This window comes from Sorex fumeus, unplaced genomic scaffold, assembly GCF_029834395.1.
Source record: "Sorex fumeus unplaced genomic scaffold, SorFum_2.1 ptg000036l, whole genome shotgun sequence".
Classification (NCBI taxonomy): domain Eukaryota; kingdom Metazoa; phylum Chordata; class Mammalia; order Eulipotyphla; family Soricidae; genus Sorex; species Sorex fumeus.
The window spans coordinates 16682707-17836139 of NW_026606093.1; the positions used below are offsets into that span (position 1 = coordinate 16682707).

Sequence of the window (1153433 nt, forward strand, 5' to 3'; positions counted from 1 at the left end):
AATTTATATCTAGAACCTCTATGTAGCTGAATAAACTTGTGACTAACCCATTGTTTGCCTGTCAACTTTCCAATCCCCTAAGCATGTCTGACTGTGAATCAGATTTCATTCATTATGTTAGTTCTGTCAGAATTTCACTGTATGACTTGGAAATTTTCTGATCTCAGTTTTCTTGTTTAAAGGCTACTAGTGAGAGAGCACGGTAAGCACGGTCCTCCCGTTGTTCATCGATTTGCTTGAGCGGGCCCAGTAACGTCTCCATGATGAGACTTGTTGTTACTGTGTTTGGCATATTGAATACCTCACGGGTAGCTTGCCAGGCTCTACGTGCGGGCGAGATACTCTCAGTAGCTTCCAGGGCTCTCCAAGAGAGGCGGAGGAATCAAACTAGGGCTGGCCATGTTGGCCGCTTGTAAGGCAAACGCCCTACCGCTGTGCTATCGCTCCAGCTCAGTGAGAGAGACGTTTTTAAATTTCTAAAATTCCCATCACCTTTTCTAGTTTCTGCTTCTGTGATTCTGTCAGAAATATGCAAGGAATCGGTGAGCTCAGCTGATACAAATCAGAGAGGAAGAGTGACATGGTAGGGTAACAATTATGAGAGAAGGGAAAAAAATGACTTGAGTTACTGTTTATGAGATTGCATGTTCTCAGTTGCTAGCATTGTGTTAGCAAGATGACTATAGGTAAAAAGAACATTAAGAGAGTAGAACAATAAGGTTTTAGAAAACCCCCTCTTTAATTTTACTGTTTTTTGTAATTTCTTCAAATCAACAATTTTCTGTTAAAAATTCCCAGGAATAATTCCCAGAGAGTCCTCAATTGTTCTTTATTTTTTTGTTTGTCCATAAAAATAGCATTCAACATGTGTTTGAAGATCAGGTGCTCTTCATAAAGAGGAGAGAAGCTTCATAGTCAATCACAAAACTAAGGTCAGTACACATGTAGCAAATATGTAATACCAGAATCTTACTCCCAAATGTGTATACTTTAATGTTGAGTTTTTGACCATTTATCAAAGCAGTCATGGAGATGATAACCTTTGCCCCTAAGGTGGTTTTCATTTATACTTGCAGAAAAACAAATACCTCCCCCAAATGCAATTCTAATAAGAGTATTTCCACTCAGCAGCTACATCAGTACCCTTGGGTAGTTCATGCAAAGCACATATCCAGTAAAGACACTAGAATCACTGAATCAGAATCTCTGGGGATTATATCCTAAACCTTGTTTTCATTTGTCTATTTATTTTTGGTTGGGGGCCACACCAGCAGTGCTCAGGGTTTACTCCTGGCTCTGGACTTAGGGATAAGTCTGGGAAGTGCTCAGGGATCAAACTTGAGTCTGCCTCTTGCAAGACAAGTGTCTACCTGCTGCACTATAGCTCCATCCTCTGAACTTTGCATTTTTAACAAGATCTCAGTTTAATCAGACACAGTAGCAACAAAGTCTCCAATGGAGAAGTTACTGGGCCCACTCAAGCAAATCATTGGGCTGGAGCGATAGCACAGTGGGTAGGGCATCTGCCTTGCACGCAGCCAACATGGCCGACCCGAGTTCGATTCCTCCTCCCCTCTCGGAGAGCCCGGCAAGCTACCGAGAGTATTCGATATGCCTGACACATAACAACAAAGTCTCCAATGGAGACGTTACTGGGCCCGCTCGAGCAAATCAATGATCAACGGGAGGACCTTTACTTTACCCTTTTATAATTATAAGAAAAACACTTGGAATTTGGGATAAAAGGACTCCCTCAGCAAGCATCTTCAATAAAAAGGCTAGAATGAAAAAAAGACTGATAATAAGTATATAAAAGTTATCTTTTAATAATAATTGTGCGAAAATTATTATTACATTTCAAAACTGAGGCAGTGCATATAATCAATGGAATGTTTAACAGAAAAGAAACTATACAACAATTGGAAGGTTGAATGAGACTCTTAAAAGACTGCAAAGAATTAAGCAAGGACATGAAAAAACCTATTTTCTGTGGGTATGAAAAAGTACAGGAGGAGAAGGGAGGGGGAAATGAACTTTCCTCAAAAGTTCTTGACAAAATAAAATGGTAGCAATTTGGAATAAGGAGTAGGGAATGCACTAGGATGATTTCCTAGAGCATTAAAACCTAAAACCTATTTTATCATGTATGGTAGTCATTCATTTTGGGAAAAAAAGGTTAGATTATGCTATGATGACAACAGAACTCCCATATCTTAAAACAGCAATGACTTAGGGTTTTTTTTTTTTTGCTTTTATTCTTGTGTGTCAAATTACAGGATAAAATATCTTTCAACCAAGATTAATCTAGCCCACAAATCAGTAGTCAGATTTAAGAAAGAGATTTTTTTAAAAAATCTTGAATGAATAATAGCTGAAGGCAGTTGTTTTATCCAAAGCACCCCTGCAGGAAATCTTGAGTCTCATATAAAAACAAATGCTGATCAAAACGTACCTAAATCCTCATAGAACAATGGCAACAAATACCTTCACATCAATTAGCTCCCTAAATGACAACAGACTGAATTATCCTATAAAAAGGCACAGAGTGATTGGATTCACTGGGAAACAAAGTCCAACCTTCTGTTGCTTACATGAAACATACTTAAAATTGAGTTATAAACACAGACTCCATTGTAAGATGGAAAAACAATCATATAAGCAACTGGTAGATTTGAAAAAGCAAAGACAGTCATACTTTTCTCAGACTAAGTATCACTAAACTAAGGACAATAATGAGAGAGGATTAGGGATTACTGAACAAGGGATCAAGAGATCAAGAGAATTTAATTTTCATCTATCCATAAACACATATATACACATATGTGTGCATATATACATATGAAGGGCATATATGTGTGTATGCATATGCATGAAGAGGTAGGAGAGTTTTTAAAACAACTTTACAAAACCCAAAGAGATACATCAAATGGAAGCACCATAGTTATGAAAGTCTTTACCACTCCATTTTCATTATGTACAGATCAACAAGACAAAAAACATCAGTAAGGAAATAAGAAGTCTTAATGAGAAGTTGTAAAAAGCTTAAGTAATATACCCTCAATTCTCCAAAAGCTAAACAGATTCTTCTTCAGTGGGTGTGGAACATTCTCTATGATAGACCACATGCTGGTGCATGGACCCACAAAGCTGAAAACATATCTTCTTAGACTGCTATGCCATGAGACACACATAAATCACAAAAAGAAAAAGCTAGGAAAAGTTCCAACACTTGGAAACTGAGTAGTATACATTAATAACTATTGAATCACAGAAGAAATAAAAAAATCAATTATTCCTCCAAATGAACTAGAATGAAAATACAGACTATCAGAACCTATGGGACACAGCAAAATCAGTACTGCTAAGGGGAATGTTCGTAGAAATACAGACTTAAATTAAGAAACAGGGAAAATAACAAATTAATAAACTGATTAAAATGCTTGAGAAATTATTAAAATAACACAAAATATGTTCCAAAGGGAAAGAATGAAATAATTTAAAAAAAGAGAGAGAAAAATCAATGACGTAACATCAAGAAAAAAATACAAAAAATTAATGAAACCAGTAGATGACTTTTCAAAAGAATAAACAAGATTTTAAAACTCTTAGCTAGACTCATGAGGGAAAAAATAGAAAATCCAAAATGAATTGAATCAGAGATAAAGGGGCTAAATTAGAACCGATACTGCAGAAATGCAAAAGATCATAAGAAGTTAGTGTGAGCAACTTCATGCTACTAAGCTGGAGAAGCTAAAAGAAATAGAGTCTTAAAGTACAATATTATAAGCCTAAATCAGGAGAAAGTGGAAAATATCAACGGATTGAGGATTAGTAAGAAAGTTAAATACATTATTGAAAACCTCCCAAAGAACAAAGTTTTCAGATTCAGAAGAGTGCCTTAAGTGAGTTCTATCAAATCTTTATCTTTATTTCTTATTCTTTTCAAGTTCTTCCAAAATGTCAAAGATATGGGAAATTTTTGACAGCATCTGTGAAGTCAAAATACCAAAAGCAGGCAGAGGTAATATAAAATTAAAATATAAGACCAAAATCTCTGATTACTATTGATGCAAAGACTTCAACAAAATTTTAGTGAGCTAAATCAACATGCCAAAATTTAATATCTACTATGACTAAGTGTAGTTCATTTCAGGGATGCAAGGATACTTCAATATGTGCAAATCAATTAATGTAATCAACCATATCAACAAAATTAAGTGTAGTGGGCATATGATCATATCAACTGATGCAGAGAAAGTTCTTAACAAAATTCACAACAGTTCCAGATAAAATCAAAAACAAAGTAGGAATAGCATAAACGTTCTTAAAGATAGTTGTAGCCATTTACCAAAAAAAGCTCACAGTCATCATCATATTCAGTGGTAAAAAGCTGAAATCTTTTTCTCTGGAATTAAGTATAAAGCAAGGACATCCCTTCCCCAACCTCCCCCTCATGATTACTAAATATAGTCTTAGAAGACTTTTCATTTACATAAGAAAATGAAATCAACAGATACGAATTTAAAAAATTAAGTATCTCCACCATTTACATATGACATGATAATATACACAAAAGACCCTAAAAACAACATTAAAAAACTCTTGAGGGTACAAAATGATAGCAAAGGAGATAAGGTGCTTGTTTGCTTATGGCAGACCCTGATTTTGATCCTTGTGATTGTGTATGGTTCCCTGAACACCACTAGAGGTGGCTACTGAGAACAACCAGATGGATTTACAAAAATAAATAAATAAATAAATATTTTTTAAAACCTCTGTAAAAATGAAAAGATCAGCAAAGTACCAATCTTATACAGAAAGAGAGATATAACAATATAAAACATTTGCCTTTGACATGGCTAACCTGGATTTGATCCAGGCATCCTATACGTGGCCTGATCCCAGCAAGAGTGATCCCAGACAGGGAGTCCTGAACACTACTGGGTCGACCTCCCCCCCACAAAAAAGGAAAAACGATCAATACACAAAATGTGTTCCACTTGTATATGCAAATAAAAAACTAGAAGAATAGAAATTTTAAAAAAATATTGGGACATTGATTAATGGCAGACGGCTGACACTCTGGTGTGTGTCGGGTTGGAAAAATGTATATATAAAACTCTAAAGGGGTATTGTAAATCATGGGGACAGGAGGAGAGTATTATATTTAAATGAGGTCCAAAAGCATCAAATAACAAGGATAATAACCAACCTAATAAAGTAAGAGATAGACAATACATTGAAAAATTATACACCACAACTGAATGAAATAGAAGACATTAGAAAATGTAAAACTATTCCAGGTTCATGAATTGAAAAAATTAACACTTTCAAAATGGCCATCCTATACAAAATGTTATATAAATGCAATGCAATTCCTATCAAAATTTTAATTATACCCCTCAATTAATTAAAAGACTATTAAAATTTGTTGGGAAGCATGGAACAGTAGTATAATGGCAATGGTGCTTGTCTTGCAAACAATCAATTTAGGTCCAATCCCTGAAATCAGGTGTGACACACACCAAAAAAATAACAAAAATTAAAATTAAAAAAGTTTTTAAAGTGAAAATTGTATGGAATTATAGAACTCTATAAATACTCAAAGCAATATTGAGAAAAGGAAGATGGAAGGTATTCCATTCTTGAATCTAAAATTATATTATAAAGATAATCAAGTAGTGGGAACTAGAATATATATATACTCTCCAACAAATGGAATATAGTAGAGACTCTATAAATAAATCTCCACATGTATGGACAATTAATTTATACAAAGGTGCTGGTTGCATTAAGTGGGGAAGGAAAATATCGTCCACAAACGATGTTTAGAAAACTGGATAACTACACAGAAGAAAGAAAAAATTGGAAGATAGAAAGAAAGAAAAAGGGGAAGAAAAAGGAGAAGAAGAGAAGAAAGGAAGGAAGGAAGGAAGGAAGGAAGGAAGGAAGGAAGGAAGGAAGGAAGGATGGAAGATTGAATTAATATCTCATACTACACACACAAAAGTTAATTCAAAATGAAGTAAAGACCTTCATATTAGACCAAAATCCAGAAAGCATACTGAAGTAATATAGACATAATTCTCCAGGATGCATATTTCAAAGGTATTTTCAATGATTTGATTCCATTGCAAAGATAACAAAAATAAACATATGATACTCATCAAACTAAAAAATGTTGGTCCCCACACAACATTCTTCCTCAGAAAAGTGCGAGTTGTCAGAGTTTGCTTGCAACCCCCTTGTACACTATCTATAACATTGCCATGTGATCAAATTTATTGTGCAGTCCACAATAGTACCATGGCAGAGCCACAAAAGTACCAAACTTTATGTTCCACTTCCTAATACCAAACCACATGACCACACCCTCAGACTGAAGGTGCCCATATTTCCAAGGAAGTGCACGTTCCAAGAACACTCCTTTCAACCACCAGGGGCTGAATCATAAGGACCATCCTTACAGGGAGTGAAGTCTGAAACTTCACCTTGGAGAATAACAGACACAGTGAGGAAGATGTCTAATACTCACCAAGTCCAAGGAATGAAGATAATAGCCCAGAAGACCCTATCAGATCAACCAACTCTATAACATCTCAGATAGAGATGTTAGGAATACCATGATGTAGATTTTTAATGATTTAAAAATTGTTCTAAGCAATGTGGAAGAAAGAAGTGCAAGAAAGTCTGAGAGCACAAATGAGAAAACTATACTCAGAAATGACAGAACCAAAGAATATAGTGGATGAAATAATAATAATAATAATAATTTTAAAAAACAGTGGAAGGCATCAAGAGCAGAAGCAACAATAGCTGAGGAAAAAAATAGTGAGCTTCATTATAGGATGCAGGAAATCTCTAGAAACCAATAGAAGATGGAAGAAAAATAGAAAACAAATGAACACCACACCAGAGAAATAGGGTATGATTTAAAGAGGCACTTATTTAGAATCATTGATTACCAAGGAAGGAAGCTAGTGATTCAAGAAATCATAAAAAATATTTTCCCTGAGCTGAAAAATACATGTAACTAGTTCAAGAACCCTGAGGAATTCCAGACAAAGGGGTTCATAGATAATATTCAATACAAATCATAATCAAAATGACAAAAGAAAAAGAATATTGCAAGCATCAAGATCAAGAAGAAACTCACATACAAAGGATATCTCATAGATTCATAGCACATTTGGCAATAAGACTCTATGGACCAGAAGAACTTGGGGAGTATAGTAAAAAAAATTCTGAATTAAATGAATACTCACTAAGAATAAATTATCTAGCTAGATAATCATTCTGATTTGAAGGAATAATATAAAAATTTCATAGACAAGCAACAATTTAGGAACTTAAGTCTTTTGCTTCTCGCAAAAACTGTTGTTTTGCAAAAAGCACTCAAGGAGTATCTCTAAGTCAAAATAAATCCCACAATCATTATGACTCATCAGAATTACAACAATAAATCCTTTCATATCAGTAATCTCATTCAATATCAATGGAATAAACTCACCAATCAAGACAGAGTAGCAGAATAGATCAGAAAACTGAACCCCAAAATCTATGTTTCTCAGGAGACATACCTGAACAATGAGGGTAAAACAGACTCAAAGTCAAAGCCTTGGCAACATCTTACAGGCAAACAATGCCATTAGAAAGAATAGGATGGCCATTATTTTATCAGAAAATATAGACCAAATTTTAATAGATCATGAAGGAAAGGATAGCCATTTCTTAATGATCATGGGGTCAACACATCAATAAAAGCTCATACTTCTGAACATATATCCTCTCAATGATGGTCCATTTAAACTACATAAAACAGCTGCTAGTAAACAGGAAAAAAAGACACTGCCAGTAGCACAATATTTATAGGAGACTTTAAAACTCCTCTTCACCACTGCATAGATCATCTAGGTCAAGACTCAACAAGGAAACAATGACCTTGAAGGGAAACATAGAAGACATGGTCCTAGCATACCTAGGACTTTCATCCTGTAAAAAGGTGGATTATACATTTTTCTCAAGTGCACATGGGACATTATTCATAAAAGATCACATACTGGGACACAAAACATATGTACAAAAAATAAAGAAGATAGAAACTATATCTGCTATTCTCTATGACAGCAAGAATTTGAAAATGGAAATTAATCATAAACAGAAATGTGAGGGAATGAAACACTTGGAAATTAAACAACTCAGTATTAAGTAACCAGTGGGTCAAAGAGAAAATGACAATACTTTTTTTTAAATTTTATTGAATCGCCGTGAGATAATTACAAGCTTTCAAGTTTGGGTTACCATCACACAATGGTCAAACACCCACCCCTCCAACAGTGCACATTCCCCACCACCAATATCCTGGGTATACCCCCCGTTCTCACCCTCCACCTGCCTCCCTGGTAGACATGATTCCCCATAATCTCTCTCTACTTTTGGGCATTATGGAAAATGACAAGATTTTTGTAAGCAAAGGAGAATGAAGATACAAGCTATCAGATTGGAGGGTGGGCTGAAAATGTAACCCTCATCTGCTGGTGAGAATAACAACTGGTTCAACCTTCTTGTTAGGTAGGTGTGTGTGTGTGTGTGTGTGTGTGTGTGTGTGTGTGTGTGTGTGTGTGTTTGGGTCTCACCAAGTGATGCTCAGGAATGAGTCACAGTGTTGTTCAGGGAACCATATGGGATGCCAGGGATTAAATCCAGGTTGGCTGCATGCAAGGCAAGCACCCTGTCCTTTATACTATCGCTTTGTCCCTATTTCAGCCTTTTTAGAAAACAATATAGATATTTTCAAAAAACTGGAAATTTTTCTTTTATATGAGCCAGAAATTTCACTTCCTGGCATTTGCACTAAGGACCCAAAAACTTTGTTCAGAAAATACATTGACACTTCTGTGGTCATTGCAGCACTACTCACAATAGCCAAAATCTGAAAACAACCCATATCCAATAATAGATAACCAGATAAAGAAGCTGTGGGACATATACACAAAGGAATAGTGCTCTGCTGTGAAAAGGAAAATAAAATTTGCTGCTGCTATGTGGACAGGAGAGTTTTGTCTTTGTCTGAAGAATTCCAGACAAAGGGATTCATATAGATAAAATCCACTACAAATCATAATCAAAATGACAAAATGACTAAAGAGAAAGAATATTGCAAGCATCAAGATCAAGAAGGGATTCGCATACAAAGGATATCTCAGAAGTAAATCTGAGTGAAGTAAATCAGAAGGAGAAAAACAAACACAAAATGATGCCCTCAGTTGTGGGATAGACAGAAACACAATAAGGAAGCAAAAATAAACAAACACTAGAGAAATAAAAAAAAAAAGGTCTTTGGTAGGATGCACATAGTCTTTAGTAAGGTGGAATGGCATAGAATAGGATAAAGAGGGGACACGGGCACAATAGTGGAGGGCAACTGAACCTCTTATAGACAGTGTATTTTTACGCATGAAACCCTATCATGATCAGTATTGTAAATCACAATGCCAAGTTAAAAAATATATATGTGTGTGAATATATATATTGTATATATATATATATATATATATAGTGATGGGAAAAATCCCATCAGGCTAAATAGACATCTTACTGAATAGGACAAGATATTTTCATACAACATCAGATAAAGGTAGGGCTGGAGCGATAGCACAGTGGTAGGGCGGTTGCTTTACAAGCGGCCAACAGGCCGACCCGAGTTCAGTTCCTCCGCCCCTCTCAGAGAGTCCGGCAAGCTACGGAGAGTATCTTGCCCGCACAGCAGAGCCTGGCAAGCTACCCGTGACGTATTCGATATGCCAAACACAGTAACAACAAGACTCACGATGGAGACGTTACTGGGCCCGCTCAAGCAAATCGATGAACAACGGGAGAACTGAGACCATGACCGTGATCAGATAAAGGTAGCACTGTAGCACTGTCCTCCCATTGTTCATCGATTTGCTCAAGTGGGCACCAGTAATGTCTCCATTGTGAGCCTTATTGTTACTGTTTTTGGCATATTGAATACGCCACGGGGAGCTTGCCAGGCTCTGTCCTGTGGGCGGCCAGGAGTACTTCTGATTATCATCACATGTGCCCCCCCCAAAAAAAAATAAAAAGAAGAAAAGAAAACAGAACAAATAAAACGTCCTATAAAAATGAGAAGAGGTGATACACAGGCACTTCCATGAAGAGAATATAAGATAGGAATATAAAAATATATCCATTGTCACTTACAAGATAAAATAAGTCATAATAAAATGCCATAAAGAAACCTTGGTCATGGATTATAATGTTTACAATACAATGTTAAGTTGGGGAGTGAGGAGAAGTGGAAGTATCATAAGGGCACTGATTTGGGGCACTTTGGTTGTGATGAGATAAAGCAAAAACCACGAGATGGGGAAGAAGCAAAAGGCCCGCTGGCAGAATGAGAAGAGCGGTCCCATTCACGAGGAATGTCCATCCCTCTTCTGGCGCGGCTTAGGCCCGGCCAGAGAGAACACACTGCTGCTGAAGTACAGATGAGATGCCCAGCGATGGGTACAGAGCACAAGGATCTTGCCCATACACACATGGCCGGAGTCTGAGGAAAGCATACATAGGATAGAGAGAGACACAGGGACAGGGCCTGGTCGTTATTCATGAGAGATTAGTAGACTGTGAGGGAAGAGATGGGGACATTATTAACATAACATTTAATCTCCTGAGTTTTGTATGCAAAGTTTTCAAACAATTCTCAAGAACCCACCAGCACAAGAAAATCCACTTTTGCATTAACAACAACAAAAAATGTAGAGAAATATGTGCAGCAGGGTGAAAGTAAAATAAGAAAATATGATTGTGTAGGGTCATGTAAAATGTAGTGAATTAAGTTGGAACTCATGGGTGATACTTTGCTCCAGTAGAAGTTGGAAGAAGACTAAAAATGAGGGTTAAAACTCAATGTTTCTATTGCAAACTACAACACCCAAAAGGAAAGAGAAAATAAAAGGGAATGCCCTGCCACAGTGGCAGGGTGGGGAGGGGGGAGAAATGGGGTGGTGATGGTGAGAGGAATACTGGGATCATTGGTGGTGGAAAATAGGCACCGGTGAAGGGATGGGTACTCTATCATTGTATGACTGAAATGCAAGCACAAAAGTTTGTAAGTATGTAACTGCACCTCATGCTAATAAAAATAAATAAATAAATAAATAAATAAATAAAAATAAAAAATAATAATAATAATAAAAATGAGGGCCAGGGAGAATTACAAATTGAAAAATGAGGGAGAGCCATAAGAGCAATAGGACTCCATTTCACAGTGTAGTATAGGCACTTTGTGTGATTTTATGCCAATTTTCATGATTTATCTGAGAAAAAGCCCTCAACTGTAAAAAGGCTAAGTGGAGAATATAAGATAGCAAAACACCAATCCAGTCATTTTTATCTAGCCAGTGAGTAAGCACTGTTTGTGTGTGATGTGTGTGCTGGACAACCAGGCAGAGGGAACCCGTAAAGTACCACGGAGACAGCCCTGCCACAAAGGCAGGGTGGGGTGGGGGGGATGGGGGCTGGGAGAGATACTGGGATCCATGGTGGTGGGAAATGGGTACTGGTGGAGGGATGGTTATTTGATCATTGTATAATTGAAACCCAAGCACAAAAATTTGTATGTCTACAACTGTACCTCATGGTGTCTCACAAATAAAAATTTAAAAATAAAATAAAATAATAAAAAAAAATAAAGTGAAATTGAACTGGTGGCTCCTCCCTCTTCGAGAAGAAGCTCCTGAACTCTCCTTTCTCAGGAGATGGGACTCACTTTGCACTGGGGTTGAATACTATATCCTGAAGTTGTGTAAATCCAGCTCAGAAATTATCCTCTTTGGATTTGAAATGGGCCTCAGAAGAGCTAAAGTAAATCTGGGAGGATACTTTCCCTCCAAAATGTCTAAAAGGACTAACTCTCTCTTTTTCCTGGAGAGTGCTCAATCACACCTAGGTGTGATCATCAGCAGTAATGACCATGGTCATTTCCTTAGGAGGAGTAAACAAAACGTCAGAAGAGTCCCCCAGGTTCTGTCCACATCTTCATAGGCTTCTTTCCTGAGCTCTCCAGATCTTCTACGAGCCCCATGTCAAATATACCCCCAAACAACCACTGTGAAAATCTTTTCAATTTTGCTCTCAGAATCTGAAAAAAAGGGAGCCAAAAAAGGGTAAAAAGTAAGTTTTCTTCTAAGCATAGGAGACCAATTGTTCTATTTATTCACAGAACTCAAGCTCAATTGCAACTTCATATACATATCATATACATTGACAAATAAGGCTACAAAGTATGCACCATGAAAACATTCATCAAAAGTAGTCATACTGTTAGCCTAAAAGTGGATTTTCCTGTGCTGATGGGTTCTTGAAAGTTGTATAAAAGATTTGCATATAAAATTCAAAAGATAAGGTTGTATGAGTTTATCAGACAGATAGAGTATATGTGTCCAGGCCCCTCTCCAGATGTCCAGGCCTCTCCTTTACTCACAAACAGTGGTAAATTCTGCCCTGTCCCTGATGCTATCCCATCCTGTGAATGATCCCTGTCATGCCCAACACAGCCTCCTCATCTCCTGTGGATGATAGTCAAGTCCTGTCCCTGTGGGGTTCCTTATCCCATGTTGATTTTATTTTCCTCAGTCTCTGGTCAGGGCCACATGCATGTGGGCGAGATTCCAATTCTCTGTCCCTGTCTCCAGGCCCCCCACCTGTACTGCAGCAGTTCCTGTAGTCCTGCCCTATCTTTCCTAGTCTCCAGCCACAGCCAACTGTGCCTGGGTGAGAATCAGGTGCTAATACCTCGTCACTACCTGATCATCTGAGCCCTGTCCAAACCTGAGCATTCCTGGGCATCTGAGCCCTGCCTACATTCTGGGCCTAAGTGGCCTGTTTGTACAGAGCCACACAGCCCACCCTGATCCTAGAGGTTTGGGCATAGAGGAGAGAAGAGATGACAAAGAGAGAGAGACAAAGAGAGAGAGCAAGAGAGATGAGGCTAGGGGTTCTTTATATCTACTGCCATATTCCACCCCTTAGTCACCTCATGACCTATTCTGATTGTGTATCTGTTCCATAAGTAAAGTTAAAATGACCACACTGTATAAGATCTGAGGGTTAAAAGTAGGTAAGGGATATTCTTGATAACCTTTCAGCGTCAATATTGCCCAAAAGGAGAGAGAGGGGAGGGGGGGGGGGGAGAGAGAGAGAGAGAGAGAGAGAGAGAGAGAGAGAGAGAGAGAGAGAGAGAGAGAAGAAAAGCACCTGCCATAGAGGAGGCAGGCAGGGAGTGGGGGGCTGAGGAGTGATAGGAGGGAACCTGGGGACACTGGTGCTAGGAAATGTACTCTGGTGGAGGGATGAGTGTTGGAATACTACATGACTGAAATCCAACCATAAACAGCCTTGTAATGGTCTATCTCACAGTGATACAATAAAAATGTTTAAAAAAACGAGGTTAAAGTGACCGACTGAGTTCACCCAGTGCTTTGCCTTCTGCTGTATCAGTACTTTCAGTTTGAAACACACAAACAATTTTCCAATATCTTAAGATGTGAGGTGAAGTTACTTATGTGGGCTCATTATTCCTTCCTGATGAATCAAAGCAGCACTGTTCACAAAACTAGAATCTGGAAACAAACTGAGTTAACTGGTTAAACAAAAAAACTATGGTACTTCTGAACAATAGAATACTATATAGCGGTTAGAAAAAATGAAGTCAGGAAATCCACTTATTAATGAATGGACATGGAGAATATCATGCTGAATGAAATAAGTCAGAAGGAGATGGAGAGATATAGAATGACTGCACTCCTTTGTGGGATATAAAAATAAAATTACAAAGTGAGACTACTACCCAAGGACAGTAAAAACAAGGGCCAAGAGGATTGGTCCGTGATTGGAAGCCTGTCTCAAGGGCTGGGGAGAGGGCAGTGGGATAAAGAAGGGACCACTATGACAATGATGGTTGGAAGGTATCGCTGTAGATGGGAGATGTGTACTGGAAGTAGGTAAAGAACCAAACGTAATGGCCTTTCAGTAGCTGTATTGCAAGCCATACTGCCTTAAAGGAGACAGACAGACAGACAGACAGAGTTGGACAACATTGGCTTGTCCTTTTTCTCACACCACAGGGAGCTTAGGTTTATTAAATAACACCCATCACAGTGCTGTCAAAGCACACTCATTCCTTTGTGTTTATCTTTAACTTCTCCTCTGTGCTCTGCTTCCCTTGTCTGTTAATCACTTATCAGTGATCCTCAAATCAGACCCTGTGACTTGTAAAATCAGATTATTCTGAGGACTCTGGATTTTGTATTTGTAAGTGAAATATCAATTTGTAAGTGAAATATCAATTTGTAAGTGAAATATCAATTTTCTTTTTCCTTTATGTCCTTTGCATAGTTTATTTTAGCACAATGTCCTTTTTTTCTATAGATAGGAAGACAGTTAATGCTATGCAACTTGAAAGTTAATTGACTCTGAATAATATTTACTTCTGGGCATCTGTCATATCTACTCAACTTAGTCCTCCGTTTCCCTTAGTTCCTAACACCTCAAAAGGAGAGTCCTAATGAGGGATTGGATGGACCCAGGGAAAGCTGTAAGCTACCCAGGCATCAAAAAGGGACAAGCTGAAAGCTACCCAGACATTGAAAAGGGACAAGCTATAAGCTACAAAAAGGGACAGGCCAAACATCATAAAACACATAATAAACTAAAGCATGGTCATGGATAAACTCTGTCACGACACAAAAAGATATAACTGAATAAGGACTCTATTGTGGTTAAGAAACACTAACCTGGCCTGAGAAATGTGCTCTGGGATATAGCAAGATGTCTCCAGGAAAAGGCAACCTTTAAGTTTAATATATCTCTCACTGTGTTCATACGAAATGACTAGAAAGATTCACTGTCACTGTCACTGTCCTACCGTTGTTCATTGTTTTGCTCAAGTGGGCCCAGTGACATTGTGAGACTTGTTACTGTGTTTGGCATCTCGAATACATCACGAGTAGCTTGCCAGGCTCTGCTGTGTGGGCGAGATACTCTCGGTAGCTTGTCAGGCTCTCTCAGAGGAATCATAGCTTGCCAGGCTTTGCCGTGCAGGCAAGATACTCTCGGTAGCTTGCCAGGCTCTCCGGGGGGGTTGGGGGGGGGGAGGAATCAAACTCAGGTAAGCTGTGTCATGTCGGCCACATACAAGGCAAACGCCTACCAGCTGTAGGCTGAACAGACTAGAACAATTATTAAGAAATTAATTTAAGATGATTAGTTAAATGGATTTGAACTAAGGAAAGGAGAAACCAGCCTGGTGGCCCCCATTCCTTCCTTAGTGTGCCTGTCACCATGGGCCATCTTTCTCTAAGCACACACACTCATATGCACACACACTTAAAGTAAGCCACAATCTCCTATAATACATATTTAATAACTTTATGGTAGTAGTATTTAAAGTTTTTTATGGCAAAGCCTGGCAAGCTTCCCTTCACATATTCGATATGCCAAAAAGAGTAACAACAAGTCTCACAATTTGTTGTGAGATGTTACTGATGCCCGCTCAAGCAAATCGATGACAACGGAAGACAGTGACAGTGACAGTGACAGCTATTAGCTTATTTCCTGATTTTAAAAAGTCCTAGTCCATCTTTACAATAGCAGCACCATTTTAGAGATGAATTATCTGAAGAATGAAAAGTTTAATTATAAATTCTCCAGTTAGTAAGAACCTGACTCCCAAGCCTTCCTATTTTTATCTCTTAAACTTTATGGAGAGAATTCTCCCAAGGGAGTTTTAAGTTTACAAGTGATGATAACCTGCAGGTAACAACAAAAGCCTTCACAATCAGGAAAACATTCTGATTTTTCCTTTTTTAATGGGAACAACAAAGTTTAAGTGAAGCCTTGTGAGATTGCTATTGGTTTGTGTGTTTCTTCTTTTCTTTAAATTTCTTTTCTTCTTTTTTAAAAATTGAATCACTGTGAGATACACTTACACAGATTTCATTATTGGTTTTCAATCAGACAATGTTCCAACACCCATCCTTTCAACAGTGTACAATTTCTACCACAATATCCCCTGTATCCGTCCTGCCACCCCCGCCCCCCACAACCCCACCGCAGCCTGCCTCTATGGCAGGCACTTTTCTTCTCTCTCTCTCTCCTGTGAGTTCAAGATATGGGTGTGTTCATTGCATGAGTGATGGGCTGTGAATTAATCTCCCTCTCTGAACCACATAAAAATCATAAATTAGCTTCTTATGTGGGCCATTCTCTAGGGCAGCCTGATTACCAAAACACATTAGGCCAATACTTCATTAACCCCTACTTCAATTAACAGTACACCAAAAACACAATAGTAATGCTTTGTATGAAAGTCCAATCCACTCAGGTCAAAATAAAAAAGCAATGCAAAAACACATCAGTGAGTGAAGAAGCTACCCCAGAAGACTCAACCAGTAATAGTCAGCTAGACAACCTCTCCAATAAAGAATTTAAAAGGGAGCTATTAAGGATGTATAGGGAGCTAAAAGAAACAATGAGACACACTGCCAATAAAATAGTAAAGGACCTGAGAGCATAAATGAGGAAAATGCAAACAAAATTGCAAACAGAAATAATTACTTAATCACTTAATCACTTAATCCCTGTTATTCATCAATTTACTCGAGTGGGTGCCAGTAACGTCTCCATTCATCCCAGTTACGTGTTAGCGTAGCCCAATGGTATCTGTTCGTTCTAGGAACATGCAGAGCCTCAAACCGATCATTCAGGGTCTTGACGAAGAAGTCTGACCATCTTGTAGGTGGGCGTCCACGTGATCTTTTGATGTCCCGTGGAATCCAATCAGTAATGGCTCTAGTCCAGCGGTTGTCTGTAAACCTCATTACGTGTCCAGCCCATCTGATTTTTAATGTCTTGGCAAATGAGACAGCGTCCCTGATTCTTGAGCGTTGACAAAGATCAGAACTCAGGATTCTATCTCTTATTTGAGTGAATCGTGATATTCCAAGCATAGCTCTTTCGATTCCTCTTTGAGAGACCCAAATAGCATTCTCATCCTGTTTTCATAGGGTCCAGGTCTCTGAGGCATATGTTAATGCATAACATTCGTAATGCCCGCCTGTCCTTCACCAACTACAAAACCAAGATGACTGCCCTCCGACATCATGATGGATCACATCTTCCAGAAGAGCAATGGAGAAGATTATTCATGACTTCTACTCAGATCTCTTTAATAACCACGTCCACTTGCCCACATACCACATACCACATGATGGATATGTCGTTCCCAATGTTCTCCCTTCCGAAATCCAACATGCCATCTCATCGGTAAAGAAACAAAGAGCACCTGGCCCAGACAAGATCAGACCTGAACACCTGAAGAACTTACCATCAGTACTCATCAATACATTGGCTCAGCTCTTCACACACTACCTGTCTGAATGCAAGGTTCTATCCCAATGGAAAACCAGCAGGACTGTACTACTATACAAGAAGGGAGACATCCATGACATTGGCAACTATCGCCCAATCTGCCTATTGACTGTCGTCTACAAACTGTTCACTCGAGTCATCCTGAATAGGATTAGCAGAACACTAGATGAAGGACAATTATGTGAACAAACTGGATTCCGAAAAGGATTCAGTACCATTGACCATATCCACACGATTACTAAGCTCATTGAGGTTTCTCGGGAGTTCAAGATGCCGCTCTGTCTAACGTTCATTGATTTAAAGAAGGCCTTTGATTCTGTTGAGACGGAAGCGGTCATGGAAGCCCTAGCCAATCAGGGCATACAAACTCAATACATCAGGATCCTCCGTGAGCTCTATTGCGGATTCACTACCAAGATCTTACCATTCTACAAAGAAGTAATCATCCATATCAAACAGAAATAATACATCTGAATAACCTGGTAAGAGAATTTAAAAACTCAGTGGAAGACCTCAGCAACAGAGTAACAACTGCTGAGGACAGAATCAGTGAGCTCCAAGATGAGGTGCAGAGAATCTCCAGACAACAGCAGAAAATGGAAAAGAGCTTCAAAATGAACAAAAGATGTCAAGAGAAAATCAGGATGAAGTCAAGAGGAATAACATAAGTATCAAGGAGTTCCAGAGGGACAGGAAGAAAGCCCTGACAAAGAGAAACTGTCAAAGACATCATTGATCAGATGTTCCTAGAGCTGAAGAGCACATGTGAGCAGATTTAGGAGACCTGAAGGGTACCAGCTAGAAGAAGTCCAAATAAAAATACTCCAAGACACATCCTGGCCAGAATAACAAAAACCTTACACACAGGTGAAATACTAAAAGCAACAAAATCAAAGAAAGAAATTGCCTATAGAGGAGCATCCTTAAGATTTACAGCAAACTTATCTGATGAAACTCTCAGGGCCCAAAGACAGTGGTGGGATATAGTGAAAAAACTCAATGAAGTAAACCCCTCACCAAAAATACTTTACCCAGCTAGACTCTCATTCATAGTGGAAAGAACAACATTTTCATACAGTTTCACAGACAAACAACTGCTCAGGAACTTCATAGACTCAAAACTATGGTTAAAAGAACAACTTAAAAGCTACTTTAAGCCCCTCAAATACACCAAACTTCAGCAGAAAGATGGAGCAAAACCCCATAACAATAATCTCTCTCAATGTCAAAGGGCTAAACACACCAATCAAATGACATAGAGTTACAGGATGGATCAGAAAACTGAATCCAACATTATTCTGCTTGAAAGAAACACATCTGAACAGTCTTTGCAAACACAGACTCAAAGTAAAAGGCTGGAAAACAATTCTACAGGCAAACAACTTCCTTAGAAAAGCTTAGGTTGGCCATTCTGGTATCAGACCACACTGCTTTCAGACTGAAGAAGGTCACAGGAGACAGTGAAAGTCATTTCTTTACTGATCAAGGGATCTATGCATCAGGAAGAACTTACTCTCCAAAGCGTATATGCACCAAATGAGAGACCAGCAAAATACTTAAAACAACTTCTCATAGACGTGAAGACGACATTGATAGCAACACAATACTAGTGGGAGATTTCAACATCGCTTTATCACCTCTCAACAGATCAAGCAGATTCAAGCTTGGCAAGGACATACTTTATCTGAGAGAATAAATGGAATAAAAGGGCTTAGTAGATTTATATAGGACACTTCATCCTCAAAAAGCTGAATACACATTTTTCTCAAGTGTGTGGTGGGACATTATCCAAAAATTCTACATTCTGGACCACTAAACATACCTCCATAAAATTAAGAAGATAGAGATTGTATCAACGATCTTCTCAGATCATGGTGTGCTGAAAATAGAAGTGAGTCACATACACAAACAGAAAGTCAAATCAAACACCTAGAAATTAAACAGCTCACTACCGAACAATGAGTGGTTTAGAGAGGAAATCAAAAGATTCCTGGAAACAAATGACAATAAAGACATGAGTTACCAGAATTTACAGGACATGGCAAAAGCTGTATTAAGAGGAATGTTTATAGCTCTACAAGCATTTCTCAGGATGGAAGAATGAGCCCACATAAAGAATCTAACCTCACAGCTTAAGATTTTGGAGCATGACCAACAAAAGAAGCCCAACACAGGCAGGAGGAAGGAAATAATAAAACTAAGAGCAGAAATTAGCAAGATGGAAGCCCAAAGAACAATCCAAAGGATCAATGAAATCAAGAGCTGGTTCTTTGAGAAAATAAACAAGATTGATAAACTTCTAGCAAGACTCACAAAGAAAGGGGGAGAGAAAACCTTAATAAACAGAATCAGAAATAAAAAGGGGGACATCACAACAAAATCTACAGAAATTCAAAGGATCCTCAGAGATTACTTTGAAAATCTTTATGCCACGAAACAAGATAGTTGCCAATGTGGTGGATGTCTCCCTTCTTGTACAGTCATACAGTCCTGCTGGATTTTTATCGGGATGGAAACTTGCATTCAGACAAGTAGCGTGTGAAGAGCCGAGCCAGTGTATTGATGAGTACTGATGGCAGGTTCTTCAGGTGTTCGGATCTGACCTTTTCTGGGCCCGGTGCTGTTCACTTTTTTACCGACGAAATGGCATGTCAGATTTTGGAAGGGAGAACATTGAGAATGACATCCATCCTGCGGAATTTGGTATGTGGGCAGGTGGACATGGCTATCGAAGAGATCCGAGTAGAAGTGATGGATAACCTTCTCCATTGCCCTTGTGGAAGATGTGATAGATCCATCAGGACATCGGAGGGCAGTCATCTGGTCTTTTATTTGGTGAAGGACAGGCAGGCACTGCAAATGCTTTTCCCAGCTTCTGCCGCTTCTGCCAGCACTTCTGCTCTTCTCTCTTTGAGGTCTTCCTTTATCACTTCTCTGCAATGCTTTGTGAGCTCGGACATTTTCTTGAGGTTGCCTGAGGCTTGTGCCAACCCACGTTGGCGAAGGAGCTCAAGAATTTTTGGAGACAGGCATCTTTTGTGGCTATTTCTTTATTGGTGTTCCTCATACAATCATGGAGGTGCTGAACTAGTCAATCATATTCTTCATCAATGCTGTCAATGACAGCATCTTCCCATGTTGCTGCAATAGTGTCAAAGAGCTCCCAGTTGGTGGTTGTTCTAGGAGTCCTCTTCTTAAATTTTTCAGTCCTTTCTCCTCACTCCATGATGTAGAATTTTGCAAAAAGGAGACAGTGTTCCGATCAAGTTTGGAATTTGGGGACAACAGCGACATCGGTCAGGCAAGACCATCAATTGTATATGATGCAGTCAATTTCATTGTGGAACTGTACACCAGGAAACTCCCATGTCCAAAGTTTAGATTCGGCCTTCTGGAACTGTGAGTTACCATGGATGGTCTTGGTTGACATGATGAACTCAGATAGTCTCTCATCCTGTTCATTCCATTCTAGGACATGGATTCTGATGTGGAGTTCTTCGACTGATCTTCTCAGTCTATCTTGGCATTAAAATCAAGGACTATTTAGCTGTTAGAAAAGATGAAGTCATGAAAATTACATTCAAGTGGTACTACAAGGAAAGTATCATGCTAAGTGAAATAAGTCAGAAAGAGAGGGATAGACATAGAAAGATTGCATTCATCTGGGGAACATAAAATAACAAAATGGGAGACTAACACCCAAGAATGGCTGATATAAGTACCAGGAGGTTGATTCCATGGCTTGGAGGCCAGCCGCACATGTTAGGGGAAAAGGCAGCTCAGATAGAGAAGGGAGCACCAAATAAAGGGTTTTGGGAGGATCCTACAGGATGGGAGATGCATGCTAAAAGTAGACTATAGACCAAACATGATTGCCACTCATTGTTTCTTTTGAAAACCACATCTCTCAAAAGGAGAGAACAAAATGGAATTCCCTGCCACAGAGGCAGGGTGAGATGGGATGGGGGGGAAGGATACCGGGATCAGTGGTGTTGGAGAATGGGCACTGGTGGAGGGATGGGTACTAGATCATTGTATAACTGAAACCCAAGCACAAAAATTTGTAAGTCTACAACTGTACCTCATGTTGTTTCACTAAATAAAAAATTTTTTTAAAAAAAATCACCTACAATGATCTTGTAGAAGGTGTGGTCTTCTTTATAGAATTTCTCCGGCTCCATGATGAGCTTCTGAATTTCTCCTTTATCATAATTGGATGTTGATGCGTAGACAACAACTAGAAATGCCTAAAGGTGGTGCTGCGGGACCATATGGAATTTTGGGGACTGAACCTAGGTTGTCTGCATGCAATAACAAGTGTCCTACCATCTGTACTATTTTTCTGTCCCCAAAAGTTCAATGTTTAATTTAACAAATGGAAATAATTTCATCTGAACTATTATGTAAATTCACTATCTTCCTTCATTATTGCAAGTCTTGAAGATGGTATCACATGATACTTGCCCCCTAGTATCCCTTTCACATTGGATAGACTGGACCTCTGTCAGAAATGACAACATGTAGCTTTGAAGGCTTGATTATTATAAAAAATATTGTGCCTTTCATCTTGCTCTCCCCTAGGTCAGTTATTCAAGAAGAAACTATAGTGTATGAGGATATTCAAATATCAATGGGAGCTCATATTCAAAGAAATTGATATTACATGCCAACAGTCAACACTGACTCATCAACTATGTGATGTGCCATCTCAGAAGTTTCTTCTTTAGCCTTAATCAAGTCTCTGATGATAGTTTCCAATGTGCCTGATGACATTTTCTCTGAAACAAGAACATTTTGTCTGAGCCAGAATCTAGTGAAACTGTTCTTAAATTCTTGATCCACTATATTAGATAATAAATTTCTAAATATATTAGGTTTCTAAATCTTAAATTCCATACACACACATACAGACAAACACACACACACACACACACATATATATGTATATATATATATATATATATACTTAAATCATGTACCTTTTTGTGTATATATGATATACATCACTGTCACTGTCACTGTCCTCCCATTGTTCATTGATTCTCAAGCGGGTCCAGTAACATCCGCATTGGAGACTTTGTTGTTACTGTGTTTGGCATATCGAATACATCACAGGTATCTTACCAGGCTCTGCTGTGTGGGCGAGATACTCTCGGTAGCTTGCCGGGTTCTCCGAGAGGGGTGGAGTAATCGAACTCGGGTCGGCCATGTTGAATGCGTGCAAGGCAAACGCCCTACTGTTTTGCTAATGCTCTGCTATTCTCATACTCTAAATGCTATACAGCAATTCATTTCAGTTAATGGAAAGTAAAGCTAACAATTCAATAGATTTATAAAGTTCCACGTATAAACTTTTAATGTTTAAATTTAATGAATGCTATAATTTTTAAATTTATATATATATTGGAGGCATTTTTGTTACCAAATTTGCTATTTGGATCTGCTAACTTTTGTAGTAATTTGTTATATAGCAACAGATAACAAATACACATTTGATTTTATTTTTATCAATATTATACAATATAAAGATTTCAATTTTTTTTCAATAAACCCTTTATGTATTTCTTCCCAAATGGAGATTGAGGTGCATTAGAAGGGAAAAAAGAAGAAAATCTGGGATTGCCAGTGTTCTAAAGCTTTCATTCTCAGACGGACTTCTTCAAGTACTTTTCACAGGTTCCTATTACTTTAACGTTTATGAGAGTAAAGGGATGTAGAGCCAAACACACCATGGTGGAATGGTAAAAGACATTATTTGAAAAGTCCTTAACTCTGTCATTGAAACATTCACCCGGTTTTCCTCATTGGCCCTGGGCTGAGGGTCACTCCTTCTGTGATCTTCTAACTTTGGCACCCAGAGCATCTCACAGAAATATGCTGCTTTTTTTTCTCCTTTTTGGGTCACACCCAGAGATGCACAGGAGTTACTCCTGGCTCTGCACTAGAAATTACTGCTGGTGGTGCTCGGGGGACCATATGGGATGCTGGGAATCGAACCGGGGCGAGTCAAACACCCTCCCCGCTTTGCTATTGTTCCAGCCCTGGAATATACTGTTCTAAAAAGCAATGGTGCCCCAGAATGCGGTCCACCCAACCATCATCTTAAGTGGCCACAGACAAGCTCTGTGAGGACAAGGACGGTTGTTCAGTTAGACCCCAGCCCGCTGGATCTAAGCCCCACGGCAGTGAGGCTTCCGAGCTGCTTCCCTTCATCTTTCCGCGCTTGGGCATATCAAGTTGTGTGTAGATTCTGACCCCGGTTTTGTTGTTACCTGCTCACTCTGTGCTTTTCTGAGGGGGCTGGGGAGAGCCCCAGCTGCAGGGCCCAGAGTCCTGCGGTGTTGCCCTTTATGACTCTGCTTTTCTGGACACTTGGTTCAGGAATGCCTGAAGAGAAATCCTCCTTCTTTTTCAGTCTTGTGGGCATGACACTGATGTTTCAGTCCCTTTAAGCCCCCACTTCCTCCATCATTTATTATTATTGGGGTCATTATTTAAATGACTAGAGTCACGTTCGATTCCTCCGTCCCTCTCAGAGAGCCAAGCAAACTACCGAGAGTATCACCCCCCTTCCCCGCAGGGCAGAGCCTGGCAAGCTCTCCGTGGTGTATTCAATATGCAAAACACTGTAACAACAAGCCTCACAATGGAGATGTTACCGGTGCCCACTCAAGCAAATCGATGAACAACAACGGGGGACAGTGCTACCATGCTACATAAAGGAAATGAATGATCTTGTGTTTTCTCAGTATGTAAAATATAATTAGATGGTTAAAATATGTCGAGGTCTTAAGTATTGGAGCAAAAGTTTTGTCTTTGTGCAAAATAAAAATTTTAAAAACTGTCTCATACATCAGAAGCTTCCAATATTTCTATTTTTCCCCGAGCTTTCTTTTTAATGTCAGTTATTAAATCCATCCCCAAAGTTGCTTCGGAGCAATAGAAACAAGGAGCAAGAGAACTATTCTTCAGTAGGAAAAAACTATTCTTCATTAGGAAGCTTGACACTGGAGTGGGGGTGGGGGAGTAAGTTACGGAAGGCAGCACTAGGAAAGTAATGGAGGGGGAAAAGTATCTGCTCTACAGGCAGGCTGGGAATTGGGGTGGGGTCTGGAGGTAAATGGGCCTTGGTGAAAGGAAACGAACACTGGTGAAGGGAGTGGCATTGGAACATTGTATGCCTGAAACATTATTAATGTGTAACCTTGTTTAATCCATGGTGATTACATTTTTTTGAAAAGTTGTTTTGGAGTTTATGCTATGTCCCTTTGCTCATAGTTGGTGTCTATTTAATCCATCGAAAATACTCTATTTCTTTTGGGGCACTTGCTTGTTTGTTCTGGGGCCATACTCAAATGTGCACAGGGCTTACTCCTGGACATGTGCTCAGGAATCACTCTTGCAGGGCTCACGGGACCATATGGGGTGCCGGGCATGGAAACCTGGTTGACCGCATGCTCGGCAAGTGCCCTCCCTGCTGTACTGTCACTCTCACACCTAAAATACTCTTTATAAATTATGGGGGAAAAAACCTCATTTCTTATGTGAACATTTTTAATCATAGCACCTTCTATATCCCAGCAATTATTAAATCATTCATTTAACCTTCCAGCTATTAGCTTTTCCTGAGGGACTCATGTAAATTAATCGATAATTTCTAATCTTGTTAATATTGCTTTAAAGTCTGTTATAAATAAAAGTTTCTTTTCTTGTGTTTTTTTTTTTCTTGGAGGGGGAAGGGGCATGCCTGGCAGTGCTCAGGGTTCACTCCTGACTCTGCACTCAGTCCGCATTCCTGGCTGTGCTTGGGCGACCATATGAGTTGCTGGGGATAAAACAGGTTGGCCACATGCAAGGAAAGCTCCCTACCTCTTGTACTATCTCTCTAGGTCTAAAACCAATGTAGTTTTGCTCCAAAACCCTATAGTCTGTAGTTGGTAACTCAATTCAGACCTGAAGGCCTTATGCTGTCCAGGGCATCCTCACTGTCATCCATGCGTCCTCGTCTTACATGAGGTTGTCCTCATTGACACCCACACAGCCTCACCTTATATACATACAAAGGGAAGACTTTCTCATATCATGGTCTTGGAACTCAACAGGGACACATTTAGTTTCTTTAATGAGGAGGGGTGTTTCATACCCTCATAGCCTCATGCCCTATTTGTGTGTGTGTGTGTGTGTGTATGTGTGTGTGTATGTGTGAGAGAGAGAGAGAGAGAGAGAGAAAGAAAGAAAGAAAGAAAGAAAGAAAGAAAGAAAGAAAGAGAGAGAGCAGGTATTGACCCAGAGATTCACACATAACACTATCCCTTGTTAAAATCAAGATTCCCCTCCTAGGACCGGCTCTAAACAACATATATTAACAATTTTCTTGCTGCATTTAAGAATTCATTGCAGCCTCAGGTTAGGCACACCTGTAAGGTAGAGCAGAAGCAGAAACTTATAAAATCTTGCATTTTTATACTGTCTGTCACTGTCAAACACTGTTGTTCATCGATTTGCTCGAGCGGGCCCAGCAATGTCTCCATTTTGAGACTTGTTGTTACTGTGTTTGGCATATTGAATATGTCACTGGGGCTTTGCCGTGTGGGCAAGATACTCTCAGTAGCTTGCCAGGCTCTCTGAGAGGGGCGGAGGAATCGAACCCAGCTTGGCCGGGCTGGCTGCAGGCAAGGCAAATGCCCTACCGCTGTGTGGGTAGAGCATTTGCCTTGCATTTTTATAATTGATATAAAAATCCAGAATCTGAGCTATACAATATAATAGTTATTAGCTAATGTGAAGAACTTAAGTTAACAAATAAAAGATTAAATCCATTTTCTTAGTTATTGTAGCACATTTCAAATGCTCAGAAGTCACATCAGCTGTGTTGTAAAGTATCTGAGGCATCATGGAGAAGAAATTAAAAATTCACTGGAAAAGCATTAAAAGAATAAATAATTAATAAAATCACTATCACCCCATTGTTCATCTATTTGCTCTAGATGAACATTATTTTATCGCAGTCAGGCATATATGCAGACATGATACTCTAGTAGCCTGCTGGGTTCTCTGAGAATGAGAACTAGAGAATGAGAGGTTCTGGGAGCTTGGTTTTAGAGTCTCTGGATCCTGGCCATTGATGGGGTTACACGGCTATTGGTGGGTGTAACTGTCTAGCTACTGGATCTGGTTGGAGGATAAATAAAATTTTATTTATTTTTAATAAATTATTTTTATTTAATAAATATGTTATTTAAATAAATAAACTTATTTTAATATATAATTTAATATATTATATATTTATATATTTATATTTATATATTTTATAATATTTATAACTTACTAGAATGACCACCAACTGGGAACTCTTTGGTACTATTGCGGCAACATGGGAAGATGCCATTGTTGACAACATTGACGAGGAATACGATCGACTGGTTCAGCACCTCCATGAATGTGCGAGGAACGCCAAGAGAGAGATAGCCACAAAAAGTCGCCTATCTTCGAAAACTGTTGAGCTAATTCGCCAGCGTGGTTTGGCGCATGCCTCAGGCAACCGCAAGCTAACGTCCGGGCTCGCAAAGCAGTGCAGAGATGCGATCAAGGAAGACCTCAAAGAGAGAAGAGCAGAAGTACTGATAGATGCGGCAGAAGCCGGGAAAAGTATTCGTAACGCCCGCCTGTCCTTCGCCAACTATAAGACCAAGATGACTGCCCTCCGACGTCCTGATGGATCCATCACATCCTCCAGAACGGCAATGGAGAAGATTATCCATGACTTCTACTCAAATCTCTTCGATAGCCATGTCCACTTGCCGACATACCATATTCCACAGGATGGGTATGTCGTTCCTAACGTTCTCCCTTCCGAAATCCGACACGCCATTTCGTTGGTAAAGAAGCAAACAGCACCCGGCCCAGACAAGGTCAGACCTGAACACCTGAAGAACCTGCCGTCAGTACTCATCAATACACTGGCTCGGCTCTTCACTCGCTACCTGTCTGAATGCAAGGTTCCGTCCCAATGGAAAACCAGCAGGACCGTACTACTGTTCAAGAAGGGAGACATCCATGACATTGGCAACTATCGCCCGATCTGCCTATTGTCTGTCATCTACAAGCTGTTCACTCGAGTCATCCTGAATAGGATTGGCAGAACACTAGATGAAGGACAACCATGCGAGCAAGCAGGGTTCCGCAAAGGATTCAGCACCATCGACCATATCCACACGATAACCAAGCTCATTGAGGTTTCTCGGGAGTTCAAGATGCCGCTCTGCTTAACGTTCATTGATTTAAAGAAGGCCTTTGATTCTGTTGAGACGGAAGCGGTCATTGAAGCCCTAGCCAATCAGGGCATTCAAGCCCAATACATCAGGATCCTCCGTGAGCTGTATTGCGGATTCACTACCAGGATCTCACCATTCTACAAAGAAGTGATCGTTGATGTCAAGAGAGGGGTGCGGCAGGGTGATACCATTTCACCGAAACTCTTCAGTGCCACCCTCGAGAACATCATGCGACGACTGGAATGGGAAGGAATGGGAGTGAAGATAGATGGTCGGCAACTACACCACCTCCGCTTTGCTGATGACATTGTTTTAATAACACCAAACATCAGCCAAGCGGCACAAATGCTGGCCGACTTTGACCGTGAGTGTGGAAAGGTAGGACTACAGCTGAATCTTACGAAGACAATGTTTATGAGAAACAGCCTTGTTCCTGATGCCCCATTCGCTCTCAATGGAACGACCATCTCCGAATGCAACAGCTATGTGTACCTAGGTCGAGAGGTCAACATGAGAAATGACCTGGCACCCGAGCTGCGCAGGAGGAAGAGAGCGGCTTGGAACGCCTTCAAGAACGTCGAAGAAATAGCTAAGAGGACGAAGAACCTCCGGCTCCGGGCACATCTCTTTGATTCCACTGTTCTTCCTGCATTAACATATGCCTCAGAGACCTGGGCCCTACGCAAACAAGATGAGAACGCCATTCAGGTCTCCCAAAGAAGAATAGAAAGAGCTATGCTTGGAATAACACGTTTCACTCAAATGAGAGAACAAATCCGGAGTTCTGACATCCGTCGACGATCAAGGATCAGGGACGCTGTCTCATATGCCAAGGTGTCGAAAATCAGATGGGCTGGTCACGTAATGAGATTTAAAGACGACCGTTGGACTAGAGCTGTTACTGATTGGATTCCACGGGATGTCAAGAGACCGCGTGGCCGCCCACCTACCAGATGGTCAGACTTCTTTGTCAAGATCATGAACGATCGGTTTGAGGCCCTCCATGTTCCCGGAGCGAAGAGATGCCATTGGGCTACAGTAGCACGCGACAGGGACAAATGGAGACGTTACTGGCGCCCGCTCGAGCAAATCGAGGACTAACGGGAAGTTAAGTGATTAAGTGATTAAGTGACTATAAATATTATTTATTTAAAAGTAAAGGCCCTCCCGTTGTTCGTCGATTTGCTCGAGCAGGCCCAGTAACGTCTCCATTGGAGACTTTATTGTTACTGTGTTTGGCATAACGAATACGTCACGGGTGGCTTGCCAGGCTCTGCCGTGCGGGAGAGATACTCTCGGTAGCTTGCCGGGTTCTCCGAGAAGGGTGGAGGAATTGAACTCGGGTCGGCCATGTTGGCTGCGTGCAAGGCGAATGCCCTACCGCTGTGCTATTGCTCCAGCCCATTATTTATTTAATTTTATATATTATGCATATATTTAACATATAAATATACACATATATAAATATATATGTACTATATGTTGAGCTATTTTGAAATAGTTGAACTATTTTATATTTAAATGAAATAATTTAATAGTTAATTATTAAAATAGTTATTTAAATATATTCAAATTTAAAATGAAATAATTATTAAGTTGAACTATATACAAATATATATGAAATATATCTATTTATATCTATTTATATAAAATATAGGATATTATATTATGTGGGCTGGAGCAATAGCACAGTGGGTAGGGTGTTTGCCTTGCACGTAGCCAACGTGGCTGACCCCAGTTCGATTCCTCCGCCCCTCTTGGAGAGCCTGGCAAGCTACTCAGAGTATCTCGCCTGCATGGCAAAGCCTGGCAAGCTACCCGTGACATATTCGACATGCCAAACACAGTAACAAGTGTCACTATGGAGCCGTTACTGGGCCCACTGGAGCAAATCGATGAACAATGGGAGGACAGTGACAGTGATAATATTATATTATAAAATAAACCATAAATATAAATATATTTAAATGAATATTATATAAATATAATAAATATTTATTATGCTTTATTTTATTTTATAAAATTTTATTTTATTTTACTTATTTCTTTATAAAAAGAAATAAAAACAAATCTCCATACAACTGATTCGACCGTTTTCTTATGCTCAACTTACATATTTGGGGAATAAAATAGGTAGGAGAATCCTACTACTTAGCTGTCTGGAGACCTCTAAAGAATTTAACTTGACTTTAGTCAGCAGAATCCTTATAAGCATTCATATCCATGACCTCCCCTCCCGTAACTATCTATAAAGCCATTTCCACAGACAGTAAAGCCTTTGAGCTCCAGTCAAACAATTCAGGAAGCTGGCGTCCATAACGTCTCCTAGCAACAGCCCAGCGCATTCTCTCTACCGCCCCAGGACCCTTGCTGCCTCATTTAGGCGGGAAGAGGTGGAGCCAGACATCAGCATCCAATAGGAACATCCAATAGGAGGCAGCAGAATCCAAAAGAGGTATTCAATAGGAGGCATCAGAATGCACACGCATATCCAATAGGAGGCCTCAGGATCTAATATGCGGCCTCAGCACCCAATAGGAGGGAGGCGGAGGCGGGCGCAGCGACCGCGTCCCCGTCGCCTGGGAAACCGCCGCAGCCCGGGACGCGAGATGCCTGGCGGGGAGGAAGGCACGGCGCTGGCCGGGCCGGATGAGGAGGATGAAATGGCCCCGGACCCGCGGCTCGGCGCCCTGGCGGCCCGCGTGGGGCTGTGCCTGCGGCCGGCGGCGGGCGCCTGGGAGCGCTGCGCCGGGGCAGCCGAGGGACAGCGGCTGCTGCGCACCTTTCTGCGCGGGGGCGCAGGCCCCGGGCCGAGGCCAGTGCTGGCGGTGCGCCCCGGGCCCGGGGGGCTCGCGCTGCAGGCCGGGCTGGACGCGGGGCCCGGGGGCGGCGCGCCGCGGGCCAAGGGGCTCTTCTTTCTGCGCACTGGCGGGGAGCCGCCGGGTTCCCGCGGCCTCCGCGGCGCGGTGGTTTGCGGGGACTTGCCCGCGGCGCCCCTGGAGCACCTAGCGGCACTGTTCTCGGAGGTGAGGGTGGAGCTGCTGGCCGGAGGCCGGGAAGGGGCAGAGGCGGGGCAACACTGGGGGCCTCACATAGTGGGGCGTGGCCCCGGGAAATCGAGATGGGGCACCAGAGAGGGTGGGATAGGTAAGGTCGAGGCTGGAGCGAGTGTGCTAGTGGGGAGGGTTCTAGGCAAAAGGAAACTTAGTCCTAGGGATGACTTCTGAGCTGTCCGGAGCGGTGCAGTGCTGATGGAGAGACTGGAGCAGGGACTCCTGTGAGGAGTGAGAATGGAAAGGGCTAGGTAGGGTCAGGATTGCGCTGGTTTCAGGTGAAAGTCAGGGGAAGCTAGAATCCAAAGAGTGCCTAGATCCTGACCCATTTTTAGAGGTGTTGCTCTTTGTCCCTCCTATAACGTGGTCCTGGAGAAGAGTAGAAGCAGTGTACAAAGGAGCGTTTCTTTGAGCTTAGTGAGGTGAAAAGGTGAAAGGTATTTCCAGTGAAGTGTTTAAAAATAACACGTTTCGATTTCATCTAATTCGCCCAGCTAACCAAAGCTTAGCCAAGAGAAGGTGTTGGGACATCTGATTGGGAGAGTCCAACTGGGATCAGGAAGGGTCTACCTGGAACTTACGGAGCAAGACCTCCCATGAGTGGTTGAGTACGTTTTAAGTGACACTATAGAGGAAAACACAGTGCATAGCTCAGTAGGGGTACTCGGGAGAGATTCCTTCGAATTTAAATACTTCTGGATTGACATCAATTTATACTGCAAGACTGCTTTTGGAGGTCAAGTGCCTGGATCTTGCAGATTGTGAAGGAACATTGTATAAATCACTGTATAACAAAGCACAAATCATTATGCAATGATTTGTGTAATGGGTGCAATGGGGAAAGTAGAAATATTTGGTGCCTTCAAGTAACTTCCCACATCATAGCCTTCTCTGCCTTCTGTCTGCCTCATCAGCAACTCTCCTGCATAGCTTCTTTCCAGTGACAGCTTCCATAACAGCAAATTCCAGCAGTTGGATCTTGCAACAGTGTATAACCCGTGCCTTTTTGCTATATGGATCCCTAATCCCGTGTCTGATTGGTTATACGCAATATTAAGGTGGTGTGAAAACATATTGATCTGATTTGATACACAAAACAACTAATCAGCTCACTTGGATAAAAACCAATGATTACCTCTTGTATGCATCACCCAGATGGTATCTATAAAGAGGTGCCTGTTTCCTTTGCTTCCACTGCAACAGTAGGTAAAACTTTTCTAAATTTGGTCCCAGTGATGAAATGACATTCTGAAGTCTCCCAGGTACTTATTGGGTATTTTTAATTTGTTTATAGGAAAATTATGCACTGCACTGTAGCACTGTCCTTCCATTGTTCATCGATTTGCTCGAGCAGGAACCAGTAGCATCTCACAACAAATTGTGAGATTCGTTGTTACTGTTTTTGGCATATCAGATATGTCACATGTAGCTTGTCAGGCTCTGCTGTGCAGGCAGGATACGCTCGGTAGCTTGCCAGGCTCTCCGAAGGGGCGGAGGAATTGAACACAAGTTGGCTACGTGCAAGGCAAGCACCCTACCTGCTGTGCTATCGCTCCAGCCCAGAAAAACTATGAGGAAATTAAATTGCAGAGAAGGTTCTGGGCAATTGAGTTTCTCTCAGGGTGCTCTACAAAATGAAAATTTGTAGTAGATATGGAAATATTCCTGTATTTTAACAACTGTAATGGCTTTGTGGCTGTGAACTGTCTGAATCATCTCTTAAGAAGTTCAAATTAGGATCACATTCCTTAATGCTTGATGATAAAAGGAGGTTTAATTGGTTTCAGAGGAGATTATCCTGTGTTCTGAGAACAATGCTTATCCTTCCCTGCTGAACCAAACAGAGAAGGATCAGTATAAAAAAGGCCCAATTTATCTTTAAAAGTTCGGGGATCTGAGTGAACACAGTGCAGAGATGGCATTACATTCAGTGTATTTGGAGGATAGTTGTTCCATCCCAGAGTTGGGTAATTGCTTTCTCTATGTAAAATAAGAGCCCCCCACCTTTTTTGGTTTCCACTCTGCTCTTTTCATCTTTGTGAAACACATTATCATTTGTGAATTGTTAGTTTACTTCCTTACAGTCAATAGAAAGCAGAACAATTATGGTTATCCAGAAGCATGAGAAACTGGGTGACTGAGGTATGGGACAGGTAGAAAACTCCACTGTAAAAGTGCATGTTTACAAAAAGTTTGGGCATGCACAGTGTGCATTCGGTGGCCGAAGGAGGAAACGGGGGCCAGACTGGTTGGTGATCAACGGCCATTTATTCCAATCTCAAGTCTCACTGTCTGTCCCCCAAGCTAGTCTCCTCCTGTCTCAGATTGTTTCCCCCTCATGCTGTCTCACAGCCTTAGTTAGAGAGCATAATCACCAAGGGTTGGGGGTAGCAATACATAGGTAGCTAGCACAATCAACATATGACAAGCCCTTTCTTCCTGGAAATGCTTCTAAGACAAAGATCCCATCCTGCTAGAGATCTGCTCAAGGTCATAATTTCATCTAAGGCCATATTTCTCCTTTCATTAGTCCATAACCATTTAAATGGTTATCTTAAATTTACTTTTTTATTATCTAGTCATTATGTACACAGTAAGAGATATATAAGTTTATAGGGTGGCTCTCCTAGAGACGTCTTGCTATATATCTCAGAAAATAGATTAGTTTTTCCTAACCCATCAGGGTCCTTGTCCACTCTCTTCTCTTTGGGTCATGACAGAATTTGTCCATGACCATGCTCTTATAATTTTTATGGTGCTTGACCTGTACCCTTTTGATGCCAGGGTGACTTGCAGCTTGCCCTGGGTCCACCCAAGTCCCTTCATCAGCACCCTACTTTTGGGGTGCTATAACTAAGGGCAATTGAGGCTTAAGTCGAGTAAATATGACAGATGCATAGGAGTCAATATTATTCAGAGTCAGTTAACTCCCAAGTTATAAAAACGTAGCATTAGCTGCCTTTCTGTGTCTATACAGAAAAGGACATTGCTCTAAACTATGAAAAGGACATTAAGGATAGAGAAAATCATATTTCACTTACAAATACAAAATCTGCAATGCACTGTAGCACTGTCCTCCCATTGTTCATCAATTTGCTCAAGCGGGCCCAGTAACATCTCCATTTTGAGACTTCTTATTACTGTGTTTGGCATATCAAATAAGTCACGGGTAGCTTGCCAGGCTTTGTTATGCAGGCGAGATACTCTCGGTAGCTTGCCAGGCTCTCCGAGAGGGGCGGAGGAATCGAAATTCCTTAAAAGAATCTGACTTTACAAGTCACAGGGTCTGATTTGGGGATATAGTGATTAATAGATAGGGGAAGCAGAGCACAAAGGAGAAGATAGAGATAAACACAGAGAAATGGAAGTGTTTCAGGAGCACTGTGATAAGTGTAAATCAATAAACACCTAAACTGTCATTCTCAGTATTATTTCTGTTTCAACACATGGTTATTTCATTAGTCACACTGGTGACTCTTCCAAGAAATATAACCGGGTCTCTGTGCTCCTGGAACCTTTCTCTTCCAGTGGTCGTGATCCTCTAGCTTAGCCATTTCTTCCTATGGCATGACTACTAACCATCCTTTTTAGTTTTATTTTCAGCCATCTCAGTTGCCCCACTTAAACAAACCTGTACCTCTGCCATCAACTATCTGGCTCTCACAAGCCAATAATCCTGCTATCTTGCTACCAGCCATCAAGAACCTGGAGATCCACATCCCTTCCCCCCAAGGCTTACCCAGCCTGCATGCTGTGTTGCATCATTGACATTCTCTTGCATAAACTCCTGGTTTATTGGTCTTTTCTTTGCCTGTTGTACTTGTTTGACAAACTGCAATCCTGCTGAGATCCATGAAGGCAAATGGGGTGGGAGAAACAAACAAATTAAAACTGAATCCTCTAAATTCATAGGCCTAAACCACTAGTAGTCCTTTTATGTTTCCCAGCAGACTCTTTGGGAGTGAAAATTAAAATCCAAGTAGTATTTGTAAGCTGACACTTTTTCTCTCTTACTCTTCTTGCCTGCCTGGACTAGCTACTCTGGGATCCGCACTACTTTTCAGTCCCATCAATCATGTTCTCAGACCAGGGACTTGACACTGGCTATTCCTTCTCCTGCAGTACATTTCTCTCAAGGGTATGCACAGCACTGCCCTGTCCTTCCCAGGCAAAGTTTCAATGTTACCTTCTCAATAAGGCTCTCTCCATTCACTCAATTCACAACAATCTCAAGCCCTTCACCCTTCATTTCTCTCTTACTTGCTTCCTTTTCTTGTTTATTTGTTTGCATTCTTTACTCATTTTTGCAGCACTTGTTTGTTGATTGTCTTCTCTAGAATTTAAACTTTCCAGGGCCAGGAATATTATATTTTTATGACAACAGTTTTTAACTTTATATTATCGATATTTATTCCTAAGAAAAATATGTATTTCAATAGATAAAAACACATACACATTCATAGAAATATACATACACACGTAATCATATCACTGTCAAATCATCTTGTTCCCTCTTACTCTAGCTTCACTTTTTTTATTGACTTTTTAAAAATCCAGGCATGTGATTTAAAAAGTTGTCTATAAGAGAGTTTCAGGCATACAGTGTTCCAGTGACAGTCCCTGTTGGATCTTCTAGCATGTTAACAGTGCTAGCACGTAGCTAGTGTCAATAAATATTCACTGAATCAGTGAATTAGTATATTTAATTTCATAGAGAACTTATATTCATTATTTTCTATCACTAGAAAGCCCCCCAAATATAGTCCCCAATATTTCTTCTTAAAACATGTTCCGTTCATTTTCTGAACATTTTTTGAATGCTTCTTGTATGCCAAACTCCTGGAGGACTGTAGATACTTAAGATCAAATAAAATGAAGGTCTTTTGAGATCTTAAGAAAGTTCCTATTTATCCTCCCTTCTTTGGCTTCCTTGGACCCAAATAGTCCTTTCTTAATTTGATTGAATAGACTTCAATTTGGGCTGGAGCTCTAACACAGCGGTAGGGCGTATGCCTTGCATGCGGCTGACCTGGTTGACCCAGATTGATTCCTCCACCCCTCTCGGGGAGCCCAGCAAGCAACCGAGAGTATCTTGCCTACACAGTAAAGCATGGCAAGCTACCCGTGATGTATTCGATATGGCAAACACAGTAACAACAAGTCTCACAATGGAGTCGTTACTGGGCCCACTCAAGCAAATCGATGAACAATGGGAGGACAGTGCTACAGACTTCAATTTTTCATTCCTTGATTCATTGTCACCTCTGGTAAAGTCTTAGTTCAGTATTTTTTTTTCCCCCAAAATAAAAGTGGCAAGATAGCCCCATTAGATTTCTTGTGTTGTGTCTATATATTCTGTTTTATGGCCACACAGACTATTGATTATATACAGAACCCAGCAAATAAATGATTCCATACCACTTTTTTATTATTTGCATAGTAGTTTCGTATCACATTGTCTGAATATCATTTATCCTTTCTAGTATTTTCTTTATATCAGTTTGAGCTGTTAACAGGTAAAAATTCCTATTAAATTGCTACTTTTTAAATGGAAAATGCTAGAAAAGTCTATTTCAACTAAATATGTTTAAGAGCAGCTTGACTCTGTAGTTCACTGACCTTTCTCCAACTGCAAACTTTTTCTTATTCGTATTGACTGCTCTGTGGTACAAGATGATTTAAGAAAGAGAAACTTTTTCTTCAGTATATACAGTCTTTGATCTGACTTTCATTTGTTCAGATCTGTTTGCATATCTATATCTCTTGATCTTGGGATGAAAACGAAAAAAAGAGCAACTATGTTGGGGTGGCCAAAACAAACTAATGCTTACTCTATAAACTCAATATCTTTTACTTTAAGAAAATGTTCTCTCATACCTAGTAGACAGAAGGTCCTCCTTGCTTTCATTTATTCCTATTCACCCTGTTTTTGAGAGAAAGGGTTGCAATCTAGAGTCATGGAGATGGTTGAAACCATGACAGTCAACAGAGGAAATGGACAGCTGTTTATAGTCACACATGATGCCAGGTCAGAGGTGAGAACTCTGTGACATGCAGGGCCACACGAGAGTTATACTTGAGAGAAGAATGATCAATCAGGGACCATGGGAAGCAAATTTTAAATATCAAGTGTGAGAAGTATCTCTGGGTATCTGTGGGAAAATAGATTGACTTGTCTGAGTCATTCCTTTGGCTAGCTGGGAATGAAAACCTGCTATTTAGGAATAAGTTAGAGTATTAATATTATTACAGGTACAGATGCCTCAGAAAAGGTTTGCATATAGATTTCTTTCCTTGGTCGAAAGTAATTCATTTAATGCCTTAGGAATAGAATGCCTGCTTTTCTCGTCTGTGCATTTCTGTTACAGGTGGTTATTCCTGTCTTGGCCAATGAAAAGAACAATCTAAACTGGCCTCAGGTGGTGAGCCAGGACCTCCAGAGGCACGCTCGCAGCCTCCAGAGTGATCTTCTGGTTATTCTTGAGCAAGTTAAGGGGAAAACTTTGCTACCTCTTCCAGCAGGCTCAGAAAAAATGGAGTTTATGAATTCTGAAAGTGAAACTCTGTAAGTACCATGAGCCTGGCCATACGGGCCTCTGGGATATAGGAGATAATCAGTTTCTGTTTGATTTACTGCTTTTTGTTCCTGACTCTGCATATCTTCTGTTCTGAACCCAAGCCTGGTCTGTTTGCCAATATCCCGAGTTCAATATATGTTTTGTGTTGGTTACTGCCCTCACTCAGTACCTTAAAGACTTTCAAGTTTCTCACAGCAACATTGCCTTTTCCCAAATAAGAATTATTTTAGAACTTAAAGCAGTTATGCTGATTTCCATATTTTGCTTTTCAGGATAGTTTCATCATTGGTAAAAACCCAGACCCAGTCTTGGAGACAGTCACACCTCTTTCTAGCATTTAGGTAAAGGTAAATGCCCTCCCGTTGATCGTCGATTTGCTCAAGCGGGCCCAGTAACGTCTCCATTGGAGACTTTGTTTTTACTGTGTCTGGCATATAGAATACTCTCGGTAGCTTGCCGGGCTCTCCGAGAGGGGCAGAGGAATCAAACTCGGGTCGGCCATGTTGGCCGCTTGTAAGGCGAACACCCTACCGCTGTGCTATCGCTCCAGCCCCGCTATCACTCCAGCCCCTTTTACTCAGCAATAATCTCATAGAACTAACTCTCGTGACACTCTAGTACCAGACCCTCCTCTCTTGGTAGATAGAGACTTTTGAATATTCTGAGTACTTTATTCAAAGTAGAAACAATCTTGTTTTGTGGCTCTTGACATCACAGCCTTCTGTGAATTTTAAATCTCAGCCTTCCCTTTGTAGGTTACAGGTTCTGCTTGATATTCTTTCTATGAACCTATCCACTATCCAGCTTCTGCTTGATATTCTTTCTATGAACTCTCTCTGTTTCATTTTTTTTTATCTTTTCTTTTGAGACCACATCTGGCTATGTTCAAGACTTATTCCTGGTTCTGTGCTCAGGGGTAACTTCTGGTGGTGCTTAGGGAGCCTATCTAGAGTGTTAGAGATTGAATCCAGGTCTATGACATGCAAGACAAGACAAGCACATTACTATTTGGACTAGAACTCCAGCCCCACTACCATCATTTCTATCATAAGAGATTATCATTTTTATTTTTTTTCTTTCAAGTCAGGTTAGGTTCCTAAGTTATAAGCATTATTATATTAATATCAGAAGGTGTTTTTGTTTGTTTGTTTTTTGGTGGGCAGAAGAAGCACCTAATAAAAATTTTAAGGTGAAGGGGAAAATGTTTTTATGGAATAAATATTTAAATATGGAAAAATTTGTTATATTGCAAAAATTAAAATACCATGATATTTGTATTTTAAATCCAGTGTTAAAGGTAGTAAGAAAACAATCTTCTGATATTTTAGAATCAGATATTATGTTTCATTGATTCAACACAGCAACATTAGTGGATGGAGGACTATGTCAGAATCTGTTATTTTATCATTTCAGTGGTTATCTTAATGAAGTTTTATTGGCACTGATGCAAAGGTACCAGAAATTAGTGTAGAGCCTGGATCTATCTTTTATTCTAGGTTTTGTCATAGTTGGGTGACTTAGGGAGAAGTTGTCTTCAGTGTTCTCATTTTTAAAATGTATGGTACCTGCCAAATGCTTCAGGATCCCTATGAAATTAACATCAGTAAAACACTTAGAACAGTACTTAAATATAGTAATACTTAGTAAAAATAGTGGGTATTATGGGCTGGAGTGATAGCACAGCGGGTAGGGCGTTTCCCTTGCACGCAGCCAACATGGCCAACCCAAGTTCAATTCCTCTGCCCCTCTTGGAGAGCCTGGCAAGCTACCGAGAGTATCTTGCCCGCACGGCAAAGCCTGGCAAGCTACCCATGACATATTCAATATGCCAAACACAGTAACAAGTCTGACAATGTTATTGGGTCCACTCGAGCAAAACAACGGGAGGACAGTGATGACAAAATTAAAGGACCTTGAGATAGGGTATTTGCCTTAATACTCAAAATGCAAAGCCTGTTTATTTCCAAGATATATTAAATTTATTATCTTTATGGATAATCTGGGTGAAGGAGGTCATGATAAAAACTGACATGGTAAAAAGTGGTATGACTTCCATAAAAAAAAATAACATGCTAAAAAGTGGTATGATTTCAACAAAACAAGATGAGAAAATAGTGCAGCAGGTAGCACATTTGCATTACAGGTGGCCAACCCATTTTCAGTCCCTGAAAATGTAGCTATTGTAGTAGGTAGGCAACCTAAAATTAATACAAAATACTTCTTTTAAACTTTTTTTGGGGTCACACCTGGCAATGCACAGGGGTTACTCCTGGCTCTGCACTCAGGAATCACTCCTGATGGTGCTCGGGGGACCATATGGGATGCTGGGGATCAAACCCAGGTCGGCCACGTGCAGGGCAAATGCCCTACCCTCTGTGCTATCACTCCAGTCCCAAATACAATAAAACTTTTTAAAAAGGACAAGTTCTCTCCTAAAAAAAGTTGAGAATGACTGCTTTGCTAAGTTAGGAGCTTGACAAATGTGTTCTGGACAGTGAATTCAAAAGATTTAATCTAGTTTTTATAATATTTGTAGATCCATGAATATTGAGTGAGTATGTATGTACAATTTTGTTGGATAAACTTTATCTATAGCCATTGTTTTATATATAATAAATACACATGAATAAATATGATAAATTTTGTCTGGAAAAAGGCCCCTTAGTCTTCTTTGTCTACTCATTTGTCTTTTCAAGCACAATTTTTTGAGATACTGTTTCTGGGAATGCCTAGAGGTAAATTATTCCCATTCTTCTCAGCTTGGATTCCACAGACAATACAGTCATCTATTCCATTGAATCTGCAGTGATCCAATGGAGTCACCAAATTCAGGTTGTACTAAAGAGAGAGTCTTTCCAGCTACTCCTGAAAGGTGAGAATCCCACGCCAAAGGTGGAACTGGAGTTCTGGAAAAACAGGTAAGTGTGAGATCAAGCTCGGGGGAGAAGCTTCTGGTACACCCACACACAAGGTCCAGTGCTCCCTTCCAAATTTTCTCACCACTCCTGGGGAAGACAGCTGAGCATGCTTTAGGTCAACACAGTTTCTATGTACTGTGAACTGCACATTTTCTCACAGTTCAGTAGTCTTCTTTTGTTTCTTGGGCTGCAATTAGTATAGCACTGTAGCACTTTCCTCTCATTGTTCATTGATTTGCTCGAGTGGGCCCAGTAACAACTCCATTGTGAGACTTCTTGTTAATGTGTTTGGCATATCCAGTATGCATCATGGTTAGTTTGCCAGGCTTTGCCATGCAGGCGAGATACTCTTGGTAGCTTGCCGGGCTCTCTGAGAGGGGCAGAGGAATCGAACCTGAGTTGGCCAAGCCGGCCACGTGTAAAGCAAATGCACTACCACTGTGCTATCACTCCAGCCCATAATTAGTATATGCTCTGACATATCTTTAAAGAGTTTTATTTTCCAAAGAAATGTAGAATTGACTAGTATTTTAATTTTTATGTATTTATTTTGGTCTAATCACCACACCCAGTGGTATTCAGGGTCATTGCTGGATCCCTGCTCTCTGAGTACTCCTGGTGGAACTCGGGACCATCTAACCTCTGAGGGTTGAACCCACATTGTCCATGTGCAAGGCCAACTTCATACCCACTGCCCATCATTCCAGTCTCAAATTAATATTCCTTATACTTATTTGTTGCTTCTCCTTGGATAGTCAAGCTATTATGCACAGACTTATTTTAGGATCTGGAGAAAAGTGAATTTTATTTTTGAAAGAAACGTACTGCAAGAGTCTAAGTTCTCTGTCTCTCGTAAGGCTAGAAGAAATGTACTATACTCCAGGGTTCCAGAAAGATTTAGTGATTATTTCCGGTCCTGCTCATTCACCCTTTTTCTTTTTGTAATTGTTCTTTGGATGGTCACACACAGCTGTGGTCAGGGCTTACCACTGGCTCTGTGCTCAGAAATAATTCTTGGTGGGAGTTGGGAGGACATGTGTGGTGCTGGGGATCAAACCCTAGTTAGCTGTGTGTAAGGTCTTCCCCTGTATTATCTCTCTGTCATCATCATCCTCACTTTTCCTCCACATATTTTTACTCCAATTCGTCATTGCACTAATTACTCCTTTAATAAAAAGGGGGCAGATGTTTAAAGCTTATTTTTTTATTAAATCACCATGAGATAGACCATTACATAACTTTTCATGATTGGCTTTCAGTCATACAGTGTTCCAACACCCGTTCCTCTGCCAGTGTACATTTCCCAGCACCAGTGGCCCAGTTTCCCTCCCACCAACCCCCAACTCCATGCCTTCCGCAGCCTGCCTCTGTGGCAGGCACTTTTCTTGTCTGCCTGTCTGTCTCCTGTCTGTCTGTCTCCTTTGGTAATTGTGGCTTGCAATACAGATAGTGAAAGATTATCATGTATATCCCTTTACCTAATTTCAACACTCAGTTCTTGTCCAGAGTGATCATTTCCAGCATTCTTGTCATCCCAGTCTCTTCTCTATCTTATCTATCCTCTGTCTCTACAAATGGTCAATTCCAACCATTGACCAGTTCTCCTGGCACCTGTTTTTCTTGGCCTCTGATATTAGTCTCATACTATTTTTTTATATTACACAAGTGAATGGAGTCATGCTATATCTGTCCCTCTCCTTCTGATCATTTCACACAGCATGTCCATCCATTTATAGGCAAATTTTATGACTCAGTTTTTCTTAACAGCTGTGTAGTATTCCACTGTGTAGATGTGCCATAATTTCTTTATTCAGTCCAGTTGTCTTTTGTTGGGTATTCAGGTTATTACCAGATTCTGACTATTATGAATAGTGCTGCAATAAACATAGGAGTCCAGGTGGAGTTCCTACTATGTGCTTTTGGGCCCTCAAGGTATATTCCAAGAAGTGGTATTGTGAGTCAAATGGAAGCTCAATTTCTAGTTTTTTGAGGAATGTTCATATTGTATTCCAAAAGGACTGGACGAGTCGGCATATCCATCAACAATGAATGAGAGTCCCTTTCTCCCCACTTCTGCGTTAGCACTGGTTATTGTTGTGTGTGTGTGTGTGTGTGTGTGTGTGTGTGTGTGTGTGTGTGTGTATGACAAGATACCTCATTGTTGATTTGCATCTCCCTGATGACTAGCAGTGTAGAGCATTTTGTCATGTGCCTTTTGGCCATTTGAATTTCTTTGAGACAGTTTTTATTCTATTCATTTAGGATAGGGTTGGATGTGTTTTCCTTGCAAAGTTCTACCAGAGCCTTGTATATCTTTGATATTAATCCTTTATCAGATTGGTATTGGATGAATATGTTTTCCCATTCCATGGGCTGTCTTTGCATCTTGGTCACTGTTTCATATGAAGTACAGAAGTTTCTTAAGTTTCATGTAGTCACATTTATTTATCATTACTTCTACTTGCTTGGTCAGTTGGTGTTTCATCTTTGAAGATGCCTTAAGCTTCAGTGCTGTGGATGGTTTTGCCTATGTTTTCTTCCATGTACTTTATGTATTCTTGTCTGATAATGAGATCTTTAATCCATTTTGATTTGACCTTTGTTCATGGCATTAGATAGAGGTCTGAATTCATTTTTTTCACAAGTAAGTGTCCAGTTTTCCCAGAACCACTTGTTAAAGAGGCTTTCCTTGCTCCACTTCATATTTCTTGTTTCCTTATCAAAGATTAAATGATCATATATTGGAGGGTCTGTGCCATGTTATTCAACTTTATTCCATTTTTTTATGAAAGTTTGTCTTTATTCCAATACTATACTGTTTTAATTTGTTTGAAATTGGGGACTCTGATCACTCCCATCTCTTTTCCTCAAGGATTGCTTTAGCTATTTATGGGGGTTTATTGTTCCATATGAATTTCAAGAGTGTTTGACCTATTTATTTGAAAAATGTCATGGGTTTGTATCCTAGAGGGACCATATTGAATCTGTATAATTGTGATATTGCCATTTTTTACAAAACTAATTCTCCCAATCCATGAACGGGGGAGTGTGTCTCCATTACCTCATGTCCTCCTCTAATTCTTTGTCTATTTTAATTTGAGTCTTGTGAGATACATATTTACAAAGCTGTTTGTGATAAGATTTAAGTCATAAAATGATCAACAACCATCCTTCCACCAGTGTCCATTTTCCACCACCAATGACCCCAATTTTCTTCCCATCCCCGCCCCTACCTAACCTGCATCTATGACTCTATGGTAAGCACTTTCTTTCTCTCCCTTTCTTTCACTAGCCCCCCCACCACTCCCATTCTGGGCACTATTGTCTGCAACACAGATACTGAGAGGTTATCAAGTTTGTTCCTTTCAGCACTCTCTTCCTATCCAGAGTGCACATTTCCAACTATCTTTGTCATAATGGTCCCTTCTTTATTCAAGTGTCCTTCTTCCCCAGCACTTGCAGTTTTCCAACTGTAGACTAATCCTCCTTACTCTTGTTTCTACTGTGCTTGGATATTAGTCTCATATTATATTTTTAATATTCCACAAATGAGTGCAGTCATTCTATGTCTGTCCTTCTCCTTTCGACTCATTTCACTCAACATGATACTTTCCATGTCCATCCATTTATAAGAGAATTTCATAAATTTATTTTTCCTAAGAGCTGGAGCAATAGCTCAGTGGATAGTGTGTTTGCCTTGCATGCAGCTGACACAACCAACCTGAGTTTGATTCCTCTGCCCTTCTCGGAGAGCCCAGCAAACTACCGAAAATATCTTGCCTGCACAGAAAAGCCTGGCAAGCTACCTGTGATGTATTTTATATGCCAAACACAGTAACAAGTCTCACAATGTTACTGGGCCTGCTCGAGCAAATTGATGAACAACGGGAGGACAGTGAGAGTGAGAGTGATTTTTCCTAACTGCTGCATAGTATTTCATTGAGTAGATGTACAATAGTTTCTTGAACCAGTAATTAGTTCTCAGACACATGGGTTGTTTCCAGATTCTGGCTATTGTGACTAGTGCTGTGATAAACACAGAAGTGCAGATGGCATTTCTGTAGTGTGTGTTACTTGGCTGTTGGTGTATATTCCCAGAAGTAGTTATTGCACAGTTGTATGGAAACTCAATTTCTGGGTTTTTGAAGAATGCCCATATTGTTCTCCAGAAAGGATGGGCCAGTCTACATTCCCGCCAACATTAAGGAGAGTCCCTGTCTCTCCATATCCATGCTAGAATTGTATGCTCTTTTTCTTTTTGTTGTATGCCAGTCTCTGGTGTAAGATGATATCATTGTTTTCATTTGAATCTCCCTGATGATTAACTATGTATTGCATTATTTGATGTATATTTTGGTCATTTATATTTCTTTTTTGAGGATGTTTCTCTTAATTTCTTCTTCCCATTTTTTGATGGGGTTGGATGTTTCTTGTGAACTTTTACCAGTACCTTGTATGTCTTTGATATTATCATCTTATCTTTTGGGTATTGGGTAAATATTTTTTCCCAATCTGTGGGCTGTATTTTCATCTTGGTCACAGTTTCTTCTGAGGTGGAGTTTAATATAGTCCCATTTGTTTATCTTTGCTTTCACATTCTTGGTCTGTGGTGTTTCGTCTTTGAAGATGCCTTTAGCTTCAATGTGCAGATTTCTGCCCATATTTTTCTCCATGAACCTTATGGATTCAGGTCTGATATTGATATCTTTAATCCATTTTGATCTGACTTTTGTGCCTAGTGTTAGAAATAGGCCTAAATTCTAAGGAATATTTTTATTATAAACTCTTTATCACCCCTGATCTGTGTGGGACGGGCACAGAGGCCCAGCTCTGGGCAACAAAGCTGAATGGCTCCAATTCCAACAGGTACAGCCCTCCCCCAAGGGCCTGGGTCCCTCTCTGGGCACGCGCAGCTAGAACCAGCCCCTAGAAAGCCGGTTTTCAACCCCTGATCTGCGTGGGACGGGCACAGAGGCCCAGCTCTGGGCAGCAAAGCTGAACGGCTCCAATTCCAACAGGTACAGCCCGCCCCCAAGGGCCAGGGTCCCTCTCTGGGCATGCGCAGCTAGAACCAGCCCCTAGAAAGCCAGTTTTCAACCCCTGATCTGCGTGGGACGGGCACAGAGGCCCAGCTCTGGGCAACAAAGCTGAACGGCTCCAATTCCAAACAGGAGACGTTCCCAACTCCTCGCCAGTGCCAGGGACTCTTTCCAGAGCTGCGGCCGCTCATGCGGCCGCGAAATATTTTCCCACTACGTATACCATAGGAACCATAAGCTAACTTCTTAGATGGAAACTTCTCTATTTTAGCTCAGCCACTAGAAACACAGTAGCCAATAACTCATAAGCCTATCTTAACTCACACTGCATATCAAGCAGAATAGTAACAGTGAACGTGAAGGACTAAACCACACCTCTCACAATGGTAAAGCAAAGCAAAAGCCCACCAAACTTTCATATTGAAGAGTCTAGCCCAGATGACACCAACAGTACTGTAGTGTTAGACAACCTCTCTGACAAGGAATTCAGAAGGGAGCTACTTAGGATGCTTAGGGAATTAAAAGAAACAATGGAAAGCAAGGCCAATAGAAGACAAGAGGATCTGAAGGCAGAAATGAGGAAAATGCAATCAGAAATGTCAGACCTGAAAAATCTCGTAGGTGAATTGAAAAGCTCAGTGGAAGGCCTCAGCAGCAGAGTAAGAGCAGCTGAGAACAGAATTAGTGAGCTCGAAGATGAAGTTCAGAGACTATCCAGAAAAGAGCAGAAAATGGAAAAGAGACTCACAATTCGGGAACAGATGGCAAGAGAAGATCGTGATGAAGCCAAGAGGGGTAACATAAGAATTATTGGAGTCCCAGGGGGACAGGAAGAAAACCTCGATGAAGAAGAAACTGTCAAAGACATCATTGCTACAACATTTCCAGAGCTGAAGAAAACTTGTGACCACATTCAGGAGGCCCGAAGGGTACCAGCTAGAAGAAATCCGAATAAAAATACCCCAAGACACATTCTGATCAAAATGACCAAAACCTTAGACAGAGACAAAATTCTGAAAGCAGCAAGATCGAAGAAAGAAATCTCTTACAAAGGAGCATCCTTAAAATTCACAGCTGATTTTTCTGATGAAACCCTCATGGCCCGAAAATAGTGGTGGGACATAGTGAAAAAACTCAATGAAATAAATGCCTCTCCAAAAATACTTTTCCCAGCAAGACTCTCATTCATAATAGAAGGAACAACACACAGTTTCACAGACAAACAACAGCTCAGGAACTTCATAGACTCAAAACCATGGTTACAAGAACAACTAAATGGGCTACTTTAAGGCAAGAAAGGCCCCTCAAATACACCAAATTTTAACAGAACAATGGGACAAAATCCCATATAATTAATCTCTGTCAGTGTCAATGGGCTAAACGCACCAATTAAAAGACATAGAGTGGCAGGATGGATTAGAAAATTGAACCCAACATTCTGCTGCCTGCAAGAAACGCATCTCAATAGTCAAAGCAAACACAGACTCAGAGTCAAAGGCTGGAAAACAATCCTACAGGCAAACAGCTCCCATAAAAAAGCTGGGGTAGCCATCCTTATATCAGACCACATCGATTTCAGAGTGAGGAAGGTCATAAGAGACAGTGAAGGCCATTTCTTATTGATCAAAGGATCTGTACAACAGGAAGAACTTACAATAATAAATGTATATGCACCTAATGAGAGACCAGCAAAGTACTTAAAACAACTACTCATAGATTTGGAAAAAGACATCAATAGCAACACAATACTAGTGGGAGACTTCAACACTGCTTTGTCACCTCTTGATAGATCAACCAGACTCAAGCTTAGCAAGGACATACTTCATTTGAGGGAAACAATGGAAGAAAGGGACTTAGTAGATATATACAGGACACTTCATCCACAAAAAGCTGAATACACATTCTTCTCAAGCGTACATGGAACATTCTCCAAGATAGACGACATGCTGAGCCACAAAGCATGCCTCCATAAAATTAAGAAGGTAGAGATTGTATCAACAATCTTCACAGACCATAATGCACTGAAATTAGAAGTAAATCACACATAAAAACAGAAAACTAAATCAAACACCTGGAAATTAAACAGTACACTATTGAACAACGAGTGGATTAGACAGGAAATCAAAGAGGAAATCAAAAGATTCCTAGAAACGAATGAAAATGAGAACACGAGTTACCAAAACTTATGGGACACAGCAAAGGCTGTGTTAAGAGGAAAGTTTATAGCTCTACAAGCATTCCTCAGGAAGGAGCAGCGAGCACACATAAGTAACCTAACCTCACAGCTTAAGAGCTTGGAGAAGGACCAAAAAAAGGAGCACAACCCGAACAGGAGAAAGGAAATAATAAAACTCAGAGCAGAGATTAACGAGATGAAAACCCAAAAAACAATCCGAAAGATCAATGAAACCAAAAGCTGGTTCTTTGAGAAAATTAACAAGATCGATAAGCCTCTAGCAAAACTCACAAAGAAAGGGAGAGAGAAAACCCTAATAAACCGAATCAGAAATGAAAAGGGGGTCATTACAACAGAAACCACAGAAATTCAGAGGATCCTCAGGGAGTACTTTGAGAAGCTTTATGCCACGGAACATCAAAACCTCGAAGAAATGGATAAATTCCTAGAATCCTACAGACTCCCAAGGCTGAACCAAGAAGACCTGGAATACCTGAATAGACCTATCACCATCAAGGAAATTGAAATAGTAATAAAAAGTCTCCTCAAGCACAAAAGTCCTGGCCCGGATGGATTCACTAGTGAATTCTTCCAAATCTTTAAAGAGGACTTACTCCCAATCCTCTTTAAGCTTTTCCACGAAATTGAAATATCAAAAACACTTCCAAACAGTTTCTACGAAGCAAATATCACACTGATACCAAAAGCAGACAGAGATACCACAAAGAAAGAGAATTACAGGCCGATATCCCTGATGAACACAGATGCAAAGATCCTCAACTACTAGCAAATAGAATCCAACTACTCATCAAAAAGATCATACACCACGACCAAGTAGGATTCATCCCAGGGATGCAAGGATGGTTTAACATTCGGAAATCAATCAACATAATCCACCATATCAACAAAAGAAAAGATAAAAAGCATATGATCATATCAATAGATGCAGAGAAAGCATTTGACAAGATCCAGCACCCCTTTATGATGAAAACCCTAGCCAAAATGGGTATAGAGGGAACCTTCCTCAACATAATTAAAGCCATCTACCACAAGCCTACAGCAAGCATCATCCTCAATGGGGAAAAACTGAGAGCCTTCCCTCTAAGATCAGGGACGAGACAGGGATGCCCACTCTCTCCACTGCTGTTCAATATAGTACTGGAAGTACTTGCAATAGCGATTAGGCAGGAAAAATATATTAAGGGCATTCAGGTAGGAAAGGAAGAAATCAAGCTCTCACTATTCGCAGATGATATGATACTCTACTTTGAGAACCCAATGACTTCCATAAAAAACTCCTAGAAACAATAGACTCGTATAGTAAAGTTGCAGGTTATAAAATCAATACCCAAAAGTCCATGGCTTTCCTATACGCAAACAGTGAGAGAGAAGAAAGCAACTTGAAAAAGACAATCCCGTTCACAATTGTGCCCCAGAAAATCAAGTACCTAGGAATCAGCTTAACTAAGGAAGTAAAGGACCTGTACAAAGAAAACTACAAAACGCTACTTCAGGAAATAAAAGAGGACATGAGGAAATGGAAAGATATCCCCTGCTCATGGGTTGGGAGACTTAACATTGTCAAAATGGCAATACTACCGAAAGCATTGTATAAATTCAATGCAATCCCTATAAGGATACCCATGACATTCTTCAAAGAAATGGAGCAAACACTCCTGAAATTTATATGGAACAATAAGCCCCCACGAATAGCTAAAGCAATTCTTGGGAAAAAGAAAATGGGAGGAATCAACCTCCCGAACTTAAAACTGTACTATAAAGCAGTAATAATTAAAAAGCATGGTACTGGAACAAAGGCAGAACTGCAGACCAATGGAACAGGGTTGAATACACTGACATCTCCCCTAAATCATATGCTCATCTAATCTTTGATAAAGGTGCAAGTAATGTGAAGTGGAGTAAGGAAAGCCTCTTTAATAAGTTGTGTTGGCATCACTGGACGGCTACATGCAAAAAAATAGGCTCAGAACTCTGCCTAACACCATGTACAAAAGTAAGATCAAAATGGATTAAAGACCTCAACATCAGACCAGAAACCATAAGGTACATTGAAGATAAAGTTGGCAAAACCCTCCATGACATTGAAGCTAATGGTATCTTCAAAGATGCCATGCCACTGGCCGAGCAAGTGAAAACAGAGATAGATAAATGGGACTATCTTAAACTAAGAAGCTTCTGCACCTCCAAAGAAACAGTGACCAAAATACAAAGACAGTCTACAGAATGGGAAAGGATATTCACCGAATACACATCTGACAAGGGGTTGATATCCAGGATATACAAAATACTGGTTAAACTCCACAAGAAGAAAACATCCAACCCCATCCAAAAATGGGGCAATGAAATGAACAGAAACTTTCTCAAAGAAGAAATCCGAATGGCAAAAAAGCACATGAGAAAATGCTCTACATCATTAATCATCAGGGAGATGCAGATCAAAACTACAATGAGATATCATCTCACACCTCAGAGACTGGCCCACATTCAAAAGAACAAAAGCAACCGATGCTGGCGTGGATGTGGCGAGAAAGGGACACTCCTTCACTGTTGGTGGGAATGTCCACTGGTTCAGCCCTTCTGGAAAACAGTATGGACGATTCTCAAAAAATTAGAAATTGAGCTCCCATTTGACCCAGCAATACCACTCCTGGGAATATATCCCAGAGAGGCAAAAATGTATAGTCGAAGTGACATCTGCACTTGTTTGTTCATTGCAGCACTCTTTACAATAGCCAGAAACTGGAAGAAACCTGAATGCCCAAGAACAGATGACTGGTTAAAGAAACTTTGGTACATCTACACAATGGAGTACTATGTAGCTGTTAGAAAAGATGAAGTCATGAAATTTACATACAAGTGGTACAATATGGAAAGTATCATGCTAAGCGAAATGAGTCAGAAAGAGAGGGATAGACATAGAAAGATTGCATTCATCTGGGGGATATAAAGTAACAAAGTATGATATTAATACCCAAGAATAGCTGAGATCAGAACCAGGAGGATTATTCCATAACTTAGAGGCCAGCCGGATATCCTAGAGGAAAGGGCAGTTCAGATAGAGAAGGGAGCACCAAATAAAGGATGTTTGGAGGATCCTCCCAGGAGGGGAGATGCATGTCGAAAGTAGACTATGGACTGAACATGTTTGCCACTCAATGCCTCTTTTGCAGACCACAACACCCAAAAGGAGAGAGAGAACACAGGGGATTGCCCTTCCACAGAGACAGGGGGGATGGGGGGATGGGGGTGGGAGGGATATTATCCATGGTGGTGGAAAATGGGCATTGGTGGAGGGCTCGGTATCTGATCATTGTATAATTGAAACCAAAGCACAAAAAATTGTAAATTTACAGCTGTAAAAAAAAATAAAATAAAATAAAGGGAAAAAAATTATCAGCGAGAAGGGTATGTAACTCATTATTACTTGTTGGGTCACCTGGGTTAGCTTCTCTCACTAAACCTGAAGGATTTCTGTGTTGCTTTATCATTTTGATATTTGCAGTTTGAATTCTTCTCACAGTTGCTTTTGTGCTTTGGAAGGAATATAGATTGATGGAGCCGCTACTAGACTATTGTTGTTATCTGATTGATGCACCAGCCCTAGTGGGTTCTGAAGAAGAGGCTGGTTCTAATGGGATATGATGGGGGAAATTAACTGTTGGCCACGTGAGCAGCTACTTCTTGAAAGAGCACACCCCATGGGCTTCTAACCTGGGAGGTATGGAAGTCACAATCTTGTGATTGCATCAACAGTCAGGGATGGGTGGCTGCCTGGGGGTTGCACACACATGGAGTCCTGGGCCCACTCAGTCCATGTCACCCAGGCATCTAACCAGGGAAGTCTGAAAGTCACAGCCTTCTCTTTAATTCCTGAAGGAGCATTTTTGTAGTTTTCTTTATACAAGTTCTTTACTTCCTTAGTTAAGCTGACTCCAAGGTACTTGATTTTCTGTGGCACAGTTGTGAACAGAATTTTTTTTTTAAGTATCACTTTCTTCTCTTTCATTATTTGCATACAGGAAAACCATGGACTCTTGGGTATTGATTTTGTAAACTGCTACTCTACTATATAAATCTTTTGTTTCAAGGAGCATTTTTGGTAGAGACTTTAGTGTCCTCTAAGTATATTATCATGTCATCTGCAAATATTGAGGGCTTGAGTTCTTCATTTCCTCCCTAGATGTGCTTAATATCTTTTTCTTCCTTAATTGCTATGGCCATTACTTCCACTGCTGTTTTAAATAGAAGTGGCGAGAGTGAGCAACCTTGTCTTGTCCTTGATCTTAGACAGAAGGCTTTTAGTTTTTCCCCATTGAGAATAATGCTTGAGGTAGATGGCTTTGACTATTTTGAGGAAAGTTCCTTCAACTACCATTTTGTTGAGAGTTTTTATCATAAGTGGGTGCTCGATCTTGTCACATGCTTTCTCTGAAACTATTGATATAATCATATGGTTTTATTTTTTCTTTTATTAATATGATGTACTCTGTTGATTGACTTGAATGTTAAGCCATCCTTGCATCTACAGAATGAATCCTATTTGATTAGTATGTGATCTTTTTGATTAGTCGTTGGATTATATTAGTTGTATTTTGTTGAGGATCTTTTCATCTGTGTTCATCAGGGATATCGATCTGTAAATTTTTTTGTGGTTTCTCTGTCTGCTTTGGGTATCAAGATAATTTCTGCCTCAGAGAAACTGTTTGGGGGTGTTTCTGTTTCTTCAATTTCCTGGAAAAGCTTGAGAAGGACTGACAGTAGGTCCTCTTCAAATGTTTAGAAGAATTCACTAGGGAATCCATCTGGACCTGGGCTTTTGTTCTTGGGAAGACTTTGATTACAGGTTCAATTTCCTTGAGAGTGACAGTTCTATTTAGGCATTCCAAGTCTTCTTGGTTCAGCCTTGAGAGGTTATAGGAATCCAGGAATTTATCCATTCCTTTTAGGTTTTCTTGTTTGATGACATAGACTCAAAATAATCTCTGGTGATCTTTTGAATTTCTGTGGTTTCTGTTATGATCTTTTCCTTTTCTTCTTATTCAGTTTATTGGGTACTCTTTGATTCTTTGTAGTAGTTTATCGATCATGTTTATTTTTTTAAAGACATGGCTCTTGGCTTCATTGATCCTTTCAGTTGTTTTTTGGGATTCCTGCTTGTTGATTTCTGCTCTAAGTTTTATTATTTCTTTCTTCCTGCCTGGTTTGGGCTCTTTTTGTTGATCATTTTCTAAGATCTTAAGCTGTGAAGTCAAGTTATTTATGTGGGTCCTTCCTTCCTGATGTGTGCTTGCAGAGCTACAAACTTTTCTCTTAACACTATTTTTGCTGTGTCCTATGAGTTCTGGTAGCTCGTGTCCTCATTCTCATTTGTTTCAGGAATCTTTTTGATTTCTTCTTTTATTTCCTCTCTAACTCATTGGTTGTTCAACAGTGAGCTGTTTAATTTACAGGTGTTTGATTTGATTCTCCATTTCTGTGTGTGATTAACTTCTATTTGCAGTGCATCTTTGAAAATCTAGTTGATACAATTTCTATCTTCTTGATTTTATGAAAGTATGTTTTGTGACCCATCATGTAGTCAGTCCTGGAGAGTGTCCCATGTGCACTGGGGAAAAATGTGTATTTAGCTTTAGGGGGATGAAAACCCATATATATATGAGAAAGGGTATATATATATATTGATTACAGGTTCAATTTCCTTGAGAGAAATTTCTTTCTCCTCCATTTCTTTCTTCAAAGCCAGTATTTCTATGCTGACCTGTAGTCTCATTAATCTATCAAGAGGTGATAAGGTATGTTTAAGTCTCCTACTACGACAGTGTTGCCACTGAAGTCCTCCTTGAAGTCTATAGCATTTGTTTTATGTATTTTTCTGGCCCCTCATTGGATGCTTATATGTTTATGAGTGTAATTTCTTCCTGATATGCATATTCTTTGATTATTAAGCAATGGCTTTCACTGTCCCTTTTAACCTTTTTTCAGTCTCAAATCTATGTTTTCGGATACTAGTATGGCCACCCTGCCTTTTCTGAAGGAGTTTTTTGCTTGAAAATTTGTTTTTTATTCTTTGACTTTGAGTCTGTTGTTTTCTCTTTTTCTTTTTCTTTCTTTTTTTTTAATGTAGGAGTAAGGTAAAAGGTAAAGGTAAAGGCCCTCCCGTTGATCGTCGATTTGCTCGAGCGGGCCCAGTAGCGTCTCCATTGGAGACTTTGTTGTTACTGTGTCTGGCATATCGAATACTCTCGGTAGCTTGCCGGGCTCTCCGAGAGGGGCGGAGGAATCGAACTCGGGTCGGCCATGTTGGCCGCTTGTAAGGCGGGTAGGGCGTTCGCCTTACAAGCGGCCAACATGGCCGATCCGAGTTCGATTCCTCCGCCCCTCTCGGAGAGCCCGGCAAGCTACCGAGAGTATTCGATATGCCAGACACAGTAACAGTAACAAATGTAGGAGTATTACTAATTATTCAGTCACTGATTAGGCTGGTTGAATTGGGCATGAACTCCACTTTACCTTTTTTTTTAAATCAATTTATTTGTTGAATCACCGTGAGAGCAGTTACAAAGCTTTTGAATTTAAGTCTCAGTCATACAATGATGAAACACCCGTCCCTCCACCAGTGCCCATTTTCCACCACCAAAAACCTCAGTATACCCTCCCATCCCACACTCTCCCCCTACCTGTGGAGCAGATGATTTCCACATTACTCTCTCTCTACTTTGATTACTTCAATATTTTGACAGCAGACCCATAATTATTATTTGGGATTTTACCCCAACACTCAGATCTGCCAAAAAGACAACTGTAGACAATTTGTTTTCTATTTCTAGTTATTAATAACATGATGCCACATGGCCACAGTAGTGGCCATGTGATTTTGGGATTCTGAAATTTTAACAATTAAATCTGGAGAAATTTCTGCCAAAACCTGGTGGGTTCCAAGATTTGTTCCAGAATCTCTTGGATCATGGCCATTAAGCAGCTTGATCAGGAGCCAGAGAGGCCATTTGTGGGCAGCGACTCGGAGTCTCATTGGGGTGGGGAGGAAAGGTCCGGCTCCACCCCCATCACGTGAGGCCCCATGTGTTTAGTCACTGCGGGCCCAAACCTGACTGTCCAATGGCCTCTGGAGGATGGTGGCCACCAAGCCACCAGGGGGAATAGGCCAAGATACAAAACCTATTCCCACCTAGAGTGGCCCAGCATCAGTACCTACTGTGGAGACCAGATGCATTTCTGCCAAAAGCCACTGGGTTCCGAAATTTGTTTCTGAGTCTCTTGGATCATGGCCATTAAGCAGCTTGATCAAGAGCCAGCGAGGCGATTTATGGGTGGGACTCAGGGTCTCTTTAGAGATGGGAGGAAAGGGCCAGCTCCACTCCCATCACGTGAGGCCCAGTGTGTTTCGTCACTGCGGGCCCAACCTGATTGCCCAATGGCCTCTGGAGGATGATGGTCACCGATGTGCCAGGAGAGAGCAGGCAGAGGGACAGCACCCTTTCCTCCCCTGAGGTGGCCTGGCGCCAGTAACCTACTGTGGGGACCAGACACATTTCTGCCAAAAGCCACTGGGTTCCGAGATTTGTTTCTGAGTCTGTGGGATCATGGTCATTAAGCAGTTTGATCAGGAACCGGAGAGGCCTTGCCCCCTCAATTATATATCTGAGCCGGAGGTGATTTGTGGGTGTGTCTTCCACATACCTAACTTTTGGCCATTTACTTTCTTAGTAAACTTGGTATCAAGTTGTTGGAGTTTGGTCAAAGGCACAGCAGCAATTTTGGGATATCTAGAAGTCTGAAGGTACTATCAGGCTGCTGATGCACTCGCCTCACAGATACAGATTGACCTGCTGGCGCCATCATACCCCTGAGTCTGTGTTTTCTTTGACTGTTCAAACGTGTTTCTTGTAGGCATTAAAATGTTGGATTGGGTTTTTAATTCATTTTGCCACTCTCTGTCTCTTAATCGGTGCATTTAAATCATTGACATTGAGAGAGGGTTTTATTTGTTAAATCTGCTGTGAATCTAAAGGATGCCCGTTTTTATATAATTTTCTTCTTTGACCTTGCTGCTTGCAGTATTGTATCTCTATCAGTGGTATTTTTTGTTCTGATTATGATCTGTCTTAGAGATTCTTTTATTATGGTCCCTTTGGACTCCTTTGATCTGGATGCCTGCATTCTCCAACTCTGGGGACTTTGCAGCAATGATGTCTTTAACTGCTGCTACCTCTCTGGGGTTATCTCCCTGTCCCCCTGGGACTCCAATAATTCTTATGTTGTTTCTCTTGATTTTATACCATAGTTTTCTTGCCTGTTTTTGTGCTACTTTGAGGTCTTTTTTATCTTCTGTTGTTACCTGGTTGTTTTATGCATGCCATCTTCAAGTTCACTGATTTTGTCCTAAACTGTTACTCTACTCTTGAGGCTACCCATTGAGTTTTTCATTTCATCTACCACTTTTTTTTAATCAATGACACTTCTGTTTGTAGTTTTCTTATTTATCCTTTTATTTCCTCTTATGTTTTATTGACTGTCCATTCCACGGTTTCTCATATTCTCCTGTATTTTATTGGCTGTCCATTCCACTGTTTCTTTGAGCTCACTAAACATCTTCACCATTTCTTCTCTGAACTCTTTATCAAAGAGATTATGTGAATATTCCTTGTTGAGGCTTCAGGGCTCTTTTCTTCATCCACTCCTCATGATGGGGATGTGTGGTTTCCCTGTGATGCCACGGTAGTCTGCATCTGGATCCTTCCAGTACATCATCAGTGTCTCCCTCTCACTGCCAGGGAGGACTTTGGGATGGCTTGGTGGATGGTGGTCTCCTCTTTTTCCTTCAAGGATATTATCTTTCCATTTAGTGCTCCTGCATGACTTGTGTGGGGCCTCTAGTACTGATTCAGGGGACGTGCTCTTTGGTCTGGGATATGTTACTGGGATAGCCAAAGCTGCCCTTGTGAGAGTTTGGTATAGAACCACATCTCCTACCACTGATCTACCCAATGGAGAGGGGCCATGCACTGGAACAGATCCTGAAGTCACAAAGTCCCATGGTGAAGGAGATGTCCCTTCTTATCTAGATGCTTCTCTGGGCATCTGAAGCTGCAGAGGGGACTCTGTTTGCTGTTGCCTCGTGCTATGCTGCCCCTGTTCAGAATAAGGCATTTTAATGAAAAGAAGAAAGATGTTCGAGTCTGTCTTTACCTGTAGTGGGATGTTTATTTCATATGAGTACACCTACATTTTTTTTAATTTTTATTAATGAGACACCATGAGGTACAGTTGTAGACTTACAAATTTTTGTGTTTGGGTTTCAATTATACAATGAGGGCTTCAGTCCTGTTTGTGCCTCAGTGATACAGATCTTCGTCCTTCTACCTGTTTTCTGACAACTACAGGACTATTCTCAGGCAGCTTGCTCTGACACTTCTTTCACCCTGCCCCAAACATTGCTACAAAATCTAATGAGATCCAGCTGCCAAGATTTTGTCAGCAGATGGTCACAGCAGTGTCTACTGCTGTTATGTCCTGGAGCTACTTGTTTGAACCTGTGTTCCTGACTCAGACTTTTGCTCTTGCTTTTCTGGGAATAGATGCCTTTGCAGTTAGGGCTAGAGTCAAGCCTCAGTGGAAGCACTTTGAGGTATGGCTGTACTCTAAAATATACCTGAAAGTGGGTTGTCAGAGTATGATTCACTTTTCTTTACTTCCCCCCTTCCATGGCATTGCAGGTCTGAGAATCTGGAATACATTTATAACCAACTGAGAACATTAAAGGTCAGGAGCATGGTTGGTCTCCTGGACAAGGTTAAAAGCAGCTACTTCCCAGCTTTCCAAGCCATGTTCAGAGATGTTGTAGCAGGTGAGATCAGCAAGTATCTTTATAAAGAAATAAGTTACATTGTTTATTTAGTATTAAATTTATTTCTTTATGTGAATTCCATTTTGAATTTTTTTCTGGGGTATCAACCCTGGTACCCCAGAAATACTCAGGGCTCACTCCCGGTCCTGGGCTCAGGATCTCTCCTGGTGGTATTCAGATAACAAGTCAGCCATGTGCAAAACAAGCACCTTATGAGCTATAATATCTCTCTGGTACTGTTTTATTTTTTTTAATAATGCTCCAATCTGATGTAATCAGCACGATGGTAAGAGTATAATGGTTAGAATATAAAGAAGAAAGATGTTTGAGTCTGTCTTTACCTATAGTATGGTAAGTATAATGGTAAGAATATAATACCAAAAAGCAAGAGAACAGCTACTCTGCATTCTGTTTTTCATTTCCATTGCTTTATGGCTGGAAAAAATAGACTTTATGGCTGGAAACGCAGACTATAAAACCCTGCTCCCGGTAGAGAACAGCACAGAATCTCCTGCCTCCGCACTTGACTGTCCTTACCAGGGCCCCTTGGAGGAGGGTGGGTTGAATTTCCCTTCCTACCCCAAGCAGAGCTCCGGCAGCTGAGGACCTCCGGTTCCAGCCACAGTCATGCTTAAGACCACTCTTCACACATTCGGATGAGCCTCATGCATGAAGGAACCGACTGAGGAACCCAGGTGTGTGGGACCTGGAGCATAGATCTCCAAGCCTGCTCGGATTAGAACTGGGGCCTCCACCCAGATCCCCCACTTTCCAGTATGTAGGCATTACACCCACCAACTGCCCCCAGCGCCATGTAATCCCATCAATGGCCAAGACCCAGAGACTATAAAACTCTGCTCCCAGAAGCATCTTATTATCTAGGTCTTACTCTGGAGAAGCTGGCAGGCTACCAAAAGTATCCTGCCCACACGGCAGAGTCTGGCAAACTCCCTGTGGTATATTCAATATGCCAAAAACCAGTAACAATGAAGTGTCACATCCTGACCCTGAAAGAACCTCAAATGTGGCACTTTTAAAATCTCAGGGCTAGGACAAAGGAGACGTTACTGGGGCCTGCTTGAGGCAAACAATGACCAACAGGATGACAGTGGTACAGTGATATGGCTGAAAAAGCCTCTTTACCTCTCAGATTTAGTTTTTTATTTTTTTAACCATAGAGCTTGTACACACACACACACACACACACACACACACACACACACACGTATACATACTTCCTGCCTACTTTGTTGGGCTACTGTGAGATAGTATTAGTGAAAGTATTTTCTGAACTCTACTGTACAAATGCATGCTATTTTTGTTTCTCTAGAATTCAGGACCCTACCACTCTGATTCATTGAGAAGTCTGTTCATTTCTACCTCTCATTTTGCTTTTTAATATTCCTATTGTCAGATGGAAGTCAAATTTTCTGGTCATGTGAGCAGCAGATATGATCAATATTTACCACAGTTGCAAAGCCAGCAAAGTCTGTAATTTGAAATAGGTTCATTGTTTCAGGATTTTCTCTTTTCTCATAAGTACACTTGATTACTTTCATTTTTTGTACTAAAGCGTGAGCCAAGACTCACACACGAGTGAAGCCCCGTAGAACCAGGGAAGTGGAACTCTGTGGCCTTGGACTCCAGGCTCAATGGATCTAGGCACAGAGATCCTCTGCCTGCTCCCAGAAGCCCGGCAGACCTTAATTACATCCACTACCTCCACTACCCAACTGCTGCCATGCTTCAGGATGCTTTCCAGGCATTTGAGCCGAGATTCACACATAAGCAAAGCCCCATAGAACCAGGGAAGTAGAACTATGTGACCTTGGACTACAGGCTCAATGAATTCAGGAACAGAGATCCTCTGCCTGCTCCCAGAAGCCCGGTAGACCTTCATTACCTCCTCTATCTCCACTACCCAAATGCCGCCAGGCTCCAGGATGCTTTCTGGTCACTCGTGCTGAGACTCACACATGATTGAAGCCCCATAGATTCAGGGAAGTGGAACTCTGTGACCTTGGAAACCAGGCTCAACGGACCCAAAACAGAGATCCTCTGCCTGCTCCCAGCAGCCTGGTAGAACTTCATTATCTCCAGTACTTCCACTACCCAGCCGCCGACACGCACCAGGAAACTTTCCAAACACTCAGGCCGAGACTCACACACAAAGTGAAGCCCCATAGAATCAGAGAAGTGGAATTCGGTGACCTTGGACTTCAGACTAAACAAACCCAGGAATAGAGATCCTCTGCCTACTCCCAGTAGCCCAGCAGACCGCCATTACCTCCTCTACCTCCACTACTCCCAGGCTCCAGGCCGCTTTTTAGACTCTCAGGCTGAGACTCATGCACAGTAAAGCTCCATAGAATCAGGGAATCGGAACTCTGTGACCTTGGACTCTAGGCTCAATGGACCCAGGAACAAAGATCCTGCCAGCAGCCCAGTAGGCCTCCATTACCTCAACTACCTCCACTACCCAGCCACCGCCATGTTCCAGGGTGCTTTCTGGACACTCGGGCTGAGACTCATGCAAGAGTGAAGCCCCACAGAATCAGGGAAGTGGAACTCTGTGACCTTGGACTACAAGCTAAACAGACCCGGGAACAGAGATCCTCTGCCTGCTGCCAGAAGCTGGTAAGACCTCCATTACCTCATCTACCTCCCCTACCCAAACACTGTCAGGCTCTAGGATGCTTTCCAGACACTCGGGCTGAGACTCACACACGAGTGAAGCCCTATAGAATCAGGGAAGTGGAACTCTGTGACCTTGGACGCCAGGCTCAATGGACCCAGAAACAGAGATCCTCTGCCTGCTTCCAGCACCCCAGCAGACCTCCATGACCTCCACTACCTCCACTACCCAGCCACTGCCACGCTCCAGGATGCTTTCGGACCGCATGGCCATTTTGTGACCACACGACACAACATAAATCACTTAATATAATATTACCATATTAGATGGGGTTCAAGTATGGTTTAAACCATGGGAACACCTGCAAGGATGATTAGAAGCCACCCTAAAAGCCTCTATCCCTCTTGTAGAGTCTGCCAAGCTACCAAGATTGTCCTGCCCACACGGCAGAGCCTGGCAAGCTATTCATGGTGTATTTGATATGCCAAAACCAGTAAATAAAAAGGGTCTCATTTCCCTAACCCTGAAAGAGCCACCAATATGGCAGCATTAAGAAAAGTGAGGAAGGAGAGGCTGATAAAATCTCAAGGCCTAAATAGACTGCCAAAACAAAGAAGGACAAAAATGATTGTCTGTACTTTCAATACACGTACACTGGCATCAGATGAATCTAATGAGGACCTGATGGTACAAGTGCAAAAGATCAAGTACGACATCATTGGTCTGACTGAGATAAGAAGGCATAATCATATCACGCCATTTTTGACACTGGTGAAGAACTGTTCCTCGGAACATGTGACAAAAGAGACATCGGTGGTGTCGGTCCTGTCAGTACGAACTTGGCCATAAGCATTGATTCATTTGAATGCCTAACAACCTGAATTGGACAATTACACTTGAATAGATATGGCTCACTGCCAGAAGTTTCTGTCTTCGTTATCTATGCACCAATATCTAATTATAATGAAGGAGAAATTGAGAAGTTCTACATGGAGTTGGAGAAGTTCTGTAAAGAAGACCATATCTTCTAAAAGATCATTTTTGGTATTTTTAATGCCAAGATAGGACTGAGAAGATATCTGAAGAACGCCACCTTGGAACCCATGGCCTAGAATCGAATGAACAGGGTGACAGACTGTCTGAGTTCATCATGTCGACCAAGACCATCCATAGTAACTCACAATTCCAGAAGGCTGAATCTAAACATTGGATTTGAGAGTCTCCCGGTGGTCGGTTCCACACAAAATTGACCACATCATATTCAATCAATGGTCTTGCCTAACCGATGTTGCTGTTGTCCCAAAATTCCAAGCAGGATCGAACCACCATCTCCTTCGTGCAAAATTCTACTTCACAGAATGGGGAGTAAAGGCCGCAAAGTTTAAGAAGAGAACTCTCAGAATGACCACCAGCTGGGGGCTCTATGGCACTATTGAGGCAACCTGGGAGGATGCCGTCATTCAGAACATTGACAAGGAATATAATCAAATGGTTCAGAACCTCCATGATTGTGCAAGGAACGCCGAGAGAGAGATAGCCACACAAAGATGCCTGTCTTCGAAAAATCTTGAGCTCATTCGCCAACATGGCTTGGCGGAAGCCTCAGAAAATATCACGAGAACATGCGAGCTCACAAAGGAGTGCAGAGAAGTAATCAAGGAAGACCTCAAAGAGAGAAGAGCAGCAATGCTGGCAGATGTGGCAGAAGCCAGGAAAAGTGTTTGGAATGCCTGCCTGTCCTTTGCCAAGTACAAAACTAAGATAATTGCCATCCAATGTCCTGATGTATCTTATCATAACTTCCAGAAGGGCAATGGAGAAGATTATCCATGACTGCTACATATATGTCTTCAATAGCCATGTCCACCTGCCCACATACCAAATTCCACAGGATGGATATGTCTTTCCCAGTGTTCTCCCTTCTGAAATATGACACACCATTTCGTCAGTAAAGAAGCAAACATCACCTGGGCCAGACAAGGTCAGACTCGAACACCTGAAGAACCTGCTGTCAGTACTCATCAATACACTGGCTCAGTTCTTCACACGATACGTGTCTGAATGCAAGGTTCCATCCCAATGGAAAAACAGCAGGACTATACTACTGTACAAGAAGGGAGACATCCACCACATTGGCAACTATTGCCCAATCTGCCTATTGTCTATCATCTACATACTGTTCACTCAAGTCATCCTGAATAAGATTGACAGGACAGTAGATGAAGGACAACCATGTGAGAAACCTGGGTTCCAAAAATATTCAGCATGATCAACCATATCCACACGATAACCAAACTTATTGAGGTTTCTCGGGAGTTCACGATGCCACATGTTCTAATGTTCATTGATTTAAAGAAGGCCTTTGATTCTGTTGAGATGGAAGTGGTCATCGAGGCATGAGCGAAACAGGGCATTCAAACTCAATATATCAGGATCCTCTGTGAGCTGTATTGTGGATTCACTACCAGGATCTCACCATCTACAGGGAGTTTAATATTGATGTCAAGAGAGGGGTTCGGCAGGGTGATACCATTTCACCGAAAGTCTTTAGTGCAACCCTCGAGAATGTCATGCAATGACTGGAATGGGAAGGAATGGGAGTGAAGATAGACGGTCAACAACCACACCCCCTGCGCTTTGCTGATGATATCATTCTAATAACACCAAACATCAGCCAAGTGGCACAACTGTTGGCCGACTTCGACCATGAGTGTGGAAACTACAACATCAACTACAGCTGAATCTCATGAAGACAATGTTTATGAGAAATGGTCTCATTCCTTACATTCCATTCGCTCTCAACGGAACACACATCTCAGAATACAACAGTTATGTGTACCTAGGTCGAGAGCTCAACATGACGAATCACCTGGCACCTGAGTTGCACAGTTGGAAGAGAGTGGCTTGGAATGCCTTCAAGAGCAATGTAGAAATAGCTAAGAGGACAAAGAACCTCAGGCTCTGGCACATCTCTTTGATTCTACTGTTATTCCTGCATTAACTTATGCCTCGGAGACCTGGGTGCTTCAAAAAAAGGATGAGAATGATATTCAGGTCTCCCAGAGAGGAATTGAAAGAGCTGTGCTTGGAATATCATGCTTCACTCAAATGAGAGAAATAATCCAGAGTTCCAATCTCCATTGACAGTCAAGAATCAGGGACGCTGTCTTCTTTGCCAAGGCATTGAAAATCAGATGAGCTGGATACGTAATGAGATTTGGAGATGACCACTGGACTAGAGCCATTACAGACCGGATTCCACGGGACATCAAAAGATTGCATTGTTGCCCACCTATGAGATGGTCAGACTTCTTTGTCAAGACCCTGAATGATCGGTTTGAGGCTGTTCATGTTCCTAGAATGAGCAGATGCTATTGGGCTACAGTAGCACACAACAGGGACGAATGGAGACTTTACTGGTGCCCACTCGAGTAATGGGTTGTCAAGTGATCAAGAAGTAATCAAGTGACCAAAGCTCTTTAAAGCTTTTTAGTAGTGAAGCTTAAAATGAGGTTTTAATATTTTTCTTTATTTTTTTTATTTGGGAGGTTATGCCCACTTGTACTCAAGGCTTACTCCTGGCTTTGTGCTCAGTGATCACTCCTTAACAACTCAGGGGTGTCATGGACAGATTTTGATTTGACTATATGTAAGGAAAGCACCCTATTTGCTGCACTATGGCTCTGGGACCTAGAATGTGATTTTAAAGATATTTTAAATATTTTAAAGGTAATGGGCTGACAATGTGACCTAATGAGGAAATGCATACCTTACATTAATGACAACTGGGTTTCACCCCATCACTTAAAATATATGTATGTTTCTTTTCCCTATAAGAAATTTTAAAAATCCCAAATTAAAAAAAAATCAAAATATATCTGTTCTGCTAAAGAAAAGACTGTTTTTGTCTGGAGTATAGTGTTTCATCTTACCTCCACTACCTTCACTACCCAACCACTGCCACGCTCCAGGATACTTTCTGGACTCTCTGGCTGAGACTCACGCATGAGTGAAGCTCCACAGAACAAGGTAAATGGAACTCTGTGACCTTGGACTCTGGGCTCAATGGACCCAGGAACAGAGATCCTCTCTTGCTCCCATCAATCTCCAGCAACCAAGGGATTAAAACTAGAAGACCCACCCTACCCTGCCCTGTCTGCTTTCACCAACCTCCAGCGACCCAGGGATTACACGCAGAAGACCCACCCTACCAGTACCAGATAAATACCTCATCAGCAGATTTTCACTAGCTCTACTACCTCCATTACCCAGCTGTCGCCATGCTCCAAGCCACTTTCCAGACACCTCATAAGACACTTAATACCCATCTTCTAAGATTATCACACCATATTTGATAAGGTTCAAATTTGGTTTGAATCATGGGAACAACTGAAAGAGCAATTAGAGGCCGCCCTAAAAGCCTCAATCCCTCTTGGAGAGCCTTGCAAGCTACGGAAAATATCCCACCCGCATGGCAGAACCTGGCAAGCTATCTGTAGCATGTGTGATATGCCAAAACCAGTAAATACAATGGGTCTCATTCCCCTGACCCTGAAAGAGCCACCAATATGGCAGCACTAAGAAGGAGGAGGAAGGAAAGGCTGATAAAATCTCAAGGCCAAACTAGGCTGCCAAAATAAAGAAGGACAAAAATGACTGTCGGTACTTTCAATGCTCATACACTGGCATCAGATGCATCCATCGAAGACCTGATGATACAAGCGTAAAAGATCAAGTACAACATCATTGGTCTGAATGAAATTAGAAGGCATCAATCAAATAATGCCATTTATGACACTGGAGAAGAACTCTTCCTCGGAACATGTGACAAAAGAGGCACCGGTGGTGTTGGTTTCCTTGTCAACATTAACTTGGCCATAAGCATTTATTCATTCAAATGCCTAACAACCTGAATCATATGATTAAACTTAAATATATATTGCTCACTTCCGGCAGTTTCTATCTTTGTTGTCTATGCACCAAAATCCAGTCATAATGAAGGAGAAATTGAGAAGTTCTACATGGAGCTGGAGAAGTTCTATAAAGAAGACCACACCTACTAAAAGATCATTTTCGATGATTTTAATGCCTAGATAGGACTGAGAATTCAGTCGCCCGAAGAATTCCACATCAGGACCCATGGTCTGGAATGGAACGGACAGGGTGAGAGACTATCTGAGTTCATCATGTCAACCAAGACCATCCATGGTAACTCACACTTCCAGAAGTCCAAATGCAAACGTTGGACATGGGAGTCTCCCAGTGGATGGTTCCACAACAAAATTGACCACATAATATTCAATTGATGGTTTTGCCTAACCAATGTAACTGTTGTTCCAAAATTTCAAACGAGATCAGACCACCGTCTCCTTCATGCCTAATTCTACTTCACGGAGTGGGGAGAAGAGGCTGCAAAGTTTAAGAAGAAAACTCCCAGAAAGACCACCAACTGGGAGCTCTTTGGCACTATTGTGGCATCATGGGAAGATGCCGTCATTGAAAATATTGACAAGGAATACGATAGAATGGTTCAGTACCTCCATGATAGTGCGAGGAAGAGAGAGAAAGAGATAGACACAAAAAGAAGCCTGTCTTCGAAAACTCTTGAGCTCATTTGCCAACGTGGCTTGGCGCAAGCCTCAGGCAACCACAAGTGAACATCCAAATTTGCAAAGCAGTGCAGAGAGGGGGTAAAGGAAGACCTCAAAGAGAGAAGAGCAGCAGTGCTGGCAGATGCAGCAGAAGCTGGGAAAAGCATTCGCAATGCCCGCCTGTTCTTTGCCAACTACAAAACTAAGATGACTGCCCTCCAACATCCCAATGAATCTATCACATCTTCCAGAAGGGCAATGGAGAAGATTATCCATGACTTCTACATGGATCTCTTCGATAGCCACGTCCACCTGCCTGCATACCAAATTCCACAGGATGGATATGTCGTTCACAACGTTCTCTCTTCTGAAATCTGACATGCCATTTTGTCAGTAAAGAAGTAAACAGCACCTGGGCCAGACACAGTCAGACCTGAACACTTGAAGAACCTGCTGTCAGTACTCATCAATAAACTGGCTCGGCTCTTCACATGCTACCTGTCTAAATGCAAGGTTCCATCCCAATGGAAAACCAGCAGGACTGTACTACTGTACAAGAAGGGAGACATCCACCACATTGGCAACTATTGCCCGATCTGCCTGTTGCCTGTTGTCTACAAGTTGTTCCTCGAGTCATTTTGAATAGGATTGGAAGAACACTAGATGAAGGACAACAATGCGAGCAAGCCAGGTTCCAAAACTATTCAGCACAATCGACCATATCTACATGATAGCCAAGCTCATTGAGGTTTCTCCGGAGTTCAAGATGCCACTCTGTCTAACGTTCATTGATTTAAAGAAGGCCTTTGGTTCTGTTGAGATGGAAGTGGTCATCAAGGCCCGAGTGAAACAGGGCATTCAAACTCAGTATATCAGGATCCTCTGTGAGCTGTATTGCGGATTCACTACCAGGATCTCACCATCTACAGGGAGTTGAATATTGATGTCAAGAGAGGGGTTCGGCAGGGTGATACCATTTCACCGAAAGTCTTCAGTGCCACCCTCAAGAATGTCAGGTGATGACTGGAATGGGAAGGAATGAGAGTGAAGATAGACGGTTGACAACTACATCACCTGTGCTTTGCTGATGATATCATTCTAATAACACCAAACATCAGCCAAGTGGCACAAATGCTGGCCGACTTCAACTGTGAATGTGGAAAGGTCAGACTACAGCTGAATCTCATGACGACAATGTTCATGAGAACTGGTTTTGTTCCTGATATTCCATTTGCTCTCAATGGAATGAACATCTCAGAATGCAACAGTTATGTGTACCTTGGTCAAGAACTTAACATGATGAATGACCCGGCACCTGAGTTGCATAGGAGCAAGAGAGCATCTTGGATTGCCTTCAAGGGAGTTCAAGAAATAGCTAAGAGGACAAAGAACCTCTGGCTCTGAGCACATCTCTTTGATTCCACTGTTCTTCCTGCATTAACATACACTTCAGAGACCTGGGCCCTACGAAAACAGGAAGAGAATGCTGTTTGGGTCTCCCAAAGAGATATTGAAAGAGCTATGCTTGGAGTATCACGCTTCACTCAAATGAGAGAAAGAATCTGGAGTTCTGACCTCTGTTGACGATCAAGAATCAGGGACGCCATCTCATTTGCCAAGGCATCAAAAATCAGATGTGCTGGACATGTAATGAGATTTGGAGATTACTGCTGGACGAGAGCCATTACCAACTGGATTCCACGGGACATCAAAATATCTTATGGCCACCCACCTATGAGTTTGTCAGACTTCTTCATCAAGACCCCGAATGATTGGTTTGAGACTCTTCGTGTTCCTAGAACGAGCAGACACCATTGGACTACACTAGCACATGACAGAGATGAATGGAGACGTTTTGGTGCCTTCTTGAGCAAATTGATTAGTAATGGTATGTCAAGTGATCAAGTGATCTCCTTATCTCCTCTCACTGAAAAGTTCTAGGCAGTGGAGTTTCTGCCATGCATTCAATAACAGACAATAATTGGCTTAACCAGTTAGCATTTAAATTCTTCCTGGGACCTAAAATTTACCACAGAAGCTATTCTACCAACAGAGAAAGTTGATTTGAGAGGATGTCCTTTGTGATATTTTAGTTTATTGCTTAGCTAAGAGATTTTGTTTTCCAAAGGAATCAACTTTACCCCCAATTTATACTCAAAGTGGTTCAGGTGTCTCCCCAAATACTCGATATACACTAAAGGTCTGAGAAATTAGTGTGGAAGATATATTGATAGTTACAAGTAGAACATGTTAAACAATTATAGTTTTGGGGAATAGTAAATGTTTTCTACTTATGTAAAATAATGGTTTAAAGTTTTCATATTTAATTATTTATATTAAATTTAATAGAAAATTAATATAAAGGTATTATATAGATATATAATATCATAAAGGAAGTATGGATATGACTGGAATGTAAGGTCCCTTCATTTAAGAATCGCTGATCTAATCAACTTAGTGCAACTTTCTTATGTGAGTTATTTTCTAATTCCTACAGTTTGAGTCTATTTTCTACTTTCTACAGTTCCATTGGGAATATAGATTACATATGCTATCACAAGTTTATATGTATCACAAATTGTTGTATGTAGTGAGCCCCACAACCATTAGGTCATTCATTCAACATAATAATCACAGAGTAATCCTTCTTTTATTCAACTGAGAAAGGTCAATTCACAGGAATATGCCAGCAGAAATTTGCATAATCGGTTCATGCTATTTCTTTAGTCCCAGTGACTTTCCTCCTGCCAATAAAGAACTCAATGAGATTCTTTATTGGCAAATTTTTATGAGTCATTTCATTTTTAGAATGACTTCTTTGGTTCAGTGCTGAGTCTGAAGATTCTGATTCTGCTATGTTCAGTCTTCACAGGAACCATTTGAATTAATTGCTATTCTGACTAATTTTTAGATTTAGAAAGGTTAAATACGTCTAAGATTATCTGGTGTCTGAGTTGTTACTTGAAAACAGATTATTCTGACTCTAAAAGTTATCTTTTGTCATATATTTGAATCCACAAATATTTATCCAATATCTTCTATTTTGGGAGCACCAAATGGGGCTGGGAACGCCAGAAAGAATTTCAGATATATGAATGCTGCAAGAGAGAGTTCTCTTACCATTATCCTATTTGCCCAGGGTGCTGCAGAATTAAATATAGCAATATTCTACATTTGCATATCCAGAATATAATTGCATCATAAAATATTCTATCATAAAAGCGAAAGAGTTTTGAGGGAACTCTATTCTTCCATTTTGGAAATAAAGCCTTACTGTTGGTGTGAAGCTCCTTTTATTTTCAGTTATTAAGGATACTTAGTAAATTTTTAGGCAAGTGAAGGTGATGTCCAATTTCTTTCAGCTTTGACAGAGGCTCAGGACATCCACATCCATTTAATGCCACTGCAGCGGCACCTGGAAACCCTGGAGGGCGTGGAATTCCCAGAGGTGAAGTCTGGGCTATGGCCTCTGCTCCATGTTGTCTGTCTGATCTGGGCCACGTGCAAGTCCTACTGCTCCCCAGGCCGGCTGACTGTGCTGCTCCAGGAGATCTGCAACCTCCTCATCCAGCAGGTCTGCCACCACAAGATCCCCCTACCTGTCCCTGGGGGCTTTCATCTGGGGGCGGTTGACATCAAGCCACAGGAGAAAGTAAAGTATGCGTTTTTTTCCCCCCTGTGCAGGAAAATAATTATGATCCAAAGGTAACTCACACTTGCATTACTTTACTCTAACATACAAGAACACAAAAATGTTTTCAGTAATACTGGAATATTAGATAATCTAGTCTCTCTTCCTCTCTGAAAACATTGTGTCATATGAAAGTGGGACAGTTAAATTTTGGCCTCCTCAGACGATGCCACCAGGACCCAGTTAATTCTGTCCTCCCTGTGATGATGAATGCAGTTGCTCAATAACTTCTTTTTTCACAGATTTTTAGATTTAATATTCTTGAAGGCAAAAGTCTTCAAGACTCCTTCATAACTCAAAAAAATTGTTGCATTCAAACTGTTTTACAATACTAAGTCAATTGTCAAAGCAGAATATATGCCTTATATGTTGGGTCAGCTGGCTCAACAAAATCTCACAATATGTAAATAGATTTGTGTTAGTCAGCAGCAGAGACTAGAACTCAAAAATTCTGTCTCTAGGGCTGGAGTGATAGCACAGTGGATAGGTCATTTGCCTTGCATGCGGCTGACCCGTGTTTGATTTCCAGCATCCCATATGGTCCCCTGAGCACAGCCAGGAGTAATTCCTGAATGCAAAGCCAGGAGTAACTCCTGGGCATCGCCGGGTGTGACCCAAAAAGAAAAAAAATGCTGTCTCTAGAGTTAGTAATTCCTGTGTTAAATCTTGCTTCACTATTTCTCAGTTGTGTGTACCTGGAAACTCTTGATCTCCAATAAAGGGACTGACAAAATTTTAGCTGGGTAATTGTGAGGCTCCAGTGCAATTTTGTGGGTCAAGATTTACATTGTGATCTACACATGTCTATGAGTCACAAATAAAAGCAGACACTTGAATTGTTTCTTTACCTTATGAGATTTTTTCCACTGTGCTGTGGGGGTTGAATCTTTGGTCTCGTGCATGCAAGAGGTCATACCCCCCATTCTGTCAGGAAATTGTTATAGCAACAATAAGCAGGGAAACAACCTCAAGGAGTGAGTCCTGAACAGAATTAGAGAACTTAATGAGATTTGAATGCGCTTCCCTCTAAGGTGACTTCTACAGAGCTATAAAACAGTGAACAAATTTTCTTATAAAACAATGAACCAATTTAACAGTAACTAGTAATAATACTGAACACATTAAAGACTCCAAATTACTGTTGTGATATTTATGATGCTGATCAATATCAGATGAACCCTTCTTGTAAGACAGGGGTGTGATATAAATATTCATTTTTATTACTCTAGCAAATCGACGATCAACGGGAGGGCCTTACTCTTGTTTGTCAAAGACTCAGGAAAGCTGAGTCACCAAAGGCTGAAAATTTAGGACTGGAAGCCAGGTTGTCTCCTCTTCTAATAGGGCATAGAGTCAAAAGAAATTCAATGCGTAAGAAAATTCAGCAAAAGCAAAAAATTCACCCAAAACCATAAAGACTATTTGACTTTTATAAATCCAAATTTCAAGAAAAGATTGGCCACAGCTCTCACTTTCACCTCAGATTTTGTCATCAGGACCCAGTTATTTCTGTCCCTGTCTGTAGTGGTAAATATGGTTGTTCAATCGCTTCAGTTTCACATATCTCTAAATTTAAGACTCTTGAAGGCAGGGAAATGGTCATGGCTCAAAAAGATTATTGCATTCATATTATTGTACAATAGAGGTCCAGGGGCTGGAGCGATAGTACAGTTGGTAGGGCATTTACCTTGCATGTGGCTACCTGAGTTTGATCGCTGGCATCCCATATGGTCTCCCAAGCACTGCCAAAAGTAATTCCTGAGTGCAGAGCAAGGAGCAACCGCTGAGCGTCTCTGGGTGTGACCTCCCCAAGAAAAATACATATATATAGAATGCCAATGGTCAAAACAGAATATCTGCCTCCATATGTTGGGTCAGCTAGCTCAACAGAAATCTCACAATGTGTCATGATTTCTGTTTGGTCACTTGTTCAACCCTGAGACAGTCACTGAGTACTTAAGCCCAGGTCCAGTCCCTCTCTAGAACTGAGATTTGGAACACATTTTTACTGCATTGTCTTTAAGGTGATATTAACTGTGTATTAAATTCAGTGATCATGTTGGAAAAGTAGATAATGCCCTACGATCACAACCAGATTCAAAGATGATAATTGGTTTGCTTTCTAGGCATCTAATTATCTTGGCCCAGAAGACCTTCTGAGCAGTGAAGTAGAAGAGAGTCAGAAAAAACTACATGTGGTTATGGATACATTGAACTTCTTCAAGCATGTGTTTCAAGATAGAAGAGAGAATCTCCATAGTTATTTCAAAGAGAACCAGAAAGTCAGGGAGTGGGATTTCCAGTCGACTTTGGTCTTTATGCGATTGGATGGCTTCTTGGAACATCTACACATGGTTGAAGTGAGTGTATTTATTCACCTCGGGCTCTCAATTCCACATGGAAACAAGGAATTCAGGTATCCAGTTGCAAAAAGGAAATGATCAACCCAATATAGGTACCTGATTACTTGGATTATTCACATTAGAAGTTCCTGAAATTACTATCATAGAGTTACATAGAAAGAATGTCCAATGAGTATATAAAATAATTCATTTGGTTTTCAAATCACCAGTAATCTTTAAACTTTAAAATAAACTCTTTCTAAAAGTCTGTTGTAAAAATTCAAGGGATTTAATCTGGAAATATCTGGCTATTCTCCAAATACCATTGCATTGAGATTGTTTTCCAGTTTCCCATCTTGTAAGACTAGTGAATCCTGAGCAAAAGAAATAGAACTTTTGCTTAAACTTGAGTCTTTCCCCAAGTGTTTAGTATGAATTTTAATTTTAGGATTAGAGTTAGAATATACAAGGCTATTTCTTTTTAATGTTTTTATACTCATAATTTAATATAGTTAAGAGGTCTTGATACTTTGTATCTTTGTTTTTGCTAATTGAACTTTGGGGGACATGGGAGGCAGAATAATTTGATAATATACTTATCCTAAAACTTTCTTTGATAAATTAGTGTCAGGTTTGATATTAAAACAGTGACCACTTTGATCCAGAAAAAGTTAGAATAATATTTCTAGATCATTATAAAGAGATTTTGGATGAAGGGAGGGTTATATTGGGAAGAGGCTGTAAAGAGTGGGGGAAACTGTAGAATTATGAGAATAAGAAAGTATGAGATTCCCTCTGATCATTTTAATTAAAATGAACATTGAAATAGCACTACCAAGTACCAGGTATGGGGAATCCAGTCATGAATGAAATAGGGCTTTGCTTATAATCAATGTATGAATCTGGATTAGTAACCATGCAGCGGGAGAAGCCATACAGCAGTTTAAAAGAGGAGACTAGGTTAAGAAAAAATTAGGAGACATTGATATGCTTATTGTGAGCAAGAAAGAAGCCTTTCAAAACAAGCAGGGATCTAGGTAAGAAAAGAACACAGGACCAATTAGTTTTTAAAACTGGACTAAATATTTTCCAGGGAAGAAAATAAGCAAGGTATTTGCCATAAAAACAGAGAATATGTTTGAACAAAAAAGCCAGAGTCATGACGTGAGCAGTAGTACAGTTGTGTAGGGCACACGCTGTACACAACTGACTCATGCTCAAACCCCAGCACCCATATGTTCCCCTGAGCATGGCCAAGAGTGACCCTGAATGCAGCACCAGGAGCTCTGAGCACTCTGGGTGTGGCCAGAAGAGTGCAAGGGGATGAGAAAGCGAGAGAGAGAGAGAGAGAGAGAGAGAGAGAGAGAGAGAGAGAGAGAGAGAGAGAGAGAGAATCAGAGACAGAGACAGAGACAGAGACAGATAGAGCGCCAGAGGATATAATTTGTTAAAGATACACTTTATGGGATCACTGGTATTATAAATGATACCTTGCTTTATTCTAAGTGCCTCATTTTCCAATGTCATGTCCATCATATTTAAAATACACTCATTCCTCCCCCTTCCTTCCCACTTTTTATTCTGATGTTCACCCAGTCAAACCCCTCTTTGTTGTTTAGGTGTCAAACGAGATAATCCCACTCTATTCCCCTACCCCACTTCTGTCCCCCTACCCCCACCCCAAAGTCTGAGCTTCCATGAGGAGTAACTGTTGTTACCACCTTGATGGTCTCCAGCTCAGCAGACAGCCAGAAAGGGAGCAGAACTGTTAGGCCAAAGCAACAGCGTCTGTGGACACATGCTGGGATTATGGTTTTACATATAGACAGCAGTTCTGATATTAGGGCACCTAATTTTCTGTGCATATTCAGTAAATATAAGCGGTAAGGCTACTAGTCTCCTGGAAGTTATTATCCTCCATCTAAGACTGCTTTTTCCCCTGAACTAAAGACACAGATGTATAAAAACGTTTGTCCCAATTTACGACGCTGTGTTGAATGTCACCTTGCTCTTGCTTTTCTATTTCTTGCCATCTTGAAATTTCTCTGTTTTTCCCTTATGTCAAATTCTATATTTTTTTCTCAATTATATTTCTCTTTCCTTCCTTTTCTCTCTTCCCCTTCTCCTCACCCTCTTCCCTTTTCCCTCCCCTGTCCTATTAGTTCTCTTTTTATTTTCCACAGATTTATATGGTTTTCCTTTATTCTTGGCTGCTCCTTCTCTACATCATCTAGTATTTTCCACCTTTCACACCTTCCATCTCAGGCATCTGCTCAGTTATTGCTTCTCTTTTGTGCATCCCCGTGCAACCTCTCTCCATTCAGGGCTGTGGGACACAGAACAGTTAATTGTCTCTGTGTATTTTTCAAGTGGCCCTTTACTTAGAGTTCTGTGAATCTCTCTGATGCCTATTCAAAATGGTTTAATATGCATCTCTCAAGCAAGAACTGCCAGGAACCTAATTTTATTCATCTTGCTGCTATAATATAATATGGCAGCTGAAATTAATAAATAACAGAGGCCAAGTTAGTAAAATGATGTAAATACATTCAGCTGTCCACAAGCTCATATTTAGAGTTATGTTGTGAAGATCTAGTTTTAATATCCATACTACTCTCAGGTCTTTCCTCCCACCCCTCTTTTTATATTGGTTGCTTTTTCCTCTTCTATGTTCTTACTGTTTCACATAGGAAAGTTTGTGTGGATGGATACTGCTGAAGTAAAAGCAGAAGGCTGAAATGAAGTGGTACTTGCTGAGCAGCTTCACAGGCCTGCAGTATGCAGAATAAATTGCATTCTGGAGAGACCACCATCCTGCTCCCTTTATCATCACCATAATTATTAACACAACTATGATACAACCAAATCTCTTAGAGAGCTACCCCACTGGGAGGGAAAGGAAGAAGAGTAGAAAGAGAACAGACACATTTCAAAATGTCTTACTTTAACAAGCGAGGACAATTAAGTAAGATCCACAAATTAAAATGAAATTGCTAATAACCAGAAGGTTCAGGAGATTTAGCTGGAATTTAAAAAAACAAAACAAAACAAAACATATGGACCCAAGTATTGTCTTTTCACCTAAATTTCTTTCTTTCTTTCTTTCTTTCTTTCTTTCTTTCTTTCTTTCTTTTCTTTTCTTTTTTGATCACATTGGGAGGTCGACAGGTCTGATTTTCTCCCTCTAATTTACTTTTGTTTTTTAGTTTACTTTTTAAAAAAAGAGTTCTGAACTTAATTTTATGGTTTTATTCTGCTCTTACATACTTTATTTTCCCTTTGCACGGTCTATTTTTATTTTAATGTAGGAATACTGCTATTTATTCAGCCATTGATTAAGATGATTGAACTGGCCATGAACTCCACATTACTTTTTTTTAAAAATTTTTTAAATTGGATATTAGTGAGATAGATCATGACAAAACTGTTCATAATTGGGTTTCAGTAACACAATAATCCAGCATCCATCCCTTCACCAGTGTACATTTCCCACCACCAATGTTCCCTGTTTCCCTACCACCATCCCCCAGCCCCACAACCCCTACCCTCAGCCTCCCTCTATGGGAGGTACTTTCATTCTCTCTCTCTCTCTCTCTCTCTCTCTCTCTCTCTCTCTCTCTCTCTCTCTCTCTCCCCTTTTCCTTTTATACATTATGGTTTTCAATACAGGTATAAAAGGTCATGGTGTTTGTTCAGGGCATTTGGTATTTTTATCGGGATAGTAAGGTTGAAGTAGCTTTTCAATTGGGTGGCCGCTTTGGGGTATGGATGCTACTGTCAAGTCTTCTAGAAGTACAGGGAGATGGGGGGAGTAGCCCATCCTGCTCCCAAGAAAGCCTGGAGATTTCAATCACAAAACCTGCATACCAAAATTTTCAGCAGATTATATCTTGGTGAGGTTCGTCCTGATACAGTGGAGTCAGGCCAAGTATATGGTAGCAATTTTGAATTGTGGAAGTGAGTGGCTGCCGGGGGCTCTGCTTGAGTGAGCACAGGCCAACCCATACCCCTCCGATTTACCCCAGTCTCTTCAGCCAAGCACAGGTCCAAGCTTAACTGCAGCTTTTGATCTCTTTTGAGATTAATTTATGGGTCTCTGAAGCAAGGCCAGTAGTAGAGCTTTCAGGGTGATGCTGGAGTTGGTTCATAGGGGTGACTGCCAGTGCTTCCATAAATATTGGGAAATGGGGGAAGGTAGCCCACCTGAGCTCTGGGAAAGCCTGGAGATTTCAGTCACAAAACCCTCATACCTCTTCAGCAGATTATATCTTGGTGAGGTCCATTCTGAGGTAGAGGAGGACCACGGTTTTGGATTGTGGAAGTAAGTGGCTGTTGGGGGCTTTGCTTGGGTGGCCCACCAGGCCAACCTGCCCTCCTTTGATTTACCCAAGTCTGCTCAGGCACATGTGGATCTAAGATTAACTGTGGATTTCGATCTCTTTCAAGATTTATCTATGGGTCTCTAAGGTAGGGCCAATAAATGAGCTTGTATAGCTGAGCGAGAGGTGGTTTGTGGGTGTGGCTCCCATATACCTAACTTTCGGCAATTTACTTTCTTGGTAAGCTTGGTCCCAAGTTGTTGGGGTCTGGCCAAAGGCACAGTGGCAGTTTTGGGGTGTCAGGCAGCCTGAAGGCACCATCAGGCTGATGATGCACTTGCCCTGCACTGATGCACAGCAGGTTAACAGGTACAGGTTGACCTGCTGGCAGCACCATACCTTCTGCACAGTCTATTTTTTAATTTATTAAATAATTAATATTCCATGAATTAAAATATTCATATTCCATGAATCACTGTGCGGTACAATTACAGAGTTATAAACTTTTGTGGTTGCGTTCCAATCACACAATGATCAAGTACCCATCCCTCCACCAATGCCCATTCTCCACCACCAATGATCCCAGTATCCCTCCCCCCAACCCCCCCATACTCCTCCCACCCCACCCCGCCTCTGTTGCAGGGCAGTCCCTTTTGTTCTCTTGCACCTTTTGTGTGTTGTGGTTTGGAGTAGAGGTATTGAGTGACCGTTGTGTCCGGTCTATAGTCTACTTTCAGCACACATCTCCCATCCCGAGCGGGTCCTCCAAACAACCTTTACTCGGTTTTCCTTTCTTTATCTGAGCTGCCTTTTCCCCCAACATGTGAGGCCAGTTTCCAAGCCGTGGAGCAAACCTCCTGGTACTTATCTCTACTATTCTTGGTTGTTAATCTCCCATTGTTTTACTTTATATTCCACAGATGAGTGCAATCTTTCTATGTCCGTCCCTTTCTATCTGACTCATTTCATTTAACATGATACTTTCCATGTTGATCCGCTTATATGCAAAGTTCATGACTTCATTTTCTGACAGCTGCATAGTATTCCACTGTGTAGATTTACCAAAGTTTCTTTCTTTCTTTCTTTCTTTCTTTCTTTCTTTCTTTCTTTCTTTCTTTCTTTTTAAAATTTTATTAGTGAAACACCATGAGGCACAGTTGTAGACTTACAAATTTTTGTGCTTGGGTTTCAGTTATACAATAATCAAGTGCCCATCCCTCCACCAGTGTCCATTCTCCACCACCACTAATCCCAGTATCCCTCCCTCCCCCCATCTCCCCCATTCCACCCTGCCTCTGTGGCAGGGCATTTCCTTTTGTTCTCTCTCTCCTTTTGGGTACTATGGTTTGCAAAAGAGGCATTGAGTGGCAATCATGTTTGGTCTATAGTCTACTTTCAGCATGCATCTCCCATCCTGGGCAGATCTTCCCCAAACCCTTTATTTGGTGCTCCCTTCTCTATCTGAGCTGATTTACCTCTAGAGTATGTGGCTGGCCTCCAAGCCATGGAGTAAACCTCCTGGTATTTATCTCGACTATTCTTGGGTGTTAGTCTCCTATTTTGTTACTTTATGTTCCCCCAGATGAATGCAATCTTTCTATGTCTGCCCCTCTCTTTCTGACTTATTTCACTTAGCACGATACTTTCCATGTAGTACCACTTGTATGTAAATTTCATGACTTCATCCTTTCTAACAGCTACACAGTACTCCATTGTGTAGATGTATCAAAGTTTCTTTAACCAGTGATCTGTTCTCGGGCACTCGGGTTTTGCCAGATTCTAGCTATTGTAAACAGTGCTGCAATGAACATACAAGTTACACAGTCTATTTTAACCACATGATTTCTAAGATTTTTTTCCTTAATAAGTCATTTGGATAAAACTATAACTCACATTCTTTGAAATGGTCTTATTTGACTATGATTTACTAAGAAAATCCCCAAAGAATATAAAACTTTTACAATTTGTGTTATAAAATGAAAGAGACATTTGGTTGCCTTTTGACATTTTTCCCTCATCTTGCCTTTTTGCTTAGTGCTACACAACATATAGCACACATGCACATTCACTATTTACTTATACCAAATATCACATACCCTACATACATGCAAAAACATTCACCACACACATCATAATGTACATCATCATATGTGTATATATACTGCAGAGTGGTAGGGCGTTTGCCTTGTGTACAGCCAACCCAGCCAAGCCAGTTTCTATTCCTCCACCCCTCTCAGAGAGCCGGCAAGCTACCAAGAGTATCTCGCCCACACGGCAAAGCCTGGCAAGCTAACAGTAACATATTTAAAATGCCAAACACAGTAACAACAAGTCTCAAAATGGGGACGTTACTGGGCCTGCTTGACCAAATCGATGAACAATAGGAGGACAGTGGCATACATATACACACAACACAAAACACAAACTATATTACACCATCACACAAAAACACACATGCTGCATACTGCAAAAATGTATACCACATACATGTGACCATGGTGACTACAAGCCCACAATACCACTTAGTGCATACACTTAAACATATACACTAAACACACACTAATGTACATAAATATGCACTACAGAAACACATATACCATATGCATTACTTATCACATTGTAAACATCAGACATGTATACAACAAACATGCAATTTACCAAACCTCACAAGCATAAAACATACAATACACAAATCAAACATAACCATACAAATGCAGCACAGATACCATATACATGCATGATTATGCATAATACTACATACATCTCAACATATTCTACCATGAGTTTGCAAATTCTGCAGATTTTCTAATTCTGTTGCAGTCTTTTCCCTGCAGACAGTTCAGCAAGAAGCTTAGAAAGAAAGCTCATTCCTTTCATTCTAAAATTGTTGCAACACAGTGATTCACTTGGAGACAAAATTATTTCCTGCTGAGACTTTATATGAGGTGATTAGCAGGAAGATAGGTAATAAGCTGACATAATATACTCTGAATTTCGTTTTCTCTTTATATTTTCTCCAATCACACTTCTGCCTCCTTTCATTCTGTCTTAATTGGGCTATTTTTCCTTTCAGCCAGACCTGAGCATTTGGTCACATAGGAGACCATTAGTAACATTAGGTTGGTGCTATAATAAGGTAAAGAAAACTGTCTGTTTCTCAATGACCTTTTTGAGATTTTCATCTAAATATATCGCTTTGTGTTGTCCCTTAATGAATTCAGAAGACATTTCTTTTAAGAGAAGGCATTATATGACCCCTCCTTATAAGAGTATGCTTGCTGTTTAAGAAACTTATTATTATTACTGATTTTGTTTTTTCCCTCAAGGACTATAGGTCAAATTCTCCTGGCATTGCCATATTAAAGAATGTGAACACTTCATAACAGCAGTGTCCAATCAGCCCAGTCAACTGCCTAGAATACATGGTCTTTGTGATATCCATCTAGAAAAGGATATCTGTATGCAGCCATTACATTCTTCCTATGTTCCAAACTGATCTATTAACATTACATGATATTTTAAAATTTATTTTATTAAAGCACCATAATCTATAAAGCTATTCATAGTTGAATGTTAGACATACAATGTTCCAACACCAGTTCTACCACTGGTGTCAACTTCTCTCCACCATTGTTTCCAGGTTCCCTTCCCTGTAACTCATCGCCAATGTGCCATCTGGATAGGTCCGGTTATTAAAGTTTGGGTCTCATGAATCCACTGTTACTGACTCTGCGGTTTGGATCTGTAGCTCTATCATTCCTTAGCATCACCAGTAACCAAATTCCCTGGAACTGTTCCCCCTATTGCATCTCATCTGTCTCTTCTCCCCACATCCCTCCCACTCCATTTTTTTCCTTCCTCTCCCTATATGCTGGGGTCAAGGTTTCTCTAAATACTCCCTTTAAACCATTGCATTCTCTTATGCATTAGTTCTAAATACTACATATAAGTCATATCATTGTATACTTATCTGTTTTTCTTTGACTTACTTTAACCTGATATCTTCCAGTTTCATCTATGTTGTAGCAAATTGCATAATTTCATCATTTCCTCCAGCTGCATAGCATCCCATTGTGCATGATCCATTTATTTGTCATTGGACATCTAGGTTGACTTCAAATCCTAGGTATTATATTGAGTTCAGCAATGAATCATGGAATACATACATACTTTTGAATGAATGTTTTCTTTGCTGGGGTTAGGTACCCAAAAGTAGAATTGCTGGATCAATGGCAGCTAAATTCTGAGATTACTGAGAACTCTACATACTGTTTTCCAGAGGGGTTGAATCAGACAACAATCTCACCGTCAGTGGGTCAAAGTTCCTTTTTCATCACATCCCTACCAACACACACTTTTCCCAGTATTTTTGATACGTGTCATTCTTCCTGGCATAAAATGATATCTCATTGTCTTCTTGATTTGTATTTCTCTAATAATAAGTATCATGAGTCTTTTAGCTATCTGTTGGTCATCCTCAAAGAAGTATTTGTATCTTTCCTTTCCCCATTTTTGATGGAATTTTTAAAAATTTTTGTTGATCTTTGAGGGTACTTTATATATCCCTAATATCAATGCTTTATCTTATGTGTTGAGTTCAAATATTTTGTCCCACTCAATAATCTTTTAGTGTCAGCCCATGTTTCTTTTGCTATACAGAAACTTCAGTTTTACATAGTCCATTTGTTTGGTTTTGATTCTGTAGCCTTTGCCAATGGCACAATAGTCTTAAAAGATTCCTTTTAGGTCTAGGTCTTAGAGCATTCTTCCTTTGTTTTCTGTAACACGCTTTGTAGATTTGATACACTTTGAGTTGACCTTGGTGTAAGGTGTGCAATATGAATGCAACTTTAATTTCTTACACATGGCTACCCAATTCGCCCAGCGCTATTTTTTGAAGAGGCTGTCTTTATTCCATTTAATGCTTTCAGCTCCTTTGTCAAAAATTAGCTGACCAAGTATACGGCATTTTGTCCTTAGATCTACTGATCTATTCTGTCCTTATTCCAGTGCCATACTGTTTTGATTACAATGGCTTTAAAGTATAGATTTATGTTTTATAGTACAATGCCTCCAGTTTCTTAGTTTTAAATATAGTTTTGGATATTAGGGGTATTTTTATGATTTCACAAAACATTGTAATTGACGATTCTAAATCCTTGAAAAATGTTACCTGAATCTTTATTCAATGCAATAGTTTATGGAGGATGGTAATTTTTACAATATTGATTTTTCCAATCCAGAGTTGGGATTTTTTTTTTCATCTCCTAAAACTTCTTCAATTTTTTTCTTATTTTTTGAGATTTTAATGGTTAGTCTTTCAACACTTTCATTGATTCCTAGGTCCTTAATATTTTTGACACTTTAAATGGAATAGACTCATTGATCTCTTTGTCCTCTAATTCATTATTTGTTTATAGGAATGCAACCAATGTTTGTGTTTTAACTTTGTAGCCAGTCACTTTTTGTATTGGTTTATTGTTTCTAGGAGCTTTTCTTTTTGTGGACTCTTTATGGCCTTCAATATATGCCATAATGTCACCTACAAATAGCGATAATTTGACTTCCTCTTTTCCAATTTGGATCTCTTTCATTTTCTTTTCTTGCCTGATATCTATTGCTAGGAGTTTTAATACAAGGATGAAAAAGAGTGGGTCAGTGAACAACCTTGCCTTGTGCCTAATCTCAGTGGGAATCCTTTCAGTTTTTTACTATTAAGAATAATATTTGCTATGGGATTTTTTATAGATAACTGTTACCATCTTAAGTTATATATCCTCCAACCTTATATTAGTGAGGGTTTTTTATTATGAATGGGTGTTGGATATGGTCAAAAGCATTCTCTTCATCAATTGATGACATGATTTTTATATTTCTTTTTATTGGTGTGGTATATTATGTTAATTTATTTCACCCTTAGGATGAATGTCACTTGATCATGGTGCATAATTTTTTTTATATACTGTTGAATTCAGTTTGCAAGATTTTGCTGAAGATTTTCACATTGCTCTTCATCATGGAAATTGGTCTGAAATTTTCTCTTTTTTTAAGCGTCTTGTTAGTTTTGGGTATCAGTGTAATATTAGCTTTGTAGAAGGTTTGAAGAAGGATTTCCATTTTCAATATTTTGGAAGAGCTTAAGGATTAACAGCACCAAGTCTTCTCTGGGGGTTTGATAAAAAATCACCTGCCAGAGTGGTTTCTTGGGCCAGGGAGACACTTCATAGCCATGACAACGGACCCACACACCAGGCTGTTTCATTCAGGGTACCCTGGAGGGGGTTGGGTGAGGTCCCTCCTTGTCCCAAGAACCCAGTCTCAGTAGCGGAAAACCTCCAGAACTCACCCATTGCCATACTCATGGCCGTGCTCCACATGCTCAGTCCGAACTTCACCCACTACTGATTTTGCAGAAAACCCAGGTATGGGGACTTGTGACTGCAAACTCCAGGTTCAACGGAACTGAGAATGGGTGATATCTCCCCACCTCTCCTTGTTTCTGGCAACTTTGCAGTCACATCCACAAGCCACCTCTCTCTGGCGCCAGATTATCTCATCAACAGCCATAATCCGGAGACTCATGTAAATTTCTTGGAAGAGAACATAAAATGACTCGCCATAGCCATGCCGCCAGACCCCATGTCATGCTGTTTAATTCCGGACACCCCAGAGTGGGGCAGATGAGGTCCCTTTCTGGCCCAAGGAGCTAGTCTGGCAGTTGAAAACCTCCAGAACTCACCCACCATCACGCTCCCAGCTGCTTTCCACATGCATGAGCTGAGCTTCACCCACAAGTAAACCAATTCCTAGACCACACAGCAACCTCATACCTCACACCACTAATATGCCAAGAGTAGCATACCATATTTGATGGGGTTTAAAGTAGGAAGCAACCAATCTTAGAGGTAAATATATTTTTACATATATATGTGTGAGTGTGTGTGTGTATAAACACACAAGGTTCAACGTTTAACAGCATGTTAGTAATCTATTATAGAAAGGCTTAATGGCCCCTGGGTGAAATACAACGATCTTCACATGCTTTGCTCTAAGGAAACATTTTTTAATCATTTTCAGCAGTTTATTCATAACAAAACATACAAAAAGATTTATTTAAGTACAACTTTGGGGCAAGCGTTGGGGTTTGGGATGGAAATATCTGAAGTATGGTGGTGGGAAGGTGTAATGGTGGAGAAATTGGTGTTTGGATATTAAATGTAATCAAATATTGTGAACTACTTTATAAAACTAAAATTAAATTCATAAATCACCTATAAATTCATCTGGACTAGGTCTTTAATTTTGGGCAGATTCTTTTCTTTTTGGAGGGGCTGGGGAGTGGGTGGGGTCACACACCTGGCAGTGATAGGGGTTGCTACTGGTCCTGTACTCAGGGACCACTCCTAAAGAAGTGTCATACCCACTGCTCCAGCGAACTTCGGGAGTTTCTTAATTACTGTTTCAATTTCTTTTCTTGTGATTTCAGGTTTTCTAGTTCCTCCTCATTTAGTTTCACAATATTATTTGTTTTTAGGAATTTGTCCATTTCTTCTAGGTTCTCCAGATTAGCAGTATAGAGTTGTTCATAGTGAGCTCTCACAATGGCTTGGAATTTTGAGGGTTCTTTGTTATTTCTCCCCTTTTGTTTCAGATTGGCGGCTGGGTAGTGGAGATAGTGGAGGGATGCCTGCAGACCTCCACTACCTCCACTACCCAGTCACTGCCACACTCCAGGATGCTTTTCAGACACTCGAGCCAAGACTCACGCACGAGTGAAGCCCCATAGAACAAGAGAAGTGGAATTCTGTGACCTTGGACTCCAGTTTCAATGGACCAGGCACAGAGATCCTCTGCCTGCTCCAGCAGCATGGCAGTCCTCCACTACCTCCACTACCTCCACTACCCAGCTGTCACACTCTCCCGGACATATTCCAGACACGCGGCTGCAACACAACATAAAACACTTACTACAAGATTACTAGGCTGCCAAAACGAAGGACAAAAATTACTGTAATTTCAATGCACATATGCTGGCACTGGAAGCATCCATCAAGGACCTGATGGTGCAAGCGTGAAAGATCAAGTACAACATCATTGGTCTGACTGAGACAAGAAAGCATCAATCACATCACACCATTTTTGACACTGGGGAAGAAATCTTCCTTGGAGCATGCGACAAAAGAGGCCTCAGTGGTGTCAGTGTCCTTGGCAACATGAGCTTACATTGATTCATTTGAATGCCTAACAACCCAAATTGGATGATTACACTTGAATAGATGTGGCTCACTGCCAGCAGTTTCTATCTTTGTTGTCTACACACCAACATCCAATTATGGTTAAGGAGAAATTGAGAAGTTCTACATGGGCTGGAGCGATAGCACAGTGGGTAGGACGTTTGCTTTGTGCGCAACCAGCCTGGCCGAGCCGGGTTCGATTCCTCTGCCCCTCTTGGAGAGCGTGGCAAGCTACCGAGATTATCTCGCCCACGGCAAAGCCTGGCAAGCTACCCATGATGTATCCAATATGCCAAACACAGTAAAAAGAAGTCTCAAAATGGAGACGTTACTGGGCCCGCTCGAGCAAAATCGATGAACAACGGGAGGAAAGTGACAGTGAAAGTGACAGTGACATGGAGTCAGAGAAGTTCTATAAAGAAGACCACAGCTTCTACAAGATTATTGTCAGTGAGAGACTGTCTGAGTTCATCATGTCTACCAAGACCATCCATGGTAACTCACAATTCCAGAAGGCAGAATCTAAATATTGGACTTGGGAGTCTTACAGTGGACAACGAAATTGACCCCATCATATTCAATTGATGGTCTTGCCTGACCAATGTCACTATTGTCCCAAAATTTCAAACGGGATCAGACCATAGTCTCCTTCTTGCAAATTCTACTTCACAGAGCAGGGAGAAGGGCTGCAAAGTTTAAGAAGAGAACTCCCAGAACGACCACCAACTGGGAGCTCTTTGACACTATTGCAGAAACATGGGAAGATGCCATCATTCAGAACATTGACAAGGAATATGATCGAATGGTTCAGCATCTCCACGATAGTGCGAGGAACGGAGAGAAAGAGATAGCCACAAAAAGACGCCTGTCTTTGAAAACTCTCGAGCTCACCAGCGTGGCTTGGCACAAACCTCATGCAACTGCAAGTGAACGTTCGACCTCACTAAGCAGTGCAAAGAAGCGTCAAGGAAGACCTCAAAGAGAGAAGAGCAGCAGTGCTAGCAAATGAAGCAGAAGCTGGGAAAAACATTCGCAATGCCCACCTGTCCTTCACCAAATCAAGACCAAGATGACTGCCCTCCAATGTCCTGATGCATCTATCACATCTTCCAGAAGGGCAATGGAGAAGATTATTCATGACTTCTACTAAGACCTCTTCAATAGCCATGTTCACCTGCCCACATACCAAATTCTGCAGGATGGATATGTCATTCCCAATGTTCTCCCTTCCAGAATCTGACACACCATCTCGTCAGGAAAGAAACAAAGAGCACCTGGCCCAGACAAGGTCAGACCCGAACACCTGAAGAACCTACCATCAGTACTCATCAATACACTGGCTCAGCCCTTCACATGCTACCTGTCTGAATGCAAGGTTCCATCACAATGGAAAACCATCAGGACTGTACTGCTCTACAAGAAGGGAGACAGTCACCACATTGGCAATTACCGCCCGATCTGCCTGTTGTCTGTCGTCTACAAGCTGTTCACTTGAGTCATCCTGAATAGGATTGGAAGAACACTAGATGAAGGACAACCATGCGAGCAAGCTGGTTTCTGAAAAGGATTAAGCACAATCCACCCTTTCCACACTATAACCAAGCTCATTGAGGTTTCCCGGGAATTCAAGATGCCTCTATGTCTAATGTTCATTGATTTAAAGAAGGCCTTTGTTTCTCTTGAAATGGAAGCGGTCATTGAGGCCCAAGCCAAACAGGGTGTTCAAACTCAATACATCAGGATCCTCCTTGAGCTGTATTGCAGATTCACTACCAGGATCTCACCATCTATAGGGAGGTGATCATTGACTTCAAGAGAGGCGTGTCGGCAGGGTGATACCATTTCACTGAAGCTCTTCAGTGACACCCTCGAGAATGTCATGCGATGACTGGAATGGGAGGAATGGGAGTGAAGATAGGCAACAACACCACCTGTGCTTCGCTGATGACATCGTTCTAATAACACCAAACACCAGCCAAGCCGCACAAATGTTGGCCGAATTTGACCATGAGTGTGGAAAGGTCAGACTACATCTGAATCTCACAAAGACAATGTTTCTGAGAAACGGTCTCATTCTTTTTGTTACATTCAATCTCAACAGAACAAACATCTCAGAATGCAAGTTATATGTACCTAGGTCGAGAACTCTTCATGAAGAATGACCTGGCATCTGTGTTGCGAAGGAGGAAGAGAGCGGCTTAGAATGCCTTCAAGACCATTGAAGAAATAGCTAAGAGGATGAAGAACCTCCAGCTCTGGCTATATCTCTTTGGTTCCCCTGTTATTCCTGCATTAACATATGCCTCAGAGACTTGGGACCTACGAAAACAGGGTGAGAACACTATTCGGGTCTCCCAAAGAGGAATCGAAAGAGCTATGCTTGGAGCATAACGCTTCACTCAAATGAGAAAAAGAATCTGGAGTTCCAACCTCCATTGATGGTCAAGAATCAGGGACGCTGTCTCATTTGCCAAGGCATCGAAAATCAGATGGGCTGGACACATAATGAGATTTGGAGACAACTGCTGGACTAGAGCCATTACTGACTGGATTTCACAGGACATGAAAAGATCGCATGGCTGCCCACCTATGAGATGGTCAGACTTCTTTGTCAATACCCTGAACGATCAGTTTGAGGCTGTCCGTGTTCCCAGAACGAGTAGATGCCACTGGGCTACACTAGCATGTTACAGGGATGAATGGAGACGTTATTGGCGCCCACTCGAGCAAATGGATATCTAGTGATCAAGTGTTCTAGATCTGATTTAATTTAGCAATTTCAATTTCTTCCTCATGATTCTAACCAATGGTTTGTCCATTTTGCTTATTCTTTTGTTGAACCAGGTCCTGGATTTTTATATTGCTTCCTTGGTTTTTATATCATTGATTTCTACTCTGATTTTTATTATTTATATTTTTCTATTACTTTTTGAATTCATTTGTTGTTTGGAATTTAAGGTGTGCATTTACGTTGTTTATTTTACCTTTTTCTTCTTTCCTTAAGTAGGCATGTATTGCTATGTATTGCTATGGGTTCATTTGTTGTTTGGAATTTAAGGTGTGCATTTACGTTGTTTATTTTACCTTTTTCTTCTTTCCTTAAGTAGGCATGTATTGCTATGGGTTCGCCCCCTAAGGACATAGCAAAAACATAGCTTTTGCTATGTCCCTTAAATTTTGGTGATGTGTTTCTTCATTACCATTAGTCTTGAGGAATCTTTTTATTTCTACCTTGATTTCCTCTGATCCAGCTGTTATGTACAGCATGCTGTTCAGTCTCTAGGTGTTACAGTTTTTCCACATCGTCTTTTCATGTTTAGTATCAAGCTTCATGGCATTGTGATCTGATAATGTGCTCAGTCTTATTCTTGTTTGTGAACTGGTGTGTTAGACTTGTGTCTTAAAATGTGATGTATCCCAGAGAATGTTCTATGTGCTCTAGAGAAGAACCTGTATTTGGCTTTTTTGAGATTGAATGCTTTGTATACATTCTTTAATTCCACTCTTCTAGTTTCTCTTTTAGGATTCTTGTGTCTTTATTTATATTCTTCTAGTTGATCAGTGAAGACAGTGAAATGCTGAAATTTCCTACTACTGTTAGGTTTAAATTCATCTTTTTTCCCCTGTTTGTGAACAAAGACTTACAAAGTTCCCTGAGCTCCATTTGGAGCTATATATTGACAGATTTAGTACTTCTTGATCTATTTTTCTCTTGATCTAAAATAGTGTATAGCCCTGTCTTTAATTACTTTCTTTATAGTGAATACAATTTGGTCTGATATGAGTATGTCTGTTCCAGCTTTTATGTGGTTTCTCATTGGTTTGTATAATGGTTTTCATACGTTTATTCTGAACAGTTGTCTATCCTTTGATCTTAGGTGTGTTTCCTTTAAGCAGCAAATGGATCAATTTTGTTTCTTGATCCATCACTTCATTCTGTGATTTTTGATGACAGAGTTTGTTCCATTGACACTCAGGGATATTATTGACATAAAGGGCTGGTTGCTATTTGACTGTGGGGTTGTTGCTTCTACAGTTGACTATATGGTTTATGTAAGTGACTTTTAAGTAGTTCATTCAGAACCAGTTTGATTATTGTAAGTGTTGCCTGCTCTCTTTTGGTCAGGTAATGTTTTTACCCCTTTCTCTCATCTAAAAGAGAGTTTTACTGGCAGTGAATTCTAGAGTGAAAGCTTCTTTCATTCCTTTCATTCAGTGATTTGAACGTCATTCCATTCTTTTCTTGCCTGTACCATTTAATATTGGAGATTGGTTGTAATTCTTATACTATTTCCCTCATCTTTAAGGGTTTTTTTTCTCTTGCTGCTTTAAAAAAGTTTGTCTCTCTCTTTGGTTTTTGCCATTTTGATGCTTATAAGTCTTGATGTTGCCCTTTCCGAGTATATTTTGTTTGGTGCTCTTTTGGCTTCTTTCATCCGCAGAGCTGTCTCCCTCCAGAGAGTGGGGAAGTCTCATCTGTCATCACACCCACCACTCATTCTGTCCCTTTTCCTTTTCCCTCATCTTCTGGTATTCCTACAATTTGAAAGTTTTTCTTCTTCATTAAGTACCTTACATTTACTTTATTTTTTTTTACTTCCTTATGAATGCTGAATTGTATTTTTTTCTCAAGTTCATCTATAAAGTTCTCCCTCTGTGATAGTCTGCTATTGTGGCTGCTTATGTATCATTTAGCTCCTTCAATTCCATTTATTTGGAATTTCTTATCATCTAAAACAGCTTGATTTGGTTGAATTTCTAGTCTGTGATTGCTTAACTTGCTGCTTGTTTAATTTCTTTGCCAGTGCAGTGAGTGTTGATTTTTGGTCCAGGATGATGATAATGAATTACAACAGCTACTGTTTATCAAAATTGTGGAAAGGCACTTCCCATGCATGTAATAACTTTATAGCAAGCTGAAAAAGTATGATATTAGCATCACCACTTGCACTCTCTTAAATTTAGGGTTTGAAAAATGTCTTTTTTTTAAGTTTGGTTTTGTTTGTGGGCCACACTTGATGTTAATGGCTTACTCCTGGCTCTGACTCAGGGATCACTCCTCACAGGCCCCTGGGAACCATATGGGAGCAGGGGACTAAACCCAGGTAGACTATATGCAAGGCAAGTGCTCTACCTGCTAGACTATCCCTCTTGCTCTCAAAAAGGGCTTTTGGTCCTTGATCTTAAATTCTTTCCACATGTGATATGCTTACTCTGGAAGTTTACATTTCCAACATCTATGAGACAAAATAAATTTCAAGTGCTTCTGTAATGAGTAAAAATATTTTTAAACGATGATTTAAATTTTTTGTTGATATATACTTGTATCACTTGTCATCCCATTGCCCATTGATTTGCTCAAATGGGCACCAGCAGAGAGCCTGGCAAACTACCAAGGGTATCCCGTCCGCATGGCAGAGCTACCCGTGGCATATTTGATATGCCAAAAATAGTAACAATAATGGGCCTCATTTGTTTATACATATATATAGATGGTGTATATATTCACATATATCATCAGTATATATTTTGTGGACTTTTAAGTGAACAATTAAGGTAAAGGCCCTCCCATTGTTCGTCGATTTGCTCGAGCGGGCCCAGTAACGTCTCCATTGGAGACTTTGTTGTTACTGTGTTTGGCATATCGAATGCGTCACGGGGAGTTTGTCAGACTCTGCCGTGCGGGTGAGAGACTCTCGGTACCTTGCTGGGCTCTCTGAGAGGGATGGAGGAATTGAACTCGGATCAGCCATGTTCCTGCGAGCAAGGCAAATGCCCTACCGCTGTGCTATCACTCAACCCAAGTGAACAATTAAGAGAAAATTAATTTAGATATTTTAAAAGTGATAAGAACAGATACTACACTTGATCTTAGCCAAAAGGCCGAGTAGGGCTGGAGCGATAGCACAGCGGTAGGGCGTTTGCCTTGCACGCAGCCAACATAGCCGACCCGAGTTCAATTCCTCTGCCCCTCTCGGAGACCCCGGTAAGCTACCGAGAGTATCTCGCCCACACGGCAGAGCCTGGCAAGCCACCCATGATGTATTCGATATACCAAACACAGTAACAACAAAATCTCCAATGGAGACGTTACTGGGCCTGCTCGAGAAAATCGATGAACAATGGGAGGGCCTTTTTTAAAAGTGAAATATATTGATAGGCAAATATCATGACCTCATTTTTCCTAACAGGCTGGATAGCATTCCATTGTGTAGATGTACAATAGTATCTTTATCCAGTCATCTGTTCTCAAACCCTCAGATTTTTCCCAGATTCTGGCTACTGTGAATAGTGCTGTAATGGACACAGAAGTGCAGATGGTAGACTTGGAGAGTATCACATTGAGTGAAATGACTAAGAAGGATAGGAACAAAAAATATAATGGCTGCATTTATTTGTGTAATATAAAAAACTATGAAACTAATATCCAATACAAGGAAAAATGGGCCAGAAGGACTGGTCAACGGACGGAAATTACCACAAGGGTGTGGAAGCTGGAGGATAGTTAAGATAGAGGAGGGTCCCTTATGACAATAGCATTGTAGCACTGTTCTCCTGTTGTTCATCAATTTGCTTGAGCAGGCACCAGTCACATCTCTATTGTGAGACTTGTTACTGTTTTTGGCATATCGAACATGTTACGGGGAGCTTGCCAGGCTTTGCCATGTGGGTGGGATATTCTCGGTAGCTTGCTGGGCTCTCCAAGAGGGGTGGAGGAATCAAACCCGGATCGGCTGTGTGCAAGGCAAATGCTCTACCTGCTGTGCTATCGCTCCAGCCCTTATGACAATATAAGTTGGAAATGATCGCTATGAACAAGAACTGAGTGTTGAAAGTAAGTAACGGGATAACTGTAAGTAATTTAAGTAAGTAAAGGGATAACATTGTATAACTTAAACCCAAGCACAAAAATTTGTAAGTCTACAATTGTACCTCATGGTGTTTCACTAATAAAAATTTTAAAAAAAAGAAAGTAAGTTAAGGGATATACATAACCTTTCAACCTTTCAGCATCTGTATTGCAAACCGTAATACCTAAAATGAGAGAGAAGGGAAGAGAAAGTGATAGAGAGAGAGAGAGGATAAGTGCCCTTGGCAGGGGTGAGGGATGGCTTGAAGGGGTGGGATAGAAACTAGGGACACTGTTGCTGGGAAATTACACTGGTGGAGGGATGGGTATTGGAATATTTGTGTAACTGAAACCCAATCATGAACAACTTTGTGATGTTCTATATCATGGTAATGTAATAAAATAAAAAATAGAAAATAAATATAAATAAAAATAAAAGTGAAATATGTAGTTATTGTAGTTACATTAAAGTTCCTCCTATAATTGTGAGACAATTTCACATCTGATTGTGTACATCTACTAAAAATATCTAGAGATTTTAGCTCATTATTTCTAGAATTAGTTTTATTAGATACCCTATTAAAATTGATCTATATGAAGTTACCATTTCTTATAGGTCAAAACAATCAAATGTAAAATATTTCGTAAACCCAAAGTATAAGTTGAGGCCAAACCTGCTCTTTTGTCCCTCTCACTCATCTCCCACTTTTCCCCTCAAAATAAGCCCATTCAAGATTTTTCTCTCCAAAATTGGTTTTTATTGTTTTTTCACACTCAAAAGTTTATTTAAATACAATGATTTATTAAGTTGTTCATAATATAGTCATTTCAGGTATTCAGTATTTAAATACCAATCACACTATAAATATCTATACCTCAAATTACCCTCCCAACTCCCCAGCTTGTGCCCTTAGAATGCACAGAATGATTTTATATTGCTTTTGCAATTTATATCTCATAACGCTATTACAAATGTTATTGTCAGAGGACCTACTGAACTTTTGGTGCTATTTGAGTCTTCTATGCTTTTGTTTTCACTCATCGAGCTTAGTGAGCTTCTATGAAACTTTTCCATATACTTTTCTGCATTCCTACTAGGCTGTCAGTAATGTGGACTTTTTTTTCTTTTTTTTTTTTCTTAAATTTTTATTAGTGCAACACCATGAGATACAGTTGTAGACTTACAAATTTTTGTGCTTGGGTTTCAGTTATACAATGATCAAATACCCATCCCTCCACCAGTGCCCATTCTCCACCACCACCAGTCCCAGTATCCCTCCCTCCCCCCATCCCCCCATCCCACCCTACCTCTGTGGCAAGGCAGTCCCTTTTGTTATCTTTCTCATTTTGAGTGCAGTGGTTTGCAAAAGAGACATTGAGTGGCAATCTTGTTCAGTCTATAGTCTACTCTCATCATACATTTCTCATCCTGAGAGGAACCTCCCAACACCCTTTATTTGGTGCTCCCTTCTCTATCTGAGCTGCTTTTTCCCCTAGCGTGTGTGGCTGTCCTCAAAGCCATGCAGTAATCCTCCTGGTACTTATCTCGGCTATTCTTGGGTGTAGTCTCCTATTTTGTTACTTTATGTTCCCCAGATGAATGCAATCTTTCTATGTCTGTCCCTTTCTTTCTGACTCATTTAGCTTAGCATGATACTTTCCATGTAGTACCATTTTTATATGAATTTCATGACTTCATCTTTTCTAACAGCTGCATAGTACTCCATTGTGTAGATATACCAAAGTTTCTTTAACCAGTCATCTGTTCTCAGGCACTCAGGTTTTTTCCAGATTCTAGCTATTGTAAAGAGTTCTGCAATGAACAAACAAGTGCAGATGTCACTTCAACTATACTTTTTTGCCTCTCTGGGATATATTCCCAGGAGTGGTATTGCTGGGTCAAATGAGAGCTCAATTTCTAATTTTTTGAGGATCGTCCATACTGTTTTCCAAAAGGACTGAACCAGTTGGCATTCCCACCAGCAGTGAAAGAGAGTCCCTTTCTCGCCACATCTGTGCCAACACCAGTTGCTTTTGGTCTTTTGGATCTGGGCCAGTCTCTGTGGTGTGAAATGATATCTCAGTGTTGTTTTGATCTGCATCTCCCTGATGATGATGTAGAGCATTTTCTTATGTGCCTTTTAGTCATTCGGATTTCTTCTTTGAGAAAGTTTCTGTTAATTTCGTCGCACCATTTTTTGATGGGGTTGGTTGTTTTCTTGTGGAGTTCAACCAGTATTTTGTATATCCTTGATATCAACCTCTTGTCAGATGTGTATTCGGAGAATATCCTTTCCCATTCTGTAGACTGTCTTTGTATTTTGGTCACTGTTTCTTTGGAGGTGCAGAAGCTTCTTAGTTTAAGATATTCCCATTTGTCTATCTCTGTTTTCACTTGCTTGGCCAGTGGCGTGACATCTTTGAAGATACCATTAGCTTCAATGTCATGGAAGGTTTTGCCAACTTTATCTTCAATGTACCTTATGGATTCCGGTCTGATGTTGAGGTCTTTAATCCATTTTGATCTTACTTTTGTACTTGGTGTTATGGACAGATCTGAGCCCACTTTTTTGCATGTAGCTGTCCAGTTTTGCCTGCACAATTTGTTAAAGAGGCTTTCCTTGCTCCACTTCATATTTCTTGCCCTCTTATCGAAGATTAGATGATCATATGCTTGGGGGAAGATGTCAGTATATTCGACCCTGTTCCATTGGTCTGCTGCTCTGCCTTTGTTCCAGTACCATGCTGTTTTAATTATTACTGCTTTGTAGTAGAGCTTGTGGACTTTGAAGGTATTGTGTCACTGCATACTCTAGCAAATGTGTTTCTGGGATGATTCAGGCTTAGCAGGTTCTGTGAGATCTGTTTTATTGCCAAGACTGAGTTTGGGCTGTTTAATGTGAGTAGAACTGGGTGTGGATGGATGGAGCCCCTGGCCCTCAACAGGGCAGGATCTTGGCGTGCTTCATCCCAAGAAGGATCCAGTGGCATGGATCTGGAGACCAACCCTGCTAAGTTTGGTACACCTGTGGAGTTTCCCTATTCCATCAATCTTTGATCTAGACTGACCAAGGTCCTTCAAGTATTCAAAAACATAGTTTAGCCTTGTTTGATCATGCTCTTCAGCAGCATTTTTATTTTTCAAAATTGTTTTTAAAGTCATAGTTTCTAGATTGTCTATCATCCTTCAACCTTTTTCTGGAAGCTTTATTGGCTAAGTCAATAGTTAAAGACAATATGTTCATTCATTCAAAAAAATGTTTAAATATTTTCTTTTCTCTTTGTTTAGCTACTTGTTGGTTGCCATGATAAACAGAACTGAACAAAACATCAGCAACAAAAATGTTATATATTGCTTCTCAAGGCTGTAAAGATACCCCATGTGAACTCAGAAAAAAATTATCCTCTGACACTGCTGCTGGACTTGGTGTCCCAGCAACAGAGAAGGGCCAGGCAGTTTTCTGATGGTTTGATGAGTCAACCTGTCGTAGTGATTACTGGACAGTGGGAATTTTCTGGAGTGATACAGTGTATGCTGGGTTTGGGGTATTATGCCATAATTTTCCTTATTCTTGTTCTTGCTCCTCCCATATACTAAATTTTGTTGTACATCTGTCACTTAATTCTGATCACAGCTAGAAAAAAATCCATATTGACAGCAATACCAGCATTGTAAACTTTGCAGTTACTATGTGATGGACACATAAATCCCAAGCCTATATGAACTTAATTAATTCTCATCATTATTTTGTTAAAAAAGAAATCCAACACAGAGATGATGAATAATACCCCAATACGATATAGTCACTTGCTGTACTTTGCTGTTTACACTTGCCAAGGATGTTCCCACCACTTACACACCTTCAGATTTCTTTTCTTAATAAAAATTGCTGCTGATAATCTTGACTTACCCTTAGTACTACTTAAATATCTTTTCCCTTTTCATATTCTCTATGATGACCATCAGTCTAGGACCAGAAAACATGTTGTTTGAAATTAATTTTAAAATAGGAAGTAAAGCTACAAATTATGTAGAGACTAATTTGCAATAATTATTTATGAGAAAGCACAGAAAATTGTGAGGTATAAAGTTGATGTTTTTATTTTGTCTTGGGGTCACAACTAATGTTGTCTGGGAACTACTCTCATGCACCTTTTTCACAGCAGCTGATCCACGTGATGCTGGGCATCCAACCCAGGCCTCCTGATGCATAATATGCTCTCAGCCCTTTGAGCTGCCCTGTAGCCCCGATTTATTTGTGTAAAATTTTATTTTATCTGTATTTATTTTGCCTTGCTATTGAGATTATTAAAGTGATATTTATGACAACTTATAATAATGTTGCAAAACTAATTTTCCTTAGCAAATAATGTTGCAAATAATTTTCTATATTATTTTCCAGCTCTTCTCATACTAATGTGTTATCTGCTGCTATTATTGTTGTTGTTATTTTAATTCTTTTATTAATTGTGTCTCTAGAATCTTCTGAATACAAATTTGGATTTTCACACACTGGAAAAGCTTGAGTTTAGTGGCATCAGAGGAAATGCCTTAAGTCAGCAAGTCCAGCAAATGTACAATGAATTTCAAGAGATGTACAGAGTATTCTCAGAGTCCTCCTATAACTGCTTGGACCCACAGAATATGGTATGGAAGGGCTAATTGGCACATATTGTCTCGCAGATGCTCCCAGCTTTTAGAATAATGGCATTTATTTGGTTACCCTGAGTATTTTGTTTGGTTCGGTGCGTCCATAAATTTTATCAGTGGACATATGTTTCTAATTATTCTTTGTGTCAGAAGAAAGATCAGAGAGGGTCTTTTTCACTAACTCTCTGCTCCAGGTTGATACTTAGGGCTTTAGAGGTGGTGAGATGGGTATGATGATAACAAGGTCTATGGCTGCCTTCAAATGTTAAAGACTTTCAGATTTCAGCAATGGCTTCATTTTTCTGATCCAATCCTGGTTTCCAAGGGAGTACTCAGGATGAGAAAACTAGAGTTGTATTTTCCAGTACTGAGGACAAGAGCCCACATCCTATTTATAGAGCAAATAAGTTGAGGCCCATGTGTCTAAGCTGACAGAAGGGGGAAAAATGAAAAAAAAAAAACATCAAAATTGTTGAAAAGGAAATGTTTGAATGAGTGAAGGAAATTTGTGAATAGGATAGCACTGTAGTACTGTCCTCCCGTTGTTCATCGATTTGCTCGAGCGGGCACCAGTAACATCTCACAATGAATTGTGAGGCTTGTTGTTACTGTTTTTGGCATATCAGATACATCACGAGTAGCTTGCCAGGCTTTGCCGAGCAGGTGAGATACTCTCAGTAGCTTGCCGGGCTCTCTGAGAGGGGCGGAGGAATCAAAGCAAGGTGAGCCACGTGCAAGGCAAACACCCTAGCCACTGTGCTATTTCTCCAGCCCCTACAATAACAAAACAAAAATAATAGGAAATGGGGCAAAATATCTAAACAGAAATTTCTCAAGAAGAAATATATAGATGGCAAATAAGCATATGAAATGATATTCAACATGATTTATCATTGAATAACTGCAATTCAAACAATGCTGACAGAATACAACACACCTAGGAGAATGACTAAAATCCAAAACACTGAAAATAGCAAATGCTAGAACTGTAGAGCAACAGAAATTCTCATATTGTACTGGCGTGAATGCAAAAATGATACAGCCACTTCAGCAGTTTCTTACAAACTTAAAAGTAGTCTGGTTATACATTCTAGCAATTTTGCTTTTAGTATTTTGCCCAAATAAGAGTTGAAAACTATGTCCATACAAAACCCAAAACTCATATTTATAGTAACTTTATTCATAATTTCCAGGAACACTAAGTTAATGTATTCTGCAAAAAATGATTAAACAAACTGTGGTACATCCATACAATAAGATATTATTCAGTGGTAAAACAAACAAGTACAAAATGTTAAAAAAAATTAACTTTTGGGGCTGGAGCAAATGCACAGTGGGTAGGGCTTTGCCTTGCATATGGCTGACTCAGGTTTGATTCCCAACATCCCATATGGTCCCCTGAGCACTGCCAGGAGTAATTCCTGAGAAAAAAGCCAGGAGTAACCCCTGTGCATTGCCGGGTGTGACCCAAAAAGCATATAAATAAATAAACAAACTTTTAAGCAACAAAACTGACATGGAGGAACCTTAATAGGAACACTGTTGAATGAACGAGTCTGAGTCTAGAAAGACTACGTTTTGCATGATTCCAACCTTATGGCATTCTGGGGAAAAAAATAATATTCAATAAATAGACCAACTACTAAAATGATTAAGATGTTAAATTTAATGTTATCTGTATTCAACCACAACTGGGGACTTCTAGGAAAAACTCTGATATTATCTTAGTGGATATATAATATGCATTTCATAAAATCTATAAAACTGAAAAGCATATAGAGTGACTAATGTAAACTGACTTTAGTTAAGGACATATCAATACTGGCTGATAGAAATATATGTAGGATAGCAATACAAGTTGTTAATAATAAGGGGAAATTGATGTGCATAGCGTGAGAGACATGTATGCATATACTTATAAAATCTTTGTTTATCAATTTGGGGGTTTTTATGGATTTTTCTGCCACGCCCAGCAGTGTTCAGGGTTTACTGTTTGATATGGTGCTGCGGCGACCATCTTCAGTATAGGAGATGGAACCCAGTTGGCCACATACAAGGAAATGCCTTACCTGCTCTACTTTACCTCTCCAGTCCCAAGTCTATCTATTTTGTAAAACAATTCATTTTGATGATCTCAGTATTAAATTTTAGAAACATTTCATGCGATAAATAATTGGATAACAATGTTGCCATCTATATCATCATACTGAAAGTCCCCGTTACTTAAAATATGCACAATTTATAGAATTCTTAGTTTTAAGAAATATATTGGTAGTTAACAAGGACAAGAGACCTAGAGATTTAAAATAGTAGAGAGGGTCAGAGTAATAGTAGAGCAGGTAGGGTGCTTGCCTTGCACACAGCCGTGAGTAGGATAAGAAGATAGAAATTTGTACAGCTATCTAATTAAAATATTTAGGGAGATCTTAGATGACCAAACCCTGAGAGATACCACTTTCTTAAAAATTCATTAGTCAAGAATTTTGTAAATGAGCTGGGTTACATAACAAAACCATGTATTTGCTATTATCTGATAAAACAGAAATAAAGGAATTTTTATGTTCACAAATCATACTATACTACTAATGAAGTTGGGTTTTGTAAGAAAATATACTATTTTTCTTGCATTTTTGTTTTCATTCACATTGCATTATAACTCAATAATAACAAATAATCTGTATATTATTTTTGTTTCAACACTTTAGAACACACTTTGTGTTACTAAATAAATTTTGTAATTTAGACATTACCAATATATTGTTAACCTGAAATTTAAATTTAATTGGTAAGGTAAAGGTAAAGGCCCTCCCGTTGATTGTCGATTTGCTCGAGCGGGCCCAGTAACGTCTCCATTGGAGACTTTGTTGTTACTGTGTTTGGCATATCGAATACTCTCGGTAGCTTGCCGGGCTCTCTGAGAGGGGCGGAGGAATCAAACTCGGGTCGGGCATGTTGGCCGCTTGTAAGACGAACGCCCTACCACTGTTCTATCGCTCCAGCAGATAATTGGACACAATATAAAGTGTTTTATTGAAATTTGGCAATTTTAGAAACAACTTGCTTTAATACAGTGTTTTTCATCCTTTTTCCTACCATGGTTCCCCTGTGACCATGTTTGATTTTGTGACCTTTCTGCCTTAAAAACCCATACCCTAGTCTCATACTGTCCCTCCACCTTAAACAATTTTCATCTGTGGTCCCCTTGACATATCCAGGGGCTACAATGGGACATATGCTCTCAGTTGAAAAATACTGCAATTATAGTGTAAGTACAAGAAACAGTACACATTAACTTTATTAGCTTACTTGTTTCCTATTGGTTAAATTACCTTGGTTACACTGAAAAGTCTGGAGTGATAACACAGCGGGTAGGGTGTTTGCCTTGCACATGGTGGACCTGGGTTCGATTCCTCCATCCCTCTCGAAAAGCCCAGCAAACTACTGAGAGTATCCCGCCCACATAGCAGAGCCTGGCAAGCTCCCCATGGCGTATTCAATATACCAAAAACAGTAATAACAAGTCTCACAATGAAGATGTTACTGCTGCCCGCTCGAGCAAATTGATGAACAATGGGATGACAGTTCTACAGTGCTACACTGAAAAGAAAAACAGATTTTCATTTGATTGTAATTGGAAAGTTGGTGGTACAATAGACTTTCCTCATTACTAGGGCTGCTGCTATTGAGGTTCTTCTGGAGTAGCCTGTTATAGCACTTTGGGTGGCTAAGAAGGAACTTCAGGAAGTAATTGATGCACTATCCTCCTATGGTCAGAGCATAAAGGAAAAGTTGCTACAATAATGGGGTGAACATCTACATGGGAAAAAACCCTAAATGTTACTAAGGTGCACCATAGCACTGTCCTCCTGTTAAAAATTAGAATAACATAGTTATTTTATTCTAATTTATAAATTAGAATAACTCCTTATTGATTTAAATACTAAACAGTAACAATATCAAGTGAATAGCAAAGAGTACACTGGGATTGACTTTCCCAAAGTTGTGCTTTTCTTATGACTATGGTTATTTCCTTAGGAATTTGAAAATGATGTCTTCAAGTTTAACCAGAGGGTTGAAGATCTTGACCGAAGAATGGGGACAATATTTATTCAAGCCTTTGATGATGCCCCAGATTTGGAGCATGCCTTTAAGGTGTGTGCAAGCTGAGTGGAAGTCAACCCTAGGCTTGCTTCTTTTACTCATTCCTCGAAGGACAGTAGGGATAAGTCAAGTTATCTTTTTTTCCTCCTGCAGATATTATGTTTACATCTTATTCTAACAGAGAGATGTTATGGTGTCCTAGGAAAAGAAAGTATGCAGAATTGGGTTCATTGGGTTGATTGCCAAAGTTTTTCTGAGTTATGTGTTTTTTACATAACAATGTAAAAACACTAAAGAGTTTCTTCTGCACAGTATAATATCACTAACATGGTATTTAGAGTAATTGAATGAGGAAATGCAATGGTTTAAAAGGAGATCACCCTTGGCCCTAGAGAAGAGGGAGGAGAAGAAAAGAAATAGAGTGTAAGGGAGGGGAGAAGAGACAGATGAGAAGCAATGGGATCAGGGGTCAAGGGGACTCAGGTACATTGGTGCTGTTAGGAATGATAGGGCTAAATATTCAATCCCGAGTCAACAACACTGAAATTGCGAGACTCAAACTTTTATAACCAGATTTAAAAGGTGCCAGTCAAGATGGCAGGCTGGGGCTGGGGGTGAGGGAGGGGTAGGAGAGGGAATCTGGAAACACGGGTGGAGGGATGCTGACACTGGTGGTGGGATTGTTGACGGAACACTGTAGGTTAAAATCCCAACTATCAATAACTTTGAAATTCATGGCGCTTTAATAAAAGAAAATTTGGGGGGGGGGGAGAAAGAGTTTCTTCTGGAATTTTATCTTAAGTCCTTATCAATAGGGTATCCATTAAAAGTCAGTTTATCAGCTGAGGTCGCTGTTAAGAAACCATGACTGCACTGCCACCCCTACTAGACTGAGTAAAGCTAAAGTAGACCACCAATTGGGTCATTAAGTACGAATAAAGGGAATTAATTATGAATAAAACAGATATAACTCAGTAGTAGAATGTGTATAAACACATACATACACATATGAGATCCTAGATTCAATCTTAGGCAGCGCACACACACACATACACACACACACACACATTGTTGTTTTGCTAGGATCAGTTAGTATAAGAATGATTAAGGAGAAGATTTTGAATGTTGAATAGGTAAATGATTGCATAACTGAGAATCCTGAGTTTTGGCACATTAAGACTTAATCAAACGTAATAAACTTTCAATAAACTGTGAAGAAATTTATTGTTAAGAAGTCTTAGGATTAGTTAGACTAAGACTAATGAATGGAAATTATAAGGAGGCATAATTTTCCTCTATATTTTAGCTCAAGAAAATGTTATCTGTCAAAAGTTTTAAAGCTAGCCTGAATTTATTGAGAGTAAAGTTTCCGGTCATGAAAATGTAAAACATTAAAAAAAAATTCTGGGAAACTGAGTGAACTCATAGTATTTTAGAAAACTATGTAAGACAAATGTTCAGTCTTCTTTAGTTTGCTATAACATGGGTAGGCATATGAAGTAAAAAAAAGGAAAGAAATGTAATATTGGAAAGGTAAAACATGCGACTTTTCTTCTTTTCCAACCTATTCTTCAGCTGCTAGATATAGCAGGAAATCTCCTTGAAAGACCCCTCATAGCACAAGATGCATCTGATAAATATTTTATGCTCATTCAAACATTCAACAAAGATTTGGATGCTGTAAAAACAATCTACAGCCAGCGTGTCCAGGAAGAGGCTGAAACTGGTAGGTTTTTCACAAGGGCATGTGGGTGAGAAATGAACTTAGCAGAAAGAATACAAATAATTCCTGCTGTGCTTCTTAAATTTTCACCATGTATATATAACATTTCTAAAAAAAAAAAAAAACAAGTATAACCTTCCTGCTTAAAATTCCAGACTATCTTAGATGATTGTCTAACTGGGTAGAACAATATTTGACTTGATTCTTGATCAATGTTGCTAGACAAATATTCAACTTATTTCAGTCCCAAAACAGATTATTATATGCCCAAGAAAACTTTTCTTGAATTGGATTTTTTTAATTTAATTTTATTTATTTTTAAATTTTTAATTGATTTTTTTAATTGAATCACCATGAGATACACAGTTACAAAGCTTTCGTGATTGGGTTTCAGTAATACAGTGTTCCAACACCCATTCCTCCACCAGTGCACATTTCCCAGTATCAGTCCTGCCACCACCCACCCCTATCTGCCTCCATGGTAGGTGCTTTTCTTCTCTCTATCTATGTCTCTGTCTCTGTCTCTGTCTCTGTCTCTGTCTCTGTCTCTCTCTCTCTCTCTCTCTCTCTCTCTCTCTCTCTCTCTCCTGCTCCCTCCTCCCCTCATTGTGGTTTGCAGTACAGATACAGAGAGGCATCAAATTTTGTCCTTTACCCACTTTCAGCACACATCTCCCATCCAGAGCCATCCCTTCCAATGATCACTATCACTGAGAAAAGTTTCTTATCCTTCCCAATTCCATACTGCCTATACTTCTGGAGGGAGAGAAATATTTCCTCACAAAAGGTAATACTCTGTACAGATGTAACATATGAAATTTTATTGTGTCTTATCTGATCAAGAGTTAAATACTGGTTCAATTTAGTTTTACAAATAGACCTTGAGTCTTTGCTCTATGTAGGGCACTTGTGTAGATACTGAATGCATTTGAAGGCCAAAATAAAGGGTAGGATTTTTTAAAGGCATTTATGGCATGAAGTGTTAACAGTAAAACATAGCAGACTACAACTCCAAATTAGATTTAAAAACTAACAAAATAAGATGAGTTAGAGCTGGAGAGTAGAACTGGTTTACTCTGGTTCAAGATTATTTTCGAGCACATACCCCTATAAGTAATTATTTACTAGTGCTTGCTATGGTCCATCTTCCAAAATAATCAAGAGAATTATTATTTGGAGATTTATTTAAAGTTCATAAAATGGTAGCCTTGGATGCTTGGAAAAATTGATAACCAATCCTCCAAAGGTCTCCAAAGCTAGGACAACATAGGATATATCAGGTTAGAAATTGGCCCTGACTTTGCCTAATAAGGTGCAGTGAGGGACAATACCCCAGTTATGGGTTTTTTTTTATTTTTTTTAATTTTTTTTTATTTTTTCCCCTTTATTTTATTTTATTTATTTATTTTTTTTCCCTTTATTTTATTTTATTTTTTTTTAAAGTTGTAGATTTACAATTTTTTGTGCTTTGGTTTCAATTATACAATGATCAGATACCCATCCCTCCACCAGTGCCCATTTTCCACCACCATGGATAATATCCCTCCCATCCCCACCCCCCCATCCCCCCTGTCTCTGTGGCAGGGCAATCCCCTGTGTTCTCTCTCTCCTTTTGGGTGTTGTGGTCTGCAAAAGAGGCATTGAGTGGCAAACATGTTCAGTCCATAGTCTACTTTCGACATGCATCTCCCCTCCTGGGAGGATCCTCCAAACATCCTTTATTTGGTGCTCCCTTCTCTATCTGAACTGCCCTTTCCTCTAGGATACCCGGCTGGCTTCTAAGTTATGGAGTAATCCTCCTGGTGCTGATCTCAGCTATTCTTGGGTATTAATCTCATACTTTGTTACTTTATATCCCCCAGATGAATGCAATCTTTCTATGTCTATCCCTCTCTTTCTGACTCATTTCGCTTAGCATGATACTTTCCATATTGTACCACTTGTATGTAAATTTCATGACTTCATCTTTTCTAAGAGCTACATAGTACTCCATTGTGTAGATGTACCAAAGTTTCTTTAACCAGTCATCTGTTCTTGGGCATTCAGGTTTCTTCCAGTTTCTGGCTATTGTAAAGAGTGCTGCAATGAACAAACAAGTGCAGATGTCACTTCGACTATACATTTTTGCCTCTCTGGGATATATTCCCAGGAGTGGTATTGCTGGGTCAAATGGGAGCTCAATTTCTAATTTTTTGAGAATCGTCCATACTGTTTTCCAGAAGGGCTGAACCAGTGGACATTCCCACCAACAGTGAAGGAGTGTCCCTTTCTCGCCACATCCACGCCAGCATCGGTTGCTTTTGCTCTTTTGAATGTGGGCCAGTCTCTGAGGTGTGAGATGGTATCTCATTGTGGTTTTGATCTGCATCTCCCTGATGATTAATGATGTAGAGCATTTTCTCATGTGCTTTTTTGCCATTCGGATTTCTTCTTTGAGAAAGTTTCTGTTCATTTCATTGCCCCATTTTTGGATGGGGTTGGATGTTTTCTTCTTGTGGAGTTTAACCAGTATTTTGTATATCCTGGATATCAACCCCTTGTCAGATGTGTATTCGGTGAATATCCTTTCCCATTCTGTAGACTGTCTTTGTATTTTGGTCACTGTTTCTTTGGAGGTGCAGAAGCTTCTTAGTTTAAGATAGTCCCATTTATCTATCTCTGTTTTCACTTGCTCAGACAGTGGCGTGGCATCTTTGAAGATACCATTAGCTTCAATGTCATGGAGGGTTTTGCCAACTTTGTCTTCAATGTACCTTATGGTTTCTGGTCTGATGTTGAGGTCTTTAATCCATTTTGATCTTACTTTTGTACATGGTGTTAGGCAGAGTTCTGAGCCTATTTTTTTGCATGTAGCCGTCCAGTGATGCCAACACAATTTATTAAAGAGGCTTTCCTTACTCCACTTCACATTACTTGCACCTTTATCAAAGATTAGATGAGCATATGATTGAGGAGAGATGTCAGTGTATTCAACCCTGTTCCATTGGTCTGCAGTTCTGCCTTTGTTCCAGTACCATGCTGTTTTAATTATTACTGCTTTGTAGTACAGTTTGAAGTTCGGGAGGTTGATTCCTCCCATTTTCTTTTTCCCTAGAATTGCTTTAGCTATTCGTGGGGGCTTATTGTTCCATATAAATTTCAAGAGTGTTTGCTCCATTTCTTTGAAGAATGTCATGGGTATCCTTATAGGGATTGCATTGAATTTATACAATGCTTTCGGTAGTATTGCCATTTTGACAATGTTAAGTCTCCCGACCCATGAGCAGGGGATATCTTTCCATTTCCTCATGTCCTCTTTTATTTCCTGAAGTAGCGTTTTGTAGTTTTCTTTGTACAGGTCCTTTACTTCCTTAGTTAAGCTGATTCCTAGGTACTTGATTTTCTGGGGCACAATTGTGAATGGGATTGTTTTTTTCATGTTGCTTTCTTCTCTCTCACTGTTTGCGTATAGGAAAGCCATGGACTTTTGGGTATTGATTTTATAACCTGCAACTTTACTATATGAGTCTATTGTTTCTAGGAGTTTTTTGGTGGAAGTTATTGGGTTCTCTAAGTAGAGTATCATATCATCTGCGAATAGTGAGAGCTTGATTTCTTCCTTTCCTACCGGAATGCCCTTAATATCTTTTTCCTGCCTAATCGCTATTGCAAGTACTTCCAGTACTATATTGAACAGCAGTGGAGAGAGTGGGCATCCCTGTCTCGTCCCTGATCTAAGAGGGAAGGCTCTCAGTTTTTCCCCATTGAGGATGATGCTTGCTGTAGGCTTGTGGTAGATGGCTTTAATTATGTGAGGAAGGTCCCTTCTATACCCATTTTGGCTAGGGTTTTCATCATAAAGGGGTGCTGGATCTTATCAAATGCTTTCTCTGCATCTATTGATATGATCATATGCTTTTTATCTTTTCTTTTGTTGATATGGTGGATTATGTTGATTGATTTCCGAATGTTAAACCATCCTTGCATCCCTGGGATGAATCCTACTTGGTCATGGTGTATGATCTTTTTGATGAGTAGTTGGATTCTATTTGCTAGTAGTTTGTTGAGGATCTTTGCATCTGTGTTCATCAGGGATATCGGCCTGTAATTCTCTTTCTTTGTGGTATCTCTGTCTGCTTTTGGTATCAGTGTGATATTTGCTTCGTAGAAACTGTTCGGAAGTGTTTTTGATATTTCAATTTCGTGGAAAAGCTTAAAGAGCATCGGGAGTAAGTCCTCTTTAAAGATTTGGAAGAATTCACTAGTGAATCCATCCGGGCCAGGACTTTTGTGCTTGGGGAGACTTTTTATTACCATTTCAATTTCCTTGATGGTGATAGGTCTGTTCAGATATTCCAGGTCTTCTTGGTTCAGCCTTGGGAGTCTGTAGGAGTCTAGGAATTTATCCATTTCCTTGAGGTTTTGATGTTCCGTGGCATAAAGCTTCTCAAAGTACTCCCTGAGGATCCTCTGAATTTCTGTGGTTTCTGTTGTAATGACCCCCTTTTCATTTCTGATTCGGTTTATTAGGGTTTTCTCTCTCCCTTTCTTTGTGAGTTTTGCTAGAGGCTTATCGATCTTGTTAATTTTCTCGAAGAACCAGCTTTTGGTTTCATTGATCTTTCGGATTGTTTTTTGGGTTTCCATCTCGTTAATCTCTGCTCTGAGTTTTATTATTTCCTTTCTCCTGTTCGGGTTGTGCTCCTTTTTTTGGTCCTTCTCCAAGCTCTTAAGCTGTGAGGTTAGGTTACTTATGTGTGCTCGCTCCTCCTTCATGAGGAATGCTTGTAGAGCTATAAACTTTCCTCTTAACACAGCCTTTGCTGTGTCCCATAAGTTTTGGTAACTCGTGTTCTCATTTTCATTCGTTTCTAGGAATCTTTTGATTTCCTCTTTGATTTCCTGTCTAATCCACTCGTTGTTCAATAGTGCACTGTTTAATTTTCAGGTGTTTGATTTAGTTTTCTGTTTTTGTGTGTGATTTACTTCTAATTTCAGCGCATTATGGTCTGAGAAGATTGTTGATACAATCTCTACCTTCTTAATTTTATGGAGGCATGTTTTGTGGCTCAGCATGTGGTCTATCTTGGAGAATGTTCCATGTACGCTTGAGAAGAATGTGTATTCAGCTTTTTGTGGATGAAGTGTCCTGTATATATCTACTAAGTCCCTTTCTTCCATTGTTTCCCTCAAATGAAGTATGTCCTTGCTAAGCTTGAGTCTGGTTGATCTATCAAGAGGTGACAAAGCAGTGTTGAAGTCTCCCACTAGTATTGTGTTCCTATTGATGTCTTTTTCCAAATCTATGAGTAGTTGTTTTAAGTACTTTGCTGGTCTCTCATTAGGTGCATATACATTTATTATTATAAGTTCTTCCTGTTGTACAGATCCTCTGATCAATAAGAAATGGCCTTCACTGTCTCTTATGACCTTCCTCACTCTGAAATCGATGTGGTCTGATATAAGGATGGCTACCCCAGCTTTTTTATGGGAGCTGTTTGCCTGTAGGATTGTTTTCCAGCCTTTGACTCTGAGTCTGTGTTTGCTTTGACTATTGAGATGCGTTTCTTGCAGGCAGCAGAATGTTGGGTTCAATTTTCTAATCCATCCTGCCACTCTATGTCTTTTAATTGGTGCGTTTAGCCCATTGACATTGAGAGAGATTATTGTTATGGGATTTTGTCCCATTGTTCTGTTAAAATTTGGTGTATTTGAGGGGCCTTTCTTGCCTTAAAGTAGCCCATTTAGTTGTTCTTGTAACCATGGTTTTGAGTCTATGAAGTTCCTGAGCTGTTGTTTGTCTGTGAAACTGTGTGTTGTTCCTTCTATTATGAATGAGAGTCTTGCTGGGAAAAGTATTTTTGGGGAGGCATTTATTTCATTGAGTTTTTTTACTATGTCCCACCACTGTTTTCGGGCCCTGAGGTTTTCATCAGAAAAATCAGCTGTGAATTTTAAGGATGCTCCTTTGTAAGAGATTTCTTTCTTCGATCTTGCTGCTTTCAGAATTTTGTCTCTGTCTAAGGTTTTGGTCATTTTGATCAGAATGTGTCTTGGGGTATTTTTATTCGGATTTCTTCTAGCTGGTACCCTTCGGGCCTCCTGAATGTGGTCACAAGTTTTCTTCAGCTCTGGAAATGTTGTAGCAACGATTTCTTTGACAGATTCTTCTTCATCGAGGTTTTCTTCCTGTCCCTCTGGGACTCCAATAATTCTTATGTTACCCCTCTTGGCTTCATCACGATCTTCTCTTGCCATCTGTTCCCGAATTGAGAGTCTCTTTTCCATTTTCTGCTCTTTTCTGGAGAGTCTCTGAACTTCATCTTCGAGCTCACTGATTCTGTTCTCAGCCGCTGTTACTCTGCTGCTGAGGCCTTCCACTGAGCTTTTCAATTCGCCTACGAGATTTTTCAGGTCTGACATTTCTGATTGCATTTTCCTCATTTCTGCCTTCAGATCCTCTTGTCTTCTATTGGCATTGGTTTCCATTGTTTCTTTTAATTCCCTAAGCATCCTAAGTAGCTCCCTTCTGAATTCCTTGTCAGAGAGGTTGTCTAACACTACAGTACTGTTGGTGTCATCTGGGCTAGACTCTTCAATATGAAAGTTTGGTGGGCTTTTGCGTTGGCTCCGGAAAGAGTCCCTGGCACTGGGCGAGGAGTTGGGAACGTCTCCTGTTTGGAATTGGAGCCGTTCAGCTTTGTTGCCCAGAGCTGGGCCTCTGTGCCCGTCCCACGCAGATCAGGGGTTGAAAACCGGCTGTCTAGGGGCTGTTTCTAGCTGCGCGTGCCCAGAGAGGGACCCAGGCCCTTGGGGGCGGGCTGTATACCTGTTGGAATTGGAGCCGTTCAGCTTTGTTGCCCAGAGCTGGGCCTCTGTGCCCATCCCACGCAGATCAGGGGTTGAAAACCGGCTGTCTAGGGGCTGTTTCTAGCTGCGCGTGCCCAGAGAGGGACCCAGGCCCTTGGGGGCGGGCTGTATCAGTTATGGGGTTTTATGCCAGGCTGTGAGATTCTATACTAAGGAATCTGAACTTTATTATTTGAGCAATGAAAATTTTCCTAAGGTTTTTAAATAATAGAATACCAAGACCACCTAGTATGTTACTTGGAGAGGAGTATTGAGTCGTACTTGATGGTTCTTGGGGTCACTCCCAGTTCTGTGCTTGGGGAATAATTCCTAGTTCTCAGGGGTCCATGTGGTGCTGGGGTTGGCCTCCTGCAAAACAAACACTTTAGCCCCTGTACTCTCTCTCACTGGCCCCAGAACAACTATGTCTATAAACAGGTTTCACAGCAAAATTATTGTATTTTCACTTAAAATCACCCCCGGAAAAGTGTTGACCTCACTTTTATGTGAAACCGACCAACTGACTGCTTACAATCGGATGCAGGATTTGAAAAATGATGTCTTCAGAAGCTCTGTTAGTGTTTGCTGGTTATATGACAAATTATCACAATCTTGGTGGTTTAAAGTAATACCTATATTTTATCTGTTGTGCCTAAGATGATATGTCAGAGTATCAGTACAAGGCTGAAACCAAGATATTAGTCAAGTGGAATGTTTGACTAATGGAGGATATAGAAGGTCTGGCAAAACACCCACTTCATGGCTCATTTTTTGTAGCACACAGATGCTTGCAATTGCAGAATTGTGGTCTCCATCTCCTTTTTTCCTGTCAGCTAGAAAGGGGGAATGTTCTCGCAGACACTAGAAGCTATTTACATTCCTTTTTTCTTCTCCATCTCCAGTACAGCCAGGAATGACATCCAAATCCTTCTCATGTTTCCTATCTTTGTTTTTGTCACAGAAAACTACTCTTAAAAGCCTTGTCTAACCCCTGGAAGGTAATAGCTTAAAGATGAGAAATATGTAAATGATAGTCATTGGGTGTTATCTCAAAAATCTGCACACCATGGCCGCAAGTGGAAAATGATCCTGGGCTGAAAATTAGGGAGTGATAAGTCCATGGTAAACTAAACAAAGACACCATTGTACAGCTCTAGTTGCTAGCTGGAAATGATTGCTAATTATTACTCAATCTTATCATTTCACCAGGAATGCTAGAAGTAAATATTTTTTAAAAAATAAAACGTCGTAATTATTAATCTTGAAAAATGCATGAATGGAGGGAATATCTTCCTCCCTTTTTACCCAATGATAGCAAGATGACTGTTTAAGGCAATGTTCTTCAAATCTGACTAGACAATTTAAATCATCTTGAGAGATTTTTAAAAATATGATGACTTGCCTTCATGCTAGCTCAGCATGTCTAAGGTAAACCCAGGGTAGTAATATAGGTGATGCTAATGTATAGTCACCTTAAAAGTCACAGAACCAGTAAGCATCAGATCTGACCGTGGAACTCACATCCTTTGGTCCTTTGAATATTTCTCTCCTAGCACACATTTTTCTTACTCATTAGCTGAATGTGGTGATCTACTAGGAACTCCTGATTTTCAGGGCCACTTTAGCATGTGGAATAGATAAGGCAAAAAAATAAAATCATCACACTGCACAAGAACTAAGTGTTAACAGTGGGTTATCAGGATATTCCTGATAACCTTTCAGTTATTGCAAACCATAATGTGTAAAAGGGAGGGGAAGGAGAGAAGGAGAGAAGGAAAGAGAGAGGTAGAGAGAGGGAGAAAGAGAAACTGAGGACACTGGTGGTGCTGGGAAATGTGCACCGGTGGAAGGATGGGTGCTGGAACATGGTATGACTGAAGCCTAATCATGAACCGCTTTGTAAGGATATATCTCACAGAGATTCAATAAAAATTATTTTTTAAAAATGAAGGTAACAGGGGCTGGAGCAATAGCACAGCAGGTAGGGCATTTGCCTTGCACGTGGCTAACCCGGGTTTGATTCCCAGCATCCTATATGGTCCCCTGAGCACCACCAGGAGTAATTCCTGAGTGTAGGGCCAGGAGTAACCTCTGAGCATCGCTGGATGTGACCCAAAAAGAAAAAAAAAAGAAGGTAACAGTGGAGGTATTTCTGAGGTGAGTAGGGCAGGTACTTGGGGCTTTATTTCAGCCTGGCTGTCTCCTGCCCCCAGGATTCTCCCCAGTCCACAAGAACATGCCCACTGTAGCGGGTGGTCTGCGCTGGGCCCAGGAGCTGAGGCGGCGCATACAGGGTCCCTTCAGCAACCTCAGACACCTCACACATCCGTGAGTATCATTTTTCGGTAGCAGGTAAGATTATTTTAGGCATGTTCTTCTCTTCTGGATTTTGAGTATTGAAGAAAGACAAACTTATTTGCAGCATGAAAATTGTTTCTTTCTATAGTCAACAATTAACTAGTGTCTTTTACAATTTAGGCTACTAAATCATAGATGAAAAGGCTTAGACATATCAGAAATTTTTTTCTTCATACTTTTGGAGACAGCAGTCCAAATTGTCAACAGGTTTAGTATTTGCTAAGGGGAATATATTCTGATTTACAGATGACTGTCTTTTACTGAGAATTCATCTGGAAGTAAAGTAAATTATTTACTTGACTTAAGCCTCAGTTGCCCATAGTTCCTAGCACTCCAAGAACAAGGTCCCAACAAGGAACTGGATGAACCTAGGGCAAGCTGTGAGCTACCCTTGCATCGAAATGGGCTTGGCCAAGAACCATACTAATGCCTATTGAATATGGCAGAGTCTCCTGCCCCCACGCCTGGCTGTCCTCGCCGGGGCCCCTTAGATGGGGGCGGGTTAAGTTTCCCTCCCTGCCCCGAGCAGAGCTCCAGCAGCCAAAGACATCCAGAACCAGCCACAACCATGCTGAGACCATTCTCCACACTCAAGAAGATACCGGCAGAGGAACAAAGGCATGTGGATCCTGGGGCAGAGATCTCCAAGCCTGCTCAGATCGGGGCTGAGCATTCTCCACCCAGATCCTCCATCTTCTGTAGGCAGGGGTCACACCCACCAACTGACCCCCCAGCGCAGTGTAATCCCATCAATGCCCAAGACCCAGAGATTACAAAACCCTGCTCCGAGAAGTTTATTATCTTATTATCTCATTCTTTCTTTGGACAACCTGGCAGGCTACCGAATGTTACCTCCCCACACGGCAGAGTCTGGAAAACTCCCTGTGGCGTACCCAATATGCCAAGTACCAGTAACAATGATGGGTCTCATTCTCCTAGCCCTGAAAGAGCCTTGAATATGGCACTTTTTAAAAAATCTCAGGGTTAGGACGAAGGAGACGTTACTGGTGCCTGCTTGAGGCATCGACGAACAACAGGATGATTGCGATCATCTGGAAGAAGGAGAGAGAAAGTTTCTTGCATTCTCATGTAGAAGGATACCAGTATCATTTATGGGTGCTTGTCTTTATGTCACAATACCCTCCCAAAAGCTCTACCCCAGATTGGGGTTAGGGCTTTAACATATGAGTCTTTGGGGGTAGGAACATTCAATTTGTAGAAACCAAATACCTACTGGCCAAACAATAACAACACTGATTCATTTGAGTTGATAGTGATTCCTTACTGAAGTGAGGTTTAGCAAATGACAGAGCGACTCATGTGAGCCATGATATTTCTCGTGAATGAACATGAGTCAGGTTTTTCAAACTGTGGAACTCTTCCAGATATCTCTTCTTTATGCAATGTATATTCGCTAGGGCTGCAGTTAAAGTCCGCTGATTCCTAAAGAGCAGTATGAGAGCAATTGTTATGAGCAGAACAGAGGTGTAGTAAAGTAAATTCATAGGTCCAGCTTCGCAGATTCACAAATAAGCTTAGAAGAAATGCGAACCAAGACAAGCCACTAAAATTTACGGGTACACCAGTCATCCTGCTGAAAACTCTAGGTCACCTTCAGGAAGGGCTGGACCAAGTTCCTGCTCTGCCAAAGCTCAGGCAGCTGCAGCCACACCCCACAGCCGCTGCCATGCTAATGGTCCAATTTAGGTACTTTCAGTCTAATCTCTGCAGAAATGTCAAACTGAGGAAAATTTCAGGTACATTGATTGGGGGTTGAAAATCCGGAGTGATCTTGGAGTAGGGCAAGTTAACCTTCTCCCATCTCCATCCTGCTCAAAGTCCCAGCAGCCACTTTTGTCCCACAACCACCACTATGTAAACGCACTGGCCCAGTTCTACAGATCCTGGAGTTCCTGGAAGTGCACATGTGTGGCATGCAATATCCTAAACTCTACAAGACTGGCAGCACAATAGGGGCACACCAAATTAGACGGGAAAGTAGCATAGAAGCCCACTAAGCTCAATACACAAAAATAATAACACGGAAGGCTCAACTAGCAACAAATAGCTCAGTAACCCGCCCCCCCTCCCCCACACCCAGACAGTGACTTAGTGATCCCATTGTGAGATAAAATGATTTTAATATATTTTCTTTACTAAATACTTTTTGATAATTCCATTAGCCATTTAGTTGTAACAAGTAATATAAAATAAATTGGTTTGTGGCTGCTAAGGGGGCAGACTTGAATGTGGTTTAGGAAAGGTCACACTGATTAGTGGGATTGGTACTGGACAATGGAAGTCTGAAACAACTCCATTACAACTTTGTAAACCACAGTGTTTAGATACAGTATAAAAATAAATAAAAATTAAAATAGTATAGTCTAGGCGCTTGTTAATACGCGGATTCTCAGGCTTCTCCTCCACACAGACTGCATCTGAATCTCAGAGGGTCATTCTTTCATCGTGTTGAATTTGCCAGAGGCATCTCCACTGCTGAAAGTGAGTGAGAGAAGCTGTTAGTGGTACTGGGGACACTGAGGACACTGCCTGGGGAAAGGAAGTCTGATATCCTGTATTAATTCTTCTATTTTTTTGGGGAGGGGGCAATATAATATGGCTTGAAAAATATTATTAGTAAGATTTCATGCATGAAGTGTTTACAGCACCTCACCCTCCACACAGGTGTCCGTTACCTGGAATATTTTGGTGACTTAGTGGCTTGTTGGAGTTCATTTGTGAAGGTGGGATGGTTTTTTTTAAATTTTTTTTTTATTAGGAGACACCATGAGGTACAGTTGCAGACTTACAAACTTTCAGGTTTCAGTTATACAATGATCGAGTACCCATCCCTCCACTAGTGCCCATTCTCCACCACCAATGAACCAAGTAGCCCTCCCACCACCCTCATCCCATACCCCCCCACCCCAACCCACCCCACCTCTGTGGTAGGGCATTCCATTTTGCTCTCTCTTTTCTTTAGGATGTTGTGCTTTGGAATAGAGGTATTGAGTGGCCATTGTGTTTGGTCTATAGTGTACTTTCAGCACGCATCTCACATCCCAAGAGAGTCCTCCAAACACCCTTTACTTCGTGTTTCCTTCTCTATCTGAGCTGCGTTTCCGATCCCCTCCCAGTACCCCCAGTATCTGCTGTCAGCTTCCAAACCGTAGGGCAGACCTCCTGGTACTTATCTCAACTATCCTTGGGTGTTTGTCTCCCATTTTGTTACTTTATATTCCCCAGATGAGTACAGACTTTCTACATCTGTCCCTCTCTCTGACTCATTTCACTTAGCATGATACTTTCCATGTAGAACCACTTGTATGCAAATTTTATGACTTCATCTTTTTTAACAACTGCATAGTGTTCCATTATGTAGATGTATGAAAGTTTCTTTAACCAGTCATCTGTTCTCGGGTACTCGGTTTTTTTTCCAAATTTTGGCTATTGTGAACAGTGCAGCAATGAACATACAAGTGCAGATGTCATTTTGACTATACTTTTTTGTCCCTCTGGGATATATTCCTAGGAGTGGTATTGCTGGGTCAAATGGGAGCCCAGTTTCTAATTTTTTGGGGAATCATCCATACTGTTTTCTAAAAGGGCTGAAGAAATCAGCATTCCCATCAGTGAAGGAGAGTCCCTTTCTTGCCACATCCATGCCAACACTGGTTTCTTTTGTTCTTTTGGATGTGGGCCAGTCTCTGTGGTGTGAGATGATATCTCATTGTTGTTTTGATCTGCATTTTCCTGATGATTAGTGATGTAGAGTATTTTCTCATATGCCTTTTAGCCATTCGGATTTCTTCTTTGACAAAATTTCTGTTCATTTCATCACCCCATTTTTTGATGGGGTTGCATGTGTTCTTCTTGTGGAGTTCAACCAGTCCTTTGTATATCCTTGATATCCACCCCTTATTGGATGGCTATAGGTGAATATCCTTTCCCATTCTGTAGATTGTCTTTGTATTTTGGTCACTGTATTTTTTGCAGTGCAGAAGCTTCTTAGTTTAATATAGTCCCATTTGTTTATATGTTTCCACTTGGTTTGTCAGTGGCATGTCATCTTTGAAGATAGCCTCAATATTGTGGAGTGTTTTGCTGACCTTGTCTTCAATGTATCTTATTGATTCTAGTCTAATGTTAAGGTCTTTAATCCATTTTGATCTGGCTTTTGTGCACAGTGTTAGGTAGAGGTCTAAGCCCATTTTTTTGCATGTGGTTGTCCATTTATGCGAGCACCATTTGTTAAAGTGGGTTTCCTTGCTGCACTTAACATTTCCTACTCTCTTATCAAAGATTAGATATTTATACATTTGGGATTGTGTGTAGGGATATTCCACCCTGTTCCATTGGTCTGCGGCCCTGGCTTTGTTCCAGTACCATGCTGTTTTAATTGTGACCACTTTTGTAGCAGAGTTTGAGGTTGGGGAGGGTGATGTCTCCCATCGTTTTTTCCCCAATAATTTCTTTAGCTATTCGTGAGTGTTTGTTGTTCCAGATGAATTTTAGGAGTGCTTGATCCATTTCTTTGAAGAATTTCCTTCCTTACCCACTCATTGTCTTACATTGAGTTGTTTAATTTCCAGGTGTTTGATTTAGTTCTCCATGTCTGTGTGTGATTCACTTCTATCTTCAGTGCATTGTGGTCTGAAAAGATAGATGATACAATTTCTATCTTCCTAATTCTATTGAAGTATGTTTTGTGACCCAGCATGTGTTCTATTTTAGAAAATGTTCCGTGTGCACTGGAAAAGAATGTGTATTCTTTCATTTTGGTGTGCAAAGCCCTGTTAAACCTCTCTCTTCTATTTCTTCTTTCAAAGCCAGTGTTTCCTTGCTGAGTTTTATTCTTGTTGATCTATCCAGAGATGATAAGACGATGTTGAAGTCTCTGACTACTATTTCATTGCTAGCAATGTCCTCCTTAAAATCTGTTAGCTGTTATTTTTGAATATTTAGCTGGTCCCTCACTAGGTGCATATACATTGAAGCGTGTGATTTCTTCCTGTTGTACTTATCCCTTGAGAAATAGAAAATGACCTTTTCTACCCATTCTAATCTTTTTCAACCTGAAATCTATGTTGTCAGATACTAGTATGGCCACTCCAGCTTTTTTGAGGGAGCTGTTTGCTTGCTTGATTGTTTTCCATCCTTTAACTTTGAGTCTGTGTTTGCTCTGTCTGTTCAGATGAGTTTCTTGTAGACAGCAGAAAGTTTGTTTCAGTTTCTGGATCCATTTTGCCACTCTGTGTCTCTTGATTGGTACATTTAGATCACTATCATTGAGAAAGATTATTGTCATGTGGTTTTGTGCCATCTTTCTGTAAGGATTTGTTTTGAAGCTGGGATGATTTTTATGGTGAAAAAAGTTGGATATGGTAGCTGGTGGGCCTAGACCAGAGGGAGGGAATCTTTCCATCCCCATTCCAGAAATGTCAGAATTTTAGGCTTGGAGATCAATCTATTTGGAAAATTTTTGCCCCTTATTACCTTTTTTGAAAATGTGAATTCTATGTTATCTGATATAAGTATGGCCACTCTTGTCTTTTTAATAGAATTATGGTTTCCCAGCCTTTTACTTTGTTCCTGTATGTTCCCTGATTGTTCAATATATATCTCCTGTAAGCAGCAGAAAGTTGGATAAGTTTTCTGATTCTTTACTGGGTCAAAAACTTCTATTCTATCTCTTAATTGATGCATTTAAGTTATTGATTTTTTTTGCCATTACCTGTGTAAGTTATGCATGTGTTGTGGTTTGTCTTTTCCTAAAGAAGCCCCTTAAACTCTTTTTGCAGTGTTGTTTTCAGAGCTGTGAAGTTCCTAGCTTTTGCTTATTTGTGAAACTCTTTACTGATCCTTCAAATCTGAATAATTTTGTATCTTTGGCACATGGACTCTGGAAATTTCTTAGCTATTACTTCTTTGACTAATAGTTCTTCATGAACATCACCTTCCTCTTCCTCAGAAACTCCAATTATTTTTCGGCAGATTACCTCTGATGTCCTTATCTGAGAGGTTTTAGAGTTAGTTGGTAATGGGAGTGTCTTCTGGGATACTTCACTCAGTGGGTTTGGTAGGTTTTTAACTGCTTTCCCATTGCTTCTGTTATAATCTGGGCCTCAGTCTTATGATTTACATTCCTTTTCTCCCTGCCACAGAGATATCTCTGGGAATCATATGAGTGTTGCCTATCCTTCTTCCCTGCTTTCCAACCAAATTTGTTTGCTTGGAGAAAGACTTAATCTCAGTGAATGTTCCTTTTCTCTGAATATAACTTAGGGTTCATTTTTTTTTACTACTATGACCACCTTTGTGATTTTTTCCTGGGTTTATTTTCTGTGATAGGAGCTAGGGTCATGCTAGCTAGGGTGATATGTTTATGGCCAGTGATGATCGCTCCAGAGTCTGTGAGTTTACTGACAATCCAATGTGTGCTCACTGTGGGTGTTGGAGTTAGGAAGAATCACATGGCCACTAATGTGGCTGCATGATTCTTGGAGACCTGAAAGGTGTTCATGATGCTCTCGGGGTAGGGTCAATGTCAGAAAGGCTGATAGGGATCTCCGAGTATTCAACCTCAGCAAGGGACTCGCCTGGGCAATTCCCACAGCTTTGACAAACAAAACAAGCACTGGAATTAGAATCTGTGCATTGGAGTCACCAGATTTTTTGCTTTCCCATTGCTTCTGTTATATAATGTAGTTACAAACACCTTGGTCCAGGTAGCAAGATTGAACACTTTGAAACAAAAAAGAAGTGTTTAATATCAGTGATCAGGGAAACGCAAATTGAAATCAAATGATAAATCAAATTATACCCATTAAAATAGTTATCATCAAATGGCAAGAGATAACAAATACTAGCAAATATGATATGGAGGAAAAGCAACCCTGATGTACTGATGTTAGGATCGTGAATTGATGTAGCCACTGTCAAAAACAATATAGAATTCCACTCTAATTAAAAATAGAACTATAATATGTTCCAAAACTTCAACATTGATGCATATATTTGGAAAAATGATGGTATTAATGTCAAAAAGATATCTGTACTATGTGTTCATAGATTCATCAAACACAAGACTCGAGACATAGAAACAACTAAAGAGTTTTATTGATAGATGAATGGATGGAAAAATTTATATTACTATAAATTCCTTGGAACATGTGATAAAAGAGGCGTCGGTGGTGTCGGTATCCTTGTCAACACAAACTTAGTCACGAGCATTGATTCATTCGAATGCCTAACAACCCGAATCGGACGATTACACTTGAATAAATGTGGCTCACTACCGGCAGTTTCTATCTTTGTTGTCTATGCACCGACATCCAGTTATGGTGAAAGAGAAACTGAGAAATTCTACATGGAGCTGGAGAAGTTCTATAAAGAAGATCACACCTTCTACAAGATCATTGTCGGTGATTTTAATGCCAAGATAGGACCAAGAAGATCAGTCGATGAACTCCACATTGGAACCCATGGCCTGGAATGGAACGAACAGGGTGACAGACTGTCTGAGTTCATCATGTCAACCAAAACCTTCCATGGTAACTCACAATTCCAAAAGGCTGAATCTAAACGTTGGACATGGGAGTCTCCCGATGGACGGTTTCACAATGAAATAGACCATATCATATTCAATCGGCAGTTTTGCCTAACCGATGTTGCTGTTGTCCCAAAATTCCAAACAGGATCAGACCACCGTCTTCTTCGTGCAAAATTCTACCTCACAGAACGAGAAGAAAAGAATGCAAGGTTTAAGAAGAGGACTCCCAGAACAACCACCAACTGGGAGCTCTTTGGCTCTATTGCGGCAACATGGGAAGATGCTGTCATTAACAACATTGATGAGGAATACGATCGAATGATTCAGCACCTCCATGATTGTGCAAGGAATGCCAAGAGAGAGATAACCACAAAAAACTGTCTTTCTTCGAACACTCTTGAACTTATTCGCCAACGTGGCTTGGCACATGCCTCAGGCAACCACAAGCGAACATCCAAACTGGCAAAACAGTGCAGAGAAGCCATCAAGGATGACCTCAAAAACAGGAGAGCAGCAGTACTGGTAGATGCAGCAGAAGCTGGGAAAAACAGCCTGTCCTTCACCAACTACAAAACCAAGATGACTGCCCTCCGACATCATGATGGATCTATCACATCTTCTAGAAGGGCAATGGAGAAGATTATTCATGACTTCTACTCAGATCTCTTTAATAGCCACATCCACTTGCCCACATACCACATACCACATGATGGATATGTCGTTCCCAATGTTCTCCCTTCCGAAATCCAACATGCCATCTCATCGGTAAAGAAACAAAGAGCACCTGGCCCAGACAAGATCAGACCTGAACACCTGAAGAACTTACCATCAGTACTCAGCAATACATTGGCTCAACTCTTCACACGCTACCTGTCTGAATACAAGGTTCCATCCCAATGGAAAACCAGCAGGACTGTACTACTATACAAGAAAGTAGACATCCACGACATTGGCAACTATCGCCCAATCTGCCTATTGTCTGTGATCTACAAACTATTCACTCGAGTCATCCTGAATAGGATTAGCAGAACACTAGATGAAGGACAACCATGTGAACAAGCTGGATTCCAAAAAGGATTCAGTACCATCGACCATATCCACACAATAACCAAGCTCATTGAGGTATCTCGGGAGTTCAAGATGCCGCTCTGTCTAACGTTCATTGATTTAAAGGCCTTTGATTCTGTTGAGACGGAAGCGGTCATGGAAGCCCTAGCCAATCAGGGCGTACAAACTTAATACATCAGGATCCTTCGTGAGCTCTATTGCGGATTCACTACCAAGATCTCACCATTCTACAAAGAAGTAATCATCCATATCAAGAGAGGGGTTCGGCAGGGTGATACCATTTCACCAAAACTCTTCAGTGCCACCCTCGAGAACATCATGCGACGACTAGAATGGGAAAACATGGGAGTGAAGATAGATGGTCGGCAACTACACCACCTCCGCTTTGCTGATGACATCGTTCTAATAACACCAAACATCAGCCAAGCAGCACAAATGCTGAACGACTTTGACCGTGAATGTGGAAAGGTCGGACTACAGCTGAATCTTACGAAGACAATGTTTATGAGAAACAGCCTTGTTCCTGAAGCTCCATTCGCTCTCAACGGAACCACCATCTCCGAATGCAACAGTTATATATACCTAGGTCGAGAAATCAACATGATGAATGACCTGGCACCTGAGTTGCGCAGGAGGAAGAGAGCGGCTTGGAATGCCTTCAAGAGCATTGAAGAAATAACTAAAAGGACAAAGAACCTCCAGCTACGAGCACATCTCTTTGATTCCACTATTCTTCCTGCAATAACATATGCCTCAGAGACCTGGACCCTACGAAAACAAGATGAGAACGCTATTCGGGTCTCTCAAAGAGGAATTGAAAGAACTATGCTTGGAATATCACAATTCACTCAAATGAGAGATAGAATCCAGAGTTCTGATCTTCGTCAACGCTCAAGAATCAGGGACGCTGTCTCATTTGCCAAGACATCAAAAATCAGATGGGCTGGACACGTAATGAGGTTTACAGACAACCGCTGGACTAGAGCCATTACTGATTAGATTCCACGGGACATCAAAGATCACGTGGACGCCCACCTATAAGATGGTCAGAGTTCTTCGTCAAGATGCTAAATGATCGGTTTGAGGCTCTGCATGTTCCTAGAACAAACAGATACCATTGGGCTATGCTTGCACGCAACCGGGATGAATGGAGACGTTACTGGCACCCGCTCGAATAAATCGATGAATAACGGGGATTAAATGGTTAAGATTAAGTGAAGAATAAGTGATAAATACTTATAAATTTACATACATATCTGTACATAAAATGAAATTCTCCTTGAACATGTAAAAGAAGAAAATTCTATTCTTTGTAAATTATTGAATCATGAGATTATGCTAAGTGGAATAAGTTAAAGTGAAATAATATATTATCTTACTTATGTCACGGTCACAGTCACTGTCCTCCCATTGTTCATCGATTTGCTCGAGCAGACCCAGTAATGTCTCCATTGTGAGACTTGTTGTTACTGTGTTTGGTATACATCTCGGGTAGCTTGCCAGGCTTTGCCTTGTATAATTAAAAAAAAGAAAAAGAAAAACAACCAAATTAAAGAGAGAGCACAAATTCGTGCTTAGTTTGTTAAAACCACAAGTGGAGGATTGACGGGTGGGAGATTGAAGCGTGGGAGAATTTGATGAGGTGGTCAAAAGGTGGAATTTTAGATGAGATGGCTTTTTTTGACTAAGACTGTTCCCAAGGAGGAAACAGTGATTAGCTAACTCTCCTGGCTGGCTGCTGTGTGGGAGGTGGTGGGTAGGAGTGTCTGGTCCCACAAGGTACTCTGAATGTCTTCATGGTAGAGTGTTTAATCTCACAGTGAAGTGAGGTGTAATTGGAATGGAGTTTTGTAGCATCTATTTCTGTTATTTTTTTTAGATAATGCATTTCTCTATTCTCACCTTAATGTTTTCCATTCATTAAACTGAGACCCATCAGGGTTTCTAAGGCTTCTGGGTGTGATGCTGCTTACCTGATTTGAAGTTATTTCCACTTTTCCTTGATGCCCCACAGACACAGATGTGTCTGTTTCATTATCATGAAAGGAAACTGAGGGACTTAAGGAAAATTTGGCAAATTCAGTTCTTTATCTGCAAACATGTATGCTTATACTGAAAGCTCAGAGGACCTTATGAAATAACCCTGTGTTGGTTTAAAGAAAAAATGACTTTGCCTTCTTAGCCGAATGAAATGAAAACAGACCTTTTGACACCATATGAATGTTTCTGGAAATTACAGGTATTTTACCAATTTTCCCAGCAGCTAGACTCTCATTTTTTGTTAAAAAAGAGTGTCATAACAGGGTAAATGCTATGAGTGATGTGTTTTGCAAGACTGCTTTCCTGTCCTCTGTGACCATTAGCACTCCTTTGGAAACCCGTGTGTGTGTGTGTGTGTGTGTGTGTGTGTGTGTGTGTGTGTGTACATACATTTGAGGGTATAAGTGGTGATAGAGAACCGCATGCAAACATGTCAGTGAGGAAGAATTTCTCATTATATCAACCTATGTCATAGATGGGTATCAGTGAAAGGGAAAAAATGTTTTATCTATGACAACATTTATATTTATGTGCATTGTCTCTTTCTATACATGTATATACAAGTATACAAATATATTTCCATATAGATATATAAATATTGCATGTATAGACACCTGTCTATATCATGTTCTCTAAAAAAAACATTGGCAGTTTTTTTTCTTAAATCAAAAAACTATTTAGACTTTTTCATATATGTTTCCATTTTTAACATTTTGAAGAATTTGATTTTTCTGTACTTAATCAGTCCAGATTTAGTGAGCATGGATTACTGGAGTTCTGCCAGGAAAGGTTTGCCACCTTTCATCTGTGGAGCTGCCTTTATCCCAGGAGGTGCAGATGCCCTCGAACAGCCTGTGGAGGATGCCAAGGGGAAAAAATGAAGGCTACAGGAAGTCAGTTTAGTGGTCATGGTGTATGCCTAGCGTGAAGTTGGACTAGTTTCCCTGGTACTACATGGTCCCTTGAATGTCTCAATGCCGCTCTGGAGACTCTGGAGGGTTGCAAGGGTAATTAATCCCTGACACCACAGACCCCAAGCAGCATTTTACACCCAGGTTTTTACACCCTTGCATTGAAATGTAGGTCCAGGTGGGAAAGAAACCACTGTTGAGGCCAATCTGGACCTCCTGAGAACCCTTAGGGAGGCTCCAAAAGTAAGAAAAGAAAACTGGAGGCTCATTTTAGGACATTTGTGAACAGAAAAGAATTAAATCGTTTCTTTATAGCCTGCTACTTGTTATCCAAATCATTATTTTGACTTCTGATTCTGTCATTTTTTTCTTTTTCATCTGAGTAGATGCCTAGAATCTGCTGAAGGAAAGCAAATGATACAAAAATATGAAGACATGATCTCACTGCTGGAAAAGTAAGCAGTTTGTGGGATGTTAGTGGCCTGAAAATTTCATGGTCCCAGCAGTGCCTTTTGTAGTTCTGAATTTTTACAGATTCCCTAGTGACAGTGAAATGTCAATCTGTGCTTTATGTTATAACCATGATGCTTATAAACAGTGTTCTGGGGTACAAACATATAGCTCTGGGGGATGTGACTATTCTAGAAACAGTTACTTTTCCAGGGCAGCTTTATTGGGAGCATGACCTGCTTGACTGAGGTAGTAAAAGGGGGTTACTCTTTATATTACTCCAAGATCATTATCTCAGAGAATCTTAGTAGCAGCTCACTAAGCAGAAATCAACGATTTAGTATGTTCTAATACAGAATACACTTTAAAACTGTTTCCTGAGTCCTTTTATGGAGAAAACATAAGAATGAACATTTTATATGGGCATACACTCTTTCTGCTTTAAAACTCCAGTAGGTTTTGGGGTGGGTCTAGTGCCTATATGTCTGCACTGTCATCCAATCTGATATTGCTAGTTTGACTGGAGTTGGCCTTTCAGCACCACCTTCATCTTCTGAATGTCATCTGAAAAGCTTTTCCTGGTGCGGCTTCAACCTCCCTCTCCAGTATTGCCCCTCTGCCCCATATCACACCTACAGAACTCTACTCATTATTTCCATCCGTCTGTTGTCCCTCACTTCTATAGTTCAGCAATTTTTCTTCTGCCAAGAATGCTTTTTACCCCATCATCTACTCAGCAGAAACTTCGTCAGTATCACTTGAGCTCTACTTCCATGAAACTTTTCCTTGTATTTTGTCACCCTCCCTCATCAATTTCTGTCATTAAGTGCTTAGTGTCCTTTACATCTCTAAAATACACTTCCTACACTCTTCACTGGCAGCAGTTAAATGAGGTGTTTATTTATCCTTTTATCCTCAAACCTAGAGTATGGTAATGATCATGAACATTGTGGAGAGTAATATGGAAACAAATCGTAGTAAGTTTTTCCAACACTTATTGATACTAATCACAATTCATTTTATTTTTCCAAAAGATCCTCTTTAGCATCCCCTGCTTTAAGATAATGCACTATTAGAAATGAGTGGATTCTACTGAAACTGCCATGCCTGGCTGAGTCAATGATTTTGACTTAAGATATATTTATTTATTATACAACTGTATTTTCAGTTCATAATATATACATGAGCTGGAGCAATAGCACAGTGGATAGGGCATTTGCCTTGCATGCTGCCCACCTGGGTTCAATTCCTCTGCCCCTCTCAGAGAGCCCGCAAGCTACCGAGAGTATCTTGCCTGCTGGGCAGAACCTCAAAAGCTCCCTGTGGCATATTCGATAAGCCAAAAACAGTAACAACAAGTCTCACAATTTGTTGAAACGTTACTGATGCCCACTCGAGCAAACTCAATGAACAACTGGAGGACAGTGCAGTGCTACAATATATACATATGCAGATTTTTCTTTTACCATCCTGAGATAGTATATTTTCATGAAATATTTGATAAGCTGAAATGATATAGAGGAAAGTAATATTATCATTCAATTATATGGAAAAGGTTTTGAATATTCACAGCACCTAAAAATAACTTATCCAGTCATCTAAAATGTTGCACAAAATATAAATGACACCCATAACTAATAAAAGTGGGAGTGATGATAAATATGCGTCCTATAGAAAGTATTTTTTAATTGAATCACCGTGAGATATAGCTGAGAAACCGTTCATGTTTGAGTTTCAGTAGAAAGTATTTTCTAGGAAAGGAAATTGGTGGGATCATTGTCGCTGATCATACTACAGAATAAATACTTCTGCAAACTAAATTCTGTATGTAATATTTTTGCTTTAAAATTGAAAATCAGATTCTGACTTTTTGTTTTGTTTTGTTTTTGGGTCACACCTGGCAATGCACAGGGGCTGCTCATGGCTCATGCACTCAGGAATTACTCCTGGAAGTGCTCAGGGGACCAGATGGGATGCTGGGAATCCAACCCCCATCGGCCGTGTACAAGGCAAATGCCCTACCTGCTGTGCTATTGCTCCAGCCCCAGATTCTGACTTTTTTACTTAGTAAAAACAGGTACCAATAAGGCCTTTCATGAAAGTGAAGCTGTGTAAGGTGAACTTTTAATAGATACATATGTTATCATATCAATAAAGATTTTACGTGTTGTCATAAATTTGTCATATAAATACTTTCATCAAATATTGACAGGTAGCAGGTTTGGGGAGGTGGGAAGTATTTTTGAAGTGGTTATTAACTCTGATATCACAGATATGAGACAAGACTCTATGAAGATTGGTGTGATACAGTATCAGAGAAGTCACAATACAATCTTTCTCAGTCACTTCTGAAACGCGATCCAGAGACAAAGCAGATCACAGTCAACTTTAACCCACAGGTAAGTAGGGTGACAGAAACTTCTGGATTTTGAAGTTTTGTTTAATTCCATTTTATATGTAAAATACTTTTTAAGAATGTGCAAAAAATGCTTCAAAGAATTTACATCTTAGATTTCCTTTTGGGGAACAGGGAGAAGTGTAGTTTAACATTTTAAGTTATCCATTATGAGAAAATGTTGACATGACTGGTATATTGTTGTATGAATGTTCATTCAGCCAGAAGCCCTGAGATAAGGAACGGGAGAGAAATTATATTCATGGAGAATCACTGAACTCTCTCTGATCCTGTGACAAAAGGCAGAGTGTTCCTGAGATCTCTTTATTAATCATTATACCTCTGAGTGATAGCACAGCTGGTAGGGCATTTACCTTGTATGCAGCTGACCCGGGTTCGATTTCTCCCTCCCTCTCGGAGAGCCTGGCAAACTACGGAGAGTATCCCACCCACATGGCAGAGCCTGGCAAACTGCCCATGCCATATTCGATATGCCAAAAACAGTAACAACAAGTCTCACAATCGAGACGTTACTGGTGCATTACTGGTGCTTGCTCGAGCAAATTGATGAACAACTGGAGGACAGTGCTACAGTGCTACCTCTAAAGGGCTCAATACAGTGACGGCGACATCATCAAAAGATGTTACAGAAAGAACATTGAGGAAGGCATGTATTGTTTCCTTGCATCTGCAGGTCAGTGGATTCTGGACTCTAGAAAGAAACACAAAACTGAAACTGAAACCTTTCTTGGGCTACAAGCATTTGGGTTTTCATCCCAAAGACAAGCTGGACAAGAATCTGAAATTTGCGTCCCAAAGACTAGGCTGGACTAGAGCCAGGAATCTACAAGTCAAAGACCAGGCCTGGCTAGCACCTGAGATCTGGATGTCAAAGACCAGCCAGGCTTCTGTGAGAAAAGGAAAACTGCCTCTTTCAATATACTGAAATCTATGAAATTATTTACTGAAGGCAGTCTAAAGGAAAAAATGTTCAGCTTCATCCAAACCAGTCAGGACACAGGAGAAATTTTGCCAGTTTTCATGGGTCCTTATGTTCCTGCCCATTGTGTGGTGCAGTCTACATGGGTGAATTCTGAAGGCTCAGTCCAGCCCCAACAGTATATTTTCTTGGATTTTGTTTAGCAAAATATATTGCAGAATATCACAATTTATTTCCAAACAGGTCCACTGGACCTGTTTTGAATACTGAGCACATGTAAATGACAGTTAAGTAGATGTTGGAGATATAGTCAATCTGGTACCCTCAGGAAACCCACAAACTACTTAGAAGAATTGCAAATAACATGTATTGTTAGGGCATGACTCTGGATCTCTGACCACAAGCAAGGTCCACAAGGAATGCAATCAGCAAGCAGGTAGTTTATTGAGCTGGCTAGCCAGGGTCAAGCCATCAGGCAAGACACTGAACTTCTTCAAAGGGGATCTTATATAGGCCTTCACTGGCCGTTACAGCAAAGCCCGCGCATTTCATAGCCAATAGATTTGTAACAACATATACTTTCTTAACCAATCCATTTAAAAGTACATCACTCCTTAGCCTATAGATTCAAAGATCAGCATTGTGGCTAGTGGGCATCTGGTAACTGGGACATTTGCTTATCTTCTTTGTTCCCTTTGATTCTGAGCTCAGGGCTTCAGGGAAAAGTTCCTAACAGAGGTAACAGATAAGGAAGCACCAACAAATGGTTTCTGAATTTACATCTCAACAGGGAAGAGTCAACAAATAGTTTCAGAATTTACATCCCAGCAAGGAGGAGTCAACAAATGGCTTCAGAATTTACATCCCAATAAAGAAGGGCCTAAAGGTCTCACTCTAAAGCTCTACTAGGGAGGGGACAGGAAAGGGACAGGAAAGGGAGAGTAGAGTTTTAACTCTGGAATCTCCCTGGGGGTTCCAAGGGACCTTACAGTATATTTTCTTGGAGATAATTCTGGTTATCAAACATAGAGGGGTATGACAGTAGCACTTGGAAACGAATATCAGGGATGCCCTCAAACCACCTAGAAGACAGCAGTGAGTTTTTATTTGTTCTTTATGTGTTTGTTTTGTTTTAAAATACCAGAGTTGAGACTGAAAATATCATTCTGATGATGAGATGGGTAGAGGTCCTTTGTGGACTATTGGAGCCACAGAAAGATCACTACTGAAGGAAATGATAAAAAGCTTAGTCAATGTCAGAAATTGTATCACTTGGCCAAAAATGAAAACATTATCCACACTAAATTAAAAGCAATCACCAACTTCTGTCTTGATGGCATATTCTCCAGAAATTTAGGAATAACTGAAAACTAAGTTGAGAGCATTTGGAAAAATTGCTCCTTAAGTAAACCATCAATGCTGACTGAAATTAAAGTGGAGAGACTCATTTCTTTACTTTCAGCAAGATATGAGTCTGATTTTTTCTTTTTTTAACTCCTGTAAGTATTTGGAGTAGTTTTATAAGCATTCACTGTGAGCAACATTGAATACCAAATTCCCAAAGAAATGCATATCTATTCATTCCAACTAGGTAATTGTCTACATTTTATAAGTCTGTTATTTAAACCTCAGTTTTTAAAATAGTATCAAAGGAAAATGCATAGCTACTCCTCTATATGTTCTAAGGGCAAGGATTATGTTGATTCCAGAATATAAAATAATAAAATGTTTTGTAGGCATTTGCAAGTACAATAGAAGCAAATGGAGGGAAAAGAAAGAAGGAAATGAAAGGGGATTGGCACAAGCATTTGAATTGTAGTATAGTTGAAGAGAAATAAAGAGTACAAGTCAGCGAAGAGCCAGGGGTATCCCCTCAGTTCTAACTTTCAATAATGTGGCAATAGGTATACTATTTAGAAAGAACAATCAGTTCAAAGAGTATAGTATAGGGATTAGGGCATTTCCTTTGCATGTGGTCAGCCCAGGTTGAATCTCTGGCAGCACACCTGTTTCCCTAAGCTCAGCTATGAGTGGCCCCCTAACACCATAGGTGTGGCTCACCCAACAACAGCAACAACAAAAGGGATGACCAGTCACCATGGTGCTAAGTTCTCTGTGGCACACAGGTTTCTTGTTTTGTATGCTATCTTATTTTTTATAAATAAGAAAATTTGTTTTGTCTCCCAGGCAAATTTTTATGAAAAGTATCTTGTATCTTAGCTTATTCACCAAGGTATATCACTGTCACTGTCACTGTCATCCCATTGTTCATTGATTTGCTTGAGTGGGCGCCAATAATGTCACCATTCATCCCAGCTCTGAGATTTTAGCAACCTCTCCTTACTCATTCTTCCCAACACTGACATATTAGAGGCTCTTTAAGGGTCAGGGGAATGAGACCTGGTATTGTAACTGTTTTGGGCATATCGAATACACCACGGGTATTCGATGCCCCTAAACCACCTAGAAGACAGCAATGAGTTTTTTGTATATATGTATATATACATGTATATATATATATACATATATATATGCCATCAAGGTATATAATAAAATTAAATAAAAAAACTGTTGCTGTTAAAAAGAATGAATATACATTAATTATAGATTTGCCCATTTGGGGCCAGGATAAGAGTTGTATGCAAGGGGCCAGGTAGAATCTAAAAGGACAGAACATGTGCTTTGCATGTAGGAGGTCTAATTCAATGACTTTCAGCTCTGAGCACAGATCTAGGAGTAGCACCCAAGTACCAAGAAGTGACTCAAAAGAACTCTTTGATAAAATGTAAATGTAATACATACACACACACACACACACACACACACACACACTCACTCACACACACGCATGCATACTTTTAAAACATACCGTCTTGGGGGCATTTAATTGATTTTTTTTATTTTATCAAGTCTGTGTTTCTAAGACTAGATTATAGCATATGTCTATTTTTATTTCTTCCTTAGTTGTATATAAAATAGTGAATGTTAGCACTGATGACATTTTATATTGGATAAAATAATGGAAAGAATAATGCTACAATAAATGCCTGTAGCTATTTTTTCTTTGTTTTCTTTCTTTGGGATCTAGAATTCAGAATACTGGGCTCAAGTTCATTCATATTTTATATATTTTATAAATAGTACCAGCTTGTTCTTCTCCAAATGGAAATTCAGTAATTCTAACAGTAAAATATAGTAAAATACAGTATTTATTTCATCAAATAATTTCTAGTTTGTTAAACTAAGAATAACCTCAATATTATTTTAATTTTTATTTATTTAACTAGTTAAGAAGAGCTTTTTAAGATGTTCATTGGCTTTTTATATTTTTTCTAAAAATTGCTTGAACCTGACCTTTGCTTATTTTCTAATACAAGTTCCCACTATGCTTTTGAATTTATTAAAATATTTGGAAAGTATTTGTAAGTTATTTGGAAATATGTCACAAATATTTTCACCATTAGAATATACTATTATATTAACTGTAGCCATTTTAAGCACAAAATATTTCTATATGTTGGGAATAGACTTCTCTGCCTCAATATAAATACATATATGAATAGTTTCACATTTGCTTTCAAACTTCTATTTACATTATGATAGCACAGTGGTAGGGAGTTTGCCTTGCGTGTGCCAGTCCGGCCGAGCTGGGTTGGATTTCTCTGCCCCTCTCAGAGAGCCCAGCAAACTACCAAGAGTATCTCGACCACGCCGCAAAGCCTGGCAAGCTACCCGTGATGCCAAACACAATAACAACAAGTCTCACAATGGAGACATTACTGGGCCCACTCGAGCAAATGAATGAACCACGGGAGGATAGTGAACAGTGGACAGTGGACATGAACATTTTTGAGTGTCTTCAAATTGTAGTAATTACCACATAATTGGTAGTCATTTGCTTAAATAAAGTTGAATGGGAATAACGAGGAACTTCCCTAGAGCCACTGAAGGAGAGCTAAGACCCCAGAGATCTTAAGACCTGAGGGTGAGGACGCAAGGACAACCTTTGATAGATGTTTGGTCATTCATCTATATAGAGATGTACATGTATATATATATGCAGACACTAGTCTTCATAGATTTAAGCATAAAACAAAGAAAAACATAAAGAAGGAAATTACCAGAAATAAGGGAAATTACATATTAAACCAAAGGGAAAGAGCTGCTAAAGCAACAATGTTTACCAAATTTGTAAATTAGGACGAGGAGGAGAAAAAGCTGAGAAAGGAAATGATCACAAAAGGGAGAATTTTACTGGATGCTTTCAAGCATGTGGCAGATGGAACAGTAAGCTTGTGATGATGTAGCCTACTTGAGGGACATGGTTTGAAAGAGAATGAACCTGTGACTGCTACTCACACAAGTAAGAAGTCTCAAATTTAGGCCTCTTGGGTTTTCAATGAGGTCATTGGCAGGGTTGAGAGGAGATGCCCAACGTGCAACATTGTCAAATATAAAAAGGTAAAGGTAAAGGCCCTCCCGTTGATCATCGATTTGCTCGAGCGGGCCCAGTAACATCTCCATCGGAGACTTTGTTGTTACTGTTTCTGGCATATCGAATACGTCACGGGTAGCTTGCCAGGCTCTGCCGTGCGGGGGAGATACTCTCGGTAGCTTGCTGGGCTCTCCGAGAGAGGCGGAGGAATCAAACTCGGGTCGGCCATGTTGGCTGCATGCAAGGCAAACGCCCTACCGCTGTGCTATCGCTCCAGCCCAATATAGTCACTTGGAATATCTCTCAACATCTATAGTCCTGTGTTGACAATTGAATAAAGTTTTAATATCCTAGGAGGTCCGGAAATGGAAATCACTAAGGCCTCTCTAAATGGAACTTTGGATTTAGTAGCAACAGAATAAATAAATTAAAAATTATTGTCCGATGAAACATTAGAGGTTTCAATGACTTTTTTATTTTATCAAATAATTTCTAGCCTGTTAAACTAAAAATAACCTCAATATTATTTTAATTTTTATTTGTTTAGCTATTAATAATGTAGAGATTTTTTTCATATGTCCATTTCCTTAAATTGTTTGAACATGTCTAATCTTTTCCCCAGCTGATTTCTGTGCTGAAAGAAATGAGTTACCTTGAACCCAGGCAGATGAAGCATATCCCTGAGACTGCAGCAACCATGTTCTCCTCCAGGGAATTCTATCGACAGCTTGTGGCTAATTTGGAGTTGATGACAAATTGGTACAACAAGCTGATGAAAACTCTGCTAGAGGTAGAATTTCCATTAGTGGAGAAGGAGCTGGAAAATATCGACTTCTGCTTAAGAGCTGCAGAGGAGACTCTGAACTGGAAAACAGAAGGTAACAGGGCAGAATGTCTGGGGGAAGGTTAAACGTTGAAAATCTAAATGAAGAGGTCAACCCTCAAATTACTGCTCAGCAATGTAAATGAGATTTGAAGCAAAAGGAGATTTTCTCCTCACACATATATAAAAGAGAATGCAAGGAGGTTTCTATTTCTCATCTGACATCACCTTTTATATGACTGGTAGATTTAGAAATAATGCACATACTTTGTTTCTGTATGTTGGAAATAGATTTCTCTACTCAATAAAAATACACATATGGATAGTTTCACTTTTACTTTCAAAATTTTGTTTACATTCTTCACATGAAAGTATTTTAGTTTTTTTCAAAAGGTAGTAATTACCCCACTAGTTGGTTGTCTTATGCCTAAATAAGGTTGAATGGGCATAATGAAGAACTGGCTGAAATCCACTGAATAAAGTGCTAAACTGCTGTGCACTGTAGGAGGCTAACAGACCACATGAGCTTCAACACATATTGGGCACTACATTCTATATAAAATGTTTTTTGCTATGTTTTTAGAAGTTTTATTAACTAGACTGTAAACACCTTAAAAGAGAAAACTGGGAAAACAACTAACATAAGGGAAAACAACTTAAGAAATGGAGAGATATTAGAAGGGAGAGAAGCACTTGCCTCGCATATGATTCACCCCATTTCAATACTTGGTGTCACTGGCAGTCCCCCAAAGCACAACCAGGAGGGATCCCTGAGCAAAGAAAGAGCTAGGAGTAAGCCCTGAGCACAGTCAGGGTTTGCCACCCCACTGCCCACAATTACTATGTCTATAAGCCCAGCAAGCTACCGAGAGTTTCCTGCCCGCACTGCAGAGCCTGACAAGCTACTCCATAGCATATTCGATATGCCAAAAACAGTAACAATAATGGGCCTCATTACACTGACCCTGAAAGTGCCTCCAATATGGCAGCGTTGGGAAAGATACTTAAGGAGAGGCTGCTAAAATCTCAGGGCTGGGACGAATGGAGACTGGTGCCCACTCGAGTAAATTGATGAAAGACGGGATGACAGTGATACAGTGATCATGTTAAGAGTTAATAAATATGGAATACTAGTACTTATAAATCAAAGTATTAAGAAGATAAAAATGTAAGTAGAGAAAGAAGGAAAGAAAGAAAGAAAGAAAGAAAGAAAGGAAGGAAGGAAGGAAGGAAGGAAGGAAGAAAGAAAGAAAGAAAGAAAGAAAGAAAGAAAGAAAGAAAGAAAGAAAGAAAGAAAGAAAAGAAAGAACAACTTAAGCTGGGAACCTAGTCAACATAAGCTGTAGAATAAGCTTTGAATTGAGAATCAGTTTTATGCCAATAGTTAGCACAGCAGGTAGGGCGTTTGCCTAGCATGCAGCCAATCCAGTCCACCCAGGTTCGAATTCTCTGTCCCTCTTGGAGAGCTCGACAAGCTACCAAGAGTATCTCATCCTCATGGCAGAGCTTGGCAAGCACCCCATGATGTATTCGATATGCCAAACACAGTAACAACAAGTCTCAGAATGGAGAAGTTACTGGGCCGGCTCAAGCAAATCGATGAGCAACAGGAAGACAGTGCTACAATGCTACAGTTAGGGTAATGTATTTGATCTATACATATTCAGGAAAATTCATGAATACTAAATATATTAGCATGCATTAGTGAGAAGCATATTGACATAATGACATGTACAGAAAATACAGAGAAGCATCAGTTATGGACATGGTGTTTAATAGGGTCATGAGAAAGGTAACAGTAGATCAATGACAGCTCCAGTAGATAGTCTACTTCTCAGTATTGTTCCCACTGGGTAGGGATCCTATCAGTGTAAAGGCTAGTGGCTTCTCCAAGAGAAGTATTATATTCTCCAGACAACAAGCCTCAGGCCAATCTATTTTTGCTTTTTTAACCCCAGAGATACTAAGCTAATGGGGGAATTTAAAGGGGGACAAAATTGCAAAAAATTTTGATTGCTCATTTACCCTTCATAATCAGAGTAATGATAAAAGCCGACATTTTGATGTAACTAGGAAAGAAAATGTCCTGGTAATAAGTAAAATATGCATAAAAGTTATGCAAAAACCATGAGTAAAATACCCAAATTTCAAAACAAGTTTGAACTTTTAGATATGTATTGTAAACTCTGTTAATGATATATATTTTGAGAAACAGGTATTTGGCATTATGTGATCCAAATCACCAATAATATTCATGATCTTGAGCAAAGAATTCAGAAAACTAAAAACAACTTGGAAGAAATCCAAGACATTATGAAAACATGGGTATCTCCGATATTTAAAAGAAAAGAAAGAAAAGAATTCTCTCTATCTATGGACGATCAGAATGATCAAATGGAAAAATATTATGGTCTCATCAAAAAATCTGGCATTAAGATTCATGCTCTTGTTCAGGTAATAAAAAACTCAGACATTTATATACTATGAGTATCAGGAAATATTTAAAAATTAGAACAATCAATACTGTTATATTTTCTGGTCGGGGATAAAAGTTTATCTTGAAAGAATAAGAACTGAATCTATAGGTGTGTGTAAAATGTCACATTCTGGATCTGTGTGTCAAAATTAGTACTCAGTGATGACAGTTTTAATTTGTGTTCTGCACCAAACCCCAACAGGACAAAAAAATGCCAAGTAAATAATCCTAAATTATTCACTGTACTAATTACCTTATTTGTCCATATAACCTAATGTAGTCCTTTAGGTCATCCTTTTAATCTCCAGAGACCCAAAATGATGAACGATTGCTCTGGTATTTCTAATTGTATTTGAGAAAAAAGAGGGGAAAATGTAAAGCAGTAATAAATGGGCAAGACTCTTTCATGCTCTTCAATAGGGTAAACTTATATTCCATAATCAAAGACTGAACAATATAGAAGAGCTATAATTGGCCACCAACTTTGATCCTACTAAGACTATTTATGGTAGTTATATTCCATGCATAAAATTAGTACTGAATTGTACTTGCTATATTTAGTTTATCTATGTTTTGAAGCACAATAAAATGCTTAGTCTTTAAGCATTATTAATGACTTTAGCACTAAAGATATTAAATTAAGAAGATGATTGCCATGATTATGGTTGTGAAAGGTAGTATCTCAAATTGATTTATTTTCTATCACTTAAGGTCACATATTTAGCACTTCAGCAAACAGAGTCCAACATTCATTTTAAAAAATCGATTTTCATCCATCCACTTAGCTATCCAAACAGAAAGTCAGCTATTGATAAGCTGTGTCTGAATCATTGTACTAGATACTATTTTGAATATCAAAAAATTATGAGTACTTACCTCTAATTAAAAGAAAACCATCAGACAAGACAGAGCTTACTTAATATTTTAGAGGTTTAAAAACAAATTGTTTACCTATCTTTCATGTAATGACAGGCACAAAACATTACACTCTTGATACCCTGAGTGAGTGAATTTTAGATAATTCAATTGCTAATCATTGAAATAAACATGTAATTGGAGGAAAAATGTATCCATTTTGGTTGTCCAAAAGTCCATCAGAATATATAAAAAATACTCTCAAGTCAAAATATTTGTCAAAAAAGTCGTTCAAAAAAAACCTGGGCACTTCAACAATAACTCCTGTTGCTGCATAATTTCAGTAATAATAGTTCATATTTATTTCATGTTTACCTTGTGCTGAACACATCTAAGCACTTTACACATGTTAATTCATTTAATGTTCACAAAAGTATAGCAACTTTACCTCATTTTATTAATGAGCAAACCAGAGCTTATTAGGTTAATTGCCTAGGCACCTAGCTAATTCAAGAGAAAGCTGTTTAACTCTTGCCTTTACATTTATCTAGTACCCCACCTCCAAGATAGCTAGGCAATTACTTTAGCAGTGACTATTGCAGTTGAGAAATTGGACTTAAATAACTTTTAAAAATAATTTGAATAACTTGACATTAAAACTAAACACTAAGCAAAAGCTTTAGAATGGATATTTTTATTCTTGCATTGGCACATAGTGCTGTTCAATAAGTATGTTTGTTTTGAATGGAAAAGTTAAATATTCCCTTTTGACCACGTTTTCTTGATTTATTTGCATTTTTATTATTATTTATAAACTTTAGAGTCTTCACACCTGTGTTAATGGGCCCAGGGAACATTCCTAGATTAGCTGGTTTTGCCTAATGGTTAGATGCTGAGGACCACCAGGGATACCTCAAAAGTCTAAATATATTTTAATCTAATCATGGATATTAATTACAGTCTTACAAATTAGATTTTAAAAACCTGTATATTATTGGGTAGGTAAATACCTGTTTTACCATAATTATCATGCATAGTGTTTAATTTTTGAATACTATGACTTTATGATATATGATATAAATATATAATAAATATTATATAATATATAATATATAAATATATATTATATATTATAATATACTATACTATAATATATATAAATATGATAACTTTATATTTTAGATTTATAGTTTATTATTAATTTCTTAAAATTAAAATATACATTTAGCATAATGTGAAAATATTAAGTAAGCATAGATTTTAAGTGACTTTTTCCATATACTCACTTTTGTCGATTATGAGAACATTTTTAGTATTTTAGTTTCATCAGTACATGTTTTGCTTACTATGAGCCCAAGTTGGTGGTTAGATTTGTGTCAGTTTAGTGTAGTTTTACCTTGTTTACAAATTTCATATAAATAGAACTAAGCATAGGCCCTTTCGTGTCTTCATTTTATACTTGTAATGATTTTTGTATTTCGTATACTATTGCATAATTAAATTTTTTATTATAAGTGCTCCACTGTACAATTATATCAGAATTTGTTCATTCATTTCGGCATTGATAGCCCTTAAAGTTGTTTCTAGTTTTTGGCTAATATAAGTAAAACGGCTGACTTTCTATGAATATAGATTTTTATTTCTCTTAACAATTTCTGAGTTATAGTAACGTGTTTAACTTTGTTAGTAATTTTGTCAAGGAACCTCCGAAAGTGATTATATGGTTTATTTTGGAGTAGTATGCTTCTTAATTTGTGCTATTTTAGTCAGTATGGATGGTACCTGACTAAGTTCACATTTGTATTTCTTTGAAGACTAAAGTTGCTGAATATTATTTCATGTGGCAAATATGTAGATAATTATAATGTCTTTATTTATAATGTATATATTTAAGTATTTTTCCATTTGAATATTGGGTTATTTCTAGCAACATAAACTCCAGAACTTTTTCAGTATCCTTTATGTCTTCTGGATACCTATGTTTTGTCAGATATGTATATTGTGAATATTTTTTCAATTTTGTGGCTTATTTTCTTTTAAAAATTTTATTTATTGTCATAAATAGTTTTATACATAATATATGGCTTGGTTTTCTCTCCAAATTTTCTCTTATTAAAGCACTGTTATTTACAAAGTTTTCGTGGTTGGGTTTTTAGGCATACGATGTTTCATCAACAGTCCTGCCACCAGTGTCAACTTAACCCCTCCAGTGTTCCTATTCTACCTCCTGCCCAGCCTGCCATCTCCACAGGAGCCTTTTCAGTTTGGTTGTTAAAGTTTGGGTCTCATGATTTCAGTGTTGTTGACTCTGTGGTTTGGCTACTTAGCTCTATAATTCTTTAACACCACTGATGTATCTTGACCCTATGCCTGTTGCTTCACAACTGTCCCTTCTCCCCCATCCCTACCTTACTAACTCCTTTTTCTTCTTCTCCTTCCTGGTACATTGGTACCAAGGGTGATCTAGGCATCATCCCCACTTTAAACTATTGGCTTTGTTCATCTAGTTGCTTTAAATACCACATATAAGTGATATCATCCTTTGTTGCACATCTAAGTGATTCCAAATCTTAGTTATTATACTGAGTGCTGCAATTAATCATGGTGTTTTTATTTCCATTTAAATGAATATTTTTCTGTTCTGGGGATAGATATCCAAAAGTATAATTGCTGGGTCAGTTGGAAGCTCAATTTTTAATTTACTTTTATTTATTTTTAGATCCTTAAAAAGGTATTCATGATTAAGTTTCAGTCATACAGTGTTCCAACAACTATCTCTACACCAGAGTACATTTCCCAGCACCAGTGTCCCCAGTTTCCCTCCCATCACCCTCCCAACCCTCATCTCCCAGCCTACTTCTATGCCAGCCACTTTTCTTCTCTCTTCTCTCTCTTTCTTTATGTGTGTGTGTGTGTGTGTGTGTGTGTGTGTGTGTGTATCTCCCCCTCTCCCTCCCCCTCTGGGGCATTGTGGTTTTCCATACAGATACTGAAAGGTTATCAGAAATACCTCTTTATCTACTTTTAACTCTCAGTTCTTGTCCAGTGTGATCATTTATAATTATTATCATTATAATGGTGTATTTTATATCTTATCTACCCTCTGCCCTACACATACTTGTGGTTGATTCCAACCATTGACCAGATCTCCTATATTCTAATCTCTGTTTTCCCTGGCCATGGATATTATTCTTCATATATATATATATATATATATATATATATGTGTGTGTGTGTGTGTGTAAATATACCTATATATTAGTCTTCTACAATGGATATACCATACATGTGTGATGTATGTGTATACCACAAATGAATTCAGTCATTCTATATGTGTCCCTCTCCTTCTGACTCATTTCACTCAGCACAATATGCTTCAGGTTCATTCACTTATAGGCAAATTTCGTGACTTCATTTTTCCTAACAGCTATGTAATATTCCATTGTGTCAATATGCCATAGTTTCTTTATCCATTCGTCTATTTGTAGGCACTTAGTTTGTTTCCAGATTCTGGATATCATGAATAGTGCTGCAATAAACATAAAAGTACAGATGGAATTTCAGCTGTGTGCCATGGGGTATATTCCCAGAAGTGGTATTGATGAGTCTTATGGAAGCTCAGTTTCTAGCTTTTTGAGGAATACCCATATTGTTTTACAAAAATGCTAGACTAGTCAGCATTCCCACCAACAATGAGTGAGAGACCCTTTCTCCCCATATCCACTCCTGCACTGCAACACTGGTTGCTCTTGTTCTTTTTGATGTATGTCAATTTCTGTGGTGGAAGATGATATCTCATTGTTGCTTTAATTTGCATTTTCCTAATGATTAGCAATGTAGAACATTTTCTCATGTGTCTTTTGTCATTTGTGTTTCTTCTTTGAGTAAGTTTCTGTTTATTTCTTCTCCCAATTTTTGATGGAGTTGGCTGTTTTTCTTGTAAAATTCTACCGTGCCTTATACCTTTGATAGTAACATCTTATATGATGAGTACTGGATAAATAATTTTTTCCCAACTGGTGAGCTGTCTTTGCATCTTGGTCACTATTTCTTTTGAGGTGCAGAAGCTTCTTAGTTTCATGTAGTCTCATTTATCTTTGCTTCCACTTGCTTAGTCATTGGTGTTTCATCTTTGAAGATTCTTTTAGCTTTAATGTCATGGAGAGTTCTTCCCACATTTTCCTCCATGTACCTTATGGACTCAGATCTGATATTGAGTTTTTTAATGAGTTTTGATCTCATTTCTGTAACTGGCATTACAGAGAAGTCTGAGTTCATGGTTTTTTGTATGTAGATGTCTAGTTTTCCCATTACCACTTTTTGAAGTGGCTTTCCTTGCTCCATTTTATATTTCTTGCTCCTTTATCAAAGATAAAGTTATCATATTTTGAGGATATTAACTCCTAGCTATTAATCTGCAGGTTTGTCCATATTCCAATACTATTCTGTTTTATTTGTTACTAATTTGTTTTACAGTTTGAAGTTAGGGAAGGTGATGCCTCCCATCTTATTTTTCTCAAGGACTGCTTTAGCTATTCATGGGGAGTTGTATGAATTTCAGGAGTGTTTGATCTATTTCTTTGAAAAGTGTCCTGGATATCCTTATAGGGATTGCATTGAATCTATATAATTCTTTGGAAATTATTGCCATTTTGACAATGTTAATCTTTTCGATCCATGTGCAAGGGATATGTTTCTGTTTCCTCAAGTTCTCTTTTATTTCTTGAAGTAATTTTTTCTAGTTTTCTTTGTATAGTTTCTTCACCTCTTTAGTTAAACTGATTCCAACATACTTGATTTTCTGAGGCATGATTGTGAATGGGTCTGTTTTTCTAATCTCTCTCTTCTCTTTCATGATATGTTTATGGGAAAGCCATGACTTTTGGGTATTGATTTTGTAAACTGCCTCTTTTTTTTGTATCATAGATTGTTACTTTTTTTTATTAGTGAAACACCGTGAGGTACAGTTGTAGACTTACAAGTTGTTGTAAACTGCCTCTTTGCCTCTTTTCTAAACAAGTTTAATATTTCTAGGACATTTTTTGTACACTCATTAGGATTTTATAAGTATAGTATCATGTCATCTGAAAATAAAGTTTGACTTCTTCCTTTTCTATCTATATGTGGTTTTTCTTGCCTATATGCTATCACAAGTACACCTGGTTCTATATTGAATAGGAGTGGTGAGAGTGGGCACCCTTGTCTTGTGCCCGGTCTTAGGTAGAACACCTTTAGTTTTATCCCATTGAGACTAATTCTTGGCATGTGCTTGTGGTAGATGACTTTGAGTGAAGTTCCTTCAACTTCCATTTTGTTGAGAGTTTTTATCATGAACCAGTGTGGGATCTTGTCAGATGTTTTCTCTGCATCCATTAATATCATCATATAATTTTATCTTTTCTTTTATTTATATTGTCTATTACGTTGATTGACTTGTAAATGTTACACTGTGATCCTTTTCATGGATTCTATTTGCCATATTTTGTTGAGGATTTTTGCATCTGTATTCATCAGATCTATCGCTCTCTAATTTACTTTCTCAGTGGGGATGTCTGTCTGCTTTGGGTATCAGGGTGATATTTGCCAAATAGAAACTTTCTGGGAGTGTTTCTTATTGTTCAATATCTGGAAAAAACTTGAAAAGAATTGGCAGCATGTCCTCTTTAAAGGTTCAAAAGACTTTACTAGTGAATTCATCTGTGCCTGGGCTTTTGTTTGGGGGAAGAATTTTAATTACCATTTTAATTTCCTCTATGGTGATTGGTCTCTTCAAGTTTTTCAAATTTTCTTGGTTCAGCCATGGAAGGTTATCAGAATCCAAGAATTTATTCATTTCTTCAAGGTTCTCTTGTTTCATGGCATAAAGATTCTCAAAGTAATCTCTGGTGATCCTACGGATTTCTGTAGTTTCTGTTGTGATGTCCCCCTTTGCATTTCTGATTAGATTTATTAGGGTTCGTTCTCTCTGTTTCTTTGTGAGTCTTGCTAGTTAGTTTATCGATCTTGCTTATTTTCTCAAAGAACCAGGTCGGGTTTTATTTCCTTCCTTCTGCCTGGATTTGAGTCCTTTTGTTGGTAATTTTCCAAGATCTTAAGCCATAGGGTTAAGTTCTTTATGTGAGCACTTTGCTCCTTTCTGATAAATGCTTGCAGAGTTATAAATTTTCCTCTTAACACTGTTTTTGCTATATACCCCCACATATTCTTGTAGCTCTTGTCCTAGGTTTTCATGTTTCCAGGAATGTCTTGATTTCTTCCTTGATTTTTCTCTCTAAGCCACTGGTTGCTCATTTTAGCGAGCCATTTAATTTTCAGATGTTAGATTTCATGCTCTCTTTTTGTGTGTGATTCACTTCTATTTTCAATGCATCATGGTCTGAAAAGCTAGTTGATATATTTTCTATCCTCTTAATTTTATGCAGGTATGTTGTGTGGCCCAGTATGTGGTTCTATTTTAAAGAATGTTCAAGGTGCACTGGAGATAAATGTGTATCCAGCATTTGATAGGTTAAAAGTCCTATATATATCTACTAACCCCCCTTCCATTTCTTCCCTCAGATAAAGGATAAAGTATTGCTGAGTTTTAGTCTGGCTGATCTATTGAGATATCATATTTTATGATATCTTATTATCTCATTCCTACTTTGGACAAACTTGCAGGCTATCGAATATAGCCTGCCCACAGGGCAGAGTCTGGCAAACTCCCCGTGGCGCACCAAATATGCCAAATACCAGTAACAATGATGGGTCTCATTCTCCTAAAGTGCCTTGAATATAATCTCAGGGCTAGGATGAAAGAGACGTTACTGGGGCCTGCTCGAGGCAATCGACGAATAACAGGATGATGAATGAAAAATGATGAATGAAATGATCTATTGAGAGGTGACAAAGAGGTGTTGAAATATCCAACTAATAATATATGGCTATCCATGTCTTTCTTCAAGTCTATTACCAGTTGTTTTAAATACTATACTTGTCCTTATTAGGTGAGTATTCATTTAGTAATGTGACTTCTTCCAGATTTACAGATCTCTTGACCATTAAGAAATGACCTTCACAGCCTCTTCTAATCTTTAGCCTGAAGTCTATGTAGCCTGATACTACTATGGCCAACCCAGCTTATTTGAGGGGGTTGTTTGCTTGTAGAATTGTCTTCCAACTTTTGACTCTGATTCTGTTTGCTCTGACTGTCTAGATGTGTTTCTTTTAGCTAACAGAGTGTTTGGTTCAATGTTCTAATTCATCCTGCCACTCTGTCTTTTAATTGGTGCATTTATCCCATTGACATTGAGCTAGATTATTGTTATGAAGGGTTGTACAATCTTTCTGCAGGAGTTTGGTGTGTTTGAAGGGCTTGTCTTGTCTTAAAGGAGCCCATTCAGTTCTTCGTGTAACAATGATTTTTGACTAGAAAATTCCTGAGTTGCTGTTTATCTGTGAAGAAGTATATTTTTCCTTAAAATATGGATGCGAGTCTTGCTGGGCAAAGTACTCTTGGTGAGGAGTTCATTTCATTGAGATTTTTCACTATATCCCACCACTGTCTTTGGATGGGAGGGTTTCATCTAATAAGTCTGCTATAAGTCTTAAGGATACTCTTTTATAATTTCTTCCTTTGATTTTGTTCCTTTCATTATTCTATCTTTATTTATGGTCTTTCTGATTAGGATGTGTCTTGGAGTATTTCTATTTGGATTTCTTTTAGCTGGCAAACTTCGGGCCTCATGGATCTGTGTGCATTGCACTCTTCAATTCTGGGAACTTCACAGCAACACTGCCTTTGACGGTTGCTGCTTCTTCTTTTTTTCTTTTTCTTTTTGGGTCACACCCGGCAATGCAGAGGGGTCACACCTGGGTATGCACTCAAGAATCACTTCTGGCAGTGCTCGGGGGACCATATGGGATGCTGGGAATTGAACCTGGGTCAGCCTTGTGCAAGGCAAATGCCCTACCCACTGTGCTATTGCTCCAGCCCCTAATGGTTGCTTCTTTATCAGGGTTTTCTTCCTGACCCTTTGGTATTCCTATCATTTTTATGTTCTTCTTAAATTCATCAAAATGTTTTATTGTCTTCTGTTGGTTTATCTTGAGGCTCTTTTCCATCCTGCCATTGTCTGGATTTTCTGTGCACCACATCTTGGAGCCCACTGCTTCTGCCCTCTGCTTTTGTTACTCTGTTGCTGAGGCCTTCCAGTGAGTTTTTCACTCCATCTACCGGTTTTTTCAGATCTGTTATTTCTGGTTTTTTTATTTGTATTTTCCTCATTTTTTCTTCTATATTCTCTTGTATTTTATTGGCAGCCGGTTTGATTGCTTCTTTGATCTCCTTTTGCATCCTTAACAGTTCCATTCTAAATTTCTTGTTGGATACTTCATATAGCTCATTACTGCTGGTTGGGTCAACTGGGCAAGTTTCTTTGCTAACTAAGCCTGGTGAGTTTCTGCATTGCTTTACCACTGTAACCTTTGCATTTTGGATTCTTTCACTCAAGATCCTTTTTTGGGGGAGGATGGGGGGCAGCTGTTGATTTTGAGTCAGGGCTAATGGACTATTGGCCTGGTGCCACTACCTTGAAAAGCTCCTGTGTCTCCTTTCTCCGCATCTTCCTGCAGTTAATTCCTGCTTTCATGGCATTATGACCTGAGAAGTAAGTCTGTACGGTTTCTATGTTTGTAAACTTATGTAGGTTTCAGCTGTGCCTTGAGATGTCATCTATCCTAGACAATATTTCCTGTGAATTAGAAAGGAATGTGTATATTGGTCTAGCAATCCAGATATTCAGTCTGGTTTATCTGTCTAGTGGGGAAAGTTGCGTGTTGAGTCTACCACTATTATTGTGATTCTGTCAATGTATTTCTTTATGTTTGTGACAGAAGCTTTATAAATGTTGCTGAGTCTTCATTTGGTGCATAAATGTTGATGACAATATTTCTCTGTTTGGTGTTCTCTTGACGAATAAGTAGTGTTCATAATTTTCTCTAATTGCTTTCTTTATATTGAATGGAATTCAGTCTGATACAAGGATGAATGTCCCAGATGGGTTTTTTTTCTTTGTCTTCCATTGACTTTTATTGTTTTCTATATTTTGATGCTAGGTCTTATATTTATCTTCTGAGTTTAGGTGTGATGTTTGTAGGCCGTGAATGGATAGATTTTCTTCTCTGATCCATCTAGCTTGTCTCTACTTTTTATAGCTGAGTTTAGTTTACTGACATTCAGGGATATTATTCATGTTAATGGCTGTGTTTCTATGTGTGTGTATGTGTGTGATCCAGATGTTTTTGCAAGAGTGTTATTTTTTTTATGAGGCCTTTCAGTCATCCTTGCAGAATTGGTTTAGTTGTCACAAATGCTGCCAACTCTTCTTTGTCTGAAAGGTTATTATCCTGTCCTCAAACGTAAGTGATAGCTTTGCAGGGTAGTGAACAATAGGCCAGAAGTTTTTTCACTCAGTTCTTTGAATGTCATTCTATTTGTTCATTCCTGGCTTGTAAGATGTTATATGGAAGGTCTGTTGAGATTCTTGTACTATCTCCCTTGTATTTGAGTTTTCTCTTTTGATACTTTAAGTAGTCTGTCTTTGTCTTTTGATTTTATCATTTTGATTATTATATGTCCTGGAATTATTTTGTTTGAGTCTATTTTGTTTAATACTCTCTGGGCCTCTTGAAATGTGCAGGAGCTCCTCAAGATTCCAGGAAAATTTTGTTATTATTTCTTTCAATACTCTTTCTTCCTCTTTACCCTTTCCTTTCCTTCTAATAATCCTATGATTTGAAGATTGTTTCTCGTGTTATTCTCTATCATAAATCTAGCATCCTTTTTTAATCATTTCCTTTTCTTTCCTTTTCTTTTTTCACTTTGTTAACAATTGCTGATGGCTCATATTTTGTCTTCTATATACTGACGTGAGTTTCCAAAGAAAAGGTATGGTGAGCACTCAGGGGACTCGAGCAATTGGTGTCTGAGAGCTGGCTCCACAAGCCGAAGGGTGGTGGCAGATGAAGAACTGGGGGAATGGAGAAACTGGGGAACTGGGCTCCAGGCTGGTCGGTAGTCAGTTTATTTCTCTCTCCTTCCTGACGTAATCCATTCTTTCCCCTTATGGTGCAATTGTAGTAGTAGTTTTGGTCATAGTCCCCGTCATTACAGTTCCATCATCCTAGACTCCTTGTAGACCTCAAAGTCTTCTCACTTGTTATATTTCCTCCTTATTTCATCATAGTCTCATAGTCCTCTGCTTTCAGTCATCATGGTTATCTAGTTGTCCTTCTAGTCTTTGTATTTCATCATACTTCCTTGTATTCTTGTTCTCAAAGTCCCAATGTCTCCAAAGTCTCAATTCTCATCCTTTCCTCTTTCCCCTTACAGCATAGTTATATAGAAATCATGAAGAGTGGGAATACACAAAGGTGGTATTGAACATTATTATAACAACAAACAGATGTAAAGCCACTCCTTAAGGAGATTGAAATCTCCTCAAGGGCGAAATCTCATCTGAGTGTTCAATACTCCAGATTACTAGGAGATCCACTCAAGGGTGGGATTCCATCCAGGGTGTACTGCTTTCTCCTTTCCTCAACTAGTAATCCATTTAAACAATCATAGTAAATTTACTTCTTATAATATTTCTAGCAATGTCATTTTTTAAGGAACACAGTAGCAGTGTAACACTGTCCTCCTTTTGTTCATTGATTTGTTCAAACGGGCCCATTGTGAGACTTGTTGTTACTGTGTTTGGCATATCGGATACGTCACGAGTAGCTTGCAAGGCTTTGCCGTGCAGGCGAGATACTCTCGGTAGCTTGCCAGCCCCTCTGAGAGGGGCAGAAGAATCAAACCTGGGTCGGCCGGGCTGGCCGCATGCAAGGCATATGCCCTACCACTGTGCTATCACTCCAGCCCAGGAACACAGTAAGAGATCTATTAAATTTAAAGATTAGCTCTTCCTGGGGACAGAGGAATATATTTTCACTATATATTGCAGACCATAGTCCTTAGGCCAGAATAGTCTTTCCTAACCCCAGCAGGATCCTTATTCAGTTACTTCTTTTGGGGTCATGACAGAATTTGTCCATGACCATGCTCTTAACTTATTATACTTATGATGCTTAGCTTGTCTCCTTTCAATGCCAGGGTAGCTTACAGCTTTCCCTGGGTCCATCCAGTCCCTTCGTTGGGACCCTGATTTTAGAGTGCTAGGAACTCTAAAATCAGAACTCTCTTCCGGGAGCTCAGGGCAACTGAGGCAGTAAATATGGATGCCCAGGAATAAATATTATTTTGGAGTCAATTAACTCCCATGTTACAAAGCATAGTATGAACTGTCTTCCTGTGTTCATATAAAAAAAGACATTGCTAAATAAACCATGCAAATGACATAATAAAAGAGAAAAGAAATATAGGATTATTAGTACTTGATAGTATTGGGTGTGCCTCAGGGGCACTGTTGCAGGAGTTGCTCAATAAACCTTAAGCTTCTTGCAGGAGGAGCAAGGACAGTCCAATATTATCAAACACTGGCACAGTCTTCTGCATGTTAAATTTTGTTGCTGTGACTTGCTATTTTATTTTTAACTCCTTCAATTCTATTTGTGTGGAATCTTTGATATCCTGGATCAATTCATCTGCATCAATTTCATTGAATTTTTCTTCCAGTAATTGCTTTATTTCCATTACCATTGTGGGTTTGATTTCCTCATTGGTGAGGTTTGAGGGTTTATTTGAGTTCAGTGATTTGCCAGAACTTCTGCCCCTGTCTGCCAAAACAGATGAAATCCTTTGTTTCACCATTGTTCCTAAAGAACAAAGGGTGCTATGTTTTGAGTTTTAGAGTGCCAGATATGAGGTCTGATATAATTTGTTGTTTTTTAGCTAGCATAACTTCACAATTGATTAATACAACAATGTCTGCCCTAAGGATGTTGCTTCACTGGTCATTCAGTTCAGTATGTAATATATATTTTTTGTATAGAACAGTAAAAATAGACGTGTTTGAGGAAATATAAAAGGTCCAATGACCTTTGGAGTTGGTGGGGATGAAATAGTGGTATTATTGCGTCTGAGCAGTATTGGGTTCTAGGGAGTTTGGAAGGGGCTTCCTCAGTCTGGGGGTTCCAGGAAGAGGTTGCAAATGGTGTGGAAGCCATGGGGCACAACCGTGGATGGAGCTTTTGACATACCTGGATCATGAAAGAGGTCAACGTGTACTTTTTGAATCCTTGGGCGCATGCCCTGGTGCTAACGGGGTTTGGGAGGGATTCCCTCAGACCCAGGAAGAGATGGCAGATGGTGCATAAAACCTCTACTACTGTTTTTGAAAAGTGGGCCACCATTTGACTTTAATTTTTTCCATAATAAAATACCAATTTTATGCTAAAATACCAATATAAAATATATACTTAGAGATCCAGTAGTTTTATCTCTTTGGTGGGGAGGGGGCACACCCAGCAATGGTCAGTGCTTGCTCCTAATTCTGTGCTTCAGGAGCACATCAGAGGTGTTAGGATCCAAACTGAGTTTAGCTGCATGCAAGGCAAGTGCCATAATCCTTGAAATATCTGTCTAACCCAGTAATACTTTTGCTTAAAATGTAATAGCTTCATTAAAAATATTTAGCTAAGGACAGTTAATTTTAGTTAGTACACTCCATTTTTCTTTTCAACATCATTTTTTATATCTTAGAGTCTATAATCACACAAATTTTAGATTCACTTTGTTACTTTCAGAAAAGCTAACAATTTTAAGATTGAATTAAATCTCTAAAACAATTTTAGGAATGATCACTATATCACTGTATCACTGTCATCCTGTTGTTCATCGATTTCCTCAAATAGGCACCAGTAATGTCTCCTTCATCCTAGCCCTGAGATTTTAGAAAGTGCCACATTCGAGGCTCTTTCAGGGTCAGGGGAATGAGACCCATCATTGTTACTGGGTTTTGGCATATCGAATACACCATGGGGAGTATGCCAGACTCTGCTGTGTGGACAGGATGCTTTCAGTAGCCTGCTTGGTTCTCCAAGAGTAAGAACTAGATAATAAGATGTCACACAGTCACGAATGTGGTCCCGTACTACCAGGAGCCAATGAGGACAGCCAGGCGTAGGGGCAGGAGACTGCGCTGTTCTCTTCCAGGAGCTGGATTTTATAGTATCTGGATCTGGGCCGTTGATGAGATAACATGGTGCTAGGGGTGGTTGGTGGGTGTAACGCCTACCTACTGGGAGATGGGGGATCTGGGTGGAGAAGGCCTACACCCAATCCGAGCAGGCTTGGGGACCTCAGCCCCGGGTCCCACATACCTGGGTTCCTGTGCCAGTTCCTTCATGCATGAAGCTCGTCTGAATGTGTCGAGAGTGGTCTTAAGCATGGCTGTGGATGGTCCCAGATGTCTCCGGCTGCTGGGGCTCTGCTCAGGGCAGAGAGGAAAACTCAACCCGCCCCCCTCCAAGGGGCCCCGGTTAGGACAGCCAGGCGTGGGGGCAGGAGACTCTGCGCTGTTCTCTTCCAGGAGCTGAGATTTATAGTGTCTGGGTCTCCAAGAGTGGTGGAGGAATTGAACCCAGCTCAGCTGGGCTGGCTGTGCTCAAGGCAAACACCCTACCGCTGTGCTATTGTAGGTATCGGTAGGTGTTCTTTAGCAGACAGGAAGTTCTCCTAACTTGCTAAAAATTTTTTATCAAGATTTTTCTGAATTTTCTAAAGGAATTGTACATTTTCCTCCTTTATTATGCCAAGACAAATCTCCAGTGAATGTTTTTAAAAATATGAAGAAAGCTTTTGTTTGTTTTTTTGGCTACACCTATTTGTGCTACCACCACTAGTGGTATCAGTAATTGATCCTAGAGCCTCTCATATGGAAAGCAAGTACTCTACCCCTGATTCACATCCTTTGCTCTAGTAATACAGATGAAACCAGATAAAAATGCAAAAAGAAATAATAAATTGGTGTCATTCATAATCAGGGCTGGAGCAATAGCACAGCAGGTAGGGCATTTGCCTTGCACGTGGCTGACCTGGTTGGATTCCTCCGCCCCTCTTGGAGAGTCTGGCATGCTACCAAGAGTATCCTATCTGCACAGCAAAGCCTGGAGAGCTACCCGTGACATATTCAATATGCCAAAAACAGTAGCAACAAGTCTCACAATGGAGACGTTACTGGTGCCTGCTCAAGCAAATCGATGAGCAACAGGAGGACAGTGCTACATCGCTACATTCATAATCATATTTTGAAATATCTTTAAAAAATAGCAGTCAATATTTTAATATGTACACACACAAAATATTATGATCAAGTGTGTTATGACTGCTACTTTCTAATCTTGATCTTTGTTCTTCCTTAAATGTTTGTGTGTGCTGGGATGTATTGATTATGCATATGCAGTGCTCAGCTGTGACATGGGTGATTCAAGGTGAATCAACCTGCGATTCCTTCATACAAAGCATATGCCCCAGCATTTTGAACAGTATCCTTGACCCAGTTCTTTATATATTTGATAAAATTCATCAGGGCATAGTTCTGGGTATGGATATTTGTTTTGAGTCAAGCATACAATAATCATATATTTTGTAGATAACTATTTAGAGTTAATTATGTATACTGATTTATAAAGGTTACATAACAGTATGTAACAACAATTACATAAGCTGTTTTACAAGACTACAATTGCTTATAATTTAGGGGTAAAATGTTACCACCCCACACCTACCACCAATATGTCAATATTCCTTTCCCTTTATCTGTAAGACCCTTTGTATCTTCTTTTCCTTGGTGATGACAGTTCTGTTGTCAGAAGCTAGGGATTAGTTTCTACATATCACACATGAGTGGGATCGAAGATCATCTTGTATTCTTGTATCCATCTTTCTTATTCTGATGTACTTTGCTCAACCTTAGTTTATCCCTGTTATAGTAAAATCCAAAGTTTTGCCTTTCTTTTAGCTGAGCTATATTTATCCAATATAAATTTTGACATATAACCTTAACTCAGTTGTGTAACTTATTTCTATCAAGGACTTAATAATTTTTATATGTAAATGTCAAGCTCATTGTAAAAAATTATTCACAGTTATTTCTTACTATAATTATGTTTCTGTAGAACCTGAAATGATGTTTACTTTTTAATTCCTGATAGTGACTTCAATAATTCTTTTACTTAGTCAGTTTTTCTAGAAAATTTTTAAAGATCCAGTTTTTAAAATTATCCTGTATTTATAGAAGGCATACCTGGTAAAGCTCGGTGAGTGTGAGGGCATAGTGTACATCCAACATCACTGAGAGGTCATTAGAACCATACTGGATGGAATTAGGAAGTCATAGAAAACTGAGGATTGAACCTACCATCTAAGCCATATCACAGGCATTTGAAGAACAATTTTTTTTCATGTTTTCTTTTATTTCTTCCTTCCCTGCTTTTGTCATCCTTCTGGTTGTAATGCCCAGGAGTCACAGAATTGTGATTCTCACTTACTTTTGTTTGCAATGCACCAGAGGACATCCACAGTACTCATGCCACAGTTACCCATGTGCTGGGGATCTAGTGCATAGGCACATTACTACTTTGTTACCTACATGTTTTCTGGTTCATTTGTTTCTGTTATTAATTATTTCTCTGCAGTTGATTTAAAGTAAATTTGCTCATTTTTTGTTCTAGCTCACTTTGTTTTCTTGTTCATTGATTCCTCTCATTATTGCTTTTCTAGTTTATTTAAAGTTAATCTGCTCATTTTTTAGCCTCAGGGTAGAAACTTAAATATTAATTGTAAGTCTTTTTCCATGTCTATTTCAACATGTCGGTTTATATGAAATTCTATGAATACTTTTTAAAATTTATATTTATTATTTAAAAATTTTAGTCATAATGATATATGGTTTTACAATACTGTTAATAATAAGGTTTTGAACATGCGATATTTCAACACTAGCCACTCTACCACAGTGCCTATTCCCTCCACCATTATCTCATTCCCCTGTTCTCCTCACCCTGAACCTCATCTCACCATCTCCACTAGAGCAGAAAGGAACAATACTGTCCAAGGGCTTATACAGAGCCTGAATTAAATCATACTGTTACGAGCTCCATAGGATATCTCTAAGTAGATTAGTTCAAGATACATGCTGCACCATCAGTGGAACTGGAAGTTATCAATGTTAAATGAAGTAAGCCAGAACAAAGATAAATACAGGATGATATCATTTAAATGTGGATATTTAGAGCTTTTGGATGAGGAAATGCAAAGGTTTAAGAGAGGGAAGAGTAGCTCACCCTTGGTCCCATATTACAGGAAGGACAAGGGGAAAATAGAGTAAAGGAAAGGGGAAAGGAATGGAAGGAAGCAACAGTGGCGGGGTCAGAGAGATCCAGGCACATCAGCGGTATTAAGGAATGAAAGAACTGAACACCCAAGTCACAGAACCCAACGCTGAAATCATGAGACCCAAACTTTTATAACCAATCTTCAAAGATGACTTCCAGGGGTGGAAGGGAAAGACAGCTGGGAGGGTGGGAGTGTGAAGCCAGGAGAGGAGACCTAGGGACACTGGCAGGGGAGAGTGACGCTGGTGGAGGGGTCGGGGATGGAACATTATAGGTCCAAAACTCAAATATGAGTAACTTTGTAACTAACAGTGCTTTGAAAATATTTTTTCAGCAGTAATACTGAAACACAGAACAGGCATTGCATATATAGTACAACAAGGAAAGACAAATTGAAAAATTGAAACTTGCATATGTAGTACAACAACGAAAGACTAATTGAAAAATTAAAACTGAATACTAACACACATACTAAGAAAAAGAATGAAGAAAGAAAGAACAGAAAGAAAAAGAAACAAAAATGGCAAAAGAAAGAGAAAACAAGAAGCAAAATTCTAAAACTAAACTAAACCAAACCAGTAATAATTGCACTAAGTGAGGTCAAACATTCCCATCAAGGCTGAATTATTAGATTTTAGAAAGTAAGTGCCTTTTGTAATATTCCACAGATGTTTCTGTGCATATCCCTCTCCCTCTGGCTCATTTTATTCAGCATGATACTATCCTGGTTCATACACATAGCAGAAAATTTCATGACTTCCTCTTAGGGTAGTGGGAGTGGGCCTAGGACAGGGAAGGAACCACTAGGGCAATGGTTAGGGGGAAGTGGTCACTCTGCATGAGAACTGAGTGCTGAAAGGAGGTAAAGGGATATGCATGATGCACTTTCAATAACAGTATTATAAAGCACAGTTGCTAAAAGGAAAAAAAAAGGTAAAGCAAAAAATGCATGCCATAAAGCCAGGCTGAAGGGTGGGAGGGAAACAGAGGACATTGGTAGAGGGAAGGGGACACTGGTGAAGGGACTTGTACTTGATTATTTTATGCCTAAAACTCAACAATTAATAACTTTGTAACTTTGAAATTCACAGTGATTCAATAATTTTAAAATAAATATTAAAATAAATAACTATGTGGGGCTGGAGCGATAGAACAGGAGGTAGGGCTTTTGCCTAGCATGCAGCGGACCAGGATTTGATCCCTGGCATCCCATATGCTCCCCCTCCCCCCAATCACCTCCAGGAGCCAGGAATAACCCCTGAGCATCACCGGGTGTGACCTCCAGAAAAGCAATAAATAAACAAAATAAATAACCATGGGAGGTTGGGGAGAGTAAGTGGTATGTAGAATAACTGGATGAGGAAATGTAATGTAGTAAAGTACAAACTCAACAACACTGAAAACATGAGTTTTTAAAGTACAACCACTAAACTGTGAAACGTGCCTGTCAGGTTGGCAGGTGGGAGGTTGGGGCAGAGAGTGACGGGCACGGGAACACTGGTGGGGTGAAATTTACTCTGGTAGTGAGATTGGTATAGAAATATTGTGTACTTAAAATATCAACTTTGTAAATTACAGTTCTTTAAATAATTTTTTAAAAATACCAGTTAGTTTCTATTATGCATTCTCTAGAAGAAATTTGGATCCAAAGAAACAAATGGGTGGAATGAAAAAACGTTGGAAAAGATGGATAATGCAAAAATATAGTAATAAGTAATCTGTGTTAGGGGCTGGAGCAATAGCACAGTGGGTAGGACGTTTGCCTTGCACGCAGCTGACCCATGTTTGATTACCAGCATCCCATATGGTCCCCTGAGCACTGCCAGAAGTAATTCCTGAGTGCAGAGCCAGGAGTAACCCCTGTGCAGAGCCAGTGTGACTCAAAAACAACAACAACAAAAAAGTAATCTGTGCTAGCTCATGGAATACGAAAACTGTAGTAACAGTTCAGTTCAATGTTTTATATATATCCACATATTCACAATTTTCAGATTTTTTCTTGCTTATGCAGTATGAGTTATTATCTGTGATCACTTCTATTCATCCTCAAGAACTTTCCTTAGTAGTTCTAGAAGTTCAGGTTTGCTAGTGGTATATCCTTTTAATTTTTCAAAATATCCTTATTTCACCTCTATTTCTTTGAAGTAGAGTGACACTGAATATATAATTCTGTAAAAATTATCTTATTTTTTTCTTAGATATCATTTTGTTGTTTTGTACCCTACAATATTTCTGATGATTTGTCAGCCATAATTTGTATCTTTGTTCCTATTATATAGTGTTTTGTTTCTCTTAGGCTGCTTTTAATATGTTATTTTCTAGTTGTATTTTTTTCCTTTTGACTATAATGTTCCTAAAAGGTTTTCTTTGTATTCATTCTTATGAGTTGGAAAGCTATTATTATGAGTTTCTTGAGTCTGTGTTTTATACTAAATTTGGGAAGTGTTCATCAGGTTATGATATTTTATTTGAAAATTGCAGCATTTATTAACTGCAATAGAACTATATTTTTCACTCATAAAATAAATCTCATGGGTGAAAAAATAGTACATCTGGTAAGAGATATTTCATGAACACAGTTGACCTTGGTTTGGTCCCTGATACCCCAAAGATTGCCCCCATTCTTGCCAGGAGTGATCCTGAATCAGTGCCAGGAGAGCCCTGAGTACCAAAAACAAAGAAACAAAAAATTCAGAGAAGAGACATTCCAGACTTGATCCATACCAACTGGTTTAAGAGCTTTCTACATATTTGTGATTCTTTTCTCTCAGTTAAATATCAATTTTTCTAAGTTTTCATATATAACAATTTTATTATATTCTGTTAATATTGGTATCACTTTAGAATCTACGTTGTTTTCTATTGAGGGTTTGTATTTTTGCCTTGGAAATGAATTAACTTACTAGTAAGTTACCTTGATTCTGCAAAGACTCAACTTAAGGTTTTAGTTTGTTTAAAAAAATTTTATTGAATCACCACGAATACAGTTAATTATGATTGGGTTTCAGGCATGTAATGTTTCAACACCATTCCCTTCACCAGTGTCTGTTTCCCTCCACCAACTCCCCAGTTCATTCTTATCTCCCAGGCTGCAAGTCTATGGCAGGGGCTATTTTCTGTACCCTGCACCAGTGCCCCCAACCCCCACTACTGGCCCCTTTTGGATTGTGATTTACAATAAGGTAAAGGTAAAGGCCCTCCCATTGTTCGTCAATTTGCTCGAGCGGGCCCAGTAACATCTCCATTGGAGACTTTGTTGTTACTGTGTTTGGCATATTGAATACAACACGGGTGGCTTGCCAGACTCTGCCGTGTGGGCGAGATACTCTCGGTAGCTTGCCGGGCTTTCTGAGAGGGGCGGAGGAATCGAACTCGGGTCAGCCATGTTGGCGTGCAAGGCAAACACCCTACCGCTGTTTCTGTGATTTACAATACTATAATTAATAAGATATCATGCATATCACTTCATCTCTTAGTCTTGGTCCCATCACCACTTCCCACTATTATCATTTCAGGTCCCTTAGCTGAAATGTACTCTCTTCTGACCCTCAGTGGTAAGTCTCCTACTAAGACCAGTTTTCCTTCTCGTCATTGTTATTGCCTTTGGGTGTCAGTTATTCCCCTACTCTGTATCTTTGTGTCCTACATGAATGCAGTCATTCTGTCCCTCTTTCACTGACTCATTTCACTTAGCATGTTGCTCCCCAGATCCATCCCTGTAGCAGCAAAATGTATGATTCCTATTTTTCTTATGACCTACTAGTATTTCATTGTGTAGATGTGCCACAACTTCTTTATGCCATCATCTGCTCTTAGGCACTTAGGTTGTTTTAATTTTTTTGGTTATTGTGAATAATGCTGCAATAAATGTAGGAGTGCAGATGTTTCTGATGTATTATGTGATTATTATGTATGATGTTTATCTTTTACTATATGCCCTGGAGTGAATTGCTTGGCTATAAGGAGGCTCACTTCCTTTTTTTTGTGAAAAATATTCATATTGTCTTCCAGAAAGACTGGGCTAGTTGATATTTCCACCAGCAATGAATCAGGGCCCCTTTGCCCTTGCATCCATTTTAGCACTTGTTGTGTTCTTTTTGATAAGTGCCAGTCTCTCTGGTGTAAGGTGATATCTCATTGTTTTGATTTTCATTTACTTGATGATTATTGATATAGAACATCTTTTCATATGTCTTTTGGTATTTGTATTTCTCCTTTTAGGAAGTTTCATCTTCACATTTTTTGATGGGGTTGTATTCTCTTTCTTGGATATTAATTCTTTATGATGAATTGTAGGCAAATTATTTCTACCAATCTGTGGACTATCTTTTTATTCTGGTCAGTATTTCCTTTGAGGTACAGATGCTTCTTAATTTAATGTAGTCCCCTTTGTTTATCTTTGTTTCCACTTGCTTGGTCAGTGGCATTTCATTACTAAAGATGCCTCTAGCTTCAGTGTTATGGAGAATTCTGCCTATATGTTCCCTATGGATCCTATATGGACATTATGGATTTAGGTATGATATAGAAGTCTTTAATCTATTATGATTTGACTTTTGTGAAAGGTACTAGAAAGAGGTTTGAGTTTCTTTTCTTTGCATGTGACCAATCAATTTTCTCACACCACTTGTTGAAGAGGCTTTCCTTGCTCCACTTCATAATTTTTGTTCCTTTATTGAATATTAACACATACCTGAGGATATGCATATAGATTTTAAATTTTATTTTTAATTGTTATTAAAGAGACATGATTTACAAAGTTATTGATATTTGCATTTTAGACAGACAGTAATTCAACACCAGTTTCTCCATCAGTGTTCCCAGGCTTCCTTCCCATCCCAACTCCCAATCTACCCCTGCCTGTCAACTTGACAGGCAAATCATATAGTTTCAGTGGTTGACACTTAGAGCTTATGTTTTCATTTCTGCTGAATTTATGTTTTGGGTATATGGCTATGCCCCTCACTCATATCACTGATAAGTAAAATCGTCATGTGTTTGTCTTTCTTCTTCTGGCTTACTTCACTCAACATGATATCCTCCAGTTACAACCATTTTGCAGCAAACTGCATGATTTCATCATTCCTGCAGCTGCTTAGTATTCCATTATGTATATATACCACATCTTCATAATTCATTCATCTGATTCATTCTACTATTATACTATTTTAATTCCTACTGGTTTGTAGTTGAGTTTGAAGCTGGGGAAAGTGACGCTCCCCATCTTATTTTCCCAAGTATTGTTTTGGCTATTTCGGGAGGTTTATTGTTTTGTATGAATTTCAGAAATGTTTATTTCTTTGAAACATGTCAGGGATATCCTCATATGTATTATATTGTATCTCTATAGTACTTTGGGGGAGCATTGCCATTTTTACAGTGTTGATCATTCAAATATACAAGGGCAGGACATGGATTTCAGCTTCCCAGTGTCCACTTTTATTTTTTTAAGTATTGTTTTCTAGTTTTCTTCAGATAAGTCTTCCACCTCTTTAGGTAAGCTGATTCCAAGGTATTTGATTTTCTGAGGCATAATCGTAACTTGGATTGTTTTGTAAGCTCTCTTCTATTTTATTATTTGCATATAGAAAGCCATTGACTTTTGCATACTAATTTTGTAGTCTGATACTTTACAATGTAAATGCATTGCTTCTAGGAGTTTATTTTGGTAGAAAATTTAGGGTTTTCTAAATATACTATTGTGCCATTTGTAAATGGGGAAAGCTTGATTTCTCCATTTTCTTTTTTTTTATTTCTCCATTTTCTAAATGGATGTCATTGATATCTTTTTCTTGTTTAACTGCTATGACAAGTACTTCCAGTATTATATTGCATAGAAGTAGTAAAGAGCCGGAAAAGGATTGGCAATGGCTCTTCTTTATGTCTATTATATTGCATAGACAAGGGCAAACTTGTCTTGTACTTGATCTTAGAGGGAAGGCTTTTAGTTTTTACCCATTGTGTATAATTTTTTTTGTGGACCTGAGTTTGTTGTTGGCTTTTAATATGTTGAAGAAAGTTTATTCAATTTCCATTTTCTTGAGAAATATTTTTTTATCATGAGTAGATTCTGAATCTTGTCAAATGCTTTCTCTGCATCTGTTGATATGATCATGTGATTTTTTTCTTTGTGTGTTGTTATGGTATATTATATGAGTTGATATGCATATGCTAAATGATCTTTCTCAACCACGGGAAAAATCCTGTCTAATTATCTTTTTGATGAATTGTTGGATTAGATTTACTAAAATTTTGTTTAGGATCCTTGCATCTATCAGGGGGCTGGAGTGATAGCACAGCGGGTAGGGCATCTACCTTGCACGCAGCCAATATGGCCGACCCAAGTTCGATTCCTCCGCTCCTCTCGGAGAGCCCGGCAAGCTACCGAGAGTATTCGATATGCCAGACACAGTAACAACAAAGTCTCCAATGGAGACGTTACTGGGCCCGCTCGAGCAAATTGATAATCAACGGGAGGGCCTTTACTTATCAGGGTATAGGTCTGTAAAATTATTTTTTGTGCTGTATTTGTCTTCTTTTGATATTAAGATAATGTTTGCTTCATAGAAACTTTTTGCAAGTGTTGCTGTTTCTTTGATTTCCTTAAAGAGCCAGAAAAGGATTGGCAATAGCTTTTCTTTAAAGGTTTGAAAGAAGTTAGTGAATGCATCTGAGGCTAGACTTCTGTTTTGGGGGGATTTTGATTGCCATTTTGATTTCCTAGCTACTAATAGGTCTATTTGTGTGTTTCATTCTTTTTAGTTCAATAACTCCTATAAGTTTGGGAGGTTATAGGAGTCCAAGAATTTATTGATTTCTTCTCAGTCTGCTATTTCCTGGCATAAATATTTCCAAACTAATTTTTTTCTTTTTGGGTCACACCCGACGATGCACAGGGGTTACTCCCAGCTCTTCACTCAGGAATTACTCCTGGCGGTGCTTGGGAGACCATATGGGATGCTGGGAATTGAACCCCCATCAGTCGCGTGCAAGGCAAATGCCTTACCTGATGTGCTATCGCTTCAGCCCCCAAACTAATTTTTATATTGTTTGTGACATCCACACTTTCATTTATGTTTTAGTTAATTAGGGTTATATCTGTCTGTCTGTCTATCTTTTTGTTGTGGGTCTTGTTAGTGGATTACTTCTTTTTTTTTCAAGGAAGAACTAGAAGAGAGGCTATTATTAGAGATACAGAGGACTTTTCATTCCTCCAAAGTCAAATAAAAATTTTTCTCCAATGCACATAAGACATCCTCCAAGATGGATCACATATTGAGCCACTACACATGCCTCATAAGTCCAGAGGAAAGAAATTGTATGAAGTATCTTCTCAGACCACAATGAACTGAAAATAGAAATTAATCACAATCAGAAACAGCACAGTACTTAAACACCTTGAAATTAACTCATAGTAACAAGAAGTCTCACAATGGAGACGTTACTGGGCCCGCTCAAACAAATCCATGAACAACGGGAGGATAGTGCTACAGTGCTACAACTGAACAACAAGTGGGTTAGAGAGAAAATAAAAAGATTTCTGTAAGCAAATAAGAATGTCATCTGTGCTACCAGAACCTGGAGGACACAGTAAAAAGTGATGTTAAGAGGAAAGTTCACAGCTATAAAAGCATTCATCAAGAAGGAAGAAAAGGCCCACACAAATAACTAAACTGTACAGTAAAACTGGAAAATGACCAAATAAGGAGCCCAAAGCAGGCATAAGAAAGAAAATATGAAAACTTGGAGTAGAAGTTAATCATTTGTAATTTTAAAAAAAAATCCAAAGTATTAGCTATGAAACCAAGAGGGTTCGCTGAAAGCAAAACAAAACAAAACACAAACCATTGTGAAGAATGGCTTAAGAGGACTTATTTAGAATAGAGCAGCTTATAAAATAGAATCTCCATGGTCTCAACTAAAATTCTGTTATCTTCATAGAATTTTCATTATTTTTTGTAGGATATTATCATCCTTCAAACTGTTTGAGACCTACAGAATCCTCATTCAGTTTTGAGTCACCAATAATTATTCTCTGCCATACTTTGCTAAGTCTTGTTTTAAATATGCATTACTTAATATTCGTGGACTCAAAAAGTTGCAGTAGTATAGTCTGAACTTCTGTTTACTGCTCCACCATCCCAGGAGAGGCTCGCCTCTGGCTAATAGTCCACTGAGCCTATTCCAGATGGGAGGCAGAGTTCCAAACTGGAGTGAGAACCACCCCCTTTGGGGTATGACCCAGCAGCATCTATACATAGCCTGCATTATACCAAGGGCCCGAAGCACAGTTCCTGAAGCACAGGACTGCCTGATGGAAAGTGGGAAAGAGTCTGAAACAAACAAATGGCATACTATAGAATTATGGGATAAATTCAAGAAGAAAAATCTAAGATTCATTTGGAGTCCCTGCAAACAGGAAGGCAAATGTGAAGAAACAATATTTTTAAAAAACCTAGTTTAACAAAGCATTGATAAAACCTTCCAGGAGCTGAGGATTGCACTCTGAGATTGAAGAGACCCAAAGGATCCCAGTGAAAATAGACTTAATTTGTTAAACTCCAAGGTACATTGCACTTGAAATGACAAAATCAAAAGACAGTGACAGAATATTGAAAACAGCAAGATAAAAAGGAACTTATATACAAAGGAAAGCCCATACATGTACAGTAGATCTCTCAAATGAGATGCTACAAACCAGAAAAATATGGAAGATACAGTACAAAAACTCAATGAAGTAAACACCTCACCAAGAATGATAAGATTCATTCAGATTTGAAGAAACTATGTGGAGCTTCATGGATAGGCAACAGTTTAGGGAATTCATAGCCTTGAAACCAGTTTTGCAAGCTTTAAGAGTTTCTTTAAAGGGCAGGAGAAACTTCCAATCGTGGCATAGAATATGGTACTCACTAATGTTGTAGATGGTTGTCCTCTAATAGATTAAGAAAGGTTAGAAACATATAATAATTAACATCACAAATTGACTTTTATTGATTTCTTCTCTAACAATTCTGTTTGTGATTCTCTTAAGATTTTGGAAAAGTAATATGGAGTAAATTTGTTACATGTATGCCAAGAGGGAAAAAAAGCCTCAATTATGACAAGAAAAATATGATTACCACAGTAAGGTTCAAGTACAAAATAAATTTTTTTATTTTTTTATATATTTTTTAGTGAATCACAGTAAAATACACTTACAGACTTACAAATTTTTGTGATTCCATTTCAGTCATACAATGATTAAGTACTCATTCCTCCAGCAGTGCCCACTATCCACCACCAATGATCCCAGCATCCCTCCCACCACCCACGCCACCGCTCCCCCATCCACTCTGTGGAAGGCACATTCCCTTTTACTCTCTCACCTTTGGGTGTTATGGTTTGCAATACAGGTAGTAAGTGGCCATCATGTTTGGTCTATAGTTGACTTTCAGCATGCATCTCCTATACCGAGTGAGCTCTCCAATCATCATTCACTTAGTGGTCCCATCTATGTCCCAGCTTCTTTCTCTTTTTCACCCAGAGTGTGAGGCCAGCTTCTAAGCCTTGGAATGATCCTCTGACCCTTATCTCTATTATCCCTTGTTGTTAGTCTCCGATTCTGTTACTTTATATTCTACAAATGAATGCAGTCATTCTATGTTGTCCTTCTCTCTCCGACTCATTTTACCTAGCATGATACTCTCCATGTTGATCCACTTATATGCAAAAATCATGATTTCATCTTTTCTAACAGTTACATAGTACTCCACTGTGTAGATGTACCAAAGTTTCTTTAACCAGTCATCTGTTCTCAGGTGCTCAGGTGTTTTTCAGATTCTGGCTATTAAAAACAGTGCTGAAATAAACATACAAATGCAGATATCATTTCTACTGTATTTTTTTCATCTCTGGGATATATTCCCAGAAGTGGTATTGCAGGGTCAAATGGGAGTTCAATTTCTAGTTTTTTGAGAAACATCCATATTGGTTTTTTTTTTAATTTTTATTAGTGAAACAGCATGAGGTACAGTTGTAGACTTACAAATTTTTGTGCTTGGGTTTCAGTTATGCAATGATAGAGTACCCAGCCTTCCACCAGTGCCCATTCTCCACCACCAATGATCCCAGTATCGCTACCAACCCCCCCTCCCCATCCCACCTTGCCTCTGTGGCAGGGCATTCCCTTTTGTTCTCTCTCTCCTATTGAGTGTTGTGGTTTGCAATAGAGGTATCGAATGACAATCATATTCGGTCTATAGTCTATTTTCAGCATGCATCTCCCATCCTGGGAAGGTCCTCCCAACACCCTTTACTTGGTGTTCCCTTCTGTATCTGAGTTGCCTTTTCCCCCAGCATGTGTGGCTGGCATCCAAGCCATGGAGCGAACATCCTGGTACTTATCTCAACTATTCTTGGGTGTTAGTCTCCTATTTTGTTACTTTATATTCACCAGATGAATGCAATCTTTCTGTCTGTCCCTCTCTTTCTGACTCATTTCACTTAGCATGATACTTTCTAGGTAGAACCACTTGTTTGCAAATTTCATGACTTCATCTTTTCTAATAGCTGCATAGTTTACCATTGTGTATATGTACCAAAGTTTCTTTAAACAGTCATATGTTCTCAGGCACTTGGGTTTTTTCCATATTCTGGCTATTATAAACAGTGCTGCAATGAATAAACAAGTGCAGGCGTTGCTTCGACTATACTTTTTTGGATCTCTGCGATATATTTCCAGAAGTGTTTATTGCTGCGTAAAAAGGGAAGTCAGTTCCTAATTTTCTGAGAATCATCCATACTGTTTTTCAGAAGGACTGAACCACTCTGCATTCCCACCAGCAGTGTAGGAAGGTCCCTTTCTCCACACAACCATGCCAACACCAGTTGCTTTTGTTCTTTTGGATGTGGGCCAGTCTCTGTTGTGTGAGGTGGTATCAAATAGTTGTTCTGATCTGCATCACCCTGATGATTAGTTATGAAGAGCATTTTTCCTGTGCCTTTTTGACATTCGTATTTCTTCCTTGAGAAAGTTTCTGTTCATTTCATCACCCCATTTCCTGATGGGGTTGGATGTTTTTTTCTTGTAGAGTTCAACCAGTGCCTTATATATTCTTGATATCAACCCCTTGTCCGATGAGTAATATCCTTGTCATTCTATAGATTGTCTTTGTATTTTGGTCACTGTATCTTTTGTGGTGCAGAAGCTTCTTAGTTTAAGATAGTCCCATTTGTTTATCTCTGTTTCCACTTGGTTGCTTAGTGGAGTGCCTTCTTTGAAGATACTGTTAGCCTCAGTATCATGGAGGGTTTTGCCGACTTTGTCTTCAATGTACCATATGGATTCAGGCCTGATGTTCAGATCTCTAATTAATTTTTCATCTGGCTTTTGTGCATGGTGTGAGGTCGAGGTCTAAGCCTATTTTTATGCATGTGGTTGTCCAGTTATCCCAGCACCAATTGTTAAAGAGGCTTTCCTTGCTCCACTTCACATTTCTTGCTCCCTTTTCAAAGATTAGATGTTCATACATTTGGGGTTGTATGTAAGGATATTCCACCCTGTTCTATTGGCCTGAGGCTCTGTCTTTGTTCCAGTACCATGCTGTTTTAATTATTACCACTTTGTAGTAGAGTTTGAGGTAGGGGAGGGTAATGCCTCTCAACGTCTTTTTCTCAGAATTGCTTTAGCTATTAGTGGGCGTTTGTTGTTCCAGATGAATTTCAGGAGTGCTTGATCCATTTCCGTGAAGAATTTCATGGATATCCTTGTAGGGATCACATTCAGTCCATATAATGCTTTCAGGAGTATTGCCATTTTGACAATATTAATGCTTCCTATCCATGAGCAGGTCCTCTTTAAATGGTTGGAAGAATTCGCTAGTGAATCCATCTAGGCCTGGGCTTTTATTTTTGGGAAGACTTTTGATTACAGTTTCAATTTCCTTGATACATATGGGTCTGTTCAGGTATTTAAAGTCTTTTTGGTTCAGTCTTGGAAGATTATAGGAATCCAGGAATTTATCTATTTCTTCTAAATCCTCTTGTTTCGTGGCATACATACTCTCTAGGTAGTTTCTGATGATCTTTAGAATTTCATTGGTTTCTGTTGTGATGTCCACTTTTTCATTTCTGATTTGGTTTATTAAGGTTTTCTCTCTCTTTGTGAGTCTTGCTAGTGGTTTATCAATCTTGTTTATTTTCTCAAAGAACCAGCTCTTGGTTGCATTGACCTTTCAGGTTGTTTTTGGGGTTTCCATGTTGTTAATTTCTGCTCTAAGTTTTATTATTTATTTCATTTGACTGTATTTGGGTTCCTTTTGTGGATCTTTTTCTAAGATCTTTAGGTGTGAAGTCAGATTATCTTTGTAGGCCCTTTCTTCCTTCCAGAAGAATGTTTGCAAAGCTATACATTTTCCTCTTAACATGGCTTTAGCTGCATCCTATAGGTTCAGGTTGCTCATATTTTCATTCTCATTTGTTTCCAGGTATCTTTTGATTTTGTCCTTGACTTCCTTCCTGACCCATTCGTTGTTCAACGTTGAGTTGCCCACTCGTTGTTCAACGTTGAGTTGTTTAATTTCTGGGTTTTTTATTTGGTTCTCTGTGCCTGTGTATGATTAGCTTCTATCTTCAGCACATCATGGTCCAAAAAGATTGTTGATACTATTTATATCTTCCTGATACTATTGAGGTATGTTTTGTGACCTAGCACATGGTCTATTTTGGAAAATATTCCATGTACACTGGAAAAGGATGTGTATTCCTTCTTTGGGGGGTGTAAAGCCCTCTATAGGTTTATTAGCCCTCTCTCTTCTATTTCTTCCTTCAACACCAATGTTTCCTTTCTTAGTTTTGTTCTTGTTGATCTATCCAGAGGTGATAATGTGGTGTTGAAGTCTCTGACTACTACTGTATTGCTAGCAATGTCCTCCTTAAAATATGTTAGCAGGTTTTTTTAGTATTTAGCTGGTCCCTAATTAGGTGCATATACATTTAAGAGTGTAGGTGTTTTTCTTGTCTTATAGTAACCCCTTTGGTCCTTCTTTTAATTTTTTTTTTTTGCTTTTTGGGTCACACCTGGTGATGCACAGGGGTTACTCCTGGCTCTGCACTCAGAAGTTACTCCCTGGCGGTGCTCAGGGGACCATATGGGATGCTGGGAATCGAACTCAGGTTGGCTGCGAGCAAGGCAAACGCCCTACCCACTGTGCTATCTCTCCAGCCCCTTAATGTTGGTTTTGAGTCTATGAAGTTTCTGAGTTGTTGTTTATTCAAGAAATGGTGTATCGTTCCTTCAAGTTTGAGTGAGAGGTTAGCCAGATCGAGTATTTTGGCGAAGCATTCATTTCATTGTGTTTTTTTCTCTATATCCCACCATTGTCTTTGGGCTTGGAGGATTTCCTCTGAGAAGTCTGCTGTAAATCTAAGGGGTTCTCCTTGTATGTGATTTTCTTCTTTGACCTTGCTGCTTGCAGTATGTCTTTATCTATGGTATTCATCATTCTGATTATGATATGTCTGATTATGATATGTCTTGGTCTTTTTATTAGGGTCTCTTTTAGCCAGTACCCTGCTTGGATGCTTGGATCCTTGGATCTGGATGCCCACATTCTCCAGCTCTAGTTGCTACTTCATTGAGGTTGCTTCCTGGTCCTTCTTGTACAACAATAAATCTTATGTTGTTTCTTTTTTTTTATTAAAATATTTTTAATAGTGAGACATCATGAGGTACAATTGCAGACATTTTTGTGCTTGGGTTTCAATTATACAATGATCAAATACCCATCTCTCCACCGGTGCCCATTTCCCACCACCACGGATCCCAGTATCCCTTCCACCCTCCAACCCCCCATCCCACCCTGCCTCTGTGGCAGGGCATTCCCCTCTGTTCTCTCTCTCCTTTTGGGTGTTGTGGTTTGGTTCATTCCCTAGGTCTTTGATTCTCCCTAGAGCTATTTTGAGGTCTTTCCCCATTGTATGTTGTTTCCTGTATGCTTTCTGCTGCTTATCTTCAAGCTCACTGATAGTCTTCGGCTATTTTCATTCTACTGTTGAGGGCACCCACTGAGTTTTTTATTTCTTCTACTGAATCTTTTATTAGGGACATTTCTGTTTGTAGCTTTCTTCTTTCTGCTCTCCTTTATTGCTGTCTTTTATTGACTGTCCATTCCACTGTTTCTTTCTTGTCCTCCATTAATTTACTAGATGGCTGTTCCACCATTTATTTGATTTTATTAAACATCCTCAACATTTATCGGAGAGAATGTATGTGTTGGTGTTCCTTGTTGAGGCTTCTGGGCTCTTTTCTTCATCCACTCCTCGTGGTGGGGATTTGTGCTGTTTCTTCTTGTTGTGGTGATAGTATGGAGGTGGGTCCCTCCTGTTCACTATCTCTGTGTCCCCCTCTTGCTTTGAGAAAGGATTCTGGATGGACTCAGTCGATGGTGGTCACCTTTTTCCCCTTCTATAATACTAACTTCCTCTTTGGTGCTCCTCTGTGACTTATGTGTATCCTCTAGTGTAGCTTCAGAGGATGTGTTCTTTTATGTTAGAGTTGTTTAGTTTTTTGTGTTCAGGTTTATTTTGGTGAGATTGGAATAGGCTAGTGTCCTATTGGCCTAGTGTCCTATTGGCCTTGTGACAGCAAGGCTGTCCTTCCCAGAATTAGGTAATGGAGATTAAGATGTGAGTCCAAATCTCTGAGAAAGGGAAAAATAGCCCCGGAGGCCACGCCCTTCGCCATACCTGTGGGGGAGTCGACCACATCAGGACCTGAGCAGGATTAAGTTCCCACTTCTGATTCAGTTCTAAATCTTGCTGGGGATGCCCTCTGGCCTAGGTTCTTGGGGGGCACCTTGGCTGAGATGGGGGGTCTTGCAATTTCCTGGGTCTTTTTTCTGGGCACACTGCCCCCCAAAATAAAATTTAATGAAATTTGTTTTAGATGCTAGAGTTAAAAACTTAGTTATGTAAATGAGAATAGGCAATGTACTATTGCCTATTGAACTGAATGTTTAGAATTTCTTTATTTACATATAGCAATTAGTTATTACAATTGACTTTTGTTGATTTATCTTCAATAATTAGCTTTATTGGAGCAATTAGTATGAAATAAATTAGTTTCTGCCAAGGGGCAGAATGGGGATGCCTCCCTAAGGCAGCACCTTAGGGACTATGGTGGTGGGATTGATGTTGAAACATGGTATTCCTGAAAAAATTCTATTATGAGCAGCATTGTAAATCACTGTCTTTAGTAAACAATATGAAAAAAAAAGAATTAAAAAATACACAGCAGTGTATACAAAAATGTATGTCTTTCTTTCTACCAGGAACACAGATCCATTTCTAGATCTAAGGAAACTGATGCTAGATTGAAAGTCAGTAAGCTGGTAAAATAACCAAATAGAATATGGTCCTTGAAAGGGTCATATAACAGTATTGTTTATTATACAGTTGTCCCAATATCATACAAATTTTTCTGTATTCAGTTTTCTTGTTTGTTTTAGAAGAACAAGTATCAGAAGGAAAATTCCAATCTCACTCCTCTATCTTAGATAGGATCGGAGCATGAGGTGTTTCTTCTTAGTTCATGGAAAAATTCAATATGTTTGTTCTTTAGACAATAGTATGTTTTAAGTATGGACATAAAAGGTACATATGATCATATCTATGATATTGTGATGAAGAGGTAGAACAAAGCAGTCACAAAGTTTTAAAATATAAATGTTATATATTTCACATAAAATATTAGAAGTATAAAACAAACACCTGGAGGCAACTCAACTATCACTGTGTTATGACTTTACATCATCAAAAAAATTTTTTAAATTCACTTACGAAAGAAGTTGTAAGAATACATTTTTAATTTTATTGCTTAAAGTCAGGATCATACATTACATGATTGTAACTCAAACATGAAAGCTTGTAACTGTATCTCATGGTGATTCAATAAAACAAAAAGTCAGGATCATAAGAAATTTTAAATCCCAGGAGAGTTACAACATGCCAACATTTCCTAAATATGTGTGATTTAACTAGAAATATGCATTTTAAAAGTGTTTATTGATTTTTCTAAATTTATAAGACAAATGGAGTCTATTAAATAAGTTTAGTAATGAAAATGGTGGAAAAGAAATGGAATGTCTGCACTTGCTATATCAATGGGTCAGGGAGGCAGGCATATTTCTATATGTTTTCTAAGCCAAGTGACATGAGAAAGACTTTTATTTCATATCGAAGACTATCAAGTCATTTCTAAGAATTATCCAGGCAATGATTTATTTGCTCAAAATCTACATTTCTTACAAATCTAAATTGGAATGCCTTTTACCCTTAATATATTTTCCTCTACCTAACCTAACTTCTATTGATGTACCTTCTTTCACATTACATCATCAATCAGGATTATATCATTCAAACATTACATCAACCAAATTACATATTACTCATTAAATTAAATTACATCAATCAATTGCATTACCTCATTTCAATCAGCATAAAATGCACACTGCGTTCATTAACATTCCTCCCGTGAGGTTGCCTGACCCTATTCTCCTTCCTCAGTCATGGCAAGGTACCGTATTTCCTTTATGGATTAACTCTGGCTCCTTTCAATCAAGTATTGTACCTATTAGGTAATATTAATTTGGCATATATAAAATAACAAATTCCTTATAAGAATAATTTTGCTGTTTTTAATCATTTTAATGGCAATTTTACCAGTTTTCCATGTGATTATATATATATTTTTCACACATTTTTCATCTTATAGGAAAACCTAGGTCTGTTTTCAGCTGACTCAACCTCCAGTGCCTGGAAGACATATATTAATTACATCGATAATATGTTGCTGGATGGATTCTTTCAAGCCATTGAATGTTCTCTCAAGTATCTCCTGGAAAATACTGGTATTGACTGGATTTATAAATGTGTGTTATCACAGTGAAGATGATAGTGATAGCTTTTGCAACCTTATACTGAAGTGAGATTTTTCCTAAAATGTAGTGGATACTTTGGGATTCACACATAGTATAACAAAGGTATAATTATTTTAAGATAAGAACTTTTTTTTTGGTCACACCTGGCGATGCACAGTGGTTATTTCTGGTTATTTACACTCAGGAATTACTCCTGGCAGTGCTCGGAGGACCATATGGGATGCTGGGAATTGAACCCGGGTTGGCCTGTGCAAGGCAAACACCCTACCCGCTGTACTATCACTCCAGCCTCAGATAAGAATTTTTGAATCTTTATAGCATAAATGGTAAGCAAGGCGGTCAGGTGGTAAATCCCATAGTAAATATAAAAACATTTAAAAGCTAACTAATCCATTTGGAAAAGTGAGGTCCCTCGACCTGTGCTCAGAAGTCTGCAGCTACATCCAGTGCTACCAGTATATTTATCATGGACCAAACCAGGAGCAATTATTAGTTGCTTGGGTCTGATAGGGCATGAACCATCCCAGAGCTACCCTGGAAAAATGCTGTGTGTGGATATATGATGTTAAGAATAAAATGAGACCTCACACTTGACTTAAGCTTCAGTTGCTCTTAGTTCTTAGCACTCCAAAATTAGGGTCCCAATGAAGGGTCTTGGATGCACCCAGGGCAAGCTGTAAGCTATCCTGGCATCAAAACGGTACAGGCCAATTGCCATAACTTAAAATAAATTAAGAGCATGGTCGTGGTTGAATTCTGTCACAACCCAAAGAGAAGTGACTGGACAAGGTCCCTGCTAGGGTTAGGAAGGACTAATCTGGCCTGAAGGAGACCAGTTGTAGTTACTGGTTTTGGCATATCGAATACACAACGGATAGCTTGCCAGGCTCTTCCATGCGGGCGGAATACTCTCGATAGCTTGCCAGTCTATCCGAGAGGGATAGAGGCTTTTGGGGCGACCTCTAATCACCCTTGTAGGTGTTACCATATTTGAACCCTATCAAATACGGTACGACAATTCCGGAAGATGGGTATTTAGTGTCTTATGATGTGTCCGGAAAGCATCCTGGAGTGTGGCGACGGCTGGGTAGTGGAAGTAGTGTCGATTGTGGAATTCTGCCAGTGGGGTATTTATCTGGGTAGGGTGGGTCTCCTGTTCGCAATTCGATCCCTGGGTGGTTGATGGAAGCAGACAGGGTGGGGCTCCTGATTAGAATCCCTTTGTCACCTGTTGTTGGTGGGAGCAAGCAGAGAAGCTCTGTCCCTGGGTCTGCCGAGCCTGGAATCCAAGGTCTCAGAGAGTTCCGCTTATCTTGTTCTGTGGGACTTCAGTCGTGCGTGAGTCTCGGCCGGAGCTGCCACATGGGTCTGGAAAGCGTCCTGAAGTGTGGCGACGGCTGGGTAGTGGAAGTAGTGTCTGAATGCAACAGCTATGTGTACTTAGGTCGAGAGGTCAACATGACAAATGACCTGGCACCCGAACTGCGCAGGAGGAAGAGAGCAGCTTGGAATGCTTTCAAGAACGTCGAAGAAATAGCTAAGAGGACGAAGAACCTCCGGCTCCAGGCACATCTCTTTGATTCCACTGTTCTTCCTGCATTAACATATGCCTCAGAGACCTGGGCCCTACGTAAACAAGATGAGAACGCTATTCAGGTCTCCCAAAGAAGAATAGAAAGAGCTATGCTTGGAATATCACGTTTCACTCAAATGAGAGGAAGAATCCGGAGTTCTGACATCCGTCGACGATCAAGAATCAGGGACGCTGTCTCATTTGCCAAGGTGTCAAAAATCAGATGGGCTGGTCACGTAATGAGATTTAAAGACGACCGCTGGAGTAGAGCTGGATTACCGACTGGATTCCACGGGATGTCAAAAGACCGTGTGGCTGCCCACCTACCAGATGGTCAGACTTCTTCGTCAAGATCATGAACGATCAGTTTAAGGCCCTTCATGTTCCCGGAGCGAAGAGATGCCATTGGGCTACACTAGGACGCGACAGGGACAAATGGAGACATTACTTGCGCCCACTTGAGCAAATCGACGACTAACGGGAAGTTAAGTGATTAAGTGAATCTGGCCTGAGGACTATAGTCTGGTATCTATGGTGAGATGTTCCTAGGAGAGCTACCTTATAAGCTTAATATAACTATGACTATGTTCATACAAAAATGACTAGAAAGATTATTAAGAAGTAAATTTAAAGTGACTGTTTAATGAGCCCATATAAGCATTCATAACATTAATCATTTTGCATGGACACAGTAAGAGATGCATTAAACTTACAGAATTGCTCTCCTGGGGTCATCCTGATCTCAGCCTACAGTGCTCAGGCCAGATTAGTCTTTCCTATCCCTAGCAGGGTCCTAATCTCATCGTTACTTTTGGATCATGACAGCATTTGTCCATTTGTCCATGATCAAACCCTTAGCTTATAGTTAAGAATTGGCTAGGCCCATCTCAATGCCAGGGTAGCACATAGCTTACTGCTTGCCCTGGTTCCACCCAGTCACTCACTGGGACCCTGTTTTGGGGGACACTAGGAAGTGAGGGCAACTGAGGACCCAAGCAGTGCTTGTAGTAAAGCGTCCAATTGTCCTACACTGTCCAGGGGTGATAAGAGCCACCAATGATGAGAGTCATTTATTTTCTGTTCTGAAGAAATGAAGTGTCTGGATCAAAATTGAAGAGTTGTTCCTGTAACAGCATCAGTAGTGATTGCAGCAATGAGTCCCAAGGGAGTAGCTATTAGGAGTCCAATAAATTTCAGGTTCTTACACCTGGGACAGGGCCCAGGAGGTGCTCTCACAGTAGCACATTTAGTATGTTCCCTGCAGTCCTTATGAAAGTGGCCTGGTTTTCCACAATTAAAACATCTTTTCTGAGCTTGTCTCTAGGCCTCAAAAGCCTTCATCTGCACCTTAAGTTTAACAGAACCAACATTCCTGCTTGCTTTCAAATACCCCATTATATCTTCCTTCTCTTTGATAAGGCACAGAATGGCCTGGAAATCATCATTAGCATTTTCAAAGGCCAATTGTTTAGTCAACAGCCCTTGAGTTTTAAGGAAACCCTTAACCTGCATTTCAATAGCTTCTATCAACCTTCCTATGAAGTCTGCATAATGTTCTGAGGCCCTCTGGACAATCTTAGTAAAACTTCCCTTAAATTTTACATCTGCATCAATCTTCTCCCCTGCATGCAGGGCTGTGTCACTCAGGGACCTGGGCAAAAATAGCATGAGGCAAGGTGACTTGTCTTTTTGGGTCTTGCCATTTCCCTTCACCTATTAACATCTCATAGATCAATTTAATCCCTGAAAATTTTCGTCCAGCATGGCCTAGGTCCTGAAGCTTTGCCTTGGCCTCTTCGCTGAACCACATCCTCCACTGCATATACTGAGAATGGCTTAAGCACATTTTAGCAACCACGTGAAAATCTTGAGGTACCCAGTAAGCCATTTTACTCCAGTCTGTAAAATACTCCCTACAATAAGGAGATGTAGGCCCGTAGGAGGCACAGGCCTTTTTGAAACAACTGAGAGAATCCATTCTTAACCTGCGATAAGATGGAGGCTCCTTCTCAGCCTGGACTAGACGATTTGGAGTATGCCCTGAGCGGTCTGGAGGCCACTTTGCTGAGTCACTCTCAGACTCAGAATCTGAGGAAGTAGTAGCAACTCATAATCTGCATCACTTTCATCTGATGCGCTGGAAGTGGAGCTATATTCACCAACCTCAGAAATATTTTTACTATGAAAACCCTCTTGAGACTTAGATATGGGAGGAGCTGAAGCTGTACCATCCCTAATATCCTCCTCCTCAACTGTGCTTTTCTAAAATAGGAGAATAGAATTAACAATTTCACATGTAACCCAGAATTCCATGGGGATCTTAGTCCCTTTCTTAGATGCTTATAGACATTTTTCTTAACTTTTTTTCAAATCTTGGTTTCTAGAGTCCCTTCATCAAAGCATGTCTCCATTATTATTTTTATTATTATTTTGGGAAGCTATTCCTTGTTCAGAAGTGACCCCTGATTAGTGCTTATGGGGCTGCATGCATTGCCAGGGGTTGAACCAGAGTCAGCAGTATATAAGGCCAGCAACTCAACCCCTGTAATATCTCTCCAGCCCCTTAAGATGCTTTATCCACTCTATAAATGTAGTGGTTTCCATACTCTACGTAAACTTTCTTTCCTTTAAGTATGCATTTAATGTAATACTCCTGAGACGCAATGCAGGTTTACCAATTTTTTAAAATTTTTGAAATTAAGAACCAAGTCTTATATATCTTTGTAGAATTCAGGAATTTTTAGTTAGGGTGGATAATTAAGTTACAGTAACAAAACTCTCATCAACAGTGTTGCTTAGGGGACTGGAGAGACAGCACAGTGGATAGGGTACTTGTCTTGCAAGTGACCAACCAGGATTCCATTCCTGACACCCCATGTGGTCCTTGAGCATTGCCTGGAGTGATCCCTGAGCACCACCTGATGTGTCCTCTGGAAAAAAAATGTTGCTTGAAGCAACATTTATCAACTGGGGGATATTACAAGGAGGACACAGGTAAAAATAATGTAAATGAGGAAGGAGGCAAGACACAAAAGTTGGGGCTGACATGATAGGGGAACAGGACACAAAAAAGAACGAAAGTTTAGGGTGATTTGGCCAGAAAAAAGGTTGAGAAATACTGGCTTAAACAACAGATAATCTAATGGGAGATTGAATTCTAATTTTTTGAGAATCGTCCATACTGTTTTCCAAAAGGGTTGAACCAGCCTGCATTCCCACCAGCAGTGAAGGAGGGTCCCTTTCTCGCCACATCCGCGCCAGCACCTGTTGCTTTTGTTCTTGTGGATGTGTGCCAGTCTCTGTGGTGTGAAATGATATCTCATTGTTGTTTTGATCTGCATCTCTCTGATGATTAGTGATGTAGAGCATTTTCTCATGTGCCTTTTTGCCATTCGGATTTCTTCTTTGCGAAAGTTTCTGTTCATTTCCTCGCCCCATTTTTTTGATGGGGTTGGGTGATTTCTTCTTGTGTAGTTTAACCAGTACCTTGTATATCCTTGAAATCAACCCCTTGTCGGATGTGTATTTGGTGAATATTCTTTCCCATTCTGTAGGCTGTCTTTGTATTTTGGTCACTGTTTCTTTTGAGGTGCAGAAGCTTCTTAGTTTAAGATAGTCCCATTTGTCTATCTCTGTTTTCACTTGCTCAGCCAGTGGCGTGACATCTTTGAAGATACCACTAACTTCAATATCGTTGAGAGTTTTGCCAACTTTGTCTTCAATAAACATTATGGATTCCGGTCTGATGTTGAGGTCATAAATCCATTTCGATCTTACTTTTGTGCATGGTGTTAGGCAGAGATCTGAGCCCACTTTTTTGCATGTAGCCGTCCAGTTTTGCCAGCACAATTTATTAAAGAGGATTTCTCTGCTCCATTTCACTTTTCTTGCCCCCTTATCGAAGATTAGATGATTATATGTTTGGGAGGAGATGTCAGTATATTCAACTCTATTCCATTGGTCTGCAGCTCTGCTTTTGTTCCAGTACCATGCTGTTTTGATTATTACTGCTTTGTAGTAGAGCTTGAAGTTAGGTAGGTTGATTCCTCCCATTTTCTTTTTCCCAGCTATAGCACTCCTGGGAATATATCCCAGAGAGGCAAAAATGTATAGTCGAAGTGACATCTGCAATTGTTTGTTCATTGCAGCACTCTTTACAATAGCCAGAATCTGGAAAAAACCTGAGTGCCCGAGAACAGATGACTGGTTAAAGAAGCTTTGGTACATTTACACAATGGAGTACTATGTAGCTGTTAGAAAAGATGAAGTTATGAAATTTACATACAAGTGGTACTACATGGAAAGTATCATGTTAAGCGAAATGAGTCAGAAAGAGCGGGATAGACACAGAAAGATTGCATTCATCTGGGGAACATAAAGCAACAAAACGGGAGACTAACACCCAGGAAGGGCTCAGATTAGTACCAGGAATTTTGCTCCATGACTTGAAGGCCAGCCACATGTGCTAGGTGAGAAGGAAGCTCAGATAGAGAAGAGAGCACCAAATAAAGGGTGTTGTGAAGACCCTCCCAGGGTGGGAGAGACATGCTAAAAGTGGTCTATAGACCAAACATGACTGCCACTCAATGCCTCTCTGGCAAAACACAGTACCCAAAAGAAGAGAGATAGAACAGGGAGGAATGCCCTGCCACAGCGGCAGGGTGGGACGGGGGGGGGGGGGGGGGGGGGAATGGGGGTGGGAGGGATGCTAGGACCCGTGGTGGGGGAGGATGGGCACTGGTGGAGGGATGGGTACTTGATCATTGTATAACTGAAACCCAAGCACAAAAATTTATAAGTCTATAAGTGTACTTCATGGTGTTTCACTAATAAAAAAAATGATAAAAAAATAAAAAAAAAAAACAGATAATCTATCCTCCAAAGTACTAGTCCAAGGTAAGGACAACAGGCTAGTGTGCAGCTCTCTTCTCTTCCATGGTTCTACCATTTTAGGTTTCATCTTCACTTCCATGGTCATGTGTCTTCATTTGTGAGTTAATATTTTGGTGGAAGTAAGGGAGTAAGTGTGTCAGATATTCAAGTAATCCAATTGGTCATTTTAAGTTTCACTGACAGGGGGTGTAGCCAGTTAAGCAACAGAGATAGCTACGATTGGTATAAGTAGAGCATTAAAGGAGGCACCAGATAGATATATTCCTCTTTCTGATCCCATGTGTAGACATAGGGCAGAGAGAAACAACAGCTGTCACATACATGCAAAGACAGAGAACAAAGACACAGTTGGACAGCAAATATCAGAAAGGAAAGACAGACCACAAAAGGCCTCTGAGCATCAGGTAGCACAGACCAGCGTGCTATTTTTCATACACAAAGCATTGCAGACATTTCAGAAACCATATGAGATGGATCAGGGTGAAACTGGAACGGTGTGAAACTAGTATACAACTGTCTTGGCTTGCAGCAGAAGCTGAAGATGTATAATAAAGAACTAAAAAATCCCCCAAACATTTGGAGTTCTATGCATTAATCTTATATATAAATCCCAAGGACCCACAAAAGCTAGGGTGCATATGCTATAAAACTGCTACAACATCCAGGATCTAGAATATGGAATAGGAAAAGTGAGAACACAGCTACAATGCATTTGTTTCAAGAGCTTCAATACCCAAAATGGGACCCAAAATTTCCAGTATGAATATGAAATGTTACATGCCCAGTCATAACTATTTATTAGGGAAAGGAATTTACATGCCACTTATGGGTATCCCACACACAACAGTCTCATAAATATTTCTAAAATAAAGAAAAATAAGGGATTAAGGATAAGTTTATTTATCTTACACTTTTGTATCATCTTTATAACCACATTATCTTTTATTTAAATTTAATAAGACAAGTTAGTCTAGCCAGTAATGAAAAATGTTATCACTGAAGTACTACAAAATTAAAATAAAGTTTAATTATATAGAAATAGAACAAAACAAGGATAGTAGCTAAAGTGTTTTTTCATGAATAAGCCACCACTCTTGGGCCCCTAGGACTGGCATTGGAACTGTAGGTTTTGTGCCTAGGAAAAGTAGCTGCTTCCAAGAAATTGACCTTGCAAATTCAAGCAAAAGCAATAACTACCAGTGCCACCTCCAATCAGGAAGCATTTGGAAATGTGGAAAAAGCTGCCTAACTCCACAATTAGTTGAACTTAATCTCTGACCTTGAAGAGAGTAATGTTGTAGACCTTGAAGAGAGTAATGTTGACCTTGAAGAGAGTAAATGTTGTATGGACTCCTTTGTATATGAATTGGCCTGTTCAGAATTTCAGTGGTTTCCCAGTTTGAGTACTGCACAGTAGTTACCTTCACTTTTTCTAGAGTGCTAGCAAATTTCACATTTATATTTCCTATTTCAAGTAGCTTTTTTAAATAAAAGAAGTATTCTGGGTGCTTTAAAACGGCACTTTACCCTGTCCATTTTATTCCATTTTTGTTGTATTTTCCTTGGTTTTCAGAGTGTAAGACAGGACTCACACCTCTATTTGAAGCACAATTGAGTCTAGCAATACCAGAATTAGTTTTCTTTCCATCAATGGAGTCTGAAGTGAAAGGGGGCTTCCATGACATTGTTGAAAGTCTTCTTACCAACATTTTTAGAATTTCATCTTTGATTCCACGACTTTCCCCACAAACTGGCTGTCCTCACTATCAGGTACTTGCTGCATAGTCATTCTACTTTCCATTTAAATATGCATGTGCTGCTTGTTTAATCAGCTTGCTGTTCTTTTTCTCCTCCAGGTTGCCATGGAAGGTATGGCTGACTTGACCAGCATGCGGAGCACGCTCCTGGAGAGGGTGCAGAGCATGATGACCCGTTGCTGCAACTACAGGAACACCTTTGGCCAATATTCTTATCTCTACATGGAGGACCGGAAGGAGGTTCTGAGTCAGTTTCTGTTGTATGGTCATGTCCTCACACCCGAAGAGATCGAAGCCCACGCTGAAAATGGCATTCCAGAGAACCCACCTCTTCTCCAGCAATTTAAAGAACAAATTGATTCCTATGAAAAACTGTATGAAGATGTCTGCAGGCTAGAACCCATCAAGGTATTTGACAGCTGGATGAAGATTGATGCACGGCCCTTTAAAGCATCTCTGCTAAATATAATTAAGAAATGGAGCCTCATGTTCAAACAGCATCTTGTTGATTATGTCACTAACAGGTAATTTGATTCTTCTAGTTGCTTTCCAGCATCCCAAGCTTCGGAAACACCATAGTTTTTATTTTTTTTTAAGTTTCCACCCTTGGAATTATTGGTTAAATTAAAAAAAAAATTAAAACAATTGATGGAAGCTTTTAGGTACCAGTATCACTGTATCACTGTTATCCTTTTGTTCTTTGATTTACTCAAGTGGGTGCCAGTAATGTCTCTATTCATCCTAGCCCTGAGATTTTAGCAGCCTCTCCTTACTTGTCTTTCTCAATGTGTTGGAGGCTCTTTCAGGGTCGGGGGAATGAGACCCATTATTATTACTTTTTTGGGCATATCGAATACTCCATGGCTAGCTTGCCAGGCTCTGCCCTACGGGTGGGATACTCTCAGTAGCTGGCCGGGCTCTCCAAGATATCTATATCTATATCTATATCTATATCTATATCTATATCTATATCTATATCTATATCTATATATTATGGTGTGGTAATTATGGAAAGGGGCTGGAGTGATAACACAGCAGGTAGGACATTTGCCTTGTACAAGACCAACCCCGCTGACCCAGGTTCGATTTCTCTGCTCCTCTCTGAGAGCCCGGCAAGCTACCAAGAGTATCTTGCCCACATGGCAAAGCCTGGCAAGCTCCCCATGACGTATTCAGTATGCCAAACACAGTAACAAGTGTCACAATGGAGATGTTACTGGGCCCACTCAAGCAAATCAATGAACAATGGAGGACGATGACAGTGACAATTATGGAAATGGGTAAGGAGTCTCTTATATTTCACACGGCTGGGAAAGCAGCCACAAGGTCCAGGAATATGTTCACTCATATGTGAGGCTCGACCCAAGCGTGTGGAAAGTGGCCTGGAGTGTGATGGCGGTTAGGTAGTGTAGGTTGGCTGCCAGGGCTGGGTACCTTGGTGTGGGGAGGGCTCTCACCAGTCCCCTTTGGGGGCATCCTGAGTGAAAACAGCCTGGCGCCAAGTCCAGATTAGGCCCCAGTGATAACTTTATTCCTGCATTTATTTTGTTCAGTAGACATGACCTCTTTTTGTTTTCTATTTTATGCCCCGTAGGTGACAGCATGCAGTAGATGATAAATAATGTCCAATACAATAATAGCACACCCAAACTCCCTTCACTACTGTGTGAAAATTCATTAAGCCTGAGAAGCAGGGCGGGGGCGGGAGGAATGTCTAAGGGGCCTCTGAGATTTTATTTCTGTGCTACTCCTTGTCTTAGGTTGTCTTTTTGGGCTGTAGAAGTGACAAAACCCCCATACTCTGTGTCATTCCAGCTGATCAACAGATGTGTTTGAGATGTGTCAGTTTCCTTCTGACACACACTGTTTATCCAGGACTCTGGATAAATAATCAAGTTGGTCACCAAACACATAACCACCTCACCTCAGCTTGTCCTAATAGATCCACCAACCCCTCCTGAGAATTCTGCTATTCAGTGATCACATTTCAGTGTATTAGTTGATGTAATAGGGGAGGCAAAATAGCCTCCCCCATGAGTTTCACGCTGTTCTCTCTTCTCCTTCTGTGCTCTCCTTTCCTTCTCTCCTCTCATACCCCTTTCTTTTAGGTTTTTGGTCAAACACAGAGGTACTCAGAGGTTATTTCTGGCTCCCTAGGCCTTGAAGTGCTCAAGGGACCATACTTGATACATAGATGTTAGAGTCAATGATTGTAGCTGTAGTTATACCTAAGGAAAGTGCCTTACCTCTTATCTCCCTCCCTTTCTGGTGCGGTATCAATATTTCTCAATGCTGCACTTGCATTGCTCAGTGATCTTGAAAGAACAAACCAAATCAAAGATGTGTCTATCTACAAGTAAAGTCCAAAGAGACTTTACAAGAATGTTAAATAGCCTCATTAGAAACTCCCTGAGAAGCCTGGGGAGATGTTTAGTATAGACCTTCCTATTTAAGGGAAAGGAATCAGTTTTCCACATTCAGAGAGGTGAGCAGGGGAGGTGTGGTGGGAGACCTACTTATGCTAGAGACGCCCCTGAATGGGGGTACCTGAGCGAGTAGCAGGGATGGCTCCCTGCGCTTCCCCTCCAGTGCTTTATCTGCTGATCCAAGAACAATGCAGAGGATGCTTCAAAATACAAGCTTTATTATTATTTAGTTCTGCCAGGGCCAATAGAGACAGTAGATAAATATGTGTTGTAGTTACAGTGTTCAATTGGAGAAGATACATCATGGCACTTTAGTCCAACTGGGGAAATACCAACTGTCAGGAAAACATAAATACGAGTTTTTGTTGTGGTTTCTGCAGGAAGGACTGAGAAAGACAAGGTAGACATGGATTAATAGGGGCTGTCATTAGTTGTTTGGTACTTAACCTTGGCATATTTATGGCAGGAGAACTATGTTCAGAGTAGTAAAACTTAATAAAGGAGGTGGTGAGCAGGAGAGTTCTTGAGTAGCTGATTCGCATGTGCTTAGAATGCTCCAATCTGTCTAGTCCTGGAAGGGTCAGTTCAGCACCAGGTGTCAGAGTATCAGAAAGATGTAGTTTGTAATAAAAGAATATATCAGATCTAACCGTTGGGGTAACAGACCAACAAATGGTAAAGCAGTAAAAGTACCCGAGTTCTTGTCCTGAACTCATATTCCACAATGTCAGTAGGACTGCATTCTTCTATGGTACTTCAACTTTATCCGTTAATGATTCCATAAGTTGATAACTTTGTGAAACTTGAGGAGAATATAATAGCATTCATTTTCAAGGATTAAATGAATACAAAGAACAATTCAAAACTATTTATTATGGAGTGTCTGCTGTAGCCTGTCTATGAATTTTCACCATCCCTTAGTACTTTAGAACTAATTACACTTTACTGTGCATCTTATATACTTCATAAACTGTCAAAAATCTAACTCTTTTTACCATCTCTTTTAGCACATGCTGCTTACATAGACATTAGACTTTCACAGTCTTGGAAGCCAAAGATCAAGATGTTAGCCAAGTTGTTTACTGGTAGGAACTATTTTCCTGGCTTGAAAAGGATACCACCTTTTCATTGTTTCCTCAAATGACCTTTTCTATGTGTACCTGCATACGAGTGTGTATGTGTGTGTGCGTGCGTGCATGTGTGAGAGAGATCTTATAAGACCATTAATTCCATCATAAATGGCATGTCATCATAGCCTTAGTTAATTCCCAAGTGCCACTTTCAAAAATAACCCCAATAGATTTAGGGACTTCAATACATAAATTTTTGCAAAACATAAATATTCAGTCCATGGCATCATCTAAACTCTTATTCACTTTCAGCCCTTTTCTAAGTCAGGAGTAGAGCTGGGGATGGGAGCAGAGTGGGGACAGGAAAGCAAACATTGAGTATTAGGGATTGAACTCGCAGCCCTACACATGTTGGGCATGTACTATGCAACTCGCTCCACATCTTCAGTTCCCTGACTCAATTCTTAATGCCTTAATGTAGTCAACTGTTTTACCCCCACAAAGCCTCTATTCAATTTTCAGACCTTTTTTTTAATCATCAAATGCCCATTGCTCCCTCTGTTAATTTCTTTATGTTCTAACTGAAACCTCTCTCTTGAAGATATTTCTTTCCCTGAAGCCCTGCCAATTAAAGAATGATTTATATCTTATATACTACTATACATCCTTTCATTTTATAGTGCTATTTCTAGACCATTTCACCACTTCAAAGTGGTGAAGTATCTATTCTCTGAACCCACTTTGCCATTGTTTCACCTCATTTAATTGGCAACTCTGACATAGAAAATTCTTCAGATCCATCAATCAAGATACTCTCCATTGGTCAAGATACTTCCTGTGTTGGTCACTGTTGCTTCCCGTAACCAGTCTTCCTGAAATTCCAAAGCTTCACTGTAGAAACAACTATCCCAAAATAACAATATCTACTTGTCTTTGCTGAAGCCAAGTCACAATGGCTAAGCCACTCTTCCCTCTCATTGAAGATCTTATCTGGCTCAATGACTCTTTCACATGCTTCTGTTGTGAAGCATCATCAGTAACCCAACTATAGTCGCCATAATATCTGCATCATTTTTATTCACTTCTTTGTTCAATGTCCTTTACCTTTATAGCTTGATTGTGGTATCAGCAAAGATGTATTATTCCTTCCAAATCTCAGGGTTAAGTATTCTATTCTCTGAACCACCTCTGACGTTATTTCACCTCATTTAATTGGAAATTCTGGCATAGAAAATTCTTCAGATTCATCAGTGAAGACACTCTCCATTGGTCAAGATACTTCCTGTGTTGGTCCTGTTGCTGCCTATTACCAGTTCCACCACGTAGAACCCTGACTATGTTTAAACTTGCTTCTCTGAAGCCGTGCCTGAAAGCTCAACTTTGGCAAAAGAAAAGCATGTCATTCTTCTGACCAATCTCATATTCGATCTATCACCATAAAAATTTAATTTTAATTTAAGTCACCACAGATTTTCTAGATACTTTTCAACTCTCCCAAATTTCATTTTCATTTTCCCCAGACGCTCAGGTGTCTTGTTTATACTTGTAACTTTTCTTCTAATATCACAAAACACTTAAAACCAACCAGAAATAACTATTTACAATTTTACCAACAAGTCTATGAAACGACTTGCATTTGATTCCCTGTCAGCTACATGTCATGACTTTTCCCTCCCTCCCTCTCTCCCTCTCTCTCTCCCTTCCTTCCCTCCTTCCTTCCCTCCTTCCTTCCTTCCCTCCTTCCTTCCTTCCCTCCCTCCTTCCTTCCTTCCTTCCTTCCTTCCTTCCTTCCTTCCTCCCTCCCTCCCTTCCTCTCTCCCTTCCTCTTTCCCTTCCTCCCTCCCTCCCTCCCTCCCTTCCTCCCTCCCTCCTTCCCTCTCTCCCTCCCTCACTCCCTTCCTTCCTCGCTCTCTTCTTCCTTCCTTCCTTCCTTCTTTCCTTCTTTCCTCCCTCCCTCCCTCCCTCCCTTTCCTCCTTCCTCCCCTCCTTCCTCCCTTTCTTCTTCCTTCCTTTTCTCCTTCCTCCTTTCCTTCCTCCCTCTCTTCTTCCTTATTCCTTCCCTCTCTCCTTCCTTCCTCCCTCCCTCCCTTCCTTCCTTCCTTCCTTCCTTCCTTCCTTCTTCCTTCCTTCCTTCCTTCCTCCTTACCTCCCTCTTTCCTTCCTTCCTTCCTTCCTTCCTTCCTTCCTTCCTCCCTTCCTCCCTTCCTCCCTTCCGCTCTCCCTCCCTCTCTCCCTTCCTCTCTCACTTCCTCTCTCACTTCCTCTCTCCCTTCCTCCCTCCCTCCCTCCCTCCCTCCCTCCCTCTCTCCTTCCCTCCCTCCCTTCCTTCCTTTCCTCCTTCCTCCCTTCCTTCCTCCCTCTCTTCTTCCTTTCTTTCCTCCTTCCTCCCTTCCTCCCTCTCTTCTTCCTTCCTTCCTTTTTTCCTTCCTTCCTTTTTTCCTTCCTTCCTTCCTTCCTTCCCTCCTTCCTTCCTTCCTTCCTTCCTTCCTTCCTTCCTCCCTCCCTCCCTTCCTTCCTCCTTCCCTCCCTTCTTCCTTCCCTCTCTCCTTCCTTAATTCTTTCCTTCCTTCCTCCCTCACTCCTTCCCTCCCTCTCTCCTTCCTTTCTTCCTTCCTCCCTCACTCCTTCCCTTCCTCTCTCCTTTCCTTCCTTCCTTCCTTCTTACCTCCCTCTTTCCTTCCCTCTCTCCTTCCTACCTTCTTTCCTTCCTTCCTCCCTTCCTTCCTCCTTACCTCCCTCTTTCCTTCCTTCTCTCATTCTTTCCTTCCTTCCTTCCTTCTTTCCTTCCTTCCTTCCTTCCTTCCTTCCTTCCTTTCTTCCTCCCTCACTTCTTCCCTCCCTCTATCCTTCCTTCCTTCCTCCCTCCCTCCCTTCCTTCCTTCCTTCCTTCCTTCCTCCCTTCCTCCCTCCCTTCCTCTCTCCCTTCCTCCCTCCCTCCCTCCCTCCTTCCCTCTCTCCCTCCCTCACTCCCTTCCTTCCTCCCTCCCTTCCTTCCTTCCTTCATTCCTTCCTTCCTTCCTTCTTTCCTCCCTCCCTCTCTCCCTCCCTCCCTCCCTCCCTCCCTTCCTCCTTCCTCCCTTTCTCCCTTTCTTCTTCCTTCCTTTTCTCCTTCCTCCCTTCCTTCCTCCCTCTCTTCTTCCTTCTTTCTTCCCTCTCTCCTTCCTTCGTTCCTTCCTTCCTTCCTCCCTCACTCCTTCCCTTCCTCTCTCCTTCCTTCCTTCCTTCCTTCCTTCCTTCCTTCCTTCTTTCCTTCCTTCATTCCTCCCTTCCTTCCTCCTTACCTCCCTCCTTCCTTCCTTCCTTCCTTCCTCCCTTCCTCCCTTCCGCTCTCCCTCCCTCTCTCCCTTCCTCTCTCCATTCCTCTCTCCCTCACTCCCTCCCTCCCTCCCTCCCTCCCTCCCTTCCTTTCCTCCTTCCTCCCTTTCTCCTCCCTCTCTTCTTCCTTCCTTTCCTCCTTACTCCCTTCCTCCCTCTCTTCCTTCCTTTCCTCCTTCCTCCCTTCCTTCCTCCCTCTCTTCTTCCTTCCTTCCTTCCTTCCTCCCTCCCTCCCCCCTTCCTTCCTCCTTCCCTCCCTTCTTCCTTCCCTCTCTTCTTCCTTACTTCTTTCCTTCCTTCCTCCCTCACTCCTTCCCTCCCTCTCTCCTTCCTTTCTTCCTTCCTCCCTCACTCCTTCCTTCCTTCTTTCCTTCCTTCCTCCCTCACTCCTTCCCTTCCTCTCTCCTTCCTTCCTTCCTTCCTTCCTTCCTTCCTTCCTTCCTTCCTTCTTTCCTCCCTCTTTCCTTCCCTCTCTCCTTCCTTCCTTCTTTCCTTCCTTCCTCCCTTCCTTCCTCCTTACCTCCCTCTTTCCTTCCTTCTCTCCTTCCTTCCTTCCTTCCTTCCTTCCTCCCTCACTCCTTCCCTCCCTCTCTCCTTCCTTCCTTCCTTCCTTCCTTCCTTCCTTCCTTCCTTCCTCCCTCCCTCCCTCCATATCTCCCTCCCTCCCTCCCTCCCTCCCTCCCTCTCTCTTCTTTCTTTCTTTCTTTCTTTCTTTCTTTCTTTCTTCCCTTCTTTCTTTTTCCTTCTTTCTTTCCTTCTCCCTTCCTTCCTATCTTCCCTCCCTCCTGCCCTCCTGCCCTCCCTCTCTTTTTCCCTTCCTTCCTTCCTTCCTTCCTTCCTTCCTTCCTTTCTTTCTTTCTTTCTTTCTTTCTTACTTTCTCTTTCTTTTCCTTCCTTCCTTCCTTCCTTCCTTCCTTCCTTCCTTCTTTCCTTCCTTCCTTCCTTCCTTCCTTCCTTCCTTCCTTTCTTTCTTTCTTTCCTTCCTATCTTTCTTTCTTTCCCTTTCTCTTCCTTCCTTCCTTCTTCCTTCCTTCCTTCCTTCCTTCCTTCCTTCCTTCCTTCCTTCCTTCCCTCTTTCTTCTTTCTTTCTTTCTTTCTTTCTTTCTTTCTTTCTTTCTTTCTTTTCTTCCTCCCTTCCTTCCTATCTTCCCTCCCTCCTGCCATCCTTCCCTCCTCTTTCTTTCTTTCTTTCTTTCTTTCTTTCTTTCTTTCTTTCTTTCTTTCTTTCTTTCTTCTTTCCTTCTTTATTTCCTTCCTTCCTCTCTCTTTTCTTTTTTTATTTTGTTTGTGTCCCACACTTGCCATGTTCAATATCATATTTGTTAGCATAAATCAACTCATAGTCTGCTACATGGAAGACAACTGTACTCTGTCCAGTCCTACATTGTTAGTTTTCCTTCATAAACCTTAAATGGCACAAAAGTGTGTGATATCTGCTGTCTTCTTTTTTTTAAGTCCCACAAGTCTTTCCAACTAGATTACCACTTCTGTGTGTCCTTTATAAAAAAAATCTTTAAAACTTGTCTATACCTGTTATTTTTATTACTTCAACCCCCTTTCTCTAGAAAAAAATTATGATAGAACCTAAATAAAATTTAAAATTATTAAAATAATATATTCCTCTTATCATATAGCTAAAGTTATATTTATGGCTATGTTTAATTTGCTTTATTTGTAATTAATTTTTTAATTGAATCATCATGAAATAGTTTCAAAGTTGTTGATGATTGGGTTTCCGTCATACAATGTTCCAACACCCCTCCCTTCACCAGTGTATATTACACACCACCCTCATGCCATCCCCCCACCTCCCCACCTTTGCACCTTTGTCTTGATATCTGGCACTTTTCTCTCTCTCTCTCTCTCTCTCTCTCTCTCTCTCTCTCTCTCTCTCTCTTTTCAGCGTTATGTTTTGTAATACAGCTACTGAAAGGTGATTGCATATAGCTCTTTATCTCCTTTCAGCGTTCACTTCACTTCTTGTATAGACTGATCATTTCCAGCAACTATTGTCATAGTAGTCCGTTCTCTCTCTATTCTAACTTCCTTCTACACCTCCCCATACACACACACACACACACACACACACACACACACACCAAGCTTCTAACCATGGACCAATCCTTCTGGCCCTTGTTTCCTCCTTGGATATTAGGCTCATAGTATGTTTTTTAACATCCTACAAATGAGTCAGAAGGAGAGAGACAAACATAGATTCTCTCCTGACTCATTTAATTTAGCACAATACTTTCCCTGTCTATCCTTTTATAAGTAAGTTTCATGGGTTAATTTTTATTGTGGCTGCATAGTATTCCATTGTATAGATGCACCATAATTTCTTTATCCATATATCTGTTCTAGGGCACTCAGATTCTTTCCAGATTCTGGCTGTTGTGAATACTGCTGCAATGAACATAGAAGTGCAGATGTCATTTCTTCTGTGCATTTTTGGGTCCCCAGAGTATATTCCCAGAAGTGGTATTGTTGGGTCAAATGGGAACAGCTCAATTTCTAGTTTTTTTTGAAAATTGTTTTCCAAAAACACTGGATCAGGCAGCATTCTCGCTAAGAATGAATGAGAGTTCCCTTCTTTCTGCATCCAGGCCAGCACTGGTTGCTCTGTTCTTTTTGATGTATGCCAGTCTCTGTGATGTGAGATGATATCTCATTGTTTTAATTTGCATAACTCTCATGATGAGTGATGTAGAGCATTTTAAATGTAATTTTTGGTCATTTGAATTTCTTCTTTGAGGAAGTTTCTGTAAATTTTTTCTTCCCATTTTCAGATGGGGTTGGAATTTTTTCTTGTAAAGTTTAATCTGTGCTTTATGTATCTTTTTGTTTGCTTGTTTGTTTTTTGTTTTTTGCTTTTTGGGTCACACCCAGTGATGCACAGGGGTTACTCCTGGCTCATGCACTCAGGAATTACTACTGGCGGTGCTCAGGGGACCATATTGGATGCTGGGAATCAAACCCAGGTTGGCCGCATGCAAGGCAAACGCCTTCCCCACTGTGCTACGCTCCAGCCCCTCCTTATACATCTTTGATGTTAACCCCTTATCAGGTGGATATAGGGTTAAATATTTTTCCATTCTGTGGGCTTTCTTTGTATCTTAGTTTATCATTTCTTAGAGGTGCAAAAGCTTCTTAGTTTAATTTAGTCTCATTTGTTTGTCTTTGCTTCCACTTGTTTGATCAGTGATAGTGGTATTTTATCTTTTAAGATGCCTTTGGCTTCAATGTTATGGAGGATTCTACCTGCTACATTTTTCTCCATGCTCCTTATGAATTCAGGCCTGATCTTTATTCTATTTGGATCTGACTTTTGTGCATGATGTTACATAGAGGTCTGAATTTATGTTTTTTTTTTTCATGTAGCGCCCAGTTTTCTCAGCACCACTTACTGGAGAGCCTTTCCTTGCTCAACTTCATGTTTATTGCTCCTTTGGATTATCTATTTAAGGGAAGATGTAAGAATATTCAAGTTACATCGAAAATGTCAACCTGAAGAAAAGTCTTACCTCCAAGTTACATCTTTCACTCCTAGCCCACACTCCTTGATGCTCAGATAACCACACTTGCTGCTCTCTGACCAGGCATGAGAGCTGTTCAGCATCCACTCCAGAGTCTGGTTGAAGATGGCCCCAGCCTGCTGGCCCCCAAGAAAAATCTTCCTGCCTAGTCATAGTCTTTTGCTCCTAGCAGGCGCTGCTTTGCTGTTCCTACTGGCTATGTTTCAAAACTGTTATGCACCTGAACAAATTCTTCTCCATTCTTACATTATTTTACTCCCATCTAAAACATTTCATAACCCTTATTATTCTTCTTTTCATAACTTAGGCTATGTATGTTTTGAAGCTGTGTGATGATGAAAGTTACATAACATTTTTCTATCTCTTGTTTCTTTCATTCTCCTCAAAAATTAGGAAGTGAGCTCTCATATTACTCAGGAGTTCCTCCTGAGACTATAACCCAAGGGACCTTAAGTACAAATCAGAAAAGACATCTGAGCTCTTATATTTATTACAGAACTGAATACAATGATCTATATATGGACACAAACAAAATATCCATGATTAGATGACTGGATAAGGAAACTTTGGTGCATAAATACAATAGAATACTATGCATCCTTAAAAAAAGATAAAAGTCATGTGATTTTCTGAAAGCTGGATGGGTCTGGAAAGTATAATGTTGAGTCAAATCAGCTGTAAGGAAAGGAAAAGACTCAGAATGATCTCTCATATGTGTGATATAAAGAAACCTTATAAGGGAATACCCAGTGCCCAGTGGCAACAGAAATGAAGAGGAGGAGAACTGATCTTCTTCAGTAGGAAGCTTGTCACTGTGGCAGGACAGAAGGTGATAAGTTAGGAAAGGGAACTCTAAAACAATGGGAGAGGGGAAATGTTCCTGCCACAGAGGCAGGCTGAGAGGTGGGAGGAAAATGAGGACATTGGTGAAGAGATGTGGGCACCAGTGAAGGAACAGGTGTTGAAACAATGTAAATAATAAATATCTTTGTAACTTTGTAATTAATTCAATGACTCAATAGGAAAAAAAATCCCAAGGAAGTAAAATTCATCCAATTTCTAGGGATGGTACTTTAGTTAGCATCCTTTAGGCAAAGAAAGAAAAAGAGAAATAAAGAAATCTAATGGCTTTCTGTTATTGATTTTTAACAGAAAAAATTACTGTCACTTTATTGTAATAGGTTTATTATTTCTCAAAGTTTATTGATGAAATCTTCAGGGGGTTCTATATGTATCATGTCATCTGTGAATAGCAATCATTTGACTTATTTTTTCTCTAATTTGAATCCTTTTACTATCTCTTTCTTACTTAATTGCTGTGGCAAAGAGCTCCAATACTATAGTGAATAATGATGAGACTGTACATCTTTTTATTGTAACTAATCCTAGAGTAAAGTTTTCAATTTTTGGCCATTGAGAGTTGTGGGTTTGTGATACATTATATTTAGTATATAAAACACTTTCTATATTCAAGGTTTTTTTTAGTTTTTTATCTGGATATTGGATATTATCAAATGCTCTCTCTGAACTATGGATATGTTAATATAATTTAATATTTATTTGTATAAATCTTGTGTAACACAATAACTTGCATATGTTGAACCATTATTGCATCTTTGGCATAAATCCAACTTGATCATGGTATGAAACCCTTATAATGTGCTGTTTTATTCAGTTCAAAAAATTTTGCTGAGGATCATTACATCTATAGAGGTATTTGTCTATAAATTTAAAAATGGTATCTCTGGTACTGGAACAATAGTGGCACTTGCCTTGCATGAGGCTGGCTTAGGTTTAATCCCTGGCATCTCAAATGGTTTCCCAGAACCACCAGGAGAGATTCCTGGTTGCAGAGACAAGAACAAACCCTCAGCACTGCCAAGTACAACCCAGAAGCAAACAAACAAAAAAAAGTTATCTCTATCTGCTTTTGGTATCAAGGTAATACTGAGCTTACAGAAACTGTTCAGAAGAATTTCTGTTTCTTTGACTTTCTGGAAAAGACTGAAAATAGAAAGTAGATATTCTTAGAAGGTTTGGAAGAATTCACGAGTAAATCTATCAGTGCCTGGGATTTTGTTTTCATGACAAATTTTGACTAGAATTTAAAAATTCATAAATTAATAATCATTCAAGTCTATCAATTATAAGCAACAGAAGGTTGGGTCCAGTTTTCCATTCCATCTCAGCATTCTGCTTTTTTATTGATAAATTCAGACTATTGACATTGATTGAGATTATTGTAATGAAGAGTATTATTGCCATTTTCATAAACTTTGAGTGCTTGTGAAGTTTATCTTTGATTCTGCGACCATTTTAAGTTTTATTCTCTTATATATCTGCCCTTTTTGTGGTGTTCAGGTTCTTCTTAACTGCCTCTTATTTGTTTTTATCTGCTTTTGGGGTCACAGCTAGCGATGCTCAGGGGTTACTCCTGGCTCTGCACTCAGGAATTACTCCTGGCGGTGCTCAGGAGACCATATGGGATGATGGGATTCGAACCCAGGTTGGCAAATGCCCTCCCCGCTGTGCTATTGCTTCAGTCCTTTAACTGCCTCTTTTTAATGTGTCCTTTAAGTATGATTTGCTTGGGTACTAGCACAAGTATTCCTCAGAAGTTCTGAATCTGTATCTGCTCATAAATTCAAAGCAAGAGAGCCTTGTGTGCATTGTATAAGGTTCATGTTATTCCCTTCATTCCCCCGTTTTATGTTTTTAGTATCTACCACTTCCAAGTAGGGTTTCTTAGTATTTAATTTATCTATCTATCTATCTATCTATCTATTTATTTGGGGCCCACAACTGGTGATGCTAAGGACTTATTCCTGGCTCTGCACTCAGTACCTACTCACTGTATTATCTCTCTGTTGTCTCAACATTTTAAAGAAGAGTCTTTAGTGCTTCTTGCAAAGATGGGTTAATATCCCTGTTGCATTTTACTTATTAGTAAGTAATATGGGTGGTTTCTATGAACCCTATACAAATTTTCAATATAAATAAATGGCAGTTGTTTCTTTGTTTTATGTGTTCTCTGTTTTCCAATGTTCTCATAGGAACACTATATTTTTGGATTATGGTAGAATCCCATGATATTAAGTTGAGGAAATAAATATGACTTATGAGAAGCAGAAGAAAAATGGATCATCACAATCTATTTTTTTGGGGTTTTTTCCTTTGTTTTGCCTAGCTTGGCTGACCTTGAAGTTTGTATAAGAAATAGTGAGAGTGGCTTGCTCAAGAAAGTTGAAAAAGGAGATTTCAAAGGATTGGTTGAGATTATGGGACACCTTATGTCTTTGAAAGAACGGCAGACCAGCACTGATGAGATGTTTGACCCATTAAAGCAAACTATTGAATTGCTGAAGACATATGAGCAAGAGTTACCAGAAACAGTGTTTAGGCAGCTGGAGGTCAGTGATGTTCGTGTTTTGTTTATAAAAGATATAAACCAAATGTTTCAGGTTTTCAAAATGAAATATATACCCCAATAGAGTTTCATTAAAATTAAAAACACAAAACCAAGCTCAACTACAAAAATATGTAAAGTGAATTGAAGTAATTGAAAAACAATTTTGTGACAATCTAAATCCTTGTTTTGTAATTATATATGTAGCATACACAATATCTAGCTCATTCTTGAAACTCAAGAAATACAAGGCAATTTAATAATGTTTGAGATAAGTGGGAAAATGAAGTGAGGTTTTGGAGTATTTTGCTTTCAGAATTTTGCACAAACCAATTTAAGCAGGACCAAAAATGTTAAAATGGTCTATGTGGATCATAAAAGCAATAAGCAAGTACTTTTGGAAAATAGAAAAAAAGTACAAAGTTATTGGGTTAAATATTGTGGGTAAGAAGAGTAGCATTGAGTCAGAGTTGCCAGTCATTAACAGAGCAACAGCAAGTCAACAGATATTGCAGAGTATGTGGAAAGAATGCTACTCAAATTATGGTATTGATAAGAGATTTAAAAAACTATTCTGGGTATGTATATTTGACTTTTTTGTATGGAATGAGCACAATGTGATCTGACCACATTGTGGTCTCATTTATAGGAACTGCCTGAGAAATGGAACAACATAAAAAAGATGGCTGTCACGGTGAGGCAACAGGTGGCACCACTGCAAGCAAACGAAGTGACCCTCCTCCGGCAAAAGTGCATAGCCTTTGATGTTGAACAGCAGCAGTTCTTGGAGAAATTCCATGAAGAGGCTCCCTTCAGGTATGAACCGAAGTTGCCATCAATACCTCCTTTTTACCTTGAATATGCAGTGTTTTATTTTCTTATGATTTAATAATTTTTTAAATTTTCTTTCAGCATCATTCACGGCAAATTTATTCAGAGTAGAGTTTCAGACATACAACAGCCCAATACCATTTCGACCACTAGTGTCAACAACCCTGTTCCACGGTTCCCCCCAATCCCCAAACTGCCTTCTGAACAGGAGTATTTTTTTTAAGTTTATTTTTTTATTTTATTTATTTATTTTTAAACTTTTATTAGTGAGACACCATGAGGTACAGTTGTTAGACTTACAAATTTTTGTGCTTGAGTTTCAATTATACAATGATCAAATGCCCATCCCTCCACCAGTGCCCATTTCCCACCACCACGGATCCAAGTATCCCCCTCCCCATTCCCTCCCCCCCCCCCCCCCCCCCGCCCATCTCACCCTGCCTCTGTGGCAGGGCATTCCCTTTTGTTCTCTCTCTCCTTTTGGGTGTTGTGGATTGCAAAAGAGGCATTGAGTGGCAATCATGTTTGGTCTATAGTCTACTTTCAGCATGCTTTTCCCATCCTAGGAGGATCCTCCCAACACCCTTTATTTGGTGCTCCCTTCTCTATCTGAGCTCCCTTTTCCCCTAGCATGTATAACTGGCCTCCAAGCCATGGAGCAAAATTCTGAACAGGAGCATTTTTAAGATTAATTATTGTAGTTTGTATAACATGCTTACAGTATTGATGGCTTTGGTTTAGATATCTATATATACCACACTGGAGTGCCTGTGTTAAATCTATCTGTTACCCTTGTCCAACTATCCTTAACTTGCCCTTCATTGCTTCTTCCCTACTCATCTTTTCCCTTCTATAGTCTAGGATCAATAGCTTTCCCACCCACCATTGGTACCTTGCATTCCCTTGTAATGTTATTCTGTATACCACAGAAAAGAAAGAGATCGAAACGACCTTCTTCTGACTTACTTCACTTTCCATCGCATTGGATGTTTTTTTTCTTCCCCCAAAAGCTGAATACATATTCTTCACCAGTGCATGTGGGACATTCTCCAAGATTCACCATATTCTGGGCCACAAAATATACCTATAAAATTAAAAAAATTGATAACTATAATTTCAGACCTTGATAAACTGAAAATAAAAAAGAACCACATGCAGAAACAGAGAATCAAATAAACACCTAAAAATTAACAGCTGCTAATGAACAACCAGTGACTTAGAGAGAAAAATTAAAGGAGAAATCAAAAGATTCCTGGAAACAAATGAAAATGAGAACAGATCTACCAGAAGTTGTGGGTGAAACACGGCAAAAGCAATGTTAAGAAGAAAATGTATAGATCTGTGAGCATAGATCAGGAAGGGACAAAGCACCCACAAAAAAACTTAACTTCACAGTTAAAATCTTGGAAAATTACCAACAAAGGTAACACAAACCAGAGTGAAGGAAGGAAACAATAGAACTCAGAGCAGAGATAAACAAGCTGGAATCTCAAAAACTAGCCAAAAGATCAACAAAACTATAGCTGAATGTTTAAGAAAATACATAAAATTGATAAACTACTAGCAAAACTCACAAAGAAACAGAGAGAGAGTGAACCCTAATAAACCTAATCAGAAATGCGAAGAGGGGCATCACAACTGAAACTATAGAAAGCCATAGGATCATCAGAGATAAATTTGAGACTTTTATTTTAATTTTTTAATGAATCACTGTGAGATGGAGTTACAAAGCTTACATGTTTGATTTCAGTCATACAATGATTAAACACCCATCCCTCAATCAGTGTACATTCTCAACCACCAATGTCCCCAGCATATCCCCCTTTCCAGTACTCCCTCTGCCTCTATGGCAGACAATTTCCCACCCACCATTAGAACATGCAATACAGACACTGAGAGGTTATCATGTTTGGTCCTTTATCTACTTTCAGCACTCATCTCCCATCTGGAACGATCCCTCCAACCATCAAAGACTTAGTGATCCCTTCTCTATTCCAGCTGCCTTCTTCCCCAGATCATGAGGCAGGCTTCAAACCATGCAGCAATATTTCTGACCCTTGTCTCTATTGTCCTTGGGTGTTAGTCTCCCATTCTGTTATTTGATATTCCACAAATGAGTGCAGTCATTTTATGGCTGTCCCTCTCTTTCTGACTCACTTCACTTAGCATGATATTCTCCATGACCATCCACTTAATAAGCAAATTTCATTACTTCATCTTTCCTAACAGCTGCAGAGTTTTCCATTGTGTAGATGCACCAAAATTTCTTCAACCAGTCGTCTGTTCTTGGGCACTTGGGTTGTTTCCAGATTCTGGCTATTGTGAACAGTGCTGCAATGAACATACAGGTGCAGATGTCATTTCTATTGTGTGTTTTTTTGTAACTCCTGGATATATTACTAGAAGTGGTATTACAAAGTCATATGGAAGCTCAATTTCTAGTTTATGAAGGACTGCTCAGATTGCTTTCCAAAAAGCCTGGACCGGTTGGCTTTCCCACCAACAATGAAAAAAATTGTACTTTTCTCCCCATATTCGTGTCCAAACTGCTGGTTCTTTCTTTTTTTTAATGTGTGCCAGTTTCTGTGGTGTGAGTTGATATCTCACTGTTGTTATGATTTGCATCTTCCTGATGATTAGTGATCTAGAGCATTTTATCATATGCCTTTTGGACATTTGTCTTTTTTTTCTAAGGTATCTTCTGTTCATTTCTTCTCCCTATGTTTTGATGGGTTTGGAGGTTTTTTCCTTGTACAGTTCTATTAGTGTCTTGTATATCCTGGTTACCCTTATCAGATGGGTGGTGGGTAAATATTCTTTCCCATTCCATAGGTTCTCTCTGTATTTTGTTCACTGTTTCTTTTTCTTTTTTTCTTAAATTTTATTGAATCACCATGAGATAGTTACAAGCTTTCATGTTTGGGTTATGGTCACACAAAGATCAAACACCCATCTCTCCACCAGTGCACATTCCTCACCACCAATCTCCCCAGTATACCCCCTCTTCCCCACCCTCCCCCTGCCTCCATGGCAGACAATATTTCCCATACTCTCTCTCTACTTTGGGGCATTATGGTTTGCAATACAGACACTGAGCTGGAAGCCTGCCTCATGAGCTGGAGGAGAAGGCAGATGGAACAGGGAAGGGATCACTAAGAAAATGATGGCTGGAGGAATCAGTTGGGATGGGAGATGGGTCACTGTTTCTTTTTAGTGGTGAAGAAGCTTCTTAGTTTGATGTAGTCCCATTTGTTTGTATTTGTTTCACTTGTTTGACCAGTGGTTTCATCCTTAAAGGTGCTTTTTAGCTCCAATGTCATGGAGAGTTCTGCCTACATTTTCCTCTATGTTCCTTATGTATTCAGGTATGATATTGAGTTCTTTAATCCACTTTGGTCTGAATTTTGTGCATGGGGTTAGACAGAGTTCAGAGTTCATTATTTTTGCAGGTAGCTGTCCAGTTTTCCCAGCACCACTTGTTGAAGAGGCTTTCCTTGTTCCATTTCACATTTCTTGCTCCTTTGTCAAATATTTAAATGATTATATATTTGAGAGTCTGTGACAGAATATTCAACTCTGTTCTACTGATTTGCATGTCTGTTTCTATATCAATGCCATTCTGTTTTAATTACTACTGCTTCGTAGTATAGTTTGAATTTGGGAAAGATGATGTGATTACCGTTTCAATTTCCTCAATGGTGATAGGTCTGTTCAGGTACTCCAAGTCTTCTTGGTTCAGACTCGGAGGCTATCGGAATCCAGGAATTTATCCATTTTTTCAAGGATTTCTTGTTTATGGCATAAGGAAGAATCCTTATGATTCTTATACTTTCTTATACTTTCTTATTCTTATACTTCTTCCAAAGTAATCTCTGATGATCCTTTGAATTTCTGTAGGTTCTGTTGTGATGTCCCCATTTTTTTTATAATCACACATGCTGTGTTTTATTTAAATTAGTCATCTATAAAATGGAGATATTTGGTGTCAGGAAGCATACAGCAACTAGGATGAACACTCAGTATGAATAATCCAGGTTCTATTTCCAATGCTACATAGTTCCCCAAACATCACTGAGGCAGTCCCGGAGGCACCAGCACTACCAGGGTGGCCTGGGTATCCCCAGCACAGCAGGGTACAAGCAACATCAGTGATGTCCCCATTTTCATTTCTGATTTGGCTTATCAGGGCTTTCTCTTCCCTTTATTTATGAGTCTTGCTAGATGTTTATCGATCCTGTTTATTTTCTCAAAGAACAAGCTCTTGGTTGCATTGGTCTTTTGGATTGCTTTTTTGGAAAACCATCTCATTAATTTCTACTCTAACTTTTATTATTTTCTTTCTCACGCCAGGGTTGGGCTCCTTCTTTTGGTCATTCTCCAAGATCTTAAGCTGTGAGGTTAGGTTCTTTATGTGGGCTCACCCTTTCTTCCTGAGGAATGCTTGTTGAGCTATAAATTTCCCCCTTAACACAGCTTTTGCCACGACCCACAAGTTCTGGTAACTCGTGTCTTCATTCTCATTTGTTTCCAGAAATCTTTTGATTTCCTCTCCAAACCATTCATTGTTCAGTAGTGAACTGTTTAATTTATAGGTGTTTAATTTGATTTTCTGTTTTTGTTTGTGATTCACTTCTATTTTCAGCACATAATAGTTTGAAAAGATCGTTGATACAATCTCTATCTTCTGAATTTTATGGAGGCATGTTTTATGGCTCAGCATGTGGTCTATCTTGGAGAATGTCCCATGCACACTTGAGATTAGTGTGTATTCAACTTTTTGCGGATAATGTATCCTGTATAAATCTACTAAGCCCCTTTTTTCCAATTCTTCTCTCAGATAAAATATGTCCTTGGTAAGCTTGAGTCTAGTTGATCTATTAAGAGGTGTTAAAGCAGTGTTGAAATCTCCCACTAGTATTGTGCTGCTATTGATGTCTTTCTTCAAGTGTATGAGCAGGTTTTTTTTAAGTATTTTGCTGATCCCTCAGGTGCATACACATTTAGGAGTGTATGTTCATCCTTGTTCAATAAAGAAATGACCTTCATTGTCTCTTGTAACCTTCTTCTGTCTGAAATCAGTGTGGTCTGACACCAGAATGGTCACCTCAGCTTTTCTAAGGGAGTTGTTTGCTGTAGAATTGTTTTCCAGTCTTTGACTTTGAGTATGTTTGCTGACTGTTCAGACTCAAGAAACAAGCAAAAGACTTAGTGAATGAAGAAGTTTTTCTTGCAAGCAAGCAGAATGTTGGGTTCAATTTCTGATCCATCCTACCACTCTGTGTCTTTTAATTGGTGCCTATTGGCATAGAGAGATTTTTGTTATGGAGATTTGTCCCATTTTTCTGCCAAAGTTTGGTGTATTTGAGGGGCCTGTCTTGTCTTAAGGTAGCTCATTTAGTTTTTCTTAAAACCATGGTTTTGAGCCTATGAAGCTCCTCAGTTGTTGTTTGTCCATGAAACTGTGTGTTGTTCCTTTTGATATGAATGAGAGTCTAACTCGGTAAAGTATTTTTGGTGAGCATTTACTTCATTGAGTTTTTTCACTATATTCCATCACTGTTTTCAGATCTGAGTGTTTCATCGGATAAGTTGATTGTAAATCTTAAGAATGTACCTACCTTTATAGGCAATTTCTTTCTTCGATCTTGCTGCTTTCAGAATTTTATCTCTGTCTATGGATTTTGTCATTCTGATCAGATTGTGTCTTGGAATATTTTTATTTCGATTTCTTCAAGCTGGTACCCTTCAAACTTCCTGGATTTGGTCGTTTGTGCTCTTCAGCTCTGGAAATGTCTAGCAAAGATGTCTTTGACAGTTTCTTTTTCATCAGGGTTTTGCTTACTTTCCCTGTGAGACTCCAATGATTCTTATGTTATTCCTCTTGGATTCACCCTGATTTTCTCTTTACTTTTGTTGGTTCATTTTGAGGCTCTTTTCCATTTTCTGCTGTTGTCTGGAGATTCTTTGCACCTCATCTTGGAGCTCACTGATTCTGTCCTCAGCAGCTGTTACTCTGCTGCTGAGACCTTCCACTGAGTTTTTCTATTCTCCTACCAGGATTTTCTGATCTATCATTTCTGTTTGTAATTTTTGTTTGCATTTTCCTCATTTATGCTCTCAAATCCGCTTGTATTTTATTGGCAGTGCATTTTACTGTTTCTTTTAGCTCCCTATGCATCTCTAATTACTCCCTTCTAAATTCCTTATCAGAGAGGTTGTCTAGCTCACTAGTACTGGTTGAGTTATCTGAGCTAACTTCTTCACTCACTAAGCCTGGTGATTTTCTGCATTGCTTTACCATCATCTACATGGTGTTACAGACGTATCACCATAGAGGAAATTGAAATGGTAATCAAATGTTCCAAAAACAAAAGCCCAGGCTCAGATGGATTCACTACTGAATTCTTTCAAACCTTTAAACGGTACCTGTTACAAATCCTTTTATAGATTTTCCAGGAAATTGAATAATCAGAAACACTCCCAAACAGTTTCTATTAGGCAAATATCATCGTAATATCCAAAGCATACAGAAATACCCACCAAGAAAGAAAATTACAAACTGATATCCCTGATGAACACAGGACTAAAATCCTCAAAACATATGGCAAATAGAATCCAACAACTCATTAAAAGGATCAGACACAATAATTAAGTAGAATAAAGGAGGAAGAAATATGAAGTTTAGTATGGAAAGCCTCTTCAATTGATTCTAGGAAAACTGGGCAACTACATGCAAAAGAATAAACTCAGACCTATTTCTGAAAAATTCCAGACACAAAAGTCATATCAAAATGGTTTAAAGACCTCAATGTCAGACTGAATTCATAAGGTACTTGAGCAATATGTAGGCAGAACCCTCCATAACATTGAAGCTAAAGGCATCTTCAAGAATGAAACACCGCTGACCAAGCAGCAGACACAAAGATAAACAGGACTACATTAAACTAAGAAGGTTCTGCACTTGAAAATAAATAGTGATCAAGATACATATGCCAGACACAGTAACAACAAAGTCTCCAATGGAGACATTACTGGGCCCGCTCGAGCAAATCAATGATCAACGGGAGGGAAAAAAAAAAGATACAAAGACAACCAACAGATTGTGAAAATTTATTTACACAATATCTATCTGATAAGGCTTATAATCCAAGTAATATAAGTTACTTATTGAACTTTACAAAGAAAAAAAGACCACTAAAAATGGGGAGAAGAAATGAACAGAAACTTCCTCAAAGTAGAAATACAAATGGCCAAAAGACATATGAGAAAATGCTCTACATCAAAAATCATCATGGATATGCAAATTAAAACAATAATGAGATTCATCTCACACTACAGACACTGACACTTATCAAAAAGAACAAGAGCAAGCAGTGCTGGCATGGATGTGGGGAGAAAGGGACTCTCCTTCATTGTTGTTTTCTAGCCTTTTTGGAAAACAATATAAGAATTCCTAAAAAACCTAGAAATTTGAGCTTCCATAGGACACAGCAATACTTCTGTGGGAATATATAGCAGCAACCCAGAAACACACAGCAGAAATTCCATCTGCATTTCTATGTTCATCGAAACTCTATTCACAATAGCCAGAATCTGGAAACAACCTGAGTGTCTGAGAACAGATGATTGGTTAAAGAAACTATAGTAAATCTACACAATGGAATGCTATGCAGTTGTTAGAAAAAAATGAAGTTAAACTTCATTTATAAAACCATAATACACAAAAAGAAAAAAGAAAGAGCATGAAGGAAAGTGCCTCCCATAAAGGAAGCCTGGGGATGGGGGTTGGGGGTGGGGTGTTAGGAGAAGGTGGGAGGGAAACGGGGGACATTGTTAGTGGGAAATGTACACTGGTGGAGGGATGAGTGCTGGATCATTGTATGACTGAATCCCAATTATGAACAACTTTGTTATGATCTATCTCACGGATATTCAATTAAAACTTTTTAAAAAAATAATGTGGAGTTCATGCCCATTTTAATAAGCTTAATCAATGGCAGAATAAATAACAGTACTCTTACATTTAAAAAAAGTTCTCTTATAAATGGATGAATGTGGATAATAATATGCTGAGTGAAATGAGTCAGAAGGAGAAGGATTACCATAGAATGATTGTACTCATTTGTGGAATATAAAAAAGCATAATATGAGACTAATACCCAAGGACGTAGAAATATGGGCCAGGAAGATTGGTTCATGGTTGGAAGCTTGCCTCAAGTACTGGGCAAGACGACAGTTGGAATAGAGAGGGGACCGTTGTGACAAAGATAGTTGGAAATGTTCACTCTGTATAAGAACTGTGTGCTGGAAATAGGTAAAGGAACAAAGAAATATCTCAGTATCTGTATTGCAAAAGGAGAGAGAGAGAGAGAGAGAGAGAGAGAGAGAGAGAGAGATAGCAAGCGAAAGAGAAAATGCCTGTAATAGATACAGGCGGGGAGGGGAGGATGGCGGGAGGGAAACTGGGGATATTGTTGGTGGAAAATGTGCACTGGTAGAGGGATGGGTATTGGAAAATTGTATTTGCATCTGTTTTCACCAGGGATATCAACCTGTAATTCTGTGTGTGTGTGTGTGTGTGTGTGTGTGTGTGTGTGTGTGTGTGTGTGTGGTATTTCTGTCTTCTTTTGGTATCAGATGAGAAACTGGAAGGAATTTACTCATTTCTCAGTTCTCTTGTTTGGCCACATAAAGATTCTCAAAGTAATTTCTGATAATCCTTTAAATTTTTGTGGCTTCTATTGTTATGTTCCCCTTTCCTGTCTTACTTGGTTTAATGATGTTCTCTCTCTTTCATTGTGAATCTTGCTGGTGGTTTATTGATCGTGTTTATTTATTCTAAATATAAGCTCTTGGTTTCATTGATCTGTTGGATTGTTTTTTTTTTCAGCTGTAAATTTTTTTTTTTATTTTTGGGTCACAACCTGCATTGCACTGGGGTTTCTCCTGGATCATGCACTCAGGAATTACTCCTGGCGGTGCTCGGGGACCATATGGAATGCTGGGAACCTAACCTGGATTGGTCGCATGCAAGGCAAACGCCCTCCCCACTGTGCTACCACTCCAGCCCCTCAGCTCTAAGCTTTATTATTTCCTTCTTCCTGCCTTGTTTGGGATCCTTTTGTTGGTCATTTCCCAAGATCTTAACCTGTGAAGTCAAGTTAAATTTATGGGGGTCCTTCTTTACCTGAAGATTTTTGTGAAGATATATAATTTCTTATTAACACTGCTTTGCTGTGGCCCACAAATTCTAGTAGCTGGTGTCTCCATTCTCTCTTGTTTCCAGGAATCTTTTGATTTCCTCTATAAGCATTGGTTGCTCAGAAGTAAGCTGTTAAATTTGATTCTCTGGTTCTGTGTGTGATTTTCTACTTTCAGTGCATCATGGTCTGAAAAGAAAGTTGATACACTTTCTATTCTCTTAATTTTTATGGAGTTTTGTCCCAGTATGTAATCTATCTTGGAGAATGTCCAATATGCACTGGAAAAAATGTGTATCTGGCTTTTGGAAGGTTAAAATTCCTGTATATCTCTATTAGGCCCTTCTCTTCCATTTACTCATTCAAAGCTAGTATTCCTTTCTGAGTTTTAGTCTCATTGATCAATCAAAAGATAACAAAGCTGTATTGAAGTCTCCAACTAGTATTGTGTTGCTACCAATGTCTTTCATGAAGTCCATTAACACTTGTTTTAGGTATTTTGCTCGTCCCTCATTAGGTGCATTTAGGCTAGGAGTATAACTTCTTCCTGATGTGCACTTCCCTTGATTACTAAGAAATGTCCTTCACAGTCCCTTCTAATTGTTTTTCAGCCTGAAATCTATGGATAGCCACCCCAGGTTTTTTGAAGGAGTTGTTTGCTTGAAGAATTGTTTTTCATCTTTTGACTTTGAATCTTAGTAAGAGACAATAAGTAAAAATTGAAAATGGGATAGATAATGTGACTGGTCCCCTTCTGGATAAAAAGAACATAATGAAGTAAGACAAAGGATTATATGTTCTTTATAAAGTGGTTATAATTAATCTCAGGTGAAAAGCTATAGGCCTGAAGTAAGGTAGTTGTAGTGAGAATGAGAGAGGAGAGAGAACTTGAAACATATTTAGAAGGGAGAATCTTGATTGAACAAGACACATGAGGAGAGAGGACAGTAAATTCTTCATCTTCCGGTTTGGAAACGTAAGTGGGAGGTGACCCTGTCCTGATACTCACTGTGAAGCATAGCATAAAATGGGAAGAAGTAAGGATCCAAACACTTAGTTTTATAACTGTGGGTATCAAGTGGGGTGCGTCATCATTAATTGTATATCAAGACACCGTACTAAGGTTAGCATTTACTTATTGCTAACTTTCTAAAAATCATTCTAGCTCCATAGTTTTCTCCATCTCATTGCTCCTCCCTGGGTCAGCTCTGGTCTGAATCAATTATATTTCCAATATTGCTCACTTGAGAATCATATTTCTACTTTCTTTAATTACGGTTTAATAAGCCTGACTTTCAGAGTATTTGTCTTTTATATTAAAATGTGTTGCTTTAAACCACAACACCCAATAGAGAGAGAGAACAAAAGGGAATGCCCAGCCACAGAGGCAGGGTGAGATGGGGAGGGGTTGAGGGTGGGAGGGATACTGGGATCCGTGGTGGTGGGAAATGGGCACTGGTGGAGGGATGGGTATTTGATCATTGTATAATTGAAACCCAGGCACAAAAATTTGTAAGTCTACAACTGTACCTCATGATGTCTCACTAATAAAAATTTTAGAAAATGCATTGCTTTATTACTTCAATGTCAAAGACTAATTATTATTTTCTTGTTTTTATACTATGTTGTTCCCCTATGGTTTGGAGAAGTGCTTCAAATTTGTTAGGTATATTAATCAGATGTATGATTATCCTAACAATTTGTATTCAATTTTAAGAAGGGTTATCTACCATCATATTTATAATTTCCTTTCACTAGTTAGGCCAAATTAATTTTGATGTGTGTTCAGCTAGAGGAAATTACTATTCATAAATTCAAACTACAAAAAAGCTCTATGCCTTAACGTAAATGAAGTTTGATACGTTTGACAAATAAAACCTCATGAATATTTGAGGAAAAAATAATGATTTAATAATATTCATATGTGTTGGGGAAAGAATGGCTAGAAAAATCATTTGTGATCTTCTGTATAAATCTATTAGACATTATATAACATATCGTACCTAATGTACTATTCACTAATTAAACACAAATAATAAATTTATTTGTTTGTTTTGGGGCGCATCCAACAGTTCTCAGAACTTACTCCTGGCTTGGTGCTCATGGATCACTCTTGGAAGTGCTTGGGGGACAATATGCAGCACCAGAGATCAAACCAGGGTCAGCACATGAAAGATGAGTACTTAAACCCCTGGATTATCTCTTTGGTTCCTCCATTAATAAATTTGAATGAACTGGACTTTTTAGAACTTTTTAGGTTAATAGCTCTTATAGTAACCCCAAGAAGCTAATTTCACTTACTCTAGCCCCAATTATAAGGAGAAACTACATACTCCAACAGTTAGTCTTTGAAAATCAACATTGAGTAACCCTGTTGGATAATCTTTTCTGCTGGATAATTTTTCCATAAATTGGTTACCCTTTTTTTCTTTTACGTTTTGCCCCTACTCTCATCACTGTCACTGTCACTGTCCTCCCGTTGTTCATTGATTTGCTCGAGTGGGCCCAGTAATGACTCCATTGTGAGACTTGTTGTTACTGTGTTTGGCATATTGAATACGTAACAGGCAGCTTGCCAGGTTTTGCCGTGCGGGTGAGATACTCTCGGTAGCTTGCTGGGCTCTCCAAGAGGGGTGGAGGAATTGAACCCAGGTCAGTCATGTCGGCCACGCGCAAGGCAAATGCCCTACCGCTGTGCTATCGCTCCAGCCCTACTCTCATGTTGTGAAAAAAACAAACAAAACTTGCCTATATAGACAACTCTTTTCATCTCTGAGAACTCCAACCTGATGTTCATTTTTGAAGCACTGATTGAATTCAATTGAATTCAATGATAGTCTATTTTACTCTCTTAAGATGTAAATCCATAATCAGAATACATAAGCTAAAAACACTTAGATGAAACAAACTAAAATCAAACATAGCAACATTTAAGTTAATCTGATTTAATGCATAAGTATTACTGTATTGCATGATAATTAGGTTTAAATGGTAAGCAGTTCAGGCTTTAATTAAGATTACTTTCCATCTACCAAATCACATGTTTCTAATGACATCTGAGAGTATAGGCAAGGCAGCTCAAGAAAAGTAATACAACTTTTCCTCTCCTCCAGACTCCACAAACTAACCAGCATCCAAGCAGACACATTGGAAGCAATTGTCAATTCACTACTTAATTTTTTTTCAAATTTCTCTGATGATGAATCCTGTGATTGCCCTTATCTGATTCTCAAGAAATGTGTGGTACAAACCCTTAAATTATGGCACACTAAGCACATGGTTACAAGGAAACATAAAATTGGTGATGTAAAAGCCAACAGGGGCCTAGAGGAGAAAATAAAAGGCTCCTTGAACACTTAACTTTTGAGTACTAATGACCAAATTCCTTTATCTGCACATGCGATTTCCTCCGCACATATAGTCCTTATCTTAAAGGAGAGAATCAAATAACAACTGAAGTATGGAGTTGGAGCAACATAAAGAAGATAATAATAGGAAAGAGTAGGAGCATAGACAGTGAATGGATGGCATAAGCATCAAAAAGAAGAGGATGAAAAACCCAAACTTGAAAGTAGATAAAGTCTTATGGGTCAAGTACAGAATCACACACTGGCCTGGGGTATAGAAGGAGGTCAGAGAAATATTGGAGAGAACTAAAAGACTAGAAGACTTTGAGGTGTACAGTAAGGGAAAGCCCTAGTAATGGCATAAAATCTTGGTTCTGTGCTGTAGTTTCCAAGATCCCTCTTAGTGGTTCTTAAAGTTGAAGTAACTTTTGCCTGAAGGTGATGCAAGCCATAAGCATGTGGTTTACCAAAGAAAGGGACATCAGTTTTGCATATTGGTAGCACCTGGGGAGATTAAAACTCCCATTCCCCCAGTTCATGCTTCAATAATTCTTATTTAATTGAACCAGAGAACACATATACATGGAGATCATTCGAAATGTCATGGAAATACTAATAAATGGCCAATAATAATAGTTAGTGGTTTAGAGGGAGCAATGTTACATATAAGGGTGGCGCTTCTAAGAGTCAACTCTATCATTTAAAGACTAATAGTATGCTACTGGTAGCTCATGACAGAACTTTGGCTTACATTATTGTAATGTGACAGTGGTACTTTGTTTCAAGTGATCTATAAGATTAAAGTGAAACACTGTCTAGAGCAGACTTAAAAATAAATAAGATGTCCTATACATAATGAAATATCCGGCAGCCACCAGGAAAAAATAAAAGTCATGAAATTTGCTTGTAAATGGATGAACACGGAGAATATCATGCTGAGTGAAATATATCATAAGGAGAGGGACAGATATAGAATGATTGCAATCTATAAGAATGGAATATAAGAAAATATAGTATGAGATGAATAATCACAAGGAGAAAAAAAAAGTTCCACGGTTGGAAGCCTACCTCAAATGGTGGGGGAAGAGGGCAGTTAGGATAGAGAAAGGAATACTATGACAAAGATAGTTGGAAATGATCATTCTGAATAAGAACTGAAAGTCGGTAAAGGAACAAACATGATAGCCTTCAGTACCTATCTTGCAAACCATAATGCTCAAAAAGGAGGTGTGGAAGGAAGAATCAAGGGAGGGAGGGAGGGAGGGAGGGAGGGAGGGAGGGAGGGAGGGAGGGAGAGAGTAGAGAAGAAAAGCGCCTGCTATAGATTCAACCTCTGGATAGTGGTGGGAGAGAAACTGGGAAATGTATACTGGTGAAGGGATGGGTGTTGGAACATTGAATAACTGAAACTAAATCATGACAACTTTGTAACTGTGTATCTCATGGTCATTCAATAAAAAGTTAAAATACATAAAAAATAAGATGTTCTTTCACACAGACATATGTATTGGATAACATATGGTTGTCCTTGCTTCTCTTCAGGGAGCTTAGATATATTGAGTTATTTCTACAACAGTGCCCCTGAGACACACCCACTACCATCAAGCACTAATAATCTCATATTGCTTTTCTCTTTTCTTTATGTTCTTTGCATGGTTTATTTAGCCATGTCCTTTTTGCATAAACACAGGAAGACAGTTGATGCCATCCTTTTGTAACATGAGAGTTAATTGACTTCAAAATAATATTTATTCCTGGGCATCCATTATATTTACTTGACTTAAGCCTCAGTTGCCTTTACTTCTTAAAACCCCCAAAAAGAGCATCCCAACGAAGGGACTGGATAAACCGAGGGCAAGCTGTAAGCTACCCTGGCATTGAAAGGGGACAAGCTAAGTATGGTTAAAATAACAAGAGCATGGTCATAGAACAAATTCTGTCATGACCCAAAAAGAAGTAATTTAATAGGATAAGAATCCTGCTGGGGATAGGAAAGACTAACCTGTCCAGAGAACTATAATCTGGGATATGTATTGAGATGTCCCCAGGAAGAGCCAACCTTTAATCTTAATATATCTCTTACGGTGTTCATACAAAATGACTAGAAATATTATAAGAAGTAAATTTACTATGATTGTTTAAATAAATTGCTAGCTGAGGAAAAGAGAAAACAATACACCCTGGATGGAATCCCGCTCTTAAGCTGATCTCCCAGTTATCTGGAGTGCTGAACCCTCAGATGAGATTTTGTTCTTGAGTTAATCTCCTAGAGCTTCTCCCCAAAGAAGTGGCTTCACATGTTTGTTGTTATGACCATGTTCAACCCCACCTATGTGTACCCTGCCCTTCATTATTTCTGTATAACTATGCTGTAAGTGGAAAGAGGAGAGTAGAAAGATGCTGATTATGAGACTAGGAAGAGAAGGACTGGATTAGACGACGGGGAATACGAGGACTAGTAGAGGACATTGAGTCTACAAGGAGAATGAATGATGGAACTGCGATGACTGGGACTCCGACCAAAAGTACGACTATAATTGTGCTGTAACAGAGAAATTGGACTATGTTGGGGAGGAGAGGGAAGTAAACTGACTACCAACCAGCCTGGGGCCCAGTTCCTGTTTCTCCATTCCCACAGTTCTTCGTCTGTCACCCTGGGCCAGCCAGGGGAACGGTTCTCGGTCACTGAACACTTTCATCACTCACCCCAATGCCCTTCTTTTGGAACTCACACATATGCACATCATTATTCATATCTTCATTTAGTATATTAGCTAAGATATAGAGTCAACCTAGGTTTCCAATGAGAGATAAAAGGGTTATGGAAATGTAGCATATATTCACAATGAAATACCATGAAGCTGCAAGGAATGATGAAATCATGCAATTTACTGCAACCTGGTTGGAACCAGAAGATATTTAGTTGAGTGAAACAAGCCAGAAGATAGACAAACACAGGGTAATCTCACTTATCTATGGTGTATAGAATACTGGGTGAAGAAATATATTGTCGAAAAAGGGGAAGTGTGATTTCTACATCACCCTTAACCCCAGTATTTGGAGAGGAGAAGAATGGAGAAGGAAAGAAATCATGAAATAGGAAGAAGGCTTCAGTTATACTGCTGATACGAGTGAGTAGTTTAGCCACATATCCAAAACACAGACTCGAGAACCCTGAAACCATAAGGTCTAAGCTGGAACCATTGGGACTTTGTAAGGTTTCTGTCAAGTTGACAGATGGGGGTAGGGTGGGGTTTAGGGTTGACTAAGAATATGGGAACTCTGGTGGAGGGAAGTTGATACTAGTGGTGGGATTGTTGTTGAAATATTATATGTTTAAACTAAACTGTCAATTTTATTTTGCAAATAATAGTACTTCAATTAAATTTTGTAATTAAAAAATGTTCTCCTCTACACCTGTCTGGTGAATCTTGAAGATGAGAATACTTTTGTCTTCTTAGATATGAAGAGAAGATACATCATAATGTTCTTTAAAACAGTTATACTCACCCCAGTTCAACCTCTCCAATATTTCTTTTCTTCCTATCCTTTTGTTAAATGTATTGCTCTATGGTGGAATATTAAGCATATAATTGTTTAAACTGGCACTCTCTTTATGGCTCTAGAAAATGAGTCCCTGTACTTACAGAGGGCATCTGCTATGTTTTGTAGATTTGATAGCCGTGACCCTCATCAAATGCTGGATGAAAGGCACTTTGACATCCAGCAAATGGAATCCACTATGGCCTCCATTTCTGAATCTGCCAGTTTGTTTGAGGTCAATATTCCTGAATACAAGCAGCTGAAACAGTGCAGAAGAGAGGTCTGCCAGTTGAAAGAGCTCTGGGACACTATTGGGATTGTGACCTCTAGTATCCATGCCTGGGAGAATACCAGATGGAGGGATATCAATGTGGAGGCAATGGACTTGGAGTGCAAACGGTTTGCCAGACACATCAGGAATCTTGATAAAAAGATAAGATCCTGGGATGCATTCACAGGCCTGGAAAGCACTGTGTTGAACACTCTGTCCTCTCTAAGAGCAGTAGCAGAGCTGCAGAATCCTGCTATACGGGAGAGGCACTGGAGACAGCTGATGCAAGCCACAGGTGTAAGCTTCACCATGGATGAGAACACAACCCTGGCACAGCTCCTGCAGCTCCAGCTGCACCACTTTGAGGATGAAGTCCGAGGCATTGTAGATAAAGCTGTGAAAGAGATGGGTATGGAGAAGATGTTAAAAGAGCTGCAGATCACCTGGGCTGGCATGGAATTCCAGTATGAGTTGCACCCACGAACCAGTGTTCCCCTACTACAATCTGATGAGGACCTCATTGAAGTTCTGGAGGATAACCAAGTCCAACTTCAGAACTTAATGACGTCAAAGTACATTGCTTTCTTCCTGGAGGAAGTATCTGGTTGGCAGAAAAAGTTATCTATAGCTGATGCTGTCATCTCTATCTGGTTTGATGTTCAGCGCACATGGTCTCATCTGGAAAGTATATTCATCGGATCTGAAGATATCAGAGCTCAACTGCCACAGGTACTGGTTAAAAATTGCTTCTCTCTTTGCTTTCACACCCAAGTCAAGAGGAAACTACCTCTTCAGGTATCTCTAGTTGTCTTTCTTCTTGGCTTGGCTGCCTTGGATTCACTCAAGAGCACTTGAGTGTTGAAACTGCAAGTCACAAAAGTTAGAAAAATACGAAATTTCATGTAAAATTTTTTTATGTAGGAGTACTGCTATTTATTGAGCCATTGATTAAGCTTATTGAATCGGGAATGAACTCTACATTACTTTTTTTCATTCAGTATGTTAATTTATTGAATTTTTTTAAATCACAGTCAGATACAGTTACAAAGCTTTCCTGTTTTAGTTTTAGTCATGCAATGATTGATCACCCAACCCTCCACCAGTGCACATCTTCCACCACCAAGAACCCCAGTATTCCCCCATCCCACCCCTCCTTCCTCCTCTATGGCACAATCTCCCCATACTCTTTTTTGTACTGCTTGTTATGAATACCATAAGATTTTGCACAGCCATGAGAATGACTGCATGCTACAGAATCCTAAAATTTAGATAATTAGAGTCTGAAGAACTCTCTGCAGTGAGCTGCTAAATTTGGAGATTCTTTTGTGTGTCTCTAGATCACGGCCATTAAGGAGCCTAAGTAGCAGTTAGAAGCAGTTTGTGGGTGTGGGTATGGGTGTGACCTCCAGGGTCCCATGGGGGATGGGGGATGAGAGTGACTGGACAAACCCCTATCCCTTGAGGCCTAGAGTTTTCCATCACTAAACCCACGTATCTGCATTTCTCATTGGGTTCTGGAAGTTGGTGGCCACTGGGGCAGTTAGAGGGATGATAGCTGCTCCCATCTGAGTCACCCCAGTGAAGGTGGCCTGGCTTAAAGTCCGGAGACATCTCTGCAGCAAGCTTCTTGTTTCAGAGATTCTATTATGTGTGTCTGGATCATGACCCTTGTTGCCATCTTTTCCAGAGAAATAAACTATAAGCATATGCCCTACGGGGTGTGCCCATTTGCCCGAAGCGCACCACACCACCAGGCCTAACTTCGGTTTTCTTATCTCTTTATGGGATTTATGGGTCTCTGAAATAGGCCAATAAATGAGCTTATATAGCTGAGCCAGAGGTGGTTTTTGAACCCACCCTGAGTCCTGGGTCCCACATGCCTAACTTTTGGCCATTTAATTTCTTGGTAAACTTGGCTCCAAGTTGTTGGGTCTGGCCAAAGTCACAGTGGCAATTTTGGGGTATCAGGAAGTTTAAAGGCACCATCAGGCTGCTGATGCATTCACCGCACAGGTACAGGTTGATCTGCTGGCAGCACCATTCCTACTCATGTCAACCTTTTTATTTCTAGATTAGCATTGAAAAGTAAGGAGAGTCAGGTGTGTGTGTGTGTGTGTGTGTGTGTGTGTGTGTGTGTGTGTGTGTGTTTTATTTAACTCTATCCATACATAAAAAATAGCAACTTCAGTTGGGTTGAACTGCTTATAGTTTGCTCCATAGATAACTACCATGGAGGTGGCAACTGAGAGCAAACCTTGTTTCTAGTAAAATTCAAGTTCCTTCCCATCAGTAAGCTGTTTCCTATCATTTCCTGTGCCACAATACTAAATACTCCCTAACAGTATACTTTGTATACTTTGTTAGGAAAAAAAATGTTTTCTCATTTTCTCTGTATTCCTTCAATTTATTTGTCTACAAGTGAATTTGATTTTAAAGTGCCACATGTCCATACCACTTTTTTTAAAAAAAAACTTTATTTTTTTTCTTTTTTTGTAGGAATACTGCTATTTTTTCAGCCACTGATTAGCTGATTGAATTGTGCATGAATTCCACCTTACTTTTTTTTTTCATTTTTTATTTTATTTATTGAATCACTGTGAGAGCAGTTACAAAGCTTTCAGGTCTAAGTCTCGGTCATACAATGAAACACCTGTACCTTCACCAGTGCCCATTCTCCACCACCAAAAACCCCAGTACACCTCATCCCACACTACCTTCACCAGTGCCCATTCTCCACCACCAAAAACCCCAGTACGCCCTCATCCCACACCCTCCCCCTACCTGTGGAACAGATTATTTCCACATTACTTTCTCTCTACTTTGATCACATTCAATATTTTGACACCAGACCCACCATTATTATTTGAGATTTTACCCCAACACTCAGTTCTGCTGAAAAGGCAAGAGTAGACAATTTGTGTTCTATTGCTAGTTATGAATAACATATGATGTCGCATGGCTGCAGTGGGGCCATATGATTTTGAAATTCCGAAATTTTAACACTTAAATCTGGAGGGATTTCTCCCAAAAGCCACTGAATTTTGAAATTTGCTCCTGAGTCTCTGGGATCATGGCTATTGAGCAGCATGATGAGGAGTCAGAGAGGCCGTTCGTGGGCGATGACTTGGGGTCTCGTTGGAACGGGGAGACCAGAACCGGCTCCACCCTCATCCTGTGAAGCCCAACAAGTTTCGTCACTGCGGGCCCAGACCTGACTGTCCAGTGGCCTCTGGAGGATGATGGCCACTGAGCTGCCAAGGGGGAGCAGGCAGAGGGACAACACCCTTTCCCCCCTGGGGTGGCCTGGCAACAGTAACCTACTGTGGGGTCCGGATGCATTTCTGCCAAAAGCCACTGGGTTTTGAGATTTGTTTCTGAGTCTCTGGGATCATGGCCGTTAAGCAGCTTGATCAGGAGCCAGAGAGGCCATTCTTGGGTGATGACTTGGGGTCTCGTTGGGGTGGGGAGGACAGGCCCGGCTCCATCCCCATCCCTTGAGGCCCAAAATGTCTCCTCACTGGGGACCCAAAACTGACTGTCCGACGGCCTCTGAAGGATGGCAGCCACTGGGCCACCAGGGGGAACAGGCCAAGGCATGAAACCTATTCCCACCTGGAGTGGCCCAGCACCGGTAACCTACTGCAGGGACTGGACACATTTCTGCCAAAAGCCGCTGGGTCTTGAGATTTGTTTCTGAGTCTCTGGGATTATGGCCATTAAGCAGTTCAATCATGAACCAGAGAGGCCATGCCTCCAATTATATAGCTGAGTTGGAGGTGGTTTGTGGGTATGTTTCCCACATACCTAACTTTTGGCCGTTTACTTTCTTGGTAAATTTCGCCCCAAGTTTTTTGGGTCTGGCCAAAGGCACAGCAGTAATTTTGGGGTGTCTGGAAGTCTGAAGGTACCATCAGGCTGCTGATGCACTCGCCTCACAATACAGATTGACCTGCTGGCGGCACCATACCCTCTATTTCTATCGTTTTTTGATAGGAAAAAAAAACCTTATTATGTCACCATAGTGTTTTTTGTTGTTGTTGTCATGCTTTAAATGAATTAACAAATGTTTTTCAAATTAACTTTAGCTTCTACTATAAAAGTTACATTAAAAGAGATATTTCTTCTGTGCACAAAAACTCTTTGTTCTCCAATTATTTTAAAAAGCATAACTGAGTTCTAAGACTAAAATGCATTATTGCTGCTGTTTTAAACTAAAGGCATTTCCTTTTTGCAGGATTCTAAAAGATTTGAAGGCATTGATGCTGACTTTAAAGAACTAGCTTATGATGCTCAGAAAACTCCAAATGTAGTAGAAGCCACCAATAAATCAGGACTCTATGAAAAGCTGGAAGATATTCAGAGCAGGTGATAGTCTGCTTGCTACCCTTTTGTAATGAGAAGGGCAATATTTCCTTTTCTCTCTGTATAGTTGAGCTCTTTATTTAAATGCCTAGTGAGTGAGTATATTACAATGATTTCCCACTGTGTCTGGGTACTGTTACATAATTGTGTTAATTTGACATAAAAGTATTCAGATGTACATATTTAAACAGTTCTGAGTCTCACTCTAATTTCTTTCGTTCCATATATTGTATATATTTGCACTTAAGTAACATAAATATGCCTATCATTCTAGGAATCTTACTTAGAAGATTCTGTCTGTGCCCCCAGATTACACCTGTGTGAGAAGGCTTTGGCAGAGTACCTGGACACCAAAAGACTTGCCTTCCCTAGGTTTTACTTTCTCTCCTCATCTGATTTGTTAGACATCCTTTCCAATGGCACAGTTCCACAACAGGTAAGCCCTAGGGGGTTATGTACATCCGCATGCACTTAGAGTTCCCAACAGGTGAGAACCCCACGTTCCTTATCTGCCTCTTCTCTTAGTATGTATATTCAGATGCTGTTGTCATGTTGCTATCATGCCTCACCTCAGAGCCTCCCTCATTTCTGTCATGACTTCTTAGGTTGCCCTACAGACCATGAGTGGCTGTTAGTTTGTAAAGTAGATTTGAGAAGCTTTGTTGTAGGCGGGGGTCACACCCACCAACTGGCCCCCTGGCGCCATGTAATCCCATCAATGGCCAAGACTCAGAGACTATAAAACCCAGCTCCCGGAGGAGAACAGTGCAGAGCCTCCTGCCCCCACGCCTGGCTGTCCTCACTGGGGCCCCTTGGAGGGGAGCGGGTTGAGTTTCCCTCCCCACCCCGACCAGGGCTCCTCCAGCCAAAGACCTCCAGAACCAGCCACCACCATGCTGAGACCACTATCCACACACATGAAGGTACCGGCAGAGGAACAAAGGCATGCAGGTCCCGGGGCTGAGATCTCCAAGCCTATTCGGATAGGGTCTGAGCATCCTCCACCCAGATCCTCCAAATTCCAGTAGGTGGGGGTCACACCCACCAACTGGCCCCCTGGCACCATGTAATTCCATCAACGGCCAAGACTCAGAGACTATAAAACCCAGTTCCTGGAACCATGCAGCCGCATTTGCGGCCGCGTGACATCTTAATATCTCATTCCTACTTTGGACAAACTGGCAGGCTACCGAATGTAACCTGCCAACACAGTAAAGTCTGGCAAACTCCCCGTAGCGTACCCAATATGCCAAATACCAGTAACAATGATGGGTCTCATTCTCCTAACTCTGAAAGAGCCTTGAATATGGCACTTTTAAAAAAATCTCCGGGCTAGGATGAAGGAGACGTTACTGGGGCCTGCTCGAGGCAATCGACGAATAACAGGATGGTCGTGGTCGTGGTCGTTGTTATATATTAGTGGGAAAAGGGACCATACCTTTACAGACAGTACTTAGATCTGATTCTAATTAAACATCCCATGAGAAACAGTTAAAAGTTGTAGCTAAAATTTCCATTAGGAGATAGGGTTGTGATTTGTGTTAATTAAACATTGGTGTGGCTTCATTGAAAGAGTACATATGAAGAATGCAGAATTTTTGTACTACCTCCTAGCACAGCAGGTAGGGCAACTGCCTTGCATGCTGCCAACCTGGGTTTGTTTCTTCCATCCCTCTAGGAGAGCCCAGCAAGATGCCGAGAGTATCCCACCTGCATGGCAGAGCCTGGCAAGCTCCCCAGGGCATATTCGATATATCAAAAACAGTAACAAGTCTCACAAAGGAGACATTACTGGTGCCTGCTGGAGCAAATCGATAAACAATGGGAGGACAGTGCTACAGTGCCACCTCCTTGCTTATATAGTAGCTTTAGTCACTTTAGTCACTTAGCCATATAGACTTGAACATATCATTTTTTTTGGTAAGAGACTTCTGTCGTCTCTAAAATTCTTACCTTGTTATCTGAAGCCACAGCCTTGTTATCTGTAGCTATAGACTTCAGATACCTCAGGTTTTCAAACAAAAGTTATTTGGAATTCTTGTTAAAATATATAATCTTAGACCCCCCACCTCTTGGGCTGGAGCGATAGCACAGCGGGTAAGGCGTTTGCCTTACACGCAGCCAACATGGTCGACCTGAGTTCGATTCTTCCACCCCTCTCGGAGAGCCCAGCAAGCTACCACCAAGAGTATCTCGCCTGCACAGCAAAGCCTGGCAAGCTACCCGTGATGTATTCGATATGCCAAACATAGTAACAATTGTCACAATGGAGACGTTACTTGGCCCACTCGAGCAAATTGATGAACAATGGGAGGACAGTGACAGTGACAGATCCCACCTCTTAAGTGTCCGGCACCATAGTTTCAAAGGGCCTGTATAATTTGTACGTATGAGGATTTCCCATTGAGGTTGCTTGTGTCACTTAATCATTTAATCACTTAACTTCCCGTTAGTCGTCGATTTGCTCGAGCGGGCTCCAGTAACGTCTCCATTTGTCCCTGTCGTGTGCTAGTGTAGCCCAATGGCATCTGTTCGCTCCGGGAACATGAAGAGCCTCAAACCGATCGTTCATGATCTTGACGAAGAAGTCTGACCATCTGGTAGGTGGGCGGCCACGCGGTCTCTTGACATCCCGTGGAATCCAATCAGTAACAGCTCTAGTCCAACGGTCGTGTTTAAATCTCATTACGTGACCAGCCCATCTGATTTTCGACACCTTGGCAAATGAGACAGCATCCCTGATTCTTGATCGTCGACGGATGTCAGAATTCCGGATTCGTTCTCTCATTTGAGTGAAACGTGATCTTCCAAGCATAGCTCTTTCTATTCTTCTTTGGGAGACCTGAATGGCATTCTCATCTTGTTTGCATAGGGCCCAGGTCTCTGAGGCATATGTTAATGCAGGAAGAACAGTGGAATCAAAGAGATGTGCCCGGAGCCGGAGGTTCTTCGTCCTCTTAGCTATTTCTTCGACGTTCTTGAAGGCATTCCAAGCCGCTCTCTTCCTCCTGTGCAGCTCGGGTGCCAGGTCATTTGTCATGTTGACCTCTCGACCTAGGTACACATAGCTGTTGCATTCGGAGATGGTTGTTCCATTGAGAGCGAATGGGGCGTCAGGAACAAGGCTGTTTCTCATAAACATTGTCTGCTTGTGTAAGCATCATAATTTGAGATTCACTATAGTAGACCACAGAGTTTAAAAATGACATACTGGAGGAAGACATGCTATTTCTACTGCATGTTATGTTCTTTAGTTTTCCTTATTTCTCACCTTACACTAAAAATAATTCACTTGTTTATAGTTCTCTTATTTCTCTTCAGACTATAGTCAAAATACTATACTCAGAAGTAACTTGGGTGACTTCTGCTTCAATTGTTACTTTATAACTTATTTGACGTATAATTGGGTTATCTATTTACATTTCCTTTCAATTTTTCTTATTCTATTTGATTTTACAGTTTAAGTATATATAATTTTAAGCATCAAACTAAACCAGAAGACATGTATATTTAGAGACGTGCATATGTTCTTTACTTACTCCTTTCATGGTATCACTATCTCCCCCACTAACTCCTCCAGATAACCAGTTCCTTAAGTTTCTTTTTTAAAAAAAATTTAGTTTTTTAGGTTTAATTATCTTATTTTTTACAGATACAAAGTTGCTCATGCTTGGATTTTGTCATACAATGTTCCAAAACCTGTCCCACCACCAATGTCCCCAGTTTCCCTCCCACCACTCCCCATCACCTGCCTGTATGCCAGGCACATTTCTTCTTTGTCTTTCTCTCTGTCTCTCTCTCTCTCCAGTCCATATATTTATATATAAGATGCACATCTTTCTTTGGGGGCATTATGATTTGCAATACAAACTGAAGTTATCATGTTTGTGTGTTTTTTTTTACTGACTTACTTTCAGCATGCAGCTCTTGTTGAGAATGATCATTTCCAACTATCAATGTCATAGTAGTCCCTTCTCTATCCTCACGGCCCTATACTCAACCCCTCCCCCCCCCACACACACACACATACTTATGACAAGCTTCTATTCATGGAGTAGTCCTCCTGATCCTCATTTCTACTTTACTTGTATAATAGTCTCATACTATCTTTTTTTATATCCCATAAATGAGTGTTATCATTCTGTCTGTTCCTCTCCTTCTAATACATTTCATTCCGCATGATACTTTTTATGTTGATCCATGTATAGCAAATTTTATGACTTAATTTTTTTCCTGGTGACTGTATAATATTCAATTGTGTAGATATACGATGGGCTGGAGTTATAGAACAGCAGGTAAGGAATTTGCCTTGCACACGGCCAACATGGCCAACCTGAGTTCGATTCCTCCACCCATCTCGGAGAGCCCGGCAAGCTACCAAGAGTATCTTGCCCACACGGCAAAGTCTGGCAAGCTCCCCGTGATGTATTTGGTATGCCAAACACAGTAACAACAAGTCTCACACTGGAGACATTACTGGGCCCACTCGAGCAAATCGATGAACAATGGGAGGACAGTGAAAGATGTACTATTGTTTGTGCAGTCATCTGTTCTTGGACCCTAAGTTTATTTCCAAATTCTGGCTATTGTAAATAGAGCTGCAATGAACACAAAAGTGTAGATGGCATTTCTGCTGTGTGGTTTTGGTTTCCAAGAGTGTATACTCAGAAGTAGTATTGCTGGATCTAATGGAAGCTTAATTTCTAGTTTGTTTTTTTTTTAGCAATGATCAGTGTTTTATTTTATTTTTTTGGTTACTATTATTATTTTTTATTAGTGAAGCACCATGAGGTACAGTTGTAGACATACAAAATTTCGTGCTTGGGTTTTAGTTATACAATGATCGAGTACCCATCCCTCCACCAGTGCTCATTCTCTACCACCAATGATCCTAGTAGCCCTCCCACCCCCACCTCCCATTCCTATTGTTTCCCAAAAAGGTAGGACCAGTCAGTATCCCATCCAACAATAAATGAGAGTTCCTTTCTCCCCTCATCCATACCAGCTCTTAGTAGCTCATGTTTTTACTGATTATTCAGAAGTAACTTTTGTGATGTGAGATGACATTTCACTGTTTTGATTTGTATCTCCCTGATGATTAGTAGTTTAGAGAATTTTTTCTTGTTTGTTTTGGCCATCTGGATTTCTTCTTTGAGGAAGTTTCTGTTCATTTCTTCTGCCCCCCCCCCTTTTTTGGTGGTTTTGGATTTTTTTTCTTGTAAAGAACAAAAAGGCACTTGTTCTACCAGTGTCTTATAGATCTTTGATATTAATCCCCTACAGATGGATATTGGGTAATTTTTCTCATTGTGGGCTGTCTTTGTATCCTGAGCACCATTTCTTTCAAGGTGCAGAATCTTCTTAGTTTAAAGTAGTCCTATTTGTTTATCCTTGCTTCAACTTACTTTGTTAGTGGTGTTTCATCTTTGAAGATGTCCTACATTCAATTTCTTGGACACTTCTGCTTATATTTTCCTCCATGGATGCAGGTCTGATGTTGAAGTATTTAATCTATTTTTATCAAGTTTTTGTGCATGGTGTTAGATAGAAGTCTGAATTCATTTTTTTTATGTGTAGTCACCTAGTTTTCCCAGCACGACTTGTTGAAGAAGAGGCTTTTCGTGCTCCACTTCACATTTCCTTCTACTTTATCAAAGATTAAGTTGCCATATTTTTGAAGTACTGTGCAGAATATTCAACTCTATCCCATTGATCTGTGGATCTGTCTTCATTCCAATATCATGCTGTTTTAATTACTACCACTTTGTAGCACAGTTTGAAGTTGGGGAGGGTGATGCCTCCCATCTTCTTTTTCCCAAGGACTGTTTTAGATATTCATCGGGGTTTATTGTTTCATATGAATTTCAGAGTTGCTTGCTCTATTCCTTTTGAAAAATGCCATTGGTACCCTTATAGGAAATACATCAAAAATGTATAATGCTTTAGGGAGAATTGCCATTTTGACAATATTACTCCCCCCAATTCGTGAGCAGTGGTTGTGTCTCCATTTCCTTTTGTCCTCTTTTATTTATTATAGTAGTGTTTTGTAGTTTTCTTTGTATAGTTCTTTCACCTCTTTAGTTAGTAAGATGATTCCATGGCACTTAATTTTCTGAAGCACAGTTGTGAACAGGGATTTTTTTAAATCTTTTTTTAAAAAACAATTATTTGCATATAGGAAAGCCATGGAGTTTTGGTATTGATTTTATAAACTGCCATTTTACTATGTAAAACTATTGTTTCTAAGAGCGTTTTTGGTAGTCTTTAGAATTTTCTAAGCAGAGTCTCATATCTTCTGCAATGACTGAATTCTTGGCTTCTTCCTTTCCTATCTGGATGCCTTGATTTCTTCTTCTTGCCTAACTTCAATGGCAAATACTTCCACTACTATATTGAATAGGAGTGGTGAGAGTGGGAACCATTGAATTTTTCCTGACCTTAGAGGGAAGGCTTTTAGATTTTCCCCATTGAGAAAAATGCTTACTATGGGCTTTTGGTAGATGGTTTTGACTATATGGAGGAAAGTTCCTTCCGTTCCCATTTTGTTGAGAATTTTTGTCATGAAAAAGTTCTGGATCTTGTCAAATACTTTCTCAGCAGCTCTTAATATTTTATTAATATGGTGTATTATGTTTATTGATTGTGTATTTAAGCCATTCTTGAATCCCTGGGATGAATCCTACTGGGTAATGTTATATGAACTTTTTGATGATTTGTTGAATTCTATTTGCTAGAATTTTGTTGAGAATATTTGCATCTTCATTTATCAAGGATATCAGCCAGTAATTTTCTTTTTGTGGTGTCTGTATTTTTGGTATCAGGCTGATATTTTCCTCAATGAAACTGGGAGTTTTTCTGTTTCTTCAGTTGTCTGGAAAACCTTGAAAAGGTTTGGCAGTAGTTGGTCACTAAAGGTTTGAAAGAAATCACCAGGGAATCCATCTGGTCCTGGGCTTTTGTTTGAGTGCAGACTTTTGATTATCATTTCAATTTACTTGATAGTGATAGGTCTGTTTAGGTATTCCCAATTTACTTGGTTCAACCTTAAGAGGTTGTAGAAATCCAGGTTGTTTTGTAGCATAAAGATTCTCAATGTTGGGGCTGGAGCAATAGCACAGCGAGTAAGGTGTTTTCCTTGCATGCTGCCGACCCAGGTTCAATTCCTAGTATCCCATATGGTCCCCTGAGCACTGCCAGGTGTGGTTCCTGAGTGCAGAGCCAGAAGAAACCCCTGAGCATTGCTGCGTGTGACCAAAAAATGAAGAAAAAAAAAGGATTCTCAAAGTTGTCTCTGATGATTTTTGAATTTCTATGGATTCTGTAGTGACATCTCCTCTTTCATTTCTGATTCCATTTTTTAGGGTTCTCACTTTCTCCTTCTTCATGAGTCTTGCTAATGGTTTATCAATCTTGTTTATTTTTTTTTCAAAGAACTAGATCTTGATTTTATTGGGTTTTTTTTTTGAGGGGGTTGGGGGATTCCAGGTCATTAATTTCTTCTCTAAGTTTTATTACCTCCTTTCTCCTGCTTGGTTTGGGCTCCTTTTGTTGATCATTTTCCAAGATCTTAAGCTCTCAATTCAAGTTCTTTTGTGGGCCCTTTCCTCCTTCCTGAGAAGTGCTTGCAGAGATACAAAATTTCCTCTTAACACTGCTTTTGCTGTGTCCCACAAATTCTTGCAACTCTTGTCCTCATTCTTGTTTGTTTCCAGAAGTATTTTGATTTTATCTTTGAGTTCCTCCATAATTCACTGATTCTTCAAAAGTGAGAGCTTTAATTTCAGGTGTTTGATTTGATGCCGCATTTCTGTGTGTGACTACCTTCATTTTTAAATGAAGTATAGTCTGAAAAAGTAGTTGATATTCTTTTCTTTTAATTTTATGGAGGTATGTTTTGTGGCTCAGAATGTGGTCTATCCTGGAAAATATGCCATGTTCACTGGAGAATTCTGGGCAATTAAATGCCCTGTATATACCTACCAGTCGCCTATCTTTCATTCTCAGAGAGATTATGTAGGTGGGCATTCCTTGCTGAGGTTTCAGGGCTCCTATCTTCAGCTACTCTTCATGGTGGGATTCTGTGCTGTGTCCCCATGGTGCCGATGGTAATCTGAAGGTGGTTATTTCTAATACACCATCAGTATCTCACCCCTCACTGCCAAGGTCATCTTTGAGGATGGGGCTAGGTGGGGCTGTCTCTTCTTTCCCAGTCAGAGACATTCCTTTTCAATTTGGTATTTGGTAATGATTCAGGGGATGTGTTTTGTTTTTTTTAAAGTTCACCTCAGATGCCTAATGAGTCAAGTGCATAACAAAATTTAAGGGAAGCGCATGTCACACAAATGTATGAACATCCAATCTTCATGATTATGATCTGGAAAAGGATCTGGGACTGTATTCTTTTGCCTGAACTAACTGTTTATTTGGGTTGTTTTGTTTCTTGTGATCACAGTTACTTCTGTGGGTTTTGGGGGAGTTTTGATCGGAGTTAAGTCTGATGAGCTGAAGGCCTAAAGCAGTTGAGGTAGCCTGACTGCCTTGGCGAGTGTTCTGTAGAAGAGGCCAATTTGTGGGTCTTATGAGATACGGTGGGGGATATTAACTGCAAGCCTGGTGAGCTGCTGCCAGCTCCAAAATCCATGCTGACCTGGAAGAGTAGCCATGTATTAAGGCCCTGCAACATCCATTAGCATCTCTCTCAAAACACTCAAAATCTCCACCCACCGAATCACATCTGTCTTTCCTAGCTTGTACTCCTCCTTGCTCTGAAAACCACGCCCACCTGTGAGACTAGTCAGGTACTAGGGCTGTGCAGCATCCTTTAGTGTGTGTTCAAAACCACCCAGAATCTTCCCCTGCTGAGTGACGTCTTTCTCTCCTCCAGTTCCGTGTTTCTTATGGTTATCTTTGCAAAAATAAGCAGATACTCATTTACATTTGAACATGTATGTTATGTAGTTTTACTTTCTTATATACAAAGAGTAGCATGTCTGTATACTTTAAGGTGGTGCCAAGAATCTAATGCATAGTCTCATGCCTGCAGCTTAGGTTATATATGTGTATATATATATTTTATATATTTATATATACATATATGTATATATATACATATTCTGAACCTCAGAATAGCATTTCTATTCTTTTTACTAGAATTTTTACTACAGACTTGTTATAATTCTATAAATTAAATAGCACTGTACTGTCACTGTCCACCTGTTGTTCATTGATTTGCTCGAGCAGGCACCAGTAATGTCTCCATTGTGAGACTTGTTGTTACTGTTTTTTGGCATATTGAATACGCCATGGGGAGCTTGCCAGGATCTGCCGTGTATGGGGGATACTCTTGGTACTATGTCAGACTCTCCAAGAGGGATAGAGGAATCAAACCAGGTTAAATATGTGCAAGGCAAACGCCCTACCTACTGTGCTATTGCTCAAGTAATATTTTCATTGCCTATATTACTATCTTCATGTGTTCTTACAAATATTCATATATTCAAACATCTAAATATAATTTCATTAGTTTTATTTGGAATTATTCATAAAAGTTTTTAATATTTACCATTTTAAATTATCCATATTTAAATAATTATGCAAATTTGGTACAGTAGTGTTACTAATACTATTAACTCTGCCATGCTCTGTGCTGGTTTTATTATTTTACTTCTCTCTATTTTCTAAATCATCTTTTACCTCATGTATTATAAAGTTCATCTTTCTTTTATTTCACTTAAAATAACAAAGGGTGATGTTTTTAATAATTATGTTTCTCAAATTCTGTTTGATTATCCTTTAAAGTTACAGCATGATTTCTGTATTTTTTAATTTTAATATATTTTGTTTTGGGGTCACACCTGGGTGGTACTATGGTTTATTTCTGGCTCTGTGTCAGAGACCATTCCTGGGAGGGCTCAGGGTACCACATGGGGTGCTAAGGCTTGAAGTTGGGTATGCTGCATTCCAGCGAGTGCCTACCTGTTGTGCACAGGTCTGATTTTGATATATGTTGGATCCATCTCACCAAGTTATTTCTTCCAAGTCATCATTACTGGGGTCTCTTCAAGTACCTTGATGTGAAAAACTCTTAGAATTTTTTCTTTCATTTTATCAACTAAAGAACTGGTTGGAAATATAGAATTTACAACTCAGCCTTCTTTTTTTTAATTTTTATTAGTGAAACACCATGAGGTACAGTTGTATATTTACAAATTTTTGTGCTTGGGTTTCGATTATACAATGATCAAATACCCATCCCTCCACCAGTGCCCATTTTCTACCACCATGGATAATATCCCTCCCACCCCCATCCCCCCATCCCACCCTGCCTCTGTGGCAGGGCATTCCCTTTCGTTCTCTCTCTCCTTTTGGGTGTTGTGGTCTGCAAAAGAGGCATTGAGTGGCAAACATGTTCAGTCCATAGTCTACTTTCAACATGCATCTCCCCTCCTGGGAGGATCCTCCATCAGCCTTCTTTATTTTTTATAATTTAGGAGTACTGCTATTTATTCAGCCATTAATTAAGCTGATTGAATTGGGCATGAACTCCACATAACTTTCTTTCTTTTTAAATTTTTTAATTTTTTAAGTTATTTCACAATGTTTGATTACATTCAATATTCAAATACCAATCCCACCACCTTTACACCTTCCCACCACCAAATTTGGGATGTTCCCGTCCCAAACCCCAATCCCTGTCCCAAAACACAACTGAAATAATATATTTTGTATTGTCTGTTATGAAGAACTGCTGAACATGCTTATAAAAAAGAGTTTATATAGTAAACAGTGTGAAGATTGTTCTATTTTGGCAGGAGCCATTAAGACATTCTATAGGGTATCACTAACATGTTGTTAAAGTTTGGGTGATGTGAGCTTGGTATATATATCTGAAAATATGTATGTATGCATATATATATTCATTTCCCTCTATGATTTGTTGCCTACTATCTAAATCTCATCAAATGTGATGTGGTGATTATGTTGAAAGGGTAGGGAGTGTTTTATGATGTGTCACAGTCCAGGAGTATGTTTCATGTGTGAGGCTCGGCCTGAGCACGCGAGGAGTGGCCTTGAGAGTACCAACAGTCTTAAGCTCCTTATATTTTAAAATGTGCTACATAATAATAACTTTCTATTTATTGTTTATTCTTCAGTCTTCTGTTTTCTTTACCTCAAACCACAGAATAGCTATGTCTGGTATCCCTATGAGAACTTCTTCCCAGAGCATCACTGTTAAAAGCCTCTGCATCATGAGTGACATCGTCAAGAGAGGTTCTGACATGGTTAAGCTTTCTACTTGGTGTTAGTATGCTATGTCTTCCTACGGACCTGTGGATGTTGATCTGTTGTAATCGTGTGGTTCCGACAACCAGACAATGTATCCAAAGATCACTTTCACCAGCCCCCTTGACGGGACAATCTAAATATGTAACTTTTATTCTACAGATTATCCTGCATATCTCATGCCACAGTATTTTCTCAGAAAGCCCGGCAAGCTACCGAGAGTATCTCACCCACACAGCAAAGCCTGGAAAGCTACCCATGACATATTCAATATGCCAAACACAGTAACAGGTCTCTCAACATTACTGGGACCACTCGAGCAAATCAATGAACAATGGGAGGACAGTGACAGTGATTTTCTTAGGAAGATATTTTATTAATTAACTATAATTATACCTCTAATATGTTCACTAGGAAAATGTACCTCTAATATCTATACTAGGAAAAACATAAATTCATCAAACTTCAGTGTCATCATTAGTTTCACTGTCATTGTCACTGTCCTCCCATTGTTCATTGATTTGCTCGAGTGGGCCCAGTAACATTGTGAGACTAGTTACTGTGTTTTTCATATCGAATACGTCACAGGTATCTTGTCAGGCTTTGCCGTGCAGGTGAGATACTCTTGGTAGCTTGCCGGGCTCTCGAGAGGGGCAGAGAAATGGAACTCAGGTCGTCCATGTCGGCTGCAAGCAAGGCAAATGCCCTACCTGCTGTGCTATTGCTCCAGCCCATCATTAGTTTATATAAAGTATATAATTCACATTACTTTTTTTATTTGGATACACCTGTCCAATTCAGCTGGATTGGAAACGTTTATCCAAATATAAACACCATCATATTCACAAGCTTTCGATTAAATATTTCGTATTCAACATTATAATGATTGTCACATGGGGACCCTATAAACAATTTGAATGAGTAACATTTTGAACATGATCACCACTCTTTTCACGTTTATCTTTCATAGGTTCAACGTCATCTTTCCAAACTCTTTGACAATATAGCCAAGATGCAATTTCAGCAAGACACCAGTGAGAAACCATCTAAGATTAGCCTTGGTATGTACAGCAAGGAAGAAGAATATGTGGCTTTCAGTGAGCCCTGTGACTGCAGTGGGCAGGTAACCAAAAAAGTCCCTTTTTACTGTGCCTGTCTCTCTTTCTCTCTCTTTCATACATTCAAGTAACAGTCTTTCAGATGGCCTTTCTGAGTCTAGACTAGAGCTTTTATCTGTGCCTTGGGACTTTAAACTTCCCTTAACTTGTTTTGAAGCCACACTTCAGATTCTCAGGGTTGATTCCTGGTTTTGTGCTCAGGTTACACTTCTGACTGTATTCAAGGGACCCGTGTGGGATATTGGAGATTGAACCTGGGTTGGTTACATATGAATAAAGTGTCCTACCCCTGTACTATCCCTCTTGCCTCCAATTACCTAAACTTGAATGACTGAGTGTAGTTTCATGTGCTTGCTCTCTTTCTGTAGGAGGAGCATATGCCAACCTTAATATCTCTTTCTAAACTAAATACCTGAAAACAGAGGAATTAAAAATCATATGTATAACTTTCTGAGTCAATGAGAAATAAAAAGTGAAAAGTGTAAGCAGCATCAGAAAACTTTAACATAACAATCCTTGGAGCACTCCATAAGATTTCAGAAACACTGAAATCTTCTCTAGGAGAAACTGTCCCTAGAAATAAAGCTACTTCCCAGAGATGTCACTTCAGTATTCAAATATCCTCAATAGTCACTTACTTCCACCGCTCTGCATGGAGATCTACATGGCACAGCTTTAAGAAGTACGATAGTAACATATCTCAAGTACAATTCAAGAAACACAAAGCACAGAAGGATTCTCTTCTTAAATGTCCTTTTTATCTTTAACCTCACCAACTAAAAGAGTTCTTCCTAGCTCATCATTTTAAATAATCCAACAAAGACTTGTTATAGGAGTTTTAATCTAGTTCAAAATAACATCTCGAGAAAAAATATTTTAGAGTTCTAGCTTCATCCACGTGCTTATGGAAACAATTTCTGATACCGTCAAATAACCAGATGTTGTTTTCACTTTATCAGAGGGGACCATTAGGTTGATTCAGAATGTGTTCTTTTGGAAAACCAGAAAGCAGTTGGTGAATATAATTCTGGCTTTAATCTACACATATATTGTAGATGAGATAATGAGAATCTACTGACCTGTTTACTCCTATCTCAACCCAGGTTGTTTATTTCATAAGAACTCTGAATGTCAGTAATTTCATCCACCTACTCTGTTATTCCATTTCACTTGTTTCAAATGGAGACATATTCCTGTTTTTTATTGATTCTAGATCTTACTTATATATCCAAGTTACATTAACAAAATGGCCCCTTGCTTTGTTTGACAGATATTTGGCATTGACCACAAGGCACAGACCGTTTTCTACTCCCTCTAATTAAGTGGAATAAAATATGTAGTATATGGCATGGCTTCCTTTTTTACATTTTTAATTTATTTTGATTGTATGGTTTTAGGCATATGATGCTTCAACACCACTCCCGCCACCAGCGTCAACTTCCCTCCACCAGTGTCCCCATACTCCCTCCCAACCACCAACCCCTGTTATATTCTATGCCTGTCAACTTGACAGGCACTTTACAAAATACTAGTGGCTGAAGGTTAGATCTCATGATTTTATTGTTGTTGAGTCTGTTTTGGATATGTGTCTATACCACTCACCCATATCATCAGTATAACTAAAACCCTGAACCCTGTTAACCCATTACTTACTATGTTCTTCTTCCCCTTCTCCATCCTTTTCCTCTCCAAACACTGGGCTCAAGGGTGATCTAGACCCCCTTTATTATTGTACATTTTCTCATCCATTATTCAGTATGCCACGGATAAGTGAGACCATCCTGTGTTTGTCATTTTTCCTTAACATGATATCTTTCAGTTCCAATCAGGTTGCGGCCCTAGATCCATATCTTATACCTCATACAAAAGTCAATTAAAAGTGGACCAAAGACCTTGAGATTTGACCAGAAACTATAAAGTACAAGAGAAAAATATAGGAAGAACACATAAATATTTGCTCTTCAAGTGTGTCTTCAATTATCTGATACCCCTGGCAAAGTCAACAACAACAAAATTAACAAATGGGGCTGCATAGCTTCTTTTTTTTTTTAGATTTTTATTAGTGAAACACCATAAGGTACAGTTGTAGATTTACACATTTTTGTGCTTGAGTTTCAGTTATACAATGATCGAATACCCATCCCTCTACCAGTGCCCATTCTTCACCACCACGGACCCCAGTATCCCTCCCACCCCCGCCCTCCCCATCCCACCCTGCCTCTGTGGCAGGGCATTCCCCTTTGTTCTCTCTCTCCTTTTGGGTGCTATTGTTTGCAAAAGAGGCAATGAGTGGCAATCATGTTTCGTCTAAAGTCTACTCTCAGCATGCATCTCCCATCCTGGGAGTATCCTCCCAACACCCTTTATTTGGTCCTCCACCATAGCTTCTTTGAAAAAAAAAACAATTTGACACTATTATTATAGTTGTTCATAATACTAATGTTTTAATAATTCAATATTCCAAAACCAATCCCACAACCAATATAACCTTTTCTTACCCAGTGTCTCTAGTTTCATACCTACCCACCAAGCCTGTCCCCTTGTTAGATAAAAAATAATTTACCTTATATTGCTTGCTACCAAAAATGGGCAAACAAAATTATCGAAAAAGAACATTTTTGAAATTGTTATATCTCACAGTGGTGTTACTAAAGTCCTTATCTGAGGATTTACCAAGCTGTTTGGTGCTAGCTGAGACTTCTGTGTTAATGTTTTATCTCATTGAGCCTTGTGAGCTACTATGCAATACTCACATGTGATTTTCTGCACAGCCATTCAGCAATCAGTATTGTGAAATTTAGAAGTTGTGTGATCATGCATGTGTGGCCGCATTCTCTAGGAGCTGTGGAACTGGGATGATTCATTGGCCTGATATCTCTTTGAGATTAGTCGTGATGTGTGAAATTGGGCCATTTGTATGCTGGAAGATATTGAGTGTCAGTAGGTTTTCTGAGCCTTCTATATGTTGGGGACTTGGCCTGCACCCATCCTGAGAAGGCCCTAGGGTTCTCAGTCTGGAGACTGATCTACCTGGGAGTTTCATCAGCTAGACATCTCTTTGATGTTGGTTATCTACCCTAGCTTCTTGAAATTCGATGTTTAATAGAGTTGCCTGCTATTTTATTTTGTCTTTAAGGTAGAAATATGGTTGAACCATGTTCTTGCTCACATGAAGGCCACTGTGAGGCATGAGATGACAGAAGGTGTCACTGCATATGAAGAGAAGCCAAGGGAACAGTGGCTCTTTGACTACCCAGCTCAGGTATTCTCCTGCCTGGGACATTTGTGTGCTTCCATTCAACTCTAGCCTTTCTTTCTCAGTGACCTTGACTGGTAACTTTACAAGATACCACATATCCAATGTATTGGGTTCTCCAGACTCAGGAAAGAATGGTCTATAGGTTTAGATGGAGGTAGCAGGATGATTGCCATGCATGATGCTGTTCAACCTTTACCTTACCTTGGAGAATCCAGGATTATCCATCTTATCATTACTAGTTAGCACTAGTAAAAATAAAGTGTAAAAAATTCAACTGATTGGACCAATCTACGTTGGATATGCCAAGCTCTGTACTGAATATAGAGGACATAATCCAGGGACAAGACAAAGAAATCCCTTCCTTCTAGGGTTTACAGGCTTGTGTGAAAGTTAGTTACTTGCTAATAAGACCTGGCATGATAATAGTAAAGTCAGTGTACTCATTCATATATTTAGTGACTAGGGGTTTTCTCTCTGAAGAATACAATATGTAAGTTTATACATGCTCCTACTTTTAATAGGACTTAGCAAGTCAAAGTTGGAGGTAAGGAACAACCAAAAATATCCCTATCATCAGGCAAAAGACGAAAATCAAGGATCATGATTTATGAAATTTAGAGGAACTAGGACTAGCTGAAGCAATAGTAAGGGTCAGAAGAAATGGCAACAGCAGATGGATTCTGGAGAAGGAACTAAATGACAGTTATTACCAGACCATAGAAGGAAATCTGACTAGATTCTTTGATATAGTTGAATAATTTATAGGATTTTTATGAGGATAAAATGAATGAAAAGAGAACTAATAGGAATTTTTACAAAGAGACGGGTTGCAATATTGTCCTCCCTCTTGTTAATAGCAGAGTTTATATATTTGGAGATTAAAATCCCTTGATGGTAATTGAAGTCTTAGGAGTATATGTAGTTACCTTTGTAAAATATTTAGATTTAGGTGAATGTATAGAATTTGTATACCCTCTTATATAAATCTTTTATGCTTTCTTGTTTATTATTAAAACACTGAGTTGTCAAGGAAGGACCGTGAAAGTAGAAAGAAAAGCAGTACCTTTTTAGAAAGAAGGCAAAGTAGGAGATGATGATCATGAAAGTAAAAAAAAATACCAAAAAACTATTGACAGTAGGTAAGGATAAAAACTGCTGTGTGCCTTTAATTTTATGTTGCTATATACCTTAATCTTGGCTTTAGAAAGACTGAGGAATGTCCATAAACTTGGTGAAGCTGTTTCAGTGAAAATGTAGATAAGAGACTACCTAACAAAATTATGAAAAGATGTGAAAAAATGTTGATGGCAAGTATTTATTGAGAGGATGGCAAAAGAAAATGGAAAAAAATCTGAATTACAGAAGGGAATATACATATGTGTATGTATATATATTTAGCTACTGGCAAAATTATCCAGGAATTCAATACAAGAATAATTTCTTCACCTTAGCCAATGCATCTAAATGCAAGGCCAAAACCAAAATCCAAAAGCAAAATATAAAGAACAATTATTTTAAACTATTTTTCCAACAAGATTTGCTATTTTATGAAAGGAATAATTATCTAATTTTTTTTACCTAAGCCAGATTTTTGAGGCAAGAAATTGTATTTCATCTTACTCTCCTTTGTTTGTTTTTGGAGAGCACATGTGGCGATGCTCGGGGATTACTCCTGACTGCATTCAGGAATCACTTCTGGTGATGCTCAGGGGACCATATGGGATGCCGAAAATTGAACCCGGTTCTGCCATATGCAAGGCAGTTACTATCACTGGCTCCTATTTTCTCCTACTTTCAATATCTCTAGAACATTTTATTCTTAAGCAAATGATACTACATATGATCACTGTAATTAAAATGTCATTAATAGGGGCTGGAGCAATAGCACAGCGGGTGGGGCATTTGCCTTGCACACAGCCAACCCGGGTTTGATTCCCAGCATCCCATATGGTTCCCCAAACACCACCAGGAGTGATTCCTGAGTGCAGAGTCAGGAGTAACCCCTGAGCATTGCTGGGTGTGACCCAAATGGCAAAAAAAAAGAAAAAATGTCAATAATTAATAATAAAACTATTCTTTTCTATATTATTTTCTTCAATCATTTTCTATGCACTTATTTTGAATCTCTGAGAATGCAAATCATATGACTCATATTTTGTTTTGGTATTACTCATTTTTGTCTTAAAATGTAGACATGTTGATATTATTGGTTTTAATAAATAAAAAAGTAAATATTTTCAACATGTAATAGTATGCCACAGGTAATCAGTAAACTAGATGACTCACTAAACTAGAATGCTTGGACCAAAATAATTTCAAGAGCAGACTTTCATTAAAATGATCAACCAACATATTATTATCTCCTCAAGCATGAGAAAGATGGCACCCTTAGAAAGTAAAAGTGAAGTGGAGTGTGATTAGTGTAACAGGTTCTAGAAATCAGTGATATTTAACAGAGTTAGTCCTTAATCATTCTCAGAGCAGTGTTCTTTCTCCATTTGTGGTTTGCCAACTTGATGACATCAAGGATATTTAGTGCATGTGATTCACATAATCAGTGCTAGTGGAAGAGAAAGGGAAGGAGTGTATGCCATTCAACTAACTAAATTCTGAGATGTGAGATGAGTGGGTATGTTTTGGAGGAAGTTCTATTGTCAACTTTACTATTAAGTGATTCTTGGTGCCATAGGTGGCTCTGACCTGCACTCAGATCTGGTGGACAACAGAGGTGGGCATTACATTTTCAAGACTGGAGGAAGGTTATGAGAATGCCATGAAAGACTATTATAAAAAGCAGGTGGCCCAACTTAAAACACTTATCACTATGCTGATCGGCCAGCTCTCCAAGGGAGACCGACAGAAGATTATGACCATATGTACCATTGATGTACATGCCCGCGATGTAGTGTCCAAAATGATTGCTCAGAAGGTGAGTTTAAAACATCCAGGAATGTCCCTTATTAAAGTGAATGATTAAACTATGAGTGCTGACATTAGAGAAAAGCTTAAATATGGCTAAAACACTAAATTCCCAGGTTTTCTACTAGCCAGAGAGTTGGGATGGGATCACATTGACCACTCATTTAAAACCCTCAGAAAAATGGTAATCAGGGAAACTCATATTTTTAAATAATAAAGGAATATATTTTTAATATTACAGGAATACATTTTCCAGGTAGAATTATTGAGGAGAAGGGTGTGTATGTAATTTTTCACATAGTATTTCTAAAAGAATTCTAAGGAAGGAATTTTTTTTTAGATTCCCATGACTTCTATTTTAGATTTGATTTTTTATATTGAGATTTTGCGATATACAATAATGGTTTATCATGCACATAATTCCAATACCACACACATCATCAGTATAGCCCTTCCTATCCTAAGGATCCTAGAGTCCTTTTTCCCCAATCCACTGCCAATTCAATTTTATGGATCAATTCTCCCCTTCTGTTGCCTTGGGACCATTGTTGCTACCTTGCTGTATATCTTGAAGTCTCTCATATGAGAGAGATCATTCTATATCTATCCCTTTCCTTTTGACTGACTTCATTCAGCATGTTATCCTATAGTTTCATCCATGTTGCAGCAAATTGCACAATTTTGTTCTTTTTAAGAGATACATTGTGGTTCGTTATGTATATATACACCATGACTTCTATATCCATTCATCTGTAATTGGGCATTTGGGTTGTTTCAAGGAAAGACTCTTTACCCCTCTTAACTTTCCCAAAAGATCTTTAACAGATGATTCTTTTTCAAAGGCCTATTTTTTGATATGCCATTGGTCTTACAGTATCATATAATTTTGTTACTATGTATTCATCTTTTGATATGTGCACATGCTTAATCAATATACATACATGCACACCAAACGTCTAGTTTTTTGGCCATTGAAATACTCTATTCCTTCTTCCAAATATCCTTTCTTCTCCCCCTATTTTTTTGAGACTGAGTCAGTTTTGTTGTGTTTGTTTGGTTTGGTTTTCATTTCTTATTTATGTTTCGCCTTTTATTTCTGACTTATTTTGTTGAGCATAATCATCTCAAGTTAAGATCATGTTATTGCAGAGAACAAGATTTTATCATTTTTAATAGCTGAGTAGTATTTTATTAGATACAATACCAAAATTTCTTTATCCAGATATCCATCTATCGACATTTATACTGATTTTTTAATATTGTGAATAATGCTTCTGTGAAAACATGAATACACATTTTCTCTTATTAGTATTTTCATATTATTTACAAAACATGCAGGAGTCCTATTTTTATGTTGTATGGTAGTTTCTTTTTTTTTTCGTCTTTTTAAGACTCTTCAGATCATTTTCCACAATCACTGTACCAGTTTATATTATTCCTACCAACAGTGTATGAGCATGCCTTTTTTCTTTACATTACTGTACTTGTTTCTTTTTTTCTTTTCTTTTTTGTTGAATCACTGTGAGATATATCATTACAAAGATATTCATAATTGGGTTTTAGTCATACAATGGTTCCAACACCCTTCCCTCCACCAGTGAATATTTCCCACCACCAGTTTCCTACCCAGCACTCCTTACCCTAACCCCCTCCTTGCCTGCTTCTATGGCAGGCACTTTCTTCTTTCTCTCTCTCTCTATTTCTCTCTCTCTCTCTCTCTCTCTCTCTCTCTCCTTTTGTGCATTATGGTTTGCAATACAAGTGCTAAGAGGTCATAGTGTTTGTTCAGAGTGTTCAGTATTTTTATCATAATGGTGCAGCTGGAATAGTTTTTTGTTAAACAAGGTGGTGGCTTTGGGGGTTGGATGTGACTGCCAGGGCTTCTGGAAATACAGGTGCATAGGGGGGTAGCCCATCCTGATCCTGAGAAAGCCCAGAGATTTCAATCACAAAACCCGCATACTGAAATTTTCAACAGGCTAATATTTTGGTGAGGTCTGTCTTGAGATGACAGAGTCACGCCCAGGGCATGGTGACAATTTTGGGTTGTGGGAGAAAGTGACTGCTGAGGACTCTGCAGGTGGCACTGGGCTAACCTGCTCCCTTCCAATGTGCAGCTCATGTTTAGCCTTGCACAGCTCCAAGACTAACTGCCGGTTTTGATCTCTTTTGAGATTTATTTATAATAAATGAGCTTGTTAGGCTGAACCAGAGATAATTTTTGGGCATAGTTCCTCTGTACCTTACGTTAGCACTTAGCCCCTGTCCTTAGCACTGTCCTCCCATTGTTCATCAATGTGTTCCAGCGGGCCCAGTAACATCTCCGTTGTGAGACTTATTGTTACTGTGTTTGGCATATCAAATATATCACGGGGAGCTTGCCAGGCTTTGACCTGCAGGGGAGATACTCTCGTTAACTTGCCTGGCTATTCGAGAGGGGTGGAAAAAATCGAACCCGGCTCAGGAAGCACAGCCCTCCCACTGTGCTATCACTCTACCCCATACCTTACTTTATGTGGTTTAATTTCTTTTCTCTGAAAACTTGGCCCTGAGTTGTTGGATCCTGCATATTGTTGAATATGTTGTTGAATCCTGCATATCCCACAATGAAATCCCGGTGATTTGGAGGTGTCAGAAAGCCTGGGCATACCATCAGGCTGCTGATTCACTATCCCTGTGGTCCAGGTTGCCTGCCAGTGCCAAGCCCCCTAGGCCCCAGTGCTGATGGCAGCAGACGACCCAGCAGGGATCAGGCGGGTTCAGAGCTGCGACTACCATTTGCAGTGTGGGTGCTTTGGGCGGCCGCAGCCACCAACCCAACCCAGTAGAACCTGACCAGGGGTCACAAGCCCCAATCTGCGATCTCCAGACAGTGGCGCTCAGGGAGGTCCTCCTCCATAATATGCTGCAAATGCATGGGCCTGTCTGGGAAAGAAATGATAGTGCCCCCCCCCTCCACCAGTGACTCCCTGCCAGGGCCCCATAGTGGGAACCCAGGCTACCCACAACTCCAGGACCTGTGCTCCCCAATGGCACTGTGTTGGACCCAAAGAACCCTATTCAGTCACTGTAAAACTCTGCCACCACCCATAGCTCTGAGAGGTCGAGAGCTACGTTGGCTCTGCCCACTGAGCCTCACTGCTGCCATTCTCAGGAGTCCCATTCCGGGCTGATGCTCCACAGCGGGCAGCTGGCCAGTTCCATTTAATGGCTCTCCCCCTGAGACAGAATATCCCAGGAAGACCAACATTCACTCATGCAGAAATTTTATGGCCCCATCTGCTCTTCAGGCACTGACAGCCGTATCCTTCACAGTCTCCGGAGCTCGCTGCTGCCTGCACTTGTTTCTGGTCTTTTTGCTACAGACCATTTTCACAGGTCTGAAATGATACTCATTTTCCTTTTGATTTCATTTCCTTGATAACAGTAATATCACACATGTCCTTATGCACCTAAACTTTTCTGTAGAAGTGGTTATTCAAGTCTTTTCATTTAAAAACTTAAAACTGTTTTCTGTTAAGTTCATTATTTAAGAATTTTGGGTATTAATGCCTGTTGAACATTCAGCAAATATCATCTTCATCTTCATTTGTTTAGCTTCTTTCTGTGTTCTTGTTTTTTACATTGTATAAACTTTTTTAGTTTTCTTAATATCATTTGTTTATATTTGGTTTTGTTTCATTAGTTAGTTAGTTAGTTAGTTAGTTAGTTAGTTAGTCTCCAAGTGTTTGTTATTTTGGGACCATACTTCGTCTTGCTAAGAAATTACTCCTGGCTGCTCAGAGGACCATATTGAATATCAGGGATTAATCCTGGGTCATCTGCATGCAAAACAAGTGTCCAACCCACTGTACTACCTCTCCACCCTTGCAAATACTGAGATTGCTCTCCAGGAGTACATCACCTGTTTTCCTCTATGGATATAGTTGTTTCCAGTCCTAAATCCATTTTGAATGAATGTTTTTATATGTCAAATTGTTTGTATGTCCCTCTCCCTGTCCCCCAACATTATTTTTTTGTTAAGGAGACTTTTCTTTCTTCCTTGCATGTTCCGTCCATATTTATGCAAATAGTACTTTCTATGCCCGGCTTTTCAAGTTTCCCTGCTTTTTACTGGCAAACAACATCTAATCAGCTAAACATTCCTGTGTTCTGAAATACAGGCTAAAACTCCCTTCCCTCAAAAAATTAGAAACTGAGCACCCATTGGACCCAGCAATACCACTCCTGGGAATATACCCCAGAGAGCCAAAAAGGTATAGTCGAAGTGACATTTGCACTTGTTTGTTCATTGCAGCACTCTTTACAATAGTTAGAATCTGGAAAAAACCTGAATGCTCGAGAACAGATGACTGGTTAAAGAAACTTTGGTACATCTACACAATGGAGTACTATGCAGCTGTTAGAAAAGATGAAGTCATGAAATTCATATACAAGTGGTACTACATGGAAAGTATCATGCTAAGCGAAATGACTCAGAAAGAAAGGGACAGACATAGAAAGATTGCATCCATCTGGGGAACATAAAGTAACAAAATAGTAGACTAACACCCTAGAATAGCCAAGATAAGTACCAGGAGGATTACTCTATGGCTTTGAGGACAGCCACACACTCTAGGGCAAAAGGCAGCTCAGATCGAGAAGGGAGCACCAAATAAAGGGTGTTGCGAGATTCCTCTCAGGATGGGAAATGCATGATAAGAGTAGACTACAGACCAAACAAGATTGCCAGTCAGTGTCTCTTTTGCAAACCACAGCACTCAAAATGAGAAAGATAACAAAAGGGAATGCCCTGCCACAGAGGTAGGGTGGGATGGGGGGATGGGGGGAGGGAGGGATACTGGGACTGGTGGTGGTGAGAATGGGCACTGGTGGAGAGATGGTTATTCGATCATTGTATAACTGAAACCCAAGCACAAAAATTTGTAAGTCTACAACTTTATCTCATGGTGTTTCACTAATAAAAATTTAGGAAGGATAAAAAAACCTCCCCTCCCTGTTATATGATGCTGTAATTCACTTACTTACTCTGATATTTTCTCTTTAGGTAGACAATGCTCAGGCCTTCCTCTGGCTATCCCAGTTACGTCATCGCTGGGATGATGAGGATAAACATTGTTTTGCCAATATCTGTGATGCCCAGTTTCTATATTCCTATGAGTACCTAGGAAATACACCACGCCTAGTGATCACACCTTTGACAGACAGGTGAGTACTGGTATCATCTGCTGACAGAAAGTCCCACTGTTTATCTGGTTTAGGTTATCCAATGGTCCTACAGGCTTAGGACAATAGTCACATTCAATTTTTCTACAGATCTTAAGATGTGTATGGGGAAGTGGGGAGAGAGCGGTACACACAATAATTTTAAAATAAAACCAAAAGGATACAGAGTGAATTATTTCCCAAATTACAGGCTAAAGTAAATTAATTTTACTTTATTAATTTTTTCAGTGAAGCAAAATTGTTTTTTATTGAAAGAAACTTAGAGAAATATGAGCAGAGAGAAAGAACCATTCAAAAGAAAACGGACTTCTCTAGAGAGAAAAATGGAGAATGGATTTTGAGCGAAGGTTATACAAAATTGATTCAATAGGCTTTGCCTAGAGTTCATAAAATAGGCTTTGCCTACCTACATAAAAATTAATTGGGGTGTTTTCATAGGGAATGGTTTGGACACTTGATGGTCCTTTCATAGTACATAAGTGTTTACTCTTATTTACCTGTTCCTTATAAGGTTCTATTATATTTAAGATTCTGAAAATTTTAAAGTGAAAGTAAGGTAGTTTTCCTAACACTAAAAAGGAGCTTATAATTTTTATATTCATTTAGTCATATCAGATTCTGAACTAGACACTTAGAATAAAAAGATTACCAAACCATTTCTTGCTCTTAAACTGCAGTTTCAGTGTGGAAAATAAGACATATTTGGTTAAAACTTTAAGTAGTATTGGGAGGGACAGAAAAGACCATAGCATAAAATAGGACATAAAGCCAAATGTTACAAATTTCCAAGGAAGTTATTCAGCAATAAACCCTCTGAGAGCAGACGATTCCTCCAATGGTGAGAAAATAAAATGTGGGTAGGTTTCAGCAAAGAAATTATATCTGGTGACATATAGTCTTCCAGAAGACCTCAGTAGGTTATAGGGAAACTATGTAGAGGTCTACAAAATTGTACTATGTACTCATCCCATTTTCTGTTGAGAGAATATTATTAAAGTAATCTTGAATTTCCAAAAGTTAGGTAACTTCTGAGAAACTACTAAGAAGTGAATTTTGTGGGCAGAGGAATTGAATTATGAAAATTCAAGACATTTTTGAGAAGAGAGATAGTATAGTCTTTATACTTTGGTGGGGCATAGTTGATTGTAGGCTATGAATTTAAAGTCCATCAAGTTGAAGAATATATTTTTATACAATAAGTACTGATTACTATAGAAAAATTTAATTGGGAGTGAAATGATGAAAACAAAGGTCTGATAGCAGAACATATGCAAAAGAGACATAACAGGAGTATATGGTGTTGTTTTATGGTTTTATGTAAAAATATTTTAATTCTACTAAGAATTTTGCAAATTCTGCTAAATATCTGCATGTCTTTTATCTTTCAATTTCATTAATATTTTTATAAACTTAAAAGTATAATTATTTTAGAAAGAGTAGTTCACTCTAATAAGGTTACTTATAGGTAATAAAGATTACTTGCATTAATAATAAAAACATCCGAACAATATATTTTAAGTACCTGTTTTACTTAATTTTTTCTCTGTATTTTAAAAATATCACCTGTAGTCTTTTAAATCCTCAACAGTACCTCTAAGTATTACCTAGTGAAAATTTTTATTACTGAATACAGGGCTTGCGCGATAGCACAGCAGTAGGGCATTTGCCTTGCACGCAGCCAGCCTGGCCAACCCAGGTTCGATTCCTCTGCCCCCTCAGAGAGCCCAGAAAGCTACCGAGAGTATCTCACCTGCAAGGGAAAGCCTGGCAAGCTATCCATGACATATTCGATATGCCAAACACAGTAACAACATGTCTCACAATGGAGATGTTACTGGTGCCAGCTTGAGCAAATGGATGAACAACCGGAGGACAATGCTACAGTGCTACTGAATACAGGAAATGAATATGCATGTGGCAAATCCAAAGAGATTGAAATCCCAATTTTATCTAGAGTTAGTGTCCATTGTCCATGGTTCATTTCCACCCCCACCCATGCTTGTCATTAATGGACTTTCCTACCTAGCATCCAAAGACTTTTCATTCAGAGCCTACTTCAAACCACACCTATTTACTCTTGCATTTCCTTATTTGCTGGAGACTGTCGAAGTCCTATCAGTCTCTGGTTACATCCTACTGGACTTGGGGCTAGAGTGATATAGCACAGCGGGTAGGGCGTTTGCCTTGCATGTGGCCATCCCGGGTTCGATTCCCAGCACCCTATATGGTCTCCGAGCACCACTAGGAGTAATTCCTGAGTGCAGAGCCAGGAGTCACCCCATGTATTGCCTGGTGTGACCCCCCCAAAAAAATAAAAAAAAAAAAAAAAAAAAAAAAAACATCCTACTGGACTTAAAATCTGAGTTTCTCATAGGACATTTATTTCAGACAAACACTCTGGTGCCGCACCCTTGAAACTTCAGCCAGAGTGGTTCCCTTTCTCAGCCTTAATCATTTTAATATCACTCCAAATTAGAGTCCTTCGCTGCTTGGAATGGTCCCCATGTTCCCCAACCATCTCTTCTCTTCTCTTCTCTTCTCTTCTCTTCTCTTCTCTTCTCTTCTCTTCTCACTTATTTGTCTATTTTAATTTTGGGGCCACAACTGGCTGTTCTTAGGGCTTACTCTGTGATCATTCCTGGTCGACTCAGAAGACTTTATGGGGTGCCAGGGATAAAACTCAGGTTGAATGCCTACAAGGCAAGTGCCCTGCCTGCTGTATTATCACTTTGGTCCCTCTATTCTCATTTTTGTTTCTATGATGTGCCTCTGCTAATGCATTCCACGTGTTACCCAGACAACACTCAATGCACACTATATACATTCAGTTGTATGTAAGGCCTAGGAAGAGAAGGTCCAAACTCGTACATGCATCTCTCTTGGCTGTTCCCACTAGGAAGCTGCACCTTCTAATCAGTTCCTGGATGAAACAGGATAATCTCATTGGAGCTGCTGTAGTGGGTCCAGCTGTAGAGTAGCTCTCTGGTCAGTATCCCTGCCACACAAAGTGTGTGGGTTGCATCTCCCAGCTCAGTGATGAGAATGTGGTTCTTCTCCAATCACTTCTTTGAGCTGTTTGTCCTCTTCTATAATATCTCAGGGCGCAGGCATCAGGGGCTAGAGCCATGAACATGTGTCCAAACTTCTCACTCTCTCTTCCTTCCTGCCTTTACTGCTCAGTGTCTGTGGTCACAGTCTAAATGGCATGTCCCATGATATCCAGTCACAGACATGCTTCTTTTCTCCAGAAAACTGAACAGGATGAGACTTTAAAGGAAAACCTCAAGTTTCATAAATGTAAATCACAGAAGGAAGGGAAGGGGGGAATGGGGCATTAAAAATGCAACATTCTGCTGCATACAAGAAACACATCTGAATAGTTGGAACAAACATAGACTCAAAGCCAAAGGAGGGAAAACAATTTTTCAAGCAAACAACTCTTTCAAAAAACCTGGTGTGGCCATACTAATATCCAACAATATAGATTTCAGGCTGGATAAGATTCAAAGGGACAGCAAAGGCAAATTATTAAAATCCAATATGTAGAAGATGGGGGATCTGGGTGAGGAAGCCCAGTTCCGAACTGAGCAGGCTTGGAGATCTCTGCCCTGGGTCCTGCACACCTGGGCTCCTCCACAATTTCCCTCATGCTTGAGAGAAAGATAATTGATTTAAAAGCGAAGCGATAGCACAGCAGGTAGGGCGTCTGCCTTGCACGCAGCCAACATGGCCGACCCGAGTTCGATTCCTCCACCCCTCTCGGAGAGCCTGGCAAGCTACCGAGAGTATTCGATATGCCAGACACAGTAACAACAAAGTCTCCAATGGAGACAATACTGGGCCCGCTTGAGCAAATCGATGATCAACGGGAGGGCCTTTACTTTACTTTACCTTTTAAAAGTGAAGAACCTCAGACTGAAAAGCCTATAGAGATGCATAGCCTGTAGAGATGCATGGTAGTCTAGAGATCCATGGACTGCTGGAGATTAAACCTAGGTTGGCTATATGCCAGACCACTTTAAAGTAAAAAGAAAAAATCTGTATCATTACACATCTAACCTACTAGCTCCAGAAAGAGAAGCAACAAGTAGTGGACTCCTGTGCCAGGCTGATAAGAAGAGAGCATATTTCTGCTACCAAGAGTATCTTGCCCAATGGCAGAGCCTGGCAAGCTCCCCGTGGAGTATTTGATATGCCAAAAACAGTAACAACGAGGCTCACAATGGAGGCATTACTGGTGCCCGCTCGAGCAAATTGATGAACAACGGGAGGACAGTGCTACTGTGCTACCTCAAGAAGAAATTACATTCCTAAACATATATGCACCCAATTAAGGGCCAGCAAAATACTTAAAACAGTTGCGAGTAAACTTCAAGGAGTACATGGAGACTTCAACACCACTTTCTCACCTCTTGGTAGATCAGCAGGACTAAAACTCAGCAAGAAGTACTGGCCCTGAAGGAAGAAATGGAAGAGAGAGAGTTAGTAGACACATACAGGATTTTTAATCCTCCCACCTGGTGTGAACCATTGCCAGTAACCTACTGTGCGGTCCAGACACATTTCTGCCAAAAGCCGGATACACATTCTTCTCCTTCTCCAATGCACATGAAATACTTTCCAAGCTAGACCACATGCTGGGCCACAAAACACACCTCAATAAAATCAAGGGGGGGGGGGGTATGGTGCCACCAGCAGGTCAATTTGTACCTGTGAGGTGAGTACATCAGCAGCCTGATGATGCCTTCAGATACCCCAAAATTGCTGATGTGCCTTTGGCCAGGTCCAAAATCTTGGGGCAAAGTTTACCAAGAAAGCAAACAGCCAAAAGTTAGGTATGTGGGAGACACACCCACAAACCACCTCGGGCTCAGCTATATAATTGGAGGTATAGCCTCTCTGGTTCCTGATCAAGCTGCTTAATGGCCATGATCCCAGGAACTCAGAAAATAATCTCGAAACCCAGAGGATTTTGGCAGAAATGTGTCCAGACCACGCAGTAGGTTACTGGCAATGGGTCACACCAGGTGGGAATAGGTTTCATGCCTTGGCCTGTTCCCCCTGGCGGCCCAGTGGCCGCCATCCTCCAGAGGCCACTGGACAGTCAAGTTTGGGCCTGCAGTGACGAGACACATAGGGCCTCACGGGATGGGGGTGGAGCCGGCCCTTTCCTCCCTGTCCCAACAAGACCCTGAGTCGCCACCCACAAACGGCCTTTCTGGCTCCTGATCAAGCTGCTTAACGGCAATGATCCCAGAGACTCAGAAAAAAAATCTTGAAACCCAGCGGCTTTTGGCAGAAATGTGTCAAGACCCCAAGTAGGTAACTGTCCCCAGTGGGGAAAGGGTGCTGTCCCTTTGCCTGCTCCCCCTAGGCGGCTCGGTGGCCTCCATCCTCCAGAGTCTGTTGGACAATCAGGATTGGGCCTGCAGTGACGAGACACACGGGGCCTCACAGGATAGGGGTGGAGCCGGCCCTTTCCTCCCCTTCCCAACAAGACCCCAAGTTGCTGCCCACAAATGGCTTCTCTGGCTCCAGATCAAGCCGCTTAATGGCCATGATCCCAGAGACTCAGAAAAAAAATCTCGAAACCCAGCGACTTTTGGCAGGAATGTGTCGGGTTTCTGAAGTAGGTTACCAGTGCTGGGCCACCCCAGATGGGAATAGATTTCATGCCTTGGCCTGTTCCCCCTGGTGGCCCGGTGGCCGCCATCCTCCAGAGGCCACTGGACAGTCAAGTTTGGGCCTGCAGTGACGAGACACATGGGGCCTCATGGGATGGGGGTAGAGCTTGTCCTTTCTTCCTCGTCCCAACGAGACCCAAAGTCGCTGCCCATAAATGGCCTTTCTGGCTCCTGATCAAGCTGCTTAACGTCCATGATCCCAGAGACTCAGGAACAAATCTCGGAATCCAGAAGGTTTTGGCAGAAATCCCTCCAGATTTAAGTGTTAAAATTTCGGAATTTCAAAATCACACACCACTACTGCAGTCGCACAACATCATATGTTATTCATAACCAGCAATAGAAAACAAATTGTCTACTGTTGCCTTTTCAGCAGATCTGACGTTGGGGTCACTGTCACTGTCCTCCCATTGTTCATTAATTTGCTCAAGCAGGCCCAGTAACATCTCCATCGTGAGACTTGTTGTTACTGTGTTCGGCATATCGAATACACCATGGGGAGCTTGCCAGGCTCTGCTGTGCGGGCGAGATACTCTCTTGTAGCTTGCTGGGCTCTCCGAGAGGGACGGAGGAATCGAACTCTAGTCGTCCATGTTGGCTGCGTGCAAGGCAAACGCCGTACCCACTGTGCTATTGTCAAAATATTGAATGTAATCAAAGTAGAGAGAGAGTAATGTGGAAATCATCTGCCCCACAGGTAGGGGGAGGGTGTAGGATGAGGGTATACTGGGGTTTTTTGGTGGTTGAGAATGAGCACTGATGAAGGTATGGGTGTTTCATTGTATGACCGAGACTTAAACCCAAAAGTTTTGTAACTGTCCTCATAGTGATTCAATAAATAAAATTATGAAAAATGAAAAAATATAAAATCAAGAGGATAGTAATTGTATCAACCATATTTTTAGACCACAATGCACTGAAAATAGAAGCTAATCACCCACAGAAATAGAGAATCAAATCAAACACCTGGAAATTAAATAGCTCCTTCCTGAACAACCTGTAGGTTAGAGAGGAAATCAAAGAAAAAAATCAAAAGATTTCTGGAAACAAACAAGAATGAGGACACGATCTACCAGAAGTTGTGGGACACAGCTAAAGCAGTGTTAAGAGGAAAGTTTATAACTCTTGCAGCTTTTATAAGGAAGGAGGAAAGCACCCACATAAATTACTTGACTTCACAGCTTAAGATCCTAGAGATGACCAAGAAAAGGAGACCAAACCAGGCAAGAGGAAAGAAATAATAAAACAGAGCAGAAATCAACAAGTTGGGAGTCCACAAAAACAGTCCATAATATTTATCAAACCAAGAGCTGGTTCTTTGAAAAAAATAAGCAAGATCAATAAACCACTAGGAATATTCACAAAGGAAGAGAGAATGAGTATGCTAATAAACTGAATCAGAAATGAAAATGTTGACCTCACAACAGAAACCAGAGAAATTCAAAAGATCATCAGAGATTACTTTGAGTGTATGTTTGCCATGAAACAAGAGAACCTAGAAGAAATGGATAAGTTTCTGGATTTCTATAGCCTCCCAAGGCTGAACCAAGAAGATTTGAAATATATGAATAGAACTATATCACTATCAAGGAAGTTGAAGAGTATTCAAAAGTTTCCCAGAAACAATAGCGCAGGTCCAGATAGATTCACCAGTGAATTCTTCTGAATATTTAAAGAGGACCTATTTCAAGTTTTTCCATAAAACTGAAGAAACAGAAACACTTCCAAACAGTTTCTAGGAAGCACATATGATATCAAAACAGACAAATGTCACAAAAAAGAAAAAAGAAAAGAAAATACAGGCCTATATCCCTGTTGAACAGAAATGCAATGATCCTCAACAAAATATTAGCCAAAAAAATCTAACATCTCATCAAAGGGATCATACACCATGACCAAGTGGGATTCATCCTGGACATGTGAGAGTGGTTTAACATTCACAAGTCAGTCAGCATAATTCATCATATTAATAAAAGAAAATATAACCAAGGCGGCCGCTGGGTAGTGGAGGTAGTGTCCGTAATGGAGGTCTGCCAGTGCGGGTATTTATCTGGTCCAGGTAGGGGTAGGGTGGGTCTTCTGTGTGCAATCCGATCCCTGGGTCTCTAATGGTTGGTAGAAGCAGACAGGGCAGGATAGGGTGGGGCTCCTGATTAGAATCCCTTTGTCACCTGTGGTTGGTGGGAGCAAGCAGAGTATCTCTCTCTCCTGGGTCCCTTGAGCCTGGAGTCCAAAGTCTTGGAGAGTTCCGCTTATCTTGTTCTGTGGGTCTCCAGTCGTGCGAGTCTCAGCCGGAGCTGCCACGCGGGTCTGGAAAGCGTCCTGGAGTGTGGAGGCGACTGGGTAGTGGAGGTAGTGACAAAAATGATCGTCTGTACTTTCAATGCACGAAGGCTAGCATCCATCGAGGACCTGATGGTACAAGTGCTAATGATCAAGTACGACATCATTGGTATGACCGAGACAAGAAGGCACGAATCTCACCATGCCGTTTTCGACACTGGAGAATTGATCCTCAGAACATGCGATGAAAGAGGTGTCAGAGGCATCGGTGTCCTTGTCAACACAAACTTGGCCATGAGCATTGATTCATTCGAATGCCTAACAACCCAAATAAGACGTTTACATTTGAATAGATGTGGCTCACTGCCAGCAGTTTCTATCTTCATTGTCTACGCACCAACATCTCATTATGTTGAAAGAGAAATCGAGAAGTTCTACATGGAGCTGGAGAAGTTCTATAAAGAAGACCACATCTTCTACAAGATCATTGTGGGTGATTTTAATGCCAAGATAGGACCGAGAAGATCAGCCGAAGAACTTCACATCGGGACCCATGGCCTAGAATGGAACGAACAGGGTGAGAGACTGTCTGAGTTCATCATGTCGACCAAGACCATTCATGGTAACTCACAGTTCCAGAAGGCATAATCTAAACGTTGGACATGGGAGTCTCCTGGTGGACGATTCCACAACGAAATAGACCACGTCATATTCAATCGACGGTTTTGCCTGACCGATGTCGCTGTTATTCCAAAATTCCGAACGGGATCAGAACACCGTCTCCTTCGTGCAAAATTCTACTTCAGAGAGCGGAGAGAAAGGGCTGCAAAGTTTAAAAAGAGAATTCCCAGAACGACCACCAACTGGGAGCTCTTTGGCACTACTGTGGCAACATGGGAAGATGCCATTTTTGACAACATTGATGAGGAATATGCTCGACTGGTTCAGCACCTCCATGATTGTGCGAGGAACACCAAGAGAGAGATAGGCACAAAAAAATGCCTATCTTCGAAAACTCTTGAGCTTATTCACCAACGTGGTTTGGCGCTTGCCTCAGGCAACCGCAAGCGAACGTCCGAGCTCTCAAAGCAGTGCAGAGATGCGATCAAGGAAGACCTCAAAGAGAGAAAAGCAGAAGTGCTGGTAGATGCGGCAGAAGCCGGGAAAAGTATTCGTAACACCCGCCTGTCCTTCGCCAACTACAAGACCAAGATGACGGTCCTCCGACGTCCTGATGGATCCATCACATCCTCCAGAACGGCAATGGAGAAGATTATCCATGACTTCTACTCAAATCTCTTCGATAGCCATGTCCACTTGCCGACATACCAAATTCCACAGGATGGATATGTCATTCCCAACGTTCTCCCTTCCGAAATCCGACACGCCATTTCGTCAGTAAAGAAACGAACAACACCTGGCCCAGACAAGGTCAGACCTGAACACCTGAAGAACCTGCCATCAGTACTCATCAATACACTGACTCGGCTCTTCACATGCTACCTGTCTGAATGCAAGGTTCCCTTCCAATGGAAAACCAGCAGGACCATACTACTGTTCAAGAAGGGAGACATCCATGACATTGGCAACTATCGCCCGATCTGCCTATTGTCTGTCATCTACAAGTTGTTCACTCGAGTCATCCTAAATAGGATTGGCAGAACACTAGATGAAGGACAGCCATGCGAGCAAGCCGGGTTCCGCAAAGGATTCAGCACCATCGACCATATATATCCACACGATAACCAAGCTCATTGAGGTTTCTCGGGAGTTCAAGATGCCGCTCTGTTTAACGTTCATTGATTTAAAGAAGGCCTTTGATTCTGTTGATACGGAAGCGGTCATTGAAGCCCTAGCCAATCAGGGCATTCAAGCCCAATACATCAAGATCCTCCGTGAGCTGTATTGCGGATTCATTACCAGGATCTCACCATTCTACAAAGAAGTAATCATTGATGTCAAGAGAGGGGTTCGGCAGGGTGATACCATTTCACCAAAATTCTTCAGTGCCACCCTCAAGAACACCATGCGACGACTGGAATGGGAAGGAATGGGAGTGAAGATAGATGGTCGGCAACTACACCACCTCCGCTTTGCTGATGACATTGTTTTAATAACACCAAACATCAGCCAAGCGGCACAAATGCTGGCCGACTTTGACCGTGAGTGTGGAAAGGTAGGACTACAGCTGAATCTTACGAAGACAATGTTTATGAGAAACAGCCTCGTTCCTGATGCCCCATTCCCTCTCAATGGAACAACCATATCCGAATGCAACAGCTATGTGTACCTAGGTCGAGAAGTCAACATGATAAATGACTTGGCACCCAAGCTGTACAGGAGGAAGAAAGCGGCTTGGAATGCCTTCAAGAACGTCGAAGAAATAGCTAAGAGGACGAAGAACCTCTGGCTCCGGGCACATCTCTTTGATTCCACTGTTCTTCCTGCATTAACATATGCCTCAGAGACCTAGGCCCTACGTAAACAGGATGAGAATGCTATTTGGGTCTTCCAAAGAGGAATTGAAAGAGCTATGCTTGGAATATCACGTTTCACTCAAATGAGAGAAAGAATCCGGAGTTCCGACATCCGTCAACGATTAAGAATCAGGGATGCTGTCTCATTTGCCAAGGTGTCGAAAATCAGATGGGCTGGTCACGTAATAAGATTTAAAGATGACCGCTGGACTAGAGCTGTTACTGACTGGATCCCACGAGATGTCAAAAGACCGCATGGCCGCCCACCTACCAGATGGTCAGACTTCTTCATCAAGATCATGAACGATCGGTTTGAGGCTCTTCATGTTCCCAGAGTGAACAGATGCCATTGGGCTACACTGGCATGCGACAAGGACGAATGGAGACGTTACTGGCGCCCGCTCGAGCAAATCGATGACTAACAGGAAGTTAAGTGATTAAGTGATAACCATATGGTTATATCAATGGGCTGGAGTGATAGCACAGCGGTAGAATATTTGCCTTGCATGCAGCCAACATGGCTGACCCAAGTTCGATTCCTCTGCCCCTCTTGGAGAGCCCGGCAAGCTACCGAGAGTATCTTGCCCACATGGCAGAGCCTGGCAAGCTACCCGTGATATATTTAATATGCCAAACACAGTAACAACAAAGTCTCCAATGGAGACGTTACTGGGCCCACTCGAACAAAAAGATGGTTATATCAATAGATGCAAATAAATCATTTGACAAGATCTAGTACCCGTTCATGATAAAAATATCAAAAAAATGGGCATTCAAGGAACTTTCCTCAATATAGTTAAAGTCATCTACCACAAGCCCATGGCAATATTATTTCAATAGGGAAAACCTAAAAGACTTCTAAGATCAGGGACAAGAATGCCCACTTTCACCACTCTATAATGGAAGTACTCACCATAGCTATTTTCATTTTTCATTTCATTTCATCATCCTGTTAATCGTCGATTGCCTCGAGCAGGCCCCAGTAACGTCTCTTTCATCCTAGCCCTGAGATTATATTCAGGGCTCTTTAGGAGAATGAGACCCATCATTGTTACTGGTATTTGGCATATTTGGTAGGCCACGGGGAGTTTGCCAGACTCTGCCCTGTGGGCAGGCTACATTCGACAGCCTGCAAGTTTGTCCAAAGTAGGAATGAGATAATATTCGCGGCCGCGCGGTTCCGGGATCTTGGTTTTATAGTCTCTGAGTCTTGGCCGCTGATGGGATTACACGGCGCCAGGGGGCCAGGTGGTGGGTGTGACCCCCGCCTACTGGAATTTGGAGGATCTGGGTGGAAGATGCTCGACTCCAATTCGAGTAGGCTTGGAGGTCTCGGCCCCGGAACCCGCGTGGCTTTGTCCCTCTGCCAGTACCTTCAGGTGTGCGGAGAGTGGTCTCAGCATGGTGGTGGCTGGTCCTGGAGGTCTCCGGCTGCCGTAGCCCTGGCCGGGGCGGGGAGGAAGCTCAACCCGCTCCCCTCCAAGGGACTCCGGGAAGGAACACCGAGGCGCGGGGGCAGAGACTGGAGCGATAGCACAGCGGGTAGGGCATTCTCTCACCATAGCTATTAGGGAAGTAAAATATATTAAGGGCATCTAGATAGGAAAAGAAGTCAAGCTCTCAATGTTTGTAGATGACATGATACTATACTTAGAGAACCCTAAACGCCTCTAGTAAAAATCTTCTAGAAACAATAGATTTGTATAGTTAAGTAGCAGGTTACAAAAATCAATACACAATGGCTTCCTATATGCAAATAATGAAAGAGAAGAAAATGATAGTAAGAAAACAATCCCATTCACAAGCATGCCTCAGAAAATCAAGTACCTTGGAATCAACTAAAGAGGTAAACGACCTGTACAAAGAAGACTACAAAACACTGCTTCAAGAAATAAAAGAAGACCTAAGGAAATGGAAAAATATCTCCAGCTCATGGACTGGAGAATTAACATTGTCAAAATGGCAATACTTCCCAACAATTATACAGATTCAATGTGGTCCCTATAAGATTACCCATGACATTTTTTTTAAAAAATTTGATCAAACACTACAAAAATTCATATGGAACACTAAAGCCCCTGGAATAGCTAAAGTGATCCTTGGGGAAAAGATCAGAACCATCACCTTCTCTAACTTCAAACTGTACTACAAAATGGTAGTAATTAAAAGTGATAATAATTAAAACAGTATGGTATTTGAATACAAACAAATCTGCAGACCAATGTAACAGAGTTGAATATCCTGACACACACCCTCAAATTTATGATCATTTAATCTTTGATAAGAGAGCAAGAGATGTGAAGTGGTTATGATAAGGGGTTAATATCAAATATATACAAGGCACGGGTTGAACTTTGCAAGAATAAAACCTCCAACCCCATCAAAAAATAGGAGAAGAATGAACAGAAACTTTCTCAAAAAAGAGATTCAAAAAGTCAAAAGGCCCATGAAAAAAACGCTCCTCATCTCTAATCATCAGGGAGATGTATATCAAAACTATAATGAGATATCATCTCACACCATAGAAGCTGGCACACATCCAAGAGAACAAAAGCAACCAGTGCTGGTAGAAATGCAGAGAGAAAGGGACTCTCCTTCATTATTGGTGGGAATGCCAACTAGTTCAGCTTTTGGAAAACAATATGAGAATTCCTCAAAAAACTAGAAATTGAGCTCCCACTTGACCCAGCAATACCATTTCTGTGAATATAATCGAAGACTCAAAAAAAAAAAAGCATATAGCTGAAACATTATTTGCATTCCTGTGCTCATTGCAGCACTATTCACAATGGTCAGAATCTGGAAGCAACCTGCGTGCCTGAGAACAGATGAACAGATAAAGAAAAAAGGAAACTGTGGCACATCTACACGATGGAATACTACTCAGCTTTTAGGAAAAATGAATTTATAAAATTTGCCTACAAAAGGACTTGTGGACAATCATGCTGAATAATATGAGTCAGAAAGAGAGGGATATATATAGAATGACTGAATTAATTTATAGAAGAAATATCAATATCCAGGGAAAACAGGGACTAGGAGGATTGGTCAATTGTGGAATCAACCACAAGTGTGTGTGAGGTGGAGAGTAGGTAAGATAGAGAAGAGACCAGGATGGCAATAATAGCTGGAAACAATCAGCCTGGGCAAGAACTGGCTGTTAAGAGTAAGTTAATGGATATAAATGACTACCTTGCACTAGCTGTATTGCAACCCACAATGCCCCAAAAGAGAGAGAGACAGAGAAAGAAAGAGAGAGAGAGAAATTGAGAAAGAAAGAGAAAGAGGGAGAACAATAGTGCCTGCCCTAGAGGCAGGCTGGGGTATGGGTGATGGGAGGAAAACTGAGGACATTGGTGCTGGGAAATGTACACTGATGGAGGGATAGGTGTTGGAACACTGTATGACTGACACCTACTCATGAGTGTTTAGGTTTGCCATCAGGTTTGTAAGGGTCTATCTCACATCAACTAAAATAATACATCTTTTTTTAATCTTTAAAACTTCTTTAAAAAATTTTTTAAAAATAATAAAAAGAAACTTCTCAAGTCTCTTTGTTGTGATTTTTAGCAAGATGTAATAAGAAAATCATGTGTATTATTCCCTTTTTCCCTTGAGGATTTCTGCCTAACTTGAAAAATGAGCTCATAATCTGGGCATTGATATATTTTGAACAGAATGTTAAAACTATCATAAACTCAAGCAATTTAACCAATGCCTACCTCTCACAACTCTCTCAAAACTTTGCTCCACAGTGACACTGACTTTGGTTTTCTCATAGATCTACGCCCAGAATTCAGTAACATGTTCAGCACATAGGAGGCTTTTAAGAAGTACTCCCTGAGGAGATTCAAGTCAAATGAATTCCGAGGCTCTGGATATGTATTTTGCCTCTCCCAAATATTCTATCTCCAAATATTTTTTTCCTTTCCACTAATATATCAGATATTATTATTTCATCTTATAAAAAGTACAAGGTTTTCGATCTTTATATCTGCTAATGCACTACACTGTACTGCACCGTACTCCCATTGTTCATCTATTTGCTCGAGCAGGCACCAGTAATGTCTCACAACAAATTGTGAGACGACTTTTTATTGTTTTTGGCATAATGAATATGTCACAGGTAGCTTGCCAGGCTTTGCTGAGCAGGCGAGATACTCTCAGGAGCTTGCTGGGCTCTCTGAAAGGGTCAGAGAAATCGAACCCAGGTCCAATGAGTTGAAGAATTACCCCTTTTTGGATTTAGGAATGTCTAGTACACTGATGCTGAATAGACAGAACATTTGATGATAAATTTCTTAAAAGAAAATTTGTCGTCTGTTGTAGAAAAATAATGCAAACAAGATCTTGAAAGGATGATTTGCTGCAAATAATGGCAGATACTATGTAGACCTTGACCTTGTTTTGCACAATAGATGCTTCCCTGACAAGAGAGTTTATAGTTGAATATTTGTATGGCAGATCCCATTTTCTTATTGACTTTCATTATCATCTCAAGAAATGTTTTGCTCAGAAAAGAAATTGGCCTCAGTGCAGAAAATCACATTATAACATGTTTAGCTTTTGCTGGTTTTTGACTTAAGTACTCTTAATTCTTTCTTGCCAGAGGGATTAATCAAATGGAAAACTGACCATGCAACCTTTGCACATTTATTAAAAGCATAGCCACATTATAGCACATCTGATTGATTATGGTAATACCTTTCGAATTTCCCACTGCCTAGATGGAATTTGAATATATAATTTGGCACAATATCCAGTCAATGTCCCAGAATTTTAGTACAGCAGTAAGTCGAGGAACCTAATGGAAATGCCTTTTTAGACTGAACCAAAGTATTTGTCAAAAGCTGTTTCTTCATCTTTGGTGTCTCCTCCCTGTACTCCCCTTCCTCTCCTTCACACAAAAATGTCCCTTTCAGCTCTTTGCCAAGTTTAGTACTATTTTAATTAACTGTATATCAGTTTTGAATATGATCACGGCGAGCTACATAGCACAGCGGTAGGGCATTTGCCTTGCACGCAGCCAACATGGCCGACCCGAGTTCGATTCCTCTGCCCCTCTCGGAGAGCCCGGCAAGCTACCGAGAGTATCTCGCCCGCACGGCAGAGCCTGGCAAGCTACCTGTGTTGTATTAAATATGCCAAAAACAGTAACAAGTCTCACAATGGAGACGTTACTGGTGCCTGCTCGAACAAATCAATAGCAATGGGAAGACAGTGCTACAGTGCACATAATATATATGCACACAAGGCTCAACCTTCAACCACATGTTAGTGATCTTTTATAGAAGGGCTTAATGGACCCTGAGTGAATTACAACAATCTTCACACATTTTCCTCTGAGGAAACTTTTTTTGAAGCATTTTCAGCAGTTTATTCATAACAAACAATACAAAATAAATTATTTCAGTTCTGCTTTGGGGCAGGGGCTGGGGTTCAGGATGGAAGTATCTGAAATATGGTGGTGGGAGGGTGTAATTAATGGTGGTGGGATTGGTGTTCCAATATTAAATGTAATCAAATATTATGAGTTTCTTTATAAAAATAAAATCCACTGTCCACTGTCCTCCCGTTGTTCATCGATTTGCTCAAGCAGGCACCAGTAATATCTCACAATAAATTGTGAGAATTGTTGTTACTGTTTTTGGCATATCAAATATGTCACAGGGAGCTTGCCAGGCTTTGCTGTGAGGGCAAGATATTCTCAGTAGCTTGCCGGGCTCTCCAAGAGGGTTGGAGAAATCAAACCCAGGTCGGCTGCATGTAAGGCAAATACCCTACCCGCTGTGCTTCTGCTCCAGCCTGTAAAAAACTATGCACGCAGAAGGTTGTGTGTTCACGGGCTCTCTGGACGGCTCTATCTCATCGCCCGTGTTCGGTGCCCAAGAGCCGCTGTGTGAGGCCTGGATCTGGACGGCTGTTGGCCAAGGGCAGACGAAGGAAGAGATGAGGGCCATGCCGGTGATCTTTGTAGCAGTTTATTACAAGGAAGTTTATCCCATAGAAGAAATTTATGTTATGGAGTGCCTAGGTTCTCTCAAGCACAAGTTCTCCTTGCTACTCTCTCTGTGGTCCATCTTTTTGCCCTGCTCTCTCATTCTCCAGCTCCCTTCTAGTCTAGGCTGACACTCTACCCAGTCAGGTAGCCAAATCAACATAAAAAAGCCCTTCCTGACTGCCCAGGGGCAAAATACCTCTTAAGGTGTTTTTCTCTTTTCCTCAGTCCAATAAACTATCAACTATTCCTGAGGTTATGCAGGAAGGACAGAACAGAGAGCCGGCAAGCTACTGAGAGTATCTTGCCCGCACGGCAGAGCCTGGCAAGCTCCCCATGACGTATTCGATATGCCAAACACAGTAACAACAAAGTCTCCAATGGAGACTTTACTGGGCCCGCTCGAGCAAATCGACGAACAATGGGAGGGCCTTTACCTTTATAAAACATGAAATAAAATTTAAAAATACTATTACTGAAATGATATCATGCTTACCACTTTACCTCCTTTCAGCAGTGTTTTCTTAAGGTAAACAAGTCAAAATATCCCTCTGGACCCTCTTTAATAAGATACTAATTTAATTCATGAGAGCTCCAACTGTATAAATTAAACTGCTCCCAAAGGCCCCACTGCCAAATGCTAACTATTGCCTTTGGGATTTAAACTTATAAACAATAATTTGGGATAACAAAAACATTAAGATGAAAGAACTAAGAAAGATGGTTTTATATGAGCTGGGGAAGTGGGAAAAAAGAAAAGGATAGCACTAAGAAGTGAATCCAGAAGAGTAGGCAGGAGCAATATGAAGAATGTGGAAGAGGACCGCTGATGTCCTCCAGAGCAGGAACACCATCACCAAAAGGACACAGAAAGTGATATTAGTGGACAGAGAACAAGAGTTAGGGAGGAGTTCTGCCATGAATTTGGACCTCAACTCTATTTCGTTAGGACCCAACGAGACCAGAACTGTTTGTCGAACTTCTTGTGGCCCCCAAAATGACCTTTGTCCTCCTATTTTTGGTAGGTGCTACATCACTCTTACCCAGTCTCTACACCTGACTATGAGTGGGGCTCCGGCAGGACCTGCAGGTACAGGCAAAACTGAGACGACTAAGGATCTGGGTCGAGCACTGGGCATCATGGTTTATGTGTTTAACTGCTCAGAACAGATGGACTACAAGGTATATTCTCAGCCTCAGTGGGGATAGAAACTGGGCAGCCTTCCAAATCTAGGACCATGCTTGTCCTTAACTCGGCCTAATTGAGAGGCTCAGAGGGAAGGACTACTGCTTGTTCCTTCACTGGAGACCTCCAGGTTTTGACCCTAAACCTCTGTGACCTCCCCATAGACTTCAGTATTATGGAATTTCCTTCTATTTATGAGCTTTTTGACCAAGGCGAATTATTTCACCTTCAAGGTCCTCCTTTTATCATCTGTAAAATGAAAAAGCTGAATATATATGTGCAAAAGCCTGTGTTCAATATTTTACCTAGAGTCTCAGAATGGCTCATAAATGGTTGATTATAAGTCTTCATATAAAAGTAATATTGTGCTGTCCTGTGAAAGTGACATAGTTAAATGTGCTAATGAAGGAGAGTGGGAATATAACTTCTGAAAACATTAAATGAGCCTTTACTTCTAGCAAGTGATGCCCTCAAGAGACTAAACAAGCCTGTATTTTTCTTTTAGGTACTCATTGTTTTTGCATTTTGCAGTGATTTTCAGATTTTTTTAACAACAAAAAAAGAAAGAAGCAAAAAATTCATTAGGTTATACTTTTATTATTCTGGTCACAAGAATACCATAAGTAGATTATTTTAAGTGCATACCTAATTAACTATTTTAGTATTTCTGTTTTGTCTTAAACATTTTGTTGTATTTTCATATTTTCATTAAATACCATTTATAAGCTATCTTAAATCCCTTTTGAAAGCATACTGTCTTTTCGAGGGAAAATATTAAATAATCATATTAAGTTGACTCAATATTTATATATATATATATAAATCACATAATAGATACTGGAAATTAAAATTAAATTTAAAATAATTCTAGAAGGCAGGGCTTGTCCAAAACCTTCACTTGATTGAGCATTGCTGGGAGTTGCACCCAGAACAGAGCACAGCTGGGGATATCCCTATAAAAATATAATTCTGGGAAAAAAAGATAATTCTGCAGGGATCTTGGTACTTTGATGGTAGGTATGGCATACTAACATCGTATAACTAAACCATTAATATTAGCATTATTATAAATAATGATAAGATACCTTAACTTAAAAAGACATGAAGATTGTCCCTTGCTTCCAGTCATTCAACATTATTCTTGGTTTTTGGGATTTTTTTCCATAGCACTGATGCAGAGGAGACACTCTTGGCCCCGTACTCAGGGATCACTCCTAGAAGTGCTCTGAGGACTATGTGGTACCTTGGATTGGACTGGGATCAGCCATATTCAGTGTAAACTTCTAAATTCCTGTATTATCACTGTCCCCTATTCTTGTTTATTAATTGGCACCACACTTAATGGAGCACAGGGTTCTGAAGTTGCTCCTGGTGATTCTCAGGCATAGCAAGTGGCCTAGTGGTGTACAGGGGCCTCTGTGGCCATATTTGGTAGAGCTGGGGTGGGAAGGGAGTGAGTGGCATGTAGGTCAGAGTATTAAACTCGAGTCCTTGTATATTTGCTTTCCCACTTGAGCTATCTCACCATTCTTACTGTTCTTTCTGTAACACCCAACTAACCATCTTATGGAAAGTCAATCAAGCTAATTGCCTAGTTAATTTTCTATCTAACTGATATACCATTGTACTATTGTAGTAGGGTCAAAGACACTAATAAAGAAACATCCTCGTTCTGATATACTAACTCTACACTCATAGTGACTTTATCATATTTTCTTCTATTCCAAATCCCCAAATATCCCTTAGGACAATTTAGGACTTTTTCATAGCCACAGACTACTTTAGTAATTCTACTTTCCAACCAAAATTATACCTTTATTTTTCTCTGTACATGTAATGATTTTTTAACCTATGTCATGTATTTCTGTGAGACACCAACAACACAAATCTTCTGACTTTATGATATTCTGTTCTTTACAATATACTGTTTTTACAAGTACATTATGAGAAAACCAGGGTCACAAGGAAAATACTTCTAGCTCAATAATAAACTTAAATTTATTTTTTATTCCAGAATACTAAGACTCAATAAAGTAAATGTCATTCATTTTATAAATAGTCTAATGCATACTATAAATTGGCGAACATTAATTATTGGATATAGTATTTTCCATATTTACTGTTGTAAATGACTTTTCCTCAAGGAATATCTACCTGATTTGACATTCCATAAAATAAACTTTGGAAAGTGCTATTAGTACTGTATAAATTTTACCTCTGAGGAAAAGCTGATCACTCTGGAACACTTTGATTCAATCCTCTCTGAAGCCTATGACATTTAAGTTTTATTTTATGCATCATAAATTGATCATGTAGATATTTGTCAATATTATTTATATACTTCATTACTACAACTTAGCTCCATGGGCTTGTATCCTGATGTCCTGTGTCTTGGACATAAAATATGCACAGAACTGTTGAGCAAAAATTCCACTGAGGGACCAGAGAAACAATATAGGCTTGCATGTAGCTGACCATGGTTCAATTTCCAGCACCACATACTATCCCAAGCATTGCCAGATGCAGTCCTGGAGGCTCCCAACACATAAGGTGTGGCCCTGAAGACCCCTGAGTACCACTCAGGTGGGCCATGTAATTCCTGGTGCTACACAGCCATGCAGCACTGCACACCTCAGTTCCTTGCATTAAGAAGCTTGAGAGATCATCCACAATCACTGCAAGGGAACCCTGGGCCTCCTGAGCACTTCTTGAATGCCACCCCCACAGTGCTCTTGAGTAAATTAAAGGAACTTTCCTATTTTCATTTCCCCAGCATTTTATTGATGTCTCCTTGACAGTGATTTTGAATGTCTCCTTAATAATATTTCCTTTCTGTTGCTCCTTAGTTTGCTAGTTCACACTGAGTCCTCAGAATGTCCTTTACTTACTCTTATTCTAAAATTTTCTTATACAAAAATATTAATCCATACTTTAGTTTTCTTAATTGTTATCATCTCTTCTCCCTCTGTCTTGCCTCATCTTCAGTTCCCTATCACTCTGAGAAACTTGGGTATTTGAGCGTAGATTTAAAGATATAGACATAAACTTTTCCACCAGTGCTTGCCAAAGTCTCAGTAGAAAGGTTTTTGTCTGTATGGTATGAGAACAATAATCTTTTATTTATTTCCTGGGATTTTGAAATCTACAGAATCAACAGCAATGTAAGCTTGATGTAAGCATGATGACATTTTTAAAGAATTTTGGTCCTAGTGTTCTTGAAAGGTTCTGTTTGATCCCATGACTGATGTTGACATCTGTAGTCATTAAACATTTAATTGTTCTTGAAATGTTAATACAAATTCTCACAAGTAGTCTTTAGGGAACTGAAAATTGCTAGAATAAAACATTTAAAATGACTTCCATGTGCATGATAAACTCAGCACTGCTGGTAATGTAATCATTGTACATTTCTGTTGCAGTCCTGTGGCAACATCTACAAGGGCCTGGCACAGACGGGTGCCTGGGGCTGCTTTGATGAGTTTAATCGGATCTCCGTGGAAGTGTTGTCAGTGGTAGCAGTACAGGTATGAAGACCAGAAGTTGATGGAAACCTAGTGTTCTATAGAAGTAGACATCCTCTTGATATTAAACATCTACATTGATATTTCCTTTTTCCCTGACCCCTTCATGCCCTTTGCATACTTCAAAATCAAAACTATATGGTTTTATTTTATGGTTTGGAGGTAAAACCCAGTGATGCTCAAGCCTCAGTCCTGGTTCTGTGCTTCAGGATGAGTTCCAGTGGGCTTGGGAGGTCACAAGGATTGAACACATCTCAGGCACATGCAAGGCAAAAACCTTGCCCACTGTATTACTTCTCTAGTCTCAAGTCTATGTTATTTATTTTTATTATATTGATTGAGATTTGTAGTTTACAATACTATTCACATATTGACTTTCCATGCACATAATGTCAACACCACACCCTTTGCTAATCTCTCCCTCTCAGGTGTGTGGATCAGTTAGCTCATTGTGTTGCCTTTGGATCAATGATGTTACCTTGCTGTGTATCTTTAAATCCTGTGTATGAGAGAGAGACCATTCTGTATCTATCCCTGTCTGATTCACTTTACTCTGCATGATACCCTCTACCTTCATTCATATTGCTGCCCATGTGATCTTAAAATCAAACTATGTAAATTGGATCCTTCAGGTCTCTGTCAAGTTGAGCAGACACAGGCCATAATATTCCTTTTTCTATTCTGTAAAACAGGATTTAAAAGCTTCACATGCTTCGTAAGACAGGAGACCTCGAATAAAATGGCAATGCCCAACACCTTATAAATATCAGAGATTTAGGATTTGTCAGACAGGACTCAAAATTCTGCTCTTCCGTTTCTTGAGTGTCTGGAAAAGCTGTCCACCCCTCAGTCTAATTCACTCAGTTATATGAAAAGCAAGGATTAGAGCATTAAGGTTGTTAAATAGAATCATTTTAAATAATATTTTATGTGACATTAAGGCCACTTGCATTTCAAATCTTCAAGAGTTTACAGCTAAATAGAACCTAAACCTAACTTCATAATATGTGTGTTCATGAAACAAACATAATAAACACTCTTCACTAACTTGAAAAGCTCTATGCACACCGATATTCCATTGCAGCACTTAGTACAATAGCCAGGATATGAAAACAGCCCAAATGCCCAGCTACAGATGAAAGGATCAAAAAATTGTGATACATACATATGAATATACACACATATACACATTTCTATTTAGACAGAATGGAATATTATGCAGCTTTCAAAAATAACAAAATCATGAGATTTGCCACAACAAAAATGGAATTAAAGGATATATCTCTGAATTAAACGGAGTTTAATTGAATTATCCTATTCAAAAGTATAGCTATAGATTCAGAATAAAAAGGTAAAGGCCCTCCCGTTGATCGTCGATTTGCTCGAGTGGGCCCAGTAACGTCTCCATTGGAGACTTTGTTGTTACTGTGTCTGGCATATCGAATACTCTCGGTAGCTTGCCGGGCTCTCCGAGAGGGGCGGAGGAATCGAACTCGGGTCGGCCATGTTGGCCGCTTGTAAGGCGAAGCCCTACCCGCTGTGCTATCGCTCCAGCCCATAGATTCAGAATGACCTCTCTAATATATGATACTTAAGATACATGGAAAAGTAGCAACAAACAACCAAAAGCAACACAAGAGAACTGATCCACTAAACTGAGTTCGGTAGAGGGAGACAAAAGGGAGGGAAATTAGGAGAATTGGGGAAGTGAGCTGGGTACACTGGCAATGCATGTGTATTGCTGGAATTGTATGCATGAGAAACTACAATAAACGTTGTAAATCACAGTACCTCAGTCATTTTCCAAAGTTTTTTAATAATTAAAAAAATGAGATGAACAGAAATTTCCTCAAAGAAGACAAATTACATATGTATATGACAAAATATTCACTTCATTGTTTACCAATCAGAGAAATACAAATCAAAACAGCAGAGAGTCAGAGAGACAGTATAGTGGGCAGGATCCTGGTCTTGCAATGTCCAATTCAGGTTTGATCCTCAGCACCACCAGGGGTGATCCCTGAGCACAAAGCCAGGAGTGAGTCCTGAGTACTACAGGGTCTGTCCCAAGACTGGATCATCTCACACCAGTAAAACTGCACACATAACAAAGAATAAAACAACCAGAGCTTGCATGGATGTGGGCTAAAAGGAACAATTATTAATGCCTAGTGAGGAAGTTGACTGGTCCAAATATTTTGGAAAACTATATGAACACACTTCTCATATAACTAGGAATGGAGCTTCCATATGACGCAGTGGTTCCATGTTTTGGCATCTAGCCATGGGCCCCAAAACTCTATTCAGCAAAGACTTTGCAGACCTATAGTCATTCCAGCACTCTTCACAATAGCATGATTCTGGAGACAACACAAATGCCCAATAACTGATACTGGATAAACTATGGAACACATAGACCGTAAAGACAATGGAATACTTACTTGGGTCTAAGAGAAGATAAAATCATACAATTTGGATGGGAATTTAATTAGAAGAGGAGGGTCAGATACAGAGTGTTTTCCCTCACATGTGAAATATATAGAAATATAGTAAGGAAATAAATGCTCAAAGGCCATAGACACAAAACTAGTCTTCAGAGGACGCTTACCATAGCTGGGCATTGAAGAGAGAAAAAGAAGGAGGACATGAACACTGGACAAATGGTGGGGAGAAGTGGACAGTCTGGTGAACAGTATGATACTGTAATGTTTTATGCATTAAATCTTAACTTTAATAGTATTATAAATAATATTGCCTAGACTGGAATTAAAGCAGAAACTTAAAAGGAAGTGTATTTTTAATAAAACTAAATTTCTAGAAGTTGGAAAATCTTTCAAATTATGTAGAAAACTAAAAAATGTGGTAGATTTTAAAATACACTGGCTGTGTTCACATTCAGTCAATTCACAAATTACAACCAGGAATGAGGAACTTGTAGGCTCTGTTTGAATTGGAGGTTAATCATTTTTAAGGATAAGATGTGGAGTAAACATCTTTCTTAAGAGCACTAGTTAAATATTGGCATTGTCTTACAGGTCAGGAGAGAAGCAAAAGAGTTGTTTCTGTTGCACTCTGGATTTGATAGTACATCATACCATTCTTCTGGAATTTTTCTTCTTTCATTGCAGATCTCTAGTGGCATAAATCTCCATATATATTAATAATTGTTTTCTTTTCTCCATTATTATTTCTTCTTATCCTCTTCCTGCTCCTTCTTTTACTTCTCACTCCTCTCTTTTCTTTCCTCTTTTCATCATCTTTTCTTTTCTCTCTTTTCATCATCGTCATCCTCATTATAATTTAAGCAACATGGTTACAATAGTGTTAACATTCATGGCTTGATACTAAAAATTACTGCATCTCACCACTACCCAAGTGTCACCATTGACCTTTCATTATTTCGTACCTGCCTCTTCTTTTACCCAATGTAATCTCCCCCACTTCTTGGTAATATGTGTTTTGTAATCCAAGGTCAAGTCTTTGTCATCATATGATACTCTCTCCCTTTATTTCTCTGTACAGCACAGATGAGTTGGATTATCTGGTATTTTTCCTTATTTGTCTGACATTTTGCATAGCATAATACTTTCCAGTTCCATCTAATTTTCAGTAAAATATAAAGTTTCAACTTTGCTTAGACCTGCATAATATTCCATTCTGTATAGAAACAAGTATCATTATTCATTCTTAGTTTTTGAACATCAGAGTTGTTTCTATATCTTTTTCCTGGTTATTGTACTGCAATGAACATTGGTGTGCATAAATCTTTTTGAATTAATTTAGTGTAAGAATGTCATTTTTATTTGAATTTCTCTAAGAATATGTCATAAATACTTTTCCCAAACATCTCCATCCTGTCTGAATATTCTTTTTGTGGAAATGGGTGTTTATCACTTCTCTGATTTTTAATAGAATTATTGTTGTTGAGCTTTTTGATTTTTTTATATATTCTTGAATATTAGCCTTTTATTTAATGGATGTTATGCATCCATTAAATTATATTTTATATTTTAAATTATATTTTATCTCACTCAATAGGGTATCTTTTTTTTTAGCCCTAGTGTCTTCTTTTTCTAACTTCATCTGAACAATATGGTTTGCAAAGTTGTTCATAATGCAGTTATTTTGGACTTTCCGGTTCTAACCTTCAATGATTAGTGTCACCTTTTTTCTCCAATTTCCCACCCATCTTTAAAGCCTACCTCCTTAGCAGGAACAAAATATTTATTTTATATTACTTTATTACAATAAAACGGTAAATGGGAATTATCAAAAAAGCAGTACATTAAATGAAAATTTGTGAAAATTTTGTTATATCTCATAATGGTTTTATTAAAGTTATTGTATATCTTCTTTTCTGAAAATTTTCTGTTTGTTGCAAGTTGAGCCTTCTGTGTTACTGTTTTCATTGAGCTTAATGAGCTCCTATGCTACTTACCCTTCTAATTTGTTATACCCTGCTTCACTGTCAGGGTTATAGAGTTGAAAGGTTTGCATGTGTGTGTGTGCAGAAGCATGCCAGGAACTGTGGAACTGGGGTGATTCATTGGCTTGCAGACCAGTCTGCATGGGAGTTTCGTTGCCTTGGCATCTAGCCTGAGTATCCTTTGCAATGTAAAAACTTCTTAGTTTGATTTAGTCCCATTTAATTATTATTAGTTAAGTTGATTCCTAGGAATTTGATGAATTTGGATGCTATTTTAAATTGTCTTTTTAAATTGATCTCTCTTCTAGTTTGTTGTTTGATGTATTTTAATGTATTTTGTATTAATTTAATGTACTTTTGTATATTGATTTTCTAGCCTGCTACCTTGCTGTATTGGCTTAATATGTATATAAGTTTTTTAGGGGTATTATCATCACTGTCACTGTCACTGTCCTTCCATTGTTCATCGATTTTCTCGAGCGGGCCCAGTAATGTCTCCACTGTGAGACTTGATGTTTCTTTGTTTGGCATATCAAATATGTCACGGGTAGCTTGCCGGGCTTTGCCATGCGGGCGAGATACTCTCAGTAGTTTGCCAGGCACTCCAAGAGGGCCAGAGGAATCAAACCTGGGTTGGCTAGGTTGGCCACATGCAAGGCAAATGCCCTACCCACTGTGCTAGGGTATTATCATATCATCTATAAATATTTATAATTTAACCTATTTATAGCTTTCCAATATCAATCCCTATGATTATTTTTGTCTGATTTCTGTTGAAAAGAGTTCCAAAATTATAACAAATAATAGTGGAGAACATCTTTTCTTGTGTCTGTTATCTGAAGGAAAACTTTAAGTTTTTGCTACTGAATATGATGTTGACTGTGGGTTTGCTGTATATGGCCATCACCATCTTAAAGTATGTTTTTACTATTCATATTTTGTTGAGGGATCATCAAATGAGTAGACATTTAATCTTGTTAATCTCTTCATAACAACATAATAATATAATTTTCATCTTTATTTTTGTTGATATGTTGTATTACACAATTATTTGAGTATATTGAATCATCCTTTTATCCCTTAGATAAATTCAATTTGATGATGCATGATTTTTTTTGTTTATTGTTTTATTCAGTTCACTATGATTTGGGGCATTTTCTTGCTATAAACTTACTCCTCAATACTGATTTTACTCCAAAGATTCTCACAGTTTGTATCTGTATAAGTAGATATAAACCATCATATGACCTTTATCTTTAGTTTTGTTAACATAGTGTATATATTATGCATGTATTGAGCCATCTTTGAATCCCTGTGATGAAACCCATTTGATCATGGTGTATCATTTGCTTGATATAAGTTGGAGTAGGTTCACTCAGATTTGTTGCACCAAATATTCATCAGCAGTACTCGTTTTAAATTTTTTTCTTATAATACATCTATCTTATTTTTTGGATAGGGTAATACAAACTTCCTAAAAGCTATTAGAGGGAGCTGGCCTTTCTTCTATATTGTGGAAAGGTTTGAGGAGAATGTTCAGTAAGTTATCTTTGATGTTTCAGCAGAACCTATCTGAACACTAATTTTGTTCCTCAGTTTTAAAATTACAATTTCAGTTTTGTTACAGATATTTTTGTGTTTATATTTTCTATTTCCTTTTAATAAACCTTGGGCATATGCTTGATTCTAAAAACCAACATATTTCTATTAATTTCTCAAGTTTTGTGTCATATAAATGTTTGTAGTAAATACTTACGACCTTTTGTATTTCTGAAGTGTTGTAATTTCATCGCTGTCACTGTCCTCCCGTTGTTCATCGATTTTCTTGAGCAGTCCCAGTAACGTCGCCATTGTAAGACTTGGTTGTTACTGTGTTTGGCATATTGAATACGTCACGGGTAGCTTGCCAGCCTTTGCTGTGCGAGCAAGATACTCTCGGTAGCTTGCCGGGCTCTCTGAGAAGGGCGGAGGGACCGAACTCAGGTCAGCCATGTTGGCTGCGTTCAAGGCAAACACCCTACCTGCTGTGCTATCGCTCCAGCCCGTAATTTCGTCATTGACCTTTAATATTTATTTACTTATTTATTTAAAAAAATTTAGTGAATCACCGTGGGGTACAATTATAGACTTATAAACTTTCATGCTTACATTTCAGTCATACAACGATCAAGTACTCATCCCTCTACCAGTGCCCATTCTCCACCACCAATGACCACAGTATCTCTCCCACCACCCCACACAATGCCCCTACCACCCCATCCCGCCTCTGAGGCAGTGAACTCCCTTTTTTTTTCTCTTTCCTTTGGGGTGTTGTAGTTTGCACTAAGGTATTGAATGGCCATTGTGTCTGATCTATAGTCTACATTCAGCTCGCATCTCCCAACTTGAGCTGGTCCTCCAAATACCTTTACTTGGTATTTCCTTCTCTATCTGATCTGCCTTTTCTCCTAGAATTTGAGGCGGCCATGAAATAAACCCCCTGGTCCTTATATCTACCATTCTTGGGTGTCAGTCTCCCATTCTGTTACTTTATATACTACAGATGGGTGCAATCTTTCTATGTCACTCCCTCTTCTTCTGACTCTTTTTACTTAACATGATACTTTCCATGTAGAACCAGTTGTATGCAAATTTCATGACTTCATCTTTACTAACAGCTGCATAGTATTCCATTGTGTAGATGTACTAAAGTTTCTTTAACTACTCATCTGGTCCTGGACACTCGAGTTTTTTCCAGATTTTGGCTATTGTAAACAGTACAGCAATGAACATACAAGTGCAGGTGTCATTTTGACTATACTTTTTTTGTCTCTCCAGGATATATTCCCAGAGTGGTTTTGCTGGTTCAAATGGGAGCTCAATTTGTAATTTTTTGAGAATCGTCCATACTGTTTTCCAAAAGGGCAGAACCAGTTGGCATTCCCACCAGCAGTGTAGGAGAGTCCATTTCTCCCCAATCCATGCCAACACTGGTTGTTTTTGTTCTGATCTGCATTTCTCTCATGATTAGTGATAAAGAGCATATTTTCATGTGCCTTTTTGCCATTCGTATTTCTTCCTTGAGAAAGTTTCTGTTCATTTCATTGCCCCATTTTCTGATGGGGTTGGATGTTTTCTTTTTGTAGAGTTCAACTAGTATAGCCTTGTATATCCTTGATATCAAACCCTTATCTGATAGGTATTGTGTAAATATCCTTTCCCATTCTGTTGACTATCTTTGTATTTTGGTCACTGTTTTTTTTTTAATTTTTATTAGTGAGACACCATGAGGTACAGTTTACAAATTTTTGTGCTTGGGTTTCAATAATACAATGATCAAATACCCATCCCTCCTTCAGTGCCCATTTCCCACCAACACGGATCCCAGTATCTCTCCCACCCCTCATCCCCCCACACCACCCTGCCTCTGTGGCAGGGCATTCCCTTTTGTTCTCTCTCTCTCTCTCCCTCTCTCTCTCTCTCTCTCTCTCTCTCTCTCCTATTGGGTGTTGTGGTTTGCAAAAGAGGCAATGAGTGGCAATCATGTTTGGTCTATAGTCTACTTTCAGCATGCTTCTCCCATCCTGGGAGGATCCTCCCAACACCCTTTACCTGGTGCTCCTTTCTCTATCTAAGCTGCCTTTTCCACTAGCATGTGCAGCTGGCCTCCAAGCCATGGAGTGAACCTCCTGGTACTTATCTCGGCTATTCTTGGGTGTTAGTCTCCTATTTTGTTACTTTATGTTCCCCAGATGAATGCAATCTTTCTATGTCTATCCCTTTCTTTCTGAGTCATTTCGCTTAACATGATACTTTCCATGTAGTACCACTTGTATGTAAATTTCATGACTTCATCTTTTCTAACAGCTACATAGTACTCCATTGTGTAAATGTACCAAAGTTTCTTTAACCAGTCATCTATTCTCAGGCACTCAGGTTTTTTCCAGATTCTGGCTATTGTAAAGAGTGCTGCAATGAACAAACAAGTGCAGATTTCATAAGCTTCTTAGTTTAATATAGTCCCATTTGTTTATCTCTGTTTCCACTTGCTTGGCCAGTGGTGTGTCATCTTTGAAGATACCAATAGCTTCAATGTCATTGAGAGTTTTGCCAACCTTGTCTTCAATGTATTTTGTGGATTCTGGTCTGAGGTTGAGGTCTTTAATCCATTTTGGTCTGATTTTCTTACATGGTGTTAGGCAGAGATCTGAGCCCATTTTTTAAATGTAGTTGTCCAATATTGACAGCACCATTTGTTAAAGAGGCTTTCCTTGCTCCACTTCACATTTCTTGCTCCCTTATCAAAGATTAGATGATCGTATATTTGAGGGTATGTGTCAGGATATTCAACCCTGTTCCATTGGTCTGCGGCTCTGTCTTTGTTTCAGTACCATGCTGTTTTAGTTATTACGACTTTGTAGTAGAGTTTGAAGTTGGGGAAGGTGATACCTCCAATCTTCTCTTTTCCCAGAATTTTTTTATCTATTTGTGGAGGTTTGTTGACCTTGATTCAGCCTTGGGGGATTATAGTAATCCAGGAATTTATCCATTTCTTCTAGATTCTCTTGTTTCATGGCATACAGACTTTCAAAGTACTCTCTGATGATCTTTTGAATTTCCTTGTTTTGTGTTGTGATATCCCTTTTTTCATTTCTGATTCGGTTTATTAGGGTTCTTTCTCTCTCTTTCTTTATGTGTCTTGCTAGTGGTTTATCAATTTTTTTATTTTATCAAAGAACCAATCTTGGTTTCATTGATCTTTCAGATTATTTTTTTGGTTTCCATGTTGTTAATTTCTGCTCTAAGTTTTGTTATTTCTTTCCTTTTGCCTGGTTTGGGCTTCTTTCGTTGGTTCCTTTCTAAGATCTTGAGCTGTGAAGTTAAGTTATGTATTTAGACCCTTTCTTCCTTCCTGAGGAATGCTTACAGAGCTATAAATTTTCCCCTTAACACGGCTTTAGCTGCGCCCCATAGGTTCTGGTATCATGTCTTCATTCTCATGAATCATGAATGAATCTTGTCTTCATTCTCATTTGTTTCCAGGTATCTTTTGATTTCTTCTTTGATTTCCTTCCTGACCCACTCATTATTCAATATTGAGTTGTTTAATTTCCAGGTGTTTGATTTGGTTCTCCATGTCTGTGCATGATTATGATCTTCCGTGCATCATAGTCTGAAAAGATAGTAGATACAATTTCTATCTTCCTGATTCCTTTGAGGTTTGTTTTGTGACCCAGCACATAGTCTATTTTAGAGAATGTCCCGTGTTATCTAGAAAAGATGTATTCTTTCTTTTTGGGATGCAAAGCCCTGTATACCTCTATTAGCCCTCTCTCTTCTATCTCTTCCTTCAAAGTCGGTGTTTCCTTCCTGAGTTTTAATCTTGTTGATCTATCTAGAGGTGATAGAGCAGTGTTGAAGTTTCCAACTACTATTGCATTGCTAGCAATGTCCTCATTAATATCTGTTAGCAGATGTTTTAAGTATTTAGCTGGTTCCTCATTGGTGCATATACATTAAGTAGTGTGATTTCTTCCTGTTGAACCTATATCACTTGATATATTAGTAAAAAATGATCTTTGCTGTCCCTTCTAATTTTTTTTAGCCTGAAGTCTATGTTATCAGATGACCACAACAGCTTTTCTGAGGAAGTTGTTTGCTTGCAGGATTGTTTTCCATCCTTTGATTTTGAGTCTGTGTTTGCTCTGACCATTTAGATGTGTTTCTTGTAGGTAGCAGAATGTGGGTTTAGTTTCCAAATCCATTTTGCCACTCTGTGTCTCTTGATTGGTGCATTTAGGCCATTGACATCGGGAGAGATTATTGCCATGGGGGTTTGTGCCATCATTCTGTAGGGGTTTGTTGTGCTTGTACAGGTTTTTCTTGTCTTACAAGTAGTCCACTTAGTCCTTCTTTTAAGTTTGGTTTTGAGTCTATGAAGTTCCTGAGATGTTGTTTATCCACGAAATAGTGTATCGTTCCTTTGAGTTTGAGTGAGAGTTTAGCCGGATAAACTATTCTTGGTGAAGTGTTCATTTCATTGAGTTTTTTTCCCCTATATCCCACCATTGTCTTTAGGCTTGTAGAGTTTCCTCTGATAGGCCTGCTGTAAATCTAAGGGGTACTCCTTTGTATGTGATTTCCTTTTTTGACACTGCTGCTTGTAGTATTGTGTCTCTGTCCACAGCATTCATAATTCTGACTATGATATGCCTTGGAGAGTTTTTATTCTGGTCTCTTTTAGTTGGCACCCTTCTGGCTCCTTGGATCTGTATGTCTGCATTCTTTAACTCTGAGAACTTCTTAGCAATGATTTCTCTAACTGTGACTTTTTCGTTGGAGTTACTTCCCTGTCCTTCTGGTACTCTGATGATTCTTATGTTGTTCCTCTTGAGGTCGTTTCCTAGGACTCTGATTTACCCTAGAGCTAATTTAAGGTTTTTTTCCATTGTTTGTTATTGCCTGTAAGCATTCTGCAGTTCATCTTCAAGCTCAGTGATTCTGTCTTTGGCTATAGCCATTCTACTGTTGAGGGCACCCACTGAGTTTTTTATTTCATCTACCAATACCTTTATTTGTGTCACTTCTGTTTGTAGCTTTGAAATTTATGGTCTCATGCCTGTATTTTCTTGGTGGGCCATTATATTGTTTCTTTCATGTCCTCCACTAATTTACTGAATGTCTGTTCCATCATTACTTTGAGTTCATTGAACATCTTCAACATTTCATCTCTGAATTCTTTATCTGAGAGATAGTATTTGTGGGTAACCCTTGTTGGGGCTTCTGGAATCTTTTCTTCATCTCCTCGTGGTGGAGATTTTCACTGTTTCTTCATATTGTTGTGGAATTATGGAGTTGTAACCTTCCAGTTCTCTATCCCTATTACCGCTTCCTACAAGAATGGATTCTGGATGAGCTCAGTTGATGATGGTCATGTTTTTCCCCTTCTAGAATACTTTCTTGCTCTCAAGCATTCCTCTTTGTTTTATGTGAGACCTCTAGTGAAGTTGTGGAGGATATGATCTTTTTATGTTGGTCTTGTGCAGCTTCTTGTGTTTAGTGATAGTTTTGGTGAAATTGGAATATGACACTACTATTGGCCTATTGTGACTGAGAGGCCAGGATTTTCTCCATAGAATTAGGTTATATGAATTGTGGCCTAAGTCTGCAGTACCGGGAAGGGGGAAAATAATTGCGGCCCTCTGTTCCACAGTAGGCCACACCCATTCTGCAGAGGAGACGCCTGACATAGAGGACATGCCCCCAGTCAGAAACCGGGGTCCTGGGGGAGCTGTAGGGAGGCCACTGCACCTGCCTGGCAGCACGGCTTATAGGGTGGGGTGGGGCTGGAGCATCCCATGCACCTGTTAGGCAAAGTGGTAGCCAATATTTGTTTTATTAGTTTTAAATTAGGTATTTTAGCTTACAGTTAGTCAGTCTTATTTATTCCTTTTAGAATTACTTCCTGATTTCAACTGCCTTTTGTATTACTTATTTTTGGTGTCATTGATTTCTGCTTCAACTCTTATCACTTGCCTTACATGTACCTTGGTATTTGGTATTTTGGTCTATCTGTAGTTCTTCAAAGTGTGTGGTGAGATTTTTTTACTAGAGCTTTCTTTTTTCCTGGTGTGAGCCTGAATACCTATGAACTCCTTTAGTACGCTGTATCACATAGGTTCTGATAATTTGTGTGTCCATTCTCACTTGTTTTGAGAAATCTTTTTATTTCTCCTTTGATTCAACTGTTATTATGCAGAAGCTTTAACTTTTTAATTAAAGAAATGGCTGTTATTAAGGCTTGCTTCTGGTTTTGTGCTCAGGGATGACTCCTGGTGGGCTTTGGAAAACCATATGGAGTGCTGAGGATAAACCTGGTTCGGCTGCGTGCAAGGAAAGTAAACTACCTGCTCTCCAGGCCTTCACAACATTTTTCTAATTAGAAAGGGCTGGAGTGATAGCACAGCCGTAGGGCGTTTGCCTTGCACGCAGTCAACATGGCAGACCTGAGTTCGATTCCTCTGCCCCTCTCGGAGAGCCCGGCAAGCTACCGAGAGTATCTCGCCCTCACGGCAGAGCCTGGCAAGCTCCCTGATATGCCAAACACAGTAACAACAAAGTCTCCAGTGGAGACGTTACTGGGTTCGCTCGAGCAAATCGATGATCAACGGGAGGGCCTTTACTTTACTTACATAATTTTTTAGAGGGATCCTTTCATTATAGACTTATGTCCTTGTTACTTTGTGATCTGAGGAATTACTTAGTATAATTTCTATTTTTGTGAGTTTTAGATTTCCTTCCCAGCATGTGGTCTATCTTGAAGAATATTCCATGTGATCTGTAGAATGTGTATTTTTTCTGGGGTGTTATGGTCCTGAATATGTCTGTTATATACAATTCTTCCATTTCCTCACTTAGAATTATTTCTTCTTTACAAATATTTTATCTGATTGATCTTTTCAATGATGATAGTGGGGTATTGAAGTCTCCCATTATATTGTGCTGCAGTCAATGTATATATTCAGGTCTATTAGCATTTGATTTACAAACTTTGCTGCCTCTTCATTCAGTGCTTATATGTTAATGAGATTAGGTTCTCTTAATCTATTAGTACCTTAACCACTATAAAATTTACATCCTATTGTATTATGTACAGCACAACCCTACAGCCAACACCATAGCTCATGATGAAAAACTGAAAACCTTCTCTCTAAGATCAAGCAGAGATAAAGACCAACAGTCTCACCACTATAATTCAGCATAGTTTTGTAAATCCTCATCATGAAAATGAGACAATAAAGAGGCATAAACGGGGCTGGAGCAATAGCACAGCGGGTAGGGCATTTGCCTTGCACGCGGCCAACATGGGTTCGATTCCCAGTATCCCATATGGTCCCCCGAGCACCGCCAGGAGTAATTCCTGAGTGCATGAGCCAGGAATAACCCCTGTGCAATGCTGGGTGTGACCCAAAATGAAAAAAAAAGAGGCATAAGTTTATCCAAACTGGAAGAGAAGTCAAACTATCATTATTTGCTATTGATGTGATATTGTAGTTAAAAACCCTAAGTAATAACAAAAAAGAGCTTCAACAATAAACTAACAGTCAAATGCCATGTTCTGAAATAAACTCCATGGACATAATTATATCAACAATGAAGTAGAAGGAAGCAAATTCTATTCATTATTGCATCTCAAAAAATCAAGTACATGAAAATAAGTTTAGTAAAAGACATATAAAAAAGTATATCAATACTAAAAGAAATAAACAAAGACACAAGGAAATGAAAAAAAATCCCCTATTCATTGATCACAAAGATTACCAGGGTCAAAATGACAGTCTTTCTTAAAACATTACAGAGATTCAATTTAGTTCCTTTGAAAATACCTATGATATTTTTTAGTAATATGGCCCAAATGCCATTGAAATTCATATAGAATAATAAAATCCCCCAAGTAGCCAAAGCAATTCTAGAATAAAATAGAATAAAATATGTGAACTTATCCTCCCTCAACTTTAAATTATACTATAAAGCTATAGTAATCAAGAAAGTGTAGTACTGGAATAAAGACAAATTCTCAAACTACTGTAATTGAATTGAGAGCCCAGAAACAGAACCTCAAGTACAAGGACTGTTAATATTTAACAATGGAGCAGAGAGTAGGATGTGAAGCAAGAAAAGCGTCTTCAACAAATGGTGTTGGGAAAACAGGACAGTCATATGCAAAAATAAGAACTTGGGTCTCTATCTCACAGTATGTACAAAGCTAATTCAAAATATGTTAAAGACCTTGATATCAAAGACTGGAGACGCTGTACCATGGTCAAGATGGTTTTGATCCCCATCAACCCTTATTATAACCCTGATCTTCTCCAGGAGTGATTCCTGGTTCAGTCAGTAGTAAACGTGGAGCACAGTCAGGTGTGACCCAAACACACACACACACACACACACACACACACACACACACTATACACACACACAACACCTAAATGTCATTTCAAAATCTATAAATTGTATTGAGGGAAGGGGAATAAAACATAGGAAGAACTCTTAATGACATTCACCTAAAAGGTATCTTCATTCTCTCAATACCATTGGCCAGCAATTAGTAAAATTAAGCAAATGAGACTACATCAAATTAAAAGCTTCTTTCTGTATTGAAAAGGAAATAATGACTAGAATAAAAAGACATCCCACTGACTGGGAGAAATGTTTTTCCACCACTCATATAACAAAGCATATAACATAACAACTCATATAACTAATATCCAAGATATATAAATCACTCATAAAGCCAAATGATAACAAAAAATAAACAACCCTATTGAGAAGAGAGATGAACACCCCTTAAATGAGACATAGATATGGCCAACTAGGTATATGAACAAAGAAAATGCTCTTCATTAAATCATCAGGGAAATAAAAATTAATAATGAAAATTACCTTACACCAGTAAGACTAGAATGCATTTAAATAAACAAAAGCAACCAATGTAATGAATGTGGGTAAATAGTAAACATTTATCCACTGCTAGTGAAAATGTCTACTGGTTGAGCTGCTTTGTGAGCAATATAGATACTTCTCATAAAAACATTCTAAAAATTAAACTTCCATATATCCCAACTTTCACTTTTTATCTCTACCCCGAAGACCCCCCAAAACAGTTTCAAAACAGCACTGATATGGGTGTTGCAATTTGGATTACTTAAACTACATTCCAATGTGAGCCACTGGTGATATACACTAGTGTCAGTATGGTAAATATTCCTTACTTGATCCCACTCCACCTCCAGACTTTCTGCTTCGTTCAGTTTGGTCTGTGCTAAGAATTCACATTAAAATTTGGTGTTACCCAAGGATGCAACTATGGAATGGTGGAAAGTCACTAATAGACAGACAGACAGACAGATAGATATGTGTAGGATAACATTGTTTTGTCCTTTCTCCTCTGCCACAAGGAGCTTAGGTTTATTGGGTTACACCCATCACAATGCTTCGAAGCACTCCCATTTCCTTAGTATTCATCTTTAACTTTTCTGTGATCTGCTTTCTCTATCTGTTAATCACTCATTTCCCCTGACCAGACCCTGTGACTTGTAAAGTCAAATTCTTCAGAGATCTCTTGATTTGTATTAGTAAGTGAAACATTGCTCTTCTCTTTTTTTTATGTCCTTTGCATAGTTTACTTTAAGAAATGTCTTTTGCATATAGACACATGAAGATAGTTAATGTTATGCTTTTATAACCTGGGAATTAATTCACTTCGAATAATATTTACTCTGGGGCATCTATCATATTTATTCAATTTAAGCCTCAATTTCCCTTAGTTCCTAGCATCCCAGAAGCAAGGTCCCGACAAAGGAACTGAATGGACCCAGAGCAAGTGGTAAGCTACCCTGGCATTGAAATGGGACAGGCCAAGTACCATGAAACTTATAATAAGCTTAGAGCAAGGTCATGGACGAATTCCGTCATGACCAAAAGAGAACTGACTGGAAAAGCTCTCTGCTAGAGTTAGGAAGGACTAATCTGGCCTGAGGACTGGGATCTATAGCGAGATGTCCCCAGGAGAGCCACCGTGTAAGCTTAATATATCTCTTACTGTGTCCATACAAGATGACAAGAAAGATTATTAAGAAGTAAATATAAGATGAGTTTTTAAAATTTATTTATTTTTTTCAAATACCCTTCCCTCCACCAGTGCCCATTTCCCACCACCATGGAACCCAGTATCCCTCCCACCCCCCATTCCACCCCCATCCCAACCCTGCCTCTGTGGCAGGGCATTCCCCTTTGTTCTCTCTCTCCTTTGGGGTGTTGTGGTTTGCTCTCCAGAAGATGATTGTTTTTGTACCAAGGAAAGGAGAAGTGCGTCCTTAGATGAAGTTCTGCCCTTGAGTGGATCTCCTAGCCAGAGCTCTTTGTCTTAAAAGAGCTTCCCTGGAAGGAAGGGAAGGGCTTCACATATGTTGATTGTGCTATCTGATCTAGGTGTAGTTGCTACCCCAATGCCTGGAGGTAGGGCTCTAGACTAAGGATGAGAGAAGATGTGGGGAGAGTAGCATGAGGGACAGGAGAAGACAGGAATGAGGCGCAGTATGAGACTGTTCTGGGGCGCTCAGTGAGACTAGAATAGGCATGTGGGGAGAATTGAATAAATAGCAGGACAGAGATTGGAATAAACAGTTACTGATCACCAACGAGCCTGGCGCCCTGTTCCCTCCTTCATGTATGTGTTGGCGCTGGCTGAAGGTCAGAAAAACAGCTCATGGTCACTAAATACATGTGGTGGGAGAGAACCCACTCAACTTCTGTATTGAATACACAGATAGGTGTTATGGTAGTGGTCAGGGGTTACTTCTGGCTCTGCACTCTGGATTTGTTCCTGACAGTATCCAGAAGACCATATGGACCACCAGGGGTCAAACCGGGGTCAGTCATGTGCAAGACAAATGCCCTACCATCTGTACTATCACTCCAGCCCCAGGCACTAATATATTCTTAACATCAGTGTCCTACTTGTTAAATATGTTTGGTTCAGATCACAGTTTTATCAGCTTAGATGATGCCTTGGGTCTAGTAATTGTTCTTAGCAATGAATTGTGTGGTAAGATGTTTACTAGCTTCCCTATTCTCTGTCCAATAAATGCCTGTAGGACCTTCCTTCTGGTTGAAATAGTAAAAAGTCTTTAGATGTTGCATTGCTCCTGGGGAAGGTAGACACAGAATCCCTCATCTGAGAACTCTAGTTTCTATGTAACTTTTCATTTTTTTGTTTATTAATAGGTGGCAAAACCATCCTTTCTTATATTGTAGGAACTTTTATCTCTAAAGTATATAGAAATGATTATTTTCAGAGCAAAACAATGATTCTTAACTTGTATATTTGATTAGCAATACAATGCTGTGTATTGCTCTCACAGTATTCATTCTAATAAAAGAAATTTTGGAAAAACACGTGTACTTTGGTATCAGGTTGCTATTCTTGACATGGGTTGCCCTACTCACCAACTTCCGACATATGGCAATACCTTTTCTTTTATTTTTGAAAAAAATTGAAGTAATTTTAGACTTACAGAAGAGTTGCAAAAATAGTATAGCAAGTTCCCACATATCCTCTGCCAGCCCTCCCCTTATATTGGCATTAACATATTATATAATCATAGAACAATTTCTTTACTGTTTTCTTCCTCAATTTCCTTGTCTATAAAATACCCATATCATACAGCTACTAGGAGTATTGAAAATATAAAGTTTTTATCGTAGAGTCTAATGCATATCACGTGCTCAATAAATTTATTCTTCTGCTGGTTCTTTTATTACTTTAGGTGCTAGTTTGAACAGGTAGATATCCCTCTACCTGTGTGTAGACCTCCTGTTTCAAAATTGAATCCATTTCATGGATTCTGCCTGAAGTACCATAAATAGTTCTGGATTTTGCTAGAACCAGAACTTTATCAGGATCTCATAAATTTTAACTCTAATTAGATTCCAGTGGCTTGTTCTGTGATCCTGGTGGCTGCCAGACAAGAAGGAAAGGCTAAGCAGCTAGTTAGTCTCTGCCCCATCAGAGCACTGATGCTCCAGGGTTAAGCGTTTCTTCCATTCTATTTAACGCCCATCCCTCTACAGAATTTTATACAGAACAAAGATGCCACCAATCTCAGTTTCTAGGGTAAGTGTTGTTGGAGGGAGTTGGGATGCTAGGAAACTGGACCCTCAACTTTCCCTTAGACCAAAGATGTAAAGCATTTTGCAAATAGTAATTAGGACCAAAGGTGTAGAGCAAGTTGAAAATGATAATTAATCTCACTTTCTCACTTTATACGAAGGCAAGTATATTTATAAACAGGAGGCCTGGGGATGAAAGACAGACCCATACTTTAGCACTCAGATGACTTGGAGTAAAGAGGGTGGCAAGAGGGGCTCTCTGGTGCTACAGGCATCAGCAGAGCTGGATCTGTCTGCTGGTGATGAATAAATATGTTCCCTGCAGAATGACACTGGGCTGGAGCGAGAGCACAGCAGGTAGGGCATTTGTCTTGCACGCGGATGACCCGGATTCGATTCCTCCACCCTCTTGGAGAACCCGGCGAACTACTGAGAGTATCTTGTCCACAAGGCAAAGCCTGGAAAGGTACCCATGATGTATTTGATATGCCAAAAACAGTAACAACAAGTCTCACAATTTGTTGTGAGATGTTACTAGTGCCTGCTCGAGCAAATCGATGAACAATGGGAGGACAGTGCTATAGTGCTACTCTTCAAGTAGTAAAGAAGTTTCCATCCCAGTCTAATTGCTGAGAGTCAAAATATATTCAGTCATTACAGCTTTTCTTTGGGAACAGGATCTGAATCCTAGTTGTAGTATTATTACATATTTTGGCAGAAGCAAATGCAGCTCTTTCAGATACTGGAGAGTTTTGTTCTGTTCAGAGGTAGGTAGTCCTGTGTTCTCTCTCTCTCTCTCTCTCTCTCTCTCTCTCTCTCTCTCTCTCTCTCTCTCAATATTCCCTACTTCTCTCCTCCCTCCCTTCCTTCCACTTACTTATGGAGTATATGTATCTGTGTGTCTGTGTCTGTTTCTCTGTCAAATTCAGAAACACAAAGATGTAGATACACACGCCTTATCCAAATTTACACAGAATTCTAAGATAATCTGAACATCCTATGTTCAATATGCTTTCCTTTAAAGAATTTGGAAAATCTTAGAGATATTTTAGAACGTGGGTAAACAAGTATATATCTTTGTCTCCCCTTCTTGTGTTGTTAATTATTTTGGTACACTTTTTTCAGAGCACCATATGCCATGAAAAGAAAGAGGTACATTTAATTTATGTTTCTACTATGGGTTTTTAAGTATTCTAAATTGTGAATCTAACTAAGTCAGACATCAACTTAAATTCTTATTCCAGAGCTTTTAAAGGTCTTACTCTCTTTAGGAAGATCTGGGTAATCTAAGTCCAGTCTGCATTTGATCCTGGGGTCTCTTTCTTCTTCCTTACCATGGACCAACATTTATCAAAGGACTATTTGTGCTCACACAATATTATCTGGATATCTAGTATGGGGCGTGGCTGTGGAGAGTTAAATCAACAGGGATCAAAACTTCAGTGATATTTGCATTTATAAGTTTTGTGTTAGTCACAGTTTTTATGCATTTTCTAGAGTTACTCTATTCTCCAAATCAAACAGTGGCTAAAAAGCTCAAGCTACTGAATTCATTTGCTTCATTTAAATCTAGATGCTCCTAATGCATGCATATTCAGTCAAAGGGTTCCACCTCTTAATGCTTCTGTTTTATCATAGAGAAATGAGGATATTGGTGTTAAAGTGCCCCCCCCAGAGGATTGTCCTGATAATTGAGTTAAAATACAAAACCAAAACGCTTTCAAAACAGAACCTGGTATATGACCAGTGTTAATGTATTTTAGTTATTGCTACAGAGAGGACTGAAGTATAGAGAGCTGAAGCCTGTTTGCTGTTTACTACCAATCTTTTTAAAATTTTATTTTAGTTAATTAGAGATACATGATTTACAAAATTATTGATGGTTGAGTCTGAGGCATGCAGTGTTCCAATACTAATCCCCGGACCAGCGTCAATTTCCTTCCAACAGTGTTCCCTTGCTTTCTCCCCTACCTGACTCCCCATGCCTGCCATCTTGACACATATTTCAAAGTTCAGTGGTTGTATTTTAGATCTCATGTTTTTAGTATTATTGAGTCTGTATTTGAGACATATAGTCGTAGTGCTCTCCCATATAACTGGTGTCCTTGAAGCCCCTGAATCTTGTTCCCCATTACCTCCCTTTCTCATCCTCTTCCTCCCTCCAACACCTTGATTCTTTCCTTCTCTATCCTCCTCTGTATATTCTTGGGTCAAAAGTGATTAAGTTATTCCTTTTTACATTACTTTTCTTGTTCAGTTATTCTATATACCACACATAAGTGATCATTCTGTGATTTCTTATTTTGTATTGAATCACCTCCAGAAATATAGTTACAAAGTTGTGCATGGTTTTGTATGGTTGAGTTTCAGTCATACAATGTTTCAATATCCATTCCTTCACCAGTGCACATTTTCTGCCACCAATGTCCCCATTTTCCCTTCTTTCCACCTGTCACTACTATCCCCAACTTCTGTCCACCCATCCACCTCAGCCTCCTGTATGGAAGACACTTTTCTTCTCTCTTTTATCGTCCTTTTTGGCATGTGGTTTGCAATGCCATTACTTTCTGTGCTTTTCTTCTTCTGACTTATTTCATTCAACATGATATCTCCTGTTCCCAACCATGTTGTACCAAATTGCATGATTCCATCATTCCTTGCAGATGTATAGTATTCCACTGTGTGTGTGTGTGTGTGTGTGTGTGTGTGTGTGTGTGTGTATACACACTACAGCTTCATAACCCATTCATCTGTCATTGGACACCTAGGTTGATTCTTAGCTATTGTACTAGCTAAGACAAAAATATTACCACTAATAATATAATTATTTTAGCCTAGCTAAGTACTAGTACAATATTATTATTGTTACTATTGTTCATTATTCTTTCTAATTATATTAATAATAGTTTTATTTTACTAGCTAAGTACAATAAGCTAATACCTTAACTATTGTACTAAGTGCCTAAATGAATAATGGTATACATATGTCTTTTTTAATGATTCTTTTTCTCTTGAGAGTAGAAAAAAATTAAGAAAATAGAATTGAAACTAATGGGTCATATGACAGCTCAATACTAAGTTTACTGAGAACTCTCCATACTATTCTCTATAGGGGTATAGATTAGACTACATTCCCACTAGCAATGGATTATAGTTCCCTTTTCACTAAATTTTCACAAACACAGAGTACTCCCACTATTTTTGGTGTGTGCCATTGTCACTGGTGTGAGATACTCATTGTCATCTTGATTTGGATTTCACTAATGATAAGTCATGTGTACGTGCCTACTGGAAATCAACCTGTCTTCTTCTGAGAAGTATTTATTTCCTCTTCCCATTTTTGAATAGGGACTATTTATTTATTTATTTATTTATTTATTTATTTTTGGCTTAGGAGTCATACCTGGCATTGCTGAGAGCTTAATTCTGGGGTCTGAGTTCAGGGATCACTCATAGCAGGTCTTGAGTGATGATGTGGGATTTCTGAGATCGAACCCACGTCATCTTCTGTGCTATCACTCTGGTCCCAGTTAAAAGTATAAACTATAAGTCACTGTTTTGACTTTTATTCGATGTAGTATTAGAAGTTCTGACCAGGCAAGAAAAACAAATAAAAGGGATCCAAATAAGAATATAATTCAAATTATCTCTAATAGCAGATAACATGATAATAGACAGAGAAAACCCTGAAGAGTTCACAAAGGAACACTTATAAACAATAAGCATATATAGCAAAGTGGCTGGTTGCAAAGCCAATAGACAAAAATTAGTTGCCTTCTTATATACAAAAGAATTAATCTGAGGAGAAAGCAATAAAAGAGTCTTTCTAATTTAAAGCAACATCCAAATACATCAAGTATCTAGAGAAAAAATTAACAAAATATATGGGAAATCTATACTTTGAAAACTTTAGATCACATAAGAAAGAGATAGAAGAAGACCTTAGGAAATGGAAAAATATTACATGATCTTGGATTGGAAAAATCAACATTGTTAAAATGACTATCCTACATAATCTGTTATATAGATTCAATTCAATCCCCAACCAAATTCAAATGACATTCTTAAAAAAATTAGAAAAGTCAAAAATAAGGTTTATATGGAATTAGAAGATACCCTAAATAACCAAAGCCATACTGAAAAATAAGAAATTGGAATGTATTTCATTACCTAATTTAAAACTCTATTATAAAGTTATAGTGATCGAAACTGTACTGGATTAAGGAAAGTCTCTGATCACTGGGTCAAAATCAAACACCCAACATCAAAACCTCATATTTATGGGCAGTTAATTTTCAATAAAGGAGCTGAGAACAAGAAATGGAGTAAATATAACTTCTTCAACAAATAATGCTGGGAAAACTGGGTAAATACATGCAAAAATTAAAGTCCATCCATATCTCACACATTACACAAAAATTAATTCACAGTAAATCAAAGATTTTGAGATCTGACCACAAAATATAAGGTACAGGGGCTGGAGCGATAGCACAGTGGGTAGGGTATCTACCTTGCACGCGACCGAGCTGGTTTGATCCCCAGAATCCCATATGGTCCCCCAAGCACCGCCAGGAGTAATTCCTGACTACAGAGCCAGGATATCCTCAGTGCATCGCCGGGGATGTAACTCAAAAAGCATTGAGGTAAATACAGGCAAAGTATATAGGCAATTTTAAGATTTAGACCTCAAAGGAGTCTTTAATGATCTTTGCAAAGGCAACAGAATCAGATATAAACAAATGCTCAACATCAGACTAAAGATTCTGCGTGGTAAAAGAAATGCAGGCTGAAACTAAAAGATAGGCAACTAAACAGAAAAAGAATATTTGTATTCAACACATCAGATAAAAAGGTTGATATGCAGAATATATAAATTACAAAAATAATAAGTCATAATGTTTATTTATTTTTAGTCATCATAAGGTTGCAGTTATTTATGATAGTGTTTCAGGGATACAATGTTTCAACACTGGTTTCTTCACCAGTGTACACTTCCCTCCATTAACAGCCAACCTCCATTCCATTTGCGTCCTAGCCACAAGTTAAATAAGAAGCATTTTTTTCTTTTAGTTTTTTAAGTTCTGGCACTGATTTACAGAACTGTTACTAAGTGTTCTGCAACCTCCTTTTGGTTGAATGTTTCCCTCCACCATAGATGTTGCCCAATCCCTATCCTATCCCCAAACTCCCCAAGCGATATGTCTGCTTCTAAAGACCAGTTCTCATACCCTATGTTTCCATTGTCTTTGGATAGTTTTCATCCCACCATTATGCATTTTTATCCCGAATAAATGAGATAGATCATTCTTTTTCAGTCCCTCTCCCTCAGACTACCTTCATAAGCATGATTCTCTCTAGGCTCCCCATGTAGCAGCAAATTTCATGACTTTATCTAGTCTAATGTTAAAGTAATATTTCAATGTGTAATTGTACCAGAATTTCTTTATCCAGTTATCTAATCTTAGATACTTGGGTTGTTAACAGATTTTAGCTATTGTGAATAGTGCTGCAAGGAACATAGGAGTGCAAATATAATTTTTCCATTTTGTTTTTGAATCCTTGGGATATAATCCAAAAAGTGTGGTTGTTGGATCAAATGAAAGCTCAGTGCCTAAGTTTTTAAGAAACTTCCAGAAAACAATAGGGACATTCCTTAATGTCCATAATGATAACTTAATGATGACACCCAGTTGTCATTTCACTAGGAAAGAAAGTTCCTTTCTCCTTGTGTCCATACCAGCACTGGTTGTTCTTGTTCTTTTTGATGCATTGTAATCTCTGTGGTGTAAGATGATATCTTAAAGTGTAAGACTATATCTTATTGTTCTTCTTATTTGTAAGTCCCTGGCGATTAGTGATGCAGAGCATTTTTTCATATGCATTTTGACTATTTGTATATCTTCCTTGAAGAACTTTATGTTCATCTCTTCTTATTTTTAATGGAATTTCACACTTTTCTCATAAAGTTCTACTAGTGCCATATATATCTTTTAATTATACATTTAATTATATATTTGATTGAATATATTTAATTAAATAAATTTATAATAAATATATTTAATTAAATAAATTTAATTATGTATTTCTCTTATCAGCTGAGTTTTGGGAAAACAATTTCTCCCAATCTGTGGGCTGTCATTGTATACTGGCCATCATTTCCATTGAGCATAAACTTCTTAGTTTAATTTAGTTCCTTTTGTTTATCACTGCTTCCACTTGATTGGTCTGTGACATTTTGTTCAGAACCTTCCTTTAGCTTCAGTGTCATGGAGAGTGCTGCCTGTGCTTTCCTATGTGTATCTTATGGATTCAGGTCTGATATAAAGGTCTTTAATCAATTTTAAATTTAGTTTTGTGTAAGAAGTTAGAGGTGTGAGTTCAAAAATTTTTACATATAGCTGACAAGTTTTCCAACACTACTTGTTGAAGAGGCTTCCTTGCTCAACTTCATATGTTTCACCCCTTTATAAAAAATGAACGAATTATATACCTGATTATATAATGTCTGTCTTGGGATACTTAACTGTATTCTATTGGTCTAATGGTCTATCTGCATTCCAGTACTATGCTGTTTTAAGTACTACCACTTTGTAATAGTTTGAAATTGAGAGAAGTGATGCCTCCCAACTTCTTTTTCCCAGTCATTACTTTAAGTATTCATGGTATGGGGGGCATATTTCCATATGAACTTCATGAGTGTTTGATATATACTCTTTGAAAAATGTCATGGGTATCTTTATAATGATTACATTGAATCTGTACAATGTTTCTGGAAGTATTGCCATTTTTAAGATATCATGAACAGCTTTGTAAGCATCTATCTTACAGTGATTCAATAAAATTTTTTAAGTAAACAACATAAGTACAGCAGAGAAAAAAATTCTTTGATTTCCTCTCTGATCCAGTTGTTATCTAGCAGCGTGTTAATCAACTTTCAAGTGTTGAAATTTTTTCCCCATCTTCTTTTCCAGATTCTGACTATTGTGAATAGTGCTGTAGTAAACATAGAAGTGCAGATAATGTTTCTGCTGTATGTTTTTTGGGACCCAAGTTTATATTCCCAGGAGTGGAATTGCTTGGTCACATATCGGCTTAAATTTCTAGTTTTTTGAGGAATCTCCAGATCATTTTCCAAAAAGGCTGGACCAGTCGGCATTCCCACAAACAGTGAGGAGAGTCCTTTTCTCCTCACATCTACACCAGCACTGATTCCTCTTGTTCTTTCAGATGTGTTTCAGTCTCTGTGGTCTGAAATGATATCTCACCGTCATTTTGATTTGTTTCTCCCTGCTGATTATTGATGCAGAGCATCTTTTCATATGCCTTTTGGGATATACAGTATTGTGTTCTGTGTAACCAGGCATTTCCAGCTTTATCTACCAGTCAACCACTAAACTATAGTGTGTGTATTTCTGTGGCCTCCTTAACCAGGTAAAAAGTATTCAAGATGCAATCCGTGATAAGAAACAGCGGTTCAATTTCCTTGGGGAAGAGATTAGCCTGAATCCTTCTGTGGGTATCTTCATCACTATGAACCCAGGCTATGCTGGCCGAACAGAACTACCTGAGAATCTCAAGGCTCTCTTCAGGTAAGCATTAGCATTTCTCTATTCAATAGTACAAAAAAAGAAGTCTCCTTTATTTTTCTACTGAAATATTTAATATATATATACACGTGTGTATGAGTGTGTATATATACTGAACCAATTGATTTGAAGAAATACTGAACCAATTGATTTTTTTTTTTTTTTTGCTTTTTGGGTCACACCCGGCGATGCTCAGAGGTTACTCCTGGCTCATGCACTCAGGAATTGCTCCTGGCGGTGCTCAGGGGACCATATGGGGTGCTGGGAATCGAACCTGTGTCGGTCATGTTGGCTGCGTGCAAGGCAAACGCCCTACCTGCTGTGCTATCGCTCCAGCCCCCACCAATTGATTTTTAAATGTTTTATGCCATCACTCTAAAATTTTGCTTAACAATCCAATTTTTAATTTGTATTTTTTAACTACCAAATTATTTTTCATCTCTGAAGCACAGTTTTATTTATTTTTTGTATTTTATAATCTATCATAATCATATCATTGAGTCTTGTTAGGCATTTTTAAACAATTCTCAGTTAATGATTACATTCTATTTTATCTAGCACATTGTCCACAATGCAATTAACTACTACAACATAGCTAAATGTTAAGATTGCTTTTTGACATTTAAAGCAAACTTATGCCTAAGGTGTAGTATATATTTTGAATATGAGTACTTTTCTCTCTATGCCTGATTATTATCATTTACTAGTAGATTCCTAGATGTGGAATTATCGAGTTAACAGTGTAGAATATTTTTTAAAACTGTTGATACACGTTGAAAAATTACTTTATAAAAGAGTAATGCTGAATTATACTCCTAGTGGCAATGCATGAGGTGTCCTCTTTCATTTTACATTTGCCACTGATAGCTTGTCTTACAATACTCTTTATTGTGTTAAGAAAATATAAATGTACTCTCTAGTAGGGACTGAGGAGTGCTTCTTTTTTTTCATAAAAGACAAAACATTTGAAGGGAAAAGGGAATAGTACTTTAGGGCTTAATTTTCCACCTATTAATTGTTACTAAAGATATATCTGTGTCTCTCTATATGTGTGTCTCTCTGTTTCTCTGTCTCTATTTCTCTATCTTTTTTAAGTTATGTTGAAATCTTGGGCAAAAGACTTTACTTCTTTTATCCTTAGTTCATCTTTAAATTCAAAGTCTTACAAAAAGTAATTTTTTACAGATGTCTCTCTGTAATATGAGTCAGTGTTTCTCATCCTCCAAGATCCCCTCTAACTGTGTGGTTGGAAAAATAACTTTTCCCTCTTTCTTCTTGTACATAGACCCTGTGCAATGGTTGTTCCAGATTTTGAGTTGATCTGTGAAATCATGCTAGTGGCAGAAGGATTTATTGAAGCCAAGATATTGGCCAGGAAGTTTATCACCCTTTACCAGTTGTGCAAAGAGCTTCTCTCCAAACAGGTACTCTGCTTTGTTAGACTGCTGACCAATTATGTGTGATTGTATCAGCTCTAAATAACTTCTGGAGCCAATGTATTAGTGAAACATACTTGCCTTTTTATAGTCACTATGCCCAAAAGCAAATAAATTCTCTTACCACTTCCATAATAAATATTTGTGTTCATGTTTTAAATTCATGATGCAAAATAATTTTGATATAGAAAGGTTTCTTGGTATATGCCATGAGAAATATCACAGTAATTTACTTTCACAGAAGTTTATATTCTGAAATTTCTATTTTTATCTCTAAAGTTGTGTTTTTAATGGTCTTAAAAAAAAAGGTTTTCCTGAGTGTCTAAAAGCATGTCTAGTAAGACATGGGGGTTTATTTTCCTGAAACACCACTCCAAATATAGTTCTGGCTTCCTTACTTCAGTATACTAAAGCATCATTTACTCATTAATTCTTCAAAGGTGGAAATAATCCTTGATATTATCTTCCTCCTTAGTCCTCTATTTAATCATGAATCATCTATTATTCATGATACCCCCTGGAAATTTCTCAAGTACATCTTTTCATTTTGTTGTCATCCAACTAGAAAATTACTAGTGCTAAAAGTACAAATCTTTAATCATGATCTTTATATCATTAATCCTTTGTTACGTGTCTGTCTCTCTCTTTTTGGAGGTTGGGGGTCACACCCAGCTATGCTCAGGGGTTACTCCTGGCTCTGCACTCAGGAATTACTCCTAGTGGTGCTTGAAGGACCATATGGGATGCTGGAGATTGAACCCCGGTTGGCCGCATGCTAAGCAAACGCCCTACCCTCTGTGCTATCACTCCAGTCCCGCTATGTCTCTGTCTTGGCCTCAGGAATAATACAATAACTGATGCAATAACTGAAAATTTGTAGACAATAGCCTGGTTCTTACCATCTCAACTACTCTCAATTGTCCTTCTGCAGGATCACTATGACTGGGGACTGCGGGCCATCAAGTCAGTACTAGTGGTTGCAGGATCCCTGAAGCGAGGAGATCCCAATCGTCCTGAAGACCAAGTGTTGATGCGATCCTTGAGAGACTTCAATATTCCCAAAATAGTGACAGACGACATGCCGGTATTCATGGGTCTAATTGGGGACCTCTTTCCTGCTCTGGATGTTCCTCGAAAAAGAGACCTCGACTTTGAAGCATTGGTTAGGAAGGCAGTTTTAGATCTGAAACTTCAAGCTGAGGATAATTTTGTGCTCAAGGTACTCTGCGTTCTATTTCTTTAAGATTTCTTTGTCTCTTAATTTTTTCTTGGATGTTTCATTCTTAATATAAAATGTTTTCTTTGGGCATACAAATATTTATGTACTTAGTGATTATTTAATGCATGCTATGGCTCTTTATGGTGATACAAACATTGTAGGCTATGTGGAAGAAAATCATTAGCATATGCAATAATTTCAAAATAATTATAAATAAATATAGTATAATGTGAAAGGCATGTGAGTTTGTATGCATCTTTAGAATTTGTAAATATTTTGAAATTGTCAAACATAAGTTTTATTACAATAACAAAAATTATTAAGGTAGTAGGGCAAATAACGTCCTCCTAAAATAATGTCCAAATCTATCTATATCTATTTCTCTCTATATAATTTTATTAAAACATGTGATTTGCAAAGTTATCCATACTTGAATTTTAGACAGACAATGTTGCAATACTGATCCCAACATGAGTATAAACTTCCCTCCACCAGTGTTTCCAGGTTACCTCCCCCGTCCTTCCAACCTCAGCCCAACTGCCTCTTCGCCTGTCCTCTTGACACACCTTTCTAAGTTCTGTTGTTCAAGTTTAGGTCTCTTTATTTCAGTGTTGTTGACTTTGTGGTTTGGATATTTGGCTCTGTCATTCCTTAATATCACATTTGTATCTTAATCCCCTTCCCCTTCCCCCATTGCTTCTCATATATCCCTTCTCTCCCGACCTCTACCCTTTTATTCCTTCTCTTCCCTATACTCTGGGGCCAAGGTTGATCTGGGCATCCCCTCTTCAAAACATAGCGTTCATGCATCCATTTATTCTAAATATATCATTTCACACTTTTTAAGTCCTTTGGCATTTGTCTTGGGTTTCTCTAAAATTGGCATAATCTCTTTTGACTTACAGAAGCATAAATGACACTAGCATCAAAGTTCTCCCCAATAGGATTTTTACATTTCTTATGGTATCAAGGACTAGAGCAATAGCACAGCGGGTAGGACGTTTGCCTTGCACACAGCCAACCTGGGTTTGATTCCTGCATTCCTCTCCAAAAGCCCAGCAAGCTGCTGAGAGTATCTCGCCCACACAGTAGAGCCTGGCAAGCTCTCCGTAGTGTATTAGATATGCCAAACACAGTAACAGCACGTCTCACAATGGAGACGTTACTGTTGCTCACTCAAGCAAATCAATGAACAACTGGAGGACAGTGCTACAGTGCTACCACATAAAAGAGATATCATCCTGTGTTCCTTCTTCTTCTGGCTTACCTCATTTAATATAATGTCCTCCCATTCCATCCATGTTGCAGTTCCATCCAATTGCATGATTTTATCATTCAGCTGTGTAGCATTCCATTGTGTGTATATACACCTTCATGATCCACTGACCTATTGCTGGACACCTAGATTGATTCCAAATCTTAGTTATTATACTGAGTGCTAAAATGAATAATGGTGTGCAAATGTTCTTTTGAATGAATGTTTTTTTCTGTCTTTCTATACTGCTTATTAATACTCAAAGGCAGAATTGTTTAGTTATTTGGGAGCTCAGTTCTGAGTTTACTCTGTACGCCCATACTGTTTTCCATAGTGATTGGAACAGACAACATTACCAGCAACAGATGAGGGCTCCTTTTTCATAACATCTCTGCCAATAGAGACAGTTATCTGTATTTTTGATATGTGTCATCCTCGCTGGTATAAAATATCTTATTTGTTTGCCTTGATTTGTATTTCTCTAATAATAAATGATAACGAGCATGTTTTCATGTGACTGTTAACTATCCATTGGTCTTCCTCAGAGAAATGTCTGTTAATTTCCTCGCCCCATTTTTTACGAGATGTTTAGGTTTGTTGCTGATCTTTGTGAGTATATCTTCTCCCACTCAGCTGTCCTTTAGTTTTAGCCTCTGTTTCTTCTGCTATAAACTTTTGGATTGATGTGGCCCCATTTGATTAGTTTTGACTCTGTACTCTTTGAAAATGGCTTCGTCTTGTTGAAGGCTCCTTTGAGGTGTAGGTTATGGAGCTTTCTGCTTTTATGTAATTTATAGATTCAGGTATAATCTCAAGGTTTTTCATATACTTTGAGTTTACATTTGTGTAAGGTGTAAGATATAAATTCAGCTTTAATATCTTGTTTATGGTTATCCTACTCTCCCAACACTATTTGTTTAAAAGACTTTCTTTATTCATTTTCATGCTGTCAGCTCCTTTATAAACAGCTACCAATTTCCTCATTGAAGTCTGTTAGCAGTTGTTTTAAGTATTTTGATGGTCTCTCTTTGGGTGATATATGTTTGTTAGTGTAATTTCTTCTTCATATACACATCCCTTGATTATTAAGAAATGACCTTCACTGTCTCTTCTCATCATTTTTCGGTCTGAAATCTATGGTGTTTGATATTATTATGGCAACCCTGGCCTTTTTGAAGGAGTTGTTTGCTTGAAGAATTGTTTTCCAGCCTTTGACTTGAGTCTGTGTTTGCTCTGATTATTCAAATGTGTTTCTTGTAGGCAGCAGAATGTTGGATTCAATTTTTTAATTGAATTGTATACTGTTGGTTTCAGTATACTATTTCAGTATTTTGGAACCACGTGTCTCTTAATTGGTGTGTTTAGACAACTGACATTGTGAGAGATTATTGTTGTTGGGTTTGTGCTATCTTTCTTTAGAAGTTGGAAAGGAATTCTTATATTGTGTTTGTGGGATTTGTCTTGCCTTACAGTATCCTCCTTCAGTTTTTGATTCAAAATTGGTCTTGAGTCTATGAAATTCCTGAGCTTTTATTTATCCACGACGTTTTGTATCTCTCCTTCAAATTGAATGTGAGTCTAGTTGGGTAAAGTATTCTGGTGAGGAATCCATTTCATTCAGGTTTTTAACTATATTCCATCACTCACTTCAGGCCCATAGGGTTTCCTTGATAGATCTGCTATTATATAGATCTGGTCCTTTGTATGTAATTTCTTTGACCTTGCTGTTTTCATTGTTTTTTTCCTACCTCTCTTATATTTCTGATTATGATTTGTCTTGGAGATTTTTTATTAGTGTTTCTTTTAGCTAGTACCCTTCAGGCTCCTTGGATCTGGGTGCCTGCATTCTCCAGCTCTGGCATCTTTTCAGTAGTGATATCTTTGATGGTTACATCCTCATTGGGTTTGCCTTCCTGTCCTTCTGGGACTCTAATGATTCTTATGTTGTTCCTCCTGAACTCATCTCATGTTTCTCTTGCCCGCTTTTGAGTAATTTTGAGACCTTTACCACCTTTAGCTGTTGCCTTGAGGTTTTCTGCATCTCATCTTCAAGTTCACTGTGTCTATGTTCAGCTGCTGCTGCCCTAATGTTGGGGGGCACACAGTGAGTTTTTCATTTTATCTACCAAGTTTTTTATTTATGACATTTCTGTTTGTAGTTTCTTATTTCTGCTTTCATTTCCTCGTATATTCTGTTGGATGCCCAACCTGCTGTTTCTCAAAACTAATTATAACTTCCTCACTATTTTGTCTTTGAATTCTTTATCAGAGAGATTATGTATAAGGGTATTCCTTGTTGAGGTGTCAGAGCTCCTCTCTTCATCTACTTGCATGTGGGGCTCTGTGCTGTTTCCCCATGGTGCCTGTAGTGGTCTGGAGTTGGTATATTATCAGCATCCCCTCTATAGTGCCAGCTCACCTTGGTGAGCTTGTGGGTGGAGGTCTCTTCTTTCTCCTTCAAGGTTATTTCCTTTCTTTTATTGTTTCTGTATAATTGTGTGGAGCCTCTAGCACTGATTCAGGTAATGTTTTTTTAACTCACTCTTACTTTTTGATTAGGGTCGTTTTGATTTTTTGCACTCACGTGTGTGTGTGTGTGTGTGTGTGTGTGTGTGTGTTTTGGGGGAAATGTTGTTTGGAGTAGACCAATGGACTATTACCTTAATGTATTTGGGGTAGCCAGACTGCCCTAGTGAGCCAATTGATGGATCTTTAGAGATATAAAAAGGGAGAATACTAAGCCACCGCTGGGAAATCCACATCCACCTCTGGTCTGACCTGTGGGAGGAGCATGGGTCAAGCTTCCTCACTGTGTGCATTCTAATTCCCTGGTTGCCATCTTCTCTTGTTCACAGGAAAACTCTTTCCCACACAGCAATGAGATACATTTTTAAATTAAAAATTAGTCTAACTTTTGTTTGAAAGTAAAGATAACACTGATCAATAAATAGAATGAAAGAAGATTTTCTATATGAGCTTGGATTGAAGCTGAGAACATCTTCTTTCTAGTCATGACATTTTACTTACGGAGAATAAAGTCCAGACAACTGTTTCTCATGTAGAATCATAATAACTAAAATCATAAAACTATAAGCACTTTTAATATTTTACCTGTAAGATCGAGGAAAATACAGAATGTCTCCATGTAAACATGGAAGAAAATGTGAATATTAACAAATATGACAATGTAAAAGTTGAATATATCTGAAAGAAGATAGACTATGTAAGGAAGAGACAACATATTTAATGATATATATGCCGACAAAACATCCTATCAAAAGTTGAGGCATTTATAGCTGTTTACAGTCTTTAACATATGACATAAGTAATCTCTTCATCAATTGTTAAATGGTTAAACAAAATTCAGAATATCTATACAATGGAAACTTATCCAAATATGAAGATAAATGAAGTAGTGATACATACAATACCAAAGATAAGTCTTGAAACATTTTTAATTTAAAGAAGCTAGTCACAAAATATCACTCTAATTTGAATTTTTGTGTCCAGAATAATCAAAGATATAGAGAAAGGACATAAACCACTATTGTGTATATTAGGGGTTATGTAGGAGAGGGTGATAATATGGAGAATGCTTAGTAATTGGTACTTTTTTTCTCTTCATTTTAAAGATGAAAATAATTGGTGTATAAATCATGATCTTTCCTTATATTACTCAGTTGACCTTTACACATACCATTCCTATTTTAAATAAATATTTCTTCAGTCCTTGATGTGTGACAGGTACTCTGATAAACATTAGAAATAGGTAAGAAATATAATCATGACTGATTTAAAAAAGCTGATACTTTAAGAGGGATACAGAAATGTAACCACTGTACTACTTATAAGTATAAAAGGAAGGATGTAATGTATAAATAACTCACCGCAGACTAAAGGATATGTAGGTTCTGGCAGAGGTAGGCATAATTAAGGGTAATTTGTTAAGAGAACGCACATAGACAGAAAACAGAGTATAATTAAAGACTTCAGGTAATTTTTCCAACTGGTATGTGCATATTGAGACTTGATGGATCAGACTGGGGCATTTTGGGATATACTTACAAAGAGCTTTGTAAGCTATCTAAGTTATTTGATATTGTCAAAGTTTTGGAGAGCCAGAGAAGAGACAGAATGGTGGCAGTGATAAGATTGAATTTTTATCCCAGTAAAAGTACTCTTATTGTAGAAAGGAGATTGAAGGCAAATTACAACAGGAGTTATAAGCCCTTCAATGATTCCATCAGCTCCAAGAAACTGATTCCAGCCTCATCAAGCCACCCATTTAACCATATCATGTCCTGCCACACCACAAGTTTTCACTTGTGAGTTTTTACTTGTGCTGTTACTACAGCCTGGACTATCCTTATTCATCTTCTTGGCAAACAACTCATTCCTAAAATTACAATTCAGAGCTACCTACACTAAAGTTTTCCTTGTTATCTGTGCAAAATAAATTGTTCTTTCCTATCTGTTCCCATGAGTAGCTAAACTAGAACCCTTACTGCCTTATATTATTCTATTTCAGCAACATGACTTCTTTATTAGACTATAAAGTCACAAGAGAAGGAAAGATATCTAGATTTCTAGATATCCAGTATCTGGAACATTCTCTAGAACTTGGTTAGAACTTGATTAGGTAGTACTTTTATACTTTGAATGATAAGTGGGTAAAATGAGTCCTATCTGCCCTACTCTAACTTCCTCCATCATGGGGTGAATAGCTTGGGGTGAATAACTCTTCTGTTGGCATCACCTCTCACTTTCGATGCCCACATGGCTCACAGACAAGCTATAGGAATGTAGGTGATAAACTAGTCTGTCTAACCAAATGTTGTCTTCCTAGGTGGTGCAGCTGGAGGAGCTCCTGGCAGTGCGGCATTCTGTGTTTGTAGTGGGAAATGCGGGTACTGGCAAGTCTCAGGTGCTCAGGTGCTTGCACAAAACCTACCAGATTATGAAACGGCGCCCTGTGTGGACTGATCTAAATCCAAAAGCAGTCACCAATGACGAACTGTTTGGTATCATCAATCCAGCAACACGAGAATGGAAGGATGGTAAAAGAACGCTACTACTTGGGAAAGTTCCCCCCACCCACATTCTTTTTGACAGACTTAACTTTGGCTTATTTTTTAGCCATTGTGGAAAGCTAAAAATGGAAATACAAGTTCAAATTATATTCACAGTAGCAGAAAAAAAAGCTGAAATATTTAAGAATGCATTTATCCATGGCAAAGCCTGGCAAACTACCCGTGATGTATTCGATATGCCAAAAACAGTAACAAGTCTCAAAATGGAGCCATTACTGGTGCCCGCTCGAGCAAATCGATGAATAACGGGAGGACAGTGTACAGTGCTACAGTACATTTATCCAAAGATATGTATTGGAAGTGATGTAAAAACTTATTAGCATAAAATAATATTTGAATGAACGAAAACTCCTATTATATTATTGTTCAGTCATAGTAGTATTAAAATTGCAAAAGCATATAGAAATTACAGGAGCTAAGGTACTTGCCATACATATGGTTCATTCATGACTCTATTCAAATCCTCGGCACTACATATGGTCTCCCCAGAAACCCCCAGGGTCACAGAGCTAAGAATAGCACCTGAACACTAGCAGAGTATGGTAATGTATATATGTGTGTATACATATACAAAGTTATAAATTTCATATAATGCCATATTGAATTTCATACAGTACACGGTCCACGGTCGGTCCTCCTGTTGTTCATCGATTTGCTCGAGCGGGCCCAGTAACGTCTCTATCATGAGACTTCTTGTTACTGTGTTTGGCATATCGAATACATCACGGGTAGCTTGCCAGGCTCTGCTGTTTGGACGAGACACTCTCGGTAGCATGCCGGGCTCTCCGAGAGGGGTGAAGGAATGAACTCGGGTCGGCCATGTTGGCTGCGTGCAAGGCAAACGCCCTACCCGCTGTGCTATATACAATACACATATTGAAAAAAATTTCTAAGACTACAATTGAAAAGGATGAAAGACCTTATCTTAAAGGGCTTTGATATATGGCCAGGAGAAAGTAGAGCTGGCAAGGTGCTTTCTTGTTTGTAGCTGACAGTTTCACTCCCCATCAATGTGATGGTCACCAGAGCATAACAGCGACTGATTTAGGAGATAGTCCTGAACACAGCCAAATGTAGCCTAGAATGCATTGATTAATTAATTAATTAGCTTCGGTATAATTCCATAATGTCACAATTGCCTACTGAAAGGTTCTTTCTTGGGCAGTCGAAGAAGAGGAACCTCTCAAATGATGCTCAGGATACCCAGAGGCTCCTTCCTATATTTTTGGCACACTGGCCCCTCCTTTCAATGACTAACCAGGCCTGTGAATGAAGTGCTGGAAATGAAGTGCTCTTCCAGGTCACCCCAGTAATTCTGTGTAGGGTGTCATGAGTTGCACCCAGCAATTCTTGGAAGATCTTGCAGTGTTGAAGATCAAATGGAGGTTGACTACTTGCAAGGCACACACCAAATCCCATACTATCTTATTGCCCCCTATATTGTGGTTCTTACAAAAAGACTGAAGATTAAGAGACACCTTGATCACAGTCAAAATTTTGGTAAAATAAGATACAAAATCATGTCTAACCTGACAGTGTTATAGCAAATAATGAAAGGCTGTCTAAGTATAAAGGTGCTTGGTGCTGAAAAAAATTAAGGTACACTGTTATTTTCAGGACTGTTTTCATCCATCATGCGGGAACTGGCCAACATCACTCATGATGGGCCTAAGTGGATTTTACTGGACGGTGATATAGATCCAATGTGGATTGAGTCTCTGAACACTGTTATGGATGACAACAAGGTATCAAGGAGAAGAGGGGAGGGAATCTCTAAGCCAATTCTAATCATTCTAAAATCAGATCACAAGTCTGGCAGAGATATCTAGAAATCTCAATTCCACGTAAAGGCTTATCCTAAGGAAATATTACTAATGTCTTTAAGCGGGTAGGGCATTTTCCTTGCATGTGGCAGACCCAGGTTCAATTCCTCTGTTCCTCTCGGAGCTCCCGGCAAACTATCGAGAGTATCCTGCCTGCTTGGCAGAGCCTGACAAATTCCCCGTGGCATATTTGATGTGCCAAAAACAGTAGCAAGTCTCACAATGGAGACGTTACTGGTGCCTGCCCAAGAAAATCGATGAACAATGGGAGGACAGTGCTACAGTGCTATTTTTGCTTTGGGGGCCAACTTGGTTGTGCACTGTGCTTATTTCTGCCTCTTTATAAATTGCTACTGAGAGCTTGGGGGACCATATGTGGTGCCCAAGATCAGATATGGGCCAGCCTCAAGCAGGAAAAGCACTGTACTAGCTGGACTATCTCCCTGGCCTCTGTCTTTAATTTTTTAATTGCTCAACCTTGATTGTTATATAGTGGACATATAGTATATGTAAATTTAGGGTGTACTATGTGAGAATGTCTAAGATCTACTCTCTCATTGACTTTCAAGTAAAATATACAGTACTCTATACTATAATTGCCATAGTTACATTAGGCTCCGAAAAGTTATTTATCTTATAACTAGAAGTTCAAACCTTTTGACAACCTTCAAATATTTCTTTCCCCAATACTATCACTATCATTATCACTCCTTTTTTTATCGATTTGCTTGGGTGGGCGCTAGTAATGTCTCCATTCGTCCCTGTCACATGCTAGTGTAGCCCGATGGCATATTGGGGGCTCTTTCAGGGTCAGGGGAATGAGGACCATAATTATTACTGTTTTTGGCATATCAAGTACTCCATGGATAGCTTGCCAGGCTCTGCCATTCGGATGGGATACTCTCGGTAGCTTGCCGGACTCTCCGAGAGGGATGGAGGATTTGGGGGCAGCCTCTAATCACCACAGGTGTTCCCAGTCAGGCATATATGCAGGCAGGATACTCTCAGTAACCTGCCAGTTTGCCAGTTTCTCTGAGAGAACTATATACCCTATGCACCTTCCTATAAACTACCAGTGCAATTTTTGAGTTTAGTTTTTGTTAAATATTTTATTTGGGTAAAATCATACCTCATCATCTTATTTTCAGGGCACTCCACATTTTTACAGAAGGCAGAATTTCTTTATGTTACCGAACAATATTTTATTACACATGCATAAGTTAAGGGTAATGATTTTTTTCTAAGAAATCTGACCCTGGTAGGAAATTTTATTGTTGTGTAAATGAGAAGTAGAATTATACAAATCAAAATGGTACTGTCAACTATAAACCTAAGTTACATAGTTTGAAACATATGTAAAGTTTCTCATTGACCAAGCATTAAACTATACATAACTATATAAAACAGATCACATTTTTCTTTCAGTTATTGTAAATAATGCTCTGATGAGTATAGGCATGGAAATGTCTCTCTTAAAATCCTAATTTTACCTATCACCAGTGTTTTCAGAGCTTGATAAAAGAGTTGTCAGAATTAACAACATTTATGTACTTCAATAACATTGCTATTATTCCCATCATATTTAGGCTTGTAATTTCTTTCAGGATCTTTTCAATGTGGATTAATTTAATATGAAAACATAAAAAGAATTTAGGCCACTTTTGAAGTCTCTTAGTTTTTTCCTTTTTATAAATAAAAAAATGATACCATAAACATCCTAAGTTTAACAGACATCAAAAATGGTGGCAAATTTTTATTTACAAAGAGAATATTTTATGTTTAACACACAATGAAAACCAACCAAGTACCAATAAAATGAATTGTAAGATGAAGCTTCTCCTTAACTTGTTCAGAAATTGCCACCAGATTAGTAGTTTAACAGGGATCCCAACATATATATATGGAATCACTAAACCAAATTTTAAAAATATAGTTACTTCCTTAAATAATCCTATTATTTCAAGCACTGACATCAATTTAAACTTCTAGGTAAGTTTTTCCATGGTTAAATGTAGACATACAAGTAGAAGCACGGAGAGACAGAGTTTAATAGGGTAAAATAAGAGAACGGATGTTTTGGAAAATTTAGAAAATACAATCCCAAAGAAAAGAGTAATCATTTATAGCCTTTTGGTATCATCCAAATACCTACCAGCTGGTCATACATTCCAGCTCCTTCAAAACTCTAATGTCCCTTCATATTGTTTCTAGGTCTTGACCCTGGCAAGTAATGAGAGGATCCCTCTGAATCCTACAATGAGACTTCTCTTTGAAATCAGCCACCTGCGCACAGCCACACCAGCAACTGTCTCCAGAGCAGGTAAGGGTTTAAGAAAGGAAACAAATACAAACTGGCACAGCTGAAGAAGGTGCCTCCAGTTTACTTCATCTAAACTGTAGCCCAAAGCACATCTTTAATCCACATCCCCATGATTGAGCAAGTACTCTAAATACAAGACAGTCAGCACTGTCAGCACTGTACTCCCATTGTTGCTCGAGCAGGCACCAGTAATGTCTCCATTGTGAGACTTGTTATTGCTGTTTTTGGCATATTGAATACATCCCAGGTAGCTTGCCAGGCTTTGCCATGCGGGCAGAATACTCTCGGTAGCTTTCCCCTCTCTGAGAGGGGTGGAGGAATCGAACCCTGGTCGGCTGCGTGAAAGGCAAATGCCCTACCCACTATGCTATCACTCTGGCCCTACAAGGCAGTATGATCTTCTTAATTCATAAATATCATGGCAATAAAAAAGAAATGTTCCCTGTGCTCTGCACAGATCTCCTCTACACATAAATGCCTCAAATTAGGATATATTTTATATTTTTAATTTTATATCATATTTTAGGTAATAGAGTAACAAAAGTCTTCAAGTTTCTGGCATGATGTAGAAAGTATTGCATAGCCTTGCTGCCAAAATACCCATGACACCCTCATCCCAATGTCCACCCCATCTTCTATCCCACCTCTTTCTCAGTTGTTGTTATTGTCTTAGTACATACTTTGAGTCCACTTAGCTCCACCCATATGCTCAAGACTCCCCACTTATGTCCCCATACAATATCACAGCAGCATGTTCACCCCCTTACCTCACACTCTCCTGTCTGTATTCTAACATTGGAGGTTTTTTTAGATTGATATTGTCCATACACTTGATCTGTTTCTTTCTATAACACAGATGAATATGATCAGACTGTATTTGTCCTCCCTCTGACTTATTTTGTTAAATTAACACCTTCAACCAAGTTTCCTGAAACTGCATGAATTTTTTTTCTCCAATGGCTGCAAATACCATAGCCTCTTTATCCATTCATCTGATATTGAACAGTTGGCTGCGTCCATATCCTGGATATCATTCTAAGAGCTGAAATAAACATAGCTGTTCAAATATCTTTTGAATTAATGTTTTTGTATTTGGGAAACATAGGATATAGTTAGACCAGTTAAAGTCTCTAAATCGTGGTGGAAAATAATGGCTTTATGACTCAGCTTTTTTCTATCTCTGCTGGTAACATTAATTAAGAGAAACTAGAGGATAAAGAGAATGTATATATCTTTACTATATGCATATTCCTTCTCCAAAGCTTATGCTGAGTTTCATCAACACAGGCCATTAGAATTGACTCTGTCATCCAGTAACTTCTGTAAGAAATAACCACAAACTATGTGTTTTAAAAATAACAGAAATGAACACTTTTATGTTTATAGAAAAACATATTGTAGGACAGAGAAATAATACAGAAAATAAGGCACTTGCCTTGCAACCTCAGTCAGCTTTTCCGTAGCATCAAAAATCATGATTGCCACTCAATGCCTCTTTTGCAAACCACAACACCCAAAAGGAGAGAGAGAACAGAGGGGTGTGCCCTGCCACAGAGGCAGGGTGGGATGGGGGAGAATGCGGGGTGGGAGGAATACTGGGATCCATGGTGATGGGAAATGGGCACTGGTGGAAGGATGGATATTTGATCATTGTATAATTGAAACCCAAGCACAAAAATTTGTAAGTCTACAACTGTACCTCATGGTGTCTCACTAATAAAAATAAATTAAAAAATAAAAATAAAAGTATGATTCTCAACATACAAAAAAAAATCATCCCCTAAGCACATCTAGTAGTGATACCTGATCATAGAGGCAAAATGTGAACCCTGGGGCTGGAGCAATACCACAGTGGGTAAGGCGTTTGCCCTGCACACAGCCAACCCGGATTGATTCCCAGCATTCCATGTGGTCCCCCAGACACTGCCAGGGGTAACTCCTGAGTGCATGAGCCAGAAGTAACCTCTGTACATCGCTGGGTGTGACGAAAAAAAGCAAAAATTAATTAATTACAAAAAGAATGGGAGGTATTAAGACTTGAAGTTTAAAGAAAAAATATGAATCCTGAGTACAGCTGTGCTACAGATAGATAGATAGATAGATAGATAGATAGATAGATAGATAGAGCGATAGAGAGATAGAGAGATACACAGATAGATAATCTGGTTATGGCATCTAAAATCAAGATGTCATCCCACCTGTACTACTCTCAAGGATCTTACAGAAAAATGTATATTCCAGTTTGGATATTTCTTGGTTTGAGGACCTATCAGAAAATTTATCTCCATAATCTCATGACTGCCTCTGTGTAAACTTTTTCCCTCTTTGTATTATACAGACATTTTTAAATGACCCACCAAACTAACCAGGATTTATCTTATTTCAATATTCTTAATTATAGGCTGCTCAGGCCCTTTTTTCAAACAAGATCTCATTCAGGGGTTAAGAAATAGGCATTTATATGGTGTTATTAATACTCAACCTGCTGCACATACAACATATTGTAAGAAATGTTGCAAATGAATGATAGACTTCCATTCTGAGCTTATCCTCTGCATTAGTAGGTTTCTCAACAATGCTTCCTGTCAGGTATTATCAGTCAGTTGATCTCAATAGTAAACCCATTTTCTCTCTCAGTTTTCACCATATCTCAGTTATATTTATATAGAATCATCAGTTATATTTAATAGAGTCATGGTACATTTTCTAAACAGAGAAATTCAATGTCTAGTGTGATACTGACATATAGAACATTTCCTGAATAATGCTCATTGTGTTCTCAGGGATTCTATATATCAACCCATCAGATCTGGGGTGGAATCCTCCAGTGAACAGCTGGATTGATAAGAGAGAAATCCAGACAGAGAGAGCAAACCTAACTATTCTGTTTGACAAGTATCTTCCGACCTGCTTAGACACACTCAGAACCAGGTATGCCAAGAAATATGCATGGTAACAACTTAAAGTAACCTTAAAAAGCTTTGGGGCTCATGTGTCCTGGTGTTTGGTATTATCCCTGGTCAGATGTTTCTAAATCAACCCCTCCCAGAAAATGTTAAAAGCCATGAAATCTTATTGTCCCTTTCTGCAGAAATTGAGCAAACAGGAAGACTTAAAGTCCTTTTTATGAGTGCCATGAGAATATATCTAGAAGTTGTTGTAAGCAGTAATGTCAAATAATAACCATGAAGCCCTTTGGTTTGTGGAACAAGCAGATGGTCTCCTGATAATACTACCCAGGCCAGATAAACAGACCAGGAGATGAAAATGAATTGTCAGGAAAATGTGGGGTCTGCTTTCTAGTACAGGCTATGATTGTTTATGGGCTGAAAATGTGGGGTTGATACAAAGCATCATTTTAGCAGTTCTGACCCTCTGGACACCATGAGTTCAATCTTCCTTTTATGAGTTTGTAAATGTAAAAGTTATAATTCTTGGCCACTTATCACATAAAAAGACTAATTACTCTTAAACAAAAAGAACTTATTTATAGCAAGAATTACGTGTGTCTGAAGAGAGAGGTTCAATTTAGAGCATGCTATTGTTTTATAGTCTCCGTTTTGTATATTTAATGAATTATTCTCTGAATTTGGTGTCCAGCTCTGTAGTTGAACACTGTTAATCACCAAAGGCTGGTTCTGTGATGGCAACATGAGTCAGAGATCTCTTAGTTCTAGAAGATTAAGCAAGTAAGGATCAGGATTATGTCCCAGACAAGTGAAAGTCCATCACTCAAATCCTCCCTGTCAAGTATAAAATAGATAATTTCTCATGAGTGCGAAGACAATGAAGTGAGATTTCTCCACAAAAATCTGGAAACAACCCAAGTGTCTGAGAACGGACGACTGGTTAAAGAAACTTTGATACATCTACACAATAGAATATTATGCAGCTATTAGGAGAGATGAAGTCATGAAATTTGCTTATAAGTGGATAGACATGGAGAGTATCATGCGAAGTGAAATGAGTCAGAAAGAGAGGGCAGATATAGAAGGACTGCATCATTTGTGGAGTATAAAATAACATAACATGATACTGACACCTAAGTACAGTAGGTACAAGGGCAGTAAGATTGCTCCATAGTTGGAAGACTGCCTCATGAGCAGAGGGGAGAAGGCAGCTGGAATAAAGAAGAGATCACTAAGAAAATGTGGGTTGGAGCAATTGGTTGGGATGGGAGATGTGTGCTGAAAGTAGATGAAAGACCATACATGATAACCTCTCAGTATCTGTATTGCAAACCATTATGCCCAAAAGTGGAGAGAGAGTATGGGGGAAATTGTCTGCCACGGAGGCAGTGGGAGGGTGGGAAAGGGGAGTTATACCGAGGATATTGATGGTGGGGAATGTGCACTGGTGATGGGATGGGTGTTTGATCATTGTGTGATTGTAACCCAAACATGAAAGCTTATAACTATATCTCATTGTATTTCAATATTTTTTTAAAAATAGACATTTTTAAAAAATTGAAAGCACAAAACACTGAATAGAATAGTTACCTATACAATGTTCAAGTCTGTTGTTAGAAATAATCCAATGTAGGGATTATTATCAATTGTAGAGGACAAAACAAAGTTTGAGTTCAACTCAGACCCAGGTTTGATATTCACTAGTTTTTGGTCTCCTGAGCATCACCATGATTTGGCCCAAAACCAAACAACCTAATAAATAATTAAAAATCTATTGTAAGCAAGAAATAATTTATTGAAAATAGAGTTTATGATCCAGGATCACAAACAAAGTAGTTATAAGAACGTTTCATCATAGGCAGGATGCAGATGAGTTTTAAAAGATCATGCAGGGGATTTACCTAGTTAAGCTTAAGTCATTTATTTGAACCCTTGGGATTAATTGAAAAGACTCATTGAGCAGAACAATGCAATGTTGAGTTTTTTGCACAATATGAAAATAGTGTCATGTATTTCCTAATTATCAATATGAAATGAATTAAAAATTGCTACTTCTTTTGTAGTAACCAATACAGAGAAAAAGTAAGTTGGTATTCTTCAGTAATTGCTGAAAAGAAGAAATTGAGTAATCCTTCTGATTTAAGCTTGTTGGTTTCTTCACCTACATGTTTCAACATGCATTTGGGACAAGATAGAATTTTGTTGACACAAAGTAGATTCCAAATCCACAGGCTCATGACTTGATCCATACTGGTATATTGCTCATTGTTTTACAGTGAGGATTGTTGCCCACTGAAACAGACAGCCGCTCTTTAGCCTGTGAGCTTATCTTTACATAGGAGGAGACCACAAAGTATTGTGTGTATGAGAGAGACAGAGACAGAATGAGACAGACAGAGACAGAGATCAACAGAGAGAGAGACAGAGACAAGGAGGGATTCTATAAGATAAAGATCAGTCAGTTCCTGCCCATTACATCCCCAGATACGGCTGAAGCTCCAAAGAAAATAGTTTCAGTTTACTGAGGGAATATCTCTGGTGTGGATTGGAAAAACAAAACTTACACCCACCTTGAACTTTGGTATATTTTAGTCATTGAGTAAACTTGAAGTGAAGAAAACTGAAATATTTAATTTTTATGTTGTACACTTGCCCACGGATTTGCAGGGTATCATTAACGTTTGGATAAGGGAAGAAGAATGGTGGGTATCAGGAAAGAAAGTTGAAAAACAATCTAATTTTTTAACAAAGGAAGTGGACAAAGAAATCAAGGTGGAGCTAAAGTGATAACACACTGGGTAGGGCACTTGCCTTGTACACGGCCAACCTAGGTTTGATCCTTGGTACTCCATATGGTCCTCAGAGCCTGACAGCAGTGATCCCTGAGTGCAGAGACAGAAGTATCACTGTCCTATCACTGTCCTCCCATTGTTCATCGAGTTGCTCGAGCGGGCCCAATAACGTCTCCATTGGAGACTTTTGTTGTTACTGTGTTTGGCATATCGAATACATCATGGGGAGCTTGCCAGGCTCTGCTGTGCGGGCGAGATACTCTCGGTAGCTTGCCAGGCTCTCTGAGAGGGGCGGAGGAATCGAACTCGGGTCGGCCATGTTGGCTGCGTGCAAGGCAAACACCCTACCGCTGTGCTAGCACAGTGGGTAGAGACAGGAGTAAGCCCTAAGTAATGTGTGATGCAACACCCCCCCCCCCCCAAAAAAAAGCGATCAATCAATCAATAATGAAAGGCATAAGTAATGCTATGGTCCTTTGAAAACCTAAATAAATTGACATGAAATATTTTGAGTACACGGAAGTTTACTAGACTCCATGCTATTCAACAGCAGCGTGAGTATGAAAAATTCCCATGATTTTATCTTTCTTTCTCTTTTTATTTTTTAAATTTTTATTAGTGAATCACTGTGAGGTACAGTTACAGATTTACATATTTTAGTGCATGTGTTTCAATCATACAATTATCTTTCTTTCTCATTTCAGATTTAAGAAAATAATTCCAATCCCAGAGCAAAGCATGGTTCAGATGTTGTGCCGCCTTCTTGAATGCATGCTGACCAAGGAAGATATCTCTGCAGACTGCCCCAAGGAAACTTATGAGCTTTATTTTGTGTTTGCTGCCATCTGGGCTTTTGGTGGAGCAATGGTCCAAGATCAGGTGAGAGATTTGTATATTAGTGATGCTAATGTTATCACTCATATACAAATCTACAATGGCAAAAACTGAGACTTCAGCAAAGATCTGAATACAAGACAGTTTAACAGAATTAATATAATGGCATTGAACTATTCATAGATTTTTACCCATTGTTCTCCTAAAGGCAGTTGTCCTCATAGAAAGACGTAACAAACAGTAGAGAAAGATCTTTTCTTTTTTGAGTTAGTAAGTCTATACTGATTACCTACAGAGTTGCAGCGTCTAGTTCAAACAAAGGGAGTTATAAATGCACAACTTTTCATAATGATGCATGATTAAATGATGTATATAGATGGAATAATGCTATATGTGTAAGTTTTAGTGTGAGTTTTGACTGCTTTAGACTTCTAAAAATCTTCCAGAACAAGCTTGTACCACTTTTTACTAGGTAAGAGTTAACCATCACATATCTGTAGTCTAAAATTCAGAGCTCTTTATAGACATTTGAACCAAAAGTTAATTGGCATCTAGGGAAAATAAATCAAAACAGTATTGATCTCTGGGTACTAGAATACTTGGCTTAGAATACATTCTTGCCTTCTTACAGTCTTTTTAACTTTTTTATCTAAAAATTGCAATTGTAAGGATTTTATGGACCAACTTTTAAACTGATACTGGTTATCATGCAACTAGCATATAGAGATTAAAAAGATGAGCTCAGGTTATGAATTACAATTCTGTAACTCTCTGGTGGCCATGGACAGGTAATAATTCTCTCTACCTAACTCTCCCCCCCATGTGTCCGAAGGAAATCAGGATTATTATAATTTCTAGAGTGGTAGTAGGGTTTAAATAAATGGATAGTGTACAAATCACCCAACAGTAGTTTATGGAAGATACTAAAAATAATACTGGGAAACATACATATATATTATTCTTCTCCTACTACAAATATTCAGTTTCATAGATATCTCTCTCACAACACTGGATCAAACCAAACTGTAATTATAGTGGAGCTACAACTTACTTTCTGGTATGAATTGATTGTGGGAACTTTAAGGAAATAGAAGTAAAAGTGTATACACCCTCCCCAAAGTCAAAATAATGTTTTTAGAATTCAAAATGAAGTTGAACAATTAATTTTGAAGGATCTATTTCTTTTTTATATTCACAGACTCTGATTGTAGCATCTATCCCACAACTAGTCACTTTCTAGCATGTTTCCAATGCTCAAAATTCATAGAGGAACTCACATAAGCTGTCTCTTTTTCCTTATGCTGATGGGAAAGGGGAAATCTTCAAAGAGCATAAGGATACCTCAATAGGGAGTTTGATATCTGAAGATTTTATTCTGTTTATCATTCCTTAGAACTTCTTTGTGAACTATTTCTTAGTGAGCCTTCTGTTTCTTTTTTGAGGCAAGGAAGCAATGAATCAAATGGGATAGTTTCTCAAGTTTTGTTAAATTCTCATTCTTGCTAAAATACACTTATATACCAATAAGCACAGATTATTGCTGGTCATCAAATGCAGCCCTAGATCTTTTAGCTCTTGAAAGGTCAAGCAGCAATTACTGCTGGCTTCTCTCTCTCTCTCTTACACTGCTGTGGAGCAAGCAGAGGGAATAAAAAATCAACATATTTGATCAATTTTTCTCTCTGTGTGGAAAAATTTAAATAGACCAGCTGCTTTTAGATGATCAGAGGAAAGCATCTCTTCAGGGGACTGGGCTCTGGAGTGTTTTGATTTACAGACATCCATGCTGGGACATGGGGAGGAAACCAGGGAGAAAGCTTTTAACAGCAGGAATTGTCCAATCCCCCCCAGCTCCCAACATACACACACTCACCACCAACAATAAAGCCAAATGCCAAAAAGTAGTGCTAGAAATTGAAAAATAGGAAGTTAGTCAAAATATTCACATAAGAAACCCTATGGTTCTTATATTTAAAAACTGCCATTACAGCAAAGGAGAAATTAAAATGGAGTCTTTATCTGAGTAGAGGATCAGGAAGGAAGAAGGAAAGAGGGAGGGAGGGAGGGAGGAAGGAAGGAAGGAAGGAAGGAAGGAAGGAAGGAAGGAAGGAAGGAAGGAAGGAAGGAAGTATTCTAGCCAAATAGTTTTCAGTGATGACTAAAAATTAACCCTCAAAAACTCTGTGAACGCCAGACTAGGGAATTGAAAGCAGTGATAAATTTTATTTTGTAATATGTTCTAGAGGTGTAACCCTTTGTGCTCTTGCTTTTTCCTATATAAAAAGGAACTACTTTTACTAGCAAGGTAATGTAGAGCATTATAATACCAAATTCTGTCTGCTAAACTTGGTGTAAAGGGCCCTCCCGTTGATCATCGATTTGCTCAAGCGGGCCCAGTAACGTCTCCATTGGAGACTTTGTTGTTACTGTGTCTGGCATATCGAATACTCTCGGTAGCTTGCTGGGCTCTCCAAGAGGGGCGGAGGAATCGAACTCCGGTCGGCCATGTTGGCTGCATACAAGGCAGACGCCCTACCCGCTGTGCTATCGCTCCAGGCAAACTTAGTGTAATTAAAGTCAAAATGTAGTAAGGGGTCCCAAGGATTTTTATATTCAAAGGAAATGAGAATTTTCTATTTATTAAGGTTATTGCTGACGTAACACACAGTGTTGAGCTGAACAAGGGCATTTAACTGACTTGGTAAAGGTGACCTTATCTTAGAGTAGCAATTATAGTTGAAAGTAAGGTCAAAGAGCCAGATTTCAGGAGAAAGAAATGACGTTGCTATAGTCTAGTTAATATAACCTGTCTGAGAAACCAACCAAGTAGCTTAATGTAGAATTTGAGGTAAGTAAAAAGAGATGAAACTCTCACTCCTCTTCCTTCTCTAAATAGCTAGAGTCTTATATTTTCATTCAAAATGTTTTAATCGAATCACCACAAATTAAAAAGTAACAAAGATATCCATGATTGACTTTCAGGCATAAAATGTTCTGACACAAATCCCTTTACCAGTGTCCACTACCCTCCACCAGTGCCCTCTTCCCTCCTGCCCCTCAGATGACCGGTGCCTTCCCCTTCGTTCTAGGGTTCCCTTACCTAACTAATTACCCTTTCCTATCCCCACTCCAGTAGCAAGCTTCCTACTGAAGATCAGTTCTACTCTTTGTTTCTATTGCCCTTGGGCATTTCATATTCCCCTAGTTAGTTTCCTTATATCCCCCATATAAGGAGATATCATTCTGATTTTGTTCCTCTCCCTCTGACTGATTTCACTCAATATGATACTCTCCATGCTATATTCAAACTGCGTGACTTCATCTTTTCTTATGACTGCATAGTATTCCATTGTGTATAACCAGAGTTTCTTTATCCAGTCTTGGACAGATGGTTTGTTTCCAGGTTTAAGCTACTGTGAATAGTGCGATAATGTACATAGTAGTGCATATGTCTTTTCAGTATGGTGATTTTGAGCCCTTGGTGTATATTTTAGGAGTGGAAAACTGCTGGGTCCTATGGAAGCTCAATTCCGAGGGTTGTTTTTTTTTTATTAAGGTATGTCCATATTGTCTTCCAAACAGACTGGACCAGTCAACATTCTCAGCAGCAGCGAATGAGGGTCCCTATTTACATACATTCTTATCAGTCCCAGTTGTTCTTTTAATCAGTGCCAGCATCTCTGGTGTTTTCATTTACATTATCAGTGTTTTGATTTACATTTAACTGATGTTTAGTTATATAGAGAATTTTTTCATTTGGCCATTTGTATTTTTTCTTTCAGGAATTTTCAGTTCATTATTTTTCTACCCATTTTTGAAGAGTTGAATTACTTTTTCTTTTAGATTTCTACTAGTGCTTTATATATCTCAGATATTAACCCTTTTCAGATGAGTTGTTGTCAATGTCTTCCAGTCTGTGTGTTGACTTGTGTTCTGGTCATTATTTCCTTCAAGGTGCAAAAGCTTCTTAATTTAATGTAGTATCATTTATTTATTTCTGTTTCTCTTTGCTTGGTCAGTGGTGTTTCATCCTTAAACATGCCTCTAGCTTCAGTATCATAGAGAGTTCTGCCTATATTTTCCTCTGTGTACCTAATGGATTCATAAAAAATGCCTATAAATTAATGGGCTTGGAGAGTATCATGCTGAGTGAAATGAGTGAAATGAGTCAGAAAGAAAGGGACAGATATAGAATGGCTGCATTCATTTGTAGTATATAAATATAAAGAGAGATATAGATATATAGATATTAGAAGACCTAACCATGGCCAGGAAAAACAGGGTCTAGGAGGACTGGTCAGTGGTTGGAATCAACTACAAGTGTGTGTAGACCAGAGGGTAGGTAAGATAAAGAAGGGTCCAGGATGACAATACTAGCTGGAAATGATCACGCTGGACAAGTACGAGTGTTAAAAGTATGTAAAAGGATATACCTAATAACCTTTCAATATCTGTACTCCAACCACAATACACAATGCCCAAAAGGAAAGAGAGAGAGAGAGAGAGAGATAAAGTGAAAGAGAGATAAGAAAAATTCCTGCCATAGAGGCAGGCTTGGTGGGTCCAGGATGCTGGGAGGGAAACTAGAGCTAGGAAATGTACACTGGCAGAGGGATAGGTTTGTAACACTGTATGCCTGAAACCAAATTATAAACAGCTTTGTAAATATCTATCTCACAGTGATTAAGTAATAAAATCTTTTAAAAATCAATTCGGGTCATATCAATATCTTTAACCTATTTTTGATCTGACTTGTGCATCGTGTTAGAGATCTGAGTTCACTCTTATCCAGGTAGCAGACCAGCTTTCCCTGCATCACTTGCTGAAAAGACTTTCCTTGTTTAACTTCATACATTTTGCTCCTTTACTGAAGATTATTGGATTGTATACCTGAGCATCCATTTCTTTTCTTTTCAATTACATTTATCTGTGGGTCTCTTCTTATTTCAGGACCATGCTGGTTTTTTTGTTTGTTTGTTTGTTTTATAATTTATTTATTTATTGAATCACTGTGGGAAAAGTTACAAAGATTTCAGGTTTAGGTCTCAGTCATGCAAATATCAAACACATTTCCCTTTACCAATACTTATTTTTTACCACAAAGAATCCCAATAAAACCCCACCTCCCACCCCTCCCAATGCCTGTGAGGCAGATGAATTCTAGTTAACACTCTATCTACTTTGATTAGATTCATTGTTTTGATAAAAGATGCACCATTATTATTTAGAGTTTACCCCCACCCAAATCAGACGTGCTGAAAAAGCGTTGTGAAATGATTTGCTTTCTACAGCTGGGCTCAAGAATTAAAAGAATTAAATGTTGGCTATTGCGGCCGCGCAGTTTTGGATTTCTGCTATTTTACTTATTAACCCTGGAAGTATTTCTACTAAAAGTCAGATAATTAAGAGATTGGTTTTTGAGCTCTGGAGTTGTGGCCGTGCCAGAGAGCCACTTGTGGGGGGCAACTGGTGACCTCGGTAGGGCGTGAAGGACGGGGCAGAATGCCCCCCTTCCCATGAGGTTTTCGTCGCCCCCACACCCCCGGCTCATACCTGCTGTCCACAAGACTCCCATGCGGCCGCCATCTTTCTTTCCAGAGAGCAGGACCATGTTGTTTTAATTGCTACCATTTTATAGTAGAGCTTCATTTGGGGAAAGTGATGCCTCTCATGTTCTTTTTTCCAAGAATTGCTTTGTCTATTTGGAGTTTATCATTTCAGATAAATTTAGTAAGTACTTGATCTATTTCTTTGAAAAAATGTCATGGGGGGAAAGTGATGCCTCTCATGTTCTTTTTTCCAAGAATTGCTTTGTCTATTTGGAGTTTATCATTTCAGATAAATTTAGTAAGTACTTGATCTATTTCTTTGAAAAAATGTCATGGGTATCCTTATAGGAACCGCACGGAATCTGTATATCCTTTGGGAATTATTGCCATTTTGATGATATTAATCCTCCCAATCCATGAACAGGAGATGTTTCCATTTTATCATGTTCTGTTTTATTTGATTAAGTCATGTTTTGTTGGTTAAGTCTCTTTTGTTAAGCTAAGTCTTTTGGTACTTGATTTTTTGAAGTATAATTGTGAGTGGGATTTTTTTCAATATTTCTCTCTTCTACTTCATTATTTTTATATAGGAAAACCAGGGGCTTTTGTGTGTTAATATTTTACCCTACCATTTTACCATACTAGTGTTTTTTCTAGGAGATTTTTTGGAGAGTTTTTAGGATTTTCTAGATATAGTATTAAATTACTTGTAAGTAATGAGACATGTCATCTGCAAATAACTTAGTCCCTTTCTCTCTGTTTGCCCCTAATACCTATTTCTGGCTTAATTGTTGTAGCATGTAATTTCAATATTTTTAAATAGAAGTGGTGAGAGTGGGCAACCTTGTCTTGTGCCTGATCGTAAAGGGAAAACTTTTTTTTCCCTATTGAGTATAATATTTGCTGTGACCTTTTGTTCTCTAATTCTCATTCTCAGAGAACCTGGCAGGCCACTGAGAGTATCATGCCCTCATATGGGCCTGACTGGGAACACCTGTAAAGGTGATTAAAGGCTGCCCAAAGCTTTCATTCCTCTAGAAGTGCCCGGCAAGCCACGAAGAGTATCCTGCCTGCATGGCAGAGTTTGGCAAGCTCCCCGTGGCGTACTCGCTATGCCAAAAACAGTAACAATGATGGTCCTCATTTCCCTGATCCTGAAAAAGCCCCCAATATGTCATTGGGCTACTCTAGCACGTGACAGGGACAAATGGAGACGTTACTGGGCCCGCTCGAGTAAATTGATGAACAACGGGGTGATAGTGATAGTGATAGTGATTTGCTGTGAGGCTTGTGTTAAATGGATTTGACTATATTGAGGAATGTTCCTTCAATAATCATTTTATTCAACATTGTTATCAATAATGGATGTTGAATCATGTCGAACTCTGAATCTATTAATATAATCATAATTTTTGTTTTCCTTCTATGAATATGGTATATAACATTGATTATAACATTGATAACATTGATAAACTTATGTTATGTATGTTAAACCATCCGTGCATCCCAAGGATTAATCCCACTTGGTCATGGTGAGATTAGTGATTTTTTGATTAGTCGTTGGATTCTATTTGCTAGTATTTTGTTTAGAATTTTTGGATCTGTGTTCATCAGATATATCAGTCTATAATTCTCCTTTTCTGTGCTGTTTCTGTCTTCTTTTGGTATTTAGGGTAATATTTGCTTCATAGAAACTGGGAGTGTTTCTGTTTCTTTTATTTCCTGAAAGAGCCTGAAAAGAATTGGCAGTAATGAACACATCTTGGCTGGGATTTAGTTTGTGGGGAGACTTCTGCTTACCATTTAGATTTCTTCAATAAAGGAGCGACAACACAGCAGGTAGGGCATTTATCTTGCACATAGCCGACCTGGGTTTAATTTCTCTGTCCCTCTCAGAGAACCCAGCAAGCTATCGAGAGTATCTTGAGCAGAGCCTGGAAAGCTCCCTATGGCGTATCCGATGTGCCAAAAACGGTAACAACAAGTCTCACAATGGAGACGGTACTGGTGCCTGCTTGAGCAAATCGATGAATAACGGGAGGACAGTGCTACCAGTGCTACCAATAGTGATAGGTTGTTTATGTATTCTATATCATCTTGGTTCAGCCTTGGGAGGTTATAAAAGTGTAAGAATTTATCAATTTTTGTATATACTTTTGTTTCACTGTTACTGTCACTGTCCTCCTGTTGTTCATTGATTTTCTCGAGCGGGCCTAACGTCTCCATTGTGAGACTTGGTTGTTACTCTGTTCGGCATATTGAATATGTCACGGGTAGCTTGTCAGGCTTTGCTGTGAGAGCAAGATACTCTCGGTAGCTTTCCAGGCTCTCCGAGAGGGGCAGAGGAATCAAACTCAGGTAGGCCGTGTTGGCTGCATGCAAGGCAAACACCCTACCCGCTGTGCTATTGCTCCAGCCATGGCATAAAATTTTTTGAAGTAATTCCTAGTACTCCTTTTGAAGTAACTCCTAGTACTCCTATGTTGTGATGTCCCACCTTTCATTTCTGACTTGGTTAATTAGGGTTCACTCTCATTTTCTTTGTGAGTCTTGCTAGTGGTTAATAAATCTGGCATATAATTTCAATGATGCAGCTTTTGGTTTTATTAGTCTTTGGTATATTTTGGATCCCAATTCATTTATTTTTGCTCTGTTTTATTATTTCCTTCTTCCTACCTTGCTCTTTTTATTGGCCGTTTTCCAACTGTGTAGCTAGATTATTTATGTGGACGTTTTGTTTCTGATTAGTGTTTGTAAAGCTCTAAACTTCCCTCTTCACATGGTCTTTTGCTTGTCCCACGGTCCTTTCTGGTAGCTCATGTCCTCATTCTCATTCATTTTCAGGAAACTTTTTTTCCTTTCTTATTTCTCTCTGAACCACTGTTTGTTCAATAGTGAACTGTTTTATTTCCTGGTATTCGAGGTATGTCTCTGTTTCTGTTTATGATTAACTTATATTTTCAATGCATTATGGTCTTAGAAGATAGTTGATAATGATTTATACCCCCTTGACTTTATGGAGGTGTTTTTCTGTCCCATAATGTGGTCTATCATGCAGAATGTTCCACAAGCATTGGAGAATACTATGTATCTGGCTTTTTCAAATATTTGGCTTTTTAGGATGAAAGATATGTTTGTATGTGAATTAAATCCCTCATCCATTTTTTTCTTCAAATCTAGTATTTTCTTGCTGAGTTTTAGTTTAGTTGATCTATTGAATAGTAATAGAGCATGTTGAAGTCTCAGTATATTATTGTTTTGCTACTGATGTCTTCTTTCAAATTTCTTAGCAGTTATTAGTATTTTCCTGGTCTCATTAGGTGCACATATTTATTTGAGTTCTTTCTGTTGTACATATCCCTTGTTCATTAAGAAAGGACCCTTTCTGTCACTCATGACTTTTTTATCCTGAAGTCACTGTTATCTGATACAAGTATGGCCACCACAGTCTTTTTGTGGGGTTGTTTGCTTGAAATGTTATGTTCCAACCTTTGATTGAGGGTGCATTTGCCCTTACTACTTAATGTGGTTTTTGTAGGCAGAGGAAGATTTGATTCAATTTTCTAATCCATCCTACCACCGTGTCTCTTATTTAGTTCATTTAGACTTTGACATTGAATGAGATTATTATTATGGAGTTTGGTGCCATATTTCTGTAGAAGTTTGCAATGTTTATGAATTTTGTCTCATGTTAAAGTAGTCTCTTCAATTCTTGCAAAAATATTGTTTTAAGCCTATGAAGTTTCTGATTTGTGGCTCGTCCATGAAGTTTTGTTTTGTTTACTATATCCCACCATTGCCTTCAGTCCCTTGGGTACTCATTTGATAAATCTGCTGTAAATCTTAAGGATGCATCTTTGTATATGATTTCCTTCATTGATCTACTTGCATTCAGTATTATATCTATATCTAGGGATTTTGTTATTATGATTAGGATGTCTCTTGGAGTCTTTTTATTTCGGTCTCTTTTAGCTGATACCCTTTTGGTCTCTTGAATTTGACATATTTGCCCTTTCACTCTGAAAATTTCTCAGTGATTATTTCTTTGACTAATGTTTTTCATCAAAATTACTTTCCTGAGTTTCTGGAACTCTTATGATTCATATTCCTCCCAGATTGTTAAATTTACCTCAGAGTTCTCTTTTCTGCTATTCATTTATTTTGAGGTGGTTTTTTTTCTATCTTCTGCTGCTGTCTAGAGATTTTCTGTATTTCATCTTGGAGCTCCCTGTTTTGTCCTCAGCTACTGTTACTCCACTGCTGAGGCTTCCCAGTGAGTTTTTCATTTAAAACTGTTATTAGTAAGAAGTTACAGCTTTTAAAGAACTTTATTCATTAAAATAGATATTCATTAGACTTTTTTCTTAAAGTTTCTGATTGTAGAGAACAACAATGAGAGAATATAGTGCCCCCATAACCAGAATTTAAATCAGAATAAAAACAACTTACAATCAGTCCTTTTCTTAGGACAAATTTTATGGATATAGAAATCCAATCCCAGATACTTAATAGTAATCTCAAAAGAGAACTGCCTTTTCTTTCAAGTCCATGTTCATTGCCAAGTTCCCAGATCCCAAAAGTGCCTAGCCTTTAAATCCTCCCTTTGGTCTCCCCTCCAAAAACATTTCTTAAAATGCCCAATGTGGGTCATTTTACTTTTAATTATTTCTTCTAAGTCTGTATGTTTAATGGGTGGTTGTACTCCCAAAAAAGGTTGCCAGTAGTGATTAGGTATGTTTTGGAGAGAGAGTATTTGTGTGTGAGTTCACATATGCACATGCACATATATGTATCTTTGAATATGCAGAGTACATATTCATAGTGGTAGTTGAACACAATAAGATAATTTGACATCTCTGGATGTACAACCTATTCTTAAGGCGCACAGTCTAGTATGTATGCAAATAAATTAGATAACTGTGTAGAGTTCTTCTGTCTAAAAAACCAGTAAAATTTTCTTCTGCTTTTAGACTTTAGAACTTAGCTCTTAAAGGACCCTTATTAAACTTCTCTAATTTTTACTTTACTATTACAGAAAGTCTGGGATTCAGAAAGAAGTGACATTCTTTTCACCTAACACTCTATGCTGCCAAGTGCCAATAGTCTCCATTTCATTTAGTCCATCCTTCACTACTGTCTGGTGAATTTCTGTTTTGGTCATCTCAGTGATAGTTGTTTATCTCTCAGCAAGTGCTCTGTTGTCTTCTCCACCTTGTAATCATACTCTCCCACTATCCTCTGTATTCTTACATTTCATTTCTCATCCATTCAGTGTGACATGACATATGTGCCAATACAGGAAGCCTTAGACACAAGGACTAGTAGAAACATTCTTGTAAATCTTGGCCTTGTCTTTACTTATCACCAGCAGCAATGAACTTTATGGAGGAATTATGCATTTAGTAGGCCTGTACCACTTGGCGTAACTCACCCTCACCTTCTGCTTGATGTTAAGGCAGACTGTTTAAACTTTTTAAGCTCTATAGAACACTATCTCCTGACCTGCTTTGTTTTGGCAGCTCATGGACTACCGAGCAGAGTTCAGCAAATGGTGGCTTACAGAGTTCAAGACAATTAAGTTTCCTTCCCAGGGAACCATATTTGACTACTACATAGACCCAGAAACCAAGAAATTTGAGCCTTGGTCCAAGCTCATCCCTCAGTTTGAATTTGACCCTGAGATTCCTTTGCAGGTGAGTATGGTTGAATACCCAAGAGCATATATTGGCCCCAAGGATCTGAAGTTTTGGTGTCTTAGATAGTTTTATTAGTGTCTAAGAATTTTTTTTATTTTTTAATTTTTATTAGTGAAACACTATGAGGTACAGTGGTAGACTTATAAATTTTTGTGCTTGGGTTTCAATTATATAATGATCAAGTACCCATCCCTCCACCAGTGCCCATTCTCCACCACCAATGATCCCAGTATCCCTCCCATCCCCCCACCCCCATTCCCCCATCCCACCCTGCCTCTGTGGAAGGTCATTCCCTTTTGTTCTCTCTCTCCTTTTGGGTACTGTGGTTTGCAAAAGAGGCATTGAGTAGCAATCATGTTCGATCTATAGTCTACTTTCGGCATATATCTCCCATCCTGAGAGGATTCTCCTAACACCCTTTATTTGGTGCTCCCTTCTCTATCTGGGCTGCCTTTTCCCCTAGCATGTGTGGCTGGCCTCCAAGCCATGAGTAAACCTCCTGGTACTTATCTCAGCTATTCTTTGGTGTTAGTCTCCTATTTTGTTACTTTATGTTCCCCAGATGAATGCGATCTTTCTATGTATGTCCCTCTCTTTCTGACTCATTTCACTTAGCATGGCTATCTAAGAATTTGGGCCTTGATAGGAACTGGTTATATTCTAGCTATTTGTCTTTTCAAGGAAGTAATAGATATGATGAGATCATAAGAACACGTAGCCTAGATAATGATTATTAGCCCCCATGAACATCTGGACATAAAAAGGAGATACATTGGGGTAGAAGGCTGTAAGCCATGATAGAGAACCACTGAAATGTAGACAGAGATGATACAGAGGAAGGATTTGCTCTCTACCTACTTTATGGGTGATTTTACATTACTGTTAAAGAAGACAGTCCTGAATGAACTTCTCACTGCCAGCAGAATCCCCTCTTCTGAAAAGATCCAGAACAGGTTGTGATACATTTGTTTCTCCCACAAACTCTTGGCACTTTCATCATGTTCCCATTCCAGGCTTGTTTGGTGCATACAAGTGAAACCATCCGAGTGTGCTACTTCCTGGAACGACTTATGGAGCGGCGGCAGCCAGTCATGCTGGTGGGAACTGCAGGCACAGGGAAGTCAGTGCTGGTGGGAACTAAGCTGGCCAGTCTGGATTCTGAAGAATACTTGGTGAAAAATGTGCCATTTAACTACTACAGCACATCTGCAATGCTGCAGGGTAAGGAACCCAGAGTATGTGGAGAAGGGGCAAGGTGGGGAGTGTCTGAACTAGGGTAGTGAGCAAGTATCTGTTAATATGAGTGCTACCCAGGATCCTAACACTGTGAATCCCCTTATATTCTTCTTAATTCCTCCCTTTGTCTCTTACACAATGCCTCTGTCTGCTTCTCCAGCACCCCTTAGCAATGTCCTCTTCCCATGTTATCTCTCTAGATTCCTTACTGATCTTTACATCCCTCCAAGACAGAGTACTCACAGTCAAATTCAATAATTTGATGACAAATAAAGCTGAAAATCCTTCCAGAGACTTGTTAAGGCTAGGACACTCTAGCAATGAGATGTCCCCAGAGATGGCTTCATTGCTTATGTTTTAGGTAGGAGGGAATTGAGATTCAGGTAAAAATATGTGTTCTTCAAATGTCAACAAGAAGCAACAAAGTGACATGGCATGCCCCAGTCTTCTGATCATTTGGAGTGGGCTTTTCCCTTTGTGTTTACACACTGAGTAGATATGGACCCTGGGCAGTCATAGGTAGAGTATATGCTTTTTCCCCCACCACAAGTAATCTCCTCTTTGCCTCTTACCTCTAGTAGAGTCTCCTTGGATATAGAGTCATTTTATATACTTACAGCAGAAATTACTTTTTTGCCTGACCTGGTGGTACTCAAAATTCTTCTCCTTGCTCTGTATTCAGAGATCACATGTAGCTTAAAGGACTATGAATTGCTGGAGTCAAACATGTTCCGCAAACTATGTGCTCTTCCCATTGATCTGTATCCCTGCCCTTAATTGCTGGCTCAGAAATGTCTTTCTTGGAAGAAACCCCTTAGTCAACCTCCCAGCATGAGAGTGGCATGGCTGAGAGAGAAGAGTGATGTGATGAGTGCTGGGCTCTCACCGCCATGCAGGGCTGCTCAAAGCACCCTGGTCAGGGCAAGGCCACTTGCACCCTTTCCTAGTTTATGGCCACATGGTGTCTGAGATTGTGCTGTGGGAGTTTGGAGATATGAGGCAGTTTGCAGGGAGGCCACTGGCAAACGTTGCAAAAGAGATATAAGCTACGGCCCCACGGCCTGCCAGCACTCTTCTCTCTTGACATTCTGTTGTCATTGATTCCCCATGATGCCTAGTTCTGGTGGAAGAGGCTTCTGGAAACCTGGCACCCACCAGTCATATGATTCTTCTAGACCCTGCAGGGACCTAAATTTAGGGATTTTTCAGATGTGTCTTGGGCTAGGGTCAAGTGGATGAGGGGCTTTGCTTTCACTGCCTTGGGATTGGGCATCACTGCCTGTTTTTGTGGGGAGGGGGTGTGGCTGCTTTGTCTTCACTACATTTCCTTGGGGAAAAAGAGTGTCCTTCACCCCTAGACCAAACTGAGCTCTGCGCTGAGCAGAACTGAAATGTCACAGCTTGCTCTGGAAACCGTATCAGAGTTCCCTCCCCATCTTTAATTTTGCTATTGTAATTATTAACCTCCTTGGAATAGAAATAAAGTTTGTAAGTTTGTACTTGGAGTTCAAGAGAGAGAGAGAGAGAGAGAGAGAGAGAGAGAGAGAGAGAAAGAGATATGGCAGTGATGAGAATAGCCCCTTCCCAGTCATGGTTATATCCACTCCCCAGTGGAATTCAAAATCCACCAACAGGGAGGAATTCAGTATTTCAACTGTTTTTGTATACTTTGATACAATACTGAAAATGGCAGTTACCTCTTTTGACATATCATCCAAGTTCTACGCCAGCACACTTGAAAATAGTCTTCATTCTGACCACAATTTGATCAGCATAACCATTTTTTTTCACTTACCCAGTTTTACTGTGACTTTCACCTATTCTGATCCTCAGAATCAACCATCTCCAAAGTGGTATTGTCATCAAAATATTTCCCTTAATTCATGTCTTCTTTCTGCACTACTTGCAAAACCTTCCAGAGGAAGGGAGCCTCCAGGTCTCATCAGATGTGGATGCAGTAGTGTCTCTTATTCTTTCTTTCAGGAGTTTTAGGAAATCTGTAAACTACTCCCCATGATACTATGACAGATGGTTTAATGTTAAGGTTCAGCAACGTGGTGCTTCTTGGATCCAGGTGTTCTGAGGCCACCAAGGCAACACCTGTCAATACTAAAGGTCCATGAAATATCAGAGTTCAAACTCAGGTTTCTGCCTTGCAAGGCATGCCCTCCTGACCATAGGTTATCTCTCTGACCTCTCTGCAATCTATCTATCATAGAAGTTAAGTGCATAAACTTTTTTGACAGAGCTTCATGTTTCTGTCAGTGAAAGGAAACTTTATACTTTTCTAAACAATACTCTTTTCCAAACTTAATCCACTACTAAGCTGATAATATTTACATCTCCATCTGAATCCTGTAACTGATTATAGTTCCCACATGAATGTAAAACCTGACAAAGTGAAAAATGAAACTAATTATAAAGATTTGAGTTGGAACTGTACTAGTTTGTGAATGATGTTTTCTATTTGAATACCACTATTTTGGGTGTTTTTATGGTGTCAACAGATACAGTTATGATAAACAATTAAGTTTAACTGTCCAATACCTTCATATTGGAGCTTTAAAAAAAACACAGTCAACAAAATAAATTACATTTTTGATATCATTTGTTTTTTGTTTGTAAGCCACACCCCACCCAAACACTATGATTGCCATTTTCTGTCGTGTAATCATTCCCAACATAATAATTCAGGATTCCAGTATAATATCAAGAAGTTGGAAAGAGATACAACAGTCACTGTTTTATAGTTTCTTCTTTATAAAGACAAAATATAAAATATGTAACTTAGAAAATATGAGCAGAGATTGTATTAAATATAACTTGGATATATTGCTTTAAATATTAATTTTGTATTTGTGTAATTTATTAAATTACAATTCGATGTAGTTTATTTTGTTATTTCTTTTTACCACTCTGATATACACTTTTATCATACCGTCAGTGGCAGGTTTCATCTATCCAACACTCCACTGACTGCCTATCAACTCTTTGCCTCAGTATCCCCATCCACTCTCTATCTCATTGCTCTGGTAAACTCCATTCTTTTGACCAGTTTTTAGATTGTGTTACTTTGGGCCATTTCTTATTTCCTTATTATGGTTTTTTAAAAGTTTCATAGATGAGGCGAGATCATTGTGTACTAATTTCACTTTTTTTGTCTGACTTCACTCATACATAGCAACAAATCACGATTCATATATAGATGTGGATATATGTACACATATATATATAGCATTCCGTTGTGTATAAAGGAACCATAATTTCTTTATCCAGTCATCTCTTCTTTTGGACATGGGACGTTTAAAGATTTTGGCTAATATAAATGGCCAGTGCCACAAAGTTTAAGAGCCTTTCCTTGCTCCACTTCACATTTCTTGCTCTCTTATCAAAGATTAAATGGTCGTATACTTGATGTGTATGTCAGGATATTCAACGTTATCCCATTGGTCTGCAAGTCTGTCTTTATTCCAATACCATGCTGTTTTAATTACTATGACTTTGGAGTAGTTTGAACTTGGGAAGGTGATGCCTTCCATCTAATTTTTTCCAAGAATTTCTTTAGCTATTTGTGGGGAGTTATTATTCCATATTAATTGCATTCCATATTAATTCCATATTAATTTCAATTTCTTTGAAAAATGTTATGGTATCCTTATAGGGATCACATTGAGTTTGTTTAATGCTTTGAAGAGTATTGACATTTTGACGATGTTATTTCAACCAATCCATGAGCAGGGCATGTGTCTACATTTCCTTATTTTCTCTTATTTCTTGCAGTAGTGTTTTGTAGTTTTCTTTGTACAGGTCCTTTACCTTCTTAATTAAGCTGATTGATACCAAAATACTTGATCTTCTGAGGCTTGATTGTAACTGGGATTGTTTTTTTTAAATATCACTTTCTTCTCTTTCATTATTTGCTTATAGGAAAACCATGTACTTTTGGGTATTGATTTTGTAGCCTGTCACTTTAATATACAAATCTATTGTTTCAAGGAGCTTTTTGGTGGAAGTTTTTGGGTTCTCTAGGTGTAGTGTCGTGTAATTGCAAATAGTGAGAGCTTTACTTGTTTTCTATCTAGATGCCCTTAATGTCTTTTTCTTCCCTAACTGCTAGGTAAATACCTCCAAAAATATATTGAATAGACATGTCAAAATGGGCAACCTTATCTTGTCCCTCATCGTAAGTGGGAAGTCTTTTAGTTTTGCCTCATGAGAATAATGCTTGCTGTGAGCATGGTTGGCTTTGACTATATTGAAGAAAGTTCCTTAAATTCTTATTGTGTTGAGAGTTTTCATCATGAAAGGGTGAGGGATCTTCTCAAATGCTTTCTCTATATCTATTGATATGATCATATTGTTTTTTTATCTTTTGATATGATGAATTATATTGATTGACTTGCAAATGTTAAACCATTCTTGCATCCCCAGGACAAATCCCAGTTGGTCATGATGTATGATCTTTTTGATGAGTTTCTGGATTATATTTCCTAATATTTTTGAGCATCTTTGTATCTGTCTTTTTCAGGAATTTCAACCTGTAATTTTGATTTTTTGTGGTGTCTCTGTTTTCTTTACCCACAGAAGAAACTGTTTGGGAGTTTTTATGTTTCTTCAATTTCCTGGAAAAACTTGGAAAGAACTGGTAATAGGTCCTCCTTAAAGGTTTGGAAGAATTCATTAGTGAATCCATCAGAACCTGGGCTTTTGTTTGGGTGAAGACTTTTAATAACTGTTTCAGTTTCCTTGATAGTGAGAGGTCTAATCGGGTATGCCAAGTCTTCTTGGTTTAGCCTTGTGAGGTTATAGGAATCCAGGAATTAATCCATTTCTTCTAGGTTTTCTTATTTCATGACATACAAATTTTCAAAGTAATCTCTAGCAATCTTTTGAATTTCTATGCTTTCTGTTTTGATGTTCCTCTTTTCATTTTTTTGCTTTTTTTTTTTTTTTGCTTTTTGGGTCACACCCAGCGAGGCACAGGGGTTACTCCTGGTTCATACACTCAGGAATTACTCCTGGCCGTGCTCAGGGGACCACATGGGATGCTGGGAATCGAACTCGGGTCAGCCACGTGCAAGGCAAATGCCCTACCCGCTGTGCTATCACTCCAGCCCCTCCCCTTTTCATTTTTAATTCAGTTTATTAGGGTTCTTTCCCTCTATCTTTCTTTGTGAGTCTTTCCTCCTGCCCGTTTTGGGCTCCATTTGTTGGTCATTTTCTAAGATCTTAAGCTGTGAAATCAAGTATTTATGTGGACCTGATGAATGCTTCCAAAGCTATAAAATTTCCCCTTAAAACTTCTTTAGCTGTGTCCCACAAGTTCTGGTATCTCATGTCCACTTTCTCATTTGTTTATAGAAATTCTTGTTTTCTTCTTTGCTTCCCTCCCTAACAGACCGGTTGTTCAGCAGTGAGCTGTTTAATTTCCAGTTGTTTGATTTGATTCTCCATTTATGTGTGATTTTAACTTCTATCTTCAGTGCATCGTGGACTGAAATAACATGTGATACAATTTCTATCTTCATAATTTTATTAAGGTGTATTTTGTGGCCCAGCATGTGATCTAGCTTGGAAAATGTTCCATGTGCATTGGAGAAGAATGTGTGTTCAGCTTTTAGGGGATGAAAAGCCCTGTATATATTCTACTAGCCTTCCTCCTCCATTTCTTCCCTCAGATACAGAAATTTCCTTGCTAAGTTTTAGTCTCATTGGTCTTTCAAGAGGTGGCAAGGTGGTATCGAAGTCTCTGACTACTATTCTGTTGCTACCAAGGTCTTCCTTGAAGTCTACTAGCAGTTGTTTTAAGTGTTTTGCTGGCTCCTCATTGGGTGCATATATGTTTAAGATATAATCTCTTCCTGATGTTTATATCTCTTGAATTTAAGAAATGGCTCCGCTGTCCCTTCTAGTCTTTTTTAGCCTGAAATCTATGTTGTCAAATATGTATGGTCACCCCAGGATTTTCGAAGAAGTCATTTGCTTAAAAAGTTGTCTTCTATCCTTTTACTTTGTAACTGTGTTTGCTCTAACTGCTCAAATGTGTTTCTTGTAGATATCAGAATATTAGATTCAGTTTTTTAATCCATTTTGCAACTCTGTGTTCTCTTAATTGATGCATTTAGGTCATTGACATTAAGAGAGACTATTGACATGGGTTTTTGTCCCTTGTTTTTGTAGAAGTTTATTGTATTTGTGGGGTTTTTCTTGTCTTACAAGTAGCCCCTTCAGTCCTTCTTTTAAAGTTAGTTTTGAGTCTATAAAATTCCTGAGCTGTTTTCTATCCATAAATCTATGAATTATTCCTTCAAATCTGAGTAAGAATCTGGCCAGATAAAGTATTCTTGGTGCAGTGTTCATTTTATTGAGTTTTTTCAGTATATTCCACCCCTATCATCAGGTCCAGAAGGTTTCATCTAATAAGTGTGTTTTAAGTCTAAGGGATGCTCCTTTGTATTTGTTTTCCTCTTTGACCTTGCTTCTTGCAGTATTATGTCTCTATCTGTGGTATTCATTGTTCTGATTATGATATGTCTTTTTAGCTGGTACCCTTTGGGATTCTTGTATCTGAAAGTCTGCATTCTCCAGATCTGGAAACTTTTCAGCAATGATGTCTTTTAACTGTTAGTACCTCATTTGGGTTGCCTCCCTGTCCCTTTGAGACTCTGATGATTCTTATGTTGTCCCTCTTGAATTTGTCTCAGATGTCTCTTACACACTCTTGAGCTGTTTTGAGTTCTTTTTCCATCTTCTCTTGTTGCCTAGATGTTTTCTACAGTTCATCTTCAAGCTCTGATTCTGTTTTTGGCTGTTGTCATTTAGAGTTGAGGGCACCCCTGAGGTTTTTTTTTTAAATCTCCAAATTTTTTATTAGTAAGTCTTTGTAGTTCTCTTATTTCTACTGTCATTTCCTTCTGTATTTTTTTGGCTGTGCATTCCACTCTTTTCTATCTTCATATATATTATTGGCTGTACATTTCACAGTTTTTTTGAGCTCATTAAGCATCCTCACCATTTCATCTCTGAATTCGCTATCAAAAGTTATGCATGTGATTATTCCTTTTTGAGACTTCAGGACTCTTTCTGCATCCACTCCACTTGGAGGGGATCTGCGCTGTTTCGTCATGATGCTGTGGTGGTCTAGAGGTGGATTCTTCCATCACTTTCAATGTCCCGTCTCACTGCCAAGAAGGACGCTGGGGGAGCTCATCTTTCCCCGTTCTCTTTGGTGCTCCTCTGTAACTTGTATGGGGTCTCTAGTATTCATCAACTCAAGGGTGGGATTCCATTTAGGGTGTATCACTTTCTTCTTTACTCGGCTAGTAATCCATTTAAACAATCATAATAAATTTACTTCTTACTAATATTTCTAGTCATTTTCTATAAACACAACAAGAGATATATTAAGCTTAAAGGTTGGCTCTTCCTGGGAACATCTTGCTATATATTCCAAACTATAGTCCTCAGTACAAGTTAGTCTTTCCTAACCCCAGTAGGGTCCTTATTCAGTTATTTCTTTTTGGGTAATTACAGAGTTTGTTCATGACCATGCTCTTCACTTATTTTACTTATGGCACTTAGCTTGTCCCTTTCTGATGCCAGGGTAACTTATAGCTTGCCCTGGGTCCATCCAGTTCTTTCATCAGGACCCTGCTTTTGGAGTGCTAGTAACTAAGGGTAACTGAGGCTTAAGTCAAGTAAATATAATGGATGCCTAGGAGTAAATATTATTTGGAATCAATTAACTTCCATTTTACAAAAGCATAGCATCAAGTGTCTTCCTGTCTCCATACAAAGAGGACATTGCTGAATAAACCATGCAAATGATATAAAAGAAAGAGAAAAGCAATATAGGATTATTAGTGCTTGATGGAATTGGGTGTGCCTCCGGGGCACTGTTGTGGGAGTAACTCAATAAACCTAAGTGCCTTTAGGGAGGATCAAGGACAACCCAATGTTATCCAACAATGGAATTGTGTGCATGAGAAACCCTTATTGACAGTATTGTGAAACAAGGAGAAAGTAGTCATTTGAAAAAAGGAAAGAAAGAGCCAAAGAAGTGGAAGTAAAAGCATATTACACCACATGAATCTCTCACTCTTATTCTTGGTTTCCCACCTGTATATTTTCTCTTTTCCTTTTATCAAAAAATGTGAGAATTATTCAAAAGAGGCCTCAAAATTCTTTAAAATAGAGTTAAGATGAAGTCTGAATAACTCCTTTTATACTGGGGGATGGATTAGGCAGCTGTCCACTCCTGTCCAGAACCAACTAGAATTTAGGAACAGTCTAACAACCTAGAGCCTCTTACTCAAATCACATTCCAAACAACTTTATATATCTTCTTAACTAAGACATCTTTAAATTAGCAAGCTATGAAGGAGAAAAATGCTATCAACCATTATAATATCAGGAGCTAGAAACCTAGTACTCACAAAGAAACAGGAAACTTAAAACCAGAAATATGAATTTAAAAGATATATATATACATATACATACACACATATATACATATATGTATATATACATATATACATATATGAAAATATATGTTTATACATTTTCATATATGTATATATACATATATATATATATACTTTCACACATCTGTGCTAAGGCTTTCTCCAGAAGGACATATAAGAAAGTGATCAAATCAATTGGCAAATATGATCAAATCAACTGACAAGGGGACCTGGATGCTAAGAGTGGGATGGAAAATTACTTAAATTTTTTAAATTATAAAATGTTTCAAGCATGCATGCTCAAAAGTACAGAAAATAATATAACAGATGCCCTTCTACCCACCACCCAGATTTCACAGATGTTAAAATTTTGTCAATTTTTTATGGATTTTGGCATTATAAGTACAGCCAATATACAACCCCCATCCCTTCTACTTTCTGCCCCTGATTAACCGGAGTTCTAAAGTTAAAATATAATAGTCCACTTTACATTTCCGGTAGATAGATAAATCCATGAAATAATTCTATTATGTGTAACAGAAATATAAAATAGAAACAAGCATATACATCAGCTTTGGACTTTTTTCATGACCCGTTGTAACCCTCCCAGCTTCTCAGCTCCCCCCCCCCCCATCCTTCTCTATGCCTGGGCAACCAATAATATAAACATATTAGTTTGCATTTTCTAGAATTTTATGAAATAAAATTGTACAATATGCACTCTTTTTCTGGTTTCTTTTATAAGCATGATTTTGAGATTTATCTATGATGTTGGGCTGGAGCAATAGCACAGTGGGTAGGGTGTTTGCCTTGCACACAGCCAACATGGCCAACCCGAGTTCTATTCCTCTGCTCCTCTCGGAAAGCCCGACAAGCTACCGAGAGTATCTCGCCTGCACAGCAAAGCCTGGCAAGCTACCCGTGACATATTCGATATGAGAAACACAGTAACAACAAGTCTTATGATGGAGACGTTACTGGGCCTGCTCGAGCAAATCAATGAACAACGGGAGGACCGTGACCATCTATGATGTTAAAATTTTTCTGCACCCCACCCCAGTGGCAAGCTTTCTACTGTAGACCAGTTCTGTTCATTATTTCTATAGCCTTTGGACATTAGATATTCCCCTAAATTTCTTTATGTCCTACATATGAGAGAGATTAGTCAAGCCTTCTCTTCCCTCTCTGACTCAGTTCACTCAGTATGATACTTTCCAGATCCACCCAAATTGCATTGATTTGATCTTTTTTATGGCCAAGTAGTATTGTGCTGTCTATATGTACCATAGTTTCTTTATATAGTCATATGTTCTCAGACATTTAGGTTATTTCAAGATTCTGGCTATTGTGAATAGGCTTCAGTGAACATAAGAGTGCATATACTGTCCATACACTGTGCTTTTGTTTTTTTTTTACATATATATGGAAATTTTTAAATAATTATTTTTTTGCACTAAAAAACATTTTATTTATTTTTTTTCCAGACTTACACATTTTTGTGCTTGGGTTTCAGTTATACAATGATCAAACACCCATCCCTCTACCAGTATGCATTTCCCACCACCACGGATCCCAGTATCCCTCCCACCCCCCCGGAGCCCCCATCCCACCATGCCTCTGTGGCAGGGAATTTCCCTCTCTCTCCTTTTGAGTGCTGTGGTTTGTAAAAGAGGCATTGAGTGGCAATCATGTTTGGTCTATAGTCTACTTTCAGCATGCTTCTCCCATCCTGGGAGGATCCTCCCAACACCCTTTATTTGGTGTTCCCTTCTCTTTCTGAGCTCCCTTTTCCCCTAACATGTGTGGTTGGCCTCCAGGTCATTGAGTAAAGTTCCTGGTACTAATCTCTGCCATTCTTGGGTGTTAGTTTCCTATTTTGTTACTTTATGTTCCCCAGATGAATGTAATCTTTCTCTGTCTATCCCTTTCTTTCTGAGTCATTTCGCTTAACATGATACTTTCCATGTAGTACCACTTGTATGTGAATTTCATGACTTCGTCTTTTCTAACAGCTACATAGTACTCCATTGTGTAAATGTACCAGAGTTTCTTTAACCAGTCATCTGTTCTCGGGCACTCAGGTTTTTTCCAGATTCTGGCTATTGTAAAGAGTGCTGCAATAAACAGACACTGTGCTTTTGAACCCTTTGGTTTATTTCCAGGTGTAGAAACTCATGTCCTAGTTTTTTGAGGAATGATCCACCTTGGAATTTTTCTTCACTTTGTTTGTCTGGTTGGCTTTGGTTTGGGGGTCATACCCTGGAGGTACACAGGGTTTACTCCTGGCAGTGTTCAAGGGACCATATGTAGTGCTGGGGATAGAACTGACTTAGCTGCATGAAAAGACAAGTACCTTAATTCCTGTATTATCACTCCAGTCTCAACCACTCTTGAATTTTATTGAAGACTAGGATGACAAAAGGTATTTTTAAGTTTCTTAATTTTTCTATAAGATTTTATTTAAGCACCATATTCATTTTGTAATTCAATAAACTTACATAAGACTAGGATGACAAAAGTTATTTTTAAGTATCTTAATTTTTCTATGAGATTTTATTTAAATACCATGTTCATTTTGTAATTCAATAAGTCTACATAATTATTCATGGCATGGGCCTTTTATTATTTAGTACCTGAAAATTTTTTCATACAAAAGTAAATGTAGATTTGTGTAAGTAATCTGAATAACACTTAGAGTAATTAAACATAGTTCTGTTCTAAGCTTTCAAATAGTTTACAAAAAGCAATATCAGATATTGTATTTTTCAGATTCATATTTCATTCTTCTAAAATAGATTGCATTTCACTGCTGAGATTTTATATATATTCATTTATTAGTAGTATACTTTCCATTCCTACATGGAATGTACTTAGGATAGATAACATTTTGCTCAATTTAACAAAACTCAAATCAGGGTTGATCAAAATCAATTGGGGTTTTTTTTTTTTTGCTTTTGAGAGAAGTATCATATCCTAATTCTTTTGTTGAATAAATTTAGATTTACCAGATCTTTTATGTAATATGAGTCTCTGGAATATAATTTATTCCTCTATTTTTTTAAGCATTGACTTTTTTATTAGCAGTTTTTAACTTAGTTTATCACTACTGCAAAAGTCCGTCTTTAGGTAAAAACTCAAGTTTGAGCTGTCTTTTTGCCTTATTGATATGCTTTGTTCTGACTGGTGCATGTGTAGTTTAGGCATCACTAAGATATTTAGGAGTAGTTCATATTCAAGATGTTACAACCTTTCCACCACCATTGCTTCCTCTATTTACTAAGTATTACCTTAAATTTTGCTTTAAATATTTCATCTGATTTCAAAGGGAGCCCCTTTTTAAGCTGAATGTGTCCTGCCTGACTTTAGACCAGAAGTTGTAACATAAAAAGCTTACCTGACTATTCCTTCTAAGTCTTGACATCTTTTAAAAATTTTCATGCAACTCTATGCACCCAAGTGATATCAGATAGCTATCACTTAGGAACATTGTTTATTTTTTGTAACATTTATAGTGTTTCTTCAAGAGTCCTAATGCAATATGAACTTCCATTACCATAAGTGAATTTACCACTTAAAATCAATTACTGCTAGAAACGTACAAAAACCATCATAATATAATGTCTATCTCTCTCCTGTGTTGTATCTTAAATCTTGCTCAACAACCACATTGATCTTCCAATTTAAACCTTTTCAATACATTTTTACTTGCTTTATCTGCCTTACATTTCTGATGCCAACTCTTCACTTGCTTGGTTGTTTTAATTTATCATGAGATATCAGGCTGTTTTCACTTGGGGCACCCCAGAGGGGGGCAGGTGAGAACCCTCCCAGCCCCAAACGACCCAGCTCCGGCAGCTGACCTCCACTACCCAACTGCCATCATGCTTCAAGCCACTTTTCAGGCAAGCTTCACATATGAGTAAACATATTCCTGGACCCCACAACACACCATAAGACACTCCTTACCCATTTTCCATAATTATCACACCATATTTGATAGAGAAATATATATATATATATATATATATATATATATGTGCCTCTCGGAGATCCTGGCAAGCTACCAAGAGTATCCTGCATGCACGGCAGAGCCTGGCAAGCTAGCCTTGGCATATTCGATATGCTAAAAACAGTAATAATAATGGGTCTCAGTTCCCTGACCCTGAAAGAGCCTCCAATACGTTGGGAAATATGAGTAAGGAGAGGCTGCTAAAATCTCAGGACTGGGATGATGGAAACATTACTGATGCCTGCTTGAGTAAATCGAAGAACAACGGGATGACAGTGATACAATGAATAATATTTTTATTTAAAATTCAAATTTTAAGAGGATATGTATTATTGCATAGAGATTTACAATGTGCAAAATGAATAAAACAGTATGTAGCACTGTAGCACTGTCCTCCCGTTGTTCATCAATTTGCTCGAGCGGGCACCAGTAACATCTCCATTGTGAGACTTGTTGTTACTGTTTTGGCATATTGAATTATGCCACAGGGAGCTTGCCAGGCTTTGCTGTATGGGCAGAATGCTCTCGGTAGCCTGTTGGGCTGTTAGAGAGGGCCGGAGGAATTGAACTCAGGTTGGCCACGTCCAAGGCAAATGCCCTACCTGCTGTGCTATTGCTCCAGCCCAAATAATATGCATCATAATTTTTATTTCATAAAAATATAACATAACAAACAGATTAAAATAAAATACACAAACAATTGAGAGTAATGCATTTTTATTTCTTATTTTCAGTGAGGTTTGGTTTGGAGAGGAATATCTGGGGGTGCTCAGGATCTACATCTGTGCTGTGCTTACCTGACCAGTGGTCAAGGGATCATATCACAGTGTCAGAGATTAAATCAGGGTTGGCCACATGTGAATAAACATGTTACTTTCCTTTGGTACTTTCTCTGATTAAGATTAATACTTTCTTGATAGATTTATAGTTTATTTTCATCATTGTAACATATTATTATCTTTATATAATGAATATATATTAATTTTGACCATAAAAATCATGCTTTGAAATAATAAATTCAAAGCCCTAAAATATAACTAAAAAGTCTCAACACATTAATAACAGATAGCACAGCGGTAGGGCATTTGCCTTGCACGCAGCCAACATGGCCGACCCGAGTTCGATTCCTCCGTCCCTCTCGGAGAGCCTGGCAAGCTACCGAGAGTATCTCACCCGCATGGCAGAGCCTGGCAAGCTCCCCGTGACATATTCGATATGCCAAAGACAGTAACAACAAAGTATCTAATGGAGATGTTACTGGGCCCGCTCGAGCAAATCGATGATCAACGGGAGGGCCTTTACTTACTTACTTACTTACTTACTACTTACTTACAAAAGGAAAATATTTTCAATACACATATAAATCATTTTAATTAAGAAGCATTTTATAATTCATTTATAGACCTGGCTCTAGTTCTAGAAAAACATTTAACCTCTATTTTCTTAATTACAAAATCAGGAAAACTGAGTCTGTTTCTCTAGTAATGGTATTTGTTCAAATAATAAGATTCATTCATTTCTTTTTTTTTTTTTTTGGGAGGGGTCACACCCAGCGATGCTTAGAGGCTGTTCCTGGCTCTGCACTCAGGAATTACTCCTGGTGGCGCTTGGGGTATGGGATGACCTGGAATTGAACCCAGGTTGGCAGTGTGCAAGGCAAACGCCCTACCTGCTGTGCTATCACTCTGGCCACCCCCATTCATTCTTTATATTTCGAGTACCCTACTTTGTACAAGTAGAAACCTGAGTCTGATGTCCTTAGACCACTCTGACACACTGGGCTGGAGCGATAGCACGGTGGGTAGAGAGCTTGCCTTGCACACAGCCAACCCTGGCCGACCCCCGTTTGATTCCTCTCAGAGAGCCCAGCAAGCTACCAAGAGTATCGCACCAGCAAGCCAAAGCCTGGCAAGCTAACCGTGATGTATTTGATATCCAAAAAAAACAGTAACAAGTCTCACAACAGAGACATTACTGGTGCCAGCTCGAGCCAATCAATGAACAATGGGAGGACAGTGCTACAGTGCAGTGCTACTTTGTACGAGATAATGATCTAGGGTTATGACAATTACAAAGAAACACAAAAAATATTGTTCTCACAGATTTAAAGTATAATGGGAGTAAGACAACTAAATAAGTAATAAACATAGAATCTCAAGTGTTGATAAATGTATTGGAAAAAAATGAAACAAATAGAGAGCAGGGTCTTCAATTTTAGGTTGAGAGCCAAAGAAGGACTAATTGAGAAAGTGGCATTTAAGTAAACAATGTGTGATGGAAATAAGAGAGCTGGTTATGTTGCCATTTAGGAGGAAAATAGTCCATACATAAATAAATAGAACAAGGGCAATAAGGCAGCAAGTGTGCATCAGAAGCAGGGTTGCATCACGGAGAAATGAAAAACTAACTCAGAGGAACAAACATAAATCCAGGCCAATTTTATCACAAGTGAGAGGGAATATTATTGGAAGGATTTAAGCCAGGGACTGGTATAATATGATTTTTGTCTTACAAGGATTCCCTTCTACAGTTTTAAATCTCTCATGAAGTACTAGAGTAAAAGTGGAAAGGCCATTTTGGAGGATGTCAGTTACCAAGTAAGAGCCAATGAGATAGGGTGATATCAATAGACAGCAAAATGAGACAAAAATGGGAACCCAGTTTGAAACTAAAATTTATCTTCAAATGTATGATAATGGTAAAACAGTGTAGGAGGAATTCTGTAAATAAAACATTGAAGTCAGCTTGTACTGCTCCACATGGCAGAGCCAAGTGCCAGATCATGACTGTCCCATATGAAGAAACCTGATGAGCTGGTGCAAATGACATATAACTGCACTCAGGAATAGACTTCATGCTCAGGACCTATTTGTGATGAAGTAGACACCATTAATGTGAGGAAGGGTCACACTCCTCTGTGCCTTATGTGTTTGCCGCTTTCAATATGACCATGTTCATTGGAATTTCATCTGCTACACATTCTCTTGTTCTGCCTGGGAACAGAATCATCCCCATCCTAGACATGGCTTGGAACACAGCCTAACCAAGAAGAGATCAAAGCCATATGAGTCCTTTGTGGGATAGTCCTCTTTTTCGAGAGGGAATTTACCCTAATCTATTTAGAATATTCCAGTGCATTCAAAAGTCACTTCTTGCTAACTGTCATATTTTTCTGCTCAACAGTCCTTTAGAAACATAAAGTACATAATCATCCAAAATCACAGGGTCTACTTAATGTCAGGGATTGATTTGTATCACTGCTTTGGAAGAAGGAGAAAAAAAGAATTCTTAAGGACAGAATTTCCTACTTGAAGAACTGTTCTCAAAACACACTGTCCTTGGCAGCCCATTAATTATATTTTATGTTGACAGTTTTTGTATAGTTATATCTTGAGGGGGATAGAATGTGTTGAGTTATTAATTGGTTGATGCTGTATGTTAATTGGATGCTAATTAAATTTAAATTTAATTCATATTTGAAATACTTAATTTAACTCAGGACCAGAAAATTAGAATATTCAAGCTTCTTGAAGGAACTTGTCTTTCTATCTGTCACCTTCATATGTCTATTGACACTTTGTCCTTGTTTACAAACTTGTTTTTCAAGAAAGGAAATCAGATGGTTCTTAGAGCTCCTAGCTGTAATAGGAAATGTGGTTCTTGCAATATAAAAATATCTAGTTATATACTTGCAATCGCAATCGCTTTATTGAATTTAAAAAACATATAACTCTATCTTCTTACTTTATTCAAAACAAGTCCTGTCAAGCTAGAAAATGCTAAACAATGCTATTTGATTCTTTGCCTCTGGCTGGAAAATTGAAGAAAGAGCTCAAAAGGAGTCAGTACTTTCATCTCCAGAAAGTCACTGAGATGCTCTGGTAGGAGGTCTTTAAACTTCAGGGAAGTGGTTCAGTTCATGATACTAAGTGGCTTTGGGAAATTCTCTGAGATTCTGTTTCTACTATTCCTCAGGAGAAACACCAGGAGGTAAACTCAGAGAAAACTGTTGGCAAAAGATCCAGCAATTTTTTCATATAACTGAGGAGAGGAAGGAGTCTCTGCCCTTCCCACAGCAAAATTCACAGCATTTCTGTTCCTCTGTCCAGACAGTAGGGTTTTCCAAGCTCAGATTTTTTTGCAGATTTCCTTAGAGAAAGAGTTCTAGGCCTTGGGATGGTGAAGATTGTATCTGATTTCAGTCTGTAAACAAAAAATACTAGGGGCATATATAATGAAGAGTACCTACTCTTAAATTTAAATTCTTTGAATTCCACTCTAGAAAAGTTACTTCCTTCTCTGAGTGTTGGTTCTGTAATCTATAATTGGTAAAGTAATACTAATCTTGAAATAATGTAATAAGCATTAAAGAAGATTATAACTGTAAAAGACAAATAATGCACAAAGTAAGACATTCAGTGTCTTATCATTATTGTTACCATCATTGACTAATGATTTCCAATTTCACTTTCTGGTCCTGCTGAATGTCTGAATCTAGCAGTAGATCCTGCTGTTCACATGTGCATGAATACTATGCAATGCTTGTCCTTCCCAAACCTATTCTATAACCCTTTTCCCTTCCTAATGTATTTTTTTTCCAGCTGTCTTGGAAAAGCCTCTAGAAAAGAAAGCTGGTAGAAATTATGGGCCCCCTGGAAATAAAAAGCTAATATATTTCATTGATGATATGAACATGCCAGAGGTGGACGCCTACGGGACGGTGCAACCCCACACTATAATCCGACAACACCTGGACTACGGACACTGGTGAGAGTCTGCAGAGAGAGACTGGGACTACCGTGGAAAGATCTAAGGAAGAATGTGGTGCCTAATAGAAATCCCGGTGACAAACTACATTCCTCATGGGATTTTTCTTGGTGTATTCTTTTATATATGGGGACATTATTACACACATGAAGAGTTTCGCCAGAGAAGCTAGTAATATCTCATCTAAGTGGGGTTAGATGAAATTTTATTCATCTCAAAATTTGCCTTCTCTGAGCCTCTGTAACACAATTAACCACTTCTCTGACTTATACCAGGGTCCCAAAGAACCCAGGACAGGTGAAACATTTAAGATGTTTCAATAAAAAAAAAGTCTGAATTTCTCATGGAAAGAAAACAAGATTTGTGATAATTTTTATTCACTTCTAAACTTTTACTCGGTTTGTTGTGGAGAAAAGAGTGGGAGTAAGAGGAAGGAATTTAAAGAGAAGAATTGTAGTTATGATATAAACAAAGTTTTATTGAATGCCTGGAATATAGAACCATCCATAATATCCACACATATTTTAGCAGCTGAACTAGACTGGGAAAATAGAAGTGGCTAATTAGTTTTTATTTCTTCTATATTTATGATCACAAAACTTAGAAAGTAAAAATTTTCTGGAAATCTACCATTTTTGACAGTAGTTTTTTACACATGTTTATGCTCAAAAATATCTACTTCATAATTTCTCTGATCAAATTTCCTACCATATGTCAGCCAGTGATCTTCCCTTCACAGAAAATAGAGATGCAGTTTCCATTTATTTGCTCCTATATCTGCACAACTGACTTGCATCCCCAAGTATCCTATCCCTTACCTGTTTTATCTGCCCTGAGACTTACCCATCAACTAGCATCTTGAGTCTACTCTTTCTACCTCCTGAAATCTTTATTTCATCAACTAAGCTATCCCAAATGACTCTAACATTTACACCTGTATAAATTTCTCCCATGTTTTTAAAAAATTGGAAGGGGTATGTTGGACCACACCCGGTGGTGCTCAGGGCTTACTCCTGGCTCTGTGCTCAAGGATAAGTCCTCCTGGTACTCAGGGGATCATATGCAGTAATAGGATCAAACTGTGACCAGTTATATGCAAAGTAAGATATTCAGTGTCTTATCATTATTGTTACCATCATAAGATAAGCACCTTAACACCTGCACTGGGCTAGAAAGATAGTACAGCATTTAAGCTGCTTGCCTTACATGCAGCCTTCACCTGTTTGATACCTGGAATAACATATGATACCCGAGCACTTGACCAGTAGTGATTCCTGAGAATAGTTGGGTGTAGTCCAAAACTAAAGAAAAAAATTTAAGTATGATTCTGTCTCTCTTTACTAACATAACCCAATTTCTATATTTTATTTTCACCTCCCCAGTCAACTATAGTTTTATACATATTTTTCTAAACTTAATTGAGCTGTTACTTCTCAGCATTAACTCTATGTTTACTGTGAGATACAGCAGACCCTACTAGGATAGTTCTTTGTGTTCCCCTATCGCATTTGCCATATGAAACTATTTTTTTTTCTTTTGGAAATACTATTTCTTTAGTCACATACCTCTGATACTCCTCCTACATTTTTGTCTGTTTGGAGGTTATGCTCTTCCCGTGCTATTTTTATAGATATTTTATACCCCTCATGTTCTTTTCAATATAGTTATTGTGTCTTTTCAATCTCCATCAATGAATCTAGATATTTTTTCTCACCCTGACACAGGAATGGCAGGACATATTTCACCCACATTGACAGGACATCTTGCTAGACTTTCCAACCTCTCTGACCTTTGGTTTCTGGCTGTTGCAGGTATGATCGGAACAAGCTGTCTCTGAAGGAGATCAGGAATGTTCAGTATGTTTCCTGTATGAACCCGACTGCAGGTAGCTTTACTATCAACCCACGACTTCAGGTATGAGGAGGCGTGAAACCTAAGTATCTTGCTAAGGTTAATCTCACTTGATTATAGGTATGAATTGTTCCTTCCCTTGTCTAGTATCTTAAATTATAATAAATGTCGCAGGATTCTGAACTGTATTCCTAAAGGTCAGTGAAACTTCTAATCTCAGAGTCTTTCATTGCTGAATTAGATCTAAAATGTGTGAGATTCACGTGAGTCTTCATAATGAGAAAATCTCAGAGAGAGGGCTCTCCCAAAGTCATTAAATAATAAAAAACATTATCATACTTGAACTCAGATGACCTGAGTTCATGTTCATGTCTTTGCACTAGCTTATTCGACCAAGAGTGCAACTACCCCATTGTAGGTTTATTTTAAGATTCAGTTAATTGTGAAACACTGTGGCCACAATGTAGCATTCAAAATCCTTATGAGAATTCATTGGAGCTAGAGAGATAACAAAACATCCATGCTTTGCACGCACATGACCAGAATTCAATTCCTGTTACTTCATGATTTCCTAAATGCTGCCAAGAGCAGTACCCAAGCACCTAAACAGGAGAGTCGTCCAAAATAAACAAACAAGCAGACAAAAAATAGGTTACCTTTGGCCCAGAGAGATCATATAGAAAGTAAGATGTTTGTCTAGTTTATAGTCAACCTCATTCCCAAAGCACAGCCAGAGGTCATTCCAGAGCACAGAGCCAAGAATGACTAGACTCTGAGTACTGGCCATGCCTGGCCCAAACCCTCCCCTCCCCTCTCCCAGAAGTATTCCTTGTTATTTGGGGGATTTCTGGGGCACACCAAATGGTACTTAGGGTTTACTCCTGGCTCTTCACTCCAGGGATCACTGCTCGTGGACTGAAGGGACCATATCGTATGTCAGGGATCGAACTCAGGCTTGCCATGGGCAAGACAAGTTCCCTGCCTGCTGTACAATCTCTCTAAACCCCAGTTCTTTGTCATTTTATCCAAATCCAGAAAACGCAAGTTTTATTTTGTAATGATTATGTCTAAATTCTGACTTCCTCGGCATGCTCTTTCCTCCTGCAGCGTCACTTCAGTGTATTCGTCCTCTCCTTCCCCGGAGCTGAGGCTCTCTCTACCATCTACAGCACCATCCTTGCCCAGCACCTAAAGTTTGGCAACTTCCCAGCATCACTGCACAAATCCATACCCCAGATGATCAGTCTTGCCCTTACCTTCCACCAGAAAATCACCACGACATTCTTGCCAACAGCAATCAAATTCCATTACATCTTCAATCTCAGAGACTTCGCCAATATTTTCCAGGTAAGTCCATCTGCTTCAAGATACCTTACTAGGATTAGTAGTGATTGGAGTCCTCACAATCATGGTTAAACTATAAAGCCAAACTCTTAGGGGGAAAGCACATTTCCTTTGGAGTCATGAATGCAAATGAATATAGCGCCATGGGTTCCTTGGGGCTTGGTCCCATAGAAATAGCATTAGTTACTTATTACATAATGTCCCAGTATGCGGAATACAGTTCTGAGTTGTTTCTTTAAGGCTAGGAAAGTATTGGCATGTTGGGGATGGTTATATAATGAATGATCTTAGCAGGTATATGTAGAAAAGCAAATGACATTTATTTTTTTGAATAAAGGATAAAACTATTTTGTTTGGTGCTGCAAGGTTTTGTGTCATCTCTACTCAGTCTCCCAGGCTGAGAGGGACCAGAATAGCCACTACAAAGCTCAGGAGCCACCAGGGCAAGCCTTTTGCTTCTCAATGCCTCCGGGTCTACACCTTACAGTGCTGGTAGTGAAGGAAGATCTATGCGGTGCCAATAATTAAGCCAGGGTCCTTGCACATACAAGGCACTCAGCCCTGAATTCTGTGTTATTTTTCAGCCCATCTATTTTTGTATTCTTGAAGTAAAATAAATGTATTCCAAAAATATATTTATTTCTTGAGTAAGCCACGCTGTTAATGTAACACACCATTTGCCAGTCCCTTAGGACTGATACCTCAGTCCTAAGAATCCTAGGTTCACTTTGAAATTCATTTCAACTCCTCTTAACATTTGTTTGAATATCGATGCCATCTGTGGTCTTTGTTTCCAATTTCTTGGAGCTTCACTACCAAATGTTCAGAGGGCAAGGTAGCAAACCCTGGTCAAACATAGAATTTTCATATGCTGAAGTTCACAATTCACCCATCTAGGACAATAATCAGCTGAAACATCTTTTTCAAGTTTCATGAAAGCTAAGATAACTTTTACCAAAAAGGGCACAGCTGTAGGGAAATGTCAACATGAAGAGAATTGAGTGAGTGTTCAAAATTAGAGAAGAAAAAAAGTAGTTAAGGTTATTTGATCAAATTTTTATTGCTCATAAAGGCAAAACTGCAGGTTGAAGAGGAGATGAACTCTTATTCCAGAGTCAATCATTGTAATACCTGGACAGACACATTGTCCCCTGTATGATTTATGCATATGAAAATTCTTTGAGATAGAAAGTATAAGAACATTTTTCTTTATTATTTACTGAGTTTTTTAATAATACATTTGTATAGAAACTTCACAAATAATATTTTTGCAGCTATTGAATTACATATTACACAAAAATGTGCTAGCATTTGCTCCTTTGTACTGGAAATGTGATCAATTACATTATTTTTTAATGCTAGATCAAATTTACATTCCTGAAATCAGTCTAGTTTGGTTATTGTAGTTAAAATACTTCCATATTTTTAGATTTTACTTGGTATTTTCCAAATAGTTATATATATATATATATGTGTGTGTGTGTGTGTGTGTGTGTGTGTCTGTGTCTGTGTCTGTGTCTGTGTCTGTGTATAATATCCTGGACTAGAGAGAAAGTACAGGGGTATCCCCAGCACTGCATATCCCTAAACATAAGAGCCAGGTATAAATCCTGAGCTCCATTTGGCGTGGTTCCAAAACCAGTATAATAGTAACTTATAAATTTCTGTATAATAGACAAAAGTTGTAAGTCCTCATAAAATTCACTAAGGAATACTCTCTTCTTTCTCTAGAAGGTTTTGTAAGATATTATGACATGCTTTCCTTAAATGTCAGAATAATTTACTGGTGAAACCATCTAGGATTTTTTTGCTAGTGATTTTAAATTATGAATTCAATTTCTTTAACAGATGTAAAATAATTCATCAATTCATCATTCATTCAAATAGATTTCTTATGTATCTATTGTATCTATTAGGTAAAGGCCCTCCCGTTGATCGTCGATTTGCTCGAGCGGGCCCAGTAACGTCTCCATTGGAGACTTTGTTGTTACTTTCTGGCATATCGAATACTCTCAGTAGCTTGCCGGGCTCTCCGAGAGGGGTGGAGGAATCGAACTCGGGTCGGCCATGTTGGCCGCTTGTAAGGCGAATGCCCTACCAGCTGTGCTATTATGGTGAAATATTTATGTGATCAATATTTCTAATTTCCTGACATAGAAGCATTTATAATACCTATTATCTTTTACATATATGATATCTGATATCTCTATTTTGTTCTGTGTATGGGTTATGTGTACCGTTTTTTTCTTTTCTTTCCTTTTCTGTTAGCCTTTTCTTGGGAGTTTTCAGTTGTGCTAGTGTGTTTTAATTTAATTTTGTTGTTTAGGGGTAATGTGGAGGGGGCGACGGTCTATACCTGGCAATGTTCAGGATTACCCCTAACTCTGCCCTCAAAATCACTCTTGGTAGGGCTTGGGGAATGATATACATTGCAAGAACTTGAGTTCAAAATAGGTGGATGACCGCTGCACTTTCTCTTTGGCTGTTTTTCTAGTGCTTTTACTAATTCCCTTTGAATCTGGTCTATTCTGCTATTACCCCCACTTATTGTTATTAATTTCAATCACAATAATTTGGGGTAAGTTTTTTATTTGAAAATTTTTATTTGATTCACTTTTAAAAATTCAAGTTCTTTCTGAAATTCTTGTCATATAATTTCTTGGATATAATAATCATTGATTTGTTAAATCTTATTTTTGATGACTTTCCCTCTGCTTCTAGTGTTCCCAATAATTTTTATTTAATAAGAACATTATGAATTTTAAAATATTAATTTTTGAAAATAACTTGAACGTAAATAATTATGTTTTCCTTCGGAAAAATATATACTTTTGCTTGTGGAGGAAAACTACCAGAGACTGAAGAGTTTAAAGTTGGGTTTCAGTACTATGAGGACTGAATGATTTATGATTGATTCATTCATGGATCTCTTAGAATTTTTATCTATGGCCCCCTTCTTGACAATTTTTATCCTCCCTATTCCACAAGACAAGAAAAAGTTGTTCAGCATTTTAATTTCTCGCATATCTCTACACTTTCAGTTCCTGAATATGTTATACACTGTTTATGTCAAATGTCTGAAGAAGGAAAAAGATGCCAAATTTATGTTTATCTCTATTCTTTCCTCTCTGCTACTTTAGTCTCTAAAGTTCTCACTGTCTTCTTTAGTTTCTAATGTCTCTATATGTCACTTATATCACTTGTCATCCCTTTGATCATCGATTTGCTCGAGCAGGCGCCTGTAATGTCTCCATTCATCCCTGTCACATGCTAGTGTATCCCATTGGCATCTGCTTGCTCCAGGAACACAGAGAGCCTCAAGCCACTTGTTCAGGGTTTTGACAAAGACCATCTCATAGATGGGCGGCCATGTGTTCTTTTGACATCCTGTGGAATCCAGTTGGTAACAGTTCTAGTCCAGCAGTCATATCTAAATCGCATTACGTGTCTGGCCCATCTGATTTTTGATGCCTTGGCTAACGAGACAGCGTTCCTGATTCTTGATCGTCAATAGAGGTCAGAACATCTGATTCCTTCTCTCACTTGAGTGAAACGTGATATTCCAAGCATAGCTTTTTTTATTCTTCTTTGAGATATCTGAGTAGCATTCTTATCCTGTTTTCATAGGGCCCAGGTCTTTGAGGCGTGCAGAAAGAATGGTGGTGTCGAAAAGATGTTCCTGAAGCTGGAGGTTCTTTGTCCTCTTAAAAACTTCTGTGACGCTCTTAAAGGCATTCCAAGCCCAAATCAGAGAGCAGTGTGGAATGCCTTCAAGAGCGATGCAGAAGAAATTGAGAAGTTCTATATGGAGCTGGAGAAGTTCTATAAAGAAGACCACATCTTTTAAAAGGTCATTGTCGGTGACTTTGACACCAAGATAGGTTCAAGAAGGTCGCCAAAGAACTCCACATTGGGACCCACGGCCTAGAATGGAATGAACAGGGTAAAAGACTGTCTGAGTTCATCATATTGACCAAGACCATCTATAGTAACTTGCAGTTCCAGAACACCAACTCTAAACGTTGGACATGGGAGTCCCCTGATAGATAGTTTCCACAATGAAATTAATCACATCATATTCAATCAACAGTTTTGCCTGACTGATGTCACTGTTGTCCCAAAATTCCACATGGGATCAGACCACCGTCTCCTACATGTGAAATTATACTTCACAAAGTGGGGAGAAAGGGCTGCACAGTTCAAGGAGAGAACTCCCAGAATGACCACCAACTGGGAGCTCTTTGGCACTATTGCAGCAATATGGGTAGATGTCACCATTGACAACATCAACAAGGAATAGGGTTGACTGGTTCAGCACCTCCATGATTGTGTGAGGAATGCCGAGAGAGAGAAAGCCACAAAAAGATGCCTGTCTTTGGAAACTCTTGAGTTCGTTCACCAACGTGGTTTGCCACGAGCCTCAGGCAATCGCAAGCTAACATCTGAGCTCACAAAGCTGTGCAGAGAAGCGATCAAGGAAGACCTCAAAGAGAGAAGAGCAGCAGAGTTGGCGGATGTGGCAGAAGCTGGGAAAAGTATCCGCAATGCCCGCCTGTCCTACACCAACTACAAGACCAATATGACTGCCCTCCAACATCCTGATGGATCTATCACATCTTCCAGAAGGGCAATGGAAAAGATTAGCCATGAATTCTGCTTGGATCTCATCGATAGCCAAGTCCACCTGCCCACATACCAAATTTCGCAGGATTGATATGTCATTCCCAGCATTCTACCTTCCTTCCATCTCTATAAATATGCAGTTTAAATATAAATGTCCCACTTTTTCTGTTCTAGCCCCAATGAGTTGGTCTACGATCAGCTATTACATCATTATGAAAAATACAAACATTAATGAAGGTTCTTGTTATCTTTAAATATTCAGAATTAGTACATTTATTCTTTCAATAAGCATTCACTTAAAATCAGGTATAAATAAGTCACTGTGCTAAGTGTTAGTAGTATGATAAAAAAAAAACTAATCTGAAATGAATTATCTCTCATTTTTTTTGTATCTATGAGACACCCTGATCTGGAAGCAATCTTATACTGATAAAAATAATTTCAAAAACTAATAATCCTTCCACAGTCTTAGAACACTCTTGAGCTTATTCGCCAACGTGGCTTGGCACATGCCTCAGGCAACCACAAGCAAACATCTGAGCTTGCAAAACAGTGCAGAGACGCGATCAAGGAATACCTCAAAGACAGAAGAGCAGCAGTGCTGGTAGATGCGGCAGAAGCCGGGAAAAGCATTCGTAATGCCTGCCTGTCCTTCACCAACTACAAAACCAAGATGACTGCCCTCTGACATCCTGATGGATCTATCACATCTTCCAGAAGGTCAATGGAGAAGATTATTCATGACTTCTGCTCAGATCTCTTTAATAGCCACATCCACCTGCCCACATACCAAATTCCACAAGATGGATATGTCGTTCCCAATGTTCTCCCTTCTGATATCCAACACACCACCTCATCGGTAAAGAAACAAAGAGCACCTGGCCCAGACAAGGTCAGACCTGAACAACTTAAAAACCTGCCATCAGTACTCATCAGTAGACAGACTCGGCTCTTCACAAGCTACCTGTCTGAATGCAAGGTTCAATCCCAATGGAAAAACAGCAGGACTGTACTATTATACAAGAAGGGAGACATCCACAACATTGGCAACTATCACCCAATCTGCCTATTGTCTGTCATCTACAAGCTGTTCACTCGAGTCATCCTGAATAGGATTGGCAGAACACTAGATGAAGGACAACGATGCGAGCAAGCCGGGTTCTGAAAAGGATTCAGCAACATCAATCATATCCACATAACTAAGCTCATTGAGGTTTCTCAGGAGTTCAAGATGCCACTCTGTCTAACGTTCATTGATTTAAAGAAGGCCTTTGATTCTGTTGAGACAGAAGCGGTCATCAAAGCCCTAGCCAATTAGGGCATTCAAACTCAATACATCAGGATCCTCTGTGAGCTGTATTATGGATTCACTACCAGGATCTCACCATTCTACAAAGAAGTGATCTTCCATGTCAAGAGAGGGGTTCGGCAAGGTGATACTATTTCACTGAAACTCTCCAGTGCCACCCTCGAGAACATCATGCGACGACTAAAATGGGAAGGAAGGGGAGTGAAGATAGATGGTCAATAACTACACCACCTCTGCTTTGCTGATGACATCGTTCTAATAACATCAAACATCAGCCAAGCTGCACAAATGCTGACCGACTTCGACCATGAGTGTGGAAAGGTCGGATTACAGCTGAATCTCACAAAGACAATGTTCATGAGAAACAGTCCTGTCCCTGACGTTCCATTCACTCTCAACAGAACAACCATCTCCGAATTCAACAGTTATATATACCTAGGTTGAGAAGTCAACATGACGAATGACTTGGCACCTGAGTTGAGCAGGAGGAAGAGAGCGGCTTAGAACGCTTTCAAAAGTGTTGAAGAAATAGCTAAGAGGACAAAGAACCTCCTGCTCCGAGCACATCTCTTCGATTCCACTGTTCTTCCTGCATTAACATATGCCTCAGAGACCCAGGCCCTATGAAAACAGGATGAGAACACTATTCGGGTCTCTTAAAGAGGAATCAAAAGAGCTATGCTTAGAGTATCATGCTTCACTCAAATGGGAGATAGAATCCGGAGTTCTGACCTCCGTTAATACTCAAGAATCAGGGACGCTGTCTAGTTTGCCAAGGCATCGAAAACCAGATGGGCTGGACACATAATGAGATTTAGAGACAACCACTGGACTAGAGCCATTACCGACTGGACTCCACAGGACATCAAAAGATCGCATAGATGCCCACCTACAAGATGGTCAGACTTCTTCGTCAAGATCCTGAATGATCAGTTTGAGACTCTTCATGTTCCTAGAACGAACAGATGCCATTGGGCTATGGTAGCATGCAACAGGAATGAATGGAGACATTACTGGTGCCTGGTCGAGCAATCTATGAGTAATGGGATATCAAGTGATCAAGTGAATAATCCTTCTGTAACAGGCATCTAAATATAAATAACTATGTACCACATATTAAAAAGATTGAGTCGGATGGGCAAATGTGTTAGAGAAAAGTAACAAAGAAACACAAATTGAGCACATCTAAAAAATGCAAGTAAAGTATAAAGGCATGAAAAGTGTGTAGGATCAGTAAATAATTTAGATTTTATAAAACTAAATCATAAACTCTATTATAAATGGTGGCAAGAGTGATGGAAAAAGAAGACCTGCATGTTTTACTGAATAAATTGAGCATTATTCTGTTAGTAATGGGAAACCATTAATGATCACTTTTCCTTTGTGACAAGAAAGTCATGGTAACAAATGTAGATAAGTTTGAAATTACAGGACTTGATTAAGCTAATAATGAATTAAAGTCTTGGTAGTCTGTTTTTTTCCATAACAAAGAAAGCTATGATCAATAATGATAGAATTGACATAAATATTTTAAAATAATAGTAATGATTTGGAAAAAGTTCTAAGCAATATAAAAAAGAAGAAAATAACAGGGAAAGATTAGCTATGTTCATTAGTGTTCTTTCATTATTCTTATTTTATATAAGCAACATAAGCCTAGAATAGTTTTTTATGATAAAAGTGGAAAGTTAAAAAAAAAAAAGTGGAAAGTTATTTATAAAACTCAAAGACATAAAACACAGTGATTCAGCTTACATTGTGAACCTACCGCCCTCCAAAATACAGATGTATTTGTAGTATTTGAAATCATCTCTTGATTTCCCCCAAACTCATCCCTGTATCTCTCCAAGTAAACCTTCTGTCATTCACCCTTTAAAATAAGTTATTGAATCACTTAGATACACAGTTACAAAGCTTTCATGATCAGGTTTCAGTCATACAATGTTCCAATACCCAACCCTCCACCAGTGTACATTTCCCACCCCCAGTATTCCTCCCATCACCCACACACAGCCAGGAAAGGTACAGATATAGAATGACTGTACTCATTTATAGAATAATTTTTAATGGCACTTATGGAATTTAATTTGCTTTGGAAAACCTGGCAGGCTACCAATGTAATCTGCCCACACGGCAGAGTCTGGTAAATTCCCCATGACATACCCAATATGCCAAATACCAGTAACAATGATGGGTCTCATTCTCCTAACCCTGAAAGAGCCTTGAATATGGCACTTTTTAAAATCTCAGGACTAGGACAAAGGAGACATTACTGGTGCCTGCTCGAGGCAATCAATGAACAACAGGATGATCATGATCGCGATGGAATTTAAGTGTAGCAAAGAAGCTATTCCTTCCCTAACTCTTGTGATGTGTAATAAGTGGTGAATATACCAGTCTCTTAAGTCAGGAGGACTTGGTTTCAAAACTCATGAGTTTAAGCTTAAGCCACTTATTTTATGACACAGAGCATGCTTCACTGTGAATTCTAAACCCCATGTTACACAAAATGGATATAGTAAACCTGTAGATCATCATGATCATTATTATTTTTGGAGAGGTTTCTGTGGGGGGGGGGGAGAATGGGCCACATCTGGCGATGTTCAAGGATTACTTCTGGTTGTTCACTCAAGAGTGACTCCTGGTAAGTACTCAGAGAATAATTTGTGTTCTAGGGACAATATTGGGGTTGACTACTTGCAAGGAATGCACCTCACCTTCTATGTCATGGGCTCTATTGTGATTATTTTATGAATTTTGTGTGAAAAATATCTAGGCCAAAATCTATTGTATGACTTCCTTCAATAAATTATGGTTGTAATTTTAAATTGTTATTAATGTTATTTTTTTGTCTGTTCTACATAAAGGGCATTCTCTTCTCCTCAGTGGAATGTGTGAAAACTACAGAAGAACTAGTAAAGCTTTATCTGCATGAGTCAAATAGAGTGTATCGAGATAAAATGGTGGAAGAGAAAGACTTTAATATTTTTGATAAAATCCAGATGGAAGTAGTCAAGAAAATTTTTGATGTGAGTATTTACTGGTTTTATTTGAAAATTAATTATAATTATACAGATTATGTATTTTAAATATTAGTATAAGTAAGTAAGTAAAGGCCCTCCCGTTGATCATCGATTTGCTCGAGCGGGCCCAGTAACGTCTCCATTGGAGACTTTGTTGTTACTGTGTCTGGCATATCGAATACATCACGGGGAGCTTGCCAGGCTCTGCCGTGCGGGCGAGATACTCTCGGTAGCTTGCCGGGCTCTCCGAGAGGGGCAGAGGAATCGAACTCGGGTCGGCCATGTTGGCTGCGTGCAAGGCAAACGCCTTACCCGCTGTGCTATCGCTCCAGCCCTAAACTTGAGAAAGAGATCAGATAAGGAAAGAAAAATAAAAATCTAATATTGAGACAGTGTTAGGGAAAGAGCAGACACAAATAATAAAAGTTGAGTGTTAAGAAAGTCTGTGCCAGGGGTCCTTTGGAGTTCTAGAAGGTAGCCTCTCAGTATCTGTATTATAAACCATAATGCCCGAAAGTAAAGAGAGTATGGGGAAAAATCTCTGCCATAGAGGCAGGGGAAGAGGTTGGATGGGGAGGGATACTGGGGACATTGGCGATGAAGAATGTGCACTGGTGGAGGGATGGGTGTTCAAACATTGTTTGAAACTCAAACATGAAAGCTTAGTAACTGTATCTCACAGCAATTCAATACAAAAAGAAAAAGAAAGAAAGTCTGTAAAGCACTTCTTTTGCATTCTTTTCATTAACATCCCCAAAGTTGGGCAATATCAACTGACAATCCAATCCTTACACAATATCATCTCTCCATAGACAACCATGACTGTATTGCAGATGAGTAAAACTCTGAAATACCTTTGAAGTTTGGAATATCTAGATTAATTTTAAAGACTAGAAATTTATTCTAATGCAAACCCAAAATCTCTTTCCCTGTCTTACTAATCCTAGATCTACATAATAAACCTCTAACGATTTTCAGACCATTATCTCATGTTTTCTGGTTAGATAACTAACTTTTTATCTGTTTATCATTTCTGGCATGTCTTTTCAAAATAAATTTGACATAATCTTAATTACTCAATTAACAGTTTTCCAATATGAAAATATGATGCTGAACTTCTATCACACAAACAAAATGGGATCTGATCACCATTTTATATACTATAATTGCTTTTCTTATTAATTTATCAAAATGTGTACTAACAAATCACTATTATAATATAGGTAAAGGTAAAGGCCCTCCCGTTGATCGTCGATTTGCTCGAGCGGGCCCAGTAACGTCTCCATTGGAGACTTTGTTGTTACTGTGTCTGGCATATCAAATACTCTCGGTAGCTTGCCAGGCTCTCCACTATTATAATATACTCCTGAGAAATAAGGAATTTGATAAAAAATAAATAATCATAATATGTAATTCTTTTAGAGAGTCACAATGCATTCCATATATTACAGCCCAAAAAATCGTAATTCTTATTTACATATAATTTACAAAATGTATTAAACCAGAAAGGTTGGTCTTTATACAATCTATTAATAATTTGCATAATAAGCAATTCTTGGAACATGCCTTGGGAACAATGACATAGAGCAGTCTAAGATGACATTTTCTATTTTATTTTCAAAATTACTGCAGAACATAATCCTCTGTTGTTCAACAGAGGCTTTGGATCAACAAATCCAAATTTGCCTCACACACTTCTTATTTTTCACAATTGAACTTAAGAAATAAACAAATTTTGTTGTCTTGTGCATTGTTGTCTCAGGTTTGCCTTATTGGGTTAAGCTCAATAACTTCTTAATAGGATTCTTGGGTCTAGCTCTCTCTCTCTCCCTCTCTTCCATATATATGTATATATATATATATATATATATATACATATATGTGTGTGTATATGTGTGTATATGTATGCATATATAGTTCATTCTAATCTATGTCACCATTATTAATGTATGGACAGCATTTTAAGTAATTAATTTCACTGTACTGTTTGTTGGGTCTGACACCTTAATCTTAGCATCTTATGTGGCCTAATGTTTAGCCCTCTCATATCTTAGATTCTCTGAATATTATAGAAATTGCCAGTATTTATTGGCAATTTTTATTGTTAACCCTGAAAAGAAGCTTTAACTCTATTCTTAAGTCATCTAAATTAGAACTCAAACAATAGTCTTTGAAATAGGTATTAATATGTGAGTTTGTATAATAAGGATACATCCTTCTCATCATAGACCACATATAATTAACATCATTTTTATCTTCCCCAGTGACATTTATATTTTAAGCCTGAAGCAACTTTTATTTTCCAAATCTTGGTATTGGTATCAAAGAAAAATTTCCCAGAATTCCACAAAGAAGCAATATAATTCTGTTTTTACTATTAAAGAAGCTTAAATTTCTCTGATGTATGGCCTTTTTGTTTGAACACATTAGTATTAAGAAACCTTTGAGTCACTGAATAGGATTTTTCATTTTTTATACTTCACATCTTGACTCTCCTCATAAAAATTGAAGACATTATTTTATTCATCAAAGAGTGTTTGTAGTTCAGCCTTTTTAGAACTGCACATTATTTGTACCTTTACTAGATCATTAGTGTGAATTAATTTTCCTCTGTACTGATTCCTAATATATTAGCCAGTTTTGAAACTGCAAAGACATATTTTCACCTTACTTCATGGCTCTTCTGCATTTAACTACTTCTCACAAAAGTGTCCTGGCACTGGTACTACTATCTGGAAATTCCAGAGTAATTTCAAAGTTTTATATGACCCTGAAACCACCTTTAAGCTATAACAAATACTCAGGGTCAAGAGAGATAATACAGTGGGTAGAGTGCTTTTTATGCACACTGCCAACCCAGGTTCAACCCCCAGAACCCCCATCTGTTCTTCTGATCCTGCTAGGAATGAATCCTGAGTGCAGAGTCAGGAGTAAACTCCAAGCACTACCAGGCGTGGCCTCCACAAAAAAAGATATAGCAACTCCTGATATCTAAATCTTTCAACTCTCTCCTTTATATAGGCAGATAGCAGTCTTCTTTTCTTGATGGATTTATTGTAAACTTCACTTATATTAAATTTGGGTAAAAGTTGTCTAATGAATTTATAAAGCTAACCACTAGCATGTTGGTGGTCTCTTTCTCAAGTGGATCTTCTAGTATGAACTTTAAGAGAAAGGAATGGCAGTGGGGACTATTGCTCATAGAAAAGTATCACTTCCTACTTCATTAAAAATCTCTTCTTTCTTGAACAAACTGCATCTACATTTACTCTTCAGGTATCAGGAATTTAGGGTTTTACAGCAGTTACTTTCTGAGTTCAATTTCTATTTGTATGCGTGTCTTTAATACTTAGATGATAGATTGTGCTAAAAAAATTTCATTCTGGAAAGGGGTGTTAGGATGGTCAAAAATGAATAGTCCTCTTAAGACTTTTGAGATATCAATAGAAAGCATATAAAAGGTGAATGGAGCACAGCACTCCACAAGGTTTCACACTGAGAAAACAGTCATCATCTCAGAGATACTAAACTCAAAGAAGAATAATTATGGAAATATCCAGAGAAAAGTGTCTGGGAAGGGGAAAAGCAGAGACTTTAAGAGAATAGAGACTTGTTAGAAAAGATGAAGTCATGAAATTTACATACAAGTGGTACTACATGGAAAGTATCATGCTAAGCGAAATGCGTCAGAAAGAAAGGGACAGACATAAAAAGATTGCATTCATCTGGAGAACATAAAGTAACAAAATAGGAGACTAACACCCAAGAATAGCCGAGATAGGTACCAGGAGGTTTACTCCATGGCTTGGAGGCCAGCCACACACGCTAGGGGAAAAGGCAGCTCAGAAAGAGAAGGGAGTACCAAATAAAGGGTGTTGGGGGGATCCTCCCAGAATGAGAGATGCATGCTGAAAGTAGACTATAGACCAAATATGATTGCTACTCAATGCCTCTTTTGAAAACGACAGCAACCAAAGAAGAGAGAGAACAAAAGGGAATGCCCTGCACAGAGGCAGGGTGGGATGGGGGGGCTGGGGGGGTTGGGAGGGATACTAGGATCAGTGGTGGTGGAGAATGGGCACTGGTGGAGGGATGGGTACTCGATTATTGTATAACTGAAACCCAAGCACAAAAATTTGTAAGTCTACAGCTGTACCTCATGGTGTTTCACTAATAAAAAATTTTTAAAAAGAGAGAAAGAATAGGGACTTGAAAGTCTGGCAGTCAGCACTAGACAGAAAATACCAACCTAGGATGAGAGAGAGATGAATGCAAAGGACTTATAAAATATCACTTTTAGATTGGGACTAAGTTGCTAACAAATTTTGATCTTGTGAGCACAATAGTCTGCTGCCACTCCATTATGAATGGGGAAAGTCATTACCAAGGAAAGACACATCCAGTAATTTCAGCCTTTCTGCACCCTTACAGGCACTGATACAGTCCTGCCTTGCCCTCCCTTGGCAGCTTCCTACTGAGCTCTTGGGCTGTCTTGGACTGAAATTTAGCTATCATAACAGTTAGGACGTGTTAAACCCAAAAAGGGTGGTACCATCATATCTGGCTCATATTGGGAGTAGTCATTCTGGACATGAACATTTCCCCAGAAGGTCCCAGTATCAGCTTGGCCCAACAGGTCACAATCACAGCTCTCCCATGATGGTCTCTAGGTCTGAGTCACCCGAGTACTCATGCCTTTGGCCCCACTCTGTAGGACACACCCTTCAGCTTCCAGTGGCCAAACAATCTGACAGGCTGGTAGTTGTAAACACACCAGAAACAATGTTCTTCTCAAGTGGGTGCCACAGACATAATCTCTAACCTAAGAGGACAACTGACCCAAACATTTCAAAAAGTTTCCGTTTTATGCCTGTACGCAATGCAGCGGGGCAGAGCGATAGCACAGCGGGTAGGACGTTTGCCTTGCATGCGGGCCGACCCGGGTTCGATTCCTCTGCCCCTCTCGGAGAGCCCAACAAGCTACCAAGAGTATCCCACCCTCATGCCAATGCCTGGCAAGCTACCCGTGACATATTCGATATGCCAAAAACCATAAAAACAAGTCCCACAATAGAGATGTTACTGGTACCCACTTGAGCAAATCTATGATAGTGCTACAGTGCTACCCACTGTAGCAAAAAAGACACTGGGAATCAACAGCACTAAACACTGTACAGTTGTCTCTAGGCTTCAACTAGAAGCATCTTTTCCCAAGGGAGAAACTAGGAACAAGCTCAGAGGCAGCAACAGGTAGCAGGTAATCTGAAGGTAAACCCTGCTTACCAGACAGTGGATCAGTATTCATAAATTGATACTGACATGCAAAAATCCCCTACAGCTATAAGATGGGCTTGCTGAACAGATGTAATGTGGCACACAGGTGATTACAGTTTCCAGTCACCGCCTAATTCAGCCCAACTGTAACATCGCACAAATTCCATGTTTTGAATTCTTAAATGCTGGTAAAATCAACTGCCATTGTGTCTATAAACTCTGGTTCAGAGTCTTGGCCAGTTTGGTGCTATCGTAACTACAGGGCACAAGTGCCACAAACTCCATGATGTCAGCTAGGGGGAACGAATCAGTGCCTCAGGAACCCGGTTGATTTTACCAGAATTTAAGAATTAGAAACATGCAATTTGTGGCTGCCAGAACTCAGTAGTATCATAGGCACTAGACTGATACTGTGACTAGGGCTGCTATATGACTGCCAAGCACCTCTGGAGCTTTAATTCCACCTCAGTTCTCATGAGGCATCAATAACAAAAAAAAAGAGAGAGAAGAAATTAATCCTCATCAATAGATGAAGACAAACTCCCAGGAAAGCTCTCATGTACATCATGGTGCTCAGAGAGAACATCAGAGCAAAAATCCTCTCAGTTTGCACTGAAATCAGGACAAATGTGAAGAGAGATTCGATAATTCTAAGAAAAACAGACTGGAAAAAGAGAAAAGATTATTTAAACAGATTAAGGTGCTAAATTACAGAACTCGGCAGTAAATCAAAATAATCAGGAAAGATTATTTAAACAGATTAAGGTGCTAAATTACAGAACTCAGCAGTAAAGCTGAAAAGTCTAAACCTAAAAGACAAGCAGACAACATTATCAATAGAAGAGAATATTATACCAGAATAATGAAAATATGATATTTTAATGTAAATAGCTATGAGAATAACATCTTAAAGAAATAGCCTTCTATAAGAATTTCAGAAGAGAAAAGAAAGGGGAAAACATGGCTGATGAAAAAAATAATTACTGAGTGCTTCCCCAGTCTCAGAAGAGAGACTTTGCATTCTTCCAGGTGGTCCAAAAATGACAAACAAAATAAACCCTAAAAGAACTCCAAAAGACTTTCCTTAATAAAAAGCACAAAAGATAGAAATAGAATCTGTAAAGTGGCAAAAGGGAAGCAAAGCTTCTAATACAAGGGAAACAACATAAATCTTACATCAGATTTTTCAAATGAAACTCTACAAGTGAGAAGAGAGTGGAATGGTATATTCAAGATGCTGAATGAAAAGAACCTCTGCCAAGAATCTTCTGCCCTGCAAGATTATTCATAAGATATATAATTTAAAAAATTCTCAACAACTAAAGCCTAGATTCTCAATAACTAGATTCATAAGGGGGAAAAAACCCAAATAAATCAAATCAGAAATGAAAGAGGAGAGAAATTACAGTGGATACCTGGAAATTCAAAAGCCTGTAAGAGGTTACTATGAATAACTTTATACCACTAATCTTGAGAGTTGATGAATTGTTAAAAACCATAAAAGCTTATAAGATTGATTCAGAAGAAGTAGAGAACCTGAACAGACTAATCACATAAAGAAATTTAAACAAAAATTTTGTCTCCCTATAAACAAAGCCCAGATAGGGATGGATTCACTAGTAAATTCTTAAAAGTCCCTCAGCAGAGATGTCTCCAGGCTGAGTTCCTCTATGATACCCTGGGGGGCAGGGCAGGTGAGCCCCACGCATCCCATCAGCTCCCAGCAGCCAAAAACCTCCAGAACCCAATTGCCACCATGTTCACAGCCAATCTTCATGGAAGTGAAGATTGAGATAAGACTCCACACATGAGAATGAATCTGCTGGAAAACTCAGGTATGTGGATTTTGTGACCTAAATCTCCAACCTCACATGGAGTCGGGAATAGGCAACCTCCCCCCATCTCCCTGTTTTTTTCAGGAGCCTGGCAGTCATGCCCACGAACTGCCTCTGGTGTCATATAAGCTCATTAATAGCTATGATCCAAAGACTCACAAATAAATTTCAGAAAAGAGCAACAGGCCCATAGATGCATTTACTCTAGCTGTATCACCCTATTTAAAATTTTAGAATTCCTGGAGCGAAATCTCAAACTATATGCCACTGATGTACCAAGCATAGCACACCATATTTGATGGAGTGTAAAGTAGAAGGCAACTGATCTCGATCAACTGTATATATCACTGTATCACTGTCATCCCACTGTTCATCGATTTACTGGAGCAGGCGCCAGTAACATCTCCATTCATCCCAGCCCTGAGATTTTAGCAGCCTCTCCTTACTTGTCTTTCTCAACGCTGTCATATTGGAGGCTCTTTCTGGGTCAGAGATATGAAACCTGTTATTATTACTGTTTGTGGCATATCAAATATGTCACAGGTAGCTTGCTATATATGTAATAATATATAATATACATATGGGCTGAAGCGATAGCACGGTGAGTAGGGCATTTGCCTTGCATGTGGCCGACCCAGGTTCGACTCCTCCATCCCTCTCAGAGAGCTTGGCAAGCTACTAGAGTATCCCGCCTGCATGCCAGAGCCTGGCAAGCTCCCTATGGCATATTAGGTATGCCAAAAACAGTAACAACAAGTCTCACAATGGAGATGTTACCGGTGCCCACTCGAGCAAATCGATGAACAACGGGTAGACAGTGCTACAGTGCTAATATACATAATACATATATATATATATATATATACATTACACACAAGGCTCAACCTGTTTCAAAATATTAGTAATCTCTTATAGAGGGGCTCTAAGATGAGATACAATGTTCTTCATACACTTTCATCTAAGGAAAACTTTCTGAATCATTTTTAGAAGATCACCCTTAACAAGCAATACAAAATAAATTATTTATGATCTGCCTCTGGGGCAGGCTTGGGTGACAGTGGGAAAATTCAAAATCATTGTGACGGTAAGGTGTAATGGCGGTGGATTTGGTATTAGATAAAGAATGTAATAAATTACTCTGAACAGCCTTATGAAAAATTGAATTCATGCAAAGTTTTGAAAAAAGTAAAAAATACAAAATAACCTCCAAAAAAAGATTTACTCCTATCCTCTTCAAGCTCTGCAACAACTGTCCTCCTGTTGTTCATTGATTTGCTCGAGCGGGTACCAGTAACATGTCCATTGTGAGACTTGTTACTGTGTTTGGCATATCAAATACACCACGGGGAGCTTGCCAGTCTTAGCTGTATGGGGCGGAGGAATTGAATCCATCTTGGCTGGGCCGGCTTCATGCAAGGCAAATGCCCTACTCCTGCACTATCGCTCCAGCCCTAAAGAAAAGAAATAAGAAGACTTTTAACAGATTTTATGAATCAAACATTACCCAAATAATAAAAGCACAGAAACATTTCTGTAAAAGAAAATGATATACTGATATCCTGATGAAATTTGACACTTAAGAAAATTTTGGTGAACAATATGTCAAAAGGAACATATACCATAATTTTCCAGAAATGCAAGGATTTTCAATATACTCATAATGCAATATATCATATGAACAAGAGGAAAGATCAAAACTATAGAGTCATATAAAATGATGCAGGAATGCCTTTTGATAAAGTTTAATATACATTCGTGATTAAAAAGCCTCAAAAATAGGGATAGAAAGGAAAAGAGCCCTTTCTAAAACTATTTTCAGCAAACTTATAGCCAGTATCATATTCACTGGAGAAAAACTGAAAGTATTTCCTCTGAATTCAAGCATATTGTAAAGAGAGCCATTTCCTTCACTATGACTCAATATACTCATGGAAATTCTCATCACAACAGCTCAGCAAGGAATGAAACTAGTTTACACCCAAATCAGTAAAGGAGTTAAATTCTCACTATTTGAAGATGACAAAATAACATACACAGAAAATTCTAAAAAGTCCACCAAAAAACCTTTCAAAGCAATAAATAGTAATATACTACAGCTATGTAGCAGGCTACAAACTCAAAATATAAAAATCAATTGTATTTCTATATGCAAAAATAATCTGGAAGAAAAAATAATAAAAATAATTTATTTAAAATAGTTTCCAAAACCAACAAATGCCTAAGTATTAAACTATGTGTAAGAAATACATTGAAAACCATTAAATCACTACTGACTGAAATAGAAGAGGACAACTGGAAGTGGAATATTCCATGTTCACGGATTGAAGAAGTTAACATTGTCAAAATGACCCTCCTACCCAAGGTTTCATACAGATTCATTATAATTTCCATTGAAAATCTAGTGATATTTTACAAGAATGCAGAACAAATGCTAATAAAATTTGCATGGAATTATAAAATTGTCCTAGCAAATTTATACTGAGAAAGAAAAATCATGACATCACATTCCCGATATTAAAATATTTTGTATAATAGTAGCACTGTCCTCCCGTTGTTCATCGGTTCACTTGAGCAGGCACCAGTAATGTCTCCGTTGTGAGACTTGCTGTTACCGTTTTTGGCATATTGAATATGCCACGGTAGCTTGCCAGGCTTTGCTGTGCAGATAGAATACTCTCAGTAGTTTGCCGGCCTCTCTGAGAGAGACAGAGGAATCGAACCCGGGTCAGCTGTGTGCAAGGCACTGTGCTATTGTTCCAGCCCTACTACTATTTGTAATAATAGTAGTAAAAATAGTAGTAGTAACAGTAGTATTAAAATAAAAGTGTGGCATTAGAATAAAAACAGACACACTAGTGGAATCAATTGAGAGTTCATAAATAAACCCTCAAATATATGGACAGTTCATTTACAGCAAAGGAATTAAGATTATAAATAAAATGGATAAATGAAAGTCTGTTTAATGAATGAAGCGAACATGCAAATTAAATAAATTGGACCACTGACTAACAGTAAGCACGCACACACACACATACACACACACACACACACACACACACACACACACACCCCAAACTTAAATGAATCGAAGACTTAGATGTTAGGCCTGAATTTTTAAAATACATTGAATAAACCTGGAGCCAAACACTGTATTGGTTGATATCCTGCATATTTAGAAAATGTGTCTCCAGTGTCAGGGCGAAAACACAAAAATAAACACATGGAATTACACCAAACTACAAGACATCTGTTGTGTGAAAGAAACTTTCTTGAAAATAAAGACATCCTACTGAATGTGAGAGAATATTCACATACAAGACCTGTGAGACCCCTGGCATGCAGAGCAGCAACATGCCAGGAAGGCTGGGGACACCCCCACCAGCCTTGCCTGTCAGGAATCAGTCTGATGACATCAGTCTGCCTTATAAACCCCAGTGTGTGCCCACTGAAGCCTGAACCCACCACAAGCTGGGAGGGAGAGAAACCCCACCCTCTCTGTCCCACACTGCCAGAATCCAGCCAAAGGCCAGGGATTGGTTAAACCTGACATCAGTTTGTCCTCTAAACTCAAAACCGCAGGGATGCTAGTGCATCTACACAAAGAAATGACTACATACATCTCATATTTGGGGCAGTGGACTGAAGCGACTGGGTAAGGCGTTTGCCTTGCACGTGCTGACCCGGGTTCGATTCCTCCGCCCCTCTCAGAGAAGCTGGAAAGCTACCGAGAGTATCCCGCCCATATGGCAGAGCATGGCAAGCTCCCCGTGGCATATTCCATAAGCCAAAAACAGTAACAAGTCTCACAACGGAGACATTACTGGAGCCCGCTCGAGCAAATTGATGAACAATGGGAGGACGGTGCTACAGTGCTCTTTGGGGCAGTGGGGTATGGCTTTCCTTTGTCCCAGATAGCATATAGCCCTAAATCTCAGTTATATCTAATCAGTAACTAGCTGACAATCTTAGGAGCATATACAAACAGCACTGCCATTTAAGGAAAATAACCTGAATAGCAGGAATATTAATATCTGCCTAATATAAACAATGCAACAAGTAAATTCTCAAGCAAGTAATCTAATAACCCCCAACATTAACACCCACAAAATTTGAAGAACGATGGGAAAACTAAGGAGTTCAGCTGCACTAGTATGCAGGGACAGAAACACAGACAAGTCCCCAAGCCTCTTAAAATGCTTGAACCTGGTCAAATTAAGCAAGTACTTGGCAATGAAATTAAGCATCAAGAAAGAAGAAATTTAACCACCTGAAAGAACTTTTTCGAAGGATGAAATATTTTATACAAATAAAAATGAAGGAGTTAAAGAACACACTAGCAATCCACGGTAGCTTATGAGGAAAACTGTATAGATGAACTTGAAGACAAAATAAGGCCAGAATTGATAAGGAAGTTGAAAAAGAAAAGAGAAACAAGAGAATGGAAGAAAATGTAAAATATGTAATGAGCAAAGACTGGAAGCTCAATCTCCAAATAATCGGAATACCATAAAGTATGGGAAAAGGGCAAGGGGAAGAACTAGTAGTGAGTGAGATAATAGCTGGGAATTTCCCCACTCTCTGGAGGAAGGCATCTTTACAGGTTAAAGAGGCAAAACAGTACCAAATAAAATAGAACCAAATAGGATAACACCAAGTCACATAGTAATCAAAATGCAAAAACCAAAGAATAAAACAAACCTTTTTTTTTGACGGGAGAGGTATAGGCAGTCTGGTTTGGGGGGCTACATTCAGGGGTGCTCAGGGGTTACTACTGCTCTGCACTCATGAATCACTCCTGGATGTGCTTGGGGGGATCATGTGGGATGCCAGAGATTGAACCCAGGTTGGCTTCATGCAAGTCAAGTACCCTACTGACTGTACTATATCTCCGACTCCCTCATACCTGTATACTTGCGAGGTCACACAGCAGGTGCTCTAAGCCATTGTGTGATTTCTCCAGGCCTGCAGCATAGTATTTTAAAAATAGCAAATCTGAAACAGTAAACAAAAATCTCCTCAAAAGCAAAAGTCCTGTTACAAAAGGGAGTATTGGTGAGTTTTATCAATCCTTCAGAAAAGACTTATTGCAGCTGATTGATAATCTCTTCCATAATATCAAAGAAACAGGAATCCTTCCCAACACAAAGCTAACATTACACTGATACCCAAAGTATACACAAATATTTCTTTAAAAAAGAAAATTTCAGACCAATATCTCTGATGAACATCAATGCAAAATCTTCAATAAACTCCTAGCAAACGAATCCAACAGCATGTCAAAAATACAACAACAAAAAAATCACACACACACAACCAAGTATGTTTTTTATCCCAGGATGCAAGGATGGTTCAGTATATGCAAATAAGTTAGCATTAAGTCTTCAGTGAAACCCTCAAGAATGTCATGAGATGACTGGAATGGGAAGGAATGGGAGTAAAGATAGACGGTCGTCAACTCTACCACCTCCACTTCGCTGATGACATCATTCTAATAACACCAAACATTAGCCAAGTGGCACAAATGCTGGCTGACTTTGACCATGAGTGTGGAAAGGTTGGACTCCAGTTGAGTATCACGAAGACAATGTTCATGAGAAACAGTCTCGTTCCTGGTGTCCCATTTGCTCTCAATGGAATGACTATCTCCAAATGCAACAGTTATGTGTACCTAGGTCGAGAAGTCAGCATGACGAATGACCTGGCACCTGAGTTGTGCAGGAGGAAGAGAGAACGCCTTCAAGAGCGTCGAAGAAATAGCTAAGAGGATGAAGAACCTCCAGCTCTGGGCACATCTCTTCAATTCCACTGTTCTTTATGCATTAACATATGCCTCAGAGACCTGGGCCCTAGGAAAACAGGATGAGAATGCTATTCCCAAAGAGGAATCGAAAAAGTTATGCTTGAAGAATCACGTTTCAGTCAAATGAGAGAAAGAATCCGGAGTTCCGACCTCCATCGACAGTCAAGAATCAGGGACGCTGACTCATTTGCCAACGCATTGAAAACCATATGGGCTGGACAGGTAATGAGATTTGGAGACAACTGCTGGACTAGAGCCATTACTGACTGGATTCTACAGGACGTCAAAAGACCGCGTGGTCACCCACCTACAAGATGGTCAGACTTCTTTGTCAAGACCCTGAACAAACTTTTTGAGGCTCTTCATGTTCCTGGAATGAGCAGATGCCATTGGGCTACACTAGCATGCGAAAGGGATGAATGGAGATGTTACTGGCATACGCTTGAGCAAATCAATGAGTAATGGGATATCAAGTGATCAAGTGATCAAGTCAACATAATCTACTACTTCAATAAAATGAAAGATAAAAAAAACCATCTGATCATGTTTATTGATGTAGACAATGCTTTGATACAATTTAAACATCTATTTATGATTTTTTAAAAACAACACTCAACAGAAAAGTGCCCTTCCTCAATATAGTTAAGGCTATCTATACCAAGACAACAGTTAATATTATTCTTAATGATGAAACATTGAAAGCATTCTGATTGTGATCAGGTACAGGCAAGGATATCCACTGTCTCCACACTTTTCAACATTGAATTAAGAGCCCTAGCAATAGCAATCACACAAGAAAAGGATCTCAAGGAATACAAATTGTAAAACAGAAATCAATTTATCTCTTTCAGATGACATGATATTATACATATACAAAACAGATAAAACAGCAAGGTGGTGGGCTACGTAGTCAACACACAAAAATCAGTTGCATCCTTATATACAGATAATAAATTAGAGGAGAAAAAGATCAGAGAACATATCCCATTCAAAATAGAGTCCAAGAGTATCAAGTATCTAGGAATAAACTTAACAAGTGAAGGGGGAGATCTATACCATAAAAACTTAAAAAAAAGAAAGTAAGACATTAGAAAATGGAAAAGTATTCTATGCTCTTGGATTGGAAGAATGATATTGTAATTCCCTGCTGGTTCAACCCCTATGGAAAACAGTATGTAGAGTTCTCAATAAATTTAAAATTGAGCTAAATTACTATAAAGATTCAATGCAATCCCTATCCAAATTCAGACAACATTAATCAAGGACGTAGAACAGTCCATAATAAATTTTTCATGGAATCATAAAAAGACCTTGAATACTCCAAACCATACTGAAAAATTAGAAAGTAGGTGTATCTCATTACCTAATTTGAAAATATAGTCTAAAGTCATGGTGATCAAAACAGCATGATATTGTCATACAGACTCTGTTTCTAATGGATCAGAATAGAATACCACAGGACAAATCCCACATATATCGTCGGCTAATATTTTACAGAGGAGCAGAGAGCATGAAATAAAGTAAAGACAGCCTCTTCAACAAAAGGTGCTAGCGAAACTGTATGATCACATGTGAAAACTTAAAACTGGATTCATACCTTACACATTACACAAAAATCATTTCAAAGTGGATCAGAGGCTTTGAGATCAGAATAGAATTTATAAAATACATTGAGGAAAATATGGGCATAACACCCCAAGATTTGGACATCAAAGGTGTCTGCAATAAAACAACACCACTGGCAAAGGTGACAGAATCAAAAATAAATAGACTATAAAAAATAGAATTTCTGCATGGAAAGCAAACATGGGCCTAAGCTAAAAGACAGTTAACTGATGACAAAAAGTATCTGTGGTGAATATATTAGATAAAGCGTGTTATCTAGGAAATATAAACTACTCACAAAATCACAACAAAAAATATCCTAAGACCCCATCAAAAAATAGGGAGGAAAATTAACAGGCACTCCTTTAAGGAAGACCAACAGATGGGTAACAGGTATATGAAAAACTACTCACCTTCACTTATTATTAGGGAAATTCAACTCAAGTCATCAATGAGATACCATCTCACATAAGTGTGAATGGTGCATATAGAAATAATGGGAACAATTTATGTTGTCAGAGATATTGTGACAAAGGAACTGTAATTCCCTGATGGTTCAACCCCTATGGAAAATAGTATGGAGGGTTCTCAATAAATTTAAAATTGAGCTGCCAGGATACCTAGCAATTCCACTTTCAGACATTTACTCTCAGGACAGAAAAGCATTCATTCAAAATGATGTATACACAGCAGTATTCATTGCAGTGCTCCATACAATAGGTAAGATTTGACAGCAACCTAAATGTCCAACAACAGGTAGGTGGATCCTGAAGCTGTAGTATACATATGAAGTGGAATACTACGCAGCAGTAAGGAATGATGAAACCATGCGATTTGCTGAAACAATGCATCTGGAAGATACCATGTTAATGAAGTAAACCAGAAGAATAAGGATAAACAAAAGATGATATCAGTAATATGTGGTATTTAGAGTAACTGGATGAAGAAATGGTTTAAATGTGGGATGCCTAGATAATCTTTGTCACAAAGTATAGGGAGGAGCAGAAAGTATAATGAGTAGAGGATGGGGGAGAAAGAACAGATGAGTAGCAACGGAGCAAGTGTCATTGTATCGGCTCTATTGAGGAATGATAGAGCTAAATATTCAAATTAGAGTCAACAATGCTGAAATTATGAGACAAAAACTTAAATAAACAAACTTAAAAAGGTGCCAGAGTGATAGTACAGCAGTTTCCCTTGCATGCAGTCGACCTGGATTCGATCCCCGGCATCCCATATGGTCCCCCCAGCACCACCAGGAGTAATTCCTGAGTGCAGAGCCAGAAATAGTCCCTGAGCATCGCTGAGTGTAACCCAAAAAGAAAAAAAAAGTGCCTGTTGAGATGGCAGACTGCAGTGGGGTTGGGGATGTGGAACAGGGAACCTGGGAATAGCACTGGTGGAGGATTGGTGATAGAAAATTTTATATATGTAATCCAACAATGTATAACTTTGTAAATTATGGGCAAATAAAAAATTTTAAGAGGACATGAGGAAATGAATATATATGAAGAACTAAGCTCAGCAACAAATAAAAACAAACAACCCCTTTAAAAGTGAGGACAAGGGTTTATAGACAGTCAAGAAATACATACAGATGACAAACAGGTATATGATAAAATGCTCATCCCTATTGATTACTGGGTACACAAATCAAACTACAATAACCTATCAGCTCATACCAGTGATAATATGATGTATGTCGCAAAGGTCATAGAGAAACAAGTGCTGGCTATAATAAGGATTAAAAAGAATCCTACCTTCACCTCCGTGCCATTCTGCTTTTTCTTTTGTTGAGAATGGGTAGGTGGTTTTTGAAAGATCTCTTAAAATTTTAGGTATTTTGATTTTTAAATTAAAAATATGCCATATTATCTAGTAACTGTAATCCTAAGCATCTATCGAAGAACACAAAAACACTTATTTGGAAAAATACGAACATGTCTCTAAACAATTCCTATCCAATAGTAGAGGGGCAGATAAAGTAGATATGTGCATGTAAACAATGGAATGCTTTCATCTTTGGAAAAGAGAAAGTTGGACTTTGCACACGTGGATGGAACAAGAAGGGGATTGGGCTAAGTGAATGTCTGAAGGATAGAGATCACAAACGAACTGATCACATATGTAAGTGGTATATTAAAAAATGAGTAGCATTCAATCCAAACAAATCCTTAGATTCAGACCACCGAATTGAAGTTTCCATATGGGGGTGCAAACTGAGAGTCCAGTGGAATATGGTGTCAGAATATTGACATGTTTTTGACGTGGGTGGGAGATCCATGGTACTCTTAGAAGTGTTTAAGGGGCGGGAGCTGCACAAAGCAGACATGGGTTTGATTCCTTGTGCCCAATTATTGCCCCCCAACTCCACTTGGAGTGAAACCTGAGCTCAGAGTCATGAGGAAGCCCTGAGCACCACTGGATATCCACCTCCAAAACTAAAGTAATGCAAGCAGATAAAAAGGTGGAAGTGTCTATACTCTAATAAACCTATATTTTCTCATAAAAAAAAAACCTGGTAGCTAGAGTCCAACCAGAAGTGTTCCATGAGCATAGAGCCAAGAGTTAGGCCTGAGCACCTCTGGGCATGGCCCACAAACCATAAATAAATATTATAAAACTGTGCCATTAGTTAAATGTTCTTGGAAGGCAAAGTTTTAGTATTGTTTTTAAATAAAAAATTTAAGATCACTTGATCACTTGATCACTTGACATCCCATTACTCATCGATTTGCTTGAGTGGGCCCCAGTAACATCTCCATTCATCCCTGTCATGTGCTAGTGTAGTCCAATGGCATCTAATTGTTCTAGGAACATGAAGAGCCTCAGACTGATCATTCAGGAACTTGACGAAGAAGTCTGACCATCTCGTAGGTGGGGGGCCATGCGATCTTATAACGTCCCATAGATCCCAGTCATTTAATGTCTCTAGTCCAGCGGTCATCTCCAAATCTCATCATATCTCCAGCCCATCTGATTTTCGATGCCAAGACAAACTGATAACTTCCCTGATTCTTGATTGTCGACAGAGGTCGGAACTCCGGATTCTTTCTCTCACTTGAGTGAAGCGTCATACTCCAAGCATAGCTCTTTTGATTTGGGAGACCCAAATAGCGTTCTCATCCTGTTTTCGTAGGACCCAGGTCTCTGAGGCATGTGTTAATGCAGGAAGAACAGTGGAATCGAAGATATGTGCCCGGAGCTGGAGGTTCTTCATCCTCTCAGCTATTTCCTCAATGCTCTTGAAGGTGTTCCATGCTGCTCTCTTCCTCCTGGCAACTCAGGTGCCAGGTTATTCATCATGTTCACTTCTCTACCTAAGTATACATAACTGTTGCATTCGAAGGTGTTTGTTCCATTGAGACCGAATGGACTGTCAGGAACAAGAGCATTTCTCATAAGTATTGTCTTCATGAGATTCGGCTGTAGTCCGACTTTCCCACACACACGGTCAATGTCGGTCAGCATATGTGCCACTTGGCTAATGTTTGGTGTTATTAGAACGATGTCATCAGCAAAGCGGAGGTGGTGTAGTTGCTGACCATCTATCTTCACTCCCATTCCTTCCCATTCCAGTTGTCACATGATGTTCTTGAGGGTGACTCTGAAGAGTTTTGGGGAAATGGTACCCTTGCTCTTGACATGAATGATCAGTTCCTTGAAGAATGGTGAGATCGTGGTAGTGAACCCATAACACAGCTCAGGGTGGATCCTGATGTATTATTGAGTTTGAATGCCCTGTTTGGCTAGGGCTTCGATGACTGCTTCTGTCTCAACAGAATCAAAGGCCTTCTTTAAATCAATGAACGTTAGACAGAGTGGCATCATGAACTCTCGTAAAAACTCAATGAGCTTGGTTATCATGTGGATATGATTGATGTTGCTGAATCCTTTTCGGAACCCGCCTTGCTCGCATGGTTGTCCTTCGTCTAGTGTTCTGCCAATCCTATTCAGGATGACTCAAATGAACGGCTTGTAGATGATAGACAATAGGCAGATCAGGTGATAGTTGCCAATGTTGTGGATGTCTCCCTTCTTGTACAGTAGTACAGTCCTGCTGGTTTTCCATTAGGATGGAACCTTGCATTCAGACAGGTAGCATGTGAAGAGCCAAGCCAGTGTGTTGATGAGTACTGATGGCAGGTTCCTCAGGAGTTCGGATCTGATCTTGTCTGGTCCGGGTGCAATTCGCTTCTTTACCAATGAAAGAGCATGTCGGATTTCAGAAGGGAGACCTTGGGAACGACATATACATCCTGTGGAATTTGGTATCTGGGCAGGTGGCTATAGAAGAGATCTGAGTAGAAGTCATGGATAATCTTCTCCATTGCCCTTCTGGAACATGTGATAAATCCATCAGGATGTCGGAGGGCAGTCATCTTGGTCTTTTAGTTGACAAAGGACAGCGTACTGGCATTGCGAATGCATTTCCTGGCTTCTGCTGCATCTGCCAGCACTGCTGCTCTTCTCTCTTTGAGGTCTTCCTTTATCACTTCTCTGCACTGCTTTGTGAACTCAGGTGTTTGTTTGCGGTTGCCTGAGCCTTGTGCCAAGCCACTTTGGTGAATAAACTCAAGAGTTTTCTAAGAAAGGAGTATTTTTTGTGGCTATCTCTCTCTCAGCATTCCTCACACAATCATGGAGGTGCTGAAACAGTAAATCATTTTCCTCGTCAATTTTGTCAATGATGGCATCTTCTCATGTTGCCACAATAGTGTCAAAGAGCTCCCAGTTGGTGGTCATTATCTTCTTAAACTTTGCATTTCTTTCTCCCCACTCTGTGAAGTAGAATTTTGCATGAAGGAGACGGTGGTCCGATCCCATTTGGAATTTTGGGACAACAGCAACATCGGTCAGGCAAAACCGTCAATTGAATATGATTTGGTCTATTTCATTGTGGAACTGTCCACTGGGAGACTCCCATGTCTAACGTTTAGATTCGGCCTTTTGGAACTGTGAGTTACCATGGATGGTCTTGGTTGACATGATGAACTCAGACAGTCTGTCACCCTGTTCGTTCCATTCTAGGCCATGCGTCCCAATGTAGACTTCTTTGGGCAACATTCTCAGTCCTATCTTGGCATTAAAATCTCCAACAATGATCTTGTAGAAGGTGTAGTCTTCTTTATAGAACTTCTCCAGCTCCATGTAGAACTTCTCAATTTCTCTTTCATCATAATTGGATTTTGGTGCATAGACAATGAGGATAGAAACTGCCAGCAGTGAGCCACATCTATTCAAGAGTAATCATCCCATTCAGGTCGTTAGCATTCAAATGAATCAATGCTCATGGCCAAGTTTGTGTTGACAAGGACGCCGACACCACCAATGCCTCTTTTGTTGGATGTTCTGTGGAAGAGTTCTTCTCCAGTGTCGAAAACGGTATGATGTGATTGATGCCTTCTTGTCTCGGTCAGACCAATGATGTCGTACTTGATCATTCGCCCTTGTACCATCAGGTCCTCAATTGATGCATCTGATGGCAGTGTACGTTCATTGAAAGTACATTCATTTTTGTCCTTCGTTATGGCAGCCTAGTTCAACTTTGAGATTTTATCAGCCTCTCCTTCCACATCCTTCTTAACACTGCTGTATTGGGTGAGGGGAATGAGACCTATTGTATTTACTGATTTGGTATATTGAATATGCCATGGATAGCCTGCCAGGCTCTGCCATGCTGTCTGAATATTCTCAGTAGCTTGCCAGGCTCTCTGAGAGGGGTAGAGGCTTTTAGGGCAACCTTTAATCGCCCTTGCAGGTGTTTTCATGGTTCAAATCATATTTGAACCCTATCAAATATGGTGCATTTGGAGTGATAGCACAGGGTTGGAGTGGTAGCACATTGGGTAAGGTGTTTGCCTTGCACACAGCTGGCCTGGCCAACCCAGGTTCGATTCCTCTGCCCCTCTCAGAGAGCCCAGCAAACTACCAAGAGAATATCACCTGCACGGTAAAGCCTGGCAAGCTACCCATGACATACTCAATATGCCAAACACAGTAACAAGTGTCACAATGGAGACGTTACTGTGCCTGCTCCAGCAAATTGATGAACAACGGGAGGACAGTGACAGTGACAGTGACAGTGAATCTTGGGAAATGGGTATTAAGTGTTTTATGATGTGTCGCATGGCCATAGCAGAAAGTGACCTAGAGCCTGGCGGCTGAGTAGTGGAGGTAGTGGAGGTCTGCCGATGAGGTATTTATCTGGTACTGGTAGGTGGGTCTTCTGTGTGTAATCCCTGGGTTGCCAGAGGTCGACCTCCACTATCTCCACTATCCAGTCACCACCACGCTCCAGGACACTTTCTGGATGCTCAGGCTGAGACTCACACATAAATGAAGCCCACAGAATCAGGTAAGCGGAACTCTGTGACCTTGGACTCCAGGCTCAACAGGGACCTGGGAACAGAGATCCTCTGGCTGCTTTCACCAATCTCTGGCGACCAAGGGATTAAAACCAGAAGCCCCACCCGACCCTGCCCTGTCTGCTTCCACCAACCTCCTGTGACCCAGGGATTGCATACAGAAGAAACTTAAGAAAAGAAACAAATTCAAATATTTATTTGAGTAAAGTTATTTTGATTTTGGGCTTACAAGATCATTTTTAATTAACATTTTTTAAAAAGACCTCTACCTCCAACAGTGTTGATGAAAGAGACACTGTTTAGAGAAATTCTCTTCGTATCTATATCCATAACTCTGCTTTGGTGTTTTATTGTACATGTGCAAAGGGTCCTTCCCACATCCCATTTTCCATCTTTAGCCCACATGAATGATAAACCTCATCTTTGACTCTATGGAGTTGGTAAATAAATATCAAACTTTATAAGGACTTCTCATGAGAAAGTATGATAGCAGCACTGATATTTAATTTCCAGGAATATAAAAAGAAATAAAAGAATGGGCAAATCACTATGTGGGGGGTCCAGAATGAGATACAGTTAAATAAATAAGCCATTTTGAATTTATCTGTGTCTCATTGCCAGAATATTGAAGTGCCTGTGGAGCAGACCCAAAACCTGAACATATACTGTCACTTTGCAAATGGTATTGGTGAGCCCAAGTACATGCCTGTAAAATCATGGGAACTTTTGAGTCAGATTCTTGTAGAAGCCTTGGATAACCACAATGAAGTCAACACAGTAATGGATCTAGTTCTCTTTGAGGATGCCATGCATCACGTGTAAGTATGCTGTATTTTTTATTTTCTGCACTTTTCTCTTCTATCAAATGTCAGAAGTCTTAGATATTTGACAATACATTGATAAAACCAAGAAAGTGTGAAGTTCTTCTCTCACAAAAGTCAAGAAGAGACTCTTAGAGTAACAGCTGTAGCATTTGTCACAGGCCCTCAGGAGCAAATAGTGGACTCAGAGATAGACTTATTTTTTTCTTATCTGAGGTATAATCACAATGTCACTGTCACTGTCATCCCATTGATCTTCGATTTACTTGAGCAGATGCCAGTAACATCTCTATTCATCCCAGCCCTGAAATTTTAGCAGTCTCTTCTTACTCATCTTTTCCCAATAATTGAAGGCTCTTTAAGGGTCAGGGGAATGAGACCTATTGTCGTTACTGTATTTGGCATATTGAATATGCCACGAGGGGCTTGCCAGGCTCTGCTCATGCAGGCAGGATACTCTGGATAGCTTGCCAGGCTCTCTGAAAGGCATAAATGGGTAGGAAGCATCATAATGTGTTGCGTGGCCATGCAGTACAGGAAGCGGCCTGGAGCGTGGCAGTGGTTGGGCAGTGGTTGACTGCTGGGGCTGGGTCCCTTGGTATGGAGAGAGCTCTCACCCACCCCATAGCCTGGTGCGGAGTCTGGTGGCATGGTTCTGGGGGCCTCCTTCTATACTCCCATCTGGGAGGAGCATCCATGAGTTCTGGAGGGTCGCCAATGAGGAGATTATCTGGTGCTGGAAGGGTGTGGCTTAGGGGTGTGATCCCTGAAATCACACACCATAATCACAATGACACCAAGAAAAATTTGGGATCATAAAGAAGCACCTAAACAGATCAGAACTCTTTCCAAACCTTAAACTAAGCTAAATTTTAAATTATTATGGTAAAGATTTTGTTTATTAAGCGAGGAACTCCCAAGCTATGCTCAGAGGGTCTGGACCCACTCATGGTAATTCTCAGATAACCAAGCCAATGGTTCAACAAGACCTGGGGATTAAAGCCAGGTCAACAGTGTGCAAGGCATGCATATTACCTCATACTATCTCTGAACCAAAGCTCTTAGTTAATTTCAAAAAATTAAGTATTGCTTGAAATAATGTTTCTATCAAATTAAAGAATGAGTGGAGCTATCAAACCTCCCAAACAATTTATACTCAAACTATTCTGTGCTTATACTTCACTTCATATTCCCCAATCTGAGTCCCATAACTTTAAATTATACATGAGGAAATTTATATGAGGAAAGAAAAAAGTCACCTAAGATGACACACCCTAGAATTAGGTAAGCCAGCACAGTCTGCATCCAAAAACATACATAATTTTGGCCATCATACCCCGATACTTCTTCATTTGTTAACCCAGTGTAAATCCTTGAGTCCACAGAGGACTTATTTGTTCACTGCTAAATATATACTAAAACACAGTAAGTGTTCCACGATAATGGATTTTGCTTTGTTTATTTGAGACACCATGATTTGTAATACTGTTAATAATAATGTTTCATTCCAACATCACACCATTGACCAGTGCCCATCCTCCTCTCCATCACTAATGACACTTTGTACATGTAAGCTCATTTCTATAGATCAATTCTCATATTCTGTTGCCTTTGGCCATTTTTTACTATCTTTACATCCAATGTGAGAGAAATCATTCTGTATTTCTCCCTTTTCTTCTAACTTCATTCAACGTGATACTCTTTAGATCCATTCACACCACAGAAAATTGCATTATTCTGTCTTTTCTTATATCCAAGTAATAAACCACTGTGTGTATATACCATTTTTTAATCCAATCATTTGTTCTTGGACATTCAGGTTGACATTAAACTGCAGGAATTTTTCAGTGACTTAATGTAATTTGCCAAGCAAATGAAAGCAAAAGTAAACAAATGAGGCTACATCACATAAAGAAGCTTCTGCACCACAGAAGAAACGATGATCAAATTAAAAAGCATTTCACATACTGGGAGAGAATATTTGTTCAATACTCATCTGAGAAAGGTTTAATATCCATGAGATATAAAGCACTTGTAAAATTAACAAGAAAAAGACACTAACCCCATTAAAAAAATTGGCCAAAGAGATTAATTTTTCTCCTTAAATTTTTATTAGTGAAACACCATGAGGTACAGTTTTGTGCTTGGGTTTCAGTTATACAATGATCAGATACCTGTCCCTCCACCAGTGCCCATTCTCCACCACCACCAGTCCCAGTATCCCTCCCACCCCCCTTGCCTCCATCCCACCCTACCTCTGTGGCAGGGCATTCCCTTTTGTTATCGCTCTCCTTTTGAGTACTGTGGTTTGCAAAAGAGACATTGATTGGCAATCTTATTCGGACTATAGTCTACTCTCATCATGCGTTTCCCATCCTGAGAGGAACCTCCCAACACCCTTTATTTGGTGCTCCCTTCTCTATCTGAGCTGCCTTTTCCCCTAGTGTGTGTGGCTTTCCTCAAAGCCATGGAGTAATCCTCCTGGTACTTATCTCGGCTATTCTTGAGTGTTAGTCTCCTATTTTGTTACTGTATGTTCCCCAGATGAATGCAATCTTTCTATGTCTATCCCTCTCTTTCTGAGTCATTTCGCTTAACATGATACTTTCCATGTAGTACCACTTGTATGTAAATTTCATGACTTCATCCTTTCTGACAGCTACATAGTATTCCATTGTGTAGATGTACCAAAGCTTCTCTAACCAGTCATCTGTTCTTGGGCACTCAGGTTTTTTCCAGATTCTAGGTATTGTAAACAGTGCTGCAATGAACAGACAACTGCAGATGTTGCTTTGACTATACTTTTTTGCCTCTCTGGTGTATATTCCCAGGAGTGGAATTGCTGGGTCAAATGGGAGCTCAATTTCTAGTTTTTTGAGAATCGTCCATACTGTTTTCCAGAAGGGCTGAACCAGTCGGTATTCCCACCAGCAGTGAAGGAGGGTCCCTTTCTTGTCACATCCTCGCCAGCACCGGTTGTTTTTGTTCTTTTGGATGTGGGCCAGTCTTTGTGGTGTGAAATGATATCTCGTTGTTTTGATCTGCATCTCCCTGATGACTAATGATGTAGAGCATTTTCTCATGTGTCTTTTAGCCATTCGGATTTCATCTTTGAGGAAGTTTCTGTTCATTTTGTCACCCCATTTTCTGATAGGGTAGGATGTTTTCTTTTTGTGGAGTTCAACCAGTACTTTGTATATCCAAAGAGATTAATTTCCTCAAAGAAGACATGCAGATGGCCAATAGGTACATGAAAATATCCTTTCTATAACCTATTCATTGGAGAACCAAAACACAATTATATGTTACCTCACATAAATGACACCTGCACACATTAGAAAGAACAAAACTAACTATTATTGGCACAGATCTGGTGAAAAAGAAACCCTTATCAATTGCTAGTGGAAATGTCAACTGTTTCAACATCTCTGTAAAACAGTTTCTGCACTTCTCAGAAAAAAAAGAATTGAACTTCCATTGACTAAACAAATCTACTTGGCTTCTACACCAAGTTCCCAAAACCTCTATTCAGAAAAGATATTTATGCTCTCATGTCTCTTGCAGCATTATTCATAGAGGCCAAAATATGGAAACAACCCAAGCTTCCAGAACAGAGGATGGGATAAAAGTTTCACTAAGTATGTTGTAAAATCAGTGTTAATTTTTCTTCCTCTTTAAGAGCTACTATCGCCTATGTCATAGTCCTGGAATTGAGAAAACATTTTGTTCACGAAGAGTGAATTTAATAGAACAGTAAGTGATTCAGTCATGTGGTTTCACAACATGGGTGACCAAATAATACTGTTTTTAGAGGGAAAATAAATGCAGGGTATGAAAACCAACTTTCTTTCCTCCTGCGACTCATAAACAGATTTTGAAGTTAGTTTTGAAATAGAAACCTAAGCTTCATTTTGCAATGGCAGTAACTAGAATAATGAAGAATAATGAATTGCCTTGAGGGGGGACTGTTCTGAAGAATAAAGTATTTGGAGATGTATAATTTTCTGTTCACATGGTTGAAAATATCAATGTTCCATGACTTCAAGCTTTCATTTCCTCTCCCTCCCCTCACTAGATTACTTGATCCCACTTTGCTGCCCCTACCAATCAGATATTACAAAAACATTTCCTTATTAAACCAGAAAAACAGTCCAGGGAGAAACAGATGGCGTAAGAATTCCATGCCTTCACCCCACTGTGTGCAAGTTCAAGATATGGGAGAGTTTAGACTCAGTCCAGGAACTTTCACCTTCTGATCCCTAAGCCTGGAGCGGCAGGGCAGAGGAGAGAGGATTCTGTAGACACTTTCTCAGAAAGCCACGAGCCAAGGCCCTTTGGGAGTTACGGATATAATAACACTCATTCTTGTTTTCTAATAAGATTTGTTCTTGTTTTCTTATCAAGTTACCTTGCCATTTCACTTCTTAAATTTTTCTTTTATTTGAATCCTGTACACCATTCCCATGCTCTTCCCAGAATGCAATAATGAAAAGCTGTGTAGTTGTTCATAGCCTAATTTGTTCTGAGGGGTTCAAGCTCAAATTCTCGGTGTGCTACAAATTTACTGAGGAACCGTGGAAGGGATATTTCAAACCTCAAATTTCCTGATCTGGAAGGGAGGATAATAAGAGTATTTTTGTTGTACATTTGTTCCAATTTATGTGATGTGTTCGTATCTTAAGCATCCTATAAGTGTTAGTTTGGTTTGGTTTGGTTTTGCCTTATTATCTTCTGTCTTTTATAGAACCATTTTTTTTACTACTGACTTTAGAGCGATAGCACAGCGGTGGGGCATTTGCCTTGCACGCAGCCAACATGGCCGACTCAAGTTCGATTCCTCCGCCCCTCTCGGAGAGCCCGGCAAGCTACCGAGAGTATCTTGTCCCCACAGCAGAGCCTGGCAAGCTACCCATGATGTATTCGATATGCCAAACACAGTAACAACAAAAGTCTCCAATGGAGACATTACTGGGCCCGCTCGAGCAAATCGATGAACAACGGGAGGACAGTGACAGTGACAGTGACTGACTTTCTTAAAGATTTAAACAGATTGGGGTTGTTTTACATTTTGCTCTTTTTAGCTGGAGCGATAGCACAGCGGGTAGGGTGTTCACCTTACACGCGGCCAACATAGCCGACCCAAGTTCGATTCTTCCGCCCCTCTTGGAGAGCCCAACAAGCTACCGAGAGTATTCGATATGCCAGACATAGTAACAACAAAGTCTCCAATGGAGACGTTACTGGGCCCGCTCGAGCAAAATTGACGATCAACGGGAGGGCCTTACTTAAAAAGTTTTTAGCTATATCTTTCCCCTGCTTTTGTAATAATCTTAGTCTTTATTTTTTACTCTCATGCAAATTTTCTTGCCTCCTTTTTCCTCTTCACAATTATTAACTTTTTTTTAAAGAACCTTCAGATATTTTGGGCAAGGGACGCACCCAGCAGTGCTCAGAAGTTACACCTGGATCTGCACTCAGGAATTAGTCCTGGCAGTGCTTGGGATGCTGGGATAGAACCCAGGTTGGTCACATGCATGGCAAGCGCCCAACCCACTGATTATCTTTCTGGCCCATTCGGGTATTTTTCATACATTTTTTTATTCTGTTTCATCTGTCTATCTCTCTTCTCTATCTCACTATTCTCTCGCTTGCTCACTCTCTCCCGCTCTCTTTCTCTCTCTCTCTCCAATTATGCACAGTTCCTATAGCAAGGCTATATAACATTTTTAGTTTTTCTTTGTAGTCTCCCAGAAATACAGGAAAGGATGTAATTTAGACTGCTTCATCTTTCTGGTCCAGGAACCCTTTAGAATATTGATCTTCTTTTTAAATTCTGTAGTTTAAATAAGAGTCTTTTGCTCTTTTCAGAGCTTGTTAATGAATCTCCAACTGGAACCTAATGCTGACAGTTGCTAATTTAAAATATTCTTCTTTAGAGACTTCATAACCAGTGATGCATTTTCCATTTCAATGTTGAGTTATAAATCATAAGCTGAGTTCAGGACTTGCAAAGGAGAGCAGAGTACCAGGTGACCCAGAGAACCTATTTGACTCTACCTTCTCCTTCACTTCCTCCACCTTCCCTTCCATCCTTTTCTCTCTCTCTCATTAATCCATTAGTACACCATGTTTCAGAATAGAATGCATGAATATCTTACACTCTAATTTCTCCCTTTTTATAATAATTAAGGCATCATCTTATATAGATCAAAAGCAGAATCGTAATAAATTATTATGAACATGACCCCAAATATTATGTGCAATGTCAGACATGAATTGGTCTGCTGAAGTTTAGGAAAACATATATTTGACATTTTCAGTATATAGTATTATGGCAAATATAAGTAAGTCTGCCCATTCTTTAGATATGTAGAAACTATTGTTTAATAAAGGAGCTAGTAAAGATAACTTTTTAAAAATCCTCCAGAGAAACTAGGGATGTAAAGGTCAGCAGAACATTTGTTTTGCATTTATCAGATCCTGGTTTGCTCTCTATTCTCTGTCAATTTTACTCTATTGATTTTACACAACACAACACACACACACACACACAAACACACACACACACACACCAACTCCCAAGTATTTAGGAAAATAAATTCTAACTAAATAAATTTAATGACAGAAAAAAGTAAAAAAAATTCTGTATACCTAAATCACAGCAAATAGTACTAAAATGATTAATTTGGAAGATAATTTTAATATATACATAATAGTGTTACAAATATTTAGAAATGGTTAAACCTCTTAATAGCAACAGTTAAAATAAAGATGATAAATTTTAACCTTTAAATTGGCAAAAACTCAGTAACATAAAGCACAGTGTCAGCAGGATGAGGCCCAGACTCTCCTACTCTCCTTCTGGTGAAAATCGCTGTGTCGCCTACATTTGGACTAAGATTTTCTTCCTGGTAGTATCCTATATTATGGAATGGCCAAAACACGAACCCACAATATTGAGTTTTTTATGGTAATAATGACTAAATTTTTTACTATATGCAAGTAATTTTTAGTAATAATAAACTTCAGGAGTTTTCCTTAGAAGTGAAAGAATAAGCACTATCAAACAATGGTTCTTGCTAAAACAAACAGAAAAATAAATTGCAAGTCACAGTAAAGCCTTTCCAAACCACAGTCTGGTTTGCCTGAGTGATAAATGTATCCAAATATAGATAGATCTAGTGATTTGGGTGCACAGAATGGGAGGGTAGGATTTGGGCAATAGCTGAACCAATCAGGTGTCACTGCTATTAGAAACGGACAAAGACTGTATTTTGTAGACCATGACATCAGTGAACCTCCGAAAGCAAGCGTGGTGAGAAACAGACTCTTCTGGCAGAAAATGTAAGAAAGTCACAGTGAGTCCCGAAGTTTTAAAATAGCAGTAGCTGGGCATGCTGAGTCCCTGCTCCATTCTTTCAGGGGAAAGAGTAGGTCATAGATTTAACTGACCAGTCCAGAAATGGAGACTTTGGGCGTGCACAGGAGACAGCATTATCTGTAAATCAGAGAGGGATAAAACTCCCTTCTGGTCCGCTTCCCACCTATACCTCACTAGCAACAATGTGACAAAGGCAGTTTTGCATTTTAAAAAAATAATAAGTAGTTACTTTAAAAATAACAAGTAGTTTTATTTTTAAAATAACAACAAGTAGTTATATAACAAGTACTCTCAAGGAGGAAATATCAAAATTGGAAGAACCGTGGTGACAAAATGAGAGCACTTCCTTTTAATTGGAGGATAAAGAAACAAAGCGTAGATAAATTTAAATTTTGGAATAAATTTGGAATTTAATCTTTGGAAGAGAGTTAAAATACATAATTATACTGCGAAAAGAAAAAAGTAAAGCAATGTACTTTACCTTGAAATTTTATTTTTCAAATATAATAAATAATAATAATTTATCACTCAAGTATCTAGGGTTTTTCAACAACAAAAAGCTAAAAGAGTTTGCCACAATATACCTACTCTACAAGAAATGTTGAAAAGAATTTTTCTATTTAAGAATAAGAAACCAGGGCTGGAGCGATAGGTAGGGCGTTTGCCTTGCACGCAGCCAACATGGCCGAACCGAGTTCGATTCCTCCGCCCCTCTCAAAGAGCCCGGCAAGCTACTGAGAGTATATCGCCCTCAGGGCAGAGCCTGGCAAGCTACCCATGATGTATTCGATATGCCAAACACAGTAACAACAGTCTCCAATGGAGACCTTACTGGGCCCGCTCGAGCAAATCGATGAACAATGGGAGGACAGTGACAGTGACTAATGGATATATACCCTGATTGCCCCCAATAAAGTCTGTCCCTTTAAAAAAAAATAAGAAACCAAAAATCACAAACCTCAAGAAAGCTGAAAATAGTAATATAAAAGAGGAAACATAAATTACTATTGTATGAAAATATATATATAAAAACTAAAGGGGATAAGTAAAAAGACAAAATGTGTATGTTCAAATGATAATGAGTCAATGGCAGCAATAAAAATGTTAATTTGGGGCCGGACAAATAGTACAATATTTAGAGCACATGCCTTAAACACAGCTGACCTGGTTTTTATCCCTGCCACTACATATGGTCCTTGGACCACAGATCTAGAATGTGACCCACCTTCTCCCCCCCGTATGCACACACAGAAAGATAATTGTACATATTAGTCAGCAGTTCTTAATAGTTCTCTAGCTTGGCCTCCTCCTGAGAACACCTGTAAAAGCGATTAGAGGTCACCCCAAAAGCCTCCATCCCTTTCAGAGAGTCCAGCAAGCTACTGAGAGTATTCCACCAGCACGGCAAAGCCTGCCAAGCTTCCCTGGCATATTCTATATGCCAAAAACAGTAACAATAATGGGCCTCACTCCCCTGACTTTGAAAGAGCCCCCAATATGCCATTGGGTTATGCTAGCACATGACAGAGATGAATGGAGTCATTACTGGTGCCTGCTAGAGCAAATAGATGATCAAGGGTTGACAAGTGACAAGTGACAAGATTATCAAATAATAGAAAGAGGACCAAGGAAAGGGAAGAGACAGATTAGAAATAATATAAGGAAAGTAGTGGAGTCCTGGAGACTTTGGTAATGATAAGGAATATTGAATTTGAATATCGATATTGAATTTGAATATCGATACCATAATTCAAGGCCTCACATGAACTGGAGTGATAATAGAGCAGGCAGAACCTTGCATATGGCCAACCCAGGTTAAATTCCAGAAATCACATATGGTCCCCTGAGCCCTACCAGGATTGATTCCTGAGCTCAGAGCCAAGAGTAAGCCCTGAGCACCATTCTGTGCCCAAATCCCTCCCAAATGAAAACTATTATAATCATTTTTTAAACAGTAAATCAAATTCAACAACATATCAAGATAATAACTCTACATGATCAAGTGGGGCTTGTCCTAGGAAGTCAAGAATGGTTCAATATGTGCAGATTAATTAAAGTAATATACAGTGCTACAGTGCTACCACAGCAGAAATATAAATCATGGATTTATGTCACTAGATGCTGAAAAAGCTTCAAGATTCAGTTATAATAAAAACAACCAATGCACTGGAAATTCTATGTCTCAGCATGATAGAGGCTATAGTTATAAACCAGAGCATCATCTTCTCAATGGTGAAAAATAATATTTCCCTTAAGTACTAGAGTCAGAGAGATAATAAAGCAGGTAAGACACTTGCCTTGCATGCCCCAGACCTGACTTTGATTTCCAGCATGCTACGTAGACTCTTGAGTTCTGCCAGGGATGACTCCTGAATGCAGAGTCAAGAGTAAGCTCTGAACACTGCTCAATATGACCCTAAAAAAAGGCAAACTATATAAGGATATTTACCCTCACAAATTCAACAATGTTTTGAAAATCCTAGCGAGAACTTAGGGTAAAATATATATAAAAGTGACGCAATTTGAAAATAAATAAAATAAAAATATACTAAGTAAATATATATATATATCTGTTTTATTTCTATATAAAAAATGAGAGGAAAGGAAATTAAGAAAACACCTCAGACTTTGTGTAACAGTGCCAGAGTTTAGAATGTCTGCTTTGCAAGCATATGGTCACACACTCAAATCCTCAGCATACTGCATGCACTGTTTGTGATTTAAGCAGCTGTGCTATTTGAGCATGATATTTCTGTGTTCTGTAACACATGGCGAACCAGTTAATTCTGATGCCAGTGCAGCCGGATATGTGAAATAACTACAAAGGACTGCCAGCCTGGTGCGCAGCATGATTAAAGAGGTGTAAATGCCACAGCCAGGAAGTGCACTTTGAGGTAGCCTCCAGAGCAGATACTGAGCAAACAGTCACAGGGAGCCGGAAACTCCTCTCGGGCAAGGTGCTCAGAGGAGCACCTACACCAGAGGGGACCCTTGCAGGCTTAGAAGTGCACCTGAAGTAGAAGTCTAATCCAGGACCAGCACCAACGCGGGCCCCTCCCCCACAGTACAGCAGTGGTTGGGGACGCTGCCACACATGGCCCTCAGGGCTTCTGCATTCACCTTTCATGGCACTTTGGACTCACATCTCAACCTCCTCCTTATGAGGACAGCCTGGCTATTCCAGACGTAATAGGCCAATAGTCTTATTCCAATCAAAACACTCCCAAAACTCACCAAAATAACGGTAAACACAAGACTCTGAACAAGACTAAGGTAAAGAGCACAACCCCTAAAGCTGCACTAGGGCCTCACATAAGTCACAGAGGGGCACCAAAGAGGAAGTTAGTACGCATGAAAGGAAAAATGGAGACCACCACCGACTGAGCTCATCCAGAATCCTCCCTCCCAGCAAAATAATGAACTGGAGGGCTCCACCTCCATACTACTACATACTACATGCTACTACAGCAACATGAAGAAACAGAACAGATCCCCACCATGAGGAGTGGATGAAGAAAAGAGACCAGACGCCTCGACATGGAATACCCCCAAATACAGTCTCTTCGTTAAAGAATTCAGAGATGAAATGTTGAGGATGTTCAATGAGCTCAAAGAAATGATGGAACAGAAAGAGTAACTCGAGGCAAGAACTTGTTTGAACATTGAAGTGACCCCCACTAAGTCCTGCATTCAGAATCTGTGTGACTTAACAAAGCAGTATGACCCCTGGCAAGTGTTCTGCAAACAGGACAAATAAATACCAACCCTGGTGAGCACCCGACAACAGAGGGAAAGGTGGAAGAGGAAGGGGCTTTTGTTGTTTGGGGGGCACACCTGGTGGTACTCCAGGTTTACTCCTGTCTCTGAGCTGAGCGATCACTTCTAGCAGGACTCAGATGACCATATATGGTGCTTATCATCAAAGCAGAGCTGGTCATATGCCGAGTATGCACCCTACTATTGCTCCAACTCTGAGAAAGAGAATTTTTTTAAATGAATCACCATGAGATACAGTTACAGACTTACAAACTTTCATGATTATGGTTCAGTCATACCCATCCCTCCACCAGTGCCCATTCTCTACCACCAATGTTCCCAGTATCTCTCCCGCCACCTCCACGCATTCCCAACCCCACCTCTCTGGCAGGCACATGCCCTCTTACTCTCTCTCCTTTTCAGTGTTATGGTTTGCAATACAGGTACTAAGTGGCCATCATGTTTGCTCCATAGTCTACTTTCAGCATGCATTTTTTATCCCAAGTGAGCCCTCCAACCATTATTTACTTAGTGGTCCCTTCTCTACCCCAGCTGTCCTTCCCCCCAGCATCTGAGACTGGCTTCCAAGCTGTGGAGCAATCCTCCTGGCCCTTATCTCTATTATCCTTAGCTGTTAGTCTCCTATTATTTTACTTTGTATTCCACAGATTGCAGTCATTCTATGTCTGTCCCTCTCTGATTCATTTCATTTAGCATGATAGTCTCCATGTTGATCCACTTATATGCATATTTCATGATTTCATCTTTTCTAACAGCTGCAAAATATTCCATTGTGTTGATGTACCAAAGTTTCTTTAACCAGTCATCTGTTCTCTGGCACTCAGCTCAACATCAGACCAGAATCCTTAAGGTACATTGAAGAAAAGGTTGGCAAAACCCTCCACAACATTGAAGCTAAAGATATCTTCAAAGATGAAATGTCACTGACCAAGCAGGTGGAAACAGAGATAAACAAATGGGACTATCTTAAACTAAGAAGATTCTGCACCTCAAAAGAAACAGTGACCAGAGTACAAAAACAGTCTACAGAATGGGCAAGGATATTCACCCAATACACCTCTGATAAGAGCTTAATGTCAAGAATATATAAGGCCCTGGTTGAACTCTATAAGAAGAAAACATACAATCCCATCAGAAAATGGGACAACAAAATGAAAGACACTTTCTCAAAAATCAAATGTGAGTGGCCAAAAGGCACATGAAAAAAAAATCCTCTTCATCACTAGTCATCAGGGAGATGCAGATCAAAACAACTATGAGATATCATCTCACACCACAGAGACTGGTCCACATCCAAAAGACCGAAAGCAACCGGTGTTGGTGTGGATGTGTGAAGAAAGGGACTTTCCCTTACTGCTGGTGGGAATGCTGACTGGTCCAGCCTTTTTGGAAAACAATATTAATATTTCTCAAAAACTAGAAATTGAGCTCCCACTTGATCCAGCAATACCACTTCTAGGAATATGTCCTGGAAATGCAAAAAAAGTATAGTAGGAATGACATCTGCACTTGTATTTTTATTGCAGTACTATTTACAATAGCCAGAAAGAGAATTTTTTAATAAGGAAAGTAAACCACATAATTTATAATAACATCAAAATGATAAAATCACTAAAAGTAATCCTAAATGCTATCAAATACATATACACTGAGAACTAAAAAATGTTGTTCAAAGAATTAAAAGGGACAATGAAATAGAAAGACATCCCGTTTAAAATACAAATAAACTTTAAAATAATCATGTTAAAAAATAAAATAAAATAATCACGTTGAACAGGCACCATGACCCATTTGTAGTGTATCCCTTGTATGTGTAAGACTGTGGACTTGATAACCCCAACATAGCACTGCAAAAAAAGTTATTTAATTAATTCTCTTAACTAAAGAAATTTACAGATTCAATATATACCCAATCAAAAGACCATGGCATTTTTCAAGTAAATTTTTTAATGTTCTAAAAGTTTTATAGAGCTACAAAAGACTTCAAACAGCCAAAGAAATTCTGCAATAAAAGAAGAATGAATAGGACTGGAGCAATAGCACAACGGGTAGGACGTTTGCCTTGCACGCGGCTGACCCGGATTCAATTGCCAGCATCCCATATGATCCCCTGAGCACCACCAGGGGTACTTCCTGAGTGCAGAGTCAGGAGTAACCCCTGTGCATCACCAAGTGTGACCCAATAAAAGAAAAAAAACACACTAGAATGAAGATACAAGTTTTCTGACTTTAAGCCATATTACAAAACAATAATAGTATAGATCCAGTAAAAACTCTACGTGTATATGGACATTTACATATAACTCTGTACCACAGAATTAAGGCCATGCAACGCAGAAATGTAAAGGTTTTTTTAAAAAAAAATTCTTTAACAAGTAATGCCAGGGAAACTGAAACCCATGAGAAAGAGAATAAAGGAAGGAAGGAAGAAAGAAAGGAAGGAGGAATGAAGGAAGGAAGGAAGAAAGGAAGGGAGGGAGGGAGGGAGGGAGATAAAAGAGGGAAAAGAAAGAAAAGGGAAGAAAATGAAAGAAAGTAGATCATTAATAAACAAAATACAAAATTAATTTAAATCAATTAGACATTTTGATATAAAACCATAAAGTACCACTGTCCTCCCGTTGTTCACCGATTTGCTCAAGTATGGTCACCAGTAATGTCTCCATTATGAGACTTGTTGTTACTGTTTTTGGAATATCGAATACATCACAGGGAGCTTGCCAGTCTCTGCCCTGAGGGCGAGATACTCTCAGTAGGTGACTGGTCTCTCCGAGAGGGAAGGATGAACTGAACCCAGGTCGGCCGCGTGCAAGGCAAATGCCCTACCCACTGTGCTATTGCTCCACCACAAAGAATATGTTAAAAATACCATAAAGTATTTGTTAAAAATAGGGATATACTTCATGACCTCAACATCTGAGATATTTTTTTCTTAAATTTTTATTAGTGAAACACCATGAGGTACAGTTGTAGACTTACAAATTTTTGTGCTTGGGTTTCAGTTATACAATGATCGAATACCCATCCCTCCCCCAGTGCCCATTCTCCACCACCACCAGTCCCAGTATCCCTCCCACCCCCCATCCCCCCATCCCACCCTACCTCTGTGGCAGGGCATTCCTGAGATATATTTAGACTAAACTTCAAAGCTAAAAGAAAGAAAAAGAAAGAAAGAAAGAAAGAAAGAAGGAAGGAAGGAAGGAAGGAAGGAAGGAAGGAAGGAAAGATGAGATTATACCAAATTTTAAATATTCTGCACAGTAAAGGAAACTACCACAAATGCTAAAAGGTGTCCTAACTTTAAGGAGTATATCTGCATAACACAAACCAAGGGATAAGCATCAGAAATTGTAAAAAGCTATGCAATTCATCAACTAAAGCAAGCAATCCATTTTTTTAAACATGAAAAAGAAGAATCCATAAATGGACCAAGAACACATTGAAAGTTGTTAATGTTTCTTATGATAGATAAATGTAAATCAAAATCACAATGCTATAACAAATCACATCTGTGAGAATGGCCCATGTCAAAAAGATTGAAAATAGTAGAAGTGTTGATGAGAATGTGGGAGGAGAAAGAACTTAGGTACACTATTGAAGAGAATATAAACTGATATAGCCTCTATGAAAAATTTTATGTCATTTCTTTTAAAAACTAAAAATGGAAACATCATATGATCCAGCAATACCATATTAAAATTTAAACAGAGTATGAAAACATTTATTTAAAAGGATATTTATATTCCTGTGTTCCTAGCAGCATTATTCACATAGTTAAACAATGATTAAATGATCATTTAATGAGTTAAATGCTCATTAACAGGTATAGAAGCTGTGGTATATATACACAATAGAATGTTATATTATTTAAAAGGGAAATCGTGTACTTGTTGGAGCAAAATGGATAGATCTCAAGGAGATTATGTTAATTAAAATAAGGATGAAAAATCAATTACCCAATTATATGTAAATATTAGGTAAAGGTAAAGGCCCTCCCGTTGATCGTCGATTTGCTCGAGCGGGCCCAGTAACGTCTCCATTGGAGACTTTGTTGTTACTGTGTCTGGCATATCGAATACTCTCGGTAGCTTGCCGGGCTCTCTGAGAGGGGCGGAGGAATCGAACTCGGGTCGGCCATGTTGGCCACGTGTAAGGCGAACGCCCTACCCGCTGTGCTATCGCTCCAGCCCATGTAAATATTAATTACATATTAATTGATATGAAAATTAATTACCTATTAATTAACATGTAAATTAAGAATAATTAAGCCAACCAAAGACAACAAACTAACTCCAAGACATGGTGAAAGCTATATTACGACTTGAGAGGAAGAGGGTGGGTAATGGGAAGAAGTGTCTTTGGGGTGTCAATGAAGCTTCAGTTGTAGTTATGGTGAGTCTTATCCACATGTAGAGACATAAAGTAATACCCAGAAATTTATAGTACTTTGTATAGTGCAAAGTTATTCACAGCTGGGTTTTAGACATACAACGTTCAACCTCCTATCCCACCCCCACTATCAGCTTCCCTCCAACCAGTGTTTCCGGGTTTTCTTTCCTACCACCCCACCAGCCCCAACCTGCCATCTATACAGAAACCTTTTAAGTTTGGTTATTTAAAAATGTCTTATTATTTCAGTGTTGTTGACTCTGTGATTTGAGTATTTAGCTTTAGCATCACTTAGTACCACCAATGTACATGAATCCCCTTGACCCCTACCCCCGTTGCTTCTCATCTATCTCTTCTCCCCTTTCCTTCACTCTTTCTTTCTCCTCTCTGTACTCGGCATCCAAGGGTGGTGTAGGCATGCCCTCCTTTAAGCTATTGCATTTCCCCATTCAGTAACTCTAAATACCACAAATAAATGATGCCATCCTATTTTTGTCTTTCATATGGCTTACTTCATTTAACATATTATCTTCCAGTTCCACCTATCTTGCAGCAATTTACATGATTTCATCATTCCACCCAGCTGCATAGTATTTCATTGTCTATGTATACCATATCTTCATGATCCACTGACCTGTTGGACATCTAGGCTGATTCCAAATCTTACCTCTTTCACTGAGTGCTGAATACTGGTGTGAATACATCATTTTAAATAAACTTTTTTCTGTCCTGGTGATAGACACCCAAAAGGGCGTTGCTGGGTCACATGGCAGCTAAATCTTAAGTTTACTGAGAACCCTCCATACTGTTTTTCATAGGGATTTGACCAGACAACATTCCCACCAGTAGTGAATGAGAGTTCCTTTTTCACCACATCCCTGGCAACACAGATTGTTCCCATTATTTTTGATATGCACCATACTTACTGGTGTGAGATGGTATCTCATTGTTGGTTCGATTGGACTTCCCTAATAATAAGTAATGCTGAGCATTTTTTCATATCGGTTACCTATCTGTTGGTCTTCCTCAAAAGAAGTGCCAGTTTCGGGAGCCTTGTGGAAAGCAGGTTTGAGCCGGGGCTGGCGGGAGCGGCAGGGACCTCATGGGAAGGGGGGCTTTGTGGGCCGTCCCCCACGCCCCACCGTGGTCACCAGCTGCCCCCCACAAGCGGCTCTCCGGCACGGCCACGGCCCCGGAGGCACAAGGACTTAGCACAGAGAACCAGCCGCTTGGAGCAGAAAAGCAAATGGACTTGTGTTGAACCGCGCGCCACCAAGCCTGCCCGGAGGGGAAAGGGCGTTGACCAGCCCGCCCGCTCCTCTCTGGAAAGAAAGATGGCGGCCGCACGGGAGCCTTGTGGAAAGCAGGTTTGAGCCGGGGCTGGCGGGAGCGGCAGGGACCTCATGGGAAGGGGGGCTTTGTGGGCCGTCCCCCACGCCCCACCGAGGTCGCCAGCTGCCCCCCACGAGCGGCTCTCCGGCACGGCCACGACTCCAGGGCACACAAACCAATCTCTTAACTAGCTAACTTTTAATAGAAATTCTTCCAGGGTCAATAAGTAAAATAGCAGAAATTCAAAACCGCGCGGCCGCTATTGCGGCCGCACCACATCATTTTATTCTTGAACCAAGTTGTAGAAAGCAAATCATTTCACAACGCTGTTTCAGCATGTCTGATTGTGGGGGGTGGGTCGTAAACTCCAAACAATAATTGTGCATCTTCTATCGAAATAATCTATCTAGTCAAAGTAGATAGAGTATTAACTAGAACTCATCTGCCTCACAAGAATTGGGAGGGGTGGGAGGTGGGGGTCTATTGGGGTTCGGGGTTAAAAATGAGTATTGGTAAAGGGAAATATGTTTGGTATCTACATGACTGAGACCTAAACCCGAAAGCTCTGTAACTTTTCCCACAATGATCCAATAAATAAATAAATTATAAAAAAAAAAAAAAGAAGTGACAGTTCATTTCCCTTCCCATTTTTTGATAAGGTTTTTGGATTTTTGTTGCTGATTCATTGAGTGTTTCATATGTCCTAGATATCAACCCTTTATCTTTATCTTTCATGTTGACCACAAATACTTTCTTCCACACAGTTTACCATCTTTTAGTTTTAGCTTGAATTTGTTTTGCCATGAAGAAACTAATTTGCTATAGTCTAATTTGCTTATTTTTTATTCTGTCAATTTCCCAGTGACATTGTATCATTGAAGAGAACTTTGAGATACAGATCTTGGAGTTTTCTGCTTATATTTCCCTCAATGTATTTTATAAATTCTGGTCCCATCTCAAAGCCTGTGATCCACTTTGAATTAACTTTTGTGTAAGGTGTGAGATATGAATCCAGTTTTTAATTTTTTACATAGGATTATACAGTTCTGCTACCACCATTTGATGAAAAGGCTATCTTCATTTCATGCTCACAGGACCTTTGTTAAAAATTAGCTGACTATATATTTTGAGTATTTGTCCTTGGATATTCTATTCTGACCTATTGATCAGAGTCTAACCTTATTTTAATATCATGGCATTTTGATTACTATGTCTTTATAGTTTCAAGTTTGGTAATGAGATACCCCCAGTTTTTTATTGCTCAGTATAAGTAAAGTAAAAAAGTAAAGGCCCTCCCGTTGATCATCGATTTGCTCGAGCGGGCCCAGTAACGTCTCCATTGGAGACTTTGTTGTTACTGTGTTTGGCATATCGAATACGTCACGAGGAGCTTGCCAGGCTCTGCCGTGCGGGCGAGATACTCTCAGTAGCTTGCCAGGCTCTCCGAGAGGGGTGGAGGAATCGAACTCGGTTCGGCCATGTTGGCTGCGTGCAAGGCAATCGCCCTACCGCTGTGCTATCGCTCCAGCCCTAAGTATGGTTTTAGCTATTTGGAATCTATTATGATTTTATACAAACTTTATTAAGAACTATTCCGAGTACTTGAAGAATGTCATCTGAATTTGGATAGGGATTGCATTTAATATATATATATATAGTAGTTTAGGTGGGTGGAGCATTTACTTTGGATGTGGCTGACCCAGGTTCAATCTTTGGCATCCCATATGGTGCCCTAAACATCACCAGGAATGATTTCCTAAGTGCAGAGAGAGAAGTAACCCCTAAACATCACTGGGTGTGACTCTCTGTACCCCCCAAGTTATGAAATTATGTACAAAGGAACAATCATTAACTATGTAAACTACAGATTTAAAAAATTAAATTTTTTTCAATGATTTTTTGTGTTGAATAACTGTGAGATAGACCCTTACAAAGCTGTTTATGATTAGGTTTTGTTCATACAGCACCCATCCCTCCACCAGTGTACATTTCCCAGCACCAGTGTTCCCAGGTTCCCTCCCATCATCTTCCTCTTCTCTGCCCTAGTCTGCCTCTATGGCAAGCACTCCCTCCTCCCACCTCTCTCTCTCTCTCTCTCTCTCTCTCTCTCTCTCTCTCACTGTCTCTCTCTCTCTCTCTCATACACACACACACAATTTGGACATTGTGGTTTGTAATAGATACTGAAGGGTTATCTTGTATATTCCTTTACCTGCTTTTAACGCTTAGTTCTTGACCAGTGTGATTATTTACAAATGAGGTTAAGTTTTTTAAAAAGTTCTAAAAAATCAAAGAAGTTAAAAAATCTATACATAATTAATATTTATGAATATCAAGTTGGGGCTGGAGCCATAGCACAGCGGGTAGGGATTTTGCTTTGCATGTGGCTGACCTGGGTTCGATTCCTTTGCCCCTCTTGGAGAGCCCGGCAAGCTACCAAGTTTCTCTTCTCTGCCTTCTCTCTAAACACTGGGATCATGAATGATCTAAGCATCCCCCTTTCACTACATTTCCTCATCCAGTAGTTGATATTCCACAGATAAGTGAGATCATCTTGTGTTTGTCTTTCATCTTCTGGCTTACTTCACTAATGATTTTTTCCACCTTCAATCGTGTTGAAACAGTGGTTTCATCATTCCTTGCAGAAGAAATATATAATCCATTCATTTCTCATTGGACACCCACGTTAAATCCAAATCTTAGCTACTGCACTGAGTGTAGCAGTGAATAATGGTGTGCATATGTCCTTTTGAGAGTTTTTATGTCCTGGGATAGATGTCCAAAAGTGGATTTTCTGGATCATATGGCAGTTCAATTCTAAGTTTCTGAGAACTCTCCATACTGCTTTTCACAAGGGGATTATCAGAAAACATCCCCACAATGAGCAGTGAGTAAGAATTCCTTTTCACCACAGCCCCACCAACAAATTATTCTTACTATGTTGATATGTCTCATTCTCACTTGCATGCGATGGTATTTCATTGTCATATTGATTTAGATTTCTCTGATGATAAATGATGCTGAGCACTTTTTTATGTGTCTGCTGGCCATCCACCTGTCCTCCTCTGAGAAGTATACCTATCCATTTCCTCTCCCCCTTTGTTGATAGAGTTTTTGAATTTCTTTTTGTTGATCTTTGTGAGCATTTTATATGTTTTTATATCAAACCTATCTAGAAGTTTTTGTGGACTCTTTGGATCTTCTATGTATAATATAATGTCATCTGAAAATAGAGATAATTTGGTTTCTTCTTTTGCCAATTTGGACCTGTTTGATTTCCCTTTCTTGCCTAATTTCTGTTGCTAAGCTTTCAAATATACTGTTTAATGAAAGAGGAGACAGTGGGTGTCTGTGCCTTGTACCTGATCTCAGTGGGAATGCTTTCAGATTTTTACCAAAAAAAAAAAAATTTACTGATGTTTATTATAGAAAATCTTTACTATCTTGAGGAAGGTTCTTTCCACTTTCATTTTTTTGCGTGGTTTTTATTATGAATGAATATTGGATCTTGCTTTCCTACATCAATTTATAGGATTGTATGAGCTTTATCTTTCCTTTTACTGATGTTAATTTATTTGCATATAGTGAGCACTCATGTTCATCCAAGAGATTGGTCCAAAGTTTTCTTTTTCAGAAATGTCTCTGTTTGCTTTGGGTATCAGTGTAATGCTAACTTTGTAGAAGATGTTAAGAAAGATTGCTGTTTCTTTGATATCTGAAAGAGCTTCAGATCAATAACAGTAACTCTTCTCTAAATGTTTTAATAAAACTTACCAGTAAACCCACCTAGACCATGACTTTCATACTTGAGAGATGCTTAATTACTATTTGAATTCCCCTGCTTCTTATTGGCTTGTTTAGGCTTTCGAATTCGGCTCTGCTCAGTTTTGGGAGATTACAGGTTTCTAAGAATCTTTCCATCTCTTCTAGGTTCTCCAACTTAAAAGGATAGAGTTGCTCACTGTAAGCTCTAATGACGTTTTGGATACTGATGGTTCTGTTGTGATTTCTCTTTTTTGTTTCTGATTCTATTTATTGGAGTAAAAAAGTAAAAAAGTAAAGGTCCTCCCATTGATCATCGATTTGCTCAAGCGGGCCCAGTAACGTATCCATTGGAGACTTTGTTGTTACTGTGTCTGGCATATCGAATACTCTCGGTAGCTTGCCGGTAATTTCTCTTTTTAATCTCATACTCTTGCCAAAGGTTTGTCTGTTTTATTTATCACTCTAAACTTGAAAAGGACTGGCAATAGGTCCTCTTTAAGGGTTTGGAAAAATTCACTAGTGAATTCATCTGGACCTGGGCTTTTGTTTTGGAGAAGACCTTGGGTTACCATTTCAATTTCCTTAGAGTTATAGGTCTATTCAGGAATTCCAAGTTCTTCTTGGTTTAACCCTGGGAGGTTATAGGAATCCAAGAATTTATTAACTTCTTCTGGGTTCTTTTGTTTCATGGCATGCAGATTCTTAAACTGATAATCTTTTGAATTTCCATGGTTTCTGTTGTGATGTCCCCCTTTTTATTTCTGATTCAGTTTACTGTGGTTCTCTCTCTCGTTTACTCTCTTTCTCTCTTTCTCCCTCTATCCCCATGTGTGTGAGTGTGCATGTTGTGTGTGTGCACGCACGCACATGCACGCACTCACATGAGTACACCAGAGTCTTGATAGTGGTTTATCAATCTTGTTTATTTTTTCAAAGAACCAGCTCTTGGTTTCATCGATCTTTTGTATTGTGTTTTGGGATTCCAGCTCGTTGATTTCTGCTCTAAATTTTATTATTTCTTTCCTCCTGCCTCCTTTTGTTGGTCATTTTCTAATATCTTAAGCTGTGAAGTCAAGTCATTTGTGTGAGCTCTTTCTTGCTTCCTGAATTCTTCCAGAGCTATAAACTTTCCCTTAACACTGCTTTAGCTGTGTCCCACAACTTCTGGCAGCTCGTGTCCACATTCTTATTTGTTTCCAGAAATCCTCGCTTTCTTCTTTGATTTCCTCTCTAACTGGTTGTTCATCAATTAGCTGTTTAATTTCCAGCTGTTTGATTTGATTCTCCATTTCTGTGTGTGACTAACTTCTATCTTCAGTGCATTGTTGACTGGAAAACCAGGTTATACAATTTCTATCTTCTAAATTTTATTGAGGTATATTTTGTGGCCCAGCCAATGATCTAGCTTGTAAAATGTTTCATGTGCATTGGAGAAGAATGTGCATTCAGCTTTTGAGGGATGAAAAGTTGGTATGTATCTACTAGCCCTCCTCAATTAGCACTCCTCTTTCATTTATTCCCTTCAGAGACAATAGTTCCTTGCTGAGTTTTAGTCTCATTGGTCTTTCAAGAGGTAATAAGGTGGTGTCGAAGTCTCCGACTACTATTATGTTGCTACCAATGTCCTCCTTGAAGTCTATTAGCAGTTGTTTTAAGTATTTTGCTGGCCCTTCACTAGGTGTGTATATGTTTAGGAGTGTGATTTCTTCCTGATGTACATATCCTTCTACTCTTTTTCAGCCTAACATCTATGTTTTTGAATACTGGTATGGTCACCCAGGCCTTTTTGAGGGAGCTGATTGCTTGAAGGATTGTTTTTCCATCCTTTGAGTCTGTGTTTGCTCTGACTCTTTAGGCAGCAGAATGTTGGAATCAGATTTTTTTGTCCATTTTGCCGAGCAATAGCACAGCGGTAGGGCGTTTGCCTTACAAGCAGCCAAAATGGCCAATCCAAGTTCGGTTCCTCTGCCCCTCTCAGAGAGCCCGGCAAGCTACCGAGAGTATCTCGCCTGCACGGCAGAGCCTGGCAAGCTACCCATGACATATTCAATATGCCAAACACAGTAACAACAAGTCTCATGATGGAGACGTTACTGGGCCCGCTCGAGTAAATCGATGAACAACGGGAGGACCGTGACCGTAAATCTATTTTGCCACTTTGTTCTCTTAATTATTGTGTTTACACCATTGAGAAAGATTCTTGGCATGTTTTTTTTCTTTTGCCATCTTTCTGTAGAAGTTTGTTATGTTTGTGGGGTTTATCTTGTCTTACAGTTCTTATTTTAAAGTTGGCTTTATGTCTATGAAATTCCTGAACTGTTGTTTATACAAGAATCTGTGTTTTCTTCCTTTAAATCTAAATGAGAGTCTAGCCTGATAAAGTATTCTTAGTGGGGTGTTCATTTCAGTGACTTTTTTCATTATATCCCACCACTGTCTTCAGGTCCAGAAGGTTTCATAAGGGATGCTCCTTTGTATGTGATTCCCTTCTTTGATCTTGCTGCTCACAGCGTTGTGACTCTATCTGTGGTATTCATCATTCTGATTATGATATGTCTTGAAGACTTTTTATTAGGGTCTTTTTTAACTGGTGCCCTTTGGGCTTCTTGAATTTAGATGGCTGCATTCTCCACCTCTGGGATCTTTAGAGCAATGATGTCTTTACTACCTCATTGGGTTTGCCTTCCTATCCCTCTGGGACTCATGATTCTTGTATTGTTCCTCTTGAATTCATCCTCTTACATCTTTATCTGACCTTGAGCTATTTTGAGATATTTTCCCCTTTTTTAATTGTTGCCTAGATGCTTTCTAAAGCTCATCTTCAAGCTCACTGATTTTGTATTCAGCTATTTGTCATTCTACTGTTGAGGACACCGACTGAGTTTTTTATTTCATCTACCAAAAAGTTTTATTACTGACACTTCTGTCATAATTTTCTTATTTTTGCTCTGATTTTCTTCTGTATTTTATTGACTCCAATTCCACTATTTCTTTCATATACTCCTGTATTTAATTGGCTCTACATTCCACTGTTTTTTGAGCTCATTAAGCATCCTCACCATTTCATCTCTAAATTCTTTATCAGAGAGATTATTATGTGGGTATTCCTTGTTGAGACTTCAGGGTTCTTTTCTTCATTCACTCCTTGTTGTGGGGATCTGCACTGTTTCCCCATGATGATGTGGCAGTTTAGAGGTGGATCTTCCCAGTTCACTTCCAGTTTCCGCCTGTCACTGTCAGGGAGGACTGTATGGGAGCTCAGTAGATGGTGGCCTCCACTTTCCCCTTCAATGATATTATCTTCCTCTTTGGTGCTTCTGTGTGTGTGACTCGTATAGGGCCTCTAGCGCTGATTCCAGGGACATGTTCTTTTAGATTGGGGTTGTAAAGATTCTTGCATTCAGTGTTATTTTATTAGGTTTGGGGGATATTTTGATAGGAATAGTGGACTATTGGCCTAATATGGTTGGGTAGCCAGGCTGTCCTCACAAGAGTTTGGTTTAGAAGGCTGGGAGATTGATCCAATGCACTATGAAATTAACTGGGGGCCTTGTCCTGGAGGCCACCATCCTCACTGCTATTTTACCTGTGGGATAAGGGGACATGAGCTGGCACAGATCCTGGGTTACAGTTCAAATCCTACTGCCGGTGCATTTCTAAGAATGCAGGTATCCCTTCCAGCCTAGGTGCTTATCTGTACCTGTGGCTGCAGACAGGGCCTGTCTTTTCGATGTCATCCCTCACCATGCCCTGATGATTAATTTCTATCTCTGTGGTATTATGATCTGATAGGATTCTTGGTATGATTTTTATGTTTGTAAATTTATGAAGGATTGTATTATGTCTAATATGTGATCTATCTGGGAGAAGGCCCCATGTGCACTAGAGAAGAATGTGATTTGGGTTTTTGAGAATATAAGGTCCTGTTTATATCCACTAATCCACGTTCTAGCCCTTCATTTAGGGTTTTTATGTCTTTCCTGATATTCTGTCTAACTGATCTGTCTAGTGATTACAGTGGAGTGTTGAAATCCCCCACTACTATTGTGTTTCCAACCATATGGTTCTTTTGATTTGTGATCAAAAACCTTATAAACCTTGCTGATCCTACACTTGGTGCATACGTGATAACGTGAGTACTTCTTGGTCTATTGTTTCCTTCACCAAAAATAATGTCCATCCCTATCTCTTATTCATTTCTTTACATCAAATGCTATTTGGTCTGATATAAATATGACTCTCATTTTTTTCTGTTCACCATTGACTTATATGATTGTTTTCCACCCTTTCACTATAAGCCTGTGTCTACCATCTAATTTTAGCTGTGTTTCCTGTAAGCAGCAAATGAATGGATTTTGTTCCTAATCTATCCCGCCACTCTGTTTTTTGATAGGAGAGTTTAGTCCTTTGACACTCAGAGAGAATATTGATATAAAAGGCCATGTTGCCATTTTACTGTGTAGGGTTTTGCTTCTGTTTGGTTTCTATAAATGGCCATTCAGTATCTCATTCAGGACCAGTTTCATTAAAGATAATGTTGTCACCCAAAAGGAGAGAGAGAACAAAAGGGAATGCCTTGCCACAGAGGCAGGGTGGGACGGGAGGGATGGGGGTGGGAGGGATATTATCCATGGTGGTGGAAAATGGGCACTGGTGGAGGGATGGGTATTTGATCATTGTATAATAGAAACCCAAGCACAAAAAATTGTAAATCTACAACTGTACCTCATGGTGTTTCACTAATAATAAAAAAAAAAGATAATGTTGTCAGCTCTTGTTTGTCTGAGAGTCCTTTGATTCTTCTCTCTCACCTATATGAGGCTTTGCGTGGTAGTGAACTGCAAGTTAAAAGTTCTTTCAGTGAGAAATTTAAATGTGTCATTACACTCTACACTCTTGTATTACATATGAGAGATCTGTTGTGATTGTTCTTACATTGTTTCCCTTATATTTAACGTTCTTTTCTCTCTAGAAGAATTAAGAAGTTTTTTCTCTCTTTTGATTCTGCCATTTTGATTATTATTTGTCTTGGAGTTGTTCTGTGGGGTTTATTTTGCTTGGTAATCATTAGGTCTCTTGGATCTACGTATCAGCTTCCCTCCAGAGAGTGGAAAATTTCTCAGCAATGATCTCTCCCACCACTTGTTCTGCTTTCTCATTTTCCTCTCCTGATATTCTTATAATTTGGAGAATGTTTCTCTAGCTGCTATGTACTAATTACATTTTCTCCTACTCTAGTGTTATTTTCTTTTCTTTTCTTTTTATTTGCTTTTGAAGTCCAGTTACCTTGGAGTTTATTTCAACTAAGAGAAAAAGGTCATGTTTTCATACAATACATACTTGGTTCTTTAACAATTATGACAAGTACAAAAGAATTAAGGAATGCTGCACTTGTGATCCATACAAAACACCAAACATTTTGTGTTGTACATAATTTAAAGAAATGTCTCAAACACTTTTTGAAATACTGTGGTAGCCAATACATAGAGGCATGCCTTAGGTGGAAACAGGAATGCCGTTTAGGAAGAAAAAGAAAAATTACACCAAAACTACTCAATTTCTTTAAAACCACTAAACAAGAAAAGCAACATTGAACTTCCATACTGATTTAAACAAATTCTATACAGTACCTTGACTTAAATCCAAGAGCAAAAGTTAAGACTCCCCTCTATTTTTCGTAAACAACTGCATGGCAAACTTAGAAGACTTGTTCCCACTGGATTTTACCTGGGAGTGGTCTTTATAATTTTTTATTTAAAAGAGGGCTGGTTTGGTACTTTTATACTGATGTCACCAATGTTAATATTTCTTGGGATTTCAGGAAGATTCATATTCTTTACAGTTGATACAGCATGGGCTGGAGCTCCTGCTAAGCCAGCATCAGATTTCTCCAGTTTGTTTTGTGCATCAATTTTTGTGACAATTTCATTCATATTGGTCTCCAAGACCATTGCCCCCATCACCATTTCTGCAAGGATATTGTGAAACTTGTTTACATGGAAAATTAAATCCAGTTCACAAACATTTTCAAAACAGTTGTCTAGTGTTTCCTCAAAAACCTGAATTAAGTCTAAAATGCCAAGTTCACTTTCTGAAGAATCTACGCAGAAAACAAAATATAATGTTGCATAATGTCTGTATATCAGTTTGTTGTCAGATCTTCCAATCAATAATCCTCCTTCTAGGAAATTACAAACATTTTCATCTCTCTTAGATACCAAATGGAATGTCTCCCTGATGATCTGCTGTTGTGTATCTTCACTGTAGGGCTGGTAGAACTTCCACGGCTTCCCCTGGTTGTTGAAGATGAGAATTGCCTTGATCTTGGCTGAGCCATGACGACTCGGTGGGCGCTGGGGGCCACGGGCGGGGTCGGGTGCAAGTGAGCCTCGCCTCAGGATCTCACCGGTGATCCTTCCTCACCAGCCCCTTCCCGCACGCGCCCCTCTAGTGCTTTTTTCTTTTGTCATTTCCCTGTCAATGTTGGTTTGCATTTTATTAACTTCCTCTCTGTGGTTCTCCACCTGTACAATTCTGCCACGATAGCTTATATTCTTTAGTTCCTTTCATTCATTTTGTATGGACTCTGTCATTCTCTGAATCAGTTCTCTGAATCAGTTCTTCGTTGAGTTGGTTGGATTTCTCATCTAGTGATTGCTTAATTTAACTGGCCAGTTCTTGCTTAATTTTAATTGGCAATATCACAATGTTGATTTCAGGTCCCTATCAATCAGTCTTGAGGATTTTAATGGGTTTGAATATTTTCCTTAGTTTCTATCTTTGTATGACACAGCAGTTGGGTTCCTTAGTTTCTTTATTGTTGATTTTTATGTGGCTTGGTATTGGAGGAATAGGTCCCCAGTTACTTAAGAACTGATGTGTTTAGTTGCTTAGAACAGAGGGCTGCTGAGAACACCTCTGTTTTCAGATTATTTCTCTTACCGTGTACTGCTATTAGTCTATAATTTAATAGTATTTAAATAGTCATTCCATTTGTTGACTGAGATATATGGACTGTATTAGTTAGTGAAGTCTAGTCACTGAATTCACTGTCTTCAATATGAAATTGTGTTTAGTAATAATCTCATGTGAACACGGTTTCTGGGTTCAAAGAATTAGAGCTGATGTCAGACAGTGCGACTCCCTCATTGAGGGGCTAGGGTTAGCAAGGTGGAGACACTCAGGGTCCCTGGTCAACACTTTATATCCAGAGCCTCACCATAGTGAGAGGGAGAGGGGTGACAGAGTTCTGGTACCCAGAAGCCCACTTATGCTCCTTTTCTAAGATAAAAAGTTCTATTCCTTCTTAGTTTTTAGACTTCCTGATTTTTTCTAATTTTTGTTTCTCTAGCTGTAAGATTTCCACTTTTTCTGCCCCATTATCTTACCTAAAAATAAAAACATGTAAGATAAAATAAAGTAGGGCTATGTGATAGAGTCAGGTTTGTCTTGGCTGGGAAAGGAGTACAAGCCTCTTTCCTTCATCTCTGATCCCACATCTCTAGTCATGCCTGACTTTGAGAATTCTTCCTCTACTACCACTAATTCACAGAAGGTTGTGACTTAATGAAAATCCTTGGGCAGGAAGGTAAAACGAGTTATGGTTACTAATTAATTCATTTCTCAGAACTCAGTCCATGGTGGGCCTGCGAGGGTACTAATTTTCAGACCATTATGGATGGTCCTGACAACCTAAGTCTGACACTGCTCAATGCCTCTGTTCCCTTCTCTTTAGCTGCCATATCAGTCGCATCTTGGAATCCCCACGGGGAAATGCTCTGTTGGTTGGTGTTGGTGGGAGTGGCAAGCAGAGTCTGACAAGGCTTGCAGCTTTCATCAGCTCCATGGATGTATTCCAGATCACACTGAGGAAAGGTTATCAGATCACTGATTTTAAGGTAAGTAGGCTGGGGAGCCGAGGGGAAGTGACAATGTCCTTCCTTCTTTTATTAACTCTTCAATTCCATGGTGCCTTGGAAGGCTATTTCCTCATTAGAAACAGCCTGAGAACACTAGCCGTTTCTAGGTCTGAAATTGTGTGACCTCAGCTGTTCTTGTTATAGTATGTTCTCCCCCAAATTGAAAGCACATCTATATCAAATTCATCCTCGGGCTTTCTTAAAATTCAACTAGATTTATGAGGAATTCTGATAGTCTGCCCAAGTTTTATTAGAAATTCATATTTCAGAAAGACAGGTCAATAACCACTGGCTGATATTTCCTGAATTAAAATATCAGATTTAGGATCCATGAGTTATGCTCTGGAAAGAGGAAATGGGCATTTATATATAGCCTTCATAGGTCACTTTTTGCAAAACTCTCCTTTCCGTTTATGGCAATAATAAAGGCATGATAGAGAACTAGGAAGTCATCTCCAATAGGATGCTGCTCTTTTTGTCACTGAGAGAATTTCAGGGAGGACTGAGCTAAACCTACCCATCTGCACTTAGAGTCTCTCAGTTTAAAAAACAAAACAAAACTGCTCATTGTTGCTATGATACCAACTCAGCCTTTAGGAAATTGACTAAATGCCTGGCATATAACCTGATAGTGAATATTATGACACTTCATAATATTATTCTGAATATTTATCACCTCAAAAAAGTTAGTGAATATTTAACACTTCAAAAAAACATAGAAGACATGAGTTTGGATAGATAGTATAGGGATTGAGGTGTTTGCGGCCAACTCAAATTCAATATCCAGGTATGGATATCCAGATATGGTCCCTTAAGCACAGCCACATGTAATAACTAAGCATCGTGCCAGGAATATTTCCTGAACAGAGCCAAAAATTAGAAGACAGGATAGTAATATGTGAGTTCTGCTTTGCAGAATTATCTAAAATAATTTTCTTGACTTTGGTTATATGCTGGAATCCTCTTCAAATAATGCTGACATTCATATTCACCACTAGAAATTCCTACTAAACTAGTTTGGGGAGTACCCTAGCATTTGAGTTTTCCAAATCATCCCCTAGATTATTCTACTGAGATTAAGAAACATTGTTTTAGATAACCCTATAAATACGCAAGTCCATAAATAGGTGAGAACCGTTCATCTGAAAGGAAGTTTGTTGCTCTTATCTCATACTAGTGAAAATGTTTAATGGAAAAAAAGACTGAGATCAGCCAGTGTTGGAAAAGAAAAGATGAAAAAGGCATGCTCATTCACTGCTGGTAAGAGTGTTGTCTGGCTAATGTCTATGAAAAACAATGTGAAGACTTATTGAAAAAAGCAGAACTTCCATATGATCCTCATAGTGTCTATCTCAAGATAGCATAAAAAGTAATTTGAAAAGATTTATGCACACCTATATTCATTGCAGCATTATCTACAATAGCTCACATCTGGAAATAATCCAAAATACAGTCTCAAATGAGTTGTAAAGAAATTTTGGCATATCAAGTATAGCCAAGATAACCAAAAATAATGTGAGCCCTTCTGTGGCATCAACACAAAGAACACCTAAAGCCTGAACAGAACATAGCCAACTGAGAGGGGATCACTGAGAAAATTAACTGAAAAATACAGCAACCACATCAGGAAAACTCAACTCAGAGGAAGGAGACATTGGTTTAAGGAGGGCTTCCTCTGGGTGGGAGGAAGGGAGAACACAGACTGAAAGAGAAAAGGAACGCCAACTTGAGCAAAGCAAGCAGGTCCTTTACAGAAAGTGCCAAGTAAGGCGGAAGGGGGCTGAATGCAAAGGACACACAGGATATCAATTTTATACCTGCAATCACTAAATCAAAAACAGACTTGTCAGGGCCAGAAGGATAGTACAGAAGGTTGGACATTTGTCTTGCATGAAGCCAACAGGGTTCAATCATTGGCATCCCATATGATCCTCCTAGCACTACCAGGCGTTATTCCTGAGTGCAGAATCGGGAGTAAGCTCTGAGCACTACCAGGTGTGGCCCTAAAAACCAAACCAAACAAACAAAACAAAAAAGACTTGGGTCTTAGCAACACAACAGGAAGATTGGCTGCTGATCATGTGCTGAAAAGAAGCCACCTTTCCTGAGTGAGTCAAGCCATTAGGGTTGTAGTCTTCACCAACCACCCCCTACCACCCCACCCCCAAAAGTTCACCTCCTAAATTGATGCAGCACAGCCCTAATCCAAACTACCACCTGACATATTTCTGCTGAGCTACTGGGCTTTTCAGAATCACTTATTATATTGCCTCTCACAAGACTCAAAGTCTCAGGACTTCTTAAACCCAACAAAAGGTAGTGTGGCACACCTGGTAAGGCTAGGAAAGGAACAGCCACCCAGGGTCCCAACCTCTGCTTCACGTAGCTTGGTTCAAAGCCATCTCAGCTTCAATCCCACCCTGAGATGATGCTAATCTGACTTCACTCCAATGGAACTTGCTGTACCTTTCAGTAACAGTTGCCTAACAATTTGAACTGGCAGCCAGATTTGAATCAAAGGAAGCAGAGTGGGTGCACTGGTTTGATTTCAAACCTAAAATGGATAAGTCCTAGTACAAAGGTTTAAAATGCTTCAGTATTTTAGCTGTACTGATAGTAATAGAAAAAGATTGGAAACTGTACTCAGCACAGCCAAGGGCAGTTATTTGGAAATAACTGATAGCCACAGCTGAGAACAGCAATTCCAAAAAACTCAACTGAGGACGGCCATCACTGAGGCAGCAACAGTAGCATAAACTGGAGGTGCAGAACTGTCATCCACTAATCACAACTGACAAATGCAAAACTTTCCTTGTTGCTGTAAAGATCAACCTGCTGAACAGCTGTGATTTCCAGTCACATTGTCTAAGTCTGTTAGATTATGATGTCAGATGAACTGTCAGACACTCTATCTATAAACTATGGGAAGATTCCAGACAAGCTAGAGCTTGGTGTTACAGCATCTATAGGACACAAGTGCCACAAATCCCATGTTGTCTTCCAGAGAACGCAAATCAGAGACACTGGCACCAGATGGATTTTGCAAGCATTTAAGACATCTGAACAAGGAATTTGGGGCTACCAGAAATCAGTAGAGCTATAGGCACCAACTTGACTTTGTGACTAGATCACTGATGAGCATATTAAGAATACCCTTAGTTCTCAAGAAGTATCAAAATATATTGGGAAGGGGAGGGGAAGAAGAGGGGAGCAGGAGGGGAGGAGAGGGAAGGGAAGAAGAGTGGAGTGGAGAGGAGAGGAGGGGACAGGAGGGGAGAGGAGGGGAGAGGATGGAAGAAGAAGTGAGAGAGCAGGGTTGGGATGGGGAATGGAGGGGAGGGGAGGGGAAGGAAGGGAAGGGAAAGGAAGGGAAGGGAAGAGGAAGAGAACCATTAACTATAAAAACTTCAGTGAGTGAGGTTAGCACTCAGATTTGGAGTGATAAAAAGTATCCTCAAACAACAGCTGAAGACATTTGTTATATTTAAACCAGACCTACAAAAATACTGGCTACCTATAAAAGAATACAAAATATTTATTTAAAAAAACTAAACTAAATCCTCATATAAATGCAACAATTTCTTTGATGTTAATAATTTTTTCAAACATCAACTGAATGAGCTCTCCTGTCAAAAGACAGAATGAGGGGCTGGAGCGATAGCACAGCAGGTAGGGCATTTGCCTTGCACACGCTGACACAAGTTCGATACCCAACATCCCATATGGTCCCCTGAGAACTTCCAGGGGTAATTTCTGAATACAGAGCCAGGAGTGACCCCTGTGCATTGCCGGGTGTGACCCACAAGCCAAAAAAAAAAAAAAATAAAGACAGAATGACTGGATGGATCAAGAAACAAAACCCAACTCTCTGCTACCTATGAGGAAAAAAATACTGAGCTCTCACACAAACACCAGCTCACACTGAAAGTTACCATACATAATGTAGACCAAAATAAAAAAACATCAGGGAAGTTTATATTTTTTATCAGAACAAATATCAATGGCCAGGATCCAGAGACTATAACACCAAGCTCCCGGAAGAGAACAAAGAAGAGTCTCCTAACCCCGTGCCTGGCTGTCCTCACCAGGGTCCGACAGCTGAAGGTCTCCAGGACCCAGCCAAAGCCATGCTGAGACCACTCTCCACATGCTTGGATGAGCCTCAGCATGAAGAAACTGGCAGAGGAACCCAGTTATGCAGGACCTGGGGCTGAGATCTCCAAGCCTGCTCAGTTCAGAACTGGGCCTTCCAGTAGCTAGACAGTTACACCCACCAACTGCCGTGTAAACCCATAAATGGCCAGGATCCAGAGATTATAACACCAAGCTCCCGGAAGCGACTTCTTATACTCTAGTTCTTGCTCTCAGAAAACCCGGAAGGCTATTCAAAGTATCATATCAGCACATATGCCTGAATAGGAACACTTGTAAAGTTTATTTGTGTTTTCAGGCTACCGAGAATATCCCACCCACACAGCAGAGCCTGGCAAGCTATCAGTGGTGTATTCAATATGCCAAATCCAGTAAATACAATGGGTCTCATTCCCCTGACCCTGAATACGGCAGAATTGAGAAGGATGTGGAAGGAGAGGTTGAAAAAATCTCAAGGCCGAACTAGGCTGCCAAAATGAAGAAAGACAAAAATGACTGTCTGTACTTTCAATGCACAAAAGGTGGTATCTGATGCATCCATTGAGGATCTGATGGTACAAGCACAAAAGGTCAAGTACAACATCATTGGTCTGACCGAGATGAGAAGGCATCAATCACAACACGCCGTTTTCTACATTGGAGAACTGTTCCTTGGAACATGCGACAAAAGAGGCATCGGTGGTGTCAGTGTCCTTGTCAACATGAACTTAGCCATGAGCATTGATTCATTCGAATGCCTAACAACCCGAATTGGCGATTATACTTGAATAGATGTGGCTCACTACCAGCAGTTTCTATCTTCATTATCTGCACACCAACATCCAATTATGATGGAGAAATTGAGAAGCTCTACATAGAGCTGGAGAAGTTCTATAAAGAAAACCACACCTTCTACAAGATCATTGTCAGTGATTTTAATGCCAAGATAGGACCGAGAAGATCAGTCGAAGAACTCCACATCAGAACCCATGGCCTAGAATGGAACGAACAGGGTGACAGACTGTCTGAGTTCATCATGTCGACCAAGACCATCCTTGGTAACTCACAGTTTCAGAAAGCTGAATCTAAACATTGGACAGGGGAGTATCCCAGTGGACAGTTCCACAACAAAATTGACCACATCATATTCAATCGACGGTTTTTGCCTGACTGATGTAGCTGTTATCTCAAAATTCAAAACGGGATCGGACCACCATCTCCTTCATGCAAAATTCTACTTCACAGAGCAGGGAGAAAGGAATACAAAGTTTAAGAAGAGAACTCCCAGCACAACCACCAACTGGAAGCTCTTTGGCTCTGTTGCGGCAACATAAGAAGATGCCATCATTGACAACATTGACAAGGAATATGATCAACTGGTTCAGCACCTCCATGATTGTGCAAGGAACGGCAAAAGAGAGATAACCACAAAAAAAAGCCTGTCTTTGAAAACTCTTGAGCTTATTCGCCAACGTGACTTAGCACATGCCTCAGGCAACCGCAAGAGAATGTCCGAGCTCACAAGGCAGTGCAGAGAAGCGATCAAGGAAGACCTCAAAGAGAGAAGAGGAGCTGTGCTGGTAGATGCGGCAGAAGCCAGGAAAAGCATTCGTCATGCCCGCCTGTCCTTCACCAACTATAAGACCAAGATGACTGCCCTCCGACATTCTGATGGATGTATCACATTGTCCAAAAGGGCAATGGGGAAAATTATTCATGACTTCTACTCAGATCTCTTTAATAGCCACGTCCACTTGACCGCATACCAAATTCCTCAGGATGGATATGTCATTCCAATGTTCTCCCTTCCAAAATCCGACACTTGACACACCATCTCGTCGGTAAAGAAACAAAGAGCACCTGGTCCAGACAAGGTCAGACCTGAACATCTGAAGAACCTACTGTCAGTACTCATCAATACACTGGCTTGGCTCTTCACAGCTACCTCTCTGAATGCCAGGTTTCGTCCCAGTGGAAAACAGGTAGAACTGTACTACTATACAAGAGGGAGACAACCACGACATTGGCAACTATCACCCGATCTGCCTATTGTCTGTCATCTACAAGCTGTTCACTTGAGTCATCCTGAATAGGATGGGCAGAACACTAGATGAAGGACAACCATGCAAGCAAGCGGATTCCACAAAGGATTCAGCACCATCGACCATATCCACACGATAACCAAGCTCATTGAGGTTTCTCGGGAGTTCAAGATGCCGCTCTGTTTAACGTTCATTGATTTAAAGAAGGCCTTTGATTCTGTTGAGATGGAAGCGGTCATCGAAGCCCTAGCCAATCAGGGCGTTCAAACTCAATACATCAGGATCCTCCGTGAGCTGTATTACGGATTCACTACCAGGATCTCACCATTCTACAAAGAAGTGATCATCCATGTCAAGAATGGGGTTTGGCAGGGTGATACTATTTCACCGAAACTCTTCAGTGCCACCCTCGAGAACATCATGCAACAACTGGAATGGGAAGGAATGGGAGTGAAGATAGATGGTCAGCAGCTACACCACCTCCGCTTTGCTGATGACATCGTTCTAATAACACCAAACATCAGCCAAGCGGCACAAATGCTAACCAACTTCGACCGTGAGTGTAGAAAGGTCTGATTACAGCTGAATCTCACAAAGACAATGTTCACAACCCCCACCAAAGTTTTAATATATGTTCTTTAGCACACGTGGGACATTTTCTAGGATACATAATACAATTGGGCACAATTTGAGTGTCCTCAAAGCCATAAAAGCAGAGATTACATTAATTTTTATAAACCACAGTATTTTTACAATTGACTCAGGTTTGATTCTTCTGTCCCGTTCAGAGAGCACAGCAAGCTACCGAGAGTATCCCGCCCACATGGCAGAGCCTGGCAAACTCCCCGTGGCATATTCAATATGCCAAAAAACAGTAGCCACAATCTCACAATGGAGACATTATTGGTGCCTGCTCGAGCAAATCAATGAGCAATGGGAGGACAGTGACAGTGACAGTGGCAAACCACAGAGACATAAAGCTAGAAATTAATCATGAAAAGAACATTGGAGAACACTCCAAGATTTAGAGACTGAACTGTCTTTTTAACCATTGTTGAAAAACAAGTTGATCAAAGAAAAAATCAAAAAAGAAATAAAAGTATTTCTAAAAGCAAACAAGAATGAGATTATAAACTATCAGAACTTATGGGACACAGGAAAAACAGCAGTAAAGGGGGAAGTTCAGGGTAACAATACAGGGTTACATCAGGAAACAGGAAAAAGCTCAAATAAACTACACTTCAGCCTGAGAACCTACAGAGAATTACAAATGAATCCTAAAGTAAGTAGCACTGTAGCACTGTAGCACTGTCCACGTGCTGTTCATCGATTTGCTCGAGCGGGCCAAGTAATGTCTCCATTGTGAAACTTGTTGTTACCATTTTGGCATATCAAGTCCTTCACGGGTAGCTTGCCAGGCTTTGCCATGCGGGCGAGACACTCTCAGTAATTTGAAACTAAATAAGAAAGATGTGAGTAGAAAGAAAATATGTAGAAATCAAGAAAACAATAAAAAGGAAAGGATTAATAAAATCTGCAGATAAATTTTGAAAAGATTAAATACGATTGGCAGTCCTTAGCAAAACTCATGAGTATCAGAAGAAAGAAAAATCAGATGAGAAATGAAAAGGGGAAAATTACAACAATCATCTCAAAATTCAAAAGCTCACACGATCTCCCAAAATTAAATCAGGAGTTAGTAGAAAACTGAGCAGACCAATCACAAGGAAATTGAAACAGTACTTAACAATCTCCCCACGAAAAAAAACCCAGATCTAGACAAGATTGAGTTCTAACAAACCTTCAAAGAAAGCATACTATGTATATTTCTTGAGCTCTTCTAAAATATCAAAGGGAACGCTTTTTAATAGCTGTCTGAAGTCAATATTATCCAAATACCTAAAGCAAAAAGAATTATTACAAAAAAGAAAAATGACAAACCAGTATTCCGGTAAATCATTAATGCAACATTCCTTAACAATATCTCAGTGAATAAGATTAAATAATTTTAAACAGGAACATAAGAACATGCACTATCTTCAAGTAGGGTTCATTCCAGGAGTGCAAGGATGGTTCAGTATAAGCAAATCAATGAATGTACTACACCATATAAGCAAAAAAGAAAGATAAAACCATGTGACCATATCAATAGATGCAGAGATATCTTTTGACAAAATTTAACACCATTCATGGTAAAACCTTCAATAAAATAAGGATATAAGAAACAGACCTAAAAATGGCAATGGTGATTTAAAGCAAACCCATAACCAACTTCACACACAATGGTGAGAAATTGAAAACCTTCCCTTTTATATGAAGCACATGGCAAGGATAAGCACTATCTCCAAAATTATTCAGTTCAGTTTTAGAAGTCCTCATCATAGGGAAGGAGGGAAGGAGGGAGGGAGGGAGGGAGGGAGGGAGGGAGGGAGGGAGGGAGGGAGGGAGGGAGGGAAGGAGGGAAAGCAAAGGAAGAAGAGAGAGAGAGAATTCTAGCTCAACTTCTAAGGTAAACAGCATAAAGATTTTTTTCCAAAATAGATATAAAACTAGAACTCCCATATGACCCAGTGGTTATGGTCTTTGGCATATACCCCCAAAGCACAAAAATATTAATTTGAAAAAATATATAATATCCAGGATATAGCAATAATCCAAATTTCAGATGAATGTATAAAGTTGTGGTATATACACACATGAAATGTTATGCAGCTGTAGGGAAAAAATGAAGCTTGCTGCAGAAGTCTTGCTGTTCCAACCATGAATAGAACTGGGGGCTATCATGTTTTAAAAAATGAGAGGGAGACGGGCAAATACCAAAGATGGTATCTTACTCAACGGTGGCATGCAGAGAGATCACTTAATCACTTAATCACTTAACTTCCCGTTAGTCGTCGATTTGCTCGAGCGGGCGCCAGTAACGTCTCCATTTGTCCCTGTCGCGTGCTAGTGTAGCCCAATGGCATCTCTTCGCTCCGGGAACATGAAGGGCCTCAAACCGATCGTTCATGATCTTGACGAAGAAGTCTGACCATCTGGTAGGTGGGCAGCCACACGGTCTTTTGACATCCCGTGGAATCCAGTCGGTAACAGCTCTACTCCAGCGGTCGTATTTAAATCTCATTACATGACCAGCCCATCTGATTTTCGACACCTTGGCAAATGAGACAGCGTCCCTGATCCCTGATTCTTGATCGTAGACGGATGTCAGAACTCCGGATTCTTTCTCTCATTTGAGTGAAATGTGATATTCCAAGCATAGCTCTTTCTATTCTTCTTTGGGAGACCTGAATAGTGTTCTCATCTTGTTTGCGTAGGGCCCAGGTCTCTGAGGCATATGTTAATGCAGGAAGAACAGTGGAATCAAAGAGATGCAGAGAGATAAAACAAAGAAATAGAAATGAAACCATGAAAAAGCTTGGACTTTCGATTATAAAACTCTAATTATAAAGTAGTGGAAGGAGAAAAAGGGAATGAAGAGGAAAACTAGAAATTATATAAAGGCTGTGTCAGAAGATCTTAGACACTTTTGTGATGGCAAGGTGTCTAATAATTTTGTACCTCAGTGCCACAACCATCAACACTACTGTAGCCACATATCTAGATTATAATTTTTAATGTGGTATATACATAATGTAACACTACTTATCTATAAGAATATATGAAATCTTGCTTTTTTATTATAGCTTGGATGTGGTTAGATTATCATATTTTGAAAAAAAAGCCATAATAGCAAAGGATAACTACCAGAATATCTGATTCAAGTAGCAGGGAAAAAATAGTAGGAAAAAAATTAATTAGGTATAGGAATCTTAGGACTTTTTTTTATTTAGCTACAGTTTTGATGGTATATACTTCCTTACTAGGTGATGGTTCTGTGTTACTTCATATAGTATTCCAACGTAAGTCTTTCTGGAGTGAGTTTTGTTTTTCATTTTTTAACTACACCAAGCTTTGCTCAAGGGTCACTCCTGGCAAGGCTGTGGGGACCATATGGGGTTACTGGGGATCAAATCTGGGGTTGGCCACATGTAAGGCCAGTGTCCTACCCACAGTATTCTCTCTCTGGCTCCTCTGGAGTGAGTTTGAAGAGTATGTTATACAGTTTGTACTTGACATATTTCTCTTCCAAGTCAGTGACCAAGGCTTATATGACTTCAAGACCAGCGAAAGTCACCCACTCTGGTAAGCTGTTGCTGCTTTGTACAATGCAGAAGCACCATAAATTGTCAGCTTAATTTTATTTACTTAGGTCTTTTTTGATTGAGACCTGGATTTAGACATATATTTCTGTCTTTCAATGCAAGATGGTCATCTTCTGTACCTCTCACTGCCACTTTGCTCTTTTCCCATGTAAGGAAACAAAAACTGTTTCCATTCCTAAAAGTTGTGAGTTGCACATCTCTCAAATCATTCTTATTTCTGCAGGTAGATCTGGCAGGATTGTGCTTGAAAGCTGGAGTGAAGAATCTCAGCACAGTGTTTCTCATGACAGATGCTCAAGTGGCTGATGAGAAATTTCTTGTACTCATTAATGATCTCTTGGCATCTGGTAAGAGACTCTTTGCCCCTGAATGTTGTTAATAAATGCTTCCTGGAGTTACTGGCATTCAAAGGTGGAGACTAGCAGAAATGAGCAGGGCTGGGGAGAAATGCTACAGTGTAAGACTGGTTCATTAATTCCTTAACAGGATCGGTGCTGGCCTTCTCTCCAAAGTCTCCGTTCTCTTCTGGCCTTCTCTCCAAGGTCTCTATTCTCTTTTCAGTGCAAACAAAATATTAGTGTTGGGGTTCTCTTAGTGATACTAGATCACTTTATTAGAAGCATGGGTTAAAGTGCCTGGTGACTTGATAAGCCAAAGTAAATGATGTTATCTTTCCTATACACAAGACATATGAGAATGAATATACTTCAGGTTAGTTGGGTATTATCAGGAATGTGCATACAGAAAACTTATATAATTGGTCATGCTTAGGTTTCCAATTTGACTAATCAAGTATTCAAAACTTTATGAAAGCAAAGTAGAAGTAGGAGCAGATATCTCTGCATGGTTTTCTTTGCTTTTCAAATACTTTCACGAGGTCTGTAAATTGCACTGTGACTATGTACAAAAAGGCTTCAGTGGAAAATTCAATTATTGATACCCTACTGTTCTTATTTGCTTAGAAATTCAAGATTTGTCAACCATTCCAGAAAAAAAACTATATAATATAAAGGTAAAGGTAAAGGCCCTCCCGTTGATCGTCGATTTGCTCGAGCAGGCCCAGTAACGTCTCCATTGGAGACTTTGTTGTTACTGTGTTTGGCATATCGAATACTCTCGGTAGCTTGCCGGGCTCTCCAAGAGTTATATAAAGTATATATAAACTTTACAAACAATATATTTATAAAATATAACTATAATATATAATATATAAAGTTCGTATATACTTTATATAATGTAAATTATATATAAAAAGTATATCATGTATATGTAATTTTATAAAGTATATATAACATACATAAGATATATAACAGTAATTAACAGGAAAATATTCTTTCCTGGATCTTAAAAAAAATTCAACATCTACATATGTACCTTTTTGTGTGGTTAAAAAAACAAATTCAGAGTCCAGAGCAGCAGGACAGTGGCAGGCGCTCACCTGGCACGCAGCTGCCTGAGCTCCATCCTGGCATCCCACATGGATCCCCAACACCATCAGGAGCAGTTGCTAAGCTCAGTAAGTCCTGAGCACCCCATATGTGGCCAAAAAAATAACAAGAAAAGAGAGAAGAGGGGAGAAGAAAGAAAACATTCAAATTTAGTGAACAGATAGATGTTCCTGAATAAAACTGCCTCCAGTTTCCCAGCATTCCTGAAAGTCCATTTGTCCACAGTCCATCCGCTAGTTCTTTGATTGAATTACTCTTTTGTTCATAAAGTTTAAAGACCATAATCAAATTATATCTCACTAGTCTATATCAACGTCAGATGTAGAATACCTGAAGGATGGTTCCTTTCATGTAATCCCTAGGTACTTCACCGTTTCAGAGTCACTGTCTGCTTTGAATTTTGTACCCCTTTTCACCCTCACCTTTTTTGTCTCTACCATAAACACTTTTCTTATTTCACAGCATAAATGTTACAGATACTATACCAAATTTTTATAAAAACAGTGGTACGCAACAATTATGTTTAGTGGAGCTTTTTAATTATGCTGGTATTACTTAAAAATCAATGCTACACCTATGCTGTGGCAGTGAGTATTCTGGGAAATATGGTGTCTAATTCAGGCCTTGCTCTCATTCTCTTTGAGCAGCCTTCAGGAGTTCCAGGTTTCTTATTGTGTTTACAAGCATTACACAGATCCCAAATTTGCATTTCCCTTCAAACTCAGCCTATTTGATTTGTGTTTTCGTTTGTGAAGCAAGACAGTTTTTACCGAATGACATTTACTTAGAAAGATGTGAGAAGAGACACCAGAATACATGTTCAAGAGAGAATACTGGTTTCTCCAGAGTGGAACAAGCAAGCAAGCAAGCAAAGAAGGATCCATATTCAAGGCTTCAGAGAACAAACCAATTTGATTGTTTTCTTTTAAGAGTTTGCCTCTGCTAAAACCTTTTCTTCAGCAGCCCTCTTTTAAAAAACTGTCTTTTAATACCTGACCACCTTTACAACAGTATTTCACCTACAACACAAACTCACCTTTAATTATTTTACAAAATTATGAGACATTAAACAACCCTCCCACCCTAAAGCTGGCCCCTCAAATGTCTAATTTTTAAATCAACCAAATATATAAAATAGTGCTTTCAAAAACTAATAGCTCTGGGGGCCTGAGAGATAGTACTGGCCTGTGAGATGATTGCTTTTAACACAGCTGACTGGGTTAGATCCCTGCTACAGTATATGGTTCCCCAAACACCACTAGGAGAGATTACTGAAAACAAAGGTAGGAGTAATCCCTGAACACAATTGGATATGGCCCCAAAATGAACAACAATAAAAATGCTTTAAACATTCCAGCCATGCCGCCATGTCTTTCAGCTGGCTCCAATTCAACCAAATCACCTTCTTGTAAAATAATATGAAACACATTACAGAAGCTTTGTTGAATTTTTACCAATTGAAATTTTATCCCCCAACTAAGTAATTTTCATTTAAAAAAACAATTTTTCTCATATTCAAATGAATTTCTGGAGCCCTACCCTGTGAACCCTTAACATAATACACCTACTCCAAAGTTATGAAATTTCAAGCTCACATTTTTCATTTCTAGACTTCCGTGTATAAGGGCCAGAGCAATAGAACAGCAACCAAGGCTCTTGTTTTACACTCAACTGGTATCCATATGGTCCCCAGAGCAATTCCAGAAGTGATCCCTTAGCACAGAACCAGAAGTAATCGCAGAGCCCCACTGGGTATGACACACCCCTCACAAAAAACTTTTATGTAAAACTAACATTTATATATATATATATATTATATATATATATACACACATGTTAAAGTTAAAATACAATAAAATATTTACTTTTACCTCCTAATCATTTTTCCTTTTCCCCCTTAGCCACTACAGTGTTAGATCTAATTTCCCATCAGGAAGTTTCTACCAGTAAGGGCAGAATTGCTGGTATTCTTCAGAATCTTCCCACCACCTTAATTTTTCACTTTTATAGAGCTGTGTAATCACTATACTTTTGTAGTTAACACAATAGAGATGATAAAATGATGTTATAGGTTACATGGCCGTTAAATCATTCACCTCTCCCTATCTAATCCTGTTAGGGTAGACACAGATGAACAGTGAGAAAATTCCACTGTTTTAACTTGACTCAAAAATAATTTTCTTCAATTACCTATTGATCTCATGCCATAAGCTATCATTTCTTTTTATACTTCTTTAACTGACTGCTTCAGCCTTTGGTTTTCTAACACCATTTTCAAAATCAAACCATGAGAGTAATTTATCATATTAATCTGAACTTTGGTTACCAACCAAATATTTCAAAACCCACTGTTTAGCCAGGTTGTATATTACAGACGGACAAGTGAAATAGTGCGGAAAAACTTTTAACTGAATTAAGTTACTAATTTAATCAACAAAAAAAATACAGAGGAAATAGGGTAGTTCGCCAGATCAGGAATGACCGAAGCATTCCTTTGAGTCATTTCCCTTGGCTCCCAAGAACTTTAGAAGGGCCAAATCGGTGCTGGTGAAATGATGCATAAATTGTAGGCCCTAGTTGAACTAAAGTTTTTACTTACTGCTATGTTGAAATTGTCCTGTTATAACTCTGAACAATGTATAGTTATTAAAAATAGAAATGATCACCCTGGACAAGAACTGAGTGCTAAAAATAGGTAAAGGAACCAACATGATAACCTCTTAGCATCTTTATTTCAAACCATAATGCCCAAGAGGAAGAAGAAAAGTGCCTACCATAGAGATGCAGGTGGGGCAGGGAGGGGCAGTGGAAAGGGAGGGAATCTGGGGACACTGGTAGTGGAAAATGTACACTGGGAGAGGGATGTGTTCGAACCTTGTATGACTGAAACTCGATTCTGAAAAACTTAATAACTGTTTATCTCACAGTAATTCAATTATTTTTAAAAAGGATAATAAAAAGCTATAGAGATCATGTTAAAAAAAAAAGAATGAAGGAAACAAATTTGAGTATTTAAGAAATTCTTACAAAATTTGTTTTCTCTTAACCCCTAAACCAAGTCATGACCAGCAAGTCCCCATCCTAATCTAGAGGGCAAAAACAGAATCATTCCCTTGCTTCCTGGTATCTCACATATGCCTCTGGCTTTTCAGAAATTTAGATGCCTTACTTATCTACTGAAGGGACATTCCAGAAGAAATGTCCCTTCATCATTTATGTTCCTCATAAAATCAAGTCAATCCTTCATTTTATTTTATGATACCTTGTTGGCATTTCTCTTTTGCTTTTTCAAAAACTTATTTCTTACGTATCACTGCAAAATTGTTCCAATCTTAATATTTATCTCTCCTGACTCAGACTAGACCATTTTTAATTATTTACATATTGATTAACCATTTGCTAATTTATTATCTATAAATTGTGCTCAAAGTTGAGTAGCACATAGTTTCTACTAAGCCTGCTGGAATGGTTTATAGCCAAAAGTTCTTCTTCCATAAATCATGTGCCCCTTCATCTCTACACCAGATTTTGCTTCCTACATTTTGCAAAGATCACCTCATCTTTAGGATTAGATCCAGTATTCCAGCCTGGCCTGGAGCGATAGCACAGCGGGTGGGGCGTTTGCCTTGCACGCAGTCAACATAGCCGACCCGAGTTCGATTCCTCCGCCCCTCTCGGAGAGCACGGCAAGCTACCGAGAGTATCTCGCCCACACAGCAAAGCCTGGCAAGCTACCCGTGGCATATTTGATATGCCAAACACAGTAACAAGTGTCACAATAGAGACATTACTAGGCCCACTCGAGCAAATCGATATACAACGGGAGGACAAGGATTCACATGCCAATGATCTCCATACTATACATTTGGGATGTAGCATCTCACTATCTGGTGCTTGCAACATTTTAGTACTCAGGGTGTCATATAAACCAAGATAATTGTATTTTTACTGTCAGAGAGTTGTCCGAAGTCAATCCGATTGGCATTTTTCATCTCTATTCCCAGGGAGTCTGTCACAGAGAATGAGACAAATACATAAGGAGACAGACAAACACACTTGAATTATCCAAACTTATAAAGTATCCAAACTTCAGGAAGACCTTTTATTTAATACAATCTCATTCTCCCAGGCGGGATCTCAACAGTGAGCTGACAGAGATATTAAGGACTATTAGTAAGTACATCATCATACAATAGGTACATGAAAAGTAGAGGCTGGTGTATTTCACTAGCCAACTAGCAGGCATCCAAAGACCCTAAACTGTTTATACTATTTTTTCCTGGAGGCATTTTTTTCTTGTCCTATTATCTATCCTATTCTTTCCTGGTGCATATTTTCAAAGCTTTTGTTTATAAGACCTAAACTATTTTATCCAGGGAATAATCTAACCTTGGAGGTTTTACTTAGGAGGATATATCCCACAGGAAGTAATTATTTTTAACTTTGCAGACCATATAGCTTCTGTCACCACTACTCTGTCATTGCAGTGTGAAATTAACCTAAATTATTTAGTATAGCTGTAGCCAGTAATACTTTCTTGACAGATTAAAATTGTAAACTTTAAATGTTTTACATCATTAAATATTACTGAATTTATTTTTCAACCATTAAAATTATGTCTAAGATTTTTTTGCATTAAAATTATGTTTAAAATTCTTATTATTCCATATGAAAATAGCAGTAGGCCAGAATTAGCCTGTAGACTATAGTAGATTGCCTCTAAATTCTAGCACCTTGGATGTAAAAAAGTAAAAAAAAATGTTGAAAGAATGAAATGCTCCGTTTTTCAAATAAGAACAAGACAGACTCTGTCGTTATAGATGTCCTAAGATTGGGATACAAGTTCTAGCTGGAGAGTCCTAAATATTAATAGATAAGGAAATAAAGTATCAAACAAAGGAGGAAGGAACACAAAACACCAAAGGTCCCGTAAGCTCAATGCTAAATGAAACAGTTCTTGACAATACCACTGATGTTTCTGGTTCCTACCCACCCTGACCCATGAATTCCTTTAACTCAACAGAGGCTGCACGTTTCATCTGCCTCCCGGTTTTTTCTGACTTCTGTTTAATTAGATGAGGTTGAAATGGGTTATTTCATCTTAAAATTGTGGAACAGAAAATTTTATGCACAGACTGAAATATCCTAACAAATACAAATTTAATCAAGATTGTCAAATTTAATCAAGATTGCCCCCAGTGTTCCTTCCCATCATCTCCCACCCCTACCCCCAGCCTATTTATGGCAGGCACTTTCTCTCTCTCTCTCTCTCTCTCTCTCTCTCTCTCTCTCTCTCTCTCTCTCTCTCTCTTCTCCCCACCCTCTCTTGCCTCTTAAAAAAGCTTTGGGGTTTGTTATATTAGGCAATTTAGTGGAGGATCTGTTTGATGTTTCAAGGCACATTTTATTTATTTTTAATTGGATCACTGTGAGATACACAGTAACAAAGTTGTTCACAACTAGATTTTAGTCAATGTTCCATTCAAAGTAGTCTTACTTTGGACAACCTGGCAGGCTACCGAATATAACCTACCCACACGGCAGAGTCTGGCAAACTCCCCGTGGCATACCCAATATGCCAAATACCAGTAACAATGTTGGGTCTCATTCTCCTAACCCTGAAAGAGCCTCGAATATGGCACTTTTTGAAACCTCAGGGCTAGGACGAAGAACACGTTACTGGTGCCTGCTCGAGGCAATCGACAAGCAACAGGATGGTTGTGATTGTGATCATCAAATTAAGGGAAGAAAGTGAATCAACATTTTTATGATAATTTGCTTTCAGTTTTGACCTTTTAAGTGATCATGTGTAGTATAAAATTTTTACGAAACCAGGCTGGGTCAGTGCTGTCAAACTATTGACATCAGTGGACCCACACAGTTGCCTTAGAGAGGCAAAGAGGAGAGAGATGGTCACTTTCTCCCAGTCTGCTTCTTCCACCCCAGAGACATCAGGGAAGGCTAGAAGTGATAAATTCTATTATGAGTCCCTGAATGTCACAATCCCTGACTACAATGACTAATGTTTCCATGAATATGAGGCTACAATCCTTGTTTAGAAAAACTAAAATTATTCTCTTTTATATTTAATCAGAAGAATTAGATGAATAATACAATAGTTTTGATTTTTATTTCTTGAGGAATCCAAAAAAATTTTTAATAGTGTCTGTACCAGTTTACATTCCAACCAACAGTGAACAAGCCTCATCAGTATTATCTCATTTTCATAAAAAAAAACTACACTAAGAGGTATGACGTGATGGTTTTTAACTGTATTTTCTGATTATTAATATTGAACTAATTATAAAGATTATGTAACTATAATGTTGAAATAACAGCGGGTAGGGCGTCTGCCTTGCACGCAGCCAACATGGCCGACCCGAGTTCGATTCCTCTGCCCCTCTCGGAGAGCCCGGCAAGCTACCGAGAGTATTCGATATGCCAGACACAGTAACAACAAAGTCTCCAATGGAGACGTTACTGGGCCCGCTCGAGCAAATCGACGATCAACGGGAGGGCCTTTACCTTTACCTTTACCTAATATTTTTCCATTTGCAAATCTTCCATGGAGAACTGTCTATTCAGCTCTTCTGCCCAATTTCATTGTAGTGGGATTATTTGTCTTATTGTTGTTTCTTAGGAACTCTTTATACTTGTGCATATTAGCCACTTGTAGGAGCTATAATCCGCAAATATTTCCTTCTATTCATGAAGGTATCTTTTTATTTTTTTAATTTTTTTTAAATTTTTATTAGTGAGACTTTATGACGTACAGATGTAGACTTACAAAGTTTTGTGCTTGGGTTTCAATTATACAATGATAAAATACCCATCCCTCCACCAGTGCCCATTTCCCACCACCACGGATCCCAGTATCGCTCCCACCCCCATCCCCCCCATCTCACCCTGCCTCTGTGTCAGGGCATTCCCTTTTGTTCTCTCTCTCCTTTTGGGTGTTGTGTTTGCAAAAGAGGCAATGGGTGGCAATCATGTGTAGTCTATAGTCTACTTTCAGCATGCTTCTCCCATCCTGAGAGGATCCTCTCAACACCCTTTATTTGGTGCTCCCTTCTCTATCTGAGCTCCCTTTGCCCCTAGTATATGTTACTGGCCTCCAAGCCATGGAGCAAAATTCCTGGTACTAATCTCGGACATTCTTAGCTGTTAGTCTCCTATTTTGTTACTTTATGTTCCCCGGATGAATGTAATCTTTCTATGTCTATCCCTTTCTTTCTGAGTCATTTCACTTAACATGATACTTTCCATGTAGTACCATTTGTATGTAAATTTCATGACTTCGTCTTTTCTAACAGCTATATAGTACTCCATTGTGTAAATGTACCAAGGTTTCTTTAATCAGTCATCTGTTCTCGGGCACTCAGGTGTTTTGCAGGTTCTGGCAATTGTAAAGAGTGCTATGAACAAACAAGTGCAGATGTCACTTCGACTATACATTTTTACCTCTCTGGGATATATTCCCAGGAGTGGTATTGCCAGGTCAAATGGGAGCTCAATTTCTAGTTTTTTGAGAATCCATACCGTTTTCCAAAAGGGCTGAACCAGTCAGCATTCCCACCAGCAGTGAAGGACGGTCCCTTTCTCGCCACATCCTCGCCAGCACTGGTTGCTTTTGTTCTTGTGGATGTGGGCCAGTCTCGCCACATCCTCGCCAGCACTGGTTGCTTTTGTTCTTGTGGATGTGTGAAATGATATCTCATTATTGTTTTGATCTGCATCTCCCTGATGATTAATGATGTGGAGCATTTTCTCATGCGCCTTTGAGCCATTCGGATTTCTTTTTTGAGAAAGTTTCTATTCACTTCATCACCCCATTTTTTGATGGAGTGGATGTTTTCTTGTGGAGTTCAACCAGTACTTTGTATATCCTTGATATCAACCCCTTGTCAGATGGGTATTGGGTGAATATCCTTTCCCATTCTGTAGACTGTCTTTGTATTTTGGTTACTGTTTCTTTGGAGGTGCAGAAGATTCTTAGTTTAAGATAGTCCCATTTGTCTATCTCTGTTTTCACTTGCTTGGCCAGTGGCGTGACATCTTTGAAGATACCATTAGCTTCAATGTCATGGAAGGTTTTGCCAACTTTTTCTTCAATGTACCTTATGCATTCCGGTCTGATGTTGAGGTCTTTAAACCACTTTGATCTTACTCTTGTACATGGCGTTAAGCAGAGATCTGAGTCCACTTTTTTGCATGTAGCCATCCAGTTTTGCCAGCACAATTTGTTAAAGAGGCTTTCCCTGCTCCACTTCACTTTTCTTGCCCCTTTATCAAAGATTAGATGGTCATATGCTTGGAGGGAGATGTCAGTACATTCAACCCTGTTCCATTGGTTTATAGCTCTGCCTTTGTTCCAGTACCATGCTGTTTTAATTATTACTGGTTTGTAGTAGACTTGAAGTTAGGGAGTTTGATTCCTCCTATTTTCTTTTTCCCAAGAATTGCTTTAGCTATTCATGGGGGCTTATTGTTCCATATAAATTTCAGGAGTATTTGCTCCATTTCTTTTAAGAATGTCATGGGTATCATTATAGGATCGCATTGAATTTGTACAATGCTTTGGGAAGTATTACCATTTTGACAATGTTAATTCTCCCGATGCATGAGCAGGGGCTATATTTTCATTTTCTCATGTCCTTTTTTATTTCCTGATGTTGCGTTTTGTGGTTTTCTTTGTTTAGGTCCTTTACTTCCTTAGTAAGCTGATTCCTAGGTACTTGATTTTCTGGGGCACAATTGTAATCGTGATTTTTTTTCATGTCACTTATTTCTCTCTCACTATGTGAGTATAGGAAAGCCATGGAGTTTTGGGTATTGATTTTTATAGCCTGCAACTTTACTATACAAGTCTATTGTTTCTATGAGCTTCTTGGTAGGGTTCTCTAATTATAGTATCATATCGTCTGCAAATAGTGAGAGCTTGATTTTTTCCTTTCTTACCTGAATTCCCTGAATATCTTTTTCTTGCCTAACCAGTATTGCAAGTACTTGCAGTGCTATATCGAACAGCAGTGGAGTGGACATCCTTGTCTTGTCCCTAATCTTAGAGGGAAGACTCTCAGTTTTTCCCCATTGAGGATGATGCTTGCTGTAGGCTTGTGGTAGATGGCTTTAACTATATTGAGGAAAGTCCCTTCTATCCCCATTGTGGCGAAAGTTTTCATCATAAATGGGTCCTGGATCTCGTCAAATGCTTTCTCTGCATCTATTGATAGGATCATATGATTTTTATCTTTTCTTTTGTTGATATGATGGATTATGTTGATTGATTTCCTACTGTTAAACCATCCTTGTATCCCCAAGATGAATCTTACTTGTTCATGGTGTATGATCTTTTTGATGAGTATTTGAATTCTATTTGCTAGTATTTTGTTGAGAATCTTCGCATCCGTGTTCATTCATCAGGGATATCGGCCTGTAGTTTTCTTTTTTGTGGTGTCTTTGTTTCCTTTTGGTATTAGAGAGTTATGGGCTTCATAGAAACTGTTTGGGAGAGGTTCCATTTTTCAGTTTTCTGGAAAAGCTTGAGAAGGACTGGCAGTAGGTCCTCTTTAAATGTTTGGAAAAATTCGCTAGTGAATCCATCTGGACCTGGGCTTTTGTTTTGGGGAAGACTTTTGATTACAGTTTCAATTTCCTTGATGTTAAAAGGTCTATTCAGATACTCTAGATCTTCTTGATTCAGCTTTGGGAGATTACAGAAGTCTAGGAATTTATCCATTTCTTCTAGTTTCTCTTGTTTCCTGGCATACAGACTTTCAAAGTAGTCTCTGATGGTCTTTTGGATTTCTTTGGTTTCTGTTGTGATATCCCCCTTCTCATTTATGATTCGGTTTATTAGGGTTCTCTCTCTCTGTTTCTTTTTGAGTGTTGCTAGTGATTTACCTATCTTGTTTATTTTCTCGAAGAACCAGCTCTTGGTTTCATTGATCTTTCGGATTGTTTCTTTGGTTTCCATGTCATTGATTTCTGCTCTAAGTTTTATGATCTCTTTCCTTCTGCCTGATTTTGGCTCTTTCTGTTGATCCTTTTCTAAGGTCTTGAGCTGTGAGGTCAAGTTGTTTACATGCATCCTTTCTTCTAAGATATGCTTGCAGAGCTATAAATTTTCCCCTTAATACGGCTTCCGCTGCATCCCATAGGTTCTGGTAGCTCGTGTCTTCATTCTCATTTGTTTCCAGGTATCTTTTGATTTCGTCCTTGACTTCCTTCCTGACCCACTCGTTGTTCAGCACTCAATTGTTTAATTTCCAGGTGTTTGATTTGGTTCTCCGTGTCTGTGCGTGATTCACATCTATCCTCAGTGCATTGTGGTCTGAAAAGACGGTTGATACTATTTCTATCTTCCTGGTTCTGTTGAGGTATGTTTTGTGGCCTAGCACATGGTCTATTTTGGAAAATGTTCCATGCGCACTGGAGAAGCATGTGTATTCTTTCTTTTGGGGGTATAAAGTCCTGTATAGGTCTATAAGCCCTTTCTCTTCTATTTCTTCTTTCAAAGCCAATGATTCCTTACTGAATTTTGTTCTTGTAGGTCTATCCAGAGGTGATAAGGCGATGTTGAAGTCTCCAACTACTATTGTGTTGCTAGCAATGACCTCCTTAAAATCTGTTAGCAGTTGTTTTAAATATTGAGCTGTTCCCTCATTAGGTGCGTATACATTTAAGAGTGTGATTTCTTCCTGTTGTATGTATCCCTTGATGAAGAGAAAATAGCCTTCGCTGTCCCTTCTAATCTTTTTCAACATGAAATTAATGTTTTCGGATACTAGTATGGCCACCCCCGCTTTTTTGAAGGAGCTGTTTGCTTGCAGGATTGTTTTCATCCTTTGACTTTGAGACTGTGTTTGCTCTGAGTGTTGAGGTGAGTTTCTTGTAGGCAGCAGAATGTTGGGTTCTGTCTCTGTATCCATTTTGCCGGAGTTTAGCCAGATAGAGTATCCTTGGTGAAGCATTCATTTCAGTGAGTTTTTTCAGTATATCTCGCCACTGCCTTCGGGTTTGGAGGGTTTCCTCTGATAGATCTGCTGTGAATCTAAGGGGTGCTCCTTTTATGTGATTTCCTTCTTTGACCTTGATGCTTGCAGTATTGTATCTCTATCTGCAGCATCAATCATTCTAAGTATGATGTATCTTGGAGTGTTTTTGTTAGGATCTCTTTTAGCTGGCACCATTCGGGCTCCTTGAATATGAATGGTTACATTGTGGAGCTCTGGGAATTTTTCAGCGATGATTTGTTTAACCATGGCTTTTTCATTGGGATTGTTTCCCTGAGCGTCTGGTAGTCCAATGATTCTAATGTTGTTTCTCTTGGAATTGCCTCCTAGGACTCTGATTCTCTGTAGAGTTATTTTGAGGTCCCTTGCCACTGTTTGTTGTTGCCTGTTGGCTTGATGCAGCTGATCTTCCAGCTCACTGATTCTTTCCTCAGCTGTGGTCATTCTATTTTTGAGGGCACAGACTGAGTTTTTTATTTCATCTCTGAAATCTTTGATTTGTGACATTTCTGTGCGTAGCTTTCCGATTTCTGCTCTCATTTCTTTCTGTATTTTCTCAATTATGCGATCCATTGTTTCTTTCATGTCCTCTTTCAATTTACTGGATATCTGTCTGACTGTTTCATTGAGTTGATTGAACATCTTCATGACTTCATATCTGAATTCTTTGTCAGAGAGGTCCCTTAGGTGAATAGCACCTACTGAGGTTTCTGGACTCTTCATTGTCCTCTCCTTATGGTGGGGATTTGCGTTATTTCTTCATGCTGGTATGTAGGTGAAGGGACTAGATTTCTTGGTGTGAGTAAACTACCTGCAACCACGTGAGAGTTGGCCTGCCAAGAGTTAGGCCACGCCCACTTCGCAGAAGCCACACCCCCTTCCAAAGCAGCTACACCCCCACGGGTACCTGGTGTGGGTGTGGGGTTAGTAAATACTGGGTGGGAGAGAAGACCAGCTCATCTTGGGGGATGAAAAGTAAGAAGCAGAGAAGCTCAGAGCTGCTTTGTTTACCAATGTCCGAGAGGACGCCTGGTGGGGCTTGCAGGATGAAATCCAAGTCCCGGGTTTGAGAAGCGGAGGATAAACTGACCTGGGGGGGGAGAAGAGACCAGCTCAGCTTGGGGGACAAAAAGGAAGAGGCCAGGTATCTTTTTATTCCATTGATTTGTTTTTTTTCGGTGTGCAAAATATTTTTATTTAGATATAATACTGCTTTTCTTTTCCTTGCCAAGAGAGTCATATCCTGGAGGCATCAGTGTAGTAATACCACGGAATATTTTGTCTTTTTTCTTCTATAATTTTTGTAACTTCAGGTCTTACATCTGCCTTCATTTGATTTTTGAATTAAGTTTTGTACATGGTACGAGGAAGAGTTCATTTATTTACATTTATTTATTTGGGAGTTGATTTGTTGATTTGTTCTGTTTGGGGTGCCATGCATGGTGATGCTCAGGAATTACTTTTGGCTCTTTGCTCAAGAATCGCTTTTGACAATGCGTGGGTGAGAGGATAGGTACATGGGAGGTGCTTGGTATTAAACCAGGGTTGATCATATGAAAAGCAGCATCTCTGCCCTTTTTTTTTTTTTTTTTGCTTTTTGGGTCACACCTATTAATGCCCAGGGGTTACTCCTGCTCTTCACTCAGGAATTACTCCTTGCGGTGCTGGAGGACCATATGGGATGTTGGGGATCAAACATGTGTCAACTGTATGCAAGGCAAACGCCCTACCCACTGTACTATAGCTCTAGTCCAGCATCTCTCTCTTAAGCCCAAGACTATCTCTAAATATGAAAACATATTTTCTTAATTAGTTCTTTGGATTTTATTAATATTGTTTACTGATAGTGCTTTTACCCCATAACTTTTAAAATCTTTTATATAGTCAAATTTATCAATTTGCATGCATCAAAATATATTTTGGAGAATTCAAATTTTGAAATGTGTTAAGTCACTCCACATGTAAATATTATAAAATTATTTGCCTTGCTTTTCCTATCATTGTCATTTTTATTGTTAAATATTGATTTCTTTATAATTTTATGGTATATTACATATTTTAACATTTTTTCCAGATTTCAATTTCTCTAATACCATTTATTGAGTTATTTATTATTTCCATTGATTTAAGTATCCTCATATCTTAAATTCTAAGGAATTATCCCTGTTCTCTCTCTCTCTCTAATAGAAATTGAAATCTCATTCTTTTAAATGAACATATCTGTTTCTCACAGTTTTTTTAACCTATGGTCTCATAGATATTTTACCTGCTTTATTTTTTCTGATAATATTAAGCTGCTCATGAACAAAATTTATGCTAATATTAGTAGGTAAATAAAATTTTTACACAGTTTTTTAAAAGACTCTTTAAAATGCTGTTTTTTTTTTTAAAAAAAAACACTCATATTACTAGCTGCAAACCTATATAAAAGAGAGACCCATGTAACTGATTTCATTCTTTAAAGGGTTATTCTTCTGAGCTGGATTTGGCACATACAAGGTGTCTTCCAGTTTCATCAAGAGTGTTGGAGTATAGCCTAAAAAATGTATCTTTTGCCTCTATAAAATAATCACTCATGTCCAATTATACTGCACAGAATAAAAAACACTCAAGATGCCAACTGTGTCCTCTTTCTTCCCAGGAGAGATCCCAGATCTCTATTCTGATGATGAAGTTGAAACCATCATAAGCAATCTGAGCAATGAAGTCAAGAGTCAAGGTCTGGTTGATAGCAGAGAGAACTGCTGGAAGTTCTTTATAGATCGTGTCCGGAGACAACTGAAGGTATTAGAGGATTTACTAATACAGCAGGAGGACCAGAGATGATTCTGAGAGTCTCTGCTGAGAACACAGCTGGCCTCATGATAGTAGGAGCGGTAGTAAGGGCACAGCGCCTTCGCAGTCTGAGCACCTTTGCAAGAATGCCCTCCGCACCTGCTTCATAGCAAGTGAAAGTTTCCAAATGAAACTAGTTAATCTCAGCCTTCTTGCCTCTTGCCGTTCCAGAATTCTTTGTTTTTTGCCTAGATAGCCTTCCTAGCTATTTAGTGGGTATTTTTAATCTCTTTTGGATGTGCTTTCCAACTTTCTGGGAAATAAAGAACCTAAGGCTAAAACTGTCTCTATGAATACTCCTCTCATACATCTTGGTGTTTCACACCCTTTTAACTTGCCAGGTGACTCTCTGTTTCTCCCCCGTGGGAAATAAGTTAAGGGTTCGGAGCAGGAAGTTTCCAGCCATTGTGAACTGCACAGCCATTGACTGGTTCCATGAATGGCCTCAGCAGGCATTGGAGTCTGTCAGCTTCCGCTTTTTGCAAAAGGCAGAAAATATTGAGGTAAGGCAAAAGATTTCTCAAGACCCTATACACAGCAGGTGCTGGAAAATGGGCATTGGTGGAGCGGTGGGTACTCGATAATTGTATGACTGAAATGCAAGCAGGGAAGTTCGCAAGTCTATAGCTGTACCTCACCGTGATTCACTAATAAAAAAAATTTAAAAAAAAAAAGAAATTCCATGTCCACAATTTTTTGCTTAAAATACTGACTTAGAAAGAGAGAACACAGGAACCTGTGAGATAGGACAGCCTGCAGGACACTTGCCTTGCATTTTTCTACCCTCATTAGTTTCTGGCAGCCCATACAGGTCCTTAAGTCTGCCAGGTGAGATCCCTGAGTGCAGAACCAGGAGTGAGCCCTGAGCACTACTAGATATGGGCAAAAAAAAAAAGCCAAAAAACAAAAGAGCATAGCTTTCTATGCATTGGAGGAAAGTTTAAAACAGACCTTTACCCCCAACCTTGGGATATAGCTTTTATGTCTTTGTATCTTTTATCTTTTTATTTTCTGTTCTTTGATTTTAGCCCACAGTCAAACAGTCAATCAGCCAGTTCATGGCTTTTGTCCACACGAGTGTCAATCAAACATCCCTGTCTTATCTGAACAATGAGCAGCGCTACAATTACACAACTCCCAAGTCATTCCTGGAATTCATCAGACTCTACCAGAACTTGCTGCAGAGAAATGGAAAAGAGCTCAAATCTAAAATGGAGCGTCTTGAGAATGGGCTGCTGAAACTCTACAGCACTTCTGCCCAGGCAAGTACCAAGGTGCCTTCTATTGAATCCTGTTCAGAGCTGATCTAGGAGTGGGAGTAGCTCCTTCCTGAGAACTGGAGAGGTGCAGTCAGGTTCTGGGACTATAACTGTATAGGTTTCCAGAAGTTAGAGTACAACTAGAAAGTGTCAAAAGTAAAACAACTTTCTCAAGAGTTCTCTTTATCAGTTTCCAATCTTATCTGCTCTCTCTCTCATGAAATCTGGAAACCCAAGAATTTCCTCTATCTTCCCCTGATAATCTTTACATCTGCTCTCTAAGCTTTTCTTTACTTTCCTTTTCTCTTCAACCATTTCTTTTTCATTTTCAAAACCAAGAGATGAGTGGTTGCATGAAATGGTTGCTTGCTTATAGTGATTTTCTTTTTTTAACTTTCTCTTACTGTATTATTTGTCAAGGAGCCATTGGCAGTCAGTTTATTTTTTTAAACTGTCTCAATTCATGTATTTTCCTACATATTTCTTAGTACTTAGCATCAGAATAAGGCCTCTGTCTCTTGTCTTTTTTTCTACTTAATCTTCCAAATGAAACTAGTTAATCTCAGTCAATGTACACTCTACTTTTGATAATTGGGGACAAGTCTAACATATTTTCTGCCTGTCTCAGCTTTTCCAAATGTTGCTTTTCTGTTGATAGCCTTTATCTGTATGTGCTCTGTTAAACAACAGACTTTTCATTTGGGTGCTAAAACCTTATACTTTTGCACAAATTAGTTTAATTCCTGGACATAATATATTCCTGCATAAATCTAAGACTTTCACTCATTTACAAAGAATTTTACCTTTGAGTTCACTCTAGTGAACGTCCTTCTGACATCCTTTCTCTCCACTTTAGCTTCCTGATTCATACATGGAATACTTCTAAAGGATTTCTGTCATATAGTGTGAAGTAACAAGTTCTTGCAGTTTATACTGCCTTCTTTTGTTTGGGAAATCTTAAGACATGGTAAAATATGTTCAAACTCAATGATTCTAACAAATGGTTATGTGGCAATTTTGGCATCAGTCTCTTTCTCTTTGTGTCGCTTCAAAAGCCCTACTTGGAGCTATAGATCGGGGGAGATTGGGATACACGGATACAGGTTCTGGAAATGTTTCTGTTGTAGAAATATCACATCCTCTCTCTGAATAATTTATGATTATTCAAGTCTCTGAATTTTTAGAAATAGCATAAAATAAAATCCCAGGATGCAGTGCCATCATATTTCTAAAACATCTCTCATTTCTCCCTCTTGCATCTCCACCAACCTTGTGTGTCTCAGATATTCTGCATAAAATAACCCTTGTTCTACTTCCTACCCACTTTTCACATGGGAATTCGCAAACATATTTATGTGAGAATATTACATTAACATTACTCATTAATAATACTCTCACCATGCAGCAGCCGAAGTATTACTTTGTACAGATTCTGCGTCTTTGTGTATACAGTGAAGGAAACATAAAATTGCTGTGTGCCTGGTCAGGGTGATTTCTACTTAACACATTGAATCCTGGTTATACCATCATTGTACCTGGTGATATAATTCAGCCCAGTCTTCTAAGAAGCTACTGGAGAATCACTCCATGCCCTAGAATCAGAATGTTCTACTCAGGCTAAAAACTGGAAAGTTACTGCAGATTCTTTCCACTCTCTCAATTCCCACAGTTTAGAATGAAAGATGTCTAATTTCTAGGTATCTCTCTTTCTGAATACTCCAGTTTCAAGATCTAAATTGAGATACTCCTTATTTAGATTCACTGTCACTGTCATTGTCCTCCCATAGTTCATCGATTTGCTCGAGCAGGCCCAGTAACATTGTGAGACTTGTTGTTACTGTGTTTGGCATATCGAATATGTCACGGGTAGCTTGCCAGGCTTTGCTGTGTGGGCAAGATAGTCTCGGTAGCTTGCCAGGCTCTCCGAGAGAGGCGGAGGAGTCAAAGGCGGAGGAATGAAACTCGGGTCTTCCAGGTCAGCCTTGTGCAAGGCAAACACCCTACCTGCTGTGCTATCACTCCAGTCCCGTTATGTAGATTATTTCAAATAATTAAACTAATTGTCTCCCCTATTCTAGGCCTGATTGACCTACAACAACTCTCATGTCAGCCTTTGGTGTGATTTACTCCTGTGTCTTTTTTTCATATTCCATATCCAAACTCAGAAAGGCACTGTTGACTCTAATTTCAATTTCCAGAATCTTGCCATGTTTTACTCTTTAATTTTTTTAATGTAATCACTTATTTATAACTTTACCTGGATTATCACAATTCCCTTCTATCTAGTTTAAACTTCCATTTTTCCCCTTCTAAACTAACTAATAATGGTCTATCGTCAACTGAGTAACCAGAGAGATAAATTTTAAAGGTGATTCAGATTACATTGTTTTTTGCTATTCAAAAATAAAATATATGTACATATATTTAAACATATGTGTACACAAATATATTATTTCTTCAATACAATTGCTTCCATGGTGCATCTTCAATCCTGCCCTTTTAACTCTCAGACCTTAACTCTTAACTCCTGTATTGCTTTAACACTCCTCTCTATTCGTCCACTTCTATTCTATTTCCTCAGAAGTGCCAGGTCTTTACATTAATTGTTCTGTCTACCTGAAATATCCTGCCTTCTAATATCATCCTGGCTAATTCCCTTACAAATTTTAACTGTTTATTTGCATGTCACCCTTAAATGAATGCTATCTTGGTGGTTCCAGTTTGCACTGCAATTCCACATAGCTCCTGGCCCTCTGTTTCTGCTCTACTTGATCTTTTCCCCATAACAATTAACTCTTCTACATATTAGATGTATTGCTTATATGTTATTGTTATTTGTTTTGCTGTCTATTTTCATCTGTTGGATATGGTGCTATAAGGAACTGGGATCCATGCCTGTTTTGTGTGATGATGTATCCCAACTGCCTAAAATAGCCCTTGAACAGAGTGAGCACTCATTAAATATTTGTAGTTTGTCTCCCTAAATATACTGAGAGCATTTTAGAATGGCATTACCCAATAGCAGTATCCCTCAAAGCATATGTGTGAATTTAAAATTTCTAATGACTGCATTTGAAAAAATATGACTATTATATTTCATTTTAATAATTGCATTGTGGCCTTGCTGCAGCCACCCCTTGACCCGACCAAGACATCCAGCCAGGGCCAGGCTCCCCTGGAATCCGGCCAGATAGTTTCTAGAAGGCTCTCTTTCATACTTGGGCAAGAGAAGTGCCGTTGTATGTAACAGAAAGATCTTGGGGCTGGAAAGCTGATTTCTTGGGGTGTGATTCCACTTTGAGCAAGTCTCTGCACCTCTCTTTAAACAAACACAGCACAGTCCTTCCAGCCTGGGCCATTTGGAAGGACCCAAGTTGAGCCCTAGGTCAAAGGTTTCTTTGTCAGGAAGAGCCACTGTAAATACAGGGCTGGGGGCTGGGGGGACCATTGGGGACATCGGTGGGAATGTGATCGGGTGGCGGCGGACAGGGGGTTGTTGGTGGTGGTGGTTGCTGTCCTTGGAGTTTGCATATTTGAAAGAAAGTTTTTGATTTGAGGCTGGGTGTGAAGGGGTGATTGTGTTGTGTGCCCCCTACCCCTGTAATTGGCCTTGATGGTTACACAGGAATTCCCCCCTACAGGACAGGCCTGCATAGGGGTGACCCTGCAGCTCAGCAGTCTCAGCAGGAAACCAGAAACCTTGTGTGACTCTTCATTGGAAATTGTTTTATTTTTTTACCTATAAATTTACACTCTAATTTATAATATTTGTTACCAGAGAGCCCTGCTCTTTGGCCCTCAGATGTAAATGAGATGGAAATTGATGTCTGTAGTTGAGGTTTTTTTTTTCCTCCCCTTTGGTTTTTGTTTGTCTTGATCCCACACCCTGCTGTGCTTGGGGATCACTCCTGGTGAGCTTGGGCATACCTTATGGGTTACTTGGGATCGAGTCTGGGTCAGCCACGTGTGAGGCGAACACCTGACAGGCCTTGTTATCTCTGGTCCCCCACTATGATTGAGTCTTAATGCGTTTTTTCAGCTTGATCTGAAAACTTACAGTTGTATTTGGGAAGAAACTTGCCTCCCTGAATGAGGAGGAAGGTGCTTTTGAAATAGCTTTTAGACACTTAGAGAGCAGTTGATTTGCCCCAGTACCCATCAGTGAGTGGGGAGAGGCGTGAAGGCCGCAGTGAAGCATTGTCTGAAGTAGTTCAAGGACGTTCTTCTGTTCGTAGTGTCCTGTCGTGGTTACGTTTTGTGTTCTCACGTACTGTCGGGGTTGGCCTGTCTGTGAAGTGCCATGCCACCTCCCCCGACTCTGCATGATGTTAGCACGGAAAGCAAATGTTGCAACCCTGGATATTCCAGATGTGATAGTAATGCCGGGATTCACAGTTGCTTGACATCTTATTATCTCATTCTTACCTTGGACAACCTGGCAGGCTACCAAATGTAAACTGCCCACACGGCAGAGTCTGGCAAACGTCCCATGGTGTACCCAATATGCCAAAAACCAGTAACAATAATGGGTCTCATTCTCCTAATCCAGAAAGAGCCTTGAATATGGCACTTTTTAAAATCTCAGGGCTAAGATGAAGGAGACGTTACTGGTGCCTGCTTGAGGCAATCGACGAACAACAGGATGATCGTGATCATGATTTTAATTTTACATATTTAAATATTATCATATATTTTATTCAACCCAACATATCCAAAATCCCATTTCACATGTAACCAAGAATTAAAAACTATTAAAGAAATTGTTTCCCTACAAGAGCCTATCTAATGGTCCTACTAATGGAACATCTTAAGAAAAACAAGTCACATTTTAGTGGTCATTGACCACATCTGGCTAATGGTTATCAATCTAGCTGGTATTGGTCCGGACCAATATCTTTTGTTTTTAGAGTGATCTTTACTCAAATAATAAATCTTAATAAGATAGCACAGCGGTAGGGCATTTGCCTTGCACGCAGCCAACATGGCCGACCCAAGTTCGATTCCTCCGCCCCTCTCGGAGAGCCCGGCAAGCTACTGAGAGTATCTCGCCCGCACGGCAGAGCCTGGCAAGCTCCCCGTGATGTATTCAATATGCCAGACACAGTAACAACAAAGTCTCCAGTGGAGACGTTGCTGGGCCCGCTTGAGCAAATCGATGATCAATGGGAGGGCCTTTACCGTTACCTTTTCTTTCATCATGATAAAAACATTAGAGTTCAGATTTTCTGACCTTTCTAGGACCTTCTTAATTGTATTCTTGTATATTATTCCACACTCTTTTTTCTTTTATGAAATTGTAGCTTGGACCTAAGTTCTGGCACCTGTGATTCTGTCTTCATAAGCCAGATAAAAGTTCAATTTGTTTTTATACTGTAGACTATTAGTTGACATTTTTATTTGTATACTGTTTACACATTTTTTACATACTATTCTAGATGTTTTGCTTAGAGTGGTCTTTGTTCAGGAAATGAGCATTTCAATAAGAATTTCACATTTTGCACATCGCCCCCAATATTGACAATGTATGTGGATGGGGAAAGAACATAAACAGCATATTGCTGGTCACTTACAAAACTTCTTTACTCCTATACTTTTATCTCAAAATCATTTATGAATAAGTAACATTGATTCATTCTTTTGTGGGGATAAGGGGTTTGGGGGACAAACCTCGTTGTGCTCAGGACTGATTCTTGACTTTTTTGTTGAGTGATGATATTTGATGGTGCTTGGGGAACTTTATATGGTGCTGGGGTTGAACTGGGGTTGGGTCTCAGGCAAGATAGGCACCTCAGTCATTGCCCTGTATTTTGTCTTAACTCCATTGTTTAACTGTGGTGGTATTGTCATTATTTCCCATAACTGGTCAATACTATGTTATTTACTCACATATATATCAATGCATCTTCTGTGCATTAACAGGCAATGCATTTTTGTTAAATTGAAAATATTATCATTATTATTAAATAAATAAATTATCTTCTGTTTTTCAAAAAATGTAGCTTGGAGTCCAGTAATATTTGTATTTCCCTCCAAACTCCACAGTTAGTTTGCATCTCTATCATTACATATATCCTGCAAAATATGCTACTCTCCCTTCTCCCTTTGCCCCACTCAGAATTGCTTCCCAAGCTTTGAATCATTATACGTCCCATCCTATGGTCCCAGTATTGAATTTTTTTCTTATATAATTGTTGCTATATATCGTATGATAGCACTTGCTCAAGCGGGTCCAGTAATGGCTCCATTGTGAGACTTTGTTGTTACTGTGTTTGGCATTTCGAATAAGTCACGAGTAGCTTGCCAGGCTTTGCCGTGCGGGCGAGACACTCTCGATAGCTTGTTGGGCTCTCCGAGAGAGGGGTGGAGGAATCGAACTCGGGTTGACCAGGTTGGCTGCGTGCAAGGCAAACGCCCTACCTGCTGTGCTATCACTCCAGCCCATGATAGCATATATATGTATATATATATATATAATGCTATTAATAGATCATATTGTAATCAGCCCTCAAGAGCATAGGACATTACTCCTTCATTGGCACACAGTAGATATAGTACTAATGTATAAATAAGTGATAAATAGTTAAGTGACAGATAAACAGATTTTTTTAAATCAAATTATTAAAATTACCTCCAAGCTCTATGTGTAGATGGATAGGTGATGATAATATTGTGTGTGGTATATATTCCATGAATATTAATAATATAAAAATGCTTTTTCTTGGGAGTATTCTATATGGCATTCCTAATTCTGCCTTAAATCCTTTATCCACAATTGTCTCTTTGGTATAAAAGGGGTAAGATACGTCATAATAATATAATTGCTTGAATTATATTGTTCTCTACTTTCAGTTATGACAGTTTAATTCAATGACCATCCAAAGTTTGCAAACTTGAAGCAAAATTTTATGCTTAGACTTAGCTACTCAGATATCTACTTTATAAGCTAAATTCAACTTAGTTCTTTATCCTTTTTCATTTAAAAGGAGAAGTTCTGGTTGGTCGTTGTAAACAACAGTTCATTCAGCATCATGACTCTACCTTAGGAATGTTTCCTCCCAAAAGTTCATTTTCTCCCTCTCATCTCCATGATGATGTTGATTTTTAGAATGCAGCCGATGAGACTTCATAATGTAGTCCTCAATTCCCAGTGGCTAGGATTCTTCTGGAATTTTCTATCTTTGCCCCAATTTTCAAATCCTCACAGTTGGTTAAATCTTCTCTCTTGACACAGTACAAGTCCCAACTCTGATTTGCATTTCATTTCATCTTCAGTGGCATCCTCAAAAACATGCTGTTATCCTTACCTCTGTGATACAGTTCAACTTATAAGCAAAGAAAAAGCTGTTGAAGAAATGTTTATAAGAGATTTGTGGATCATTGCCAATTGTCTGCCTATAGAATTTACAAGCAATTTATTCTACAACCCAGAAATATTAATACTTAATTTATCTTTGGTTTCAAAGAGTTTCACTTTACTAAATTTTAGCTAATGTTGAGAGTTTAATAATTTGTGAAAATGTGTTTGTCAGGACTCCTGGTTGCAAACAAAAATAAAAGTAACTCAAATCCTTTTAAAAAGATGTATTAAAAGCAAAGCTAAAGGATGCAAATATAGGATGGAAGGGAGGAAGTGAGGAAAACAGAAAGAAAGATAAAATAACCTATTATTTAATTTTATTTTCTTTCTGGGTCACACCCAGCCATGCACAGGGGTTACTCCTGGCTCTGCACCCAGGAATTACTCCTGGCAGTGCTTGGGGGACCATATGGGATGCTGGGAATCAAACCCGAATTGGTTGTGTGCAAAGGAAATGCCCTACCCGCTGTGCTATCACTTCAGCCACTATTTGAAGTATTTATCAAGAATCTTGTCATGGAAAACTTCCAGAATCCACTAAAGTTATTTTAGGGAAAACAGCAAAAATATATATAAGTTAATTGTTTAATCACTGTCCTCCCATTGTTCATCGATTTGCTCGAGCGGGCCCAGTAACATCTCCATTGCGAGACTTCTTGTTACTGTGTTTGGCATATCGAATACACCACAGGTAGCATGCCAGGCTTTGCCGTGCGGGCGAGATACTCTCAGTAGCTTGACAGATTCTCCAAGAGGGGTGGAGGAATTGAACCCGGGTAGGTCGGGTTGCCGCGTGCAAGGCAAACGCCCTACCGCTGTGCTATCACTCCAGCCCAATTGATTCGTATAACTGAAAAAAGAACTAAAGTTGAACAAGACTAGAGCAAGATACCTACAAGATACCTCTATTCAGGTAGAAATCCCTCATGCTTCTGACAGTCTCAATTTTGAATTTTGTATGTTTCAAATCCCATATTTAATTTTTATAGTGCTTTTTTTCCAATTTTTTTGGCCAAGTTCCTGTATCGGTGGCATTGATTGACCTTTTTGGTTTGCCTATAGCTTAATCAATTTTTATGATGGATAATCTCACTGGCAAATACAAAATAAAATGAGGACCATAGGAATCAGCCCCATCCAAAAGACAAAAACTTGGAAAACGACAATTTTGAAATGAGAGTCAAATATATTGCCAAAATAGGAATATTTTAGTGGACAGGGAAATATAACAAATATATACTATTATATATTTATATTATATATATTATATTATATTATATTATATTATATTATATTATATATTTTCTCTTGGAGATATATCCAAGAGAAAAACTTAGCATGAGGTTGAAATACATGTTCATATCAGAAAAAGTTCAATGACTATATAGACTCCAAGTTAATAAGAAAGATATCTTTAGGCCTTCAACCCCCAGTGTAATATTTATTGTTATCAATTATCCTCTTGCTCTTGTGAAGCTCTGGCAAGAAGGCTGGTCTCTCACATTAGCTTTATGTGCCTAGCCCTTTAAAAGTCTCTTACCACCACCTATTGTCACCCTGCTTAACTGGTGTTCTTCCACTTATACATGATCAATATTCACAATGCCCTCAAAATGAGAGAAAGCATCTAAATCTTTGTGGTACTTCCCCTATTAAACTTTGTGCGCATAGGTAGGAATATTCAAGTAAGAGATTCAAAGTGTAGATAAAGTGCTTTTAATAAGAGAAAGAAGAAAAAATTGTCGCTGTCTCAATTCCTTGTTCTCTCGCAGAGGAGTCTGAGTTATGCCTTCCTTATATTTTTGTGGGGATAGCCTAATTCTGACTGACAAGACCCTTGTATTATTCTGTGTCATAGTTTTAAGAGCTATCAAGATTTCATTTACAAAGCTGGGGGTTATTTACCTTGTGCATGAGGTCATAAACCATATCTGCAATCACCAAATCTAACAATAATAACAGGCCCCCAAATAAACCACTTCAATTTTCTCAAATCGTCCAAGATTTTAAAAGGAACAAAAAGTTACTGATGTGTTTGCTGACTGGAGTGATTATGTGTTTCAATCATTTTGATTTACAATTGCATCTTTGTCCTTGTAGAAATAACTCCTGCAGCTGAACATCAGGAAATGGAAATGGATTAACCTTCCAACACAGGGATATTCTAGAGAGCAAGCTTCATTCTGGGGTTAATGCAAAGTCTTTAGTTTCTATGAATACACAAAATTAAAGTGTTTTTTTTCTCCTTCCTTTTTTTTTCTTTTGATCAGCCATGAAAAGGGAATTATCAGCAGTGCCTACGCCTCCATTTTATTTTCCCCTAATGCATTTTGTATTATAAAACATTTGAATCTGTTTGACATGTTCCAAGAGCACTGAAGTAATCTTTGGTTATTGTGTGAAATAGACAGAAAAAAATGAGAGACCAAAGGTCATTCTGTAATGTAGTGAATAGACCATAATGCAAATACAAACTTTTTTTACTTACCAAAAATTAATAGATTTGAATCTTCTCTGCATGTGTAAAGGTCACAGCACTAAGCTAGTGATTCTTAAACATTCAGGACATCATAATAACCGAGAGGAATTCTTAAACAGATTTCCAGACCCACCTCCATAATTCCAATCAATAGTAGAATGTGAGACTTTACTTTTCATTTCTGAAAAATACCCAGATGACGCTGGTCCAGAAACCCCACTCAGAACGTCTATACTCCATTGATCTAAAGGTAAACAGGAAATCGTTTTATTCTATGCAGATGACTTTGGAGACTGTAGGGGAATCCAGCTGGTATTGACCTTTGGAAATGTTTCTGTCCTATTTTTCTACCTGGTCATCTGTGTCTTGTAAATATTGTGAAAATAAATAAAAATAATCAAAAACTATTCAGTGCTTGCAATAGCAAGAGAATCAGCCTTAATTCTTGCATTTGGCAGAGTCTCAAATCTAGGCAATATAGTGGAAAAAATTATAGTTTAAGGAAGAAAAATCCTCAAATATATCTTAGTCACAGATTCTTGTCCTGGAGCAGCTGTCCACTCAACCAGATTCCAAAGTGACTGATTAAAGTCATGTTGGACTTTGTAGGCTGATGCTAAATTGGATGTTAGGATAAAAATTAAGGAAGTAATTAATAAAAAATCAAATACTAATAGTTTTATTCACATAAAGAAAATTGTTTCAGAGGCTATTGTTTGGGTAGTTGCCTGACACTAGAAGAATTTCCTACAAGTCTTAATTAAAGTAGAATTAACATCTGGGCATGTAATTATGAATAATATGTTAGTTTCCCGATCAGGTTGCTACAAATTGTGGATCAGCATTCCCTATTTATTTGTGATATAGCTATTGTCTTTTAATAATATTTAGTTTCTTATGATGCACAACACTTATTTACGTGATATAACTTGCTACTCCTTGTATACTCCATATTGACAAATTTCAGGTAAACCATAACTAAAGGTTTAATATATGCAAAATATTGTTTTATAAACAAGGTTTCATCAGACGTGGGTAACAATGCTAGTTACAAGTTGCCTATCTCATTTAGATAACAAGGTAAAGGGAAGAAATACATTGCTTAGAATCTAATGGAACATTATAGAAGGAAGGGGAAGGAGATCTCCATTCCTGTTCTTTCCCAGGTCAGAGAATTTACCTTTATATCTTTGCCTCAAGAGTTGACATCCTGTTTTCTTGCAAGGTCATATCTCCAGGGTCTTACCCAAAGACCCTCTTCTCCCAGTTCTTTTCTTCCAATAATCCTTGTGCTTCTTTATTACAGGTGGATGATCTGAAAGCCAAGCTGGCCAACCAGGAGGTGGAGCTAAAGCAAAAGAATGAAGATGCAGACAAACTGATTCGTGTGGTAGGTGTGGAGACTGACAAAGTGAGCAGAGAGAAAGCCATCGCAGATGAGGAGGAGCAGAAGGTAGCGCTTATCATGCTAGAGGTAAAGCAAAAGCAGAAGGACTGTGAAGAAGACTTGGCCAAAGCAGAGCCAGCACTTACTGCAGCCCAGGCAGCTCTCAATACACTCAACAAGGTAGGAGCATTGTCTGACATGCCCACTTCTTCCTTTCCATAACAGATAGGGACAGCTTTCTCCTCTGATCCAAAATCAAATTGGTACCCTGATATTGCAAAGAAGTGCAAGGGAAAGCTAGGACAACTTAGGGCAGGCTCTAGCTGTTACTCGTTTATTCCTGAAGCATGCACTTATGTAGGTTGACTATATGTTAGACTCTACAAATTATGGGTAAACTCCCAGAGAATTGAAACTTATGACCAATCAGAACAAGAGAGGCTAACTTTCTCACAGAAGAGTAAGCCAGAGAGAAAAGTTGACATAGAATCCAAATACACGAGAACAGACATCCTCAAAATCAAAGCCAGTTGTATGTCCAGCTGTGTGTTCATGGTAATTTGCCTATTTATTACTAGGAAATGTTTGAGATATGAGACTAAAGAAGCATTCATTTAAGTTACAATAGTGTGTGTCACAACTTGTTTTAACTAAGTTTAACACATGTATATAAACAATAATGGAATAACAACTGATTTGGTGTGTGTGTGTGTGTGTGTGTGTGTGTGTGTGCGCGCGTGCGCGTGTGTGGTCTCTTTGACAGTCTTTTACTTGGCTTTTAACTGCACTTTTACTTTACTTAATATATTATAAAATTTGAATGGTTTAAATAACTGACTCATGATATGTACCTACTTGGGTTTAAATTTTGCCACTTCTCAATGTAAACCTTTTATATAGGTAGTTTAAACTTCTCCCAGGTTTTTCAAATGTCATCCATTTCAGCCTCTAGAAGTTTAGACTTAAATCTCACTTTCCTCATCATCACTGAGAATTTTTTCAATTCAAAGGCAAGAATTACCTCATCTTTCATCTAGGAAAATCCCATCTATATTTCAAAATCAAGTTAATATTTTTTATAATTTTCTTTTTTTGGATTTACAGAGCACAAAGTATTAACCAACTTTATTAATGCCTCCTCACACAGAAGTCACCGATCTTTTCTTCCAGTAAAACTAATATCTTTCATCAGGTCTTCTCACAGACCCCTAAATATTCTTTATATTATTTATTGTGGGCTGGAGCAACAGCACAGCGGCTAGGGCATTTGCCTTGCATGCAGCCAACCCGGGTTCGATTCCTCTGTCCCTCTTGGAGAGCCTGGTAAGCTACCAAGAGTAGTATCTTGACCACACGGCAGAGCCTGGCAAGTTCCCCGTGGCGTATTCGATATGTCAAAAAACAGTAACAACAAGTCTCACAGTAGAGACGTTACTGGTGCCCCCTAGAGCAAATCGATGAACAGCGGGAGGACAGTGCTACAGTGCTACTATTTACTGTGCATTGTTTGTAAACAATTTTGTATTTTCAAGTTTTCATTCCCTCATCTTAAAAAACAGATGTAATTGACACATAATACCTTTATATTGTTATAAAAGGTAAGCAGCAATGTATGAAAAGTACCTGACAGATGACAGTCACTCATTTAAAAAATTCTTGTAATTAATCTCATTATAATGACAGTTATGTTCCTGTTTCCACAAAACTGTAAACTAAATAAAGTCAACAAGCTTCTGCACATCAAAGGAAATGATAACCAAACTACAAAGATAGTCCACTGATGGGAAAAATTATTTACCCAGCACTCATCTGATAAGGGATTAATATCCAAGATATATAAGGCACTGGTTGAACTTTACAAGAAAGGAAGCATTCAACCCCATCAAAACGGGTCAAGAAGAGATGAACAAAAACTTCCTAAAAGAGGAAATTCAGATAGTCAAAAGGCACATGAAAAAGTTCTCTACATAATTATCACCAAGATGCAAATTAAAACAATGTGATATAAACTTTTCACCACAGACTGGTACTCATCAAGAAGAACAAGCAGAGCTGATGTGGATGCAGATGCAGAGAAAAAGGGACTCTCATTCACTGCTAGTGGGAATGCTGACTGGTCTAGCCTTTCTGGAAAATAATATGGACATTCCTCAAAAAATTAAAAACTGAGATTCCATATGACCCAGAAATACCACTCCTGGGAATATACCCCAGGGGCATGAAAACACAATGCAGATGGTCACCTGCAAGTCTCCGTTCATTGCAGTATTATTCACAAGTCAGAATCTGGAAGCAACCCAAGTGTTTGAAAACAGATGAGTTGATAAAGAAACATGGTATACTTCTACACAATAGAAGACTATGCAGGTGTTAGAAAAATTAAGTCATGAAATTTGCTTATATATGCATGGACATGAAGCAGAATGGAAACTAGGGACATTGATGGCAGGAAATGTATACTGGTGAAGGGATGGTTGTTGGAACATTGACTGAAACTCAATCATGAACAACTTTGTATTTCATCATGATTCGATAAAATTTTTAAATAATTTAAAATACATATTTGGCACCTAAAATGCTTAATGTCATCTCCACTTTTACCTCTGACACAAAGCACCATTACCTCTGGCTTAAACTATCACAATTGATTCTCAATTTGTCTCTTTGTTTCTACCTTTTCCCGTACCTCAGGTGTTTGAATAATCCTTTAAAAATAGCAATTTGAGCATGTCATTCCTGCATTTGTAATCTTTTTTATTTTCTTCCCATAGGATGTAAAATAATATCCAGGATTATCACCAAGACCTATACAGCCCTTATTATCTTCCCTCTTCACCTCTTCTGTGGACTCTTCCTGTGCATGACATGGAATACATTTCCTCTTGTTAGTGTACTACCACTTCCTGTTGCTCTTCTGGCTGTTTCCCAGACATTCCCAATACAGCCCTAAGTTTTTAAACCAGCAGACTGCCTCTATATGGAAAATTTATCTTAAGTTATACTCATGGTTTCCTACTCATCTTTCATGTGCTTGCCCAAATATTACAAGGCCAGTGGAAAAAATTAAAGTATTTGTTAATTTCAGAAAAAAATAATGTGATAATGGAGGAAACATAACCCAAGGTGAATAAAATTTATACTGGCCATGTACCTACTGAATATTTATTTAACATAAATTATGTATCTGTATGGGGGGTAGGGTAGGAGAAAAAAGATTGTAGAAAAATCAATATATGTTCATACTCTACAGGTGGAAGTTACTTTGCATATCTAATTTCTGTCCCTTTGGCTTGACTATTTTTTAGTTCTTTCTCCCTATCCCTGGGCTGGAGTGATAGCGCAGCAGGTAGGGTGTTAGCCTTGCATACAGCTGACCCGGGTTCGATTCCTTCATCCCTCTTGGAGAGACTGGCAAGCTACTGAGAGTATCCCATCCACATGGCAGAGTCTGGCAAGCTCCCCATGGCATATTCGATATGCCAAAAACAGTAACAAGTCTCACAATAGAGACGTTACTGGCACCCGCTTGAGCAAATCGAACAATGGGAGGACAGTGCTACAGTGCTATCTACCTATCCAACTCACAAAGCAGTAGTGGTGATATGAAATTATAGAATCATCTAGAACAGAGGAAGGGTCAAGATGGTGTTGAATGTGACCCTGAATGAGTGATGGGGAGCAGGGGCCCAGGCTTAGGTTATACTGATGATATGGGAGAGTGGAGACTTACACATCCAAAGCACATACTCAAAAACACTGAAAACATGTGATTGAAACTCCAACCACCAAACTTTATAATGTGCTTGTCAAGGTGGGAAGTGCTTGGGGGGAGGAGGGAGGGAGTATGGGAACACTAGTGTAGGGAAATTGATACTAGTGGTGGTATTGAAATATTATATCAACTATCAAAATCATGGTCCTGTAATGAAAAAAGAACCTGTGGATTTCAGTAGCTCTGAAATTCACACTAGGCCTGGAAATCACAAGTGAGAAATGACCAGAAGTCCCTGGGAGAGGATTGCAAAGAAGGAAATTAGTAACACATGTACTAATTCCTCAGAGAGCTCCCATACTTAGAGCTCTCTTAGACACTTAGAGCACAGTGTTCAAAATTGGGAAGACAATATGTTCAAAGACTCTATCAGTACCACCAGATTTATAAACTCTCAGATTTATCAACTTTAGAGACACCATGGTGAGGATGCTTACTGAGCTCAAGAAACAATGGTGCAAGTAGTCAGTGAAGCACTCTCTTCCTCCTGCACAGTTCTGGTGCCAAGTCATTCCTCATGTTGAGTTCTCAACCCAGGTATACATAGCTGCTGCATTCAGAGATGTTCATTTCATTGAGAGCAAATGGAACGTCAGGGACTAGTTCATTTTCATGAACATTGTCTTAGTGAGATTCAGCTGCAGTACGACTTTTCCACATTCACAGTCGAAGTGGGCCAGAATTCATTCCACTTGACTAATGTTTGGTGTTATTAGAACGATGTCATCAGCAAAGCAGAGGTGGTGTAGTTGCTGACTGTCCATCTTCACTCCCATTTCTTCCCATTCCAGTCGCTGCATGACATTCTTGAGGGTGGCACTGAAGAGTTTTGGTGAAATGGTATCACCCTGCTGTACCCTATCTTTATGTTATGATCACTTCCTTGTAGAATGGTGAGATGCTGGTGGTGAATCCTTAATACAGCTTGCGGAGGATCCTGATGTATTGAGTTTGAACACCCTGTTTGGCCTAGGCCTTCGATGACCACGTCAGTCTCAACAGAATCAAAGGCCTTCTTTAAATCAATGAACATTAGACAGCACGTCATCTTGAACTCTCGCGAAACCTCAATGAGCTTGGTCACCATGTGTATATGGTTGATAGTGCTGAATCCTTTTCAAAACCCAGACTGTTCACATGGTTGTCCTTCCTCTAGTGTTCTGCCTATTCTATTCAGGATGACTCGCGTGAACAACTTGTAGATAATGGACAACAGGCAGATCAGATGATAGTTGCCGATGTCGTGGATGTCTCCCTTCTCATACAACAGAATGGTCCTGCTGGTTTTCCATTGGGACAGAACCTTTCATTCAGACAGGTAGCATGTGAAGAGCAGAACCTTTGTATTGATGAGTACTGGCAGCAGATTCTTCAGGTATTCAGGTCTGACCTTCTCTGGACCGGGTGCTGTTCACTTCTTTACCGACAAAATGGCATGTCAGATTTCAGAAGGTAAAATATTGGGAATGACATATACATCCTGCAGAATTTGGTATGTGGGCAGGTAGATGTAACTATCAAGAGATGAGAGTAGAAGTCATGGATAATCTTCTCCATTGCCCTTCTAGAATATGTGATAGATCCATCAGGACGTCGTAGGGCAGTCATCTTGGTCTTGTAGTTGACGAAGGACAGGAGAGCGTTGCAAATACTTTTCCTGGCTTCTGCCACATCAGCCAACACTGCTGCTCTTCTCTCTTTGAGATCTTCCTTTATCGCTTCTCTGTACAACTTTGCGAGCTCAAACATTAGCTTGTGATTGCCTGAGGTTTGCGTCAAACTACATTGGTGAATGAGCTCTAGAGTTTCTGAAGGCAGGTGTCTGTTTGTGGCTTTCCCACTCTTGGCATTCCTTGCACAGTCATGGAGGTGCTAAACCAGTTGATCATATTCCTCGTTGATATTGTCAACAATGGCATCTTCCCACATTGCTGCAATAGTGCCAAAGAGCTCCCAATTGGTGATTGTTCTGGGAGTTCTCTTCTTAAACCTTGCAACCCTTTCTCCACACTCCATGAAGTAGAATTTTGCATGAAGGAGACGGTGATCTGATCCCGTTTGGAATTTTAAAACAACAGCAACATCAGGCAAAACCGTCAATTGAATATGATGTGGTCAATTTTGTTGTGGAACTGTCCACCGGAAGACTTCCATGTCCAATATTTAGATTCGGCCTTCTGGAACTGTGCATTACCATGGATGGTCTTGGTCGACATGATGAACTCAGACAGTATTTAATCCTGTTCATTCCATTCTAGGCCATGGGTCCCGATGTGGAGTTCTTTGGGCAACCTTTTTGGTCCTATCTTGGCATTAAAATCACCGACAATGATCTTGTAGAAGGTGTGGTCTTCTTTATAGAACTTCTCCCAGCTCCATGTAGAACTTCTCAATTTCTTTTTCATCGTAGTTGCATGTTGGTGTGTAAACGATGAAGATAGAAAGTGCTGGCAGTGAGCCACATCTATTCAAGCGTAATCATCTGATTTGGGTTGTTAGGCATTTGAATAAGTCAATGTTCAGGGCCACCATGTTGACAACGACAACAACACCACCAATGCCTCTATTGTCGCATGTTCCAAGGAACAGTTCTTCTCCAGTGTAAAAAATGGCGGCTGTGATCAATGTCTTCTCACCTCAGTCAGACCAATAATGTCGTACTTGATCTTCTGTGCTTGCACCATCAAGTCCTCAATGGATACTTTCAATACTGACATTCGTGAGTTGAAAATAAAGATAGTCATTTTAGTCTCTCTTCGTTTTGGCAGCCTAGCTCGACCATGAAATTTTATCAGTCTCTCCTTGCTCCTCCTTCTTAACACTACCGTACTGGGAGCTCTTTCAGGGTCAATGGAATGAGGCCCATTGTTTTTATTGTTTTGTCATATCGAATACGCCACAGGTAGCTTGCCAGGCTCTGCCGTGTCAACAGGATACTCTTGGTTGCTTGCCAGGCTCTCCAAGAAGGATAATCTCAATGATAAAACTTTCTCTTTAAGATTAGCACAGATCCTATCATGTCTTACTACTTTAACTACAAAATTTAAATATACTCAATGATATCACTGTCACTGTCCTCCCGTTATTCATCAATTTTTTCGAGCAGGCCCAGTAGCATCTCCATTAGAGACTTTGTTGTTACTGTGTTTGGCATATCAAATATATCACAGGTAGCTTGCCAGGCTTTGCCGTGCGGGTGAGATACTCTCGGTAGCTTGCCGGGCTCTCCAAGAGGGGCAGAGGAATCGAACTCGGGTCGGCCATGTTGGCTGCGTGCAAGCCAAACACCCTATCCGCTGTGCTATCACTCCAGCCCACTCAATGACATACTCAATGAAAATGAAGGTTGCCCAAAGAACTCCACATCTGGACAGATCCTATCATGTCTCACTACTTTAACTACAAAATTTTGGTTCAAAATACCTCAGTCTTATGCCTGAACAAAGTAGTCACTTCTGCTCTGCCAACAATATTCATACTTTTAAAAGTTCTCTGAGTAGAAATAGCATCATTTAATTTGTTCCCTAAAGCCTCCCAATGTCTTGCCATTGAAATTGGAATGAAATAAAACTCTTCTCCATGACTTTGAAGCCCCTCATGGTCTGTCTGATGGCTTGTCCTCTCTCATCTCCACAATTCTCCTGACATAATGATCAGTCTTCTCCTGTTTAAACTCTCTTCACTTACAGATTCATTTTCATGGAACAAAATCCCTGAAGACCTACATCAAGCTGCCTTTTTCCATCATTTCCATTGCAAATAAATTGTTATATCATCAAGTGGTCTTCATAGTCCTCCATCCCTGGGAAAAATGATATCATCACACCTTAAGAATCTGTATTGTAGCAATTAGGCAAGAAAAAGATATTAAGGGCACCCAGGTAGGAAAGAAAGAAATCAAGCTCTCACTATTCGCAGATGATATGATACTATATGGAACAAAATCCCTGAAGACCTACATCAAGCTGCCTTTTTCCATCATTTCCATTGCAAATAAATTGTTATATCATCAAGTGGTCTTCATAGTCCTCCATCCCTGGGAAAAATGATATCATCACACCTTAAGAATCTGTATTGTAGCAATTAGGCAAGAAAAAGATATTAAGGGCACCCAGGTAGGAAAGAAAGAAATCAAGCTCTCACTATTCGCAGATGATATGATACTATACTTAGAGAACCCTAAAACCTCTACCAAGGAACTCCTAGAAATAATTGGCTTGCATAGTAAAGTTGCAGGCTATAAAATCAATACCCAAAAGTTCATGGCTTTCCTATATGCAAATAGTGAAAGAGAAGAAAATAACATGAAGAAAACAATCCCATTCACAATTGTGCAACAGAAAAATCAAGTACCTAGAAATCAGCTTAACTAAGGAAGTAAAGGACCTGTACAAAGAAAACTACAAAATACTACTTCAGGAAATAAAAGAGGACATGAGGAAATGGAAAAATATCCCCTGTTCATGGATCAGGAGAATTAACATTGTCAAAATGGCAATACTTCCCAAAGCATGTACAAATTCAATGCGATCCCTATTAGGATACCCATGACATACTTCAAAGAAATGGAGCAAACACTCCTAAAATTTATATGGAACAATAAGCCCCCACGAATAGCTAATGCAATTCTTGGGAAAAAGAAAATGGGAGGAATCAAATTCCCTAACTTCAAACTCTACTACAAAGCAGTAATAATTAAAACAGCATGGTACTGGAACAAAGGCAGAGCTGTAGACCAATGGAACAGGGTTGAATATACTGACATCTCACCCCAAGCATACGACTATCTAATCTTTGATAAGGGGGCAAGAAAAGTGAAGTGGAGCAAGGAAAGTTTCTTTAACAAATTGTGCTGGGAAAACTGGAGAGCTACATGCAAAAAAGTCGGCTCAGATCTCGTCTAACGCCATATACAAAAATTAAGATCAAAGTAGATTAAAGACCTCAACATCAGACCGGAATGCATAAGGTACATTGAAGAAAAAGTTGGCAAAACCCTCCATGACATTGAAGCTAATGGTATATTCAAAGATGTCATGCCACTGGCCAAGCAAGTGAAAACAGAGATAGATAAATGGGACTGTCTTAAACTAAGAAGCTTCTGCACCTCCAAAGAAACAGTGACCAAAATACAAACACAGTCTACAGAATGGGAAAGGAAATTCGTCAAATACACATCCAATATGGGGTTGATATCAAGAATATATAAAGTACTTGTTGAATTCCACAAGAAGAAAACATCCAACCACATCAAAAAATGGGGTCATGAAATGAATAGAAATTTTTCAAAGACGAAATCCAAATGGCTAAAAGGCACATGAGAAAATGCTCCACATCATTAATCATCAGGGAGATGCAGATCAAAACCAAAATGAGATATCATTTCACACCACAGAGACTGGCCCATATTCACAAGAAGAAAAGCAACCAGTGCTGGCGCGGATGTGGCGAGAAAGGGACACTCCTTCACTGCTGGTAGGAATGCTGACTTGTTCAGCCCTTTTGGAAAACAGTATGGATGATTCTCAAAAAATTAGAAATTGAGCTCCCATTTGACCTAGCAATACCACTCCTGGAAATATATCCCAGAGAGGAAAAAAGTATAGTCGAAGTGACATCTGCACTTATTTGTTCATTGCAGCACTCTTTACAATAGCCAGAACCTGCAAAAAACCTGAATGCCTGAGAACAGATGACTGGTGAAAGAAACTTTGATACATTTACACAATGGAGTACTATGTAGCTGTTAGAAAAGAGGAAATCATGAAATTTACATACAAGTGGTACTACATGGAAAGTATCATGCTAAACGAAATGAGTCAGAAAGAAAGGGATAGACACAGAAAGATTGCATTCATCTGGGCAACATAAGGTAACAAAATAGGAGACTAACACCCAAGAATGGCCGAGATTAGTACCAGGAATTTTACTCAATGGCTTGGAGGCCAACCACATATGCTAGGGGAACAGGGAGCTCAGATAGAGAAGGAAACACCAAATAAAGGGTGTTTGGAGGATCCTCCCAGGATGGGAGAAACATGCTGAAAGTAGACTATAGACCAAACTTGATTGCCACCCATTGCCTCTTTTGCAAACCACAACACCCAATAGGAAAGAGAGAATAAAAGTGAATGCCCTGCCACAGAGACTGGTGGGATGGGGGGGATGGGAGGTGGGAGGGATACTGGGATCTGTGTTGGTGGGAAATGGGCACTGGTGGAGGGATGGGTATTTTATCATTGTATAATTGAAACCCAAGCACAAAAATTTGTAAGTCTACAGCTTAACACATGATGTATCACTAATAAAAATTTTTTAAAAAATGTATAGTCGAAGTGACATCTGCAATTGTTTGTTCATAGCAGCACTCTTTACAATAGCCACAATCTGGAAAAAACCTGAGTGCCCGAGAACAGATGACTGGTGAAAGAAACTTTGGTACATCTACGCAATGGAGTACTATGTAGCTGTTAGAAAAGACGAAGTCATGAAATTTACTTACAAGTGGTACTATATGGAAAGTATCATGTTAAGTGAAATGAGTCAGAAAGAAAGGGATAGACATAGAAATATTGCACTCATCTGGGGAACAGAAAGTAACAAAATAGGAGACTAACACCCAAGAATGGCCGAGATTAGTACCAGGAGGATTACTCCATGGCTTTGAGGACAGCCACACACGCTAGGGGAAAAAGCAGCTCAGATAGAGAAGGGAACACCAAATAAAGGGTGTTGGGAGGATCCTCCCAGGATGGGAGAAACATGCTGAAAGTAGACTATAGACCAAACTTGATTGGCACTCATTGCCTCTTTTGCAAACCACAACACCCAAAAAGAGAGAGAAAACAAAAGGGAATGCCCTGTCACAGAGGCAGGGTGGGATGCGGGGGGATAGGAGGTGAGAGGGATACTGGGATCCGTGGTTGTGTGAAATGGGCACTGGTGGAGGAATGGGTATTTGATCATTGTATAATTGAAACCCAAGCACAAAAATTTGTAAGTCTACAACTGTACCTCATGATGTCTCACTAATAAATATTGCAAACCATAACGCCTTAATAGAGAGTAAGAGGGAAATTGTCTTCCATAGAGGAAAGGGAAGGGGTGGAACAGGTCGGGGGATACTGAGGACATTGGTGGCAGAAAATATACACTGGTGGAGGCATGGGTGTTCGAGCATCGTATGATCGAAACTCAAACATGAAAGCTTTGTAACTGTAGCTCAGGGTGATTCAAAGAAAATTTTTTAAAAAACAGAATCCATTATTCTATTTGTCGTATTGTATTTTGCTTTTAATTTTTACAAGCACTTATCTAAATAAAAACACAAAATCTTTTTATTTCTTTTTTCCCCCATGTGCCTTTCTGGTTTATCACTGTATCATCATTTGTCAATTGTATGGCTGCTTGTGCATATTTATTCATGAAGAAAAGATTGTCCTCTGCATGGGCAGATGTATCCCATACACAAGTAACTCTTAGAAGTATATGTAATACATTTGTGACTAAAGATCCCTGTCTCTAGGAAGTTTATATTCTGAGACAGATAAGGAATGACAACAAGAAGAATAATTAAAGGAAAATTCTGTAGAAAACGAATGAGGCTGTAGATAAAATAAAAATGTAGAGAAACCTAAAAAACAGCACTGGCCCAGAATGGAAGAAGAGTAGTAAAGAGGAAAAAAAATTGATGTTGCAGGGCCAGTTAAAAACTCGCTGAGAAGTTTCCATGGAAACATAAAGAGCATCCACGGCTGTGGGAACAGCAGTGAGGTCGAAGAAACAGCAGTCAGTCCAAGAGAACAGCAGTCCAATTGAGGGAACAGCATCAGGGCCAAGGGAACAGCAGTCCAATTGAGGGAACAGCATCAGGGCCAAGAGAACAGGAGTCATCCCGAGGGAATGGCAGTCAAGGTTGATGAAACAGCCGTCAACACCAAAGTAAGAGCAGTGAGGCCGAGGGAACAGCAATCAGGCCAAGGGAAGAGCATTTAGGCCGAAGAAGAGCAGTCAGGCCGAGCGAACAGCAGTCAGGCCAAGGAAACAGAAATCAGTCAAAGGAAGAGCAGTCAGACCAAGGGAACAGTAGTCAGGGTAGAGCAAACAGAGGTCAGGCCAAAGGAAACACAGTTAGGACCAAGGAAGAGCATACAAGTGAGGGAACAGCAGTGAAGCAAAGGAAACAATTTACAAGGCCAGGGAATAGCAGTCAGGGATGAGGGAACAGCAGTCAGGTAGAGGGAACAGCAGTCAGGCTGAGGGACCTGCAGTCAGCTGAGGGAACAGCATTCATGTGGAGGGAACAGCAGTCAAGGCCAAGGGGACAGAAGTCAAAGCCAAAGGAACAGCAATCAGGGCTGAGGGAACAGGAGTCGAGACCATTGGAAAGCAGTCAGGCTGAGACCGTAGCAGCGAGGCCAAGGGAACAGCAGGCAGGTAAAGTGAATTGCCATCAAGACCAGGGAAACAGCAATCAGGGCAGTGGGAACAACAGTCAAGGCTGAAGGAACAGCAGTCAAGGTTAAGGGAACAGAAGTCACAGCTGAGTGAACAGCAGTCAGACTGAGGGAGGAGCAGTCAGGCCAAGGGAAGAGTAGTCAGGCCGAGGGAACAGCAAGTCAGGCTGAGGCAAGAATGGTCAGTCCAACTCAAGGAACAAACGTCGTAGCTCTCAGAACAGCAGTTAGGCAGATGAAACAGTCAGCCAATGGAACAGCAGTCAGGCCGAGGGAACAGCAGGTAGGCTGAGGGAACTGTAGTCAAGGCCAAGAGAACAGCAGTCAGGGAATGTAGTCAGCCAAGGGAACAGCAGTCAGGGTTGAGGGAACAGCAGTCAGGCCGAGGGTAGAGCTGTCAAGACTGAGGTAACATTCTGACCCTTTCATTCTAACTTCACTCACCATAACATACTCTACCACTATGCATGTTGCTGCAAATTGCACAATTTTTCTCTTTCTTGGACCTGCATAGTGTTTCATTATGAAATTATACCATAACCTTGATCTATTTATCTGAATTTGAGCATTTGTATTATTTCCATATCTTGGCTATTGTACTATGAGCAGCAATGAACATAGGTGTACATATAACCTTTTGCATTAGTTTTTGTATTTGAGGGATAGAAACCAGGAAGTAGTATCACTAGATTATATTGGTGCTGTATTCCTATTATTTGGAGAAATCTCCATATTGCTTTCACTGGAGGAGGAGCTAGATGGCATTCCTACCAATAGTGAATGAGGGTTTCTTTCTCACCACAATCCCACCAACACTTGCTATTTCCAGACTTTTTGATATGTACCATTCTCACAGGTGTGAGATGGTTTGTCATTGTTGTTTTGATTTGCACTTCTCTAATTATTAGTGTCAGTGAGCACTTTTTCACATGTGTGTTGACCATCAGGGTCCATACACTCTTTATTGATGATCACAACAAACCTGTGATCATCTTCATACACATTTATAACCTAATTCACTTATAAATTATTGAGTTCCCTGCTCCCAATTTACAGGTGAAAATGCTGAGGTATGAAAAATTTTAATAATTTTCCAAGCTCAACCTTTGTATATAAAGTACTCATAGAATATTAAACCCTATCGACCCTATCATCCAACTCTATCAAAAGATGGAGATGAACAGAAACTTCCACAAAGAAGAAATGCAAATAGCCATAGACATGAAAAATGTTTTAGTCAAATCTCTGTTTTAGTCAAATCTCTTTTGGAACAAGTCAAACTTGGAGAAAAGGACCACCCCATGCTAAATATAGATGAAAATTTCCAGCTTTCTGTCTGAGTTACTTCATGGCAGAAAACGTCATTCAGACCAGGCAAGCATAATTAACAAGCTCATAAAATGAAGTAGCTTAAATAAAAGAAAGTATATTACTTGGTCTATAGTGCTAGTCTCTTCAATCCAAGATAGAAATGAATTTATAATAACCTTACCATCTACTCATGGCATGCTGCATATTTCAAAGCATGTTGGTATAGTTATATTTTTTAAATGAACGTAAAATAATAGGGCTTTCTAATGGGCAAAGAGTGAGTTGAAGTGATAAAAGACCATAGCTGATTAGAATTCAGAGAAGCTTGAAGCAACTGGGGAATCATTTGGGTTTTCTTTGGATGAATCATAATATTTAAAATTCAGGGGGCTTCAAAGCAGCCCTTTCAGGATGATCATTCTAGAACCTAAGTCAATGACCAAGCACAAAGAATTACCATTTTCCTCTAATTACCTTCTTCTTTTTTTTTAGACCAACCTGACAGAGCTAAAATCATTTGGTTCTCCACCTCTAGCTGTCAGCAACGTCAGTGCTGCTGTGATGGTACTCATGGCCCCCGGGGGCAAGGTGCCCAAAGATCGTAGCTGGAAGGCTGCCAAAGTCACCATGGCCAAAGTGGATAGTTTCCTAGACTCGCTCATCAATTTTGACAAAGAGAATATTCATGAGAACTGCCTCAAAGCCATCAGGCCATATCTGCAGGACCCTGAATTCAATCCAGAATTTGTTGCCACTAAATCTTATGCAGCCTCAGGCCTCTGCTCGTGGGTTATAAACATTGTGAGGTTCTACGAGGTGTTCTGTGATGTGGAACCTAAGCGCCAAGCATTGCACAAAGCCACATCGGAGCTTACTGCTGCCCAGGAGAAGCTAGCAACGATTAAAACCAAGATTGCTGTAAGTGAACGCAGAATTCCACCTCCTCACCCCGACTTACCACCTTTATTCCATTACCCAGCAGTCAGGAGGCTAGATTTTAAGTAAAAAAAAAAAAAGTTAAGTAAAATCATTTGATTTCTCAATATAAACAGCTTTTTCAATTTCTTAAATCCTGTATAGTCCAAATATGACAATGTTCATCAGACTTTAAGTCTGCTTATTTCCAAAGATGATGAAAACAGGTTTTCTCAAGATGTTACTTTGTCATGTGGATTATTTCTAATGTAGTTCAATCAATATAATGTATATTAATATTTACATTAGTTGTTGGTGTGTCTATATCGTTTTGTTACACATGATTTTATAGCATATAGATATCATACGGGCTGGAGCGATAGCACAGCCTTTAGGGTGTTTGCCTTGCACGCGGCCAACCTGAGTTTGATTCCTCCATCCCTCTTGGAGAGCCCAGCAAGATACTGAGCGTATCCTGCCCACACAGCAGAGCTTGGTAAGCTCACCATGGCGTATTTTGATATGTCAAAAACAGTAACAACAAGTCTCACAATGAAGATGTTACTGGTGCCTGCCCGCGCAAATCAATGAACAACGGAGGACAATGCTACAGTGCTACCCCTATATTCTAAAAAGTTTCTCCTTTTCTCTAAGAAAAAATAATACATATGTATGATAGATTATAAGTTTTATTCACAGAACCAACTGCTATCCTATTATCCATAAAATAATTAACATTTTGCAAACTTGGCAGTTGAGAACAAATGGTCGAAATTTTCAAATTTCTTCTCTGTCCTTTTGCTATGTCGGGCTTAACTGCTTTACCTTATCCTTCCTATCCAGGACCACCAGTCAACTGTCAGCTCTCAGTCGTATGAATATTTGAGCCTGTTGTTTATGTTTCATGCAATCTGCATTATCTTAGTGAAGCTTTTTAAACAAGGGCTATTTTAAGAGTTCAGTAGAGCCCAAGCACCTTCCTGTTCGTCCTCAACACCACGCCCAGTTTTCTCCCACTCCCAGGTTAGTGAATAATCGAACCCAGGACGCCACCTCCCCCACACCCACGCCCCAGGCGTCCTCTTGGACCCTGGACCGCCCATCCTCCCCGAGCACCTTCCTGATCATCCCCAACACCGCACTTGGTTTTCTCCATCTCCCAGGTCAGTGAACAATCGAACCCAAGATGCCACCTTCCTCATGCCCACACCCCAGGTGTCCTCTCGGAATCTGGACTGCCCATCCTCCCAGAGCACCTTTCACATGGTACCTGTAGGGGGCGTGGCCTCTGAAGAAGTGGGCATGGCCTATTTTGGGATCGATGGCCACAGTTATATTACCCAGACCCAGCAATCTGGTCTCACATCTCAGTCTCCACACCACCACAACAACCTGAAGAAACAGCGCAAATCCCGACCATGAGAGGGCGATGTAAAGAATCCAGAAGCCTCAATAGGCATTACTCACAAATGTGAGCTTTCCGATAAAGAATTCAGAGATGAAGTAATGAAGATGCTCACTAAACTCAAAGAAATGGTGAGACAGATATCCAGTAAATTAAAGGAAGACATGAAAGAAACAATGAATCACATAATCGAGAAAATAGGGAAAGAAATGAGAGCAGGAATAGGAAAGCTATGCACAGAAGTGTCATGAATAAAGGATTTGGTAGATGAAATAAAAACTTACTGTATGCCCTCAACAGTAGAATGGCTACAGATGAAGACTCGAACTGGAAGATGAGTTGCAGGTAGCCTACAGGCAACAACAAAAATGGGAAGAGACCTCAAAACAGCTCTAGAGCAAATCAGAGTCCTAGGGGATGATTTCAAGAGGAACAACATTAGAATCATTGGAGTACCAGAACGGCAGGGAAGCTATCCCAATGAAAAAGCCACAGTTAAAGAAATCATTGCTGAAAAGTTCCCAGAGCTGGACAATGCATGCATCCTGATTCAAGGAGCCCGAAGGGTACCAGCAACCAGAGACCCTAACAAAAACACTCCAAGCGACCAGAGACCCTAACAAAAACACTCCAAGACATATCATAGTTAGAATGATCGATACTGCCGATAGAGACACAATACTGCAAGCAGCAAGGTCAAAGAAAGAAATCACATACAAAGGAGCAACCCTTAGATTCACAGCAGACCTATCAGAGGAAACCCTCCAAGTCCAAAAACAATGGTGGGATATAGTGAAAAAACTCACTGAAATGAATACTTCGCCAAGAATACTTTATATGGCTAAACTCTCACTCAAACTTGAAGGAACTTTACACTGTGTTGTAGATAAAGAACAGCTAAGGAACTTTATAGACACAAAACCAAACCTGAAAGATGGGCTAAAGGGGCTAAGGTAAGACAAGACAAACCCCTACAAGCACAACAGACCCTTACAGAAAGATGACAGAAAACCCCATAACAATAATCTCTCTCAACATCAATGGTCTAAATTCACCAATCAAGAGACACAGAGTGGCAAAATGGATTCAGAGACAGAACCCAATATTCTTCTGCCTACAAGAAACACATCTGAACAGTCAGAACAAACACAGAATCAAAGTCAAAGGATGGAAAACAATCCTGAAAGCAAACAACCCCCTCAAAAAAAGCTGGGGTGGCCTTACTAGTATCAGACAACATAGATTTCAGATTGAAAAAGATTAGAAGGGACAGTGAAGGACATTTTTTATTAATCAATGGATATGTACAGCAGGAAGAAATCACACTCCTAAACATATATAAACCCAATGAGGGACCCGGCAAATACCTACAACAATGGCTAATGGACCTTAAGAAGGACATTTCGAGCAACACAATAGTAGTTGGCAACTTCAACACTGCCTTATCACCTCTGGATAGATCTACAAGATCAAAACTCAGCAAGGAAATAATGGCTCTGAAGGAAGAAACAGAAGACAGAGGGCTAATAGACTTATACAGGACTTTATATCCCCCCCCCAAAAAAGAATACACATTCTTTTCCAGTGCACATGGAACATTTTCCAGAATGGACCATGTACTGGGCCACAAAGCATACCTCAACAGAATCCGGAAGATAGACATTATATCAACTATCTTTTAGACCATGATGCGCAGAAGATAGAAGTTAATCATGTACAAACACAGAAAACCACATCCACAAGAACAAAAGCAACCAGTGTTGGTGCAAAGTGATGAGAAATGGACCCTCCTTCACTGCTGGTGGGAATGCCAACTGGTTCAGCCTTTTTGGAAAACAGTATGGACCATTCTCAAAAAATTAGAAATTGAGCTCCCATTTGACCCAGCAATACTACTCCTGGGAATATATCCCAGAGAGGCAAAAAAGCACAGTTGAAATGACATCTGCACTTCTATGTTCATTGCTGCACTATTCACAATAGCCAAAATCTGGAAAAAACTCAAGTGGCCGAGAACAGATGACTGATTAAAGAAATTTTGGTACATCTACACAATGGAATACTATGCAGCTGTTAGAAAAGATAAAGTCATGAAATTTACATACAAGTGATTCTACATGGAAAGTATCATGCTAAGTGAAATGAGCTAGAAAGAGAGGGACAGACATAGAAAGACTACACTCATCTGGAGAATATAAAGTAACAGAATGGGAGACAATCATCCAAGAATAATTGAGATAAGTACCAGGAGGTCTGCTCCACAGCTTGGAAGCTGGCAGCACATGCTAGGGGAAAGGCAGTTCAGATAGAGATGGGAACACCAAGTAAAGGATGTTTGGAGGATTCACTCGGGATGCGAGATGAATGCTGAGAGTAGACTACAAACCAAACACGATGGCCACTCAATACCTCTATTTCAAACCACAACACTCTAACAGAAAGTGAGAGGAAAAATGACTGCCCTACCACAGAGGCAGGCTGGGGTGGGAGGGGATGGGGTGAGAGGTGGGAGGGCTACTGGAATCATTGGTGGTGGAGAATGGGTACTGGTGGAGTAATGGGTGCTCGATCATTGTATAACTGAAACCCAAGCATGAAAGTTTGTAAGTCTACAATTGTACCTCATGGTCTTTCACTAATTAAAAAAAATTATACAAGATAAGAAATAGTGTCTATGCTATAACTGCCACTTCTATGTCTTATAATATTCTTTTTAGTAAGAAAAAAACTGTATTAATAGAAAAATTAATGCTATAAAAATCACTTGCAAATCAAAAAGAGTTCACTAGAGCGTATTACTTTAACAATAAATATATATTGTGAGGTCATTGACCTTTTAACATAATAATGACATTTTTACCATATCACCTCATCTAGGATGGATGAGGATGGTGATTTCATGTCCAACCTATTTGATAGAAATTTTCCTTGAACTTACTTTATCTTTAACATGGAGCAATTAAAATAAGTCAAAAACGAACTGGGAGCAGTTAAAATTTCATCGGCAGATATCAGTTCCAAACAAAGCAGTGATACTAAAATGTGTAATCTTTATAAAAGTCTATAAAGTGCCCAGATATCAGTTTTATAAATTAAATAGCACCATATGCTCTCTTCATGAGACAGCTAAAAGGATAATAAAAAGAAAGCATCATCCCAAAACCTGATCAAAAGGAACATGGGCAATTGCTTGCGACTACTGTGGTCTTAGTGCCTTTTCTACCCATCTTGGTTCTTCTTTAACTACATGTGCTCACACACATTGAATACTGCTAAAATTCTGAAAATCGATGACAATTGTAATCAAGTTTAATTCCAAAGTATTTCCATGATCTCAGTGCATTCCAAGAAACTGAGACTTTATCTACAAATTTGTCAGGTAAAACAGATTTTAAAAGTTGTAAAAAGATTGTTGACTTGCTGTGTGCAACATATTTTATTTTTTCTGAATACTTTTGAAGTAAATTCAATAGTTAAAGGTTGTAGTTCAAGTATCCTTGCAGTTAAAGTCTCTACAAAATAAAGATATATTTGTTAAGCTAATAATTTTCTCTCTATACATTTGCCTTATAAATCTAGATGTTCTTGAACAGTTTACTTTTAAAAGGTGCTAAGATGCTAATAAAAAAATGCAAAACATCCTGAAAACATGGTTGTTTGGGGGAGATAAGGTCCCTTGATAATTTTTATAATATTCAATATCTCCTGGAAAAGTGTTACATGGACTGTGTTTTCAATGCTCCTTCACTCAAGTTATTTTAGCTTTAGAAACATTTGGTGTAAAGGGAATATTTTCAAAATGTTTATACCTTTCCACTAGCCAACATTCATATAATGAGCCCACTCAACCTGTGAACGCAATAAGAATTTATTTAAAATACTTGGCTAACTTAGGAAGCTTTTTCTGCCAAATTTTTTTTGAAAAACACATTTTTACTCTTAAGAACATCTACTCTACATGCCTGTCAGTATTTGAAAATTCAGACCCTTCCCTTCAATAACAAAGAGAAAGGCTAGCACTCTTGCTGAACTGTAACTCCCTTAGGGGAAGGGAATTCTTCCTCCAAGGCCCATGAGACTATTGTCTGTCAGCCTTCTACAGCCAAGACTTATTTTGAATATTTAAGAATAATTTTGAGTCAAAAATATTTTAAAACAGATTATAATTTAATTTAAACTTTAATATATATTAACTTGAGTATATTTTAAAACAAAAATGAAAATATGAGTTCTCCTTAGTGATCTCTGATCAACTTTGAATAACTTTTATTTGTATTTTTTGTAATGAACACATATTAATGTTATAATTTTTAAATAATGGTTATATGTTATTACATGAAACATACACACATAGTAGTAAAATGTCAAATAGTAGAGAATGACTTCTAATAAGTAACAACTGTCTGCTTTTTTTTAATGTAGGAGTACTGCTGTTTATTCAGCCATTGATTAAACTGATTGAATTGGACATGAACTGCACATTACTTCTTAAAATTTTTTAATTGAATATCCATGAGATAGACCATTACAAAGCTGTTCATAACTGAGTTTCAGTCATACAATGATACAGCACCCATCCCTCCACCAGTGTACACTTCCTACCACCAGTATTCCGTACCATCATCCCCCAACACCCCACCCCTACCCCCAGCTTCACTCTATGGGAGGCACTTTCTTTCTTCCTCTCTCTCCTTTTCCTTTTGTGCATTAGGGTTTGCAATACAGGTGCTAAGAGGTCATCATACTTGTTCAGGGCATTCAGTATTTTTATCAGTACAGTAAGGCTGGAGTAGTTTTTCAATTGGGTGGCCACTTTGGGGTGTAGATGTGACTGCCAATGCTTCCAGAAGTACAGGGAGTTCAGGAGAGGTAGCCCATCCTGTCCCAGAGAAAGCCTGGAGATTTCAGTCACAAAAAACACATACCTGAATTTTCAGCAGCCTATTGGTGAGGTCCGTCCTGAGACAGTGGACTCAAGCCGGGGTATGGCACCGATTTTGAATTGAGCAAGCAAACGGCTGCTGGGAGCTCTGCTTGGGCAGGCCACCAGGCCAACCCACCCCCCTCTGATTTACCCTGGTCTGTTCACCCATGCATTGGTTCAAAATTAACTGCGGCTTTGGATCTCTTTCAAGATTTATCTATGGGTCTCTAAAAAAAGGCCAATACATGAGCTTGTATAGCTGAGCCAGAGGTGGTTTATGGATGTGGCTTCCACATACCTAAACTTCAGTCATTTAATTTCTTGATAAACTTCGTCCCAAGTTGTTGGGGTCCAGCCAAAGGCACAGTGGCAAAATTTGGGGGTATCAGGAAGCCTGAAAGCACCATCAGGCTATTGATGCACTCACCCTGTAGGTACAGGTTGACCTGCTGGCAGCACCATACCCTCGACTGTCTCCTTTTTTAATTCTGTGTTTTGATTGTTAATGTTACTTGAAGCTTGCTACTTGTTCAGATGATTTTATATGTTTTTTAAAATTACTTAAATAATTGTCAATGTTCAAAACAACAGGAGATTTTTTTAAAGTCTAGCTTCTGGAAAGTCTTAAAACAATCAATGAGTTCTCAACCTTGGGCACCCAGGTACCTGAAATTATTTGCAGTTTTGCATCTCTTCTGAGAGTATTAGTGAAACAATACAGTCGAGCCCTTGGAAGCTGCAATAGGGGGTGTAGGTGTGGCTGCTGGGGCATCAGTCAGGTGGGTTTCTAGCCCACCCACCTCCCAAGAGTTCCCCCAGAGTTTTCAGCCATGGATACTGGTGTTTCCATGAATTTTAGCTGCTTGGCTTGCATCTCTTCAGAGATTTAGCTAGAAACTGATAGAGCAGGGACAGTGTGTGAGTTGATGTGGTGTGAGCTATGTTCCTTCGTTTTTGTTGTTGCTGTGATGACAGGATATTTTGCAACCACTCATTTTTTATGCTTCCAAATACTTGGTTATGACATTCTGAAATTGCTTTTGTTGTGATATGAAGAATGGCAAGTAGCAGTGCTGTTTGAATCATGCCCAGTGTGTGTGGGGCTGAGCCAGGTGCTGTGAGGGACTGAAATCTCTGTCTCTCACTTGCAAGGCAAGAACTTTGCCATTATCTGGGCTCATCCTTTAGTAACTTTCCCATTAATTATCAGTAATATAACCTTTCAGTACCTGTATTTCAAACCTTAATGCCCAAAGAGAGAGAGACAGAGAGAGAGAGAGAGAGAGAGAGAGAGAGAGAGAGGAAGGAGGAAGAAAGGAAGTTCCTCCCTTTTGGAGACATGCTAGAGGTAGGGGTGGAAAAAGGAAATCTGGGGACATTGGTGGTGGGAAATGTACCTTGATGAAGGGATGGGTGTTGGAACAAGTGTTGGAACATTGTATAACCAAAATCTGATCATGAACAACCTGATTATGTAATGATGATGTTACATAACCTTATGTTACATTCATTCTATTGCATCATTTTCCACCACTCACTCATCATACTTGGCCTTTTCATTTCTGTAATCCAGGGTGAAGTGTTTGCTATCATTTGACATCTTCCATTCCCTTGTCTTCGTTCTCTTTATACCACAGATGAGTAAGATCATCTTCTATTTGACCTTTTCCCCTCTGACTTATTTTGATTAGCATACTACGCTCTTGTGCCATCCAAATTGCAGCAAACTGAATGATTTCCTTCTTTGGATAGCTGCAGATTATATATATATATACATATATACATATATATATCACTACAGCTTCTTTAACACTTACCTATCTTTGTACATCTTGATTGTCTCCATATTCAGGCTATTGTACTAAATGCTGGAATGAGTATCAGTCCTCATATATATTTTTGTTAGTATTCTCAGGCTGGGGGCTGGAGCGATAGCACAGCCAGTAGGGTGTTTGCCCTGCATGCAGCTGACCTGGGTTCGATTCCTCCGTCCCTCTCTGAGAGCCCAGCAAGCTACCAAGAGTATCCCGCCCACATGGCAGAGCCTGGCAAGCTCCCCGTGGCATATTCGATATGCCAAAAACAGTAACAAGTCTCACAAGGGAGTTGTTACTGGTATCCGCTCAAGCAAATCAATGAACAATGGGAGGACAGTGCTACAGTGATATTCTTGGGCTGCAGTTATAGTACAGTGAGTAGGGCACCTGCCTTGAACATAGCTAATTCATGTTCAATCCTTGGAATCCCATAAAGTGCTTCCATCCCTGTCAGGAGTGATCCTGGAGCTAGGAGTAGGCCCTGGGTGCAACTCAGTGTTTCTCCAAAGCCAAAACAAAAAACAGTATTCTTCTATTTGGAGTGTAGATGTCAACAAGTGAGACTTCTGGGTTATATGAAAGGTCTGATCTGACCTTTTTTTTTTTGAGAAATTCCCATAGAATTTTCAAGAAAACACTGAACTAGATTACATTTGCATCAATAGTGAAGAAACGTTTCTTTCTCTCATCTCCTCCAATACTGATTGTTTCCAGATTTTTTAAAATATATGCCTTTTTTACTGGTATGAGATCAATAAAAATTTGTTTCTATTTGCATTTCCTTAATAATAAATTATTACAGAACTTTTTCATACCATCTTTATTTCTCTTCATAAAGTATCTATTCATCTCCTCACCTAAAGTTTTGATATTGAGCTTTTTCAGGGCTTTATATATTTTAGATATCAGTGTTTTGATATCCTTTGTGCAAATGTTTTCTCCCATTTGATAGGTATCTGTTTATCCTCGCCTGAATTCATTTTGTCATATAAAGACTTTCTAATTTTCTATAGGACCATTTGTTTAATGTTTTCTATTTTTCAGTGGTATCAAATCATTGAAGACATCTCTGAGGTGCATATTCTGGAAGGTTCTGCCTTTATTTTCATCAGTGCTATTTGTTGAATAGATTCTGGTTAATTTCAAAGGTCTTTTTTGAAGGTCTTTAAGTCTATGTTGAAATAAATTTATTGTATGGTACTAGATACTAATCCAACTTCATTTTTTTGCATTTTATCACTTTATTTTCCTAGCACCATTTGTTGAATAGCTTTCCTTGCTCCTCTTTATGCTTCCAAGTTCTTCTCATAGATTAATTATCAATATGCTTCCAAATTCTTCCGTATATTAATTATCGATAAATTATACACAAATTTGGTGCTTTGTTATCAGTAATTTATAGTTTTATTTAATATGTTTAATGATTTAGGTATAATGGTCATTTTAAACAAAGTTAACTCTTCCAATTCATGAACATGAAATATTTTCTTATTTTCTAGCATTGTCTTCTAGCTGATTGTGCACATATACCATACTCCGTTTATCCAGTCATTTCTTCTTGGACACTTGACATCTGGTTATTTCCATATCTTGTTTATCATGAATTGTGCTATAGTGAACATCATAGTAATGATATATTTTTAGAAAAGTGATTTTGTAGATGCCAAGCTGTGGAATTGCTGAGCAATATGGAATCTCCTTTTATCTCTTTCTTTAAGTTCAATCACCATGAATTTAAAAGTAATTTATGACTGAATTTCAGGCATGCAATTGAACATCATTCCATCTCTTCATCAGTGTCCATGTCCCTGCACCATTACTCCCAGGCCCTCTACCACACCCCAACCTGCAAACCTGCCTCTTATGGAAGGCACTATTTTTTAAAAATTTCAAGCACTGTTCATAATACTGTTACTGATAGAGTATCACACATGCCATTTGGCCTCCTTTTGGCACCTAGTCCTGGTCCAGAGTGACCATTTCCCTCTATCATTGTCACAATGGTCCCTTCCCTGATCTCTCCCATCTGCCACCCCACCAAGCTTCTTTATAGGAAGGTTGCAGTACTCCTGCTTCTTGTCTACTTGTTCTCGTTATTTGTTTTTCCCCTACAATGTTTGCTTATACTCTTCATATAAAAGAGATTATTCTATCCCTCTTTCTTTCCCTCTAATACATTTCACTCCAGATCCATCCATGTATCAGAAAATTGCAGGTCTTCACCTTTTCTTACCAGCAAGAAGTAATCGATAGTGTGTATGTAAAATAGCTTCTTTATACAGTCTTTTTTTTTTCTTGAACACACGGGTTGTTTCCAGATTGTGGCTACTGTGAATAGTGCTGCAATGAAAGTGCAGATGTAGTAGCCTCTGGGGCAGCATGCCCAGCAAGTAGTCACAGTGAACTGAAAGACCCCTTCTTGGCTAAAGTGCCACAGGAACACCTAGGCCAGAGGGGACTCCTGTGATTTTAGAAGTGTACCGGAAGTAGAACTCTAACCCAGGACCGGCACCAATGTGGGCCCCTTCCCCACACGTACAGCAGCAGCGGGGGCATGGACTTGGGGCAGCAACAGCTCATGCAACTCATACAGTCACAGTAATTTTCCCCTTTCATAGGACTTTAAACTCATAGCTCAACCTCCATTATCTAATTATTGTTAGATAATTATTACAGCCAGACTGTAATAATTATCTAATTATTGCTAGATATATATTATTTTTAGATATATATTGTTATCTAATTATTGTTAGATAATTATTACGGCCTGGCTATCCCAAAACATTAGGCCAATAATCTACTAGCCTACTCAAATCAAAGTACTCCCAAAATGCATGGTAATGTTGAACACAAGAATCTGAACAAGTCTAGTGTAAAAGAACACATCCTCTGAAGGAGCACCAATGAGGATGGTTTAACATTCACAAGCCAATCAACATAATCCATCATACCAATAAAAGAAAAGATAAAATCATATCAGCTTATCAATACATGCAGAGGAAGCATTTGACAAGATCCAGCACTCATTTATGATGAAAACTCTCAGGAAAATGGAAATTGAAGGCACTTTCCTCAATACAGTCAAAGCTATCTACCACAAGTCCACAGAAAGCATTATTCTCAATAGGGAAAAACTAAAAGTCTTCCCTCTAAGATCAGGGATGTAAGATCAAGATGTATTTTTCTGCAGTGCGTTTTTAGCCCCTTGGGATACAGTTACTAGTGTATGCATTTTGCTTGGGGGAAGATTTTTTTTGAGGGGAAATGAGCATTTATTTATTTTTTTATTTAATTTTTATTAGTAAAACAACATGAGGTACAGTCGTAGACTTACAAACTTTCATGCTTGGGTTTCAGTTATACAATGATCTAGAACCCATCCCTCCACCAGTGCCCATTCTCCACCACCAATGATCCCAGTAACCCACCCATCCCCCCACCCCGCCCTGCCTCTGTGGCAGGACATTTCCTTTTGCTCTCTCTTTCCTTTAGGGTGTTGTGGTTTGCAATAGAGGTTTTGAGTGACCATCATGTTCACTCCATAGTCTATTTTCAGCACGCATCTCGCATCCTGAGTGAATCCTCCAAACACCCTTTACTTGGGTTTTCCCTTCTCTATCCGAGCTGCCTTTTGTTGGGGGAAACTTTTGATTACTATTTCTATTTTCTCAACAGTGATAGGTTATTCACATATTAAATATTGTCTTGGGGTTTTAGCCTTAGGAGTTTATAGGAATCCAAAAATTTATCTATTTCCTCTACTGTTTTTTTCATGCATATAGATTTTCAAAATATCCCCACCAATCCCTGGGGTATCTGTTGTGATGGCATCCTTTCATTTCTGATTTAATTAATTAAGGTTATCTTTCTTTGTGAGTCTTGCTGATAGTTTGTCCTTTTTTTTTTTTTTTTTGCTTTTTGGGTCACACCCGGTAATGCACAGGGGTTATTCCTGGCTCTGCACTCAGGAATTACGCCTGGCGGCACTTATGTCCCACAAGTTTCAGTAGCTCATGTCTCATTTTCCTTCATTGCCAAAATTATCTGGGGACAGAAAATAATGTAGCTGGGAGGGTGTTTGCCTTGCACATGGCCAACCTAAGTTCAAATCTCAGCACCGTATATGGTCCCCGAACCCTTCAAGATTTTTCTTTTTAGAATATTTCTCTTTGCCAATCCCTTACAGTGCTGCATGTCCCAATTAATTAACAATTAATGAAGAATTAATCCCTGATCATAGAACAGGTAGTAAGACCTGTGCATTACTGGGTGTGTCCAAAAGAACGCATACAAAAAAATAATTTCCAAGTATTATAATATGTACTCATAATATACTATATATAAATATGTACTAGAGAGAGAAATATACTATATATATTTCTATACATATAATTAGTATACTAAAATATATATCTACTAAATTATTATATATAAATTATATATTAAACATATATGAATTATATATCTACTAAGCATATTATATATCTAAATCCCTCTCTTCCATTTCTTCTTTCAAATTCATTTTCTTCTGAGTTTCAGTCTAGTTTATTATCAAGAGGTGAGAGAGCAGTGTTGAATTCTCTAGCTATTACTGTGTTGCAATCAATGGTTTCCTCCAAGTCTATTTGTTGTTTGAAGTATTTTACTGGTCCCTTAGATCTTTTGAAGTATGTGTTCTTCCTGATACATATATCCCTTGATCATTAAGAAATAACACTCTCAATTCTTATCCAAAGTGATCATTAAAAAATAATTTTTAAGGAAAAAGAAATAACACTGTGTATCATAACTTTTTAAGCCTGAAGTCAAAATTCTCTAATACAAGTATGCCCACCCTGGCCTTTTTAGTGGGGGTTGTTTACTTGAAATATTGTCTTGCCACCTTTGACTTTGGGACTTTGCCTGCCCTTTCTGTCCAAATGTTTTTCTTGTAGGCAGCAGAAGTTTGGATTAAATTTTCAAATCCATCCTACCACATTTAGGCCACTGAAACTGAGTGGAATTATCATAGAGTTTTATATCATCTATCTGTAGAAGTTTGACATGTTTGTGACACTTGTCTTAAAGTAGTTCCTTCCATTTTTCTCATAAAGTTGGGTTTAATTAAATGAAATTTCTGAGCTGTTATTCATCCATGAAGTTTTGTATTTTTCCCTTCAAATCTGAATAAGAATCTGACTGTGTAAAATATTCTTGGTGAGATATTTATTTCATTGAGTTTTTCTATTACATCCCACCATTGTCTTTGGGATGATAGGGTTTTATTTGATAAAGCTGCTGTAAATCTTAAGGATGTAAATCTTAAGGATGTTCTTTTGAGTGTGATGTCCTTCATTCATCTTGCTGCTTTCAGTTTTCTATCTACCTATTGTTTCTGTTATTCTGATTAGGATGTGTCTTGGAGTGTTTATTTGGGTCTCTTTTAGCTGGTACTCACCGGGCCTTTTGAATCTGGTTTCCTGTGCTCCTTAACTACAGAAACTTCTCAGTGATGATTTTTTTTGACTAATGCTTCTTCATCAAAATTGTCTTCCTGGGTTTCTAGTATGGGCTAGAGTGATAGCACAGCGGGTAGGGCATTTGCCTTGCATGCGGCTGACATGGCTGACCCGAGTTTGATTCCTCCACCCCTTTAGGAGAGCCCAGCAAGCTACTGAGAGTATCTCGCCTGCATGGCAAAGCCTGGCAAGCTACCCATGACGTATTCGATATGCCAAACACAGTAACAAGTGTCACAATGGAGACGTTACTGGGCCTGCTCGAGCAAATTGATGAACAACAGGAGGACAGTGACAGGGTCTCTAATACTATAATTATTCTTGATTTTTTTGAGGGGTCATATCCAGCAATGCTCAGGGGTTACTCCTGACTATGCACTCAGGAGTTATTCCTGGCGGTGCTTGGGGGACCATATAGGATGCTGGGGATTGAACTTGGGTTGGCCGCATGCTAGGCAAATGACCTACCTGCTGTATTATTGCTCTGGCCCAATATAATGATTCTTATGTTATTCCTTTTGAATTGATTCTTTTGGTAGGGCTTTGATTTTGACAATATTAACCCTTCCAATCCATAAACAAGAGATATGTTTTCATTTCAAAAATATGTAATGCTCCATGAATTCGCATATTATTTTCTTTATGTATGTGAATATGTACTCTAGGGAAAGAAAGCTATGTACTTCAATTCTAAATGCTAGATAAATTGAAACCATGTACTTTAAAAATTCCTTTCCTTCAGGATAATGGAAGGAAATAGACAATATTAAATATTCCCAGGAAAGGCAGGACTTAGGTGATAGCTCAATCTAAATTTACAAAACTGCTTAAAACAACACATTGTGTACTCCCAGGTCTCCTGATGGTCCTCCTGACCATTGTATTGTCGTCCTAGACTTTTGTCTATTTTTTTGTCTAATAGCAGCACCAGCAAAAAAATGGTAAGTACTGGATCCATTTATCCAATATTAGGAAAATAATCATTTACATCCCCAGCTATGTCTATCACTCCTTCTAGCCCTTTGTAAATAATTGAGGTATTGGAATAAGAAAGATCTCTCTTTGGGGTCCATACCACTTGTATAATAGACCTCTGGACTCCTACTCCACTCTATTCCTGTAGGATTTCTGTCTTTCATAATCCCTTAGAGTGCTGTCTGCCCCAATATCTTACAAATTTCCCAGGAAGACATCCTTAAAAATAACCTACACATGTGATAATGATACCTATACTGTCTCAGAAACACCCAAGTTGACTCTGTATTCCTTTTTGACAGCAACTTAATGAAAACCTGGTGAAACTCACAACAAAGTTTGAGAAAGCAATGGCAGACAAACTTAAATGTCAGCAAGAAGCTGAAGTAACTGCAAGCACCATTTTTCTGGCAAATCGCCTGGTGAGTGTAATCCTTAGCAGTCCAACTTTTAATCACATTAGTTCAATTTGTCAAGTGCCACAGAGGTGCAAAATCGATAGCAAAACTTAGCACAAGGGTAAAATAATAAACGTACTGAGATACAGAGATATGTTGATGACTTCAAGAAATATGTAAATTCACATTGTGGTCTGTTCAAAGGAGTTTTTCTACAAAGATAACTCTCTGTAGGAACAATGGGATGGAAAATAGGCTCTATCAGGCAACCCATGCAATATCTTACATACTTACATAGATGCATACTGAAAAAAGGAAGCATTGAAAGGCAAATATAGCATTAATTGGCAAGCTCTTAATCTCATATAGCACTGTAGCACTGTCCTCCCATTGTTTGTCAATTTGCTAGAGCGGGCCCAGTAACGTCTTCATTGTGAGACTTGTTGTTACTGTGTTTGGCAGGTGAAATACTCTCAGTAGCTTGCCGGGCTTTCCAAGAGGGGCAGAGGAATCGAACCTGGTTTGGCCTGGCAGGCGGCTTGCAAGGCAAATGCCCTACCACTGTGCTATCTCATATAATGTTTGATAAATAATAATAATAATAATAAATAATAATAATAATAATAATAGAGCCCCATCCCAGGAAACAAAGAAATTCAGGCATCAAGTGCCCTGCTTTTTACTGAAGATTGCAATATTGCCTCCCAGGTCAGGAACCAATCCCCCACCTACTCCCTGTGAAGTACATATGGAGGGAAAAGGCTGCTTAACTAACTACCCTAGCTTGACTCCATTCTGCTCCATGGTCACGCATTTCTTCAACTCTCCATAACTCACCATAAATATATGAAAACATCCCAATTGTAGCCACCTAATCACACAAAAATACAACTACAAATTTTAGAAGTCACTATGATAAGCAACACTGAAACCTACCGGGCTAGTGAATGAAGACACCAGTTCAGAAGATTCAACCAATAATAATGAGATATATAACCTTTCTGACAAGAAATTTGGAGAATTGTTGAGGATGTATGAGGAGCTGAAAGAAACAATGCAACACACTGCCAATGAAATAGAAAAAGATATGAGACCTAAAACGAAGAAAATGTAAAAAAAAAAGACAGATCTGAAAAATATGTGAAATATATGTGAAATTAAAGCTCACTGGAGGGCTCAACAGCAGAGTAACAGCTACTGAGATCAGAATCAGTGAGATTCAAGTTGAAGGACAGAAACAGCAACAGCAGAAGATGGTAAAAGCCCCAAAATAAACTGACAGATGTCAATAGAACTATGGGATGTGTTGAAGAGCAACAACATGATAATCATTGCAGAAGGGCAGAAAGACAACCCTTATGATGAAGCTACAGTTAAAGCCATCATTGCTGAGAAGTTCGCAGAGCTGAGGAGTAAATGCACCCATATCCAGGAAGCCCAGAGGGTACCAGTAAAAGATCTGTCACTGTCACTGTCCTCCCGTTGTTCATAGATTTGCTCAACCAGGCCCAGTAACATCTCCATTGTGACAATTGTTACTGTGTTTGGCATATTGAATACATCACAGGTAGTTTGCCAGGCTTTGCCGTGCTGGCGAGATATCCAAATAATAATATTGCTAGAAAAAACTTAATCAGAATGATATAAACCATAGATGTAGATAGAATACTGAAAGCAGAAGATAAAAGAAATAAATTATATGCAAAGGAACATGCTTAAGAATTAAAGCACAATAATCAGATAAGATCCTCCAGGTCTGAACACAGTGCTGTGATATAGAGAAAAAAATCAATGAAATAAATGTCTCACAAAGAATACTTTTCCCAGCCAGATTTTCATTTGGATTTGAAGGGAAAATACACCAATTTCAGAGATAAACAACAACTCAGAAACTTCATAGTCTCAGGCCATCTTTTTTTACCTAAAAGTATCTTTAGAAGAAGAAATAAATGGGATACTTCAAGACAAGCCTCACGAACATGTCAAACTGCTGCAGAAAGATGGGAATGAAACTTCAGAACAATAATATTTATCAATGCCAATGAGCTAAAGGCACCAACTAAGAGGCACAGAATGGCAGGATAGATTAGAAAACTGAACCCAATACTAGATACCTGCAAGAAACACATTTGAATAGCCAGAACAAAGACTCAAAGTCAAATATTGGAAGAATTCTTCAAGCAAACAATACTCTCAAAAGGGCCACGGTGACCTTACTAGTATAAGATCACATAGACTTTAGACTGAAAAAGTTATGAGACCATAAGGTAATTTCTTAATCATTAAGGAATATGTATATCAGGATGAACTTACACTCCTAAATGCATTTGCATGTAATGAGAGACCGGCAAAAATCATAAAACAACTAATAGACTTGAAGAAATACATTGATAGCAACACAATAGTAGTAGCAGATTTCAAAAATGTTTTGTCATCTCTCAATAGATCAACTAGACTAAAGCGTAGGAAAGGAATATTTGATTTGAGGGAAGAAATGGAAGAGCAGAGTTCAGTAGATCTAAAGGGCCTTCAAAACTCTCACTGCACATTTCTCTCCAATGCACATGAGACATTCTCTAAGATAGACAACATGTGGGCCAAAATACATACCATAACAAAGCCAAGAATATAGAAATCATATCATCTATCTTCTCAGACCATGATGAAATGAAAGTAGATGTTAATCACAAACAGAAATGGAAAATAACCCAAACACCTGGAAATTAAATACCTTGTTATTGAACAAACAGTGGGGCAGAGAGGAAGTGAAAGAGAAAATAAAAGATTCACAAAAACAAACAAGACTCAAGACACTATCATGAGGGGCCGGAGCAATAGTACAGCAGGCAGAGCGTTTGCCTTGCATGCAGCCAACCTGGGTTCAATCCCCAGCATCCCATATGGTTCCCCAAGCACCACCAGGAGTAATTCCTGAATGCAGAGCCAGGAGTAACCCCTGAGCATCGCTGGGTGTGACCCAAAAAGAAAAAAGAAGACACTACCTACCAGAACTTGTGATATGGCAAAAGCGTTGTTAAGAAAAAGTTCATTGCTATGCAACCATTCATCTGGAAGGAAGAAAAGGCCCACGTAAGTAATTTAACTGAAAAGAAAGGAATTGGAAAACGACCAACAAAAGCAACCCAAATCATGCAGAAGGACAGAAATAATAAAACCTACAGCAGAAACTAATGAAGTGAGATCCCAGAAAGCATTTGGAGAGATCGATGAAAGCAAAGGTTGTTTCTTTGAAACAACAAGCAAGATCAATAAGCTGCTAGCAAGATTCACAAAGCAAAGAAGAGAACCCTAAGAAATTGAATAAGGGAAAACTGGAACATCAGAACAGATGCCACAGAAATTCAAAGGATCATTAGTGTTAACTTTGAGAGTTAACTTTGAGAATCTTTAGGTCATAATATGAGAGAAACTGGAAGAAATGGATTATTCCCAGACTCCTATAACCTAAAAAGGTCGAACCAAGAAGATTCAAAACATCTGAACAGACCTATCACTATCAAGGAAATTGAAATGATAATCAAAAGTCTTCCTGAAAACAAAAGCCCAGTCCAGATTGATTCTCTAGTGAATTCTTTCAAACCTTTAAAGAGGACCTACTGCCAATCCTTTTCAGGCTCTTCCAGTAAATTAAAAAAACAAAAACACTCCCAAACAGTTTCTGTGAAGCAAGCATCACCCTGATACCAAAAGCAGACAGAGATATCACAAAAAAATAAACATTACAGCCCAATATTCTTGATAAACACAAATGCAAAGATCCTCAACTAGCAAATAGAATTCAGTAATCCATCAAGAAGATTTTATCCCATGACCAAGTAGGATTCATCCTAATAATGTAAGGTTGGCTTAACATATGCAAGTCAATCAAAATAATACGCCATATTAATAAAAAAAACATATTATATCAATAGAAATAATTTGACAAGATCAAATACCCATTCCTTATAAAAATTCTCAACAAAATGGTAATTAAAAAAAAACTTTCCTCAATATAGTCAAAGCTATTTACCAAAAGTACACAGCAAATATTTTACTCAGTGGGCAAAACTAAAAGCCATCTCTATAAAATCAGGCATAAAACAAGGTTACTCACTCTTACCAATTATTTTCAATATAGTGCTGGAAGTACTTGCCATACTAATTTGACAATAAAAATATTTGAAGGGCATCCAGGTAAGATGAAAGAAATCAAGCTCTTATTATTTGCAGATGACGTGATACTATACTTAGAGAACCCTAAAGAGTCTACAGAAATGCTCCTCAAAACAACAGATTTGTATAGCAAACTGACAAGCTACAAAAATAATATGCAAAAGTACATGGTTTTCCTATATACAAATAATGAAATAGAAGAGTTAGTTTTTAAAAAAAGCAATTCCATTCACAACTGTGCCTCAGAAAATATCTAGGGATCAACTTAAATAAAGAGGTAAAATATGTACACAAAGAAAATTACAAAACACTAATTCAGAAATAACGAAAATTAGAAAACATTACTTGTAGAAATAAAAGAGGACATAAGAGAAGGGAAACAAATGCATCTGCTCATGGATTGGGAGGATTAATATCATAAAAATGGCAATATTTCCCAAAGCATTATACAGATTCAACACAGTTCCTATAAGGATTCCCATGTAATTTTTAAAATAAATAAATCAAACACTTCTAAAATTTGTATGGAATATTAACACCCACACTCTGAATAGCTAAAGCAGTCCTTGGAAAAAAGAAGATGGGAGACATCTTCAAACTGTAATACAAAGCAGTAGTAATTGAAACAACATAGTGCTGAAATAAAGACAGACTTTCAAATCAATGGAGTATATTTGGATATGCTGATAAAGACCCTCAGGAACATATTGAGTTAACCTCCAATAAAGAAGCAAAAAATATGAAGTGGAGCAAGAAAAGCTTCTTCAACAATGATGATGGGATAACTAGCTAGCTACATGAAAAAACGTCGGATCTCTTTTTAACAAGATGCACAAAAATAAAACCAAAATGAATTAAGACCTTGATATCAGACCTGAATCTATAAGGTAGAGAAAGAAAGTGAAAGCAAAGATAAACAAATGGAACTAAATTAAACTAAGAATCTTCTGCACTTCAGAAGAAATGATGAACAGAATACAAAGACAGAATGTGAAAAATTATTTACCCAACACTCATTTGATAAGGGGTTAATATCCAAGATATATAAGACACTGGTAGAACTTTACAAGAAAAAAAAATACAACCCAATCAAAACAGGGCAAGAAGAAATGAACAGAAACTTACTCAAAGAAGAAATACAGATGGCCAAAAGGCACATGTGCTCTTCATCACTTTATCACAGAGGTGCAAATTAAAACAACAATTTGATAACAACTCATGCCACCAGGACTGATACACATCTAAAAGAACAACCAGTGTGTTGGCATGGATGCAAAGAGAAGGGGACTCTCATTCACTGCTGTTGGGAATGCCAGTTGGTACAGCCTTTCTGGAAAACAATACACAGACATCTTTAAAAAACTAGAAATTGAACTTCTATGGGACCCAGTAAGACTGCTCCTAGGAATATACCCTAGTGGCCCCAAAATGCAATGCAGAAAAGCCATCTGAACTCCTTTGTTCATTGCAGCACTATTCACAATTTCCAGAATCTGCAAACAACAGAGATGCCCAAGAACAGATGAGTGAATAAAGAAAATATGGTACATCTATGCAATGGAGCACTACACAGCTGTTAGGTAAAACAAAGTCAACAAATAAGTTCACACATAGTTGGCATTGAGAGTATCATGCTGAGTGAAATCAGTCAGAGGGAGAGGGACAAACAGAATAACTGCACTCATTTGCAGGATATTAAAACATATTATGTGAATAAGGCGTCTGCCTTGCGTGCAGCCAACATGGCCGACCCGAGTTCAATTCCTCCGCCCCTCTCGGAGAGCCCGGCAAGCTACCGAGAGTATTCGATATGCCAGACACAGTAACAACAAAGTCTCCAATGGAGACGTTACTGGGCCCGCTCGAGCAAATTGACGATCAACGGGAGGGCCTTTATGTGAATAATATCCAAAGACAGTAGAAATAAGGGCCTGGAGGACTGGTCCATGGTAGGAAGCTTGCCACAAAAGGGGGAGGGGAGTACAGTGAAGACAGAAAGGATCACTATGACAATGATAGCTGGAAATAATCACTCTGCACAAAAACCGAGTGCTGAAAGGAGGTAAAGTTATATATATATATATATATATATATGATACCCTTTCAGTATGGCAAAAACATGAAACAAAATGAGAGAGAGAAAGAGCAAAAGAGCTAGATACAGAGAGAGAGAGAGAGAGAGAAGAGTTTGTCATAGAGGTAGTTTGAGGGATGGGCCAGAGAGGGAGTGGGTGGGAGGGAAACTGGGGACATTGGCAATGGGAAATATGCACTGGTGAAGAGATGGGTGTTGGAACATTGCATGACTGAAACTCAATCATAATCAACTTTTTCTATTTATTTAACCATTAAACTAGTCTATTTAACTAAAAAAACTATTTCTGTTAATTTAAATAATAATAATAATGTGTTCATGATTATGAAATGATATTCTTTGGGGTGGGGAAAAAGGTCTTCCCAAGCTCAAGGGCTACTCTGTATGTAATTTTTCTTGGCCATATGACATTTTGATGTTCAAGTCAATAAGTGCTGGGAACCACCAGAGCTCTCTCAGTGACACTTGATATAAGTAGGGGGCTAGGTGAAGGGGGTGCAATAATAAGTATAGAATTCAGGGCCTCACTCATGCAAGGCATGTATTACTGCCCTCTGAGCTATCTTGAAAGCCAAAATATGAGATTTTTTTAATTTATTTATTTTTTAGTGAATCACTGTGAGATACAGTTGCAGACTTACAAACTTTCGTGATTACACTTCAGTCATACAATGATCGAGTACGCATTCTCCACCAGTGCCCATTCTCCACCACCCCATTTGACTCAGTAATACCACTTCTGGGAATATATCCTGGAGATGCAAAGAAATACAGTAGAAATGACATCTGCACTTGTATGTTTATTGCAGCACTATTTACAATAGCCAGAATCTGGAAAAAACCCAAGTGCCCGAGAACAGATGACTGGTTAAAGACATGAGATTCTGCATGAGACTTCTTGACCCTGAACATTTCTACATTTCTACACACACACACACACACACACACACACACACACACACACATACACACAGTCTTTGGGCCTCCCAAAAGTCTTAGAGTCACTGTCACTGTCTTCCCATTATTCATCGATTTGCTCGAGCGGGCCCAGTAATGTCTCCATTGAAGACTTTGTTGTTACTGTGTTTGGCATATTGAATACATCACGGGTAGCTTGTCAGGCTCTGCCGCGCGGGCAAAATACTCTCGGTAGCTTGCCAGGCTCTCCGAGAGGGACGAGGGACGGAGGAATCGAACTCGGGTCAGCCATGTTGGCTGCGTGCAAGGCAAACGCCCTGCCGCTGTGCTATCACTCCAGCCCTAAAAGTCTAAGAATTAGAATTAGAGTAGTTTAAAGTATATATGTTGCCCTTTAATACCTTTTCTCAAAAATTACTGTTTTAACATACTAACAATTTTATTACATATCAAAAGTTTCTGATGAGGGAATTTGGGAAGAGTTCAGCAAACAAGTTCTTCTGTTTCATGTGGAAATCCATTATTCTTCAACTGTAATCAGGCTGTTTTGAAGAATCTAAGATTCTTTCCTTCAACATACACCTTGGTATCTTTCATAGAAGAAAAACTGATAAACGTAATGCAGACTCTGAAGTCCACATACACTTAAAGTCCTCCATAGAAATTATGTATTTTTCAGCCATGATCCCAGAGACTCAGGAACAAATCTTGGAACCCAGCAGGTTTTGGCAGAAATCCCTCAAGATTTAAGTATTAAAATTTTGAAATTTCAAAATCACGCAGCCACTACTGCAGCCACGCAACATCATTTATTCATAACCAGCAATAGAAAACAAATTGTGTACTGTTGCCTTTTCAGCAGATCTGAGTGTTGGGGTAAAATCCTAAATAATAATGGTGGGTCTGGTGTCAAAATATTGAATGTAATCAAAGTAGAGAGGGAGTAATGTGGAAATCATCTGCCCCACAGGTAGAGGGAGGGTGTGGGATGGGGGCATACTGGGGTTTTTGGTGGTGTAGAATGGGCACTGGTGAAGATACGGGTTTTTCATTGTATGACTGAGCCTTAAACCCAAAAAATTTGTAACTGCTCTCACGGTGATTCTATAAATAAAATTATAAAAATGAAAAAAAGAAGTAAGGTGAAGTTCATGCCCAATTCAATCAGCTAATCAGTGGCTGAATAAAAAGCAGTACTCCTATATTAAAAAAAAATTATGTGGGGCTGGAGCAATACCACAGCGGGTAGGGTGTTTGCCTTGCATGAAGCCAACATGGCCGACACAGGTTCGATTCCCAGCATCCCATATGGTCCCCCAAGCACCACCAGGAGTGATTCCTGAGTGCATGAGCCAGAAGTAACCACCGAGCATCGCCGGGTATGAACCAAAAAGAAAATATATATATATATATATATATATATATATATATAATGTATTTTCTCTTTAGAAAGTCATTTTAAAAGAAAATATATATATAATGTATTTTCTCTTTAGAAAGTCATTTTAAATTCTTTCAAGTGACTTTTCAAAGATCTTCTATCAGTCTTGGTACTGGTTTATATCCATGTTTTAGTACTTCTAAATCTGTGTCCTAATTACTATCTCTCTATCCACTAAAACATATGGAATTTATGTTATTTATTTTTATATATCTGACATTTGGAAAATAAACAAAAAAGACATAATTTTCTCATATATTTATATATTTTACTAACAAGACATAGTTCCAGTTGATTAAAGTACATAGTTATATGTAGTATTGAATCCTTACCACCCTTTGAGTTTCCACATCTATAAAGAATACAGTTTGTAGGCTTACATTCCAAACCTGTCATCTTACCATAGTCCATATAAAGCATGGCACAGAAAAGGTGCTTGTTAACTGAAATGTTTACTAGTCAGTACAAATTGTCACTGACCAAAAGGACACAAAAAATGATGTCGAGTCTTCTTGGTACTAAATATTCTCTTTGCATCCTCCATGACAGATCTATGATTCCTTGGATAGAGTCTACAGAATAACAAGTCTTATCTCTAATCACTTAAATGACAGGTGGGAGGACTTGCTTCTGAAAATGTGAGATGGGTAGAAGCTGTGAAGAACTTCAAACAACAGGAAATGAAATTATGTGGAGATATCTTGCTTATTACAGCTTTCATTTCATACCTCGGCTACTTTACAAAGAAATATCGGCAGAACCTCATGGATAGAATCTGGAGACCTTACCTGAGCCAGCTAAAGGTATGCTTGAATTTTTTCTGACCACAGCAGCCTGTGGGGGTCAGTCAGTTCACATGACAATAATATACCAAATCTTCTAGTACTTTCTTTCATCCTTATTCTATTACCTAGTCCTTATTCTATTACCTATCCTTATTCTATTACCTAGTCTACCTAAGCACCCTTCTTCCCCTATGAATCCAACAGTGAAAAGTACAAACCCATATTCTTCCACGTCATTTCCACTGCCATCTCTACTCTCTTGGCTACCAAGGTCTCTCATCTTATTTGGGCCTCCATGCTAACCTGGTCTAATGCCCAAAAACACTGACACTCCCCACTGTAGCACTGTAGCACTGTCCTCCCATTGTTCATCAATTTGCTTGAGTGGGTTCCAGTAACGTCTCCATTGTGAGAATTGTTACTTTGTTATTTTGGCATATTGAATACACCTCGAGGAGTTTGGCAGGCTCTGCCATGTGGGCAGGATACTCTCAATAGCTTTCCAGGCTCTCGAGAGGAACGGACGAATCGAACCCGGGTCAACCATGTGCAAGGCAAACACCCTACCTGCTATGCTATCAATCCAGCCCGACACTCCACAAAGAATTTAAATTTAAAAAGAACTAAAAGCATCTCATGTCCCTTTCCCATCTCTTATCATCATGCCAAACTATGTAATAGTTACAGAAAGAAATGCTTTTTCCCAGATTCCGCATTGAACCAGTTGACATGCCACAAAACCATGTAGTCTATGTCAATGTCCTATGGAAACCCATATGCTATTCATTTCTAAAATGCTTTTCATATTGACTGCTAAGCTTGTCCTTTTAAAATGTAAAATGGATAGATTTTATTTCCAAGTCTTTCTATGCACTGACATGAAGAAATGGTGGGATGTAGCATCTGATAAAAAAAAAATTCAGGGCTATATCTAAAGACTAAATCAGAATAATATTTACTGTTACCTTAGCAATTTCATACCACTCACAATCCTCAACTCACAAATATTCACTAAGCATTCCATACATACTACCACTCCACTAGAAAGAAGTTCCACTTGAGGCTAGGTTGCCAACAGAAAGCTCATGTCCAATAGAGGAAATTAGTGTGATAAAAGGCAGCTGTAGTTGGTAACCACATAAAGTTCACTATATACAGTAATAATTATACTGCAAAATTCATTTTGTATTTGCAAGCAGCTTACAATACAAAATCTGTATTGTCTATGTCAAAATCTATATTGTCTATTGTCATTCACCTTATAAAATCTTATTGATCTGATGAACTATTAATCAATGTGTTTAAATCTATTATAGTAAAAGAAAATAAACCAAAAAGTCTGTTATATGTTCATCTTGAGTGCTTTTAGGAAAGGAAATTAGTGACGGACAGTCAATTAACTTAGTAAATAAGATAAAGACAGTGGCAGTTTCTTGGCTCTGTTTGGGGTTTATAAGCTTTGTGTTTAAGTGTGTGATAAGGACCTCTTAAGCGTACTCAAAAACATATGGATTCCATAATATGATTCTCATACTAATGTTTCCAGTATATAAACTAAGCTACATAAAATTAAGAGGAAAAACAATTCTATTGAATAATTATTCAACTAATAATTCAAATAATCAATTATTTCTTACCCCAGGATAAGAAATACAAGTGCCTGATTTCCCTTCCAGGATTTGCTCCATGACATAACACTGCATGTCATTGTTGTCTGTACAAAATTTGATTTAAGCAATAGGGGATCATTTTCCTCAGGTAACTGGGCCATAAAAACTGCAGGGGTGTGAAAGATGAGGTAATAAAAGGAATATGCTGAACTTTTAAAACAATCTGCTCACTAAATGTAGTAAGACACAGATAACATATTACCTGATACAATTTATGTGACATATCCAAAATATGTAAATAAATTCATAGAGACAGAAAGTATACTGGCAGTTTCTAGGTGCTAAGAGAGAAATGGACGTAGGCTTTCCTTTTGTGGTGATCAATGCTTAGAACTAAGTAGAGTTGATGTTGCAACACTGTATATTACTCTAATTTTTTAAAAAGTATGTGCCCCCAATTAAAAAGATTATTTGTGAATAATTAAATGAACTATACGGGAGAGAAAAAATGGTCTGGTGCACAGCTAAGAACCATGACGAAAAATAGAAAGGCTGTGAGGTGTGCTGAGACCTGTGCTCACTGTCTTCCACTATGCACCCAAGGTGAGTCTAGAGTGAGAGGAATGATCCCAGCATAGAGAAAGGTATGCATTTTCAGACCATTCAACACTAAGGTCCTGTCAAAAGTGATGAAAAAGGGAAAAGGAGTGGGATGACACTGACATGACAAAATCTAGTAGGCACAGAGCGTGGTTATAATGCCAGCACAAGAAACAAATGTAGCAAGGAGTGCCCCCTTAGCATTGGAAAGGGTATTTATAAATCTGTCTGTCCTCCCGTTGTTCATTGATTTGCTCGAGTGGGCCCAGTAACGTCTCCATTGTGAGCTTTTTTTGTTACTGTGTTTGGCATATTGAATACTCTCAGTAGCTTGCCAGGCTCTCCGAGAGGGGCAGAGGAATCGAACCCGGCTCGGCTGGGCTGGCTGCGAGCAAGGCAAACGCCCTACCGCTGTACTATCAAAATACAATCTATGGAAAAAATTTTATTTAGATAAATATACTGAAGAATAAAGTCCAAATAGTCTGAATTTCTACTGTTTCATCCATCAAGAGACAAAAGCTATCAGGGTTTTTAGAAAACCAACTTCTAGAAATACTTACACAGCCATAAAAGTATTCTTCAGGGGTATTTTTATCTTTTTTTTGAAGGAATTGTATCTGTTAATAAGCTCCCAACTGAGAAAAGCTTCTTCTGTTTGAGTGTGTGACATTATTTCATCATTCAGGTTCCCATTCCCATCACCCCAGATCTGGACCCCCTGCGGATGCTGACTGACGATGCGGACGTGGCCGCCTGGCAGAACGAGGGTCTCCCTGCAGACCGAATGTCCATGGAAAACGCCACCATCCTCATCAACTGTGAGCGCTGGCCACTCATGGTTGACCCTCAGCTGCAAGGCATCAAGTGGATCAAGAACAAATACAGGAAAGACCTTCGGGTCACTCAGATTGGTCAAAAGGGGTAGGCAAAGAAACACAAAAGTTTTCTCTTTGTCATTTATACAAAAAAACAACATAATGTGGACCTGAGATACCAATAGGTAAGGTGTTTGCCTCACGCGTGGTCAACCCTGTGGTCTCTGGCACTTGTTCCTCCAAGCACCACCAGAAATCCCTGAGCTCTATAGGGTGTGGTGAACCGAGGTATATTATTATAACATTTCACTTATTTGAAATACCTAGAGAACTAAAATTAATGGAGACAGAAAGAAGAATGATGCTGCCAGTTATGGAGCAGGGGGGATGTAACACTTTTGTATAAAGCACATAGTTTCTGTTTTGCAAAATTAAGAAAGTTCTTGTAGATAGATGGTTATAATGGTGGCAAACAATGTGAATGTATTTAATGCCCTCAAACTGTATGGGTAAAACTAGTTCAATATGATAGGTTTTATGTTATAAACATTCACAATTAAAAATTTAAAATTACTGTCTTATTTTAGATAAGACAGTATTTAAACCTAAAATTTATTACTTCTCACACACACTTACCCAATAAGACTGGATACTCTGGTCACATGTCCCAAACAGGTATAATATAATTGTGCTCTTTTCAAATCTTGATTAAAATATTCCTAATTGATTTAACACTGCATTTTAGATACTCTGTTCTTTTCACTCCTTGCTATATCTCTAGTACCAAAACCAATAGCTGACAATGAGTAGACCCCTAATAAATGTATATTCAGAAGTTTATTTGGTTTTTTATATTAGTTAAATATCATTTAAATACAAATATCTTAAGAATCCTAAATATAGTCTCTCTTCATCATATCAATATTAGATCATGTAAATATTCCTTTAAATAAGGGAAAATGTGACCAGTGAGATCATCCCAGAAAGTCAGCCTCAAAGGCCATGGTTCTTGTGTTAAATGCCTCGCATTTGTGTCTTGCCACTGGTTCATCATGACTAATTTTCTTCCGCAGTTACCTTCAAACCATAGAACGTGCCCTGGAAGCTGGAGATGTGGTGCTAATTGAAAACCTAGAAGAAACCATTGATCCTATTCTGGGGCCGCTGCTTGGGAGAGAACTTGTTAAAAAAGGACGGTAAGACTAGGCTAGGTTCATAATGTATCAGCATAAAGAAGAGTGACTGTGGCCGAGGTAGAATTGTGATCCACCAGGTAGACCTACTCTTCCTAAAAAATCTTCTCAGTTTGTGACTGGTAGTTCCTTGCAATAACCTTTCCCAGAATAAGTTTGTTTCTATCCATTGGTGTTCTCAGTTCTCATTGACTTAATTCTCTATTTTGGAAGAACTTTAGAGTGAAAGTGATTGAAACTGAGAACAAAACCAAAACACCTGCTATTCATGGAAGAAGCCCCAAGATCTATCTCTGGCACTTTGTGGCCCCCAATGCACCATGGCGTACAGTCCTGTTGGCCCCCAAAAGGCATTAGTGGAGAACTCACTGTAACTATGCACCAAACTCTTTGGGCACCAAACTCTGTACACCAGGCTGAGTACTGCCAGAAGCAGTGCCCTGGTCCCCTAACAAGACTGGGATGGCTCCCCTCAAACTCTGTAAAAAAAAAATAGCAATTGAAAATCAGGCTTGGTGCCCTGTCTTCTTCCTCCTCTAGGTCAGCCATTACTCGAACCTGGAACTTGGCTTCCTCTATGTACACACCCCAGGCGTCCTCTAGAACCCTGGGATGCCCACCATCCCTGAGTCTCTTCCTTTTCATCCCCAACTCTGTGCCCAGTCTTCCTCCTCCCCCAGGTTGTACCCCACGCACACACCAGGTACCCGTAGGGGGCATGGCCTCTTCAGAAGAGGGTGTGGAGTCTGTAGAAGAGGGCATGGCCAAATTTTGGGCCACAGGTAATTTACTCATACCCAACAATATTGTGTAACATCTCAGTCTCCATACCTCCACAACAACATGAAGAAACAACGCAAATCCCCACCACGAGAGGAGGATGATGAAAACAGTCCAGAAGCATCAGTAGGTGCTACTCACCTAAGGGACCTCTCTGAGAAAGAATTCAGATATGAAGTAATAAAGATATTCAATGAAATAAATTAGTGAGACAGATATTCAGTAAATTAAAGGAGGACATGAGAGGAAACAATCGAGAAAATACAGGAAGAAATAAGAGCAGAAATTAGAAAACTACGCACAGAAATGTCACAAATCAAAGATTCCGTAGATTAAATAAAAAAAAAAATTTAGACTGTGCCCTCAATAGTAGAATGGCCACAGCTGAAGACAGAATCAGTGAGCTGGAAGATCAGCTGCACGAAGCCTAAAGGCAACAACAAACAATGGCAAGAGTCCTCAAAATAGCACTAGAACAAATCAGAGTCCTAGGAGATAATTCCAAGAGGAACAACACTAGAATCATTGGAGTACCAGAAGCTCAGGGAAATAATCCCAATGAAAAAGCCACAGTTAAACAAATCATTGCTGAAAAGTTCCCAGAGCTGGACATTGCAGCCTTTCAGATTCAAGGAGCCCGAAGGGTGCCAGCTAAAAGAGACCCTAACAAAAACACTCCAAGATATATCATAGTTATAATGATGGATCCACAGATAGAGAAACAGTAGGCAAGCAGCAAGGTCAACTAAGGAAATCACACACAAAGGAGCACCCCTTCTATTCACAGCAGATCTATCAGAGCAAACCCTCCAAGCCTGAAAGAAATAGTGGGATATAGTGAAAAAAACTCACTGAAATGAATGCTTCACCAAGAATAATTTATCCAGCTAAACTCTCACTCAAACTCGAAGGAACCATACACTATTTTCTGGATAAACGGCAGCTCAGGAACTTCATAGACTCAAAACCAAACCTAAAAAAAGGGCTAAACTTGCTACTATAAGATAAGACAACCATACAAACACAACAACACTTACAGAAAGATAAAACAAAATCTCATAACAAAAACCTCTCAACGTCAATGGTCTAAATTCACCAATTAAGAGACACAAAGTGGCAAAATGGATTCAGAGAAAGAACCCAACATTCTTCTGCCTACAAGAAACTCATCTGAACAATCAGAGCAAACAAAGACTCAAAATTAAAGGATAGAAAACAATTCTGCAAACAAACAGCTCCCTCAGAAAAGCTGGTGTGGCCATACTAGTATCAGACAACATAACTTTCAGGTTGAAAAAGATTAGAAGAAACAGCGAAGGCCATTCTTGCTTTATCAAGGGATACGTAAAACAGGAAGAAATTAAACTCTTAAATGTATACGCACCTAATAAGAGAACAGCAAAATATTTAAAACAACTGCTAACATATTTTAAGAAGGATGTTGCTAGCAACAAAATAGTAGCCGGAGACTTCAACATCACCTTATCACCTCTGGATAGATCTACAAGAACAAAAATCAGCAAGGAAACACTGGCTTTGAAGGAAGAAATAGAAGGGAGGGGGATTATAGAGCTATACAGGGCTTTACACGCCAAAAAGAAAGAATACACATTCTTCTCTAGTGCACATGGAACATTTTCCAAAATACACCATGTACTAGGCCACAAAACATACCTCAATAAAAATAGGAAGATAGAAATAGTATCAATAATCTTTTCAGACCAGGATGCACTGAGAATAGAAGTGAATTACGCACAGACATGGAGAGCCAAATCAAACACCTGGAAATTAAACAACTCAATGTTGAACAACGAGTGGGTAAGGAAGAAAGTCAAAGACGAAATCAAGATACCTGGAAACAAATAATGAAGACACGAAATACCACAACATATGGGAAGCAGCTAAAGCTCTTGTAAGGGGAAAATTTATAGCCCCACAAGCATTTTTCAGGGAGAAAGAAAGGGCCCTCATAAACAACTTGACTTCACAGCTCAAGATCTTAGAAAAGGACCAATAATGAGCAAGTGAAAACAGAGATAGATAAATGGGACTATCTTAAACTAAGAAGCTTCTGCACCTCCAAAGAAACAGTGACCAAAATACAAAGACAGTCTACAGAATGGGAAAGGATATTCGCCGAGTACACATCTGACAAGGGGTTGATATCCAGGATATACAAAATACTGGTTAAACTCCACAAGAAGAAAACATCCAACCCCATCCAAAAATGGGGCAATGAAATGAATAGAAACTTTCTCAAAGAAGAAATCCGAATAGCAAAAAAGCACATGAGAAAATGCTCTACATCATTAATCATCAGGGAGATGCAGATCAAAACCACAATGAGATACCATCTCACACCTCAGAGACTGGCCCACATTCAAAAGAACAAAAGCAACCGATGCTGGCGTGGATGTGGCGAGAAAGGGACACTCCTTCACTGTTGGTGGGAATGTCGACTGGTTCAGCCCTTCTGGAAAACAGTATGAACGATTCTCAAAAAATTAGAAATTGAGCTCCCATTTGACCCAGCAATACCACTCCTGGGAATATATCCCAGAGAGGCAAAAATGTATAGTCGAAGTGACATCTGCACTTGTTTGTTCATTGCAGCACTCTTTACAATAGCCAGAAACTGGAAGAAACCTGAATGCCCAAGAACAGATGACTGGTTAAAGAAACTTTGGTACATCTACACAATGGAGTACTATGTAGCTCTTAGAAAAGATGAAGTCATGAAATTTACATACAAGTGGTACAACATGGAAAGTATCATGCTAAGCGAAATGAGTCAGAACGAGAGGGATAGACATAGAAAGATTGCATTCATCTGGGGGATATAAAGTAACAAAATATGAGATTAATACCCAAGAATAGCTGAGATCAGCACCAGGAGGATTACTCCATAGCTTAGTGGCCAGTTGGGCATTCTAGAGGAAAGGGTAGCTCAGATAGAGAAGGGAACACCAAATAAAGGGTGTTTGGAGGACCCTCCCAGGAGGGAGGGGAGATGCATGTCGAAAGTGGACTATGGACTGAACATGTTTGCCACTCAATGCCTCTTTTGCAGACCACAACACCCAAAAGGAGAGAGAGAACACAGGGGATTGCCCTGCCACAGAGGCAGGGGGGGATGGGGGGATGGGGGTGGGGGGGATATTATCCATGGTGGTGGAAAATGGGCACTGGTGGAGGGATGGGTATCTGATCATTGTATAATCAAACCCAAGCACAAAAAATTGTAAATCTACAACTGTACCTCATGGTGTTTCACAAAAAAAAAAAAAGGACCAATAAAAGGAGCAGAAACCAGGAAGAAGAAAAGAGATCATAAAACTTAGAGCAGAAATCAACGACGTGGAAACTAAAAAAAAAAAATCTGAAAGATCAATGAAACCAAAAGCTGGTTCTTTGAGAAAATAAACAAGATAGATAAACCACTAGCAAGACTCAAAAAGAAACCAAATCAGAAATGAAGAGGGGAACATCACAATGGAAACCAAAGAAATTCAAAAGATCATCAGAGACTACTTTGAAAGTCTGTATGCCACGAAACAAGAGAACCTAGAAGAAATGGATAAATTTCTAAATTACTATAATCTCCCAAGGATGAATCAAGAAGATCTAGAGTACCTGAATAGACCTATTAACATCAAAGAAATTGAATCTGTAATCAAATGTCTTCCCAAAAATAAAAGCCCAGGTCCAGAAAAGTTGCAGGCTATAAAATCAATACCCAAAGGTCCATGGCTTCCCTATATGCAAATAATGAGAGAGAAGAAAGTGACATAAAAAAAAAACAATTCCGTTCACAATTCTGCCCCAGAAAATCAAGTACCTAGGAATCAGTTTAACTAAGGAAGTAAAAAACCTGTTATAAGGAAAACTACAAAATGCTACTTGAGGAACTAAATAAGTACACAAGAAAATGAAAAGATACCCCTGCTCAAGGATTGGGAGAATTAAGATTTTCAAAATGGCAATACTCCCCAAAGCATTGTACCAATTCAATGCAATCCCTGTAAGGATACCCATGACATTCTTCAAAGAAATGGAGCAAACACTCCTGATATTAATATGGAACAATAAATCCCCACGGATAGCTAAAGCAATGCATGGGGAAAAGAAAATGGGAGGAATCAACCTCCCTAACTTCAAACTCTACTACAAAGCAGTAATAATTAAAACAGCATGGTACTGGAACAAAGGCAAGGCCACAGACCAATGGAACAGTGTTGAATATACTGACATCTCCCCCCCAAACATATGATCATCTAATCGTTGATAAGAGAGAAAGAAATGTGAAGTAGAGCAAGGAAAGTCTATTTAACAAATTGTGCTGTCAAAACTGGACAGCTACATGCAAAAAATGGGCTCAGATCTCTACCTAACATCATGTACAAAAGTAAGATCAAAATGGATTAAAGACCTCAAAATCAGACCTGAATCCATAAGGTACACTGAAGACAAAGTTGGCAAAACCCTCCATGACATTGAAGCTAATGGTATCTTCAAAGATGTCATACCACTGGCCAAGCAAGTGAAAACAGAGATAGACAAATGAGACTATCTTAAACTAAGAAGCTTCTGCACCTCCAAAGAAACAGTGACCAAAAAGTGACCAAAATACAAAGACAGTTTACAGAATGGGAAAGAATATTCACCTAATACCCATCTGACAAGGGGTTGATATCAAGAATATACAAATTACTGGTTGAACTCCACAAGAAGAAAACATCAAAAAATGAGGCAACGAAATGAACAGAAACTTTCTCAAAGAAGAAATCTGGATGGCTAGAAGGCACATGAGAAAATGCTCCACATCATTAATCATCAGGGAGATGCAGATCAAAACAACAATGAGACATCATTTCACACCACAGAGGCTGGCCCACATCCAAAAGAACAAAAGCAATCGTTGTTGCATGCATGTGGCGAGAAAGGGACCCTCCTTCACTGCTGATGGGAATGCCGACTTGTTCAGCCCTTTTGGAAAACAGTATGGATGATTCCCAAAAAATTAGAAATTGAGCTCCCATTTGACCCAGCAATACCACTCCTGGGAATATATACCAGAGAGGTAAAAAAGTACAGTCAAAATGAGATCTGCACTTCTATGTTCATTGCTGCACTGTTCACAATAACCAAAATTTGGAAAAAACCCGAGTGGCCAAGAACAGATGACTGGTTAAAGAAACTTTGGTACATCTACACAATGAATACTAAGCAGCTGTTAGAAAAGATGAAGTCATGAAATTTACATACAAGTTGTACTACATGGAAAGTATCATGCTAAGTGAAATGAGTCAGAAAGAAAGGAACAGACATAGAAAGATTGCATTCATCTGGGGAATACAAAGTAACAAAATAGGAAACTAACACCCAAGAATAGCTGAGATAAATACCAGGAGGTTTACACCATGGCTTGGAGGCCAGCTGCACACGTTAGGGGAAAAGGCAGCTCAGATGGTGAAGGGAGCACCAAATAAAGGGTCTTGGGAGGATTCTCCCAGGATGGGAGATACATGCTGAAAGTAGACTATAGACCAAACATGATTGCCACTCAATGCCTCTTTTGCAAACCACAGCACCCAAAATGAGAGAGAGAACAAAAGGAATGCCCTGCCTCAGAGGCCAAGTGGGATGGGGATGATGGGGGGTGGGAGGGTTACTGAGATCATTGTTGATGAAGAGAGGGCACTTGTGTAGGGATGGGTACTCGATCATTGTATAACTGAAACCCAAGCACAAAAATTTGTAAGTCTACAACTGTACCTCATGGTGTTTCACTAATAAAAATTTTTAAATAAAAGAAGAAAGAAAAAAAGAAAATCAGGCTCACTTTTAGACATAGACCTTTTAGCCAAACCTCTGCTCTTGTCAATTTCTTGAGCCACTGTTCCTTTAGGTGCTGGTACCTGATCAAAGCTTATCAAATGTGTGAAAGGAGAAGGAAGAAAAGAAAGGAAAGAATGGAGAAGTAGAATCTCAAGAAATAAATTATCATAAATTCACAAGAATCTCATCACAGGATGACTTATATTTGCATATCCTTAATATGTGTTTATTTAATTCACCATTAGACATAATTTTCTGCCTAGATATTTTAATTTTTATATATTTTCTTTGTATGAAAAATGAAATCCTTATTTCTGGTTTATAAGAAATCCCTGTATAAACTAATGTACCCCTTCTTCCAAAAACTTTACTGCCATCTACTGGGAAGGTTTCATATTGTACTAATTCTACATTAAGGACAAACTGATGGTTCTCCTACACTTGAACAGTGCAAAATATAATATAATGTCTATGGATGAAATTCCATCATTCCAAACCCTATTCATATTGAAAGATTCTTATTGTAGGCTTATACTAGATATTTAAGAGTAATCCACCTGAATTTGCTATATTCTTTACAAGAATTTTGAAAATAAAAAGTCTAGAATTCTGTCCTGGACAATCTTACAGGAAGGTACTCAGCTTCACATAATGCTTTTTATTCCAGATTCATTAAAATTGGAGACAAAGAGTGTGAATATAACCCCAAATTTCAACTCATTCTCCACACCAAGCTGGCCAATCCTCACTACCAGCCGGAGCTGCAGGCTCAGGCTACATTGATCAACTTCACTGTAACCAGAGATGGCCTGGAGGACCAGCTGCTGGCCGCCGTGGTCAACATGGAGAGGCCAGACCTGGAACAGCTAAAGGTGTGGCAGAAAGACACAGTGAAGTAGAGGAAGGAAATACTCTGCCACTAGATTCTGCATGCCCCCTACTCTAGAAAAAGTGTTGAGGGTTGAGTAATGTGGGTTCTGCTACAACTAGAACTTAAGGGATAGTTAGCACCATTGAGCACTTCGAACATCTAGTTGGGAAGTGGAGGATAAAGCAAGCTAAAGATTATATGTGTATATATATACACATATATACACATAGATTGATAGATAGATAGACAGACAGACAGACAGACAGACAGACAGATAGATAGATAGATAGATAGAAAAGACAGTCAAAAGAACACTCAGCTCCAGGAACAGAATTTAGCAAAGGTCTTTGGGTTTTGTTTGTTTTTTTGAATCCCCGTGAGTTACAAAGTTAAGTAGTTCGTCATGGTTTAGTTACAAGGCATACAGTGTTCCAACACCAGTCTCTTGAAGGGTATCCATTTCTATATACCAATGTGAAGCCACAGCCCAGGTACTCTTATTTGGGTTTGTTTTGCTTTATTTCTTTTTCTTTTAGGGTCACACCTGGTCATGTTCAGGAATTACCCTTGGTTCTGCACTCACGAATCACTCCTGGCAGTGCTCAGGGAACTATATGGGATGCCAGGGATTGAACCTGGGTGAGCTGTGTGCAAGGCAAACACTCCACCCGCTGTACTATAATCTGGCCTCTGTCCAGATGCTTTTGATGTGATGGATATTGGGGGTCCTGTGAACTCCAAAGTCTCACCTCAGGGTTGTCTGGACCACCCAAAGCGAGGTCAGCAGAGGGACGAGGTTCATCAGCTGTGCCATGCTTCAGACAGGCTGAAGACAAGCTGGAGAGAGGCCAACCCAGTCTTAGGCACGGGAGATGGGGATGGGGGGAACAAGGCAGAGATCCAGAAGTTTATGCTCAGGTCCCAGGTATGTTGGAGACAGGGAGGAGAAACAGAGGTTCTGTTCTGACAGGGTCTGTCAGAAGCCTGCCATTTAAGGGTCCATTGTCCAATCATTTTGGAATGTCATCAATCAAATTTGGCCAGTTAGAGTTCAAGATAGGAAGCATCCACCCAGCATTAATAACCAGATGTTTCAGGGCCTGGGTTCATTTCTGATTATCAGTGGCCTTGCAAACAACTTACTATTCTAACTATATCACACCCAAAATGAAGAAAGTTTCACAAAATGATGTAACTTTTGCTCACACAAAATGGAGTCCCTTCTGTTCATAACAATCCATTCATGTGACACTCTGTCCTTATTCCAGTATCATACTGTTTTAACTAGTAGCAACTTGTAGTATAGTTTGAAGTTGGGGTAAGCAATGACTTTTTCCAAATTATTGCTTTAGCGATTAAGGGTGGGAATTCCATATGAATTTCAAAAGTGTTTGAGCTATTTCTTTGAAAAAGTCATGGTATCCTTACAGGGACTGCATTTATCTGCATAATGCTTTGGTGGGTATTGCCATTTTGACAATCCCAATCCAGGAGCAGGGGATGTGTTTCCATTTTCTCGTGTACTCTTTCATTTTTAAATAGTATTCTGTACTTCTCTTTATATAGTTCTTTCACCTCTTTTGTTTATTCCTAGGTATTTTATTTTTTGAGGCACAATTATGAATGGGATTGTTGAATTTCATTTAATTTCTCTATTCTAATTTATTACTTGTGTATAGAAAAATCCTTGGATATCTGCATGTTGATTTTGTAGCTTGCCACTTTACTATACAAATCTATTGTTTATGGCAATTTTTTATGAAGTCCTTGAAGTTTTCTAAGTACAGTATTATATCATCTGCAAATAGTGAAATGTTAACTTCTTCTTTTCCTGTCTGTACACCCTTAATATCTTTTTCTCACCTAATTGTTATAGCAAGTACTTCCAATACTATACAGAATAGAAATGGTGAGAATGAGAAACCTTGTCTTGTCAGTGATCTTAGAGGGAATGCTTTCAGTTTTTCACCATTGAGGATGTTTTCTGTGGGTTTGTGGCAGATAGATTTGACTATGTTGAGGAAACTTCTTTTAACTTCAATTTTATTGAGAGTTTTTATATGAATAAGTTGTTGGACCTTGTCAAATGCTTCTTTGCATGTACTTATATGATTGTATAATTTTTTTCATTGATATGGTATATAACATTGATTTGCATGTGTTAATCCACCCTTGCGTCTCCAGGTTGAATCCCACTTGGCCATGGTGTGATCCATTGATGTGCCTTTGGATTTAATTTGTAAGATTTTTCTTTCCTTCCTTTCTTTTTTTTTAGGATCTTTGCTTTTTATTCATCAGGGTAAATGTCTGTAATTTTTCTTTTTGTCCTACCAAAGCTCTTTGAACATAGTATGGCCTGCTCATTAGGGCTTTTCATCATACTTGTCACATGTTTTGTCCAGAAATAAGTTACATTCAATTTTGCCAGCATAGAGGGTTGGAGCGATAGCACAGTGGGTAGGGAGTTTGCCTTGCATGTGGCCGACCCAGGTTCAATTCACAAGATCCCATATGGTACCTTGAGCATCACCAGAAGTAATTCCTGTGAGCCAGGGGTAACCTCTATGCAACTCTAGGTGTGACCCAAAAAAGCAAAAAACAAACAAACAATTTTGCCAGCATCATAGTTTCAAAAAATTAGGGTAATATTTTAATCTGCTATATAAAAATACCACAGACAAGGTAGCAGAAATTTATCTTCCCAGAGTTCTGGAACTTTGAATAATAAATGGAGGCCAGCCAACATGGTTGGTTTCTAAAGAGATTTCCCCCTAGTTTTTAGTTGGTCACTTTCTCACTCTTATGCCTACAAACCATTTCATTGTGTGTGTGTCTGTGTGTGTGCACATGCATGTACATGAGTCACTACATATACATATGCATCTATGGGGATAGAAAATAATAGATAAAATACCTTGGTGTCTCTACTTATGATCACTTATGACATCAAATCAGGACCTCAAAGTCATGACCTCGTTTAACCTTAAATGCTTCTTCAAAGGTCGTATCTGCAGTCCAGTAACCTGGGACAGTGAAGGCTTCACTTGTCAAATGGGCACACAAATCCATAGCCAGAAGTACCCTTTTTCCCTTTCTAGGTGTATTTAGATTACAAAATGTAGTTCTATAGTTAACGGCGCCTTATGAAATGGAGTTCAGGTTTCTCTGGGTCATTGTTTCCTATGTCCATTCATTGTACCAACTCTCTAATAGGGAAAACTACAGTTTCAAAGTATTCAGCAGTGAAGAAAAACAAATCCTTGTCCTCCTGAGGCATATAATGTAATGGAGAAGAAAAAAATAGGAATTTAGTGCTCAGGGATGTGGGTTCGTTATAGCCTGCCTGCCTTGCAAGTATGAGACTATAAGTTTGTTTCCCCTTATCACCTACTTTCTGACCTCTCTCTGTGAGTCCCACACCACAAAAAGCAATAACTGGCATGCAGCAACAAAGATTGTGTGAGTTCTACAATAAATAAAGCATATGACCCTGAGCAAGATAACCAAATGGACACGTCTCTTGCTCATCACGCAACAGCAAAGGGGAAGGGAAAGGGAAAGGGACAGAAATAAAATAAGATTATTCACGATAAAATGTCACTTTATATAATAATACTGATAATAATTTTTGAACTAAGAATACCAGGTGATGGGATTATGTGAGAGGAGCAATCAGCTGGGCCAGAAGTTACATAATTACATTATTATGTAGGTTGAGGATCTTAAGCATTTTGGTGGTGGTGACATGAGATAAAGTTATACAAAAAATTATGTTAGTACTTTTATAAACATATGAATAAACTATGATAACTAGATATTTTATAAAGTCTTTGGAAGTTACCCAACTATGATAACTTTATAACTCATAGAGTTCTCATAAAATAAAATTGGGGGGTGAAGTGTTGGAAGGTCATGGTGATGATCTAATGACTTTGTACAACAGAATTAAAAATGTCAATACTATTGTAACCATGTTAACTAGATACAGTAAAATATTAAAATTAATTAATTGTAAATAAAAACAATACATTATTGTAAGCTCTTAAAAATAATTCTGTATAAGATAAAGGTGGTGCAATCAGAGAACAGGACTTAAATTGGAGAGATTAGCAAACATTTCTATAAGGGGGTGATATTTGAATTAGCTCATAACTAACTCGTAAATATTTTGAAAGCATTTTAGTACAGAGCGTTCTGGCAGATAGAATAATGAACACTGGTCTTACGGAAGTATTAAGGTATGTGTTTTTAATGGACACACTACAAGCTAGAGTAACTGAAGCTACATAGTTAAAGAAGAATATTACAATTTCTAAGGATCCAGAAGCAAGAATCCAAAACTTAGTAAAGGAAAGAAACTATAGCAACCTAAAGTTACAGTGCCCCTCAACAAAGAGTGTCCAGTGTGTCGCAGATGATATAGAACAATCAGAAAATAAAGATAAATTCAAAGAGGCTTGGACACCAGCATCCCACTCTAACATGAGAAGAGTTCCATGGTGATCTTGTGTAAGAACACTGTAGACAGTTTCTGTTGATTCTTTTTCCAAAAAAAAAAATTATTAATGGGTAGATATTTATTTGGGAACAGTAAAATAGTAATATAGAGAACTATTCATAAAACTAAAACAACTCTAAACTAGTCCCAAAAATACATTCCATTCAGTGAACAGATTAAAGTCTGTTCGCCACAAAGTGTCCCAGCTGAGAAACACCTCCCAGTTGAGGTTACTGAGGTATAAAGAAAGTAACTGAGTCCGTGGTGGCATGACTAATAAGATTCAGTTCAGATTTAACTCATCACTTCACTTTATTCACACATGGATTCTGCTTAACCACCATGTGCTGTCTACTTCCAGTTTGTTGCTTCTAAGTGGAAAGACTTAAAATGTATCTGTTAGCCCTAGCATGTATTTATTCAAATCAACTCCAAGATACTCTGGGCATCTAAACATTGCTCCCTTTTACTTGAAATTTGCAGTCAGAGCTCACAAAACAGCAAAATGGCTTCAAAATTACTCTCAAAACATTGGAAGACAACCTGCTCTCTCGCCTTTCCTCAGCATCTGGGAACTTTCTGGGAGAAACTGCCTTGGTGGAGAACCTTGAAATCACCAAGCAGACAGCTGCAGAAATTGAGGAAAAGGTAAAATTTACACTGCCAGCTTCTTAAGTACCGCTTGCTATAAGACCTGCTCCAACTTACAGGGGGAGGAAAAAGTCAGAACAACACATGGTTTTTCCACCTTCCCACATTGCTTCTGAAAAGATCGTGTTAGGTCAGCTTCCTGGAATGACTACATCCTGGAAGATGAATTTCCCACCAGCTTAGAAATTCTTTTGACAACTTATTTCCCCAAATGTTTCTAGAACTTCTGTTTCTGAACAGGAATTTTCATTCTGTACAGGAAATGATAACTCAATTTTGTGGATCTGCCTTAAGGTTTACTGTTGTATAAATCAACTGATTAGGGCATGGTTGTATCTAGAAACCTGTGGGTTTCTAGGCTTGCAGCTTTACAAGTTTCATTTTAATGAGAGCTCCAGTGACTTCCTGGAAAACCTCACTCTCAATAGTGGTTTCATCATAGGAAAATAAGTTTATTTATGATTTCATTCCTTTCCTTTATTTAGAAACTATTTATGCCCTCTTGTAAGGGCTACAAAACATGACTTGATTGGGTCAAACCCTACCTTTCCCAAAGGTTGCTTGAATCTGCCCTTACACAGTGCTGCTCTTCAATCAGAAGAGTAATTGAGATACTGGATAGAGGAGTGATTAAGACAATGAATCTGGAGTAAGATTCATGTGTTTGTAAGAAATAATAAGCTTTGAGGGAAACATATATTCAATAATACTCTCATTGATGGAGTATCGAAATTTCTGCAAATATGAAAGTCTGATCTGGGTAGGGAAAAGGAAAGAAACATGAAAAGTAATGGAAGGCGAGACAAATAAAGCAGGTTATCTGCTAATAATAATAACAGGTAGCTAAAGTTTGAATAATACTCAAAGAAATTAGGTCCAACTTCACTTCAACCTGTGGCCTCTGTGCAACCCCAGGATTTATTGCTGGTTATCTGGATTCCAGCAGAGAGAGGCACATTCAGAGCTGTAAAGTAACTGTGGTAGAAGATACAGGGATATAAAGGCCAATTAATAAAGAAGAAGTAAATCAGAAGATATAACATATATACTGATACCTTCTTCCTAATTTCTCATTGTCTCCCATCTTCATTTTTCTCCTTAAAGACTTTAAAGTGCCGGGGTTGGCGCGATAGCACAGCATGTAGGATGTAGGCCTTGCACGCGGCCAACCTGGGTTCAATTCTCAGCATCCCATATGGTCCCCCGAGCATAGGCAAGAGTAATTCCTGAGTGCATTAGCCAGGAGTAACCCCTGTGCATTGCCAGGTGTGACCCCCCAAAATAAATAAATAAATAAAGTGCCTGATGTGTGCCAAAACCTCCATGGAGCTACTTTTTCTTTTGAAGATTCTTTTTTGTAATATTTCTTTTTTTATCAAATGAGTACTATCTTGTGAGTGCAATATTTTCTGTGACAAAATTTAGGAGTGCAAAAGTGAATTTGTGAATTTGCTGGAATCCCAATCTTTTGCAGTTCTTTGCTCTCCAAGGTGAGGATAAGTTAACAGGCAACTTGTAACAAATGATGGGATGAAGGGTTTTGGTAGAAGATCGGAAAAATGTTAACACACTGTAAATTAGTGCTTTATGAGGAGGTATTTTTCCTTAGTTAAGTGTCTGTAGAAGAGGTTTGAAATGCGCAGGAAATGAATTTTTGCAATTAATTTTCCATTACATTGCAAAAGGCTTGGTAAACCATGATTAAAAGTTTGGGCTTCATAAGCACAAATGAATGAATCAAGAAGTTTTGGTACATAAACATAGTGGAATATGATGCATCTCTAAGAAAGAACAAAATCATGCAATTTGCAGCAAAATGGATGCAACTAGAGGATCTCATGCTTAGTGAAGTCAGTCAAAAGGGAAGAGATAGATACAGAATGATCTCTCTCATGTGTGGGACTTAAGGCACATATCAAGGAAGCGACAAAGGTTCAGAGACAATGTAATGAGAGAACTGACCTACACAATTGAGTGGGGGGAAGAGTAGGAATGAGGAGTCTTGGGAAACAGCTGATTCTCTGCTTAAGAATTAAAATTTAAATTTATTTTGTAGTTTGGGCTTTTGACAGGTTTTGGAGCATTTCCGTTTATACTGAGACGTATGTATGTTTAGTAGATGCTCTTAAAAAACTCTCTGATTCTTATGTCTCCTTTATCTCGACCAGAAAGTTACTGAAAATTGAATTGGATGTTCTCTATGTTGACTTTATATGTTAACTTTCATAAGAATTAAGAAAATTAACTGGAGAGATTGTACATAGGGTAAGGTGCTTGCCTTGCATGCAGTTTACCCCAGTTCTGTCTCCATATATGGTCCCTATGCATCAACTCTGTGCTCAGGCCACTCCTGAGCACAGAGTCAAAAGTAGCCCATGAATATCACCAATTTACAAAATAAATTATACTGTTCTTCTTTCTAATAAAAAAATGTATGTTATGCTTCCATTATTAGATTTCCACAACCTGGAATTTGCTTTTAACTAATATGTATGGGTTTTGGTATGTCTACACGATAATTTATGTTAAAAAATGGAGCTAAGAGATCTGTGCACCCATTTTTACAAGAACTGGCCAAGTTCCAGCAGGGTCATCAAAAATGTGATCACCACCCCCACCTACCCCATTCTGGCCCCTGTCCAGTCTCCTGCCGCAGACACACAGTGAAGATGTTTCCAGGGCCCCAGGTGACCAAGCTCCTGAGGCTGTGCATCGTGGGCAGTGGGTCCCAGACAGCACCCCCTCCTGTTCTGATTAATCTCCCAGTGTGTAGGGCAGGGGGCCAAGTGCTCCAGCAAAGGCTGCTGAGGGTCTGGCCCCTGCTGGCTTACAAGTTGACCCTTGGAGCTGAAGAGTTTTCCAATTTATGCTGTCCACCTCTCTCCCTCACCCAGCTGGCCTGCCCGGAGGACAAGAATGTTCAGTGGCCACCCAGGACCTGGGGACATTCTCCAGGCTATTTCCTGGAACTATTTCTGTGCATAAAAATAAGCACCCATTCTTCAGAAAAAGACAAAGAAAAAAAAAAGGTCAATCCAATGCGTGGATTGGACAGAGCAAGCTCCTACTCAAACTCTCTGCTCTAAAATCCATTTAATCTGTTGACCTCAGATAGAGAAGACAAATTAGGTAGTAAGCTGATAGGAACAGATATCAGACCATAATTCACAATGAGGGGATTGACACGTTTATCCTGTGAGAGGCTGGAATGGTATAATTTTATTTAATACCCGGGGCTCATTAAATAGACTTCCATCCACTCCACTTTCTTCATGCCAATCCATACACACACACACACACACACACACAAACACACACACACACTTTCGCATAAAGAACAGCTTCTCAGAAAGCCCTGCTCAGTGTGAACTATGGACCCTTTCTGACAGGTGCAGGAGGCCAAGGTGACTGAAGTGAAGATCAATGATGCTCGCGAGCACTACCGACCAGCTGCCGCCCGCGCCTCCATGCTCTACTTCATCATGAATGACCTCAGCAAGATTCACCCAATGTACCAGTTTTCTCTCAAGGTGACTTACATTTGAAATTTTTCCATAATCATAATAAAGTAATATAAAGCATAACTCATACAATTTTCCATAATAGCTTACCATGTTTTTCACTAGCTACTGCAAATCTTTAAGATCAAATCTAGGATAGCAGCTACATTACTTTAATCAATACTGTAGTCCTCACCTCTTTAATAGGGTTCTTCATGATTCTTTAATTGCCTTATCTGAAACAGAAGGAAACACCACCACAGCAAGTCTCAGCCCTGCTCATTCATTATGTCAGCACAAATAATGTCAGCTACTGTACTTAGGATACCAAGAAACCTCAGGAGCAACCTCCGTCCCTCGAAAGCTTAAAATATAATAAGGACACATGAAATATGCATGTTGCTTGTATTATTTAAAGACCAAAGCAGGAAAAAAAGAATAGACAAATTTTGTATTACTTTTTTATTGCCCTAATATATACCAAAGATACTGTTTTTTTAAAATCAAAGATAAGATTTAAGTGCTGATTAAACTTATCATACTTTTAGAAACATAAAAACATAAATTATAAGTGTATTTTTGAATGCATATGTTTTATGCAAGGACATTCATCAAAATATCACAATTGAAGAGCATTATGGGATTAGTGGTACACTTCTAAATAATTTAGTTTGATCCAACTGAGAGTACCTTCCACACACACACATACACACACACACATAGGCACACACATAGAGAGCACACACCTCATTCTGTGATACTGAATTGCCATATGGAAGCCAGGTGTTAAGATAAAGGTTAGCATAACGAGTTTAACAGCTAAAGGAATCACCTACCCAGTTCTCAGAGTAGGTAAGATCTATCACAGTGATTCTTCCTGACAAAAAGAGAAATTAAGGAACTAATACAAATATATGTATTCAAAAACATTATAAATTACCTTGCAGCAATAGCATGTTGATAAACATATTTTATCATTGAAGTTTCATTTTATAAAGGAAGAATTGATTTTGAACCTCTATGTCATTAAGAATTGCCATGAACAATTTTAGTTGACTTACTTATGTCATTAGAAGCAAATTTACATGTTAAGCGATAGTCTAAAATTACCAAATAGCAGAGCGGTAGGGCCTTTGCCTTGCGCAGGGCCTGCCCCGAGCCGGGTTCAATTCCTCCACCCCTCTCAGAGAGCCCAGTAAGCTACTGAGAGTATCACGCCCACAAGGCAAATCCTGGCAAGTTACCCATGACGTATTCCATATGCCAAACACAGTAACAACAAGTCTCACAATGGAGACATTACTGGGCTCGCTCAAGCAAATTGATAAACAACCGATTTGTTGTTGGAAGGACAGTGCAGAACACTTAGTAGTCTCTGATTTCAAATAACAGTTGAGATTTCAAAATATTGATTATTGTCTAAAGTTTTATATACACTTCCTATTCCTTGCAGAGAAATGAGAAATGTTTTTGGAGAATAGAAATATATTAATAAAAATATATTTGCTTTTATATAAGCAAAACTTTAGAAGCTGAGTTTTGAATAAACTATGAAATTCATAATGTAGTTAAGATTATTTAAGTGATTATTTTTTTTTAATTTTTTTTATTAGTGAAAAACCATGAGGTACAGTTATAGGCTTACAAATTTTGTGCTTGGGATTCAGTTATACAATGATCAAGTCCCCATACCTCCACCAGTGCCCGTCATCCATCCCCATGGGTCCCAGCATCCCCCCCACCCTCATCCCCCCCCACCCCGTCCCATCCTGCCTCTGTGGCAGGGTATTCCCCCTTGTTCTCTCTCTCTTCTTTTGGGTACTGTGTTTTGCAAGAGAGGCTTTGAGTGGCAATCATGTTTGGTCTATCGACTACTTTTAGCATGCTTCTCCCACCCTGGGAGGGCCCTCACAACACCCTTCATTTGGTACTCTCTTCTCTATCTGAGCTTCCTTTTCACCTAGAGCCTGTGGCTGGCCTTCCATTCATGGAGCAAAATTCCTGGTACTAATCTCAGCCATTCCTGTGTGTCACTCTCCCTTTTTGTTGCTTTATGTTCCCCAGATGAATGCAATCTTTCTGTGTCTATCCCGCTCTTTCTGACTCATTTCGCTTAACATGATACTTTCCATGTAGTACCACTTGTATGTAAATTTCATAACTTCATCTTTTCTAATAGCTACATAGTACTCCATTGTGTAAATGTACCAAAGTTTCTTTAACCAGTCATCTGTTCTTGGGCACTCAGGTTTTTTCCAGATTCTGGCTATTGTAAAGAGTGCTGCAATGAACAAACAATTGCAGATGTCACTTCGACTATACCTTTTTGCCTCTCTGGGATATATTCCCAGGAGTGCTATAGCTGGGTCAAATGGCAGATCAAATTCTAATTTTTTGAGAGTCGTCCATACTGTTTTCCAAAAGGGTTGGACCAGCCGGCATTCCCACCAGCAGTGAAGGAGGGTCCCTTTCTCGCCACATCCGCGCCAGCACCGGTTGCTTTTGTTCTTGTGGATGTGGGCCAGTCTCTGTGGTGTGAAATGATATCTCATTGTGGTTTTGATCTGCATCTCTCTGATGATTAGTGATGTAGAGCATTTTCTCATGTGCCTTTTTGCCATTCGAATTTCTTCTTTGTGAAAGTTTCTGTTCATTTCCTCACCCCATTTTTTGATGGGGTTGGGTGATTTCTTCTTGTGGAGTTTAACCAGTACCTTGTATATCCTTGATATCAACCCCTTGTCGGATGTGTACTTGGTGAATATCCTTTCCCATTCTGTAGGCTGTCTTTGTATTTTGGTCACTGTTTCTTTGGAGGTGCAGAAGCTTCTTAGTTTAAGATAGTCCCATTTGTCTATCTCTGTTTTCACTTGCTCGGCCAGTGGCGTGACATCTTTGAAGATACCATTAGCTTCAATATCATGGAGAGTTTTGTCGACTTTGTCTTCAATAAACATTATGGATTCTGGTCTGATGTTGAGGTCATAAATCCATTTTGATCTTACTTTTGTGCATGGTGTTAGGCAGAGATCTGAGCCCACTTTTTTGCATGTAGCCGTCCAATTTTGCCAGCACAGTTTGTTGAAGAGGCTTTCCCTGCTCCATTTCACTTTTCTTGCCCCCTTATCAAAAATTAGATGATTATATGTTTGGGAGGAAATGTCAGTATATTCAACTCTGTTCCATTGGTCTGCAGCTCTGCTTCTGTTCCAGTACCATGATGTTTTAATTATTACTGCCTTGTAGTAGAGTTTGAAGTTAGGGAGGTTGATTCCTCCCATTTTCTTTTTCCCAAGAATTGCTTTAGCTATTCGTGGGGGCTTATTGTTCCACATAAATTTCAGGAGTGTTTGCTCCATTTCTTTGAAGAATGTCATGGGTATCCTTATAGGGATTGCATTGAATTTGTACAGTGCTTTGGAAAGTATTGCCATTTTGATGATGTTGATTCTCCCCATCCATGAACAGGGGATATTTTTCCATTTCCTCGTGTCCTCTTTTATTTCCTGAAGTAGCGTTTTGTAGTTTTCCTTGTACAGGTCCTTTACTTCCTTAGTTAAGCTGATTCCTAGATACTTGATATTCTGGGGCACAATTGTGAATGGGATTGTTTTCTTGATGTCACTTGCTTCTCTTTCACTATTTGCGTATAGGAATGCCATGGATTTTTGGGTATTGATTTTATAGCCTGCCACTTTACTATACAAGCCTATTGTTTCTAGGAGTTTCTTGGTAGAGGTTTTAGGGTTCTCTAAGTATAGTATCATATCATCTGCGAATAGTGAGAGCTTAATTTCTTCTTTCCCTATCTGGATGCCCTTAATATCTTTTTCTTGCCTAATCGCTATTGCAAGTACTTCCAGTACTATATTGAACAGTAGTGGAGAGAGTGGGCATCCTTGTCTCGTCCCTGACCTTAGGGGGAAGGGTCTCAGTTTTTCCCCATTGAGGATGATGTTTGCTGTAGGTTTGTGGTAGATGGCTTTAACTATATTGAGGAAAGTCCCCTCTATCCCCATTTTGGCAAGGGTTTTCATCATGAATGGTTGCTGGATCTTGTCAAAAGCTTTCTCTGCATCTATTGATATGATCATATGATTTTTATCTTTTCTTTTGTTGATATGATGGATTATGTTGATTGATTTCCGAATGTTGAACCATCCTTGCATCCCTGGGATGAATCCCACTTGGTCATGATGTATGATCTTTTTGATGAGTTGTTGTATTCTATTGGCTAGTATTTTGTTGAGAATCTTCGCATCCGTGTTCATCAGGGATATTGGCCTGTAGTTTTCTTTTCTTGTGGTGTCTTTGTTTCCTTTTGGTATTAGAGAGATATGGGCTTCATAGAAGCTGTTTGGGAGAGTTTCTGTTTTTTCAATTTCCTGGAAAAGCTTGAGAAGAATTGGCAATAGGTCCTCTTTAAATGTTTGGAAAAATTCGCTAGTAAATCCGTCTGGGCCTGGGCTTTTGTTTTTGGGAAGACTTTTGATTACAGTTTCAATTTCCTTGATGTGAATGGGTCTATTCAGGTACTCTATATCTTCTTGATTCAGCTTTGGGAGATGGTAGGAATCCAGGAATTTATCCATTTCTTCCAGGTTCTCGTGTTTCGTGGCATAGAGACTTTCAAAGTAGTCTCTGATGATCTCTTGAATTTCTTTAGTTTCTGTTGTGATATCCCCATTCTTATTTCTGATTCGATTTATTAGGGTTCTCTCTCTCTGTTTCTTTGTGAGTGTTGCTAGTGGTTTATCTATCTTATTTATTTTCTCGAAGAACCAGCTCTTGGTTTCATTGATCTTTCGGATTGTTTCTTTGTTTTCCATGTCGTTGATTTCTGCTCTAAGTTTTATGATCTCTTTCCTTCTGCCTGATTTAGGCTCTTTCTGTTGATCCTTTTCTAAGGTCTTGAGCTGTGAGGTCAAATTGTTTATGTGCATCGTTTCTATCGACTTAAGATAGGCTTGCAGAGCTATAAATTTTCCCCTTAATACAGCTTTCGCTGCATCCCATAAGTTCTGGTAGTTTGTGTCTTCATTCTCATTTGTTTCCAGGTATCTTTTGATTTCATCCTTGACTTCGTTCCTGACCCACTCATTGTTCAGCATCGAGTTGTTTAATTTCCAGGTGTTTGATTTGGTTCTCCGTGTCTGTGTGTGATTCACTTCTATCCTCAGTGCATCATGGTCTGAAAAGATGGCTGATACTATTTCTATCTTCTTGATTCTGTTGAGGTATGTTTTGTGTCCTAGCACATGGTCTATTTTGGAAAATGTTCCGTGCGCACTGGAGAAGAATGTGTATTCTTTCTTTTTGGGGTGTAAAGCCCTGTATAAGTCCATAAGCCCTTTCTCTTCTATTACTTCTTTCAAAGCCAATAATTCCTTGCTGGGTTTTGTTCGTGTTGATCTATCCAGAGGTGATAAGGCGATGTTGAAGTCTCCAAGTACTATTGTGTTGGTAGTGATGTCCTCCTTAAAATCTGTTAGCAGTTGTTTTAAATATTTAGCTGTTCCCTCATTAGGTGCGTATACATTTAAGAGTGTGATTTCTTCCTGTTGTACGTATCCCTTGATGAAGAGAAAATAGCCTTCACTGTCCCTTCTAATCTTTTTCAAGGTGAAATTAATGTTGTCAGATACTAGTATGGCCACCCCAGCTTTTTTGAGGGAGTTGTTTGCTTGCAGGATTGTATTCCATCCTTTGACTTTGAGTCTGTGTTTGCTCTGGCTGTTGAGGTGAGTTTCTTGTAGGCAGCAGAATGTTGGGTTCTGTCTCTGTATCCATTTTGCCACTCTGTGTCTCTTAACTGGTGAATTTAGACCGTTGACATTGAGAGAGAGAATGGTTATGGGATTTTGTGTCATGTTTCTGTGCGGGTGTGTTGTGGTTGTAGGGTTTGTCTTTTCTTATAGTAGCCCCTTTAGGCCTTGCTTTAGGTTTGGTTTTGAGTCTATGAAGTTCCTGAGCTGCTGTTTATCTATAAAATAATGTACTGTTCCTTCAATTTTGAGGGAGAGTTTAGCCGGGTAGAGTATTCTTGGGGAAGCATTCATTTCCATGAGTTTTTTGACTATATCTCGCCACTGCCTTCGGGCTTGTAGGGTTTCCTCTGATAAGGTCTGCTGTGAATCTAAGGGATGCTCCTTTGTATGTGATTTCCTTCTTTGCTCTTGCTGCTTGCAGTATTGTGTCTCTATCGGCAGTATCGATCATTCTAAGTATGATATGTCTTGGAGTGTTTTTGTTGGGGTCTCTTTTAGCTGGCACCCTTCGGGCTCCTTGAACCTGAATGGCTGCATTGTGCAGCTCTGGGAAGTTTTCAGCAATGATTTGTTTGACGGTGTTTTTTTCGTTGGGATTGTTTCCCTGAGGTTCAGGTAGTCCCATGATTCTAATATTGTTCCTCTTGGAGTCATCTGCTAGGACTCTGATTCTCTGTAGAGCCATTTTGAGGTCCCTTGCCACTGTTTGTTGTTGCGTGTTGGCTTGTTGCAGCTGATCTTCCAGGTCACTGATTCTCTCTTCAGCTGCGGTCATTCTATTTTTAAGAGAAGAAACTGAATTTCTCATTTCATCTATGGAATCTTTTAATCGTGACATTTCTGCCCTCATTTCTTCTCGTAATTTTTCGATTTTTTCTGTGGTGTTACTGGCTGTCTGTCTGACTGTTTCATTGAGTTGATTGAACATCTTGATGACTTCGTACCTGAATTCTATGTCAGAGAGGTCCCTTAGGTGAGCTGTATTGACAGAATGGTCTAGATTGTTTTCGTTGTTCTCCCCTTGTGTTGGAGATTTTCTTTGTTTCTTCATATTGCTGAGTAGGTTGGGTTACTAGATTCCTTGGGTACTAGGTTCCTTAGTGTGGGAAAACAACCTGCGGCCGCGTGAGCGTTGGCCCGCTGGAAATTAAGCCACGCCCACTTTTGAGGCCACGCCCACTTTGAGGAGGCCACGCCTCTACAGAACCCTGGGTTTGGGATGAGATGGGCGCCGCCTCAGGTCAGGAGTGAAGAGGGCAGGGCAGACGCTCAAAACTGCTTCTCTTCAGGCATCACGGGGGACACCTGGGGTCCTGCAGGGAAAGATGGAGGTCCCAGGGTCGCGAGCCGGCAGCTGTTCTGACCTGGAATTAAGATGAGATGGGCGCCGCCTCAGGTCAGGAGTGAAGAGGGCAGGGCAGACGCTCAAAACTGCTTCTCTTCAGGCATCACGGGGGACACCTGGGGTCCTGCAGGGAAAGATGGAGGTCCCAGGGTCGCGAGCCGGCAGCTGTTCTGACCTGGAATTAAGATGAGATGGGCGCCGCCTCAGGTCAGGAGAGTCTTATTTAAGTGATTAAAAATAACTATTTCAGACCTAAGCCAAAGGTCAGGAGAAAGTTAATGGCATACAGTTGCAGGGAACTAACATATAACCAGTAAGAAGTCACCTTACTGGGGTTTTCTTTCTTTGTAGAAAGATCCAGATCCTCCTTTGTGTGCATTGTGTAGAGAGCCCTGGTAGAAGAAATAACATTTCTAAAATTAGAAAAGTGATGAATCAGTTAGGTAGAGAAGAAGTACAGAGAATTGATCTCAAACTTATGTTCTCTGGTTGTTATATTGTTTTGTTTTGTTTTCTTTTCAGGTACTTCAGTTAGTTGCAAAGATTTAAAACTCCTATTTCCAGATTGATAGTATAGCAGGTAGGGTGTTTGCCTTGCACATAGCTGACCTGGGTTATATCCCCAGAACTCTCTAGGTTCCCCTGAACCCTCCAAGAGTGATAGCTGAGTACAGAGCCACGAGTAAGCTCTTAGCACTGGCAGATATGGTTCAAAAACCAAATAAATAAATAAAACTGAAATTTCACATATATCACAATTTCTTAAGAAAGTTTGGAATATTTGAAGGCACCACGTTCACGTTCCACATGCGTAAGGGATATGTATGTGCGATCCGAGTTTCCACTCTTCCCTATTGGATCCCACACACTGGTCCACAAACACATCTAAATTTATTTAAATTTTTGTTTCTTTGTTTTTTTGGCTCTTTGGAGTCACACCTGGCGATGGTCAGGAGTTATTCCTGGTTCTGGCTCTGCACTAAGGAATTATTCCTGGTGGTGCTTGGGGGAACCATATGAGAGGCCAGGGTTTGAATCCGGGTCCGCCGTGTGAAAGGTGGCCACTGCACTGTTACCACCACTACTGCCCCAAATACATGTAATTCGTGACAGTTGATCTAGGTTCAGGAGCAACCCTTTCGTTTCATCCGAGTACATTAAAGCAGTGCCTCCCAACATTTTTAAGACTGTGGTTCTATTTCATATTTGTTACTGCCCTCTGACCCCTTATTCTACCAGTCACCACATTAGTTTCATGCTGTGAACCAAATTTTTTTTCTTCTTTTTCTTTTTTTTTTTTTTCACTGTCACTGTCCTCCTGTTGTTCATCCATTTGCTTGAGCGGGCCCAGTAATGTCTCCATTGTGACAATTGTTACTGCATTTGGCACATCGAATACGTCATGGGTAGCTTGCCAGGCTTTGTCGCATGGGCGAGATACTCTGGGTAGCTTGCCGGGCACTCCGAGAGGGGCGGAGAAATTGAACTCGGGTCGGCCATGTTGGCTGCGTGCAAAGCAAACGCCCTACCCGCTGCGCTATCGCATTTTACTGAATCACTGTGAGATCGTTACAAGCTTTCATGTTTGGGTTACAATCACACAATGATCAGACACCCATCCCTCCACAAGTGCACATTCCCCACCACCAATCTCCCCGGTATACCCCCCCTTTCCCACCCTCCCCCTGCCTCCATGGCAGACGATATTACCCTACCTCTGAGCATTATGGTTTGCAATACAGACACTGAGAGGTCATCATGTTTGGTCCATTATCTACTTTCGGCACATTTCTCCCATCTCAACTGATTCCTCCAGCCTTCAATTTCTTAGTGATCCCTTCTCTATTCCAGCAGCCTTCTCCCTTCTGCTCATGAGGCAGGCTTCCAGCTATAGGGCGATCCTCCTGGACCTTGTATCTACTGCTTGTGAGCCACATTTATGTAACTTTCGTCATGGCCCTTTTGTAATATCCTGTGAGTCCACAGGTGCCCTATGGCCCCGACTGAGAAATGCTGCTCTAGACCACTAATAGCTCCAGTCATTCATTAAATCTTTTAAATAACTGTATGTAAAAGGCTGTACTGGATTCAAAAGGTTCCAACCCTCAAAATGTTAACTATAGAATCATTAAAAGATTTTTAAAAATTAAGATTTGAGGAGGGGGTTGGAGCGATAGTACAGCGGTAGGGCGTTTACCTTGCACGCAGCCAACAAGGCCAACCCGAGTTGGATTCCTCCGCCCCTCAGAGAGCCTGGCAAGCTACCGAGAGTATCTCGCCCGCACAGCAGAGCCTGGCAAGCTCCCCGTGATGTATTCGATATGCCAAACACAGTAACAACAAAGTCTCCAATGGAGACGTTACTGGGCCCGTTCAAGCAAGATTTGAGGAATGAATAAGGGCTCTGAAAGAAGCAGGATAGTTCGAGCCAAAATTTTATTTTCTAATTTTATTATAAACATAATGAGCACGTTTCAGAAGATGTAACCAAAGCAGTTAAGGCCTTCATCATTGCAAGAAGGTTTATGTGTCTTTTTTAAAAATATATAATCATCATGAATTACAAAGTTACAAGTTATTGATGATTGATTTTTCAGGTATCCAATATTCCAACAACAGTCCTTCATCAGTGTCCACTTCCTTCCACCAATATCCCCAATCTTCCTCACCCAGACCCCCGTCTGCCTGTATTGGAGGCACTTTCTCCTTTTTTCCATCCCCTTTCTTCTCATTTCAGTCACTGTGGTTTACAATATTGTTACAATAATGTATCCATTTAACTAAAAAATTCTTTTTGAAATCTAGAAATTGAGCTTACCTATGACCCAGCAATACCACTTCTGGGAATATATCCCGAGGGCCCAAAAACACAGCAGAAATGCCATCTGCATATCTATGTTCATTGCTACACTATTCACAATAGCCAGAATCTAGAAACAACCTGAGTGCCCAAGAACAGATGGCTGGTTAAAGAAACTGTGGTACATCTACACAATAAAATACTACACAGCTGTTAAGGAAAAATGAAGCAATGAAATTAGCTTGTAATCGGGTAAATATGGAGAGTGTCATGATAAGTGAAATGAGTTAGAAGGAGAGAGACAGATATAGAATGATTGCACTCATTTGTGGGATATAATAATAATAATATTAAATTAATACCCAAGGACAGTAGAAACAAGGGTTAAGATGATTGGTCTATGCTTGGAAGCCTGCCTCAAGTGCTGGGGGGAGAAGGTAGTTGGGATACAGAAGGAACCACTATGACAAAAATAGTTGGAAATCATCACTCTGGATAAAATTTTGTGCTGAAAACAGGTAAAGGAACTAACATGATAATCTCTCAGTATCTGTATTGCAAACCATAATGCTTAAATGGGGAGAGAGAGACAGAGACAGAGAGTGCCTGCCATTAAAGGCAGGCTGGAGAGTGGGAACTCGGAGAGGAAAACTGGGTACATAGGTGGTGGGAAATGTACACTGGTGGAGGGATGTGTATTGGAACATTGTATGAAACCCAACCATGAACAGCTCTGTAACTGTGTATCTTATGGTGATTCAATGAAAGAAAGAAAGAAAGAAAGAAAGAAAGAAAGAAAGAAAGAAAGAAGAGAAAGAAAGAGAGAAAGAAGACAGAGAGGAAGGGAGGGAGGGAGGGAGGGAAGGAGGGAGGGAGGGAGGGAGGAAGGAAGGAAGGAAGGAAGGAAGGAAGGAAGGAAGGAAGGAAGGAAGGAATTTTTATTTATTTATTTATTTATTGAATCACTGTGGGTAAAGTTACAAAGCTTTCAGGTTTAAATCTCAGTCATGCAATCATCAAACACATTTCCCTTCACCGATACTTATTTTTCACCACCAAGAACCCCAATATACCCCCCTCCCACCCCTCCCAATGCCTGTGAGGCAGATGAATTCTAACACTCTATATACTTTGATTAGATTCATTGTTTCGACAAAAGATACACCATTATTGTTTTGAATTTACACCCCCAAATCAGACCTGTTGAAAAGGTATAAAATAAATAAATAAAGGCCCTCCCGTTGATCATCGATTTGCTCGAGCGGGCCCAGTAACGTCCATTGGAGACTTTGTTGTTACTGTGTCTGGCATATCGAATACTCTCGGTAGCTTGCCGGGCTCTCCGAGAAGGGTGGAGGAATTGAACTCGGGTCGGCCATGTTGGCCACTTGTAAGGCGAATGCCCTACCCGCTGTGCTATCGCTCCAGCACCTGGCTAGGTCAGTTGGTAGAGCATGAGACTCTTAATCTCAGGGTCGTGGGTTCGAGCCCCACGTTGGGCGCGCGTTGATTGTTGAAAAGGTATTGTGAAATAATTTGTTTTCTACAGTTGGTTACAAGAACTGAATAATGTCGCACAGCTGCTACTGCGGCCCCGCGATTTTAGATTTCTGATATTTTACTTATTAAGCTTGGAAGTATTTCTGTCAAGAGCCAGATAATTATGAGATTGGTTTCTGTGACTCTGGAGCCATGGCCATGCCCTCGTGGAGGGCAGCCCATGACCTCAATAGGGCATGAAGTACGAGCCAGGAATGCCCCCTTTCCCATGAGGTTTCAGTTGCCCCGTCACCACCGGCTCAAACCTGGCTTTCCAAAAAGCTCCAAGGCGGCCGCCATCTTGCTGTCCAGGGGGAAAAAGGCAGAAGGGAGCAACACCCTTTCCCTCCCGGGCAGGCATGGTGCCGTGGATTAACACATAGTCATTCAATTTTTTGCCGCAAGCTGCCAGGCTCTGCATTAAGTCCTTGTGCTTCTGGAGCCATGGCTGTGCAGAAGAACCGCTCGTGGGGGACAAACTGTGAGGACAAGCCGGGAATGCCCCCCCTTCCCATGAGGTTTCAGTTTCCCCATCACCTCCGGCTCATACCTGGCTTTCCAAAAAGCTCCAGGCAGCCGCCATCTTGCTATCCAGGGGGGAAAAAAGGAAGTAATTTTTAAATAAGTCTTCTTGAATTTATCACAAGAGAACTCATCAAATAACTGGAGGAGAAAAAAATGTGGAATTTTGATCATTACCATAATACAACTGTAAAATGTTCTAAATTCCTATTGTTACAGTGGTCTTTTTTTAATTACACACTTGTACAGAACATTAATTCTACTAGAGTAGAATGTTATGATTTTGTGGATAGAACCATTAATTCCAACAGGTTATTGGTAACTGTTTTCTTTTTCTGAGGTAGCCATCCAACAAACACTCATGCGATTCAAGTTCAATTGTTTTGGCCACAGACTCTTCTCTGTATATAGCACAGCTTTGCACTCTTTGTGAAAACATAAAAATATCTATGAACTAAGAAGATAACTAATAATACTTTTTACATATATATTTTTATTATACTGTTCTATGTTTCAATTTTTGACTTTTGGGGTCACACCTGGCAATGCTGAGGGGGTAGTCCTGGCTCTGCACTCAGGGATTACTCCTGGAAGTTCTCAGGGAACTATATGTGATGCCAGAGATCAAACCTGGGTTGGCTGCATACAAGGCAAACGCTCTACACCCTGTAGTATCACTTCCGCCCTAATAGCATGTTTTCTTATAACTACACTTCTTAGTAAGTTATTCTGGGAAAATATTTCTGTGACTTGCAATATAATGTTCTTTAGACATAACACTACTAGAGTCAAAGAGTAAAGCTACAGATTTTGGAGATATTTCACAGGGGTGAAGGACAGGCTTTGAACATGGGAGGCCTGGTTCTATCTATATTTAGATGTGATTCCCCAAGCAATGCCAGGAGTAAGCCCTGAGCACTGCTAGTGTATCCAAAAGAGTTAAAAGAGTTTTATAAATTAATATTATCTTAACTTTTGTTCCAGGCTTTCAGTATCGTCTTCCAGAAGGCTGTGGAAAAGGCTGCTCCTAATGAAAACCTCCAGGAGCGGGTGGCCAACCTCATAGACAGCATCACCTTCTCTGTGTACCAGTACACCACCCGGGGGCTCTTTGAGTGCGATAAACTCACCTACCTTGCCCAGCTCACCTTTCAGGTAAAAGGAAACTAAATACGTTTACAGAGCAGTACATTTTTTTTTCTTTTCGGGTCACACCCGGCGATGCACAGGAGGTACTCCTGGTTCATGCACTCAGGAAGTACTCCTGGCAGGAGAGCAGTACATTTTATTGTGACAAAAGAACAGATGCAAAGAAATTTGATTCTTTATCACTGCTGCATTGCTATGCGCAGTATAGAGAGAGGCATCAGATAAGAAGATTAAATGGGGCACATGCCAATTCTGCAATTGCCCAGATCCAAGAAGTCAAGTTTAATCAATCATTTTACTTTTCTTGTTAACCCTGGATGTTCTAGAAATCCCTCTAGACATACCCCCAAAATCCATTACCAATCTCTAGAAAACTGGCAATAAAACTGAAATTGGACATCAATACCAATGCCTGGCAAGCTTCCCATGGAGTATTCGATTCCAAAAACAGTAACAAGTCTCACAATGGAGATGTTACTGGTGCCCACTCAAGCAAATTGATGAACAAAGGGAGGACAGTGCTACAGTGCTACCAATTATCAGATACTCTCGAATTACTCTAACAATGTAGCACTGCACTGCCCTCTCATTGTTCATTGATTTTCTCGTGCGGGCACCAGTAACGTGTCACAACAAATTGTACCTTTATTAATTATGTACCTATGGATTTCTAGTTTTAATATGACAACCTTTTTCAAGCATAAGAAATCACATGCCTTCCTCTAGAGAGAACAGAGTTGACCTTTAACAAGTCTGGTTTTCATAGGCTTCTAAGCAACTAGGATCCCAAATATTTACAAGTAATCCTTGTACTCCACTTATTCTCAATATCAAAAAAGCTGAAAATTGGAGCTGGAAAGATAGTACAGCTGGTAGGATTATTGTGCTGTACATATCCAACACAGATTCAATCTCAGAACCATATGTGGTTCTCCTGAGAGCCACCTGGAGTGATTCCTAAGCAGAGTCAGGAGTAAGACTTGAGTATCACTATATGTACCCCTGCAAATAAAACTTGAAAATTTATTTCCTTTAATTAATCCTTCCAATCATTTATTACTAAGATTTTCCTTTTTCATTTATAAATTATAATTGGCTAAATTTTCTTGAAGACTCTTGTAAATTAGGATCATGTATATTAGTATGACTTCTTATTCTCTAATTCTCACTCTCAGAGAACCCAGCAGGCTACCAAGAGTATCATAACAGCACATATGCCTGAATAAGGACACGTGTAAAGTTTATTTGTGTTTTCAGGCTACCAAGAATATCCCACCCACACAGCAGAGCCTGGCAAGCTATCCGTGGTATATTTGATATGCCAAATCCAGTAAAAAAAAAAAATGGATCTCATTCCCCTCACCCTGAATACAGAGTTGAGAAGGATGTGGAATGAGAGGCTGATAAAATCTCAAGGCCGAACTAGGCTGCCAAAACAAAGAAAGACAAAAATGACTGTCTGTACTTTCAATGCACATGCGCCGGCATCTGATGCATCCATCGAGGACCTAATGGTATAGCGTGAAAGATCAAGTACAACATCACTGGTCTGTCCAAGACAAGAAGGCATCAATCACATCACGCCACTTTTGACACTGGAGAAGAAATGTTACTTGGAACATGTGACAAAAGAGGTGTCGGTGGTGTCGGTATCCTTGTCAACACAAACTTAGCCATGAGCATTGATTCATTCAAATGCATAACAACCGGAATCGGACGATTACACTTGAATAGATGTGGCTCACTGCCGGCAGTTTCTATCTTCGTTGTCTATGCACCAACATCCAATGATAGTGAAGGAGAAATTGAGAAGTTCTACATAGATCTGGAGAAGTTCTATAAAGAAGACCACACCTTCTACAAGATCATTGTGGGTGATTTTAATGCCAAGATAGGACTGAGAAGTTCAGCTGAAGAACTCAACATCAGAACCCATGGCCTAGAATGGAACGAACAGAGTGACAGACTGTCTGAGTTCATCATGTCAACAAAGACCATCCATGGTAACTCACAGTTCCAAAAGGCCGAATCTAAACATTGGACATGGGAGTCTCCCAGTGGACGGTTCCACAATGAAATAGACCACATCATATTCAATCAATGGTTTTGCCTGACTGATGTCACTGTTGTCCCAAAATTCCAAACGAGATTGGACCACCGTCAAAATCATGCAAAATTCTACTTCACAGAGCGGGGAGAAAGGAATGCAAAGTTTAATAAGAGAACTCCCAGAGCGACCACCAACTGGGAGCTCTTTGGCACTGTTGCTGCAACATGGGAAGATACTGTCATTGACAACATTGACGAGGAATACGATCGACTGGTTCAGCACCTCCATGATTGTGCGAGGAATGCCAAGAGAGAGATAACCACAAAAAAAAGCCTTTCTTCGAACACTCTTGAGCTTATTCGCCAATGTGGCTTGGTGCATGCCTCAGGCAACCGCAAGTGAATGCCCGAGCTTGCAAAACAGTACAGAGAAGCGATCAAGGATGACCTCAAGACAGAAGAGCAGCAGTGCTGGTAGATACATCAGAAGCTGGGAAAAGCATTCGTAATGCCCGCCTGTCCTTCACCAACTACAAGACCAAGATGACTGTCCTCCGACGTCCTGGTGGATCTATCACATCTTCCAGAAGGGCAATGGAGAAGATTATTCATGACTTCTACTCAGATCTCTTTAATAGCCACATCCACTTTACCACATACCAAATTCCGCAGGTTGGATATGTCATTCCCAAAGTTCTTCCTTCCGAAATCCAACACGCCATCTCGTCAGTAAAGAAACAAAGAGCACCTGGCCCAGACAAGGTCAGACCTGAACACCTGAAGAACCTACCATCAGTACTCACTAATACGCTGGCTCAGCTCTTCACATGCTACCTGTCTGAATACAAGGTTCCATCCCAATGGAAAACCAGCAGGACTGTACTACTATACAAGAAGGGAGACATCCATGACATTGGCAACTATCGCACAAACTGCCTATTGTCTGTCATCTACAAGCTGTTCACTCAAGTCATTTTGAATAGGATTGGAAGAACACTAGATGAAGGACAACGATGCGAGGAAACCAGGTTCCAAAAAGGATTCAGCACCATCGACCATATCCACATGATAACCAAGCTCATTGAGGTTTCTCAGGAGTTCAAGATGCCGCTCTGTCTAACGTTCATTGTTTTAAAGAAGGCCTTTGATTCTGTTGAGATGGAAGTGGTCATTGAAGCCATAGCCAATCAGGGCATTCAAACTCAATACATCAGGATCCTCCATGAGCTGTATTACGGATTCACTACCAGGATCTCAGCATTCTACAAAGAAGTGATCATCCGTGTCAAGAGAGGGGTTCAGCAGGGTGATACTATTTCACTGAAACTCTTCAGTGCCACCCTCAAGAACGTCATGCGATGACTGGAATGGGAAGGAATGGGAGTGAAAATAGATGGTCAGCAGCTACACCACCTCCGCTTTGCTGATGACATCATTCTAATAACACCAAACATCAGCCAAGCGGCATAAATGCTGACCGACTTTGACTGTGAGTCTGGAAAGGTCAGATTACAATTGAATCTCACAAAGACAATGTTCATGAGAAACAGTCTTGTTCCTGATGTTCCATTCACTCTCAATGGAAGGACCATCTCCTAATGCAACCATTATACATACCTAGGTCAAGAAGTCAACATGACGAATGACCTGGCACCTGAATTACGCAGGAGGAAGAGAGCGGCTTGGAATGCCTTCAAGAGCGTTGAAGAAATAACTAAGAGAACATAGAACCTCCAGCTCCGAGCACATCTCTTCGATTCCACTGTTCTTCATGCATTAACATACGCCTCAGAGACCTGGGCCCTACAAAAACAGGATGAGAACACTATTCGGGTCTCTCAAAGAAGAATCAAAAGAGCTATGCTTGGAGTATCACGCTTCTCTCAAATGAGAGATAGAATCCGGAGTTCCGACCACCGTCAACCCTCAAGAATCAAGGACGCCGTCTCATTTGCCAAGGCATCAAAAATCAGATGGGCTGGACACGTAATGAGATTTAGAGAAGATCTGCTGGACTAGAGCCATTACAGACTGGATTCCACGAGATGTCAAAAGATCGCGTGGACACCCACCTACGAGATGGTCACACTTATTTGTCAAGACCCTGAATGATCAGTTTGAGACTCTTCATGTTCCTAGAATGAGTAGATGCCATTGGCCTATGCTAGCACGCAACAGGGATGAATGGAGACTTACTGGCGACCACTCGAGCAAATTGATGAGCAATGGGGTATCAAGTGATATATTAGTAGTACTGGCTAGATTTTCTTAAAGACTTCCAATATGAAAATTCAGATATTCTATTATCACTTCTGATATAATTGCTTTTTTCAAAGCCAAAATTTGTGGGTGAATATTAATGTGGCTTATGCCTATCTTCCTCTGTATCTCCATTTAAGCCTATATATACAGAAAAAAAGTGGGGCATTATTATATTTGAATACACATGCTGGGATGATTTTCTTCTGCCTCTAATAGCTCTAGACCCTAAGAGTTATTTTTCTGAAAAAAAAAAAACTTTCTTTGGAAAAAACTATATTTTATTTTTCTGATCTCACAAATATTTCTGTCTCATCTTACGACGGCTTTTCAAGTCTATTTTCTCTTTAGACACTGTTTTAAATTGGTCAAATTATTTTTCTCAACTGGTCAAATTACTTTCTCAGTGAATATTCCCACTTGCAACATCTCAGCCAAAAACATCATTTGAATTGGAGAAGTAAAAATTTCCCAAGTGATTCTTCAATGTGAGTCATTAACTCTGACTAAAGCAAATGCCCACCACCCCAATGCCACCCACCTCCTCACGCCAACCCACAAAAACACATCTCGCTAGTTCCCAAAAGTCTCTGAATTTCTCACTACCCCTCCTTGGAAAGCTTCCCTCACTATTTAAATATTCCCATATCACAGCTATCTTCTCCAAGACCCAGTTAGAAAAAATTAAATTAACAAAATTTCCCACCCCTGCTTGCTGACCACCTTTCTATTCTGAAACTCCTTAAGCATTACTTATGTGAACACTATCATTTTACATATACTCATATATTTCACTGAAACACTACTCCAATCATCACATTTCTTCAATTACTTTGCTGTGATATTCTTCATTGCATTTAAATTACTAATATATCCAGTGCCTGTGAATTAAGATCTATGCTCAGTTCGCTGAATTTAAAACATGTTCATATTGGGGTAAAAGAGAAGCATACAGAAGTGATTTGTGCAGTTACAATCTTTTTTTCACTCAACCTACTTTCAACTGCCAAAGTTTCCGGACAGTTTCTAACGTTAGCAGTAGCAATAACCCATAATACAGGATCCCAGGATTGATGATACCAACTAAAGAAATATGGTGTTCTTCTTCCATGGTAGATCCTGCTCATGAATCAGGAAATTGGAGCAGCAGAGTTGGACTTCCTCCTTCGATCTTCAGTACAGACAGGCATCACCAGTCCAGTAGAGTTCCTCTCCCACCAGGCCTGGAGTAACATCAAGGTCAGTAGAAAAGACTTTTAGAATAATAAATGCCAAACCCTTATTTTCTGGAATTTTCCATTGATACTTTTCCCTACGAAGTCAGCAGGAATTTCTTGTGAGGTTGGAAAATAGAGCTGTATTGAGTATGGGTACATCCCTTTATCCACACCCTCAATAAGAGTTAATCGTCTCTTGGCCTGCTGGGAATACTTAACAGGAGAGTGTAAGAGCCTTTCATTCGGATGTGAGGAAGCAGTATGGTTCTGTGTATATCTCTTACTCCACCGGGTGTCTTTTTTTACCTGCTGGAGGTTGGTTGCCAATGTTGCCTTCACAATTCTGTGAGACAGTTGGATGCTGGAGTTCTGTTGGAGAATCTACATGTGAATAATAACGGCTTTAAGTTTACTTAAAGCAGAGAATACAGTCCTGCTTAAGATTCTCATTTATTGAGCACTTAATTTTTAAAAATTATTGAGGTTTTGTGATTTACAGTATTGTTAATAATACATACATCATTTCAGCACCACCCCATCACCAGAGTACCCACTTTCGTCCATCAATATCCCAAAGACACTGTCCTTTCAACTCTAGACTCCTACAAACTCAGTTCTGTGGGCCAACTTTTCAGTTCCATTGTCTTTGTTTCTACCTTACTGTGTATCATTATATACCACATATGAGACAAATGATTCTGTATCTGTCCCTCTTCTTTTGACTGGTTTCACTCAGTATGATAGCCTCTAGCTCCAATCATGCTGTGGCAACTTGTATGATTTGTCCTTAGAGCTACCCAGTATTCCCTTGCATATATATACCACAGGTCTTAATCCATTCATCTGAAGTGGGTATTTGGACTGTTGCCATATCCTGGCTATTGTACTAAGCACTGTAATAAGCCTAGGTTTCCCTTGGAGGGCTTGGGAGAATACGTCAAGAATTGGTATTGCTGGATTGTATGGGAGTTCTAGTCCTTCTCTTTAGAAAGATCATATCCCCAACAACAGTGAATGTGGCTTCCTTTTTCACCACAACCCCACCAATACTGGCTATTTCTAGACTTTTGGTATATGCTATTTTCACTGAGGTGAGATATCTAAATGTTGTTTTAATTGGCATTTTCCAAATCATAAGTGATGATAACACATTGTCACATGTGTGCTAGCTATATGCTCGTGGAAGTGTCTACTCATTTCCTTTCCTGATTTTTTGGTAGGCATGGGAGTTTTTGTTGTTGGTTTTGTGAGTACTTTATAGATCTTGGATATTAGCCTTTATTAGCCTTTATCTGATGCATTGTGTGCAATATTTTCTCCCGTTCAATAGGGCGTCTTTTTATTTCTATTTTTATTTTGAATTTCTTTTGTTGTGCAGAAGCTTTTTTATTCGATGTCGTCACATTTGTTTACCTTTGTTTTTATTGCCCCTCATGAATCCTGCCAAACTCGTTGTACAACACACCCTACTGGTATTGGTTGCAGAGAATGAGACAAACACATAGGAAGACAAACAAACTGAAAGTCCAAACTTGGTTGTCTTTGCAGTCATTAGTGGTCTCACAGACAAGCAATTCACTCGGCACAGCACTGCCCTCCACCATGGCTCCCAACAGACAAGCCACTGTTTAAAGCTGACAGATATATCAAACACAGTTAATAAGCACATCAACATCTAATAGGTACATGAACAGCAGGCACCTTTATTTATAAAGTCATGATGATTTCCTGGTTTATCTTTTGCCCATTTATTTTACCCTCTACATCTAAAAGACTCTGAACTGCTTTATTATATTCTTTCCTGGAAGTATTTTTGCAGGTGTAGTCTGTTTTTCATCTATTCTATTCTTTCCCAAGTGCATTTTTGTTGTCCATTTATATTCTACGACCTATGCTGTTTTGCCCAGGGGATAATCCTGGTATTTGGGTTATAACTGGGGGGGGGGGGGGGGGAGGGAGAGGGGGAATTTCCCAAATTTCCTTCCTAATGATATTTAAATGAGGACTCCAATGGATATGATGCCTCTTCCAGGCAAGTTTTTCAGTGGTTGAAGATGATGCTGATTTCTGGATGCAGCCCTCTCTGGATCCAGTATAGGATTTTGATGCTGTTATAAATTATCAATAAGATTAGCATTGCAGTTCCTGCAAGAATCTAAATTTTAGTGGTCTCTCAAAATTCTAGCCTGCGGGATTGAGGTTATTCCACAAATACCCAAAAATGTTCATTTGCTGATGCAATAATTTTTTAAAAACTGTTAATTATTTTTGACAAGTTTCAGTGGAATACAATGCCTAAATGGCTTTCTACTTCATTCCAAGGTACAGATTGATTAGAAGAGAACACAGTTACACCACATGCACAAGGTCATACACACACATGTAGAAATTCACAGAGAACTCTGGTTTGTATTATCAAGGCCTTTTGTTGCAGGACTTGGTACTCCCTTGCTGATTTTAGTTTTTCCAGCTGGAGTAATGATTTGCCCATCAATAGAAGCTTCTCTTAGGAAGCAGGATATTTTTTTTTATATTCTGAGTTACTAGATCAAAAAGAGAGGTTAATTAGATGCACCCATATAAATGACAGCCACCTGTTAAGGGAAATGATCAGAACATAACATGACCAAAAATAGTAAAGAATTATGGGTTATTCTCAATGTTATTGCTAGAAGCAGATGCTCCGGGGTGTTAGATAGTCCCTGAACTTGGTGTGTCACATTATGCTGTTTCCCTGCTATCCTGAGTCCTCCCAGGTGATCTAGATTCTATAGTTCTATTTGGTTCTGTGCTTCTGTGGAGTTAGATAACCTTGTACTCCAGTGTGGGAGTCATTCCTGAAGTGTGAGGCATCTCTGTTTCATCATCCAAAGGGAGGGGCATCTGATGCTGACTTAGAGTAGTGTTTTAATCTTCTTGCTTGGAGATACCACTGGTTTTACTGTGGGACACAAGTATAGCCTCACTCCTACATTAATTCCCCTGGCTCTCACAAGGAGTGTTTTAGCAAGGGTTTAAAAAGAACTTAGTACTTTTGTGAATTGTCAGTGCTGTTCATGTGTTAGTGAAACCAAGAGTCCTTGGGAATCAAAATTTAAAAAATTTAAAGTAAATAAAGTAGTAATTATGGTATAATTCAATTATAAAACTCTACTCCAATATCTCTCCTTTTCTTGAGCAGAGTTTTTATATTTAAGTGAACTTTTCTTCCATGGCATGATCTTGTAGGTTGTAGGTTACTCCCTGGGACAACATAAAGCTCCAGCAAGTACTGGATTGTAAAAATCTTTTTGAAGTATAAATAGGCAATTTTCGGTTTTATTTTATTTATTAATTTAATTTTATCTTTATAAAGTTGTTCACAGTAATTCATTATATTTAATATTCAAACACCAATCACACCACCATTGCACCTCCCCACCATATTTTTAATGTTTTCACCCCAAATCCCATACTGTGCCCCCCAAAGCAGAACCGAAACAATTAATTTTTGTTGTTTGTTATGAATAATCTGCTAAAAATGGTCCAATAAAGTTTCCTTAGAGAAAGTGTGTGAAGATTGTTATATTTCATCCTGGAGCCATTAAGTTCTTGGATAAGAGATTACAAACTTGTTTATTAAACGCAATCAAATGTTGTGTGCTACTATTGATATATCAGTGGTGTAGCATATGAGAGGCTCCAGGAATTTATAATATGATTATACAATAGATTCACTCATGGGTGAGGCCTATGTTGCTCTCTTCCGGGAGCTTTATTTCTGAGTCCCTGGATCATGGTCATTGATGAGATTATATGGCGCAGGGACAGTTTGTGGGTGTTATGTCAAGCTACTGGTAACTTTGGAGATGGGGAAGGAGGCCCCTTCCTGCTCAGAGTGAGTTTGGAAATTTCAGTCACAGTCCCATATACCTGGGTTTTTCTGCAGATTCTCTCGTGGGTGAGACTCATCCAAGCCTGTTCTCCACAGCGGCCATGAGCATGGCAGTGATTGTGTTCTGGAGGTTTTTGTCTGCTGGGGCTCTGTTGGGGAGAAGAGGGGAAACTCAACCCACCCCTCAGAGTTGCCCCAGTGAAAACAGCCTGGTGTGGGATCTGGACGCATTTTCAGTTTAAATATCAAAGGCTTTTCCCATGAAGCAAATGCTGATAGAAAATGTGCTTTAACAGTCATGGCTGTAGCATGGATAACATTAGAATAGGTATTGCAGAACATTCTACATAATGAGTGACATCCATTAGCCATTAGTCATTTGACTCCAGACCTCTTGGGTAATTTCCTGATTGTATGAAGCAGAAGAATTAATTTGGCAATCTGGACAAGACTTGACAATTTCTCTAGTCAGGGTAATATCAAAGACATTATAAAGAGCATTCCAATTTGGATGCCACAAGTTGTTGAGATTTAAATGGAGGGTAATGAGCTTGGTCTACATTTGTAGTGCCCTTATATATTTTTCCTGAGCAATTTAGAATGTAACTTGCCACAAGTGATATAGATGGACTACTTATCCACTTACAAATTCTGCAGCAGAGAATTCAACAAAATAAATTTAGATCTGTGTTGAATTAGTAATATCCAACATATTGTAGTTCTGAAATAATGGTTAAAATTTCATGAGGAAAGTTATAAGAAGAACTTTTAAGTTGAGTAGGATCTGTTGTAGTATCTGAGTTGAATAGAATTTGAAGTTGTAAATTTAATAAACTACCATACATTTTTGTCTTCAGTTTTATGATGGGTCTGGAGTATCTCTCTAAGGCCCTTTTCTCCCAGACTCCTTTGAATGAAAGTATTGAAGGAACTTTTCAGACACAATTTTAAAATACCCAGAAATAACCAAAATATAAGACTGTCTTTAAGGTTTCCTGTCTATTTTTGATACTCATATTACTACTTATATTACATATTAAAAACACCTTTAAGTGAAAATGCTTCACATGAAAGACCAGCATGTCAAGTATACCAGGTGAAATTTCTAATAGTTTGGTTTTGGCTAAGCCCTATTCACAATATGTCTCTATTTTTTGCTTTTTTTTTTTCTTTGCCATTGTGGTCATCTATCTCATTAAAGATATTTCTGTTATCAGTTTCCTTGAGAGTTCTGCCTATGTTTTCTTTAATGTATTTATAAATTCTGGTCTAACTTGAAGGTATTTCATCTACTTTGAATTTACTTTTGTGAATGGTGGAAGATATAGTTTTAATTTTACATTTTAAATTTGTGGTCATCCAGTAGAACTGAATAACCATACTACATTACGAACTATACTACAAAGCTAGAGTAATCAAAATTGCACATTGGAATTTTAACTCAGGACTCTCAATTCTATTCCATTAGTATGAAGGTCTAACTTTATTACTGTGATGTGCAGTTTTGACCATCAATTTTATATTTTAAATCCACTTTATTTGTATTTTATAGATGCTTCATACCACAATGTTGGAATATAAATTTGTTTGTCCTATTTCATCTATGTTTTTCTCATTTTTAAATTTTAAGATAATGCATTTTTGGCAGATAATTAAAAGAAATAATATATACTTTTACTCCAGTGCACCACCTATGACCCCTTCCTGGAACCCCAGAACAAGGAAGCCTCTTGAACCCAGGACACTCCCCAAGGACCAAAAAAAACAAAAGATGGCCTCTTTCATTATTCAGGTGTTTTAAGCACACCAGCTCCTCCTGCCCTGTGGCTTCTGTGCCACCTGTGACCCTCTCGTGGGTCCCCTGGACCAAGAAGCCCCAAACCCATCCTAGTGCATCAGTGTAACAACATTACCCAACCAATTCCAAGGGTTCTTGGGCCTTATATATTTTCTCAAATATGTCTATTTTAACCTTTCTATACAAAAGGATATTCTAGACATGACCAGTGAAGTAGCATCCTAAGTGCACATTGATAGACTAACAGTCTATAAAGAGTACTCCCTGCTGAAAAATAACAAATTATATCAGACCTCAGGTATCTGGCATATTAAACGTAAATCACAGCACCCAAAAGTCTTTAGGAGCGGGCGAAACAAAAGATTTCACCTGCTCTGGGAGAAGGGGCCAGAAGTCCTGGCAAATTACTGAACTCACATAACTCAAGCTTCATTAATGAGAAACTCAACACAACACAAGGATTCATTCAATGGCTATGGAACTAAAGCAATCACTGGAAGAAAATTCAACCAATAAGATGAACTGATCCAGATTATTAGAGAGTCCATACAAGTGGAATTAAAGGAGTGAAAAAATGCAATAGTATTTTTTTTACAATGGGCGACTAATGATGGTCCATTGTCAATTTGGAGGATAGAGGGGTAGTAGCCTCCAAAGTCATGCTCAGAATCGTTCCTGGCAATTATCAGTTCAATCGGAAGATCCCAGAATGAACCCTGTGATTCAGAGATTATATGGGCCATAGCCAAAGTGGTCAGGGCACCGTGTACTGGAAATCAGACTGGGGTCAGGAAGCCGTGTGTCTTGACTCCTTTATTTCTCCATCTTGCTGAGCTATATTTTAATTGTAGGTATGAATAATCAGATGAAAACCAAAGTATTAAATCAGTACTATAAATTATTTGTAATATAATTTAATACCTGTGTTAGTCACTGTGACTGTCCTCCCATTGTTCATCGATTTATTCAAGCGGGCCCAGTAACGTTTCCATTGTGAGACTTGTTGTTACTGTGTTTGGCATGTCAAATACATCATGGCTACCTTGCTAGGCTTTGCCACGCGGGCGAGCTACTTTTGGTAGCTTGTGTATAATAATATTTTACTATGCTGTAGCACTGTAGCACTGTCCTCCCATTGTTCATCAATTTGCTCAACCGGGCACATCTCCATTGTGAGACTTGTTGTTACTGTTTTTGGCATATCAAATATACCATGGGGAGCTTGCCGTGCTCTGCTGGGCAGGTGGGATGCTCTTGATAGCTTGCCGGTCTCTCTGAGAGGGGTGGAGGAATCAAACCGAGGTCAGCCATGTGCAAGGCAAACACCTTACCCGCTGTGCTATCGCCAAAAAAAAAAAAAAGCAAGATATAGCCACAGAATTCAACATGCAGAGAACCATATCAACTATATGGAAGAAAAATACTAGCAATCATCAATAACGAAACAAAAAAGGAAAAGAAAAGTAAACTAATGGAAGGTAAAGGTAAAGGTAAAGGCCCTCCCATTGATCGTCGATTTGCTCGAGCGGGCCCAGTAACGTCTCCATTGGAGACTTTGTTGTTACTGTGTCTGGCATATCCAATACTCTCGGTAGCTTGCCGGGCTCTCCGAGAGGGGCGGAGGAATCGAACTCGGGTCGGCCATGTTGGCCGCTTGTAAGGCGAATGCCCTACCCGCTGTGCTATAAGAATTATCAACAATGAAACGAAAAAAGGAAAAGAAAGTAAACACACATATCCAAATTCTGAAGGAGCAGCAAACAAATCCGAAATATATCAGGAGGAAACATAATAACTAGAGCAGAAATTAACAACATAGAAAACAAGAAATAAATTCAAAGCATCAATGAAACCAGCAGCTCATTATTCAGATAAACAAGATAGATAAGTTTTTAGCTAGATTCCCAAGGAAGAAAAGAGAGAATGTTCAGATGAATCAGATCAAAGATGAAAGGGGAGAATTACAATTCAGAAATTCAGATATAATGAGAGGTTACTATGAACAACTTTATGTTCTTAAGTTGGAGAACCTGGAAGAAATGAATAGATTCTTAGTTATGTAATCTCCCAAAGATGTACAAGGAGAAAGCAGAAAACCTAAACAGGCCAATTACAAGTAAGGAAACTGAAAAAGTAATTAAGGATCTCTTCAAGAAGAAAAATTGAAAAAAAAAACTCCTGATCAGATAAGTCCACTGGCTAGCTCTGTTAAACCTTCAAAGAAGATTTACTGATTATACTCCTTAAGCTCTTCCAAAACAATGAAGATGCAGTTTTCCCTAACATCTTCTATGTAATTAACACTATACTATAGCACCCAAAGCATACACACTTCCAGGAAAGAAAATTTCAGATGAATTTCCCTGATAAATATCGATGAAAAATTCCTTTTTAAAAACTCTTAGCTAACCAAATTCAGCAATATGTCAAAAAAAAAGTCATATACCCTGATCAAGTGGGATACATCACAGGGATACAAGGATGTTTCAACATATGCAAATCAATTAACATATTACTCCACATTAATAAAAGCGAAGATAAAAATCATATGATCGACTCAATTGATGCACAGAAAATCTTTTGATGCACTTGTTTGTTCATTGCAGCACTGTTTACAATAGTCAGAATCTGGAAAATACCTGAGTGCCCGAGAACAGATGACTGGTTAAAGAAACATCTACACAATGGAGTACTATGTAGCTGTTAGAATAGATGAAGTCATGAAATTTACATACAAGTGGTACTACATGGAAAGTATCATGCTAAGTGAAATGAGTCAGAAATAGAGGGACAGATATAGAAAGATTGCATTCATCTGGGGAACATAAAGTAACAATATAGGAGACTAACACCCAAGAATAGCTGAGATAAGTACCAGGAAGTTTACTCAATGGCTTGGAGGAAAACCACACATGCTAGGGGAAAAGGGAGCTCAGATAGAGAAGGGAACACCTAAATAAAGGTGTTGGGAGGATCCTCCCAGGATGGGAGATGCATGCTGAAAGTAGACTATAGACCAAACATGATTGCCACTCAATGCCTCTTTTGCAAACCACAGCACCCAAAAGTAGAGTGAGAACAAAAGGGAATGCCCTTACACAGAGGCAGGATGAGGTGGGGGGGTTGAAGGAAGGATACTGGGATCAGTGGTAGTGGAAAATGGGCACTGGTGGAGGGATGAGTACTTGATCATTGTATAACTGAAACTTAAGCACAAAAATTTGTAAGTCCACAACTGTACCTCATGGTGTTTCACTAATTAAACTTTAAAAAAAAGAACTGTGGAGCATACTATGCTGCTAAAGAAAAGATGAAATCATTCTAGAACTATAAGGTAAAGGTAAAGGTAAAGGCCCTCCCGTTGATCGTCGATTTTGCTCGAGCAGGCCCAGTAACGTCTCCATTGGAGACTTTGTTGTTACTGTGTTTGGGATATCGAATACTCTCGGTAGCTTGCCGGGCTCTCTGAGAGGGGCAGAGGAATCGAACTCGGGTCGGACATGTTGGCCGCTTGTAAGGCGAACTATATACGGTGGAATACTATGCAACTGAAAGAAAAGATAAACTTATGCTAGAACTAGAGGATATCATAATGAGTGAGGTTAGTCAGAAGAAGAGGGAATATATACATAATTTTCTCTTTCATGTGTGAGATATAAGGACACAGTGACAAAGCAGTAAATGGCCAAAGGAGATAGAACTGGAGAGATAGTCAACAAAATGGAGCTCAGAGGGTAGGGTCAGGAGGAAATGGGGAAAAGAGAGGGCTCTGGGGCTTGGGAGAAAGGAAGCATGCATTTTAGTGGTGTGATATTAGAACAATATATTTGTTAAATTATCAAAAGTCTTGTAAATCAGAGTACCTCCATAGAAGCAGGTAAAATAATACAAAGCATAGGCCACATATATCATTATAAATTTTCTAACAGACTTTTAAAGATATAAAAAAAATTATTTTGCTGACTTTGTAGCCTGCCACTTTGCTATATCAATTGAATGTTTCCAGGAGCCTTTTTAGAGGGATCATTATTACCATATCTGAAAACTTGACAAGTGATAACTTGACATCTTTTCCAATTTGAATCCTTTTGATTATTTTTCTTATTGCTTTTACTAATACTTCTATTTCTACACCAAATAAAAATGGAGACCGTGTACATCAGTGCTTTGTACCTTATCAAAAAGGGAATACTTTCAGCTTTTCATCATTAAGAATGATACTGGCTATGGTTTTGTTATTGATAGCCATTTCAATCTTAAGGAAAGCTCTTATCTCTGCTTTCTTGAAGGTTCTTATGATGATGGATGTTGAATTTTGTCAAAGTCTTACTCTCCGTTGATTGATATGATAAGATTTTTTATTTCCTTTTATTTCTGTGTGTGTCACATTAATTAACTTGCATATATCTGAATCATATGGACTTTCCTTCATGTTCAAATTCTTTTTCTGACCTGCTACTTTCAATACTGTATCTCTGGATTTTGTTATTTTGAGTATAATGTTTCTTGGAATTTTCCTAACTGTACTTATCTTTGCTGGTGTCTTTTGGCCTCTTGGATCTCAATATCTATGGTCCTCAACACTGTTTTTATTCTTCTTTTCAAAGCTTCTATTGAGATTTCATGTCACCTACCATGCTCTTTGTTTCTGGAATTTCTAGTTGTAGTAGTTTCTTTTCATTTTTCTTTTTTTTTTTCTTTTGACTTTGGTTCACTACCCATGCTATTGTTTCTTTGGGCTCATTGATAAACCCAATCACGGTATCACTAAAGCTATTGTCTGAGGACATACTGAGCTGGTTGTTATTGTTTATGCTACAGTGACATTGTTATCGCTTGGGGGAGTATAGGTGTTTTCCCCATTTTTTTGTGTGTGTTCTCACTGTGTTGGGGGTGAGACTCAGTAGTTGACACACCTGGAAGATACTGAGAGATTAGTCTGAAGGTTGCTCTATTCTCTGCCTGTCCTCACAGAATGACCGGAAGCATAACTGTGAGAAGTGTGTGATTTTTTTGAGTATATTTTTATGCAGCCTCTGCTTACTGCTCCACTATCCCAGGTGAGGTTGCCTCTGAATGATATCACTGAGCCTATTCTGAAATGGGATGTACAGCCCCTCCCAACCAGTGGGCCCAGCAGCCTCCGTGTCCTACCTGAGTCATATTAAGAGCCACACCACAGCTCCTGAAGCAAGTGGCTCCACAGAGTCCTATGACAGATCTAACTATATGTTTGATACTTTTGAACTAAGTCTTTGATTATTCTGATGTGTATTTTTTACACTTAAAGATGATCTCACTAGTCCGAAAGTAGTGAGTGGTTGCAAGGTCAACCTAAAGTCAACCTGCAGCAAAGATGATCACAATTAGAATGAAAATTTTTATCAGAATTTTAATTTAAAAAGTCTTCATTGAAACTTATTTAGAAAGATATAAGGAGGGAGACTGGGAGACATGTTGGTTAGAGAACAAGAACAAAGACTCTCCAGAGTGGAGAAACAAACAAGAAAATAAAGCCAAGCAAGCGATAAATGTATTTAAGGATCATAGGTTGAAGAGCAATCTAGTAATTTTTCATTTGAATTTATGAACTGTTATTTTATAATAAAAAAAAAAAGGCCCTCCCGTTGGTCATCGATTTGCTCGAGCGGGCCCAGTAACGTCTCCATTGGAGACTTTGTTGTTACTGTGTTTGGCATATCGAATACGTCACGGGGAGCTTGCCAGGCTCTGCCCCGCGGGCGAGATACTCTCGGTAGCTTGCTGGGCTCTCCGAGAGGGGCAGAGGAATCGAACTCGGGTCGGCCATGTTGGCTACGTGCAAGGCAAACGCCCTACCACTGTGCTAAAGTTTCTTAAAATTTTTCCAGTTACAAAAAACCTGAGTGCCTGAGAACAGATGACTGGTTAAAGAAACTTTAGTACATTTACACAATGGAGTACTATGTAGCTGTTAGAAAAAATGAAGTCATGAAATTTACATACAAGTGGTACTACATGGAAAGTATCATGCTAAGCAAAATGAGTCAGAAGGAGGGGGATAGACATAGAAAGATTGCATTCATCTGGGGAACATAAAATAATGAAATAGAAGACTAACACCCAAGAATGGCCGAGATTAGTTACAGGAATCTTGTTCCATAGCTTGGAGGCCAGCTACACATGCTAGGGGAAAAGGGAGCTCAGATAGAGAAGGGAGCACCAAATAAAGGATGTTGGGAGGGTCCTCCCAGGATGGGAGAAGCATGCTGAAAGTAGACTATAGACCAAATATGATTGCCTCTTTTGCAAACCACAACACCCAATAGGAGAGAGAGAACAAAAGGGAATGTCCTGCCACAGAGGCAGGGTGGGATGCGGGGGATGGAGGATGGGAGGGATACTGGGATCCATGGTGGTGGGAAATGGGCACTGGTGGAGGGATGGGTTTTTGATCATTGTATAATTGAAACCCACACACAAAAATTTGTGAATCTACAACTGTACCTCATGGTGTCTCACTAATAAAAAATAATAATAAAATCACTTAAATCACTTAACTTCCCGTTAGTCGTCGATTTGCTCAAGTGGGCGCCAGTAACATCTCCTTTTGTCCCTGTCGCATGCTAGTGTAGCCCAATGGCATCTGTTCTCTCTGGGAACATGAAGAGCCTCAAACTGATCGTTCATGATCTTCACAAAGAAGTCTGATCATCTGGTAGGTGGGCGGCCACGCGGTCTTTTGACATCCCGTGGAATCCAGTCAGTAACAGCTCTAGTCCAGCGGTTAACAGGATGAGAACGCTATTCAGGTCTCCCAAAGAAGAATAGAAAGAGCTATGCTTGGAATATCATGTTTCACTCAAATGAGAGAAAAAATCCGGAGTTTCAACATCCGTTGATGATCAAGAATCAGGGACGCTGTCTCATTTGCCAAGGTGTCAAAAATCAGATGAGTTGGTCACGTAATGAGATTTAAAGATGACCGCTGGACTAATAATAAAATAAAATAAATAAATAAAACCTAGGATCTGACACATGCAAAAAAAAAAATTCGAGTCACTAAAGCAAGTTTCAGGGGCCAGAGAGTGCAGTGGGTAAGGCACTTGCTTTACTACCTGGCATATCTCTAAAACCAAAACATAAAAATATAGCAAGTTTCAGTTTATGTACTTACATTAAAAAATAAAGAAAATAAAAAAAAAATTTAAGTTTCAGTCACTCTAGCCATATTTCAGTTGCTCAAGACTTGATTACTTATTGATTACTTCATTGGAAAGTATGGCCTAATAACATTGGAACATTGGATAACATTGGAAAGTATGGCCTCATGGAAACTTGAGCCTAATAACTCATATATTGATGCCATTGTATAAAATAAACTCTGGTCAGTAATTCTAAATAAGTACATTGGCAAAACTGAAGGAGTTTTAGAAACGGATTAGTGAACAGTCTTCAGCATCAGGCCCTTCTGTGTTCAAATTTTGAGTCTGGCATATTATATATTCCTCAGAAATTGTCTTCTTACCTGAAAATGGACATTATTATACTTACCTCAGTGAATGGAAGCTGGTCACAGAAACAGATGCTGTGTCTACTATATTTGTTTCCTAGGGTATAACAAAGTACTAAAGTAAGTGACTGAAAACTGTATTCTTTCACAGTTCTGGAAACTAGAAGGTTGAAATCAAAGACTTTTATGGGGTTAGCCTCTTTCCAAAACCCACTAGAGTATAATCTTCTCTAAACAGAAACCCACTTTCTGTTCTCTTCATGTCTTCTTTAGTTTCTAGCAGCAGCACTCCTAACTCCACCAGGATTTTCCCAAACTTCACATGCCTCTCTTCCATTTGTGTGTGTCTGTGCTATTTCTCTTCTTAGAATACTGCCACTCATTTTGATTAGGGTAGTGGCCTCATTGAACCTCGATTACATATCCAAAGACCCTATTACTTAATTGGTCACATTACAAAATAAGGATACATTCACAGGTCTAGAAAGTTAACTCTTCAAGATACATACAAAACTCACCCCCGTCAAAGTTATGATCATCAATTACCCAGCTATAATGTATAATTATGGTAAGGAAGAATTATTCATGCTAGACTTTATCCATAAAAAGGTAAAAATTTGAAAAATTGTGTTGGATCAAGTTCAATTCTCTTTCTCTGTGTTGTTAAATAAAGTCCTCTGCAGCAAAAGTCACAAAGAATAAAGAATCCCAAAGAATTATTTTCTGATTTTCGAAGGAAAGGAGGAAAAATGAAATTTTACAGCTTTGATTTTATGTAGCTCAACTCAAAAGCTACTGTACAATTTTGTTCATTTCTCTTTTCACAAGATGCGTTGTTTGCCTTTTTTTTGCTTCATTTTGTTTTTTCTTTTGTTTTCTTTCCTGCTCTCATCTTTCCTGTCTGTTCAAAGATCTTTTCAAATGAGTGAAGCTTTATCTTTCTTTGTGAATGTGATATGCAGAGCAACAATGACCAGTCTCCATCAAATCCAAGCCTTATAGAGAATGTGAGCAGGTAGAAAACAATACATTGTGCATATTCTTAAAGTCTTTGATGGATGCTCATTTTAAATGCCCCTTTGGATTTTACTCTAAAGAAACAAAGTACAGTGGAATATGCTGGTAATTTTTTTATATTTTATTATGATGAGGAAGGTTTATTGTCTTGTTTCCCCAGAAGAACTAAAAAACAGGTAATGAATAAATTCTTTGTGATTAAAATACTGCTTTCATATGATCTTTTCTGTGAATTTTTAAGTTCTCTTCAAATACTTTAAGAAAATGGGAGATTTTGTTCTCCCCATTACCAATAGAAAACTTCACTTGTGATGTCTTTGCTAGCTTTTGAAAAGGCACTCATTACCACTCTGAATGCCATTTAACACAGTTGTATTTTGTTACACAGTCCAGTGTGATTAGGTTAATTAGTCATTCCCATTTATATTATTAGATATACTAATACTCCCCTACCCACATTTGGAATTTTTAAAATTTTTATAAAGTTATTCACAGTGTTTGATTACATTTAATACTTGAACACCAATCCCACCACCATTACACCTTCCTACCACCATATTTCCATCCCAAACCCTAAACCCTGACCCACAAGCATAATCAAAATAAGTTATTTTGAATTTCTTGTTATGAATAATTTGCTAAATATGATCCAAAACAGGTTTCTTAAAGGAAAGTGTGAAGATTGTTGTATTTCACCCAGGAGCCGTTAAGCCCTTCTATAAGATTAGTAACATGTTAAATGTTGACCCTTGTGTGCATATATATATATATGTATATATATATATGCACATACATATGTGTATAAATGTATTTCCCCCTAAGATTGGTTAGGGGAAATATACTTTACTTTCTTTACTTCACTTTAAGCCTTCTACTTTAAACCCAATCAAATGCAGTATGCTACTCTTGGTATATTGGTGGTGTAAAGAATGAGATGTCCAGAAACAGATTCACTCATGGGTGAGGCAGGTGTGTGGGGAGCAGCTGTGAGCATGGCAGTCATTGAGTTCTGGAGGTTTTCAGCCACTGGGGCTGGCTCTGGGTTGCCCTGAATGAAACAGCCTGGTGGCATGGCTATGGCATATCATTTTTTCCTTTGGAAAATTTAATATTGAAATTGTATTCAACTCACCGCTTCAAGAAAGTGTGTTTCAGATACAGTCAGGGCAGATGGAAACATTGATTAAAATACAATTTACTCAGTTTTGTAGTGACAAACCAGTGGGGACTAGGGGACTGTCAGAATGGTTAGTGACAATGCAAGCCGGAAATAAAGGGTGAAATGGCTGCCTGAAAGAAGTTGAAAATAGATCCCCAGCACAGAGAAATAATCATGGTGGTTTCAGCTTCTCTCAGCTTGTCAAGAGCCATTCTGCAGACCACTCAGGTGTCAAATTTTATTTTGTGAGTGCATCCTGAGTGCTACACAGCCTGCCAGACCAAGGGCACAGAAAGATGCCTAAGGAAGGCCTTACCCAGGGAAACTCACCATCCTGTGAGAGCCACAGAAAAGTAAATCAGCTATTGCAGTTCAATAACTACAAGAACCCCAAAAAGCACCAAGGAGAATTTCAAGTAGTCTTCAAGCCCTTGCTCATTAGAGTATGACCAGACAAGAAATTGGCCTCATTTTTTCCCAGCTGAGAAGGCCTTCAGAATTTAAAAACAAGTGGTTACACAAAAGAATCTCAGAACCGAGCAGCTCGCTGCAGAGATGCTTCCAGACTTTGTGCCACGCTGATTTCACAGGAGGTGTCTCAGAAAGGGGCAGGCAGTGTCCCTTCACTTGCCCCTATGAATTCCGGTGGCCACCAACTTTCAGAACCCAAAGAGAAGTGCACATTACATGGGTTCAGTGATGGTAAGCTCCAGGCCTCAAGGAATAGGAGATAAGTGGGTCCTTTTCATCTCCTTCCCTATGGTACCCTGGAGGTCACGCCTACATACTGCCTCTGGCTGCTATTTCAGCTCCTTAGGGCCATGATCCAGAGACACACAAAAGAATCTCAGAACCTAGCAGCTCCCTGCAGAGATTTCTCCAGACCATAACTATCTAAAATTTTAGAATTCCAGGAGCGCCCAGCTGCGACATGTTATGCTATTCATAATAAACAATCACTGTCCTCCCGTTGTTCATCAATTTGCTCAAGTGGACCCAGTAATGTCTCCATTGGAGACTTTGTTGTTACTGTGTTTGGCATATCGAATACATCACAGGTAGCTTTCCAGGCTCTGCCGTGCGGGCGAGATACTCTCAGTAGCTTGCCGGGCTCTCCGAGAGGGGCAGAGGAATCAAACTCAAGTCGGCCATGTTGGCTGCGTGCAAGGCAAATGCCCTACCACTGTGCTATCGCTCCAGCCCATAATAAATAATACAAAATAAATTATCTAGCATCTGGCTTTTTGGCAGGTCTGAGTGGTGGCAGGAAAATTCAAAATAATGGTGATGGGAAGGTGTAAGGGTGTTGGGAGTGGTGTCGAAATATTGAATGTAATCCATTATTGTGAACAACTTTATGAAAATAAATTTGAAAAAAAGTTTAAAATTTAAAAAAATTAAAAACAAGCATCAAGTCATAAATAATTCATAATAGGTGACCCTGGGGCCAGAATTCTCCTTTCTCATCTTCTGATTCCTCCTTCACCATCTAATACACCAATCCTAGATGCTTCTCAACATGAAACTAGATGCATCCCTGCTATAACTGGTCAGAGTGAACTTAGAAAAACAGGATCCCTTTGAAAAGGTATGTAAATATGGGTCGTGCATTCATATCATGGGAGATAAGGCAAGCCCAGGTAAAGTGCATATATTCTTTAGTTTTATATTCTCTCTGCTATCCATAATTTTTTCTATTCCAGTCTCACTGCTTCCACACTTTCACCCCTTCAGTCTTTTGGCTCTTAAGGATGTTTCCTCCTAAAGAATGTCCTCACTTTTCTCAGCCTCTATCCCTGTTCTATTCTGCATACCTCATATGGCTTCCCACATTTTTGATTCTCCTGAAGCTGTAAGCTCCTTAAAGACATGTATCTTTTTAATTCACTATTGTATTCTAAGTTGTAGTCTTTTAATATAATTAATTGAAATACCAAAAATACATCAAATTACTTGGCATGTGCAATACAATCCATTAGTTATGATGATGGAGAGATCAAAAATTATTTTGATCTCTAAAAATACAGGCAGAGTTGAGTAATAAAGGCTGCAGATAACTGTGTGGTGTTTGCCACTGAAAAGAAACAAAATAAACCCATACACAATTTAGTTCCACTATTGAGACTAATGGTACTATTCATATACAAAGAAATTTAATTGCTCACATAATGAGACTTTCAGGGAGAGCAAGATAGCTCCTGAATGGTCTCAAAATATCTTGAGACAATCAGAAAAAGTACAAGGTTTTGTAGATTTTATATAAGGATTCCTGTGTTTGGACAGGAGTTTTCAATGATACAGCTTTCCTCCACAATCAAAGAAGAGAAAGTTTAGACTTACTTCTCAGCTTGCCCATATGTCCAGATTCATCTTATTTCTTCACTTGTCAGCAGAAGATAAAGCACAAAGAAGGCTTAAAAGCTGGCTGCAATCAAAATTAAAACTTGAATAATACTATTTAGAGTTATCAACTCTAGGACCTTCTGCTTGTTGCTCCACCATTTCTGGTGATGCCTGGATCTGGCTGACAACACTGGCCCATTCTGTAATGGGAGGCAGAACCCACCCCTACCAGGTGGGTCTCAGGAGCATCCACACCCAACCCAAGCCTCCACACCCTTACATGGAAAAGTAAGGGTACTCAACAAAGACATGCTGCTGCTCACAGTTATTCTTCCTATCATTCTGTGAGAAGACAGAGAACAATCTCCAACTTTGTCCCTCAGTATTTTCCAGGGGGGTGACTACAGAGACTCACTCAAGAACTCACAACAAGAACATTAGAAAACCAATGGGGAAAACATGTAGAAGCCCATCAAGCTCAATTAGCAAAAACAATATCACCAAAGACAAAAACAACACCAGTAAATACTCAGTCTCTTTAGTGACACTCTGATGAAGATGTCCAATGAGTTCAAAGAAATGATAGATCAGGTAGTCAGCAAAGCACAAGAAATTATGAAAGTCAAAATGAACAAACTACTATAGTCAGAAATGACAGAAAAGAAGAACATAGTGGGTGATAAATGTCAACAGCAGCTCTGAATAGCAGAGTAACAGAAACAGAGTAAAAGGTCAAGAAGCTCCAAGATGAGAGAGGGAAACCTCTACAAAAAAGCAGAAGGTACATAGCCTAAATGTAAATGATCATCATTCCAGAGAACTGTGGTATGAGTTCAAGAGAAACAATATAAAAATCAATGGAGTCCCTGAAGTACAGGAAGGCAAATGTGATAAAGAAACATTATTTAAATAAATTATGGGCCACGGCAATAGTGCAGTGGGCAGGGTATTTGCCTTGCACATGGTCAACTCGGGTTTATCCTCAGCATCCCAAATGTTTCCCATATGGTTCCCTAAACACTGCAAGGAGTAATTCCGTGAGTGCAGAGCCAGCAGTAACCCCTGAGTATCGCCAAAAATTATGACCCAAAAAGTTAAAAAAAAAAAACTCCAGGTGGAACCTCCAAAAGTTAAAAAAAACTTCAGGTGTAACCCCAAAAAGTAAAAAAAAATCATAGATAAGAACTTTATAGAGTTGAGGATTACAGGCACCAAGATTGAAGAGTTCTGAAGAGAAATAGACCCAAGGAAAATCCCAAGATACATGATACTCAAAATGATAAAAATCCAAAGATAGATACAGAATATTGAAGCAGCAAGATCAAAAAAAGAACATATAAGAAGGAAAGATTATTAAATATCAAATCTATCAAGTGATACTCTACGAGTCAGAAGAATATGGAAGGATACATCAACACACAAGCATATGCTTTATTATTTACAAAAGGAGCATGAGATGGAGCTGGAGCTATAGCACAGCGGGTAGGGCATTTGCCTTGTACGCAGTTCGTTCCCAGCATCCCATATGTTCCCCCAAGCACTGCCAGGAGTAATTCCTGAGTACATGAGCCAGGAATAATGCCTGTGCATTGCCGGATGTAACCCAAAAAGCAAAAAAAAAACCAAAAAAAACCAAAAAAGAGCCGGGGGGAGCATGAGAATATCATGAATTTTAGTAGAAATAGAATGTGCCTGTAGGAGGTTGCTTATTTTGAACTGAACTTGAAATGCTTGTAGAATCTTAACGAATAATAATAACAACCAGCACAGAGAAGAAAGGAATCTTCTTAAGTCTACTTAAGTGGAATTAAGTGGAGAAATAAACAGGACTTCTCATGTGGTGAAAGTTATGTTAACAAAGAATTGGAACTAGCACAGGAGTGCAGATGTCTTTTCTGCATTGTGTTTTTGGGCCCTTGGAGTAAATTCCCAGGAGTGGAATTACTGGATCTTATGGAAGTCAATTTCTAGGTTTTTTTGAGAAATGTCCACATTGTCTTCCAAAAGGGCTGGACCAGTCAATGTCCCCACCAGCAGGAAATGAGGGTCTTCTGCCCTCCCTCCCGGATTCCTGCCAACACTTTTGCTGTTTTACATTCAGATGAGCGCCAGTCTGGTGTGAGATGATATTACATTGTTGTTTTGATTTGCACTTCCCTGATGATTAGTGATGCGGAGCATTTTATTCCTATGCCTTTCGGTCATGTACACTTCTTCCCTGAGAATGTTGCTGTTCCTCTCTGTTCTCCACTTTTGGACAGGGTTGAATATTTTTCTTGTAAAGCTCAACCAGTGCTTAATGTATTTTGGATATTCACCTTTTAAAAAGAATGGTGAGCAAATAATATCTCCCAGTCTGTGGACTATCTTTGTATTCTGGTCGTTGTTTCCTTTAAGGTGTAGAAGCTTCTTAATTTAATGTAGTCCCATTTGCTAATCTTTGCTTCTACTTTGCTTCCACTTGCTTGGTCAGTGGCATTTCACCCTTGAAGATGCCTCGAGCTTCAATGTCATGGAGGTTCTGCTTATGTTTTCTTCTATGGGCCTAATGGATTCAGCTCTGGTGTTGAGGTCTTTAATACATTTTCATTTTGATTTTCATACATGGCAGTACAAAGAGGTAGGAGGTTTTGGGTTTTTCTTTTTTTGTTTGTTTTTTTGTTTTTGTTTTTTGGGTCATACCCAGCAATGCACAGGGGTTACTCCTGGCTCGTGCACTCAGGAATTATTCCTGGTGGTGCTCAGGGAACCATATGGGATGCTGGAAATTGAACCCGGGTCAGCCGCGTGCAAGGCAAACACCCTACCCACTGTGCTATCACTTCAGCCCCAAGGAGGTATTTTTGTTTTGTTTTGGTGGTTTTTCTATTGAGGGGATGTGACCAACCAGTTTCCCAGCACCACTTAGGAAGAGGCTTTCCTTGCTCCACTTTATATATTTTGCACCTTTAACAAAGAGTAACTGACCCTATATATGTATACACACACAAACACACACACACATATATATCTAGCACAGCGGTGGGGCGTTTGCCTTGCACGAAGCCAACATGGCGGACCCGAGTTCAATTCCTCTGCCCCTCTCAGAGAGCCCGGCAAGCTACCGAGAGTATCTCGCCCGCAAGGCAGAGCCTGGCAAGCTCCCTGTGACGTATTCGATATGCCAAACACAATAACAACAAAGTCTCCAATGGAGACGTCACTGGGCCCCCTCGAGCAAATCAATGATCAACGGGAGGGCCTTTACTTTACTTTACTTTATATATATGTCTATATGTCTATATGTCTATATATCTATATCTATATATATACCAAAGGATCTGTTTCTGGATTTTCCATCTATTCCATTGATCTCAGGGTCTGTTTTAACTCCAGAACCACACTCCTGTAATTACTACCCCACTATTCACAATAACCAAAATCTGGAAAAAACCTAAATGCCCAAGGAAACATGAATGAATAAACTAAGGTATATATACACAATGGAATACTACTCAGCAATAACAAAAGACAAAGTCATTCAATTTGCTGAATCATGGATGGATCTGTAGAAATCGTGCTGAGTGAAATGAGTCAGAGAAAACAGAGAGAATTATCTAATTAATATGCAGGATATAAATAAATATGGCAGTGAAATAGGTAAAGCCCAAAGGCAATAGAAACAAAGAGCATGATAACTGCTTCTTAGCTGGAGGCTTGCCACTTGGAGGAGCAGGAGAGAGGAGGGAGAGGTCAGAGAAAGGACCACTACGATAATGATAGAGGGGAGTTGTCAGTTTGGATGAGGACTGGGTGCTGAAAGAAAGTGAAATACATAGTACCCTATGAAGAATAATTTTAAACCACAGTGCCATGAGGAAAAAAAAGGAAAAGTGAAAATGGGCACTGGTGGAGGGATGGATACTCGATCATTGTATGACTGAAACACAAGCACGAAAGTTTGTAATCCTGTAACTGTACCTCTCAGTGATTCACTAATAAAATTTTTTTAAAAAAAGAAGAAAAAAAAAGTGCCTGTCAGAGAGAGAGGCTGAGGGGCAGGAAAGAAACTGGGGACATTGGCAGAGGGAAATAGACACTGGTAAAGGGATGGGTGTTGGAACACTGCACATCTGAAAACCAATCATAAATATGATTTTAACTGTGAATTCACAGTTATTAATTTTTAAGGGAATCTTATTGTCAATTCCCAAGTTTGAGTCTGGCTCATTTCAAGGCAGACGCACCGAGAGTAAATGAGAAATAAGATAGCTGGTCATATTGGAAGAATATGTAAAATGGCTCTATTTACTGTCAACATAAATATTTATATTTAATCCTTGTGGAAGCAAAGGAAGCCGCAAATTTTAAGTTATTACTAACTGTGTCATTAAATCTTGGGACATTTTGAGAGAGACATTGACAGAAGTTTCTGAAGAGAGTATGAGAGTAAAAGAGAGGACTCAGGGATTTGATATGTCCAGGTTCCATAACTGGAGAAACTCTTGCTTCCCTTCTTGTCTCTCTGTCCCAGTGATATCATGAAGTCAGTGCTAAGTCACTGCAATTAACAATCCATATGTAATATTTGTTGGATCTTGCATGTTAATGGAGCAGTTTGCTGAAGGTGAGCTGATAAGAAACACTTTTATTTTGTTATTTTACTAGCGACAAAATCCAAGACTCTCAACAAAAGTTGTGATGAGTAAGAATTATGTCTAATAACACCATTCATTCCTTGATTTCGAAAATAGAGTCAGTTGTACCTTTCTTGCAAAACCTCATTTAAAAGGGTCAGGGATATAGTTTCGGGGTTAAGATGCTTATATGTGGCCAACCCCAGTTCAGTCTCTAGCTCTGCACTCTCAGAGTGCCTTTGAGGTGTGATTTCAGGACAGATACAGTGAGACACACTGAGCACAAAACCAGGAATAGTCTGTGTACTTCTGGATTTAGCCCCCCAACTCAAATCTTACCCCTTCAAAAATGAAATGAAGAGAAAACTGCATTTCAGAGCAAGATTCTCTGAAATTTCCAGGCACTTTCATCAATGGAAGAATTTTATAATCTGGATCGAGACATTGAAGGATCTGCCAAGAGTTGGAAGAAGTTTGTGGAATCAGAATGTCCAGAGAAGGAGAAGTTCCCACAGGAGTGGAAGAACAAGACAGCCCTGCAGCGTCTCTGCATGATGAGAGCCCTCCGGCCCGACAGGATGACCTATGCCATGAGGTAGGAGTGAAGGTCACAGGGAGGCCCAGGAGAGGGTGGGGCAAATGTTAAGTATATTAAGTCAGCAGGACTGAGCTTAAAGCCATCCGTATTCGTGGCCTTTGTAGCAACATCCAAAAATACCATGAGGTCCGTCGCTCTATTTGCCAAAATGTGGGGAGAGTGTGAAAGACATGTTTGTCTCTATAAAACTTGAGGGGGAAAAAAAGTGATGATAATCCCATCAGTGTGGTAGGAGATGGTGGAATCTAGAGAATGGACAGAACTATCCATAGCCTAAAAAAATGGACCTTTCATCACAGAGCAGCAGAACAAGGTGGTGTCTTCCACAGCGGCACATAGCAACCAGGTAAAGATTCAGAGCTAGCTGAATCTAGGCCATAGATCTCAAGTTGGTGTGTTGAAATCATAGCTATGGAAGGAAAGGATATTTCAGAAGCATGTTTTGGGGGATTGATTTTCTTATTTTTTGTTAGCCTATTTGTTTTTGTTTGTGGTCACATCTGGCATTCTCAAGGACTGGTCCTGGCTCTGTTGTCAGGTTCTGTTGTCTGGCTCTTCTGCTAGTGCTCAGAGAATATGTGGTGCCAGGGATTGAATGGGTCAGCCATGTTCATGGCAAAAGCCTTCACCCTTGGACTTTCTCTCCAGTTTCTGTAAGAGTGTTATCTAAAGTGATAGGCTACGCAATCTGCAGAGATAGAAAGAAAATTAGTAGTTTTTACCTGGAGCTGGAGGATAGAAAAAGGAATAACTTAAGTAGGTATGAAGAATTTTACTGGCAGGATTGAAGTTTTTAAAGCTGAAGGATTGTGAATGTTTTTCAAATTTGTGGGATTTTATGTTATGTCACTTAAATCTCAATAGTATTTGCTTTGCAAACAAAGCAGACAGAAATTATGAGCCTTTCAGTCTATACTAAAATAAGAAAAAAAGTGAAGATATAAGGATTGTAATACCAAGTATGCCAAGAGACTGAAAACTTGCCTTTATATGAGCAAAAATACACATCAAGAATAGTAGGTGTAAAGGATAAATTACCAAAATTTATAAGAGTAAGAGTAGAAACTCTTTGGTCAAAGATATAGTTTAAGACAGAATTCTCTTGCAAGTAAATGTGAGAATGAGGATATAACTGGAATAGGGTGGTTGCAGTGAGGATAAAGTGAAGATAAATACAAATATGGAGAATTATCCACATGGGTGTTGATATGACCATGAGTAGTAGAAAGTCCACAATGGGTCCAACTGTTCAGTGAATGAGTAAAAGAAAAATAAATGTTCAAAAGAAAAATAAATGACAGGTATGTGCATAAATACAGAGGATAAATTCAGGGGAGATGAATATTAACAGAACAAGTAAAGAAATTATACTTTGGAAATCATTGAAAATAATGGTTTGGGAATCAGTGAGTCAGACTGTTAGCCCAACTCCCAACCCTCAAATGCCTCGAATGGAAGAGAATAAAACAAACCAGAAGGCTACATGCTGCTCTCTTGGGGGAGAGTTTCAGGAGAGGAACTGAAACAGATGGAAATAAATGATTGCTGCTGCAAGGTTTTGTTTAGCAATAAATATATATATATGTATATATAAAACAAGCACTGTCCTCCCGTTGTTCATTGATTTGCTCAAGCGGGCCCAGTAATGTCTCCATTTTGAGACTTATTGTTACTGTGTTTGGCATATTGAATATGTCACGGGTAGCTTGCCAGGCTTTGGCGTGCGGGTAAGATACTCTCGGTAACTTGCTGGGCTCTCTGAGAGGGGCGAAGGATGAAAAATATATATCACTGTCACACTTGCTGGGCTCTCTGAGAGGGGCGGAGGATGAATATATATATATATGTATATATATATATATATATATCACTGTCACTGCTGTCACTGTCCTCCCATTGTTCATCGATTTGCTCAAGCAGGCCCAGTAACATTGTGAGACTTGTTACTGTGTTTGGCATATCGAATGTGTCACAGGTAGCTTGCCAGGCTTTGCTGTGTGGGTGAGATACTCTTGGTAGCTTGCCAGGCTCTCCAAGAGGGGCGGAGGAATCAAACTTGGGTCGGCCGTGTGGGCCGCATGCAAGGCAAAAACCCTACCCCCTGTGCTACCTTGTTTTTGACACTTTGGAAGGAATATTAGTGGACCAGAAGGTTTTAAATCTTTGTTAGGGCAGTAGTATCACGGAGACATTGATATGAAGGAGTTAGCTGCTTGCAATATTTCAGAATGCGCTAGTCCTGGCAGTCTCCTGGAAGTCATGATTATGTGATAAGACAGCACAGTTTCACAGAATAGTCAGCAATGGCCTAACTAAGTAGGAATTTGAAAGTGGCCCTGACCTATGTGAGTAGACTGACAACTAGCAACACAGGTCATTAAGTGTTGATTTAATATATAGTGAATTTGGATTTCCATTTCTCAGCAATGGCCAAACATGTGCTCTCAAGCACCTTCTTATATTTCTATAGACATGTTACTCAAATGTTTTAATTTTATTATTGATATGTATATGTGCCTTTTATTTCTAACAGAGACTTTGTTGAGGAAAAGTTAGGAAGTAAATATGTGGGAGGAAGAGCAATAGATTTCGCAACATCATTTGAAGAATCAGGACCATCTACTCCCATGTTTTTTATTCTGTCTCCAGGGGTAGATCCACTGAAGGATGTGGAAAACCAAGGTAAGAAATATCATCTTGAAACCAATGCTGAAAATGCTTCATGCACTTTTATTCTTTGTATCAACTTCTCTGCATGATTCAAGGCTCATTGGACAATATTCAACATTTGTTAACTATTGAGTCATTGCTTAAGTAATACTAAGAAATCATTGCTACAGAGAAAAATGCTCAGAGATAGACTTCACAGTAGCACATGTAATGAGGAAATCTCATCCTGCCACCTACCCACATACCTACTGCCTTTACCGTAGCTGGAACAAGCTTTCTGAAATTCTTTCACAGTCTCCTGTGATGCCCCTAGAATAAATCCCAAATTCCTTGGCAAGGCTAATGGAAGTTGGCATTCTGGCTCTTATTTCTCTAGCCTACTTTCATTTATCAATTTCCTATCTCTGTTTTAAATATGTGTGCATGTGTCAGAGACTGGCCCACATCCACAAGAACAAAAGCAACAGGTGCTGGCGCGGATGTGGCGAGAAAGGGACCCTCCTTCACTGCTGGTGGGAATGCAGGCTGGTCCAACCCTTTTGGAAAACAGTATGGATGATTCTCAAAAAATTAGAATTCGATCTCCCATTTGACCCAGCTATAGCACTCCTGGGAATATATCCCAGAGAGGCAAAAAGGTATAGTCGAAGTGACATCTGCAATTGTTTGTTCATTGCAGCACTCTTTACAATAGCCAAAATCTGGAAAAAACCTGAGTGCCCGAGAACAGATGACTGGTTAAAGAAGCTTTGGTACATTTACACAATGGAGTACTATGTAGCTGTTAGAAAAGATGAAGTTATGAAATTTACATACAAGTGGAACTACATGGAAAGTATCATGTTAAGCGAAATGAGTCAGAAAGAGCGGGATAGACACAGAAAGATTGCATTCATCTGGGGAACATAAAGCAACAAAACGGGAGACTAACACCCAGGAAGGGCTCAGATTAGTACCAGGAATTTTGCTCCATGACTTGAAGGCCAGCCACATGTGCTAGGTGAGAAGGAAGCTCAGATAGAGAAGAGAGCACCAAATAAAGGGTGTTGTGAAGACCCTCCCAGGGTGGGAGAGACATGCTAAAAGTGTTCTATAGACCAAACATGACTGCCACTCAATGCCTCTCTGGCAAAACACAGTACCCAAAAGAAGAGAGAGAGAACAGGGAGGAATGCCCTGCCACAGCGGCAGGGTGGGACGGGGGGGGGGGGGAGGATGGGGGGTCGGAGGGATGCTAGGACCTGTGGTGGGGGAGGATGGGCACTGGTGGAGGGATGGGTACTTGATCATTGTATAACTGAAACCCAAGCACAAAAATTTGTGAGTCTATAAGTGTACTTCATGGTGTTTCACTAATAAAAAAAAAGATAAAAAAACAAACAAACAAAAAAACAAAACAAAATGACAGTGAGTTATCACCTCACACCATTGAGAATGAACTCATGCTGATAGGGATGGAGTGAAAAAGCCTGGTGGGAATGTTGGTTCAGCTCGTATGGAAAACAGTATTTCTAAGAAATTAAATAGAAAGCTTTCATACAGCTGAGACATTCTGCTCCTTGACATCTATCCCAAGTATATAAAAATATTAATTTAAAAAGTCATATATGCATTAACTGTTTGTATTATGTAATAAATGTATGTTCTTGTAAAAAAAAAAAAATGTGTGCATGTGTATATATATATATATATGTGTGTGTGTGTGTGTGTGTTTGTATGTGTGTGTGTGTGTGGGTGGGTGTGGGTGTGTATAATCTAGCAGCTTCAAATAACACCAATGTATCATTGTAGCACTCCGGAGTCATAACTGATCTTTCTCTCTCTTTTCCTTATAAGAACCCATATGGTCATATTGGACCCACTCAGATCTTTCAGGATAGTGTAGCAGTCCTTAATTCAATCATATCTTCAGACTCCCTTTTGGATTTATGCTACCTTTCTGTATCCCATATCCTCTATTTCAATTTCATCTTAATCATGCTGGCACTACAAAAAAAAAGGCTGGGAATTAAAATTTCTGAATCAGTAGTTGTCTAAAATTGCTTCATTCTTGCCCGTATACTTGAAGACAGTTTTGGTTATAAGAGACCACATGCCAGTAGAAAGTTATTCTTCCCTATTTTCCTTGTTAGTGATCTATTTTACTACTCTGAAACCTTTTTTTAAGTATTTCCAGGGACCAAAACCAAGAACTCACACACGCTAGGCAAATGCTCTGCCACTGACTCACACCACCAACACCTTTCTTGAAAACTCTTGGATCATTTATCTGTACTATATTATGAAATTTAGTTCACCTGCTCAGCACTCAATAATACAATTTTAAGTGTATGTCATAATTTTTTCATCTATGGAAGTTTTACTCAATTGTTTTTGTTTTTGTAAATGCCACCACCATTTATCAAGTTCCTCATGCCAGGAATCTGGGGTCAATGAACCTGGATACCTCCTCTAGCCCCCTCACACGAAATCCTAATGACTCTAAGTGCTAGAGGCTTGTCACTGGTTTTAGTTGTTTTGCTTTTACTTTTGGTTTTTCAGGAAGTCTGACCTCATCAGTGCTGGAAGTGAATCCCTGTGCATATCAGAAATGTGCCCTAGCATCTGACACTTGCTTTAATTGCTGTATCTTCATCATTGACTCCCTGGTTCAAACCATCCTGATTTCTCATCTGCACAATCACAGTAGTCTGCATGTCATCCTACACCCCTGGCCTACAGTGTTTTATAGGTTTGCAGTCAAAGGCTTCTTGCTCAATTTCAAATCTGATCATGTCACTCTATTATTTCAAACTCTCTATTACTTCCCATTATCTTAAGGTAAAGTTCAATTACACGAAAATCATCCCCGTGGGCTGCATGGCCTGCCTTTCCATCCAGCCCTTGGCCCTCCCTTCCCTGAGGCCTTTGGCCCCCTGCCACATAGCCCTTTTAGATCCTTAGTCATATACATTGCTTTGCTGAGGACACTCTTTACATGAGTACTTATTATTTTTTATGACTACTTACTTTTACCTCAATTTCTTTCTGTCTCACCCTTGATCATACAATGTCTTCTTATCCTCAGATATCAACTCTCCTGGCCATATAAGACTATTTGGCTCCTCCTTATACTTATGTTTTAGAGCATTTAATACAATTCTAAATAGTTAACTCTTCAATGATGGTACATCTACACTATGGAATACTATGCAGCCATTAGGAAAAGCAAAGTCATGAAATTTGCTTTTACATGAATGGACATGGAGAGTATCATATTGTGCAAAATGAGTCAGAGGGACAGACATAGAAATGGTTATACTCATTTTCAGAATGTTAAAAACTATTCATCACCACCACCAGTTCCAGTATCCGTCCCACCCCCCTTCCCCACATCCCACCCTACCACTGTGGTAGGGCATTCCCTTTTGTTATCTCTCTCCTTTTCAGTGCTGTGGTTTGCAAAAGAGACATTGAGTGGCGATCTTGTTCGGACTATAGTCTACTCTCATCATGCATTTCCCATCCTGAGAGGAACCTCCCAATACCCTTTATTTGGTGCTCCCTTCTCTATCTGAGCTGCCTTTTCCCCTAGCATGTGTGGCTGTCCTCAAAGCCATGAAGTAATCCTCCTGGTACTTATCTCAGCTATTCTTGGGTGTTAGTCTCCTATTTTGTTACTTTATGTTCCCCAGATGAATGCAATCTTTCTATGTCTATCACTCTCTTTCTGACTCATTTCACTTAGCATGATACTTTAATGGGCACTGGTGGAGGAATGGGTATTCGATCATTGTATAACTGAAACCCAAGCACAAAAATTTATAAGTCTACAACTGTACCTCATGGTGTTTCACTAATAAAAATTTAAGGAAAAAAAACTGTTATAAGAATAATACCATACTTCCCTTGCAGAGGATATACCATGATCACAAAGGTGGTTTTCCCAGGCTGAGGCTTATCCATTGCACTCCAAATGTGCTGATCCCTGCAATTTCCCAAATGTGGGAAACTTGACTGCATAATGTGTGGTAGTGGAGGACTATATTCAAGCTCTCTCCTAAAACAAAAGAAAGAAAGAAAAGAATAGCCAGACAGTAGAAATGAGGACCTGGAGAGCTGGTCATTGTAGAAATCATGACAGAAGTTGTAGAGGAGTGAGTTAGGACAGAGAAGGGAAGACTGCGACAGCAATAATTGGAAATGGTCACTCTGGTTGAGAAGTAGGTGCTGAAAGGAGGTAATAACATTTTAGTAACAGTATTTCAAACCACAGTGCTTAAGAGGAGACAGAGAGAGGGAGAGGGAGGGAGGGAGGGAGGGAGGGAGGAAGGGAGGAAGGAAGATGGAGGAGGAGGAGGAGGGGGAGGAGGAGGGAGAGGAGGAGGAGGAGGAGGAAAAAGAAGAAGAAATGCCTGCCATAGAGGCAGGTTGGAGGTAGATGGGTACGTAGCTAGGGACAATGGTGGTGAGAAATGTACACTTCTAGAGGGATCGGGGTTGGAACATTGTATGACTGAAATCCAATCATGACAAACTTTGCAAACTGTGTACCTCATGATGATTTAATTTTTAAAATGAAAGAAAAATTAACTTTCTTTTTGGAGCGATAGCACAGCGGTAGGGTGTTCGCCTTACAAGCGGCCAACATGGCCGACCCGAGTTCGATTCCTCCGCCCCTCTCGGAGAGCCCGGCAAGCTACCGAGAGTATTCGATATGCCAAACACAGTAACAACAAAGTCTCCAATGGAGATGTTACTGGGCCCGCTCGAGCAAATCGACGATCAACGGGAGGGCCTTTACCTTTTATAATTTTACTTATGTTTTACAAAATTACTCAGACTCAGATCAAGGGTGATGTCCTCCTGTTTGTAATTTTTACCATTTCTTAAAGAGTAATTAGCACAAATAAGTGTTATAAATTCTTAGACAGATTACAAAGCAATGTCATAGAACTACTGTAATATCTACATTGATTCTGACCTTTTATAAAGTTCTAAATTTCTCTCTCCCCTGAGGGTTTCATATAGACAAAACTAGTTTTCTCATTTTTATTCACTATTTTCCCTCCTGGAAAGTTTATATACTCAAATTATGAGCAATTTTCTATTGTTCTTTGACATTTGACATCCAACTATTCCATAATATAGTTTGGAGCTCTCTGTCATTTTATACAATCTGACCCCTTTCTCGATATATATTGGTTTTTTTATTTCTGAATATAAAATATCAACTCTCCCTCCATGACTTGATGCATATTTCTTTATCAGAAGTAATGCTGCTGTCCATTAACCAGCTTTCTTGGGCACCTGTGTCTCTTTCTCTCTCCCTATCCTTTTGATGGTTTGATTTACTTTCTAATTCACCAATCTATAACATATATTCTGGAGATAGTCATGTTTACTGCATCTTGAATCTAACAGGAGATCACCCTGATATCCATTTCTCAATATTGGAATTCACATGAATGAATTTCCCATATCAAGCTTAGTATGTTTACAAACTTACTCTCTCTATGCTTGGACAGTTATTTTTTTGTATCTGACAGTTCATTGTCTTACTTCATAAAGACACTTTTAAAAATTTCATCATTTCCATATGAGTTTTTTCTTCTTAGCATCTCAATTTCTCTATTCTGTTGTTTCATCAGACCTATTTGTCATATAGGGTAGAATTTTGGTTTTGTTATTTGTTCTGTTTCTTTTTTATTTTTTGTGTATTTGTTTAAGAAAAATTAATGTCTTAATATCTTTTCTCTTTTTTTAAAACAGTTTATCCTCTCTTGCCAATTTGATTGTTAGTTCTATTATTTCCATTTTGTCATTAAGAAAAAGGAATTACCTATTGCGATAGCACAGCGGTAGGGCGTTTGCCTTGCACGCAGCCAACATGGCCGACCCGAGTTCGATTCCTCCGCCCCTCTCAGAGAGCCCGGCAAGCTACCGAGAGTATCTCGCCCGCACGGCAGAGCCTGGCAAGCTCCCCATGACGTATTCGATATGCCAGACACAGTAACAACAAGGTCTCCAATGGAGACGTTACTGGGCCTGCTCGAGCAAATCGATGATCAACGGGAGGGCCTTTACCTTTACCTTACCTTTACCTATTACATGTGCCTTCTCCTTCCTTATTCTCTTTCCAATGCTCTTGTGAAGACAGTAAACTCAGGCCTATTCTCAAGTCCATGTCAAAGAAACACCTTCAATTCAGTGTCTCTGCTGTGTGATTGTCAACATTTTGCTCAAGTTTCCTTTTCATTGTTTCTGACTCCATCCCCTTTTCTGTAAGAAACAATTGAAAGTTGCCTAAGTTAAAACAGGTTCAATCTTTAGAAGATGGTTTCAAAATTAAGGAATTATCACTTTTGTGTGTTGAGAAAAACATATGTTCAGGTGCCAGCTATCAAGAGAATAAACAGTCATAGAGTTTAGAGAAAAAATTGACTGTCACATCCTTCTTGCCCTGCCAAGACCACGAGTTGCCACCAACGAATGGCTCTCTGGCACGGCCATGGCCCCAGGGGCACACGGACCTAATTCAGAACCCAGCAGCTTTTGGCAGAAATGTGAATGGACTATGCATTAAGCTATAGTGCCATGCCCCCTGCCTCCCCACTCCTGGAGGGAAAGGGTGACTGTCTCTTCCACCTCCCCCCCGCCCCCCATGGCATGGTGGCTGTCATCTCAGAGCTTATTGGACAGCCAGGTATGAGCCGGTGGTGACGGGGCAACTGCGGCCAAATGGGATGGGGGTCAGAACCAACACGTCCTTCTCACCCAGCCAAGACCATGAGTTGCCCCCCACGAGCGGCTCTCTGGCACGGTCATGGACCCAGAGGCACATAAACCAATCTCAGAACTATGCAGCTTTTAGCAGAAATCCCTCTAGACTTAATTAGTAAAATATCAGAAATCCAAAATCGCACGGCCACTATTGCAGTCGTGCAACATCATGTGGTCTTCATAACCAGCAATAGAAAACAAATTATTTCACGATGCCTTTTCAGCAGGTTTTATTGTTGGGGGGGAGATTCTAAGTAATAATAGTGCATCTTTTGTCGAAATAATGAATATAATCAAAGTAGAGAGAGAGTTAAGTGGAAATCATCTGCCTCACAGGCATGGGGGGGTGTGGGATGGGGTGTATATTGAGGTTCTTGGTGGTGTAAAATATGCACTGGTGAAGGGAATGGTGTTTGATCATTGTATGACCAAGACTTAAACCTTTTTTTAGTATATTTATTTATTCAATAAATAAATTTTAAAAAATGCTTAGAGAAAAATATGAGATTTTAAGTGAGTTATAGAGGAAGAACACTCTTCTATTGAAATGAAGAGGTCCAGAAAATTTCTCCTGCAAAATAGAGGGCCCATTAGGAAAATATTTAAAGATTGACAGAAATGGACAATGAAGTCACTTTCTAGACACATGAAAAAATTACAAAGCAACACAGACAGAGAATCATAATTTGTGATAGCTCCAACTTACTTAGAATAATTTCTCTCTTATTAATTTTTATATTTGTTCAAGAGTGATGCTTTACAAAACTCAGTGGAAGAGAAAATCATTTTAGAAATTTGTAAGATCCTTGTTCACATTGTGGATAATTTGGTTCACATTTAAATAAAAGGATAAAGTAAAAATTGGAAAAAATAGAAAAGCTAATGAGTGGGTGCGAAAGTGAGTAATCTGGACAGTAGAAAGTAATAGTCATTAATAGGTATATAACAATCAAGCTTCAGACATGAGACAATTCTCATTGATAGCCACTGGAAGTGAGTGACTGAAATTAAAAGGTGTGTAAACTTAAAAAAGACAGCAGCAGTGGTGGCTCTATCTTTCCTGCCACCCGCATTCTGTAGTCTCACACCGTTTCCCCCACCCCAGGGAGGTCGGTGGCGATGGGCAGGTGAAGGAAGGAAACGAGGGCCAGGCTGGTTGGTCTCAGTTGAAGTTTATTCCAATCCTCTCTCCATCCACTCCTGTCTATCTCCTTTGCCTCTCCCATGCTACTTCATTCTCCTTCTCGATCCCCCTTCATTCTCCTGACTCTGGAATCTGGATTCCATTTCTCCTTCTCCTTCTGGAGTCTGGATCCTGATCCCCCAGCCCACTCTTACAGTACAGTTAAATCCCAAAGCATGAGGGGTTGGGGTAACAATTACACATAGGTGTGGTCACAATCAATAGGGGTAAAATTCTTTCTCTCCAAGAAAACCACTTCTAGGATAAATACTCTCTCAGCAGGACAACCCATCCTAGAATGGAATCTCATGGGTGTGTTTCGTCTCTCCTTATCCAACAAACATACAAGCATACATAATATAAATCATTTTGTATGGATACAATAAGAAATACCTTAAACTTATAGGATTGCTCTCCTAGGGCCATCTCAATCTCAGGCTACAGTGCTCAGGCCAGATAATCTTTCCTATCCCTAGCAGGGTCCTAGTCTCGTGGTTACTTTTGGATCATGACAGCATTTGTCTATGATCAAGCTCTTAACTTATACTTAAGAAGTGTGGCACTTTGGCTTGGCCCATTTTGATGCCAGGGTAGCTCACCACTTGCCCTGGGTCCATTCAGTTCCTTGTCGGGACCCTGCTTTTGGGGTGTTAGGAACTAAGGACAACTGAGGCTTAAGTCGAGAAAGCAGATGCCCGGGAGTGAATAATATTCAAAGCCAATTAAATCCTAAGTTACAAAGCATAATATTAATGGTCTTCCTGTATGTATATCAAAAGGACATTGCATTAAAGTAAACTATTTATAAGACATAAGGAGAGGAGAAAGGCAGTATTAACTTACAATACAAGTTCAGTGTCCTGAAGGATGTGACCTTACAAATTGACAGAATCTGATTGGGGGAAAAGCTGATTAACTGGTTGGGGAAGAGAGCATAGAGAAGTGGTTACAGATAAACAAAGGAATGGGAGTTACTCGGGAGCACTGTGATGGGTGTAACCTGATAAACCTAAGCTCCTGTGGCAAGGGAGAAAGGACAAAGCAATATTATCCTACAAAAAAGGAATCAAATTCTCTGAAGATAAGGACACATAAAGCTGAATGATAATTAAATAATGCATAGTGACATTAAAAATTATAAGGATAATAAATAAATGGAAAGGACAGAATACTTGAACCATCTTGTAAATCTCCTATGAACAAATCACGATTACTGCGTGCTGTTATCCATTTTTATCTCCTCAGTTTTATTGTCATGCCTCAAGCCCAGATTCCTACAAACTAATCATAACTGGCATGTGCTATGCTAGCCTTTGCCCCCAAATCCCTCCAGTTTGTAGTTTCAATCTAGCTTTATTAAATTCCTCTTTTCCTATATCCTTCTCTTACTAATAAAGAAAAAAATAGGCCTCTGTGAGTAAAAATGTCAATGAATGGCTCTAATAATATTTTCTTCCTGGCATTTGCTCTGGATATGTTGTTCATATAGTTGGTTCTAAATCTCACAGCAAATCTATTGCAACTAGGATTTATAGAATTTAATAAAAGCAATTTGGGGATTTAATCTAAGACCTATATTAACTATTCCTCACTATAAAACATCATCATTTTTCTTTGTTTCATACAGTAAGAGTCTATTTTTCTAAAAAAAAAATCTAATAATGAAACTTTTTATTCTATAGAATATCAAATTGTATCTTCAATTTTAATTCTTCCATTACTGAAATTTTTAAATACAGATTTATATTCTCTTTTTTGTTTGTTTTAATTCTCCTCTTTTCTCTTGAGTAAAATTTCCTTCATGCTAATATATGTTATTATTATCCTTTTTCTATAAATATTCTAAAATGTATCCAAACACTATTGTGTGGGGCTAATAGTAGGTGTCTGGTGTCTTCTATATTTAAGTCATTTACTTGTTTAAAATTTAACTTAGACTTGGAGAACAATTTATGTGCAATTCATTCATCACTTACTCTAGTGATATGTTTATTGTATTTGTGTTGGTGAAACTATTTCTTTATTGCATTCCCATCCCAAGCTACTTCTAGTACATATCTATAGTTACAACAATACAACTGAGCCTCTTCCACTCTTCACTCTAATTCATGCAAAATAATGAAAAAACTTTTCTGTATATAAGGAATCATAGAAAAGGAGAATAATATAGCATTAGTAGAGGGAGCCAGCATTAATTAAATGCTATTCCTATTTGCCACACTTTCCAGTAAAGATTCAGAGAAAATATACATTTGGAGTACAAAGAAAATCTGACCTACACCCATAAATGTTCCACTCTGTGCTTTTTTCTATCCGCTCTCTTTACGAGAATGAGTCAATGGCAAGCCTTGAAAAGGAAGTTATACAAAAGAACATCAGTACTTCTACCCTTTTTAGAGATTAAGTGAAAAGTAAGATGTGAAATAACTTCAGTCTAGGCCAGCACTTCCTTTTATTCGGCAACAAAAAGCTGGAGGATGTTGGAGACACACACATGCATTAAGAAAAAGAATCAGCAATGTGCTGAGAGTAGATCAGACAGGCCTGTGTTTGAGGAGTGAAATGGAGGGAATCATTTTCTTAGGAACATTAAATAGCATAGATCAGCAGAAATAAAAGATGAAAGTGTCAATCTGTATTCTTTCTTTTAGGTAAAAAACTTGGTTATACCTTCAACAATCAGAACTTTCACAACGTCTCTTTGGGACAAGGACAAGAGGTAGTGGCTGAGGCTGTGCTGGACCTTGCTGCCAAGAAAGGCCATTGGGTTATTCTGCAGGTATGCTCGCTCAGCCCTGATCAGGGCACTCTGGAGCCCACAACTATATGACCCTCACATCTGAATTCCTGAGCTTGTCTTTATCCCTTTCTCACACCTCTGTACTCCTGTCACTTCCAAATCTCTTCTCAGTTTTGCCTCATGTTTTCTTCTTTACCTCAACCCCAATAATGCTTTTCCCTCTCCATCCCCCATCCTCTCACCAGTGCCCACCACTCTCTCTAGCTTAAGTAGTTCTGTTTATAAGAGAAAATCAGTTTTCACTTTGGTCAAAGCTCAAGAAGTAGGTATTTGGTTGAAAGTCATGGAGCTAGATTTTTCAAAACTCTTGATTTTATGCGTTTCCCAGAATTTTTTCTCTGCTTGTTCTATTGTGCTACATATTATATGGACATTTTGAGTACCCATTGTAGGTAATTTCACTGAACAAGAAAGTTACAAGAAATCAAGTCTACTCTTTTCTTGTTATGGTCTCTTAGTTTATACAACTTGTATGGATATTGTGCTATGAAAGAACGAATGACTTACTCTTTTTTTGAGAGTAACTATGGTTATACTGAGATGTTTCACTATGTGACTTTATGTTTTAACTAAATTAGGTAGAGGCATTAAATGTACCTATATATCTTTTAGTCAGATACATAGAAATTTTTTATGTTTTTAATAGTAACATGTTCCAGTATATGTAAATTTGATATACTTTTTGGCACCCAGTACACTACTTGAGTAAGCATTCAACAAAAAACAGTTCCTTCCACCCCATTCTGGCTTTGATTACTAAGAACTGTACCATATTTTTTTTCTGAGTCCTCATCCTTAATTATCTCATCATTTATTTGGAGTCTAAACATTGAAGAATTGACTATTACCCTGGAGAGCTTTTCCAAAAATAATTATAATTTCACTATAAAATTTGGGCAGGGGGAGGGGGAGGAGGTGTAGACAACTAGGGTTCTTTCTTCCTCCCATGTGAGTTAGCAGCGTTTGAAAGGTCGTGACCTCCTACTGCCTAAGATTCACCTAATAGGGAGATACCTGTCAAGGCTTTGTAAACCCAGCCACTCAAATATTAAACAGAGAGTAGTTTTTCTCTCAGCAAATACTGGCTACACAGGACCTCTAGTCCCTGTATTGATGTGACTTCTGAAAACTATCCAAGATTACATTCAGAAACTGGGATTCCTGAAGACAGAGCAGTTATTCCTTTGTGAATCTCTGCATGAAAACCGTGACTCCCAAATCAGCCGATTAAAATTTTCTCCCCAGTAGATTTATCCTAAAATTCTTTAATTTAATAAAATTTTATTTCAATAACTTCTACTAATGCTTATATTATATTTTACTTTTTACATGGCTCTTTGAATGTGTTAAATTTGGTTTTAGAACCTGTCCAATGAATTAAGTGTGTAAAATATTATTTCTCTTTTATAGAAAGAGAAAGCAACACTCAAAGAATATATTACTATGTCAAAATCACTGTGCTTCATGCCAATATGTGTACTTAAGGTTCAAAGAACAGGACTCTTCAACTATTTATTGAGGCACCTTTATCTATCCATTACAACATAACATATTGCAATAAAACAATATGACTATCCTTAATAAAGTGAAAGATACATTTGCATAATGCTAAAAATTAATGTAAGTTTATGTAGATGGGCAGACCGATAAGAACCATGCTGAATAAAAAGTATATTTGCCTGTTGGTGACAGCAATGAATCAGTAAGTTTTGGGAAAACAAATGAATGACTTGAAGACAAGAGGAAAGTCAGGAAAACTAGTTGCAGGAAGTTAGATCACTGCTTTTCAAAATAAGACATTCCTACAAATTAGTGAAAGAACTTACTAAAATGCCTTATTTCAGTAAGTCTGAGGTGATGTCAGCTTCACTGGTCTGTGGGCGCTACTTCTGAGTATCACATGCTCAAATGATCTAGGCATCCAAGACACTAGATTTAGAGTGTGAAAACATATTAAATCAGCCATATCAGAAATACATAAGACTTTAAAGTGCAAATTTTCAGGCTCTTTTCTAATCCTACAGATTCAGAAACTCTAGGGTAAACCCAAGAATCCACCAGAATCTGTTTTTAGTACAGATTTAATGGGTCTTATCTTAAATTTAATGGAATTCATAGAAATCAAAATTGCAGTGATATAGCAGTCCCTATTTGTAACCTGTGCTATACTATTACTTTCTCTGAAACATTGTTTTTCTAGATTTTGACTGTGTATGAGTCATCTGAAGGCTTATTAGAAGAAAGATTTCTACCCCCTTCCCATTAGGTTTAAATGAGTCTTAAATCTTCCAAGGGAATTCTCATACACAGTGAAATGCAAGGATATTGTGCTAGGGAGATTCAGAGATTCAGAGTACCAATGGGAAGGGCTCAGTAGCCCTTAAGAGAGACCCGTTGCTGGTAATTCCAGACAGATACCACAGTATTATTGTTTGATGCTAAGGCCAGATCCCTCCTCTAACTGTATTTCTCTGTTTATTGTTAACATAGCCAAACGTATATTTCTGTGGGGCGCTTTATGGGTCCTTCTTTTCCACCAGAATATCCATTTAGTAGCCAAGTGGCTCAGTACTCTGGAGAAGAAGCTGGAGGAGCACAGCAAAAATAGCCACCCAGAGTTTAGGGTCTTCATCAGTGCAGAGCCTGCCCCTTCACCTGAAGGTCACATAATCCCCCAAGGCATCCTGGAGAACTCCATCAAGATCATCAATGAACCTCCTACAGGCATGCATGCCAACCTGCACAAGGCCCTGGACAACTTTACTCAGGTATGGCCCTTGGGAGTAGGAGAAAGAAGTTGAAAGAGCTCCTTTTTCTTATATGATTTGAGTGGGTGGGAGAAGTATACACAAGTTGAGATGGGTGTAATGCTTCTTGTGTTCTACTTGCTGTTGAGTATGTTTTCTGTGAGTAACATGAGGAAAATTCCTTCAATTTTCCATTTTGTTGATAGTTTTTATCATGAGTGGCTGCTAGATTTTGTCAAGTGTCTCCTGTGCATCTATTGATATGATCACATAATCATTATTTTTCCTTGTACTGATATCGAACCGGGCTCTGCCAGGCCGGCTGCGTGCAAGGCAAACGCCCTACCACTGTGCTATAACTCCAACCCACTGATATAGTGTTGGTATACAATATATTGACAGACTCAAGCATGTTAAATCATCCTTGCATCCTCGGATGAATCCCACTTGGTCATGGTGTATGATCTTTGTATGTGTGATGACTTAGTTACTGTATTCAGTATGCTTGTGTTTTGTTGAGGATATTTTCATTTATGTTCATCAGGGTTATCAATCTGTAATTCTGCTTTTATGTGATCTATCTGTCTGCTTTTGCTATCAGGATAATATCTGCTTCATAGAAACTGAGAATGTTTCTGTTTCTTTGATTTCCTGAAGGAACCTGTAAAAGATTGGCAGTAGCTCTTCTTTAAAGGTTTAATAGAACTCAGCAATGAATCCATTTGGCCCCGGGATTTTGTTTTGGGGATGATACTTTTGGTTACCATTTCATTAGTAGTGATAGGTATGTTCAAGTGTTCTATATCTTCTTGGTTTTCATACTTGGGAAATTATAAGAGCCCAAGAGTTTATTCATTTCTTCTAAGTTATCTCACTTTGTGGCGTACAGATTTTCAAAAGTAAGTCCTTATAATCCTTTGAATTTCTGTAGTATTTTTTATTATGTCCCATTTTTCATTTCTGATTTTGTTTATTAGGCTTCTCTCTTTGTGAGTCTATCAATTTTGTTTATTTTTTCAAAGAACTACCTTTTAGTTTCATTATTTTTGGATTTTTTTCATTTCAATTCATTAATTTCTGTTCTGAGTGTCATTATTTCCTTCATTCTGCCTTCTTTGGGCTCTTTTGTTGGTCATTTTCCAGGTTATTACACTGTATACTTGGGGGTTTTGTTTGTTTTTTGTTTTTTGTTTTTTCTATTTGCAAACTTGGCCTGATGGGTTTTTTTTTTAATTTTTATTAGTGAAACACCATGAGGTACAGTTGTAGACTTACAAATTTTGCTTGAATTTCAATTATACAATGATCAAATACTCATCCCTCCACCAGTGCCCATTTTCCACCACTACAGGTCCTAGTATCCTCCCACCCCCTGACCCCCCGTCCCACCTTGCCTCTGTGGCAGGGCATTCCCTTTTGTTCTCTCTCTCCTTTTGGGTGTTGTGGTTTGCAAAAGAGACACTGAGTGGCAATCATGTTTGGTCTATAGTCTACTTTCAGCATGCTTCTCCCATCCTGGGAGGATCCTCCCAACACCCTTTATTTGGTGCTCCCTTCTCTATCTGAGCTGCTTTTTCCCCTAGGATGTGTGGCTGGCCTCCAAGCCATGGAGCAAACCTCCTGGTACTAATCTTGGCCACTCTTGGCTGTTAGTCTCCATTTTGTTACTTTATGTTCCCCAGATGAATGCAATCTTTCTATGCTATCCCTCTCTTTCTAACTCAATTCGCTTAACATGATGCTTTCCATGTAGTACCACTTGTATGTAAATTTCATGACTTCATCTTTTCTAACAGCTACGTAGATTCTGTAGATGTACCAAAGTTTCTTTAACCAGTCATCTGTTCTTGGGCACTCAGGTTTTTTCCAGATTCTGGCTAAAGAGTGCTACAGTATACTTAGGTTTTTAACATAGGTCCTTTCTTCCTCCCTGATGAATGCTTGCATAACTATGAATTTTTCTCTTAGCACCACTTTTGCTATGTCCCACAAGTCCTGATATTTCATAGTCTCATTCTTGTTTGTTTCCAGGAATCTTTTGATTTCCCCTTTTATTTCTTTTCTGACCCACTGGTTTTTCAGTAGTGAGCTGTTTAATTTCCAGGTGTTTGAGTAATTTCTCCATTTCTGTTTGTGATTAATTTTTATTTTCAATACGCCTTGATCGAAGACGTTAGTTCATACATTCTATCCTCTAGTCTCTACAGAGGTATGTTTTGCGGCCTAGCATGTGGTCTATTGTTGGTCAGTTGGAGGCTCTGAGATACGAAATTTATGTCATAGAGGGTCCAGGTTCTCTCAGACCTGTGACAACCGTAGAGAGCCCTGAAATTCCCTTTTATTACCATCCTACAGTTCATACTATAAAGGGCTCAATCAGTGATGTCATCAAAAGAAGTTACACAAAGACCATTGAGGCAGGCAAAGCATGTATTCTTTCCTTGTATCAGCAGGCCAGTGCATTTTGGCCTAAGGAAAGAGATACAAAAACCAAAACCAAAACATTTCTTTGGGTTTGCATGCCAAAAACAATGCTGGGCCAGCACCAGAAATCTACATCACAAAGACAAACTGGGCCAGCACCTGAAATCTGCATTCCAAAGAGTAGGCTGGGCCTGAGCCTAGAATCTACATGTCAAAGTTCAGGCTGGGCTTCTGAGAGAAAAGGAAAAACTGACTCCTTCAATATACTGAAATTTATGTAATTATTTACTGAAGGCAACTTAAAGGGAAAAAAAAAAAGATGTTCTGCTTAATCCAAACCAGTCAGGATACACAAGAAATCTCGCCCATTTTCATGGGTCCCTACGCTCCTGCCCCTTGTACCAAACAGTCTACATGGGCTCATTCTGATAGCTCAGTCCAACCCCAACATTCTATCTTGGAAAATGTAATGTCTCACACATATTGTAAAAGTACATACTTTTATAAAATGTAAGAGAGCATGTTCTGTCACTGTCACTGTCCTCCCATTGTTCATCGATTTGCTCGAGCAACATTGCTCAGTAACATCTCCATTGTGAGACTTGTTGCTACGGTGTTTGGCATATCGAATACATCACCAATAGCTTGCCAGGCTATGCCGTGCGGGCGTGATACTCTCAGTAGCTTGCCAGGCTCTCCGAGAGGGGCAGAGGAATCAAACTCAGGTCGGCCATGTTGGCTGCTTTGCAAGGCAAACACAAAATGTTATATATATATATAACATTATATATCACAATATATTATATATATACATATACATATATATATATCACAGCCGGTAAGGCATTTGCCTTGCATGCGGCTGACCCAGGTTCGATTCCTCCATCCCTCTCCAAGACCCCAGCAAGCTACTGAGAGTATCCTGCCTGCACAGCAAAGCCTGGCAAGCTACCCAAGGCATATTCGATATGCCAAAAACAGTAACAACAAGTCTCACAATGGAGACGTTACTGATGCCCGCTTGAACAAATCGATGAACAACAGGATGGGACAAAAGTGCTACTGTGCATACAATATATAATTAGAGGACACCCTAAAAGCCTCCATTCCTCTCAGAGAGACTGGCAAGCTACCGAGAATATCCCGCCCGCACAGCAGAGCCTGGCAAGCTACCCGTGGCATATTTGATATGCCAAAAACAGTAAAAACAATGGGCCTCATTCCCCTGACCCTGAAAGAGCCCCCAATATGGCAGCATTAAGAAGGATGAGCAAGGAGAAGCTGATAAAATCTCAGGGCTGAACTAGGCTGCCAAAACGAAGAAGGACTAAAATGATTGTCTGTACTTTCAATGCTCGTATGCTGGCATCGGAAGCATCTATCAAGAACCTGATGGTGCAAACGCAGAAGATCAAGTTCAGCATCATTGGTCTGACTGAGATGAGAAAGTATCAACCACATCACGACACTTTTGACACTGGAGAAGAACTGCCCCTCAGAATATGCTACAAAAGAGGCATCGGTGGTGTGAGTATCCTCATCAACACGAACTTGACCATGAGCATTGATTCATTCAAATGCCTAACATCCCAAATAAGATGCTTACGCTTGAATAGATGTGGCTCACTGCTGGAAGTTTCTATCTTCGTCATCTACGCACCAACATCCAACTACAATGAAGAAAAAAACGAGAGGTTCTACATGGAGCTGGAGAAATTCTATAAAGAAAATCACACCTTCTACAAGATCATTGTTGGTTGATTTTAATGCCAAGATAGGACCGAGAAGATCACCCAAAGAAGTCCACATTGGGACCTATGGCCTAGAACGGAATGAACAGGGTGAGAGACTGTCTGAGTTCATCATGTCAACCAAGACCATCCATGGTAACTCACAGTTCCAGAAGGCCAAATCTAAACATTGGGCATGGCAGTCTCCCAGTGGGAAAGTTCAACAACGAAATTGACCACATCATATTCAATCAACAGTTTTGCCTGATTGATGTTGCCATTGTCCCAAAATTTTAAATGGGATCAGACCACCATCTCTTTTGTGCAAAATTCTACTTCACAGAGTGGGGAGAATAGGCTGCAAAGTTAAGAAGAGAACTCCCAGAACGACCACCAACTGGAAGCTCTTTGGCACTATTGTGGCAACATGGGAAGATGCCATTGTTGACAACATTGACAAAGAATACAATCAACTGGTTCAGCACCTCCATGATTGTGCAAGGAAGGCCAAGAGAGAGAAAGGCACAAAAAGACACCTGTCTTCAGAAAATCTCGAGCTCATTCACCAACATGGCTTGGCACGAGCCTCAGGCAACCACAAGCTAACATCCAAGCTCGCAAAGCAGTGCAGAGAAGTGATAAAGGAAGACCTCAAAGAGAGAAGAGCAGCTGTGCTGGCCAATGTGACAGAAGCCGGGAAAAGTATTCAAAATGCCTACCTGTCCTTCACCAACTACAAGATGAAGATGATTGCCTTCCGATGCCCTGATAGATCTATCACATCACTGTGTGTACTATTATATATATATATATATAATATCTTACATTTTGTCCTTCAAAGTCAATATTATTTTTGCTGAGTTTTAGTCTAGTTTACCTATAAAGAGGTGACAAAGTGGTATTAAAATGGTATTAAAGCTGTTATTGTTTTGCTATCTGTGTCTTTCTTCAAGACTATTAGCAGTTGTTTTAGGTGCTTTCTGGTCCCTTGTTAGGTTCATACTAGTTTAGTAGAGTGACATCTTCCTCATGTACATATTCTTTTAAATTAAGAAATGACCCATATACCTTTTTTATAAACCTAAAGTCGATCTTATCTGATTAGTATTGCCATCCTGATGCTTCTGTTGGTTTGCTCACTTAAAGTATTTTCTTCCAAATTTTGACTGTGTTTTCCCTTATTGTCTTTTTTATTGCCCTTATTTCTTTCAGGCAGCAGAAGTTCAGATTCAATTTTCTAATCTATTCTACCACTCTGTGCCTCTTACTTGGTGCAATTATGCTGCTGACATTGAGTGATATTATTATCACAGAGTCATGTGCTACCTTTCTGTAGAAGATGGGCATTTTTGTGAGATTTGTCTTGTCTTAAAGTAGCCCCTTCAGTTCTCCTTGCAGAGTTGATCTTGTGTCTATGAAGTTCCTAATCAACTGTTTATCTATGAAATTATATATTGTTCTTTCAAATCTTAATGGAAGTCTGTCAAGGTAAAGTATTCTTGGTGAGCATTCATCTCACTGAGTCAGTTTTTTTTTCTTTTTACTATATTTCACCATTGTTTTGGGGACAGCTGGTTGTCATTTGATCAATCTGCTGTAAATCTTAGGGACACTCCTTTGTATGTGATTTCCTTACTGGGCCTTGTTGCTTTCAGCATTCTCTATCTTTGCCTTTCAGAATTCTGACTAGGATGTTTCTTGGACTCTTTCTATTTGGGTCTCTTCTAGCTGGTACTCTTGGAACTTCTGGAACCTTAGTGCATGTTCTCTTCAGATCTGGAAATTCCTCAGTGATTATTTCTTTGGCCATTGTTTCTTCATTTGACTTGCCTTCCTTATCCTTTGGGAGCTGGATGAATCTAGTGTTCTGCTGAATTCATCCCAGAGTTCTCCTATCTGCTGTTCTTTTATTTTGCGGCTTCTCCCCACCCACACACCCCATCTTCCACAGTTGTCTGCAGGTTTTCTGTATCCCATCTTGGACTTCACTAATTTTGTCCTTAGTTACCATTACTCTCCTGCTGAGGCCTTCCAATGAGTTTTTATTTTGGCTGTCTGTACCACTGTTTTTTGAGTTTCTTAGACACCCTCAATATTTCCTCTCTAAAGTCCTTATCAGAGAGGTTATATACTGGTTATTACTGGTTGGATATTCAGGGCTACCATATTTGCCCACTAAGCATGGTGAAGTTCTGTGTTGCTTTAGATCCTGGAAGTGCTTTTTGTGAGTTGTTGTGTGGATAGGTTACTAGAATTAGGATGTCAATGTATGTTCTCTGTGAGAGTGAGGAACTGAAGTATTTCATGGCTGAATTAGCGGCCATACACTTTGCAAGGAGTTCTGACCTGGAGGCTGAAATGGCATATTCTGTCTGTGGCATCCTAACAAATAGGGACCCAATGTGATGCTTAGTTTCTTGGAACAATCAGAAATGCAAAGGTCAACCTAATAGGTGGTTTAGTCATTTTTGCTCTAATTAGTCAAGCTAATTCTAATGCATAGTTAAAGTTTGGAATATTATGGTCCTGAAAAAAACAATGTGTCTAATTTTTATAGAACCCATGCAAAAACTCTCCACAAGTTCTGGTGGTTGCAACTCATATCTCAAGTTTTCAGTATTGCTGAGTCTGTTTTAAATATAGAGCTATATATATACATATCACCAATATAACTGAAGATTGACTTCTTTTTTTTTCTTTTATTTTTTAATGAATCACCATGAGGTACAGTTACAGACTTACAAACTTTCGTGCTTATGTTTCAGTCATACAATGATGGAGTACCCATCCCTCCACCAGTGTCCATTCTCCACCACCAATGTTCTCAGTATCCCTCCCACCCCCCCCACACCACCCCCCTCCCATCCCCTCTCCTCTGTGGCAGGCACATTCCCTTTTACTCTCTCCTTTTGGGTGTTATGGTTTGCAATACAGGTATTAAGTGGCCATCAAGTTTGGTCAAGTATCTACTTTCAGCTTGCATCTCCCATCCTGAGCAAGCTCTCCAAGCATCCTGTACTTGGTGGTCCCTTCTCTATCTCAGCTGCCTTTTGGAGCAATCCTCCTGGCCCTACTATCTCTACTATCCTTGAGTGTTAGTCTCCCACTATGCTACTTTATATTCCACAAATGAGTGTAGTCCTTCTATGTCTGTCCCTTTATTTCTGACTCATTTCACTTAGCATGATACTCTCTATGTCGATCCACTTATATGCAAAATTTCATGACTTCATCTTTTCTAACAGCTGCATAGTATTTCATCATGTACATGTACCAGAGTTTTGAAGACTGACTTCTGCTCACTTATTACTTCCCTTTCTTATTCTTACTACTTTGTGCTCTCCTTAATTTCTTTCCTTGCCTGACCCTCTACTTTCTAAACTCAGGGGTCAAGGGAAAAATTCACCACAAGCTTTTAATGGATCCTCTATTTTAGGTATCTTAAAATGGGCATTCAACAGGTTAGCTGTGATAGCTAACCCAGTATAAATTGTCAGGACCTGTGGTGATTTGGGACCTGGTTTAACTTAAAATAAGATGAAAACAATTTGCCATTTAGAGTTTAGGAAGATTTTACAAAACACATAAGCTCTGTGATACCACAAAAAGCAAATTGAATAACTTGGAAAGCTGCCACAAATATTTGAGAGTTGAAAGTTATTCTATCTCCTTTTCACTCACCTTTCCACCTCACCCCAACCCTGCACATGGCCTGGAACAGAGAATTGGGTTACCAAAAATTTCCGAGTATGTAAATTTATCATTTTTGTTAATAAATACCATAAATATCACATCATTGAAGCTGGCACACATAAAACTAATCAAGCAACTAGTGTTGGCATGAATGTAGGGGGAAAGAAACAAGCTCACTGCTGGCAGGAACTAGAACCAGTTCGACCGTTTAGAAAAACAATATGGAAACTTCTCAGAAAACTTGAAATTAAGTTTATATATGACCCAGAAATTCCACTTCTTGGAATATTCCTAATGGTCCAAACACTCTATTCCAAAAACACATATGCACTCCTATGTGTTTTTGTTCACTGCAGCTCTGCTGACATTGGCCAGAACCTGAAAACAATCCAACTGTCCAAGAACAATTGATTGGATTAAAATCCTATGATAGAAGCAAGGTGAACACTACCCAGCTACAAGAAAAAAAACATACAATTTTCAATAATATGGATAAAACTGGAGAGTATCATGCTGAGTTATTTACTCGTAGATATAACTGAAGAGTTTCACGCTGGGTCAAATTATTCAAAGTGAGAGGAATAGATGCAAAATTATCTGTCTCATATTTGGGATGTAAAGAATATAACAGGGATAACAAGTGGTTAACAGCAACAGAACCTGAGAACTGGTCGACAGGACTGAGCTTCTCAAAGGTAAGGTGACAGGGAGTGGTGCTAGAAAAAGACCCTGAAACAATAGTGAAGAGAAATAGATATTTTGATGGAAGGTGTGGTGCTGCAACACTCTATGCACGAAACCTTATTATTTGTAGTATTACAAAACACAAATGAAAAACTGAAATAAGAAGAAAACCTTGACCATTGCAACAAAGAACTAAAGGTAGCATTCTCTTGTCAGGGGCATTTTTTTCCTTTTTTATAATTTTCTAAGAAGACTTTCACTAAAACTCTTGAATACAAAACGTCTAAATTTTCTAGACATTATACATTATATTCTATATAAAGTAAACATTCCTTTATAAAATATTTATTGAATCATTGTGAGATAGATGCTTACAAAGCTGTTCATGATTGGATTTCAGTCATAGTGTTCCAACACCCATCCCTCCACCAGTGCACATTTCCCAGCAAGCGTCCAGTGTCCAGTTTTCCTCCCATCACCTCCCACCCTACCCCCAGCCTGCCTCTATAGCAGGCGCTTTCTCTCTCTCTCTCTCCCCCCCCCACTCCTCCCTCCCTCCAAACCCCCTCTCCCTCCCCACCCTTTTTGGCATTGTGGTTTACAAAAAATACTAAACGCTTATATATCCAGCCTGGAGCGATAGCACAGCGGTAGGGCGTTTGCCTTGCACGCAGCTAACATGGCTGACCCGAGTTCAGTTCCTCCGCCCCTCTTGGAGAGCCTGGCAAGGTACCGAGAGTATCTTGCCTGCACGCACGGCAGAGCCTGGCAAGCTACCCATGATGTATTCGATATGCCAAACACAGTAACAACAAGTCTCATGATGGAGATGTTACCAGGCCCGCTGGAGCAAATCGATGAACAACGGGAGGACCGTGATGGACCGTGATGGACATTATATATAGTATATTTCTTTAACTACCTTTAACACTCAGCTCTTGTCTGGCATGATGATTTCCAGCTGTTAATTGTCATACTGGTCCCTTCTCTATTTTACCTACTCTCCACCCCACACACACTTGTGGTTATTTCCAACTATTGACCTGTCTTCCTAGCCCATGTTTTCCTGGTTATGGATATTAGTCCTCTACATTTTATATATAACATATGACAAATGAATACAGACATTCTATATAAGTCCCTCTCCTTCTGACTCATTTCACTCAATGTGTTTATAGGCATTTCACCCATTTACAGGCAAATTTCATGACTTCATTTTTCCTAACAGCTGCATAGTATTCCATTGTGTAATGTGCCATAGTTTCTTTATCCAGTCACCTGTTCTTGGGCACTCAGGTTGTTTCCAGATTCTCGCTATGGTGAATAGTGCTGCAATGAACATAGGGGTTCGGATTCTATCTCTACTGTGTGTTTTTGGGTCCCAGGGTATATTCCAAAAAGTGGTATTGCTGGGTCAAATGGGAGCTCAATTTCTAGCTTTTTAAAGAATATCCATACTGTTTTTCTAAAAAAGCTGGACCAACCAGCATTCCCACAAGCAATGAAGCAGAGTTCCTTTCTCTTCACATCCACATCAACACTGGTTGCTCTTGTTCTTTTGGAAGTGTCCCAGTCTCTGTGATATGAGATGATATCTCATTGTTGTTTTGATCTGCATCTCCCTGATGATTAGAGATGAAAAGCATTTTTTCATGTAGCTTTTGGCCATTCGAATGTTGCCTTTGAGAATGTTTCTGTTCATTTCATCACCCCATTTTCTGATGGGATTGGATTTTTTTCTTATAGAGTTCAAACAGTGCCTTGTATATCTTTGATATTAACCCCTTATCAAAAGGTATTTGGTGAATAAACTTTCCCATTCTGTAGGCTGTCTTTGTATCTTGGTCACTATTTCTTTTGAGGTGCAGAAGCTTCTTAGTATAAAATAGTCCCATCTGTTTATTTTTTTCTTCCACTTGTTTGGTCATGGCATTTTATTTTTGAAGATGCCTTTAGCTTCAATATTGTGGAAGGTTTTGCCTACATTTTTCTTTCATGTACCTTATGGATTCAAGTCTAAATTTGAGGTCTTTAATCCATTTTGATCTGACCTTTGGGCATGGCATTATATAGAGGTCTGAGTCTTTTTTTTTTTTTTGCATGCAACTGTTCAGTTTTCCCAGAACCTCTTGTTACAGAGGCTTTCCTTGCTCCACTTCACATTTCTTGCTCTTTTATAGAAGATTAAATTATCATATATTTGAGGGCTTGTGTCAGGATATTCAACCCTATTCCATTGGTCTGTCTTCATTGCAATACCATGCTGTTTTAATAACTACAGCTTTGTATTACAGTTTAAAGTTGAGGAAGGTAATGTCTCCCATCTTCTTTTTCTCCAAGAATTGCATTAGCTATTCCTGGGGATTTATTTTGCCATATTAATTTCAGGAGTGTTTGATCAACTTCTTTGAAAAATGTCATAAGGGGAGGGGCAATAGCATAGTGGGAAGGGCATCTGCCTTGCACGCGGCCAACCTGGGTTCAATCCCCGGCATCCCATATGGTCCCCAGAGCATCGTCAGGAGTTATTCCTGAGTGCAGAACCAGGAATAATCCCTAAGTATCGCCAGGTGTGACCCCCCCCCCCAAAAAGAAAAATGTCATGGGTATCCTTAAAGATAAAATAAAAAACTAAATTCACAACTTAAATATCTGAAGAACCAATAAAACATGAATCCAAAGACTAGTAGAATAAAGGAAATAATAAAAGCCAGAGCAGAAATCAACATTATAGAAACCAAGAAAGGAATACAAAGAGTCAATACCAGGAGCTGATTCTTTAAAAGAATAAACAAGATAGACAAAATTTTGGCTAGACTATAAGGGTAAATGAGAAAGAACTCAAATATATCAAAGAAAAGCAGAAATTAACAGGATACCCAGAAATCCAAGACATCATGAGAGCCTACATTATGATCTTAATGTTATAAACAATTCTGTTTAGCTGGAGAACCCAGAAGAAGGGCCAAATTCCTAGAAATATGTAATCTCCCAAAAATGAATTAGAGGAAATAGAAGCCTGAACAAGCCAATCAAAAGCAAGGAAACTTAAACAATAATTAAGAATCTGTCACTGTCACTGTCCTCCTGTTGTTCATCAATTTACTCAAGCGGGCATGAGTAACGTCTCATAACAAATTGTGAGACTTGTTGTTACTGTTTTTGGCATATTAAATACATCACGGGTAGCTTGCCAGGATTTGCCACGCAGGCAAGATACTCTCGGTAGCTTGCCGGGCTCTCCCCAAGAAAATGTTTTGGTCCAGATGAATTTACTGGTGAGTTTTTAATCAATCCTTCATAGAAGACTTATTCTGTTTATCCTTAAGCTCTAGCAGAATATCAAAGAAACAGAAATCTCCTTCCTAACACCTTCCACAAAGCTAACATTACACTGATATCCAAAGCTGACAGAGATATTACAAAAAAAAGAAGGTCTCAGAATAATCTCTTTGATAAACATTGATGCAAAAATCCTCAAACAAATCTTAGCAAAGAAAATCAAACAGTGCATAAAAAAAATCATACATCATGATTAAGTGTGATTCATCACAGAGATGCAAGTATACCACATCAGTAAAAGTAAATATAAAAATCAAATGATCATATCACTACTGGAAAAGCTTTTGACAAGATCCAACACCCAGTCATGATTTTTTAAGAAGCCCTCAATAAAACAGGAGAGGAAAAAACTTCCTCAATATAGTAACAGCTATCTATAAAAAGCTCATAGCTAATATTATTCTTAATGGTAAAGAATTTCAAGCGTTCCTGCTGAGACCAGGCACAAGACAAGCATGTCCACTGTTTCCTCTCTCTTTTAACCTTGTTTTAAAAGCCCTTGCAATAACAATCATTAAAAAAGGAAATCAAAGGAATCCAAACAGGAAAAAAGCGAGTAAAGGTATCAGTATTTGCATATACATGATGACATATATTGAAGACTCCAAATAACAACCTCCTATAAGCAATAAACCATAAAGAAAAGTTGCTGGATATGAGGTCAATACACAAAAATTCTTTTCGTTACTATATAGAGATAATGAATCAGAGGAGAAAGTAATCAAAGAGCCTATCTAATTTTAAATAGTATTGAAGACACAAAACTCTAACAATAATTTATCTCACTGCCAATGGCCTAAATGCACCAATTAAGAGACACAAATTGATAGAATGGGTTAAAAAATTGAACCCAATACTGTGCTGACTACAAATGTGTTTACAGTTGAACAGTCAGGGCAAACACAGCCTCAAAGTCAAATTTTTTTTTTCCCCTTTATTTTATTTTATTTTTTTTAAAGTTGTAGATTTACAATTTTTTGTGCTTTGGTTTCAATTATACAATGATCAGATACCCATCCCTCCACCAGTGCCCATTTTCCACCACCATGGATAATATCCCTCCCACTCCCATCCCCCCATCCCCCCGTCTCTGTGGCAGGGCAATCCCCTGTGTTCTCTCTCTCCTTTTGGGTGTTGTGGTCTGCAAAAGAGGCATTGAGTGGCAAACATGTTCAGTCCATAGTCTACTTTCTACATGCATCTCCCCTCCTGGGAGGATCCTCCAAACATCCTTTATTTGGTGCTCCCTTCTCTATCTGAATAGCCCTTTCCTCTAGGATACCCGGCTGGCCTCTAAGTTATGGAGTAATCCTCCTGGTGCTGATCTCAGCTATTCTTGGGTATTAATCTCATACTCAAAGTCAAATTTTGGAAGACAATTCTTCGAGCAAACAACCCCCTTAAAAAGCTGGGTTGGCCATACTATCAGGCTGAAAAGAGTTATAAGAGACAGCAAAGGGCATTTCTTTTTATTTATTTATTTATTTATTTATTAGTGAAACACCATGAGGTACATTTGTAGACTTACAAATTTTTGTGCTTGGGTTTCAGTCATACAATGATCAAGTACCCATCCCTCCACCAGTGCCCATTCTCCACCCCCACCAATCCCAGTATCCCTCCCACCCCCCTATCCCCCCATCCCACCCTGCCTCTGTGGCAGGGCACTCCCTTTTGTTGTCTCTCTCCTTTTGGGTGCTGTGGTTTGCAAAAGAAACATTAGGTGGCAATCATGTTCGGTCTATAGTCTACTTTAAGCATGCATCTCCCATCCTGGGTGGATCTTCCCAACACACACCCTTTATTTGGTGCTCCCTTCTCTATCTGAGCTGCCTTTACCCCTAGAGTGTGTGGTTGGCCATCAAGCCATGGAGTGAACCTCCTGGTTTTTATCACAGCTATTCTTGGGTGTTAGTCTCCTATTTTGTTAGTTTATGTTCCCCAGATGAATGCAATCTTTCTATGTCTGTCCCTCTCTTTCTGGCTCATTTCGCTTAGCATGATATTTTCCATGTAGTACCACTTTTATGTAAATTTAATGACTTCATTTTTTCTAACAGCTACATAGTTCTCCATTGTGTAGATGTACCAAAGTTTCTTTAACCAGTAATCTGTTCTCGGACACTCAGGTTTTTTCCATATTCTAGCTATTGCAAACAGTGCTGCAATGAACAAACAAGTGCAAATGTCATTTCGACTATATTTTTTGCCTCTCCTGGGTATGTTCCCAGGAGTGGTATTGCTGGGTCAAATGGGAGCTCAATTTCTAGTTTTTTGAGAATCGTCCATACTGTTTTCCAAAGGGGTTGAACCAGTCGGCGTTCCCACCAGCAGTGAAGGAGGGTCGCTTTCTCGCCACATCCGTGCCAACACAGGTTGCTTTTGTTCTTTTGGAAGAATGTCAAAATGAGTAAGAGACTGGACCTCCTCTGTGTAGTCTATTCTTCATCACAGGAGACAGAATCCTGCTGTCCACAAGGCTCCCATGTGGCCGCCATCTTTCTTTCCAGAGGGAGGAGGGTGGAAGAGAGCAACACACTTTCCCCTCTGGACAGACATGATGGCCTGGATTAATGCATAGTCCGTTCACTTTTCTGCTCCAAGTTGCTGGATTCTGCATTAAGTCCTTGTGCTTCTGGGGCTGTGGCCGTGCTGGAGAGCCGCTCGTGGGGGGCAACTGGTGGCCTCGGTAGGGCGTGAAGGACAGACTGGAACACACCCCTTCCCATGAGGTTTTAGTCGCCCCCACACCCCCGGCTCATACCTGCTCTCCACAAGGCTCCCATGTGGCCGCCATCTTTCTTTCCAGAGAGGAGAGGGCGAATGGGGCAACACCCTTTCCCCTCCGGGCAGACATGATGGCCTGGATTAACACATAGTCCATTCACTTTTCTGCTCCAAGCTGCTGGGTTCTGCATTAAGTCCTTGTGCTTCTGGGGCCGTGACTGTGCCAGAGAGCCGCTCGTGGGGGGCAACTGGTGGCCTCGGTAGGGCGTGAAGGATGGACCGGAACGCCCCCAGCAAAGGGCATTTCTTAATTATCAGGAGATATCTACCTCAGGAAAAACTCACACTCCTAAACATATATGCACCTAATGAGGAACCAACAAAATACTGAAACAACTGCTAATAGACCTAAAGACATGTAAAGCAACATAATAATAGCTGGAGATTTCAACACTGCTTTGCCACTTCCTGATAAATCAACTATACTAAAGGTTAGCAAAAAAATACTTTGAGAAAAAGAACGGAAAAGAGGAACTTAGTGCATATATATAGGGCCTTTCATCCTCAAATGGCCAAATATACATTCTTTTCCAAAGCAAAGGAGACATTCTCCAAACCAGACCACATGCTGAGAAACAAAAAATACCTCTAAAAAGCTAAGAGCACAAATATGGTATCAGCTATCTTCTCAGATCATGATGCACTGAAAGTAGATCATGATTCACTGACAGCAGGTGCACAAACAGAAATGGATAAACAATCCAAACACATGGTAATCAAATAGCTCATAACTGAACAAGCAGTGGATCAGAGAGAAAGACGAAGAAGAAATTTAAAGACTGCATGGAAATAGAGGACAATGAGGATACTACCTATCAGAACTTGCGGGATACAGCAAACACAGAGTTGACAGTTTTAAGAGAAAAGTTCATGGCTATGCAAACATTCATCAGGAAGGAAGGGCCCACAGATCTAACTTGACTGAAAAACTTAAACTGGAAAATGACCAACAAAAGAAAACCAAAGCAGGCAGGAGGAAGAAATAATAAAACTTAGAGTAGAAATTAATGAAGTAGAATCCCAAAAAGTATTCCAACAGATCAATAAAATGTTCTTTGAAAAAATAAACAAGATTGATAAACTGCTAGCAAAACTCACACAAAAAAGAGAGCACTAATAAACTGAATCAGAAATGAAAAAGGGAACATCACAACAGATACCACATATATCCGAGTCAGAGATTACTTTTAAAATCTTTATGCCACAAAACAAGAGAACCTAGAAAAATGAATAAATTCCCAGAATTCTATAACTCCCAAGGCTGAATAAGGAGGATCTGAAACACCTGAACAGAACTATAGCTATCTAGGAAATTGAAATTGTCATCAAAAGTTATTCCGAAAACAAAAGCCCAGGCCTGAATGGTTTCACTAGTGAATTCTTTCAGACATTAAAAGAACCTACTGCCAATTCTGGACTCTGTGCCAGGCTGTTTTCACTCGGGGAACCCCATAGGGGGGCGAGCAAGAGCTCTCCCCACCCCAAGGGACCCAGCCCTGGCAGCCAACCTCCACTACCCAACTGTCGCCACGTTCCAGGCCGCTTTTTGGACACATCATAAGACACTTCCTACCCATTTTCCATAATTACCATACCATGTTTGATGGAGTTCAGACAGTAGGCAACAAATCATATATATATATATGAGCCTGGCAAGCTACTGAGAGTATCCTGCCCACATGGGCAGAGCCTGGCAAGCTCCCTGTGGCGTATTCAACATGCCAAAACCTGTCATACTGCCAATTCTTTTCAGGCTCTTTCAGGAGCTTACATGATGGCACTGGAGTTGGTTCGTGGAGGAGACTGCTGGTGCTTCCAGAAGTATAGGGAAGTGGAGGGAGGTAGTACCATCCCAACTCTAAGAAAGCCTGGAGATTTCACATATCTGAATTTTCAACAGGTTAATATCTCAGTGAGGTCAGTCCCGAGACAGCGGAGTCTGGCTGGCGGTATGGTGGTGATTTTGTATGTATTGTGGGAGCATGTGGTTGCCAGGGGCTCTTCTTGGGTGGGCATCAGGCTGACCTGCCCTCCTCCGATTTAATCTGGTATGTTCAGCCAGTATGTTCAGTGCAAGAATGAGATTACTGTGGCTTTTGATCTCTTTTGAGATTTATTCATGGGTCTGTGAAGCAAGTCCAATAAATGAACTTGTATAGCTGAGTCAGAGGCATGGCTCCCACATTTTGACCATTCAATTTCTTGGGAAACTTGGTCCCAAATTGTTGGGACCTATCCAGAAGCACAGTGACAATTCTGGAGTATGAGGAAGCCTGGAGGCACCATCCGGCTGCTGATGCACTCGCCTGTCAGGTACAGGTAGACCTGCTGGCAGCACTGCACCCCTAGGCCAATATCCTTAGTGGACACAGAAACAAAGATTCTCAACAAATTACTAGCAAATAGAATCCCACAATTTATCAAAGAGTTCATACACCTATGACCAATTAGGATTCATCTCCAGTAATGCAAGGATGATTTGACACATGCAAGTCAATCAACATAATACACCATATCAATACAAGAAAAAATTAAAAAAAAAACATAAGATCATACCAATCAAGGCAGAGAAAACACTTGACAAGATATGGCATTCATTCTTGATAAAAACTCTCAACAAAATAGAAATTGAAGGTACTTTCCTCAAGATAGTCAAAGTCATTTACCACAAGGCCACAGATAACACTATACTCAATAGTGAAAAACTAAGTCTTTCTCTAAGGTCAGGCACCACAAGACAAGGTTGCCTACTCTTGAGACTGCTATTAAATATAGTACTAGAAGTATTTGCAATAGCAAGTTGCAAAGAAAAGATATCAAAGGAATCCAGATAGAAAAGGAAGTCAACCTCTCAAAATGTGTATATGACATGATACTCTACAAAGAAAATACTAAACACACTACAAAAAAGCAAAATAGAAACAATAAATTTGTATAGTAAAGTGGCAGTCTCCAAAAATGATATGCAAAAGTCCATGGCTTTCATATATACAAATTATGAAACAGAAGAGAGATTATTTTAAAATCTCATTCACAAGATAATCTCATCATCAGCCATGATTCAGAGTCGCATGTCCTCTCTTGGAAGGGAACATAACATGACACATGCCATAACCATGGTGCCGGACCCCGAGTCAGGCTGTTTCATTCTGGGCGGCCCTGAAAGGGGTGGGTGAGACCCCTCCCCGCCCCAAGGGACCCAGTCTCGGCAGCCAAAAACCTTCAGAACCCAACCGCTGCCATGCTCATGGCCGCTCTCCACATGCTCGGGCTGAGCCTTACCCACGACTGAACCTATTCCTGGACCACATGGCCACATCACAGCCACATGACAACTCATGCCTCACACCACCCATACTCCAAGAGTACTATACCACATTTGATGGGGTTCAAAGTAAGAGGCAACCAATCTTCGAGGGAAATAGTTTTTTATAGATACATATATACGCATATATATACACATATATATACATACATACATATATAAGCTACTGGAAATGAGGGATCTGGGTGGAGGAGACTCAGTCCCTATCCGAGCAGGCTTGGACATCTCAGCCCCAGTTCCCGCACACCTAGGTTCCCCCATTTTCCAGTAGCTAGACAGTTACACCCACCAAGTGCCCCCAGCACCGTGTAATCCCATCAACCGCCAAGATACAGAGACTATAAAACCAAGCTCCCGAAAGAGAACAACACAGAGTCTCCTGCCCCCTTGCCTGGATGTCCTCACCAGGGCCCTGGAGGAGGGCAAGTTGAGTTTCCCTCCTCGCCCCAAGCAGAGCCCCAGCAGTTGATGACTTCCTGAGCCCTGCCACAGCCATGCTCAAGACCGCTCTCCACACGCTCAGGAGTCTCACACATGAAAGAACCAGCAGAGGAACCCAGGTGTGAGGGACCTGGGGCTGAGATCTCCAAGACTGCTCAGATTGGGACTGAGTCTCCTCCACCCAGATCCCCCATCTTCCAGTAGCTTATTTATGTATGTATGTACATATATATATATATATATATGTGTGTGTGTGTGTGTGTGTGTGTGTGTGTGTGCGTATATATGACAGAATTCAACTCAATTTCTGTGAGCTTTTAGTTTCTCTCTAGGTTTTGTTTGTTTGTTTGGAGGGTGGCAGAACCAGCTGTGCTCAAGGCTTCCTTATGGCTCTGTGTTCAGGGATCATTCCCAGAGGACTGGGGAACCATGTGAGTTAGAGGGATTGAACCTGGATGGAGACTATCTCTCTAGCCCAAGTTCCTCTCTTAGGCTTCCAGCTGCAATACCTTGCTGGTTTTGAGTAAAGGGTCTCACTTGGTTGAAATTATTTTTAACTTCTGGATTAAGGAATCCAGAAATTTGTGTCCTGTTCCTTCATATTTGCCCTTATTTTCATCATACTTTTCTAACGTAAGCTTTCTCCCTCCCACCATCACCATCATCCCCCTGAAAATACACCAACCACAATTCCATTACTTCCTATGGACAATCTCTTGCTTCTTTCCTTCCATGTCCCCTTCTTTCCTCCCATATTCACAAGTTACATCCCTTCCTTCTATACACTCTCTAACAAGGACTTCCAATACAATTGTTTCCCTCAATGGAGGAGTTAGATTGAGAAAGGACACAAATTTTCTCTTTCTTAAGATTATAATACTATCCTCTCCCTTTTCTAGCAGACCTCTAGTCAGATGAGCTAAGATTCTTCTCCTACAGAGGAAGTAAATAAACATACTGTTTCTATGATTGACAATAAATCAGAGCGAGAAATATGCAATAGAATGCTATAGAAATCCCTACCCATATCCCAGTCCAATGTAACCAACAAAACCTGCCCATAGCCCACTATCCTTTTCATTAGCTATACTTGAGATTTTAATTAATATATCCATATGTACAAACTTTATCATTAAACCAAGTCCCTTATAACCTGAATCTAAATTATAATTCAGGTTATAAACTAATATTCAATCTACGATGATCCCTTTAAAGCAAACTGCAATACAATGTGTAATCTCACTGCAGCTCAAAAACTAGCACAAATTTATAGAAACTATTACAACCCTCAGCAAATTGTAACCAACTCTAGCCTCTTCTGCGTAAAAAATACTTACTAACATTCATTACTCTTTCCTTTCAGGACACCTTGGATATGTGTACCCGAGAGATGGAGTTTAAGAGCATCCTCTTTGCTCTTTGTTACTTTCATGCAGTGGTGGCAGAAAGACGAAAGTTTGGGCCCCAAGGATGGAATCGCTCCTACCCCTTCAACACTGGGGACCTTACCATTTCTGTGAATGTGCTTTACAACTTTTTGGAGGCCAACACAAAGGTAAAGAACACAGCATCAGATGAGGTTGGTAGGGCAGGTCACCTCTCAGAAAGATGATACAGTTACTCATGGAAAAATGGGAATTTCTGGAAAAGATCTACACACTCCCAAAATGGAATGAAGAAGTGCAAGTTTAATCCAGGTGCCAACCCCAGTGTCAGGGTAAGAAGAATACCATGGAAGGTTGAAACCAAGAAAACTCAGGAAATAATCTCGTGACTCATGCCTGGTGTTGCATGACCAGTCACCCAGGCTCTGCAAAACCACCCTTGTACATTTGCAGCACAACGGGGGGAGGGGAAGATCATGGTGTGCAAGAAAGGACCACACACTCCCCTAATACGAGTTGTTATTTAATTAGTCAAGCATGCAAAACTTCTTTGGAGTGTACATCTCAGAAGACCATAGACATGGTCTTGTCAAAGTTAAAGAAGAAGCCATAGTCTCAACACAGCAGTCTCACTTACTCTCTGATCACTGTATCGCTGTCACTGTCCTCCCATTGTTCATCGATTTGCTCGAGCGGGCCCAGTAACGTCTCCATTGGAGACTTTGTTGTTACTGTGTTTGGCATATCAAATACATCACGGGTAGCTTGCCAGGCTCTGCCGTGCGGGTGAGATACTCTTGGTAGCTTGCCAGGCTCTCCGAGAGGGGCGGAGGAATTGAGCTCGAGTCGGCCATGTTGGCTGCGTGCAAGGCAAACACCCTACCGCTGTGCTATCGCTCCAGCTCTGATATCTCCATTCAAAGAAAACAAGCCTAAGCAGTTCTTGCTCTTTTATTTGAGGGAACGCCCACATCATCAGGATATTCTTTGATGAACCAAACACAGCATCAGCAAGACCATCTTCTCTTTCTGGTGGAAAAATATGTCAGGTCAGATACCCTAAGTAATCCACCTCTTCCAGCTCATGGGTTCTAGGAAGCCTGCCCTTCTCGACTTTAATCCTCATTTGCTGCACTAAGAAACAGACTTCCCCAAGTAGCTTCCCACCATAACTTCAAAACCAGTGGACTTTCATGCTGTATTCCATTCATTTTAAACCTTCAAAGGAAGGTTAAAAATATTTTAATATATTGAAAAATAATATATTGATATGCTAATTGTGGCAAATTAGAAAAGAACCCTACTCCTTGCTTTCCTCCACCTGACATTCTCTTCTTTTAAAAAGGACTCATGATAAGTAAACAGAGGGCTCATAGGGGACTGGAATACTCAGTGGAAAAGTACCTGCCCTACAACGCTAAGGCCAGTGAGACCATGCATTTGACTCATAACATCACCAACAAGCTTAAGTGAAATATAAGCTGTTCTGCTGCTTGTGATCCCCAACACCACAATAAAGGTGTATGATCTCTGGGCTCAAGAGATAGTACAATAGGCAGGGCACTTACGGACAACCGAGGTTTTATCACTGGCACCACATACAAACCCCTAAACCTACCAAGAATGATACCTGAGCACAGAGCCAGGAATAAGCCCTGAGAACATCCAGTGTGACTCAAAAACCAAAACAACAAGAATGTGTATGATATCAAGGACATAAACTATATAAGCACTACAATCAAATGTGTGGCCTTTAGTCATTACAACAATAATATATATACGTATATATAATAATATGCAAATAATATATAATAAAGTATATTTTTGAATATATATTTAAAGATTTGTTACCATAATTAATAACCACAAAACAATAACAAGAAGAAAATGGTGCACTTAATATATATATATGCAAATATATATTATATATAGGGGCTGGAGCGATAGCACAGCAGTTGGGCATTTGCCTTGCACGCAGCCAACATGGCCGACCCGAGTTCGATTCCTCCGCCCCTCTCGGAGAGCCCGGCAAGCTACCGAGAGTATTCGATATGCCAAACACAGTAACAACAAAGTCTCCAATGGAGACGTTACTGGGCCTGCTCAAGCAAATCGATGATCAACGGGAGGGCCTTTACTTTTACTTTACTTATATATGGAGAGTGGGCCAGAGCAATAGCATAGCAGGTAGCGGCATTTGCCTTGCACATGGCAGACCTGGGTTCGATTATTCCACCCCTCTCAGAGAGCATGGCGAGCTACCAAGAGTATTTTTTTTCAAATTTTTATTAGTGAAACACCATGAGGTACAGTTACAGACTTAAAAATTTTTATACTTGGGTTTCAGTTATATAATGATCGAGTACCCATCCCCCCACCAGTGCCCATTCTCCACCACCAATGATCCCAGTATTCCTCCCACCACCCGTCCCCCCCATCCCACCCCGCCTCTGTGGCAGGGCATTCCCTTTTGTTCCCTCTCTCCTTTTGGGTGCTGTGGTTTGCAAAACAGGCATTGTGTGGTGATCATGTTCAGTCCATAGTCTACTTTCAGCATGAATCTCCCATCCTGGGAGGAATTTCTCAACACCCTTTATTTGGTGCTCCTTTCTCTATCTGAGCTGCCTTTTCCCCTAGCATATGCAGCTGGTCTCCAAGTCATGGAGTAAACCTCCTACTACCAAGAGTATTCTGCCTGCACGGCAGAGCCTGGCAAGCTCCCCATGGCATATTCGATATGCCAAAAACAGTAACAAAAAGTCTCACAATGGACACATTACTGGTGCCTGCTCGAGCAAATCAATAAACAATGAGAGGATGGTGCTACAGTGATAAAAGGAGAGTAATATAAAGAGATTTGTTTGCAATCATTAATGATCATGAGTGAGGCAAAGCCTAACTTTGAGAGGACCGGCTTCTCCTGTGACTCATGCCCTGCCCACTCCTGAGGTCAGTGTGACGACTGTGAGTAAGGCAAGGCTTCTTTTCTCTCTCAGGTTCCCTATGATGATCTGCGCTACCTCTTTGGAGAAATCATGTATGGAGGCCATATTACAGATGACTGGGACAGAAGGCTCTGCAGAACTTACCTGGAGGAATTCATCAAACCAGAAATGCTAGAAGGAGATCTGTGTTTGGCCCCTGGTTTTCTACTGCCCGGAAACATGGATTACAATGGTTATCATCAGGTGAGTCTGGTCTTCATCATCACAACACCCTGAGGATGCCAACATGCAGCCTTGGCTTTTGTTCATCATGAGACTCTCTTGTAGTATCAGGGGTGGGGGGAGGGGATGGTTTAAACAGTCAAGCTTTTACGTGTGGATGTCATCTCCTAGAACAACCTGTTCAATTTAAGTATAAGATCCCTGATTTTAAATTAATGGTGAAATCAAGTCTTTGATGATCTTTTTTCATCCTTCATACTCTGTTCAATAATTCTACTTATTGCTTTTTTTCTTCTTTTTCTGTTTTTGTTTGTTGTTTACTTTTTGTAACCACACCCAGCAGTGCTCAGGGCTTACTCCTTGCTGTACACTTAGTGATCATTCCTGAAAAGGCTCAGGGGACAATAGGTGGTCCAGGGATTAGTACCAGAGTCTGTGGCACATGTCAAACAAGCACCTTACCTGCTATGAAATCTCCCCAGCCTGTGTATTTTCCTGCAAATAAAATGCTGGGCATTGATTTGATTGTTCTTATTTAGGATACCAATAAAGAGGTTAGGAGCAAATTTTCACGAAAGTCTTAGCCAACTTTTCATAAAGTTTGTATTAGAAATTCTAAATATCTTCAGGTGGATAGACCCCTCCTATTCTCTATTGATATTTATTAACTTTGGCACATATATGGACACACCGACACCAAGAAAATCCTTATCATGGATCTTTTTATTACTGAAACTTTGGCCTTTCATTTTAACAGCTATTTTTACTTTTATGTTTAAAATGTTTACCTGGGGCTGGAGCGATAGCACAGCGAGGAGGGCGTTTGCCTTACACGCAGCCAACATGGCCAACCCAGGTTCGATTCCCAGCATCCCATATGGTCCCCCGAGCACCGCCAGGAGTAATTCCTGAGTGCATGAGCCAGGAGTAACCCCTGAGCATCGCCGGGTGTGACCCCAAAAGCAAAAAAAAAAAAATGTTTACCTGTCATGGAAAACATTTTTTAAAAAAAATTTTTAGGGGCTGGAGCGATAGCACAGTGGGTAGGGCATTTGCCTTGCACGCAGCCGACCCGGGTTTGATTCCCAGCATCCCATATGGTCCCCTGAGCACCACCAGGAGTAATTCCTGAGTGCAAAGCCAGGAGTAACCCCTGCGCATCGCCGGGTGTGACACAAAAAAAAATTTTTTTTTAAAAAAGACACATTCATGGGCTGTAATAGCACATCAGGTAGGTATTTGACATACTTGAGTATCAGACTCAAGAAAAACACAGGTCATAGGAATATAACTGTAAGTTTTAAATTTTTTAGAGTCAGGGACCAGGAAGATAGCTCAAGAGTAAAATGTCTTATATCTATAAAGACCCATGACTTAGAACGCACACCCTACCCCATGCCACACACACACACACACACACACACACACACACACACACACGCACACGCAATTTTTCAATTCATAAAATTTAAAGTATAAGTTGTAAAAAATCACTATATCGAAAATAAACCTGGTTTATGAGAATTTACAAACAATAATACCTCCAAGAAAATATAATACTTTTTAAAAATAAACTTGACCTAACGTATTTAAGGCTTTAGCCAAGAAGCTTGTGCAAGAGTATCTTTCAGAACCTAGTGAACAAATTACCAAGGAAGCAGGAACGGCAATGGGCAGCAATCACATGGTCTGCATACTTACACATGACTTAGAGAATTTCCTTTTCTTTAGTGTTTATATTTTCCTCTCTTTAATCTGTCAATTAATATATATGGTTATGAGGCACTTATCAAGAATCAAGTCATCTGTGTGGGGAAATGCCAAAGTAAACTCACAAATATGTTTTTCAGGCATAAAGAATCTTTAATGTGTTGCCAACACCAAGTTGTCATCTAAATCAAATAAGGAGTTAAGCATGAAGGATATCTTTTTTTTTCACTTTAGAGAACACCTATCTCTTCATAGAACATACTCAGAGAAGAAACTGAACAAGATAAGGTTGGCCAGTTTGTGTCTATTTTATAGATGGTTTACCACAGAGATGTGCTGTTTGGTTGACACACTCTTAAATTTTTTGAAATTTGAATGCTCTAATGCTCCAGTTTGAGTAAAGCTCACTGCATCCTACAGCAAGTTTCACACACTGATTTTTACATGCATGGTCCTATGTTTACATTTATTTTCCCTGGTTTTAATAATTAAGTGGGAGAAAAAGAAAGCTAGGAGGAAGGGACTGGGTAGATGGCTCAAAAGACTGTAATGTCCACCCTGCAATCACAAGTCTCAGATTTCTATCCCATGTTCCCCAAGCACTGCTGTGTGTACCCTCCCTCATCCCAAAGAGAAAGAAAATTAAGAAGAGTACCGGGATCACTGAATAGTTTGAATAAAAATATTTTGTAGTAGGGGCTGAAGCGATAGCACAGCAGTAGGGCGTTTTCCTTGCACGCAGCCAACATGGCCAACCTGAGTTCGATTCCTCCGCCCCTCTCGGAGAGCCCGGCAAGCTACCAAGAGTATCTCGCCCGCACGGCAGAGCCTGGCAAGCTACCCGTGATGTATTTGATATGCCAAACACAGTAATAACAAAGTCTCCAATGGAAGGAGACGTTACTGGGCCTGCTTGAGCAAATCGATGAACAACGGGAGGGCAGTGACAGTGATAGGGGCTGAAGCAACTGTGTAGAGGTCAGGGCACTTGCCTTGCACATGGCAGACATGAGTTCAATCCCCAGCACCCTTATACACTCCCCCCATGGGCCGCTGAGCACAGAGTCAGGAGTGAGCACTAAGCACTGCCAGGTGTGGCTCAAAAATAACAACCAGAAATTAGTAGGTAATAGTTATTTCTGACTGAAGCAATGTGAGAATTCTGCCTGTGTGTGAAGGAACAAAGGTATGTAAGGAAGAAATGAGAGGAGGTGAGCTCAGGAGAAAGTTTCCCAGGCTTCCAGGAAAAAGAAATAATAACCTCGTGGATATGGAAATTCAGGAAAACTTGTCTGGCATGAAACAACAGATGATATCAATAAAGGCAACAAGAAGGGTCTGTACCATAGGTGACGGGCATCCGAGCATCACCAAGGGGTGGTGACCAGCAACTACCCGGGGGACGCATAGCACTGGTGTCCACACCCCCGCTGTCTGGGGATGACCCTTCAGGTGCTGGCCTTGAGTTGGAGATGGAAAATATACCTCACATTGTTTCTGAGTGAGTTTGCTCTTATTTTCCAGTATATTGATGCTGAGCTGCCTCCAGAGTCACCGTACCTCTATGGCCTCCACCCAAATGCAGAGATTGGCTTCCTAACCCAGACCTCAGAGAAGCTCTTCCGCACAGTGCTGGAGCTCCAGCCCCATGACAGCCAAGCCGGAGAAGGGACAGGGGCCATGAGAGAAGAAAAGGTATGTGGAGGGTGATCTTGGCTGTCATTGTTACTGAGAGCCTAGGGGGTGCAGCTGGAGACTCCTCTCACACAGGCCAATCTGCATGACACACATGAGCCAAACCATGCAATCCTGTCTCACATGCAGCCTGTCCTTTAACGAGCAGACTTTCCCTCCCTCCCCTGCCATAGTACCACTCTAGCTCTCTGGTTGCATCATAGTATATCTTTGCCTTTGGGTTTGGCAGTTTCCTTTGCTGGTCCACTCAAGGGAATTCTGTATTCAGTTTGTCTACAAATATGAAGAAAGGGTGGGCTGCACAACTGGGGCTTGTGAACCCTGAAATAGACTTCAGGATTCTTTGGCAAGAAATGATGAGTGGGCAGTGGTTCCCAAACCCCTCTACTCCACTTCAACAACTGAATGCTTATTTATAATAAACAATCCTTTTAAAAATAAAAAATATCTTCTCTTTGTATAAATAGAATTTAATCTGAGAGTCTCGTAACACAGTCAAACACTACTTAGCACAGGATTTGGTAATTTAAGAAAGATGTAAAAAAACTATGAGGCAGATTGCAGGTTGGGACAACCAGAGGCAATATGAGTGTTCTGTTCCTGTCTGGGCATAGTAGGTGGCAGAAAGGGTTCTGAAGACCATCATGAAAATTACTTGTGAAATCTTTCCTAATATAAACTAACTCAACTTTCAAGAGATGGACCTCCTTCACATACTTCCACGCATTTTTTCCTGCCAGACCAGACACTTAATTAGGGATTTTGTTGTGTTTCAAAGGAAACGCCTGAAATATTAAGAGCTTAGAAATCTGAGTAGTTATTGAAATTTTTATTTCCAAGAATTGATCTTAGAAAAATGTCTAATTCACAAATTTGGACTTTAAAGTTATTCAATGTTACCTCTAAAACTGTTCTTTGGAAGAGAGGGAGATAATTCATGTGGTAGGACATATTTGTGGTATATATGAGACCTTTGGTTGGTCCCTGGGACCTTATGCATCCCCTTTAAACATGGTTCTGAGTACGTACAGCCCTAGCACGGCACTGCCAGGCCCACACCACCAGACTAACCAACTCTAAGAGGGGCCCAGGACTCCCAGCATCACTGGGTGTGTCCGCAACTATTTTAATAAATAGTAATTTACAAATGCTAAAATGCATAATAATAAAATAGCAAGATAGCACTGTCCTGCCATTGTTTATCAATTTGCTCGAGCGGGCACCAGTAACATCTCACAATAAATTGTGAGACTTGTTGTTACTGTTTTTGGCATATCAAATACATTACGGGTAGCTTGCCAGGCTTATATTATATATATTATATACAATTATATATTATATTATTATATATTATATTATTATATATTCGATATGCCAAACACAGTAACAACAAGTCTCATGATGGAGACGTTACTGGGCCCACTCAAGCAAATCGATGAACAATGGGAGGACTATGACTATAACCGTGATATAGTTATATATATGTTATATATTATTATAATTATATTAATAATAAAATAAGTAGCTTGAAATTTTGGTTGAGTTAGTCCCAGGAATTTGTACCCTATGTAATTTTTTATACAGAGTATATTTTGAGATAGCTGCTGTATATCACACTACTCGGTATGTTCACTATTTGATTTATAAAATATAAATTGAGAAAAAAGAAAGATAAGAAGTTTTATTACCCAGAAACCAAGCCACCTAAATAAATCTGCTATAAATGAATTTGCTAAATAGATTTGCTATAAAAATATAAATTGAGAAAAAATAAAGGTAAGAAGAAATTTTGTCACCCCGAAACCAGGGCACCTAAATTTTTTTAATGTATTTTTTTTCAATTTTATTGAATCACCGTGAGATAGTTACAAGCTTTCATTTTGGGTTACAATCACACAATGATCAAACACCCATCCCTCCACACGCGCACATTCCCCACCACCAATATCCCTGGTATAACCCTCTTTCCCACCCTCCCTCTGCCTCCATGGCAGACATGATTCCCCAAAATCTCTCACTATTTTGGGGCATTATGGTTTTTAATACAGACCCTGAGAGGTTATCATGTTTGGTCCTTTATCTACTTTCTGCATACATCTCCCATCCCAAACGATTCCTCCAGCCATCTTTTTCTTAGTTATCCCTTCTCTATTCTAGTTGCCTTCTCCCCTTTGCTCATGAGGCAGGCTTCCAGCTATGGAGCAAACTACCTGTCCCATGTATCTACTATCCTTAGGTGTCAGCCTCAAGTTATGTTGTTTTATACTCCACAAATGAGTGCAGTGCTTCTATGTCTGTCCCTCTTTTTCTGACTCATTTCACTTAGCATGATACTCTCCATGTCTTTCCATTTATAAGCAAAGTTCATGACTTCATCTCTCCTGACACTGCATAGTATTCCATTGTGTAGATGTACCAAAGCTTCTTTAACCAGTCATCTGTTCTCGGGCACTTGGGTTGTATCCAGATTTTGGCTATTTTGAACAGTGCTGCAATGAACATATAGGTACAGATGTCACTTCTACTGTGCTTTTTTGCATTCTCAGGATATATTCCCAGAAGTGGTACTGCAGGGTCAGATGAAAACTCAATTTCTAGTTTTTGAAGGACTGTCCATATTTTTTTCCAGAAAGGCTGGACTAGTGGGCATTCCCACCAACAGTGAAAAAGTGTCCCTTTTCCCCCACATCCACACCACCACTGGTTGCTTTTGTTCTTTTGAATGTGTGCCAGTCTCTGTTGTGTGAGATGATATCTCATTGTTGTTTTGATTTGCATCTCTCTGATGGCTATCGATGTTGAGCATTTTTCATGTGCCTTTTGGCCATTTGTATTTCTTTTTTGAGGAAACTTCTGTTTATTTCTTCTCCCCATTTTTGATGGCGTTGGAGGTTTTTTTCTTGTATAATTCTACTAGTGTCTTGTATATCCTGGATATTAATCCCTTATCAGATGGGTACTGGGTAAATATTATTTCCCATTCTGTGGGCTCTTTCTGTATTTTGGTCACTGTTTCTTTTGAAGTGCAAAAACTTTCTTAGTTTTATGTAGTCCCATTTGTTTATGTTTGCTTCCACTTGCATAGTCAGTGCTGTTTCATCCTTAAAGATGTTTTTAGCTTCAATGTCATGGAGAGTCCTGCCTACATTTTCCTCTATGTACCCTATGGATTCATGTCTGATATGAAGGTCTTTAATCCACTTTGATCTGACTTTTGTGCAAAGCAACTAAATTTGCTCCTAGCTATAAAAATGAAAGCGTATGGAACTATCTAAATAATATATTTATGATTCTCCAAAATGGCACAAATAAGTTTCTATCTCTTGTCATTTTTTACATCCCTGCAACTAAATCAAGAAATGATGTCTTGTTGAAATAAATGAACTAATTACTTATAAAACAGTATGCTATAGGCAAAGTTCCATACCAACAAGTGTCTCTGCACATGTCACCAGTAACTCACTTGTTCTCCTAAGATATGTTCACTTGTTCTCCTAAGATATGTTCTTTTATGTGCATAGAACAGTTCAAGAAGAGAAACAAAAAGCAAAATTCTGGAGAGGATACTATGTTGTTGAGCTGGCAATGGTCCATAGGTTGCACACTATATACATTCACAAACTTATGGCCCAAATTTATTCGCATGCCAAATCTTTATATCAGGGAATGTGGAAATTTAACATATAACTGGGTTTGTAGTTGCTAGCAAAGAGAGAAAAGTTAAGGGACAGGCTCCAGTTTAGAGGGTATCTGGAGCCCTCTAAGGGAGGACTATTGGGAGAGATGTTGAACTCTAGCTAGCTGGAAATCCCAGATCAGTCCCTGCCCTAGAGGAACCCAATGCCAGCCAGCCTGATGAATGTTTCCCAAATGGCCTTTCCAGCTTGACCAATTAAGAGCCTTAAGAGGACCAGATGAAGTCCAAACTGCATCCTCTGCTGAACCGCATGTCCTTTAAGGTCACACCAATATCTCCTGATGATTCCAATATTGCATGGAATTCTACAATCCTGGGATAGCCCTCACTGACAACAGAGGCTGAATTCCCTAAGAGGACTCTCATGGGAGCTAGATACAAAACACGAGATCACAGACACACTGCAAAGCTGCATAAAACCCTGCCAAGACCAACGAATGATGATATAGCCTGGAAGGCTACCCTAGCACCAGTGTGCTTTGTAACCTCTAATACAAAGATGTTAGGGTAACCAGAAACCATGATGCAAAAGTTTAATGAAAGGTCAAAGAAAAGATCAAGGAAACAATGGTGTAGACACAATCAGAAGTGACAGATCATATGAGTATGGTAGGTGAAATAAAAAACTCAGTGGAAGGCCTCAACATCAGAGTAACAAAAGCTGAGGGAAAAAATTAATGAACAGCCAGCCACAAAAAAGAAAAGAAAAAAATTAATGAACACCAAGACTGGATGTAGGAGACCTCTAGAAACCAACAGAAGATGGAAGAATGTCTGAAAAGAAATTAACACCACACCAGAGAACTATGGAATGAGTGCAAGAGGAATTATATGTGTCACAGGAGTCCCTGAGGAAGCGGAAGGAGGACTAAAGGAGGACCTTATAGTTCAAGAAATTGCTCTGCACTGTAGCACTGTCCTCCCATTGTTCATCGATTTGCTCGAGCAGGCCCAGTAATGTTTCCATTGTGAGACTTCTTGTTACTGTGTTTGGCATATCCAATATGTCACAGGTAGCTTGCCAGGCTTTGCCGTGCAGGCGAGATACTCTCAGTAACTTGCTGGGCTCTCCTAGAGGGGCGGAAGAATCAAACCTGGCTTGGCCGGGCCAGCTGTGCGCAAGGCAGACGCCCTACCACTGTGCTATCGCTCCAGCCCAAGTTTAAGAATTTATAAATAAAATTTCCCTAGAGTTGAGGAGTACATGCACCCAGACTCAAAAGGCAAGATTTCAAACAGGCCCCAGTGAAGAGGGATCCAAATAGGGAAAAGAAATACACTGAAATCGAAATGACAAAAACCGAAACAATGATATAATATTGTAAGCATCAGCCTCAAAGAAGGACTTACATAGAAACTCTCATAAGTCATAGCAGATAAATAAAACGAGACTCTAAGGGCCAAAAGATGATGGTAAGATATAGTATAAAAGCTGAATGAAATGAGCACCTTGCCAAGAATACTTTATCTAGCTATATTGTCATCCAGATATATACAAAATATATTTAGAACGATACAAAATGTCATGAATAAGAAACAGCTAAGAAACTTCAGAGTCTTAAAACTAGTTTTGCAGAAGTCAAGGAGCTTCTTTAAAAGTCATGGCAAACCGCACAATCTTGTTAGCTTGTATGAAATGACATCAATAAATTTCTTCAACTCAATAATCATCAGTATCAGTTGTCTTAACTCACAATTAAAGAGTTAGAGTTGCAGAATGGGTTAGAAAACTAAACCCAGCATTCTGCAGCCTACAAAAGACACACCTGAACAACCAGGGTAAAAACACAGGCGCAACATCAAAGGTTGGAAAACAATCCTACAGGCAAGCAATTCCCTTAAAAATGATACTTAGATAATACAGATAATTTTTAAAAGGCAGTGAGGGACAGGGATGGCTATTTCTTTATGATAGGAGATGAATACATTAAGAAGAATTCACTCTTTTAAACATATATGCAACCGTGATGATCCATTAAAGTATTTAAAACAACTATTAATAGATATTAAGAGATATGAAGCAAGATACTGATAGTAACACAACAGTAGTAAAAGATTTAAAGTCTCCTCTTTGTGCATCTGGATTATTAAAACTCAGCAAAAAAATGGTCTTGAACATGATGACCACTTAGTACCTGTATTGCAAACCATAACACCCAAAAGGAGAGAAAGAGTAAAGAGGAATGTGCCTGCCACAGAGGCCGGGGGTTGGGGAGGTGGCTGGAGGGATACTGGGAACATTGGTGGTAAAGAATGGGCACCAGTGGAGGGATGAGTACTCAATCATTGTATGACTGAAATGTAGTCACAAAACTTTGTAATTCTGTGACTGTACTTCACAGTGATTCATTAAAAATATTTTAAAAATTAAATTATCCCCCTCCCCCGGGGCTGGAGCGATAGCACAGTGGGTAGGGCGTTTGCCTTGCACGTAGCCAACATGGCTGACCCGAGTTCGATTCCTCTGCCCCTCTCGGCAAATCCAGCAAGCTACTGAGAGTATCTCGCCCCCACGGCAAAGCCTGGCAAGCTACCCGTGACGTATCTGATACACCAAACACAGTAACAATTGTCACAATGGAGATGTTACTGGGCCCGCTTGAGCAATCGATGAACAACAGGAAGACAACAACAGTGACAGTGAAATTATTCCCCATAGTAATTCATCTAACAGTTAATTATTAAACTTGTAATATATTTTCTCTTGGTTGATGAGCTGGAGCGATAACACAGAGGGTAGGGCATTTGCCTTACACACAGCCAACCCGGGTTCAATTTCTCCATCCCTCTCAGACAGCCAACCCGGGTTCAATTTCTCCATCCCTCTCAGAGAGTCTGGCAAGCTGCCGAGAATATCCCGCCTGCACAGCAGAGCCTGGCAAGCTCCCTGTGGTGTATTTGATATGCCAAAAATAGTAACAAGTCTCACAATGGAGATGTTACTCCAGCAAAATGATGAACTACGGGAGGACAGTGCTACAGTGCTATATTATTGATTATACTTTATTAAATTTTGTATTTAATTTGATTAAAAACTATATTCCATAATCTTCTCATACAATAAGTGCACTAAATTTCGGCTATATATGTTATAGTATTTATGATTAGGGAAGCCAATACTTGGAATATTGCTATGTTTAAAAATTCATTTGATTTTTAATAAATGTAATTTGGAACAACAACAACAACGAAAAAGAAACAATGGTCTTGAAGACATGGAAGACTTGGGCCCAGAAGACATATACAGGGCCCTTCACTCCCAAAAACTGCATGCACTATTTTCCAGTGTACCTAAAACATTTTCCAGGACAGACCTCAGACTGTATCACAAAACCTATCTCCATAATATCAAGAAAACAGAAACCAAGAAAAGCCACAGTTTTGCTGTTTTTGCCTGCTGTCCTATCCACCTCTTGAGGAAAGTGTGGGATATGCGCCCAGGGGCCCAGCTGGGAGAGGGGTGCCTCACTCCCCCCGCCACCACCAGGGCAGAAAAATCCTGACTCTGAAGTATGAACTGAAGCTGTAAGATTTTCCACCTTCTTCCTATTACCCAGAACACACACGTTGGCCTCTTGTGCTGAACTCACATTGGACTGCTACGCTATCCCCAAGCACATCATACTAATATTAATATAACCACAGTTTCAATCACCATTTCCTCCAAAACTCACAAAGTGTAGTACGAAATAATAGATCCCTAAATTGCAGACAGAGTAGCAACAGGGTCAAAGTCATAGAATGCTTTCATGCAACCAATACAATAAGCTCTAAACAACTAGAGAGTAACATCCAACTGGGTAAGAATAGCTTTGACAGGGAAGGAAGAGGGCATCCCCTAGCGCTTACCCAGAAATCTTCCTGGTGGCGGGAAGAGGTGGCTAAGAATGAATTGGAAAGACCCCCAAGCCACAACAGTAGCAATGGAAAAGCATCACAGGTTCCCATCACAATTGGTGAACAAAGATAATTGCCCTGAAAACTCAACAAGTACTAACCAGCTACATAACCCCTCGGATAAGAACTTTTCTTTTCATTTTTTTAAAGTAGAATTTGTTAATTTTTGAAAAATTATTTTATTTGGGGGGACTTATTTTGGGGGTCTTGTGGTCTACTTCTGGTTCAGAGAAGAACTTTAGAGTGGAAATGTTAAGGATGTTAAATGAGATCAAAGAAACAATGGAAAGGTAGTCAATACAGGGCTAACTGCACCAACTAAGGGACATGAAGTGGAAGGGCAGACTAGAAACCTGAATCCGACTTTCTGCTGCCTACAAGAAACATACTGAACAGTCAGGGCAAACAGGCTCAAAGTATGAGAGCAGAAATGAGAGAACTATGAACAAAAGTGACAGGACTAAAGAACTTGGTAGGTAAATGAAATCTCAATGGAAGTCTTTGGTAACAAAGTAACGGTAGTTGAGGATATAATCAGTGATCTCCAAGACAAGATGTGGAAAACATCTAAAAAAAAAACAAAAGGGGGAAAGCCAAAATAAACAGAAAGTAAACAAGAGAATTTGGAGATTGAATTCCTGAGGACCGACCTCAGAATCATCAGAATTTGAAAAATCATCAGAATATCTGAGTAAAAGGAAGACAATTTAAAGAAGAAACACTAGTCAAAGAATTCATAGCTGAAAAAGTTTCTAGCATTGAGGGGTGCATGCACGCATGTTCAAGAGGCTCAAAATTCCAAATAAAAATAATCCAACATCATAATCAGAATAATGAAAGCCAAAGATAGAGATTAATATTGAGAGCAGCAAAATTAAAGGAGAAAATTATACACAAAGGATCATCCTTAAGATTTACAGCAGATTAATCAAGTGACACCCTAAAGGTCCAAAGACAATAATGGGATATTGTAAAAATAAATAAATTAATTAAAAACTTCAATAAAATGAATGCCTCACAAGAAAAATTTATCCAGCAAGACTACTTTTCATATTTGAAAAAGTGACACAGAGCTTCATGAACAAACAACAGCTCAGGGAATTAATTGCCCTAAGAACAACTTTGTGAAAAGCACTGAGGGGCTATTTAAGAAAAAACAAATTTTACAAGCATGTCTAACTTCTATAGACCATGATGTACTGAAAATAGAAGTAAATCACAAACAAAAACAGGAGAAAAACTCAAACACTTGGAAATTAACTCACTCTTTAACAACAGGTGAGTTAAAGAAGAAATCAGAGAAGAAATAAAGATCCCTGGAAACAAATGAGAATGAGGATCCAAGCTATCAGGATTTGTGGGCACACAGAAAAAAAATGATGACTAGAGCGATAGCACAGCAGTAGGGCGTTTGCCTTGCACGCAGCCAACATGGCCGACCCGAGTTCGACCCTCCGCCCCTCTCGGAGAGCCCGGCAAGCTACCAAGAGTATCTCGCCCCCACGGCAGAGCCTGGCAAGCTACCCGTAATGTATTCGATATGCCAAACACAGTAACAACAAAGTCTCCAATGGGGACGTTACTGGGCCCGCTCGAGCAAATTGATGATCAACGGGAGGGCCTTTACTTACTTACTTTAGAAGAAAGTTCATAGTAATATAAGCCTGTATTAGGGAGGGAGAAATAGCTAATAAATTAACTAACTGCAGAGCTTAAGCTCCTAGATGAAGAGCCCAAATCAAGCAGAAGGAAGGGAGAAATAAATCTTAGAGCAGAACTAATGAATTTGAATTTTGAAAGATCCAAACTACAAAAAAAAAAAAGTTGGTTCTTTAAAAAGAATGAACAAGATCAACAAACCACTAGCAAGACTCACAAAGAGAGAGGAAGAATATCTGAATCAGATGTGGAAGGTGAGACGTCACAGCAGATGGAATAGAAATTTAAAAGCATCATCAGGGAATACTTAGAAAATCTTTATACTATGAACTAGGAGAACTTAGAAGAAATGGAGAAATGGTTTTATTCCTAAAACCCCCAGAAGATGAATCAAGAAGAAACAAAACACCTGAATACACAAATTTCTCTCAAGGAAATCAAACAATAAAAATTCTCAGAAAAAAACAAAAGTTCACAACTAGATGGATTCACTAGCAGGTCATTTTTCTTTTCATTTTATTATTATTACTTTTTTACCAGCAGTGGCCTTCATTCCCCCAGCACCTTTGGACCTGAGCAGGGCTGCCCTGTAGGGCTCTGAATGCTAAATCATCAGGCCACAAAGCTGGAGTTGCTCTTGGTCACTTGAATCAGTACTAGTAGGTCATTTGAAGAAGACCCACTGCCAATTCTTTTCAGGCTCTATCAGAAAAATCAAAAGAGAAAACAAGAAGAAATATTTCCAAACAATTTCTATGAGGCAAACATTACCCAAATACCAAGAGCAAACAAAAATATCACAAATAATTTAAAACTATAGATCTATCTGCCTGGCAAAAATGGGGGCAGGGTGGGTTGAAGGTAAAGATCCTCAACAAAATATTAGCAAACTGCATCAAACAACACATCAGAAAGATCACACACCATGACAAGTGGAATGCAAGATGTCAAGATGGTCTAACAAATCAACTCCAGCAATGTCATATACCATATCAATACAAGAAAAATAAAAATTAATCGTACTGATAAATGCAAACAAATCAACTGACAAGACCCAGAATCCATTCATGATAATTCCCAATAAAATGGGAGTTGAAGGAATGCTCCTCAACGTAGTCAAAGTCATACCATAAGTCCACAGCAAATATTGTACTCAACGGTGAAAAACTGAAAGCCTTTCCTCTAAGATCATATACAAGACAGGTTGTTTACTCTCACCACTATTATTCAATAAAGTTTCAGAGGTTTTTGCCATAGCAATTAGGCATTAAAAGGATATTAAGAAATCTATATTGAAAAAGAAGTCAAACTCATTTTTTGCAGCTGGCATGATACATTACTTAGAACCCCAAAGGACTTCACACAAAAAAAATATTTCTAGAAACAAAAAGCTTGGGTAGTAAATCTCGGGCTACAAATTAAACATGCAGAAATATATGGGTTTTTCTATATGTAAATAATTAAGTAGAATAGAGAGAAATCCTAAAAAACAATCCCATTCACAACTGTGCCCCAGAAAATCAAGTAATCAGCTTAACAAGAAGATGAAAGATTGATAAGAAAACTAGAAAACACCACTAAAATAAATAAAAGAGGACATGACAAAAATGGAAACACATCTTCTGTTAGTGGACTGAGAAGATTCACATAGTCAAAGTGGTAATATCACACAAGGTATTTCACAGATTCAACACAATCCCTACAAAAATCACAATCACGACCATCCTGTTATTCGTCGATTGCCTCCAGCAGGCCTCAGTAACGTCTCCTTCATCCTAGCCCTGAGATTTTTTTTTAAAAGTGCCATATTCAAGGCTCTTGCAGGATTAGGAGAATGAGACCCATCATTGTTTCTGGTATTTGGCATATTGGGTATGCCACGGGGAGTTTGCCAGACTCTGCCGTGTGGGCAGGTTACATTCAGTAGCCTGCCAGTTTGTCCAAAGCAGTTTGTCCAGTTTGTAATAAGCCTGCTGGGAGCTGGGTTTTATAGTCTCTGAGTCTGGGCCATTGATGGGATTACATGGCGCCAGGGGGCCAGTTGGTGGGTGTGACCCCTGCCTACTGGAATTGGGAGGATCTGGGTGGAGGATGCTCAGCCCCGATCCGAGCAGGCTTGGAGATCTCAGCCCCGGGACCCGCATGCCTTTGTTCCTCTGCTGGTACCTTCATGCATATGGAGAGTGGTCTCAGCATGGTGGTGGCTGATTCTGGAGGTCTTCGGCTGCCGGAGCCCTGGTCGGGGCAGGGAGGAAAACTCAACCCACTCCTCGCCAAGGGGCCCCGGCGAGGACAGCCAGGCACGGGGGCAGGAGACTCTGCCCCCTACAAAAATATAACATTTTTCAAAGAAATAGATCAAACACTGTTGAAATTTATATGAAGTAATAAGGCCCCATGAACAGTCAAAGCAGTCCTAGGGGTAAAGAAGATGGGAGGCTTCACCTTCCCCAAGTTCAAACTGTAGTTTGAAACAAAATAAAGCTGTAGTGATAAAAAAAAAAAATAGTGTGGCACTGGAATAAGGAAAAACTCACAGATGAATGTAATAGAATCAAGAGTCCATTGAGAGATCAACAGGTATATAGATGGTTAACTATTGTTTAAATATTACAGAAAAAATGTTTGGCCAGAGAGATGATTCAAGAGGTATGGCACTTCGTTTTCATGCAATTGACCCAATTCGATTCCTGGCACCACACACACTCCAATGTTTATAATGTTTACTCGTAATTCTATTTTATTAATTAAACCAGAGGAATTGCTCAAAAGTATACATATTTAATATATATTTATGCATTGCAGTAGTAGAAATGATAAACCAACTATTTATAAGTAAAGGAGTCAGTAAATTATGACTCACCGAAACAACAGAATAGAATTACTGTTTTAAAAACTAGATAAATCTATACACTAACAAGGAAATGTGCCTAAGGTTTATCATAAGGTTAGAAAGAAGGCTGGAGAAGTGAAGTGTAGAATGATTCGACTAGTTGTAGAAATATAGGGAAGGTTTTAGGGAGTGAGAGAAGGAAAGTGACGGAACAGACATGATGAGTGGACAGATGGGTGGCTGGTGAGAGAGGTGGCTATGGGCAGTGCATAATACCTGCAAGAATAACAAAAAATAGCTAACTAGCATTGTTTCTCCTCTTTGGTAAAAGAAACAAAATTGTGGGAGAATATTTCTTCTAATATCACAAAGTTCTTTAATGTTTAAATGAGTATGATAAACATTTATTCCTCTTCCTAAGAGATTTTTTTTTTTTGCTTTTTGGGTCACACCGGCAATGCACAGGGGTTACTCCTGGCTCAGCGCTCAGGAATTACTCCTGGCGGTGCTCAGGGGACCATATGGGATGCTGGGAATCGAACCTGGATTGACCGCTTGCAAGGCAAACGCCCTACCTGCTGTGCTATTGCTCCAGCCCCAAAGAGTTTTTTTTTATAGCAGAGGTTTTCTGCTTGTGGAAATAAAGCTGACTACATCCCTTAGTTGGACTGGAATGATAGCACAGCGGATAGGACGTTTGCCTTACACGCAGCCAACATGGCCGACCCGAGTTCGATTCCTCCTCCCCTCTCACAGAGCCCGGCAAGCTACAAGAGTATCTCGCCCGCACGGCAGAGCCTGGCAAGCTCCCCGTGACGTATTCGATATGCCAAACAGTAACAAGTCTCATGATGGAGATGTTACTGGGTCCGCTCGAGCAAATCGATGAACAACGGGAGGACAGTGACATTCTAATATCAACTCTTTCCCTATGTGAACAAGTCAAAGTAAACATTAACAATATTTTACATTTATATTGGTATTTTATTTCTTTATGAGGTGGCAGCTTTCAGATGTTGCCACATGAAGCAATTCATTTGCTTTTTCATATCAACCCTAGGAAATGATGGAGAGGTAGATAACAGAGGAAGATGCTCTTAGAAACTTCAACTTTAAAGGCTTTTAGAAACCTAAACTACTTAAATTCACATGGGTAACGTATAGCCAAACAGTATTAACTTGGTCAGGATTCTTCCCTTGCAAACAACAAAGACAAATTTAACTGGAAAAAAAAGCAAGAAATAGCTTGCCTTGCTGTTATCGAATAAATTAAACTAAAGAATCACTAGAATCCCAGGCTCTAGTGCTCCAGAGAGAAGAGAGGGAGCAGTACTTCTAAGGCACCTCTATCCTGCCAATAGATCCTGTTACTCTCTATCCCTGAACCCTAAATTTAAGATTTAAATTTTCATTCCCCCAAAATAAGATAATATGGCCAAATTTGAAAAACAGGAAGTCTGAATCCAGAGAATGTACTCCAAAATAGTGAGAAAGAGATATCTGCACAAAAGGAGATGGTGACATATTAGAAAGGGAAAGAAAGGATAATCCAATTTTTTAATTTTTTTTATTTAATTAAAGTTACAAATTTGTTCATGATTGGGGTTCAGTCATATAATGTTACAACACCCATCCCCTCACCAGTGTACATTTCCCACCACCACCATTTTAGAACATATTTAAAAAAAAAAAAAAACAAGTATCACACGACAGGAATGGTTTACATAGTCACTGACTTTCTTCCTCCCCCTGCCCTTTTCCTACACGTTTAATTATGCACTTGTTTCATTTTTCTTTTTTCATTTTTCTTTTTTTTTTACTAAAATCTGCAAACTTAGCCTCCAAGTCCTCCAAGTCCTTGCTCCCAAATAATAAAAGGCCCTCCCGTTGTTCATTGATTTGCTCGAGCGGGCCCAGTAACCATCTCCATTGGAGACTTTGTTGTTACTGTGTCTGGCATATTGAATACGTCATGGGGAGCTTGCCAGGCTCTGCCGTGCGGGTGAGATATTCTCAGTAGCTTGCCGGGCTCTCCGAGAGGGGCAGAGGAATCGAACTCGGGTCGGCCATGTTGGCTGCATGCAAGGCAAACGCCCTACCGCTGTGCTATCGCTCCCAAATAACCCAGTATTTTGATCCCGGTTTCCACTTTCCAGAGAGAGATGTTTGTTTTAGCTGATGATTTTTTATGGTAAAAGTTATCATGGTTTTGGGGAAAAGTTATACGTACATTGCTGGTACTTAATAATTCAGCTTTACATGGCCCAAAATATCCAATACTCTAGGATCAAGTATATCTTTTACCTTTCTTGTTGAATTTCCACAAGTAACTGCTTAACTTTCTGAGATTCTCCATTTTCTTCTTCTTGGAAAGGGAGCTCTGTTTATTGAAGGTGTCAGAGGTAACTGGTCAGTTTGTGCAGATATCTGTGATTTGGTCACCAAGCCTGACCTAAGTAAACAGGCTCAGGGTTTGAGTTATATCCTTATCTGTGTAAGACACTGGGTTCAATTCTGGAAGCACCAAGGATAATTGGCTCTTTAAAGCCATATTCCAGGGCAATGAAATTCTTCTTTAGTACCAGAGCCCAAACTTCAACCTGTGTTTTCTGTTATGGGGCAGGTCAAGATCCTCCTAGAAGGAATACTGGAGCGGGTGACTGATGAGTTCAACATTCCAGAACTGATGGCCAAAGTTGAGGAGCGCACTCCGTATGTTGTGGTAGCCTTCCAGGAGTGTGAACGGATGAATCTACTCACCAGAGAGATACAGCGCTCACTGAGGGAACTGGAGCTCGGCTTAAAGGTGGGTAAGAAGAGAGCATAGGCACTCACTTGTGGAATATAAAATATCATAATGAGACTAACACCCAGAGACAGTAGAAACAGGGCCAGAAAAAATGTTCCATGGTTGGAAGCCTGTCTCATGGGCTGGGGGAGAAGGCAGCTGAGATAGAGAAGGGACAATGATGGTTGGAGTGATCGCTCGAGATGGGAGACATGTGCTGAAAGTAGATAAGGAACCAAACATGATGGCCTCTCACTATCTGTATTGCAAACCATAATCCCTATAAGTAGAGAGTGTAAGAGGAAAATTATCTTCCATAGAGGTAGGGGGAGAGGTGGAATGGGAGGGAGGAATACTGAGGACATTAGTGGTGGAAAATGTAACTGGTGGAGGGATGGGTGTTGGATCATTATATGAATGAAACTCAAACATGAAAGTTTTGTAACTGTAGCTCACAGTGATACAATAAAAAAATCTGAACCAATTAAAACAAAAAAAAGTATTCCCTTGATCACTTAGGGGGCTTTCTAAGGAGTACTCTTGAACCTTTAAACTGGGGATTCTCTTACTCATGATGCCCGCCCTCTAAGATGGAATAAGCACTTTAGTGTCACAAGCTAAAAAAAAAAAGAAGGAAAAAAGGTATAGAGTCACTCTCAGAAGACACTGACAGAGAGGGGTAAAAAGTAGGTTGCAGTAATGCCTAGAGAGATAATGCAGCGTGTAGAGTGCTGGCTGGGCAGCACCGATCCAATCCCCCAGTCCTGCCAAGAATGAGTCCTAAGCAGGGTCAAAAATAAGCCCTGCACACTTCTGGGTGTGGCCCACTAACCAAACACCACCCCAGCAACACAAGAACACATGGGAGTTGAAGAAAAGTTCTTTAATAGAAATCTGAACTCCGAAGAAGGTGTGACACTAGAAACCAGTTTGATGACCTCCATGGAGTCTAAGACAAGATTGAAAGTCTGAAGCTGGAATAAGCATTGAGTTCACATGAACTAGGACCAGGTGGAAAAGCAAGTCAGTGAATAGTTACCCAGGAGACAATATTTAGTATATCAAGCAAGAGAGAAGTTTTCACAATGTTTTGTCACCTATTGATAGCAGTGAATTTACTCTCATGGGAGGCAAAAATGTATTTTGAATAAAAATATGGATATTAAAACTAGAATACCCAGAATTAGTACCAGCTCTTCTATTTCCTTGTTGTTTATCCCAACATGACAATTCTCAAGGTCAGGATGCAGTGCAGTAATGTCTCACATCTGTTGAAGCCCTGGGTTTGATTCCTAGCACTGCAGAAATAAATAAATAAATAAATAAAGGGACTTAATTCTAATTGTGTCAGTTTCTTCACCCATAATATAGAAAGAATAATCCTACTTCAGAGGGATTTAGAAAAATTAAGTGAAATTATTTACACAGAATCTTTAAAACAATGTGTAGCACTGGTAAGCACCCAGAATTATTAGATGATATGTATTGCTATTGCCCTAATAGTGAAATTTAAATCTTCTACAACCTCATGGTTGTCTAGGTGAGCCAGGAATCACACGATCTCATATGCTTTTCTTGGACAGTTAAAAAGCTCACAATTTCTACTATCAATTATTTAAATAAGTTTACTTTATTCAGCCAACATAATCACATCAAATGTATAACATAAAGCCCAATGATCATTTATTACTGTTCACCTGGATGCCAAATAAATGAAAGGTCTTGCTGCCTTTCATTTCTATAAGCTAAAAAAATGTAATTATTATTGTCACATTAATTAAGAGACTGTAAGCACAGACAAAATAAAGTTGAGAAGTCAGTTTTGTAACTGACAGTGAAGAACTCTGATAGGCCCTGAGTCCCAGGGGTGTGACATGCATTCATGTCTGACGTCTGGCTCTGATTCGTGACTCCAGAGTGGGAAGGAGGGGGGCGGAGAAAAGCTAAGAATTTCTTCCCATAGAGTCATATAGAAACTATGAAACTGTTTGAAAGGTCTAGGTTAGGGAATTTTTAACTGCTAATACTTCTTTTCTCCACACTTTGTTGGAGAAAGGGAAATGAAAAGTGAGTTTCAATAAGAGAAAGAGGAGGTTGAAGAGTGACAGGTTCTGTTTTGTTTTGTTTTGTTTTGTTGAAGAGTGACAATTTTGATCTTTCTGAATTGTAAACCACTTGTAACTGAATCAAATACAAAATTTAAACTCTGAGCTTTTTCACAGTGGGACTGGCCCAGTTAAATATTCCAAAATTTCTGGAGCACCTGGCCATAAATGTGGCTACACCTCCCAAATACTACAATACTAACATCCCAGTAGCACAACCAGACTGGATGGAAAAGTAACAGACACCAACTACACTCAATTCACAACATCATTAACACAGAAACCTCAGCTAGCAACAACAGCTTAGTAAACACTCAGACCAGGACTTAATGGCCTTATGGTGAGATGTAACAATTTTCACAATTTTTTTCTTTTACTAAAGAATCTTTTGATAATTGCATTAGCCATTTAGTGGTAACAACCAATATAAAATAAATTAGTTTGGGCCTGCTATGGAGGGCAGGCTTGAGGGGTGCTTAGAACAATGGGGGAAATGGTGACGAGAAGGTCACAGAGGAGGTGGAACTGGGGTTGGAATATTCAATGCCTGCAACAAACGCATCACGAACAACTTTGTAAGGCATGGTGTTAAAGTAACTGTAGCACTGTTGTCGTGTTGTTCATTGATTTGCTTGAGCAGGCAGTAATGTCTCCATTCATCCCTGTCACATGCTAGTATAGGCCAATGGCGTCTTCTCACTCCAGGAACACGAAGTGAGACTTGTTGTTACTCTTTTTGGCATACTGAATACGCCACAGGGAGTTTGCCAGGCTCTGCAGTGCAGGTGGGATATTCTCGGTAGCTTGCAAGGCTCTCCGAGAGGGGCAGAGGAATCAAACCCAGGTCGGCTGTGTGCAAGGCAAATGCCCTACTCGCTGTGCTATCGCTCCAGCCCTATTTAAAGACACAGAAAAAATATTTTTAGTTTGAATATGAAACCTTAAGTCAAAATTTCAAAATCAAAGACAAAACTCAGGTCTCATGCATACGAAGCAGGCTGGAAGCACAGGTATGGGAAAGACAGGGGCAACACAAATGCTGTGAGGATGTGGAACAGGACCCACATATGCCACTGGAAGAGTAGGAAATGGTACGAATGTTCTGGAAACAATCTGGTTACTGCTTTAGAAAACTGAAATCCCCTAAAAATAAACATGCCATTTCCCCCCCCTCCAAAAAAAACAGGTCTCAAGACTAATCTGGCCATATGACTCTGTTGGGCTGTGATCACAATACATATTCCCACCTCCCATATTCCAGACCCACAAACTTCTGGGGGTAGGATTCTGGAGAGCCAAATTTTTAAGCAGCAAACAGGTAATCCTGGAGCATGAATCAAATTTATAAAGCAAACAAGGCAAGCAGATAGGAGAGAATTGGGCAAATATATTCACAGAAAAATATAGGTGCACAGTGCAGCAGTAGACTTCAGAGAAGGGCAAGTTTTATAGTTATGGAAAACGTCAAGCTGAATTGACAGAAGTGAAAATAGGGAAAAAGATGCCAGAGAGATGGGTCCCCAGGAGACTAAGTATGCATGCGCCAGAGCTAAGGGCCCCGCTGAGGGTTTTCAGGGTTTTACTTACATGGAAAAGAAAGAAAAAGGAAAAGGAGGGAAGGAAAGGAGACGGGAGAGGAGGAAGGGAAGAGTGCAGCCTGCAATTCTTGGAGAAGGAAGCACTTCACTGCTGTTGATTCTCTGGATAGAATTCTGGCGACAGTTCTCGTTCTGGACGCTGGTGCCTCAGAGCCTCTGCTGCCTTTCTGTGATGACGATCCTGGGCACCTGAAAGATGGAATTCTAAGGTCTGGGTGGAATCTATAAGTCTGAACTTCTAACAACTCACTACTTGATGAAATAAATGCCTGCAGGCAAAATAGGTGTTTTGCACTATACTAGACCAAATAAATATTATGACGATATTCATATGGATGAATAGAGCCAGAGCCACACAGACCGTTACTTTAATAAACAAGGCAACCTCAGCCTTTGCTCCCAGGTTCCCTGTGACGCTTGCATGAAGTGAAGTCTACCACCGAGCACTGAAGTCCACCATTTCCTTAGAGAGGGACTCAGTATTTTCTTTTAGGTTTCCATTTGTTCACCACCTAAGAGTAAATAAGTACAAATATTAATAGGTATTATAGGCAACACAGGCTGGAGGAGTTGAGAAATTTGGCTTTAAAACATAAGCTTTCTCTGCTGCAGAAGAGCCCGAGCATTGAGAAGGGACCATTCTGGCCAACAGAAACCTCTGGTTTGCCCTCACCAGCTCCCACCAATATGAAAAATTATCATCTTAGGGAACTAACTTTTTCCAAATACCTTTCAGGAAATGTCATCAAAGAGTATAGATATATTCTTCTTTTTAGAAAGGGATACATCTTATACCAAAGAGAACTGACGTGGGTTTTGCTCTTATTTATCTCAGCCCCCCACATCACCCCTTGAAATAAGTCATGGGAATTCACCTTGATCCAGACTTAGAATGTAACTAACCAAGTAAATAATTTCTTCTTTCACAGATTGTTCCTGCTTCACTCTCAAACTGACAAAAACTTAAATGCATTCCTTAAGGTTCCATACTTTCATATTCAATTAATAAATGCAAAATCATTGTCAGAATAAATTATAATCATATTAAAAGCAGATGTGTGAGTTTTTTCAGCCCAGCTACACATTTTATGTTCCAATGCTATCAAAATGATTTCATATTTTTGAAGGGTGTTAAAAATTAAGTATTCATGTATATTTTTATTTTAAGATTTTATTGAGAGCAGTGTTAGTTTCACAGCAAATTAAGAGGAGAGTGTAGAAATTTTCAATCTGTTCCCTGTCCTCTTTTTCACAGCCTTTCCATAATCAACACTACACAGCCAGAGGGGGACATCTCTCACAATTAATGACACTATTTTGATATGTCACCCAAAGTTCCTCGTTCATAACAGAGCTCACTCTTGGCATTAAACACCCACCATGTATATTCTTATAAAATATTCTCTGGGCCCTAACTCAATGTTGATGAAAGCATGCAGTTGCTTCAGTCCCTGCCCTGGGGAGGGGTGGCCGCTGGAGCACGGCTAGGGGGAGCAGCAGCCTCAGTACAAAGGGGGCTGGGACAGGGGGTTCCTTTCTGTTTCCTTGTAAAAGGTAGATTTCAAAGTGGACACCATTTTTTTTTTCTGAAAAGGAGTATTATGCCCAAGTAAGTTTAAGAATCTATGCATTGCATATCATTTCATCATAAATACAGCATTAAACCTCTTGCAACAAAATTTTTTTTCTTTATTTAGATTTTTATTAGTGAAACACCATGAGGTACAGTTGTCGATTTACAATTTTTTGTGTTTGGGTTTCAGTTACACAATGTTCGAATACCCATTCCTCCACCAGTGCCCATTTTCCACCACCACAGGTCCCAGTATCCCTCCCACCCCCCATCCCCATCCCCCATCCCACCCTGCCTCTTTGGCAGGGCATTCCCCCTTGTTCTCTCTCTCCTTTTGGGTGCTGTGGTTTGCAAAAGAGGGATTGAGTGGCAATCATGTTCGGTCTAGAGTCTTCTCTCAGCACGCATCTCCCATCCTGGGAGGATCCTTAAATACCCTTTCTTTGCTGCTTCCTTCTCTATCTGAACTGCCTTTTCCCCCAGCATGTGCAGCTGGCCTCCAAGGCATGGAGTAAACCTCCTGGTACTTAAAACCTCGTACTCTGCTATTCTTGGGGGTTAGTCTCCTATTTTGTTACTTTAGGTTCCCCAGATGAATGCAATATAAACTTCAATGTTTTCAGAAATGGTCCCTGTATATAACAAGCCAGGAAACACAGTGAAAGTGCTGAATTTAGCCAGGGGAGGTGACTAGGTACAGGTTATCTATACCCAAACCATATCAGCTCACAGAATATAGAGTTCCACATAACAGTCTGTTTCGCTCAGTCAAGGGCCCAAAAACATTCAATTTTCTGCTATGTAGATGGCTCTGGTAATATCATGTTGAGTTGTGTTAGTCAGGACAAGAGGGATAATAAGGAGCCAGGAGTAATCCCTGAGCACAGCCGAGTGTATATCTCCCAAAATATGACTTTATAGAATAATAATAAAATTCACTGTGGGCTTTATAACCAGTAGAAGCAAAACATATGCTCACAATAAAAATTATAAAGGATTTCCCTGATGAAAAGGATGCAGAGCATTTTTTATATACCTCTTGACAATCTGTATGTCTTCTTTGAAAAAAATTGTTCATCTCCTCTCCTCATTTTTTGATGGGCTGGTTTTTTTCTTGCTAAAATTTACCAGTGCTGGTGGAACTTCACAAAAAAAAAATCCAGCTCCATCAAAAACGGGGAGAAAAGATGAACAAAAACTTCCTCAAAAAAGAAATATAAACAGCCAAAAGACACATAAGAAACATTCTCTGCATCACTAATCATCAGGGAAATGCAAATCAAAACAGTAATGAGATATCACCCTACCTCACAAAGACTGGAACTCACCAAAAAGAACAGCAATCAGTATTATGTTGGAAGCAGGGGATAAAGGACACTCATTCTCTGCTGGTAGAAATGTCAACCTGTCCAGCCCTTCTGAAGACAATGTGAACAATGCTCAAAAAAACTCAGAACCGAGCTTCAAAAAACTAGGAGTGAGTTTCCATATGACCCAGCAATTTCCCTCCTTGGAATATACACCCAGAGCCCCAAAACAAACTGCAAGAAAAGCCATCTGCATTTCTATGTGCACTGTAACACTTTCACAATAGCCAAAATCTGTAAACAACCCAAGTCCCAGAAAAAGATGACTAGATAAATAAGCTATCGTACAGTGGGTAGAAGAGCATTTGCCTTGCACATGGCCGAAACGGCCGACCTGAGTTCAATTTTTCTGCCCCTCTCAGAGAGCCCGGCAAGCTACCGAGAGTATCTTGCCCGTACAGCAAAGCCTGGCAAGCTCCCTGTGACATATTCGATATGCAAAACACAGTCACAAGTCTTACAATGTTACTGGGCCCACTCGAGCAAATCGATGAACAATGGGAGGACAGTGACAGTGACATAAACACCATGAAATAATACTCAATTGAAAACATGAAGTCATGCACTTTGCTGATACCCGGATTAATATGAAGCTGAGTCAGAGGGAGAGGGATAGACATGGAATGATCTCACGCATATGCAGAATATAAAGGAACATAAAAGGAAAATAACTAACACCCAAAGAGCAAGAGAACTGGTTCTTAGAAGGAAGCTTACAGGGGAGAGAGGAGCAGGGCAGGCAAAGGGACCCCTACAACAATACAGGGAAGTGGTCACTCTGAAATAGGACTGGGTACTTAAAGGACATAAAGTGACATGCATGAAAACTTAACATGCTACAAATATGTTAACGTGTAACAGTATTGTAAACCACAGGGCCTAAAGGGGAAAAAGGGAAAAGTGCCTGCCATAGAGGCAGGCAAGGTAGAAACCAGGGACACTGGTGGAGGGAATGAATGTCGATGAAGGAATTGGTGTTGAAACATTGTTCACCTCAAACTAAATGATGAATAACTTTGTAATTCACAATGACTCAATCAAAAATTTGGTAAATAAAATATAAACAATTTTCCAGAAAAAATAATTTACCAGTGCTTCGTCAAAAATTGAACAACCTCATCCACATTTCCCCCAAAGAAGACACATGGATGGCCAACAGGCAGATGTAAATGTGCCATCATCACTCATGACTAGGGAAATGCAAACTAAAGAGCAATGAAATACCATCTCACACCCGTGGAAAGGGCACAGATCCCAAAGTCTGGAAATAGCCTTGGAGGGGTCTTGATGAGAAAGGAACCCTCGTTCACTGTTGGTGGGACTGTCATCCAGCTCAGTCTTTATAGAAAGAAATATCGATATCTGTATAAAAAAAAAACATATATGACCTAGCAATACCACTTCTTGGCATCTATCCCCAAAACACAAAAATATTAATTTGAAAGGATTTATATTAACACAACTATGTTCATTGCCGTACTTAGCCAAGGTGTGGCAGCAACCCAAATGCCTAAACTAAGGGGAATGGATTAAGAAATAGTGGGATCTATACCACAATGGAATACTATGCAGCTTAAGAAGGAACAAATGTGCATTTGCAGCAACATGGATAAAACCAGAGGACATTATGTTGAGTGAAGTTCATCACAGATACATACAGAACAATCTCTTCACATATGGGACTTAAAGATACACATCAAGGTAGCAATAGAGGTCATCCAAATGCAACATATTGTGAGAACTGATTCACACAAGTGAGTCAAAGGCTTTAGAGGGAGGGGTCCTGGGGTCTTTGGGAAAGGGAGGGTGATTGGTATGATATTGGAATTTAAAAATTCAATAACTTTAATTAAAAATCAAAATTTTAAAATAAATACCTGCACCACAAAATAATAAATTAAAAAATGAAAATGGTGGGGCTGGAGCAATAGCACAGCAGGTAGGGTGTTTGCCTTGCACCAGCTGACCTAGGTTCAATTCCCAGCATCCCATATGATCCCCCGAGCACCGCCAGGAGTGATTCCTGAGTGGAAAGCCAGGAGTAACCCCTGAGCATTTCCAGGTGTGACCCAAAAAGCAAAAAAAAAAAAAAAATGAAAATGGCTTTCCTACCTGGGCTCAATCCTTGCCACTCCATACGTCCCTCCAAGGCATATCAGGAGTGATCCTTGAACACAAAGCCAGAATAAGTTAGAGGAGGAGAGGAAGGAGCAGGAGGAGGAGGACAAGTTATTTATTTAAGAGAATATAAATCTAGCTTTTCCCTTCCTCTGTTTCTGCAAATCTGAAGGGATACTGCAAAGTCTGGATAGGAACTGTGATGCTCAAGCATCAGGGTATGGTTGGATTATTTGGAAAACTGCAGGTGATTTGAGAACCATAGTACAACCAAAATACTGTTAGTCCTGATACCACTGGAGCAAGAAGAGTTGAAGTGGCCATCCTATATGAGGCAGACCCTGATAATTATCTGCTACACAGGGACAGTCATTGTCTCTACTCCTGAGTAATCTGCTGCCTTTCTGAATGACAAGAGCCAGAAATACTCATAATCCATTGTTTCCAGGGTCTTGTTCCTCTAATTTTCCTTTCTTTGTCTTCAGGGAGAGCTGACCATGACGAGTGACATGGAGAACTTACAGAATGCTCTGTTCTTGGATACGGTGCCGAGCTCCTGGGTCAGGCGTGCTTATCCCTCTACAGCAGGGTTGGCCACCTGGTTTTTGGACCTTCTCAACAGAATCAAGGAATTGGAAACTTGGACAGGAGACTTTGCCATGCCCTCTACCGTATGGCTGACTGGCTTTTTCAACCCTCAATCCTTTCTGACTGCCATCATGCAGTCCATGGCTCGCAGGAATGAGTGGCCACTAGACCAGATGACCCTGCAATGTGATGTGACAAAGAAGAACAAAGAAGATTTCAGAAGCCCTCCTCGGGAAGGCGCTTATGTCCATGGTCTCTTTATGGAAGGTGCTCGCTGGGATGCACAGGTAAATTCCTGGGATGAACCACAAACATCCTCTGTGGGGATAACCAAATACAAGAGAGAGAGAGAGAGAGAGAGAGAGAGAGAGAGAGAGAGAGAGAGAGAGAGAGAGAGAGAGGCAGCCAGACAGGCAGACAGACAGAGACAGAGACAGACAGAGACAGAGAGAATCCAAAAGAGTAAGAACAACCAGTGCTGGCACAGACGAGGGGAGAAAGGGAATCTCCTTCACTTTGTTGGGAATGCCAACTGGTCTAGCCTTTTTGGAAAACAAAATGGACCTTCCTAAAAAAAAACTAGAAATTGAGCTCCCATTTGGCCCAGAAATAACATTTCTGAGAATATACTCTGGAGTCCCAAAAGCACACAGTAGAAACACCATCTGCACCCCTATGTCCATTGCAGCACTATTGACAATAGCCAGAATCCAGAAACAACCTTGAGTGCCTGAGAACAGATGACTGGATAACAAAACTATGGAATATCTACACAACGGAATACTAAGCAGCTGCTAGGAAAAATGAAATCATGAAATGTATCTAAAAATAGATAGACATGGAGAGTATTATGCTGAGTGAAATGAGTCAGAAAAAAGGGACATATATAGAATGATTGCATTCATCTGTGGTATATACATATTAAAAAACATATCCACAGCCAGAGAAAACAGGATCTAGGAGGATTGGTCACAGGTTGGAATCAACCACACATGTGTGTGTTTGGGGGGGGGGGGGAGCATACGGTAGGTAAGACAGAGAAGGGGCCAGGATGACAATAATAGTTGGAAATGATCATACTGGACAAGTACTGAGTATTAAAAGTATGTAAAGGGATATGCCGGATAACCTTTCCATATCTATACTGAAAACCACAATGCCCCAAAGAAAAGGTAGAGAAATGTATGCTGGTGGAGGAATGACTGTTGGAATATCGTATAACTGAAACCAAACTATGAACAGCTTTGTAAAGATCTCACAGTGATTCCATAATATCTCTCTCCACACACTCTCTATACACACACATACACACATATATATGTATAGATGCCATTCCACTGGTATGAATTGAAGCCTTATTGTCCTTTAGATTTGCATTTTCCTGATAAGTTTCTTTTTCATATGCTTACTGGCCATCACAGGTCCTCTTCACGGTAAGTCTGTTCATCTCTGCTCCCAATTTTTTTTGTTGTTGTCCTTTTTTGTTTTTTTGGGGGGAGGGGTTCACCCAGAGATGCTCAGGTCTTACTCCTGGCTCTGCACTAAGGAATTACACTTGGCGGTGTCTGGAGGACCATATGAGATGCCAGGGATGGGACCATATGGGATGCCAGGGATTGGACTCAGGCCAACCATGTGTAAGGTGTGAGTTTCAAAAAGCATAGGGTGCGAGACTCGAGCGTTCGGTGGCCGAGAACTGTTCCACTGGCCAGCCCATGGCGATGGACTGAAGAACGGAAGAATAGGGAAACAGAGGAACTGGGCCCCAGGCTGGTTGGTAATCAGGGACCATTTATTTCATTCTCATCTTCATCCTAACAGCTTCATTTTCCTCCTCTCCTACAGTGTAGTTATTTCTTCTCCAGCATAGTTAAGATTTCTCCTCCTTTACAGTGTATTTCCTTATACATAGTTAGATCTCTTCCCCTTTACAGTGTCAATATTTCTTCCTTATTTACAGCATCATTATTTCTCCCTTTTCCCCAAAATCGTTCCTTCTCTTCCCTTTTCCCTAGCCCGGTTCGATCTCTCCCCTTAAAGCATAGTAATTTCTGTAAACAAGGCAACTGCCCTGCCATCTGTACTATTTACCTTGTCCCAATTCTCCCCATTTCTTGATGGAGCTATTGGTTTCCTTGTTGCTGAGCTTTATAGTTCAACTTCTTGGCATCTATCCCCAACATACAAAAACAAAACTTTGAAAAGATATATACAAACTTTGTTCATTGCATCATTTAGTACAATAGTCAGAATATGGAAAGAACCCAAATATCCAATGACAGATGACGGGAAAAGAAGTTGTGGTATATAGACAAAATAGAATACTATGCGATCACATGAAAAAATGAATCATTCAATTCAATGCAACTTAGATAAAATTGAAGTATACCATGTTGAGTAAAATAAGTCAGAGGGAGGACAAGTACTAGATATTTTCACTCATTTGTGGCATACAGAGAAACAAAACAAAAGGGTATAGACAATATTAATTGATTTTTTAAAAAAACCCTAGGTACTGGATTACAGAATTGAGATTAGGGTCGAGGGAGTGAGGATGGTGCCTATAAGTAATACACAGGCATTGGTGGAGGGTCTTGGAAACTGGTGGTGAAAAGGTGGGGCAACCCTCCATACCAAAATCATAAATGTCAACACTATTGCCAACATGACCTAGAGAAATTTTTTTTTTCGGGAGCCACATGTGGTGGTGCTCACAGATTACTCCTATCTCTGTGCTCAGGGATCATTCATAGTGAGGCTGAGGGACACTATGGAGTACTGGGGATTGAGCCCAGTCAGTCACATGCAAGGCTATATTTATCACTCTGGCTCCTAATTTTTTTTAAAAAAAGACAGTGGTGGAGAGTCAGTAATGAATTTGGTGATGATGCAATGACTACGTATGTCAAAAGTAAAAATCAAATATTACAACCAAGTACATAATTCAAATACTGTAAACTATAATAAAACTGTTTTAAAAAATAATTTAAAACAATTAAGCCAGTAACAGCTACAAGAGGGAACAGTAGGGATTTAGTAGTTTTGAAGTACCATTTCAAATAAATTGTCATTATTTCCCTGTCCAGTGGTCCCCTGGAAGACCCCGGTCACTTACGTTCTTACTGGACCTAAACTGAAATTCACCTGTAACAATGTCCTTTACCCCAGAATCTTTTGCTGAAATAATGTTCTAGTTTACCTGACACAATATATACTATAATAAATAAAATATTAATTAAAAGTTTTCTAAAAGAATAAGTTTGAGATGAGATGCTGAATGTTTCTGGCCACTTCTAGCTGTGCTCATAAGGCTTCTTCCTGGCTTTGTGTTCAGGGGCACTAGGGTGCCAGGAACTAACCCTAGGAGGGCCAGTGTGTGAGAGAAAACAAGCCAAGAAAGGTAAGATGGTAAGATGTTTAGAAGGAAGGGACTTTGAAATCTTCAAGGTCTGGAACCCTAAATGGCCATGCCCATGTGCTGAGCTATACTCACGAAAAAGATCTTAGAGAAAGATCAAAGTAGGTACCTGAGCACTAGCACAGGCATCCGAGGATACTGCCTTGCATGTGGCTGAGCCCAGGTTCTGAAACCACATCCACTTCCCCAAGAATCACAGTGGCCACTCCATAAACAGAGTATCAGCACCCCCTCTGCCATTAGGTGTGGCCCAGAAACAGAAAAGACAAAGAAAGACCTAAAAAATCTCAGTTCTCACCTGAAGTTGAACTTGAGACTTGCACAGATAGAAAATAAAGGCTAGGGCAAGTTTTCAATGATCTGGCTGGGAACTTGTCCAACACACACACAGAGACCCTCAGGAAATTATTTGCTGACCACTTCAGTAGCCATACATGACAAAGATTTACAAAACAAGTTCACCAAGGTTACTAAATAAACAGAAAAAGTCTGATTTTTATGATTACCAGAGCTGCCACATCACTTTAAATTTATAAATTTAAACCAAAATATATGAGAAATGAGAAGAAACCAAATGGACTCATGCCAAGAAGAAAAAAACAATACAGAAACTGAAGAAGTTGGATATTTAGACAAAGACTAAAACTGGCCATTTTAAGTATATCCAAAGAACTAAGCAAAAATAAGTAAAATATGTCAAAAAAAAGTAAAATATCTCACCAAAAGAGATATTAATAAAGAGGTAAAGATATTTTTAAATGAAAATCTAAAATTAAAGAGTGCATTTGAGGTGGAACTTTAATCAAGGAATTCAAAAGATCTGAGTCATACTTAGACCTGTTATAATTAAGCTGTTGAAAGTTAAGGACAAAAAGAGATTTTTGAAAGAAAGCAAGAAATGGGGCCAGAGTGACAGTATGCAAGTAGGGCTGTTGTCTCACTTGAGGCCAACCAAGGTTCAGCCCCCAGCACCTGAGCTGTGCCAAGAGTGATCTCTGAATGCAGAGCCGGAGTAAGCCCTGAGCACCACAGAATGTGGACCAAAACTCAAAAACTTAAAAGTAGCAAGAGAAAAAAAATATTCAGTAGCAAAACACTCATATGGTACCCAAGTTCATGTAGAAAAAATTACCAAAAAAGCAAACTATATATGTATATTAAAAAAGTGTTATAAATGTATTTTTGTTTCAATTTTTTAAAATTCTGATTTAAATTGTGTACAGCACTAATTATAAATGTGCTACTCACAATAACAAAAAACATGTTCATACACAAAATTATATAGATTTATTTATATAATAAAAGATTTCAGATAAAAGTAGCATGGTAGCACGGTCCTCCCATTGTTCATCAATTTGCTCAAGCCGGCCCAGTAATGTCTCCATCATGAGACTTGTTGTTACTGTGTCTGGCATATTGAATACGTCACGGGTAGCTTGCCAGGCTTTGTCGTGTGGGCGAGATACTCTCAGTAGCTTGCCGGGCTCTCCAAGAGGGGTGGAGGAATCAAACCCGGCTCAGCCAAGATGGCTGCGTGCAAGGCAAACACCCTACTGCTGTGCTATTGTTCAGATAAAAGTACGAATGAATAATATATAAGTAAATCACAGTCACGGTCCTCCCGTTGTTCATTGATTTGCTCGAGCGGGCCCAGTAACGTCTCCATTGGAGACTTTGTTGTTACTGTGTTTGGCATATTGAATACGTCACAGATAGTTTGCCAGGCTCTGCCGTGCAGGCGAGATACTCTCGGTAGCTTGCCAGGCTCTCCGAGAGGGGCAGAGGAATCGAACTCGGGTTGGCCATGTTGGCTGTGTGCAAGGCAAATGCCCTACCCACTGTGCTATTGCTTCAGCCCCATATAAGTAAATATTTTATATATTTAAAAAATTAAGTTATTGCAAATTGAAAGTATATTTTTAAATATCTTTTAATGGCAAGGGGAGTTACACACACCTGCATGCTCAGTGCTTACTCCTGGCTACCCACTGCACTATCACTCTGGTCCCCAGAAGGAGACTTTATATTAAGATGCTGATTTGGCATAGAGCAACAATGGAGCAAGTAGAGCACTTGCCTTGCACGTGGGGAACCCAGGTTCGATCCCCAGCACACCAGGTGATCCTTTGTGCCTCCTGAGTACAGGGCTAGGAATAAGCCCTGAACATTGCTGTGTTTGGCCCAAACACAACAACAACAAAGGTATTAGTTATAATCATCAGGGCAACCACTAAGTCAATGATTTGAGAACTATACAGTTAAGTAACAGGGGAATAAGAATGGCACATTATAAAAATAAACTGGTACATACACACAACGCAATACTGCTCAGCTCTCAAATGAAGATGTCACCGTCACTGTCCTCCTGTTCATCGATTTGCTCGAACGGGCCCAGTAACATCTCCATTGGAGACTTTTGTTGTTACTGTGTTTGGCATATCAAATACATCACGGGTAGCTTGCCAGGCTCTGCCGTGTGGGCGAGATACTCTCGGTAGCTTGCTGGGCTCTCCAAGAGGGGCAGAGGAATCGAACTCAAGTCAGCCAGGTTGGCTGCGTGCAAGGCAAATGCCCTACCACTGTGCTATCGCTCCAGCCCAAATGAAGATGAAATCATGCAATTTGCTGCTGTGTGAATGGATCGGGAGTGTATCATGCTGAGTGAAGTCAGACAGAAGGACAGGTACAGAATTATCTCCCTCGCGCGCATGTATAAAATCACAAATCACAAATCATCCTGTTAATCGTCGATTGTCTCAAGCAGGCCCCAGTAACGTCTCCTTCATCCTAGCCCTGAGATTATATTCAAGGCTCTTTAGGAGAACGAGACCCATCATTGTTACTGGTATTTGGCATATTGGGTACGCCACTGGGAGTTTGCCAGACTCTGCCGTGTGGACAGGCTACATTCGGTAGACTGCCAGTTTGTCCAAAGTAGGAATGAGATAATAAGATGTCATAATAGGATGTCGCACGGCCGCAAATACGGCCGCGCAGTTCCGGGAGCTGGTTTTTATAGTCTCTGAGTCTTGGCCATTGATGGGATTACACGGCGCCAGGGGGCCAGTCGGTGGGTGTGACCCCCGCCTACTGGAATTTGGAAGATCTGGGTGGAGGATGCTTGGCCCAAATCCGAGTAGGCTTGGAGATCTCGGCCCCGGAACCCGTGTGACTCTGTCCCTCTGCCAGTACCTTCATGTGTGCGGAGAGTGGTCTCAGCATGGTGGTGGCTGGTCCTGGAGGTCTTTGGCTGCCAGAGCCCTGGTTGGGGTGGGGAGGAAAGCTCAACCGAGCACTGCTGGGTATGACTCAAAGACAAACAAAATTAATCAAGTAAAATCAGAACCTAAGTTCCTCTGCTGTAAAGCTCAGATATATCCTCAAGGGTGAATGTTACTTATAAAATGGAGCAGATCAATAATGAAAGTGAAATTCTAGCATTGGCTGGCAGGGACCATGTCTTACCCACATATATTTATTTTACTTACTTAATTGAATCATTGTGAGACAGTTACAAAACTGTGTATAGTCAGGTTTCACCATGCAGTGTTCTAACACTCCACTAGTGCATACTTCCTACCACCAACGTCCCCAGTTTCCCTCCTACCACCTTCCTCCCAGTCTCCTCTACAGCAGGGCAGGGACCTCCCTCTCCCCTCCTCTCCCAGTTTCCTCTACAGGAGGGCAGGGACCTCCCTCTCCCCTCCTCTCTCCCCTCTCATCCCTTCCTCTTCCTCCTCCTCCTCCTCCTTCTTCTTCTTCTCTCTCTCTCTCTCTCTCTCTCTCTCTCTCTCTCTCTCTCTCTCACACACACACACACACACACACACACACACCTTTCTCCCCCCCCCACCGTTTCCCCCCTTTGGGGCATTATGGTTTGCAATACAGGTACTAAGAGGCTATCATACTTGTTCCTTTACCTCTTTTCAGCAAGCAGTTCATATCCAAGTGATCATTTCCAACTATCTTTGTCATAGTGGTTCCTTCTTTATCCCAACTGCCTTCTTCCCTAATACTTGAGGCAGTACCTTTAAAATACCAACACCAAGTAAGACACCTGGCAAATAGCTGCAGGCATTATATTTACAAAATAAATAAAAAGAGGAACGTAGCAGAAATTTTAGGTCCAGCATATTGATTTGATAATTTTACTGATATGATAAATGCTTCCAGACTCTTCTTTAAGGAGAGATGTAGCTGAAAATGGTAGAGCTTTGCATCTATCAAATGCATTACACCACAGGTTCTTCAGAGGACCTATAAATAGACACAATAGCCTGGTTCTTCCTTCCTCTGATATTTTTACAGAAGCAAGGCTGGCAGGACTGCCCGGTTTAACCACAGTTGTTTGTGTGCTCTTGCCCTCAGGCCGGGATCATCTCAGAGGCCAAACTGAAGGATTTGACCCCACCCATGCCTGTGATGTACATCAAGGCCATTCCTGCGGACAAACAAGACCGCCGCAGTGTCTACCCCTGTCCTGTGTACAAGACTTGTCAACGGGGACCCACCTATATATGGACTTTCAACCTGAAGACTAAGGAGAACCCATCTAAGTGGGTTCTAGCCGGAGTTGCCTTGCTTCTCCAAATATAGCTACCTGCAGAATTCAGTAGTAAAATATTAGCTGAGGCTGCATAAACAAATGGGTGTAAGTTCACAGATGATAAATCATAAGCACTCACCATTCTCAAGAACCAAGATTGAGTATACAAAACACTGTTTCCTAATTAAAGCGATTTTCCTCTTCTACTGTTTTTTTTTATTCTTCCACGCTATGAAAGCTACAGAATCATAATTATGAAGTTGTAACTATCTCACGGTGATCCAATAAAATTCTGTCACTGTCACTGTCCTCCCGTTGTTCATCGATTTGCTCGAGTGGGCCCAGTAACATTGTGAGACTTGTTGTTACTGTGTTTGGCATATCGAATATATTATGGGTAGCTTGCCAGGCTTTGACATGCGGGCGAGATACTCTCGGTAGCTTGCCGGTCTCTCCAAGGGGTGGAGGAATCGAACTCGGGTCAGCCATGTCGACTGCGTGCAAGGCAAACGCCCTACCCACTGTGCTATCACTCCAGCCCCCAATAAAATTTTTAAAAAAGGGGGGGGGCACCAAGTTAGAAGTCAAAAATAAATAAATATGAAAAGATTGAAAAAAATGGACCACAATGAATCCCTGATCTTAAAGTGCTCCATGTTTCACACCACTTTATTCAATGTTCTTGCTTTAAGTGGACAAAATATAAGCAGCACCTAGGAATCAGGGTCTGCATTTTAAACAAGCTCCCAGGTGATTCAGACAGAAAATACAATTTATAACCATTAATCTCAACCAGGTGTCAAGTGGTAAATGATAAAGGCTTGCAAATGTGCACTGCAACTACTCAGCTTTGTAACAGTAAAGCTATAATCAGAAATAATCATAAACAAATGTGACTGTGGTCTAATAAGAATTTATTTACAAATGAAAAGTCACACCAAAATTTGCTGATCACTATTCTAAGAGAATAAGATATAATAGTTATCTTTATGATCAATGATCCTTTATTAATTCAATTATCCAATAAATTATCTAGGGCTGTCTAACATCTACTATCTGCTGAGGACATTAACTGTGCGCTACAAAACCATGAACTTGTATATATGTCCATATACTCATGCCTCAGATCATTTAAGAGGGATGCAAAGAGGAACTTTGATCTGAAACTTCAACCAGAAAGTTTTCTGTATTTTCCTCTGTAGAAAAAATTTTTGATAGAAGCCTAAAGATAAAGAGTTCCAGTTTTGGGGTTTTTTTTTCCCCCAATTCCAAAGTTTAAATGAGTTTTAATGAATTCTACAGGGAGGCTTGTTGGTTAAGTAAAATCTGATCTTCCTGCTTCCTGCATCCACCAAAGAAGGGTCTCTTCTCATCTTTGTGCTATGAGAAACTTAACAAATTCCTTCTGAAACCCAAACGTTCAAATTGAATTTTTATCTGTTCTCTTATAGATCACTACCATACTTCATCCTTTGTTTGCCACTGTTTGAAGTTTCTTGCCTGTAAGTTAACCTGTTTCCAGCATTGTCCTTCTCAGTAGCATCATTCTTCCTGATACCAACCATAACAGTACAGTAGAAGCAAGTGAGTAGGAGACAAAATGGAAATCTCACTAGACAATAAACAAATACTGAAAGATTCAAATTTTAAGTCAAAGTTGGGAGCATAGGTGTGTTAATAAACTTCTAGACAGTACTATAAATCAATAGCATTAATTTCTTCCTAAGACCTACAACTTTTTTATGAATTGTTTTTATAGATTAAGGAATATGATGTTTAAGTACTGATGTACAAAGTAACTTCATACCACCACACCAACAAAGTTCCCAGAAACCTCCACCACTAGTCCCGTCACCACTGATCTGATGTTAACTCGCCTCCATCTTTACTCATGTTGTCAACTGACACTCATTTTTGATAAATACAGTAATATAATCTTATCGCCACCAAAGTGCCCAGACCCTCCACTGATACCTTTGTGTTACCTCTGCTCCACCTCATCATTTCTTCCCTCCTCTCCACCCACCAGCCTAATGTTCCCAGGTATATAATTCAATGTCCAGGATTTAAATAATTCTATTTTTTACAGGGGCTGCTTCCGAAGTGAAGGCTACTCCGTGTGATGCTCATCACCATGTTTCAGGGTTGAGTGGTACTTGGTGGCCATGAGGGTCTTATCTGGCAGTGCTCAGGGGCCATGTGGTGCTGGGGATCAAACTCAGGGCCATATCCATTCCTTTTTTTTAAATTTTTTTTATTATTAGTGAAACACCATGAGGTACAGTTGTAGATTTACAATTTTTTGTGCTTGGGTTTCGATTATACAATGCATATCCATTTATATATGAGCCATTCTCCTAGCCCTAAGTATAATTCTAAAGCACAGAACACTTGGGTGACTGTAATATCCTAAAGTGGAACCTCAAGAGAAAAGAGGTTGGTAACCTAAGGTATGTGAGTAAATGAGAAAAGGACAGAACAATCTTACCTGAGATAAAGTCCTAGCACTGGATAAGCCAACACTCCTAGACATAGAGCAATGTTTTTCTTGGCTCAGAGTTATAGCACAGTGGGCAAGGCATTTGCTTTGTACATGGCCAACCCAGGTGGGATTCCAAGGCACCCCAAATGATCCCCCAAGCCCCAGCAGGAGTGATTCCCGAGTGCAGACCAGCAGTAAGCCCTAAGCACCACTAAGTGTAGCCCAAAAAACAAACAAAAAAGAAAATGGTTTTGAATAAGTCAACATAGAGAGGACACTTAAGACACAAATAAAATAACTAAGTTTATTTTCAGCAAGAGTCTCTTGGTTCACCTGTAAGAGATCACACACGAGCACATCTCCCTCGTACTCCTTTTCAATAACAAGTTTGGCTCTAGTATCCCATTTCCAAAGGGCCGGTGCAGTTCTCATGAGAAGGAATTGCAGCTAAACTCCTCCCAGATAACATTTCTAAAGTGGCAATAACGTGATGTTTTTTCCAACATGTGATGCTTCTTCCAGAAGAAGTAATATGCTGAAAGATGAAGATTTTTATTTCTCCTGATATAGAAATTAAATCAGTGTGAAATCCAACCCAGATGCCAACATATCCTCCAAATCCAAAACTATGTTCAGATTATTTTCTCTAATCCATTAAAAAGAAAAAAGAAATCCTCTAAGAGATGCAATTTTTGCAGATGAAACTAAGTACTTTTAAATGAATCAACTAATAGGAAACGGACAGTGAAGTTGGACTATGAAAAAGACTTCTTTCCCAGATGGGACCTCTGATGCTTATCCAGGCTTGAGCTCCAGCTGAAGCTTTTCCCACAGCGAGAACACTTATAAGGTTTCTCTCCTGTGTGAACCCTCTGATGTCTATTAAAGTTGGATCTCTGAATAAAGCTTTTCTCACAGATGGGACATTTATAGGGTTTCTCTCCCGTGTGGATTTTCTCATGATGGCGCAGTCCCGAGAAGTCGCTAAACCCCTTCCCACAGTAGTCGCACTTGCACGGCTTTTCTCCTGTGTGGATTCGCTGATGTTTCACAAAGTCTGAACTTCGCAGGAAAGATTTTTTGCAGGTGGGGCACTGAAAGTACGCCTCACCAATGTGAGTTCTCTGATGAAACACCAACTGAGAATTCCTATAGAAGGTCTTTCCACACTCCCTGCAGGTAGGGAGTTTCTGGGCCATGGGCGCTCTGAGCTGCCCTTTCGGGGAGACCTCTCTCTTCTCCCCCAGCCACAGCATGGAGAACTCTTCTGGATGAGAATTAGGCAAGTGCAGGCCCAGCTGCCTCCCAGAATTCCTCTCCTGAGAAGAGAGCTGTTCCCTTGATGCCTCCCCCTGAAGGTTTTCCGGAGCTTGGGAAGGATTTTCTTCTCCAAAACATCTTGATTCATCTTCTCTGAAGAGGTCACCAAAGGAAGTCTGAGAAGGTACCTCTCCTAAGGCTTGACTGGAGGCTTCCAGAAGTTCCTGGTCCCCATAGTTTTCCAAATTCAGGTTCTCTTTGTCATTCTCTTGTCTATCTCCTGAACAAAAGAAGATTTAAAATAGTTCAAAATATGGCATGCCGTTTTCTAATTTATATGTCAAAGAAAGGATCTTCATAAAATTAAGTCTTTTCATCAAGAGGACATCAGTGAGTGAGGAAGAAAAATATCATCCAGTTTGGGGCTGGAGTGATAGCACAGCGGGTAGGGTGTTTGCCTTGCATGCAGCCAACCCACGTTCGATTCCCAGCATCCCACATGGTCCCCTGAGCACCACCAGGGGTAATTCCTGAGTGCAGAGCCAGGAGTAACCCCTGTGCATCACCGGGTGTGACCCAAAAAAAAGCCAAAAAAAAAAATATCATCCAGTTTAAATGTCTGGTACTCTCTACACTGTGCAGGGCCCATACAAGCACAGCTACATTGGAACTGAAAAAAATGACCAATGGGGGGGAGGGGTCCACAGAGTGTTCATGGATGTCCAAATCCCCAAAAAGAAGTGGCACCATCCTCTTTTAAGTTTTGGTGCTGGAACTCAAATAAAGAATAACACACAGGCAGAGAATGAGTTCTACCATTAAGTCCTATCTCTGGCCCATGCATTCCTTTTTTTTTTCTCTCTTTTCCTGCTGGGGATCAAACCAAGTCTCTCACACTGGCAAAGCAAGTAATCTAACATTCCTGATGCCCACCATGAAATTCCTAAAGTCCAGGGGGAAAAATATTGAGATGATTACATTGAAAAAATAATAATTTTATCTGATTATATGTAATTATGATAACCAAAGATAATTTGAAAAGAAAAAGCATGTCAGAGTCAACTATACTACACAAAGGTAAACTATGAGAATACAGCCCTTTCCAATCTTTTGTATCAAATCTATAACTATGTGTATATGTATGTGCATATATATGGGCTTCTTTCTGACAAAAATGATACTGTATTGTATATTATATATACAGTTCTCTATCTGGTGTATAATTTAAATTGCAAATAGTATTATTCATCAATTTAATAAGGAATTCTCATCACAGAAATTTATAAAATCTCCCTTTACTATGGCTTTTTATTCCACAGTGAAACTATAGTACAAAAGCTAATTTCTCTGGCTATATGTATGTGTACAGCTTTCATTTGTACTTCATTAATTCATAAAAATTAAGTTTTGCTCAAAAGTTTTTAAGTTATTACTACCCAATGATACATATCTTTACTTTGTTGGTAAATTTCATTTCCAATTTTTAAAAATTACTTCATTCCAGATACATAGAAGCTATTGTCTCTTTTCTATGGTGCATTTTGAATTATCTTCTAAAGACCAAATAATGTACTAGAGAACTAAATTGAACGGATTAAATTACAAATTCTTAGCACGCACTCCTGTTAAACAATAACAGTGCTTTATAAGAGTTGAGTGTCACCTATGTCGTCAGGAAGTGTCATAATAATCACAATAATAAACATCATTTAAGAATTTTCTTGGACCTTCTGCTTGCTGCTCCCCAATCCCAGGTGAGACTTGTCTCTAGCTGATATCACTGGGCGAAAAAGGCTATAATGGAACAGGAGGCGGAACCCCTCCCTAGCAGGGAGGTCCCAGCAGTCCCCAGACCTGACTCACACCACAGTTCCTAAAGCTCGTAGCCACTTATGCTGTCATGTGACAGTTCTTCAACCAATTACATGCTGCTCATAGTTATTCTTCCTGTCATCTGAGGAAGGGCAGACAAGACAGAGCCATCTCCAGCTTACCCTATTTTCTAGGCGAAGATGACTATGAAGATTTACCCCTAGCAGAACAACAACCCTAGACAACAAATCAGAACGACATACAAAAGTCCACCAGGCTCAATGAGTATAAGCAATTATCACATAATATATAAATAATACCACCAAATCCTGAAGCAGTGTCTTTAAGGACTCTATGATAAGGATATTCAATGCTTCAGAGGAACTCCCTTTGCACAGGGAGTCAGCAAAGCACAAGTGTGAGAGTCAAATGATAAAACTACTACAGCCAGAAACAAAAAACATGGTCAGTGATATGTAAAAAGTCAGCATAAGCTTTGAACAGAATAATAGAAGCTGAGCAAAAGATTGAGGAGTTGCAAGATGATCAGGAGGAAAACACTAGGAAATAGCAGAAGGTGAAAAATAGTCTGAAAAGAAATGAACAGTATACTAGAAAACTATGGGATGAGTTCAGGAGGAACAGTCACGGTCCTCCCATTGTTCATCGATTTGCTCGAGCGGGCCCAGTAACATTGTGAGACTTGTTACTGTGTTTGGCATATCAAAAACATCATGGGGAGCTTGCCAGGCTTTGCAATGCAGGCCAGATACTCTCAGTAGCTTGCCGGGCTCTCCGAGAGGGGCGGAGGAATCGAACTTGGGTCGGCCATGTTGGCTGTGTGCAAGGCAAACACCCTACCCACTGTGCTACCACTCCAGCCCAAGTTCAGGAGGAAAAATAAAAGAATGATTAGTCCAGATTAAAAAAGAACTCAAACACTCACTCATTGCCAATGACATGATGATATACACAGAAGACCCAAAGAGTCCACACACAAAAAAATTCTGGAAACAATAAACCAAATCAGCTAAGTGACTGGCTACAAAGTCAGTACAAAAAAATCAGTTGCAACTCACAACTGAATCTCAGAACCAAGTAGCTCCTGCAGAGATGCCTCGGAACTTGTACCAGGCCAATTTCACTGGGTGCCTCAAACGGGTGCAGGTTTCGTCCCTTCACCTGTCCCCATGAATCCTGTCAGCCTCCAGGATTCAATGAAAACCCCAGGTATGTGGGACAAGTGACTGCAAATTCTAAGCCTCAAGGAATCAAGGCAGCTCCTTCCCATCTCCACACCCCTACGGGGTCCTGGCAGTCACACCCACGAACTGCCTCTAGGTGCTATTTAAGTGCATTAAGGCCTTGATTCAGAGACTCACAGCTGAATCTCAGAACCAAGACGCTGACTGCAGAGATTTCTCCGGACCCAAATTATTTTAAATTTTAGAAATCCAGGAATGCACAGCCACTTTGGAGGCTGCACGACATCTCATGCTATTCATAACAAGCAATACAAAATAAATTATCTAGCATCTGCCCGTGGGGCAGGATTGAGTGATATAAAAATCTGAAATAATGGTGGTGGGATGGTGTAATGGTGGTGGGATTGCTGTTGAAATATTGAATGCAATCAATTATTGTAAACAACTTTATGAAAATAAAATTTTTTTAAAAATCAGTTGCATTCTTATAAAGAATGAATTGGAGAATAAAGCAATAAAGTACCTGTCACTGTCACTGTCCTCCAGTTATTCATCAATTTGCTCAAGCGGGCCCAGTAATGTCTCCATTGTGACAATCGTCACTGTGTTTGGCATATCGAATACACCACGGGGAGCTTGCCAGGCTTTACCGTGCGGGCGAGACACTCTTGGTAGCTTGCCGGGCTCTCCGAGGGGGCAGAGGAATCGAACTCGGGTCGGCCATGTTAGCTGCTTGTAAGGCAAGCACAGCTCTACCCGCTGTGCTATCACTCCAGCCCATAAAGTACCTATTACATTTGAAATAGCATCCAAAAACATCAAGAACCTAGGAATCAACTTATAAAAGACACTGAAGATCTATACTATGATAACTTTAAATGACCAGAAAATAGAAGAGAACCATAAAAGCAGAAGTGTCCCAAACTCAATACTCTTAAAATACTACCCTACCTAAGTTATTTATAAATTCAATGTAATTCCCATCCAAATTCAGGCAACATTCTTCCAGGACCTAGAAAAGTAACAATAATATTAGTGTGGACAGAAAAGAGCATGAAACAGTCAAAGCTATACTGAAAAATAAGAGAATGGGAGGTGGGGGAATGGTGCCACCAGCAGTCAAACTGTACGAGAACATAAGCTGCCTGATGGTGTCTCCAGGCTTCCTAATACCCCCAAACTACTGCTGTGCTTTTGGTCAGACCCCAACAATTTGGGACCAAGTTTCCTGAGAAATTAAGTGGTCAAAAGTTAGGTATGTGGGAACTGTGCCCACAAACCACCTTTGGCTCAGTTATACAGACTCATTTATAGGCCTTGGTTCAGAGAGCCATAAATAAATCTTGAAAGAGATCAAAAGCCACAGTAAAGTCCGGACCCAGGCAAAGCTGAACAGACCACAGTAAATCGAGGAGGGAGGGGAGAGGGGTCGACCTGGTGCCTGCCCATGCTCCCACAATCCATAATGGCTGCTATGCCCCAGTGAGACTCCACAGTCTCAGGACAGACTCGCCAAGATATTAACCTGTTGAAAATTTGGATGTGTGGGTTTTGTGACTGAAATCTCCAGGCTTTCTCAGAGTTTGGATGGGCTGCCTCTCCCACTTCTCTAAAATTCCTGGAAGCACGGCACAAACCAACTCCAGCACAACCATGTGAGCTCTACTACCAACCTTGCTTCCGAGACCCATAAATAAATTTAAAAAGATATCAAATAAATAATAATAATAATAATAAGGCCCTCCCGTTGATCGTCGATTTGCTCGAGCGGGCCCAGTAACGTCTCCATTGGAGACTTTGTTGTTACTGTGTCTGGCATATCGAATACTCTCAGTAGCTTGCCGGGCTCTCTGAGAGGGGCGGAGGAATCGAACTCGGGTCGGCCATGTTGGCCGCTTGTAAGGCAAACGCCCTACCCGCTGTGCTATAAGCTGCAGTTAACCTCAGACCCGCACATGGCTAAACAGACCAGGTTAATTGGAGGGGGACAGGCCAGCCTGGTGCCCGCACAAGCAGAGTCCCCAGCAACCACTTGCTTCCACAATCCAAAATTACTGCCATGCCTCCAGCTGAACTCCACCATCTTAGGACGGACATCACCAAGACATAATCTGCTGAAAACTCGGTTATGTGGGTTATGTGACTGAAATCTCCAGGCTTTCTCAGGGTCGCGATGGGCTACCTCCCCCAACCTCCCTGTACTTCTGGAAGCCTCAGCAGTCACATCCACACCCCAAAACTGCCATCCAGTTAAAATAAGCTACTCCAGCTTAACTTTCCCAATAAAAATACTAAATACCCTAAACAAACATGATGACTTCTTAGTACCTGTACTTACTGCAAACCATAATGTACAAAAGGAGCAGGAAAGGACAAAAAGTTCCTGCCACAGAAGCAGGCTGGGGGCGAAAAGGGGTGTTGAGGGATGGTAGGAGAGAAGCGGGGGACATTAATGATGGGAAACATACACTGGTAGAGGGATGGGTGTTGGATCACTGAAACCCAATCATGCACAGCTTTGTAATGATCTATCTCAAGGATAATTCAATTTAAAAAAAAAAAGAAAGAAATTGGGAGGTATTTCATTATCTAATTTGGAACTATATTATAAAGCTATAGTAATCAAAACTGCATAGTACTAGAATAAAGACAGGATCCCCCTGATCAATGAGTCAGAATAGTAAACCCAATGACAAAACACCAAATATGTAGCACTGTAGCAATGTCCTCCCATTGTTCATCGATTTGCTCGAGTGGGCCCAGTAACGTCTCCATTGTGTTTGGCATATAGGATACGTCACAAGGAGCTTTCCAGGCTTTGCCATGAGGGCGAGATACTCTCGGTAGCTTGCCAGGCTCTCTGTGAGGGGCAGAGGAATTGAACCTGGCTCGGCCGGGCCGGCGGCTTGCAAGGCAAATGCCCTACCACTGTGCTATCGCTCCAGCAAATATGTAGACAGTTAAATTTCAATAAGGGAGATGAGAATACAAAATGGAGCAAAACACTCCCTTCAAAAAATGGTGCTGAGAAAACCAGTAGGTACATGTGAGAAATTAAAGTTAGATTCATACCTTATACCTTACACAAGTCAATTCAAAGTGAATCAAAGACATTGAGATCTGACCAGAAACTATAAAGTATATCAAGGAAAATATATGCACAACACTTCAAGATTTGGACCTCAAGGGTGTCTTCAATGATCTGAGACCATTACAAAGGCAATAAAATTAAAAAAATAAACAAATGAGATGGCATAAAAATAAATAGTTTCTGCATGGCAAAAGAAAAACAAGATACAACTAAAGACAGCTAACTGAATAAGAAATGATATTCACATTCAACACAAAGATAAAAGGTTTGAATCCAATATATATAAAGTACTCACAAAGATGAAGAAAAAAAGAAATCCCCATGATAATATAAGGAGAGGAAATGAAGAGACACTTCTCAGAGGAAGACAAGTGGATTGCCAGTATGCACATGAAAAAAAGCTCAGGATCACTTATCATTAAAAACATAAATCCCGATCAAAATCAAGGTGAGATACCATCTCAGAACAGTGAGAATGACACATAACAAAAATAAGCAGGAACAATCTGTGTTGGTGGAAATGTAGTGAAAAAAAGAACTCTCATCTACTCCTGGTGGGAATGTTGTCTGGTTAAACCCCTGTGGAAAACAGTGTGGAGAATCCCCAGTATACTTAGAACTGAACGGCCTTATAACCCAGAAATTCCACTTTGGGGCAGCTAACCCAAGGACTTAAAAACATTCATTCAAAATGATACAGGTACACCATTATTCACTGCTGCACTTAGTGCAATAGCTAAAACATGGAATCAACCTAGGTGTCCAAGGGCAGAAGAATGGCTCATGAAGATGTGGTGTATACAGGTACGTACACTACACACACACACACAAAGACACACACACACATCACACACACACACTGGAATACCATGCAGCTGCAAGGAATGATGGAAACATGCAATTTGCTGTATCCTGGCTGGAACTGAAAGATGTCACGTTTGAGTGGAGGTAAGCCAGAAGAAGAAAAACAAACACAGGATGATTTCACTTACCTGTGAAAGAAAATGTACTGTAGCAAAAGGGGTGAATGCCCAGATCACTCCTATCCCATAGTTTAGAGAGGAGAAGAACAGAGAAGAAAAGAATTCAAAGGGGGAAGAAAAAAGAGAACAGGAAGTAATAGATGAACAGAGGTCAGGGCTTCAGATGTCCAGGTGTTAAGGGAGGGGGCAGAGCCATATATCGAAACACAGACTCAACAACACTAAAGACACAGGGCCTAAGCTGCAACCACCAGAACTCTGTAATGTGCCTATCAAGGAAGATCACAGGCAGGGGCCCGCGGAAGGGGCTGGGGACAGAAGACAGCTATACTTCTTCAGTCAGTAAGATGACACTGGTGGTGGGACTGATGTCGAAATATTACATGCCTAAAACTTAACTACCAATGACTTTGTAAATCACAGTTTTTTAATATTTTAAAAGATCATCAGAAGAACAGAATTCTGAAGAACAGAAAGGCAAATGTGTTAAAGAAACAACAGTTAAATTATCAATAAGAATTTCCAAGAGTTAAAGTTTATAGGCACAATGATTGAAGAGGCCCAAAGGGTTCCAGGGAATATAGATTCAATTAGGAAAACTCCAAAACACCTTACACTCAAAATGCAAAATTCAAAGATAGAGACACAGTATTAAATGTAGCACGATTTTTTTAAAGGCACTTATATACAAAGGAAAGTGCTTAAGATGTATAGCAGACCTATCAAATGAAACTCTATAAGCCCGAAGAATGAAGGATATAGTAGAAAAACTCAACAAAATGAAAACCTCACCAACAATACTCTATTCAGCTAGATTATCATTCAGATTTGAAGGCATGTTACAAAATATCAGGGACAGGCAACAACTTAAGGAATTCATGGTCCTGAAACCAGTTTTTCAAGAAGCATTAAAAGAGTTCCTTTAAAGCTTTGGTACATCTACACGATGGAATACTATGTAGCTGTCAGAAAGGATAAAGTCATGAAATTTACATATAAGTGGTACTATATGGAAAGTATCATGCTAAACCAAATGAGGCAGAAAGAGAGGGATAGACATAGAAAGATTGCCTTCATCTGGGGAACATAAAGTAACAAAATAGGAGACTAACACCCAAGAATAGCCGAGATAAGTACCAGGAGGATTACTCCATAGCTTTGAGGACAGCCGCACATGCTAGGGAAAAAGGCAGCTTAGATAGAGAAGGGAGCACCAAATAAAGGGTGTTGGGAGGTTCCTCTCAGGATGGGAAATGTGTGATTAATAGACTATAGTCCAAACAAGATTGTCACTCAATGTCTCTTTTGAAAACCACAGCACTCAAAAGGAGAGAGATAACAAAAGGGAATGCCCTGCCACAGAGGTAGGGTGGGATGGGGGGGGGGGGGGGGAATGGGAGGGATACTGGGACTGGTGGTGGTGGAGAATGGGCGGGCACTGGTGGAGGGATGGTATTCGATCATTGTATAACTGAAACCCAAGCACAAAAATTTGTAAGTCTACAACTGTACCTCATGGTGTTTCACTAATAAAAATTTAAGGAAAAAAAAAAAATAGAGTTCCTTTAAAGGACAGGAGAAACTTCCCATCACATGGCAGTGAGTATGGCTCTTACTAGTGGTGCATGTGGTTGTCTCTACTAAATTAAGAAAAGCTAAAAACATCTAATAATTAATTCGTCATCACTAATTGACTTTATGGGTATTTCCTGATAATTCTATTTGCCATTTTTTTCAGTTTTATGGGAACAAGTAATATGCAATAAATTTGTTATATGGCTGCCAATGGGGGGTGGGAAGAAACCTGGGGATAACTGGTGGAGGGAAGAAGACATTGGGGGTGAAACTGGTGTTGGAATGTTGTATGACTGAAACAACTCTATTATAAACAACTTTGTAAATCAGTGTGTTTCAATAAACAGTCCTGAAAATAACAAAAAGAATTCTCTTACTGTGGACATATAAGTTGTTTATGGTATACTTTTATTAAAAATAATTATTTGGGGGGGTAGAGAGATAGTACAGTTGGTTAGGTGTTCTGCCTTGCACACGGCCCAGTTGGTTTCAATCCCTGGTACCCCATACAGTACCCTGAGCACTGTCAGTAGTAAGTTCTGAGTACAGAGCCAGGAGAAACCTCTAAGCATCTCGCCAAGTGTCTACCAAAACCCAAGGTAAAGGTAAAGGTAAAGGCCCTCCTGTTGTTCATCGATTTTTGCTTGAGCGGGCCCAGTAACGTCTCCATTGGAGACTTTGTTGTTACTGTGTCTGGCATATCGAGTACGTCACGGGGAGCTTGCCAGGCTCTGCCGTGAGGGCGAGATACTCTCGGTAGCTTGCCGGGCTCTCTGAGAGGGGCGAAGGAATCGAACTCGGGTCGGCCATGTTGGCTGCGTGCAAGGCAAACGCCCTACCGCTGTGCTATCGCTCATTATTATATGGATAGATAAATATTTTTTCATAAATTTTTCCTTGTAAATATCTTAAAGAAAATTCCTCGAAGTTCAATAAGCAAATAGATATGAATATTCTTATGAAGTCTCCTAAAACACTGGCAAATCAATTTCTAGAACAAATATGTCATTCTCTGATTTGAAAAGTTGGTATAAGGCAAATGTTCAGTACTTAAGTACTTAAGACATATGTCTTAACTATCTGCTGCCAACAGCTGTGAAAATGCTTTTTTGTTATAAATCATAATTCTGGAATTATCAAAAGATTAATTTTGTCACATATATGAGCTATTTTATATGTGCTCCAACAGTGCTATCATTGTTATTGGTAAAGTCAATTTTTATAATTTTTTAAAATTTTTTCAAAGCATTTATTTTATTTTCATAAAGTTGTTCACAATATTCGATTATATTTAATACTCAAACACCAATCCCACCATCATTATATCTTCCCACTATCATATTTGCACCCTAAACCTCAAACCCTGCCCTAAAGCAGAACCAAAATAATTTATTTTGTATTGCTTGTTATGTTGCCCCAAATGAAACAGACTAGCTCAGTGTCTGGCAGCATGTCTATGGTGTATCATTCTGTAAAGTCAGTTTTTATTTACCAATATGCACTTAATATTAAATTTGTGTTAAAAAAAAAAAAGCAGTTGAGTCACGCTCACGAAAAATGCTTTTCGCCAATTTAGTTATCTTAGTTTTGTTTAAAGAATGTCATTTCAAAATCTTTTCCTGGTGGAGGGAAGAACAACTTTGTAAATCAGTGTGTTCTGGCCACCCTCCCCCATGGTGCTTAGGCTTCCTTCTGGCTTCTGCTCGGGAGGCGATCCCGGTGGGGCTGAAGCCTGTACCCGGGTCAGGCACACACATGGCAGACAGATGGCCTGCTGCAACCCCCTGGCCCCTGCATGAAGGCAGCTTATGTATTTCCATGCAGTGTTTTCTTTTTAAAATTACTTGTCGGGGCTGGAACGATAGCACAGCAGGTAAAGCGTTTCCCTTGCATGCAGCCGACCCGGGTTCAATTGCCAGCATCCCATATGGTCTCCCGAGCACCACCAGGAGTAATTTCTGAGTGCAAAGCCAGCAGTAACCCTGTGCATTGCCAGGTTTGAGCCAAAAAGCAAAAAAAAAAAAGGTTACTTGTCAAACATTTCTCACATGATTTTCCATGCTTTCCAAAATATTAAAGTCTTATTCAAATAACATTGTTCACCATTTTCATTTCTGTCTTTCTAATATATTTCCAATTATTTTTATATGAAATACATAATATTCAACCCAATTCCTTTTCTCAGTACTTCTTCCCTTACAATTCTCATTAATGCACGATGTCCATGGACCTGTGCTGCTCTTACCTGTTTTATGTTAAATTCTAATACAGAACAGATTTTTTTTCTGCTTCATTATTCTGTACACCTACATTTTCTCAGTATACTGTTAATGATTTTATTTTTTTCAAAAACCCTAGAATACTAACATTTATACATATAATATTGATAAAACATTCTTCTTTAAGGTTTATTCTTAATCACTGGATATAGCTCAGTGCTACATGTACTCTGTGCATGCTTTGCACATGTGAGGAACTACATTTGATCCCCAGCACCACAAAAAAATCAAAATCAAATAAAAATTATTCCTTCCTTTCTTCGATCTCCATCCCCCCCTTATCTATTTTTTTCACTTCCGTAATTCTTGCAATATTCTTCACAAAAAATTTGAGTCATTATTCCAAATTTTTTTAATCCCTGGAATTAATTATGAGTACATGACTTCTTTGAGGTTTACTGTCCTGATGACCTGTTTTAACTATAAGCTGTTCTTCCATCTGACCAAAATATCATATGTGCTGTCTCCTGCTCTTCCCCATATTCTGTATCCAGATCTGGCTGACTGGTTAACTGTAGTGGTTTTATTCCTGACCAGCTCTTTCCATTATTGCTGCTTCTATACCAGCCCAAGGTCTCGTCTCTACGTGGACTCACAATGACTTCCCTCAGGCTGCTTCTCTTCCAAACGTTCATGTTGCTACTTGCTCAGTCTCTTTCCACGTACTGTCTCTCGACAATAGCATTCCTTTGCTTTGTCCATGCATGGTGCTTTATACACACTCCACACTCTGATTCTAGGAAGCTCTGATAGGACTATGTCAACAGCATAAATCGGGGGAATACAGTGAACTACATATCACAAATAAAATCCTACTGCAAAAGAGTATGTGGAAAAATTTCTCTACTTCTGCTCAAATTTTTCTGTGAACAAAAGTGTTTTAAATGGTGGGGGTTGGGGCCAAGGAGATGGCTCCAAGGGTGAAGCACACACTCTGCCTGCAGAAGCCCAAGGCTTAGTGCCCTGCGCTGTGCAGTCCTCCGAGCACCACAGACCATGGTCCAAGTACAGTACCAGCAGGTGCGGGTGACCCTAATCTTGTTTTTTTTTTTTTAATCCTCCAGCAACAACCCCTAAAACATTATTTTCTAACTTTTAAAAAATACTACTCACAGCAAGAAATGCATTTAAATTGAAAAACACATACATCTTTGGCAGGGGGTAGGAGGCGCAATTCTGGAAATACAACCTAACCTGACACCTGATATTTTCTATGTAGGTTCTAATACTTTCTATTTACTAATTAATTTTTTAAATGCCAACTGAAACCATATAATTTCATAACCCACTAGTTGGTCATAATAGCCAAACTGAACATACTTTTTTAAAGAACTCCTTAGTAAAACAGTATTATACGTATATTGCTTAAATTAAAAATCACGGGGCGGGGGAGATATCATAGGAGTTAAGGTACTTGTATTACACATGGAAAAGTGCTCCTGTGTTCTCCTCTACTGGCAAACTGCATATGGTACTCTCAGGAATGACTCCTGAACACAGCGCCAGGAGTCAGCCCTGAAAACTGCTGGGTATGGCCCAAAATCCAAAATTTAAAATCATATGTCTCACCTGATACTTGCACTCTCTGTGGTATATTAGTAAAGGAAAATAATTAGATTCCACTTGGGACAAATAATGACAGGCACCAAAGTCCCGAGCTCAGCTCTTTTCTCAGATCTCCACCTGGGATCTTGTGTGTGAAAGTGCAGTGTTATGTATGTGTGTAGATAGGCAGGTTAAAGTTAGGTTTTACATAAATGCTGTTTTAGAAAAGATGTAAATGGTAATCACTATTTTACCACACAGCTTCGTTGTTTCACTTCCCCATTCTCAAAATATATAACATATGAATGTTATATAACAAATCTCATAACCAGGGATAATACCTCAGTATTAAAACTGGACTACCATGATTAGTTATAAACAACGCAATAAAAGCCAAACTCTAGTATCTCTCCAACCTCCTCCAAGTTAACGACTTAAAATCAGGAGTGACTACACCAAAGCAACATCACTCACCTATGCAGGGGGGTCTTACGATCTTCTCACTGACATGAAGGTGCAGCCCAGCGAGTTCTTCCCCATATTCTGCTGAGTCGTTTTGATCAGGCTTAGAACCAGAAATGCCTGGCACAAAGAGGAATGAGATATCGGTCTAAATTAGTGAGAATTAATTTAGCAACTAAGCTGTGTCTTTCACAGGAGTGCTTCGAGCATGAAGGGCAAGGTGAAGACTCAAGAGCACAAGGGCAATGCAACTTACCGGGACACGTGGACTTCTGAGCACTCACTAGTACCCAAATGATGACAAGACTCAACAGTAAAAGGTCATGAACAGAATCTTGGCAAGTGAATCAGACTATCTGATCCAACCCTGGGCAGGCTGGGAATGAGATCCCAACAACCATGAGCTGAAACAGTACGCTTTATCAGAAAAGAGCACAGACTCAGAGAACAGGGACTTAGCCAGTCACAACTGATTTCCATTCCAAGTCAACACTTTACAAACTATGTCATGGAGAGCAAATAACTTATTTGACACTCACTTTAATCATCTTCAAAATGTGAACAGCATGATATATTTCCTAAATTACTAAAAGTTACATAAGCATAATAGTTCTTGGAACTAATGCTTCTGTACAAGGAAGTTTCAATACAAGGAAGTTTTACTCTAATAGCTCTTGTATCCAGACAATTTCAAATGTTAAAGCTATTTCTTTTTTTTCTTTTCCACATTTTTATTAACATGCTGTGATTTACAAAGTTATTCACCATTGAGTTTTAGACATACAATATTGCAGCGCTGATCCCACCACCAGTGTCAGCGTCCTTCTACCAACGTTCCCAAGTTCCCTCCTATATGCCCACCCCCACCCCAGTCTGCCCTCTTGATAGGCACCTTTCTAAGTTTGGTTGTTCAAGTTTGGGTCTCTTGATTTCAGTTGTTGACTCTGTGGTTTGGATATGTGGCTCTATCATCCCTTAACACCACCTTGGTACCTGGCCCCTGCCCTGGCCCCTGTTGCTTCGTATCTGTCTCTTCTTCCTTCGTTCCATTCCTCTTTTCCTTCTCCTCCCTCTACTCAAGATTGATCTGGGCACCCTCCTTTAAAACACTGCTTTACTTCATTCAGTTATTCTAAATCACACATATGAGTGCTGTGATAGGATATGAATCCCACACATCATCCTCTGCTTATCCTTCTTCTGCCTTCATTTAACATGCCTTCCAGCTTCCTCCATGTTGCAGCAAATTGCATGATTTCATTGTTTTTAACAGCTGTGTAGTATTCCACTGTGTATATAACACATCTCATGATTCATTTATGTGTCATTGGACATCTAGGCTGATTCCAAATCTTAGCTATTATACTAAGTGCTGCAATGACTCATGGTGTGCACATGTTCTTTTGAATAAACGTTTTTCTGTCCTGGGTCATAAAGGAGCTCAATTCTTAGTTTACTGAGTAAACTCCATATTGTTTTCCATAGGGGTTGGACCAGATATTCCCACCAGCAATGAATGAGGGTTTCTATTTCACCACATCCCCACCAACAGAGATTACTGCCAGTATTTTATACCTGTTTCACTCTCGCTGGTGTGAAATAATATCTCATTGTTGCCTTGATTTGGATTTCCCTAATAAAAAGTGATGATGAGCATTTTTTATGTGCCTGTTGGCCATCCCTTGGTCTTCCTCAGAGAAGTGCCTATTCATTTCTTCTGCCCAATTTTTGATGGGGATATTGGGGGGGGAGGGGGGCGGGAGGTGTTGATCTTTGTAAGTACTTTACAGATCCTGGATATCAATCCTTTATCTGATGTGTTGAGTGCAAATATTTCCTCCCACTCACTTAACTGTCCTCCAGTTTTACCTCATGTTTCTTTTGCCACACAGAAACTTTTAAGTCTGATGTTGTCCCATTTGTTTAGTTTCCATTCTGTAGTTTTAACCAATGACATGGTATTGTTGAAGATTCCTCTGAGGTCTACATTTAGAAATGCTATTTTTAAGTTACAGAGATGAAAATGTCTTTCAGTCTCCTTTCGTCGTGATGATATACATCCTCACCTCCTGAGACCATTTTCCCATAGGTCTCCAGCATGAGGTCCCAGTACTGCTCCTTCTGAGTGGAGTCCAGGTTCCTCCACTGTTCCTGAAAAACAGACAATGCCAAAATTCAGTGAAGGTTTATGAGCCCTGCCAATAAGAAAGCAGAAGAGAATACGCCTTAGGTCTTCAGATGATAATAAGATTATTACTATTATTATTATTATTATTATTATGATGATGATAATAAGATCTTCAGATAATAAGAGGTGGATCAAGGAAAAAGGCAAAGGAAAAATTTTATAATTATTAATAGCACTATTTTTTATCCTAACTGGAAAACAGTTTTTGAGTTCTGGATTTTTTTTTTTTTAAGGTGCATCTATCTAAGAGTGGAGAACATAGAGAAGACAGAAAGACAGAAGCTTTTTCTGCACTATCTTTTTCCTTAAGTCTTTCTGTACTTCTAGTTGAGGTCTTTGAAGAATGTTTGATATTTCAAGTATTTAATTAAAATCTCAAGACTCAAGAAGAAAACCAAAGAAATTAAAAGGTAACGTTTCAGAAACATGACAATTAGCACAGAGGTTGGAAGAACAATGAAGTCAAATGATTTAAATCTCACCCTTAAATATGGATTAGTGGATTCGGAGCCCAGCTGCTGCCAACAAACTCAGAACCTCCCAATAGTTCTGAAGTAGAGTTCAACCATTTTCCTCCCAGTACCCTACAGGCTCCTTAATTATCCTCAAAATTTCCCCCTCCAGATTCTATGAAATTGTAGACTAGGAAATAAGAATGCTATCTAATTAGAGTCAATGTCCATAAATGCTCAGAGTAGCTATAACAGTACTAACAGCACATTCAGTCAGACTTACTGGGTTTCAAGTCTCAGCTCTGTCATTTCCAAGCTCTCTGATCTTTAGCGATCTATCCAACATTCCTTGAGCCTCAGTCTCCACTAACGATAGTACTGAACTCAAACAACTGTTGGGAGGAATAATAGTTTCTTGCCCACACGGCAAAGCCTGGCAAGCTACCCGTGACGTATTCAATATGCCAAACACAGTAACAAGTGTCACAATGGAGACATTACTGGGCCCGCTCGAGCAAATTGAATCCATATTTAAGGGTGAGATTTAAATCATTTAAATGATTGGAGGACAGTGACAGTGACAGGGATATGTTTTTATAGCACTCTATACTTTCCCATTTATAGCACTCATCACACTTCAGTAAAACTAGTATGAATGTATACACATAAATGTTTTATTAACAGCTGTCTCTACTAGCTTGGAAGTGACATGAACAAAGGATTCTATTGTACTCTTATAGTCTCTAAGTCCCTGAACCCCGGACATAGCAGACACTCAGTATGTACTATGTGAATAGAATCAAGTCCTTTGCAGAGGAGTCTTCAGTAAATGGTACACATAATGTTACCGCAGTTTCAGAGATGAGGTTCAAAGCTAAAGGACACACCTTGCATGTAGAGGGCCCAAGTTCAACCCTTGACACCACAAAATACATATTCCTTTAATATGTAGTGATATGACACTCAGTCTTTTAGGCTTACCCCATGGGTTTACAGAGAGAAAGTATTCTGTATATTTTCAGGAACCCTAAAGTTGAGGTCATATATACTGTCACAAATAATCAAGCCATAAAGAACAGAAAATGGAGAATAATGAAAACCACTTCCTTTGATACACAGTACACTCTGTACAGAACCATTCTTTGCCCTAAGTCCATTCTGCCCACAGAACATCAAGGTCAAAAAAAAAAAAGGAATATCAATGTCTGTAAAGAAAGAAAAAGTCACTTCAAAATCATTCATTAGGGGCTGGAAAGACAGTCCAAGGATTAAGGCTCTAGCCTTCACCCTCCACCCCAACTCAGACACTGACACCACACAAGGTATCCTGAGCACAGAGCCAGGAGTAACCCTAAGCATGGCCAGGTGTGGGCCCCAAAGTATACATATAAGTATTTGTCTTTCTGGTCACAGCTACATAGATACGACCCATTTCTATGTCTCTGAGTCCTAAAAATCATAAGATTCCTAATGCCCAGAGCAGCTTCTACCAGCAGCTGCCACAAAAATTAATATATTGAGTTACAGGACACAAAAATGAGCCACATCTTAAGTACTACAGATATTGTTTGTAATTACCATAAAAAAATGAAAAGGAAAGTGTGAAGGTTTTAAGAAGGCAAGAAAAAAAAAGTGATGACTGGTCTGAAAGTTAAGCCCCTGCAAATAGCACCTTCTAAGAAGATACAAGTGAGAAGGACTATCAAGATACATGAAAAGAGAAACACCAAACAAAAGAATGATGAAGAGATCCCACAGGGAGTCCAGAGAGGAGGAATGCCAAGCTACAGTACTTAAGCCAACAGCAATCAAACAAAAATGGGGGAAAAAAAAAGCAGGAAAGATGGGAAATTCCTCTCTGCCCCAATGTTAGTACCCACAGAGAAATGAAGTATTAAAAGTTGCTGAAAAGGTAAGGAGAAAGAAGAAAGCATGGAAAAGGATCATTATTAAAGGCTGTTATTCTGGCAATGGCTTTATACAGGGGGGAGGGGGAAACCTAAAGAGGAGGCATCATGAGGCATGGGTTTATAATTTGAAAAAGCAGGCTGTAACACACGTTGAACTAAAAGCCACCTGATGCTGCCAATACTTGCTGCAGTAAAAACTCCATGGTCTCCACTACACACAACTTTATTTGATGCAATCATCAAAATCACTGTGACTGAAGTGAATGTGAGCAAGTTAGGCCTTGTCACAAAGGCAGGCAAAGTCACATAGGAAAGCCATGTCCTACTTACAAACAGTACTGAAAACTAGGGGTGCACAAATGCAGTTAGTGTTGGTGGACTGACAGCAGTTTCATTTAAACTCCTCAAACTAAATACAGACCACTCAGGAAAGCCACCACTCATGATGTTTCTGGGGGAAGGGGGAGCTCAGAAAGAGAAGGGAACACCAAATAAAGGGTGTTGGGAGGATCAGCCCACGATGGGAGAGCATGCTGAGGGTAGACTGTCGACCAAGCATGATTGCCACTCAATGCCTCTTTTGCAGACCATGGCACTCAAAAGGAGAGAGAGGGAAATGCCCTGCCACAGAGGCAGGGTGGGATGGGGGCTGGGGGGGGAGGGGATGCTGGGATCCGTGGTGGTGGGAAATGCGCACTGGTGGAGGGATGGGTGTTTGATCATTGTATAATCGAAACCCAAGCACAAAAATGTGTAAGTCTACAACTGTACCTCATGGTGCCTCACTATTAAAAAATAAATTTAAAAAAAAATTTTTAAAAATCATGAAGAAAATTATACACTCTGTTGCAGAGATCATTTTAAATTGGCCCAGATTTGTCTGTTTTGGGTTTTTGGACCACACCTGGTGGTGCTCAGGCTTAGCTCCCATTAGGCTCAAGGGACCCTATGTGGTACCCGAGGTTGAACCTGAGTCAGCCATGTGCAAAACGTGTCCCCGACATGCTATACCACTGCTTCAGCTCCCAAATGGTCCAGCTTTAACAAAATATATACTTATCTACATTTTAACGACCAAATTATACCTACATTAAATTTCAATGTAATTTATTTTCAAAGTTTGAATTGTTAGCTTATTTTGTAAGTCTTCTGTGAGTGAAGTTGCCTTTAAAACCTCTTAAAAAGAATAAGCCTGATCACATATTGCTGGAATGTACACAGGTGCTCAGTCTTCCTGGTCAGAATACATAGATCCTTTCCTAGAAGTTGGCAGAGAAAACCGTAAATGGCTTCTAGGTCTGCCTGTTTCAGGGGCAAAATTTAACAGTACAAGTCAAATAAGAATACAGCCACCAGAATCCCCAAGAGCTGCTATCAGATCTTTCAAATTCCAAAAATGAGGGGCTATGGTGGAGCCAGAAGGTCAACCCATACCCGTGGGGCGAGTGCATAAGCAACCTGATGGTGCCTTCAGGCTTCCTGATATCCCAAAATTGCCACTGTGTCCTTGGCCAGACCCCAACAAAGTTTATCAAGAATTTAAATGGTCAAAAGATAGGTATGTGGGAGCCATGCTCACAAATCACCTCCGGCTCAGCTATACAAGCTCATTTGTTGGCCTTATTTCAGAGACCTATAAATAAATCTAGAAAGAAATCAAAAGTCGCAGTTAATCTCGGACCCGCACATGGCTGAACAAACCAGGATAAATCAGAGGGGGGCGAGTTGGCCTTGGGACCACCCAAGCAAAGCCCCCGGCAGCCTCTTGCTTCCACAATCCAAAATCACCACCATACCCCAGGTCTGACTCAACCGTCTCAGAATGACCTCACCAAGATAGAATCTGCTAAAATTTGGGTACGTGAATTTTGTGACTGAAATCTCCAGGCTTTCTCAGGGTCAGGATGGTCTAACTCCCCCCACCTCCCTGTACTTCCAGAAGCCTCGGCAGTCACATCCACATCCCAAAGTGACCGCCCAATTGAAAAGCTACTCCAGCCTTACCACCCCAATAAAAATACTGAATGCCCTGAACAAACACGATGACCAATTAGTACCTGTGTTGCAAACCATAATGCACAAAAGGAATTGGAGAGAGAGAGCAAGAAGAAAAGTGCCTCCCATAGAGGGAGGCTGAGGATGGTGGGGTTGGGTGTTGGAGGATGGTGTTAAGAAAACAGGGGATATTGGCATTGGTAGATGTACACTGGTGGAGGGATGGGTCTGGATCATTGTATGGCTGAAACTCAATTATAAACAGTTTTTGAATGGTCTATCTCATGGATATTCAATTAAAAAAATTTAGAAATAAAAAAAAATAATGTGCAGTTCACGCCCAATTCAACCAGCTTTATCAATGGCTGAATAAATAGCTTGCTACACTAAAAAAAAAAAAAAATGCAAAAAAGAATGCCCCAGGAGTATCCAAACAATATACAGCTCCAGCGAAAAGCCACAACTTTACTCGAAGAACAGCCAAGAAGGTGAAAATACTTAAATGAAACTCTCTATTTTATAAGCAAGATACCACTTACAGTTACCTAGAACGCCATCTCATTTTAATGAGAATTTTTAAAAGTCTATCTTCCTATAATAAAAGAAAGTATAAGACTTGATGAAAAAAATCTAGATTTTGTGTGTAAATAGCACCATCATGTGTGTTTTTGCGACATTGCCACAAGTGATTTGTACAACTGTACTGTATTTGTTTTCCAAAGTTGAAAACAGTAATTATGTGAGTACATACAAACACATACAGATATGTGAAGCTGTCAATAATAAATAATGATGCTAATAAGCATTTAATTCTTTAACTTTAAATTGTAAATAGGTCATATTTAATGTGGCTATGTGAGTTAATATTCAACTTTTATAAGCTAAAATACATTAGTAAATAACAGATAACCTTCCAATGTAAATACTGCAATAAATTGTACAAACTCACTACAGAAACAATAATAATTCTTCAAAAATGCTTGATATGTTTCAAATACCTACACCTTTTTTGACACTGAGTAATCCTCCACCTAACAATTTTGATTCTGAGTGCCCTTAAACGTTAAGTATTCCCTTGTATTATTAAAAACATGAATTTCTCCCCATTCCTCTCCCCGAGATTAAACTGTAAAGTTGGTATTTTGATTTCTAAATCTTTGATCTTGGAAAGCTAAAGTTCAGACATGATCTTTAGCACCATAATGAATACCACCAAATAACTAAATAACTTCCTATCCTCACCTTTTCTTCAGAGGATCTCACAAGAGAATATTGAGTAGAAGAGATTTGAGACAATGTTTTGATGAAAGTTTGTAGCACTGCACTGTAGCTCTGTCCTCCCACTGTTCATGGATTTGCTCCGGGCCCAGTAATGTCTCCATTGTGAGACCTGTTGTTACTGTGTTTGGCATATCGAATACATCACCGGGAGCTTGCCAGGCTTTGCCATGTGGGCGAGATACTCTTGGTAGCTTGCCGGACTCTCTGAGAGGGGCGGAGAAATCAAACCTTGTTTGGGTCTGCTGGGTCAGCCGCGTGCAAGGCAAACACCCTACCCGCTGTGCTTTCACTCCAACCCATATATATCACTGTATCTCTGTCATCCCGTTGGTCCTCGAATTACTCAAGCAGGCGCCAGTGATGCCTCTATTCATCCCAGCACTAAGATTTTAGCAGTCTCTTCTTACTCATCTTTTCCCAACGATTGGAGGCTCTTTCAGGGTCAGGGGAATGAGACCTATTGTGGTTACTGTGTTTGGCATGTCAAATATGCCATGGGGAGATTGCCAGGCTCTGCCTATGAGAGCAAGATACTCTCAGTAGCTTGCTGGGATCTCTGAGAGGCATAAATGGGTAGGAAGCATCTTATAATGTGTCACGCAAGCAGCCTGGAGCATGGCAGTGGTTAGGCAGTGGAGGTCGGCTGCTGGGCTGGGTCCCTTGGGGTGGGGAAGGCTCTCACCTGCCCCACAGCCTGGCGTGGAGTGCTGAAACTTTGTAAGTTATTGAAAAACTTTATTTTTACCAAAGGTAAATTTTTAGTGTAGTTAACTACATAATCAAGAAACAAGTCTGTCTGAAGCTAAGGAAACCGAACCACAGGCAAAAGAATTGGACTAGTATTTTAAATCATACATAAAAATAAACTGGAATTGGATTAAAGTCTTGAATATAAGACTGAAACCATAAAAATCCTAGAAGAAATATTTGGTGCTAGGCTCCTTGACAAGGTCTTCGCAATAATGTTTTTGGATTTCACAGCAAAAGCAAAAGTAAACAAAGAAAAATTCAGTGGGACTACATCAAAATAAGGTCTTCTATAAAGCAAAGGAAACCACTAACAGAATGAAAAAAGCAACCTACTAAATAGAAAATATTTTTACAACATATAAACGACAAAGGATTCATACCCAAAATATATAATGAGGAGCCAGAGAGAAAACACAGGGGTTAAGGCACGTATATAAATCTGACTCAGATCAATACCCAACATCACATGGACCCTAAGCATCACCAATGTGCCTTGGAAGCTCCTGAGTACCACCAGCGTGACCCAGGTGATGCCTGGCACCACACACTTGGGCCCGTGCATGCTATGAACCACCAACCAGATGAGCCAGGAACCACCAGGAGGGGTCCCTGGCACCTCAGTACTTCAAAGAGCATCCCCTCAAAAAACAAAAATCACAAACAAAACATATAAAGAACTGTTAGAACTCAATACCAAAAAATTTTAAGCATTTTAATTTAAAAAGTGGCATAAATAGACCTGTTACCAAATAAAACACACAACTTGCCTACATGTATACAAAATACACAACATCATTAATCATTAGGGAAATACAGATCAAAAACACAAAAAGATTTCACCTCACAATCGAATAGCTATTTTAGAAAGAGAGAGAGAGCAAGCAAGAAATATAAGAGAAATACAAAGCGCTGGCAAGGATGTGGAAAAAAGGAACCCTGGTGTTCTATTGTTGGGAATGGAAACTGGTGTAACCATGATGGAAAAAGAGTATGGAGATTTCTAAAAAAAAAATAGATAAATAATTTCTAAAAACAAACAAAAAAAACACATGATGGAACAATTTTGGGTATTCATTTAAAGAAAATAAAAACGCTAAACAAGTCATATAAAAGTCCATGTTCACTAAAGCATAATTTAAAATAGCCATGATGTGAAAGCAACCTATATGTAATAGATGAATAAAGGAACTGAGATAACTATCACTGATATTGATATTCACACAATATATGGGGTTGTGGTTTTTTTTTGTTTTTGTTTTTGTTTTTTTTTTTGCTTTTTGGGTCACACCCGGTGATGCACAGGGTTACTGCTGGCTCGTGCACTCAGGAATTACTCCTGGCGGTGCTCAAGGGACCATATGGGATGCTGGGAAACAAACCTGGGTCGGCCACGTGCAAACACTCTACCCGCTATGGCCCTAGCCTCTAAATGAGTATTATTTAACCATAAAAAAATAAGAAAATCTTGCTACTGCAGCAGAACAGAGCTGGAGAGCACTGAAATGTCAAACAAAATGCAAATACTATATAATCCCACTTACATGTGAAATCTTTAAAAATAAAAGTTCTTCATATCTTGGGGCCGGAGCAATAGTACAGCTGGCAGGATTTTTGCCTTGCACACGGTCAACCCAGGTTCGGACCCCGGCATCCCATACGGTCGACCGAGTGCCGCCAGGAGTGATTCCTGAATGCAAAGCCAGGACTAAGCCCTGAGCATCACCAGTGTGACCCAAAAAGCCAAAAAAAAAAAAAAGTTCTTCATATCTCAATGGCCATATAGAACCCTACAGCCAGTATCATACTCAACTGTGAAAAATTGAAAATTTTTTCACTGAGATCAGGCAGAAGACAAGGCTGTCCACTGTCACTACTTCTACTCAACATGTTTTTGGAAGTCCTCACTGCAGTAATCAAACAAGTAGAAGGTACCAAAGGGATCCAAATTGAAAATGAAGGAGTCAAAGCATCACAATTAGCAGGATACTATACACTGAAAACCTTAAAGACTCAACAAAAAAATCTCCTGGAAACAATAAATCAAGACAGTAAGTTAGCAGGTTACAAAATTAACACAAAAATATTGGTGGCATTCCTGTAACTGAATAATGAACTAGGAGGAAAAGAAATTTAAAAGACTATCCCTTTCAAAATAGTATTCCCAAATATCATATTCTAAAGTAAGGACTATATGGTGGGAGGCGAGTGGGAGAACAAATTTTCGGGTTACTGGGGACTTAAAAGTACTAGCTGCATCCCCCCTCTCAGAGGATAGAGAGATAGATTTTTTAGGGTTCTGGGAAGAATCCTAGCCATACCCCCCCCCCCGAGATGGGACAGATTCTGGGCCTCCCCAGGCTTTTCCAGTGTATCTCGTGCCAGACTAAATGGGCCGAGACATTTATGAACTTGATTCAGCATCTCTCCCACAGAACGGGGGACCCGGAAGACTATTTCCAGAGACCAACTCCAGGCCTGCGTTAAAGTAGTTTATGAAATAAACCCATGGTTCCCAGATGAAGGGACTCTAGAGACAAAGAGTTGGAAAGAAGTTAAGAAAAGTGTCTACCTGGAATATAAAAAAAGGGACTAAAATCCCCATGGAATTCTGGGTTATATGGGAGGTTGTTAATTTATATAGAATTAACAAGTACAGTTGAGGAAGAAGAGGATATTAGGGAATATTAACCCCTCAGCTCCTACCATACCTAGTCCCAAAAGAGACGCAGCATGTTTCCAGTAGAAACATGCTCTCAAAGGAAAAATATTTCTGATGCTGTTGAATTAATGTTCCCTATAGAGAGATCCTCCTGCCCTTCTATATGACTCCACTTCCAGTGCTCAGATGAAAGTGATGCGGATTATGAGTCTGCTGCCACTTCCTCAGATTCTGAGTCCGAGAATGGCTCGGTAGAGAAGGCTTCCCGCTTTCCAGCCAACTGGCCTCCAGACGTGCTCCCAATTGCCCAGTCCAGCTGCAGGAGAAGAAGCCTCCAGCTATCAAGGCTTAAGAATGGATTCATTAATGAGTCAGAAAGAGGAGGATAGACATAGAAAGATTGCATTCATCTGGGGAACATAAAGTAACAAAATAGGAGACTAACACCCAAGAATAGCTGAGATAAGTACCAGGAGGATTACTCCATGGCTCTGAGGACAGCCGCACACGCTAGGGGAAAAGGCAGCTCAGATAGAGAAGGGAGCACCAAATAAAGGGTGTTGGGAGGTTCCTCTCAGGATGGGAAATGCATGATGAGACTATAGTCCGAACAAGATTGCCACTCAATATCTCTTTTGCAAACCACAGCACTCAAAAGGAAAGAGATAACAAAAGGGAATGCCCTGCCACAGTAGGATGGGGAGAAGGGGGGCGGGAGGGATACTGGGATTGGTGGTGGTGGAGAATGGGCACTGGTGGAGGGATGGGTATTCGATCATTGTATAACTGAAACCCAAGCACAAAAATCTGTAAGTCTACAACTGTACCTCATGGTGTTTCACTAATAAAAATTTAAGAAAAAAAAAAAAGAATGAATTCACTCAGCCACTTCAAAAAGGCCTGTGCCCCGTACAAACCAACATCTCTGTACTGTAAGGAATACCCTATAAGATGGTGTAAAAGTGCCTGTTGGGTACCCCAAGATTTTCATGTGATCACTAAAATGTGCTTAAGCCTTCTCAGTACATGCAATGAAGGATGTGCTTCAGTGATGAGGCTAAGGCAAAACTTCATGATTTAGGTCATGCTGGATGAAAATTTTCAGGGATTAAATTGATTTATGAGATGTTAATATGTGCAGGGAAATGGCACAACCCAGAAAGGCAAGTCACCTTGCCTCGTGCTGTTTTTGCTCATGTCCGTGAGGCAGCCCTGTGTGCTTGGGAAGAGACTGATGCAGATGCTAAATTTAAGGGAAGCTATACAAAAAATGTTCAGAGGGCCTCAGAACCATATGCAGACTTTATGGGAAGGTTGATGAATATAACTGATAGGCAGGTTAAGTGTAAAGTGACTCAGCAAAATCTGTGGAAAACAACTGGCTTTTGAAAATGCTAGTGAGGGGGATGGAGCAATAGCACAGCAGGTAGGGTGTTTGAGTGCAGCCGACCTGGGTTTGATTCCCAGCATCCCATGTGGTCCCCCAAGCACCACCAGGATTAACTCCTGAGTGCAAAGCCAGGAGTAATCGCTGTGCATCACCGGTGTGACCCAAAAAGAAAAAAAAAAAGAAAACGCTGAAAAGAAAATGCTAACATGGCTTTTCAGGCTATTCTGCACCCTGTTAAGGAAAAAGAGGACATAATGGGGTACTTGAGGGTGTGTCAGAATGTTGGTTCTGTTAAACATCAGGTGCAGATGAAGGCTGTTGAGACCTATGCAATATAGAGACAAGCTCAGAAAAAATGTTTCAATTGTGGGAAATTTCCTCACTTTTGAAAGGATTGCAGGGAACGTCCTGCTTCTTCAAAAGGACCACCCAGACCCTGGCCCCAGTGTAAGGGGGGAACCACTGGGCCAGAGACTGCTGTGCCAGATTTGGTGTTATGGGTAACCCAATCTCAGGAAGCCAACACAGGGGTCAATCTCAGGCCCCTTTATGCCAGGGGACACTCCGGACTGCAGCCCTTCTTCCCAATATGGTGTTCCGGAGCACCAGTCAGTAGATTCGCTGCAGCCAGCCAAGGCAGGGAGCACAGCCTTGGATATTCCCCGCCCTGACACAGTTACTATAACTCCTTCCCAGTGTCCCTACAGATTAAATTCTGGTGTCAAGTGACCAATTCCATGGGGCACTGTGGGCCTACTCTTAGGGAGAAGCAGTCTGACTATTAAGGGAATTACTGTTCATACTGGGGTCACTGATTCTGATTATATCAGTGAAATAGTTATTATAGTGCCAACTGTTCAGACATTTGATAAGGGAGAGCACATTGCTCACCTTCTCTTACTTCCTTTTGTTATGCACAGTCAATGCACTCCCTAGGATGGGAGGTTTCAGCAGCACTAAATCCTTTGATAGCCTATGTCACCCCCTATTAGGGAGGGCAACAGCCCACCTGTGACTCTTGAGATCCATGGAAAGAAATGTAAGGGAATGAGTGACTCGGAGCTAACGCCTCTATCATCTCTACCCAATACTGGCCCCGTAACTGGGTCATGCAGGCAGTACCCTACAGTCTGCATGGAGTTGGCATGATGCCTTCTTCCTCTGTCTGGCAGAGTGCCAGACAGTTCAAACGTATTGGCCCCGAGGGCGTTACAGCCACTGTCCAGCCCTACATAGCACCCAATGCCTCTGAACATACGGGGACAAGATTTACTTGAGCAATGGCAAGCGGAGTTTAGAATTCCCACTCTGCCTCCCCCTGCAGCCTCTGATTCTGAGGTCACCCCTTTTTAATAGGGGACACTGCGGCTTTACGCCCACCTCTCCACAGTCAGTGGACATGTAGAATGTTAAAAACGAAAAAAAAAAAAAGGAGGTATTCCCCCACTTAAATGTATTAGGGACTCTCCTCATAGGTGGAAAAGCCTATGCTTATATTTTAACAGGTGACAAACCGTTCTAGGTCCCCTGGAATTTCTCATCTGGAGCTGAGTTCAGCCCCCAGAGCGTCAGAGACCCCTCAACTTCCCAAACTCCACCTAGCCAAACCGACTCCAGCTGGAAGTCACAAGGAAATCAGAGGAGGAGTCGTCATCAGAGGACCTGCAGAAAAAGTTCTCTAGCTTCTTCACAAGACTGCTCCACCATTCCTGATGATTTGTTAGACTCCTGATTGAATCTCTCCTGAGACTCATTGCTGGGACCACTACTGCTGCTGTTGCAGAAACAGGTGCTCTTCAAAACTCACTGAGACAAACCTCATCTAGACGCATGATTTCACCAAAATGTGGCAAAATGACTCACCACCAGGAGTATAGGCTACTTTCAACCATGATGCTGAGCAATGATTGAACATTTTATAACAAAACACTGCTCTGGGTTCAGGCGTGTGTTGAAATTTCAATGTTTTCTACTTCAAGAAATAAAAGATGACACTAGAAAATGGAGACACATCCCCTGCTCGTGGATAGGGAGGATTAACATTATCAAAATGGCAATACTGCCCAAAGTACTATACAAATTTAATGCGGTCCCTATCAGGATACTCAAGACATTTTTCAAAGAAACAGACAAAACACTCCTGAAATTCGTATGGAGTAATAAACCCCCACGAATAGCTAAAGCAATTCTTGGGAAAAAGAAGATGAGTGGCATCACCTTCCCCAACTTAAAACTGTACTACAAAGCAGTAGTAATTAAAACAGCATGGTATTGGACTAGAAACAGACCAGCAGACCAATGGGACAGAGTTGAATATTCTGTCACAGACCCCCAAATACATGACCACTTAATCTTTGACAAAGGAGCAAGAAATGTGAAGTGAAACAAGGAAAGCCTCTTCAACAAGTGGTGCTGAAAAAACTGAAAAAACTGCTGAAAAAACCTGCAAAAAAAATAAACTCTGACCTCTGTCTACTGCCAGGTACAAAAGTCAGATCAAAGTGGATTCCTCCGCCCCTCTCGGAGAGCCTGGCAAGCTACCAGAGTATTCGATATGCCAAACACAGTAACAACAAAGTCTCCAATGGAGACGTTACTGGGCCCGCTCGAGCAAATCGACGATCAACGGGAGGGCCTTTACCTTTACCTTTACCTTTACCTTTAATGTCAGACATGAATCCATAAGGTACACAGAGGAAAATGTAGGCAGAACTCTCCATGACATTGAAGCTAGAAGCATGTTTAAGGACGAAACACCACTGACCATGCAAGTGGAAGCAAACATAAACAAATGGGAGTACATCAAATTAAGAAACTTCTGCACTTCAAAAGAAACAGTGACCAAAATACAGAAAGAGCCCACAGAAGGGGAAAGAATATTTACCCAATACCCATCTGATAAGGGATTAATATCCAGGACACACAAGACACTAGTAGAACTGTGCAAGAAAAAAACCTCCAACTCCATCAAAAAATGGGGAGAAGAAATGAACAGAAGTTTCCTCAAAAAAAGAAATACAAATGGCCAAAAGGCACATGAAAAAATGCTATATATCACTAGTCATCAGGGAGATGCAAATCAAAACCACAATGCGATATCATCTCATACCACAGAGACTGGCCCACATCCAAAAGAACAAAAGCAACCAGTGCTGGCATAGATGCGGGGAAAAAGGGATGCTCTTTCACTGTTGGTGGGAATGCCCACTAGTCCAGCCTTTCTGGAAAAGAATATGGACAGCCCTTCAAAAACTAGAAATTAAGCTTCCATATGACCTCGCAATACCACTACTGGGATGCAAAAAAGCACAGTAGAAATGACATCTGTACCTATATATTCATTACAGCACTGTTCAAAATAGCTAAAATCTGGAAAGAACCCAAGTGCCCGAGAACAGATGACTCATTAAAGAAACTTTGGTACATCTACACAATGGAATACTATGCAACTGTTAGGAGAGATGAAGTCATGAAATTTGCTTATAAGTGGATAGACATAGAGAGTATCATGCGAAGTGAAATAAGTCAGAAAGGGAGGGACAGATATAGAAGGACTGCACTCATTTGTGGAGTATAAAAGAACATAACATGAGACTGACACCCAAGAACAGCAGAAACAGGAGTATTGTTCCATAGCTGGAAGCCTGGCTCATGAGCGGAGGGGAGAAGGCAGCTGGAGTAGAGAAGGAATCACTAAGAAATTGATGGCTGGAGGAATCGGTCGGGATGAGAAATGTGTGCTGAAAGTAGATAATGGACCATACATGATAACCTCTCAGTGTCTGTATTGCAAAATCATAATGCCCAAAAGTAGAGAGAGAGTATGGGGAATACTGTCTGCCATGGAAGCAGGGGGAGGGTGGGGAAGGGAGGGTATACTGGAGAGATTGGTGGTGGGAGTGTGGACTGGTGGAGGGATGGGTGTTTGATCACTGTGTGATTGCAACCCAACATGAAAGCTTGTATCTATCTCATAGTGATTCAATAAAATTTTTTTAAAAAAAGAAGAAATTTCAATGTTTTGTGTTTTGCAAACAGAAAAGGGGGAGATGTTGGATAACACTGGTTTGTCCTTGCTCCTCCAGCAAGGAGCTTAGGTTTATTGAGTTACTCCCGCAACAGTGCCCTGAGACACACCCAGTTCCATCAAGCACTAATAATCCTATATTTCTTTTCTCTTTCCTTTATGTCTTTTGCATGGCTTATTTAGAAATGTCCTTTTTGTATAGACACAGGAAGACAGTTCATGCTATACTATGTAACATGGGAGTTAATTGACTCCAAAATAATATTTACTCCTGGGCATCTGTATTTACTTGACTTAAGCTTCAGCTACCCTAAGTTTCTGGCATTCCAAGAGCAGGGTTCCAACGAGAGACTGGATGGACCCAGGGCAAGCTGTGAGCTACCCTGGCGTCGAAAGGAGACAAGCTAAGCACCCAAGTATAATAAGTTAAGTGCACAGTCATAGAACAAACTTTGTGATGACCCAAAAAGAAGTAACTGAACAAGGACCCTGCTGGGGTTAGGAAAGACTAACCTGGCCTGAGTACTACAGTCTGGGATATCTAGTGAGATGTCCCCAGGAAGAGCCAACCTTTAAGCTTAATATATCTCTTACTGTGTTCAAACAAAATGACAGTGCTAGAAATAGAAGTAGAAGTAAATAGAAATAGAAGTAAATTCACTATGATTGGTTAAATGGATTACTAGCTGAGGAAAGGAGAAAAGTGACACACTCTTAATGGAATCCGGCTCTTGAGCAGATCTCCTAGTAATCTGAAGTGCTGAACCCCTCAGATGAGATATTGTCCTTGAGTTAATCTCCTAAAGGAGAGGCTTTACCTCTGTTTGTGTTATGACAATGTTCAACCCCACCTTTGTGCACCCCCACCCTTCATGATTCCTATAACTATGCTATAAGGGGCAAGAGGGGACTAGTTTATGAGAACCGAGACTTTGAAGACTTTGGGGCTTTGGGAACTAGAAGGAGGACTAGATGATGACGATGACTGGAAGGAAAGGACTTTAAGGTCTGTGAGGAGACTAGGGATGATGGAACTATGATGACTGGGACTACGACCATAACCAACTATGATTGTGCGTTAAGGGGGAAATGGAACTATGCAGGGAGGAGAGAGAAATAAACCGACTACTGACCAGCCTGGGGCCCGGGCCCAAATCCTCCGTTCCCCCAGTCCTTCATCCATCCGTCGCATGGGCTGGCCAGGTGAACAGCTCTCAGCCACTGCCTGTTCAAGTCCCCCACATGCCCACGTGCCCACGCACCTTTCCTTGAAAACTCAGATATATGGTCACCAGATCAAGAAAGAATGGAGTGGGAAGTCAGGTGAGAGGGGGTCAATCTAATAGTAAGAATGTTTAATAGAATTAATGTTTAATTCAGTGAGGCACAAATTAAAGTATAAATAAAAAGTCCTAAAATGTATATACTATTGTAATCCAACAGCAAAGGAATAAAATTTTAATTAACATACATAGTATCTTTGTGGGCTAGAGCGATAGCACAGCAGGTAGGGTGTTTGCCTTGCACAACCACAAGACAGTGCAACAGTGCAGTTCTACATAATATCTACATAATATCCCTGCATTTTTGTTCATAGATACAAAGGACAGATTGGTTATTGCCAGAGACAGGAAATGTGTGGAGGTGAAAAGGTCAAAGGAGAGCCAGAAGGTATAAACTGGAAGTTACAAAGTCAGTCCTGAAGGTGCAAGGTATAACCTGTTCGGTATAGTTCACAATGCTGCTGTACTGCATATTTGAGAGTTATAAGAGAGAACTCAAAGTTCTCATCACACAAGTATTTTGTAACTATTTAGGGTGACAGATATTAACTGAACTCAATGTGATGATCATTTAATATTATACACAAATCATGCTGTGTACCTAAAATTAATGTTATCTTATAGTCTAGCAGACCTCAACAAAAGTAATTATTACCTTCATATGTGGTAGTATATCCTGATAGCTATTTTAAAAATAAGATTTTTTTTTGTTATGGCTGCCTAACCACCACCAACCACGCTTCAAGCCACTTTCCACAGAACCCAGAGAATGCGGAACTTCGTGACCTTGGACTCTGGACTCAGTGGACCCAGAACAGAGATCCTCTGGCTGCTTCTCCCAGTCTCCAGTGACTCAGGGATCACACCCACAGGCCACACCCTACTGGACCCAGATAATCTCATCGGCTACCCTCCAGAACTCGGGATGCTCGCCCCAGATGGGAGTATAAAATGAGGCTCCCAGAACCTTGCTACTGAACCGCGTGCCAGGCTGTGGGGCGGGTGAGAGCCCTCCCCACAACAAGGGACCCAGCCCCAGGAGCCGACCTCCACTATCCAACCACTGCCACGCTCCAGGCCGCTTTCCAAATCTAGAGTATCCCGCCCGCACCAACAGAGCCTCGAAAGCTCCCTGTGGCATATTCGATATGCCAAATACAGTAATAACAGCAGGTGTCATTCCCGTGACCCTGAAAGCCTCCAATCATTGGGAAAAGAAGAGTAAGAAGAGGCTGCTAAAATCTCAGGGCTGAGAAGAATAGAGACGTTACTGCCACCCGCCCGAGTAATTCAACTATCAACGAAATTGACAGTGATACAGTGATACAGTGATACAGTGAAGTGGAGTTTTACGGAAACTAGATTTAACTTCCTGCATGAAACAACTGAAATGGGCAATATGTGTTTTAAAAAACAGTTAGTAGACATTGCACATTTGGCAGAGCAGAACAGAAATTTTTATTAAGTACTTAACAAATTAAGTGAGTGCTACAAAACCTACACTTGTCAAGAGAGTATCCAGGAAACAGTAAAGGGAGGGAGAACCCTGGCAGAACCAGGCAGACCCCAAGTTAAGCAGAAGGAGTTGATTCTGGAAAACTTAGGGCAGTTAGAGTTAGCTGGAAAGAAGACCAGAATAGGGAAACTGCATAAAAAAGAGAGCCAGATATCTACAATGGTTACTCTTCAAATCCAGAAAAGATATTCTTCCCCCCCCAATAAAAGAGAAGGAATAATCCCCAGAAGTTTACAGTGCTAGAAATACTTCATATTTCAAGCAGGCAGAGTGGAGAAGCTAATACATTAAGGAGTTTTACACAGAGTATGCAGAAATTTTTAATTTAATTTATTTTTAATTTTTCATTTAATTTAAACACAGAGTGTGCAGAAAGGTATTTTCAACCCCTTCTCACCTGCAAATTGGCACTGTTCTTATGAATCAGCACTCCTGAAAAGCTACTACCTTAAGCTCAGTAGGGGGATCAGTGTGGTCGCTGTTGAACCAGCACTATCTCTAGATTTGGCAACAGTCCACTGGCTCGTGCCTGAAAACTGCTTCTCTAAATTAAAGGCTTCTCTGGAGCCACATACAAGATGTCCACTAATTAACTTCATCTTAGAACAAAGTTCAAGAACAGAATTCATATAAGGATGCAAAAATCCAATAGGTATAAAGTAAAATTCACAATGTTTTAACACCTAAGCAAAGGTTACAGAGCATATAAAGTTGCATGAAAACATCATGCATGAAACCATCATAAAATCAATTCAGTAGGGAGTGTACAGCTGGTAGGGCACTTGCTTTGCACACAGTCAACCTGGGTCCTATTCCCGCATCCCATGTTGTCCCCCAAGGCACCGCCAGGGAGTGCAGGAGGGGTGCAGATTCCTGAGTGCAAAGACTAGAGTAAACCCTGAGCAGCAACGGGAATGGTCCCCCCAAACACACACACACACACACACACACACACACAAAAAAAAACACCAAAATGTTTCAGAGACTGTTCATGGAGCAAAGGAGGACAGAACCCCTCTGGGGCAGATTCAGTGATGATCACAGTGCACCTTACTGCCAAACACACACACACTCTTGCAGAGAATATTGGCTCACTCTTAGCCTGTTACCTTTCCCTCTCTACTTTTCCCCGGGCCAATCCTCTTCAAGGTTAATGCTGAAGTTAGAACAACTTGCTTAAGACATACATGACAGTTTCTAATTGTGAGAGAGGATAGCCCCTCTCTATTCCATTTGTGAGAATACTTCCCCTGTCAATATTTTTGACTACTGACACACTTCAAGCCTCATGTATCGGACAACAGGAGCAGGGAACCCAGCTCACCTGAGGAGTTGCTTGGAGAAGTGAGGTTCCAAAGTCTTGGTCCCTAATGAGCCTTTCACCAGGCTGAGCGGGAAGCTGAGGAGCAGTCACCACTTAGGAGAGATACAGGACGTTAGCAGAATCCAGTTATCTTCCTTCACCGTCCCCAAGAGGGTACAGAGAATAATACTGACAGATTATAACTACCTGTTCTACTATTCACAATTTCAAGTCATATGTTCATCTTTCTAACTAACTCCAACATCCTCCTCCAACCCTCCCAATAGCATCACCAAAGTTTTCTCCCACTTCATTCCTCAGAAATAAAATACGAAAGTTTTACCCAGTCACAAAGCAGTTTATCTGCAATCTTTGAATCTTCAAATTACGGCGACCCCATGTAGGTGAACTTTGTTTTCAGATTTTCCAGCAATGTCCCAATCTGGGCAGCATATACCTGTAAACTCCCTCTCAGGCCTCCGAACGCAATCCCCAACCAAACAATCACGTGAGCGACGGCCTCTCACCCAGTCCTTGCTCCGTGTCAGACTCCTCTTTCACAACGTGGCTCAGGGGATTCCCAGCCCTGGGAGGGGAATTCTGAAGTCCCGGGTCCTGAGGCACTGCTTCAACTTGTGGTTCGACTTCCCCAACTTGATACCTGACAGATTCCTCTTTCTCTGGTAACAGTTCCTGTCCCAGAACTTGGATGCTAATCTGGAGAACACATAGTAGTAATGACTAAAATATTCAGTTAGGAAAGTATTTTGAAAGCTGACAACTTCCTAAACATTCTGTAAATGAAATGGGATGAAGACCTTATCTTCAATCCCTACTGGCTAAAACATACTGAAAGTCACAGAGGATTAGACCTAGATGAGGTATGCAGCTAAGCTTACATTGGTATCATTAGAACTAGACATATTTATTCTGTGGTCAGGATTCTAGGCACAGAGTTTCTAGAATTTTCTCGAGGGTTAGAAAGACAGCAGTGTGTTTCGTTATTTATAATGAGATCTTTTCTTATACTAAGTATGAACTAGTAAGATGGCTCTTTATAGTCCCTTAGCTATCTTAAGGATGGAAGCTGATCACCAAAAATAACAAACCAAGGGCCAGAGCAATAGCACAGCTGGGAGGGCGTTTGCCTTGCATGCAGCGACCTGGGTTCGATCCCTGGTATCCCATGTGGTCCCCTAAGCACCAACAGGAGTAATTCCTGAGTGCAGAGTCACGAGTAACCCCTGAGCATTGGTGGATGTGACCCAAAAAGGAAAAAAAAAAAAAGCAGATTATTAGAGAGTCTGAAATACCGCTCAACCTCTGAAGAAAGACAGGAATCGGAGATGTCAATTACCAATGATGAATGGTCAATCAACCACATGTAACAATAAAACATTTATGAAATTCCTTAAACTAAGGGGCACAGTGAGTCTTTAAGGAAGAAGAAAACATTGAAGTGCTGGTGATGTGCTAGGACAACACAGGGGCTCTGGCCACCCCCTCCCCTCCATCTGACCAGCCCAGAGCCATTTCCTTTACAGTAACTGGTAAAAGAGGCAAGAGACGTAGGACACTTGCATTGAGTGAGGCCAACCTAGGTTCAATTTCCGGTCTCCCATATGGTTCCAGAGCACCACCAGAAGTAATTGCTGAGTGCAGCACCAGAGGTAACCCCTGAGCATTGCTGGGTGTGACCCAAAACAAAAAAACAAAAAATGGCAAAGGCTAGAAAAGCATTTGTCCAAAGTCTATGAGAAAATCTGGCAAATGACTGAACCTGCAGAGGGAGCAGTGGAAACCTCAAGACCAGCCAGACATGAACGTGCAGTGAGCTAGTGGCCTCTGCTCATCAGAACTGGTACCTGAGACGGAGGCAGGATGGGAGGACTGGCCTCTCATGACGCTCTCAAAATCAACGCTAGATAATTAGTGTCAGAACTAAATTCGAGGATACCCAGTTTGTATAAGAGAATTATAGGAAGGACCATGGTATCAAGGAAAAAAGCAAGCATAATTGGATATTGTACTCCTAAAACAAAAACCGGAGTAACTGCCACAAAACACTAAGCGACTACTGAGGTACTGAGCCCAGTAAGACTCCAGAGAAGCCTTGAGCCCCTGGACTTACCCACTTCCACAGTGTCTGGGGATTCCCCTTCAGGCTCTCCACCAGGCTCACGGCCTCCTCCCCACTGCCAGGGCTCTGCTTCCGCACCCACATCTGGATCTCTCCGGGGAGGATGGTCAGGAACTGCTCCAGCATGAGGATCTCTAGGATCTGCTCCTTGGTGTGCCGCTCGGGCTGCAGCCACTGGAAACACAGTTTCCGGAGCTGCCGCAGGGTCTCCTGGGGCCCGGACAGCACCTGGTACCGGTATTGCCGGAACAGCTGGCGTGCTGCCTCGGGGCTGGAAAGCTGCCCGTGTGGGGTGGCATCAGGCCCGGGGAGCAGGGGGCCCCCTGCCTTGGCCAGCGGGGGCAGCAGGACCAAGGCCTGCCCAGGCTCAACGGGCATCGTCTGACGTGGCAGCGCCCGAAGGTGAAGTGGCCCTGGGATGCAGCTGTTGCTGGGGAGAGCCAGGCCTTCGCAGAGCTTCGCACAGGAAAGCTATTATGAAAACGAAACTGAGCTGGAAACAGAGGGGGGAAAAACACATTTTCAGAAAAAAAAAAAATCTCACATGCCTAACCTGAGAAGCATTAAAGTCAATCACAAATCTTTCAAACCAATATATGCATTATTCCACTTTGCATATTTTAAATCATAAAGCAAATCACTAATGATATATCTAAGCTGTCACCACCCCCAGACCATTTTACAACCTTCTCTTTTCATCTTCAAATGTCTGTAACAGCCCTTCCTGAGGGAGTGACACTAGCCTAGGCAGGGGGCAACTGCTGTAACTCCAGGAGGGGCGGGAGGGTGCAGATCTGGGTGCTATGGTAGGGTACTTTGTGCACCTAAAGAAGGTGGATTTCCAGGAGGTACCAGGTAATTTTGCTTTGCTTTTCTGAAAAGGGGGAAGAAAGCCAAATAAGTCTGGGAACCAAGTAGGAAAATGAAATGAGCCAAATAAGGCATTCTCAGGATGAATTTCCATGGTAATAGCTCTTCTTTAAAACACTTCTTTATCTCTTCTGAGAAGTGTGTAACAAATACACTGCTCAATAAGTCAGTGATACATAGAAATAAAAACCGATGATAAATTGATTAGATGGTATCGTAAGATGTTAGAGGGAAAGAGTAACTCTTCCTCAAAAGGTGCAGTGAAATTTCTTTTTCTTTTTAAACTTTTTAATTGAATCACTGTGAGAGAGACCATTACAAAGCTGTTCACGATTGGATTTTGGTCATACAGTATTCCAACACCAATCCCTCCACCAGTGCACGTTTCCCAGCACCAATGTCCCCAGGTTCCCTCCCACCACCCACCCACCTGCCTTCCTCTATGGCAGGAATCTCTCTCTCTCTGTCTGTCTCTCTGTCTCTCTCTGTCTCTCTGTCTCTCTCTCTCTCTCTCTCTCTCTCTCTCACTCATTCTCTCTCTTCTCCTCCCCTTCTTCCCCCTCCCTCCCTCACCCTTCTCCCCCCACCTTTTCAGGCACTGTGGTTGCAATGAAATTTCTAAGTGATCTCTTTTTGCTTTTGTTCTTGGGACAAATCTGGCAGTGCTCAAGGCTTACTCCTTGGTCTGTGCTCAAGGGTCACTGCTGGGGACTGAATCCAGCCAGGGAGGCCGTATGCAAGGCAAATATCCTAGACCTCTAAGTGACGTCTTGAGTTTGATTTGAAAATTGGTGTGTTTGAAACTTATGAAGCCAAATTAACCTGAAAAATTCAAAACTGAAGTTAAAGGAGTCTTAGAATACTAATTCAAATACATTGCTAAAACCTTAGACAAAGTAACCATTATTTTATGATGAATGACCAAAATTTAGAAGATGGCATTTGAGACAATGAAGAGATAGATATATTGAATGGCAAAGTTAATACTTGTAGGATAACATTGTTTTGTCCTTCCTGCATAGCAGCAGGTAGTTTAGGTTTATTGGGTTGCTCCCATCACAGTGCTCCCATTCCTCTATGTTTATTTATAACTTCTTTCTTTGTGCTCTGTTGACTTGTAAATGTTGTTTTTCTTTTCTTCTTAAGTCATATTTTATTCAGAACAATGTCCTCTTTGTATGGACACAAGAAGACAGTTTATGCTATGCTTTTGCAATATGACTCTCAGTGATATTTCCTTCCTGGGCATCTGTTCTCTCAACCTAAGCCTCAGCTGCCCTTACTTCCTAGGGCCCCAAAAGCAGGGTCGCAACAAGGGACAGGGCAAGCAGTAAGCTATGTGCTACCCTGGCATCGAGATGGGTCTGGCCAAAGTGCCTAATGCCTAACTATAATTTTAGAGCTTGGTCATGGACAAATGCTGTCATGATCCAAAAAGCAGTAACTAGATTCGGACCCTGCTAGGGTTAGGAATGATTGATATGGCCTCAGGGCTGGGGTTATAGCACAGCGGGTAAGGCACACAGCCAACATGGCCAAACCGAGTTCGATTCCTCGGCCCCTCTCGGAGAGCCTGGCAAGCTACCGAGAGTATCTTGCCCGCACGGCAGAGCCTGGCAAGCTCCCCGTGATGTAGTCAACACGCCAAACACAGTAACAACAAAGTCTCCAATGGAGACGTTACTGGGCCCGCTCGAGCAAATCGACGAACAACGGGAGGATCTTTACCTTTACCTTACCTTAATATGGCCTGAGTGCTGTAGTTTGAGTTTGTGGCAAGACTTTCCCAGGAGAGCTGCCCTACAATCCTCAATGTATCTCTTACTGTGTCCATACAAAAATAACTAGTATTGAGATATTGATTGAGTTACTGGATTGAGGGGCTGGAGCGATAGCACAGTGGTAGGGCGTTCGCCTTACAAGCGGCCAACATGGCCGACCCGAGTTCGATTCCTCCACCCCTCTCGGAGAGCCCGGCAAGCTACCGAGAGTATTGGATATGCCAGACACAGTAACAACAAAGTCTCCAATGGAGACGTTACTGGGCCCGCTCGAGCAAATCGACGATCAACGGGAGGGCCTTTACCTTTACCTTTACTGGATTGAGGAAAGGAGAAAAACACCTTAGGAGGTATTTTGCCCTTGGGCAGTCAGGAAGGGCTTTGGAATACCCCTAGGTGATATTTTTGCCCTTGAGCCTGGCAGTCAGGAAGGGGTTTCTTATGTTGATTTTGCTACCAAACTGGGTACAGTGTTGGCCCAGAGTGCCAGGGAGTTGGAGAGACAAGGGAGCTGGAGAGAGATGAGAGAGAGAACAAGGCGGCAAGATGGAGTGGGAAGAGACTAGCAAGGGGGACTGAGGGAGAAGGATGTAGAAGAATATAAGAGCAGGCACGTGGAGAGAGCCCAGGCTGCGAGATGGAGCACAGAGAGATAAGCGGGAAAAACAGGAGGAGACGGGAATGAAGGGCAGTGTGAGACTAGAATAGGGGGCTCAGAGAGACTGGGGCAGGCGCATGGGGAGAATGGAATAAACGGCATCTGATCAATCAACTGGCTTGGCCCTCGTTTCATCCACCGTCTGGCCCATGACCCGGGCCTCCCCGGCTGGATGAGCAGCCCCGGGGGCCCCCAGAACCCAGGCAGCCAGGGGAAGAGCCGTGGGGGCCTCCCCATGGCCACCCCTGAAGATATTATACAAATGCTGATATTTTTCAAAGGGCAGGTAATGTGCTCCGTGGTAGCGCAATTGTCCTGCATGGGTGAATAAGGTAATGGGTCTGATCAACAGTATCAGAGAAGGAGGGCGGGGGTTGGGAGCAGATGGAGTGCTCGCCTTATTCTCAGCCTCCCAATGCTTAATGCCAGGCCCACCTGTGGTTCCCCGAGCCTGTCCAGAGTGATCCCTAAGTCCCGAAGTGCAGAGCCAGGGGTAAGCCTTAAGCACAGCTGGGTTTGGGCCCAAACAAGCAAAGAAGCATAGACCATAATGATAGTACACCAGGAAGGCCATTTTCCTTGTACAAGGCAGAGCCAGGAGTGGTCCTGAGAAGAGCCAGGAGTAAGCCCTGGGCACTGCAGGGTGTGCACCCTCCGACCTCCCAAAAAGAAAGACGTCTTTTTTTCTTTGGTAATGTTCAGGGGTTACTTCCTAGCTCTCCCAGCAGTGCTCAGTGGACGATCTAGGAAGCCAGGGATTGAACCCAGTCGGCCCTGCAAAAGGCAAGTGCCCTATCTGCTGTAGTATCTCCCCAGTCCCTAAAAAGATACTTTTAAAGGATCATTTCTTTTTTAGTTAACTTTTTACACTGCTGGGTGAGGCCGAAAAACAAAAACAAAAGAACAAAATTTAAAAAACTAAAGATAGGAGGGGAGTAGAAGGCAGAGGAAAGGAGCTAATCATCCCCCCCCATTAATATTAATTGAGAAAAATCAAGAAAATCCAGTCATTGGTGACTGATTTAATCAGAGAGCAGTACAAACCTCTTAACTTACAAGCTCCTTTTAAGAGGGTACTGATGCTCTAGTGGATGTGGTGTGCAGTGCTATATTGTAAATCACGGTGCCTAAATTTAAAAGTTGAAAAAAATGTTTATAAAATCAAAAATACTAATAGCTCTTTTTATACACAGCAGTGCCTTCCAATTCTTTTTGCCAAAATATTCGTCCTATATTAGAAAACTTTTCTGTATTATTTTGACTTTTATGGCACAGTGGTGGGATCCGAGCCCGTTTCCATCCCGGGGCCATGCAACTGGGGTAGGGAGTCAGGGGCTATGGGACAGGGCCACAGCCCAGACACACAGAGCAGGGCTCCAGCCGTGGGCTCTCTCAGCAGCCCAAAAACCATTTTCTAAACATAAAGAAGAAATTTCGAACACTCACAGAAGTGAGGAAAGACAGACCCAGCCAACATTACAGTGAACCCCTGAACGACCCAGAAGCAGGCCACCAACACTCAGAGATTCAAAGTCCACACAGAAAGTTCTTTTCCTGGTTTTTGGGTCACATCAAGCAGTGCTACGGCTGTTCCTAGCTCAGTGCTTGGGGGGTGCTCATGGAAACAATCAGTACGGGTGATCAAACCAGGCCTCCAAAGGCAAAGCATGTGCTCTAGCTCACTGAGCAATCTCCCTGGCCCCACATAGAACTTTTGATTCCTCAAAAACTAACCACAAATAGCTTGCTATTGATCAAAATTCTTACTAGTAACAAATCAGTTAATAGATATTTGGTATATATTCTATCCTACAGTCATAATAAACTACAAAAGACAAAATGTGGGGCTGGAGCAATAGGACAGTGGGTTGGGCATTTGCCTTGCATGAGCCAACCCAGGTACGACTCCCAGCATCCCATATGATCCCCTGAGCACCACCAGGAGTAATTCCTGAGTGCATGGGTCGAGAGAAACCCCTGTGCATCACAGGGCGTAACCCCAAAAGAAAAAAAAAAGAAAAAAAAAGGAAAAAGAAGACAAAATGTTCTTAAAAAAATCAAATGGAAATAGAAAACATAGTGCCATACTGTATTTATAAGTTTCATTGTATGTTTATTAGAAAATCTGCATGTACATGGACTCAGGTAGTTCAACTCATGTTGTTTAAAACTTGTTTAAGGATCTTTACAGCATACAGCAGAAGAGAAGGGCCACATGGAGGGCTGGCTCCACAGCTCCCGGAGAAAAAAACAGGTTCCAAAAAGAGCCGAGATCATCAGGAAGTCCCAGATGAGGTAGGTGCCGCATCCCGCCTCCACCAGATGGAACCCCGGTGACAAGAAACCTCTACAAGCATAGCTCGAGTATGCGGGAACTAGGACTTTTCCTCCAAGCCGCGCGGCCGCTTCTGCAGCCGTGCAACATTTCTCTATATACAAAGTGATCAATGGGAAGTAAATCACCCAATGTTTCTCCCTGAAAATCAGAGTTAAGTTTGGAGCACGGCCACAGCCCCAGAAACACAAGGACTTAATGCAGAACCCAGCAGCTTGGAGCAGAAAAGTGAACGGACTATGCATAATCCAGGCCATCATGTCTGCCCGGAGGGGAAAGGGTGTTGCCCCATTTGCCCTCTCTTCTTTGGAAAGAAAGATGGCGGCCGCATGGGAGCCTTGTGGACAGCAGGTATGAGCCGGGGGTGTGGGGGCAACTAAAACTTCATGGGAAGGGGGGTGTTCCGGTCCGTCTTTCACGCCCTACTGAGGCCACCAGTTGCCCCCCACGAGCGGCTCTCCAGCACGGCCACAGCCCCAGAAGCACAAGGACTTAATGCAGAACCCAGCAGCTTGGAGCAGAAAAGTGAACGGACTATGCATTAATCCAGGCCATCAAGTCTGCCCGGAGGGGAAAGGGTGTTGCCCCATTCGCCCTCTCCTCTCTGGAAAGAAAGATGGCGGCCGCATGGGAGCCTTGTGGACAGTAGGTATGAGCAGGGGGTGTGGGGGCGACTAAAACCTCATGGGAAGGGGGGCGTTTCGGTCCACCCTTCACGCCCTACCGAGGTCACCAGTTGCCCCCCACAAGCGGCTCTCCGGCACAGCCACGACTCCAGAGCACAGAAACCAATTTCTTAATTATCTGACTTTCAGTAGAAATACTTTCAGGGTTAATAAGTAAAATAGCAGAAATCCAAAACCAACATTTAATTCTTGAACCCAGCTGTAGAAAGCAAATCACTTCACAATGCTTTTTCAGCATGTCTGATTTGGGGGGGAGGGGGTAAACTCTAAATAATAGTGGTGAATCTTTTATTGAAACAATGAATCTAATTAAAGCAGATAGAGTGCTAACTAGAATTCATCTGCCTCACAGGGACTGGGAGGGGTGGGGGGTGGGGTTTTATTGGGGTTCTTCATGGTAAAAAATAAGTATTGGTAAAGGGAAATGTGTTTGATATTTGCATGACTGAGACCTAAACCTGAAAGCTTTGTAACTTTTCCCACAGTGATTCAATAAATAAATTTAAAAAAAAATAAAAATAAATAAATAAATAAAACTAGTTTAAGGATGTTTCTAAGGGCATTTCTCATATGGCATTTTGTTCTTCTATTCAGACAGTCCACTATAGCAATTATTATGTGCTCAAAAATGTGTTCAGAAATTCTGTTTATGGCACAGCAGATTAACTAGTAGTATAAACTGGCCCTGTGAAACACTACAAAACTGTGTAAAATCTGTAAGGTAACTTTTTTCAAATTGGATAACAGATATTGGATAACAGACAAAAATCAAATTCCTAAAACAAGAAAAAAAATAGGCTAGAAAAGTCATCCAGGTGGCAGGGTTCAACCTTCCTGCAGCAGCTACATTCAATCCCAGACCTCAAAGGGCCCACAGCAGTGCCAGAAGTAAGAGGGGGAGAGGTAGGGGCACAGGGAGTGCACGCAAAGTTCTCACCTAATGAAGGAGGTCAGACTGTGGAGGGAGATGTTGGCATATCTGGAATCTGCAGAGCAAGAGAGGAGAGATGTAGAGCTGGAGACAGAAGTCTGTTTTGGTTTCTCTGAGAGCTCTTGATCAGGTCTGGCCTCCAATTATGCTGTATGAAACAGTGAAAGGTTTAAGAGAGTGGAGCTATTATAGTGTAAACAACAACGACAACAACAACAACAAAAGATATGAAAGGCCAGTCAGTGCTAAAAGACATAGAAGTTTTTGACCACTGAGAATGCAGAGACTCAATATCAAGGGTATCTAGATTCTATGAAGCCTAAATATCAGGAAGACTAGTCCGAGAGTAAGTTCTACTTTAAACCTATCATCGGGAACCAAAACCATGCCTCAATACAATCGAGAGAATAGTCTGCTAGTATAGTCTGATCCAATTAAACAACACTGGGCTTTCCATTAATGGGTCCTAGTAAGGCAACAAAGCAAGCATTCAGTCACTGAACTGACTGCTGGTGCAAAAATCAACTCTGTTTAGAGGAAAATAACAGAATCCTTTGCTCTAGAGTGTGTATAGTATATGTCCAAGGGTGTCACCGAAATTACTAGATGAATAAAGACACTTGAAAATCTGCTAACCCAAGAAGAAAAATAAATCAAGAGAACTAACATCAGCCTGGCCCAAGATCTTAAAGAAAAACAGTGTGCCACTGGGCATGCACCCTTTGAAAGGAGGAGGATTGAGTTTAATCCCTGGCATCACATGTCAACACACACTTACACCTCACACTGCTGGGAGCAACCCCAAGCCCTTTCAGGTACAACCCCAAAACCAAAAGCGTACAATAAAGAAAAGGGATAAAACTCAATCATGAGACCCAAACTGTAATAAACAAACTTCAACAGGTTCTGTCACCATGGCAGACTAGGGCATCTGGGGAGAGGGAGGGAAGCTGGGAACACTGGAGAGAAGCTCACACTGGTGGCAGGATCAGTGTTGGAACACTGCTTGTCCAAAACTTAACCAGGAATAACTCTGTAAATCTTGGTGCTTTAATAAAATAAAATTTAAAAAATAATTATAAAATAAAACATGTAATTGTACAATAACTATATATCCAAATATAACATTTGTTATTATCTGAAATACAGTCTTAAATTATTTTTAAGTATAAAAATAAATTTTAAAATATAACCTTAGAAGCTAGATGGGTAACATGCTTGCCTTGTACATGGTCAAACTGGGTTTGACTCCCAGCATCCCATATAGTAACCCCATTTCTGCCAGGAGTTATCTCTGAGAAAGAACCAAGAGTAAGCCCTGAGCATCACCAGGTATGAAACGAACACCAAACCCCACATCCTTCAGGGTCCCAAAACCCTATATACCTAAAGCCTTAGGAACTGGAAAGAAGCACAAAGATGAAGGTACTTGCCTTGCACATGGCTAACCAGCACAGGATCAGCATATGGTTTACCCCATAATCCCCAGGGAACTGACAGACACAGACCCAGAGTAGACCCAAGCATTGGCTGGGTACAGCTCCAAAATCAAACAAAGAAAATATGTATAAACAAACATGCATATACATATATATATATATACACAAATGTGTGTTTGTTTTTGTTTGGGGGACACACCAGTGGTGTTCAAGGCTTACTCCTACTGGTGCTCAGGGGGCTATATGGAATGCTGAGGCTCAAAGTCGGGTCCACTGTATGCAATTCAAGTATCCTGCTCACTATGATATTGCTCCAGACCCACATGTGTGTGTGTGTGTGTGTGTGTGTGTGTATTCTTAATGAAAGAGAAATTTTCCACCAAGAAACAGAAATTACAAAAAGAAGCAAATCCAGTCCCTGAGTCTCACCAAGAGTGACCACATCCCTGCCAACCATCAGCAAGAAGCAGCCTACCAGGAGCAACCCCAGCACTGCCAGGTGTGGCTTCAAAACAAAGAACAACAAAAACCACAAATCCAAACTCCAGAAAAGCATAAAGCCAGAATTTGCCACCCAGCAGAAAATTATAAAAATCCTAAATATGTTTGGGGAGCCAGGGAGATGGCGCCAAGAGTTGGAGCACGTGCTTCGCATGTGGGATCCCAGATTCGATCCCAAACACTGCATTCCCTGATCAGCCAAGGACACTCTGAGTAACCCCCGAGCACCAGTGATATTGCCCAAAATTAATTAGACTGAAACCCAACCACAAATACTTCTAAGTCTACAACGGTACTTCATAGTTTTTCACTAATAAGGTAAAGGTAAAGGCCCTCCCGTTGATCGTCGATTTGCTCGAGCGGGCCCAGTAACGTCTCCATTGGCGACTTTGTTGTTACTGTGTCTGGCATATCCAATACTCTCGGTAGCTTGCCGGGCTCTCCGAGAGGGGCGGAGGAATCGAACTCGGGAAGGCCATGTTGGCCGCTTGTAAGGCGAACGCCCTACCGCTGTGCTATCGCTCCAGCTAATAAAAATTAAAAAAAAAAAAAATTGGCCTACAGAACTGAATTTGCAGAGATGGGAAAGGGGCTGGAGGAAAGGACCTCAGGACACTGGCCCAGCTGATGCACTGGTGCTGGCTGTGGTGCCGAAGCACGGTGTGTCTGAAACAACCACAGCACCTAGGTAAAACTGGAAGAAAAAGAACAGTCAACCGACTGTTAAAAGAAAAAATTAAGCAGAACTTAAGTAAAAGATAGGGGCATGGACAAGACTCAAATAAGTGGAGCATATGTTAGGTAGAGAAATCTATCTCAAATCTCATCCAAGCCTCCAAAGGCTCTGAGCATGGTGACACCAGGCCCACAACACCAGCTTCAGTATCACCGGAGTGACCCTATTTGGGGGAAAAAAGGTTAAAATTTTTAAAAAACAGAAAAGGGATAAATAAAATTAATTCATCACACACACTTATTTTCCTCTGAAAATTGGAAGGGGGGAAAGAGATGGAATCATTAACTGAATTTTGATTTATCAATTTGGAAAGAATATCTGTCACTGACTTGTGCAAGTGTTCACTGTGGGATTATGACAGTCACTGGCCACTCGGAGCTACATGTAGCCTCACTGAGCTCTGAGAAGCTGACTTCCAAATTATGCATGCACTGAGTACGAGCTGCAAAACAGGTTTCAAAATCAGTAAATAAAGAATGCAAAAGAGCTCAATAATGTGTACATTAATCACAAGTAAAATATAACATTCTACCTACAGCACTAACTGGAACTTTTTTTTTTCTTTTTGGGTCACACCTGGCGATGCACAGGGTTACTCCTGGCTCTGCGCTCAGGAATTACTCCTGGCAGTGCTCAGGGGACCATATGGGATGCTGGGAATCAACCCAGGTCGGCCGCGTGCAAGGCAAACACCCTACCTGCTGTGTTATCACTCCAGCCCCTAAATGAAACTATTTTTAAGAAAATGAAATTAGGGGCTGAGAGATGGTACAAGCAGGCAGGATACTTGCCTTGTATGTGTAAAGCTGGTTCAATCCCCAGTACCCCATCTGGGCTCCTGAGCACCACCAGGAGTGATCCCTGAGTGCAGAACCAATAATAATAATAATAAGCCATGCACACATCACCAGGTACAGCTCAAAAGAACAAAAAAAGAGGAATGAATCTATTATTATATTTATGAACTGATAATTAACAACTTTTATTTATTTATTGCTTTTTTTGGGGGGGGGGGGCTGACAATGTTCAGGGGTTACTCCTGGCTCATGCACTCAGGAATTACTCCTGGCGGTGCTCGGGGGACCATATGGGATGCTGGAGATAGAACCTAGGTCAGCCGTGTGCAAGGCAAATGCCCTCCATGCTGTCCTATGGCTCTAGCCCCTATGAACTGATAATTAAGAAGCAGAAGTGGAAGTGAGGGGCTGGAGCGATAGCACAGCGGGCAGGGTGTTTGCCTTGCACGTGCCCAACCCAGGTTCGATTCCCAGCATCCCGTATGGTCCCCCAAGCACCGCCAGGGGTGACTCCTGAGTGCAGAGCCAGGAGTAACCCCTGTGCATCGCTGGGTGTGACCCAAAAAGCAAAAAAAAAAAAAAAAAAAAAAAAAAAGAAGTGGAAGTGAGTTGCAGTGTCACGCAACAACTGGGCAGTGTGAATGTGTTAAGAGCCAGACAAGGAGAGAAACATGTGAAACACGGTGCATAAAATGGTATTCAAAAGCATTAAAAAAAATAGCATTACAGCTGACTGAATAAATTCCAGGATGGATAGTACTGGCTACAAAAACAGTACACAAAGAGGAATACTTTTTAACATCATAAAAAGGAGCTGGAGCGATAGTACAATGGGTAGGCATCTGTCCTGCACACAGCCAACATGGATTCTTTCCTCAGCATCCTATATGGTCTCCTGGCATTGCCAGGGTAATTCCTGAGTGCAGAGCCAGCAGTAACCCCTGTTGAGTGTGGCCCAAAACTGAAACATTTTAAAAATTAAAAAAATAAAAGCCAATAAAGAAATAATAAAATTTAAAAAATCCCTCCCAATATCTCAAAATTTGACAATAAAGTAGCAAGAGAAGAACAAAAATGAGACTGATCAGAGAGAAAGAGAAGAAAATGGGGAAGGGGGGAAGACCTCATAAAAAATACAAAAAGTATTCTAAAATAGTGTAAGATTTTAAAAAGCAAGATCCAACCACATACTGCCTATATAATAAAGCCATAGTCTAGAAATGGATCACTATCCTCCTGTTGATCATCGATTTGCTCGAGCGGGCCCAATAACATCTCCATTGTGAGACTTGTTGTTACTGTGTTTGGCATATCGAATACGTCACGGGGAGCTTGCCAGGCTTTGCCCTGCATGCGAGATACTCTCAGTTGCTTGCCGGGCTCTCCGAGAGGGGCGGAGGAATCGAACTCAGGTCGGCTATGTTGGCCGCTTGCAAGGCAAACGCCCTACCCGCTGTGCTAGTCTAGAAATAAAAATGATAAAGAAAAAACATATTCAATGCAAATAACAGGCATTTGAAACCTGATATGGTTATATTAGTATCTGGCTAAGAGATTCCAAAACTAGAAGGAAAAAGAAAATATTACATAATCAGAAATGGCATTTTATCAAAAAATAGCATTAGCGTGGCTATATTAGGATTTAACAAAGTAGATTTCAAGAGAAATAAGGAATATTTCATTATGAAACATGATAAAATCATCTAAAACACAAAACAACCGCATGTATTGTATTTATGTATATCTGTAAATCTGTGTGTGCCTGTATCTGTGCCCTCTGTGAAGACTGAAGGGACACACTCCATCTGGAGAGACAGAGCAGGGGAAGGTGTCGACACGCAGGCAGCAGACCCTGCTCCAACCCTGAGCCCTGCTGGCCCCTTGGCCACCAAGCACTGAGCCAGGAGGAAGTCCTGAGCACTGCTGTGTATGCCCCAAAACAAATAAACATTAATAAAGAGACACATTTCAGTTATATTAGCTATTTTAATACCTCTCTCTCAGTAATTGAATAGAACAAGTAGTCCCCAAAACACTAAATGGCCAAAGAGATGGCTTGCAGTGCTAGAGCTAGGGCCCTATGCCCCATCCTGTGAAACAAACGTGGACTCCACCAGTACCACCAGGAGGGTGCCAAGGTCCTGCACACTCCTGGGAAAATCCCTACCAAAGAGCTGGTAAGGATATAGAAAATCTGACACTATCAACAACTTCATCACTTTAATTGAGATCATGCTGTTGGCAAGAGTGGAACACACCTGCAGGCCCCAGAAAGACTCAACCACTTGGGAGACACTATGTGCATGCAGAGTCCAGCTCCAATCCCGCCCTGCATGTCACCAGAGGACCCCCAGGAGTGATCCCCAAGATCAGTCTGGGAATAGCCCCTCAGCACCATGAAGTGTGGTTCCAAATCAAAGTTAAAAAAAAACAACAACAAAGCAAAATACACACTGATTTCATTGGAATGTGTCAAAAGTGCATTGGAATGAGTCAAAAGAATCATATATGTTACCAAGTGCAAATGACTCTGACCACCATGCAATTAAAAATCAATTAACAGTATATCTAGGAAATTCCAATCTAGGAAAATATTTTTTAAAATATTCTTGGGGCACTGATGAGACCGCAGGGGGCAGGACACCTGCCTTGTATGTGGCCAGCCCTGGGACACTCCCCAGTGCCCGGGATGGTCCCCTGAGCACTGCCAGAAGAAAGCCCTGAGTGCAAAGGCAGGAGTAAGCCCTGGGCACTACTAAGAATGACCCCAAAACAAAAGGGAAGAAAAAAGAAGCCATTCAGGCAGGGGCCAGAACTCAGTGGGTTGGACTACATGTCTGCATGGCAGAGGTACAGGGCTCTCCGCATAGCACATAGGGTATCCGAGGCAGAAGTAGTCCCAGACAAATAAAACATTCTTAAATCTACAGCTAAAAAAGAAAAAAAAAATTAAGCAAATACTTTTTATGGAATGATAAAAGCACGTTTCATTCAGATGGAAACCACATAAAAATATGTATAAAACAGCAAAAAGCACTGCTTTGAGGTAAATGTACAGCTTCAAATGTTTATAAATTCTTAATATATATTCAAACATATACACGGATATCCTTTGCTTTCTATATTTAACTCTTGATTTCAAGCAACAAGTTTAGATAGCAAGATATACATTAACAGACTTTTTCAAATGTATTGGTTTCCTGAAATGAAAAGGAAATTTAGGAAAAACAATGGATCTTATAAAATATTTAAAGCTTAAACTATACTTCCAACAGTGTACACTATCACTGTCACCCTCTTGTTGGCAGATTTACTCGAGTAGCGCCAGTAACGTCTCTATTCCTCCCAGCCCTGAGATTTAAAAAAAAATAAAGCAGCCTCTTCTTACTCGTCTTTTCCCAGTGATTAGAGGCTCTTTCAGGATCAGGGGAATGAGACTGTTGTCTTTACTGGTTTTGGCATATCAACTATGTCACCGGGAGCTTGCCAGGCCTCTCCGAGAGGCATATATTTATATATTTCTCTCTATGTTTTGTTGCATACTGTCTGAACCCCATCAAATATGGTGTAATAATTACGGAAAATGGGTAGGAAGTGTCTTATAATGTGTCTTATGTGCGAACCGATCCGGAAAGTGGCCTGGAGCATGGCAGCAGTTGGGTAGTGGAGGTCGGCTGCAGGGGCTAAGTCCTTGGGGGCGGGGAGGGCTCTCATCCGCCCCCCCCCCCAGCGCCCCAAGTGAAAACAGCCTGGCACAGAGTCCCATGCTTCCACATAGTAATAAAAATACAATACTCAAAATTACAAAATTACTTTATAGAGGGTTTGTGGGTTTCTAACCCAATGGCTTCATGAGAATCTGCTCCTGTTATCAAAAAAAAAATTAAGATTATAAACTTATAGCTTGTATGCTTATTAAAGCAAGTTTATTTTAAATCATACATCTAGGTTTCCATGCATTGCATCCACACTGTGGCTTACTGAACATCTGTAATTGGCAAAAACCTTTCTTTAATCAACCTTTACTTAAGCTCCTGAGTCCTGTGTCTCTGCCACTTTTAGTCCAATTTAAGCTAAAATAAAAAATAAGAAACCATGCTCCCAGGTCAAGTATCACATCTCCCTATCTCGATACCCGATCAACCCTCTAGCACTCTTCCCTATCTACCACCTGCAAAATTCCTGCCCAAAGTCCTATCAGGTGCGTTTGGCCACAGCATCCCCTGGCCCCGCCTCGGTCCGGGCGGTGCCCCCCAGCTGCAACCCGCACCCGGCCCGATCCCGCCCCGCGGACACCCTAGCACCCGGGACGGCCCGACCCCGCGCTGCAGACCTCCCCGCATCTGGGACTGTCGGTCTCTCCACACGGTGTCGGGCCCCCCGTGGCCCCCGGCCGGCTGGCAGACCCCGTGTCCGGCCCCGTCTGGGCCCCTCCGCGGGCAGACCCCGTGTACGGCTCCGGGCCCCTGAGCTCGGAGGCAGCGCAGCCCGCAGGCTCCGGCCCGGCGTCGGGGAGGGCCGCGGGCCCGCAGCCCCCACGCCCAGGCCGCAGCCCGCCCTCCCGCCCGCTCGGCCCGGTCCAGCCGCCCTAGCCCGGCCCAGCCCATGCCCAGTCCCGAGGACCGATGCAGGCCCCCAGCGAGCGGACGCTCACCTGGCCCGTGGCACCGCGCTTCCGGAAGCAGGGCCGCGCGTTCCGGGCGGGGCGGAGTGACGGGCGGGGGCGGGGCGGGGCCGAAACTCAGGCAGAGGCTCTTATTGGCCGCGTGCTCCTGGGCGGGGCCGGAATCAAGGCGGAGGGTCCTATTGGCCGCGGCGCTTCCGGGCGGAGCGAACAGACGGGCGGGGGCGGGGCCGGAACGCAGGCGGAGGTTCTTATTGGCTGCGTGCTCCTTGGCGGGGCCGGAACCAAGACGGAGGGTCCTATTGGTCGCGGCGCTCCCGGGCGGGGCGGAGTGACGGGCGGGGGCGGGGCCGGAACTCAGGCGGAGGTTCTTATTGGCCGCGCGCTCCCGGGCGGGGCGGAGTGACCAGCGGGAGCGGGAGCGGGGGCGGGGCCGGCCCCGGGCGGAGGCGGCTCTTGGCCGCGCCCGCGGTACCCAGCACCGTTTCCGACGGCCGCGGGCCGAGCCGGTACCTAATCGCGACTCCTGTCAGTCATAGCGCTCGCAGTGTCACATCTCTGCCGGATCCCGGCCTTGTGCTATGGGCGACCCCCAGTTACCACCGCGCAGTCGCGCAGCTGTGGTCAGGAGTCTGCCCTCCCCAGGTCCTGAAGCGGCTCGGCCCATCCGAGTTCCCACCCGTCTCCGCGCCCGGGGCGCCTACCCACCCGGGTTCCGACCCTCCCCCGCGTCCCGGGTCCTGGCTCCGCTGCGGACGACACTGCCCACCGAGCCTCGGGGTCCCCAACCTCTCCCCTGCCAGCTCCCCTCACAGCTCAGCACTGCGGCCACTCCTGCCCTCTCCGCCCTCCCCGCTGACATCCCGAGTCCTGCCGGAGCCAAGGACCACAGCACTCTCCCCTCCCTCCCCTCTCGCCCCACTCCTCACTCGCCCTTCCTCTCCCACTCTGCCTCCCTCTCTCACTTTTCCCTCCCCCCCCTCTCTCTCTCCTCCCCTCTCTCCCTGGGTTGGTTTTACAATACTGTTAGTCCCTTTTTTCATGAGGACATCACTCCAGCATGAGACCCATCACCAGACCTGGTCCCCTCGACCAGTGTCTCTAGGGGCCCCTCCCACTGCCCCCACCCCAAATAAGCTCAGCTCAGATAAAATTTTCAGATTCGATGACTTTTGACTATTTGTTGTTCTCTTATGATGTTTCTTTTTACTTCTTCCACGTATAGGAGATCTCTATTTTTTTTGTGAAGGTGGTGACGCTTACATATAAATGAATCTACCTATTCTGAAATTCCACAAAATTGTTAATGAAAACAAGCTTAAAATTTTTTAGCGGGTATAGAAATGCAAAGAATGTTATGGACAGTTCAGTGCTAATACGTTTTAGATTTTTCATGAGATACATAAAATCGTAAATTTTTTAAATTTAGGAGAAGTGAAGAGAATCTTATTTTAAAGGGAAAATCTGAATTGGCCTATGTACTGTGTTTGATCCTTAGAAAGGGAATCACTATTCCCTTTCTTCATATTAGAAAATATTATAGACACTGTTTAAGTGTGAGTTAATAAGTAAATGTAATAATGATGCCTGTGTATGTAAATAAACAAAACTAATCAGAACATTCAATATACATGAGACATGAATTAGTTATTGAAAACTCGCTATTTTTAAAATGTTCCCAGCACTGACATTGAGTATGCCAGTTCCTCAAGGTGAGTGTGGTTGCCCTCCACTACATTGGCGTATATTTACTCCATGTCATGTCAAAATGTCCAAGAAAGGTATTTACTTCACACTCCCACCCCACCCCCACCCCCACAACCCCAGCAATGTTCAGAGGTTTACTCCTGGCTCTGTACTCAAAAATTACTCCTCACAGTGCTGGGGGATGGTGGGGGGAACCATATGGAATGCCAAGACAGCCTCTAGCAACGCAAACGCCCTATGCCCTACCTCCTATCACTTCAGCCCGCTCCATGTTCTCATTACTGTTTCCAAATCTCCCATCCTCAACCTCAGAGTCATTTCATATGATATTCATTTTTTTAAATTTTTTATTTTTATTTATACAAGGTTGTTCACAATAATTTATTACATTCAGTATTCTAACAACAAATCCACCACCATTACACCTTCCCACCACCATTATTTCAAATTTTCCCACCACCACGCAAACCTGCCCCGAAGGCAAATCCTAAATAATTTGTTTTGTATTGCTTGTTAAGAGTGATCCACTAAATATGATCCCAAAAGTTTTCCTTAAAGGAAACTGTATGAAGATTGTTATTTCTCACCTTAGAGCCATTAAGCCCTTCTCTAAGAGATTACTAACATGTTATTACAGGTTGAAACTTGTGTGCTAATTTTTTTTAATTGAGGTCAGTTGTCTTCTCCTTTGCACCCCATCAGATGCGGTGTGCTACAGTACATTAGTGGCACAGAGTATGAGATGTCACTCTAGGAATTCTACAATTTTAAATAGGTTATACAGCTGGAGTTAAATGCATCTCTGCAGCTTGTTGCTCTCTTCAGAGATTTATTTATGAGTTTCTGGATCACAGCCATTAATGAGCCATTTATCTGGCACCCAGAGGCAGTCCGTGAACATGTCCACCAGGCTTCCAGAAGAACAGGGAGATGGGGAGAGGTAGCCCATTCCAGACTCCTTGTGAGCTTGGAGATTTCCCTCACAAAACAAAGAGATAAATAGAAACATTAATGAGCCCGAGGTCCCATTGGAAGTAGGATCTGTAGAGAAGGAGGGTCTATTGAAGGAGCCAGGAGGGAGGGGAGATGAAGGCAGGCAGCACACACAGAAGTTTCACTTTAGCCTGGAGGCCAGGCGTTCACAAGCTTTGAAGGGGGAGAAGGGAAGTAATCAACTGGAACTAAGACCACCGGTGATCAGATGTACGATAAAACTTGGGAGTTTTTTTTTTTTTTTTGGCATTTTCGTTGACAGAGGAAACTTTGGTGAGTATCAAGAGAGATGGTAGGTAGAGAAAACCTGAATGGAGTTAATAAAGAATAAGAGGAAAAGAATTGAAGTCATGAGTAGAGACAATTCAAGAAGTTTATCTCTTTAAAAACTCAATATTTATTTTAAAATCTCCGGCTCCAACAGATTCAGAAAAAGCTGGACCACAAACTGAGAGAACCTCTAGGTAGAACAAAGGCTAAAGAAAGGAATTTCAAAGAAGACCATCAATCACTCCCAACTTTACACCTTTAGCAACCACCTTCGAAGTGGACTCTTATCTAGCTAGAGACCCCACTTGGGGCAACTTGGGAAAAACCCTATAAAAGCCACTTTGAACAAAGGAAGCATACATATGCTGCCCAACTCCATTTGCTGCTTGTTCCCATGTGGCCAAGTACATGTGGTGCCCAAGCACATGTGTTGCCTGCATCTCTCCTCTTCAGATGTGTACTGGGGCTCTCAGTCTTTGGAGAAGCCCACATTCTTTCTCTTAAACTTGTTTCCCTCTTTCTCTCTCTCTCTCTCTCTCTCTCTCTCTCTCTCTCTCTCTCTCTCTCTCTCTCTCCCTCCTTCCCTTTCCTCAGAATCCTCCAAATAAAAATTGTTTTTACTTCAAAAAAATAAAATAAAATAAAATCTCCTTTAGATTGTTCTTCCCTTACAGGAAAGGTAGAACGCTACATTTTTATTAACTTTCAACATATTGGACACCTGTTGACATTGTTGGAGTCAATGAATTTATGGATTACACAACATTGTTTTAAACTAATTCTAACAAATGTAGCTTAGAGTTTCCTGCAAAGTAATTTTAACTTATGAGCACGCCCTCCTCCACACCTCAGTCCCTCTCTTGATCCTCTACCCTCCATACCTGGGAACATTTTGGAACGGAAAGTGGATTCTATCCTAAGCTGGAACCCGACTGCCCCCCACTCACCCTCTGCCACCTCAACAAGCCCACCTCCATACTGCCTGAACCTCACAGCCGTGTATGAGGTCCATGTATGCTCTACTCATCAGTGTCAGAACGTACACCTCCTGTCACTGCATTAAGAAAGGCAGAGAAAGAAGCAGCATCCAAAGGAATCCCTCAGAGACTCCCGGCAGGGGCCAGCTACAGAGGCTCACCCTCAGCACAGCAGGAGCACAGAAAACACAACACAGGAAAGTCCTAGAGAAGCCCACCAAGCCCAAGGAGTGAAAAAGAACAACACAGAAGGTTCTACCAGTACCAACCAGCTCTATAAACTTCCAGAGAATGAGAAATGACAATCAGAAGTGTTTTTCCAGAGACGAAGAGTATGGCAGGTGATATGTCTCAGCAGCAAAATCGAAGGTCTGAGCAGAAGGTTTGAGCCGAAGAATAGAAGGTCTGAGCAGCTGAGCAAAAACTTGAGGAGCTCCAAGATGAGATGCAGGAAAGCGTTAGAAAACAACAGGAGATTGGGGGGGAATACATGAAAAAATGAACAGCATTCCAGAATACTATAGGATAAATTCAAGAGGAACAATACAAGAATCATCAGAGTCCAACTGCTGTGTAACCCCATCAACAGCCAAGACCCAGAGACTATAAAACCAAGCTCCCAGAAGAGAACAATTCAGAGACTCCTGCCCCCATGCCTGACTGTCCTCACTGGGGCCCTTGGAGGGGGGGTGGGTTGAGTTTCCCACTCCATCCCGAGCAGAGTCCCGGCAGCTGAAGACCTCCGGGACCCAGCCACAGCCATGCCGAGACCACTCTCCATACACTCAGATGAGCCTCACGCATAAAGGAATTGGCAGAGGAAGTACGGGACTGGGAGCTGAGATCTCCAGGCCTGCTCGGACCAGAACTGGGCTTCCTCCACCCAGATCCCCCATCTCCCAGTAGCTGCACAGTTACACCCACCAACTGCTGTATGACCCCATCAACGGCCAAGATCCAGAGACTATAAAAGGGAATGCCCTGTCACAGAGGCAGAGTGGGATGGGGGGAATGAGAGGTTAGAGGCTTACTGGGATCTGTGGTGGTGGAAAATGGGCACTGGTGGAGGGATGGGTATTTGATCATTGTATAATTGAAACCCAAGCACAAATATTTGTAAGTCTACAACTGTACCTCATGGTGTTTCGCTAATAAAACTTAAAAAATAAGTAAATAAATAAGAAATTTTGCACCCAAAAATAAATAAATAAATAATTGGTTGCTAGTTCTGAAAAAAAAACTAAGCTCCTGGAAGCATGCGGCCACAAATGCAGCCTCTTATTGTCTAGTTCTCACTCTCAGAATACCTGGCAGGCTACCGAAAGTATCCTGCCTGCATATATGCCTGACTGGGAACACCTGTAAAGGTGATTAGAGGCTGCCCCCAAAGCCTCCATCTCTCTCGGAGAGCCCAGTAAGCTACTGGGAGTGTCCCACCCGCACAGCAGAGCCTGGCAAGCTACCCATGGCGTACTCGATATGCCAAAAACAGTGACAATAATGGTCCTCATTCCCCTGATCCTGAAGGAGGCCCCAATATGCCGTCAGGCTACACTTGCACATGACAGAGACGAATGGAGATGTTACTGGCACCCGCTCAAGCAAATCGATGAACAACTGAAGAACAACGGGGAGATAGAGATAGTGATAGTGATAGTGACTATATTAGAAAATATAGGATCAAGTATCTGCATTAGGTACTCACATTGATTAGTAAAATATTGTAATAAAATATATTTAAAAGGTAACCTGAATATACATAGCCAATATAAATGAAACACTAATTCATAATTGAAAAAGCATAAAACCCTTCATTTCATTTCATTTCATCATCCTGTTATTTGTCGATTGCCTCGAGCAGGCCCCAGTAACGTCTCTTTCATCCTAGCCCTGAGATTATATTCAAGGCTCTTTAGGAGAATGAGACCCATCATTGTTACTGGTATTTGGCATATTTGGTACGCCACAGGGAGTTTGCCAGACTCTTCCCTGTGGGCAGGCTACATTCGATAGCCTGCAAGTTTGTCCAAAGTAGGAATGAGATAATAAGATGTCATAAAAAGATGTCCTGGTAAGATGTCGCGTGGCCGCATTTGGAGCCGCGCAGTTCCGGGAACTAGATTTTATAGTCTCTGAGTCTTGGCCGTTGATGGGATTACACGGTGCCAGGGCGCCAGGTGGTGGGTGTAACCCCCGCCTACTGGAATTTGGAGGATTTGGGTGGAGGATGCTCGACTCCAATCCGAGTAGGCTTGGAGGTCTTGGCCCTGGAACCCGCATGGATTTGTCCCTCTGCCAGTACCTTCATGTGTGCGGAGAGTAGTCTCAGCATGGTGGTGGCTGGTCCTGGAGGTCTTCGGCTGCCGGAGCCCTGGTCAGAGCGGGGAGGAAAGCTCAACCCACTCCCCTCCAAGGGGCCTCGGCGAGGAACAGCCAGGCGCGGGGGCAGAAGACTGCACTGTTCTCGTCCGGGAACTGGATTTTATAGTCTCTGAGTCTTGGCCGTATAAAACCCTTAGCAAGCTAAAAATAAACATACCTTAATCTGGTAGAGGGTGCCATGAGTGAATGCCATACTCAATGCAAAGTGCTGAGAAATTCGTCTTCTTTCTTTCTTTCTTTCTTTCTTTCTTTCTTTCATCTGACTAAAATTCTGCAAATTAATTCCATACATTATAAGGTCTACAAAAAAGTAGCAATAATCTCTGATCATTAATGTTCAAATTTACCTTGATTATACAAATAAAATGTTGTCTATTATATATAAAACCTGCATGGATATATACATATGTACTACATGTAAATATATGTGGCTATATGTTAGTGCATATGTATATTTTCCGTAATATATGTATACGTGACAGTAGATAAAAAGTCAACATATACATGGGTATATAGATGTATGTAAACAAATACTAAGTATATACAAAGCATAATATAGATTCTATATAAATAGATTATATATTTGTATTAAAATTATATATATACAATACATGAAAAATTTTCAGCAATGTTTAAAGTCATGCACTGTGTAATCACAAAATAAAATGGAAGGGCGCACGCTCTCTCCATGTGTTCGGTGGTTAGGCCATTTTCCCACCTCGGATGGCTGAAGGAGATGGATGAAAGAAGGATAAAATGGGAGCCAGGCTGGTTGGTGATCAGTTGCCATTTATTCTTCCTCCTCCTCCTTCCAGTCTCACTCACCGGCCATGTCCTCCTCCTCAGCCCTCTCCCCCAGCCTAGTTATTCCTCCTCTCCAAGGGTTGGGGGTAGCAATTACACACAAGAGAGGTAGCACATTCAACATATGCAAAGGCCCTTCCTTCCTGGGCAAGTTCTTCTAAAGATCTCCTGCAGCCAGGAGATCCTCTCGAGGGCCAACTACCATCTAGGATTGTGTTTCTCCTTTCCTTAGTCCAACGACCATTTAAACATTCCTCTTAATTCTACTTTTTAGTATTAGTCATTTTGTATGGACACAGTAAGAGATACATTAAGCTTGTAGGGTGGCTCTTCTGGGGACATCTCACTAAAGACCTCAGACTACAGTGCTCAGGCCAGATTAGTCTTTCCTAACTCTAGCAGCGTCCTAATCCAGTTGTTACACTTTGGATCACAATAGAATTTGTCCATGACTTTGCTCTTAACTTATCGTTAAGTATTATGGCACTTAGCCTGGCCCATTTTGAAGCCAGGAACTTTGCCTGGGTCCATCCAGTCCCTGCTTTTGGGTTGCTAGGAACTAAGGACAATTGAATCTTAAGTCAAGAAAACAGATGTCCAGGAATGAATATTATTCAGAGACAATTAACTCCAAAGTTACAAAAACATAGCATTAGCTGTCTTCCAGTGTCTATACAAAAAGAACATTGCTCTAAAGTAAACTATGCAATTGGACATAAGGGAAGGAGAAAAGCAATATTTCACTTGCAAATATAAATCCAGAGATTTCTGAGGAATTTGACTTTACAAGTCACAGGTACTGCTTAGGGAAAATATCATTAACAGGTAGAGAAAGCAGAGCACAGAGAAGTTAAAGATGAATACTGAGGAAATGGGAGTGCTTTGAGAGCATTGTGATGGATATTACTCAGTAAATCAAAGCTCCTTGTGGTAGAGGTGAAAGCACAAACCAATGTTATCCTACAATACACTAGTCTATTGAATAATTTATAAATTTTTTTTTCTTTTTGGGTCACACCCAGCGATGCTCAGGGGTTACTCCTGGCTCATGCACTCAGGAGTTACTCCTGGCAGTGCTCAGGGGACCATATGGGATGCTGGGAATCAAACCCGGGTCGGCCGCGTGCAAGGCAAACGCCCTACCCGCTGTGCTATCTCTCCAGCCCCTAATTTATAAAATTTTAGAAAATAACTACTGACTTATGTCAGGGCCTATAGAAGCTAGTATTCATATTTTGACCCTTTTTTTTTTTTTGCTTAACTAGCAGATGGCATTGAGAAAAGAAAATGTGCTGCCAGCAGAGTTCTTTTTCCATTTATAGATTTATGATGTTCCTTTACCCCTTATAATAATCCACAAAATCATGTCAAAAGTAAGCTAAAACCAAATCTGAAAAAATATCTCTGTTATCCCAATGTCAAACCAAAATTTAATCTCTGTCTTTATAACAATGAAGTTTTCGGCTTTCAAACAGGAATTAGTGCTTTTATCCTAGAAGTCCAAAATTTACCTGATCAATACAGTTCTAAAGTTGATTCCTCTCTTGCACTTTATTTTGGGCCAGTAAAAATCTTTGACCTTCAGATATCTGTCTTGAAAGCTCATGACTTTAGTGGTGACTCTATTTTATTGTCTGAGTAGTGCCTCTAAAGTTTGAGAATTCTATTTGAGTTAACAGTCTTCAGTTGAGTTAGAGCCCTCTTTCTATTCTAAATCTCTACCATTGAATTCTTTAATTCTCTAAGTGTCTCATCTTGACCCTTTGTTAACTTCTGCTCTTAGCTTGGAAACTTCATGCCACTTTGGCCTCTCTCTCTTTCTCTCTCTCTCTCTCCCCCCCCCCGCCCCCCATCTATCTCTCTCTGTATTTGAGTCACACCCAGCTGTGCTGCGCAGGGCTAACTTCTGGCTCTGCGCTCAGGGATCACGCATGGCAGGTTCAGGGAACCATATGGGGTGCTGAGAATTGAACTTGGGTACACCACATGCAAGACAAGCACCCTACCTGCTGAACTCTCAGGCCTCGGCTATGCATGTTGCTTAATTTTTTAGATGTGGAACCAGAGAGAAGAGTGATAGTGCAGTGAGTAAGATGTTTACCTTCATACAGCCAAAACTCAAAACCCAGGTTCAACCCCTGGCACCACATATGGTTCCCTGAGCACCACCAGAGTCACAAGTAAGCCCTGAGTACATATGACTATGACCCTCAAACAAACAATTGTGGGGCCATAGTCAGCACTGCTCAGAGATTCTTCCCAAGTCTGAGTTCTAGGATTGCTCCTGGTAGTTACCATATATGGTGCCCAGTGGAACTGAGGCCTCTGGCATGCAAAGCATGTGCTCCAACCTGTTGATCCTAATCCTTTAGCCACATCCTTTGTTGCACTTATGATCCTGCCAAATTTGGATAGAAAACTTTGTCCTTGTAGGGTGTGTGACATTTGCCTTACCTTGACAACTAGTTCTCTGGAAAATCCTGTTAGCAATGAGCAGTGGGAAGCCCCATCTATGCTCCTGTCTGACCGGAGGGACAGCTGGACATGTGAGTTTCTGTCTTCACTGGGATTTTCAGAATGAACTTTTCACCCTTTGACAGAATCTTCTAGAAACATGTGTTGACCCTGAAGATCTCACCGATCAATCACCAAGAGAAAGAGACTTTTTCTTGCCCTGTATAAAGAGCAAGATGGGTGATTCATCTGTCACTATTAGTAAATGGGTTTGAACATTAGGGAACACACAAAGAGAAAAGGATTAGGATTAATAAAATACCAGGATTAAATATATATATATGTTTCATGATTGCAACCTATTAATTATGTGGTATTAAAAGACTAGAGAGAAAATAAAGTCAGTAACAATTTTAATAAAATTAGAAAATATTAAGAGTCACCACAGTTAGATTCCCATTGCATATGGAGAAATTCAAAAGAAACTTAAAGTAATCAATGGCACAAACCACAAATTCTATCTTGGAAGAAGTTAATTACCAAGAACTAGGCCTGGATGAAGTCATTAAAATTATGAAGTTTTATATCTCTTCTTTTAGATGCTGCTGCTAAGGACTTTCAAAACCAGTAGTGGGGACTGGTAGCAAGCATTTCATTTGGCAAGAAGAATTTTTTAAATTTCTGCTTCAAGGGACTGCTTTAAGGTCACACCCACCAATTGCCCCCTGGCACCGTGTAATCCCATCAACGGCCAAGACTCAGAGACTATAAAACTCTATCTCATTCTTACTTTGGACAACCTGTCAGGCTACTGAATGTAACCTGCACACATGGCAGAGTCTGGCAAACTCCCCGAGATGTACTCAATATGCCAAATACCAATAACAATGATGGGTCTCATTCTCCTAACCCTGAAAGAGCCTCGAATATGGTACTTTCTAAAATCTCAGGGTTAGGCAAAGGAAACGTTACTGGTGCCTGCTCAAGGCAATAGACGAACAACAGGATGATCGTGATCGTGATCGGAGGGACTGCAGAAATATATAGTGGGTGGGACACATGCCTTGCATGGGGCTGACCTCGGTCAATCTGTGGCATGCAATATGGTTCCCTCAAGCTACACCAGGGTTTTCCTTAAGCCCAGAGTAGAAGTAAGCCCTGAGAACAGCTGCGTGTGCCGCAAACCTCCCTAAAATAAAATTTCTTCTTTTAATTTGAACACCTTTCATATTAAATACAATTTCCTATTCACTGTTAAGTTCAACCATCCCCTTAAGTGAGGTATTTTGAAAAAAAAAATTCTGTAGTTTTTTGTTATCTGGTTTCTAAAGGCATTTGAAGGGCCTTGTTCAGTAAAACGCTCCAGCATGCAGATATAAGAACTTAATGATACCCACCTTGGATTCTGTGTTGCAGAGCTCATTGGGAATATTTAAGAGCTTTGGTAGTCAGAGGCCTATGGGGATTCTAAAGCGAAGGGACAAGGCTGGGTAGTCCAGTACTGGGTAGTACTGATGGGGTATCAGGTCACTCAGATCTGAGTGTATTCCACAGCATACTCACCAGGCACTCATGAGTTGTTCTTTACAAGAGCTCTATATTTCAGTAGGAGTCCCAAGAGAGAAATACTAAGGACTTGGATAAGATCAACAGACAAGAAATTAGCCTAAGTGGCCCATAACTTTATATCTGGAACCCAAATTCAGCTCTCATGGTCAAAAATTGGAACTCTGATCTTAGATAGTGTGAAAGTGCCCTGCAAATGTGTGCGACATGAGCACTGAAACGTAGCATACTGGGGACGGCTGGTAAGAAAAACGTTAGGATCTTCTTGTAAAAGAAAGATAAGTTAATTTTCCAGCGGTATCATTTCTGGGTTAAAGGGTTAATATGTGTACAATTTTGACAGACATTGCTAAATGATCCTCCACTGCATTATACAAACAAGCATTCCCATTATTGCATAAGAATGAATTTTCTAAACTCCCCTCAACATACTCTGCTATCAACTTTTGTTTGTCAAATCACTGAAAAATGATCTATTAAATTTTAAAATTGCATTTCTTTTGCTTCTTACAAATTTAAAATATTTCCTTAAATTGCATTAAAGTAGCCATACAATTGTTATAATGCACATTTCGGTAATTATATTTTAAATTACTGATTTATAAACCATTTGTGTTTCTATCTCTTTTTTTTAATTTAAAACTCATATTCCTTTATTGGTTATGTGTGCTTTAAGAAGTTAAGGAGGGACAATTCACTGGGTGGAAGCTCACACTTTGCACACAGGATTTCAAGTTTCTATCTCTGACACCACATGGTCCACCACACACTGACCTGGGCAGAGACCATGAGCAGCAGCAGGTAGAACATTTAAAACAAAATAAAATAAAACATGAAAGTTTGTCTACCATTTTGCATTGCAAATAAAAATCTGAAGTGTTCTTGGGATATAATGCTATACAGTTCAAAGATATGTTTATAGTTAATGAAACGTTAGCATCTGACTAATAGAATGTAAGTTATATTTTTCCCGTGTATGTTTTATTGTTCTGTAAAATCCAATTCTGACTTTTTGGTTTTGTGGCATCTTCTCTCTGCTTGCTAACATTTTTGTGCTATGTACACTATATAAGTCTATTAATTGGGGGTAATTAATTTTTTCCAACATTACCAAAACAGATCATTTCCTGTGTATAGAGACACTTTTTCAGTTAATCAACATTCTAATAAAGTGCTTCATCAACTACTAATAGACTTTATTTTGCTGAAATGATGGTTCGGTAAGCCAACAACTTCGGGTGTACTTCTTGGCAAAGGGTGCTTGAGTTACTTGAGCTCTAAGTTGTAGATTTCAAAGGGCCTGATTTTACCCAAACTAGTTTCTGTTGTGTTGTTTCTCTTGAAATGAGCACACATTTATTTTGAAATTTTTAACAATATGCAATATCTAGTTCAGTGGATAATATAATTAAATGCCTCAACACAATGTTGCCACTAGGAAGACTGTAATAAAACAAAGTTATAAATGTTTACTTAATTGTGGAGGAACTGAAACATTCATAGATGACTTGGTCAGAACGTAAAATATATTTACTTTGGAGTGTTAACAACATTTGTGTTGATGTTTTGGGGTCACCCCTAGCTTTGCTTATTCCTGACTCAGTGCTGGGGGGTAACTACTGGTCATACTGGGGATGATTATGTGGTGCCTGGGATTGAACCAGAGTCAGCTGCGTGTAAGGGAAGTAAACTAAGTGCCTTTTCTATTGCACTGTATTTCTGACCATGATATATCCACTTGGGAAAATAGACCATTGTTCCTCCAATGATTAAAGATAGAATTACCACAAGATCGAGAAATTCCATTTCAGGTATGTATGTATACAACAGATTTGAAAATATGTCCACACAAAAACACGTACACCGATGTTTATAGGAATTTTCTGTAATCACCCAAAAGTAGAAATAATACAAAATGTCCACCAATAGACCAAGCAGCGCATCACAATAGTTAATTTTTATTTGTTTCTTGGCCATCCCTACTGGTGCTGAGGGCGTACTCTTGGTTCTGCACTCAGGGATCACTCATGGTGGGCTTGAGGACCGTACAGGGCACTGGGGACTGAAGTTGGGTCAAGAGTGGGCAAGGTCAACACCTTGCCCGCTGACCTGTCTCTACAGCCCCTACAACACAATACTACACTTGTTTTTTGTTTATTTTAGGCCACATCTGGAGGTACCCAGGGCCTATACTTGGCTCTGTGTTCAGGACATGCCTGTGGTGCTGGATTTGTCATAAATGAAGCAAGAACCTTAAACTTTGTACTGTGTCAGAAGCTAAGCAAGGACCTTAAACTTTGTACTATATCTCAGGCCCTACACAGTTATATTTCATACATACAATGATATGTTCATCTTGAAAAGAAAAAAAAGAAACAGGCCACAATATGGACAATTATTAAAAACACTCTAAATGAAGGAGTCCTTCCAAAGGCCACATATTTTATCATTCCATTTATGCAAAATGACTGGAAAAAGCAAATATATTAATACAAAAAATAGATTCTTGCTTACTCAAAGTTGGGATTGGGAGTGATTGTAGGTCAAAACGAAAGAATTCCAGAGTACAATTCACTATAAAGAATATATTGCAAAGACTGTATAGAGTTTCTTTTGAGGAGATGAAAGTATTCTAAAGTTGATTGCAAATAATATTTCACAATTACCTGAAAACATTAAAAACCACTGAATTGTTCACTTTAAATGGGTACTTATATGTACATAAATTATAGTTTAATAAAGTTATTATAAGTTTAATAAAGTTATTAAAGTTATTATAAGAAACAATGAACCAAAAATTTTACTATGTTCAAATGTTTCTTATCTCAGAAACAAAAATGATAATGCTACTTACCTTACCTGCATTGGTCTGCCTCAGATGTTGCCTTTCTTTTAGATGAGATATTTAAGCATGTTTTCATTTTTTCCTTCTATTTTTAATTAAGACACCATGATTTACAAAGATGTTCATGATAGAGTTGTTTCAGGCATACAGTATTCCAACACCAGTCACACCACCAGTGTTCCCTCTGTCCACCCCCAGCTTTCCTCCCACCACTTCAGCCCACTCCCCTTGACAGATATAAAACAAATTTATTTCATATTGCTCCCACAAAACTTAAAGGAATAGCAAATGTAAGATAAAAGATAAAGGCCCTCCCGTTGTTCATCGATTTGCTCAAGCGGGCCCAGTAACGTCTCCATTAGAGATTTTGTTGTTACTGTGTTTGGCATATCGAATACATCACAGGTGGCTTGCCAGGCTCTGCCGTGTGGGCGAGATACTCTCGGTAGCTCGCCGGGCTCTCCGAGAGGGGACAAGGAATCGAACTCAGGTCAGCCATGTTGGCTGCATGCAAGGCAAACGCCCTACCGCTGTGCTATCGCTCTAGCCCAAATGTAATTATCAGTAAATAAATTCATAAACATTCATTGAAACCTATCCCTTTGTGGGGCTGGAGCAATAGCACCGCGGGTAGGGTGTTTGCCTTGCACGCAGCCAACCCGGGTTCGATTTCCAGCATCCCATATGGTCCCCTGAGCACACCACCAGGAGTAATTCATGAGTTCAGAGCCAGGAGTAACCCCTGTGCATCGCCAGGTGTGACCCAAAAAGCCAAAAAAAAAAAAACCTATCCTTTTGTATTTAACTAGAAGTATTTTATACAAACTCACTAGGAGTTATAATACCAGGTTGTGATATGGCTTTAGGGACAATCTAGCATAGTAAAATGTTTAATTTTTGTCAGTTTATATGTTTTTACTTTACTGTAATACTTTACTATGAAAAAATTAAGAAATTTAACCAAAAAGATTGTAGCGAATATATCTACTTACCATTAACGTTTCACACATTTAACTTATCTTAGTATGTATGGACATATTCCTTCCTTTCTTCTTCTCTTTTTGGTTTTTGGCTCACACCTGACAGTGCTCAGAGCTTACTCCTAGCTCAATAATCACTCAATGATCACTCAATGATCAGTGATCACTCAATGATCACTCCTCAAGGAACCATATGTGGTGTCAGGGATTGAACTTTGGTTGGCCATGTGCAAGGCCAGAGCCTGTCTGCTGTCCTAAGATCACTCCAGCCCCTCCTCCCTTTATTCTTGTATTCACAGGTTTGTTTTTAACATATTTCTATGTAAATTACAGATTTCAGTATGCGTCCTTTTTTTGTGTTTTGACAAGAGCATAGCCCTGTGTCATCCAGGCCTTTCTTAAGGTATGGAACATGAGCTTCCCTTAGGAAGTTCCCTCCTCCACCTTGCTGTAGAAAGTGCCTTCCCCACAATTTTTTTTTCATACTTATTCCACTTTTATTCAATTTTGCTTAAAAAAATTTTTGGATATATGAACAGAATATGGAATCTGATAGGTATGGGAGTAGCTCTGGCAGATGAGAATCATGGTCTAGATTACTATGACTAACACCATCAACACTCTCTTTGACTTGGTGGGAGAGATTTAGTGTGAGGCACCTTTACCAATAATCTTATTTAACCATGAACATAAATATACACACATCAGTATTAGTAGTAAGATTATAAATGCGGAATTCCTCTTGTTCAAACTATTCTGCACTGTGCTATTTTTTTCATGGCATGGAAAAGACAGCTTCTCACACACCTTCATTTTCAAATAAATAAAATGCCCAAACAATAGGTAGGAACCTGCACACTGTAGAGCCGTCTAAGTGGAGAGGCACCAACTACCGCATGGGTTTCAGGGCTGGGCCCTCAGTGATGGGGGCCAAGAAGAGACGGGGTTTTCTCAGAGACAGGGGCTGAACGTTCAAAGGAAAATCTCTGTGATTGTTGCAGTCAAATAGAGGCATCCAATCTAAGAGGAAATTCAGTTGTAACTTGCTTTAGATTTATTTTAAAAGTAGCACAGCCAGGTGTGCTGCACCATAAAAGTGAAATGGAAAATGGGCTCTTAATCAATCCCTTGCAAAGCTTTGTAGGAAAGCCCATATGATTCGTAGCAGATCCATCAAATAAGACCTTAAGAGCCAGATGAGTATGGTAGAATAAAACAAAACAAAACAAAACTCAATGAAATTATAACATCTCACCACGAATACTCTATCCAACTTGATATAACTCAGATGTAAAGGAATAATACAGATTCATGAACTGGCAACAATTTAGGGAACTCTTAACTTGAAACCAATTTTGCAAGACAATTTAAAGGAGCTTCTTTAAAAGATAAGAGAAACTTCTCAGCATTTTGTCACTGAGTATGGCATTCACTTCTGGCACTGAAAGTTGCCCTCTATGAGATTAGGAAAGATTTATGTATTCTTCATTTATAAAAGGATTTTATACTCTTCAATAATGAATTAACGTTTGTTATATTGCCTGTTCTATGTATATTCAGGTGACTTCTTATCTATAGATGTTTTTATTATGCTTTATTACTCATTAATGTGGATATTTCAGCATAACCCTTTATATTTTCTAACATAAAACCAATATTACCTTTTTGGGATAAGGCACACTTTTTTACTTTTATAGGCATATTCATATTTTCACTTAAACTTTTCTTAACTCTCCTCTCCTCACTCAGTAAGTAAGTAAGTAAAGGCCCTCCCGTTGATCATCGATTTGCTCGAGCGGGCCCAGTAACGTCTCCATTGGAGACTTTGTTGTTACTGTGTCTGGCATATCGAATACGTCACGGGGAGCTTGCCAGGCTTTACCGTGCGAGCGAGATACTCTCGGTAGCTTGCCGGGCTCTCCGAGAGGGGCAGAGGAATCGAACTCGGGTCGGCCATGTTGGCTGCGTGCAAAGCAAACGCCCTACTGCTGTGCTATCGCTCCAGCCCCTCACTCAGTAAATTGCTTATTTCTAGGATTTATCTGCTTCATGTAAAATTTAAGGTGTAATTATCATATAACGGTTGCAGAAACTTAATGTGAAGTGAGGAGAAGAGAGACATCCAACTTAGGTGCATTTGCAGCTTCATTCTTTATGTCATAGAACGCCCACGGAAGCGCCGAGGTAAATGAGGGTTGATGGAGTCTGTGATGAGTACTTCATGTTTCATCAGCTCAGGAGGATGTTGTCAAACCTTTGAGCACTTTCAGGTGTGAGTAATCCCCTGGCACTGCAAGACGTCAACAGCACTGCATCATTGTATCCAAGCACCAGCAAGACTGGCTGAGAAGAACCACCCCTTCCTCCCCCAACTCAGGCCTCAGTAGCATCCTTTGAGAGTCCACCACCTCCTAAAAGTCACTGTATTCCTTCTAAATGTGGGTGAAGAAATACTAACCTACCTGCTATAGTGTTGGAGTACGAGGAGCTTAGGTTTATCGGGTCGCACCCATCACAGTGCTCCCGAGTCACTTCCATTACTTTGTCTGTCTGTAACCACTTCTATGCTCTCCTCCCCCACCAATTTGTAAGGTCTCATCCTGCTTAGACACTGAAGCTGTACTGTAAGTTAATATTGCCTTTCTCCTCTCCTTATGTCTTTTGAGCAGTTTACTTTAATGCAATGTCCTTTTGTATAGATACAGGAAGACAATTAATTAATATGCTCGGTAACTTAGGAATTGATTGGCTTTGAATATTATTCACTCCTGGGTATCTGCCTTCTCAACTTAAGCCTCAGTTGCCCTCACTTCCTAGCACTCCAAGGGCAGGGTCCCGACGTGGGACTGGATGGAACCAGGGCAAGCAGGTAAGTTATGTGCTACCCTGGCATTGCGATGGACCAGGCCAAGGTGCCACGATTCTTAACTATAAGTTAAGAGGTTGATCATAGGCAAATGATGTCATGATCCGAAAGTAACGACGAGACTAGGGCCCTGCTGCTAGGAATAGGAAAGATATCTGGCCTGAGCACTGCAGTCTGAGATCGAGATGGCCCTAGGAGAGCAATTCTATAAGCTCAAAGTATTTATTACTGTGTCCATACAAAATGATTAATATTATGTATGCTTATATGTTGGTTGGACAAGGAGAGGAGAAACACGTCCTAGAAGCAGTTTTCCTGTGTGTCTTGACTAGCTTGGATGAGACTGCTTTCTCCCCTTCAAACTGCCTTCAGTAAATGTAAGTAAAAGTAAAGTAAAGGCCCTCCCGTTGATCATCGATTTGCTCGAGCGGGCCCAGTAACGTCTCCATTGGAGACTTTGTTGTTACTGTGTCTGGCATATCGAATACTCTCGGTAGCTTGCCGGTTGAGACAGTTTCCCTTTTCTCTCAGAAACCTAGCTGGTCTTAGATATGCGAATCTCAGGTGCTAGCCAGGACTGATCTTTGGGATGTAGATTCCCAGCTCTAGCCAGGCTGGTCTTTGGGATGCAAATCAAGGTGCTTGCTGCTTGTGAAAGTGCTTGTGAAAGGTTTCAGTTTGGCTTTGTATCTTCTTTCCCGAGGCCAGAATTACTGGCCTGCAGACATAAGGAAACAAAGTGGATGTAAGGAAACAATGTATGGTTTGCAGCCTCAACTTTCTTTCTGTAACTCCTTTTGATGATCTCACTATATTGCGCCATTTAGAGGTATCTATATAAGGGAGATTTCAGGGCTCTCTGGGGGACATGTGCATCAGAGAACCTGGGAAGATGGGGTTGAGGACAGAAGCTGAGAGAACAAAGGCGCACGTGCTTGAGGATTCCTGAGGCCTCCATGACATACATCTCTTCCATGTAATAAACTGCTGCTAAAACCAACCAGCTTGGCCTCATTTCCTTCCTTCACTTGACATCGCCATCGACCTCCATGGAGTGGGGAAACGGCCTGACCGCCGGCCTTTTTATTTTTTGTGTGTTTACACACTATAGAATATAACTATATTTGGAAACAAAATTTTAAAAGCGGGGGCTATAGGAAAATGAGATTATATAAATGGAGTCTAATCTAATATAATGTGTATTCATACAAAGAAATTAGCACAAAGGATTGGGGAGGCAACCCAAATGTTCGGGGCAAATGCCTGGCATGTGGATTCTCCAGGTTCCGTGCTCAGAGCTGCATGTGTCCCTGAACACCCCACAAGTGACCTCTAACGGGTCCAGAAAGATAGGACAGTAGGCACAGTACTTTTACTGCAGGTGGCTGAGCTCCTTTGGTCACCCAGGAGCTGCCAGGAACGATCCCTGTGTGCAGAGCCAAGAGTAAGCCAGAGTACCACAAGGTGTTCCTCATTTCCCCCAAGAGGAAGAGAGTAGGAGTGGCCAGGAAGAAAGAGAGGGACAGACATAGAAAGATTGCATTCATCTGGGGAACATAAAATAACAAAATAGGTGACTAACACCCAAGAATAGCCGAGATAAATACCAGGAGGTTTAGTTCATGGCTTGGAGGCCAGTCGCATATGCTAGGGGAAAAGGCAGCTCAGATAGAGAAGGGAGCACCAAATAAAGAGTGTTAGGAGGATCCTCCCAGGATGGGAGATACATGCTGAATGAAAGTAGACTATAGACCAAACATGATTGCCACTCAATGGCTCTTTTGCAAACCACAGCACCCAAAAGGAGAGAACAAAAGGGAATGCCCTGCCACAGAGGTGAGGTGGGATGGGGGGTTTGGAGGATGGGAGGAATACTGGGACTAGTGGTGATGAATGGGCACTGGTGGAGGGATGGGTACTTGATCATTGTATAACTGAAACCCAAGCACAAAAATTTGTAAGTCTACAACTGTACCTCATGGTATTTCACTAATAAAAATTTAAAAAAAAAGAGAGGCCAAGAGCGCCAGCTAAGAGTAGCTCACAGGCACCACTGGGTATGCCCCGCCCCCAATAATGGAACAAACGTACACATGCAGAAAGGAGACTGAGAAGACAGAGAGGCCTACTAGGCAAGGAGGGGGAGAGGCCGCAGGTGGAAACCCATCCTGACAATTCATGGATCTCAGATTTTCAGCCTCTAGGACTATGACAAAAGAAGTTTTCATTCTTTAATCCACCCAGTCCACCTTGACTTTGTTATGGCAGCCTTACTAAATTGATGGATGTCACCCCCCGAATTTAATATTTTACAAGACACTGGGGCCAGAGAAATGGCACAGTTGGGCAAGGGGCTTGCTTTGAGCACAGTTGACCCGAATTCAATCTCCACACCCCATAAGTTTCCCTGAGAATTACTAGGCATGATTCCTGAGCATAAAGCCAGGAGTGAGCCCTGAGCATTATTGCTTGTGGCCCAAAACCTCCACAACAGTAACAACAAAATAATTTGTTACTTTTAGCATTGTATGGCAAAATCAAAGTGCCCATGGGGGCTGCAGAGAGAAATAACAGCTGCACATCCCTTTATTCTCTGTTTATAGTGACTGTTTGGAAGGAGCGATAGCACAGTGGGTAGGGCGTTTGCCTTACACATGGCCGACCCGGGTTCAATTTCTCCATCCTTCTCGGAGAGCCTGGCAAGCTACCGAGAGTATCCTGACCACACGGCAGAGCCTGGCAACCTCTCCATGCCGTATTCGATATGCCAAAAACAGTAACAACAAGTCTCACAATGGAGACCTTACTGGTGCCCGCTTGAGCAACTCGAATAACAGGAGGACAGTGACAGTGACAGTTTGGAAGTCTATCTTGCTTGTTCTGTATGATGCATATGTCTCAAGGGATAGAACTCATACACTACTTTTACTGAGGTCCTAATATTTACACTACTATACTTTCATGCATACATCATTTCAATATCACATCTGTCACAACTTCTCTTCCTCAGTGTCCCAAGGGCCCCTCTAAGCTGTCCCCCCATCTGCCCCCCACCCTTCCCCACCCTGAAAGCTCTATTCTATGGACAAAATCTGCATTCCTGGTGACTTTGGGCAGTGGGCATTTGTTATTCCCTTATTGTGTTATATATATATATATTTATATATATCTGCATATAAGAGATCTTTCTTAAAAACTTATTATGGAGGTGGTGAAATCTACACACATAGAGATGAATAAAGTTAAACTCTTGAAAATCCACAAAATTGTAAACCAATGATAAGTTAAAATTTTTTCCAAAACCTTTTTTGTTATAGATAAGTAAAATTAAAAACTAATTGTATAAATAATTCTGAAGAAGGCAGGTAGATGGAGGAACCCTCTCTGGCAACAACTTATCAGGAAATAATAAACTAAGATGGGATTTAAAGAAGTGACTCTGTCACTAGCACTAAAGTTGTAAAAAGCATTATAGCTGGACCCACTTTAGAGACATGGGAACTGAGGTTTGATAAGTTTCCACTGGGCCCAGAGAAGCATGGATTCCCTTTTAGAGACTCCAGCAGGAACAAAGAGTTGTGATAAAAACATAAAGGGGGAACACCAAGAATTTCAAGTTCTTTCCCCACTCATGGTGGCAGATTGGGAGAAAACATAAAATCCAGTGTGCAAAGGCAAGCGGGGCACGTGGCCTGCATCCACCTAAGATGTGCACTCTCAGCTTTCTACTCTGGAAAAGTCCACATTCTCTCTCGGACACATTATTCTCTCTTTCATAATCTCTAAATTAAACTATTTAACTTCACAATTTGTCCCCTACTAAAATTCTTTTCTGTGAGACACTGTAATGGACTACAAAAATCTGGATAAAAGAATTTAGATCTAACCTTCCTCTTCTGCAAAGAGCAATTTCTCACTCCAGCCCTAAAAACAGTTTCCCCAGAAATAGGGGGGAGGGATAATTTCCCATTCCGGGTTGAACAAGTGGAACCCAGATGCAAGCACCTTACCCCTGTGCCATGCCTTCAGCTCAGAGAGACATGACTCAGTCTATATGGAAGAAAAATATCAGCATAAAAATGTAAACTCCTGAAAAGCAAATGGACTATGTGTTAAACCGCGCCAGCATGCCTGCCCGGAGGGGAAAGGGTGTTGCTCCATTCGCCCAATCCTCTCTGGAAAGAAAGATGGCGGCCGCACGGGAGCCTTGTGGACAGCAGGTTTGAGCCGGGGGTGGGGGCGGCAGGGACCTCATGGGAAGGGGGACGTAATGGGCCGTCCTTCACGCCCGACCGAGGTCACCAGCTGCCCCCCACGAGCGGCTCTCCCACATGGCCACGACTCCAGAGCACAGAAACCAATCTCTTAACTATCTAACTTTTAATAGAAATACTTCCAGGGTTAATAAGTAAAATAGCAGCCACCGCATCATTTTATTCTTAAACCTAGCTGTAGAAAGCAAATCATTTCACAACACTGTTTCAGCATGTTTGATTGTGGGGGGGGGGGGGTCGTAAACTCTAAACAATAATTGTGCATCTTCTATCGAAACAATGTATCTAGTCAAAGTAGATAGAGTATTAACCAGAACTCATCTGCCTCACAGGAATTGGGAGGGGTGGGAGGTGGGGTTCTATTGGGGTTCGCGGTTAAAAATAAGTATTGGTAAAGGGAAATGTGTTTGATATTTACATGACTGAGACCTAAACCCGAAAGCTCTGTAACTTTTCCCACAGTGATTCAATAAAGAAATAAATTATTAAAAATAAATAAATAAATAATGTAAACTCCTTGGCCCAACTGAAGGGCTGAATCACATGATTTGCATACAGGATCCAGTCTCCATCACTACCTCCCTCCATCTCCAAAGAAAAGTAAACACCTACCTTCATCAATTTGCAAGTCATAATTTTATCTTGATTTTTGTTCATATGGAGATTTAATGGTGGTCCTTGTCCCTGATTCTTATTCACCAATTTACTATGCTCAACAGCAGTGCAAACATATGCCATTTTACCACAAACACAGCATTAGAAATTAGGGAACAATCAGTATACATTACTCTTCTTTTTCCTTCCCTTTGTTAGCAATAACCAAGTGTCACACATGGTACACACTTACTGAATTGCTTGGGGGTTGCACATTTTGGTTGTATTATTTGCATACATCTGGCCTCAGGACACCAGAAACCTAATACTCTGTTGTAATATGTAACAGCTCTATGCTGTTGTTACTGTGTGGGTGGTCACCAGTCCACCTGCAGTGACCCCAGGGTTCCATGGGTGCATCTGGGGGCCAATCACCATCCCCTGCCCTGTTCAGCCTACGGCGACAGATGAATGAAAGAGGGAACAGGGGCCACCAGGCTGGTTGGTAATCAGTAGCCATTTATTCAAGTCTCACAGCATTAGTTCTAGAGAAATCATGAAGGGAGGGGGGTAGCAATTACACAAAGATGTGGTTGAACACTATACATAAACAATGAACGTATGTAAAGCCCTTTCTACGGGGGACACCCAGGAATAAATATTATTCAGAATGAATTAACTCCCAAATTACAAAAGTATAGCATTATCTATGTGTCTTCCTGTGTCTACACAAAAAGGACATTGATCTAAAGTCAACTATGCAAAGGACATAAAGGAAAGAGAAAAGCAACATTTCACATATATATACAAAATCCAGAGTCCTCAGAAGAATTTGCCTTTACAAGTCACAGGGTCTAATTTAGGGATAAAAGGGATTAATATACAGGAAGAGCAGAGCACAAAAGAGAGGCTAAAAAATAAACACAGAGGATTGGGAGTGCCTGGTGGAATTGGGTGTGCCTCAGGAGCACTGTGGTGGGAGTAACTCAATAAAACTAAGCTACCGGTGGGGGGACAAAGGACAAACCGATGTTATCCAACAGCTCTGAGCTTTTATTTCTTTTTTTTTTTTAATTTTCATTAGTGACAAACCTAGAGGTACAGTTGTAGACTTACAAATTTTTGTGCTTGGGTTTCAATTATACAATGATTAAGTACCCATCCCTCCACCAGTGCCCATTTTCCACCACCACGGATCCCAGTATCCCTCCCCTCTCATTCCCCCCCCATCCCACCCTGCCTCTGTGGCAGGGCATAGCTCTGAGTTTTTCAAATGGTAGTGCCACGGAATTATATTTGACATATGAGGTGGTTCTCATATGGATTAAACAAGGGCTTTTGCTTGCAAGGGAGGTATTCTACCATTGAGCTATTACATTTTCCTGAATAAATTGCCTAGGTTGAATGTTTATTATCCATAATTTTTTTCTCATTCAGGGGAAGAATGGGCCACATCTGACAGAGTTCAGCGCCTAATCCTGGCTCTGTGCTCTGGAATTACTTCTGACATTGGGGGAATCATACGTGATGCCAGGGATTAAACATGGGTTGGATGTATGCAAACCATGTGCTTCACACCCCTGTACTATCTCTCCTAGTTCCTTAATGGGGGAAGTTAATTTATTTTTATTTATTTATTTTTTTGCTTTTTGGGTCATACCCAGTGATTCAAAGAGGTTACTCCTGGCTCTGCACTCAGGAATTATTCTTGGCCGTGCTCAGGGGACCATATGGGATGCTGGGGATCAAATCTGAGTCGGCTGCGTGCAAAGCAAATGCCCTACCTGCTGTGCTATTCGCTCCAGCCCCAGTTAATTTATTCTTAATTAACATTTCATTTCAATGTTTGTCTGGGTTAAATTTATTTTAAATGATAACAAATATAACGTATAATGACATTGGAGATCTCTCAGCCCAGAGACCCGCATGCCTGTGTTCCTCTGCCAGTACCTTCATGCGTGTGGAGAGTGGTCTCAGCATGGTAGTGGCTGGTTCTGGAGGTCTTCGGCTGCCAGAGCCCTGGTCAGGGCGGGGAGGGAAACTCAACCCGCTCCCCTCCAAGAGGCCCCGGCGAAGACAGCCAGGCACGGGGACAGGAGACTCTGCGCTGTTCTCTTCCGGGAGAAGAGATCTTCAAGCCTGCTCGGATCGGGGCTGAACACCCTTCACCCAGATTCTCCATATTCCAGTAGGCAGGGGTCACACCCACCAACTGGTCCCCTGGCGCCGTGTAGTTCCATCAACAGCCAAGACCCAGAGACTATAAAACCCAGTTCCCGAAAGCACGCAGCCACATTCGCGGCTGCGTGACATCTTATTATCTCATTCCTACTTTGGACAAACTGGCAGGCTACCGAATGTAACCTGCCCACACGGCAGAGTCTGGCAAACTCCCTGTGGCATACCTAATATGCCAAATACCAGTAACAACGATGGGTCTCACTCTCCTCACCCTGAAAGAGCCTTGAATATGGCACTTTTTAAAAAATCTTAGGGCTAGGACGAAGGAGACGTTACTGGGGCCTGCTTGAGGCAATCGACGAACAACAGGATGGTCGTGATCGTGATCGTGAATGATACTGGAAAACTGCACATTTTAAAAAACACTTTCCAGTGGTTGCCAAATCTTTAGAGTTACTTCAAAGATTTCTAATGAATGAATGTTTACAGAAATATAGATATATATACACCTACCCACCCACACAATTATATATACATATATGTGTATATTTGGTAGCACTGTAGCACTTTGTTCATTGTTCATTGATTTGCTTGAGTGGGCTCAGTAACGTCTCCATTGTGAGACTTGTTGTTACTGTGTTTGGCATATTGAATACGTCACGGGTAGCTTGCCAGGCTTTGCCGTGCAGGTGAAATACTCTCGGAAGCTTGCTGGGCTCTCAGAGAAGGGCGGAGGAATTGAACTCAGGTCGGCTGCGTGCAAGGCAAACGCTCTACCTGCTGTGCTATCGCTCCATCCAGCCCATGTATTTGGTAAGGGGGCAATTACACTTTGTGTAATTGTCAAAGAATTACACCAAAGAATAAGGGTAAGATTCTCATGATACTATGGGGTACAGCAAGTCTTTTGTGACACCACTCCAATTACTAATAAACTAAAACAAGATGACAAACTAAAACATGTGACATTTAGACAAAGGGAGTGGATTCTGAACTTTACTGGCAGGCACTGAGATAAAGTGTTAGAAATTGGCTCCAGTAGAACTTTTAGTTATGTGATGATCCTGTATTTCGAGCCTGGTGATGACAGGGATCGATATGTGCCAGCAAACTATTAGACTGTTGTTGCTTTTGCTGAGTATACCATAGCAGCAGAGTCAAGAGGAATGCAAAATTAGGGGGTATGGTGCCGGCAGCAGGTCAATCTGTACTTGTGAGGCGAGTGTATCAGCAGCCTGATGGTACTTTCAGACTTCCAGATACCCCAAAATTGCTGCTGTGCCTTTGGCCAGACCCCAAAAACTTGGGGCAAAGTTTACCAAGAAAGCAAACGGACCAAAGTTAGGTATGTGGGAGACACACCCACAAACCACCTCTGGCTCAGCTATATAATTGGAGGCATGGCCTCTCTGGTTCTTGATCGAACTGCTTGATGGCCATGATCCCAGAGACTCAGAAACAAATCTTGAAACCCAACAGCTTTTGGCAGAAAGTTCCTGCAGTAGGTTACAGGTGCTGGGCCACCCCAGGTGGGAATAGGTTTCATGCCTTGGCCTGTTCCCCCTGGCGACCTGGTGGCCACCAGCTTCCAGAAGCCACTGGACAGGCCTACAGTGATGAGATGAGACACGTGGGACTCACGGGATGGGGGTGGAGCCGGCCCTTTCCTCCTCGTCTCAACGAGACCCCAAGTTGCTGCCCACAAATGGCCACTCTGGTTCCTGATCAAGCTACTTAACAACCATGATCCCAGAGACTCAGAAACAAATCTCAGAAACTCAGAGGCTTTTGGCAGAAATGCGTCCGGACCACGCAATAGGTTACTGTTGCTGGGCCACCCCAGTGGGGAAAGGGTGCTATCCCTCTGCCTGCTCCCCCTGGCGGCTTGGTGGCCACCATCCTCCAGAGGCCATGAGACAGTCAGGTTTGGGCCCACAGTGATGAGACACGTGGGGCCTCACGGATGGGTGTGGACCTGGCCCTTCCCCCAATGAGACCCTGAGTTGTCGCCAACAAACGGCCCCTCTGGCTCCTGATCAAGCTGTTTAATGGCCATGATCCCAGAGACTCAGAAACAAATCGCGGAATCCAGGGGCTTTTGGCAGAAATGTGTCCAGTCCCTGCAGTAGGTTACTGGCACTGGGCCACCCTAGTTGGGAATAGGTTTTGTGCCTTGGTCTGTTCCCCCTGGTGGCCTGGTGGCCGTCATCCTCCAGAGGCCACTGGACAGACAGGTTTGGGTCCACAGTGACGAGACACGTGGGGCTAATGGGATGGGGGGGGTGGAGCCAGCCCTTTCCTTCCTGCCCCAACAAGACCTCGAGTGGCTGCCCACGAATGTTCTCTCTGGCTCCTGATCAAGCTGCTTAATGGCCATGATCCCAGAGACTCAGAAACAAATCTTGAAACTCAGCAGCTTTTGGCAGAAATGCGTCCGGACCCTGCAGTAGGTTACTGTCGCCAGGCCATTCCAGGGGGGATAGGGTGCAGTTCCTCCCCTGCTCCCCTTACGCGGCTCTGTGGCCATCATCCTCTAGAGGTCATTGAACAGTCACGTTTGGGCCCTCAGTGATGAGACACACGGGCCTCATAGGATGGGAGTGGAGCCGGCCCTTTCTCCTCCTCCCATTGCAACCCCGAATCACCGCCCACGAATGACCTTTCTGGCTCCTGATCAAGCTGCTTAACTGCCATGATCCAAGAGACTCAGGAACAAATTTCGGAACCCAGCAGGTTTTGGCAGAAATCCCTCCAGATTTAATTGTTAAAATTTTGGAATTTCAAAATTGCACAGCCACTGCTGCAGCCACATGACAGCACGTATTTTTCATAACCAGCAACAGAAAACAAAAATTGTCTATTGTTGACTTTTCAGCAGATCTGAGTTTTGGGGTAAAATCCCAAATGTTAGGGTGGGTCTGGTGTCAAAATATTGAATGTAATCAAAGAAGAGAGACAGTAATGTGGAAATCATCTGCCCCACAGGTAGGGGGAGGGAGTGAGATGGGGGTATACTGGGGTTTTTGGGGGTGGAGAATGGGCACTGGTAAGATATGGGTGTTTCATTGTATGACCGAGACTTAAACCCGAACGCTTTGTAACTGCTCTCACGGTGATTCAATAAATAAAATTATAAAAAATGAAAAAGAAAAAAAATAGGGGCTGGAGCAGTAGCACAGCGGGTAGTGTGTTTGCCTTGCATGCAGCCGACCCGGGTTCAATTCCCAGCATCCCATATGATCCCCTGAGCACTGCCAGGGGTGATTCCTGAGTGCAGAGCCAGGAGGAACCCCCGTGCATTGCCAGGTGTGACCCAAAAAGCAAAAAAAAAAAAAATGGAAAAAGAAAAAAATATTTATGAATCAAAAAAAAAGAGGAATGCAAAGTTGTAGATGAAGGGACCTATGATTCTGCATCAATTTCCCCCACCCATTGGCAAATTGTGCCCACCTCTTCTAAAAGAAGGATTTAATCTTTGGCACTAAATCATAATTCCTAAAGAAAATATAATGATTTTCTAAGCTATACCTTAAGAGTCACTGATCTTTCTTCCTTTCGCCCTTCGTTTTTTCCCCATTGCACCACGATGGAGATACATACAGAGGACACTGCATATAGCACCATGTGCTGAGCAGCAAGGACGCGATCCGTCCACTCTCGTCCTGAGAGTTCTCCTCCAAGAACCTCTCATTTACGATAATCCAGACACAACAGGAATAAGATAGGCCACTAATCTCAAATGAGAAGTTTTCATTCAGTATTAAAGAAGACCTGGTTCTGACAATCTTGTCCATTATCTAACCTGAGTTGAATTCCCACAGCCGAGAACCAAGACAAGGCTCTGACCAGGACCCACCAGGGTCATCCTCAGCGCTATCTGTAGGCCGCCTTGCTAATTGTCCTACCTCCTGCCACTGCTGTCATCTGAACAATCACAATGATGGCTGAGCTTGGAGAAAGAAGCCAGGCCTGTTTTCAAGGAGGACACACATTCAAAAGACTAGGCAGAAGATCCGGCATAGACAATATTTGGGTGTAAGAAGAGAAGAGGAGGTCCCCGTGGTGTAGACTTCACAGTGCTTCTAAATGATAGTAAATACTCAGATCCCTGGCTAGGAATCTGGGGTTATTCTATAAAAGGCAAGATTGTCATCTCACCCCTTGCAGAGACTTGTCTCACAATACCGATTACAATGCCTTGGGCTCAGGCTCCTGGGCACGAGATTATTTTCCAGTCTTCAGCTCTTGCAATGACTAAATTCAACGCCTCGGTGCACTGGAAGAAAACTCATTTTAGCATTTCATTTATTTTCAGTGACCGTGGCTGACGTTCTAAAGCGCAGAGAAGGTCCAGGAGGGAGCCCAGTAATCGGCGGAAGATGGTGACGGGCACATGGGAGCTCTGGGACAGTTTCTGCATGTCGGGGTGTCTGCACGTCACCAGGGTACCGTGGAAACATGGGCTCCATGAAGAAGTCTCACAGTTGGGGGGCAGGGGGTAGCCCGCGGGGTGGAGCGCTTGCCCGGCAAGCGGCCAGCCAGGTGGTCTCCCCGGGACCCTCGGTGGCAGCTGCAGCAGGTGACCCTGGGCGGGGCCGGAGTGCCCGGGCAGCAGGTCCCTGGGCCGTGGACAGCCCTGCTGAGGCCCCAGGGGCGCAGGGCAATCGGGGTCTGGGCTCCGGGCGGCGCGGCCCAAAGCCTGCCCAGCGGGGCCACTGCACCCTCTCGGGCCTGATCTCTGCGCTGCCGGCCCTTCCGGGACCGTGACCCTCGCACCCGATCCCCAGGGCCGCGGCCCGCGCTATGACAGCGGCCGGGGCCGGCCTGCCGGTGGCCTGCGCCGCGGCGCCCGGCGTGGCTCGGCGCCCGGGGGCGGGGCGTTCCGGGGGCGTGTCAGGGGCGGGGCCAGTCTAGCCGGCCAGCGCGAGGGGCGGGGCAGAGGCGTTTCCGGGGCGTGTCCGGGGCGTGGCGGGGGCGGGGCCGCGCCCGGGGCCGCCGGGAGGCCGAGCCTGCTGCATTGCAGCCGCCGCGGCGCCGCTCGGCTCTTCCTCCCAACAATGGCGGCTCCGAGCCCGAGCGGCGGCGGCGGCGGCCCGGGCCCCGCGGGGCCCCCCGCGCCCGCGCCCCCGGCCGTCAGCAGCATGCAGGGTAAGCCCGGCCCCCGCGGCCCGCGCCGCCCCCCCGGGGAGGCCCGTGCGGCCCTGCGCGCCCCGGCCCGCGCCCCGCGCCCCCGCGCCCGGGCCTGCGACCCCCGGGACCCCGGCGCCGCGTCTCGGGACCCCGCGCCCGGCACCCCGCGCCCCCAGATCCCGGGCCCGCGCCGGCCTCCGCACCTCCCGGCCCCGCGCCCTCCGGCCCTTGCAGCCCCCGGCCCCGCGACCCCGGGCCCCGCGACCCCCGGCCCCCCTCCCGCACCCCCGGACCACGCTCCCCTCGGACTTAGGGCCCACGGCCCGCGGCCCCCGGAGCCCCGAGCCCCGCGCCCCTCGGCCCGGCCCGGCGCCCCCTGGACCGCGGACCCCGCGCCCTGGCCCGGCCCCGGGCTCCCCGGCCCCGAGTCCCCCGTTCCCCCGGCCCGGGCCTCGCCGCAGGGTCCGCCTCGGGCACCCGAGCTGGACCCCCGGGCCGTCAGGGTCGGGGCCCGGGAGCAGCGGGGTCCTCGGGCCCGCGCCCCTGGGAGGAGTGGGGGGCCGCGGGGCGGACGCGGGGCCCAGGCAGGGGCTAACGCGGCAGCAGCGGCCAGAAGACGGGGTCGACCGACGCGGGGCGCAGGACCCGGGGCTGGGTCGGGGGGCCAGGCCGGTCTGCACGCCGAGCCCCTCCCGGTACCGGCTCCCCCGGGCCTGCGTGGGCCCTCGGCCCGACACGGAGGTGTGAGCACCAGGCCCAGCCCGCGGCCCTTCCTAAGTTTCCAGGGCATTTCGGGTAGTAATGCTGCTCCTGCAATTGCTCTGGGAGAAATGTCTTCACGACTTGGAACAAACTGATCCTGCTCAGTTATTACTGAATCAGTCAGTCTGGGTAGTTTGTTGATAAGGTGACTTTTTGATCAGGATTCTTTCTAAAAGGTCCCTGGGTCTAAACTGTGCGTGCGTAGGGTCAACATGGCTTGAATATTTGATGTTTATGGGAGTGCGTGAATCAGGAAGCAGAGACAGGATATTTTATTCACCTTTATATTCCAGTAGACTGCAGAAGATAATTTTAAACATGGAGAGCAGTGACAAATATATAAACAGGATGATGTCAGACATCAAGAGGACACTTTGTGTCTGCGCCCAGATAATGAATTCAAATTGAGCTAACTATTGGATGTCGCTAAATTGCACGCAGTGATATAGACCAAGTACAGGATGGGTCTTGTGACTTGACAAGTTTGCACTGTACTTGTAGGGAAATGAAAGGGCAAAATGACACATTAGGCATTGCTACTTACCCAAAATGGGTAACATAAAGCTTATAACTACAGTCAGGAAGTGTTTGAGGATACAGGAAGTGGTGCTTCCTGGGTACTTGGGGCTGGGAATGTGCATCTGGAACACCACATGGTGCCAGGTACCTGGAGAAACATTCTCAGGCATCGCTGAGTCCGGCCCACTGAGCTGTATGTCAGCGTCTCATTGGCTGTACCCCTCCGTTTAACACCCAGCAAAGCACCCAAACCACCACCAAAGCAGTAAGTTGAGCATCTGCCAAGTAACAGGCATAGCAGGTGAATGAGGGTATGCAGAAAAGAGCAGAGCAGGTACTCTTACTCCCAGGGGGCCTATTAGGATGGAGGAATATGAGAAGCAGGTAAATAAATTAGAAAAATGTTATGAAGAAAGCACGCTGGATTTTCTAATAGAAGATAAAATGGGACAGTGCAGTCTAAGATAACCAAGAAAAACATGCCTGCAAAACTTTAGCGCTAAAGAGAAGATTCTAGCCAGAGGAGACAGTATATATGAAGGTTCCAAAGTGAAAATACTTGTAGTGTTCTGGCAACTCAAAGTTACTAGTTCTGTTACTATTCTCCCTACACCTGCGTTTGAATACTTCGTAAACTTATTAAGCAAAGCCCATTTGAAAAGGGAGACAGACATAAGGCTCTTGAGTTAATGATAATATGCTCTTACTACTGTCTAGCTTTGAGTGGTACAGTCTCCTGTTAGTTAAATCTTGTTCTTGAAACTTTTTATTAAAATGAAGAATAGTGCTTGCGGAGTCCAGGTTCTAAGGTAGGGCCAGGAAGCAGCAGTCTGGATCTCTCTCTCTGCTCTCACTTTCTTTTCTGTTCCCTTTCCTCATTCTTCCCCCTCTCCTGAAGTTGTTAGTGATCCTGCTTTCATTTATTTTTTTTTTTAAACACTTGAAAAATTATTTTGTTTTGGACGGCCATATGCGGTGACAGGATTTGAATCATTGTCAAAATGAATTCAGTATCAATTGCATGCATGTCAGAACATTCCAGGAAAGTGCGTTAACTGCTGTACTATCTTTCCTGGTCCATTAAAAAAAAAATTTAGACACTGATTTATGATACTGTTAATATTAATGCTTCCTCAGTACAATCTTGTTACATCACACCTGCTGTTACAGTACCAGCTTTCCCTTACTCTTTGAAACAGGAGGAAGTAGCTTTGGGACCTATGGAATGTGCCTCATGTGTTGGGCATTGGGGATCTGAGTGACAGGCTGGTGCTGGCCCCTGGACGGCCCTGTACACTTGCCCATGGCTTCATGCTTGTGACTCAAGACTGTCCCAGTTGGGAGTCATTTCTTTTTCTTTTTCTTTTTTCTTTTTTTTTTTTAATTATTAGATCACCATCAGTTACAAAGTTGAAAAGTTACTTATGAGTTTTGGGTATACCATGTTTGCCAGTGTCCACTTCCCGGCCTGAGACATTCTCCTAACATAGTACTAAGGAGTCAGTTCTGGATACTGGATTTGAACACTGCAGCAGGATTTTAAGAACTTTGTGACTTTGGGCAAGATTCTTAATCTTCCTCATGTTTCAGTTTCTCGGGCTGGAGTGATAGCACAGCAGGTAGGGTGTTTAGCCTTGCACACAGCCGACCTGGGTTCAATGCCCGGCATCCCTGATGGTCCTCCGGGCAGTGCCAGGAGTAATTCCTGCATGCAGAGGCAGGAGTGAGTAACCCCTGAGCATCACTGGGTGTGACCCGAAAAGCCCCTATATATATGTATATATATATATATTTTTTTTTCAGTTTTTCAACTAGAAAGTAGAAATAATGCTTATTATGTTGCAGGAATTTTGAGACTGCAAGGCCAGCATGGGTGGGTTCTGTGTAAAGGTGTCAAGCTAGCCGCCCTGTGCAGCAGCCCACTGTCAGTCTGATGGTCGCCTCAGCGGCCAAGCAAGCCCTGATCCCGAGGGGTCTAATGCACACTTATAAAATTACCAACAAAATTTTTTTTCACATTACTGTTACTGTTCTCTCCCGTACCAGGCTTCTTCTGCCTTCCCACTGGCAACCTCAGTTCCTGCCAGTTTGTTTTGTTACTGCTGAGTCCTGTCCTCTATACCCTGTTACTTTCCATTTTTTTTTTTTATAACATTGTTGAGCATTTATCTAGTTTCAGGTAATTGCTCTGCCCATGTACAAGCTCTGTTGCTTTGGGGAATTTCTTTTTTTTTTTTTTTAATTTTTATTAGTGAAACACCATGAGGTACAGTTGTAGACTTACAAATTTTTGTGCTTGGGTTTCACTTATACAGCGATTGAATACCCATCCCTCCACCAGTGCCCATCTTCCACCACCACGGATCCCAGTAGCCCTCCCAACCCCCAACCCCCCATCCCACCCTGCCTCTGTGGCAGGGCGGGAATTATTTCTTAAGGACTTTTAGGTTCACATTTTAACAGGAGTGATACCCGCCTTGTAGGTTGACTTAAACCACATTAAATTAAAGCATATGAAAGTGTTTAAAAATTGCAAAATGTTTAAAGGCTTGTTATTAGATGTTGTTCCTTGCTGTAGTTAATAGTCACTTAAAATATGAATTTAAAAGGCAGGAAACCTTTGTCACATTTTTCTCTAATGTCGTTTATCAGAGTCAGTGTGTGCACCGAAATATAAGATGACATATAAATTAACCCTATTTTTTTTTTTTTTTAGTTTACCAGAAAGCCCATCTTTTCAGCTGATGTAATCCACTGAAAGTTCAATTTTATATAAGTACATTTTTGGTTTAGAAACAGTGATGATACATACTCTCACTAAATCTGACTTTGCTTGATCACATGTAATATTCCTTTCCCAAGTTTTCTTTTCCAAAATTCTTTGTTGTATGTAAAGTTTCTCCTACACTTGTCTTCTTTCCTATTCTGGAGTAATAGGATTTCCTCCCCAACTTTTTAAGAAATTTTGTGGTTTTACAAAGTTATTCATAGTTGAGTTTCAGACATACATACAGTTTTGGAGCATCAGTCCCACCACCAGTGTCAGCTGCCCTCCACAGTGTTCCCAGGGTCCCTTCTGTATGCCTCCCACCCCAACCCCAATCCGGCCTGCACTCTTGACAGGCACTTTGTAAGTTTGGTAAACTTTGTAACCCTGTGTTTTAAATCAGTTTCTTTTTTTTTTTCTTTTTTTCCAACAACGCCCAAGGGTTACTCCTGACTGCACTCAGGAGTTACTCCTGGCGGTGCTCAGGGGACCATATGGGATGCCGGGGATCGAACATGGATTGGCCATGTGCAAGGCAAATGCCCTACCTGCTATACTATCGCTCCGGCCCCTAAATCAGTTCCTTTTAAAATAAATTTCTCTTTTCATTCTGTTTCTCTTATCTGATTTGATAAGCTATGTTGATATAGGTGAGCTCCAATACTTTTCCTTATCTTTAGGGATCTACAGGAATTATAAGCAACTGTCTCATATATAATCCAGGTCAACCTCCTTTGCCATCTTCATCTCTGGGCAGTAGAGGTGACCCAAATGAGAAAACCCGAGAACTCTTAATGCATACTTAAAATTAGAACAGGAGATAAATAGCTCCTTATCTTTACCCTTACCTAATGTGTATTCTTTAATGCTGGTCTCTTTCATAGAGAGAATTGGTCTCTTTCATAGTTCGGTAATTTGCCTTAGTAGCGAGGTGGATTTTAATCCAGGTATAAGAGTGGGAACCTTTTGCTCTTCTTACTACTGTATGCACAGGTTCGGAGGTTCCCTTTTTAGTCATTTGAGCCATTCAGGTCTGAGAATAAAACCTTGCCAGAAGTGATGCAGATCCAGGAACAGAAGGGAGAGATTATTTTTGGCTGTAAGTGGGGTGGGTGGAAGCTGAAAGCATCTAGTCACCCTTGGGTTGTTTTGGGGCCTTGATGCTTCCTGATGCTCCTTGATGTTAGAGTTCTAAATTTGCTGAGGGTTTACAGTAGCATTTTGAATTGGGAGGGCATTTCGATTATTTGATCAAATGGCATATGTCGCCTTCTGGCTAAATCTGTCTGGCAAGTCACTGTCCGCTGATGGGATAAATGCTAGCCCCCCTCTCTCTCTCTCTCACCCCAGACTCGGAAAATATTCATGTATCTCCACACATTCTTGGTAGCATTGAGAATTAATGTGTACCCACAGAAAGGACTTAGGACACAAAGTGTTGGGTGGCTTAACTTATGGCCATTACAAAGAGAGCATTTGTCCGTTAGTGCAAGTCAAAGTGTGCCTTTTGAGAGAAGATAATAACTATGTCATATATAGCTTGATTCTTGAAGAACACAGGGAAAGATGAATGTTTACCACAGCACCTTTTTTTCCTAATGATATTTTATCTAACCAGAAATCACAAAGATAAAATTTTTGAAAGGGGCGATGGGAATAGTGTTGTCCGATATCTCAGTGAAATAACAGGCAGTGTCAGATATTTGTATAATTTTAAAATTAAAATTTAAAAAGGCATCATTATTGGGCTTCCCTGATGTGTTCTCTGGCATTCCTGAGATCTGGGTAAAGTTGCTAGGAGGATGCATTCAGCATTTCAGAGTTGGAAGCCTTGGGATACTGAGCTGTTCCTAAGGAGGCCTGGAGCAGAGGGGTAGGGGTTGGGGGCCCAGTGCCATCTGGAGTTCTTCCTTTTAAGGTTTTCAGGGTGAACAGAAGTGAAAGGAAAGGTGCAGGCTAATAGGCTGAGCTTTTTTTTTTTTTTTTTTTTTTGCTGGAGTTGGTGGCAGGGGCTGGTTACAGTCTTGACTCCATCTGAAGAAGGCCAGGAATCCTGATGACGATGATAATCAAAGCCTCTTCACTTCACTTTTACTTCACTACCATTTCTCTCTAGTAGTGGGAGCCACTCCCAGCAGTACTGAGGTTGAAGGACACATATTGCTGGGGGTAAACCCAGGTCCTGTCCTTGCAGTACCTGTGCTCTGTCACTTGGGCCTCTTACCCCTCGATGTCTCAGGGATTGAACCAGGTCTCATGCATCCTAGGCACACAATTTTCTGCTGAACCACATTCCCTGTATTTTTTTTTTTTTTGGTACACATGTAGTAAAGACAGTAAGTTATAGGTTTGGAGTTAGGACAGTTAAAGGACTCTCAGGAGACCGAGCTAAGAGAGTGACACTGAGAGAGGAATGTGGAGAAGATCAGATAAAGCGGGTGAAGAAACTTAGAAGCAAAGGTTGGGGAAAAGTTGAGCATAGCGTATTTCCTTTTATATAAGCATTTTAGCACTTTATCTTATACATCTTAATCTTTATTCTTAATTATCCATGATTTAGTGAATGTAAACCTGCCTGGGGATAGGTAGAATAAAAATGAACTAAATTTGAAGGAAAAGGGTTATATATCCTTCAATCCCAGGATACAGACAATTCATTATATTAAATCCGTGGGACACCTGAAAATTAATTGATTGCTAGCAATAGGTTTAACTGTGTATTGAAACTTTTAGGTAGAAATTTTGAGACAAAGTGAGACCTCGAAAATGGAATGATTGTGAATCAACATTAATCTTTTTATTCTCGCACCATATTGCTTTCGGTGGAGTTGGGAATATTGAAGTTTTTAGTCACTGTTTCTCCCCCACACTTTCTCCTTATATGAGCACTAGTGACGTCGTTGTCCTCCAACTGCCACCTGCATCCTCATGCCCCTGAAAATAAGGAGTTTATGAAGCAACTTGGTGCTTTCCCCAAACTTGTACAGTAGGCCTTTATAGGTAGAGTTTTCATGTATAAATAATCTCTCATTAGTCACATATAGGTCTTCTCTGCATAAACTTTAGAAATACAGGTGTGTGTGTGTGTGTGTGTGTGTGTGTGTGTGTGTTGGGCCACACCTTGCAATGCTCAGGGATTGCTCCTGGCTCTGTGCTCAGGAATTCCCCCTGGTGGTGCTTGGGGGACCATGTGGAATGCTGGGGGGTCGAACCAAGCCCCACCCTATACCAGCCGTACTGTCTACAGCCCTGGAATTTAGAACTCTTTAGCTAATATTTTTACTGTTATTTGGGGATGTGATTTTCATATTTTGATTTTGGCCCCACGCAGTGGTGCTCAGGACTTTGTCGTGGCTCTGCGTTTGCGGAGGGCTGGCAGGGGGTGGGCAACCCTGGCCAGCCTCTGCCAGGCAGGCAGCCTGCCACTGTAGTAGCATTCTCGTCCCTGAGCTTTGTTCTTGAGGGGACTCTCGTGCAGTGCTGGGGAAGTCTAGGGCCCCTGCCCAGTGATCTGATTCTCAGCCAGCGTCTGGCTGTGGAGTCAAGGCCTGAGGCTGCCCTGCTGCTCTGCCTGGACTTTCTGGGTCCCAGGGCCTCGCCTGGGAGCTCCTGTGATGTATGCATGCAGGACAGGTGCCTTCAACCCCTTTTTCTCTCTCCTTGTTCCACTTGATAATATTAAGTGAAATTCTGATTTATAGGTAAGGTATTGTATTCCGGTTAATTAAGCTCTTTCTTGCAGGATGCAGGGTCAATTAGCAGGGTTTTTTTTTTTTTTTTTTTTTTTTTTTTTTTGCGAGAGACATCTTTCAGAGAAAGGGATCTTGGTATGAGACCCTGGAATCTGTTCACTGTTCTCTTCCTACATAATTGCGTATTTAGAAAAAGTTAGAGTTTTGTTTTTAAATTTTCTCTTTATGTTACTTGCACCAATTTTGTACTAATGGCAAAGTTTTAAGAGTTACTTAGTACTTCAAGTGGGCATGACTTCTTTTTTCAAAAAAAGATTTATATTTTTGGTTGGATCACAAAACTATTACTAATGATTTCCCAGGGATATAATCCCAGCACCATACCCATCACCACTGGACTTGTCTCCCCATTGAAGGGTCCCAGTAAAGTGGGCATAACTTCTGTTTGAATGGTGTCAGTCACATACATTAAGCATTTTTCCCTAGTCACCATATTTTGTCACATATAGATTCAACTCCTTCATTGTTTACATTTTTTTTATTTATAGTTTATGGCCCCTTGCTGCTGGGACACTCTCCCGGAGTGCTGGGGGGGGGGAGGGGGCCAGGTGCCAGGACCCTCATAAGCCTCAGGCCTCTGGCCCATCACCCTGGCCTTCACTTTACTCCTTTGCATATACTTTCAGATTGCTTTTTTCTTGTTTCTTTCTGAATTCCTCTTTCCCTTTGTGCAGTCCCTCCCTTCCCTGCCCTGTCTTCCAATTTTGCTATTCACTTAGTGCTAAAAAAGAGTGTATTGCCTTAAGTTGTTTCTGTGTTTATCAGTGTGGCTTTAGCTTGTGGGACAGGTGACTTTCTGCTTCCTTGTCCACTCAGGAGGGCTCTGAGGTGGGTTTCTCAGCTGCACGTAGCAGTCTCGGTGCTCTCTCCTCTCCTGACTCCAGAAAACCAGTTTCCCGGCCTCCTGTCCTCTATTGGGCTTATTCTGCCTGGCTAGTGGAGCACCAGCTTCTAGTTGCTTGTTTATGGACTTATGGAACTCAGATTTTCTCTCTGAAGTCAGTTTCTGCTGCACAGTTCATACACGCACACCTTAAAATTTCTGTTACATTTTTTATTTGTGACTTATTTTGAGCTTATTGGATTAAGTTGTAGAGAAGATTTTAAGTGCAGTGACTCCAGGCTTTCTCCTACGGTTCTCCACCCCCCTTCTGTGTTGAAGATTATTATTCTGGCTCTTTGTCATGTTCATTTTGATTGACTATATAAATAAAGACATATTAAATAAAGGTTAGGGTGGTGCATGTTCTTAATATATCTTCACAGTTCCCCAGTTCAGTAGTAAATATCCATAGACTACTAGGAAAGCCAGGCGTGCATTTGGTAAACTCAGGGAGGGGTTGAATATTTTGAGAAAGATTTGTTATTAAACAGCTTGTTTTATTTGGTATGTTAAAAATTACATCTGTATACAAATACATAGGTATTATTAGCACCCTTTTTCAAGCTTCTAAGTAGATGTGACATATTTTCTTCCCTTAACTTATAAAGTTCTGGTGTGCCAAGGAATATCTTGGGTCACTGTTTCTTTTTCAGGCTTATATCAGGAACGTTTTAGCATCTATATTAGTTCATTATTTTGCTAGTAGTTTCTGACTGGAGAATCCTATGTACATAGATTTCACAATTTATCAATGGAAACTTTTATCATTAGTAATTTTCAGGGGCTAGTTGCTATTATTATTGAATAGCTATCAAGGATAAAAGTAAATACATTGTGTAACTCAAATATAATAAACATATATTTAAACCAGCTGACATGGTAGGGCTAATGTGAACTGCTCTTAAATTGGTTTTATTCAAAGTATAAGTGTAATATTATGTTCTAATTATAGTTTGTTTGATTTACAGTAAATGAACTGGAACTTATCTCTTTTACTTTAGGCTTTCAGATAAACTTCTGTGAAAAGGCACAAAGTAAGCTACAAATTTTATGATATTATGCTACTTATCTTTTCCATATTCATTTTGGTATTGGGAATGCGTCCACTATTGTTTCAACTAACCTATCATGGCAGTTTCACATAAAAAGAGCTTCCATTTTTCATGTTTTTCTCCAATTAAAATTTTGTGTTATATTCTTCTTGTAAATTGTTCTTGTTTTCATTTGAACTTGAAGTTGGAAAAATAGCTGTATTGACACAAGGCAAATGGATATAAGTACAGAAAATATGTAGATATCCAAATGTATATAAATATTCACATACATATATAGGCATAGAAAGATGAGATAGACTTCAGAAGGTCTGTATAGGTATAAAAGGATAGATAAAGGTATTCTGTTCATACTTGTGACATTAGAAAGATGTGTTTAGGTTTTTGAATTTAATCATAATTTAAATAGTGTTAAAGAAAATCTTATTCAGAGTGTGGTACAAAAAAGTAAAAGATTACATTGGGGTTCAAGGGACAGTATAGGGGTCAAGGTGATACCTTGAACATGGCCAGCCAAGGTTCTATTCCAGTACCATGTAGAGTGCCCTGGGCACTGCCAGAAGTGATACCTGAGCATCACTGTGGCCCACCTGCTCCATCACCACACAGCCTTCCACCCAACCAAACTTTACCCACAGATACTATGCTTTAAATTTAATTTTTTAAAAACTATACACTGAATTCATTTTTATTTTTGTTTATTTTTTTGTTTTTTGGGTCACACCTGGCCATGCACAGGGGATACTCCTGGCTCAGCCACTCAGGAATTACCCCTGGCAGTGTCAGGAGACCATATGGGATTCTGGGAATTGAACTCGGGTTGACTGTGTACAAGGCAGACACCCTACCCGCTCTGCTACCACTCCAGCCCCTTTATTTTTATTTTTATTTTTTTACAACTTACTCCTGCCTTCACATTCTCCCTCTCACCTCTAATGGACTGGTATTCTTTATTAGAACATTATTTTTCATAGACTTTGTGGGAGGTTTTCTATAGAAAGCAGAATTTGAAAAGTTAAAACAAACGCATTTTTTTTTTTTTGCTTTTTGGGTCACACCCGGCGATGCTCAGGGGTTACTCCTGGCTCATGCACTCAGGAATTGCTCCTGGCGGTGCTCGGGGGACCATATGGGATGCTGGGAGTCGAACCCGTGTCGGGCATGTTGGCTGAGTGCAAAGCAAACGCCCTACCCGCTGTGCTATCGCTCCAGCCCCAACAAACGCATTTTAAATTTGTATCAAACATAGTTAAAGCAACAACTCAATTTAGTGAAGATATACTATAGGAGTTAAAGTTCTTGTCTGCATGCAGCCAGGGTTTGATTCCTTGGGCACAGGAGCCAGGAGAAGCCCATGCGAACTGCTAGGTATGGCCCAGTCCCCCACCCCCAAATTAGAAAACAAAAAACAAACAAACTCTGTTCAAGGAAATGACTCTCAAGTTAACATAAAAATATCCCCAAATATAGCTAGCTTCATCTTCATTTAATGGGAAGTAATGATGACCACTTTTTGTTATCTGCCGTTCTTCCTTTTCCCTTCTTTCGGCTTTATTGTCACATACTTAATGTATAACACTGTGTAAGTGAGCAATGTACTAATTGTAGTGATATATTTCACTTATGTATTGTGAAATGTTTATCATAGTATGATTAGTCATTCCCATTATCTTTTATTACCACTGGTTTTTTTTTTTTTTTTTAGTGAGAACATTTAGGATCTGTTTTCTTAGCAGCTAACACCGTGCTTTACATAGATTCTTTAATGAGGTACCATTCTAAAGTAAATTAGTTGGAAGGAAACAATGTTGAATCTGGAAAAAAATTTCTTGGAATCAAAGTGAGTAATTTCTATTGGTTGACCATTGTAAATTTCTTTGAAATAGTTAGGAAAACTTTGTTACTTATTTATTTCACTCATTTTTGGGGCCACACCGACAGTGCTCAGGGATTGGTTACTCCTGATTCTGGTGAAGCTTGGGGTCCATATGGAGTGCCAGAGATCGAACCTGGGTGCTCAAGGGCAGTGCAAACTTCTTACCTTCTGTACTATCTCTCCAGACCCCCATTTTATTTCTTGAATAGTTTCTGATGGAAATAGAGTGAGTACTAGAGTTGGGCAGCTTGTCCTTAGGAAAAATTTTTAAATGGGTTCATTATGATTGTCATCTTTCTTACCTTATGATAAAAAAAAGTGTAGTTTTTTCTTATCTGCAGTGAACCTACCTATAGTATATGTGATAAAGTTACAATTTATATGTTTTTCATTTGTATGAAACATGTATTTAATTTCAAATTTTATTTTATTCTACTTAGGTAGCATAGTTAGCACATGCAGTAGCATTAGCATCTGTGACTTGAGTGTTTTTTGGCAAGGGATGCTATCTCAGGGCCTGCTCTGTGCTGGGAGAGTGAAGGGGACTGGAACCGGGCCCCCAGCACCTAGACCATGGGCTCCAGGCCACTCAGTCATCTCTTCAATCCTATGCTTATGGTTTTGATAAAAAAAGTTACTGTACCTTCATCACCACCACCAGAGTGGCCACGAGGCAGGCTTACTTCACTGTCTTTTAAATTTGAATACTTGCTGTGGTAGTTTTTGGTTTGGGGCCCACGTGGGCTGGTGCTCAGGAGTGGATCCTTTGTGTGCTCCGCAGCCCACGGAGTGCTGGAATCAACCTGCGCTTTCCACATGCAAGGCAAAGACTCGAAATAAGCCACATCCCCAGCCAATATTGGTGTTTAAAAAAATTGCACTCTTACTAAATCTACTAGTTTATTTGGACATAAAATAAATACTGTATTGATAGTTCTGAGAGTAGACACAATGTCTTTAGACACAATGTCTGAGCAGGTCTGTCCTGTCCTTGGTGTTCACATGCTGCCTGCTTGAATGGGTTTGGAAGAACCTAATCTTAAGTGGTAAGAGGGCATGTGTTTGCCTACTCTGATACTCTTTTGGTTGCCTTCACTATCTCCTCATATTTCCACTGACTTCCCCTGGTTTCTCACATTTCACTTCTTAAAATTTTCTGTTTTGGAGCTCTTTATTACTTGCTGACTGTTGGGGCGTAACATCATTTTATACAGGGATTCATGAAACATACATTGGACACCTAAGTACCATCCAGTAAGCAAAATTATTGGTACAGAAATGAATTCAGTAGCCCCACCCCTTGGCTTACTATACTGTACTGTAGTGTACTAGAGCTGATCTCTATTGATTTGGTTCAGCTACTGGTACTTATCAATACTTAACTGTTTTACATTCTACTATTTTATTTTTAATTAACAAAAGTAAGTGAATACAAAAGTAGCCGAACTCTGGGTCAGTGGTACAGAAACAGGTGAGGACCTTGCCTCCTAAGCGCCATCGTAAGAAGGAACAACACAGAAAGATGTGTTTTCTTAGGGGCTATTTTGCTGACTAGGGATCACGATTCAGACAGAGAGAGGTCAGCAGTGGGAACTAGTAGCAGGGTGAAGAGGTGTAGGGGGAAGAGCTTGTCTTGCTCTGGCTTACCCTCTCTGTGCCATAAACACTGCCAAGAATTACTCCTGAGCATAGAGCCAGGACCACACTGAGCACTGTTTGGTGTGACCCCAAAACCAAAAACCAAAGTCCAGAACAAGAGTTACAACCAGGTCATCAGTGGGCCACTGGCCTTTGCAGTCTCCTCAACCCTGTGCTGCTGCTCAGCGTCAGTGGGGTCTCACAGGAGAGGCAAGGAGTTGGCAGGGACAGGCAGCTCCAGTTGACCATCGTTTTTTTTTAATTTTTTGTGCTATTAGGACCTATAATTCAGGAAGTTTTCAGCTGCTTACATATAATGACTCTGTTTTCCAAGATTTGTAACGTAAAGGTTAGAAGTGTAATTTTGTAGTGTTTCCAATTATTTTTTTTTCAGTTTGTTTTTCAATATAAACAATAACAAGTTAAAAGTGGTTTCTCATTTCTTTAAAAAGCTGGGATGTGGCTCAGTGGTAGAACTCATGCCTTCTATTGTGTGAGTCTCTGGGTTTCCCCAGCACCATGAATAAAATAAATAAAATTTAAAAATGTATGAACTTACCATAGTAATGGTATTTCCCCAATTTAGGTATAATTTGGTGTGAAAATCTTTAGTTTGAAGAACATTTAAAAATTATCAGGAGGCTGGAGTAATAGTACAGCGGGTAGGGCGTTTGCCTTGCCTGGGTTTGATTCCCAGCATCCCATATGGTCCCCTGAGCACCGCCAGGAGTAATTCCTGAGTGCAAAGCCAGGAGTGACCCCTGAGCATTGCCGGGTGTGACCCAAAAAGCAAAAAAAAAAAAAAAATCAGAAAGCTTACATTTAATTTGTTAAAGCTGATTGTATATTATACAACAATTGTGAAAGGAATAAAGTTCAAAGAATACAAAATTAGTTATACAAAAGTGTTAAAAGTTCAACAAATTTGAGTTTTGTTGCTTTAAATAATTCATCACAATCAAAAAATTTATTATGATTTTGATGACTAATGGAAGCTCTCTAGGATTAATTTTTCCCCCATTGTTTGGCTTTCATATAGTTTTTGTTTTTGTATTGTCACATCACTGTTTTGGCTTATTACAACTGCCTATTATATGTAAGTTAGTGGAGTTTTATTGGAAATACATGTGTAGGTACTTATATGCAACAACTCTGGGAGTCCACATTTAATTTGGGACCCAGATTTCTATAAAAATTCAATAAAAATCCACTTTGCATCTCATAGTCTTTCATTTTATTAGTAATAGTTTGTGCATTTGCTTGTTGCTATTCTGAATATGTATGTATAAAATAATATTTAAATGAAGTTATGACTTAAGACAACATTGTTATGTTCCTTTTAATGCTGTTGGATCACTAGATTTTTTATTGATCCAAATCTAAATGTTAGACTGTATTAGAAAAAAAATTTCTTTCCAATGTAGAGCCCCTGCATTTAGAAGATTAGTTAATTCACTAGTTATTATTTACAAATCATTTTATTATAAAGATGTTTATATGATTTATGACTAACTGAATTATTGTATGCAGTAGCTTTTATGATCTACCTTATTATTATTTTTTTTTTACTGTTATTCACTTTTGCTTTATGAAACATGTTTTGGGAAGGGAAAGAGATATGCTTAAAATAATGTATGTTAGAAATGCTTTGATAAATGTCAAATTTACCTTAGTGCATCACACTTCCATTTACATATTTGGTAGATTTATAAACATTTTATGGCTTTCAAAAATTATTTTATTTGGGAATGTTTGCATAGTACGAGTACCTTTACTAGAGAGAGATATGCTCCAGGCTCAGCTGTTATTCTTGTCACTTATAGAAATGAAATTATAGGTCGTGATTAATTTGGTAGCATTGCGTATCCGACTATTTGGAGAAATGATGAATGTATCGTAATGACAAATTCTTATTTTATTGTGAAGCTAGACTTTTAAAATAAGTATCTGTAATTGTTTAAAATTGTAAAGTCATAAGAAGAAAGAAGATAGCTGTTATGTGACTCCAGACATTTGGGGGGGAGGTTATGAATTAAATTTACTGACATTAAGACATGTTTTTTAGATATTTTCTTCAAGAATGTGTGACATAACTGGATGTGAAATATAGGAAACTAGAGAGAGTAGGGTTAAGATCTTAGAAAATCAAGTTGATTAAATTCTGTTTTCCCATTTTACGTACCAATTGTGTTTTCTTTTGGCTTTTGCTATACTGGGCAATACTCAGCTCTGCTCAAGAATCACTTCTGGCGTGGCTCAGGGGACCATTTGGGGTGCTGGGGATTGAGCCTTGGTTAGCCACGTGCAAGAAATGAACCTTACCTGCCATGCTATCTCTGACCTTGTACCAATTTTTTAAGTAGATAAAAGTATTACATTTGGCACTTGGTTTGTTTCCATATTCTGGCGACTGTGAACAGTGCTGCAATGGACATACAAATGCAGATGGCATTTCTGCTGTGTATTTTTGCACCCTGGAGGGCTATTCTCAGAATGGCTATTGCTGGGTCATGTGGAAGCTCAGCTTTTAGAAAATCTACACAGTGGAATACTATACAGCTGTTAGGAATAGTGAGGTCATGAAATCCGCTAATAAATGCATGGACATGGAGAGTATCATGCTGAATGAGATGAGTCAGAAGAAGAGGGACAGACATAGAATGACTGCACAGATCTGTGGGATAATAAAAACATAGTATGAGACTCTGACACCCAAGGACAGTAGAGACAAGGGCCAGGAGGATCACTCCATGCTTGGAAGTCGTTCTCAAGGGCTGGGGGAGAAGGCAGTTGGGATAGAGAAGGGAACCATAAGTCAGTGATGGCTGGAAGGGATTGCTCTGGATTGGAGATTTGTGCCGAAAGTGGGTAAAGGACCAAACATGATGTCCTCTCAGCATCTGTACTGCAAACCATACACATGCCCCAAACAAGGAAGAAAAATGTCTGCCATAGAGGTAGGCTTGGGTGGGGAGGCAGAGTAGAGGCAGCATTGGTGGGAGGGATACTGGGATTAATGGTGGTGGGAAGTGTGCTCTGGTGGAGGGATGGGTGTTAGGACATTGTATGACTGAAACCAGATAATGAAAGTTTTGTAACTGTGTATCTCATGGTGATTCAATGAGAAAAATTACTGTATCACTGTATCACTGTCATCCCTTTGTTCATCGTTTTCCTTGAACAGACACCAGTAACGTCTCCATTCGTCCTAGCCCTGAGATTTTACCAAGTGCCACATTGGAGGCTCTTTCAGGGTCAGGGGAATGAGACCCATCATTGTTACTGGGTTTTGGCATATCGAATACGCCACGGGGAGCTTGCCAGACTCTGCCATGCGGGCAGAATACTCGCAGTAACCTGCCGGTTTCTCTGAGAGTGAGAACTAGCCAATAAACTAGACAAGTTTCTGGGAGCTTGGTTTTATAGTCTCTGGTCTTGGCCATTGATGGGATTACATGGCGTGGTGGGCAGTTGGTGGGTATAACTGTCTAGCTACTGGAAGATGGGGGGTCTGGGTGGAGGAGGCCCAGTCCTGATCCGAGCAGGCTTGGCGATCTCAGCCCCGGGTCCCACGCACCTGGGTTCCTCTGCCGGTTCCTTCATGGGTGAGGCTCATCCAAACATGTGGAGAGTGGTCGTAAGCCTGGCTGTGGCTGGGTTTCAGAGGTCTTCAGCTGCCGGGGCTTCTGCTCAGGGTGAGGAGGGAAATTCAACCTGCCCCTATCCAAGGGACCCCGTAGGTGTGGGGGCAGGAGACTCTGCCTGAGGGTGATCACTGTATTACTGTAATCCGGTTGTTCCTCGATTTACTTGTGCGGGTGCCAGTAATGTCTCTATTTGTCCCAGCCCTGATATTTTACCAGCTTCTCCGAACTTGTCTTTCCCAATGATTGGAGGCTTTTTCAGCGTCAGGGAAATGAGACCTGTTATAGTTACTGCTTTTGGCATATTGAACATGCCACGGGGAGCTTCCCAGGCTCTGTCGGTGCAGCGGGACACTCTCAGTAGCCTGCCGGGCTCTCCAAGAAGCGCATATATATATATATATATATATATATATATATATATTTCTCTCTAAATTTGTTGCCTACTGTCAACCCCATCAGACATGGTGTGGTAATTATGGAAAATGCGTAGAAAGTGTCTTATAATATGTTGCGGGGCCGTGTGGTTGGGAAAGCGGCCTGGAACGTGGCGGTGGTTGGGTAGTGGAAGTTATCTCCCAGGGTGGGTCCCTTGGGGCAGGGCGGGCTCTCATCTGCCCCCCTCTGGGGCGCCCCAAATGAAAACAGCCTGGCATGGAGTCCGGTGGCATGGTTATGGGAGCCCATTTTGTTCCCTTTCGGAAGAGGCAGCTGTGAGTTCTGGAGGGTCGCCGATGAGGAGATCATCTAGCACCGGCAGGGAGTGGCATCTGGGTATGACCCCTGGGCTGCTGGAGACGGAGAAGCAGGCAGGGGAATCTTTGCTCCCGGGACCCGTTGGGGTAATCCAGAGTCCAGGGTCATAAAGTTCCACGTTACCTGGGTTGCATGTGGCTTCATGCATGCGTGAGACTTGGCCCGCATGTCTGGAAAACGGCCTGGAGTGTAGTGGTGGGTGGGTAGTGGAGGTCAGCTGCCGGGTCCCTGAATTTAATCATTTGGAATTAAATTCAGCTAATTTTTTTTTAGTAAACCTAAGAAATCAGATGACTATTCTTGCTGCAGTTAGGGGTCATTGTCACTGTCCTCCCGTTGTTCATCGATTTGCTGGAGTGGGCCCAGTAACATTGTGAGACTTGTTACTGTGTTTGGCATATCGAATTCGTCATGGGTAGCTTGCCAGCTTTGCCATGAGGGCGAGATACTCTAGGTAGCTTGCCGGGCTCTCTGAGAGGGCCAGAGGAATCAAACTCGGGTCGGCCATATTAGCTGCTTGCAAGGCAAATGCCCTACCTGCTGTGCTATTGCTCCAGCAGTTAGGGGTAAGAAAAGTTTATTTAAATGCATGCAGTTGTTGAAGTTAATTGAAAAATCAGATTTTTGTAAGATTAGCCACATGTATACATACATAGCATCCAGTATTTTTATCTTGTCTGCAGGAATCATGACAAATTGCTGATGGAACGTCCATCTGCCTGGAAATGTTTTATATTAAAATATAAATGCTTTATATTTATATTAAATATTTTATATTTATTTATACCACTGTGATGGTGGTATAGGCAGTCAGTGTTTATATATTTCTTTATGCCTTACTTAATCCAAGATTTTTGATCTTGGAAGTATTGTGAATATAAATTGCTCCTGGAAAATGGTTCAGTTTGGAGAAGTTTAATATGTTAGTTTGTTCAATGTGAAAAATAGATTGATTTCCCCATATTTCAGTGCTTCCCCTTAAGTGTTAGTTGCTTCAAGCATTGAACGAATGTTTGGCAAAACTTCCTTATTATGCTGTTCAACAAATATGGGGCAGGTCTTTTGCTGATCACAACACCCAAAAGGAGAGAGAGATCAAAAGGGAATGCCCTGCCACAGTGGCAGGGGGGGATGGGGGGATGGGGGAGATGGGGGGGGGGGAGGGATATTATCCTGGTGGTGGAAAATGGGCACTGGTGGAGGGATGGGTATTTGATCATGGTATGACCGAAATCCAAGCACAAAAATTTGTAAATCTACAACTGTACCTCATGGTGTTTTACTAATAATAATAATAAAAAATATATATATATGGGGCAGAAATTTTATGGAAAGTTTCCAGAAAGTATTTCCAGTTGAGAATATACATTCAAAGTGGTTTTCAATTTAGCATATAAATTTAGGGTGATAGTTTTAAAAGAAGGGGTAAATGCTTGAACTCTTTTTTATATGATTTTGTGGGTGCTTTGCAAATTGAAATACAAGTATAAAGATGAGAAGATTTGCTAGAAGAAAATTTTGACTCATCTAGATCTGTTTATCTTCCCACTAAATATAAATTCCAATTAAATCAGTAGTGAAACTCAAATGTATACTAGCATGGTCACTCCCATTAGAGAATCTCTTTCAGGCCCAAATTTCACATTTAACAAGAACATGTACACTGCTAGTGGTAAGAGGTACTGTGGTCTTAAAGATGAATGAAGTCTATAGCCTATTCTGAAGTTTTTGTTTTTGAGCGATTGTGGTCTGTCTATAATGAATAATAGATAACTCTCACTTTTAATTTTGGGAGATGGGAAGCCTGCGTGAGTGGTGGTGCTTGGGAACCGTATGGTATAGTTTAGGTATCCCAACAAACAGAGCATATGTTGCAGCCCTTTGGACCATTTCCCTCACCTCAGCGCTTTGTATTCTTACAAGATGGAGTAGTCTAGTATCATAAACAGGGGATTTAAGCACAGAAAGTCTTCTGGCTGTCAGTCACAGGTTTGGTTAGAGGCTGTGTGCTGTCAGCTGTAGGGTCTGATTCTTGAAAAAAAGAAGATGCTCATGTGAACGATTTTTCTAAACTAGGTTCTTAAAATGTTAATTAAAATTTCAGGTGTACAGTGTTCTGATCTGAATCCCACCGTCAGTGTTGACTTCCCTCCACCAATTTCCTTCACTGATTTTCCTCCAGAGGTGTCTCCAGATTCTATTAGATAATTCGTATTATTAGATAACGTTCTTCTAGAGATGAAAATCCTCTTATCCCCCCAAACTGCTTCCACGACAGGCACATTTTAATATTTGATGTACTCTGCTCTCTTGCTTGCCATTTGGTTGTCTCTTGTTTATGTCTATACACATGCTACCCCTCCAAACCATGGGTGTACCTGAGATACCTCACTTCATCCCTGTTACATTCCTCTCATTATTAGCCCCCAGTTTCCTTCCTTCCCTATCCTCATTTCTGTGATCCAGGTTCAAGGGTAATCTAGGTGTCCCCTCTTTGGTAAATTGCATTCTCTCTTCTTGTTATTTTTATATATATCACGGATGAATGAAATCATACTCTATCAGTCCTCCATCTTCTAATTCTCCTTACTTAATCTGATCTCCAGTTCTGTCCAAGGTGCTGCCAGTTGCATGGTTTCATGATGCCTTGCAACTGCATAATATTCCGTTATGTATATTTGCCGTATTTTCATTATCCACTCATAGATCAGATGGTTTTTGAGGTCTTCACTTGCAAGTATCATGGGATTTAGGTTTACTATTTATATTCTTTCTGATTTTAGTTTCTAGAGATTTTCATCTCTAGAAGAATGTTACCAAATAATATGAATTATCTAATATAACTACCTAATATATATTATTATTTAATTTTCTAATAATATGACTGAACATGAAGGGGGAAGGGATGTACACTAAGGAAAACATATATTAATAAATCAGACTTTACTGCCCCAGACAGATGGAGAGAATGAATTGTTCAGGACTCTGGAATTATCTTTTATCCCTGGGTCAGCTGGATGAAGATGAGTACTAGATCAGGAGACTTTGGCTGTAGCATGGTGTGTCAGTGTGCTTCACAATGGCGTATTTGTATGTGGACTCTTCAAATAGAAGTCAGTATTTTGCACAAAGGATTTAGGTTTCTCACTTTTTAAATTATTTTGTTCTTATTGGGGGGTCCCACACCTGGTGGTCCTCAGGGGCTACTGAATGGTGCCTGGGGGCTGGCATGTGATGCCGGGAGTTGTAAACAGGCTCCCTTCTGGCGAAGCCAGTGTTCCAGTCTGCTGAGCTATCTGATCCCCATATCTTTCAGTTAGGAATTGAGGAAAGAATATTATTTATTTCTAATAGGCTAGTAAAGTTTTTGAATAGAAACAAAAATAGAATAGAATGAACCTCCACATACCTATCTCTGGACATTGCATCAGTGATGATTGATCTGTGGGCAATTTGATTTCTCTTCTACTGTCATATTTGTTTTTTAACTTTTGCGACTGGGGAGAGGTCAACTCCCACTGCTGGTGCATGGGGCTCCTCTTGCGTCCATCCAGGGGAGTCCTGGCCGTGCTGGCGACCAGACTTAAGCTACTAAATACGAGCTCGCAGGTCAGTCCTTTCCATCTGACTTGTCTGCTGTGGTGTCCTAAACCTGTTCTGATTGTCATTATTCACCCGCAAATGTCAGTTACACGTCTTCTAAGTCACAAGAATTCTCTTAAGTGCTGAATGAATACAGGGAAAGAGAGATATTATAGTAGGGAAGGTACTTGCTTTGCATGAGGCTGATCTCTTGACACCACATTTGGTCTCCTATGCAATGCTAGGGTCAGTCCTTACCTTAGAGGTGGGATTAGCCTTTGAGCATTGCAGAGTTTAGTTTATAACTAAACTAAATCCTCCACCCCACATCTCCCTCGCAGTAAAAGGAAAAAAAAAAAAAGACCATGTCCCTCCCCCATGACTCATGTCACTTTTTTTTTTTTAAGGTTTAAGTTTTTGGTTTTGAGGCCACACCCAGCATTGCTCAGGGCTGCTCCTGGCTCTGGGTTCCGAGGGCATCTGTGGAACCACAGGTGAAACTGGAATTGCCTTTGCTATCCTGTCCCCCTCTTCACTAGCCAGTATCTCTTTCCATTTCCACTGCCGTCACTGTGAAATGAAACGTGATCATATAACCACTCTTTAGATGGCCGCAAATGCTTTACAGATGCCTTATGGTTGGGCTGTTTGGCTTGAAATCTTCTACACATTCTGGATTTTATTAATATGTCTCTTAAGTTTCTTGAGATATATTTGGTAGTTTTTCTTGCTATTTTATTTTTGAAAGAGTTGGGTCATATATTTTGTACTGCTTTGCATATCATGTATTTGGCTCATTATATTCGTACATTCTTTTTAAAATTGTTGTCTTGTTTTTTTTTGGGCCGTACTTGGTGTGCTCTGAGTTTGGGGGAGAATCAGACCTGGTGAGACCTGGGAGCAATATAGTACAGGGTTCAAACCTGGGCCTTTTGTATGCAGAGTGCTTGCTTCTGCCTTTAGGTCCTGGTCATATTCCTTCAGGAATGAATAGTCACATATTTCTCTATGTACAACATTGGCTTATACTTGCTTCTCCCTCAGGCAGCTTAGATTTATTGAGTTATTCCCACAACACTGCCCCTGGAGCACACCCAGTTACACCAGGCACTAATAATTCTATATTTCTTTTCTCTTTCCTTTATGTCCTTTGCATGGTTTGCAATAGCTTTTTTGTATAGACACAGGAAGACAGTTGGTGCTATGCATTTGTAACATGGGAGTTAATTGACTCCAAAATAATATTTACTCCTGGGCACCTGTCATATTTACTTGACTCAAGCCTCAGTTGCCTTTACTTCCTAACATCCCCAAAAGGAGGGCCCCAGAGAGGGACAAGGATGGACCCAGGGCAAGCTGTAGGCTACCCTGGCATCGGAAAAGGACAAGTTAAGTGTCATAAGAAGTATAGTAAGTAAAGAGCACACTCATGGACAAACTTTGTCATGACCCAAAAAGAAGTAACTGAATAAGGACCCTGCTCGGGTAAGGAAAGATTAACCTTACCTGGGGACCGTAGTCTGGGATATATAGTGAGATGTCCCTAGGACGAGCCAACCTTGAAGCTTAATAATGTATCTCACTGTTCATACAAAATTACTAGAAATAGAATCACACTATCTCTGTCATCCCGTTGTTCATCAATTTCCTTGAGCAGACACCAGTAACGTCTCCATTAGTCCTAGCCCTGAGATTTTGGCAGGCGCCACATTGGAGGCTCTCTCAGGGTCAGGGGAATGAGGCCCATTATTGATATCGAATATGCCATGAGGAGCTTGCCAGACTCTACTGTGCGGGCAGGATACTCTCGGTAGCCTGCCGGGTTATAGGAGAGTGAGAACTAGACAATAAGAGGTCGCTTGGCTGGGAGCTTGGTTTTATAGTCTCTGGATCTTGGCCATTGATGGGATTACACGTGGGGGGGGGGTGTCAATTGGCGGGTGTAACTGTCTACCTACTGGAAGATAGAAGAGGAACCCAGCTTTGTGGGACCCAGGACTGAGATCTCTAAGCCAGCTCAGATCGGGACTGGGCCTCCTCCACCCAGATCCCCCATCTTCCAGTAACTAGACAGTTACACCCACCAATTGCTCCTGGTGCCATGTAATCCCGTCAACAGCCAAGATCCAAAGACTATAAAACCAAGCTCCCGAAGAGAACAACGCAGAGTCCTGCCCCCATGCCTGGCTGTCCTCACCTGGGCCCCTTGGAGGGTCGCGGGTTGAGTTTCCCTCTCAGCCCCTGGCTGAAGAAATACAATAAGAAACAAATTCACTATGATTGTTTAAATGGATCACTAGCTGAGGAAAGGAGAAAGCAATACACCCTAAATGAAATCCCACCTTGAGTTGATCTAGTAATCTGAGCCCTCAGATGAGATTTTGTCCTTGAGTTAATCTCCTAGAACTTCCTCTGAATTTGCATTTGTTTGTTGTTATGACAGTGTTCAACCCCAGCTATGTGTACTCCCGCCCTTCACGTTTTTCTGTGTAACTATGCTGTAAGGAGGGAAAAAGGAGGAGAAATTACTATGCTGTAGGGGAGGATTGAACTAGGCTAGAGAAAAGGGAAGAGAATGAAGAGGTTGAGGAAAAGCGAGAAATACCGACACTGTAAATAGGAAAGAAATATTAACACTGTGAAGGGGGAAGAGATCTAACTATGTTAGAGAAATTGCTATGCTGTGAGGGGAGAAATCGAGCTACACTGGGGAAGAGAGAAATTGACTAGCAACCAGCCTGGGCCCTGTTTCTCTTTCCCTGTTCCTCTAGTCCTTTGTCCTTTCTAGCCTGGCAAGGGGAACGGTTCTCGACCACCAAACTTCTCCCTCCTGCGTACCCTTGCAATTTTGAAACTCACAATTATTCTATGTTTAGATTGATATTTGATCACAAAGAGATTCAAATTTTTGGACACAACAATTTCTTTTTGCATTACATCGAGAGGAATGCTCAGAACGTGCGACAGTAGAGTGTTGGTGGTGGTCTCGTCAACATGAACTTGGCCATGAACATTAATTTGTTCAAATGCCTAACAATCCAAATCGGACCATTTTGCATGTCTCCTTCATGCAAAATTCTACTTCACAGAGCGGGGAGAAAGGGTTGCAAAGTTTAAGAGGAGAACTCCCAGAATAACCACCAACTGGGAGCTCTTTGGCACTATTGCTGCAATATGGGAAGATGCTGTCGTTGACAACATTGACGAGGAATATGATTGTCTGGTTCAGCACCTCTGAAAAGATGCCTGTCTTTGGAAATTCTCGAGCTCATTTGCCTACATGGTTTGGTGCGAGCCTCAGGCAATGACTATTTAACGTCTGAGCTCACAAAGCAGTGCAGAGAAGCGATAAAGGAAGACCTCAAAGAGAGAAGAGCAGCAGTGTTGGCTGACATGGCAGAAGCCGGGAAAAGTATTCGCGGGCGTTGCCTGTTCCTTGTCAACTATAAGACCAAGATAACTGCCCTCCGACGTCCATCTTCCAGAGGGCAATAGAAAAGGTTTTCCACGACTTTTACTTGGATCTCTTCAATAGCCACATCCACCTGCTCATATACCAAATTCTCCAGGATGGATATGTTGTTCCCAGCGTTTTCCCTTTTGAAATCCAACATGCCATTTTGTTGGTAAAGAAGTGCACAGCACCCAGTCTAGACAGGGTCAGATCCAAAAACCTGAAGAATCTGCCACCAGTACTCATCAGTACACTGGCTTGACTCTTCACATGCTACCTCTCTGAATGCAAGGTTCTGTCCCAGTGGAAAACGAGCAGGACCGTTCTGTTGTACAAGAAGGGAGATATCCACAACATCGGCAACTATTGTAAAAGAAGGGAGACACCCACAACATTGGCAACTCTCGCTCTAATCTGCCATCTATAAGTTATTCACTCGAGTCATCCTGAAAAGGATTGGCAGAACACTAGATGAAGGACAACCATGCAAGCAAGCCGAATTCCAAAAAGGATGTAGCACAACTGACCATATCCACATGGTGACCAAGCTCATTGAGATTTCGCGAGAGTTCAAGATGCTGCTTTGTCTAATGTTCATTGATTTAAAGAAGGCCTTTGATTCTGTTGAGACTGAAGTGGTCATTGAAGCCCTAGCCAAATAGGGCATTCAAACTTAGTATATCAGGAACCTCCGTGAACTGTATTACAGATTCACCACCAGGTTTTCACCATTCTACAAGGAAGTGATCATTGACGTCAAGAGAGGGGTTCAGTAAGGCGATACCATTTCACCAAAACTCTTCAGTGCCACCCTCGAGAATGTTATGCAATGACTAGAATGGGAAGGAATGGGAGTGAGAATAGATGATCAGTGACTACACCACCTTCACTTCGCTGATGACATAGTTCTAATGATACCAACCAAACATTAGGCAAGTGGCACAAATGCTGGCCGACTTCAACCGTGAGTGTGGAAAGGTTGCACTGCAACTGAATCTCACAAAAACTGAATCTCACAAATGTTTATGAGAAACTTTCTAGTTCCTGACATTCCATTTGCTCTCAGTGGAATGAACATCTCCAAATGCAGAAGTTATGTGTACCTAGGTCGAGAACTCAACATGATGAACGACCTGGCATCTGAGTTGCGCAGGAGGAAGAGAGCAGCGTGGAATGCCTTCAAGAGTGTCGAAGATGTTGTTAAGAGGATGAAGAACCTCTGGCTCTGGGCACATATTTTTGACTCCACTGTTTTTCCTGCACTAACATACGCCTCAGAAACCTGGGCCCTACAAAAACAGGATGAGAACACTATTCTTATTGGTCTCCCAAAGAGGAATTGAAAGAGCTATGCTTGGAATATCACGTTTCATTCAAGCGAGAGACGGAATCTGGAGTTCCAACCTCCATCAATGATCAAGGATCAGGGATGCTGCCACATTTGCCAAGGCATCAAAAATCAGATGGGTCTGACACATAATGCGATTTGGAGACGACTGCTGGACTAGAGCTGTTACTGACTGGATTCCATGGGATGTCAAAAGAATAACAGACCACCCACCTACGAGATGGTCGTACTTCTTAGTCAAGACCCTTACGAAGTTTGATGCTCTTCATGTTCCTGGAGTGAGCTGATGCCATTGGGCTACATTAGCAGGCTAGAGGGATGAATGGAGATGTTATTTGCACCCGCTCGAGCAAATGGATGAGCAACGGGATGACAAGTGATACAAGTGATTATATCAAGAGGCTTCTGATTTTCAGCACAACTTTTATTAGTATTGATTAGTGCTACTACTCTGATTAATATTGGAAAACCTTTTTTACTTTGGTCACAGTAAATGATTTCTGTTATAATTATTTCATTAGTAATAGCTATTCCCATTTCTAATATTTGAGAATTCTGCAGATAGGAGCAGCTAGGCAACAAAGTTTGTACTAGCATATCACTGAATAAAAAAGAAAGGTTTGGAGAGTACATGAGGGTGCATGGGTGTGAGCAAGCAGGTAGGCATCAGGCTGATACAGGGCTATAGCCAGGGGAGAGAATGAATGCTGCCTCATCAGTTTATTGTCTTTATTTGAAAGCAATACAATTTTACCTTTCCTCCAAAGTTTCATGTATTTACAAAACAGAGAAAAGATTAAGGATCTTATCTGCTCTGAGTGGGTGAGCGCCTGGCCAGTGGGTCCCTGGGGAGCACTGGGACGCTTAGCTGGCATCTCGGACAGGCCCCTGGCTTGGCTTCTTTGCCTCTGCAGATGGTGTGTTTCTTTCAGCATCTCACACTACATATTAGTCAAGTCACTGGAATGGTACAGATGTGTTTGCTGTTTTGTTTATTTTTTTTTTTTGGTCTTTCCATCTACAAAATGAAATTTTCAGTTAATTTCTAAAAAACTCATTTTATTTTTTAAATAAACAATTGGTCAGTAAATTCATTTTGTTCCACTTCTGCTTGACACACCAACTGGATACCTTTCTAGTTGCATCTTCTCCTCTGCCCTTAATGCCTGGGGTTGCAGCTGTGGGGCTTCTCTTTGCTTTGCTATAGATTTGCGCAATTTCTGAGCCCCAATAACCATCTTGTTTTTCTAATTCTTTGACAAGTTCGTCACCAAGTGGAGTGAACCACTCAACCAGCTATTTTCTGAAACTCGCCAGTTTTGCCCACCAAGTCCTGGCAGTCTTGCTTGATCTCAGTCGTGTGCTGGTGACCTTCGGGTCCACAGCCCTCCATTACCCCCTCACCTCTGCCTCTATGGCAGACAATTTCTCTCTTTCTCTCTCTTATGGGTATTACGGTTTGCAATACAGATACTGGGAGGCCATCACACTAGTTTTTTCCCTTCTACCCCCTGATGTTCTTCCCTCTTCCCATTTCTTCTAGAAATGGTTAGGCTTTGCTTGGTAGGGATGTGTGGTTTTGCAGTGTTTGTATGTTGGACTGGGCTTGTTGTTGGAGCTTGCATTCTGGTGCCAACACGCACTCTGATTGAGTGCTCACTTGGGTTTCTGGGGGAGTTCATACATGTGCTTTCCAGGAATAATGCAGTGTTCACACATCTTTTTAGTTGTACTAGCTAGCTGTCAGGTCTGCTTTCACATATCCTACCACTGTGCAGCTGGAAATCACTGGGATCACAGATAATAGTGCTTCCAGGATAACTGCTGGTGCAGGTGAAACTGGATGGAATTTAAGCATTTTTCCCACTGACCCCATCCTTCACCTCTTCCATTAATGAAGACTTTTTTTTTAATAATGTAGGAAGTACTGCTATTTGTTCAACCATTGATTAAGCTGATTGAATTGGACATGAACTGCACATTACATTTTTTTTATTGTATCACTGTGAGTTAGTCACAAAGCTTTGATGTTTGAGATTCAGCCACCTAAGGGTGGAACACCCATCCCTCCACCAGTGCACATTTTCCACCAACAGTGTCCCCAGGATCGCCCCACATCCCAGTCTTCACCCTGCCTCTATGGCAGACAATTTCTCCAGTAATTCTTTCTCTAATTTTGGGCATTATGTTTTGCTCAAATTTTCCCACCACCATTCAAGCTTACCTGCCAGGGGCAGATGCTAGATAATTTATTTTCCGTTGTTCATTTTGAATATCATGAGAGCTTGCACAGCTGCGATTGTAAATATAAATTTCTAGATTGTAACTGGCTGGGTTCCAGAGACATCTCTGTATGACACTAATCCATTTAGGAGTCTCTGGGCCAGGGCTGATGGTGTGCTAAGATGGCACCCGGAGGCAAATTGTGGGCGTGGTAGGTAGTATGCTGGGTGGGCAGGAACCCAGGGAGGAATAGCCCGGGTCCCCATGCCGCCTGGAGATTTAATCCTAGAACCCACATACCGGGGGTGGGGGGTGGGGGGCTTGGTTGTGGAAGCTCTTGGTCACTGGAGTTCCGTCTGGAGTAGGCAGGGAGACTGCACCTGCTCCATCTGAGGTGCTCCAGTGAAATTGACTTGGTATGGGGCACAGAGAGATCTCTAGCACTGTGGTGTCTTCTGGGACTTGCTGCTGTGTCTCTGGGCCAGGGCTGTTGGTGTGCTAAGATCCACATAACAAAATTTTCAACAGATTATATCTTGGTGAAGTCCATCCTGAGACTGGAGTCACGCTGGGGATATGGCGCGATTTTGGATTGTGAAAGCAAGAGGCTGCCCGGGACTCTGCTTGGGCAGGTACTGGGCAACACCCCCCGCCTCCAGTTTGCCTTGGTCTCTTTGGCCATGCACGGGTCCGAGCTTAACTGCAGCTTTTGATCTCTTTCAAGATTTTTTAGGGATCTCTGAAGCAAGGCTGGCAGTAGAGCTTACAGTGTGGTGCTGGAGTTGGTTCGTGGGGTTGATTGCCAGTGCTTCCATGTGTATTGGGAAGTGGTGGGGAGTAGCCCACCCCAATTCTGTGAAAGCCTGAAGTTTTCAGTCACAAAACCTGCACACCCGAATTTTCAGCTTGTTATATCTTGATGAGGTCTGTCATGAGATGTTGGAGTCAGGCCTGGGGTATGGTGGCGATTTTGGATTGTGGAAGCAAGTGGCTGCTGGGAACTCTGCTTGAGCAGGCACAGGGCAACCTGCCCCCTTCCAGTTTACCCCAGTCTGTTCAGCCATGCACGGGTCTGAGATTATCTGTGGCTTTTGATCTCTTTCAAGATTTATCTATGGGTCTCTGAAATAAGGCCAATAAATGAGCTTGTAGAGCTGAGCTGGAGATGGTTTGTGGGTGTGGCTCCCACATTCCTAACTTTTGTCTATTTAATTTCTTTTTTTTTCTTTTCTTTTCTTTCTTTCTTTTTTTTTTTTTTTGCTTTTTGGGTCATACCCAGGGATGCTCAGGGGTTACTTCTGGCTCTGTACTCAGGAATCACTCCAGGTGTTGCTAGAGGGACCATATGGGATGCTGGGAATCAAACCCGGGTTGGCTGCATGCAAGGTAAATGTTCTACCCGCCGTGCTATCACTGTGCCCCCTGGCCATTTAATTTCTTGGTAATCTTTGTCCCAAGTTGTTGGTCTGGCTGAATGCACAGTGGCAATTTTGGGGTGTCAGGAAGCCTGAAGGCAACATCAGGCTGCTGATGCACTTGCCCTGCAAGTACAGGTTGACCTGTTGGTGGCACCATACCCCCAAATGAAGACATTTTGGTGTAGGTTTTCTTGGGCCACACCTGGCGATATTGACTCAGAGACTATTATTCCTGGCTGCATGCTCAGGAGTGGTTGCTGATAATATTAGGAGACCCCATATGTGAAGAGGGAATTTGAACCAGAGCTGTGACTACAACTGCTTCGCAGGACAGTTGCCTGGCCTCTGTACTATCTCTCCAGCCCTAACCAGGAATTCAGAAACCTTTGAAATCTTGTAATTTACGAAGACAATGAAAAAATAAGTCCCATAATTCTTGACTTTGTGTGTGTGTGTGTGTGTGTGTGTGTGAAATTGAAGAATCAGTGGATATATGGATATGTTTTTGCCAAAGTAAGATTGATTCCAAACTAGGAGTCCAATTCAGTGCTTGGGATGTTCAGGCTTTGGGGCATTGCTTTCCCAGTAATTGGGAACCAAGATTATTCATCAATAACCAACTCAGTGAGAATAAGAGTAAATAAGAGTTCTCATACAAAAAAAAATAGAAAGACCTGGTGACCTGCTTGTTTCCCAAGTTGCACTGATTTTTAGTGACTGGTAATGAGAGTAGGCATCATTACCAACAATTACAAACTCCACCATTTCTCTTTAGTCACTGATCTTTTGACAGTTATTAAAGTCTCTTCATGATGTTGTAAAACTCATTTGCTCTTTGGTTTTTTTTTCTCTTCAAAATGAAAATTGAGAAATTTGAAAATAACTTGAGGGTCAAGAGACAGTCTAGTCACTAAGGTGCTTGTTTGCGCGTGGCTGACCTGGGCTCAACCTTGGACACCCCTTATGGTCTGAGGCAGCCAGGAGTGACCCCTGAATACTGCTGGGTATGGGGACACACACACACACACACACACATACACACCCCACACTACACACACCACACACACACACACACCCCCCACACATACCACACCACATGTGCGCACGCGTGCGTGCGCGCACACACACACACACACACCACACATACCTCCCCCCCCAAAAAGCAGCCAGGAAATAAAAACAAAACCAAGAAAAAGAAATTGAAAATAACAAGGGAACTGTTAGTGAAGTTACTCGCCGTATATTAAGTAGATAGGGTACAATTTGAGTTAAGTGTCATTTATTCTCTTGATTAATCTTTGTCCTAAAACTTTTTAATTTTGGGGTGTCATATCTGGCAGAACTTGTTGGCTACTTCTGGCTTGGTGCTTGGGGTGTCAATCCTGGAAGCTTGGAGGTACTATGTGTTTGGTCACAGGGTGTAAACCTGGGCCTCCTGCACCTAATGACAGCCTACTGAGCATGCAGTCTCTTTCTTTCTTGTTCTCCTCTTTCTCTTTTCTTGTCTCTCTTCTCCCTCTCTCCTCTCCCCCCCTCGCCCCCCATCTGCCATGCTCAAGGGCTATTACTACCAGTTCTTGGGTGCTCGGAATCCAAAGGGGTTAGGAAGCTCCATGCATCATTGAGTTGTCTCTTCTATGTTGTGCTAACATTTAAAAAAATTTAGATTACATGTATGTGCAAGAAATAGTTCTTAATTATGTCCAATAAAAAAAAATCAATGTTACATTTTAATGTATTTGAAATTGGGTTCAAACAAGGTATTTAGACCCTGGTTACAGGAACCTTATAGTGCCATGTTACTTCTTACATAGAGAGTATTGGCTTTGTGTAGCAGAAGCTTATTCATTTCTGCCTCTTGCTGTTTGCTTTGATGATAACAATTGAATTTGAATTTAACAGTGCGTTGCGTGTTCTTTAAAATGAGTGGGCTGGAGAGATCGTGCAGGTGCTTGCTTACATGCTGCTGACCCTGTCCGATCCAGCTGCACACAGTCCAGTAGCACATAAGCATGGAGCTGAGAATAGTCTCTCGGCACCTGCTGTGTGGGTTCCCCACCCTTCATCACAGGGCAATGTGGCATGGATATGACAGGTCACTGAGTCTGCAGAAGACTATCATGTGCCATGGAACCCAAGACAGTGGAAAATGTCCAACACTATTTTCAAACCAGAAGATTGCTGCCTTGCCATATGCTATGAAGTTCTGTCAGAAACATTTCTGTAGTTAAATCTCTGGTTAACATTATAAGATAATTGATTTAGCTTCTAGTTCTACATATTTTGATTAATGAGGAAAAATACCCCACACCACCAGGAAATACAACCCTCGTAGTGAGATGTCTTAGAAACTTTTCCCTAGAGATACTAAATCGAAACTTGAACTTTGGCTATTCATTTGTTCAAGAAATATTTTGATTTCCTATGTTGTGCAGCAGTGGTTGAGAGCACTGAGCCTCTGCAGTGCTGTATCTCATTTCTAAGTAAATTCCAAACGTTCTTCTAGATGAATACTTAGGTGCTGACTAGAAAAGAATATTATGTTTAAATGTTGGTAGTGTTCCTGAAGAAAAAAAGGATAAATTAAATATATTGTTGATGACTACTTAGAAATTTTATAGTGTGACTTTTTTTGGTGTCCCCTTTCTGCAGCTGTTAAATCATTGGTGAACAGTGATAGTGTTTTAGAATTGGGGGATCGTTAGAATAATGTTTTACCAAAGTGTAGTGTTAACGACTGGGAAAAAAGTCTGAGTGCAGGCTACCTCCCACTCTCCATATAATGATCAGTAAAATTGAAAGAAGTTAGGTTGAATAAAAGTCAACTATGATCTGCTAAGGCTAGGGTTAGGGTTAGAACAGAAGAGAAGCGGACCCCCGATTTTTCTGAACTGGCATGGTTTGATCATATATAGTCACTCTTTGTTCTAAGTCTTTCATGTAAAGAATCTGTCAGGTCTTTGAATAACTACTGACTTGATAATCTTGGATAATATATCAGCAGTTTATCCATTGACTAGTGATATATTGGTATAAAAGTAGAAATAAAGATCTAGGGCACATCTTTCCAGTTTATCTTCAATTAAATGTAAAAATGTTTTGTTGTTACGCACTGATTTACAAAATAATGGCAGGGTTTCCTATGTAAAACATTCCAACATCCTCACCATTTATGTGTTTGGCATGTCACTGTCCCTTCACCATTGTCCTGGTGTCTCCTTTCTCTTCTCATATTCTCTCCATCTCTTCTACGGTGATACATTTCCTGATTGAAATTCTAAAATCTTGTTTATATTCAGATATAAAAAATAAATTACAAATATTAATAGAATAAAAGTTACTTCTTAAAACTGATGTTGTGTAACCATGGTCATCTTTAGGAATCTCAATTTATATTTCTTCTTTCGATTTTTAGGCCATACCTGGTGGTGCTCAGGGTATACTCTGTGCCGAGGGATCACTACATATGTGGTGATGGGGATTGGCTTGGGTTTGGCTGTATGTAAAGCAGGTACCACCCTGCTGCTTTCTCTCTGGTCCTCAACTTCCATTTCTTTTAAGGGTCTCAGAATTTGACACTCAAGTGTTTTTTTTTCTGACACTAGACTCTACTATATTTCTTTGAGACCATTTGAATGTCCAACAATCCAATGCAATTCTGATACTTTCCATTTGGAATTAGCATCAGATTCCACAAATCAGTTATTGGGGAGGCAGGCAGGTTGTTATGGGTCTCTTGGCTATGAGCTTCATATAGCAATAAAAGGAAGATGTGTTTTGAAAAGTTTTGTCATGCCAGAGTCCCATAGTCCCAGGCTCAAGGTTCATATCACCTAGTCCTGAGATTCAAGATTCAGAGACCCAGGGGCTGGAGTGACAGCACAGCGGGTAGGGTGTTTGCCTTGCACGCGGCAGACCTGGGTTTGATTCCCAGCATCCCATATGGTCCCCCGAACACTGCCAGGATAATTCCTGATTGCAGAGCCAAGAGGAACCCCCAGTCTTTGCTGGGTGTGACCCAAAAAGCCAAAAAAAAAAATTCATAGACCTAGTCCTGAGTCTCCAGATTCAGAAGACCTAGTCCTGAGACTCCAGATTCAGATGACCTAGTCTCAGAACCCAGCTGAGACTCAGTGACTCAATTACTGGACTCTGTCAGGAGATAATTTGTCTAATACCTGATAAAACTCCTAAATGCACAAGACTCTCATGGCTCCAACCCCTTTTCCCTTGGCAGTGTCCTCCTGAGGACCCGTATCTGCGCACGGAGGTAGGGCAGTTTGTCAGTGCCCTGGCACACTGACATTGCAGAGTAGCACCCATGCTGCCTGCAGTTTCCCATCTTCCATTTTAGGTTTATAATCTTCTCCCGGATTTCCTTTTCCTTCTCATATCTTGCTTCTCATATTTGCTAAATAAAACTTATTTTCTTCTCTTTGTCTTCTTTGGAAATTCTTTTTCATCGTGTAAAGACTTGAGCAGAATCCTGGTAAAGATTGGGACTTTAAAAAAAAATGTTTTTTTTTTAAGCAGTTCCTCGTCTTCCTGTACACAGACCTGCCCCTCAGCTGCAAAGGTCCAGTTGCACAGTCCACTTCTACTGTAGCTGCAGCTGCAAATGGGGCGCCCAAGCTGGTCATCTTTCCGTTGTCTGAGGGCAGATACTACTATCCGTGACCATCCTCCATCCACATTGGTTCAGTCATTTAGTCCACAGAATGTGGAAAACCAATGATAGTTTATTCTGAAGAATACAATTTAGGAATGATCATCTGGAAGAGATGGGCACAGAGAGGTGATTTATGCCTTGCCTGGATGCACCATCATGTTGTCACTAACGTGATCATTATCCAAAAAGCTGATTGAACTTATATAGGGTTTTTATGGAGGTTTTATTAGAAGGTATCATTAACACTGGTTGCTGAGGGGCCAGCCGTTAGCACCTTCTCCTTTGTGTGCCTGATAAATGGGAATTCTTTAAACCTTGGTTTTCTTTCCTCCTTCATTGGAAGTGAAAGGTTTCCTCTTTCCTTCCTTTTTTTTGCTGTTACTGTGGTGCTCGGAGAGCCCGGCAAGCTACTGAGAGTATCTCGCCTGCAAAGCCTGGCAAGTTACCCGTGACGTATTTGATATGCCAAACACAGTAACAAGTCTCACAGTGGAGACATTACTGGGCCCACTCAAGCAAATCAATGAACAACGGGAGGACAGTGCTGTGGTGCTACAGTGCTACTGTGGTGCTAGGTAGTGCTTGTGCTTTTGGTTCAGGTGCATGTGTAGAGTACATGTTATAGTCGCAGTGCTAAACTTGTTTAAACACAGGCTCCCTTGTTGTGCTCAGGCAAACTAGTACTTCCATACTTTCTGATTGTTGTACCTGCTGGTTATCATACCAGGGATTGGACTCATGACCTCAGACTTTCAGCAACTGAGCCAGACTGCAGCCTTACAATTAGTTTTATTTCCGAGAATTAGTTTTTCTGAAAGCCATCTATCACCTTGAAGTTACATATGTCACTTCCTCTCCCCAGACTCCTCACTTTACTAGCATAAAGTCAGATGTGGTTGAAAGACCCTGTTATAATCTTGACAATAAAGATCGCTACCACTTAGGAAACATGTTTTTAATTTAATTTTCTAATTGAATCACCATGAGCTACACAGTTAAAAGTTGTTCATGATCCTGTTTCAGTCATACAGTGTTCCAACACCCATCACTTCACCAGTGTACGTTTCCCACACCAATGTCCCCTCCCAGTTTCCCTCCAGTCCCCATCCCCTGCCCCCCCAGGAAACAGTTCATTGATGCATCTCCTGACAGTCTCTTCCCTACCCCATGCCCCTCTGCAGCTTGCCTCTTTGGTGGACACTCTCTCTGTCTCTCTGTCTCTCTGTCTCTCTGTCTCTCTGTCTCTCTGTCTCTCTGTCTCTCTCTCTCTTTCTTTCTGTCTGTCTCTTTGTCTCATACACTTTCTCGCACACTCTTTCTCTTTTTTCCTTGGGTATTATGGTTTGCAATACAGGTACTGAAAGGTTCTCATGTTTATCCCTTTACCAACTTTCAGTACTCAGTCTTGTCCAGAGTGATCATTTCTGGCTATCACTATTTTAATGGGCTTCTCTATCCTAACTGCCCTCCCCTCTCCACTTGTAGCAAGCTTCCAACATGGGCCAGTCCCACTGGCTCTTGTTTCTAACTGTCCTTGGGTATTAGTCTCCTTCTATTTTTTTTTAATATCCCACAAATGAGTGCATTCATTCTATTTCCATCCCTTTCTTTCTGACTCGTTTCACTTATTAGCATGGTACTCCCATGTCCATTCACTTTTAAGCAAGTTTCATGACTTCATCTTTTCTAACAGCTGCATAATATTCCATGCTGCAGATGTACTATAGTTTCTTTATCTATTTGTCTATTCTCAGACACTCAGATTGTGATCAGGTTCTGGCTATTGTGAATAGTGCTGCAATGAACAAAGGAGTGCAGATGGTGTTTCTGCTGTGTGCATGTAGGCACCCAGGGTATATTTTCAGAAGTGGTATTGCTGGGTCAAGTGCAATCTCAAGTTCTAGTTTTTTGAAAATGCTCCTGTTGTTTTTCAAAGGGCTGAACCAGTTGGCATTCCCATCAACAATGAAGTCCCTTTTTCCCTGCATCCATGCCAGCACTGGTCTTGTTCTTTTTAATGTGTGCCAGTCTCTGGGGCAGGAGATGATATCTCATTGTGTTGTGATTTGCGTATACCTGATGATTAGTGATGAAGAGCATTTTTTTGTGTATCTTTTGGCCATTTGTATTTCTTCTTTGAGGAATTTTCTGTTCATCTCTTCTCATTTTTTAATGGGGTTGGATTTTTTTCCTTGTAAAGTACTACCAGTATCTTATTTATCTTTGATACGAACGCCTTAGTTGATGGGTATTATGCTGCTGCTGCTGCTTTCTTTTTTTTAAATGAATCACCATGGTATACAGTTACAAAACTTTCATGTTTGAGTTTCAGTCATAAAATGATCAAAAATCGATCTAGACAGTGGAATACTATGCAGCTGTAAGGAAAGATGAAGTTATGCAATTTGCTTGTAAGTGGATGAGTGGAGAGTATCATGCTATGTGAAATGATTCAGAAAGAGAGGGACAGACATAGAATGACAGCACTCATTTGTGGAATATAAAACAGCAAGAAGCTTCTTAATTTCATGTAGCCCCATTTGTAAATCTTCTTTTCCACTTGCTTGGTCAGTGATGTTTCATCTTTGAAGATACCTTTGGCTTCAGTGTCATTCTGCCTATGTTTTCCTCTATGAACCTCAGAGATTCAGGTCTGATATTGAGGTATTTAATTCATTTTGTTCTGACGTTTGTGCTTTGTGCTAGAAAGAGGTCTAAGTTCATTTTTCTTTATGTAGCTGCCCAGTTTTCCCAGCACCACTTTTTGGAGTTGAGCAACATGCAATTTCTAGCTCACGTTTCTCCATGAGAACTTTGTGGGACAGTTTAGAAATTAAAATTCAATTGAAGACAGTTGGATTTTAATTTTTGGTGATTTTCTTCCACATTAGTGGCTTGTTTGTGCTCCTCAGTAGTACTCAAGGGGCTTGGTGGTGCCATCAGGATCCTTGGTCAACCATAGTTGAACACAGGGGCATGCTCCAGTGTAGCCCACAATGGCAGGGATCGCCTGGGCCCTCCTCTTGTTCCCTGAAGGGGCTTTTCGTATCTTCTAAGTTGTATCTCTCAGAATGATTCTTCTGTGTCCTCTGTCTCCTTAACTCCTACCGCTGCAGAAGGTAGCTAATTCAGTTAGGGCTTATGGAGTTTAGACAGGAATTTCTTTTCTGCCTCTTAGAAAACCTGGGTGCACCAGAGAACTTGGTACTATGGAGATGCAAAGCTAAGGTCCTGCTCAGTAAAATCTGATTCTGTGTGTGTGATTGAGGATAAGCATTTAAGCTTATTTCAATAAAGCCTTGACATGTGTTTTGTTGATAATCCTGTATTATCTCTCTGAATTATCTGTCTCTTTGGGTATTTTTGAGGAGTTTGTGCTCTTTGAGACCTGACTACTTTATCTAGAGGAATTCTATTTGTTTCTGGTAATAGACATCTGAATCTGAATCTGACAAAAGACAGCTAGCATTGGCTTTAATAGCCGCTATCTCAAAAGTGATGTATAGAATCTTCAACATTTAGAATCCCTTAATACATTTTACATAATTAAAATAATGAAGCATAAATAATTGCATTATGCATAATGGTCATAAAGGGGCTATCATAATTCAAGTCATGGAAAGCTGTAGCAGAGAGTCAAGATTAGTTATGAGTGTTTCCCGTTTGGAAGGATGTATCAGAACATTCTGTATACCTTTAAACAGTGAAACTTGATAGACTCTCCATTTTGTTTTGATAGGTTAAAATTTTAATTTTTCTGGGGATAGATATATAGCATAGCTAGGTGCTTACATTGCTGGTGGCCAACCTGGTTTTGATTCCTGGCACCACCTTTGGTCTCCTGAGTACCACCAGGAATGGTCCTTGAACACAAAGCCAGGAGTAAAGCCAGGAGTGCTGCTGGGTATGACTCCAAAATCACAAAAACAATTTATTTTAGTTTTCTTTGTTGGGTGATCAACTTTAACAGGAAGTTGGGGTCCTGTAGAACACACACACACACACACACACACACACACACACACGCACACATGCACACACACACGCACACACAGTAATGATAAATTCACTTTATTCAAAGATGATTTAGAGCTTTTAAGCCTTCAGCTTCTTTCTGTAGAGACCTGTTATTCAAGCAAGGGCCTCAAAATAAAATATAGTCTACAACCAGCAAAATACTTCTATTGCTTTAGCTGACATCTGCAAATAAAACACTCTGCTAGGAGCTGTCTTTTGTGTGGGACACCCAGAAACTGCAAGGGATAACAGAATCCTGGAGATCTTTGAATTTAAAAGACTTCTGTTCTGGAAAAGGGCTGTGAACCATCTGCCGCAGGGCAGGGATGATGAGAATGGGGCATTTCCATTCTTCATTTTGTGAGCAGAGCTTCTGAGGCAGATAAGGAAAATGTTTAACATTTAGGAATCTCGGCTTTAGTTCAGCAGCTTACCATCTCATATCTCAAGATACCTGATAGTTAGACCTGGCATGATAGTGTGGCTGAAACTGTTTACTTGTGATGTCTTTGTTCATGTCTTTACATTTAGAAAAAAATAGAACTGAGTCAGAGGTGTGAAAACACTTGCCCATAAGTAGCACTGTCCTGTAGCACTGTCCTCCCGTTGTTCATCGATTTGCTCGAGTGGGCCCAGTGACGTCTCCATTGTGAGACTTGTTGTTACTGTGTTTGGCATATCAAATATGTCACGGGGAGCTTGCCAGGCTTTGCTGTGCGGGTGCGATGCTCTTGGTAGCTTGCCGGGCTCTTCGAGAGGGGCGGAGGAATCAAACTCGGGTTGGCCATGTAGACCACGTGCAAGCCAAACACCCTACTGCTGTGCTGTGGCTCTAGCCCATAAGTAAGTCATTAAAAGGAATCTTAAAATGAAGTAGATTGGCTCTGTTTACCTTGGATTTCTCTAATTTCTAATCGAGTATATAATTTTGAAGTTGGATTTAGATAGGAATAAGGATTTTTAGAGGATAGCATTTAAAATGAATTTACAAAGCAAGCTGAATTCTTTATTTCCATGTTATTCATATGTGTTGTTGGTTTAAAGTTATCAAACTTCAGTTTTTAAAATATTTTTTATTTAATATTTCCATTTGATTTTAATAATGTGATTAATACTTAGAATAGTTACCATTTCCCCCCACCCCCAAAGCTACTATTTGCCAGGCATAGATTTTTTTTATTTTTTATTTATTTTGTTTTTAATGTAGGAGTATTGCTAGATATTCAGCCATTGATTAGGCTGATTGAATTGGGCATGAATTCCACCTTACTTTTTTTTTTTCCTTTTTATAAATTTATTTGTTGAATCACTATGAGAGCAGTTACAAAGCTTTCGGGTTTAAGTCTCAGTTATACAATGCTGAAACACCCATGCCTTTACCAATGACAATTCTCCACTACCAAAAACCCCAGTATACGTCCCATCCCATACCCTCCCCCTACCCATGGGGCAGATGATTTCCACATTGCTCTCTCTCTACTTTGATTACATTCAATATTTTGACATCAGACCCACCATCATTATTTGGGATTTTACCAACACTCAGATCTGCTGAAAAGGCAACAGTAGACAATTTGTTTTCTATTGCTGATTATGAATAACATGTAATTTTGGAATTCTGAAATTTTAACAATTAAATCTGGAGGAATTTCTGCCAAAACCTGCTGGGTTCTGAGATTTGTTCCTGAGTCTCTGGGATCATGGGCGTTAAGCAGCTTGATCAGGAGCCAGAGAGGCCATTCTTGGGTGGCGACCCAAGGTTTTGTTGGGGTGGGGAGAAAAGAAGGGCCAGTTTTATCCCCATCCTGTGAAGCCCCGCGTGTCTTGTCACTGTGTGCCCAATCCTGACTTTCTGATGGCCTCTGGAGGATGGTGGTCACCAAGCCGCCAGGGGGAACAGGCCAAGGCGAGAAACCTATTCCCACCTGGGGTGGCCTGGTGCCAGTAACTTACTAAAGATGTTTGTTAGAGTTCAAAATAATTGAGATAGTTAAACATTTGGCACAGAGAGTTGCTTATATTTCATTAAAGGAACAGGCTTGAAGAGGATGAGAAGTATGCCATTGTAGAATCGGTATAAACAAAGGCCCAGACTGATTTCTCTGATTTTGGAAACATTGTAATGCTCATTCTTTACAATAATAAAGAACCTTTCCTTATCTGTGGAGGGTTTAAGAAGTAATACTTTTGGGAATCTATATTGCATAGAATACCATACGCCATATTTGAGTGACGGATTCTTAGCTACTTCTTTTGGGGTCTTTGGCCAAGGCAGAACCCAATTTTTGGGCCAGCTTAGCTGATTGTGGAAAGTGCTGTTAAAGGTTTGGATTACTTTAGAGACGAGTGGAAGGAGTATGTTCTGGGCTCTTTTTCTTCCTGGCTAACAGTAAAGAAGGCTGAAAGACACCTTCCTTCAAACTTCAATATTTTGAGTCTGTGTTGCTATATTATTGTCAGAATAAGAGGAAAGGATATTCATATAGAACTCAATGAGAATCATTTTGTCAGATACTTTGTCATTGTCAAATACTTATTTTTAGAATCACAGGTCTGGATATTCTCAAAGATCCAGGTGGAGGAGTAATTTTTCTGACAATTCCAGAAAAAAATTGTATATAGAGAATTTTAAAAAGTTGTTTGAAATAGCGTTGAGTGTTGTTAAAGCATGGCTTTGAAACTAAGAATTTCAATGGTGATTTAGTATCTTTGATCCCCTCTGTCACTGCAGTGACTGAGGAGATCCAGAAACTGTGGAACTACCTAGGCTAGCTCTGGGTCAGCTGTGATGTTAAGTTTCCCAATGTTGTTGAACAGTGTCCTCATTTTTTAAATTAGCCACAGAATGAAAAAAGTTAGGCAATATTGCCTTAAGGGGTGGAGCAGTGCTTTTCAGCCTGATGTTAGGAACATAGATACATTTTTCTTATCAGTCATATATTTTGGGTGCAAATTACTTTTGATCATTTAACCTACATTTGAGTAGTCTGGTTTATGAGGTCTCATGTAAAATTTGTTCCCAGATTATCAAGCATTTGGTAACAGATATTGAATTTAGATGTTAAGTATACAAAGAGTCTTCTTTCACAGGAAGGAGCTGTAAGCAATTTAGGGTTTTTTTTTCGTACCTGATTTTTATCCTGCTCTATATGACAGGACTCTTTCTCTTTTCAAAACTCGTTATTTATTTTTTGGTTGGACCACACCCAGTGGTGCTCTGGACTTACTCCTGGCTCTCAGGGAACACTTGTGGCAGGCTTGGGGAGCCAGATGGGGTATTGGGATCAAACCCAGGTTGGCTGTGTGCAAGGCAAGCCCCCAACCCACTGTCCTGTAGTTCTAGTCCCCCTCCCCCCTTTACTTAATTGAATCATCATGAGACAGAATCTTGAAGTCCTGGAGGTGTTTAGTGCCAGGATTCTGGTGTGCGGTGTCTAGCACTCATCACTTCACACTGCTCACTTCCCTCCACCAGATTCCCTGTATAAGCCCAGGGGCAGAATTTCTGAATTATCTCTTTCTTTCTCTTGCCTGGTTAAGAATGATTTGACGAGTTTCACCAATGGGTGCATTATTATCTTTCTATTATTTTTCTTAATTTTAAGTTGTATATTGATATTTTAATCCCCAAAATTTGCACAGGCCATTTATAGCGTCACTTCCTTCTCTTACTCCCTGTGGAAGTTGTTGCAGACTTTTGGAAAACAAACAAACAAAAAACCAAACTACTTTGGTTCATGTTCTGTTTATTTGTGGCTTTTCTCATTAAGCATATCTGAGTACTTGGTGACAGATTGCCTTTAAAGGGCTTGATTTTTGGGAGGCCTTTGAGGAAAAAAAAGGTGAGATGAGCCAGTTGTGGTAGAGGTTGTGGTATTAAAGAAGAAAGAGATTTTTTTTCAAAAGTTCATGCCCATGGATAGTGATAGCGTCTCTGAAATAATTGTAAAATCTGCCTTTTTTTTTTTAACCTTTCATGGATCTCAACTTAGATGGATTTTTTTTTTATTAGTGAATCACCATGAGGTACAGTTACATACTTACAAACTTTCATGCTTGAATTTCAGTCATACAATGTTCGAGTACCCATCCCTCCACCAGTGCCCATTCTCTACCACCAATGATCCCAGTAGTCCTCTCCCACCACCCCCACCACATTGGTCTCCCTGTGGCCGGGCATTCCCCTTTGCTCTCTTTTTCCTTTTGTAGTTTGCAGTAGAGGCATAGTAGATTTATAGTAATTGATTACATACAATATTTCAACACTAATCCCACTGCCATTATATCTTCCGACCACCATTATTTCAAGTTTTCCCATTACCACCCAAGCCTGCCCCAAAGGCAGATGCTAAATAATTTATTTTGCATTGCTTGTTATGAATAATTGACTAAAAATGATCCAAGAAGGTTTTCTGCGTGAAAATTGTTGTATCTCATCTTGGAGCCATTAGCCCCTGATCATAACATGTTGTAAGAGTTTGAATCTTGTGTGCTAATATCTGTCTATATTTATCAATATTGTTGTCTTCCACCTTACACCCCGCCAGATGAGGTGTGCTACTCTGGGTGTATCAGTGGCAGAATTGTAGGAGATGTCACGTGGCTGCTCTATGGCCGTGCACTCTGGAATTAAAATTTTTTTTTCGTAGGGTGCTAGAACTGGAGTTCCTTTTTTTTTAAAAAAAAAAAACTGGTGATTTTGGGGTCCTGAGGCATCTCTGCAGCATGCTGCTCTCTCCGAGACTCATCTGTGAGTCTCTGAATCCTGGTGGCTAATGCTCTTAGACGGCGCCCAGAGGCAGTGTGTGGGCATGACTGCCCAGCCACAGGAAGTGCAGGGAGGTGAGGGGGGGAGCATCCCCAGCTCTGAGGCCTGGGGACTTAAGTCACTGGTCCCGCATGCCTGGGTTTTCAGTGGATCCAAGTCATGTGTGGGGGGCTTTGGATGGGCCCATGAAGACTGGGTGTGAGTGTGACGGTGATTGGGTTCTGGAGGTTTGTTGCCATGGGGGTTTATTTGGAGCAGGTGGAGGGACAACCCTGCTCCCCACCGAGGTGCCTTGGTAACAGCAGCCTGTGTGGTGGGGAGACATCTCTGTGGTGTGCAGCTCTTTTCCAACATTCATTTGTGCCTAAAATATATTTCTTAACACCAACTTCATATATGTTTAAATGTGAAAGCAATACTGAATGTCTTGTTTATATGTCTATGTAATATATGTGCATGTTTTTTAAAAAAATATGTCATAATTTTTTTTCTTATAAAAGTTACCTATTCCCTAAAATTGAACTTTTGAAGAAATGTCCAATTTTAGTATTTTTTTATTAATTTTTTTTTTATTTTATAAGTTAGTTCACAGTATTTGACTACATTTAATATTCACACACCAATCCCACCACCATTACATCTTTCTACACCAAATTTGGGATGTTTCCATCCCAAACCCTAATCCCTGTCCCAAAATACAACTGAAAGGATATATTTTGTATTACCTGTTATGAAGAATTACTGAACATGCTTACAAAAAAGTGTTCATATAGGGAACAGTGTGAAGATTGTTCTATTTTGGCAGGGTCCATTATGACATTCTATAGGATATCACTAATTTGTTGTTAAAGTTTGGGTGATGTGACCTTTGGTATATATATCTGAAAATATGTATATGTGCATATATATATATATATATATATCCCTCTTTGGTTTGTTGCCTACGGTCTGAACCCCGTCAAATATGGTGTGGTAATTATGGAGAATGGGTAGGGAGTGTCTTATGATGTGTCCAGGAATAGGTTCACTTGTGCACGCGGCTCGGCCTGAGCATCCGGAAAGTGGCCTGGAGCGTGGTGCTGGTTGGGAGTGGAGGTCAGCTATGGGGGCTGGGTCCCTTGGGAGGGGGAGGGCACTCACCCGACCCCCTCTGGGATGCCTTGAGTGAAAACAGTGTGGTGCGGAGTCTGGTGGCATGTCTATGGGGCCCTCATTTTATGTCCAATTTTGGTGTTTTTTTCTGTCTGATTTTCATAGTGATTCTTTGCACGGTTATTGTTCATCATTAAATTTTAGTCTTTCATTAATTTTTGCTCTATAGAGATCAGGCCCGCAAGCTACTGAGAGTATCTCGCCCACAGAGTAAAGCCTGGCAAGCTACTCGTGATGTATTTGATATGCCAAACACAGTAGTCTTACAATGAGGACGTTACTGGGCCCGTTTGAGCAAATAGATGAACAACGGGAGGACAGTGCTATAGAGATCATGGGTTAAATGAGTGATTTTATTTTTTTTCGGGGTAAGTAGTGAGTGGGACTTTGTGCCACACTGAGCAATACTTAAGGACTATTCCTGGCTCTGCTCAGTAGCTGTTCCTGGCAGTGCAAGGGGACAATATGTGGTGCTGAGGATCGAACCAGGGTAAGCGCCTTTCTCCCCACACTGTCTGTCTGGCCCGAGCTGAGGTAATTTTACAAATGGCTTTTTTTTTTTTTAACAAATGGCCAATTTAACAAATGACTTTCTGCTTTATTTGAGGAATTTGTGGCCATTGAGCTCACTCAAGTTTATGATTTCAGCAGTCCTTAAACTTCATCGGCTTCAGGGATTGTATTTGATATCTCTGGGAGACCCCTTTCAGTAAAGTAGAATCTTCAGTCAGCCATCAGCAAAATCCATTCATCCTATTCTAACATCCCCAAAAGTTTTTTTTTTTTTTCTGGTTATGGTGGGGTTGTACCAGATCATGCTTCCATCATGAAGATTGACCCTGTGCCTCCTGCATCCAGGGCCTGCACCCCATCCATGGAGCCCTCTTTCTGACCCCCTGAGTCTAAACACATCATGCATCAGCTTATATCTGGGTGTCAGCAGTCCTAAACCTCATTAGCAAAATAGCCTGAATCAGATATGGGTGAGACTGAGTCTGATTCAGTGTGACACAAAACTTCTCTTCATCTCTGGACCTAGAGACTAGAAAACAGTGTAGCTGCTTTTAAAATACAGTGGTGGATCATAGTTGGATAGCAGTTAGCGGGATGGCATTCCCATTCAAAAAGGGATAAGTAGACAAAGGCTCAGCAATCTCAAGCGGCTTGAAATGTAGTACAGCAAATCTCATTAGGTTTCAGGTCCTGAAAATTGTACCTTACAGTCAAATATCCAGTAAGTAAAAAAGTATATTCGTTAAAAATATTTTTTAGGTATTAACCGAACCAGCATTTGTTTTTTATGATAGCACAGCGGTAGGGCATTTGCCTTGAGCACAGCCAGCCCTGCAGAGCCGGGTTCAATTCCTCCACCCCCATTGGAGAGCCTGGCAGGCAAGCTACCGAGAGGATCTCGCCTGCACAGCAGAGCCTGGCAAGCTCCCCGTGACGTATTCGATATGCCAGACACAGTAACAACAAAGTCTCCAATGGAGATGTTACTGGGCCCACTTGAGCAAATCGATGAACAATGGAGGACAGTGACAGTGACAGATTTTCTTAAATAATGGAATAGTTCATGATTGTTCTCCGGTTTGTAGGGTTTTTTTTTTTGTTCCCTTCTTCTGTAATTTGCAATTTTGTTTTTGGGTCACACTTGATGGTGCTTGTTTCTGAACTCAGGAACCACTTCTGGTATAGATCAGAATGCCAGGTAGTGTGGGCAAGGCAAGTACCTCACCTTCTATACTATATATCTCTGGCTCCAACAGTTTGCCATACTTCTTTTTTGAATAAAGTATCTTTTTTGCATGTTTTATGATTTTTTCCTCCACTTGCTGTTAAATATTCAACTAAAATGGTGCTCTAACGCTTTTACTCATTGAAAGCACCAAGTGGACCAGGTTGGGCTCTCTAAACATCATCTAAAGCCATTGAGATCTCAAAGCATTTTATTTTCAGAGGTGTTATTTGAGTAGTTATATTAATTTGAAAAATTTGATGACTGAATGATGGATAAAATATTCTAATATTAAGGGGGAAACCAAGATGTGCAACAAATGTCAACAATTCAGCTGCTAAGTATCTAGTAATTAAATCCTAAGGAGGAGATTTTATAAGATTTATTGATAAAGAAATCTGATCAGTGAATAAAGTATGTTACAAAATAGTATTTTAGCACATACTTTTAAGTGTAGATTAGAAATATATAGTACATAGTCTGTAACAATGATTATTTGGCATAATCAAATTTATAAGTAGTTATGTTTTAAAAAAGTTATATATGTGTGCGTGTAAATACTTGAAATAATTTTACTTTTAAATGTTTACTGAGTTATTCGATTTTTCTAATGTGTATGTTTTATTTGTGTGATATAAAATTTAGATTTCTTCCCTTCTCATTCCAAGGAAACTTCTCCAAATAAAAGATTACTTGAAATCCTTGTGTTACAAACTTAATTTTGTAGTCCATGATGTTTTCTTAAAAGCATGTTGTAATTATGAAATGTTTTGATATCTTTACTCAGTTGTTTATATTAAATTGAGGTAAAATGATTTTAAATAAAGACCCCTGAAAAGGTAACAGTTTTAGTGAGGTGAAATTGTTAACAGTGGCATTTTTATTTGCAGTAGGGCTAGCATCTCTGATTAAATATCATCTCTGAAGCATTGAGCATTGTTTTTTGTTATATTGCAATATAGAGTGATTTCTACTTAATAGCAATTGTATATAATTCGAATTTGTTTTTCTTAATTTTGAGAAATTCATTGTTGCCTTTCAAAATATTGGCAAATATGAAGTAAAAGCAAGCTTTTCTTTCTTTTAATGTGAATTTCTTATGCCCTTAGAATAGTACTTGTTTTATAGTACTTGAAACTTTTACTTTTTATTTGTCATTCTTAGGTAAACGCAAAGCATTGAAGTTGAATTTTGCAAATCCACCTTTCAAATCTACAGCAAGGTTTACTCTGAATCCCAATCCTACAGGAGTTCAAAACCCACACATGTGAGTATTCGAGCTAATCAAATAATAGGTTCAACTCAAGCAAAAATTTTTAAGTTAATGCATCTTATGGAATTTTCTATTCTGAGGGGTTGGTTTTTCATAAATGTTATGTAACTTAGAGAGATACTGATTCTGTACTATGAAGTAGGCAAATGCAATTTTTTGTTTTTAAAGTTACTTGTAGAGAATAAAGAGCTTAGGATATAGATTTTTTAAAAAAAATTTCTCTTACAAAAATTTTTTAGAAATTATTCTTTCCATTGTGTATTTTCAATTAAATTTCAAGTTGTATTTAAGAAAATTTAATTCACCCCATAGAGCTGAACAACAGATATGCCTACTAGGTGACAATTAGATTTTGATTTCTAATATAACAAAATTTCTGTAAGATTTCATGTAGCACTGTAGCACTGTCCTCCCGTTGTTCATCAATTTGCTTGAGCAGGCGCCAGTAACGTCTCACAACAAATTGTGAGACTTGTTGTTACTTTTTTTGGGCATATTGAATACTTCACGGGGAGCTTGCCAGTTTTTGCCTTGAGGGCGAGATACTCTCGGTAGCTTGCTCTTTGAGGGGGGTGGAGGAATCTGACCCAGGTCTGCTGACATGGCCTTGTGCAAGGCAAATGCCTTAACTGCTGTGCTATTGCTCCAACCCCAAGATTTCATGTAAACTAATGAAAGAATGTCTACATGGCAGTGATTATTTTTTAAGTTTCTGAATATTCTTAATTAGAACAATAGAAATAGTATCACACTAAAATCATTTTATTTTATTTTTTGTATTTTTTGGTCACACCTGCAGAACTTTTGGCTCTGCACTCAGAAATCAATTCTGACTATTCTTGGAGGAGGGGTGGGGATGGTACCATATGGGATGCTGGGGGTTGAACCATGTCGACAGTGTGCAAGGCAAGTGATAGCGCCATATGGGATGCTGGGGATTTCACCATATTGGCAGCGCAAGTGATGGCACCATATGGGATGCGGGGGGTTGAGCCACGTTGGCAGTATGCAAGGCAAGTGCCTTCTCAGCCCAGTTCTCTCTCTGGCCCCTTACACTTAAAGATATTAATAATCTGTGAGTTTGAGAAAATTCCTTCTGAATGATACTTTATATTAAATTTTGAGCAAAGGGCCGGAGAGATAGTAAAGCACCTGGTGAAGCCCTTACTGTGGACATTTAATACCAGGCACCCCATATGGTCTGGAGCGATAGCACAGTTTGAGGGCATTTGCCTTGCGTGCAGCTAGTCCGGCCAAGCCTGGTTTGATTCCTCTGCCCCTCTCGGGAGAGCCCAGAAAGCTACCGGGAGTATCTTGCCCGCATGGCAAAGCCTGACAAGCTACCTGTGATGTATTCAATATGCCAAACACAGTAACAACAAGGCTCACGATAGAGACGTTACTGGGCCTGCTCGAGCAAATTGATGAACAATGGGAGGACAGTGCTACAGTGCTACCCCATATGGTCCATGGAGCTTCCGGGAGTGATCCTTGAGCGCAGAGCCAGGAGTGTGCACAGCTTGGTGTGGCCCCAAAACTCAATACCTTCTCTGAAAAGGAAAAAAAAAGTAAAAAAAAAGAAAAAGAAATCTTTACATGAAATGATATATTAAATATGATACATTAAATAATGATATGGATATTTTTATCATAACCTATTATGAACACAAAGTAACACTTTTTACACATATATATCCATGTCATGATTTTCACCTGCTTCTGGTATTAAGAACTATAGAGCAAGTGGTCGGTCAAAGAGTTGTTTGAGACAAGCTGTCGGGGCTATGAGTGTCGCTCCACTACTGAGCGACAGCCACACTTATCTAACCACCTAATTGACTTCACAGCATAAACACTGCTTTTTTTTTGTTGTTGGTAATACATTCACACACATACACAAAACACAAACACTTCATATAATAGTCAGATCCCACTTCTGTGCAAAATAATTGACATGAACTCTGATGAGTATGCTATGCAGTACTGTATGTGTGAGGTCCTGGGTTCAATTCCATCACTGCAGAACTAAGAAAGAAGAGCTGCAAAAATAATATTCGTTTTCAATTATTCCTCAAAATTACATTTATACCTCAGTGACTGCAGATATATTTCTACTTCCCAAAGAGGCGTACTTTTATTGCTATTTTAAAAATGTTATTGAGTATGCAGACAGAAGCAAATGGGTAGAAGGTAGAATGTCTTACAATATAATGCTTAAAAAACTTAATAGTGTTAGAAGAAAAGGATTGTTCATATATATATATATATATGTTTACACACATCTGTGCTTTCACCTGTAACCTTACAGGTAACAAAAAATGTTTTAAATGAAGATTGGAGTAAAAATTTTGACTGGTATTGGCAATAATGACTGTTCGTTTTATTAGGCTGGTATTCATAATGAGATGTCTTGTGAGAATTTATTCCATAATTCCAACCATTTTATCTTTGAAATACCAAGTGGGTTCTATATTGAGGACAGAAACTCTTAATACTTCTCTTTTGGGGGCCACACTGGCAGTGCTCAGGAATCACTCCTGTTAGTGCTCAGGAGACCTATGGAGTTCTGGGGATGGAATCTGGTCAGCCACATGCAAGGCAAGCACCCACCATATTGTACTGTCATTCTGGCCCAAGAAATTCTTACTACTAAATATTTCATCAGAACTCCCTCCAGTAACAAGGAATCTTAAAGGAATCTCCTTCCTTAAATTTTAGTGAAAACTTATATGGAACTAACTCTTGTACTCTGACTTACTCCCTTTATTTTGGTTGCTAGCTGAACCACATATCTGAAGTCTAATAAGTAAGGTCTGTAATTATAAATGCCAAACTTATATGTTTCCTTTTTCTTTTGCAAAGCCCCTTTGGATAAGGAGAAATACAACTCCACTTATATTTAGAATTGGAAAAAACTTTCCTGCGTTTGTACTCCATTCCCAGAGTTCCTCATGTACAGTCAATTTATGAAGAAATCTTTTCTTGTTCTTTAATAATAAACAGAGGGTAAAAAAGGGTTTTCCCGAAATTTGAGTTGATCTGGATTTCTTTCTTTTTTTTCCCCTTTTATCTTTTCTCTCCTTTTCTATTCACATTTACAAGGAATCCTTTTGTATACTGAGTCATATACTGTTAGGCATTGAAAACCAGTTAGTTACTTTTTAGGATAAGTGCTTTGCAGCCATGAAGTTTAACTTGGGGTTTGTGCGACTTTGAATTCAAGATATCTTAGAAGATTTCCTTGATTATCTGTCCCTTCTATTTTAGCAGCCAGTTATAATTTCCAAGAGTAGACTGTGCATTCTTTTTGATAGGGAAGAATTTTTGGCCACATTCAGGATGTTAGGGGACTCTGCAAAGTCTTAACCCCTATACTATCACTCCAGCCCCTGTTGTTTTCCTTTAAAAAAAAAGAACAACTGAATTTAGGTAAATAAAATTCAGCAGGAACCCTTGGGCTTTAAAAATAGTCACAGGTTGCACTGTTGTACTGTCCTCCTGTTGTTCATTGATTTGCTTGAGCGGGCCCAGTAATGTCTCCATTGTGAGACTTGTCACAGGTTAAAGTTAAAAATTTTTACACACAAAAAATAGTATTAAGGGGCCAGCAAGATGACTTCAAGGACTGGAGCTTTTGCTTTGCTGTGGAAAACACATGGTTCTCCAAGTGTTTCCAGGCACACGCTGCTGCTTTCCTTCAAAAAAGTATTGAATTAAAAACATTTGTCTCTGCTGCCTAGATGTACCAGATTTAACCTTTCCCCCCTTGGCTCTTAAAATGAAAGATTAAGCTAAAAAAGTAAAAGCCTATAAAGGAAAATTGTATGGCTGTATTTTAATTTTCCTTCAGAATTTGATTGTACTAAGACCTAAATGTTTTTTTTGTTACCGCAGGAGTATTCTTATTAATGTAGAAGGCTTCTGCTAAAATCATGTTCTGTGCATAAATTCAACATGAACAGAAGCAGATATTATAGTGCTGTATTCTGTGCTTTCATCATGTTTGTTACTCTGAGAGCTCTCAGCATACCAGAACGTTCAGAATACACTAAATACAGTTGTTATTACTAAGGAACTGCCCTTCTGTTGTATCTTCATAGCACAGGGCAGAAATAGGTTTAAAATTAATATTGGAAAATAAATGATGATGAACAGGATGCATCTTATGGTTTATGATAAACATTTTATTACCAATATGTTCTCAGTTTAAAGGGCTATCTTTGTTAAGGCCAAGAGGATCTCTGCAGTTCTGTCATTAGTGCGTATAAACAAAAACAACAAAAAGGTTCAGTTGTACTAGATAATATCAGAAAGAGATTTATTTATTTTTTAAAATTGAAGCCTGGTTAACTGTGTGCAAGGCTATTACCTTAACCCCTATACTATCTTAGAAGATAGTTACATTTTTAAAAAAATTGTATAGCTGTGAATAACAGAGTTGCCAAGTTACTCCAATTTGAGCTTCAGGTGTCCAGTGTTCCAGCATCAGTCTCTTTACCACAGGCCCAGTTTCCCTCCTGCCTCCTGGCCTGCCTCTTATGGCTGGCACTTTTTTCTTTTTTTTTTTTTTTTGCTTAAAATTTTTTCTTGTGAGTATGTAAAACTTACACTTTCCCCTCTTGCAGAAATCTTAATATTTATTTTCAAGGAAGCCCATAGATTGCTCCTGCCCTTAGAGGGAGGCAGAGACAGGGTGATGAGCTTGCCTGGCCTGGGTGGAAGATGGCATGACGCCCAGCCAGGAGCAGTGTGGGGCCCAGTGCCCGGGGACTGGGCAGGACTCAGAAACACGGCAGAACCCAGATCAAAACAGACAGCAACCACAGCACCTGGAATAAAGTTTTTCTTTTTACCATGTCTGATATGAACCCAGGAACTCTGTGTGTGCAGTGTGTCCTGTAGCAGTGGCCCCTTCTGTTTTGGCACATCATGCTTGTCAGTGCTGATCTAGAGAAAGGTCTGAATGCAGGAGGTCTTCATTGTGCTTTGAAGATAACATTCCCTACCTAGCTTTCTAGTTTTCCTTTTTCCCCCGTGCCTAGACCAGATCCGGGACCTTGTCTGTGAGGCTTACACTGAGCCATCTCCCCATCCTGCCTCCTCTCTCCCTTTTCTTTCTTTCTGTGGTGGTGGTGGGGTCACTCCTGGCCATGCTCAGGGACCTCTTGCAGCTCAGTGTGTAGGTGCTTCTGGTGCAACTCATGAGATCTTGTGGTGCCTCTGGGGGTACAGTGCATGAGCTCCAACCTCCTGAGCAATTTGCCCGCCAGACTGCTTTTTTAAACACAGAAAATAAGGAAGAAAAAAAAAATTATACTTAATCTTACTAAGCAGATAGTTCATGTGCGCCCCTTTAAAACTTGCTTCTGGCAAGAGAATGAAATCACTACAGAATGTTATAACAACAGCAACCCGCGCTTCAGTCCTTTACATTTCTCTGTAAAGATAGAACTTTTTGTTCTCTTTCTATATATTATCAATATATAACTTTTCGTCAGTTTATGAAAATGTTTGTGCTGAAAGCAACATTATTGTGTGTACTGTTTTGTATTGTGTATAGCTGCTTAAAGAAAAATCTTACCAGGCTGGAGTGCATTGCTTAGCAGCCTGGAGTGCATTGCTTAGCATGCAGGAGGCTCTCGGATGGTCACCATGCACTACCAGAATCAGCGTTCGAGTACGGAGCCAGATGCGGGGCGCAATCCCACGAAAGAAACAGAAGCCAAACAACTCAGTATATCTTTAAAGGCATTTCTTAATTAGCACATATTTTTTAATTAGTTATGTATTATTCCTTATAGGTTTAAACTGTTAATTCAGTTCCTCAATGTCTTTTATTATTTTCTTCCACTCTTGGGGGAAGCCTCCCGAGCAGTGTTCAGGTTCCTCAGGGGCGTTCCCGTGGCTTGAGGGGTTAGTGCTGGACTCCGGGCATGCCGTGCTTCATGGGTTGCAGTATCTGGGACCCCCAGATAGCACCTGGGCTGTACCTGGCGATGCTAGTGCATAGAGCCATGTGGTGAAATCCTAGGTAAAACTAGGATTCTGCACATGCAAAACATGTGCCTCTGGCCCATGTTACCAGCTAATCACTATTACTTTCATTTAGAAATTAAGACCAAATATTTTGAAACTTGGGAGATAGCTTAACTGGTATCTGGAGCATATACTTTGTATGGGGGTTTGATACCCAGTACTACATAGTTGCCCAAGCACCATCAAGTGTGGCCCCCAAATTAAAAAAAACATAAGTAAAAATAGCATTATAAAGAACAAATTTGTTCTAGTGAAAATTTTCTTTGAAATGTTTGACCCTTTATGTACTGGCAGTTTTTATTTTTGTTTAGTAGATGAAGTAGTTAAATGTTTTTTCCAGTCTTGGCATTATTGATATATTAGGCTGAGTAATTCTTTGTTGTAAGGGGTTATTCTGTGCATTGTAGAATACTTGTATTTTTAGACTCAGTGCTATAGATGCTTAGTACTGTCCTATGCAAGTTGTAGCAACCAAAGATGTCTCCATCATTGTTAGATGACACCCTTGGTGTACACACTAGCCACTGGTTGATGGATTCTTCCTAGAGATGGTTAGTATTGCTCTTTCCTGATCAGAAGCTGCCAACACAACTGATCAACTGATGTGATTGTGATTGTGTTTTTATGAAGTTTAAGTTTGGAAGATATTCAGTAAATAACTATGTATAGAGAAGAGGGAATTCTAGTGGAGCAAATAGCATGCATGAGAAGTTCTGTGACATCAAGATGGGAAGGATTTGGCTCTTCATACAAGAATGCAAGTTTGAATATAAAAGATTGAATGAGGAAGAAAATGAATGTAAAATGTATCTGGAGAGATTGCCATGGTCTTCACAGTGAGGGGCTTCCAGGTCATTAGCAGTGTTGAGATGACGTCCAAAGCACAGTGGAGAAGCTATGGAAGACTTCATGTCAGCTGAATTATATTTCCATTCTAAAGTGAATATGTGGAATTCGGCATATTCATAAGGATATGTGTGTGACCACAAAGTGGTGATGATTATTGAGGTGAAGGGAGGTGGATAGGTTCCAAAGATATTTTGGAGGTAGCATTAATAAAAATTGGTGACAAATTGAATGTGAATGGTAAAGATGGGTAGTAATTTATAATGATTTCCATAATACTGCTACAGTGTTATAGTGGACTACATTATTATTATTACAGGAATGGGTACAACTGAATGTGGAGCATCCGTGCATAAGAGGATTATAAAGATCAAGAGTTCTAGGGCCAGAAACACAGTAGAACAGGTAGACATTTGCCTGCATGCAGCCGACCTGGGCACCATACAAGCTTCCATGGTGAGAATATGAATCTGCCACCCAGAGAAGAGAATGTAAATTAGAAACTTAAAAAATGAGTGTCGACTTTACCTTGGACATGAGAGTCAGGTCTAGGGGTGAACCCTGAGGAAACCTGATAGCTACAGAGAGGTTGTGAAGTGACAGGGCTGGGGAAATACCTTCAGTAAAGCAAGTGCCTTGCATTTCGGGCCTAGGGTTAATTGCATTGCTATGTGTGCTCCCCACCACAGCACTGCCCCTGAATATGGCCCCATCTGAGCTACCGCAACAGATGAAAAGGAAATAAGAGAAAAGTGATAGGTAAAGACAGAAATGATGGAGAAGTAGGAAGTGGGAAGAACGTGTTGTCATAGATACCAGACTTGTTTCAAAGGATAGATGGAAGAGAAATATGGACAACTGTCTGAAGGTCTGGTGAGTGTTTTGTTGAAGAGTTCTGGGTTACTCCTGCCCTCATACACTTTCCAGCAATTCGTTTCTTCATTCAAGGGAAAGAGTTTTAAGTACCTATGGAAATTGGGTTGCAGATAGATCTTAAGACTGTAATGTGTAGAGTTTTGACAGTTTTCTGTACCCTTTCTTAGGACATCCCAGAGACAAACCATTTTAATGAACTTTGAGTTCAGCTGCCACATGAGCAGCATTTGAGGAATCTATAGATAGCATCAATGTGTAAATGTGAAGTTTTTTTCTTGTTCTGCTTAATAGTGCTTACTCTTTCTTGGAGGCAAAAATCACTTCTTCACAAGTCAGTACTGTATCAAAGTACTCCAGATTTGTCTTATTAATAACTTGTCTTTACTGACTGAATAGCAGAATCTTAAAATTTGTATTTGCAGTTTTTGAGCATACTTCTGAACAGTTTTCTGCCTTTGAGACTTTTCTTTCCTTCAGTTTTTCCTTTTGCCTCATCTTAGATCTTAGCAAAGTTACTCATTTATTAGTGCCAGGAAGCATGCAGTTACCACGGTAACAGACGGACCAAGTTTACTGTGGAAATTTCCGGAATTAACAGTGCTGCATTGCAGAAGGATGTAAATAAAGCAACATTCATCTAGAGATTCTAACACTGTGGACACGAATAGCAGTTGCAGTGGTGTGCAGGGTAGGTGTTAATGTTTATTTGCTAAAAAGAATTACCGATTGTGTGTGTGTGTGTGTGTGTGTTAAGGAAAGTGTATAATAGCTTGAGGCATGTGCTGATAAAATCAAGAACACTTAGGGGAAAAGCATGAAGAAATAATTTGGAAATGAAGTTTATGGTGGGGACGAAGGAAATGGAGATAGCCCCTGTTTATGAATCAGAAGGATCAATATCATTAAAATGACAATTCTGCCAGAAGCACTACACAGATTCAGTGCAGTTTCTATAAAATACCCATGATATTAAAAAAATATGTTGACCAAATGCTCTTTAAAATTATATGGAGTAATAATTACCTGGAGCGATAGCACAGTGGGTAGGGCGTTTGCCTTGCACATGGCTGAACGGGTTCAATTTCTCCGCCCCTCTCAGAGAGCCCAATAAGCTACTGAGAATATCTCGCTTGCATGGTAAAGCCTGGCAAGCTACCTGTGACATATTTGATATGCCAAAAACAGTAATAACAAGTCTCACAATGGAGACGTTACTGGTGCCTGCTCGAGCAAATTGATGAACAACGGAAGGACAGTGCTACAGTAATTACCTTCTATCCTTGCCAAAATAGCTAAAGCAATCCTAGGAAAAAAGAATATTGGAGGCTTTTCTTTTCTGACTTAAATTTATGCTATAAAGTTCTAGTAATGAAGACTGCCTGGTATTGGAATAAAGATCCTCTTAAGATGAATGGAATAGAAATGGGAATCCAGAGACAGGTCTTCAGTGTATGGTCCTCTAATCTTTGACAGAGGAGCAAAGATTATGAAGTGAAGGAAGGAAATCCTCTTCACAAGTGATGCTGGGAAAATTGGTTTGCCAAATGTAAAGAAAGAACTCAGACTCCTTTCTCATACTATGCACAAAAGTCATCAAAGGGCAACTCAATATCTGACCTGAATCCATATACTATGTTGAGGAAAACAGGCAGAATATTTTGTGACATTGAATATAGGACTGTCAATGATTTGGTGCCGTTGGCACCAAACAGAAGCAAAGATAAAAGCAAACCGACTACATCAGACTAAGAATTTTCAGCACTACAAAAGAAATAATGGCCAGAATAAAAAGACACTGCATAGACTGTCAGAATATACTGTCCACCACTCATTGACAAGGGTTAAGATACAAGAGACTTAAAAAAACTTGTAAAATTTAACAATTTAACAGAAGAAACTAATCAACCCTATCAAGAAATGGGAAAAAGAGAAGAAGAGAAACTTCCTCAGAAAAGACATAGATCAGTCAAGAGGATTATGCTGTGCATCACCATCACTGATCATCAAATGGAAGTCACCTCACCCTAGTGAGACTGGCACACGTCAGAAAGACAGAAGCAACCAGTGTTGGCATGGATGTGGAGAAAAGAACCTCTTCCGCTGCTGGTAGCAGTATGGACCAGTTCGACTTTAAAAAGTTTTAATTTTTATTACTGTTTCAAATTTTATCTTAGGCACTGTGATTTACAGTACCATTAATACTAGACTTTGTCCATAACGGTCCCTCAGCACACTCCTCCCAACTCCCCTCTCTCCACCAGTGCCCCTGTTCGTTTCCTGTCCCCACCCTCCACCCATTCTGATTCTTTCCCCCCATCCCTCTGCAGTACGTTTCTGATTGAGGACCAGTTCTTGATTTCTGTTACCTTTGGGTACTTTTGGGTTTTTGTGTAGATACCAAGAAGTAGAATTGCTGGGCCATAGGGTAGCTTGATTCTTAGTGTTTTGAAAAGTGTCCATATTGTCCAAAAAGACTAGACCAGTTGACATTCTCACCAGCTGTGCCAGTCTCTTTCCCCCCACATCTATGCCAAAATTTGTTGATGTTCTTTCTGATGTGTGACAGTGTAACTGGTATGGGATGATATCTCGTTTTAATATGTATTTCCCTGATGATAAATGATGGTAGAACTTTTTTTTTTTTCCATATGGCTTTTGGCCATCTGTATGTCTTCGTTGACGTTTTTGTTTCTCTCCCCTTATTTTTTGATGCGGTTGGTTGTCTTTTCTTTTTTAAGATTTTGGACCACACTCGGCAGTGCTCATTGATTGCTTGTGGTGGGGCTCTGGGGACCATGCAAAGTCCCAGAGATTGAACCTGGGTCAGTCACGTGCAAGGCTACTGCCCTAACTGCTGTACTGTCACTCCAGTCCCCATTTTGTGTTTTACTTTTAAAGTTCTACCGGTGCTTTATATATCTTGGCTATCAAATACCCTCTCCCACTCTATGGGATGTCTTTTTATTCTGCTGTTCAATGTGTGTATTGGGGGGGTGGGAAACGTATGCTTCCTCATTTGATGTAATTCTGTTTGTTATCTTTCCTTCCATTCCTTTGGCCAGTGGGATTGAATCATTGAAGATACCTAGTGCTTTAATGTCATAGAGTGTTCTCTCTTTTTTTCCTGAGATAATTTATGGATTCAGGCCTTATACAGAGAATTTTTATCTATTTTGATTTGACTTTTTGACTTTTGTGTATGGTGTTAGTTAGGAGTCTGCATCTTTAGTGCATGGGACTGACCAGTTATCCTAGTGTCATTTGTTGAAGAGATTTTCCTTGCTTCACTAGATACTTTTTTACTCCTATTTTGAGAATAATTTTCCATACCAGAGGATATGTCCTTGGACGCTCAGTTCTATTCCATTGGTTTGAGAGTCTGTCCTTATTCAGCTCCACATTGTTCTGATGACTACAACTTTATGTAGTAAAGTCTGTAATTGGGGAAAGTGAAGCCTTCTGTATTCTTTTTTTTTACCGATTTTTTTTTTTTTTTGGTTATTTGATGATGGGGGCATTATTATTCCAGATGAATTTCAAGAGTGTTTTATCTTTGTCTTTAAGAAATGTCATGGGTGTGGGCTGCCTCCTCCCATCTCCCCGCCCTCCTGATGTCCTGGCAGTCAACGCCCACAAACTGCCTCTGGGCGCCATTAAGTGCATTAATGGCCAGGATCCAGACACTCACAGATGAATCTCCTAAGAGAGCAGCACAGCGCAGAGATGTCTCCAGACCCTGCGCCAGGCTGATTTCACCCGGGTGCCTCAGTGGGGAGCAGGTGTTTTCCCTCCGCCTACTCCAGATGAACCTCAGTGACCACAAACCTCCAAAACCCACTTGCCGCTACCCTCACGGCCGATCATCACAGGCTCATTCCGAGCCCCCCACACATGAGAATGAATCTGCTGGAAAACCCAGGTATGTGGGACCAGTGACTGAAAACTCCAGGCCTCAAGGAGCGGGAATGGCTGCCCCTTCCCATATCCTCAGTCCACACCCACGAACTACCTCTAGGCACCGCTTAAGTGCATTAACGTTAATGATACAGTGGCTCTCCAAAGAGAGCAGGACGAGCAGCACGCTGCAGAGATGTCTCAAGACCACAATTGTTTAAAATTTTAGAATTTCAGTAGCGCTCAGCCTCTGACCTCTCATACTTTTCATAGCAAGCAGTCTGCCTGTGGGGCAGTCTTGAGTCGTGGTGGGAAAATTTGAAATAATGGTGGTGGAAAGGTGTAATGGTGGTAGGATTGGTGTTGAAAGATTGAGTGTAATCAGTTATTGTGAATGACTTTATGAAAATAAAATAGAAAAATATAAGAAATTAAAAAAAGAGAAATGTCATTTAAGGGGCCTCTTTAAATCAGTCAGTTGCTTCAGGTAAGATTGCCATTTTGACTACGTTGATCTGCCTGTCCACGAACAGGGAATGTGTTTACATTTCCTCATGTCTTCTTTAATTTTATTTTTTTAAGTGGTGATTTGTAGATTTCTTTTAAAATTTATAGTTTTCTCTGAAAGGTCTCTTTCGTTGGTTCCCAAGTACTTGATTTTCAGAGGCACAGCAGGCTATGAATGAGATTGTTTTAAAAACTTTTCATTATTTAGACATTAAAAAAAAGCCATGAAATACTGCGCATTGATTTTTGTAGCCAGCCACTTTATTGTGCAAGTCTTATGTTTCTAAGACTTTCTTTGTAGAATCCTTAGGGTTTCCTAAGTACAGTATATCTTCTGCAAATAGTGAGACTTTGACGCTTTGACAGCTTCTTTTCTACCTGTATGCCCTAAATATTTCTTTCTTGCCTTATTGCTGTGGCAAGGACTTCCAGTACTATGCTGAGTTGTAAAGGTTTGAGTATGCAACCTTGTTATGTGCCTCATCTTTGAGGAAAAGCTCCCCTCTGTCATTGAACACCACATTTACTTTGGGCTTGTGGTAAATGCCTGTGAAGAAAATTCCTTTAATTCTTTAATTCCCATTTTCTTGGTTTTTTTTTTTTTATCATGAGTGGGTTTTGGATCTTGTTGAGTATTTTCTCTGTATTTACTGATATAATCATTTTGAGTTTTATTTTTCTTGTATTGATACATATTCCCATGATGTATTCGATATGCCGAACACAGTAACAAGTCTCACAATGTTACTGGGCCCGCTCGAGCAAATTGATGAACAACGGGAGGACAGTGCAGTGCAGTGATATGTGTGATGTTGTCTGCCCTTCTTCCTTAGGATGAATGCCACTTGGTCATGGTGTATGATTTTTTTTCTTATTGAATCACCATAAGATACACAGTTACAAAGTTGTTCATGATTGAGTTTTACTCATACAATGTTCCAACACCCAGCCCTCCACCAGCGCACATTTCCCACCACCCATGTCCCCAGTTTCCCTCCCATCACTCCCACCCCATTCCCTTAGACTGTCTCTGTGACAGGCACTTTTCTTCTCTTTCCTTTTGGACACTGTGGTTTGCAGTACAGGTACTTAAAGTTTATCATGTGTATTTGTTTACTTTTAGCACTCAGTTCTTGTCTAGAGTGATCATTTCCCAGTATGATCGTCATAATGGTCCCTTCTCTAGTAGATCCTAACTGAGCCGCTCCCTATGCTGAATGTGTGGCAAGTTTCTAACAGTGAACCAATCCTCCTTGCCCATGTTTCTACTGTCCTTGGGTATTAGTCTCATTCTACGTTTTTATATCCTACTAATCAGTGCAATCATTCCATGTCTTTCCCTCTCCTTCTGGCTCATTTCTGCACAATACTCTCCATGTTTATCTATTTATAAGCAAATTTTATGGCATCTGTATGATCTTTTTGATGTATCATTTGATTCAGTTTTTTGTTAAAGATCTTTGCATCTGCGTTCATGAGAGATGTAGGTCTGTAGTTTTCCTTTTGGAGGTTGTCTCTGTCTCCTTACAGTATTGGGGTTATGCTTGCCTCCAACAAGCTGTTGGGTAAGGTTCCTGGTTCTTCAGGTCTCTCAAAGAGATGGAAAGGATTGGAAGCGGGTCTTTAAAGGTTTGAAGAACTTACTAGTTAACACATCTGGTCCGGTCTTTTCTTAATGGGGAGATTTTGATTACCTTTTTTATTTTTACTTTTCGGGTCACCCCTGGCGATGCACAGGGGTTACTCCTGGCAGTGCTCAGGGGACCATATGGGATACTGGGAATCGAACCCGGGTCAGCCTCGTGCAAGGCAAACGCCCTACCCGCTGTGCTATCTCTCCAGCCCCATTGATTACCATTTTAATTCCCTTGTTCTGTTCAGGTGCTATGTTTTTTGTCCAACCTTCAGAAGATCTAGGAGTCCAAAAATGTATCCATTTCTTCTAGTTCTCCAGTTTTGTTGCTTAAAGATGGTCCTTTGAATTTCTGTGACATCTGTTAAACATCTCCCCTTTCATTTCTAATTCTGTTTGATAGGGTTTTCTTTCTTTCTCTGTAAGTCTTGCAAATAGTGAATCTTATTTTTTCAAAGATCCAAGTTTTGTTTTCATGATCTTTTTTTTATATTTTTAAATTTTAGTTTTTGTTGAATTAATTTCTGCTCTAGCTTTATTTTACTATTATTATTTTTGCTTTTTAGGTCACACCTAATGGAGCTCAGGGCTTACTCCTGCTTCTATGCTCAGGAATCTCTCCTATTGAGGTTTAGTGGACTGTATGTGTGTCAGTGATTAAATGCAGGTCACCTGTATGCAAGGCGAGTTCCCTGTCCACTGTACTCTCATTCCAGCCCTCTTAGTTTTTTAATTTTCTTTTCCCTTTTGCCAGTCTTTTTTTTTTTTTTCTCCTAGTTGTTTAAGGTATGTGACCTTTTCTTCCGTCCTGGTGTATGTTTGTATTGCTCTGACTCTGCTTTGAGTACTGCCTTTTCTGTGTTTCAAGTATTCTCGTAGCTTATCTGATCATTCTCATTTGTTTCTAGAAATCTTTTGATTTCCTCTCTGATTTCTTCTTTGACCCACTGGATGTTCAGTAGTAAGTTAATTTACAAGTACTTGAGGTTTTTTTTTTTTTCTCATTTCTGTTTATGATTTACTTCCATCACCAGCACATCATGGTGTGAGAAGATAGTTGACATAGCTCTATCTTTTGATTTTATGGAGGTTGACTCCTCTATATACCTGCTAAACCCATCTCTTTTATTTTTTTTGGTAATTTTTAAACTTTTTTGTGTGTTTGAGTCACACCTCTTCACCTGGCTCTGTACTCAAGAATTAATTCTGGTGGGCTTGGGGAACCTTATTGGATGCTGGTGATCAAATCTGGGTTGACTGTGTGCAAGACAATGTCCTCCCTGTTTTGCCCCTCCACTTCTTTCTTTAAAGCATTTTTTCCTTGTTGAGTTTTAGTGTAGTTGATCTAGTCCCACATATGAGTGAGATCATTCTGTATCTGTCGCTTTCTTTCTGACTGACTTCACTCAGCTTGGTATCCAGCCATGCTTCTGCAAAGAGCTGCATAGTATTGTGTATAAATATTTTACAATTCTTTTTTAGGGTATTTATTTTTGTTGTCACTAAATATGATAGTTGTTTTGGAAAATAGTACATTGGCTGTAAAATAATAATTGCTGCAGTAGGATCTCTTCAATTAGGATTACAAGATTATTTTTTGAAACTTTTAAAAAAATTGTGATTTAAATATTTGTTCAAAATGGAGTTGTTTGTTAAATAAGAACAGAAGGGGCTTCTATAAAACAAGACAAGCCCCACAAACACAACAATTTTCACAGAAAAGTGGCACAAAACCCTAGGACAATAATCTCTCTTAACATTTATGGTCTAAATGCACCAATTAAGAGACACAGAGTGGCAAAATGGATTTAAAAACTGAATCTAACGCTCTGCTGCCTACAGAAAACACATTTGAAGAGTCAGAGCAAACACAGACTCAAAGGCTGGAAAACAATTTTTCAGGCAAACAACTCCTCCAAGAAAAGCCTAGGTGGCCATTTTAGAATCCAACAACATAGATTTCAGGCTTAAAAAGATTAGAAGGGACAGTGAAGCCCATTTCTTAATAACCGAGGGATATTTACATCAGGATGAAATTACGCACCCTATGAGGGGCCAGCAAAATACTTAAAACAACTCCTAATAGACTTCAAGGAGGACACGGGTAACAACATTGGAAGCTTCAACACCACTTGTCACCTCTTTTATTTTTTTACTGTCCTTGGTTTATTGAAGAGAACAAAGAATAAACCATCAGTTTTGTACAAACACATGGCGGCAAAACTTAGGGACTCTCAGGCTAGTCCCTGCCTGTGCTAGTCCCTGCCTGTGCCTGGTCCCACAGCCCCCTAACCTACCCATTCCCCCAAAGTGAGGAAAAAGAACACAGGCCAAAGAACACAAGCTTGGCAAAGAAATCACAGGAGTCCAGCCCTCCCCAACTTTTTCTGGGTGCTGTGAATTTTGGGTGCTGTGGGGCTTCACTGTCAGCCTTGGTGGGAGTCAGACAGGAAGATCTAGGGCTTGGCAGTGTGTTAAGACTGGGAGGCTGGGGTATCCAGGGGAAGTGGGGGGGCCTGTGTGTGTTGGGGAGTATCTCCAATCTGGCCCCGTCTCACAGGGTACTGGGAAATGGTTTATAAAAAGGGATGTGAGGAGAGGAGCCTGAAGAAAAAGGAGTTGTCAGAAAAAAAATAAATCATGGAAAGATTATTTTTTCCTTCTCTAAAAGGCGAAAAACTACAAACAGTCCAGGTCCTGAGCTCCCTAAATGTGGGTCCTCCACCCACCCCTGAAAGCCACAAGGAGTGGGGATGGGGTGTGGGGAGAGGTTTTATTTTTGTGTGTTGTTTTTTAAAGTCACCATTGCAGAGAGCAGAAGGCGCTGGTCTCTCTGCCTTGGTCTGCCAATGGGATGGCAGAGGACTAGGATGGGAGGTCAGCTTCTTCCCGACTAGGACTTGGGTGGTGCAGAGGTAGAAGGAATTGCCATAGAGGACCGTCTGCACCAGGCCAAAGATGCCCTCGAAGCGGTAGTGCCCGATCCAGTTGAAGAGAGAGAGTATATAAGGGCCTAGCGTGAACAGGGTGTGACTGGTAGTGATCTCTGCCTTGCCTGTCCTGCTGATGGTGAAGAGCCGTGACAGGATGGCCATTGACTCTGGGAAGATGGAAAAGGAAATCTAGAGGATTTCCAGTGTGGTGAAGTTGTGGTTGACCAGGAAGGCCAGGATGGCTGTGGGGACAATGAGGAGCTCCACCCAGAATGTATTATGATTGCCATTATATGTAGCTTTGACCTTGCTGTATGTAAATCAACCAGACCACCATCATGCAGGTGTTGCACAGTGAGATGGAGTTGGTGAAGAGGTTCAGGTCACAGGCAGTGGACACCACAGCTAATAGAACCTGGCTCTTGCCTGAAAGCCTGGCACAGGAGTGGGACTACCAGATTGTGAGTAGCAGCAGAATGATGGCTAGGAGGTGGGAGAGATCCAGGAATCGGAAGAGATTTATGGTGGGGATCTGGCAGGTCTGGGCTGGAGGGGAGCAGATGTTTAGGCCGGGCAGCGGGGCAGGGAGCAGTGCTGGGGGCCCTGGGTGGGCCCCGCTCCAGGGTGGGGCTCAGGGAGGGAAATCAAGGTGGGAACTGGAGACCAACCCTCCTTGTTACCTCCTCATAGATCAAGGAGATACTTGCTCTGAAGGAAGAAATGGAAGAGAGAGGGCTAGTGCGTGTGTGTGTGTGTGTGTGTGTGTGTGTGTGAGTGTGTGTGTGTGTGTGTGTGTATGACTTTTCATCCCCTAAGGGGGAATAAACAATCTTCTCCCGTGCACGTGGAACATTTTCCAAGACAGACTACACTACAACCTGGGCCACAACATACCTTAGTAAAATCAAGAAGATAGAAATTGTATCTTTACAGAACATGATGTACTAAAAATAGAAGTTAACCACACACAGAAACGAAGAATCAGATCAAACACCTGGAAATTAAAATGCTCATTGCTGAAAAACCAGTGGGTTAGAGAGGAAATCGAAGAAGATACCAAAAGATTCCTATAAACAAGTGAGAATGAGAACATGAATTACCAGAACTTGTGGGACATAGCCAAAGCAATGTTAAGAGGATTAAGAGGAAAGTTTATATCTTTGCAAGCATTCATCAGTGAGGAAGAAAGGGACCACATAAATAACTTGACTTTACAACTTAAGATCTTAGAAAATAAACAACAAAAGGAGGCTAAACCAGAAAGGAGGAAAGAAATAATAAAACTAAGAGCAGAAATCAACAAGCTGGAGTCCCCAAAAAACAATCCAAAAGATCAGTGAAATCAAGAGCAGGTTCTTTGAGGACATAAACAAGATTGATAAACCACTAGTAAGAGTCACAAAGAGAGAGAGAGACCCTGAATCAGAAATGAAAAGGGGAACATCACAACAGAAATCAAAGAAATTCAAAAGATCATCAGAGATTACTTTAAAAGTCTGTGTGCCATGAAACTAGAGAACTTAGAAGAAATGGATAAATTCCTGGATTCCTATAACCTCCGAAGGCTGAACCAAGAAGATTTGGAATACCTGAATAGACCTATCACTCTCAAGGCAATTGCAACAGTAATCAAAATTCTTCCCCCAAACAAAAGCCCAGGTCCAGATGGATTCATTAGTGATTTCTTCCAAACATTTCAAGAGGACCTATTGCCAATTCTTTTCAAGCTTTTTAAGGAAATTGAAGAAACAGAAATACTCTCAAACAGTTTCTATGAGATGCATATTACCCTGATACCCAAAGCAGAGACACCACAAAAAACGAAAATTACAGGCTTATATCCCAACGACTCATCAAAAAAGATACACCATGACGAAGTGGAATTCATCCTGGGGATGCAAGGATGGTTTAACATTTGGAAATCAATCAACACAATTCATCATACCAATAAAAGAAAAGATAAAAACTATATGACCATATCAATCAAACCAGCACTCATTTATGATGAAAACTCTCAGCAAAATGGAAACGGAAGGAACTTTCCTCAATATAGTAAAAGCCATCTCTCACAAGTCCACAATAAGCATTATTCTCAGTGGGGAAAAACTAGAAGCCTTTTCTTTAAGATCAGGGACAAGACAAGGATGCCCACTCGCACCACTTCTGTTCATTATAGTATTAGAAGTACTTGCTGTAGCAGTTAGGAAGAAAAAGATATTAAGGGCATCCAGATAGGTAAGGAAGAAATCAAGCTCCTCCTATTTGCAGATGACATGATACTAAGAGAACACTAAAGCCTCTACCTCCTAGAAACAATAGACTTGTACAGTAAAGTCGCAGGCTATAAAATCAATACTCAAAAGTTCATGGCTCTTCTATATGCAAATAATGAGAGAAGAAAGTGACACGAAAGAAACAATCCCATCACAATCATGCTTCAGAAAATCAGGTACCTTGGAATCAGCTTAACTAAGGAGTTAAAGGACCTGTACAAAGAAAAATGCAAAATGCTACTTTAAGAAATAAAAGAGGACATGAGGAAGTGGAAACACATCCCCTGCTCATGGATTGGAGTAATTAATTCTGGAAAAATGGGAGAGGTCATTCACCTAATACCCTTTTAGGAATTATTAAAATATTAAAGATATACAGGGCAGTGGTAGATCTTTACATAAAAAAGCTATCCAACCCTATCAAAAGATGGGGAGAAGAAATGAACAGAAACTTCCTCAGAGAAGAAATTTGAAAGACCAAAAGCACATGAAAATATGCTTTTCATCACTAATCATCAGGGAGATGCAACTCAAAACAATGAGATATCATCTCACATCTTAGAGACTAGTACACATCAAAAAGAACAAGAGCAACTGGTGATGGCGTGGATGTGGGGAGAAAGGGCCTCTCCACTTTTGGTGGGAATGTTGACTGGTCTACTCCTTTTGAAAAACAATATGGACATTCCTCACAATGTCATTTGACCCAGCAATACACTTCTGGGAATATACACCCAGGGGCTGAAAACACAGTAGAAACACCATTTGCCCTCCTCTATTCATTGCAGTACTATTTACAATAGCTAGGATCTGGAAACAACCCCAGTGCCTGAGAATAAACAAATGGATAAAGAAATTATGGTACATCTACACAAAGGAATACTATGGTGCTGGTAGGAAAAGTCATGAAGTCATGAAATTTGCTTTTGGATGGATGGACATTGGAGAGTATCATGCTGTGTGAAAGAGTCAGGAGAGGGACAGATATAGAATGCATTCATTTGTGATACAAAAAAATATGTAGTTGGAGACTAATGTCCAGTTAGTGATATTATTAGAGAGTGAGCGAAACAGAGTAGGGGAAGAAGAGGAAATCTGGGGACACTGGTGCTGGGAAATGTACACTGGTGGAGGGATGGATGTTGGAGCACTCTATGACTGAAACCCAGTCATGAACAGCTTTGTAAGGGTCTGTCTTATGGTGATTCAGTTAAAGAGTTGATGCAATGTTCCAGTTTCAAATATATACAACTTTTTGATCCAGATCAGTGGATCCCAACATGCCAAGAAGTGGTGTCATTGAGTTTTATGGTCGTATATTCCCTTTTTGGGGATAGATCGCTATATTGCTTTCCATAGAGGCTGACCCAGGTGACATTCCTGTCAACAATGGATGGGGGTACCTTTCTCTCCACAACCACGGCAACAATGGCTGCTCACATATTCTTTGACACAATTTTTTTAAAAAAATTTTTGGCCATCTTCTGTGAAAGCTAAGCATGTTTCTGAGATTTATCTCTCTCTCTCTCTTTTTTTTTTTTTTTTAAATTAAGGAGCCAGGATTTTGCAAAGTTACTGATAGTTAAGTTTTAGGCTTACAATAACTCAGCAGGAATCCCTTCACCAGTGTCAACTTTTCTCCACCCGTATCCCCAGATTTCCTCTCCACTCCAATCCCCACTCCACCCCTACCTATATCACCTTTACAGGCACATTACAGTATTTCAGTGGCTGCTGCTTAGATCTCATGTTTTCAGTTTCACCAAATCTGTGTTTTGAGTATATGGCTGTACCGCTCACTTGTCCTACTGGTATAGCTGAAACCCTGATGCCTGTTCACATTATTTACCACGTAAAAGACATCTCGTTTTCTTCTCCCCCTTTCCCCTTGATTTCTTTTCTTCAACTGTCTCTCCTCTCCGAACATTGGGTTCAGGCATGAGTTATGCACCCGCATTTAATTGCAATACATTTTCTCATTCAGCAATCTGTATTCCACAGAGAAGCTTGTCTATTCTTAAATATTCAAAGCTGGATTAAATACTATGAAGTTCCCAAGTTGGTGCTTATCTGTGAAGCTCTTTTTTTTTTTTAAACTTCAAATCTGAATAATAATCTGTCTGGGTAGAGTATTTTTGGTGAGGTGCTCATTTCATTGAGTTTCTGGCTTATGGGTTTTACTCGATAGCTCTACAGTAAGTATTAAGGAAGCTTCTTTATATGTAATTTCCCTCTGCTACTGTTGTTTTTTATATTCTGTTTTGGCATTTGTCATTGTAATTGTGTGATGTGTCTTGAAGATTTTTATTTGTATTTTTTCACTTGTACCCTATGGGCTTCTTGAATATGGTTGCATGCACTCTTCAGTTCTAGGAACTTCTCTGCTATGATTTGCTGATGTGTTAGAGAGGATATTAAATTTGCATTTCAAAAGTGGAGTGGTGATAGTTGCTGTTAGACATATGGAAGCAGCCTTTATAATGCAGACATTAGAGCAAAATAGAGGCAGTTCTAGATTATTTACAGGATGAAAAGGGCTAAAATATTTACTAGAAGTTGATGAGGAGTTCCTATTATTTTTTATCTCCAACTTTCTTTTATCAAGTCCTGCTCCAACTCCTCCAAACAACAAAGTAGAAAATTTCATCACTCTAAACATTTGTTTTATTTCTTGGTGTTTGAGCACCCCCAGCAGTACCCAGTGCTGTCTGTCCGCTGTGTCTCCGTCCTTAGGCTCTGGGAGCCTCAGAGGACCAAACCTGGCTTGCGCACAAGCCCCATAATCTCTGTGCTGTCTCTCCAGTCGCAGAACTGAAATTTTAATTAAAAAAAAGTAACAATAGGAGAAAAGTATAAGAATCTTAGTTTTGAGGTTTGAGACTCATGGGTAGGTAGTAGCAATGTGAAATGTGTATAAGATTCAGAATAATCTGATTTTTTACATTAGTGCAGTGGCAAATGTGAAAGTAGAGGGAAGTTCAAAGTGTATATTTGAAGTAATTGTAGCTGTTCTTGTATCCCCTGAAGTCTCCCCAGCATATATGGGCATATTCTGAAATACATAAGAATTGAAACATTTTGATAATAAAGAATAGAACAGGGGAAGGTGGATTCCAGTATGGATGATGGAGCTCCATATGAAACCCTCCTCAGAAATGTAGTCGAAAACCTGTATACAAAATTGTGAACCTTGAAGTGAAAAACTGATGCAGTGTACAGAGAATAAGCAATATGCAAATTATATTTGTTACTGGTAAAAATATAGTTGGCAGGGTCTGTTGATCAGGACTTTTTCTTAGACTGGACGTGTTTTGATTTCAGCATGCTGAGGTGTGGAAGAGGCCTAAGTTCAATTTCAGGATTTTAAGAAAGTTTTCTAAGGGATAGTACTGAATGAAGTCTTCTGTTTCCTAAAAAGAATTAGCTACATAATGAGGAATAAAGTGGTTTTTTTTTTCTTCTCTGGGTGAGGGACCACCTGATTGTGCCCAGGCAGTGCTCCTGGTGAGCATTGGGGACCATATTGGGGCACCAGGGATCAAACACTGGTTGGCTGCATGCAAGACAAGTTCCCTACCCACTGTACTATTGCTTCGACTCCTTTAACATTTTTAAAATCTTATTTTTTGAAGTGAATTTTCTTACTTTTTATTCTTATTAAAAAATCATGCTTTTAATAAAGGGGCATGTGTGTATATCACTAATAAATAGTTTTGGTAGGTTTAATAGAAATAGAGATTATTCTCTGTGAATCACTTCAAACTATGAGGTGGATATTGTCATGATTCTTAAAATTTTAATTTTATTAAAGAACTGTGATTTATAAACTTATTGATAATTGAGTTCTAGACATGTAATGTTCTAGTACCAGCTCTTCCAGCGCAGGGTAGGTACAAGGAAAGCAACCTACCCATTGTACTATATCCGTTTTTGTTTTATTTTGAGGGATAGCACAGCGGTAGGGCGTTTGCCTTGCACGCAGCCAACATGGCCGACCCGAGTTCGATTCCTCCGCCCCTCTCGGAGAGCCCGGCAAGCTACTGAGAGTATCTCGCCCGCACGGCAGAGCCTGGCAAGCTCCCTGTGGCGTATTCGATATGCCAGACACAGTAACAACAAAGTCTCCAATGGAGACGTTACTGGGCCTGCTCGAGCAAATTGATGAACAACGAGAGGGCCTTTACTTACTTACTTACTTACTATTTTGAGGGAAGGGGATTGGGTCATGGATAACCTTTATAAAAATAGCTGAGGAATAACTCACTTTACTCAGTATATTTTCTGTCTAGTAAGAACATGAATTTGTGATGGTATAACTGTAGCATGTTTGTGGTTTTCATAACTATTTTCTTCTTTAAAGTGAGAAAATGAAATTCAGAGTAGGGATCGTGTTCTGTTCATTTATTTCTTCTAGCAGTTTCCTTAGTAGATGTGATTAGCTAATATTTAGATATAATTTATATATTTATTTGCAAAATTCATCTATTTAAACTATAATTGCAATTATTCAGAATTGTTCATCTGTCATCAAAAGTTTTGAAGCTTTTTTTTTATTGAATCACTGTGAGATGAAATTACAAAGCCTTCATGATAGAGTTTTGAGTTTCACTCATACAGTGCTCCAGCACCCATCGCTCCACCAGTGTACATTTCACACCACCAATATCCCACATATCCCTCCTGCCACCCTTCCTCACAAGCCTGCCCTATGACAGGCACTTTTCATCTCTGTCTCTGTCTCTGTCTCTGTCTGTCTGTCTGTCTGTCTGTCTGTATCTGTCTCTGTCTCTGTCTCTCTTTCTCTCTCCTTTTGGGCATTATGGTTTTAGTACAGATACTGAGAAGTCATCATGTTTAGTCCTTTGCCTACGTTCAGCATACATCTCCCAGCCAGAGGGATCCCTTCCAACAATCATTGTTATAATGTTCCCTTCTCTTTCTCAATTGCCCTCGCCCCCAACCCTTGAGGCAGGCTTCCAACCATGGATTGTTCAGCCTGGTGCTTGTTCTACTGTCCTTGGGTGTTATACTTGGGTCTCATTCTATGTTTTCAAATTTTTTTATATCCCATAAATGAGTGCAATCATTCTATGTCAGTCCTCCTTGTGACTTATTTCAGCATGATAGTCTCCATGTTCATCCATTTATAAGTGAATTTCATGGCTTCATTTTTGCTAATAGCTATATAATATTTCATTGTGTATACGTGCTATAGTTTCCTTAACCAGTCGTCTATTCTCAGCCACTAAGGTTGTTTCTAGTTCTAGCTATTGTGAACAGTGCTGCAATGAAAATACAAGTGCTAATGGCATTTCTGCTGTGTGTTTTTGCCCCCCAGGGGTATATTTCCAGAAGTGGTATTGCTGGGTCATATAGTAGCTCAATTTCCAGTGTTTTGAGGAATGCCATATTGTTTCCCCTAAAGGCTGCATTCCCACCAACAGTGAATAAGAATAAGAATCCCTTTTTCCCCTCATCTGCGCCAGCACTAGTTGCTCTTACTCTCTTTGATGTGTGTCAGTCTCTGTGGTATAAAGTGATATATCAGTGTTCTTTTGGTCTGCAAGTCTACATCATTAAGTATCTCCCTGATGATTAGTGATGTAGAGCATTTTTTCATGTGTCTTTTGGCCATTGGTATTTCTTCTTTGAGAAAGTTTCTGTTGATTTCTTCTCATATTTTATTGAGTTGGAGCTTTTTTTTTTTCATACAAATTTCTACCAGTGCCTTCTCTATCTTGGATATTAACCCCTTATCTGATGGGTATTGGGTAAATAGTTTTTCCCATTCAGTGGGCTGTCTCTGTTTCTTGGTCACCATTTCTTGTGAGGTGCAGAAGCTTCTTAGCTTAATGTGGTCCTATTTGTTTATCTTTGTTTCCACTTGTTTGGCCAGTGGTGTTTCATCCTTAAAGATGCCTTTAGCTTCAATGTCATAGAAGTTTCTGCCTATGTTTTCTCCATGTACCTACGGATTCAAGTCTGATATTGATGTCTTTAATCCATTTTTTTTTTTTTTGGCTTTTTGGGTCACACTTGGTGATGCTCAGGAGTCACTCCTGGCTCTGCACTCAGGAATTACCCCTGGTGGTGCTCAGGGGACTATATGGGATGCTGGGAATTGAACCTGGGTCAGCCCCATGCAAGGCAAATGCCCTACCTGCTGTACTATCACTCCAACCTCTCTTTAATCTATTTTGATCTGACTTTTGTGCTTGGTGTTAGAGTTTTGTGCTTGGAGGTCTGAGTCTGGTTTTTTTTTTTTTTTTTTTGCATGTAGCTGGCCAGTTTTCCCAGCAGCACTTACTGAGAAGGCTTTCCTTGCTCCACTTCATATTTCTTGTTCCTTTGTCAAAGATTAAATTATCATATATTGAGCGACTATGTCAGTATATTCATCTCTATTCCTTTGGTTTGTGGGTCTCTCTCTGTTCCAAGACAGTGCTATTTTAATTACTTCTGTTTTGTAGTACATTTTGAAATTGCAGAATGTGATGCCTTTCATCTTTTTTTCCCCCAGCAATTAAATGAATGCTGAACCAGTCCATCATATTCATATTCATATTCATACTCTTTTTTTCCAGTACTGCATTGAATAAACCACTTGGAGGTGTGTTGTTCTATATGAATTTCAGTAATGTTTTGTCTATTTCTTTGGAAAATATCATGGGTATTCTTAAAGGGACCATGTCGAATCTGTACAGTGCTTTGGAGTGTATTGCCGTTTTGACGAAGTTAATCCTTCTGATCCATGCATTTCCATTTACTCGTGTCCTCTTTCATTTCCTGAAGTAGTTTTTTGTAGTTTCATTGCACAGGTTCTTCACCTTTTTAGTTAAACTGATTTTGAGATACTTGATTTTCTGAGGCACAGTTGTGAACAAGATTGTTTTCTACTATCTTCTTTTTATTTGTATATAGGAAAGCCTTGGGCTTTTGCATATTGAATTTGTAAACTGCTACTTTACTGTACAATCCTCTTGTTTCTAGGAGCTTCTTGGTAGAGGCTTTAGGATTTTCTAGGTATAGTATCATGTCATCTGCAAATAGTGAGAGCTTATCTTCTTCCTTTCCTATCTGGATGCCATGACTATCTATTTCTTGCCTAGATGCTACTGCAAGTACTTTCAGTACTACATTGAATAGAAGTGGCAAGAGTGGGCATCCTTGTCTTGTCCCTGATCTTAGAAGGAAGGCTCCGTTGAGAATAATGCTTGACATGGGCTTGTGGTAGACAGCTTTGAGTCTTTCGAGGAAAGTTCCTTCAACTCCCATTTTGTTAAGAATTTTCTTCATAAATGGGTGCTTTATCTTGTCAAATACTTTCTCTGAATCTATTGACATGATCATATGATTTTTATCTTTTATTGATATGACGAATTATGTTGATAGACTTGCAAATGTTAAACATTCCTTACATCCCTGGGGTGAATCCCACTTGGTCATGGTGTAGATCTTTTAGATGAGTCATTGGATTCTATTTGCTAATATTTTGTTGAGGATCTTTGCATCCTTGTACATCAGATATATTGGCCTGTAATTTTCTTTTTTGTGGTGTCTCTGTCTGCTTTGGGTATCAGGGTGATTTGTGCTTCATAGAAACTTTGGGAGTGTTTCTGTTTCTTCAGTTTCCTGAAATAGCTTCAAAAGGACTGGCAAATGTTTGGAAGAGTTTTTAAATGTTTTTAAATGGATTCAGTATTGAATCCATCTAGATTTGGGCTTTTGTTTTGGGGATGACTTTTGATTACTATTTCAATTTCCTTTATAGTGATAGGTCATACCCGCGTATATGCCTGACTAGGAAAACCTGTAAAGGTGATTAGAGGCTGCCCCAAAAGCATCCATCCATCTTGGAGAGCCGGCAAGCTACTGAGAATATCCCGCCTGCATGGCAGAGCCTGACAAGCTACCCTTGGTGTACTCGATATGTCAAAAACAGTAACAATGAATGTTCCTCATTCCCCTGACCCTGAAGGAGCCCCCAATATGTCATTGGACTACACTTGCATGTGACAGGAACGAATGGAGATGTTACTAGGCCCGCTTGAGCGAATTGAAGAACAACAGAGTGATAGTGATAGTTTATTATCTTGAAGAACCAGCTCTAGATTTTATTGATCTGTCGTATTGTTTTTTGGACTTCCAGCTCATTGATATCTGCTCTAAATTTTATTATTTCCTTCCTTCGACCTGGTTTTGGTTCCTTTCATTGGTCATTTTCCAAGAGTGTAAGCCGTGAGGTAAAGTTGCTTATTTGCACTCATGCTTCCTTCCTGAGGAATGCTCGATGAGCTATAAATTTTCCTCTTTAACACTGTTTTTGCAGTGTCTCACAATTTCTGGTAACTCGTGTCTTCGTTCTTGTCTGTCCAGGGATTTTTTGATTTGCTCTTAAGTTCTTCTCCAGTGCGCTGGTTTTTCAGTAGTGCCCCAATACGGCAGCATTAAGAAAGATGAGCAAGGAGATGCTGATAAAATTGCAGTGCCAAACTAGGCTGCCAAAATGAAGGACTAAAATGACTGTCTGTATTTTCAACATACATATGCTGACATTGGAAACATCCATCAAGAGAGAATCTGATGGTGCAAGCGCAGAAGATCAAGTAGGGTATTATTGGTCTGACCAAGACAAGAAGACATTGATCACATCATGCAGTTTTGAACACTGGAAAAGAACTGTTCCTTTGAACATGCGACAGTAGAGGCATTGGTGGTGTTGGTGTCCTTGTCAACATAAACTTGGCATGAGTATTGATTCATTCGAATGCCTAACAACCCGAATTGGACAGTTACACTTGAATAGATGTGGCTCACTGCCAGCAGTTTCTGTCTTTGTTGTCTACACACCAATATTAACTACGATGAAGAAGAAATTAAGAAGTTCTACATGGAGCTGGAGAAGTTCTATAGAGGACTACACCTTCTACAGGATGATTGTCAGTGATTTTAATGCCAAGATAGGACCGAAAAGGTAGCCTGAAGAACTCCACATCGTGACCCATGGCCTAGAATGGAACAAACAGGTGAGAGAATGTCTGAGTTCATCATGTCGACCAAGACCATCCATGGTAACTTGCAGTTCCAGAAGACTGAATCTAAACGTTGGACATGGGAGTCTCCTGGTAGAAAGTTCCACAACAAAATTGACCACATCACATTCAGTTGTTGGTTTGGCCTGACCAATGTCACTGTTGTCCCAAAATTCGAAATGGGATCGGACCACCATCTCCTTTGTGTAAAATTCTACTTCACAGAGAAGGGAGAAAGGACTGCAAAGTTTAGAGAAGAGACTTCCTAGAACGACCACCAACTGGGAGCTCTTTGACACTATTGTGGCAATATGGGAAGATGCCGTTGTTGATGACATTGATGAGGAATATGATCGATTGGTTCAGCACCTCCATGACTGCTCAAGAGTGGGAAAGCCACAAAAAGATGCCTGTCTTTGGAAACTCTCGAGTTCATTTGCTAACAGGCAACCACAAGCTAACATCCAAGCTCGCAAAGCTGTGCAGAGAAGCGTTAAAGGAAGATCTCAGAGAGAAGAGCAGCAGTGTTGGCTGATGTGGCAGAAGCCGGGAAAAGTATTTGCAACACTCTCCTGTCCTTAACCAACTACAAGGCGAAGATGACTGCCCTCCAACATCCCGATGGATCTATCACATCTTCCAGAAAGGCAGTGGAGATTATCTACGACTTTTTCTCAGATCTCTTCGATAGCCATGTCCACCTGCCCACATACCAATTTCTGCAGGATAGATATGTCATTCCCAAAGTCCCTTTCGAAATCTGACGCGCCATTTTGTAGTTTAAGAAGCGAACAGCCCCGGGTTCAAACAAGGTCAGACCCAAACACCTGAAGAATCTGCCATCAGTACTCATCAATACATTGGCTTGGCTCTTCACACGCTACCTGTCTGAATGCAAGGTTCCATCCCAATGGAAAACCAGCAGGACCGTTCTACTGTACAAGAACGGAGACATCCATGACATGGGCAACTATAGCCCCATCTGCCTGTTGTCTGTCATTTACAAGCTGTTCACTTGAGTCATCCTGAATAGGATTGTCAGAACACTTGATGAAGGACAATCATGCGAGCAAGCCGAGTTCCGAAAAAGGATTGAGCACGATCGACCATATCCACACCGTGACCAAGCTCATTGATGTTTCAGGAGGGTTGAAGATGCCACTCTGTCTAATGTTCATCGATTTAAAGAAGGCCTTTGATTTTGTTGAGACTCTAGCAGTCATTGAAGCCCTAGCCAGACAGGGCGTAGGGCGTTTAAACTCAGTATACATCAGGATCGTCTGTGAGCTCTATATCGGATTCACCACCAGGATCTCACTATGCTACCAGTAATTGATCATCGACGTAAAGAGAGGGGTCCCGCAGGGTGATACCATTTCACTGAAACTCTTCAGGGCCACCCTTGAGAATGTCATGTGGCGACAGGAATGGTAAGAAATGGGAATGAAGTTAGAAGGTCGGCAACTATACCACCTCTGCTTTCCTGATGACATCATTCTAATAACACCAAACATTAGCCAAGCGGCACAGATGCTGGCTGACTTCAGCCGTGAATGTGGAAAGGTTGGACTGCAGCTGAATCTCACCAAGACAATGTTCATGAAAAATGAACGAGTCCCTGACATTCTATTTGCTCTCAATGGAATGAACATCTCTGAATGCAGCAGCTATGTGTACCTGGGTTAAGAAGTTAACATGAGGAACGAGTTGGCGCCAGAACTGTTCAGGAGGAAGAGAGCAGCGTGGAGTGCCTTCAAGAGCGTGGAAGAAGTTGTTAAGAGGATGAAGAACCTCCGGCCTCGGGCACATCTTTTTGACTCTACTGTTCTTCTGTGCTAACATGTGCCTCATACCTGGGCCCTATACCTGTGCTAACATGTGCCTCATACCTGGAAAACAGGACGAGAACGCTATTTGGGTATCCAAAGAGCAATCGAAAGAGCTATGCTTGGCATATCACGCTTCACTCAAGTAAGAGAAGGAGTCCAGATTTCTAACCTCCGTCTACGATCAAGAATCAGGGACGCTGTCTTGTTTGCCAAGGCATCGAAAATCACATGGTCCAGACACGTAAAGCGATTTAGAGATGACCACAGGACCAGAGCTGTTACCGGCTGGATTCCACGGGACGTCAAAAGGATGTGTGGCTGCCCACCTACGAGATGGTCAGACTTCTGTGTCGCTCTCTTCTGGAAGCTCTGTTTTATATGACACATATATATAAATGACATATATAACATACAGCACTGTCCTCCCGTTGTTCATCGATTTGCTCGAGTGGGCACCAATAACATCTCACAATAAATTGTGAGACTTGCTGTTACTGTTTTTGGCATATTGAATACATCACAGATAGCTTTCCAGGTTTTGCATAACATATATAAATGTCATATAATTATATTCAATCCCTTTCTTCCATTTCTCCCTTCAAATAATGTATGTGATAAAGCTTTGTTGAAATATAGGTGATAAAGCTGTGTTGAAATCTCCCACTAGTATCGTGTTGCTATCAGAGTCTTTCTTCAAGTCTCTTAGCAATTGTTTCAAGTATCTTCCTGTTCTCTCATTAGGTGCATATACATTTAGGAGTGTTAGTTCTCCCTAATTACAGATCCTTTGAGTCTTAAGAAATGAGCTTCATTGTCTCTTGTGACCTTCTACCATCTGTCATGTACGTGGGCTGATAGTATTATGGCCACTCCAACTTTTATAAATCAATTGTTTGCCTGTAGAGTTTTTTTTCCAGCCTTTGACTCTGAGTCTGTTTGCTCTGACTGTTCAGATGTGTTTCTTGCTGGCAGAGGAATGTTTTGTCCAGTTTTCGAATCCATCTTGCCACTCTGTGTCTTTTAATTGGTGCATTTAGCTCATTGACATTGAGAGATATTATTTTTATGGGGTGTTGTCCCATATTTCTGGAGGAATTTGGTGTGTTTGAGGGGCTTGTCGTGTCTTAAAGTAGCCGACTTAGTTTCCCCTGCAGTCATGGTTTTGAATCTGAATTGTTTGTCTGTGAACCTATGTATTGTTCTTTCAAGTGTGGATGAGAGTCTCGCTGGGTGGAGTAGTCTAGGTGAGGTGTTCATTTCATTGAGTATTTTCACCATATCCTCCTACGGTCTTTGACCCAGAGAGTTTCATCGAATAAGTCTGCTGTGGCGTTCCTTTATAATCAGTTTCCTCCTTTGATATTCCTGCTTTCAGAATTCTAACTCTGTCTATGGTTTTTGTCATCCTGATCAGGATGTGTCTTGGAGTATTTCTGTTTGGATATCTTCTAGCTGGTACCCTTTGGGCCTCCTGAATCTGGGTTCATGCACTCTTCAGCTCTGGAAACACCTCAGTAATGATGGCTTTGACAGTTGCTTCTTCATCAGGGTTTTCTTCCTGTCCCTCAGGGACTCCAGTGATTTTTATGTTATTCCTTGGCTTCATCTTGATTTTCTCTTGACATCTGTTGGTTACTTTGAGGCTCTTTTACATCTTCTGCTGTTGTGCAGAGATTCTCTCACCTTATGTTGGAGCTCACTGATTCTGTCCTCAGCAGTTTTTACTCTGATGTGAGACCTGGTACTGAGTTTTTCATTTACTTACCATGTTTTTCAGTTCTGTCATTTCTGCTTACATTTTCGTTTTTATTTTCCTCTTTTCTTTTATATCCTTTCATAGTTTATTGGAAATGTGTTCCATTGCTTCTTTGAACTCTTTATGCATCCTTAACAGCTCCATTTTAAATTCCCTGTTGGAGAAGTTACATAGCTCATTATTACTGTTTGGTTTATCTGGGCTAGCAACTTCACTCACTAAGGCTGGTGAGTTTCTGTGTTGCTTTAACATCCCGACCTTTGTGGTTTGGAATTGTTTCCTGGTTTCCTGTGTGGTGATGTTTGTTTAGGCCCCTGCAGTTGGGTTGTCTTTGTGTGTTCCTGTGATTTATGGAGAGATGAAGAGACGTGAGGCCTGGTTCACTGGTACTTCAAATATAAGACATAAATGAAGTGACTTTTGTGTGATCACCTGTCCATCCATGCAGTTTTGGGGTTAGGGATTTTAAAGAGCTGCCACAAGGGATTGATCTGGGGTGAACTCTGAGTGCCAACCCTTCCTTTGTGAATGGGGGTGTGGATTTCAGGCTGGGGGAGGAGGAAGAGTTTGCTGCCACCGATTTTGAAGATTTTTGTTAGCCCAAGAAGGCAATACATATCTCTAGCTGTTCACTTAAAAAGAAAAAAGAAGAAAAGAAAGATTCCTGAGAGGTAGTTCAATAAGTTGAATGCACACATGAGGCCCAAGTTTGATCCCCATAACCGTTTAGCAGGCTGTACAGTAAGCTAAACTACTAGTAGATTTAGTTCAGGATTCTAAAATTCCACCTTTTAAGTGATAATATAATTGTTATTCTGTGACTCTTGTATGGGAATGAAATTCTTTACTTGTTAAGGGTGTTAAGAGCAAGTGTGTAACAATGAAATCATGAGAACGACTCTTGCTTAGTCTGTGGGTTAGAAACTATATTCCAGGCCCATTCATACTCAGGGAATCTTACAAAATGATGGAACACTAGCACCAGCAAGCTGGAGATCATGGGGAACACTTTAATTAACCACGACCTTTAAATGACTTAATGTTTTAAAAATATTTCCAATTTACTGAGTATTTTATTTTTTTCAGCTGACATTTCAGTGGTGAGCTGCTGCTCTGTATTTCTCCAGAAATTAAACCAAGTAGTACGGATGGTATTTATTTTCCAATGTCTGTAGGAGCAGTAATCCTGAAACTTTTAGATGGTACTTTTTTTTTAAAGATTAAACTGTGAACAACATTTGCAGAGCTATCATGTTTGATTTTCAGTCATGCACTGTAGCACTGTCCTCCTGTTGTTCATCGATTTGCTCTAGCGGGCACCAGTAACGTCTCCATTATGAGACTTGTTGTTACTGTTTTTGGCATGTTGAATACGCCACAGGGAGCTTGCCAGGCTCTGCTGTGCAGGCAGGATACTCTCGGTAGCTTGCTGGCTCTCTGAGAGGGATGGAGGGATCGAACCCAGGTTGGCTGTGTGCAAGGCATACATCTACCTGCTGTGCTATTGCTTCACTCATACAATGATTAAGCACCCATCCCTCCACCAGTGCACATTTTCCACCACCAATGTTCTAGTATACCTCCCCCACCTCCTCGTTCCGCTCCTCCCTCCGACAGTTCCTCTACTTTCTCTCACTACTTATGGGCATTATGGTTTGCAATACAGATAAAGAGAGGCTATCATTTTTTGTCCTTTACTTACTTTCAGCACACATTTCCCATCCCGAGGGATCTCTTCAACCATCATTGACTTAGTGATTGCTTCTCCATCCCAGCTTCCTTCTCCCGAAGCTCACGAGACAGGCTTCCAACCATGGAGCAATCTTCCTGGCCCTTGTGTCATCTGTCCTTGGGTGTTAGACTCATATTATAATATTTTATATTCGACGAATGAGTGCAGTCATTCTATGTCTGTCCCTCTCTTTCTGATTCATTTCACTTAGCATGATACTCTTTCCATGACCATCCACAAACAAACAAACACTGTCTTCCCGTTGTTCATCGATTTGCTCGAGTGGGCCCAGTAATGTCTCCATTTTGAGACTTGTTACTGTTTGGCATATTGAATGTGTCACGGGTATTCAATTGCCAGGCTTTACCGTGCAGGCAAGATACTCTCGATAGCTTGCTGGGGTCTCCAAGAGGGGCGGAGGAATCGAACCCGGCTTGGCCGGGTTGGCTATGCATAAGGTAAATGCCCTACCGTTGTGCTACATATAAGCAAATTTCACGACTTCCATCTTTCCTAACAGCTGCATAGGATTTCATTGTGTAGATGTACCAAAGTTTCTTTAGCCAGTCGTCTGTTCTCGGGCATGCGATTGTTTCCTGTGCCAGTCTCTGGTGTTTGATGATATCTCATTGTTGTTTTAATTTGCATCTTTCTGATGATTAGCGATGTAGATCATTTTTTCATGTGCCTTTTGTCCATGTGTCTTTCTTGAGGAAGCTTCTGTTCATTTCTTCTCCCCATTTTTTGATGGTGTTGGAGTTTTTTCCTTGTACAGTTCTACTCGTGTCTTGTATATCCTGGATATTAAGCCCTTATCAGATGGGTATTGGGTAAATATTCTTTTCCATTCGATTGCCTCTCTCTGTTTTGGTCACTTTCTTTTGAGGTGCAAAAGCTCCTTAGTTTAATGTAGTCTCATTTGTTTTCCACTTCCTTGGTCAAGGTGTTTCATCCTTACAGATGCCTTTAACTTCAATGTCATGAAGGGTTCTGCCTACATTTTCCTCCATGTTCCTTATAGACTTAGGTCTGATATTGAGATCTTTAATCCACTTTGATCTGACTTTTGTGTCTGGCATTAGACAGAGATCTGAGTTCATTTCTCTGCAGGTAGCTGTCCAGTTTTCTCAGTTGTTGAAGAGGCTTTCCTTGTTCCACTTCACATTTCTTGCTCCTTTATCAAAGATTAAGTGATCGTATATTTGAGAATCTGTGACAGAATATTCAACTCTGTTCCATTAGTCTGTGGGTCTGTTTCTAATATATGGGACTTCTTTATGTTAGAATATTTCTTGACTTAATCTATTTTTTTTTTATAATTTATTTATTTATTGAATCACTGTGGGAAAAGTTACAGAGCTTTCGGGTTTAGGTCTCAGTCATGTAGATACCGAACACATTTCCCTTTACCAATACTCATTTTTAACCCCGAATCCCAATAGACCCCCACCTCCCACCCCTCCCAATTCTTGTGAGGCAGATGAGTTCTAGTTAATACTCTATCTACTTTGACTAGATAGATTATTTCGATAGAAGATGCACAATTATTGTTTAGAGTTTACGACCCCCCCCCCCCCCCAATCAGACATGCTGAAACAGCGTTGTGAAATGATTTGCTTTCTACAACTTGGTTTAAGAATAAAATGATGTCGCGCGGCCGCAATTGCGGCCGCGCGGTTTTGAATTTCTGCTATTTTACTTCTTGACCCTGGAAGAATTTCTATTAAAAGTTAGCTAGTTAAGAGATTGATTTCTGTGCCCTGGAGTCGTGGCCGTGCCGGAGAGCCGCTCGTGGGGGGCAGCTGGCGACCTCGGTGGGGCGTGGGGGACGGCCCACAAAGCCCCCCTTCCCATGAGGTCCCCGCCGCTCCCCCGAGCCCGGCTCAAACCCGCTTTCCACAAGGCTCCCGTGCGGCCGCCATCTTTCTTTCCAGAGACTTAATCTATTTCTTAGAAGATATACTTGAGAAAATTAGTCCCTGGATTCAGTGTACTTAAGTCTAATTTCTACCTTAAAATGTCAGTTTAGTTTTTAATGTTTATTTATGTATAACCTTTTATGCCATTTACTCCTGGAATTTTTAATGACTCTGAACACTAAAATATAAACAGTATTGGAAAAAGTATTTAGGAAACAAAAAGCACTGTGTCAGTGAAAACTGATACTATGACAGTATTGTGATTTCAGAATTTGACTATTCTCTGCCTTGTAGGCATGCCTGTATCCCAGCCAGAGACATGCACTCAAACTCTCTCCCTGCCAGAGAAGCCGGGTTCTCTCTGAAACATCTCTCTCTCTCTCTCTTGCTCTCCTTTCCTCTCCCTCTCCCTCCCCTCATACTTCTCTAAGCAAATTTATCTAAATTAAACTCTTTTCTTCATTAAAGAAAGAAAAGTAAAACCTTTTTCTGTTGGGGGGAGGGCCACGCTCCTGGCAGGGCTCTGGGGGGTGTTGGATTGAGCCCAGGCAGCACTGCAGGGCAGCCTCCTTACTTTCTCTACCCTCATTCCTGGACTTTTAAGAAGAATTTTTAACATTTGAACATTTTTTGAGCAATAGCACAGCAGTAGGGCGTTTGCCTTGCACGCAGCCAATATGGCCGACCCGAGTTCGATTCCTCCACCCCTCTCGGAGAGCTTGGCAAGCTACCCATGACGTACTCGATATGCCAAACACAGTAACAAGTCTCACGATGGAGACGTTACTGGGCCCACTCGAGCAAATCGATGAATAATGGGAGGACTGTGGACTGTGGAATCACAAAACCATATTTTTAAAAACACAATGAAATAAAGCAGATATTAATATGAAATTACAAAAAAGGTTGATATTATAATCTTTTTCTCTAGATATATTACTTTCTTTAGCTTTATATAATTTGTTTCTACTACATTAGGATATTGATGAGAAAGAGACAGACAGAGACAGGAAGATGAATTTCAGTTTTCATTGTGTTTGCTTTATTGCAATTTTAGAATTTAATATTTTGGTACTTAGCTTGGAAGTTTAAGATAGTCTTTACTTTGTAAGTATCTGGAATGATTTCCTCATTTGTCCATGGAGCAACCTTTCACTCCATTAAGTTATTTACCAAAGAAGGATTGAAAGTTCAAATTTGAATAGCATGTTACAGTTTTCCTCTTACAGCTAAACTGTATTGGGGCCCACAGTGGTTTCGAGCATTTGACTTGCATGCAGTGGACTTGGGTTTGATCCAGCCATCCCCTACAGTCCCCTGAGCACTGCCAGGAGTTATCCCTTAGCATCTTGCTGTCTTTTCATGTATTTCCCCACCTTCGCTTGGCATTAACACTAGCAGGGCAGTATACTAAGGCATTTTGTGTACTTTGCTTGAATCGCCTGAGGATTTATAAAAATACTGTTTTCTCCTAGATATTCTGATATTCTTACTCCTCGATATTCTGATGTTTAGTTGTTGTAGGATGTTACAAAGGCTTTGGTATTTAAAAAGTCTCCACAGGAGATTCTAATGTATAACAAGTAAATGAAGCTTATGAACAAAGTTTATGAAAGCTGAACTGTTTGAGGACCCTGCAGGTAATAGGATAGAACTTTGGGAATTGAGTTTTACAGTCCTTTTGGGAATTGAGTTGTACATTTGATAATACAGAATCACAGAGTTTGAAAAGGATCTTATATTTGAAGTGAAAAATATAATTCTGGTCTGCCAAATTAGTTCTTTTCAGTAGATGGCAATTTGGTCTTATAAATCGTGTTGAAACTTTATTAATAGGTTTTTTTTGTTTTGTTTTATTTTGTTGTTGTTGTTTTTGGTCATTGTTAGTTGTGCTCAGGGGTTACTTCTCTCAGATTAAGAATCACTCCTGCATTGCTTAGAGGACCTTATAAATTGAATTGGGATCTTCATGTACGAGACAGCTGCCTTATCCCCTGTATTATTTCTCCAATCACAGAAACTGTATTGGTTATTTAAACTTAAGTCTTTTTTTAATGAATTCAACACATAAAACTAAGATGTTGCAAACAGAAATATTTCAAAAATGTAATTTGGCATTCGTAGCATTCGAGAAAACATGTTTCCTCATGAATAATGAAAAGAAAAAGCGTTAAGTCCTATTTAAAAATGTGGAAAAATTGCTTCCTAATATTTTTGCAGAGAGAGACTGAGAACACACAGCATTGAGTCATCAGGAAAACTGAAGATCTCCCCAGAGCAGCACTGGGACTTTACTGCAGAGGATCTGAAGGACCTCGGAGAGATTGGACGAGGAGCTTACGGTTCTGTCAACAAAATGGTCCACAAGCCAAGTGGGCAAATAATGGCAGTCAAAGTAGGTCATGCCCATAATTACTCTTACTAGTTGTACTGTATTCTTTTTTAAGGGTGTTTAAAAATTGTTCTTCCGGATTCTTTGTATAGTAGTTTTCCCTCTGGAGAGAACTGAGTATATGGAAAGTTCACTGCACTTTCTGTGTGACGCATTGGCATTTTAAACTGGAGGCACTTGCCCTGCCAAGGTGTATTCAGGTTGAGTACTGCTCCCTGGGGGCAGGGAAGTGCTGCACTGAGCCAGGGGGGTGGGGCAGGAGGTAGCACAGTGGGATGGGTAGGGCTCGCTGGCTGGGGATGGTCAGTCTGCCTGAGCTTCCTGGAACACGCGCCTGCTGTGGGCACTAGCCTCTCCCTGACTCTGCCCGACCAGCTTGGTTTCTGCCTTGGTTACTCCATCTCCACTTAGCACTTCCCTGTTCCCTGGTTTAAAGTTGTATTTAGATGATACCTTGCAATAATGCTGTCCTATTCTGTCATTATTGTGTGTGCTTAATAATTACTATGTTCATTAAAATAAAACCAACAACAGTCAGAATTAGAAGTTGCCCTATAGAGCATATCTGATGGGCTTCTCTTGATGCTTATAATGAATTGATTTCCTCTGAGCCTATTTAATTGATACTTCTTCCTTTTCTTACAGCTGTCTAATGAATATTAATTCAGCACGTATAAAATATTTCAGGAAAATCAACAAACAGAATGTGTGAACGTTTTAAAAAGAAAAGGAGAGAAAGAAAAGCTAAATACGTATCAACAAACATAAAATTCATGAGAATAAATAGTATCGTGGGTTGCAAGATTTGAGACAGGGTTTGCAGATAATTTGTATCACTTATCTTCTCGTAAATTCCATACTTTGTGTGTTTGTCAGAATGGTTTCATGACGAGTGTATGTGTGTGTGTGTGTGTGCATGTGTGTGCACGCCGGCATTTGTATTCCAAGGGTGGTGGAAATTAATGTCATACTAATATAAAGGCTCTTTGTGTAGAAGTTTATTGTGAGCATTCTAGTTTTATGATTCACTTTATTGACTCAGTCTTATTTTGGCCATATTTTATAATTTAATTCATGTTTTATGATCTATAAAGCTGTCGGTACAAGTGTTTTAGGGACACAGTGTTAAAGCTTCACCACCACCCTTGGTACAGCACCCCTCCTCCAGTGTCCTGGGGTCCCTGATGTTCCCTAGTCTTCCTCCTAACATTGTTTTGTTTAGTTTGGGGTGGGGCCAGGGGATTTGGGGCGACATTCCTGGCAGTGCTTAGTGCTGACCCTTGTCTCTATGCTCAGGGAACCATGTGAGGGGTCAGAAATGGCCACTAAATGCTATACTATCTGACTCCCAGTCATATTTTTAAGTATAATTTCTAGATTTTTTTAAAAAGGAAAATATCTACATGTACAAATTTTGCTTATAATCTATTGACTTCTAAGAATGCACAATTAAAACCTCTAATTTAGATTATATATTGAATTGAAATGGTTTTCTTGGAATGTGTAGCAATTTCTATTTTTGTTATGTCTCAGTGTGAAGAAAATCATTTTATTAAACTATTCTGATGACAGTACATTATTCTGTATATACTTAAGGTATATGTCATCCTCAGAGCATAAAAGCCTTATGCCTACCAGCTTCCCTTTGAACAGGGTGTGTCCAGATTAATTTCTTGAAAATGTGTTTGCCCTGCTCCTTTTTCTACTTTGAAGAAAAATACAGGGAAGAGATAGACAGGAATGATTACAGAGCAGTGGAAGAGCTATAGAAAAAGAGAATGGAATTGCTGTCACTAGAGCTGGAACACAGTGAAATTGTTATTTTAAGCGTTGTATTCAAGCTAGCATCTCATTTGAGAACTGATATTGTGCAAGTTGATTAGGATATAAAGGTAAAGTTATGTGAAGGTTGTCACTGTTGATCATTATGACAGTCTTTCAGTCTTCTGCTTGAGAAATTATTTAGAAAAGTGAATGGACTCTTCTAGGTGTGAAGGCTAGGACCAGACTGAATCAGAGATATTTTCTCTTGTTTTAGGGTTGAGACATTGTTTCTTCTGTTGGCAATATATCTAACTTATCTCTTCCTTCTGCTCAGGACTTTTACGTGTCCTCTTCTGTCTTACTGATTTAGTGTTCCTTCTCTAGGTCTGGAGAGATTGTGCAGTAGGGAAGACACATTCCTTGCATATGCTGCAGGGTTGGCCTCTGGCATCTTATATAGTCCCTAACCACCATCAGTAATTCCTGAGTGCAGAGCCAGGAGTAAATTCTGAGCATCATGCTTTGTGGTTTACAGGAGTGTTGCTGGTTGGATTTTGCCACCTTTCCAAACCTCCTCCTCCTCCTCCTGGTTGAACTCTTTCCTCCAGCATAGATGTTGGGCCCCCCCCCAACTCCTGCATTCTGTCCCCTAGCCCATGCTCAACCGGCAAGTTTCCTACTGAATATCAACTCTCAGATTCTTTCTTTCCATTGCCTTTTGGATATTTGTTATTCCACCGTAATATTTATGTGTTACACATGAGAGAGATCATTCTGGATTGGTCTCTCTCCCTCTGTCTAATGTCAGTCAACATGATACTCTCCGGATCCTTCCATGTGTCACCACATTTCATGACTTCCTTTTCTTATGACTGAGTAATATTCCATTGTGTATATGTACCATAGTTTCTTTATCCAGTTATCTATTCCTGGGCACTTGGGTTGTTTCCAGATTTTGGCTATTATGAATAGTCTGCAAAGAACATAGAATTGCATTGTCTTTACTACAGATTATTTTTGGGCCCTTGAGGTATATTCCGAGAAGTGGAGTTGATGGGTCAAAATGGAAGCTCAATTCCTAGATTATTCTCTAGGATTATCCATATTTTTATCCAGAAAGAGTGGATCAGCAGTAAATGGGACTTTTTTCCTGTCTGCATCCACACCAGCATTGATTGTTCCTGTTCTTTTTGATATGTGCCAGTTTCAGTGGTGGAGGTCATATATCATTGTTGTTTTTATTTGCATATCCCATGCTTCATGATACAAAGTATTTTTTTATGTGCTTTTTGGCCATTTGAATTTTTTTGAGAAAGTTTTTTTTCATTTTCTCCCCATTTTTTGATGGAGTTGATGATTTTTTCATTTTAAAATTCTTCCCATGCCTATATATCTTTAATACTAACGCTTTATCAGATGAGTGGTAGGTAAATAATTTGTATCCTGGTAATCATTTACTTTGAGGTGCAGAAGCTTCTTAATTTAATATAGTCCCATTTGTTTATCTTTGCTTCCCTTTGCTTGGTCAGTACTGTTTCATTCTTAAAGATGCCTTTTGCTTCAGTATTTTGGAGATACCTGACTAAATTTTCCTTTTTCTGCCTTATGGATTCAGGTCTGATATCAAGGGCTATAACCCTTTTGATTTGACTTTTGTGCATGGTGCTAGAAGAAGGACTGATTTCTTTCTTTTCATTTTTTTGCATGACCTGATTAGTTTTCCCAGTACCATCTGTTGGAGCCTTTTGTTGCTCCACTTCATATTTTTAGCTCCTTTATCGATTATTGTATGCCCTCTGTTTTAGTATATAGAAGTCTATTCCATTGATGTGAGGGTCTGTTTTTACTCCAGTACTTGTAAAATTCAACCATTTTGTATTTCTGTCTGTAGTTGAGAAAAGTGATACTTTCCATCTTATTTCCAAGGATTGCTTTAGCTATTTGGGGAGGTTTGTTGTTCCATATGAATTTCAGGAGTGCTTTATTTCTTTCTTTGAAAAATGTTATGGGTATCCTTATAGATATTACAATGAATCTGTATGAAGCATTGGGGAATATTGCCATTTAGGTGATATGAATTAATTCTCCCAATCCATAAGCAGGAGATGTATTTCTTTTTTTCTTGTATCCTCTTTTATTTCTTGAGGTAGTGTTTTTTTCCCCCCTTTTAAATAGGTCTTTTACTTCTTTAGTTAAGCTGATACTGAGGTACTTGGTTTTCTGAGGCATACAAAAGGGGCAGACTAGTGGGTGGGAGGCGAGTGGAGTGATGGAGTTGCTGGTGGAAGGAAGTCTAAGCAGTGGTGTTGAAATATTGTATACTTGAAACTGAGCCATACAAAACTTTGTAATTTCATGGTGACTAAGTTAGTAGGGCGTTTGCCTTGCATGCAGCCAACATGGCCGACCCGAGTTCAATTCCTCCGCCCCTCTCGGAGAGCCCGGCAAGCTACCGAGAGTATCTCGCCCACACGGCAGAGCCTGGCAGGCTACCCGTGACATACTCGATATGCCAAACACAGTAAAAACAAGTCTCATGATGGAGACGTTACTGGGCCCACTTGAGCAAATCGATGAACAACGGGAGGACCGTGAAGTTAAAAAAAAATTGTTAATGGGATTATATTTCTCTTGATTTTCATTATTTGCATATAGGAAAGCCATGGGCTTTTGCATATAAATTTTGTAGCCTGCCACTTCAGCATGCAATTCTGTTGCTTCTTGGAGTTTTTTGCAGTGTTTGTGATTTTCTAAATATAATTTGACATCATTTGCAAATAGTGAGAGCTTAACTTTTTCCTTTCTTATCTGGAAGCCCTTGATATCTTTTTCTTGTCAAACTGCTATGGCAAGTACTTTCGTACTGTATTGAATAGAAATGGTAAGAGTGGGCAACCTTGCTAGTGCCTTTTATTCGAGGGAAGGCTTAGATTAAAGGCTTAGACTATGTTGAAGTTACTTGAACTCCCGTTTTGTTGAGTTTTTGTCACAAATGGGTATTGGGTGTTGTCAAATGCTTTCTCTGCGTCTATTGATTTGATCATATATATTTTCCTTTTATTGATATGGTGTATTACATTGATTGGTGTATGTTAAACCATCCTTGCATTCCTGGGATGAATCTTCGTTATGGTGTATGATCTTTTTTGATAAGTTTTTGTATTCTGTTACCTAATATTTTGTTGCAGATCTTTGCATCCATGCTCTCCAGGGATATTGGCTTTATTTCTCTCTATTTTGCGGTGCCTCTGTCTGCTTTTGGTATCAGGATTATGTTTGCTTCATGAGAACTCTTTTGGATAGTTTCTGATGCTTAAATTTCCTAAAAGAACCTAAGAAAAATTGGCAGTAGGTCTTTATAAAGGTTTGAAAGAATTTGGTAGTAAATTTATCCCACCCTGGGCTTTTCATTTTTGAAAAGACTTTTGGGGAAGACTTTTGATTACCATTTAGATTTCTTCAAAAGTGATAGATCTTTCATTGTAATATGTTTTTGGTTCAGTTTTGGGAGGTTATTTTAGTTCAAGAATTGAACCATTTCTTCTAGGTACTCCTGTTTCATGACATTAATATTCTCAAAGTAATCTCTCATGATCCTTTGAATTTCTGTGGAATATATTATAATGTCCACCCTTTCATTTCTGTTTTGATTTATTAGGGTTCTCTCTTTCTTTGTGGGTCTTGTTTATTGGTCTTATTTATTTTTTCAAAGAAACAGAAACAGCTCTTGGTTTTATGATCTTTTGTATTTTTATGAATTCCAGTTTGTTTATTTATTTATTTATTTTTGCTCTGTTTTATTTCCTTCCTCCTACCTGCCTTGGGCTCCATTTGTTGATTATTTTCCATTTTTTTTAACTTGTGTAATGAAGTTATTTTTATGGGCCATTTCTTCCTTCCTGATGAATGTTTGCAGAGCTATTATTATTACTTTTTTTTTTTTTTGTTAACACTGATTGTGCTATGTCCTACAATTTCTGGCAGGTGGTGTCCTCATTCTTATTTGTTTTGTGAAATCTTATTTCTTTGATTTCCTTTCTGAACCACTGCTTACTCAGTAACAAGCTGTTTAATTTCTACGTGCTTGAGTGATTTCTCCATTTCTTTTTTTTTTTGGATTAACTTCTATTTTCAGTGTCTGATGATCTGAGTTGATAGTTGATATAATTTCTATCCTCTTGACCTTTTGGAGGTATTTTGTGTCCTAGCATGTGGTCTTCCTTGGAGAGTGTTCCATGGGCATTGTAAAATAATGTGTACTTGGCTTTTTGAAGCACCCTTCTCTTTCATTTCTTCCTTCAACGCAAGTATTTTATTTACTGAGCTTTAGTATAGTTCATTTTTTGAGATGGAAGAGTGTGTTGTTAAAGTTTCCTTCTGTTAACAGTCATTTTAAGTATTTTTCTGGTCATTCATTAGGTGCATATATATTTAGGAGTGTGAGTTCTTTGTATTACTCTGGTTGATGAGAGGAGGAGGAGGTGAGAAACTTGTCTACCCCCGTGAATCTCCATTGTCAGCTCTTAAGGAAACCTTTCTCTACTAAGTAAGGAAACTTGGATATAGTTGCTCTCGATTAACTTCAGTCAACAATTTTAGGTTTCCGAGCATCATGAATATGTGTCGACAGAATTGTAACATAGGACTATAACTAGCTCATCTGGTTATTTGTAGAAAAATTTATTTTATTGTACCTAACTCTAAATGAAGGTTATATGAACCAATATCTTATATACTTCCTTGACATTTCCTATGATTTTTTGTTGTCTTATCAAAGTAGTTATTTCAGATTTCTATTTTTATCTCTTGTGTCATGGATACTGAAGAGATGATCTATCATTTATGACTATTAGGCCTTTAAAGTTTTTAGTTCAAAGATTAGCATTTTGCTTTTTTCATGTGGATGATGTACTACCAAAGAAGGTAGTAGCTTTCTTATTGAAGCATATCAAACTCATCCTATTTTATCTTCAGGGCAACTTTTTCAATGATGTAATTAAACATTTCTGGAACTGATCCATCCTCCAAGTTCCTGGTGATGTGTAGTAGAAGGTATGTGCAAGAAATTAATTGGACTGCAGCATTTTCAGTGAGAATAATGTGAGATTTTACTATTAATATGATTGGGATATAGTTGAGGGTTATTAAATTTAGTCTAAGGTTTTGGATGAGTTCTTAATTAAGAATTAACATTCTTCATTTTGTAATAAAAGCATTTACCTTACTAACTTAAAACAACCGACTTAGCAGACATAGTATGCCTCTCTTTGATATAATATACAGCTTTGCATGATCAGCATAACATTTAAAAGAATTAACTTGGCTGTTTCCATCTGTTTTGACCATATTGGTGAGGGCATTACGACGTATGCACATTTTGTCTGTCGTCCAGTCAGCAGACTAGCAAGTAAGGATAAACCTTCGCAGCTGGGATGAATCTTGTTGGCAACTGTGGGTTATAGAATTTTTGTTTTATAAGTTAGGAATATAGAAATGCCTGATATTTCCTGCAGCCGAGAGGAAGGAGGTGGACTTTGATGCTTCTGAGATTTTTCTAGCCCTGATTTAAAACTGAAGTCTAGGGGCAGGAGGTAGGGCATTTGACTTGCATGCAGCTGATCTAGGTTTGATCCTCTGCACTCCATATTGTTTCCCAAGCATGTCTAGACATGATCCCTGAGTGCAGAACCAGGTGTAATCACTGCACTACTGGGTGTGCCCACCCCTCCCCCAACTCTAAAAGCAGTGTATTTTTTTTTTTATAAGGATCTAAGGGATCTTTGGGAATCTGAGTATTAACTTTGATTTCTTTCCATTGCCTGACTGATTTAGTTTATTCTGAGACCAGTTGATTCACAAATTCCCCAGTCCTCTATTCCCCCCATATATATATATATATATGAGAGAGGTATACATATTTATGTATGTATATATGTGTATATGTATATACACATGTATAATGTTTTTTGTTGTTGAGATGGTTGTGTCTCATCTGTTCTTGAGGGTGACTACTGGCCCTGTGCTGGGTGAACATACACTGGGGGTCAACCATGATTAACTGCATGCATGTTGGGCACCTTAATCCCTGTACTATCTTTTTGTCATTTTTGTATTTTGCTCACATATACTAGCCTTAGATGGGATCTTAGCAAGGAATGCTAAGATGGACACTTAATAAGTAAATGTCCATTTGTGGCATAGCAGTTTTGTAGTTTCAACACAGGAACTAGACACGTTAAAAATTTTTTTACAGCCGTATCAGTAGGATAGCCCTTGTTCTTTTAAATCTTTAGATCTTAAATTTAACCACTTAAAAACCTATTATGATCTCTATTTTTTATGGAAAGGAGTTCTATAAGAGATTTACTGTGATATATTTGTTTATAATTAAAAATATATAAGTAATACATAAGGATGATGTTTGCAATATTCTAATGTGAAATGTAGAAGGAACTGTGTCTTGTTCTATGAGTAGGTAGTTCTACTTAGCATATCACTTTGGCAACATTTAGTAATCACTTAAACTATGGACTACGAATAGATTACCAATAGATGATGGCAGAGTACCGGAGTGGGCCCACTAAGCTGAGATATGAGTTTTAGCTAGCTGCAAGTGATATCAAATTCCTTGCTCTTGGATGTAAATCATAATTTGCTTATTAATTCAAAGTACTAATAACTTGCATCACTTTATCCCATATCAAATTGGTTTACTCAAAGCCTGGACCAACCTTCAGCGCCAGGTACTGATTTCCTCTGTAGTTATTTAATCTTTATGTTGCTAGGGCTCATTGTATCCAAACCTTAATTTTCTGATTGGGAAGCTCCCTGCTCCTTTTCTTTGGAGTATTCTTACCTTATTTGTACCTTATTTTTAAGCAGTTGAAGATGAACCTGCGCGTCAGGAATGTGAGCCACCTACTTCATTGTACTGTTTTCTGAATCTCAGCTAAGTCATCCAAAAACCTTATGAAAATTTGTGATATTTTTTCTACTTAGAGACCTGAGTCGACAGAGCCTGACAAGCTCCCCGTGGCATATTCAATATGCCAAAAACAGTAACAACAGGTCTCACAATGGAGATGTTATTGGTACCCTCTTGAGCAAATCCATGAACAACGGGGAGGCAGTGCTCCACGACAGTGCTAGAGACCCGAGTGAGTCTACTGTGAGTCATGATCACACCACTCCATGTTTCCCCAAGTCTTCTTTTATTAGTTAGAATTGATCAGTATATTGTTTTTTTTTTCAGTTGTGTCTTTTTAAAAAATTTTTATTTTCATAAGGATGTTCAGATTAATTGGTTACCTTCAATATTTTCACACCAATCCCACCACCATTACACCTTCCCACCACCATTATTTTGGGTTCCCATAGCTAGCTTTGAGATTTCCTGTGTGAGGGGTAGATGCTTCTAGAGAGGAAAGACTTCCCGTCTGGATTGGTGCAAAGCATTGTAGTGCCATCAAGCATCAGAAGAGAGCAAAGCACATCTTTCACTTGTGGCAATATACCCATTTGCTGTGGGTCCTAGTCAGAAGAAGCATTTTAGAGGTAGAACACACAGTTTCACAATATTATGTTTAATTAATTTAGTCTCATGCAGAAAACCTTGATTTTTGGTAACTTTTTAAGTGTCCAGTTACCTAAGAGCACTGTTACGAGTCTGAACTATCTGTCTAATACCTTTTCCACAGGCCTCACCAAAAATGTATTAGAACAATATTGCAGATACAATTTGAGGATCACCTTAAAATATTTCAGTTTCCTCAGATATTTTTCTTACCTTAAAACACAGTTTCAAACCTTCTGCACACTCCTGTACATTCCTCTGTCCTGTAGCCTTTCTTCATTTCACATCAGAAGCAGCTGCACTTCAACAAGGTCCCTTTCATTCTCCCTGGGATGCAAACTACATCCATTATCTTCCATATTTAAACTATGCATCTGGACTCCTTATAACCACATCTCAGAGATTTGACTCATCTTACTGTATTTAGTACAGCCTGAACTCCCAAGAAAATTGAAAAAAGTCTGTCATTTAGCATGAGAAAATTATACGCCGCAGTATTTGTTAAATATCTTTTTTTTTTCCTGCACGAAAAACATTAAAGCAGTTCTGTAGAAGTTCAGAAGGCCTTAGGATGTTCACAATTAAAGATCTTATAACACATGCTACAGTTGGCTCCACATTATGATTAACCAGAACATACTTATCTTTAAGAGTTTTATATCTTAGAACATTGGTTTCTAGAAAAAACAGATATTATAAGGTCAAAAGACATAAATTACCATGAAACTGCAAGGATTTCATATTTGTGGACGAAGTTCTCAAGGTTAAAACTAGGTGTGCTGTTTGATGACAAAGCTGACATGAAATGAAGTTATCTTAATAAGAGCATGCATTTTCATGTTTTGTGCGGATTTAACAGTATAGTCTGAAAAATATAATCTAGTTGTTTTCCATATTTTCCACCCAATTCTCCATTCTTAGAAACCACTAACGTCAAAGAGGCTTTTTGTAGTAGAGACTGATTTTTAAAAGGCCCGTATTTTTCCCCCCTTTGGTCTGTCTTCAGTAGCTGACTCATTAACAAGACAGTAAGTTCCCTGGATTCCTCCTGGAAGGGAGGGCTGAGAAATGATGCCTTAATGCAGTTCCTAAGGGATGTTTGAGCTTCTGACACTGTTGCCTCCTTCCTCAAAGTTCTTCACTGCATCATTTTATCACTTTGTAGTTACTGCTTAATGATGCCCGTGGGGTCCCTGGTGACTTACATGATGTGGGAAGGAGAGAGGTGACGCTTCTGGAAGAAAATCTGCCACTTTCATTTTCTCTCTATGCACCTTTGCCACCCCGGGAAGGACTAATCTGACCTGAGGACTGTAGTCTGGGATCTATAGCAAGATGTACCCAGGAGAGCCACCCTATAAACTTAATATATCTCTGACTGTGCCCATACAAAATAACTAGAAAAATTACTAAGAAGTAAATCTAAGACGATTGTTTATGGACTAAGGAAAGGAGAAGTAGGTCCTTGGATGAAATTCTTCCCTTGAGGATTTCCTAGCAGGGGGAGAGCTTTGTCTTAGGAGAGCTTCCCCAGAGGGAAGAGAAGGGCTTGACATACGTTGATTGTGCATCAGACCTATGTGTAGTTGCTACCCCCAACCAGGGTGGTTGGGCTCTTGACTAAGGCTGCAAATCTGGGTGTGGGGAGATTAGCATGGGGACGGGAGGAGACGGGAATGAGGGGCAGTGTGAGACTGGAATGGGCACTTGGTGAGACTGGAATAAGCACGCAGGGAGAATGGGATCAACGGAACCCATCACCAACCAGACTGTAGGCCCTGTTCCCTCCTTGTTGCATCTGTTGGTGGCGACAGCAGGCTAGCGGTGGGGAAGCGGCTCATGGCCACCGAACGCATGTGCTGAGAGAGCTGCACAACGTGTTTTTTAACATACTCAATACTGCTACTGTGTCTGCATAAAGAACTGGTTTGCATGATGCTCTTTGAGTGACAGCGATACAAATCATAGCACCTTATAGGAAAAAAGATAAAGAGAAAAGCGCCTGCCTTAGAGACAGGACAGTGGGAATCAGGACAGTGATAAGGGATCAGTGACCTGGAAGATAAGGATCCAGCTTTGGCTTCTTACACATAGTTACCCAATTTTCCCAGCACCATTTGGTGAAGAGTCTTATCTTTATGGTATTTTATGTTCGTAGCTGCTTTGTTGAAAATTAACTGCTCATATATATGGGGTTTAGTCATTGGGTATTTGATTCTGACCTATTGCCCAGATGGTTGGTCTGTATGCCGGTACCATGCAGTTTTGATAATGATAGCTTTATAAACAGATCCAAATCAGGTAATGAAATACCTGCCAAATTCTTCTTATTCAGTTTGGTTCTGGCTGTTTGCTGTCTTTTCTGCTTCCATAAAAACTTTATTATTGATTTTTCTAGATCCTGGAAAAATGTCATCTGAATTTGGGTGGGGATTGCATTGAATCTATATAATGGCTTATATAGGATAGTCATTTTAGTAATATTGATTTTTCCATCGATAGCATAGGATACTTTTCTACTTCCTGAGGTCTTCCCCTACCTCTTTCTTAAGTGATTAAAAATTATCACTGTATAGATCTCCCACATCATTGGTTACGCTGACTCCTAGATACTTGACTTGATGTTTTTGGATACTATTTTAAATGGTATAAACTCCTTGATTACTTTCTCCTCTGCTTCACTCTATATATAAGAATGCAATGGATGAATATATATATATATATATATTCAGCTGTAGATTTTATGTAACAATAAATTTGTGTTTAGAATATATAGAATTCTTCATTTAGTGTGGAAAATTAAACTGAGAAAACCTGCTTCTGTTCCTTGTACAATTGCTTATTTTCTGTCATGTCATATGGAACATGTCTATTTTATTTTCTGTGCCTTTGGCTTCTTCTCTGTTAAATGGGCACAATAATTTAACTTACAACCTTCACTGCTTTCAAGAACATTGAGGACAGCTAACTTGAAGTTATTGGAAGGCAAAATAATACCATGTCTATTTTTTATACCAACTTACCTTTTTAGTCTGTGCCATATTTTGATGCATTGTGAAAAATAAAACGCCTATTGTGATCTTTTGTGTGATAAGCAAAGTTGTTTGCATGTTTATGTTAAGCTATAACTTTGCTAAAGCTTTTACAATCTCCGAACCTATCTTTTCCCTCTCTCTAGTGCAGTGACAGCTACCCCTCCGGATATCTCATATTCTGTTCTGTTCTTGACTGGGAAGCACTGCTGATTTTTTGTGGTATTCCTCAGAATTGGGCGAAGATTGTCTTACAGGTTGACTAGGGATATATCTCAAATCTGTAATGTACTTACAAGTTCCTCATCAGCTTAGGAATGGACAGATAATCCTATTGTCTCATTTTCATATTTTCTCTTAGATGCTTCTGCTGCTCTGCATTAGGATTTGTAAGCTGTTGTGTCAGGTAGAATTTTTTGCTCTTACTAGCCAGTGTGGTGAATGGAGAAAGAATTTCAGCCTATTCCCCTGCCCCCTCCCCCCAATTCTAGTTCTTAATTTTATCTGTTCTGGCCATTTTTCATATCGAAGGATGAGGACTCTATATATAAAGATGTCAGGGAGATGTCTGTTCTTGCTTTGAATGCCCAAGATTGAGGATATTTTTCTGAAGTGGTGATTATGCAGGATGTATTGATGATCACGTGAACACTGTTTAAAGTATTACTGCTTATGATATTTATGATTATTATGTTTGCATGTGGATTTACTTTTCACAAAGTTTGATAATTTGAAATGTCTTTGGTTAGTACTTGTGGAGCCCTGTGTCTTTTAAAGAATTCTTAGACTACTTTGCTACATTTTCTCTTGTAGTATAAGGGAGAAGATAATTTCTATGTCTGTTAAGTATTTATGATATTTGCATAATAATTTTCAGCCTTATGGTAAAGGTTTTTCTCAGTTATTTATGTTTTTTTTTTGTTTTATGACATTTTGTTATTCTCTTACAGAGAATTCGGTCAACAGTGGATGAAAAAGAACAAAAGCAACTTCTTATGGACTTGGATGTAGTAATGCGGAGTAGTGATTGCCCATATATTGTTCAGTTTTATGGTGCACTCTTCAGAGAGGTAGGAATAAAACGTTTGGGTTTTTTCCAACATAAATTTCTAATTGGAATAAGGGAAAGGCAGGATTATATTCTAATATATAGAGTTAAATACTAGACATTAGTAGTAAATTCTTTTTTGTTGCTGTTTTGTTTTTGAGCTACACCAGGCAGTGATCAGGATTTACTCCTGGCTCTGTGCTCAGGAATCATTCTTGGCAGACTTGGAACCATATTCCCGGTGCCAGGGGGTGGATCCTGATCAGCTATGTGCTAGGCAAGTGTCCTGCCCAACGTATTGTCACTATGGCCCCTAAATTATTTTCTTAATATTTCAGTACAGAACTAGATAATTAGAGCATTAGTTTCTACCACTTGCTATTCTTTTGATTCAGGTATGAATTGATTTCTTTTCTGTTTCCTTTTTTTTTCCTTTTTCTTTTTTTTTTCCTTTTGGGAAGATTAAATCAGGGCCTCCTGTAGTAGAGTGTGCTTAGATCAAAACTTTTTTCTTCTGAGAATTCAATGACTTCATAAAATCAACTTTTTAGTTAGAGGTTAAGATTCTGTTTTGCTCTTGAGAACCCCCCTCCTAACCTTTTTGCCTTTTTGCCTTGTTCAAACTTTGCTCTCTCTGTTACAGCTGCATATATATGTCCCTACCCAGACTCTTCAATAAATTCATAAGAGAAGAACATTTAAAGAAATAGAAGAAAATTTATTTTATTCTTTCATTAACACTCCCCCCCCCGCCCCCCCCACACACACACCTTTTTTAAAAATTGAATCATCCTGAGATAGAGAGTTGTAAAGGTCTTCATGGTAAGGTTTCAATCCTACAATGTTCCATCTCTCCACCTGTGTACATTTCCCAGCACCAATGATCTCAGTTTCCCTCCCGCCACCCTACCCCTAGCCTGGCATCTTACGGCATTAAGTTGTTTATGTAGAAGCCTGAACTCCAATTTCTTGGTCTTGTTTCTGGGTTATCATTTTCTGCTTACAGCTGCCAATGTGTGTACTCATTTTCAGTCATCTAGCTAAAGCAGGAAATTGTTAGGTGTAGGTGCTAAAGGTAGAGTAGTAAGAGAATCAGATCCTCAGTGATACCTTGAATAACCTGTGATATATATTTAGGTGAGGAGAACCGAACTCTTATTCTGAAAATATTGTTATACTGATGAGGGCTATTATGAATTGTTTTTTGGTGCTATTATGCACTGTAAGGAAATCAGTTCATAATAGTACTATTCCTCCTGCTCTCTCTTCTTTGGGGGATTGAGTTACCAAAAGTATGTAGCCTTAGAATTTTTCTGTAGTTACTGGACTAAATAGTATACCATAAATATACCTGAATAAATATACCATAAATATTTCCTTTTTCCTAACCTTGATTAGAAAGACAGGAAATCTTATCATTGGAGCAGATCTTAGAGGTCAGTCATAATATATTTATATATTTATCTACTTTTTAAAAATTTAATTTTAATTTTATGAAGTTGTTCACAACAATTTATTATATTTAATGTCCAACACCAGTCTCACCTCCATAACAACCTTCCCACCACCATATTTTGAATGTTTCCATCCTGAACCCCGAACCCTGCCCCCAAGCAAGACCTAAATAATTTATTTTGTATTCCTTGTTATGAATAGCACTGCACTGTAGCACTGTACTCCCGTTGTTCATCGATTTTGCTTAAGCGGACATCAGTAACGTCTCACAACAAATTGTGAGACTTGTTGTTACTATTTTTGGCATATTGAATACATCACGGGTAGCTTTCCAGGCTTTACTGTGGGGACAAAATACTCTCAGTAACTTGCCGGGCTCTCTGAGAGGGGTGAAGGAATTGAACCCTGGTTGGCCATGTCGGCCGTGTGCAAGGCAAACGCCTTACCCACTGTGCTGTTGTTCCAGTATAAGTATTGCTTGTTATGAATAATCCACTGAAAATAATCCCAAAAAGTTTCCTTAGAGAAAAGTGTGTGAAGATTGTTGTATTCCACCCTGGAGCCATTAACCCTTGTGTAAGAGATTACTAACATGTTGTCCAAGGCTGAGCCTTGTGTTCTTATATATATATAAAATACAACAATCAACATACTTTCCTCACTAATACTGCTTGCCTTCTACTTTACACCCCTTCCATTGTGGTGTGCTACTTCTGGTAAATCAGTGGCGTAGAATATGAGATGTTGCACCAGGAATTCTAAAATTTTAAATACGGTTATATAGCTACCACTGTCATTGTCACTGTCCTCCTGTCGTTCATTGATTTGCTCGAGCCAGCCCAGTAACATCTCCATTTTTTTTTAACTGGGTGGTGACTTTGGAGTCTGGAGGCATGTCTGCAGAGTGTCAGTCAGTGTTGCTTTCTTCTGAGAGATTTTTCTGTGAGTCTCTGGATCGTGGCTATTAGTGGCGCCACAGGCAGTTCCTGAGCATGCCTGAAGCATCCAAAGGGCAACTGTACCTCATGGTGTCTCACTAATTAAAAAAAAAAACAACCATAATCAGAAAGTGAATGAACAAGAGCTTCAGATGTCATTCGCTTAGGGTCCCCCTACGTGACCAGAAGATGAACAAAAAAAAGAATCATGTCTAGCTGGCAAAAGATCCGCCACTCAGCCCCTCTTGGGAACTTGGAAAGTCCTTCCTTTCTTTCAATCTCAAAGGTATAAAGTAACTAGGCATTGTTTGATTCAATAAAAATGGGATCTGTCTACTGACAAAAAAAAAAAAAGGGCTGGGATGTGTGGGGAGGCCACCATGCCCGAGGCCATGAGAGCCTGGAGGTTTCAGTCACTGATCCCTTCGCCAATGTCCCTAGTTTCCCTCCCACCTACCAACCTGCCTGTGTCAGGCACTGTTTAATAAATTTTGGCACTGTCTGTGGTGTCCAGTCCCATTACTGATGGGATCCTACTCACAGCACTTTCCCCCTCTCAGACCCTTCTTCCTGCAGCGATCATTTCCCCCCACTACTGCTGGAATATTCTCTTCCCTGCCCTGTTCTTCCCCAGCCCCCCTCCCTGCCCCCTGTTTCCCCTGAAGACCAGTGCTCATATTCTTTATTTCTCTTGCCTTTGAACACTTGTTGTTCCCTTATTAATGTTTCTTTATATTCCTCATATGAGGAATCACCTGAGTCATTCTCTTTCCCTCTAGCTTCATTCAGCATGGTACTCTGCACATCCATCCACAGAATGGCACATTGTATGATTTTATCTTTTCTTGTGGCCCAGTAATATCTATTGTGTGTTTGTCCAATAGTTTCTTTTTCCAGTCATCTGTTCTTGGGCACTTGGGTTGTTCCCAGATTGTGTCTGTTGTGAATAGTGCTGCAGAGAATGTAGGAGCGTGAATATCTTTTTTGCCATTGTGTTTCTGGGCCCTTGGTTTATATTCAAGAAGTGGAATTGCTGAATCAAATGGACGCTCAATTCCTCATTTTTTGAGGAGTGTCCATATTGTTTTCCCACAAGACTGAGCCAGTAGGCATACCGACCAGCAGTGAATGAGGCTCTTTTTAAAATGTAGCTCTTAATAGATAATGTTAGTGGGAATATTCTACTTCATTACAAAGGTTATTTTTTTAATTCACAAATTGTTGAATGTAGTCATGTGTTTTTTTTTAAATTCATATTTTATTCCTTCAGTAACTTGAATGTTCATTTCTGTGACTAGACACTTTGAACTTGCTGGATTATTTCACCACTTTCTATCATTATCAGTGTACAGATAGGAAATTATTCACTTGACTGTATTCTAGACCTGTGTGTTGTATGTTATTTCAGTTTGTATAAGTGCATGAGTCTGGAATTTGGAGCTTTTTCTTGTTATACAAGAATCCTGTTATCTCCCTCTTTCCCAGACCATGAGTGTAATCTTCATCATCAGAAAAGCCTGTGGTCATTTTTTCTTTTCAGATATGGTGGAGAACAATATTAATTATTTTCCTCCAAACTAGATTCTGCTATCAGCTTTTCCAATGTTGTATTCAGTGCTATCATAGAGTTCGAATATTTTTGCTTATTTCACATCCACCATGCTGGGATGCACCAGTTTATTTATTACATATGTATTTGGTCATTCATTAAGCAACATATTAAAAGTGATACTCCCAGGCTATCTAGTGTAGAGTCTTGATTTTATGACAAAAGATAGATGGAAATATATGATTAAAAAGGGTATGGAAACAAATCAGAAAGCTTGAAATAGTATCCAAGTACTGTTGAATACTGAATATTAAGTACTACTAAATATTTATGACAGTACCCTTATGTTAGAAATGGTGAGATAAAATTTCGTTTTATATCTCAGAAAGATTGAAGGCTTTGAGACTTGTACTTATCAGTACTGACATCTTTTTTTTTAAACCTTTTTTAAATAAAGTTTTTAGTTGAACCACCTGAGATGTACAGCTACAAAGTTGTTCATGATTGAGTTGCAGTCATACAGTGTTTCAACACCTGTCCCTTCACCAGTGCACATTTTCCATCCACCAGTGTTCCTAGTTTCCTTCCTGCCCTGCCCCTGCAAGCTGCCTCTGTGGCAGACACTTTTCTTCTCTCTTTCTCTCTCTTATTTTCCTCTACAGGCACTGTGGTTTGCAATATGTTACTGAAAGGGTATCATACATATCACTTTATCTTCTTCAGCACTCAGTAATGGCCTCTGTTGACTGCTCTGTAGCTTTCATATATGTTATATTTATATGTTATCATCACAACTGTCTCAGTGTATTAGGTGGTATTATGTGTTCCTTTATCTGAAAGGAAACAGACCTGGGTAGTAACTTTACAAAGTCTCATAACTGTGCAAAGGATTGGTCTCCAAAGACAAAAAGCTCCCAGTTCTGTTTATCAGACACAGTTGGTCCTGAGGCCACAGTGGGTTGTGCTCAGGAATCCCGCCTTTAGCTTCCTTACAGTGAATCTAGTTATTGAAGCTTTGTGTGGGAATGTTGTCTAAGTCATAGATAAAGTGCCTAAGTTGAACATGAACTCCTCCCCACTCCAGAGTTTAGAGTGAGAGAACTAATAATTTCTCAATAATAAAAAATGAAATTTATAAAGAACAGCAAGTTCACCATTGAAGATTAAATAGTAAAGTTGAAGAGCTTATATATTAAAATAGATTTAATAAGCCTTCTTAGAAACATTTTTCTTTTGAGTTCGATCACTTTAAAGAGAAGGGTTATTTTCTTTTGGCAATATGATCTTCAGTTCTAATAATAGACACAAATTCTGTGCTTAAGAAAGGAAAGAATGTTAGTAAAATGTATGCAGTAAGGACTTTCCACATCACAAGAGACACATGCTTTCAATTCTTTTCACTGTGAGGAACCCAACTGAGTATTTAATTTCATGTAATAGAAGTGGCCACAGATTTCAGTTCTTGGTGTGTGTTTTTCAGCCCAGCATCAATAGAGGTGCTTGTAAGATCTTATTTTTTCTTACTCTTGCAGCTAACATATAGAGATTATCTTGCTGTTTGGTAATAATTAAACTTCTGAATATTTTATGTTTACTTAGTGTAGTAAATAAATATTTTATATGGATGTGTGTAAATTTTTTGTTACCAGTATCTCCAAATATGTGTATTTCTTTGTAGATCAGAGCTAAACTTAAAAATAAGCTACACGTAGTTAAATAATTTAATAAGTTTGAACAAATGCATAAACCTTTAGAATTGTCGCTATAATCAAGCAATGGACACATACATCCCTTTTATGTTCTTTGTACCCCGTAAGTAACACTTACCTCTCCTCTGTTTACCCCATTATTAGGCAAACACACATTTACTTTGCTTCTGCCATGTAGAGATGAATTTGAGGTTTCTAGAATGGAATTAAGGAGCTTACTTTTTGCTTTGTCTTCCTTAAGCATAATTATTTTGCAGTTTTTCAAATTGTTGTCTGGCTGTGGAATGACTTAAGTAAGTGTAAGTTGAACTTTTTACAATTTGATTCAGGGCCACACTTGGCAGTGCTTAAGGGTTACTTAAGGGTTACCCGGCTTTGTGCTCAGGGATCACTCCTGACAGTTCAGGTAACCATGTGCCCTGCCAGGGACAGCACCTGGGCGCAAGGCCAGAACCTTACCTGTTGTACTGTCTCCATAGACCCATTTCACAACTTTGCAGAACATGAGCAAACTGCTTTCCAGACTAGTACTATTCTGTAGTTCCACCAGTATGTATGAGAGTTCTATTTCTTCTGTATCTTTTCCAGCACTTGGTATGGTTACCTTTGTAATTTTTTTGGCATTCTAATGTTTTGCAGAATTTGCTTGTATTTTTAATTTGCATTCCCGCGGTAACTAGTGTATCCAATGGATTTTTCTGTCATTTATTTGCCAACTGCATGTCTTCTTTGATAATCTGTCTTTTTCCAATATTTTGTGAGGGTACACTTTTCTTATTGAATTTGTGGGATTTTTAACTTCATTCTGGATGCTAGTTTATTTTTAGGTTATGATTTGCAAATCTTTCCACCCACTTGGGCTTATCTTTATATACATTTAGCAGTGTTCTTTTTATTTGGGTGGAGGTGTTTGGGACATACCTGACAGAACTCAGGGTCAGTTTATTATTCTGTAGTCAGGAGGGACCCTGGCAGTGCTTGGCAGTTCTTCTGCAGTGCCAGGGGTTGCAGGGTGGGGGATCAGCCACATGCAAGGCAAGCACCTCACCTCAGTAATGTCTCTTTAGTCCAGTGCTCTTTAGGCAGTTGTTTTTATTAAAAAATTGTGATTTGCAACGCTACTCGTAATACAAGGAAAGCTCTTTAACTCCTGTATTTGTAAATAATATGTACTTTCATTTATTGGAACAGATTTCTCCATTTGTAAATCGCCTTTTTAGTTTCTATTGATTTGAATGCAACAGAAATAGAAATGATTACATATTTTTAGTCACAGGAAGCTCACATCCAAGCACAAGACAAAATAAACTTAAACTACTTGAAGAGGTCAAAGGCAGACAGTGAGACAGTGGAAGTATATATATGGCCAGCAGTTATGCAGTATACCCTTAGAAATGCTATGCAGTTCTTACCATCCGGATATTAACAGCTAAGAATTAGTTCAACAGCCAGACAATGGCCATCTTGCCTATATACCAGGCGTTTTGACTTGAAACTTATGAAGCAGTGACAGGTAAGCATTTAAGCATTAGGAGACTAGTTAGGCCTCAAAGACCTCAACTTCCTGTGTAAAACAACTAAAAACACAGTCCTCCCCCCCACCCCACCCCCCAACCCACTACCAAATGTAACAAGATAATTATGATGAGAGCCAAGCTTTTAACAGGCTTTGTCTGGGGTTTGAGAAGCCAGATATAAATAAGCAACTGCTTTTGCAGCCTCTGCGCTCAAAAAACCCTTCTGGCATTCCTTGTAAAGTTTGACCCCACGTGTACGCCTCTGGTCATCTAGCTTAACTTTTGGTCTCTCATAGTATGGGAAGGTGATTCCCAGAGCTTCTCCATTTGTTCTCCTTGCTCAAGTAGTGGGATTCCAGACTACTCGAATAAGCTGGCAATGTGTATACAGTGAGCTATCACCTTGAAGTAGCAGATTTTATGCGGTGTGATACTTGCTGCTGCCTGGGAAGCATTCCACATTCTAATGCTTCAGGGGACAGTGAGTCAGGACACAAATGGTTCTCTCTTTGAGCATCTCTGGGAGTTATCCCTGAGCACAAAGCCAGGAGTAAGCCTTGAGCACCACCCCCTTCTCGCTACAAAAAAGCATTTTGATAGTACAAAAGATGAGAAGCAAGAATATATTGTCATTAAGGTTCTTACACTACACCAAAAAAGTGTGCTATCTGAAATCAGACTGGGACTAATTATAGATGATACTGACCAACCAAATTTCAACTTTATGGGTCCACTTATGTATAGAAATTTTCTTGCAATGGGGCCTGGAGTGATAGCACAGCAAGTAGGACGTTTGCCTTGTATGCAGCCAACCCAGGTTCAATTCCTCCACCCCTCTTGGAGAGCCTGGCAAGCTACCGAGAGTATCTCGTCTGCATGGCAGAGCCTGGCAAGCTCCCTGTGACATATTCGATATGCCAAAAACAGTAACAACGAGTCTCACAATGGAGACGCTACTGGTGCCTGCTCCAGGAAATCGATGAACAATGGGAGGACAGTGCTACAGTGCTACTCACAATAGTTGTTTTAGACACACAGTGTTCCAGCACCAGTCCTACTACCAGTGTAACCTAACAACGTCCTCAGTTTACCTTCCACCTCTTGGCCTGCCCTGTTAGCAGACACATAACAAATTTGCTTCATATTGCTTGCTCCAACAAAACTCAGCGGAATGGCAAGTGGAATTGCCGGAAAATAAAACAACACAAGCCAGTCAATTTGTGCTGATTGCTATATAATTATAACCTATGTAAATAAATTTCAGATAATTTAATAAAATGCCAACTCATTTGCATAAATGGGGCTGGAGCGATAGCACAGTGGGTAGGGCGTTTGCCTTGCATGCAGCCAACATGGCCGACCCGATTTCGATTCCTCCGCCCCTCTCGGAGAGCCCAGCAAGTCCCGAGAGTATCTCGCCCGCATGGCAGAGCCTGGCAAGCTCCCTGTGATGTATTGGATATGCCAAACACAGTAACAACAAGTCTCACAATGGAGATGTTACTGGGCTCGCTTGAGCAAATCGATGAGCAACGGGAGGACTGTGACTGGTTTGCATAAATGTTTTTTAACTGACATCTAAAATATATTGCATTAAATTTCATTTTGCATTTGAGTCTCATTGGAGTAATGATCATGTCCTCCCTGTCATTAACAAAATTTAAAAAATAATTCTGTGCTAATATATTTTAGAGTTTACATGAAGTGGATAAAGCCTATAAATAAACTTTAGAGTGAACAGTAAAAAATTATAAAGGGCGGGGGGCTGGAGAGATAGTACAGCGGGGAGGGCATTTGCCTTGCACGCGGCCATCTCGGGTTCGATTCCCAGCATCCCGTATGGTCCCCTGAGCACTGCCAGGAGTGACTCCTGAGTGCAGAGCCAGGAGTAACCCCGGTGCATCGCCGGGTGTGACCTAAAAAGCAAGAAAAAAAATTATAAAGGGGAAAATTTGAATAGACTTATAAAAGAGTTTTATTCTAAGAAAATTAGTATTGTTTTTATGTTAAAAATAGATATTGCTTAAATTTCTGCTAATGCATACAAGAGATTGTAATAAAAATCTCTGTGGATATGACAAACTAATAATACATAGATCACTCAGTATAATTTATTATTAAATTCTTTTTGTAAGGTTGAAGTAATTCCCTTCTTTTCCTAATTTGCTGAGAGGATTTTTAATTAGAGATGGATGTAAGAGATTTGTCAAATTTTTGTTCTACTCCCTTGTGGTTATCTTATGGTGTTTAAAAACTTTTGAAACTATAGCAATAACTTGGAAAGATTTTGAAAGTGTTAAACCAGTCTTGTATCTAAGATGAATTACAAATATATTATTTTAAAAATAATACAGTGATCAAGTACCCATCCCTCCACCACGGGTCCTAGCATCCTCCCCCCCCCCCCCCCCCCCCGTCCCACCCTGCCGCTGTGGCAGGGCATTCCCCCTTGTTCTCTCTCTTCTTTTGGGTACTGTGTTTTGCAAGAGAGGCATTGAGTGGCAATCATGTTTGGTCTATAGACTACTTTTAGCACGTCTCTCCCACCCTGGGAGGGTCTTCACAACACCCTTTATTTGGTGCTCTCTTCTCTATCTGAGCTTCCTTTTCACTTAGCACATGTGGCTGGCCTTCAAGTCATGGAGCAAAATTCCTGGTACTAATCTCAGCCACTCCTGGGTGTTAGTCTCCCGTTTTGTTGCTTTATGTTCCCCAGATGAATGCAATCTTTCTGTGTCTATCCCGCTCTTTCTGACTCATTTCGCTTAACATGATACTTTCCATGTAGTTGTATAACTGAAACCCAAGCACAAAAATTTATAAGTCTATAACTGTACCTCATGGTGTTTCACTAATAAAAAAAATGATAATAAAAAATAAAAGGCAAAAAAAGAAAAACTAAAACTTTTGATTAAAAAAAATAAAGTAGATATGAAAGCACATAGGAAGTAATAGTACAATTGTAATTGACAGAAAAGTCAGAGATGTTATAGACTAACAAAACTGTCGTTTCAATATAGTTGATGAAGGAAGAGTTTTTGCCTGTAGCTGGTAAATCTTGAATATGACATTAAAACCTGTGGAATATGTTAATCCTATAAATTACATGAGTTCTATTTTAAATTTGAAATATTTATTGATATCTTTTTTCATTTGAGATTGAATTTTATATTCATATGGTTTTCTAAAAGAGGTTTTAGAATAAGATAGGGCTATTTTTTGTGTTGCAAATACATGTATTTTTTCTTTCTGAAAATGAAGTATGTTTATTTGTCATTACAGGGAAATGTGGTATTTTTGTGATAAATTTTTATGTCATTCTCTATTCTGACATGGTTCTGGACATAGAATATATTGGCTTTTAGTGACTAGAAAAGTATGTTTTTGTATAAAATTTTACTTGGAAGTTTTATTTCTGTTTATGAAAGATATTAATCTGTAGGGTTTTTTTATTTACTGTGTTATTGTTTGGCTTTTGTGTTAATATAAAGATAGCTTAATGGAATAACTTGAGAAATATTTCCTCATATCCTGTCTTTTGGAAGAATTTTTATGAAATTAATATTATTTCTTCTATAAATATTTAGCAGAATTTAACCATTAAGCCATTTGAATTATTATGACTTTTTTATAATGATAAAGTATAAAAATGAGCAACCTTTTGCATATGTGCTTGATAGCATAGGTTAAATTTCTATAGCACGTATATTTAGACATGCAATTGTTAGAATAAATGATATGAGTGTCTTCAGCTTTAGGGTATCATCGTATTTGTCTCTAGAGTGGTGTTTACTCTGGGCTCTCTGCTCAGGGAATATTGTCAGTGGTGCTTAGGGGACCGTATGTGTGCCAGGGATCAAACCCAGGTCAGCTGCATGCATCTGTCCTGCTGTAGTATCTCTCCGGCCCAAATACTAATTTCTGTCCCCATCAGTCAGAATGAAAATTATCTGAAAGTGTATTCAGTTGCTAATAATGGAGACAGTTAATAACTTCCATTACTTGCAGTTTCCACCCATAAGGTTGACTCATGATCTAAGTTAGGATCCTGGAGTTCAGCTGTCATGTCTACCTGAGGGAAGAGAAAAGAATCAAAGGCAGTCCTGGGACCATCAGTCTTCTGTTCGTATTGACATCTCATTTCCTGCCTTTTCACAGAGCAGACTAGGGCAGTTGTCTAACAAAGGTGGATGTGTTTGTTGGATGTGGAATAGGCGTTAATTGGTAGGTCTTACATTTGGCAATATCTAATATCACCAAATGTCTTATTTTTTGGCAATCAGTTGGGTTTGAAGTGGTTACTTGCTTTAAAAATCGCAATTTTAGGGGCTGGAGAGAGAGTCCAGGGGATAAAGTGTGCTTGCTTGCATCCAGCTTTGTCTTGGGCTCTGGTGCGTCTCCCATTGCAAATGGCTAGGATCCAGCTCTGAAGGAAATGGCCTGAGAGCATGGGCAGCGTCCAGCCCCTGGGGAGCAGCACCACTTCCACAGACTCGCCCCATTAGCCAGGCATGGTTGGGAGACACCTCAGGCCTCCTGAGCATCATTTGAGAGGCCCCTAGCACCGCTTCCCCCCATCCACCCCCACCTGCCCCAGTTTCAAAATACAGAGAATTGTGGTTGTGTGCTTAGGTTTTCTTTTCAGTAAATTACTTTTTCATATGCTTTCTCATTCTATTAAGTTTTGTTTCTTTCAAATGTTGCTTCATTATTTCAGGTTATGGGGCTATTTTTTTTTAATATCTAGATGGTTTTGATTCTTTTTTAAGATCCTAATTTGTTGTTCTTTAGCATACACAATAATCGTTATAATGGATGTACAGACCTAACTCTTTGGATTTTTTTGTATATATGCTTTTATACACAATAAGTTTTTCTACTGTCCAGTTACATAAAATTAATATAAATATTAAAAATTTATATATAAGCGGGCTGGAGCCTTAGCACAGTGGTAGGGCGTTTGCCTTGCGTGCAGCCAGCCTGGCCGAGCTGGGTTCGATTCCTCCGTCCCTCTTGGAGAGCCCGGCAAGCTACCTCAAGTATCTAGCCCGCATGGCAAAGCCTGGCAAGCTACCCGTGACGTATTCGATATGCCAAACACAGTAACAACAAGTCTCAAAATGGAGACGTTACTGGGCCTGCTTGAGCAAATCAATGAACAACAGGACAGTGATAGAGTGATATTTAAGCATCTATTAAAGAGCTTTGAATTTATATTTTTATGGATTTGAACTAAATACTAATTTTTCTATATGGAAAGTCACTGGCTCTAGTAGTGCTTCTTGGATATTCCGATCACTTAATATTATTCTCTTTGTGATGTCTGTCATCTATTGAATTTTGGTATGCTCATGGACTTTTGAAAATCACTTCCGTTGGTGTATTTATTTCTCCCCTTTACCGATCAGCACTTTCTTATATTTGATAGCTGTATAAGAAGTCTTTGTTGAATGGGTCAGTCCCCTTTAATATTGTCTTGCTACTCTTTCCTCCACTTGTCCGAATGCATGGTATATCTGACTAAAATCTAATTGAATTGTAAGTAAATTTTGGAGATTTTGATGACATTATGATGCAGAGTCTTTTCTTTCCATAAATCCTGCTTCACTCCTTTCTATTTATTTGGTGAAGTTGGAATCTTTAGTAACATTTCATACTGGCTGCTTTTAAAATTTTTGCCTTTTATTAGGTCTATTTTAAAAATGCTCTGTAGTTTTGAGTTCTGTTTTTAGTTGTGTTTTTATTTTCTAAGTGTTATGTATATTTTCATTTTTACTTTTGTATTTGCTTTTGGGGTCGCACTCATCAGTGCTCATGGTTATTCCTGGCTCTCCATTCAGGAATTTGCTGCTGCTGCTGCTGCTGCTCTAGGGACCCTATGGGGTGCGCAGGGGCAAACCCAGGTGGGCCATCTGCAAGGAATGTGCTCACTGCTGTTCTGGCACTCTGGTCCCCATATGTTTTTTACTTGTAGTTAATCTCTAAAAACCCTCAGTTGATTGTAGAACAGTTTTTCTCTATTATCCACTTTTTTTTTAAGATCTGGAGATTCAGTCAAAGGCCTCACACATGCAGAGCAAGTGCTCTTCCACTGAGCTCTGTCCTGGTCCACCCTTTTCAGTAAGCCATGTTCAGGAATTTTTACGGTACTTTACTTTTTTTTAAATCTCAGCCATGAGATTGCTTTATTGTTATTCTTTTCCTTTGTTGTTGCGGTGTCCACAACTGGCGGTACATGAAGCACTTAGGTTCATCTCCATCCTTTTGCGGCAACTGACCAGTTTAAAATATTTTTAGTTTGATTTAGTTTTATTTTTGTTGGGGACCACACACTGTGTATTTGTATGTGTGTGTGAGGGGTGGGGTTGGCGGGGGGGGGGCTGTCTACTGTTGACTCAGTGCTTGGGGATCACTCTAGTAGTGCTCAGAAGGACCAAGTGGTACCAGAAATTGAACATGGGATTCTGGCATGCAAAGCATCTGCTCTAGCCTTTGAGTTATCTGTTGTCAGGAGTGGATAAATGGAATTTCTAGAGGAAATAAATTGACATGAGGCTTGTGCCTTTGAACCGATAAAGACTTCCCTCTTTGGAGTAGTTGCTCTGTGTACCGCCTCTTCTCATCCTCAATTCTTATCTCTCTTCTCCTGCTCTCATGTCTGTCTTTATCTTTTGTTTTCCACCCTGCTTTTTCATCCTTCCTCTTGTTTCTTTTCTTTTTATTTCTTCAGTTTTTTTTGAGGGTACTGTGATTTACAATACTCTTTATGAAAGTTCCATGCATTTAAGGTTCAACACCACACCCACCACCAGTGTCTGCTTCCTTTTGCCAATTTATTTATTTCCTTAACTAAAATTTTGTATGAACCAGAGAGATAATATGGGGAATTTTCAAGTTAAGGGACTTTTCAAGTTAAGAACTGACCCTGATTTGAGTCCCAGCACCACATATAATCCTCTAGCATGGACCCAGGAGAAAAGATCCTGGGCACTGCTGGGTGGCACAAAAATTAAAATAATAAATATATGTATATTTATATACACATATACTTACATGTGTATGTAACCTATGTACTTATATGGTATTTATTACTGTGAGATATATATATATCTTACTATTTTATATATCACTTATCACTTAATCCCCGTTATTCATCAATTTATTCGAGCGGGTGCCAGTAATGTCTCCATTCATCCCGGTTGCGTGCTAGCGTAGCCCAATGGTATCTGTTCGTTCTAGGAACATGCAGAGCCTCAAACCGATCATTTAGGGTCTTGACGAAGAAGTCTGACCATCTTATAGGTGGGCGTCCACGTGATCTTTTGATGTCCCGTGGAATCCAATCAGTAATGGCTCTAGTCCAGCGGTTGTCTGTAAACCTCATTACGTGTCCAGCCCATCTGATTTTTGATGTCTTGGCAAATGAGACAGCGTCCCTGATTCTTGAGCGTTGACGAAGATCAGAACTCCGGATTCTATCTCTCATTTGAGTGAATCGTGATATTCCAAGCATAGTTCTTTCAATTCCTCTTTGAGAGACTCGAATAGCATTCTCATCCTGTTTTCGTAGGGTCCAGGTCTCTGAGGCATATGTTAATGCAGGAAGAATAGTGGAATCAAAGAGATGTGCTCGTAGCTGGAGGTTCTTTGTCCTTTTAGTTATTTCTTCAATGCTCTTGAAGGCATTCCAAGCTGCTCTCTTCCTCCTGCGCAACTCAGGTGCCAGGTCATTCATCATGTTGATTTCTCGACCTAGGTATATATAACTGTTGCATTCGGAGATGGTGGTTCCGTTGAGAGCGAATGGAGCGTCAGGAACAAGGCTGTTTCTCATAAACATTGTCTTCGTAAGATTCAGCTGTAGTCTGACCTTTCCACACTCACGGTCAAAGGCGGTCAGCATTTGGGCTGCTTGGCTGATGTTTGGTGTTATTAGAACGATGTCATCAGCAAAGCGGAGGTGGTGTAGTTGCCGACCATCTATCTTCACTTCCATGTTTTCCCATTCCAGTCGTCGCATGATGTTCTCGAGGGTGGCACTGAAGAGTTTTGGTGAAATGGTATCACCCTGCCGAACCCCTCTCTTTTATATATTTTATACATACATATATAAATTTATACACACACATACTTTTAGTACCTACCAGGAACTTCATTTATACTTTACATCCACTAACTCATTTGTTCTTTAGCCTAGGCCGTTAAGGCCAGCAGGACAGTCCTGTTTTAAAGTAGAGGATAGTGGGTGCCCAAGCTTATATGAGTAGAACGTAGAGAGGACCCTGGATCATATGTCAGGCCTGTCATATTCTCCATACAAATGCTCTTTTTCCCTACAGAACAGAATTTAACTTCTCTTGTTTTCTGAGTAGAGGAATTGAAACTGCTTTTTCTATGCTAAAAATTTCTACTAAACCTCCTGAGATAATATCTTTATATCTTTAGGGTACTCTGAATGCCAGTTGTGTTTGGGATAAAAATTTAACTCAGCCTTTGGTTAGGTTTTTTCTGCAAGAGCACACAATGAAAAGACTCAGAGGAAAAAGATTTAAGGAAAATATAATTGGAAATGTACTGTTAGATATGCTTTACAAATGCACATTCTTTGAAATTTGTATTAGATGAATGCGAGTGCTTTGGTCATTGTGTTTTTACTCATCTTATTACAAATTACAACATACATTATTCTTGCTTTGTAGGTATTGATAGGAAACATAGGAGTAAACTGGCCATCCATGTCACTAGTACTTATAAGCAGTATTGTTCTGGGTTAGCCATTTTACTTTAATGTTCAATAATCTCTTTTATTTTTGAGTTTTGGAGAGATACTCTCAGGTTTGTGCTCAGGGGTCATTCTTGGTAGTTGCTGGAGGACCGTGTGCTGCTGGGGTTTCAGTTCAGGGCTTCTCCATGCTGCTTTTGCTGCAGCCCTTGGGCCTCTCTCCTTGGCTTCACACATCTCCTCTGATGTCTCCAGGTCAGGGAAGTGAGACAGTTCCTGAGGACAAATAGATCCATCGATTATTAATGACATACGAGATGACTATAGATAATTTTGGTCATCAGGTGGCTTGTAGCCCTTCATGTTGTATGCATACAACATTTTCGTCAGGATATTTGTTTATATGCTATATTTTATGCAAATCTCTTATGAGCTAGGTAGTTTTCAAAATAACTTAATTTTAGAGAATCACTTTAATAATGTATTAACCTTCTGGTTTCTAGCTTTGTTCTTTTCTTTTTGTGATTTATAAATTTTGTTAACAGCTGTAGCCATGTGATCAGCTTTGATAGGGATGGCTATCAAAGAGTATACTTTCATTTTATTGTCAGCTTGTTTTTAAGTGGGTTTTAAGCAATTTATGGTGCAGGCAATAGTTTTGAGTGATTCTGCTTAATTTTAGTCAGAATGTATTTATGTAAGGAATTCATATTGTACCCCATTTACTCGTGGAATGATATTCTAGTAAGAAAGAAAGGTGACCAAAGACTTAATAAGGAAACAATGTTTTACAATGAAATATAAGGGCTCTAGAGAAAAGAGTTGGCTATTGAGATATTGAGAATGGGATAGACCTATTTTTTTTTTTATTGAATCACTGTGAGATAGATCCTTAGAAAGCTGTTCATGATTGGGTTTTAGTCATACAGTATTCCAACACCCATCCCTCTACCAGTGCACATTTCCCAGTACTAGTGTCTACAGGTTCCCTCCCATAACCCCACCCCACCCCCTGCCTGACTGTGGCAGGTGCTTTTCGCTTTTCTTTCTCTCTCTCTCTCTTTCTCTCTCTCTCACTTTCTCACTCACTCTCTCTTGGGATTGTGGTTTGCAATGTGGATACGGAAAGTTTATCAAGAATATCCCTTTACCTACTTTTAACACTGAAATCTTGTCCAGCGTGATCATTCCTAGCTATTATTGTCACACTATTAGAACTAAATTTTAAATCAATTAGAAATTTTAGTTTAGTTTTTAAATTTTAGTTTACAAAATATTTAGTTTTATATATTTATCTCATTTCATTTTAGTTTACTCGGGGGATATAACCTGAAGAATCACTTATGAAAGAAAATACTTTATTCCTGAGCCATATCTCTGACTCAGGGATTACTTTTTAAATTATGATATTTATGACATTAAAATCTTAAAAAGCCAGTCATTGGATTTGCTTTTCCTTCCTTCTTTCCTTCCTTCCTTCCTTCCTTCCTTCCTTCCTTCCTTCCTTCCTTCCTTCCCCCTCCCTCTCTCCCTCCCTCCCGTTCCCCCTCACTCCCTCTCCCTCCTTGCTTTCCTTAACTAATTCAAGAAGTTTTTTTTTTTTCTTTTAACTATAAGGTCACTGCAATTTAATTTCCTTGGTTTGGATGAAAGGGAGAATAAAATAGCTTCCCACTTAATTCCCATTTTTGTGTTTAATTGTGATAAAATTTAAATTTTTGTAAAAGTAAAAGTTTTCTAAGGTACTTTCTCTCCTTCCAATTAAGACGGGAGAAAGAAGTTTGTCTTTAAACATGAGAATATTCTATCCATGGCTTAATAAGAGCTAACCATATCACTAGTTTGAGGTTTAAAAAAATGTGGCTTCTTGTCTCATTGTACATCTACTTTGTCTAAAAGAATGATGATAGTATTGATGTATAGGAATAATAGATATTTATTATTTTATAGGGTGACTGTTGGATCTGTATGGAACTCATGTCTACCTCGTTTGATAAGTTTTACAAATATGTATATAGTATATTAGATGATGTTATTCCAGAAGAAATTTTAGGCAAAATCACTTTAGCAGTAAGTATCTGCTTTTCAAATTCTTCATTCTATAAATAGTTCTATAAATAATCTCCTGGGATTTTGAATGCATTTATCTGAATGTCCTTCATAGAATGTTAATGATATTTCTGGTATATAATTTGTTTCAGGAAAAGAGACAACTAATTAACAAAAAGTAATTAACATAATTAAACAAAGAGCCTTAGGATTACTATTAAAATAAGATAAATATTGACAATGTTCTTTTTATTAAATAACAATGAACTATGACAGAATGTTCTGTAAGTAAGAGTTGAAAAACCAATGTTTTGCTTATTTTTATTCTGTCAACTTTTGTTATTCCTAAATTTTTGAAATTACAGTGGTCTCCTAGAAAGTCCTTTATTAAAACTTGTAAGTAAAGTATATTTTGTGTTATTAAAGATTAGTACAAGACAGTTTAAACTATTTAAATTATTTATTTACTTCAGTTTTGGTGGGTCACACCTGGATGTGCCCAGGGTTTACTCCTGGCTCTGTGCTCGGGAATAACCCAGGTATCGGTTTAAGGGGTCCGTATGTGGTGTTGAGATTAGCTGCTTGCAAGACAAATACCGAACCACTATACTCTCTCTCTAGTCTCCTATTTATATTTTTACTAGTAGCAGCAATAACCAGCATCACTGCTCATTTAAACACTTAACTTATACTAGAATAATTAAAAGAGCACTATTTGTTAGTATATGTGTTTATAGTTTTGAATGTAAATTCATAGTCATTTTCTGTCTTCCTTTTGGTCATTCAGGTTTCACAAAAGTGCATAACATATTTTTCAAACGGAATATATTTTTAATAGAATAAAACAAATAAAATTCTTAAAAACCACTGATGATTGAACTGTGTTGATGATAAGACATTCATGCATAAAGTTCATGCATGATGAGAAGTTCATTCATGCATAAAGTAAATTTTATAGGATATTCAAAATAGGTATTTTGTTTGCATGTAATTTCCCATCTCTTGCTTGTTTACATCTTCTACTTTTAATGTCACCTGTTAATAGCTTTCAGTTTATCCTTTTTGGGGGGATTTTGGGGCTTTGGCTGCACCCAGTGATATTCAGGGTTACTCTTGGTTCAGTGTTCAGTCATCTCTCCTGGTGGTGGTTGGGAGGTTAGAGACAGTGCTGGGACTCCAGCCAGCTCCGTTGTGTGTGAGGGCAAGTGCCTTAAACTTTGTACCCTCTCTTGAGCCTCCCAACTTCCTTCTTTTTAATCAGTAAAAGTTAGTGTTAAAAATTATTAATCTGAAGTAATTTTAGTTATGAGGTAAATATGTGTGTATGACTGGAATTTAAAAAATCAGATTAAAATTTTTGTTATAATCCTAAAAATTCATAGTTATGATGTTAGTATTTTGTTACCTCACTGAAATGAGGTTTGAATTTAAAAGTTTTATAAGCTAGATCTTATAAAAAGATACTTGTGATAAAGAAGCTTTTTGGATTTACATGTGAAATTTTATTGTGATCAATTTAGCCATCTCTCTAGCATGCCAGCCCATTATTGGAACTTAGTAGTATTCGTGATCATACCATCATAATAGAATGATGATGTTAGCTTATGGTTATTAAGTATTTGTTTGCATCTGTCCAAGATCTTGTTATCTTGTATCTTTATTGAAACTCTGGTAAATGGTGTAACTCCTTTGTTTCAGATGTGGAATTTGAAACTTGGAAAGGTTTAGTGACTGATTTACTTTGAAAACCAGTAACTATAAGTAAACGATTTCAACCAAGCAACTGATTCTACAATACCAGTCCTAACTATTTTAATATAGGATGATCATCAAATTAGAAAACAGATAAATTACTTCTATATTTTGCAATATATAGTCATACACAATTTATATATTTGATTTTTTTTAGATTTGCTGATAATCATTTTTATTAAGTACTGCATTAAGATTACTTTGTTAAATTTGTTCCTATTAGTGACCATTTAAACTCACAAATGCCATTAATACTTAGCAGCTTGCTGGAAGTAGAACTTAAGTTTTCAGAGTAAGTGCTTGGCCTAATTCAGTTCTTTTTTCAGTTTATGATTGTAAGTATTTAAATTTAAGTATTTATTTCCTGTGCCTGAAGAAACCGCTGATTATTTTTTCATAACCTATGATCAAGACATGGGCATAGACTCTGGATAAATCGCCTTTATGGTTGAACAGAGACACTCATGCTCTGCAAAAATTGCTTTTAAGGTCCAGTGCTCCATGAGTACAAATGACTATGAGAAACTGAGAATTTTGTTAAACTTGCTAAGTTAGGGTTGAACATGAACTCAGACTCTTACACATAATTGTTCTTGTAAACGTGTAGAGGCACAAAAAACATTATACAACTTTTTTTTTTTTATAATTTTGACCTGCCTATTTAACAATTTGTAAATTACTTTTTTTTTTTGCTGTGTGAGCAGTATATAAAGGCAACTATGGTGTCAAATGTAAAGAGGCCATTGAGTATCTTACTTTAACTGAAAAATGGAGAAATGAAGAGGGTCAGGCTGTGACTCAGTGAAAAATGAATTTTCTTGTCTGTGTGGGCTCGTGGACTTGATTTTCAGTACTGCATGGTCCGAGAGTACCGTGGAGACTGACCCCGTACACTGAGGCGGGAAAGGGCCCACACAGCCAGATGCGGCCCCAAAACAAAACAGAATACTGAAACATTGAATTTAAAAAATGCACTTTGTTTTGAGGCCACGCTGGACAGGGTACAGGGCCCACTCTCGTCAGTCCTGGCAGGCTTGGGGACCCCAAGGGCGCTGTGGATGGACTGGGGTGGCTGGGTTGGCTGCTTGGGGGAGGTGTCCCGTCCACTGCGTGTCCCTCTGCCCAGCTCCAGAAGGTTGGAAACAGGTGGTCGGAACGATTAGATTAGTCACCAAGTAGAAACTGTTATGCTGTTTCTGCGTTTTCTCTTTAGACTGTGAAAGCACTAAACCACTTAAAAGAAAACTTGAAAATCATTCACAGAGGTGGGTATGATTTTTTTTAAATATTCATAAGAAAATACTTTTAATAGAAAAATTATTGAAAGTTATGTGTAAGCCTTTATAAATGGTATGATCCTTGTACAAGCCTTTGTGAAAGTTTTGCATGTTTAGCAAAAGTATTATGTGTGCCCTAAAACTTCATTGTTAATTTGATTTTTCTTTTATTGGCTGCTGTTATGTTTCAAGCCAACTTAATTTATTGAGTAGGAAGTCAAGATAGGTTTTAGAGAAGTAGTTTTTGGGGGGAGAGTGGACGGTCTGGGCCACATGAGGCACCGCAGACTCCTGCAGGGGCAGCAGCTCTCCTCCTGCATGGGTGTTTCAGGAGCGGGACATTCTCCTGCATGGCTCGGCATTTTCCTGTCTCATTGGCTAGAATTGCCTATGTGCTCGCATAAAGTAGAGTGTGTTGGGTAGACTTTGGATAGACTGGAATAATGAGATTGATAGCACAGCGGTAGGGCGTTTACCTTGTACATGGCTGGCCTGGCTGAGCCGGGTTCGATTCCTCTGCCCCTCTCGGAGAGCCCGGCAAGCTACCGGAGTATCTCACCCGCCAGCAAAGCTTGGCAAGCTACCTTTGATGTATTCAATATGCCAAACACAGTAACAACAAGCCTCAAAAGGGAGACGTTACTGGGCCTGCTCGAGCAAATCAGTGAACAACTGGGCAAACAGTGACAGATGGATAACGCAGAGCAGGATGGGTGTCTTAATGACATGCAGCCACCCAAGGAGGGTTCTTTGAGGGAGGCTGTCACCAGGTAAGTGGTGGAAGAAGTGTTTTCGGAATTTTATATCACTTTTTGAGTACATACTTTAAAAAATTGATTTTAATCTTATTTTTATTAAAAGAAAAGTTAACTTTATTATTAATTTTTTTGAGAGGGTATATTTCACCATGTCCAGTGGTACTTAGGAACTACTCCTGGCTCTGTGCTCAGGGGTCACTCCTGGTAGTGCTAGGTCCCAAACCTGGGAATGCAAGGGAAGTACCTTAATCACTGGACTATCTTTCTGCTCCCCTTTATTCTTTAAACCATTAGAGTGACAGTGAGGTGGATAGAATGATTGAATTTGGGATATAGAATAAGTGAACAAAAGGGGAAAATTGACCAATTCATGAACATGCATTGATAGTGAGCTGGTTGCCAGGAAGAAGTGCTAACTAGAGAGCCGATCAGTAAGAGCACTTGGGTGAGAGGATCAGGGAGCCAGTTACTGTCGTGACCTAGCAACGGGTCTGAGCCCCTGCATGCAGTTGACCCCGATTCTGTCCCTGGCACTGCAGTTTCCTGAGCATCACTGGATGCAGCCCTGGCGGTCTACAACACTGCTTGAGTGGCAGATTCTGAGGTCACTGGAAGTCCATGGTCAAGTAGCACTCCCTGAGGCTGACTTGCTTGGGTGAGAAACACTGGGCGTGTGCTTGTACAGCTGAAAATGAACTCTCAAGAATGAATCTGAGAAGGGGTTCATTGGGAGAAACTTGACGAAATTATCTAAGAAAACTATTCCAGTGGTCAGAGATTGTAGGGGGTCGGGCACTTCACCTCACCGCAGGTGACCCAGTTAGTTTCCTGGTATCTCATAAAGTCCCCCTGAACACAGAGCCAGGAATAAGTGTTGTATTCCTTGATATGGCTCCATATATTTTAAGAAGAAATAATTATTGGGGGGGGTGCATAAGGTATTAATTTCATTTTGTAGATATGGACATTAAAGTTGCAAATAATTGAGTAGTTTTCCCAAGGACATACAGTGAGCTTTAAACCCAGATTTTCAACCTTTGCTTGTCTGGTTACAATGCTTACAGTCTTTCAGGGCCACTATATTTTCTAAGTTAGGTAAGTCTCCAAATTGTGTATATGTTTGGGTATAAATTTGGTATAATTTGTATTTGTATTGTATAGCATAATTGAAATTGGACTTTTTGCACATGCAGTTGCCTTTGACACATTTGTGAAGTGGCTTAGTATTCTCATATATTAAATTTATTATTCATATTTGAGTTAAGTAATTTTGAAACAGTAAATGGCAGATTAATGTATAATAATGATATGGCATATCATTATTATACTGAAATACTATTAGAAATGGTGAATAAAGCTTTTGCTATGTTGTAGCATTTGTTGCAACATGGATATAAATGGAGATGTTTATGCAGAATAAAATAATTTGGAAGGGGAAAGACAAGTATTGGGTCATCTCACTAATAAATAGTACAGAAACATACAAAGCAGTGTCCAATGAAAACCCATAGACTCTGATCACAGACCAAGTTATTAAAGGGGGTTAGGGAGTGGGCTGAAAGGGCACAGGCTGTGGACTGGTAGAGGAATAGTGGAGCTTTGTTGGTTGTGTGTCATTACATTGATCTTTTAACACACACATACGTGCGTACAGAGACAGTCTTGGACAGTGCTATCTAGTTATCAAATTTAGAGCAGGACAGGACTGAGTACACGGCTTAGAGGTCGGAAGAGCACTCACTGCACTTTTGAAGTCAGGTTCCATCCTGGCACGGTGTGCCCCTACCCCCCTTGCCCGCCCATGGGCTGTCGCACCCAACCTACAGTGCCCCCGTGGGCTTGAGCAGCAGTGGTCAGACGGTCACTGTTGAGCCATGTGTTGCTGGATTGGCCTCCAGACCCCAAGCTGTGCTGGGCAGCTCCTCCAGTAATAAAAATTAAAACAAAGCCCATTGAATTAGCAAATGAATACAAGTCTCATGATAAAAACAAAGAGAACATTTTAGAATTCCTACATTTATTGTGAAGTACTTTGTGATAGTGAACTTTAAGTATTAATATTCAGGAAATTGTTCTTATTTCCACAGAGTAAAACCAGATTTTGTATATGCATTAAAAGTATAAATATGTTAATTAAAAATTAGTCTCTACCCTGTAGCATTTGGGTTTTTCAGATGTTGCTGGTGAAATTACTCCTGCTGTGTTGCATTTATAGGCATGTATAATTATACAGTTCTCTATACCTGAGCATATTAATTACCTTTATGCAACTAACATGAATAATGAATATATATGATTAATGAAGATGTTTCACATCTTTGTATCTGAATTTTAAGGACATGCTAGCTTCACATTGTCTGAGATTTTGCATAATTTTTGTTCAAAATTTTTCTGAATATAGCTAATAGATTATTACGCATACATTGAATGACATCTATCACTTGCAGATATCAAACCTTCCAATATTCTTCTGGACAGAAGTGGAAATATTAAGCTCTGTGACTTTGGCATCAGTGGACAGCTTGTGGACTCCATTGCTAAGACAAGAGATGCGGGGTGTAGACCGTATATGGCGGTAAGTGCAGAGAGCTAGACGTCATGCCTGACAGTGATGGCCGAGAGACAGGAAAGCCCGTGGCTTGGGTGCCATTTCTCTAAAGATCACTAGTCGCACAATTTAACCATGTTAGTAATTAGAGTGCTTTTACCTTCCCTAGTTACTATACTGAGGTTTTAACTTTTTGTGAATTTTTACAAAACTTGCCCAATAAGTTTATAAAATTGTTTGCACTTTTTTTTATTCTATTCCTTTTATTTGAACCTTAGCATTTGTTTCCTTCTCTGATTTCTTTTTAGCTCTCTAATCAACCCAGATTAGTTCTCTGACGATTTCTTTCTGTTTGACGCACTCAGCTGTGATAAATAATACTATAGTATACAAGTTGATAATGTGTACTAGGCCTCTTAGTGATGCTATTTCTACTTCAGAAGAATGAAGACATGAGTTCCTAAAAGAACTATGCCTTTTTTGTTGTTTTGGTTTTGGTTTTTTGGACTATACTCAGCATTGCTTAGGGCTTATTCCTGGCTCCTTTATCAGGTTCACTTCTGGTGGGGCTTGGGGAACTATTTGGGGTGGTAGAAGTCAAACCCCAGATCAACCATGTGCAGGGCAAGTGCTCTACCCACTGTGCTCTCAGTCCTCCACTTTTTTTTCCTAATTGAGATAATGTGGTTATAATAGTGTTGATTTCTCTGCTTTTGGTATACAAAGTGATTGCACTACCATACCCCTTCTTATATCCCTAAGTCCTTTCTCATTAACCCCATCCTGCCTTTTCTCTGACTCCCTACCCCTGTTCGGTAAACTTAGTTCTTTTAGTAATCTTAGTCAGAATCCAAAGAACCCAGTCTGTCTAAGGAGTGTGTAACTGTGATTTAAATATTGTTAGTTCTGTCTTCAGAGGTGGATAAAGAACAAATATCAGGGTAGATGCATTAGACATTTCCAACCTTGAAACCTCATCTCCTCTCAGGGATATAGACCTACTCTCCTATGTACAAATGACAGGAAATTTAATATAGTGTCCCTGTTTTAAACATTGTCTGTAGTGGTTTCTTCTTTAATCGGGCTTTAATTCTCTGAGGACCTGCATATTATTCTGGAAGGGGATATATGCGATCCCATGGTTGTTGACTAAGGCATTCCTGTCCAGTTACTTGTAGACTCTTTTCTTGATTCCTGTATTCCCAAACTATTCACTGTTTCACTATATAGTGAAATAAGTAATAAAAAGTAAGAAACATTTTACACTGGAGTTTTTTTCTTGTTTGTGGATTGATAGGTTCTAATGCTGCCCAAAATTTCACACTTACTAGAAAACCTTGAGTATTTTATGGATCATATTAAAATTGATGCATAAAATACATCATATTATTTATGTATCATAACAGTATATTTAAAAAATCTCTCTTTTTAAACTTCTCAACCTGTACAAGGCATGACATAGTATTACATATGTCCTTCATGTGTTTTGTTGAGTGCTTATATTCTGGTCATCATATTTGGAAAATTCTGTTATTGATAATAGTTTTATCAATTTTTTATTTGCACATTTTTAAAAAAAGAACATTTTATGCTGCCCCCCCACAGGCTTCACACATACAAGGCACACAATTTTCCACCCAAAGGCCCAATTCACCAACTTTACTTTTGAAACCTAAGCTTCACTTTGGATATTTGAAGAATTGTTCAATTTCTGATGTGAATTTTAAATACAGTGGTAACACATTATCATACAATCCATGAGTTAGCGTACAAACATTACAAAAAGTGAATATAGAGATTGACAATTTTAAAGGGAAAGTCTTATGTGGTCTCAAACATAAATTAAAAATCTATATGACAAACAGGACTCCCATTACTGGTTTATAAATATTTTATAATGCTTGTGCAGTTGTTAACTGAAAGTGAAATTTGTTTGAAATAGTAAAAAAACAAAAGGCTCTTGTTAAAGTTAAAATTTCTGTTAATAATATTTATTATTAGGGACCTAATTGACCACCTTCTCCATCTCTCATTCTTGGCCATCATTGACATTTCTATTGGTGGTGATTTTTCTGTCATTCAGCCATTTTTATACAAGTATTATATATGTGAAGGTGCCCATTTCTCTACTGTCAAATGACATAGAAATAGTTGATGTGAGGACTTTGTGACTTAATGAAGGAGGATATCAAATTACGTATCAGATGAAGGAGATTCCCCTTCAAATGGTAGACCATCAACTACTCCCAGCTCTATCCCTGTGGCAGACACCCTGGCAGTAAACTCTTACCAAGCAGAAACCCCCAAGTGGGGCAGGTTGGGAGAGTTTCTGCAAAAGCCAGCTTGAACAGAGAAGCACTCATTCCCAGGCCCCTGTGCTGCCTGAGTCCATGTTCCGTGGCCAAACGAGCATGGTCTCACATCTCCCCTCCTGAGATGTGTGCTTTCCTGCTTTCATATCTAGTGCTGGGGTTTGTACTGGGAATCTGTTCACTTTTCTCCAAAGCCCGCCTTCTCTCTTGAGATCATTATTCTCTTTTTCTCTCCCTCCTACCCCTTCCTCAAAAACCTCCAAATAAAATCTGTTTCTACTTCACTGCTTGTCTCTGGAAATTCTTTTCTGTGAGAATGCAAAGGACCCAACAGGCCCGGGTAAGACCTGGAGTTGTCTTTCCTTGCCTGCAAAGAGCAGTTCCTCGCTCCAGCTGAGTGTAGGGCTCTCCGAGAAATTAGGTGGTGGAATTAATTTCCATGCCTCACTGAACAAGTGATGTCAGGCATGGCTTGAAGGCTAGCGGGACTTGAGGCCTTCAGGGACTCATCAGAGACGGCTTCAGTCCTACACTCCCTAGTTCATCCGGGGTATCGGAGGTGGAACTGGAGAAAGTGGCCATCTCTCTCCTCTCTGTTTCACAGAGGTCACTGGGGCACACTGGCATCAAAAGCATCTTGGAAGCCTTGACTCTTTCTTAAATTTTCTGCCTGCTTACTTGAATATTTAAAAAAAAAATTAATCTTGATGCTGCTTCGATGCCAGTTTCCAGTGTCTTTAATATCCTCGATTGAGGCAGTTTTCAGTATTCTTTTTAATTTGTTACATCTTTTCATGTCATATTTTCTAAAAATGAAAGTGTCTGTGTGTGTGTGTGAGAGAGAGAGGGAAAGAGAGAGAGAAAGAAGGAGAGAGAAGGAGAGAGGGAAGGAGAGGGAGGGTGGAAGGAAGAGGGAGGAAAGAGAGAGAACAAAAAACTCTTCATTAAAAGTTTGTCTTTGTGAATGCAGAGATCTTGCATTCATCATCATAAGCTATAAATGGAACGTGTTTAAAAGAAAAAAAGGTCAGGCATGGCACATATTGAAAGTCTTTAATTGACAAATTTAGTAACCATGTGTTACTTACCCTTTTAAAGTTTGGCCTAATACTAAGATTGACTAAGTGTTTTGTGGTATAACAATGGCAAAGAATTTTATTTGATTAATGCAGGTTTAAAATATAGTTGTGGCCAAGAGTATTTTGATTCAGTAGGATTTTTGGCCACAGCCAGCTGTACACAGGGATTGAACTCATGTTGATTGTGGGCAAGACATTCATTCCCTAACCTCTACTCTATCTCTGGCCATAAATCTTGTTACTTTTAAGAAAGAAACAGACTTCAAGTTTTTGCATAGAAAGACACTCAGAGGAGCATGAGTTTCTTAAACTGCCTGCCCGTGGTCTCTCCTGGACTGTACTAAGTGTCCAGTCTGTCTGAGGCCTGTGTGCATAGACAGTGTTGTCAGCATTCATTTAAAGCTTTTAAATGACCCCTAAATTGACTCTTGTTGTTTCCTGACTGAATTTATAGAAATATTTCGTATCTTTGTCTTTAAAATAATCTTTTAACTTAATATTTATAATATTTTTAATGTCTAGGAATATTTGAGCTAAATAATGTGACCTCAAAACACGACATACAGGAATTCAACATGTTTTTAAAAACTAAATATGAAAGAAAAAAATAATTATTAATAGATAAGGTATAAGATTGGAATATGCTTTAAAATATGAGTTTTTAAAAATTATAAACCAGTTGTTAACAGTTTTCTATCTTCTCAACTAGGTATGATTGGTGTTGTGTGTGTGTGTGTGTGTGTGTGTGTGTGTCTGTGTGTGTATACCTTTGAAAGAAGTTGTAGAAGTGATAAATTTCTTTCTAAGAACTTCAGTCCATTATCTCCCAAGAAATAAGCCATTGTTTTATATAACCACAACATTCTTATCATACCCTAAGACCTAAATCTAAAATTATTAAAAAGAATTTTTATTTTGTAATTTAAGATACAATTTATACTGTTTTTGGTTGTCAAAAATAATTGCATTTTTTAAGTTGACAATTGAGAATCACATAGGATTATACACTGCATTTACTTGTTATGTTTATTTTATACAAATTGTTTAGACCTTTTATTTTCTGTGGCTTTGATGTATAAAAAAATTCAGAATCTCTTAGCATTTTTGATTTATATGATTTTTTTTGACCTGGAAAATTTATATATGATATATATTTTGCACTGTATTACATTACAAAGCACACATGTTTGGCTCTTTCACTAATTGAAATAGACTTTTTGGTAAAGCATTTGAAAAGTTTTAAAAAATAGAAACTCATCTCACATTTTTTCTTCCCCAAATGGGTAATTGATGATAGTCATTTGGGAAGAATTTCTTTATCGACTACCCTGTCATCCTTCCCTTTCTGTTACCTTTCAACATCAAAAGACTTCTAAAAAGTCACCTTTCCCCTCCCCTCTTCATTGTTTTGGTGGTGCAAGTGGTCACACACCTGAGTTGTGATGATCATATGTTCTTCACGAGGGGTCGCACCTAGTTGGAGTCCTGGCATGCTGTTTTTTGGTTGAAGTGTTAGTTCACTGGGGGTAGCACACTTGAGTTACTGTGCTTGATTGTGGAAAGCCTGAGTTTGCATACCTTGTGTTTCCAGGGATCCCAATGACTCTTTTGCTGGGATCACACTTGGACATGCTGATGGGACTGAGGATTGAACGGGCGGCCTTTCATCTACTAAGTAGGTGGCTGTGCCATTGAGCTGTCCTGAGCTACAGTACCCTTGTCCTTATAGGAGTCTACCTATACTCATTTAAAAGAAATCTAGGGTTTTTGCTATTATGAATGAAAACTCATGTCAGTACTTTCTAAAATAGTCTTTTTACTTATTTGAATCATTTCGTAGACATTGAGATGATCTCTCCAGGTAGATAGCTCAGTGCGTTAGAGTACGTGCTTTTTGGTTAGAAGCCCTGGGTTTAATCCTCAGCACTGCATTGTCCTCTGAGCACCACCAGAAAGTTACTCTTGAGAACTGAGCTGTGCATAGTCCCTGAGCATATGGCTGGATGTCATCAAGAATTAAAAAATGTGTGTCCTTATATATATTACACGGGCTGGAGCGATAGCACAGTGGGTAAGGCGTTTGCCTTGCAAGCGGCCGATATGGCCGACCTGAGTTCGATTCCTTTGCCCCTCTCGGAGAGCCCGGCAAGCTACCGAGAGTATCTCGCCCACACGGCAAAGCCTGGCAAACTTCCCGTAAAGTATTCAGTATGCCAAACACAGTAACAAGTCTCACGATGGAGATGTTACTGGCCCGCTCGAGCAAATCGATGAATAACGGGAGGACCGTGACTGTTATATATTACACATGTGTATAAGTACACAATCACTGTATCACTGTCATCCTGTTGTTCATTGATTTCCTTGAGCAGGCACCAGTAACGTCTCCTTTGTCTTGTCCTGAGATTTTAGAAAGTTCCACATTCAAGACTCTTTCAGGGTCTCCTGAGACCCATCATTATTACTGGTTTTTGGCATATTGAATACACCGAGAGTTTGCCAGACTCTGCCGTGCGGGCAGGATACTTTCGGTAGCCTGCCAGGTTCTCCAGAGTAAGAACTAGATAATAAGATGTCATCCGGAAGTTGGGTTTTATAGTCTCTGGTTCTTGGACTTTGATGGGATTACACAGCCCGGGCAGTTGGTGGGTGTAACGCCTACATACTGGAAGATGGGGGATCTGGATTGAGGAGGCCCAGTCCTGATCCGAGCAGGCTTGGAGATCTAAACCCCGGGTCCCACACACCTGGGTTCCTCTGCTGGTTCCTTCATGCATGACGCGCGTCGGAATGTGTGTAGAATGGTCTTAAGCATGGCTGTGGTTGGAACTGGAGGTCTTCAGCTGCTGGGGCTCTGCTCGGGGCGGGAAGGGAAACTCAACCTGCCCTCCTCCAAGGGGCCCCAGTGAGGACAGCCAGGCGTGGAGGCAGGAGACCCTGTGCTGTTCTCTTCTGGGAACCGGGTTTTATAATCTCTGGGTCTTTGCCGTTGATGGGATTACACGACCCATTTTCCAGTACGTAGGCGTTATACCCACCAAGTGCCCCCATGCTGTGTAATCCCGGCTTTTTGGGTTACACTCAGCGATGCACAGGGGTTACTCCTGGTTTGGCACTCAGGAATGACTCCTGGCAGTACTCAGAGGACCATATGGGATGCTGCGAATCGAACTTGGGTGATTCACATGCAAGGCAAACGCCCTGCCCACTGTACTCCAGCCCCCTTTTCTGTTTTTTTTTTTTTTTTAAATTGTAAGTGGCAGCACTGAGAAGGATGAGAAAGGAGAGGCCGACAAAATCTCAAGGCCGAACTAGGCTGCCACAACGAAGGAAGACAAAAATGATCGTCTGTACTTTCAATGCATGTACACTAGCATCAGATGCATCCATCGAGGACCTGATGGTGCAAGCGCTAATGATCAAGCACGACATCATTGGTCTGACCGAGACAAGAAGGCATGAATCTCACCATGACGTTTTCGACACTGGAGAAGAATTGTTCCTCGGAACATGCGATAAAAGAGGTGTCGGAGGCTTCGGTGTCTTTGTCAACACAAACTTGGCCATGAGCATTGATACATTTGAATGCCTAACAACCCGAATCGGACATTTACATTTGAATAGATGTGGCTCACTGCCGGCAGTTTCTATCTTTGTTGTCTACGCACCAACATCTCATTATGATGAAAGAGAAATTGAGAAGTTCTACATGGAGCTGGAGAAGTTCTATAAAGAAGACCACACCTTCTACAAGATCATTGTGGGTGATTTTAATGCCAAGATAGGACCGAGAAGATCAGCTGAAGAAATTCACATCGGGACCCATGGCCTAGAATGGAACGAACAGGGTGAGAGACTGTCTGAGTTCATCATGTCGACCAAGACCATCCATGGTAACTCAGAGTTCCAGAAGGCAGAATCTAAACGTTGGACATGGGAGTCTCCCGGTGGACCATCCCACAACGAAATAGACCACATCATATTCAATGGATGGTTTTGCCTGACCGATGTCGCTGTTGTCCCAAAATTCCGAATGGGATTGGACCACTGTCTCCTTTGTGCAAAATTCTACTTCACAGAGCGGGGAGAAAGGGCTGCAAAGTTTAAAAAGAGAACTCCCAGAACGACCACCAACTGGGAGCTCTTTGGCACTATTGCGGCAACATGGAAAGATGCCATTGTTGATAACATTGAAGAGGAATATGATCGACTGGTACAGCACCTCCATGAATGTGTGAGGAACGCCAAGAGAGAGATAGCCACAAAAAAAGACTGTCTTCGAAAGCTCTTGAGCTTATTTGCCAGTGTGGTTTGGCGCATGCCTTAGGCAACCGCAAGTTAATGTCTGAGCTCCCAAAGCAGTGCAGAGATAAGATCAAGGAAGACCTCAAAGAGAAAAGAGCAGAAGTGCTAGTAGATGCAGCAGAAGCCGGGAAAAGTATTTGTAACGCCCGTGGATCCATCACATCCTCCAGAACTGCAATGGAGAAGATTATCCATGACTTCTACTCAAATCCCTTCGATAGCCATGTCCACTTGCCGACATACCAAATTCCACAGGATGGATATGTCATTCCCAACGTTCTCCCTTCCGAAATCTGACATGCCATTTCGTCGGTAAAGAAATGAACAGCACCCGGCCCAGACAAGGTCATTGCTTTAGCTATTCGTGTGGGTTTATTGTTTTATATGAATTTCAGGAGTGTTGTGTCTATTTCTTTTAAGAACGTCATGGATATCGTGATAGAGACCCCATTAAATCTGTGTAATGCTTTGGAGAGTATTGTCATTTTTATAAAGTTAATCCTCCATATCCATGAGCAGGGGATGTGTCTCCATTTCCTAGTGTCCGCTGTTATTTCTTGGAGTAGTGTTTTGTAATTTTCTTTCTATAGGTCCTTCACTTCTTTACTTAAGCTAATTCTGAGGTACTTGATTTTCTGAGGCACTATTTTGAATGGGATTGTTTTTTGAATATCTATTTTGTCTCGTTCATTATTTATATATTGAAAAACCATGGACTTTTGGGTGTTGATTTTGTAGCCTGCCATTTTACTATACAAACCTATTGTTTCTAGGAGCTTTTTACTAGGCTCATTAGGATTCTCTAAGTATTTTATCACATTGTCTGCAGAGAGTGATAGCTTGACCTCTTCCTTTCCTATCTGGATGCCCTTAATATCTTTTTTTGTTTTTGCCTAACTGCCATTGCAAGTACTTCCAGTATAATATTAAATAAGAATGGCGGTAGTGTGCAACCTTGTCTTGTCCCCGCTCTCAGAGGGAAGGCTTTTAATTTCTCCCCATTGTGGATGGTGTTTGGGCTTTTGGTAGATGGCTTTGATGTATTGAGGAAAGTTCCTTCAGAGCCCATTTTGCTGAGAGTTTTCATCATAAATGTGTGCTTGGTCTTGTCAAATGCTTTCTCTGTGTCTGTTCATATGATCACATGGTTTTTATTTTTTCTTTTATTGATATGATGGATCTTGTTCATTGATTTGCTAATGTTAAACCATCTCTGCATCCCTGGGATGAAACCCACTTAGTCATGGTGTAATATCTTTTTGATGAGTCTTTGAATTCTGTTTGCTAGGATTTTGTTGAGGATCTTTGCGTCTGTGTTCATCAGGGATATCGCCCTGTAATTCTCTTTATTTGTGGTATCTTTCTCTATTTTTGTTATTAGGGTGATATTTGCCTCATAGAAACTGTTTGGAAGTGTTTCTCATTCTTAGTTTCCTGGAAAAGCTTGAAAAGGTTTGGGAGTAAACCCTCTCTAAATGTTTGGAAGAATTCACTAGTGAGTTTATCTGGGCCTGGATTTTTGTTTTTGGAGAGACTTTTTATTAACATTTCATTTTCCTCAATGGTAATAGGTCTGTTCAGATACTGCAAGTCCTCTTGATTCAGCCTTGGGAGGCTATAGGAATTCAGAGATTTATCAGTTTCCTTGAGGTTTTCTTGTTCTATGGCATAAAAATTCTGAAAGTAATCTCTGAGGATCTTTTTTTTCTTTTTGGTTTTTGGTTCACAACTCGTGATGCACAGGGGTTACTCCTGGCTCTGCACTCAGGAGTTACTCCTGGCGGTGCGCAGGGGACCATATGGGATACTGGGAATCCAACCCGGGTCGGCTGCATGCAAGGCAAATGCCCTACCCACTGTGCTATCTCTCCAGCCCCTCTGAGGATCCTTTTTATTTCTGTAGTTTCTGTTGTGATGTCCCCCTTTTCATTTCTGATTTTTTTTATCAGGACTGGTGGGTATTTTTAATGTGCCACACTTTTCCTTCAGTTTAGTCTTTAATTTCTCTTCAAAGAAAATACCTTCGATGACTCCATCTGAACCACCTGCTCCCATACAATCTTTGTCTAAAGTAAAGTTAATTCCTGTTTTTTTAAATTTCCTTAAGTTTTACAAGTAGTAAAGAAACCTGACCATTTGTTTTACTATCTGTATCTTCTCTGTAGATTATGAGCTCCTTGAAAATCATAAACTTCATAGTTCACTGCTCTATTCCAGGATCCTAGGAGAGGTTTGAGAGGTTTTCATTGATACTTCAAGTGGGTTGTATATTTTTCAAAATTGCTGAAAGAAGAGAAAGCTTTCCTCCCCATATTTATTTTATAACCAGCTAAATGACTGATCTGCGTTAACTTTTTTGTCATTGTATGTTTTGTTCTGTTTGGGGCCAAACCCAACATGCTCAGGGCCCAACCTTGCTCTGCACTCAGGAGTTGCTCCTGGTTAGACTCTGAGGACCATATGGAGTGCTGGGATTGAACTGTGGTCTACTGTGTGTAAAGCAAGTGCCCTGCCTGCTGTACTATGGTCCAGGATGTGTGTGTGTGTGTGTGTGTGTGTGTGTGTGTGTGTGTGTGTGTGTGTGAGAGAGAGAGAGAGAGACAGAGAGAGAGACAGAGAGAGAGAGAATGCACACTTTTAATGTTTCAGAGGGATACTCAGAATCTGTACTCATTTTTGCCTTGACCTTGTTCTCATGTTTATTTTTGTGACATATATGTGTGCGTGTATGTATTTACCTATCTCATGTTTACTTTTGTTGCTTTTCCTGAACTTCTTGAGCAGTATGCAATGACATTATCGGTAGAAGAATTCTTGTGATTTTTTTCTGACTTAAGTGCAAATGTGTTGTTCTGATTTTGTGTGTGTGTTTATGTCTGTCTTTTAGAGATTTTGTGTGAGAGGAAATGAGAGTGAATTAAAATTGGCTATTAAATTTTATTAAATGCTTTTGACATCATGGGTAAGTGATGAAAGACCTGCATGGGTAAAATTTTGACATCATGGATAAGTGAAGGCAGATCTCCACTACCTCCACTACCCAGCCCCCACCACGTTCCAGGACACTTTCTGGACACTTGGGCCGAGACTCATGCACAAGTGAAGCTCCACGAAACCAGGGAAGCGGAACTCTGTGACCTTGGACTCCAGGCTCAACAGAGCCGGGAACAGAGATCCTCTGCCTGCTCCTAGCAGCCCGGCAGACCTCCGTTACCTCCACTTCTTCCACTATCCAGCCATCACCATGCTCCAGGACACTTTCCAGACCCATCATAAAACATTTAATACAAGATTACCGCACCATATTTGATGGGGTTCAAATATGGTTTGAACTACGGGAATACCTGCAAGGACGATTAGACACCGCCCTAAAAGCCTCTATCCCTCTCGGAGAGCCTGGCAAGCTACCGAGAGTGTCCTGCCTGCACGGCAGAGCCTGGCAAGCTATCTGCGGTGTATTATATATGCCCAAACCAATAAATACAATGGGTCTCATTCCCCTGACCCTGAAAGAGCCACCAGTATGGCAGCATTAAGAAGGATGAGGAAGGAGAGGCTGATAAAATTTCGAGTTGGTTTTGTCTAAAGCTCCAAATAACTTTCTAGGACTTGATTAATAAGAAACATTTTATCAAATGATTCTTTTTCTTTTTCTTAAGAATTCCATGTACAGACTAATATTTGTAAGAAAAGAGCAAAATCAGTAATTATATCAACTTGATAGCAATGTATATTTGTGTACAAAAACTTGGTAAGGTTGACTTGAGGATCTAGTTATAAATGAGGATGTACATACCTGTGGTACCCTTCTGGACGAGACAAAGCTGGTCACTTAGATTACAGACAATCCAGTCTGGGAAAGCCGGTTTATAAATTCAATTTTTACATCTGTAGGAACTATAACCTATTAAAATATTGAAACTTTAAGTACTGTAATATATGTAAGGAACCACTAAAGCAAAAACATAAAGCTATTTCCTAAATAAAAGGAAATCAAATTTAACATTAATAAATTTATGTAACAATTGAGACCAGAGATAATCATGTAACATATGAGCTCCATTTAAGTTTTAACTCTTAGTATAACATTTAGGCTTTTTATTTGAAATATATTGTATAAAATTAAAAAAAAAATTCAGGGTTGAACTAGTCTGCCAAAATGAAAAAGGACAAAAATGGCTGTCTGTACTTTCAATGCACGTTCGCTGGCATTGAGTACATCCATCGAGGACCTGATGGTGAAGCATGCATGAAAGATCAAGTACAACATCATTGGTCTGACCGAGACAAGAAGGCATCAATCACATCACACTTTTCGACACTGGGGAAGAACTGTTCCTTGGAACATGTGACAAAAGAGGCGTCGGTGTTGTCAGTTCAACACGAACTTGACCATAAACATTGATTAATTTGAATGCCTAACAACCCGAATTGGACGTTTACACTTGAATAGATGTGCTGTTTGCTTCTTTATCGACAAAATGGTATGTCGGATTTCAGAAGGAAGAATGCTGGGAACAACATATCCATCCTGTGGAATTTGGTATATGGGCAGGTGGGGATGTGGCTGTCAAAGAGATCCGAGTAGAAGTCATAGATAATCTCCATTGCCCTTCTGGAAAATGTCGTATATCCATCAGGATGTCAGAGGGCAGTCATCTTGGTCTTGTAGTTTGGTGAAGGACAGGTGGAAGTTGCGAATGCTTTTCCCAGCTTCTGCTGCATCAGCCAGCACTATTACTCTTCCCTCTCTGAGGTCTTCCTTTATCACTTCTCTGCAATGGTTTGCAAGCTCAGACTTAGCTTGTGGTTGCCTGAGGCTCGCGCCAAGCCATGTTGGTGAATGACCTCGAGAGTTTCTGAAGACAGGCGTCTTTTTGTGGCTTTCTCTCAGCATTTCTCGTACAATCATGGAGGTGCTGAATCACTACCCAGCTGCCACCATGCTCTAGGCCGCTTTCCAGATCGCTCAGGCCGAACCTCACGCATGAGGAAACCCCACAAAACCAGGTAAAGCAAAATTTTGTGACCTTGGACTCCAGGCTCAACGGGACCCAGAAACAGAGATATTCTGCCTGCTTGCACCAATCTCCAGTGAACCAGGGATCACACCCAGAACATCCACCCTGCCGGAGCCAGATAAATACCTCATCAGCTGACCTCCACTACCCCCACTACACAGCCGCCGCCATGCTCCAGGCCACTTTCCGCTCTGCGGTCACGCAGCACATCATAAGACACTTAATACCCATTTTTCATTATTACCGCACCATATTTGACAGGATTCAAATATGGTTTGAACCATGGGAACACCTGCAACGGCAATTAGAGGCCACTCTAAACACCTCTATCCCACTCAGAGAGCCCGGCAAGCTACCAAGAGTATCCCTTCCACACGGTAGAGCCTGGCAAGCTATCCGTGGTGTATTCGATATGCCAAAACCAGTAAAAACAATGGGTCTTGTTCCCCTGACCTTGAAAGGTCCCCCAATATGGCAGCATTAAGAAGGATGAATAAGGTGAGGCTGATAAAATCTCAGGGTCGAAATAGGCTGCCAAAACGAAGAAGGACTAAAATGACTGTACTTTCAACACACGTATGCTGGCATCGGAAGCATCCCTTGAGGACCTGATGGTGCAAGCGTGGAAGATGAAGTACGACATCATTGGTCTGACCAAGAATGCATTGATCACATCATGCCATTTTCTTTTTTTTTCCTTTTGCATGGCTAGTGTTTTTATTTTTATTTATTTTTTAAAAATTTTTATTAGTGAAACACCATGAGGTACAGTTGTAGACTTACAAATTTTTGTGCTTGGGTTTCAGTTATACAATGATTGAGTACCCATCCCTCCACCAGTGCCCATTCTCCACCATCACTGATCCCAGTATCCCTCCCACCCCCCATTCCCCCCATTCTCCCCTGCCTCTGTGGCAGGGCATTCCCTTTTGTTCTCTCATTTTGGATGCTGTGGTTTGCAAAAGAGGCATTGAGTTGCAATCATGTTCGGTCTATAATCTACTCTCAGCACGCATCTCCCATCCTGGGAGGATCCTCCCAACACCCTTTATTTGGTGCTCCCTTCTCTATCTGAGCTGCTTTTCCCCTAGCGCATCACACCATTTTTGACACTGGAAAAGAACTGTTCCTTCAAACATGCGACAAAAGAGTCATCAGTGGTGTTGGTGTCCTTGTCAACACGACCTGGCAATGAGCATTGATCCATTTGAATGCCTAACAACCCGAATCGGTTGAATTACACTTGAATAGATGTGACTCACTGCCAGCAGTTTCTGTTTGTTGTCTATGCACCAACATCCAATTAATTATGATGAAGAAGAAAATGAGAAGTTCTACACAAAGCTGGAGAAGTTCTATAAAGAAGATCACACCTTCTACAAGATCATTGTCGGTGAATTTAATGCCAAGACAGGACCAAGATGATCAGCCGAAGAACTCCACATCAGGACCCGTGGCCTAGAATGAAATGAACAGGGTGAGAGACTGTCTGAGTTCATCATGTTGACCAAGACCATCCATGGTAACTCACAGTTCCAGAAGGCCGAATCTAAACATTGTAAATGGGAGTCTCCCAGTGAACAGTTCCACAATGAAATTGTCTACATTATATTTAATCGATGATTTTGCCTGACGTCGCTGTTGTCCCAAAATTCTAAATGGGATTGGACCACCGTCTCCTTCGTGCAAAATTCTACTTCACAGAGTGTGGAGAAAGGGCTGCAAAGTATAAGAAGAGAACTCCAGAACGACCACCAACTGGGAGCATTTTGGCACTATTGCGGCAACATGGGAACATGCTGTCATTTACGATATTGACGAAGAATTTTTCTTGGTTGGTGTTATTAATCCGTTATCAATTTTGTTGAATTTTATTGTTGCAAGTTTATTTTTATTTAGTTCAAAATAGTCTTATTTTACCCCTGAGATTCATGGGTTATTTAGAACTGTTATTCTATGTAAGTATAATATATATTTATTTTTGCACCTCTCAAGTGGTGCTTTAGGGTTCCAGTGGCCAATCTTGGTGATTCTTGGCCTAGTAGACTAAGTATTTACTGCCAGAACCTGAGGAAGCAGAGCTCCTTGGACCCAGTGGTGCTGAGATTACCTACCTACCTCACTGGTCTGGTTTTCAGGGCTCCTCCAAAGCCCTATTTTACAGTACTTGGTGACCATCAAGTGGCAGGGATTGAACTGGGGTTGGCTGCATGCAAGGCATGTTTACTATTTCTCCACACACTGGAAATATATTATTTAATCTCAAAATATTTGCAGATTTCTAGGAGTCTTTATTGTTGATATAAATTATATCTGAGAACATATTTGGTATAATTTCACTGAAAAAAAAAAGTATGTAACCAGGGAGAATAGCCCAGAGATTTTTCCTTTTCCATCAATAATTGTTACTAATTTGATCCTGTAATTCTTCATGGTTTCAGTCAGCATTTTTTTTTGTTTTTGTTTTTGCATCTTCAAGATCTGCAATATAGATCTGCAATAGATTAGCATTGGAGATTTGTAGTATTAATGTTTTAGCATTAGAGAGTGACTGTATCACACACATGCCAAGAATGCTGATATTCTTCCACTACTGATCCTTGTTTCCTCTCTGCCCTGAACACCTGCAGACCCACAGTCATAGCCTCAGTTCTGTTGGCAGTATCCAGATGTATTTCCATTGACCATTTCGGATTCTGGTGTCTCACAGAGTTGTGAATGGCTCACCTGTTGGCTCCATTGGAATGATACACAGTGCTCAGTAGTGGGAATATTGGCTGCAGTTGGGGTTTGGGCACTTTCTATTGCTACAGAGAGTAGATTTCCAGCACGTGTGCATCTCTGACAGAACTGTGTGCATCTGACACCCTTGGGAGGTTCTAAACCCCTGTTCCATCCCACCGTGGCTCAGGGAGAGCCCACACCATGTCCAGGCTATGCACACACTTGCCATCACACACTCGCCATCACCGCCAGTACCACACTTGACTCAGCACCAGGGTTCCCGTGGCTGCTTCAGCAACTATAACACCGCCCACCGGGCACTGCCAGGCCCGCACCCGACTCAGCACCAGGTTCCTGTGACCGCTTCAGCTCCAGTCACTCTCCACCAGTCATGGCACCAGCAGTTCCTGCCCAGACCAGCACCAGCTTTTGTTGAATGGAGCACCAGGAACAGTGAAGAACATTGGACCTTAGCCATGTCACCAGAAGGGGACAGGAGTCCAGGGAGAGCCACAGCAATATCAGATGTTTAAAATTTGCCTGCAGAAAGACTTTAGGACCATCATACTGTTGCTTGATGATCTGGAAAAAAGATATTTGAACCAACAATCAGTAAACTTGAAGAGAGTCTTAGGGTGAAAATAAAAGTTCTCATTCAAATTGAAATAAAAGATCTAAAGAGTACAGTAACAAGTTTCAGCACCAGAATGGATGAAGCTGAAAAATCAAAATAATGAACTCAAAAAATAGGAAAACTGCTACAGCAGGAAAGAAGAGCAATAGAAAACATAATGAGAGAAAATGAGATTATAGAAGATATTGACAGTACCAAGAAGAGCAATCTCAAAGTCATGAGTTTGAGAGGGAAAAGAGTTAGAGGGGAAGAAAGGTTAATTAAAGCAAAAAATAAGTGAGGATTTACCCAATCCTAATAAATGTGAACTCTCCCTCTTGAAGTCCCAGTGAGTGCCCGTCAAAGTAAACCACAAGCAGAACACCAGGAATAAATATGCACTGGGTCAAAATGGTAAGAAACATGGGGCTGGAGCAGTAGCACAGCGGGTAGAGTGTTTGCCTTGCACGCGGCCAACCCAGGTTTGATTCCCAGCATCCCATACTGTCCCCTGAGCACTGCCAGGGCTGATTCCTGAGTGCAGAGCCAGGAGTAACACCTGTGCGTCGCAAGGTGTGACCCAAAAAGCAAAAAAAAAGAAAAAAGAAACAAAAACAGAAGCATTCCTTAAAGACTCTTTATAAAGCAGCACGAGTAAGGAAGCAAAACCTCTCGTACAAGGGGAAACATATAAGATTTCAGGATTTCTCTAGTAAAACTCTACAAATAAGAAAATAATGGAATGACATACAAAATATTGAATAGAAAGAACCTCTAACAATCCCCTACTGGTAACGTTATCACTCAGAATTAAAGAGGGATAAAAGCATTCTCAGATAAACAACAGCTGAAAATATTTATAGACTCTAAACCAGCTTTTGGCAGCGATACCAAATGGCTGCATATAGAAAGCAAAGGTCAGACAGCCTAAGCAGCTAAACAACTCTTAGATTCATTTAGTAAATTCCTTCGTATCAATAATTTCTCTTAACATCAGCGGACTGAACTTCCTTCTATAGAGAACAGAGTGGTCACGAAACAAAATCTAGTCTTCTGTTGCTTATAGAGGAGACAGTCTTATATTCTGATAGGAAGCATAGGTTCAGAGTGAAAAGCTGGAAAACAATCATAGAGTCAAATGGCAGACTATAAAAACCAGAGCAGTCATACTTAGATCAGCCCAAATAACATTTAAACTTAAAAAAATAGATAGGCCGGATCTGATATACTGGGTAAAGAACCAATAGATCAATAGGACTTAACTCTCATCAATATATACACACTGAAGAGGCAGCAAAGTTTATAATTGTTAAAAATCCTAGGAGATACTTGAGCAACAGCACAATAATAGTGGGACACTTTAATACCACAACTGATCTTTGGAGAGACCAGCCAGGCAGAACATCAATTAAAAAAAAATCCCAAGGAATTAGAAGAACTGAATCTAATAGACATGTTCAGGACTTTCCAACCTCCCAAGCCCAAAATATACTTTCTCCCACATTGCACATGGAACATTCTCTAGGATATACTGCATACTGGGAGACACAGTTCAAATACAATCACAAAAATAGAAATCATATCAAATACTTTTCATCCCGCAAAGTCATCAAGGTAGAAATCAGTGATAAAAAGAAATGCTAGGGAAAACATTTGGAAATTGAACTTCGTTCTGTTAAATAGCAGTTCTCTCAAAGAGAAAATCAAACAGAAATTAAAAAGATTCTTTGAAATAAGAATTAAGACCAGAACATATAGGACACAAGAGGAATTTCGTTGCTGGGAAGTGGCAGGCAATGCAGGCCTGCATCGGGGAAGAGTTATGAACTGAGATTAGTGACCTAATCACGTGGCCGAAGAGACAGATGAATCAAAAATAAGTAGAAGGAAGGAAATAACAAAATTCAGAGAGAAATCTTTGCTATAGACATATAAAAACAAAAACAAGACAATACCGGGGTTCAATGAAGACAGGAACTTGTTTATGAAAGAATAAACAAGATTAACAAACCTGCAGCTAGACTTAAAAAATAATAAAAACAAAGAAAGATTCATTTAGTCAAATCAGAGATGAAAGAGGAGAAATATGACAGTTACACAGAAATCATAAGAATTACTATGAATAACATAAAGCAACTGTTTGTAAATTTAGAGAATTTAAGAGAAATGAATTCATCTTAGAAGCATACAGCCTTTTAAGATTGAGTTAAGAAGAGGTAGAAAACCTGAACAGACCAAAGAAGACTAAAGAAACTGAAATAGTGATTAAAAATCTCCTTAAGAACAACGATCCCAGAGATAGTAGAAGGTAAGCCAATGGGTAGTGCCTTGCACACAGCTCACTCAAGCCTGATACTGGTATTCCCAAGCACCACCAGGAGTGATCTTTTTTTTTTTTTTTTTAAATTTTTATTAGTGAGACACTATGAGGTACAGTTGTAGACTTACAAATTTTTGTGCTTGGGTTTCAGTTATACAGTGATCAAATACCCATCCCTCCACTAGTGCCCATTTCCCACCACCATGGATCCCAGTATCCCTCCCACCCCCCATTCCCCCCATTCCACCCTGCCTCTGTGGCAGGACATTCCCTTTTCTCTCTCTCCTTTTGGGTGTTGTGATTTGCAAGAGGCAATGCGTGGCAATCATGTTTGGTCTATAGTCTACTTTGAGCATGTTTCTCCCATCCTGGGAGGATCTTCCCAAGAAGGAGTGATCTTTGAGTACAAAAAGAGAATAACTCCTGAGGACCACCAGGTGGAGCAAAAAAAAAAAAAAAAAAAAACCAACTCTGGTTCAGATGTGTCAGATGTGTTCACTACTTCACTTTGAACAAAACTTAAAAGATGATGATGCTCATACTCCACAGGATCTTCCAAAACATCTAAAAAATAGAAATCTTCCCTAATGCTTCTATGAAGGCATTACAATACCAGAACCAGAAATATAACAATTTTAGATCAATATTCCTGAACATTGACGTGAAGGTGCTCAACAAAGTCTTAGTGAACTATATCCAATAAAATATTTAAAGGACAATTATATCATGTTTGAGTGGGTTTTATCCCATGTGCAAATCAGTTAATATACTACCCTACATCAACCAAAGGAAAGGCAAAGATAATATAGTCATATCCATCCAGAGAAGGCCTTTGACAAAATTCAATACCCATTCATGATAAAAACTCAACAGAATTGGAATAGAATGAATGTGCCTTAAAATAGTAATGACTATCTGCAGTAAACCTGCAGGGCCAAAGGGACAGCGTAGCAGTTAAGGTGTTTGCCTTATGCATGGCTCACTGGGCTGGGCCCCCAGCACTCCATCTGGCCCCTTGAGATCCACCAGGAATGATTCTTTAGTATATTGGGACTAAGCTGAGTACTTCTAAGTGTGGTCCCAACCCAAAAGAAACAAACACATGATAAAAACTTCCAGCCATCATCACTGTTAAAGACTGAGTCTTTTCCTTCAGACAGGTGCCCAGCAAGGGGGTCCACTCTTAATTCATTATAGTTGGGAAGTTATTGCCTCATCACTCAGGCATGACAAACAAATCAAAGTTATTCACATTAGAAAAGAAGGTAGGCCATCATTGTTTGCAGATGAGAGCACAATAGACACAAAGATTCCACAAAAAAGCTCTTAGAAACAATAAAAGAATATAGCAAACTAATAGGCCAGAAATTCAACACACAAAATTCTGTGGCATTTGTGTGTACAAATGATGAATCAGAAGTGAAAGGAATAACAAAGAACCTCATTCTGTTTAGTGTACTGAAACATCAAATGCTTAAGAATCAGTAAAGGATGTCAGAGATTTGTTCATCAAAAGTTATGTCATAATTCAATGGAATAGGACACTAGGAAATGGAAATATTTTTCCATTGCATGTTCAGCAACAATGTTCCATGTTTTTGGAAGAATGAACATTGCCAAATGACCATTCTATCTAAAGATGACCATCCTACCCAAGGAATACACACTCAGCGCAATCCCTGTTAAATTTCTGATGATACTCTTTAAGGATTTAAATTTCCTAAATTTTGTATGGTATCATAAAAATCTGCCAATAGTGAAAGAGTTTTAATAAGACAGGAGGTATTGCATTCTATGTGTTTAAATTCCACTATAATGTTTTAGTAATAAAGACAGTATGGGGGATAGAGAGACAATACAGTGGGTAAAGTACTTGCCTTGAATACAGCCAGCCAAGATCCACCCCCTGGCGCTCCATAGGGTCCCCCGAGCCTTTTTAGCAGTGATCCCTGAGTGCCTGAGCACTGCTGCGTGTGGCCCCCCAACCAAAAAAGGAACATAACCGTACAAAAACTGTGCTACTACAGTAGGTAGACCAATGGAACATTACTGAGAGCCCTCATTCTTAGACTTAAGGTCAGTTAATGTATGATAGAGGCTGAAGATCACAGTGTTCCTCACAGCAATGAATGAATTCTAATTTTACCACGTTTTCCAACACTTACTGTTTCTGAATTTTTGATATAGAACATTTGTGCTTATGTGAGGAGATATGACTTCACTGTCATTTTGATTTGCTTTTCCTTGATGATCAATGATGAGGAGGGAATTTTTTTTATATTTCATTTTTCCATATGCCATCTTTGAGGAATTTTTTAAATCTTCTATCATTCAATGAAATTTGTTGGGGATTTTGGTGTTGCTACACTTTGAGAATACTTTATAAATGTTGTGTGATCTGCAAGTGTTTCTCATATTTTGTAGGGTGTGTTTTTATTTTAGGCCTCATTTCTTTCACAGTGCAAAGGATTTTTAGTTTGATATAATCACATTTGTGTATTTCTGCTTTTGTTTTCTTTGCCAGTTCTGTCATGTTATTGAGGACTCCTCCCGGTAGGGTCCTACCTATGTTGTACTCTGTGCTTTATAAAAAGAGATTTGTTAGCAAGATCTTTCATTCATTTTTATATTTATTTATTTATTTTTGCTTTTTTTGGATCACACCCTGCGATGCTCAGGGGTTACTCCTGGCTCTGCACTCAGGAATTACTGCTGGCGGCGCTCAGGGGACCATATGGGATGCTGGGAATCGAACCCTGGTCGGCCAGGTGCAAGGCAAACGCCCCACCCGCTGTGCTATCGCTCCAGCCCCTCATTCATTTTTAATTAACCTTTGTGTATGGTCTGAGATGGGGTCTGATTCTATTTTGACTTGTGTCTCTGCAGTCTCCCTCACCCCGTTTATTGGTGCAGTTCCTCCCTCCCCCCCACCTCACCCCCCCATTGCATCCAGCCCCTTGGTCATCTGCTCTTAGATCTGAGGATTAATCTCGGGTTTCATTCCTGTACCATTGATCTGGGAGTCTGAGGCCGTCTTTGTTCCAGTTCCAATTGGCTTTGATTACTATAGCTTCGTCAATTGCCTCGAGCAGGCCCCAGTAACGTCTCCTTCATCTTAGCCCTGAGATTATATTCAAGGCTCTTTAGGAGAATGAGACCCATCATTGTTACTGGTATTTGGCATATTGGGTACGCCACGGGGAGTTTGCCAGACTCTGTAGCTTACTTGAGGCCCCCCTGTTCCCCTTTCGGACTGGAGCGTAAGCACAGCAGGTACGGCGTTTGCCTTGCACCAACAGACCCGGGTTCAATTCCTCCATCCCTCTCGGAGAGCCCGGCAAGCTACCAAGAGTATCCCTCCCACACGGCAGAGCCTGGCAAGCTCCCCGTGACATATTCCATATGCCAAAAACAGTAACAACAAGTTTCACAATGGAGACATTACAGGTGCCTGCTTGAGTAAATCAATGAACAATGGGAGGACAATGCTACAGTGCTACTATGGCTTTGTTGTAAGAATTAGGGGACAGAGCAATAATACAGTGGATGGAGCTTTCGCCTTGCAAGTGGCCAACCCGAGTTTGATCCCCACATCCCAGTGGTCCTCTGAGCTTGTAGGAGTGATTCCTGAATGCAGAGCCAGGAGTAGTAACCCCTCAGCATTGCCAGGTGTTACCCAAAAACATAAAAAAAGAAAAAAAATATTAAACTTTTGGCATGCAACACCTTCTGTCTTTTTTCCTAGCATTGCTTTTACTATTCTGGGAGTTTAAAGGTTTCATATGAATTTTACAAGTATATGTTCTCAGTTTTTGAAAAATGTCATGACAATTTTGATGGGAATTATATCACATCTATAAATTACTTTGGTTAAGATACAATTGTAATGATGTTGATCCTTCCAATTTATGAATAAGGACTGCGTTCCCACTTCCTGTGTCTTCTTTTATTAAAGAACAATTTAAATTGATTCTTAGATATTTGACTTTGACGTGACCTTAAATGGGATAGCTTTTAAAATTTTTTTCTCTTCTACATTTATGTTGCCATACAGAAATTCAAAAGATTTTTGTGACTTGATATGTAACTAACTTTTTTCTAGGGTTTTGTTACTGTGATCTTTAGGGTTATTTATAACATTATGTCATCTGCAAACAATGATCATTAGATGTTTTCTTAACCAAACCGAATTCCTTTCTTTGACTTCTTTTTGTCTGATTGCTGTGACAGGGACTTCCAATACTGTATTTAGTAGTGGTGAGGACCAGAGACATAGGGTCTTGCCTTCCACACAGTTAACACAGGTCTGACCTTTGCCACCCCAGACGGTTCTGAGTCCCTGATGCAGCCAGGTGGAAGCCTTTGGCACTGCCAGGCGTGCCCTGAAACAAAACCCTCATGGTCAAAGTGGAGGTTCTTGTTTCGCCCCTGACCCTAGAAGAAAGGCATTTAGTTTTTCACTCTTAGAGATGATGTTTGCTGTCTATGGCCCTTCCAATAGTGAGGTGAGTTCCTTCAGTACACATTTCTTTTACCCCTTTTTAAACTTCATTTTACTCACTGTGCTTTACAATTTTACAGTACTGTCATTAATAGGATTTTATTCTTATAACATTCTGACATCCCACCCCACCATGAGCGTGTCCATTTCCTCACCATTGTCTTACCCTTCTTCTTCAGGACCCCTACCCCCATCCCTACTCTCATTACCCTGGATAGCTCTAGTCTATGGACAGTCCTTAAGTGAATTCTATTATTTAAAGCCAATTGTTAATTCCCTTACTTTGCCTTTTTATATTCTGCATATGAGAGACATCATTCTTTATCTGTCTCCTTCTGGCTGAGGGTTGGATCTTTTCAAATGCTTTTTCTGTATGGACATGATCATATGGTTTTGTCTTTCCTTTTATAGAAATAATATATCACAATCGATTGGTGTATATTGAACTAGTATCGTAACCTGGGAGGAATCCCGTTCGATAATGATGTGTGATGCATTTAATTTATTGCTATATTGTATTCACTAAGAATATAGTGAATAGAATATATTGCTCTATTTTATTCACTAAGATTTTATTGAGGATCTTTGCATCAGTTTATCAAGGGTATTGGAAATTGGTCTAATTTTTTTTTTAAATAGTATCTCTATCAGCTTTTGTTAATTAAGGAAATAAACTGTTTGGGAAGGGGGGGGGGTACTCTCTCTTCCTCTTCCTGAAAGAGCTTGAGAAATTTGGATAGAACTTTTTCATTTCTTTTTTCTCTATCTTTAAATTTTTTTTTTTTTTATCTTTTTAAGGGCTGGAGCGATAGCACAGTGGGTAGGCCATTTGCCTTGCATGTGGCCAACCTGGCCGACCTGAGTCCGATTCCTCTATCCCTCTCGGAGAGCCTGGCAAGTTACGGAGAGTATCTCGCCCACAAGGCAAAGCCTAGCAAGCTACCTGTGACATAATCAACATGCCAAACACAGTAACAAGTCTTACAATGGAAACGTTACTGGGCCCACTAGAGTAAATTGATGAACAACAGGAGGATAGTGCTACAGTGCTATCTTTTTTAAGAAAAATTTTAATTTTTTCACAGTTGTTCACAATAATTATTTACATTCAATATTTCAACATCAACCCCATCACCATTACACTTTCCCATGACCATTGTTTAGAATTTTCCCTCTGCCACCCAAACCTGCCTCATAGGCAGATGCTAAATAATTTATTTTATTTTGTATTGCTTGTTATGAATAGTATGAATGCTGGAATTCTAAAAGTTTTAAATATTTGGAATCTCAAGGCAGGCATCTCTGCGGCATGCTATTCTCCTTCGAGGTTAATTTGTGAGTCTGGATTATGGCTATTACTGCACTTAAATGGCCTGATTTTGATCTCTTTCGAGATTTATTTATGAGTCTCTGATGTAAGACCAATAAATAAGCTTGTATAACTGAGCCAGAGGTGGTTTGTGGGCATGGCTCCCTCATACCTAGCTTTTGTTCATTTAATTTCTCAGAAACTTGGCCCCAAGTCATTGGGGTCAGACGAAAGGCACAGAGGCAATTGGGGGTATCAAGAAGCCTGGAGGCACCATCCGTCTGCTGATGCACTGGCCCCCCAGGTCCAGGTTGTTCTGCCAGCAGCACTCTACCTCTAGAACTTCTCTTGAAGGTTTTGAAAGCTCCATTAGTTAACTCATCTGGTCTGGGACTTTTGTTCTTGTGCAAGAGTTTTGATAACTGTCTCAGCTTCCTTGATAGCAATGATCTATCCAGATGTCGACTTCCTCTGGACTCAGTCTAGAAATTTATCCATTTATTCTGGATTCTCCGGTGCAGAGTCAAAATTGTTCATAATAATCACATGCTGTGTTTTATTTTTGGGGGTATTTGATGTAATTTTCCTCTGCCATTTCTGATTTAATTCACAGGTTTTTCTCTTTGTGAATCTATCCAGGGAGTAATTCGTCTAACTTATTGACTCTTTCCAAAAAAAAAAAAAACCCAAAAAAGACCCAACTCTTGGCTTCATTGATCTTTGTGTTCTGATTTTATTTCTCTATTGTTCTTTTCCACTCAGATTTGTACTATTTATCTCCTTCTACTACATTTGTACTCCCGTTATTATTGTGCTTCTAAGTTTCTTAAAGGTGGAGGTTGAGGTTACTTTTCACCTGTTTTGTTTCTGATGAGTGCCTGTAATGCTGTGAGCTTCCCCTAATATAATCTTTGCTTATGTCTCAGGAGTTCCGGTAGCTGTTGTCTTCATTTTCATTTGTATTCATTAGGGCTGGAGCGATAGCACAGCGGTAGGGCATTTGCCTTGCACGCAGCCAACATGGCCGACCCGAGTTCGATTCCTCCGCCCCTCTCGGAGAGCCCGGCAAGCTACCGAGAGGATCTTGCCCGCATGGCAGAGCCTGGCAAGCTCCCCGTGACGTATTCGATATGGCAGACACAGTAACAACAAAGTCTCCAATGGAGATGTTACTGGGCCTGCTCGAGCAAATCGATGAACAACGGGAGGGCCTTTACCTTTACCTTTACCTTATTTTTGGCCCCACCTGGCTGAGGACTTCTCTGCTTAGGAATCACTTCTGGTGGTGCTTAGGGGACTGATGGGGCGAGGATTCCCAAATGTGGTCCCAGGGATTGAACCTTAACCTCTTCTTGTTTTCTTTTGTTCTGCTTTGGACCACACCTGTCACGTTAAAGGCTGTTTCTGGTGCTGTGCTCAGGGGTTGCTCCTGATGGTGCTTGAGCACCACATGCAGTGCTAGAGATTGAATCTGGCTCGGCCGTGTGCAGGGCAAGCACCCAACCTGTTGTGCTATCTTTCCAGCCCTGCTATATGATTCTTGAGGATTCTTTTTCTTTTTCTTTTTCATTTCCTCTTTGATTCAGCGATTGTTCAATAGTGCGTTATTCAGTTTCCAAGTATTTGTTCTCTTCCCAGCTGTTTTGTCCCCCAACTTCAGAGCATTGTGTTTTGAGAAGGTATTTGATGTGATTTCGATTTTCTTGATTTCATGGATATTTTGTGTCCCAGCTCATGGTCTGTCCTTATAATCCGTGAGCAATGGAGTATAACGTGCACTCAGTGTGACAGGGAGGGGGTTGGAGGGCCCTATACTTGTCTACTAAAACTGCCTCTTCCCTTTTATCTTTTAAGGCTGCTGTTGCCTTATTGACTCTCTGTCTGGCTGATCCATCAATAGTGAGAGGATGGTCTTAAAATATACTGCCTCTATTATGTTGTTGTTGATGTTTTTCTTCAGACCTGTTGGAAGTTGTTTTACGTACTTTGATCATTAATTTGGTTCCTGCATGTTAGTGAGCTTTAAATCTTCTTGGTGTATAGATCCCTTGATTATTATTAGTCAATGGTAATCTCTGTTATCTTTCTTAGATTAATGTCTATTTTGTCTAATGCGGATATGCCGTCCCTGCTTGCATGATTGTTTTCCATCCTTTTACCTTGAATCTGTGTTTCTCATGACAGTTGAAGTTTGTCTTTACTAAGCTGTGAAAGGATGGGCTCAGTTCAGCCACTCTGGTTGGTAATTGCAGGTCATTGGAATTTGACAAAATTATTGAAATAATAGAATTTAACACCATCTTTATGTACGGGTTCTAGAAATTTCTGTCATTGCTTTTTGTTTCTTTAGCCTTTTATATGTGACTATCATGCATCTTGCAGAGTCAGTTTTGTAACAAAGGACTACTTTAGCCATTTGTATTGCATCATCAAATTCAATCACCTAGCTGAATGAGGTTTTTTCTTGTCTGTATGTCTAATTTATTTGAGGTACTAAAATATCATATCATTGCCTTCTAGCCTGAAGGATTATATTCAAGGATATGTAATTTTTATGAGGTTTTCATACTCATAATAGTTTTCCATAATAGGTAATCTTGTTTTTTTTTCTGGCTGCTTTTGTGATAGCATCTCCATCTTTGATTCTTATCCTTTTATTTACAATGTCTTGGTGTTTTTCTGTTTTTTTTTTTTTTAAATTCTGATTCATATTCTTTGACCTGCTTGGATTTTAGAATCTATATTGATCTTCAAATTGGGGGAGTGTTTTACTGTAAGTTTTGTTGCCAACACTTCTTCCTCCATCTCTTCTGTCTAGTGCCCCCATAATTAGGATGCTATTTCTTTTTCAGACTATCCCATAGATATGATATTTTCTTCATTTTTCTTTGTTCTCCTTTCCCTTCTTTCCCTTCTTCATTTTTCTTTGTTCTCCTTTCCCTTCTTTCCTTTCTTCATTTTTCTTTGTTCTCCTTTCCCTTCTTTTCTTCTTTGCATATGGTTTCATGTATCTGGTCTTTAGTACACTGAAATGTTCTTCTGCTCTTTCATTCTGCTACTTATTGCCTCGACTGTGTTGTTTTGGTTTTCCCACTCTACTGTTCTGATTGGTGATTTCTTAGTGAAGTATTCTCCTACTTTCTATTTCCTTGTTGAAGTTCTATTGTCTTCTTCAGTTTAGTAGACCTTCCCGTCACTGTTGCTTTGAGATCTTCATTTGGGGAATTAGAGGAGTCTCTTATGCTGTGAGTCTTTCCAAGGCTTTTGTTCTCCTCTTTTAGACCAGGTGATTTTTCTGCTTCTTTATTGTATTTGGCATATCTACTGCCTTCCTAAGTCTGTGTGGTGGACAGAAGTCCTAGGGGGATTTTGACCAGGGGCGCAGGGTACAGGGTGTTAGGGTGGACTCTCACCTGGGAGGACATCCCTTTGATGTTCTTTTTTCTATCATCTGGGGCTTCCTTCCAGGTCCAGGTTTGGTGGTGCCCTCTGGGCTCCAGAGAGGCCTGGCAGCTTCTCTGAGAGGGGCAGCAGTGATGAAGCGAGTTCACCTGGAGTGACTTGGTTCTTTGGAGTGTGCTGCCTTGATGGGTAGGATTTGGTAGGGGAACCCCAAGCTCTTGGGAGGCCAGATGGATCCTGACCGAGTAGGGTCAGCTGAAAGGAGGGAATCTTGTTTCTAATGATGGGTTTTTATTACTTCCAATCTGTTTCTCGATCTGAAAATTCTAGAAGAAATTAGGTATTCTGACTACTTAATTTAACTTTTGCCTTCAAATAATAACTTAATAACTATGACTTCTCTTTGTGTTTCAGCCTGAAAGGATAGACCCCAGTGCATCTCGACAAGGATATGATGTCCGATCTGATGTTTGGAGTTTGGGAATCACATTGGTATGTTTATATTGAACCAATCTTACCATAGTAGGGGAAATAAGAAGTTCAGAAAATTAATTCAGTCTTTTACAAACTCTCTTTGAACTGCTTCCTTAATTTTTGGGTATTTTTTTTAACTTGTTTTTATCCTCATGGCTGTAATCACAGAATATTTTTAATTGTTGAAAAATATGTTTCTTACTATAAGAACCAAACGAGAGTTAGTATTTCTCTGAAGGTGTTATGTCTTTTATGTTGTTGTTCTGGATATCTTGGACATAGGTAAAAGGAATCAGGAGATGTTCTGGATGGGGAGCAAGGGAACAACTCACTGTCAGTGTAGACATAAAGGCATGTGTGGCTGGTAGTACTGTAGTAAGTGTATATATTTAGGTTTAGTAGCCTGGCAAGATACCCGTGATGTATTCGATATGCCAAACACAGTAACAACAAAGTCTCCAATGGAGACGCTACTGGGCCCGCTCCAGCAAATCGATGAACAACGGGAGGACTGTGACCGTGACCGTGACCAGATAATAGGCAACAAATCATAGAGGTATGTGTGTGTGTGTGTGTGTGTGTGTGTGTGTGTGTGTGTTTGTGTGTATATATACACATACCTCTCGAAGAGCCTGGCAAGTTAACTGAGAGTATCCCATCCACATGGCAGAGCCTGGCAAGCTACCCGTGGTGTATTCGATATACCAAAAACAGTAACAATAACGGGTCTCATTCCCCTGACTCTGAAAGAACCTCCAGTCTTTGGGAAAGGCAATTAAGGAGAGGCTGCTTAAATCTCAGGGGTGTTATGAATGGAGACATTACTTGGAGGATAACACTGTTTTGTCCTTCCTGCATAGCCTCAGGTAGTTTAGGGTTATTGGGTAGCTCCTATTACAGTGCTCCCTTTCCTCTGTGTTTATTTCTAATTTCTTTCTTTGTGCTGTTGACTTGTAAATATTGTTTTTCTCTTCTCCCTAAATCCTTTGCATAGTTTATTCAGAGCAATGTCCTTTTTTTATGGACACAAGAAGACAGTATATGCTATGCTTTTGTAACCTGACTCTCAGTGATATTTTCCTCTTGGGCATCTGTTCTCTCGACCTAAGCCTCAGCTCCCCTTACTTTCTAGCTCCCCCAAAAGAAGGGTCCTGATGAGGGACTGGATGGAACCAGGTAAGCTATGTGATACCCTGACATTGAGATGGGCCTGGCCAAAGAAAGAGACATAATGCTTAACTGTAAGTTAAGACCTGGGTCATGGACAAATGCTGTCATGATCCAAAAAGTAATAACTAGATTCAGACCCTGCTAGGGTTAGGAATGATGAATCTGGCCTGAACACTGTAGTCTGAGTCTGTGGCAAGACCTTCCCAGGAAAGCTGTCCTATAAGCCTCAATACAAAAATAACAAGTATTAAGGAGAAAAATACCTTGGAGGTATTTTGTCCGTGGGCAGTCAGGAAGAGCTTTGGAATACCCCAGGTGGTGTTTCCTTTGAACCTGGTGGGCCCTCAGAAAGGGCTTTCTTATGTGGATTTGGCTACCAGACTGGGTACATTGTCAGCCCAGAGTGCTGGGGAGTTGGAGAGACCAGAGAGCTGGAGAGAAGAAAGAGAGCAGGGCGGCAAGATGGACCTCAGAGAGGATAGCTATGCAAAGGACTTAGGGAGAAGAATGTAGAAAAAGAATACAGGAGCAGGCACATGGAGATAGAGAGCTTAGGCTGCGAGATGGAGCACGGAGAGATGAGCGGGAGAAACAGGAGGAGATGGGAATGAGAGGCAGTGTGAGACTAGGATGGGAGACTCAGAAACTGGGGCAGGTGCGTGGGGAGAATGAATAAACGTCAACTGATCCATCTACTGGCTTGGCCCTCATTTTGTCCACCATCTGCCCCATGACCTGGGCCGCCCTGGCTGAGGGAGCGGCCCGGCACCCACCCTGAACTCAGGCGGCTAGGGAAGAGCCGTCAGGGCCTCCCACCAGCCACCCCTTGAAGATTTTATACTATTACAGGTGCCTGCTTGAGGAAATCAATGAACAATGGGATGACAGTGACACAGTGATACAGTGATACTTTCTATTTGGAATCTTTCATTCACTGAAATCACAAATGAATGAACTGATTAAGGAACAAGTAATATCTTGGTGAAAAATTTAGATAAAAGTTCTTGGTTCAGTGCTGAGAAAGTTAGAGATTTAGTTTTTAACTAATGAGCACAACAAATATAACTTTCATTACCCATGGCTATATTTTATAATTTTTATTAATAAAAATGGTTTTCTCTGTGGAGAATTAACACTAACGCTTTTATTTATTTATTATTAAATTTATTTATTGAATCTTATTATATAGTTCTTACTCTGGAGAACCTGGCAGGCTACCGAAAGTATCCTGCCCGCACAGCAGAGTCTGGCAAACTCCCCGTGGTGTATTCAATACGCCCAAAACTAATAACAATGATGGGTCTCATTCTCCTGACCCTGAAAGAGCCTCGAATGTGGCACTTTCTAAAATCTCAGGGCTAGGATGAAGGAGATGTTACTGGTGCCTGCTCAAGGAAATCGATGAACAACAGGATGACAGTGATACAGTGATTTATTGAATCACCATGAGGAAAGTTACAAAGCTTTCAGATTTAAGTCTCGGTCATACAATGATCAGATACCCTTCCCTTCACCAGTAATACTTTTTCACCACCAAGAACCCCAATATGCCCCCCCATCCCTCCCGATGCCTGTGAGGCAGATGATTTCTACCTAACTCTCTCTGTACTTTGATTGCATTCATTATTTCGACAAAAGATGCACCAGTATTGTTTGGAATTTCCCCCCAACAATCAGAACTGTTGAAAAGGCATTGGGAAATAATTTGTTTTCCATTGCTGGTTATAAAAATCGTATTGGCTACGTGATTTTTCATTTCTGATACTTTTACTAATTAAGTCTGGAGAGATTTCTGTCAAGAGCCGTATAATCAGAAGATTGGTTTCTGTGTGACTGGAGTCATGACCATGCTGGAGAGCCGCTCATGGGGGGCAACTTGTGACCTTGGTAGGGCATGAAGGACGAGCCGTTCCATGCCCCCATCCCATGAGACTGCAGTTGCCCCGTCGCCGCTGACTCATACCTGGCTTTCCAATAAGCTCTGAGACAGCCGCCACCGTGCTGGGGGGGTGGGGGGTGCGGGGGCGGTAAAAGGCGGAAGAGACAGACGCCCTTTCCCTCCCGGGGTGGGGAGAGGACATGGTACCATAGTTTAATGCATAGTCCATTCACATTTCTGCCACAAGCTGCTGGGGGGCCTGGATTAGGTCCGTGTGCCTCTGGTACCATGGCTGTGCCTGAGAGCCGACAATAAAGCTTTTAAAAATTTTATTTTAGAGCTTTTTTTTATTTGTTTGCCTCTTATTAGCAGAGTTTATTCTAAATTTTAAATTTAACTTCTTTCTTTCTTTCTTTCTTTCTTTCTTTCTTTCTTTCTTTCTTTCTTTTTTTTCTTTTTGGGCCATACTCAGTGATGCCCAGGGGTTACTCCTGGCTCTGCACTCAGGAATTACTCCTGGCAGGGCTCAGGGGATTATATGGGATGCTGGGAATCGAACTCGGTTTGACTGCGTGCAAGGCAAATGCCCTACCCGCTGTGTATTGCTCCAGCCCCACGTTTAATTTCTTGTGATTGCTGTCTTACCACAACTTGAGGACATTTCTCTACTTGAACAGCTGATGTTGCATTTTCTACATTGATTGCTAGTCTTCTCTCTCAAATGGGATTGTGTTCTGTAGCTAGGCAGGCCACATCTTTTTTCTACATTTTCTTCTTGCCATCATAAGACTTCACAGCCAAGAGATAATGCATCATAGCAGTGATTCAATAGGCATTATATGCTGAGATCCGCTTACTATAGGTGTGAATCAAATACCTTTTTTAGTTGTCCTTGGTGAGTCATTCATCAGACTTGATGAATTCTTTATAGAGAATTGAAGACTAATTACTCATCCCTTTAGACTTCATTTTGTTCCTCTTGTCACAAATATGAGAGTTAGTTCCTATAATCTTTTCTCATTTTGAAACCAGCTGAAAGGGAATCCCTGTGTATTCAGAAAAGAATATGAAACTTGAGCATCTTTTAGGTCTAGCTAGACATAGAGCTATAAAGTGAAGTACTTGTTTATTCCCTGAGTAGTAAAGGACTATTCACTACTCAGGAATACCTAGCTGTGTCTCAACCAGTTGGGTTTAAAAAGCAAGTATATATTTCACTCGAAAAGCAAAAGTTTGTTCTTTGAGAATTTAAAAAAAAATTATTTGCCGTAATTCTTTGTCTAAGCTTTGTTTAATAGAAGATAAATAGTACTTATTATTGCTTTTATTTTTCATGTGAATGGCTAATTCAATAAAATAATATGTGTAAAATTAATTCATAAAATCGTAAGTACTTTGGATTATGGAGTATATCCTAATTATTTTTTTATTTATTTTTGTAGGAGTACTGCTATTTATTCAGCCACTGATTAGCTGATTGAATTGTGCATGAACTCCACCTTACTTTTTTTTTCCCCATTTTTTATAATTTTATATATTGAATCACCGTGAGAGCAGTTACAAAGCTTTTGGGTCTAAGTCTCGGTCATACAATGAAACACCCGTACCTTCACCAGTGCCCATTCTCCACCACCAAAAACCCCAGTATACCCCCATCCCACACCCTCCCCCTGCCTGTGGGGCAGATGATTTCCACATTACTCTCTCTCTACTTTGATCACATTCAATATTTCGACACCAAACCCACCATTATTTGAGATTTTACCCCAACACTCAGATCTGTTGAAAAGGCAACAATAGACAATTTGTGTTCTGTTGCTGGTTATGAATAACATATGATGTTGCGTGGCTGCAGTAGGGCCATGTGGTTTTGAAATTCCAAAATTTTAACACTTAAATCTGGAGGGATTTCTGCCAAAAGCCACTGGGTTTCGAGATCTGCTCCTGTGTCTCTGGGATCATGGCCGTTGAGCAGCTTGATGAGGAGCCAGAGAGGCTGTTTGTGGGCGATGACTTGGGGTCTTGTTGGGGTGGGGAGGACAGGCCCGGCTCCACCCCATCCCGTGAGGCCCAACAAGTTTTGTCACTGCGGGCCCAAGCCTGACTGTGCAGTGGCCTCTGGAGGATGACGGCCACCAAGCCACCAGAAGGAAACAGGCCGAGGAACAGCATCCTTTCCCCCCTGGGGTGGCCCGGCGACATTAACCTGCTGCGGGGTCCGGACACATTTCTGCCAAAAGCCGCTGGGTTTCGAGATTTGTTTCTGAGTCTCTGGGATCAAGGCCGTTGAGCAGCTTGATGAGGAGCCAGAGAGGCCATTCATGGGCGATGACTTGGGGTCTCGTTGGGGTAGGGAGGACAGGCCCGGCTCCACCCCCATCCCGTGAGGCCCTGTGTGTCTCGTCACTGGGGGCCCAAATGTGACTATCCAGTGGTCTCAGAAGGATGGCGGCCACTGGGCCGCCAGGGGGAACAGGCCAAGGCACGAAACCTATTCACACCTGGGTTGGCCCAGCACCGGTAGCCTACTGCAGAGACCAGACGCATTTCTACCTAAAGCCGCTGGGTTCCAAGATTCGTTTCTGAGTCTCTGGGATCATGGCCATTAAGCAGTTCAATCAGGAACCAAAGAGGCCTTGCCTCCAATTATATAGCTGAGCCGGAGGTGGTTTGTGGGTGTGTTTCCCACATACCTAACTTTTGGCCATTTACTTTCTTGGTAAACTTTGCCCCAAGTTTTTGGGGTCTGGCTAAAGGCACAGCAGCAATTTTGGGGTATCTGGAAGTCTGAAGGCGCCATGAGGCTGCTGATGCACTCGCCTCACAGGTACATATTGACCTGCTGGTGGCACCATACCCCCAGTATATCCTAATTTTCTCATTTAAAACTGGTTCTCAAGAATAAAGTTATTCCTAATGCTGTGACTAACCAATAATATTTCTTTTTCCAAGTGTGTTTTATTTTTACCAAAAATAAACTTGAACCAAAATAATACTTTTCCCTGTGTGTGCATGCATGTGTACCTGCCTGTGTTTTCACAGATGGGGTGTGATTAAAACAGTGAGCAGAAGGAATCACCACTGGGGAAGAACACCTTCTCATATCAACTTTCTCTTAGACTAATGTGTCTTGTTTGCTTGATTATTTTCTAATCAGTGTATAAACTGGTACTTAATTTTTACTAGACTTACACATTCCAAATCTTTGTTGAAGAAACCCAAATAGTTTTCATGAGAATGGTCTATCTCATGATTCACCTCTCTAATAATTTTGGAGGTTCAGCATCAGTCGTCCACCTGTCAATGCTCATAAAATAGGATTGCACAGGGGTTACTCCTGCTTTATCACTCACTTCTTTCATGGTTCAGATTTAGATATATTTCTTGGGAATAATTCAATTCTAGCTTTTTATTGTTCACAAAACAGGAGAAAAAAAGAGTATTCTCAATATTCTCAAGATTCACAAATATTTTTAGTCCTTGACAGATTGGAGTATATTACAGATCTGGTCAGGTATAATTGAGAATCATTATTCTCAGTATTCTCAGTATTGTTATCAATATTGTTTATACTATGGCACAGCGGGTAGGGCATCTGCCGTGCACACGGCCGACCCGGGTTCGATTCCTCAGCCTCTCTCAGAGAGCATGACAAGCTATCAAGAGTATCTCACCCGCACGGCAAAGCCAGGCCAGCTACCCATGACATATTCGATATGCCAAAAAAAGTAACAACAAGTTCACAATGTGTTGTGAGACGTTACTGGTGCCCACTCAAGCAAATCAACGAACAACGGGAAGACAGTGCTACAGTGCATGGTTCAGAGTAAAAGGTGTCACCTTAATTTGGTTTCTTTAATGATGGGAGTGTCTAGTTCTGGTTGACATTGTAGAAATTATAGAGCCATAGAACAGGATTTGTACATCTTTCCTTTGAGCAGTATTGGTCTTTTGTTTGTTGACTCTTCTGGCTGTACAAAGAAAATTCACCACTCTTTAGGATTTTTGCCTAGATGACTGCATCCTGCATACTTTGCTAAAAGGGTTCTAAAACCAACATTCCAGTATCTCTCATACAAAGAAATCATAACTAAAGAGTGTCTTGAAAATACGTATTAGAAGCATTATATAGGCTTGTATTTGGTGTTTCTCTTCAGTCTTTTGAATCTGGTTGATATAAAATTCTGGGGTTTTTTTTTTTCCCTAAATGTCACAGATAATCTAGCCATTCAAATTTTGAAAATTCACATTTTTATAGTAACCATTCCAGTTAGTAGTTAGTAAGTAACATCTGTGTGTTTTGCTTTTCCTCTGTGTTTCTCTCAGTACGAGTTAGCCACTGGCCGGTTTCCTTATCCAAAGTGGAACAGTGTCTTTGATCAGCTGACCCAGGTCGTGAAAGGAGACCCTCCGCAGCTGAGCAATTCTGAGGAAAGGGAATTCTCCCCAAGTTTCATCAACTTTGTCAATTTGTGGTGAGTACTTGATTTCTGAAACTCCTAAAAAAGGTGAAAGTAGTGAGGTTTAGATAACCTTTTGCTAACCTGAGAGTTCCTTTTGATAATATTCTGCCTTTAAACTGGGACTCTGGTTCCTTGTGGCCACATGGAAGGTTCTAGCGAGCACGGAAAGGCATTGCTCTCTTACTCTACTTACTACTCAGATATTGGTGGAAAATAAAATTGGATACTTGAGATGCTGTTGTTGCTACATTTTTATAGCACCTTGTATAAGAAACAGAGTTCAGGTAAGCTTGATGTTGTGGTGGTCTTTAGAAGCTTACCAAAGCTTGGGCAGGGCAGGGGAGTGTCCCTGGGGCAGTGGTGGAGGGAAGCAGACGTTTTGATGGGGCTTGGTGTTGGGATGTTTATGCATGAAACCCTTCCATTCATAGTATTGTAAATCATGGTGCCTAACAGATTTTTTTTTCCTTTTTCTTTGGGGTCACACCTGGCGGTGCACAGGGGTTACTCCTGCTTTATCACTCAGGAATTACTCCTGGTGGTGCTCAGGGGACTATATGGGTTGCTGGAAATCGAACCCTGGTTGGCCTTGTGCAAGGCAAATACCCTACCCACTGTGTTATCGCTCTAGCCCCGCCTAACATAATTTTTTTTAAAAAAAAAGCTTGATGTAGTTCTAACACTGGAACTATATTAGGATCACTTAGATATCTTTTAGTCAGACCCTTCCAGGTAAGACTCTTGGGGATGGATCACTACTTTGATATGATAATAATAATGTACTTGGGTTCATGTAGTAGAATCAACTCCAAGGGCTTATATAGTAACCTTTATATATCAACTCTTAGGAACCTCATTCCAAAGAAGATATGAGCCCTTGCAGTGTTGTATGTACTTGTTTCAATAGATATAGAGTGATATATATTATGTGATGTGATGTGTGTGTCTGTGTGTGTGTCTCTTTGTGTGTCTGTGTGTGTAATGTGTAAGAATATTATGTTGAAACATATTTCTTCATATATTTCTTTGATTTCCTGTTTGGGTGAGGTTTCCCTCCCTCCCCCCCCCCCCCACACACACACACACATAAATAGATGTTGAGTCTTTCCAAAGACAGTCTCTGCCTGTATTACTATGATCATGGGATTTTCATTTTTTTGTTTATTACATTAACTGATTTGTGGATGTTCAGCCATCCTTATGGCACAAGAATAAAAATACCAACAGCAAAGGAAATATTCTTTTTTTAAAAATAAGCATTAAAAGATTGACAAAACATAGGCCAACTATTTGAAACAAACAAAATTAATAAATTAGGCATACAAGGGAAAAAAGAAAACTTATTCTTGGGATAAATCCCTCTCGTTTATGAAGATGATTCTCTTACTGTATTGGTGGATTCATTACGACAAAATTTTGTTGAGGGTATTTGATGCTGTTTATGTTCTTCCAGGATATAGGTCTATAGTTTTTCTATTTTAAAAAACTCTGTTATGATTTTTGTATCAGGATGATATTAAACTTTGTAGAATGTATTTTGAAGTATTTCACCACTGATTTTTTAGGAAGAGTTTAAGCAGGATGGGAATGGTTCTTTGAAAGTTTTGTTAGTAGTCACTAATAAAACTGACTGGTCTTTTGCTTTTTTTTTTGGTCACGGTCCTCCCATTGTTCATCGATTTGCTCGAGCGGGCCCAGTAACATCTCTATCATGAGACTTGTTGTTACTGTGTTTGGCATATCGAATACATCACGGGTAGCTTGGAAGGCTCTGCCGTGAGGATGAGATACTCTCGGTAGCTTGCCGGGCTCTCTGAGAGGGGCGGAGGAATCGAACTCGCGTCGGCCATGTTGGCTGTATGGAAGGCAAACGCCCTACCCGCTGTGCTATCGCTCCAGCCCCATTATGTGCTTTTATTATGTTTTTTTGTTGTTGTTGTTTAATTTGATTTTGTTCCAATTTCTTTACTTGGGATTAATTGGTTTATTCAAAGTGTGTATTTCTTCTTGGTTTAGCCTTGGATCTTCTATGTTCCAAAATTGTTCTCATTCCTTCTAGGTTGTCCCCATTTGTTTGTATATGTTCACTGGACTTTTGTAAACATTATTTCATATTATGTGATGTGTGGTACAATTTTGTCTTGTTTTCTTTTTCTTTTGTGGGGGTTTGGAGGTGGGATGCATTACTGGCTGTAGTTAGGGATTACTCCTGGCAAGGCTCAGAGTGGTGCCTGAGATTGAACCTACGTAGGCTGCGTGACATTGAAGGCAAGTGATTTACCACCTGTACTATCTCCTGCCCGTTCTTTTTTTTCTTACACTTTGACTTAGAGTTTTCTTTTTTCCCTTGTATGCCTAATTTATTAATTTTGTTTGTTTCAAATAGTTGGCCTATGTTTTGTCAATCTTTTAATGCTTATTTTTAAAAAAAGATATTTCCTTTGCTGTTGGTATTTTTATTCTTGTGCCAGACCAAGCAATGGTCCTGACTCTGCTGCCCAGGATCACTCCTGGAGAGAGTCAGGGGACTCTGTGCTGGTGATCAAGCCCGGGCCAGCTGCCTGCAGGGTCAGTTCCCTACCTGCTGTACTATCTCAAGAACTCTGGTTTTATTTCATTTATCTCACTATAACATTTACTACTTATTTTCTTTCTTTACTTTTGATTGTATTTATTCTTGCTTCACTATCTCCTTTAGCTGTAAAGGTTAGATAAAGAGTTTTCTTCTTTGTTTATATGTGCTGGTATTACAGTAAACTTAGATAGCTTTTTTAAAAAAATTATGAGATACATAGATACAAAGTTGTACATAATTGGCTTTCACTTATACACTGTTCCAGCACCCATCGCTTCACCAGTGCACGTCCCCACGACCAGTGTCCTCAGTTTCCCTCCCGCCACTCCCCACTTCCTTAGCCTTCCTCTTTGGCAAGCACTTGTCTTCCCGCTCTCTGTCTCTGTCTCTGTCTCTCCCTCCCTCCCCTCCCCACTCCTTTCCTCCATCTATCCCTCCCCTACCCCCCTTGGGCATTATGGTTTGCAGTGCAGGTACTGAAGTATTTGTCCTGTCCTAGTTTCAGCACTCAGTTCTTGTACAGAGTGGTCAGTTCCACTGTATTTGTCATCTTTCATAGTGATCTCTTTTCTTTCCTAACTTACCTACCTCTTACCAAGACCCCCAACACGTGGCCAGCTTCCAACCATAAGCCAGTCATCCTAGTCCTTTGTTTCTGCTGTCCTTGGGTATTAATCTCAAATGATGGTTTTTTTTTAATATCTTATAAATGTGTGCAGTCATTCTATGTCTGTCTCTCTCCTTCTGACTCATTTTACTCAGCATGATACTCTCCATTGTCATCCATTTATAAGCATATTTCATGATTTCATTTTTTTCTGGTGGCCGCGTAGTATTCCAATGTGTGCCCTAGTTTTTTTTTTTTTTTTTTTTTTTTTTTTTTTTTTTTTTTTTTTTTTATAAATTCATCTGTTCTTGGGCACTTGGGTTGTTTCCAGACTTTGGCTATTGTGAATCATGCAGCACTGAACATAGGAATACAGATGGAGTTTCTGCTGTGTGCTTTTAAGCTCCTGGGATATTTTCCCAGAAGTGGTATTGCTGGGTCAAATGGGAGCTCAATTTCTAGCTTTTTGAGAAATCCCCATATTTTTTTTTTCCAAAAAGGTTGGGCCAGTTGGCATTCCCATTAACAATGTAACAATGAGAGTCCCTTTCTCCTGCATCCACTCCAGTACTGATATTCTTCATTATATATATTCTATATTTTTATTAGTGAAACACCATGAGGTACAGTTGTAGACTTACAATTTTTTGTGCTTGGATTTCAGTTATACAATGATCGAACACCCATCCCTCCACCAGTGCCCATTCTCCACCACCATTGATCCCAGTATTCCCCCCCGCCCCCCATCCCTCCCATCCCACCCTGCCTCTGTGGCAGGGCATTCCCTTTTGTTCTCTCTCTCTTTTTGGGTGCTGTGGTTTGCAAAAGAGGCATTGAGTGGCAGTCATGTCCGGTCTATAGTCCACTTTCAGCATGCATCTTCCATCCTGGGAGGATCCTCCCAACACCCTTTATTTGGTGCTCCCTCTATCTGAGCTGCTTTTCCTCTAGCATGTGCGGCTGGCCTCCAAACCATTGAGTGAACCTCCTGGTACTTATCTCGGCTATTCTTGGGTGGTTAGTCTCCTATTTTGTTATTTTATGTTCCACAGATGAATGCAATCTTTCTCTGTCTCTCCCTCCCTCTCTTTCTGACTCATTGCACTTAGCATGATTCTTTCCAAGTAGTACAACTTGTATGTAAATTTCATGACTTCATCTTTTCTAAAAGCTAATAGTACGCCATTGTGTAGATGTACCAAAGTTTTTTTAACAAGTCATCTGTTCTCCGGCACTCAGGTTTTTACCAGATTCTGGCTATTGTAAAGATTGTTGTAATGAACAAACAAGTGCAGATGTCACTAAGACTATACTTTTTTTGCCTCTCTGCGATATATTCCCAGGAGTGATATTGCTGGGTCAAATGGGAGCTCAATTTTTAATTTTTTGATAATCGTCCATACTGTTTTCCAAAAGGGCTGAACCAGTTGGCATTCCCACTAGCGGTGAAGGAGGGTCCCTTTCTCGCCACATCAGCGCCAACACTGGTTGCTTTGGTTCTTTAGATGTGGGCTAGTCTCTGTGGTGTGAGATGATATCTCATTGTGGTTTTGATCTGCATCTCCCTGATGATTTCTCAAAAAGCTAGAAATTGAGCTCCCATTTGACCCAGCAATACCACTTCTGAGAAAATGTAAAGCATTTTCTCATGTGCCTTTTTGTTATTCGGATTTCTTCTTTGTGAAAGTTTTGTTCATTTCGTTGCCCCATTTTATGATGGGGTTGGATGTTTTCTTCTTGTGCAGTTCAACCAGTAGTTTGTATATCCTTGATATCAACCATTTGTCGGATGTGTATTCGGCGAATATTCTTTCCCATTCTGTAGACTGTCTTTGTATTTTGGTCACTGTTTCTTTTGAGGTGCAGAAGCTTTTTAGTTTAAGATAGTCCCATTTGTCTATTTCTGTTTTCACTTGCTTGGCCAGTGGCGTGACATCTTTGAAGATACCATTAGCTTCAATGTCATGGAGGGTTTTGCCAACCATGTCTTCTATGTGCCTTATGGATTCCGGTCTGATGTTGAGGTCTTTAATCTTTTTTGATCTTACTTTTGTACATGGTGTTAGGCAGAGATCTGAGCCCATTTTTTTGCATATAGCTGTCCAGTTTTGCCAGCACCATTTGTTAAAGAGGTTTTCCTTGTTCCACTTCACATTTCTTTCTCCCTTATCAAAGATTAGATGATTATATGCTTGGGGGGAGATCTCAGTATATTCAACCCTGTTTCATTGGTCTGCAGCTCTGCCTTTGTTCCAGTACCATGCTGTTTTAATTATTACTGCTTTGTAGTAGAGTTTGAAGTTAGGGAGGTTGATTCCTTCCATTTTCTTTTTCCCAAGAATTGCTTTAGCTATTCGTGGGGGCTTATTGTTCCATATGAATTTCAGGAGTGTTTGCTCCATTTCTTTGTAGAATGTCATGGGTATTGTTATAGGGATTGCATTGAATTTGTACAATGCTTTGGGAAGTATTGCCATTTTGACAAAGTTAATTCTCCCGTTTCATGACCAGGGGCTATCTTTCCATTTTCTCATGTCCACTTTTATTTCTTGATATAGAATTTTGTGGTTTTCTTTGTTCAGGTCCTTTACTTCCTTAGTTAAGCTGATTCCTAGGTACTTGATTTTCTGGGGCACAATTGTGATCGGGATTTTTTTTTTCATGTCACTTTCTTCTCTCTCACTATTTCCCTATAGGAAAGCCATGGAGTTTTGGGTATTGAAAAGCCTGCAACTTTACTATACTTTACTTTACTTACTATTATTTCTAGGAGTTTCTAGGAGTTTCTTGTATTGTTTCCTATTGTTTCTAGGAGTTTCTTGGTAGAGGTTTCTAGGAGTTTCTTGGTAGAGGTTTCTAGGAGTTTCTTGGTAGAGGTTTTAGGGTTCTCTAAAAATAGTATCATATCAACTACAAATAGTGAGAGCTTGATTTCTTCCTTTCCTACCTGAATTCCCTTAATATCTTTTTCTTGCTTAACCGGTATTGTCAGTACTTACAGTAATATTGAACAGCACTGGAGAGAGTGGGCATCCTTGTCTCATCCCTGATCTTAGAGGGAAGGCTCTCAGTTTTCCCCCATTGAGTATGATGCTTGCTGTAGGCTTGTGGTAGATGGCTTTAACTATATTTAGGTAATTCCCTTCTATCCCCATTTTGGCGAGGTTTTTCATCATAAATGGGTGCTGGATCTTGTCAAATGCTTTCTCTGCTTCTATTGATATGATCATATGGTTTTTATCTCTTCTTTTGTTGATCTAATGGATTATGTTGATTGACTTCTGAAGGTTAAACCATCCTTGTATCCCCAGGATGAATCCCACTTGGTCATGGTGTCTCATCTTTTTGATGAGTTGTTCAATTCTATTTGCTAGTATTTTGTTTAGAATCTTTGCATCCATGTTCATCAGGGATATTGGCCTGTAGTTTTCTTTTCTTGTGTTTTCTTTGTTTCCTTTTGGTATTAGAGAAATATGAGCTTCATAAAAACCAGAAGAGTTTCTGTTTCTTCAGTTTCCTGGAAAAGCTTGAGAAGAACTGGCACTAGATCCTCTTTCAAGTTTGGAAAAATTCACTAGTGAATCCATCTGGAGCTGGGCCTTATTTTTGTGGAAGACTTTGATTACGGTTTCAATTTCCTTTATGTTAATCGCTCTATTCAGGTATTCCAGATCTTCTTGATTCAACTTTGGGATATTATAGGAATCCAGGAATTTATCCATTTATTCTAGGTTCTCTTGTTTTGTGGCATACAGACTTTTTTTTTTTAAAATTTATTGAATCACTGTGGGAAAGGTTACAGAGCTTTCAGGTTTAGGTCTCAGTCATGCAAATATCAAACACATTTCCCTTTACCAATCTTATTTTTTACCATGAAGAACCCCAATAAAACCCCACCCCCACCCCTCCCCGTCCCTGTGAGGCAGATGAATTCTAGTTAACAATCTATCTGCTTTGATTAGATTCATTGTTTCAATAAAAGATTCACCAATATTATTTAGAGTTTACCCCCCCCCCCCCCCCCCCCAATCAGACTTGCTGAAAAAGCATTGTGAAGTGATTTTCTTTCTACAGCTGGGTTCAAGAATTAAATGTTGGTTTTGGATTTCTGCTATTTTACCTATTGACCCTGGAAGTATTTCTACTGAAAGTCAGATAGTTAAGAAATTGGTTTCTGTGCTCAGGAGTCGTGGCCGTGCTGGAGAGCCGCTCGTGGGGGGCAACTGGTGGCCTCGGTAGGGCGTGAAGGGCGGACCGGAACGCCCCCTTCCCATGAGGTTTTAGTCGTCCCCACACTCCCGGCTCATACCTGCTGTCCACAAGGCTCCCATGTGGCCGCCATCTTTCTTTCCAGAGAGGAGAGGGCGAATGGGGCAACATCCTTTCCCCTCCGGCAGACTTGATGGCCTGGATTAACGCATAGTCCTTTCACTTTTCTGCTCCAAGCTGCCGGGTTCTGCATTAAGTCCTTGTGCTTCTGGGGCTGTGGCTGTGCTGGAGAGCCGCTCGCGGGGGGCGACTGGTGACCTCGGTAGGACGTGAAGGACGGACCGGAACGCCCCCCGACCCATGAGGTTTTAGTCGCCCCCACACCCCCGGCTCATACCTGCTGTCCACAAGGCTCCCATGTGGCCGCCATCTTTCTTTCCAGAGGGAGGAGGGCGGAAGGGAGCAACACCCTTTCCCCTCTGGGCAGACATGATTGCCTGGATTAACGCATAGTCCTTTCACTTTTCTGCTCCAAGCTGCTGGGTTCTGCATTAAGTCCTTGTGCTTCTGGGGCTGTGGCCGTGCTGGAGAGCCGCTCGTGGGGGGCAACTGGTGACCTCGGTAGTGCGTGAAGGACGGACCGGAACGCCCCCCTTCCCATGAGGTTCTAGTCACCTCCATACCCCCGGCCCATACCTGCTGTCCACAAGGCTCCCATGCGGCCGCCATCTTTCTTTCCAGAGAGGAGAGGGCAAATGGGGCAACACCCTTTCCCCTCCGGCAGACTTGATGGCCGGGGTTAACGCATAGTCCTTTCACTTTTCTGCTCCAAGCTGCTGGGTTCTGTATTAAGTCCTTGTGTTTCTGGGGCTGTGGCCGTGCTCCAAACTTAACTCTGATTTTCAGGGAGAAAGATTGGGTGGTTTACTTCCCATTGATCACTTTGTATACAGAGAGATGTCGCGTGGCCGCGTATGCGGCCGCGCGGTTTTGAGAAAAAGTCCTAGTTCCCACATACTCGAGCTGTTCTTGTAGAGGCTTCTGGTCACCGGGTTTCCATCTGGGGGAGGCGGGATGCGGCACCTACCCCATCTGGGACAAGCCGGTGCTCTCGGCTCTTTTTGGAACCTGTTTTTTTTTTTTTCTCCGGGATCTGTGGTTCCCGCACCCTCCATGTGTTCCTTCTCTTAGGCTGAATGCTGCGGCATACAGACTTTCAAAGTAGTCTCTGATGATCTTTTGAATTTCTTTGGTTTCTGTTATGATATCCCCCTTCTCATTTCTGATTCAGTTTATTAGGGTTCTCTCTGTCTCTTTCTTTGTGAGTCTTGCTAGTGTTTTATCTATCTTGTTTATTTTCTCGAAGAACCAGCTCTTGCTTTCATTGATCTTTGGGATTGTTTTTTATTGGTTTCTATGTCGTTGATTTCTGCTTTAAGATTTATGATCTCTTTCCTTCTGCCTGATTTGGGCTCCTTTTGTTGATCCTTTTCTAAGCTCTTCAGCTGTAAAGTCAAGTTGTTTATGTGGGCCCTATCTTCCTTCCTGATCAATGCTTGCAGAGCTATAAATTTTCCCCCTAACACGGCTTTAGCTGCATCCCATAGTTTCTAGTAGTTCGTGTCTTCATTCTTATTTGTTTCAAGGTACCTTTTGATTTCGTCATTGACTTCCTTCCTAACCCACTCATTGTTCAAAATTGAGTTTTAATTTTCAGGTGTTTGATTTGGTTCTCCGTGTCTGTGTATGATTCACTTCTATTCTCAGTGCATTGTGGTCTGAAAAGATTGTTGATACTGTTTCTATCTTCCTGATTTTATTGAGGTATGTTTTGTGGCCTAGCACATGGTCTATTTTGGAAAATGTTCCCTGTGCACTGGAAGAGAATATATATTCTTTCATTTTTAGGTTGTAAATCCCTGTATGGGTCTATAAGCCCTTCTCTCTTCTATTTTTTTCTTTCAAAACCAATGTTTCTTGCTGAGGTTTGTTCTTATTAATCTATCCAGAGTTGATAAGGCGATGTTGAAGTCTCCGACTACTAATGTGTTGCTAGAAGTGTCTTCCTTAGAATCTTTTGCAGTTGTTTTCAATATTTAGCTGTTCCTTCATTAGGTGCTTATACATTTAAGAGTGTGATTTCTTCCTGTTGTACGTATCCCTTGATGAATAGAAAATGGCCTTCACTGTTCCTTCTAATCTTTTTAAACCTGAAATTCATGTGGTCAGGTACTAGTATGGCCACCCCAGCTTTTTTGAGGGAGCTGTTTGCTTGTGGGATTGTTTTCCATCCTTTAACGTTGAGTTTGTGCTTGCTCTGACTGTTCAGCTTAGTTTCTTGTAGGCAGAAGAATGTTGGGTTCTGTCTCTATCCATTTTTCCACTCTGTTCTCTTAATTGATGAATTTAGACCATTGACGTTGAGAGAGATTATTGTTACCGGGTTTTGTGTCATCTTTTTGTAAGGATCTGTTGTGGTTGTAGGGTTTGTTTTGTTTTATTGTAGCACCTTTAGCTCTTGTTTTAGGTTTGGTTTTGAGTCTGTGAAGTTCCTGAGCTGCTCTTTATGCAGAAAATAGTGTACTGTTTCTTTGAGTTTTAGTGAGAGTTTAGCTGGATAGAGTATTCTTGGTGAAGCGTTCATTTCAGTGAGGTTTTTATTTATTTATTTTTTTTACTGTATTCCACCATTGCCTTTGGGCTTGAGGGTATACTCTGATAGGTCTGCTGTGAATCTAAGGGGTGCTCCTTTGTATGTGATTTCCTTCTTTGACCTTGCTGCTTGCATTGAGTCTCTCTCCGTGGCATCCATCATTCTTTCTAACTATAATATTTCTTGGAGTGTTTTTGTTAGGGTCTCTTTTAGGTGGCACCGTTCGGGCTCTTTGAATCTGAATGACTGCATAGTCCAGCTCTGGGAATTTTTCAGCAATGATTTGTTTAACCGTGTTTTTTTTTTTATTGGGATGTTTCCCTGACCTTCTGGTACTCCAATGATTCTAATGTTGTTCCTCTTGGAATCATCTCCTAGGACTCTGTTTCGCTCGTCAGCTACTTTGAGATCTCTTGCCATTATTTGTTGTTGCCTGTTGGCTTGGTGCAACTTATCTTCCAGCTCACTTGATTCTGTCTTCAGCTGTGGCCATTTTACTGTTGAGGGTACATACTGAGTTTTTTACTTCATCTATGGAATCTTTAATTTGTGACATTTCTGTGTGTAGCTTTCCAATTTCTGCTCTCATTTCTTACTGAATTTTCTTGATTGCTTGATCCATCATTTCTTCCGTCCTTCAATTTACTGGATGTCTGTTTCACTCTTTCATTGAGTTCATTGTATATCTTCATTACTTCATATCTGAATTCTTTCTCAGAGAGGTCCCTATGTGAGTAGCACCTACTGAGGCTTCTGGACTCTTTTCAACATGGAAAAAACCACATGGGGATTTGCGTGTTTCTTCATGTTGGTGTGGAGGTATGGGTACTGAGGTGTTACATGAGATTTCTGGGTATGAGTAAACTACCTGTGGCCGCGTGAGTGTTTGCCGGCCCCAAATTAGGCCCCACCCACTTCTACAGAATCCACGCCCACTTCTTAAGAGGCCCCCCTCCCCCCATGCATATCTGGTGTGTGTGTGGGGTACAACTCCCCGGGGGGAAGAAGACCGACACAGTGTTGGAGACGAACAGGAAGACGGTATTCTTATATTTTTGATGTGTGATGTATCTGTGGTGTCATGTGATATCTCGTTGTTTTGATTTGCCTGTCTCTGATGTAAAGCATTTTCTTTCCTTTTTGGATCACACCCAGTAATCCTCAGGGGTTACTCCTGGCTCTGCACTCAGGAATTACTCCTGGAGGTGCTTGGGGGACCATATGGGATGCCGGGGATTGAACCCGGCTTAGCCAGGTATAAGGCAAACGCTCTACCTGTTGTTCTTTCACTCTGGCCATATGTAAAGCATTTTTTCATATGCCTTTTGGCCATTTGTATTTCTTTGTGGAAGTTTCTGTTAATTTCTTTTCCCAATTTTTTGATGGGGTTGATTTTTTTTCTTGTAAAGTTCTAACAATGCCTTATATATCTTTAATATTAACTCCTTAACAAATGGTTGTTGGGTAAATAATTTTTTCCATTTTGTGGGCTGTTTCTGTATCTTGGTCACCTTTTCTTTTGAGGTTCAGAAGGTTCTTAGTTTAATGTTTGTCATTGCTTTTACTTTAGTCAGTGGCATATCATCTTTTAAGAGGCCTTCATCTTCAGTGTCATGGAGGGTTCTGCCTACTTCATGCTTCCCTCCATGTATCTTATCATTCAGGTGTGATGTTTTGGTCATAAGTCCACTTTGTTCATGACATTAGAGGTCTGAGTTCATAATTTTGCATGTAGCTGTCCAGTTTTCTAGTACCACTGACCACTTTTTGAAGAGGCTTTCCTTGGTCCACTTCATATTACTTACTTTTTTAAAATCAAAGATTAAGTGCTCATATATTTGAGGGTCTGTGTCAAGAATTTCAACTCTCTTCTATTGATCTGCTTTGTAGTACAGTTTGAAATTCGGATAGGTGATGCCCCCATCTTCTTTTTCCCAAGCATAGCTGTTTGTGGGGGTTTATTGTTCCATATCAGTGTCACGAGTGTTTTACTTATTTCTTTTAAAAATGTCATGGATATTCTTATAGGGAACACACTGAATTTATATAGTGCTGTGGGCAGTATTACCAGTTTGATGATGTTAATCCTCCAGATCCATTTGCAGAGGCTGTGTCTATTTCCTTTTGTAATCTTTATTTCTTAAAGTAGTGTTTTGTAGTTTTCTTTGTATAGGTCCTTCACATGTTAAGCTGCTGCCAAGCTTCCTGATTTTCTAAGGCACAGTTGTGAACAGTGTTATTTTTTAAGTGTCTCTTCTCTTCCATCATTTTTATACATGAAAACCATGGTGCCTGCCACTTTACTATACAAATATATTGTTTCTAGGAAATTTTTTTAGCATCTTTAGGATTTCTAAGTATAGTATAATGTCACCTGCAAATAGTGAAGACTTCTTCCTTTCTTATCTCGATGCCGTTGATATCTTTATCTTGCTTAACTGTTATAGCAATTACTTCTAGTACTACATTGAACAGGAGTGGTTGAGATTGGGCAGCTTTGTCTTGTGCCTGATCTTAGAGGGAAGGCATTTAGTTTTTCCCAGTTGAGAATAATGCTTGCTGTAAGCTTGTGGTAGATGGCTTTTATTACATGGTGGAAAGTTCCTTGAATTACTATTTTGTTCAGAGTTTTTCTCATGAATGGGTGCTAGATCTTGTCAAATGCTTATTCCACATCTATGATACGATTGTATGATTTTATCTTTTCTTTTATGATATTGTGTACTGTATTCATTGACTTGTGAATTTTAAACTATCCTTGCATCCTCAGGATGATTCCTACTTGATCATGGTTTATGATATTTTTGTTTAGTTGCTGGATTCTATTTGTTAGTTTTTTTTTTTTTAAAGGATTTTTGCATCTCTGTCCATCAGGGATATAGGCCTGTAGTTCTCTTATTTGTGGTGTTTCTACCTTTGGTGTTGAATAGTAGTAGTGGAGTGGGCATTGTCTTATAATGCCAGTTCTTATAACTTATAATGCCAGTTCTTAGAGGGAAGGCCTCCTAATTTGAGTATTGAGTATGATGGTAGCTGTTTTGTGGTAAATGTCTTTGATTAAATAGAATAATTCCCATTTTTTTGAGAGTATCATGAATGGGTGTTGGATCTTGTCAAACACTTTCTCTGCATTTATTTATAGGATCATGCTTTTCATTTTTTTGTATTGATATGCTATATTTCTTGTATTGAAATGACATTAATTGACTTGCATATATTTATCATCACTGGTGGGGTTTCTATATTCCCTGTGTCTTTTTTGTTACTTTTTTTTTCCTATGTAGTTGTACTGCTATTTATTCAGCCACTGATTAGCTGATTAGCTGTGCATGAACTCCACCTTACTTATTTTTCATTTTTTATAATTTTATTTATTGAATCACTGTGAGAGCAGTTACAAAGCTTTCAGGTCTAAGTCTCGGTCATGCAATGAAACACCCATACCTTCACCAGTGCCCATTCTCTACCCCCAACAATTCCAGTATACTCCCATCTCACACCCTCACCCTACCTGTGGGGCAGATGATTTCCACATTATTCTCTCTCTACTTTGATCACATTCAATATTTTGACACCAGACCCACCATTATTATTTGAGATTTTACCCCAACACTCAGACCTGCTGAAAAGGCAACAGTAGACAATTTGTTTTCCATTGCTGGTTATGAATAACATATGATGTCGTGTGGCTGCAGTAATGGCCGCACGATTTGAAATTTCAAAATTTTAACACTTAAATCTGGAGGGATTTCTGTCAAAAAATGCTGGGTTCTGAGATTTGCTCCTGAGTCTCTGGGATCATAGCCGTTAAGCAGCTTGATCAGGAGCTAGAAAGGCCATTCCTGGGCAATGACTTGGGGTCTCATTGGGGTAGGGAGGACAGGACTGGCTCCACCCCCATCCCATGAAGCCCAAAATGTCTCGTCACTGCGGACCCAAACCTGACTGTCCAGTGGCCTCTGGAGGATGAGGGCCACCGAGCCACCAGGGGGAAGCAGGTGGAGGGACAATACCCTTTCCCCCCTGGGATGGCCCGGCGACAGTAACCTACTGCGTGGTCTGGACACATTTCTGCCAAAAGCCGCTGGGTTTCGAGATTTGTTTCAGAGTCTCTGGGATCATGGCCGTTAAGCAGCTTGATCAGGAGCCAGAGAGGCCGTTCATGGGCAATAACTTGGGGTCTCGTTGGGGTGGGGAGGACAGGACCAGCTCCACCCCCATCCCGTGAGGCCCAACATGTCTCGTCACTGCGGGCCCAAGCCTGACTGTCCAATGGCCTCTGGAGGATGGCGGCCACCGAGGCACCAAGGGGAAACAGGCCAAGGCAGGAAACCTATTCACACCTGGGTTGGCCCAGCACCTGTAACCTACTGCAGGTTGGACGCATTTCTGCCAAAAGCCGCTGGGTTTCGAGATTTGTTTCCGAGTTTCTGGGATTATGGCCGTTAAGCAATTCAATCAGGAACCAGAGAGGCAATGCCTCCAATTTTATAGCTGAACCAGAGGTGGTTTGTGGGTGTGTCTCCCACATACCTAACGTTTGGCCTTTTACTCTCTTGATAAACTTGGCCCCAAGTTTTTGGGGTCTGGCCAAAGGCACAGCAGCAATTTTGGGGTGTCTGGAAGTCTGAAGATGCCATCAGGCTGCTGATGCACTCGCCTCACAGGTATAGATTGACCTGCTGACGGCACCATACCCCCTCTTTTGTTACTTTGTATCTGAAGAAATAAACTAGATTCTACATAATGTTTTATTTGTGAAAAGAAAAATTCCTTGGTCAATGTGTTTCTACTTTGTGCGTGTGTAAGTGGGGGTAGTTGTTGGACCTCCTACAGCAATAGTCAGTGCTGACTCCTGGCTCTGTGCTCGGGGGTCTGGGGATATGTAGTTCTGGACAGAGTCCACGCTGGCTCCCTGCAGGGCTGCTGCCCTCCACACTGTACTATCTCTTTGCCCCAAATGTGTTTCCATTTTAGTAATGTAATTTTTATGTCGTTTCAGCCTTACGAAGGATGAATCCAAAAGGCCAAAGTATAAGGAACTTCTGGTGAGTATGAAACTTTCAAAACTGTAGGTATGTCCCATCTCTTATGCCGTTAGCATGCTGATCGGCCGAGCAGCTAGTAGATCTCTTTATTGATTTGTGGTTTGGCCTTGTTGAGTATTTTTTTTTAATATTTTAAAAGAATTTGTAAATGGAAAATTTATACTAAAAGTTTTTGTACTAATTCATTAGTTAGATATTCATGCAAAATTCCGACCTTGGTATGTTATAAAAATAATCCCAAAGAATTTTAGCTTTCACTTATACTGCATGGTCTAACATATGCATAACCCATCCATAATAGTTTATTATTCTTATTACGACTAACATACAAATATGTATCCTATAGCCAGTTCACTTTTCTTTGAAAGGTCTTGCTAATACCAAAGAAACTTGGATATTTCATTTTCAGTTTGTTTTAAATTTTGGCCCTGTGATTTATAAAACTTTTAATAACAGTTTTGGCTTCAGGGTTTCAACTCCGAACTTAGCACCAGTGTCAGCGTCCCTTCACCAGTGACCCATGGTCCTTTTCTCTCCCCACTTGGGTGTTTAATTTTTATCATAAATTTTTATTGAGTTTTATACTGGTATTAGTTTTTATTCTTTATGCAGATAATGTTGCTATACTGCTCCCCTCACCAGAGTACCGATATCTCCCTCCCACTGTGTCAGTCCAGCTCCATCTGCCCTCCTTCCTCAGCCCCCCACCTCTGCTCCCTGCCGTCTCCCGGCCCTCTCTGTGTAGACTCAGCTCTGAAGTCAGACTCTGGAAGGGTTTGTTTCATTAGTAGGGTCTATTCCCTTGTTTTATTTCTTTACATTTTACACATGAGCCTCAGCATCTGATATTTATCATTTTTCTTCTGGCTTTTCTGCCGTGACACTCTCTAATTCAGTGTTCCCAGAGTGAGAGACGCTGACCCCAGGTGCTTGAATGACCCGGTGAGGGAGGCCTGGGGTGCAGTGGTGGTAGGGGGGCAGTACTTTCTTCTTCGTAAAGAAGGTTCTGTCATTTTTGCCCAAGGTTGCTGTTATTTATTTATTTATTTATTTCCTTAAAAGTGGGCAATAGTTTGGGAAACTTTGTTCCATTTCATATAAAACTTTGGCATTTTAAACAGATTACTTGATGGATGTAGTAGTGGTTTTAGCAGAGATTAAAGTACTGTTATATAGTTATGGGAGTATTTTAAGAAGAGACCCACTTGTTTGTCACTCTTAGCATCTAGCTAGCTCTGCCAGATTTTTTTTTTTAAATGTAGGGGTACTACTATTTATTCAGCCACTGATTAGGCTGATTGAATTGGGCATGAACTGCACTCTGCCAGATTTTTTATCAAACTTTTGGCTAACCTCAGCAATGGCTGGAAAGATATCCAGTCAACATATTTTAAAAAATATGAAAAATAGTATAGAGATGGAGCCCAGAAAGGTGGGTTTGCAGAGCAGTTTGGCAAATCCAAATGGACATTAGTAGAAAAGCTTCTGTTGAGCATGTTGTGGAGAGGGGTTCAGGATTGAAATTGGATGTGTATTTTGGGGGTATATTGCTCATGGGATCCTTAATCACCCTCATACATACCAATTACATACTCCACTGCTAACCTGTTTCCCCAGGAAGACAGAAAAATTTTTGTAATATACTTTGGCTGCTTGTAGGGGGGGGATGGGATGTGGAACTGTTTCAGGAGTGCCAACACCCATTAGTATATCTGCATGAAATGTTTTGTACTTGCCTGTGCTAGAATACTCCACGCCCATATGCGGTTGGAAGTCTTCAGTTGCTGCTATATCACAGTTGGGAAAAGTTCAATGTGGCCTCTCACAAATATTGATCTTTTCTTCTTTTTTAAATTTTCTTGCAGAAACATCCCTTTATTTTGATGTATGAAGAACGTACAGTAGAGGTTGCATGCTATGTTTGTAAAATCCTGGATCAAATGCCAGCCACCCCCAGCTCTCCCATGTATGTTGATTGATATCGCTGCTACATCAGACTCTAGAAAAAAAGGGCTGAGAGGAAGCAAGACATAAAGAATTTCATCCCGTATCACAGTGTTTTTATTGCTCGCCCAGACACCATGTGCAATAAGATTGGTGTTCGTTTCCATCACGTCTGTATACTATGTCACCTAGAACGTGCATCCCTGTAACTCCCGGTCGATCACAGTGTTAGTGCGCTCAGAGAGACCTCATCCTGCTATTGTGATGAACCTTCATGAAATGTGGAAGTCAGTACGATCAATTTGTTGACTGTGATTAGATCACATCTTAAATTCATTTCTAGACTTGAACCCTGGAGACACAGCTCCTGGAATGGTGTTTTGTCAGACTTCCAGATACTGGAAGAACGCAGTGATGGATGTACTATGCCTGAACAGAGACCTGGGTTGAGTGAGAAGAGCATGCACAGCCAGTGAGACACATTGCCTTCTGGAGCTGGGAGACGAAGGAGGAATTTACTTTCTTCACCAAGTGCAATAGATTTACTGATTTGACATTCTGTTGCTTTACAGTCACGGTCGATGTTTGGGGATCGATGTGCTCAGCCAAATTTCCTGTTTGAAATATGTTAAATTAGAATGAATTTCTCTTTACCAAAAATCATGTGTTAATCACATTAAAATATTGAGACAGGACAGAATGTGTTTTCTTCTCCTTTACCAGTCCTACTCTTCATTGGTGAGACTCGGGAGTCTGCCATTTGTCAAAGAAGGTGCTGATCTAAGAATATTCATTCTCAGAATTCGGTATGCTGCCAACTTGATGTTTCATCTGCCACAAATCACCAGGACTGAAAGAAGAAAAACAGTACTGAGAGCAAAGTTTACAGATACTTCTAATTGTTGCTTACCGGAACAACTTGTAGCAGCTATGTATTTCCCCTTGTTTCCAAGCTTGATACTTTAGCCATCATAACTCACTAACAGGGAGAAGTAGCTAGTAGCAATGTGCCTTGATTGATTAGATAAAGATTTCTTGTAGGCAGCAAAAGACCAAATCTCAATTGTTTGCCATCTCTGGTACAGGTCCACAGTTTCTGAATCTCTTTTCTATCCATGTGGTCTCTTGCCACTGTGCGACTTTGGCTTAATCCAATATTTCAACCTCTTTTTCCTCTATTCAAAACCCTTATAATCACCAGGTATTCCTTGCAAGGAATTTTTAGCCCAGATTTCTTTACAAGCCCTAAAGTTTGAAAGGCTAAGAATCGTAAGACCCAACTAATGTGGTAAGTGATAAGCATTATTTTTATAGATACATTTGTGAGACAATAATCTGAAATGATGGTCATTTAGATAAGCACATCATCTGTCTCTAGCAAGTCACCATCATTTCTTGGAACTCTACAACTACAAAACAAAACAAAACAAAAAAAAAGGAAAACAAAACAAAAACAAAAAAAGGAAAGAAAAGAAAACCAATGAACCCCCTCCGTACTCCAAAACTTTGGGACAGCTTGAAGAGGCTATTTAAATCTACCTTTTTTTTTTTCCCCTGTGTTCCTCACTCACCCATTAGTTTCCCCCCGGCTTCCCAACCTTGAACATTAGGGTTTCCAATAACAGTTAATCAGCACTGTGAGAGGTTTAAGCACACTGGAATATGAAATAGTCATGTTTGAGATTCAGATATTTTCATTGCAGGACCAAATGGTGGCAAATAACGCTGTGTCTCGGGCCAGGATAACGGTCATAAATGCTGTTTCAAACGTTGGGGAGAATGGGTCTTTTTACAGTTAGATCTCTGTAAGGCTTGGAATTTAAAAATGATTTCTTTGGTCCACGTTCTGATTTGCCTGTTTTCTTTTCCATGGTATTCTAAACCTTAGACTTCCAGTGCTCGGAAAGGAAACATTGCTATGTGTCTTTCTTCAGCCACACCAAGCCATTATCCTCTGTTGCTCCCTGGGACTCAAGGAATTTCTCTGTCGTCACCTTCCCATCTGGCTCAGCATAGGGTCACTTATCACACACATGGAGATAAAAGCAATTCTGACTGTCCAGGAGCTAATCTGACCATATTATTGTGGAATACCACGTAAAATGGCAATTTTAGTGTATTAATTATAGATTATTATAAACTATAAATTTAAGGGCAAGGAGTTTATTACAATGTATCTTTATTAAAACAAATGGTGTATAGTGTTCACAAACTGTGAAATAGTGTAAGAACTGTACATTGTGAGCTCTGGTTATTTTTCTCTTGTACCATAGAAAAATGTATAAAAATTATCAAAAAGCTAATGTGCAGGGATATTGCCTTATTTGTCTGTAAAAATGGAGCTCAGTAACATTACTGCTTCTTGGAGCTTTGGAATATTTTATCCTGTATTCTTGTTTGAATTCCTCCTCTATTTAAAATATATACATGGAATCAAAGTGTTTATGTAATAGTTCTATCCTTTTGCCTGCAGGTCAGTTGTAATAAATCTAGGATGTGATGATGACTTTGTAATTTGATTTTCTGAAGTCTGAGGGGGAAATCAGGAAAATTCCATTAAAATATATGTGTATTTCATATTGGGAAAAATATTCTTCCTTTGGATGGGTTTAATGGTTTTCTTTATTTCTCTGCACATTCTTGAAATTACAGATATAACATTAAGCATCAGCTTTGCTTTCAGTTGAGCAGATATGATGCAGAACCCCTTTAACTTTGTTTTTGTTGGTTTCCATGACCTGCCCTGGCTTTCTTAAGCTAAAAGAAGGTTTTATTCTTTAGCTTGTGTCATGGGCTACAGCGATAGCACAGCGGGTAGGGCATTTGCCTTGCACGTGGTTGACCTGGGTTCGATTCCTCCATCCCTCTCGGAGAGCCCGGCAAGATACCGTGAGTATCTTGCCCCTATGGCAAAGCCTGGCAAGCTCCTCGTGGGGTATTCAATATGCCAAACACAGTAACAAGTCTCACAATAGAGACGTTACTGGTGCCCGCTCGAGCAAATCGATGAACATCGGGAGGACAGTGCTGCAGCTTGTGTCATATTAGATGGAATTTGTAAAATCCCAGCCTACATTGGCCTCTTGTTTAGTTTCCTGTCCCGTTCTCTTAGGTGCTACCTATGGCTGCTAAGTTAGCATTAGATATTGACTCAGGTTGCAGTGACTTAATGCTACCCTGACAGGTTGCAGTATCTATGAGACTTATGGGTCAAAGACCTGTAGAAGTTAGAAGTGGGAGATTTGTGAATGAGAGGACAATCAAAATGAACAACAAATAAGTCATGGAAATCTGGAACAACCAGGAGAACTTTAAGTTCTGAAGTTTTATCTGCTATAGTTATGTAATAGTAGTAGTGGTGGTATGGTGAGAGTAGTAATACTAGTAGTGCCTCCTAATCATTAATCAAGCCTGATTTGTTGATCAGACACTTTCAAGACCATAACCTTTTCCCGTGCTTGCTTCTGATCTCATCAAAATGCAAGAGAAATCATTATAGAGCCTGATATAGTAAGAATGACATTCTCTGGGAAAAGTGACTGTGATGATCCTGGTCACTGCAGCTGAGTCTCAGCAGCTGGAGGGAACAATACCCTGTGGAATTTCCCGATCCCAGTAAACATCAGCTGTGTGGCGTGCAGGACAGCCCAAGAGATAGTCAAGCTCACATGCTTTGTGAGTTCACTTTCTGTGTGTTAACCTCAGTTAGCCGTGCCCATGGTCATCCACAGTTGTATCCATTCTTTTATGTGTGAGGTAGAAACTGTCTTAGGGAAGTGAAATTGCTCCTCATATACCAGGGATTGGAGCTAAGATTCAGAGCCAGAGCTGCAACACCATGGGAAATTAGGCTAACTTCAGCGTTGTCAGAGAAGTGTTGTGGAGTTTAGAAGCAGAAGAGTGAACAGTGGTGGGAAATGCTCATTAATAAACCTCACCAAGGCCCCTTTTGCATGGTTGGCAGCAGTGTAGAGAGGGATTTACCATTAGACCTAGCCAGAAGCACTGCAGATCCTATGCTTAAGTGGCACAGCTGAAAATGTACTAAAAGGAGCTAAAAAGCCATCATAGTAACACAATAAAGTCATGTACCAACTACTGAGGATAAGAGTTTGGCACAGCAGGAGAAGAACTTGAGGTGGCTCCTTTAATATCAAAAAGCCCTTTTATTCTCTGATTCTATCCACTGTTGCAAGAGATTAGGTAAAGGACACACAGAGTCTTGAAAGTGCTCTGGAGTACTTGCTGCTCCATGTCAGGCCCACGTATGCTTTTTTGTTCCGTGCTTTTAGCCCAAGTTGCCCAAGGTTTCTGTTCTTAATGCTTGCGATAAGGGGAAAGAAAATCTAAAACTTTACATTAAAACTTGTTCGCTCTCTTAAGTGTCAGGAAGTGGCGAATTTGGTAAGTCGATAAATGACCCAGAATATGCTTTAAGGACCATGTGTCGTCAAAGTTACTAGTACTGTGGCATAAGGAATATCATTAATAAATGAAGATTAGCTTTTATATTTTTTTCTTCTTTTTTTTTGACTTTTGGGCCATTCCTGATTGCGCTCAAGGCTTATTTCTGTGCTCTGGGATAACTCGGCAGTGCTCAGGATCAAACCAGGGTCTACTGTGGGCAGAGCAAACACATGCTGCTACTTGCAGCTCCAAATTTTTGTTTTTATTCTGAGAATTTACATCATTCTGAAATGATGTGTTTTTTGGTCATACTCATCTTTTAACAAATTTTTTAATTTCTTTTTTAAGTGAATCATTATGAAATACAGAGTTACAAAGTTGTTTATGATTGGGTTTCAGTCATACACTGTTCCAACACACATCTCTTCACCACACCTGCCACTTCACCCTGCTTCTTTTCATGGTGGGCACTTTTCTTCCCTCACTGTGTCTGTCTCTGTCTCTGTCTGTCTGTCTGTCTGTCTGTCTCTCTCTCTCTCTCTCTCTCTCTCTCTCACACACACACACACACACACACACACACTCACACTCACACGTACACTTTTGGGTACTGTGGCTTGCAATACAAATACTGAAAAGTCATCGTATTTGTCCCTTTGTCTCCTTTCAGTCCTTGTCCAGAGTGATCATTTCCAATTGCCATAGTGGTCTCTTCTCTATCCTAACTGCCCTCCCTCCCCACTGAGGCAAGCTTCCAACTGTGGGCCAGTTCTCCTAGCCCTTGGGTATTAGTCTCTCAAGAAATCTGAACTCTGAAACTTGACAAGGTCAACCCTATCATGCCCACTACCAAAGTGTCGGTGTCCTTGCACCGCTGCCTGTAGGCTCTTGCCAAGCCTTTCTGCCCCTGCTCCCCCCTCCTCAGTAACTGCAGCTTTATTGTCCGAGGATTGTTATTCATGAATTTGGTGTTTGGGTCACACCAGGCTGTGCTCAGGGGCTTATTCCTGGCTCTATGCTCAGAGATTCCTCTGGGTGAGGTGCAAGGAACCACCTCTGGCCAGTCGCATGAAAGGAAAGCATTTTACGCGTTGTCGTCTCTCTGGCCCCACCAGAATATGAAGATTGGTTTCCATTGCACAGTCTCTATTCTCTTACCTTGTTTATATATCCATGGACAAGTTTTTCCTGTAATTTGTCTTTCCTTTTCTGGCTTATTTTAACATGACACCCTCCAGTTTTACCGATAGTATCACAAGTGGAAAGATTTCATCTTTTCTAATAGTTGAGCTGTGTCTGTGTGTGTCTGTGTGTGTCTTTCTCTGTATGTGTACATATTTCACAATTTCTTTGTCTTCTCTGTTGAACCCTTGGGTACTTCTCAGATCTTGGTGATTGTGAGCATCTGCAATGAACGCAAATAGATCTATCTATATTTTTCAAACTTGTGTGTTTGTATTTATTGGATAGGTACACAGGAGTTTTATCAGGTCATATGGATCCATATTTAATTGGCGGAAGTATCCCTGCTGTTTTCCATTCAGGCTGAACGAACTATATCATAATACCGCCAGGGATTCCTTTTTTACTGCATTCCCTCAGCCAACGATTATTCTGGACTTTTTGATAAAGACTACACTCACTGCTGTCTCAATTGCTCTTTGAAGGGACTGGGGCAAAGGGCTGGCTGGACCCTGTGACATAGATGATTTCGGGGATCTCAATTCTATTCCATTGATCTTAAAGTTTGATTATTTCTGGTACCATAGTTTTTTACTACTTTAACTTTATAATATCATTTAAAATCAGAGATTACAGTACTTACAAATATTTTTTTTTCCCTCAGGGTTCATTTTGCTATTCAGAGAGCATTATGGTTTTGTGAAAACTAACGTTTTTCTATGTCCTTAACATTATAATATTTTTAGAGGTTGCATTTAATATATGTTTTATTTAGAATAATCATTTAACATTCTAATCTATGAAGAGAGGCTGTTATTTTTGTTTCTGTGTGTCTTGTATTTCTTTTAAAAGTGAGTTATAAACTTAAAACGTGTTTTTGACATATGACTCACATCTTTTATTAAATTGATTTCTTAGGTGTTTGATGTTTTGGGACACAGTTGTTGGTGGCCTTTTCTTTATTTTTTCATTCTTGCTTGCCTATAGAAATGCAACATATTTTTGTGTGTAGATTTTGTAGCCTGCTACTTTATTATGCTGATTCATTGTTCATAAGTTTTTTTTGTGGAGTATTACAATTCCTTATATGATCATGGCATCTGCAAATAGTGATAGTTTAACCTTTTTTCCAATTTGATTCCTTTTTTTGAAAAAATGTTTACTTATTTTCTATTTTGGGGACTGTAATACTATGTTATAGTGTTGAAAAAGTTGTCATCTTTGCCTTGAGCTTGATCTTAAAGACTTTTTATTTTTTTTCTGATTGTTAGATTATCTTTGCATTTGTTGTATGACCTTTAATGTAAAGTCTATCTCCATTTTGTTAATGTTAAGTATGGTCCCAAAATGTAGGTATTGGTGTGATAATATATTTTTTCTATCTCCTTTTGTTGATGCATTATCTGTTTGCACACACTACGTCAGTTTTACATCTTTGCAGTCAATCCCACTTGGTCTTGGCATATGATCCTTCAATGTTATTATTATTGTTAGTGCTGTTATTTCCTTTTCCCTCAGCTTTTGCTATTAGGGTAAAGTTTTCTTCATACAAACTATTTGAGTGAACTGATTTTTCAGTTTTCTGATGAGCTTGAGAAGATAATTTTTTGATCCTCTGAAGATTTATTGAAACTCATGAAATAAATCCATCCTTACCTGGACTATTTTTTTTTCTGGGAGACTTGATTACTCTTTTAATATCCACGGTATTTATTGGTCTATTAGGTTTTCTGTTTACTCAGATTCAGTCTTGGGAAGTTGTATGATTCTAAAAATTTATCATTTTCTCCTTTGTTATCCAATTTAGTGGCATAAACTTGTACATAGTAATAATAATTTGTTCTCAGTAATCTCGTGATAATTTGCACTTCGGTGGCCATTGGTTGTAACTTCTTGTCTTCCATTTATCACCCTGTTACATTTTTTTTTCTCTTTTGCTTCGTGAGTATAGTTAAGGTTCTGTCAATCAAGTTTATTTTTTCTCAAAATCGTCTTTGATTTCATTGATTCTTTTTGTATTTAAAAAAACAAATTCCATGTAATTATTTCTACTCATATTATTATTACCTCCTACTCACATTGGATTTTATTTGTTGTTTCTTATTTCTTAAAATGTGAGATTGAATTATTTATTGAGCTTTTTTTGTTTTCTGATGTAATCATGTTTTGGTGCAAATAGTACTACCGTTGGTAAGTCCCATTGTTCTGATAGCTTTCATATTCATTCTTATTTGTTCAAATGAAATTTTTTCTCTTTTGATTTTTTTGAAATGTTCAGTAGTATATTATTTAATGTCTAAATCTTTGAGTTTTCCCAAACTTACTTTTTATTTTCTATCTTCATTGTGATCTGAAGGTACTTGTTACCATTTCAATTTCCATGACTTTATTGATGCTTGTTTTGTATTCCACCATGTGGTCTGCCCTGGGGCCTCCATATATACTAGATTTCCTTATGTTTTTGTAGAAGACAATTTATTCTTTCTCATCAGACCTTATTTAGAGGCAATGAATTACTCTAGCTGTTGTCTGTTCATCACCTACAAATCTGAATGATAACCTAGCTGACAAGGACTTTGTAGAAGTCTTTTTTTTTTCCCTTGAACATTGAATATGTCATAACTCCCTTCTGGACTACTAAGTTTCATTTGAGAAATTTTCTGTGACTCTTACAGGGGTTTCTTTAGATTTTTTAAATTTTCTCTTGTCGCATGCCATTTTAATGACAGTTCATCTGAATTTTATCTATTTGAATTTATTTCGTTTGGGACTATGTAGCATTCCTCATTCTGGTTGTATGTCTCCATTCTAAGCTGGGGGATTGTTTGAATAAGACCATTATTTCTTAGAAGTATTTCTTCCATTAATAACACTCCCATTTCTCTGTTCCCTCTCCTTCTGAACCCCTATTAGGTGAGTGTTTTTTCTCTTATGGTTGTCCAACATGTCTCTTAGTTTCTTCACATTTTATAAAACCGTTTATTTTAGGTTTCCTCTGCCTTATTCTTTTTTTTTCATTTTTTATAAATTTATTTATTGAGTCACCATGAGAGCAGTTACAAAGCTTTTGGGTTTAAGTTTCGGTCATACATTGAAACACCCTTACCTTCACCAGTGCCCATTCTCCACCACCAAAACCCCCACTGTACCCCTATCCCACATCCTCCCCCTACCTGTGGGGCAGAAAATTTCCACATTACTCTCTCTCTTCTTTGATTACATTCAATATGTTAACACCAGACCCACCATATTATTTGGGATTTTACCCCAACACTCAGATCTGCTGAAAATGCAACAGTAGACCATTTGTTTTCTATTGCTGGTTATGAATAACATATGGTATAGCATGGCTGCAGTAGTGGCCGCGCGATTTTGGAATTTCGAAGTTTTAACACTTAAATCTGGAGGGATTTCTGCCAAAACCTGCTGGATTCCGAGATTTGTTACTGAATCTCTGGGGTCATGGCCGTTCAAGCAGCTTGATCAGGAGCCAGAAAGGCCATTTATGGGCGGCGACTTGGGGTCTCGAGACGGGGAGGAAAGGGCCGGCTCCACCACCATCCCTTGAGGCCCTGTGTGTCTCGTTCCTGAGGGCCCAAACCTGACTGTCCAATGGCCTCTGGAGGATGGCGGCCACCGAAACACCTAGGGGGAGCAGGTGGAGGGACAATACCCTTTCCCCCCTGGGGCGGCCTGGCACCAGTAACCTACTGCGAGGTCTGGACACATTTCTGCCAAAAGCCACTGGGTTCCAAGATTTGTCTCTGAGTCTCTGGGATCATGGCTGTTAAGCAGCTTGATCAGGAGCCAGAGAGGCCATTTGTGGGCGGTGACTTGGGGTCTCGTTGGGACAGGGAGGATAGGGCTGGCTCCACCCCCATCCTGTGAGGCCCTGTGTGTCTTGTCACTGCGGGCCCAAACCTGACCAGTGACCTCTGGAGGATGGCAGCCACCAGGCCTCCAGGGGGAACAGGCCAACCTCTGCCTTATTCTTGAGCTCACAAGTCTGTGTATGGATGGGTACCTGTGGTGGATGCATGAATTAAAAGAAAATTAGAATCTGCATCACAGAGTATTCATATCATTGCAAGTCCAAGAAAATAATTGATCCTCAAATTTCTCAATTTTCATTTCAGCCTACATAGACTCTGCAATGATTTTTCTAAAGAAAAAAAATCAGCTCAAATCATCTCCTTGCTTAAAACCATCTGACAAATACAGAAACAATTCCTGCAATGAGTATGCCCACCTCCTTTTCCAGGCCCCGACCCTTTTTCTCATGGGTTTAGATTCAAGTCAACAGATTTGATTTAGGAACAGATTTGGGAACTACTGTCCCATTACATTTCTTCATCTGTATAATGGGACAATAGTTCACCCACATATGGTGAATAACAAAGCTACACCTCAAAAACATGAGTTTGGTCTTTATCTTACATATCCAGAGACTTGTTAAAAATTTTTAAACAGAAAAATTACATGACGAAATATCTGTTTCTAGTAGACTGAAAGAAGGAAGTGTACCACTAGAGGAAGACAAGTAAGGAAGTAAAATAATACATGGTAAGGAAATGAATACATAGTGATAACAGGAATAGGCAGGATGGGGAGGGGGGAAATCTAGGAAAAATGTGGGAAACTGGTCCTCTAACAAAAATAAGGTGCTTCCCTTGCACAGTGGACAACATGTGGTCCCCAAGGAATTATCCCTGAACTCAGAGCAGGGTTAAGTCCTGTGCCCTGTGAAGTGTGGCCCTCAATATGTATATCACAATTATAAATCACAAATCATCCTGTTAATCGTCAATTGCCTCGAGCAGGCCCCAGTAACGTCTCCTTCATCCTAGCCCTGAGATTATATTCAAGGCTCTTTAGGAGAACGAGACCCATCATTGTTACTGGTATTTGGCATATTGGGTACGCCACGGGGAGTTTGCCAGACTCTGCTGTATGGGCAGGCTACATTCGGTAGCCTGCCAGTTTGTCCAAAGTAGGAATGAGATAATAAGATGTCATAATAGGATGTCGCGCGACCGTCAATATGGCCGCGCGGTTCCAGGAGCTGGTTTTTATAGTCTCTGAGTCTTGGCCATTGATGGGATTACACGGCGCCAGGGGGCCAGTTGGTGGGTGTGACCCCTGCCTACTGGAATTTGGAGGATCTGGGTGGAGGATGCTCGGCCCAAATCCGAGTAGGCTTGGAGATCTCGGCCCCGGAACCCGCGTGACTTTGTCCCTCTGCCAGTACCTTCATGTGTGCGGAGAGTGGTCTCAGCATGGTGGTGGTTGGTCCTGGAGGTCTTTGGCTGCCGGAGCCCTGGTCGGGGCGGGGAGGAAAGCTCAACATATATACTGTAATGTATATATAATATATATTTATATTATAACATGAATAATGAACTGGTAATAACACTAACATAGCCCCGAAAAAATTCTGGAATTATTGGGGTATTGAGACTCTACTGTAACCCTTGTGCTGGGACAGGGAAATAATCTAAGTATAGAATAGAAGTCCCTTTTTTTAAACAGCCAATCATAGATTTCATATCCACACAGTGAGGTGAGGTTTGTGTTATTTGGGTGATCCAGGCTTCATAGATTTGTGTTAGTTTGGTGACCCAAACAGGTGCAAAGAGATCACAATTTCCTTTCTATAGGACTAATTAAAACCCTGGGAAATGAAATAGGTGCTCATATAGACTTATGGCTAGGAGAGACCTTCACCACTGAGAGAATTGGCCCTATTTAGAGACGGCACACAAATATTTTTTTCAACGCTTTCTTATTACTATGTTTCCTATACTAGTGATAGTACAGGAAAAGGGCTGAATACTGGCAAGTACTTCGGATTTTTGTCTGAATTTTATTGATTAGTGAAGACTGACCTTTATTTATTTTTTTTATCATTTTTTTTATTAGTGAAACACCATGAAGTACACTTATAGACTTATAAATTTTTGTGCTTGGGTTTCAGTTATACAATGATCAAGTACCCATCCCTCCACCAGTGCCCATCCTCCCCCACCACGGGTCCTAGCATCCCTCCCACACCTCCCCCCCGTCCCACCCTGCCGCTGTGGCAGGGCATTCCTCCCTGTTCTCTCTCTCTTCTTTTGGGTACTGTGTTTTGCCAGAGAGGCATTGAGTGGCAGTCATGTTTGGTCTATAGACCACTTTTAGCATGTCTCTCCCACCCTGGGAGGGTCTTCACAACACCCTTTATTTGGTGCTCTCTTCTCTATCTGAGCTTCCTTCTCACCTAGCACATGTGGCTGGCCTTCAAGTCATGGAGCAAAATTCCTGGTACTAATCTGAGCCCTTCCTGGGTGTTAGTCTCCCGTTTTGTTGCTTTATGTTCCCCAGATGAATGCAATCTTTCTGTGTCTATCCCGCTCTTTCTGACTCATTTCGCTTAACATGATACTTTCCATGTAGTACCACTTGTATGTAAATTTCATAACTTCATCTTTTCTACCAGCTACATAGTACTCCATTGTGTAAATGTACCAAAGCTTCTTTAACCAGTCATCTGTTCTCGGGCACTCGGGTTTTTTCCAGATTCTGGCTATTGTAAAGAGTGCTGCAATGAACAAACAATTGCAGATGTCACTTCGACTATACATTTTTGCCTCTCTGGGATATATTCCCAGGAGTGCTATAGCTGGGTCAAATGGGAGATCGAATTCTAATTTTTTGAGAATCGTCCATACTGTTTTCCAAAAGGGTTGGACCAGCCTGCATTCCCACCAGCAGTGAAGGAGGGTCCCTTTCTCGCCACATCCGCGCCAGCACCTGTTGCTTTTGTTCTTGTGGATGTGGGCCAGGAAGACTGACCTTTAAAGGAGAAGTAAATGAGATGTCTCTGCAGGGAATTCAAAAGACCAAGCTGCACAGGCCAACTTAAAACACTAGAAATATTAGTTTAGAATATTATAACTTGAGACTAGATTTACACAGAGTCATATTGCTGAAATACATTTTTATCTCTCCCCTTACATCTATTTTTAACAAACAGTTATAAGTAACAAATCAAGGCACATGTTTTGTGAACCTGGTCAGTTATTTTTAATAAATCCAGTAAAAATTGTTGTATGGATTATTTCACTTTTTCATTAAGGAAATACAGATTGAGTTCCTAATGATCTTTTTGAGTCAAGCGTCCTCTCATTTACTTCTCCTTTAAAGGTCAGTCTTCACTAATCAATAAGGTTCAGACAAAAATCCGAGGTACTTGCCAGCATACAGCCCTTTTCCTATACTATCACTAGACGTTGGACTCTCGTAACAATATAGTAATAATTAATGAACCAATTTAGAGCAAGGTAGCTTTTCCAGGGAAAAGTTGTCATGCCTTACAAACTCTAAGCCTTCGACTAGTTTGTTTTCTGGACTCCAGAGCATTCCGAGTTTGGGTAGAGTGATGAGTGTCCCATCACCTATCTCCTGTGTATTCACTGTTCTGTGTCAGTGCTTCTGATTAAGGCTGATCACCTTTTGGCCTTCAGTTAACATGGATAGATGAAATGTAGTAGTGGAAAGATGCTACAGATAAAGTTGCAATGTCAGAAATATACAGGTTTTAAAGTAAATTCTAAAAAATTCTGACTAGTTTTTTTTCTTTTATTAGCCAACATAATTTCAGATGAAACTGAAAAGTATCTGGGTTAAACAAGGAAAACAATTTATATTAATTTTTATTTTAAAATATTTTACAATACCGAGAGCATTTGTGGTTTTGATGTACAGTTGTTTCATCTCACCACTGTCCAAGGGCCGCTGCCTACACCCCCACACCTGTGTGATTACACTCTGTTGCTTTGTCACCTTTAGTTCACCTCCTCATTTTCTGCCATTCTCCCACTCTTTGGTAATCTAATTTTTGTAATACAGGATCAAAGGTTTATAGACAGTAGTTTATTCACTTGTTTCTATATTTATAACTGATAAATGAGATCACGGTCACGGTCCTCCCGTTGTTCATGGATTTGCTCGAGGGGGCCCAGTAACGTCTCCATCATGAGACTTGTTAATGTGTTTGGCATATTGAATACGTCAATACTGTGTTTGGCAATTGAATACGTCAAGAGCTTGCCAGGCTCTGCCGTGCAGGCGAGATACTCTCGGTAGCTTGCCGGGCTCTCTGAGAGGGGCGGAGGAATCGAACTCGGGTCGGCCATATTGGCTGCGTGCAAGGCAAGCGCCCTACCACTGTGCTATCGCTCCAGCCCTTAAATGAGATCATTTGGTTAAATTACATCAATTATTAATTATGCCATCCAGAGACTAAACCATGACATAACCACACAGGCCTAAAGACAGACATAACAAGAGATATCTTAGTTTGTTAAACTTTCAGTTTCCGTGTTTTCCCGGAAATATATGGGCCATTAACATAGAAATGAGTACCAGCATTCTATCATCAGTCACCAGAAACCCTAAACAACACCTCAGGTAGCATTGGGCTCAGAGGAGACAGAGCAGGAAGAGATATATGGGGAGATTTTATAAAGAAATAAATGTTAAGACCTACCATCATGAACAAGCCCTCACAGCCAGTATTATGTGCAGGTGTCTGTCACAAGGGTCCCTCATCTGTAAAGCAGCACATATGTAGTAGGGAGCACTGGACCAGCAACAGTTTTCCCTCTGAGTTTGGAGGAGACTCCTGTTTTTTTACGCCCAGTTCCCTTCCCCTGATAAACCATCATGGCAGTCACCAGAGAGCTAGGGGCATGGTAACATTAAAATCGGGTGTCATAGCCTCCACTGATACAAGCTGTTGGGGCCCAGTGCAGGGGGAAGCGGGCATCAGATACCCATGGCCATGTTACCAGTAACCCACATATTGCCAGCCTGCAAGGACAGGGTACAGGATGAGCAGAGTGCAGCTAGCCTGGATGGCTGCACATCGTGCAGGTGACACACCCCCAGAGTAGCGGCATTAATGTCAGTCAGCTGAGCGGCAGTGCTTGTCGTGATAAGGCTCTCCTGCGTTTCCACCCCATGATAAAGGGCCAGACCATGAAAAGGAGATGTCTTCCAATGGGTCTGCTGTTGTAGGGACTTTCACAGCCTCAGAGAAATGGAAAGGGGACCTACAAGCTGGAAAAGCTATTTCAGATCTTGTAGAGGTGCTGTATTTCCCCCCCTCACACACACCCTCCAGGCCCTACCCAAGCCCAGAGTGTAAATTCGTCAACAATGTAGGAATTCCCTTCCTACATCAAGACCCTTTCAGCAGCCTGTGCTCTGGAGAAGCCCAGGAGAGCGACTTGAGGGGATAGCTCTGAACCCATTGTTCTGCTTTGGAGTCTGGTACCAATCATCTGTGCAGAGCCACAGAGTGATCCTGGGACACAGGGGGAAGAGGGCTGTAACTCCAGAGTACACACACACACACACACAGAGTACCCAGAGGCAGCAAGGGACAACCTTGCCTCCTACTTTATTGGCCTCTGTCCTAGATGATTTACCCCTGTGGAAGCTATAACAGCAATATATATATATATATATATATATATATATATATATATATATATATATTGCTTTTTGCAAAAAAAACCCCAGCGATGCACAGGGGTTACTCCTGGTTTATTCACTCAGGAATTACTCCTCGCCATGTTCGGAGGACCATATAGGAAGCTGGGAATCGAACCCGGGTCGGGCCACATGCAAGGCAAACGCCCTACCCGCTGTGCTATCTCTCCAGCCCCTGTAACAGCAATATTTTCAAGAATAAAACACAGAGAAAATAACAAGGAATCAGAAAAAGCCAGTCTTGGATCCAGAATGCAGTCTATGGACCAGCACTTCTAGCAGGGTACTGGAATTCTTCCGCAAGCAGTAGCAGGCATGGTTTTATCCTGGGTTGTAGAGGGTTAACCAGGAATGGTAAGTTTATCACATCCCTGAGGTTGATCAAGCCTCAGCCAGATAAGTTCCCACAACTTCCAGGATATTTAGTCAGGATCAAATGCAAAACCCAGGGTACCAGAGTATGGAGAGAAGGGGGAGGGGGTGTAAAGTACACACAACACACACACACACATACATACATACACACACGTATATATACTGTATATACTGATTCTGGTTGACTTGGAGACACTTAGAAACATTCCACTGAACTTAGTTCATTTGGGGATTCAGTCATGGGGACAAGAATTCCTTTATGACAACACTTGGTCATTTACTACAGTGCTTTAACTGCCAGAGGCATTCATTCCATGTTTGTTGTTGATTTGGTAGTGAAATGATCTACCATCATTTTTTGGATTTTTGCTCTGGATGCAAAAATAATTAATATTATGAATGAAGCTTGAACTTTAGAAAGTTGGTTTTTATTTCCCTAGGCCAAGGGTACACAAATATCTATTGGTAGAAACCTGGAACATTTGCTCTGTGAACTTGGGAATTCTGCACCATCCACATAGTATCTCCTGACTGAGCGTGTCTTCAGTGGCAACACAAGACTTAGTGGCGATACTGTTTGCCGTGTGACTATAAGAATCACTAGCATTTGAAATCTTACAGCTAACTTTCTCACCCTGAGTGGAAAGGGTGGTTCAGACTGTTTGGAGTTAAAAAGAACCCCGCTCTTCCCCCATTTGCGTGAGCACGGCCATGGAACACTGTTCCAAAAAGTGTTCCTGGCGATGTGAGGTGAGTCAGAGGAAGAGGGACAAACAGAATGATTGTGCTCATCTGTGGGATATAATAAAACAGTATGAGACTAACACCCAAGGACCGTAGAAACAAGGGCCCAGAGGATTGCTCCACATTGGAAGCCTGCTTCAAAGTGCAGGGGGTCTGGGGGGAGGGCAGCAGTTGGGAGGCACCATGACCAAGACAGTTGGAAATGATGACTCTGGATAAGAACTGAGTGCTGAAAGTAGGGTAAGGAACAAACACGATAACCTCTCAGTACCTGTATTGCAAACCATAATGCCCAAAAGGAGAATAGGAAAGGAAGAAAAGTCCCTGTCATAGAGCTGGCAGGTGGCAACTAAAGGCTTTCCTTACGTAGACATATTCTGTGCTTAACTGTCACAAGTATAAAATTACACAACATGTTAAAATTCCTACCTACTTTTACTTAACATGTTTTCAAAACTTATCCATGTTCACCCAACCCAACTTTTATGTTATAACTTCATTTTCTAGCTGAATAAAGTTTAGCACTTTATTTCTCTTTGCTACCAGATAATATTCAGTTGCATTTCATACCACACTTTGTTTATACGTTCAATTAGTGGATGTACACTTGTGTTGGTTCCACCTTTTGGTTTTACCAAAAATGTCGCTGAGAGTATTCACATGCAACATTTTTGTGTAAATGTGTGGTTTTATTTCTATTATGATATAACAAGGCACAGGTTAGTTTTAAACAAAAACTTTATATATAATCATTTGAGAAACTGAAAGATAATTTCCCAAAATGGCTGTATTTTATATTCGCCTTGGCATTATACGAGAAAACAGATTTCTTCACCTGCTCTCCCAAGAGTTTTATTTTAAATTCATATTCTTGAGATGATCTTTGTATGTGGTGGGAAGTATGGATTCTATTTTCATTAGTTTGTTTGAAACCAGTAGCACCAATTATACATGCACTGTGTAGTACTGGCACTCCTGCTGAAAATCAGTTGGTCATAGACATACAAATTTCTCCCCACCCCCAAATTAATTCTGTCCCATTTCATTATGTATTTACCTTTGTGCTGATACTATTCACTTGATTCTAGTGCATTGTGATAGAAAGAGGAGGCTTTGGGCTGGGGAAAGCTGCTGTAGCATGAAGTTACGTATATTTTGTCAAAACCCATTGTACTCTTTCTCTGCCTACTTGAAAACATAGTTTGTGGTCTTAAGAAGCATCTGAAGCATGTGGCAGCTCCAAAATAATTGAATTTTTGATAAACTTATAGGGATGTTTCTTGTTCATCCACCAGTCTCAAGAAACAGATATGTGATCCGTTCATCATCTTCCTAAAGCATGCTGTATCAGAATGATCAGATTAAGACCTGCCTGTAGTGGTTCATTGTGATCGATGGCAAGGTATGCACTGATATAACGTACCTTGAAGAATGTTGGGGTTTTTTTTGTTTGTTTGGGACCACACCAACTGTGCTCAGGGCTTATTTTGGCTCTGCACTCAGGGAGTGCACTCCTGGCAGTCTTGGGTACCAGATGGGGTAACAGAGATCAAACTTAGGTCAGGCACATGCAAGGCAATCACTTAACCTCTATATGATTCCTCTAGCTCTTATCTCACAGGTGTGATAGCTATCATTAGTGTGATAAGACTGGAGAAAATTCCCATCTTATCATGACAACAAAGGATAATTTGCCATTCACTGTATTACTTTTGAGGGTGCTAAATACAAGTTTTACAAAGTAACAGAACTTTGTGGACATCAGATGAGTCTCTTAGTGACATAATTCTGAACGATTTGCTACTCCAATTTCCTCATTAAGGTGACTGATACCATTCAGAATGATTGAAAAATGGACACTCATAACCCATGCATGTGACTACAGGTGTTATCTGGAAAGAATCAACGTCATTCCCAGAGAGACTTCTTGGTTCTTTTGATATCCTCCATGGAAAAGATGCTGATGGCAACATTTTTAGTGATTGGAGAAAGCAACAAATCATGGATTTCCCTTTCCCAAGAAAAATGCTTGTGCCTTACCATTGCTGAAGTGAGAGCCTAAAGATTAACAGTCAAAATAGTGGGTGAAATCCTTTTTAGGTGTCAAAGTTGGGTGATGAAGATACCTGTGCTTAAATAAAGCTAGAATGTTAAAACCTCATTGAAATGCACAACAAAAAGGTGAGCTTTACAAGAGCTATTTTTAAAATAATAGCATGATGGGTCTTGAGAGATAGTACAACTATTAGGGTACTTGTCTTGCATGCCGCTAACCTGAGTTCAATTTCTGGCACCTTATTTTTGTAAATATGAGCACTGCCAATATGATCCCCTGAATGTAGAGCTAGGAGTAAGCCCTGAGAACTACGAGGTGTGGCCCCAAAACTAAAACAAAATCAACAAATAGACAAACAAGCAAAACCAGTGACATGAGAGAGGGCAAAGAATGGGATGCTGATTTGGAAGACTTAGGTCTCATCAGATTGAGCTACATTTTTTGGTTATTTGGTCTCAGGCACTCAAAAGAATCTGAAAATCAAAAAAATGTTCCCCTAAACTACCAGTTATTTAAAACTAACAATTAAAGCAAGCTGCTTTATCTTTATTTTTAAGTTATGTCATTGGGGTGTTTATCTAAGGAAAGCATTGATCGATAATTCTTCTTTTAGACCTACTGAATGAAGGTATCTACCCTCCAGACCCCTTATCGTTCTCCCACTTCCTATTGGACTAAGTGGTTTGATCATGCCAGGGCGAGGAAGTTTACTTGAGGGCCTTTGACTTTTTTTTTTTTATTATTAGTGAAACACCATGAGGCACAGTTGTAGATTTTCAATTTTTTTGTGCTTGGGTTTTGATTATACAATGATCAAATACCCATCCCTCCACCAGTGCCTATTTTCCACCACCATGGATAATATCCCTCCCACCCCTATCCCTCCCATCCCACCCTGCCTCTGTGGCAGGGCAATCCCTTGTGTTCTCTCTCTCCTTTTGGGTGTTGTAGTCTGCAAAAGAGGCTTTGAGTGGTAAACATGTTCAGTCCATAGTCTACTTTCGACAAGCATCTACCCTCCTGGGAGGATCCTCCAAACACCCTTTATTTGGTGCTCCCTTCTCTATCGGAGCTGAAGGGTCTTTGACTTCTGAGATCCCTTTTGAACCAAGTTAGTAGGGATCAGGAGGAAGGATGACTCTTAGACTCAGCCAAGAAAGGGGTCGTTTTTTTTCTACAAGCAAGTAGCCTTTCAGAACCTCTTCAGGTTAAGTGCGGCTCACACCATGAAAGCTTTTCTTCCTTTACCTGTCCAGCATCTTGATCCCAGGAAAGCCTGGCTGTCACAGCCCGTGTGTCAGTTGAGATTCTGGACTCAAGGTCCCTGAGTTTGTATTCAACTACCTGTGTGTCTCAACTTTCTCCCATACAATATAAGAATAAGATAAACCAGTCTCGTAGTGTATTACTGAAGATAAAGTAGAAAATTCATTCAAAGCTTTCCCTAGCGTTTGACACAGAATGAATGATCAGCACCAAGTATTTACTGCCTGGAACCCGAGTTGCAGCTATACTATTCACCGCTTGAGGGGGTCAGAGAGCTGAAGTAGAAAACAGTCCAGGAAAGGTTAAGATTTTTGTTTCCATTAGAGAACGATAGGGTCATTCAATGCTATTTTCTCCTTTTTGCATTTGGGAAGAGGAAAAATGATTTCTTCATAATCATAAGATATTTGATTTTCAAACACACTAGATGATCACTTTCATGTTCAAAGCTTTAATTACCTGTACTAGCAGATTATTCTCAATTTTTTCTCTCCATTATATCCTTTAGTCTGGGTTGCACTCTCATTTATATAATTTTATTTTTTCCTTCTCTTATATTTGGGGCAACATTTTACTATGATCAGGGCCTAATCCTGTCTCTAGTTCTCAGGATTATTCCTGGTGGGATTCAGGGGACAATATGTGGTGTCTGGGTGCGACCTTGGGTCATCCTCATGCAAGGTAAGCATACTATTTTACATAACAGATTATCTGCGCATCTTCTTAACTTCTAAAACATTTTTACCTGAATCTTTGAAGACATCTCATGTTTCTTAAAACTTGAGTTCCTAATGCTTCCTCCTCCACAACTTCCTTATTTTTAGTTACGGGAAATGAAGCCATGCCATTTTCTCTAAGACCCTGAATTTCTTTTGAACCTCCCATCTATACTAACCATATTGAATTCAGCCAGCAATCATGCTGACCCTATTTTCAAGATATATCCATGATCTAATTCTTACTACCTCCAGAACTCTCTTGGTTGAATCATCTCATCTTATCTGGGGTTGTTGCCACACTGGTTTGATTGATTTTGCCTTCCTGCATAACATAATCTCTGCACATTGTCAGAGAAATGCTGTAAAAACTCAGTCATGTTAGACCTGCACTCTAAAACCACCAGTGGCATCTTTTCTCACTTAAGTCTTATCACAGCTCTCTCAATGAATTCACTAAATATTTCTCAATCCCTGCTCCTCTCATGCCACCCGTCAGCTTTAGTCACACTGTGGTTAATTATAAATTCCAGGGAGGCTCCCATCATATTCCCATCCTACCTGCCTGTACTGCTCTCATCAGACACCTGTAGCATTCCTCCCCTTACTTCCTGCCTTTGTGGGTGTATTGGCAAATCTTTACTCTCCTCACTCTCAAAACTTCTAACAATCTTCCACTTCGGTTGAATTGATTCAACCTTTTCCATGATTATAGCAATTTTCACCTGGAATTCTACCTATTCTATTCTATTTACTTATTTAATTTAATATCTATCTGCCTCCACTTTACTCTAAGTTACACAGGACTGAGATCTCTACCATTTTATTCATATAATGTCCAGGGTATAGGACAATACTTAGCACATAGAAGGGAGAACTACCAACTTCAAGGACAGCTGTGAAGCCCCAGGGGTAGTAAGTGAGTAATACAATTTTGCCACACTTGTCTCTTCTTGATTTGGTGCAAGTTGATAATTTTATTGCTGTGAACATCTAGTCCAATTCTTGATTGTACATCTGACGATGCAATATATATGCCTCCTTTTTTGGCTCTAAAATGTTCATATATTGAATTTAAACCCTGTAAATGCTGATCACTGCATTGAGATACTGCAAATTCTATTAGTATTATGAGGCAGTGGCACTCTTTGGGGAAGTTGCTGGTCAAGAGACAGGGTGAGATGTAAGATGTTATACAGCAGTTTAGCATTCAAGAAATGTCTGGAGGTGATTAGGAGATGGGTCAGGCAACAGAACAAGGTGTCGTGGGAAACAAATCTAGAAACATCATGTTGGTGCCTTGCTAAAGGCATTCGTTTACAGGCTAATGTAAAAGCTCTTCAGTTGAAGTGTGAGTGTGGGGCTTGGGAGCTAGTATAGTGGACAGCGTGCTTGACTTCCATGCAGTCCACTGGGTCCAATACCTGGTACCCCAGATGGTCTATGAGCCATGCTAAGAGTGATCACTGGATGCAGAGCAGGGGTAAACCATAAGTGCCACAAGATGTGAAACCCCCAAACCCCAAATAAACAACAATAAAAAGAACCCCCAAAAGTAAAAGTTAAACACATCATTTTGAATGGGGTGACGAAGTGAACAAACTTTCTCAAAGAAGAAATCCGAATGGCTAAAAGGCACATTGAGGAAATGTTCTACATCACTAGTCATTAGGGAGATGCAGATCAAAACAGCAATGAGATATCATCTCATACCACAGAGACTGGCCCACATCCGAAAGAACAAAAACAACCAATGTTGGCATGAATGTGGTGAGAAAGGACCCTCCTTCACTGCTGGTGGGAATGCTGACTGGTTCGGCCCTTTTGGAAAACAGTATGAACGATTCTCAAAAAATTAGAAATTGAGCTCCCATTTGACCCAGCAATATCACTCCTGGGAATATATACTGGAGAGGAAAAGAAGTACAGCTGAAATGACATCTGCACTTGTATGTTCATTGCTGCACTGTTCACAATAGCCAGAATTTGGAAAAAACCCGAGTGCCCAACAACAGATGACTGGTTAAAGAAACTTTGGTACATCTACATAATATAATACTATGCAGCTGTTAGAAAAGATGAAGTCATGAAATTTACATACAGGTGGTTCTACATGGAAAGTATCATGCTAAGTGAAGTGAGCCAGAAAGAGAGGGACAGACAGAGAAAGACTGCACTCATATGGAGAATATAAAGTAACAGAATGGGAGTCGAACACCTAAGAATAATTGAGATAAGTACCAGGAGGTCTGATCCATGGCTTGGAAGCTGGCAGCACATGCTGGGGGGAAAGGCAGCTCAGATAGAGAAGGGAACACCAAGTAAAGGATGTTTGGAGGATTCACTCGAGATGTGAGATGCATGCTGAAAGTAGACTATAGATGGAACACGATGGCCACTCAATACCTCTATTGCAAACCACAACACCCTAAAGGAAAGAGAGAGCCAAAGGGAATGCCCTGACATAAAGGCGGGGTGGGGTGGGGGGACGAGGTGGGGCAGTGGGAGGGTTACTGGGATCATTGGTGGTGGAGAATGGGCACTGGTGGAGGGATGGGTGCTCTATCATTGTATAACTGAAACCCAAGCACGAAAGTTTGTAAGTTTACATCTGTACCTCATGGTGTTTCACTAATAAAACAAAAAATAAAAAACACATCATTTTGAGCAGAATACCTAAATATTAGCTTAGAAAGAGAGATCTCATCAATATGGTGTTGAGAAAAGTGCATCTGGAGTCTGTAAGCAATTGGAAAGTTATCTTTTTTTAGGTGTCAGATGATAAACACCTGGGCTAACATGCGTGACAACAGGGCCAGAATTAGAAAAATAAATTTGGAAAAGCTGTAAAGAAAATTGGAATAAGAATTGGTTTTAGAAAGTTGAAGATAGAGAAAAGAGAAAGTTGTTTGGATATACAGACCAGTAACTAAAGGAATGAAAAGGAAGATAAGAGAAAAAAGATGGGATGGGGTGGTGGGAGGGATTCTGGGACCGTTGGTGGAGGAAAATGGGCACTAGTGGAGGGATGGGTACTCGACTGTAATGCAAGCATGAAAGTTTGTAAGTCTGTAACTGTGCCTCAGGGTGATTCACTAATAAAAATTTTTTTAAAAAAGCTATGCTGTGAAGAAAATGGGCGATTTATGGATCATCTTAGCCTGGACTGCCAAAATAAAAAAAAACAGATTGGATGGTTTAAACAAATTATTTCTCATTGTTCTGGAAGCTGAAACCCCCAAGACTGAGGTGTTAGTAGATCTGGTGTTTAGTGAGAACCTGCTCTGGGCTTAAGGGGAGTAACCTGCTGCTATATCCTTACATGGTAAAGAAAAAACATTGTGCCTCTTCACCTTCACCTGATTCCATCAAGAGGGCCTCAAGTTCATGAAATGGTTTAACTTCAATTTCCTCCCAAGGCCACACTTTTAACACCATGTCATTTGGATAAGGGGTTCAGTAGAGGAATTTTAAGGGAATTCAGGTATTCAGTCTATCATTGATTCTTGGTATTCTGTGGGAGAGGAAGACAAGGGTTAGGGTTTCTTTCCAAGTACATTCAGCAAAGCACCAAAAGTTTGATAGAATATTCTTTCCCATGAGGGAAAGCTTGTGGTTATTTGAAGATATGTGAGGGCAGATTTAACTGTTTACTCAGCCCAATCTGTTATCCACTTGTTCCCTCACATATAAGCTGAAGATGAAAGGATAAAAACCATCCATGCAATTCTGTTAACTATTCATCCTTGATAACTGTGATCATTAACTCAAAGTGGGTACTTAGTTCTATGAGGAAGACTGTCAAAAATCCACGTAGACCTTTCATTCTCCTGACTCTCCCACATGGTATTTCATTTTTTTCTACTGTTTTCTCCAAATCCTAGTTTGCTTTTACTCATCCTCATCTTTAGCTTATGGCCTTGCTTCCCACTGTACTGATAAAATAGAAGTAATTTGAAGAGACCGTCTATATTCTTCTATCACTAATCATACCGATTTGCTTCTCTCCTGAAAATAAATATGCTTTTACCTGAGAAATATATGGTTTTAGCTTTTCATTGTATAAACAGATTTCATCCCTCTTGACTATTCAAGGACAGCAATCACAATCATCTCTCTGGTTTACTTGTTCCCTACCCCCCCACGCCCGTTAAACCTTTCAACATCATATTGATACACAGTTCACTTTGTTTTCCATCTTCTTCTACTATTATTATGCATCTTCTTGCTAAATACGGTATCCAATTAATGTTATTCTTTTCGATCTTGAATAATCATAGTCAAGCATTTTCTCTCACAATTCTGCCAGAAATTTTCGTGGTCACTAATGACCTACATGCTGCTCAGTTTGGCGGAAAATTCATAGCATCATCTTGCTTAATTTATTAGATCCTTCTAACAAATTTGACTTTCTCTTCTCTTTGACAACTGTTTTAACTTGACTTTCTAGCTTATTTTCATTTGACTTCACAGGTAAATATTTTTCCTACCTTCATCACTAAAGGTTCTTCATCAATATCTACTTAAATCACTGGAAATCCTGAAGAGCTAAAGCTTTGTACACATTTTTTATGTTCACTCATGCTTGTTGTACATCATCATGACTTTAAATTCTGTATATATTTTTGAGTCAGAAATTTAACATTTTTATCACCCAGGACTGTACTCCCATTACAACAATGACAAAACAAATGAAAAGGACACTGGGGGCACTGGTGCTGGGGAACACACTGGTGGAGGGATGGGCGTTGGAACACTATATGGTAAAGGTAAAAGGTAAAGGCCCTCCCGTTGATCGTCGATTTGCTCGAGCGGGCCCAGTAACGTCTCCATTGGAGACTTTGTTGTTACTGTGTCTGGCATATCGAATACTCTCGGTTGCTTGCCGGGCTCTCCGAGAGGGGCGGAGGAATCGAACTCGGGTCGGCCATGTTGGCCGCTTGTAAGGCAAACGCCCTACCCGCTGTGCTATCGCTCCAGCCAGAACACTATATGAATGAAACCTAATCATGAACAGCTTTGTAGGGGTCTATCACAGTAATTCAATAAAAATATCTTTAGTAAAATAAAATAAAACAAATAAAAATATGTACAATAACATTTTCCAGCTTTGAATATACTCCTAAACTTATGATTCCTCAATTTGTCACTCTATGCTAACGTACTTTTTCGGGTGGGTGTACACCTGGCAGTGCTCGGGGGGTTATTTCTGATGCTGCACTCAAGAATCACTTCAGGTGGGCTCAGAGGACAACATGGGATTCTTGGGATCACACCCAACTTGGTGGTGTGTGTGAGGCAAGTGCCCCACCTGCTCTAGTATCTCTTAAGCCCATACTATCAAGTACTTTTAATGGCACTTCAATTATGATGTAATAACCTCATCAAAATACATTTCAATTCACTTTCAATGTCATCTTCTGTGTCATTAGTGTTATATATTCATATAAATAAAAATTATTCTCATATGTATAACAAACTTCTCAATATATTCTTAATGCTTTCACTTTAGACAGTTTTCTCTTGAAGAAAATGTTTTATTTCTTTCTCAAAAAATGTTTTTGTATTTATCCATAGACCTATTTCAGGGGTCAGAGTTTCCTTTCTTTTAAGTACATCCAAATTTCTATCTAGTTGAATTTCTTCTTCATGAAGCAGAAGAATTGTTTGTCTTTTTAGACATTTCAACCGAAGCCTCATCTTATTATCAATAATAATAATTACAACTCAGAGGGAAGGAGTCTCCCTGCTGGCATGGGAGGAAGATATTTACTGGGGATGGCAAGATGGAGGAAGACTGGGACACAAAATCTCCCACAGTGGTGGCTGCAAGATGGAATGCCCTGCTACTCCCACAGCCCATGCAGCCACCAGTTAATTTCCCCCAGCACATCCTTTTTGGGAAAAGAAGAGACCACCACCTAACAAGCTCCCCCAGATCCCTTCTAGGCAGTGTGTGTGTGTGTGGGGGGAAACACTGATGGTGTATTAGAAAGAACCGCCTCAGTGTACCATAGGCACCACAGGGAAACTACACAGAAATCCACCCAAGGAGTGAATGAAGACAGAAGCCCTGAAGCCCCAACAAGGAATGACCATATAAATAATCTCTCTGAGAAAGAATTCAGAGAGGAAGTAGTGACGATGAACTCAAAGAAACAGTGAAACAGACGGCCAGAAAAATACAGGAGGAAATGAGACCAGAAATGATATTACAAACAGAAATGGAAATAATTAAAAATTTGGTAGATGAAATGAAAAACCCAGTGGATGCCCTGAACAATAGAATTACAATAGATGAAGACAGAATCAGTGAGCTTGAGGATGAGATGCAGAAAACTTCCAGGGAGCAGCAAAAGGTGGAGAAACTCTCAAAATAACTCAAGGCCAGAACAGAGAGCTATGGAATGAATTCAAGAGGAACAGCGTAAGAATCATCAGAGCCCCAGAGGAACAGAGAGGCAACCCCAATGAGATAGTAACAGTTAAAGATATCATTGCTGAAAAGTTTCCAGAGCTGTAGAATGCAGGTATCCAGATCCAAGAAGCCCAAAGGGTACCAGCTAGAAGAGACCCTAATAAAAAGACTCCAATACATATCATAATCAGAATAATGACCACCATAGAGATACAATACTGAAAGCATCAAGATCAAAGAAAGAAATTACATAAAATAATGAGCATCCCTTAGATTTACAGCAGACCCTCTGGGCATGAGGACAATGGTGGGATATAGTTAAAAAAAAAACGAAATGAAGGCTTCATCAAGAATACTCTATCCAGCTAAACTCATTAAGATTTAAAGGTATGATACACAAATTCATGGATGAACAACAGCTCAGGAATGTCATAGATTCAAAACCAATATTGAGAGAAAAAATCCAGGACGTTCTGTAAGGCAAGACAAGCCCCACAAACACATCAGTCTTCTAAAAAAAAGATGGCACAAAACCTCATGACAATAATCTCTCTCAATGTCAATGGGCTAGATGCACCAATTAAAAGATGCAGGGTGGCAAAATGAACTTAAAAATTGTAACCAACATTCTGCTTCTACAAGAAAAAATTTAAATAGTTGGAGCAAACAGACTCAAAGTAAAAGTCTGGAAAACAATTCTTCAATTTGCTCAAAAAAACAGAGACTTAAATGGCCATACAGCATCTGACAATATAGATTTTAAGCTGAAAAAGGTTACAAGAGTTAGTGAAGATCACATTTTAATAATCAAGGGATACATACATCAGGAAGAAATTACACTCCTAAATGTATATGCACCCAATTAAGGGCCAACAAAATACTTAAAACAACTTCTAATAGACTTCAAGAAGGACATTGGTAGCAACACAATAGTAGTTGGAAACTTCAACACTGCCTTGTCACCCCTTTATTAATGAGACTAAAACTCAGCACTGCAATACTGGCTTTGATGAATGAAATGGAAGATACTGGACTAGTAGTTGTCTATGCCCCAAAAGTCGAATGTACATCTCCAGTGAACACTGGGACATCTTCCAAGAAAGACCACATGCTGGGCTGTAAAACATACCTCAATAAAATCCAGAAAATAAAAGTTGTATCAACCATCTTTTAAGACCACAATGCGCTGAAGATAGAAGTTAATCACACACAGAAATAGAGAGTCAAATCAAACACATGGAAATTAAACAATTCATTGCTGAACAACCAGTGGGTTAGCAAGGAAATCAAAGAAGAAATCAAAAGATTCCTGGAAACAAACAAGAGTGAGAACATGAGCTTCCAGAACTTGCGGGATGCAATAAGTTAAGAAGGAAGTTTTATAGCTTTGCAAGCATACATCAGGAAGGAAGAAAGGGCCCATATAACTTGAATCCACAGCTTAAGATCTTAGAAAATGACCAATAAAAGGAGCACACGCCTGATAGAAGGAAGGAAATAATAAAACTTACATAAAATTAATAAGCTGAAATCCCCAAAAAATAAATCCAAAAGATCAATGAAACCAAGATCTGGTTCTTTGAAAAAAATAAACAAGATTGATAAAACATTAGTAAAACTTACAAAGAAAGAGAGAGAAACCTAATAAACTGAATCACAAATGAAAGAGGGAACATCACAACAGAAGACACAGAAATTCAAAGGTTCATCAGAGATCACTTGAGAATCTTTATGCAATGAAAGAAGAGAACCTTGAAGAAATGGATAAATTCCTGGATTCCTATAACCCCTGAGCTGGAGCAATAGTACAGCAGTAAGGCGTTTGCCTTGCACGCAGCTAACATGGGCGACCCGAATTCTAATCCTCTGCCCCTCTTGGAGAGCCCGGCAAGCTACCAAGAGTATCTTGCCCGCACGGCAGAGCCTGGCAAGCTACCCCGATGTACTCGATATGCCAAACACAGTAACAACAAGTCTCATGATGGAGACATCACTGGGCCCGCTCGAGCAAACCGATGAACAACGGGAGGACCATGATTGTGCTTCTATAACCTCCCAGGCTGAACCAAGATTTGGAATACCTGAAGAGAAGGAGAGTGAGAGAGGGGGACAGAGAGAGAGAGACAGAGACAGAGAGAGAGAGAGAGAGAGAGAGAGAGAGAGAGAATCTGCACAGCACAGAAAGAGGCAGGAGGTGGGGGATAGGGGTGGAAGGGAAATTGGGGAAATTGATGGTAGGAAATGTACACTGGTTTGGGGATGAATGTTGGAAAACAAATACATAAAAATAAAAAGAATTGGAAGTCAGTGTATTGTATATGGTAAGCACATCTGCAAAATACTTTCCTGACAACATGTTGACTGGGGTTTGATTAGTAACTGTTTAATCTAATTCTGCACAGTTCACCTCTTGTCAGCTTGATAATTGTACACTTTTCATGGTACTGAATTGACATATAAAGATAATAACAAAGACATAATTTTACCTAGCATGATATTTTATACTACTTTTATTTGCTTTTTTGGGTCACACCTGATGATGCACAGGGGTTACTCCTGGCTCTGCACTCAGGAATTACTCCTAGTAGTGCTCAGGGGATCATATGGGATGCTGGGAATCGAACCCGGGTTGGCTGCATGCAAGGCAAATGCCCTACCTGCCGTGCTATCGCTCCAGCCCTATTACTACTATTTGTACAACCTCAAACATAATCTTTCTACAGAGGAGGAAGCAAAATACTTTAATAGTTTAGTGATGTTTGTTCTTCTCTTTAATAGCTTATAACATATATGCTGTGACATAAAGTAAACTATACTACATTTATTATAAGGGGAAAAGAGTCAACAAAGATATTTAATGTATATATACTATTCATTTTACAAAATGAAAAGGACTCATAACAAAGATCATGTTCATATCTATGTATAGTGTTGTGGTTGCAGCAAGTATTTATAATTAACTTCTTCCATTGACAATTCCATATGCCATCTAGACAGGCACCTTTTACATTTGGTTATTAAAGTTTGGGTCTTGTGATTTCAGTGTTGTTGACTCTGTGGTTAGGATATTTAGCTCTATAGTTCCTTAACACCACCAATGTACCTGGGTCCCCTTGACCCCTAGCCCTTCATATATCTTTTCTCCCCTTTTTTCTTCACACTATTTCTTTCCTTTTCCTCCCTACACTCTGGGACCAAGGATATTGAGAACATTTCCCCCAGCCCTCTTTATTTGAACACCCTTGTTTACAAAGTTGTTCATAATGATTGGTTACAGACCTTCAGTATTCCAACACCAATTCCACCACCACACTCACCTAACCTCCACCATTGTCCCCATTTCCCCAACCATCCCTCCAGCCTTCCCCTGTTGTGAGTCCACAGTAATTCATTTTATGTTCATTTTATATTGGCACTTAGTGAAGTGTCTAATGGAATGATCAAAAAATACTTTGGTTAGAGAAAATTGTTGTATCTCACTATGGGGACAGTAAGTTCAATTGAAGGTTTACTAAGCTGTTGTTGCTTGTTAAGCCTTATGTGTTAATGTTTTTATTAGTCGAACTTAGTTGGCTTCTACATTACATTCCCATCCAATCTGGTGTATTTCTATCAAGTATTGTAGGGTTTGGAGATGTTGCTCCAGAAAATCTGAAATGTATAACTGGGCAGTGAACTTACAAGGTGGTGGTGGTGGAACATAAGTTTCTGAAAGTATGGAGAGGTGGGCCTGGAGTTTTCAGCCAAAAAACACCCAGTGTCTCTGAAATGTTCAGCAGGTTAGTGATGTAGGTTGAGGCAGAAGTGGCAGGTCTCTGTTCATTCTCAATCCCCAGGTTCTTTGATATTTTCAAGAATAAGAATGTTGAATAATAAAGATACTCAGACTCAGAATTAGAAAGTAGAAAAATTTATTGAAAAGAAGAAGAGAAAAAAAGCTGCTTCCCAAGTGGAAAAACCAGGTCTTTGGGTTCCAGAGAATACAGGAAATCTACAGGGTGGTTGGGCAGATTTGTCTCTCTGGTTATGCGCTTGGGGTATTGTTAATTATCTTTGCCTCATGATTCCTGGTTCTGGGACAGAAGAATAGGGTCCTGGGGAACTCAGAATTGTTAAAGAGAGGGTCTTGGGGATGAGATTTGGTCAGTGGATGGGAAAAGGAACTGCTGGCGAGGGAGAACTGTGGGTTCTACTCTTGTTGGCAAGGGGAAACTGAGGCTTCCTCTTACATTAGCATCTCCATGGAGCTCAGTAGTGAGTCAGTGGAGTCTGGCCGAGGCCTGGCAGCTGTTGTTGGGCTGTGAGGTGGCTGATGGAGTTCTGGTAGGGTGGAAATTTGGTCTGCTCCCCTCCCAAGGTCAACCCAGAGGTATTTATTTATTTATTTATTTATTTATTTATTTGGCTTTTTGGGTCACACCTGGCGATGCACAGGGCTTACTCCTGGCTCAGCACTCAGGAATTACCCCTGGTGGTGCTCAGGGAACCATATGGGATGCTGGGACTCGAACCCGGGTTGGCCGCATGCAAGGCAAACACCCTACCCGTTGTGCTATTGCTTTAGCCCCCAACCCAGAGGTTTTAGCTGGGACTAGTGTATCTGAGAAATTTTTGCAGCTAGTTGATTGATTTATTTTGAGATTTAATTATGAGTCTGTGACAGGGCCACTAGATGAGCTTATACATGGTGAAGGCTGTGGGACATCTTTAACTAGGACTTGTTATGAATGTTTTTATTTTGTTACATTAGTATCCTTTTTGGGCTTCCACTCTATCTTTCAGTTGGAAAACTGAGAGGTAAAATCATTCACTCAAAAGGAGAGTTTGGGATAGAGTGGAAAGATCAGAGAAGGGGGGGGGAGAGAGAGAGAGAGAGCGAGAGAGAGAGAGAAAGAGAGAGAGAGAGAGAGAAGAAGGAGGGAGGGAGGGAGAGAGAGAGAGGATTGGCACTTAGTTTACACGCAAGGCATAGGTCATTGAAGGCCAACTTCTGAGTAAGTCAAGGAGCCAAGGGAACTTTCCTATTTTGTTTTTATTTTGTGGGGCTACCAATCAGCTACCAAAGGTTCCGTCCCAAATGGAAAACCAGCAGGACTGTTCTACTGTACAAGAAGGGAGACATCCATGACATTGGCAACTATTGCCCAATCTGCCTGTTGTCCGTTGTCTACAAGCTGTTCACTCAGGTCATCCTGAATAGGATTGGCAGAACACTAGATGAAGGACAACAATGTGAGCAAGCTGGGTTCTGAAAAGGATTTAGCACCATCGACCATATCCACACGGTAACCAAGCTCATTGAGGTTTCTCGGGAGTTCAAGATGCTGCTCTGTCTATTGTTCATTGATTTAAAGAAGGCCTTTGATTATGTTGAGACGAAAGTGGTCATCAAAGCCCTAGCCAAACAGGGCATTCAAATTCAATACATCAGTATCCTCTGTGATTTGTATTACGGATTCACTACCAGGATCTCACCATTCTACAAGGAAGTGATCATCAATGTCAAGAGGGGTTCGGCAGGATGATACCATTTCACCGAAACTCTTCAGTGCCACCCTCAAGAATATCATGCGATGACTGAAATGGAAAGGAATGGGAGCGAAGATAGACCGTTGGCAACTACACCACCTATGCTTTGCTGATGACATAGTTCTAATAACACCAGACATTATCCAAGTGGCACAAATGCTGGCCGACTTTGACCATGAGTGTGGAAAGGTCGGACTGCAGCTGAATCTCACGAAGATAATGTTCATGAGAAATGGACTTGTTTCTGACGTTTCATTTGTTCTTAATAGAACAAACATCTCTGAATACAGAAGTTATGTGTTTCTAGGTTGGGAACTCAACATGACGAAAGACCTGGCACCTGAGTTGTGTAGGATTAAGAGAGCGGTGTGGAATGCCTTCAAGAGCATTGAAGAAATAGCTAAGAGGACGAGGAAACTCTGGCTCTGGGCACATCTCTTCGACTCCACTATTCTTCCTATATTAACATACGCCTCAGACACCTGGGCCCTACAAAAACAGGATGAGAATGCTATTCAGGTATCCCAAAGAGGAATCAAAAGAGCTATGCTTGGAGTGTCACGCTTCACTCAAGTGAGAGAAGGAATCCGGAGTTCCAGCCTCCTTCGACGATCGAGAATCAGGGATCTCATTTGTCAAGGTGTCGAAAATCAGATGGGCTGGGCACATAATGCGATTTGGAGATGACCGCTAGACTAGAGCCGTTATCGACTGGATTCCATAGGATGTCAAAAGATCACGTGGCCGCCCACCTATGAGATGGTCAGACTTCTTCGTCACGACCCTGAACGTAATGGTTAGAGGCTCTTCATGTTCCTGGAGCAAGCAGATTCCACTGGGCTACACTAGCATGCAACAGGGACAAATGGAGATGTTACTGGCGCCCATTTGAGCAAATCAATGAGTAACAGGCTGTCAAGTGATCAAGTGATCAAGTGACCAATCGGCTGTGCTCAGGGGTCCTATTGGGGCTTAGGGGTTTTCCCCTGAACCTGGGCTAGACAAGCACCTTACCCGCTTTACTACTGCTCTGGCCTCAAACCAGAAAAAGTTTTATTCACAGTAGTCAGTTTGTCTAAGCGCTTTTGGTATCAGACTTGAATGGCAGTCAGAAAGTACACGCAGATTTCAATAAACCACAAGTTCTCTTTTTTGATGTGAAAATGGCAACAGAGAAGCTAGACTATGGAAACATCTGTTCTGTAGCTCTTGAAGCACTCAGGTGCCACAGACCCAGGGCACGCTGTCCTGTGGCTTGGCCCCCTCAGACCTCCCACTTATTTGCAGTCCCCTGCCCTACACCATGTGGATCCTTCCCCCTGGAAGATAGTCATAAATCTGCAACGATCCTTCATGTCTGTGCACAGAGCTCCTTTCCAGGAACATCAGGGATTATTTATTGGAGACCTTAGAATTCTCTGTAAGACTTCACTCCCAGATGCAGGAGATGCATGTTCTATTTCTGTTTAACATCCTGTGTCAAGAGTGAGCCCTGAAAGAGGAATAAGTAACTCAACATTATATACAGAGGGTGAAGTTATGTGGTAATATATCAACACCAGGCACTGAAAGTCCTTGGAAATCAGGAGAGTATAATTTTAGAATGAATGTAACAAAAATGTTACTCCTTTACCTTTAAAATGCGTTGAAAAATATTTTGAAGAATTTTCTTAGTGTGGATGGATGCCTTCTTTTTTATTTTCCACCATAGGTGTCATTTTATTCTTCTACCCCATGCCCCCCAAATATTATTTTATTAAAGCACAGTGAATTACAAAGTTACACATGGTTGGGTTCTGACATACAATGTTGCATCTCTCATCCCACCACCAGTGTCCACTTCCTCCATCAGTATTCCCAGATTCCTTATGATACACACCCACCTCAGCATAAGTTTTTGTCATCTTGACAAAAACCTTGTAAATTTGGTTATTAATGTTTGGATCTTGTGATTTCAGTATTGTTGACTCTGTGGTTTGGATAGTTAGCTGTGTCATCCTGAACACCACCCATGTACCTGAATCCTGTAGACCCTTATCCCCATTGCTTCTGGCCTGTCTCTTCTCTCTTCTCTCTTTCCCCTTTGCTATCTTTGTTTCATTCTCTTCCCTGTACTCTGGTAAGCCTCCACATCTGTATCTGATGTGTTGACTGCATAGAAGAGTGATCTAGGCATCCCCACTTAAATCATTGCATCTCCTCATCTAGTTCATCTAAACACCACATATAAATAATATCATCTTGTATTTGTCCTTATTATTTTGACTTACTTCATTTTTTTATTAGTGAACACCATGAGGTACAGTTGTAGATTTACAAACTTTTGTGCTTGGGTTTCGATTATACAATGATCAAGTACCCATCCCTCCACTAGTGCCCATTTTCCACCACCATGGATCCCAGTATCCCTCCCACACCCATCCCCCCATCCCACCCTGCCTCTGTGGCAGGGCATTCCCTTTTGTTCTCTCTCTCCTTTTGGGTGTTGTGGTCTGCAAAAGAGGCATTGAGTGGCAATCATGTTCAGTCCATAGTCTACTTTCAACATGTATCTCCCCTCCTGGGAGGATCCTCCAAACACCTTTTATTGCTCCCTTCTCTATCTGAGCTGCCCTTTCCCCTAGATGGTGACTTACTCCCCTAGATGGTGACTTATTTCGTTTAACATGACATCTTCAGGTTTCATCCAGAAAATTTTATGATTTCACCATTATTTATAGCTATATAGTAATCTATTGTGTATACACTATATCTTCATGATCTATTGTTGGACACCTAAGTTGATTCCAAATTTTGGCTATTATACTGAGTGTTGCAATGAATAGTGGTGTGTGTATGTCCGCCTGGATGAATGTTTTACTGACCTGGGGCTAGATACCCAAAAGTAGAATTGCTGAATTAATGGGTAGCTCAGTTTTAAGTTTACTGAGAATTCTCCATACTGTTTTCCATAGAAGTTGAACAAGACTCACAAACAGTGGAAGAGAGTTACATTTTCACCCCGTCCTTGCCATTGCAGGTTGTTCCCATTATTTTTGATATGTGCCATTCTCATTGATGTGAAATGGTATCTTACTGTCATCTTGATTTGGATTTCCCTAAAAGTAAGTTAAGGTGAGCATTTTTTCATGTGCCAATGTTGGTCATTTTTTGGTCTTCCTCTGAGAAGTAGGTGTTCATTTCCTCTCTATATTTTTTTGATGAAGTTTTTGGGTTGTTTGTTGCTGATCTTTGTGAGTACTTTATATCTTTATATTTGTATAAAGATATTTGTATAAAGGTATATCAAGACTTTATCTGATGTGTTGACTGCAAATATTTTCTCCCATTCCTTTAGCTGTCTTAGTTTTATCCCACATTTCTTTTGCCAGGCAAAACATTGATTTGATGCAGCCCTATTTAAAAATTTTTAATTCTGTTGCTTTTGCCAGTGCACTATATCATTGAAGACATCTTTAAAGTCCAGAAGTTGAAACATTCTACCTCTATTTTCATCGATGTATTATAGATTCTGGTCTGATCTCAAGGTCTTTGATCCACTTGGAATTGACTTTTGTGTAAGGTGTGAGATACAGTTTCAGTTTTAATTTTTTTGCACGTGGTAGTCCAGTTTTGTCAGCACCATTTGTTGAAGAGGCTATCTTTTCTCCATTTCATGCTCTTGGCACCTTTGTAAGAAGTTAGATGACCACATATGTAACTGTTTGTACTTGGATATTTTATTCGGACCCATTGATCAGAGTCTATCCTTGTTCTAATTCCATGCTATGTTGATCACTACAGCTTTATAATGTGGTTACAAATGAGATAATGAGATCACGACCACGACCACCCTGTTGTTCGTCGATTGCCTCGAGCAGGTGCCAGTAACGTCTTCTTCGTCCTAGCCCTGAGATTTTTTTTTTTTAAAGTGCCATATTCAAGGCTTTTTCAGGGTTAGGAGAATGAGACCCATCATTGTTACTGGTATTTGGCATATTGGGTATACCACGGGGAGTTTGCCAGACTCTGCCGTGTGGGCATGTTACATTTGGTAGCCTGCCAGTTTGACCGAATTAGGAATGAGATGATAAGATGATAAGCTTCCAGGAGCTGAGTGTGATGATCTCTGGATCCTGGCCGTTGTTGGAGTTACACGGCAGTTGGTGGGTGTAACTGTCTAGTTACTGGCAGGTCCAGTCCCAAACTGTACAGGCTTGGAGATCTCAGCCCCGGGTCCCACACACCTGGGTTCCTCTGTCAGTTCTTTTATGCGTGAGGCTCATCCAAGTGTGGGGAGAGTGCTCTCAGCAAGGCCTTGGCTGGGCCTCGGTGGTCTTCAGCTGTTGGGCCCTGGTGGAGACAGTCAGGCATAGGGTAGGAGACTCTGTCTTGTTCTCTCCCAGGAGCTGAGTGTGATGATCTCTGGATCCTGGCCGTTGTGATAATGAGATACCTGTCCATTTCTCATTTTTCAATATGGTTTTGGATAGTTGTGGTCTTTTCGAACTTCATTCAAACTTTATTTATGAAATGTTCTAAGTCTTTATGAATGCCATCTGAATTTAGATTGATTGCCTTGAATCAACATTGTAGTTTAGGTATCATTTGTATCACTTGTCATCCTGTTGCTCATTGATTTGCTTGAGCGGGCACTAGTAACATCTCCATTCATTCCTGTCATGTGCTAGTGTAACCCAATGGCGTTTGATCACTCCAGGAACATGAAGAGCATCAAATTGTTCATTCAGGGTCTTGATAAGGAAGTACGACTATCTCATAGGTGGGCGGCCACGCGATCTTTTCATGTCCCGTGGAATCCAGTTGGTAATGGCTCTAGTCCAGCAGTCATCTCCAAATCACATTATGTGTCCAGCCATTCTGATTTTCGATGCCTTGGCAAACGAGACAGCATCCCTGATTATCGATAGTTGAAGGAGGTTGGAAATCCGGATTCCTTCTCTTACTTGAGTGAAGCGTGATACTCCAAGCATAGCTGTTTCGATTCCTCTTTGGGAGACCCGAATAGCGTTCTCATCCTTTTCTCATAGGGCCCAGGTCTCTTAGGCATATGTTAGTGTAGGAGGAATAGTGGAGTCGAAAAGATGTGCCTGGAGCTGGAGGTTCTTCATCCTCTAATAACTTCTTCTATGCTCTTGAAGACGTTCCACACCATTCTCTTCCTCCTGCACAGTCCTGGTGCCAAGTTGTTCATCAGATTGATTTCTCAACCCAGTTACTGCTGCATTTGGAGATATTCATTTCATTGAGATCAAAAAGAATGTCATGAATGTTCATTTCTCATGAACATTGTCTTTGTGAGATTCAGCTGCAGTCTGACCTTGCCACACTCATAGTCAAAATCAGGTAGCATTTGTGCCACTTGGCTAATGTTTGGTGTTATTAGAATGATGTATCAGCGAAGTAGAGGTATTGCAGTTGCCAACTGTCTATCTTCACTCTCATTCTTTCCCATTCCAGTCATAGAATGACGTTCTTGAGGGTGGCACTGAAGAGTTTTGGTGAAATGGTGTCACCCTGCCGAACCCCTCTCTTGATGTTAATGATCACTTCTTTGTGCAATGGTGAGTGATTCCTGGTGGTGAATCCGTAAAAAACTCGTGGAGGATCCTGATGTACTGAATTTAAACCTGTTTGGCTAGGGGTTTGATGACTGCTTCAGTCTCAACAGAATCAAAGGATTCTGAGGTTGCCCTAAAAGCCTCTATCCCTCTCAGAGAACCCCGTAAGCTACCGAGGGCATCCCAACCACAAGGCAGAGCCTGGCAAGCTACCCGTGGTGTATTCGATATGCCAAAAACAGTAACAATAATAGAACTCATTCTCCTGACCCCGAAAGAGCCCCCAATACCGCAGTGTTAGAAAGGAAGAGCAAGGAGAGGCTGATAAAATCTCAGGGCTGAACTAGGCTGCCAAAACAAACAAGGACCAAATTGATTGTCTGTACTTTCAATGCACATAAGCTGGCATCTGAAGCATCCATCAAGAACCTGATGGTGCAAGTGCAGAAGATCAAGTACAATGTCATTGGACTGATCAAGAAGAGAAGGCATCGATCACATCATGCTGTTTTTGACACTGGAGAAGAACTGTTCCTCGAACATATGACAGTAGGGGCATCAGTGATGTATTTGTCCTCATCAGCATGAACTTGACCATGATCATTGATTTGTTTGAATACCTAACAGCCCGAATCAGATGCTTATGTTCGAATAGATGTGGTTTATTGCAAGCAGTTTCTATCTTCGTCGTCTATGCACCAACATCCAACTATGACGAAGAAGTAATTGAGCAGTTCTACATGGGAGCTGGAGAAGTTCTATAAAGAAGAGCACACCTTATACAAGGTCATTGTCAGTGATTTTAATGCCAAGATAAGACCTAGAATGTCACCCAAAGAAGTCCACATTGGGACTCACAGCTAGAATGGAACGAACAGGGTGATAGAAGGCTCAATCTAAACGTTGGACATGGGTGTCTCCCAGTAGACAGTTCCACAATAAAATTGACCACATTATAGTCAATCGATGCTTGTGCCTGATCGATGTCGCTGTTGTCTCAAAATTCCAAATGGAATCAGACCACTGTCTCCTTCACGCAAAATTCTACATCACTGAGCGAGGAGAAAGGACTGTAAAGTGTAAGAAGAGAATTCCCAGAATGACCACCAACGGGGAGCTCTTTGGCACTGTTGCGGCAATATGGAAAGATGCTGTTATTGACAACATTGACGAGGATTACCATCAACTGGTTTAGCACCTCCATGACTTTGGGAGGAATGCCGAAAGTGAGAAAGTCACAAAAAGATGCCAGTCTTCAGAAACTCCCAAGCTCGTTTGCCAACATGGTTTGGCATGAGCCTCAGGCAATCAGAAGCTGACATCCAAGCTTGCAGAGAGAGACCTCAAAGAGAGAAGAGCAGCAGTGTTGGCTGATGTGGCAGAAGCCAGGAAAAGTATTTGCAACACCTGCCTGTCCTTTGCCAACTACAAGACCAAGATGACTGCCCTCCGACATCCTGATGGATCTTTCACATCTTCCAGAAGGGCAGTGGAGAAGGTTATCGACAACTTCTACTTGAATCTCTTCGATAACCTTGCCCATCTGCCCACATACCAAATTCCTCAGGATGGATATGTCGTATCCAGCATTCTCCCTTCCAAAATCCAACATGCCATTTTGTCGGTAAAGAAGTATACCGCACCCGGTCCATAAAAGGTCAAGCCCGAACACCTGAAGAATCTGCTGCCAGTACTCATCAATACACTGGCTCGACTCTTCACACGCTACCTGTCTGCATGCAAGGTTTTGTCCCAGTGGAAAACCAGCAGGACCGTTCTGTTGTATAAGAAGGGAGACATCACGACATCAGGAACTATCACCCAATCTGCCTGTTGTCCATCGTCTACAAGTTGTTCACTCGAGTCATCCTAAATAGGATTAGCAGAACACTAGATGAAGGACAACCATGCGAGCAAACCGGGTTTTGAAAAAGATTTAGCACCATCGACCATATCCACACAGTGACCAAGCTCATTGAGGTTTTGTGAGAATTTAAGATGCTGCTCTGTCTAACATTCATCAATTTAAAGAAGTCCTTTGATTCTGTAGTTTAGGTAAGATGGTTATTTTTGACAATATTGATTCTTCTAATTCAAGAGCATGGAATATTTTTCCATTTACTATGATCTATTTCTTTCTTAAGAGTTTTGAAGTTTTCATGCTATAGAACCCCCACCTCTTTTCTTGATTCCTAGGTACTTGATGTTCTTGGACACTATGTTGAATGGTATAGAGTCTTTTATTTCTTTATCCTCTGATCCATTCTTTGAATATAAGAATGCAACCGAATTTTGTGTATTGACTTAGCTGCCAGCCCCTTTGCTGTACTGGTTTGTTGTTTCTAGAAGGTTTTCTTGGACTCTTTGGGGTATCATATGCATAATATCATTTCATCTGAAAATAGAGATAATTTGACTTCTTTTCCAATTTGGAACCCTTTAATTTTCTTTTCTTACCTGATTGCTGTTGCTAGGACTTAGAATACAATGTTAAACCAGAACATAGGCATTAGATATTCCATCCTTGACTTAGACTTGATCTTACTAGGGATGTCTTCAGTTTTTCACCATAAGAATAATGTTTGCTGTGGGCTTGTTACAGATAGCCTTTACTATCTTGAGGAAGATTTCTTCTACTCCTATTTTGTTCAGGGAATTCTTTTGAAGTATTTTTTAATTGTATAACTGTGAGATAGACTCTTACAAAGCTGTTCATGATTAAGTTTCAGTCATACAGTGTTCCAACACCCATTTCTCCACCCCTGTAGATTTCCCAAACCCAGTTTCCCTTTCATCATCTCCCCAAGCTTGCCTCTATGGCAGTTTTTTCTTCTCTCTCTCTATTTCTCTTTCTCTCTTTTTCCTCCTCTCTCTCTTGAGAATTTTTTAAAATCATAAATGGATAATGACTCTTGTCAAAAGCTTGATATTTATTGATATGATTTGTATGATTTTTATTTTTCCTTTTACTGATCAATTATGTTATTTGATTTCTATATATTGAACCATCCTTGTATTCCTGGGATAATTCCCACTTAATTGTGGTGTATTTTTTATATGCTTTTGGAATCGGTTTGCTAAGATTTTGTTAAGGGTTTTGCATCGATCTTCATCAAGATTAGCATGACGTTTTCCTTTTTCAGCAATGTATCTGTTAGCTTGTGTATCAGTATAATGTAAGCTTCATAGAGGATATTAGGCAAGAGTCCTGTTTCTTTGAAATTTTGGAAGAGATAAAGATCAATGACAATAAAGTCTTCTCTGAAGCTTGGGAAACTCACCAAGAAACCCATCTTGACTTGACCAGGACTGTGGAGCACTGTTATGGGTACTGGAGCAGATAAGACCCGACCTTGCAAAGCTGCCCAGAAGCAAAACCTCACAAGGGGGAGTATTTGGGCAAAGTTGGCAAGAACAGGGTGTCAGCCAGCACCATGTCTCTGGCCTTGATTCTCACGCCACCTCTTAGTCACATGAGCCCACACAACTTCTTATTGTCTAGTTCTCAATCTTAGAGAACCCAGCAGGTTACTAAGAGTATCTTGCCCGCATACATGTCTGACTGGGAACACCTGTAAAGGTGATTAGAGGGTACCCCCAAAACCTCCATCCCTCTTAGAGAGAGTATCCCACCCGCATGTTAGAGCCTGGTAAACTAACCGCGGTGTACTCGATATGCCAAAAAACTGTAACAATGATGATCCTCATTCCCCTGACCCTGAAAAAGCCCCAATATGCCATCAGGCTACACTAGCACTTGAGAGGGATGTATGGAGATGTTACTGGCACCCGCTTAAGCAAATTGTTGAACAATAGGGTGATAGTGATAGTGATAAGTCTAGCTGAAAGTTTTTCTATCTTATTTATTTTTCCAAAGAATCAGCTTATGGTTTTATTGAAGTTTTGTGTTGCTTTCCTAGTTCTACATTGTCGATTTTTGCTCTAGTTTTTATTATATCCTTTCTTCTGCTGCTCTTTGGATTCATTTGTTGTTGGTTCTCCAGATTCTTGCGATGTGCTTTTAGGTTGTTATCCATTACGTACTTTACATTTTTTTCCATTTTAGTGTTTATCCTCTCTTTTGCCAGTTCTTAGTCAATGTTCATCTACATGGTTTTCTACCTGTGAAATTCTGATACTATGGCTCTTCAGTTCCTTCAGTTCATTTTGTATAAAATCTGTCAACCTCTGGATCAGTTCTTCTTTCAGTTGGTCAAATTTCTCATCGGTGATTGCTTAATTTCACTGGCGAGTCTTGCTTAATTTAGATTGTCAATGTGTAAGTGTTGATTTCAGGTCCTCATCAACCATGCTCTAGAGTTTAAATGTGCCTGAAGATTTGCCTGGGATTCTATCTCTGTGTGATGCAACACTTGGGTTCCTTAGTTTCCCCTTTGTTCATTGAGTTTATGTAGGTTAATGTTGAAGGTTCAGAGTCCTAGTTACTAAAGAACTGATATGTTCAGTAGTTCATACCAGAGGGCTACTGGTAATACCTCTGCAGTACTATTAAACTATGGCAAGGTGATTTTGAACTAGTCACTCCATTTAGTTGACTAATATATATGAGTATATCAGATCAGTAAGATATGATTGTGGCATTGACTGGCCTCAATATTAATAGTGTGTTCAGGAGTTATCTTATCTGCACAATTTTGGGTTTGGAGAGTTAGAACTGGTGTCAGATAGAACGACTTCCTAATCTAGGACCTGTGGTCTGTGAAAGAGAATCCCATGGGAACTTGGTGCAAGACATTCCATTCAGACCTTGGCTGTGGTGAGAGGGAGCAGGTGGGCCGAGTCCTGCATCCAGAAGTACACACCTGGGTTTGGAGAATTAGAGCTTACATCAGACAAACGACTCCCCAATGTAGGGTCTATATTTCTTTGAAATAGAAACCCTCAGGATCCTAGCGCAAGGCGTTCCATAAGGAATGTTGAGAGGGAACAGGTGAGTCTAGATGGGTGCCTTCTGCTGGATTTTAACACTTGAGAAGAATACTGATCTAGTAGTCAAGACCTGTATCTTGAGACACAGAAACGAATCTCAGAACCAAGTGGCTCTTGGCCGAAATGCCTCTGCACTTTGCATTAGGCCACCTACACCAGGCCACCTGAGATGGGAGCAGATGCTATCTCTCTGTCTGTTCTCCAGGAATTCCAGCGGCTGCCATCTTCCATAATTCACTGGAAAATCCAGGTATGGGCCAGCAGTGACAACACATGCCTGGCCTCAAGGGATAGGGCAGGAGCTGGTCCTTCCCCACCCCAATGGGACCCTGAGATGCCGCCCATGAATGGCCCCTGGCTACTTATTAAGCTCCTTAATGGCCCTTAACCCAGAGACACACAAACAAATCTTGGAATCGAGCAGCTCTTGGTAGAAATCTCTCAGACCTAATTATTAAAATTTTAGAATTCCAAGATTGTGTCGCTGTTCTCACGGCCATGCAACATTATATGCTATTTATAACCAGCAATAGAAAACAAATTGTCTAACGTTGTCTTTCCGACAGGTCTGAGTGTTGGGGAAAAATTCCAAATAATGGTGGGTCTGGTGTCGAAATACTAAATGTAATAAAAGTAAAGAGAGAGTAAGGTGGAAATTATTTGCCACACAGGCAGGGGCAGGTTTGGGATGGGGGATATACTGGGGTTTTTGGTGGTGGAAAATGTGCACTGGTGAAGGGATGGGTGTTTTATCATTGTATGACTGAGACTCAAACACGAAAGCTTTGTAACTGTTCTCACAGTGATTCAATAAATAAATAAAAATTAAAAAAAACCCTGTATCTAATCAACCCCTAACTAGTAAGATCCAAGAACAGGATTTCCAGCTGTTTCTCAGGTATTTTTTAATGAATGTCCTTCCAATAGTATTTCAAATTCAACATGTCTGAAAATGAGCTCATAATTCATTTTCTGTCCCAGCTCAAAATCTATACGATTGGAATTATTTGCTTGCTTTTATTCTGGTTCCAAAATACTTCCACCCTTGACTTCTTGACCAGTCCGCCAACCCTCCTACCCAAAGAGGGTTGGATCCTGTCAATTCTGCCTCCAGAGATGTTCTCAGGTCTGTATTTACATTCCAACTACAATCCTCCTAATTCAAGCCTTCATCTTTTGTTTCTAAACTATCTCTAACAGGCCTCTAGTTTCTGTTTACATTGTCTGAAGTTCATCTTTTGAGGTAAGTAAAAGAGGCTGTATCTCTGCCATTCAAATAACTTCCCTCTATCAGAATAAAAGACAATGAGAACGTTTTCACTGTGATTTGACCAACTGCCTTCTTCACTCCACATGCTTTGATATCATCAGCCTACCTGTTTTACTCATACTCTTTCCCCTTTGACACCTTTGGGCATTCTGTTCTGTAGTGAGAATGCTATCCTCCTCTTAATACATATAAAAGATTTCATATAAAATATAAAAGATTTCATGTAAAGTTAATTTTTCTTCTCTTATCCATATAAAGACATATAAAAGATTTCATGTAAGTTAATTTTTCTTCTCTTATCCAGCTATGCTTATTACAGAGCTATAGTGTGTGTGTGTGTGTGTGTGTGTGTGTGTGTGTGTGTGTGTGTTGGAATGCTCTGGGGTGAGGTGCTGGAAATCTCTGGGGTGGCTGGCATTCCAAATTCTGACAAAGTCAGTAGATCAGCACCCCTGAGTCTTTCTTTGGGTATATTTGTGGATTTATTTGAGTATTTTTTAGAAATAAGGTCCTCCTTAGTGAAATATCTTAGTACATAGATGTGCCTCCAAAATTCATTTCTCCCAAGGTCCATGTATAATTTATTAGACACATTCTTGCACTTTGCCCCTGACATGTATGGACCTAACCTTTTCTGGATAGTTGCTATAGATAACTATACCATTTGTTACATAGAGGCACTATTATAGCAAGGCTTAAAGTTATTGAGCACAGCCCTGCGTCATCCGAAATCCATGGTTCTGAGGGCAGAGACACAGACAGTATCTCTCACTTGTCTAAGATGAATAAAAGTGGTGCTCCAACATGGGGCTAGAAAGGGTCACACTGCCCTTTAGATGTTCTATAACTCCCATAATTTCCAACATCACTTTTTTTAGTTTTTAGGTAGATCAGGCAGGTTATAGATTACAATCTCATTTATTTCCTTTGCAGTCCTTCAGAGTTCATTGACCTCTCATTTTGGAGTAGGGGAATACTTGGTTTATTTTATACCATGGATTCTACTGAAAGCCAAATGGCCTTGACATCTTTGCTCATAACCCCCCTAAGCAGTTCAAACCCTCTGCTAAAGATGGGAGAATGGTATAGCTACACAGAGACAAAAAGAAAATAGGCAGGGTGAGATAAGGGTAAGAATGTCCTCAAAGAAAAAACTCCTGAGAATGGGTCTAACATACATAGGCAGAATATACAGAAGAGAATATCTTCAACAATCCTGCTCTCCAGCTCCTTTAACTTTCCATCTTACAAGTCCAATGCAGAATGCTCACCCATCCTCATAATAAAAAGAATATGAATGTATAATGTTTTCCTTTTTTCCTGGGGGTTCTATGATAGATAACCCATTCTTTTTTTTTTTTTTTTTTTTCATTTTTTTTTTTTATTTATTGAATCACTGTGGGAAAGGTTACAAAGCTTTCAGGTTTATGTCTCAGTCATGCAGATATCAAACACATTTCCCTTTACCAATACTTATTTTTTACCATGAAGAACCCCAATAAAACCCCACCCCCCACCCCTCCCCGTCCCTGTGAGGCAGATGAATTCTAGTTAACACTCTATCCGCTTTGATTAGATTGAGATAACCCATTCTTCATCTTTCTGATATTTTCCTTCCTTATCTCAAATTTTTTTTTCTATCAGATCTCTGAGGGACAGGAACCCAGGTGGGCCATGGCACTAGCAGTCAACTTTCAAGGACTCGCTTAATCTCCTCCTATCCAGGCACAGGCCTGTTGTGGGTGGTGTTCAGAGCCGTGGTCGCTAATGCAGCTATGAGTTATTCTCCCCCTCTGTATCCCATAAGAACCATAAACTATCCTCTTAGGTGGAACTTTCACTAGGGCAGCCCAAACACCAAAACCACATTAGGCCAATAATTCATTAGCCCCCACCTCAGTTAATATTACACCTTAAAACACAACAGTAACAGTGAGTGTGAAAGTCTAAATTGCACAGGTCACAATGGTCAAGCAACGCAGAAGTCCACCAAGCTTAGTTGGTAAAGAGACTAGGCCAGAAGACCCAACCAGTAATGAAGCTCTAGACAACCTCTCTGACAAGGAATTTAGAGGGAGCTACGGAGGGTGCATAGGGAGCTAAAAGAAACAATGGAATGCATTGCTAATAAAATACAAGAAGATTTGAGAGCAGAAATGTTGAAAATGCAAACAAAATTACAAACAAAACTGACATATATAAAAAAAAATGAAATGAAAGATCTGAAAAATGTGGTGGGTGAATTGAAAAACTCAGTGGAAGGCCTCAGAAGCAGAGTAATAGGTGCTGAGGACAGAATCAGTGAGATCTAAGATGAAGTGCAGAGAATCTCCAGACAACAGCAGAAAATGGAAAAGAGCCTCAAAATGAACTAACAAATGTCAAGAGAAAATCGGGATGAAGCTAAGAGGAATAACATAAGAATTATTGGAGTCCCAGAGGAACAGAAAGAAATCCTGATAAAGAAACTGTCAAAGACATCATTGCTAAGATGTTCCCAGAGCAGAAGAGCACATATGACCAGATTCAGGAGGCCTGAAAGGTACCAGCTAGAAAAAATCCAAATAAAAATACTCCAAGACACATCCTTATCAGAATGATGAAAACCATAGACAGAGACAAAATTCTGAAAGCAGCAAGATCAAAGAAAGAAATTTTCTATAAAGGAGCATCCGTAAGATTCACAGCCGACTTATCTGATGAAACCCTCAGGGTCCAAAGACAGTGGTGGGATAAAACTCAGTGAAAAAACTCAATTAAAAAAGCCTCACCAAAAGTACTTTACCCAGCTAGACTCTCATTCATATCATAAGGAACAATACACACTTTCACAAACAATTCAGGAACTTCATAGACTCAAAACCATGGTTACAAGAACAACTGAACAAGCTACTTTAGTACAAGGCAAACCCCTCAAGTACACCAAACTTTGGCAGAAAGATGGAACACAATCCCATAAAAATAATCTGTCTCAATGTCAATGGGCTAAATGCACCAATCAAAAGACACAGAGTGGCAGGATGGATCAGAAAATTGAACCCAACATTCTGCTGCCTGCAGAAAATAAATCTGAACAATCAGAGAAAACACAGATTCAAAGTCAAAGGCTGAAAAACAATTATACAGGCAAACAACTTCTTCAGAAAAGCTGGGGTAGTAATTCTGCTATCAGATCACATTGATTTCAGACTGAAGAAGGTCATTAGAGACAGTGAAGTTCATTTCTTATTGATCAAGGGATCTGTACGTCAGGAAGAACTTACAATTCTAAATGTATATGCACCTAATGAGGGACCAGAAAAACACTTAAAACTACTCATAGACTTGATGAAAGACATCAACAGCAACACAATTGCTAGTGGGGAATTTCAACACCTCTTTATCACCTCTCCATCAACAGACTCAAGCTTAGCAAGAACATACTTTATCTGTGAGAAGAAATGGAAGAAACGAGCTTAGTAGAAAGTAACCTAACCTCACAGCTTAAGAGCTTGGAGAATGACCAAAAAAGGAACCCAACCCAGGCAGGAAGAAAGAAATAATAAAACTTAGAGCAGAAAGGAGTTCCGACCTCCGTTACTGACCGAGAATCAGGGATGCTGTCTTGTTTGCCAAGGCTCCGAAAATCAGATGGGCTGGACACATAATGTGATTTGGAGATGACTGTTGTACTAGAGCCATTACCAACTGGATTTCAAGGCATGTCAAAAGATTGCGTGGCCGCCCACCTATGAGATGGTCAGACTTCTTTGTCAAGACTCTGAATGATTAGTTTGAGGCTCTTTGTGTTCCTGGAGCGAGCTGATGCCATTGGGATACACTAGCACACGACAGGGATGAATGGAGATGTTACTGGTGCCTGCTTGGGAAAATCAATGAGTAAAAAGATGTCAACTGATCAAGTGAAGTGATCAAGAGCAGAAATAAACGAGATGCAAGTCCAAAAAACAATCCAAAAGGTCAATGAAACCAAGAGCTGTTTCTTTGAGAAAGCAAACAAGATTGATAAACCTTCTACAAGACTCACAAAGAAAGAGAGACGACCCTAATAAACCGAATCAGAAATGAAAATGGGGACATCACAACAGAAACTACAGAAATTCAAAGGATCCTCAAAGATTAATTTGAGAAGCTTTATGACATGAAACAAGAAAACCTCGAGGAAAAGGACAAATTCCTGGATTCCTAAGACTGAACCAAGAAGACCTGGAGTACCTGAACAGACCTGTCACCATCAAGGAAATTGAAATGGTAATAAAAAGTTTCCCCAAAACAAAAGTTCTGGTCCAGTTGGATTCACTAGTGAATTCTTCCAAATCTTTAAAGAGGACGTTCTCCCAATCCTTTTTAAACCTTTCCAGGAAATGGAAGAACCAGAAACACTTCCAAACAGTTTCTATGAAGCAAATACCACCCTGATACCAAAAGCAGAGATTCCCCAGAGAAAGAGAATTACAGGGTGATATCCCTGATGAACACAGACACAAACATTCTCAACAAAATCCTAGCAAAGAACAATCCAACGACTCATCAAGAAGATGATAGACCATGACCAAGTAGGATTCATCCCGGGGATGCAAAGATGGTTTAACATTCGCAAGTCAATCAACATAAGCCATCATATCAATAAATGAAAAGATAAAACCATATGATCATATCAATAGAGAGAGAGAAAGCATTTGACAATATCCAGCACCGTTTGTGATGTAAACTCTCAGCAAAAATGGGCATTAAATGAACTTTCCTCAATATAGTCAAAGTCATCTACCACAAACCCATGGCAAGCATCATTCTCTATGGGGAGAAAAGCCTTCCCTCTAAGATCGGGGACAAGACAAGATGGCCCATTCTTGCCTCTCCCTATACAATATAGAACTGGAAATTCTGGCCATAGCAGTTAGGCAAGAAAAAGATATCAAGGGCATAGATATAGGAATGGAATAGGACAAGCTATCACTATTTGCAGACAATGATACTGTTACTGTTACTGTTACTGTACTGTTATCCCGTTAACCATTGATTACTCGAGCGGGCACCAGTAGCATCTCCATTTGAGCCCAGGTTGGTCTTGAAGTCCTATGTGATCTTGCACACCAGATGTTAGAATGGCAGCTGGCGGATCTCCAGTAGCACCACGGTGTCGTGCCAATGCAGTGTGGCTTCTTCACTCCACCTTTGGGTGGTGCACTCTTGTGGGCCGCCTTAGTGGCCAGCTGCTTGCTGGACACCTTCCTGCCCATTGATTTGCATGCTATCTGCTTAGTACGAGCCCTCTCGTTCTTCCCAACTCAGCTGGAGACTCCTTCAGGGTTAGGGTAGTGAGACCCATTTTAGCTACTGTTGTTGGCATATTTAGTATGTCACAGGTGGCTTTCCAGGTTCTGCCGTATGGGCTGGATACTCTCGGTAGCTTGCCGGGTTGTCCGGGGGGGAAATGAGGGCTTTGGGGATGAGATACTATACTTAGAAAATCCCAAAGACTCTACAAAAAAGCTCCTAGAAACAATAGGTTTTTATAGTAAAGTGACAGGCTACAAAATCAACACCCAGAAGTCCATAGCTTTCCTATATACAAATAATGAAAGAGAATAAAAAGATATTCAAAAAACAAACCCATTCACAATAGTATCTCAGAAAATCAAGTACCTCAGAGTCAGCTTAACAAAAGACATGAAAGACCTACACAAGGAAAATTACAAAACAGCACAGTGGTAGGGTGTTTGCCTTGCAAGCCGCTGGCTGGCTGAGCCGGGTTCGATTCCTCCACCTCTCTCGGAGAGCCCAGCAAGCTACCGAGAGTATTTTGCTCGCACAGCAAAGCCTGGCAAGCTACCCGTGACATATTTGACATGCCAAACACAGTAACAACAAGTCTCACAATGGAGACGTTATTGGGCCCACTCGAGCAAATTGATGAACAATGGGAGGACTTTGCTCCAGTGCTACTTCAAGAAATAAAAGAGGACACTAGGAAATGGAGACACATCCTCTGCTCATGGATAGGGAGGATTAACAACATCAAAATGGCAATACTCCCCAAAGCACTATACAGATTTAATGCAGTTTCTATCATGATACCCATGACATTTTGCAAAGAAATAGACAAAACACTCCTGAAATTCATATAGAACAATAAACCCCCACGAATAGCTAAAGCAATTTCTGGGAAAAAGAAGATGGGTGGCATCACCTTCCCCAATTTCAAAATGTACTACAAAGCAGTGGTAATTAAAACAGCATGGTATTGAACTAGAAACAGAGACGCAGACCAGTAGAACAGAGTTGAATATTCTGTCACAGACTCTCAAATATATGATCATTTAATCTTTGATAAAGGAGCAATAAATGTGAAGTGGAACCACTGATCCCAGTATACCTCCCCCGCCATCCCTCCCATCCCACCCTGCTTCTGTGGCAGGGCACTCCCTTTTGTTCTCTCTCTCCTTTTGGGTGTTGTGGTTTACAATAGAGGTACTGAGTGGCCATCATGTTTGGTCTATAGTCTACTTTAGGCTCGTACCTCCCAACCCGAGCGGGTCCTTCCGACACCCTTTTCTTGGTGGTTCTTTCTCTATCTGACTGCCCTCTCCCCCAGCATGTGAGGCCAGCTTCCAAGACATGGGGCAAGCCTCCTGAACCTTATCTCTATCATTCTTGGGTATTAGTGTTCTGTTCCTTTATATTCCACATATAAGTGCAATATTTCTATGTCTCTCCCTCTCTTTCTGACTCATTTCACGTAACATGATACTCTCCATGTTGATCCATTTATATGCAAATTTCATGAGTTCATCTTTTTAACAGCTGCATAGTATTCCATTGTGTAGCTGTACCAAGGCTTCTTTAACAAGTCATCTGTTCTTGGGCACTCGGGTTTTTTTCCAGATTTTGGTTATTGTAAACAGAACAGCAATGAACATACACGTGCAGATGTCATTTTTACTATACTTTTTTTGTCTTTCCAGAATATATTCCCAAAAGTGGTATTGCTGGGTCAAATGGGAGCTCAATTTCTAATTTTTTGAGAATCGTCCATACTGTTTTCCAAAAGAGCTTAACCAGGCAGTATTCCCACCAGCAGTGAAGGAGAATCCCTTTCTCCCCACATCCACACCAACACCAACACCAATTATTTTTGTTCTTTTGGATGTGGGCCAGTCTCTGAGGTGTGAGATGATATCTCATTGTTGTTTTGATCTGCATATCTCTGATGATTAATGATGTAGAGCATTTTCTCATGCGCCTTTTAGCCATTAAGATTTCTTCTTCGAGAAAGTTTCTGTTCATTTCATCTCCTCATTTTCTGATGGGGTTGGATGCTTTCTTCTTGTGGAGATCAATTAGTGCCTTCTATGTCCTTGATATAGACCCTTTATCAGATGAGTATTGGGTGAATATCCTATCTCATTCTGTATATTGTATTTGTATTCTGGTCACTGTTTCTTTAGAGGTACAGAAGTTTCTTATTTTAAGATAGTCCCATTTGTATATCTCTGTTTCCACTTACCTCGTCGGTGGCTTGTCATCTTTGAACATACCTTTAGCTTCAATGTCGTAGAGGGTTTTGCCAACCTTGTCTTCAATGTACTTTATGGATTCTGGTCTGATGTTGAGGTCAAGGTCTGTCCTGAGATGGTGGAATCAGGCTGGGGGTATGGCAGCAATTTTGGATTGTGGAAGTAAGCAGCTGCTGGGGGCTCTGCTTGGGTGGACACCAGGCCTACCTGCTCCCCTCCGATTTACCCCAGTCTGTTCAGCTATGCGCAGGTCCAAGATTAGTTGTGGCTTTTAGTACCTTTCAGATATATTTATAGGTCTCTGAAGCAAAACCAGTAATAGGGCTTACATGGTGGCTCTGGAGTTGGTTCGTGAGGGTGCCTTCCAGGGCTTCCAGGAGACTGGGAAGTGAGAAGAGGTAGCTTATCCCAACTCTGAAAAAAGCTTGGAGATTTCAGTTACAAAACCCCGAATTTTCAGCAGATTATGTCCAAAATTCTAAGGAAGAGCTATCTCCAGTCCTCTTCAAGATCTTTTATAAAATCAAATAAACAGAAATTCTCCCAGTTTCTGTTAGACACACATTATTCTGTTATCAAAATAGAAAGCATTATAAAGGAAAACTGCAGATCTATACCAATGATAAACATAGATGCAAAGATCCTCAACAAAATACTAGAAAATTGAATCCAACAACACATCAAAGAGATCATACATTTTGAAAAAGTAGGCCTTATGCTGGGATGCAAGGAGGGTGTAACAAAAACCAATCAATTTAATACAACATATCAACATATCAACAATCAAAAAAGAAAAATCATATGATAATATCAGTAGATGCAGAGAAAGAATTTTACAATATCCAGTGCCCTGTCCAGCACCATGATAAAAACTCTCAATAAAATAGGAGTTGAAGAAACTTTCTCAACATAGTTGAGGCCATTTAGCACAAGCCTACAGCAAACATCATATTTAGTGATGAAAGTGATGAAAAACTGAAGCTTCCGTCTAAGACCAGATACAAGTAAGGATTATACGACAATTAGTCTCTGAAAGGTTAAGTATCTTACCCTATTCTGTTTCTTGAGAATCTCTCTTCTTTTGTAGATGTATAATTTTGAGCTTTATTTCTGAACTATTTTGAAATACTTTTTTTAGAAAAAGTGATTCAAAGTTAACTCTTACGCAACTTGAACCTATAACATACTGCAAATCAGGCGGCATTGGTTGATCATAGAATGACCTTGAGGCCCTTGTATCCTCATATACATTGTGAGGAGCTCTTGAAGATGTTGAAGATACCAACTCCAAACTATAGAAGCCTGTCTCATCAATTCCTACCCATGACCTGAAGGTTCTAGGCCAGGAGTTAGCAACAAACTAAACTTCCAGATCATGCTATATTCCCTGCTGTTGAACCCAGTTCAGCCCATGCTTGGTGCTCTCTGCTCTGACCTTTTGAGAAACAGCTCTGTGTTCTCACCAAGGGTTGTGTGGCGTGGTTTTTATGGTTAGTGGAGGAATTGTAGGAGGCTACTTCTATAGAATGCTCCATTGCAGTCTGTATTCCCCTAACATCTTATAGAACTATTTGATTTCATTGTGACTTCAATCCCTGCCCAATGAATTTAAATAAATGAGGCAAGTATGAATTAAATTCAGGAGATGGAAACACTTCAGGAGGAGGACACTTGTTCTGTATATAGAATAGCCCTCATTCCCTTTGTTTCTTAAATATTTGCATTTCAGTATGCCAAAGGATGAACACATGGTTGAAGAATGTGACTTGGAGAGAAAGAATCGTCTTCTCTTGTCTTTAAAATGTTTTGAGACTCTGCCAAAATGAGGCCCTGAACTCAGATGGTGTGTATTAGTTTTCTCTGTGCTTCAATTATGCCTCTGTCTTTCTAAGATTCTATCCTTAAAGATTATCCTTTTGTTTGGCTTGACATTTTAGATGCATCTCCTCAGGACTAAGACTACCTCAGAGGCCATTGCTGTCCTCATCTGCCTCCTAATTTGTCATGAAAGCTGTGGAAATACAAAACTTTCTGACCATCCACTTAGGAAAATAGTTTTTAGCAGGGTTATTTTTGTTTATTTGTTTGGGTCACACTCATCTATGCTCAGGGCTTACTTCTGTCTGTGCTCAGTGGTCACTCCTGGCAGTGCTTGGGCTACCATATGTGGTGCTGTAGGTTAGAACTGGGTTCAGCTTCATGCAAAACAATACATTACAACATAAATTATCTCTGCAACCCCTTTTAGCGTGTTTTTTTTAAAGTAAAGATTTGGGGGGCAGAAGATACAGAAGTACAGTGAGATGGAGTCTGCCTTTCTTGCTGTCTACTGGAGTTCAGTTCCCAGCACCCCACATGGACTCCTGATCACTGCCAGGGGTGACCCCTGAGCACAAAGTAATCCTGGTAGTAAACTACCAGGTGTGGGCCAAAAAGCCAAAAGTAAAATATAAAAAAAATTAAGATTCACATACCATATGAACAGATGTAAAACTAGTAGGGGAAGAATTTAAGGACCTATACTCGAAGGTTCATATCAAGTTTATTCATAGCAGCATAAATGACAACTGATTTAATCACATGTGAACAGATAAACAGATTGTGGCACATCACTCTCATGGAATTTCACTTAGCAATAAGAGTAATAAACTTCAGACTATGAAATAACAATCTGAAAAAGCATTATGCTAACCAAATAACTCAGATGTAAAAGATAAATACTGTGCAATTCCTTTGAAATATTTTGAGGAGGGATGGATTTGGGCCACACTCATTATGCACAGGGCTTACTCCTGACAGGGCTCTGTGGGACCATGTGCGGATATTGGTGTTTGATTCAGGCCAATAATGTACAAGAAAAGCTCCTTGATTTGCTCCAACCCTCATGTCTGACTGCAATATTACATTTTATAAAATGAAATTTTTTTTAAAGCAAAACTAAATTCTCACAAACTTTTTTTAAAGGAGATTTATTTATTTATTTTTGCTTTTTGGGTCACATCTGGCAATACACAGGGATTACTTCTGGGTCTGCACTCAGGAATTATTCTTGGAGGTGCTCAGGGGACCATATGGGATGCTGGGAATCGAACCCAGGTCGGCTGCATGCAAGACAAACACTCTACCAGCTGTGCTATTGTTCCAGCCCCATATTCTCACAATCTTTTTTTTTTAAATTTTTATTAGTGAGACACCATGAGGTACAGTTGTAGACTTACAAATTTTGTGCTTGGGTTTCAATTATGCAATGATCAAATACAAATTTTAAAGCACACTCTAGAATAATTTCTATGTTTCTTGTAGGTCTTGGCCTAACATATATTTCTTGAATTAATAGAATTATAACTAAAAATCATGTTGTGAATCATAGAACTTGACTAAATACTTCAGCTGTTTTAAAAAAATATTTTGGGACCACATCCTATGGTGCTTGTGGGCTATTCTTGGCTATGTACTTAGAATTGCTCCTGGCAGTGCCTGGGGCAATGTGATTGCCAGGAACTGAACCACTTTTATGCAAAGCATGTGCTCAACACTTTGAGGAATCTCTAACCCTGAATACCCTTTAAAAAAAATAAAAAGAAGTGTGTTTTTAATTTTAAAATATTTTTTAAGGTTTACTATTACATTAAACAGTATATGGGGGTAGAGGGAATACAAATATTAACGAAAAAATGATTAAATGAATTAACAAGCACAGTGGTTTCAGTTCTGGTGTTTGACGATCTTCTGGAATTTTGTCCCTATCCATCAATGTAGCTGAATTCCTTTCTTCTCTATACTGGGAGCTAGGTACAAGAAATATGAATACAAGCTGATCTGAGCAATAATCAGGTACTCACACTCACCACATTGCATGAATGTCGATGGCTCTGAGATTGTGTGGATCTGGGTGACTGCTGGGGTACTGTGGTAGCAAGTTACCTGCCATTGCTGGGAATTTGTTCTTACAACCTTACTATGTAAATGGTATTACTAAGATCAGGTAGGTCAGTGATGTTTCTCAGCATTCACAGTGTTTCCTGACAGTGTTTGTGTTGTCAATACCTGTTGGATGCGAATCCTGTGTTTTAGGCTTCATCAGTGAATTGTCCCTTTTCCTCCCCCAAGAGAAGCTTACAGTGCTATTATGAGCACTCCCAATCCCCTGAGTTTATCTTTAATCTTTTATTTGTGTTAATGACAATTCCCCACTTCAGGCCTGGTTATTTATAAGTCAAACCTTCTAGTAACTCTGGACTTTGTATTTGTAGTGAATTATTTGCTTTTCTATTTCCCTTATAGCCTTTTCATATTTAACTATAGAGCAATATTGTTCGCTTAAACACAGAAAGACCATTAATGCTATGCTCCTAATATTTGGGAGGTGATTGACTCTGAAATATATCTACTCCTGGACATCTGTCATAATTACTTGATCCAGCCTTCAATTGCTGTAGTTCCTAACACACCAAAAAGGTTGGGTCCCACCGCAGGACCTGGATGGACCCAGGTTAATCAGCGAAGCTATCCCAGTATTGAAATAGAACAATCTAGAAAGCATAAAAGCACGGTCTTGTTGCAAGCTGTTAAGACTTAAGAGACGGATAGGGAAGGAAGAGCTAAACTGGCCTGAGACCTGAGGACCTACTCTAGGATTTATGGTAGAAGCCCAGCAGCCTTTCCCTTGGAGCCCAGAGAAGTAAGTTTTGAAATGTATATCTCTCACTGTGTTTCCCCAAATAATTGCAAATGTTAATAAGACGTAAACTTAATTGTTTAATATTTACTAGTAGCTAGGGAAAAAGAGAAGCAATATAATGCTTGCTACCCCTGGGCAAATCTCTCTGTATAGTCCCTGGGAGACAGAGTGTAGTGTCTCCTTGAGTTAATTCCCACAAGATAATTTCCTCCATAGAAACACTTTACCTCTGTCAATGAGCAATCACACCTAGGTGCAGTCCTATACCCCCCCCTCCCCCGGCCCCGCCGCAGATGTTCTATAAGAATGCTCACAGCTCTGTATTAAACGGGCCGTTTTAATGATCAGTCTGCTTCCTGTCTCTTTGTTCCTCTGCTGGGAAGACTCGGGAAGTGGTTCTTGGGCACTGAATGCACGTTTCACGCACCCACATTTTGAACTCACAAATACCAACCAAGTTTTGGCAGTATCTCAGGTCTCTTGGTCGGGAGCACCCAATACCACCCTAATACCAAGTGACACCACTATCAATTAGGGGGGCTGGTTTCTGCAAACCTGTCCGCATCACCAAGTCAAGCCCACCACTGTAGTAGCCTATGTCTCTGCCTTATATTTGGCCAATTTTATTCCACTTAAATAAAACAAATAAAGACCCCAATGCCCCAAATGAATGATTGAAAGACACATGCATGACTTGCCATCTGCCAAACAGAATGCAATTTTTCTTTAGGACAGACCACAAGTTGATAGGAAAAACAAACGTGCTGAAAGTTAGGAAAATAACAATCATATCAATGTTCTTTTCAGATCACAATACTGTGAAGATAAAAATTAACCATAAAAACCATGGAAAAATATTGAAAACCAAATTACACTGTTTGGGTTTGTTCATGTTTTGGACCACACATAGATGTGCCCAGGGCTTATTCCTGATTCTGTGCTTAGGGATCTTTTATTTTTTTTAAATAATGCAGAAGTATTGCTATTTGTTCGGCTATTGATTAAGTTGATTGAATTGGGCATGAACTCCACATTACTTTTTTATTTTCTTGTATCACCTTGAGATACAGTTACAAAGCTTTTATGTTTGAGATTCAACTGTATAATGATGCAATACCCATCCTTCCACCAGTGCATGCTCTCCACCACCAGTGTCCCCAGTATCCCCCCCATCGCAATCCTCACCCTGCCTCTAAGGCAATCTCCCCAATACTCTCTCTCTCTAATTTTGGGCATTATGTTTTGCTCGAATTTTCCCATCACCGTTCAAGTCTACCTGGGGCAGATTCTAGATAATTTATTTTTCATTACTCATTTTGAATACCATGAGAACTCGCATATCTGTGATTGTAAATGTAATTTTCTAGATTGTAAATGGTTGGGTTCCAGAGACATCTCTTTATGGTACTAATCCATTTTGGGATTCAATTGGGAGTCTCTGGGCCAGAACTGTTGGTCCACTAAGATGGCACTTGGAGGCAAATTGTGGGCGTGACAGCCAGTCTTCTGGGTGGGAGGGGACCAAGAGAGAGACAGCCCGGCTCCCCTGCTGCCATACAACCTGGAGATTTTGTCCTTGAATCCTCATGCATGAGCCTTGCTTGCGGAAGCTCTTGGTCACCGGGATTCCATCTGGAGTAGATGTGTCTCTGAGCCAGGGTTGTTGTGATCCACATTACAAAATTTTCAGCAGATTATATGTTGGTGAGATCCATCCTACAGACGGTGGAGTCAGGCTGGGGGTATGGCAGTGATTTGGGATTGTGGAAGCAAGTGGCTGCTGGGAACCCTGCTTGAGTGGGCACAGGCCAGCCCTCCCCACCCCCACCCCCAATATACTTCAGTCTGTTCAGCCATACATGGGTCTGAGCTTATCTGTGGCTTTTGATCTCTTTTGAGATTTATTTAGGGGTCTCTGAAGCAAGGTCAGTAGTAGAGCTTGCAGGGTGGTGCTGGAGTTGGTTCATGGGTGTGACTGCCAGTGCTTCCATGAGTATTGGGGAATGGGGGGAGGTAGCCCATCCCAACTCTGAGAAAGCCATGAGTTTGTATAGCTGAACCGGAGATGGTTTGTGGGTGTGGTTTCCACATACCTAACTCTTGGCCGATTAATTTCTTGGTAAACTTGATCCCAAGTTATTGGGGTCTGGCCAATTGCACAGCGGCAATTTTGGGGTATCAGGAAGCCTGAAGGCACCATCAGGCTCCTGATGTACTCGCCCTTGAAGGTACAGCTTGACCTGTTGGTGGCACCATACCCCTTAGGGATCACTCTTGGTAGGCTTTGGGGACCACATAAGGTGCCAGGGATTGAAGCTGGGTTGGCACCTTACCAACTATACTATCTCTGTCTGCCCCCAGACAACATATTATTGAATAATAGTTATATTTAATATAAAGCATTAAAGAATAAATCAAAATATTCTTGGAAATTAAGAAACAGGTGAAAGAATCCAACAGAAGCCATTCAGGAGAAAAATTCCTAGCAAAACAAGCTTACAGTGGGAAAAAACAAAAAAATTAAAACAAATAGCATAATTTTACATGTTAAGAAACTTGGAAAACAGAAAATTGAATCTAAACTAGAAGGAAGGAAATAAGAATAAAAATTAGAGTGGAAACAAATTATATATCAATAAGAAAAACTATTGTGAATCTTGCCAAACAGGTCTCGCAGCCTTGGCTAGCAAGGCTAGTCACATGGAAGGAGACAGCAAACAGGAGATGAACCGAACATACAGACTGTACAGGGATTTCAGGGATGCTGAGAAGCTATGTGTACAGGTTGACCGTTGACTTATTCAATACTATATGGTAACCCTACCAGGGATGACATTGCCTAAGTTGACTGAAACATTAACGTACAGTAAATACTTAAAGATCAGAGGCTGGGGTATTTCACATAGCTAATCAGCTGGCACTCTTTAAAGTGCAAGCAAAGTCATGACAATTTATTCTATTTTTGCTCATCTTGACCCTATATCTAAATGACCTAAATCATTTTATTCTGTGCTTACTTGGCATATGTTTTGCAGCCTGCAGAAGTTTGTTATCTACTCTATTCTTTTTTGCTATACTATTTTTTACTTCTTGCAAACCCTTTGCATTCTAATACTTAAAGTATATTCCTTAGGGGCGTATCCCATCCTTTTTTTTTTTTTTTGGCTAATGGGACAAAATCCCACAGAAAACAATTCCAAAATCTGTGAAACCATAAGCTTTGTAAAAGAGGAATGAAGAAAATTCCTTTAAAAATATCCTGGAATAATAAATAACAATTCCTAGAAAATTGTTAATTATGCTTAAGAAGAACTAAGAGTTTTAAAAAAAATTTTTATTAAAAATTAAAAAATAAAAACTGATGGTTACAAAGTTACTCATAATGATACAGCTCTAGCAGAAGGGTGGAGAGCTAGGTCACTTTAAGTCTCATCCGTGGAAAATGTAGCCAGTCAGAAAAGATAATGGAATAACTGGGGGCTAAGGTATAATGATAAAAGGAGGCCCCCAGTTTCAGCTCTTATCTTTCTGAGCACACGCTCTCTGGACTTTCCTCTCTCTTCTCAGACCTCCAGGTTCAGGTAGGGCTCTGCCGGGGCACATGTTCCAATATGGACAGGTCAGTTAGGTCCAGTCAGGGCCAGAGAATGGGCTGGGCTTGGGCACCTGTGGAGTGATAAGGAGCTGAGTCTCACCCGTTCACGTGGCCGTGGCTGGAGACTAGGAAAACCAGGACAGGATGACAGGAGCTGCTGGGGTACAGATGGGAGGCCCAGGGATGAGGACAGAGTGCTGGGATCTCGCTCATGTGGGCATGGTCGGAGACGGAAAAGTGTGCACGGGATGGAGAGTGACGCAGCAACAGACCTGGTCGCGTTCACGGGAAATGGGTAGGCTGCATGAGGCGAGACGGGGAAGTAGCTACAGCACCAGTGGCATCATTCACAGGTAAAGGAGAGGCCTGGACACATGGGGATGGACCCTGACCAACCTATTGTATCTGGATAATAAACTAATTTTCGATCTTTAGAGTTTTGTGTGCAAATATTGCATACAATTCTCAAGACTGCACCATCGCAGGAAAATCCACTTTCGTGCTAACAGTAGAACTGTTGTTTCAGGCATACATTGTTCCAACACCAATCCCACTTGCAGTGCGACCTTCCTTCCACCAATACTCACAGCTTTCTTTGCAACTCCCAGCTTGACCCATTAGCATTCACATAAAATTTTTATTTTGAATTGCTTGCTCCAAGAAAACGTAAAGGAAAGGCAGTGAAATTATCAAAAATTAAATCAATACAAGTGAATTGTGATTATTGATTGCTATAGTATTTTAACCTATGCCAATAAATTTAAAATCATTTGGTGAAATATAATATAATGCCTATGCTCATTTGTATTTCTCAAACTCTGGTAAATTCTGATATATGGTTCCTTTTTTAAAAAAATTATTTACTGAATCACCATGAGCATCGTTACAAAGCTTTCAGGTTTAAGTCTCATCATATAATGATCAAATACCCATCCCTTCTCTAGTGCATATTTTCCACCACAAAGAACCCCAATATACCCCCCATGCCACCCCTCCCTGTGCCTGTGAGGTAGATGATTTCCACATAAATATCTACTTTGATTACATTCATTATTTCGACAAAAGATGCACCATTATTATTTGGAATTCCGCTCCCCCCAAAATTAAATCTGCTGAAAAGGCATTATGAAATAATTTGTTTCCTATTGCTGGTTATGAAGACCATATGATGTCGTGCGGGCCACTATCAATTTTGTATTTCTGATATTTTACTAATTAAGTCACTGTCACTGTCACTGTCCTCCCGTTGTTCATCGATTTTCTCGAGGGGGCCCAGTAACGCCTCCAGTGTGAGACCTTGTTGTTACTGTGTTTGGCATATCAAGTACGCCACGGGTAGCTTGCCAGGCTTTGCCGTGTGGGTGAGATACTCTTGGTAGCTTGCTGGGCTCCCTGAGAGGGGCAAAAGAATCAAACTCGGGTTGGCCATATTGGCTGTGTGCAAGGCAAACACCCTGCCTGTTGTGCTATCGCTCCAGCCCTATGGAGGGATTTCTGCCAAAAGCCCCATAATTTGGAGATTAGTTTGTGTGCAACTGGGGCCATGACCCTGCTGGAGAGCTGCTGGGTGTGTGTGTGTGTGTGTGTGGGGACTCGTGGTCTTGGCAGGGCAAGGACGTGATGTTTCCACCGCCCAAACCATGAGGCCGCAATTGTTCCGTCAGCACAGGCTCATACCTGGCCGTCCAATAAGCACTGAGGAGGTGGCCACCATGGAGTCGGGGGATAAAAAGCCAAAGAGACGGACACCCTTTCCCTCCAGCTGGGGCATGGCACCATAGCTTAATGCATAGTCCATTCACATTTCTGCCAAAAGTCAAATAGTTCCAAGATAGGTTTGTGTGCCTCTGGGTCAATGGCCTTGCTGGAGAGCCGCTTGTGTGGCTTGTGGTCTCAGCAGGGAAAGAGGGATGTGCTGGTTCCTCCCCACCCCACTTCCCCACCCCCCATCACTGTCGGCTCATACCTGGCAGTTCAATAAGCACTGAGACAGCCACCATGCCATCCCGAGGTAAGGGGTGGGGGAAGAGGCACAAGAGACAGATACCCTTTCTCTATTGGGGGGGGGGGGCACGGCACCGTTGCTTAATGCATAGTCCATTCACATTTCTGCCAGAAGCTGCTGGGTTCCAAATTAGACCTGCGTGCCTCTGTGGCCATGGCCTTGCCAGAGAGCCTCTCGTGGGGGGAAATTTGTGGTCTCGCCAGGGCAAGAAGGACGTGCCAGTTCTGCTCCCCATCCCATGTGGCTGCAGTTGCAACAAGACTGCCGGTTCATACTGGCTGTCCAATAAGTACTGAGGTGGCAGTCACCATGCTGCCAGTTTGGAAAAAGACGGAGGAGACAAACACCCTCTCCCTCCCAGGGGGCACAGCTTCATAACTTAATGCATAGTCCGTTCACATTTCTGCCAGAAACTGCTGGGTTCCGAATCAGGGCCGTGTGTCTCTGTGGCCATAGCCATGCCAGAGAGCCACTCGTGGGGGGCAACTCATGATCCAGCAGGGAAAGAAGGTCGTGCCCATTTCGTCCCCCATCCCATGTGGCCGCATTTGCACCATGACCGCTGGCTCATACCTGGCTGTATAATAAGCACTGAGGCGTTGGCCACCATGCCGCTGGGCCAGAAAAAGGTGGAGGAAACAAGACACCCTTTTCCTCCCAGGGGGGAACGACGTTATAGCTTAATGCATAGTTCATTCACATTTCTGCCAAAAGTCAAATAGTTCCTAATTAGGTACGTGTGTCTCTGGGTGCATGGCCATGCTTGAGAGTTGCTTATGGGGGGCAACTTATGGTCTTGGCAGAGCAAGAAGGACATGCTGGTTCCACCTCCCATCTCATGAGGCCGCAGGGCCACAGTTACCTCTTCACTACTGGATCATACCTGGCTGTCTATTAAGCACTGAGGTGTCGGCCACCATCCCTCTAGGGGGGGAAAAAGGCAGAAGAGATAGACACCCTTTCCTTCGGGGGTGGGGTGGGGTTCACAGCACCACAGCTTAATGCATAGTCCATTCACATTTCTGCCAGAAGCTGCTGGGTTCCAAATTAGGTCCATGTGCCTCGGGGCCCATGGCTGTGCCGGAGAGCCACTTGTGGGGGGCAACTCTTATTTTTGGCAGGGCAAGAAGAACATGCCGGTTCCTCCCCCCATCTCATCAGGCCACAATTGCCCTGTCAGTGCCGGCTCATATCTGGCTGTCCAATAAGAACTGAGGCGGCGGCCAGCATGCCCCCGGGCTGGAAAAAGGCAGAAGAGACAGACACCATTTCCCTCCCAGGTGGGCATGGCTGTGTAGCTTAATGCATAGTCCATTCACATTTCTGCCAGAAGCTGCTGGTTTCCAAATATGATTTCTTAAACTACTATTTCTTTGTTAAATTTGCTTTTCTATTCTTCAGGGACTCCTGTGATTCTTACATCATTCCTCCTGAATTTATTCCGTAGTTTTCTGGTATGCTCTTCATTTCTTTTCAAAGTATTTTCTACCTCTGTTGTTTTTAGTACTTTCTTCTACCTATTATTCTTGGAGATAATTATTTTTTTGTTGATCTGCTGTTAATCTTCTTGAGTTTTTTTTGATATTACCTACCACACCCTACATTTATGTTTTTCGTTTTCTCATTTCAGGACTCATACTTTTTCCTGCTGTTCTGGCTTTTCTGACTACCTGTGCCATTGTTTATGATCTCATTCAATTCTGTCACAATGTAATTCTAATGGACATTTCTCAAAACACTAGAAATTGAGCTCCCATTTTTACCCAGCAATTCCACCTCTGAGAATATATCCCGAGGCGCAAAAAAAGCAAAGTAGACATGACACTTGCCCCTGTAAATTCATTGCAGCACTGTTCACAATAGCCAGAATCTGGAAACAACCCAAGTGCCCGAGAACAGATGACTGGTTAAAGAAACTTTGGTACACCTACACAATGGAATACTCTGCAGCTGTTAGAAAAGATTGTCATGAAATTTGCTTATAAGTGGATTGTCATGGAGAGTGTCATGCTAAATGAAATGAGTCAGAAAGTGAGGGACAGACCTAGAATGACTGCACTCATTTGTGGAATATAAAATGTCATAATATGAGACTAACACCCAAGGACAGTTTACACAAGGGTCAGGAAGACTGCTCCATGGTTGGAAGCCTGCCTCATGAGCTGGGTGGTGAAAAATGCATACCGTTTGGTGGATGGGTGTTCGATCATTGTATGGCTGAATCTCAAACATGAAAAGCTTTGTAACTGTATCTCATGGTTATTCAATAAAAATAAATAAATAAATGAAAATCAGTGAGACATAAAACAAGATTTTGTGACTGAAATCTCCAGGCTCTCACAGTATCTGGGATGGGCTTTCTCCCCCCATCTTCCTGCTCTTCTGGAAGCCTGGCAATCACACCCATGAACTGCCTCTGGCACCAAATAAACGAACTAGTCAGGATCCAGAGACTCATCTCTCAAATCTCAAATATCGAAAGAGATCAATAAGTTGCAGAGATCCTTCCGGACTCTGTGCCAGGCTCTGTTGTCCAGAGCACCCAAAGTCACCATCCAGTTAAAAATTTAACTCCAGCCATATTAAGTTACCCCATTCAAAATTTTTTGAATTCCTGGAGCATGGCTATGTGACATCTCAAAATACACCACTGATGAACCAGAAATAACACACCACATTGGATAGGCTGTAAAGTAACAGGCAACCAATCTTGATCAAGAAAACATTAATACAAAATCATAACAAGTAAATACATGTTAGTAATCTCTTCTACAAGGCCTTAATGACTCTATGGTAAGATGCAACAATATTCACACAGCTTCCTCTAAGAAAATTTTTTTGATCATGAATAGTGATAAATTATCCAGAGTCTTCTATAGGGGCCAGCTTCAGGGGTGGTTAGAAAAATTGTAAATAATGGTGGTGGGAAGGTGCACTAGTGGTGGAATTGTTGTTGGAATATTGAATGTAATAAATCATTAGCAACTTTATAAAAATAAATAAATAAAAAGAAAAATAAATTAAAAAATTAAAATCTATAAGAGTTCTTTCTATATTTCGTTGGATGTATTTTATGGATTCAGTTCTAATATCAAGGTCTTTAATGAATGTTTATTTTATATATATAGATATAGATGGTGTGAAATAAGGGTACAATTTATTTTTTATATCACTAACCAGTTTTCACAGTAGCATTTTTTGAAGATGTTTTCCTTCTCTCATTTAATTCATACAGCTCTGTGTCACAAGTTAACTGCCCATATCTGAAGGTTTATTTCTGGGCTGTTAGTTCTATTTCATTGGTGTCAAAATTTGATTTTATTCCAGTATCATGCTATTTTTATCACTGTCACTGTATATATAGTACAGCTTATAGCCAGAAAGCACAGTGATTTTCATTCTCTTTTTTCTCACAGCTGCTTTGGATATTCATAGAGGTTTATTGTTATATACAAACTTTAGTAGGATTTTTTGTATGTTCTTAGATCAATGGCCATTAGATTTTTAATAAGGAAAAATAATTGAATCTATATAAATATTTACATATAATAATCATTTTAATGTTAATTCCTCGAATTCATAAAAATGTAATGTAATCTTTTTTATTTCCTTGCGTATTTTGTTTCTTTTAAAAGTGACTTTATTTGGAAATGGAACTACATAAAAGCTTCTGCATAGGGAAAGAAAATCTTAAATAAAATGACATACTACGAAATGGGAGAAAACATTTGCAACAACACAGTAGATGAAGGGCTGATATCCAAAATCTATAAAGCACTCACAAAACTCAACAACAAAAATCAAATGACCCCATTCAAAAATAGGGCAGATGAACACTTTCCAAGGGAGAAATCTGGATAGCAAATAGCATATAAAATGTGCTAATTGTCACCCATGAATGAAAATCAAAATAACATTGAGATATCATCTCATTCCAGTGAGAATGGCATATATCAAGAAGTCTAAAAATAGTCACTGTTGGCAGGATTGTGGTAAAACAGGAGTTCTCATTCACTGTCGGTGAGAATGTCATCTGGTAAAGTCTCCCATGGAAAGCAATATTGGAAAACTGTCCAAAAAACAGAAATATAACTTGAGTAAGACTTATCAATACCACTTCTTTGCACCTATCCCCCAAACACAGAAGCATCAATTCAAAAGATATATGCATATCTGTGTTCGTAGCTACGCTTAATGCAATTGCCATTATATAGAAACAACCAGCCTAAATACCCAACTACAAAAGAATTAATCAAAAAGCTTAATATAAGGAAGTTGATCATAGAATACTATGTATCTTTAAGAAAGAATAAAATCCTGCATCGTACAGCAACATGGATGGAATTAGAGGATGGCATGCTAATTAATGTCAGTCAGAAAGAAAGGATAGATGCAGAATAATCCCACTCATACATGGGACCTGAGATAGCAACAAAAGGCTAAGAAAAAATTTTTTAAATTTTTTTATTAGTGAAACACCATGAGGTAGAGTTATAGACTTATAAATTTTTGTGCTTGGGTTTCAGTTATACAATGATCAAGTACCCATCCCTCCACCAGTGCCCATTCTCCACCACCACGGGTCCCAGCATCCCCCCCACCCCCCCACCCCCCGTCCCACCCTGCCTCTGTGGCAGGGCATTCCCCCTTGTTCTCTCTCTCTTCTTCTGGGTACTGTGTTTTGCAAGAGAGGCATTGAGTGGCAATCATGTTTGGTCTATAGACTACTTTTAGCATGCTTCTCCCACCCTGGGAAGGTCCTCACAACATCCTTTATTTGGTGCTCTCTTTTCTATCTGAGCTTCCTTTTCACCTAGCACGTGTGGCTGGCCTTCAAGTCAAGGAGCAAAATTCCTGGTATTAATCTCAGTCATTCCTGGGTGTTAGTCTCCCGTTTTGTTGCTTTATGTTCCCCAGATGAATGCAATCTTTCTGTGTCTATCCTGCTCTTTCTGACTCATTTCACTTAACATGATAATTTCCATGTAGTACCACTTGTATGTAAATTTCATAACTTCATCTTTTCTAACAGCTACATAGTACTCCATTGTGTAAATGTACCAAAGTTTCTTTAACCAGTCATCTGTTCTTGGGCACTCAGGTTTTTTCCAGATTCTGGCTATTGTAAAGAGTGCTGCAATGAACAAACAATTGCAGATGTCACTTCGACTATACCTTTTTGCCTCTCTGGGATATATTCTCAGGAGTGCTATAGCTGGGTCAAATGGGAGATCAAATTCGAATTTTTTGAGAATCGTTCATACTGTTTTCCAAAAGGGTTGGACCAGTCGGCATTCCCACCAGCAGTGAAGGAGGGTCCCTTTCTCGCCACATCCGCGCCAGCACCGGTTGCTTTTGTTCTTGTAGATGTGGGCCAGTCTCTGTGGTGTGAAATGATATCTCATTGTTGTTTTGATCTGCATCTCTCTGATGATTAGTAATGTAGAGCATTTTCTCATGTTCCTTTTTGCCATTCGGATTTCTTCTTTGCGAAAGTTTCTGTTCATTTTCTCGAAAAGGCTAAGAAAATTTTGATAGATCTAATTCACACATCGGAGTTGGTACAAGGTGGGGGAAGATTTCAAAGAAGGAAGTGTTAGTGTCCTTAGAGGAGGGAGATGGGTACACTGGTGATGCATGTGGTATTGGAATTATGTGCATGGGAAACTGCCAATAACAGTATTGTAATTCAAAAACTTAAATCAATAAAAATAACTTTAATATATAACTTAGGGTTGTCTCTGGGGCAGTGTGCTGAGCAAGCAGCCGCAGCGAACTGGCTAGGTACCCACATGAGCACCTAGGCCAGAGGGCACTACTGCAGTTTTAGAAGTGTTCTAGAAATAGAACTCTAATTCAGGACCAGCACCAATGTGGTCCCTCTCCCACAAGGGGTGTGGCCTACGAGTGGCAGCCATGTGAGCTTATTTTCCCATTCCAGAGTGCTTTGGATTCATATCTCAACCTCCATTTCATAATTATTGCAAGGACAATCTGTCTATCCCAAACACAATAGGCCAATAGTCCACTAGCCTATTCCAGTCAAAATACTCCCCAAACTCACCAAAAAAATGATGAACACAAGAATCTAAACAAACCTAATGTAAAAGAACACAATCCCTAAAGCTACACTAAGGCCCCACATTAGTCACAGAGGAGCACCAAAGAGAAAGTTAATATTCTTGAAGGGGAAAAGGAGACCACCATCGACCAAGCCCATCCAGAATCCTCCTTCGCAGCAAGAGGGGATCACTGATAGGGAACTGGAAGGACTTACCTTCATACTACCACAGCAACATGAAGGAAGAGAGCATATCCCTATGTGAGGAGTGGATGAAGAGCCCAAAAGACTCCAGAGAAAATACCCACATATACAATATCCCCGATGAAGAATTCAGAGATGAAATGTTGAGGATGTTCAATGAGGTCAGAGAAATGGTTGAATAGACCTACAACAAATTAAAGAAGGATATGAAAGAAACAGTGAATGGACAGCCAATAAAATACAGGAATAAATGAGAGCAAAAATAAAAAAGCTACAAACAGAAGTGTCACTAATAAGGAGTTCAGTAGTAGCTGTCACTGTCACTGTCCTCCTGTTGTTCATTGATTTGCTTGAGCGGGCCCAGTAACGTCTCCATTGTGACACTTGTTACTATGTTTGGCATATCAAATACTTCACGGGTAGCTTGCCAGTCTTTGCCATGTGGGTGAGATACTCTTGGTAGCTTGCCGGGCTCTCCGAGAGGGGCGGAGGAATCGAACTTGGGTCGGCCATGTTGGCTGCGTGTTCAGTAGATGAAATTAAAAACTCAGTGGGCTCCCTCAATAGCAGAATGAAAACAGCAGAAGACAGAATCAGTGACCTCGAAGATGAGCTGCAGAAAACATACAGGGAACAACAAACAATGAGGAAAAGACCTCAAAATAACTCAAAGGTGAATAAGATACCTAGGGAATGAATTCAAGAGGAACAGCATAAGAATCATAGGAGTACCAGAAGGACAGGAAGGTAACCCCAGTGAAAAAGCCACAGTTAAAAATATCATTGCTGACAGGGGTATGGTGCTGCCCAGGTCAATCTGTACCTATGAGGTGGGTGCATCAGCAGCCTGATGGTGCCGTCAGACTTTTAGATACCCCCAAATTGCTACTGTGCTTTTGGCCAACCTCAACAACGTGGGGCCGAGTTTACCAAGAAAGGAAATGGACAAAAGTTAGATATGTGGGAGACACACCCACAAACCACCTCCGGCTCAGCTATACAATTGGAGGAAAGACCTCTCTGGTTCCTGATCAAACTGTTTAATCGCAGGGACTTAGAAACAACTATCAGAACCCAGCAGCTTTTTGCAGAAACGTGTCCAGTCCCTGCAGTAGGTTACCAGAGCCGGGCCACCCCAGGAGGGAATAGCTTTCGTGCCTTGGCCTGTTCCCCCTGGTGGCTCAATGGCTGCCATCCTCCAGAGGCCATTGGACAGTCAGGTTTGGGCCCGCAGTAACAAGACACGTAGAGTCTCACAGGATGGGGGTAGAGCCAGCCCTCTCCTCCCCATCCCAATGAGACCCCGAGTCACTGCCCACAAACAGCTTCTCTGGCTCCTGATCAAGATGCTTAATGGCCGTGATGCCAGAGACTCAAGAACAAATCTCAGAATCTAGCAAGTTTTGGCAGAAATCCCTCCAGATTTAATTGTTAAAATTCCAAAATCCAAAATCGCAGTAGTGACCATGTGACATCATATGTTATTCATAATCAGTGATAGAAAACAAATTATCTATGGTTGCCTTTTTGGCAGATCTGAATGTTGGGGCAAAATTCCAAATAAAAATGGTGGGTCTGGTGTCGAAATATTGAATGTGATCAAAATAGAGAGAGTAATGCGGTAATCATATGAACCACAGGTAGGAGGAGGGTGTGGAATGGGGAGTATACTGGGATTTTTGGTAGTGGAAATTGGGGACTGGTGAAGGGTCAGGTGTTTCTTCACTGTATGACCAAGACTTAAACCTGAAAGCTTTGTAACTGCTCTCACTGTGATTCAATAAATAAATTTATAAAATGAAAAAAATATCGTTGCTGAGACGTTCCCAAAGCTGGAGGATGCAGGCATCCAAATCTAAGAAGCCCAAAGAGTACAAGCTAAGCAAGACCCTAATAAAAAAGACTCCAAGACATATCATAACCAGAATGACAAATACCACATATAGAGATACAATACTGCAAGCAGAAAGGTCAAAGAAGGAAATCACATACAAAGGAGCACCCCTTAGATTTACAGCAGACTAGAGAAAACTGTCTGAGCCTGAAGAAAGTGGTGGGATATAGTGAAAAATCTCAGTGAAATGAATGCTTCACCGAGAACACTTTATCTGGCTAGACTGTGATTCAGACTGGAATGATACATTATTTCATGGATAAATGACAGCTCAGGAACTTCATAGGCTCTAAAAACCTTAAAAGAAAGACGAAGGGGGCTACTGTAAGATATGATAGGACAAAACCCTACAAGCACAACAAACCTCTACAGAAAGATAGCACAAAATCCCTTGACAATAATATCTCTCAATGTCAATGGTCTAAATGCACCAATTAAGAGAAACAGAGTAGCAAAATTGATTGAAAAACTGAATCTAATATTCTTCTGCCTACAGGAAATACATCTGAAGAGTCAGAGCAAACACAGAGTCAGTTAAAGGAAGGAAAACAATTTTTCAAGCAAACAACTCCCTCAAAAAAGCCGACATGGGAATACCAGACTCTGACAATATAGATTTCAGGCTGAAAAAGATTAGAAGGGACAGCGAAAGCCACATATATACATATATGTATATCAAGGGATATGTACAGCAGGAAGAAATCACACTCCTAACCATATATTCACACAGTGAGGCATCAGCAAAGTACTTAAAACAACTGCTAAGAGACTTCAAGGAGGACATTGATGCAACACAATAGTAGTTGAAGACTTCAACTCCAACTTCTCACCTTTTGATAGATCAACAAGACTAAAATTCAGTAAGAAAGTACTGACTCTGAAGGAAGAAGTGGAAGAGAGAGGGCTAAATAATAGATGTAGACAGGGTTTTTAATCCCCCCAAAACTGAATACACATTCTTTTACAGTGCACATGGAACATTTTGCAAGATAGTCAATATGCTGGGCCACAAAACATACCCCAATAGAATCAAGATGTTAGATAACCCTAATATACATATATAGCCTTAATCCCAAAAGCAGAGAGACAGAGCACAAAGTATCAAATTATCTTTTCAGACCAGATGCACTGAAGCTAGAAGTTAATCACACACAGAAACTAAGAATCAAATCAAACACCTGGAAATTAAACAGCTCAATGTGGAATAACCTAGTGGGTTAGAGAGGAAACCAAGTAAGAAATCAAAAGATTAATGAAAACAAATGAAAATGAAAGTTTGAGTTACCAGAACGTGTGGCACACAGCTAAAGCAGTGATAAGGGGGGAAAATTGATAGCTCTGCAAGCATTCCTCAGGAAGGAAGGGAGGGCCCACATAAATAACTTGGTTTCACAGTTTAAGATCTTGGAAAATGATCAACAAAAGGACCCCATACCAGGCAGGAGGAAATAAATAATATAACTGAGAGAAGAAATCAACAAGCTGGATTCCCAAAAAATAATCCAAAAGATTCATGAAACCAATTTTAGTTCTTTGAAAAAATAAACAAGATTGATAAAGCACTAGCAAGACTCACAAAAAGAGAGAAAGAACCCTAATCAACCAAATCAGAAATGGAAAAGGGGACATCACAACACAAAACAAGGAAATTCAAAAAATCATCAGAGACTACTTTGAAAGTCTGTATGCCACCAAAATAGAGAACCCAGAAGAAATGAATAAATTCCTGGATACCTATAACCTCCCAAGACTAAGCCAAGATTTGGAATACCTGAATAGACCTGTCACTCTAAAAGAAATTGAAACAGTAATCAAAAGTCTTACCCAAAACAAAATCCCAGGTCCAGATGGATTCAATAGTGAGTTTATCCGAACATTTAAAGAAGACCTATTGCCAATCCTTTTCAAATTCTTTCAGGCAATTGAAGAAGCAAAAAAATTTCCAAACAGTTTCTATGAGGCACATATAGCCCTAATCCCAAAAGCAGAGTCACAGAGCACAAGAAAAGAAAATTACAGGCCGATAGCCCTGGTGAATTTGGATGCAAAGATCCTTAACAAAATTAGCAAATAGCACCCATTTTTGATGAAAACTCTCAGGAAAATGGGAATTGAAGGAACTTTCCTTAATATAGTTAAAGCCATCTACCACAAGCCCATGACAAGCATTATTCTCAATGGGGAAAAATTAAAAACTTTCTTTCTTTTTTTTTAAAATTTTTTTCCCCTTTATTTTATTTTATTTTTTTTACAGTTGTAGATTTAAAATTTTTTGTGCTTTGGTTTCAATTATACAATGATCAGATACCCATCCCTCCACCAGTGCCCATTTTCCACCACCATGGATAATATCCCTCCCGCCCCCATCCCCCCATCCCCCCTGTCTCTGTGGCAGGGCAATCCCCTGTGTTCTCTCTCTCCTTTTGGGTGTTGTGGTCTGCAAAAGAGGCATTGAGTGGCAAACATGTTCAGTCCATAGTCTACTTTCGACATGCATCTCCCCTCCTGGGAGGATCCTCCAAACATCCTTTATTTGGTGCTCCCTTGTCTATCTGAACTGCCCTTTCCTCTAGGATACCCGGCTGGCCTCTAAGTTATGGAGTAATCCTCCTGGTGCTGATCTCAGCTATTCTTGGGTATTAATCTCATACTTTGTAAAAACTTTATTTCTAAGATTAGGGACAAGACAAGGATGCCCACTCTTGCCACTTCTATTCAATATTGTACTGGAATTACTTGCCATAGCAGTTAGGCAAGAAAAAGATATTAAGTACATTCAGATAGGAGGGGAAGAAATAAAGCTCTCCTTATTTGCAGATGACATGATACTATACTTAGAGAACCTTAAAGCCTCTACCAAGAAGCTCCTAGAAACAATAGGTTTGTATAGTAAAGTCGCAGGCTATAAAATCAATATCCCAAAGTCCATAGCTTTCCAATATGCAAATAATGAGTAAGAAGAAAGTGATATGACAAAAACAATCCCAGTCACAATCATGCCTCAGAAAATCAAGTACCTTGGAAACAGCTTAAGTAAGGAGGTAAAGGACCTGTACACAGAAAACCACAAAATGGTACATCAAGAAATAAAAAATAAAAACGGTACTTTGGAAATTGTAACACATCCCCTGCTCATGCATTGGGAGAATTAACATTGTCAAAATGGCAATACTTCACAAAACATTATACAAATTCAGTGCGATCCCCATAAGGATATCCATGATTTTTTTCAAAGAAATTTATCAAACACTCCTGAAATTCATCTGAAACAATAAGCCCTGAGGAGTAGCTAAAGCAATTCTGGGGAAAAAAGATGGAGGCATCACCTTTCCCAACCCCAAACTCTACTACAAACTGGTAATAATTAAAACAGCATGATATTGGAACAAGGAAAGATCCACAAACCAATGGAATAGGGTTGAATATTCTTATCACACCTTTAAGTATATTATCATCTAATCTTCGTTAAAGGAGCAAGAAATATAAAGAGGGGAAAGAAAAGCAACTTTAACAAATGGTTCTGGCAAAACTGAATAGCTATGTACAGAAAAAATGGGCTCAGAGCTCTACCTAACACTACGCACAAAAGTCAAATCAAAATGGATTAAAGACCTAAATATCAGACCAGAATCCATAAGGTATATTGAAGAAAAAATCGGCAAAACCCTCTACAATATTGAGGCCAAGGTTATCTTCAAAGATGAAATACCACTGACCAAGCAAGTGGAAACAAAGATAAACAAATGGGCCTATCTTTGTTTCCCTTTGAGCAATACAGAAACTTATTATTGTTATTTATTCTAGGATGCACTGTTGACAAAATATCTATAAACCAGTTGAAGTTCTAAACAATATGAATAAAATGAAGGATTAAAATTATATGATTAACTCAATAGGTATGGGAAATCAATTCACAAAATTTAATCTCTTATTTATGATAATATAACCTAATAAGTATACAATCCCAACTACCATATATGACAAACCCATTGCTAATGTGAAAATCTAGGGCAAAAGTTTTGCATATGTGGAACACTAAATGGGACTATCTTAAACCAAGATCCTTCTGCACCTCAATAGAAACAGTGACTAGGATACAAAGACAACTATGGAATGGGAAAGTCTATTCACCCAATACCCTGGCAGGCTACCTGTGGCGTATTTGATATGCCAAAAACAGTAACAACAAGTCTCACAATGGAGATGTTACTGGTGCCCACTCGAGCAAATCAGTGAACAGCGGGATGACAATGCTACAATGCAGTGTTACCCTGATAAGGGGTTAATATCAAAGACAATACAAGGCACTGGTTGAACTGTACAAGAAAAACTTATCCAATACTATCAGAAAATGGGGCGAAGAAATGAACATAAACTTTCTCAAAGTAGAAATTTGAATGTCCAAAAGGCACATGACAAAATGCTTAAGACATAACAGAGACTGACACACGTCTGAAAGGACAAAAGCAACCAGTATTGGCGTGAGTGTGGGGAGAAAGGGACTCTACTTCACTGTTGGTGGGAATGCTGACTGGTCCATCCTTTTTGGAAAACAATATGAACTTTTACCAAAAACCTAGAAATTGAGCTCCCATTTGATTCAGCAATAGTGCTTCTGGGAATACACACTGGGGGCCCCCAAACACACACCAGAAACACCATCTTCACTCCTATGTTCATTGCAGCACCATTCACTGTAGCCAATATTTGGAAACAACCTCAGTGCCCGAGAACAGATGAGTGGATAAAGAAACTATGGCACATCTACATGATGGAGCTATGCAGCTGTCAGGAAAATCAATTCATAAAATTTGTCTGTAAATAGATGGGCATGGAAAGTATCATGCTGAGTGAAATGAGTCAGAAGAAAAAGGACAAATATAGAATAACTGGATTCATTTGTGGTATATATGTATATATATGTATATATATTAGAAAAATAATATCCATGGTCAGGGAAAACAGAGATTAGGAGAACTGGTCAATGGTTGGAACTAGTCACAAGTATGTGTGGTGCAGAGGGTAGTAAGAGAGAGAAGAGGCCAGTATGAATAATACCTGTGTATGATATAACTGGACAAGATCTGAGAGATAAAAGAAGGTAAGGGATATACTTGGTAACCTTTTAATATTAATATTGCAAATCACAATGCCCAAAAGAAGAGAGAGAGAAACAGGGAGGTAGAGAGAGAGGGAGGAAGGGAGGGAAGGGGGGGGGAGAGAGAGGGAGAGAGAGGGGAGAGAGACAGAGAGAGGGCGAGAAATGGAGAGAGAGTGAGAAAGAGAGAGGGAGAGAGAGAGAAAGAGAGAAGAAAAGTGCCTGCCAAGGAGGCAGTTGGGGTGTGGGGGGTGGGGGTTGAGGGGTGATGGGAGCGAATCAGGTGATATTGGTGCTGGAAAATATACACTGGTGGAGAGATGGCTGTTGAAATACTGTCTGACTGAAATGCAATCATTATCAGTTATGTAATTGACTATCTCTCAGCGATTCAATAACAATTTTTAAAAAATAAATACCTGATTATTTTACAGAACTCTAATAGGAGTCATAATGTCTAAACCCACTAAGCTAAGCATTCAATATTTATAGACTCTCAGTTTTTTCACAGTCTATGGAGGGATAGCACAGTGGGTAGGGCATTTGCCTTGCATGTGGCCGACATGGGCTGACCCGGGTTCGATTCCTCCACCCCTCTTGGAGAGCCCAGCAAGCTACCGAGAGTATTCTGCCTGCACGGCAAAGCCTGACTAGCTACCCACGATGTATTCAATATGCCAAAAACAGTAACAAGAAGACTCACAATGGAGACGTTACTGGTGCCCACTCAAGCAAATTGATGAACGGGAGGACAGGACTCATACTCCTTTAATAGTATCAAGGAAAAAATATTTGCTCTCACATTCTCTTTTTCTGGTGCTGTTAGTCAAAGTAGAATCCCAAGATGTTCCCTTTGTCAAAGGGAACATATGTTTTCAATTTAATATATATTAACATTTAACTTTTTAAAAAAGCTTGCACAATTTTTGAGGAGTTAAAAGATCATTTTTATTCTCTTAAAATTATATAATCCATTCAAATAGATTTGTTTTAGGTCATTGCCTTTGTGTGAAATATTCTTTTTCATCACTTGATCACTTGATCCCCCGTTATTTATCGAATTACTCGAGTGGGTGCCAGTAACGTCTCTATTTATCCCTGTTGCATGCTAGCGTAGCCCAATGGCATCTGTTCGTTCTAGGAACATGCAGAGCCTCAAACCGATCATTCAGGGTCTTGACGAAGAAGTCTGACCATCTTGTAGGTGGGCGTCCACGCGATCTTTTGACGTCCCGTGGAATCCAGTCAGTAATGGCTCTAGTCCAGCGGTTGTCTATAAACCTCATTACATGTCCAGCCCATTTGATTTTTGATGCTTTGGCAAATGAGACAGAATTCCTGATTCTTGAGCGTTGGCGGAGATCAGAACTCTGGATTCTATCTCTCATTTGAGAGAATCGTGATATTCCAAGCATAGCTCTTTCGATTCCTCTTTGAGAGACCCGAATAGCGTTCTCATCCTGTTTTCGTAGGGCCCAGGTCTCTGAGGCATATGTTAATGCAGGAAGAATAGTGGAATCGAAGAGATGTGCTCATAGCTGGAGCTTCTTTGTCCCCGTAGTTATTTCTTTAACGCTCTTGAAGGCATTTCAAGCCGCTCTCTTCCTCCTGCGCAACTCAGGTGCCAGGTCATTCATCATGTTGATTTCTCGACCTAGGTATATATAACTGTTGCATTCGGAGATGGTGGTTCCATTGAGAGTGAATGGAGTGTCAGAAACAAGGCTGTTTCTCATAAACATTGTCTTGTCTTCGTAAGATTCAGCTGTAGTCCGACATTTCCACACTCACGGTCAAAGTCGGTCAGCATTTGTGCTGCCTGGCTGATGTTTGGTGTTATTAGAACGATGTCATCAGCAAAGTGGAGGTGGTGTAGTTGCCGACCATCTATCTTCACTCCCATTCTTTCCCATTCTAGTCGTCGCATGATGTTCTCGAGGGTGGCACTGAAGAGTTTTGGTGAAATGGTATCACCCTGCTAAACCCCTCTCTTGACATCAATGATTACTTCTTTGTAGAATGGTGAGATCCTGGTAGTGAATCCGTAATACAGCTCACGGAGGATCCAGATGTATTGAGTTTGAATGCCCTGATTGGCTAGGGCTTCGATGACTGCTTCCATCTCAACAGAATCAAAGGCCTTCTTTAAATCAATGAACGTTAGACAGAGCAGCATCTTGAACTCCCAAGAAACCTCAATGAGCTTAGTAATCGTGTGGATATGGTCGATGGTACTGAATCCTTTCGGAATCCGGCTTGTTTACATTGTTGTCCTTCATCTAGTGTTCTGCTAATCCTATTCAGGATGACTCAAGTGAACAGTTTGTAGATGACAGACAATAGGCAGATTGGGCGATAGTTGCCAATGTCGTGGATGTCTCCCTTCTTGTATAGTAGTACAGTCCTGCTGGTTTTCCATTGGGATGGAACCTTGCATTCAGACAGGTAGCATGTGAAGAGCCAAGCCAGCGTATTGATGAGTACTGATGGTAAGTTCTTCAGGTGTTCAGGTATGATCTTGTCTGGACCAGGTGCTCTTTGTTTTTTTACCGACGAGATGGCATGTTGGATTTTGGAAGGGAGGACATTGGGAACGACATATCCATCATGTGGAATGTGGTATGTGGGCAAGAGGACATGACTATTAAAGGGATCTGAGTAGAAGTCATGAATAATCTTCTCCATTGCCCTTCTGGAAGATGTGATAGATCCATCAGGATGTCGGAGGGCAGTCATCTTGGTCTTTTAGTTGGTGAAGGACAGGCAGGCATTACGGATGCTTTTCCCGGCTTCTGCCGCATCTATGAGCACCGCTGCTCTCCTGTCTTTGAGGTCATCCTTGATTGCTTCTCTGCATTGTTTTGCCAGCTCAGACGTTCGCTTGCAGTTGCCTGAGGCCTGTGCCAAGCCACATTGGCGAATAAGTTCAAGAGTTTTCGAAGAAAGGTGTTTTTTTGTGGTTATCTCTCTCTTGCCATTCCTTGCACAATCATGGAGGTGCTGAATCATTCAATCGTATTCCTCATCAATGTTGTCAATGACAGCATCTTCCCATGTTGCCGCAGCAGAGCCAAAGAGCTCCCAGTTGGTGGTCATTCTGGGAGTTCTCTTCTTAAACTTTGCATTCTTTTCTCCTCGTTCTGTGAGGTAGAATTTTGCACGAAGGAGATGGTGGTCTGATCCCTTTTGGAATTTTGTGACAACACAACATCGGTTAGGCAAAACCGCCGATTGAATATGATGTGGTCTATTTCATTGTGGAACCGTCCACCGGGAGACTCCCACGTCCAACGTTTAGATTCAGCCTTTTGGAACTGTGAGTTACCATGGAAGGTCTTGGTTGATATGATGAACTCATACAGTCTGTCACCCTGTTCGTTCCATTCTAGGTCATGGGTCCCGATGTGGAGTTCATTGGCTGATCTTCTTGGTCCTGTCTTGGCATTAAAATCACCGACAATGATCTTGTAGAAGGTGTGATCTTCTTTATAGAAATTCTCCAGCTCCATGTAGAACTTCTCAATTTCTCTTTCACCATAATTGGATGTTGGTGCATAGACAACAAAGATAGAAACTGCCGGCAGGGAGCCACATCTATTCAAGTGTAATCGTCTGATTCTGGTTGTTAGGCATTCGAATGAATCAATGCTCATGGCTAAGTTTGTGTTGACAAGGATACCGACACCACCGATGCCTCTTTTGTCACATGTTCCAAGGAAGAGTTCTTCACCAGTGTCAAAAATGGCGTGATGTGATTGATGTCTTCTCGTTTCGGTCAGACCAATGATGTTGTACTTGATCTTTCGCGCTTGTACCATCAGGTCCTCGATGGATGTATCAGATGTATCAGCATACGTGCATTAAAAGTACAGACAATCAATTTTGTGGAACAGCCTATTTCTGCCTTGGGATTTTATCAGCCTCTCCTTCCACATCCTTCTCGACTCTGCCATATTCAGGGTAGGGGAATGAGATCCATTTTTTTTTACTGGTTATGGCATATCAAATAGACCACGGATAGCTTGCCAGGCTCTGCAGTGTGGGTGGGATATTTAAGGTACCCTGAAAAATCAAATGAATGTAAATAAAATGTTGAGCGGCTGCGAATGCTTGGTGTGATAATCTCTGGATCCTGGCCGTTGTTGGGGTTACATGGCAGTTGGTGGGTGTAACTGTCTAGCTACTGGCAGGTCCAGTCCCAAACTGTGCAGGCTTGGAGATAGCAGCCCCGGGTCCCACACACCTGGGTTCCTCTGCCAGTTCTTTTATCCGTGAAGCTCATCCAAGTGTGGAGAGTGGTCCCAGCATGACCTTGGCTGGGGCCCAGAGGTCTTCAGCTGTTGGGCCCTGGTGAGGACAGTCAGGCACAGGGTAGGAGACTCTGCCTTGTTCTTTTCCGTGTTTTTTCCTTGTTCTTTCTTATTCTTTTCATATATTTGAGCAAATATGGTCTTGGAGATCAATTTTCCCACCAAAAATGACTATTGTCCAAAGGTAGATATAATTTGCAATGGTCATATATTTATCATTTTTCATTTTTAAAGCTCCTTCTTGCTTTTCAGAGGCACACTTGTTCTCCTTTTCAGTTAGTTTATCTGTTTAGTTCTTTACTGTTCTTTAGTAGAAATTAAAAAGCAGATTGCAGATTGGCAGAGATATGCATGTACACATGTCCATGCATGTGTGCATGCATGTGTATGTATGTGTGTATGCATATGTGTGTCTTAGAGAGAGAGAGAGAGCTTTTCATACTGTTTAAGATATACAGAAAATAGTGAAGACGGAACACATTGTTCCCATTTATCTCACCTCCTTTCCCTTTTAACACCTTAGACTACTTTGGAAAATTTGCTACAATTAATAAAACTATATTATATATTATTGGTAATTAAAACCAATACATTACTTAAATAATTTATTCCTTGGCTTTGCTTTTGTGCATTTTTTTTCTATCCCAGGACACAACTCAGATCCTTCATTACATTTAGTTTTCATATATTTGTTTTTTCCTCCTTTTTTGGTTTGTTTATTTGAGGGCAACATCCAGTTATCAGGGCTTATTCCTGTCTCTGTGCTCAGGAATCATCCTGATGAACTCAGCGAACCATACCCTTGCCAAGGTTGCACCCAGGCTTGCCACATGAAGGCAAGCAGCTCAGCTGATGCACCATCTCTCCCGCCCTAAGTCGCCATATCTCTGTAAGCTCACTGTTGGCTCTCAAAGTTTCTCAGATTTCCTTTGTTTTGGATGACCTTCATAAGCATTTTAAGATTTTTCCTATCTTAATAAAGCTAATTTGAAGACCCAAGCAGATGAACCCTGCATGGGATGACATGGGATGCTTTTTTTGAGAATATAGTATTGGCAGAGAAAAGGTGAAATAATCCAGACAGAAGAGATTGTGTGAAGAAAATGATGGAGAAATGGTGTGTGCTGAGTGTTTCAAGAATGGTGCTTAGTCCAGGACAAGTGGAGTATAGAGGTAATAAGAAAGCATTTAGCACAGCGAATGTACCATTGGCGCACAAAAGCATTCCTGTTTTAGAGAGGGATCTACTCACCTTTTCCAGCATCTGCATCTCTTTCTCTTTTTTGGCATAATAACAGGAATAGAAGAGACACCGCACAGCACTGCCTGAGTTCACTTCCTCCAATCCTGCATTCTGTCTCTGTAATCAGGAGCCCAGTCTATCTCAGATCTGTGGCATTGATGGTGTTAATTTAAGCCATATTAGAGATTGCAAAAATCATGAAAATGAACAATTCTACCAGCACTATATTACAGTCACTAAAAATATCACATGTCCATTGGTTAGCTCAGGGAAATAGAAATCCCACAGACTAATTTAATAATTGGCAGAAGGCCACAAATCTCCAGACAGGACAAGACTCAAACTGGGATTGCTAAATATAGAAATATAAATTTGGGTTTGTTTAGAATCATTTGAAAACTGAAAGAACACATGAGCCAGTGTGCAATCATGGCAGTCTATTCTAAAGGCATGACTCTAGGGTCCCTTTTCCTCACCTTGTACTTGGGATGTCAAGTTCCCCCAAACTATTTTAGCTTTTCAGTGGAAATATTGAACAGGCACCCACAATTAATAGGCCATAGCAAACTTTTGAAATAATTTAGGCTGAAAATAGATTCCTCTTGTAGATATAAGACATTCACAAAGGTTTACTATAAAGACTGGAAGGCAGATTGATTTCAAAACTGAGTTCAGCAATGCTAGTCCTCATGTTTTATTACATCATGTCTTTGACACTTTGCCCGTACAGATTGGAGAATGCGTGTTTAAAGTCTCTCTCTGAATTTCCATCCTGAACTACTGAAGCAAGGTGTCTTATGGGACAAGTTTAAAAGGGGAGAATGGTACATGTCTCTTTATAATAATTATGCTTTCTATATCTCTCTTGCTCAATATTAATAATCAAAAGGGCCATAAACACGAACATATGTATCTCGAGGAACTTTAGAGAGGCAGGAATTCATGATTATCAGCTACAGAAAGGAGACCAGCCAGCCCACTCATTTAGGAGAGCAGAATGACACCTCTAAAGTCCTGAGGAAATCATTATAGTTGAGGCAAAGTGCTCATGAGTACACACCAGGACAGATCTCTAGTTAATGAGTCCAAGTGCTTTTCAAATTAGCATTTCAGTTCCACATGTTTATCCTCTGATTCTCCCAGGTGGTTATGACTGCTCTCTGCCGCATTCACTGCGTTCCTGGTGTTCCTGTGAGATCTTTCCCTTTGCCATCCTTCACTCATGCCTGACCTTTCCATACTCTGATCTTGGCCTTTCCAGCTTGCATGGAAACTCTTCTATAAAATATGTCCAGCACCTTTCCCTCTCTTTCTTTCCAGGTCGGTTCAAATGTTAGTTTACTGAAAAGAAGTCACATAATGAAGTCATATCTAAGACAGTTCTTTTACAGCTCTATACCCCATGCCTGCTTACTATTATTACATACCATATCATAATTTCACCTATTATATCTCTTCCCTACTCAAAAACATGATGTCACTGTCACTGTCACTGTCCTCCCATTGTTCAACGATTTGCTTGAGCGGGCCCAGTAACATCTCCAGTTTGAGACTTGTTGTTACTGTGTTTGGCATGTTGAATACGTCACGGGTAGCTTGCCAGGCTTTGCCGTGCGGGCGAGATACTCTCGGTAGCTTGCCGGGCTCTCCGAGAGGGGCAGAGGAATCGAAACTGGCACAGCTGGGCTGGCTGTGCGCAAGGCAAATGCCCTCCTGCTGTGCTATCGCTCTAGCCCACTCAAAAGCATACCACATAAAATTACTTAAAAATAATTGTTGAACTAATAAATTCCAATTATATTTATTTCTTATTTCTTATAAAAGATTACTATAAACCATCTAATTACATGTTCATTCCATTAGGAATTCAAAACCATTATTTCCACATACTACTACTACTATCGTATGGTAACATTACTTGTAAATGTTTAATTGCAAGACTTTAATTGTAAAGAAAATCATTCTAAATCTAGATTGAACTTGGTGCTTAGAGAACCCGTTGAACAAAGTAATGAAGATGAGGAGAAATCACCTGAGTGAAAGAGCAGGAAGAGAAGATCCAGAGAAAATCACATACATTCCAGAATTTCTCCATGTTCCGATGCTTGCACTTTTGAATTTGAGGTCAGATTTAGAGTGGATGACATTTTACAATTCCTTCTGGTCAGGTGACTGTTGTGCCATATTGCCATTGCCTACACACATAAGAAACAACTTGTTTAAAATAACACGACTGGATAACTGGATAACTGAGAAAATAATTAAAATTTTGATTATCATCAATCTCATCACGCCGTTTTCAACACTGGAGAAGAATTGTTCCTCGGAATATGTGATAAAAGAGGTGTCGGAGGCGTTGGTGTCCTTGTCAACACGAACTTGGCCATAAGCATTGATTCATTCGAATGCCTAACAATCTGAATCAGACGTTTACATTTAAATAGATGTGACTCACTGCCAGCAGTTTCTATCTTTGTTGTCTACGCACCAACATCCAATTATGATGAAGGAGAAATTGAGAAGTTCTACATGGAGCTGTTGAAGTTCTATAAAGAAGACCACACCTTCTACAAGATCATTGTGGGTGATTTTAATGCCAAGATAGGACCAAGAAGATCAGCTGAAGAACTCCACATTGGGACCCATGGCCTAGAATGGAACGGATAGGGTGAGAGACTGTCTGAGTTCATCATGTCGACCAAGACCATTCATGGTAACTCAAGGTTCCTGAAGGCTGAATCTAAACGTTAGACATGGGAGTCTCCCAGTGGACGGTTCCACAATGAAATAGACCACATCATATTCAATCGATGGTTTTGCCTGACTGATGTTGCTGTTGTCCCAAAATTCCAAATGGGATCGGACCACTGTTTCCTTCGTGCAAAATTCTACTTCACAGAGAGGGGAGAAAGGGCTGCAAAGTTTAGGAAGAGAACTCGCAGAATGACCACCAATTGGGAGCTCTTTGGCACTGTTGCTGCAACATGGGAAGATGCCATTGTGGACAACATTGAAGAGGAATACGATCAACTAGTACAGCACCTCCACGATTGTGCGAGGAATGTCAAGAGAGAGATAGTCACAAAAAAAAAGCCTGTCTTCGAAAACTCTTGAGCTTATTCGTCAACGTGGTTTGGCGCATGCCTCAGGCAACCTCAAGTGAACGTCTGAGCTCGCAAAGCAGTGCACAGATGCGGATCAAGGAAGACCTCAAAGAGAGGAGAGAAGAGCAGAAGTGCTGGTAGATGTGGCAGAAGCCGAGAAAAGTATTCGTAATGCCCGCCTGTTCTTCGCCAACTACAACACCAAGATGACTGCCCTCCGACGTCCTGATGGATCTATCACATCTTCCAGAAGGGCAATGGAGAAGATTATTCATGACTTCTACTCAAATCTCTTCGATATCCATGTCCACCTGCCAACATACCAAATTCCACAGGATGGATGTGTCGTTCCCAATGTTCTCCCTTCTGAAATCCGACACGCCATTTCGTCAGTAAAGAAACGAACAGCACCCGGCCCAGACAAGGTCAGACCTGAATACCTGAAGAACCTGCCGTCAGTACTCATCAATACGCTGGCTCGGCTCTTCACACGCTACCTGTCTGAATGCAAGGTTCCGTCCCAATGGAAAACCAGCAGGACTGTACTACTGTACAAGAAGGGAGATATCCACGACATTGGCAACTATTGCCCGATCTGCTTATTGTTTGTCATCTACAAGTTGTTCACTCGAGTCATCCTGAATAGGATTGGCAGAACACTAGATGAAGGACAACCATGCGAGCAAGCAGGGTTCAGCAAAGGATTAAGCACCATCAACCATATCCACACGATAACCAAACTCATTGAGGTTTCTTGGGAGTTCAAGATGCTGCTCTGTCTAACGTTCATTGATTTAAAGAAGGCCTTTGATTCTGTTGAGATGGAAGCGGTCATCGAAGCCCTAGCCAATCAGGGCATTCAAACTCAATACATCTGAATCCTCCGTGAGCTGTATTACAGATTCACTACCAGGATCTCACCATTCTACAAAGAATTAATCATTGATGTCAAGAGTGGGGTTCGGCAGGGTGATACCATTTCACCAAAACTCTTCAGTGCCACCCTCAAGAACGTCATGGGATGATTGGAATGGGAAGAAATGGGAGTGAAGATAGATGGTCGGCAACTACACCACCTCCACTTTGCTGATGACATTGTTTTAATAACACCAAACATTAACCAAGCAGCACAAATGCTGGCAGACTTCTACCATGAGTGTGGAAAGGTCAGACTACAGCTGAATCTTATGAAGACAATGTTTATGAGAAACAGCCTCATTCTTGACGCTCCATTCACTCTCAGTGGAATGACCATCTCCAAATGCAACAGTTATATGTACATAGGTTGAGAAGTCAACATGATGGTTGACCTGACACCTGAGCTGCGCAGGAGGAAGAGAGCAGCTTGGAATGCCTTCAAGAGAGTCTAAGAAATACCTAAGAAGACGAAGAACCTCTGGCTCCAGGCACATCTCTTTGATTCCATTGTTCTTCCTGCATTAACATACTCCTCAGAGACCTGGGCCCTATGCAAACAGGATGAGAATGCTATTTGGGTCTCCCAAAAAGGAATTGAAAGAGCTATGCTTGGAGTATCACGTTTCACTCAAATGAGAGAAAGAATTCGGAGTTTCGACCTCCGTGGATGATCAAGAATCAGGGACTCAGGGATGCTTTCTCATTTGCCAAGTTTTCAAAAATCAGATGGGCTGGTCACGTAATGAGATTTAGAGATGATCACTGGACTAGCGCCGTTACTGACTGGATTCCAGGGGGTGTCAAAAGACCACGTGGCCGCCCACCTACCAGATGGTCAGACTTCTTCATCAAGATCATGAACGATTGGTTTGAGGCTCTTCGTGTTCCTAGAATGAACAGACGCCATTGGGCTACACTAGCATGCGACAGGGACAAATGGAGATGCTACTGGTGCCCGCTTGAGCAAATCGGCGATTAACGGGAAGTCAAGTGATCAACTGATCACCTGAAAACCTTGTAAATGCCAACATTAGAAATTGCAAAATGCATGTCCTTGTCTTGGGAGAACATTTTGGAGCTAACAGAGACCTTGTAGTGTAGAATCAGTATCACTAGCACTCTGGAGGATGTGGAGGATGGAATAATTGAAGAAAGTACACTTACTGCTTACTCAGAATTACAGAATGTTTTAAAAGTGTGGGATCACGTAGAGTGCCAGGGATCAAACCTGTTTGGCTATGTGCAAGGCATGTGCTTTATCTACTGTACTATCGTTAAAGTCATCCCCCTCATTAATTAACGGTATTTATTTTTATTTTATTTTATTTGTAATAAGTGACTTGATACTATGCATAAGTAACCTTAGAAAATTATTTAAATAAGTATAAAATGACAATTTTGGCTGACCCGAGTTCGATTACTCTGCCCCTCTTGGAGAGCCCAGCAAGCTACCAAGAGTATCTCTCCCGCACGGCAGAGCCTGGCAAGCTCCCCATGACGTATTCTATATGCCAAACACAGTAACAACAAAGTCTCCAATGGAGACGTTACTGGGCCTGCTCGAGCAAATCGATGAACAATGGGAGGGCCTTTACCTTTACCTTTGAGCATGTAAAATGCCTGCCTTGCATGTGGCTGACCCGAATTTGATCCCTGGTATCCGATATCATCCTGCCAACACTATAGGAGTGATTTCTGAGTGCAGAACCAGGAGTAACCTCTGAGCATAGCAGGTGTGCTCCTACCCCTAATTTTTAAAAAAAATATTGTTTGAAGCACCTTAATTTAAGATACTATTAATGACAAGGATTCATGCACACAGCACTCCAACACCAACCAGAGTCTTCTTCCCATCACAACTGTCTCAGGGTCCCTCCCATCCTCACCCACGCATTCCTACCCCTCCCCTGCCCTTATCCATCTCCTCACCTTCCCTTGGTGAGCTCGGGTCTGCAGACAATTCCCATTATTCCTGACACTTAGGTTATTTCTAAATCTTGCCTAGGGTGAATAATGCTATAATAAACATAGGAGCATAAATGTCTTTTCAAAATAGTGGTTTTTGTCCTTTGGGGCAGATACTGAGAAGTGGAATTGTTGGGTTGCATACAAAGTGCTCAATGCTCTGCTGGTATGTTTGTTCTTTGATTGTTTTTGGTCAAACCCACAGATGTTCAGAGCTTATTCCTACTTTTCTGCTCAGAAATCAAACTCCTGGTTGTGTTTTGGTGACCATATGTAGTGTCAGGAATCAAACCTGGGTTGGGTGCTTGCAAAGGCAAGTGCTTACCCTCTCCAGTTCCTAAAATATTAACTTAGACATGTTCATATTTTTTAAGGAAGTTGAACCAATTTCTTCATTCTTCTTGGATGAAGGTTCTTTTTTCCCCTCACATCACACCAGCATTTTATTTACTTATTTTATTAAATCACCGTACGGTACACAGAAACGAAGTTGTTTATTATTGATTTTTAGTCATACAATTTTCCATCACTAGTCCGTTCACCAGAGTACATTTTCCACCACTGAAGTGCCCAGTTTCCCGCCTGCTCCCCTTCCCCCAGTCTATGCAGCTGTTTCTCTTTTTCTCTCTTTCATTTTGGGCATTGTGGCTTGCCATACAGGAAGGTTATCGTGTTTATCCCTTTACTTATTTTCAGCACTCAGTTCTTGTCCAGAGTGATTATTTCCAACTATCTTTGGCATAGTGGTTTCTTCTCTATCCTCCCTGCACCATCCCCTCTGGCAAGGCTCTAACGGCGGGCCATTTCTCCTGGCTCTTGGATCTACTGTCCTTCACACCAACAATTTTGCTTTTGTTCGCTTATATATGTACCTATATCACATTTGAAGTGGCATTTCATTGTTTTTATTTGAATTTACCTGGTAAGTAAAAGAGACCTTTTTCCATATATTTATTGATCATTGATATGTATTCTTTAAGGAAGTGCCTGTTTTTGCTTTTCTCCCCATTTTTGATGGTATTATTCATTTTTGCTGTTATTATGTTTCACAGTATAGCATTTTACATATCTTGAATATACTTGTTAGAGAGTGGTAGGCAAATATTTTTTCCAAGTCCGTGGAGTGTCTTTTTACTCTAATTATTGTGTGTCAGGCTGGAGCAGTAGCACAGCGGGTAGGGCATTTGCCTGGCACGTGGCCGACCTGGGTTTGATTCCTCCATTCCTCTCGGAGAACCCAGCAAGCTACCGAGAGTATCCCGCCTGCACGGCAGAGCCTGGCAAGCTCCCCATGGCGTATTTGATATGCTAAAAACAGTAACAATAAGTCTCACAATGGAGACGTTACTGGTGTCTGCTTGAGCAAATCGATGAACAACAGGAGGACAGTGCTACAGTGCTATTGTGTGTCAAATTTTCACATAAGAGAGTTTTGTTTCTAAATGCAATGTGAAATAATGTTGAATCTTAGGATTTGTGAGATTTTGGATTTGATAAATACAGTACAGTGAGTTTAAAGATATAGAGAATAAAAATAAGTAATAAGGCAAGTAAGGATTGGCATCTAGGTTTGGTGTCAAGGGTCTTCAAATTAGGTGCGGTGCTCCAGAAAGGCCATGAGACACCCTGGGAAGAGGTGCCCCTTTTCAGATTAAACCAATGGTCTGTTTTTTGCAATATCAATGAATTGTAATTATAAAAGCCCAAAGTGCATTTCAAATGTAAGGATCATTTTGCTACAGACATGAGAATAAGAGAGCAAAACATATGGTAGATAGACACAATACACAGTCGCCAAATCACGCAAGAAAAATAAATAGAAGAATTTTATAGGTGCTCCTAGGAATATAGAATGAAGAGAAAAAGACAAGGGTGTGCTAACATCTGAAGGCTAGGAGAGGAGGGGAGACATCTGTGGAAACACTGTTTAACTTTCTAGGTCATTCAGTATTTGCAAGCAGTAAATGAAATTGTCCAAGTTTGTATTCTCATGAAAATGTCAGCTTGGGCACTTAAAGTGAGTAATTCTTTTCTTATGGCTTTAAAAATGAAGCTCTTTTTATTTTGTTACCCTTGAGACAAAAGAGCCTTTTTGTTCTTGTTCCATGTTTCCAGTTTGCTGGAATTCTTCAGATTTGCTTACATAGAAGACAAGAATAAATTTTCAGGTGGAAGAAGCTAGGGTCTGACATGTTTTTTTTCGCTTTGAGCCAGAGCTGTCAGCACCAGCCTGCAGGATCGGTGGCGTGTGGGGGTCTTGGTTCGCCTTTTGTTCCAGGGTGAGATGTGTGGCCCACAAGTGATTTTTTCCCTTACAAGATGGCTTAATAATTTGGGAGCATAAAAAGGATAGAACTACATCATTCTTGTTAGTAAATGTTTTGTTTCATTATCTCATGCTAATTATTCACTAAAAAAGACAGCCATCAGGTTTTGTTTGGGCTCAAACAAAAACATAACTTGTAGCTCTTGTTTGGATGCTAAGGTTGCTTTCACTTCCTCCATTATCTCCTTCAGCCTTTTCCTTGAACCCTTCTCTTATTCGATTATTTTTTTGCTTTTTGGGTCTCACCTGGCGATGCACAGGGGTTACTCCTGGCTGTGTACTCATGGCGGTGCTCAGGGGACTATATAGGATGCTGGGAATCGAAACCCGGGTCTGCCGCGTGCAAGGCAAACGCCTTACCTGCTGTGCTATCTCTCCATCCCCTTATTATTTTTATATGTGTACGTTTCTCACATTTGAGGTGATGTCTCATTGTTTTGATTTGCATTTCTCTGATAAGTGAAACAGACCTTTTTTTATATATTTATTGACCATTTTATTTATTATTATTTTGTTTGTTTGTTTTTGCTTTGTGAGTCACACTTGGCTATGCACCGGGGTTACTCCTGGCTCTGTACTCAGGAATTACCCCTGGTAGTGCTCAGGGGACCATATGGGATGTTGGGAATTGAATCCAGGTTGGCTGCGTGCAAGGCAAACACCCTACCCGCTGTGCGATCACTCCAGCCCCTCATGTATTCTTTTTTTCCAGTCAAATAGTAACTTTATTATTTTTTTATCTTTCAGATTATTAATTTTTAAAAATTTTTATTAGTGAGACACCATGAGGTACAGTTGTAGACTTACAAATTTTTGTGCTTGGGTTTCAATTATACAATAATCAAATACCCATCCCTCCACCAGTGCCCATTTCCCACCACCATGGATCCCAGTATCCCTCCCGTCCCCCATATCCCCCATCCCATCTTGCCTCTGTGGCACGGCATTCTTTAAGAAAGTTTCTGTTCATCTTTTCTCCCCATTTTTGGTGGTGTTGGTTGCATTTATTGTTGTTAAGACTTGCTGAAGAAAATTAGGATTTTTTTCCCATTTTATGTCATTATTTTTGTTGTTTTTATGGGAGAGGTTAATGAAAATGTAATGCTGATTATATCGTTATCTTAATATTTAGAATAACATTTAGATTTTTCTTTTGTTTTCTCATGCTATTCAGGGTTTACTCCTGGCTCTATACTCAGAGATCACTCCTGGGAGTCTCATGGGACCATTTTGGGACCAAGGATTGAACCCAGGTCAGCCATGTGCAAGGCAAATGCCCTGTCTGCTGAACTATCTCTTGGCCCCATAGGTCTATTTTATTTTAAAATAAATAATTAAATGCAAGTAAATATGTTCAATTTATTTTTAAATCTTTTTGTCTTTATTAAAATGGAAAATATATGTTTAGAATTGAGAGTATTATGGTAAGACACTGAAAAAAACCATCTTTACTGAAGGCAAAAGTTCGTGCCTCCAGTTTTCTTTTTCTCATAAAATGATGATTAAAGCAATAATCCCTGGTTGTAATTGTGTAGATTAAATATGTTAATATATAAAGTCTTTACAGTAGCACCTATCATGGAATTTATTTTCTTTGTGAATAGTTTTGGTATTGGTATTTTATCACTTTAGTAGTTCTAGAAATTTCTTGGACTGGAGCAATAGCACAGTGAGTAGGGCATTTGCCTTGCACATGGCAGACCTGGTCGACCCAAGTATAATTCCTCTGCCCCTCTCGGAGAGTCCGGCAAGCTACCAAGAGTATCTCACCCACACGGCAAAGCCTGGCAAGCTATCCATGATGTATTTGATATGCCAAACACAGTAACAACAAGTCTCACAATGTTACTGGGCCCGCTAGAGCAAATCAGTGAACAACAGGAGGACAGTGACAGAGACAGAAATTTCTAGATCTATAGTGAATTAAATATTGCCTCATCTCTATTTAAGTGGCCATTCTCCAAGACTCTTACATACTTCTGTATTTCCATTTCTTTGTTCTGAAAAGTCTTTTGACTAACTTATTTGGTTCTATCTTTCTAACAATATGATATTTTTTGTTCCAAGTTTTCTAACCTATTTGTGGTGGAGACAGCAAACTGTACACAATGATTATTCTTTTCTTTCTGCAGTATTAATAGTATAGTTGGACACATGGCTATTCAACTCAATGACATTTTCCAAACAACTTTACAATCTGATGCAGTGTCTCTTTGATATATGTGATGTGTACCACTATGACACAAAGGCTTGTCTCTCCCATACCCTTTCTTGATTTTATGAGCTGCAACAAAACTATTCACAATGTTTTCTGCCGAGCAAAACAGGTCTACAAACTGTCTCTGATTCACAGTGATGTTATTAACAAATGGAGAAAAATGCATTTAAATACTTTAATATAATGATATTATCAAGCCTGTAATAATTTTTCTGCTCATGCTTTTTTGTGTCTTACCAAAATTAATATTTCAAAAATACTTGGAGAAAATAATTTTTCTGTCACCTGTTCACAAAGGATGTTAATGTTTTAGAATACAGTTTGAACTCAAGTTGAAAGAAACCTGTGGCCCTGAATGACCTTCCTGAGCAGAGATGCCTGCCAATTTGAAATGCTCATCAGAACTGTAGAGAAATAAACTACTATCTTCCTTCAGTTGTTGAATGGCTAGTAATTTTCCTGTGATTGTCAAGCCTCTCCCTGCCACATGTCTATAATATTTTTAATCCAATTGATTATACATTTTACTTTTGCAGTTGTTTCTGTTTTAAACTTCTTGTTGCTTTTTACATTGTTCTTATTCTTTGATCATATTTGATTTTCTTGCCTCTGTTGTTTTTTAAATGTTTAAACATTTGTTGAAGTAAAGTCTTATTTAAGCACCAAGATACAACAGATATGAACTTTCAAACAGAAGTGACAAATTACTATATGCAGATATTCATCAGGAATTCTGAGGACTTGTTTTGCGACTCTTATATTTGTTCAATTACTCTTGCAAAAATGAAAGGATTAAAAGAGCAAATGAGGGAAAATGTTGGTGAGAAAGATCTCTTTATGAAAATATGTCTTGAGAGTTTCTGCCATTACCATTCCAAAAATGACCCTGCAGCCTAGTCAGAGGAAAGTGACAACGAAGTTTGCCCCTGGGTACCCTGCATGCCAAGATAGATTTTGATCATTTAATTTAAAAATTAGGTGAAATAGTTTTATTTTTATCCTTTAATTGGATGATATGAAGAATAATAAAAAGTAGGGGTTGGAGACATAATACAGTAGGTAAGGCACTAGGATTGCAAGAGCACGCAGTTTCTCTAGGTGTAATCCTTGAGCATTTCCCGGTGTGTCCCTCTCAAAAAACCAACACTGTCCACTGTCCTCCCGTTGTTCATCGATTTGCTTGAGTGGGTACCAGTACCGTCTCCATTGTGAGACTTGTTGTCACTGTTTTTGGCATATCGAATAAGCCAACGTGAGGGTGGGATACTCTCGGTAGCTTGCCGGGCTCTTCAAGAGGGGCAGAGGAATTAAACCTGGGTCAGCTGCGTACAAGGCAAATGCCCTACCTGCTGTGCTATCGCTCTCAAAAAACCAAAAGAAAAAATATAAAAGTTGTATTATTTTCAACTTTTCAAGGATCGTTGTAGCATGCACTCTAGGCAGGGTGCCAATTGTTTCACAGTTCTGGTTGCCAAAAGTTCCAGTCTAGGTGCTCACAGGACTGTGCTACACCAAACCACTAGATTTGAGAAATTTATCTATCTATCTATCTATCTATCTATCTATCTATCTCTTATTAATCTAATACAGTTTCTGTTAGCCATGGGCATTACTGGATTGTAAAAGCATAAATTCAATGTTTACCTTTGTGTTCATATGGCATCTTCCTTCTGTTTCCCTGCTATTTTCTTCTTTTCATTTGTCTGTTGTTTGATCTAACTTTTACAAAGATGCTGCCTACCATTGAATTAAGGGCCCTTCCTACCCCATCTATGGTGACCTCATCTTCACTTACTATACTTGCAACCACATTATTTCCAAACAAGACTACCTTTTGTGGTACTGGGACTATAAGACTTCAATAAATCAGTTTGAGGGGGGCACACAATTTCAAACATAGAGATAGAAAATAAGAAGATGATGAGTCACAAAAAATAATGAAGCCCATGTTCTTAAGGTTTGTTTTCTCTAACCCTTTCTTATAGTTTTAGTTGATCTAGGTACATATGATCTAAAAATTTTAGGTATAAATTTTCTTCTCCAAAGGCTTTCGATCTTTCAAAAAGCTTTTGATCTTCATTCTAATTTGCTTCTGTCCCTGAAGGTAGCCTTCCACTCTCTCAACCTCAATCTGATGTCCCTGTCTCCAAGACTAATCCTGCTCACTTTCCCATCTCCCCAACCGCTACTCAACAGGCTGCAAAAATCATAACACTGACCCACCTTCCACTGCCAACAGAATGCACAGTTTACTTCTCTGGCTTCTTTTCTAGAGCACAATAAGCCTCATGTAACTAGAAATATATTTCTAGAGATCACATGTCCTTCTCTCCTGAAAGTGAGCATAACATGACACTCACCATAACCATGCTGCCGGACCCTGAGCCTTGGAGTGGGACAAGTGAGACCCCTCCCTGACTCAAGGGACCCAGCCCTAGGCAGCTGAAAACCTCCAGAACTCAACTGCCACCATACTCATGGCCACTCTCCACATGCTTAGGCCGAACCTCACCCACAAGTGAACCTATTCCTGGACACTTCATAGCACACATCACCCATACTCCAAGTGTACCGCACCACATTTGATGAAGTTCAACGTTGGAGGCAACCAATCTTAGAGGGGAATATATATATTTTACAGATCTGTATAAAAAGCACACAAGGCTCAACCTTTAACATGTTGGTGAACTCTTATACACGGGTTTAATGGCCTCTGGGTGAAATACAACAGTCTCCACACTCTTTCCTCTAAGGATACATTTTTTTTGTAGCATTTTCAGCATTTTTTCATAACTGTTATTGTCCTCCCATTGTTCATCGATTTGCTCGAGTGGGCCCAGTAATGTCTCCATTGTGACAGTTGTTACTGTGTTTGGCATATCGAATACGCCTCGGGGAGCTTGCCAGGCTTTCCCTTGCGGGAGAGATACTCTCGGTAGCTTGCAGGGCTCTCTGAGAGGGGTGGAGGAATCGAACTCAGGTTGGCCATGTTGGTTGTGTGTAAGGCAAGTGCCCTACCCGCTGGGCTATCACTCTAGACCTTTTTCATAACAAGCAATACAAAATATATTATTTCAGTTCTGCTTTGGCACAGAGATTTGGTTTGGGGATGGAAACATCTGAAATAAGGTGGTGAAAAAGTGTAATGGTGGTGGAATTGGTGTTTGAATATTAAATATAGTCAAATATTGTGAACTACTTTATCACTATATCACTGTCATCCCATTGATCATTGAATTACTCGAGCAGGTGCCAGTAACGTCTCTATTCCTCCCAGCCCTGAGATTTTATTTTATTTTATTTTTTTTTATTTATTTTTTTTTTTTATAATTTATTTATTTATTGAATCACTGTGGGAAAAGTTACAGAGCTTTCGGGTTTAGGTCTCAGTCATGTAGATACCGAACACATTTCCCTTTACCAATACTCATTTTTAACCCCGAACCCCAATAGACCCCCACCTCCCACCCCTCCCAATTCTTATGAGGCAGATGAGTTCTAGTTAATACTCTATCTACTTTGACTAGATAGATTATTTCGATAGAAGATGCACAATTATTATTTAGAGTTTACGACCCACCCCCCCCCCAATCAGACATGCTGAAACAGCGTTGTGAAATGATTTGCTTTCTACAACAGGTTTAAGAATAAAATGACGTCGCGCGGCCGCAATAGCGGCCGCGCGGTTTTGAATTTCTGCTATTTTACTTATTGACCCTGGAAGAATTTCTATTATAAGTTAGCTAGTTAAGAGATTGATTTCTGTGCCCTGGAGTCATGGCCGTGCCGGAGAGCCGCTCGTGGGGGGCAGCTGGCGACCTCGGTGGGGCGTGGGGGACGGCCCACAAAGCCCCCCTTCCCATGAGGTCCCCGCCGCTTCCCCGAGCCCGGCTCAAACCCGCTTTCCACAAGGCTCCCGTGCGGCCGCCATCTTTCTTTCCAGAGAGGAGCGGGCGGGCCGGTCAACGCCCTTCCCCCTCCGGGCAGGCTTGGTGGCGCGGATCAACACAAGTCCATTTGCTTTTCTGCTCCAAGCGCCAGCCCTGAGATTTTAACAACCTCTTCTTACTTGTCTTTTCCCAATGATTGGAGGCTCTGTCAGGGTCAGGGGAATAAGACCTGTTGTTGTTACTGTATTTGGCATATCAAATATGCCATGGGGAGCTTGCCAGGCTCTGCCTGTGCAGGCGGGTTACTCTCAGTAGCTTGCCAGGCTCTCCGAGAAGCATATATTTATATATTTCTCTTTATAATTTGTTGCCTACTGTCTGAACCCCATCAGATATGGTGTATTAATTGTGGAAAATGGGTAGAGAGTGTTTTATAATGTGTTGCACAGTCCGGAAAGCAGCCTGGAGCATGGTGGTGGTTGGGTAGTGGAGGTTGGCTGCCTGCCGGGGCTGGGTCCCTTGGGGTGGGGAGGGCTCTCACCCTCCCCTCAGGCTGGTGCAGAGTCCAGTGGTATGGTTCTGGGACCCTCATTTTTTACTCCCGTCTGGGAGGAGCATTCTAAGTTCTGGAGGGTGGGCAATGAGGAGATTATTTGGTGCTGGCAGGGTGTGGCTTATGGGTGTGATCCCTGAGTCACTGGAGACTGGGGGAAGCAGGCAGACGATCTGTGTTCTGGGTTCCATTGAGTCCAGAGTCCAAGGTCACAAAGTTATATTTATAAAATATAAAATTAAAAAGGCAGAGTCTCCTGCCTCTGTGCCTGGCTGTCCTCACCAGGGCAGCCTTGGAGGAGAGTGGGTTGAGTTTCCCTCCCCACCCCGAGAAGAACCCTGGCAGTCGAAGACCTCCAGTTCCAGCCACAGCCATACTTAAGACCACTCTCTACACGTTCTGAAGAGCCTCATGCATGAAGGAACTGGCAGAGGAACACAGGTGTGTGGGACCCAGGGCTTAGATCTCCAAACCTGCTTGGATCAGGTCTGGTCCTCCTCCACCCGGATCCCCCATCTTCCAGTATGTAGGTGTTATACCCACCAACTGCCCCCAGCGCCATGTAATCCCATTAATTGCCAAGACCCAAAGATACTGTCTTTTTCAGCTATCTTAATAAAGTGATGGGATAAAATTCAGGTCTTTAAAAATTCTTTTACAATAAATTAATTTCATAATTATTTGCACAATACTCTCTGTCTCTACTTTAGTTACCTACTATATTTTGAGATCAGTCCCACCACCAATCATAACTGCCAAAAAGGCAATGCTAGACAATGTGTTTTGTATTGTTTGTGATGGATACAATATAATGTTGCACGGCCATGCACTTGAGGAATTCTAAAATTTTAATATTTAGGGTCTGAAGAGATCACTACAGTAAGTTGCTTGGGTATGAGATTCACTTGTGCGTCTCTGGATCATGGCCGTGTGGGAGCTTAAGTAGATGGTGGGCAGATGTGGCATTATCTTGAAGTCCATCTGGACGGAGGAAGGAGGGCCCACTCCTCCCCTATCCCGTGAGGCTTGGCATTTGCCGCCACTGCCTCTCAGACCAGGAGTTTTTGCTGACTTCTAGAAAATGGCAGCTGCCAGAGCTCCTAGGGATGGCACCTGCCCCTGTCTGGAGCAGCCCAGTGGAAGTGACCTACTGCAAAGTCCAGGGCCATTGCTGCAGCAAGTTGCTTGGGTCTGAGGTTTGTTTGTGTGTCTCTGCATCATGGCCGTGTGGGAACTTCTGTCCTGAAACTTGAGTGTCTGATTTGGAACTCTAATTCGGGACTCGAGGTCCCACTTGTACTTGGAAAGCAAATGTGCATTTGACATTTCGTTTTCTCCTCTGTTTTGTACTGCTGCCTAGTGTTCCTTTGGGAAGCCTCCTATCTGCATGACATTTCTGCTCTCCAGATTGGTGGCACTCCAGTTGTGAGCCCTCATCCTTCCCTTCTGTAAATTACATTCATCTGACCACAGAAATTGGGTAGGTCATAAAGAAATCAGTCCTTCAGGAGACTGCTTCCTCTTTGTGTATGTGAATGAGGAATACCCATTTTTGTTGGTAGGCAGAACTTCATCATTGTGAGGGAATCAATGCTGAGAATGAATTTGACATGAGCAAAATAAAGGGAAAAAAAAAGAACATGAAATGAGCACATACAGTATAAACTGGTGGAGTGGTATGAAAGGAAGCGGGGAGAAATATAAAAAAAGTAAAGTTAGGAAGCAAAACAGATTATACAGTGTCATATAATAGGCCTTCCATGAAGAGAAGACAGGAAAATTTCTTTGATTCAGTGAGCATGGAAGAAAAGAGGCTTTCTACTGGTGAGGAGTTCCTAGTAACACTGATGTACATATAAACATTGTCTCTGTGACAGTGGCAATGTGCCGCCTCAGGCTCAAGACACCTGTGCAGTGACTTGTTCACGTTCATGAACAGAAGTTTTGTACTTTGCAGTTTACCAGAAAGAGGGGATATGAATGAAAGAAATAAATGTTTCCTGATTAGACTGTATCTCTGGAAGAGCGAGAAAGGGATGTTCACCTTAAAGATTCTCCTCCTCCCAGTCTTGCCAAGGAATGCAGACTGTGATAGAGGAATTTCCACAGCTGTGCACAAGGACATGCCTCACTGGTGTCGGCCATGTGGAGCAGCAGACCTTTGTAAGGGGGTCAAGGAAACCTAGGAAAAATGATATGAGGTATGAAGATGAAAACAGTGGAAGAAATAAAAAATAATTGAGATTATTTCCCCTTGAAAAGAATTTAAAAGAAACAACCCAATAGTATCTTGAATTGAAGGAAGACATTCTCTTTTTCTTGGCCTCCATTTCCTCATCTTGATGCTGAAGTTGAAAGAATATGATCAATATAATTGTATTCATAAGTTCTGCAATTTAGGCATACTTTATTTTATGTAATTGTATTTTATTTTTGTACTTTATTGTATGTAATATAGGCTTTTCTATTACAAAAATAGATATGAAAGACATGTATGTATAACTAGTGACTATATTCTGGCTCCACTCCAATAAAAGATAAAAGTGATATGAGGCAAAATTTCTTTTTAATTTATTTGTTTTTGAATTGAATCACCATGAGTACAGTTATGAAACTTTCATGTTTGATTTTCAGTCATACAATGATCAAACACCTGTTCTTCAATCAGTGTATATTTTCCACCATCAATGACCCCAGTGTCCCATCCCAATCCCATCCCACCCTTTCCTTGAGGCAAAATTTCTTATCTTGACAGTTATTTACATTGTGGGGAAAATGATAAAGATTTTTTTCTTTTATTTTTGAGTCACACTTGGCAGTCCTAAGGGGCCATATCTAGCTCTATGCTCAGGGTCAACTACTGGCTTTTTTCTCTTCTGAGGGACCACTTAATTTCTGGCTCTCTGGTCAGGGAAATACACAGGGAACCAAATGTGGTTCTGGGATTCAAAATATTGTGATCACTGCTGCCACACCAGGCAAGTGCCTTAGTCTCTCTAACTATCTCTCTGGACCGATGATAAAAATCTGAAAACCCCAATTCCTGGAACTCACACTGTCTTCAATGCAATGAGATGAGCACAGAGGAAATACAACAAAAAGAAAAATAAACAAACAAGACTGCCTCAAAAAAAAAAACCCCACAACCTTCTGCACAGTAAAAGAAACTCAAGCTAAATAGAGACACCCTATTGAATGGGAGAGAATGAAAGTATGGTTGTAAATGTTTTATCAAAATGAAAGTAGATCCTTGTAATCTTAAACCCTTGCAATTTAGAACTATTCTTGATGCTGAGCATGGTGGAAAAATGATGTCTCCTCTTAGGTGGGTCCAGAAATACGAGGCCAGACGTCTTGGAGATTGTCTTTTCTCCTGTCTAGTTGTAGCTCAACACTGACTCTCACTGAGAAATACCCGCAGAAAACACGGACTGTAAAATGGATATGTTTCTTGTCCTCAGGGAGCTTACAGTTTTTGAGTGGAAAAGAGAACAATGAACATTAATAAATCTATTATATTAACTGGAGACAGTGCTGTGGAGAGAAAGACGAGGGAAATGCATCCATGAAAATGCACAATAAGGGTGAAAAACTCCACTAGGCATTTAGAAAGGAAGTGGCATTAAAACCCACTAGGAAGAAGATAGAGAATACACCAGACAAAGCGGGGGTCCAGGCAGTTGATCAGAAAGGCATCTGTGCCAGAGTACCTTAAATGGTACTTTAGATGCCTTATGGTACTAAAGTCAGTCAGTATGCTTTGTAGACAGAGAGGGATGAGGTAGATGTTTCAAGCATAGAGGTTAGGGCATTTGCCTTGCACGTGGCTGCTGGGTTTGATCCCTGTCACCTCATGTAGTCTCCAGTGCCCACCAAGAGTGATCCCTGAATGCAGAGCCAGAAGTGGACCCTGATCACTGCTGGGTGTGGTACCCTACTACCTCCAAAAAAAAAAAGAATAATAAGGGAAGCAGGAAGTACTTCCTGAATGGCCTCCCAAATATCAATGAAAGGTGTGTGAACTGAAAAATTGGAAAGTGATGAATCCATATTAAGTAGGCAGTAACCAATAAGGGTCAGAGTCTCTATGAAGTTTTTCAATTTGATCACCTTTGGAGGGTAAAATCAAGTGGGGCAAGTGGAGGATGACACTGACCTAGGCCATATAGAACTATGGAGAGTGATGTATAGAGCAGGACAGTCACATTGCAGAGATGTGCTCCTGTCCAGAGACCCTTCCTTTTTAGTAGTCTTTATATTTATGCTCTTTAGAGAGAAGTAAGACTGCCTGATCACACTGAACTATCAGAACCCAGACAAACATGTCATATTTGGCCAAAAGAGAGGAAGGGAGGAAGGATTTATTGGCAGACATGTGACAGAACACAAATTTAGATTTTGGCTTCCATTTTCAAGTATGTGGAAACAACCGATTTTCCTTTTACAAATACACCTTTCTCACTTTTACCTTCTATCTGAACTTGTGGTGAGGGTCAGCTCTCCAGTGCATGGGACAGTTTTCTGTCCCTTAATGACTATGGCTATTGCTATGTTATAATAGTTTTGTTTTATTTCTTTATTAAAATTTTAATTTTATTTCTTCCCTCCCCTCTCTTTGCTACTATTGTTGCTATCATCAGGGATTGCATACACGAATGATTATGATTCTTTCACCTTGTAGTGTTCTCCAGGGCTTGCTGTGGAACTAACACTTGCTTACTGAAGATTGTATTCCGGGCCTTAGTGTTTGGCTTAATGAATGGATAAAAAAGTTTGGTGTATACACAATGGAATACTACTCACTATAAGCAAAAAGATGAAATCTTGCAATTTTCTGTTCTTTGATGGAACTTGAGGGAGTCATGGTAAGTGAAGTGAGTCAGAAGGAAAAGAAAAACACCAAGTGATCCCATTCATTTGAGGAGTATAAGGAACAAAGATAGGCACTAGACAATTCCCAATGATCGAACTCTAAGGCATGACCAATTGAGTAGTTATCTAGTTATCTAAGGTGTACAGGATAGGTAAGTTGGAGAGGAGATCTTGGGAAATTGGTGGAGAAATCCAGGCACTCTGATGACAGGTATGGTGTAGCCATGCTGCACATAACAGACAGTTTGGGAAGGGAACCCTAGGACAAATGTGATGTGGAGGGGGAATGTGCCTGCTTCAGAAGCAGTCTGGGGATGGAGGGTGGGAAGGAAACTGGAAAGATTGGTGAAAGGTAGTGGATACTGATGAAGGGATTGATGTTTGAACATTTTATACCTGAAACTCAATAAAAAAATCTTTGTAACTTTTTAATTAATAGTGGTTCAAAAAATAAAACAATAATATTGATTATATATATTTTATTTTGGGATCACACCCGGTGATGCACAGGAGTTACACCTGGCTCATGCACTCAGGAATTACCCCTGGCAGTGCTCGGGGGACCATATGGGATGCTGGGAATCGAACCCGGGTTGGCCGCATGCAAGGTAAAAGCTCTATCTGCTGTACTATCACTCCAGCCCCTAATAATGATTCTATTGTAAAAATTAAAAAATGTTCTTCAGGGATATTGGTCTGTAATTATCCCTGTTGACTAATTCTCTCCTAATTCTCTCTCTCATGTTGTTATGGTGATTGCTCATAAAAAACGGAGTCTTCCATGTCCTAAAGAGCTTGAAAGAGATTTGCAGTATCTCTTCTTTAAATTTAGACTTTTTAAATGTTTGAAATGATTTACTAGAGAATACATATTGGCCTGGTTTTTGATTTTGGAGAGTCTTTTGATTACCACTTTGATTATCACTTTCTTCAATAGTCATAGGTCTGTTTGGATGTTCTATATCTTCTTGGTTTAGCCTTAGGAGGTTATAGGAGTCCACTATTTTTTCCACTTATTTGAGGTTTTCTTGGTTCATGACATAAAGATTTTTGAAGTAGTCCCTGAGGATTCTTTGAAGTTCTGTGGTATCTATTGTGATGTCCCCCCCTTTCATTTCTCATTCAGTTAATTAGCACTCTCTTTATCATTCTTTGTGAGTCTTTCTAGTGAATTATCAATCTCATTTATACTTCCAGAGAGCCAGCTTTTGGTTTCATTAATCATTTGGATTGTTTTTCATTTCAACTCATTAGTTTCTATTCTAGATTTTATTATTCTCTTTCTCCTGCCTGCTTTATGCTCCTTTTGTTGGTGTTTGTCTGGGTTCTTAAGCTATTCAATTAGGTTATATATGTAGGTCCTTTCTTCTTTCCTGATTAATGCTTGCATAGCAATAAATATTCCTCTTAGCACTGCTTTTGCTGTGTCTCACAACTCTCCTAGCTTGTGAACAAAATACTAGCAAATCAAATCCAACAACACATCAAGAGGATCATTCAACATGACCAAGTAAAATTCATTCCAGGGATGCAAGAATTATTCAACATATGCAAGTCAATCAACATAATATACCACATGAATACAAGGAAAAGCACATGATCATATCAATAGATGCAAAGGAAGCATTTGAAAAGGTCCAGTACCCATTCATGATAAAAACTCTCAGTAATATGGGAACAGAAGGAATGTTCCTCAACATAGTCTAAGTCATTTACCACAAACCCACAGAAAACTATTCAATTGGGAAAAATCTAAAAGACTTCCTTTGAAGATCAGGCACAAGCCATGGTAGCCCACTCTTATGCCTTATATTATTATACTATTCAATATGGTACTGGAAGTATTTGTCATAGAAACTAGTTAATAAAAAGATATTAAGATATTTCCTGTTCCATATGGGACAAAAAGAAGGGAAGCCATTTTTATTTGCAGATAATGATGCATAGCTGGTAGGGCGTTTGCCTTGCACGCAGCTGACCAGGCTGACCCGAGTTTGATTCCTCCACCCCTCTTGGAGAGCCCGGCAAGCTACCGACAGTATCTTGCATGGCAAAGCCCGGCAAGCTACCCGTGACATATTAGATATGCCAAACACAGTAACAACAGGTCTCACAATGTTCCTCTTAGCACTGCTTTTGCTGTGTCTGGAGACATTACTGGGAGATGTTACTGGGCCCGCTCAAGTTAATCTATGAACAACGGGAGGACAGTGCTACAGTGCTATATGCAATATTTAGAAAGCCTTAAAGACTTTATAAAAAGTGCCTACAAACAATAGATTTGTATAGTAAGGTGGTAGATTAAAAAACCAACATGTAAAAGTCTGTGGTTTCCCTATATACAAGTAATTAAATAGAAGAGAGATATTTTTTTAAAAAATCCTATTCACAAAGTATCACAGAAAAATCAAGCACCTCAGAATAAACTTAACTAAAAAGGTGAAAGATTTATACAGAGAAAACTATAAAAGCATTAAAATATACTTAAATAAGTAAAAGAGGACACAAGGAAATTGAAACACATCCTATGCTCATGAATTCAGAGGGAAAAAATTATCAAAATGGGAATAGCCTTTTCAAGAATTTTATAGATTCAATGTAATACATATAAGAATAACCATGACATTTTTCAAAGAAATAGATCAAAATATTCTATGTAACATTAAACAACACCACCCTCACCACTCCAATAGAAAGGAAATTATCAGGATAAAAGATAGGAAACATCACTTTCCTAAATTTCAAACTGCATGTTAAAGTGGCAATAATTAAAACAATGTGGTACTGGAATAAAGATAGACTTACAGATCAATGGAATATAAATTAAAATTTCAGAGTTGGGCCCTCAAGTATACAAATAGCTAATTTTCAATGAAAGAACAAAAGTATGAAGTGAAGCAAAGACAGTTTATTTAATAAGTGGTGTTGGAAAAAACTGGTCAACCACAAGCAAGAAAAATGAACTCAGACCCCTTTCTAACACCATGCACAAAAGTCAAATAAAAATGAATTAAAGATCTCAATATCAAACCTGAATACTTAATGTACGTAGAAAAAACATTGGAAAAACTCTTCATGACATTGAAGCCAAAGGTCATGATCTTGAAAGATGGTGCATGACTGACCAGACAATTGAAACAAATATAAGCAAATGTGGCCACATTAAATTAAGAAGCTTCTTCACCTCAGAGGAAAAGATAACCAGAATATAAAGACAGCCCGCAGAATGGTAGAAATTATTTGCCTACCACTAACCTGATAAAGGGTTAATGAAACATAAGTGGCCAATAAGCATATGAAAATATGTTCTATATCACTGTCAGGCGAACAGAAATCAAAACCACAATGAGATATCTCCTCACTCCACAGAGCCTGGCACTAATCAAAAAGCAACAATAAGTATAGGCATGGATGTGGGAAAAAAAGAGCATTTTTTTACTGCTATTAGGAATGTTGACTGTCCGCCCTTTTGGAAGACAATATAAACATTCCTTAAAAAATTAGAAATTGAGATTTCTATATGATGTGGTAATTTCACTGCTGGGAATGTACTCCTGTAGCACTGTAGCACTGTCCTCCTGTTGCTCGTTGATTTGCTTGAGCGGGCACCAGTAATGTCTCCATTGTGAGACTTGTTGTTACTGTTTTTGGCATATTGAATACACCACGGGGAGCTTTCCAGGCTTTGCTGTGCGGGCGAGATACTCTCGGTAGCCTGCCGGGCTCTCTGAGAGGGGCGGAGCAATCGAACCTGGGTTGACTGCTTGCAAGGCAAACAGCCATATCTGCTGTGCTATCACTCCAGCCCTGGAATGTACTCCTAAGGTCCAAAAGCACAATGCAGAAAAGATCTCTGCACTCCTGTGTTCATTGCAGCACTATTCACAATACCCCAAATTTGGAAACAATCAAAGTGCCTAAGAACATGTGGCTCCATAAAGAGGCTATGGTCCATATACACAGTGGTATACTGTTAGACTGCAAGGAAAGATGAAATCATGCAATTTGCTAATACATGGATGGATCTTGAAAATATTCTGAGTGACATTTGTTGAGTATAAAATAACATAACACAAGACCAACACCCAAGGACAGTAGATAGAAGGGTCAGTAAGATTGGTTCATAGTTGGAAGCCTGTCTCATGAGCAGGCAGGGAGAGGAGAGCAGGAATAGAGAAGGGATCATTAAGAAAATGGTGGTTGGAGGAACTGGTCAGGATGGGAGATGTGTGCCAAAAGTAGATAAAGGACCAAACATGATAACCTCTCAGTATCTGTATTGCAAACCATAATGCCCAAAGGTAGAGAGAGAGTATGGGGAATATTGTCTGCCATGGAGCAGTGGGAGGATGGGACAGGTGGGGCTATACTGGGGATATTGGTGGTGGGGATGTGCAGTGGTGAAGGGATGGGTGTTTGATCATTGTGCGATTGTAACTCAGACATGAAAGCTTGTAACTATATCTCACGGTGTATCAATAAAATTTAAAAAAAGAAATATACTAAAAAAAAGAAAATATTCTGAGTGAAATGAGTCAGAGAGATATGAACAGACACAGAATGATCTTACTCTTGTGGGATCTAAAGAATCATAATAGGGGAAAATCTAGTAACCAAAGACAATCGAAGGAAAGAGCAGGATAATCCATCCTTAATAGGAAGCTTGCCACTGTGTGTGTGTGGGGTGGGGGCAGAGATTGGGGAGGAGAGGTGGGATAGATCAGGGAAGGCACTACAACAACAATGATAGCAGCAAGTGGTCACTCTGGACCAGGACTGGGTGCTGTAAGGAGGATAAATGATATTTATAATATCCTATTAGTAAGAGTATGGTAAACCAGAGTGTCAAAAAGGAAACACCGAGAGGGAGAAGATAGTGCCGGCTTTAGAGGATTAGGTGCAGGAGGGAAACTTGGGACATTGGTGTACATAAGTGAACACTAGTGAAGGGATTGGTGTTGCAACATTGTATGTTAAAAACTTAATCAGGAATAACTTTGTAACTCTGTAATTCATGGAAATTTAGTTACAAACATTTAAATACTAAAAAAAGAAAAGAAAGATAGTGGGAAATGTGATGGAGTAAACAGAAGTGTTGCTGATTTAAAGTGTTTCTGAATGACTCAATGAAAATGCAGAAATGAAGTTCATATTCATAGGACTAGAGACAACCATAAAATATCTGAGCAGAGTATTCAACAGTGATTGAAGGAACTAGAAGTATACTTGATCCCAGAGAATAATTTATGTGATATATTTCATAAATAGAATACAAGGTCTGGTATGGAGAAATAAATCAAAGTATATGCGTTGCATGTGGAAGGTTTGGATTTGATCCCTGACCCACCATGTCAGATGCAACCAGAGTTGGAAGTGGTCCCCATGTGCTACTGGATACCACCAATGAAGAAAGTGAAAGAGAGGACACCATGGTTGGCAGAATAAATGAACCTAGCAACTAGTCTGGAGGCAAAAAAGACATGGATAGAAATATCATGCAATATTTAGAGTGAAGACTTTCAAGGATAAAGTCATCATTCAAGAAAATGATTAAAAGAGACTTCTAAGAAGAAGACAGGTGGATGGCCAGTAGGCACATAAAAAAGTGTTTGGCTTCACTTATCTCTAGGGAATTCCAAGTCAAAATGACAATTAAATATCATCTCATACCAGTGGGAATATTACATACCCAAAATCCTGGATACAATCTGTGTTGGTGGGGGTGTGGTGGAAATGGAACTCTCATCAACTGCTGGTGGGAATGCTGTTTGTTTTAACCACTTTGCAAAACAGTATGGAGAGTTCACAGTAAACAGAACTGAGCTTCCGTATGACCTTGCAGTTCCACTTTTGGGGATCTACCACCAAAGCAAAATACATTCATTCAAAAATACATACGGACATCGTTATTAATTGCAGCACTAAGAGCTATTGCTGTAGCATTGTAGCACTGTCCTCCTGTTGTTCATCGATTTACTCGAGTGGGCCCAGTAATGTCTCCATTGTGACACTTGTTACTGTGTTTGGCATGTTGAACACATCACGGGGAACTTGCCAGGCTTTGCCATGCAGGCAAGATACTCTCGGTAGCTTGCCGGGCTCTCTAAGAGGGGCGGAGGAATAGAACCCGGGTCGGCCGCATGCAAGGCAAATGCCCTACCCACTGTGCTATCGCTCCAGTCCAAGAGCCATAGCTAAGATTTGCAATCAACCTAGGTGTCCAACAATAGATGAATGCATTATGAAGATGTATATACACACAATGGAATACTATGCAACTGCAAGGAAAGATGAAATCACGCAATTTCTGTAATCTGGTTGGAATGGGAAGATATGTTTGAGTGAAATACGCCAGAAGGACAAACAGTATGATCTCATTTATTGTGGTATATGGAATAACTTGACAAGAATGTGTAGTAAAGGAAGGTTCTTAGATAACTGCTGAGTCAAGGGAAGTTGACTTTGGCAATAGGAAATATGTATATTTAAAAAGGGAAACTGTTAACAGAATGGTAAAGCAGACATTCACTCATCATCCATAAACCTTCTGAATCAGGTGGGCCAACAAGTGAGTTATTTTCCTGTCCTACTACATTTTCCTCCTTTTTCATGGCCTGATAGGATCACTTTATCTAGTAGATATATGTTGCATCATTCTCTCTCCTCCTTTCTCTAAGGACTACAGTTGTGTCTTTTTCAGGTATGAGGTGCACTAGCAACTACTGCTTTCCCTTTAACAGTATCATAATATTAGAATAGATGAGACTGGGCTCTTTGCATCTGGCACACGTAAAATGCTCTATGAAGGGTAGTTTCTACCTTTTCCCAAGAGAGAAGGGATGAAAAAAGGTAATTTCCCACCCCCAAAGAAGTAACAGAACTCTAAACCTAGATGGAATCGAAATGAGCAATAAGCAATGTGTAAATATGATTGCTTTCAAGGCTAAGTATTTTCCCACCATAAAAGAAAATGGAAAATACTGTCCTTATCTGAGTCCCAGAATAGCTTGTTCTTCCCTGCTCATGCCTTACTGTTCCCCGCATGCCCTCAGAGGTGGCCTCTCTTATTACAGCTCTGTCACTTCCTTATCAGAAGTTAGCACTGCTCAGTTCTGCTGGTGAGCTCTATTGTTCTTTCCCTAAACAAAGGCTGTTTTAGCTGGAAGAACCACATAGGTGATACTAGAGTCCACTTTTACTAAACAAACATGCAGAGTTGTTCTTTTGAGAGTGTCTGTCCTTCTTCCGGAATGAATCATTCTTATTGTACATGCTTTTCCCAGCAAAAACTATGAGACTTGATTCACTATTCTCCTACATATTATGGGTCACAGAAGTTAAAATTATTTTCAGAAAATCAGTTTAGAGAAGCCCAGAGCTAGTATAATCTTAGTCTCCACTCAGAGTTTGTCATAGTCAGTTATCACTTTGAATTTGAAAAAGAAGCATTTGCAATATGTTTTGTTCCCATCTAAGTTCTTTGTAAATGCTTTTGCACTAGCTCAGGTGAGGCTATTTCGCGTTTATTACCCTATTTCGCTGGATTCTTGTGGTATATGGTCCTTTGCCTATATGTATGTCAGCCCCTGAATATGGCTTGGACTAGACATAGAATTTGTTCTGAAGGCAAGTTAACTGATAGAGGTGTAGTGAACCCGGCATTGGTTGCAGAATCTGAACCCTTGATTGGGGATTGTGACTTTCTTACTTTCTAACAATATTCCTTTTCACATCATTGAAATACGGATCCGATCTCACAAATGAATAAGCATCAGTTATGAAACTTTTATTTATGCAAAGTCTTAAGTACTCTGAAGATCAGGTATTCTGGAAACTTGGGGTGAGGAAGTGGATATTCTTAACAGTTGCTCTTTTTTTAATGAATCACTAAGAGCTAGTTACAGACTTACAAACTTTTGTGATTATGTTTCAGTCATACAATGATCGGGTGCCCATCCCTCCACCAGTGCCCATTTTCCTTTACCAATGTTCCCAGTATCCCTCCCATAACCCCCACCTCAGTCCTCCGCCCCCTACCTCTGTGGCAGGCAAATTCCCTCTTTCTCTCTCTCTCCTTTTGGGGATTATGCTTTGCAGTACAGGTCCTAAGTGGCCATCATTTTTGGTCTCTTGAAGCTCCAAGAACGCAGAGGGGAAAGGAGAAAACATGGAGAGGCAGCGGCTTAAATTTGTGAAAGTGAATGGAATAAACAACAGGTAGAGGCAAGTAGGTATTAATAGACTTTGAAAATTCTGCTGACTTTTCAAGCAAGTAAACGTCTGCTGTGTGAGCTTGCTGTGCACCTGGTTATCAGCTTGTCACCTCCTTGGACTCTCTTTTTTGCTGGTCTGTCACTGTCACGATACTGTCTTCCTATTGTTCATCGATTTACTCGAGCGGGGCCAGTAATGTCTCCATTGTGAGACTTGTTGTTACTGTGTTTGGCATATTGAATACGTCACGGGAGCTTGCCAGGCTTTGCCGTGTGGGTGAGATACTCTCAGTAGCTTGCCAGGCTCTCTGAGAGGGGCGGAGGAATCGAACCTGGGTCGGCCCGAACAGCTGCATGCAAGGCAAATGCCCTATCCGCTGTGCTATTGCTGGTCTGAGAAATTTATTTTTTCCTTGTCCAAGACCATATGGCCTATTGGGTTCCAAAGGCTATCAGAATCTGGGAAGGTCCCTAATTGACTCATCTTTGTATAAAATCCTTCACAGTGAAGTGGAATTAAATGAGACCATGCATAATATTGTTTACTACAGAATGGGGTTTGGATGATTGTGCTTGAGAAACATCACCTGCTAATAGAACTTCCGTCTCCATATTTAAATGGGTCCATTGAAACCACTTGTCCAAGCTCATACATGTAGTTAATGAGAATACTGGGACAAATACTGGTCTTCCAATAAACACTCAAAGTGCTCTTCTCACTTGCATTTGATAGAGAACAGAAAAGAGAAGCTATTTTGGAAATGTATAGCTGGGAATATAGCAGAGTGCTATAACTATAACTGGGTCTATGTGTCCCAAAAGATTAGGACTACTAGGTGAAAGAGAGGATACCCAGTTCAATTTGGATTCCATGTAAAGATAGAAAAAATTTAGTATTGGTATGCCTCAAACTACATACCCTACTCAGGTGTCTTAAGATGTGGTGACCCTAAAAAAGAGAAATCCACATGGAAAACAGCTGTATAGATTTATGTTGGTTCTGCACTTAGAAAGAAAGTCAGTACTTTCTGGGAATGCTGAGGAATGATTACATCTTCAGGGGATGCCAAATCTCGATATGAAACCAGAACTATTCAATCACTTATTCTCAGTCTGGATGTTTGCACTGGGTAGACAAAATATTCAGATGTTTGTTAGAATTGCTCAATTTCCATTTGAGAGTCTGGCATTTTGTGTCTGAAGCTTTGAGTTCACCCTGTGCTAGGACAGTTTCTACTGCTCAGTTCTCTGATCAGTGACGACCCTGGCTCCCCGCTCCTCTCTTCTCTAATGCTGCCCACGAAATACTACTAGAACTTTCAAGGATTCAGCTGAAATTAGGACATACTTTGCATTTTGTTCATTTTTTGGCCCAGGACTCATATTTACATACAGTTGTTTTATTTCAGCCTGTTGATAAAGCTGGGCCGTTTGCAGACTCCCTTTTTTCCCATTTCTGTTATGCAGGAAATCCAAAGAGAACATAAGATTTTAAAATTGTTTGCCTTGGAGTACAATGAACTGACATAAATCCTATACATGTAATACCACCTTGACCTGCTTAAGAAAATTGTTTCTTATGGTTATTTTAGACATTGTTAGCATTGTTAGGTTAGTGCTTCTTTTTGGCAAGGTCACATTTGTTGATTAGGTTATTCATTGATTAATTCAACCACCAATGGAAACCTGTCACAATGGAGGGAGACAAGCGGTAGTGGGACACAGGAGCCAGAAATGTGACTCGGTCCTATTAGTTCTGACGTTCATTAATGAGTCTCTTGGAAAGTTGCTTTGCTTTTCTGGCTTTTCTGTACCTTTTTCTCCTTTTATAGTAATAGTATTAACTTCAGAGTATTGTTGTGAGGATTGAATAAGGATTTATGTAATTTCTTAAGAATGTTATCTAACATTTTATGTATTAATAAATGTTAATAACGCGTATAAATAAATGTTATTAACCATGTAACTAGTATGGTGTACACATAGCTATGGATGTGCTTTGAACTCAAAGAAAATCTTGTCCCTATCAGTAAAATACAGAACTACTGTAGGCAAAACTGGCTCTGAACCACAGTCAGGCATTCTTATTCTGGCAAGGAGTCATCATCATTTCCCTGACCGACGAGAGAGCTCTGGCTAATGCTATTCAAATGGATTCCTTCTTGATCTAGACTATGTTGTACTTTCTTGATTAAAAAAAGGGGCAGGTATAGAGATTATTAGCCTAAAGTATTGTTATTGTACTTAAGGATACAGTAGCCATTGTGTGACTATAAAGTCACAGTATTAGCTAACGTGCTAATAGCGGTGATATTAAAAAAACGAATCAGGTCTATAAGAGTATTGCTCAAGTATTTATACAAGCTAGACTTTTTATTAAATGAGGAAAATTAACCCTTTTTTAAAAAACAGTCATTACAGTCACATTTTATCAAATTTGCAACAAATTGTATATTTTTGTTGATTCAGGCAAGTGAAAAAAATTAGTCTCTTCAAATAAGTCACATCATGGAAAAATACAACGAAATAGCAAGTAAGCAAAGTGCTTTGTGTAAACTGAAAAGGAACAATTAGTGGATGATGGAGATATTTTATTAGACTTATTTTCATAGGGCTCATCCCCAATAGAGCTAGAGGGGTACTAACAGATGCCTGACTTGTCAGTACAGACCCAATGGTTCTGTGCGTGGGCTTACATAACAAAGTAGGACGGGTGAGTCTGTTGGTGCTAAATACTGGAATCTTTCCCTGGCCCCTCTTATTTGATTTTGTATTTTAAAAATTTTCTGTTTTGTTTTGGGGCCACACTTGATGGTGTTGGGGGGATACTTTGGATTCAATATCCAGGGATATCTCTGGGTCTCCTGGTGGTGCATGTGGGGTCAGGCAGTAGTGGCAATAAAATTCAGATCTCCCACATGTAAAGCTGACATGGGAGCTCAAAAATTATGTGAAAATGTGAAATTCAGTATGTGCTACAATCATTTGAACTATTCCACTGGCCTCATTGATCTTTCAAATATATATTTCAGTTCGTTAGATATATTCTTTTATTTTTTTAAAGAGGTCTCACAAGCATATCTCAGGAGACATGGAAACCCCTTGGGCTATGCAGGTCAGGGTTCCATGTCAGGATTGGAGAGTGTTATGCTCTCTGGCCCTGCAGTCAGGTGCTGGGGGTTACCTGAGCCCCCGAGGCTATGCTCATGGCTCACGTAGATGGTTGACACCATTGCATGGACCCAGAGTCTGTCATCTGGGTCTCCAACAGAAAACCTTCTACAGGAAGGAGTAGAAGAGCTCTCCGCTTCAATCCAGAGGATTTCACATTTTCACATAATTTTTGAGCTCCCATGTCAGTGCCAAAACAACTTTGTTATTTTCTTGGCCTCAGCTCTCAGGATGTTGATTCTCACTGTGTGGTTTCATTTGCTGCTTTATTTTTTTTTGCCACCTACACGGAGGTCTGGCCTATCTGATTACTACCCCTGGCATAAAAAATATGTGTGATCTCTGCCTTTATTTCCTAAAGAGATATAAAAAAACTCTTGTAATCTCTTGAGTGGTGAGGTGATAAGAGCATTCTTTGGCAGGGAAGGTTGGACCATAACTGAAGGTGTTAAGAATTTACTCATGGTTCTGTGCTCATATTGAAGACTGGGGGGGGGGGGTCATTTGTGAAGATAGGCATCAAATTTACGCCAGTCATATGCAAGGCAAGAACCTTACTTGCTGTATTATCTCTTAGCTTATATATAAAATTAGAACTTATTTTTTGCTTGAATATTTAATCTTTAACTCCTGACATGGAATTTCCCAATGGTGTCTTGTTCTAATGAGATAAATCTGGGAGGAAGAATAAGGCACGTGTGGAAGCTCAAAGTTCCAGGACAATCTAGTGTGAGGATGAGAAAGGATCATGTGATTGAATAAATAATAATGCCTGCAAAAAGAAATATTTATTAAAAACATTCCCAAACAGTGAGTTTCAGAGACCCTTGAGGTTGGTGAGCATCTGTGTTCACTGTCTCTTTGGGAACAGGTGTTCCTCAAGAGTCCTGTGTTTGGGATACTTCTGTTCTGCATCCTATGTGTCTGTTCCTTTGTTTTTGGGTCACACCTTGAAATACTCTGGGGTTTCTCTTGGCTCTGCACTCACTCCTGGTGGTGTTTGGGGGACCATACGGGATACCAGAGATCAAACCCTGGTTGGCTACATGTAGGCATTATTAGCTGTATTAGTAATATTAGTATTGCCTTTCCAGTTCTCCTGCACCCCCCATATATATTTTCCTGTGACAGTTTATCTGTACAAATGTGTGTTTTTCTAGGAAATTGTTGAATGTGAGGAAGGCATCAGGAAAACTCTGAATTATTTACACGTCTTTGTTATTAGAAGTAGCAAATCAAGATTGAGTATTTTGTGCTTGAAATTGGGGCAGTTTTATGAGAGTGAGACAACTGTGGGGATTTCACTGACTCCAGGAAGTTAGTGTCAGAATTGGATTAAATTTTAGGACACCAAATCAGTATATAGAATATTGGGGAAGTGGTTAGTGCGACACATCTGATGTCAGAGTACTGTGACTAAAAAAAAGAAAGACATGAGTTTTATATTTTTCTCCAACTGTTCTTTGGGGTCTCAGGCACCTCTGCAGTTTGTTGCTCTCTTTTGGCCTATGCTGTCTCTTGAACACATATTTTTCTTGTTTGTCACTGTTTCTTTGTTTACCTTTTACCACTCTGGAGGCTTGTGTTCACTCTCAAACACGTACTTCTCCCTTTCTCTCCCTTCCCACATTTCTAAATTAATTTTAATAAAAAAATTTCTTGTTTCATGCCTCTGCTCCCTCCTCCCCAACAAAAAAGATTTTCTTTTTTTTTTCTTTTTTTTTTTTAATAGCGAGACATCATGAGGTACAGTTGCAGACTTACACATTTTTGTGCTTGGGTTTCAATTATACAATGATCAAATACCATCCCTCCACCAGTGCCCATTTCCCACCACCATGGATCCCAGTATCCTTCCCACCCCCCATCCCCCCATCCCACCCTGTCTCTGTGGCAGGGCATTCCCTTTTGTTCTCTCTCTCTTATTGGGTGTTGTGGTTTGCAAAAGAGGCAATGGGTGACAATCATGTTTGGTCTATAGTCTACTTTCCGCATGCTTCTCCCATCCTGGAAAGATCCTCCCAACACCTTTATTTGGTGTTCCCTTCTCTATCTGAGCTCCCTTTTCCCCTAGTATGTGTGGTTGGCCTCCAAGCCATGGAGTAAAATTCTCAGTACTAATCTCGGCCATTCTTGGGTGTTAGTCTCCTATTTTGTTACTTTATGTTTCCCAGGTGAATGCAATCTTTCTATGTCTATCCCTTTCTTTCTGAGTCATTTCGCATAATATGACACTTTCCGTGTAGTACCACTTGTATATAAATTTTGTGTCTTCATCTTTTCTAACAGCTACATAGTACTCCATTGTGTAAATGTACCAAAGTTTTTTTTAACCAGTCAGCTGTTCTCAGGCACTCAGGTTTCTTCCAGATTCTGGCTATTGTAAAGAGTGCTGCAATAAATAGACAATTGCAGATGTCACTTCGACTATACTAAAAAAGATGTTCAATCATGAAATAAAGGAAAAAACATAAACGTCAGTAAGGTAATGTCTTATCTACACAATCCCCCATTCCCAGTCTCCTGCTTACTCAATTGGGAAATAGTTTCTGTGTCTTAGAGATATAGTCTAGGCCCAAACAGAGTTTCTTGATAAATTTACCTGTTTCTATTAAAGGAAAAGCAACTCAAATGAAAAATAGAAAAGAATTGTATATCATGAGTTTGTAGAAGAAATTTTCATTTTTTATTAAAATTAATTACGTAGAACTTCTCAATTTCTTCTTAATATTAATTGGATGATGGTGCGTAGACAATGAAGATAGAAACTGCTGGCAGTAAGCCACATCTATTCAAGTGTAATCATTCGATTCGGGTTGTTAGGCATTTGAATGAATCAATGCTTGTGGCCAACTTCATGTCGACAAGGACACTGACACAACCGATGCCTCTTTTGTCTCATGTTCTGTGGAACAGTTCTTCTCAGTGTCAAAAATGGCGTGATGTGATCAATGCCTTCTTGTCTTGGTCAATCCAATGATGTCGTACTTGGTCTTCCGTGCTTGCACCATCAGGTCCTCAATGCCAGCGTACGTGCATTGGAAGTACAGACAGTCATTTATGTCCTTCTTTGTTTTGGCAGCCTAGTTTGGCCCTGAGATTTTATCAGCTTCTTCTTGCTCATCCTTCTTAATGCTGCTGTGTTGGGGGCTCTTTCCCAGTGTCAGTTGAATGAGACTCATTGTATTTACTGTTTTTGACATTTTGAATATGCCACAGATAGCTTGCTAGGCTCTGCCGTGTGGGCGGGATACTCTTGGTAGCTTTCCAGGCTCTCTGAGAGGGATAGAGTCTTTTAGGGCAGTCTCTAATCGCCCTTGCAGGTGTTTCCATGGTTCAAACCATATTTGAACCCCATCAAATATTGTGTGGTAATAATGAAAAAAAATGGGTATTAAGTATCTTATGATGTGTCGCTGGGGGCTGGAGCAATAGCACAGTGGGTAGGGTGTTTGCCTTGAATGCAGCCCTCCTGGCGGACACGAGTTCAATTCCTCCACTTCGATTTCTCTGCCCCTCTTCGAGAGCCTGGCAAGCTACCGAGAATATCTTGCCCGCACGGCAAAGCCTGGCAAGCTACCCGTGATGTATTTCGATATGACTAACATAGTAACAACAAGTCTCACAATGTTACTGGGCCCACTAGAGCAAATCAATGAACAACAGGTGGACAGTGACAGTGACAATGATGACATGTTGCAGCTGTACGGTCCAGAAAGCGGTCTGGAGAGTGACGGTGGCTGGGTAGTGGAGATAGTGGAGGTGGCCGATGAGGCATTTATCTGGCTCCGACAGGGTGGGTCTTCTGGGTGTGATTCCTGGGTCACTGGAGATTGGTGGAAGCAGGCAGAAGATCTTTGTTTCTGGGTTCCATTGAGTCTGGAGTTCAAGGTCACAAGTATAGGTATGCTTGTGAATTGCTGTTTTATTTTTCTTGGTCACTCTAAAATTTGAACACAACTCTCCCTATAGATGAAAAGTAATCAGAAGACCTGAAATTCTTGTAGGATTCTTACATCCTATTAGAGTGATTTACTCTCAGAATTCAGAGTCAATAACAAAGAATTTCCTACCTTTTCTTAAATAATGATGAGGAAGACAAATCTTCAAAAGAGCATCTCAAAAATCTGTGAGTTTTGTAAAACAATCTAAGGTCTGTGAAGATCAGATTGACACTTAAGCTTTTTGCATGTGGATGCAAAATATATCTCAGAAAGCACTGCTAAAATATCTAATTCGACTTTCAAACAGTCTTTGAAATATTTAGTCAACAAGGGATTGTTTTATAAAAGATAAGGAAACAAATTCGTTACAAAGGACCTTAAGGCATGATGTCAAAACAACTTTTTAACGAAGTATCATGATATAATGGTGAGAAAATGCAAAGATTACATTTTTATATGTAACTAATCTTTTTCAGATTTATGAGCGCAAACTAAATGAGTATAAACTGTAAAAGAGAAAAATCAGGTTTAACATGGGTGAACATGCGATTTCCTTTAAGCATAAATATCAAATTGTATGACTTGAATTTAGGAGAGGGTGTTTCTTGTTACATTTCAGCTAAAGGATTCAAAAGTCATTGTTCATCGTGTCCTGAGCTTGTAGTCTGTTGCTACAGTAGAAAAATGGCCAAAAAAGGCTGTGAAAAGTTCTTTTAAAAAAATAAATGACTTCATCTGAATAGACACCTGTAAGGCATGTACGTATTCTGTCATTAATGTTTACAAGAGAAAACTTGAACGTGCTGATGATCTGAAGTCTATTAACATGATCAGAAAAACAGATTACTTTGCATGCAACTGACCTACGTTTGATCGCTGGTATCCCATATGGTCCCTCAAGGATGCCAGGAGTGAATGACTCCTGAGTGCAGAACCAGAAATAACTCCTGAGCACAGCTTGTGTTCCTTTCTATACCCCCAACTCCCTGCAAAAAAAAAGAAAAGAAAAGAAAAAAAGAGAAAAGTGCAATTGAGCTTTTTACTAAAGTCAGGTTAAAAAGGCACCAAGTTTTCCAAAGGAAATATGTTCAAAATTGTAAAATCGTCAATAGTATGAATCTTTTCCATTTACCTCCTGAGGAAAATGTGTGAAGTATCAATATTAATCTATCAACTCAAATAAAATGAAGCAGGAACTCCTCTATATATTTGTGTTAATAACTTCCATTGTAGACTTGACTAATATTAATTTATCTTCATCTTCTCTTCTGATGTTACTTAATCATCTCCCATACCTTCAAAGGTTTTGTACAAACCAGAGGTGTGCCAAGTTCTTCATAGAATTTGATTCCACCCTCGATACTATTGAGGTGCTGCTTATTCAAATGTATGCGGTCCCTTGATATTTTATCGCCTTACATGTTTCTCAGGCCTGAGGATATTCAGTAAAGCTAGAACTTTCGTGTACGGGGTTCAGGTGTTCATGGTCCAGCATTGCTATTTTTAGTAAGGTACTATCTTCAAGTGTTCAAGATATTTCACTCCTAATAATTATCCCAAAGATGATAAATTATGTTAAAATATTTTTAAGAAGGAAAAAGTGACAACTATATAAAATAATACAATGAATATGCATCAAAGGATTCATTTAACAAATTAATGATGATAAATAGACAAAATCATTTCAGATGACAATTCACAGGCAAGCTCAAATTTCTCATATGAAAGAAATGAGAAATTCTACAATCTAAATGATATAGTAGATGATAAACTGGATAATATATAATACATATATATGACAATAACTACATAGTTTGCAAACAGAATTCACTTATATATTTGTGGTCAAGAATCACATGCATTACATTTAGTTTTCTACAATTTATAGTGTTGTAGGATAGTTTATTAACAATAAAAAGCACATATATTTGTTTATTCAAGTAACCCAGAAGGATGTACTTAACACTTAATAAAGAAAATGCATAAAAATCGTTTGCTTATTTCAATGTTTTATAATTTTACCCAAAGTTTCAGTAGGTAGACCAAATCAAAATGTTGTTTTGGGCAGAAATTAACAGCATATAATTCTTAGTGACTTAAGAATTTTGTAAAAGATGAGTTGGCCTTCTCTGTGCATTCTTCATATTACTGATTTTGTGTACTAAGGTGACATGCACTTGTTAATTTTTCTACACAGCAATTTTCTGAATAAATTTCCTAATAAAAGTAAAAATGAATTGACTATTATTAATGTGATTATATGGCTAGGACCTCCACTACTACCAAGTATGTGCTAGAGATTAAGAGGTTATCAATCATATTTAGGAAATTGTATTTGGGGTGTGCTCAAGATCATTAAGCGGTTAAAGGATGCTATTATTCTTCACCTTAGAGTAACAAAGATGTCAGTTTTAATATGGAATGCCAGAAATTCTACATTTCTCATACAACAATTTGTAATTTTCCTTAATAAAAATTTACAGAGAAGATAATGAAAGAAGAAAACATTCACAAGAAGTAGATAGGCATTATGTTCTGCAAGTGGAGACTTGTTATTCTAAATTGTCATTTAATAGAAGAAAACCAAATGCTGTCTTTATTCTCTTATCACTCAGTAGGTGCTATATCTTTATTCCATTTTTATTTGCTTCATTTTATGTCGATTTGCTCGAGCGGGCCCAGTAACGTCTCCATTGGAGACTTTGTTGTTACTGTGTCTGGCATATCAAATACGTCACGGGGGGCCTGAGCCTTTTAGGGCACAGTTACACTTCACAGATTTCATGAGTAGCTAGACTTATAAAAATATTTTTCACTATATCTCCCCTGTATCTATTGATATAAGTATAAACATTTTACTTAAATTTATTTATATTTTAAAACAATTTTAGATTTAGAACCAGGCATTTAGGGGATGGCAGGGAAACTGGGGACATTGATGGGAAACAAGTACTGGTAAAGGCACGGATACTGGAACATTCTATGACTGAAACCTAAACATGAACACCTTTTAGCTGTGTATTTCACTGTGATTCAATAAAAAAGGAATAAAGGAAAAGAAGCCTATTTTAGATTTGCATAAAAATTTAAATACTGTGTCCTTCACCCAATTTCTTTCATCACAATAGTAAATTTGTCAAAATGAAGAAACAATTAAACTTCAGATTTTAAGGTTTCAACTATTTGTTCACTAATGTTTTCTCTTTATAGGATCCACTTTAGTATACCATATTGCATTTCGTGTTCATATCTCCCCAGATGTCTGTCTTTTGAGGGAATTTTTGTTCTGGTTTTTGTTAACATTAACTTTTTAAGAGTTCTGACTGAGTATCCTGTAGGATTTACCCCAAGGGTTTTATTTGTGAGATGTTTTTCTTATGCCTTGATTGAGTTTATAGGCTTTGGAAAGAAAACCATAAAGGTGAAGTACCTTCTCATTATAATACTTTAAAGGGTAACATGACATCAGTGAGAATATGAATCTATCACATGGTTAAGGTGTATTTGCCAGATTCTTCCACTGTAAGTTTGCTATTTTCCCTTTTTTCACTCCATTATTTCAAATAAACATGATGTGATTTACAATTTCTACTCCATTTTCTGGAATAAATTGGGTAATTATTTTTTATTTTCCCCGAAAGGGAAAAATGCACTCTAAAAAATCCACTCATAAAGGCTTCCAAGCTAAAAGTCTTTTTGGAGATAAGCTTTTAGGAATATTTTCAAATGTTTTTCTCCTTTCTCCTTGTCTAATTTAGTTCTCCTGCATCTTTCAATGTCAGAATTTTTTGGTGATTAAAAATATAAAATGAGAGCCAGAGATATCATACAGGAGTTAAGTCACTTGCTTTTCATGCAGCCAACTCTGGTTCAATCCTTAGTCCCACATATGGCCCCTGGGAACTTCCAGGTATTAATGTAGCCAGGAGTAATCCTTGAGTGTTGTTTGTATAGCTCCAAACCTCAAAGTAAATACAAATTTAAAAAAATAGTGATTTTAAAATTATTTGATCATACAGAATAATCTTTTATATATGGGACTTAAAGATAACAACAAAGTAGCAACAAAAGGCCAAAGACAACATAGCTGGGGCCCACAGAACTGAAGGGGTTAAATGGGATGGGCCTTGGGGACTTTATGGGAGGGAGGTGAGTACACTGATGATGGATGTATGTTGGAATTATGTACACGTAAAACCATCATGGACATTATTGTAAATTACAGTACCTCAATCAATTAGAAATAATCTTATTTTTCTCAGAATTTTTTGTTTCTGTGTACTTGGTACCTTTTCATTTTTTGATTTTTAATATAAATATTATGTTTTTCATTGTTTTGTTTCTGTTTTGGAAATGAGCTAGAGAACTCCATTCCAGTGAAAACTGTTGTTGAAGCCTAAAAGTAGGAATTAGTAATTTGAAAGAGTGAACTAAAAACTTTGCCAGAACACAAAGCACTGACATTTCAGGGCAAGTAGGTCTAGATGTTGGTGAGATACTAACACTTAAGACAAAGTTTATCCTCACTGCTCTTAGAAGTTCCTTCTGACAAGTATTCTAGTTTGTTATGGAAAAGAAAGTGTGCTCTAAGAGAGAGAGAGAGAGAGAGAGAGAGAGAGAGAGAGAGAGAGAGAGAGAAAGAGAGAGAGAGAGAAGAATATGCTTCCTCCCCAATCTCTACCACACAAACTATTTACTCTTCACTATTATATGGTTAGTCATTCCACAAGGAACTTTCTGCTAGCTTAAGAATTAGTGCTCTTCATGAGAAAATGCTCTACATCACTAATTATCAGAGAGATGCAGATCAAAACAACAATGAGATATCATTTCACACCACAGAGACTAGCCCACATCCACAAGAACAAAAGCAAGAGGTGCTGGCACGGATGTGGCGAGAAAGGGACCTTCCTTCACTGCTGGTGGGAATGCAGGCTGGTCCAACCCTTTTGGAAAACAGTATGGACGATTCTCAAAAAATTAGAATTTGATCTGCGATTTGACCCAGCTATAGCACTCCTGGGAATATTTCCCAGAGAGGCAAAAAGGTATAGTCAAAGTGACATCTGCAATTGTTTGTTCATTGCAGCACTCTTTACAATAGCCAGAATCTGGAAAAAACCTGAGTGCCCGAGAACAGATGACTGGTTAAAGAAACTTTGGTACATTTACACAATGGAGTAGTATGTAGCTGTTAGAAAAGATGAAGTTATGAAATTTACATACAAGTGGTACTACATGGAAAGTATCATGTTAAGTGAAATGAGTCAGAAAGAGCGGGATAGACACAGAAAGATTGCATTCATCTGGGGAACATAAAGCAACAAAACGGGAGACTAACACCCAGGAATGGCTCAGATTAGTACCAGGAATTTTGCTCCATGACTTGAAGGCCAGCCACATGTACTAGGTGAAAAGGAAGCTCAGATAGAGAAGAGAGCACCAAATAAAGGGTATTGTGAAGACCCTCCCAGGGTGGGAGAGACATGCTAAAAGTAGTCTATAGACCAAACATGATTGCCACTCAATGCCTCTCTGGCAAAACACAGTACCCAAAAGAAGAGAGAGAGAACAAGGGGGAATGCCCCGCCACAGCAGCAGGGTGGGACGGGGGGGGGGATGGGGGGGTGGGAGGGATGCTAGGACCCGTGATGGGGGAGGATGGGCACTGGTGGAGGGATGGGTACTTGATCATTGTATAACTGAAACCGAAGCACAAAAATTTATAAGTCTATAAATGTACCTCATGGTGTTTCACTAATAAAAAAATGATTAAATAAAAAAATAATAAAAAGATAAAAAAATAAAAAAATTAGTGCTCTTACTACTATACTGATGAGAATAGATATTTTTATTTATTTATTTTTTATGTAGGAGTACTGCTATTTATTCAGCCACTGATTAGCTGATTGAATTGGGTATGAACTCGACCTTACTCTTTTTTTCATAATTTTATTTATTTTTTTCTTCTTATATTTATTTATTGAATCACTGTGGGAAAAGTTACTAAGCTTTCAGGTTTAAGTCGGTCATACAATGATCAAACACATCTCCCTTCACCAGTAGTCATTTTTCACCACCAAGAACCCCAATATACCCCCCACTCCTCCCAATGCCTGTGAGGCAGATGATTTCCACTTAACTCTTCTCAACATTGATTACATTCATTATTTTGACAAAAGATGCACCATTATTGTTTAGAATTCCCCCCCCCCCCAAAAAAAAATCAGAATTGCTTAAAAGGCATTGTGAAATACTTTGTTTCTATAGCTGATTATGAGAATCATATAATCTTATGTGAACACAATAGCAGCCTCACGATTTTGGATTTCTGCAAAGAGTCAGATAACTACGAGATTGGTTTTTGTGCATCTGGTGTTATGACTGTGCCAGAGAGCCGCTCGTGGGGGACAACTCATGGCCTCGGTAGGGCATGAAGGACGAGCTGGTACTGCCCCCCTTCCCATGAGATTGCAGTTGCCCCGTCACTGCCGGCTCATACTTGGCTTTCTAATAAGCTCTGAGGTGGCAGCTACCTTGCTGCTGGGGGGCTGGGGGGAGGGAAGGCAGAAGGAAGCAACACCCTTTCCCTCCCAGGGAGTCATGGCACTGTAGTTTAACGCATGGTCCATTCACTTTTCTGCCCCAAACTGCCGGGTTCTGGATTAAGTCCTTTTGCCTCTGGAGCCATCTGGTGAGGCCCCACGTGTCTCATCATTGCAGGCCCAAACCTGACTGTCCAGGGTCCTCTGGAGGATGGAGGTCACTGGGCCGCCAAGGGGAACAGGCCAAGGCACGAAACCTATTCCCACCTGGAGTGGTCCAGCGCCAGTAACCTACTTCAGGAACAGGATGCATTTCTGCCAAAAGCCTTTGGGTTCTGAGATTCATTTCTGAATCTCTGTGATCATGGCCATTAAGCAGTTCGATCAGGAACCAGAGAGGCCATGCCTCCAATTATATCGCTGAGCCAGAAGTGATTTGTGGGTGTGTCTCCCACATACCTAACTTTTGGCTATTTACTTTCTTGGTAAACTTTGCCCCAAGTTTTTGGGGTCTGGCCAAAGGCAGAGCAGCAATTTTGGGGTATCTGAAAGTCTGACGGTGCCATCAGGCTGCTGATGCACACACCTCACAGGTACAAATTCACCTCCTGGCGGCACCATACCCCCAGAGAATAGATATTTTTAGATATCTGGGCAAAGAAATATAGCTTGTAAATCTTTGTTGGACTTCTAGTTAGAAGTCCCTTCCCAATCCTGTCATTTTAAAGCTACGGAAATTTAGATTAAACAAAGGAAAATGAGGTTCTAACTCTATAGAAAATCAATAGCGATACTGAGAGTTCCATCTACCTTTTTGGTTTATTTTTTATCTATACCTCTATCTCTACTTTTAACTTCGATCAATCTTACCTAGAGGTCATACAGTTACTGTCCTCCCTTTGTTCATCGATTTGCTTGAGTGGGCCCAGTAACGTCTCCATTGTGAGATTTGTTACTGTGTTTGGCATATGGAATACAACACGGGTAGCTTGCCAGACTTTACCGTGAGGGCGAGAAACTCTCGGTAGCTTGCCAGGCTCTCTGAGAGAGGTGGAGGAATTGAATTCAGTTCAGCCGGGTTGGCTGCGTGCAATGCAATCTCCCTACCCGCTGTGCTATCGCTAAATTCAGGCAGAGTTTCATAGCCCGAGTGTCTACACTCTATTGTTGACATATGACTATCATGGAACCTATACTGGTTAAATTGCTCATAAAGGAAATGACCTGAAAATCTCCCTCAACTGCACTTTACATAGAAATATCCTCAAAGAAAACAAAACATGTTTTAAAGAGTTGCTTTATCTCTTTAATCTCCTTCTGAAATAATTTTATTTGAGGCCAAGAACTGAGATCCTTACCAGTTCATGTATACACTGTCCATCTGTAGGGGATATACTTGAACGCAGGCTAAATGGAGATTCCTTCTTTTGGCTTCGGTGTACTGTCTTAGACTGTGTATCTCTACATTCTTGGCAGGTCAATTTTGAAACATGTTTAACATTGGTGGAAAAGTGCCTCTCACTGGTCCAGGAGTCTCGCTGCTTGGATCTGTCTGCATTCCTGAGGAGCAGCGTGGAACATGGTCCTTTCACAGAAGCGAAGTGTTTGCGAGTTTGACTTTCTTAGACACTGATGGAGAAAATTAAACTGATTCCTGACTCAGAAAGTTCACTTTACCTTATGCAGAACATACACAACTCCTCCCTCTAGGTCAAATGGTATATTCAATGGCCTTTTGAATTTGCTCTACATAAGAAAAATTATGGAAAAACCCAAAGCAAATTAAGGCTATGCTATGAGGTTGTGGGATAGCAAAACCCAAATGATTGCATTTGTTTGTTCTTTTTGACCTCTATGATCCAAGAACTTATTGGTTTGTTTTTATAACATTCCACATATTTAGGGACTCATACTGCAGTGTAATTTATTGGAGACCAAGGTTTCTTAAATGTTTTGTAAAAATAGGGGCATTGGGGCTGGAGTGATAACACAGAAGGTAGGGCATTTGCCTTGCAAGTGGCCTGACCTGGGTTCGATCCCCAGCATCCCATATGGTCCCCTGAGCACCGCCAGGAGTAGTTCCTGAGTGCATGAACCAGGAGTAACCCCTGAGCATCGCCAGGTGTGACCTAAAAAGCAAAAAAAAAAAAAGGAGCATTATGCTAGAAAGAACTCAAACTTATTGTGCAGTTGATTTCGAATACATTTTTGGTCATTTAACATTTAGAAGTGTTTAATTGTGGCCAATTTTTTGTGACTTCCCACTTTGGCTTATGCAACTCCAGCTGGTATCAAGACCCACTGTTAAGGAAACCTTGTTTAAGATTACAAAGTTCAAACTATAACTGGGTTTCTCCTCCCATGCCAGTAGCTTTAATAATTTCTGAAGGCCCATCTGGAGTAACCTTAAACTCCTAGTACCTACAATGCCTTTAACTCCATGCATTCAAGCATGCAGATGCAAAATCAAGGAAACAAAGTTAAAAGTTACTCTTCATCTGTCACTGTGTTGCAGGCCTTATAAAATATATTCTAAATGGTCCTATGGGGACTTTCTGATATGATGCCCCCATTTCCCCATCACACCTAGCTAAGACAAGACTGCTGGTGGATGACCTTGCTGTGCTCCAGGTAGAGTGGAGATAGATGTAGTGACTGAAATACATAAATGAGACCTATCCCTTTCGCAAAATATGTGAAAACTAATGAGGAAAGGTAAGGGCATGCAAAAACACAAATGTTTCTCCTCAGTAACAAAAAGTTCATTGGTTTTGAACAACTAAAGAGTTGTTCAGACATATTCAGGGGCCAGTAATAGTGATTCTGGGGCTGGAGCGATAGCACAGCGGGTAGGGTGTTTGCCTTGCATGCGGCCGACCCGGGTTTGATTCCCAGCATCCCATATGGTCCCCTGAGCACCGTCAGGAGTGATTCCTGAGTGCAAAGCCAGGAGTGACCCAAAAAGCAAAAAAAAAAAAATAGTGATTCTGCTACTTCCATTTCTGTTCATCTCTTAAGTGTCAAGACTCCATGAACTTTATCTTATTTTTATCTTAGTCCTCTTTGTTTCTCCTTCATTTTATATATTTCCCATAGTCTTTGTTGCCCTCATACTCATCTTCAATTTTATTCCATATCTGTAAGAGCACCTAAATCAGTGTCTTCGGATAACATATCTTTTAGTTTAAAACTGTATATTTCTGGTGGTATGTTCTTCAGAGCAGATGATTAAAGAGAACAGTAATAACAATGATTTTGATTATAATACACATAACCTTAATATAGTGATCGTGGCATGTACCACCACCAATGGCTTATACTTGAATGTAGTTTAATTAATACAAATTTCAGTTCTGGTATCAAACTTGTTTGACCTCATTACTCAAGTATAGGTTGAACCAGCATTCACTTTTCTCACAGGAAGCCATATTGTTAATGCCAGATGAACTTGGAATAGCTCTTAGATAAACGACATAATTCCATTCCCAGTGTGTCCTTCAGAATGATGACACTACTTACTCTCACACTTGATAATGTCACTGGTACTTGCTACACAAAATCATAAATCTGCAGCAGGAGAGATAGTATAGGGATTAAGATGCTTGCTTTGCACGTTGTTGCTCCCAGTTTGATACCCACATCTACATATAAGTGCCCTGAACACTATCAGGAGTGACACCTGAGCACAGAGGTAGGAATGATCCCTTAGCATCACTGGGTGTGGTCCCAAGACACCAAGGCACTGTAAACAGGAGATTCTGGTGTTCTGAAAACCACATTGAAGGTTTGTAAACATTTAATGGAGTCAATTCAGTTAAAAATAGTATTTAATTATGGGTCATTCAACCATAAAACCATGCTCTAACCTTGATGGAATAAAGTATACCACTGAAAATTCAGATAATCCATGAAATGTTTTTTCAACATTGGATATCAGGCAATAGATGGTAGGGATAACAAGAGTGAGAAACAAAAGAGATGCCACTGCTTACTGTGGAGAGAGTTTTCAGGCAGCCACATGAGGTGGGAAACCTAGGAAGAGACTTTGGTTCTTGAACTTGAAGAGTCACAGAAGATAGTATGGGAACACATAGACATGGAGTATCATAGGCATGCAGAGAAGAGAACTGTATAGAGAGAAGTTCCAGAAACTTTTAAATGGTTCCATTTGAGTAAGGATTAAGCTCTTGTGAAGAAAAGCAAGAGGAAAGAATCACCAAAGAATTAAAAAGTGCTGTGGGTTTGTATCTGAGGGGTGTTAGAGATACAAAAGCAGCAGCATAAAGATACAAAGGGGAAGCAGAAAAACTTTGAGATGCAACAGTTTGATGAGAAACTGAGGAAAGGATTCTGCCTTGGGCTAAGTGGATATTCTGGGTTTCCTTCACTTTTGAAAGTGAATTTTTAACTGGAATGCAGCATGCTTTCAGATAAATAGATATGTATAGATTTAGTTCTCACTCACACATTGGGCACACCAGATCCAGAAACAGAAAGCTCTCACGAGCTCCCTTTTCACTGCCTTAACTCACAAAAGTCTGCCATCATCACCTCTTCTCATTTTCCTTCCAGACTTATATTTGAAGTCCTGCTGCTGCTCCTTCAGTTGATGCTATGACTGACCAGTTGTGAGTTCTTTGTGGTGTGGCAGGTGTCCAAATGCTGGCTCTCTTGGGGTGCTGCTTGAATTCTTTGGAACACCCAGTGGGACCTCACTACTGTCCAATTTCCTGACATAGATATTCTGGCTCTGGACCTGTGTCTATTCTTTGTCAGTTCCATCATTAAAGTCTGCTTCGCCTGGCAGGCAACACTCTTGGTGGGGTACCGGAAAGATGGCTCCAGCCCAGCAGCATTCCAGTGTCCCTGGGCCCATGGGAAGCTAATGTGTCCAGGCCATACCCAGCAGTGCTCTCTAGGGACCCATCTTGACATTTGCTCCAGTGTCTCTCCTCATAATCAGATGCAAGTACAGTTAGCAAGTCTGTCAAGGACAGTTATCTCTAGCTGGATAATGAAATGCCAGTGTCTCTTCCTCAATCAATAATATGAGATTATGCTAGATTCACTCTCCTCCACACTGATATCAGGAAAGCCACTGCTTTATCATTATATTAGTGACATATTCCTGCTGCAACTCTCTTCGTTCTCCCTATTCTCCTTTAAATGGAGAGTGGGGCTTTTTGGGGAGCAAGGCCAGTGTCTTAAGGGCACCTGGGATTTGTTTTAATCAGATTTGTAAGACACGCAAAAAACCCAACTATGATGAAAGGAGTTTATTTCAAGCACTAATATCTGTTTCTTTGATGCCACACCCAGTGGTGCTCAGGCCTGCTCCTGGCTCTGTGTTCAGAAATCTCTAGTGGCAGGTTTAGGGGATGACATAGGGTGCCGGGGATCATAATTGATTTCTAAGTAGAAGACATGCCATGCAAGCCACCTGGGGAGCAACAAGGCTGGGCACAAGCAGAGTTGTGGACTTGAGACTTTCTAGTGATTTCTTTGGGAAGAACAGGCAAATCAGGACAAGGGATTAAGGATTTGCTAGCTTGAACAATTTTCGTGTGCTCGATGATACAGGAACTGGCTCAGGTTGTCTTTATGCAGTCCCAGGACTATTGTGGAAGAGAAAGAGTAGCCCTGAGTACGAGCACCATGTGGATAGAAGCTAGAACTGTGGGCACAGGGTTGGTTGGTTTGCATTTCCAAGATGCTCCCAGGTGTGACTTTCTTACTATTTCTAGATATTAAGTCCTCCCATGGTAATAAAACAGCCCCAGATATAAAGATAAAGGATAAAAATGGAGAAAATTAAGGAAATGTTTGGTAGAGCCAGCTAGACAGTCTCCTAAAGGTGTTTCTTGTTGTTCTGGGTTATTCTTAGAAAGTTATAATATTTCCTAATTATTTGATGCTAGTTTGGGGCTCTGGTTGTACATCCTAAGATTACATGAAACATCTTATTTAATATCCTGCCACGTGAAATGAAATGGAAGCATCAAAAATTAAAGTAATATATGCTGAAAGTGATTCTACAGTTTGTTTCGATTTTGGAGCCAGACCCAGCTGTGCTCAGGGCTTAGTCCTGGAGGTGGTTCAGGGACTGTATGTGTTTCTGAGATCAAACTTGTGTTGCTCAATGTGAACCAACTGCCTTATCTGCCATACTGTCTCTCCAGCCCTGGGCTCCACTTTTGCTTGGAGTTACTTGTTTGGCTGTAAGAAACAGTAAAGTGACTTATTTAAACAGACATATGAAGAATCATCTGAGTGATATTATGAGGAAGAACAGGCTTTTGAAAGACAGGTGCTGAAATCAGCATACTCTGCTCCAGAATTTCTTATATTCAGGATTCATATCCAAAGTGAGGAAGCTCAGGCATGGGAGGACTTTGATATTTTCAATCATTTCATGACTATGTCATGAAGGAAAAAGGTGGTTCTCCCAGAGGATGACACTGGTAGCAAAAGCAGAGGGCACGGACTCTGAGAAGACAAAATAAAAGATGTTCACTCTAGACTGATGAGTAATTCCGAAAAGCACAGATCTGGCTCCAGAACAACACTTTTGAGATCCACTTTTGCCATTAATTATTTCAGCCACAATTTGTATGGATTCCCATTTTCTCACCTGCAATATACAAAACAACAATGCAACTCCTTACATTATTGCTGTAAATATAACAAGTGAATATATCATTCCTGCAGTTTGGTACAGATATTTCTTTGGTTAATTTGGTTACAGATTTTCATTACTTTGTTTCTGAAATTCTTCTATCTGGTAGAATATCTTTGTCACTGAGTTTTGGAGATCATCCTAGGAATAAGGTACTGACTTGATAGTGAAGCAGAAGTCCCATGGAAATGCCAAATGTAAAATGTTTAAGTTTAAGATATAAAGATTTAAGATCCAAGTCTCCAAATTGAGTGAAACTGATATATAGTGTTCAATACCTGTATTACTAAGACTAAGTTACTGTGAAAGACCTTATTTACTGAAATCCCTTATTTATCTTAAAATAAATAGAAATTGAATCAAGAGAACTTTATGTGTCTCTCTGTATGGCAGAGGGTATGCCAAAGAGATCTTATCTGACCTGTTGCTGCCCCCATGCACAGCTTTAAGCAGCTGCAGAATCTGTGTTGACAACATTCCAATGTGTTCCGTTGATGTGCCAAACCTATTGAAAACTTTGGCCTGGACTATGCTAGCAGCACCCTTTAAAGTCCTTGAAATCTAAGCTCATCCTGGGAAGATAGAGGTCTCATTTCTCTTATAAGATATAATTCAGGGCTTGGGGCTGTGTGGAATGGAAACTTTCTAGATTCAGAGAAAGCCTTAGGACTTAGGACATATTCCTTTGCAAATGGAGATAAAAGTACATGTAGTAAGTTTTGAGCTTAACCCAGAACTGTGTCCTCTGCTGGGGTGCAGACCTGTCTGTACAGCCGTCTTTGCATAAAAGTCTGCTGGTGAAAAGAACTGATCTTGCAGAGAACTCGGTTTCAGGCACACTGCTTGCTATTTTGGATATAATCCAGTTGTTGGGGGATAGAGATATTTTTTAAGAACAGAGTGTTTGACTTATATTAATTTTATAGCCCAGACATCCTTGCAGTGTGTTTAGAAAAGATGAGGATTTTTAATGAAGGCTGGGTTTGTGATAAACCTCAGTCACTAAATTATTAAATAAGGACACAGACAGCATTGTTCTTTGTTGGTGTAAAACAACAGAACAAACGACTTTATTTACATAATCTTTTGTCATTTAACAGATTATTGCAAAAAACAGTGACTTAATATGAATGCCTTTTATTAGGGCTCATGGTTTTGTAGTTCAGGTGGCTGGTTAAGGAAAGGTCGGAAAACTCTTAAGAGCTGAATCACATCTCCTGCATCACTGAATGTGCTGATTTTGTTCCAGATGACTTCCTTCACATCTCTGGCACATTGACATGGAAAGGTCTTAGCTTGACCAAGACCTCAGTCTACTCCAGGAGATCTCTGTGTGGTCCTCTAAGGTTGTAATAATTGATATGGTAACTCAGTGCTCTCCCAAATTAAGGTAGTTGTGATAAGTTCTTTTTTCTTTAAAAAATTTTTTATTAGTGAGACACCATGAGGTACAGTTGTAGACTTACAAATTTTTGTGCTTGGGTTTCAATTATACAATGATCAAATACCCATCCCTCCACCAGTGCCCATTTCCCACTACCACGGATCCCAGTATCACTCCCACCCCCCCATCACCCCATCCCACCCTGCCTCTGTGTCAGGGCATACCCCTCTGTTCTCTCTCCTTTTGGTGTTGTGGTTTGCAAAAGAGGCATTGAGTGGCAATCATGTTTAGTCTATAGTCTACTTTCAGCATGCTTCTCCCACCCTGGGAGGAGGATCCTCCCAACACCCTTTATTTGGTTCTCCTTTCTCTATCTGAGATCTCTTTTCCCCTAGCATGTGTGGCTGGCCTCCAAGCCATGGAGTTAAAATTCCTGGTACTAATCTCAGCCATTCTTGGGTGTTAGTATCTCATTTTGTTACTTTATGTTCCTCAGATGAATGCAATCTTTTTGTGTCTATCCCCCTCTCTTTTTGACTCATTTTGCTTAACATGATACTTTCCATGTAGTACCACTTGTAGGTAAATTTCATGACTTCGTCTTTTCTAACAGCTACATAGTACTCCATTGTGTAAATGTACCAAAGTTTCTTTAACCAGTCATCTGTTCTCGGGCACTCAGTTTTTTTTTTTCCCAGATTCTGGATATTGTAAGGAGTGCTGCAATGAACAAACAAGTGCAGATGTCACTTCGACTATACTTTTTTGCCTCTCTAGGATAAGTTTTTTTACTCATCTTTTACTAGCTTTACATTTACATATTCTCTTGGGCAGATATTCACATGCCATCCCATGCAAAAGGAGAGGAGGTAGACACATCTCTGTTCAGAAAAAGTGTTAAAGGATTCACGGTCTTCTTTTCTTCACTATTTAGGTATCATGGCCTCTCATGAGGGGCATTTAGGGCAACATGTCTCTTAGTGGGCTCTGGAGAAAGCAGTGACCACTGCTGCAGTAGAACTTGGTTGCTTAGCACAGTCGATGTCTATTGAGCAGAAGGTAGAGATGAGACTCTTGTATGAAGTCCTCCTGTCACTGGGAGTTCAGGGAGAAGATGGTCTCTGTATGTGTTAGCTGATTGGACTTGGAGTATCATATTTGAGTTACTCATTCAGAACTACCAGAAGAACTTGGGGGGGGGGGCATGCATAAGGCCTGTACATTCCTTGCAAAGACTTTGATGTACAAGAGAAGCTTAAGGACAGCAGAATATAGGATAATGTTATCAATAATATGCTTCTTTAATATATTTTGTCACCTGCCCCTTTACACACACACACACACACACACACGCACACACACACATACGCCTCTGGGCATATGGGCACATAGATTTTCTAGAAAAAAATTATATGTATAGCAAAAATACACAGTTTGGTAATTTCTTTATATACTATCACTCAGCAGGCAGAAAATCTGTGTATGTTTGCTCAATAGTGACATCACTTTAGATTAAAAGGAACAGTATATATCCTTTACATGTACACCTTCATATTTTGTTCTTGCGGTTCCATTAAACTTATGCATTAGTGATTTCAGTCTAATAGATGAGATGGTGCATGTTGTGTTAGGACAATCTGACTCTTACCTGTTCCTCCTGCAAGCCCCATTTCCCAGGGTACATCTCCAGGGATCTTGGACATTTGTACAATAAGACATTTGTATTCCCCTTTGCTATCTTTAACTACTTACTGAACCTGATTAGGGCCTCCTTGCCATCTTCTTGTCTGAAAATCCAGACGAGACCTTGGAAGATGCCCCTATAGAAAGACAGTGTAGGGATTAGTATGTACTATATTTTCCAGTTTGGGAAGACCCTACTGGATGCAAATAGGTCTTAGTCATTAGCAAGTTATGCTGAAGGAGAGAGAGAGGAGGTCTTTGAAGATTTTCTGTTGCCTAAAACAACTTTGCTAAGATTCTCTGGTAGCTTCAGTGGGAAAATGGAGTGATTTTCTGGCCTCTAGCAGAGTCTCTGGTTGCAGCAACGCTGTTGTTATGGGGATGGTGGTGAGAGGGAGGAAGGAGTTCTCTGAATATCATGTAGTGACTAAGCCCCCATCACTCCCATGTGTCCAAACTCACTGCTTAGGACTTCTTCCTCTACCGAAGAATGAACCTTCTGTCTTTGGCATGTGTTTGCAGGAAAGCTAATCTGGCCATAGATAATGCCAGTGAGAGCACTCTTGTTCTCACTTTTAAATCTGTTAACCCTGTGATTACATATTCCTTTCTATTTTTGAATTATGGTGACTGTAATTATGACCTTACTATTTTTTTAATTATGGCCATGAGGTTAAAGATGTAAACAATGTGCTATATTGTTTCATGGTTTGGAATCTTTCAGAAATTGATTTTTAGATTTTTCTACCCAAGACGTTTTCAAAATATTGCTTGGCATCATCATCTCAGTAGCTCCTAGGTATTATTAACCAGGCATGTCAGAGCTGGAGGTAAAAGAGGAGCCCATATGAAATTTTCTCTTTTTTCTTAATCATTCTCTTCATCTCCTCTTTCTACACATAAGAAACACCCAGAGGTGTGAGACCAGGTGGTGGCCGTGTGGCAGCAGGCGCAAGCTGACTGGGAGGCAGCAGCTCTCAGGATTCTGAAAAGCGGGGCTGACAGGGTCTTAACATTTCTGTGTGAATGACTGTACATGCCCTTAAAATATTTTCTCTAAAGAAGAGTGGCTTTAAGAGGAACTGAACTGTTGCCTGTGGTGGACGCTGGCAGAGGGGGACTCTCTAGGAGGATGTCAGGGCCCGTGCAGGCTCTGAAACTGATGGGGCCACGCAGCGTTCAACGCGCTGGGCAGGGCAGCCGTGGCAGTGGAATTCTACCAAGAAGGAACAGCACTGTTCGGGTCTAACTTGGCACTACCAGGAAGCCTGGGTCCTGAAGCTGAGGGGCTCCCGGGCTCCTGCCCTGGAAGGCTGACTCCGGCAGCTCGCCACCGTTTCTTCTCCAGACCAGCTCATGCCGCCAGCGCTGCCCACATCATATTATGGAGGAAAACCTCCCTGAGCGCCAACTGCCTGGAGCCTGAGGATGGGCGTGTGCCCCTGGGCAGGTTTTGCCAAGCTAGTGGTGAGAGTCACCCAGAGCAGCCACTTGATTTCAGAATGCAAATTGTCACCATGCTCCTATCTGGACTCCAATGTCTTGGGACGGACCTCAATGAGATATTAATCCGCTGAAAATTCGGGTATTCAGGTTTTGTGACTGAAATATCCAGGTTTTCTTGGGGTTGTGATGGGCGATCTACCCCCCTTTCCCTGTACTTTCAGAGTATCAGCAGTCATTTCCACACCCCAAGGCTGCCACCCAGTTAAAAAGCAACTGCAGATGTACCTTACTGATAAGAATGCTGGACTGCCTGACTAAACCCCATAGAGACAGGCAAGCAAGACTGGGGGGACTGGAAGGAAGAAAATTGGGGACAATGGTGTGGGAAATGTACACTGGTGGAGGGGTGGGTATTGGAACATTGTATGACTGTGACTGAAACCCAGTCATAAACAGCTTTGTGGTGGTCAATCTCACAGTGATTAAAAAAATAATAATAAAAGAAAAAAGAAAAAAAGTCCCAAAAAGGCAAAGCCCTGCAAAACTTTGGGGTCCAAATAAAATTAGGGCCAAAGAGATAGTACAGTGGGTAGGGAGCTTGTTTTAGATGTGGTGGATCTAGGTTCAATCCCAAAAGACTGTCAATACTAATTCCTGAGTGCAGAGCCAGGAGTAACCCCTAGGCATTGCCAGATGTGGCCCCTAAACAAAGCAAAATGTCATAATAAAATTAGAGTGAACTTTTCTCCCTTCAGCTGATCGATTCTTCATGGTAATATACAGCCATGAGCACTTCATCCCTCTCTGTAAGATCTGCTCCCATCTCATGATGGTAGAAGTCCATATTAATATGCATTTAAGGCCTCCACAGGTTCATCAGATAAAAAAGAGAGTTTTCTTTATCCAAAATATAATTTGAACCTATGCCCCTTGCTGGTATTCTTCTTGGTTTTGAATTGTCTTTCCCTGTTTCTGGTTATCCAAAATTTACCCATTTCTTAAAGCCATGCACAAATTGCTATCTTCTTCTCAGGGAATGCTTTCATGAGTCTTACAGGTAGCAGAATCAATCTTATCTTTCTGTTTTCTAATAGAATTTAAATAGTTGTTGTATTATAATTTCAAGCATTTTGAGTGGTAATATTTGTCTGAGGTACCTCAATTTCATCAGGCACTTCCTTTCCTCTGTGTTTATCTTTAACCTCACCTTCGTGCCCTTCTTCTCATGTTAATCAGCTATTCCCAAATCAGACCCTGTACCTGTAGGTCAAATCTTCTGAGGCTCTGGATTTTGTATATGTAAGTGAAATAATTGCTTTCTTTCCCCTTTATGTGCTTTGCATAGTTTATTTTTGTGTCCTTTTTGTGCAGACTCAGGAAAACAGTTAATGCTATGCTTTTGTAACTTGGGAGTTAATTGACTCTGAATAATATATTTACTCCTGATCATCCATCATATTCACTTGACTTAAGTAAGTTGCTCTTACTTCCTAACACCCCACAAAATGGGTATGCCGAGGGACAAGGATGGACCTAGGGCAAGCTGTGAGTTACCCTGGCATAGAAAAGGGACAGGATAAGTGCCATAAGAAGGATATTAAGTTAAGAGCAAGCTCCTGGAACAAAGTCTGTCATGACCTGAAGAAAAGTAACTAAATAAGGACCCTGCTGGGGTTACAAAGGAATAACCTGACCTGAGGACTGTAGTCCGAGATGTATTGCGAGATGTCTCCAGGAAGATCCAACATTTAAGTTTAATATGTATCTTACTGTGTCCATACAAAATGACTAGAAATATAGCAAGAAGTAAATTTATTATCATTGTTTAAATGGGTTACTAGCAAAGGAAAGGAGAAAGCAAAATGCCCTGAGATGGAATTCCACTCTCGGATGGATCTCCTACCAGGAATCTAGAGTAAGATTCTGTCCTTGAATGGATCACCTAGAGGAACTTCTCCTAAAGGAAGGGCTTTACAACTGTTCATTGTTTATGATACTGTTCACCACACCTATGTGTAATTGCTATCCCTAGCCCTTCATGATTTCTCTATTGCTGTGAGATTGAATAAAGGGTCACTGATTACCAACCAGTCTGGTGGCCCTATTCCTTCGTTCATCTGTAGGCTGGCCAGGGGGATGGTGTTTGGACCCAAACTCACCAGGCGACCCTCAGGATACTGTGGGATGGTGACTGGGAACAATGAATATTAACAACAACCCTGGAATGTAGTAGTTGTTTAAAAATGTTTGTTGAATTTTTAATAGGTTATTTGTATGTGTGTTACAATGAATTACTGAAGTTTAAAAACTACGGTCTTTCTTGTTTGTGGGACTATTTTCTTTTCTTTACTTTTTAAAAAATGGTTCACCGTGAGACAGTCATAAAACTTTCATGTTTGAGTTTCAGTCATACAATGATCAAACAACCATCCATCCACCAGTGCACATTCTCCACCACCAATGTCCCCAGTATCATCCCCCTCCTTTGCAACTCTCCCCCTGCCTTTATGGCAGACAATTTTCCCCCTCTCTCTCTACTTTAAGATATTATGGTTTGCACTATAGATACTGAGAGGCTATCATGTTTGGTCTTTTCTATACTTTCAGCACACATTTCCCTCCTGAAAAATTCCTCCAACTGTCATTGACTTAGTGATCCCCTTTCTATTCCAGCTGCTTCTCTATTTCTTAAGTTGGTAGATATGCTATTGATAGTGGTTACCAAACGTATTTATTTCCTTCTAAAATTGTTTTGCACTAATATTGAAAAATCATTCATGATATTTAATTATTTTGGTATTGGTGATTTTATTATTCAAATATAGACAATTTTTAACTTATATTGATGTTGCATAGTGTTCCATCAATCTCGGCACAAATTATTTTAAAATGAATATGACACTTAGCACCACTTGGTGGCAGTGTACCCCAATTACAAGGCCCCGGGAAAGCTTGTGCGGTACCCTGATACATGCTAAAATTACAAACCAGAAATTGTGAACTGACAAATAACCTATACTTAGATTCTTTTTTAGTGGAAAATTCAAGTATAGGAACCTATACTTAAATATTTTCTGAAGTTAATCTTTTTGATTTTTTTATTATTGCTCTAATAAATACATCTTAATTTTTCTTTAATTATAAATAAAGATGAAAGTTGCAAGAATTAACAAAAGCCCCAAAAGTAGCCAAACACCAGCAGCAACACTGCTCATTCATTTTAGGGCTTCTTTCTTTTTAATTGTGAGAACAGTTTTTTAAGACTGCTTAAGCTTGCACAATGTGTTAACCTGTTGGTGATTACTTTTCAGATTGCAAGTCACAGAGGTCAACCATACAGTAAACTATGGAGGCATTGAGACTGGCGCTTGCCATGCATGGCACAGTTGGGGTTAAACTCCTGGCACCACATGCAGCCAGAGTGATTCCTGGGCACAGCTCAGAGTAAGCACTGAGCACCAACAGGTGAGGCCTGAAAACAAAGCAAATAAAATACGTTGACGATGGAGTCGTGTTTTGAACTTTGCTGGTGTGCAATCTGGATGGGATTGGGCATAAAACAAACATGAAGAAATCAGGGGTCAGACAGATAGTAGAGCGTGTTAATCACTGACTTTGCTTGCCCCATATGCTGGTCCCTCGACACCCCCAGTACAGCCCCTGAGCCCACCAGGAGTGACACTTGAAAAAGAGTTTTGAAGGCTCAGAGCTCACTCCTGGCTCTGAGCCCTGCCAGTCATGGCCCCCCAAATCATAAGTGAAAGAATTAGAAGTCCAAAGATTAGAAAGAATCTAGAAGTCCAAAGATGAGAGGACTAAGAATGAGAAAGAGAAGTTATGGTAGATGCTTGTGAGGTGCTAGGACGAACAGGAACAAGGACACGGCCATCTCCAGCTCCCTCAGGTTGACCTACCTTGGCCTCAGCACAGGGAAACGGTATGTCCTCGGGAAAACTAATGAACTGGTGGCAGCAGTGGGTCATTGAAATGGATTACAAATATTTTGTCTGCTTAGAAAATTAAGAGATTTTATAATGTGGTTGTGAAATACATTATCTAAGTTCTTAATTTCAGAGAAATCTCTTAAAGAAATTATTAGCAATATTGTGCATGGATTGTTTATTCTGTCTAGCATATTATGTTTCTTTTGTTTATAACAAATTAAAGTAGTTATAAATATGTGGTCTGTATAATATATTTCACATTAATAGAAAAATACAAATGTTTCCACTCACATTTTCATTTTTTTATTTAATATTTTTTATTAGTGAAACACCATGAGATACAGTTGTAGACTTACAAACTTTCGTGCTTGGGTTTCAGTTATGAAATGATAGACTACCTATCCCTCCACTAGTGTCCATTCTCCACCACCAATGATCCTAGTAGCCTTCCCACCCCCACACCCCATCCCCCCAACCCCAACCCACCTCTTTGCTCACTCTTTCTTTTAGGGTGCTGTGTTTGCAATAGAGGTTTTGAGTGGCCATCGTGTTCGGTCTATAGTCTACTTTCAGCACACACCTTGCATCCTGAACGAGTTCTCCAAACATCCTTTACTTGGTGTTTCCTTCTCTATCTGAGCTACCTTTTCTCCCAGCATGTGAGGCTGGCTTCCAAGCCCTGGAACAGACCTCCTGGTACATATCTCAACATTCTTAGGTGTTCAACTCCCATTCTGTTACTTTATATTTCCCAGAAGAGTGCAGTCTTTCTATGTCTGTCCCTCTTTTTCTGGATCATTTCACTTAGCATGATACTTTCCATGTAGAACCACTTGTATGTAAATTTCATGACTTCATCTTTTCTAACAGCTGCATAGTATTCCATTGTGTAGATGTACCAAAGTATCTTTAACCAGTCATCTGTTCTCAGGCACTCATTTTCCCCCCAGATTTTGGCTATTGTGAACAGTATAGCAATGAACACAGAAGTGCAGATGTCATTTCGACTGTACTTTTTTTTTGCTTCTCCGAGATATATTCCCAGGAGTGTTATTGCTGGGTCAAATGGGAGCTCAATTTCTAATTTTTTGAGAATCATCCATACTGTTTTCCAAAAGGGCTGAACCAGTCGGCATTCCCACCAGCAGTGAAGGAGTGTCCCTTTCTCGCCACATCCATGCCAATACCAGTTGCTTTTGTTCTTTTGGATGTGGGCTAGTCTCTGTGGTGTGAGATATCTCATTGTTGTTTTGATCTGCATCTCCCTGATGATTAGTGATGTAGAGCATTTTCTTATGTGCCTTTTTGCCATTCAGATTTCTTCTTTGAGAAAGTTTCTGTTCATTTTGTTGCCCCATTTTTTGATGGGGTGGGATGTTTTCTTCTTGTGGAGTTCAACCAGTACTTTGTATATCCTTGATATCAACCCCTTGTCGGATGGGTATTGGGTGAATATCCTTTCCCATTCTGTAGACTGTCTTTGTATTTTGGTCACTGTTTCTTTTGAGGTGCAGAAGCTTCTTAGTTTAAGATAGTCCCATTTGTCTATCTCTGTTTTCACTTGCTTGGCCAGTGACGTGTCATCTTTGAAGATACCATTAGCTTCAATGTTGTGGAGGGGTTTGCCAACCTTGTCTTCAATATACCTTATGGATTTCGGTCTGATGTTGAGGTCTTTATTCCATTTTGATCTTATTTTTGTACATGGTGTTAGGTAGAGATCTGAGCCTATTTTTTTTTTTTTTGCATGTAGCTGTCCACTTTTGCCAGCACCATATGTTAAAGAGGCTTTCCTTGCTCCACTTCACATTTCTTGCTCCCTTATCAAAGATTAGATTATCATATATTTGAGGGGAGATGTCAGTATATTCAACCCTGTTCCATTGGCCTGCGGCTCTGCCTTTGTTCCAGTACTATGCTGTTTTAATTATTACTGCTTTGTATTAGAGTTTGAAGTTAGGGAGGTTGATTCCTTCCATTTTCCCAAGAATTGCTTTAGCTATTCATGGAGGCTTATTGTTCCATATGAATTTCAGGAGTGTATGCTCCATTTCTTTGAAGAATGTCATGGGTATCGTTATAGGGATCACATTGAACTTGTACAATGCTTTGGGAAGTATTGCCATTTTGACAATGTTAATTATCCCGATCCATGAGCAGGAGATATTTTTCCATTTTCTCGTGTCCTCTGTTATTTCCTGAAGTAGCGTTTTGTAGTTCTCTTTGTACAGGTCTTTACTTCTATATTTTAGCTGATTCCTAGGTACTGATTTTCTGGGGCACAATTGTGAATGGGGCTATTTTTTATATCACTTTCGTCTCTCTCATCATTTGCATATAGGAAAGCCATGGACTTTTGTGTATTGATTTTATAGCCTTCAACTTTACTATACAAGTCTATTGTTTCTAGGAGTCTCTTGGTAGAGGTTTTTCTAATAACACACTTATATTTGTATTTGTTTATTGTATTAAAACCTAGAATTTTACTTTAGTTTTATAACCTGTTTTCAAAAATTATAAAATGTGTAGTTTCCTGAGCATCCTTATTAATTCCAAACCATACTTTTTATAATAATTTTATATAGCCATATGTATTACTTGCCACAATCAAGTGTATGATTGCATGCTACAAGGTTTATAATAATATGGAAATAAGTATATTTTTACATATATCTTTTGTTATTTATTTCACTTTTTACCACTTTTATTGGGCTGGAGCGATAGCACAGCGGTAGGGCATTTGCCTTGTATGCAGCCAACATGGCCGACTCAAGTTCGATTCCTCCGCCCCTCTCGGAGAGCCGGGCAATCTACCGAGAGTATCTCGCCCGCACGGCAGAGCTTGTCAAGCTACCCGTGGCGTACTCAATATGCCAAACACAGTAACAACAAGTCTCATGATGAAGACGTTACTGGGCCCGCTCGAGCAAATCAGTGAACAACGGGAGGACCGGACCATGACCACTTTTATTGAGGTAGCAAGATTTGCAATACTATTGTTATGCTTTTCATGCATAAATTGCTCAAGCCGTTCCAAGACCAGAGGCATCCTCAGATCACCTACTTCCCTCATTGAAGGACTCCTTTAGCACTTCTTGCAAAACTGGCTTCAGGACTATCCATTCCTTAATGCTGTTTCCTGTCCTTAAAGTTCTGTATAGTTTCTTCAAATATGAATGATAATTTTGATTATGATAAATCTGAATGATAAATTTGATAATTTCAAAAAGATAATTTTGAAAGAGTATTCTCAGTGAGATCCCCTCGATGGTTCACTGCCTCATCATGGAAGGGAGTGGCAATGGTGTCAACTGGTGAAAAGTTAACCAACAGGTGCTGCCAAGAGTTGAGGCAGGTATTTGTCATCTTGCAGATTGTTATAACATGTCAGTCGACCAAAAGCTTACATTCGGTAGACTGGGAGCACCTGTAAGGGCGATTAGAGGTCGTCCTAAAACCCTCCATCGCTCTCAGAGAGCCCGGCAAGGTACTGAGAGTATCCCTCCCTCACTGCACAGCCTGGCAAGCTACCCGTGGCATATTCAATATGCCAAAAACAGTAACAATAATGGACCTCATTCCCCTGACCCTGAAAGAGCTCCCAATAACAGCGTTAGAAAGGATGAGCAAGGAGAGGCTGATAAAATCTAAGGGCCGAACTAGGCTGCCAAAATGAAGAAGGACTAAAATGACTGTACTTTCAATGCATGTATGCTGGCATTGGAAGGGAAGCATCCATCAAGGACCTGATGGTGCAAGCACAGAAGATCAAATACGACGTCATTGGTCTGACTGAGATGAGAAGGCATTGATCACATCATGCTGTTTTCAACACTGGAGAAGAACTGTTCCTCGGAACATGTGACAAAAAGTTTCAAAAGTTCCAGTGATTGCAACTTAGATCTTATGTTTTCAGTACCATTTTTTCACATCTATGGTGAGAATTTTTATGTACAATTTTTTTAAACTAATGATTCTTCATCAATTTGCCTTCCTGTTCTTCAGGGACATGATATTTCTTATATTGTTCCTCTTGAACTCACCCAATATTCTCTGGTGTGCTGTTCATTTCTTTTCAGACCTTTTTTCCATATTCTTAGTTGTATAGATATTTCCTGAATCTCATCTTGGGGCTCATTGGTCTTTTTCTCAGTTGCTTTTATTTTGTTGCTTGGACCTATTAGCGATAGCACAGCAGTAGGGCGTTTGCCTTGCACGCAGCCAACATGGCTGACCCGAGTTCGATTCCTCCTCCCCTCTCGGAGAGCCCGGCAAGCTACCGAGAGTATCTCGCCCGCACAGCAGAGCCTGGCAAGCTCCCCATGACGTATTTGATATGCCAGACACAGTAACAACAAAGTCTCCAATGGAGACGTTACTGGGCCTGCTCGAGCAAATCGATGATCAACGGGAGGGCCTTTACCTTTACCTTTAAATACCATCTACTCCAGTGTTCATTTCTGTCACTTCTGGCTGTAGTTTTCTCATTTCTGCCCTCATACTTTCTTATGCTTTGCTGACTACATATGCACAGTAGTGGGGCAACTTACAGCCAAAGCCAACAGAACTTATTTACAGATAAGAGTTTGTCTACAGAACTGAGTTTACCTGGAGATCAGGGGAGAACAGGGTGGAAAAGTTACCTAAAATACTGATGGAATTTATTATAGCACAATTTTTAATATTATCATAAACCTTTAAACTATTCCTTTTGAAAGAGATAGTGCAGGTCCATGTATAAGTACAGATATGCATTAATGTTTATGTACATTTCATCAGATCCACCTTCATATCTCAAACCCTTTGCTTGCTCATACAACTTTTTTCCTATGCTGGACAAATGGCATTGAAGATGCCACTATATTCAACTATATTCAATTTCATAAGGGGTTCTGTGTATGTTTTCTTTGATACAACTGATGGACTATAGTCTGATAGTGAAATACTTAATCATTTCCAAATTGACTTTTGTGTAATACCTGACATAGGAATCTGAAGTTTTAGGGTTTTTTTTTTTTTTACTTATTACTGGCCAATTTTCCCTGTTACATTTTTTTTTGTTGTTGTTGAGGATACCTTTCTTGCTCTTCTTCACTCTCTTAGCTCCTTTATTAAAGATTAGTTGACCATCTAATATACCTGAGGATTTCTCTCTGTACGCTCAATTATATTAAGCTTCCATAATATCTGGACAATTTTATTTTCCAGACTCCACTCTAAGGCTTATACTTCAATAAACTCAGTCTTTATTCCTGTACCACATTTTATTGATTACTATTATTTTATAGTATGATTAAAGCTGAGGAAAGTTTTTTCCTACAATTTTTTCCTACATTTTTTTTGTCCTATTAAAGGTCTACTTCACATAAATTTTAACAGCTTTGGAACAGAGGGTAGCACTGTAGCAGTAGCACTGTCCTCCTGTTGTTCATCGATTTGCTTGAGCTGGCCAAGTAACGTCTCCATTGTGAGACTTGTTGTTACTATGTTTGGCATATTGAATATGTCACGGGAGCTTGCCAGGCTTTGCCAAGCGGGAGAGATACTCACGGTAGCTTGCTGGGCTCGCCGAGAGGGGCGGAGGAATTGAACCTGGCTCAGCCTGTCCAGCCGCATGCAAGGCAAACACCCTACCACTGCGCTATCATCGCTCCAGGAAGAGAGGGTAATTTGACAATATTAATCCTTCCAAATCATTTACAGGAGATACATTTCCATTTCCGTGTCTTGTTTTCTACAGTAGAGGTTTATAGTTTTTCTTTGTCTTTCAACTCTTTTGTGGATTCCAATATTTTTGTTTTTCACTTTTGGGTGGAGGACCACATTTGGTGATTGCTTAGGGCTTAACTTCTGGTTCTGCTCTCAGAAAATAACTTCTGGTAATTCTATAAACTTTCCTCTTAAAATTGCATTTGCTGTGCCCAACAAGTTCTGGTGGATTATTTCTTCATTCTAATTTATTTCTAGGAATCTTTTAATTTCCTCTGTGATTTCCTCTCTTATCCACTGGTTATTCAGTAACAAGCATTTGATTTCTAGGCGCTTGAGTTGTTTCTATACTTTCTTTGTAATCACGAACAGAACTTCGATTTTCAGTGCATTGTGGTATCAGAGATAGTATGATTTTTATCCTCTTAACTTTGTGGCAGTATGTTTTGTGTCCTAGCCTATAGTTTATCTGGAGAATGTCCCAGATGCATTGGAGGAGAATCTGTATTTATGTATTTGTATTTGGCTTTCTGAGGATGAAAAACAATGTATGTTTTTCACACACAGACATATATATTATATATATATTATATATATTTATATATATATACTTATTAAGTTCTCTTTTTCTAATTCTTCCTTCAAAGCAAGTGTTCCCTTACTGGGCTTAGGTTGATCTATTGAGAGGTGACAAAATGGTTTGCTATTCATATATTTAAAATTTTTTTATTTTTTAAAAAATTTTATTGAATCACTGTGAGATAGTTACAAGCTTTCATGTTTGGGTTACAATCACATAATGATCGAACATCAATCCCTCCACCAGTGCACATTCCCCACTACCAATATCCCCGATATGTCTCCCTCCCCCTTTGCTGTTGATATCTTACTTCATGTCTATTAGCAGTTGTTTGAAGTATGTTTCATCCCTCATTAGGTGCATATTTGTTTAGGAATGTGAGCTCTTCCTAATATACATATCCCTTTATCATTAACAAATGACCTTTATGTCTCTTATAACCATTTTCATCTGAAGTTTTCCATCTATTATGAATATAGCCATCTCAGTCATTTTGAGGGAGTTGTTTACTTGAATAATAATCATCTTCCAACCTTTGACTCTGAGTCTGTCCTTGCTCTGACTATTCAGATGTCTTTCTTGCAGTCAGCAGAATGTTGGGTTCAATTTCTAATCCATTCCGCCAGGCTATATCTCTTAATTGGTGCTTTTAGTCCGTTCACATTGAGAGAGGTCATTGTCATGGACTCTTTCCATCTTACAGCATTTTGACGTGTTTGTGGGATTTGTCTTTATTTAAACAGCCTCTTTAGTTTTCTTGTAAATACGAGTCTGAAGTTTCTGTTTTGTTTATCTATGAAGTTGGATATCATTCTTTTAAACCATTTTTGTTTGTTTGTTTGTTTTTGTTTTGGGCCACACCTGGCTGTGCTCAAATCCTACTCTTGACTCAGTGCTCAGGGACAATCTTTATAGGCTCAGGGGCCTTATGTGGTGGACTTCTAGACCTAGGTTTGTGCATTCTCCAGTGCTGAAAACTTCTTAGCAATGATGTCATTAATTGTTGCTTCTTTATTAGGGCTTTCTCCCTGGCTCTTTGGGACCCCAATGATTCTTATGTGGTTCATCTTGAATTCATCCCAAAGTTCTCTAGTCAGGTGTTAATTTATTTTGAGAATTTTTTCCATCTTCCATTATTGTCTTGTGGCCTTCAGCACCTCAATTTGGAGCTCACCAATTCTTTCCTCAGCAGCTGTTACTCTGTTGTTGAGGCCATCCAGTGAATTTTTTATTTTGCCCATCAAGTTTTTCAGTTCTATCATTTCTGTAGTTTTCTCTTCTCATTTATTCTCACATGTCCTCTTGTGATTTATTGATTGTCAGTTTCATTGTTTCTTTGAGGTTCTTAAGTACTCTTGACATTTCCTCTCTTGATAACAAGTCCTTATGAGAGAGGTTATGCAGCTGGTTATTCCTGGTTGGAGAACTGCTCTCTATACTTCCACCTCTTCCTGTAACCTGGAGATCATTGTTCTATCTTTCAAATTTGACTAATACTTCATACAGATAAATCTATACAAAATCTTTGTTTGTGATTTGCTTGTGTCACTCATTTTGTAACACAGAATTTTTTTTACTTTTTTTGCTACTCCATTTTTTCCACATTAGTGGATAGCTGAGATGCTTCCACATTTTGTCTATTGTGAATAATGCTACTATATAATCCAACTTTTTAATTCATTGATTGACAGATAGATTTTCTCATTAAAAAGATAAAGAATACAATATTGTGACTTCAGTTATGAAGAGGGAGCCATGATTAGTGACTACTTCACAAGTCACATATTTTTTTCTTCAGTCATATATATATTTTGCTTCAAATGTCATAAACCATGTCACTTTGCTATTAGAGATTTATAATTATGATATTGCTTCAAATGCAAAATTATAGTGTGAAAGATTAATTTTGCATTTCATCTGTAATTTGTTGATGATATTTAACTTTTGATCAAATGTGCTCAAAGAAATTCAGTGGTACATAAGGAAAGAGCAGTGGAAAATGTGCCTCTCTAAGGAGTCACAAATTAATATATTTTTAAAATGATTAGGTTGTTTGTTTCCCTCAGAACTGTTTTTATATTCTTGAGTTCTGTCGTAAAAATTATTTTAGATCTGCCATGTGTTATAAAAGACATTATGAAGAATATTTAAAAGTGCAATGGTTCCACTCTTTGAAGTTTTTATTATTTAGAAAGTGCTATATGGCATCACTGTCACTGTCACTGTCCTCCCGTTGTTCATCGATTTGCTCGAGAGGGCCTGGTAACATCTCCATTGTGAGACTTCTTGTTACTGTGTTTGGCATACTGAGTACTCTCGGTAGCTTGCCAGGCTCTCTGAGAGGGGCGGAGGAATCGAACCTGGCTCCGCCAGGCTGGCTGCGTGCAAGGCAAACCCCCTACCTCTGTGCTATCACTTCAGTCCTATATGGCGTGTGGAGAAAAAAATGGTGGCCAAAGTGATGTAGTTGAATCTTTTGTATTCAGATTTAGAAGTCTTTATGTCAAATGCAACCTGGAAAGCTGCTGGAAGGAGTGGATACTTTTGGCTGAATTTCAAAGAATGCTTATCTCAGAGCTTAAATAGGAGTAGTTCCACTTTAAAGCATTCTAACATAAATATAAAAAATAATATTGGAATCAAGTCTGGTAAACTTGGTTGTGACAGTTGACCTTCATCATACTGACCTAAAATGAATCCTTTTAGGTTTAAGAAGTGATTTTCACATAATTTTTAGAGTGAGAGTGCCCTGGAGCAATAGCACAGCTATAGGGCATTTGCCTTGCACGTGGCTGGCCTAGATTCCAGTCCTCCACCCCTCTCTGAGAGCCTGGCAAACTACCGAGAGTATCTCGCGCACAAGGCAAAGCCTGGCAAACTCCCCGTGACATATTCAATATGCCAAACACAGTAACAACAAGTCTCACAATGGAGACGTTACTGGGCCTGCTCAAGCAAATTGATGAATAATGGGAGGACAGTGCTACAGTGCTACTCATTTTTATGGAACAAGAAAATTATTGTCAAGTCTTAATGCCAAGAACAACTATGCTGTGACTGCTTGGGGAAGAATCCTCAGGTTAATTGTTAAGGAGCTTAGAACAATTTTGAGGCTGGCTGGATCATAAAGTTCAAGAGAGAATGTATCTCTGTAAACACATTTCTCTTGTTTTACTCACAGTGAAGTCATGGAGGGTGCTCAACTCAGCTCTTCATACAAATATTTGACAAATATTTATTGAGCACATTCTAGAAAGTAGGCAATTTTTGAGGCTCAGAGAATATAGTAGTGGATGCATATAACTCATAAAAGCATTTATGTCAATGTCAGCCAACATAGTCACTCCTAGCCTCTGGAAGGACATAATTATTGGGGAAGCAGTCAGTAAACAAAAAGTAAAAAAATCAGATGATTGTATAGTCTAGAGAAAATAAACCTGGGAAGAGGGTTGCTTTAGTTTGCTTTGAGAGTTCCATAACAAAGTACCACAACCCAAGTGATTTAGATAGCAGAAATATATTGTTTCAAGGTCTGGAAGCCAGAAGTCCAAGATCAAGTGCCTGGCACTGCCACGGTCCTCTAACAGCTCTGGGGAAGGATCTGTTCCAGGCCTCCCTTGAGCTTCTGTTAGTGCCTTGGCTTGTGACAGCAGAGCTCCTCTCTTCACATGGTGCTCTCCTTTGTGTCTCTGTCTCTGGGCTCAATTTTCTCCTCTTTATATGGACACCAGTCATATTGGATGGGGGCCCACCCCAGTGACTTCATCTTAACTTGATCATCTGTTGGGACATTATTTCCAAATAAGGCCATATTTATCAGAACTTAGGACTTTGTTTTTCAGAACTTTAACATTATTTTGGAGATTCCGCTCAAGCCCACAATAAGGGTTAATCAGTTGGTGAGCTGGTGTTTTATATAGTAGAATATTTTTATTCCTAAGTAATTCCTGGCAGTACTACATCCTTGTCACCTTACACTTAACCCTGGCCAGGTTGCTTGGGAATCATTGCGAGTACCCTCTGGCTTCCTGAGCACTGCTTGGGAGGAGAAATAGTGAGATGGTTTGTTATAAAGTAATGATCATACAGACTGGGAAATAAGCACTGAGGCAATTAGAAGCCAGGTTTAATGTGTAATTACTGCAATTGTAAACAAGATTGGAGATTATGTTTTATTTCTTGATATATAAGTAAGCATCCAAACAGGTCCATAAATTACCCCTAATTTTATTTTATTTGTAAGCACATGAGTTACAAAATTATTCATGGTTGAGTTTTTGACATACAGTGTTCTATCACAGATCCATCATTAGTGTCATCTTCCCTCCATCAGTGTTCCCAGGATTCCTCTCCTACCTTCACCCCCTTCATCCCTACCCCCCAGATCCCGCCCACCATTTTGGCAGGCACTTTTGAAGTTTGGTTATTAAGGCTGGGTACATAATCTGCCTTGCACGCAGCCAACATGACCGACCCGAGTTCGATTCCTCCACCCCTCTCGGAGAGCCCGGCAAGCTACCAAGAGTATTCGATATGCCAGACACAGTAACAACAAAGTCTCCAATGGAGACGTTACTGGGCCCGCTCGAGCTTAATGATTTAAAGATTAAAAATGATTTCTTTATAGTGGTAAGAAGAATGTTTTACCCTTTTTTTAATCTATGTTAAAAATGTAAAGTTTTGGGTTAATAAATATTTTTTAGAAAATAAATTACAACACATCTGTGATTTGAATAGAAAAACAAAACCAAAAAAAGCTAGAGTCTCTTCCATAGACAGGTGGAAATAATTTTTTCAGACTTTTTTCCCCTTTCTTTTGTTTTTTTGTTAATGACTTCAGGGGGGAGAATTGTTACTTTACTAACAAAGGGTGGGGCTATGAGGAAATAATTTCTTAAAAGGCCTTTTAGGATAAAAAGCATTTTGGATGGTCTAATATAATTTTGATAAAAAGGTAGAAATATAAAATATTTCATCAAGTCTACTGTAAACAGCTTTTACATTATTCCAACAGAGAAGAAATCCAGCTACTTCTGGCACTTTGAAAGTCGCTGCTTTGCCACTTTGCTTTTACAAAATATCTACATTAGCACCTGATTTTACAAGCCAAAGAAAATCTAATGAAATATATGATCTTGTAACAAAAGAATAGAAGCAGTCAGGACTGGTTTGGGAGCAGCCGATCTGAAGCATTGCAAATCAGAGGCTATGAGAATGGTCCCACCAAACTCTCTGGGAAAGCACCAGAACGTGAGTGGTCCGGACTTGATGTATTATTTCAAATTAAATTTTTTGGGAGGAGGTGAGGGTGTATGGGGTGCAACCAACCAGTGCCCATGGGATTACAGAGCCCATAATTGTAATTCCTAGATAGCTGGGCCAATGTTGTAGTGCTCCTGGGAGTGCAAGGTGCTGAGGAGAGCTGGAATCACCTGAGACCTCTAGAGCCATAATCAGTGATACTAACCGGAACTGTGAAGTTCTAAGGATTAAAGTCAGGTCCTTGTATATGCAGGACTTGCCCTCCTCTCTGAGAAACTGCATATCCTATCCCTAGTTTAAGTTTTTTCATATGGAGATCGAGGAAAATTTCGTTAATTTTATCTCGTAAATTAATAGTAATTGATTCTTCAGTTTACAAAAGGTTTCAGAGGAACTCTTTACTTTTGGGGGTGATGGACTAGGTTTGGACCATGCTTAGTGGTACTCAGGGGCTACTTCTGGCTCTGTGCTCAGCTGTAACTTCTAACAGAGCTCAGGGGATCATATGTGGTGCTGGGAATTTAACCAGACTTGGATGTGAGCAACAGAGAGGGAAATCACAATCACGATCATCCTGTTGTTCGTTGATTGCCTCGAGCAGGCCCCAGTAACGTCTATTTGTCCTAGCCCTGAGATTTTAAAAAATGCCATATTCAAGGCTCTTTCAGGATTAGGAGAATGAGACCCATGAGAGGGAAATGCTAAGAAAAAAACCTAGTGAGTCATAATAAAGTTAAAAGAAATTTTAAAAAAAGCCCTAAATTTACAGAAGTAAAGATAAGAACTTAGGATAATAATTAGAGATGTGTATTGACCTTTGGAGGAGCTGTAAGACCACAGAGGGAAACCAGGATTTAAGGCTGTAGTATTTTAACTAGACTTGGCAAGATAGATGGACCCAAAACTTGTTGGAAAGGGAGATGAAGCAAATATTCCTACATAAAACACAGAGACAACAATAACTGCTTATTTATATAATTATCTCCATCTATAATCTAGTCTTAGGAAGCAGCAAGAAAGCTAGACTCTGGAGGTAGAGTGAGAAACAGGGAGTCACTATTAAGAAAGTTAAGCCTTAGGGGAGAGATAGTACAGCAAGCAATATGCTTGCCTTCCATGCATCTGGCCCAGGTTGGATCCCTGGTATCCTGCATGGTTCCCCAAGCCCCACCAGGAGTCCTTGACTGTAGTCAGGAGTAAGCCCTGAGTGCTACCACATGTGACCGCAAAACAGGAAAGAAAAAGAAAGGAGAGAGGAAGGAAGGAAGGTTAAAAAAAATTGAACCCTGCCCCAAGGCCTGTACCACAAATTTAAACTGTTTACTTAATATAAAAAGACTAAGCCAAGAAATGAATGCAAAAATTTCTTCTAGAATGAATGTTATGAAACTTCTAGTGCTGATTCACAGGGATAGTTTCACAACCCATATCAAAAATATATACATACAGAGGTATGTCATAAGGGAGACTTATATATACTTTATTTTATTTTATTTTATTTTATTTTATTTTTATTAGTGAAACACCATGAGGTACAGTTGTAGACTTACAAATTTTTGTGCTGGAGTTTCAGTTATACAATGATCGAGTACCCATCCCTCCACCAGTGCCCATTTTCCATTACCACGGATCCCAGTATCCCTCCCACCCCCTATCCCCCCATCCCACCCTTCCTCTGTGGCAGGGCATTCCCTTTTGTTCTCTCTCTCCTTTTGGATGCTGTGGTTTGCAAAAGAGGCTTTGAGTGGCAATCATGTTCGGTCTATAGTCTACTTCCACATGCTTCTCCCATCCTGGAAGGATCCTCCCAAAACCCTTTATGTGGTGCTCCCATCTCTATCTGAGCTGCCTTTTCCCCTAGCATGTGTGTCTAGCCTGCAAGCCATGGAGTAAGCCTCCTGGTTCTTATCTCGGCTATTCTTGGGTGTTAGTCTCCTATTTTGTTACTTTATGTTCCCCAGATAAATGCAATCTTTCTATGTCTGTTCCTCTCTTTCTGACTCATTTCGCTTAGCATGGTACTTTCCATGTAGTACCACTTGTATGTGTTATATATACTTTGAAACTGTACTTACCTCTTAATTTATTTCATACATTATTATCTATTTTATTAATTAATTTATTTCGTCACCATGAGAGCAGTTACAAAGCTTTTGGTTTAAGTCTCAGTCATACAATGATGAAACACCCGTCCCTTCATCAGTGCACATTTCCCACCACCAAAAAACACAGTATACCCCCCATCCCACCCCTCCCCTACTACCTGTCTGGCAGATGGTTTCCACATTACTCCTCTCTCTACTTTGATTACATTCAATATGTTGACACCAGATCCACCATTATTATTTGGGATTTTACTCCAACACTCACATCTGCTGAAAAGGCAACATTAGGCAGTTTGTTTTCTATTGCTGGTGATGAATAGTATACACTGTCGCGCGGCTGAGGTAGCAGCTATGTGATTCTGGAATTCTGAAATCTTAATAATGAAATCTGGATGAATTTCTGCCAAAAGCCTCTGGGTTGCGAGATTTGTTTCTGAATCTCTGGGATCATGGTTTAAGCCACTTATTGAGTGGCCAGAGGGCTCATTCATTGGCAGCGACTCAGGGCTCATTCACTGGTGGCAACTTTGGGGTGGGGAGGAAAGGGCCAGCCCTGCCCCCATCCCATGAGGCCCCACATGTCTCCTCATGCAGGCTCAGTTACCATGCTGTCCATTGGCCTCTAGAATATGGCGGACCCTGAGCCACCAGCGGGAACAGGCCAACATACAATATTATCTAAACATACCCCCTTGATCCTATTGATTTTCTTCAGGACTCCTCCTCTTAACTTCACCTGGTCAACAAGTTGTTTTCACACTGTAGCTTACAGTACTATTACTGATAGGGATGCATGCATAGCCCTTGCTCCTTCTGGTTGAGCACTTTCTTCCCATAGCTCTTGTCCCCACTCTGTCCTTTCTTCCGGTCTCTCTAACTCCACTCAGCATAAAACTTTCCAGATTCATTCACATACTAACAGTTGATGGTTTTATCTTTTCTTATGGCTAACTAATATTTCCTTGTGTATTTGTACCTTGTTTAAGTAGCAGTTTCTTTTTCTCTTTTTCATTTATTTTGGCTTTTTGGGTCACACCTGGCCATACACAGGGGTGACCCCTGGTTCTGCACTCAGGAATTTCTCCTGGCAGTGCCCCGGGGGAGGGGGCATATGGAATTAAACCAAGGGGATTAAACCAAGGTTGGCTGCATGAAAGGCAAACGCCCTACCCTCTGTACTATTGCTCCAGCCCCAAGTAGCAATTTCTAATGATCTCTCCCCACCCTGTGCCTATAACAGAGTGGGCATTTGTCTTGCATGTGGCAGGTCCATCTTGAATACCCAGCACCCTACATGGTCCCCAAGCCCATGAGGAGTGATCTGTAAGCACAGAGCCAAAAGTAAGCACTGAACCCAAAACAACAACAAAAATTCTCTAATGGCTTCTCCAAACTTTTTCTTGTCGAGTTTTTGTTTATTTACAATAAAGTTTCCAGAGGAATCTTTTAACAACTTGTATTAGATCCTCTGATCAAATGCTTCTGACTAGACTTCATTACCCTGTAAGATAAAAACCAACATCCTTGCAAGAGTTCTGATGTTTTTCCATGTATGAAGTAGAAATACTTTATTCTCTACTTCTCCTCCTTCCCTTTTTACCAATGGCACACTGATGTCATTGTTTTTACTACAACAGGCAAAGACTTATCTGTCTTAGGACTTTGTACTCTTTGTTCTCTCTGTCAGTAAAGTTCTCTCTAATATGTGCAAGGTTGGTTCTTCTGTTCTTCATCTCAAAAAAATGATTTTCTCTTTGACATCCCTGTTTAAAATTGTAGTCTCGTCTCTATTCTTACACTTTTTATGCTTTTCCTAGTGATACTATTATATGACTTTCTGTATACACAATCTATTATGTCTTTTCCTCTACCAGAATGCAAACCCATAAAGGCAAGGAATTCTGTTCTGTTCACCCATACATTCCAAAAACAACACCTGACAAAACAGTGGCACTAAAATATTAAAATATATATGGAGACGGGAGTGATAGTACAGTGGGGAGGGCATTTGCCTTGCATGCAGTCGACCTGGGTTCGGTCACTGGCATCCCATATAGCACCTTGAGTACTGCCAGAAGTAATTCCTGAGTGCAGAGTCAGGAGTAATCCCTGAGTATTGCTGGGAGTAACGACCCCTAATGTGAAAGCAAAATAAATAAATAAATAAATAAGTAAATTATACTAAAATAGGCAAAGATATGGCAAAATTTTTGAGACTAAAGAAATCTAGAAGACTATAAAATAAATTTAAAATTGTGGGTAGGGAGTTTGCCTTGCACATGGCCGACTTGGCCAACACAAGTTCTATTCCTCCACCCCTCTTGGAGAGCCTGGCAAGCTACTGAGAGTATCTTACCTGCACGGCAAAACCTGGGAAGCTCCCTGTGACGTATTTGATATGCCAAACACAGTAACAACAAGACTCACAATGTTACTGGGCCCTCCTGAGCAAATGGATGAACAATGGGAGGACAGTGACTATGACAGTGAAAAATAAAAGAAGAAAAATATGTAATTATTAAAATCAGTAATGTTTGAAAACAACTGAATATCACTTCAATATGCATAGATTGAAGATGAAAATGCATAGATTTTAATAATAAAATTTGATTGAGAAAAATTGAGGAAATCTTTCAGAATCAGGCACAGATATATGATGAAATTAAAAAAAAAAACCCTAAGAAAATAAAATGTGGAATCTGAAGGACTCCCATGCATTAATTGGCTCTCCCCCAAATAAATGGAGATAATAGAAGGGAGATAGTATTTGAAAAGATAATGGCAGGTGATTTTCCAAATTTGGAAAACAAGCACAGAACTCTTCAGATTAAAATAGTATATAAAGTTTTAAAAAGAATTTAAATATAATTTATACACAGATATACAAAAGCAAAACTGTAAGACACTGGGAAGGAAAAATCCTAGATATAGTAAGAGATTTAAAAAATCTACGAAAGAGCAACTCTGAAATAATTGCTATTAATTTTAAATAATACATGTGCTGCAAAATATATCATATAAGTGATAATATATCGACATACAATGTACCTTCAGCTCTCTAGTAAAAACAATAATGATCCTAGAATTCTGTATGTAGCTAAAATTATCATTCAAACGGAGTGATGCCTTAGAGTATTTCCAGAAGAATCTTTGCTAACTCTATCTAAAATAACCACTCATAGGTGCATAATCATTAGGGAGGAAATTGAGCATAACTGGAGAGCAGCTAGAGTTGTAATGCTATGGAATAAATTGGTGAACATTCTGATAACTTTAAATAAGCATTGTATTATAAACAAAACTAATGGAGACAAGAGTTTAAAAAAGAGAAAAAAAATACTTAATATGGGTAGAGGGAGAGCAGAGAGTCCAAGAAAACAGACATTGATTGTCTTCCTCTAAATGTCAAGTCTGTGTTTTTGGTAACCAAAAAAAAATAAATAAAACAAAATGTGCAATTTTTAAGCTGGTGCACGGGAAAAGTGAAATGAAAAAGTTTTATCCACTTAATAAATGGAAAATAATGGTTGAAAGTTTAAAAGGAGCATAGTAAGTATACCAGGAAAAAGCAAAGAATATAAATTTTGGTCTTATGAGATGAAATAAGTTTTAAGTCAAAATGTATTGTAGCAAATATATTGAATGATAAGAGAAAAATAGCACAGCGGTAGGGTGTTTGCCTTGCTCGCAGCCAACATGGCCAACCCGAGTTCGATTCCTCTGCCCCTCTCAGAGAGCCCGGCAAGCTACCGAGAGTATCTTGCCCGCACAGCAGAGCCTGGCAAGCTACCCGTGATATATTCGGTATGCCAAACACAGTAACAACAAAGTCTCCAATGGAGACGTTACTGGGCCCACTTGAGCAAATCGATGAAAAACGGGAGGACAGTGATACAGTGAAGTGAAAAATTTTAAAGTAAGAATTCTAGTTTAATGATCTAGAATGAAATATAGAAATACACAAGGAACAAAATGGATAGAACTACAAAGGATATAGAATTTTGATCAGAATTATTTATTTTTTTGCTGTGCATCATATATTTGTTTTTATTTTATTTTATTATTGAATCACCATGAGATAGAGCTACAAAACTTTTGTTTGAGTTTCAGTCATACAATGATCAAACACCCATCCCTCAAACAGTGTGCATTTTCCACCACCAATGTCCCCAGTATTATCCCCCCTTTCCAACTCTCCCCCTGCCTCTATGGCAGACAATTTCCCCCATACTCTCTCTACTTTGGTGCATTATGGTTTGCAATATAGATGCTGAAAGGCTATCATATTTGGTCCTTTATCTGCTTTCAACACACATCTCCCATCCCGAATGATACCTCTAACCATCATTGACTTAGTGATTCCCTCTCTATTCCAGCTGCTTTCTCTATTTTTTAAGCTAGTATCAATGTCACCAGTATCCCTCCCATCACCCCCACCCCATCCCACCCCTTGCCTCTGTGGCAGGCACCTTCCTTATTACTCTCTTTCTACTTTTGGGCATCATGGTCAAGATTGGATGCCTTCTACATTACATTCCATCCAATCTGATATGATCTTCCTGGTTTATTAGTGTTGTAGAGTTGAGGATTCTCTCCTGGAAGTTCAAAGTTTTTAATGAGGTGATACAGCTGGAGTTAAATTTTTAACTGGGTAACTGTGTGTGTGTGTGTGTGTGTGTGTGTGTGTGTGTGTGTGTGTGTGACTGCCAGGGTTTTCAAAAGTACAGGGAGATGAGGAGCGGTTGCCCATCTCTGATTCTATGAGAACCTGGAGACTTCAGTCATAAACCTACCTACCTAAGTTTTCCAACAGATTCATTTCTGAATGACACTCATCCTGACCAGTGGATTCCAGCTGGGAGCATGATGGCAATTGTGGAGTTAGGAGGTTTTTGGTTGCTGGGGCTCTGGTTTGGGTAGGTGCTGGGCTCACCCACCCCAGCTCAGGGGTTCCCAGGATGACTAAGCCTTGAGTGGAGTCTGAAAGAATCTCTGTATCTTGTTCAGCTCTCTTGAGATTTATTTATGAGTCTCTGGATCATGGCTGGTGAAAGAGCTTTCATGGCACTGAGGTGGTCTGTGGGTGTGACTTGTCTGATGGTATTTGGGAGGTCGTGTGGTACTGGGAATGGAGGCCAGATGTCCTGTGTGCAGAGTATGTCTATCTTTCTGGTCCTATGATGAGGTGTGAACCTCTCTCTATAAGAAACTAATAATAAATAATATAAAATATCGGTAAAACTGTACATTATATGAACAACAAATAGAGATGACTTAAAGCTTAAGTAAAATGATAGATATGATCCAATTATTAAAATACACATTCTTGGACAAATCCTCCTTCCATTTAAAAAATAAATATATGAAACCCTATGTTTAAGGGCTCCCATGCACTACACAATTAATATCATACAAATGCAAAATATTTTCTTTTTTTCCACTATGAACATGCTTTTGAAAGTAAAAATGACAATGGTTTATTTTTGGGAAACCAGACAAATGCACTAATACTTAGTGATTAAAGAAAAAAATCATATCAGAAATTAGAAGATAATTAGAATCAACAATCTCAGCGAAAAAAACCCATGAAACGTGTGAAACAAATGTATTGAAAATTTAGGTCAGAGATGGAAAGATAGTGTAATGGACTGTAGGGCATGCTTGTAGGTAGGAGACTCATATTTGACCACTAGCACAGCATTGTCCCCTGAGTACTGCCACGAGTGACACGTGAGAATAGCCACGGGATTAGGCCCTCCCTCATCCCAGTTTTACTGAGGTCCCGTGATTTAAATATGGCCAGTGACATTTTCATCCATACGTAATTCCAACAGCAAAGCTCAGAGTAAAAGGGTGAAGAAACTTTAACAGGCAGAAAATTCCCTTTAAAAGGTTGGAATGACCACACTTAGAGTAGACAAAATATATTTCAAATTTTTAAATGTTACAAAGGGCAGAGATGGCCATTTCCTAATAATTGAGGGACTGATACATCAAGAAGAACTACATTTCTAAATATATGTGCATCTAATGATGGAACATCAAAATATTTTAAACAACTACTAATAATACATATGAAGGAAGATATTGACAACAACACAATAGTAGGAAACTTTAACACTACTCTCTGTCACACTGCTGGATAGATAAGCTAGGGAAGAATTCAACAAGAAAACAGTGGCCTTAAAGAAAGAAACGAAAGAGATGGGCCTCGTAGGACCCTCCATGTCAAAAAATGTTGAGTACACATTCTTTTCCACAGCACATGAGATAGTCTCCAAGACTGACCACATGCTGGGTCACCAAAACATCTGCATAAAATCAAGAAGGTAGAAATCATATCAATTATCCGTTCATAATATAATTCTTTTAAATGGAAATTAATCACAGGTTAAAATGAGGAAAAATTCAAACACAATAAATAAATAATTTTCTGAGTAAAAGAAAAAACACATTATGATCATAGCCATGCGGGAGGGGGTGGTTAAGAAAGTAGAAACCTATATCTGTCCTCTTCTAGCATTATAACACTTGTCTTTTCTCTTAAAGCTTTTTTTCTACTAATTCATGATCTACTGAGGACACTCATATTTTAGTATAACTATGAACTACTCAAACTTCCCTTCGCTGATTCTAGGGATGGGTTTTTGAGAGAAAGGTGCAGTATGAGTTCAGACTGCCATACAGAACTGGACATGGTCCTTCTGCTTGGATTTCATCACTGACTATGGGGTTCAATATTTCCCTACTTAGCATCATAAAACAACAACAACAACAAAATAAGTATGATAGAGATCACAGTCCATGGTTAAAGCTCAATAAAATTAACAAGGCAAGCTGTAATTATTTCTCCATTAACATACATTCAATGTTCCTCTCCTACTCATAATATCCTCTGGCTGGCTCCTGCAGAATCCAGAATAACAAGTTTGTTTTCTTTTAAGATCTGAAAGTGTTAACCATGACCTAACTAGGATTTTACTAACAACAACTACAATCACCATTTTACTTTTTAATCCAAACTTTGTGCTAATACTCAGCCGACTCAGGCAAGACAAGTCTGTGCAGTTTTACAGGTGACAGTTCCCCCCAAGTGCTCACAAACAGTCTGTTTTATAAGTGCATTTGCTCTGTGCAGACTTTTGGCTTCACTATAAGCCTTAGGCTGAGAAATAATAGTTGATTCTAGTTATCAAAGCTTTGTCTAAATAAACTGGGATCTTACTATATCTCTCTTGGCTATAGAGCTAGGTATATGGACAGTCCATCTTGGATGCCCTCCAGAGTGGGAATAGTTACTAAAGTATAAAAAAGACATCCTTATAAGGAAGTTTCACCTAGGAGGAAGGCCCCCAGCATTGGCTTAGAAAAATGTATAATAGTGTAACCCCAGGTTATTGGAGCCAAATATGATTCTCTTTTTCTCTCAACCGAAGACCCTGCCTAGTTTTTATAGGCCAGACATAAATCTGAGAAAGTGTTTATAAAATAGACTGGGTCTATCTGAAAGGCTTAAGAAACAACTTTTATAGGTTAATTCCTAGGAAATCAATTTTAGGCTATTTAGAGAAGTTGCATTTGCACGGAATGGGACCCTGCTCACCTTATCTTGCCCTGTCCAATTACAGTGTGTAGTTCATTCAACAAAAATAGCACTGTTAATTTTAGGGTTCACAAACTCATAGTCTCAGGGAGGCCTGCTTTTTTTGTGATGCTGTGAAATAGCAATGGAAAGTTTTCTCCTTAAGAAAAAGAAAAACCGTCACTGTGATTTACAATATTGTTAATGATAGGGTTTTGTGCATACGGCATTCTAACCCATACCTTCTACAAGACTAATCACTTCCCTCTACCACTGTCTCAAGATATCTCCGAAAATGTTCTTAAATATTTATTAGAGGGCTTCAGTGTTTCATTTTCCCTATATACTTACACCATCTCACGTTTGGATTCCCACTTGGCATTCCAGCTTTCAGAAGAAACAGAGATAGATGGCATGGCTTTTACCCACAGAAGTTTTGTGGTATAAGAATCTTTAAAGAATAGACCACTGGGCCTGGAGTGAAAGCACAGTGGGTAGGGCGTTTGCCTTGCACGCTGCTGACCCGAATTCGATTCCCAGCATCCCGTATGGTCCCCTGAGCACTGTCAGGAGTAAGTCCTGAGTGCATGAGCCAGGAGTAACCCCTGTGCATCACCAGGTATGACTCAAAAGAAAAAAAGTAGTCCACTAAACCTGCCAACTTTTGGGGGGGCTTGAGCGTTAGCACAATAGGTAGGGCATTTGCCTTTCATGTGGTCGACCTGGGTTTGATTCCTCTGCCACTCTTGGAGAGCCCAGCAAGCTACCGAGAGTATCCCACCTGAATGGCAAAGCCTGGCAAGCTACTCATGATGTATTCTATGTGCCAAATATGACAGATATGCCAAGTCTCACAATGGAGATGTTACTGGTGTCCGCACGACCAAATCGATGAACAACAGAAGCACAGTGCTACAGTACAACAGGAGGACAGTACTCCACAGTAATTCTGGGGGCCATTAAAGCCATTGTGGTAACACTTGGTGCATTGTACATGCATTATACATTATACATTAGTCCCACCTTCTGAGCTACCTCCCTGTACCTTAAACCTGCCAATTTTAATTGATGAAGAAGCTGGCATCCTAAGAGGATTCTCTTCTTTTAACTTATATCACAGTGTGCAAAATAGATATTTGACCCTTAGCGAACTAAAAAAATATAGTGTTCTTTTCTCAGAGAGTACTTCTTATGATAACGAATACAAAGTGAATAAAAGGTTCAGGAGAGATACTAGAGGAGTAAGGTACTTGCCTTGAGAACTTCCAAATCTGGTTTGAATCCTGGCATTACATGCTCTTCAGAGTACTGCCAGGAGTGATCCCTGAGCATGGAGCCAAAGGTAAATCCTGGACACAGTCTTGTATGGCCACAAAATAAAACAAAAGTGTTTCCTTGTAGGTTATATTAACATATGTATTATAAGAACTGTACATGAGGAAGATACAAAACACATTATGCTAGGGGTTGGTGATTTAAAAGAAAAGTAGTACAATTCTTGCTGAGAGAAGGTTGATGATCATGATATTTAAGGGCATGTTGGGTAAACTAGAAGTGTTTCCCAGGATTCATGGAATGAAGAGTATACCTGCTGTAATGGAGAATCTTTGGACACACAAAAGAAAATGGTAAAAAAAAGTCCATAATAGAAGAGTAAACAAATAGGAAAAGAATAATTGACAAGCTTGAAGAGATAGTGACAGAAGTCTTTATTTGAAAGATTTAGAGAACAGTTTGACTTCACAGTCATGATAAACATCAAGGTTTTTTCAAAGAATATGGAATGGGTGAGACAGGAAGTATAAGAACATTAGGAAGGGAAATGTCACAAAAAATAAGGGAAGTGTCTTATTACAGAAAGAAAGAAAGAACAAAAGAAAGAAGGAAGGAAGAAAGGAAAGAAAGAAAGAAAGAAAGAGAGAAAGAGAGAAAGAAAGGAAAAAGTTTAAAATATAGACAGATTCAAAATGCTTCCAAGAGCTAAAGACAGTGACACAAATATTGGGATAGTAGCTAGATTTTAGGGAGCTTGATAGTGAATGGTTGATGAAAATGTAGATTAAGAGTATGAAAAAGTCTCGAGTAGTTTGCTAGTAAAGAAAATATAAAAAAAACTGGAGTGATAGTATTGTGAGTATGGTGTTTGCCTTGCACGTGACTGACTCAGTTGATTCCTAGTGCGGAATATGGCTCCCTGAACAGCACCACACCAGGATTGATTCTTAACCACATAACCACAAGTAAGGCCTGAGTACAGCTTGATGTGGCTCCAAAACCAGAAGAGAAAGAGAAAAAAAAGTAAGGAGAGAAAGAAAGAAAAAGAAAAAAAGGAAGGAAGGAAGGAAGGAAAGAAAGAAGGAGAAAGAAAGAAAAATAGGTAGTTTGTTGAGGTTGGCAGGTGGTAAGGACTACAGAGAAGCACTAGACATAAAAAAAATGAGAAAAACAAGAATTTACAAATGACTAGAACTGTGATGATGATGTGTGATGAACTTCTGTATTTTTTTATTGTTACTTAATGTGTTAGTATGGCAAGGATTTCCTAAAATATAAAAACCTGAAGATGCTAATTTATCATCTTACATTATCACTAACAATTCTGGGCGAATAAATCTTCATCCAGAGAACTGTCATGTTTTTGAGAGTTGTTCCTACCAGTACTCTTGGTATCGTGAATAGATTGATTTGTTATGTACCAAGGGTGGACTTATGACTGTATTCACACAGTATCTGGAGACCCTGATATACACCTCATGGTGTCAGGCATTCACGGGATTCTAAAAAGCACAGTGAATAGGCATTTAGACTACACAGACCCTTCAGATCAGATCAAAGGAGATTAAATGGAAGTGTTGCATGTTTTACTCAAGCATTTGGCATTGCCTCATTCTTTTAGAGATGATTTTGAGTTTTGCAGAATTAAGACTTTTTTTCCCCTCAAGCATATTTCTCTAAGTTTTCAAAAGCCTGGGTACTTGGGAGAAATTTAATCCACATGTTTATGATTCATCTCAACTCTACTCCTTTCAAATTTATCTATGAAGCATGAGTCGGTACTTGAGAAGTCATTTAAAGTTCAGGGATTTTCAAACTAGATAGTTATTTTTCTAGCTGTGTCTTGAAAACACATCAACACTTTCATAAGATCAAAACTCAGCATTTGAAGTGGGGGTCTAAATATAGGAATCATTCAACTATTAGCAGTGTACTTTCAAACTTAAAGACTGAGGAGAGTATACAGGGGGCACTTTTACTGAGTAATAAAGAAAGGGGTTATCAATGATTTAGGAACATCATCCAGGGCACTTCACATCATCCTAGAGATAGCATGATTGGGAGACATCATAGCACGGGTATTCTTCCAATGAGGTACTGCTTCCCTTTATAGTGTTTTGTGTTTAGGTTCTTGAGTTGCTGGAACATTCCAGATTATTTCTTGAATAGTTCAGCGGCATTCATTTTATAAATATAATTGGCATCCAGAGAAGGTAGTCTTACTCAAGATTTTACACTTTCATTTTAAGGATTGTTTCAAATTTCCTTCATCTCTTTTTCATCCCAATGCAAATAACCTATGACTGGATTCAAGGCCAACAACGGGATTGTTGTAGGTAGGGTGGTGGTGACTGTTTGCAAAGAGTGAAGAATATTCATTTCTACTTGGAATTCTCTCTTTGACTTTCTTGTTTAGATGGTCTGTTTTTGGCTGTTCACCCTCTGTGGAAGATGATAAAAAAGGACTTTAAAAATGAGCTTTTGAGGAATGTCCATGCTGTTTTACAAAAAGACTGAACCAGTCAACATTCCCACCAGCAGTGAATGAGAAACCTTTTTCCATGCTGTTCTTGTTCTTTTTGTTGTGTTCCAATCTCTTTGGTGTGAGATAGTATCTCATGTTGTTTTGATTTTCATTTCCCTGATAATTAGTATTATAGAGAATTTTTATTTCATATGTCTTTTGACCATTTGTATTTCTTCTTTGAGAAGTTTCTGTTAATCTCTCTTCCCCACTTTTAGATGGGTTTGGATTTTTTTCTTGTTATGTTCTAACAGTGTTTTACAGATCTTGATACTTACCCTTTATTGAATGAGTGGTGGGCGAAGAATTTTCCCCAATTTGTGGTCTATCCTTGTATTCTGGTCTTTATTTTCTTTGACGTGAAGAAGCTTCTTAATTCTGACTAGGTTTGTAAACTTTTTTATATATTTTGATACAAGAAATACTATTTCAAATGAGGTTTTTTTGTCTGGCTTTTTTGTCTGAGCTTACAAAAGCCCTAGAAATTTTTATCCTGAGCATATATATTAATGACCACAAAAATGCAATGCAGAAAAGTCATCTGCATTCCTATGTTCATTGTGACATTATTTCCTATAGTCAAAATCTGGAAGCATCCCAAGTTCAACCCAACTCAAGAACAGATGTATGAATAAAGAAGCTACAATATATCTACATAATGGAATATTACATAGCTGGTAGAAAAAAAATGAGACATGAAATTTGATGATGCATAGATGTACATGGAGAGTAAGTATTGTGCTGAGTGAAATGAGTCAGGGGAGGGGGTCAGGTGTAAAATGATAGCACTCAATGAGATATAAAGAAACATAGTAGGAGAATAACCTAATCGTATAATCTTATGGGGGAAAGGAGGTTAGGTTAGAGAATGAACCACTAAGACAGTCAGAGTGTGAAGTGATCAATGTTGGCCTGGGTGTTGAGAAGAGGTGAAGTGATTTGCATGAAACCCTTTCAGTAACAGTTTTGTAAAGCACAGTGCCTAAAAGGAAAAAAAAAGTTTCAGTGTAGGACTGAAACTCTGTCATGAACAACGTTGTCACTTTGTATCGCATGGTAATTCAATAAAATAATAAATTAATTAAAAAGAGGTTTTAAGGCCTGTCATCAGTAAGGTGTCAGGGAAAGGTAATATCTCTTAATAGAAAACAGTTTCTGAAAGTTTATTTAACAACAATGCTTCAAGTAAGTGGGTCACTGCAAAAAGTTGGCTTTACTACTTAAATTGACAAACATTTCCTGTTCCAGGACAGTAAATCGTATTAGATGAGTCAATAGGTGACAGTTCTAAGTATTCTGCATCTGTTCAGTCACCGTAGGAGAAATCTATTGACCTTCATGCAGATTTTGGCCTAGTACAAATATACTTGGTGGTTTAGTTATAAAATGTGTGGGACATAGATGAGTATAAGCAAAGGTCTTGATATTTGCTCAGTAAAGAAACTAATGGTGAATTTTATAGAGGTTTCGTTGTTTTAAATCAGAATGAGGTTAACAGAACATAATTACAGATATGTCATTTAAAACAGCATTTGTTCAGGTGTTGGAACATTATATGACTGAAACCCAATTATGAAAAACTTTATAACTGTGTATCTGTGGTTGAATAAGAAATAAAATAACATTTGTTTCACAAGTAGTTATACAAGTTCTCTATAGCCATAATGGAAAAACCTGAAAACAAGCAAAAGTTTAAAAAGAAAAATATCCGCATTTTATTCCAAAATTTAAAAAGAATCAATATTAATGTTAACATTAGAGAATTTTCTGTTCTTACTAGGTTTATAAACTTTTTTATGTATTTTGATATAAGAAATACTATTTCAAATGAGGTTTTTTTGTCTGGCTGTGCTCAGTGCTTATTGTTTATTTTTAAAACAGTTTTTATTGAATCACTGTTAGATAGACCCTTACAAAACTGTTCATGATTGGATTTCAGTCATACAGTATTCCAACACCCACCACCCCTCCATCAGTGTACATTTCCCAGCACCAGTGTCCCCAGGTACCCTCCCCTACCCCTCACCCCCCACCCCTGCCTGCTTTTGTGGAAGGCTCTTTTCTTCTCTCTCTCTCTCTCTCTCTCTCTCTCTGTCTTTCCTTTTAGGCATTGTGGTTTGCGATATTGATACTGAAAGGTTATCAAGAATATCCCTTACCTACTTTTAATCCTCAGATCTTGTCCAGCATGATCATTCCCAGCTATTATTGTCATAGTGGTCTCTTCTCCATTTTACCTACCCTCAGTCCCACACATACTTGTTGTCAGTTCCAATCATTGACCAGTCCTTCTGACCATTATTTTCCCTGGCCGTGGATATTAGTCTTCATTTATATATATATATATATATATATATATATATTTATCACAAATGAGTGCAGTCATCTTATATCTGTCCCTCTCCCTCTGACTCATTTCACTCAGCATGATACTTTCCATGTCTGTCAATTTATAGGCAAATTTCATGACTTCATTTTTCCCGACAGCTGCATAATATTCCACTGTGTAGATGTGCCATAGTTTCTTTATCCATTTGTCTGTTCTTGGGCACTCAAGTTGTTTCCAGAATCTAGCTATGGTGAATAGTGCTATGGTGAACACAGGAGTGCAGACGGAGTTTCTGCTGTGCGTTTTTGAGCCCCAGGGCATATTCCCAGAAGTGATATTGCTGGATCACATAGGAGCTCAATTTCTAGCTTTTTGACAAACGTCCATATTGTTTTCCAAAAAGGCTGGACCAGTCGGCATTCACACCAGCAGTGAAAGAGAATCCCTTTCTCCTCTTCAGATCTGCGTCAACACCGGTTGCTTTTTTTCTTTTGGATATATGTCAGTCTCTGTGGTTTGTGAGATGATATCTCATTGTTGTTTTGATCTGCATCTCTCTGATGATCAGTGATGAAGAGCATTTTTCTTTTTTTTTGGTTTTATTTATTTATGTATTTCTTTTATTAAAATTTTTTTTAATAGTGAGACATCATGAGGTACAGTTGCAGACTTACACATTTTTGTGCTTGGGTTTCAATTATACGATGATCAAATACCCATCCCTCCACCAGTGCCCATTTCCCACCACCACGGATCCCGGTATCCCTCCCACCCCCCATACCCCCCATCCCACCCTGTCTCTGTGGCAGGGCATTCCCCTCTGTTCTCTCTCTCCTTTTGGGTGTTGTGGTTTGCAAAGAGACATTGAGTGGCAATCGTGTTTGGTCTATAGTCTACTTTTATCATGCTTCTCTCATCCTGGGAGGATCCTCCCAACACCTTTATTTGGTGTTCTTCTCTTTATATGAGCTCGCTTTTCCCCTAGTATGTGTGGTTGGCCTCCAGGTCATGGAGTAAAATTCCTGGTACTAATCTCGGCCATTCTTGGGTGTTAGTTTCCTATTTTGTTACTTTATGTTCCCCAGATGAATGCAATCTTTCTATGTCTATCCTATTCTTTCTGAGTCATTTCGCTTAATATGATACTTTCCATGTAGTACCACTTGTATGTAAATTTCATGACTTCGTCTTTTCTAACAGCTACATAGTACTCCATTGTGTAAATGTGCCAGAGTTTCTTCAACCAGTCATCTGTTCTCAGGCACTCAAGTTTTTTCCAGATTCTGGCTATTGTAAAGAGTGCTGCAATAAACAGACAATTGCAGATGTCACTTCGGCTATACTTTTTTGCCTCTCTGGGATATATTCCCAGGAGTTGTATTGCTGGGTCAAATGGGAGCTCAATTTCTAATTTTTTGAGAATCATCCATACTGTTTTTCAAAAGGGCTGAACCAGTCAGCATTCCCACCAACAGTGAAGGAGTGTCCCTTTCTCACCACATCCGCGCCAGCACCAGTTGCTTTTGTTCTTGTGGATATGGGCCAATCTCTGTGGTGTGAAGTGATATCTCATTGTGGTTTTGATCTGTATCTCCCTGATTATTAATGATGTGGAACATTCTCATTCTTTTAGCCATTTCTTTTAGCCATTCGGATTTCTTCTTTGTCAAAGTTTCTATTCATTTCATCTCCCCATTTTTTGATGGGGTTGAATGTTTTCTTTTTGTGGAGTTGAACCAGTACTTTGTATATCCTTGAAATTAACCCCTTATCAGAAGTGTAGTTGGTGAATATCCTTTCCCATTCTGTAGACTGTCTTTGTATTTTGGTCACTGTTTCTTTGGAGGTGCAGAAGCTTCTTAGTTTAAGATAGTCCCATTTGTCTATCTCTATTTTCACTTGCTTGGCCAGCGGTGTTATATCTTTGAAGACACCATTAGCTTCTATGTCATGAAGGGCTTTGCCAACATTTTCCTCAATGTTTCTTATAGATTCCAGTCTGATGTTGAGGTCTTTAATCCACTTAGATCTTACTTTTGTACATGGAGTTAGGCGGAGATCTGAGCCCATTTTTTTGCATGTAGCCATCCAGTTTTGCCAGCACCATATGTTAAAGAGACTTTCCTTGCTCCACTTCACTTTTCTTGCCCCCTTATCGAAGATTAGATGCTCGTATGCTTGGGGGGAGACGTCAGTATATTCAACCCTGTTCCATTGGTCTACAGCTCTGCCTTTGTTCCAGTACCATGCTGTTTTAATTATTACTGCCTTGTAGTAGAGTTTGAAGTTAGGGAGGTTGATTCCTCCCATTTTCTTTTTCCCAAGAATTGCTTTAGCTATTCCTGGGGGCTTATTGTTCCATATAAATTTCAGGAGTGTTTGCTCCAATTCTTTGAAGAATGTCATGGGTATCCTAATAGGGATTGCGTTGAATTTATACAGTGCTTTGGGAAGTATTGCCATTTTGACAATGTTAGTTCTCCCGATCCATGTACAGGGGATATTTTTCCATTTCCTCGTATCCTCTTTTATTTCCTGAAGTAGAGTTTTGTAGTTTTCTTTGTACAGGTCCTTTACTTCCTTAGTTAAGGTGATTCCTGGGTACTTGATTTTCTAGGGCACAATTGTGAATGGGATTGTTTTCTTCATGTCACTTTCTTCTCTTTCACTATTTGCATATAGGAAAGCCATGGACTTTTGGGTATTGATTTTATAGCCTGCCACTTTACTATACAAGCCTATTGTTTCTAGAAGTTTCTTGGTAGAGGTTTTATGAAGAGCATTTTTCATGTGCCTTTCATGTCAAAAGTCAAATGGAACAAAATATCCTTGTCAGCATTTAAGATCAATAACGGGTTTTGTTGGGTCTATAGGAGTAATATGAGGTTTAAAGTATCTGCAGAATCTGCAGAAGTTGAAGTTAATAGATCTTCATACTCCAGGTGCTGTTTCTGTTTCTGTCTCTGATTTTCTTTTCCATGTTAATCTGCCTCAGCTTCCCTCTACCTGCTCTTAGAGCTTCTCGTTTCTCATGTCTTCCTTGCTGTGATGCACATAAGACTATGTTCGTTCTCAATGGTTTCTTTTTCCATATACATCTGAGATTTTATAATTCAAACATTTTAGAGAAAGAACCTGGTTTACTCAGCTAATTCTTATCTCTGAGTACACAGGCTTTGTCATAAGTTGTTAGTTGAGTCAGTCTTTGGGTACAGCCATATGAGAAGACAGTTAAGTAACATTTGGAAAACAAGATTGAATATAGTAAAAATTTCCCCAAACTTTACTGATATGCAGTTAGTGATTTCATGATTTTTCTTTGTTATTTAATGTGGTATATGCATGCATACTGTGTATCTGCATATGCATACAATTCTAATCACATTCTATTTTTAGCTGAATATTATGTTTTGGGGGCAGAGGAATCAAACCTGGCTCAGCCGGGCTGGCTGCACGCAAGGCAAATGTCCTACTGCTATGCTATTGCTCCAGCCCCTCTTGGAGAGCCAGGCAAGCTACCGAGAGTATCTTGCCCACGCGGCAAACCCTGGCAAGCTACCCGCAAAGTATTCAATAGCCAAACACAGTAACAATAAGTCTCAAAAAAATGGAGATGTTACTGGACCCGCTCAAGCAAATTGATGAACAACAGGAGGACAGTGACAGTGACAGATTATGTCTTGAATGTATCCTACACATTTAGGTATTTTACCAAAATCTAGCACAGCGGGTAGGGTGTTCGCCTTACAAGTGGCCAACTATGGCCGACCCGAGTTCGATTCCTCCGCCCCTCTCGGAGAGCCCGGCAAGCTACCGAGAGTATTCGATATGCCAGACACAGTAACAACAAAGTCTCCAACGGAGACGTTACTGGGCCCGCTCGAGCAAATCGACGATCAATGGGAGGGCCTTTACCTTACCAAAATCTAATTTGCAGTGGTGTACAAAAGTTCACTTTATGGACGTGAACTTTAAGTCACCATAATATCTACTTACACATACTAATATTTACTTACACAATTTCAAGATTACTGGTCAGTTGTGGGTTTTTTTTTAACTGCAATTAAGATTCTGCTCATGTATACATCAAATAATGGCAAAATTTCCTAACATTGGAGAGGCTAGTCAGTACTAGGCAGCTAAAAGTGCCAAATATCTACTCCAACTAAATAATTTACCTCTACATCTTAATTGATTATTTATTTGTATATATCCCTTTAGCTAAATAATTTAGTTTCATGAAAATGAAGACATGATATTTTGTCTTCATTCCTCCCACCCCATAAAATTTTATTTTCTTAGACCACATGGAATTAATTTTTATGTATGACATAAGGAAATAATTAAACATTAAAATATTTTCCTAATGTTTAACCTATTGCTCCAGAGCTATATGTTCACTATGCATGCTTTTTTCAATTGATTTGGAATAACATGTAACTTATTTCCTTGATTCTCAGATGGAATTGACTGTGACTGAGAAATTTACTTCTGACTTAAAAACCATAGCAATTTTAAGTTTTTGAGTCACATTCTTATTTTATAAATATCATAATCAAGAACTATATCACCATATTGTCATACTTATTCAGGTGTCTCTGGATCTTCTCTCCTGCACCGAATAATTTTGGAGTACATTATATTATTTTTCTTTTTGGGTCTCTCAAGAAGTGCTCAGTGGCCTGGGAGTAAGTCTTAGTTTTCATTCAGCCATACTAGCTGGTGTATTTAGAGTCCAAGTACATGCTTCTTGGCCAGAGTTCCCAGTGCGTGGGGATTTCTAAACCACAATTAGCACTTAGGGGAACCTCTAGGGCTATATTGATAATTCTCTGGAGGCCATGTGTCAGGGATCAAACCCTGGTCTGTTGTATGCAAGGCATGTGCTTAATCTCCCATCCAACTCCCCAAACTCTGGAGTACATTATTTTAATACTTGTGAGTTAAAATTGTTATAATACCTATTACTTTATATGATTTCTTGTAGAATATTTTTTGTTTGTTTTTCTCTTGCGGCCATACCTGACTATGCTCAGGGCTTACTCCTGCTATGCTGAGGAGACATACATGGTGCTGGGAGTTGAACCCAGGTGGACCACATTCAAAGCAGCACCTTCCCCTGCACAATCTCCCCAGACCCTCTAGAGTCTTATATATTTTCATGATGTGATTTTCAAAATGACTCCCCTTCTATACTTTACATTCTCAAAAGAATTTTATTAAAGTTAAATTCATTTAAAAAATGAAGAAGACAAGCTTCAGAACCTGCTTCCAGAGCCATCCTTACTCCTTCCACCAGGTGTGTGGACCTCTCTGGCTGGTGACCCATTCCCTGAGAACATCCCAACCCAGAACCAGAAGGAAACACCTCCCAGCATCCCTCAGGACCTATGGCATGGCAGAGGGCATGGCCTCTGGGGCACAGATTTTCCCCTTTCCCAGCACTCTGGACTCACATATCAATCTCCATTACCTAATTCTGTGAAAAACATTCTGGCTATCTCAAACACATTAGGACAATAGTCCACTAGCCTATTACAATTTCACCAAAATAACGGTGAACACAAGTAGCTGTACAAGTATAATATCAAAGAACACATCTGCCGAAGATTTACTAGAGGCCTCACAAAGTCCCTATACTCCCGAAAGCATTATACAGAATCAATGCAATACCTATAAGAATACCCATGATATTCTTCAAAGAAATTGATCAAACACTTCTGAAATTCATATGAAATAACAAGCCCCCACGAATAGCTAATGCAATTCTCGGGAATGAAACGTTGGGAGACATCACTTTCTCCAACCTCAAACTGTACTACAAAGCGGTAAAATTAAAATAGCATGTATTGGAACAAAGACAGATCCACAAACCAATGGAATAGGGTTGAATATACTCACATACACCCTCAAATATATGATCATCTAATCTTTGATAAGGGAGCAAGAAATGTGAAGTGGAGCAAGGAAAGCCTCTTTAACAAATGGTGCTGGTAAAACTGGACAGCCACATGCAAATAAAATGGGCTCAGACCTCTACCTAACACCATGCACAAAAGTCAAATCAAAGTGGATTAAAGACCTCAACATCAGACCAGAATCCATAAGGTACACTGAAGACAAGATCGACAAAACTCTCCACGACATTGAAGCTAAAGGTATCTTCAAAGAGGAATTGCCACTGACCAAGCAAGTGGAAACAGAGATAAACAACTGGGACTACCTTAAACTAAGAAGCTTCTGTACCTCAGAAGAAACAGTGATCAGAATACAAAGACAATCAACAGAATGGGAAAGGATATTCATTCAATACCCATCTTATAAGGGGTTGATATCAAAGATATACAAGGCACTGTTTGAGCTCTACAAGAAGAAAACATCCAACCCCATCACAAAATGCGGTGATGAACAGAAACTTTCTCAAAGAAGAAATTCCAATGACCAAAAGGCACATGAAAAAATGCTCTTCATCACTAATCATCAGGGATCAAAACAGATCAAAACAATGAGATATCCTCTCACACCACAGAGACTGGCACACATCCAAAAGAACAAAAATCACCAGTGTTGGCGCAGATGTTGGGAGAAAGGTATTCTCCTTCACTGCTAGTGGGAATGCCGACTGGTCCAGCCCTTTTGGAAAACAATATGGAAGTTTCTAAAAAAATTAGAAATTGAACTCCCATTTGACCCAGAAATACCAGTTCTGGGAATTATCCCATAGATGCAAAAAAAGTACAGTAGAAATGTTATCTGCACTGTATATTTATTGCAGCACTGTTTACAATAGCCAGAATCTGAAAAAAACTTGAGTGCCTGAGAACAGATGACTGATCAAAGAAGCCCTGGTATACCTACACAATGGAATACTATGCAGCTGTTAGAAAAGATGAAGTCATGAAATTTGCATATAAGTGGATCAATATGGAGAACATCATGCTCAGAAGGAGAGAAACAGATATAGAATGACTGCACTCATTTGTGGAATATAAAGTAACATAATGGGAAACTAACACCCAAGGATGGTAGAGATAAGGACCAGGAGGATCACTCCACAGCTTGGAACCTGGCCTCACATGCTGCGGGAAAAGACAGCTCAGATAGAGAAGGGACCACTGAGCAAAGGATGTTTGAAAGATTCACTTGGGATGGGAGATGTATGTTGAATGTATACTGTAGACGGAACATGATGGTCACTTAATACATGTATTGCAAACCACAACTTCCAAAAGGAGAGAGAGAGAGAGTAAAAGGGAATGTGCCAGCCACAGAGGCAGGGGGCAGCGGGGAGGCAGTTGTGGTGGGAGGGTTGCTGGGAACGTTGGTGGTGGAGAATGGTCACTGGTGGAGGGATGGGTACTCGATCATTTTATGACCGATATGTAAGCACAAAAGTTTGTAAGTCTGTAACTGATTCATTAAAAAAAATTAAAAAATTGAGCTGGAGTGATAGCACAGTGGCTGGGTGTTTGTCTAACATGCGGCTGACCTGGGTTTGATTCCCAGCATCCCATATGGTCCCCCGGGCACCACCAGGAGCAATTCCTGAGTGCATGAGCCAGGAGTAGGAGTAACCCCTATGCATCACCAGGTATGACTCAAAAAGCAAAAATAAATAAATAAAAATTAAATAAAAACAAAAAAGAAGTATACAAAAGAAAAAAATAGAAGACAAGAAGACAAGCTTCAGTATCAGATAACGCAAGATTGGATGTTAATAATTGCAATAATTTTTACCTGGTTTTGTTTGATTTTCTGTATATCTGTTATTAAATATGTATTTAATATGGTATGGAATACATTGTTAATATTGTTTCTGATTTCAGTAAAAATGTTTTTGGTCTTAAGCCATTCTATATGAAGCTGTTTATTGGCTGTCATACTACTACAATTTTAAAAATGTTTTTACTAACCATTGATTTGTTTTTTATTTTTAAAACTTTAAAAACTGAAAGAGCCATGATTAGACCCATAATTTAAAGAAAATATGTTTATTTTTCTAAGAGAGAGGATTCTGTACTGTACTGTCCTCCTGTTGTTCATCAATTTACTCTAGCGGGCCCAGAAACATCTCCATTGTGAGACTTCTTTTTACTGTGTTTGGCGTATTGAATATGTCATGGGCAGTTTGCCGCACGGCAAAGAGTAAGGATTAAATTTAAAAAATCATTCAGCACTCTTGTATATACCAGGACACGCTATGATTTTTGCTATCTTGATGACTTCAGTTTTTGATGGTTTGATGATTTAAGTTTTTAATTGAGGTAATATTGATTGACACACGTATAAATATTTCTATTTCTATATGTGAAATCTTAATGCATTATACCCACCATCAAAATACCAGTATCCTTCTACTGCTGTCCATAGCATCCTTCGTTGAGTTCTACCTTCTCTACTTCAACCTCAGTTCTTTCATCATACGTTTGTTTTCACTTGAGACTGACTATTCCCTCGCTTTGCTTCTTTAGAAAGAATCATGATGAGTGGGAACACCTGGTCTTTGTCTTATTTTTCTTGACACTCACAAGATTCCATCCATGTTGGAGCAAAATGAAATGTTTTGATTAATATTTTTTAAGCATTTAGTGATACTTTAATTTCTATATAAATTCTATTTTACTTTGGGAATCAGAGCAAAAGCACAGTGTTTAGGGCCCTTGTCTTGGATGCAGCTGGACAGGGTTCAATCTCCAGCACCGGCTTAGTCCCCAGGCCTGAAAGGAGAACCAAGAGGTAGCATGCACATTGCCAGGTGTGGCCACTTAAGGAAAAAACAAAAAACGACTTGCTTTTATAAATGTGTTTGCCAATGTTTAACATTCAAAAGAAACGCAGTCTGTAGTTTTCTCTATTTTCCTTCTCCCTCTACCTTTATTATTCAGACTCCTTACTTTATGGCACATTTTGATTATTGATCTATGCCAGACACCACTCTACATGTATGTATGGATCTGTGCATGCATGAGTGTATGCTTTTATTTATTTCCACTTATCTTCATACCTATTCTCTTTCCTTCTTTTCTTCATCCTGAAATTTTTCATATTAAAACATATTTTAATAATTTTATTAAGGAGCCATGATTTACAAAGTTACTGGCATGCATTTGTTTTCATTTAAGGTGATTTAATTCTTTGTGGTATAGAGGATTGATTTATTACTTGCAAATTTCATTCTGCTTTTATTTTTTAATTAAGACTCATATTTCAGAGTCATCCCAATGACTACTCCACAACATCTATGGATATGTTCACACATTTATTTAATTTTATGTTTTCAAGATTTATTTCATGGTTATGTTAGTATATTAAATAACCTTTGATGCTTTTCATGTTTTATGTATCTTAACTTTGACAAAGTTTAACTGATATGTTATATTTCTTCCTAGAAAACCTATAAAACTTAATTGATAAAATAATATCCGGTGTCATTTGGGGAAGAGATTTTAAACACCCAGATATATACATAAAGTCTATTCTGTCATATGCTTCTGTTTTTACCTTATAGATCTAGTAGCATATTTTAATATTGAGATGTAGCAAATATTCTTATAAATGTAAAGTCACTTCACAATTATGATTTGCTGTTGTTTTATCACTTGATCACTTGACTTCCCATTAATCGTCGATTTGCTCGAGAGGGCGCCAGTAACGTCTCCATTTGTCCCTGTTGTGTGCTAGTGTAGCCCAATGGTGTCTGTTCGCTCTAGGAACATGAAGAGCCTCAAACCGATCGTTCATGATCTTGATGAAGAAGTCTGACCATCCGGTAGGTGGGCGGCCACGCGGTCTTTTGACATCCCGTGGAATCCAGTCAGTAACACCTCTAGTCCAGCGGTCGTATTTAAATCTCATTACGTGTCCAGCCCATCTGATTTTTGACACCTTGGCAAGCGAGACAGCGTCCCTGATTCTGGCAAGCTACCGAGAGTATTCTGCCCGCACGGCAGAGCCTGGCAAGCTATCCGTTGTGTATTCGATATGCCAAAACCAGTAATTACAATGGGTCTCCTTCATCTGACCCTGAAGGCTTCACCAACATGGTAGCACTGTTGTTTTATATTCCAATATTTTAAATATTTTAAATATAACATTTAAATATAACTATTTAGGTTTCAAGCATATTAATGTTGCCATGCTACATTCATCACTAAGATCAGATGCCCAGAACTCCCTTCCCTTCCCCTCCACTTTAGAACCTCAATTCTGGTCAAGAATCTAAGGGTTTGTTTTTCCTTGTTTTGTTTATTCATAAACCACAGATGAGTGAGATAATATAGTATACCTATTTTTCTCCTGTCTTACTTTTAATATGACACCTACTAGATGTTATTCATATTATAGAAAAAAGAGGAGGTATTTAATTATTTTCTTATACATGAGTAGTATTCCACTGTGTATATATATATATAAGAATTTCTTTATCCACAAAATTTCTTTATTCCAACACTTGTTTGAGAAATGTGGGTGTGTGATCTTGGCTGCAGCGAACTTGGGGATGCATATATATATTATAATTTGCATTTTTCTTCTTGAAATAAATATTGAAGAGTGGAATTACTCATCATTTGACACACTCATTTTATTTTATTTTTTATTTTTATTAGTGAAACACCATGAGGTACAGTTGTAGACTTACAAATTTTTGTGCTTGGGTTTTAGTTATACAATGATTGAGTATCCATCCCTCCACCAGTGCCCATTCTCCACCACCACTGATCCCAGTATCCCTCCCATCCCCCACCCCCCAGTCCCACCCTGCCTCTGTGGCAGGGCATTCCCTTTTGTTCTCTCTCTCTCTCCTTTTGGGTCCTGTGGTTTGCAAGAGAGGCATTGAGTGGCAATCATGTTCGATCTATAGTCTACTTTCAGCATGCATCTCCCATCCTGGGAGGATCCTCCCAATACCCTTTATTTGGTGTTCCCTTCTCTATCTGAGCAGCCTTTTCCCTTAGCATGTGCGGCTGGCCTCCAAGCCATGGAATAAACCTCCTGGTACTTATCTCGGCTGTTCTTCGGTGTTAATCTCCTATTTTGTTACTTTATGTCCCCCAGATGAATGAAATCTTTATATATCGTTGACACATCCATTTTAAATGTTTTGAGAAGTCTTGACACCGTTCTCATGTAGAGGCTGAAACAGACAGCATTCCCCTCAACCAACAATGAATGAAGTTTCCTTTTTTGCTTATCTCTATCAGCTCTGACTGTGTCTGAATTGTCTGAGAACATTGCCAGTAATGTGAGGGGATACAACATTGTTATTTTTATTTTATTCACAAATAACCAGTGGTGATGAATACTCTTTCATGTGCCTGTTGGTCATCTATAAGTCTTCTTTGAGAAAGTGTTCAGCTCTTCTCTTCATTTTCCCCCCCTTTGGTTGGGGTTTCTTTGGTCTCTGTTTATGCTGTTTATGTCTTACGAATTATATATATATCTTAATTTAATTGTTTATATATATTTGTATTTTTTATATTATTTATATATATTTGTATCAGAGGTAGCACTCTAGCACTGTCCTTCCATTGTTCATCAATTTGCCTGAGCGGGCCCAGTAACGTCTCCATTGTGAGATTTGTTGTTACTGTGTTTGGCATATCGAATACTTCACAGGTAGCTTGCCAGGCTTTGCCCTGAGGGCGAGATACTCTTGGTAGCTTCCTGGGCTCTCTGAGAGGGGCGGAGGAATTGAATCCAGCTCTGCCGGGCCAGCCACGTGCAAGTCAAACGCCCTACCGCTGTGCTGTATCAGAAGTATGCTGTACTTCTGAAATCTTTTTTCAATCATTATAATGCCAGCAGATTTTAACTATATTTATTCATAGTGCAGAAATTTTTAGTACAATAAAATGCTATTTGTTAATTTTTGCTTTAAATATTTTCAATGAAGTTTAGTAATCGAAGACACCTTGGAGTTCTATACTAATTATGTTTTCTTCAGTGTATTTTATTATTTTGCGTCTCATATCAAGACCTCTAATTCATTTTTTATTAAATTTTTGTCTAATGTGAAATAACTTAATCTCATTTTTAATATGGCTAACCACATTAAAAATTTTTCACAGCACCATTTTTTAAAAATATTTTTCTTCCTTCATTTTATACTCTTTACTTTTGTTATAAATGAACTATTCATACCTATATCTAAGACTTTACTTATGGACTTACAAATTTATTTCAGGGTTGAGTTTCTTTTTTATAATTTCATTATAATCTAATTTTGATTATTATAACTTTATAGTATGATGTGAAGTTAGGGGCCTTGCCTTTCATGAACCCAGCTCTGTTTTCATCTCCAGCATCCTCTATGACCCTGTGGCCCGTCAAGAATGATTCTCGAGCTCGATATAAGGAGCAAGCCCTGAGCAAATCCTGGTATGGCCCCCAGGTAAGGTAAGGTAAGGTAAAGGCCCTCCCGTTGATCGTCGATTTGCTCGAGCGGGCCCAGTAACGTCTCCATTGGAGACTTTGTTGTTACTGTGTCTGGCATATCGAATACTCTCGGAAAAACCAAAAAAAAAAAAAAAATTAAAGTCAAAATGTGAAGCTTCTAACTTATTTACTTATCAGAATTGCATTGACTATTAGGGAAAATTTACACTTCCATACAAATTTTGTCATTACTTTGTACTATGTCAAAGGAATTCAGAGATGGCACTGAATCTGTGCAATGAATGCATTCTGCAGAACGCTCATTTTCAGTCAAGTTAGTTATTCTCATCTTGAACATGGCATATTTTACCATGTGTTTCTATTTATTTTAAAAGTGATGCAGTTCTTTAATCTTCATTAATCTTAGTTCGCTTCATAATTTCTTCGAATCAATTTCAAATGGAATTCTTTTTGTTCATCTTAGACATTGTTGCCAACTTTTATGTGTAGATTTTGCAACTGCCACTTTACTATAGTAGGTTCATTGGGTCTAGATGTTTTTTGACGCAAGTCTATTAAATTAGATACTTATTTTACACCTTTTCAGTCTTCCTTGTTAAATAATAAAATCAGAGTGTTGTTAAATTCTTTTAAAATTTTTTTATTTTATTACTTTTTTGTTGGGCTGGAGCGATAGCACAGCAGGTAGGCGTTTGCCTTGCATGCGGCCGACCTGGGGTTCGATTCCTCTGTCCCTCTCAGAGAGCCCAGCAAGCTACCAAGAGTATCTCGCCAGCACAGCAGAGCCTGGCAAGCTCCCCGTGATGTATTTGATATGCCAAAAACAGTAACAAGTGTCACAAAGGAGATGTTACTGGGCCTGCTTGAGAAAATTGAAGAAAGATGTGAGAACAGTGCTACAGTGCTACTTTTTTATTTAATTATCATAAGTTACAAAGTTGTTCATGATTGAGTTTCATTTTTTTCTCCTGCCCATCCCCCTCAACCTGCACCTGCAGCAGTCCTTTAGGGCAAAAGCTTTTCTTCTCCCTCCCTCCCTCTTTCCCTCCCTCCTTCCCTCCCTCCCTCTCTCCCTCCCTCCTTCCCTCCTTCTCTCTTTCTATTTCTCTCACTCTTATTTTCCTTTTAGGCACTATGGTCTATAATACTGTTACTGAAAAGGTATCCCGCATATAACTTTACCTCCTTTTAGCACTCATTTTTTGTTTGGAGTGATCATTTCCAACTATCATTGTCATAGTGATTCCTTCTCTGCCCTAACTGCATTCCCCTTCCCATTGGTGGCAAGCTTCCTACCATGAACCAGTCCTCCTAGCTCTTTTTCCTACTCTCTTTGAGTATTGTTTGCAGACTATACAGGTATAAAGAAATTTGTCAAATGCTTTCTCTGCATCTATTGATATGATCACATGGTTTTTCTTGTTCTTTTATTAATATGGTGTTTGCTTGAAGAATAAAAATTGTCTTCCAACCTTTGAACTTAAATTTTTCTCTGGCTGTTCAGATCTTTCTTGTAGGCAGCAGAGAATGTTGGGTTCAGTTTTCTACTCCGTCCTGCTAATCTGTGTCTCTTAATTGGTGCATTTACTTCATTGACATTAAGAAAGATTATTGTTATGGAACTTTATAACATCTTTCTGAGTTTGGTGTGTTTGTGGGACTTGCCTTGTCTTAAAGTAGCCCATTTAGTTCTTACAATGATGGTTTATAGTCTATGAAGTTCTCAAGTTGTTTTTCTGTGACATCATATATTGTTCCTTCAAATCTGACTGCAAGTCTGGATAGTAAAAGTATTTTTTTGGTGAGGAGTTGATTTCATTACATTTTTTCACTATATTCCACCACTATCTTAAGGTCTGGGGGGTTCCATCTGTAAGTCTGATGTACATAATTTCTTTCTTTGATTATGCTGATTTCATATTTTTTTTATTTTTATTTTTTAATTTTTTTCATTTATTTATTGAATCACTGTGGGAAAGGTTACAAAGCTTTCAGGTTTAGGTCCCAGTCATGCAAATATCAAACACATTTCCCTTTACCAATACTTATTTTTTATCATGAAGAACCCCAATAAAACCCCACCCCCCACCCCTCCCAGTCCCTGTGAGGCAGATGAATTCTAGTTAACACTCTATCTGCTTTGATTAGATTCATTGTTTCAATAAAAGATTCACCACTATTATTTAGAGTTTACCCCCCCCCCCCAAATCAGACATGCTGAAAAAGCATTGTGAAGTGATTTGCTTTCTACAGCTGGGTTCAAGAATTAAATGTTGGTTTTGGATTTCTGCTATTTTACTTATTGACCCTGGAAGTATTTCTACTGAAAGTCAGATAGTTAAGAAATTGGTTTCTGTGCTCTGGAGTCATGGCCGTGCTGGAGAGCCGCTCGTGGGGGGCAACTGGTGGCCTCGGTAGGGCGTGAAGGCGGACCGAAAAGCCCCCCTTCCCATGAGGTTTTAGTCGCCCCCACACCCTCGGCTCATACCTGCTGTCCACAAGGCTCCCATGCGGCCGCCATCTTTCTTTCCAGAGAGGAGAGGGCGAATGGGGCAACACCTTTTCCCCTCCAGACAGACATGATGGCCTGGATTAACGCATAGTTCTTTCACTTTTCTGCTCCAAGCTGCTGGGTTCTGCATTAAGTCCTTGTTCTTCTGGGGCTGTTGATTTCATATTCTATCTATTCTATTTGTCTTTCTGATTAGGATGTGTCTTGAAGTACATTTATCTGGATTTCTTTTTGCTGATGATCCTCAGGCTTCCTGGATCTGGATGCATGTCCTTCAGCTCCAGGAACTGCTCAGCACTGATGGCTGTGTCTTGCTTCTGCATCAGGTTGTGTTCTTGCCACTCTGGGACCCTGATGATTCTTATATGATCTCTCTTCAATTCACCCCAAAGTTCTCTTGTCATCGCTTTGTTTATTTTAAGGCCTTTTTCCACCGTAAGCTGTTGTCTGGAGATTTTCTGTCCTGTTTCTTGGAATACACTGTCCTAAGGAGCTATTATTCTGTTGATGAGGCCTTCCCGTTAGTTTTTAATTTCGTCTACCAATTTTTTCAGATGCCATTTCTGTTTTTATGTTTCTCATTTATACTTTCATATCCTCTTTGGTTTTATTGGTTGAGCATCAAGCCCTGGTTGGCCACATACAAGGCCAATAACCCACCAGCTATCCTATTGTTCAGAAACTATTGTTGTCATTATTTTAAAGACTCTCTTGTACTTTTGGATTTTTTTCCTGCTTTTTGGGCCACACCCCGTGATGCACAGGGGTTACTCCTGGCTCATGAACTCCGGAATTACTCCTGACAGTACTCGGGGGACCATATGGGATGCTGGGAATTGAACCTGGGTCGGCCACATGCAAGCAAATATCCTACCCGCTGTGCTATTGCTCCAGCCCCTACTTTTGGATTTTTATCTGTTTTCCATATTTTTGTTTAAAGATATATATTCCATCTAATATATTCAATATTCAATATTATTTTTTTTAAGATCCATGATTTATTATCACTAGCAGGTAGGGTGTTTGCCTTGCATGCAACTGACCTGGCTGACCCGGGTACAATTCCTCTGTGCCTCTTGGAGAGCCCGACAAGCTACCGAGAATATCTCACCTGCACGGCAAAGCCTGGCAAGCTCCCTGTGATGTATTCGATATGCCAAACACCGTAGCAACAAGTCTCACAGTGGAGACGTTACTGGGCCCAGTTAAGCAAATCAATGAACAATGGGAGGACAGTGTTACAGTACTACCGTAGATGAATTTTAGACATGCAATTATTTAACACCAATCCCTCCACCAGTGTCATCTTTCCTCTACTACCGCTCCCAGATTCCCTCTCCATCCTAACCTTGACTCCAACCTCACCTGTCAACTTGACAGGCACATTACAAAGTTTCAGTGGTTGCCACTTAGGTCTCATGTTTTCAGTTCTGTTGAATCTGGTTTTGGGTATATAGCTATAGCCCCCACTCATATCACTGGTATAATTCAAGTCCTGATACCTGTTAATCCATTACTTCTTTTCTCCTCTTCCCCATCCCCCTTCATTTTTTTAAAGTGTAAGTATTGCCATTTTGTTTTATTTTTACTTAATTTTCTCACAATATTTTATTACATTTAATATTCAAACACCAATTCAACCACAATTACACCTTCCCACTGCCATATTTCAAATGTTTCCATCCCCAGCCACAAACCCTGCCCCCAAAACAGAACCAAAATAATTTATTTTTTTATTGCTTGTTATAAATAATCAACCAAAAATGATCCAAAAAAGGTCTCTCAGAAGTGTGTAAAGATTGTTGTATTTCACGCAAGAGTCAAGACCTTCTATAAGGGATTAGTAACATGTTTTTAAAGGTTGAGCCATATATATATATATATATATATACACATACATACATATATATATATATCACAAATCACAAATCATTCTGTTAATCGTCGATTGCCTCGAGCATGCCCCAGTAACGTCTTCTTCATCCTAGCCCTGAGATTATATTCAAGGCTCTTTAGGAGAATGAGACCCATCATTGTTACTGGTATTTGGCATATTGGGTATGACACAGGGAGTTTGCCATACTCTGCCTTGTGGGCAGGCTACATTCGGTAGCCTGCCAGTTTGTCCAAAGTAGGAATGAGATAATAAGATGTCATAATAGGAACCCGCGTGACTTTGTCCCTCTGCTAGTACCTTCATGTGTGCGGAGAGTGGTCTCAGCATGGTGGTGGCTGGTCCTGGAGGTCTTTGGCTGCCGGAGCCCTGGTCAGGGCGGGGAGGAAAGCTCAACCCGCTCCCCTCCAAGGGGCCCCAGCGGTGAGGACAGTCAGGTGTGGGTGCAGGAGACTGCACTGTTCTTCTTCCGGGAGCTGGTTTTTATAGTCTCTGAGACTTGGCCGTTGATGGGATTACACGGCACCAGGGGGCCAGGTGGTGGGTGTGACCCCCGCCTACTGGAATTTGGAGGATCTGGGTGGAAGATGCTCGACTCCAAATCGAGTAGGCTTGGAGGTCTCGGCCCCGGAACCCGCGTGGCTTTGTCCCTCTGCCAGTACCTTCATGTGTGCGGAGAGTGGTCTCAGCATGGTGGTGGCTGGTCCTGGAGGTCTTTGGCTGCCGGAGCCCTGGTCGGGGCGGAGAGGAAAGCTCAACCCTCTCCCCTCCAAGGAGCCCCAGCGGCGAGGACAGTCAGGCGTGGGGGCAGGAGACTATATATATATATATTTCCCCCTGAGATTGGTTTCCTTCAATTTTAAACTTCATCAAATGTGGTGTGCTACTCTTGATATATCAGTTGTATAAAGTATGGCATGTCCAGGAATAGATTCACTCATGGGTGAGGCTTGTCTGAGCAGCCCTGGCAGTCGAAAACCTCCAGAACTCAACTGCTGCCATGCTCATGGCTGCTCTCCAGGCTTGGAGGAGCCTCACCCATGAGTGAATCTGCAGAACGAACCAGGTATGTGGGACTTGTGACTGAAAACTCCAGGCTCAATGGAATCAGGGAATGGGTGACCTTCCCCGTTTCCCCCTATTTCCAGTAAGTTGGCAGTCACATTCACAAGCTGCCTCTGGTGCCATATAATCTCATTAATGACCATGATCCAGAAACTCAACAATAACTCTCTCAGTAGAGAGCACAGAATGATACTCCACAGACATGCCCCCAGACTGCTTGCCTGGCTGTTTCATTCTGGGCAACCTGGAGGAGGGGTGGGTGGATTTCCCTCCCTGACCCAACTGAACTAGCCCCAGCAGTAAAAAATCTCCACAACTCAACCACCACCATGCTCATGACCCCCTTCATTTCTTTCCTTTTCTGCCTGTCTCCTCTATAAAAACAGGGATCAAGGACGATCTAAGCATCCCTCTTTTGCTACAATAGATTTCCTCATCAAATGTTCTATATTCCACAGATAAGTGAGATCATCCTGTATTTATTTCTCGTTTTCTTCCATATTTTACTCAACATGGTATCTTCTAGTTCCAACCATGTTGCAGCAAATTTCATGATTTTATCATTCCTTACAGCTGCATAGTATTCTATTATGTATATATACCACACCTTCATAATCTATTCATCTGTCATAGGACACCTAGGTTGGTTCCATATCTTAACTTTTGAAATACTATATGTTATTTAATAAATATAAATATATTTATTGAAAACCAATATACTTAATATGTGTCCTTTCCTGATGTCACAGCTTGCCATTTCAAGGAAGTTGGGTTATGTCATGTAATTTTTTTTTCAGTCACTGGAAGGCTATCAGTAACTGACATGGCTTAAGGCTTATTTCTTGACCTTTTTTTTCTGCAATAAGAAAAATGTGTCCAGATGACTCCTTTACCTCTAGTCACTGTATGGTAGCAATATGAATTGCAATACCAAACTGTCAAAAATTTGTGATACTGTGATAACAGTGTAAAACAAAATTTTGCTGTTGCTACCTCTGATTTTTTTTCAAAGTAAGGGTAGGAGGTTATTAACCCATGCTCAGAAGGCTGGAAGTTTCACCAGTGATTCTCAATTTGTTCAAAGGTTAAATGTAAGGATCAAGGATGTGATGCTGCTCAGTCCCTGTGGTGCCAGGGACCCTTCAGACCCACGGCCAGCAGTGTTCAGGAGCCATCAGGAGTGCATCAGGAAATGCCCAGGAATCCTTGTGTTGCTGGAAATCAAACCCTGTGTCAGCACATGCCAGGCCTGCGCTTTGAGCACTTCCTTTATCTAGGCCACAGGACATTGCGTTTTTGATGAGGCATAAGATTGATGGCTGATTAAGAAGGAAGAATAACCGTACACTGGGTAAGGTGCTTGACTGACAGAGGCCCAACCTGCTTTCGATTCCTGTCATCCCATATAGTTCCCCAGGGCACTGCCAGGAGTGATTCTTAAATACAAAGTCAAGAGTAACCCCTGAGCATCACCAAGTGTGGACCAATGACCACCCCACAAAAAAGAGGTGATCACTGAAAAATATATATCAGGTCTTGTGCTTTGAGGAGTGGATTATTATATAAAATAGATATAATCCTTGTTCTTGTGATAAATTGAAAATATTTATTGAAGGTATTGCTAGTTACTCTTTAGATTAAAAACAGTAATATTTGACAGTTTTTTTGGTAGAATTTGTATATTTCTTTTTAGGCTTTTCCAAATTACTCTATATTATTATTTTGACTATTCTCCTTTTCACAGTTTTCTAGGCACATGTGACTGGTATATGTAAAATGTACAGATATTTGAGTCCCTATTATCTTGGCACTTTATTAAGTTTTCACATTCTAACTATTATGCAGTGATTACATTTTTAAGGCATACAGTCATATTTCTAAATACAATCTCCTTCTTTGAAATGATTACATCTTATTTGTTTTATATCTAAGTTAAGCAGTCAATTTTCATCAAAATACTAATAATATTAATGGAAAACAGTCTTTTCATTTTATAATCTTAATAGGCAAGAATTCACTGTCATGGATGGAACTGATGGGTATCAGGCTGAGCGAAGTAAGTCAAAATGAGCTCAGATATGAAATAAGCTTTCTTGTATGTGGAATATAAAGATACATAAGAGAGCAAAAAAATTGCCAAAGATAATAGAATTGTAGAGTTGGTGCATGGAACTGAGTTTACCTTGGGAGGAAAGGGATTTATTGGAGGAGACTTTGAGACATATGGGGAAGGGAAATGAGCACTTTTGTGGTGGCTTTAGTGTTGGAACCGAGTATGCATGGAACTATCATGAACAGTATTATATGGAGCGATAGCACAGTGGTAGGGTCTTTGCCTTACAAGGGGCCAACATGGCCGACACGAGTTCGATTCCTCCGCCTCTTTGGAGAGCCCAGCAAGCTACTGAGAGTATCTCGCCTGCATGGCAGAGCCTGGCAAGCTACCCGTGACGTATTCGATATGCCAAACACAGTAACAACAAGTCTCATGATGGAGATGTTACTGGGCCCGCTCGAGCAAATTGATGAACAAAGGGAGGAATGTGATGGACCGACCTCAATAACATGGGAAACAAAAAGATATGACTCATTTATAGCACATTATCTTACATCCAGAAGACAATGTTGTTTATACATTTCTTCTTATTTTTATTCTGAATATATGTTGAATTTTAATAAGTGATTTTTAGAATCTGCTGAGATTATGACTGCCTATGATACACTTTGTTCATTAGTTTCTTAATATTAAAATACAGCAGTTTTTGATAACCCTTATTAAAAGAGGATACTATTAATGATCTTTTAATATATAATTTGATTTAATTGCCTGCTATGTTAGTTAATATTTTTAACTTGTATTCATAATTGATTTGGTTAATAGCTCTTTTGTATGTACTCTCTTTGTGAGGTTTGGTATTAAGATTATCTTACATGTGGTGTAAATTTAAAATCTTATTTAGTTTTTTTATTTTATTCAGGGACAGTTTACATTACATGGGAATTATCTGTTCTTTGAGCATTTGAACTGAATTCATAGTAAAACTTTCTGAGTAATCATCTCTTTAGAAGACAATACAACTTCCTTTGCTGTTTTGAGATGTTGTTTTTAAGATAATATTTTGTACTTCATGAGTCAAATCTCCTGTGTGTGTGTGTCTGTGTGTGAGTGTGAGAGTGTGAGTTGTGGTAGTGGTGGCGGGGAGGAGAGGTGGGGGTACAGAGGGGAAAAAACATGATCCTACAACTCCCAAGTTTTTCTCAGGCTGACCAAGCATGAAATTAGATATGAGAAATTAGTACAAAAATTAAATAAGACTCTATATGGATGTAAAATTTGAAATTAATAGGGCAAAACAGGAGCATTTTACCCCAAACCACAGAATGGGACACCGTCCTGAGGTTTTGTGAAAAGATGAGGGAAACAATAAGATGTTTAATCATATGATGAGGACCAGATGCTCTGTAATTAAATTATTTTTGCCCTGACATTTAGGTAAGCTTTTCTGAGAGAAACTATTTCTTGTAAAAATCCTAATTTGGGTTATACTCCCAAGTCTCACTTAAGGGTATGGTAAAGTTGCACCTGAACCTGAGTGATTTAATTGACCTCAACTCAACAATCCATATGTCAAAGTGACAGGTCTTGGAAAGACTCTGAATATCTAGGGAGGTGTCTCCCTGTCATTCAAGTGCCTTCTTCAGAGTAGAACTTGGTTGAAATCTGAATAAACACCTTGACAGAGGATCTCATCAACAGATCAAATTATTTATTTAGTTAAATCCTGCATCTAGAATTGCCTGTAATGAAAATCTCATTCATGAGAGATAGAGAGCAGGGGTTTCACCCAATTGTTGCTTAGTTTTTGTTCAGACCAATGGTACAAATTTTCATGTACGCTGAAATCTGATTTGAGTACTTTACCTTCACTTACAGCACACATCAAAAAAGTAAGATTAATTTGTGACAGGCTTGAGCCCTTGTGGACTTTTACTAATTTTCTGGTTTTCACCAAAAAGGAACTTGGGAATTATGGGCAGCCAAGTTAACTTGAGTTACTAGGTTCTAAATAGTCCTTGAGTGTGTATGAAGTTGGAAAAGAAGTGCTTGGATTAAAAAAGAGTATTTTGCACAACTTAGAGAATTGTCATTTTCATAAGTCTTGCCTGTGTGTTTGTTTTCTGAGTCTGCCATAGCAAATTGTTACAACCTGGTGGCTTAAGAAATAAAAATTGTCTCACAATTCTGGAAGCTAGAAGTACTAAACAGAGGCTTAATCAGATTTTATTCCTTTTGAGTGTTGTAAAGGAGAGTCTGTTTCAATCTCCTAACTTTTGCCTGATTTACTGACAATCTTTGACTCATAGTTCTATCAATTCATCACTAAATCTTTACCTACTGTGCTTCTCATGTCTCTTGTTTTCATCTTCTCTCTATGTATGTCTGTCTCTTTCCAAATTTTCCTTTTTATAAAGATATCATTGGATTAGGTTACGACCTCATTTTCAATTAATTATCTCTGTAAATGCTAATTTATAACCAAGTTCACATTTTGAGTTCGTGGTAGTTAGAACTTCAACATATTTAGGGGAACAAGCGAAAATTTAACACATAGCACTGAATAATGCTGCCAACAGAAGAATAGTTACCAGTACTTTTACTTAGTCATTTGGAATGATAGAACTCTGTCCCATCAAACACAAATGAATAGGTTAGGCCACTGACTCTTTTGATACATTTCATCAATTGTCTTATAGATTTATTTCCTCCATGTTCTATGGACAGTCTATTCTGGTCTTCTTTAAGCTAAACTTTTGGGAAATTTAGGGCATCAGTGTTTTTTTTTTGTCTTTAACAATCCCAGCTACTTAGAAGACAAAGTTGTAAACCAAAGTTGTTATGTCTCCAAGATCTGTTTTTCTGCATTTAACCTTTTCTATGTCTGAAAACAAGCAGATTATTACCCCAGACCACACCTTTGTAGTCAGTGGAGTACTGGCTGGGAATCATTAAAACAAACTGTGAGAGGAAAGACTTTGAGAGACCATTGTGGGTTTAGAGCTTCTCACACAAGTGGTATCATACCAGGAGGCTCTGCACATACTCCTCAAAGATTTCTAACTATCTTTACAGTGCACAGCTCTATCATCTTCTGAAGACTTGCAGCTTATAAAAGAGCTATTTTTATCAAATCTGTATAATAAAGAATCGTATTGGACTCATTATTTTGCCTCCCTTTTGCTAGTTAAATAATGTGACATTTTGAATTTGGAATCCCAAGCTTACATTTTTGGTTTTTACTAATTTTATCAAAATATTACTGGGATGCTTGTCAGTTTTCAAAGTGTTCTGATGTGATCTCATTTTGTTCTCATAATAAGTTGCTTTTCTGCTCATTTTTTATGACTATCGCTCAATAAAATTACAGAGGCATTGGGGTGACTTGGCCAAAGCCACACAGATAGTGTCAGAGCCAGGACTCAATTCAGGTCTGCTGATTCTCAGCTCGGCTCCTTTCCATTAGGTCATTCTGCTCTCTTGCTACCTCATGGTCATGCCAAGTTTCGGCTCTCACTCAAGTTCTCAAAATATCACCACCTCCTCCCTAGAGCCTTCCCAGATTTAGACAGATGGGAATAGTAACGACTTTCCATGATACTGCTCTATCTGGATTGATCAGCCGTTGGCAAACCTCTGGTCAAATAGTTTGCTCTTTCTAGACTAATAATTTAATCATTTTTGTATTTTAATGAGTTGTAAAAAATAAAGAGATTATATGACAAAATCTATGTGCATCCTTCATGGATTCAACTATTTATTCATTGGCCCTAAAAGAAAAATTCTACCAACTCCTGATCTAGAGAGCTGTGCCTCCCTTTTCCCTGCTTTACAAGTTCATACACTCTTCCTTTATATTTATTATGCCACCTTTGCCACCTATTTATTTAAATTAGATTTAAGGCATCTTTTTATTTCTATATGCAGCATCAAGCACAAGTACCTAAGAATTGTTAACATGAATTTTTGTTTTTATTTTTGGGCCATACCCAGTGGTCTTTCAGGGCTGACTCTTGACTTTGCACTCACGAATCACTCCCAACAGTGCTTGGGGGGATGATATGGGCAGCCCGGAATTGAACCCTAATTTAGTTGTCCACGATACTATCTCTCGGGTCCATCACTTAATTTTTAATAGGCTTCATTTTCTAGAGAAGTTTTAACTTCAAGGAAAAACTGACTAGAAAGTATGGAGATTTACTATATACTCCATTTTGCCACCTCCTACCTTCGCCCTGGCCCTCCATGCACCACCACTCCCATTCTCAGCATCCCCACAAGATGGTCAATCTATTATCATTGATCATCCTATCCTGCATCATAATCACCTAGAATCTATAGTTTACAGTAAGATTGTCTTGAAGTTTCACATTTTATAATGTTGGAAAGCAATGTATTCTAACTGTGGATTTATCATTGTAATATTTTTGATCACACAAGAATCAGTGAGCCAATAGTTCTTGGACCTTGTCTTGTCCTTTTCTCTGTCCCTACTGCTCAGCCACATGTTATCTGGAACATAACTGGGGGTCTACTGAACAAAACTATGATTAGTAAACTATGACTTTTAGGAGCAGAAAGTGGGGAGTCTTTAATGCAAGATAAGTGCCTCGATTAAAATATTTATAGTGGTCCCCTCTCAGTTACAATTTTTCTTTTCATGGTTTCAGTTACCGGTGAGCAACTGCTACCAAAAAATATGCAATGGGAAATTTCAGAAATAAACTATTTATAAGGCTTAAAAATTGTTCCATTTTGAGTAGTGTGATGAAATTTTGTGTAGTCCTGCTCTGTTCTACTTTTTTTTTTTTTTAGCATAGCCACATTGTGAGTAGCAGCCGCAGGTATGACCCAACGCTTCTGTCATTCACCTCACTTCATCTCAGCACATAGATGTGTATCACCAGGATAGCACTGTCACTGTCCACTGTCCTCCCGTTGCTCATCGATTTGCTTGAGCAGGCACCAGTAATGTCTCCATTGTGTGACTTGTTGTTACTGTTAAATATGCCATGGGGAGTTTGCCCAGCTCTGGCGTGCAGATGGGATACTCTCAGTAGCTTTCCGAGCTCTCTGAGAGGGACAGAGGAATTGAATCCAGGTCAGCCGTGTGCAAGGCAAATGCCCTACCCGCTTTGCTATCACTCCAGTCCATCACCAGTATATCATCACAAAAAGAAGGGTGAGCACTGTAAAGTAAGGTGGTGAAACTTTATTCATAATTCTTAGTGCAACATTTTGTTACAACTGTTATGATTTATTATTGTTTCTAATTACTTCTTGTGTAGAATTCATAAATTAAACAGTGGTCTGAATATATAGGAAAATACAGTATAAATAGTACCCGTACTATGAACACTTTCAGGCCTCCATTTTAGGCCTTGTAGTATATCTTTTTTGAATAACGGAACTCTGCCAATTTATGTGGTGGAGAGTGGATGGGAGGCTTTTTTCATTAAGATAGTGCTTGAATTTCTACTGATTTTGAGAATTAATGCCTTAGAACACAAAGAATCTATCGATGCTCCCAAGTTGGACTGTTCCGGCTGTCCCAGGAGTTCTGTAAGTGCCCTGTCTGGGCTGAGAATTCCCATGGTCACTTTCAGAAGGGTATTCCATTCTCAGGAAACATTATGAGCATTAATCATATTTAAGTAGCTTGCTAACATCCTGTGCAATTGTTAGTTTTATAATTTTTGAGAATATCTCATGAATAATTTTGTAAGATTCCCTATGCTTCTTTACTGCTCATAATTCTATTATCTTCTGAAAGTTAAAAGTTTATGAAATAGATGCTTGGATCAAATTTGCAAAACAAAAAATTATGTTTGATCTGTCTCGTGACCTCTTCATGTGATGTTGAGAAATATAGTATTTCAACAGCCAAGTCTGAAATTTTAGTGTATTTTTAAATGTTTTACAGATAATTTGGGCTGGAGCGATAGCACAGCAGTAGGGCATTTGCCGTGCACATAGCTGGCCCGGCCCAGTTGGGTTCGATTCCTCCACCACTCTCAGAGAGCCCAGCAAGCTACCGAGAGTATCTTGCCCACACGGCAATGCCTGGCAAACTCCCCACAAAGTATTCGATATGCCAAACACAGTAACAACAAGTCTCACGATGGAGACCTTACTGGGCCCACTTGAGCAAATCGATGAACAATGGGAGGACAGTGACAGTGACAGATAATTTATCAGTAAATTATCACACAGGGAGATTCTTGGGGGAATTTTCTGGTTCCATTAGGCATGCTTTAATAATTTCGTATTTCTCTTTCTATCTCTCTTTAGTGCTAGGAATAGAACTTGAGGCCTTACACATGCAGAGTGAGCTCTACAGTGGAGCTTCCTTCCCGCATCCTAAGCACTCTTTAAGTCATGCAAATATCAGCCAGAAGGTGCATCTTAAAGTTGCTTCAAAAAAAGTAGAATTGCCAGAAGTAGGACAGACCCAGAGAAGCTGATTTACAAACTGTGATGCCTTAAACGAGTCTTCCGACTCTCTGCATCTAAATGCTCTAGAAATGGTCTTTATTTTCCTTTTACATTACTCCCATCAAGATTTTAATTAAAGACATTTGGGTTCCTCTATATCTTAACCTTAGTTTCCTTAGAGTTTTCTCTTCCTACATTACTTATTATTATTTCAAGTTCTTCAGTAAATACTAAAGACATAATAGGTAAAAGGTAAAGGCCCTCCCGTTGTTCGTCGATTTGCTCGAGTGGGCCCAGTAACGTCTCCATTCGAGACTTTGTTGTTACTGTGTTTGGTATATCAAATACGTCACGGGGAGCTTGCCAGGCTCTGCCATGTGGGCTAGATATTCTCGGTAGCTTGCCGGGCTCTCTGAGAGGGGCGGAGGAATCAAACTCGGGTCGGCCAAGTTGGCTGCATGCAAGGCAAACGCCCTACCGCTGTGCTATCTGGAGTAAAAGAATCTTTGCACCCCTCTGTTTTCTGCATTATTCACAATAATTAAAACATGAATCAATCTAATACCCATCAACAGAACACTAAAGAAGCTGAGGCATATATAGTTAGTGCATACTGCATTCCATTGAAAAGATGAAACTGTTTCTATTGTCAAAATGGATGAGGCTTAAAATTATTATGCTAAATAAAACAGGACGTGGAGGACAATTATTAGATAGTTATACTCATCTGTGAATTAGGAATTACTAAAGCAAGCAAAGTGGCAAGAAACAACAGTATTAACTTCTGGATTCACTGAAAACTATGGCGGTTAAGAGGGAGAGGGAAGGAGAATGATGGAAAGAGCAGAGGACAGAATGGCATTTGGTAGTGGAATGGGACTTTGGTGACTGAAGCAGTAAAAATTAGGTACATTCAGAGATGTGAAGCAAAACCCCTAAAACTTCCTAATATGTAAACCAACCACAGGTCAAACAAAAACCCAAAAAATAATTTATAAATAAAATGTTAGAAACAGTGGTGACTAACAAAATTTGGGGCTGAGGCATAGAACACTAAGCAGAATCTTTGTGTCTGCTCAGCCCTTCACATCATTCCATTGCAAAGAAGTCAGCTCGCTTTTCTAGACTTCAGTTCCCTCATTCCCTCATTCAGTTCCCTCACTGCAGAGTCGGCCTAGAACGTGAGAGGAACAAACACCTCATGCTATTGTATTTTGTCCTTCAAACTTAAAAAAACATTATAAACTCAATATATTTCTTCTAAAAATGTTATTTTAATTGCTTTTTAAAGTAACACATTTGTTAAAACTATACTCATATGCCAAAGACATGAAGAAAAGATAGATTAAAGTAGTGTGTGGCTGCCCATTATAGTCAAGAAACTTCCTGCCCATTTCACGACAATCCCAACCACTTTTTAAAGTCCTCCTCTCATTTGAACTGTTATTGACCAGTTATCATTGTATAGTATTGTTGAATTTTGAAGAAACATGCAGTGCTTTCATATGTTTCAAAAGCAGGGATATAAAATATAGATAGAAAGAATTACATTTTTCATGAAAAGTGGAGAGCTTTTGCAGAGATGTACACAATGAGGTATGTTTCCTATGCAGAGAGAAATTTTGTGTTGAAAAGTATATCTGCAGTCTACATATGGGACTTTGTCCATGGCAGCTATTGCTGAGTGGCATCCCGCCCCTCCCCCATTCATATGGACCCGTGTCATTGTCTGTTAGACACAGCATGTCAAGTCGAACCAGAGGAGAGCAAGAGCCAGAGGCAAAGCAGCCTCTGCTATTCAGAGAAACTTCTTTGCTCCTGCAAAGACAGTGTGTTGGCTTATGTACTCTGATTTCTATATGGGTTTTGGCACATAGTTTTAATCAAAAGAAAAGGAAACTCTGCAAAGCCTTCAAGTCCTACGCACAATGAGCTGGCAATGGAAGGCACAGTTAAGTCATTCTGATAGTATGCCAGGCTCAGAATAACAACATCTGTCTCAGCAGAGCGGTTAGCAAAGGATTTAGAACAAGAAAGAAACCTTAGATTTTAATGCAAGTGGATTTACTGACAGGCAACTTAATCAGGCAGCATTGTAGTTTTTAATAGTAGCAAGTCCCTGCCTCCTAGCAGGTTGCAAAGGGGCCAGGCACAGTAGTGGGTGAGTTGGAGAGAAAGGACTCCTTACCTCAATAATTTATAATCTATGTGCAGAAACTTTTTAGTGCTTTAAAAAGTGCCATATGACCTGGTGGCAACACCATCCATCACACCTGAAAAATATCTCCTCTGATTTATCCAGAAGTTCTAAACATCTCTGCATGCTAACAAGCATTTGTTTTGTATATCAATGCAGCAGATAACTCCAAAGTTTTCATTTTCCTAATATTTTCAACTCTTCTGTGTTATGAAGAAACAACTGAGTAGTAATTAATTGTTTCAAATCATATTGTAGGACTTTTGCTTCTAGAAATCTATGTCAGCAGAAGTAATACATTTTTACTTTATTTTTAATTTTAGCATGAATCACCATGAATTACAAAGCCCCAAAGATTTTTTTGATTAATTTTGAAATGGAATTTTATTTTATTTTATCTCTCATTTATTTATTTATTTATTTTAAATTTTTTAATAGTGAGACATCATGAGGTACAGTTGCAGACTTACATATATTTGTGCTTGGGTTTCAATTATACAATGATCAAATACCCATCCCTCCACCAGTGCCCATTTCCCACCACCATGGATCCCAGTATCCCTCCCACCCCCCATCCTCCCATCCCACCCTGCCTCTGTGGCAGGGCATTCCCCTCTGTTCTCTCTCTCCTTTTGGGTGAACACAAAGATATTTTTAATGGAATTTTAGGCATATATTTTTCCAAACATTTCCCTTCACTAGTGCTCACTGCCTTCACTATTGTTCTGTTTTCCTCCTGCCTCTCCCCCCCCCCCCATATTCTCTCCCCATTATCCCCGCACCTCTCCCTAGAGACAATTATCTTCCTGCTGAAGCTCTCTGGTTCTTCATTTCTATTTCCACTGGCAGCTAATATTCTCCTATGGATTTTCTTTGTATCCCGCATAGGAGAGAGCTCATTTTGAGTCTACGCTTCTCCCTCTGGATGATTTCACTCAACATGATACTCTCCAGATCCAAGAAGTGGTACCTTTTTAGCACAAGATCTTTCAGAGAGTAACTCCCCACCCCACCCTCTCCAATCCTCAGATGACATTTATTATCTAGATTTGAACCCAAGCCATATTTGCATCATAGTCAGTCTGTATTTTGACCATCATCTCCTCCAAAACCCTTTAGTGTGTTTTACTCACAGGAGTCTTCTTCAATCTCCCTCCACTTCACTTATGAAACTTCTAAATCTTATTGCTCCACTCTCAGCCTCACATAAGTATCCCTTCTAGCTCCTACTGAGTACTTGGTATTTGGATCTGTTAGTGTACCTTGCAGTATCAACAATAAAAACAAAAAAGTACTTAGCCCTTGATTGAATAATTACAATGATACACCTGCCCCTTCCACCTTCCCCTTCCTCTTCCCGTCCTCCTCCTCTCCTTCTCTTCCTGCCCTCCACCTCCTTTCTCCTCCTCCTCCCCTCTCCCATCCTCCTCCTCCTCTTCCTCCTTCCCCTTCCACTTCTCCTCCTAGTTTTTCTCCTCCCCACCACCACCTCCTCCTCCTCCTCCTCCTCCTCCTCCTCCTCCTCCTCCTCCTCCTCCTCCTCTTCCTCCTCCTTTCTCATCTTCTTCCTCTTCTTCTTCTCCTTTTTCATCTTCTTCTTATTCTTCTTCTCCTTTTTCCTCCTCTTCTTCCTCTTCTTCTTCTTCTTCTTCTTCTTCTTCTTCTTCTTCTTCTTCTTCTTCTTCTTCTTCTTCTTCTTCTTCTTCTCCTTCTTCTTCTTCCTTCTTCCTCTTCCTTCTTCTCTTCTTCCTCCTCCTCCTTCTGGTTCTCCATCTCTCTTTCTTTCTCCTCCTCTTCCTCCTCTTCCTCTTCTCAGGTTTTACTTCTAGATTTTTGAGAATTGAATCATGTCCAAGGCAAGCACCCTACCTTAAACTATCTTTCTGACCCTGTCCTGGTATTCTTTTATGGGACATAGAATAAATAACCAGATTTCATGTTCATCCTCAGTGGATAGGATATAGAGGAGAAACGTGTGTTTCCAAATCATTATGTTAAAGGAGGCATTTCATAGAAACATATTAAAATAACTTGCCTATATGATGCTTATAAACTTCTGCCAGTTTCTTCTGTATTTCTAATGCTTCCATTTAATTTCATTAAATGAGGAAATTTTATCCTCCAAAGTTTAAAATTTTGAATAATTTAAAAATAATTTTAATTTTCTTTAGGTTCTTACGCTAAAATACAAGAACTTTAGCTATGGAGGGGGTTCTTCTTCAGATGATTTGATTAAGCATTTAAACTTAACCTGATTAATTTTACGTTCAAAATATCTTTTTGTTCTCTGAAATAATGTTCCAATGATAAATAAGCCTATTTTTTAATGAAACTCTAACATTAATTTATTAGGTGATGTGGGGGAAGCATTCAACTTCTGAAAAGTCCATTCTCTCATCTGTAAAATCTAGATATCCTACACAATTGTTAGTGTTGTTGCATTTATTTTATTTAACATAAGAAGAACCAAATATGCATCACATACTATGTGGATAGTATTTAATAAATGCTGAGTTTTTAATTATTATGAGTTTATCACCCTGCCTTTCAATCTAAAATTGTGGCTTTTAATCACTTAATCACTTAATCACTTAATCCCCATTATTCATCGATTTATTCGAGCGGGTGCCAGTAACGTCTCCATTTATCCCGGTTGCGTGCTAGCGTAGCCCAATGGTATCTGTTCGTTTTAGGAACATGTAGAGCCTCAAACCGATCATTTAGGGTCTTGACGAAGAAGTCTGACCATCTTATAGGTGGGTGTCCACGTGATCTTTTGATGTCTCGTGGAATCCAATCAGTAATGGCTCTAGTCCAGCGGTTGTCTGTAAACCTCATTACGTGTCCAGTCCATCTGATTTTTGATGTCTTGGCAAATGAGACAGCGTCCCTGATTCTGGAGCGTTGACGAAGATCAGAACTCCGGATTCTATCTCTCATTTGAGTGAATCGTGATATTCCAAGCATAGTTCTTTCGATTCCTCTTTGAGAGACCCGAATAGTGTTCTCATCCTGTTTTCGTAGGGTCCAGGTCTCTGAGGCATATGTTAATGCAGGAAGAATAGTGGAATCAAAGAGATGTGCTCGTAGCTGGAGGTTCTTTGTCCTTTTAGTTATTTCTTCAATGCTCTTGAAGGCATTCCAAGCCGCTCTCTTCCTCCTGGGCAACTCAGGTGCCAGGTCATTCATCATGTTGATTTTTCGACCTAGGTATATATAACTGTTGCATTCGGAGATGGTGGTTCCGTTGAGAGCGAATGGAGCGTCAGGAACAAGGCTGTTTCTCATAAACATTGTCTTCGCAAGATTCAGCTGTAGTCCGACCTTTCCACATTCACGGTCAAAGTCGTTCAGCATTTGTGCCGCTTGGTTGATGTTTGGTGTTATTAGAACGATGTCATCAGCAAAGCGGAGGTGGTGTAGTTGCCGACCATCTATCTTCACTCCCATGTTTTCCCATTTCAGCCGTCGCATGATGTTCTCAAGGGTGGCACTGAAGAGTTTTGGTGAAATGGTATCACCCTGCCGAACCCCTCTCTTGATATGGATGATTACTTCTTTGTAGAATGGTGAGATCTTGGTAGTGAATCCGCAATAGAGCTCACGAAGGATCCTGATGTATTGAGTTTGTACGCCCTGATTGGCTAGGGCTTCTATGACCGCTTCCGTCTCAACAGAATCAAAGGCCTTCTTTAAATCAATGAACGTTAGACAGAGTGGCATCTTGAACTCCCGAGATACCTCAATGAGCTTGGTTACTGTGTGGATATGGTCGATGGTACTGAATCCTTTTCGGAATCCAGCTTGTTCACATGGTTGTCCTTCATCTAGTGTTCTGCTAATCCTATTCAGGATGACTCGAGTGAATAGTTTGTAGATGACAGACAATAGGCTGATTGGGCGATAGTTGCCAATGTCGTGGATGTCTCCTTTCTTGTATAGTAGTACAGTCTTGCTGGTTTTCCATTGGGATGGAACCTTGCATTCAGACAGGTAGCGTGTGAAGAGTCGAGCCAATGTATTGATGAGTACTGATGGTAAGTTCTTCAGGTGTTCAGGTCTGATCTTGTCTGGGCCAGGTGCTCTTTGTTTCTTTACAGACGAGATGGCATGTTGGATTTCGGAAGGGAGAACATTGGGAACGACATATTCATCATGTGGTATGTGGTATGTGGGCAAGTGGATGTGGCTATTAAAGAGATCTGAGTAGAAGTCATGAATAATCTTCTCCATTGCCCTTCTGGAAGATGTGATAGATCCATCATGATGTCGGAGGGCAGTCATCTTGGTTTTGCAGTTGGTGAAGGACAGGCGGGCATTACGAATGTTTTTTCCAGCTTCTGCTGCATCTACCAGTACTGCTGCTCTCCTGTTTTTGAGGTCATCCTTGATGGCTTCTCTGCACTGTTTTGCCAGTTCGGACGTTTGCTTGTGGTTGCCTGAGGCACGTGCCAAGCCACGTTGGCGAATAAGTTCAAGAGTGTTCGAAGAAAGACGTTTTTTTGTGGTTATCTCTCTCTTGGCATTCCTTGCACAATCATGGAGGTGCTGAATCATTCGATCGTATTCCTCATCAATGTTGTCAATGACGGCATCTTCCCATGTTGCCGCAACAGAGCCAAAGAGTTCCCAGTTGGTGGTTGTTCTGGGAGTCCTCTTCTTAAACCTTGCATTCTTTTCTCCTCGTTCTGTGAGGTAGAATTTTGCACGAAGAAGACGGTGGTCTGATCCCGTTTGGAATTTTGGGACAACAGCAACATCGGTTAGGCAAAACCGCCGATTGAATATGATGTGGTCTATTTCATTGTGGAACCGTCCATCGGGAGACTCCCATGTCCAACGTTTAGATTCAGCCTTTTGGAATTGTCAGTTACCATGGAAGGTCTTGGTTGACATGATGAACTCAGACAGTCTGTCACCCTGTTCGTTCCATTCCAGGCCATGGGTTCCAATGTGGAGTTCATCGACTGATCTTCTTGGTCCTATCTTGGCATTAAAATCACCGACAATGATCTTGTAGAAGGTGTGATCTTTCTTATAGAACTTCTCTAGCTCCATGTAGAATTTCTCAGTTTCTCTTTCACCATAACTGGATGTTGGTGCATAGACAACAAAGATAGAAACTGCCGGTAGTGAGCCACATTTATTCAAGTGTAATCGTCCGATTCGGGTTGTTAGGCATTCAAATGAATCAATGCTCGTGACTAAGTTTGTGTTGACAAGGATACCGACACCACCGACGCCTCTTTTATCACATGTTCCAAGGAACAGTTCTTCTCCAGTGTCGAAAACAGCATGATGGAATTGATGTCTTCTCGTTTCGGTCAGACCAATGATGTCGTATTTGATCTTTCGTGCTTGTACCATAAGGTCTTCAATGGATGCAGCAGATGCCAGGGTACGAGCATTAAAAGTACAGACAATCATTTTTGTTTTTCTGCGTTTTGGTAGCCTATGTCTGCCTTGGTGTTTTATCAGCCTCTCCTTCCATATCCTTCTTGACTCTGCATATTCAGGGTTAGGGAAATGAGATCCATTTATTACTGGATTTGGCATATCAATTTGGTCTATTTGGCATAGACCACGGATAGCTTGCCAGGCTCTGCCGTGCGGGTTGGATATTTAAGGATATTTAAGGTATCCTGAAAAGTGGCGGCGCCATGGCTTTTAATATTATATTAAAATAGTATGTTAGCATTAGTAATGTATTGTGAAAAAATAAGTTAGTTCCAGTTAGTTCCATAATTCTAGTCAATTTTTAAATTATAAAATTGTTCACAATATTTGATTACATTTAATATTCAAATACCAATGATTCATGCAATTTTTACCTGAACGATATGAATAAATATTATAAAATTTTGTAAATGTAAAAGTAACCATTGTAGAAAATAAAAGTGGAACTTTGTAGTACAGTGTTTTGTAAATAACTACTGAATTTTATAATGATGACATTAGCAATAAAATATAAATATAGCAAGGAAAGAGACTTCCAAGAACTGCCTTACTATTTAAATTCCTCATAGTTCAAGGTAAATGTTTTACAGATATTTTCTAGCCATTATGATTATCTGTGTAAAAAGACAAAGTTTCTTGGTGCATAGTTTCAAAGCTCTGTACAAATAACTCAACCTTTTTCAGGCTTCTGGTATTATAACTTGGTGACTTTTGACATCAATTGAAATTTTAATTGGAACTAAGTTAAATAATTTACGTTCCATAATTAGAAATTATATTTTACTGTCACAAGTGATGTTTTGGTTAACAGGCTTCTTCTTCCCATTGCTATCTTCTACCCAAGTGAAAAATCTCCTAAGAAACTTATTTTGGAAATCAAAATTTCAACTGTTGACTGTTTCTGGTTCTTCTCATCTTCCTAACATTACCTTTGGTAGCAGACCACTGATGGGGGGGAAGAGAAGGAGGAAAAATCATGAATTGCATTGGTCTCACATGCATTGGTCTTATATAATTTGCTTAACCATTGTAACAGGCATGGTTATCTAGTATTACCACATTCAAATATGAGGATGAGATTCAGAGACACTTGGTGCCCTAATATTGCCATAGTTACCCATATTTGCATACACTTTAGCATGCAATCTGCCAGGGAGTCACAGAGCGCAGTGTAAACATCCTTCTTTGGCTCTGAATCATACATTTCCATTCTAACTCACTGAAATAATGAAATGAAGAATGATGCACTGGAGACTTTTGCCAGAAGCTAGAATCCATTGACAGTCAATCTTCCTGGAGCTATATAAATGCCACAAAATATAGGTAAACATAGATATTAAAAATTAAATTAACTGAAAATCTAAGGCATCCAATTGAACATTAGATATTGATTCCATGTTGAACCCCAGAGAAATAACATCACAGCACTGTGAAAGACCTCATCAAAAATGAATCTTCCAAGACTTAGTTAATGCCTTGCCTGTTCTCTAGATTTCTAAGGAAATCTACTTGTTTTGAAGCTTTCCTTGATTTTCCATTTTTTTTGTCGTTTTTGAATCCCATTGTTCCAGCTTCCCTCCCTTGGATAGCTAGGGAGCTGGACCTTTAGTCTTCCAAATACTTTTGATCATTACGAATTCTTTCAGGGCTTTTAATACAATGCTTTAAAATAGCCTCCAGGATTCCTGGGGGGTTATTAACTTACAGTGTGACAGTTCATTTATTCCACAATCTCCAGGCCTAGTATTTTTTCCCCAAGTTCTATTTTCAAACACTAAATAACTGTGTGATAAGCATCTTCCCTATAGTATCCTATTCCATGGAGAGGCCAAAGGCATCTCTGCCTTTTGGGCAGGCAAGTGGAGAAAAGACTGAGTGGGGTAACTGAATTTAAAATAAGAAAATAGATATCGTTTTTATTATGATAAAAACAATGTAACATTACATGAACAATTTCAACAAATTGTATGGGTAAATTTCAATGGCATTAAGTTATTTTCATTGTTAAGCCAACCCTTCTATAGTTTATGTCTCTTAAAATTACCTTTAGAATGTTAGGTCACTAAACTAAAGCATGCCGTTATTAGCTCAGACTGCCATAATCAAATACCAGAAACAGAGTGGCTTAAACAATATAGATGTATTTCTCACTCTTTTGAAGCTTAAGAAATCTAGGACCAAGGAGCTAGAAAGGAGTTTCATTCGGAGGCTTCTTTTCTTGGAGTTTAGGCAACTGCATTTTATTGGGTGCTCACATGATCTCTTGTGTGTACATGTGAGAAAGGAAAAAGTTAGACTGAGTAAAGCAGGGAGTGAGAGTAAGAGAATATCTATGTGTGTATGTGTAGGTGAAGGAGAGAATCAGCACAAACAAGAGTGTGAGAGTGAGTGAGAAAAATCTCACAGGAGGACGCTAACCTCATAGAAGTATAATTATTTCATTAAAATACCATCTTCAATTACCATGAAATTACTGGGGGGGGTACATTCAACATATAAATTAGTTTTCAGGGATACACAACACAAACATCAGCCTGATGATTATCAAGAGCTCACTAGAAACAGATGGGATTGATAGAATCCTAATGACATTGCTATGACATTATTAGAGAATTTCCCCCTTAGGGGGAAGGTGAGCTTGAATGTTAGAAAAATAGTTTGAACAACCCAAGTAGCCCTCCCTCCACCCCAGCCATTCTAAGCTGGGTTGGAAAAACGACACTGTTATTTTAAGAGTTCTGTTAAGACTCTGTGGTAACCATGAAATAGCATTGTGCAGACTATTATTTTATTTCATTGCAGGCACACAATTGAGAAAATTAATTGATCTAAGGAAGAAAGAAAAGAGGACCCACATGAAATGTGTGGTTAGGAGCTGAACTAGACTTTTTTTAGGCATAAATTTTTAAAAGAGTCAAAGTTTTTATAGTAGTAGATTTGCATTTTTAAATACTTAAAAATATGCTACTATTTAGTATAATGGGATATTCAGACTTTACTGTTTGGAGATCTATGCACCAAATCATTTCTATTTATTTACTTACATTTTAAGTAACAATTTCACTGCATTCCTTTATATTTAATACATGCTCCTGCCACATAATTTTAAAAGATGTCATAGTACAAGAAAATATGTCTTTCTAGCTTCTAATGTATCATTTCAAAGGCACGTAGAAACTTTCTTTTTTACACAAACAACTTATGCTACGCTATATTTCTGAATCTAGTTTTGCATGCTTTATCTTGGAAATCCCTTCATGCCTTTTCACTTCCTTAGACAGCTTTATGGTATTCCTTTGTTATGAGAGAGTATGTTTTGCTGGCTCCTTTAACTTGTTTATTGTCTGCCTTCTCTAGGAATTCTTTTCTTCCTTGAATATAAAAATTGTGCGTTTTGCTCAGACAAAATGGCAACCAGGACAAATGGCGACCAGCTGATAAGACAGCAACATTCCCAGAATCAGAGTAGACAAGGGACATAAGACAGGACTCATGGCCCGCCTGGACAGGATGCCGTCCATGTTTGCATTCCATGCCTCCCACATCCATCCCCTCCAGGTACCAGGCTGGACCAAGTGTACTGTCCCACTGGTCCTTGTTGCCTTCTCCCCTTTTCTCCTCCAAAACAACTTAAAAGCTCCCTTAGTCTCTCCCAGGGTGTGGCTCTACCCAGTCTCCCCAGAGGCTCATAGAGTTCTGCCTGGGGGTGGCACCCCAATTTCCTTCACTGTACTCTTCCCTGTCCATCTGTCCACACTGGACAGGGTTCCCAAATCTGTCCTGACGGTGCCTGAAACCCAGCCCTTGCACCGGTTGCAGACATTATTTTTGTTTTATTTTATTTTATTTTACTTTATTTATTTGGGCTGGAGAGATAGCACAGTGATAGGGCGTTTGCCTTGCAAGCTGCCAGCCTGGCCGAGCCAGATTCGATGTCCTCCACCTCTCTCGGAGAGCTCGGCAAGATACTGAGAGTATTTCGCCCGCTTGGCAAAGCCTGGCAAGCTACCCGTGACGTAGCTTGACGTAGCCAAACACAGTAAGAACAAGTCTCACAATGGAGACATTACTGGGCCCGCTCAAGCAAATCGATGAACAATGGGAGGACAGTGCTAAATTTAATTAATTAATTTATTTTTTTAATTTTATTGACTCACCATGAGATAGATACAAGCTTTCATGTTTAGGTTACAATCACACAGTGATCAAACACCTATCCCTCCATCAGTGCACATTCCCCACGACCAATATCCCCTGTATAGCCCTCTTTTCCCACCCTCTCCTGGCCTCTATGGCAGACAATATTTCCAATATTCTCTCCATACTTTGGGGCATTATGGTTTGCAATGCAGATACTGAGAGGTCATCATGTTTGGTCCATTATCTACATTCAGCACACATCTTCCATCCCAACCGGTTCGTCAAGTCATCATTTTCTTAGGAATCTCTTCTCGATTCCAGCTGCCTTCTCCCCTTTGCTCTGAAGCACTTCTGGGAATATATCCCAAGGATGCAAAAAAAGCACAGTAGAAATGACATCTGTATCTATATGTTCTTTGCAGCACTATTCACAATAGCCAAAGTCTGGAAACAACCCGGTTGCAAACATTCTATCTTTCCCACCGTGATCGCTCTCTGCTGTTTGGCTAAGATTGAGTGTAGCATTTTTCTCTGTGGTACACGCATCAGCAACCACCGCCTCCTGGGCTCTGGACCTGGCTAAGTAAGTCCAAGTACGGCTTTTGATCTGTCTTTGCTCCATGGCCAATTCACGTGGCTGCTCTGCACCCTAAGTTCCGGCCCTGCACCTTGAATTTCCAGAAATTTTGAGCTCAAATCAGAGTAAGCCTCCATCGGGGAAACTGGAGAGTTGGGACAACCTGCTCACCTCTCTCTTCCTTCCCGTTTTCCCTTGGTGGGAGATGGAATAGAAGACGCTTTCTCCCTCTCAAATCACCACTTTTCCCCAGGAGTATCAAGCACAGCTTGAGACATCAAGTGCTCACTCATCCTTACTCCATTATTTACTGTACCTTCTTGGGATTTGGTCATGGACAGATTCAGATGGAGAACCAACAATTGAAACCTAAGCCTGACACCCTTCTGGGGTGCCTTTTGTGTTCCCTGAAGTCACTCGATTTACCGGACATCCAACTCGAGTGTCCAGTACATTTCTGTAATGTTGTTTGGCCTCAATATTTTTGGGGGTGTCAGTCCTAACACCCAAGGAATTAAAAAATGTAGGATATGACTGTATTTTAAGTAAGGAAGACATGGATGGAGATATTATAGGTGCGAAAAAGAAAAGAAACTGGTGCTGAAATGGAGTGAAGAAAGGTTACAGGATAGAAGGAATGTAAATGAATGGTAGAAAGCTTGAGAGTGTAAAGAAATGTGTAGATTTGAGGTTGTGTTTTAAGGAAAGAAACTATGAACAAGCTATATTGTTATAAGAAACTCTTTAAGTTATATCTGCAGAATTGTTATAGTACCTTTTTGGCAAGATCTAAGGAAAAGATATTAGACAGATGATCTGGACTCCTGTTACAGTGCTCTTAGAAAATTGGAAATCAAGGTTTTCAACTTGGGATTGAATGAATTTTGTATGATATCAAACTGTATAGTGTGCCACTATAGATATCTATGATTCTTTGACAAAGACCCACAGCAAACAGGTGCATTGCATCTCACTGTGAGTGAAATGAAATACTTACTATTCTCTCTTTGTACCTTCAGTACGTTTTTGTGGCACTATGTGGTGCTTCATGGCACTATGCTGGTTTGTATAAATCCAGATAAAAGTCTTTTCTCTCTGTAATAGGGTCTACCCCTCATGTAGACAGGAAAACCCACTATGGGACTCTAAAGCCCTCTTCCGGGGAAACACCCAAAAGGATTGGTCCAAGTGAAAGGAGCAAATGCCTAACAGGTGCTATTACTAGCCCCTACAAACCTCAAGGGAATCCTAGAGGCAGCCAGCTCCAGGAAGGACCTCAGAAACCATCTCTGCTATGGGAAGTGAGGAATCTGCAGATCTGCAGTGACTGACCATGGCCTGGGCGCTGCTCTCAGTGTTAAGAAAAACTTGGAAACCATGATCTGTCCCAGGCCTGAAGAAAGGATGGGACAGATTCCTTCCTACCATGACACTCCTGTGGACAGTGAGTGGCCCAAATCTACTTCCAGTACACCACGGAACTTGATCTTCACATCTTCACTCAGCCCAGGTAACCCTGAGGTGACAGGTAAATATTAATACCGTTATTGGTGTGTCTCCTGTTAGCCAATCCCAAGGACTTCACAGTAAATCATGGAGTATGCCAAATGGAAAGTTCTCCAGTCTTGCTGTGTTTATGTGAAAGAACAAACCAGGTTTGTTACGCCATCTGGCAAACTTAAAGTGAAGGTGGAGAGAAAACTATGGTTTTGTAACTGGCTCTCTGTACAAATCAGAATCTTTCTGTTCGGTATATGTCTGTGTTTTTTTTTTTTTTTTGTTATTTGTTTTAAACATCTTAGCACCCTGCCACCTGAAACTCATCCAGGTGCAGGTATAGAAAATCCCCAGGGCCTCATTTAATCATTGCTCCTCTACCCCACTCTCTGTTGCCAACTGACCCCAGAGCAAACCACCCCTTAAGATTTATAAACCTGTTCCCACCTGAAGAAGTAAGAAAGATTTCTCATCACCCCCTTTTATATAACCAAAACCACTGGTCTGTGAGGTTTGCTTGGACAAAATAGCAACCAGGACCAAATGGCCCCCAGCTGATGAGAGAGCAGCATTCTCGGAACCAGAGACCTCTCCCTGCAGTGTGGGAGACAGGATGTGGCTGTCACCAGGACGTCACCAGGCTTGTTCCAGCTTCCTCACATCCAGCCCTGCAGATAACGGGCCAGAGCAAGCACACTGGTCCCATTGGTCTTTGTTCCCTTCTCCCCTTTCCCCTTCCCCAAGGCAACTTTAAAGCCCCCTTAGTCTCTCCCAGGGCATGGCTCTACCCAACCTCATCAGAGGTTTGTAAAGTTCCACCTGGGAGCACACCCCAATAAACTTTTCCTATTTCCTCCACTTCATTCCTTCTGTCCTTCTGTCTGTGCTGACAGGGTTCTCAAACTTATCAAAAATTATTTTGTTATGTTTTCTGCAGTACCTTCAGTAAATAAAACAGTACCTGATACATTGTCAGCCCTCAATCACTTGATCGCTTGATCACTTGACATCCTGTTACTCATCGATTTACTCGAGCGGATGCCAGTAATGTCTCCATTTGTCCCTGTTGTGTGCCAGTGTAGCCCAATGGCGTCTGTTCGTTCTAGGAACATGAAGAGCCTCAAACCGACCGTTCAGGATCTTGACAAAGAAGTATGAACAATCTTGTAGGTGGGCGGCCACGAGGTCTTTTGACATCCTGTGGAATCCAGTTGGTAGTGGCTCTAGTCCAGCGGTCATCTCCAAATCGCATTACGTGTCCAGCCCATCTGATTTTCGATGCCTTTGCAAATGAGACAGCGTCCCTGATTCTTGATCGTCGGTGGAGGAGGTCGGAACTCTGAATTCTTTCTCTCATTTGAGTGAAGTGTGATACTCCAAGCATAGCTCTTTCAATTCCTCTTTGGGAGACTTAAATAGTGTTCTCGTCCTGTTTTTGTAGGGCCCAGGTCTCTGAGGTGTATGTTAATGCAGGGAGAACAGTGGAATCGAAGAGATGTGCCCAGAGCTGGAGGTTCTTCGTCCTCTTAGCTCAGCCCTCAATAAATATTCATTTATGAAATAATGTTTGACTATATCATGCATACCTGAGAAAGTTGATTTGCTGAGATAAGGGGTGTGGATAGTTGTCATTTGGATGTCTATTGCCATATTACCTGTCCCCTTGAAAATAATAGCACTGTAGAGAAAAACGGCTGGGGGGTGCCACAGCTCTCGGAGAATGCTCCAGGTGCCAAACAGAGCCGATATCAACCGGAGGTCCCAGATGGGGTAGGTGCTGCATCTCGCGTTCTCCAGATGGAGCCCCGATGACCATGAGCCTGCAAGCGGGCACCAGGACATTCTTTCCAAACCGTGCAGCCACTTCTGCGGCCGCGTGACATCTCCTTATATACAAAGTGATCAATGGAAAGTAAATCATCCAACGTTTCTCCCTGAAAATCAGACTTAACTCTTTTGCAAACCACAACACCCAAAAGGAGAGAGAACAGAGGGGAATGCCCTGCCACAGAGGCAGGGTGGGAGGTGGGAGGGATACTGGGATCCGTGGTGGTGGGAAATGGGCGCTGGTGGAGGGGTCAGTATTCAAAATAAATAAAAAGAAAAAAAAAAGAAAATAATAGCACTGTAGCACTGTTCTCCCGTTGTTCATCGATTTGCTCGAGAGGGCCCAATAATGTCTCCATTTGAGACTTGTTACTGTTTTTTGCATATTGAATACTCCACATGTAGCTTCCCAGGCTCTGCCATGTGAGCAGGATACTCTTGGTAGCTTGCCAGGATCTCCAAGAGGGATTTGCTCGAGCGGGCCCAGTAACATCTCCATTGGAGATTTTGTTGTTACTGTGTTTGGCATATCGAATATGTCACGGGGAGCTTGCCAGGCTCTGCCGTGCGGGCGAGATACTCTCGGTAGCTTGCCGGGCTCTCCCAGAGGGGCGGAGGAATCGAACTCAGGTCGGCCATGTTGGCTGTGTGCAAGGCAAACGCCCTACCGCTGAGCTATCGCTCCAGCCCAAACCCAGGTCGACTGCGTGCAAGGCAAATGCCCTACCCACTGTGCTATTGCTCCAGCCCATGAAAATAATACTAGTTATTTTTATATCATTAAGGTTACAGTGAAATTTACCCCTCTGACAATTTGCTTAGGTAATCCAAAGTCGAGGTGCTGGCAAGCTAGGATTCATTACGAGACTTTTCCTCTTGGGTTGTACCACATTGTGTTATGCTTGTATGACTTCCTGTGCATGCATCTGGAGTGAGGAAGCGTGAGAACAATAGGAAGAGCATGTGTGAGAGTGGTTAATATTGAGGCCCTTGTCCACTAACACAGAGCATGGCCAAAAGGTATTTTTGCTATCTAAAGCGGGGGAAATGAATTTTGATTTTATACTTTTACATTTTTACTGGGCTGGAGCGATAGCACAGTGGGTAGGGCATTTGCCTTGCACGTGGAGGACCCGGGTTTGATTCCTCTGTCTCTCTCAGAGAGCCCAGCAAGCTACCGAGAGTATCCTGCCCACACAGCAGAACCTGGCAAGCTCCTCGTGGAGTATTCAATATTCCAAAAACAGTAACAACAAGTCTCACAATGGAGACGGTACTGGTGTCCGCTCAAGCAAATCAATGAACAACGGGAGGACAGTGCTACTACATTTTTACTACAATGGTGACACACACATGCTACCAAACATACTATTATGAGTCATGTTTAACATATAATTAACATGTGATTTTCATGTGCTGTGTGGAACGGAAATCCCTTTGTGATATGTGTGGTTTAGTTTTTCTTCCAGTATGTGATGCCTTTTTAGTTTTTTAATGGTGTTTTTCCATTCTGAATTTGTAATTATCTTTAGAACTTTTGAGTTTGATGTAGTAAAATTTGCCAGTCTTTTCTCAGTTATGGGAAGTGAGGGTAGTCTATTAGAAAGGTCTTTATCACTCCATGGTTACTTAAAATTTAGTTTATGTTTTCTTCAGTGCTTTTCTCTTTCTTAAATGCTTAAATTTGTTCTCTTGTAAAATTCATTTTGAGCTGAGTAGTGAAGCACGGCTACCTCTTTCCTTCCCAAATAGTAAATATTCCTCTTTATAGATTTGCAATATTTTCTGTATTATTTCATGAAGCTCCCATATTTTGTCTAATTTACTTTGCACTGTTGGTAATAATTAGTATTTATACATGAACTCCTTAATCTTTTCAAATGACCTGTCTGCTTTTATTCAATGACAAGTACAGCACAATCCCAATTATTGCAGTTTTATAATATTTTTCAGTGGTGATACTGATGTAGGAAAATAGACAGGGAAGGGCTCCCAGGTCAGTGGAATTCTTAGGATGTAATAAAACCAAGAGCCCAAGGCTTGTGAGCTCAGGCCTGGTGACTTTCAACTGGCACCACAGCAAACCCAGAGCAGGCTGGACCCTCCACAGGAGAAGCTCCAGCAGGAACAGAAGGCCAGGAAAGGGATTTCAAAGAATGCCATCGACCACATCCAATTCAACCCCATTGGCAACTGCTCTAGCAATGGCCTTTTACCTAAGTAGAAGCCCCACGTGGGGCAGCTTGGGAAGGCTGCCTGGAACAGCCACCTTGAACAAAGGAAGGGCGCGCATGTGCTGCCTGAACCCAGGAACTGCCTGTGCCTGCGTGGCCCCTGCCTCTCCCCTCTAGAGATGTGACTTTCATGCTTCCCATCTAATGTGGGGTGTGTGTAGGGGCTCTCTCTGATTTGGAGAAACTTTCTCTCTCTCTCTCTCTCTCTCTCTCTCTCTTGAGTGTGGTACTCTCTCTCACTTTCTCTTCCTCCTTCCCCGTCCTAAAATCTTTATTTTATTTTATTATTTTTTTAAAATTTCACTGCTCGCTACTCCTGAAATTCTTTTCTAGCAGGCAAAGAATAACCCCAAACCCTGGGTAAGGCCTAGGACTGACTGACTTTCCTGAAAGAACAAATCCTTGCTCCAGCCCGAGTCCTTGACTCCCTAGAAATTGGGTAGTGGTGACCAACTCCTGTGCCTAGAAGACCAAGGACCAAGGTGTGGCTTTCGGTTGCCTTCGGGGCTGGCGGGCCCAGGGCCATGCACAAGGGCTCACTATAGACTTCAGTCTTGGCTGCCCCGCAGTGGCAGTAGTGGACAGGGAGAAAGTGACTATCTCTCTCCCTTCCCCACCCCACGTAAGTCACCCGCTGGGAACCCTGGGAACCACTGACTTCCATACTGTTTCCATTCTATTTCATAAATACTCCTATTATCATGGAAAGATATGAAACATGAAATAATTCCTCAAGTGTGATTGAAACCTTGTTTAAAATATTTTTTGCAAATATTTTTAAATGTGTTTAATAGTATTTTTTTTTACCATAGGCCAGTATGAACATTCAAAATCTTTGTAACATTGTTCCTATTCAAGAACTTTCTGTTTATACAGTTTCTTAACGTGTCATCAGTTTCACTAAATTTTTCTTGCTAAAGCCTTTTATATTTTAAATTATGTTTATTCCAGATATTTTATCCTTTTCGTTGCTCCTATAAAGGAAATTATTTTCAATTAAGTTTTTAAACACTTTGAGTTCATATATAGAACTATTATTTACATCAATTATTTTATAATTTACTTTTCACTGTTGGTAATAAAGTTTTACTTTCATCTTCCATAAGCATACTATGATATTACTTGCAAATAATGATATAGTTACTACATTCTTTTCAAGTTTCACATTGCATTTTTTTTCTGCTCTCTAGTTGCTTTGCTTAATATATTGAGATAGATGACATATGACAGACATAATAGTTTCTTATATTTTATTTCTTTCCAAATTGGGTGGTTAACTGGTAAAGTATGATCACATCTCTATCCAAATCTATATAGCTCTTACTAAATATGTAATTTTGGTCAATATGAATGTTGAATAGATGTAGATAACATATAGCTAATTGGTTATCTATGTACTGTCACTGTCACTGTCATTGTCCTCCCGTTGTTCATCGATTCGCTTGAGTGGGCCCACTAACGTCTCCATTGTAAGATTTGTTGTTACTGTGTTTGGCATATTGAATATGTCACGGGTAGCTTGCCAGGCTTTGCCATGTGGGCGAGATACTCTCAATAGCTTGCCAGGCTCTCCAAGAGAGACAGAGGAACCAAACCCGGCTCGGCCAGGCCGGCTGCACACAAGACAAACGCCCTACTGCTGTGCTATCGCTCTAGCTCAATCTATATACATCTTCGTGTTATTTATCTTTTCAAAACCTACTCTTGACCCAACAAAATCCACCTTGTTGGAATATGGTTTATAGTTTGTAGGCATAATATAGATATAAATATATAGATAAATATACAAATATATTTAGATATGAATATGCAGATATAAATTTAGATTGATCAGATATTGTATTTATAATTGCACTGTCCTCCCATTGTTCATCGATTTGCTCGAGCAGGCCCGGTAATGTCTCCATTGTGAAACTTGCTGTTACTGTGTTTGGCATATCAAATACGTCACCTGTAGCTTGCCGGGCTTTGCTGTGCAGGTGAGATACTCTCGGTAGCTTGCCGGGCTCTCCAAGAGGGGCAGAGGAATCAAACCCAGGTTGGCCAGGTTGGCCGTGTGCAAGGCAAACACCCTACCCACTGTGCTATCGTTCCAGCCCATTATATTTATAATAGAGATAATAAATGTTTATATACAACTATTATAGATCTATCAGATATCTATTATGTGCCTTCTAAATATCTTTAGAGAACATGATAGTGCACTACAAACAGATAAAATTTTTAATTATTTTAATATTAATAGATTTTTCAATACTTATTATTCCTTATTATAATTCCTGATATTACTTAAATAGGGCATTTAGTTTTTGAAAAATACTATTGCTGGAGTGATAGCACAGCGGGTAGGGCGTCTGCCTTGCACACAGTCAACATGGCCGACCCGAGATTGATTCCTCCACCCCTCTCGGAGAGCCCGGCAAGCTACCGAGAGTATTCGATATGCCAGACATAGTAACAACAAAGTCTCCAATGGAGACGTTACTGGGCCTGCTCGAGCAAATCGAACTATTGCACTCTAACATTTTATATTAAATTCTAATATAAATTAGAGAAATTTGGCTTTGTGGAATTTATTTCTCAAAAGTCCAGTTTTATGAAAAGAATCAGAGCTTTATTTTTCTTTGTTGGACAAATAACATATATTGGAATAAATTATTATGGGTTTAGCACAATTATCCTGTGAAATTATGTGAGATATTTTTAAAATGTAAATTAACTGCCATTTTCTCCTCTTTAAAATCCTTAGTTTCTTAGTTTCATAAATCTTCAAGTCCTGAAGTCAGAGAAAAATCTGAATTTTGTATGTGGTCTCATAGCCTTTCCCAGTCCCAAGTTATTGTCCCATTCTATTGCATCGTTATGAATAAAGTACCATAGTTATTTTGATAAATTTTAAAATATCTTTTCTTCATTTACATTTATTTTGGCACTTAGCACAGCGGGTAGGGAATTTGCCTTGCACACAACTTACCCGGGTTTGATTCCTCTGCCCCTCTTGGAGAGCCTGGCAAGCCGCCGAGAGTATCTCATCTACATGGCAAAGCCTGGCGGGCAAGATACCTGTGACGTATTTGATATGCCCAAAACAGTAACAACAAGTCTCACAATTTGTTGTGAGACATTACTGATGCTGACTTGAGCAAATCGATGAACGATGGGAGGACAGTGCCACAGTGCTACAGTGCTACTTTCACATATTGTGTATTTATGTAATCTTCATAAAAAAATTTATCTTATTTATCGTAGCTAACAGTTCTATTTAATCTTTTAAGGAACTAAGTTGAAATTTGAAAGCTGACCTCCACTACCCAACTGCTGCCATTCTCCAGGCCTCTTTCCACACGCTTAGGCCGATCCTCACGCGTGAGTGAAGTCCCATGGAACCCAGGTAATGCAAAACTTTGTGACCTTGGACTCTGGACGGGAGCAGAGATCCTATGTCTGCTTCCCCCACTCTATGGTGACCCAGGGGTTACATCCATAAACCACATCCTGCCGGCACCAGATAATCTCAGCAGTGACCCTCCAGAACTCACGGCTGCTCCTCCCAGACAGGAGTATAAAATGAGGTCCCCATAACCATGCCACCAGACTCTGTGCCAGGCTGTTTTCACACGGGGCTCCCCAGAGGAGGGCTGGTGAGAGCCCTCCCCACCCTAAGGGACCCAGATCCAGCAGCCGACCTCTACTACCCAACCACTGCCATTCTCCAGGCCACTTTGCACATGCTCGGGCTGAGCCTCACATATGAGTGAACATATTCCTGGACCGTATGGCCTCTTTTGTGGCTGTGTGACACATCATAAGATACTCCTTACCCATTTTCCATAATTACCACACCATATCACTGTCACTGTCACTGTTCTCCCGTTGTTCATTGATTTGCTTGAGCGGGCCCAGTAATGTCTCCATTGTGACATTTGTTACTGTGTTTGGCATATCGAATACATCACAGGTAGCTTTCCAGGCTTTGCCTTGCAGGTGAGATACTCTCAGTAGTTTGCCAGGCTCTCCGAGAGGGGTGGAGGAATTGAACTAAGTTTGGCTGACAGGCAAATGCCCTACGCGCTGTGCTATTGCCCTAGCTCATCCACACCATACATTATATATATATATATATATATATATATATATATATATGTAAGGTAAAGACCCTCCTGTTGATCATCGATTTGCTCAAGCGGGCCCAGTAACGTCTCCATTGGAGACTTTGTTGTTACTGTGTTTGGCATATCCAATACGTCACGGGGAGCTTGCCAGGCTCTGCCGTGCGGGCGAAATACTCTCAGTAGCTTGCCGGGCTCTCCGAGAGGGGCGGGGGAATCGAACTCGGGTTGGCCATGTTGGCTGCATGCAAGGCAAACGCCCTACCGCTGTGCTATCACTCCAGAGAGCCTGGCAAGTTACTGAGAACATCCCTCCTGTGCACAGCAGATCCTGGCAAGCTAGCCATGGTGTATTCGATATGCCAAAAACAGTAAAAAGTCTCCAATACGTTGGAAAAGATGAGTAAGGAGAGGTTGCTAAAATCTCAGGGCTGGGACAAATGGAGACATTTCTGGCACCTGCTCAAGTAAATTGAAGAACAACTGGATGACAGTGTTACAGTGAAGTTGAAATTATCCAATGACTATAGATTTCTCCTGATTTTATTATTCTCTATTTACCAACTTCATTAATTTCTTGTTGTTGCTTCCCTCAAATTAATTTTGTCATTAATTTTATAAGGTTTTGTGGTGACTCCTTAATAAATGTAAATTTATCTTTATCTTTTTCCATAACTCTAAACAGGAACGGCTGTGAGGCTCTGATCTGAGCAGTATTTAAGCAGTACCCCATGCATTATAACACAGTTTGTATTTCGTGGGTTTTAGTTCTTTGTTCATTTCTATGATCTGTCCTTTCAATTTCGAGGATCAAGAGTGCCCAGGCATTTTGGCTCAATCTCCAGTGTAAAAGATGATATGACTTCTTAGCCTTGTATCCCATATTAATTATTTTTTCTTTTTGGGTCACACCCGGTGAAGCACAGGGGTTACTCCTGGTTCTTCACTCAGGAATTACCCCTGGCGGTGCTCAGGGGACCATATGGGATGCTGGGAATCGAACCTGGGTCGGCCGCCTGCAAGGCAAACGTCCGACCCGCTGTACTATTGCTCTAGCTCCTCCCATATTAATTTTGCTATGTTGAATAATAAATTCACCACAAACTTGGGGATTTAGAAAATGAATGAATGAATCTGCCCTACTGGTTTTTGTGACTCAGATTCAGCCAACTTGCCTTGATCCCTGACTCAGTCTCAGAAGGTCAGTACCTGTGTCAATTAGGCTGATAGTTCAACTCAAAGAGTTTGCAACAGAATGTCTTCTTCTTCAAGGCCTGGCAGTTCTCACAGATATTCTTTCCAGGAAATCTCACAGGGATTTTTCCTGGGCCAGAGAGATAGTTCAGTGGGCTGGAGTACATGCTACGCAGGTAGGAGCACTGTGTTCAGTCCCTGAAATCATGGCAAGAGAGAGTCCAGAGGTTAAGGCACGTGACCCTTGTTCTATTTCTGACACTGCATATGGTCCTCTGAGCACTGTCAGGTGTTATTCCTGATCACACCAGGAGTAAGCCCTGAGAACTATCAGATGGGGTTCAAACACCTCTAAGCCTTGCTCACAAAAATATCCCTAACACCACATGTTCTCCTAAGAGCCTCTAGGAGTGATTCATGAGCACCAAACGAAGAGTTGTCCCTGAGCACTACTGAAAACAAACAAAAAAAAATCCTTAAAAAATTTGTCTTTTCTGACAACTTGGATAGAACTTGAAGAAATTATGCTGACTGAAATTAAAACTTGGAAGGTGAAAGACAAGAACAAGACAATTTCAATTATGTATAACAATAAAAGAAACAAAGCAGAGGAGCAGATAAGACAAACCCTTGACTTTTGACTGCAGGACCGAAGTTATGAGAGGGAGAGAGTGAGTGCAGTCAAAGACAGGCTTGGTCTTGGGAACGAATTTGATTATTTGGAGGTGATGACATCATTTGAAAAAACGTGAACCTATACTATAAAATATGTAGTGTCATAAACCAATGTTGCAATAATTGTTGCAATGTTATTTAAAATCCACCTTATAGAAATGAACTTACTAAGGGTCAAGGATTGGGGCAAGGGTAGATGGGAGGGAACCCTTAGAGAATGATGGGGAAGCAAATACTCTGGGGAAGGGTGTGGTGTTTAAATATTATATGCATAAATCTCTCATTGATAGTATTCTGAGTCATGATGCTTCAGATGAAAATGTAGTTTTAACAAGTACAGGGTCATGAGAGATAGTGCAGGGATTAAGGTTTTTGTCTTGTACATGTTGACCCTGTTGAGTCCCTGCATGCCATTTGGTTCCAGTAGTGACAGCAGAGTCAGGAGTCAGCCCTAACACGTCTCTGTGTGTGAGTCCCCAAAACCACATGCACATACACAAATACAGATTTAAAAGATATAAATATAAAAAATGGTCTAGATTTTTTTTAAGACTAAAATTTGGTTTTGAGTCATTCCTGGCAGTGCTTAGGGAGTACTCCTGGCTCTGAGCTTAAGGGTCACTCCTGGACCACATGTGATCCCAGGGAGTGAACTGGGTTGGAACCTTACCACCTATACTATTTTTCCAGCCCTACATTATTTTTCTTATTTTTTGTAACACTCACTTATATAATTTAAATAAACGTCTTGGAACGTGATTTTTTTTATCAGCTCTAATGGGATTCCATGCCAATTTATCTGTCCTAGTACTTTGCTGGCATTTGTTAAAAATGATTGTTAATAATATTTCTTGTATCTCATTTTAGCTAAAATTTATACTCATATTCTTGTTTATTTTTTCTATTGATTATAATAACACCCATGTTTTTACATTTTCTTATTAGAAATTAATTTTCAATATTTCTATTATTACTTAAATTTTGGTAATATTTAAAAACAGGAAGTTTAAATGTTTTCATAAAGCAGTCAATTTTTCTAATTTCTCTGAAAGCTTTTTCTCCTTTAGTTCTGTTGTCTTTATTCTAACATGTGGAAATAAATATTTTTCCTAGATCTTTTAAGGCTTGCATATGACTCTTCTCCTGAAAATTATTTAGAGATACTCTTGTCATAAAAACAATATTCTTTGTAATACACTTTTATATTTGAAACATTAGTCCTTGTTTCATCTCTGATGGCTATATGAAATAGTATAACCTTAAATTTTATTCATTTTATATATCCCCCAATTCTATGACAACCTTAATAAAAAATAGCGAGCCAACAGTGTTAGAAAAAAAATGAGTACAAATTATATAAAATCTCCCCGTGAGAACACAAGCAGATTATATTTGAAAAATCAACACAAAATTATTTTCAGAGCTAGGGAGATAAAGCAGAGTTGTGCTTGACACTTGTCCGATCTTCTGCATTAGGTCAACCCCGCTTCTTCCTCCCACTCTGGAGTTGGTCTGTTTCATCCTGGGACACCACAGGGTGGATCTTGTGGTCCCCAGCACTGCAGGGTCTGAGCTGCACAGCTTCCTTTGGTTCTCACATTAAACTATCCAATCCTATTGACTGAGTACTTGACAAGAGTGGTTTCCCATTCTCCTGTTTTGGAAGCAAAAAAATAACATTTTTCCTACTTTTTAAGTTGCAAGAATAAAAATTGAAAAATTATTTGTAAATATAATAATGTTATTTAAAAGATACCTCCCTGGATGATATTTTTGCCTCTCTTTGTCATTTGAGTGAAAGTGTCTAACATAGATTCATATAGAATAGATGGGATCGCAGTTGGGAAAGTATTATAATACATAAATTTAATAATCTTTGAGAAGTCTTTCATATCAGTACAGTTTGGTCTGGAATATCATAAAAATTACATGGCATAATAAAAAAAACTCCTGGAATTCTGAAAAAGTTTTCATTTTTATGTATATTATCCCAGGATCTAGGAAAGATTAACTCTCAGAACTAATAATTCATGTACAATATTGCACCGTGTTTTCCTATTTAGTATTATGAGATTCACATAGATAAGGAATCTAAACCTAGCTTCTATGGGAGCTTGAATTTATGGAGTTTGGTCAAATAAATTAATGATACTGATCTCAAGGGATAGTCTTTCCAAACCCCAGGCTGGGTCTGGAGGCATCTGGTACCCCCAGAGGGCAGGGGAGCCCATAAACACCAGAACAGAGGCCTGGCAGCAGAAAACCTCCATAATTCAATTGCCCCCATGCTCATAGCCAAACTCCACAGGTTTAGGAAGAACCTTACCTGGGAATCAATCTGCTGGAAACCTTAGGTCTATGGTTTTTGTGACCAGGCTCTCATGGAGTTGAGGATGAATGACTTCCCTGCCCACCCCTCCCCCCCCCACCCCGTTCTTCTAGGAGCCTGGCAGTCATGCCCATGAACAGCCAGCTTGATGCAGAAGTATTAATATTGCCAGTAAAATCAAATTCTTACTATCTCTAACTTGATTCTCCTTTCTTTTCTGTTTTGGTTTATTTAACACAGTCTCCCCCCGCCCCCACCCCAGGACACAAGATAATTGTCTCAGATCGTGTTACCAAACTCTTTGAGCTTCATATTGGAAGGATATGAAAGAACTTGCTCTCCCAAACACTGAAGGAAAATCTTAGAGTTTGGTTTATCTATCAGCATAGGGCCATGTGGAATTTTTACATCAATCCCAGTGATAAGTAGCTGGGGATAGGGAATGGTTAGTTTAGATAAATTAGTGTCCTCCCAAGTCCCAGGGCTCTCAAATAACCCTCTCATTCTTTTCTAAGTCGTCTTGACATTTGTATGACTATATACTTCTCTACTGAACATACAGCAGTTGGCATCATCTGAAACAGAGGTTTCTTTGGTTCCATTACACTTAGATCAGACAATGCAGAGGTGGGATCTGATACGTGCTTTCATGAAACACTCAGGGAGTGTTTTAAAGTTTGTAAACCAATGAGTAAGAGAAATTTACTCTTTATAAGAGAAAAAAGCTCTCATTTTGGGGGAGAATATATTTTCATAGCAATAATGGCAGTTTAGTCAAAGGTCAAATTAGATGAACTTCTAGAATCTATCAAATGCCAGAAAAAGAGAGAGGAGAAAAATAACTCTGTGAGAGATTGCTATGTGCTGTCTGAATGTAGCTATTTTGACCCTGAAAAAATGCAAATGCATTTTTGTTCCCTTAGCACACATGCTGCAGTCCAGTAATAATGCATTGTAAACAGACCATATTAAAACAAACAGTTCTCTCTGTAGATCTTTTTTCAATATTTTCTCTAAATAGTTATTTGGTAATACACATTTTTCTGTTTTGTAGCGTCCCTAAATAGCAGAGGTCTCAGTTGAGAGGAGCCAACTCATGCCTCCTAGTGCCAGAATATTCATGGAGTTTTTGTTTTGCTAAATTAAGAACTAGAGCTAATGTCAACCCTTTGGTAGTACTGGGCTCTTGACTCAGTAGGCAAAATAAGGAACTAACAGTTCATTTCCCCTCCTCAGACCAGAGTAGTCTTAGACTAAATGGCGCCCAAAGGGAATCACATCCACCGTTTTTCTAATTTCTTCCTTTTCAGTTATTTATCTAACATGTCCAAATAGGTGCATTTTGTCACAAAATTGGACAAACTCTTTTGGTGATGTCTCTCAAACAGTGCTCAGGAAGCCTGCGTGCCACTTCAGTGAAATGCCTACCCAGTTGGTTGAACCCTGCAGTGCCAAGAACCACCAGGACCACCCTGGAGGTGCTTGGGGTACCCTATAACGACAATCCATGCTTAAGGAGCCATGCAATACTGGGAATCGAATCGGTAATCCAACTTTTGTGCTATCTCCCCAGTCCCTGACACAAACTTTCTGTACAACCTGTTGAATTTGTTTCACTTCACGCACTCAAATGAATCTTTCTGTGTGTATGGGGGGAGTACATCCAGCATTGTTGAGATCTTACTCCTGGCTCTGTGCTTAGGGATTCTTCTTGGTGGGCTTGGGAGATTATATGTAGTGCCAGGGATTGAATTTGGGTCAGTCAAATACAAGGCAAATGTCCTATCTGCAGTATTATCACTCCGGTCCCTCAAATGAATTTTCTAAAAGAAATGGTTTGTTAACGTAACATTTGCTTGGAAAGTTTAGTATTGAAACAAAGTTCAGAGGGTACAGAAACTACCACTTTTCAGAATAGTACACGAACAGTTTGCTGCACAGTTTTGATGATTTGTTTTTCAAATGCATCCATACAGTTGCTTTTGTGCTTCAGAATCCAGTGTTCTTATTAAGCCAAATGTGCTGTTACGGGGGAACTCAGGCTTCCACAAAGTTCGTTCGCTCTTGAATTAAGGGCCTTATAGAGTCAGGGTCTCAGAGATATAAAGGATTTCATTCATCAATTGTCAACTAATTTCTTGGATTTCTCTAAGGGTACTGTTTTTAAGTTCCACAGGATTACTTAGGATTCTATTCATAAAGAAAGAAAAATTCCTCCTTTGTCCATCGTCTGGGGTGCCCTCACTTACCTACTGCAAAACACCTTTTAAAGGATATTCTCTACAATTAACATGTGCTTGGCTTCCCCGTTCCTGCCAGATAGAAGCTATATTCTGACAATTAGCTTAGTGTTCAGCATGTGATTTGTAAGACAGATTAAGGATATTTAAACTTCAATTGACGTCCTTCTAATTCTGCTCTTTGGACAGGTAACTTAACTTCTCTGCTATCAGTTGAAAAACGAGGGCCAGAATAGCACAAGGATGTAAAAATATAAAGAATTACTAGACATGAAGCTGCTTAGACTTGTGCCTGCTGCAGCTTTAATGTTTACTCCACATAAGCATTCACTTGTGTTTGTACCTCTGTACACTGCTCCTCTCTGCTCATATCCTGAGATAGAACATGACTCATGCTCCCCTATTTAATGGAAAGGGTCATCTTCAGGGCAGAGGCTAAACCTACTCATCCTTTATTATCCTCGTTTAATATGCTAAATCTCAGCATAGCATCTTGCTCTTAATATGAAGTCAAGAAATGTGTTTTGAATTATATTAAAGCCCCCGTCCCTTCTCTAAGCTTATTTGGAAAATTCCAGAAAAACAGGCCTATTGCTCTTTTATGTCACCTTAAAGTTAGGTTCTCTAATCTTCTAAAAAAACTCTGTAGTGATTTTGATTCACTAAATTCATTTTGTAAAATCATCATTTTTTTACCATCAAAGCAGACCACTTCTTATATATCTCCTAAAACTACTTGTAGGAATCCCATTCCATTAAAAAACAAATTAAGAAAGAAGTGACCAAGTTTCATTTGGCTCATCTGAAAAGATGTTATTTATGGTCTGTTATCTCTATATATTTTAACTTGATCGTTAAAAGTAGTGCTTAATAGTGACATATCAGGCATGGGACAGGACTGAAGAGCTAGACATGTGAGTTCTCCATGTTATGCTAAGTGAATAGTCTAATATCCCCTTTAAAAACGAAATCTTTTTTTGTTATTCTCTGATCATCATATTTAAGAAATCACTTCATGCACTAGCTGCAGAACTCTGGGGACAGTGAAGAAGCTAGCTTCTGGAGATGCTTACTCCCCTCGGCCCCCACCCCAACAATACTCACTAAGACAGACCAGTTACTCAGTGATTCTGGGTCATAACTCTGGTACTATTTTGTTTCTTTGGTCTGTTATTTCTATTGTTGCAATTGCAGACCTAATTGATTGAACTGAAAAACAGGAATGAATTAGGCACAGAGTGTGTTATGAAGAGTCCTGTGAAATGATTAGATAATTTGAAGATATCACTTTCATTTCTAATTTTTTAAAAAATGTATTTATTGAATCACCGTGAGAGCAGTTAAATAGCTTTCGGGTTTAAGACTTGGTCATACGATAATGAAACACCCGTCCCTTCATAAGAGCCCATTTCCCACCACAACAACGCCAGTATACCCCCCATCCCACACCCTCCCCTTACCTGTGTGCAGATGATGTCCACATTACTCCCTCTCTACTTTGATTGCATTCTATATTTCGATACCAGCTCCACCATTGTTATTTGAGACTTTCCCCCAACACTTAGATCTGCCAAAAAGGCAACATTTAGATACTTTATTTTCTTTTCCTGTTATGAATAGCATATGATGGAATTTGGAATTCTGGAACTTTAATAGTTAAATATGGAGGGATTTCTGCCAAAAGCCTCTGGATTCCGAGATTTGTTTCTGAGTCTCTGGGATCATGGCCACTCAGCAACTCCATCAGGAGCCAGAGAAGCTGTTTGTGGGCAGTGATTTGAAGTCTCATTTGGGTTGGAGGCAGGGGGAAAGACATTTCGAAATTTTTGTATCTTTTCCCTGTTGCTGGTCTGAGGAATTGTATAATATGCCTGAGAAATTTCCTATGGCTGCCACAACAAGTTCTACAAAATGATTTCCCAAAAACAACAAAAATATACTCCCCCAGTTCTAAAGGTAAAGGTAAAGGTAAAGGCCCTCCCATGGTTCATCGATTTGCTTGAGCGGGCCCAGTAACGTCTCCATTGGAGATTTTGTTGTTACTGTGTTTGGCATATCGAATACATCACAGGTGGCTTGCCAGGCTCTGCCGTGAGGGCGAGATACTCTCGGTAGCTTGCCAGGCTCTCCGAGAGCGGCGGAGGAATCGAACTTGGGTCGGCCATGTTGGCTGCGTGCAAGGCAAACGCCCTACCGCTGTGCTATCGTTCCAGCCCCAGTTCTAATGGTCTAAAATAAGAAATTTAGATGGAGAGAATTACTATAGTCAAAATTCCATTTCACAAGAAGCATTACAGAAATTAATTGTAATCCAATTCATTACAGTAATGTTTATCATGGAAATAGGTAATTACTATTTTATATATAATTATTAATGATCTCAAATAGCTGATCAAATATAGATTAAAACCCAGAAAAATTGGAGATATGTTAGAAAACTGAATCTGACTTGAAACTATAGTAGAGAGTCAATAATTAAAATGGTATGGTGATGGAACAAAATAGACACCCACACCAATGACTAGAATTGAAAGTCTATAAATCAACCCAACCACATCAATATTTAATTATTGTTAAGGATTTATAATCATACAGTGAAAATAAAAAATATCTTCAACAAATGATGCTAAGAAAAGTTTCATATAGTAAAACCAGAGTATTGTTTTTGTGTTTTTTATTTTTGGACCACACCCAGTGGTGCTAAGAGTTTACTCTTGATTCTGCACTCAGCAATCACTTCTGGCATATTTCAGGGAACCAGATGGAGGGCTAGGGATTAAACCAGAATCAGCCACATGAAGGGCAAGCACCTTACCTGCTGTACTATCTCTCCAGTCTCTACACATTTTAATCTCATCATTAAAAAAAACATTTTAATCCCATTGTTAAAAATAAGTGAATCTCATTTTAATTCCACTGTATGATCAAAGGTGAAATGTTCCATGACATCAATATTCGATATGTGTTTTAGAGAATTGACCTCAACCATGAAGAAAATGAGGTAAAAGATAAACAATTGGGACTACCTGAAATTGAAAGCATTTGCATAGCAAAAGAAAATATAAGCAAAATGAAAAGACATATTACTGAATGGGGGAAGATATTCACATGATAAAACTTGATAAAGGATTTATATTCGAGATATACAAAAAGAACCCACACAGCTCAATAAATGAATAAAAATGGAAGATTTAAATAGACACCATTCAAAGATAATATATAGGTGGGTTATGTGTTTGTGAGAAGACAATTTATTATAAGTAAAATGTGAATCTAGATCACAGTACCATCCCACACATAAAATAAAAATGACATGTCTAAGGAGAAACAAGAGTTGGCAAGAATGTGGAGAAAAAAGAAACCTTGTTTATGGTTAGTGGGAATGAATGTTGCTTTGAGAATAGCACTGCTCTCTTGTCCCATTGTTCATTGATTTGCTCAAGAAGGCCCAGTAATGTCTCCAATGTGAGACTTGTTACTGTTTTGGGAATATTGAGGGGAAAAATCTGTAAATTCTTCAAAAATCATTAAAAATTTTTGATTTTTACGTAAGGCACTTGCTAGAAACCAGCCCAAGTTAGATCCCCAGCAATCCATAAAATCTCTTGAGCCATGCAAGAAATACCCCTGAGTGCAGAACCAGGAGGAAGCCCTGAGCACTGGCTGATGTGGTCACAAAACAAAAACACAAACAAACACTGTCCTCCTGTTGTTCATCAATTTGCTCGAGAAGGCCCAGTAACATCTCCATTTTGAGACTTGTTGTTATTGTGTTTGGCATATCGAATACATCACTGGTAGCTTGCCAGACTTTGTTGTGTGGGCGAGATACTCTCGGTAGCTTGCAGGGCTCTCTGTGAGGGGCGGAGGAATCGAACTCGGCTTGGACGGGTTGGCTGCTCACAAGGCAAACACCCTACCGCTGTGCTATTGGTTAGCACAACAGTAGGGCATTTGCCTTGCAGGAGGCCAACCCGATGGACCCAGGTTCAATTCCTCCACCCCTCTCGGAGAGCCTGGCAAGCTACTGAGAGTATCTTGCTCTCACGGCAAAGCCTGGCAAACTAGATGTCACAAAACAAATAAACATAAAAATGATCTACTCTATTGTCCAACAATACTCTTTTAGGTATCTCTATAAAACCTATGAAAACATTAAAAATTATATAGCACAGCGGTAGGGCGTTTGCCTTGCACGCAGCCAACATGGCCGACCCGAGTTCGATTCCTCCGCCCCTCTCGGAGAGCCCGGCAAGGTATCGAGAATATCTCACCTGCATGGCAAAGCCTGTCAAGCTCCCCGTGGCGTATTCGATATGCCAAACACAGTAACAAGAAGTCTCATGATGGAGATGTTACTGGGCCCACTCGAGCAAATTGATGAACAACGAGAGGACCATGACCAATTTATTGCAGATTATTATTTTTTGTTTGGGCTGGAACGATAGCACAATGGTAGGGCATTTGCCTTGCGTGTAGCCAGCCCGGCTGAGCCATGTTCAATTCCTCCGCCCCTCTTGGAGAGGCTGGCAAACTACCGAGAGTATCTCGCCCTCATGGCAAAGCCTGGCAAGCTAGCCGTGACATATTCAATATGCCAAACACAGTAACAACAAGTCTCACGATGAGACGTTACTGGCCCCACTCCAGCAAATCAATGAACAATGGGAGGACAGTAACAGTGACAGTGATTATTTTTTGTTCATTTTTTGGGACATACCTGTGGTGTTCAGGGCTTAGTCATGCTCTGTACTCAGGGGTCACTCATGGCAGTGGTCAGTGGACCATATGGTGTGCCAAGGATTGAAGCTGGGCAAGGAAAGACTCTATCCATGTGCTATTGCTCTGGCCACAACCAAAGTGCTTTTTGATACATGATTTAATAAAGAAGTCATGGTTATGTGGTATATTGATACATTATAATACTATTCTGCCTTACATAAAATTTTTCTATTTTCATAAATATGAAAGGAGCTTGAGGTATTGTACAAACAAAGTAATTCAGAAGGAGAAAGGCAATTATTGGATAATTTCACTCATATGTAATACTATATGTATATATTTGGCAATAAAGTGAAATAAAATAGTGAATGCCAACAACAAATGTGATGTTATCTCAGGGAGGAAATTGTGGGTGAGGTTGATGAACAGGTAGAATTAGAATAAGCAAAAGTAGCAGGGTCTAAGGGATAGCTCATAGCTCAATGGTTTTCATGCATAATCTGCATGCAGGAAGCTCCAATGCCCAGCACTTCATGGTATTCCAACAGTCCCAAGAGCAGTGTCAAGCAATGTTGGGAGGAGCCCCAGAATGCTGTTTGTGAGCACCCCCGAACAAAAAAGAAGAAAAAGAAACTGAGAAGGGTGGCGCGTTTTAATTGTAAGATATAAGTGACTAGAAGACTGAGCTATGGTGAGGGCAGCCTGAGCTGTTTGTTCCTCAGCACCATGTGGTCCTTTGAACATTGCTAAAGTGATGGAGCAATTGCTGGAGTCATTGCAGGGCTGTAAACCTGGCTGAACTCAGCAACACCCATGTCTCCTGGAGAAATTTGGCACCTTGGGGAGGGAACAGCACAGCACCTTTGGGCCTTGGCATTAAACTGCAGCCCCAGCTGGTTAAGAGTCATCAGTAGTGTCACCTCCATCAAAATAAATTAATAAGTAAGTATCATGAAATGATAGCATTAGTGGAATCATTCTCTTGTGGGAAGTACATGTTTTACGCCTTTTTTTAATGTAAAAACTTCTGTAGTGTTAGAAATACCCAGCATTCCTTGGTTTGTAATGATTCACTGTATTCTTACCAACACAGCATTCTCTCCCCTAGTTTTCGCATAGTCTTATTAGGGGCCTACCATAGTTCACCATAACCCAAGTCTAACTGATTACATCTACAACTCTATTTCTAAATCACATCCCACACAGGAATATACATTTTTCGAGTTTCCATTTTTCTTTTATTAAAAATGTTTTTTTATTGACTGAGAGTCTCTGATTTACAATATTGTTAATGATGGCTTCTCAGGCACATAATAGATAATACCATCTCCCATGAGGATCCCAATGCCTCTCCCTATAAATGTCCTCCTTCCGTTCTCCATCAACTCAAGTGTGTGGTTATTTCTCCTGTTGTGTTGTCTGTCAAGCTTTACTGATAAGTTGCTGTGTATCTTTAAACCCCCGATTTCCATTTGTAACAGATGACTTAAAATTCAGAAATTAAAACTTGTGTAAATTATGAAAACTCACTTGAAACTAAAACGTTACAAAACTAAAAACATCAGGGTAGAATTATATGGTAAAGGTAAAGGTAAAGGCCCTCCCGTTGATCGTCGATTTGCTCGAGCGGGCCCAGTAACGTCTCCATTGGAGACTTTGTTGTTACTGTGTTTGACATATCGAATACTCTCGGTAGCTTGCCGGGCTCTCCGAGAGGGGCGGGGGAATCGAACTCGGGTCGGCCATGTTGGCCGCTTGTAAGGCGAATGCCCTACTGCTGTGCTATCGCTCCAGCCTATGGACTTAGGTATATTTAATCTAAAGAGTTCAAAACAATTCCCAAGAGCCACTCTTGCTTCATCTGCTGACTCTGCTCTTCTCACTTTGGGCTTCACTTTCATCACTTCTACCACTTCTTCCTCAAGGTAGTCGGACCATTTTCCTAACATTTATGTTCATATACTAGTTTACCCTGCTTTTCAATGTTTTATGAATATAATAGTGTAAGATACACTTAATATTGACTCCTTTTATGTACATAATACATGTAGAACTAAGCCATTTGGTTACAATGGTTGGCCATTTTCATTGGTAAAGGTAAAGGTAAAGGCCCTCCTGTTGATCGTCGATTTGCTCGAGCGGGTCCAGTAACGTCTCCATTGGAGACTTTGTTGTTACTGTGTCTGGCATATCGAATACTCTCGGTAGCTTGCTGGGCTCTCCGAGAGGGGCGAGGAATCGAACTCGGGTCGGCCATGTTGGCTGCGTGCAAGGCAAACGCCCTACCGCTGTGCTATCGCTCCAGCCCATTTTCATTATTATTTGTTATTTGTCTATTATATAAATATGCTACAATTTAGAATTTAAATTTTATTATAGATAAATATTTTAATTCAATGTGTCATTAATTTAACAATAGATTTTTACTAATACAGATACTGTAAACTTTTCTATTTCATTATAAATTTTATATGTAGTTTACACATAATTACATAGGAATAAAATATGCAAGGATTTATGTATATTCAACTTTTAAAGATGTTGAAAAATGATTTTCTTTCATTATTGCATAAATTTATATTACCATTAGCAGATGAGTAATTTAAAAAATTTTTTTTTATTGAATCACTGTGAGATACACATTACAAAGTTGTTTATGATTGGTTTTAAGTCATACTATGTTTCAACACCTGTCCCTTCACCAGTGTGCATTTCCTACCAACAATGTCTCCAGTTTCCCTCCCACCACCCTGCCACCAGCCTTTCTCTAGGGCAGGCACTTGTCACTTTTCCTCTCCTTTCCTCTCTCTCTCTCTCTCTCTCTCTCATCCTCTCCTTTGAACAATACGGTTTGCAAAACAGGAACTGTGATAATTGTTATATCTCATAATAATGTTACTGAAGACATTCTCTGAGGATGCACTGTGCAAGTTAGTGCTAGCTAAGCCTTCTGTTTTTATTTAGGCTCAAGCTTGGTAGTCCGCTATGCAACTTTCCCATCACGTTTATGATCCCAACTGGGATAACAGTACTTTGAAGTTTGGAGTTTGTGCTGCCACATATACATACCAGCCACACAGTCCAGGAGCTATAGTTCCGGAACAATTTGATGTCTTGGCAGTTTGATGAGGTTTGGTTTTTAAGCTGAGCCATTTCCATGTAGAAAGGTGTTGGGTGTGACCGTGGACTGTTGTGCTTTAGGCAGAAAGGGGAATCTGCCTACCCCCATTCCGAGAAGGCCACAGAGTTCTCAGTCTTGACCAGTTTACCTGAAAACATTCATCAGCATCATGTTCTTTCAGACTTTATTTGTGGGGCTAGGCCATTTTTTCTTCCTACAAGAATGTGGGCAGGGGCTGCTGGGTTTTCCAGTGGCTGGAGGAGGGGTTTTGGGGGCACCCAGCTTGCCCCCATTCTGAGAATACCCCAAAATTTTCTGCCCGTGAACTGGTCCCATCTGGATTAATTTTGCTATTCTGATTGTGTATTGTGATTCCTCTTTGCAATGCAATTGATTTTTCCTGATGATGTACCAAAGTTTCTTTAACCAGTCATCTGTTCTTGGGCACTCAGGTTTTTTCCAGATTCTGGCTATTGTAAAGAGTGCTGCAATGAACAAACAAGTGCAGATGTCACTTCGACGATACTTTGCCTCTCTGGGATATATTCCCAGGAGTGGTATTGCTGGGTAAAATGGGAGCTCAATTTCTAATTTTTTGAGTTGAAAAACATTTTTGAAGGCAAATATTTTATGGTGTATATGTATAAAATAATTTCTCCCATTTTATTCTTTTTTGCTCAATTATATTATCCGTTCAGGGTGGTATGGCTGTAGACCAGGGCTGGAGCGATAGCACAGCAGCAGGGCATTTGCCTTGCATGCGACCAACATGGCCAATCCAAGTTCGATTCCTCCACCCCTCTCGGAGAGCCCGGTAAGCTACCGAGAGTATCTCGCCCGCACGGCAGAGCCTGGCAAGCTCCCCGTGACGTATTCGATATGCCAAACACAGTAACAGCAATGTCTCCAATGGAGACGTTACTGGGCCTGCTTGAGCAAATCGATAAACAACGGGAGGACCTTTACTTTACTTTACTATATTATCCAATAATAAATAAAATATTAATTTTAATATGGTTTAAACTTTCCTTTAGTACTGAAGGGTTTTTTGATATTATTATAATGTTCACATTTTAATGCTTTATACATCTGATATATACTTTTATGTATAATTTGATTAATGACTTAAATTTTATCTATCTCAGTCACAATTGTTCAATGAAAAGATCAGTTTTTTAGTTAATTTTATTTATTATAAATTAGGTAGACAAAGTATAAAGTTCATACTATTAATATGCAAAATTATTATACACCAGCATCACCGGAGCGATAGCACAGCGGTAGGGCGTTTGCCTTACAAGTGGCCAACATGGCCGACCCGAGTTCGATTCCTCCGCCCCTCTCAGAGAGCCTGGCAAGCTACCGAGAGTATTCGATATGCCAGACACAGTAACAACAAAGTCTCCAATGGAGACGTTACTGGGCCCGCTCGAGCAAATCGACGATCAACAGGAGGGCCTTTACCTTTACCTTTACCAGCATCACCACAAGGGTCCACACCATCCATCATTATCCTGATGTTGCCTTTAGTCTAGACTTCTTACCCACCTTCCACTCCCCTACTGTTTGATATCCAGTTTTGAATGCCCAAAGTTTGTCATTGTTCAATACCATCTATTCTCTTGATTTTACTTTATTACACATGAATAATAAAAGTAGAGCCCCAGCAGCTGAGGACCCCGGGAGCCAGTCACAGCCATGCTGGGACCTCTCTCCACTCATCTGGACGGGCCTCATGCATGAAAGAACTGGCAGAGAAACCCAGGCATGTGAGTCCCAGGGCTGAGGTCTCCAAGCCTACTTGGATTGGGACTGGGCCCTTTCCACCCAGACCCCCATCTTCCAGTAGGTAGGCGTCACACCCACCAGCTGCCGCCAGTACCAGGTTGGTCCCATCAACGGCCAAGACGCAGAGACTATAAAACCCAGCTCCTGGAAGCGATATCTTATTATCTTATTTTTCCTTTGGAGAACCTGGCAGGCTACCAAAAGTATCCTGCCCGCACGGCAGAGTCTGGCAAACTTCCCGTGTCGTACTCAATATGCCAAATACCAGTAACAATGATGGGTCTCATTCTCCTAATCCTGAAAGAGCATTGAAATGGCTCTTTTAAAATCTCAGGGCTAGAAAGAAGGAGACATTACTGGTGCCTGCTCGAGGAAATCGACGAACAACAGGATGATCATGATCATGATTACAGATATGTGTGGCGTCATCTGGTATTTTCCCTTCTCCCTCTGACTTATTTTGCTTAGCATACCCTACAATTACAACAATGATGGATAAAGTTTGGAATTTCATCTCTCCTTACAGGTGTGTACTGTTTTACTACATACACATATGAAACTCCTTTTCTTTGTTTTGATTTTTGGCTTATGCTAGCTGTGCTTAGGGCTTGTTTTTGACTCTGTGCTCAGCGATTATTCCTGGTGGTTCTTGGGGGAACCATATGTCATGTCAGGTCTCAAATTATGGTCTGCTGCATGCAATGCAAGTGTCTTACCCAATATACTATCTCTTTGTCCCTGCTATACTATATGACAAATTCTTGATCTATTCTCCTATTGTTGGACATTTGGATTTCTTTCATGGTCTAGGTACTGTACTAAGTGCTGCAATGAATATAAGTATGGATATATATTTTTGAATTAATATTTTTGCATTTGGGTCTTAGATGCCAATAAGTGGTATTGCTGGGTATTGCTATTCTTCATTTTTTGAGAAGTTTTTATAATGTTTCCCCTAGAAGGTGAACCATTCTCATCAAGAATGAATGAGGGTTTCTTTTTTACCACATTCTCTCCAACACTGATTGTTTCCATTTATATGTGCCATTGATATATACCTTTTGATATATGCCATATATAAATATATATACCTTTTGATATCATCTCATACTAGTAAGATAAAAAATGCATATTCTTTCAGAATAGTGTCCAAAATATTCAAAACATAGATTCAAACCATAGAAAAAGTATTGAGGGACTTTAATAGTGAAAAATATGTTTCTGTTGAAAGAAATGGAAGAGAATACCAAATATTATAAAATTATTACACATTCATGGATTGGAAGAGTAAAGGTTGTTAAAATGACCTTTCTACCCTAAGCATTAAACAGATTCAGTGAAAATTCCATTAAAGATTCCAATTACAATGTTCAAAAATTTTGAAAATACACTACTAAAATTTGTATGGGATCATAAAATACCCTGAACAGTCAATGCAATACTGTGGGAAAAAAATCTGGAATGTTATATTTTCTGACTTTAAACTGTAATATAAAGCTATAATAACCAAAACTGTGTGATAATGGAAGTGGTCAGTTTTTTAAATTTTCCTGTCAACAGTTATATTTATCATACATAAATCATGTCTCTCTATGTCTCTTTCATTCTATTATCTGTAACTTATCTTTGTGCGAATCTCATACTGCTCATATTTTTTAGATTACACTTACTGATATATAGCAATTCTAATCCAAATTCACTCTGCTACATAATTTCTAATTTTTACCATTAGGATCACTGTGTTAATATATGCAAACACGAATGCACATACACACATGCCCTCCTGAGATAGTAATTCCGTTTTCAATCTATATTTCACTTTGCAAAGAATATGCACATTAAGTATATAAGAAATCCTTTATCTCCTTAAAGATGGTATATTCCTCTATTTACCTGTTAGACAATCTTTAATTTTTCTCAACAATGTTTTGATATTTTGGGGATAGATTTTCACTTATTTTATAAATTGTATTTTTTTAAAGACTGTAGCATTACAGCACTGTTCTCCTGTTGCTGATAGATTTGCTCTAGCGGGCCCAGTAACGTCTCCATTGTGACAATTGTTACTGTATTTGACATATCATATACGTCACGGGTAGCTTGCCAGGCTTTGGCGTGAGGGCGAGATACTCTCAGTAGCTTGGCAAGCTCTCCGAGAATGGCAGAGAATTCGAACCTGGGTCAGCCACACCAGCCAGCTTGGCCCCATGCTAGGCAAACGCCCTACCACTGTGCTATCGCTCCAGCCCTCCAGTCTCACGATAGAGATTTTAAAGACTATGCATTGTAACTGGGCTGGAGCGATAGCACAGCAGGTAGGGTGTTTGCCTTGCACGCAACTGACATGGTTGACCTGAGTTTGTATTCCTCCGCCCCTCTTGGAGAACCAGGCAAGCTACAGAGAGTATCTCGCCTGCATGGCAAAACCAGGCAAGCTACCCATGATGTATTTGATATGCCAAACACAATAACAACAAGTCTCACAATGGAGACGTTACTGGGCTTGCTTGAGCATTGTAATCTGAAATTTCAAAGTTAGTAGAGAACATTCTGTTACTATTTCTTATCTGCATGTTCTGCAATGTTTTTTCAAGTTGGATAATAGAAATTTGTACCTTCTCTTGCTCAGTTGTATATGTAGTATAACTGTTTTATCATTTATCTTTCAAAGGAATGATTTTTGATTCTTTGACTTTATTTTTACATTTGTTTTTATTATCTCATATTTTTCTTTTCTAGGTATGTTCTTCACCTACTTTCTTGTATTTAATATGCTTTGCATTTCTTTACTCTTGAGATGGATGTAATTAAGCTTATAATTTCCTTGCAAGTATCATTTTAGCTGTAGCCTGGATTTTATTTTTCACTATTAAATAATCAGTTGTTAATTTAATTCATAAGGTAAATTTTGCTTTTTGTTTTTAGTAAGTTTACTTTTCTTGTTTTTTTCATTTTTTTTCTTTTTTTTAATTAGAGAATCACTGTGAGGTATAGTTATATACTTAAAAATTTTCATGTTTGCATTTCAGTCATACAATGATTGAGTACCCGTCCCTCCACCAGTGCCCATTCTCCACCACCAATGATCCCAGTATCTATCCCACCACCCCCACCGCCCCCCACCCTGCCTCTGTGGTAGGGCATTCCCTTTTGTTCTCTCTTTCCTTTTGGGTGTTGTAGTTTGCAATAGAGGCATTGAATGGCCATTGTGTTCGATCTATAATTTACATTTGGTACGCATCTCCCAAAATGAATGGGTCCTCCAAACACCCTTTACTTGAACTTCTCTATCTGAGCTGTCTTTCCCCCCAACATTTGAGGCCGGCTTCCAAGCCATGGAGTAAACCTCCTGGTTCTTGTATATACTGTTCTTGGGTGTTAATCTCCCATTTTCTTACCTTATATTCTACAGATGAGTTCAATCTTTCTATGTGTGTCCCTCTCTTTCTGACTCATTTCACATAATATGATACTTTCTATGTTGATCCACTTATATACAAATTTCATGACTTCATCTTTTCAAGCTGCATAGTATTCCATTGTGTAGATATACCAGTGTTTTTTTAACCAGTCATCTGTTCTTGAGCACATGGTTTTTTTTTTTTCCAGATTTTGGCTATTGTAAACAGTGCAGAAATGAACATACAAGTGCAGATGTAATTTCTACTACACTCTTTTACCTCTCCAGGATATATTCTCAGAAATGGTATTGCTGGGTAAAATAGGAGCTCAATTTCTAATTTTTTGAGAATTGTTCATACTGTTTTCTGGGCTGGAGCGATAGCACAGTGGTAGGGTGTTTGCCTTGCATGCAGCCAGCCCGGCTGAGCCGGGTTAGATTTCTCTGCACCTCTCCGAGAGGGGCGAGATACTCTTGGTAGCTTCCCGGGCTCTCCAAGAGGGGTGGAGGGATCGAACCTGGCTCAGCCAGGCTGGCTGCGCACAAGATAAACGCCCTACCTCCGTGGTATCACTCCAGCCCGAACAAAAAATAATAATCTGCGATAAATATTTAGATAAATATAATTTTCAATGTTTTTAAATATTTTTTAAATGTTTTTGTAGAGTTCAGTCAGTGCCTTGTATTTCCTTGATATCAACCCCTTATCCGATGGGTATTGGGTAAATATCCTTCCTCATTCTGTAGACTGTCTTTGTATTTTGGTCTCTGTTTCTTTTGAGGTGCGGAAGCTTCTTAGTTTAAGATAGTCCCATTTGTCTATCTCTGTTTCCACTTGCTTGGCCAGTGGCTTGTCATCTTTGAAGATACCTTTAGCTTCAATGTTGTGGAGGGTTTTGCCAACCTTATCTTCAGTGTATTTTATGGAATCTGATCTGATGCTGAGGTCTTCAATCTATATGATCTGATTTTTGTACATGGTGTTAGGTAGAGGTCTGATCCCATTTTTTGACATGTAGCTGTCCATTTTTGGCACGTAGCACCCTTTGTTAAAGAGGCTTTCTTTGCTCCACCTCACATTTCTTTCTCCCTTATCAAAGATTAGATGATCATATACTTGAGGGTGTGTGTCAGAATACTCAACTCTGTTTCCTTGGTCTGAAGTTCTGCCTTTGTTCCAGCACCATGCTGTTTTAATTATTACCGAGTAGCCTGTATATTGAATCAAAATATATTCATGCAAGGAAAGTGCCTTATCCACTGTACTATATGTCTGGCTTCCCCATTTTATTTTTGACCTATATATGTCATATGAATATTGCTGAATTTAAAAGGATTTAGGCATATTTTATGTTATCTTGTAATTGATTTCTATTGCAATTACAGTGATTTCAGTTAATACATCCTACTGTACTTCATATTTTTGAAACTTTTGAAACTTTGTATAGTCAATGGGTTCTTCATGGAAACTTGAAAAATATGTACCCTGTAGTTTTTTATTCAAATGTTTTATTATGGGCCAATTAGGTCAGAATGTTCAAAATTTCCATATTTGAATGAATTTTTTTGTGCTTTATTAATTTCTGAGATATGTATTTAAATTTCCTTTCTATTTGAGGACTTGTTATTTTTTCCATTATCTCCTAGCTTGTTATGTCAGAATTTTCTTATTATTGCATTTTTCTTCTTTATCATTTAAATATTATTCATTTACTCTTCGGTGTTTGCTCACTGATAATTCTTGAATTATACATATGTTAAAGCAGAAAAAGAGAGAAAGAATCTGGAGTTCTGACATCCGTCGACGATCAAGGATCAGGGACGCTGTCTCATTTGCCAAAGTGTCGAAAATCAGATGGGCTGGTCACATAATGAGATTTAAAGACGACTGTTGGACTAGAGCTGTTACTGACTGGATTCCACGGGATGTCAAAAGACCGCGTGGCCGCCCACCTACCAGATGGTCAGACTTCTTCGTCAAGATCATGAACGATCGGTTTGAGGCCCTTCATGTTCCCGGAGCGAACAGATGCCATTGGGCTACACTAGCACGCAACAGGGACAAATGGAGACGTTACTGGCACCTGCTCGAGCAAATCGACGACTAACGGGAAGTTAAGTGATTAAGTGATTAAAGCATTCATACTTACACTGTGTTCACTACAGTGTCTTCTCTACTGTGTTCATTACAGTGTCTTCTCTCATCGTGCAATTTTTATGTATTTTTGTTTGTATACATTTTAAAATTCAGAAAACATTGTTCTTATTGCATTATGCACAAACATTTATTTACATTTACTCAGATGCATACTCTTTCTTTTTTTTAAATTTTTAATAGTGAATCACTGTGAGGTACAGTTACAGACTTACAAACTTTTCTGCTTGCGTTTCAGTCATCACATTCCATCCCTCAACCAGTACCCATTCTTCACCACCAGTGTTCCCAGCATCCTTCCCACCACCCCCACACCAAACCCTCCACCCCCACCTGGGTGTTGTGGTTAGATGCATACTCTTTCTGAAGTTCTTCATTCCTTTCTGCATTTATAGGGTTTCCTCTATTATAATATTCTTTTTTTAGTGATGTATTTTATTTATTTTTAAATAATTTTTTATTTTATAAAGTTGCTCATAATATTTCATTAAATTTAATATTCAAACACCAGTCCCACCACCATTACACCTTTCCACCAGCATATTTCAGATGTTTCCATCCCGAACCCCAATCCCTGCCCCAAAGCAGAACCAAAATAATATATTTTGTATTGTTTGTTATGAAAAACCGCTGAAAATGCGAACTTGTCACCTCCCCTCCTCAACAGGTCTGTTCCCACTTGGCGTGCCCCCCCCAAACTTGAGACCCCAAAAACCAGCCTCCTCCAGGACCCTGGCATGGGGCACCTGCCTCCACTTCCGCAGGGAGAGCCAGCCCAGCTAGTCGCTGCCCCTCCCCAACAGGTCTGTGGACTAGCATCTGGACTGGGTTGGGATATGGCCACCTCTGTAGGGGGCGTGGCTTCCTCAAAAGTGGGCGTGGCCTTCAAGGTGGGCTGCTGCAGTTACATTTCTCACTCCCACCACTCTTGACTTTCATCCCAGCCTTTATCACCTAATTCTGTGGAAAAATTCCTGGCCACCTCAACTACAACAATTATCCACTGGCCTACTCCAATTCTAACAAACGACCAGTACGCAAGAAGCTGCACAAGCCCAGTATTAAAAGAACACCTCCTCCAAAGCTTCACTAGGTGCCCATCAGGAGCCAAAGAATAATGCCTGAGAAGAAGGTCAGACTCTAGAAAGGGAGAAGGGTAACCACCATTGACCGACCTTATCCAGAATCCTTTCCCACGATGAGAGGGAACAGTTCTAGTGAATTCCAGGGTTTGACCACTAGACAACCCAAACAACATGAAAAAACAGCGCAAATCTCCACTACAAGGAGAGGACAAAGAAAAGAGTCCCTGAATCCTCAACCGGGGTTGTCTACAAATATGCATTCTCTGATAAAGAATTCCGAGATGAAATGCAAAAGGTGGTCAAGGAACTACTCAGAGTCAATGACAACCAAAACAACATGAAGAAACATCATAAATCCCCACTACAAGGAGATTTTTTTTTAAAAGATCGTATTAAAAATCATGATCATTTCTAGTTGCTTGGCATCATCTTCTTGGAGACTGAATCCGTTGAGCATAATCGATGGAGGAATCAACAAAACAAGGCTGTGGAAGGTAGCTGTGGCTGCTGAGGCTTCTGGAAGTCTGGGGTTGGGGGCAACTGCCAGACTCTGGTGACCTTGGAAGGCAGGAGGGCCTAGTACCTGCCCTGCCGCAGCCCAGGCAACCTGACCCACCTCCCACTACTGTAGCCATGCTAAGGGCTCAATTCCATCCCATCAAACATTTACGACTATCTGCAGAGATGCCCAACTGCAAATAATTTCAGGTGCCCAGAATAGAATTCTACAGTTGGCCTAGTGCTGTGGTAGGCACCTCCCCCAGCTGTGCTGGAAGCCACGCCCATGCCACAACCACCTTCGAGTCAGCCCAGTGTCCCAGACTATAGATTCTGAAGTCCGTGGACTGGAAGGCCACAGGACACTTAATTCCTCAATGCTGACATCACAGTAGGATCACACAAAGTTAGATGGGAAAGTAGCAGAAGCCTACTAAACTCAAGAAACAAAACCAATAATTTAATTCGGGAGGCTCAACTAACAACAAGCAGCTTGATAAAATTTTAAGGCAGGACTTAACCCTGAGATCAGCTATAACAATTTCCATATAAAAATTTATTTTTTTATGCTTACTGATTTTAATCTTGTAGTTTTGTTATTTAATCAATTTCAACTCGGGAATTATATCAACGCTTGTGGCTTTAGCCTAAATTAAAGTCAATAAAATATTCTTTTTTAAAAAACTGTTTTATTGAATCACTGTGAAATAAATTTTTACAAAGCTGTGATTTGCAAAATTACTGAGAGTGCATTTTAGCCATACAATAATTCAACACCAATCCCTCCACTTCCCTCTACTAGTTTTCCCAGATTCCCTCGCCACGGCCACTACACCTCCACTTGTCAGCTTGACAGGCACATTGCAAAGTTTCAGTGGTTGTTGCTTAGATCTCATGTTTTCAGTTCTGTTTAATCTGTATTTTGGGTACATGGCTATACCCGTCAACTCCTAATTTCTTTTTCTATTCTTGTCTGCACCCACATTTTCTGCTCTCGTTGTAAACTAAACTAGTTTTTTCTTAGGGGACAATTCCAACCTCGGAGTTATTAGTTAGGGGATGATTTCCCATAGTAAAACAGACAATAAGATGTGTTAATAATAATATAAATCTCCATTTACTTGTCAGATTATTTCGTTTGAAAGAAATATATATTACAATTATTTTACTATTTTTTTTATTAATTTCCTATTCTCAAGAACTGCAAGAGAAATGAATGTTCTGCTAGCATTAAGGACACATCATTTTACAAGTAAGTGACAAGAAATCCTTCAGTATAGAGGTTTATTTTCTTTAAACTTTTGCCAAGAGAGGGCTGGAGCAATAGTGTAGCAGCAGAGTATCTGCCTTGCAGGCAGCAGACCCAGGTTTGATCCTTGGCATCTCTATGATTCCCTAAACATGCCAGTAGTAACTCCTGAGTGCAGAGCAAGGAGTAACACCTGAGCATTACAGATTTCCCCCCAGCTGACCTCCCACAACAAAATACTTTGTCTGGATCCCAGAAAACTATTGAGATGCAGAATTACATTGCAGGTACAAGGATATTTCCTGAGAGGAGAGGTGCTGGCCTCTAGAGTTTCTACTCCTGAAACAAAGGCCATGTGAAAAAAATACCAAAAGAGAACCAACAACACAGTTCCAAGTTCTGCCCCTTGGCAACGACTCTAACAATGGACTGGGTGAGGATGTGTAACTCAGGGAAATTGTGCACAAACCAATGGGGCAGAGAAAGAGGAGCTTGGGTGTGTGGCTTGAGGTCTGCACTTTCCTGCTTGGGAGCACATGCTGCCCACCTCTCTTGACATGTGGACTTGCACACTGTAGTGTCCTTTGCCCCAGACTGGGGAAATAGCCCACACATCTCTTTGGAATATGTAGTGACTTTCTCAAATTTTGGAAGTCTGTGCTCTCTCTTGAGGACATACCTTTATTTGCTTCTCTCCTTCCTTCCCTTTATTTCCCCAATAAATTTGTTTTACTTCATTATGAATCTCCTGAAATGTTTTTCTATAAGGGAAAATAGACAGACCCAAAAGCCTTAGGATTGCCTTCCTTTCTTTCAAAGGAAGATCTTGCAAAAGAATCTTGCAGAAAAAAAAATCTAAACCCTCGCCTGAGTTTATGGCTAGAAATGGGGTGGCGCTTATTGTCTTCCCTCACTGTTTAGAACAAGTGGAATTTATTTGCAGCTTGACAACTGCTTCAAGAAGAAGGACGATGAGTTCTGCAGTGCAGGGACTCATCTCAGACTTATCAGTCATAAACCCCTGGAAATGTTTTCAAAATTTTTCAGAAAAAATATTTAGAAAGCAGTAGAGTATTATAAAACAGATTACCCTGATATATTATCATTTTCCAAAGGAAGAGAGTGCTTATTAAACCAGTAACAGCCTCGGGTGGGAATTCCAAACACTTGCCTTGAATCTTGTATTGGAGTCTCCAAGGAAATTAGAGCAGTTCTGTTCTAGGTGGAAAATACTTACGCAGAAAAAAAAAAAACAGCAATTTTAGTTTCAATAAACCATTGTCCCTCATGACTGACAGGCCCTTCCTGACAGCAAATAAAGAACGGTTTGTTTCTATGTGCATTCATCTCTTGCCACAGTGAAGGAATATTTCTCTCTCTAGGGATAATGGATATAGCAGTGGGATTTGGCGAGGTGCTAAAATTTGCCCATTCAAAAAATATGTGTCAAAGGAATTCATTCAGTGAGGATCAGAGAGCTCAAGTGGAATTGCAAATGCTTGACATGTGTGAGGTCTTGACCTTGATCCCTGGACCTGCGTGTTAACCTTTCCTCTTCTTGGTCCTCCCACCCTCCATCACCAAGTGTAGACCAGGTCATCCCATGAACTTTCCTCTACTCCTTCCAACCACTGTCGGACTTAAACCTTATGGAAACTATTTCCTCACAAAGTGACAATGTCCGACACAGTCTATGTAGACATTCATCTCTTAGTAAGTCCTCCTAACCCCTGGGTCACTTTAGTCAACAGAGTGAGGCAGAATAGTGGGTTTTGTACACCCTGCCTCACTCAAATATCATCTATGAAAACATTGAAGGGAAGTAATTATCAAGCAAATTTACTAATTTGTAAAATGTTAATTTTTAAAATTAAAGATGAAACAAAGCATATTAAAGTAATCTATCACCAACACACATCTGTAGCATTAACAGTAATAGCAAAGGGAGTTTTTATAATAATAAAAAAGAATGTTCATGCTCTCCATAACCATGCCACTGGATCCTCACCGGGCTGTTTCATTCGGAGAACCCCGGACCGGGATGGGTGAGACCACTCCCTATACAAGGGACTCAGTCCCAGCAGCCAAAAACCTCCAAAACCCAGTTGCCGCCATGTCCATGGCTGCTCTCCACGTGCTCAGGCAGAGTATCACCCACAAGTGAATCTATTCCTGAACCACACGGCTACAAGCAGCCACTCAATATTTCAATCCACACAGCCTACCCATACTCCAAGAATACCTCACCACATTTTATAGGGTTCAAAGCAGGAGGCAAACAATATTAAAGAGAAATACACATTTTTATTTTATATATATGTATATATACATATATTTAGCACACAGGATTCAACCTTAAACATGTAAGTGATCTCTTATAGAAGGGCTTAATGACCCCTGAGTGAAATACAACTATATCCACATTCCTTCCTCTAAGGATACTTTTTCATACCATTTTCAGCGATTTTTTTCTTAAATTCTATTTTTTTATTATCATTTTTATTAGTGAAACACCATGTGGTACAGTTGTAGACTTACAATTTTTTGTGCTTGAGGTATAATGATTGAGTACCCATCCCTCCACCAGTGCCCATTCTCCACCTCCAGTGCTCCCAATGTCCGTCCCACCCCCCCAAGGCCTCATCCCCCTCCCGCCGCCTCTGTGGCAGGGCATTCCCTTTTGTTCTCTCTCTCCTTTTGAGTGCTGGGGTTTGCAAAAGAGGCATTGAGTGGCAATCATGTTCAGTCTATAGTCTACTTTCGGCATGCATCTCCCATCCTGGAAGGATTCTCCCAACACCCTTTATTGGTGCTCCTTTCTCTATCTGAGCTGCCTTTTCCCCTAGCATGTGTGGCTGGCCTCCAAGCCATAGAGTGAACCTCCTGGTACTTATCTCGGCTATTCTTGGGTGTTAGTCTCCTATTTTGTTACTTTATATTCCCCAGATGAATGCAATCTTTCTATGTCTGTCCCTCTCTTTCTGGCTCATTTCACTTAGCATGATACTTTCCATGTAGTATCACTTATATGTAAATTTCATGACTTCATCTTTTCTAACAGCTAAATAGTACTCCATTGTGTAGATGTACCAAAGTTTCTTTGACCAGTCATCTGTTCTTGGGCACTCAGATTTTTCCAGATTCTGGCTATTGTAAAGAGTGCTGCAATGAACAAACAAGTGCAGATGTCACTTCGACTATACTTTTTTGCCTCTCTGGGATAAATTCCCAGGAGTGGTATAGCTGGATCAAGGGGGAGCTCAATTTCTAAATTTTTGAGAATCGTCCATACTTTTTTCCAAAAGGGCTGAACCAGTTGGCATTCCCACCAGCAGTGAAGGGAAGTCCCTTTCTCACCACATCCATGCCAACACAGGTTGCTTTTGTTCTTTTGGATGTGGGCCAGTCTCTGTGGTGTGAGATGATATATCATTGTTTTGATCTGCATCTCCCTGATGAATACTGATATAGAGCATTTTCTCATGTGTCTTTTAGCCATTTGGATTTCTGCCTTGGAAAAGTTTCTGTTCATTTCATCACCCCATTTTTTGATGGGGTTAGATGGTTTCTTCTTTTAGATTTCAACCAGTGTTTTGTATATACTTGAAATCAACCCATTATTGGATGGGTATTGGGTAAATATCCTATCCCTGTATATTGTCTGTATATTGTCTTTGTATTTTGGTCACTCTGTTTTTTGAGGTGCAGAAGCTTCTTAGTTTAATATAATCCCATTTGTTTATCTCTTTTTCCACTTGGTTGATCAGTGCCATGTCATTTTTGAAGAAACCATTAGCCTCAATGTTGTGGAGGGTTTTGCTGACCTTGTCTTCAATGCACCTTATGGATTCTGGTCTGAGGTTGAGATCTTTAATCTGTGTTGATCTGAGTTGCATGGTGTTAGGTCTAAGGTCTAAGTCCATTTTTTATCTGCATGTGGTTGTTTTGTTATGTTGGCACCATTTGTTAAAGAGGCTTTCCTTGGTCCACTTTACATTTCTTGCTCCCTTATCAAAGATTAGATGTTCATAAATTTAGGGTTGTATGTATGGATATGCCACCCTGTTCCATTGGTCTGAGGCTGTGCCTTTGTTCCAGTACCATGTTGCTTTAATTATTACCGCTTTGTAGTAGAGTTTGAGGTTGGGGAGGGTGATGCCTCCCCACATCTTTTTCCCAAGAATTGCTTAAGCTATTTGTGGGCGTTTGTTGTTCCATATGAATTTCAGGAGTGCTTGATCTATTTCTTTGAAGATTTTCATGGGTATCCTTATAGGGATCACGTTTAATCTGTATAATGCTTTCGGGAGTATTGCCATTTTGACGATGTTAATTTTTCCTATCCATGAGCGGGGGATATGTTTCTATTTCCTCTTGTCCTCTTTTATTTCATGGAGCAGCGTTTTGTAGTTTTCATTGTAGAGGTCCTTTACCTTATTAGTTAGGCTGATTGCAAGGTATTTGATTTTCTGGGGCACGAGTGTGAATGAGATTTTTTTTTCATGTCACTTTCCTCTCTCTGGTTATTTGCGTAAAGGAAGGCCATGGATTTTTGGGCATTGATTTTATAGTATGCGACTTTACTGTACAAGTCTATTGTTTCAAGGAGTTTCTTGGTAGAGGATTTAGGATTCTCGAGATATAGTATCACATCATCATCATCTGCGAATAGTGAGAGTTTGATTTCTTCCTTTCCTGTCTGGATGCCTTTAATGTCTTTTTCTTGTGTAATTGCTATTGCAAGTACTTCCAGCATTATGTTAAACAGAAGTGGTGATAGTGGGCAATCTTGTCTTGTCCCTGATCTTAGAGAAAAGGCCTTTAGTTTTTCCCCATTGAGGATAATACTTGCCATGGGTTTGTCATAGATGGCTTTGACTATCTTGAGGAGAGTTCTTTAAAGCCCATTTTGGTGAGAGTTTTCATTACAAACTGGTGCTGACTCTTGTCAAAAGCTTTCTCTGCATCTATTGATATGATCATATAGTTTTTATCTTTACTTTTGTAGATATGATGGATTATGTTGATTGATTTTTGAATGTTAAACCATCCTTGCATCCCTGGGATGAACCCCACTTGGTCGTGGTGTATGATGAGTTGTTGGATTCTGTTTGCTAATATTTTGTTGAGAATCTTCGCATCCGTGTTCATCAGGGATATTGGCCTATAGTTTTCTTTGTTGGTGGTGTCTTTGTTTGCTTTTGGTGTTAGGGAGATATGTGCCTCATGGAAGCTGTTTGGGAGAGTTCCTGTTTCTTCAATTTCCTGGAAAAGCTTGAGGAGAACTGGTAAAAGGTTTTCTTTAAATGTTTGGAAGAATTCATTAATGAATCCGTCTGGGCCTGGGCTTTTGTTTTTGGGAAGACTTTTGATTACCACTTCAATTTCCTTGATATGAATGGGTTTATTCAGGTATCCCTAGTCTTCCTGGTTCAGTATTGGGAAATACTGAACTTATAGAAATCCAGGAACTTATCCATTTCTTCTAGGTTCTCTTGTTTTGTGGCACACAGATTCTCAAAGTAGTCTCTGATGATCTTTTGAATTTCATTGGTTTCTGGTTGTGATTTCCCCTTTTTCATTTCTGATTCGGTTTATTAGGGTTCTCTCTCTTTCTTTGTGAGTCTCGCTAGTGGTTTATCAATCTTATTTATTTTCTCAAAGAACCAGCTCTTGGTTTCATTGACATTTTGGATTATATTTTTTGTTTCCATGTCATTCATTTCTGATCTAAGTTTTATTATTTCTTTCCTTCGGCCAATTTTGGCTTCCTTTTGTTTGTCTTTTTCTAAGATCTTGAGCTGTGTGGTTAGGTTATCTATGTAGGCCCTTTCTTCTTTCCTTAGGAATGCTTGCAGAGTTATAAATTTTCCTCTTAGCACTGCTTTAGCTGAGTCCCATAGATTCTGGTACCTCGTGTCTTCATTCTCATTTGTTTCCAGGTGTCTTTTGATTTCGTCTTTGACTTCCTTACTGACCCACTCATTGTTCAAAATTGAGTTGTTTAATTTTCAGGTGTTTTATTTGCTTCTTGGTGTCTTTGCGTGATTCGCATCTATCTTGAGCGCATCATGGTCTGAAAAGATTTTTGGTACTACTTCTAACTTTCTGATTCTATTGAGGTATATTTTGTGGTCTAGCACATAGTCCATTTTGGAAAATGTTCCGTGTGCACTGGAGAAGAATGTGCATTCTTTCTTTTGTGGTTGTAAAGCCCTGTATAGGTCTATTTGCCCTCTGTCTTCTATTTCTTCCTTCAAAGCCAATGTTTTCTAGTTGAGTTTTGTTTTTGTTGATCTATTCAGAGGTGATAAGGCGACGTTGAAGTCTCCAATTACTATTGTCCTCCTTAATATCTGTAAGCAGTTGTTTTAAGTATTTAGCTGTTCCCTCATTAGGTGTGTATACATTTAAGAGTGTGATTTCTTCTTGTATGCATCCCTTGATAAATAGAAAATGGCCTTCGTTGTCCCTTCTAATCTTTTTCAACCTTAAATTTATGTTGTCAGATAATAGTATGGCCACCCCAGCTTTTTTGAGGGAGCTGTTTGCTTGCAGAATTGTTTTCCATACTTTAAATTTGAGTATGTGTTTGCTCTGATTGTTCAGATGTGTTTCTTGTAGACAGCACAATGTTGGCTTCGGTTTCTGGATCCATTTTGCTGCTCTGTGTCTCTTGATTGGTGCATTTAGACCACTGACATTGAGAGATTATTGTCATGGGGTTTTGTGCCATCTTTCTGTAGGGGTTGGTTGTGTTTCTAAGTTTTATCCTTCTTATCTTATAGAAGTCCCTTTAATCCTTCTTTTAGATTTGGTTTTGAATCTATGAAGTTCCTGAGCTGTTGTTTATCTGCAAAATGGTGTATAGTTCCATCGAGTTTGAGTGAGAGTTAGGCTGGATAAAGTATTCTTGGTGAGGCGTTCATTTCATTTTTTTTTCGCTATATTCCACCATTGTCTTCAGGCTTGGAGGGTTTCTTCTGATAGGTCTGCTGTAAACCTAACAGGTACTCCTTCGTATGTGGTTTCCTTCTTTGACCTTGCTGTTTGCAGTATTGTCTCTGTCCACAACATCCATCATTCTGACTATGACATGCTTGGAGTGTTTTTATTCAGGTCTCTTTTAGCTGTCACCTTTCTGGCTCCTTGGATCTGGATGTCTGCATTCTTTAACTCTGGGAACTTTTCAGCAATGATTTCTTTGACTGTGTCTTTCATTGGGGCTTCCTCCCTGTCCTTCTGGCACTCCAATGATTCTAATGTTGTTCCTCTTGGCGTCATCCCCTAGGTCTCTGATTCTCCTTAGAGCTATTCTGAGGTCTTTTCCCATTAATTGTTGTTCTCTATGCGCTCTCTGTTGCTCATCTTCAAGCTCATTGATCCTGTCTTCAGCTGTATTCATCTTACTGCTGAGGGTACCTACTGAGTTTTTAATTTCGTCTACTGAATCCTTTATTTGTAACACTTCTTTTTGTAGCTTTTTTTTTATTTCTGCTCTCATTTCTTCCTGTATTTTCTTGACTATCCGTTCTATTATTTCTTTCATTTCTTCCTTTAGATTTCTAGATATCTCCTCCATTGATTCTTTGAGTAGTTCCTTGACCATCCTCTGCATTTCATCTCGGAATTCTTTATCAGATAGTACATATTTGTAGAAAACCCGGTTGAGGATTCAGGACTCTTTTCTTTGTCCTCTCCTTGTAGTGGAGATCTGTGCTGTTTCTTCATGTTGTTTTGGTTTTCTAGAGGTCAACCTCTGGAATTCACTAGCACTGTTCCCTCTTATTGTGGAAAGGATTCTGGATAAGGTAGGTTGATGGTAGTCACCCTTCTCCCTTTCTAGAGTCTGACCTTCCTCTCAGGCATTATTCTTTGGCATCTAGTGAAGCTTTGGAGGAGGTGTTCTTTTAATACTGGGCTTGTGCAGCTTCTTGCGTACTGGTGTTTTGTTAGAATTGGAGCAGGCCAGTGGATAATTGTTGTAGTCGAGATATCCAGGAATTTTTTCACAGTATTAGGTGATAAAGGCTGGGATGAAAGTCAACAGTGGTGGGAGTGAGAAATGGAACTACAGCTGCCTACCTCGAGAAGGCCACGCCCGCTTTTGAGGAGGCCACACCCAGAGCCAGTCCAGATGCTAGTCCACAGGCCTGTTGGGGAGGGGCAGCGACTAGTTGGGCTGGCGCTTGCTGCGGAAGTGGAGGCATGTGCCCCAGACCAGTCGCAGCAGCGGCTGGCTTTCGTGGTCCTGAGTTTGGGTGGGAGGGGACGCCAAGCGGGAAGAGACCTGTTGGGGAAGGGCTGCAACTCTAATACGATCTTTTAAAGGTGCTTAATTCTAGGGCCACAGTTGTGTGAATATCCTAGACTCTGTTCCTAAAGTACCTATTAAATTTTGATGTTTCTACTAACTACTTAATGTATTTATCAACTTCATGATCACATGCTGGGAACCAGGGGAGCAAATGTTGTGTTCAATAAAAGGTTAATTTACCCTTGTTAAGCACTGTCAAAGTGAGCCTGCAACCTGGTCATGCCACAATAGTCATCCGTGTCACATTCTTTGCAAATGACCTTGATGGACAGAGGTCAAAGGCACCAATCCAGTTGGCTTCATTCTGTTAAAGATACACATTTTGCTACCAAATTTGAAAGCAAATAAAATCTTAGCATTCAGAAAGCTGAGTTCTAATTATTTTAAAAAGTCTTCACTCCTACATTGAAATGGATAAATAAATATTGTTTGTGCTAACTTGTGTCTAAAACCTGTGTGAGGCAAGATTTCCCAGATTCAAACTCTAAGGGAAAACTTCTGTTGGTTGAAAGGGAATGTAGTGTAATCATGGAAAGTCTTAGAAGAGTTCCTAAGAAATTCCAAATAATTATTTCCTCCTATATACTTGGAGCGATAGTACAGCAGATATAATGTTTGCCTTGCATGCAGCCAACAGGGCCTACCCAGTTCGATTCCTCCAACCCTCTCAGAGAGCCTAGCAAGCTATTGAGAGTATCTCGCCAGTATGGCAAAGCCTGGCAAGCTATCTGTGATGTATTTGATATGCCAAACACAGTAACAAGTCTCACAATGTTACTGGACCTGCTCGAGCAAATCAATGAACAACAGAGGACAGTGACAGTGACAATACTTACATAACAGTTCAGACCTATTGGTGTGTTAGAGTTTCATGGGAAGCACTGTTACTTAAAACTGTTTAGCATTCTTATGTATATAATTAGTAATGTGGTCATTATAACATTGATTGGAAATCATAATAACATTTTGATTTAATCTACAATTAATTCAGGTTGAATATGTTCTGGTTGTTCTGGTTAGTTTACTACACAGATCAAACTTTTTTTTTTTTTTGCTTTTCACACTGGTGATACTTAAGGGATACTCCTGGCTTTGCAGTCAGGAATCACTCCTGGCAGTGCTCAGGGGACCATATGGGGTGTGGGAATCGAATCCGGGCTGGCCACGTGCAAGGCAAATGCCCTACTCACTGTGCTATGACTCCAGCCCCAGAACAAACTTTCTTGACTAGTGTAATATATGTTATAAGATATTTTAAAAATTTTTTATTGTATTTTTTATAAAGTTGTTCACAATATTTCATTACATTTAATATTCAAATTCCAATCCCACCGCCATTACACCACCACCATATTTCCATCCCAAACAGCAAGGTTTGAAACGTGTGTGTATCTATCTATCTATCTATCTATCTATCTATCTATCTATCTATCTATGGCTGCTTTCTACTTTAAACCCAATCAAATGTGGTGTGCTACTCTTGGTGTATGGAGTAGTGTAAAGTATGAGACCTCACTGCTGCATGGTCCAGAAATAGATTGACTCATGGGCGGGGCTTGTCCAAGTATGTGGAGAGCAGCCATGAGCATGGCAGGCTGTTGAGTTCAGGAAGTTTTTGGCTGCCCAAGCTAGGACTCCATTGGGGCGGGGAGGGGCCTCACCTGCCCCCCTCTGAGCAGCCCCAGTGAAACAGCCTGGCATGGGGTCTGGCAGCATGGCTATGGCATATTGTTCTATGTTATAAGATCTTTAGTTGTGACCATCTTAAAGCCTTTGGGTATTTATGGAACTATCTAATGCTTTGCAAATATTCAGAGACTTCTACAGAAACGGAATTTAAAAAGTACAGCAGAGTACAACTTTGTCATGCTAAATGTCCAAAAAATGATTAGCAACTAGTTTTCAAATCTCTTAGAAAACAAAATTGTAATAAATTTAATAAGATTAGGGATAAACCTATAAAACAAGGTCATACAGATTATTGATATGTGTTTTGAGATAGTGATGAGGATGATATTATTGGGGGTGGGGGAAGAAATTTTGTCTTAAAGTGAAGCTGATTGGTTTTGAAATGAAATGAATAAAAGTTACAGGGCAGAGTAAACATGAAGGAATGTATAGAAGATTTGAGGATTTATTTTATGGAAAGAAAATAAGGTCAAACTGGATTGTAAAAAGATTTTTAACTGCATCTGCACAATTGTTCTAATACTTTTTACAAGAGCACAGCAGTAGGGCGTTTGCCTTGCACGCAGCCAACATGGCTGACCCGAGTTCGATTCCTCCGCCCCTCTCGGAGAGCCTGACAAGCTACCGAGAGTATTTCGCCCGCACGGCAGAGCCTGGCAAGCTACCCGTGACGTATTCAATATGCCAAACACAGTAACAACAAGTCTCATGATGGAGACGTTACTGGGCCCGCTCGAGCAAATCGATGAACAACGGGAGGGCCTTTACTTTTTTTACTAAGAAAGTCTGTGGAGAGGGTTCTCAGATATTTCAGAGCATAGGCTCATCACGGAACTAATAACAAAACTGTAGTGCTCTTAAAAAATTGGATATGTAAAATATCTACAGATGAAAATTTTCTATATTAAACTAAATAAGCATAGAAATCTTACTGCTTAAACTGCACTTACGTTTTACAGATTTTAATAAATATTCCTCTGACCTAGGGCCCTTAGGAAACTGGGAAACTGCACTTCATCATAAAAATAAAGCATTTACTTTTCTCTTCTTGATACCATGAACATGTTTAATATTTCACTGTGATATCTTTGCACAGACACAGGAAATATGGGGCTTGTTACTAAAACTCTATAATGGTTCCAGTCTGCTAACAGGGTAACAAAATAACCTGAAATACTTTGAAACCTCAAGTATGTTAGATGAACCCAAAAGCAAAAATGTTGCAGTTTGTTCTTAAGGAACCCTAGATATTTATCATATTTTTAAGCTTTAATTGTCCTAAAATTGACCTTAATATCTTAACGTGCCATAATGTGAATCCACCTAGGGCCTCAGTTGAACTTACCCAGGGAAGGTTAAAAAGCACATTGGCATAAGGGGAAAGTCTTAAAGAGCTATACCCTAACCAGAAGAAAATGCTGCCTCTGTCTTCTCCAAGACCTAGAAGGATCCTCTGGGGTTAGGCAAACTAGAACAGACTGGCCTGATACTTAACAGTTGGAAATATTTGTAAACATCCAATTACATATTTTCCTAGGAAAAGTCATCTCTCTCTAAAGTGCTATATCTAAAATTACACGTTACTCTCCCACTTCTTATCTTGCCTGAACAAAATAGCTGTCACTTTTACTAAAAACAAACAAACATACTTAGGTTAATTGTAAAGATGCAGTTATTTCAGGGACATCCCTCTTTGCGTAAAAACCAAGTGTTGTTTGACTATATATCTGAACCATGGAACCAACAAAACTGAAAGCATGAGATCCTAAGTAAAATAACCAAACTTCAAGTATGTCTGTCAAAGAGAAAATCTGGGGGTTGGGAGGGAAACCCGGATACTGGTAGAGGAAAGTTGATACTGATGATGAAATAGGTGGGGAAAATTGTAAATCTGGAACTCAACCATGAATAAATTTGTAAGTAATAGTGCCTAAGTAAAATAATAATAATCATAGTTAACACTTGAAAAAAAACTAACTAAAACCACATTCTAGTCTTATGGAGGGATAATAAAACTTCCAGTTAAAATCCAAAGAAGATCATCCACACCCTTTTAAAGTACGCAATGAGGTTGACTAGCCACTTAGGTTTGGTCAAGGTCTTTAAATTGTGGTCTTGCTTATCTGTAATTACTTTATTGATTAAAACTAAAACTCGTCTAAATTACAAGAGTAGCTTCTAATAGCCACATGGCAAGGAGGTAAATACTTTGAACTGCTGGGTATGACCCCACCAATCAAGAGTTCAAAGAACCACTTCAAGGATGGGAGGGAAAGCATTAAAAATATGTTTTCAGTCTTTCCATTTCTTGCCTACATTAAAATGTTTTGTCCTTACCTCAAAAGTTTGTCTCTTATTCAAAATCCTTTAAGCTACAGGTACCGATGCAGCCCGGATAGGACATTTGGTCTGACTTCATAAGAGGAAATCAGGACACCTGGACCCCTTTTAGAGGAACTTTCCCTGTGGCCTGAACCTTCAACCACTTTCATCAGGAGACAAGATGACTTATTCACTCCCTTTCTCCTGCCACAGTTATAGTTCCTTGCTAGAGAGAGAAAAAGAGAAGGCAACCAGGGGAGTGGCAGGAGAAAATTAGGAATATGGTCCCTGGGAATGGCACAAGGATGAGCCTGGGCAGGGCTGGATGACATAGGCTTTGTCCAGTAACCTAGATGACCAGGCACCAGAAGATAATCATCTCCACTTATTTTACTGTTTCAGCTCACTTAAACAAAACAAGGAAATATTCACCCCACTCCCCATTTGGACTTTTTTAAAAAAAAGTATAAAAGGGAAAAGTTTCTGCATTTTGGGAGTCAGGGGGCACACCCAGCAGTGCTCAGGGCTTACTCCTGGCTCTGCACTTAAAGTTCACTCCCTGCTGGCTTGGAAGAACTTATGGGGTACTGGGCATTAAGGCCAGGTCAGTTGCACACAAGGCAAGCATCCCACTGATGTACTATCAGTAGACCCCCAAGGTTTCTGCTGTTCCTGGGAATCCTAATTTAGGAGACTCCTCCCATAATCTCAAAGCTTCAGCTTCCCTGCCTTCTTTTACCTTCTTTCTTTTTTTCTTATAGTTTTTCAGAATTCAGCCATTCAAACTTCAGTCCCTTACTTTTATTCTTGACTACTTGAGGATGTTTGCCTTGCAAGCGGCCAACATGGCCAACCCGAGTTCAATTCCTCCACCCCTCTTGGAGAGTCTGGCAAGCTACCAAGAGTACCTTGCCTGTATGGCAAGGCCTGCCAAGCTACTCGTGACATATTTGATATACCAAACACAGCAATAACAAGTCTCACAATGATGGAGACGTTACTGGGCCTGCTCGCGCAAAGTGATGAACAACGGAGGACAGTGACAGTGACAGTGACTTGAGGACAAGAATCTGAGCGATTGTGTCCATAGTCAACATGCAATAGACATCATTAGATTAAGTGGTAAATTCTCTTATAATTTCTTAATTTGTCTTAATTTTCTTATACTTTATTTTTATATTTAGTATGTTGATTGTGTAAGTTTTCTTCTTTTCTTTCAATTCAGATTTAAAACTTTTGGAAAAAGAGTTTCTATAGGAGTGAAGCAATAAAACTATATAGAAAGCTCAAGTTTTCACACTTTCCTGGGAGTTAAGTATATGTGATAGAAAAATGAAAACATGGACAATAGAGTATCTAGGGGAATTTCTTTTGTTTGATTAGATATTTCTCTTATTTTTAATTTGTTTAATTTCTTCATTTCCTGGGAGTAACTGGTAGGTCAGCATTGGGTGATCACGATATACTTTGATTTCATAAAAATTCCACCTCAGAGAATGAGTTTCAAGTTTAAACCACAATGCAACCTATCCTCCTTGCTCATTCCTTTAGAACAGACATAAGGGGAACAAAATACTTGAACATTTTTGTTTTAGGACTTTGGCCCATAATTGCCTGTGTTCAGGAATTATCCTTGGCTCTCTGTATAGGGATCACTCCTGTTGGTGCTTGGGGGAATCACAGGGTGTGCCTGGAATAGAACCTGGGTTTCCAAAATACTTATGGAAAGTCAGCCTGTGAGTAAGGGACAAACATAATGAATGGTTAGGCATTTATATACTCAATAAATGATATTTGTTTCAGTTGTTTTGGGGCCACACCCAGTGATGTTCAGGAAATACCACTGATGATACTCAGGGACCATATGGAATACTAGAGATCAAATCTTGTTGGCCTCATGAAAGACAAGAACTCTACCCACCCACGGCACTATCTTTCTGGCCCAAATAAATTTCTTAAATGGAACCCCAGTATCTATTAATCACTAGTGGTGTTTGTGTGTGTTTCATGTGTGTATGTATGTGTATGTGTATGTATGTTAGAGCAGTGTAACCTCATTTTAATTCCTTAGGTCCTGCATATAATAATAGTTATTTTTAATTACTAGTTGCTATAAATACTGGAGATTGGGGATTGGTAAGGGTGAGGAGTTGGAGAGAATTGTTTTTAATTTTCAGACACAGTAACAACAAAGTCTCCAATGGAGACGTTACTGGGCCCGCTCGAGTAAATCGACGATCAACGGGAGGGCCTTTACCTTTACCTTTTACCTATTATTGTATCTAGGTAATATATTGGAATAAGGGAAACTTGTAGTTTTAGTGAGAGAAACCACAGATATAATTGATAGCAAATTCTATTGCACCAAGCTATACCATTGCACTTGAGTCTGCTATCTTTGTTGTTCTGAGTAGAGAAACTCCAATTAACTTTGTAGTGGGAGCAGAGTGGTGAGGTGGGGAAAATACTTATTTTCCTTAATGCTTCCAGAGAAATGTTATAAATAGTTTGCTTAGTCAATTTGTGCATCTGGGAAGAATAATGCTTTCTTGGCATCAAGGGGCTCTGTGGCAGCCATCCATTGCCTCTTGCAGAAGAAGGGGTTGAGTCTATCTATTTAGAGTGCTGGATATTTCAGTGTCTGTTATTTAGAAAGTTGTGATTGGGATCTCTCTTCAAGTTGAGATTATTTTTGTTCCCAAATAATGAAAGACATATTTACTAAAGGAGATTTCAGGGTGGTGGCTGATGCTCTTGGGTAGAACAAATTGCTGTCATGCAAATATCAACACCACATTAGTGAAGGAGAGGGGACTTGGACAATAAAAATTGTCCCAAAGAGGTTTGTCCTTATGGTTTTGATAATGCATATGGCATTACTAGGAATGCAAATATACTTTCTCTGGGATAAACAACTTAAAACTATGGCTACTTGGACAATGTTTCGACTTGATTTTGGAAAGGGAGATGACAAATTAGACATCAGGAGTAAATCATAGTCAAAGTAACCTAGTTTCTAATTTCTTTTTCTACTCAACCATGAAGTGATTGTGTGATTTTTGCAAGACATTAACTTTCTTTCTGATATAGTTGCTCTTCTCTTTTATTCCTAAAGAACAGCAAAAAAGAGTACTCAACCATATATTTCTCCTTTATTCTTATTTCTGCTACTTACCATTATTATTGCAATCATCTATCACCATTACTATCACTTCTTAAACACTTATTAGTACTGGTACTAACTCTTCCATCTTCAATTAATTATTTAGTTTCGAATTTTCCCTTCTGAAACAAATATGCTGATTATAAAACACTCCAATCAAATACCCTAACTGAATCATTAGTTTGTTTCAGTTTCATGTCCAATTTTGTCTTTCTCCCAACTTTCAGTGTCTTGTACTACTGGGAGAAATAATTGTACTTGTTCTCCATATACACTCAGATATTTCCTATCTATGTAACTTTTCTCTTAATATAAATTATTTTTCTTTACTTCATATACAAATGTCAATCATTCTCAATGATATAGATACAACACTGATTCCTTTACTAAGAAGTACTGTATTCATCCTTTAACTTCTACAACATGTCACATTTTTCTTATAGTACAAGAAATAGTATTTTCTTTTCTAAGTGAGTTCTGAAGAAATTTTACAGTGGCTAGAGCATTTGCTTTGCATGCAGCTAACTGGGGTTTAATACCCAGTACCCCATAAAGTACCTCAAACCCCACCGGGTGTGAGTCTTGAGTGTAGAATCAGGAGCAAGACTTGAGCACTGCCAGGTGTGGCCCAAGAACAAAACTAAAAATAACAAATAAATAAATAAAATATAGTCTGTCAGATGCAGATTCAGATTTGATCCCTGGCACCTCATGACACCTAGAATACTGTTAAAGCCACTCCGATGCACAATGCCAGAAGTAACCCTGAGCTCCACCAGATGTGGCCCCAAACCCCCAAATTTTCATTCATAGAAAGGGCCGGAATGGAACAATTCAGATAAAAGATATATTCTCATATATTCCCCATTTGCAAGGTAACAATAGGTGAACTCATTTTCAGAAGCTCATTTTGTTGGGGCTGGAGTGATAGCACAGTTGTTACGTTGCACAGGATCAGCCTGGTTCTATCTCTGGAACCACATGTGGTCCCCTAAGGTCCACTAGGAGTGATTCTCCCTGAGCACAGAGACAGGAAGCCCAGAGTACCTCTAGATGTGGTAAAAACAAAACAAAACAAAACAAAACAAAAACAAAAGAAACCCAACACCTTCCAACTCTATCTGGAGTCCTTGTCTTCCATAATCTATTTGACCCCACAGTAATATTTCCCTTGTTATTAATTCTTTATCTCTTGAATAAAGGTAAAGGTAAAGGCCCTCCCGTTGATCGTCGATTTGCTCGAGCGGGCCCAGTAACGTCTCCACTGGAGACTTTGTTGTTACTGTGTCTGGCATATTGATTACTCTCGGTAGCTTGCCAGGCTCTCCGAGAGGGGCGGAGGAATCGAACTCGGGTTGGCCATGTTGGCCGCTTGTAAGGCGAACGCCCTACCCGCTGTGCTAGTACAGATTCTCTGGTTGTTTGGGTAATTGTGTGTTTTCTTCCACGCTGCCTCCCCCACCCCATTTAGTTTTCTCAGGGGTAGGAACTGTATTCTTTAGAATTTTGGAATTGAACATTTTGGATTTTAATTTTGTGAAGAGCATGCTTTCTCAGTTTCTAATGAAGTGGGTCCTGGATTTCTAAATTTGAAAATAAATGCCATCAAGCCCTTTCTCTTGTGGATGACAATGCAAGTTAAGGTAAAACGAAAGTATCTGGGGCCTTGAAGTGTTGGTGCTGGCAGGTCTGGAGTCAGGGCACCCCATCCTCTTCCAGCTGGACTCCTCAGATAGTCACACTTTCTTCCTGTTTGTCCATCACTTACCCTTCAGCTTTTTCCTTCTTTATCAATATGAAAAGTATGACATAGATGTCTGAGAGATACTGCTGCAGGTAGGGCACTTGCCTTGCATGTGGCCAACCGGGGTTTGATTGCCAGCATCCCATATGATCCCCTGAGCCCAGCCAGGAGTGACTCCTAATTACCTCCATTTGCCTAGGTATTGTTCCCATATCACTTAGTCTCCTATGACCCCAAGGTCTGGAGAGTTTATGGTCTTGGTAAAATTGTAAATTTCCCCAGTCTCACAAAGAGCTCAGGCATTTGCAGGGATATTTAAAATGTGGACTGGAGGCAGCTAAAATGGAGTTGTTTGCAGCAGCTGGCAAGGGAAAACTGAGGCTTCCTCTTTGGGGTCTATGAAGTCTAGGATGGAACTACTCTCCTCCTTTCTGTTTCTGAAAGCTTGTCTGCACAGTTGCTCAAGTCCTCTGCTTTAATCTTGACTGTCTGAGGTCAAGACTTTGGGTGCCCTCTAATATCTAAGCTATTGCAATATTCTCCATGATCTCTAGCTGCCATCAGACAGCCTTAGCGTGATCATTTCTGGTATGCGTGTAACCCCTGTTTCTGACTCACGTCACTCTGCTTCTCTCTTCTAAGTCTCTAGCTTGGAGTAGCAGGAACCCCTTGCTTTTGCAGACTCTGAAGCTGCTTTAAAAACTTCCCTCTCTTTCACTTTTCAGCTCATCTATCACCTGGGAAACCAGTTTTCTGCAGTAAAGCCTCTTTGTTTTAAATGTTCAAGTGGTTTTGTTTCCTGGTTAGATCCCAGTGATAAACCTACTCTATGAGAATGGGCCAAAACTCTTGGGCATAGTTTTGAGAAACTTTAAAGAAGACTTGCTCTCTAATTGTGGCACACTCTAGAGAGCCACAAGCCATAAGTTCCTGCAAGTCTTTTCTTGGAAAGAAGGGTTGGAAAATTGGGCTGTGATTTGTTGGACACATGTTTACATGGGAGGCCTCACAGTCCTGCAGATTTCATGACTCCAAGACATTAACTGACTTCCAAGTTTTATATATTTAAATGTTTGAAAAATAAATTTGGCTCAAAGATGAAAGTACTGGAAATAATTTCCATGTCCTCATTTGTGTGTTTCAGATATTACTACTGACATTTAATAAATATTTTAAACCTTTCTTCACCTTCTATACGTCAAGATAAAAAGGACATTCTAGATAATAATGGTTTGTGGATGGTGCCTCTTTCTTGATGGGGCTGTGGCCCAATGACGATTCTGAGTGATGGTCAGTAGACTTTTGAGATAGCAATGTTTTCCAAAATACACAGCAAAGAGTCTTATGAATGTTTGTTCAGTGGTTATAGAAATCAAAAATGGTGTGAGTCTTTTTTTTTCACTTCAAAATCATCTATACTGCATACTCCCTTCCCTACTGTCTCCCACTCGGTGATTTATACCCACATTCAAACACAAGCTTTTGTTCTCCTCAGCTTATTGTCTCATCTCCCACCCTCTTTGGGAATCCTTTTAATATCTGTATCTGAAGTTGAGAGTGTATCATGTAATCCTCTTTTAATCAAAGTTTCTTTGAAAAATCTCATTAAATTATAGATTCTCTATAGATGAAATGGAATAAATTATTTAAATATATACAACTGTATAAACTTTGAATGATTATAGTTTGTATATCCATATAGGGACCACTGATGAAAGGATATATTCTATATATCCAATACTCTCTTTATCTCTATGTAACTATATATGTATGCATATGTTGGCTACCATTGGTTTGTCCTTGCTCCTCCCACAGGGAGCTTAGGTTTATTGAGTTTCACCCATCCAGTGCCCCTGAGGCACATTCAATATTAAGCAGTCCTAATCCTATATTGCTGTTCTTTTTCCTTTATGTCCTTTGCATGGTTTAGCAATGTCCTTTTTGTATAAACAAAGGAAGACAGTTGATGTTATGCTTTTGTAACATGGAAGTTAATTGACTTTGAAAATATTTATTCTTGGGCATCTGTTATATTTTCTTCACTTAAGCCTCAATTGCCCTTATTTCCTAACACCCTCAATAGGATGGTCCAACAAGGAACTTGAATGGACCCAGAGCAAGCTGTAACCTACCCTGGCATAGAAAAGGGACAGGCTAAGTGCCATTGAAGTAGCACTGTAGCACTGTCCTGTTGTTCATCGATTTGCTCGAGCGGGCACCAGTAACATCTCACAACAAATTGTGAGACTTGTTACTGTTTTTGGCATATCAAATATGTCACAGGTAGCTTGCCAGGCTTTACCGTGCAGGCTCTCAGTAGCTTTCCAGGTTCTCCAAAAGGGGCGGAGGAATCAAACCTGGATTGGCCGCATGCAAGGCAAACACCTTACCTGCTGTACTATTGCTCCAATAAGTTAAGAGCACGGTAATGGAACAAATTTTGTCATAACCCAAAAAGAAGTAACTTAATAAGAACCCTGCTGGGGTTAGGAAAGACCAACCTGGCCTGAGGACTATCCTCTGGGATATATAACGAGATATCCCTAGGAAGAGGCACCCATTATGCTTAATATATCTCTTGCTGTGTTCAAACAAAATGACTAGACATGTTAGTAAGAAATAAATGTAATATGATTGTTTAAATGCATTACTAGCTAAGAAGGTGAAAGCAAAATGTCTGCAGATAGAATTCGGCCCTTGAGTGGATCTCCTAGTAATAGACTGCTGAATCCCCAGATGAAATTTTATTCTTGAGTTAATCTCCTAGAAGAACTTCCCATGAAGGAGGGGCTTTACATCTGTTTATTGTTATGATAATGTTCAACTCCATCTATGTGGAGTTGAACCTCTGTAACCCACCCTTCATGGTTTCTATATAGTTAATGCTGTGAGACTTGAATAGGCAGTTACTGATTACCAACCAACCTTCATCTTTCACTGTTGGCCTTGGGAGGCAGTTCTTGGCCACCGAATGTACCCACATTTGAATTTGGAGAGAAGCATTGGTTCTTTGGCTAAAACGAGATAATGGTTTTCACAGGAAAATGAAAAGTTATCACTCCATCACTTCTAAGGTCCTAATGGTATTGTTCATTATTGCAGAAAATAATTTTAGAGGAAGACAAGCAATGAAGCAATAGAATTCTATTAAAAGAAGTGAAGAAAGTACACAGGCTTGTCCAGAAAGAGGACAGAGCTTGAGGTATAAGAAAGAATTTTCACAGTTCAAGTTGGAATATGTGGGCAAATTTAAAATGAAATGTTCAGGGATTGCTTTTGCAAAGCTTATTATATAGACTTTTCCCACATAAGCCTGATTTGGGACCTTGTGCATACACACACATATCTTGCTGGTATTTTGTGAAGGAAAAGAATTAATCCTTCCTTCACCCGCATGGACAAGCCTGGCAAGCTACTCGTGACGTATTTGATATGCCAAACACAGCAACAAGTCTCAAAATGTTACTGGGTCCGTTCAAGCAAATCGATGAACAACAGGAACGCAGTGCTACAGTGCTTCCTATGCTGAATGGTCTTGAATTTCTTTATGTTTGGAAATGCCACTCCCAGTCTGGTGTTTGGGTTTGGGGCCAGGAACTCCCCAAATTTCTTGATTTTTAAAAGTCAGTATGCTGACTTTTTAATCAATTCTATTTAGTGCAAAGGTTTGGAGGGTTCAGTTGTAAGGTGTGTATGTATTTATAATTGATATATTTTCCTGATAATAGATTAATCTTAGAATTCTTATAGACTATATCTCTTTAAATTTGTTGTTTTAAATTCTATTTTTACTAATATTAGTTAGGGTGGACTGGAGCGATAGCACAGTGGTTAGGGCGTTTGCTTTGCATGCAGCCAACATAGCCAACCCAAGTTCGATTCCTCTGCCCCTCTAGGAGAGCCTGGCAAGCTACCGAGAGTATCTTGCCCACATGGCAAAGCCTGGCAATGTTACAGGGCCCGGGCAAGAAAATTGTGAGCAATGGGAGGACAGTGACAGTGACAGTGACTTTTTTGTCTATTGTTTACAGCTTATCGAAATAAATTTTAGAGCCATACTAGCTTCATTTTCGTGAAGTAAAGAAAGTTTATTACTATATAGTTTTTTTGTTCCTTACACTGTGATTGTTATTCATATATGTACAGCATTATAATTGTTACATCAAATTATGTCTTTTAAAGAAATGCAGAGAAAAATGGGGAGAAGGAAATATTTATAGTTTGTTTTAATACTGTTTCTTGCATTTTAGGTTTCTCTTAAGTTTTTTCCTGGTGAATTTTAGTTATTTGATCTATTCTATTCCAGTGAACTTGTTTCCATTCCAGAATAAAAGAGGTTATTATGAGTGTGTAACATGGTTACAATAGAGTAAACATGTTTATTCATGATGTACAAAGTTATTCATGATGTATACCAATGAAGAATTTATGATCCACCACCACTGTCCTGTTAAAAATGATTTTATTTTTAGTTCATATATTTACAGTAGTGCTGACATTTATGATTTTGAAGTATAGAGTCACTTCACCTCTACAAACGTCCTCAAGATGCTACTCCAGTGTCCTTGTGCTACCTGCAGTACACTTCATCATTACTGCCATTCACTCCTCCCATAAACTAGTTTCTCAGTTCTGTAGTCCAAGGACAAGGTTTTCCTATTAATTACACCTATCTTGCCACGTTTTGCTTTTTCATATACCATAGATGAGTGTGATCATCCTCTGCTTATCCATATCCTTCTGATTTATGGCCTAACACGATGCTCTTATTCTCTATCAAATTTGCATCAAACTTCACTGCTTCACATTTTTCTTGTAACTCTATAGTATTTAATTGCATACACAGTTATACCAAAACTTCTTTATCTATTCATCAATGGTTGGATATTTGGATAGTTTCCATATCCTGATTTATTATAAGTGCTACAATGAACATAGTTTTGGATATAAATATTTTTATTTTATGCTATACAATTTTGCAAGTAGGGCCTTTATATCTCAGTATGTAGATACTCTTAATCTACCACCAATATTCTAAATCCATCACAGTGTCAAATTTGCTGTTTCTACCTACTCTTTCTACAAACTCTCTTTCTTCTCTTTTCCCCTTGGGTCACTGTCCTCCTGTCGTTCATCAATTTTGCTTGAGTGGGCCCAGTAACATTGAGACTTGTTACTGTGTTTGGCATATCGAATATGTCATGGGTAGCTTGCCAGGCTTTGCCATGTGGGCGAGATACTCTTGGTAGCTTGCCGGGCTCTCCGAGAGGGGTGGAGGAATTGAACTCGCGTCAGCCATGTTGGCTGCGTGCAAGACAAACGTCCTACCTACTGTGCTATCACTCCAGCCCGGTAATCACCATATTTTTCACAGAGACTAAAAATTGTCTTTCATAGTATTTTGTCAATTTGTTTTGTTTATTTAAACTTTACATGAGTGAAACCATTGGTGTGTGTCTTTTACTTTCTGATGTATTTTACTTAGGGTAATCATGTCCAGTGTTAAATATATTGTCATAAAAGGCAAGATACATTTTTCAAATAGCTGAGCATATATAAACAATTTCTTTATTCATTCATCCATCAATGGACACTAAATTTGTTCCACTTTTTGGCTATTGTGAATAATGTTCCTATAAATATAGGCGTACATATACCCTTTGAAATGAGTTTTTTCCTATTCTTTGGATTAATATATAGGAGTGGTATTGCTAATCATATGGTAACTTCATTTTTAACTCTTTAAAAATTTACCCTTTATATATCTGTCCCCACTTTTCCTCCTCTTTTGTATATTGTCATGATGGGGTAGAAGGGTAGGTCGTGATTACTGTGTGGTGATTTCACACATTAGAGGGCATCTAATGGCGATTGAACATTTTAATAGTGTGTGCCTGCCACTCCAGTCCTTTCCTTCCAGTAGTGACTAGGAAACCAGGGTCAATTTTTATATTTAGCCCATCATTTTGGAGCTATACATTTTTCTCTCCCAGTGCTATTATGCTGCAGTCCTATGCTTGGGGACCACCACTTAGCAATCCCGGGTGACCATGTGCTCTAAGGGTTTAACTCAAGGTCTTACACATGTTAGGCATATGACTTATCATTTAAGCTTCTTCCCGGTCACATATTTCAGTTGTGGTGTCACATAGTTTATTCTAGTGCTCTAAAGATTATAGACTTTATTATGACACTAGGGAGACCAAATGGTAGTGCTGCTAGAACTGGTCCCAGGAATTGAATTTGTGGTTGTGTGCCTGTGAGACAAGTGCTTTGTCACTGAAATATTCATGGATTCCCTATGTTTTTAGTTTCTAAGGACTATTCATATTATTTCTCCCAGAAGTTATATAAATTTTCCTTTCCACCAACAGTATAAAAGAGTCTAATTTCTCCATACTTGTACCACTACCTGTAATTTACAGTCTTCTAAATGTAGATCATTGTCACAGATAGGAGAGAACACTGTAGTTTTGATTTGCGTTTCCCTCATAAGTGATTGGGCTGGAGCGATAGCATAGTGGTAGGGCATTTGCCTTGCGTGCAGCCACACAGCTGAGCCAGGTTCGATTCCTCTGTCCCTCTTGGAGAGCCCAGCAAGCTACCGAGAGTATCTCACCTGCACAGCAAAACCTGGCAAGCTATCCGTGACTTATTCAATATGCCAAATACAGTAAAAATTGTCACAATGGAGACGTTACTGGGCCCGATTGAGCAAATCGATGAACAATGGGAGGACAGTGACAGTGACAATAAGTGATTAGGCAATTTGTCATTTTTCTGTAAGCCAGTTAAATATTATGATAAATTTAATTGAGTAAACACCTTGAATTCTCATTTTTAAAAATAGATAAATTATATGAGACTCACAAATCATGGAAAAATCTATCCTCATCTAACTCCCAGTTGGTAGAAGAAAGATATCACTAATGACATATGTAAAAATGTTCATTGTATCACTGTGTCACTGTCATCTCGTTGCTCATCGATTTACTTGAGTGGGCACCAGTAACGTCTCCATTCATCCCAGCCCTGAGATTTTAGCAGCCTCTCCTTACTCATCTGTCCCAATGCTTCTGTATTGGAGGCTCTTTCAGGGTCAGGGGAATGAGACCCATTATTGTTATTGTTTTTGCATATCAAATATGCCGCGGATAACTTGCCAGGCTCTGCCATGCAGACAGGATACTCTCGGTAGCTTGCTGGACTCTCCCATTATGTTGAATTGCATTTTATATTAAGAACCATGAATCAGATACTTGGAACAGGTAAAGTACAAGATTTATTAGGGTTTGCAATGGCCTGGTGAGTCAGCAATAAATGTATAAGGGAGACTCACTAATTCCTTTCCAGCTGTGCTCAAGAGCTGTAGGGAAATTTGCCGACTCAGTGAAGCACAGAGCATGGGTGAACTCCTGGTCCAAGTGGTTTCAATGCAATAAGACTATAATAGAACATAAACAGAGCACTCTGTAAGCTCCTTTGGGCTCGGGTGATGCTATGAGTGATCACACATTGACGGATGTTCACGGGCTCTCTGGGCCGCTCTCTCTCTCACTGCCCAAATTTGGTGCTCTTGAATTGCTTCCCCACCTTGCGTGGACGAAAGAGGAAGGAGGGCTAAGCTGGTCAGTGATGAGCTGAGGTTTATTCCATCTCTCGTCTCTCCCAAACACTCTCCACAACTCTCACAATTCTCTCCAGTTAGCCCCCAACTCTTTCGAACTCTCTGCAGCAACTCTCTCCCCAACTCTCCGCAGATCTGCCACTGCTCTCTCCAACTCTGCCATTACCACTACAACTCTCTCTTTCCTCTCTGCTCTGTCTCTAACTCGCACTCTCTGTCTCTCACTCTCCCACACCCACCACTCCCCACCTCTGGTCACAACTGTCTCTTCTCTAACCATGTGTCCTGTCCCAAGCCACACCTCTGCCCTCAGCACCGGAAGCGCAATTCACATGTTTATCAAGCCTCCCTGACCACCTGCAGCCCACTAGGGCCAAACAGCACTTAAGGTGTGTTTCTCCTCTCCTTAGACCAGTAACTTAATTTAATTAACATCGTAATTCTACTTTCCAGTATTTGCCATTCTGTATGGGCACAGCAATAGACACACTTAGGCTTGTAGGACGACTCTCCTGGGGAAATCTCACCACAGACTCAGACTACAGTGCTCAGGTCGGATTAACCATTCCAAACCCTAGCAGGGTCTGAATCTAGTTATTTACTTTTTGGATCATGACAGAATTTGTCTGTGACCATGCTCTTAACTTATAGTTAAGTATTATGGCACTTTGGCCTGGCCTGTTTTGTTACCAGGAGACACTGCTTGCCCTGGGTCCAACCAGTCTCTCATCGAGACCCTGCTTTAGGGGATCTAGGAAGTAGGGACAACTGAAGCATAAGTTGAGAGAGCAGATGCCCAAGAGGTAATATTATCTGGAGTCAATTAACTCCCAAGTTACAATCTTATCTTTTTAACTGTCTTCCTGTGTCCATACAAAAAGGAATTGGTCTGAAGTAACTAACCATGCGAAGAACATTAAGGAGAAGAGAAAAACAATATTTACAAGTCAATGGAGTCTGATCAGGAGGAAAAGATAATTGACAGGTTGGGGGAGCAATCAACAAACCCAAGCTCTCTGCGGCCAGGGAGGAAGGGCAAACCAACGATATACTACAGAGCACAAGTGTTGACAAGCTTGTATTTAGCTTCACATACTGAGTATAGAATCTAGTCACAGAATCCTCATTTTATCAATCTACTTAAAGGTCATAGGGTCTGATTCACATTCATAGTCCTTTATGAGACCAGTAAATATAAACTCGAGTAACTGTAGATTTCAATGGAAGTCAATACACCAAGATTATTCTTACTTTGCTAATTGAACTCACACCTGAAATACTTTTCCATTTCTGCTCCTCTTCTGGGTTTTTTATTTTTGCATACGTGGCTTTTTCTTATCATTTAGATCTAAGCTTAATTGCTCAAGATGCTGTTTATCATAGGGTTGTTTATAAAATGTGAAATGGCTCAAACACAATATATTTTGTTTGTTTTGTTTTATGTCTTGTTTTTGGACCACAACCGATGGTGCTTGGGACTTACTCCTGTATCTACACTCAGCAATTACTTCTGGTGGTGTTTGAGGGACATAAAGGGGATCCCAGCATTGAACTTGAGTCTGCCACACACAAAACAAATAATCTACTGGCTACACCATCACTCTGGCTCCTAGAATTATTTTTTTTAATGTGTAACAATATTTAACAAGAAAAAATGTGAACTGGAGCACTCTGCTATATGGAGTCACTCAAAGGCTCAGTATAGCAATGATTTTTACAGTTTCAGACAGGATGTTCAAGATTATCTTAAAAACTGTCTCCTTTAACTGAGAAGAAAGGGAAAAAAGATGAAGGAGTATGTGTGGGTTGTTTATATAAGCAAAGATTGCAAGCAAGCACATCATTTATATGCTTATTCCATTTGTGGAAATTTCACCTCATTGCAAAGGAAGTTTGGCTATGTAATCTAACTATGTGTTAAGCAAGAAAAGGAAAGCATTTAGTTTGTTTTTCAGTTTGTGTTTCTGCAGTTTTAATTGTGATGGCTATCATTTGTATATAGATTATGGAATAAGTGTAACACTTTGCAAGTTGTTGTAAACAAAATGTTGTATGCAACACTTGTGTAAAACGGTGGTCTCTGCTTCTGTATTTCTGATATATAAAACAGGGAGTGGTGAAGTGGTGATAATGGGTCATAGTATGTGATTACCATGGATTAGAACCCTTCAAATTGGCATGTATATCATTTTTGTTATTGGAATGAGAAAATTTCAGGGGAATCCAAGCTGTAGAAAAGGATATTTTTGGTCCGTGTGTGTGTATGTGTGTGTGTGTGTGTGTGTGTGTGTGTGTATAGTCAATTAATTGTGAATTTATTTTTTATTATTTATTTATTTAGCATTTTGGCTCACACCCAATGATGCTCAGGGGTTACTCCTGGTTCCGTACTGAGGAATTATTTATGGCGGTGCTTGGGGGACCATATGGGATTCTGAAGATTGAACCTGGGTGGCCATGTGCAAGGCAAATGCCCTATCTGCTGTACTATCTCTCTGGCCTCAATTGTGAATTTGCTAAAAATGATCCAAAAAGAATTTCCTTAAAAAAAAGTATATGAAGATTGTTGTATTTCACCTTGGTGTCATTAAGTCCTTATATAAGAGATTATTAACATGATGTTAACAGGTTGAACCTTATGTGCTAATATATATATTAGCATCACTTAATCACTTGACATCCCGTTACTCATCGATTTGCTCGAGCGGGTGCCAGTAACATCTCCATTCATCCCTGTTGCAAGCTAGTGTAGCCCAATGGCATCTGCTCGCTCCAGTAACATGAAGAACCTCAAACCGATCATTCAGTGCAGGGGGCCCCCGGTAACCACTCACCGGCCCGCAGAGGTGGCCCGAGGATTGATCCGATGGTGCAAGGAGGGACCAACCGAATGAACACGAGACACAAGAGATAGAGTACAGTTTAGAAACAGAAAAAGGGACAGACTTTATTGAGGGATACAGGCTGTTTATATAGGGCGGGGGGTGGGCAGCTCAGTCAGGAGCAGAAGCAAAATAATCATATATGGTAAGGTCAGCAACAAGAGCTTTACCTAACATTCAAGGTAGACATTTGTACATCAAAGGGTCTTGTGGCAGTAGGTGCATCCTGAGCTTTACATTTGTATATCAAAGGATTTTAGGGCAGTAGGTGCATCCTGAGCTTTACATTTGTATATCAAAGGATTTTAGGGCAGTAGGTGCATCCTGAGCTTTACATTTGTATATCAAAGGGCCTTATGGAGTAGATGCATCCTGGAGGTTACTATAGATAAGTCCAGATAAGATAACTGTCAGCCTGATGTTACTTGCTATAGATCAGGCATCAGGAAGTCCTGGGAAATTGTCATAAGATAACTGTCAGCCTGATGTTACTTGCTATAGATCAGGCATCCCTGAGATCAGGAAGTCCTGGGAGACTGTCACCAATGTCTGTCCCAAGCAGTTCCTAACTTGGGCACGACGGCCAGGGTCTATGAGAGGGCTCTTGGCTTCCCACAATTCAGGGTCTTGACGAAGAAGTCTGACCATCTCATAGGTGGGTGGCCACGCAATCTTTTGATGTCATGTGGAATTCAGTCGGTAATGGATCTAGTCCAGTGGTCATCTCCAAATCACATTACGTGTCCAGCCCATCTGACTTTTGATACCTTGGCAAACGAGACAGCATCCCTGATTCTCAATTGTCGAAGGAGGTTGGAACACCAGATTCCTTCTCTCACTTGAGTGAAGCATGATACTCCAAGCATAGCTCTTTCAATTCCTCTTTGGGAGACCCTAATAGTGTTCTCATTATGTTTTCATAGGGTCCAGATCTCTGAGGAGTATGTTAATGCAGGAAGAACAGTGGAATGGAAAAGATGCACAGGGAGCCGAAAGTTCTTCGTCCTCTTAGGTATTTCTTCGACTCTTTTGAAGGCGTTCCAAGCCACTCTCTTCCTTCTGTGCAAAACAGGTGCCAGGTCATTCGTCATGTTGACTTCTTGAACTAGGTACACATAACTGTTGCATTTGGAGCTGTTCGTTCCATTGAGAGCGAATGGAACGTCAGGAACAAGACTGTTTCTCATAAACATTGTCCTCGTGAGATTCAGCTGCAGTCCAACCATTCCACACTCATGGTTGAAGTCGGCCAGCATTTGTGCTGCTTGGCTAATGTTTGGTGTTATTAGAACAATGTCATCAGCAAAGCGGAGGTGGTGTAGTTGCTGAACATCTATCTTCACTCCCATTCCTTCCCATTCCAGTCGTCGCATGATGTTCTCGATCTCTTGACGTCGATGATCACTTCCTTGTAGAATGGTGAGATCCTGATAGTGAATCTGTAGTACTGCTCATGGAGGATTCTGATGTACTGAGTTTGAATGCCCTGATTTGCTAGGGCTTTAATGACTGCTTCAGTCTCAGCAGAATCAAAGGCCTTCTTTAAATCAATGAACGTTAGACAGAGTGGCATCTTGAATTCCCAAGAAACCTCAATGAGCTAAATTTTAGCATATATACATTATATATATTACACCCCATCAAATGTGATGTACTACTCTTGGTACTTTGATGCTTTAGAGTATGAGATGTCACCCCAGGAATTCCAAAATTTTCAATAGGGTTATACAACTGGAATTAGAAGCATCTCTGCAGCTTGTTGCTCTCTTTCAAGATTTATTTGTGAGTCTCTGGATCATGGCCATTAGTGAACTTATCTGGAACCCAGAGGCAGTTTGTGGGAATGATGCTAGGCCCTAGAAGAACAGGGATGTGGGGTAGGTGGTTCATTCCTGACTCCATGTGAGCTTGAAGATTTTGGTCACAAAACCCTCATACCTGAGTTTTTCAGAAGATTCATTCTCATGAGTGGGGGCTCATCTGAAACCAGTGGAGATTGGCTATGAGCATGGTGGAGATTAGGTTCTGGAGGCTTTCAGCTGCCAGGGCTCTTTGGGGGTAGTTGTTGGGCTCACCTGCCCATCCCTGTGGTGCCCGGGTGAATTCACCCTGGCTCAGGGTGTGGAGACTTTTCTGTGACTTATTGCTCTCTTCCAAGATTTATTTGTGAGTCTCTCAATAGGTAAATTCTTGTTTGAAATTCTAGACTATTTGTGTTTCTGAGACAGGATGTATTTTTAAGTGGTTAAAACTTGAGTGAGGACTCCCAAAATTAACCACTGTTTTTACTTTATACTCCATTCAACAATTTAATCAGGTCTTGTGATCGTTGGACTGGGGAACTAGGCAAAGCTCTGACTCTGAATTATTTGTTTCAATTTATTGAACATTAATTTTTGTACCTGAACTCTTGTATTTAGCTATTCAGGGGTTCTTTCTGATACCAAGTAATGTCAAATTACTGATTTAAAAATTTGATTTATAATTTTTAGTTCATAGGTTTTAAAATATACCACTTGATCTTCACTTCAGTTTTGGGAAAACCTATGATAGTTTTAAAACCTATCATGACAGGTTTTAAAGATAAACTATGACTTACCCTATTTTACATATGAGGTAGAAAATATTGATATCCCTATTTGTAACCTATAATTTTGAACTATTTTTCTACTTATTCTTTTTATTGTATTTTCTGTGAAGGAACTGTTATTTACAAAGTTATTGACTGTTGCATTTTAGGCATATAGTATTTCAACACCAATTCCACCACCAGTGTCAAATTCTCTCTTAATTCCTTCCCTATCCCAACATTCACCCCATCCACACCACACACTTGATAGGCACGTTAAAAAATTTCAGTGGCTGCAGTTTAGATTGCATGTTTTCAGTTTTTTTTGAATCAGTGTTTTCGATATTGTTTATGCCACTCACTGATATCACCAATATAACTGAAATGCTGATGCCTGTTCACCTATTATTACCCATTCTCTACTTCCCCGTCCCACTAGATTTCCTTCCTTCTCTGTCCTTCTGTTCTCTAAACACAGGTCAAGGATGATCTAAGCACCTCCTTTTACTGCAATATATCTCCTCATCCACTATTTTTATATTGTAGATATAGTGAAATCATCCTGTGTTTGTCTTCTTCTGGCTTACCTCACTCAACATGGTATCTTCCAGCTCTAACCACACTGAAACAAATTGTATGATTTCATTATTCCTTGAAATTGCATAATATTCCGTAGTCCATATATACCACATCTTCATAATAAATTCATCTGTCATGAATAACTAGCATAATTCTATAATTTAGCTATTGTAAAGAGTGCAGCAATGAATAATGGTATGCACGTGTCCTTTTGCGAAAGTGTTTTTATGTCCTGGGGCTAAATGCTTAAAAGTGGAATTGCTAGGTCATTTTGCTACGCAGTTCAATTATAAGTTTACTGAGAAACCTCCACACTGTTTTCCAATAGGTTGAACCAGACAACATTCCCACCAGCAGTGGATGAGAGTTCCTTTTTTTGCCATGTCTACATGACACACATTGTTTCTACTTTTTTGATATCTGTCATTCTCATTGCTGTGTGATGGTATCTCATTGTCGTCTTGATTTGGAATTCTCTCATGATAAATGATGCTAAACCATTTATTATGTGCCTATAGGCCATCAGCCTGTTTTCCTATGAGAAGTACCTATTAATTTCCTCTCCCTATTTTTTGATAGGGTTTTTGAATTTTTTGGTTGATATTTGAGTACTTTATATTTCAGAATATCAACACTTTACCTGATGTTTTGAAGGCAAATAATTTTTATGTTCAGATAGTTGTCATTTAGTTTTATACTATGTTTATTTTGCCATGTAGAAGCTCTTTAATTTTATGAAGTCCATTTTGTTTATTTTTGATTGCATTGCCTTTGCCAGTAGTATCAGATTGTTGAAGGCATCTTTGAGGTCAAATCTTGAAGGTTTCTGCCTATATTATCCTAAATATGCTTTATGGTTTCTGGTAAGATCTTAAGGCCTTTGATGCACTTTGAATTAACTTTTGTGTGAGGTGTAAGATATATGACTTCAGCTTTAATTTCTTATATGTAGTTATGCCTGTTCTTGGGCACTCGGGGTGTTTCCATATTCTGGCTATTTTGAACAGTGCTGCAACGAACATATAGATGCAGATGTCATTTCTACTGCGCTATTTTGCACCTCTGGGATATATTACCAGAAGTGGTACTGCTGGGTCATATGGAAGCTCAATTTCTAGTTTTCGAGGTGTAAGGGACAGGCCCAAAATGAAGGGAGATCATGATCTGTGCCCTAACAGAGGAATGCCCATATTGCTTTCCAGAAAGACTGGACCAGTCGGCATTCCTACCAACAATAAAAGAGTCTATTCTTTGAAGAATGTCATGGATATTCTTATAGGAACTGTACTGAATCTGTATAATGTTTTGGGATCTATAGAAATTTTGACTATGTTAATCCTCTCAAGACTTGAACAGGGGATGTGTCTCCATTTCCTAGTGTCCTCTCTTATTTCTTGAAGTACTGTTTTGTAATTTTCTTAGTATCAGTTCTTCACCTCTTTAGTTAAGCTGATTCTGAGTAACTTGATTTTCTGAGGAACTATTGTGAACAGGATTGTTTTTAATATCTTTCTTCTTTTTCTTTAGAGTTCTCTTGAGAGAGAGTTTCTGTAGGCAGCAAAAGGATGGGTTTTCTTTCCTGATCCATCAAGCTATTCTATGCCTTTTTATAGGTGTATTTAGTCCATTGACATTCAGAGAGATTATTGATACAAAGGGTTGTGTTGCTGTTTGTGTGTTTGTATGTGTGATACATTGTTTTTGCAATAATGTGTTATTTTTAACAAGTGGCCCTTCAGTAATTCTTGAAGGATTGATTTGGTTGTCGCAAATGTTATAAATTTCGCCAGTTCTTGTGTATCTGAGAATGTTCCCCTCTTCCTTCAGGTCTAAATGATAGTTTTGCAGGGTAGTGGACTCTAGGCTGGAAGTATTTTCAGTCAGCCCTTTGAATGTATCATTCCATTTTTCCTGTCTTGTAAGATGTCAAATGGAAGGTCTGTTGTGATTCTTATGTTGTTTTCCTTAGATTTGCAGACTTTCTTCTCTCTAGCTGCATTAAGTAGTCTTTCTTTATTTTTTGATTTTGCCATTTTGATTACTAGGTGTTACCTTTTCCTTTCTATATCATGGTATCATCTTTGGTTACAGTGACCTCTCCAACTTTTCCTAAGACATGTGTTGAACATCCTCAAGACTGAGAGTTAATCCTTCTCCAAATACAGCACCGCCTTTAGCAATAGCCATGTTTTTAAGCTGGTTCCTATTGTGACCAAAACCTGGAGCTTTGACTGCTACAACTTGAAGATCACTTTTAGCCTATTTAAAAACGTGTGCTCAAAGTTTCATCAACATTCAGCAATTATAACCAGGAGATTATGGTTAGTATTGACAATTTCAAGAACAGATACAACTGACTGAACCTTAGAAATTTTCTTTTCACTTTGACAGAACATAAGCATCTTGGAATTTACACTTCTGACCTTTTGAAATATTAATAAAATATGGATAAATATAACCTTAATCAAATTTCATACCTTAAATAATTTCTAATTTATCATTCAGCATTTTCCATACTTTACTATGAATGACACTCTTCCTTCCAACCTTCTTCATTGAACCAGAAATGATGGTGACAATTTCAGCAAGCAGTATACTTTATAATCTATTATTCTAGCAATGTCTGTACTCTTCAGATAAGTATCTGTTTGTATAAAAGTGTTAAAATAGACATATTTGATGGGTTTTGTTTTTTGTTTTTTGTTTTTTTTTGCTTTTTGGGTCACACCTGGCTATGCACAGGGGTTACTTCTGGCTCTGCACTCAGGAATCACTCCTGGCAATGCTCATATGGGTTGCTGGGAATCAAACCCAGGTTTGCAAGGCAAATGCCCTACCCACTGTGCTATCTCTCCAGCCCCAAAATGGACACATTTGAGGAAATACATAAGCGCCAATATCCCCTGAAGTGGTTGGGGATTATTGGGTGGCACATTTTGGAATTGAATGGCAATATGAGAGGGGACTCGCCAATCCAGGGGACCCAGGAAGGGTTCCAGGTGGCAGCACAGAATCACAGATAGGATGAATCCTGGCTTCTTTGACAAAACTGAGTGATAAAAGAGGCCTGCATCAGTTTTCTGGGTCCTTGAGGGCATGCCTAGGGTTTGAGAGCTATTTGGAAGAGGCATCCTGGGACCAAGGGAGGGGTCACGGGTGGTGGCATAGAAGGTGTGGAGCAGGATCTCTCTACTCATTCTTTAACAAAAACATAACAACATGTTCAAGAAGCCCTTATGTTACTTAAAATAAAAACAAAAATGGCATTTTACCTTTTAATCCTTTAACTTCTCACCCCAAGAACTTTTTGGTTTTTGAAAATGTCCAAGCATTTTTACATGACATTGCATATCTTTCAATTGCTCGTCAAACCATGATGATGTGACTGACACAGCTGTCACGAGTGGGTCTTGTCCTCATCCTGTAAAACAGTTGCTTAGGAACTCTGTTTTCATTTCACTATAATTGCTACAGTTTTCTTTAAGTCTGTCTTCTTTAAACATGGGAATTCTGATAAGTATATTATATATTACTCCCATGTGATATGGTACATTATTACATATAAACCTGGCAGGAGATTACTCCAATTGAAAACAGGTGATCAATGTAAATAAATCATCCTATAATTTTACACATATAAAGGTTGATATAACTTTTGTGCAGACATTTAAAGACCTAATTTTTCTTATATTTATACTCACATATTTCTGGTGACGACTACATGGCAATATAAATCTACCTATATTAACTCAATTTGAGGTTAAGGATAATTAAATTAAAATAGTCAGTGATGATTTATGTAAGTTCAGAACCAAAATGGCATTTCAGGCAGGTTTTTAAATATTAAATGAATTAACATTTTCTATATTAATATTTTGTTATTCTGTATGAGTTCAGTTCCATTAGGCTCAATAAAGCTATAAAGGGAATTTGTCTTGGTGTTTTTTCTTTACTATATAAATAAGTCAAAGAGGAGTTTATTTTAAGGACAATTCCACCATTGGATTTTCATAATGCTTGGGCTAGTAATTTTCATGCCCATTCACACTAAAAACTCTAAGAAAATGGAGGTACAAGGAACTTTCCTCAATACAGTGAAAACCATTTTCTACAAACCATCAATTAACATCATACTGAGTGGTATAACTAGAAACTTTTACTATAACATCAAGCACAAGAGAAAGATATTCACTCTCACAACTATTATTTAACATAGTATCAGAAGTTCTTGCTACTGCAGCTAGGCAATAAAACGATGTTAAGAGGATACATATTGGAAAATAATTCAAGTTATCACTATTTGGAGATGATATTTTATGTAGAAACCTCCAAGACTCTACAAAAAACACATCCAGAAACAATAGACCTGTAAAGTTTATTGTGTAAGCTACAAAATCAATAGCTAGAAATTTGTGCCATTTTTATATGCAAACAATAAAGTAAAAGAGAAACACAAAGACAAGTACTTGTGATCAAACTGACAAAGCAGGGGAAAGATTTTTAAGAAAAATTGATATATCAATAATATAAGTAGGTAAGACAAAAGGAAATGGAAAAGCACATCCCTTGTTCATGGATTAGAAGGATTAACATTGTAAAAGTGAGCATCCTACCCAAAGTGATATACAGATTCAATAGACTCCCTATAAAAATGCCCCAGATATATTTAAAGGACACGAACAACTTGTTAAAATTCATATGGAGCAGTAAAACTCCCAGAACAGTCAAGTTAATCCTGGAGACAAAGATGGTGGGAGGTTTTTCTTTCCCCAAATTTAAATTATTCTATTAAAATATTCGAATAAAGAAAGACTGTGTGATATTGGGGGAAAGGCAGACTCAGACTAATAAAATAGAATTGAAATCCCTAATACAGACCTTGAGATACATGAGCACATTCTTCCTTATCCCTAGACAGATTCTTCCACAGAGTCTGTAGATGTGTAATGTGGATCAAGGAAGATCTCTTTAATTAGTGGTATTGGGATTACTGGTTAAACACATACAAAAGTATTGAACTTGGACTCCTACTTCACACATACACAAAAGTTAATTCAGAATGTAATAAAAACCTCAATATTAGGTTTGATTCCATAACTAACCTTAAAAAAAAACTATAGGCAGAACCCTTCATAATATTGACACTCAAGGCATCTTCAATGACTCAATGCCAAGCAAACAGAAGCCAAAGTAAACAGATATTGAATTAAGAAACTTCTATACTATAAAAGAAATAATCATTTTGAAAAAGATACCCTATTGACAGGGAAAAAACATTTGCTTATCACACACCTGCCAAAGTGCTGACTTCCAAGTTATCTAAAGCACTCATAAAACATAACAACAAATAAAACAAACAACTCCATCAAAAAATGGGGAGAAGAGATGAATAGAAAATCTTTCAAAGAATATAAATACGTGAAACAGTATTCTTTTAAATTAAAAACAGTCTATTAAAAACATACGCTGTTTAAATAAAAATTAGAAAAAATACTAATTGCCATTATAATCAGGAAAATGCAAATTAAAATGAGATATCTCCTCTCACTATTGAGACTGTTAAACATCAAAAAGATTAGAAATAACCAGTGATGGCAAGGATGTGGTGAAATGAAACCTCATCCACTCTTGGTGAAAATGATGTTTGGTTCAGCCTGTACGGAAAACCTCTCAAAAAATTAAAACTTAAGCTTGCATGTGGCATAACAAAACCTTGTGTTCATTTCAGTACTAGTCACAATAGCCAAGGTATGAAATTAACCCACGTGCTCAAGAACAGATGAATGATTTTTAAGAAATAACAGAATTCATTCAGCAATAAGAAAATGTAAAACCCTGCAAGTTTCTGCTTTGTGGTTTGAACTGGAAGGTCCCATACTGCGTAAATCAATCAGACAATGAGGGAAAAATAAAGACTGATCTCTGTCATATGTTGAGTTTAAAGAAACATAATGTAAAGGGTTAAAAATAGTCCAGTCTATTAAAAATAGATCCTAAGATTGTCCTGTGGAACTGAATCTGCAGCCTGAGCAGAAAACTTCACACATTGGTGAAGGAATGCCGACACTCTGGTGGTAAGTATGGTGTTGGAACATAGTATATGTGTAACCCTATTTACTAGCAATATTATAAATCTGCTGTTTAAATAAAAATTATAAAAATATACAGATTTAATTCAGAAGGTCTGGAATAAGGCCTAGAATACTGAATTTCTAGCTGGATTCCACATGATGCTAATACTTTTTCAGAATCTTGAGAGTTTAGACAGTTCAGATATCTCTTTTAGTGTGCTTTAAAATATTTTTGTTTTATCATATCCTATGAAAAACAATAATCTTTTTGTGTTTCTTTTCTTTCTTCTGTGATCTGGTAATTTGCATTATATTCCCAGAAATGCGAGTGTTCTACCTACAGTTTAGTCAAGTGCTGAGTTAATGCCTCATACACCAAGAGCAAAACGAGGATTAAAAACGCATGGAAAAAAAGGAATATTTTTTTATCCTAGGCAAATACTTCAGTCAGATAAAACAAAAAATATCTTTATGAAACTATTAATAAATCTCCAGGACATTTCAAATTAAACAATGGCATGAAATGTTATGTTTGTAGAAATGCATAAAATTCATTTGAGGTCAGGACATTTTATGGTGTTAGCCAATAAAGCAGATGGGATATTCTATTCATTTGAATAGGCCTGAAATAAAACTGTCAGTCCTCGGAGCCAGGATATTAAGAGTTCTGCTTTGGCTCAGGTAACTAAGGCCAGTGGTGGCAGTCACCCTTTGTGGTTGGTCTAATTAGTTGTTCCTGGGTCCAGGACATCTAAGAAAAAGATACTAAATGATACTGTAAAATGACTAGAATGCTTTTTTAAAATTTGTTTTTTGGGGGCCATCCCTGGCAGTGCTCAGGCTTATGCCTGGTTTTGTTTGCAGGATTTAGTCCTGGTGGGGCTCAGGGAATTCTCTGTGGCACCGACGTTTATACACAGGTCAACTGATTGCAAGGCAAGCACACTACCTTGCTATACTATCACTCTGGTTCCTAAGATGTGAGAGGCCAGGGAATAATGAATTAAAGTGACTCAGTCCAAGACTAGGAAATTTGTGTTTGCTAACCAGTGGTGATAGACTAACCAAAAGACCCTGAAAGTGGCTTAAGTACTCAATGACTAGAACTCATTTCTGTAGCAGTTCAAGGCAATTAGTTCTAATAGGCTGCATGTGGTGATTCAGTACTTCAAGTCGATTCTGTTTTCCTAGCAATGGTAACACAATTGTCACTGAATTTTCATCAAAGAGAAACTTGCAATGGGATCACATGATCTTCAAGAAAGCTACTGGGAAATGATGGCTTTGCCATGAAGAGAAGGAAACATGTTTGGTGAACATGCTTGTCAAAATTGTCAAGATGTTTGTCAAGATTGTCAAGCTGTTTGTCAAAACATCTTTCTCAAAATTGGTACTTACAAATATGAATCAATGATGATATGAAACACCAGCTTCAAAAATATGGAAAATTCAAAGAGCAATTTAGAAAGTCATATACAAACAATCTAAGGTTTTTCTTGTTAAAAAGATTTTGTACAGCAAGTTGGTTAATAAATTATTATAAAATGGTTCTGGGGCAGCTATGCTATTAGGTTTAATTTCAGGATAATTTTCTTCACCTGATACATTTACCTTTTATAAGAGAAGTTCTAATTGTATTATGTGGGAAGGGTACTTCAGACACCAAGATATTGTAAGTAGTTACTTGATAAAGGATTATTAAAATTAAAGACAGATAAATAGAAGTTCATCATATTGTAGAGCTTATACAAAAATATTAATAATTATTTCTAAAAATACCACATATGTCTAACAGGTACTATTCTCTATAGCATTCTCCTAATATTAGTTATAGCTTAATATTTTAACCTATTTTACCTCAGATCCAATCTCTTGCTCTTTTAACAAACATTTCTTGACCACGTGCTTCATGTTAGACACCATACCCAGGTCTTAATCCTAACTTTTAATCTTTAAGATCATGTTGGCATCAAAAAATCTTATACTAGTTTGATTTTATAACTATGCTATTTTCTTCTCTCTTAACTGTGTGTACATTTTTCATTACACTGATAAAAGTATGTCATACAAGATATTAATTCACCCTTAATCATGCTTATATGTTCTTTGAAACCTCCTGTGTGTTTTCAGTGAGGTGCACACAAATAGCCCACAAAATATTTATGATGTATCGCTATACCAGAAAAAAAAATTGCCTTAGTGATAGTATTTTTCTAATGGAAGGAGAGGAATTTTCCAACCCAAACACCAGGAAGACCTTCTCTCAACAGGTAGATGTTAACTGAAATGAGCACACAACAGTCAAAATTTTGCATTAATCACTTGGTTTCTGTTTAATGTTTTCTTTATCAAGATTCTAATACTTCATCAGACACACTCTGCTGTAGTTAAGGAGTTCCTCAGAACTGTGGAACTCAGAGCTCACTTTGTTTCCAGAACCAACGATGTTTAACTAACATTTAAACAAAACAAAACAAAACAAAAAACTTAACAAGGATTTTTAAACAGAGATTTATAGTGGTTTCATCACAGGCTCATTCCAACAGAATGCTGCCCCGGGTGGCCAGCCCAGCCGCCAAAGCCTGTGTGGCTTGCTCCGACTTGGCCCTCCTCCGGACAGCGGCCGGCCAGGCTGGGACACTCCAGCACGTGCTGCTCAGAGCAGCCCAGAGTCTTCTCTGGTACTAATTCTGTAACCAAAGATGCCAGAACAATATTTAGAGTCTTAATACCAATGCCAAGATGCAGCTGCTGATATTTACACTCTGAACAGATACTTCTATGAGCAAATGACTTCAGGGAAACCCCACATTTAATATCTTATTTTTACCATTAAAGGGCCTTCTCCAGAGATAGTGAAGTTTGTTAGTTATAGTTTGCAAATAAACATTGCATTATAGTCAGAGGCAGTCAAGAAGATACAAACGAACCATGATATTATGATTACTTGAATTCAGGACAGCTTTAGACATTAGTGTGGATTTTAAATGTTCCAACTTAAATGTTAAGTCAGCCTCAGTCCAACTAATTCACTTCCTTTTATGCTGGGTCCTGACTGGCTTTTTTTTTTTTTGAATTTCTGGACTGCAAATCTACTCCTTTTTTCCAGGTTTCATCTGTCTCTCTGTGTAGTCTAAATATTGACATAATGCTTCTCTTTCTCTTGAATAGCCCTTCTTTATCAAGTCTCTCTCTAGCTGAAGAGCTGGGCAAATTATCTTTAATGTCTTTTCCACTTCCCAAGTTTCCTAGCTGATCTCTGAGTGCTCAACTATGTTTCAGATCTTAACATCCAGCAGCACTGGCACTCACATGGTTCCATTTTAATTTTATTTATTTTAACGTTCTTTAATTCTTCTCACCCCTTCCTTTCCTAAATATATACTCAGGAAGGAGTTTCATCATGGTTCTAGAAAAATACTGTCTTCAGATTCTATTGAACTAATTAATACCTTTCCTGGGCTGGAGTGATAGCACAGCAGGTAGGGCGTTTGCCTTGCACACAGCCAACATGGCCGACCCAAGTTCGATTCCTCCACCCCTCTCAGAGAGCCCAGCAAGTTACCGAGAGTATCTTACCCACACGGCAAAGCCTGGCAAGCTCCCTGTGACGTATTTGATATGCCAAACACAGTAACAATTGTCACAATGGAGACATTACTGGGCCCGCTGGAGCAAATCAATGAACAATGGTAGGACAGTGACAATGACAATACTTTTCCTACAGGGGGAAGAAAAGACATAACTTCATTACTTTTGTTTGGGAGTCAGAGGTTTGGGCCTCACCTGCTGGTGCTCAGGGCTTACTCCTAGTGTTTGTAGTGAGGGATTATTTCTGGAAGTTCTGAGCAACTCTATTTAATGCAAAATACTGAACCTGGTTTGGCTGTTTGTAAAATAATTGCCTTACCCATTGTACTATATTTAGTAAATATGTATTAGATGATGGTATGCAGTGGTAATGAGGTATCACTGTATCACTGTCATCCCATTGTTTATCAATTTGTTCAAGCAGTCACCAGTAACGTCTCCATTCATCCCAGCCCTGAGATTTTAACAGCCTCTCCGTATGCAGGTTAGAGCTATAGCACAGCAGTAGGGCATTTGCCTTGCATGCGTCTGGCCCGGCAGAGCCAGGTTCAATTTCTTTGCCCGCCTCAGAGAGCCTGGAAAGCTACTGAGAGTATCTCTCCTGCACAGCAAAGCCTGGCAAGCTACCCGTGACATATTCAATATGCCAAACACAGTAACAACAAGTCTCACGATGGAGGCATATCTGGACCTGCTCGAGCAAATCAATGAACAGCGGGAGGACAGTGCTACGGTACTCCTTACTCATCTATCCCAACACTGCAGTATTGGAGTCTCTTTCAGGGTGACAGGAATGAGACCTGTTATTGTTACTGTTTTTGGCATATCAAATACGCCATGGGTAGCTTGCCAGGCTCTGCCTGTGCGGGAAGGATACTCTCGGTAGCTTGCCGGGCTCTCTCTCCCTCTCGCTTCCGGGGTTCGGTGGTCTCAGGCTGCTACCCCACCTGGGGAGGCCAATGCCATGGGCGGACAAAGGAGGAAACGAGGATGCCAGTCTGGTTGAAGATCAGTTGCCATTTATTCCATTCTCCCCATGTGCCTGCTCCCATCTCTCTGAGCCCCACCATTCTAGACTGACACTGCCCCTCATTCCCGTCTCCTTTCTCTCCTGCTCATCTGTCCACACTCCATTTGGCAACTGCATCTCATCTCTCCACATGCCTGCTCCTGCATTCTTCCCCTACATTCTTCTCCCTCTATCCCTCTTGCTAAACTCTCTGAGCTCCATCTTGTTGCCCTGAGTCTCTCTCTCTCTCTCTCTCTCTCTCTCTCTCTCTCTGTCTCTCTCTCTCCCCCCCCTCTCTCTGCAAATCCCCCAGAGTGTGTGTGTGGGGTATCCTCCACACCCTGTTCAATATCAAAATCAACATATGAAAGCTCTCTTGGTCATGGATCAAGCTCAAGGGCAGAAATACCTCCTAGGGATTTCTCCTCTTCTTAGTTCAATAACTTAATTAACGACTTAATTAACATCTTAATTCTGCTTCTTAATATTAGTTATTTTGTATGGACACAGTAAGAGATGCATTAAGCTTGTAGGGTGACTCTCCTGGGAACATCTCACTATAGATCTCAGACTACAGTGCTCAGGCTGGAATAATTATTCTTAACCTTTAGCAGGGTCCAAGTCTAGTTATTACTTTTTGGATCATGACATGCCGTGGTAATGAGGTAGTAAAATTAATGAATAGACTAATACCTGGTGCCAGGATAAAATGTCCATGCATGATTCATGGAGCAAGTCAAAATTAAAATACAAATAGAATACTGGGGTAACTTTCTGGAAGACTAAACTTTTAAGCTATAATTCAAATGGTCTAAAATAGACCATTGTGGAGAGAGACTAGGCAATTTTGGTAGAAATGAATCAAGCCTTGGATATAAGTGAGCATAGGTAAGAAACCTTGTTTGAATGGAAGAGAGAATCAGCCGGGGCGGGCACTTGAGGGACATGGGAAGAGAAATTAGAGAGAGTCGGTGAAGAAGAGTTCTTGTCAATAGGAAGAGGCTCTTGCTTGGGGATTTGGAATTCCTCAAGGTAAGAAGCTAAGAGCGAAAAATTTTCTTTCTGGGAACTTTTTTCTAAAACGGATATTAACAAGATGACATCATCTTAACTATTTCATCCACCTAGTTCCTCAGGGTGTTCCCATGCTATTATTATTTTTCACTTATACTTTCTTTGACAGAATATTTTTTGCCATTATTTTCCCTGTCCTCTGTGCTTCTTGTCAGGACATACCCTTTGAATTTAGCTTTCGGAACATTTATCATAACATTTATTTTCATAAAGTTATATTAAAATCACTTGATCACTTAACATCCCGTTACTCATCGATTTGCTCGAGCAGGCGCCAGTAACGTCTCCATTTGTCCCTGTCGCGTGCTACTGTAGCCCAATGCTCGCTCCAGGAACACGAAGAGCCTCAAATCGATCGTTCAGAGTCTTGATGAAGAAGTCTGACCATCTCGTAGGTGGGCAGCCACACGATCTTTTGACATCCCATGGAATCCAGTCGGTAATGGCTCTAGTCCAGCGGTCATCTCCAAATCTCCAAAACATCTCCAAAATGTGTCCAGCCCATCTGATTTTCAATGCCTTGGCACATTAAAATAATGTTCTATTATATTGAGACAAAGTTTCTATTATATATTTAGAGGATTCTTGAGGAATTTTTTCAGTTAAGAAAAACCCTCAAGTATATAGTTTATTAAATCTTTGACAAAGGAGCTAGAAGTATGAAGTGGAATGAAGAAAGCATCCTCAGCAAATGGTGCCAGGAAAATTGGTTAGTCACATATAAACAAATGAATTCAGATTATTTTCTTACACCAACATAAAAGTAAACTCAAAATAGATTATATATCTCAAGCTTCCATATAATAGATTATATATCTCAAGCTTCCACAATCCAGCAATTCCAATTCTGAGTACCTATCCCGAGGGCACAAAAACTCTAATTAGAAGACATTTTGCTTCTTTGCTCAGTGTAGAAATCTTCAAGATTACCAGAATTCCGGCAACCTATGTCAAGGTGATTGTAGCACTGCACTACACTGTCCTCCCGTTGCTCAGCGATTTGCTCGAGCTGGCCCAGTAACATCTCCAATAGTTACTGTGTTTGGCATATCGAATACGTCATGGGTAGCTTGCCAGGCTTTGCCGTGTGGGCGGGATATTGTTGGTAGCTTGCTGGGCCTTGGCAAATATATATTTAATGGTTATATATACTTGTTTATAATAAAAGATAAGATCATGCAATATGATACCACAAGGACAGAACTGACAGATGTCAAGCTGGGTGAAGTCAGTCAGGAAAGAGACAGATGCAGAATAATCTCTCCTACACAGCATATGAAGAAGCACAGTAACGGAATAACAAAAGGACAAAGGCTATTTGAGAGCTGGTCTACAGAACTGAATTTACCATGTCAGTGAGATGAGAGAGATGGGAATATGTGGCGAGAGTGACTGGGGACCCTAGACAAAGGTGGATGGATATAGACACTCTGGTGGGGGTGTGTAGTGTTGTAATGTTGTGTTCATGAAACTGTGTAATGAAAAGTATTATAAAATTAAAATAAATTGTGATTAAAATAAAAAAATCAACAAAAGGAAAATTCACGTAGAATATATTCCTTGTAAATGTATTTTCTTTTGAAACTGTGATTTATTTACTTTGCTAACATTAAGGATAAAAAGCAATGGATTCCTAAGACTTGATCACTTGATCACTTGACATCTCGTTACTCATTGATTTGCTCTAGCAGGCTCCAGTAACGTCTCCTTTTGTCCCTGTTGCATGCTAGTGTAGCCCTTCATGTTCTAGGAACATGAAGAGCCTCAAATCAATCATTCAGGGTCTTGACGAAGAATTCTGACTATATCTTAGGTGGGCGGCCACGCGATCTTTTGATGTCCCGTGGAATCCAGTAGGTAATGGCTCTAGTCCAGTGGTCGTCTCCAAATCTCATTACGTGTCCAGCTCATCTTATTTTTGATGCCTTGGCAAACATGACAGCGCTCCTGATTCTTGATTGTCCACGGAGATCAGAACTCCAGGTTCTTTCTCTCATTTGAGTGAAGCATGATATTCCAAGAACAGCTCTTTCGATTCCTCTTTGGGAGACCTGAATAGCATTCTCATCCTGTTTTTGTAGGACCCAGGTCCCTGAGGCATATGTTAATGCAGGAAGAACAGTGGAATCAAAGAGATGTGCCCGGAGCCGTCTTCATCCTCTTAGCTATTTCTTCAGTGCTCTTGAAGGTGTTCAAGCCGCTCTTTTCCTCCTGTGCAACTCGGGTGCCAGGTCATTCGTCATGTTGACTTCTCAACCTAGGTACACATAAGTGTTACATTCGGAGATATTCGTCCCATTGAGAGCGAATGGAACGTCAGAAATGAGTCTGTTTCTCATAAGCATTGTTTTTGTGAGATTCAGCAGCAGTCCTACCTTTCCACACTCAGGGTCGAAGTTGGCCAGCATTTGTGCTGCTTGGCTAATGTTTGGTGTTATTAGAACGATGTCATCAAGAAGTGAAGGTGGTGTAGTTGTCGACCATCTATCTTCTCTCCCATTCCTTCCCATTTCAGTCGTTGCCTGACGTTCTCAAGGGTGGCACTGAAGAGTTTTTGTGAAATGGTGACACCCTGCCGAGCCCTTCTCTTAGCCCTCCCTAATACTTAATAACTGAATATTTGTACACATTCGTTTTATTTTGGAGTCACACCCAAATTTGTTTATGAGGTACTCCCAACTCTGTGCTCTGGTATTGCTTCTTGCAGTTGTTGAGCAACCATGCAGTATCAGGAATCAAATCAGGGCTTCCCAGGAGATAAGTATGCATTGATTCCTTTCAGTTAGTTCTCTGGAACTGGAAACATTAAGTTCTTTGTGTGACACTTAATTTTATCTCTGCAATGAGGTGACTAAGTTAATGGGTCATTTTTGTCCTTTTGTCATTTTGGCCTTCTGTGGCCTTGATGATCTAAAAAGTCAAATCTAATATTTTTAGATTCAGTCATAAATGCCAAAACAGAAACCAAAACAAAACCTTTTTATCAATCTTGAGTAGAGACAGAATTTGAATAAACAATGAGAGAATTTTAGTTAGTGGCTACGAGGTGTATGTCTAAAATGGATTTCTCTAACTCTGATTCCATTATTACCTGTGGAAAACTACTAAATAAATATTTTATGCCTGAAATTTCAATATGTCATATGATAGTCCTACTAGAGATTCTTCAGTGGTTTTGTCGCCTCTGGGGGAAAAAAATCATTCCTTTTATATTTACATCTAAATTTCCTTCATTTTCCAGATTCCAGTCATGTCATGCCCATCTTCCTCTCTCCTCTTCTCATAGCACTTCCCCGACTTTATTGAATTTCATTATGCGGATAGCCAGTTCGACAGAGGATGTGTATGTGTGTGTGTATTTTCTGTTGTGTGAGACAGACAGAGACAGAGAGATAGTAATAAAAAGAGTATTTGTTTTTCATTTATTGCAGTTTAATACATCCTTATTTCCAATCTTGTTTTTCCCAACTAAAAATGTGGAAATATGCTCCTTTAGTTTAGATGCTATGCTTATCAGTATTCTGTAGAATTCAAATAAAATGCAAGATAGCTCATAGTCTCTCAGTAAAAATAAATTATTGGTTGCTTTTCTTCACAATGATTGGGACAGTATAGAATAGACATTTTAAATTCTATCTGTTGGATTGGGACATCTATACAATGCAGTGATTCTATTTCAGCAGTCTAACAGACACATTGAGATAATGTTCTGAAAGAGGGATGGTGCCAAACCTTGATTCTGACCACCCACTGAGTCCTTGTGGAAAGGAGAGAAGACCCTGGAGAGGGATGAAACAGTTCTGAATATGAAGATGATGGGCAGATGGACAGAAGACCACAAGATTGACCCAACTAGGGGCAAGAGGGAAGAGAATAGGCTGTTGTAGGTCTTGAGTAGCAAGAAGTTTACATAGATTAGTTTACACTATTGGATTAATACTGTTTGGCTAGAAAAAATAGTGTAAATAAGATGAAAATAAGCCATCTGGTTCGTATATTCGTGCAAAATGACAAGTAGTTGGTAGATGTATCACAAATAGCAATAGTAAATGCATTTTTGCTTTTAAAGAATTAATAGAAAGTTGTTACTTAAAATATGTGGAAATGTACTGGATTTGAGCTGTATGATAACCACACAAATGTGATTAAAATGCGTAAGCATGTGGACTTCATGACCAGTGCTGTTCTCTGATATGAATTTAAAGTTGGGAGCAGCAGATAGTGCTTCAGAGACTAGCAGCTATAATAAATGAGTATATGTCAACAGTTTTGTGTTGCAATTAATTAAAATTTACAGCACAGTTTATCTGGCAACATCCACATATTTAGTAGTATGGATAATTGTTATTGTGCTGGGAGGCTTTTGCAAATGAATGGTAACCAGATCACATAAATGCCTGTAATTTGTGTTTCTTTACACAGTTAAACTGAGCCTTTACAGATTTTCTCCTCTTTGTTAGGGCTCCAATAACCCAGAGAGAAAGCCAATGTTAACAATTTTCTGACACCCAATTAATCCTACACACATGCACACACACGCACACTGTTAAAAAGAAAAGGTCCTGTTTGATTTCTTGTTAAGGATTTTCCAGGGTCCAGGTCCAGTGTCCACCCTCGGCACCTGCCTTTTTTAAAGTCTTTACTGTTCTTCATTGCCCATAAGAGAAGGTTTCCAGAAATTAGTAAGAGCTTTAATTTTCATGCAGTAGTACAAGGGAGCATAACCTCTATGTTCTACCTCACTATGAAGTGAATGCTCAGGAGTTCCTCTGGGAAAAGTGAGGAAAATGGAGACTTTGGGGATGGGGAGAGAGAATGAATGAGAGGTGGGAGAGAGAGAGAGAGAGAGAGAGAGAGAGAGAGAGAGAGAGAGACCTTGCAGCACACAGGTAGATAGGTAGACTTTTGGGGGATGGTGTCTATAGAAAGAGAAAAGCAAAAAATTAGACTTTAATATTTTTAATTGCTTTACTTTTTCTTAAAATTTTCCGTAGCATAAATGGGAGGAGATTGAAAAATTAAGCATAGGGACGAGAAATATAGTACAATGGGTCAGGCATTTGCCTTGCTGTGGCCCACCTGGGTTTTATCTCTAGCAACTCATATGGTACTGAGCTTAGCAGGACTGATCCCTGAGTACAGAGTCAAAAGTAAACCCTGACCACTGCTAGGTGTAACCCCCCAAAAAACAAACAAAATTAATAGTGCATATGAATGGAAGAAAAGTCAACATAACTTACTTTTCTAGCCCAAACTGATAACCATATTTAGTGGTGCCTTGTTGAAGATTATAGGTGCATCCACAGATTCACAAAGTGAAAAAATAATTTTGTAACCATTTTCCTTTTTTTTTGCTTTTTTAAAAA

At 39.9% G+C, this 1153433-nt stretch overlaps 4 protein-coding genes, 3 non-coding genes and 2 pseudogenes across 9 annotated transcripts; 4 read left to right on the top strand and 5 right to left on the bottom strand.

Moving 5' to 3' along the window:
- Window positions 1-30365: 30365 nt before the first annotated feature.
- On the top strand, window positions 30366-607583 carry DNAH9 (dynein axonemal heavy chain 9). The gene is made up of 69 exons (XM_056117744.1): window positions 30366-30754; window positions 37150-37346; window positions 40119-40277; window positions 57248-57378; window positions 68967-69178; window positions 71422-71655; window positions 95521-95688; window positions 99727-99843; window positions 101368-101518; window positions 110557-110671; window positions 122659-122727; window positions 124995-125121; window positions 131115-131370; window positions 133531-133769; window positions 167720-167855; window positions 175925-176121; window positions 176208-176632; window positions 189640-189862; window positions 190508-190674; window positions 206909-207779; window positions 211285-211415; window positions 211722-211848; window positions 223666-223818; window positions 226950-227075; window positions 229762-230001; window positions 235039-235199; window positions 252685-252841; window positions 256265-256369; window positions 281877-282034; window positions 283317-283455; window positions 284399-284686; window positions 290788-290998; window positions 292649-292776; window positions 295066-295174; window positions 297958-298105; window positions 301580-301754; window positions 312778-312951; window positions 313968-314175; window positions 331263-331428; window positions 333240-333342; window positions 334387-334626; window positions 343423-343584; window positions 365082-365278; window positions 393661-393823; window positions 404446-404569; window positions 419327-419469; window positions 419862-420023; window positions 420549-420782; window positions 431922-432182; window positions 446034-446459; window positions 461378-461497; window positions 470715-470903; window positions 473784-474019; window positions 474987-475109; window positions 482392-482596; window positions 487577-487741; window positions 491134-491274; window positions 504203-504373; window positions 509792-509914; window positions 532593-532786; window positions 535323-535471; window positions 546056-546183; window positions 548745-548972; window positions 568741-568932; window positions 571759-571950; window positions 575164-575334; window positions 590044-590226; window positions 599455-599844; window positions 607347-607583. Exons 1-69 carry the CDS (start codon window positions 30392-30394, stop codon window positions 607572-607574), a joined length of 13404 nt encoding a protein of 4467 aa, XP_055973719.1. The 5' UTR covers window positions 30366-30391; the 3' UTR covers window positions 607575-607583.
- On the bottom strand, window positions 89940-90085 carry LOC130027264 (uncharacterized; annotated as a pseudogene).
- Window positions 219695-219798, bottom strand: LOC130027300 (small nucleolar RNA U13). The gene has a single exon (XR_008793034.1). It is a non-coding gene; the product is annotated as a small nucleolar RNA U13 (small nucleolar RNA).
- LOC130027093 (AP-3 complex subunit sigma-1-like) lies at window positions 391593-393434 on the bottom strand. Its single transcript, XM_056117752.1, has 2 exons — window positions 393423-393434; window positions 391593-392278 (listed from the first exon to the last, which is right to left on the bottom strand). Exons 1-2 carry the CDS (start codon window positions 393432-393434, stop codon window positions 391676-391678), a joined length of 615 nt encoding a protein of 204 aa, XP_055973727.1. The 3' UTR covers window positions 391593-391675.
- TRNAK-CUU (transfer RNA lysine (anticodon CUU)) lies at window positions 502587-502659 on the top strand. The gene has a single exon. It is a non-coding gene; the product is annotated as a tRNA-Lys (tRNA).
- LOC130027261 (U1 spliceosomal RNA) lies at window positions 539339-539501 on the top strand. The gene has a single exon (XR_008793012.1). It is a non-coding gene; the product is annotated as a U1 spliceosomal RNA (small nuclear RNA).
- Window positions 607584-610657: 3074 nt separating the features above from the next.
- Window positions 610658-654439, bottom strand: ZNF18 (zinc finger protein 18). The gene is made up of 7 exons (XM_056117834.1): window positions 654380-654439; window positions 647104-647605; window positions 645500-645689; window positions 644994-645085; window positions 626285-626369; window positions 624231-624338; window positions 610658-611546 (listed from the first exon to the last, which is right to left on the bottom strand). The coding sequence occupies exons 2-7, from the start codon at window positions 647488-647490 to the stop codon at window positions 610762-610764; spliced, it is 1647 nt and encodes a 548-aa protein (XP_055973809.1). The 5' UTR covers window positions 647491-647605; window positions 654380-654439; the 3' UTR covers window positions 610658-610761.
- Window positions 654440-692347: 37908 nt separating this feature from the next.
- On the top strand, window positions 692348-870247 carry MAP2K4 (mitogen-activated protein kinase kinase 4). Of its 3 annotated transcripts, none has more exons than XM_056117815.1 (12): window positions 692348-692511; window positions 702145-702210; window positions 739676-739778; window positions 777271-777445; window positions 790762-790881; window positions 808700-808819; window positions 811764-811815; window positions 815033-815160; window positions 843134-843211; window positions 850569-850717; window positions 865752-865797; window positions 867663-870247. In XM_056117815.1, exons 1-12 carry the CDS (start codon window positions 692421-692423, stop codon window positions 867774-867776), a joined length of 1242 nt encoding a protein of 413 aa, XP_055973790.1. In that variant the 5' UTR covers window positions 692348-692420; the 3' UTR covers window positions 867777-870247. The 3 variants fall into 3 exon arrangements, with proteins under 3 accessions (XP_055973790.1, XP_055973791.1, XP_055973792.1); XM_056117816.1 differs by having other exon boundaries at window positions 702178-702210; XM_056117817.1 differs by lacking the exon at window positions 702145-702210.
- Window positions 749278-760709, bottom strand: LOC130027094 (ER lumen protein-retaining receptor 1-like; annotated as a pseudogene).
- Window positions 870248-1153433: the final 283186 nt, after the last annotated feature.

Excerpts from the sequence above, each read along its gene's own strand:
- DNAH9 (XM_056117744.1), top strand. The coding sequence starts at position 30,392 with ATGGCCCCGGACCCGCGGCTCGGCGCCCTGGCGGCCCGCGTGGGGCTG. Across the intron at positions 189,863-190,507 it reads CAGTGTTTAGGCAGCTGGAG|GAACTGCCTGAGAAATGGAA; the intron begins GTCAGTGATGTT and ends TCTCATTTATAG. Across the intron at positions 295,175-297,957 it reads AGCAACTGTCTCCAGAGCAG|GGATTCTATATATCAACCCA; the intron begins GTAAGGGTTTAA and ends TTGTGTTCTCAG.
- ZNF18 (XM_056117834.1), bottom strand. The coding sequence starts at position 647,490 with ATGCCCGTTGAGCCTGGGCAGGCCTTGGTCCTGCTGCCCCCGCTGGCC. Across the intron at positions 645,690-647,103 it reads CCCAGACACTGTGGAAGTGG|ATTAGCATCCAAGTTCTGGG; the intron begins GTAAGTCCAGGG and ends TGTGTTCTCCAG. Across the intron at positions 645,086-645,499 it reads TGACACGGAGCAAGGACTGG|TGGTGACTGCTCCTCAGCTT; the intron begins GTGAGAGGCCGT and ends ATCTCTCCTAAG.
- MAP2K4 (XM_056117815.1), top strand. The coding sequence starts at position 692,421 with ATGGCGGCTCCGAGCCCGAGCGGCGGCGGCGGCGGCCCGGGCCCCGCG. Across the intron at positions 808,820-811,763 it reads TAGGCAAAATCACTTTAGCA|ACTGTGAAAGCACTAAACCA; the intron begins GTAAGTATCTGC and ends TTTTCTCTTTAG. Across the intron at positions 865,798-867,662 it reads CAAAGTATAAGGAACTTCTG|AAACATCCCTTTATTTTGAT; the intron begins GTGAGTATGAAA and ends ATTTTCTTGCAG.